Raw genomic sequence first — 1,153,433 nt, forward strand, 5'->3', positions numbered from 1 at the left:
CTCCAAAGAATATTGAATGGCAACACTCAGAATAAATGACAGTCCTAGCTATACACAGCAATTAATAATAAAAGAAACTATTCACTCTGCAATTAACTGAAAGTAAATAACCGCAGGGTCATGAATATTCATTCAGTAATATAAACTTCTGCTCATTGAACTAGAAATCTAATTATATTCTGAAAATAATAATATTGGCACTGCAATCCATAGAATTTAACATTTTAATTGACTTTCAAACTATGAATCAGTTAAGTTCGATAGCTGGTGCAAATAAATAACGCGTCTGTCCTAAATGGATACGATGATTACACTGTTCAGATAGTCTTTTTTTTTCGTGATAATGTCGGACTGTGGATGCCACCTCTCTTAGATGATTGTTCCACACCTCCACCGCTTTCACCACAGTCGTCGATGTACTGCATTCCGCGAAACCTCTAAGTGGTATGGTGTCACGTGTCAGTCTATGCCCAAACTCTCGCGTATCTTAGCCAGGCCACGATAGTCAGTAAAGTCAAACCAGTCAGTAAAATGAAACCTTTGTGCTGCATGAAAACAGGAAACAATATACACTACTACCAGTGACTTCTTCATCTCTTTTGATATATTGAGGACGGCCTCTTACTTTTGCAGCCAAAGGAGCTTCTTAGCTGGTTCACGACAGGAAAGTTAACTTCGGAGAACAGAAGCGTCATAACGTTGTTTTGTGCTGAAAGCTATCTCCGCAGAGGTATAGGATAGGGAATGGCAGCTGCGTACCATAGAACTGCATTGTGCAAGAAGCAAAAACAAATCCTTTCCACCTATGTAAGATCTAAAGGCCAGGAGAAAACACGGAGTTTCAGAGCATGGGATCAGCCGTTGGGAACTGCCGTGCCTTGCAGGAATGTTCGTACAAATCATAGTAAAGGGTTCTGCGACTGGTTCACAGTAATGATTTTGGAAGAAGGAGAGAGTTCCAACGTGTGCATACATGCAAAGATTTTGGTTGTCCATGGCTGGAAACCTATAATGTAGTGGCAGAGATATTTTGCCTTCTTCCCCACGCCATACCTTACTGATTAATCATGACAGAATCCGTGAACGCGGGAATGGTTTATAAAATTATTATTGGTCGGAACTTGCAATGTCTGCTACAGTTGGATGGCGAGATTCCATCGCCTTCAGAACCAGCTGAGTTTCGTAAAGTTGGAACACACTTGCCCCAAGAAGATCGAAGGGAACACTTACTTCAGAGATGCTGTCGATTACGCACTTCGCTGTACACAGCCGCCGAAGATATTCACAGAGGTAGATGGCTTCAACATAGAGTGAAGTCCAGAGGCTGAGGTGGACTCAGAATTTACAGCCGCTGCTGCAGCCATCTTCCACACACACACACCGCTTAAGAGTGGTATGCACGTGCTGTAGATATAGCTGCCAGAAAGATGACACAAAACTAGTTGGTTTTGCATCGCAGATCTAATACTCATAGCGAACTAGTTTCATGCACTTTGGCGGAAGTATTGGCGTTCGTTCTTGCTTTTTCCGGAGATCTTTCCTTAAATAACTAACCTCTTGACCCAATTATTGGCAGCACTCACGACAATCTTTCATATTGGGCTTCTGCGAGACTTTCCACTTGTCTTATGGCAACAATTCATATCCGAAATCACTTGTCCACTTATTAACTGTTTGTTTATTTGATTCAGTGGTAAATATTATTGTTTGATGTGTTATAGCAATAAACCATATTGTTACAGTGACCGCTTTTGAGATACGGTACATGTACTATCATACTTAAATAGGTCACACCTAGTAATTTTCACTTAATAAGACGTTACCCATTGTACGACATCGTTTCTCTGAAATTTTTATGGTCCTATGGGGAGCGTCTCTTCCCTGTAGGTCACCAGGGATCGAATCTGTAGCGCCTGGAGGTATGTTAAACAACTCAACTGAACCTCACAATGGTGGTTCTGAACTCCTTTGACGACTACATATAATAAACGTTTCCAAAATCATTAATAATAAGCATTTTTATCCACTTGCCACAGTTCTCCCGTCACTCAACAAAAATTTGAAATCATTATTCTTGTTCGTATTTGGAATTAATGTTTTAGTCTGGAACAAAAAAATCACGCGCACACACACACAAACACACGTGTGTGTGTGTGTGTGTGTGTGTGTATCTGGACCGTTAGGAGAGATACAGTAGCAAGCGTTGCACAAGACGGAAAGGTTTTCATTTAAAAGAAAAACTGGGGTCATCAAGAAATATAAGCCTTGAGCCCAAAAAATTTTCGTGTAGTGGTATGTTCAGACCACAGATCGCTATGGATATGAGATATTGACAGAGGACAAGGCTGGAGGGAAATGAATGGAATTCATGAAGTTCATGAGACGACTTGACCTACATGTATATGTACGCCACCAATCTGCAATTCGCACGTAAGAGCTTCACAAAGGGTTCACGGAAATACTTTGAGACTATTTCTCGACCCTTACACTCTCGAACAGCGAGTGGGGAAAATAAACACCTAAATACCTCCTGCGAACTCTGATTTCTCTTATTTTATTGAGACTGCTATTTCTCTTTACGTTGGTGAGAAGCAACATAATATTTTCGCAAACTGAGGAGACAGTTCGTAATTGAAATTTCGTGTAAACATATTGCCACAAAGGAAAACGTTCCGTAGCTAAGAGGTAATCGTCTCTTAATGCCATGCGGAGGATCAGTGTTCGATTCCCGATAATGCCATCGATTTTTCCTTGTTTGGACGGCTAGAATCGGATGAATTCACCATGGTGATACCATCTGAGGAACTATTTTAATGAAAAGTATCGGATCCAAGGCATGGGAAACGCAACGGTGGTGGGCTGACCCCCTATCGTATTCGAACTGGCAGAGGAAGACACGAGGGACAGGCGGTACCGAATGGTCCGTCAGAGTCAACCTAAGAAGCTTTCCTTTGTTTCGTAAAACGCTTTTAACAAATGCCCACAAAACTCGCGTATCGTATCTGTTACACTCTCTCACATTTTCGTCATAATACTTCTTTGAATTTTTTCCATGCCCACCGTCAAGCGTATCTGGTAAGGATCCAATACTGCTCAGCAATCCTCTAGAGGTAGACGGACAACTGTCTTTGGTTCGATTTCCCCACAACATTTTCTGTATGATGGTTTCAATTTAAGTTGGATGTAATTGTAATCCCAAGGTATTTAGTTTATTGATAACCTTCAAATTTGTGTGATTTATCGTGTAGCCGAAATTTAACAGTTTCTTTTTAGCACTCATGTGCAGCATCTCCTTTTTTTTATTGTTTGCGGTGCATCGCCATTTTTCGAACCATACAGACATCTTGTCTAAATCATGTTGCAGTTCGTTTTGACGTTCTGAAGACTTTACTAGATGGTACTATCATCAGCAAACCATGTAAGACACTTGCTGAGATTGTCTCCTAAATTGTTTGTATACAAATGGAACAGCAAACGGCTCGTATCACTAACTTCGCAACCTTAGATATCACCTTTGTTTAGTAGATGACTTCCTTGCTTACACGATTGGAACACATGGGGTACTTAATTCAAACTAGGTAAACAGAAACAGTTAAGATAGTTTAGTGTGAACTATTGCGAGTAGTAAGTCTCAGCCCGACAGTGATAACTTACAGAATTAGTAGAGATTTTAAAGCAGGCCGCACATCATGGCTGATACTGCGTGAACAGCACTTGGGTTTGTATCCGCCGGTGAGGAGGTACTGTCGCGTGCAGATCCTGACTGTACGTGTCACTCGTGCAGTGTTTATTTTGCCTGTGACGTCATCGAACCATTGTAGGTGCAAAGGCGTAATTCTTAGGAACTAGCTTTGTGTGAAGTTTTAAGCAGGAGTAGCATAGAAACACATTAGGACATTCTTTTGGCTTTCGTTGTGATGAGTTCGTGGAGCACTACCAGGACACGAAGTGAGACAATAAAAATAATCGCCGGAATGTACGCGAAAAATACAAAATATAGGAAGGTGTCATCTTCTATCACTCGCAAATATGTTCGGAGTTATAAAAAACGCAAGCCAGAAAAATCTAGCGTCGAAAGGAATCCAAAAAGCCTAAAAAGTCCAGTGTTGACCGTACGCGAGAGCTACGTCAAGGTCGAAAACGAAATGAAGAAAAGGTGCGAATTGATCACATAGCTGGCTCAGCGGACGTATCTCCGCACAGTACTATATTGAGCCCACCGAAGCCCATGTCATGCACGCTTGTGATCTACTTCAGGTGTTTGTCTATTTCGTGGAAGATGTCACTGTTGACCTTGCTGACCTCGTCGATAATGATATGACATACATTGCTGCTCCGTAGACTTATTCGACATCTTGAACACCAGGCCCAGGCTACATACGACAAACTACTGATTTATCTATTCTGTAACCACGATAGCACTCCGCGTAACCACTGTATTAAAGAGGTTGACAATTGAATTAGATATTAATACGGAACACTTGTTACGATTTTGCCCCAAGATTTTCGCGAAAAAGTTACGGCGCGAACCTAAAATGCACACACAGGAATTTTTTTCATCTGGCCTGTTCACCTACGCACAAAATTAATTTGAATCTACCAACACTAAGTGCCGTGAGGAACTAATTGTTTGAACACCCACACTATTCGCCAGTTTTCCACCATCTGACAGCTACCAATCCCCCACATAACAAGAGATTTGCGGACGGACAACATTTTGAGACCAGTGAGAAATCAGTTTACAGACGTTCTAGTACAGCTTTGAAATCTGCTGACTGTAAAGGCGCTCAGTGAAGTGGATTGATCATAATGGCACTAAGTCGAAAAAGAAATGCTCCCTTGGTCAAAAACCCCAACCTTTCACTGTCAAGCCGCGACAGTTTCACTTTTCCCTCGTATTTTGGCGTGTTGGGAAGTAAAAATTCGAACAATTCGATGCAATACACAGTGATGGGTCCTGATCTCTTGGCATGAACTGGTGCGCAACAATATAGCCAACAAACTTCTGTTGTCCAGCAAATCACCTCGAAAACTTGTGCCCGCTCTGGGACTTATCACGAGTGCTTGAAGAGAGAGAAGAAAATGTACTGTATGTCGCATATTTCATGACATGAGAGGAGCGATCACACTGTGAGAGCGAGTCTACATGCGCTTCTTTGAGTTCTGATACTACTACTTATTCTAATAATTTGGTCACTTGAAGAAGTTCACGTGTTATTAGGTGATATACGCCTTCAACTTTCGGAGACACACTGGGTTGCCACTCTGTTATGAAGTCCGCAGTGGTAGTAAACATGATTCACGTTCCTCGTTTTAGACGGAGTTCTTTGACAGTACTGACAATATTTATTCTCTCAGCCTCTTTTAGGAGTTGCTTGAGCCTACAATTCCACTTTACGCAAGTGTCGCTACCCAAATGTGCAACCACGACCGAAATTCTAAATTAAAATTAGGGATCACGTTCGTATCGTTAACAAATGAGACAAGCCCTGTGTCGCAGAATTGTTAAGGTAATCCTGTGTAAGATGAAAGTAAAAAAAAAGCACAGTGTGTTTGATGTGTGACTCTCTGGAGTTTTTTATTTATTTATTTTTCCATTTAACGTCAGGGCAGCTTCGTATCATATTCCTATGACGAAAAATTACGGTGGTATTACTTCATATACCTAAAGCAACGACAAGTATTCGAAAAGGGAGTTTTTCGCGTAATAGATACCAACCACCACCAGCTGTTTGAAGCAGGACGTGATTTTCGCATTTGACATGACAGCGTCACCCGTCGCAGCTGTTTCTGCCGCCAAAACACAGATAGTGTTGCGTAGCAAAACAAATGAGACGTGAAATGATTCCCTTTGACAAGTTCCTACCCATAGGATCCATAGCGCACTGGTTTCGCGTTTCAAAGTACTCCTAAATAACATTTCCAAACATGGACTGTCGGTGTCTGAAATACTAGACGTGGTGTGAAATCAACTGTAGCTTATACCGCAGAAACGAGTAGATGACAGCATGAGGAGTGGAACAAACCACCTACGTCCACGGAATGATTCTCGATTGGCATACTGGTACATACGGAAGCTATCAGTGGTCCACCAACGTTGTTGAGTTCAGACCGTAGGGAAATTGTTTCATTTGACATCAATTATATATTAATGACAGTTTCGAATGCCCCAACACATATTCCCCTAGTAGGAATTAAGCTAATTTTTTAAAGGTTATGCGGAACAACATGCCACCATTCTCCTAAATTACTGTTCAAAAGTAGATAATAATTTCTCTTGAGATTTTCACGGTTCCAGAGCTCTGGTAGTTATTCCGATATATTTTATCCCCTTATTTCTCTTGACGTCAATTTTATTCTTACCTAAAATCCTGCCGAATAGTTTTCATCTACTCTTACCTAGAGAATTCAAATATAGAAATATGTTAACGGGCAGAATAGGGCGCTGCGGTCCGAAACGCCTGCATAAGACAAATGTCTGATGTAGTTCTTAGATCGCTTACTGCTGCTTCAATGGCCGATTATCAAGATTTTAGTGGATTTGAACGTGGTGTTATAGTCGGCGCACGTGCTATGGGACACACTATCTCCGAGGTAGCGATGAAGTGGGAATTTTTCCTAAGACCAGTGTACGCTGAATATCAGGAACCCGGTAAAACATCAAATCTCCGACATCGCTGCGTACGGGAAAAGATCCTCCAAGAAAGGGACCAACGACGACTGAAGAGAATCGTTCAACGTGTCAGAAGTGCCACCCTTCCGCAAATTGATGCAGATATCAATGCTGGGCCATCGACAGGTGTCAGCGTATGAACCACTCAACGAAACACCATCGATATGGTCTTTCGGGACAGAAGACCCACTCGCGTACCTTTCATGACTGCACGACACAAAACTTTACGTCTCGCCTGGAATCGTCAACACCGACATCTGACTGTTAATGACAGGAAACATGTTGCCTGGTCGGACGAGTCTCGTATCAAATTGTATCGAGCGGGTGGACGCGTACGGGTATGGAGACACCTCATGAATCCATGACCCCTGCATGTCAGCAACGGGGCTTTTCAAGCTGGCGGAAGCTCTGTAATCCTGTGGGGCGTGCGTTGGAGTGATATGGGACGTCTAGATACGACTCTGACAGGTGACACATACGTAAGCATCCTGCCTGATTACCTGCATCCATTCATGTCCATTGTGCATCCCGACGCGCTTGAGGAATTCCAGTAGGACAATACGACACCCCACACGTCCAGAATTGCTATATAGCGGCTCGAGGAACACTCTTCTGAGTTTAAGCACTTCCGCTATCCACCAAACTCCCCGGAAATTACTGAGCATATCTGGAGTGCCTTGCAACGTAATGGTCACAAGAGATTCCCCCCTCGTACTCTTACGGATTTATGGACAGCCCTGCAGGATTCGTGGTTTCAGAGGGCTCCAGCACTACTTCTGACATAAGTCGAGTGCGTTTCGCCACTTCTGCATGCTGGCGGGGGCCCTACTCGCTATTCAGCAGGTGTAACAGTTTCTTTGGCTCTTCAGTGTACATTGGTCTCGTTTTCGAAAGGACGTCAGCTGAAATTCCCGCACAATCACCCAGATTTACGGTATCCGTGATTCCCGTATATCACTCTAAACAAATTCCAGGATGGTTTCTTTGAAAATGGCACGTGACGATCTCGTCGACAGGACGATAAGAGCTAATTTCGTTCCTTTAATCTCTGGGGTGGCAATTTTTGGTAATTGGGCATGTTGTTTATGGTGGGGTCGAATTGCTGCTCTTAAAGAACTCTCAGTACTATATTCATCGATGTGTAAGTTTTGTGCGAAAATTGACGGGATCTTATTCATCTTCTCTTACACTATCGAACACCATCTGCTTAAATTTTATTGTGCCGATAGATCTTTGTCGAGGACAGAGAGAGCATTCCGTGAACTGAACGACCATTATTCTCGCAAGCTTCTATCCACAGCGATAAATTCCTTCCAGTTGACATGTGTTGCGAAATTTTTCTCAGTACTTGTGTTCGTTTTCTGTGCACTATGTTGTACTACTTCATGCATTAGATGTATGTCTGCAAGGCGTATAATATTCCGTCTTCGGCAACCAATCGTTAGTTGGTTCAAATGGCTCTGAGCGCTATGGGACTTAACATCTGCGGTCATCAGTCCCCTAGAACTTATAAATACTTAAACCTAACTAACCCAAGGACATCACACACATCCGTGTCCGAGGCAGGATTCGAACCTGCGACCGTAGCGGTCGCGCGGTTCCAGACTGAAGCGCCTAGAACCGCTCGGCCACACCGGCCGGCCAATCGTTATTTGCAAATGGCGGTAAACTGCACCGTGGTCACGCCACAAAAGAATGAGTATTGCTATACACAGGTGGCACCACTAACGTCTATGCGATAGGGAGTTATCTGTTACGAAAAATACGCAGTTGGGTGACACGTGACTCGCAGACGGTGCTCGTTCAAGATTCTGAAAAACCAGAATCTTTCATTTGTGACCACTGACCATTTGTATTAAAATAGTCAGTTTCGGATCTTGTATAGGCTGTGTGAGGTTTGTGATTTCGTTTATACAGGGTGTAACAGAATCACGCTTTAGAAACATATGAGATTGTAAAGGCTGAAACTTTGAATGTTTCGATTTCCGAAATGTGAAATCAAGTATACATGCTGACTGAAGCGACGAATGAAAATACGTAACGAGGCAGCGATTCTTTCTGCGCATATACATCGTAGATGTCCGAGACTTGAAAAATCTTTGGAACCGTATAGTTTAATGTGGTAAAATAAAGTGTCTACAGCTTTACGCACTTTCTACGCGTTCTGTAAGCTAAATGAAACACCAGAATACTGTAGTTGAGAAAGTGTTTATTGATAGTAGAGTACTCTCAAATACCGTTAACCGAATCCGTGGTTCCCTACCTACAGTAAATGTTCAATGTGACGATCATCATTGTCATATAATGTGCAACGACGGTCTGATTCTCTGTGAGATTTCGAGCTCCCTTCCGATGGTATCAGCAGATGTAAAGATGAGCTAAATAAGCTCACGTACAGTATCACTGGTGATGAGTCCACAAGGGCTTTAAATAACTCCAGAGTAAAAAGTCAAGAGGTGGGAGTTCAAGATACACATCGATGAATACTGTACTGCGAGTACTTTAAGAGCAGCAGTTCCACCCCACAATAGACAACATGTCCAATTACCACAAGTTTCCACCCCAGAGATTAAAGGAAGGAAATTAGCTCGTATTGTCCTCTCGAAGAGATGGTCACATGCCCTTTTCAAAGAAACCATCCTGGAATTTGTCTAAAGTGATATAGGGGAATCACGGATACCGTAAATCTGGGTGATTGTGCAGGAATTTCAGCTGACGTCCTTTCGAAAACGAGTCCAATGTACATTGAAGAGCCAAAGAAACTGTTACACTTGCAGAATATCATGTAGGGCCCCCACCAGCACGCAGAAACTGGCCATCCGCTTCAGAATATTCTCTGCCTGAATCTGTCTGTGAGATAGGCCCTGGCTCAACGATAAAAGTGTGTTGGAGCACTATCGTTCTGACACTACAAACTTGTGCGCTGTTGTAAGGGAACATCCACCAGAAGCTCTGGCGAGGCATTGTCCAGGAATTTCAAATACCAATCATTATTCAAACGATATGGTAAGAAATGTGGTCCAGTAAGGTGATTTACAAAAATTCCAGTCTAAATGTTCACTGCAAATCTGATCTCGTACCTTCTCGCACAAATAGTGCGTCGATATTCAGCTGTCCAGTGGTAGCTGCAGAAACTTTGTGTCACATTTCCATTACGTTCCTGACATAAAACGTTCAAAATTTCATCTTCTACTATCTCCAACATTCCGAAAACATCATTCTAATACACCCTGCGGAAAGAGGCCGTTACATGTGCTATTGTCTTGTTACTGGATTCTGCAATCAGAGATGTTGCGAAATAAAGACCGCTCCGTTCGTTCACGACTTCCAGACTGCAATGGATATTGTCACCCGCATTCGTGCCATTTTTATTGACTTCCGGACACTTCTGACACAGTCCTGCATTTCTTTTGGTGAACAGCCTACCAGCTTACCAATAATCGGACCAGACTTGGGACTGAATTGAGGAATTCCGAGCAGGTATAATCAGTTCATTTCTGGTGAACCATTTAGTCTCGACTAAATATGTGGTTTCAATTTTAGATCGTGGCCGCAGGCTTCTTGTCAGCAAAAAGCTGACGTTTGATACGGGACTGGCAGTTCACCGTAGCAGTAGATAAATGTAACGAATTGCGAATATATGGGTGGAGAAATCCGCTACAGTTGCTACGCTATTGGTAACAGATAACTGGAAACAGGAACTACTGGAAAATATCTGGCACTCACAATTCGAAGCGTCCCAAACTGTAAAGATTACTTAAAATCAACTGTAGAAAAGGCAGATGCAAGGCTGAAATCCGTTGGAAGTACATTCTCTTCGAAGAAGAAAATACAAGACGAAGGAGTTATACGAATGTGACGGAAATCGGAAGATGTGATGTTCAGGTACAGACAAACAAATGATTACAATTTCATAAAAATTGCATGATTTATTCAAGCGAAAGAGTTTCACAATTTGAGAAAGTCAGTAACGCTTTAGCCAACCTCTGACCTTTTTTTTTTTTTTCTTTGTCATTTGTCTTTTGACTGGTTTGATGCTTCCCGCCACGAATTCCTGTTCATCTCAGAATACCACTTGCAACCCGCATCCTTGACTATTTGCTGGATGTATTCCAATCTCTTTCTAAGGGTTTTGCTCCTTTAGTACCATGGAAGTCATTCCCTTATGTCTCAACAGATGTCCTATCCTCCTGTCCCTTCTCCTTGTCACTGTTTTCCACATATTCCTTTCCTTTTCGACTCTTCACAGAACCTTCTCATTCCTTACACTATCAATCCACTTAATTCTTAACATTTGTCTGTAGCACCACATCTCAAATGCTTCGATTCTCTACCGCTCCGGTTCACCCACAACCTATGTTTCACTACCAAACGTACATTGTCAGAAATTTCTTCCTCATATTAAGGCCTATGTTTGATACTAGTAGACTTGTCTTGGCCAGTCTGCTACTCTGCTTTTGATGTCCTCCTTGCTCCGTCCGTCATTAGTTATTTTACTGCCTAGGTAGCAGAATTCCTTAATTTCATCTGCTTCATGACCATCCTGATGTTAACTTTCTCGCTGTTCTCATTTCTACTACTTTTCGTCTTTCTTCGATTTACTCTCAGTCCATATTCGAATCTCATTAGACTGTTCGTTCCATTCAGCAGATCATGTAATTCTTCTTCACTTTTACCCAGGTTAGCAATGTCATCAGCGAATCGTATCATTGATATCCTTTCACCTTGAATTGTTTCACTCCTGAACCTTCTTTGTATTTGTATCATTACTTCTTCTATATACAGATTGAACAGTAGGGGCGAAAGACTACCTCCTCGTCTTACACTCTTTTTTTATTCCGAGCACTTCGCTCTTCGTCGTCCACTCTTATTATTCCCTCTTGGCTCTTGTACATATTGTATATTTCCCATCTCCCCTTATAGCTTACCGCTTTTTTCCTCATAATTTTGAGCAGCTTGCACCATTTTACATTGTCGAACACTTTTTCCAGGTCAACAAATCCTATGAACGTGTTTTGATTTTTCTTTGGTCTTGCTTCGATTGTAAACCGGAACATCAGAAATGTCTCTCTGGCCCTTATACAAGCAGTTATTCGGCTGACTGACAGTGTTACTGTATGTCATCCTGAGAGCTATCATGCCAAATTCTGTCCAATTTGTGTATTAGATCTTCAAATTATAGAGGTTGCTTTAGAGCCCTGCCGATAACGCTCCGACACATTTGTTAGCCAATGTAGGGATTGGAAGTACGAAGACGGGCAGTAGAAACTCTCGCGATGCACGGACTGGCATTATCTTGCTGAAATGCGAGCCCAGGATGAGTTGCCAGGAAGGGCAACAAAACGAGACGTAGAATATCGACGACGTACCGCTATGCTATAAGGATACCGCGGATGACAACCAAAGGGGTCCTGCTATGAAAAGACATAACACCCAAGACCATCACTCTTGGATGTTGGGCTGTTTGGCCGGCGAGAGGCAAGAGTCAGACTGGTATCCCACAGCTCTCCAGGGCGACTTCAGACTCGTCTGCGCTGGTCATCGAGGCTTAACTCGAAGCGGGACTCGTCACTGAAGACATTTCTACTCCAGTCAATGAGATTCCAGGCCGAAGACCTGTCTGGAGACAGATACAAACCTAACTCGCCTGCGGTAAGACCCGGCAGCCATCAATGATGGTCTGTGTTCCGTTTTCATTTGATAGTAAGACCGCTTTGATTGTCGTACGCGGCACACTTACAGCACAGAGGTACATCCATGATATTCTACGCCCTACTTTGTTGCCCTTCGTGGTAAGCGATGCTAGACTTACATTTCAGCAAGATAATGCCCGCCCGCACACGGTGAGAGTTTATGCTTCTTGTCTTCGTGCTTGGCAACCCCTACCTCGGCCAGTAAGATCGCCGGATCTGTCCCAAATTGAGAAAGTTTGGAACATTACAGGCAGGACCCTTCACGCTGCTCCAGATTTTGACGATCTATATCGCCAGTTCGACAGAATTTGCCACGATATCCCACCGAAGGACATCCACAACTCAGTGAATCAGTGCGAAGTCGAATAAATGCTTGCATACGGGCCAGAGGTGGACTAATCCGTTACTGACTTGCTGAATTTGCGAAGCTTTTTCTCTTGAATAAATCATGCAACTTACCTGAAACTGTAATCATTAGATTGTATGTACATGTAGATGACATCTACCAATTTTCTCCCCATGCGGATAGATGTAGAATAAATTTTAAGGAATTGTAATTCATCCATGAAAGAATTGGCTTTATAAAATACTGAGTCGCCCGATTTTTGAGAAATTTTACTCATTCTGGAACTCTTCTCAAGTAGGATTAACGGAAGAGATTGCACAAATTCGACGAAGAGCAGCATGTTTCGTCTCTGCAGAGATGCCCAAATAACTTCAGTGGCAGCTGCCACAAGAAAGCCTTTGCGCATCTGAGAGAATTTTGCTTTTGGAATTCCGAGAGAGCACATTCCGGTAAGACACGTGCAATATATTCCTTCCTCCCACATACACCACTGGCCATTAAAATTGCTACACCAAGAAGAAATGCAGATGATAAACGGGTATTCATTGGACAAATATATTATACTAGAACTGACATGTGATTACATTTCCATGGAATTTTGGTGCATAGATACTGAGAAATCAGTACCCAGAACAACCACCTCTGGCAGTAATAACGGCCTTGATACGCCTGGGCATTAAGTCAAACAGAGCTCGGATGGCGTGTACAGGTACAGCTACCCATGCAGCTTTAACACGATTCCACAGTTCATCAAGAGTAGTGACTGGCGTATTGTGAGGAGCCAGTTGCTCGGCCACCATTGAACAGACGTTTCCAATTGATGAGAGATCTGGAGAATGTGCTGGCCAGGGCAGATGTCGAACATTTTCTGTATCCAGAAAGGCCCGTACAGGACCTGCAACGTGCGGCCGTGCATTGTCCTGCTGAAATGTAGGGTTTCGCACGGATCGAATGAAGAGTAGAGGCACGGGCCGTAACACGTCTGGAATGTAACGTCCACTGTTTAAAGTGCCGTCAATGCGAACAAGAGGTGGCCGAGACGTGAAACCAGTGGCACCCCATACCATCACGCACATTGGAAGCGTGCATTTGTCATCGCCATACTGTCAACAAACAGGGATGCGACCATCATGATGCTGTAAACAGAACCTGGATTTATCGGAAAAAATGACGTTTTGCCATTCGTGCACCCAGGTTCGTCGTTGAGTACACCATCGCAGGCGCTCCTGTCTCTGATGCAGCGTCCAGGGTAACCGCAACCATGGTCTCCGAGCTGATAGTCCATGCTGCTGCAAACGTCGTCGAGCTGTTCGTGCAGATGGTTGTTGTCTTGCAAACGTCCCCATCTGCTGACTCAGGGATCGAGACGTGGCTGCACGACCCGTTAAAGCCATGCGGATAAGATGCCTGTCATCTCGACTGCTAGTGATACGAGGCCGTTGGGATCCAGCACAGGGTTCTCTATTACCCTCCTGAACCCACCGATTCCATATTCTGCTAACAGTCATTGGATCTCAACCAACGCGAGCAGCAATGTCGCGATACGACAAACCGCAATCGCGATAGGCTACAATCCGACCTTTATCAAAATCGGAAACGTGATGGTACGCATTTCTCCTCCTTACACGAGGCATGACAACAACGTTTCACCAGGCAACGCCGGTCAACTGTTGTTTGTGTATGAGAAATCGGTTGGAAACTTTCCTCATGTCAGCACGCCGTATGTGTCTCCACCGGCGCCAACCTTGCGTGAATTCTCTGAAAAGCTAATCATTTGCATATCACAGAATCTTCTTCCTGTCGGTTAAGTTTCGCGTCTGTAGCACGTCATCTTCGTGGTGTAGTAATTTTAATGGCCAGCAGTGTACGTTTCGCAACCACAACGATAAAAAACAGAAAAACTAAAGCTAGTACTTAGAAAGGGAAGGGGGAGACACACAGTGCTAGTACCGGAAGTATCATCAACCACTCAACTGAGCTGGCTTGCGCCGCAAGGATGTAGACGTAGTAACCAAACGGAAGTTACTTCCCAAAACACACTCTTAAAATTATAGTAATAAACAGAGCGTTAATGCATGACAGCGTCGATTATGATACCGTGAAAGTAACGGTGCTGGGGAGTGAAGCACTTCGAAAATGTTTTCACCGAACTTTTGATGACGTGCCGGCAACGGGATTTTGATGAGGCCGGTGCGACGTCCGCAAAGTGTCCGCGGAGACGCCGGGTGGCGCCGGCCAGGCGGTCAGTGACCTGCGTGGGCAGCCGGCAGCCGCCCGCGTGCCGCGTTTACGATGCGCGCGTGGCACGGGGCGCGCCCAGCCGCTGCCGTGTCCGAGGCCTGGCCTCACCTGCGAGCGCGCTTCTGCCGCGAGGGTCGCAGCGAACTGGCCAGGCCCGCCGGGGTGATAAGGTCTCCACTCGCATCAATGGCGCCACCGTTTCACGTAAATCACGGACTGCACCGTAATCAAGTGGCTCAAATAGCTCTGAGCACTATGGGACTCAACTTCTGAGGTCATTAGTCCCCTGGAACTTAGAACTAGTTAAACCTAACTAACCTAAGGACATCAGGCACATCCATGCCCGAGGCAGGATTCGAACCTGCGACCGTAGCGGTCTCGCGATTCCAGACTGCAGCGCCTAGAACCGCACGGTCGCTTCGGCCGGCTGCACCATAATCCATTCGTGCTTAAAATTCATTTTACACATATAAGAATGTAGGCTTTCAAGGCCCGTGTCATAGTGATTAAAATTCTTCCGGGCATTATGCCGCGTCGTTGCTAAAACTAACAACAATAATAAACTAAGACCGACGTTTCGGCCGAATTGCAACGGCCTTCCTCAGGGCGCTACTGGTTTTGCATGGGGACAGGTGCTTCTATTTATTACAGACTATCTATGTCTGACGTCACTGTTATAAAACTTTTAATTGGCCCTCTGATATTATTGGCTAGTCATGACGTAAGGGAAGATGGAAGGAAAGAGGCTGTTCCTGGGTGTCCATGTCGTCAACGATTGGTAGCTGTCCGCCAATCAGCGTTCTGCTTCTGGTAGGCAAGTTTTCCTCCTGGTGTGCGTGGAAGTGGACTGACAGTTCCTCTACAGCTGTTTGTGGAGATACGTCAGTGTCCCGTGTAGCTTCTGCCCCGTGACCGCTCGCGGCCCCTTTGGGCTGAGATGGCCGGCAGCCAGGACGCCGGGAATTTGTAGCCAAAGTGAAAGGCTAGGCAACGTCCTCCACCGACGAGGTCTCAAACCGATTTTTCGAAGCAGTCACAGGAGCCACGAAATGATAGGTTCCACCAAGGATGTAATCAACAATCTTAACACTGCAGGTGTTTGCGGCCGCGGTGGCAGTGCGGTTCTAGGCGCTGCAGTCCGGAACCGCGGGACTGCTACGGTCGCAGGTTCGAATCCTGCCTCGGCCATGGACGTGTGATGTCCTTAGATTAGTTAGGTTTAACTATTTCTATGTTCTAGGAGACTGATGACCTAAGATGTTAAGTCCAATAGTGCTCAGAGCTATTTTTTTTCCACTGCAGGTGTTTACGAACTACGGTGTGAGTGCGGAGCTGCCTACGTAGGAGAAACAGGGATACCTGTCAGCTTACGAGTAGCAGAACACGAACGTTATGTGCGATTACAACAAAATAATAAATCGGCGATAGCGGTACACCACCGTGACTGTGGACAACCTATCAGGTTCCAGGAAGTCCGAGTACTGGCGAAAGAACCGTGGATGCGAGAACGCATAATACGGGAGGCGATCGAAATTTTTAAGCAGCCTGACAACATCAACAGAGAAGATGGCTACAAACTCCCGGCGTCTTGGCTGCCGGCCATCCCAGTCCAACGGGCCGCGAGCGTTCGCGGGGCAGAAGCTACACGGGACACTGACGTATCTCCACAAACAGCTGTAGAGGAACTGTCAGTCCACTTCCACGCACACCAGGAGGAGAACTTACCGTCCAGAAGCCGAACGCTGATTGGCGGACAGCTACCAATCGTTGACGTCATGGACATCCACGAATAGTCTCTTTCCTTCCATCTTCCCTTACGTCATGACTAGCCAATCATATCAGAGGGCCAGTTAAAAGTTTTACAACAGTGACGTGAGACATCGATAGTCTGTAATAAATAGAAGCACCTATCCCCATGCAAAATCAGTCGTGCCCTGAGGAAGGTCGTTGCAATTCGGCCGAAACGTCGGTTTTAGTTTATTATTGTTGTTAGTTTTAGCAATGACGCGGCATAATACCCGGAAGAATTTTAATCACCATTTTACACATACTCTCAAAAACAAAAACAAAAAAAGACCCAGAATGGAAAGAGGATATGAAATGAAACTTCGCTGCTTGGGAGGGTATGTGATGTTATTTGAGTGATCCAAAAATCGAGTCAAATTTACAAAAAACTTCGCAGCGTGAGCCCACATATCAGTAAGATGATGCACACTCTATGCCCTGGAATCACGCACTGATTCAGTTGGGAAGGGTATCAAAAATCCGTTATTACTGTGGTGTCACCGCAAGGCACCACACTTGCCAGATTGTAGGCTTCAAATCGGCCGCGGTCCGTCAGTACACATCGGACCCGCGAGCCCCCACTGTTGACGCTAGAAGACCGAGCGCCGTCACTCGGCCGGGCTTAAGACACAAGCTAGCGCACTGGCCAGTTCTACAGCCGACTTCAATAGCAATGGTTCACTTGTTATAGCTTCAGAGATCTCATTTGCAGAGACGATAGTTAGCATAGCCTTCAGCTAAGTGAGTAGCTACGACCTAGCCAGGCGCCACGTACAGTTTATGCATTTCCAATTAATCTATATGTGAGAAGCAATCAGAATTGTAAAGCAGTATTCGCAGTTCAGTCTATAACTGCACTTGTAAATATTATTGTACAAAGTCAAGACCGACGTTCATCGATGATGCTGAATTAAAGCTAAGTATTTAATTGTATTCCTGTTACTGACTTCTAATCACCTAAAATGTTCCAGATACATCCCGTCAAGCATAGCTCATTGATCCTCACGTCAGCCCACGTGATCAACGCGTGCAGTAAAGGCCACCCCTTGTGATCAGACTAAGAGTCAAATCGCGTGACTCTGCCGGGTCACCCTTTTTCCATGAGGCCCATAGTTCCGTCTCATGCAAACAGTTACCTCTTGAGATGAAAGCTGGCCCACATCTGTTGCGACTGGTCCTCCATAGCCAGCATACTGGCTCTGGGATGTAGTCGACGTCCAGACGGTGCCACACATGTTCCGTTGTTGGATAGCTGTGGGGACCTCGCTGGCCACGGAAGTGCTTCACCATCAAGCAGACAGTCATAGATACACGCACCATTTGGACGAGTATTGTCCTGTTTAAAGATGGCACCAAGGTTTTGCATAAGCAGTAATACAGCAGGAGGGATGAAGTCCGTGGCGTATCGTTGCGCCATCAGAATTCTTTCAGTCAAGGTCATCCGCGATCTGAAGCCATACCTAATGGCTCCTCGCACCATGCCACCAGGGACAGTACTACGGTTCCCTCCAAAACATTGGAAAAATGGGATCTCATCCATGTCGCCTCCACACCCACCAAAGATGATCATCCAGTGCAGCGCAGAACCGCAATTCATCACTAACTACAGTACTATAATCCGACGCCATTCGTTAGCAGCCCGTGCTTGCTGGTTTGGTGCCGCTCGAAATGCAGCCGTTGGTGTTGTGTTGCTACCGACAGCGTGGACATGGAACGGTAATTCCGTGGTCCATCTGCCGCTAGTCCCAGACCAATGGTGTGGGAACACAGAAGGTTGCATGCAGACTATTACTTGTTATTGGATGTGAAGGGGATATGATGTGCTTAATGCGCAACACGACGTTAGGTTCCTCCCTTGTCTACATCTACATGTATACTCCGCAAGCCACCTGACGGTGTTTGGCGAAGGGTACTTTGCGCATCTCTATCGGTTCTCCCTTCCATTCCAGTCTCGTATTGTTCGTGGAAAGAAAGATTGTCGATATGCCTCTGTGTGGGCTCTAATCTCTCTGATTTTATCCTCATGGTCTCTTCGCGAGATATACGTAGTAGGGAGCAATATACTGCTTGACTCATCGGTGAATGTATGTTCTCGAAACTTTAACAAAAGCCCGCACCGAGCTACTGAGCGTCTCCCTTGCAGAGTCTTCCACTGGAGTTTATCATCTCCGTAACGCTTTCGCGATTACTAAATGATCCTGTAACGAAGCGCGCTGCTCTCCGTTGGATCTTCTCTCTCTCTTCTATCAACCCTATCTGGTACGGATCACATTCCGGTGAGCAGTGTTCAAGCAGCGGGCGAACAAGTGTACTGTAACCTACTTCCTTTGTTTTCGGGCATTTGCTTAGGAGTCTTCCAATGAATCTTAGTCTGGCATCTGCTTTACCAACGATCAACTTTATATGATCATTCCATTTTAAATCACTCCTAATGCCTACTCCCAGTTAATTTATGGAATTAACTGCTTCTAGTTGCAGACCTGCTATATTGTAGCTAAATGATAAAGGATCTTTCTTTCTGTGTATTAGCAGCACATTACAGTTGTCTACATTGAGATTCAAATGCCATTCCCTGCACCATGCGTCAATTCGTTGCAGATCCTCCTGCATTCCAGTACAATTTTCCATTGTTACAACCCCTCGATATACTGTAGCATCATCCGCAAAAGCCTCAGTGAACTTCTGATGTTATCCACAAGGTCATTTATATATATTGTGAATAGCAAGGGTCCTACGACACTCCCCTGCGGCATACCTGAAATCACTCTTACTTCGGAAGACATCTCTACATTTAGAATGACATGCTGCGTTCTGTTATCTAGGAACTCTTCAAACCAATCACACAGTTGGTTTGATAGTCCATATGCACTTACTTTGTTCATTAGACGACTGTGGAAAACTGTATCAAACGCCTTGCGGAAGCCAAGAAACACGGCATCTACCTGGGAACCCGTGTCTATGGCCCTCTGAGTCTCCTGGACGACTAGCGCAAGCTGGGTTTCAAACGATCGCCTTTTTCGAAACCCATGCTGATTCCTACAATTTCTAGTGTCCAGAAAAGTCATTATACTCGAACATAATACGTGTTACAAAATTCTACAACTGATCGACGTTAGAGATATAGGTCTATAGTTCTGCACATCTGTTATCGTCCCTTCTTGAAAACGGGGATGACCTGCGCCCTTTTCCAATCTTTTGGAACGCTACGCTCTTGTAGAGACCTACGGTACACCGCTGCAAGAACGGGGGCAAATTCCTTCGCGTACTCTGTGTAAAATCGAACTGGTATCCGATCAGGTCAAGCGGCCTCTCCTCTTTTGAGCGATTATAATCGTTTTTCTATCCCTCTGTCATCTATCTCGATATCTACCATTTTGTCCTCTGTGCGTGATCCCCCGGAACCTTGCCGACGAGTATGCCGACGCTCAAGTTACCGAATGGCCCTCAAATCTCGATACTGTACGATTCGACGAGCTCGCCAAGTAGAGACCCGTAACGAGCCCCTTTCATACTGTCTGGTGCTGATACTGCTGCCTCACACGAGTATGCACCGCCTTTGTTCAGGCGTAACGATAAGCGACGGCACGAAGATGAAGAAAACAAGAGCAAAGGAGGCTGTGGAACTGCATTAGCCAATAGCCCGCTGACAAGGACCGCACCACGACAGGAGCGCCCTATAGCCGAAGAGAATATACGCGCCGCTCCTGCCAGCCGCAGCCGCACAGTACTAGACGGAGACTAGCAGCCCAACATAGTGTTGGGACAGTACTAGCAGAGAGCACTACGATAGCAGTGACGTGTGATCTGTATCAATTGCCTACATGGACCTTGTATACAGCAAAGGACTTTGATTCTTTGCATGCTGCCCATCGCTTGCGTCACCATTGTTAATTCAAAGTTAAGTATTGTCAATCTTCTTTATTTGTTAAAAACTATTAATGTGATCTGCTTGAATTGTTGTATAATTATTCGAGAAAGCAGCATCCTTTAGGCACCCTGTAACAAATGAGTGGGCAGGACCCCACGATCTTCGTGTCTTTGACAGTGATATATCAAAGTCTCATACTGCTCACGTCCCATATATACGCTCCAGAGATGGTTACAATGCAAAACAGGAACAACAGTAATGCACTATTGTGGCCAATGTATCTTTTCCAGAGAACTGCAACTCTGATCATTCAAAAACCTGCCTATGGTGTTCACGCGTATAAAGTTGCATTGGCCGGCCGCGGTGGCCGAGCGGTTCTAGGCGCTTCAGTCCGGAACCGTGCGACTGCTACGGCCGCAGGTTCGAATCCTGCCTCTGGAATGGATGTGTGTGATGTCCTTAGGTTACTTAGGTTTAAGTAGCTCTAAGTTCTAGGGGACTGATGACATCAGATGTTAAGTCCCATAGTGCTTAGAGCCATTTGAACCAAAGTTGTATTGACATCTAACCATCTCTTCTGGGTGCTTCAGGCAGTGTATTTGAAGGTATAAGGTCAGAAATAATATTCTATGATGATCAACAGTACACTTTCACCAACACAGGAACTCGACATATTTTTCAACACCGGTGAGCTGGCACACATGTGTCCCATGAAGCTAACTATGTACATATTTCAGTTTGAATCTAGAATTTTCAAAGCTAAAGTTTTGTTTGTGGCAGGATTTGATGAGGATACTAAATCTAGCAAGGTACAACAGAACACATTTATTCAGAACACATTTATTCATACGACAATGAAAACAGAAAACTACCGCATACTAATTTTAAACATAAAATTTGAAGATAGTTTTGACGCTTCACTACCAATGCCTTTTTTTTAGCTTCTTTTTCTTCTCTTATGAACCTTACTGCTGCATATATGTCGCAGCAACTGCAAATTACTTGCACCAGCAGAATTGCTGAGAAGCGTAATTTCAGAACAATGTGTCTGATGTAAACGGTAACACAATTAGTCATGTCAAACTTAGTGTTTTCAGTTGACTTTCGGACCGTGCCCATTCATCCATCTTCGTTGATAGAGTGTCAGTTATTGCGATACGATCGTAAGGACAACACAACACCCCGTCCCAGAGCGGTGAAAATCACCGATTCAGCTAGGAATCGAACCCGGGTCCCTTACATTAGCAATCCGCCGCACTTACCGTGCAGCTACCGAGGCGGACATCAAACGTCTCCGATCTGGGAAGATTTTGTTGATGCGATTTGATTTCCGTGAAACGGGCACACATTGTGTGAAATGTAAACATATGCTGCACCACGTGATCGCTCACAGTGCTATACCGCGCCAGTCCAATTAACAAGTCGCACTCAAGGGAACAAAATCGACAGACGTACATGTAATTTCCAGAGTACCCCTCTGTAGCGCGAGAGGACCATTACTGTTTACAACTATATATATTATCTAGTTGGAAGCGTCGAACGCTCTTTAAAACTGTTCGCAGGTGTTGCGATGTCCGTAACAAAGTACCAATGCCAGAAGACAGTATCGATGTGGAGAATGACCTGCAAACGATCGAGGAATGGTGCAGGCCCTGCCAGTTGACGCTGAACACAAATAATTGCAGCCTACTGCGCTTAGATAGGAAAAGGAAGCCACTGCCGTAGAACTACACTATTGATGAGAAACTGCTGTAAACAATATATACCGTAAAATATCCAGGAGTAACTTTCGAGAACGACCTTGACTGGAATGACCGTATAAGACAAATAGTACGAAAAGCAGATGTCAGTCTGAGGTTCATGGGGAGGATCTCGTGCGCGAAGGAGGTCGCTTACAAGGCGCTTGTTCGACCGATTCTTGAGTATGGTTCGTCAATATGGAATCCTTGTCAGGTAGGACTAGCCGGCCGAAGTGGCCGAGCGGTTCCAGGTACTTCAGTCTGGAACCGCGCGACCGCTACGGTCGCAGGTTCGAATCCTGCCTCGGGCATGGATGTGTGTGATGTCCTTAGGTTGGTTAGGTTTAAGTAGTTCTAAGTTGTAGGGGACTGATGATCTCAGATGTTAAGTCCCATAGTGCTCAGAGCCATTTGAATCAAGTAGGGCTCATAGAGGAGATCCAACGAAGAACTATGCCTTTCATCACGGGATCGTTTGATCGGGGCGAGAGAGTCACCAGGGTTCTGAACGAAACTCCGCTGGCTGACGTTACAAGAGAGGTGTTGTCCATCATGGAGGGTTTACGATTGAAATTTCGAGCGAGCACTTTCCGGATGCCGGCCGGAGTGGCCGTGCGGTTCTAGGCGCTACAGTCTGGAGCCGCGTGACCGCTACGGTCGCAGGTTCGAATCCTGCCTCGGGCATGGATGTGTGTGATGTCCTTAGGTTGGCTAAGTTTAAGTAGTTCTAAGTTCTAGGGGACTGATGACCAGAGCGGTTAAGTTCCATAGTGCTCAGAACCATTTGGTTTGCTCAGAGCCATTTGAACCATTTGAACTTTGAGGGAAGAGTGCACAGCGTATTACTTCTTCCCACATACGTCTCGCGGAATGACCACAACGAGAAAATTGGAAAAATTAGAGCGAATACAGAGGCTTACCAACAATCATTCTTCGCTCGCGCTCTTCGCGAGTGCAACAGGTTAGGGAGTCTCATTTAGTGGTTCGATGAGTACCCTCCGCCACACACCATTAGGTGACTTGCGGAGAATAATTAAATGTTGATGTCCTAAAAGTTCGAGACTGCGTTAGCAAGAAGTTTGACAGGGTATCTCCCCACCTGAGTACAACGCTCAGCACGTTCATTCAGTCATGTGAAACCGGTAGAAATGGGATGTTGTTCGATTCGCACATCGCATTCCCAACTTCTTCAGCCTTGGCAAACCATCAGAGGCTCAATCTACACCCTGTCGTTTTGCGGTAGGTTCATATTCGTAACACCATATCTCGTCATCCGTAATGATTTTTTCCAGAAAAGAACTGTCCTCGTTCTTCATTTCAATAAAGTGGCGGCAGACACCCAAGCGTCGGTGCTTTTGCCGGGAGTGCGGGACAGACTTTGCACGAACTTTTTCTCATCTTCAAAACATTCTGTGGACTATCATGAACAATTGATTTAGAGACGTTCAGCTCTTTAGTGCATTGGGATTTGTGACACAACAACAATGATGCGCTACCGAAACACGTCCGCTTCTTAACACTGCCTGGTCACAAAATACTTGTCGGATTCGCATCTGTTGTTTACAGCTGTTAGTTCAAGTATTGTGTAGTGCAGTATTTACTGCACTGACGATGCTTAAACATAAGGAGTAAAATCAATCTCGAAACTTTTTGGATGTACAGAGTATATCAGTCCCTGGTCCATAGTATTTTTCTCCTAGGTCCGAAAGCTCTTGTCTAAATGGCAGCGCTAGAGAGATATGAGACACTGACGTCGCAGCACTCAAAACTGCCTATTTCTTTAATTGGACATAATATATTCTATCGGCCATGAAAGAGTTAATATAAAAGTAGAACTATCTAAGAATTCCCTTACCCGCAAATGTCACGTACCATCCCCGACAGCCAATAACGAATGTCAGTATCGCAAGATATTTTAAAGACACGGATATCGATCTCTAAATTATAATACGTGAAAACACCGTACCACAGCAAACACATTACATGACTCCACAGGTACACCCTATTCAACTGACGCCAGAAGAAAAAACCGTCAGCAGTCATTTTCATAACTGGTTATTTGTTCACAGTAGCAATCACTATACTAGAAGCGGCGAAGGACGTTCCCTGACAGTTACAGAGGACTTGGCGCAACTGCTTCGCGCGTCTGCCTCAAAAAATCACGTAACGCTTTTTTGTGTACATTTCTATGGCAACGTCACCGTATTGTTGCTGCTACGTAGACGATTGTTACATTGTTTTCCCCTGCAGCTGTTTGCGTTTCGCAGCTGAAAGCTGAAACAGCGCTATCATCTTAGAGGGATAATCTTTCACCGACTCTTGTAGGGCATACAGCCCTATTAGTTATTTATCTCCAATACTGAAACTCAAAACTTCCTGTGACAGAAAAGCAAGTGTCAGTTATTGAAATCCTTAGCATAATGCAGTTGTCTCACATGATAAAGACAGAAATGGGAATATGGATCCAGAATGAGATGTTTGTTTGTTTGGATGTTTGTATATTTGTTCTGCTTGTAGTGAGAATATGTAATAAAGAAAGAGAGTGAGATGTATTGAACCTTCAATATAAACATTTCTAATTAAAATATAATTTTTAAATATTTTAAATAACAAAGTATGGCTAAAAACCTGGGTAGCTAGAGGCCAGATTAATACGAGGGACATTCAGTAAGTAATGCAACACTTTTTTTTTTCTGAAAGCGGGTTGGTTAGATTCAGAATTTCAATACACCATATTATTCCCCATTCTTTTCGCTCAGAATCCTATTTTGCGATATTCTCTCAGTTCATTGCGGCGGCCTTACTAGGGGGACCTGTATGCCTGCATGGTACCACTCTATTGGTCGCTGAGGCAGCCCATGACTGCTGCATCAGAAACCTCTCCGTCGTCGACATACTGCTCCCCACGGAGTGCATTCTTCATTCGACCAAGCAGAAGAAAGTCGGAAGATGCGAGGTCCTGGTTGTAGGATGGTTGGGGCAGAACAGTCCAAACACGTTTTGTGAGTTGCTCTCGGGTGCGTAGACTTGTGTAAGGCCTTGCGTGATCGTGGAGAAGGAAAAGTTCGTTTGCATTTTCGTGGCGACGAGCACACTGTAGTCGTTTCTTCATTTTTCTGAGGGTAGCACAGTACTTGTCAGAGTTGATCGTTGCACCATGAAGAACGACATCAAACAGATTAGCCGGCCGGTGTGGCCGAGCGATTCTAGGCGCTTCAGTCTGCAACCGTACGACCCCTAGCTCGCAGGTTCGAATCCTGCCTCGGGCATGGATGTGTGTGATGTCCTTAGGTTACGTTAGGTTTAAGTAGTTCTAAGTTCTAGGGGACTGATGACCTTAGATGTTAAGTTCCATAGTGCTCAGAGCCATTTGAACCAAACAGAATAACTCCTTCAGAATCCCAGAAGTCCGTCACCATGACTTTCCCGGTTGAGGGTGTGACTTTGACCTTTTTACTCTGAGGAGAGATGATGTGGTGCCAATCCATGGATTGCCTTTTTGTTTCCGGTTCGAAGTTATTACCCCATGTTCCATCGCCTGTGACGATGTTCAGAAAAAAAAAATGTCACTATCAGCTTCGTAATGCGCAAGCAATTCCACACAGACGGTTATTTGTTGCTATTTACGATCTTGTGTTAGGCAGCAAGGAAACCGGCGGGCACACAACTCTGAATACCCCAACGGGTGGACGTGCGTGTTAGCGCTGCCATAAGAGACGCCCAGTGGTGCAGCGAGATGTTTCATTGTCATCCATGGACCAACCCGAATGGGAGTCTCCTCACGTTCCAACTTTGCAGGAGTCACAGCTGTGACTCTTTTTTAAGTAAGAGAACAGCTTCCAAAATTTTAGCTCGTGAACTGATGCTGGATACATACCATTCCCCGAATGCTGAAAAACAATTTTGAATATGTTATTTAAAAGCAATTCGTCGAATTATTTGTTAGACCATTACGAATATGAAAGCCTTTACACCAATTACAACCATACTGAGGACCACAGTTCAGTTTTGGCTGCTGCCAATACATACAGAAGTTTGATGTAGCTCTTTGAAATATTTCTTTCCATCGATATGCCTTTGGTAACAGGTGTTCACGATGTTTTGGTGGAAGAACTCAAGGCATTCATTAAATCATTGAAATAATCGATGTTTAATGTTAATATTCTATCGACGTCTACCAGTACAGTGATAGAACTCTGAATTTCATAAATGCGTTACATGTACCACCTTAGTTAAGAGAGGTGAAAAGTAAAGTGTACAGAAGGTCGATTAGCTTCTGTCTATAGACATGGAGACACATCTGGTGATGATTAAGAAACTTTTATGAGTCTTATGAATTCTTGTAGAATAAAATTATGGCACACTGCTGCAGATCTTCCATTTCGCAGGTATCTGCAAGAGCCTCCTTTTCAGATTCCAGCCTTTGTACCCATATTTGGCGGAGGTGGGTGAAGGTGTAACAGCCCAGTCAATGGAGACCAGAATAGGTCGAATATTGGTAGCAAATTTTTGTACAGTAGTAGGAGGGAGAGCCGTGAACAAGATACCAAATATCCTGATGAAGAGGGGCGGGGGGAAGGGGGATATAGAGCCGGTGGCAGTGCGTTTGAAGGTCACTTCTGTTTGTTCTTCTTGAATAAGTCAAAGTTACGGCCTCTGGCGTAAAAGTATTCCAGAACAAAATTAAATTACATTAAATTTGCTACTAAAATGGTTCTACTATTTTTTTTTTTTTTAATTTAGGACTAACAGTCTGCGGAAAGAAAGCCTGGGTGTACTGAAAAACCTGTGAGTCGCCCGTACTCAGTAACTTAGATGGTATTTATTGGCCAGTTTAAGGTAGTTTGCCACCTTGATAAACCACAAGTGACCTATATCAGAGCCGGCCGGAGCGGCCAGCGATTCTAGGCGCTACAGTCTGGAACCGCGCGACAGCTACGGCCGCAGGTTCGAATCCTGCCTTAGTTAGGTTTAAGTAGTTCTACGTTCTAGGGGACTGATGACCTGAGAAGTTGAGTCCCATAGTGCTCAGAGCCATTTGAACACTCGTCAGTACAGCTGTGCGGTCAATGGTTTGCTGTGGGAGGAGATCGAGTGGATACTGTAACACATAAAAAGTTAATTAGCTTTATTACAACATGGATAAATAGAATTATTTAACATTGTACAGTCCATTACCACAGAAACTTCATGAGTATTAACAACTGTCTCTGAAAATCGACTTATCACTTCATAAAGAGGAATTACATATCGCCGGCCTGAGTGACTGTGCGGTTCTAGGCGCTACAGTCTGGAACCGAGTGACCGCTACGGTCGCAGGTTCGAATCCTGCCTCGGGCATGGATGTGTATGATGTCCTTAGGTTAGTTAGATTTAATTAGTTCTAAGTTCTAGGTGACTGATGACCTCAGAAGTTAAGTCGAATAGTGCTCAGAGCCGTTTGAACTATTTGAATTCCATGTCTCTTCAACTGAAGTACAGTTAGCAATGATTTCTAACTAATACACTATGTGATTAAAAGTATCCGGACACTCCCAAAAACATACGCTTTTCATATTAGGTGCACTGTGCTGCCATCTACTGCCAGGTACTCCATACCAGCGACCTCAGTCATCATTCGACATCGTAAGAGAGCAGAATGGGGCGCTCCCAGGAACTCACGGACTTCGAACGTCAGGTGATTGGGTGTTACTTGTGTCATACGTCTGTACGCGAGATTTTCACACCCCTAAACATCCCTAGGTCCTCTGTTTCCGATGTGATAGTAAAGTGGAAACATGAAGGGACACGCACAGCACAAAAGCGTACAGGCCGACCTCGTATGTGGACTGACAGAGATCGCCGATAGTTGAAGAGGATCGTAATGTGTAATAGGCAGACATCTGTACAGACCATCACACAGGAATTCCAAACTGCATCAGGATCCACTGCAAGTACTAAGGCAGTTAGATAGGGGTTGAGCAAGACGAGGATTTCGTGGTCGAGCGGCTGCTCAAAAGACACACATCACGCCAGTAAATGCCAAACGACGCCTTGCTTGATCTAAGGAGCGTAAACATTGAACGATTGAACAGTGGAAAAATGTTGTGTGGAGTGACGAATCACTGTACACAATGTGGGGATCCGATGCTATGGTGTATGTATGGCGAATGCACGGTGAACATCTGCCAGCGTGTGTAGTGCCAGCAGTAAAATTCGGAGGTGGTGGTGTTTAGGTGTGGTCGCGCTTTTCGTGGAGCGGGCTTGCACCCCCTGTTGTTTTGCGTGGCACTACCGCAGCACAGGACTACATTGATGTTTTAAGGACCTTCTTACTTCGCACTGTTGAGGAGCAATTCGGGGATGGTGATTGCATCTTTCAACACGATCGGGCACCTGTTCGTAATGCGCGGCCTGTGGCGGAATGATTACACGGCAATAACATCCCTGTAATGAACTGGCCTAAACAGGGCCGTGACCTGAATCCTATAGAACACCTTTGGGATGTTTTGGAACGCCGACTTCGAGCAAGGCGTCACTGACTGACATTGATACCTCTCCGTAGTGCAACGCTCCGTAAAGAATGGGCTACCAATCCCCAAGAAACCTTCCAGCACCTGATTGAACGTGTGGGAGGGGAAACTTTCATCAAGGCTAAGCGTGGCCCAGCACCATGTTGAATTCCAGCGTGACCGATGGAGGGTGCGACGAACTTGTAAGTCATTTTCAGTCAGGTGTCCGGATACTTTTGATCACACATCTGACCTACTAGAAGGCAATGCTGTCGTCTTGCTCGATTATCGCGGACTGGGCAGTGCGGTTTTGAGCTCGGCCGAATATAGACGAGCGAGTGCGGTGGCGTAACGAAACATTTGTGGACGTAGGTATGCCGATGACTCTCATTCGTCGATGCGGCATGCAGCGACTGTGTTCTCTTGTGGGTGCGTTGCGAGGTACCAACCTTGCTGTGGCACCTCGTTCTTTGGACGACACCAAAAGCTGTTCTTCACGACTTCATAGAACAACTATGTTACACCATAAACAGTTGTCATTCACACCCTGGTAAAAAAATACTGTTGTGAAATCGGGTGGTTCTTATGAAAATAAAAAGAACTTTGTAGTCCCGTATTCTGTCACCATCGTTTATGTAACAGATATACACTACTGGCCATTAAAATTGCTACACCACGAAGATGAGGTGCTACAGCCGCGAAATTTAACCGACAGGAAGAAGATGCTGTGATATGGAAATGATTAGCTTTTCAGAGCATTCACGCAAGTTTGGCGCCGGTGGCGACACATACAATGTGCTGACATGAGGAAAGTTTCCAACCGATTTCTCATACACAAATAGCAGTTGACCGGCGTTGCCTGGTGAAACGTTGTTGTGATGCCTCGTGGAAGGAGGAGAAATGCGTACGTACCATCACGTTTCCGACTTTGATAAAGGTCGGATTGTAGTCTATCGCGATTGCGGTTTGTCGTATCGCGAGATTGCTGCTCGCGTTGGTCGAGATCCAATGACTGTTAGCAGAACATGGAATCGGTGGGTTCAGGAGGGTAATACGGAACGCCGTGCTGGATCCCAACGGCCTCGTATCACTAGCAGTCCAGATGACAGGCATCTTCCCCGCATGGCTGTAACGGATCGTGCAGCCACGTCTCGATCCCTGAGTCAACAGATGGGGACATTTGTAAGACAACAACCATCTGCACGAACAGTTCGAAGACGTTTGCAGCAGCATGGACTATTAGCTGGGAGATCATGGCTGCGGTTACTCTAGACACTGCATCACATACAGGAGTGCCTGCGGTGATGTATTCAACGACGAAGCTGGGTGCACGAATGGCAAAACGTCATTTTTCGGATTAATCCAGGTTCTGTTTACAGCATCATGATGGTCGCATCCGTGTTTGGGGACATCGCGGTGAACGAACATTGGAAGCGTGTATTCGTCATCGCCATACTGGCGTATCACCTGGCGTGATGGTATGGGGTGCCATTGGTTACATATCTCGGTCACCTCTTGTTCGCATTGACCGCACTTTGAACAGCGGACGTTACATTTCAGATGTGCTACAAACTGTGGCTCTACCCTTCATTCTATCGCTGCGAAACCCTACAATTCAGCAGGATAATGCACGACCACATGTTGTAGGTCCTGTACGGGCCTTTGTGGATACAGAAAATGTTCGACTGCTGCCTTGGCCAGCACAGTCTCCAGATCTCTGAAAACCACTGGTCAATGGTGGCCGAGCAACTGGCTCGTCACAATACGCCAGTCACTACTCTTGATGAACTGTGGTATCGTGTTGAAGCTGCATGGGCAACTGTACCTGTACACACCGTCCAAGCTCTGTTTGACTCGATGCCCAGGCGTATCAAGGCAGTTATTACGGCCAGAGGTGGTTGTTCTGGGTACTGATTTCTCAGGATCTATGCACCCAAATTGCATGAAAATATAATCACATGTCAGTTCTAGTATAATATATTTGTCCAATGAATACCCGTTTATCATCCACATTTCTTCTTGGTGTAGCAATTTTAATAGCCAGTAGTGTAGTCATATGAAATCAGAAAGGTACTTTTAAACACTGCATATTACGTACCGCAAGAAATTTTTGTTTCAGTCTTGTAAAAGAAAAGACTGACTATCGGTGTGCACCATTTCTTTTAAAAAGCGCCACATCACACCATTTGCTTTGAAAATGTTGATATATGAAGAAATAGATTTGTGGGAGGGGGACCTTGCAACACACTTTGTATCGCTTGTCGCTCTGCACGACGTCTCTACACAGCATCGAACTGCAATAGCACGTACACCAATGTGGCGCCCTTCTGCGACGCTGACCAAAATTAGTGGCCACCGCCACTTCAGTCAGCGGCATGAAAGACTTCGGACTGTCCAGTCACACCAGCTACCAAGAGACTGCGATGGATCGCGGAAGAGGCTGGATTCCTGTAGCTGCGCCAGCCGTGTGACGGTAACGGCGACTTTTTGTGTAGCGATGTTCGCGGGGAACTGCCTCACAAACAACGCGAGCGTGGCGCCGTGTCGTCACTAAGAACTGACCACCCACGGTGGTAGGAGAAAGCGACGCCCCCCAAATTACCCGGCCCCGCGCACCTGAAGCGCCCTAAACGTTATTTAATACGCGCACTGCAAGGACACACACACACACACACACACACACACACACACACACACAGAGAGCGAGCGAGAGAGAGTCCTGCACCGGCATGGCTGGCCTTTGTCACACAAGGCTGTCCTCAACCCTCGGCGATGTCCACACACCTGTCAGGGTCGTTCAACAAGCAGTGTCCCAAAGTTTCTCACAGCCTTTAATATACGGTATATGGGAGAACGTTCGTTTAATTGCTTCAAACCTGATATTTCTTCTGCGCGTATGCGAAGTTTCGAACGAATACGACAGATTTCAGAGCTTTAGTGAACCATCGAAATGCCCATACAAGCAACGTTCTCTAATTTTATTACTGGTTGCGGGAAAAGAAACCGTGGCGAACATCCACAAGTGGCGTATGGCAGTGATGCAGTTTAGAGTAATTGTCGGGTGAAAGATTAACAGAGTCAAAACGAAAAGGTTTGCAGAAACTGAGCTCCATGACCGGCCACGTTCCTGATGTCCTTATAGTGACACTTCTCTTGACGTAGGGAGGTAAAAACCAAACATTTAAAATCTGTATCGGTATTTTGGTTATGAATAACCGATATATTCCAGTATTTGTTTGGTCTCGGTTGCAATATGTGTTCTTTTACCGTTCCGTGCCTCAGTCTGTAGAAACTGGTCCCTTATAGGATCGCTTAGTTATCCGCCTGTCCGTCCGACTGTTAAGAATCCTTTTTCTCAGGAAAAAGGAGGCCAATAAAGTTCAAATTTCTGCCCCACACTAAATTCTATGGGCAATTGGTGGTGTAAGAATTTCAAGCTTCTTAATCAATACGATCAAAATATACGCCCATTTTTGTCACATATTTTGACACTCGAGAACTCACTCATCAAAACCTGTAGCGTACTTCCCGTTGACTTAGAATCACATAATTTGGCAAGAAGCAAGGTTTCACAGCACAAGTAAAGTAGAAAATCCCAAATCTGTAACTTGTATCACACGAAAAAATATTTCTTTTCTTGTCTGTTGTCCGACTTCAGGCTTGAAATTAAAACATTCTTGAAATAGGCCGAAATCGTCAGTGTCTTCGATTTCCGAAGTTGATGAACTGTCTCTGTACATAATTAAGTTTATACGGAATTTTATTTTTACTTTTACGAGTAAAAGAACCGAAATATGGTTTAGACATTGCCACAGCGCATAAATTTTTCGTTGATTTTCTTTCTTAAAAAAAAAAGCTCTTCAAGAAAGGAGTAATTTTTATTCATAAAATTTGCGTTGGTGTTAAATATTCCGTTATTATAAAAATGGAAAAAGCTGTCTGCGCTATGTTAATAACAGTACTGAACAACAAACACATGGCGTGCTGAGACATCGTTGCTGAGACGGTTTATGCCCTGTGTTGTGACTTCAGGTACACGCTGTGACCAAGACTTGCTCGAACCTGGTCTATACAGTAGTTTCTCGCTGTCGTCGCCGAAAATCCATTGTACTGCGGAATGGCACCAACCGTACTCTGCAAATACTATTACAAAGTGATGTAGCAATGAAGTAAAATGCTTTATTTGCTTTAAAAGATGAATGATTAGTCTGTCATTTCTTCTAAACAATAAAAGGTGAAGGAAATCATGGTAAAAGAAATAAATTGAAAACTTCACAACAGTTCATTCACAGCATACAATAAAAATAGAAAGTAGGTGATATGCTGCCTGTGCCCACATAATATGCCTTTCTGAAACACGAAAAACCACATTCTTCAGCCACTGTTTTCAGCCTTTAGTACTGACTATTCTTAATGCTCAAATAGTGGTGTGATCCTCGATTACAACATGATTCTTTAGCGGCGTTTCAAAACAGAAAACAGTTGTTTATTGAACAACTCTCGTACATCTTCAGTTACATTTATAGTCCATAAGTCACCTTACGGTGTAAGTCGCAAGGTACTTTTGGTATCAATTTCTGTTACCTTTTATACCTGTTGTTTTTAAATGCCGCGAGGGAAGACTGGTTGTCGATAAAACTCCATATTAGCTTTAATTCTACTAATTTTTGCATTGTAATCATTGCACGAATGTTGTGCGGAACGAAGTAATATGTTACCTGTGTTTTACCAGAGCGTACATTCTCGTCATTTCAGCAGTATATATGTCTGTGGCACCGTCCATGAACCATGGGCATTGCCATTGGTAAAATGAAATGTCGTGTGGCTAGGGCCTCCCGTCGTGTAGACCGTTCGCCTGGTGCAGGTCTTTCGAGTTGACGCCACTTTGGCGACCTGCGCGTCGATGGGGATGAAATGATGATGATTAGGACAACACAACACCCAGTCCCTGAGCGGAGAAAATCTCCGACCCAGCCGGGAATCGAACCCGGGCCCGTAGGATTGACATTCCGTCACGCTGACCACTCAGCTACCGGGTGCGGACATTGCCATTGGTGAGGTGGTTCGCGTACCTCATCGATAGAGATAGCCATATCCTAGGTGCAGCCACAACGGAGGGGTATTTGTTGGGAGGCCAGACAAACTTATGGTTCCTGAAGAGAGGCAGCAACCTTTTCAGTAATTTAAGGGGCAACAGTATGGATGACTGACTGATCCGGCCTTCAACATTAACCAATCCGGGCTAGCTGTGCTGGTACTGCTAACAGCTGAAAGCAAGGGTAAATTACAACCGTAATTATTTCCGAGGGCATTCACCTCCACTGTATGGTTAAATTATGAGAGCATCCTCTTGGGGTGCGGACTTCTCAGGAGGATATCGCTGTCAGGAGAAACAAAATTGCCATTTTACGAATCGGAGCGTGCAATGCTAGATCGCTTAATCGCGCAGGTATGTTAGACAATTTAAAAAGGGAGAAGAATAGGTTGAAGTTCGGTGGCAAGAGAAACAGTACTTACAGCCAGATGAAGTCAGAGTTGTAAGGTGTAATGCAAGAGGAAGTTTAATAATGAATAAGAGAACAGGAATGTGGATAAGCTAAACGCATTATCGTAGCCAAGACAGACACAAAGCCAACACCCACTGCAGCAGTATTAGTTTATATGCCAACCAGCTCCGTAGATGATGAAGAGACTGAAGTAATGTATGAGGAAATAAAAGAAATGAGTCAGATAGTTAAGGGACATGAAAATTTAATTGTAATGGAGGACTTGGAATTCGGTAGCAGGAAAAGGAAGAGAAGGAAAAAATGCACGTGAATATGGCCTGGAGGAAAGGAGTGAAAGAAGAAGTCGTCTGGTAGAATTTTGCACAGAGCAGAATTTAATCATCGTTAACATTTGCTTTAAGAATCATGAAATAAGGTTGTATACCTTCAAAAAACATGGATACACCGCATGGCTTCAAATTGACTATGTAATGTTAAGACAGAGATTTCGGAATCAGATTTGAAATTGTAGCGCTGCAGTCTGGAACCGCGAGACCGCTACGGTCGCAGCTTCGAATCCTGCCTCAGGCGTGGATGTGTGTGATGTCCTTAGGTTAGTTAGGTTTGAGTAGTTCTAAGTTCTAGGGGACTAATGACATCAGAAGTTGAGTCCCATAGTGCTCAGAGCCATTTGAACCATTTTTTTTAAAATTGTAGCACATTTGCAGAGCTGATTTGGACTGTGACCACAATTTTAAAAACCATTCAACAACCAAGATCGCATAAAATATTTCTCTATTTAAGACAACACATTCAACAGACTTTGTGTCATCTTCAGGTCTTAAAAATCGCCGGCCGGGGTAGCCGACTGTTCTAGGCGCTACAGTCTGGAACCGCGCGACCGCTACGGTCGCAGGTTCGAGTCCTGCCTCGGGCATGGATGTGTGTGATGTCCTTAGGTGAGTTAGGTTTAAGTAGTTCTAAGTTCTAGGGGACTGATGACCTCAGAAGTTAAGTCCCATAGTGCTCAGAGCCATCTGAGCCATCTTAAAAATCACTGTTGTAAAACGTGTTCAGTTTTTACCGAACTCCATTAACAAGATGTCAATGGGGATAAAGCCTAAATTTATTGGTTATGAACTGAAGGTTAGAACTGAAGAAATTGCAAAACGGTAGGAAATTAAGGAGATGAGGTCTGGATAGGTTGAAAGAACCAAAGGTTTGTTGACACTTTCAGATGGAACATTAGACAGCTATTGACTAGAAGAGGAAAAATTGTAAAATTGTAAATTTGTGGTAAGATTTCATGGGACGAAACTGCTTAGGTCATCGGTCCCTGACCTTACATACTACTTAATCTAACTTCAGCCAGCTTACGCTATGGACAACACACACATCCATGCCCGAGGGGGGACTCGAAACTCCAATGGGAGGGAGCCGCGTGGACCGTGACAAGACGCCTGAGACCACGCGGCTACCCCGCGCGGCGGACTACAAGAGGAGAAAAGAATACAACAGAAGACGAATAAGTAGCTTTGAGAAGTGAAACAGTGAATTCAGCAGAGAATCAAATAGGTAAAAAGGTCAGACCTAGTAGAAATGCTTGTAAACACAGGAGAAACAGAATTTAATTGACTAAAATAAAAATATAAAAATGCAGCAAATGAAGCACTCGGAAGCGGATACAACCATCTAAATGATAAGATTGACAGGAATTTCAAAACGGCTAAGCAGAAATGGTTAGAGGTTTACAGAGTTATGATTTCTCTAAATTTTAGCGGGGCTTTATGGACATTTTGTAGGTCTATAATTACATACATGGAGCATAAGTTCGTAGCGTTTTTCTGTAAGTTTAATAAACACAACAGATACATTCAATAAAGAGTAGTCATCAGTAATACGCTGAAGCGCCAAAGAAACTGGCATAGGCATGCGTATTTAGATACAGAGATATGTAAATAGTCAGAATATAGCACTGTCTATGTTGTGGATTGGCAAGACAGCCAACCCACTATGAGAGGAAGCCGAAAGGCACGCGTTTTAGCTCACGCAGGCTGGCGTGAGGTCTGGAACAGGTCAAGGAAATGAGACTAACAAAAAATGTACGTAGCTGCTGGAATACTTAACTTTAATCCATAATTGGTGAACATCGCTCTTGACGATACATGTTTTACAGCATCAATAGTAACTGGTAATGGCGCCTTGCTAGGTCGTAGCAAATGACCTAGCTGAAGGGTATGCTAACTAACGTCTCGGCAAATGAGAGCGTATTTTATCAGTGAACCATCGCTAGCAAAGTCGGCTGTACAACTGGGGCGAGTGCTAGGAAGTCTCTCTAGACCTGCCGTGTGGCGGCGCTCGGTCTGCAATCACTGATAGTGGCGACACGCGGTTCCGACGTATACTAACGGACCGCGGCCGATTTAAAGGCTACCACCTAGCAAGTGTGGTGTCTGGCGGTGACACCACCGTCTATATAAGAAAACAAGTGTCTGGCGTAGTTGTTAGATAGGTTTGTGCTCCTTCAATGGCAGGTTATCAAGATTTAAGCGAGTTTGAACATGGTGTTATGGCCAGCGCACAGGCGATGGGACACAGCATCTACAAGATAGTGTTGAAGTGGGGATCTTCCCGTACGACCATTCCACGACTGTACCGTAAATATCAGGAAGCCGATAATACAATAAATCTTCGACATCGCTACGGCCGGAAAATGATCCTGCAAGTACGGGACCTACGATGACTGAAGAAATCGTTCAAAGGGACAGAAGTGCAAATCTTCGCAATTTGCTGCAGATTTCAATGCTGGACCATCAACAACTGTCATCGTGCCGAACCATTCAACGAAACATCGTCGATATGGGCTTTCGGAGCCGAAAGCCCACTCGTGTACCCCTGATGACCGCATGACACAAAGCTTTACTCCTTGCCTGGGCCCGTCAACACCGATTTTGGACTTTTGATTACTGGAAACATGTTGGCTGGTCGACGAGTTGTTCGCCCACTGCTTGAATACTCCTCAGCAGTGTGGAATCCGTACCAGATAGGGTTGATAGTAGAGATAGAGAAGATCCAACGGAGAGCAGCGCGCTTCGTTACAGGATCATTCAGTAATCGCGAAAGCGTTACAGAGATGATAGATGAACTCCAGTGGAAGACTCTCCAGGAGAGACGCTCAGTAGCTCGGTACGGGCTTTTGTTGACGTTTCGAGAATATACCTTCACCGAAGAGTCAAGCAGTATATTGCTCCCTCCTACGTATATCTCGCGAAGAGGCCATGAGGATAAAATCAGAGAGATTAGAACTCACACAGAGGCATACCGACAATCCTTCTTTCCACGAACAATACGAGACTGGAATAGAAGGGAGAACCGATAAAGGTACTCAAGGTACCCTCCACCACACACCGTCAGGCGGCTTGCGGAGTATGGATGTAGATGTAGATGTAGATGTAGATATAGAGTCTCGTTTCAAATTGTATCGAGCGGATGAACGTGCACGGGTATGGAGACTACCTCGTGAACCAATGGAACCTGCATGTCATCAGGGGCTGATGGAGGCTCTGTAATGGTATGGGGTGTGTGCAGTTGGAGTGATATGGGACCCCCGATACGTCTAGATACGACTCTGACAGGTGACACATACTTAAGCATCCTGTCTGATTACTTGCATCCATTCGGGTGCATTGTGCATTCCGACGGACTTCGGCAATTCCAACAGGACAATGCGACAACCCAAACGTCCAGAACTGCTATAGAGTGGGTCCTGGAACACTCTTCTGAGTTTAAACACTTCCGCTGAGCACCAGACTACCCAGACATGAACATTAGTGAGCATATCCGGAATGCCTTGCAAGGTGCTGTTCAGAAGAGACCTCCAACCCTCGTACTCTTTCGGAATTATGGACAGCCCTGCAGGATTCATGGTGTCAGCTCCCTCCAGCACTACTTCAGTCATTAGTCAGGTCCACGCCACGTCGTGTTGCTGCACATCTGGGTGCTCGCTTGGGCCCTACGCGATATTAGATTGGTGTACCAGTTTATTTGGCTCTTCAGTATATTCTCATTCACTATTTACAAAAAACTGCCAATGCTGGGGTAACTTGTCGAACCATGTCCGGAGCGGATTTTCATCCGCAAAGAGAGTTTTTTGAAGATTGTTCGATAGAGAGGGGAAGAGGTGAAAATCTGAGGGCGCAAGATCAAGTGAATAAAGTGAGTGTGGAATGATTTCGCAACCCAACTTCTGTACAGTATTTCTTGTCAGTCTAGCAGAATGCGGGCAGCCGCTATCGTGGAGAAGCATGATTTCGCGCAGTTCTCTTGGTTGTTGTTCTTTGACTGCGTCCGCAAGACGTCTCATTTGCATAAATGTCAGCAGTGATGTTTACAACTCGGGGAAGCAATTTGTAGTACACCGCCCCGTCGCTGTTCGACCATATGCATAACATTATCTTTTGTGGATGCGCGCAGAGCTTTGTACGGGGAGCTGCTGCTTTGTTTGGGCTCAACTATTCCTTTCTTTTCCTTCTGTTACCGTTAAGACACCAGTTTTCGTCACCAGCAGCAGTACAGAATAAAAATGGTCGTTATTGTTGTTTAAAAAAAATGGTTCAAATGACTATGAGCACTATGGGACTTAACTTCTGAGGTCATCAGCCCCCTAGAACTACTTAAACCTAACTAACCTAAGGACATCACACACATCCATGCCCAAGGCAGGACTCGAACCTGCGACGGTAGCGGTTGCGCGGTTCCAGATTGTAGCGCCTAGAACCTCTCGGCCACCTCGGCAGGCTGTTGTTCACGAGCCAGTTGATGACGAACAAAGAGAGATGTACTTTAGCCAACCCGCTGATTTTTGTGGTTTTGGATTATAACATGCAGTACCCACACACCCAATTTTTGAGCCTTCCCCACTGCATGATAATGTCGCACGATAGTGGAATGATAATAATTCATCACATTTGTCAGTTCTCGAGTACACTGCTCCGAATCATTGTCGATTAATGCTTTTAAATGATCTTCATCAAATCCCGCATGTCTTCCTGAACGTGGAGAGCTACTAACGTAAAAATGATACTGCTTAAAAAGCGAAAACCATTTTCTTGCCGTGCTCCGTCCAATGGAATTATCCACCTCCGCTCCTGTCACCCCTCTACTGAAGTCAAACAGAAGACAATGTGAAATTTTCCAATTTTTCCACTTGGCAATCCAACTTCTTCTGTTGTCCAAGGCTCCACTTACTATCTCAAAATGACGAAACAACAACATGAAGATTCAAATGGCAATAGTTAACTACAAAAAAATGACACTTGATGAATAAATCGATAGCAACCAGGATACGGACACCAAAAACCAAGATGCTACGAACGTATGTATGAACCTAATAAATACAAGTAATTCACGACGTAATTGTAAGTAAGACAGGAACGAAAAAATCGAAAATAACTAAATAATACTGATATTATTTAGTTCCAGCACACTCGCGTAACCTAAAATATCCTTAAACTATTTTCGCACTTTGGCCGTATCCATTTCCTCATTAAATTCTGCAGTTTTTATAAAGCAGCGATGCGTAGTTGCCAGGTACTGCAGTCAGTTGATTTCTTACTTCTGATAAGGAATCACTTATAGAAACTTTACCGTGCCGCTATATACTACATACAAAGTTGTTGCCTGCACGCTATGAGGGAGAGGCTGAAATACAGTGCCACACACGTTGAGAATGTTTCCAGGGGGATTTGAGCAGCAGCCGGTATGTTATCGAGATCGGCTGCTAGAACATTACAGGTTCCACGACCCGCCTCTCTGTCCGCTGTAACGGAATTACAGATTCATCTCCCGACGACCTGATGATAGGTTCCAGCCAGCAGTTCTCCGACTTAACTCTGCTGGAGTCTCCGTATCTACCCGCTGGACGGGTATTTATTCCTGGGGCGTTGCGTGCCGTCTGACATGTCACGCAGTTAAAATACGAGAGAACCAGGAGCTATTCTAAAGAATAGAACTAATATTTGATATACGATCTGGATTACGTGTTTTCAGTGAAATACAGTCACCAGCATGCTTCAGACCATTCACGCCGCAATGTCTGTGAGAAATAATACATATCTTGATGTATACTGATGCTTGTAGGATGAACAGATATGAATTAATGAAGCAACACATCATATTTTTCCTGTATACTATAACCAGGATTTTGTTTTGATAAAATTTTGGGTGGTGCCTATTTTCAGCGCTAAATTGCTGCCTGACTGTGGTACTAATTCTGAAATGCGTTTTCCTCGTAACCTTATTGACAAGGCGCCACCGATGCCTGCAGAGGGCTCTAAAACACTGTCTTCTAAACAAAAACTTAAAAATAAATGTAATAGTCAGCCAAAAATGTAGTTGTTGGTAAAAGATAGAAATGGAGTATGCCGGAGTTCGGAGATTTACGTACTAAGTGTGTTTATTTAAGAAGCTACACCGTTACATCTACATCCATACTCCGCAAGCCACTTGACGGAGTGTGGCGGAGGGACGTGTTCGACCACGTGGTGCAACAGACACAAATATATTTAAACGGAATTAAATTACGCAACTAAATGGCATTACATAGTCACGTTGCGTCCATAGCCTATCTGTAAAAATCTATAGTACCTCAAGGATTAATCATGCCCCTGCAATGGAACAGAGGTGTCAAATGATGGCTGTCATTATGGCTGCCTTAAATTAATCTGGGATATCACCAAGGAGCGCCAGACCTACGTACGTTGTTGCATCTATATGTACATGTTTACTCTGAGATTCACAAATATTTGGCAAGAGGTTCACAGAACCACTTTCAGAGAATTTCTCTACAATTTAACTTTCCAGTAGCACGTGGGAAAAATGAACATCTACCATCTTTACCAAAAGCTCTGTGCTTCCGGTTCTTCTGTCACTTCTCAAAGAGCTTCCGCACTTGGTGCAAAGATACACCAATGAGTCTTCGGCGCCAGAGATCATATCAGGAACTCGACTTCATGTTGCTAAGTTAATTGATTCTTTGACCAGGTATTCAAAGGTGAGGCTGCCACTTTACACAAACAGAAACAGTGCCAAGCACGCCGACATCGACGCCTTTCAGTACCATCTGGTATTGAAGACGTGTCTTAGGGAGCTATGACCACTTGAAATCGTAATTTCACTCGGTATTTTTTATTTGAGTTACTGGTTTCGACGTTTGTAAAAGGCCTACCTCTAATCAATACAATTAATAGTATGTAATTTCGTAGTAATGTTACTAAAGGATGAGAGAACGACCTACATCGAAGGACTAAACTAGTTACACGAATGAAACATACAAAGTGACACTGACGGTGTCCTTCATTATTTTTGCTGTTAAACAATTTCTTGGCATACGACTCATGGTTCAAATGGCTCTGAGCACTATGGGACTTAACTACTGAGGTCATCAGTCCCCTAGAATTTAGAACTACTTAAACCTAACTAACCTAAGGACATCACACATATCCATGCCCGAGGCAGGATTCGAACCTGCGACCGTGGCTGTCGCGCGGCTCCAGACTGTAGCGCCTAGAACCGCTCGACCACCCCGTCCAGCTCATACGACTCATCTTCTGTTTTTGTTGATGTGTGTGTGTTTGTGTGTGTGTGTGTGTGTGTGTGTGTGTGTCTGTGTGTGTGTGTGTGTGTGGGAGAGAGAGAGAGAGAGAGAGAGAGAGGAGAGACACAGACAGACAGACAGACAGAGAGTGAGAGAGAGGGGGTGGAGGGAAGGAGGGAGTGTCGATGTCGAATCTCTTTTTTCAGGTCGCCTCGTGGGCCTGAAACAAGTAATTAAGTTCACTTAATTAGTCACCTACGGAATCATCGTAAAAAATGGCCCGCAAATTGTGTAGCACAGACTTCAAGTAACTGTACATAAGACACAATGAATATAAAAAAGTGTGCGACAGGAACAAATCTTCGTTTGTAAAGTAACCTACAGGATCAACAGCTGGCAAACACAACAACATTCATACGGAGCTCATAATGTTACACATTATGGTTCAAAGGGCTCTGAGCACTATGGGATTCAACATCTGCGGTCATCAGTCCCCTAGAACTTAAACTACTTAAACCTAACTAACCTAAGGGCATCACACGCATCCATACCCGATGCAGGATTCGAACCTGCAACCGTTGCAGCGGTCGCGCGGTTCCAGACTGAAGCGCCTAGAACCGCTCGGCCACACCAGTCGGCTACACATTATGGAAAAAGGTCACAAAAAGTGCACCTACAATGAAGTTGAAGCTTGCGTGTATTCCACAAACAGTGAATAGAAATCAATCAACGAGAAAATATTGAATATATACTGTCCTTTATGTCTTTCGAGGAATCTCTGAAATTTGCGAAAACAAAATTAAAACCTTTTTTGTAACTTTTCTACACAGTGTAATCATAATGTGTAAATAACATGAAGATCGGTAAGCATAAATATATGGAATAGTTTGAGAAATGAGAGGTGTAAACTGTAAAGTATTTGACACATCAGCGTAGATACTAACAACTCTGATGTGTTTACGTACAACCTATTATTTTATGTGCTTGTATGCATGTGTAAGCGGGTGTGTGTGCATAAAATTTAAGTGCTTTCGTGAATTTAACCCAACAAAAAAGTATCATAATATTAAAGAATACAAGGGGTCACGTAACTGTTAATTTCAGATTCATGTAAACGACCTGCAACACACACACACACACACACACACACACACACACACACACACACAGACAGACAGGCACGCATACTGAGGGAGAGAGTGAGCGACACGGAGAGAGAGATGGGGGGGGGGGGAGGGAGAGGGGCCCCGAATAACGACATAACCCGAAGATGAAGCAACTGTTGTCTGCCTGAAGATTGTATCTGTTCCAAACCACTGATGGATGAATTCTTAATCGGGAAAATGGCAAACTGCGGTACTTATTGATTTCGAGTGATCAATCTTTTACAACAGTTGCAGTCTTACGCCAACGTTCAGTATACAGCATGGATGATAAAGATTGGAGATATTTGTGGACCTAGATGGTCATATCGAACTGGCACATCACCCACTAAACAGACTGAAAGTATGGAAACAGCGCCGGAATTTCAATGTTAAATACGAGTAATAGTACAATATGTGTGATGATAATACTATCCAAAATGTCAGTCAGTGATCATTGCACATCTTTATTAAAATAGGATCAGTCTGTGTTACACAGTTTTACTTCGCTCACAACGTTTCGGTGAAAGTTACATTTTGCAATATGGCCTACACCTTTGTTACAATATGTCCATAGCGACATGATATTTAAAACATGGAGTAAATAAAAGAGCAGCACTCATTACCTACCGATACGCATTAATTGTACAAACTATTTCGCCAAAGTTATATTCACAAACATGGGATGGATTACTAATTGAAAAGAGCTGGAGCTGCGATGGTAGCGGGTCACTTGCACGTTTGTCTACAGGTATAGCTTGGTAGTGCTCATGCCCTGTGGTATCGTCAGTGCGCGTTGCATAACAATTATTACTGAGTTAATAAATCTATATTGCATTGATATTGTTCTGTACGAACTCGTACACAATGGTAGTGAGAGGTGGGCTACAGGGTAATACGGCAACTGTCTTCGTAGGAAAGCTGCACAGAAGCAAAAATTATTAGCGAGCAATTTAGCACAGTAAACAGCAGTATACTTTACTTGCATTCCTCCAGAGACTCGTTACAAACAATGCAGCAAGAAACAGAGCCCACCTCATACAGTAGTAAGGAGGATAAGGCTCTTAGGCGCTTCAGTCCGTAACCGTGCGACTGCTACGGTCGCAGGTTCGAAACTTGTCTCGGGCATGGATGTGTGTAATGTCCTTAGGTTAGTTAGGTTTAAGTAGTTCTAAGTTCTAGGGTACTTATGACCCCGGATGTTAAGTCCCATAGTGCTCAGACCCATTTGAACCAATTAAAGCACGAACGGTGGTGTCGCAGCTCGACTACGTGGCATCTGATTAGAGTCACGTAGCGAAGTACGAGGCCCTCGAGGAATACAGGCCGCGGCGCGTACGCCACGAAGGCAGGACGAGCATAATCGCTCAGCTCAGCAGAAAAATTAGCGTTTCTACATCTTTTAACTCGTAACTAGGTTTGTAAGTACAAACGAGAAATGCATCTTCTACTGGAAACCACTATTGTGGCATTTTACTGTTATTAGTCCTACAATGATAGAAAGTGCATGGGCCTCGAAATGATTTTTCGCAGCTGTACTACTGTACAACATAATTAAAATCAAGTTAAAATCATTATCAGTTGCATAAGGCACCACAACTTGTATGAATTGAGAGCTGTTACGCAGAAGAGATGAAATGCTACAAACAAGCCGTTATACCATGTACGTCGGGAATTGATTTTTGTTGTGCAAGTACACTACTGGCCATTAAAATTGCTACACAAAGAAGAGATGCAGATGATAAACGGGTATTCATTGGACAAATATATTATACTAGAACTGACACGTCATTACATATTCACGCAATCTGGGTGCATATATCCTGAGAAATCAGTACCCAGAAATACCACCTCTGCCCGTAATAATGGCCTTGCTACGCCTGGGCATTGAGTGAAACAGAACTTGCACGGCGTGTACAGGTACAGCTGCCCATGCAGCTTCAACAGGATACCACGGTTCATCGAGAGTAGTGACTGGCGTATTGTGACCAGACGTTTTGAGTTGGTGAGAGACCTGTCGAACATTTTCTGTATCCAGAAAGGCCCGTACGGGACCTGCAACATGCGGTCGTGCATTATCCTGCTGAAATATAGCGTTTAGCAGGGTTCGAATGAAGGGTAGAGCCACGGGCCGTAACACATCTGAAATGTAACGCCCACTGTTCAAAGTGCCGTCAATGCGAACAAGAGGCGACCGAGACGTGTAACCAATAGCACCCCATACCATCACGCCGGGTGATACGCCAGTATGGCGATGACGAATACTCGCTTTCAATGTGCGTTCACCGAGATGTCGCCGTACACGGATGCGACCATCATGATGCTGTAAACAGAACCTGGATTCATCCGAAAAATGACGTTTTGCCATTCGTGCATCCAGGTTCGTCGTTGAGTACACCATCGCAGGGGCTTCTGTCTGTGATGCAGCGTCATGAGTAACCGCAGCCACGGTCTCCGAGCTGATAGTCCATGCTGCTGCAAACGTCGTCGAACTGTTCGTGCAGATAGTTGCTGTCTTGCAAACGTCCCCATCTTTTGACTCAGGGATCGAGACGTGGCTACACGATGCGTTACAGCCGTGCGGATAAGATGCCTGTCATCTAGAGTGCTAGAGATACGAGGCCGTTGGGATCCAGCACGGCGTTCCGTATTACCCTCCTGAACCCACCGATTCCATATTCTGCCAACAGTCATTGGATCTCGACCAACGCGAGCAGAAATGTCGCGATACGATAAACCGCAATTGCGATAGGCTACAATCCGGCCTTTATCGCAGTCGGAAACGTGATGGTACTTATTTCTCCTCTTTACACGAGGCATCACAACAACGTTTCACCAGGCAACGCGCGGTCAAGTGCTGTTTGTGTATGAGAAATCGGTTGGAAACTTTCCTCATGTCGGCACATTGTAGGTGTCGCCACCGGCACCAATCTTGTGTGAATGCTCTAAAAAGCTGATCATTTGCATATCACAGCATCTTCTTTCAGTCGGATAAATTTCGCGTCTGTAGCACGTCCTCTTCGTCTTGTAGCGATTTTAATAGCCAGTGGTGTAGTAATCAGTAAGACTTTATAATAGCAGATTCCAGTAGAAGATGCGAGTCTCGTCAGTACGTACACACCCAGTTACCAGTTAACAGGTTTAGAAACGCATTTTTGCTGCTGAGTTGAGCGAGCGAGCGAGTGAGCGACCTCTGGCCTACCTTATGACGTAGGCACCGCAACCTGTGTTTCTCCTGGGCCTCGGCGAAATGGCTCCGAGCGCGAGTTGGCCGTGTGTCTGCCGCCGGCCCTCCTACACTGCGGCTGCAGAGTTCGCTCGTAGTCCAGAACTGCTGGAGGTGTGGCACCATTGGGTCCACCATACACCACGGAACCGCTATTCGCGTCTTCCTTCTGACACACCTATGTCATCTCCGGGCGAGGTCTCATTGAAAAGGAACAGACTTCAAATACACATCTGGTCGTCCAAGATTTTGTTTTTCTTTCGTTTCGCGCAAGAATCTGCTGCGAATTTCTGAATCCTTTGAAAAGAACATTGCCGATCTCCAACCTTGTCTGATCTGCGCTTGAGCTTCATCTGTGGTAACCTCATCAGCCATCAACTATGGGGGCAGAACTAGGGTGGAGGGGGATATGAATACCAATTTTTCTCCCTTCTTTTTGCCTATACCGTCGATTATTTCATACAACATGGATTTCTGAATCTTATTGAGCAGTCTCATTGTTTTCATGTGCGGCTATAGTTTCGAGACATTATTCACGCCCACTCCTTCTCATTTGAATTTACCTTCCTATTTCTTGTAGCTGGTGTCTTCCGTCATCTCGTCTCGTAATACTACACAACGAGTTTATGCTGTTGAGCTGTTTTTTTACGCTTTAACAGTTTAATCAATATCGATTAACTCATTGGCAAATGATCATTAGTTTATTATTACTTGAGCATAGGCAGAAAAAGTCACATGCATGCAGTGAAACAGAGGGGAAGAGAAATTTGAGATGTTTGAAAAGAAAAAGGTCACATAGTCCTACAAGAGGCAGTATTAGTGAAAAGTAGAAGAACATTTTGTGTAGTTATATGTTCGGAAGCCACTAACCGTTGAGGTTTGGGCCGTTTTCCATGTGAAGAGTTATCTGCAGTGTTTGGCGATGCAGGCTGTCTTACTTTGCAGTTCACTGAGTGTATCTGAATGGTTGTAATTTGGAGGACACTGACGATGTGGGTAAATGCAAATCCTCCAGCTGTTTGTGGAGCTGAGGCAATGAGTTCGCTGCATTATCAGTGTAGGGACAGGAATCGTCAGTGACAAATTCATAGCAAATCGATTAACAGATGCAGTGTATCACCAATTTACTAACGATGAATTATAAGTGCTTTTTGTAGAACGTTGCCATTGCAGGAAGACAACGACTGTGGTTTAAACACAACTGGATGGCACCGTTTTTTCTACGTATCTCACCACTGCGTTTCATGGGCGCCGGACTGAATCTATTGGGTTTCTGGCTAGCCATTGATGTGTAGGTCAATGCATGTAACGCAGTCCGAATAGAATGAGTTGTATTTGGAAGTGTGTGTGATTCACTGCGAAGAGGGTCTAAAGGATGTGTTAGGATCCGTGTTGACCGCATGCAGCGCTGACTATAGTGTGTACTTGTAAGTAACATACTGAAAAAAGAGGGCGGAATAGTTCTTCTGGAAATATCATTCCAGGAAATTTTCTTCTAGTTTTGATCAACAGTAAATCCTATAGGATTATGTAACACGATTTTCGAACATCCTGTATTTTGTCACTTGTTGTTAGTGTACTTATCAGATGTGTGTAATTAGCAGTGATGTCGTTAAGTAGAGTGCCCATTTGAGTCCAGACACGTAAGAATTTATTTATTACACTAGTCAAAAGATCTCTGTATGCCTTCTTCCGTCAGACTGCCACCTAGTAGATCGCAAGAACACGAGTGTAGAGCATAGCAAACTCGTCCTCAGTCGTCACGGAATTAATAGATTTCGATAATACCTATCTCAAAGATACGATTCAAGGTCGAGAAAGGCAGCCTAATAATACAGCATAATACAGCATGACTAATGAGTAGTCAGCAACGCGAGCATCATATTTGTATCAACGAAGTACACATTTAAATCAAATACATGAAAGAAGACTTATAAACCATATACGCGTACAAGAGCGTACTTAGGACCTAAGAAAACGACGGGAGGTGGCGCGGAACAACTCGTATTAGATGCGTGAAACATCGAGCAGTGGAGCGAACTAAGTACAGTTCACTACAAAATAAATTTCAGTATTGTTAAGGAATTTTGTTTGTTAATCACCAGAGGTATTGTCCGCCTTCTTAGGTCGCTAATACACTCCTGTGCGACGGCGCTCAACTCGGAGGTAAGCATGTTCGAATCGTGGTGGCGGCAGAAATTTTACGTCCAGTAATTGGCTGGTAAGGAGGGGGAGAGGAGGTAAAGTGAAGCTTTTGATTGCCAGATGTTGTGTCATCGCAGTGGATTAAATTCCAAACCTCTCCGCAGTGTCTCATGGAGTGAAGGCATGTCACACTGTCGATACATAGTTATCCGTCCATCGGACGAGAACGTTAAGCTCGGCGTTCCCCTGGGTGCTATTCGATAGGCGTAGGCTGTGTGCTGGCGTAGGGTTACACCCTCTCCCTTCTCTCATCATCATACAACACAAACGCAACACCGCACTGTACACGCGCACACACATACATCATAGTCACTTGCCACTCACCAGGTGCACTTCTGACGCAACTCTCACACACCGGTAGAAAATAGGCAGCTGTGGGCGGAAGACCCATCGTAGCTCCTAGACGAGAATGTCTTACGTCTCTTCCCTTTATAAAATATACAGGGTGTTCCATTGATAGTGACTGGGCAAATATCTCACGAAATAAGCGTCAAACGAAAAAACTACAAACTTGTCTAGCTTGAAGGGGGAAACCAGATAGCGTTATGGTTGGCCCTCTAGATGGCGCTGCCATAGGTCAAACGGATATCAGCTGCGTTTTTTTGAATACGGACCCCCATTTCTTCTTACATATTAGAGTAGTACGTAAAGAAATATGAATGTTTTAGTTGGGTCACTTTTTTCGCATTGTGATAGATGGCTTGTAATAGTCACAAACATATGGCTCACAGTTTTAGTCGAACAGTTGGTAACGGGTAGGTTTTTTAAATTAAAATACTGAACGTAGGTAAGTTCGAACATTTTATTTCGGTTGTTCCAATGTGGTACATGTACCTTTGTGAACTTATCATTTCTGAGAACGCATGCTGTTACAGTGTGATTACCTGTAAATACCACATTAATGCAATAAATGCTCAAAATGATGTCCGTCATCCTCAATGCATTTGGCAATACGTGTAACGACATTCCTCTCAACAGCTAGTAGTTCGCCTTCCGTAATGTTCGCACATGCATTGACAATGCGCTGACGCATGTTGTCAGGCGTTGTCGGTGGATCACGATAGCAAATATCCTTCAACTTTCCCCACAGAAAGAAATCCGGGGACGTCAGGTACGGTGAACGTTCTGGCCATGGTATGGTACTTCGACGACCAATCCACCTGTCATGAAATATGCTATTCAATACCGCTTCAACCGCACGCGAGCTATGTGCCGGACTTCGGTCCCGTTGGAAGTACATCGCCATTCTGTCATGCAGTGAAACATCTTGTAGTAACATCGGTAGAACATTACGTAGGAAATCAGTATACATTGCACCATTTAGATTGCCACCGATAAAATGGGGGCCAATTATCCTTCCTCCGATAATGCCGCACCATACAGTACCCCGCCAAGGTCGCTGATGTTCCATTTGTCGCAGCCATCGTGGATTTTCCGTTGCCCAATAGTGCATATTATGCCGGTATACGTTACTGCTGTTGGTGAATGACGTTTCGTCGCTAAATGGAACTCGTGCAAAAAATCTGTCATCGTCCCGTAATTTCTCTTGTGCCCAATGGCAGAACTGTAAACGACGTTCAAAGTCGTCGCCGTGCAATTTCTGGTGCATAGAAATATGGTACCGGTGCAATCGATGTTGATGTAGCATTCTCAACACCGACGTTTTGAGATTCTCGATTCTCTCTCAATTCGTCTGCTATGATGTGCGGAGTAGCCTCGACAGCAGCTAAAACACCTACTTGGGCATCATCATTTGTTTCAGGTCGTGGTTGACGTTTCACATGTGGCTTAACACCTTAAGTAACGTAACTACGCGGCGAACGGTCCGGACACTTGGATGATGTCGTCCAGGATACCGAGCAGCATACATAGCACACGCGCGTTGGGCATTTTGATCACAATAGCCATACATCAACTCGATATCGACCTTTTTCGCAATTGATAAATGGTCCATTTTAACACGGGTAATGTATCACGATGCAAATACCGTCCGCACTGGTGTACCGCGTACTTATTTGTGACTATTACAGCGCCATCTATCACAAAGCGAAAAAAGTGATCCAACTAAAACATTCATATTTATTTATGTACTACACGAATATGTAATAAAAATGGGGGTTCTTATTAAAAAAAAAAAAACGCAGTTTATATCCGTTTGACCTATGGCAGCGCCATCTAGCGTGCCAACCATAGCGCCATCTGGTTTCCCCCTTCAAGCTAGACGAGTTTCGTTCTTTGCAGTTTTTTCGTTTGATGCTTATTTCGTGAGATCTTTGGCCTGTACACAATCTATTACCTTATTATAGAAACCTGTTACCGACAATACACTTAACTGGGAGAGAATAGTTTCTACGAGCTACATAATACAGCGCCACTAGTTTGCATGTCAGCTGGTGTGTAATGTTAATCGTAATTTAGTAAGCGTCATTCCTTTGCTTCTGTATTGGCGTTGATGTTGAGCTCTTGGCACTACTATATTATCGTAGTAGATTTTTATGTGTGGTGTCGTTTGCATCTAAAAATTTTTTCTTCAATTTTGTATTTCGTGCGTATCATTTGAATATCCTATACTTCCATGTGTTACATATGTGTTACATATGTGTTAACTTGGTACTCATGAGTGTATAATAAATTTTTGTCAGATAAACTGATGATGGGCTACAACCGAAACGCTTAATACAATAAAGAAGTTCAGCTAACATCTTGTGACTGTTATTAGCGATCTATCAGCACCGTTATAATTTTTGTAAGTCTCAGTGTGGTCGCAAACCTTATTTACAACTTTTTGTCGATTTATAACAGAGAGTAAACAATGGCTGAGCCCACAACAGCTAGGTTATGTTTTATGAGTGTCTTGCGCGTTTATTTGGTTTGCTTGTTTCGCCATCAGAACTCTGTAGACCCATGCCTGTGACTGCTACGAACCAATTTTGTGTAAAGTTAGAAATTCGTGTAGCGAGGAAACACGTTTAGCTTGGACTTTGATAACCAAAGATGTCTCATATGAATCGCATATATGCTCGGAAATTTTGAAATCGTGATTCAGAGCAAATTTCGCGTCGAAAAGAATTCAAAAAACCTAAAAATCCCAGGCCCGAGCAAACCCGAGAGCTACGGCAACGATGGAAATGTAGTGAAAAAGCGGCGCAAATCGACTGCGTACCTGGCCATGAGGCATTTCACCGCACGCTGTTATATCGAACCCACTGAAGCTCATTTCATGAATACATGCGATGTTTAAGGCGGTTGTCTATTCTATGAAAGATGCCGCTGCTGATCATGCTGACGTCTTTGATGATAATACTGCGCACAGCATTAAACATCTCTCGGTAGACTTGTTGAGTTTTATGAGCCCGCAGTTCGTTGCTAATCGTAACCATTATACAACTCTGAGTAACCATTTTAATAAAGGGACTGATAATTTAGTTTACATATTGTGTGAAACACTTGTTACGACTTTATCACGACTTCTTCACGACAAATCTATGACATGGACATGATCTGCGCACACGGAAACTTTTTCCTAGGAGATGTAGTAGGATGGAAGAGATAAATGTTGCCATACCGTCCTCTGCCCTACGCAGGGTACAGTGTTGTAAACAAAACTATTTTGACCGATCAGGAAAATTCGTTATTTTCGTCACTGAGCATCGTACACCTTGTTCGTTCTCCACAAGAGAGAAAAGCACCGAGCAGCCAAAGACACAGACGTTAACATGGTTGGTTGGCCGGCCGGTGTGACCGAGCGGTTGTAGGCACCTCAGTCTGGAACCGCGCGACCGCTACGCTTCTCCGGTTCGAATCCTGCCTTGAGCATGGATGTGTGTGATGTCCTTAGGTTAGTTAGGTTTAAGTAGTTCTAAGATCTAGGGGACTGATGTTAAGTCCCATAGTGCTAAGAGCCATTCGAACCATTTTTTTGTTAACATGATTGAACTCCAGCACCCGACAAGAGACTATGGTACGCTACCGCCGTACGTCACACAAACAGTTCGGAAGCAGACAAAAGCATACGCACGGCTGCACTCAGCAGTTAGTTTAAACAGTACCTCAACACAATGTCCCAGGGCGTATCTACAGCTGCTGCCAAGGAAAGCTAAACTGAAGACTATACAAGTGATGTTAGTTACCGTTCACGTGATTTAGGACTGCACCAATGTATAAGGACTGATATGTGCAAATGAAAGTTTATTTATACTCCCATCCACAATCTTCACACTCAAGTTACGTGTTGTAGTATTTCAGTTAACAAACCTTTGTAAATTATTGCTGAACTGTGTTGCCATCTTTTTTTTTGCTATTGCTATTCCCTGACCCTCTGCGGCCGCGTGACGAAGCTGTATAGTTTATGCGCGCAGGCAAGACACTCCGTAACAGAAACACTTAGTAATAGTGTCTCTTCCTAACGCATTTATTCATTTGACGCCAAGTGCATTTGGTGAACACAACATCACAAACGAAATAAAAGAAGAATCATCGATATTTATGTCATCACCTGTCCGGAATAAGGATTTTACACCTTTCCCTCGTAAGTGCGTTTTTTCTAGATATCACATATCGATTGATATTCGTTAGTGATGCCACGTGAAGCTGACTCTGCACCGAGGACATTCTCCAACGTGTTTTGCAGGTTCGGTTAGTTGTGACGGACACTCGGCTATTCCGTGCTATACCCCTGCCAGCACTGTTTCCGAAATGTCAGACAGGCGCCAGAGAGCAAGCGGCAGCACGGCTAGACGTGGGATCAGCGCCTGCCGGCGATTGTTTCCGCGCCCGAGTCCGGCTGGCGCTGGCGTTCGCGCTCGGCCATCTCCGCCGATCTTCGTGCGCCGTCGGCTTGGCGCGAGGCGCGCGGCCACGCACTGTTTGTTGTCGTCTGGTGAGGCACCAGCAGTCTCACCGCGACCGCCGTGAGATCAGGCCGTGCTGCCAAGGCCACGCCTGCGACTGGCTCGAGAGGACGCTGACGCACGCTCAGTGATGCTAGCGGCAGAATGATGATGCGCGCCCTGCTGCGACTGTCCCTGGTGCTGGCCGTGGCAGCCCAGCTGGTGCCGCTGCGACTCGTCGCCGGCGACGACGACGCCGACGGCATGCTGCTGCACCGCCAGTGGACGGGAAATGGCGCACAGCCGCACCACCACCTCCGCCACCACAGAGGTCTGTCACCCGTCACCTCACACCGGCCACGGTTGCACGTAATATGCTAGTAACCCTCAACAAAGCTGTCACCTGCTTATGAAGTGTTTTACGATAGTTCGCCAATCAGTTGTCATACAGTTACTCTGAAATATCAACAATGAAAATTCGTCGCACCGTGGACAGTTCTAGTGTGTTTCGTCCGGCATTGTTATGATAAGTGAGCTTATATCCAATTTGATGAAAAAAAAGATTTTTCGCGAGTAAACAACATTTCCCACATCACATTTACGACAAAATAGTACTACTTTTATGATTATTCTATCGGTACATCATAAACGTCTATTTTACTTTTACAAACTGAAAAATCTTTCGTTTCATTCGTGTACATATAGTTCAGTTTTTAACAACGGTAAGAAAAAATAAATAAATGAAATTAAATGAAAAAATACTGGCGCTTCGCATGACAAACAAATGAGTGACGCATAATATCGATACCAGCAATGAACACGAGATTTAACGCGACGATAGCAAATAGTCTCCTAGTACATAAAGCAATGACAGAAATGTGTGGCACACAGTGGAAAGTTCAACACTTGTCCAAAGTTACCTTAGCAGCGGTTTCGGACCAACATTCCTTAAAAAAAAAAGAATCAGAATAAAACAGTAGTTACAGAGGTATTCATAGACCATATGTCACAGTCAACAGGCTCGGTTGTATTTTACCAAGGAAAGTTTTGAGCTGTGACAGCGTCACCAGCATTCACAGATCCATCTTCTATACTTTCTTTATTGAGTCGTACCCATTCGAGGTCCAGTATTTCTCTCGTTACGCGCTCTGTAATTGCAATAACTTGCGTACCGAAAAGGATTTTTCAGCGCGGGAACAACTTCCCCTTTATTCTACAGAATATTTCTTGACGGGAAAGAGTGTGTGACCTCAGCTTTTTTAAATGTTCCAGTGTTGTTCACGGTTTCACCAAGCTGATATGTCGCCTAGCTGTGTTTGTAAGTAACGTCAAGATGAAGCGAAATTTCGGCGGACAATCTTTGTTTTTGTTGCGCTGCTCCTGTCGAAAGTCCGCAGCTCGTGGTCGTGCGATAGCGTTCTCGCTTCCCGCGCCCGGGTTCCCGGGTTCGATTCCCGGCGGGGTCAGGGATTTTCTCTGCCTCGTGATGACTGGGTGTTGTGTGATGTCCTTAGGTTAGTTAGGTTTAAGTAGTTCTAAGTTCTAGGGGACTGATGACCATAGATGTTAAGGCCCATAGTGCTCAGAGCCATTATTTGAACCATCCTGTCGAAATTCCGTCGTTATTGACGTCTCTTACAAATCTTCTGTATTGGAAATTTCTAACAGCAAGTGTGATTATATTTCGAAATAGCACCAAGCAAGCACCTTCCTAAATAATTTTCTAAAAAATTAGTTGCTAGCAAGTACGTGAACGTATAACCAAAAACTGTGGTGACGGAAGATCTCTCTTAGAATATTTGTTAGTACAGTCAGGAATAGGGAGGCTACTGACGTGGAATGTTCGATGCGATTCTCAAGACACGATGTCCGAAATCGCGCTAGAAACACTTTTATTGGTTCAAATGGCTCTGAGCACTATGGGACTTAACTACTGTGGTCATCAGTCCACTAGAACTTAGAACTACTTTAACCTAACTAACCTAAGGACATCACACACATCCATGCCCGAGGCAGGATTCGAACCTGCGACCGTAGCAGTCGCGCGGTTCCGGACTACGCGCCTAGAACCGCTAGACCACCGCGGCCGGCAAACACTTTTATTCCATATGCCTTCAGTGAGTGCAATAACGCTTTTCATTTCATTAACGACATAATACATATATTACAATGTTGTTAAAAATATGCCTACTGTTCACTTTTCAAGAAAGTTGTTGACTCTCCTCAGGTCTCAGAGACGCGTAAAACCAGCGTTTTACTCACAACCTTTCTAGGGCAATTTCTTGTTTCTTTTAATTCACTAAAGGTATTATTCAAAGCGTTTCATTAACATATATTTCATGTCGCAAAGCCCGAAACAGCATATGACTAAAATCGTACAAGATTTTGCATTGTTTAAACGTGTGATAAAACGAGTATCTTTCGTTGAAGTATGCTTCGTGTTTTAGGGGAGATCACATTGTATCGATAAGACAGATGGAGAGAAAAATTAAAACCAGAGGGCTTCAGAAGTTCCTCAGTTCTCACTGGAAACTCGCTCGCAGAACGGACTACGTTTGTGCGTGGCGGAATGAGACACCGGATGTAGACAGCTGATACACACACGCTAGTTGTCCGCTATCCGGGATGGATGCTGCCCTTTATCTGCCGGACACAGTGCTCAGTTGCATAGCGGGCGTACACTACAGAAGGAAGAACAGACACAGTCATTTTGCAATCAGCTCTAAGGCTTCCGCTTATTTAGGCGCACAAAGAAATTTCTGCTCTGTCTGCCTTGGTTTACGTTATGGCAAAAGCCTGGTCACAAATGACGGACAGGCACCGTCGTAAGTAAACATTACCTCTAAGCGGAAAAGAAACAATAAATAATCTCGTACACCCCTGACGGCTCGAATCCAACTAAATTGACTTCTGAGCATTGATTTCATGTGCGAGGGATATGCACACCACAAATAATGTCTTCTGTACAGAAACCGGGACGTGCCTTATCTCTTTTACGCGTCTAACGTTTATTTCTCCCTTCCTTTCCATAACCGATAATGTCAATATTTTCCTAAGTTCGTTCATTGCATAAACTTTGACAGTACCTGGAGGTAAGGAACACGATAGTTAAACAAAATATGTATTAATGTCTGAGAAAATAGTGCAAATCTGATTTCTCAAAACGTTTTCCATTATGACTACACTTACTACTACATTCTGTCTGGAATGTTTTCTACAATCAAATATCTTTTTTTTTAATAGAACACCAATATGATTTTTGTGATGGCAGTAGTAAATAGTTGCCTGCACAAAGGGGTTTGTAAGCTGTAGGTCATTTCCAGAAATTACTCACAACCCATCACTTATAAGCTTTTATTCTGAAACGCCGGGTTGTGATGGTATAGAGTGATCAGAACTGCAATTGATATCAACCTTATCTTGCCCTTGACCTAGAGCAACGTTGGAAGAGCTGGATGTACGAAATGCTCAACAGCAATATTTAAAAATGAAAATTATTTTATACATTTGGATTTATTGAAACGGTTAGTCAATTTCGCTGAATGCATCTTCATGTGTCATAAAGAAGAGCATACTGAAAAGTGCAGTATTGCAGATGTAACAATCTATTATTCTAAAACTTTATACGGATAGATCAGTTTACCATCGAAAACAGTGTACACACTAAGATCTTTTCTGCGGATCGTAATATTTCCCTAATTCGAGTACAGTATATAATATTAGTCGTGTTTCATGTACTCTGACGCTCATGGTAAAAATCATTACCTACCATTTTCACATGGTTCTGCGAAGGACTGCTCAACATCGATGTTGGTGTTCATAACATCCACGAAAAAAATTCGCTTTCCATTGTATTTTCTTAACTGTTAATGATCTTGCGTGTATTAGTATATCTGGGCGCATCATGTCTCTTTTACTTACGAAGTACATCTGTCAACATTATTACAGTTTTAATAAACAGTAGCGTACCTCTTGTCAGTTTTCAAAACGCCAATTGGTTGTAACTATGCAACACTGTGTGAAAACACGTCACTGATGAATATTCTACGCCATTCATTATTTGTAAGCTGTGTCACATTCCGCTGAATTACGTGATAGCCGTCTAACAAACCGAATGGCGTCTCATTACTCAATAAATTGTGTACAGTATTCAGCACTTCCGTGTCCTCATTTATGTTCACGAAAAGTTTCAGTGAAACACAGGCCGGACATACAATTAGCGAGTGTAATAATCATTACCCTTAATAATTCACCTTTCTTCGGGGTGAATTTCTTAAGGTTTCCGATTGATTTTCTCTGGAGTCTCCTTTTCATATTTTAATTACGGTACAAAAATTTATTTTGATCAAAGCAAAAATAATCAACATGCTTACGGGCTAACGACGAACCGTAGTTAAGTATTTGCATTCGTAATGTGAAAGAAGCACATTTTGCGTCCTTCGTTCGTTCCTCTTCAAAGTTGGGACAACCTTGAAGTCACTAACAGTTTAAGTAAAACCTAAATATATTTGTATAGTCAATCGAGTTAAAAAAAAACTTTAGTTTTTGTAAATATTAATACGTAGCGAATTTTCCAATAAGTCGTTCACGAGTAACAAAGTTCGGATTTTAATTAACTCCATGACCATTGCGTTAGAGCACTGATACCAAGCCAACATTGTTTTTTCTGGTCCGATGTGGACGTATATTTAGTTATGTGTTCTGCTGATCTCTTCGCATTTATATGTTTCTATAAGCAGAAATTTCTTTTGTATTTGCTGCATTCTGCAGTGTATGTTTGCCCTGTAAATCTTAGTCTCTACTGCCCTCTGCTGTGCAAAACTAATCATTGATGAATTTCTTAAAATCCCATTCCTCAATAGTTCTCTATATACTTCTACATCTACACTCTGCAAACCACTGTGAAGTCCACGGCAAAGAGCACCTCTCACTGTACTAGTTATTAGAGTTTTTTCTCGTTCTAAATATGCATGGGGCGCCTCTACGGCCGCTGTAATTGGTCAAATCTTGTCTTCGCAATCTCTGTGGAAACGATACGTAGGCTGCTAGATTTACCACTTTAGCAGCTTTCTAAGTGGGCTTTAACGTGATAGTTCGCGTCATGTCAGTTCTTTCAGCATCTCCGGCACACCATTGCCCAGTCGTGCTGCTCTTCTGTGTACCAGTTCAGCATTCCCTCTTTATCCCGTCTGGTACGGATCCCGCGGACTTGAGCAATGTTCCAGACTGGGTCAAACGAGTTTTCATGCAATCAATCATCTCTATAGACTGACTGCATTTCCCTAATCTTCGACCAATAACCCCAAGTCAACGATCTGCAGTACCTGCGACTATGAGCCTATGTGATCGTTCCATTTTACATAGCTACAAATTGCTACAAGCACATGTGTGTATGAGTTAACTGATTCCAACTGTGACTCACTGATATTGTAGTCATTGAGTCGTAAGGTTTTTCTTTTTGTGAATTGCAAAATTTTCCATTTTTGAACATTTAAAACAAGTTGTCAGTCTTTCCACCAGTTTGAAATCTTATCAAGATATGACTGAAAATTTGTGCAGCCTTTTTTCCTGACAGTACTGCATTAAGCTGAATACGTCATCTACGAAAATTCTGCAAGATCATCAATAGACAACTTCCCTGTGGCACACCTGGAGTTAATTACATATATATGTATCGATTCCTCTCCATCCAAGACAACATGCCGTATCATCCGTAGCAAGACATCTTCAGTCCAGTCACATATATCGATTGATACCCTATACGATCATACTTTCGATAATCAGCGATGAACCGGTCCTAGGTGGAGCTGCGCAATGCATGTATCGTGACTGTTTCCTGCATCGCCTCAGTCCACTAAATATCGTTTTCGTCCGACTAAACCAACGGGTGCGAGAAACTGGGAGATTATCATGGTTCAAATGGTTCAAATGGCTCTGAGCACTATGCGACTTAACTTCTGAGGTCATCAGTCGCCTAGAACTTAGAACTAATTAAACCTAACTAACCTAAGGACATCACACACATCCATGCCCGAGGCAGGATTCGAACCTGCGACCGTAGCGGTCGCTCGGTTCCAGACTGCAGCGCCTAGAACCGCACGGCCACTCCGGCCGGCCGGCAGACCGGATGGTTACCCATCCAAGTGCTAGCCCAGCCCGACAGCGCTTAACATCGTTGATCAGACGGGAACCGGTGTGACAACTGCGGCAAGGCCGTTGGCTATCTGTCGCTAATAGTAAGCATTAATTTTTCGAAACCGAAACGAAACGCTTCGCTGTTCTGTTTGCACCAGCCCCGTTCCCTGCTCGCGTTAACAGAATTTGTGCAGTTTCCGGACTACATCTTCCGCCACAACTTCTACAGAATTGCTCCAAATACCTATTACCCCCAATGCGTAACGGAATCCAGTTTGTTTTTAACATCTACGTTTACGTCCGGATGTGGAGCTCAAATTTAGTTTCTCTTTGTTTTGACTCCAACCACAAATGCATAATCACAGTATGAACTGTTTGGTTCCTCAGCATGTTGGGTGATCGATTACTTGTAAGACTGTAACCGAATTGTGCTTGACGATTCCTCATCTTCCAGTTATCTGCTAACTTCATGGACTACTGTAAACGTTGAGCTATTTTATCTGCAGTCAGCAAAATGGCTATTTCTTTAAAATAATTACTATTTTGACCATTCCATGCTGTTCTGCATCGTTTGCTAATCTTTAATCCTTCTTGTAAGTGTTACATTCACCATTTACTATAACGTGGTTTGCATATTCTAGTCTTGAGTTGCCCCTAATAGTTTTCCCATGTACTGCCCCTTGCAGCGGTAGGCTGAACTATTCCTGAATTCCTTGGCGCAGGGCTCTCGAACGTGTCCTTTGTCCTGCAAAGGATCTCCGATAGTTCTTCATTACTCGCCTATTCTTTTTACTACTTCTTCATTTCCTATTTTGTCTGTCCACTTATACAAGTTTCAATAGCACAGCATGTCTAATGCTTCCAGTTTTTTCTTATCCAGATTTCTAATGATCCACGTTTCACTTCCACGAAATTTTCTGCTGAGGAACTTCTGCCTCAATGCCACATTAATATTAGACGATAATAAAATTCTTTTATTGAAGATAGCGTTTTTCACATGGACCAAGATACAGAGCCTGAAAAAATAAATGAAGCAGTCTGAAAATATGGTGGTATGTAAATTTCACTTTGCGCACATACACACCATCGGCGCGTACGTAAATGGTTAGAATATCTCTGTGACAAGCGGAAAGGCCACCATAATGCGTTAGTGTTGTCCGTGTATGTCGTTATTGGAAGGACTGATAGTGCACACACTGATCAGCCAGAACATTATGACTATCAATCTATCAGCTGGTATGTCCACCTTTGGCAAGGTTAATAGCGGCGACGCATCGTGGCATGGGAGCAGTGAGGCCTTGGTAGGTCGCTGGAGGGGTTGGTACCACATCAGCACACGCATCTCGCCTTATTCCTGGCAATTCCAGGCAGGGTGCAATGAGCTCTGACGCCATGTTCAATCACATCCCACTTTTTTTCGTTCCGATTCAGATCTGCCACTCCACCACATTTCTGGCCATGTGACATGGCGCAATATCACTGCATCAGTTTACTGGGGTAGGTAGTATGGAGCACACCTGGTTAGCTTTGCAAAATCGCATCGTCCTAGGGCCGGCGAATTCTATGAAAAGATGCCTGGGATCGCCAGGTTCAAATGGTTCAAAGGGCTCTGAGCACTATGGGACTCAACATCTTAGGTCATAAGTCCCCTAGAACTTAGAACTACTTAAACCTAACTAACCTAAGGACATCACACACACCCATGCCCGAGGCAGGATTCGAACCTGCGACCGTAGCAGTCCCGCGGTTCCGGACTGCAGCGCCAGAACCGCTAGACCACCGCGGCCGGCGGATCGCCAGGAAGTACAAGTGAACATTTTATCTCTAAAAGGAGTTGTTCTCCATGACGTGGTCTATCACTCATAGACTTTAATGCAAAGACTTTGAAACACCCTGTATTTGGAGCGGACGTTTGATTCAAAAACGCTGAAACACCCCATATTTAGAAGTCTCTCTCCCTATTGTTTTTGATTCCGTAACAGAGTATACAAATCGATTTTAAAACGCTTACGTATCAGCTTTGTCGAACATTCATTGCTCTAAAAGTTACCTCCAGGTGTTCCTTTTCATCCTAAAATTTTTTAGACAGAATTCGTAGCTAAACGTCCTCTTCGAAAAATTATGAGTTACTGCGCTGGTAAACTTCTACGTTATTTGATACAAAAACAGTTGAGTAAAACTGAACGTACTCAGACATTTCTCTGTTTACTTATTCTGATCATCAATAAACTGACACGCAATATTTTTAGCACGACGCAATCTGACTTTTAATAACCCCTATAACAGGATGGCCGTGACGAACCTATACCTATCAAGAATCACCTACCTCACAAAAATCTTCGTTACTCGAACTACTGCAAATGAGCACTATGGGACTTAACACCTGAGGTCACTGCAATACAGCGAGCGCCAATACTGCCAGCTAAATAAAAGATTCTAACTACTGAAGGCACTAACTACTGATAGGCATAGTTAGCAAATGAAAGATTTTGATACAGAACAAACAATGTATTTACCTTAATAGCGTTCAAAAGCCATTATATATAATTTTGTGACATCCAATTAAACAAATTTCCTTTTTCTGATGGACACACGTCCAGATCGTCCGCTCAAAACTCTGGCATCTCTCTCTCCACATCCACCACTGCTGGTGGCTCACCTCCAACTGCACAACGCTACGCGCTGTTCACATCCAACTGTCGAACACTACACAGCCGAATATTCCAATAATGAGTCCCACCAGCCATAGACTGCACACAGCACAGTCAGTGATTTTCATACAGAGCGCTACGTGGCGTTAACAACATAAAAACCCAAACAGCCTACTTACAGTAGTATGAAATTATTAGAAGTAGCTGGATGCAAATACAAGTGCACAAGCTTAGGATAAACTGCATGCCATAAGGTCCAGCTTCCTCTCGTTGTAGTATTAAAACAATTAAAATGATAAAACAGTTGTCGTTTTAAGATACCCTGGCTAACTGAATATTCAGCTGTTTTGCTTTGGCACAGATAAAAAAAAAATGGTTCAAATGGCTCCGAGCACTATGGGACTTAACATTTGAGGTCATCCGTCCCATAGAACGCAGAACTACTTAAACCTAACTAAACTAAGGACATCACACATATCCATGTTCGACGTAGGATTCGAACTTGCGACCGTAGCAGCCGCGGTTTCGGACTGAAGCGCCTAGAACCGCTTGGCTACCATGGCCGGCCTTTGCACAGATACCCATAGAGGAACGGTTACAAAATTCTGATCTATTGACGTCGACAGCAGCTCTGATTTGAAAAAATTACCCCCTGCTCTGTAGCACTGGAGTTCCAAGCTCTTTCATACCACTGTTAGTAATCGCCTAAAACGTGACCGCTTTTTCCCAGCGTCTTTTGTGTGCACTCCTCTTGTAAATCATCATCAGCTTCAGGAACAGAATATGTCTGTTTTTCCTCCTGCAGGTGAACGCAGCTGCATCGCTGATAACGTTCGGTCATCTGTTGTAAGTCTCAAGATAAGAATGGCCGTTATCTGTGAACGAGTTCCGTGGCGATATCGCTATCTCCGGCTGTGAGTCAACTGACGCGAGTGCACTACACCGGACACGCTCTCTGATACATGCAGCCAGCGATGTACAGTCCACTACAGAATGTCAAATTTCTTATTCACTGTGTGTCTGAAAAGAATATGAATAAATTGTTCATGAGTTTATCGAGCTCCCAAAGACGCGTAAAGTTCGAAACTTGATGAAAGTACACTACTGACTATTAAAATTGCTACACCACGAAGATGACGTGCTACGGACGCGAAATGTACCCGACAGGAAGAAGATGCTGTGATATGCAAATGATTAGCTTTTCAGAGCATTCACACAGGGTTGGCGCCGGTGGCGACATCTACAACGTGCTGACATGAGGAAAGTTTTCAACCTATTTCTCATACACAAACAGCAGTTGACCGGCGTTGCCTGGTGAAAAGTTGTTGTGATGCCTCGTGTAAGGAGGAGAAATGCGTACCATCACGTTTTCGACTTTGATAAAGGTCGGATTGTAGCCTATCACGATTGTGATTTATCATATCGCGAGATTGCTGCTCGCGTTGGTCGAGATCCAATGACTGTTAGCAGAATATGGAATCGGTGGTTTCAGGAGGGTAATACGGAACGCCGTGCTGGATCCCAACGGCCTCGTATCACTAGCAGTCGAGATCACAGGCATCTTATCCGCACGGCTGTAAAGGATCGTGCAACCACGTCTCTATTCCTGAGTCCACAGATGGGGACGTCTGCCAGACAACAAACATCTGCACGAACAGTTCGACGACGTTTGCAGCAGCATGGACTATCAGCTCGGAGACCACGGCTGGAGTTACCCTTGACGCTGCATCACAGACATCAGCGCCTGCGATGGTGTACTCAACGACGAACCTGGGTGCACGAATGGCAAAACGTCATTTTTTCGGATGAATCCAGGTTCTGTTTACAGCATCATGATGGTCGCATCCGTGTATTGCGACATCGCGGTGAACGCACATTGGAAGCGTGTATTCGTCATAGTCATACTGGCGTATCACCCGGCGTGATCGTTGGGGTTGCTATTGGTTACACGTCTCGGTCGCCTCTTGTTCGCACTGAACACTTTGAGCAGCTGACGTTACATTTCAGATTTGTTACTACCCGTGGCTCTACCCTTCATTCGATCCCTGTGAAACCCTACATTTCAGCAGGATAATGCACGACCGCATGTTGCAGGTCCTGTACGGACGTTTCTGGATACAGAAAATGTTCGACTACTGCCCTAGCCAGCACATTCTCCAGATCTCTCACCAACTGAAAATGTCTGGTCAATGGTGGCCGAGCAACTGGCTCATCACAATACGCTAGTCACTGCTCTTGATGAACTGTGGTATCGTGTTGAAGCTGCGTGGGCAGCTGTACCTGTACACGCCATCCAAGCTCTGTTTGACTGAATGCCCAGGCGTATCAAGGCCGTTATTACCGTCAGAGGTGGTTGTTCTGGGTACTGATTTTTCAGGGTCTATGCTCCCAAATTAAGTGAAAATGTAATCACATGTCAGTTGTAGTATAATATATTTGTCCAGTGGATACCCGTTTATCATCTTCATCTCTTCCTGGTGTAGGAATTTTAATGGCCAGTAGTGTAACTTTGACGTAATGTGCCACTGCAACTGACGTAATGTACCACTGAAACTGAAGTCACCGCGATTTGTGATGGTATCCTGGACATTACAAACGGTGGGACGAGGTTCTTGATAGAGGATGTGATCACCACTGAGGACAGGGCATGTTCTGCTACGTGCTTCACAGCACACACTGGCCGCAAGTTTAGTAACGACTTCTTGTGGTCGATCCTTCCATTTTTCCATCAGCGTGGTTGGCAACTGCGGCATGGTCGATGGTGCATGTGGACGCGCTGTCATACGTCTCCCCAATGCATTCCACAAGTGCCCAATAGGGTTTGAGTCTGGAGAATGGTCTGGCCAGTCCATTTGCCGAATGTCCTTTCGTTCCAGGAGCTCCTCCACCTTGGTTTTACCGTGCGGTCGCCCATTTTCATCCATAAAAATGAAGTCATGTGCGAATGGCGCTGAGAACACACGTATCGGAAGGGTACAGAATGTCACAATATCTCTGACAGCTGAGTATATCGTTGGTCAATATGCCCATGCAACGGTATGTCTCCCTACACTATAAGACCTGCATCACGAAAACAATCATGCTAGACGATGTTTCTGGCTGCATTACATGTTCCCACACCTCGCCGTATGAGGGCACGCCCAGGTTTACTGTTCAGTACAAGGCACCATGCTTCTTCACATTTTGGAACAAACAGGTTCCGTATTGAAATACGTGGCCTTTGTTCGTACATCCAGTTGTCTCGTCTTAATTGTGATCGTAATTAAATACCTCTACCAACCGATACAACCTTTGCATACTGAACATGATACTTAACGGTCGGAACTGCCTCTCCCTCTCTGCTGTTGATAAACTCAAATTCTGTCTTATTTGTTATCAGCACAGCGCCTCGCAACGAATGAAGGATAATATCTGTTCTCTTAACTGTGTGTGTGACAGGTTAATGCGTCTCCAGTTACAACACCCTCATTGTCATTGTAGCGCTCTGTCGCCATGTTCCATGTAGGTGGTAATCCTACTGAAGTGGAGTGTTTAGGGATGCCAGTTGTTAATTGTTAACAACGTTTGTACTATAATTGTTTTAATTCAGAGATTGCTTAGTCACATACGTAACAGATTCATATTTTGCAATATGGCGGCTCCGGACTACGCCGTTATATTCGACCCTCTACACACATTAACGCAGTTTTCTGACTTTACATAATGATAGACACTGCCCAAGACACGTGGCGTTCTCATAACTAATAACTTCACTTTCTAGGTTGTTTAACAGCTGAAATATGTACTCCCGACCGTTCTTTTAGAGGCTCCCCGGTTACTCGACCTTGCGTTTTGCGTGACTCCTCGCGACTCTCTCGCCCTGTCTTCCCGAACGACAAGAGAGAACCCCCCCCCCCCCCTTTCTCCCTCAGCCAGTAAGGACACTTCTCTCTTTTCCTATATATATATCCAAACTTTCAGCCAATGGGCGTTCAGATCGCTGTTGGTAGGTGAATCTGACGTCACATTTGCAGACATTGTGATTGTCTTTGAACACTGTCTCAGACTGTAAGATTCTACTCCCGAATAGTCGGATCTTGTCCCTACTAAGGTTGCACAACATTGCCTAGTATGATTTCATCATCAATGCTCCTTGCTATTGCTTAATTGTTAAATGTACCTGTAGCCTGTCTGCTACTGAGCATTCCTGATCGCATAAATGTGCGTAATACTTGGCTTAAGCACGTAAAGGGAATGCATGTACGCATTACACTGTCATCTTGTTCTTCCCTCCAGTAAACCAAAATACGCTGCCGCAGATTTTTAATCTATAGCCGTTCACGACTCTTAATAGAGCACAGTTTACAATACCTACATTGCGTTTGCTCCAGATCTGTGCAGTGTGGTCCCTGGCATCAGAATCCGATCGGCACCTTTTGTAGACGCCACATACCGCTCAACCACCTGTGTTGTTACGCTGGAGAGAATATTAATGTATATGCTGTCTTTCCATGGGTATAGACGGTGAAGCCTGTGGTATTGTGAAGGATTTAACAATTCAAGTCCGTCAATATTGCTTTCCTGTTTATACTGCTATGTTATTCGACTGCCACGTATAATAACATGGATACAAAGCCGATAATTATATAGCCGGCCGGAGTGGCAGAGCGGTTCTAGGCGCTACAGTCTGGAACCGCGCGACCGCTACGGTCGCAGGTTCGAATCCTGCCTCGGGCATGGATGTGTGTGATGTCCTTAGGATAGTTAGGTTTAAGTAGTTCTCAGTTCTAGGGGACTGATGACCTCAGAAGTTAAGTCCCATAGTGCTCAGAGCCATTTGAACCGATAATTATTTAAATAAAAATAAATTTTTAATATCACACGGTTTTAAAATGGACTAGAAAGTCTACAGTAATTTCTCCTAGCCCATACATAATTGATGAATAAACAGTTTACCTTCTAACTATCGTACGTGCCCTTCACAAATATTGACATAGCTTTTAAATATTCAAAAGCACATCTTTTCAGCACTGTCTGTAAAGAGTAAGGCATGTATGGGGTTAGGAGAAATCTTATATTTCTTTGTTTTAAAAACGTGTTATACTAAAAATTTATTTTTATTTAATTAATTATTTCTGCTTTTTAATCTTGTATGCGAAATTTCTCATTGGAGTTGTTGATATTATATATTCATTTCAATAATTATTTGTATTTGTATCTCTATTTGCTTTTTACGTATGGCTGTGCCCTTGTATGTGTATGTCACGTATACCGCATACATATTCTCCCCCTCCCCACCCCCCCTCTTTGCACATTTCCTCTTCCCCCTTTTCTCTGCTCCCCCATGCCTGTCCTCTTGCATACATTTGTATACTACCTGCATAACATGCCAGTCCTACAGGGCACCTGAGATGTCAGACACTACCAAACGTTTCAACCCCACTTCCATTCCTACCGAACAGAACAACAATAAAGCAAATTGACAGTGTATAGTCAACCTGTTGTGAACTAAGTTTAAAATTTCAAGTATCTAGCTCATCGAGACGTTGTTTTAAAACCAACTGTGTTACTTGTACTGAACAGACAGATAGACAAAGACAGCTAGGTAATAAAAATATGTTATAAACTTCTGTAGTATCCTTTAAGTAACGTACGTCAAATGCTGGAATGTTTCCATTGATAAGGCAACAGCTGACTTTGCATCTTATCATTGTCCAATCCGAACTTGTGTCCGTTTCTAATGACTTCATCGTCAACCATACGTTAAACACTGGGCCGGCCGCTGTGACCGAGCAGTTCTGGGCGCTTCAGTCCGGAACCGCGCGACCGCTACGGACGCAGGTTCGAATCCTGCCTGGGGCATGGATGTGTGTGATGTCCTTAGGTTTAAGTAGTTCTAAGTGTAGGGGACTGATGGCCTCAGATGCTAAGTCCCATTGTACTTAGAGCCATTTGAACCATTCGACGGCGTCAACAGGTTGGTCCCTTACGAATTCACACACATTTGAGGGCTACGATTTATCCTATTATGCTCTGACACATATGCTACAAGATGTGTGCACCTCCATCTTCCTTCAGCTTTCCTGTTGGTCCTTGTATTCAGTACATTAATCTTATTGTACGCTGTCTTAATGCCAGGTTTTGCTGCAGTTTGAGCAAGGTTTTTTTCAGTGTCATTTTTGTGCCACCTTTCTCCTAAGTTAACGTACTTTTGAGATATACGTATACATTCTTGACCATTGTTTCATTGTCTACCACGTTTTCGATTACTAATTACATTTTGCGGTTTCGTGGACACTCTACGATTCCACAGTTTCATAATTATTATACTGACTTCGTTGTCCGCCATTCGGCTTATTATTACTGAGGAAAGAAAAATTAAGTTTCCCGTACGTTTTTATCCTCCACTTTGGTACAACACATCAGTAATTGTCTATATCCTACTGACTTTGTACTCCATCATTCCATTTATTACTGCTGTTTTTACAGAAAACATTAAATTTCCCGTTCATTTTGGTTCTGCACTTTGGTACAACGATTTAGTAATTGTCTGGGCACGGGAAAGTTCCACTCCAGTAAGATTTTCTTCTCTAGAGAGAGTTCAGGTGCTGTTGAGTAACTTGACACACTAACGTCAGTAAGTTAAGAGATATCTGAAATCCAGGAAAGTATATTGCGTCACGGTGGTGACGCTGCGCGGTCGCGAAATGCAGGTTTGTGGCATTTCGGAATACAGTATGCCATATTAACAGTGCAGTAACGTTGGAAGAATCTCCAGATGTGAACATGTGTTTCCATTCTCCAAAAAAGAGATATGAATGAAAACAGAAATCTACGTAATTTGGCGACAGTGACAACAACTTAGTTCATAGAACTGTACTTAGATACTACGATAGAAGAGAGTATCCAACGGCTAGCAAAATGCAGAGTGACCTCGGCGGAAAAGTGAAATATTCTGGCATAGATAACTCCGTTCATTGTCTTCGCCACTCTCTTGGTTGTTTTTGATTCAGAAAATGAATTGATGGAAGAAAATTTTTGACTGAATGCAGAGACGTAGCAGCAGCAAGAACGAAGTTTTGTTTACACTGCACTTATTGCGTGCTGGAGACAATAGACTTATAGTATACTTCGATAAAAGTTAGGTTTCACGAAACCATACGCACAAATATATTTTGCTCGACTTCAGCGAATACAATGGCCTGAAAATATCTGCAGTTATACAGCGGATATCGGCGATTTGGGTGATGGGACAGTGACGAAGGCTGAGTAAGTGCTGCAAATAAAAAACATTCGGGTGGTAGGGAATATTCTCGCGTGTAGTAAGACGAGCCGTCGAAACTAAAAGCCTGGAAGCCGTATGCAAATATTCGCGCGCTGCCGCGCACGGAGTTTCTCGCAAATGAAAAGCTTTCATAGGTGACAGAGTACAACACTGATGTCCCAGATATTACCAGAATTAATTTTATAGTTTTCTTAACAACTTTCTCGCTGGAAGTTTCTACAAGCTCCAGCATAACGCAGATTCATCAGCGACGACATTTTTCGTTACATAGGTGGAATAGATTCACACTTCTTACGGTACTTTATTTTTTATCTCGGTATACTTCAATGTTTTCACGATAAAATATGAATCAAATGCACCTATTAACTTTCAGAATGTTCATATACATTTTTAAGCCCAAGTATGTCAGTGATTCTATTTTTTCAACGGGTTGAAGAGGAAATTATTTTTCTTCAAAATTTCGTGTAAAGTTAGCTTTTATTTTATTTTCTCACAGCAGCTGCCAAGAATTTTCTTTTGGAAAGTATTCCATCACATTCTAGACAAAAAATAGAGGTGTCCAGTATTTTATTTCGGAATATTTTCGAAGATTTGAAATGGTCATTAATTGGCTATTTTGCAAGACGTTGAGATGGCCTTTCTTTTCCTATTTTCGGGAGGCCGCTATAGCCAGTGTTCGACTGTTACGGCCGCTACACTGCATATGGTTATAGGTGTTTGGTTTGGAGTGGTTGCGCCGCTGTGGTTCAAATGGCTCTGAGCACTATGGGACTTAACATCTTAGGTCATCAGTCCCCTAGAACTTAGAACTACTTAAACCTAACTGACCTAAGGACATCACACAACACCCAGCCATCACGAGGCAGAGAAAATCCCTGACCCCGCCGGGAATCGAACCCGGGAACCCGGGCGTGGGAAGCGATGCGCCGCTGTGTGCATCTGATACACAGTGCTTCATTATTAGAGAAGAGAGATGGCACAGTGAAAACGTTTCGAAGAGATTTCGCGGGAGTGTATTATTTATACGGATTACAGACTAGCTGTTGACGGCACAAGGTGGGCTGTGAGCTGGACTTTAAACATCGCGTAACTTCACGTATTCTATAAGAGTGGAAACTTTTTAAAATACTACGGGCCAAATCGATAAGATTGCGAAACCCATCGGCAAGATCATTATCTGTCACTAATTGTCCACCGACGTCTTATTAAAAACAAAATGTTCGCTGACGCTCCTCGGAAACCTTAAGTGTTCTTTTGTTTTAGTTAGTCGTAGTGACGCAGGCGCTTTGCGATGTGCGCATGCCATGTTCGTTGCATATAATCCAATCTGCATGTATATGAATCTCGATTGTGCCTCTTGGATGATAATACTGAAACGCACATTTCAACGAACACCTGCAACTCGAAGACATAAAGTGTCTAGAATAACGACCCTGCTCCCCGAATTTAAATCCAATTATGGTACCATGAGATGATTTGAGGATTGTCTTCCTAACACGTAAACTATGTGCCTTATATAACGTCCATAGGCTCAACAAAATTACAGTCTCTGAAGACGTCGAAAGAGCACGGGGACTTGTGTCACTGGAGACCTCGAGGCAGCTCCTGCATCACGTATGTTCCTCATACTGCGTAACGTAGGCTTCAAGTCTTTGCTTTGTATTCTGACAGACGCGCCAGATGGACTAATGTCGCACAAAGACGCCGCCTGGTTCGGCGAATGTGCTGCCTTGCCCATCTTAAGTGTTCTTGTAGTGGTGAGGTCGTGTCCCGCTCACTAATGACTCACAGGTTAGCCTGGAGAGTGATTCTCGCTTTCTTTTCAGAAGATGCCCGATGCCCGACGGACAAGTTTGGGAAGCCAGTGTTCTCTTACAGTCATCATCATATTATGGGCACTAAAGCCACTGAGTGTGTTTTCAAGCGATTCTGCTGGGGCTGTTGTCTGTAGGGGAGACGTCCTATAATCGTACGTGCACCTTTTGCATGTATACGAATCTCGGTTCTGTCTGTTGGATATAATACCCAAACGCACATTTCAATTAACACCTGAAACGCGAAGACATAAAGTGTCTAGAATAACGACGCTGCTCCCAGAATTTAAAGCCGGCCGGTGTGGCCGAGCGGTTCTAGTCGCTTCAGTCTGGAACCGCGCGACCGCTACGGTCGCAGGTTCGAATCCTGCCTCGGGCATGGATGTGTGTGATGTCCGTAGGTTAGTTGGGTGTAAGTAGTTCTAAGTTCTAGGGGACTGATGACCACAGAAGTTGAGTCCCATAGTGCTCAGAGCCATTTGAACCAACCCGAATTTAAATCCAATCTTGGTACCATGAGATGCTCTGAGAATTCGTAACACGTAAACTATGCGCCTTATACACTCCTGGAAATTGAAATAAGAACACCGTGAATTCATTGTCCCAGGAAGGGGAAACTTTATTGACACATTCCTGGGGTCAGATACATCACATGATCACACTGACAGAACCACAGGCACATAGACACAGGCAACAGAGCATGCACAATGTCGGCACTAGTACAGTGTATATCCACCTTTCGCAGCAATGCAGGCTGCTATTCTCCCATGGAGACGATCGTAGAGATGCTGGATGTAGTCCTGTGGAACGGCTTGCCATGCCATTTCCACCTGGCGCCTCAGTTGGACCAGCGTTCGTGCTGGACGTGCAGACCGCGTGAGACGACGCTTCATCCAGTCCCAAACATGCTCAATGGGGGACAGATCCGGAGATCTTGCTGGCCAGGGTAGTTGACTTACACCTTCTAGAGCACTTTGGGTGGCACGGGATACACGCGGACGTGCATTGTCCTGTTGGAACAGCAAGTTCCCTTGCCGGTCTAGGAATGGTAGAACGATGGGTTCGATGACGGTTTGGATGTACCGTGCACTATTCAGTGTCCCCTCGACGATCACCAGTGGTGTACGGCCAGTGTAGGAGATCGCTCCCCACACCATGATGCCGGGTGTTGGCCCTGTGTGCCTCGGTCGTATGCAGTCCTGATTGTGGCGCTCACCTGCACGGCGCCAAACACGCATACGACCATCATTGGCACCAAGGCAGAAGCGACTCTCATCGCTGAAGACGACACGTCTCCATTCGTCCCTCCATTCACGCGTGTCGCGACACCACTGGAGGCGGGCTGCACGATGTTGGGGCGTGAGCGGAAGACGGCCTAACGGTGTTCGGGACCGTAGCCCAGCTTCATGGAGACGGTTGCGAATGGTCCTCGCCGATACCCCAGGAGCAACAGTGTCCCTAATTTGCTGGGAAGTGGCGGTGCGGTCCCCTACGGCACTGCGTAGGATCCTACGGTCTTGGCGTGCATCCGTGCGTCGCTGCGGTCCGGTCCCAGGTCGACGGGCACGTGCACCTTCCGCCGACCACTGGCGACAACATCGATGTACTGTGGAGACCTCACGCCCCACGTGTTGAGCAATTCGGCGGTACGTCCACCCGGCCTCCCGCATGCCCACTATACGCCCTCGCTCAAAGTCTGTCAACTGCACATACGGTTCACGTCCACGCTGTCGCGGCATGCTACCAGTGTTAAAGACTGCGATGGAGCTCCGTATGCCACGGCAAACTGGCTGACACTGACGGCGGCGGTGCACAAATGCTGCGCAGCTAGCGCCATTCGACGGCCAACACCGCGGTTCCTGGTGTGTCCGCTGTGCCGTGCGTGTGATCATTGCTTGTACAGCCCTCTCGCAGTGTCCGGAGCAAGTATGGTGGGTCTGACACACCGGTGTCAATGTGTTCTTTTTTCCATTTCCAGGAGTGTATAATGTCCATAAAATCGCTTTTCCGGTGAGGATGTCTCACCGTAATTCATGCAGGGCACTCTGACCCACAGTACGAAACGCCACTGCAGATGTTGTGTTTTCATGCGAAGGCATCAAACGCCTTAATGACATTCTGTCTGCTTCAGGCGCCGGGACAGTACACACGGTAAGTGACTTCTAAAACCCAAAGATGGTTCTCCGATATATGATCAAAAATATCCAGAAACCTGGCTGAAAATGACTTCCTAGTTCGTGGCGCCCTCCAACGGTAATGCTGGAATTCAGTATGGTGTTGGCCCACCCTTAACCTTGATGACACCTTCGATTCTCGCAGGCATACGTTAAATCAGATGGGAAATAGCAGCCCATTCTTCATGGAGTACTGCACTGAGGAGAGGTATCAATGTTGGTCGTTGATGCCTGACAAGAAGTCGGCGTTCCAAAATATCCCGAAGGTGTTCTATAGGATTCAAGCCAGGATTCTGTGCAGACCAGTCCATTACAGGGACGTCATTGTCGTGTAACCATTCCGCCACAGGCCGGGCATTATGAACAGGTGCTCGACCGTGTTGAAAGATGCAATCGCCATCCCCGAATTGCTCCTCAACAGTGGGAAGCAAGAAGGTAACTGAAACATCAATGTAGGCCTGTGCTGTGATACTGTCACGCAAAACTTCGGCTGCAAGACCCCTCCATAAAATACACGACCACACCATAACACCATCGCCTCCAAATTTTATTGTTGGCACTACACACGCTGGCAGATGACGTTTACCGGGCATTCACCGTACCCACACCTTGCCATCGGATCGCCACAGTGTGTACCGTGATTCGTCACTCCATACAACGTTTTTCCATTGTTCAGTCGTCCAATGTTTACGCTCCTTACACCAAGCGAGGCGTCGTTTGGCATTTACCGGCGTGATGTGTAGCTTATGAGCAGCCGCTCGACCATGAAATCCAAGTTTTCTCACCTCCCACCTAACTGTCATAGTACCTGCAGTGGATCCTGATGCAGTTTGGAATTCCTGTGCGATGGTCTGGATATATGTCTGCCTATTACACATTACTACCCTTTCCAGGTGTCGGCAGTCTCTGTCAGTCAACAGATGAGGTCGGCCTGTACGTTTTTGTGCTGTACGTGTCCCTTCACGTTTCCACTTCACTATCACATCAAAAACAGTGGACCTACGGATGTTTAGGAGTGTGGAAATCTCGCGTACAGGCGTATGACACAAATGACACCCAATCCCATGACCACGTTCGAAGTCCGCGAGCTCCGCGGAGCGCCCCATTCGGCTCTCTGACGATGTCGAATGAGTACTGAGGTCCCTGATATGGAGTACCTGGCAGGAGATGGCACCTCAATGCACCTAATATGAAAAACGTATGTTTTTGGGGGTGTCCGGATACTTTCGATCACATAGGTTACCTCGTACCCACGCGAGAGTTTCACATGTGAATCAGTTGGCCTTTGTAGTGCACACATGGTCGCTATGGCGCATATCGTTAGGTGGACGTCGACTTTACTAAAGTTTTGAGGATGACGGCCTTGGCCACATGTACAAAGTGTCTCACATGTATTACGTGTTTGTTTTTTAAATTGTTTTGCGATCTGTCCCCCTGTTTTCCTCTATCACACCACAGATAGTCAGTGGTCGACTGTTCGGTTAAAACCTTACTGTCGTGGTAAGCACTCCCGCCCCCTCCCCCACCCCGTCACCCCTTCAATAGCCACATTCCATTGAACTCGGAACATTTAGAGTGTCAGAGCCAGCAGGCTCCAAACAGTTTGCGGTGTTGTTGAGCGAGCGACTGTGTGTTTGTGTGTGTGTGTGTGTGTGTGTGTGTGTGAGAGAGAGAGAGAGAGAGAGAGAGAGAGAGAGTGAGAGAGAGAGAGAGTCCGGATGCCCCACCCGTCCGGTCTCTGTATAGCGCAGTCAATCTAGCAGCACATGCGAAATCTCTCTGTCTTTCTCTCTCTCTCCCGTCGGGTCTGTATTTGACCAGCTGCGTTGCCATACAAAGGCTTTGCCGCATCTAGATACATACGGCTGCCGTCTACATGTGTGTACGCTCTGCAGATGATGTCCATAGAATCTGCATCCTAACATCGACGTGCCCAGACGGGATCAGTAGACTCATCCGTGTGTGATTCAAAGGAATGGAGCGGTTCGCACTTTTCATTGCAGAAATTCTTTTTCGTATTGCCCTGACACCGTAAACAAAGGGACACGCTCTGAAGCTACTTTTCCGTGACAGTCAGTGCAGTTTGATCGTCATTTGCAAGAGAAATTAGCAATACTATCGGAAGACAAATACTGTCGCGTGAATATCACTTCAAGCACTGGAGTTTTCAAAGAATCAAATTCTAGTCACAAACCGAGCGACATGTCGCAATGGTGAGGTACGGGAGGACATTGCTTTAAATTTACAGCTATTGGCTTTCCCTGTTTCCTGTAAATCGCCAAAGCGAAATGTCCTTTGAAAGGCCCTAATGTCCTCTTTTCGACTATCATCAGAACAAACTTATTCGTCAGTGATCTCAAAAAATATATAATGATCAATAAAGATGGTTAGTATAGATGTTGTTTCCGATAGTGCACTGTGAATAGTATTCGAGATGACAAGGGGTTTCAGTCCTGTAGCACCCATATTGATTTCTGTTTGCCAGTGTTTGGTTAAGTCTCTTCATGCGAATACAGGGACGCTTCCTTCAAGAAGTATGGTTCTCCGCCAGTCACACCACATAAACTGTAAGCCGTGGTATTGCACTATGAGATTCTGCCAAGTCCGTAATTATTTTCACGTTCACTAACCCTGAATTCATAATTTAGGCACTGTAATTGACAAGCTATATCGGTAATATTTACAATATTATAATTTCTTGGCTGTATTTGAAATTGTTGTAGTTGCTAATATATGTAGTCTTATCATGCGGCTCTGTTACGGAAAAAAACAATGTCTCGTTGTAGCTGTAAGTAATGAAAAATATGACAGATATTTAATCCAATAATGCCCATGCGGTCTATGGGCGTAGTACTTGAATTACATGTCGTTGCAGTTACCGGAAAACAGTTTACGGTCCACAGCGGTGTAATACTGGGTGGTTATATTTAAAAGTGGAGCTATTCACAGAGATTCAGTGGTGTGGTTGTAGTTATCGTATGCCAGCGAGACTTGGTAGCTGTCCTAATGCGTTAATGCGGAGCTGGAAAAAAAATTGTCCCAATTTTGGCCACCAAGTGAAAGTCCTGCGCTGTGAATGCAAGCATCTGACACGGTGCCCCATTTCAGGCCGTGACGCCGGTGCGAGAATATGGAATAAGTTCACAGGTATGTGAACGGCTCGAAGACTTCTTAAATAAGAAAACCCATCATGTTGTCCTCGACGACGAGTGTTCGTCAGAGACAAGCGTATCGTCAGGAGGGCCCCAGGGAAGTGTGATGGGACAGCTGTTCTTCTCTGTTTACGTAAATGTTTTGTCGGGCAGAGTGGTGTACGGTAGGGTGTCGAACTGAGTGACTGTAGGAAGATACTAGACGACTTAGACAAAACTTCCATGTGGTGTGATGAATGGCAGCTAACCTTAAATTTGGAAAAATGAAAGTTAATGAGGATGAGTAGGAACTTCATATCTAAGATGTTCGGATACAGTACTAGTGTCCTGTTTGACACAGTCAAGTCATTTAAATATCTGTACGTAACGTTGCAAAGAAATATGAGATGGATCGGGCATGCGAGAATTGTAATAGGGAAAGCGAATGGGCGACGTCGGTTTATTGGGAGAATTTTAGGAAAGAGTGGTTCACTTGTGAGGAGACAGCATATAGGCCGCTGGTGCGAACTATTCCATAGTACTGCGCGAGTGTTTGGGACTGGTATCAGGTCGGATTAGAGGATTACATCGAAGGAATTCAGAGGACAGCTGCTAGATTTCTTACTGGTAGGTTCGAACAAGAAGTAAATGTTACGGAGATGCTTCAGGAACTCAAATTGGAATCCCTGGAGGGAATGCGACGTCCTTTTCGAGAAACACTATTGAGAAAATTTAGAGAACCACCATCTGAAGCTGACTGCTGAACAGTTCTACCACCGCCAACACACATTGCGTGTAAGGACCACTAAGAAACGATACGAGAAATTAGGGTTCATACGGAGGCACATGTACACACCAACAAAAGTTTTTCATCTCCCCGGTTCCCAGAACTCCTGAAGATAGACATTGACAGTGGATACTGTATCACAGACACAGTCCCTTTGACTGCTCAGAGATGTCCCTAAACCCGCGCAAAGATGTAAACAACCACGAATGAGCAGCGCCTATTAGACGGAGGGGGTCCGAAAGCCGAACAGTTCCAGTCATTCCACCGGTAAGGAGGTACACCTTTCGTGTTGCCTGTAGTTCAACCATGCCTAGACGGACAATACTGCGGTTTTATCGCGTCCACATTGTAACTTTGTGCTAGGAAGAGCTCTCAACAAGGGAAGTGAGCAGGCGATGTTGTTCGGACATGGAGGAGATACAGAGAAACAGGAACTGTCGATGACATGCCTCGCTCAGGCCTCCCAAGTGCTAATACTACAGTGGATGACAGCTACCTACGGATTATGGCTCGGAGGAACCCTGACAGCAACGCCAACATGTTGAATAATGCTTTTCGTGCAGCCACAGGACGTCGTGTTACGACTGAAAGTATGCGCAATAGGCTGCATGATGTGAATCTTCCCTCCCGACGTCCATGGCGAGGTCCATCTTTGCAACCACGACACCATGCAGCGCGGTACGGATGGGCTAAACAATATGCCGAATGGACCGCTCAGCGTTGGCATCACGTTCTCTTCACCGATGAGTGTCGCATAAGCCCTCAACCAGACAATCGTCGGAGACGTGTTTGGAGACAGCCCGGTCAGGCTGAAGGCCTTAGACTCACTGCCCAGCGGGTGTAGCAAGTTGGAGGTACGCTACTGGTTTGGGGTTGCATAATGTGGGGCCGACGTACGCCGCTGGTGGTCGTGGAAGGCGTCGTAATAGCTGTACGATACGTGAATGACATCATTCGACCGATAGTGCAACCATATCGGCAGTATATTGGCGAGGCATTCGTCTTCATGGACGACAATTCGTGCCCCGATCGTGCACATCTTGTGAATGACTTCCATCAGGATAAAGACATCGCTCGACTAGAGTGGCCGACATGTTTTCCAGAGACGAAACCTATCGAATATGCGTGGGATAGATTGAAAAGTGTTGTTTATGGACGACGTGATCGACCAACCACTCTGAGAGATCTACGCCGAATCGCCGTTGAGAAATAGGACAATCTGGACCAAGACTGCCTTGATGAACTATTGGATAGTATAACACGAGAATACAGGCATGTATCAATGCAAGAGGACGTGCTACTGGATATTAAAGGTACTGGTGTGTACAGCAATCTGGGCCACTACCTCTGGTCTCGCTGCATGGTGGTACAACATGCAATGTGTGGTTTTCATGAGCAATAAAAAGGGCGGAAATGATATTTATGTTGATCTCTATTCCAATTTTCTTTACAGATTCCAGAACTCTCGAAACTGAGATAATGCGAAACTACTTTTAATGTGTGTAGATAGTCGCTTTTCCCTCAGTCTGTTTGCGAGCGGAACGAGAAAGGAGGTGACTAGTAATGGTACTGGGTACCCTCTGGTACACACCGTGTGGTGGTTTTGCGGAGTATCTATGTAGATGCAGGTGCAGAAAGACGCATAAAAATGTTTGCCTATGTGATGGGTCGGGAACGGTACGTGAGCAAGAAAATATCGAACAAGTGAGAAAGGGGTAATTTTGATTTTATTATTAACCGCCGCTTTCACAATTTGTTCAATATGAGCACCGGAGACTTCGACGAGATGTTGTACAGCGCCAGATTTGCAACTGGTGGCCAAAATTGGAACTAATTATTTCCAGCGTAAATCGTTTTCGCATTAACGCATTAGCATATGTACAAAACTTCGCTGCCTTACAGTAAAACAATCCACATTGGACCTCCGTGAGTACACTATAACCGCCAGGTACTGATGTGAACACGCCGGAACTCCATTGGAGAAATCACTGGAGACGTAGAACTATGTTATTTATAGTTTTATGTAAGCTTACTGCTTGTATATCGTCAATCGCAGCACAACTATGTGCTGCAGTTAACTCCACAGGAACAATAACACATTTGTTCAGTCTCCGGTCTGCCGACGTTCTACATAATTCAACAAGAGTTACGGTGCTGATGAGTTGGCGTGCAGTATAAATGTAACCACACAGACGACCTCTGCCTTAAATAAATAATCGCCGAATGATGTAATTCGACTTCTAGATACGGCACGCATAGCGCACCTTTGTTCATTACTGACCAGCGCCGAACATCGTCAGTTACAGAACTCTCTAAACAACAGTTACGTAGCACCGTTCTGTCGCAAAGTATGAGCTTTGAATATGGAATGGAAAGAGATATTCTTCGAAGGAATGTCAGTAACTGTATGATGAGTGGTGCTGACTGAATTCCTGGTCACCAGACTGCCCGACAGTAAATTCCAAAATTCTCGTACACAGTGTGTCGATATAGATGCTCCTTAACCGAATATTTTGAGACGCGGAACCCGTGATTGCAAGTGAATATTTCAGTCGGTGGATAGAGCAGTGAGTGTGAGAGACGCACAGTAGACTGCTTCGGTTTCAAAACAAACAACTGCTTACCGCATCGACGTTAGTGGCGCTGTGCTGCTTTACACAGTCTTTTGCCGCGGTGGAGTTCACCGTTGCCTACAGTTCATGGCTGATTGTGAAGCAAGACAAGCATTTAATGTATACTGCAGCACGATATGGTGGCCGCGCGGTTCTAGGCGCTTCAGTCTGGAACCGCGCGACCGCTACGGCTGCAGGTTCGAATCTTGCCTCGGGCATGGATGTGTGTGATGTACTTAGGTTAGTTAGGTTTAAGTAGTTCTAAGTTCTAGGGGACTGATTACCTCAGAAGTTGAGTCCCATAGTGCTCAGAGTCATTTGAACCATTTTATGATTATGAGTATTTTATTCACTCATGCCAAAAAAAGAGAGTGGGAGAAACAAAGAAAGAAAGATAAGCTACGAATGAATTTCCTGGAGAACACAAAGTTCCGCCCCCTGTGCAGTGGGTATCTCCAGGGAGGGGTTGGGAGGGGGCGGGGCGTTATAGCTTCTGTGAATGTCTGATGCGCACCCTCCTCTCCACAGCAGAGGCACGACGTTACATATTTTCAAAACTCGAGCGTTGTCTGTCGCCGTCGTCCGTTATTGCTATCGCCGCACGATGGAAGACTGGAACACATCTTCTTCTGCACCGGAATCCACATACAATTCGGTTTCACACCTTCCTCGTTCCCACTAAAAGTACAAGCGTGTTTAGCAATCTCTCTGTCCATATCGAGTCTAAAGGTCACCAGAATGCAAAGCATGTTTCAGACCAGCGGATCGATCCTTTCCTCCTCTCCTACAGTTGCCCTAATGCTCTTCTAACTGTTTTTCTACCATTATTTTTGTAGTACCCACATACACGTCTCCACAACTACATTCTTCTTCTTCTTCTTCTTCTTCTGCTTTTACGGCCTCATTGGACCACTTCAGTCAATCATTTCTGGTCCTCTTCTATCGTATTTTCCCTTTCCGAGTGGCCCAGTATCTCTTCATTCGTTCCGATGCTTTTCGTCGTTCCTTATCTGTAAATACCCTTTTCATTGTATGTCGTTTGTCAATTTTTGGTTTAAATCTTATTTCTGTGTCCCTCAACTTCTTTAAATTTGGCGTTTTGTTCTGCAAATCATCCAGAGTTATTTCCAGTTCTTCCATATCCTCTCTTATTTCCTTAAGCCATCCTCCTTGTTGTTTCAAATTCCAGAGTTTCTCAATAATTTTCCTTGATAATCTGGTTTCTGGTGTCCTCAGAATGTGACCACAAAAAGAGATCCTTTCCTTTCGTATAGTATCAGTGATGGGCTCCAGTTCTCTGTATACCACTTCATTTGGAACTATCCGCCATTGCCCAGCTTTTTGATATTTCTTATTTATGCATGTTCTAGCAATTCTTCTCTCTACTTTTAAAATTTTGTCAATTCTGTTTTTCTGGGTGACTTTAAAAAGAGTTTCACTTCCGTATGTAACCTCTGGTTGAACCACCGTCTTGTAATGTTTTAATTTTGTTTTAATTGATAGACATTTTTTACTGTACGTAGACCATGTTAGTTTTTGAGCTTTTATCATTTTATTAGTTCTTGCTCGCCATGCAGGTTTCTCGTCCAATTTATGTGTTATAATTTCACCCAGGTATTTAAATTGTTTCACTATTTTAATTTCCCTATTGTTCACTGTGATGTGATCTATTACAAGTGGATCCGTTACCATTATTTCAGTCTTTTCAAATGATATCTGGAGTCCTAATTTTTGTGCTATATTTTGTAAGCTTGTTATTTGTTTCGTGGCTTCCTGAATATTATTAGCTAGTAATGCTAGGTCATAAGCAAATCCCAAGCAATTTAGGTTTATTTTATCTTTCTTAGTTCCAATTTTAATATTCATAGGATTTTCCTTGTACCATTCTCTCATTACATATTCAAGAGCACAATTGAATAGCAATGGTGATAAACAATCTCCCTGTCTCAACCCTGTTTTAATCGTAAATGGTTCAGATATTTCTCCTCTAAATTTTACTTTGGATTTGGTGTTTGTTAAGGTTAACTGTATCATTTTTATTAATTTAGGATGAAGTCCAAAATTCCTTAATATTTTCATCATTGAAGATCTATGGATGCAATCATACGCCTTTTTGAAATCTACAAAGGTTATGACTAGTTGTTTTTGCCTTCTTTTGTAGATATCCATAACTAACTACAAGGTGATTATCTGTTCTGGGCAGCTTCTCCAGGATCTAAATCCTCCTTGATATTCTCCCAGTTCCAGTTTTAATTGATCTTTACAGCGGTTGTATAGTATTCTTGACATGATCTTATACGTGCAGTCCAAAAGGGAAATTCCTCTATAGTTGTCTGGATTTACATTATTCTGTAAATTTCTAATTTTTTTCAAAAGATAACATCCTAAACAGACAAAGATTTTGCTCTACCTGTCGAGTGGGTTTGAACATTACGACTATATTTCATTTCATCACGATTTTCCCTGTGTGGTCAGTGACATTTCTATTGAACGATAGGAAAATTTTTGAGTTCGCAGACGTCAGCACGTCACTCTGATCTTTACGTAACTCTCTCTATATCAACAACTGTGAAAGTTTGCAGTTCACAGGAAAATTATTGTTTAACACCCCATCGATTTCGAAGTCGTTAGAGGCGGTGCACATGCTCGCAAAAGAGAACATTTGGGAAGTACATAGGCCGTGTCCTTTTCAAATTAACCATTTCGGCATTTGCCTTAAGCGATTTGGAGAAATTATAAAAAACCTAAATTTGGCCAGCTGGAGGGTTATTTGAACTTCTGTGCTCCCAAAAATGCGTCCATTGTTTTACCACCTTTCTCGGTCACACGCTTAAGGCAATACTTAAGGTCTGGGCAAATTGTTAATCGTTTCTGATCCTGTGGCGAGCCTCACCACCTAGAAGTCTACACGTATACATGATGTATATAGTTCTGCGTTTCATCTCTTTTTCCGTCCTAACGCACGCCAACCTGACAATAACATTATACTAAAGTGATACCGGATAACTTACAAGCATTGTAAAGAGTACTTGGAGGAACTAACAGATGGTTTCATGGAGTGGCCTCATATTTTTAGTTTATCCCATCAGGCTGCTTCTACAGTAACTTGAAAATTTCGATACCGTCAGGAAACACCCAGTATACACCTAAGCTAGACTACATCCGCGTACATACTCAGAGGCCATCGTGTGATGCTTGGCGGAGGATACCCTGCACCACTACAATTCACTTACTTCTTTGTTCCACTCGCAAACCAAGCGATGGGAACTCGACTGTCTATATGCCTCCGTACGAGACCTAATCCCTCTAATCTTGTCTTCGTGGTCCTTACGGGAACTGACTTTAGTGGCAGTAGAATCATTCTGCACTTAGCCCTACATTCCCGTCCTCTGAATTCTCTCAATAGTGCTCGTCGAAAATAAAATAAAATCTGCTTCCATCCAGCGATTCCCATTTGAGTTCAAGAAGCATCATCGTACTACTTACGTGTTGTTGGAACCTATCTGTAACAAAGCTAGCAGCTCGCCTCTGAATTGCTTCAATGTCTTCCTTCAATCCGATCTGGAGCAGATCCTCAACAGTCGAACAATATTCAATAATGTGTCGCATTCATGTCCTATATGCGGTCTCTTCTACAGATAAATCACTCTTTCCTAAAATTCTCCCACTAAACCGAAGTCGACTATTCGCTTTCCCTACTAGAATCCTTACGTGCTCATGGCATTTGATATTGGTTTGCAACGTTACGCTTTGATACTTAATCAACGTAACTGTGTTAAGCAGCACGTTACTAATGCTGTATTCGGGCTGTTTTTCCTACTCATCCACATTAAGTTACATTTTACTACATTTAGAGCTCGCTGCCGTTGATTACATGAACTAGAAATTTTGCCTAATTCGTCTCGTATTTTCCTACAGTAACTCGGCTGCAAATTTCCAGTTCTCTGGGCGTCGAGGAATGGATTCCTGAAGTGTTTGGTACGCACGGCGACGTTAGTCTGCCCAGTATGACGTTGATCTCTGGTCATATTTTCTGAATACTGCTCAGCTGAAGTTTGTTCTGCATGACTCGTTCACGTAAACCATATACTTCGTATGCTGGAGAGATCAGGTCAAAGTGCACTTCTTGTAGTTGTAATTATTACTAGTATGCATTCCTTCGATGTGATCATTGTACCATAACGATGACAACGAGACAAATGAGAAGGCAACACCCTGTATGTTCTCCTCAGTATAGAGGCGTGTGCTTCATGCACAATACGAAGCGGAGACTTTGCAATATCCGTAGTCCCATCTAATTACACGTCACCAGCTCCTCACCTAGTGTGGCGCTCGAAAGCAAAACAAGTTACTTGGTGGTGGTCGAGGTGGCCCCATTGGAAGAACATTTGGAATCTTCAGTTAACACCATAATATGTTACCAGTCGGAGGGTTGCCAAGGCATTTTGAGGAGGAATCATTCATTCCTCCGCTGTTGTTGACCGGTTGTTAAAAGAAAAAGTTGTCAAACCAGGCGCAAGTTTTATCTCTCATTAAGACATCTGGCAATAGTGCGGTTGGGCACGAGATATTTCATTACGACTTTCACTGCCCTCTGTATGATCAGAATTTGACTAGAAAGCTCTTTCAAAACCTGCCCGACAAGTTTGCCAACCTAAATTATCCAGAGTCGTTCTGTCATTCACCGCTGTCAACGTTGTGAGGTATAATCACACCTCTACGATCCACCGGTAGCACGACGTGGTCTCATGCCATAGTTCCCAGAATATGTTCAACAACTGTTGGTATCGTGTACTATCCTTGCTCGGTATTGTCTTATCGTAATAACATTCGGTTGTCATCTCGAATGAATAGACTTCCAACAAAGTAACTTTCTATTAACAAGACGGCACGGCAACGAATGCTAGCTCCCCTGCGGTCGTCGTTTTCTGGCGTTGAAACGCCGCACCCTGGTTCTCATGGTTTGTGACGAGCTCCATTTCAAATATCAGTCACGCGCAGACGGTCCGAACATGACGCGCTTCCAGACGGTCGTTTATTCGCGTGCAGAATTCGAGAGGACTCGCTCTAGATGCTCTACCTGACGTTTCTGTTGCAAATGTTCGTGTGCCTTACGATCTGCAAATTACCTCTGAATTTCGAAATAGTTGGTCAACCTGTTCGAAATAAAAATTGTTTTCGTATCTAAAGATGTACTGACACGTTTGGTACAGCTCAGAGTAGAGCTTATCGAAAGAAACATCGCGAAAGCAAAGACACAGTGGATGATATGAAGTATCTGCAGCTGACAATTTAATAACGCTGTAAGAGAACTTGTGAAGCCATAAGCGTCAGAAGTGCTATGAAGTTAAGTTACTTCGTATATGCCATACTAAATATCGGGTATGGTAAAGTGGCGTATTCATCATATCGATTCCTCATAGCCCTGCAGGTTAAAAATATTTTAGCTCTCTTCTGTAGAGCTTTTTTACGCTTCTAAATTTAAATACTTTCCTAAATGTGTCTTTACCTGTACAGTTCATTTTTCAACGGGCAGCTGTGGCCGTTGCTGCAAATGCACAAGAATTATCGTCAAAACATGTCATGGAGAAAAGATTGGAAAAGCTCTGGAAGAGGACGACTGGTAGTAATGAACATGGGCATGCAAAATAGGAGAAATTGCAAATCATTATACGAGGAACTGAATGGTGTGCCTGTTATGGTTATGTGCTAAACGTCGAGGACCTCAGCACGCTTACTGGAATATTATGAGACGAATGTCGCGAGACAGCAGTTACGTTCTTAGCTGTTCCGAGAAAACACACGCTGTCGAAAACTTGTATGTTCTGTCTGCAGACTTCACGTCGGGAACGTAAAATGAAAGATCTTACGCAAACTGTAGCCTACTCTCGCCTGAGAGAAGTTAAAATTAGGGATAGGTCTGCAGTGATACTCTTACATGGCTCTATCACCTTACGCGACTGTGCCATCACAGACGAGCTACTCGTGAATTTCTTTCTTTCCACGTCCTCCCATTCGTGCGCCTGCGGCATCAGCTGGAATAACATAGTTAGTTAAGGACAAATTGGAGGAAATACTGGCACTCTACGGTGATTTAACTGGAAAATGTTGCTTACTGAAGGCAAAAATCAAACTTCAAATCTCCTTCTGTATTGGGTGTTTAAAAAAAAAATTACATATATTCCTACAAGAGCTAGAGTTGATCGAAATTAGAAGAAAAGTTCTTATAATTATACGTCCTGCTACCAGTAACTATTGGGATATGGCGGTTTCTAGTCAGGATGACTAATATGTAGCCGGCCGGAGTGGCCAAGCGGTTCTAGGCGCTGCAGTCTGGAACCGCGCGACCGCTACGGTCGCAGGTTCGAATCCTGCCTCGGGCATGGATGTCTGTGTTGTCCTTAGGTTTTTTAGGTTTAAGTAGTTCTAAGGTCTAGGGGACTGATGATCTCAGAAGTTAAGTCCCATATTGCTCAGAGCCAGTTGAACTAATATGTAGTATTCAGTGATATAGTCCGTCGTACTGTTGCATGTCATTTCGGTTTTCACAATGGTTGTAATCTACAGGATATTGATGGCACTGTTAGAAGTCACAGCAGTGCAACGATCTGTTACATCTATCAGTTGAGGTCCTAACCCATTTTCTACGGATCATGCAACAGTACTTCACCGATACCTTTCGCAGACGGTGGATTGATCGAGGAGGTCCGGTAGCATGGTGTGTCATGAATCCATTGGATTTCTCGTCATGGGGACGTTTAAAGACACTGGTGTGTACCTAACCCACCGACAATGTGCAGACGTGACATCAGCGTGTGAAAAGCATATGAGCCAATCCGAATGGAGGCAGGTATCTTGGGAAGAGCGCATGATTCACTGCGAAGAGGGGGGGAAGGATCTGTTAGGCTGCATGGTAGCAACATGTAGCACTGGCTGTAGCGTATGCTTTTACGTAACAGGCATATGGAAATGAGAGGACACTTTGGTCAGATCTCAACAGATGTTGTTTTCCGGACACTTCAGTACTGCAACTTTTCTAGTAGTTTTTACCTTACTGTCTCAAGAAGGAATCTTTGACACTTTACTTTTTTAACGTCCTGTATTCTGTAAACCATCTTAAGGTAAGCGGCGGAGGGTGGTTTCCGTACATTCTAGTTTCCTCGCTTTGCTGATCCATTCACGAATGACGTGCGGGAAGAATGACCATCGGTAAGACCCTGAAAGACCTAAATTTTTCTAATTTATCGGTGCGGTCACTTGACGAGACGTTTGAGGGCGAAGTTAACGTGTTGCCTGGTTTTATACGCTCTCTCGGTTTTCGAGGTAGACCTACCAGTGTGAATCGTTATCGTTTATCTGCCTGCATTTAGCTCGTAATTCTCAGGAATTTCTTCTTGAAACGTCCTTCTGCGGTTATTGGATTTGACAATTTTTTGTTAACTAACGTACACAATACTGCAGATACTGTTTTTCAGTCTTTCCAGGTTTATTGTCACTAAGATCCATTTCGATGATCAACTTCGTAAGACATAGCACTTTCAATATTTAACACAGATCAATAAGCTATAACAATTAACAAAAGTTTCACACAGTTCGCCCGTGGCAGGAACTAACTAACATAGTAACGTACACTTTATATGTTCGAGCATGAGCGTCTAATAACATAGAGATTAGACTGTACAGACTGAAATCCCGAGTGCCACTTAGTAAAAAAGGTTCAGATGGCTCTGAGCACTATGGGACTTAACATCTGAGGTCATCAGTCCCCTAGACTTAGAACTACTTAAACCTAACTAACATAAGGACATCACACACATCCATGCCCGAGGCAGGATTCGAACCTGTGACCGTAGCGGTCGCTAGGTTCCGGACTGAAGCGCCTAGAACCGCTCGGCCACACCGGCCGGCGCCACTTAGTAACTTTACAGTTTCGATGCTCGTTGGAAACTCACAGTGGATTTATAACTTCTGCCAACCGGGCTGACTCTGGTAGTGTAATAGTCCCCTATTTGTGAACGCGCGTATTGTAGAAAGTACAAACAGCTAAAATACAGGATTATTACATTTTAGTTATTAACATAAAAGACATAAAAACATAAAATATGCAAAAATACAATGGACTACCACGTAAATATGTTTAACTAAAAGATGTATCATTAGAAAATGTCAAAATAATATATGCCATTTAATAGGAAGGACGTTTTTAGCTTTACGCGGATTCCCAAAAATTGACGGGAATTTCCAGATAGTGAAATTTTCTGGTTTAAATAATTAACAATTTAATTTGCTATTTTAGTGAAATTATACCTTTTCAAAACAGAAGAATCAGCGTTACTAAACTGTAGTACTGGATGTTTGGAAATAATTGTATTTTGAGATAAGAAGATTCTATAACTCGAAATTTTTAAATACAAACAACTTTTGAAATACTGCAGAAGTCGTTTGGAGAAAGAAAGCGTTTGTTGAAAAGTAGAGAATGATGGCTAGGTCGATCTTAAAACAATTTTAGCAGTGCACGTGGTTAACAGTAATTGTTAATTTCGAAGATTTCTTTAAATAAAATATTTTCGTATAAATTAAATGTAGTGTGTTATTGTCATAAGTGATCTGTAATTTAGACAGTGTATATTGAAGTTAAATGAAATATTGTCTGGATAAGACTTCAATCATTTAAGAATCGAAACTTGAAGACACGCTCTGACCATTGATATGAGTAATTTTTCTGTATGTCATGTAGTTCTACCGCCGTTGCCTTCTGAAACCACAGAGGTAGTTATGAATGATCCCGTAAAGCGGGACATGTAGAGTCATGAGACTGTTCGCACGGCTGAAACAGCGTATAGTCAGCGTCCACCATCTCTTTGTCTCTCTCTTTTGTATGTCAGCGGCGGCTTGTAGCTACGGTCTCTGAGGTATATTAAACAAGCTTCCCACTTAAGTATCACAAATTTTAAATTATCTGGGAACATTCCGAAAATTTTAAAAACAGTTTTAAATTACAAGAGTGACACAGTCTAGAACTGTTGACATCGAGTGAAGTTTTTCAAACGAGTGTTAGTTAATCTTAGGGCTGGACAGTGAAATGCTGGTTACATCCATGTAGCAGGGGTTTGGAGGAGTGGCTTCTATGGAATACAGCTCTTACGGGCTTCCAGAAATATCGTCTAGTAACACTAAGAGATTCGTACCAACCACTACAAGATTTCTGCGTCCCGCTTCTTACAGTGATGGAGAATCGACTGAGTTGTTGAAGTTTAGCGAGTGCTTCACAAAATATTAGTTAAGGGTGTAAAACTCTTTGCCACTCTAAAATTTCACCACATTTGCAACAGACTCACAACCTTCCCCAGTATGGAATCCATGAGCTACATCTGTCATGCGACATTTTTCTTTCTCTTTCATTTTCTTCTCCTCCGCGCGCAAATACACACACACACACACACACACACACACACACACACACACACTCACACACACTTTTTGAATAGGCTCATCTAATGTTAACGTCATTGTAATAAATTTGGAACTAAAATAAAAGCAACATAATAAAAAGAAGAAAATACTCAAAAAGTAAGGTAAGTTGGCTAAGTAGCCAAATAGCTACGTGCATATGCAGTATGTGTATAATGGAAAAAAGGAAAAAAAATATTCAAGGAGTGTAGCTGTGGCAGCTGCAGCAAACCCGTGTTTGTACGTGTCTCGTGGCGCATAGATTCTGCCGGTGGAGTTCGATGAGGTCCTCTGTGATGCTCAAAATCGATACCGTTCCTGATGTGGCCAGCATCAATACGTGCTTGGAAACAGCGTGCGTCTGCAACGACAGCAGCACGCTTTTGGAAATAAATGCAGAGCCGATCTCCCACGGATCTCGTCTAGCTCGTCTGCTAATGCTACCCGACGAAGGCCCAGATTGACGAACAACCCTCAACCATCGTCCGAATGACTTCCATGAATTTTCTTAGGTTATTCGCTGTGAATTAGAATCCTTGCTAGGGATGCCAGTCCGAAATCGGCTTCTCCTTCTACAGTTTGGCGTGGGCGTTCCATTTTAGGTCCATCCGCACACATTCGTGTGCGTTTTACGTTTGATGCTGTTCCCAGTGACTAAGCTCCAGTAGCGTAATCGAACAGTATGCATTTGTTGACTGTTCCCTCGATCCCTGGTAGAAAATTTTACACATTATGAACGAAAAGACACTCAACACAACGATATTTTCGAATGTTAAATGGGTGTCGTGTGTGTTTTCACTCATAACGAACAGTAGTGCGTATTCCCGCCTGTTTACGCGCAATATATATTTATATCTGTTTGCTGTTAACTGGTGGTCTCTGCACCATAGTGGAAAGAAGTTGATGATCACGAAGGGTTCAGGCACAGTATCGTATTGGATACGCGTTCAGTTTAATTCCGAGGAATATTACTGACATCCTTCGTGATTTTTTATCTTGGAGTTCTCTGAATTGAAAAAATGTATGATAAATTCACAAGGTTTTCCTTCATTTGTGTCGATCTATTGTTGGGAATATTTCCCTCCTAGATATTTAAAGATGAGTACTTACTACAATATTTTGTCGTTTATCCTAGTTTTGGATCGTATCATGCTTTTCGCCAGAAAATAATGAACAGAGTGGGAAACACAGAGATAACAAAAGAGATACAGATTTTCGATTTGGAGAGCAAAATTAAAAAAGTATGAAGTCAACTAGTCTAGCCACTTTACCCTTTATTTGGCAGTGTTGCTATCAAACAACTTCAATATTGCACACTGTTTTCTGCACCATGTTTCAAGTTTCGTCCCTGGATGGGTAATGGTGCCTGCAAGCGCTCACATACGGTGATATTCTATCTTGCAAGATTGTGTCAGCATCAGCGACCAGTGCAGCACTTTGATTCGCATTTGTGGCTGCTTATCTTTATTGTGCAACGAAAACTCCTTATAGACGGAAAGATAAAGTCTTGAAGGTCAGTTACTATGGAACCGCGTTAGCGAGTTTTTATCTAGAACATAGCAAATGGACGTTTATTTTCTGGAAAGACAGAGTCTGGTTTTGAGTATGCGACGGACATAAAGGCCAGAAGAAGAAATAAACGTGTAAGCCTGAGCCAGTGAATGATATATAAATGACAGTTTTGGTCACTGGCCAGAATATGGGCCAAAAGTGAAGATGTAGATATTGCCCTCAGGACAGGCTAATGTAAAATGCTGTGAATGTGGAACTGTTCTGTGTTTTGTAGGAAGGGAATTGTTTAAAGACATTTCACATGAAACAATACAAAGTCCAACCGTTTTTCAGCTGCAGGGACAACGATGTAGTACATTTGTTGTAGCACCCATGCGCCTTTTGTAGGCAATGATACTTACAGATGACACACTGTATTTCGAAATGATGTGAAAAGTTACTACATGGCCGCATGCTTCTAATTTAAATAACTTAAGGCTTTTTGTTCGAAATAATTCTGTGTGTGCCAAACAAAGGGTTAAAAAGAATGCCTAGAATCACCACGAACTACAAGCCCACTAGACAGCCAAATAGCGGACGTTCGAGGACAAGATGGTTTCCGGGACCGGCTGCGCCGACTACGCCATGAACTGAAAATGATGTTGATGATGATGATTAGTGAAAGCCTTAATTTCAGGTGATGCAAACTTATTTCCTTGAGCTGCATCAGAGTAGACTACATATATGCTACATCTTACAGTAAAGAGGTTAAACTTTGACAAAAAAGTAGAAATAAACTTAAAGCCTATCGAGGTACATCACTTATCGACCACATTTTTCCAATTACATAACTTACAACTAGAGAAGCGAAAGTAGATACTGTGGTCAAATACACGCAGAGTTTCTTTAAAATTCTTTCCCGCGACGCAGATAGAGAGATCAGCGTGGTTCCGGTTGACGTAGTGGTGCAAATGCGTTTCCTACGTAGTGGAGATAAAACTCTTTTTACGGTCATTTTTATACCTGGTTTTATGCGCACAGCAACAGCCAGGCGAACTGTTAGATGAAAGCAAGAATGTATCAGCTTTTTACATGTTTAAGAGAGCGAAGCATTTCATCCAAAGATAACACGACATGAAATATTTTCATGACAGCTCCTGCTGCGAACTAGTATAGAGACAATTTCTGTGCCTTAACTATTTGAGTAGCGACTGAACGTCTTTCCGTTTTAAGTGGCTACTTAGCCAACTTATCTTACTTATTGAGTCGTTCTTCTTTTTATTTTGATTGCTTTTATTTTGGTTTCAGATTTATTATCAAGACGTTAACATTATATGAGCCTATTCAAAGTGAGTGTGTGTGTGTGTGTGTGTGTGTGTGTGTGTGTGTGTGTGTGTGGAGGAGAAGAAAATGAAAGAGGAAGGGAAATGACGTATATCAGATGCAGCTCATGGAGTCCGTACTGGGGAAGGTTGTGAATGTGTTGCAAATGTGGTGAAATTTTAGAGCTCCAAAGGGTTTCACACCCTTATCTCAACTAATATTTCGTGAAACACTCGCTAAACTTCAACAACTCAGTCGATTCCACTTCACTGTAAGAAGCAGAACGTAGAAATCTTGTAGAGGTTGGTACGAATCTCCTAGTCTAACGAGAAATGGCTCTGATCACTATGGGACTTAACATCTATGGTCATCAGTCCCCTAGAACTTAGAACTACTTAAACCTACTAACCTAAGGACATCACACAACACCCAGTCATCACGAGGCAGTCTAACTAGACGATACTTCTGGAAGCCCGTAAGAGCTGTATTCCATAGAAGCCACTCCTCCAAACCCCTACTACATAGAAGTAACCAGCATTTCACTGTCCAGCTCTAAGATTAGCTAATACCCGTTTGAAAAACTTCACTCGAAATCAACAGTTCTAGACTGTGTCACTCTTGTAATTTAAATATGTGTTTAAAATGTGCAGAATGTTCCCAGATAATTTAAAATTTGTGATACTTAAGTGGAAAGCAAGTTTAATATATCTTTTTTAGGGAATCGCCTCGGAGACTGTAGCTACAAGCCGCCGCTGGCATACAAAAGAGAGAGACAAAGAGTTGGTGGACGCTGACTATACGTTGTTTCAGCTGTGTGGACAGTCTCATGACTCTACATGTCCTGCTTTACGGGATCATTCATAACTTATCTCTGTGGTTTCAGAAAGCAACGGCGGTAGAACTACATGACATACAGAAAAATTTACGCATACCTATGGTCAGAGCGTGTCTTCAAGTTTCGATTCGTAATACGCGCCGCGTAGTAATTGGAGTACGGGGCAGGTGTGTCAAAACATGTAGACAAATCGTACACTCCGTATTATCGCATCGAATTAGTTCGCTCCTCTAGATAACTTAATGCATTTTTTTCCAAATGCGGGCTGCTATCGTTGTAGACGCACGCTCTTGGCAAGCACGTATTGATGTGGCCGCGTCAAAAACGGTGTCGATATTGAGCATCTTGAGGCGTAGCGCCGTATACCGATCCTGCCTTGGAGGCGTTAAGTGGGAGATGTGTCTCAGAGCTGGATGATGACAGATGGTGACGCGAGACTGGACGCGCACGTAGTTTATGTATCAGCCGATAGAGGACAATATTAGATAGGGGACTGATTTAGTTTCGATTGTGCCCACTAGAGTGCAGTGAAGTAATAGAATGTTTTCCATTAACTGTTCTAGTATTTTCATGAAGTGTTATTATGTCTTTTTGTGTAGGTAAAATGTTACAAATGTGTTTTAGCAGTGTGAATGATGCGTGAGTGTGGTTTAAGATTAATATGAAGATAATTGTTTAACGAGTTATGTAGTGGGATTTAGTGTGGGAACACTTCGAAGAAGGGGATTTTTGTAGAATAGATTTGTGAAGTAAGTTTATGGTAAAGGGAAAGTTAATTCAGCTATAAATAACAATAGTAAATAACTTTATGCATAAACAAAACTTCAGTGTATTAAATAATTACGTCGGTAAAAAGTGCAGTCGTTAGGTTTACGATTTTGCGATTGGTTATTGATGAAAAGCGCGGACTGAGGCGGGAGAGTGTTGTTTTGCTATTGGTTGTTGAGTAAACTGACCAATGGTAAAGCAATATTCTTCGCGTGCCTTTCTCTGCTGGTAGAGAAGACTTAGAGTATTCTAGGGAAGAGTCGGAGCCTAGCCATGAAACAGTTCGGACGTGTGTAGTAGTGGTTCCGATGGAAATGATAAGTTGCCGGATCTAGCAGAGTTTCATACATCAAAAGTGTTGTAAAGTGACGGCATAATTATTCCGATGGGTGTGTAGAAATTTAGGAATTTTTAAGTGAATTTTGTGACGAGAAAAGACATAAATTCCGCGTGGCGTATAGAGCAGGTCGGTGTCTAAAAACTGTGACTGCATTAGGTACCGACAGACCTAGTATTTGACGAGCATTCTCAACCAAAAACAATCAGTATTTTTGTAGCTATTACGTTTTCGGGAAATGCAACACCATAAACATGCTAATGTGAGTGAAAGGGATTGTGAGTGTCTTTGTTAAGACTAGCACGGGCTTGGCAGTGATACTTGTTCACCTAAGTTTCAGAATATATTAATTGAGGACAAAATTTCCAACCTTTCATTTCGTGTGAAAACTTTCTCCCGAAGCGTAGTTAAGTGACTTTAATTGCAGCCTGGTTCACGTCGAAGTACAGTAGGTTTAAAAAGACATGGCTCTGAGCACTATGGAACTCAACTGCTGTGGTCATCAGTCCCCTAGAACTTAGAACTACTTAAACCTAACTAACCTAAGGACATCACACACACCCATGCCCGAAGCAGGATTCGAACCTGCGACCGTAGCAGCAGCGCGGCTCCGGACTGGAGCGCCTAGAACCGCACGGCCACCGCGGCCGGCCAGTAGGTTTCGCTCGGCTTTCCTACTGATGATATTCTGAGACAATGTTCACAGGTAGGTGCAGGTACGTCGTAAAGGGACGGAAAGAACTGCGCCGCCGCAATCTGTAATGTGAACTGAAAACTTGTAGTGATGCTCTATCCACTGATATGTGTCTGTTCTTTGTTTTCACACAATCGTCTTCCGAAGCCTGGGAGGACTTACGAATGACCGGTATAATTTGCAGCATACTATGCTGCAACACTAGCAAATCGTGGAGTATTGCTCAGGTTGATGTTACATGGCGCCCTACAAGTACTTGTAAACGAGACAAAGTATTAAACCTGTGGTATGCTATCTAGCCAACTACTAATCTAAGAGGCCCTGAAGAATCAAGAAACGTAATGAGTAATATGTATAGATTTTTCTTCGCGCAAATCAATGACTGGTAATAATTAGAATCCCGTAACCTACGAGGGTGTACGTGGCCTGGTGTGCTGCAGTGGCGTGTCTCTTGATAAGACTGCTGTCGGTACGGTCGTTAACACGAAGGCGGGAGCGGGGGTCGGGTAACAAGTTTCTAGTTAAATGAGGCGAGAGCCTGTCTAGGGGATGCGTAATCCCGCCGACGAGTTAAGCGCCGGAGATGGCTGACGCGATTAGGCGCAACGGGAGCCGTGCTTTTCCCTCCAATATGCGAACAGCGCGGGCAGTAATGGGAAACACAAAAGCGGGCGTCGAAGCGTTTGATGAAGTACCTTAATTTGTGAATACGTAAAGGAAAATGCTTCGTTTGGCTCGTTGCATCCTACTTCTCACGCTTTCGGTAGCTAGGCGGAAATTTCCATAGCGTGTCCTCATTCTCCTCTTCGTTAAGTCAGCTATTCCTTTTGATAATGTCGTACGGTTGCCACTGTATATGCTGTGAAAGAGTAATTCATGTAAATTTCTTACCAAGCGGAGCACATTGTGACTCATCAATGAAGAATATTGTAATAGCTGGCGTATCTTACGGAAGCATAATTGTACTGGCGTTAATCAGGTTGCGTGTAAATTATTTGATCAGCAATCTTAGTGTCATATACTCAGCTAAGTGGTTAAAGCAAAGGGTCTCCATCTGGGCAATGCGAGGTTTGAATCCACGCCGACAATAATGGTTTCGGTTTTGCGCAATTTCCCAAAATCCAATCAGGCGGTGGAATGGTACACACCTGACAGGAGTAGCATATAGGCTTACATCATTTTCCGATGTGTCTACACTGCAGTAATCTAATTTTAGCACGGGCTGTTCCATTCAAATAGCTCTGAACGCCATGGGACTTAACTGCTCAGGTCATCAGTCCCCGAGAACTTAGAACTGCTTAAACTTAACTAACCTAAGGACATCACACACATCCATGCCCGAGGCAGTATTCGAACCTGCGACCGTATCGGTCGCGCGGTTCCAGACTGTAGCGCGTAGAACCGCTCGGCCACTTCAGCCGGCTGTTCCATTCCGCTGTGTTTTAATCACTTCATTGAAAATCCACATTTACACGTCGAAGACAGATAATGGAAGAACGTACTAACACACAGTGACTTCTATTTTGGGTAATCTGTTTCTAGAAGTAGCGCACGTGTTACTGTAAATTGTTTTCCAACCAAATGTTTAGCCTTTTAGCCTTCCGGATAGCCCTGCGTGTTGAGCACCGCTTCCGGAACGGAGAGGCGCGCTGGCCCCAAATACACTGTAAGATCAAAACTATCCGGGCACCCCCAAAAACATACGTTTTTCATATTAGGTGCATTGTGCTGCCACCTACTGCTAGGTAGTCCATATCAGCGACCTCAACAGTCATTAGGCGTCGTGAGAGAGCAGAATCGGGCGCTCCGCGGAATTCACGGACTTCGAACGTGGTCAGGTGATTGGGTGTCACTTGTGTCATATGTCTGCACGCGAGATTTCCACTCTTTTAAACATCTCTACGTCCTCTGTTTCGGATGTGATAGTGAAAGCACAGAAGCGTACAGCCCGACTTCGCCTGTTGACTGACAGAGACAGCCGACTGTTGAAGAGGGTCGAAATGTGTAATAGGCAGACATCTATCCAGACCATCACACAGGAATTCCAAAGTGCATCAGGATCCACTGCAAGTACTGTGACAGTTAGGCGGGAGGTGAGAAAACTTGGATTTCACGGTCGAGCGGCTGCTCATAAGCCACGCATCACGCCGGTAAATGCCAAACGACGCCTCGCTTGGTGTAAGGAGAGTAAGCATTGGACGACTGAACAGTGGAAAAACGTTGTGTGGACTGACGAATCACAGTACCCAATGTGTCGATCCGATGACATCGTCTGGGTATGCTCGCTGAACGTCATCTGCAGGCGTATGTACTTCCAATTTGGAGGCGGTGGGCAGGCCGCTGTGGCCGAGCGGCTCTAGGCGCTTCAGTCCGGAAACACGCTGCTGCTACGGTAGCAGGTTCGAATCCTGCCTCGGGCATGGATGCGTGTAATGTTCTTAGGTTAGTTTGGTTTAAGTAGTTCTAAGTCTAGGGGACTGGTGACCTCAGATGTTCAGTCCCATAGTGCTTAAAGCCATTTGAGCCATTTTTTGGAGCGGTGGTATTATGGTGTGGTCTTGCTTTTCATAGGGGGGGCTTGCACCCCTTGTTGTTTGGGGCGGCACTATTACAGCACAGGCCTACATTGCTTCCCGCTGTTGAAAAGCAATTCTGGGATGGCGATTGCATCTTTCAACACGATCGAGCACCTGCTCATAATGCACAGCCTGTGGTGGAGTGGTTAGATAACAATAATATCCCTGTAAAAGACTGGCCTGCACAGCGTCCTGACCTAAATCCTATAGAACACCTTTGGGATGTTTTAGAACGCCGACTTCGTGCCAGGCCTCACCGACCGACATCGATACCTCTCCCCAGTGCAGCACTCCGTGAAGAATGTCCTACCATTCCCCAAGAAAGGTACCAGCAACTGATTGAACGTATGCCTGCGAGAGTGGAGGCTGTCATGAAGGCTAAGGGTGCGCCATCACCATACTGAAATCCAGCATTACCGATGGAGAGCGCCACGACTTCACAAACATTTAGATAACTTTCGCCAACTTTCACATGAATAGCACTACAACACACAGTTGTGATACACATTACTCCTTCCCGCGACCAGAGGAGCATGAGTCCACTCTTTTAACCAGTTACTCCAAATCCGTAAATAACCATGCAGACCCTGCGCTGATGTGGTGTAAAGGCACGAGGAAAAGAAGAAGAAACAAATGTTAAGCCTGTTGCCAAATAGTACTCCATTTATGACTCTCCTGTAATCATTAAATTTTTTGGTCTTCAAACATCTGTTGTACGTAAATATAGAGTTTTAACGCTTAAATGACTTTCATTGCTGATAGAACAAACAAATTTCCGTATTTTAAAAGAATTTTTTCTCGTTCTTATTTCCACGTCTTTCGTTCAATGCTGATGAGAACGCGATGGGGTGTTTTGGAACTTCATTCTTTTCAGCCAAACATCAAAACAGCCTGGAAGTGAGACTGAGGATCTCAGCTGACAATATTAGCGACAGGGTGTCCAGCTACGGCATTCGCTTGATAGCCAAGGGTAACTTCGCGGAAAACCTGGTCGCAACTGGGAGACTGGTATTATCTTAATTTTGTCTGGCACAACGTCCACGATTGTTTCTGGCCGCAGTCGTCGCTACCACAACTGTTGCATCGCTGTTGTTCTGTTATATTTTCGACAGTCAGTCGCTTTCCTGACGAAGACAATGTTGGTTATTGTCGAAAATTTGGATTTTCATTGAGAAGTAACTTTAGAGGTGTCCCGAGAATAGTTTACACGACAAATCCGTCGCGAAAGGCTCCATTGTTATACAGTGTGGGAAGAATAAAACTTGAGGGCTACTTATCCTTTGTTGATGAACGTCATATGAGACGCTGGTACTGCCACTGTTGACGTTGACGCTGCGCTGTGCTCGATTTATTAAACTGTAAGATACACGTGTCAATGCTGCCTGAGGGATAGTAGCAGTAGCGTTTTCATCGATATGTTGTAGGCTCTCCGGCCTGCGAGGATTATTTGTGTACACATGACTCTTCAGTTTGCCTCACAGGTGAAAAGCACAGGGAGAGGTATCAGGCGATCGAGGTGGCCAGGTGACTGCTACTGGCCTTTCCTCACCGAACATCTCACGCATTAGTGCTTCATCTTCTGTGAGTTAATCCACACGTGGATTAAACAGTTGCTGCACATACTGGTTAGAATTTGGTGAAAGAATCGTGTTAAGATTCCGGCGCCAGACATTGCGCGTGCCTAACGCCAATCGCGACATAATGCTTTGATGGGGATTTTCTGATGCATAATGGCGCGTGTTATTTGAGATCATATACCCTGACAGGCTGAACCAGGCCACATGTGAAGAAGTAGTGATTCCACTTCACACAGAAACCACCCGCGAAACTCAAAACTCCCAGGCCCTTACCTTTATTAAACAGTCCCAACACAACTGTGTTTTGTTAGGTACGGACTCAATGAGTGGTCTTCTGGCTATTGACCGGTGTTTTTCGCGCCATCCCTTGGACTGTGCCATCCTTGACCATCTCGCTGATATTCACCGTGCTGCTTGTTCCGTTGACTTCCTTTGGGTCCCTGGCCATGTGGGTATCCCAGGTACTGAGCTCGCTGATCGTTTGGCTGGGGGAGCAGTCACTTACCCCCCGTTTTCTGTAGCCCCTCCTGCAGCGACATACGGCTTCACGTCAAATCCTACTTCGCACAATCATGGGCCAACTCTTGGGAGGCTACTCCCCTGTCTAATAAACTTCCTGTGGTTAAGGTGACACCAGGCCCGTGGCGTTCTTCCTTTCGCCTCTCCCGAAAGAACTCGACCACACAGTGTCGTCTCCGCATTGGCCATACCAGGCTGACCCATGGTTTTCTTTTGCGTGATGAGCCACCCCCACTTTGTGGTTGTGGAGCCTTCCAGTCAGTAGCCCACATTTTGGTTGAATGCCCCCTTCTTTTGGCTCTGCGTGCTAAGTACAGACTCCCCCGCACTTTACCTTTGATGTTGGCTGACGGTTCCCGGATGTTCGAACTGGTTCTCGGTTTCCTCCGGGAAAGTGGTTTTTATTCTCAGTTTTAAGGTTTTTAATCTCTCTCTGGTGTTGGGTTGATGGTTCAAATGGCTCTGAGCACTATGGGACTTAACATCTGTGGTCATCAGTCCCCTAGAACTTAGAACTACTTAAACCTAACTAACCTAAGGACATCACACACATCCATGCCCGAGGCAAGATTCGAACCTGCGACCGTAGCGGTCACGCGGTTCCAGACTGAAGCGCCTAGAACCGCACGGCCATGCCGTCCGGCTTCTGGTGTTGGGGCAGGGCGGTGAGTGTTGGGGTATCTCCCACTGTAAGCCGAGTTTGGAGATTCCCGACTCCCCTTCCTGGCCGAGATCCTCTTTTCTTCCCCTTTTACTCTGTTTTTATCGCTTTTTAGGGTTGGTTAGTCTCCTTTTCCCATACGCACTTCTACATTCTAGCGGTTGCACGCTTTTAAGTCGTAGGTGGTCTTGCCTCTACTGCTTCAGAGGTGGGATATTTCCTGCCTCTAGCATAGCGTTGGGTTCGCTCTCATGCTGACTTACCTCATTTTGTTTTTACCATTGACAACATTACTGCACTTTTACGATTTTTATCCTTTTCCCTTTTATCGTTCTTACTTTTCTGAGATGTCACACTATCGGAATGGACCACATTTGGAACAAGGGACTGCTGACCCTGCTGTTTGGTTCCTTCAATCCCAATCAACCAACTAACCAAAACTCAAAACGCGAGAGTTTGCCTAGACGATTTAAATCTTGCGCAACAGCAAATTTTTAAGGATACGATAGTCTCATAATTTCCACTTCGAGAGATAAACTAACTTTGTTCCTGGCTTTTCTTCACTCGAGCAGTGTTTTCTGGTGTTGGAACTCTTATCGGTTAGTTACGGCTTTTGTTCGCCACAGGTTTCATTTCCGTGATGAGAAATATGCCTGTTCAGTAACAAGCAAGCACCGAAAGTATTCAGATTTGACAACTAGATGCCCTTCAAAGTCTGAAATGTAAAACTTAGTGGCAAAATGTCACGTGAGGCGGTCCCTCCAGTATTAAATGGGGTGGAGTCTGTTTCGTTGTCCGTACAGAAGCGAAAACAGCACGAAGTGTTGGCCAGGAGATCTCCGTTACTGGTAACATGGACTAGTCATTCGATGTCACCTGAGTAACATATCCATCAGGACAGTTCAACACCCGTAAAGCTGACCAAGTCAACTGTTGGTAATCTGATTATGAAGTGGAAAAGCGAAGGGCCAACCATCGCTGAACCAAGACCAGACAGACCTCATGTACGGATCGTTGAACATTACAGAAGGTGGTTGTAATAAACTGGATTAAACTAGTCGAATGTGTTGTTGTTGTTGTTGTCGTCTTCAGTCCTGAGACTGATTTGATGCAGCTCTCCATGCTACTCTGTACTGTGCAAGCTTCTTCAACTCCCAGTGCCTACTGCAACCTACATCCTTCTGAATCTGCATAGTGTATTTATCTCTTGGTCTCCCTCTACGACTTTTACCCTCCACGCTGCCCTCCAGTACTAAATTGGGGATCCCTTGATGCCTCAGAATTTGTCCTACCAACCAATCCCTTCTTCTAGTCAAGTTGTGCCACAAACTTCTATTTCCCCAATTCTATTCAATACCTCCTCACTAGTTATGTGATCTACCCATCTAATCTTCAGCATTCTTCTGTAGCACCACATTTTTAAAGCTTCTATTCTCTTCTTGTCCAATCTATTTATCGTCCGTGTTTCACTTCCATACATGGCTACACTCCATACGAATACTTTCAGAAATGACTTCCTGACACTTAAATCTATACTCGATGTTAACAAATTTCTCTTCTTCAGAAACGCTTTCCTTGCCATTGCCAGCCTACATTTTATATCCTCTCTACTTCGACCATCATCAGTTATTTTGCTCCCCAAATAGCAAAACTCCTTTACTACTTTAAGTGTCTCATTTCCTAATCTAATTTCCTCAGCATAACCCGATTTAACTCGACTTCATTCCATTATCCTCGTTTTGCTTTTGTTGATGTTCATCTTATATCCTCCTTTCAAGATACTGTCCATTCCGTTTAACTGCTCTTCCAAGTCCTTTGCTGTCTCTGAAAGAATTACAATATCATCGGCGAACTTCATAGTTTTTATTTCTTCTCCATGGATTTCAATTCCTACTCCGAATTTTTCTTTTGTTTCCTTTACTGCTTGCTCAATATACAGATTGAATAACATCGGGGATAGGGTACAACCCTGTCTCACTCCCTTCCCAACCACTGCTTCCCTTTCATGTCCCTCGACTCTTATAACTGCTATCCGGTTTCTCTACAAATTGTAAATAGCCTATCGCTCCCTGTATTTTACCCCTGCCACCTTCAGAATTTGAAAGAGGGTGAATATATCATTTATGAATTCCAAAGTGGTACCAGTAATCCAACTAGGACAATGACTGGCCCCGGGAGTTAAAACAAGCAGATAGAATGATTGGGCAGCTGCCGATAAGCCACGAGTTTTTGTAGTCAGTGCAAAGCGTCGCTCGAGTTGGCCACAGGGCAGTGGATAACTTGACGTGGAGCGATGAACCAGTCAGTCCGATGAAAGGATTTGTTTGTTTTCTTCATGACGGTGCACCTGTCACAAAGCATTATCTGTGAGCCAATCGCTTGTATACAGTAACTCTGGCGTAATGGACTTGCCTGCCCAGAGCCCCTGCTTTAAGCCAATGGAACACATTTGGTACGATTTACAACGTCGATTTCGCTTCAGACCTCCAGGTCCAACATCATTAATTCTCTGGTATCGGCTCTTGAGGAATAATGAGCTGGCATTCGTCTTCAGACATTCAGACACCTCGTTGAAAGTCTCCCCAGTTGAGGGAAAACGAAAAAATGGCTGACATCGAAGTAAGTGTCCAAGGAATAGAAAAGCAACTGAAATCACTCAACAGAGGAAAGTCCACTGGACCTCACGGGATACCAGTTCGATTCTACACAGAGTACGCGAAAGAACTTGCCCCCTTCTAACAGCCGTGTACCGCAAGTCTCTAGAGGAACGGAAGGCTCCAAATGATTGGAAAAGGGCACAGATAGTTCCAGTTTTCAAGAAGGGTCGTCGAGCAGATGCACAGAACTATAGGCCTGTATCTATCATGTCATTTCTGGAAACCCAGAATCTACTCTGTAGGAATCAACATGGATTCCGGAAACAGCGGTCGTATGAGACCCAACTCGCTTTATTTGTTCATGAGACCCAGAAAATATTAGATACAGGCTCCCAAGTAGATGCCATTTTCCTTGACTTCCGGAAGGCGTTCCATACAGTTCCGCACTGTCGCCTGATAAACAAAGTAAGAGGCTACGGAATGGCTGGTTCAAATGACTCTGAGCACTAAGCAGCTACACTTCTGAGGTCATCAGTCGCCTAGAACTCAGAACTACTTAAACCTAACTAACCTAAGGACATCACACACATCCATGCCCGAGGAAGGATTTGAACCTGCGACCGTAGCGGTCGCTCGGCTCCAGACTGTAGAGCCTAGAACCGCACGGTCACTCCGGCCGGCGGCTACGGAATATCAGACCAGCTGTGTGGCTGGATTGAAGAGTTTTTAGCAAACAGAACACAGCATGTTGTTCTCAATGGAGCGACGTCTACAAACGTTAAAGTAACCTCCGGCGTGCCACAGAGGAGTGTTATGGGACTATTGCTTTTCACAATATGTATAAATGACCTAGTAGATAGTGTCGGAAGTTCCATGCGGCTTTTCGCGGATGATGCTGTAGTATACAGAGAAGTTGCAGCATTAGAAAATTGTAGCGAAATGCAGGAAGATCTGCAGCGGATAGGCACTTGGTGCAGGGAGTGGCAACTGACCCTTAACATAGACAAATGTAATGTATTGCGAATACATATAAAGAAGGATCCTTTATTGTATGATGGTATGATAGCGGAACAAACATTGGTAGCAGTTACTTCTGTAAAATATCTGGGAGTATGCGTACGGAACGATTTGAAGTGGAATGATCATATAAAATTAATTGTTGGTAAGGCGGGTGCCAGGTTGAGATTCATTGGGAGAGTCCTTAGAAAATGTAGTCCATCAGCAAAGGCGGTGGCTTACAAAACACTTGTTCGACCTATACTTGAGTATTGCTCATCAGTGTGGGATCCGTACCCGGTCGGGTTGACAGAGGAGATAGAGAAGATCCAAAAAAGTGCGGCGCGTTTCGTCACAGCGTTATTTGGTAAGCGTGACAGCGTTACGGAGATGTTAAGCAAACTCAAGTGGCAGAATCTGCAAGAGAGGCGCTCTGCATCGCGGTGTAGCTTGCTGTCCAGGTTTCGAGAGGGTGTGTTTCTGGATGAGGTATCGAATATATTGCTTGCCCCTACTTATACCTCCCGAGGAGATCACGAATGTAAAATCAGAGAGATTCGAGCGTGCACGGAGGCTTTCCGGCAGTCGTTCTTCCCGCGAACCATACGCGACTGGAACAGGAAAGGGAGGTAATGCAGTGGCACGTAAAGTGCCCTCCGCCAAACACCGTTGGGTGGCTTGCAGAGTATAAATGTAGATGTAGATGTAGAGTTCAAGCCGTCAGAAAGGCGAATGGTGTACACACCACTAATAGGTGTCCGGGTACTTTGATCAGATATAGAGTATGTGCGGAGACGCATTCGCGAAGAAGCGGTTGACGCCGCCGTCGAGTAGTGGAGGCAAAAGCGGAGAATTCAGCTCTTCCGCCCGGCGACAGAGGCGGCTATTCGCGCGGATCTCATTACGCGGTTTATTCACTCCCCTGCCAGCCCCACGGCACCGTAGCTCGGTACTGCGGTGCGGGGGCGGGGCGCTGCGGCGGCACGCAACGGCGCTTCGCTGCCGTCAAGTTGCCGGCGCGAGATTTATCAGCGGCTCGTTAATCACGGCTAATCCAGCGTGAAATCAGAAATAGGCGCCCAGAGCCCGGGACTGCCGGCTTCCGCGGGACTGTCGGCGGGCGGCAGCAGGTCGGAGCCGACCACGTGACCCCGGGGCGGAGCCGGCGGCGGTGCGGGCTGCGGCCTCTGCGGAATGCGGCAGATAAGATACGGCCAGCTGCCTCACAGCCGATAGGGCCGCCAACAGACTGACCGGCACCTCTCAGCTGGTGGAGACCGTTTGTTTCACAGACGGTAGCTGCAAATTACTGACGCGAATTCCTTACAGACGAATGGAAAAACTGATAGAAGCCGACCTCGGGGAAGATCAGTTTGGATTCCGTAGAAATGCTGGAACACGTGAGGCAGTACTGACCCTACGACTTATCTTAGAAGAAAGATTAAGGAAAAGCAAACCTACGTTTCTAGCATTTGTAGACTTAGAGAAAGCTTTTGACAATGTTGATTGCAATACTCTCTTTCTAATTCTGAAGCCTGCAGGGGTAAAATACAGGGATCGAAAGGCTATTTATAATTTGTACAGAAATCAGATGGCAGTTATAAGAGTCGAGGGGTATGAAAGGGAAACAGTGGTTGGGAAAAGAGTGAGACAGGGTTGTAGATTATCCCCGATGCTATTCAATCTGTATATTGAGCAAGCAATAAAGGAAACAAAAGAAAAGTTTGGAGTAGGTATTAAAATCCATGGAGAAGAAATACAATCTTTGAGGTTCGCAGATGACATTGTAATTCTGTCAGAGACAGCAAAGGAGTTGGAAGAGCAGTTAAACGGAATGGACAGCGTCTTGAAACGAGGGTATAAAATGAACATCAATAAAAGCAAAACGAGGATAATGGAATGTAGTCGAATTAAGTTGGGTGATTCTGAGGGAATTAGATTACGAAATGAGACACTTAAAGTAGTAAAGGAGTTTTGCTATTTGGGGAGCAAAATAACTGATGATGGTCGAAGTACAGAGGATATAAAATGTAGACTGGCACTGGCAAGAAAAGCGTTTCTGAAAAAGAAAAATTTGTTTACATCGAGTATAGATTTAAATGTCAGGAATTCGTTTCCGAAAGTATTTGTATGGAGTGTAGCCATGTATGGAAGTGAAATGTGGACGATAAATAGTTTGGACAGCAAGTGACTATAAGCTTTCGAAATGTGGTGTTACAAAAGAATGCTGAAGATTAGTTGGGTAGATCACATAACTAATGACGATGTATTGAATAGAATTGGAGAGAAGAGGAGCGTGTGGCACAACTTGGCTAGATGAAGGGATCGGTTGGTAGGATATGTTCTGAGACATCGAGGGATCACCAATTTAGTATTGGAGGGCAGCGTGGAGGGTAAAAATCGTAGAGGGAGACCAAGAGATGAATACACTAGGCAGATTCAGAAGGATGTAGGTTGCAGTAGGTACTGGGAGATGAAGAAGCTTGCACAGGATAGAGTAGCATGGAGAGCTGCATCAAACCAGTCTCAGGACTGAAGACCACAATAACAACATGTAGCCACTGATGAAAGAGCAAGTGGCGACTGGGGCGGCACAGACGTACTAGGTTCATGCGTAAGTTCGTGGCGTTTTTGCTTCGCATGATCGATTTTCCGGTGACTATGGTTTTGCTACTTGAGTTTCCATACTGTCATTTTCTCCATTTTGTCATTTGGAGATAGTGTTATGCATCTGGTGGAACAGCGGTGGTATGGAGTACTACGAACTGCTTGTCCGAGGTGTAACCATAACTGTTGACATTTATTGCCAACAACTGAGACGTCTTACATACGTAGTCCTAGAGCAACGACCAGGACGAATGCGTCAAATGATGTTACTCCATGATAACGCCCACACCCATTGAGCTCGACCGGCAAGAAACACTGTGCAGAATCTGGGTTGGGAAGTCTTTCCGCAGCCACCTTATTCACCTGATCTTGCACCCTCAAACTTTCATCTTTACCGCTCTCTATCTAACAACCTTCAAGGAACTTCCTTTCCGGACAAAATGCGCTCCGAACATGAATCGACAAGTTCTTCAGCTCCACATCATTTCTACAGTCGCGAAATCGAATTTTACCCCAGCGTTGGCAGCCTGTTGTAAACAGTGAAGGAGAACATATTATTGATGATTAAAGTCTCTGTTATGTGTATCTGTTATGTTTAGTAAACATATGGAAAACGCTATGAATTTATGCAGCAGCCAGATACAATAGATGGTGACGTTGATGTTGGACTTGGGGCGTTCATCATCTTGCTTATCAGCTCCCTTATTGTACAAGGTGAACAAAACCAAACCAGCCTGGGTGTTCCAAAGTAACGTTCACAAATCTGGTCATGTATACGCCAGAGAAAGGGACATAATGGGGTATAATGTTCACATACACTTAGTTCTTTTGTTTTCGTTATGCAGGTTAGTTACTAACAAAAACACTCCCCCTGCCCCCCTCCCCCCACTCCCTCCGTCACCCTTAGCAGATGGCACACCCAGGTCCAGCGGAAATTGCGGATACTTACAGAAACACACTACCATCACGTCCGATCGCCCCGTCAGACAGTAGTAGCACACAAGGTTCAGGTATCGTGAAGAGGCCGATTTCGTTTCTGATATATAGATGGTCGAAGTTTTAAATGTAAATTGTGAAACATCCTGTATTTCATGCACATTAAAATATGCAGTGGTCATAGTTCTATAGTGGGCTGGAGGTCTCGGGCTACATCCCAGGCAGGGTCAGTTTTCTTCTGGTTTCAGTCCCTCCATGACGACTCGAGATCCACTCATCAGTCTGTCAGATGAGTACTGGGATCTTCGTCGGGGTAAAAGACGACCAGGCTGATGGGTTCGCCACACTCCCCCTTCTAGTGCAGCGGCAAAGACAAGCTCAGTCTGCCTATAGTTAGGACAGTAGCCCAGTCATGGGCTTGCGTAACAGACTTTTAAGGCAGGCAGATCAATTTACGTTAGCCTCGTCTGAATCTCACCTGTACATCAATATTCACTGGAGAAAATAATAGCAGTCTATTTGGAAATTCGTCGTTTTGTATTTGTAATAAAATGACGGATTTCACCATTTATTGCTGTTCGTTTTGCATTGTATACATTCAACGATCGCTGCTCATAGTGAGGTCATACGGATTATAATCTGATCAATATTCATTTCTCGTGGTTTGAATGACGTCTTTTGTCAGAAGCGAAATTGCTGCGACGATTCCTCAGGAACACATATCAGCAGATTTCTTTAGAATGTTGATGATTTCGATGAAAGTAAGTGATTTGTCACTGATGACATCAGTGCGTCATTTACTTTTTCAAGCATTAAAATATATCAATTATTTGGAAGAACGTCCTTTTGGCACACCAAATAGTACTTAATGAGCTCTCTGTTTACACGATGGCTGGTGAGTTAGTGTATCCATTCACAGACGTCCTCGTGGTTGAGGAAAGCTGTACTGATCCCGACATTCGATGTAATTTACTGGAAACTGAATCCGCTGAATAAAGATGCTAAAACTGCCTGTTACATGTGGGCAACTGAGCACTTAATTAAAGAGAGTTTACTGACAACGTCTGCCTAACATTTTATTTACATAAAAGGTCGGTCGTATAAAAAACTTCAAAACGTTTGTTACACTGTTGCTGATGTTAGCTAGGATGGTGGACAGCCCGCCAGCCAAGATAAGCGTTGCCCATACATCAGCATATGAAACACGCGTGATTAAAATACACTCCTGGAAATGGAAAAAAGAACACATTGACACCGGTGTGTCAGACCCACCATACTTGCTCCGGACACTGCGAGAGGGCTGTACAAGCAATGATCACACGCACGGCACAGCGGACACACCAGGAACCGCGGTGTTGGCCGTCGAATGGCGCTAGCTGCGCAGCATTTGTGCACCGCCGCCGTCAGTGTCAGCCAGTTTGCCGTGGCATACGGAGCTCCATCGCAGTCTTTAACACTGGTAGCATGCCGCGACAGCGTGGACGTGAACCGTATGTGCAATTGATGGACTTTGAGCGAGGGCGTATAGTGGGCATGCGGGAGGCCGGGTGGACGTACCGCCGAATTGCTCAACACGTTGGGCGTGAGGTCTCCACAGTACATCGATGTTGTCGCCAGTGGTCGGCGGAAGGTGCACGTGCCCGTCGACCTGGGACCGGACCGCAGCGGCGCACGGATGCACGCCAAGACCGTAGGATCCTACGCAGTGCCGTAGGGGACCGCACCGCCACTTCCCAGCAAATTAGGGACACTGTTGCTCCTGGGGTATCGGCGAGGACCATTCGCAACCGTCTCCATGAAGCTGGGCTACGGTCCCGCACACCGTTAGGCCGTCTTCCGCTCACGCCCCAGCATCGTGCAGCCCGCCTCCAGTGGTGTCGCGACAGGCGTGAATGGAGGGACGAATGGAGACGTGTCGTCTTCAGCTATGAGAGTCGCTTCTGCCTTGGTGCCAATGATGGTCGTATGCGTGTTTGGCGCCGTGCAGGTGAGCGCCACAATCAGGACTGCATACGACCGAGGCACACAGGGCCAACACCCGGCATCATGGTGTAGGGAGCGATCTCCTACACTGGCCGTACACCACTGGTGATCGTCGAGGGGACACTGAATAGTGCACGGTACATCCAAACCGTCATCGAACCCATCGTTCTACCATTCCTAGACCGGCAAGGGAACTTGCTGTTCCAACAGGACAATGCACGTCCGCATGTATCCCGTGCCACCCAACGTGCTCTAGAAGGTGTAAGTCAACTACCCTGGCCAGCAAGATCTGCGGATCTGTCCCCCATTGAGCATGTTTGGGACTGGATGAAGCGTCGTCTCACGCGGTCTGCACGTCCAGCACGAACGCTGGTCCAACTGAGGCGCCAGGTGGAAATGGCATGGCAAGCCGTTCCACAGGACTACATCCAGCATCTCTACGATCGTCTCCATGGGAGAATAGCAGCCTGCATTGCTGCGAAAGGTGGATATACACTGTACTAGTGCCGACATTGTGCATGCTCTGTTGCCTGTGTCTATGTGCCTGTGGTTCTGTCAGTGTGATCATGTGATGTATCTGACCCCAGGAATGTGTCAATAAAGTTTCCCCTTCCTGGGACAATGAATTCACGGTGTTCTTATTTCAATTTCCAGGAGTGTACATTATACCGAAAATGGTATTCCATAAGCCTCACATATTAGTCGATCCTCCTGTGGTTGAATCTAACTGCGTGTCACTGGGCAGTCTCTTATTTTACCGCAGTGAGTATCACTCCCCCCGATCGCTGTGGCTGGCATGAGGTTGGCCACGCCTGTGTAGTCGAGTCGATTGCCGCTTTTTGTTTACCACTTCCGACCACCCGCGTCTATACGACAGGAACATAAGATCTTCGGTTAGAAAACAAATTCTGTAACCTTCTTCTTTAGTACTCCCTGATAATGCAATAGGATCATTACAAGCTGCAGAGACCATTCAAATTACCCTTGCCAGATAAGAGTATGCAACCGATACGTGATATGGAAGGACAGAAAGAAGATAAGGGTTTAATATCCCGTTCACGACGAGGTTTTATTAGGTACTAGAGACGACGCACGAGCTTGGAAAACAAAGGCATAGTCAAGGAAATCGGCCGTACCCCTTCGTTAGAACCATCCCGGCACTCGTCTTGAGCGATGTTGGAAAACCACGGAGAAAGCAAATATGGATTTCGGATGGGAATATGAACAACCTTCCTCCCATTTACGAGTTCAATGTATTTCCATTCACCACTCTGCTCTATGTGGACCCTATTGATGAAAAGAAAGAGAAATATAGAACTGTTGAACAAGGGACGACGAGGGGTAAAATTATCCACGGAAAAGGAACGTATTCATCCTCCACGTTCGAATGCACCTTTCCTCCGGAAATTATGTGAGTACTGTATGAGGTAATTCCACTACCAAGATTCGAACCAGCTACCTCAGAGCCAAGCGCAACCACGCGACTTGGCCTTACCGACCTTCGCTAAGGAGCCGAGCCAAATCAGCGGGCACCAGCGCTGCATTCAAGCTGTTGCATATCGATATTAACTGTTGCGTTTTACGTGAAGAACGCGACAGTGAAATGTGTATTTATCTACAGCTCTTATTACCAAAACATTTCTGAGCCCATTGGTTCGTCTGAACACGAACGTACTTAAATGAATATGGTCCCGTTGGATGTGATATGTGTTTCTTAGTGTTCGTCTGATATTTTAACTCACCCAGCCAATTATATTGCTGCTACAGTTCTGAAATTGACTCCGACTCGCAAGGCAGATCGGCATTTGTCAGATTTGCAAGTCACTGCCAGAGGTAAAAGGAAATGCTAGTGGTAGGATCGACTGAGCCATCGAGCCCACTTATGTTTTTGTGTATTGTTTAAAAATATCGTGACGTCTTTCTTTATTTCTTAAGAAAGTGTTTGTAAGGATGTGGAATGAAGTGGACTGACAAGGCAGCCAGTCCACAGTGACGGGTAGCCGAAAGAAAGGCACGCGTACACACACACGCCGACGGGCGTCAAGTACTGGAACAGGCTACGTAATTAATGCTATGAAGAAAAGTACGTAGCTGGATTAATACTTATCTTTAATCAATCATTGTGGTACATCGCTCTTGACTATACACAGGAGACTTTAATTACAATCACTGTAAGGCTAATGGCGCCTTGCTAGTTCGTAGCCATTAACTTAGCTGAAGGCTATTCTGTCTCTCGGCTAATGAGAGTGAAAGGCTTCGTACATCTAGTCGCTAGCTAGGTCTTCGTACAACTGGGGCGAGTGCTTGTTCGTATCACGAGACCTGCCTTGTGGTGGCGCTAGGTCTGCGATCACTCAGTGGCGACACGCGGGTCCGACATGTACTAAATGGACCGCGGCCGATTTAATCTACCACCTAGCAAGTGTGGTGTCTGGCGGTGACACCACATGGAACTTAGGCATTAGGTACAAATGGACCGCGAGCGCCCTGTCTCTATAATACACACATCAAAAAAAAAGTTTTGCATCACCTCGATTCCGAGATTTCCGGAACCTGTGCAAACAATTGGTATATAGATCAACATAAACATCATTTTTGCCCTTTTTATTGCTCATGAAAACCCACATTGCACGTTGTACCACCATACAGCGAGACCTTCAGAGGTGGTGGCCCAGACTGCTGTACACACCGTTACGTCTAATACCCAGTAGCACTTCCTCTTGCATTGATTTATGTCTGTATCCGTCGTGGCATAATATCCACAAGTTCATCAAGGCACTGTAGGTCCAGATTGCTCCACTCCTCAACGGCGATTCGGCGTAGATCCCTCGGAGTGGTTGGTGGATCACGTCGTCCATAAACACCCCTTTTCAATCTATCCCAGGCATGTTCGATAGGGTTCATGTCAGGAGAACATGCTGGCCACTCTAGTCGAGAGATGTCGTTATCCTGAAGGAAGTCATTCACAAGATTTGCACGATGGGGGCACGAATTGTAGTCCATGAAGACGAATGCCTCACCAATATGCTGCTGACATGGTTGCATTATCAGTCGGAGGATGGCTTTTACGTATCGTACAGCCGTTACGGCGCCTTCTATGACCACCAGCGGCGTACGTCGGCCACACGTAATGCCACCCCAAAACAGCACGGAGCCGCCACGTTGCTGCACCCGCTGGACAGTGTGTCTATGGCGTTCAGTCTAACCAGGTTGCTTCCAAATACGTCCCCGACGATTGTCTGGTTGAAGGCATATGCGACACTCATCGGTGGAGAGAACGTGAAGCGTATCCTGAGCGCTCCACTCGCTTGTTGTTGGGCCCATATGTACCGCGCTGCATGGTGTGGTGGTTTCAAAGATGGGCCTCGCCATGGACGTCGGGATTGAAGATTCACATCATGCAGCATATTGCACATAGCTTGAGTCGTAACACGACGTTTTGTGGCTGCACGAAAAGCATTATTCAACATGGTGGCGTTGCTCCGAGCCATAATCCACTGCAGTAGTAACCCTTGGGCTGCCTGAGCGAGGCATGTCATCGACAGTTCCTGTCTCTCTGTATCTCCTCCATGTCCGAACAAACGTCGCCTGGACACTTACCTTGTTGAGAGCCCTTCCTGGCGCAAAGTAACAATGCGGACGCGATCGACTGTCAACACGAACGGTGTGTCTCCTTCCTGGTGGAATGACTGGAACTGATCGGCTATCGGACCCCTTCCGTCTAATAGGCGCTGCACTGGCATGGTTCTTTACATCTCTGGACGGGTTTAGTGACATCTCTGAACAGTCAAAGGGACTGTGTCTGTCATACAATATCCACAGTCAACATCTGTCTTCAGGATATCTGGGAACCGGGGTGATGCAAAACTTTTTTTATGTTGTATTAAGGTTTGAATTCAAGGTCTTTGACGCAAGACTGCGAGTGATAAGCTAGTTTCTGGCATGACGCACTGTGCGAAATTAAGCCAACATTTACGGTTTTTCTGATTTAAATCTGAAATCGAGCGTTAATTTTAACACTTGCATGACTTTTTGTATTAGTATTGAACATGCAATAGTACAATTAATATCCGAAATTCTGAATATTAATGCAACAGATATAGTATTTTCATTTTGCCAGGTTAAAGGGTAAGGAACAGTTTGACACATCGCACTGACAATATTTTTCTGTTTACAACGAACAGAATATTACAGTTCTTCATCGAATTTTTGCTTTTGCCGCTCTCTAAACAACTTATTCACCGTTCCAATAATGCATCTGTAATTATTTAATAAGATATGACTTCTCTTTCCATTAATAAATTCCGGTATTGACACAAAATAAGCGTTTCTCTTTTCTGAATTCTGATTAATCCGGTACAGATACTAAAACAGTATCTAATTAAGAGCAGACGTCGTATTAGGTAAAGATGATTATAGAGAAAATTCTTGCAGTGGGGTGTTAACATTCTGTAGGGTCAAAATCTTCAATATTAACCGAGATTTAAATCTGAAAACGAACTTATTTTTATGAGATAAATAACAAATGGTTCAAATGGCTCTGAGCACTATGGGACATAACATCTGAGGTCATCAGTCCCCTAGAACTTAGAACTACTTAAACCTAACTAATCCAAGGACATCACACACACCCATGCCCGAGGCAGGATTCGAACCTGCGACCGTAGCGGTCGCGCGGTTCCAGACTGAAGCGCCTAGAACCGCTCGGCCACTACGACCGGCAGATAAATATCCAATGACACTTATCGTTCATTTCGTTTTACAATGCCGGAAAATCGTACCACCAAAAAATGAGTAATGAAATTTCTGGAATACACTGCCCCACGTGACATGACTGTTGCACTTGACCGGTCAACACAGCGATGGTTAATGCTGTTTGCGGATAGCGCTGTAGTTTTCCATATGTGCTCGGTTGGAGATAGATCTGGTCGTCGTGCAGGTTCAAATGGCGCTAAGCACTATGGGGCTTAACATCTGAGGTCATCAGTCCCCTACTTAAACCTAACTAACCTAAGGACATCACACAAATTCATGCCCGAGGCAGGATTCGAACCTGCGACCGTAGCAGCTGCCCGGTTCTACAGTGAAGCGCCTAGAACCGCTCGGTTACAACGGCCGGCGGTCGTGCAGACCAAGGCAACATGTCGACAATTTTTAGAGCATGTTGTGTTACCACAGCGGTATATGGGAAATCGTTATTCTATTGCCAAAACTACCTGGAATGCTGTTCATGAATTTCAGCACTACAGGCCGAATCACTACACTGACGTACACGAGAGTACTCCTGCTGTTATGCGAAATTGCGCCCTATATCACGACCTCCTTCAGACTCAGTGAGTTGTTGATAGTGGCGTCATTGTCAACTTAAAGGTATCTTTGACTAAAATCAGCGTACTGTATCCACCCTCAAAGGTAACTAACGCTTACGACCGTTGCAGAATGTACTAGCGCCAATCTTATGCGAATGGCGTGAAATCTGAATAGACATCATCTTTCAGATGCAGTATCATTGCTACTAACTTTCGTTTATGTCGCCCGACGCCTTCATGGTGTTGCGATGTCTTTTCAAAACAAATGGTTCAAATGGCTCTGAGCACTATGAGATTCAACATCTGAGGTCATCAGTCCCCTAGAACTTAGAACTACTTAAACCTAACTAACCTAAGGACATCACCCACATCCAATCCCGAGGCAGGATTCGAACCTGCGGCCGTAGCTGTCGCGTGGTTCCAGACTGTAGCGCCTAGAACCGCTCGGCCACCTCGGTCGGCGATGTCTTTTCCGTCAATGTATTTGGTACTTATAAATACTCTCAGACAAAAGATCATTCACATCTGCTAAGTAACGGTATCACTGCTCAGCTTCAGCCTGTTAATTAACTGACTTAAGTATTGAAAATTGTGTTCATAATTCATATATTTTTGAAACATCTGTACTTGTGAAATGGCATATTACTTCCTGTCACATACCTTTCGGTGCAACCAAACGCTGCACAAGAGTTCACCATTGCAATAAATAGACGTTTTTTGAAATTACAGTACATATAAACAGAACAGTGTGTCAGAAGTCCTCAAAAAGTAGATACTGCCACCAGTCTCCTGACAGAGATATTGGTTTCAACGTAATGTCATTATGGACCATCTGCGATGTAAGGTCTAGAACGTAGCAGCGGTCTCATGTAGCAGCGGAACAACCAGCAGTGGGTTGGCAACTCGTGTGTCCTTACTTCACTGTAGTGTATGACCATTGCAATAAATAGACGGTTACTGAAAATACAGTGTAGATAAACAGAACAGTATATCAGAAGTACCCAACAAGTGGATACTGCCACCAGTATGCTGATGGAGATGTTGGTTTCAACGTAATGTCATTATGGACCATCTGCGATGTAAGGACTAGAACGTAGCAGCGGTCTCATGTAGCAGCGGAACAACCAGCATTAGGTTGGCAACTCGTGTGTCCTTACTTCACTGTAGTGTATGACGTCCTTTAGGTGAGCTGAATACGGCATGCGCCAGAGAACAAATCGGGATCTGCAATCTGCAGAGTCAGCTCGTTACGGTGCTGGGCATTGTCTAGAGGGATCGGAGTGTGGTTTGTTGTAGGAGCCACGTGCGCCAACTGTTCAGTGCTTGCTGTGCGTTCAATGGGCTGCGCTGTACAAGGCCAGCTACAGGGCGGCTTTGTGAGGTGAGCTGTGACGAACTGCTAGTCACGAGGCCAGAGCTTAGTCACTGCGCTACCCCAGCTTCTGTGTCACACGCTCGCTAAGACGAAAATTGGAGTTTAATATCAGGTCGGAAACGCGATCATTAAATACGCTGCACTAGAGCAGATATAAATACTCTGCACTAGAGCAGATACGCGAAAACTGGCAAGGGAACCGGCGTGGCATTTTGAACCATCCTGGCACTGGCATGAAACGCACGGTATTTCAAGTAAGACGACACTAGGGTTGTATTCGACATTGCGCTGGAACCAGCAGGTCTGACCTCGCATAGAGGCCACAGCTGCTATCCAATTCGTTGCTCGGGATGTATCACAGTTGTCGTATCGATTTTAGCCGAGAGTTAAACCAGTTAGGCCAGGAGCGGCATTGGAGAAGTCCAAGAAAATCGCTGCACTTCATCAGAAAAAAAAAGAATTACGGAAAGAACCTTTTAATCACTCATGCAAATCTAATCTACATCTACGTATACCTTAGTATGCTACAACTCACACTTAACCACATGACAGAGGGTTCACAAAACCGCCTTCAGGCTACTTCTCGGCCCTTTCACTCTCCAAGAGCACGTGGGGAAAATGAACACCTAAATCTTTCCGTGCAAGCTCTGATCTCTCTTATTTTATTACCATAGTCGCTTCTGTCTAGGTAGGTGGGATTCAACAAAATATTTTCACGTTTGGAGGAAGAAGATGCCCATTGAAATTCCGTGAAAAGATCTCAGAGCAAAGAAAAACGCTTTTGTTTTAATCGTAGCGCCATAATTCAGTTGTCATATCCATAACAGCCTCTGCCTTTCCCGACAAAAAATCACGAACCAGTAGCACATCTGAAGTGATACTCCATACGCATGGAAGGTTATTAGAAGAATCTTTTGAGAAATAGCGTGAGAATCCTTCTGGAAATCTATAAGTATTGAATCACTTGAGATTAGCCAGCAGTGCTTCACAAGAATGTTATTTTATGGTTCAAATGGTTCAAATGGCTCTGAGCACTATGGGACTTAACATCTGAGGTCATCAGTCCCCTAGAACTTAGAACTACTTAAACCTAACTAACCTAAGGACGTCACACACATCCATGCCCGAGGCAGGATTCGAACCTGCGACCGTAGCAGTCGCGCGGTTCCGGACTGAGCGCCTAGAACCGCTAGACCACCGCGGCCGGCTGTAATTTTATGCATCGTGCTGGTTATGCATTAATAGGTGTACATCTACATGTACTTTGCTATTCTGCAAATAACACTTAGGTGGCTGCCAGAGGGTTTATCGAACCATCTTCACTCTTGTTCTCTATTATTCCACTCTCGAAAAGCGCACGGAAGAAAACGAACACCAATATCTTTCTGCTGCTGTCACATGTGTGAAGAGCATACATGCTCACGTAGTTCGGACACCTACGGAACCAGGTACGAGTATTGGTGCCTTACCTTTTACATGCACGAGTAATACTTGGTGTCATTCATGCGACAGACCTACAGGTGACGTGACCGGAATGTCGAAACTGGTTGCCTAATAAAACAATATCAATATATCGGATGTTGGAATAGTATTATTACTCTTTAGTCGGTCTCATCAGAGTCGACTTACGCGATGCATTACGTTGACCAGACATTCCAGGGATTTGGAGAAAGTCACTGCACGACATTGACCACAATTGTAATAAGGTTTCACTATGACAACACACTGTTCAACAGTGAAGCGGTCCCTTTGCTAAACGCAAGGAAAACAGATGAAACACTACGGCATTCAGTGCTTCCAACTTCCTAGATCATAAATGGTGGGCTTTCCAAAAGTTGCCTTCTTTATGGGACATGCTTTAGAAGACTACCAAAAATGGAACTAAACTACTGGCCATTAAAATTGCTACACCAAGAAGAAATGCAGATGATAAATAGGTATTCATTGGACAAATATATTATACTAGAACTGATGTGTGATTACATTTTCACGCCATTTGGGTGCATAGATCCTGAGAAATCAGTAGGCAGAACAGCCACCTCTGGCCGTAATAACGGCGTTGATACTCCTGGCCATTGAGTCAAACAGAGCTTGGATAGCGTGTACAGGTACAGCTGCCCATGCAGCTTCAACACGATGCCACAATTCATCAAGAGTAGTGACTGGTATATTGTGACGAGCCAGTTGCTCGGCCACCATTGACCAGACTTTTTCAATTGATGAGAGATCTGGAGAAAGTGCTGGGCAGGGCAGCAGTCGAACATTTTCTGTATCCAGAAAGGCCCGTACAGGACCTGCAACATGCGGTCCTGCATTATCCTGCTGAAATGTACGTTTCCTCAGGAATCGAATGGAGGGTAGAGCCACGAGTCGTAACACATCTGAAATGTCTACTGTTCAAAGTGCCGTCAGTGCTAACAAGAGGTGACCGAGACGTGTAACCAATGTCACCCCATACCATCTCGCTGGGTGATACTCCAGTATGGCGATGACGAATACACGCTTCCAATGTGCGATCACCGTGATGTCGCCAAACACGGATGCGACCATCATGATGCTGTAAACAGAACCTGGATTCATTCGAAAATATGATATTTTGCCATTCGTGCAGCCAGGTTCGTCGTTGAGTACAAAATCGCAGGCGCTCCTGTCTGTGATGCAGCGTCAAGGGTAACCTCAGGCGTGGTCTCCGAGCTGATAGTCCATGCTGCTGCAAACGTCGTCGAACTGTTCGTGCAGATGGTTGTTGTCTTGCAAACGTCCCCATCTGTTGACTCAGGGATCGAGACGTGGCTGCACGATCCGTTACAGGCATGCGGATAAGATGCCTGTCATCTCGACTGCTAGTGATACGAGGCCGTTGGGATCCATCCCGGAGTTCTATTTTACCCTCCTGAACCCACCGATTCCATATTCTGCTAACAGTCATTGGATCTCGACCAACGCGAGCAGCAATGTGGCGGTAAGATAAACTGCAACGCGATAGGCTACAATCCGACTTTTATCAAAGTCGGAAACATGATGGTACGCATTTCTCCTCCTTACACGAGGCATCACAATAACGTTTCACCAGGCAACGCCGGTCAACTGCTGTTTGTGTATGAGAAATCGGCTGGAAACTTTCCTAGTGTCAGCACGTTTTAGATGTCGCCACCGGCGCCAATCTTGTGTGAATGCTCTGAAAAGCTAATCATTTGCATATCACAGCATCTTCTTTCTGGCGGTTAAATTTCGCGTCTGTAGCAAGTCATCTTCGTGGTGTACCAATTTTAATGGCGAGTGGTGTATTTTATCAGCTCGGCGTGTCATAGCCAATTGCAGTACCAACAGATATGATGCAGAGGTTTTGGTAGTGGGAGAAAGCAAGGGATACTGTAACGTAAAGTGGGTGGCATTCCTGAGAGCTTCGATTTCAGTTCAAACAAGAGAACGGTGAATAGTGAAAGTATTTTGAAGAAATTCTACATTCACCTACTCTGACGCCGTAATTCATGCTCCAGAGATTTAAGAAGGGGAACTGCAGGCAATTTACACAATCGGGAAACAATACAGCAGCTCTTCCCTGGGGTTCTCAGTCGGTGACTTTGCTCCTTTGCTTTTGGGCAGGAGGGCGTCCTCTCTGGCTGTTAATGGGTCGAGGAGGCTGCAGTTTGTCGTCCCGCGGGAGCTAACGCTGTTCCCTGCGGTGATAAAGAACACGGCGGCTGCGCCGAGCTATCTGGCTCGGGGAGCAAGCGCCGCGTCCTTTTTATTATATTGTTTCGTTTCGAGAGGCGTTCCGTTTCGAGTCTGGGCCGTGTTTTACGACCTGCGCGATGGGAGCGGCTAACGAACGGCTCCTGGGGCTGCCGTTGCTTCGCTGTTCGGGCTCCCCAATTATATGCCTCATTTATTTCTGTTAACCATTAAATAAAGATAGCGGCAGGTAATGCCCTTATCTCGCCCGGAGTCTGTTCGCGCGAGCCTAATATTAACGCGGGCGTGGTTCGCAGGTAGGTAATGCTCCCGTGCCCTCGCGGGCCTAACCCACCATCGCGCTCTTCGGTGATTAATTAGAAAGGTGGCTTGTAAGCAGGCGAGCCAGGGGGAGAGGGGAGGGTTCGCTTTCAGAATTACGTGTCTGCTCGATTGCTACCTGCATCGAGACCTGCGTCTCGAGAAGATTAATTGCTCTGCACCCTCCCCCTCCGTGAGATCTGCATCGCTCCGTGTGATTCCGCCTTGCATTCATTTCCAAAGTGATTGACGGTGGAGTGATAAGCAGAGAAGAATTCCAATAAACGGAAATTGGCTCTTAGATATGGTGATGTATCATGGGGCAATCGTTGGCCACATCAAATAATTAAGCAATAGTAACGGCGCTGTCTAGACTGAACCGATGTATACATGTCTCGACGTTGGCCTATTCCTGTGAAAGATATCAGACACATTCGTGGTGTAGCAGTTACGCAGAGTTGAAATAGTCTAAGGTAAGGTAACTGTCGAATTAGTCGACGACGTGGCTATGGTTGTTTTGGCTGACTTCAAAATGCGCTGGGGGATTTCATGAAGACGAGGAATTGGGGTTGTCTGCGTGTTTTCAGTGTGTAGGCTTGTGTTTGGGGTGTGTAAATGGTGATTTGACCTAAGAAGTCTCTTATGTCTGTGTTCTGGACGTATGTGCCAGCGCCTGAGATGACACGGAAAGCTTTGTTCTGGAGACATTGCAACCGTGTTTGTCTGACGCCACAGCCCATACCGCCGGGCCTTACAAGATGACCGGAAGTATGAGCTGGCGCCATAGGAGACGTTTGCACTGAATGGTTATTCCGTCGCCTTTCAGCAGCGGATATAAGGTACAGAAGAGGGCGCAGCCTTTGTTTGTTGCGGTGGTGAAATGCGTGTTCCATGTTAGGCGCCAATCTATTTCGAGGCCCAGGTAAATAACTGAATTTCTCCGCTTAACTCTCTGCCGTCAATGGTGAGTTGACGAGTAGGAAGCTTGATTTTAGGAGTGAAATAGATCGTCGGGCACTTGGTCGATTGATTTTTATTCTCCAGCGATTACACCACTGTGTTATCCTGTCGAGGTGTTGTTGGAGGTGACTGTGTACAAGGAAGAGGTTCAAATGGTTCAAATGGCTCTGAGCACTATGGGACTTAACTTCTGAGTTAGAACTATTTAAACCTAACTAACCTAAGGACATCACACACATCCATGCCCGAGGCAGGATTCGAACCTGTGACCGTAGCGGTCGCGCGACTCCAGACTGCAGCGCATAGAACCGCTCGGCCACTACGGCCGGCCAAGGAAAAGGCTGCGACTGCTTCTGTATATGGCGGTGTCATCCGCCAATCTGCCAAGGGATGTTATTCGAGAATTAGTCGAAAGAAGAATGATTTTGAAGATTTCCAGTCGTGTGAGCTGTTCATGGCAAATTTGTATTTATTAATCTGTGGCATTGCGCCACTACCAAAGAGTGTAGCCACGCCCTGAATTACTTGTGGTGGGGTGACACTTCGGCGAAGATCTATCTCCTCCGACCCTGGGGCTCTTGCTAAGATAAATGGATCTGAAGATAGAAGACAGGCATCCTAGGTATTTGTTACCAGTATAGCGTGCTATAGTCTACAACACGTGTTACTAGGAATTAATTTTAAAATATTTTGAAAGGTTGAAGCAACTGCGACTGGATGGTTTGCCCATCTTGAGGCGGGTCTAGATCAGGTTGCAACGTGACAGTTTGCTTGTGAATTGGTGAAGCCGACAAATGTAAAACCAAAAACGTGGGTTGCGGTGACAGACTGTAGCGTAGCCCGAGGTCTAGGTTTGGTTGGAATGTAACGAACTGTCTTGGATGCTACTGATGCCGAGTATTTGTTTAAGTAGACCAAACAGCGAAGGTCTTCAGTCTCCTATTCATCCCCAGACAGAAGCAATGCACATAATCTTCCAGCGTATAGAGTAAACACTATGTGCAAGTAAGAAAAAATGTTCTAAATGTTTGCATAGCGTGTAGGTGAGACGTAACATGGGAAACAGCCTGATATTCACCTAGTGAGATGTAATAAACCGCTTAAAAACCACATCCACGCTGGCCGGCACGCCGACACCTCGTCATTAACCCGCCGCATAGTGGTCCAAATGGTTCAAATGGCTCTGAGCACTATGGGACTTAACATCTAAGGTCATCAGTCCCCTAGAACTTAGAACTACTTAAACCTAACTAACCTAAGGACGTCACACACATCCATGCCCGAGGCAGGATTCGAACCTGCAACCGTAGCAGTCACGCGGTTCCAGACTGTAGCGCCTAGAACCGCATGGCCACCCAGGCCGGCCATAGTGACCCAACTCTCTTCGAAACTTCGACATAATAGAAAACTGGATATAAAACCGTAGAAAACTGTGTTCCTTTTAGATGCTTTTGGTCGCTGACTAGCATTCGGAAGTCGTAATGATAACATTCAAAATTGCGGATCCAGTTTCAATTTGACGGATCAAAAATCGTAACTTTAGCAGAATCGAGTAAAACTTCGGGAATAAAGTATTCTGAATTCTCTGATAACAACTATTGAATCGTTTTATTCAATATTTTCACATTTTTCAATGAAAATAATAGTCACATTCGTCATATTACTCGGGAGGACTTTAATCTCGTAAAAAGTTATTTGACAAGTTGCGAAAAAAGAAATATAATCACAATTCCGAATATCTCCCAAAGAATTCCGCAGAAAACTCTAATGATGTTGTTTGTGCAGATAATAATTCATGAGATAATTCCAATAATGAGGGTTCCATTTTTAACGGTGTGGCACTGCCGCAAGGTAGGAAAATTACCGTACATTAAAACATGCAAATGACTGCACGCAGATACATTTTAATTCGTTAACTATAGTGTTAAACCTGTACGGAAGTCATTTACAAAAGTGGAGTCACGCAGAGGATACTTTGTAGCCAACGATTTCGGATAATATCGGTAGTAGTTTAGTTTTAAGTCGATATACGTCTCTGCGCCGGTGAAGAATGCGATACACGTACCTTCTGGAGTGCGACCCACCTTAAACTGGGCAAAATCACGGTCATGTATTAAAGAGGATACACAGACAATATCTGAAAAATGTATCGCTGCCGATTCCCTGTTTACCGACAACTAACACGGCACGTATCATATCGACTTGAGACTGAAATGACACCGCAGCGCTGGGCCGTTCTCCACCAGTGCAATCTACACAAGATTTCGTAGTGCTAAAGAGGGAAGGCGCACCCTTTTCTTTCCTATTCTGTTCAGGAGTTGAAGCGATTGGCCCACTGTGCGCCGCTGGTATTCGATCCGGGCCGGCCGGTGTCGCCGAGCGGTTCTAGGCGCTACAGTCTGGAACCGCGGGGTCGCAGATTCGAATCCTGCCTCGGGCATGGATGTGTGTGATGTCCTTGGGTTAGTTAGGTTTAAGTAGTTCTACACTCCTGGAAATGGAAAAAAGAACACATTGACACCGGTGTGTCAGACCCACCATACTTGCTCCGGACACTGCGAGAGGGCTGTACAAGCAATGATCACACGCACGGCACAGCGGGCACACCAGGAACCGCGGTGTTGGCCGTCGAATGGCGCTAGCTGCGCAGCATTTGTGCACCGCCGCCGTCAGTGTCAGCCAGTTTGCCGTGGCATACGGAGCTCCATCGCAGTCTTTAACACTGGTAGCATGCCGCGACAGCGTGGACGTGAACCGTATGTGCAGTTGACGGACTTTGGGCGAGGGCGTATAGTGGGCATGCGGGAGGCCGGGTGGACGTACCGCAGAATTGCTCAACACGTGGGGCGTGAGGTCTCCACAGTACATCGATGTTGTCGCCAGTGGTCGGCGGAAGGTGCACGTGCCCGTCGACCTGGGACCGGACCGCAGCGACGCACGGATGCAAGCCAAGACCGTAGGATCCTACGCAGTGCCGTAGGGGACCGCACCGCCACTTCCCAGCAAATTAGGGACACTGTTGCTCCTGGGGTATCGGCGAGGACCATTCGCAACCGTCTCCATGAAGCTGGGCTACGGTCCCGCACACCGTTAGGCCGTCTTCCGCTCACGCCCCAACATCGTGCAGCCCGCCTCCAGTGGTGTCGCGACAGGCGTGAATGGAGGGACGAATGGAGACGTGTCGTCTTCAGCTATGAGAGTCGCTTCTGCCTTGGTGCCAATGATGGTCGTATGCGTGTTTGGCGCCGTGCAGGTGAGCGCCACAATCAGGACTGCATACGACCGAGGCACACAGGGCCAACACCCGGCATCATGGTGTGGGGAGCGATCTCCTACACTGGCCGTACACCACTGGTGATCGTCGAGGGGACACTGAATAGTGCACGGTACATCCAAACCGTCATCGAACCCATCGTTCTACCATTCCTAGACCGGCAAGGGAACTTGCTGTTCCAACAGGACAATGCACGTCCGCATGTATCCCGTGCCACCCAACGTGCTCTAGAAGGTGTAAGTCAACTACCCTGGCCAGCAATATCTCCGGATCTGTCCCCCATTGAGCATGTTTGGGACTGGATGAAGCGTCGTCTCACGCGGTCTGCACGTCCAGCACGAACGCTGGTCCAACTGAGGCGCCAGGTGGAAATGGCATGGCAAGCCGTTCCACAGGACTACATCCAGCATCTCTACGATCGTCTCCATGGGAGAATAGCAGCCTGCATTGCTGCGAAAGGTGGATATACACTGTACTAGTGCCGACATTGTGCATGCTCTGTTGCCTGTGTCTATGTGCCTGTGGTTCTGTCAGTGTGATCATGTGATGTATCTGACCCCAGGAATGTGTCAATAAAGTTTCCCCTTCCTGGGACAATGAATTCACGGTGTTCTTATTTCAATTTCCAGGAGTGTAATTTCCAAGGGACCGATGACCTCAGAAGTTAAGTCCCATAGTGCTCAGAGCCATTTGAACCAATTCATTCGATCCGGGCCTGGAATACCTGCCCGTCCTTTGAGCGGTCGTGTAAGCACGCGCTGCCACTCGGTCAGGTTAGTGTCTTGGACTCCGCTGAAATGTCAGTACATTCCACCCCAGCTGAGTATCACTACACATAACTCTTTCACATTAACTTCATGTAAGAAGAAGAGTAGATGAGAAGCAGCACACTTTCCTTCAAAGTTAAACTCAAAACTTGAAAACCTGTGTTCATTGATCTTCAAGAATACTAATACTAACGTTTCGTCTTCTAAGTCTTATGAACAAAGAGAGTGAGTGTGAGAATTGTACATATTATTTTTCTGTCAGGCGAATAACGTTCACTTACTTGCGATAACAATCTACATCTTCATTTTAATAGTTTTTGAGAATAGCTAATAACACTAGGAAATCGTTGACAAATATAAACGCAACGCTGCTAGAAACTTTTAGATCCCAGACCCATCCGACTGTTTATTTTGCAAGGAAATTAGCAGTGAACGGCGAAATTATTTTGAGAATTCCAAATTACTTTGCGTACACTTGCCACTCATCAGTATTCATCATACTGTACTTTACAGCTTCCTTCAAACTGGTACAGAACTGTGTGGAAAGTCAGTACAGTGGGGCAGGTTGCGGGTTCCGTTTGCGAACAACATAACTTTTTTGTGTGTGGGAGGAGGAGGAGGAGGGTGGAGGGGAGGAGGGGAGGAGAGAGGAGACGTGTTTGGTAGCTGCCATCACCCACCCAACGCTTGGTACATCCTTGTTACTACAGTTTAAAATCCACTTTCTTTGCTGCAAGGACAAGTTTCCAGGTAAACTGTTATTTACGTGTAGTTACTTGCAACCGAACATAAAAAAGAAAAACAAATGTAAGATTACACTCACTATTAATGAGAGCTCCACGTAATCACAATTGGATCAAAAAAATTAATATCTCCTCAGCTACTAAAGTTCAAACAATGTTAACTCTTTGGGGGATGCTGTATTTGATTTTCAAAGATATTACTGATCTTGCACTTATCATAGTGTCCGGCATTTAGAATTTACTTTTCAAATTATTTCTACATCTACATCTACATCCATATTCCGCAAGCCACCTGACGATGTGTGGCGGAGGGTACCCCGAGTACCTCTATCGGTTCTCCCTCATATTCCAGTCTCGTATTGTTCGTGGAAAGGAGGATTGTCGGTATGCTTCTGTGTGGGCTCTAATCTCTCTGATTTTATCCTCATGGTCTCTTCGCGAGATATACGTAGGAGGGAGCAATATACTGCTGGACTCTTCGGTGAAGGTATGTTCTCGAAGCTTTAACAAAAGCCCGTACCGAGCTACTGAGCGTCTCTCCTGCAGAGTCTTCCACTGGAGTTTATCTATCATCTCCGTAACGCTTTCGCGATTACTAAATGATCCTGCAACGAAGCGCGCTGCTCTCCGTTGGATCGTCTCTATCTCTTCTATCAACCCTATCTGGTACGGATCCCACACCGCTGAGCAGTATTCAAGCAGTGGGCGAACGGGTGTACTGTAACCTACTTCCTTTGTTTTCGGATTGCATTTCCTTAGGATTCTTCCAATGAATCTCAGCGTGCCATCTGCTTTACCGACGATCAACTTTATATGATCATTCCATTTTAAATCACTCCTAATGCGTACTGCAGATAATTTATGGAATTAACTGCTTCCAGTTGCTGACCTGCTATTTTGTAGCTAAATGATAAGGGATCTATCTTTCTATGTATTCGCAGCACATTACACTTGTTTACATTGAGATTTAACTCTCATTTCAATATTCGTGGTAGCTCATAGGTATTAACTACTCAGGATGCTATATACTTTCACGAAAACCGTCAATATCGTAAATACACAACGGATTCGGAACGGTTTATTAATCGCAGGTTACGAAATCTGTCAAGTATTGCACAATTCCTTCACCAAAGAAGACGAAATAAATATTCCTGAATTCCAATCAAGAACAACTGCCAAGATGAGAAACATAGAAGTAGATATCCTCGGTGTAACAAAGCAGCTTAAATCACTTAATAAAGGCAAGGCCTCCTGTCCAGATTGTATACAAGTGACGTTCCTCTCAGTATGCTGATAAAATAGCGTCATATTTAGCAATTATATGCAACCACTCGCTCACAGAAAGATACGTACCTCAAGACTGGAAAATTGCTCAAGTCACACCAATACCCAAAAAGGGAAGTAGATGTAATCCGCTGAATTACTGGCCTATATCACTAACGTCGATTTGCAGTGGGGTTTTAGAACATATACTGTATTCGAACATTATGAAGTGTCTCGAAGAAAACGATTTATTGACGTATAGTCAGCACGGATTCAGAAAATACCGTTGTTGTGAAATACAGCTAGCTCTTTATACTCATGAAGTAATAAGTGCTATGGACAGGGGATGTCAAATTGAATCCACATTTTTAGATTTCCAGAAGGCTTTCGGCACCGTTCCTCACAAGCGTCTTCTAATCAAACTGCGTGCCTACGGAGTATTGCCTCAGTTGTGCGACTGGATTCGTGATTTCCTGTCAGAAAGGTCACAGTTCGTAATAATAGACGGAAGGTCATCGGGTAAAACAGAAGTAATATCCGGCGTTCCCCAAGGAAGTGTTATAGGCCCTCTATTGTTCCTGATCTATATTAACGACATACGAGACAATCTGAGTAGCCGTCTTAGATTGTTTGCAGAGGATGCTGTCATTTACCGTCCTGTAAAGTCATCAGATGATCAAAACGACTTGCAAAATGATTTAGATATCTGTAAGGTGCGAAAAGTGGCAGTTGACCCCGAATAAAGAAAAGTGCGAACTTACTCACATGAGTACTAAAAGAAGTCAGCTAAATTTCGATTACGCAATGAGTCACACAAATCTGAGGGCTGTAAATTCAACTAAATACTTAGGGATTACAATTACAAATAACCTAAATTGGAACGATCACATAGATAATATTGTGGGTAGAGCAAACCAAAGACTGCGATTCATTGGCAGAACACTTGGAAGGTGCAACAGGTCTACTAAAGAGACTGCATACACCACGCTTGTCCGCCCTATTCTGGAGTACTGCTGTGCGGTGTGGGATCCGTGTCAGGTGGGACTGACGGATGACATCGAAAAAGTACAAAAAAGGACAGCTCGTTTAGTATTATAGCGAAATAGGGGAGATAGTGACACAGACATGATACGTGAATTGGAGTGGCAATAATTAAAAAAAGGCGATTTTCGTTGCGACGGGATCTTCTCATGAAATTTCAATCACCAGTTTTCTCCTCCGATTGCGAAAACATTCTGTTGGCACCCACGTATATAGGGAGAAATGGTCATCACGATAAAATAAGAGAAATTAGGGCCCGCACGGAAAAATTTAAGTGCTCGTTTTTCCCGCGTGCCGTTCGAGAGCGAAACGGTAGAGAGACAGCTTGAAGGTGGTTCATTGAACCTCTACGAGGCACTTCATTGTGAATAGCAGAGTAATCACGTAGATGTAGATGTAGAATGCGAAATTAGCTTTAGCGTGGCAACATATCAGTACAAGCTCTCCTACAGACTTAACATATCTCGCCACATGCAGCATTTTCTTTTATTCTTACGTTGTTATAGCAGCTATCACAGAAGTTAAATACAGCTTCAAACAAGTTCATCAGCTGCACGGCCGTCGACTCCGGAAGATTACATCCGGCGACAACAACACTTCGTGCACCGCGGAAAACTGCTGCCGGCTCCCACTTTTGTGTTGCGTCCTTCTCTTTCAAATTATCTAACAAAAGAAACAAAGATACACATTTAGTATGTCATTCTTAAGTGCAAATTTCTACTCATACGTGTTCATTGACCAACACCAAAATAAAATAACAATGTGATTCATCATATATCATTGAGGCGGATCGACTACGGAATGATATATCGAGGTGCAATGTATCGTTAAAAGAGGGATGTATAGTGGTGCACTTCACGAAACCTGAAGGCGTCCTATCAATTGCTTACGCGACTGATGAGTCTCAGGTAGACTCGGTCATGGCATACAAATATTTCAGCGTTCCGAAGTGTAAAAATATGATATGGAAAGACCTGAGAAGATACAAGTAGATGAGGGTATTCAGGAGGATACTGGTTTTAATCTACATCAGTGTTAGGTTCTCTATAATTTCCCTCAATCTCTTACGGGTTATTAATGGGTTCCTTAGAAGGAGGTACGGATGAATTCCTTCTCCAGAACGTCCAAAAGGATCTTATACTTCTAGTGGCATCTGTAAGCAAATCGTTATCGGCGTGGCTTTAAAACCTTATCGCGATGTAAGTGAAAACAACACAGAACAACTGTGAGCCGGAGCTGCCCGACGCAGAATTGCAGTATCTAACAAAGCTGTAGAATAAGTGTTCGTCTGCCGAAGAAAAACGGATGTAAAGACCGTCGCGTGAAGATTATAGCACTGTACACTGCTGGACATTAAAATTGCTACACCGCGAAGATGACGTACTACAGGCGCGAAATTTAACCGACAGGAAGAAGATGCTGTGATATGCAAATGATTAGCTTTTCAGAGCATTTACACAAGGTTGGCGCCGGTGGCAACACCTACAACGTGCTGACATGAGGAAAGTTTCCAACCGATTTCTCATACACAAACAGCAGTTGACCGGCGTTGTCTGGTGAAACGTTGTTGTGATGCCTCGTGTAACGAGAAGAAATGCGTACCATCATGTTTCCGACATGTCGGATTGTAGCCAATCGCGATTGCGGTTTATCGTGTCGTGACATTGGTGCTCGCGTTGGTCGAGATCCAATGACTGTTAGCAGAATATGGAATCGGTGGGTTCAGGAGGGCAATACGGAACGCCGTGCTGGATCCCAACGGCCTCGTATCACTAGCAGTCGAGATGACAGGCATCTTATCCGCATGGCTGTAACGGATCGTGCAGCCACGTCTCGAACCCTGAGTCAACAGATGGGGACGTTTGCAAGACAACAACCATCTGGACGAACAGTTCGACGACGTTTGCAGCAGCATGGACTATCAGTTCGGAGACCATGGCTGCGGTTACCCTTGACGCTGCATCACAGACAGGAGCGCCTGCAATTGTGTACTCAACGACGAACCTGGGTGCACGTTGGCCAAACGTCATTTTTTTTCGGATGAATTCAGGTTATGTTTACAGCATGATGATGGTCGCATCCGTGTTTGGTGACATCGCGGTGAACACACATTGGAAGCGTGTATTCGTCATCGTCATACTGGCGTATCACCCGGCTTGATGGTATGGGGTGCCATTGGTTACACGTCTCGGTCACCTCTTATTCACATTGACGGCACTTTGAACAGTGGATGTTACATTTCTGATGTGTTAGGACCCATGGCTCTACATTCAATCCCGGCGAAACCCTAAATTTCAGCAGGATAATGCCCGACCGCATGTTGCAGGTCCTGTACGGGCCTTTCTGGATACAGAAAATGTTCGACTGCTGCCCTGGCCAACACATTCTCCAGATCTCTCACCAATTGAAAACGTCTGGTCAATAGTGGCCGAGCAACTGGCTCGTCACAATACACAATACTGTTGATGAACTGTGGTATCGTGTTGAAGCTGCATGGGCAGCTGTACCTGTGCCCGCCATCCAAGCTCTGTTTCACTCAATGCCCCGGCGTATCAAGACCGTTATTACGGCCAGAGGTGGTTGTTCTGGGTACTGATTTCTCAGGATCTATGCACCCAAATTTCGTGAAAATGTAATCACATGTCAGTTCTAGTATAATATATTTGTCCAATGAATACCAGTTTATCATCTGCATTTCTTCTTGGTGTAGCAATTTTGATGCCAATAGTGTACAACCGTCATCAGAATCCAAAGTTTTCTCACAATTCCCTGAAGATTGAAGCATGGGCATGATGCTGAAGAAACGTTTTTGTCGGTATAGTTTACAGAGCTACCCGAAACACCTAAGGTCTGCCAATGTAAGTAAACGCCTAGAAATAGCGGGAATCTGTAAGATAGTCTTGGGGGGGGGGGGGGGGTGGAAGCGTGTACGTGGTTAATAAACTCTCTGAAAAAAATCGAAAAACTAAGGAGGAGTTGTGCGGCATAAACGAAAGTTGATAGGAGTATTTCTACATCTGAAAGATGATGACTGCTGAAATTCCGTACCAGTCGCATAAGAGTGCTGATAGTAGCGCCTCCATGAGGATGCAAATCAGGTTTGCTTTAGATACAGGCTGTAACGGTCGTGAGCGTCAGTTATCTTTGAGCCTAGACGTCGTGAATCGATATTAGTCAAGAATGCCTTTTAGGCGATTAAGGAGCCGTTATCAGCACCTCACAGGGTTTGAGCGAGGTCGTGCAATAGAGCTAAGAGGAGCTGGATGTTCCTTCTACGATACTGCAGAAAGACTTGGCAGGAATGTAGTTCCTATACATGATTGCTGGCAGCGGTGGTCACGAGGGTGTTCAGACGCAAGAAGACCTGGCTCCGGGCAGTCACGCGGCACTACCAATAGCGCAGAGCATCGTGTTCGGCGTATGGCTGTGGCGCATCGTAATGCATCTGCAGCAGCAGTTGGCACCACTGTGACGCAACGAACCGTTACAAATAGGTTACTTCAAGGACGGCTCCGAGCTAGACGCCCTGTAGCTTGCAGCCATCGGTCCCAAAACACCGTCATTTGCGACTTCAGTGGCGTCAAGCGAGAGCTGATTGGAGGACAGGGTGGAGATCTCTTATGTTTACCGATGAAAGCTGGCTCTCCCTCGGTGCCAGTGATGGCCGTGTGTCTATTGGGAGGAGGGCAGTTGAGGGCGTGCAACCAACCAGTCTGCGTGCTGTACACAGTGGACCTACGTCAGGAGTTACGGTCTGGGTAGCGATTTCGTATGGCCACAGGAGAGTCCCGTCGTTATTTCACACACCCTGAGTGCAAAATCGTCCGTCAGTCTGGTGATTCGACCTGTTGTGCTTCATCTGATGAACAGCACTCCAGGGGTGTTTACTAGCAGGATAACGATCGCCCACATACCGCTGTTATGATCCAACCCCTCTACAGAGTGTCTACATGTTGCTTTGGCCTGCTCATTCACCAAATCTGTCACCACTAGAGCGTAATTGGGCATCAACGTCTGACAACGACAGCGTCATTCGCAAACATCATTAACCGTCCCTGTATTGACTGACCAAGTACAACAGCCGTTGAAATTCATCCCACAAACTGAAATCTGTCACTTGTGCAACATAATGCATGCATGTTTGCATTCTCCCGTTCAGCATTGTGGCGGTTACACTAGTTATTAATTTACCAGCATTCGACATTTGCAACGGTTATATCGCGCTTACATTAACCTGTGATCTTGATGTGTTAATCACTTAAATATTATTCCAATGCAGATGTATTCCCTGAATTTCACTACTCTACATTCATTATTTTTTGCTGTTACAATTTTTTTTCCGTCAGTGCACAAAAGCCCAATGGTGGAAAAACGGCTAGAACAACGTAACGGTGGCAATAAAGGGGATAGATTTGCTGTTTGTCAATACTCCTTGCAGCCAGGAGAAGAACGTAAGGGCAACAGCAAAGGGGATCGATCAACTGTTGCTGAACACTCCTTGTGGCCAGGAGACCGTCAGATACCATCAAATGAGACTGGCAGTAGGGACCAATACTACGTATAATTGGTTGTACAGAGGGAAGGTAGAGAGCACTAACTGCGTCAATAATTTTAATCGGAAGGAGCAGGGTGTAAAACTGAATGGCATCTAGATTCTCGTACTAGGAAAAAGCTAACATCTTCCACTGTGGGCATGTAACAGCGGTAAAGGAGAACGGCCAATCGTGCTCAAGTTTTGTAAACTTATGACGTCACGCATCTGCGACTAAGCGAGCGCAAATGAAATTTCACCTCAGTCAGTAGCGATCCACGGTGTGCATCGAACTTCATAGAAGTTAATAACCCACGTTGGAAGTTTTCCTCCGTGGAAGGGAACGAAACGTTGGCTTTCTGCAAGAAATTCATTCGATCACTGCGTAATATTTTGATAATTTAATAATAAATTTTCTGTCGCGAAAACTTAAATTTTTCAGTTGTATTCCTCCTCCTCCTCCTCAGCGGTCACAGGCCCTGTAGACCACTCGTTGCATCAACTATCTGATTCCACCGCCTTCTATCTGTCGCAGTCTCTTTCCACCCTGCGGAAATTCCTAATGCTGCGATGTCCTCTATGTCATCTTTCCACCTTGCACGAGGTCGGCCCAATGGTCTTTGTAGCCTGGAGAGTTCCTTCAAATGCTTTTTTGGTGATTCTGTTGTTTCCTATTCTAGCCACATGTCCAGCCTCTGCCGGCCGGAGTGGTCGTACGGTTCTAGGCGCTGCAGTCTGGAGCCGAGCGACCACTACGGTCGCAGGTTCGAATCCTGCCTCGGGCATGGATGTGTGTGATGTCCTTAGGTTAGTTAGGTTTAATTAGTTCTAAGTTCTAGGCGACTGACGACCTAAGAAGTTAAGTCGCATAGTGCTCAGAGCCATTTGAACAATTTTTTTGTCCAGCCCATTGCTGTCTCCTGCTTTTTAATTTCTGGATGGTAGTGGGTTGCTTCATTAGCTGATAAATTTCATTGTTCTTTCTAATTCTCCATATGCCATTCTCCAACACAGGTCCCCAGATTTTTCTCATTACTTTTCTTTCAAAAACATTCAGTTTTTCTCTTTCATTCTTTGTAAGCGTCCAGCTTTCTGAACCGTACAGTGCTATGGGGCAGATGATAGTGTTGTATATCTTGGTGACTGACAGAGCTTTACTTTTGCGTGGGTTGCTTAGTGAGTACAGACATCTTGACCCTGAGGCTATTCTTTCGTTCATATCCATTGTTATGATATTTTTAATGTTGAAACGGGATCCAAGGTGTTTAAACTGAATAACTTTTCTGAATTTAGAATGTTGGTCAACTTCAAAGTAAGGATTTGGGTTTATGACTCGACCTATTTCTTAGTTAATCAAAAGCACCATTTTGCTGGCACTGTGCCTGAGAGATCTGTACTTCTGTACAGTTCTTTACTCATTAAAAAACCTTTACAGGTCGCCTAAACGTGCTTAGTAATGCACAGAGGGATTTTTGTGTGTCTATTGTAAAACCGATAAACATTTTATTTTAGGTGCTAGGTAGAAGACGCACACGACTAATATGAAGTCACATTTAACCTTCACAATTTGACATGATAATCAAGCAAGTAATAAAACTGATATTAAGTGGATGTTTAAATTCAAAATCCAGCACTACAACAAGAGTGAGAATAGCTGTGCTTCGGATGTTGGAAAGCAAACCCACTGTCCCGTTAACACTGAATCCTTGATGCTGATGTTAAAAACCGTTGCGTACAGTTGACTGTTGGTGTGATGCAGCCATTCGAAAAACATTTCGAAAATCAGTTAAAGATTAGTTTTGTCACTGTCCATACCTCCTAGGATCCAAGGAAGACAAGCGTTATATCTTCTGTGGGCGAGGAATTCATCAGAAGCAGAGCATAGAGATCGGTCTGGGGAAGGACGTAAAACGAAATCGACCATTTCCAGTTTTTCCCTTAAATGATTTTGGGAAATAAAGGAAAAAATAAATCGCGAAGATCTGACGGGGAGTTTCTAATCAAATGTCCTACCTCGTTCGGCTACAGACTTTCACCACTGCGTAATCAGTTAAATGTCGAAAGTCGACAAAGTTACAATATCTGAAATATAATGGTTTGTTTAGCATAACACTATGCCGCCCTCCCTTTTGCTTAGTCGCGATGTTCTAATCGCCCGTAAATTGTTGGTAAACGATACTCGTGGAAACTTTGCCCGTAAAGCTGCGTTGCCGGTTAATTATAGAGTATCTACTGAAATACGCTTTTTCGTGTGATTAGCGGTCTTTATCGAAACTTTTAGTAGCCCTGCTGACACGAGCACGCGCCACGAACGGTTTTGATCACGAGCTAGAACCAACCAATCAATTGCGTCAGCGGAAGTACGCCGTTCCCACGTCACCCAGCCGTACTATGTATCCATAATACAAGCCCTCGAAAAATTATCTTTCGGCAACTTTTTCATACCATAGATTAATCCCATTTTTTCTGGGCACTGAATCCATAAAGTATCTCAGTTCTTTCCTTTATCAGTTAAAGTTTTGTTATAAACTAGAAAACCAGCAAAGTGAGCAAGGATTCATTGACACGTAAACATGAAAATATCTCTTTATTACACAGAAATTGTGTGTTTAATGACGTACATCTCCTTTCGATATTCTTGTCAGTACCTTTCTCCGATGGCTCGCCTGTCACCCGTCAAATGACCAAAAGCAGTCCCCCGTGAAACTGGCATTACACCAGCAATAATACCGTGTTCCCATCATTCTGAAGTTTTGTTGAAAGTACTCACCTGTTTGACATTGAAGTCACCCAGACTTTCGTGAGAAAGTTCAAGGTAAGTGTTGAAAAATAAAATCTCGATGTTCGTCAAACGACCTTACTAACAGAAGTTTTCTAGCATGTTGCCTTTAAAAGAAATGTAATGTGGATCCTTTTTGATGCGTAAGTACACAAAGTAACAATTTCCTTTAATGTTACGCAAGCGTCCCTCTCACTCGTAGCCATATTTTGATTCTAAGTTTTAACAGGTCATATTGTTTGGAATTTTGGGTTCAGCAAACACCCCTTCTACATCTACATCTACATCTATACTCCACGAGCCACCTTACGGTGTGTGGCGGAGGGTACTTATTGTACCACTATCTGATCCCCCCTTCCCTGTTCCATTCACGAATTGTGCGTGGAAAGAACGACTGCTTGTAAGTCTCCGTATTTGCTCTAATTTCTCGGATCTTTTCGTTGTGATCATTACGCGAGATATATGTGGGCGGTAGTAATATGTTGCCCATCTCTTCCCGGAATGTGCTCTCTCGTAATTTCGATAATAAACCTCTCCGTATTGCGTAACGCCTTTCTTGAAGTGTCCGCCACTGGAGCTTGTTCAGCATCTCCGTAACGCTCTCGCGCTGACTAAATGTCCCCATGACGAATCGCGCTGCTTTTCGCTGGATCATGTCTATCTCTTCTATTAATCCAACCTGGTAAGGGTCCCATACTGATGAGCAATACTCAAGAATCGGACGAACAAGCGTTTTGTAAGCTACTTCTTTCGTCGATGAGTCACATTTTCTTAGAATTCTTCCTATGAATCTCAACCTGGCGCCTGCTTTTCCCACTATTTGTTTTATGTGATCATTCCACTTCAGATCGCTCCGGATAGTAACTCCTAAGTATTTTACGGTCGTTACCGCTTCCAATGATTTACCACCTATGGCATAATCGTACTGGAATGGATTTCTGCCCCTATGTATGCGCATTATATTACATTTATCTACGTTTAGGGAAAGCTGCCAGCTGTCGCACCATGCATTAATCCTCTGCAGGTCCTCCTGGAGTACGTACGAGTCTTCTGATGTTGCTACTTTCTTGTAGACAACCGTGTCATCTGCAAATAGCCTCACGGAGCTACCGATGTTGTCAACTAAGTCATTTATGTATATTGTAAACAATAAAGGTCCTATCACGCTTCCCTGCGGTACTCCCGAAATTACCTCTACATCTGCAGATTTTGAACCGTTAAGAATGACATGTTGTGTTCTTTCTTCTAGGAAATCCTGAATCCAATCACAAACCTGGTCCGATATTCCGTAAGCTCGTATTTTTTTCACTAAACGTAAGTGCGGGACCGTATCAAATGCCTTCCTGAAGTCCAGGAATACGGCATCAATCTGCTCGCCAGTGTCTACGGCACTGTGAATTTCTTGGGCAAATAGGGCGAGCTGAGTTTCACATGATCTCTGTTTGCGGAATCCATGTTGGTTATGATGAAGGAGATTTGTATTATCTAAGAACGTCATAATACGAGAACACAAAACATGTTCCATTATTCTACAACAGATTGACGTAAGCGAAATAGGCCTATAATTATTCGCATCTGATTTATGACCCTTCTTGAAAATGGGAACGACATGCGCTTTCTTCCAGTCGCTAGGTACTTTACGTTCTTCCAGCGATCTACGATAAATTGCTGATAGAAAGGGGGCAAGTTCTTTAGCATAATCACTGTAGAATCTTAAGGGTATCTCGTCTGGTCCGGATGCTTTTCCGCTACTAAGTGATAGCAGTTGTTTTTCAATTCCGATATCGTTTATTTCAATATTTTCCATTTTGGCGTCCGTGCGACGGCTGAAGTCAGGGACCGTGTTACGATTTTCCGCAGTGAAACAGTTTCGGAACACTGAATTCAGTATTTCTGCCTTTCTTCGGTCGTCCTCTGTTTCGGTTCCATCTTGGTCAACGAGTGACTGAATAGGGGATTTAGATCCGCTTACCGATTTTACATATGACCAAAACTTTTTAGGGTTCTTGTTTAGATTGTTTGCCAATGTTTTATGTTCGAATTCGTTGAATGCTTCTCTCATTGCTCTCTTTACGCTCTTTTTCGCTTCGTTCAGCTTTTCCTTATCAGCTATGATTCGACTACTCTTAAACCTATGATGAAGCTTTCTTTGTTTCCGTAGTACCTTTCGTACATGATTGTTATACCACGGTGGATCTTTCCCCTCGCTTTGGACCTTAGTCGGTACGAACTTATCTAAGGCGTACTGGACGATGTTTCTGAATTTTTTCCATTTTTGTTCCACATCCTCTTCCTCAGAAATGAACGTTTGATGGTGGTCACTCAGATATTCTGCGATTTGTGCCCTATCACTCTTGTTAAGCAAATATATTTTCCTTCCTTTCTTGGCATTTCTTATTACACTTGTAGTCATTGATGCAACCACTGACTTATGATCACTGATACCCTCTTCTACATTCACGGAGTCGAAAAGTTCCGGTCTATTTGTTGCTATGAGGTCTAAAACGTTAGCTTCACGAGTTGGTTCTCTAACTATCTGCTCGAAGTAATTCTCGGACAAGGCAGTCAGGATAATGTCACAAGAGTCTCTGTCCCTGGCTCCAGTTCTGATTGTGTGACTATCCCATTCTATACCTGGTAGATTGAAGTCTCCCCCTATTACAATAGTATGATCACGAAACTTCTTCACGACGTTCTGCAGGTTCTCTCTGAGGCGCTCAACTACTACGGTTGCTGATGCAGGTGGTCTATAGAAGCATCCGACTATCATATCTGACCCACCTTTGATACTTAACTTAACCCAGATTATTTCACATTCGCATTCGCTAATAACTTCACTGGATATTATTGAATTCTTTACTGCTATAAATACTCCTCCACCATTGGCGTTTATCCTATCCTTGCGGTATATATTCCATTCTGTGTCTAGGATTTCGTTACTGTTCACTTCCGGTTTTAACCAACTTTCCGTTCCTAATACTATATGCGCACTATTTCCTTCAATAAGAGATACTAATTCAGGAACCTTGCCCTGGATACTCCTGCAGTTTACCAATATTACGTTAACTTTTCCTGTTTTTGGTCTCTGAGGACGGACATTCTTTATCAACGATGATAATGTCCTCTCTGGTAAGCCGTCAGGTATTTTATCGTTTCGCCCAAGGGGGGGTCCCTCTAACCTAAAAAACCCCCGTGTGCACGCCACACGTACTCTGCTACCCTAGTAGCTGCTTCCGGTGTGTAGTGCACGCCTGACCTGTCTAGGGGGGCCCTACAGTTCTCCACCCAATAACGGAGGTCGATGAATTTGCAACCATTATAGTCGCAGAGTCGTCTGAGCCTCTGGTTTAGACCCTCCACACGGCTCCAAACCAGAGGACCGCGATCGACTCTGGGCACTATGCTGCAGATATTAAGCTCAGCTTGCACTCCGCGTGCGATGCTGGTTGTCTTCACCAAATCAGCCAGCCGCCGGAAGGAACCAAGGATGGCCTCAGAACCCAAGCGGCAGGCGTCATTCGTTCCGACATGTGCTACTATCTGCAGCCGGTCACACCCAGTGCGTTCAATAGCTGCCGGAAGGGCCTCCTCCACATTACGGACGAGACCCCCCGGCAAGCACACCGAGTGCACACTGGCATTCTTCCCCGACCTACCCGCTATTTTCCTGAGGGGCTCCATAACCCGCCTAACGTTGGAGCTCCCTATAACTAACAGGCCCGCCCTCTGTGACTGTCGGGACCTTGCCGGAGAATCGGCCACTGGCCCAACAGGCGAGGCACCCTGTGGTGGCTCGGAAACGATGTCATCACCACTAGGAAGCACCCCGTACCTGTTGGAAAGGGGTAAGGCAGCTGCCACGCGGCCAGATCCCACCTTCGCCTTTCGGCCAGGCACGCGCGAGCCCACCACTGTCCGCCATTCACCCTGGAGTGATGGCTGACCGGTAAGATGCTCACTGCCGGAAGACGCAGCGACATCAGGGGTTCCATGTGATTCCAAGGCCACCGAAGTAGGCATAGGTCTCACCACAGTTGCCCCAACGCCACTACGAGCCGACGCCTGCGCCTCGAGCTCGATGAGCCTAACAGACAAAGCCTCCACCTGCCCCCGAAGAGTGGCCAATTCTCCTTGCGTCCGCTCACAACAACCACAGCCCCTACACATGACTATGTTTACCCTACTCTATACGGTGACAAATTCCCAAGATAATCTTCTGATGAGCTACTCTGATAATCAAGAAACACTCACTGAAATACGAGACGCGAAAACTACGCTAGGTTTTCCCAGAAAAACTATTTAAAAGCTAAGCGCAGCAAATAAGTACAAAAACGCTTTATACAAACACTACTCGCTGCTGCTGGTGCTGTCGCTCTGGCTGTCACAAGACAACTGCTGATTCAAGTGACTAGTGGCTAACGGCCGCGAAACAAACAAAAGACGGTTTTAGGGCGCTTTCTGTTCTAAACGATCAAGAAAACACTAAGAAATCTAACACGAAAACTACGTAAAGTTTTATCAAGAACTGTTAGTTACTATGCAGAGCAGATAAACACAAATAGAACCCCTTCCTTAGTGGAAGGTCGTAAACAAAATGCAAAATAAACGCTTTATACAAACAGTACTCGCTGCTGCTGGTGCTGTCGCTCTGGCTGTCACAAGACAACTGCTGATTCAAGTGACTAGTGGCTAACGGCCGCGAAACAAACAAAAGACGGTTTTAGGGCGCTTTCTGTTCTAAACGATCAAGAAAACACTAAGAAATCTAACACGAAAACTACGTAAAGTTTTATCAAGAACTGTTAGTTACTATGCAGAGCAGATAAACACAAATAGAACCCCTTCCTTAGTGGAAGGTCGTAAACAAAATGCAAAATAAACGCTTTATACAAACAGTACTCGCTGCTGCTGGTGCTGTCGCTTCTGGTAGATGTGGGAATTCCTCCCAGAGATGCTTGAGATATTCAATACGCCCAACTCAATGTATAGAGTTCACATGAATTTTTAATTCGGAGCCACGTCGTTCTTGTACAGACAGACGAAATCGCAAAAATTAGAACAGAGGCGAAAGTGCGTACAGCCAGTGACGCCACAGCTACTATTCTCCAGAGTGAGATCCTCTGAGTGCTAGTACCTTACCTCATCATATGATGCACTCACTGTCACAATGTTTTTAATGTAGAAAATTTCTCATTTACGGCTATATCAGAAACTTTTGTTGATATTCGTATGTTTATATTCATGGGAAAATGTTGTAACCATACTGCACAATTGATCGTAAATATGGGACGATATATAACTAGCCACAATGTGTACCGTCTGGTTAACCTTATCTCTACTGTAATTTATTTTGCTGTTGAAATGCTTATATTTATGACCCTTTTAGCCAGCGAATGCATATCTCATTACGCACGAGTCTCCAAAATTGGTGACTGTAGTGCTAAAGAATGTTCTACTAGGCACTGTATTATATATTGCTCTCGCTCAAGACGCGATCACAGAAATGTGATTTCTAGTTACGAGAAACTTAAGTGGTGAATGAGCAAATCGGTTTTTGAGTAAGATTTCCAGATTACTGTAACATAAAACATTGCGACATCACGAATTTAGCCTGCAGTAGTGATTGTGCAGCCATTTGTTCATTGCCACGTGGACATAAAAATAATGAAGATATCCTTACCGCAAACGTCGATAGTTATCATCGGCCGAGCGGTTCTAGGCGCTTCAGTCCGGAAACGCGCTGCTGTACGGTCGCAGGTTCGAAAACTGCCTCGGGCATGGATGTGTGTGATGTCCTTAGGTTAGTCAGGTTTAAGTAATTCTAAGTTCTAGGGGGCTGATGACCTCAGCTGTAAAGTCCCCTAGTGCTCGGGGCCATTTGAGTTAGCATCGGTTGGTTGAATACCCTCCTGCTTGCAATTCTACAATGTTGCTACTAATGTATTATTTGCCAGATGGGAAAGAGTTTTACAGAAAGAAAAGGGTTTCAGGTGCCAGAGAAATCTCGTAATCAATCAATCCACTGTAATATTGCAATCAAAATATATGTATTTTCACACTTCTTCCTAATATTTACTCCCACTCAACAAACACTGAATTTAAGTGACTTTCAATTTAGTTGCTTCCAACTTTTCTAAGTACTGGTACATTAGATAAAAAATTGTTGCCCCTGGAAGCCGCTAGAAAGGCTACATGCGACTGAGGTCGCGTCACCGTTTTTGTTGTTTAGTAAATCAAATGTCAAATGTATGTGAAATCTTATGGGACTTAACTGCTAAGGTCATCAGTCCCTAAGCTTACACACTACTTAACCTAAATTATCCTAAGGACAAACACACACAATCATACCCGAGGGAGGACTCGAACTTTCGCCGGGACCAGCCGCACAGTCCATGACTGCAGCGCCTTTAGACTGCTCGGCTAATCCTTTAGTAAATCCATAGGTGGTAATTACTTACCGAAAACTGTAATCTTCGTGTGATCGAAACGAATAATAAGATCCCCGATAGTAAATAATAGATGTACGCTTCAATATGACTGCGTCATGGTTCTCCGTCGACAGATTACTTTACCAAGAGTGTATATGAAATGTAGGCAGCACGACAACAAACTGTACAACCAAGCTCAGAACTGGTCACATACGTGCTTGCAAAGAGACATCCAAAGCATAAAAACTTTTTATGCACTCGTCCATGGTGTATTGCCTTCTTCTGCCTGTCCCGATAACTGTGGTACGGAGCAGGTAGTACCAACCTCGCGCCAAAAGCGCGACTCCGCGACCACAGGCGCGCGCTGCGCCATCCCCACACGCGTCACGTAGGTAAAAGGTTGCCGCGTCAGGCCGCCAGCCAGCTTGGTGCCGCAAAGCCACGTGCCGATCTTCTGCCTCCTCTCCCACCTCTTTTTACTCCCTCTCTTTTTTTTTATCCCCGGCCGGTTAATGGCATTAGGGCTCCGGCAGCAAAGTGTATTAGCGCTTCGGCCGGATAAACCTTCCCTTATAGCCTTAGCGAGGAAGACCTTTCAGCTGGCCGAGTGTGTTCGGCACGGTGTAGGGCGAGATTAGCCGGCAGCGGGAGCGCCCAAGAAATGCCAAAAAGGAAAGTAAGCAAAAGAAAAGCAGGCCCCGGGAGAAAAACAGAAAAAAGGAGTCCATGTTTGTCGGTGCTCGACAGCGACAAAACAAACTCGGCGTTGGCTAACTTTCTTGTTCTTCGTCGGACGGGCGCAATTTACCTGTTGACGCTAACACAGAGACAATTACTGTTCTAGATACAAACTTCCTGCTCTGCCGTGCAGTGCTCGATGTAATTAAACTTCTTGACGGATTAAAATCGCGTGCTGTTCGGGACTCATCCCTGGACCCGTTCTTCCGCGGGAAATATTCATGTTAATTGCGGCGCACGAAAGAAGTCCAGGCATCTGGATAACAACCCTCCACATTCCCCTGCTAAGGCTACACCTACAACAGGTCCGTATTTGTCGCGATACGATGGGGAAGCATTAGCAGTTAAGTTGTGGGCTTACCATGAGCGAACCTGAGCATGGGGCTGCCTGTTATTTTCTGCTGGAGAAGAAAGCATTTCTTAATAAGAAACTGAAAATAAGTGTCAGTGCATCATTTAATGAAGATAGATCTGCGGGAGAGTTTTTTTACTCCTACCAAGTGGAGTTTACAAAGAAAACGTACAGAAAATAAAACTGACAGATCAGAGAGAATAGTCAACTGTGTCTGCTTACTGAATAACTTAATTACGACAGTTAAATTCTCACTCTTCAGCGGGGTGTGCGCTGATGTGAAACTACCTGGCAGATTAAAACTGTGTGCCGGACTGAGACTCCAACTTGGGACCTTTGCCTTTCCGGGAAAGTGCTCTACCAACTGAGCTACCCAAGCAGAACTCACGACCCGCCCTCACAGTTTTAATTCCACCAATACCTCCTACCTTCCAAACTTTACAGAAGCTCTCCTGCGAACCTTGCAGAATTAGCACTCCTGGAAGAAACGGTATTATGGAGACATGGCTTTGCCGCAGAGTAAAATTTTCACTCTTCAGCAGAGTGTGCGCCTATATGGAACTTCCTGGCATATTAAAACTGTGTGCCGGACCGAGACGAGCTACTGGTGGAATTAAGGCTGTGACGACGGGTCGTGAATCATGCTTTGGTAGCTCAGTTGGTAGAGCACTTGCCCGCGAGTGGCAAGAGTCCTGATTTCGAGTCTCGGTCCGGCACATAGTTGTAATCTGCCATGAAGTTTCAACTTAATTTAACGCCGCGAAATTACAAGAGGGTTTTATCGTATTATAACGAAATAGTTCACCAAGAACATTCAGCAGGACATCATAGCAAGGTCAAATCGTCAGGGACACTTTCAAAACCGAGCGAGATGGCGCAGTGATTAGCACACTGGACTCACATTCGGGAGGGTGACGGTTCAGTCCCGCATCCGGTCATCCTGATTTAGGTTTTCCGTGATTTCCCTAAATCGCTCCAGGCAAATTCCGTAATGGTTCCTTTGAAAGGGCACCGCCGACTTCCTTCCCCGCCCTTCCCTAATCCGATGAAACTGATGACCTCGCAGTATGCTCTCTTCCTCCTAAACAACCCAACACTTTCAAATCATACTTCGACGGACTGGAAGCGGTTCCGTGGCAAAATGAACGCGCCCAGTAACAGTAGCTGTTGTTGTACTTCAACTGTCAAATACTAACTTTTTCGATGACGCAGTTTAATCCAACAGCACTTTGTGTTTATCTGTAAAAAGATACAGTAATTTTTAATTCAGTACAAAAAATATTGTAATTGACATTTACGTTTTACAAGAGACTACTGAATAGTGTGGGAAGAGGTGGAGATGGGCAGAGAGAGGGCGGTGGAGATGGACAGAGAGGTTCAAATGGTTCAAATGGCTCTGAGCACTATGGGACTTAACATCTGAGGTCATCAGCCCCCTAGAGCTTAGAACTACTTAAACCTAACTAACCTAAGGACATCACACACATCCATACCCGAGGCAGGATTCGAACCTGCGACCGTAGCAGTCGCGCGGTTCGGGACTGAAGCGCCTAGAACCGCTCGGCCACCACGGCCGGCCGGACAGAGACGAAGAGATGTACTAACAGAAGACGGGAACAAACGCAAACCTGCGGAACTTCGGGTTCTCAGCTAGCGTACATATAAATACTCACATGTATGGTCACATTTATTTGTAAATCTGTCGAGAAGAAAATATATCATATTTCTTAATTAGTGGACGCATTGCACTCCATAGTGACGTACCAAGAACATTAAAATAAACGAACTGTGTAGATAGTTAACAGGCCTCGTTGTGCTGGCGAACGTTTATCCCGCGTCGGGAAAATTGTAAACACACTATAAAAATGGCACAATGGACATGTTTCCGCAGTTATTCTTACAAATAAGTGCGAAAGATTGGTGTTCAACGTTCCGTCGACGATGAGTTCATTAGAGACTTAGTACCCGTTTGTATATGTTGTAGGTAATGAAAGAGATCGGCAGAATGTTTATCAAAGGAACAGTCCAGACGTACGCTGTTATTAGTGTAAAGGTAGTTCGGAAAGGCAAAATATGGATGGCCGGAAGGTTTTTGAAAGAAGCTCGCATCTGCCAAATATGAGTGGTGTCTTAACCTCTGCGCCTCTTCACGCGGACTAGACCTTTGAGCACACTAATGCAGTATACTACAGTTGAAAACCGGGGAGATCACACTCTGTTTGCCATAGAATAAAAATATTTGTTGACCATCAAATGTGGCTTTAATCATTTGTACCAGCAACGAGCTTGACAAGCTCACTATATTTCTTTTGAACTTTATCCATAATAACTTAATAACATTTCACCAGATAATGACTTCTGATGCCCGTCTGCAGTGCAAAACCTCAGCCGAACAGTTCTAGGCGCTTCAGTCTGGAACCGCGCGACCGCTACGGTCGCAGGTTCGATTCCTACCTCGGGCATGGACGTATGTGGTGTCCTTAGGTTAGTTAGGTTTAAGTAGTTCTGAGTTCTAGGGTACTGGTGACCTCAGATGTTAAGTTCCATAGTGTTCAGAGCCATTTGAACCATTTTGCAAAACCTGAAATATACCTCTTGTATAATTTGGAAGAAAAGAAGTGGCGAAGTACCTCTACTATGACCATGTTAGAAGGAAAACTGTGAATATCCCACTCTGTTTCGAAGCACTGGTTGTTGATTATAACATTTTCCGCTTATTACTCTGACATTTTCTAGTCGCGAAGTGATTTATTTACGAAGATCTCTATTGTATTTATTCACACAGAAGATCAAACGAAAGTGAAAGTCTTCCTGAAATGAGCGACTGTTTCCGATTTCTCATTTGTTCATCTCCACCAGTACACCGAACAGGGATAAAGAGTATCTAGTAGTGTCCACCTGAAAGTGCAGTCTATAGAGCAATTTTGCAGCCACGATCAATTTCCGCGCCGTCGCACAGAGCTGATGGATAGAGATTTCGCGTGGTAGGTACCTGGTGGTGTAACAGTCGGTGTACAAAGACATTCGCAAACGAGAATGTACTGAAGTGAAGGTCGCATTCTCTGCACCAAGGACACGGACTCACTGGAGCGTTAATTTTACTCGGAATAGATTACTGTATGACTGATCGCAATAATTACTACGGGCGAGGTAGTGCAAAGTGAATTAGACCGTGTAATTAAAAAAGAAGCGTTACTTCGCCGTAGAACCACAAGGTCATCTGACCGCGACTGGCTTGTTGTAGAACAATCCGTGGGGTGTGCTGACAATTTCTGTAACATTCTCTCATCTGTACTGGAGGCTGCGACGAATGCAACCACTTTCTTGTAATATTGTTGATGTTATTATTCGCATAAAGCTGTCTGATCCCTATACCTTTCTCTGCGTAGTGCATGTGTGAGGTTACATGCTACAAGTATTACCAGCTTTTCTAATTACATTCATAGATGCTGCATCTGAAAAATGATTACTGTCTGCTCTCTTCCATGTCTACTATAATCTTCTCCAATTCATTGTATGATCTCTGCATTATAATCCTTTGGCAGAGAATTATGTTCTGAGTGACTTGTACAAAATCAGAGTATCCAAACTCCCTGTGCTACGTGACGGTTTTCTTGTGATCGTCAAACTGGAAAATACCTACATTCTAGAATGAAATTTTGACTCTACAGCGGAGTGTGCGCTGATATGAAACTTCCTGGCAGATTAAAACTGTGTGCCGGACCGAGACTCGAGCTCGGGACCTTTGCCTTTCGCGGGCAAGTGCTCTACCAACTAAGCTACCCAAGCACGACTCACGCCCCGTCCTAACAGCTTTACTTCTGCCAGTACCTCGTCTCCTACCTTCCAAACTTTACAGAAGCTCTCCTGCGAACCTAGCAGAACTAGCACTCCTGAACGAAAGGATATTGCGGAGACATGGCTTAGCCACAGCCTGGGGGAAGGTAGGAGGCGAGGTACTGGCAGAAGTAAAGCTGTTAGGACGGGGTGTGAGTCGTGCTTGGGTAGCTCAGTTGGTAGAGCACTTGCCCGCGAAAGGCAAAGGTCCCGAGTTCGAGTCTCGGTCCGGCACACAGTTTTAATCTGCCAGGAAGTTTAATACCTACATTGTTTACAATGCTCTATTGTTGCTAAACACTTGTTTAATCTCGCAGCTATTTTATGTTTTCCGTCCTTCTTTAGTTTCATTTATGTTGTTGGAAATGTGGTACGTCCATGTTACTTGATGAAAAGCTGCTTTATTTATGTCATATGTGTTTCGCTTCTGTACATTTACGAAGAAACTTCCGTGGTTTTCGTAATAATTGCATTTTAGTCTGTTGTTCTTTAATAAAAATCAACTATTTTGGAGTGCAGCTGTCGTGTGATCACACTATTATCTGGTTCTACTTTGCTACTTTATGATCTCCTTATTCCATGAGTGTCGTCCTTACTTGTATTTAGTTGACCTACGTACATGGAGATTTCCGATTTTGTACGTTTTTGAACAATTTTCGACCACACTTAAATAAAATATTTCACTTTTTTTAGGTTATATGTATTTACTGTATATGGTGTTACCAATTAACGCTATGTGTTTTTTGTTCGCCGTTTGTTTGTACTGTTGTGTCTATATGTCGTTTGATATTTTCGTATCTATGTAGTATATTCGTGCGTGACTCCCTTTCACTTGGAGGTATGAGTAGGTCTGCGATGTGAGATGTGCTCGTACAACATAGTCAGTAGGGCAGGGCACTGACCCCAAGCCGGCCGGAGTGGCCGTGCGGTTCTAGGCGCTAAAGTCTGGAGCCGAGCGGCCGCTAGGTTAGTTAGATTTAATTAGTTCTAAGTTCTAGGCGACTGATGACCTCAGATGTTAAGTCGCATAGTGCTCAGAGCCATTTTTGAACTGACCCCAAAAGACAGAAATTCGGTTTCGAATCCTGGTCCAGCATACATGCAACAAGAGGCAGCTCGTCTGCTTCTGACTTTAGTTTTCAGTGTTTACATGTTCTTTGTTTCCGCGTTTGGACCATAAGTTCTAACTTCTGCTAGTAATCTACATAACGCGGTTTCGTCAGATCTGCACAACATCCTCCATCTTTAAAGATCTATGTCGCATAAGTCACACAGCAGGTGAAGAATGGCTTTATTGACCACAAAGTATGCATGACGAGATTTAGAATTATTTCCACCTTTAGAAATCCATGTGCAAAGGTAGCACGAGGACAAGAACGTTACATGTTGACGTATATCATCTCATGTTACGTTCACAACTAGGAACGCTCTCGTCTTTGTGCTGGCTTTGCACTTGGATTTCTAAGGCGGAAATATTTCTGAAACGCGTAATGCATACTTTGTGGTCTTTTGCCGTTATATACTTTTCTATTCTCGCAATTATTTTATGTTTTCCATCGTTCCTTAATTGCATTTATGTTCGTGGAGATGTGGTAGTCTATGCTACTAATTGAAAGGCTTCTTTGTTTGTGCCAAACTCGTTTCGCTTATGTATATATATGTAGAATCTTCAGTGGTCTCTGGTACATGTTTATTTTAAGTGTATAATAATTGCGTTACAAAATCATTCCAGGTAAGTTATTACTGTTGTGGTTGGCAAGAGAGCCAACACCGTTTTACTAAAGGAGGCCGAAATGCACGCGTTTTAGCTCACGCAGGCTGGCGTGAGGTCTGGAACATGAAAAGGAAATTAGAATTTAGAAAAAACGGACGTAGCTGATGTAATACTTAACTTTAATCCATTAATGATGAACGTCGGTTTTGACGGTACATGATTCACAATATGAATAGTAACTGATAATGGCGCCTTGCTAGGTCGTAGCAAATGACGTAGCTGAAGGCTATGCTAAACTATCGTCTCGGCAAATGAGAGCGTATTTTGTCAGTGAACCATCGCTAGCAAAGTCGGTTATACAGCTGGGACGAGTGCTAGGAAGTCTCTCTAGACCTGCCGTGTGGCGGCGCTCGGTCTGCAATCACTGATAGTGGCGACACGCGGGTCCGACGTATACTAACGGACCGCGGCCGATTTAAAGGCTACCACCCAGCAAGTGTGGTGTCTGTCGATGACACCATAATTACATTGCAGTATTTTATTATTCTGTTGTTGTTAAGTAAGAAATAACTTTTTTTGGAGCATAGCTTTCGTATGATTACATTACTATCTGATTTTGCTTAACGGGTTTATGATCTTATTATTCTCCGCCAGCGCGACTCCGCACGAAATTCTTCTCATTAACTCTTCGCCTTTTATCAGATGCAGTAGGCTATATCGGAATGTGACTCTCGAAAATTTATATTTTTTCTTAGTTCCGATATCCCGCTTTCAGTGTTTAATATACGGAACAGCAATTATACTGAAAATATTTATACTCATATCCTTATATGTCGAATTTTTTATCTGTGTAATCTTTGAGCATGAACGTCACGAAGATGCCCATACAACTTCATAGGCACACGGAAGGGAGGACTTGTGCATATCAGAATGGCTTACAGTTACGTTCTTAAAAGCATACATTCCAACAACAGTGAACCAAAGTATTAATTACTTCCAGTTATATCTTGCAAGACGACAATGTCAGTAAAATGAGGCATGTCGTCAGCCATTAATTCTTCGCAACACTTGTGAAATAGATACAGAGAAACTTGTAGCAGTACGTTGAATACCCTCTCCCACATACGATAAGATCGTTTGGGGACTATTAATGATGATATAAGGGTGGTCATAAGGTCACTGTCTGATTAAAAAAAGTATTTCTAAGAAACTACGTTAGATACAGCTACGCAGTTTTTGAACTCATTAAGTTTTATGTGGATACGCTTCCACATGTCTGTGCAGTTTTTTCAGAATATTAGCTCCACTCGTTTAGTTTTTATTGATACACTTTTACATGTGACAGCATCTGATTTCTTTTTTTTTCTCTCTCTTGTTACAGGTAACGTCATTCACGAATGCTGCTGCCACAGTGGCGTCTATCGGAACCGCAACGTGTTTTGTGGTTTCATGAAACACGGTCGCTTATTACAGCTAAGCAGCGGTTCTGAAGTGCCTGGGTCAGGATCTGTCAGATGTGTAGAGCATCAAAGGTTAGTATGAAAAATTGAAAAGATGCTGGCAGAGTTGGAGACAAGGCGAGAAGAGGTAGCCTTGGAGTGAGTAACGAACACTGTCGATACCATGAGTACAGCATTTCGGCGCGTCGCGTTTCCGAGGGAAGGGGCATACCTGAGAGCACTGTGGGGAAGATTTCACGCAGAGGCTGCATTTCCTGGAACACAAAGTACGATTCCTGTGACCTTTGCAATCAAATAAAAGTCCCAGACGTGCTGAATTTGCTATGAACACTGGAACGAACTGATACAGTCAATGACTATCTTAATGATTTTTTCCAGTTAAGCAACCTTTCACATATACGGGAAAGTAAACAGGCATAATGTGCGGATCTGGTACGGAGTACCGACATACCGTGGTACAGCAGGTAACGGACTGCCAGAAAGTGAATGTGTGGTGTGGTTTTATGCTCAACACTATAACTGAACAGTTCTTTTTCACCGAGTCTACATTTACGGCAACAGTTCACCTGTACTTGTTGGAACTTTAAGTTGCACCTCAGTCACAGAAATTACAACCGTGGGTAGTGTTTCAACAAGATGGTGGGGTTTATTTATTCGCCAGTTAATGGAAGAAGCCTTCTCGCACAGACGGGGTGTAGAGGCGGTCCAACAAATAGCCATCACCACACACAATCCCTCTTGACTATCTTTCTGTACGGTTACGTTAAGGATAAAGTATTCAGTTCAGTTCACGGCACAAATATGAGGTGCTACAGAGACGGCGACGAAAGGGATGCTGGCAAAGACGTGGACAGAAACTGAGTATCACATGGACGTTGTATGTGCAACAAACAAAGCGCCTGAGACAGAGTAACGCATAAAAAATTTTGTGAGTTAAGCTACCGTTTTCAAAAAATCACACAGCTGTTTCTATCATAGTTCCTGAGAAATTAATTACTGTAATCATGGAAAGACTGTATATTCAACCTATACTTCCGCGTATTAGTGTTCTTTTTCTTTTCCAGCGTTTGCATTACATTTCCTTACATTGACTACCAGTAATGTTGCTTCTGAGATGTAGCGATGTGGATGAGTACTTTAGAACACATCAGCCCAAAAGAAGGATTAAAACATATGTTATTTATTTACAATATATTCTATACAAATGATATGACCACCTCCTTGATAGCTTGTTTGTCCGTCTTTGATACGATATGCATAACTAATTCTGCGTACAAAGAATTCGATAGTTTTTTGGTAGGTTTTTGGAGTTATGTGGCATTAGATGTCTACGAACAGGTCATGTAATTCACGTAAATAACGGGCCTGTGATTTGCTTACGCGGTGATGGCACCTGATAGCAACCCAGAGGGGTTCCATATGATTTACATTGTATTGTGTTGTACTGTACGGTATTGTATTGTATTGAACCGGGGACCTAGAAATGACGGAGAGACTTCGTCTCGCCATAGCCCCCAGTGGTTCACAACCCCACAACAGGCTACAGCAGTCCACCCACTCCACCGCCGCCCCACACCGAACACAGGGTTATTGTGCGGTTCGGTCTCATACCAGTCGAGTGTAACTCCAAATGTTTGCGTGATAAAGTATGGTTTACGCGTACCTGGAGACAGTGTTTGCGCAGCAATCGCCGACTTAGTGTAACTGAGGCGGATTCAGGGGAACCAGCCCGCATTCGCCGAGGTAGATGGAAAACCGCCTTTAAAACCATCCACAGGCTGGTCAGCACACCGGACCTCGACACTAATCCGCCGGGCGGATTCGTGCAGGGGACCGGCACGCCTTCCCGCTCGGGAAGCAGCACGTTAGGCCGTGCGGCTAGGCAGGCGGGCCATGAGTAACATTGGGCGGATTTGGTCGCCAAGACAGCAACGTGAGTTCACTATAATGCTCCTCAGACCACAGAATCACGGTTCTGGCTCCGAGATACGGACAATTATGCTGGTGAAAGATGACATTGCCGTCAGGGAAGACATAAAGCATGAAGGGATAAAGGTGGTTTACAGCTGTCAATTGTCACTACCACAGGTCCCAATCAAGCGCAGAAAAATATCTCCCATAGCGTAATACTGCTTCCACCAGTCTGCATCCTCGGCACGATGTACGTTTCGAGCTGCCGTTCACCTAAGTGATGGCGTTTGTGGGGAGGACCGTAGACTTAGTGCAGCAAAAATGTGATTCAACTGAAGAGCCGACTCGTTTGCATTGAGCGACGGTCGAATCCTGATGTTCCTGTGCCCAGTGCAATCGTAATTGACCATGTTGTTGGGTCAACGTGTGAACACGTAAGGGTGGTCTGCTGCGGAGTTTCATGTTCAACGATGTACAATGAACAGTGTGCCCCGAAACACTTGTGGGTGCACCAGCATTGTGCTCTTTCGGCAGAGATGGTAGAGATGACCATCTACACTACTTTACAGAGCAGACAAGCCTCCGAACCCCACGTTCTATGAAGAGTCATGGACGTCCAACCACTTAGCGCTTGGTGGTACTTTCACTGTTGTTCTACCTCTTTCCGTAGATGCTCACTGCTCACGACAATAGTACGTGAACGTCCGATCAGCTTCGCCGTTTTCGAGGGACTCGCTCACTGGCTCTGCTTGATAATAATCTACCCTTTATCAAAGTCGCTTATCTCACTGGATTTCCCCATTTGCAGCCCCTTTCTTCGTTAGAGTCATGCTCCGTCCGTGTCTGCTCCGCTTACATGCTTCTGTTAATACGTCAGGGCCCGCAACGCCACCGGGCATAATACAACGTCGCGGTGGGCAGTGGTCATAATGGTTTGGCTCATCAGCGTACGTAACTTTGTATTTCTCTGGAGCTCGCTCTTTGTTCCACTAGTCCTAGTTCTCAGTATTCACAAACAGTCGTAGTAGCACTCTTGTCGAGCTATGTTTCCGAAGTATCACTGGCTTCGTGCTACTTTCGTCAGAACCCACTACAGTGTCGTCCATAAGCGCGGTCCAATCACAGTTGCAGGCAGTGTGGTGGTGCGAATTCGGCGTCCTCTTGTGGCGTGGGTAGCGCCACCTGGCGATGCCTCTCTGTCAGCAGCTCGCGGCGGTAAGTTTTTAGGCTGGGGACACAACAGCGGAATATGTACGGAACGCAAGCTGCGCGGTAAGTGGACGCACCGCTGTGGCACGCAGGCTAGCTGTAGAAGTCAACACGGGGCGGAACGTCAGCGGGTGCTGCTTGGTCCGTAGCAAGACGGAAGTCGCGAGGCCGCAGCCGCAGTGCTACGTACCACGGGAATCAGTTGGGCAGTTCACACGGGAGGTGTGGCAGGTTTGCGAATAGCAGTCAGTGCAGGAACCGGATCAGAGTGGCCAGCTGACACCTGGCAGCGCTGTGTTCTCCGAGCTGCGTGTGCGGCTACAAAGTGTCTCCCACAGTGTGTTCGCTGGACCTTCGAAGATTGCATCTGGCAGTACACCCGAGAAACCTTGTGCAGTATCAGATGAGTTTGTTTTGTGTTTGAGACGAATTTACAGGTACATCAACCAAAAATGCCAGTTAGTACAGAACAATAAAATTATCAAAATTGTGCTTGTAAATGGAAAGAGCATATGACAGCTAATCTTCCGCCTTATATACGGCGTCAGAGTTATAGACAATATTTGCACTGAAGGTATAGTTATTCTCATATTCGTGTCTTGCTTGTGTAAAGTGTTTCTAAGCGAGCAAAGTAATCTGTCAAAGCTTTAGAAATACATTCTGAAGTAGCTGAAAAATTTCGGTTCATCTTCGTGTAGCTTGTCAAACAAAACCTTATAAGACTATTCACTACTGGATGCATACAATCGATGTATTTTACTTTTTCTTCAAAGCTTACTCCCCTATGGACGTCACTATTGCACAGTGTCTAAGATCCGTCTCGACTACCATCTAAAAGAAGAATGAAAAAAGAAAATTATGTCTACTTGGGTGGACTGCTCGCAGCAACGAAGCGAAGCGTGATTCTAAAATACTTCTAGAATTTATGTTTCTTGAATTTATGTTGTTATTTAGTCGCAAGGTAAATTATCAGCTCGGTTTCACTTTCTTCTAAACTTTGCTAAGAATAACCGGTATTGAATGTTTCGTGAGTAGAACTGTTAGTGTAGACAAAAAAAAAAAGAAAAAGTCTTCAGATATCTATCTCTCTTTTAAAATGAAAAACCTCTTAATCCAATGTTGCGATAAGGTAGGACTGTAACTGTAAACACCAGGCAACAGAGAAACACGGGGCACAACTCCACATAGCGAGAGACCATACCCTCGAGCGTGGCGTCGCGTAGTCCGTTGCGGATAAACGCCAATACAAGTCGCTCATTTATTCGTGGCAGGCGACGACATTTTGCACCGTAAACTTTTCGAAAGACGCGCGATGTTTTACTTACTTTCAGAATAGCATGAAAACTATGAGCAATTACAAAACGAAAGCCAGTCCATTATCAAATCGTTACGATATACAACTATAAGATATGAGAGAACCAATTTATTTATTTATTTATTGCGGAATGATTTCCTCAGAGTCGAATGAGAAAGATTGCATAGCGCACAGCGTACGTGAATCCCAAAACAGGGGTTGTTAATCTTTAGCCGAAAAGCACGAGTTCTAATGGAAAAGTAACTACATAGAGCGATGTACCTGTCCTTCGTTTACGTAAAACAATTCTTTTGGAGTCACAGCGGCTGCCTCGAGATTTGTCTCTCCGCTAGACCCTTGGCTGCAGAACTCTGCGTCTCGCCGCAGTAGTCTTCCGTTGCGGATACATTCCTTGTTTTTTCCTAAAGTCCGTCCATGCCCTCACGCACGTGGTGACCATCTCAATAGATCTGCTGTCACCTCTGTATTGTTAGCTGCAAATCCAAGTAGTTGGCGGAATGAGATGCCCCGATGTTGTCCGTGCGTCTGGGTAGGATTACCCACTATCACGGGGCCATCGAGGTGATAGAAGTGGTCGAAAATCGATGAAGAGTAGCGGGTTTTAGGGCAGAGCGAAAAAGGTGCCAAGGCAAGCACCAGGGGCAAAAAGCCTATGCGATAGTCTGGACGGGCCGTAAGAACAGTAGCGATTTTCTTACTGTCTGCGACAGATCATGCAAGGGTAAGATTGGTTAGTGAAAGGGTATGATGCAATGCTCGATACCAGGGTTATAGCTTAGGTTCGTCAGAAGTCTTTCTATCAGAATCGACGTGAGGTACTGCTAGGCTGGGCACCGACTAAGTCTCTTGGGCCAACTGCAGAGTCTGCGTATCTGAAAAAGCCATATTCGTCATATTAATGGCCGATTGGTCACAGAATCGATCGCACATTGGACGAGATTGTGTGGGTTCTGTTTCTGTTCAGTGGGCAAGATTTAGCTTCCCTGATGTGGTCTACTGAGCGGCTGTGTGATTCATCTGGCGACGCTAGTCAGTTTTGGTGTGATGCAGGAATTCGCTGTTATTTGCGTTGTTTGTGCAAAAAGTGGTACAAATGGCTCTGAGCACTATGGGACTTAATATCTGAGGTCATCTGTCTCCTAGAACTTAGAACTACGTAAACCTAAGTAACCTAAGGACATCACACACATCCATGGCCGAGGCAGGATTCGAACCTGCGACCGTAGCGGTCACGCGGTTCCAAACTGAAGCGCGTAGAACCGCGCGGCCACACCGGCCGGCTAAGGAGTGTCTTTGGACGATTATGCTCCCACTTATGGTTGTGGTCGTAGTTTCCCAGATTCAGGATGAAGGGGTTGTTCGAGTGACTCGAGTTCCTGTATAGTAGTGTGGCGAGATTTTTGAATACCTCCGAGAGAGTCTCGAGGCAGTACTGATTGTGAAGGTCCACGGTGCGTGAGTATCGTGGAGCATTGCGTATGCTTGGTTTGTGACGTTCTGTATTTGATCCCCCCCCAAGTTTCCGGTCCAGCCAGACACCTAGGTACCTGACTGTCTCACGGAAACATATTGTGTGTGTGTGGGGGGGGGGGGGGGGGTTATTTGTCTGCAATGTTGGTGATTGCGCTGTTGTTTCGTTCTACATGAGAACAGCACTGCCTCGCACTTGTCGACGTTTATTTTAACACGCCATCATTTCAACGAAGGCTCGGCATCTCTGAGTTCAGTCTGCAGTCGTGAGTTCATACTTGGTGGTTTCCAGTCTTGCGCTATGATGGCAGTGTCATCCGCGTAGATGGCAACTATCGTGTTTTGTGTAGTTGGTAGATCGTTTTGTAGAGGTTACAATATGGGGTACTCCATATTGCACACCGTGTCGTTTTGACTGTTTACCCTGAAAGCCAGAGTAGAAGCATCTATTGGTGAGACATGAGTGTGCAGATACACTCCGATCGTGTGGCTAGCCATGTCTCTTCTGCAAAGATGAGAGCGGCGCGCGGCGCTTCGAGTGCAGTCGACGATGACACCCTCGATGCTGCAAGCGGCGAGTGACGCGTTCAAAAAGCGTGCGTGTGAAGTGAAGTGCTGTGATGCTGTAGATACGACCTCGGCTTGTGTGTTGCGGCCTGTACGGGACAGTAACCGTACACCCCGTCGCACACCTCCAGGCGTGCGGCGAGCGCTTTGGCGTCACTTCCGCCGCCACGGCCGGTCTGTTCCGGCCGGCTGCGCAGACGGCGGCCGCCGGGAGAAATGAACCCGTACCCTTGGCAGCCGCGACGGCCAAGGACGCCCGGGCTGGGCTAGCTCCGCGCAGGCGGAGGCGGCGCTGCCGAGCGCCGTACCGCTCAGCAAAACGTACCGGGTCCATGTGCGGGGTCTGCTGCCCGATCCTCCACAAACTGCATAATTACGCCGCTCGAAGTACACCACTGATCTCCACCCACCGCCCTCGATTCTTGAGACAACCCATCTCGCATATGTAAAACAGCCTCAGACGAATGATAACTTTACTGTGTTAAATACACGTAAACAACCACAACATTTTTTTTCTGACTTAACTGATTTGCACGCAACTGCTTAATGTGCCCAGTATTGGGTATGACCACGTCTGACGGCAGTCCAGGCCTGATAACGACGGGAAATGCTGTGAATGGTGCCATCAATCTCATGTTTAGGCAGTATCGCCTATTCTTCTTGCAGAGCTGCTCGCGAGACTTGGAGAGTGGTTGATGAATGCTGATGTAATGCAAGCCATCTCCCTAGTGCATCCCAGACATGGTGTACGGCATTCAAATGAGGACAGCGAGCAGGCCACGTCATGTGTGCAGTATCTTCCGCTTCCAAGAAAACAGCAACCATTCGTGATCTGCGAGGTAGAGCATTAACGTCCCATCACTACGAAGTTGGGCTCGCAGCACCTCGCAACAACCATACATCAGGTCCAGAGATCTCATCACAACACCTGACAGCAGTTAAACTGTGGTGTCACCGCCAGACACCACACTTGCTAGGTGGTAGCCTTTAAATCGGCCGCGGTCCGTTAGTATATGTCGGACCTGCGTGTCGCCACTATCAGTGATTGCAGACCGAGCGCCGCCACACAGCAGGTCTAGTCTAGAGAGACTCCCTAGCACTCGCCCCAGTTGTACAGCCGACTTTGCTAGCGATGGTTCACTGTCTACATACGCTCTCATTTGCAGAGACGGCAGTTTAGCATAGCCTTCCGCTACGTCATTTGCTACGACCTAGCAAGGCGCCATATTCAGTTACTATAAGTACTATCTTCCAGAATGTATTCTGAACAGATAATATTGGGAATCATGTAACGTCAAGAGCGACGTTCTTCATTAATGGATTAAAGTTAAGTATCAAACTAATTACGCCCGCTTTCTGAATTTTAATTCCTTGTCATGTTCCAGACCTCACGTCAGTATAGTACTTCCCTCCTCATGACTGCCTGCGTGAGCTAAAACGCGTGTATTTCGGCCTCCACTCGTAACACGGTGTTGGCTATTCTGTTAACACAAAATAAACCTTGCTGATTCACTCGCACAGTTTCATGAAGAGGTGTTTGTGTGGTCAACTTAATCCCTGCCCACACAGTTAGGGATCCTACTCGATATCAGACCCTTTTCACAATGATTGAGTGCCGAAATCGTGTTCCAAATTCCCGCCAGATGCGAATCCCTCGAGAATCACTCTCCATATCAAATCAGGACTCATCAGTGAAATGAACAATGACCCATTATTCGGCCGTCCAGGTGACATGATGACGACTCCACCCTAGTCGTTCCCTTCTGTGAAGACGCATACAGCAGGCCTCGATCAATAAAGGGCACTGTGCCGAAGCCTTCTGTACATCGTTAGCTCGATACAACACATACAGTGGATGCTGCGAGGTCAGATGCCAGTTGCCGTGCAATACTATGGTGGTACCGTCGTGCCCTCACAGCCAAATAAAGGTCCTCTCTGATCTCACATGTTGTCGATCCTGCCCTTATCTTTGGGATAAAGTTTCCGTCTCTACAAACTGTCACCACACCCTAGACCAACAGAACAACTCACATTGAACTATCAGGTCACAACAGTTTGCGACTGTCTGCTTCCAACGACCCTCCACTGCAGAGTCTGGTAGGCGTCTTCTCTGTACCATACTGCACCGTCTGTAACTGTACATTGCTATTGTGATGTGGGACTACCGGCAAACACTACCCCGCTTCATATGAGCCCGATGTCATCGTTGGCGTGGATGTCCATTGACGGGAATGCCACCTTCCGTGAAGAACACGATCCTACGGACATGTTTTGACAGTTTGTATGATTATATCGTTAATTACACGAAGGGCGGGGAAATAGCTGTTTGTTGCTTTAATTTTGGACACCAGTGTATTTCACGTTAATCAGCTAAAATTATTATGGTCGAAGACGCAAAACCTTGCAGAAACAACGAAAAAAAAGAAAAGAAAACAGCAAAATCCTCAAGATTGTCGAAATATTATAGTACAGAAGCTAGAAATTTATTTCCATCTTCAATGCGAGATGCTTTCATAAGCCTCATAACGAAACTCTCTCTGGAAATCTGATAGAACATTCAAAGACGTTCCGGTCAAATATGAAGCACACCAGCGGCAAGACATAATCAACACCTTCAATGCGCGATGGTGATGATAATTTTGCCGATGACAGTGCCACAATAGCGGAGTCACTAATTACGGTTTTCCGAAATTCTTTCACCCAAGAAAACGAAGTAAATGTTCCAGAATTCGAATTAAGAACTGCTGCCAAAATGACAAACTTAGAAGTAGATATTTTCGATGTAGCAAAGCATCTAAAATCACATACTAAAGGCGTCCGCAGCTCGTGGTCTAGTGGCTAGCGTTGCTGCCTGTGGATCACTGGGTCCCGGATTCGATTCCCGGCCGGGTCTGGGATTTTCTCTGCCCAGGGACTGGGTGTTTGTATTGTCCTCATCATTTCATCATCATCATTCATGACAGTGGCTAGATTGGAGTGTGTAAAAATTGGACTGCGTAAAAATTGGGACTTTGTACGGGCGCTGCTGAGCGCGCAGTTGAGCGCCCCACAAACCAAACATCACCATCATCATCAACATAATAAAGGCAAGCCCTTCGGTCCAGATTGTATACCAGTTAGATACAACCGCTCGCTCGATGAAAGATACGTACCTAATGACTGGAACCGCTGCACACCAATACTCAGGAAAGCAACTAGGAGTAATCCGCTGAATTACAGACCTATAGCGCTGACCTTGATTTGCAGTAAGATTTCCCAACTTATATTGTGTTCGAACATTATGAATTCCCTCGAGGAAAACGACCTGTTTGCCACACAGCCAGCACGGATTCAGAAAATACCGTTCTTGTTAAACACAAGTAGTGATGAGTGCTAAGAACAGGGAATCTCCAATTGAGTCCACATTTCTAGATTTCCACAAGGCTTTAGATACTGTTCCGCACACGAAACTTCCAATGAAATTGTTTGCCTATCGTCTCAGTTGTGTGACTTGATCGTGACTTTCTGTCAGTTCGTAGTTATTGACTGAGAGTGATCGAGACAAACAGAGGTGGTATACGGCGTTCCCCAACGAGGTGCTACAGGCCCTCTGATCTATGTAAGTAATTCAGCAGACAGTCTGAGAAGCCATCTTAGACTGTTTGCATATAATGCTGCCATTTACCGTCTAGTAATGACATCAGGACCTCAAAGCCAATTGCAAAACGAAGTAGATAAGATACCTCTGTTGTGTGAAAAGTGGCAATTGACCCTAAGTAATTAAAACTGTAAGATCATCTATGTGAGTACTAAAAGGAATCCATTAAATTGCATTTACACGATAAATCACATAAATCTAAAGGTCGTCAATTCAACTAAATACGTGGAAATTACAATTACAAACAAGTTCAATTTGAACAATGACGTAGATAATGTGGGGAAAGTGAACCAAAGGCTGCATTTTATTGGCAGAACACTTAGAATATGTAACAGGTCTACTAAAGAGACTGCTTACACGAAGTTTGTCCGTTCTCTGATAGACTATCGCTGTGCGGTATGGGATTCTTACTAGACAGGATTGAAGAAAAATGTTCCAAGAAGGGTAGATCGTGTTCTACTATCGCTAAACGGAAGAGAAAGTTTCACGCACATGATATGCGAGTTGGTGTAGTAATGATTCAAACAGAGGCGTTTGTCGTCACGGTGATATCTCTTCACTATATTTCAATGTCCAGCATTCTGCTCCGAATGCAAAATATTGTGTTGGGACCCACTTATGTCGGGAGAAATGATCATCGTAATAAAATAAGAGAACTCAGAACTCGTACGGAAAGATTTAAGTGTTAATTTTTCACGCGCCCTGTTCGAGAATGGAACGGTAGAGAAATGAAATGAAACTGTTTCTATGAACTCTCTCCCAGGCACTTTAGTGTGAATTGTAGAGTAGTCATGTAGATGTTGGCGTCATGATAGCAAAAATAACTTCTGAAAGCAAAGTCGTTAAGTTGCATCTTAAAAATATGATTTCATAAAAATATTATTGTATCAGTTCTATAATCCATACGATGCGTAAGAAACTTAGTTTTTCACCCATCTCAGTGTTTATGACGTCATACATCCCGAACTATGTCCAAAAAAAAGATAACAGTTTGATGGTATGTTCAGTGGCATATGTTGACACTGTCTGAAAAATGTGTTGCGAATTTTCTTGGTAGTAAGGAAGTAACAAATTAAAACGTCATGCCTGATGACGTATTATAGATTGAACAGCAAAAATATGGCAATCGATAAACTTCTTGTTTTTAATTATTTTCTGTGGTATCAGCACGGAAAATTTTGGTAAACATTTGAAATTATGTGTCATGTTTGTTGGAAGTCGCTAAGTGTTCTCATTCACAAATACTGTGAATATAGCCTATTTTGTGCATCGTGATTTACATTACCTCAAGACATATACACAGATTGTAAATTTAATACTTTACTTGCTGTGTTAAACTTATAGCTTAAGTTGTTACATGAAACACTGAAAAATCAAAATTTGAAGCTTTTACATAGGCAACCAGCAACTGATTTTGGTGACTTATAGCTCTTTATCATATGCAAGGTGTTTTAGGACCTCAAAGATCTTGAGGGGAGGTAGTTCTCACAAAGGCATTCATTTTCTGTGAAGGATCGTACTCGTTTTGGTCTGCTATTTGAGCTATGCACGTGGTCCTCATGCACACTGCCATCTAGAGACCTGCTATGCAGTTGCTAGTCAGGTTGTTATTCTGTGGAGACGTACCAGACCTGTCACTTAGCTTGTGCTTTAATGTTGTACCTTCAGTCTCGTGCATCTTAACAGTCTTGAATTCAGGTTTTATTGCTGTTAGTATTCAATGAAACAAGGAGCATGGATTTGATGAGGTCACTGACGCGATTCTGTGTTGCAGTGACCCGAGGGGAAATGGAGGAACAGCTCTTCGCACCTGGGAACATCGGTTTCGTAACAGAAGACACACACATCATAATGTCTTTGCCACAATTCAACGAAGCTTACAAGAACCAGGGAGTTCGAATCCTCAGTATGACGGTGGTTGTAGGCGTTCCGTAGAAACTCTACATTTTGAGGACGAAGTGAACCATATATTTAGAAATAGGCTTTCAAGCAGCACGCATGCTGTAGAACGTTCTACGGGAACAGATTATGTAATTGTTTGGAGAATATTGCAGGAATACAACCCACATGTGTACCATCTTCAAAGGGTGCAGGTTTTTGGACCAACTGATAACCCATGTCTTATGCAGTTTGTGAAGTGATTCGTACACCAAACTGTGAACGATCCACACACATGTTTCACTTATAGCTGATGTCTTCTGTACACATTGTTGGTACTTTAACTGCAGGAACAGCTACATCCGAGATTACGAAAACCCGCATGCTGCTGCTGCTAGATAGCACCAAGGAAGGTTTTCCATTAACATGTGGGCGGGAATTGTGGGTAATTATTTTCTAGAACCTGTAATACTGCCAGGTACTTCACTGTGGCAACCTACTTAGAGTTAGTTCAGATCACACTTCGGAACTCTTGCACAGTCTACTGCTTGCTGTTTGCAGGGGCCTCTGGTTCCTGAATAATGGAGCCACAGCACACTTCAGTGCTGATGCCCGACAACAGCCAACTGTCGGTTTTGGGCATTGTCTGCGACGAAGAGAAGCTGTTGCGTGACAAGCGTGTTCTTTTGCCTTGAAGCCGCTTCATTGCTTTCTTTGGGGACATGTCAAGGGTATTGTTTACGTCGCTACAGCTACCACTAAAGCCGAACTGATAGCCTGAATCACTGATGCATTCCACCAAATCCGACAGAGTCTTAACGTGCTCCACATAGTTGGACGTGCGTTGATACGAACGTGCGCAGCATATATTGAGGCACAGGGTGGATTGTTTGAACCATTCAGGTAAATTACTGTCAGAACATGCCTAATATTAATTTAAAGTCATTTTTGTTCAATTGTATTTATCCATTATTATCACCATAAGAACGCCTTTAAGACTACTACGTTCCTTAAAAAATGGATCTGTTTGTGTGACCTATCATTCCTCGAAGTTTTATCGGTGAGATTCTGAAACACTCTCTAGATGTGATGACAGCTCACGCAGGTAATCTGCACAATGAAACAGTAGACCACCGATCAAGGAAGCTGCTACACCTGGTGCTTACCCCGGGATCCATTTACCGTTCACTGATTTCTCACGTCAAGTAATAACTGAACTCATGTCTCAGTAGGCTGATGAACAGCAGATATAGAGTAGCAGTAGAGAAAAGTATGGGGGATGCGTTCAGTTGCACGTACCGTGCTTATCTTGATTTCGTGACGTGTCAGTACACTGCAGAGCTATATTTATACTCATTCGAATGAGACTGAACCACCATAAAGTCCCTCCTCATTTGCATTGCTTAAAACTAAATAGTTCAGACATTCGCGATTGCATTAGTACAGACGTTGGAGATATTAATCATTTAATCTTCACTTGTTCGAAGTTCCAGCAACGCAGAAAGCAACTATTCTGAGAACGAAGAAAGCGTAGTCTACCATTCCGTACAAGCATAACTGGTTATCTAGTAAAGAATGATAGGGCAGTTCTCAGATAGCTGGTAAGATTTATTTTAGTCAATATTATTCAATAATTCTCGTTAAATTAATAATATTGGCCATAATTACAATTTTAATTACAGTTCTGTAAGACTGTTATTTGTCATAACGATAATATGTTGCTAAAGACGCGCATGTAATCCGATATAGGTGTAGTGTAATATACAATGGTGTCCAAAATTAAAGCAATGTTGCGTTTATTCTGCCACAAAATAGTATAAATAGGCGATAGTAAAGTAGAAACGATGTAAAGAATACAGAACATAAACAACTGCAACATGCATAAAGGTAGACAGAGATGTCCATCGTTTCTTCCAAGTTAACGGATTTTCAGACACATTCCCACAGCTGGTTAATGTGTTCAGTATGGGTTGTGACCACCTCTGACAACAATACAGGCCTGACAACGACTAGGCACGCTGTGAATGACGTCATAAATCTCACGTTGAGGCAGTAACGCTCATTTTTCTTGCAGAGCTGCTCACAGTCTTGGAGAGTGATTGGTAGATGCTGACGTGATCCAAGCCGGCTCCCTAGTGCATCCCACACATGCATTATGGCAGGGGCGGGCAAGCGTTGCACGCGGCTCATGAGCGCACAGCGCTGCACGTGTGCTGCTCGCGTGCAGGCGTCTACCGGGCCTGTGGCGACAGCCGGCAGGTTGCGGCAGTGTAGTGCCAGGCTAAGCTGCGGACGTTGATGCGAAGCGAGCACTATGTAGTGAACGTTGTATTTCAAGAAACGGAGAAGTGGAGATTTGCTATCTTTTAAAAGGTAATCATTTTTTCTTTGTGCAAAAACGTGAAAATTCGAAATGTTTAATATGTGGCAGTATTCTCGCTGGTCAACGGAAGTTTCGTATTGAAGGCCATTATAATAAATTTCACAAGGACGAGTACCATTTATTGTCGGATTCTGAGCGGATGGGGAATTGACTGAGCTTAAGAAGAGCGATCTGACGATGCCAGATGAATCTGTCGTAGTTGGCCGGCCGGAGTGGCCGAGCAGTTCTAGGCACTACATTCTGGAACCACGCGACCGCTATGGTCGCAGGTTCGAATCCGGCCTCGGGCATGGATGTGTGTGATGTCCTTAGGTTAGTTAGGTTTAAGTAGTTCTAAGTTCTAGGGGACTGATGACCACAGCAGTTAAGTTCAAAAATGGTTCAAATGGCTCTGAGCACTATGGGACTTAACTACTGTGGTCATCAGTCCCCTAGAACTTAGAACTACTTAAACCTAACTAACCTAAGGACATCACACACATCCATGTCCGAGGCAGGATTCGAACCTGCGACCGTAGCAGTCGCGCGGTTCCGGACTGCGCGCCTAGAACCGCTAGACCACCGCGGCCGGCAGCAGTTAAGTCCCATAGTGCTCAGAGCCATTTGAATTTGTCGTAGTTGCTGTTGTCACGAGAGATCTGCGATTTTCTCTCGTCATGTCTCTCATCTAACTCATTTAACATTTTATGGAGCACTGTTCTCAAGTTTTGAGGACGACAACAATAATAGCCCAGCGGTATGTGCAAGTTGTAAGACTGCGCTTAATATAGTGAGAGCTGGAAAACCATTTGCTGAATTAATAAGTCTCGGTTAAGAGCAAACATCAGTGATGAAAATTTACGTAACTGTTTGTGTTTGTCTGTATGTAGAAATTTTTTTCCAGATATTAAACGTATTGTAAACTCCACCTGTGATAATTAAATAAAGCGTATCGTAGGTAATAGGTACTCTTTCAAACCACGATATCTTTCAAGCACTCCTACTAACCTTATTCCTTCATTCGATAAAGCAAGCTAGGAAACAAAACGCATTGCAGAGGAAGGAGCGAACACAAGGTATGGTGGGGAGGGGAGATAAGCGGGTGGCCAGCTTGCCCCTGTGTGCACGCAGAACACCTGTTAACTGCACGCGTGCAAGTGCACCGCACATGTGCAGGATTCCTGCCCGCCCCTGCTTTATGGGGTACATATCGGGAAAGCGAGCAGGCCACGCCATGCGTGCAACATCTTCCGTTTCCAAGAAAACAGCAACCACCGGTGCTTTATGAGGTCGAGTATTATCGTCCATCAATCCGAAGTCTGGACCAACACCACCTCGCAGAAACTCCTTCATGAGGTCCCAAGATCACGTCACGATACCTAACAGCACTTAAACCTCGCAGCTTCACCTGTACAATTTCATCAAGAGATATTTGAGTGGTGAACATAATCCCTGCTCACACCATTAGGGATCCTCCTCGATATCGGTCTCTTTCCACAATGCTTGGGTCCCGAAATCGTGTTCCTCGTTCCTTCCAAATGCGAATCCGTCGTGAATCACTCTCCAGACTAACTCGGGACTCATTGTGAAAACAACATCGGCCCACTCTTCGACCACCCAGGTGGCATTTTGATCACTCTTGACGTTCCCTTCTGTGAAGACGCGTCAGAGGTAGACATAGGCAGGTCTCCGTTAATAAAGGCCACTCTGCCGAAACCATCTGCACGCCGTTTGCCTCGATTTAACACGTACGGCGGATACTGAGAGCTCACATGGCAGTTGCCGGCAGTACTAAGGCGGCGCTGTCGTGCCTTTACAGCCAAATAACGGTCCTCTCTTCTGAAGTCACACGTGGTCGGCGCTGTCCTGGTCATCGGGATACAGTTTCTGTCTAACCCTGGACGCAACAGAATAATTAATACTAAGCCAAGGAGTCAGATCAGTTTGCGACTGTCCTGCTTCCTTTCTTTGTATGGCCTTCCAGCGCAGGGAGTCTGGTAGGTATGTTCTCTGTGTCATACTGCACCGTCTGTGACTGTGCACACAGCGATTGTGGATGTGGGACTAGCCGGCAAACGCTACCTCCTTTCGGTGGCGCCCTGAAGTCATCTTTGGTGTGGTTTGCCCCTTGACCGAAATGCCATCTTCCGTGCAGAACACGATCGTACAGATATCTGGCTGACAGTTTGTATGATTATATGACGAATTAGACACTGGACGGGGAAACAGCTGTTCGTTGCTTTAAGTTCGGACACCAGTGTATTAAAAAAAGGAGAAAAGTACCCATGTGACGTCGACATCGAGTCACGAAAAATTAAGTTACTAAGCTTGTTTATTATAATGTAACAGGCATAATACCTTTCTAAACATCAGGAATTTCAACAGATTTCGAGAGCAGTCAGTAAATGATATCTAAAGGTTTTTCCTTAACTTATGCTTATGTACGTATAAATTACGTACTGAATCTCGAGTCACGTTAGTCTAGAATTGTTGCGCCCCGTATCGCTCTAGTACTCGAACCAATTGTTGGGGTACAACTAATCAGACCGCACGACAAGGTGCCGAAGGAAGCAGGAGAAAAGTTTTATATTTCTGTTGCGTTCTCAAATCGATAGGTCTACAAATCGAACTTCAGGATGTACATACCATTATGAAGTAGATAAACTCTGTGCTAGTAGCATACCTACCATCTGAACCTGCTATCTCAAAGCTGGCAGTTTAGTAATGCATCCGTGTCCCTTTTATTTATCGGTATCTGTGATCATTGTAGACGAGACAAAGCGTAAAGGACTTCACAAAACCAGATAACTTATAATGCTCAGGCGACTCACCAATAACAAGGTTTATGCCAAGAAAAAATACCGGTCAGTATACAGATTTGCAAGAACGTAAAGGGGTATTCCTTAGCGTAGCTGAAAAACCCTGACTGTATACTCAGTAACAGGTAATAGTTCTCAAATGTGAATCAAAACTCTTTATATAACGTAATGTTTTGGTGTATGCGAGACATACTCTCATATTAACCTCCAAGCCGATGATGACAGACTCAGTTCACTAATCATGTCAGCCTAATTTGGGCAGCAACAGAAGTCTTTTTGTGAAGTAAATTATAAATAGTGTGATGCCCCGTGCCCTTGATTGGTGATGTTTGGCAGCACGGATGTGACCAGTGCGCCTTATTTGGCGTTGCAGACGTACGACCTCCTTATCGCCGTCCGCAAGGTCTTGCCATAGTAACTGATCTCTTGCAGGCGCAGATCAAGGACGTACACAGACGACTTTCTCATATCTGAAGCTACACGGTACTCTTGTTACGGGAATTCATGATTAGTGAACTCAGAACTGGTGTTGATCCTTGGCGGGTGTAATGTAGTAAAGATTCTGCAACAAGTAATACGAACATCATTAGGACAGTGGAGTATCTTGATAGGTTAGTAGTCAAAGGTCATTCTTAAAACTGATCGTCGCATTATGCGTTATGAATTCGTAATGAGTTTCACTTTATACACTGTCGGCCCTGGTGGTCTAGGATAATGTGCGTGCCTGGAAACCGGAAGGTCGCGGGCTCGAATACCTGCTAGACAACGGAATATTTGCCTCGATTCTTAAACTAGCCTTCACCTTAAAATGATGTGAAGATTCGCCAGGAATGACATGTCGTTGGAATTTGATATTAAACTGTAGGTCCCCATAAGCGAGTAGGTTAAAGACCTGCAAGTTGCTAAAGTGGCGTCCAGTCGAAAGACTTGCGACAGACCGCTGAACCATACGGAATTATTATTGTTATATAAACTTTTAAGTCGCCAATATGTGACTCCGTTTAACGTATCCTTTCATTTTCTGCTGTATATGAGCCAAAGGCCCACTCGTGTACCCTTGATTACTGCACGACACAAAGCTTTACGCCTCGCCTGGGTCCGTCAATACCGACATTGGACTGTTGATGACTAGAAACATGTTACCTGGTCGGATGAGTCTCGTTTCAAATTGTATCGAGCGGATGGAGGTGTACCGGTATGGAGAAAACCCCATGAATCCATGTCAGCAGGTGACTGTTCAAGCTGGTGGAGCCTCTGTAATGGTGTTGGGTGTGTGCAATTGGAGTGGTGTGGGACCCCTGATACGTCTACATACGATTCTGTCAGGTGACAACTGCGTATGTATTCTGTCTGATAACCTGTATACCTTCATGTCTATTCTGCATTCTGACGGACTCGGGCGATTCCAACAGCACAGCGCGATGCCTCAAACGTCCATAATTCTACAGAGTGGCTCCAGGAACACTCTTCTGATTTTAAACACTTCCGCTGGCCACCAAACTCCCCAGACATGAGCATTATTGAGGTTACCTGGAATGTCTTGCAACGTGCTGTTCAGAAGACTCCTCCACCCACTCGTACTCTTATGGACACTCCTGCAGCATTCTTGATGTCAGTTCTCTCCAGCACTACTTCAGACATTATAGTCTGGTCCATGCCAGGTGGTGTTGCGGCTCTCCTTCGTGCTCCCGGTGGCCCTACACGATATTATGGAGGTATACTGGTTTTCTGTTGGTAGGACATATACTGAGGCATCAAGAGATCACCAATTTAGTATTGGAGGGCAGCGTGGAGGGTAAAAATCGTAGAGGGAGACCAAAAGATGAATGCACTAAACAGATTCAGACGGATGTAGGTTGCAGTAGGTACTGGGAGATGAAGAAGCTTGCACAGGATAGAGTAGCATGGAGAGCTGCATCAAACCAGTCTCTGGGCTGAAGACCACAACAACAACAACCGGTTTTTTTGGCTGGCTCTTCAGTGTACATACAACTGTTTTGATAGAGGTAATAGACTTTATTCAATGGGGGCAGCGCATTTCGTCGCACGTTCGTTTAGTAAAAGCGAAAGTATCAAGGAGAAATTCACGCAACTGCAGAGGCAGACGCTGCAAGGGAGGCGTTGTACCCTAAGGAGTGGTTTACCGCCTACGAGAGCGTACGTTCCTAGAAAAGTGGATTAATTTTTTTCTTAATATTATGTGTCTCTCGCGAAAGGACTATGAAGGTTAAATGAAAGAGATTCAGGATCACACGGGGTCTCACCAGCAATCCAAGAACGGGAAAGGGGGGAACTTCGTGGTACATAAAGTGCCCTCCTCCACACACCATCAGATAACTCGTTAATGTATGCACTCACGAGTCAAAATATTATGACCACCTCGTTGATAGCATGTTGGTGCACCTCTGTTCAGCCTCCGTAACGCAATACGGCAGCGATTCACATGGATTCGGCAATTTATCCCGCTGGAACATGCCATCGCCGTTGGGGAAGACATCACACAAGGAGGGATGTAGGTGGACCTCAGTAATGTTTTCGTAATCCGCATCTGTTTTGGTGTCTTTGGTTACCACCACAGGCCCTACAGAAGCTGACGTGAATTTCACCCGCAGCATAATATTGCGCCGCGTGGAGTGGTCGCACTATTTGAGGCGCCATGCACGGATTGCGCGGCCCCTGCCGGCGGAGATTCGAATCCTCCATCGGGCATGAATGTTCGTGTTGTTCTTAGCTTAAGTTAGTTTAAGTTGTGTGTAAGTCTAGGGACCGATGGCCTCAGCGGTTTGAGTCCTGAGGAATTCGCAGACGTTTGAACATTTTGAACATAATACTGCCGCCACCGCCCAGCGGCCGTGGCGTGGTGTGGGTTTCGAGCGTCCACTGGATGACGGCTTATCCGAACACAGTCATCGGTCTGGTGTAAGAAGAAACGCGATTCATCCGACAAGGCGTCTCGTTTGTGTTGATCCACGGACCAGCGTCGATAACTGGATCGTAACTGACGATGTCAGTGGGTCCACATGGGAACGCGTGTGCATCGTCTGCTGTGGAGCAACAATGTGCTGTGAACGATGTGGCTCAGAATCACTTGTGCCTGCACCAGCTTTGTACTGTGCCGACAAAACTGTCCACATCTTCACCTGTCCTGCTATATAAGTCTCAATGTGATGTGATGCGGCGTGGGCTTCCAAAACCTTGTCGCCTAATCGCCGTTGCACCGTCCTCCAACCACTGTCCTTCGATGCTCACGACAGCAGCACGCGAACAGCCGACCAGCTTCGACGTTTTCCAGATGCTCGTACGCACGCGCCAGGCCGTAACAATCCGCCCTATGTCAAAATCGGTGGTTCTCCCCATCTGCGGCCCCTGCGGCTAGGAGGATTACCAAATTGTCTGTTGCACTTGTACAGGGTGTTTCATAATTCATAGAGGCTTTGTAGGGGGTTACTACATCAAGTTTTACGTAGGAACCCTTGTTTGGAAACGTGTCCAACGACTCTACAGAGCGTCAAATTTTTAGACACCGGAGTCTGCAAACGTGCGTATATACAGGGTGATTCCATGATGATGTTACAATTTTTATAGGATGATGCAGAGGGATAAATGTACACTCCTGGAAATTGAAATAAGAACACCGTGAATTCATTGTCCCAGGAAGGGGAAACTTTATTGACACATTCCTGGGGTGAGATACATCACATGATCACACTGACAGAACCACAGGCACATAGACACAGGCAACAGAGCATGCACAATGTCGGCACTAGTACAGTGTATATCCACCTTTTGCAGCAATGCAGGCTGCTATTCTCCCATGGAGACGATCGTAGAGATGCTGGATGTAGTCCTGTGGAACGGCTTGCCATGCCATTTCCACCTGGCGCCTCAGTTGTACCAGCGTTCGTGCTGGACGTGCAGACCGCGTGAGACGACGCTTCATCCAGTCCCAAACATGCTCAATGGCGGACAGATACGGAGATCTTGCTGGCGAGGGTAGTTGACTTACACCTTCTAGAGCACGTTGGGTGGCACGGGATACATGCGGACGTGCATTGTCCTGTTGGAACAGCAAATTCCCTTGCCGGTCTAGGAATGGTAGAACGATGGGTTCGATGACGGTTTGGATGTACCGTGCACTATTCAGTGTCCCCTCGACGATCACCAGTGGTGTACGGCCAGTGTAGGAGATCGCTCCCCACACCATGATGCCGGGTGTTGGCCCTGTGTGCCTCGGTCGTATGCAGTCCTGATTGTGGCGCTCACCTGCACGGCGCCAAACACGCATACGACCATCATTGGCACCAAGGCAGAAGCGACTCTCATCGCTGAAGACGACACGTCTCCATTCGTCCCTCCATTCACGCCTGTCGCGACACCACTGGAGGCGGGCTGCACGATGTTGGGGCGTGAGCGGAAGACAGCCTAACGGTGTGGGGGACCGTAGCCCAGCTTCATGGAGACGGTTGCGAATGGTCCTCGCCGATACCCCAGGAGCAACAGTGTCCCTAATTTGCTGGGAAGTGGCGGTGCGGTCCCCTACGGCACTGCGTAGGATCCTACGGTCTTGGCGTGCATCCGTGCGTCGCTGCGGTCCGGTCCCAGGTCGACGGGCACGTGCACCTTCCGCCGACCACTGGCGACAACATCGATGTACTGTGGAGACCTCACGCCCCACGTGTTGAGCAATTCGGCGGTACGTCCACCCGTCCTCCCGCATGCCCACTATACACCCTCGCTCAAAGTCCGTCAACTGCACATACGGTTCACGTCCACGCTGTCGCGGCATGCTACCAGTGTTAAAGGCTGCGATGGAGCTCCTTATGCCACGGCAAACTGGCTGACACTGACGGCGGCGGTGCACAAATGCTGCGCAGCTAGCGCCATTCGACGGCCAACACCGCGGTTCCTGGTGTGTCCGCTGTGCCGTGCGTGTGATCATTGCTTGTACAGCCCTCTCGCAGTGTCCGGAGCAAGTATGGTGGGTCTGACACACCGGTGTCAATGTGTTCTTTTTTCCATTTCCAGGAGTGTATAATTTGAGGTAAGGGTCCCTGTACGGGAAACGAACGAGTCGAAAGTTGTAAGCGGAAACCATTTTTACACCTCTGACAGCGGAATACATGTACTGGTACTGTTGTTGCTAAAATTGGTGGGTAGAAAACCTTAAGAGGTGGTAATATGAACCAAAAAAAAACGAGGAAAAATGTCCAGGAAACTTGGCTGTAAAATGCACATCTCAGGTACTATGAGCACTTGTTCATCTTCGTTACTGTGAAATATATCTCCTCTATGGAACAAATGCTCGTACTGATATGTTGTTCCATGTCTGAGCAGGAATGGCGTCTTGTTGTATAGGCATCTATGCTGCATTCACCTGGTTCCGAAGTTCATCTGTGATGGTTGGCTTTGGGTCACAGCGCTGCGCCCATCGTTCTGCCATATACCGCAGATTTTCGATTGGTGATAAGTCTGTGGATCTGGTGGGCCAGAGCAAAAGGCAGACATGCTGTGATACCAAGAAGGCATCTGTTCGCGGAGGAACATGTTGTCGTGCATTATATTGCTGAAAAATGGCGTCTGCGGTGTTGTCACATAGGGTATAGCTATGCAGGATGTCATTCACGTAGATCAGAGTGGTTACACTGCCCTGGACAAACACGAACTATGATCTGAGTTTGTAGCGAATAGCACCGCACGTAAGGCCGCGAGTCGGCGAATGCAGCCACTGTGACGCTGCTACCTCTGCCTGCGGTGAACCAAAATACGGCCATCATTTTCAAACAAATATAAACTGGATTCGTCCGTAATCACTATCTGACTGCCATTCCTGTGGCCAGTGACGGCGATCCGTACCTCATTGCAATCTAGCTTGTTTCTCTACATTTGTCAATAGGCGAAGAAGTGGACGATGTGTGCGTAATCCATACCATAATAAATGGCGACCGACTACCACCCCTGATAGTGTACGATGTGGCACACTGTTGCGCCAGAGCCGAGGAGGACGCAGATTTGTCCATCAATGTCATTTGTTTAACGCGTCGATCGTCACGGGGAGTGGTCCGTGTGGTGCAACTTGACTCCACCTCGTCGTGTTCCAAAGCCTTCCGTGAACCATTCTGCACACACCCGTTGCACTGCCGAAAAACTTCGCCCCACACAAGCAGCAGTTTCCGGGATGGAACATTGTCTCGCGCCAGTAATGCGCCCTATTTCAAACTCACTGACTTGACTGCACAGTTCACGCGTACGTCTCCGAGGCATCCTGCACGTCTGCACAAGTCACAGTGATCCGTTGCCTTCGGTTTATAGCGACAACGAGAGCCGCAGGCACATTTTACCGGTAGGTGTGTTCCGCCGCGATATCGATGTTGACTTTGAACACGCGGGCCTACATGGTTCAATTGCAGACCATTTTTGCAGAGTATGCTAATGTACATGTCCTGTTTATATGAATATCAAGGTCCTATCTATAGTTGTTCAAGGTGTTCCTTTTTTTCTGAACATAAGTATACATACTCCTGCAGGTGCCGGCGCCTATAACTTTGACGCTCTTTAGCGTTGTTAGATGACGTTTCCGGACATGGGTTCCTATGTACACTACTGGCCATTAAAATTGCTACACCGTGAAGATGACGTGCTACAGACGCGAAATTTAACCGACAGGAAGAAGATGCTGTGATATGCAAATGATTAGATTTTCAGAACATTCACACAAGGTTGGCGTCGGTAATGACACTTACAACGTGCTGACAAGAGGAAAGTTTCCAGCCGATTTCTCATACACAAACAGTTGACCGGCTTTGCCTGGTGAAACGTTGTTGTTATGCCTCGTGTCAGGAGGAGAAATGCGTACCATCACGTTCCCGACCTTGATAAACGTTGGATTGTAGCCTATCGCGATTGCGGTTTTCGTATCGCGACATTGCTGCTCGCGTTGGTCGAGATCCAATGACTGTTAGCAGAATATGGAATCGATGGGTTCAGGAGGGTAATACGGAACGCCGTGCTGGATCCCAACGGCCTCGGATCACTAGCAGTCGAGATAACAGGCATCTCATCCGCATGGCTGTAACGGATCGTGTAGCCACATTTCGATCCCTGAGTGAACAGATGGGGACTTTTTCAAGACAACAACCATCTGCACGAACAGTTCGACGACGTTTGCTGCAGCACGGACAATCAGCTCGGTGACCTTGGCTGCGGTTACCCTTGACGCTGCATCACAGACAGGAGCGCCTGCGATGGTGTACTCAACGACGAACCTGGGTGCACGAATGGCAAAACGTCATTTTTTCGGATGAATCCAGGTTATGTTTACAGAATCATTATGGTCGATTCGTGTTTGGCGAGATCGCGGTGTACTCACATTGGAAGCGTGTATTCGTGATCGCCATACTGGCGTATCACCCGGCGTGATGGTATGGGTTACCATTGGTCACACTTCTTGGTCACCTCTTGTTCGCATTGACGGCACTTTGAACAGTGGACGTTACATTTCAGATCTGTTGCGACCCGTGGCTCTACCCTTCATTCGATCGCTGCGAAACCCTACATTTCAGCAGGATAATGCACGACCGCATGTTGCAGGTCCTGTACGAGCCTTTCTGGATACAGGAAATGTTCGACTGCTGTCCTGGCCAGCACATTCTCCAGATCTCTCACCAAGTGTAAACGTCTGGTCAATGGTGGCCGAGCTACTGGCTCGTCACAATACGCCAGTCACTACTCTTGATGAACTGTGGTATCGTGTTGAAGCTGCGTGGGCAGCTGTAGCTGTACACGCTATCCAAGCCCTATTTGACTCAATGCCCAGCCGTGTCACGGCCGTTATTACGGCCAGAGGTGGTTGTTCTGGGTACTGATTTCTCAGGATCTATGCACCCAAACTGCGTGCAAATGTACACTCCTGGAAATGGAAAAAAGAACACATTGACACCGGTGTGTCAGACCCACCATACTTGCTCCGGACACTGCGAGAGGGCTGTACAAGCAATGATCACACGCACGGCACAGCGGACACACCAGGAACCGCGGTGTTGGCCGTCGAATGGCGCTAGCTGCGCAGCATTTGTGCACCGCCGCCGTCAGTGTCAGCCAGTTTGCCGTGGCATACGGAGCTCCATCGCAGTCTTTAACACTGGTAGCATGCCGCGACAGCGTGGACGTGAACCGTATGTGCAGTTGACGGACTTTGAGCGAGGGCGTATAGTGGGCATGCGGGAGGCCGGGTGGACGTACCGCCGAATAGCTCAACACGTGGGGCGTGAGGTCTCCACAGTACATCGATGTTGTCGCCAGTGGTCGGCGGAAGGTGCACGTGCCCGTCGACCTGGGACTGGACCGCAGCGACGCACGGGTGCACGCCAAGACCGTAGGATCCTACGCAGTGCCGTAAGGGACCGCACCGCCACTTCCAAGCAAATTAGGGACACTGTTGCTCCTGGGGTATCGGCGAGGACCATTCGCAACCGTCTCCATGAAGCTGGGCTACGGTCCCGACACCGTTAGGCCGTCTTCCGCTCACGCCCCAACATCGTGCAGCCCGCCTCCAGTGGTGTCGCGACAGGCGTGAATGGAGGGACGAATGGAGACGTGTCGTCTTCAGCGATGAGAGTCGCTTCTGCCTTGGTGCCAATGATGGTCGTATGCGTGTTTGGCGCCGTGCAGGTGAGCGCCACAATCAGGACTGCATACGACCGAGGCACACAGGTCCAACACCCGGCATCATGGTGTGGGGAGCGATCTCCTACATTGGCCGTACACCACTGGTGATCGTCGAGGGGACACTGAATAGTGCACGGTACATCCAAACCGTCATCGAACCCATCGTTCTACCATTCCTAGACCGGCAAGGGAACTTGCTGTTCCAACAGGACAATGCACGTCCGCATGTATCCCGTGCCACCCAACGTGCTCTAGAAGGTGTAAGTCAACTACCCTGGCCAGCAAGATCTCCGGATCTGTCCCCCATTAAGCATGTTTGGGACTGGATGAAGCGTCGTCTCACGTGGTCTGCGCGTCCAGCACGAACGCTGGTCCAACTGAGGCGCCAGGTGGAAATGGCATGGCAAGCCGTTCCACAAGACTACATCCAGCATCTCTACGATCGTCTCCATGGGAGAATAGCAGCCTGCATTGCTGCGAAAGGTGGATATACACTGTACTAGTGCTGACATTGTGCATGCTCTGTTGCCTGTGTCTATGTGCCTGTGGTTCTGTCAGTGTGATCATGTGATGTATCTGACCCCAGGAATGTGTCAATAAAGTTTCCCCTTCCTGGGACAATGAATTCACGGTGTTCTTATTTCAATTTCCAGGAGTGTAATATCGGTTCTAGAATAATATATTTGTCCAATGAATACCCGTTTACCATCTGCATTTCTTCTTGGTGTAGCCATTTTAATGGCCAGTAGTGCAAAACTTGTTCTACCAAGTTCCCTGCAAAACTTCTGGGAGTGTGTGCCGTGAACTGTGAGACACCCTGTATCCTATCCTTCTCGTGGAACGTGCCAGCATCGCCCCACCAGCATCGCCACCAGGAGGCAATAAGCCTCGAGGTGTGCAGTGGTCATAATGCCTTGTTGGTTCATCAGTCTACATAGTGTTCGCGGCCTCGCTAGCCGCTTCTGGCGGCCGGGCCAGCAGATAGGGGCCGCGCCGGCTCTTCCGGATGACGCTACCCAGATGAGCGGGGGGCGGTCTCTGGCAGCGGGCCCGGCCCTGCCGACGCACAATGCTCGCCGTGAAGAATGGACGCCTGGCCCGGACCGCGCCGGCACGCCCACCTCTGGCCCTCCAGAGCCGGCCGCCGCGCACTAAGAATATCTGCCGGCTGCAGCGCGCCCGCTCACCACCATCGACCCCGACTCGCGAGCTCTTGGACGTCTGCCCGGCCCTGTCACCTTACTAACGAGAGATTGTAACTTCCGCTCTGAATGGCTACGAACACAATGTGCGACCGCCGTAATCCGACCTCTTCGGTGTCCCGGTACGAAAGAGTTTGTTAAATTTCTGACTCTCGCAGCCGTGATTACTTTCTTGTCATCCAAAGCATCTTGCGTGTAGCAGTACGCAGCTGTCGTCTCCATGATCGTTGTTTGCGACCAAGTACAGCTGCCACGGTGTCTGTTTACACACGTGACTGCAGTTCGACAAACTAGGGCATTTAGCTGGCGTAGAACCATTCATAGTATGCCACGCCCTGTTTGTCAACTAAAGTACAACTTACGAAAATTTGAAGTGGAAGAAGCTTATTACTGAACTTCTCAAACAACTACACTATTGGCCATTAAAATTGCTACACCACGAAGATGACGTGCTACAGACGCGAAATTTAACCGACAGGAAGAAGATGCTGTGATATGAAAATGATTAGCTTTTCAGAGCATTCACACAAGGTTGGCGCCGGTGGCGACACCTAGAACGTGCTGGCATGAGGAAAGTTTCCAACCGATTTCTCATACACAAACAGTAGTTGACCGGCGTTGCCTGGTCAAACGTTGTTGCCGGCCGGAGTGGCGGTGCGGTTCTAGGCGCTACAGTCTGGAGCCGAGCTACCGCTACGGTCGCAGGTTCGAATCCTGCCTCGGGCATGGATGTGTGTGATGTCCTTAGGTTAGTTAGGTTTAATTAGTTCTAAGTTCTAGGCGACTGATGACCTCAGAAGTTAAGTCGCATAGTGCCTAGAGCCATTTGAACCATATCTGAAACGTTGTTGTGATGCCTCGTGTAAGGAGGAGAAATGCGTACCATCACGTTTCAGACTTTGATAAAGGTCGGATTGTAGCCTATCGTGATTGCAGTTTATCGTATCGCGACATTGCTGCTCGCGTTGGTCGAGATCCAATGACTGTTAGCAGAATATGGAATCGGTGGGTTCAGGAGGGTAATACGCAACGCCGTGCTGGATCCCAACGGCCTCGTATCACTAGCAGTCGAGATTACAGGAATATTATCCGCACTTCAGCAGGATAATGCACGACCGCATGTTGCAGGTCCTGTACGGGCCTTTCTGGATACAGAAAATGTTCGACTGCTGCCTTGGCCAGCACATTCTCCAGATCTCTCACCAATTGAAAACGTCTGGTCAATGATGGGCGAGCAACTGACTCAATATGTCAGTCACTACTCTTGATGAACTGTGGTATCATGTTGAAGCTGCATGGGCAGCTGTATCTGTACACGCCATCCAAGCTCTGTTTGACTCAATGCCCAGGCGTATCAAGGCCGTTATTACGGCCATAGGTGATTTTTCTGGGTACTGATTTCTCAGGATCTATGCACCCAAATTGCGTGAAAATGTAATCACATGTCAGTTCTAGTATAATATATTTGTCTAATGAATACCCGTTTATTATCTGCATTTCTTCTTGGTGTAGCAATTTTCATGGCCAGTAGTGTAAGTTCAGCTACTTGACCTCTTCATATAATTTCTAATCTTGGAAATAAACGTATCAACTTCCTGACATATTTTGCATATTTCCACTCAGTAATGCCGTACAGAATAATTTCTGGGGTAAAAGAAAGTACTGATTGCACAAAAGCGAGTAGCCAGAGTAATATGTGCTGTTCACCAACGGACGTCACGTAGGCACCTCTTCAAGGAGCTAACCATTTTAATTACGCCGTCACAATACATATATTCGCTAGTGAAATTCGTCATAAATAATCCATCACAGTTCGAGGAGAAGAGTAATGTATATACCAGCGACACCAGAGGGAAAAAGGCATTTTAATTACGCCGTCACAATATATATATTCGCTAATGAAATTCGTCATAAATAAACCATCACAAATCGAGAAGAAGAGTAATGTATATACCCGCGACACTAGAGGGAAAAATAATCTACATCACCCGTTGTTAAAGCTGTTAGTGGCTGAGAGAGGAGTTCAGTAATTAGCAGCAATTTTTTTTTTCTTTTTCAGTTTTCCCAGTAACATAAAATGTCTGACAGATAGCGAAGCAAATTTTAAATCTAATGTAAAATCATTTCTCCTGGACATTTTCTTCTATTCCACTGATGAATTTTTACTTAAAAACTGGTACCCACTAAGAAAGTAAATAAAATTATATAAATAGGAATAATCTGTTCATTAATATCAATACTAATCATATATACATTTCCTGTAAAATGTCTAGTTCCACATCATTTCGATAAAAGAAGTGCTCAAATGATCTATGAAACATGTAATTAACTAACTAAATACGTGACACAACTTATTACTTAATACTATTCACACATTAAACAAGAAGTGAAATATCAAGTATCAATATGCGAAACTACACAAAGTATCTCATCAATTCACTGATTAGAAAGCGTTTATTACAATAATCTAACTATAACATTAGTAAAATACGAGAAGAAATGAACACTCCGAATCACTTACAGCATTGTCAGGTTGTCAAGTACCGTGATGGAGGAAGTTGATTGTCGGTTAAGCTGTCTTGTCAGAGGACGTGAAAACCTACATGGACGAGGACGTGGTGACGTCACAGCGTGGACTTATGCGTTCATTTGCATTGCGAAGCGTGAAATTAAGAACCTGACCTGTCAGATTTAGGTTTCGTGAAGAGGAATGCACCCAGTGAGATGCAGAGTCGGGTTTACGTCTTTAGCAGAACTTAAAAGTCTCCATATTGTATGGAGCTAAACTCCGTATTTGATGATTTTTTATTATAGTGTACTGGTATGAATATACGGTGTTTCAAAGCATTAGAAAATTGCCGATCTCTCGAAAACGCATAGTTTTAGATAGACTGATATAATAAAATGACATGAAATATCATACATGTAAATAAAGGCATATATGTAAATAAAGGTATTTGATGCTTTTAGTAAGAATGCTTTGAAAGTATACCGTTTCAATGCTATGGCACGACGATCGATCAAGAGCGCGTCCTTTTCGGTACAATTTGTCGTAGTTAAGTGTTAAGTAATGCAACTTGTAGATACAGCCTTTGACAATATGTACGAGTATATATCTGAGGAGCAGTTGCAATGTTGAAGCCGCTGCGTAGCTGATAGCGGTGTAAACAGAAGGGTAGCGGGTTTGTGTCTAGCTATTCCCAAATCTTTCTTCACCTTTTGTTTTCTAAAGGATTCTGGGTCTTTCTTATTAATTTAATAGATGTATTATTTGCAGCAATGGATGTTATTCATTATAAATAATATCTTTGCTGCAATTCTTCTTGCAAGGGCCGATGACGAGAATTATTATACGGTGGTCATAAATTTTAACGTGACTGTCCATCTATGTTGGGAAGTATACCCAAGCTACACACTGCTAGTTTTTGCTACTATGAAACTTTGTGTAAAATATATACAGCCTACCTCTAGTTTGTATCTTTCCAGTAGATATCTTTTTCAGTGGTGTTGAGCAGCTCCTAAAATTTCTCCTCTTCCATTTGTAGGTCTATGAAATTACGAAATGAATCCCGATCTGAAACCTGTGTAGTATAATATATTGCCTCAGCTTGACTGCTGTCAGTACAACATCGAGAATATGGATGTTATGCATGTGCATACTCACCTTAGACGCTATACTTGACTATATTCAGTTTAAAACAGAATATGATATCGAGATTCAGTTGAGTTGACGGATAACTTCTACTAGTATGTGTCTCGGATCGTTGTACAGCATTATGTAGTTTTCCTTTACGAACAATTCGCTGTTCAAGACATCGACACATCAAGAAACTTCATCTTCTTCGACGAGTTAATGCTGCTATTTTATTCGCGTTCATTTTCATAAAGAAACTCTGTGATTTGCGCGCCAGACGCTGCTGACGACTGCTGGTGCGGTCGCATATCACGATGAGTAGCACGTTCGTTTTTCAAAGCGTGCATCAAACGCGACGGACACTGCGTCTGGCGTGCTTTGCGATGAGAAACACATCGTGTTCGAGGACGGCCTTAGTCGTGGGGTGCTCGTCGTGCTATTAGCAGTGAGGTTCTGTGTTTGCGCACGTCTGCGGAAAAAGCAGCCCAATTACACATTGCGATAGTTATTTATTGCTCATTCTCCATATAAAGTATTTTTGCAGCATACGTCGGTAATCTTGCGTGTGAATTGTAGATCTTTGCTCGCTGAGGTTGTTGTTTCGTCATTTTGACCAACGGTAACATGCGGGGTTACCTGGAGACTTGCGTCTGCCTGATTGCATTCCCAACCTCCCCGTCCTGAACGCTTGAATAAATATATAGCTCAGCCTCATGTGAAACGTCCAGCAAATAGAGGCCTGATACTCAAAAACCCTAATACGCACAACGAATAACTGACTAAACTGTCTATGTGTGGATGAAGCTCTTCCCTACGTGACAGTTTAATGTCCAAACAATCTATATTTTCCGAGTAGTAGTTCCATTGCACTAATTACACGTTGTTGTCATTGTTGTGGTCTTCAGTCCAGAGACTGGTTTGATGGAGCTCTCCATGCACTCTATCCTGTGCAAGGTTCTTCATCTCCCAGTACCTGCTGCAACCTACATCCTTCTGAATCTGTTTAGTGTATTCATCTCTTGGTCTCCCTCTGCGACTTTTACCCTCCACGCTACCATCAAATACAAAATTGGTGATCCCTTGATGCCTCAGAATATGCCCTACCAACCGATCTCTTCTTCTAGTCAAGTGTTCCCACAAATTTCTCTTCTCTCCAATTCTTTTCTTTTCCGCCTCATTAGCTATGTGATCTACCCATCTAATCTTCAGCATTCGTCTGTAGCACCACATTTCGAAAGCTTCTATTCTCTTCTTGTCTAAACTATTTATCGTCCATGTTTCACTTCCACACTCCATACAAATACTTTCAGAAACGTCTTCCTGACACTTAAATCTATACTCGATGTTAAACTTCCTGCCAGATTAAAACTGTATGTCGGACCGAGGCTAGAACTTGGGACCTTTGCCTTTCGCGGGCAAGTGCTCTACTAACTGAGCTACCCGAGCACGACCCACGCCCCGTCCTCACAACATTACTTCTGGCAGTACCTTGTCTCCTACCTTCCAAACTTTACAGAAGCTCTCCTGCGAACCCTGCAGAACTAGCACTCCTGGAAGAAAGGATATTGCGGAGACATAGCTTAGCCACAGCCTGGGGTATACTCGATGTTAATAAATTTCTCTTCTTTAGAAACGCATTCCTTGCCATTGCCAGTATACATTTTATATCCTCTATACTTCGACAATCATCAGTTACTTTGCTCCCCAAATAGCAAAACTCATTTACTACTTTAAGCGTCTCATTTCCTAATCTAATTCCCGCAGCATCACCCGATTTGATTCGACTACATTCCATTATTCTCGTTTTGCTTTTGTTGATATTCATGTTATATCCTCCTTTCAAGACCATGTCCATTCCATTCAGCTGCTCTTCCAGGTCCTTTGCTGTCTCTTACAGAATTACAATGTCATCGGGGAATGTCAAAGTTTTTATTTCTCCTCCACAGATTTTAATTCCTACTCCAAATTTTTCTTTTGTTTCTATTACTGCTTGCTCAGTATACAGATTGAATAACATCGGGGAGAGGCTACAACCCTGTCTCACTCCCTTCCCAACCACTGCTTCCCTTTCATGTCCCACGACTCTTATAATTGCCATTTGGTTTTTGTACAAATTGTAAATAGCCTTTCGCTCCCAGTATTTTACCCCTGCCACCTTCAGAATTTGAAAGAGAGTATTCCAGTCAACATGTCAAAAGCTTTCTCTAAGTCTACAAATGCTAGAAACTTAGGTTTGCCCTTCCTTAATCTACTTTCTAAGATAAGTCGTGGGGTCAGTATTGCCTCACGTCTTCCTAAATTTCTACGGAATCCAAACTGATATTCCCCGATGTCGGCTTTTACCAGTTTTTCCATTCGTCTGTAAGGAATTCGTGTTAGTATTTTGGCAAAAATGGTTCAAATGGCTCTGAGCACTATGGGACTTAACATCTATGGTCATCAGTCCCCTAGAACTTAGAACTACTTAAACCTAACTAACCTAAGGACATCACACACATCCATGCCCGAGGCAGGATTCGAACCTGCGACCGTAGCAGTCGCGCGGTGCCGGACTGAGCGCCTAGAAAGGCTAGACCACCGCGGCCGGCTAGTATTTTGCAGCAGTGGCTTATTAAACTAGTAGCTCGGTAATTTTCACATCTGTCAACACCTGCTTTCTTTGGAATTGGAATTATTATATTTTTCTTGAAGTCTGAGGGTCTTTCGCCTGTCTCATACATCTTGCTCACCAGATGGTAGAGTTTTGTTAGGCCTGGCTCTCCCAAGGCTGCCAGTAGTTCTAATGGAATGTTGTCTACCCCCGGGGCTTTGTTTCGACTTAGGGCTTTCAGTGCTCCGTCAAACTCTTCACGCAGTATCATATCTCCCATTTCATCTTCATCTACATTCTCTTCCGTTTCTATAATATTGTCCTCAAGGACATCGCCCTTGTACAGACCCGCTATATACTCCTTCCAGCTTTCTGCTTTCCCTTCTTTGCTTAGAACTGGGTTTCCATCTGAGCTCTTGATATTCATGCAAGTGTTTCTCTTTTCTCCAAAGGTCTCTTTAATTTTCCTGTATGCAGTATCTAGCTTACCCCTAGTGAGATAAGCCTCTACATCCTTACATTTGTCTTCTAACCATCCCTGCTTAGGCATTTTGCACTTCCTGTCGATCTCATTTTTGAGACGTTTGTATTCCTTTCTGCCTGATTCATTTACTGCATTTTTATATTTTCTCCTTTCATGAATTAAATTCAATATTTCTTCTGTTACCCAAGTATTTCTATTAGCCCTCGTCTTTTTACCTACTTGATCGTCTGCTACCTTCATTACTTCGTCTCTCCAAGTTACCCATTCTTCTTCTACTGTATTTTTCCCCCCTTCTTGTCAATCGTTCCCTAATGCTCTCCCTGAAGCTCTCTACAACCTCAGGTTCTTTCAGTTTATCGAGGTCCCATCTCCTTAAATTCCCACCTTTGTGCAGTTTCTTCAGTTTTAGTCTACTGTTCATAACCAACAGATTGTGGTCAGAGTCCACATCTGGCCCCGGAAAAGTCTTACAATTTAAAACCTGGTTCCTAAATCTCTGTATTACAATTATACAATCTATCTTAAACCTGACAGTATCTCCAGGCTTCTTCCATGTATACAACCTTCTTTCATGATTCTTGAACGAAGTGTTGGCTATGATTAAGTTATACTCTGTGCAAAATTCTACCAGTCGGCTTCCTCTTTCATTTCTTCCCCCCAATCCATATTCACCTACTACGTTTCCTTCTCTCCCTTGTTCTACTATCGAATTCCAGTCACCCATGACTATTAAATTTTCGTCTCCCTTCACTATCTGAATAATTTCTTTTATATAAATTTAATCAATCTCTTCGTCATCTGCGGAGCTAGTTGGCAAATAAACTTGTGTGGTAGGTGTGGGCGTAATATCTATCTTGGCCACAATAATGCGTTCACTATGCTGTTTGTAGTAGCTTACCCGCATTCCTATTTCCCTACTCATTATTAAACCTACTCCTACATTACACCTATTTGATTTTGGACCCTGTATTCACCTGACCAGAACGCTTTTTCCTCCTGCTACCGAACTTCACTAAGTCCCACTATACTAACTTTAACCTAACCATTTCTCTTTTTAAATTTTCTAACCTACCTGCCCGATTAAGGGATCCGACATTCCACGCTCCGATCCGTAGAACGCCAGTTTTCTTTCTACTCTTGAATTCAATAAAAACCGTGCACTCTACCAAGAATTTGGAAGTTCGCACAGTCACTCATACTTTTTCAAAATAGCAAGAAAAATGGCGTAATGCTTCAATAACATAACGTTAAAGTATGTTCTGTAGATAACTGTTACACAATTACGCTTCGTATATTCCTAGCTGTCCTTTAAATATTTCAGTCAGTTTTAACAATAAGTCCATTCAAATGAACTGGCCTGGAACAAATAATGTTATTACGTGAGTTCGGTACATATACAATGAAAAGACCCTCATTCGTAGTTTCAAATCAAATATTGATTAACTGGTGTTCGCCTCCGGGCTCACCTTATCCTCAGATCCACTGTTACACCGCTGTCACAGCGTGTGCTGCAGAGGCCAGGTACTTCTGTCCCTAGCAAGTCGAATCACTGCGCAGCGGCACGTTACGTTACTGAATCCTTTATAAAAAAAAATTATATAAAATTTATACCGCGCTTGTAGCTTAATTCTGTCACTCTGCGACACTTTTATTCACATAGCCCTAACCTAGTTGCTTACAAGATACACATTTACCTCGGACGCTAGGAACCGCACGAAACCATGCTCAGAATAACACGCGATTGCAAAAAGAACAGTGGTCTGTGTCATGTCCATGCAAAACGCTGCATTCTCTCGTAAGTGACATTTTAATAGAAAGAAACTAAGTTAGAAGATATCAATACCATAGGAGGCAAATTATAGGTAATTTAGTGACGTCAGTGTATCATTACATTTTCAATCAACAGTGCCAAAAACCCTCTGCTTAAAGTTATTATCATAGCGCAAAACACACATATTCTGCACACCTGATAGTGCTTTTAGACCTAATAGTGTAGATGGAGGATTTCGATGAAGTGGTTAAAATAAAGTGGAAGAAAACAATGTGCACACCTCACTAAACACACGTTTTTACAATCAAAATCGCTTTCGCATACAAGCATTCCAATATCAAACGCTACGCCAATTATATTTTTAAATGATGATGTAGGTATGACATTGTCATTACCTGTCTTTCACCAAGGACTTTGCAACACAGGCGTATATTTTAGTGCAGAAAAGCGATTGTAAACCACAGAGTGAAGTTCGACGATATATCTTCATTTGTGGTTTGGAACGTTGCAGTCTTACAAAATCAGCTATTCTTCTGATACGGACCTTACATTGCAGAAAGAAGTAAACATCAACGGGTTGAAAATATTTTGTTGTTCTCGGTAGCAATATTTTCAGCATACATTTTTATTTGGGAAAAATGCACTTTGAAGGGCACGGTCCGTAAGGCCTGGTCAGGAATCTCGCAATAATAGGCTCTTTTCATTTTTTGTATGTTCCCCAAGGACCGAAATTTAAGAAAACGGTTCATGTATTCTTTAGTCATTTTTCCACTTTTGCTTGATTCCAAATGAATGTTCCGTGGGCTGGTTGTTTCAACTTTCTTTGAAATACGTGGGCCGAAATTGCCTTGTGTCTCTTGAAAACAGATGTACAACTTGTTTGCTAGTCTGCCTGTCATTGATAAAGCCACATCAATTGTATAGGTGTCAGTAGAGCAATGGACAGACTGAAACACTCTAGCTGTAGTTTTCTCTCCTCTGTGAGGCACGGTTGATGATGATGACATTTCATTCTGAAATTGACTCTCGTCACTGTTCCCAATATTTCCTTTTTCACACCCTGCTCTGTCATAAACATGTTCACATCCTCCACAAACCGTTGTGCCTTTTCACATATACTATTATCGTCTTATATGTTCTTAGGGGTGACAAATATAATACTATGCCAGGATAAAATGTCATTGTCCAAGCCAAGCATTTTAGACGCTACCAGTGCCCAGAGTTTCAGATGACAATAGTGAACTTTAAATCAGTACGACCTCGCTGTATCGAACTGCGATATTACATGCTCTTTTATAATTTGTGATTGCGACAGTGCGTTTACCTTAAAATGAGCTCCTGCTCACCTTTTGCTACACCCATAATTTAAAATTGCTTTGCAATAAGATTTACTTTTAATGCACTTACAGCACATCATTAATTTGTCATAGGAATTGAAGCCACGATTGCAGTAGTCTTCATATATGTTCTCTAGTGTACTGTCATCAGTATCTTCTAATACACTGGGCCTCGACTGTTTGGGTGGAGATAGTTCGTACTCGCTTCGAGTGGTCCGTTCCGGTTGCTCTGGAGATGAACGTCGTGTACTGCATGAACAACCGCCTTCAGGTTTTGGTTCTTCCTGCCCTTCAAAATTAATATAAACTGATTACCCAGAACGTTATGGCCGGCCACTGACCTACTATAGTTATATAGCAGTCCAGCCGACAGCAGGATCATGTGACAAGGAATGACTACTAGTCGGACACACGCCCGATGCTTTTAGTATCAGTGAGCGTGCTGTCCGTCTGTAGTAAGAGAAAGGCGTGCGATCTATCTGAGTTTGACCGAGGGCAGATTGTAATGGCATGGAAGCTCGGCACAAGCATTTGGGAAAACCCACGACTTTTCGGGTGTTCGAGGAGTGCTGTGGTGAGTGTGTTCAACACGTGGCGAAATCAAGGTGAAACAGCGTCCAGACGTAGTGGGATTGAGCGACCATCCCTTATTACAGATGTCGGACGTCGGAGGCTGGGCTAACTGGTATGGTGGAACTAACATCTACTGCGCAGTGCGCAGATTACAAGTGCACCGCACATTCCTAACGATGGGCTTTACAACACTTCCGTCCGCTACTGCTATACTATAACCTCAAAACTGGAGGCAGTTTGTATAATGAAATTATTTCCTCTGAGAGGAATTTTGTTATACTGACCGAGTTGTACCTACCGGAGGTGGCTTATCGGAAGTGAAAGTCGAAATTACGTAAATATTTAAAGAGTAACAACCAATGTTTTACCTATACACACTGTTCAAAGAATAAAGGAAACGGTCGCCAGCCTAATTAGGCAAGAGAATGAGTAACATTCTTATTCAAGAACTGAAAATAAGTAACTTCAACAGGCAAACACAGCCTATATACTTTTATCACTCGAGAGTGCAATGAACTCTGACTCCTGCATATGTTCACGCTAAGATTGGATCTGACAGAGCAGAACACACTATTTGCATAAATATAACAGATAACCAAACACACGATAACTTTCAGGGCTTATTCAAACTGAATGGTCTCTATAAGATTACTATTAATATTCACTGTGGAATCATAAATTGGACATAGGTTCAGTATTAATTCTCAAACGTTTTCCTATCTGACAAAAATTGTAAGTGTAGTTCACAGCATTATTATGAACTGGTCATAGGTTGAGTCTCTCTCAGCTAAATACTTTTCTATGGAGAATGAAAGTTACATGTATTTCACTAACAAACAATTTCTCACTGAATTTTGAATAAAAAAGTTACTGTTTTCATAGATAGTGGTCTTTCTATTAATTGTTATTTATCATGAACATAAAGGATAAACTGTGGATCCTATTACACTATTAATATGCACTTTCAATACACAAGAGGAACCCTATATTTACAGAATTTGACTTTAATAGCAAGAGTAATTAAAACTTTACGTAATTAAGTAACTTTGTGCATTTGAACTACTTTCAATGGAGGGGGGCCCTTAATCTTGACCACTGTAGCAGAGAAAACTAAACACACTTTCAATACACTAGAGAAAAAAGTACTTATCAGGTATGAACATAGAACTCTCAACAGTTGCAGTTCTGAACTCTTACTGCAGTGAAACACAAATTTGAGATATTTGTAAGATCTTTTCAACACACAATATTAATGTTAGCACACTCTAATGCCATATTAATTTTAATATGCCTTCAATAAAGGACACTCGGTAAACACTTTAGCGTGGGAGGAACCCTGAGTGGATATGTGACTGAGGATAAACCACGGAAGGTACAAGAGTTCAGTCAAATTTTACCTTATATTTGGGTACACTATAACATCCTCAGAGCTGATTCTTCACTGTACATTACTATAGTGTTCCATTACAGTGATTGCGCAATGTGGTGGCGATTGCTTGTTGGCAGGTGGATTTGCAGGTACAATTGTTGGATTCTGTCATTTCTTGGTGGCGATGATAGATACCAATTTCAGAATAGTTTCAGCTCTTTATCCATCCATCCGAAGCACTGGAAAACGTCAGGAAAAGCTTCTCTCGGAAGCAGCACAGAACACAACTTTTACATGAGTAGTTGATAGTTTGGTAACTCGTCCCCGACTGACTCTTGGTTCCACCTTTCTAACCATGCCAACCACAATTTGCGCGCGCTGCATGCTTCCGTTCCCAAGGGGAACCACAACACCTTTTACGTATGAAATAACTAAGAACCCTAAGTGAAGGTCAGCAGTTTACATAACAGCAAACAAACATTTTAAAGAAAACAGAACATTTGCATATATTGGTAGTTCTACACAAAATTATTTAATTTTAAAGATAACCAAAGAGATTATATGAGGTAGACAAAAGATCATTTGCTCATATTGTGCATATTACAGAGATTACACTTCATTACAGTATCAAATTAATCGTACACTATTTACAGAAGTTCAACAATGGGATGTTGAACAAAATAGAAAGCTAAAGGAATCAACGAAAGGTTGTTACAGCTTCCCCACCCGACGACCCATGCACTTGTCAGTGTTAAAACGACGACATCGTCAACTACGACTGAAATGTACGCGTGGCTATTGGCATTGGACGTTGGTGCACTGGCAGAGCGTTGCACCGTCCCAATACCTTCTTCATCATGCCGACGGGAGGGCGCAAATCCGTCGTCTTCCAAGGGAACATACCTGTACTGCGGGACGGAGACAAGATGGCGGCGGCTTCATTATGCCCTGGAAAGCATTGACATGGGCATCCTTGGGACCAGTAGAACTCGTGCAAGGCACCATGACGGCCAAGGAGTATCGTACAATGGCTGCAGACCGTGTACACCTTTTCATGACGTTCATGTTTTTCCGACAGCAGTGGCATTTTTCAACAAAATAATGCGCCACATTACAAGGCCAGGAGCGTGATGGAGTGGTTCGAGGAACACAGCTGCGGGTTCCAGGTGATTTGCTGATTACCCCCTTTCCCCCCCCCACCCAGTTACCCAGATCTGAGCCCGACCGAGCGTATATGGGAAGTGGTTGAATGCGGCGTCAGAGCTCATCGCCTCCCCTGTCCGGAATTAGGTGACTTTTGTGTGCAGGTGTGGTGCCAGCTCACTCCAGCGACCTATCACGGCTTCATTACTACCACGCCATGACGCGTCGCCATTGTTATCCGTGCCAAAGGTGGACGTAGCTGTTATTCGGTAGGTGGTTATAATGCTGTGGCTAATCAGTGTATCTATCCAGCATAAAGTCATGTATTTCTGTGTCATCCTCATTATTTGAATTATCCGCGAACCCTCTATCCTAGACCCCGATTTCATTTCCATATTCAGCAAGTCGCAACGTTGTCCCTAATATTTCGACCACATTCTTTGGATTAATTCTCTTAGTGATATCACTGTACATCTCGTCACTGCATGCGAACACTGCAAGAGACACTTTCGTATTCCAGCTATGCCATTATACGAGTATCTTTCACGCAACTCGAGCACATGTTAGTGCAGGTACATCACGCCGACGTCTGATGGCTTTGGTAAACAAGTGCGGAGTTTTGACTGGAAATAACCACAAACCACTGTTGTCTTTATAATGGAACTAAGCATAGATTCATGCGGTTCCGAGCGTCCGTGGTCAAAGCTGTCCCTTGGTAAGAGAAGCGAGTGCAAACGGCCCACTTACGGCCGATATAGACGGATCTTCAGAAATGTCGTGAATGAAATAATTGGCATCCTCTAACACTTTTGTGGTGTTGTTTGGAGATAGAAGTGCGTGATCGCTATCGACTCCGTCATCGTTATCTGAAAGAGCCTCTATTTTGGAGCAAGAATAAAGCTGTCAGTATTACACAGGAAGAATGGTGTTCCCTTGGAAACAATACAGGACCTGTATTTATCCATTCTGAAACGACTGGAAGTCGTTTTGGTTGAAATGGCTCTGAGCACTATGGGACTCAACATCTATGGTCATCAGTCCCCTAGAACTTAGAACTACTTAAACCTAACTAACCTAAGGACATCACACACATCCATGCCCGAGGCAGGATTCGAACCTGCGACGTAGCAGTCGCGCGGCTCCGGGCTGCGCGCCTAGAATCGCTAGACCACCGCGGCCGGCGAAGTCGTTTTAAATGGCATCAGTTATCCTCATTTTTGTTTATCCCCTGTACGTAATCATAGGCGAAACTGGTTCTCGTTTCTCGAGCACAAAACATAATATTTCGTAGCTCGTGGCGAATAACGGTAACAGAATGGATAAAGGAAGCTTCATTTTTCTAAAAAAAAGTTGTGTCTAATATTCCTCCAGCGGTGGCTATAATTCACGCCGGCAGATTATCTACAGAAGCTCTGACGGTTTTAATTTGGACTGTGTGCCGTTAGCACTGATTGGAAGAGCGGGGCCCCTATGGAAATATCTGTTTTGTATCGAAAATTTTAAGAGAATCAAATACCGATCGCAGACAATATCCTGAGTGCGCCCTAATTCTCATCGTTCCAATTATGCTTTAATTTTTAAAAAGCCAGTTTGAGAGGGGACACAGTGTTTACACGCGATATTGGATATGTTCCAATCGAAACATATCGCGGAATAGGCACGTAAAAATTAGATTTTCACATGCATAATTCGTAACTGCCCTTCGGTATGGAACGGACGGGCATACAGAGCCGTCCAGTCCATTTAGTAGACTGCGACCGGATTCGGTGCTGCATCGCACGCTGACTTACTGTTTCATGCGTCCGGAAATGAAATTCTTGCTCTCGACAGAGGACAACCTTCACCGTTTTATTTTCATTACACAGGCTCACACTGCCACCAACGGCAGGAAATACTTCGGGAGATGAAACAAAATACTTCAATTCCGCGTCATTTTTTGTGCGCAAATATAATAACGGAAATGTATTGTCCCCACTTTTAGTAACTGCGAAAATTCGTGATGTTTTTTTCCTCATGCACGTGAAGTTCCGAACGTAGTGAGCACTTACTCAGAAATGAGTGTATTTCAAATTTCCGCATCATCCTGCTTCAGCCTTCCTGCTGTTTACGTATTACGCTTTACTGTATGATTAAATGATGATGGCGTCCTCTTGGGTAAAATATTCCGGAGGTAAAATAGTCCCCCATTCGGATCTCCGGGCGGGGACTACTCAAGAGGACGTCGTTATCAGGAGAAAGAAAACTGGCGTTCTACGGATCGGAGCGTGGAATGTCAGATCCCTTAATCGGGCAGGCAGGTTAGAAAATTTAAAAAGGGAAATGGATAGGTTAAAGTTAGATATAGTGGGAACTAGTGAAGTTCGGTGGCAGGAGGAACAAGACTTTTGGTCAGGTGATTACAAGGTTATAAAATACAAAATCAAATAGGGGTAATGCAGGAGTAGGTTTAATAATGAATAAAAAATAGGAGTGCGGGTAAGCTACTACAAACAGCATAGTGAACGCATTATTGTGGCCAAGATAGACACAAAGCCAATGCCTACTACAGTAGTACAAGTTTATATGCCAACTAGCTCTGCAGATGATGAAGAAATAGATGAAATGTATGACGAGATAAAAGAAATTATTCAGGTAGTGAAGGGAGACGAAAATTTAATAGTCATGGGTGACAGGAATTCGTCAGTAGGAAAAGGGAGAGAAGGAAACATAGTAGGTGAATATGGATTGGGGGGAAGAAATGAAAGAGGAAGCCACCTTGTAGAATTTTGCACAGAGCATAACTTAATCATAGCTAACACTTGGTTCAAGAATCATAAAAGAAGGTTGTATACCTGGAAGAATCCTGGAGATACTAAAAGGTATCAGATTGATTATAGAATGGTAAGACAGAGATTCAGGAACCAGGTTTTAAATTGTAAGACATTTCCAGGGGCAGATGTGGATTCTGACCACAATCTATTGGTTATGAACTGCAGATTGAAATTGAAGAAACTGCAAAAAGGTGGGAATTTAAGGAGATGGGACCTGGATAAAATGAAAGAACCAGAGGTTGTACAGAGTTTGAGGGAGAGCATAAGGGAACAATTGACAGGAATGGGGGAAAGAAATACAGTAGAAGAAGAATGGGTAGCTCTGAGGGATGAAATAGTGAAGGCAGCAGACGATCAAGTAGGTAAAAAGACGAGGGCTAATAGAAATACTTGGGTAACAGAAGAAATATTGAATTTAATTGATGAAAGGAGAAAATATAAAAATGCAGTAAATGAAGCAGGCAAAAAGGAATACAAACGTCTCAAAAATGTGATCGACAGGAAGTGCAAAATGGCTAAGCAGGGATGGCTAGAGGACAAATGTAAGGATGTAGAGCTACTTAGGGAGTAAAATAACTGATGATGGTCGAAATAGAGAGGATATAAAATGCAGACTGGCAATGGCAAGGAAATCGTTTCTGAAGAAGAGAAATTTTTTAACATCGAGTATAGATTTAAGTGTCCGGAAGTCGTTTCTGAAAATATTTGTATGGAGTGTAGCCATGTATGGAAGTGAAACATGGACGATAACTAGTTTGGACAAGAAGAGAATAGAAGCTTTCGAAATGTGGTGCTACAGAAGAATGCTGAAGATAAGGTGGGTAGATCACGTAACTAATGAGGAGGTATTGAATAGGATTGGGGAGAAGAGAAGTTTGTGGCACAACTTGACTAGAAGAAGGGATCGGTTGGTAGGACAGTTTTGAGGCATCAAGGGATCACAAATTTAGCATTGGAGGGCAGCGTGGAGGGTAAAAATCGTAGAGGGAGACCAAGAGATGAATACACTAGGCAGATTCAGAAGGATGTAGGTTGCAGTAGGTACTGGGAGATGAAGAAGCTTGCACAGGATAGAGTAGCATGGAGAGCTGCATCAAACCAGTCTCAGGACTGAAGACCTCAACAACAACGTATTACGCATTAAATGAATACTGATACGTATTTCCAACACAGGCAATGACTACCGCTGTTCTTGTCCATGTCTCACAGAGACGCTTGCACCGTCTCTGAAGAACATGCTGTCGACAGGGCCTTAAAAACTAAATCTCGTTACTTTATGTGTGTTTTCTGGTGTGCGTAGCACACCACAGCCTAGTCGGTATTTTCTCTTGCGGTCCAGCACGGTGCCTAGTGTGAGGAAGAACCTCCACTGTTTCGCCTAACGACAGGACTGTACCAGATGCTGAAGTATGAAAGCGGAATTTGGTTGCAATAATTACACGTGTGTTGTTTGAAACGGATAAACAATATTTTATTCAAAATAAACTCCACTGCAATTTATACGTTACTCCCACCTGCATACCACGCCAGAAAAACTGTTCTTCTTTTGAAGCGAACCAGTCAGCAAGCCATTTTCGTACATTTTCATATGTATTGAAGGATTGTTCAGCGAGAGCGTGTCCCAGTGATGCAAATAGACGATAATCGGAAAGAGCCAAATCTGGAGAATAAGCCGCATGCTGTAGTATTTCCCGACTGAACGCCTCGATCGTTTCCCTGACCCGTTTTGCTGTGTGTGATGGTGCGTTATCATATGACTTTGTGTTGCCTTTTTCCATATTCCGGTCGTTTTTCACGTAATGTTCGATTTAAATCGATCAATTGCTGCTTGTAGTTGTCATGTTAGCGGTTTCACCAGGTTTTCCCAGCTCATAATAGACGACAGCCTTCTGATCCCAAAAAACACAGAGCACTGTCTTCTTTCCAAAGCGATTTGGTCTTGCAGTGGATGCCGATGGTTTGCCTGGATTCACCCATGATTTACGACGCTTAGGATGTTCAAAATACATCCATTTTTCATCACCTGTCACTATTCGAGAGAGAAATCACATTTTTTTGCAATTGGCGAGCGGCATTTCACAAGTGGTCTTCCGAATTGCTTGCTGTCCTTCATTGAGTTCATGCAGAACCCATTTATGCAGTTTCTGCCCCTTTCCCAAAACCTTCAACTGAAGAGAAATAGCTTTCTGCGCCATATTCAATTGTTCCGCGAGTTCCTGTTGGGTTTGAGTATTATCTTCATCCAATAAGGCCTGCAATTAGTTTTCTTCGAACTTTCTCGATGGTTTCCCGCGCTCGTCGTTTCTCACGTCAAAATCAACACTTCTGAATTTTTTGAACCACTTGAAACACTGTGTTTTCCCAAGACCATGTTCGCCGAGAGATTCCACACATATTACATGAACTGTCTGATCAAAATCAGCGGGACATCAATATGGTGTGTGTTCAACCTTCACCTTTGTAGCTTTTGAAATCTGCTGGGGAGTCTTCCAGTGAGATTCCTGAGTGTCTGCGGAGGAATGGCAGACCATAGTTGCTCAAGTGGTGGTTAGTGTTTAACGTCCCGTCGACAACGAGGTCATTAGAGACGGAGCGCAAGCTCGGGTTAGGGAAGGATTGGGAAGGAAATCCGCCTTGCCCTTTCAAAGGAACCATCCCGGCATTTGCCTGAAACGATTTAGGGAAATCACGGAAAACCTAAATCAGGATGGCCGGAGACGGGATTGAACCGTCGTCCTCCCGAATGCGAGTCCAGTGTGCTAACCACTGCGCCACTAGTTGCTCAAGAGCCGAAACCAGAGCAGGCAGCGATGTTGGACGATGGAGTCTGGAGAGAAGTTTACGCTGTTAACTCATCTCGAAGGTGTTCCTCTGAGTTCTGATCGGGACTCTGGGCAGGCCAGTTCATTTCCGGAGCGTCACTGTCCACAGACCATCGCCTCGCAGATACTGTTTTATGACTGGGTGCGTTGTCATGCTGCCACAAACCATCATCGTCTCCGAACTGTTCCTCTACTGAGCGCATTACACAATTCTGTAAAATGTGTTCATATCCTTCCGCACTTAGCGGTAACTGAAGTGCAGTGTAGGGGCGACACCCCAACTGTGAGAAACTCCCTCATGTCTCAACACGACCTTCTCCGTGCTATGCTGTTGGCACCTAACATGACTGCAGGTTACGTTCTCCACGAATTCTCGAAACACAAACCTTTCCATCTGTTTGACACAGTATAGCGCGCTCTATCTCTCCGAATGACTCGTTTCCATCCAACAACTGCCCAGTAGCGTCGCCCTTTGCATCAATTCGAGCGTCGCTTGTCACTGACTGAACAAATCTGTGGCTCCTGAGGACCTCATCGACCATCGTGCGCAGTTCCTCTTCACTCCCTAAGCAAAGTCGTTGTGCTCGTTGGAGTGCTGGTAGCGCCTTCGCAGTCTCCCTTCCACTGATTGTATGTGATTTTTCACAATCGTCCTCCGCAGTGCTCAACAGTCCTCGTCGGTCAACATGAGATGGCTGATCTTGGTTTAGCTGCGGTTGTTCCGTCGTGTTTCCACTTCACACTCACAACACCAACAGTCGACTTTGGCGTATTTGGAAGGCTGAAATGTCCCTGATTGATTTGTTGGTCCAATGGATATCCAGTTACCAATCCACGTTCGAAGTTAATGAGCTCTGCTGACCATCCTACTCTGGTGTAACTGCTTCTCTACAGACAACACAATACCCCTTGCCTCTTTCTGTACTGGCAGGTCCCCCTGTCGTGACAACTAGTTGTCAGTTGTGTATAACGTATAGGTGTTCCAATGTAGCATATTTCAGCTGAGAGCTCGTTCGTAATAATTGCTTGTCTACTCTAACTATTCTAACGATAGTGCGAGGGGAAAAGTGGACATGGTCATTTTATTTTCACGTCTTACACACAAGCCTGATTTCCTTGCTTTCGACAATTCTTGTTCGTTCGAATATTATTAATAGAAACACTGCTTTTATTGCAGATGCAGAGTCTTTGATTCAGTAAATTCGTGGTCATTTGATACCTTAAGTGCGTTCCAAGGAATGTGCGTTTTCGTAACAGAGTCACACAAAAAAGTGTTCTTGTCTATTCTATCGCTTGAGCCGTGTCCCGCAGTTACGCTGGGTCAGCCATCGTTAATCGCATTGTTAATGTTTAAGGGGTGCCCGATTCCCCATCCTGCTGCTACCCCATACGCCCCGGGACGGAATTAGTGTACCCCAACTGTCTGCGTCGAGTGTAATCCATGGAATAGTGCGAAATTGTTCAGATGTCCGGGAGCCGTGTAACTGAGGCGGAAAATGGGGACCAGCCCGGTATTCACCTATCGAGATGTGGAAAACCGCCTAAAAACCACATCCAGGCTGGCTGGCACATCGGCCCTCGTCGTTGATCCGCCGGGCGGATTCGATCCGGGGCCGTCGCGCCTACCTGAGTCCAGGTAGCAGCGCGTTAGCGCTCTCGACTACACTGGTAAAAAAAAAAAAAAATCTTGTTTGAGGGACCAAATTTTACGTTATAACTTGGCACGTACCTCGGAGATAACTGATAACAGGAAGTTAGCACAGCGTCCTTTTGTTGGACAGGATGTATCAGCAGCTTGCACCTTCACCCAGTGAGACACTGCGAAGATGTTAGGAAAATTACACGCTGCATTGACACATAGTACTCTACGATTTATCACCACATAACACTGACAGAACTTAACTATAATGACAGATTCGAACCACCAAACAACGGTTTATCCATCACTGTGGTTTCTTTGTGTAGCGAGAACGGCACCGGAAGCGGGTAATTTGGCTATAAATGCTGACGTGATCTGGCACAGGCACAGCCGAGAGACGTTTCGGCTCTCTTGAAGAACAGTTCCTAGTTGTTTTGATTGTGCTCTCACGAGCAAAGCAGACGCATAGATCTCACAGAGGAGTGGACTCGTATCTTTCTTTTTTTTTAGATTCGGTACAGTGTAACACTAGCTGCTGTGTGATATAAACCAGCTCAGGGGAACATTTCAGCTTTCTGTGCCGCCTTCTGTCTGAAGCACCTGTTACTGCGTCTATCCTCCTCTTCTGGTTAAAATTAGGTTTCGTAAAAGCGCCACGCATCTGCCGATTTGGTATTTTTAGACGTAGACGCCACAAAACGAGAAAAACTCTCGCCTTCCACCATCTGCTTTGGACTAGTGCTTCTCCCGTTTTAATCTTTCAGCATGAAGTATTTCAAATATAATAGGAGCTCTGTGATATTGCAGCAACATGTTACGTTAAGGTGTTTGGCAAATTTAACTGTGAAGCACGATTGTCCTGGAAAGTCAAAAGATACAATGAAAAGGGCGTCTTCTTACATCTTTTCCTTGCAATTGAACGAACATTATACAATACAATGCGTTCAAGATACCGTAGTAATAAAATGACTTTTTCTAAGAAATAATTTTTCGCCAGTAAAATCACTAAAAATTTAAATAAGAAATTATGCAATCGATCTCTGCTGGGGAACAACGTCAGCCTGAAGGACAATGCAACGTAACTATAATAATCTAAGAAAATGAAATACCTACAGCCGTCCTTATGATGTCATTTATTGAATGGCTACCAGAGCTGGTGCTTTAGTGCACCATCTTAAGAGAAGGGTGTATAGACGTATACACGATGCATCAGTGGCCATCACGTACAACTGGTTTATGCAGAACACCTGTAACAGCGATGTTGTCTCTACAAGCATCAACTGTCAACAGTTGTACATGTTGGCTACTGATGCATGTTATATTCAAATGGTGTTAATCCCTTCAACATTAGCTAAGGCCTGAAGATGGCGCACTGAAGTACCGAAACTGGTAGCTATACAATAAATGACATCATAAGGACGGCTGTAAGTTTTCATTTTCGCTCCAGCCACAAGGGTGGATATTCAAAACCTTAACTGTAAGACAGTCAAGTAGGGTATTTTGCAACAACATGGGAAGTATGTCTCCCGGTATCACAGTGTACATTGGTGCATTTACGCGAGGTATTAATCAGTCACTGACTATACCCGCCCACAATTTCGGTGCAGATCTATGATGATGAGCCTTCACAACCAGGGGCGGATCTGGAAAGAGGTGGAGGGGGGGGGGGGGGCAAGCATCATTTCTCCCCCTTCCCTGTGCCCCCCCCCCCCACCGACCCAACGAATATTTTACTAAGAGAGTTTACATATTTACATAAATCGATGTCGAAATGTTTCAACCAACGTTGGAATAATCAAGTAACACGAAACTTAATGAGTCGCGAAAACGGCGATGATTTTTAAAAGGTCACAATCTATATATAACAGAGAATACCTATCGGATGCTAGTCCACGTGGATGAGGTTGCGATCTGAACAGCTTCCGAAAACATGCCAGCCAGGTAAGGGCGCCCAATGACTTGCTGAATGTACCTACTGCTAGTAACAAATACGAGTTAAATCGAAAGATCATAGGTAGAACCGACGTGCCACTCGAAGCTGAGAGAAATGAGAGAAATAAAAAGACCATGCGCTAGGGAGAAAACAGACTGACATTCACGAACGTCATCTGGAAGAAATACCATTCGCCCCATTCACACGCTGCAGTAGACACGGTCTTCAGATGTGTGTTCACAATCGTGGTGCTAGTGCAATACCGATCATGATGAGTGCTTGCTTAATACCGATAATGGTGAGAGCTCGCGACAATTTCATATAGAGTGACTTACGGCGTTGGCAACGCTGTGACAATTCGCTGCTATTATCATTCTTAAATCAGCCTGTTGTGTTCACCAAATACCCTTCGCTTCAAACACATAAATGTTGCAAGAAGAGAACTTCCTAATTCGGAGTAGTTGCTGTTACGGGATTGGTTGCTCTCACGCAGAAAGTAAACAGGGTCGTCACAAGGCCAAATAGAATGACGTAGCAGATATGGTAAAAGTAGGTGGCAACACTAATAAGCAACAGTTTACAATAATCTATTAATAAAAGTTTTGCAGCACTTATCTGTAGATTGTGTGTGGCAGTAGACTGAAGTGACAAATGTCATGGGATAACGAGATGCATATATACAGAGGGCAGTGGAAAAGGGCAGTGCATTGGTGGAGGTGTCTTTGTACTCAGGCGGTTAATGTGAAAAGCCACCCGACGTGATTATGGCCGTACGACGGAAATCAACAGACTCTGAACGCGAAGTGGTAGTTGCAGCTACACACATGGGACATTCCATTTCAGAAATCGTTCGGGAATTCAGTATTCCGAAATCCACAGGAGTGTGCCAAGAATACCAAATTTGTAGCATTACCTCTCACCACGGAGGACCCAGTGACCGACGGCCTTCACTTAACGACCGGGAGCAGCGGCGCTTGCGTAGAGTTGTCGGTGCTAACAGACAAGCAACATTGCGTGAAATAACCTCAAAAATTAGATGTTCAGATGTGTGTGAATTCCTAAGGGACCAAACTGCTGAGGCCATCACTCCATAGACCTGCACACTCCTGGGCTCATGACCATTTGGATTGGACGCTAACCGACCCGTGTGGCCGAGCGGTTCTAGGCCGTTCAGTCTGGAACCGCACGACCGCTACGGTCGCAGGTTCGAATCCTGCCTCGGGCATGGATGTGTGTGATGTCCTTAGGTTAGTTAGGTTTAAGTAGTTTTAAGTTCTAGGGGACTGATGACCTCAGATGTTCAGTCCCATAGTGCTCAGAGCCATTTTTGATTGGATGCTAGACGACTGGAAAATCTTGGCCTCGTCAGGTGGAACGAGTCAATTTACAGAATATGTATAAATGATTGGATTTAACGTTTATGAACATTCTATTTTTCCGTCCTAAGCATAGTTTTTTTTTCCCAGGCTGCGGTTTTAAACAAACATTCGTCCATGGAATATGAGAAGATGTTGAGCAGATAAGATTTTAGATTACATTTAGAACTTACTTTACTGCCTCTGAGACATTTTACATTGTTGAGCAAATGATCAGAAATTTTTTTCCTGCATATTGGACTCCTTTCTTAGCCAGAGACAGCTTCAATAATGTGTAATACAGGGCACTTGCTCCTCTAGTGTTATAGATATGGGCATCACTATTCTTCTCAAACTGTGATTTATTATTTATGAAGAGTGTCGTCAGCGAATATATGTGTTGTGGTGGTGAAGTTTATATCCCTGACACCTTGAAGAGGTGCTTACTGCTTCCTTTTATACATTCGGTACTTCCATTCTAAGTGATGAGTTACTCCAGAATAGTATTCCGTAAGATATTATTGAGTGGAAATATATAGTATGTGTTTAGAGATTGATTCATTTCTTTCGAAGACCAGCAGTTAAACTAAGAGTAAAAATAACTGAACTTAATTGTTCGAGCAGTTCAGTAAAATGCATCTTCCACTTGAAGTTTTCATCAGTATGTAGGGTACACCAAAACCTTTGGAGCATTCTACCCTGTTTACCAACTACTTTTGATGTGCTGCATCAGTTGTTGGTATGGCTATTTGTTGTACAGAACTGAATACAGTGTGCCTTCTCAAAATTTAGTATGGATGATGTACGAGGGTGAGTCAAATGAAAACCTTAAATTTATAATAACAAATCGAAATTTCGCGCCGTTATCCTGTAAGTTGGTAAGCGTGCTACAAACAGCGTGCATGATGGCTTGTAGGTAGCAGTATAGTGCAGATGCAAACATACCGTCGCAGTATCAGTACGAAGATGTCCGCCCCACTTGCGACTTGCACCAGGGAAGAACAGCGTTCTGTTATTCGGTTTTTGCGTAGTGAAGGTGTGAAACCTATTGAAATTCATCGACTAACTAAGGTTTAGTACGGTGATGCATGTTTGTCACAGCAGCAAGTCTACGAATGGAGTAGGAAGTTCGCAAATGGTGTGACTTCAGTGGAAGATGCTCCTCGTCCAGGTCTGGCACAACGAGTTGTGACTCCACAGAACATTGCAGAAGTTGAAGCCATAGTGAAGGAAAACCGCCGAGTGACACTGAATGACATTGCAGCATGTTTACAGATTAGTCATGGGTCAGCACACCACATTGTGCATGATGTGCTCCAGTTTCACAAAGTGCCTGCAAGATGGGTGCCACGGCAGCTGACTCCTGAAATGAGAGACCGACGTGTTGATGCTTGTGAAGAACTTCTTCAGCGCTTTGAACGAGAAGGTGATTGCTTCCTTGCAAGAATCGTTGCTGGGGACAAAACCTGGGTTCACTTCCATCAACCGGAAATGAAGAGAGCGAGCAAGGAATGGCGCCATTCCTCATCACCAAAACCAAAGAAGTTTCGCACAGAATCATCAGCAGGGAAGGTTATGCTGACTCTCTTTTGGGACAGAAAAGGCGTCGGTTTGGAGCATTACATGCCTAGAGGAACCACTGTCACCAGTGCATCATACACAGATCTCCTAAAATATCATCTGTGGCTTGAAATCAAATCAAAGCGACGTGGATTGCTGTCAGCAGGTGTCCTTCTGCAACATGACAATGCAAGGCCCCACACTGCCCGTACAACAGTTGCAACATTCACAGACCTTCATTTTGAGTGTCTTCCTCTTCCATCATACTCACCAGACGTTGCCCCCAGTGATTTTCATATGTTTGGACCCTTCAAAGACGCAATGGGAGGAAAGAAGTTCCGTTCTGATGAAGAGGTACGGCATGTGATGCTGAGTGGTTGCGCAGACTACCAAAATATTTTTTTTCTAAAGGAATTTATGTAGTTTGTAAGCACTGTAGGACTTGCATTGAGCGTGGAGGAGATTATGAGGAAAAGTGATACAGCTTTGTACCACTTCTGCACTATATATAATATTTAAAAATTATTTATGGTTTTCCTCTGACTCACCCTCGTATATATGCAGACTGAAACGATGAGCGAAAATTTGTAACAAGGCCAGGTTTCGAACCTGGGTCTGCTGCTCACTAGTCAGATGTGCTAACCACTACACAACCCTGGCACAGTGGCTTTGAAAAACTGCACAGACTATCGTAGCCGCCTCCCTCCGCAATCCAAATTACTATTCAAGACTCATCCCATTTGGTATTCCCCCTAAACTCGAGCAGCACTGCACAGGTTCCCCAACTGTGTTGGAATTTCACCTCGGCATTGGATGGTGAATCCTGCCCGAAATCAAGATACTTTCATCGAATGAAACTACTGGATTATCTTCCTCGCAGAATGGAGGTCATTTTCGAAGCTATAGGTGGTGTGGTGTTTCCTGGGATGCCTAATTTTTATATCCTGTGTGCCTACTTTCACAGTGGACGCTACATGTGCATTCCTCAGCTGAGCGTACGCTGTACAGAATTTCGCGAGATAGATGAGTCCTGTACGTGAAATAGGATTTTCTGCACCGTCGAAGTCATCCCGCGGGCGCGAGCGCATACAGTGTCTAGCCGGCCGGAGGAGGGCGATGCATCTACGTCGATCGGACGCGGTGTAAATTACGATGTAAATGGGAACCGACAGGAAATTGAGATTGCGTTTTAACGAGAGCCAGATAACAGGCCGCATCGGCCGACAGCCGCGGTCGTGCAGCGCGCCCATCGGCTCCTCCGGAATTCCAATATCGATCAGCGCGCCGTCGATAGCGACCCGTCGACTGCAACCATGATTCCGGCAGCACCAGCAGCCGCCGCGGCCAGCTTTTTCCACCGCGGCCGTTTGCTCCTCTCGCTACTGGCACGCGGATCCCTCTGTTTCTTGGGTGCCGGACGGCGGCGACGCCACGACCGGCAGAAATCGACCGCTAGCCAACGTCGCGTGCTACACGCGCCGCCCGCGCCCTATCGATAGCCTGCCCGCTATCGATACCGCAGCTCGGCGCGCCAGCCTGAATAATAATTGACTCAGTCGCTTGTGACGTCACCGTGGCTGACATGGCCGACGGAGCTCTGCAAAGTGACATTGTGTTCTGTCTCGACCTTGGCGCCGACGGCTAATTTAGTTTTGCTCTTGTCTGTCATCCAGCTTCAAGGACACTGCGTAAATGCAGACAGCCAGAGGATGCTCCAAGTTGCAGTTCAGTTTATTTTCGCGGAGATATTAAAGAAAATTATCGTCCAGCAATCTTTAAAACACCACTTTCGTTATCAATGTCAGTGCTTGCTAAAATAGCTGTCTACCACATTCAAATATCTCTGTTACCGGATTAGGCATTCCTTTATGCCTCAGGGTGTTTCACAACAGCTCATTCTCTCTTTCAGTCAAGTTATGACATAGGTCTCATTTTTTCCCATAATCGACTCCACTCTAACACCCTAGCCGGCCGCTGTGGCCGAGCTGTTCTAGGCACCTCAGCCCAGAGCGCTGCTGCTACGGTCGCAGGTTCGAATCCTGCCTCGGGTATGGATGTGTGTGATGTCCTTAGGTTAGCTAGGTTTAAGTAGTTCTAAGTCTAGGGGACTGATGACCTCAGATGGTAGGTCCCATAGTGCTTAGAACAATTGTTTTTAAAAATAATACACCCCATGTCAGAAGCTTCTGTTCTCCTCTTACCTCTTGTTATCCTCGTTCCATTTCAGATAAATACTGTCAGAAAGGAATACGCAGGTATTAGAAGTTTCTGTTTTGCAGAAAACCTCTTGTTATTGGCTGTTTGTATTTGTATCCTCTCTACTTCGACCGTAATCGATTTATTGCTGTCGAAATAGGAAATCTCATCTACTACTTTTAGTGTCTCATTTCCTAATCCAGTTTGCTTAGGTTCGCTTGCTTTCGATTTGGCTACACACCGTTACCTTTGTTTACTTTTGTTGATGTTCATACCATAACTTTTATGTAATATCCTATCCATTCCGTTCAAATGATCTTCCACGTCCTCAGCAGTCACTGACCGAATTACGACGCCTCCAAAACTTACTATTCTTTCAGGAATTCCGCTTAGGTTTCCTTTACTGCTTGCTCTGTCTACAGATTTGCTATCATGGAAGACAGGCAACAACCACATCTTACTTCCTTCTCAATTACAGCATCCCTTTCCTGTCCCTCAAATCTGCTCACTGCACTTTGCTTTCTGTATAAGTTGTAGATAACATTCGGTTCCTGTATTTTATCCCTGATATCTTCAGAATATCGAATATCGCTTTCCAGTTGACATTCTCAGTTACTGTTAACGTTGGTATGTCTTTATTAACATATCTTCTAAGATATGTAATAGAATCCAGGTTACCTTGTGTGTTCCTACATTTTTTCGGAATTTTAACTGATCTTCCCCCAAGATCGGTTTCTATAACCGTTCTGCTGTAGGTAATTCGTGTTAATATTTTGCAATCATGTGTAATTGAACTGATGGTTCGGCATTATTTACACCTGTCAGTATGCGCCTTCTTTGATATCAATATTGATCGTGAAATCTGTGCTGGCTTAAGCTGTCGCCAGCACACCGGTCGGCAAAGATGTAGAGCGAAGATCGATACTAGGCACTGGATCAAGTGCGCCCTTCACGAGAGAGGCCAGAGATATTCCGACAAGCAACAAGCCGCCAACGCCCTCTCGACAGCATGCATTTAGGTCGCCGCCGCTGACCGGACTCACTCAATGAGTTTGGCGTCTGTCACTTCATTCGCAGAGTGGGTTCAGTTCACGTCACAGGCTGTGACAGTACATAGAGAGACCAGCTATATGACTATAGCATGATTACCAATATTGTCTGGAAGAGCACTATTACTGATGAGCTTGTGCCGCAAGAAACAGACTGTATATCAGTTAAGCAAACGTTCATGTAAATAAAGAACCGTATTAATCCACGTGTGCATTTGTGTTGTAGAAAGTGGATACCAGCCACCTATAACAACATCCTCTCCCTTGCTTCCTTGCGGTACAAGACTTTACAAAATCTTAGGGTCTTTTCCTTGTCTCATGCATCCAACGTACCACGTGGAACATTTATGTCATGGTTGGTTCTCCCAAGGATATTAAGAATAATCTACTACAGAGGCCTTGTTTCGACTTATTTATTACAGTGATCTGACAAATTCTTCTCGCAGAATCCCATCTCATCTTCATTTATTTTCTGTTTGTTTTTCGTAATATGGTCTTCAAGTATTTTTCCTTCATATTGCCCTTCTATTAGTATACAATCCTTCCACACTGAGCCCTTTACTCAAACCTGGATTGCCTCAGAGATGAATCTATGTGACTGACAATTTTCAGATAAAACAGGTACGTCTGAGATGAGTATAAAGATTTCACTTCTAATCTTGAATTTAATTTCGTTAATTATCTTGGCGCCCGTGTCTGAAAATGTGTGTGTGTGTGTGTGTGTGTGTGTGTGTGTGTGTGTGACCATTTCGTGAGAGTTAAGACATATAGGCTTTGCGCTCTGATAGCACACATTGCTGTCGAAACAATTTGAATTATTTTGGTAATAAACTGCACTAAACCGAGAATCGAACTTACAGTGTAATGCAGGGTGTCCCTCCTAAGAGTCGTCAGGCGCGTTTTCTCTGGTGTTTCCGCAGATATCTGCAAATTCGTTTCTGCAGTGTGCTGCTGGAGTCTTCAAAAACAATTTTTGCTGATCAAGCCTTTCATGCGACTCACAATGTCAACGGAAAGCGTCGGTTTGTTTCCCGGTATAATCTGATTTTTATAGTGGAATTTTGTTGCCTTTCCGATAGAACGGTCCAGAAATAGTCTATTGCGATGCACGCTTTATCAGTATGTTTTAACAGCGACAGTAAAATACGAGGAATAAAGTAGTGTTGCAGCAGAGGCAGCACCGCGCTAGTCGCGCTCCCTGCTACCGCCATGCAGTTTTGTACATATCTACCTGGAAGTGAAGCTGGTGATGTTTTCCCGTTTACTAGCTTACTTCAGAAAAAAAAAGACTGGACCATTATAATTATTTTTTGTATCATGACTGAACCCAACCCACTATCATTTGTGGGCAAGACCTTTATCAGCTGAGCTACCGAGGAACGGCGCCGAGGTGTCTTTTCAGCTTCACTTCTGCTAATTCTTCTCTCGCTCTTCTTATCCCACTCTAGGTCTCCTTTTTAGTTTCGTGAATAACAATCTTGAGAACAAACCTTGCCCTCTGCAGAGAGCTGAGTGATTTTATGGAACTTCCTGAGCTACAAAAGCAGTAGAAGAAAGTTAATCGACGGAGTCCAGAGCTTGCTCCGTTAACCAGTACTTTATCCTTCTTACATTTCGGCTGCAAAACATAGAGAGCCGCAAGTCATCCTAAATCTATGTTCATAGAATGAATGCAGCAAATCGATCTTAATGACATCTTACAACAAATAATCTCAAGATGTGTTCTTGGAAGTGGGACGGCAGTGCTAAAATTTCTAGAGCCTTGAGCAACAGATTACACGAACTCTGGGCGCTGACACTGTAAATACACACATTTTCGTTGTTAAGTGGCAATAGAACACAAGAATTGTTACTAGCGACGAGCGCCAGCACAAAATTCGATTTTCAGAAACCAGCAAGCGCGGAAGAAGTCGTGATACATTCACGATCCACCCCCGCCATTCCCACGACGAAATTAAAAAAATATTTCTATCTATTCATAGAACCATAACGTCAGTATATTACGCCAGTGGTATAAATTTCGTGTCCTTGGCCGCGCATCTGCTCATAAGCCGCATATCATGATGGTAGACACTTGGCGCTGCCTCAAGGGCTGTCTAGATCAACCTCAAAGACACATGGAATGGTGAAAATATTTTTTGTCCGGTAATGAATCGCGGTGTACCATATGGCGCTGGGGTCGCAGTTCTGCTTATTTATATAATATATAGCGACGACCATAAATGTGATCTGTGTGGAGAATGCCATAATATTTACAGATGAGAAAACGACAGCACGCTTCTGTTTGTCGTAGAGAAGACTTGGGGTGTAATGTTTCTCTGCGTGCAGCGCCAGTGGAGAAGGTTACATTGTTATGCCTGATCACTTGCTATCTAACACGTAACAATCAGCGAGACTAACTACTGTCCGCATCAGGAAAATAAACAGAACCTATTATGACGTCGTGTTTAACAGAAGAACAGGGATGGAAAACTGAGTAACATCTGTCGCATACTGCCGTGCTCACATCACAATCCTCACTTGTGCCAGATTACTTACAAGATTTTTCCAAAAATATACTTCTTTTCCAGTCACAAAGAACCGCACTGACCCATTCTTTCGTTGCAGTTTCCCATAAAAAGAAGTATCCACCTTATTAACATTTTTTTTTTTTCAGGATTCCGTAGTTGTTCTAGTGACTGTTAAAATTTTCATAATTTATTACGTCACTTTTTTACCCTGTACCTGTCTCTAAGGATCGTGTGTCTGTAATCAGCTTTTTAATCTGCGTGCTCCGGCTTCACCCTTTTCACAAATTTTATTTACACCGCAGCAGACATTAGCAACACTGATTGTGTGACTGTTCCGTAATCCGTATGACATACGTCAGAAATCCCGCTTCTTAAATATGAATTTGATTATCTTCTTTGTTTTTGGCATTAATTCGCTTTCCTGTGACCCCATCTGAGAAATCTGTCGTTATAAAAAATAGAATAACGCTCTTTTCTCTGCAACAACACAGTGTATTTTTCGAGGCGCTGTTCTGTCATCCATGGTATCTCCCCTTCGTCTTCTAACCTGTGAATTGACTTACCTACCAACCGTTTAAGGTGGAATTCCAATTACGGTCAACCTGAGATTGTTTTTTAAATACCAAACATCGTTACAGCATTTACAAGAGTGAAAGAAGCTGTAAGAGAGAGAGGTAAAATCCTAAGAATGCTTGGAGATCTAGCGACAAACGATTTTATTTCTAATCTGCCACTCAGCCACCGATTCGCTACATCTTTGTTATTTTCGGATGCACAAGTATTTTCGTATACGTAAGTGATATCAGAGCCAGAATAACGTAAGCAATTAAGTTATTTCGTTGTGCGAATCCAGGAAGATATGCAGAGGTTCGACGCTTGATGCAACGATTCCTAGTTGACCCTCTATGGATACAATTGTAACGTATTGTGCATAAATTACCTGAAAGACTAATTTGTGTATGTTTATGAGATTGCAGAACAATCACTGACAGTAACCACATTCATTTAATATCTGGGAGTATTCGAGCGGACCGATTTGAAGTGCAACTATTAAATGAAACTAATCGTAGAACAGCAAAATGTCATACTGGTATTTATTGAATAAATTCTCAGGAAGTGTAATCCACCGACGAAGAAGGAAGCTTACTTGAATATTGCTGGTCAATCTGGTGTATTTATGTAATATTGTTGTCAGATGAAACAGAGATAATCCAACGTCGAGCACCGCTCCTCACACACTCATTTAATAATCACAGAAGCGTCACATCGATGCTCAATCAACTCTTATGGCATACACTACCAGAGAGATATTGTACATCTCGATGATTTTTACTGTTAAAGTTCCGAGAGCGTATGTTGCTAGAAGAGGCAACCATTGTATTGCTTCCTCTTACGTATGTTCCGCAACAAGATTATGGAGGCAAGACTAAACATGTTCGATCTTGTACAGACGCTTACGGACGACGTTCTTAGCGCAAACCATTGCGACTAGAATGGCAGAGGGGAAGTTAAAATGTTTTATAAAGTACTTTCCGCACCTGTCATAGGGAAGCTTCAGGAATATAAAAGTAGATGCATATTTGATGATCTGAAATAACATCGAATATAATGACGAAATTCTTCGGAATCGTGGGTGTTGGTGGCAGTTCACGAAGTGAAACTGAATTGGGGAAGTGACGTCTATTACTGCAGTTTGATTGTCACTTTTTTGCCAGCCCGAGGCGGCACGTTCTACATCTGCATCTACATCTATACTCCGCAAACCACCTGACGGTGTGTGGCGGAGGGTACCTTGAGTACCTCTATCGGTTCTCCCTTCTATTCCAGTCTCGTATTGTTCGTGGGAAAAGAGATTGTCGGTATGCCTCTGTGTAGGCTCTAATCTCTCTGATTTTATCATCATGGTCTCTTCGCGAGATATACGTAGGAGGGAGCAATATACTGCTTGATTCCTCGGTAAAGGTGTGTTCTCGAAACTTCAACAAAAGCCCGTACCGAGCTACTGAGCGTCTCTCTTACAGAGTTTCCCACAGCAGTCTATCTAACATTTCTGGTATTATCCCCTAGGTGAGTACACAGTGTCAGCAAAAGATGTTCATTTACTCCCGCTAAAATTTTCTGTTTCACGCGATGACAGTAATGTCTTTTATTTCATGATTGTGCACCAGGTTCTCTATATCGCAGTGTAAAAAGATATTTCGGTGGTGTTTCCCACATTTGTTCGACAGGCTGTGTGAATCCAATGTCCTCATCGTTCTGCCACTTCATTCGATACTGTTCTCGATCACATGCTTGTACAGGCTCGTATTCTCGTTTCGGTCCAAGGTCCATCCTCCAGGAAAACTACAATGTAAAAGCGTTTCACGAACTTATAACAACACAAGCTAATTCCATAAGAACTAATGTATGCCCTGAACTTAACAGTGAATGCGGTTTGCAGTAACTACACTAATAGAAATTTACTGCATGCAGAATCCACGAAGAATAACAGAGGAACGTGTGCTCATTAGTTTACTGCATTCTGGGAGACTTCCGTAATAGCAAACAGATTACATTAGCACAGACGTGTTTCACCGTAGCAAAAATGAACATGCTCTCAGATCTCTTAAGGTATGCGTTTTAGAGTCCATGTTTACTGGTCATTTTTCTTGTTTTGATCCATACAGATACCGCTTAAAATATGGAGTACTTCTTTCCAACCCTTGTTTCCTTTAGGTTATCTTCTTACTCTTTCCTAATCCCGCGCAGTGCAACAGATAACTTCTAAGCTTCTTTAGACCATTTACCATCCATTCGTCTGGCTATTTGTTCCATGTATCTCCATTTAATTTTCGTTACAGCCCGGTATTTTTCATTTCTTGGCCGTAAGACGTAGATGTGGGTTTTCCGACATCTCTCAGTAGTCTCCTTTTGCGATATACATAGATACATGAATCTCTCCTATGGATCATTAGGCGCATTTTCTCTTGTGTTTCGGCAGATATTTGCAACTTCGTTTTTTCGTTGTGTAGCTCGAGTTAGTCCAAACAGTTGGTGCTCATCACGTCTTTCACGCGACTCCCGGCGTCGAAGAGAAGCACCGGTTTAAATTCCCTTTACTATACGTCTGTGGTCACAATTTTTCGTTTCTTTTTTTTTTTTGTCATCAGACTACCGGTTTCGGTCTATAATGACCATCTTACCACCTGTTTTATAAAAACATGACAAAAAATTGATGAACAAAAATGCAAACTAAAGGGAATTTATTCTATATTCGGGTCACAGTTGAATTCGTGACCATGTAGCAGATTGTGAAAGCATCGGTTTGTTTCCTGTTACGAACAAAATGCTTTTTAAACGGAATTCAACGTGCCTGTTCGATTGAGCGATTACAAATAAGTCTGGGGCGAAACAGAAAAACCCAGATAGCCACCACTACTGAAGCAGCGCCGGCCGCAGTGGCCGAGTGGTTCTAGGCGCTTCAGGAATTGCGCTGCTGCTACGGTCGCAGGTTCGAATCCTACCTCGGGCATGGATGTGTGTGATGTCCTTAGGTTAGTTAGGTTTAAGTAGTTCTAAGTTCTAGGGGACTGATGACCTCAGATGTTAAGTCCCATAGTGCTCAGAGCCATTTGAACAAGTAAAGCAGCGACCGCGCCGTCCAGGCCGCGCTGCCTGCTGCCGCATGCAGCCGCGCTATTCAGTTCTCTACTGGAGTACTGCTCATTCTTCGTGTTTCACTGTTCCTGCTAATGCTATCGATTAAAAAGAATATATCGCTCTGCCGGCCGATGTGGCCGAGCGGTTCTTATCTGCTCAACATCTCTTATTCCACGGACGAATGTTTGTTCAAAAACTACGGAAGAATGTTTGTTCAAAAACTGGCAGCCTATGAAAAAAAAAACTAGCCTTTTAGTATGGTTGTATGCGTAGGACGGAAAAATAGAATGTTCATAAACATTAAAACCAATCATTTATACATATCCTGTAAACTGACTCGTACCACCTGATCGGGCTAAGGTTTTCCAGTAACGTCCAATCCATATGGTCATGAGCCCAGGAGTGTGTAAGTCTAGAGACCGATGACTTCAGCAGTTTGGTCCCTTAGAAATTTACACACAATGGAACATTTGATTTCTGCTGTTATTTCACGCAACATTGCTTGTCTGTTAGCACTGACAACTCTACACAAGCACCGCTGCTCTCGGTCGTTATGTGAAAGCCGTCGGCCACTGGGTCGCTCATGGTGAGATGTTATGCTTGAAATTTAGCATTCCTTTCACACTCTTGTGGATTTCGGAATACTGAATTCCCTAACGATTTCTGAAATGGAACGTCCCATGCCTCTAGCTCCAACTACCACTGCGCGTTGAAAGTCTGTTAATTCCCGTCGCCGACCGTTGTGGCCGAGCGGTTCTAGGCGCTTCAGTCTGGAATGGCGCTGCTGCTAAGGTCGCAGGTTCGAATCCTGCCTCGGGCATGGATGTGTGTGGTGTCCTTAGGTTAGTTAAGTAGTTCTAAGTCCTAGGGGACTCATGACCTCAGATGTTAAGTTGGTTGGTTGGTTTGGGGAAGGAGACCAGACAGCGAGGTCATCGGTCTCATCGGATTAGAGAAGGAAGGGGAAGGAAGTCGGCCATGCCCTTTGAAAGGAACCATCCCGGCATTTCCCTGGAGCGATGTAGGGAAATCACGGAAAACCTAAATCAGGATGGCCGGACGCGGGATTGAACCGTCGTCCTCCCGTATGCGAGTCCAGTGTCTAACCACTGCGCCACCTCGCTCGGTAGATGTTAAGTCCCATAGTGCTTAGAGCCATTTGAATTTCAACATCGCACTACAGTAATTATTGATCGCTCTCTCTAATGGGCATGAAAAATTCTGGTTAGAAAATCATTTTATTTGTAACGTTCAACAAAGCCATTGTATCTACCGATACTTGACGTCACATGAAAGATGCGATAGGCAGGATTTGTTTTGGCTGCCTCAGTCACGGACTGTGCGGCTGTTCCCGGTGGAGGTTCGAGTCCTCCCTCGGGCATGGGTGTGTGTGTGTGTGTTTGTTTGTCCTTGGTTAAGTAGTGTGTGAGCTTAGGGACTGATGACTTTAGCAGTTAAGTCCCATAAGATTTCACACACATTTGAGCATTTCTTTGGGCTGACCCAAGCTACACGTTTCAAAAAGTGACTGGAAATAACTTCAGAAAACCAGAGAAAATGCGCCTGCCGACTCTTAAGAGAAACACATTGTACATATATACATGGTCCCATCACATTAATGTGAACAACTGTTAAAAGACAATTCACCAGCTTTTGCAACTCGGACGTGATGGTCGAGCGCCAGTGAGACTCTGGGAGGTATCGACAGGGATGTGGATCCATACCAACTGTAGTGCCTTCGCCAGCTGCCGTAGGCTCTCGGTCGAGAATCCACGGCGCGAACAATCCGATCGATGTTGCCGCACAGATTCTCGATTGGGATTTATCATGGTGCTCTTCGAAACACGCACATCTACTGCGAGCTGTGTCACACGTTGTATTGTGCTGCTGGTAGATGCTATGGTGCCGAGGAAGGAAACAATCCCCATGTAGAGGTTGAAATGTACCCCAAGGATAGACGCACACTTGTGGTGATCCATTGTGCTTTCCTGAACGACGATATCATCGAGGAAATGTCCGCCCCGGTAGCTGAGTGGTCAGCGTGACAGACTGTCAATCTTAAGGGCCCGGGTTCGATACCCGGCTGGGTCGGAAATTTTCTCCGCTCAGGGACTGGGTATTGTGTTGTCCTAATCATCATCATTTCATCCCCATCGACGCGCAGGTCGCCGAAGTGGCGTCAAATCGAAAGACCTGCACCAGGCGAACGGTCTACCCGACGGGAGGCCCTAGCCACATTACATTTCCATCGAGGAAATGCCACGAAAACGTTCCCCACACCATGATGCTACCTCCTCCGGCCTCGGCCTTAACGACGATTGTTGTTGGGCCGTACATGTCAACGATCTTCTGTCCGATGGAACGTAAAACGTGATTCGTCAGAAAATGCCACCTGTCGCCACTCAGTGAACATACACTAGCGATATCGGCGCGCAAATTCCAGCAAACAGCATAGGTGCATGAACCAAGTGCTTGCTGTGGAGGCCCATATGCAACAACGCTCGTGGAAGGATCCTTGAGGTGACGCTGTTGGTTGCCCCGTGGCTCATCCGGGCGGTCAGTTACTCAACAGCAGCACGTCTGTCCGCCACTACACATCTCTACAGCTGTCATTCACATCTGTCATCTATGGACCGTGGTGCACCACCGTTGCCTTGGTACCGGTTTTAGATAGTGCCACTCTCCAATCCACGGTAGGGCGGCCGCTGTGGTCGAGCGCTCCTAGGCGCTTCAGTCTGGAACCGCGCTGGTGTTACGGTGGCAGGCTCGAATCCTGCGTCGGGCATGTATGTTTGTGATGTCCTTATGTTAGTTACGTTTAAGTAGCCCTAAGTCTAGGGGACTGATGACCTCAGTTGTTAAGTCCCATGGTCCTTGGAGCCATTTTTCGCAATGCACGGTTTACCTTAGAAATGGCTGCAGGCGAACTGTTTGCAAACTTAGCCGTTTAGGAAACGCTTTCACTCTCGGCCCGAAAGCCAATGATCATGCCCTTTTGGATGTCAGAAATATACGCCACACATTTCCCTCCATTACCAAGTTACTTCTTGATGTAGCCTGTGTCCAACCAACATATCACATTTATTTGCCAAGTTCCATCATCAAGCTCTTCAGTTGTAATGAACCTTCGTCTTATATTTACAAATATATAAAAGCTCATATGTATGCTACAAAAGGCTGAGTACCAGGCAACAGCTTTATGGCACAATTCAACAAATAAAAGTCATAGGTCATTAGGGCGCAGGCAGAGACAGCAAGGAATTTGGCAAGGGAGATGCGATGAGAGGGGGTGGGGGTGGAAGAGAGAGTACAAATTAAAGAAGGAGACCAAGCCTTGAAAACAGTAAACTGTAGTGAATGGACGTAGAGTGCAGTAGTTTTATAGATAGGAGAAACTTGCATAAGACAGATTAGTGTGGACAGCTGTATAGCACCATTACTCCGATCGATCAGTATAGTAACAGATAGGTAATGCAGTAACAACTAGTTGATTAATGTGTGCTCTTATCTTAGGCGCTGCTGTGTATACTTTGATCCGAAGATGACCGGTAACGGCCGAAACTACACTCCTGGAAATTGAAATAAGAACACCGTGAATTCATTGTCCCAGGAAGGGGAAACTTTATTGACACATTCCTGGGGTCAGATACATCACATGATCACACTGACAGAACCACAGGCACATAGACACAGGCAACAGAGCATGCACAATGTCGGCACTAGTACAGTGTATATCCACCTTTCGCAGCAATGCAGGCTGCTATTCTCCCATGGAGACGATCGTAGAGATGCTGGATGTAGTCCTGTGGAACGGCTTGCCATGCCATTTCCACCTGGCGCCTCAGTTGGACCAGCGTTCGTGCTGGACGTGCAGACCGCGTGAGACGACGCTTCATCCAGTCCCAAACATGCTCAATGGGGGACAGATCCAGAGATCTTGCTGGCCAGGGTAGTTGACTTACACCTTCTAGAGCACGTTGGGTGGCACGGGATACATGCGGACGTGCATTGTCCTGTTGGAACAGCAAGTTCCCTTGCCGGTCTAGGAATGGTAGAACGATGGGTTCGATGACGGTTTGGATGTACCGTGCACTATTCAGTGTCCCCTCGACGATCACCAGTGGTGTACGGCCAGTGTACGAGATCGCTCCCCACACCATGATGCCGGGTGTTGGCCCTGTGTGCCTCAGTTGTATGCAGTCCTGATTGTGGCGCTCACCTGCACGGCGCCAAACACGCATACGACCATCATTGGCACCAAGGCAGAAGCGACTCTCATCGCTGAAGACGACACGTCTCCATTCGTCCCTCCATTCACGCCTGTCGCGACACCACTGGAGGCGGGCTGCACGATGTTGGGTCCTCGCCGATACCCCAGGAGCAACAGTGTCCCTAATTTGCTGGGAAGTGGCGGTGCGGTCCCCTACGGCACTGCATAGGATCCTACGGGCTTGGCGTGCATCCGTGCGTCGCTGCGGTCCGGTCCCAGGTCGACGGGCACGTGCACCTTCCGCCGACCACTGGCGACAACATCGATGTACTGTGGAGACCTCATGCCCCACGTGTTGAGCAATTCGGCGGTACGTCCACCCGGCCTCCCGCATGCCCACTATACGCCCTCGCTCAAAGTCCGTCAACTGCACACACGGTTCACGTCCACGCTGTCGCGGCATGCTACCAGTGTTAAAGACTTCGATGGAGCTCCGTATACCACGGCAAACTGGCTGACACTGACGGCGGCGGTGCACAAATGCTGCGCAGCTAGCGCCATTCGACGGCCAACACCGCGGTTCCTGGTGTGTCCGCTGTGCCGTGCGTGTGATCATTGCTTGTACAGCCCTCTCGCAGTGTCTGGAGCAAGTATGGTGGGTCTGACACACCGGTGTCAATGTGTTCTTTTTTCCATTTCCAGGAGTGTAGTATGGTGTTTTCTACTTGCACTTGGCTCTGAGCACTATGGGACTTAACAGCTGTGGTCATCAGTCCCCTAGAACTTAGAAGTACTTAAACCTAACTAACCTAAGGACATCACACACATCCATGCCCGAGGCAGGATTCGAACCTGCGACCGTAGCAGAAACACGGTTCCGGACTGCGCGCCTAGAACCGCGAGACCACCGCGGCCGGCCTTTCTACTTGCAGTTTTGTCTAGTAAATATTGTATAAAAATTTTTGAACATTCATTGCGTTAATTTCATTTCATTTAACGGATTGTTATGGGCAGACAGAGATAACATTGGTATTCTACAAAAGGCATGTAAACGAGTATTCTGTTTAAGCTCCTTCGGACGATAACTCCACTACTAAAGTGCTAAATTGCCCCTTGTTCTACTTCAATATCCGTATTTTGGTTACGAGATCATAACTCAGCTTCAATGTCCTCTCGTTTCAGTTCTATTGTTACCAGCAAGAACACGATTTTCGAGCTAATGCATCTCGCTGGCATGACGTCATTAGAGGGTAGACCCGCGACGGAAAAGACAAGGCAGAAATAAAGCTTGTAATTAAAATTTTATTGGCGCCAGCGTCCGCGCGCTATAAACAGGGTCTTTCATCTCTAACGAGGGCCTTATGAATGAGCGCAGGCGACCGAATGGCCGTTGCCCTGCGCGGTGCGTTCCGGTCACTGTCATTCCCGGCCCACCTATTTCGGACACGGGGGTGTTTACGGCACACAGACGCAGCCGAGTCCGCCGGAAGCCGTTAAGGCCGCTCCACTGTTTTGCTCAGATGTCGTCGCTGGCACCCTTATGTATCATTTTCTCCTTCCCCTGATCTTTGTTTAGTCGTCGGCGACTCTTGCAGTCACAGGCAATAAAAATTACTTTTTGCGTTTTCCTGGAGGAGTCGTAATCTCCACGACACTACTAATTAAAATCGTTTCTTTCTATGTTTATAAACAAGCGTGAAGCGACGTGTACATAAATAGATTTTTTCCTCGAGAACTGTGCGCTATAGCGGTTGGCGCACCGGAAATACTTTAAAAATACACCACTGGATTGTACGGTGCACTCTTTTTATCTTGGCAACATTCAAACAAGCGAATAAGAAACTCCAAGAATTTTCCAGTTTCCTGCTTAAATACGCTGGCGGAAATAGAAAACGTTACACCACGAAGCACCAGTCCCACATTTAACATTAAGGAGATGTTCACCACGAACGAGCATAAAATGATTACATTTTCATTCCATTCGGAAGCGACGACGATCGTCAACATCAGAATGATGTATGACCTCCTCGGTCACGAATACACTCTTGTACTCAGTGCGACATGAAAGCAAACAGCCTTCAAGTGTCGTTTTGACGATTTTCCTACCATGCCTGAACGATTACTATGTCTGCTCGTGAAAACTTCTGGCTGAAGGCTCGTATGAAAGTATACGCCTTCCCGTCGAATCCAGGCAGGTCAGTCAGGGGTCCATGCCGTTTAGTATCCTTGTCACGATAGGTATGAAAGTCTGCTATATCATTCAGGTTCTTTCAACAGTCACCAATCAGTCACACTGTCTTATCCAATAGCTCTCCATATCACAGTTACAGAAATTGAGGAGTATAGGTCTTACAGAAGTTGAAAAGATATGGGTCTCGATAGGGCTGCTCCCTATTATCTTTAACCAGGTTGTCTACAGAAACGTTGGCTTCAATTTGACAGCCAGAAACAGAAATGAGACGCGCTGAACACTACTGAATGCCACTAAAAGTCCAACTGGCCTTACACCATGCAAGTCTCTGCCGTCTGTGGTGTGTTATCAGCGGTCAGTGACACATGACAACTGGAGATGCCAACGCAGGGAAACCAAGGCTTACCTAATGTAAGTAGATTCATATGGATAGACTAGCCTGGAGAGCTGCGTCAAACCAATTTTAAAACTTAAGACCACAACAACAAAAAATCAGTGATAATGAAAGAAAAATGGTCACCCAACACATAAAACGGAAAAACTGCAGAAACATGTGCTAGTCTTCTTATGTAAAATTAATTCCATATTTCACGTGAAAATGTGCATTAATTAATAAGTGAAAACATAACAATCAACTGAAATATTTATTTTCCATTGCCTAGTGCTAGTCAGGAGTCCGGATCCAAAAGTAGGATGGAAGGAAGGAAGTTTGGGTTTAAAGTCCCGTCGACATCGAGGTCATTAGAGACGAAGCACAAGCACTGATTGTGTCAAGGAAGGGGAAGGAAAACAGTCTCGTCCTTTCTAAGGAACCATCCGAGCATTTTCTTGAGTAGATTTAGGGAAATCACGGAAAAATTAAATCTGGGTAGCCGGAGGCAAGTTTGGCGACATCGCGGTGAACGCACATTGGAAGCGTATATTCGTCATCGGCATACTGGCGTATCACCCGGCCTGGTGGTATGGGGTGCCATTGGCTACACGTCTCGGTCACCTCTTGTTCGCATTGACAGAACTTTCAACAGTGGACGTTAAATTTCTTATGTGTTACAACCCATTGCTCAACCCTTCGTTAGATCCCTGCGAAACCCTACATTTCAGCAGGACAATGAACGACCGCATGTAGCAGGCCCTGTACCGGTCTTTCTGGATACAGAAAATGTTCGACTGCTGTCCTGGTCAGCACATTCTCCAGGTCTCTTACCAATTGGAAACGTCTGGTCAATGGTGGCCGAGCAACTGGCTCGTCACAATACGCCAGTCACTACTCTTGATGAACTGTGGTATCGTGATGAAGCTGCATGGGCAGCTTTACCTGTACCCGCCATCCAAGCTCTGTTTGACTCAATACCCAGGCGTATCAAGGCTATTATTACGGCCAGAGTTCTGGGTACTGATTTCTCAGGATCTATGCACCCAAACTACATGAAAATGTAATCACACGTCAGTTCTAGTATAATACATTTGTCCAATGAATACCCGTTTATCATCTGCATTTCTTCTTGGTGTAGCAATTTTAATGGCCTGTAGTGTAGAATGATTCGGACAGTGTCTTCTGGTGCTTCACTTGTTTTGTTAGACAGTGTAGTAGTTAAAAGTAGTAGTCGAGGACAGCCATTACACCGTATTAGGACAGAGCGATAGAATGGAGAGATCGTCAGCAGCCGGTGATTTGGAAACGGATTTCAGCTACGGGTCTCCGATGGGTGGCGCCGAATGGCAACGGACAATGGCGTCTGTCCGGAGACTTACCGCCAGTAATGAGAGCGAGAGGAGAGGAGAGCAGAGCGGCGCCGTGCGGCTGAGCCAGCGATTCCGCTAATGGCGACCCGGCGGCCTGATTAAAAGAGCCGCGCTGACCCCGGCCCTCAAAGGGCCAGCCAGACGAGCCCGCCCACCTGTGGCCGGGCGCCCACCACTCTGCCGCGATTGTCACTCCAGGGGCCTCGTAAAAGTGCCGTCTGCCCCAAAGAGGCGATTCCTCATCTCGCTCTTTTGTCGACAGATGTTCTCGTCCAGTTTCTTCCGAGCTTTCAACATCTGCCTGCTTGACGTAGCCTTCCTTCCAGTTGAACAACGTCGGCTGCCATGCTACGCGGACAGTGCAGAAATTTGTTTTATAGTCGTCAGTCCTGTCATTATCAATATTTTCCTCGTAGGCAGTACAATCCTTACTATCGCCTACAGTTTCCTCTTTCGACATGATGTATTCACATGTGATTTTTTTCTACTCCACGATTTCCTTATATAATTTCCCTAAAAAATCTTCATTTAGGTCGTCTTTAGTAAGCCCTCACCGCCAGTTCTTTAAAGCATAGATTTCCCATGCAAGAGAGAAGTTCAGACAGTAAGGAACGATCGCTCGCGATTTGGAATCCATTGTGAAAATCTCATGAAGCTTTGCGCAGATGTGTTGGACAGTGTCTCTGGTGTGTTCATAGATAACTTCAGGACGCTCTTCTCATTTCAAAACGCACAGTGAGTGCGTAGCGCTCCACAATGGTGGTTTTCGACAGACAAGCTGCCTCATATTCTTCATTCCCCTATCAATGCCCACTGTCGGCAGCAAGGAAGGTCCTGTTTGGACGCATTTGGTAATAATATCGCCGTATTTCGCGTTCCCACGTTTACCAGACGTACGTCGGAAGACACGAATACCACGCTAATCCCTTGCCAGCATATCGGTACCGTACTGATAGACTCGCATCGGAGTCGCGCTACGTTGCCTACACGCTGCAGTAACGCGCTGAAACAAGAACTTTTTGATCGCCGCTTTAGAAGATCGAACTCCCATACATAAAAGTGCTTCAAACGTCTGTTTACTTCACAAATAACACGTTAAATATTTGTTGTTAGAAGCGCTAGTTTTGGTGTCGTATCTCCCGATGTACAATGATATAATTTTGCAAGTACATGTAATGGTATATGTGGAGGGCAAAGGTGTCACGACGATTTCCGTTTGTAACGTTCGGCTCGGTGGTTTCCGTATCAGGGACTTTTACTCTGTATTGATACTCGTACATTCAGCCTTAGCCACCAACCCTGTAAGTGTGTAACATCGTCACGGAATCACACTGCTTTCTGGGTGGGCAAAGTGAATGTGGTGCGGAATATATTTCATGCACCCTAAGATCGGCAACCGTACCTACAACATCAGCACCTGGGACGGCTAATCTAAGTTAGGTTGCCTATCTTAGGATATTAAATATTTTGTGCGCCTCTAGCATTTAATCCACCTTGTAGTTATCCGCCTGTGATTCTTTCCTTCTACCAATCCTCCAACTATAGATTTTAGTAACAAATAATGTGATCGTTCCATTAAACGTCGGGAGAGCACCCGCGTAAACTCTTTTCTTCCTCTTCTAATATTTTGGCCGTATACCTTTCGGTCTTTCTCAGTGTAAGCTGACACACTGAAACTACAGTACTTGTTCCGTCATTTTAAACTAAAGATACACAGGGGCCACACACGTTGTTCGGCAGCAAAGAGTATGCATAAAGTGAACCTGTACGATTCAATCTGTCGGTTCACGCTGAAGTTGGTCAAAAGGTATGCTGCCGAAATATTAGATGAAGAATGAATAGACTTTGTGTGGCTGCACTCCTGTAATCTGATAGATCAATTATTGTGCCGCGAAAACAAGACGATGCACGATTAATGTCAAAATAAGTGCCAAACATTCTACTTCTTCCATTCGTTATCATCTTAGTGAGGTACTTTTTTCTTGCTGACTCGTTGTAGTGCATCGTCAATCCTTATTCGATTGTCATTTAATTTATCAGTCTCCCGTATAACTTCATTTCAGAGTTATCTAATCATCTCCACTCTCTATATTTCGCATCTGTACTGAATTTTGCTCAAAACATAGTTTTTCATAATTTTTATCTCTTCTTATGGCTTATATTATTCTATGTAAAAAACTGTTTCTTTTTAAAGTAGGGCATTTTGCCATCATATATTACATTTCCGAGTAGACGAAATCCTTTCACCTTTTAAAGAGTCTCTTTTTACAATTTAACGAAGCCATCTAGTATGTCCACTTATCGGACACATCATTACATTATAAGAACGAAGTTTCTCGCCACGACATTCTTGTATAAAATATTCTCGGACTTATTGCAGAGTCAGTTTTAACTTTCGACAATTACCATCACCGACTTCGTCAGGAACAAGTGACTGTCGTGGCAGCCGCTGTGTGGCCTTATGTAGCCCATGGACATCTTATGATCAGTCGGCAGTTACGTAATGGCACCACACATGGTGTCAACGTCTGAAATGATGACGCCATCATTATCTTAGGAGCGTCAACAGTAAGGCGAATTTCTCTGTTTCTTCCTGGCGTCGTGATCTCGATTCCACGCACCACTAAGATTACATCCGCTGTCCCAGTTGATGTTGGCTTCACACATTCTTACTTCCACTGCCTCTTTAATAACAGAATGTGCGAGAACAACTTCAGTCGGTGCAGTGGATACAATCTTAGTGGTGCGCGGAATCGAGGCTTTGACCCTGAGAAGAAACAGAGAGATTCGCCTCATTGTTGAAGCTCGTACGGGAGTGGTGACGTCACCATCTACGGCAGAATGACCTAACTGCCGACCAATCAGAAGATGTCCGTGGGCAATATAAGACCATCACAGCAGCTACCACGACAGTCAGTGTCTCATTATGTAATCGATGGTGGAAATCGTCGAGGTTTTATGCACAACTGACGCAGCGAGAAGTCCCAGAATATTTTATATTGTTGTGTTACGTTGTGAATGACTCAATCCCATACCTTCATAACAAACAATTAAATAAGGAAAATCACAAGGCAGGTCGAAAGAGCAAGTTGTCGGGATGGAAGTAGGAGGTATTGACGAGAGCAGGCGTCCAGCCGATATCGGCGATCTTCATCGTGCTGGAGTGATCTCAATGTAACGAGCAAAAGCAGCACGTGACAGTGTAACGCACCAGCCAGCAGAGTCATCCTGCACTATTTGTGTACAGCGTGTGTTTTAGGGCGCACATTGACATTCACTCTCGAATTGGTACAGATAAAGGGTACTTAACGACCATAGTATTCATTGTTACTTAGATAAGCCAAAGCAGCAAGAATTATGTTAGCAAGAGTCATCAGCAGTATTGCGTGTCAATAAATTATTCGAGAGCCTGTCTGTTATAAGTGCTTCGTTAAGAGAACACATCAAAATATGGTAGCAATAGTGGCTCACGCGAACTACTGTTTTTCAAGAATCACCTGCAAGCAGGGATCTGCACGGAAAGCCGAGCGCATTATCGCGCCGCTTCCGGGATTCAGGGAGGCGAGTCTGCCCATGATCGCCTGTCCGATTAACGACGACATCTAGTCAGTTGGCTAGCCTGGATGTGGTTACTAGGCGGTTTCCCACATAGAACTAGATAAATACCGGATTGGTACCCACGTCTCGCCTCACATCTCACATCCAAGCTACACGAGCACCACACATGAAGTACGAGAGTTAAGCAGACATATCGGATACACGAATTACGTCCCGAGGGCGGGGGGGGGGGGGGGGGTGCCAATGGGAAGGACATCCAACCACGAACTCACGAACTGACACTAACATAGCCTCAGTAGAAAATTTGTAAACAGGGAGGAAATTTATTTTTTAGTGGTATTTTCAAGTTCAAACATTTGGAATAAGCTTCTGAGTGATCAAGTGATCAAGGCACTAAGGTACTACCCTCCTTGGCTCCAGTTGTGGCCACAGTACACCGCCGACATGTTGGCGTAGTTGTTTTCATACTGAATATGATGCGGCAAGCTTTAGCTCCACAGGCGGCCGAACCGGTGCTCGGTCAGTTACCTCATTAACTCTCGATCGTGCTAAATATCGGTTATAATCAGTATTTGATGACACATCCTCTAGATTCAACGGCTGATCAGGAACACTCTTTGCTGTGTTTCGGATGTCTTTGCCTCGCTCAGAACCAATAATTACAAATCGCGACAACGTCTGCTTAACAATGTGTTATTCACAAAGTTTTTCCTGCGAAAGTTAAAAATTTGTTAAACGACCTCTTGATACATCGTTTGCATGTTTACAATATAAAATAATAAACTGACACTATAAACTGACACTATAACACAGCGATCAAACCCGCCGTACTGTATGCCAGGGAAACACTAGCACTCAACAGGAAAATCAAAATTGAAGAAATCAAAAAAGAAGAACGCAAAATCATGAGGAAAATTTTAGGAGGAAGACCCACATCAGATGGCTACAGACTACAGAAGAACTCAACAGTAGAAGCATATTCGAACATCGAGAACGATATGAGAAAAAGGCGCCTTAAATTCTACGGACATTTAGATAGACTCCCTGAAACAAGACTCACCAAGAAAATTCTAGAACACATCAAGACACTTAAAATCTCGACACCCTGGATGGAAGGAGTCCGAAAAGACCTACAAGCAATTGGCACCACAAACACCACAGACAGAAGCACCTTCCGAAAACACATAGAAAATTGGGAAGTAAAGTCAGAAGCGCTAAAACAGCGGACCAAACAAGAATGGTCTGAGGAGAGAAAAGAGGCCCTCTCCAAGAGAATAAAGGAGTACTGGAAGGACAAGAAGAACAAGCCTTCAAAGTCATAAGCTTAACGATTTACTTTTAGGGAAAATCCGCCAACAATAATAACAAATAAACTGAAAATTTCAATTTAAATACTTACAATTTGCATATTTTTCATAGCTTGAAGAACAACAAAGGATCACTTACGCATAACAGCGCCGGTTTTACACTCCGTCAAGTCGAAAATATATGATTTGCAGAGCGACAGTATAACAACCTAACACGTGTTAATAAACGTCGCTCATTTTTAGTATTCGGCTGAGACGACTTTGTCCCAAATGGGTCCCTGATCATTGTCTCTGTTGTGGGTTGGTAGGAGAGCCAACACCGGGTTACTAGAGGAAGCCGAAAGGCACGCGTTTTAGCTCACGCAGACTGGCCTGAGGTCTGGAACAGGACAAGGAAATTACACTTTAGAAAATACGGACGTAGCTGGCGGAATACTTAACTTTAATCCATAAATGGTGAACGTTGCTCTTGACGGTATATTATTCATAATATCAATAGTAACTGAACATGGCGCCTTGCTGGGTCGTAGCAAATGACGTAGCTGAAGGCTAAGCTAACTATCGTCTCGGCAAATGAGAGCGTATTTTGTCAGTGAACCATCGCTAGCAAAGTCGGTTGTACAACTGGGGCGAGTGCTAGGAAGTCTCTCTAGACCTGCTGTGTGGCGGCGTTCGGTCTGTAATCACTGATAGTGGCGACACGCGGGTCCGACGTATACTAACGGACCGTGGCCGATTTAAAGGCTACCACCTAGCAAGTGTGGTGTCTGGCGGTGACACCACAGTCTCTAATCAAAATTATTTTTTCCCAAAATGCAAGGGTATTTGCGTAAATACTTTTATACGAATTATTGTGATGTCCCCAAGCTTAGGATCGTCGTAACAGCTGAGAGGCAGTCATGGACTGTGCGGCTGGTCCAGGCGGAGGTTCGAGTCCTCCCTCGGGCATGTGTGTGTGTGTTTGTCCTTAGGATAATTTAGGTTAAGTAGTGTGTAAGCTTAGGGACTGATGACTTTAGCAGCTAAGGCCCATAAGATTTCACACACATTCGAACAATTTTTTAACAGTTGAGAGATAGATTATACAAAGTTTCTCCAAGAATTGTTTACACTTATTTTCTGCTTTCGTAACCCAATTACTTTTTCTGTCTCTAACTATTTTGGTCCTTTTGTGCTGTCTACCGAGCGGGATGGCTCAGTGGTTAGCGTAGTGGACTCAAATTCGGGAGAACGGCTGTTGACTTTTCCGCACTTTTTCCATGGTTTCCCTAAATCGCTCAGCGCAAATGTCGGAATGTTTCCTTTGATAGGTCACTGCCGATTTCCTTCCACATCCTTCTGTTATCCGAATTTGTGCTCCGTCTCTGACGATCTCGTTGTCGACGGAACGTTAAACACCAGTCTTCCTTTCTTTTCTGTGCTGTCTGAAGTGTGTTTGTTAGCTGTGTGTACAGCATCTACGTTACGCTGTCTAAATTTTGTGTGGTCCATCAATGCTTTCTTCTTTAGCTTTTGTACATTTCCGGTTACTTTTGTTTCTGAGTATCGTATACTGTTGTAGCTTTTCAAATAAATGCACTTTCGTCATTTGTTATGAGATCTCATCTGGTATCCAAGGCTATTTATTTTATGCCTGTTGGTATCCTTTTCTTTAATGTTTAACTTAAAGGATTCTGTGCACGACGCCAGTTAGTCGTTGCAAATACATTTTCGGAGAATACCTTGAAGAGACTGTGTACGACGTCACATAAGGACATCGAAGATATCGTGCACTAATCAGGTTGAAGATTACAAGAGTCATCTGGGTGTTGATACTGGTAGCGATCTTAAACTAGAGCGAACCAAATGTCAATTAAAATAATAGAAGGTAGAATGAATGTAGGTGGAAAGATCGAACGTAGACAAATTTCGATAGCTAAAAACTCAAACGACTTAGGAGCAACAGGTACCACAATAAAAAATGACATGTGAGTGACTCACTGGTGTGGGAAATCACTGTAATTGCATTAAAAGAGATTTGGTAACTTCATCAGAAAAGGTACTAATGGTGAAACAGCCAGAGCTGTATTATCACTCTGAAAGATCCTGACAACGAGGTCGGAATAACTCTGGGACAAAACAATTCTGGAAGCCATTTGCAATTAAATTTATTCGTACAGCGTAAAGTCCCAAAAACAAATAATTGCTTACCGATAAAAGGATTACAGCTTTTACTGACTGCGGTCCGTAAAAACACAACTTTTAATATGTTGATGAAAAATCTGTGTTTATTATCTTTCGTGTCGTTTTGCTTTGCAGGGAAAGGCCATCATCAGAATTAAATTATCGACCGGAAGAGAAGAGATTGTCGGCACGACGGTCCATGGTGCTTCAGAGGTCTTTCGATGTAATACGACGATAACTTTAGACTGTTGTTTAAAAGATCGGTAATTACTGTGACTGCTGTTGTCGTTCCCTAGCAAGAATAGTCAAAATCATTACTATCCTCCATGCCTCGTTTACATATTCTGTTTTATACTATCTTTACCGTAACTGCATTGGGCATAATCGTAGATCAGAAAACGTAATAAATTATTCGTAATCCAAACGACTGACAAGCGGAGTCGCGAAGCATAGCTGATGGCGAAATTACAATATTGTTCGCTTTGCTCCGTACAGTTCTCGTAAAAGTGACCTAATTATCTGTCCGGTAGGGAAAATACCTAATTTCACTCTGTAAACTAGCCAAACTTATCTTCGTATTAATTTGACCGATCTGTGAACTTTATGGGGTACCCATATAGCTTGTTATGCTTGTAGTACCAAATTTCCCATATGACATGTCTGAGGTTACTGCAACATCTATCGATGGTTCACCATCCAAATCGAACTTACACCATTGTAAGCCACTTTGCCTAGAAGCAATTGGTTAACAACAGCTAAAAAGTTCTTCTTAACGCTTCTCGCGTATTACGAGAGCCCACTCAAAAGTAATGTCTACGAATTTTTTATGTGAAAACTCTTACAGCAGTTTAAATAAAACAAACGTTATTAACATTCTACATCTTTATTCATCATGTTTTCATAATTTCAGCCGTCTGTCTCTAGAGGGCTCCGAATTTTAGAGTGTAACATGGCGGTGTGTAACGTAGCTACGTCGCTACGTGAGAAAGATCGAAGCGTTCGTCGACACACGCAGCACTCCATCCTTCAGCAAGAGAATGCGAGACCACACGCGCGTGCTGGAACATCTGCAACAGTCCTATGCTTTGGGTTCACTTTCACCGATCATCCTCCATACAGTATCGAGTTGGCCTCATCAGATTTTCATCTGGTTTCCAAACCTAAAGAACACCTTGGACGACTTCACTCTGTTAGCGATGAAGAGGTTCAAGAAGAGGTGAAGTTATCGCTCCGTCTACGAGTCAAACATTGAAAAGTGGCGGTATCAACAAACTGGTCTCTCGTTGGGAGAAGTGTGTTCGTATCCAGGGGAGATTTAAGAGTTTTCACACAAACGAATCGGAGGCATTACTTTTCAGCACTCCCTGGTACATGCGTGACTGAAAAGCATAATACAATAAATACATTGTTTACATTCCATCTGGACACTTTGCTTCCACTTTCCATGGTCCTACTGACTTCAGACAAATTACGACAAATTTCTTCTAAAAATAGTTCACCCCTTCTTTTCTTTCAACTTATGCAACTTACCTTCTGGGCATCTTAGGCATTAAAGGACGATTTCGGAAAAGCCGATCGTAGGAAAACTACTGTGAAGTAGATAATAGACATTACATGATACTTTATTACATCATTAAGTTTTATTTCCTTCCATTCACGTAAGGAGCGCTCGAAGCGTTCAATATCTCTTGTGAGTCCCTTTTGGTATGTTATCATGAAGTTGAGAAATAAAATACACTCCTGGAAATGGAAAAAAGAACACATTGACACCGGTGTGTCAGACCCACCATACTTGCTCCGGACACTGCGAGAGGGCTGTACAAGCAATGATCACACGCACGGCACAGCGGACACACCAGAAACCGCGGTGTTGGCCGTCGAATGGCGCTAGCTGCGCAGCATTTGTGCACCGCCGCCGTCAGTGTCAGCCAATTTGCCGTGGCATACGGAGCTCCATCGCAGTCTTAAACACTGGTAGCATGCCGCGACAGCGTGGACGTGAACCGTATGTGCAGTTGACGGACTTTGAGCGAGGGCGTATAGTGGGCATGCGGGAGGCCGGGTGGACGTACCGCCGAATTGCTCAACACGTGGGGCGTGAGGTCTCCACAGTACATCGATGTTGTCGCCAGTGGTCGGCGGAAGGTGCACGTGCCCGTCGACATGGGACCGGACCGCAGCGACGCACGGATGCACGCCAAGACCGTAGGATCCTACGCAGTGCCGTAGGGGACCGCACCGCCACTTCCCAGCAAATTAGGGACACTGTTGCTCCTGGGGTATCGGCGAGGACCATTCGCAACCGTCTCCATGAAGCTGGGCTACGGTCCCGCACACCGTTAGGCCGTCTTCCGCTCACGCCCCAACATCGTGCAGCCCGCCTCCAGTGGTGTCGCGACAGGCGTGAATGGGGGGACGAATGGAGACGTGTCGTCTTCAGCGATGAGAGTCGCTTCTGCCTTGGTGCCAATGATGGTCGTATGCGTGTTTGGCGCCGTGCAGGTGAGCGCCACAATCAGGACTGCATACGACCGAGGCACACAGGGCCAACACCCGGCATCATGGTGTGGGGAGCGATCTCCTACACTGGCCGTACACCACTGGTGATCGTCGAGGGGACACTGAATAGTGCACGGTACATCCAAACCGTCATCGAACCCATCGTCTACCATTCCTAGACCGGCAAGGGAACTTGCTGTTCCAACAGGACAATGCACGTCCGCATGTATCCCGTGCCACCCAACGTGCTCTAGAAGGTGTAAGTCAACTACCCTGGCCAGCAAGATCTCCGGATCTGTCCCCCATTGAGCATGTTTGGGACTGGATGAAGCGTCGTCTCACGCGGTCTGCACGTCCAGCACGAACGCTGGTCCAACTGAGGCGCCAGGTGGAAATGGCATGGCAAGCCGTTCCACAGGACTACATCCAGCATCTCTACGATCGTCTCCATGGGAGAATAGCAGCCTGCATTGCTGCGAAAGGTGGATATACACTGTACTAGTGCCGACATTGTGCATGCTCTGTTGCCTGTGTCTATGTGCCTGTGGTTCTGTCAGTGTGATCATGTGATGTATCTGACCCCAGGAATGTGCCAATAAAGTTTCCCCTTCCTGGGACAATGAATTCACGGTGTTCTTATTTCAATTTCCAGGAGTGTAGTTCATTTCATGAGTTAGCAAGAAGTCATGTTTGTAGACTGATTGAATTTTGTCAGCACCTTATCAACAAACCCTGGTCTGCCACTTGCTTCACCAACGTGGTTATTCGGATTCAGATTCTCACAAATTGTTAGACCCAGGCATTTATATGAGTTGACAGACACCATTTGTGACTCATTAATGTTGTAGTCATTCTGCGTTCTATGAAGTGCACAGGTTTACATTTCTAAAAATTAAAAGCATTTTATCAATGTTTGCATCACTTTCAAATTTTATCGGTATGTGGCCGAATATTTCTGGCATTGTATTTCAGATGGTACTTCATTATGGATAACTGTATTAGTTGTAAAAAGTCTGAAATTACTCTTAATTCTATCACTCATCTCGTTAACATAAAACATGGATAGGAAGAGACCCAGTACACTTTCCTATGACATGTCTGAGGTTACTGCAACATCTATCGATGGTTCTCCATCCAAGATAATCTGTTGCGTCCTCTTCACAAGGAATCCTCAATCCAGTCAAAATATTCGCTTGACACCCAAAATGGCTGTAGTTTCATTATTAAAGGTTTCTGTGGCAGTTAGTCAAATTCTATTTGAATGTCGAGAAACACTACATCTACCTGATTGGAATTTTTTGTTTCCGTGCTGGTTAGCAAGGACGAGAGCATTCTTTTTAACTTGCGTAGTTAATTCTGAATTCATAATTTGTACTAAGACTCTACAACAGATAGATGGCAGTAATAGTAGGTGGCAGTCTTCTAGTTCACTTCTGTTACCCTCGCTTACATAGGTGTGACCTGTGTTTTCTTCGATCCGTGGGCACATTCAAGGGATCTGCGGTATTTTAAAATCATTCTTATTCTGACACAAAGGTATTACAGGCATTGGCTGCAAGCAGGCATTGATTGTGAGAATGGGGAAAGTTGAAAATTACTGTCGGACCGGAATTCGAACCCAGGCGTCCTGCTTACTACACAGATTCCGTAACCGTTGAGCCATCCGCACACAGTAGTCATTGGAGCGGCATGGACTACCGTAGCATATCTCCCGCCAAAATTAAATGCTCCCCTTACCCACACACTACGAATGCAGTACCCCTTCTCCATCCTCATTACTCACGGTATTTCGCCGATTCCCGTAGGAGTTGAAGACTGGTGTGCATCTGCACTGAAGAGATCATTGGCCGACCTCGCCTTAATTTTCAACTTTCACCACTGATTTCAATCAATACCCGCTTGCAGCCAATGTCTATAATAGCTTTGTGTCTTAATTCGTAATGGCTGCTGGATCAAAATGGCGTCTGTTCTTTCGGACTTCTCCAAAGGAACAGTCACCACATATATACATTACTATTCTGATTTAGGCTTTCGAGCTATAGTAGAGGCTGGAAGGTTTGACGAACAGGAAATCTACTGGAATAGATGGAATAAATGCCAAATTAACTAAGTATGCAGGTTTGTCATTTCATAAAAGACTTAGTCTCAGTAAATGAATATTAGAGGAATTGGAAGATTCCTGAGCCTTTATGTACAGCAGAAGTAATCTCTCTTCAAGAAAGGGAAAGGCAGTGACAATAAAAACTATCGTGGCGTCACTCTACTAAATACTGGCTACAAATCATAATAAAGGGCAGTCAAAAACGTTATGAAGAAGTATCATATAACTGTTATTGCCAAGAAAGAAAAGTGGATTTATGTGAGGTCGCTCGTGCACGTGCAATGTGTTTGTAACTAAGAACACAGATAATTTAATATAGACACCCCATTATGGCCTTTATTGGCCTTGAAAAAGCTTTCGATCGCGTGAGCCATGATAGCCTGCACAAGATGGTGAAAAGTCTTTATAAAAGATGATCATTGACCAAGGTGTAAGACGTGTGCGTTGACTAGCGCATACTCTTTTTTAGTGTTTGTATTGACTTCATTCTTCGTAAAGGGAAGCGTGAAGTAAGGAAATGAATTAAAATAACAAATGATGTGTAGCTGAATGCACTTCTGTTTACAGATTATGTCTTTATCATTCAAAAGAATAAATATGACTCCCAGAGATCAGTATACCAGCTGAACACAGAATGCAAGGAACACAGTTTAAAAATTTCTAATAATAAAACGAAAATAGTAGCATTCCGAGGGAAATACCAGTGAGATCAAAAATTGTTCTAGGTAATTTAGTTTTAGTCTCACTAAGCTCTTATTAAGGCTTTGATGTAAGTTTTGATTTTGACCCCGATATTGAAAATGAGGAAATTCGAAGCTGTTGCTTTACCATTAGGAGGACATTGCGCTATAAAGTACACGAAGAGACTACCATAACATTTTATAAAGTAATAGCGGTTTCTGTCTTATTGTACGGAAATGAAAACTGGGTATGTGGTGTCACCGCCAGACACCACACTTGCTAGGTGGTAGCCTTTAAATCGGCCGCGGTCCGTTAGTATACGTCGGACCCGCGTGTCACCACTGTCAGTGATTGCAGACCGAGCGCCACCACACGGCAGAACTAGAGAGACTTCCTAGCACTCGCCCCAGTTGTACTGCAGACTTTGCCAGAGATGGATCAATGACAAATACGCTCTCATTTGCCGAGACGATAATTAGCATAGCCTTCAGCTACGTCATTTGCTACGACCTAGCAAGGCGCCATTACCAGTTTATATTGAGATTGTAATTATGTATCATCAAGAGCGATGTTCTCCAATTATGGATTAAAGTTAAGTATTCAAGCAACTACGTTCTTTTCTTGATAGGATAATTACTTTACCTTGTTCCAGACCTCACGCTAGTCTGCGTGAGCTTAAACGCGTGCATTTCGGCCTCCTCTAGCAACACGGTGTTGGCTCATCTGCCAACACTTCAGGGTAAACACCAAAAAACAACAAGAATATGAAACACAAACAGCAGATATGAGGTTCCTGAGGAGGAGTAAAGGTTGCACGACAAGAGAAATGATTAGAAATGACGGCCGGCCGAAGTGGCCGTGCGGTTAAAGGCGCTGCAGTCTGGAACCGCAAGACCGCTACGGTCGCAGGTTCGCATCCTGCCTCGGGCATGGATGTTTGTGATGTCCTTAGGTTAGTTAGGTTTAACTAGTTCTAAGTTCTAGGGGACTAATGACCTCAGCAGTTGAGTCCCATAGTGCTCAGAGCCATTTGACCCATTTTTTTAGAAATGACGACAGCAAAACAAAGTATTTTTAATATGAATTTTAAAAAATCAAAAGTGCCATGAAAATTGGAGGCAGCACCTCATGAGAAAGCCAGGTCGTAGAATTCTGCAGAACACCCTGAACTACAAATCGATTGGGAAGAGAGTTCTGAATGGGCAACAGCTTAGATGATGACGACGATGGCGTTGATGAACCAGGATAGAGGAGGAAGAAGAGAAGAATGTCTGTGTAGGGTGTGGCGGGTACACGTTTCCTATCCATCTGGTTCTTGGTGGATCCCGTTCTCTTTGACCCACTCGATTTCCTCTGACATCCCTTTAGTTACTTTCGTATAACTCGTCCGCGCCACGGGTGGTGCCCATCTCAGCCTTGATGATTTCACTACCGTTCTAATAAGTGAACCTTATACACGATGTACAGCTCATGAATGAGCATAAATATTCAGGAAGTCCTATTAATTTTTGATTAGACGATTGCAGAACCAGCATTGAAGGGGGCTTTTACCACCTACTCCACGTTTCTCTTTTACAGTCAGGGCCAACGACTCTTCGAAGGAAGACACAACGGAATTAATGACATTGGCTGCCAGTGCTCATTGATTTATATTAATGGAACAAGTTGAAAATTTCTCCTAGACGGGATTCGAACCCGAATTTCCTGTTCACTATGGGGATGCGCTGACAATTACGCCATCCGGAGACAGTGGTCACCACAACCGTATGGACTTCCCTGGCACGCCTCCCGTCAGATACAAATTCTCAACTGAGTCTACGCGCTACCAATGTAGCGCCCCCGTCATTAGCCTCACTACTCGCAGTTTCTCGCCGCTTCCCGTAAGAAATGGAGCTTGGTAGGCATCTACGCTGAAGGGATCATTGGCCATCATCACCTAAATTATATATGTGGTGTCTGTTTTCTCGAACATCTCCGAAAGAAGAGACACTATTTTGATTCTGCAGCCACTATGAATCAAGATACAAAGGAATTATAGACGTTGGCTGCCATTGGGCATTTTTCAAAGTACCTTTGTCTCAATGATATCTAGCGTTCCAAATATATTTTGATGTTAATGACCAATTTTACGAGGCATATGAGGACATTAATAGTATGTTGTTGTTGTTGTCTTCAGTCCAGATGCAGCTATCCATGCTACTCTATCCTGTGCAAGCTTCTTCATCTCCCAGAACCTACTGCAACCTACATCCTTCTGAATCTGTTTAGTGTATTCATCTCTTGGTCTCCCTCTACGATTTTTACCCTCCTCGCTGCGGTCCGATACTGAACTGGTGATCCCTTGATGCCTCAGAATATGTCCTACCAACCGATCCCTTCTACTAGTCAAGTTGTGTCACAAATTTCTCTTCTCCCCAATTTTATTCAATACCTCCTAATTAGTTATGTGATCTACCCATGTAATATTCAGCATCCTTCTGTAGCACCACATTTCGAAAGCTTCTATTCTCTTTTTATGTAAACTATTTATGTTCCACGTTTCACTTTCATACATGGCTACACTTCATTCAAATACTTTCAGAAACGACTTCCTGACACTTAAATCAATACTCGATGGTAACAAATTTCTCTTCTTCAGAAACGCTTTCCTTGCCATTGCCAGTCTACATTTTATATCCTCTCTACTTCGACCATCACTAGTTATTTTACTCCCCAAATAGCAAAACTCCTTAACTACTTTAAGTGTCTCATTTCCTAATCTAATTCCTTCAGCATCACCCGACTTAATTCGACTACATTCCATTATCCTCGTTTTGCTTTTGTTGATGTTCACCTTATATCCTCCTTTCAAGACCTTGTCCGTCCCGTTGAGTTGTTCTTCTAGGTACTTTGCTGTCTCTGACAGAATTACGGTGTCATCGGCGAACCTCAAAATTTTTATTTCTGCTCCATGGATTTTAATACCTACTCCGAATTTTTCTTTTGTTTCCTTTACTGCTTGCTCAATATACAGATTGAATAACACCGGGGCGAGGCTACAACCCTGTCTCACTACCTTCCCAACCACTGCTTCCCTTTCGAACCCCTCGACTCTTGTAACTGCCATCTGGTTTCTGTACAAATTGTAAATAGTCTTTCGCTCCCTGTATTTTACCCCTTCCACCTTCAGAATTTGAAAGAGAGTATTCCAGTCATCATTGTCAAAAGCTTTCTCTAAATCTACAAATGCTAGAAATGTAGGTTTGCCTTTCCTTAATCAATTTTCTAAGATACGTCGTAGGGTCAGTATTGCCTCACGTGTTCCAATATTTCTACAGAATCCAAACTGATCTTCCCCGAGGTCTGCTTCTACCAGTTTTTCCATTCGTCTGTAAAGAATTCGCGTTAGTATTTTTCAGCTGTGACTTATCAAACTGATAGTTCGGTAATTTTACATCTGTCAACACTTGCTTTCTTTGGGATTGGAATTATTATATTCTTCTTGAAGTCTGAGGGTCTTTCGCCTGTCTCATACATATATAGAGTGTCTATACAAGGGCGATGTACTTGAGGGCAATATTACGGAAATGGAACAGGATGTAGATGAAAATGAAAGGGGCTCGAAGGGGAAGCAGTTGTTGGGAAGGGAGTGAGACAGGGTTGTAGCCTCGCCCCAATGTTATTCAATCTGTATATTGAGCAAGCAGTAAAGGAAGGAAAAGAAAAATTCGGAGTAGGTATTAAAATCCATGGAGAAGAAATAAAAACTTTGAGGTTCGCCGATGACATTGTAATTCTGTCAGTGACAGCAAGGGACTTGGAAGAGCAGTTGAACGGAATGGACAGTGTCTTGAAAGGAGGGTATAAGATGAACATCAACAAAAGCAAAACGAGGATAATGTAGTCGAATTAAATCGGGTGATGCTGAGGAATTAGATTAGGAAATGAGACACTTAAAGTAGTAAAGGAGTTTTGGTATTTGGGGAGCAAAATAACTGATGATGGTTGAAGTAGAGAAGATATAAAATGTAGACTGGCTATGGCAAAGAAAGCTTTTATGAAGAAGAGAAATTTGTTAACATCGAGTATAGACTTAAGTGTCAGGAAGTCGTTTCTGAAAGTATTTGTATGGAGTGTAGCCATGTATAGAAGTGAAACATGGACGATAAATAGTTTGGACAAGAAGAGAATAGAAGCATTCGAAATGTGGTGCTACAGTAGAATGCTGAATATTAAATGGGTAGATCACATAACTAATGAGGAGGCATTGAAGAGAATTGGGGAGAAGAGAAATTTGTGGCACAACTTGACTAGAAGAAGGGACCGGTTGGTAGGACATATTCTGAGGCATCAAGGGATCATTAGTTTAGTTTTGGAGGGCAGCGTGGAGGGTAAAAATCGTAGAGGGAGACCAAGAGGTGAATACACTAAGCAGATTCAAAAGGATATAGGTTGCAGTACGTACTGGGAGATGAAGCAGCTTGCACAGGATAAGAGTAGCATGGAGAGCTGCATCAAACCAGTCTCAGGACTGACTGAAGACCACAATAACAACACATTTATGGTCAGAACTTCCTAAAAAGCCTCATGCTAAAGAGGTCAGCCCCCTTTCAAGCACTGTTGTTAGTGGCGCAGAGTCGGTCGGTCGGTGAGTCGTCTTCTTCAGAAAGACAAAGCGGGTGGCTATCGCTGCGCGCGAGGGGGGGGGGGGGGGGGGGGGGGGAGGAGGGCAGACTGTGTCGACGCGAAAGCCACTGCGTAGCTGGCCTGCGTAAATGAGATGGAGTGCCTTCATTTGTACCTTTCATTTTCGACAGGGCCACAGCGGCACCCGCCACGGCCTCTGTGTTTCGAAGCATTCAAATTCGAAATAAACGACCGATGCGATAAATTATTCGAAGCTCGCCTGCGCCGTATTAGGTCACGTCTGGGCGCCGCACCCCCTTCGACATTAGCCGCCCCCTGAATGCCCCCCACCCCCCCCTCCCCCCCCCCCCACCCAGGCTCCCCCAGATGGAAATCTGTCCCCCGGATCGTCGCCCTGCGCCCGGACGACCCACTTTCGGCGCTGGCGGCAGTCCAAATGAGCGCGCTTCATGTAAGCGCCTTATTCATGTTCGGACGAACTTAATCCCATAAATACAGCGGCCGTCTGCCCGGCTGTTCCATGCCGCGTTTATCTCCGCGAAGGCCACAAAAGAATCAACCAGCAAGGAAGGAACGGATAGAAATTAATACTGCCGGAGGAATGCTACGTGACACAGATACCAATATGATGAGGGAGAAACCAGGTTCCACACAGGATTATTAATAAGTACATTGACCTTTCAGGAGACAACTACTCGAAAGCTAGAAGACACGCGTCAGGGCATAGGGCAGCCCTCCTAGATTTTAGCCCACGTTACATGAGCTCGAGATGTATATCGGTTGTGATGTGGCAAACGTCATTACGTGCATGCCTTTCATTCAAGTTTCACATAAATTACCCACCAAACAGCAGCAGCCAGCTTCAGGAAAATGTACATTGGGTTGCCTGTCTGCAGGCGCAAACCAATTCACTGCAACAATACGGAACAGATGGTTTGTCTACATGGTCTGACTCGACTGCTCCCTAGCGCAACTATGCAACAGCATGTATTACTAATCGAAATTTGCATAAATGATTTATGCATTTATGTGTGTCAGTTTTCTGTAAGCCTTGTGGTTGTAGGCAATCACATTAGTCTTTATGAGTAACCCTGTATGCTGGGTGTTCGTTTTAAATATCTCGAAAAGACGCATCGTCGAAAAAAAAAAAATGTTGGAGATGAAAAGTTAGTATCAGTAAACGGGACATCTATCTGTGCTACCACGGGTCACCTGCTAACCGTCCCTAATGCGTGGACGGGGGCAACTTTGTTTTTGCAAGTGGTAATTCCGCATTTTTATTGCATATTCGGATTCGAAGTAGAAAATAAAAACAGTTTCCTCAAACTATTATTTTCCATTCGTGGCAGATGGCGCTGTAATAGACAAATATGAAGTACGCCCGTTTTTGCAATTAAGAAACCACGCATATGATTCTACATTTCATTTACAATGTAAGGGTAGAACTTCGCGTTCTAACGATTGATATTCAAACATTACTGGAGTGTTCGAAATGTCATTGTACAGTACAACTAATATGGATAAACATTGACATTTCTGGCAAAGAAGCTAATTGAATGGTAACGTAGTTTTCTGTTTCTGATAAATGGTTCAAAATGGTTCAAACGGTTCTGAGCACTATGGGACTCAACTTCTGAGGTCATTAGTCCTCTAGAACTTAGAATGACTTAAACCTAACTAACCTAAGGACATCACACACATCCAGCCCGAGGCAGGATTCGAACCTGCGACCATAGCTGTCGCACGGTTCCGGACTGAAGCGCCTAGAACCGCTCGGCCTCTGTTTCTTATAGAAATATTTTATATGAAAACCATTTTGCTTACAAATTTTTCTTTTAAAAATTCAGTCTTGATCATGTCACGTATAGGTCATACCACATGACCATCATAAGACCTGTAATTTAATTTAGAAAGTAATAGAAAGCTTATTAGATTGACAATAAAAAATGCTTATAAGGATAAAATACAATAAGACTTGCTATACCCACGGCAACCTTCTAAGATGGTAGGTGGAGCACTCTTCTCAGCTGCTGTGATGTCAACTGATGCCAGCAAGTGACGGGCATACGCTTAAATACGAAGATGCTCCGCCTACCTCTTCTCCCTCTACCTCACGTCAACCAATCAGTGTAAAACGGGTTCACTTAATCGTCAAAACGTAAAATAAACTAAGTACAATAATAATATAAAAATAGTTATGTATAAAATATATCTTTACAACCATGGAAATACTTAAATATTGTATAAAATATCAATTAAAAGCTTTAATAATAACTGTACAGACGATGTATACTCAGTGTGCCCTCTATGGGCTAAGCTGGTACTACCACAATGGTTCCAAAGTCAACGATGTTGTGTAGGTCTTTGGAATTGTGGCATCATATCGATATGTGAGTTGTGACTTGACTGCAAGTATACACCTATGATAGATTCAGTCTGTCTGTCTTATATTAACATTATTTGGCACTGGAGATATATGTAATAATGGAGTAATCAGCTGCAGATTAGTATGATATTACATACATATTTTTTAATGTCATAAAACTGTTTTATGACAGCTGAGAAGAGTGCTCCACCTACCATCTTCGAAGGTTGCCATGGGTATAACAAGTCTTATTGTATTTTATCCTTATAAGCATTTTTTATTGTCAATCTAGTAAGGTTTCTATTACTTTCTAAATTAAATTACAGGTCTGATGATGGTCATGTGATATGACCGAAGCCGGTCACCTATGTTATGGAAGCATACGTGGTGTGATCAAGACTGTGTTTTTGAAAGAAAAATTTTTAAAACTTTTTGATCACTGCTCCAAAAATGTTTATTAAAATCATTTTTCTTACATTTATCGGATTAATTTTCCTTCATTTTGCCGCCGTCTTCTTTGCTTGTTTGCATTCGATAAAATAATTTTACAGGACGACACGGGCTTTGCTAGTCAATCAGAATACTTCCAGTGTGGTTTACGTTTTCTTGGGGCAAATACAAGTATTTCCATTGGCCACTTTCAGCTCGCAGTAATGAGTGACAGCACAACTCTGCGAAGAGCTGCTTGCTACCAGGACCTACAGAGAAGTCCTCTATACAATGAAAACCAGCTTTGGCATTCACAGTAGCGAACAAGATTAACCCACAGCGGCAGTCATGACCGATATTTTGTAGCTCAAGTAACATGCATGAAGAATAAATGCATCCGGGGCAGTTAAATGGAAACCGAACACCAGCCACAACGGGGCCATGGGACCAAGGAGCGGTTCCATTCAAAGTAATTACGACACGTGGTAAACATTTGTCCGACTGGGAAACGAGGCGGTCAGTTCTTACTTCGTAGATCGCGATCGGCTGGTGATGGGTCCACAGTCGCACCGATTCTTGCTCTTCCTCTTCCGACTGACACCGACGTCCGTGCGTCTGTTTCTTCAGATCGCCAAAGACGTGAAAATCACACGGTGAAAGTTCCTGGCTGTACCAAATAGCTGAAGTGTAGCCTTCTTCTGAGTGGCATAGTGGGGGCGGGCGTCACCGTGTGACAGGACGATTCCGTCAGACAGCACTACAGGGCGTTTTGGCTTTATGGCGCTTCGCATTTTTTTCAGAGTCTCTTCATACAGCTGCATACTGATTGAGGTTCCACGCTCGAGGAACACGAAGAGCATAGGGCCCTGCAGTTTAAGAAGGAGGTCTTCATGACCTTACCGACGCTTGTGTGAACAGCTTTGGATTTCTTTGGCGGGGGGAGATGTGGGATGTTTCCACTGTTGGCCTTGCCGTTTGCCCTCGGGCTGTCGGAATGCCGTCGGATGCAATCATCCTGTTGCACGATACCGTCCACCCCCACGCTGCCAATCGGACAAAGTCTACGATTCAGCAATTTGTCTGGGAAACACTGCAAGATCTCCTGTACAGCCCTTATCTTTCACCGTGTGATTTTCGCGTCTTTGGCGACCTGAAGGAAAAGAGGTGTGGACGTCGGTTTCAGTCAGATGAGGAAGTGCAAGACTGGGTGCGGTTGTGGATCCGTTAGCGCCTACCACAATCTAAGAAACGGGAATTGATCGTCTCTTCTTCCAGTGGGATAAATGCTTTAACATGTGTGGCAATTACTTTAGAACGAATCGATTCCTAGCTCCCGTTGTGGCGGATGTTCGGTTTTCATTTGTCTGCCTCTTACAAGTTTTATCAGGCTTTCCGTGTTGATAGTTTTTTTATTCATGAAGGAGTTCTGGAGCCATTCCATGTTCACAATGCAAGTAGGCTCGATTTATTGTCTCTTGATCGAGAGTAATAGACTAAGTAATTCATCGATTAATGCACTTCCCTTATGACCGCGCTGTCGATGTGACGTTAGCGCAGCCCTCAGTCTCGATTGAGACCTGCTCACCATCCTCGCCGAAACTGATTCCAGTGTTACAAGAGCGGTGAAATTTTGTGAACTGCCAGGTCTCATCCCTAAATTGGTGCGGAAGAGAGCCAGACTTTAATGCATTATCAACTGCTCCGCATGTGGGGACAGCCTTCGTCCCCACCCATGAGACTGACATGCTGAACGTCCGTCAGGACTCTGATGACCATGATGGTGACGGCCCCTCACCTTCAAGCGTCATCATCATCGTTACGCTCTTATTTTCCTCCCTTCTGTGGGAGTCACCCACTGCCAAGCTGGCAGCTCTTACTGTTTTGTCAAGAAGCAGTCCGAGGAAATGTCTCCTCGTATCACGAATTCGGTATCAGCGGCTGGTCGGTACGTAATCCGGAGAGGAATCCTCTGGTCCAGTAGTGGACTCAAGGCTGGCGTGGACGCTACATCAGCTTGGAGTGGAAGTCGATGACAGTCTGGTGCGGCGATGGCGGTGACCGCGACATGATTGCTTCATTCACATGCCTTTTTGAGGAGTACCCAATCCCACCCTGACCACTGACCGTCACCTGGACCGCGATGTCGGGCCTAGTGACGTTGTGCTGAGTGCTGAACCTGAACCCACCGGTGCGGTAGGCCGACAGAACTGTGCGACACTGCAGTTTAAGGGCAGCTTCTACCCTGGTCTGGAGCCATGATGGCTGCTTTACTGTCTTCAGTACTGAATTCTGGACATTATCCGTGGCTACGAATCGCTGATTATTCTCATAAGGCAGCAAGTGTAAGACTAACACTAGAGCAATCTCACACACAAAACCTTACGATGCCATAACCAGAGAATCGAGCGCGAACGACATGAACGCCATTGGCTTGTTGATCGAGTGCTCTCAGGCAGCGGAGGTGGAGTATTTATGTCGCAGTGGAGAGAGGCTCCACTGTGCATCATTCTTAATGACCTAATCGGTTCTGATCTTCTCGAGTCGCCAGCGGTCTTCAGTTCCGCTACATTTGACTAACGAGTTTGTTACAGTGTATTTACTGCTTAGTCAAACCCCTATCAGGCGATGTTACGTCGTAACTAGAGTCCCTTACATAACGTTATGAAAACAGTTTCGTCTACACTCATCTAACGATTTTCTGCTGAACTCACTCGCAGTCTCGCTCAAGACGGTCGAGGTTGCTGTCTTCCTGGCAGAGTAACGGTGTTGAAATGTTTACCGTGCTTATACTTCCACATGATTGAGTAACTGTTCGAACCTAGAAAATTTTACATTCCCATTTCCGTACATACTTCGCTTACTGCTTGCAGAAATTCCTGCTGAGGAATCGTCCAGTGACATTAAACTAGCGCCGTCTATTATTCATTTGAAAAGATGTTGGTAACGCTGTAGCTTTACAAGTAAAACTGATTATACGTGACCCACTACATCACTTGTTTTACAATTTCACTCATTAATACCCCGAGTATTCGTTGACGGGTTCTCTTCAACGTGATGCAGTACGACCTCTTCTGATTCTGGTGTTCTGCATGTCCTTGGAGCACCACAGTCACGCCTGCTGACGGTTAAAGTACGCTTTCTCGAAGCCGTTGCGTAACTGAAGCTGAAGAGTATGCGATGGAATCGGATGTTGTGGAGAACAATTTTGATAAAAGCGACGAGCAGCACCTCCATTATCGTGAGCTTCACTATTCATAATGATCATGTCGGCGTAGTATGCCAAATTGTAATCAACTGTGTTGCACTAATACTCACAGACCCTCGAATGAGGCTCGAATCAGGTCGGAGAGATGCGCTAGACGTCAACCTACGTTCACTTGACTACCCCTCGCGTACCTACCTAGAAAACATGTTTCCAAACGGCTGTAGCCCCTGCCACTAGGACAACAAGTAACAAACCTACAAGCACTCGAACTCAGGCTATCAAAACCGAAACCACCTAAAACGCCGCAATAAAATCATAAAATCACATGCAAACAGATTACCACAAGAATTTCAAACACTGTCAAAGAAAAAAGAAGACTATACAAACTCGTTAAAAATACAAACCACTGAGCGTACGAAACCGAAAGTATCCTCCTAAATAATCTGGTAAAACAACAACTCAGAGAGTTTCGGAACCAATAATCATAAGAAATCAACAAAAACTGAGACCACTGACAAGCAAACAAATACCGGCACACATTCAGAAAAGTTATAGACACACGCGAAAAAACTGATCCTCCACTCTTCCACCAAGACGAAATAGTAACAATGACTAGAAAATGCAAACATCTTAAGAGATGCACTTGAAAAATTACGCAGCTTCCCAACTGACATAATGTTCAACACTGAACAAGACCGGATAATAGAACAAGAACTGCACGCTCTTCAGGATATGACCATCACCCCATCAGAAATCGAAGCCGCTCTAACAGCAGAAATAACAAAAGGAGAACTCAAACAAGCAACCCTTAAGGGAAAAAAAGAGCTCTGCTGGAATAGAGAATTCAACTTAGACTTGCACCCAGACAACAGATAACCCAGAACTTCTAGTCAACGCAGCCCTAACCATAGTCAGTATACCAACCCAATGGAAACACGCCAAAATCATTATGCTACCAATATCGGGTAAACCCTTAATTACACACTATCCTACCACCCCGTCATTCTTATCCCAATAATTGGAAAACGTATTGAATCCATGATCAACAGTAAATTAACATTCTATGCGGATAAAATCAAAATCATACCAGAGTGCCAAGCTGGTTTTCGCAAAAACTACTCCACAATAGACCCCATAGCGCGGCCATGCAGAGAAATAAGAAGCAGCCTGAATATACTCGACTGTACTCCTGCCCTCTCCTTGGATATAGAAGGGCTTTCGATAAAGTATGACACGAGGATCTGTACTACAAGCTGCTTAAGATGGGCATTCCATCACATATAACAACTCTAATTTCTAACATGCTAGGAAATTGACCTTCGAGAGTCTTTGTAAACGATGCTGTATCAAACATCTTCAGCCTATTATCAGGGGCACCACAGGGGGCAGTCTTATCCCAACTGCTTTACACGCTATATACGTGTGACATACCAATACCAAATAAACGGAATGAAGGATTCGAACTTTACGCAGATGGCACTGCACGCTGGGGTCAGGCGCGAAAAACTGAAGCCACCAAACAACAAACCCAGGAATACACCGAAAAACTATAACCCTGGCTGGCCAACGGGAAAACTACTTATCTTTAACCACAATAACACAGTACAAGACAAAAAAATAAAAAAAATGGTTCTGATCACTATGGGACCTAACTGCTGTTGTCATCAGTCCCCTAGAACTTAGACCTACTTAAACCTAACTAACCTAAGGACATCACATACATCCATGCCCGAGGCAGGTTTTGAACCTGCGACCATAGCGGTCACGCGGCTCCAGACTGTAGCGCCTAAAACCGCACGGCCACCCCCGCCGGCCAAAAATAAATAAATAAATAAATAAACAAAAACCTGCAGCTGCAGCAGTTAAATTATGGTGACAAACAATAAAAGCCAAGGACACCGCCATATACTTCGGGCTCACCCTGTGCGGATACCTTAATTGGAACAGACATACCAAAAGAGCAAGTACGAGGCTGAAGACATAATGGCACCATAAACGATAAATAATAAACACATTCAATACAAAACTTTTCTGCGGCTAGTTATGGAATTCGTGGCGCCGGTCAAGACGGCAAGCCAAGGAAACACACTGAAACTGACGACAACAGAAAGGAAAACTCTCAGAATCGCCCCCAGGATGAACTCCAGTACAACAAACAGCATGGTATACCGAAACATAATATCAAACTAATAAGATGGCTTCAATTCACAGGAAGAATAGGAGCTAACTGTTTCCAAAACAAAACTGCCACCACAAAAATATTAGAAGAAAAATATACAGAAATCAGGTTGCCAAAGAGAAAATATCTCTAAAGTAATTAAAACCTGCATAAAGACTACCGAGACACTAACAGCAGCAACTAGAAATGCAGCAGACATAGAAGAAGACATAATAGTACACCTAACAAGAACGCTCATACAACAAGGAAACTGAATGGCAACAACACGAAAAGACGATGACTACAACAAATCAAATTAAAATAGAAAGAATCGCAAGTATACTGACCCTAGCTGAGATTTTAGGGAGGTTTTCCTCTAGCACTTGGGCAAATGCCGGGGACATACCACCAACCGTACGACTAACTTACAATTCGCGTGAGTCGGAAAGAAATTAAGGTAAACTACAATCAAGAGTCATTAGCAATACAGAAGCAGGAAATAGAAACTTAGACCAATCCCAGCTGAATAAATAAAGTGTGTTCTAACATTATAACTTACATTAATATAAGACACCAAAGAACCCTATCTTTTCTCTGTGCCCGTATCCCCCCCCCCCCACCCCACCCCCCCGCCGGAGATGGAATGAAAAAAAAAGCGTGGAAACGGTACGTTCCGAATATACCAGGTGATCAAAAAGTCAATATAAATTTGAAAACTTAATAAATCACGGAATAATGTAGATAGAGAGGTAAAAATTGACACACATGCTTGGAATGACATGGAGTTTTATTAGGACAAAAAAAAGGGAAGAAAGTTCACAAAATGCGAGAAAGTGCGTGATTCTGGTTTCGTAACTGCTACCGTGACGGGTGAGAGGTACGCCGATATGTTACAGAATCACATCATCCCCAGCTTGGCTGATAAACACCTGCTGGAACGTAGGATGTTGATGCAGGATGGCGCTCCACCCCATATTGCTAGACGCGTGAAAGATCTCTTGCGCGCGTCGTTTGGTGATGATCGTGTGGTCAGCCGCCACTTTCGTCATGCTTCGCCTCCCAGGTCCCCAGACCTCAGTCCGTGCGATTATTGGCTTTGGGGTTACCTGAAGTCGCAAGTGTATCGTGATCAATCGACATCTCTAGGGATGCTGAAAGACAGCATCCGGACATATTGAGCATTTCCTGTAAAGAACATCATCTTTGCCTTGTCTTACTTTGTTATGCTAACTACACGGTGTTGCAAAAAGGTAGGGCCAAACTTTCAGGAATGTTTCCTGAAAGTTTGGCCGTACCTTTTTGTAACAGTCTGTTTAGCTATTCTGATCAGATGAAGCGCCATCTGTCGGACATTTTTTGAACTATTGTATTTTTTTGGTTCTAATAAAACCCCATGTCATTCCAAGCATGTGTGTCAATTTGTACCTCTCTATCTACATTATTCCGCGATTTCTTCAGTTTTCAAATTTGTACTGACTTTTTGATCAGCCGGTACATTAATATAAGGCACCAAAGAACCCCATCTTTTCTTTGTGCCCGCCTTTTCCCCCTCCGGAGTTGGAACGAAAGATAAAAAAAAGGGTGGAAACGATACGTTTCCGAATATAGGTTCCTACCCAAAAATTATGTACTCACTTCCCTCTACAAGTCCTAGAAGTTTCTAACGCGAATTTCCGTACACTTTGTAATTCAATCAGATGATTGACAAGCTGGTACATGCGTTCAATTTTCCACCAATAAAATTTTGTAATCGTTTTCTCAATTATGTTATTATTACGGCAACAGGAACACAATAACGAGCCAATTAAGCGCACTTCACTTCTTTTACTTGTAGGTGCGGATATTAGCTGGCGGGCGACTGGTAAATAGTGATATCCGGCAATTCAGAGCCGGAGGGCGGCCGCTGGGCTGTCGCCGGTCAGCAGACGGGTGACCCAGGCAGGCACGAGCGCGGGAGTGGGGGTGAGTAGAGGGGGGAGGAGGGGGGGAGGGTACCGGGGTGGCGTGGCACGGCCGGACACGCCGCCCTGTGCCTCTAATTAGTCCGTCCAAACTTTCGCATGGTCGCGCCGCAGACCTCATTTCCGGAGTCGGAATTACCACGCCGCTAACGAGAGGGAGAAAAGCTGACTCATTATCGAGAAATTCACCGGCGGCCGCGGACAACCCTTCGCCGCGCGCACAGCCAGCCACTCCGGGCGGCCCGCGTGCTTGTTGCCTCTGGCGAGGATGCGGCCGCCAGAATAACCGGTTAGTGCTCCAGCGCCGCGCCGTCGACAGAAAGGCCGCGCCGAGCAGCGGGCGTTTGCGGAGATGAGGCCGGCCGTAAAGCTGCTCGTTTTCAAAATGTTTCGCGTGCTCTCGTTTTCCCCTGCAGTGTAGCGGTTCTGTAGATAACTCCCCCACATAGGCGTCGGAGCAAGCGTCTGATCGCCGCCATATCGTTTCACCTTCCCATTAGAACATAGGAGGGCTCGACTGGACATGTCTATGCAATTTTGAAAACATTTTTTATTAAAACCTGTAATGCATAACTTAAGAGTAAAATTTAATGCGGCACACTGATGTGACATTAACAGCAAACGAAACATTCATCTTCCACAGAGCTGACTGACTTACAACGTATAAAGTGTGATACAGCTGCCCCTAGTGATGGGTTTTATGCAACCCGCAACTCCTTCAAATCCCACTTGCAAATTTTTATACTCTCTAGCTCGCTACACTGTTGTTGTTGTTGTGGTCTTCAGTCCTGAGACTTGTTTCATCAGTGTGCGATTTGCAGGGGGGGGGGGATTTCCCCCCCCCCCCCCCTCTGCATCAGACTATCCCCTCCTATGGTTATAGTTTATGCATCCCAACCTGGGATGTTTATTTCCCACGCACTGGAGTAAAACTTTACATATAATTTAAGTTTTTAATAAGTCTTACTATTAATACTATTGATATGTTTCAGTTTTCTATCATGAGAATAAGTACAGCTTTTCACAAATGTGCCCCTACTTTTTGAATTCCCCTCGTATACCTGTATGTAGTTGATTTTGTGAATAAGCTTTACCTATAATGTACTTTTAAAGATATAACAAGAGATGGCTTTTCTGATAGTGCATACGCGTGAATAGTGAGTTTCAGCATTAACATCTATTTATAAATAGCTACACTCCTGGAAATTGAAATAAGAACACCGTGAATTCATTGTCCCAGGAAGGGGAAACTTTATTGACACATTCCTGGGGTCAGATACATCACATGATCACACTGACAGAACCACAGGCACATAGACACAGGCAACAGAGCATGCACAATGTCGGCACTAGTACAGTGTATATCCACCTTTCGCAGCAATGCAGGCTGCTATTCTCCCATGGAGACGATCGTAGAGATGCTGGATGTAGTCCTGTGTAACGGCTTGCCATGCCATTTCCACCTGGCGCCTCAGTTGGACCAGCGTTCGTGCTGGACGTGCAGACCGCGTGAGACGACGCTTCATCCAGTCCCAAACATGCTCAATGGGGGACAGATCCGGAGATCTTGCTGGCCAGGGTAGTTGACTTACACCTTCTAGAGCACGTTGGGTGGCACGGGATACATGCGGACGTGCATTGTCCTGTTGGAACAGCAAGTTCCCTTGCCGGTCTAGGAATGGTAGAACGATGGGTTCGATGACGGTTTGGATGTACCGTGCACTATTCAGTGTCCCCTCGACGATCACCAGTGGTGTACGGCCAGTGTAGGAGATCGCTCCCCACACCATGAAGCCGGGTGTGGGCCTTGTGTGCCTCGGTCGTATGCAGTCCTGATTGTGGCGCTCACCTGCACGGCGCCAAACACGCATACGACCATCATTGGCACCAAGGCAGAAGCGACTCTCATCGCTGAAGACGACACGTCTCCATTCGTCCCTCCATTCACGCCTGTCGCGACACCACTGGAGGCGGGCTGCACGATGTTGGGGCGTGAGCGGAAGACGGCCTAACGGTGTGCGGGACCGTAGCCCAGCTTCATGGAGACGGTTTCGAATGGTCCTCGCCGATACCCCAGGAGCAACAGTGTCCCTAATTTGCTGGGGAGTGGCGGTGCGGTCCCCTACGGCACTGCGTAGGATCCTACGGTCTTGGCGTGCATCCGTGCGTCGCTGCGGTCCGGTCCCTGGTCGACGGGCACGTGCACCTTCCGCCGACCACTGGCGACAACATCGATGCACTGTGGAGACCTCACGCCCCACGTGTTGAGCAATTCGGCGGTACGTCCACCCGGCCTCCCGCATGCCCACTATACGCCCTCGCTCAAAGTCCGTCAACTTCACATACGGTTCACGTCCACGCTGTCGCGGCATGCTACCAGTGTTAAAGACTGCGATGGAGCTCCGTATGCCACGGCAAACTGGCTGACACTGACGGCGGCGGTGCACAAATGCTGCGCAGCTAGCGCCATTCGACGGCCAACACCGCGGTTCCTGGTGTGTCCGCTGTGCCGTGCGTGTGATCATTACTTGTACAGTCCTCTCGCAGTGTCCGGAGCAAGTATGGTGGGTCTGACACACCGGTGTCAATGTGTTCTTTTTTCCTTTTCCAGGAGTGTATTTAACCATGCGTAAGGCCACGGTCCAAGCTAGTAACATACATAATTCTACTAACCCCCTAAGACATCCTCCCCCCCCCCCCCCCCCCACACTGGTAGAAGCACAAATCGCATCCTGGGTTTGATGCAGCTCTCCATGCTACTCTATCCTGTTCAAGCTGCTTCATCTCCCAGTACGTACTGCAGCCTACATCCTTCTGAATCTGCTTAGAGCATTCATCTCTTGGTCTCCCTCTATGATTTTTACCCTCCACGCTGCCCTCCAATACTAAATTGGTGATCCCTTGATGCCTCAGAATATGTCCTACCAACCGATCCCTTCTTCTAGTCAAGTTGTGCCACAAACTTCTCCCCAATTTTATTCAATACCTCCTCATTAGTTACGTGATCTACCCATCTAATCTTCAGCATTCTTCTGTAGCACCACATTTCGAAAGCTTCTATTCTCTTCGTGTAAAAACTATTTATCGTCCATGTTTCAAACGACTTCCTGACACTTAAATCTATACTCGATGTTAAATTTCTCTTCTTCAGAAACGCTTACCTTGCCATTGCCAGTCTACATTTTATATCCTCTCTACTTCGACCATCATCAGTTATTTTGCTCCCCAAATACCAAAATTCCTTTACTACTTTAAGTGTCTCATTTCCTAATCTAATTCCCTCAGCATCACCCGATTTAATTCGACTACATTCCATTATCCTCGTTTCGCTTTTGTTGATGTTCATCTTATATCCTCCTTTCAAGACACTGTCCATTCCGTTCAACTGCTCTTCCAAGTCCTGTCTCTGACAGAATTACAATGTCATCGGCGAACCTCAAAGTTTTTATTTCTTCTCCATGGATTTTAATACCTACTCCGAATTTTTCTTTTCTTTCTTTTACTGCTTGCTCAATATACAGATTGAATAACATTGGGGAGAGGCTTCCCAACCACTGCTTCCCTTTCATGCCCCTCGACTCTTATAACTGCCATCTGGTTTCTGTACAGCTACACAGTTAGTCATACAGAAAAAGCGAACAGCAGCTCATTGTAGGAAATTTAAGGCAGTTAAATTTTCGCTAGAGGCTGTAGTTCTCGAAGTATTCAAGAAAAATATACTAAAGTGACCTTCAGGTGCATTCTTCTTGAATAACTCGAAAATCGTTGCCTCTAGCGAAAATATATTTCAGTACAAAACTTTGCAAGATTGCAGGGCACTCTCACTTTTGATATGGCGTCATGCTGCTTAATGTTCGTAGGGAAGGTTATATTTATTACTTGGTTGCTACATTGGATACGATTTGACTTCATTCGTATGATTAAATGGTTGGCGCTTGTGCGCTGTAGTGAAGGCATAGCGGTAGGCTTTACATGTTCTCGCGTTAAATTTATTATTTACTACAGAAATTGACTGGTAATGGTGATTGTTGCTGACCTACGTGGTGGGCCTGAATCAAAATGATTTTTCATTCAATTTTGATTTACAATTAAATGCTTTTCTGAAGTTCTCTTTTTTAACAATATTAATCTTCAGTGGAAATTATTTATTACGTTAATGAACGTTAGAATCGCTGAATCTTAAAACATGAGCATATAAGTTGAACAATGGAATAAACTTTTCATATTAATTTTCTCGGCTGGTCAGTTCACTTTCAAGCAAAAAATCTTTAGTTGTTTATTACAATTGCGGCCCACACGCGCGCGATAGTATTTTTTCTTACCTCCGTAAACCATTGCATTGTTGTCAGATTCCTGTCTCTGGCTCTCGGCTGTTGTACTGAAAATAAGAATCTTAAAGCTACGTATTTTCTGCAGCGTCGGGCGACTGTGGAGAATAATATATATCATGTTAACAGCGGGCGAATTTTTGGCTTCCGCTAATTTTTATAAGTTAATATCGCCACGTAATGGCGTCGTTGGCTGCATCGGCTGCTGCGATTGTTGCACTGTAAATTACTCGAATGCAGGTAAATTCAAGGAAGGCGGACATGAAATCGGGATGACCTCTTACAAATTAAAATTGAACGATAATATTAAATCAATATATATCTGCTTAATTAGTACAAATATGCTTACATTTGCCAGCACTCGCAAGATGTCCGTCTACACGCAACCAAGACAAGAGAAGAAGTAGAAGTGAAGACGACTAAAAAATTAACAAAAGAGCGCATCTTGTCGCTTCTTTAGATCATTTTGTTTCGAGTGCATCTTTGCCCTCGAAACTTACACAGAGAAATTATTACAATTTTTAAAAATCTCTTCTTTGTAAATACTGTTTTCAAGTCTTTTCTTAGTATTTCACTGGGGATGGTATAATGTGTTCGAAAGACGACGGTGCCGAGTTAATTGAGAGCAGAAGAAGTGTATGGTGGCTGAGAGCTGAGGGGAGCTTTTTTCTGTGGAACCTGGGTGAAAACGTTTGCCAACAGCCAAGTCCCCCGGTCTCACTGTGCAGCCACATCTAGGTAGGCTGACTAGGGGCAAGGAGTCACTGCAGGTTTGACCGGCGCATTGTACAACCTGATAGCCGGCAATAAAGCAGAGTATGGGAACTTGTTAAGGGGCTCCGGAACGCCCTATACTTGCAATGTTAAAATAACGCTTATAAATTACATCTTTCCTCACAAAGTATTTGAGGTAGGAAGTTGAACTTTTTACAGATTATTTATTGGAATATGGGCTACAACTTAACACAGGGATTTTACAAAATTTTAGTTCAGTTATTAAAGATGATTTTTTTTCAATTGCAATGAAAATTCACAACATTTTTTTGGAATTTTTTATTTATATATTCAAAAATATACAGTTTTTTGGAAAAAGGCTGTGTTAAATTATGCAGAAGGTACTGTGTAACATTTACTGAAAGTTTGAAACAAATATGTTTGGAAGATCCTTAGAAAACATGTAATTAGTATGAGAAAATAAAAGTTTTGGGAATCGAGCGACAAAGATTGGATTAACTTTTTAGTGCATTCCAGGTCCATAGGATGGATTATCTTCATCCTCTGCAAACTCCTCCTCCAGCTTCCTCTTGTTCCTCCTCCTGTTTACTCTTTCTTGTATTTCTACACTCTTTACAGCCCTGTCTGCAGCCCGAAGGCGTTCCTTGTCTAAAGCAAGCATCGCTCGTTGTTGTGTTTCGTAGATTTTGCTACCATTTTCTTCAGTTGCAGTTACTGCAACACTGTTCCAAAAGGTGGTCATGTATGAACACTTATCACATTTCAGTTGTATTTCACTAGCAGGTCCTACGTGCTTTATTATGGAGAGTTCCAGACCAACTTCACTACAATGAGTACATCTTACACAGTTTGAAAAAATTCCTTTGAGAACCGACATATCAAATATTTCATTCACATCCGATTCGCCCATAAAACGTTCATAGTTTTCACTCATTGAACCAAGCTTCTTCTGTGAAGTATTTCCTTTCCCACTTTGACTGCTATGGGCAGGTGTACTTGAGAGGTTATCGTCTTTATTGTTTACAGTAATAACACATACCTTTGGCTTTCCAACATTTCTCCTTTTCTTAAAAGCCTTCAGAGGATTTATAATAACTTTACTTTTACTCATTATTATACTTCAACAAAACAGAGACTCAAGAAACAGAATTAATTACGAATATTTTCGAGATAACGACAGAGTAAATAAACATGAAACAATCGACAATCGCACCAGCGATATATATTGAACCATCACAGGTTAGCCACAACACATACTTTATCTCACATCACTAAAATTTACCTGATGAACACGGACGTTAATAATAACACCATTTGACAGCAGTTTAACAGCGCCACAGTGGGTCACGCCCTTGTAGAACACATTTCAAAAAAAATTTAAAAATAGTTGTAGTCTTCGGAATTGAATAAATTATATATCTATTAAAAGGTAATAGTCTGCAGAGTCAGAAAACGCAAAAAAGTAAATATTGAACTTTTCATGATTTTGAGCCTTTCCGGAGCCCATTGAGAAGAAAACGGAATTCTGTAGGACAGGGCAGTACCGCCCAGGCGTACAGACGCTGCAACAAAACATATTTGTGAGGGCACGAGGATTTTAGCGAGTTTATGGCCGTTTTTAGGAAGTTTGAAATGGACGGAGATAATGATCTTTTTATGGAGAGCTGTGGTTCCATCCAAATCATGCTTTTAGCAAAGACATGGGAAAGAGGGAGCGAAGTTGAATCTTTTTTTCTTTTCTCCCAATTAATTTATATAGTCGCTGGTTGGTCAAATCTGTGTATGCAGAGCTGGGGGGCGGACTCCCAGCTTCAAATGCCGAGCTTGAGCTCCACACACATCCATGCCCGAGGCAGGATGCGAACCTGCGACCGTAGCAGGACTGAAGCGCCTAGAACCGCTCAGCCACAACATGTCTGGGCTCACAATCCCTCTTATCTGTGCTATGGTAGCTGTACTGCTGGCCTTACAATTTGGCGATCCTGGCGTGCACCGACTTCCAGAACCTCGTCTAGGGGTGTGATCACTGATACCAGCGTTGTTGCACACCTAATGCAGCACGTCCAACTCGTGTGACAAGGACGATCCCGCCACTCGGAAGGCCACAATCCGCCCCCTTTCAAACTCACTCAGTTGGCTGTAGAGAGCGTGAGTGCATTCCGTGGCACGGTTGCCTGCTTGCTTCACACGTTTGCACCACAGTGAGCCTTCTGGCTGTGAGCATTCCCTATTAAAGATCACCGATGGCGCTTCTGGTAGCTATGGCACTACGCTATCTGCTGGCAGACGACATCGAAACCATCGGATCAGAATCGATGTGTTTTTTTAGGTTTAGTAGTTCTCTTTTTCCAGCAAAAATTGTTCGAATGTGTGTGAAATCTTATGGGACTTAGCTGCTGAAGTCATCAGTCCCTAAGCTTACACACTACTTAACCTAAATTGTCCTAAGGACAAACACACACACCCATGCCCGAGGGAGGACTCGAACCTCCACCCGGATGAGCAGCACATTTTTCCAGCAGCACACACAAATATGTTCATGCTTACGACATGTCGTATAATAAGCAGTTCTCTAAAACGGTAACTTTCACAAACATGATGATGTTACAAGTTGTCATTTAAGACACATGTAACTGCAGGCTTTCTGGGCACTTATCTGGAACATTTACACCGTTCCATATCACCATAAACTCGGCTACAATTTTATAAAAGAATGAGATTTTCACTCTGCAGCGGAGTGTGCGCTGATATGAAACATCCTGGCAGATTAAAACTGTGTGCCAGACCGAGACTCGAACTCGGGACCTTTGCCTTTTGCGTGCAAGTATTCTACCATTTTCTTTTTTTTAAAAAAAAATCTCATTTTGTTCACTTTTGTTCGTTACATCTGCTCGGAGCGGACGTCGTAAGACATCCGTTTATGTTCGTTGTTGATCGATTAACTCAGTTGTTTTGTTACAGAGTGCACGTAACCCTCTGACCGAACACGCTGAGCTACCGTGCCGGCATCATCTGAGCTACCCAAGCACGACCCACGTCCCGTCCTCACAGCTGTACTTCTGCCTGAGCACTTGCCCGTGAAAGGCAAAGGTCCCGAATTCGAGTCTCGGTCCGGCACACAGTTTTAATCTGCCAGGAAGTTCCAATTCTAATAAAGCCCTGTGCTAATTAATTCTGCGCGTTCCTTCAATATATTGTCCCGCCTTCTGTTAGCATGGAGTATATTTACATTCCCTCCGGTACATGTACAACGCTTCCTTTTTGCTGATGTCTAGTATCTGTAGGTCTTTGCTGGCCTCTGAAATAGAGCGAGCAGCCACACTGAAATCTGGTGACTGTGCAGTACAGATTAAGTTTCTGTGACTTCCTTTTCTTTTCCTAATGTATACCTACTTTGTGCAGTTGCGCTGAAATACTAACCAATTCACCATCCAGTGATGTAGTACACTTTATGCCCGTTTGACGTTTTTCACATGAAGCCTTCCTGGTGTTCTAATTTCATGGCCAGCAGAACAATTTCGAAGCAACTGCAGCGAAGAATGACTGTGCAGTCGAGGGGGTTGAAATGGCTCTGAGTACTATGGGACTTAACATCTGTGGTCATCAGTCCGCTAGAACTTAGAACTACTTAAACCTAACTAAGCTAAGGACCTCACACACATCATGCCCGAGGCAGGATACGAACCTGCGCCCGTAGCGGTCGCGCGGTTCTTGACTGTTGCGCCTAGAACCGCTCGGCCACCCCGGCCGGCTTTCCTGTTAGTCTTTAGGGCGTAAGGGACAAATAAAGAGTGCTTAGGCGATACGCCACTATCTCCAGTGACTCTAGTCGTGCCTTCTGGCTCCCTTCAGACATTTTCAAATTTCCTGGAAGTCATCAAATGTTACGAAGAAGTCGCAGAACGGCATGAAAACTGTTGCTATCGGTGGAACATAATGTAAAGCTATGTTACAGGGGAAGACGGAAATGGTAGAAGAGATGCATTCCATTTGAGAGGATACATAAAAGCTGAGAGGGTAGAGGACAGAAGAGAATAAGTGGTGGTAGGCTGTTAAACTGGCAACGGGCATGTCTAGTAAAGAAGTTTTACGGGCGAAAGCTTTTAGGCCACGTAGCGCCTGGCACCGTTCCAATAGAGGCGATGTTCCTATTCTTTCAGCACCAGAGGCAAACAGCTGCCTGGTCTGTAGCATTGTCGTCGCGGTAATATGTGTGATGTCCGAGCCAGCGACAGATGCGTATTCCAACGTTTGTGTCTTGTTTCTATTGCACCTCTCTGTCTGTACGCCCCCCCCCCCCCCCCCTCCGCTCTCATATTGACATTCACACTTGTCCGTGTTCCTCATTGTGTTGAGGGGTCCATTCAGTACTGCAAACAGTCCGCCAATCTGTTACCAGACAGAGTGAATGAAAATTCCGGCAAGGTTTCTAGAGACCGAGGAAATGAATCAAGCAATACCGCGCGCGACTGGATATTCCTACAGATACACTACCAGTATCCTTTATCGTTGGTCCTTACATTTTGGCATGAAATCGTCTTTAAACTATAAGAGGTAGTCAACTGAAAATGGGGCATATGGAAAGAAGTAAGCAAGCTGTGATCCCATAATGTTTAACACGTGTGTTCCACTGCGAGGCAAGACGGTCAGTACGCTCATGGGAAAATGTTCGCGGTGCCTATTTAACCATGGTTCTACCCAGGAGTGCACCACTTCGTCTGAAGCAAATCGATAGGCACAAACATCTTTCTTCAGCGCGACAAAAATATGGAAATCAATTAGGGAAAGACCGGAACTGTATGGAGGATGTTACGTTCTTCCCAGCGAAATACTGTGGTCGAAACAACCTTGGCAACGAATGGGACCGCCCTGTAGGAATACATTCGTGGCCGTAGATTTGCTTCTGACGAAGAAACACACCCTAGTGTACAATAATGGCTCTGTAGGCAACAACAAACATTTTTCATTGAAGGCATTGATCGTGTTAACTGACTGTGAGATAAAGGTGTTAACAGTTATTGCGGTTACTTTTGAAATAAGAAAAACTTTACTTAGCTTTTTCCCAACTGTCACGCTATTGTGAAAGACAGTGTCTCTCAGAGTGAGTTCTGACTTCATTAAATCGTCTAAAATGTGAATTATTGCTTCCATCTCATCCTGATGCGGCCGCATGTTACGAACTACGCACAGGAATATCGAACTAGTTTTCTGACTGTCAATTAGGTGAGTTTACATAGAGATCCTGTCTCAGAGAATAACTAACCTATAAGGGAGAACCAAGCTCTATAGAACTGGGTGTGCGCTACTAATCATTCTGCGACCCTACACTTTTATCTAAAAAAATGAATAAAATAAAATAAATTGTTCTGAATTAGCGAAAAACTTTGACGAGTTCACCATTTCTCAATGGTTGTGCCATATGGTGGTAAAAGACTGTTTGAACTATGAAGGGGGCACAAATTTACAGAGTTTTAAAGTCGAAAGATATTCATAGAAAAAGGCTGAGGCCCGACCTAAAGCGCATGCGCTGCACTGCCGCGAATATGGGGGACGCAAGCGCACACAGACTGCTAAGTCGACATGGTGTCTGATATTTCCTACCTTGTACGTTGTAATTTCTCTACGATTTTTCGGCAGACAGACTTGTCGCTACCGTGAAACATTTCCTGACGACTGTTGCTCCGCATGGGTAAAAAAGTAGAAGTTGGACGCAAAAGGCAAAAGCATTGAAAGAGAGAGTTTTTGTCTTGATCAGAATCCAGAAGCATGTGCTTGTGAGTTATTACTGCAGAAGACATCTCTGATAATTGAGACAAAAAGAAACAGTAATTCGTGGATGTTTCAGTGTACATTTCGTAAAACGTACGGACGGGAAAAATGACCTAGAATTATTTTTTGGTTTTTAAGGCTAATTTCAGTAGTCAGTTTTCCAACTCGTGCTCAGCAAGAGAATAGAACATTGGCACCATTTTTAAAGACAGTGCTCAGTCTGAAGCAATTAATGTGGACTGAGTTGCCGTGGAACTATCTCGTCTAGATGCACAGTTAATGGACATAAACAATATGTAACTTTACAACCAAAAGGATGGCTCATACAAATCAGCGAGATTTATTAATGGAAAGAGGAGGGAATATTTTAAGAGTGAGTTGAAAGTGGTGGTATGGGATGAGGCATATATAGAAAGGAATGATAATGTCACATGCCTTTCATTCCAAAGTTAATTTGCGTCAAGATTTGGAAGCCGCTTTCTAAAAAATATTGCCCAGAAGTTCCATTAAAAAGACACTTAAGATGTAGATAACTAAGGGAATTAAAATTTCATGTAAGAGGAAAAGGAAATGTCAGAGAAAGTCAACATCCGTCATTACTTGCACAGTGCAAAAAATATTATAGTATTCTAAGGAAGGTCATTAGAATGTCCAAAAGTAAGCACGTCCAGATAGATATTAATAATGCAAGTAATAATAATAAAATTATATTGAATATTGTCAAGTGGGAGATAAGCTAGCCAGTCAGTGTACAAGATACCATAAAAATTAAATTAAATGACTATGTTGTGACAGATAATTTGCAAGTTGCAAGTACTTCGAATATCACTTTTTAAATGTAGCAGCAAAAATGGAATTAAATGATTCAGTTGAAGAAGCAGTATATATTTAAATGTCATTCTACAAAACTTTAAACAACTAGTAATAGCACCGTTACGCTTCACTAAAATTGAAAGAATTCTAAAAATTCTAAAAAAGAAAACAAATGCTCGTGTCATGTTGTTGGAATTGTAAAAGTAGGTTTGTTGCTAAGTCTTCCTTTCTTACTTGTGGACAATTTGAGTGACTAAATTTTGCTCTGTCTCGAATCTGTCAAAGAGTTAGTTAGTTCCATTGATCAATAGCACGGAAAAACCGATATGATGTGGAAAGTGTCAAATTCTCAAGAAATTCGCACAGGAAAGAAGTTTCTTTTTTTTTTTACATTATAGTGTTATACCTAAATATTTCTGTTATCTATTCTATTCCCTCAAATGGCACAAAACCCATATATTACATCTCCAGATGTATTTACTCATATTCAAGAATTCATCTATGGTATAGAAGGAGTTTCAAGGAGGTATGATTTCAATTTATTTTTGAAATTATTACTGCTGTCTGTCACATTTTATTTCCTCTGATAATTTATCAAAAAGTTTTATAGCAGCATATTTTACCCCTTTCTGTGCCAAAGACAGGTTAAGTAAAGGATAGTGTAGGTCGTTCTTTTTTCTGGTATTGTAATCATGAATGACGCTGTTGATTTTAAACTGGTCCATGTTGCTGGGAAAAAAATTCGTTACTGAGTAAATGTACTGTGAAGCAGTTGTAAGAATTCCTAACCTTTTAAACAGATGCCTACAAGATGTGCGACTAGGAACCCCACACATTATCCTAACTACTTTCTTTTGAGCAGTGAATACCTTTTGCCTAAGTGTTGAGTTGCCCCAGAATATTATTCCGTATGACATCAGAGAGGGGAAGAATGCAAAGTATGTTAGCTTACTAATTTCTACATCCTCAAAATTGGCAATTATTCTGATTGCAAAAGTTGCTGAACTAGTCACTTTAGGAGACGTTTCCGTTTCAAGTAGGGTCCCTGGGGTAGGAGAAGCCAGCGTAAAGACACAATAGGAATAAAATCACTTTACTGTGTACCATTTTTTCCGTTAGTAACAGTTAATTGAAGTGCCATCATAGACACAGTGAACGTATCAGCCGGCCGAAGTGGCCGTGCGGTTAAAGGCGCTGCAGTCTGGAACCGCAAGACCTCTACGGTCGCAGGTACGAATCCTGCCTCGGGCATGGATGTTTGTGATGTCCTTAGGTTAGTTAGGTTTAACTAGTTCTAAGTTCTAGGGGACTAATGACCTCAGCAGTTGAGTCCCATAGTGCTCAGAGCCATTTGAACCATTTTTTTGAACGTATCATTTGTATTGAATCTTACAAAATGTGCTGAAACTGACGTCCATCAATCTCGATGCAAGCATGACATCGGCGAATTAAGATTCTGACACATCCTGACAAATATCCCTGCTGTGTTTCGAATCAAATCACAGGCAGCTACGAGTTCGGCAACTAATTCCATCTCTGTACCCAAGACTTTAGATTTCTCCATAGGAAATAATCAAGAAAATTCAGATTAAATGACCTCGCAGGCCATGGAATAGGACCTCCCGTTTCCAACCAACGACCAGGAAATATAGCACTGAAATGAAGCGAACACCGTCATGTTGTATCCACATCCTTTTGCGAACAGCCAAGGGTACTCTTCACAACAACTCAGGTAGAACTCTTTGCACGAACCTCAACTGCAGGTGGCCATTCAGACTATACTTGAGAAAATGAAGAGTGTACATGTAAATAAGCAGCACAGTACGTGTAAACTTCTACGCATGTTTGTTGTAAATAAGCTGGAAAACAATAGTGCTACACAAAGAGGTAGACAAGTTTGCTTCCATATATCCTTGAGCTGGCTTCTCCGACCCCAGGTTTCCTACGCCAAATTGTTCAGTGGAGCATTCTCTATGGTCCGTTACGTATTTGCCACGCTCTTACGAACATATCCTGTAGATGAAAATCATGTGCCGTAGTGGATTTTTGTGAGTCTCTCATTCGAATTACGCAGGTCTTTTCGGATGTGAAAAAAAAATGTCCTGCGGAATTGCCGGAGTGTGCAACTCGGGCTCGGTCCAGGTGCCGGCTCGGGACAGGTTGGCCGCTTTCCAGATGGGCGCGCGCTCAGGCGTACCCAAAGCGAGCAGCGGCCGTACCGGTGGCGATGACAGCAACAGCAGCAGCAGCAACAGCAGCGACAGCAACAACAACAGCCCGTGTAGGCGCGTGTCATCGCAGCCGGCGCGCGTGTTTTGTCCGGCAGTAACGAGCGCGCAGCCGACCTGCCCTCTGGCGGCCGACCGCGTGACCGTGTTTTGTTTTGTCGCGGCTTTTTACGCCGCGCCGCTGCGGCTTATGGCGGCGACGGCGGTCGGTCCGGCCGCACTGCATTACGGGAGCGTCGCTCGCCGCCGCCGCACCCACCGCATACTGTTTGACGGACGCAGGCCGCAGCGCGGGCTTTCGCAGAACACAGCGACTCCGACACCAGCGGCGCGTCAAAACCACTCCGGAGTCCCAGTGGCGCCGCGCCCTCTGGGATAACCTGTGTACATATTTAGTGTTAAGTGGACAGACGTTCCTTGTTGTTCTCGGAATCACAAACTACGCCTTTCCCCCGAAAGCGCACAAAGGGAGCAGCAACGAATAAAAATGCTGTGAATTGGTGCTTTTCGTATTATTACACCTGTTCATATTCTAATCAGCCAAAACATTACGACCACTGCCCACCGCGACACTGGACGCCGCCTGGTGACGTTGCAGGCACGTGAAACGGTAACAAAACTACCGGGTGATCAGAAAGTCAGTATAAATTTGAAAACTGAATTAATCAAGCCGGACGGTGTGGCCGTGCGGTTCTAAGCGCTTCAGTCTGGAACCGCCTGACCGCTACTGTCGCAGATTTGAATCCTGCCTCGGGCATGGATGTGTGTGATGTCCTTAGGTTAGTTGGTTTAAGTAGTTCTAAGTTCTAGGGGACTAATGACCACAGATGTTAAGTCCCATGGCGCTCAGAGCCAATTAATCAAGGAATAATGTAGACAGAGAGGTACAAGTTGACACACATGCGAATGAGATGGGGTTTTGTTAGAACCAAAAAAATACAAAAGTTCAAAAAATGTCCGACAGATGGCCCTTCATCTGATCAGAATAGCAATAATTAGCATAACAAAGTAAGACAAAGCAAAGATCATGTTCTTTACATGAAATGCTCAATATGTCCACCATCATTCCTCAACAATAACTGTAGTCGAGGAATAATGTTTCGAACAGCACTGTAAAGCATGTCCGGAGTTATGGTGAGGCATTGGCGTTGGATGTTGTCTTTCAGCATCCCTAGAGATGTCCGTCGATCACGATACACTTGCGACTTCAGGTAACCCCAAAGCCAATAATCGCACGGACTGAGGTCTGAGGACCTGGGAGGCCAAGCATGACGAAAGTGGCGGCTGAGCACACGATCATCTCCAAACGACGCGCGCAAGTGATCTTTCACGCGTCTAGCAATAAGGGGTGGAGCGCCATCCTGCATAAACATCGTACGTTCCAGCAGGTGTTTATCAGCCAGGGTGGGGATGATGCGATTCTGTAACATATCGGCGTACCTCTCACCTGTCACGGTAGCAGTTGCTAAACGAGAATCACGCATTTCCTCGAAGAAAAAAGGTCCTATAACGGTAGATGTGGACTTTCTCGTCGGGCAATGGACCCAAATTCTGCTGTTGTGGTCGTTGACAGACCCTCGGAGCGTGAAATGAACTTCGTCGGTCCACAACACTTTACTCAGCCAATCGTCATCTTCCGCCATCTTTTGACACGCCCACATCGCAAATGCCCTACGCTTCACTAAATCGCTAGGTAACCGTTAATGATGCCGATAGATTTTGTGCGGATAGCATCAGAGGGTACGCCTCAGTGTTAGGCAAACAGTAGTGTACGGAATGCCGGTGCGACGTGCGACTGCACGAGCGCTCACTTCCCCGTGCACAGACGAACCCGCTACAGTCTACATTTCTTCCTGAACTGTCTCAGCAGCATTACTCCTTGTGCTCGGTCGGCCACTACGGGGTCTATCGTCTAAACAACCCGTGGCTTCGAACTTCGAACTCATTCTCGCCTTAGCTGCATTTGTCAACAGACCTTTCCCGTTCGAATCCCCTTCCTATGGGGATAGGATCGTAACGCTGAACTAGCACATTCCCCAATCTGATAATACAGATTCACTAAAAGCGCCTTTTCAGGTAACGTCAACATGCTGCGACTGCTGGTACATCTGATTCTCTCTCTCATTACGGCGCCTTTTATACGCGATTGCCATGCGCAGTCACTGACGTTTTGCTGTCCAGCGCCATCTGTCGGACATTTTGTGAACTTTTTTTGGTTCTAATAAAACCCCATGTCATTCCAAGCATGTGTGTCAATTTTTACCTCTTTGTCTACATTATTCCGTGGTTTATTAAGATTTAAAATTTATACTGACATTTTGATCACCCGGTATGTAGGCGGAGCAGACATGAACGCGCGATCATCCTAGCAAACATATTGGTTGCGAATGGGGATATCCATTGAGATAAGTGACTTTGACAAAGAGCAGTTATTACTACACTGGGCCTGTGAACAAATACCTCGAGAACGGGGAATCTGGTAGAATGTTCACGCGCTAGTGTCTTGAGCATCTGCTGAAACAGGTGGAAAGACAGTGAAACTACTATAGGTGCTAAATAATACCAGAGAAGGAAAGTTACTACTCACCATTTAACGGAGATGCTCTGTCGCGATAGGCACAATAAAAGGATTCACACACTCATAGCTTTCGGCCATTAAGCCTTTGTCAGAAGTAGACACACATACACACATGCACACACACACTCATGCAAACGCAACTTGCACACACGTCTGCAGTCTCAGAGAACTGAAACTGCACTGCGAGCAGCAGCGCCAGTGCATGATGGGAGTGGCGACTGGGTGGGTGTAAGGAGGAGGCTGGGGAAGGGAGGGGGAGGGATAGTGCGGTGGGTGTGGCAGACAGTGAAGTGTTGCAGTTTAGACAGAGGGCAGGAGAGAAGGTGTGGAGGGGATAGGGGGTAAGTAGCGGAAAGAAGGTAAATAAAAATAAAAATAAATTAAAAGACTGGGTGTGGCGGTGAAATGACAGCTGTGTAGTACTGGAATGGGAACAGGGAGGAGGCTGGATGGGTGAGGGCAGTGACTAACAAAGGTTGAGCCCAGGAGGGTTACAGGAATGTAGGATGTATTGCAGGGAAAGTTCCCACCTGCACAATTCAGAAAAGCTGGTGTTGGCGGGAAGGATCCATATGGCACAGGTTGTGAAGCAGTCATTGAGACGAGGGGTATAATGTTTGGCGGCGTGTTCAGCAACAGGGTGGTCCACTTGTTTTTTGGCCATAGTTTGTCGGTGGCCATTCATGCGGACAGACAGCTTGTTGGTTGTCATGCCTACATAGAATGCAGCGCAGTGATTGCAGCTTAGCTTTTAAATCACATGACTGGTTTCACATGTAGCCCTGCCTTGGATGGGATAGGTGATGTTAGTGACCGTACTGGAGCAGGTGGTGGTAGGAGGATGTATGTGACAGGTCTTGCATCTAGGTCTATTACAGGGGTGTGAGCCATGAGGTAAGGGATTGGGAGCAGGGGCTGTGTAGGGATGGACGAGTATATTGTGTAGGTTCGGTGGATGGCGGAATACCATGGAAGGAGGGGTGGGAAGGATAGTGGGTAGGACAGTTCTCATTTCAGGGCACGACGAGAGGTAATCGGAACCCTGACAGAGAATGTAATTCAGTTGTTCCAGTCCCAGATGGTACTGAGTTACGAGGGGAATGCTCCTCTGTGGCCGGACTCTGGGACTTTGGGAGGTGGTGGGAGACTGGAAAGATAAGGCATGGGATATTTGTTTTTGTACAAGAATGGTAGGATAATTACGGTCAGGGAAGGCTTCAGTGAGACCCTCGGTGTATTTAGAGAAGGACTACTCATCACTACAGATGGCTAGGCTGTATGGAAGGGACTTCTTGGTATGGAACGGATGGCGGCTGTCGAAGTGGAGGTATTGCTGGTGGTTAGTAGGTATGATATGGATGGAGGTACTGATGTAGCAGGCATCTCTGAGGTGGACGTCAACATCTAGGAAGGTGGCTTGTTGTGTTGAGTAGGACCAGGTGAAGCAAATGGGGGAGAACTTGTTGAGGTTTTGGAGGAACGTGAACAAGGTCCCCTCACGTTCAATCCAGATGGCAAAGATGTCATCAATGAATCTGAACCAGGTGAGGGGTTTAGGATTCTGGGTTTTTTGGAAGGATTCCTCTAGATGGCCCATGAATAGGTTAGCATAGGATGGTGTCATGCGGGTGCCCATTATTTGATAGATGCTAAATAGTTAGACGTACAGGACACTTCACAGAATGTGAGGTTTGGAAGCTTGTCTGATCTGTAATACAGGATCGAAGGTGATTTCTGGCACGTCTGCCGAAAGAACGCAATGCTTGTGCACGTACAAGTGTTTCAGAGCACACCGTACGTGGTCTCTTGTTAACCCAACGACATCGTCAGTTATGATTGCAGAGGGCACGGGACCATACGGATCCGACCGCCGACCAAATGAAACGTGTCGGCTCTTCGGGTGAATCGCACTTTTCCTACTCTAGGTCAATGGTGGTCTCCACAAACGCCATCATCGAAATGAACGGCGGCTCGAAACGTGCAGCATTCCACGGACGAAAGCTGATGGGAGCAGTATTGCGTTATGGGAGACGTTCTCCTGCGCTTGCATGGGACCCGTGGCAGCAATAGAAGACACGCTGACAGTTGCGAAACACCTGCATCTCTTGGTACTTGATTGTCTTCCCAGACGGCGATATCATCTTTCAGCAGTATTATTGTCAGTGTTTCGAACCGTGCTACAGTGGTTTGAGGAGCGTTGTAGTGAACTCACATTGATGTCTCGGCGACCAAATTCGCCTATGGAACCCATCTGGGTCGTTATCGGGCGCCATCACCGCGTACGCAGATCAGCGGCCCTTTATTTACCCGAATTACATGACCTGTGCTTAGACATCTAATGCCACATACCTGCACAAACCTACCAACAAACTTTGGGATCTCTGATCATTGATGTAATTCGTCCCAAAGGCGGAAAAACAAGCTATTAAGCATATGGCCATAATTTTTTGGCTCGTCAGTGTAGGTCTGAGGGCCTGCTCCTATGCTTCATGTGAGGCCACTGTTTCATCTGGAAGAACTATACGAAGCGTGCGAGATGCAAGTGCTACAGTTTACTGGACAGCCTTGCAACAGTCTTGAAGAACCGAAGGTCACGTATGAAGCAGTGTGTTGGGTAATTGTAACTGTTCTGTCGTTGGTTGTAACTTAACATATAGCAGCACTCCTCCTGAAACGAAATTCGTCTCCTTTACAAATGAAAAGCAACACATAACCAGACGGAAATCTTGGATCACTATGTTCAAGAGGAATACGGGTATGTGTAAGCAGTGGACTCCTGTAAAACATTCACGCGTTTTTAATCGTCATTTAATCAGCAGTGTGCCCACAATAGAATCTGGCAGCTCAGGATATGTAGCAAGATGGCATATTACACCAAAATTATCTTGGCCCGAGGTTACTGCACATGATATCATTGCAAAAGAAGAAAAGGGGGGACAGCATAAATGTAGAATCTGCAGGGAACTACAACGATGTACTTCTTTCTGAATCTAAAACATTCTAAGCAAGTACCCAGATGGAGTAGTGTAATTTAAATCCTTCTAACGGCTTAAACACTTTTCCTTACTTTAAAAAGATAACTGTGAGGCATGAGTTCAAACAAGTTTGTAGTTGCATTGTGTGAATAAACAGTGTATGACACAGTGTAAACTCTGGTTGTGATGTTAAGCTGAGTTAATAAATCCTAATACATTTGGAAGTTACCTGTCTTTAAAGAATTAACGAAGGAAACCTCTCCGCCGCAGCTGGAGTAAAATTAAAAGTGTTCCCCATTTTACTTTTGGATACATGAGATACTGCACATGCCTCTTATTAACAGTATACATATGACATTCTCGTATTACATAGTTACAATAAACGTGTGCGACCCCTTGCTGGGTGGCTAGTGCGTCTGACTTCCATGCAGTGGGCCTGGGTTCGATTCCCGAACGAACTGGAGCTTTTCTCTGCTCGGGGACTGAGTGTTGTGTTGTCATCATCATCGACTCGCAACTTGCCCATTGTGGCGACAACTGAAATGACCTACAACTCGGTGGCCGAACTTCCGGAAGTGGGGGACTTCCATCCACGAATAAACATATTTACGCAACTAATGTTGAGTTTAACCGCATAAAGTTGGTGATTAACACTAGTTTCTCTTAAACACTTGTCGGACACTTTTGTATCAATAAATGATCTCCAAAAGACACACACGAGACGGGCATACGTTGGGATATACGTAGTTTGAAATATACGATCGTCTTGTGTACGTTCAAAATGGTTCAAATGGCTCTGAGCACTATGGGACTCAACTGCTGTGGTCATAAGTCCCCTAGAACTTAGAACTACTTAAACGTAACTAACCTAAGGACATCACACACATCCATGCCCGAGGCAGGATTCGAACTTGCGACCGTAGCGGTCGTGCGGTTCCAGACTGTAGCGCCTTTAACCGCTCGGCCACTTCGGTCGGCTCTTGTGTACGTCTCCTACATATGTCTATCTTTAGGAGATTATTTATTTATTTATTTTAACAGAAGCTATGGTTTTTACGTACACCGAAGTTGTTCGCTTTAAACTTTGTAGTAAGGTTACGCTATGCTTCGGGTTCATAATGGTCTTCTGATCGAAACCGGTACAACTAAGCATAAAAATAAACACCTGATGGCCATCTACACTGAAGTTTCACGATCTGTAACTGTTCGCTGCACTGCAGCATTAAAATACATGGTTTTCAGGAGCAGCTCACAAGCTGGGAATGAGCTACTCGTTCGGCAAAATTATAATGATTCGTACATTAGACTGGTGCAACTGGCTCTGAGCACTATGTGACTTAACTTCTGAGGTCATCAGTCGCCTAGAACTTAGAAGTAATTAAACCTAACTAACCTAATGACATCACACACATCCATGCCCGAGGCAGGATTCGAACCTGCGACCGTAGCAGTCGCGCGGTTCCGGACTGAGCGTCTAGAACCGCTAGACCACCGCGGCCGGCATCTATTGCACAGATCCTATTATCCCTAGATAACGAAACTGTTCAATAATCGTTATCGATGTAAATGTTCAAAGTGAATTCTCGCCAAAATTTGATGTTAATACTCATCAAATGCCACGCTAGTAATGGTAGAAGGTCTGTCCTGCGGTGACACGTGAAAAAACGACATACGCAAACTGAGAACAAATCATTTACCACAATGCGAACTCATTGTTACGTGCATACCGAGTCACAGAATAGGCATCCAACGCTGTTCCCTGCAACTGCACAGACGTGACGCGGCTTCCGACACGGAGTGCGCGCTGATACAAGTCTAGAAGAGAACTGGGGCTTGACTCTAGCTCGCAGCACTCTTATTTATACAGGGTGAGTCACCAAACATTACCGCTGGATATATTTCGTAAACCACATCAAATACTGACGACTCGATTCCACAGACCGAACGTGAAGAGAGGGGCTAGTGTAATTGGTTAATACAAACCATACAAAAATACACGGAAGTACGTTTTTTAAATGGAACCCCGTTATTTTTGTCAGCACATCTGAACATATAAACAAATACGTAATCAGTGCCGTTCGTTGCATTGTAAAATGTTAATTACATCCGGAGATATTGTAACCTGAAGTTGACGCTTGAGTACCACTCCTCCGCTGTTCGTGTGTATCGGAGAGCACCGAATTACGTAGGGATCCAAAGGGAACGGTGATGGACCTTAGGTACAGAAGAGACTGGAACAGCACATTACGTCCACATGCTAACACCTTTTTATTGGTCTTTTTCACTGACACACATGTACATTACCATGAGGGGTGTGGTACACGTTCGACGGGCGTTTCATAGGACGTGGAGGACGCATAAATTGGCCAGCCCGCTCTCCTGATCTCACACCTCTAGACTTCTTTCTGTGGAGTACGTTAACGGAGAATGTGTACCGTGATGTGCCTACAACCCCAGAGGATATGAAACAACGTATTGTGGCAGCCTGCGGTGACATTACACCAGATGTACTGCGGCGTGTACGACATTCATTACGCCAGAGATTGCAATTGTGTGCAGCAAATGATGGCCACCACATTGAACATCTATTGGCTTGACATGTAGGGACACACTCTATTCCACTGCGTAATTGAAAACGGAAACCACGTGTGTACGTGTACCTCACCCCTCATGGTAATGTACATGTGCGTCAGTGAAAATGACCAATAAAAAGGTGTTAGCATGTGGACGTAATGTGCTGTTCCAGTCTCTTCTGTACCTAAGGTCCATCACCGTTCCCTTTGGATCCCTACGTAATTCGGTGCTCTCCGATACAGACGATCGAACAGGGGAGGAGTGGTACTCAAGCGTCAACTTTAGGTTACAATATCTCCGGACGTAATTAACATTTTACAATGCAACGAACGGCACTGATTACGTATTTGTTTATATGTTCAGATGTGCTAACAAAACTAACGGGGTGCTATTTAAAAAAACGTATTTTTGTGTTAAAAAACATACTTCCGTGTATTTTTTTATGGTTTGTATTAACCAATTACACTAGCCCCTCTCCTCACGTTCGGTCTGTGGAATCGATACGTCAGTATTTGATGTGGTTTACGAAATATACCCAGCGGTAACGTTAGGTGACTCACCCTGTATAGCCGCGGTGCAGACCGCCGAAGGCACAGCCGACAAAATTTGCCTTCCTGAGTAGCCGCTCGGCTAGTAGAACACCAATTCAAGTTACTAAATAATTAATTACTTCATTCGCTCGACCGGCCGGAGTGACCAAGCGGTTCTAGGCGCTACAGTCTGGAACCGCGTGACCGCTACTGTCGCAGGCTCTAATCCTGCCTCGGGCATGGATGTGTGTGATGTCCTTAGGTTAGTTAGGTTTAAGTAGTTCTAAGTTCTAGGGGACTGATGACCTCAGAAGTTAAGTCCCATAGTGCTCAGAGCCATTTGAACCATTCGCTGAAGACCAATGAAGCTCTCAATTGAATTGTGCTATCAGCACACAGGTATGTATCTGTAATAAAATTCTGATGTGCCTAGGTTAAATACTTTTGGCGAGAGAATTATTTTAGTTGCACTGCAGGCAATAGATGAGCTCTGAACTTGCTCTTCGGAGAGATGCTACAGCTATAGTTTTATAGCTACCTTTTGGAAACTTCTCACACCTTTGTTTTTGTAGCGTATCTCCAGTCTACCTAAATCTAAACATCCTAGCTTTATTTAATCACTTACTTAATCTGTCTTGCTTTCATACTTTTAGGACGCAAAAACAGAAAATCATGAATACCAACCAAAATATTGCTTTGTGAGATCCAGCGTACTGTTTCCACTGAATTACAATGAAAAAGGAATCTGAATATAGATTTTGAAGTTTCTAGCTCCTTCCTGTTGTGCTGATGATTTTTAAGTAAAACGTGCAAATTTTGAAAACTGTTAGTTACTAAACTGAAACTTAACACATTATTATTTTAGCATCACTCCTGACATGCTATTAACCTTTCAGATCATTTACTTTACTTTTAAGGTATGATGCAACATTTGTGATACCATAGTTAGTTAGAGCAGACTAGGCTAGCACACAATGGAAAGCATATGAATTCTATACGGCGTGAGTAGGCTGCTTCCCTACAAGGCCAAGTGTTAATTCATTTTCGAGGGTTTCTTTACATCAAGGTCAAAATTCGAAGACTGTAGACGAAGTAGGACAAGTCATTTATCTGGGCAGATACTTGGAAATGCGTTTTTTGTGTACTCATTCACAATCCAGGAGGTAGACAGGCCTGGAGATTCCTTGTTCTTGTAAAAGAAGAGAGAGAATCTTGCAGCTACGTTGCGGATAGGAATTTTGTTTGTTAGTTTTCATTGTAAGTGTTCGCTGCCACATGCAACGATTAGTTCATTTGTTTTTATTTGTATGTCTTTGTATTTAAAATAAATGCTAATTTGAGGAATGTATTCTGAAGTACAATCACATACGTTTTTTTGGATTACTGTTTAATAAACCTTGAGTAGAACTAGTGCAAATTGTAAATTACTTGCTGGAAGTGGCTATGTGGTGACCCTAACGCAAGCAGTGGGCACGTTCTAGATCATCGTATAGCGGGAGCGAGTGTGTAGTGGATTCGCGACGGAAAATAGCTGAATTATTTCCAGTGCTGTTGACCAGTCGTGCCTAAACACGCGATATTCAAGTAGACTTTGTTCGACTTCCACAAAGTAATGAATTATTCACCATTAGGACCCAATGAAGCAAAATTCAAAAAGGAGCGATCGGTTGGTGCAGCGCTCAATGGCAGCCCGTACTAACCAATAAACATGAGAGGTACCGGTATCCTGACGTTTCTGACACGTTGCAACTGATGGATGGGGCTGTGTGGGCTAACAAAATATGAATTACGTTACCAGTCGCTCAGGTCGTCACCCTGATGAGGGCAATGAGCAACGGTGGCATACTTGTTCGGCTTCTCAATGGGCACAACCCTTACTAATGTGTGTGTCTGGATTCCTACTTAAACTAACTTATGCTAAGAACAGCACACACACACCCATGCTCGAGGGAGGACTCAAACCTCCGGCTGGAGAAGCCGCGCAATTCGTGACATGGCGCCTCGAACCGCACGGCCAGTCCGTGCGACTCATATTAAGTTCCATATCAGTTTAAGTTATGCTGATGGTCAGGTTGTCGATATTTCGGTTCATCTAAATGACATTGTGAGTACCTCAAAATTGCCAGTTCTGTTCGCATGCAAGTCGTGTTTACAATTTAGTGATTGAAAGAAGGAAGGACTAAAACATATGAAAACAAAAATCACTTTAAATTCCTAAATAAAAATCAAGTAGAATGTTATTGTGATGTATTTCGAACGATTCAGTTCGATCAGAGGATTGAAATTGAATTTTGTCTAGGGAAAGTATTGTGAGCTATAGATGTTTTAACTATTCTTTATTTAATTAATAGTAAGTAAAATTACTTATCAGAATCGAGGTATTTTGACCTCATGGTTCGACTGGAATACCTCAGTTGCCTCAAATTTCCCACAATATTTATCGTGTCATTATTAGTAAGTGATAATTTCCAATACATGTTAGTAAAGCTGGGTATAATTTCTAAAAGGAAAAACAAAGAGGAAAACTTTAATCACACGAAGAAAGTTGATACAGTAAATGCAAGGAGAAAGGCCGACAAGGAGAGGACAGATAATTTCAAGAAATTTTAGTAGCGGCCGAAATTGTCCGTATGTTACCTCAAAAGCTAATCGTACTACGTAAAATTTCAGGCGATACTTTAAAGAGAAGTTGTCTTCTGATTCTATCAATCTGCAATTTACCAGTTTGTCACAGTCGGTCTAGGATTTGTGAAAGAAACGCTGAGTTCAATAGAATTGTACCACACAGTGCGGTGGATTGAAGGAAAAAATCTATTTATGTTTAAAACAGCTATGATAATGCTTTGGACAAGACGTGTACCGCATTAGTTGATTGCTGGCCATGTAAAATGAGAGAATGAATATTACAGAAATTTTTGAAAGTCCTAAAAATAATGCTGTTGATTTCGTATCTCGATCTCTTTCCGTGGGTGAGTTCTTGGTTCACGAAATAGCAATCAAAAAATGGTTCAAATGGCTCTGAGCACTATGCGACTTAACTTCTGAGGTCGTCAGTCACCTAGAACTTAGAACTAATTAAACCTAACTAACCTAAGGACATCACACACATCCATGCCCTAGGCAGGATTCGAACCTGCGACCGTAGCGGTCACGCGGTTCCAGACTGAAGCGCCTTTAACCGCACGGCCACACCGGCCGGCGAAATAGCAATCAAAGCTGTGGATGGAGGGGTAATCCACTTACTGAAAAAATGAAGGACACAGCTGACTTACCCGAAAGTAACCTGCGTCCTAAAACAACTGCATTTTTCACGTACAAACATAGCCAGGCTGGAAACTTCCAACGTCGTCCTCTTACTAGACGCATGTTGGGAGCGGACGTCGTTATATATGAAGACATTACAGTGGGCAGGACTTCGCTGTTGTCACATTACGATTATACTGATTTTTACGGTACATACGTTCACGTTGGGTTTCCTTTTAAAGCTACAGTTCAGACTCCCATATTGTTTGCTCTCATTCTGTGTCATAACAGTTTATTAATTAAGAATTAAAAGTGCTGTGAGTTGCCTTTTGTTTCTGGGCGTGTTGTGAAGCGCGCACGTGCTTGTGTCTGTGTGTGTGTGTGTTTTCCAATCTGTTTCTGCATATTTTGCCAGTGGTGTGCGGGAGCACTTAGTCAATGTGAGTATGGATCAAATAGTTCTTTACAGTGCTAAAATCTGTCTCTTCCGGCCTTTTCTTTTGTCGTATGTTGTAGTTCAGATTCATTATTAAGCATTTGATCGAAATTTGTCAGGTAGCACTACAAAGAAGGTGAGTCTGTCACCCGGATGACACGTATTCGGTCCAGTGTTAAGCCAAACACTATTTTCCGTGACTGGAAAAAACTTTTCTCCACCTCGTCAAGACTCGTAAGTTGTCATCAGAAACAGTCTGGAGAGCAACCTGCTGAATTTATGCTTGCCATTTTTGACATCCTTTGGCAATTATTCGATATTTCCCGCGCTTCCTTAATCTGGAGCCAGTATTCTTATCGTTGATATACTTTCGCCCTGAATGTTAATCCCATTCCTGAACCTTTCATCTATTTTCCTCATTGCTTCTTCGGTGACAGATTTAACAGTTCGGGCGAAAGACTACATCCCTGTCTTATACCTTTTAGTCCTGGTCTTCTCTCTTGGTTCCTGTACATACTAGCTGGGTACCTGGCATTGTGCTTGTATGAATTTATTCAATTTTTATTAGTCCATCTCCTGCTTTTCGCTCTCTCTGTCCATCCCCTTCTCCCCTTCTTCTGTCCACCTCCACCACCACTACTGTCTATGCATCTCCTCCTCATCCTTCCCCTCTCCTTGCCCATGTGTTACTCCACCCTCTCTTTGTCTACCTGCTCCTCCCACGCTGTCCATCTGCTCTTTCCCCCTCTGTACATCACCCCTCTCCACTCTTTGAGACCGAGCGAGATGGCGCAGTGGTTAGCACACTGGACTCGCATTCGGGAGGACGACGATTCAATCCCGTCTCCAGCCATCCTGATTTAGGTTTTCCGTGATTTCCCTAAATCGTTTCAGGCAAATGCCGGGATGGTTACTTTGAAAGGGCACGGCCGATTTCCTTCCCAATCCTTCCCTAAGTCGAGCTTGCGCTCCGTCTCTAATGACCTCGTTGTCGACGGGACGTTAAACACTAACCACCACCACCACCCACTCTTTGAGTCCATCTCCTCTTTCCCGTGGGACTTATCACCTCGTTATTCAGTTCCCTATCCCAAATCAACCAACCAATCAATCCTCCTGCCCTCTCTGTATCCTCCCCTCTTTTTCTTTCCATCTCCTCCACCCCCTCTGTCCATGTCCTCTTCCCCTCTCTCTGTCCATGTCCTCTTCCCCCTCTCACAGTCCATCTCATCGTCCCATCTCTGTCTGTCCATCTCCTCTTTCCTTTCTCTGTCCATCTCCTCCTTCCTCTCTGTCCATCCCCTCCTCACCTGCGACGTCCTCCTTTTTCTTTGCTTTGTGCATATTCTCCTCCCCCTCTCCCTCTGTCCCCTCCTCCTCCCCCTTCACTGTCCACCTCCTCCTTCCCCTCCTCTCTCTCTCTTTCGACCATCTCCTGTCTCCTTTCTCTGTCCATTCCACCCCCGCCCCCTCTCTCTCTTTGCCCATCTCTTCTTCCTTGTGTTCTTTCCACCTCAATCCCAGCAATTTCCAGTTAGCGAGTAATACGTGCACCAAGTTTGACTGATATCGATCCAGGGGTGTTGGATGAGTTTTTTTCATCGCCGATTGGCTCGCATACGCATATATATATTTCATATATTTCAAACATATTTGTATGTATATTTCACCTATATCCGTAGCGAATTTCGCCCTGCGGTTTCATATTCACGCAGCTCAATGTTTATCATGTCACATCTCTTGAACTATGTGTCATACAATGATAGAATTCTGTAGGTACACTCAGCAGCAGATGTGGATACTGTATGGGAAACGTGTTACGAATAAATACAGTAACAAAGAAGGAAAAAAATTTAAACGCGATGCATGATGTGGCCTTTTTCCAGCTAGCACGGTCAGTGTTTATGACGTCACATCTCCTGAACTACGTGTCGTACGATGATACAGCTTCGCAGGTGATTCATTTGTATATCTGAATATTGTTTGCAAGGTATGTCGCGAATACAGTTAGTAGTAAAAAAGTAATAAGTTAGAACGTCGTGCCTGATGCGGCAGTTTTATTCCATGAACAGCGGTAATGTTATATGTCATGAACCTTTGTCCTTTGGTTATTTTGTCGCAGTTGTTGGGAGAAAATGTTTCTTAAAAGTGTGAAATTATGTTTGAAATTTATTGCAAGTCACTAAGTGCTCTCATTCTCAAATATTCGATGAATAAAGTCTGGGTATTCACGCATTGTGGGCTAGCTGTATCGATGCAGTGGTTCAAGAGGAGTTGTGGAACATATATACAGGGTGGTCCATTGATAGTGACCGGGCCAAGTATCTCAGGAAATAAGCATCAAACTAAAAAACTACAAAGAACGAAACTCGTCTAGCTTGAAGGGGGAAACCAGATGGCGCTACGGTTGGCCCGCTAGATGGCGCTGCCATTTTCAGACGGATATGAGCTGCGTTTTATTAAATAGGAAGCCCCATTTTTTATTACATATTCGTGTAGTACGTAAAGATATATGAAGGTTTTAGTTGGAACACTTTTTTCGCTTTCTGATAGATGGTGCTGGAATAGTCACAAACATATAAGTACGTGGTATCACGTAACATCCGCCAGTGCCGACGGTATTTGCTTCGCGATACATTACCTGTGTTAAAATGGACCATTTACCAATTGCGGAAAAGGTCGATATCGTGTTGTGATCAAAATGCCCAACGGGCGTATGCTATTTAAGCTGCTCGGTATCCTATACGACATCATCCAAGTGTCCGGACCGTTCAGCGGATAGTTACGTTATTTAAGGAAACAGAAAGTGTTCAGCCACATGTGAAACGTCAACCACGACCTGCGACAAATGATGATGCCCAAACAGATGTTTTAGCTGCTGTCGCTGCTAATACGCACATCAGTAACAGACAAATTGCGCGAGAGTAGGGAATCTCAAAAACGTCGGTGTTGTTACACAAACGTCGATTGCACCCGTACCATATTTCTATGCAACAGGAATTGCATGACGACGACTTTGAACGTCGTGTACAGTTCTGCTCCTGGGCACAAGAGAAATTACGGGACGATGACAGATGTTTTGCACGCGTTCTATTTAGCGACGAAGCGTCATTCACCAACCGCGGTAATGTAAACCGGCATAATATACACTATTGGGCAACGGAAAATCCACGATGGCTGCGACAAGTGGAACATCAGCGACCTTGGCGGGTTAATGTATGGTGCGGCATTATGGGAGGAAGATTGATTGTCTCCCATTTTACAGATGGCAATCTATGTGGTGCAATGTATGCTGATTTCCTACGTAATGTTCTACCGATGTTACTACAAGATGCTTCACTGCATGACAGAATGGCGATGTACTTCCAACATGGTAGACGTCCGGCACATAGCTCGCGTGCGGTTGAAGCGGTATTGAATAGCATATTTCGTGACAGGTGGATTGGTCGTCGAAGTACCATACCATTGCCCGCACGTTCACCGGATCTGACGTCCCCGGATTTCTTTCTGTGGGGAAAGTTGAAGGATATTTGCCATCGTGATCCACCGACAGCGCCTGACAACATGCGTCAGCGCATTGTCAATGCATGTGCGAACATTACGGAAGGCGAACTTCTCTCTGTTGAGAGGAATGCCGTTACATGCGCTACCAAATGCATTGAGGCTGACGGACATCATTTTCAGCATTTATTGCACTAATGTGCTATTTACAGGTAATCTCGCTGTAACAGCATGCGTTCTCAGAAATGATAAGTTCACAAAGATACATGTATCACATTGGAACAACCGAAAAAAACGTTCAAACGTACCTACGTTCTGTATTTTAATTTAAGAACCTACCTGTTAGCAACTGTTCGTCTAAAATTGTGAGCCATGTGTTTGTGACTATTACAGCGCCATCTATCACAACGCGAAAAAGTGGTCCAAGTAAAACATTAATATTTCTTTACGTACTACACGAATATGTAACAAAAAATGAGGGTTCCTATTTTAAAAAACGCAATTGATATCCGTTTGACCTATGGCAGCGGCATCTAGCGGGCCAACCATAGCGCCATCTGGTTTGCCCCTTCAAGCTAGACAACTTTCGTTCCTTGTAGTTTTTGCGTTTGACGCTTATTTTGTGAGATATTTGGCCCGGTCACGATCAGTGGACCACCCTATATATACATACATAGTTTTGTAATATGTATGAGTTATCTGTCTTTCCCTGTAACATGTACAACAGTTCGAAAGTCTAATTTTGTAGTTGCCCTATTGCGTTAGTCGCTGTCGCTGAGAGTGGGTCTAATGATGGTGGGCAGACAAAGTCTGATATCAACTAGCAATAAATAAAGTTGTGTTATAGGGCTTGTCATTCCCTCAAATTCTGGGACAGATCGCGCAAACGCTCCCCATGTGGATGCGGCAGTTAATTACTCTTGCTCGATATGGAGAAGTCTCTCTCCAGGTCAGCAGCTACGTAAGAGGCGGTGATCGGATTTGCGGTTCGCGCCAGACGGCGCAAACAGCGGCGTTGCAGCGGCGGTGGCGGCGGGGGCGGCGGCGGCGGCGGCGGCGGCGCGCAAATGTTGACGGAGTGTGTGCCCCCCGGAGCCCGCGCTCAATCGATGTTTAGTCCGCGCTGCGCCGCGCCGCGCATCATTATTCGGCGGCCCGGAATTTCAATTGGTTGCGCGAATAATGAGCGACATTCATCACGGCCGGGCCGACTAACAATTAGCGGCGCTGCGGTCTGCAGCGGTGCGCGGTCGCCTGCGCTGATCACCGGGCCGGCCCGGCGCGCCAGCCAGGTGCGTCCGCCGCTGCCGCTATTGTGGCGGCGCGGCGTGCCCGCTGCCCCTGCCGCTGCGCCGTTCTGCTGAGCACACACGCGGCCGACCCGGCGACAATGCGGCGCGCTGTTAATGAACTGCCCCGCCCGACACTATTTCCGCCTTCGGTAATTGCTGCCATTAGAAAACTGCAGGTGTCCGCAATGAGGGGAAAATTTCACCGCCCTCACTGGTAATGTGGCGTCCCTTACCCTTCTACGTGGCGCTTCTCACAACTGCTGTCCATCAGTGAGAGTTTTCTCTCACCTACCGTCTTCAGGTTCAACCTTTTACCTTCGGGGTGTGGGAGGGGTAAAGGTGTCTTCAGGCGTCTCAATCTCTACTCCATCAATATGATCAATGTTAGTTTAGAGCAGAAGCAGCTTCAATTAAAAAAAAAAAAAAAAAAATACTGTCGACACCAATTGAGAGAATTACACCAAATAAATTAACAGCCGACGGAACTGACCCCCAGTGGTACACAAAACATGTCAGAACACTGTTTGGTGAAAACAACGAAAAATGCATGCGAAATTTAAACGAACGCATAATCCCGAAGGTTGGCGATCTTTCAAAAATGGTTCAAATGGCTCTGAGCGCTATGGGACTTAACATATGAGGTCATCAGTCCCATAGAACATAGAACTACTTAAACCCAACTAACCTAAGGACATCACACACATCCATGCCCGAGGCAGGATTCGAACCTGCGACCGTAGCGGTCGCACGGTTCCGGACTGAAGCGCCTAGAACCGCTCGGCCACCGCGGCCGGCGGCGATCTTTCAAATCAGCTCTAAATTTAGCTCGGACTTCAATACGACATGCTTATAACATTTTCCACAACGAAACTTCATCTCGAGACCTGGCAGAAAATCCAAAGAGATTCTCAAAAAGGGCTCTGAGCACTATGGGACTTAACATCTTAGGTCATCAGTCCCGTAGAACTAAGAACTACTTAAACCTAACTAACCTAAGGACATCACACACATCCATGCCCGAGGCAGGATTCGAACCTGCGACCGTAGCAGTCGCGCGGTTCCGGACTGAGCGCCTAGAGCCGCGAGACCACCGCGGCCAAAGAGATTCTCGTCGTATGTAAAGTACGCTGGCGGAAAGACACAATTAATGCCTTCTCTGTACGATAGCAATGGAAATACCATCGCCGGCTGGAGTGGCCGAGAGGTTCTAGGCGCAGGTTCGACTCCTGCCTCAGGCATGGATGTGTGTGATGTCTTTATGTTAGTTAGGTGTAAGTAGTTCTAAATTCTATGGGACTTATGACCTCAGAATTTAAGTCCAATAGTGCTCAGAGCCATTTGAAGCAAAAGCAAGTCTTCCGGTCCAGACTGTATGCTAATTACGTTCCTTTCAGAGTATGCTGATGTTACAGCTCCCATACTTACGTCATACACAACCGCTCCCTCGACAAAAGATCCGTACCCGAAGATCAGAAAGGTGTACAGGCCACACCACTATCCAAGAAATCAATACGAGTTATTTGTGTTGTTGTGGTCTTCAGTACAGAGACTGCTTTCATGCAGCTCTCCAAGCTACTCTATCCTGTGCAAGTTTCTTCATCTCCCAGTACCTACTGCAACCTACATCCTTCTGAATCTGCTTAGTGTATTCATCTCTTGGTCTCCCTCTACGATTTTTACTCTCCACGCTGCCCTCCTGTACTAAATTGGTGATCCCTTGATGCCTCAGAGCATGTCCCACCAACCGATCCCTTCTTCTAGTCAAGTTGTGCCAGGAACGCCTCTTCTCCCCAATTCTATTCAATACCACCTCATTAGTTACGTGATCTACCCATCTAATCTACAGCATTCTTCTGTAGCACCACATTTCGAAAGCTTCTATTCTTTTCTTGTCTAAACTATTTATCGTCCATGTTTCACTTTCATACATGGCTACACTCCATACAAATACTTTCAGAAACGACTTCCTGACGCTTAAATCTATATTTGATGTTAACAGATTTCTCTTCTTCAGAAACGCTTTCCTTCCCATTGCCAGTCTACATTTTATATCCTCTCTACTTCGTCCATCGCCAGTTATTTTGCTCCCTAAATAGCAAAACTCATTTACTACTTTAAGTGTCTCATTTCCTACTGTAATAACCTCAGTACCACCCGACTTAATTCGACTACATTCCATTATCCTTGTTTTGCTTTTGTTAATGTTCATCTTATATCCTCCTTCCAAGACACTGTCCATTCCGTTCAACTGTTCTTCCAGGTCTTTTCCTGTCTCTAACGGAATTTCAAAACATCGACGGACCTCACAGTTTTTATTTCTTCTCCGTGGATTTTAATTCCTACTCCGAATTTTTCTTTTGTTTCCTTCACCGCTTGCTCAATATACAGATTGAATAACATCGGGGAGAGACTACAACCCTGTCTCACTCCCTTCCCAACCACTGCTTCCCTTTCATGTCCCTCGACTCTTATAACTGCAATCTGGTTTCTGTACAAATTGTAAATAGCCATTCGCTCCCTGTGTTTCACCCCTGCCACCTTCAGAATTTGAAAGAGAGTATTCCAGTCAACATTTTCAAAAGCTTTCTATAAGTCTGAAAATGCTAGAAGCGTAGGTTTGCTTTTCCTTAATCTGTCTTCTAAGGTAATTCGTAGGGTCAGTAGTGCCTCACGTGTTCTAACATTTCTACGGAATCCAAACTGATTTTCCCCGAGGTCGGCTTACCAATTATTCCATTCGTCTGTAAAGAATTCGTGTTAGTATTTTGCAGCCGTGGCTTATTAAACTGATAGTTCGGCAATTTTCGCATCTGTCAACACCTGCTTTCTTTGGGATTGGAATTATTATATTCTTCTTGAAGGCTGAGGGTATTTAACCTGTCTCATACATCTTGCTCACCAGATGATAGAGTTTTGTCAGGGCTGGCTCTCCCGAGGCTATCAGTAGTCCTAATGGAATGTTGTCTACTCCCGGGGCCTTGTTTCTTTCACTGCCGTGTCAAACTCTTCACGCAGTATCGTATCTCCCCTTTCATCTTCATTTACATCCTCTTCCATTCCCATAATATTGCCCTCAAGTAAATCGCCCTTGTATACACCCTCTATATACCCCTTCCACCTTCCTACTTTCCCTTCTTTGCTTAGAACTGGGTTTCCATCTGAGCTCTTGATATTCATACAAGTGGTTCTCTTCTCCAATACGAGAAATCGAATAAATTACGTGCCCATATCATTAACGTCGATATCCAGCAGCATTTTCGAATATATATCGTTTCTAAACATTATGAATTACCTCAAAGACAACAATCTACTAACACATAGTCAACACGGATTCAGAAAACATCGTTCGTGTGAAACACAACTAGCTCTTTACTGGCACGTAGTAATGAGTGGCTTACACAGAGAATTCAAACTGGTTACGTAATTATAGATTTCCAGAAGGCTTTCGACATCGTACATCGTAAGCGGCTTGACATCAAATTGCGTGCTTATCGAATATCGTCTGATTTGTGTGACGCGGTTCCTGATTTCCTGCCAAGTGGTCACAGTTCGTAGTAATTGACGGAAAGTTGCAGAGGCAAACGGAAGTGATTTCCGGCGGTCCCCAAAGCAGTGTTATAGGCCTCTGTTGTTCCGTATCTATATAAACGACTTAGGAGACAATCTGAGTATCCCTCTTTTAACGCCGTAAATTCAACTGAATACCTAGGAATTATAATCACTAACAACTTAAATTGTAAAGAACACACAGAAAATGTTGGAGAGAAGGTGAACCGAAGACTGCGTTTTATTGGCAGAACCGTTAGAAGATGCAACCGATCTACTAAAGAGACTGCCTGCACTGTGCTTGTCCGTCTTTGAAGTTCAAAAATGGTTCAAATGGCTCTGAGCACTATGGGACTTAACATCTGAGGTCATCAGTCCCATATAACTTAGAACTACTTAAACCTAACTAACCTAAGGACATCACACACATCCATGCCCGAGGCAGGATTCGAACCTGCGACCGTAGCGGTCGCACAGCCCCAGACTGAAGCACCTAGAACCGATCGGCCACTCCGGCCGGCCGTCTTTGAAGTAATGCGCGGTGTCGGATCCTTACCAGATGGGATTACATGAAAAAGTTCAAAGAAGGGCAGAAAGTTATGTATTATCGCGAAATAGGAGAGAGAGTGTCACGGACATGATGCAGTATTTGGGATGGAAATCATTAAAAAAAGAAAGGCGTTTCTCGTTGCGGCGGGATCTTCTCACCAAATTCAAATCACCAACTTTTTCCTCCGAATGCGAAAATATTTGTTGACGCCGGCCTACATGGGGAGTAACGATCATGAGGTAAAAATAATGGAAATCCGAGCTCACACGGAAAGATATAGGCGTTCGTTTTCTTCAGCGTGCTGTTCGAGAGTGGAATAACAGAGAATTATTGTGAATTTGGTTCGTTAAACCTTCTGCCAGACAGTTAAGTGTGATTTGCAGAGTAGCGATGTATATGTAGGTGCAGGTGTAGATGGTTGGATACTGCGTTTTGTAGCCTACAGGAATAAATAAACACCTTGACATTTACTGGCCTCCAAATATTAATACAACTTAAATTACTGAATAGTTTGTAAAGTTTTCGTATGTTTTCTGCCACTGCAAATGTTTCACCTGTACTGCACTGGGACAAAGATGCATGAGCGCGCTGCACGAGTAGTAAATAAGATAATAGACACTGTATTTGATGTAATCTGTGGTGCGCTTGGTCGCCAGTCAGCTGAGCAGCATTAGGCCATTCTTATTAGAGACATATAGCTAGTGGTTGAGGTGTGGAAAAGGGGAGCTGATATTTGTGAATCTAGGAGAAAGTATCTGGAATACGTTATCATGGAGATCAAAAGTTGTTTGTAAATATATTTTCTTAAGTGTCTGGGTGGTGAATATTTTTGGAGGAAAATTTCAAGGTAACCCATGCACGCGCAAGAATGAAATGTTTGTGTGTCGGAACTATTAATTGAAGATAATCTTTGTCCCTAAGATAAATAATGACATTCATGATTAGTGTTCATTTGATCTCTTCGTTTTCTTTGTGTTACAAATAACACAACTGGTTGATATGTCCGTAATTTGTGTCTGTAATCTTGTACTTGTTAGAGTCTTCTTATATCGTACAGTCTTTTTGGTAATAATCAGAGTTTCAGTTTTCAAGAACACTTTTCTTTAAATTCAAACGCTCCTGCATCATTCTTAGTTAAGGTTTAAATATTTTGTCGCGTGTGCATTCGACCTTACCCCGTATGCTACCACAACCTGTTTCTGAGAAACAAAGGCAAATTTAGTAGTGAGGAGATTATTTTTCTTTAGATGGTGATTTAAATTTGCTTTCGAGAACGTCAGTACACCGGACACAAAACAGTATGCTGAGCAAGAAGTAAGTTACTTTTCTTTCAGGGCAGATCTCACTTTGCGTTCTTGTGAGCAACCAGCACGTAGTCAGAAGTTTCAAGTTTTGTGCTAAACAGATTAATTTACAGTGAACGGTGAAAGTAATATTGAACAGTTATTTTCACCTGAGTTGCACTATTTTATTTTATGGATATTTTAGTAAGACATTGCACGCACGTTACGTAACTTTGATAACGTAGTTCAGTATTGAGTTTCAGTATCATAGTTTTCACTGAGTACACAAATAGTTTCTTTTCGGATTTAATTAGATTCATTTTCATTATTTAAAATCCAACAATTTACTAAGATTAAAATTTTGTTTCACAACACTGTCCAAAAACAGAATACATGGCCAACCAGCAGGCAGCATTCCTCAGCAGTTGAATATGATGTCTTAAGGACACGTTGCATGAGGAGAAAATTTTTGACATATGTAGCAAAATTACATAGAAAGTTTACGCATTGTACGTGGGAAAAGTTAAAGCCACAAGAAAATAAAGAAAACATAAGCAACTGAGACTTGAAGTTCCAGAATTTCAGCATCTATCATAGGATGCAGTTATTTTCACTTGATAATAACTTGGTCATCTTCAATGTGTTCCACACGACGTAGGACGAGGTCGCAAAAGGTCCAGAGGAAATGCTTTATAATCTTATCACCTGTGGTCAAACGCTGCTGACAGAATCAAAGCCCTGCAGCAGTATAGCGGCGCGGGAAGACCAATTCTACAGAGCGCAATAGAGCGGCGCCATGTCATACTCGTAGTGCAGCGGCATCGGTGGCGAGAAGACGATGCTTCAACTGGCTCTGAGCACTATGGGACTTAACAGCTGAGGTCATCAGTCCCCTAGAACTTAGAACTACCTAAACCTAACTAACCTAAGGACATAATACACATCCATGCCCGAGGCAGGATTCGAACCTGCGACCGTAGCAGCAGCGCGGTTCCGGACTGAAGCGCTTAGAACCGCTCGGCCACACGGGCCGGCGAGAAGACGATGGCTTAGAGTAGTTGGCGAGCATCAGAGGTGTCTGCCTGAAGAGGACTGGTTCCGAAAGCCGCAAGCCCTGTGACCGGTTATAATGACACACCGACACACTCACAATTCTGCAAGCGGCCGGTGATCATGTGCCATAGCTGCTTCCGCTTGTGGAGGAGCCGCTAAAGTTACGATGTCCATGGTCGCTGCCATCGATGCGTCTTGTTCCGTCGATGGCAATGATATGAGAGTGGCCATCTCGATTTTTTAGCCTGCATTACTCTCTTTACGACAGAGAAACACTTACACATAATGTTTTCAATCGTTTATTGGATACATTCCAATATTCGTCTTTCTTTAAAGTTTAGCCCTCTGTGGCTCTCCGCAGTAACACGAAAACTATTTCACTCCTTTCTTGACAGTACTATCAGTTTCGTTTTCTCCTGTTTCACTACATCTCAAAACGTTCGATTGTTCGTTTATGGTTTTCGCACTGTTCATGAGTAATTTCATTACAGTGCTTTGCTGCAGACATACATTCTCAGAAATTTCTCAAGATAAGACCTACATTGGATACCAGTCGATACTTTGGGCGAGGATTGCTCTTTTTTCGTGTGCGTGTCAGTTTTTTATGTCCACTTTATGTCGTCGGTCTCATGTAAAAAATTATCGTAGGTAACACTACATCGAGACCTTATAAGTTCTGTCACAAAGGTTTCCACAACATTCTCTCCATACTTTCATTGAACAGTGGTGACCATTCTCAACACTCCAAAGGTGACTGATATCTTCATTTCTTCATTTGTAAACACAAGTGAGGATCAGAATACCAAGAAAATTTTTCATTTCATGCAAATCTGTACCCCCCTAGACCTCGTAAATGTTTCGACCTTGCTTGTTGGTCCACATGCACAATCTCTCAATGAGAGGTACACGAAAGAACATAAAAGCAGACTTTTCATTATCACCGTTCCTGATCGGATATCTTGTAGGTCCCTGGCCTTCTCTCAATACATCCTTTTTACTCCGCCTTCCATAAATTCCAGACTGCAGCCTGTATTTCATTCCCATTACGAGAAAACAGTAAGTCACACTCAACTGAATTTGCGATAAAGTGTTCTTCATTATCTTCGTAAAGGAATTTTTTATGATCATCATCTTCTTTTTCGAGCTGCTCTGAGATTTCAGCTACGTGTACTTCATTATCATCATTACCGTAGCCGGCCGTTGTGGCCGAGCGGTTATAGGCGCTTCAGTCCGGAACCGTGCGACCGCTACGGTCGCAGGTTCGAATCCTGCCTCGGGCATGGATATGTGTGATGTCCTTAGGTTAGTTAGGTTTAAGTCGTTCTAAGTTCTAGGGGACTGATGACCTCAGATGTCAAGTCCCGCCGGTCGGAGTGGCCAAGCGGTTCTAGGCTCTACTGTCTGGAACCGCGAAACTGCTACGGTCGCTGATTCGAATCCTGCTTCGGGCATGGATGTGTGTGATGTCCTTAGGTTAGTTAAGTTTAAGTAGTTCTAAGTGCTAGGGGACTGATGACCTCAGAAGTTAAGTCCCATAGTGCTCAGAGCCATTTGAACCATTTGTAAGAAACAGGAAACTACGTTACCATGCAATTAGCTTATTTGCCAGAAATGTCAATGTTAGCCATATTAATTGTACTGTACAATGACATTTCAAACACTACAGTAATGTTTGAATATCAATATCAATCGTTTGAACGCGGCTCTCCCGCTTCAGGTTCGAGTCCTGGCTCGGGCATGGGTGTGCGGGTTGTTATTACCATAAGTTAGGTTAAGTTAGTGTAAGTAGTGTGTAAGTCTAGGGACCGATGACCTCAGCAGTTTGGTCCCTTAAGAATTCACACACATTTGAACATTTTGATAGGCCTCTTCTCCGTAACATTTTCAGTTAATAGAACAGACAACTGTTATGAAATAGTGCACCAAAATACAAAGCAAACATGTCCTTATCACTAGAAGGACTGTTGGGCACTTAAAGACCAATAACGCAAGTCAACAACAACAAATGAGGTTGTAGACGCTGCGTAAACAGACATCTGGTTGTTTTAAAAACTGCTTCTATCCGCAAGGGCTTACGAGGGACGTACGGGAGGAAACGTGAACCAGCACTTTTAACACAATGCCATAGACAATTTTTTATAATTATTTTCTAAACTTATGACTAACAATCCAAATTAGTAGTCCTAAAATTTCATTAAAATAAAATGTGTAGTTACTAATAGAGAAGATAATAAAAATCGCAGACAGGCGTCTAAGGCTCGACTGTAGTTAAAGGGTTAATGGAGCTGAAAACTATTTTGCAGATTCACAGCAGTCATGGACCCGTGTGCAACACCATAGCTGATTAGCGCTCACTGCTAGCATTAAGTAAGTTAACTGAAAGTTTCTTGCACGTAAAAATGCAACTCTGTAGCCCTGGTTGGTGGCAAGAAATGCTTTAAATCACTGCAGGTGTGATATCAACATGGGTGGCACTGCGTTATGTCGTAGAAAACAGAAAACAGACACAGCCGTTATAGGATACAATGGACACCCAGGCAGTTATTTGTTGTAGCTGGCGGGACGTCAGTTTATTGAAAGACTTTCACTCTCAAGTTTGTACTGTGCCCATAAAAACATAATCTAACTCAAATTACTATGCAAATTGATATGCAAATCTTGACTGTTCTAAATTCCTGTCACCGCTAAATCACAGTCCAAGCACTTTATCCACTGTTTGTATACACGTTTTCGTTCAGGCCGACAAATAACAGAGTTTACATCTTCTCTTGCTGTTAAATCCAGTCTTCACTCCTTCCGTCCACACGAAATAAATAAGAGTTTTTTTTTCTTTAAGATGACTTAATTGTTGTCTGCCGTTAAACTTTCGTGTAATGTCTTCTATTCTGCCCCTCTGTCTTGCATATTCTTCTCTGACAACTTCAGTTTATTCTTCTGTTTCTGGGTTTCTGCTCTTCTTTCACCTAATCAAACTATCTCCGTCGAACATTAACCCTATAATCTGACGAAACGTTTACTGACTCAGTTTAAAATGAGACCAATATATCGTCTCCGACAATTTCTTCCTTACGCTCATTGTTAAGCTTCTAAAATGCTCCAGTTTAACCACTTCTCGCCGTCATTCCTTTTTCTGTTTCTGTTTTACACGTCACAGTCCGCAACTTAACTGGAAGAACACTTCTTCTTTCAACAACAACAGGGCTCGTCCTTCCGCTAACGCGTCGGCATTAAAATAGTTTTTACTCTACTCCTTGTTGGCTTCAGCTGTTTCCTTCCTGATATAGATGTTAATATTTATCCTACTGGCCCGTAGTACTTCCTATATATCAATCACAAAATTTACATTGACACTACATAAAAATACAACTAAGTGTACATTTTCGTGTACGAGGGACTGATGAACTTTAATGCCTCCGAATTTTTTATTTTAAAATTCATAAAGCGTTTTAAATAAAACGGACTTAATTAACATTCTACTCTTTACTCTTAATGTCTAAATATTTGTTTCTCAACGAAGTCACCCTGACGATGAACACATTTCTCTCAACGAGAGACCGATTAGTTGATGTCATCACTGTAGAATATTTGACGTAGTCGACGGAGCCACAACCTCACCTCTGCTTGCAGCACTTCATCACTACCAAAGTGAAGTTTTTGAAGATTTCTTCAAGTTTTGGAAACAGAAGAAAATTGGAGCGCGAACAACCCGACAATACTACTGGTCATACAATGTAGGCTTTCACGGCCGGTATTGTCTTCACTTAAAACTTCCGGGCTGATAGGCCCTGGTCGATGTACAGAGGAGAGTTTTATGTATCGACCACGGCCTCTCAGACCGGAAGTTTTAAGTGAAGAGAATACTACTGGTGCCGATCATCACCGTACACATGTTACATTCGTGTATGGATCTCAATTGCAGGCACGTTACTGCGGCTAGAAACTCGATTACAGTAGACTATTTTCCACGCACTGACTTCGATTTGTTACACTCCGTCATGTTACACACTACAATTCGGAGCCATTTAGAGGTAGAAAATTACAACTCGAATCAGCGATGCAGGAAAGTAGACCGAGTAATGTTATGACATGTAATACCTCCACCTATAATGAGAACAGAAAAAGGAATTCGTAAGCCTTACCTTTTAGGACGCCGCCTTATATTTTCATAAATTTAAATACTACTTTCATTTTAGGATTTCTAAAAGGAAGTAACAAATATTACTTTCACATGATATCCATGAACAATAAATGGAAAAACACTGCTGGAATGAATTTTACATAGGAGAAAATTTCTATCATACTTCATACATTGCTTGACTTCCAAGACAGAAGATATCGTTCGCTTCGTCTACTATGTACTCACAAATTTTGTTGTTAAGTTTGTTATTGACATCATTTCTGCTGCTCCTCCGGTTATAGGCGCTTCAGTCTGGATCCGCGCGACCGCTACGGTCGCAGGTTCGAATCCTGCCTCGGGCATGGATATGTGTGATGTCCTTAGGTTAGTTAGGTTTAAGTAGTTCTAAGTTCTAGGTGACTCATGACCTCTGAAGTTAAGTCCCATAGTGCTCAGAGCCATTTGAATTTTGCTGCTCCTCAGTACTTTGGAATTTTTGTTCTCAGTAGACTGTGGATCCCATTCAAGGGGTCTCGTAATACTTTTACAGATGCTTCCATGGCATCAGCAATTCTTATCGTTCATTTTATATCACCATGAATTACAATCGCACTCTTTGATTTTTACTGCGTCCTTGTTGCTTCTTCTTCTTATTTCTTCTTATTATTCTTCTTCTTCCCTTCCTTACGCACTTTTAATCCGTTCACTTCCCTCTTGGTGTTCCACTCTCATTACTCCCTCTTGTATCTTGTGCATTTAGTATCCTAAAGCGGACCCCTTTTTTCTAACGATTTAAAACATCTTGCACCAATTTATGTTATTGAATAATTCCTCTAGGTTAACGAATTCTTTTAAAGTGTTTTCATTTTTTATATATTTTGCTACTATTATCGAGTGCGTTGAGCGCATTCACGGATACAATCCTAGCCAGGCTATGCTGACATTAGTTAAAAAAAAAAGTTTCAAATGGCTCTGAGCACTATGGGACTTAACATCTGAGGTCATCAGTCCCCTAGAACTTAGAACCACTTACACCTAACTAACCTACGGACATCACACACATCCATGCCCGGGGCAGGATTCGAACCTACGACCGTAGCGGTCGCGTGGTTCCAGACTTAAGCGTCTAGAGCCGCTCGGTCAATGCGGCCGGCTAAGCTGACTTTAGGATTTTCTGAAGTTACTTCATGCTGATGACCTGATGTCTTCGCCAATGCCGTGGCCGACATCGCTTATCCTTTACGAGAACTATTGCTTCATCTAAGCGATTTCTATGTCATCGCCATAATCATTATTCGCGGCACCTTGTTGATGCAACCAAATCTCTGTTAATTCCGGTATTTTTACTATGTCGACTCATTCTTGGCGAAAAACTTGAGACTGTTTAAACTAGTGCTCTTCCTTGCCGTACAGCATTTCTTCGATGAAATTCATCCATCTTCGGGGTCGATTTTTGAGCAATAGGACAAGAGATTGTCCTAACAACCTCTTGGTAGTCACAAGGAAGGACAACACTTATAGTTACAGTCAGTCGGCTCCAGGTTACGTTGGTTACCATTTATGCTCGCACCTTCATCACATGGATGTGTCTTTGAGGAGTGTCATGTCATTAAAAATTAAAGAAAATAGCATGTTCTCTCTTTATTGTAGGGGCCGACGATTTATGTCGCCGTTTATCAGTCTGAAGTTCACTCATGTCTCTTCGCGACGCTGTAACGACTGTCGAGATAGCCAATAAGAAACACTCGTCCGTTCTCTTAGTAAGTTATAATAATTAAAGTTATAGTTTCCACTTTACCTCGTGAGTTGAAGAAAATAGTAATTGTCACAAATGTGAAATGCAAAACACTTTTTGAATAGAGCTACACTGGATGGATTTGTCCTATTAAGAAAAATTGCTCTTGAGCGAACAATCCTCAATTATCTACTTGGGAATTCTTATCTACAACATACAATAGATAGATACACTATCACACTGTCGGTGCGGTAATGGAACTGCTTCTCTCAATAGAAAGCGTCTGATCAAATGACACTACTCCAGTGAGCTCCCTGTTGAAAGGCTTGTAGTCTTCCTTTAAATCTTCAGATGTCCGTGGGTAACAGCATCCTTTCTCTGAGAAATTCGTCCGTCCATTGGAGACCGTATCCCTTAGATGCCACAGGGTCCGAGAGAGTTGTTACCTCCACTCATGTTCAAAGGCTGTAAGCTATCATCCAAGATTTTATGCGTCGAGACCAGAGAAAGACGTGATTGCAGCACAGCACTGTGCGGGTAGAAATCGTGGACGATACGGAAGGTGTTCAGAAGGCAGTTGAAGATTACTTGGATTCATCGAACCAACGAGGAAATGTGCTTAAGGAAGATAATAAGGAATCGAAAAAAATTAAATGTTTGGGCGCAAATTAGGACATCAATCGTGTCTGAAAACTAGTTAACTGTTTGGGGAAAGGAAAGGATTGCAACGTCAGATGGTTGACTGCTGGGGTCGTGCCATGAGACGTAGATTGTCAGAGAGACGAACGGCGCCGAAGCTGGCCTGTGCGCATGCGCAACCCAAGTAGGCAAGTCCTAGAGGCAAACATGATCAGTGTCACTGTGGTGTGGCAAGTGGGCCAGTTTCGTCGGTTCAGGCTGTAGCATCAGCGGCTGACATATCACCAAGCCGCTGCGACTTTTCATGTCACGCATACGGCATGTAAGGCAGCTCCTTGATAATGTAGGATACAGCAATTATTGTGAAATCAAGAGAGCAAACAGAACTTGGAACCGAAACAATAACGTCGTCTAATCGTAGCTGGTGCTCCTCTTCCCCCCCCCCCCCCGTCCCCCCACCCAACCATTGACTTCGTCATCGACGGGGAGCCGGCCGGTATGACCGAGCAGTTCTAGGCGCTTCAGTCTGGAACCGCGCGACCGCTACGGCCGCAGGTTCGAATCCTGCCTCGGGCATGGATGTGTGTTCCTTAGGTTAGTTAGGTTTAAGTAGTTCTGAGCTCTAGGGGACTGATGACCTCTGATGTTAAGTCCCATAGTGCTCATAGCCAATTGAACTATTTTCGACGGGGAGCTCAGTCCTAATCCCATACCAACTAGGTTCAATTGAAAATGGTTCAAATGGCTCTGAGCACTATGGGACTTCTGAGGTCATCAGTCCCCTAGAACGTAGAACTACTTAAACCTAACTAACCTAAGGACATCACACACATCCATGCCCGAGGCAGGATTCGAACCTGCGACCGTAGCGGTCGCGCGGCTCCAGACTGTAGCGCCTAGAACCGCTCGGTCACACCGGGCGGCGTTCAATTGAAGAAACTGGAATTAATTTATCGTGTTTCCTATATCTAGGAAAGCGGTCTTTGGTTTACTGATAAAAATAGGGTAAGTGTTCAGAATACTTGTCTCCCTCTACCACGTATCAAATACGGTATCTCAAGTCGTGCGAACAGCCATCTGTCACCACACCTCATATATCATCTCCTTGGTGACTGGTGCTCTGTGGCCTCCCTCACCACGGACCGAGTTTCCCAACACAGTACAGGGCCAGCATAGGCTCTCCGCTGTCACGGAGCGGACCTTGGACGCATGGCGTCACGGCCAGATATCGGAGTTGACGTCGGCTCCGTTCCGCATAATAAATAACGCAGCTGACCGCTGCAGCTGCTCTAGCTTCCTGTGGCAGCCGTGCCAGCTAGTTACAAATGAACCAGCCGGGAAAACGTGGCCACCATTTCTTTCCTCTCGATATGCGTCTCCGGAGCACCTCATCTGTCCAAGGCGTCAGGTTCTTTTTCTTGTGTTTCGGTTTGTTATTCATCTATTTTTCAGTAGACTATAACAGTTTCAATTACCTTCCCATCTTTCTGTGACTCCGTATTTCGGTATGTCGCGCTTCAGTCTGGAATCGCGCGACCGCTACAGTCGCAGGTTCGAATCGTGCATCGGGCATGGATGTGTGATGTCCTTAGGTTAGTTAGGTTTAAGTAGTTCTGTTCTAGGGGACTGATGACCTCAGATGTTAAGTCCCATAGTGCTCAGAGCCATTTGAACCATTTTTCGGTATTTCGACAACCTCTCGTCGCTATATAATACGAAAGCTATCAGGTACAGTTTCTAGCGTAAATATCCGAAGTAATTCCCGATGTGTAGACTGTGAATTTCAGTTGAAGCGTGTGACCGTAATGTATGAGACATAAGTAAAAGAAGGCAGAGGAAATGTCGTTGTCTGAAGTTGTTGCCAGTCGCCAAATTTCTTCATCTAGATTCTGGTGGTGTAGAAGAAGTGATTATCTTTAGATGGGATAATTTCGATTCGTATGCTGCTGTGGCTACCATGAGTATCTGTTTCATGGTTTCCAAAACCACTCCGAGAGAATTTCGTAATGATTCCGTTGATAAGAACTTCGTTGATTCCATAACACTCGGCCTTCTCCAACTGAAGTGCTATTATTCATCAGGAACGAGGGGCAGATTCTCGACCAGTATTCTTTGACCAGGACACGGCAGCATTTCTTCCACCAGCCTTCGCAAACTGGGCTGGTAGACTGCCTCGAAGCGGGCTTAGAAGACATAAGACGCCGCCAACCACCTGCAAGAAGCGGTTTGTCGAAATGATGTGGCTGAGCTACAACAAGACCGGTAAGACGCGTAATTTTTGCTCCAACAGTAGCTATTTCATTTATTTGTACATTTTGAATTGCGTTTACACTAGAGCATGGTAGGCTGTTGTAGAATTTCGTTCTTGTCAGCGAAATATCTCACCTGGATGTGACGAGAGCAGAGGGGATTTACAGTTCTGCATTGTCATGATAACCAAGGCATCTTTGTCGGACCTGGAGAATTGGAATTTTAATTTGTCGTGGACGTCATTGTTCCAGACAATATATAAATATCTCGAAGCAAGAGCACTCACCGATGTCAAGAACGCCAATGGTAAGAGGCAAGTGGGCTTACTGAAATCAAACACTATAATGGTGAGAGACTAGCAGACTCACCGATATTAAACATCGAGATGAGAACAGAAGACTGTTAGAGCCACGTCGTAGTTCCTAGATCACGCTAAATGAGCCACGTCGTAGTTCCTAGATCACGCTAAATGTACACTCCTGGAAATTGAAATAAGAACACCGTGAATTCATTGTCCCAGGAAGGGGAAACTTTATTGACACATTCCTGGGGTCAGATACATCACATGATCACACTGACAGAAGCACAGGCACATAGACACAGGCAACAGAGCATGCACAATGTCGGCATTAGTACAGTGTATATCCACCTTTTGCAGCAATACAGGCTGCTATTCTCCCATGGAGACGATCGTAGAGATGCTGGATGTAGTCCTGTGGAACGGCTTGCCATGCCATTTCCACCTGGCGCCTCAGTTGGACCAGCGTTCGTGCTGGACGTGCAGACCGCGTGAGACGACGCTTCATCCAGTCCCAAAGATGCTCAATGGGGGACAAATCCGGAGATCTTGCTGGCCAGGGTAGTTGACTTACACCTTCTAGAGCACGTTGGGTGGCACGGGATACATGCGGACGTGCATTGTCCTGTTGGAACAGCAAATTCCCTTGCCGGTCTAGGAATGGTAGAACGATGGGTTCGATGACGGTTTGGATGTACCGTGCACTATTCAGTGTCCCCTCGACGATCACCAGTGGTGTACGGCCAGTGTAGGAGATCGCTCCCCACACCATGATGCCGGGTGTTGGCCCTGTGTGCCTCGGTCGTATGCAGTCCTGATTGTGGCGCTCACCTGCACGGCGCCAAACACGCATACGACCATCATTGGCACCAAGGCAGAAGCGACTCTCATCGCTGAAGACGACACGTCTCCATTCGTCCCTCCATTCACGCCTGTCGCGACACCACTGGAGGCGGGCTGCACGATGTTGGGGCGTGAGCGGAAGACGGCCTAACGGTGTGCGGGACCGTAGCCCAGCTTCATGGAGACGGTTGCGAATGGTCCTGGCCGATACCCCAGGAGCAACAGTGTCCCTAATTTGCTGGGAAGTGGCGGTGCGGTCCCCTACGGCACTGCGTAGGATCCTACGGTCTTGGCGTGCATCCGTGCGTCGCTGCGGTCCGGTCCCAGGTCGACGGGCACGTGCACCTTCCGCCGACCACTGGCGACAACATCGATGTACTGTGGAGACCTCACGCCCCACGTGTTGAGCAATTCGGCGGTACGTCCACCCGGCCTCCCGCATGCCCACTATACGCCCTCGCTCAAAGTCCGTCAACTGCACATACGGTTCACGTCCACGCTGTCGCGGCATGCTACCAGTGTTAAAGACTGCGATGGAGCTCCGTATGCCACGGCAAACTGGCTGACACTCACGGCGGCGGTGCACAAATGCTGCGCAGCTAGCGCCATTCGACGGCCAACACCGCGGTTCCTGGTGTGTCCGCTGTGCCGTGCGTGTGATCATTACTTGTACAGCCCTCTCGCAGTGTCCGGAGCAAGTATGGTGTGTCTGACACACCCGTGTCAATGTGGTCTTTTTTCCATTTCCAGGAGTGTAGTTTCTAACCAAAAATTGAAAGGCCTAACCACACTGTACTGTACAATCAGATTTGCAACACCTAACTGGATTTTGACCATAAATATCAACTGTTAGACCGCAAAGGTGTACATCGTAAATGAAATGCAGAATAAAATAAATCGGTTCTTAATTGCAATAACAGACACACTTGATAATTGTGGATTAGAGCGTCATCTACAACGAATGAGAAACAATGGTTAGAACAAACCTTACGTATTTTTTGGAGCAGAGTCTGAATATGCAGTTAAAATGGAGAGTTCCAGTTTGAAAATACAGAGTTGACTCCGCTCACGCGGGAGGGGTGGTTAGGAGGAGGCCAGCTGTAGCAGAGACGTACGTCCCCTCCGGCAGTATTAACTTTTCACCTAGAACATATTTTCCATACGATGCGTCATTTTCCAAAGATACAGGTGAAAATTATTTGAACCTACAAACTCTGAGAGGTTGCACGGGACACCGAAACAAACATTTTTCTGTAATGTCATAATTACCTCTGAGCATTTTTTAATGCAGTAGACGCTGTAATTGCTCTCAGAATGCGTGCAGTTGCATGTAACATGGGGACTAGTCATACGAATGTAAGGAACGTCCTTCATGAGCAATTTTTAATCCATTTCACTTAGTTTGTGCACAACGTGGAACCAGGTGATTGTCCACTCAGCTCGTAGTTTTTGCAGTGGTGCCTGGAACAGTGTTAAATTCGTCCTACTCTGTGCTATTTATAGATGAAGCAACGTTCTGACGGGATGTTCGCACGTTTTGAGTAAGGTTAATCCACATGCCGCATTTTCTCGCGCTCATCAGTTGCGTTTCTTCGTGTATGTTTGGTCAGGTGTTGTTGACAACTACTTAAGTGAGAAGTTAAAGGACAGGAATTATTACAATTTCGTCGCCAGAGCATTTCCAGAGTTGCTGGCTTACGTGGCACCTCCTACAAGACAGCATATGTGGTTCCATCACGACGGGCCGCCGGCACTCATCAGTCATCCTTTGCGTCGATGCTTGAACCGACAATTTCCAGAAAAGTAGATTGGCAGTGGTGGTATGGCCTATTTGATTCTTTGATTTGACCCCTCTGGAAACTTTTATCTGATGAGAAACATGCAATCTCAATTACAAAACTGCTGTTTGAATCGGAAGAGTATCTGCATACCCGGATAGTAGCATCAGCATTACAAGTCAGAAGAGACTCTTGTCGCCTCTGGCCGTGTTGCAACATGACCCAACGGTGTACACTCTGTCTGCAAGTAAATACAGGCACTTTAGAATCTCTACTGTAATTGAAGTAATTGTGTTGTGTTGATGATATTGTTCCGTGGTTGTTGTTGTTGTGGTCTTCAGTCCAGAGACTGGTTTGATGCTGCTCTCCATGCTACTCTATCCTGTGCAAGCGCCTTCATCTACCAGTACCTACTGCAACCTACATCCTTCTGAATCTGTTTAGTGTATTCATCTCTTGGTCTACCTCTACGGTTTTTACCCTCCACGCTGCCCTCCAATACTAAATTGGTGATCCCTTGATGCCTCAGAATACGCCCTGCCAACCGATCCCTTCTTCTAGTCAAGTTGTGTCACAAATTTCTCTTCTCTCCAATTATATTCAATACCTTATCTTTAGTTATGTGATCTACCCATCTAATGTTAGCATTCTTCTGTAGCACCACATTTCGAAAGCTTCTGTTCTCTTCTTGTCTAAACTAAGTATCGTCCACGTTTCACTTCCATACATGACTACACTCCATACAAATACTTTCAGAAACGACTTCCTGACACTTAAATCTATACTCGGTGTCAACAAATTTCTCTTCTTCAGAAACACTTTCCCGGCCATTGCCATTCTACATTTTATATCCTCTCTAATTCGACCATCATCAGTTATTTTGCTCCCCAAATAGCAAAACTCAATTACTACTTTACTAATTCCCGCAGCATCACCCGATTTAATTCGGCTACATTCCATTATCCTCGTGTTGCTTTTGTTGATGTTCATCTCATATCCTCCTTTCAAAACACTGTCCATTCCGTTCAGCTGCTCTTCCAGGTTCTTTGCTCTCTCTGATAGAATTAGAATGTCATCGACGAACATCAAAGTTTTTATTTCTTCTCCATGGATTTTAATTCCTACTCCGAATTTTTCTTTTGTTTCCTTTACTGCTTGCTCAATATACAGATTTGTTCCATGGTAATAGAGACTTAAAACTTGTTAGTGTTATTTTCAGGAAAATACAATAAGAAAACAGGCTTTTACTGTCCCATACAAACTCTCAGTGTTTGTTAGTATAGTCAATTTTCATCCCTGTACCGGTTTGAGAAACCCCCACAGGAAAATACATTAGAGAAAAATATTTATTTCGATATCCAGTGCAACGTCCCACAGTTCGTCGGTTTAAATAATTCCCCTCCTCCCCTTCTCTCTCTCTCTCTCTCTCTCTCTCTCTCTCTCTCTCTCTCTCTCTCTCTCCTCTCTCCACTTCATTTGTGAATGTGTAGCCGGAGGCTGCCCAAACAAATACAGCTCATCGTATCACATCTTTGCGACGCCCTCTGTCAATGGAAGTGTCGCTGTGTTTCCCGTTACAAACTGATTTTTAAAGCGGAATTTTACATGCGCATTCGATAGGGCGGCCCCAGATTGCTCTAGTGACGTGTTTGTTTTATCGATATTTATGAACAAGGACAGCAAATCTCGCAAGAGAAAGCAGTACTCGACCAGGGAAAGCAGCACTACCGTGGTCGGTGCTTACCGCTATCGCCAAGCGTGCAGCGCTTGTCAGTCACTGCTGGATTTCTGTTTGTTGTTCTCATTTTACTGTCCCTATTAATACACATAACACGAATATCGTGCTAGATTGGGTTCAGATCGCGCTATTTAATGAGAACGTAAAATTCTTAAAAATCATTTTGATTGTGACAGGAAGCAAACCTACGCTTTCCGTCGACATAGGGCGTCCCAAGGACGTGTTGGAATGAGCACTGTTTGTTTGGGCTGTCTCCAACTACACAGTGACAAATGAAACTGAGAGAGAGAGACTGAGAGAAAGAGTGAGGGTGAAAATTATTTAAACCGACAAACCCGCTACAACCAGTCCACCTGCCGCAAAAGAGCGTTGGCACTGTCAATCTAGTTGGGACCATGAAGGGGCATAGGCGTATGTCTGTGTGTATGTCAGTGTGTTTGTGTATTTTATTGTGCTCTAGCTCGTGAAAGAATGAAATCCGAAAGCTAGCAAGTTTTTCTCTTTCCGTTTTTTGTGTGTTCCTATCGGGAACTCAACTCTTCTGATTTTAGGTCCGTTAGTATATTTGTGTGCAAAACTTTAGGAAGAAAGAAACCGCCGGCCGGAGTGGCCGAGCGGTTCTAGGCGCTGCAGTCTGGAACCGTGCGACCGCTACGGTTGCAGGTTGTAATCCTACCTCGGGCATGTATGTGTGTGATGTCCTTAGGTTAGTTAGGTTTAAGTAGTTCTAAGTTGTAGGGGACTGATGACCTCAGAAGTTAAGTCCCATAGTGCTCAGAGCCATTTGAACCATTTTTTAAAAAATAAACCACATCATGCGAAAGTTACTTTTGTCTTTATCGCACCCCGACAACAACAGTGACACAACTGAAAAATGCAGTTTGAGAAAACCCGACTTAAAGTATCAATCCTATAACACAAGCTGCGACACCGTCGCGATAAAACACAGTGACCCGTATATGTAATGAGTTTCTTTTAATTTACGTCTATAGTCACAATCTTTTTTGTTTAACAGATTAAAGGGTTCTGTCTTTAATAACCATCGTCAGATGAAACAGATCTGATGATGGTCATTAAAGACCGAAACCGCTAATCTGTTAAACAAAAAAGAATGTGGCCATAGACGTAAATTAAAGGAAACTCAATCCTGTAAGAAATATTTTCAAGTAAAGCATTAATCCTGTAAGACATATTTTCAAGTAATATAATCTCCCTTTGAATGTCGAGTAATTGTGGATTGTACTAAGTTCCGTTTTATTTTTCATGCACGTTGCGTCACTTCAAACGAGGTGCCGTTTTTCGACTTGTGTCACTTTTTTGTCGGGGTTGCGATGTGCGTGCGCGGGCGCACTTGTGTGTGTGTGTGTGTGTGTGTGTGTGTGTGTGTGGCGGCAGGCGCCCATGCGTACTTGTTTTCGTTCGGGCGTCAGGGTGTGCGGGATAGACTTCGCATAAATTTTTCGCTTCCCCAGAACGTACTGGAGATTGTGTGGAATACTTGACTTAGAGGTATTGCTCCATTGAGATTTGTTCAAATGTGTATGAATTCCTAAGGGACCAAATTGCTCAGGTCTTCGGTCCCTAGACCTGAACACTACTTAACCTAACTTATGCTAAGAACAACACACACACTGATGCCCGAGGTGGTGGTAGTCAGCGGCTCTCATTGTTAGCCAATAATCAGATTGTAATAATACTTAGAGACCCTATTTTTTATGCAAACAACACTTTTTTAAATCGTACAATGTCTATTGATGTCAACAGACTAAAAGTAGTGTGAATTAGAATGTCAGTGACGTTTGTTGCAGGATTCGTGTGCGACTGGTTTACGAGACACTGTTAAGTTTCGTCACCGAAGCTTTTTTGTGCCTGCGTAACTGCTAGGTCCGATGTTATATGTTTGCAGCCAGTCTGTGTTGGTGCTCCTTGAATGCACTGCGACTTGATAGTCAGTTAGTGTGTGACAGTCGAACCAGTCGGACATGAGTGGACGATGGGATTTGCTAATGCGGAAAAAGCCGACGCTCATGTTATTTGGAGAGTACAGGAAGAAAGCGGTCCGTTCTTGTACGATGTATGCGGCGAGATATCCCAGTAGATGTCAACTATCTCTGCAGTTGTTTATAGACCTCTTCAACTAGTTACGTGAAAGTGGTAGTGTAACAACTAGAAACGTAATAGAAGGAAGCAAGTGACGACAGAAGAGGGGGGAAATTAAAGTTCTTGCTGCTGTTGCAGTTAATCCTCACGATAAATCCCGCACAGTCGCACGAGGAAGTGGCACGAGTCAGTCGAGTGTCCTATGCATTCTCTATCGAGAGAGGTTTAATCACGGTCACATCTCTCTCCATCAAGAGCTACAAAAAACGATTTTGAGAATAATGTTAACTTCTGTACGTCGGCATTAAGACGTGATACTCCAGATGTATCATGTATATTGTGTAGAGTGAAGCCACATTTACCAGTCATGACCAGATAAACCACCGAAACATGCATTGTTGGTCTGTTGACAATCCCTGTTGGCTTTATCAAGTGGAACATCAGCGTCCATGGAGTGTAAACGTATGGAGTGGGATAATGATACGTCATCTCATGGGCCCGTGTATCATAGACGGAACGCGCACAAATATCGCGGACGGAGAGGGCTTGAACCATGGCCGGCCCATTCCACCGATTTGACGCTAGTAGAATTTTTCCTGTGCGGAAAGCTGAAAGACGCTGTCTACAGGGACTTACCAACAACAATACTGGCCATTGAAATTGCTACACCAAGAAGAAATGCAGATGATAAACGGGTATTCATTGGACAAATATATTACACTACAACTGACATGTGAACACATTATCACGCAATTTGGGTGCATAGATCCTGAGAAATCAGTACCCACAACAGCCACCTCTGGCCGTAATAACGGCCTTGATACGCCTGGGCATTGAGCCAAACAGAGCTTGGATGGCATGTACAGGTACAGGTGCCCATGCAGCTTCAACACGATGCCACAGTTCATCTAGAGTAGTGACTGCTGTATTGTGACGAGCCAGTTGCTCGTGACACCATTGACCAGACGTTTTCTGTTGGTGAGAGATCTGGAGAATGTGCTGGCCAGGGCAGCAGTCGAACATTTTTTGTATCCAGAAAGAACCGTACAGGACCTGCAACGTAAGGTCGTGCATTATCCTGCTGAAATTTAGGGTTTCGCAGGGATCGAATGAAGGGTAGTGCCACAGGTCGTAACACATATGAAATGTAACGTCCAATGTTCAACGTGCCGTCAATGCGAACAAGAGGTGACCGAGACGTGTAACCAATGGCAACCCCATACCATCACGCTGGGTGATACGCCAGTATGGCGATGACGAATACACGCTTCCAATGTTCGTTCACCGCGCTGTCGCCAAACACGGATGCGACCATCATGATGCTGTAAAGAGAACCAGGATTCACCCGAAAAAATGACGTTTTGTCATTCGTGCACCTAGGTTCGTCGTTGAGTACACCACCGCCGGCGCTCCTGTCCCTGATGCAGCGTCGAGGGTAACCGCAGCCACGGTCTCCGAGCTGATAGTCCATGCTGCTGCAAATGTTGTCGAACAGTTCGTGCAGATAGTTGATGTCTTGCAAACGTCACAATCTGTTGACCCAGGGATCGAGAAGTGGCTGCACGATTCGTTACAGCCATGTGGATAAGATGCCTGTCATCTGGACTGCTAGTGATATGAGGCCGTTGGTATCCAGCATGGCGTTCCGTATTACCCTCCTGAACCCACCGATTCCATATTCTGCTAACAGTCATTGGATCTCGGCCAACGCGAGCAGCAATGTCGCGATGCGATAAACGGCAATCGCGATAGGCTACAATCCGACCTTTATCAAAGTCAGAAACGTGATGGTACGCCTTTCGCCTCCTTACACGCGGCATCACAACAACGTTTCACCAGGCAACGCCGGTCAACTGCTGTTTGTGTATGAGAAATCGGTTGGAAACTTTCATGTCAGCACGTTGTAGGTGTCGCCACCGGCGCCTACCTTGTGTGATTGCTTTAAAAGCTAATAATTTGCATATTACAGCATCTTCTTCCTGTCGGTTAAATTTTCGTGGTGTACCAATTTTGATGGCCAGTAGTGTATATTATGCAGAGTTAAGCCACATTTACCAGTCATGGCCAGATAAACCACCGAAACATGCATTGTTGGTCTGTTGACAATCCCTGTTGGTTTTATGAAGTGGAACATCAGCGTCCATGGAATGGGATAGTGATCCGTCATCTCATAGGCCCGTGTATCATAGACGGAACACTGAACGCGCACAAATATCTCGGCCGCAGAGGACTTGTACCACGGCCGGCCCATTCCTGGGATTTGGCGCTAGTAGAATTTTTCCTGTGCGGAAAGCTGAAAGACGCTGTCTACGAGGACATACCAGCTACACCGGATGACGTGCAACGTTGTATTACTGTAGCCTGCTCGGACATCTCCGCTGAAATGCTAGCAGTAGTGGTTCCATACCAGACCGGAAGCATTTGTTGCTGCTGACAGAGGTCAGTCGGAACACTACCTGCTATGGTCAGCTGCCTCGTTACTGGTCACAATCCACATAACTAGTGTATGCACTTGTTCTTAAGTGTTGCTACCACAGGTATTGTACAAGTTTTGGTGTAGGAACTTTTCAAAATACGATGTCTCCTACACGACTCGCACTAGAACCCTCAATAAACACCACTGACACTCTAATTTACCCTACTTTCAATCTGTTAATGTCAATTGACATAGTTCCATTCAGAAAAGTTAATGTTTGCACAAAAAATACACTTTCTATTATTACAATTCATTGGCTAATATTACGACTCCCTGACAATCGATCCTTTCTGTGAAAACCGAACATTATTAGCACTTTATCTTGTGCAATATTTGCGGTGCACGTGTTAGGTGATACATCTTGTAGATCCACGACTTAACAATTTTCGCAAAACAGGAAAATAAATCGTGCTAAGCTTAGAAACCAAGCGTCAATGAAATGTTTACTTCCTCAGTTTGTATCAAATATGGAACAATTATTTCCGATAAGAAATTTAGTATGCAGCTTTCTAGATTCTCGCAGAGATTGCTTAACCGTTGGGTCGTTTCATGGTTACGCACGTAACATTTCTGCAATTTACGTTGAAGTCTTAACACGAAGACAGTAAAACCGGATACACCTGAATATGACACCATATGATGCGAAGGCTTGATGATGTGAGCTGTGTGACGTAACAAGACCTACACTTTTCAAGGAACGATCCTGCTGTAGTAGAGATGCCATTTGCGTAGCGCTTCTTCAGACGGTGTCATATCGGCACATAAAGCGTGACATTGTGCCTTTCGTCCTACTATGGCGTACAGTACACCACACATTTTGCACGACTGGCTTCACATCTGTAATAGAGAGAGAGAGAGAGAGAGAGACAGAGAGGGAGTGAGAGAGAGAGAGTGAGAGAGACAGAGAGCGCTCCTATCCCACTTTTCCTCTCCTCTCCCCTCCCCTCGCCCCTCCATCCAACACACACACTCTGCACTACTGTCGTCACATATGGAGCACCAACGGAGAAAGACAGAGAGAGGGACGTCAGCTAGTTCTCCTATCCCTTTCCCTCTCTCCTCCTCCTACCCCAACCACCCCTCTCTCCTGATTCTGCCTGTCAATCTCCCTCTATTACTTCGATAGCACGTTTGCGAAATTGATTCATACCAGACGGTGGCAATGGTGCTAACCTTTGGCATGTTGCTTTACTGACATCGTCTGTGAACACTGTAGCAACAACGTGGCTGTCACTAAACGCGCCAGATTACCGCTAAATGTTCAAAGCGAGCGGCAGGTAGAACTGGCGAATGACGCTATTGGGTGTCGCGTCACGTAATATTTGTTATTTCTTGCCACCATGCGCCTTCGTATGTCCTCACGACGGTAGGAGGAAGTTACGATATCGTCAACAGACAGATTCAGTTTGCCGAAGAAGTCAGCCTCATTCTGCCAACGGTCTTGTCAAAGAGGGCGGAGGATCGGATAGAGGTTCAGCGCACTCTCTTGTCCTAGGGGTGGGAAATTGCCCCTAAAGGCGGAAGAATCAGCAATGATCAACGACATGAGGATGCAGAAGGCTATGGAAACCACTGCATTAAAGACACGTAACGTGTATCCACAGGACATGTGGCCTGTAATTGAAGAAGTGTCATGATGATCTCTCCATTGCCAAAAGATTCCGGAATAGTCCCCTACTCGGATCTCCGGGAGGGGACTGCCAAGAGGGAGGTTACCATGAGAGAAAGATTGAATAATCAACGAAAGGATAACGTTCTACTAGTCGGGGCGTGGAATGTCAGAAGCTTGAACGTGGTAGGGAAACTAGAAAATCTGAAAAGGGAAATGCAAAGGCTCAATCTAGATATAGTAGAGGTCAGTGAAGTGAAGTGGAAGGAAGACAAGGATTTCTGGTCAGATGAGTATCGGGTTATACCAACAGCAGCAGAAAATGGTATAACAGGTGTAGGATTCGTTATGAATAGGAAGGTAGGGCAGAGGGTGTGTTACTGTGAACAGTTCAGCGACCTGCCGGCCGGAGTGGCCAAGCGGTTAAAGGCGCTACAGTCTGGAACCGCACGACCGCTACGGTCGCAGGTTCGAATCCTGCCTCGGGCATGGATGTGTGTGATGTCCTTAGGTTAGTTAGGTTTAAGTAGTTCTAAGTTCTAGGGGACACAGCAGTTGAGTCCCATAGTGCTCAGAGCCATTTTTTTTAGTTCAGCGACCGGATTGTTCTAATCAGAATCGACAGCAGTCCAACACCGACAACGATTGTTCAGGTTTACATGCCGACGTCGCAAGCTGAAGATGAACAGATAGAGAAAGTGTATGAGGATATTGAAAGGGTTCAAAATGGCTCTGAGCACTATGGGACTTAACATCTGTGGTCATCAGTCCCCTAGAACTTAGAACTACTTAAACCTAACTAACCTAAGGACATCACACACATCCATGCCCGAGGCAGGATTCGAACCTGCGACCGTAGTAGTCGCGCGATTTCGGACTGAGCGCCTGAACAGCTAGACCACCGCGGCCGGCTATTGAAAGGGTAATGCAGTATGTAAAGTGGGACGAAAATCTAATAGTCATGGGCGACTGGAATGCAGTTGTAGGGGAAGGAGTAGAAGAAAAGGTTACAGGAGAATATGGGCTTGGGACAAGGTATGAAAGAGGAGAAAGACTAATTGAGTTCTGTAACAAGTTTCAGCTAGTAATAGCGAATACCCTGTTCAAGAATCACAAGAGGAGGAGGTATACTTGGAAAAGGCCGGGAGATACGGGAAGATTTAGATTAGATTACATCATGGTCAGACAGAGATTCCGGAATCAGATACTGGATTGTAAGGCGTACCCAGGAGCAGATATAGACTCAGATCACAATATAGTAGTGATGAAGAGTAGGCTGACGTTAAAGACATTAGTCAGGAAGAATCAATACGCAAGGAAGTGGGATACGGAAGTACTAAGGAATGACGAGATACGTTTGAAGTTCTCTAACGCTATAGATATAGCAATAAGGAATAGCGCAGTAGGCAGTACAGTTGAAGAGGAATGGACATCTCTAAAAAGGGCCATCACAGAAGTTGGGAAGGAAATCATAGGTACAAAGAAGGTAGCTGCGAAGAAACCATGGGTAACAGAAGAAATACTTCAGTTGATTGATGAAAGGAGGAAGTTCCGGGAAAATCAGGAATACAGAAATACAAGTCGCTGAGGAATGACATAAATAGGAAGTGCAGGGAAGCTAAGACGAAATGGCTGCAGGAAAAATGTGAAGACATCGAAAAAGATATGATTGTCGGAAGGACAGACTCAGCATACAGAAAAGTCAAAACAACCTTTGGTGACATTAAAAGCAACGGTGGCAACATTAAGAGTGCAACGGGAATTCCACTGTTAAATGCAGAGGAGAGAGCAGATAGGTAGAAAGAATACATTGAAAGCCTCTATGAGGGTGAAGATTTGTCTGATGTGATAGAAGAAGAAACAGGAGTCGATTTAGAAGAGATAGGGGATCCAGTATTAGAATCGGAATTTAAAAGAGCTTTAGAGGACTTACGGTCAAATAAGGCAGAAGGGATAGATAACATTCCATCAGAATTTCTAAAATCATTGGTGGAAGTGGCAACAAAACGACTATTCACGTTGGTGTGTAGAATATATGAGTCTGGCGATATACCATCTGACTTTCTGAAAAGCATCATCCACACAATTCCGAAGACGGCAAGAGCTGACAAGTGCGAGAATTATCGCACAATCAGCTTAACAGCTCATGCATCGAAGCTGCTTACAAGAATAATATACAGAAGAATGGAAAAGAAAATTGAGAATGCGCTAGGTGACGATCAGTTTGGTTTTAGGAAAAGTAAAGGGACGAGAGAGGCAATTCTGACGTTACGGCTAAAAATGGAAGCAAGGCTAAAGAAAAATCAAGACACTTTCATAGGATTTGTCGACCTGGAAATAGCGTTCGACAATGTAAAATGGTGCAAGCTGTTCGAGATTCTGAAAAAAGTAGGGGTAAGCTACAGGGAGAGACGGGTCATATACAATATGTACAACAACCAAGAGGGAATAATAAGAGTGAACAATCAAGAACGAAGTGCTCGTATTAAGAAGGGTGTAAGACAAGGCTGTAGGCTTTCGCCCCTACTCTTCAATCCATACATCGAGGAAGCAATGATGGAAATAAAAGAAAGGTTCAGGAGTGGAATTAAAATACAAGGTGAAAGGATATCAATTATACGATTCGCTGCTGACATTGCTATCCTGAGTGAAAGTGAAGAAGAATTAAATGATCTGCTGAACGGAATGAACAGTCTAATGAGTACACAGTATTGTTTGAGAGTAAATCGGAGAAAGACGAAGGTAATGAGAAGTAGTAGCAATGAGAACAGCGAGAAACTTAACATCAGGATTGATGGTCACGAAGTCAATGGAGTTAAGGAATTCTGCTACCTAGGCAGTAAGATAACCAATGACGAATGGAGCAAGGAGGACATCAAAAGCAGACTCGCTATGGCAAAAAAGGCATTTCTGGCCAAGAGAAGTCTACTAATATCAAATACCGGCCTTAATTTGAGGAAGAAATTTCTGAGGATGTACTTCTGGAGTACAGTATTGTATGGTAGTGAAACATGGACTGTGGGAAAACCGGAACAGAAGAGAATCGAAGCATTTGAGATGTGGTGCTATAGACGAATGTTGAAAATTAGGTGGACTGATACGGTAAGGAATGAGGAGGTTCTACGCAGAATCGGAGAGGAAAGGAATATGTGGAAAACACTGATAAGGAGAAGGGACAGGATGATAGGACATCTGCTAAGACATGAGGGAATGACTTCCATGGTACTAGAGGGAGCTGTAGAGGGCAAAAACTGTAGAGGAAGACAGAGATAGGAGTATATCCATCAAATGGTGCTACTCTGAGATGAAGAGTTTAGCACAGGAAAGGAATTCGTGGCGGGCCGCATCAAACCAGTCAGTAGACTGAAGACCAAAAAAAAACCATCCCCCGTACACTTTGTCCCTAACGTTGTTGCTTAGAAGTAAACACTTCGCCCGTGGGCAGTCACATTGCTGCCGTGTGTTCGTATTCGCGGATATGCCGAGAAAACCCATGTTACTGAGGAGTGGCAAGGTGCGCCCAGTCCATCTATGAATTAACCTGTCCCGTAAGCGTTTAGAGCTTCTGCTAGTTGCTCCATTGTGCAGTCGGTAGCGCTATTATGCCGTAATCTGACAAAGTGTGGCTTCTGATAGGATAATGGATTACGATTAAATAATGAAAAATAGAGGTACCATACGGTCAACTTTTTTTAAAAAAAAAAGATCGTGAATTTACACAAATCCGCTCTGGTAACAACTAATAAAATTAACTTGGAAATGGAAAGTATTAAGACCGTGAACCACAAGGAGATCTCGGCTGGATCGTGTTTAAGAGCCATATGAGTGACACGGAACGCTGCCAAATCTGCTATACAACATCGTAACGTTTTGTTATTCCACGCACACTCGGTGACTTTGTCCCTGTTGTTTATCAGACAAAACTCGAAGTTTGCTCATAGGAATAACGTCACATTTACTTACAGACTCTCTAAGGCATTTGTTTATGAAAAACGAGTATTATTAATATTTTGTTTAAAGTTTCTGATACTTGGCGCTTATCTTGTTGTCATCTCCAGTCTGTATGTGAGCTGTAAGATATCTTCTCATGTAGACAGTCGCTCCTCCTCACACCACCGACTTGCCATAATCACTGTATCTCCAATGACACACGTTATCGACTGCTCAGGCTGCGGTTAACCGTGGGAACAGCTTCTTACTCCGATCCTGTAGTCTATATGCTACTACTCGAGGCAACACTGTGGCGTAAATGCCTTCGCAATAGTTAAAAATTCTAATCAAAGGAAAATTATAAGTCTCCAGTTATGACAAGGAACTATACAAGGTGAAAGAATAGCTGACACGGAATCGTGGCAGAATTGCAGGGTTGGGCTGCCTAGGTTCGGAAAAGCGACTAAAGAGCTATGTTCTTGCCGTTCGAGGGTGAAATCACTTCTTTTGGCAAACGGTACGGAAGTAAATTAGCTGCAGTCTATGAGTGGACATTTTTTACATGTTAAGTGACATATGAGGGAGGCGCATAATGACTGACATAATCCTCGTACAACAAGCAGCTTGCTGTAACACCACCGCCGAATTTGCCGCTAGTTCCACTTCATAGGCTACGAACTCCATAGTGTGTTTATGATTGTTGATATCTAGTTGGTTGGTTGGTTGTTTGGGGAAGGAGACCAGACAGCGTGGCCATCGGTCTCATCGGATTAGGGAAGGATGGGGAAGGAAGTCGGCCGTGCCCTTTCAGAGGCCCATCCCGGCATTTGCATGGAATGATTTAGGGAAATCACGGAAAACCTAAATCAGGATGGCCGGACGCGGGATTGAACCGTCGTCCTCCCGTGTGCGAGTCCAGTGTCTAACCACTGCGTCACCTCGCTCGGTCTTGATATCTAGTAACCACGGCATAACAATAATAAGAATACGGTTTAAACACGCCTGTGTGATGTTACAGAGATAACCAGCCTAGCATCCGCTGAAAAAAAAAAAAAATCTCCTTGAGATACATGTATGTGCTGGAACGAAGCTAGAACCTGTTTACTTTTTCGTATCTCAGGGACGTAGCTGAGTCAGTCTTTCTGCTATATCTGTTGTCTCAGGCCTGATCGTCAGAAGACAGCCTCTGTGGTGTTTGGGGGAAATGGAGAGCAACCACTGACAGGTTTAATTTTCTACACCTACCCCCATAACGCACATTACTGTGTGTGGTGGAATGTAATTCGCGTCTCCATGGTGATTTCAAGAGGTATATGTTATAGGAACGAGGGGAAGTAATATGGGGCTCGACTATTCTGGGAAAGTATTTTCACGTATTCCCGAAATTTTAACAGTAGCCTGCTCCACGATACATAACTTCTCTCTTGTAAAGTCTGCCACTGGAGGTATATGAGCATCTGCGTGACACTCTCTCTCTTGATAATGTTACGAAAGCACTTGTTCTTCTTTGTATCTTCTCCGTGTTCTTTATATCCTAAGCCGATGACCAATTCTCATGTGAGAATCATATTTGTTATTTTTTATCATTTAATGAAACAATCAGAATTAAATCTTGCTTCAACACGACACTGGCCGCCCACAGATGAGTCGCTGTATCCGAAAACATTTCACCAAATTGGACTGGAGATTATTGCTTCATCTACGCGATAGCCCAGTTCTGGCGACCTCAGACTTCTATCTTTTGGACCATTTAAGTATTGTCTACGTTGGATACTCTTTGAAGATAATGAGATCTTAGTTCATGCTATGAAAACGTGGCTACAAACAGAGGACAAGAGCTTTTACCAACAGGGGCTACATGCTGTTATACAGAACGTGATTGAGACGATGTAAAAAAATAGTAAATGCAGAAGACGATTCAAACTCTCTCTGAGAAAAAAGTTATGGAAGATTATTTCTTCAGTGACCCTCACACTTACTGTGTTGTCAGTTTTGAGGATAAAACGTTGAGTTACAGTGTGAAGTCCTCAACGAGGCTGTCACCACTGTGCTGTACACTGATCTGAGGACGACAGTTTGATACAATTGAAACTGGTAATGTAAGGATTGTTAATCTGATCGTATCACGAAATAAAGCTGAATCATCTGAGAACTTCCTCAGAAAACTCCTCCCAATGGGCGTCGTCACGTTGATAACGGAACTGCAAGTTACGGGTCGACGCTGACAGCAGTCGCGCGGGTGGGGCGGGCCCGGTGGTGCGCGACCACAGAGCCACGCCTACGGCGCCTCTGTACTTCGAGCGCCTTCTCCCGCCGCGATGTGCGATGGCTGGCAGCCGCTGTTCGGCCCACCCTAGCTCGGAGACACTTAGCTTCAACACCTACTAGGCCGTGCTTTTGTTCAGAGAGCCTCATCCTGCTTGACAGTATGATGCTGCATTTTGGTACTTGTTGCATCATTTGTAATGAGTCTTAGTTCGTTGCTGTGTTATCTTGTTCGCAAATCGTTTCTGCTCCTGTCCAGCTTTCCTCCGAAGACAGTTGCCGCACCACCCAGTAGCTCACTTGTCCTTGGTGTTGTGCAGGAAGTCGTACACAACAGTGTGCTCTGCCGAAACGAGAACGGTCACTGGGGCGCCTTGCCACGGCTGGCGCCGCTCCCCAGTCGCAGGTTCGAGTCCTCCCTCGAGCATGAGTGTGTGTGTTGTCTTTAGCGTAAGTTAGTTTAAGTTAGGTTAAGTAGCGTGTAAGACTAGGGACTGATGACCTCTGGTCCCATAGGAACTTACAATTCTATCCAGTCTCCACTGCACCTCGTTATATCTGATCGCTAAATGGCATTTACACTACTGGCCATTAAAATTGCTACACCACGAAGATGACGTGCTACAGACGGGAAATTTAACCGACAGGAAGAAGATGCTGTGATATGCAAATGATTACCTTTTCAGAGCATCCACACAAGGCTGGCGCCAGTGGCGACACCTACAACGTGCTGACATGACGAAAATTTCCAACAGATTTCTCATACACAAACAGCAGTTCACCGGCGTTGCCTGGTGAAACGTTGTTGTGATGCCCCGTGTAAGGAGGAGCAGTGCGTACCATCACGTTTCCGACTTTGATAAAGGTCGTATTATAGCCTATCGCGATTGCGGTTTATCGTATCGCGACAATGCTGCTCGCGTTGGTCGAGATCCAATGACTGTTACCAGAATATGAAATCGGTGGCTTCAGGAGCGTAATACGGAACGCCGTGCTGGATCCCAACGGCCTCATATCACTAGCAGTCGAGATGACAGGTATCTTATCCGCATGGCTGTAACGGATCGTGCGGCCGCGTCTCGATCCCTGAGTCAACAGATGGGGACGTTTGCAAGACAACAACCGTCTGCACGAACAGTTCAAAGACGTTTGTAGCAGCATGGACTGTCAGCTCGGAGACCATGGCTGCGGTTACCCTTGACCCTGCACCACAGACAGGAGCGCATGCGATGGTGTACTCACGACTAACCAGGGTGCACGAATGGCAAAACGTCATTTTTTCGAATGAATCCAGTTTCTTTTTACAGCATCATGATGGTCGCATCCGCGTTTGGCGACATCGCAGTGAACGCAGATTGGAAGCGTGTATTTGTCATCGCCATACTAGCGTATCACCCCGAGTGATGGTATGGGGTGCCATTTGTTACACGTCTCGGTCACCTCTTGTTAGCGTTGATGGCACTTTGAACAGTTGCTGTTACATTTCAGATGTATTTCGAGCCGTGGCTCTACCCTTCATTCGATCCCTGCGAAACCCTACATTTCAGCAGGATAGTGCACGACCGCATGTTGCAGGTCCTGTACGGTTATTTGTGGATACAGAAAATGTTCGACTGCTGCCCTGGACAGCACATTCTCCAGATCTCTCACCAACTGAAAACGTCTGGTCAATGGTGGCCGAGCAACTGGCTTGTCACAATACGCCATTCACTACTCTTGACGAACTGTGGTATCGAGTTGTAGCTGCATGGCAGCTGTACCTGTACACGCCATCCAAGCGCTGTTTGACTGAATGCCCAGGCGTATCAAGGCCGTTATTACGGCCAGAGGTGGTTGTTGTGGGTACTGATTTCTCAGGATGTATGCACCCAAATTGCGTGAAAATGTAATGACATGTCAGTCCTAGTATAATATATACACTCCTGGAAATGGAAAAAAGAACACATTGACAGACCCACCATACTTGCTCCGGACACTGCGAGAGGGCTGTACAAGCAATGATCACACGCACGGCACAGCAGACACACCAGGAACCGCGGTGTTGGCCGTCGAATGGCGCTAGCTGCGCAGCATTTGTGCACCGCCGCCGTCAGTGTCAGCCAGTTTGCCGTGGCATACGGAGCTCCATCGCAGTCTTTAACACTGGTAGCATGCCGCGACAGCGTGGACGTGAACCGTATGTGCAGTTGACGGACTTTGAGCGAGGGCGTATAGTGGGCATGCGGGAGGCCGGGTGGACGTACCGCCGAATTGCTCAACACGTGGGGCGTGAGGTCTCGACAGTACATCGATGTTGTCGCCAGTGGTCGGCGGAAGGTGCACGTGCCCGTCGACCTGGGACCGGACCGCAGCGACGCACGGATGCACGCCAAGACCGTAGGATCCTACGCAGTGCCGTAGGGGACCGCACCGCCACTTCCCAGCAAATTAGGGACACTGTTGCTCCTGGGGTATCGGCCAGGACCGTTCGCAACCGTCTCCATGAAGCTGGGCTACGGTCTCGCACACCGTTAGGCCGTCTTCCGCTCACGCCCCAACATCGTGCAGCCCGCCTCCAGTGGTGTCGCGACAGGCGTGATTGGAGGGACGAATGGAGACGTGTCGTCTTCAGCGATGAGAGTCGCTTCTGCCTTGGTGCCAATGATGGTCGTATGCGTGTTTGGCGCCGCATTTCTTCTTGGTGTAGCAATTTTGATGGCCAGTAGTGTATATTAAGTCATTCAGTATTAACACCATCTGGCCAGGTGCAAACAAAAAATACGTCGGTAAGAAATGGATGCAGAACAAAGGCTGGTTCGTGACCTCTCTCTTCCTGCGTTTGCTATTCCTCCGTCACACTACTACTCCTTTCCCTGGAGCGTACATCGGGGTGCGACACAGACGATGTTAACATGTAACATGCGGTATGCAACAATGCAACAGCGAAGGTTCCCGTTCGTAAGTTGGCACTACGAGAGCGGAAGACCCTCGCCGACCACAGTGCCCTCTAGCCGCCTCTGTGCAGCTCTATGAGCACAGCTCCACTTTCTCAGTTCATCAAGAGCAGACGGACTTCGCTTCGTATAGAGACTTGGCACCTACGTGCTCATCTGTACAAAGTTGTGTATGCCTCTGTATGTATTCATGCACCAGTAAACCCCTTTTACTTACTTCCAGTACCGACGTGTTTTACCTCACCTGCTCCTACCCGCTTCCTTCATTCGGCCAACCTTTTAGGGGCAGACCCACGCACCGCCTTCCAAGCGGGATACAAAATAACAGATTTTCCAAAACCAGTTAATAAAAGTACTTTCCTTCGCCTGTAGCTCTTGTCCCCTCATTCAGCAAACACGTTCAGTACGTCACTCCATTTCTGCTGTTAGAATTAATACTTCACCGGCGAACAAGTATGCGAATTTGACCAGACCGTTAGAAGTTCTTGGGATTATCATGAAAGGGTACAGTACCGCCCAACATTGAAAATAGGTACGAAATTCTTGTCAGAACAACACATTTTTTGTGTAAAAGTAACTCAATTTCAATTAATACAGCGAAGCCGGATACCAGTGTGGGAAAGAATGACAATTTATTTATTTAATTGATCACATGTGCACTCCCTCAAAATAAATCCCTACATCCAGTTTGGTGAGATCTGTGAAAGGAATGAATGTATGGTCGTCTGCTAACCACAGATAGTGAATCGGAATATATGATCATCTTTGAGTCGATCCTTTGGCTACCTTTGGTGAGACCAAAGAGATGGAAGTTACCAGAGCTTTGAGCGTCTGAAATGTGGCTGACCAATAAGGTAGCAAGGTGCTTCTCCCACTTCGAGAGAGGTGCGAGAGAATCAGAATACGGCCATGTTTCAGCACTCTGCCGCTGAACCTTCTGCTGTAAAGACCTGTTTTTTTTGTTGTGCTCCGTGATGAAAGAGTGGAGGCATGGTATGGATGTGGAATATTTAAGAATAGTTAGAATTAATAATTTCTCTTTCACAGGACCTTTTGTGGGGAAAATTACAAAGTGAGGCAGGTAATTTTAAGGGGATTGTAGTAAACCAACGGTCACAAAGAGCCCACGTGTAGTTGTAAGTTGAGATACTTCCGTGAGCTTAAGCTGAAATATTTAAGAATTAATAGCGTGTGTACAATAAGCTGAAATATTTAAGAATTAATAGCGTGTGTACAATAAGCTGAAATATTTAAGAAATAGCGTGTGTATCATAAGTTGAAGTATTTAAGAAATATCATTCCGTGTGACGCTGAATTTAAACTCTGAGAGCCACTTGGCTTGCATTGCACAGGAAGACGTGCGTTTATCTCCAGAGTTCACAGTAGGAAAGTAGAATTACAAAGTGGGGCAGTGTCGTGTGAAACTGGGATAAATATTGATTGAAGTGGGAAAGCGGAAAGTGATGAAGTTGTAACCGTTCTTTGTGTAATATTTCATATTGCTGTGTTGTGTATGTCTTGTAATTTGGGTATGTGTGTTTTGCATGGGAGTAGCAAGGTAGTTTCGAAAGATTTGTGGGTATGTCTGTTCCTTCTGTATCGCTCGATCTGGAGGAAAGTTTCGTGAGGATAATTGTGAGAGGCGAAGTGTGAGGTATAATAAAAGATCCACCATCCGATCCAGGGAGTGCACTGTTGCGGTAAATAGATTACGAGACCATAGTATAGAGATTCACTAACGTAAAGCCATGCCCACTGGGCGGAATTTCTCATGTGATTTTGTTGTAGGTTGTAGAATTTGTGTGTTTAGGAATAAATCAAATAGTGAAAAGAAAGAGATTGGTGGCCTTTTTCATTAAATTGTATGTTATCGTAATGTCCCGAATTTATATAAAAGCCGTTAAATCAAAGACAAAAGGTAAATGTGGTATTGCCAGTGCGTAGTGTACAGTCAGAGTTCTATAAATCACTGATAGTCAGATGCGTGTTTCCGTTGCGTATTATTCATACAGGAGGATAATTTGTAACTAAATAGTAAGATACGAGAATTCATGTTGCTCGATAAATTAAGGAAGATTCCACTCGCTTGGCAAACCACACATCTTGCAGGCCTGACTGCTTGATGCCACAGTATGAGAAAGGCAAGTGGGTGCCTCTCATAATTTCGACCCTGCCAGGATTCCGTTTTTTGCCACGATAATTTTGTTACCTGGATATTTAATTTGATGCCAGGATCCCGTTTTTTGCCACGATAATTTTGTTACCAAGATATTTAATTTGTTGCCAGGATTCCTTTGCCAGGATCATTTTTGTTAGGATATTTTGTTATTAGGGTTTGCTGTTAAGATTTTTTTTATGGAATGTATTGTGATAGCGCTAAGAAGTAAAATTTTTTCTGTTTGCAAATTCTTTCTGGATTGGTGAGGATCTTTTATTTTATTTTATGTAATTAATTGCTATATCGCGCAAGGCTGGAAGATCGTTTCATAATTTTTTTTGCGTAATGTCCGTAGTAACTAGGTCGCAGTCGAAAAGTGTAGCCACCATGGAGAATAGCGATTCTGGGGTGGACGTAGCAGTGCAGCAGGAAGTAGCTGTTGACCATGGGTTAATGAGCGAGAAAGACAAACGCTCCGAACGGGCTGTATTGTTCAGTGGACCGCTGCAAGGGGAACCTTTATGCGGTGGGCTTTGTCCACAAACGCGGGCTTTTCCCGACGACGCGGGCGAGCCGAGACTAGGCCAGGTGTGCGGTGAAAGTGCAGCTACCCTTAGCGAAGCTACGGTTTCTCAGGCGAACGAGGTGAGCGCGTCGAAAGTAGGAAATAACGATGTGATACTGCAGTTTTTACAAGCGATGAGTAGGGAGACTAAGGAAAGATTTGAAGCAACTAACGAAAGATTAGAAGCAATCAATAGAGATAATAAGGAGAGAGATAGGGAGAATAAGGAGAGAGATAGGGAGGCTAAGGAGAGATTGGAAGCAATGGATAGGGAGACTAAGGAGAGATTGGAAGCAAATAAGGAAAGATTGGAGGCAATTGATAAGGGAAATAAAGAGGCAATGAGGAAGCTACACACAGTTATCGATGAGCGTCTGTCCGCAGTTAATAATCGGTTAGATGAGGGGGAGAAGAATCTGGATGCGGTGCAGCAAGAATGTGATGCTGTGAAAGAAAAAGCCAATAATTTGGAGGTACGAAGAAGTGCAATAGAAAGCGATATTACAGAACATAGGGGCGTGTGGCCGGATGAGCGAATCAAAGAGATAGTGGGGGACTTACTGGCAGATAAACAAGGGGCATTAGACAGCGTGGAAGCTCAAGTCACACGGCAGGAAATGGCGCTAAATAAACACAGGGATGAAGTTGCGGAGGTAGTGGTCAGAATGAATACGATTAGCGCAGATGTAGAAAAGATCAGTATAAGAGGCGAAACAGGCTCTGACAGTACGCAGCGAAAGGTTTATGCCGACCAGGAGGAGATACAATCACTATTACAGTTTAAAGAGGCACAATTGGAAACAAATAGGAAACATAGGGAAGAACTAGCACAGTTGCAATTAGCGTGCAGAAGCGAAGGTGAAACACCACCAGGTAGACTGCGTAGGGAGAGTGAGATAAATTCAAAAATCGAAAATAGGCAGAAAGAGGATGACGAACTCAGAGAGTTAGAAGAACGGTTGTGTCGGATAAAACAGGTGGCAAACCCAACTGGGTATAGCCCAAGGTCGGAAAACATAAATGCGGAAGAAGAATGTAGGAGACACTTCGTGTCGGTACAAACGTACACTTGTTTTCCGGATCCTGATAATTACCAACATCCATGCCTGTGGCTGTCTCAATTTCAAGATTCATTACCTTCATCGTGGGGACCGCTCCTAAAAATGAAGTTTGTGTGTAACCATTTGAGGGACGAGGCTAGAGCGAAAATGCAGGAAGTTATTAAAGACTGTAGTAGCTACAAGATGTTTTGTGACAAATTTTTAAATGAATTCTGGTCGAAAAGTAAGCAGGACCAGGTTAAGCAAAGCATATTGATGATGCCAAATTGTAACGAAGGTGGTATAAGAGATCCAGTGTCGTGTTATCAGGAAATGCTGAGACGAAACAGGTATTTGGATGTGCCATACGAAACTGGGGAGCTCATTAGGATCTGTATAACGAAGTTGCCAGTGAGATTGCGCGGAGATATAGTGATAGCAGGCAGAGGCTTGAACGATTCTGCGTCATTTCAGCACTTATTACAGGAACTGGGTAACGAGAGCAACATTGTGAACGGCGACATGACTCTTAGGTCAGACAGAGTTGAGGATAGGAACGGTAGAAACTATCAGAATGACAGGAGAGCATGGAATCAGAGGAATGACGGAAATGGAAGATGGCGAGGAAATAGGGGGCAGAATTCATGGGGATATCGACCAGCAAACCGGGAAGATAGAAGATGGGACAGAGATGGAAGAAGAAGGGAAAATGAAAATGATGGGCGAAGAGAGGATAGGCAATTATTGGGTTCACGACAGGACAATCATTGTCACAATGACGGAGGGACAAGAAGGTGACTACTTGATAGACGGGTACAAACCAGGACTATTAATGATGTAAATATTAGGTATATCGATTACGGAAAACTAAGGGAGAATCTGTTAGAGGAGGTAGGAGATGTGGGGAGTGAAGTCCACCCAATAATTAGCGTAGAAATAAATAATATAATCGTACCTTGTGTCATCGACACAGGCAGTGTAATGAGTGTTTTGAGGGAAGATGTGTTCAAGTGTTGTAACCTTACGAAACCATGGCCAACGTTGCCATTGCAAAGGACAACAGTGAGAGGGGCAATTACAGGAAAGGGAATTGAGGTGAAGTTACAAGCGCAGGTAGACTTCGTGTGCCAGGCGAAGAGGTTTAGTACAGTGTTCATGATTGTGTCATCTCTAACTGTTGAAGGGATATTAGGGGTTAATTTTTTGAACCAATATAAAGCAGTCGTTAACATGAGAAATGGTTCGATGGAGTTGAAACGAGATTCGGAGGAAATTACATTAAGATTCGACGATTGCTTACATGGTAAAGATAACGCACACTTAGCATTATGTCTGGCGGTAAAGTCCGGTAAACAGGCACAGAATACGGGGTTCGAACAAGAGAAGAAGGAAATTCATAAATGTTTGGAGGAGGAGATCAGGGAGAAAATCTGGCATTTACGAGGGACCACGGTCTACGGGGAATTGCAGAAAATTTTATACGAGAATAGAAAGGTATTTAAACATGCTGCGGGTACAATAAGAAATTTTGTGTATAGATTCAAGGTCAAGCCACATAAACAGTTTAGGGCCCAAGTGTACCCGATACCTGTTGTGTACAAAGAAAGAGTGGAAGCTGAGATCGAAAGCATGCTACAACAAGGGATTATCGAACCAGCATCCAGTCCGTACAACAGTCCTTTAGTTTGTGTTGAAAAAAAGGATGGGTCAATTAGATTAGTTTTGGACGCAAGAAGGATTAATAAGATAATAGAGCCAGAGACAGATCGGCCGCTGACACTTGACGAATTGCTACAAAAGTTCCACGGGATCAGAGTTCTCAGCTCAGTTGATTTGAGAATGAGTTTCTGGCAGGTGGAGTTAGACAGGGGGTGTAGAAAATACACTGCTTTCTTGTGCTACGGGAAATCGTATCAGTTCCGGAAACTACCATTTGGGTTAAATGTATCATCCGCGGCATTTATCAGAGCGCTAAATACTGTCATTCCTAATGAAATAAAAGATAAGGTAACACAGTACGTGGATGATGTCCTGATAGCCGAAAGAAACTGGGAAGACCACAATAGAACGTTAGGCATATTGCTCGGTGCACTGGAGAGACATGGGGTGACCGTGAATTTGGGAAAGTCAGAATTTGGACGAAAAGAAATCGAGTTTCTAGGTCACATTGTGACACCAGAGGGAATAAGACCAAATCCAGACAAACTCGAAGCAATCAGAGATTTTCCGGTGCCAAGAACAAAACGTCAGCTACGGGGTTATTTAGGATTAATCAATTTTTACAGGAGGTTCATTAAGATTGGGGGTGCAGCGACACCCAGACTATGTCAGCTGACTGGAAAGAAAACGGTATGGAATTGGGACCCTGTTGCGCAGGAAGAGTATGAGGCGTTAAAGAAGGCACTGCTATCGGCACCTCTTCTCGGGCATCCAGACCTAGGGAAAGAGTTTTGTATGGCCACGGACAGTTCCCGTAGTGGACTTGGGGTAACATTGTTCCAAGAGCAAGAGCAAGGAGGAGAAGTAATACAACAACCTATTGCATTTGCGAGCCGAGTGCTTAGCAAAGCTGAGAGAAATTACACGGTAACTGAGCTTGAAGCTTTGGCAATAGTATGGGGTTTTAGTAAGTTTAGATACTATTTGTATGGAAGGCATACTAAAATCTATACTGACCACAAGTCACTACAGTTTCTGATGTCGGCCAAACTTAACCATAGACGACTCGCTAGGTGGGCACTCTATTTACAGGAGTTTCAGTTTTCGGTCATGTATATTCCTGGGCCACAGAATATAGTGGCAGATGCGTTGTCAAGGAATCCAGTAGGTCACGGTCAATGCTTTGATGAGGAGGTAAACGAGAACAGATATGATATATTGTATATGCAGGGCGTGCCGTTCGAGAAATACATAGGGACGGTACTCACAAATATCGCGAAAGAGCAGGATAAAGACGCGTCATGGAGAATGGTGAAGGACAGAGTTACAGCGAACTTAGATGCCAATATAGCACGTTTTTATACAATTCAGAACGGGGTCCTTTTCTACCGTAGAAATCCGAACACACATTACTGGGTGTTGTGTATACCAAATGAAATAGTCAACAAGCTGATCTGGTACACTCACCTAAGTTACGGGCATTACGGGGCAAGGAAATGCTGTAAGAAGTTAAGGGAATCAGTTTATTTCATTAGTATGGAGAGGAGGATCAAGAACGTGCTTGGTAGTTGCAAATTGTGCCAGAAGGCAAAATCGTTAACTATCTCATGCAAAGCACCGCTTTTTCCGATAGTGCCAGGTAGATTGAGGGAATTCGGAGCAACAGATTTGTTTGGCCCGCTACCTAAGTCAGTGCAGGGATATAGATATGTTTTAGTAGCAGTGGAATTGGTGTCAAAGTACGTGACTTTTACCGCGTTGAAACGTGCGACGGGAAGGACAGTGGCAGCAGCGATCGTTAAAAACTTTTTGCGAGAAGTAGGAACTGTAGAAAAGTTCATAGCTGACAATGGACCGCAATATAGATCCAGACAATGGCTAACCACACTGAAGAGAAGAAGGATAAAACCGGTGTTCATATCCCGTTACCATGCTGCAAGTAACCCCAGTGAAAGAGTGGTAAAAGAACTGGGAAAATTGTGTAAGATCTATTGCCATAGGCAACACAGAAGTTGGAGTATTTTTCTCAAAGATTTTCAGGACATCCTCAATGAGCTACCACATGGAGCAACTGGATTATCACCAATTACGGTACTAAAGAATGAACCACCACCAGATCGAGTCAGGGAGCTGGTAGATTTTCCGCGATCAGGAAAGCAGAGGCACACAGAAATTGTCAAGGTTGCAATAGAGCGTATTAAGAAAGCAGCTAAGGATAGGCAGGAGAAGCAGAAAGGAAAGATCCGTAAGATCGAATTGGCAGTAGGAGACAAGGTTCTAATTAAAACTCATCGATTATCAAAGAAGCACAGATTCCTAACTAGCAAATTCTTTACTGTGTATAGTGGACCATTCAGAGTGAGGCGGATTGTCCATGAAAATGCTGTACTGATTGAGACGATCAAGGGAAAACAATCTCGTGGGCTTCATCACATTTCTAACATCAAATTATGGAAAAGTTAAGGATAGATCTAAAGTAGGCAATTTCTGGTAGATAGTCAGTGTATTTATTTGTGGTGTGTAACGTTGTGCAGGGTCAAAATCGAACATAAGAATTTTCAGGCGGGATGTCAGGAAGTATGACGGAATAGACTGGTCAAATGAGTCATGAACAGGAGTCGACAGAGTGGTGTATGTACGTATTTTTTGTCGTATGAATAAGGATCAAGCAGAAACGACGTGATGATTTATGAGGGAATAAAGATGGTAGATAGAGAAGCGACGTGATAAATAGTAGTGGATAAAGGTGATAGGTAAGGGAAGAAGCGACGTGAAGCAGTGTGATTAATAAATAGAGATTCGACGTGATGAAATAGTGGTAAATAAAGGTGAGTAGAACTGAATAATGTGGAGATGTCTTAGATGTATGTTACAGAGAGACCTGTGTATGCTGCAATAGAGATTGATGCGAATGGCGAAGGAAGACCAGGAAATGATGGAGTAATGGACGGACGGAGAGCCGAAATACGAATGAAGAGATGAGGACAACTGCACAATGTGAAAGGACATAAAGGGAGTATGAGATCCAGATGGTGAACGTTGTGGAACACTGACGTAAGATGTAATAAAAGTGTAAGATCTAATTCTTAGCATAACATTTGCGATTGGGCAAAAAATAATATTTTTTGTTGTTGTTGAAGCCTGGTACCAGTATAACCAATCAAAACGGTACCAAGAATGTGTACAGTTATTTTGCAGGTTGATTAATTTGTGTATTTTTTGTTCTTAGATGAAATGTCGCAATTCTAAGTTGGTGTTTAGCAGAATGATTAATGGGTAAAGCGAATGCGGAGGTAAGCCGATGGAGAGAGGTGCCAGAGTGAAAGGACGAATTCGGAGACTGGAATGCTATCTCTGAAACAGCTTCATGTGTTATGTGTTATGAGTATAAGGGAGCAAAGGTATGGTATATTGTCGTGAGTGTGGTGGTGTTATGAGTATAAGGGAGCAAAGGTATGGTATGTTGTCGTGAGTGTGGTGGTGTTAAGGTTAGCTGACTTCTAGACCTATTCTGTTAGTGTATTAATGGATTGAATGAGAAGGAAAATGTGATGTCTGGTGAGTGAGAGTCGTAGAGTAGTGTGATCAATGCGCACACTCCTGTAAAGGGGATGCTACCGATCTGTAACTAAAACATTATTGTGTATTGTTTGATTTGGATGAACCTCGATGGCAGGTCAGGATTTGACATCATGTGGATGGTTCATACATGTCCTAGAAATGTTGTTATATATAATAAAATGTAAAATGTATAAAGAGATACTAATTTCAGTCTGTCACAAACATAAAGGTGCATTGTATGTTGTAGATTTAGAGTCATCCGTTTCTAAAATGTTTATTGTGTTAGGATGTTAAAGTAGTTTAATATTTAATAACCTGTGGTAGGTAATTGTGAGCTGTATAGATAATTTCTTATTTTTTTGTTAGAACACTTTCAAGGGGTATTAATTTCAGTCTGTCACAAGCACAAAGGTGCATTGCATATTGTAGTTTTAGAATCAACAGTTTCTAATATTTTCACTGTGATAGGATGTTAGAGTAGTCTACTATTTTATATTGTAATAATGAGTTGTATAGACTGTTTATTATTCCTTTTGTTTTTTTTTTATACTTTCGTGTTTTGTATGAGGGACGACAGATACAATGAATAGAACGAGTGTGGGCTGTCTATAGAAAAGAGATAAATGTTGATGTTGTATGTGTAGAAAACTAGGGTGTATAATTTTAATGTAAGAATTTCCTTTTGTCTGTAATGTTGCGAGATGCACGGAAGGCTAACTGATTGGGTGTCGTAACGCCCATACCGCTAGCGGGCCGAGCTGACGATGCCATGGCGACAGGCGACAGAGCCGCGGCACTCCCCACTCCACTGTCGGACGGGGTACACTCCACGCGCCCGCTACAGCAGGTCAACGGCCTGGGGTGACACGCAGGTACCACTGGCCATTCATGAGTTCCGCCACCCTTACGACTGGGGAAGGTATCCCGCGGAGGCAACAGCGGGTGGTTTCTTCTGCTCAACGGCGCGCGCAGCGGCGCTACTGCAGAATGGACAAGGCGCGGCAGAGCCCGGCGAGCATTTTTTTTACCAGCAGCTAATAACTAGTACTGGACTGTGGAGCCGTGAAACAAGATGACTGCGACTTTCCATAATGTGGAAAGTGAAGGACTGGTGTTTCCACGTTGTGAGTGGTGGAAAAGATTTTGTCTTTAGCAGACAGGACGATCGTTTTGTTTTGTCTTGACCACTGAATGGTGGGATCCATAAACTTTTGGCAGTGACTTGTTAAGTGTGCTTTGTGAATTGCACGTGGGACACTTGGTATACTTAGAGGACAGTTGTCGTTTGATGAACAATTATTGTATGAAGGCAAGAAACTAGAGTGGGACATTGACATTTGCGTCTGTAGTACGAGACATTTCTTGAACTGGTGCGGGAATAAGTGCTGTTTGTTGAAACTTACGACTTTTAATTACACCATGAACTGAAAGGACAGAACCGTGGGTAATAGAAGTTGTAGGGCCATTTTTTTGGACGAACAGATTCGTGTGGATGGTACTCTGACAGTGACTATGACATTTGTGTTTAATGTGAGATACAGTTTACTGTCCAGTGCGTGTTCAAAATGCCGATTTGAGTGACTCAAAGACTTTCGTCCGGGTAACCATGGGAGAGCTTTGACACCGAGACAGTGGTTCTAGGAAAACTATCAGCAACTTTTTGACCACAAGAAAATCACAGAATGAAAGGTTTCCGTGTGACTCGCAAGATAGGGAATAATGTATTTGTAATTGTGTAAATGTTTTTTTTATGTGTTTCATTCCTGAAGGGACAGCAAGTGTAATTGTATTTCATCAACATTTGTGTTTAGAATAGTTAGTGTTTGTTTTTTGTCTGTTCTGGGTTATCAAGTTCACGTAGCATGTTTATTAGAATATTTCGTACAATGATGCTCTAATTATAAGCCAGTGGCGTAATACTAACGTAGCGGTTCATGTAGCATTGATCAGTAAGGTTGTCACAGGGGACAAGAGTTTGCATTGCACAACAAATATCGGAATTAACTGATGTATTTTGATGTCGTCCATAGTAATAATCTTGTTGGTGTTTTGACTGAAGCCACTTATTTTTATTATCACAGTGGTGACATTTCACATTAAAGTGTAACGAAGGCTAGTCGCAATGCAAGTTCTTGTCGTCTATATGTGTGACAACAGAGAAAGTATTTTTTATTTGTTTTAGAATTACTGAAATTTGGATTACTCATAAAAATAACGAAGATCCCAGTAACTAAAGCAAAATTTTATCTCAAGATTATTTTTTCATTTCTATGATGTGATGTTTTATTTGTCATGTATATTTTGTAAATTAGTATGTGTACGTTACTCCGGATTGTGGAGAGTACAATAATGCAACAACTGCCAATTTGGTAAAGTAACAACATTTGGTCGTCAATTTGAGGTCACCAGGGGCTAAGGTCTCCTCCTGGTTACTTTGATGACTTGCTACGTTTGTTCGAATACAGTTTTCTTAAAAAAATGTTCGGAACTACCCTCGCATTGCAAGGATAGTACCGTGCCATTTTTTTCTGCATGGGTAGCCGGTGGTGAAAGGGTACAGTACCGCCCAACATTGAAAATAGGTACGAAATTCTTGTCAGAACAACACATTTTTTGTGTAAAAGTAACTCAATTTCAATTAATACAGCGAAGCCGGATACCAGTGTGGGAAAGAATGACAATTTATTTATTTAATTGATCACATGTGCACTCCCTCAAAATAAATCCCTACATCCAGTTTGGTGAGATCTGTGAAAGGAATGAATGTATGGTCGTCTGCTAACCACAGATAGTGAATCGGAATATATGATCATCTTTGAGTCGATCCTTTGGCTACCTTTGGTGAGACCAAAGAGATGGAAGTTACCAGAGCTTTGAGCGTCTGAAATGTGGCTGACCAATAAGGTAGCAAGGTGCTTCTCCCACTTCGAGAGAGGTGCGAGAGAATCAGAATACGGCCATGTTTCAGCACTCTGCCGCTGAACCTTCTGCTGTAAAGACCTGTTTTTTTTGTTGTGCTCCGTGATGAAAGAGTGGAGGCATGGTATGGATGTGGAATATTTAAGAATAGTTAGAATTAATAATTTCTCTTTCACAGGACCTTTTGTGGGGAAAATTACAAAGTGAGGCAGGTAATTTTAAGGGGATTGTAGTAAACCAACGGTCACAAAGAGCCCACGTGTAGTTGTAAGTTGAGATACTTCCGTGAGCTTAAGCTGAAATATTTAAGAATTAATAGCGTGTGTACAATAAGCTGAAATATTTAAGAATTAATAGCGTGTGTACAATAAGCTGAAATATTTAAGAAATAGCGTGTGTATCATAAGTTGAAGTATTTAAGAAATATCATTCCGTGTGACGCTGAATTTAAACTCTGAGAGAATCAAGGTGAGTCGGCCGTTTTTCCAGCAACGCCACTTGGCTTGCATTGCACAGGAAGACGTGCGTTTATCTCCAGAGTTCACAGTAGGAAAGTAGAATTACAAAGTGGGGCAGTGTCGTGTGAAACTGGGATAAATATTGATTGAAGTGGGAAAGCGGAAAGTGATGAAGTTGTAACCGTTCTTTGTGTAATATTTCATATTGCTGTGTTGTGTATGTCTTGTAATTTGGGTATGTGTGTTTTGCATGGGAGTAGCAAGGTAGTTTCGAAAGATTTGTGGGTATGTCTGTTCCTTCTGTATCGCTCGATCTGGAGGAAAGTTTCGTGAGGATAATTGTGAGAGGCGAAGTGTGAGGTATAATAAAAGATCCACCATCCGATCCAGGGAGTGCACTGTTGCGGTAAATAGATTACGAGACCATAGTATAGAGATTCACTAACGTAAAGCCATGCCCACTGGGCGGAATTTCTCATGTGATTTTGTTGTAGGTTGTAGAATTTGTGTGTTTAGGAATAAATCAAATAGTGAAAAGAAAGAGATTGGTGGCCTTTTTCATTAAATTGTATGTTATCGTAATGTCCCGAATTTATATAAAAGCCGTTAAATCAAAGACAAAAGGTAAATGTGGTATTGCCAGTGCGTAGTGTACAGTCAGAGTTCTATAAATCACTGATAGTCAGATGCGTGTTTCCGTTGCGTATTATTCATACAGGAGGATAATTTGTAACTAAATAGTAAGATACGAGAATTCATGTTGCTCGATAAATTAAGGAAGATTCCACTCGCTTGGCAAACCACACATCTTGCAGGCCTGACTGCTTGATGCCACAGTATGAGAAAGGCAAGTGGGTGCCTCTCAATCAGTGAGATCTGTTGTCAAAATTTTACTTCGTAGTTCGTTGACCGCTTTTCGGATTGCTCTCCGTACGCTCTGTTCGGCTTCGCAGAGCACATGTTTGTCAGCTAGACGAAGTTCCTCTGACTGGCCGTCGGTGAGAGCTCGTCCGCCACCTACGCCCAGGAGCGTCGGGCGCTTGTAATTACATTTATTCATTACCGGGCGCTGTTTGCTCGGCGGACAGTGCGCGCCGCTGTAAATATTTCCCGCCCCCAGCCCAGCGCGCCTCCGGCTGTCGCGCCGCGCGCAGACGGAGCACCGACTGCGACGAGCAGCGAACCGCGCACGCCTAATGGAACGTCAGTCAGGAGCCCGCATCACGTCAAGGCCTCGCTCTCTCTCTCTCTCTCTCTCTCTCTCTCTCTCTCCAACGAGTCAACTGTGACGGTGTAACTTACAATTGACGTCAGTCAGAGGCCCGTCTCCCGTCAAGGCCACGCTCTCTCTTTCTTTCTTTCTCTCTCTCTCCAACGAGTCGACTGTGACGGTGTAACTTAAAATTGACTGCAAGCTCCAATGCAGCAAGCCAGCAGCACCACGCGTGAACGAGTGGTCTGGTTACTTGCGACTGTAACTCGCAGCCAGCAGGAGGCTGTGAGGTGCGTGGTACGGGGTTCTCTCTGACGGCACTGTTCCATCCCGCACTGTTCGCAATTTCTGAAAAGGTAGTGAGAAGTACGCTTGAGCTTTCGTAGTGATAATCCTAAACACGAGCAAAAGTAATGGGAGGCAAAAAGAGAAATGATCGAATCGAAAAGAGCGTAACGGTGGGATGCCGCACTTGTATCTGATTGTTCAATTCGTCCGTCGTAGAAGCATTAACGGAAATGAAAGAAAACGTCGTGAGCGGGTTTAAGGTTCACAGCGGAAGAATATCAATGATAAGGTGTCCTGCAACATTGCTGTCCACAGTGAAAATGAGGAAGAATTATAGCAGGACAGCAAGGAGGCCAGCTTGTCCGTAATGTCATCTTTTCGATTGTATTGCGTATCGACACTGATCAGCCAGAACGTTATGGCATGATATACAGCATGTCCACCTTTGGCGACGCGTCGTGGCATGGAAGCCGGCAGCCGGGGTAGGTCGCTAGAGAGAGTTGACATCACATCAGCACACAAAAACCCCATAAATTCTGGGGAGAGGGGGTTCAGATTTGGCGAGTAGGGGAGCCAGAACATCATTTAGACTCACCACTGTGTTCCTCGAACCACTCCATCATACGAGGGCCACTCCAAAAGAAATGCACACTATTTTTGTAAAAATACAGTTTTCATTCTGCATGTGTGAATATCTTACAGTGTGTAGAAGCATCCTTCCCGCTTGTTTTCAAACTTAGTTGAATCTGTTCCCGTGAGTGGCGCCGTCACAGCATGTCTTCAAGATGGCTGCTACACTTGACGTTCGTCAGAATCAACGTGCTGTCTGAGAATTCGTGTGCTGTGAAAACGAGACAGTGGGAAACATCCCCCAGGCTGTGGCTAAGCCATGTCTCCGCTGTATCCTTCCTTTCAGGAGTGCTAGTTCTGCAAGGTTCGCGGGAGAGCTTCTGTAAAGTTTGGAAGGTAGGAGACGAGATACTGGCAGAAGTAAAGCTGTGAGGACCGGGCGTGAGTCGTGCTTCGGTAGCTCAGATGGCAGAGCACTTGCCCGCGAAAGGCAAAGGTCCCGAGTTCGAGTCTCGGTCGGGCACACAGTTTTAATCTGCCAGGAAGTTTCATCCACAAGAGATTGAAAAAGGTGTATGGAGATGCTGCTGTCGATCGCAAGCAGATTACGTGATGAAATCGGGCACGGCAATATTGAGGATTGTCCTCGCAGCGCCAGGCCTCGTACTGCATACACTCCAGACAATGTGCAGAGAGTTAACGCACTGCTGACTGGTGACAGACGCATCACAGTGAACGAATTGTCACGCTACGTTGGGATAGCGGAAGGGAGTGTTTGCAGAATACTGAAAGTGTTGGCGTTAAAATAGGTTTGTGCCAGGTGGGTTCCCAGGATGTTGACAGTCACAAAACTCGGATGGACAACACTGAAACACCGGCCTTACAGTCCTGACCTGGCTCCATGTGACTACCATCTCTTTGGGAAACTGAAAGACTCTCTTCGTGGAACAAGGTTTGAAGATGATAATTCCCTTGTGCACGCTACCAAACAGTGGCTCCAACAGGTTGGTCCAGAATTTTACCGTGCTGGTGTACAGGCACTGGTTCGAAGATGGCGTAAGGCAGTTGAGGGGGATGGCAATTATGTGGAGAAATGAAAATATTGTTCCTAAAGGATGTGTCTACACACTGTAAAACTTTCAAACATGTAGAATAAAATATGGATTTAAAAAATAGTGTCCATTTTTTCTGGAGTGACCCTCGTATTTCTGGCCTTGTGACACGACGCATTATTTTGCTGGAAAATGCGACATCCGGCGGGATACGTTATCTTCTTGAAGGCGTGTATGTAGTCTGCAACCAGCGTACGATACTTCTTGGCCGTCATGGTGCCTTGCACGAGCTCCATTGGATCCGTGGATGACCACCTGAATATTCCCCAGAGCATAATGGAGCCGCCGCCATCTTGTCTCCGTGCCTCAGAACGAGTGTCAAGCAGCTGTTCCCCCAAAAGTTGACAGATTCGCACCCTCCCATCGGCATGATGATGAAGATATCGGGATTCATTAGACCATGCAACGCTCTGCCACTGCGCCAACGTCCAGTGCCCATTTCAGTCGTACTTGCCGATGCCGTGATGTCACGATTGCACATACATCTGTAGTCAGCTGCGGAGGCCCTTCGTTAAGAGTGTTCGGTGTACTGCGTGTTCAGACACACTTCAGCTCTGCCCGGAATTAAACTGTCATGTGAGTTCCGCTACAGTTCACAACCTTTCCTGTTGTACTAGTCTGCCCAACCTACGACGTCCGATATGGAAAGGGAGCCGCCAAAACCTACTACGTCTGGACGTGGTTTCACATTGGTTTCGCCACGTGTTCACGACACTCACCACAGCACTGCTGGAGCACCAGACAAGTTGTGCAATTTCCGAAATCTTCGTGCCGAGCACCTGGATTAGATTAGATTAGATTACTACTTGTTCCATAGATCGTGAATACGACACTTCGTAATGATGTGGAAAGTGTCAGATTGATAAAAGGTGTCTATACAAGATATTACATTACACAAAATATTATATGACAATATTTTTTTGTGGGGGGTGGGGAAGTTACCCACTTACTATACCCAAAAATTCATCTAATGAGTAGAAGGAGTTGCCATTCAGAGATTCTTTTAATTTCCTTTTAAATGCTATATGGCTATCTGTCAGACTTTTGATGCAATTAGGTAAGTGACCAAAGACTGATGGCAGCATAATTTACCCCCTTTTGAGCCAAAGTTAGATTTAACCTTGAGTGGTGAAGATCATCCTTTCTCCTAGTGTTGTAACCATGTACACTGCTATTACTTTTGAATTCGTTCGGATCGTTAATAACAAATTTCATAGGTGAATATATATATATATATATGTTGTGAGGCTAGAGTGAAGATCTCTAGCTCTTTAAATAAGTGTCTGCAGGATGATCTTGGATGAGCTCCAGCAATTATTCTGATTACACGCTTTTGTGCAATGAACACTCTTTTACTCAATGATGAGTTACCCCAGCATATGATGCCATACGAAAGCAGAGAATGAAAATAGGCGTGGTAAGCTAATTTACAGTGTTGTATATCGCCAAAATTTGCAATGACCCTAATAGCGTAAGTAGCTGAACTCAAACGTTTTAGATTTTCAGTATGTTTTTTTCCAGCTCAACGCCTCCTCAATGCATGCAACTAGATATTTTGAATATTCTACCTTAGCTATCGATTTCTGATCTATGTTTATTAATGGTGTCATTCCATTTACTGTGTGGAACTATATATACTGTGTCTTGTCAAAGTTTAATGAGAGCCCATTTGCAGAGAACCACTTAATGATTTTCTGAAAAACATCATTTACAATTTCGTCAGTTAATTCTTGTCTGTTGGGTGTGATAGCTATACTTGTATCATCGGCAAAAAGTACCAGCTTTGCATCTTCGTGAATACAGAATGGTAAGTCATTAATATATATCAAGAACAGCAGAGGACCCAAGACCGAACCTTGCGGCACCCCGTTCTTGATTGTTGCCCAGTTTGAGAATTCACCAGTTTTTTGCATATTATGTGAGCTGTTTCTTTCAACGTTCTGCATTTTTCCACTTAGGTATGATTTAAACCATTTGAGCGATGTCCCATTCATACCACAGTACTTGAGCTTATCTATAAGTATTCCATGGTTTACAACCTTCCATCGGTGAAACCCAGATAGATCGCGCTTCTTCCCCATTCTACATACGGACAGCACGCTTTCTGGTATTACAAGCACCGACCGTGTGTCCGAGTAGCAATCATAACATGCCACGTGACGCTGCTCTCGTCTGGACGGATTTATGTTGATAGGTCAGTGATGATAATGTTCCGGGTGACCAGCGTACGTTCAAACTGACAATGCAGCAGTCCAACGACTCATTCCAATCTTGGTTGGACTAATGCTTGTATATGCCTGAGTTAGACTGGAACGTGTCGTTATAAATACATTAGGTCAACATGACTAGTTATAATGCACTGATGGTAGCTTCACTGTCAGTTTAAGACTGTCATCAATTTGAGTGGTATGGTGTTGAGTGATGATGCGGTCTCGGTTTTGCAGAAAGGTCTCAACTTCGCTCCCACCCCCAAGTTCACTCTGGTCGCAGAAATTGTTAGTGCTGTTGAACAGGTTGCAGGTCGACTTCCGCCAGAATCAGCCGAGGAAATACGTCGTGAAACTTGTCGTGCGTTGACGAAATCCAAGCCGATGAAGTCAAATATCAGCAGTAAAGAGAGGGCGGCCATTCGTGATCTGAGGGAGCGCTCTGAAATTGTTGTCTTACCGGCTGACAAAGGCAATGCTACAGTTGTTGTCTCCCATAAGGACTACACTGATAAGATGCAGAGCCTGCTAAATGACGATTTCTACCGGAAGATCAGCGTTGACCCTACAAAGAAGGTGGAGAGCAAGACGAGGGCGCTTCTCAAGGACGCAGATTTACCGGAGGGTGACGCTAAGAAATTGTTACCCCAAGGTCCGGTACCGCCTAGACTATATGGACTCCCGAAGGTTCACAAAGCCCCATTGTCAGCAACATCAGGGCACCTACATATTTGTTGGCCGAATACCTGAGGGGAATATTAAGTCCTTATGTGGGTAAATGCCCTCATCACATCCGTAATTCCTTGGATTTTGTTAAATGCCTTGATAGCTTCAGGTTGGATAAGTCAGATATCATGGTGAGTTTTGACGTCGTTTCCTTGTTTACGAGGGTACCCCTGCGAGAGTCACTAGAATTGATTAGTCAGAAGTTTGACGAGAAGACCACTGACCCTTTTAGGCATGTCTTGACTTCCACTTATTTTCTTTTTAGTGGAGAATACTACGAACAAACGGAGGGAGTCGCCATGGGTAGCCCACTCTCACCGGTGGTAGCGAATTTGTACATGGAGAACTTCGAGGAGGAAGCCCTGTCGTCATCCGTATGGAAACCTACTTGCTTTTTCCGTTACGTGGACGACACGTTCGTCATCTGGCCACATGGTATGGATAAACTCCTTGACTTCCTTACACATCTAAACTCCATGCACCCCAACATCAAATTCACCATGGAGACTGAAACGGAGGGTAAATTACCTTTCCTTGACGTCTTGGTCAAGAGAAGAGCTGACGGCACCGTAGGTCATGGGGTGTATCGGAAGACTACGCACACTGATCTGTATTTGCACGCAGACAGCTGCCACCACCCTTCACAGAGGAATGGGGTACTTAAAACTCTAGTACATAGGGCGCGCACTATCTCTGACGCAGAGAGTCTACCCCAGGAATTGGAACATCTGAGAACTGTATTTCGAAAAAATGGGTACTCAAGAGTGGCAGATTCAACGTGCTCTCCGCCCAACCACTGCAGCACAACCTGTTGAGATGGATGAAGTCACGAGGGAGGAGGTAGGCACTGCATTTATTCCATACACAGGCGCACTCTCGGGGAAAATCGCCCGCTTTCTGAAGAAACACCGGGTCGGAACTGTGTTTTGTCCTCCAAATAAAACTCGTGCGCTGGTGGGGAGCGCCAAAGATGACCTCGGTTTGAGGAAGGCCGGCGTGTACCAGATTCCGTGTCAATGTGGCAAGTCGTATATTGGTCAGACGATGCGTACCGTCGAGGATCGATGCCGTGAACACCAGAGGCACACTCGACTGATGTATTCGAGCAAGTCGGCGGTTGCTGAACATTGTTTGCCGGAAAATCACGCCATGGAGTATGACCGCACGAGGATTCTGGTACAGACGTCGAGATACTGGGACAGCGTTGTTAGAGAGGCCATCGAAATTCGCACCAATGACGACCTCATAAACCGTGACTGTGGCTATAATCTTAGCAAGGCTTGGGAACCAGCGATCGGGTTAATTAAGAGTAAATCGAGCAAACGTATAGTTGTGACGACCACGGCGGACAGAGCCATCACACCGACGTCATCTCAGACGCCGTCGCAATCTGTTCCTCCGCGCGACCGTGGTGCGGGGCGCGAACGGCGGAGGGAGCGCGCCGCGGGCGGAGGGTATTTAAATCGGCCGCCGCCGCGACCGAACCCAGTTCCCTCTGAGCAGCCATAGCGTACGGATCTCAGTGCCGGCACGTTCACAGGAGGTCAGTCCGTCAGTTCACCTGATGATGGCGACATGTATGATCGCCGAAATATTGTGCCCGTTGGACACTATAGACCGGCAGCACACCCGTGGATATTTTGATTAGTTTAAATCTAGATCTGACATGCAATAGAAAAGGCAGATGGCATTATGATCGATGCTGACCTTCCTTTGTCGTGGATTGCACTACGGTCATGGGACACAGTCATTCCCATAGAATCCAACATGACATGCTCAATGCTATCGAAAGCCTGATGAGCACAGAACAGAGAATAAGAGTAAGTAAAAGAAGAACAAAAGTAATGAGCAATAGCAACGGTAAAATTAACATCAAAATTGGGGAAGTCGACGAAGTGATGGATTTCTGCTGCATTGGAAGAGAAATAATGCATGATGTGCGATGTATGGAAGATTTAAGAATCAGTCGAAGAAGGTATACCTCGCTAACATCGGCCTTGGACCAGAGCGTTGTATAGAAGTGAACATCGATTATACACAAACCGGACACTAAAATAGTTGAAGTATTTGAAATGTTGTGCTACAGAAGGATGTTGAAAGTTAAATGGACTGCTGACAGTGAATAAGATTTCTGCACGAGCGGAGATGAAAAGAATATGTGCAAAAACTTTGCCTTGAAAACGAGCGTAGTGGTCGGATATCTGAAAAAACGTCAAACAACAGCTTTCATGGTGCTAGGACGAGTTGTAGAGGGCAAAAACTTTAGCGAGATTTCAGTATTTCTATCAACTAATTGAGGACGAGGGGTGTAAGTGCTACTCTGAGGTGAAGAGGTTCGAACAGGGAAGGTGTCGTGACGGACCGTGTAAAACCTGTTAGACGCATGAGGCCTCTCTCCGAAGAAAAGCGTCCCACACGCTCACGTTTTTTTCTTGCTCGTGTTATCGCTATGCGACAGATAATGTGGGGGCAGTTTCACTGGTGACTCGGACACTTATTCTCTGAATTATGCTAATCTCGATGAAAACTAACATTGCTAAAAATTACTTTATTTCAGACCCCGCGTCATGTTGTAGTTACATCACTGGCCATTAAAACTGCTACACCACGAAGATGACGTGCTACAGACGTGAAATTTAACCGACAGGAAGAACATGCTGTGATTTGCAAATGATTAGCTTTTCAGAGCATTCACACAAGGTTGGCGCCGGTGGCGACATCTACAACGTGCTGACATGAGGAAAGTTTCCAACCGATTCCTCATACACAAACAGAAGTTTTCCGGCGTCACCTGGTGAAACGTTGTTGCGATGCCTCGTCTAAGGAAGAGAAATGCGTAGCATCACGTTTCCGGCTTTGATGAAGGTCGGATTGTAGCCTATCGCGATTGCGGTTTATCGTATCGCGACATTGCAGCTCGCGTTGGTCGAGATCCAATGACTGTTAGCAGAATATGGAATCGGTGGGTTCTGGAGGGTAACACGGGTGGCTGGATCCCAACGGCCTAGTATCACTGGCATTTGAGATGACAGCCATCTTATCCGCATGGCTGTAATGGATCGTGCAGCAACGTCTCGATCCCTGAGTCAATAGATGGGGACGTTTGCAAGACAGTTCGACGACGTCTGCAGCAGCATGGAATATCAGATCGGAGATCATGGCTGCGGTTACCCTTGACGCTGCATCACAGCAGGAGTGCCTGCGATGGTGTACTCAACGACGAACCTGGGTGTACGAATGGCAAAACGTCATTTTTTCGGATCAGTCCAGGTTCTGTTTCCATTATCATGATGGTCGCATCCGTGTTTGGCGACATCGCAGTGAACGCACATTGGAAACGTATATTCGTCATCGTCATACTGGCGTATCACCTGGCGTGATAGTATGGGGTGCCATTGGTTACACGCCTCGGTCACCTCTTATTCGCATTGACGGCATTTTGAACAGTGGACGTTATATTTCAGATGTGTTACGACCCGTGGCTCTACCCTTCATTCGGTCCCTGCGAAAACCTACATTTCACCAGGATAATGCACGACCGCATGTTGCAGGTCCTGTACGGGCCTTTCTGGATACAGAAAACGTTCGACTGCTGCCCTGGCCAGCACATTCTCCAGATCTCTCACCAATTGAATACGTTTGGTCAATGGTGGCCGAGCAACTGGCTCGTCACAATACGCCAGTCACTACTCTTGATGAACTGTGGTATCGTGTTGAAGCTGCATGGGCAGCTGTACCTGCACAAGCCAGCCAAGCTCTGTTTGACCCAATGCCCAGGCGTATCAAGGCCGTTATTACGGCCAGAGGTGGTTGTTCTGGGTACTTATTTCTCAGGATGTATGCACCCAAATTGCGTAAAAATGTAATCACATGTCAGTTCTAGTATAATATATTTGTCCAATGAATACCCGTTTATCATGTGCATTTCTTCTTGGTGTTGCAATATTAATGGCCAGTAGTGTACATTATTACTCCCTAGAACCCGCAGATGTTCCTGAATGCCAAAAGAAACCAAATAGGAAACCAATGTAAGCAAGGCTTCAGAAATTTCTACACTGACGGAAAGAAAATCGTTACACCAAGAAGGAATATTGCGACGTAAACGAAAGCTGGTAGGCATGACGTCTATTCGAATTTCACGCCACTATAAGGATGTAAATCAGGTTTGATTTGAATGCACGCTGTAACGGTCGTGAGCGTCAGTTATCTCTGAGAATGGACTTGACGAGTTGATGTTAGTCAAGAATGCCATGACAAAGACGCCATTACCATCGCATCACTGAGTTTCGACAAGGTCGTGTAATAGGGATGCAAGAAGTTGAATGTTCCTTCCGCGATAGTGCAGAAAGACTTGGCAGCAATGTAGCCACTGTACATAATTTGTTGCAGCGGTGGTAACGGGAAGTTACGATCGCAAGAAGACCGGGCTCCAAACTGCCACGTTGCACTGCCGGGAGGGAAGACCATCGTGTTCGGCTTATGGCTCTGGGGCATCGTACTGCGTCTGCAGCAGCAGTTTGAGGAGCAGTTGGTGACACAACGAGCTGTTACAAATCGGTTACTTGAAGGACAGCTCCGAGCCAGACGCCCTGCAGCGTGCGTTCCACTGGCTCCAAACCATCGTCGTTTCCGACTTCATATGTGCCAAGCGAGAGCTCATTGGAGGGCTGGTTGGAGGTTTGTTATGGTTTCTGATGAAGTCTGGATCTGCCTCGGTGCCAGTGATGGCCGTGCATTGGTTAGGAGGAGGGCAATTGGGGGCCTGCAAATAACCGGTGTGCGTGTGCTAGACACACTCTACCTACAAAAATGGTTCAAATGGCTGTGAGCACTATGGGACTTAACTGCTGAGGTCATCAGTCCCCTAGAACTCAGAAGTACTTAAACCTAACTAACCTAAGGACATCACACACATCCATGCCCGAGGCAGGATTCGAACCCGCGACCGTAGAGGTCGCGCGGTTCCAGATTGTAGCGCCTAGAACCGCTCGGCAACTCCGGCCGGCACTCCACCTACACCTGGAGGCATGGTCTGGGGAGCAAATTCGTATGACAGCAGTTCACCTGGAGGTATCATGTGGGGTGCAAATTCGTATGGCTGGCCGGTGTGGCCCAGTGGTTCTAGGCGTTTCACTCTGGAACCGCGTGACCGGTACGGTCGCAGGTTCGAATCCTGCCTCGGTCATGTATGTGTGAGATGTCCTTAGGTTAGTTAGGTTTAAGTAGTTCTAAGTTCTAGAGGCTTGATGACCTCAGATCTTAAGTCCCTTAGTGCTCAGAGCCATCTGAACCATTTGAAATTCGTATGACAGCAGGAGCACTCCCGTGTTTATCCCATGCACTCTGACTGCAAATTTGTGCGTCAGTCTGGTGATTCATGAACAGCATTCCAGGGGGTGTTTTCCAATAGGACAACGCTCGCCTACATAACACTGTTGTAATCCAACATGCTCTGCAGAGTGTCGACATGTTGTCTTGGCCTTGTCGATCACCAGATCTGTCTCCAATCGAGGAAATATAGGACATCATCGGACTAGAACTCTAGCGTCTCCACAAACAGCATTAACCTCCCTTTATTGAACGACCAAGTGCAACAGGCATGGAACTCCAAGCCACAAACTGACATGCGGAAACTGTACAACACAATGCATACACGTTTGGGTTCTCGCATTCGACATTCTGGCGGTTACACAGGTTATTAATGAACCAGCATTTCAGATTTACCATGGCTTATCTCGCGCTTACAGTAGCCTATGATCTTGAAATGTTAATCACTTAAATTGGCTACCTAGACAAATGTATTTCCGGAATTTCACTACCATATATTAATTATTTTTTGGTACTGCTATTTTTTTTTTCCGTCAGTGTATAAAGTGTATCTCACTGTAAACAGCAGCATATTGCAAAAGTAAGCAAAGTTTCTGCCACTACTGCAAGTTCTTCTCCAATCATCCTGCTGCATTACACAGCCTGAGGAAAACCATTTGAAAAAGTGGCCGATACGTGGGTCTCTTACAATATGAGGCGATCTACAACGGGAAACGATTCTATAAGTACTGTTACGCCCCTGGTGGCCTGCAGTACTTCTAAACGTGAACCTCTTTTGTTATGATTTACTGTAAATAAACGTAATGGTTAACCAAAAATGCATATTGAGGCTGTCACCGACCTAATTCTATTTCATGTCAATTGTATGGTTAGCAAAACATCTTAGCCGAATAAAGACTAGAATTAAATTCAGTATCAGTTTCAATTTACAACAGGTGTTAAGACAAGATACAAAGAAAAAGATACCTAAATTAAGTGCCTGATATATTTGAATCCTTATCACCAGTGTCATATACATGAAGCTCAAAAAAGCAAGGTGCACTAAATAATGAACATTTAAATTGCCATAGACTAAAGAGGGCTTAGAGTTCAGCATCAGCTACGTGTCTGAAGAAAAGTGAAATACCATACACATCAGTATAATACGCTTAAATATCTCTTAGTAAACCACGTTAAAACGACTCTAATAAAGAAAAAAATCAGTGAAATAAACGACAAAAGATAAAACATACAACGGACCAACTTTCGGTGCACAAAATTATCTAGCAAGTCCAAGCACCTTATTTCACACTATTCACATTAAAACGAACATGTATAGGCACACTAAGGACGTGCAACTTCATTGGACTCCCCCTCTCCTCCTCAGACCCCACCGCCCTCTGAAATCACACACACACACACACACACACACACACACACACACATACACACACACAAACACACACACAACAGTGCCTGGAAGTGTTCATGTCTTATTGTAATACCGAGTAACGTGCGCATATACAAAGAGCTATGTCCTTGTAAGAGACAGATAATATATCTGTATAATGTACAGTTTTGCGCAAATCTAGAACTATATTCTCATTAATTACATGGGAACAAAGTTTTAGTCGTGAAGAAAGTGTTCTATAGTTAAAAAGTAACTCATCCACCTTGACAGGCCTTGACTGGCAAGAGAGCTTGGGATTTGGCGTTGTTGGGAAACATCACGAACATGTGGAATTTGACATATCGCTACAGAGAAAAAAAAAGTGTATTTATATTCTGTATTGATCGTACAGTACCATGTCAGTTGTCTGACAGCGCCAAATGAGGATAAATTATGCATGGAAGTAGAACAGAAAGACACAACTTACACAAAGTAATAACTCGCAGTTCAAGAGCTCAATAGAGAAGAAATCAGGGCTCAGATTAACTGAAACATTGCAGCCACATCGTAAACGAGCACAGTGTTATCATTAAACATAATTTGTCATAGTTGGCGCAACTTGAACTGAGTATAGGAGGAACTGTGTACAAGAGGTAGCGTTGGAGGCGCCGAACACACTCATAATCAGTAACTATTTTTTATTACTAATAACATATTTCGTTGGTCATTGTCTGCTGTACTCGTTCGAAATTTGTTGGTGTGGGGCTAGATGGTGGGCCTAAAATACTCGACAAATAACTAGTTTTAGTAGGAAATTCAGAGCTGAAGTAAATAAAACTATATTTATATCATTCTGGGAAACTTTTTAGGGAGTGAATCTGTTAATTACTTTCAACGTTTTCTTGTAAATGCGCCGATAAACTGTACATCGCTGTCATACTGGCAAAGTTTTTTTAGCATACTGTCGATCGTATTGCGACTCTGCCTCTTACATTTCCAACTTCGTATTAAATCTGAATGTGATGATCCAGTATAGATCATTGAATTTACTAGGTAATACCCAGCATCCTCATTGTAATCGCGATTTAATTGCGGCTACATTCTTCAAAAATTGTTGTTTCCTTCAGCTGCTCGGGAAGCTTTTTTACACGTGATTTGAAACGGACAAACACAGGGACTAATGTAAATAAGCGATATTTCCATTGACGGTTACGATATTATGGTTGAGGCATTCTATTCAAGGAAGACAAACGCGATTTGTTGCAAGAGACAACGAAAACAGTGCAGATGAGGGAGATACAAAAATACTGTCGTCAGTTAGAGAATACAACTTCTGACAAAAGATGTGGATGGAAAATTAAGAGTCAGGGAGAAAATGGAGCAGAGGAAGGTTTTAGATTTTATCATTCGTAAAAATACGAAATATGCAAATTGAACATTTGAACAATCGCTCAGTAAATAAAATCTTTACCGGACGGTTTTGAGATCGTACGTCGTCTCAAAGGAACGTATTGTATTTCTTCAGAACTGGGGTAAATAATGTCTATTAGTTCTTAGCGCAGTAGAATTGGAGGGCACTCTCAGATCCGGTCGTTTTGTAGACTCGTTTGTTATATCGTGTCAGGCGAACGTTGTTTTTTTGACGTATTCTGCTTCGGCTTCGAGCATCAACAGGAACTAAAAAGCGAAAATGACGAGAAAAGAAAGGAACCTTGCGTGATAAAGAGACAAATTTAGTCTTGTTAAATATGTAGTAGATAGTTACACATCAATTTCAAATAAGGTCGAGTGTAACATTTTATTATGTAGTCAACTGTCTACAGATTCCACTGTATCTACACAGCACATAGGTACTAGGCGACTGTAACAACTATCGTAGAAGAATGAGTAGAGAAAAATAGTATAAATATGGAATTGTCAAGTTTCACTGTAGACTTTTAGACGGTTAAAGTGGTAGCCTCGCCATGGTAATTTCGAAGGACGCTTTACAAAATGTGCTTAACAGTCCCTAGCTCTTGGTGAAAAATGATCTGCTTTAAACTATTTTTTCGGCGAGCCATTTTTGAAAGGATCTACTATCTGTTAATTGTGCTTAGCTTTATATTCTGCTTTTGTATTGTATGTATATCCTTTACTACGATTTTACGTAGTAGTTTTAACTTCAGTCCTCTGCAAGTAATCCAATTTCGCTTATACAGACCGCTGATCTGTGTTTTACTTATTAGGATTTCTTGTGCAACTCTATGGCATATGCATATCGTGTCAAGCGTAGTGAGATTTCACGTGCATATTTCTTTTGTTTGTTTCAGGTAAGCCATTGCTGACCATGCAATATCACATTGAATTCTCTCCATCTGTCTCAGAGTTTTGATGTCAGTTATTCAGTAAGTACCTATCGTAATAACACTTTTATGGTATAGTCTTGTAATGTGCTGTAAATCCATCATGCGTTAGTAAAATGACTCAAGACACGTCAACTGCATGAATCCTCTTCTTTGCAGATGCTCATCCTACAACAAATATGGAAAAAAGTGACTAATGAGCTGACAAAAATTAATTTAATTAGTAGTCTCTAACGTCAAATGTTAGATCTTACCTCAAAACATTTCTTCACATATATTTCAATAAATTTTTATAATTATTCAAAAACGACTACTTTCCGGAAAATCTAAATCTATATGGTCAGACGCGGATATGAACCGTCATCCTCCCGGATGCGAGTCAGGTGTGCTGATCACAGCGCCAGTTCTCCATATTTAATCTTCGATACAAATTCCTTGTGCTGCAAGCTCTTTGCTTTCCATATTTTGGGAGAACATAGAATGGACCAAAACAGGGAAAAATTATCTTGTGAAAAATGGGGTCTAAAATACCTACTGGAATAGCTACACGCACTTGTTCAATAGAAGAGATGTCTTTCACTTTATCAAACATGAACAAGTGCTTATAGCTCTTCGGGAATGCACTTTAGAGTCCATTTACTGCAGTGTTTTCTTCTTTGGATCCATACTGTCTCCTATCGTATGGAAAGCAAAGGGCTTGCAGTAGAGCGGATGTGTTTCACGGTATCGAAGATGAAGAAGCATTCATAGTTCTTAAGATTTGTATTTTAGAGCCCTTGTTTACTACACATTTTTGCTTCGAATGACCGTTCCTGTCATATCCCTGAACATCGACCATACCTCCTGGGACACACTATATACACTCCTGGAAATGGAAAAAAGAACACATTGACACCGGTGTGTCAGACCCACCATACTTGCTCCGGACACTGCGAGAGGGCTGTACAAGCAATGATCACACGCACGGCACAGCGGACACACCAGGAACCGCGGTGTTGGCCGTCGAATGGCGCTAGCTGCGCAGCATTTGTGCACCGCCGCCGTCAGTGTCAGCCAGTTTGCCGTGGCATACGGAGCTCCATCGCAGCCTTTAACACTGGTAGCATGCCGCGACAGCGTGGACGTGAACCGTATGTGCAGTTGACGGACTTTGAGCGAGGGCGTATAGTGGGCATGCGGGAGGCCGGGTGGACGTACCGCCGAATTGCTCAACACGTGGGGCGTGAGGTCTCCACAGTACATCGATGTTGTCGCCAGTGGTCGGCGGAAGGTGCACGTGCCCGTCGACCTGGAACCGGACCGCAGCGACGCACGGATGCACGCCAAGACCGTAGGATCCTACGCAGTGCCGTAGGGGACCGCACCGCCACTTCCCAGCAAATTAGGGACACTGTTGCTCCTGGGGTATCGGCGAGGACCATTCGCAACCGTCTCCATGAAGCTGGGCTACGGTCGCGCACACCGTTAGGCCGTCTTCCGCTCACGCCCCAACATCGTGCAGCCCGCCTCCAGTGGTGTCGCGACAGGCGTGAATGGAGGGACGAATGGAGACGTGTCGTCTTCAGCGATGAGAGTCGCTTCTGCCTTGGTGCCAATGATGGTCGTATGCGTGTTTGGCGCCGTGCAGGTGAGCGCCACAATCAGGACTGCATACGACTGAGGCACACAGGGCCAACACCCGGCATCATGGTGTGGGGAGCGATCTCCTACACTGGCCGTACACCACTGGTGATCGTCGAGGGGACACTGAATAGTGCACGGCACATCCAAACCGTCATCGAACCCATCGTTCTACCATTCCTAGACCGGCAAGGGAACTTGCTGTTCCAACAGGACAATGCACGTCCGCATGTATCCCGTGCCACCCAACGTGCTCTAGAAGGTGTAAGTCAACTACCCTGGCCAGCAAGATCTCCGGATCTGTCCCCCATTGAGCATGTTTGGGACTGGATGAAGCGTCGTCTCACGCGGTCTGCACGTCCAGCACGAACGCTGGTCCAACTGAGGCGCCAGGTGGAAATGGCATGGCAAGCCGTTCCACAGGACTACATCCAGCATCTCTACGATCGTCTCCATGGGAGAATAGCATCCTGCATTGCTGCGAAAGGTGGATATACACTGTACTAGTGCCGACATTGTGCATGCTCTGTTGCCTGTGTCTATGTGCCTCTGGTTCTGTCAGTGTGATCATGTGATGTATCTGACCCCAGGAATGTGTCAATAAAGTTTCCCCTTCCTGGGACAATGAATTCACGGTGTTCTTATTTCAATTTCCAGGAGTGTATATGCGGACTCACACTGCCCAAAGCTGGTTTCTTAACCGTGATTTCAAGCAGATAAGTGAAAACGAAAATACATGTGTGTACAGAGTGCTAATACGCCAAAAAGCGGTTAATAATAAACAAAAAACGCAAATTAGTGTCATACTGAATGTGAAATTTTTTCGGAATCTGTTACCATAGAATTTCTTTTTACGAGGCGTATTGGAAAAGTGGGAGACGTTCGGGCGAGTAATATTCTGAACGTAGAAAAAGCTTCTTTTGGTGATTTTAGTTTAATACAAGCCTACATGACTTTTCCACGCAACTGCCGTTTACCTCTGAGCACGGGACGAAATTCAACCGATCGACGATACCGGTCGTGAATTTCTTGTCACCTTCAAACCGTTGTCCACCCGGCGATGGTTACAAATGCAATACCTAATAATCGCCGTTTGCGATTTCTTTATTGTACGGTGGCTGATAGAAGAATTCTCCTCGGAAATGTTGAATCTTACTTAACCTTCGTTCGGGCAGCGTTGTGGGAACACGCGTTAACGTGAAGGGGAACTACTCCCGAAGACCGTCACCGTCGGTTCTGGACAGCAGATCTTGGAATGGTGAGTGTTTCGGAGTACACGTCAGCTGTAGTTATAGACCCACGTTCTATGAAACCAGCCACGGAACTCCTTGTTGGTTTCATACACTACTGGCCATTAAAATTGCTACACCAAGAAGAAATGCAGATGATAAACGGGTATTCATTGGACAAATATATTATACTAGAACTGACATGTCATTACATTTTCACGCAATTTCGGTGCATAGATCCTGAGAAATCAGTACCCAGAACAACCACCTCTGGCCGTAATAACGGCCTTGATACGAATGGGATTCAGTCAAATAGAGCTTTCATGGCGTGTACAGGTACAGCTGCCCATGCAGCTTCAACACGACACCACAGTTCATCACGAGTAGTGACTGGCGTACTGTGACGAGCCACTTGATTGGCCATCATTGACCAGATTTCAGTTGGTGAGAGAACTGGAGAATTTGCTGGTCAGAGCAGCAGTCGAACATTTTCTGTATCCAGGACCTGCAACATGCGGTCGTGCGCTATCCTGCTGAAATGTAGGGTTTCGCAGGGATCGAAGAAACGTTGAGCCACAGGTCGTAACACATCTTTAATGTAACGTCCACTGTTCAAAGTGCCGTCAATGCGAACAAGAGGTGACCGAGACGTGTAATTAATGGTTCAAATGGTTCTGAGCACTATGCGACTTAACTTCTGAGGTCATCAGTCGCCTAGATGTTAGAACTAATTAAATCTAACTAACCTAAGGACATTACACACATCCATGCCCGAAGCAGGATTGGAACCTGCGACCGTAGCGGTCACGCGGTTCCAGACTGAAACGCCTAGAACCGCACGGCCACACCGGCCGGCTGTAATTAATGGTACCCCATACTATCACGCCGGGTGATACTGCAGTATGGTGATGACGAATACACGCTTCCAATGTGCGTTCACCGCGATGTCACCAAACACGGATGCGACCATCATGATGCTGTAAACAGAACCTGGATTCATCCGAAAAAATGACGTTTTGCCATTCGTGCACCCAGGTTCGTCGTTGAGTACACCATCGCAGGCGCTTCGTCTGTGATGCAGCGTCATGGGTAACCGCAGCCATGGTCTCCGAGCTGATAGTCTATGCTGCTGCAAACGTCGTGGAACTGTTCGTGCAGATGGTTGTTGTCTTGGAAACGTCCCATCTGTTGACTCAGGGATCGAGACGTGGCTGCACGATCCGTTACAGCCATGTGGATAAGACGCCTGTCATCTCGACTGCTAGTGATAAGAGGCCGTTGGGATCCAGCACGGCGTTCCGTATTACCGTTCTGAACCCACCGATTCCATATTCTGCTAAAAGTAATTGGATCTCAACCAACGCGAGCAGCAATGTCGTGATACGATAAACAGCAATCACGATAGACATCCGACCTTTATCAAAGTCGAAAACGTGATGGTACGCATTTCTCCTCCTTACATGAGGCATCACAACAACGTTTCACCAGGTAACGCCGGTCAACTGCTGTTTGTGTATGAGAAATCGGTTGGAAACTTTCCTCATGTAAGCACTTTTAGGTGTCGCCACCGGCTCCAACCTTGTGTGAATGTCTATCACAGAATCTTCTTCCTGTCGGTTAAATTTCGCGTCTGTAGCACGTCATCTTTGTGGTGTAGCAATTTTAATGGCCAATACTGTGAATGAGTAGCCGTAATTTTTCAGCTCAGGTAAGTAGATGACTTGCAGAGACTCTCTCTGTGATTTCAAGAATTGGCAGCTTGATCTGACTACAAGTTCACATAGACGAGTGGGAAAAACAATTCTGTGATTTTCGAATACAGAATTAATGGTATTTTATTTGACGCAGTCACGTCGTTTAAGTAAGGGGTGCTTAAAGAAAGTATCCGCCTTCCACGGGAGGTAGAAGAAAAATTCATGTCCGGTAACTCATACCTGTTGAGATATGGGCAAATATGTCCTCTCATTCCCATGTCTCTGTTACGTAGACGTAGACACCATAAAAGTGCTGCATATGATTACCATGCATCCCGACTCATTCTTCGAACCTTCATCGCAGTGTATCTCGCACTCTTTGAAACAAATTTGGCTCCGTTGAGATTGAATTACATGCGTTGGACAGATGTTTCTGTAACGTCTGCACGTTGTGGATGGGTTGGTCGTTCACCAATGCCTTTAAATGTCCCCAGAGCCAGAAATCCACCGCGTTCAGGTCCTGTGAACAAGGAACTCATGCTACCGGGCCCCTTCCACCAATCCATAGCCCATGAACTGTTGCGATTAAGTGTCGTACGATCGGTAGAAAACGGAAGGCGCCCAGTCGATTATAAACCACAGCTGTTGCCTTTCTACAAGGACAACGTTTTCCAGTAAAGCAGGTTATTCATTGCGCAGTAATCCATGATTCAAAGAACCTGTTAACCTGTTCGGTAAAGTGTATGACCCTACGAGTACGTCTCTGACAATTCCTCCCTATACATTGATACTGAAGGTATCCTGATGCTCCAACTCTTTGATTGCTCTTTAAGGGATTTCCATCTGCCCATATGTGCGTATTGTGATAATTTACTGTTCCATCGCTTTTGAATCCTGCCTCATCTGTAAATAAAATGCAGGCTGTGAACCATTAATTTTCGCAATTAAAACGGCCAATATCTCAACAAGTAATTACTTTTGGGAACATAACTGTAGTAACTTTTCTCGCGGTTTGTGGAGAAATCCCGCCGCGTTGTGATGTTATTAAATGTTTTGAAGTTATTAAATGTAACGAGCACGTAACGTCGGTCGCAGGGACGGTGTATGGTTAACTGTGGTTTACTGGGAGAAAAGTAGCTCATATATGAAGACGCCGTACAAAACCCTTGCACGATCCGTTATTCAGTAGTGACCGAGTATTAACTGTGATGCCACATCAAGTCAGATGAAAGGAGACATCGACGCAATTGAGAGGCGTGCTGAAAGATTTTATACCGGTAATTTCGATCCACACACAGGTAAAACGGAGTACTCCATAGAATCACATTGGAATCCCTGGAGGAAAGAAAACGTACCTTTCGTGAAAACTTGTGAGAAAATTTAGAAAACAAACATTAGCAGCTAACTGCAGAACGATTGTACCGCCACCAACGTATATCTCGCGTGAGGATCACGAAGACTAGAGAAATCAGAGGTCGTACGATAGCAAGGTCGCTTGAATTTCTTTAGGTTTTGCAGAAGATGAATGCCACCAGAACATTGACTGCTGTTTTTATACTGGGTTGATACAGCCTCTTCGCTGCTTGTCGCCCGGAACCATGTATGGAAATTAATCTCCATCTTTTCCGTATCACATTCTTTGCAAGCATTTTTGGTACCAATGTAACACACAATTTACAGCGTACGAGGTTTATGGTGACATTATTGAAAATGGTTACACGTGAAACACGAGGAAATTAGTTAAACGAAGCAGCAATCATTAATCGATGAATGCAGCACAGAATTTAGCCTGCTTGTTGGTCGGTTTAAAAGGTATGGATAATGGACCTACTTTTGTGCTCTTCATCGTGCCCGAAATGCCTGTAACAGAGACCGAGGGTCCGATACTACCCAGCTACATGATTAGTGACCAATGTCGCACGTTCGCCACTTTCCGTAACGCTACAACTGATAAGAAATTAGACGCTCAAACAGGTTAAAATCTGGACACCATTATTGAAACTTTCCTTCACTCAGTACTGTGTTGGTCAGTGTGGTTATGTGGAGTGAAGGAAAAGGAGAAGTATCCGTCTCAACAGGAAAATATTCATTTCTTTTATTTGATTCAGGAAATGCGGGTTTTATTTTTTATCAGCCGGAAAGAGATACAGAAATGATTATGTATCTGATGCATTAGAAAAATCGAACTGATTGATTTTTCCCACAAAGCTCATAAATTTGATGAAGTAATAAAAAAATTTCTAAAGCATTAATTATCTTGGATAAGATTTTGATACATTTCTTCTCGTATAATGTTTTCTTTATGAATTTGCTGACAACCTCAAAGAAATCATAGTCTCTCCATTTCCTAGCCCGTATCCCGTGCACGGGACCCGCCGTCTTTCATGTTTTGAAAACGTATTCATCTCCTGACGTACGGTGTTTGCCCCTAAATGTTTCGTCTTTACTATAAGAGCATATGTATGTTTGCCATAATATTGGTGTGGAGCGCTGTTCGTAATTCTGCTCCAGTGTCATTGTCATCACTGCCGTCGACTGCCTGGTGTTTGTCAAGTTGCGCTTTCATTTTATTTTAAGAGCTTGTTTACATGCTAACTTCGTAATTTTGTGCTATTACGCTTTTCCTCGATTTTGTTTCTTTGGCACATTATAATCGTTGTTGGCTGTGTGCTCCTTGTAATCCAAAGACAAGATAAAGATATAAAAGCCGGCCGGAGTGGCCGAGCGGTTCTAGGCGCTGCAGTCTGGAACCGCACGACCGCTACGGTCGCAGGTACGAATCCTGCCTCGGGCATGGATGTGTGTGATGTCCTTAGGTTAGTTAGATTTAAGTAGTTCTAAGTTCTAGGGGACTAATGACCACAGCAGTTTGCCGGCCGCGGTGGTCTCGCGGTTCTAGGCGCGCAGTCCGGAACCGTGCGACTGCTACGGTCGCAGGTCCTGCCTCGGGCATGGATGTGTGTGTTGTCCTTAGGTTAGTTAGGTTTAAGTAGTTCTAAGGTCTAGGGGACTGATGACCACAGCAGTTGAGTCCCATAGTGCTCAGAGCCATTTGACCACAGCAGTTAAGTCCCATAGTGCTCAGAGCCAAAGATATAAAAAAAAATATTAAACTCCTGTTGCCGTTGTCGCCAGTTAACCCAAAGGAAGGACACGGTGTGCACCACATGTTTGAGGATCGGGTAAACTTTATTCTGTGTGTCATCGTATTTTGACTGTCCCTGTGTAGTGCACTTTAACACAGAGATAGGAAACCATCCCAGCATTTGTCTAAACGAGCGTGGAAAGCCACCTAAGGCCACACGCATTCTGGCTGGACAGATTTATCCGGGACAATGTCACCTGCCCCACAAGCTAGCGTGCAGTGAGTTAAACTGTGCGAGCGGGTAGGAAGGAAATCGTACTCTTTCTTTATTAAAAATATTACGCAAGCACCAAACCCTTATCTCTTCGGGCATACGAAAACATACAGTTGATTTACAGACACCATTCGTGTACAACAACTATTGTTGAGAAAACCGATATTTGATCGTGCTGGAAAATTCTATTTTAACCTAACATGTGAACACGACAGAGGAAAATGGTTTTCGAAATCAGGTTTTCGTCTTCAGAAAGTTGTGTAAATGTGGCGACAGTAACGCGGTGTTTGTATCCTCTGGCGACGTAGTGTCTGTCTTTCTTTGACGTCGTAAAAACGTCCCGTTTTACGACCGCGCACAGACGATTGTAATGCCAAGAAAAGATTAGGTCGAGGCGATAATGCGAATAATGGGCATGTGGGGACATCGGTATTCATTCTACCAAACTGGATGCGCAAACTGCTGTACAATACAGGTTTGAGTCATCCATTCACCACGCAAACTGAGAGGACGTTTCAGATCGTAAAAGAAGTTATATCGGCAACGGAAGAGGCGGCTTGGGCAGCCGTGTGACCGGCGAGGCATCCACAGCTTTACGAGTGTGGCCCAGGATGGAGAGCTGTTTGGTTACACCGCAGCCCGTGTACAAACATCTCGAACATCGCGTCGCCGAGGCGATAACTTTGTCGCGGCTGTCTTTATCTGCCGCCTGCCGCGTCTAGCTGCATCCCGAACGCTTACGTTATCGTGTAGTCGCGTCCACGTAATCTTGTTCTCCGCCTTGTGCTGGAAGCGCATATATACACAGCCAGTCGAATTGAGTCGCCACAGCTTACTCTTCAGCTCTGAAACTGGTGGAAGATGATCTTCATAAAAAGGGAGAAACGGATAATGTAGACAATTTTAGACCTGTTTCTATGCCATCAGTGTTTGCTGAAGTTATTGGAAAGACTATTTATGTAAGAATAGTTGATCATTTTAATCCACTTAATTTGTTGTCAAATGTTCAGTTCGGTTTCAGAAGTGATTTAACAGCTGAAAATGATATACTCTCTCTTCTCTGTGAGGTACTGGATGGATTAAACAAAATGTTTCGAAAGCTAATCATACTTTTTCTTGACTTAACTAAGGAGTTTGATAGTGTTGATCACAAAATATTGCTCCAGAAGTTAGACTGTTGTGGAACATGGGGAATGTCTCACAATTGGTTCACTTCTTAATTTAATAACAGACAGCAAAAGGTCATTCCCCACAGTGTTGAGAATGGCTATGATGTAAGGTCTGAGTGGGGCATGGTCAAATGGGCGGTGCCCCAGGGATCAGTGCTGGGGCCATTCCTCTTCCTTATTGATATAAATGATGCGCTCTGTAGTATTATAGGTGGATTCTAAAGTATTGCTATTTGCTGATGGCAGTTGCTTGGTTGTAAAGGATGTTGTGTGCAATGTTGGCTCTGTTTCAAATAGTGCAGTTCAAGACGTAAGTTCATGGCTTGTAAAAAATAAACTAACGCTAAATCACAGTGAGACTCAGTTTTTACAATTTCTAACACACAAATCAACAAAATCCGATGTTTTAATTTCACAGGATGGACATGTGATTATTAACTCTGAACAGTTAAAATTTCTTGGTGTTCAGATAGATATTAAACTGACTGGAAAGCCGACGTTCAGGATCTTGTTCAAAGACTTAATGCTGCCATTTTTATTATTCGAACGATATCTGAAGTAAGTGATAGTTCGACACGAAAATAATGTACTTAGCTTAATTTAATTCCCTTCTGATATATGGTATTATATTTTGGAGTAACTTTTTCCATTATCAAAGTATATTTTTGGCTCAGAAATGGGCGGTTCCAGCAATAAGTGGTGTAGCTTTGCGAACCCCTAGTCCACCCCTGTTCATCAGTCTGGGTATCTGTCATTGGCCTCTCAATATATATGTTGTTTACTGTCGTTTCTTGTTAACAACATCAGCTCATTCCCAAGAATTAGCAGTTTTCACTGAGTTCATACTCGACAAAAATCCAGTACGCATTTGGTTTGCACTTCCTTGAGTCTTGTGCAAAAAGGCGTGCAGTATACAGCTGTATCCAATTTCATTAAGGTACCACAAGAATTCAAAAACCTTAGCAATAGTCGACGCACTTTCAAATCAAAACTGGAGAGTTTCTCATGGGTCACTCCTATTCTGCCGAGGAGTTCCTTGAAAAATTAAGCTGATTCCTGTGTTATATAATAACGAAAGTTTGTTTTTCATCCACTGTAATAGGACGAATACGTGGTTCACTGAGTTGGTCATTTGGATGTATACAGCGTGCGTAATTTAGTACACGGATCTGCCATGTACAGCAGCAAAAATTGCTCTAACCAGGCTGGACAAAGTGTGGAATTTAGCTTGGATGACAGACACAGTTACGTCATTACTAGACTGCGGGCCTTTAGGTTGAAACCTATTCATCTCCAGAGTTCCTAGCTGCAGATAAGTTTGTACTTATGCGATTCTTAATATTCAAACTCAAAACTGTTAATTTTGTATAATCTAAAACTGTTCTATTTCATCGTTAAGACTGAAACGTCCCCTTAGAAAAATCATTGAATTACTGTGCTAATAAACCTCTTACTTTATTTGATTTTCAAACAGCTGAGCAGAACTGATCGCACTCAGACATTTCGCTCTTTACCTATTCTGATCAACACCAAACTGACACACAATATTTTTAGCGCAACGCAATCTGACTTTCAAAAATCCCTACAAAAGAATGGCCCTGACTAACATTAACCTATACCTTTCACAAATCACTTACCTCACCAAAAATCTTCGTTACTCGAACTACTGCAATACAGCGAGCGCCACTACTGCCAGCTAAATAAAAGATTCAAACTAGTGAAGGCTCCTTGTGCTTGCCAAACACATGGTACACAAAGTAAGCGTGTACCCCCTGAGGATTAATGTAATTATACCCTCAAGTGTTACAGATTACAGCAATGGAATGAAATGTATCACGGAAAACTTTCTTTGTGAATCAAAAATCTTTAAAAATAAATGTTTTAAGTACAAAATTAATCACTCAAATACGTGTCCTTTAGCGCTAAATGTGCGTCTTGCTATAAGATAATTCTGTGGAAGTGTCGTAGTTATCGTCCTCCGAAAGCTAAGTTCTGCAGAAGTCAATGTACTTACCTCATGATAAACAAAAGTGACATGCTATGCGTATAGATATCGTAGTTATTACGTACATTACTGTGATCAAGAAAGTACTATACTGTAACGTATCGTTGCGCTACGAAAAAGGCTGTCACATTGTAGCTATACCACAAAAGTTACTACTGAAACATGTTTTACTTTCCAGAAGAATTCAGAAAGACTGTGCGGATATAAAGCAGATACACCGCGAAAGCAACAATGTAAATTGTGTCACACATTAGTAGCGTCTTGATATAGTCGTGTAGCTGTCAAATAAACTAACCACTGTGTCATCTGGTATCTCTCTGAAAGTACTTCAAATAAAGAATGACTTTTCAAGTAAACCAAATGTTGCATGAAAATCTCATTAGCAGTGCCGGTATATGTTCTAAGTATGTGAGCCTTATAGTCATTACGTGATTGTGCAACTAACAAGCAAGAATGTACAAATAACAACATTGTGTCGTCTGTTCACTATAACAATGCATTCGTAATTTCTGTTTAAATAAGTTCTCTTGGTTCTTGACTGGGTATTTAACTTCAAAAATTGCAGTTTATCTTTCAATAAACGGTTTTACATGTGAAATGTAGTGTAATGCTTTACTCTTCCTAGTGCGCAGAGTTTCAACTTCAAAGCAATTATCATGTTGTATACGTCGGTAAGGAATGCTAAAATTTTTCTCAAGGTTAGTGTCTATGTTATTTTTTGCTGAGCCAGCCGGCGCACGTGGCTGCCTGCGGTACGAGTCATTGTCTGTCTCTTTTTTGGCGCGCGTCGTTATTGGGATTAGGAGACCTGACTTCTACAAATTCACCTTGCCGAGAGGGCCCAGCCCTGTTTGAATCCCGCCAGTTCTGATGAAATTCAGGTCTGTCGTTATGATTATATCGTCTGTCGTCATGTCGGTAATTTCTGTAATTAATTTCTTGTCGGTAATGTGGTGGAGAATTTCTCCTTGAGTCGTAACTGTGCGGAGGACTGTTGTGTCTGAAGGTATTCTGTCTACCTTGATAATAATTGTTTTGGTTCCCATATTGTCTGTTTCTGTGGTTGTCTCTGTCACGTTCATTACTACAGAAATGCGATCTTTCTCTGTAACTATTATTACTCTGCCAGCGGTTGTCATATGGGTGGTGTCTGTTTTGGTCACGATTTATGTTGTAAGAATAGCCTTGTCGTGTCCAGTTATTACTTCTGTCGTCGCGGAATTGTGACGGATGTGACCTATAATTGTTGTGTTCCTGTTTTCGCGTCCCGCGATTGTCAGTGTCAATTTCCAATTCTTGTAAGAGTCCCTCAAAAGCTTCAATGTCGTCTTTGCAACGTCCTGCCAAAATAATATGCCGCAATTGTTCAGGCAATTTGATTAAGCAAATGCGGATGAGTTCTGAGGGGCTGTGTGGGTTTGACAGGTACTGATTCTTGTCCAACATGTCTTCAAAATATTTCACAAGACTGGAAAATTCAGATTGTTCGAAATGTTTCATCATTATGATGCTATGTTTTACTCGGTCTTGTGTAGCTTGAGACCAATATGCTGAGAGGAAGGCGTGATAAAATTCTCCTTCACCGTGACAATCTTGAATGACCGATCCCATTCTTTCAGCTGGTTCATTCTGTAAGTAGCCACACATAAATTCTAATCTGTGCTCTAATGACCAGTTGGGCGGAAAACAATGAGAGAATTGATGGAGCCACGCTTGTGGATGAATGTCGTTGCCAGAATTCTTAAATGTTTTGAATTTACGTGTAGTGATGAACAGCTTATAGTCAAAATCATCGTGTCGGCGAGTAGCATATCGGTCGTTGTTACGTCGTGTCGGCGGTTCCATCTCAAAATTCGGTGCACCTTGCCAATTTCTTTCATAATTTCCGAAATGCCCTGTGTTATTATTTTGTGGCTTTTCCGTATTTCTAAGTCCCTCTTCCCGTGTTGGAGTGCGAGTATCCTCTGAAATATGTAATTTTTATGTTACTTGTGCCAACTGATCTTGTACTTCCCGAATTTCTCTTTTGTGTCGCTTATTAATTTGATTCTGATTTTGTTTGAATTTCTTAATTTGTTCATACTCTTTTGTGTCAGTGATGACTACAGGTCTTGTGTCATTCAGATCATCATCTACCTTTGCAGATAAGTTAGTGAACTGATCCGAAAGTTCGGCTACTTTCTCCGATAGTGTACTTATTTCCTCAATGTGTTTTTCTGAATCAAGTTTCAGAGTGTCCTTTTGTGTTGAAATCGTATCTACTGTGTCCTTTAAGTTTTCCTGAGTTTTTGCAAGTAGCGTAACCGAATCGGTAGATGCAACTGAGTCAATTTTAGCCCACAAGGTCTCATGATTTTCATGAACAATGGTTTGCAGTTCTTTTATGGCTGCTTCGTGATTCCGTAATGCATTTTCATGCGAGCGCCACTACTGCCAGCTAAATAAAAGATTCAAACTACTGAAGGCACTAACTACTAATAGGCATAGTTAGCAAATGAAAGATTTTGATAGAGAACAAACAGTTTTTTTACCTTAATAGTGTTCAAAAGTCATAATATATATAGCAGTTCATGACATCCAGTCTTACAAATTTCAAAACTCCGCCATCTCTCTCCCCACATCCACCACTGCTGGCGGCTCACCTCCAACTGCGCAACCCTACGCGCTGTTAACAGCCAACTGCCCAACACTACAATGGCCAACAACAATGCAAACCAGCCACAGACTGCACACAGCACAGCCAGTGATTTTCATACAGAGCGCTATGTGGCGTTACCAATATAAAAACCTAAACAGCCTACTTACAAGACATATTTTAGCTTTAAAATTCTAAAAGGTACTTATTTCCTTAATGTAACAGAAAATTATTGTACTGTTTCCAAAATATTAGTATTGCGTACAAGAATTGAAGGCAAAATTTAGGAAAAAAAGAAAAAAACTAACCTGACCAACTGCCTGTTTTCACCAAGTTAAATATTCGGTGAGCCTGAACTGACCTTACATTAAAAAATACGTACACAAATGGAGAGATAAAGCTGCCTTGGCACTGTAGTAAAAATAGCCTCTGGTCCTAGAATAGGGTGACCAAACGTCCCGGAAAACCAGGATTGTCCCGGTTTTCATCCCTGTGTTCTGGTGTCCCGAAAATTTGTTCGGGAAGCTCAAAAGTCCCGGAATTCAGTTTTTAAATACATTTCGTGAAACTTTCTCAAATTTTTGGGATTTCGCTACATTAAAGGAAATACAACACAAGAAATTAACATATTTTAGCTTATTTGTCTAAAACCTCCGTTGTCCCATACTAGTAATCACAGTATGAGTATTGATACACTCAGGCAAGAATTTACTTTGAGCGGTACTTTGGCAAACAAGTAGTAAGTTGTATTATTGTAACAGAGCTATGTAACCGTCCGATTGTCACGCCACTTACTCACGCACTCATTGTCAGAACAGTGTAGTAGTTGATGTTTTGTCAGACAAACTGCAATAGTTTTTTCTCATACTAGTGATATTATTGGTGCAGTACTGTGAAACGCAATGCCGAAACGTGCCTGCAAGATCAGTGACTGTTATTCCAAGCAATGGAATTTCATTAAGAAAGGTCGTTTTGATTACGAAGCAGTGTTCCGTATGTAACTGTTTTATTAGTATAAGTCATGGTGGACGTTCCGACATAGTTGATCACATCAGGTCAAAGAAACACATTAACAGATACAGTGCACCGAGCTGCAGTAAAACCCTACAAAATTATTTTGTGAAACATCAGTCAAGTGAAGAGACGAAAGTTCGAGCAGCCGAGCTTACACTAGCCTACCACACGGTAAAACATCACCAAACTTATAGATCTAGTGATTGTACTGATAAGCTTAACAGCATTATGTTTGATGATTCTTCCATTGCAAAGAAGTTTAGTTCAGCAAGAACTAAAGTGTCAGCCTTAGCGAAAGGAGTTATTGCTCCCCAGAGTGTAAAGGTAAGCCTTGACTACATCAAAAAGTCTTCTTTCTATGGGATATCCACTGATGCCAGCAATCATAAGACCACTAAAATATTTCCATTTATTGTCCAGTTTTTCGATATTAATCAGGGAATTCAGACCAAACTTTTGAAGGTGAGTTCCCTACCTAATGAAACATCTGACGAAATTTCAAGATTTTGTATGAATACTATCGAAATGTTTGATGTTGAGAAAAATAAATGTGTGGCATTTTGTGGAGACAACACCAACACAAACTGTGGTGGTTTAAAAAGGCAAGGCAAATGCAACGTATTTACCAAATTAAAGGCAACATCGCATGAAAACATTGAAGGTGTAGGGTGTCCTGCACATGTTTTACACAATAGCGTGCAGACATCTGCTGACAGTTTAAGCTGTGATGTTGAAACTATCGTCATGAAGGTATACTCACACTTTTACATACATACTGTTAGAACAGAGAGGCTTAACGAGTTCTGTGATTATGTGGGAACTGAATATTTGAATGTAATGTGTCACTCAAAAACTCGCTGGTTATCACTGGTCCCAGCAGTTGAAAGAGTAATCCGCCTGTTTGAACCGTTAAAAGACTTTTTCTACATGAAGACAAAGCCCCCAAAATATTTGTTCAGTTTTTCAGTAACCCTTTAAGTGAAGCCAACTTATGGTTCATTCACAGTCAGCTTAGCACTTTGCAGCATGGGATAAAGAAAATGGAAGGAAGCACGAAAAGTGTAATAGAGGGAAATGATGTTTTGAAAAATACTCTGGAAACTGTTACTAAGAGGAGAGAACAGCAGTTCATTTCTTTTAATGTAGTAAGTAGGCGCCGGCCGGAGTGGCCGTGCGGTTGTGGGCGCTACAGTCTGGCACCGAGCGGCCGCTACAGTCGTAGGTTCGAATCCTGCCTAGGGCATGGATGTGTGTGATGTCCTTAGGTTAGTTAGGTTTCATTAGTTCTAAGTTCTAGGCGACCGATGACCTCAGAAGTTAAGTCCGTAGTGCTCAGAGCCATTTGAACCATTTTTTGTAAGTAGGCTGTTTAGGTTTTTATGTTGGTATCGTCACGTAGCGCTCTGTATGAAAATCACTGGCTGTGCTGTGTGCAGTCTGTGGCTGGTTTGCATTGTTGGAATTTGCTATTGTAGAGTTGGGCAGTTGGCTGTTAACAGCGCTTAGCGTTGCGCAGTTGGAGGTGAGCCGCCAGCAGTGGTGGATGTGGGGAGAGAGATGGCGGAGTTTTGAGAGCGGATGATCTGGACGTTTGTCCATCAGAAAGAGTAAATTTGTAAGACTGGACGTCATAAACTGATATATATATTATGACTTTTGAACACTATTAAGGTAAATACATTGTTTGTTCTCTATCAAAATCTTTCATTTGCTAACTATGCCTATCAGTAGTTAGTGCCTTCAGTACTTAGAATCTTTTATTCAGCTGGCAGTATTGGTGCACGCTGTATTACAGTAGTTTGAGTAACGAAGATTTTTGTGAGGTAAGTGATTCATGAAAGGTATAGGTTATTGTTAGTGAGGGCCATTCTTTTGTAGGGATTTTTGAAAGTCAGATTACGCTGCGCTAAAAATATATGTGTCAGTTTGGTGTTGATCAGAATAGGTAAAGAGCGAAATGTCTGAGTACGTTCAGTACTGCTCAGCTGTTTGAAAATCAAATAATGTAAGAGGTTTATCAGAACAGTGATTCATAAATATTTCTAAGTGGACGTTACAATGTTAAATCTGTCCTTAAAAGAGCAGAAGTATCAGAAGCAGCGGAAAGGAGTTTTAGAGAAGAAGTTAACAAGTTTTATGACACTTGTGTAGAATATCTCAGCAAGTGGAGCGCCTCATATTGACCCTCATCGCCGGTGTTCGATTGGATGTTACTGAAGAGAGTGCCAAAATGGGAAAGTGTTGAAGAGACAGTTTCTTATTTGAAGAGTAAAGAGATTGAAATCGATGATTCCATTCTCTTTGATCAGTTCGGCATACTGACAAATTTTGTTGAAGGAAGTCTTCACAAGTGAAATGATGAAAATAAAACACCATTGGAATGTCATGAGAAGTGGGTGAGTTTTTTTAAAAGCTGTGACTGTCTTCAGCATTACTCTGAGTTGGTAATAATTGCAAGGTATTTATTTGCAATTCCAGCCCATAATTCCAATGTGGAACGAATATTTTCGTTCATGAATATCCAGTGGACTGATGAAAGAAACAGAAGGGAGGTGGACTCTCTTGAAGCAACCCTACAGATCCTGTACAACTACAGAATGTATTGTGCCGAGTTTTATCACTGTATCACATGATCAAGAAGGCTGGAGGCAGTGAAAAATACCCTTCTCTCCAAGGACAGTCAATTCCATCTACAAGTGCTCAGTAATATTAAAGCTCATGTTAATATTAACTGATTAAAAGTTGAATGGCTGTAAAATTTTGTAAAATCGTAATACGTTTCTTTATTACTGTATACATTTATTAAATGTTCTTAATTATACAGATAATCTAGATTATATCAATCTTTTGTATCTTCTTATTAGTTATAATAATCGGGTTAACAAAATGTATCAACAAAACATTAATATTTAAAATTAAGAAACCTGGGTACATGTGGAATGAGGTGTCCATTGGCACCCGGGTGAATGTGTCCCGGTTTTCACCGAAAATAATTTGGTCACCCTATCCTAGAAGCATCTCCCAGCAGTCCAGAAGGTAACTGAAAATTTGCCGGAGGATGCCGCTTCTCTAACTTCAGTAAAGTACTTACTCAAAGATCCCTCACTCCAAGAGGACTTGGCTCATATTAGAGCCAACTATACATTTACAGCAAGAATTATTTCTAAATTGGAAGGCTCAGGGAGACCTGTCTACGAGAACATTTCTTTACTGGAGGAAGTTAAAAGGAAAATTGTTGTAGCCCCAGGTGAAGTGAGGGAAAAGTACGGGCAAAAATGCGAGAGGTTTTGCAAAAGAACACCGGCTTGAATGACATGCTCGCAGCGGCATATATACTTAGCGGAGAAGTTAGCTCCCCTGATATCAGCATTCCTGTTCAACATATGCTGAAAGTGAAGTACGCCCCTGTTACATCCGTTGTCGTAGACAGTTCTTTTTCAGCATATAAATTAAAACTGACTTAGAACCCTGGAAAACCTAGAAAATATTTTAGTTACTTTGTGTGAAGCCAACTAATGGTCTGAATATTTAAAACCACTGGTTTCCACGGTGTTTGTTAAATTACATATTACACGTATTTCAGCGTAAGGCTACATCGATTTTGTACTGTTCTTTTATACTGCAGAACTGAAAAGGTTTGGGGTCAGCTTGAACATTACAGTAGCATAATGTTTGCTGCGTTGTGCAACTGAGTTTACGACTATTTTCATTTTCCTTGTTTTTAATTATTGATTACATGCTCATATGTGAACAGCGTGTATTTTGCATTAAGTTTAGTTTTTCTGCATAATACATTGTAGGGCTTGTTTTAGTTTTTAGACAGCCTAAATGAGATATTGAAAGAGCCTATTTTAGGTACATAAAATGCACCACTTACGACCTAAAACTCCGCAGTCCAGTTATTACTCGTACATGCTTTTGCAACTGTGCGGTTGAGTGCATAAGTCATAGCGGCTGGCGAGTGGTGGCGCGCCATTTCGTCTGCTACCCATGACCAGGTGTTTGCAGAGTGTGAGATATCTGGGGATGTGGTGGCCGGGGCAACAGTCCTGTATCGGGGTAGATCAGGACATGCGATCTTGCGTTATCGTGTTGAAATATAAATATAGCGTCACAGAGACGTTGGACTTACACCACAACCTCCAGGCCTAACGCGTCAGAAGTGTAACAGGCGCCGTCCATATTATGAGAATCAGTGGTAATCGTGTTGTGTAAGCAGTGTTGCCCCATAGCACCACCCGAGGTGTTGAGTCCGTATTACGATGAGGAATGCATCTTTCAGCATTGATTCCCCGTTAAGCCTCCGCACACGGATACCCCCTTCGTGATTCTATACGCAGAACCGAATCTCGTCTGTGAAGTCTCTGTTGGCACGACAAGGGAACCCACAACAACGGATACCATGCTGACAGTGCTTGATGCTCCAGACATCGTCGTATTCGTCACGTGCATGCTTGTCTTTTTGCAGGCATGCCAGTTTCCTGACTTCAAGTACGTGAGATCTTTGTACGTTGCTACACAGTCAAGCGTCTTGTGTTATCTTGTTGAAAGATTACATCACGGAGTTCCCAAAGTAACGACATAACCACCGGTCTCAGCACGTCAGAAACGTTACGGGTGCAGTTCAAGTTATCTGCCATGCGAGCAGAGGTTATCGTGTCGTGTACCCAAAGTCACTCTAGATCATCACGCCAGGTGCTGGATCGCAATTACTATGACTAGACTCCTCACGAACGCTAGTCGCATGAGACCGTGGATATACTGCATAGCGCTGAGATGCCATGATGAAACTGATTGGAAGAATGTTAACGAAATATCATTCATCGACGGAAGAACTGGCGTGCAAAACAGTCGTTCGACCGATTCCTGAGTACTCATCGCCAGTCTGGGTCTTTTGCAAGTTTGGATTAATAGAGGAGGCAGACAAGATCCCTTCAATAAAGTAACAGGAGTGCTACCGTATTAATAATCGTAAACACTTTTTACTGTCAATTTCAGACGCAAGCTTCACGTGATCTGTTTGAATGTGCATATCATAACGCCGTTACAACTAAACTCGGAGAAAATGGCTTTCAAAGTACGATGAGTAAGTGATTCACTTCATATTCTACCGACAGGAGGCAAAGGATTCTTTTTAATAGCTCGTGCAGTTTTAATGACGAATCCTCTTGTGCATGAGAAGAAACTACTACTGGTGTCCCAATGCTTCAATATTGTGACCGCTCTTGTTCTTGATTTTTATATATGGCTTTTCTTGTTATAGTGATGAAGCAGAAGTTGCTAATGACGTAGGCATCGTAACCAAGCCCAGTGGACCTTCGAGACTAGCAGAAACAATTAATAAGACAGCCAAAAACATTGTTGATTGGTTAATGGTAAATCAGCTGACTGAATTCCGTACAAGACACTATATATCACCATCAACAATAACAGATCTTGAGGAAACAAGTAAAACCGATGTTAAAAATTCCTGAGTGTGTCTGTTGATCATAACTTGATATGGAAATTACGTGTTACACATCTTATGCACCATTAGCTCTATGTGTAATTGTCGTTTGATGATGAAAGTATCAAAAACTAGGCTTGTTTCTCACACTTACGTTAATTTTCTACGGAATACTTTCCTAGGATAGTTTCGCACACAGACAGAAAGTATGCTTTGCACATAAACGTGCTAAATAGATAATATCTGTAATCGATCTTCGAACCTCGCACAGACAATTGTTTAAAAAATTACGTATATTGTAACCCTAAAAGAATGCGTTTACTCCGTTTTGACTTGTGTTATAAAAAACGAGTCACAATTTGAAAATAGTTGACGTCATAGATATTACAACAGGAACAAAAATGGCACCCGCTACCCACAATCTGACCTTACTCTTGAACAGGAGAGAGGAACGTACGATCCATAAAAATATTAGTTAAGTCCTGTGTGCTGCCAAACAAGGAAACGCTTGCAAACAAAATTTGGATCAGTCCCTCTTTACAACGTCTGCTAGTCCACTGAACAGATCCTACCTTTCTATTACCGGGTTAAGCTATAACACTTGATCGTTGATTACTGCTGAAGTAAGCAAAATCGAGTTACGTAAATGGCCAGTATATAGCCATGCTCTCAAATCTACTGACATTCCGCATTCGCAAATGTGACAGGTGGAACCCCCAAACAACGAATTAATCGTGCTAAACTCTTCAGATTTCTTTCTAGTGGCAACAGCAATGCAACTGTATTTCAGTGAGCTGATGAAAGAGCATGTCCTACCTTAACAAAAATTGTAGAGTTGCTCCTTTTTAATTGTTACGACTACTTTTCTTTTTAGAAATAGCGTAGTTAAAGAAATCACTGGAACGCGAGTAACTCGTGCGCAAAGTGGAAGAACCATGAGGTTTTCCGTTTTCGGTAAAATGAAACAACGGCCACGGGACTCGAGGGAATCACCACAAGGAATGTATAAGCAGTGCTAATTTGTTATTCATTCTAAGAGCGCACTGTAGGCGGATTACAGTCTGTATTGATTCCCCTTAATGAGACATTTGGAGGCGTCTAGTGGGAAGCTATAATATTCACCAAGGATATCCAATAGGCTTCTTCCTGTATCTAAAATGGACGATTTTTAAAATTTCATACTACGGACTGACGTGTCGTTTGGCCTTGGTAGAGAAAGCTTATTTCAGTACTGCCCCCAAGACAACGCTTCACTACGCTTCTTTACAGAACGCATTCGGATCAAAGGAAAACAGTTACCAGTTTTCCTTTATGATACAAGTCTTAACGTATACAGAGGAGGAAATAGGACGAAAATTGATACGAAACGGTTGTTCTTGCTTTCGCAGGAAAAACACTAACGAAAAGCACTCAGAAAACGACTGCTTGTTTCACCTTGGGAATGGTGTTCTATAATATTAACGTTGTACTTCTGAATGTAATCTCAACGGTCAATCGCCATTCCATTTTATAAATCTTCTTGTACTTGAGCCAAACAGAGAAGGTAATTAACAACAGGGTAGAGTAGGTTATTCTTACAAATCAAAAAACTGCTAAGTTGGTGCCGGCCGGGGTGGTCGAGCGGTTTTAGGCGCCACAGTCTGGAAGCGCGCGCCCGCTAAGGTCGCAGGTTCGAATCCTGCTTCGGGCATGGGTGTGTGTGATGTCCTTAGGTTAGTTAGGTTTAAGTAGTTCTAAGTTCTAGGGGACTTATGACCTCAGAAGTTAATTCCCATAGTGCTCACAGCCATTTGAACCATTTTGCTTAGTTGGTGCGTAAGTTCTTAGCGTTTTTCCTTAAGTTTTAACACACGCAAGAGATACACATAACAGAGACTTTAGTCATCAATAATCTATTGTCCTTCACTAATTACAACCGTATGCAACACTGGGGTAACTTCCCGATTCCGCGATTGTAGAAACCATGTAGTTCTGAGGCGGAGGACTCTTCGAGCCATGTTCGAAGCGCATTTTCAGTCGGAAGGGAAGTTCTTTGAACAGTGGAAAAGGTGACAGTCTGAGGGCGGAACGTCAGGTGAATAAGGTGGGTGCGGATGACTTCCCAACCCAACTCCTGTATAATGTTTCTTGTCAGTCTAGCAGAATGCGGGCAGGCGTTGTCGTGGAGTAGCATCGCTTCAGACAGTCTTCCTGATTGGTGTTCTTGAATTGAGTCTGCAAGGCGTCTCAGTTGTTCACAATAAATGTCAGAAGTGATGGTTTCATTTCGGGGAATTTTTAAGGAGGCGTTGAAGCTTTGTTTAGATTCAATCCACATCTACATCTACATCTACATCCATACTCCGAAAGCCACCTGACGGTGTGTGGCGGAGGGCACCTTGAGTACCTCTATCGGTTCTCCCTTCTATTCCAGTCTCGTATAGCTCGTGGAAAGAAAGACTGTCGGTATGCCTCTGTGTGGGCTCTAATCCCTCTGATTTTATCCTCATGGTCTCTTCGCGAGATATTCGTAGGAGGGAGCAATATACTGCTTCACTCCTCGGTGAAGGTATGTTCTCGAAATTTCAACAAAAGCCCGTACCGAGTTACTGAGCGTTTCTCCTGCAGAGTCTTCCACTGGAGTTTATCTATCATCTCCGTAACGCTTTCGCAATTACTAAATGACCCTGTAACGAAGCGCGCAGCTCTACGTTGGATCTTCTCTATCTCTTCTATCAACCGTATCTGGTACGGATCCCACACTGGAGAGCAATATTCAAACAGTAGGCGAACAAGTGTACTGTAACCTACTTCCTTTGTTTTCCGATTGCATTTCCTTAGGGCTCTTCCAATGAATCTCATTCTGGCTTCTGCTTTACCGACGATCAACTTTATATGACCATTCCATTTTAAATCACTCCTAATGCCTACTCCCAGATAATTTATGGAATTAACTGCTTCCAGTTGCTGACCTGCTATATTGTAGCTAAATGATAATGGATCTTTCTTTCTATGTATTCGCAGCACATTACACTTGACTACATTGAGATTCAGTTGCCATTCCCTGCACCATGCGTCAATTCGCTGTAGATCCTCCTGCATTTCAGTACAGTTTTCCATTGTTACTTCTCGATATACCACACCATCATCCGCAAAAAGCTTCAGTGAACTTCCGTTGTTATCCACAAGGTCATTTATGTATATTTTGAATACCAACGGTCCTACGACACTCCCCTGCGCCACACCTGAAATCACTCTTACTTCGGACGACTTCTCTCCATTGAGAATGACATGCTGCGTTCTGTTATCCAGAAACTCTTCAATTCAAACACACAATTGGTCTAATAGTCCATATGCTCTTACTTTGTTCATTAAACGACTGTGGGGATCTGTATCGAACGCCTTGCGGAAGTCAAGAAGCACGACATCTACCTGGGAACCCGTGTCTTTGGTCCTCTGAGTCTCGTGGACGAATAGCGCGAGCTAGGTTTCACCATTCCTTTCGTTTCCTTATGATAGCGTAAGGATACCATTTCTCGTCGCCAGTAACGATACAGGATAGGAATGGCCGGTGTTGTTCACGAGCCAACTGATGACGAGAAAGCAGAGATGCACATTGGCCACCCACTGATTTTTGTGATTATAGGTTAGAGCATGCGGTACCGATACACGCGATTTTTGAATTTCCCCATTGTATGGTAATATCGCTCGATGGTAGAACTATCAGTACATTTGCCACATCTCGTATATGCTGATGTGGACAGGTGTGGATTAATGCATTCAAATGATCTTTATCAAAACCACGGAGGGCTTCTTGACCGTGGAGAGTCACTAATGTTAAAACGATTCTCCTTAAAACGAGGAAATCGTTTTATTCCCGTGCTCTCTCCAGTTGCATTATCCCCATACACGTCACAAATGTTTCTGGCTGCATCCACTGCTGTCACCCCTTTATTGAACTCAAGCAAAAGGTTATGTCGGAAATGTTCTCATTTCTCCACTTGGAACTCCAGTTTCTAGAGTCCACAGCTCCGTTCACTATCTCCAAATGACAATATGTAACCTCAAGTAAGACAGTCAACTACAAATGAAAAATGACAGTCGATAAATAAACCCATAGCAACCGCAATACCAACATTCAAAATTAAAACGTTACGAACGTTTTGACCAACCTGATATTTGTCTTCATTTTCTAGTTTTTCTTAATACATGAATCGTGGTAAAATGCAAAACTGATTGTTGTAACGGAATTCTTCAGTTTAAAACTGTATCACAATACGAACAGGCATCATGCAAGAGCGCACTCTTACCAGCGACTGGGAAGTACTATGACGTCAGTCTCCGGAGATGTCAAAGCGGACACCAAAGTTAGTATAACGGCCGGGAAACATGTCATTGCATCAAGACGCTCAGCATCGTACGAGAGTGCATCGTCCGGATAAACAGCAGCAATTAGAGACGCGTTCTCCGAGTTCATTAGCTCAATGAATGTCAATCACGTCGTGCTACAGAAACTACTAGAGGTCAATGAAGGACTGACTTTTGCAAAATAGATGTGAATTCTCGACAGCAATAATAAAGTAGTATTTAACTGAAATGCGCAAAGGAAGGCCGAAACCGACATTGCGTTTTGTCTTCCAATAAACATACACTGGGCAGTTATGCGTCCACCCGTCAACATCCGCGTAGCTATGGATGTGCAAAGTGAATTTCTTCCTGGGAAAAAGAACAAAATTATCTTTTCCCTTTCAGCAATTTAACCTCGGCTCTCTTCGTAGTGCAGAGGGTACCATTTATCTTGAGAACATCAAATAACTTTTATCTAGAAGGAAAATAAAAAAATGCATGAAGGGAATCTTTTTTAAATGCCAGAGGGGCATTAACCCACGTGATTTCCTTTCTTGTTACGTTCTGCATTACGAAGCTATGAGCAACAGTACGTCTTTTTCGGTCAAATGTTTGACTGGAGCGAAAACAAGACTCCTTAGAAATTACAAAGTCGATTTTACCCACAGTTTTCGTTGTGAAACGGAGAGTGGAAAATAGACAGATTGGGTATCAAACTGACCAGCGTGAGGTCTACGCTTTGCCAAAAAACATTTAATTGCTTGAAAGATGTAAGAGTAATAAAGAAAGCAATAAAACACCGGTCGATATATGAATGTACTATACTTCATGCTTTCTGTACAGAACCTCAAAATAAAAAAAAATTGGGAAAAAAGGTCAAATATTTTGTGAAATTATTTGTCCAAAAGTGAGAAATAAAATAGATTGGAGAAAAATTTGATGCGCATTTAAATTATGCTGGAGTAACGTACAGCAAATATGCGCTAACACACTAGAAAGGCCGGCCGAAGTGGCCGTGCGGTTAAAGGCGCTGCAGTCTGGAACCGCAAGACCGCTACGGTCGCAGGTTCGAATCCTGCCTCGGGCATGGATGTTTGTGATGTCCTTAGGTTAGTTAGGTTTAACTAGTTCTAAGTTCTAGGGGACTAATGACCTCAGCAGTTGAGTCCCATAGTGCTCAGAGCCATTTGAACCATTTTTGAACACTAGAAAGTACTAGTATTCTGTGCCATACATCGAACTTAAATTTCTCAATGAGCACCTCATTTGTTGTGCTTGACTTCCAAGATCGTTCGAGGCTTCGAATGTCTGTAATCTATTTTAATTTTTACTTGTAGACAAATCAACATCCATAATAATACGTGAATGTGAAATTAACTGAGCCTTTCACGACGAAACCGCTGAACCGATTTTGATGACATTTGGTATGGAGATAGCTTGAACACTGAGGAAGAACATAAGTAACTTTGTAACTTTAGAAAGCGTGTAATATTTATGGATTTGAAGTATATAACGCGAAATATGGAACAGTAATTACTTTTTCGAAAAGCTGTTTACTCTTTGACTTCTAATATGCATTATATTTGTGAATAGGCTTGTACTGTTTTTTTTTTTATACAATATGATCCAATGTAATGAGGACAGCTGACGTTACTGAGAAATGTTATAAAATTCACGCTACACCGAACTACGAATTATTTATTTTCATTCTTCGTTATTTTAACGCAAGTCAATGTTTTATGAAGTCCACATTTTATTTTAGTACTATCACCATAACTCATAGTAACAAACCTCCTGATAGGCCTCAACAGCTCATGATCTATTGTTTAGCGTTGCTGACGCTCGATCACGGGGTGGCGGGTTCGATCCCAGTCGGGTCGGATTTCCTCCTCTCGAGACTGTGTGTCTGCGTTGTCTTATAATCATTTTATCCTCGTTGACGAGCAAGTCGCCCAATTGGTGAGAAATAAAAAAACTTGCACCATGTGGCCGAACATCCCGAATAGGGCCTCTTGGACAATAGAGCCACACGCACATTTCATTTCAAAATTGTTCAAATGGCTCTGAGCACTATGGGACTTAACTTCTGAGGTTATCAGTCCCCTAGAACTTAGAACTACTTAAACCTAACTAACCTAAGGACATCACACACATCCATGCCCGAGGCAGGATACGAATCTGCGACCGTAGCGGTCAAGCGGTTCCAAACTGAAGCGCTTAGAACCGCACGGCCACACCGGTCGGCCATTTCATTTCATTTTAATGATATGCGATTGCAGCTGTGGGTAACAGCTAATAGTTTCGTAAATCACGTGACCTTTTAAAAAATTATTTATTTGTTTATTTATTTTTTTAATTCAGCAATCAACTTTCTCCCTTCAAGACCTGTTCAGAAACGTGTCACAGTGTAGGATTCATGTAAATGTGACCTTTATTAAAATTGAAACTAAAACTAACTCTGAATCTCCTGTTCTAAACGAGTGGAAACAATAGAAGAGTCCACTTCGCTCGTTCAATCAACCATCTACCGTTGCCGATTTGTGTGATAAGTTCCCGTTTACTGAAGCCTTACAATAACACGGGAAATCGTCCGTCTGGAACCTCTGTTCTGGTCAAGATATCGCTGTATGCCCATTTTCCCTGCCTGAGTAGCATTACGCGTATCTGCAAGCAAAATAAACAAAAATAATGATGAAGTAGTTCATAATCAACGCGTGCCATTACTACACACAACACATCGTTTAAAATACTACAGTACTGTACTACATGTATTCGTTTTGCAAGTAAGAAAATATTATCGCTGTTACGCTAAGTTAACTTCTCCACAAGTGAGTTGCATCTTTACCTCCCTACCTCCTCTTCGGTTACGTATATTCTATTCACACAAAATTTCAATTGAAAATGGCTGATTGAATGATAAGGATGCATTTTCCTTGTGTTTCCATTTGCTTACTTTCAACTCCAGCCAAGAGGAGGAGCTGCGCTATACGTGGTATTGCACTGTGTGCGCCGGCTGGGGTGGCCGAGCGGTTCTAGGCGCTACAGTCTGGAAACGCGTGACCGCTACGGTCGCAGGTTCGAAACCTGCCTCGGGCATGGACGTGTGTGCTATCCCTAGGTTAGTTAGGTTTAAGTAGTTCTCAATTCTAGGGGACTGATAACTTTAGAAGTGCTCAGAGCCATTTGAACCATTTACACTGTGTGCTAGTACAGATGAGTGAAAAGTAATTTTAGTTTCGTTTTTAATAACACCATATTTAGGGGAATCGAACACTGCGATTTCCTAATGCGTAATGGGAGATTTTCTCCTCAGGAAACGCAGCGTCAGTGGAGCAGATAGAACAGGCGACCGTAGCTTTATCCTGCTACAGCGAAATACACAGACTCAGTTTAATTCACTAGATAATTACCGTTTTGAACCTCAACATCATCCACCGCGCCATTTGCATTGCACTGATATCCAAAAACGCTGGCAGAAAATAATTAACGTACCTAAGTGAGCTGGCGCAGAAGTTAAAACACTAGACTAACGTCGGAAAATAGTGAAAATGCATCCACATTTTTGCAGTTCGGTTTTCGCTTTCCATGGCTTCTCTACATCTCTCAAAGTGGAAGACGATGTGGTTACTTTGGAAAAGATACAGTCATTGCCATTCTTATCACTGTCCAAACAGAGGTCTTGTTCGGATACAGTAATCTCTTTCCCGTTGTTACGCTTTCATTCAGTAAGGAGCGATATTTTCGTAACTTTTAGTTAGAAAGAAAGAGTGGGGCACAAAAGTCTCTACAATTTCTGAGCTCTGATCTTCCCAGTGTCGGTCACGAAAGACGGAACATCCCTGTTATTTCCTAAAAGGTTGTGCCTATCGAAACGATGATTTCGGCAAATGACAGTACGCAGAAAAGTACGTAATTTGTTGTCTGTCTTATATTCTTAACTCTTCTGTCTACGGAGATACTGAAGTTAGTGCAGGTGTTTTTTTAACAGCATTCGGTAGCTCTTCTGTAGACGCGTTCAGTGATGTAATGTTCATTAATTTTGGTGAGCATGTGGCTTTTATGCCACATTCCTGCTCACATTTATTACATTTTAATCCATTTTGTTACCGGAGGCTAGCGAGTAGATAGCATCACAAGGCAGACTCATCGAAGCAGAATATAGCGCGAGAACGGCCAGGCATTTGTACTGGAGTAGGGAGAGAGAGTGGGGATTTACCCAGCGCGCTGGGCGCCAAGAAACTATCTTTCATTATTTATATTTATTGCTTAAGTATTAATACACAGCTCCAGCCGTGCTGATGACGTTACTTGCATTGAGAACTTGTTAATAATAATTTCAGTATCACTCAGTTCAAATGGCTCTGAGCACTATTGGACTCAACTGCTGTGGTCATAAGTCCCCTAGAACTTAGAACTACTTAAACCTAACTAATCGAAGGACATCACACACATCCATGCCCGAGGCAGGATTCGAACCTGCGACCGTAATCACTCAGTTCATCAGGAAAATGATAATTAAACATTTTATTTACTGTCAGTGCTTATTGATGAAAAGAGTGGACTAGTCATAAATGTGCCCTGAGAGTGCAGGCGCCAAACTGCTAAGATAGCTTACTACTAGTCTACGATCGGTTTCCGTGGAGGTAATACATGAAACCGTGTATTAAATCTGATCTCATGTGAGGACGGAATAGTTTGTTGAAAAATTCCGCGATGCTGTGGTAATCCAAGGCAGTGTACGGTCGGTCTTCCAGGCGGCAACACGCGAACTGAAGTGCAACTCCGCGAAGTAAAGACGGAATTGTTAAAGTTCCCTCGAGAACATACTTGTGCGATTTCTGTTGATTCTAAGATCGTGTGAAGCATTTTTGTGACTTTTGCGGTGATCTGGAACTAATAATAAATGACCGGTAATCTTGTTTTTAATATGACGATAGAATGGTTTTCAGAATATTTTTCTCGATTTTTTGGCTGCTATAAATAGAAATAAAATTCAGTGGCATGCCATTATTCCGTAATTTCTATTTTAGTAGCACTTGTTTCTTTCCAATTGCGCAGTTCGATATGCGCTGTTTACTGCAAGCACGTCAGGGCCTGCGGACAGCGGAAAAGATGAAACTTCTTTATACTTCTTTATTTAATAATTTCTTTTTTTACTTTAACTGCTATAACTGAGAAGATGAAACTTCTTACTGTAATTCTGAAATTGCTGAGTGAAACTGAACATACTGAGCCTACTTTCTCTTTACTTATTCTCATCATTTTAACAATGACCCACAATATTCTAGCGCAACGCAATCTGACTGCTCAAAAACTCATAACCTGACTTCATATAACTAATACAAAGGAATGGTCTTGAATTAGAAGGAATCCTAACAATGACCAATACATATCGTAAGTCACTCATCTCACAGAAAATCTACATTACACGAACTACAGCGATACAAGCGCCAATACTGACAGATAAATAAGAGATTCTAACTACTGAAGGCTCTAACTACTAATAGGCATGTAGTAAACAAAGGAAAGATGTTGCTACAGAGCAGACAATGTATTTAGCAGCTTTTATCGTAATCAAGCGGCAACCAGTTCAAAAAATATATATAATCATCAGGAATAAATCTCCTGGCGGACACCGTCCGCTCGTTCTAAGTCTGCAAACCTCCAACACTGCTAATTACAAGACTGGCCATTAAAATTGCTACACCTCGAAGATGACGAGCTGCAGACACGAAATTTAACCGACAGGAAGAAGATGCTGTGATATGCAAATGATTAGCTTTTCAGAGCATTCACACAAGGTTGGCGCCGGTGGCGACACCTACAATGTGCTGACATGAGGAAAGTTTCCAACCGGTTCCTCATACACAAACAGCAGTTCACCGGCGTTGCCTGGTGAAACGTTGTTGTAATGCCTCGTGTAAGGAGGAGAAATGCGCACCATCACGTTTCCGACTTTGATAAGGGTCGCATTGTAGCCTATGGCGATTGCAGTTTATCGTACCGCGACATTGCTGCTCGCGTTGGTCGAGATCCAATGACTGTTAGCAGAAAATGGAATCGGTGGGTGCAGGAGGGTAATGCGGAACGCCGTGCTGGATCCCAACGGCCTCGTATCACTAGCAGTCGAGATGACAGGCATCTTATCCGGATGGCTGTAACGGATCGTACAGCCACGTCTCGATCCCTGAGTCAACACATGGGGATGTTTTCAAGACAACAACCATCTACACGAACAGTTCGACGACGTTTGCAGCAGCATGGACTATCAGCTCGGAGACCATGGCTGCGGTTACCCTTGACGCTGCATCACAGACAGGAGCGCCTGCGATGGTGTACTCAACGACGACCCTGGGTGCAGGAATGGCAAAACATCATTTTTTCGGATAAATCCAGGTTCTATTTACAGAGTCATGGTGGTTGCATCCGTGTTTGGCGACATCGCGGTGAATGCACATTGGAAGCGTGTATTCGTCATCGCCATACTGGCGTATCACCCGGAGTGATGGTATGGGGTGCCATTGGTTACACGTCTCGGTCACCTCTTGTTCGCGTTGATGGCACTTTGAACAGTTGCTGTTACATTTCAGATGTATTTCGACCCGTGGCTCTACCCTTCATTCGATCCCTGCGAAACCCTACATTTCAGCAGGATAGTGCACGACCGCATGTTGCAGGTCCTGTACGGGTATTTGTGGATACAGAAAATGTTCGACTGCTGCCCTGGACAGCACATTCTCCAGACCTCTCACCAACTGAAAACGTCTGGTCAATGGTGGCCGAGCAACTGGCTTGTCACAATACGCCATTCACTACTCTTGATGAACTGTGGTATCGAGTTGAAACTGCATGGGCAGCTGTACCTGTACACGCCATCCAAGCGCTGTTTGACTGAGTGCCCAGGCGTATCAAGGCCGTTATTACGGCCAGAGGTGGTTGTTCTGGGTACTGATTTCTCAGGATATATGCACGCAAATGGCGTGAAAATGTAATCACATGTCAGTTCTAGTATAATATATTTGTAGAATTAATACCCGTTTATCATCTCCATTTCTTCTTGGTGTAGCAATTTTAATGGCTAGTAGTGTATTAACCTCTAACCTCCACCACTACTGACTATTCACGCCCAAATTCCATCACTGTTGGCAGTTCACCTCCAACTGCTAGTCCGACCAGCCACAGAGTCTCTTGCAGAGAGCACACAGCCCTGTCAGAGTTAATAATGCAGAGCGTTACATAGCGCTGCCAACATACAAACACCTAAACAGCCTACTTACAAAGAAACCAATTCGGAAGACATCTTTACAGAACGAGAAGTAAGCAACGTACCTCCAGTTACTCGAGGGATGGTGAGCGCGGACATTATTTACTAAAATCCACCATGTTAGTTAATCCCGGCACATCTTTTTCATGGGAAGTGTTATACTGAGGAAACTATTGTGTATTATTTGAGGGTAACAATTTGCATCTTTTGGGAATCATACTTGACGTACCATTACGAATACTTTACACTTGGTATCTGTTGTATAGGGAAAAATACCTTTACACAGCGATTGGTTTTACTGTGATGCATTAAACACTCATTATACTTTACAAGCAGGTACTGAATCGAATTGTGAAAAAAGAAATTTGTGGCATAACATGACTAAGCCTAAAAGAAAGAATCGGTTGACAGGGTATATCCTGAGATGTCAAAGAAACATCAGTTTATTAACTGTGGTAAGTGTGGGAGGTAAAATTTAGGCATGGAGACCAGGTGGATGTGAGTGGACTTGGGTACACTAGAAGCAGCCCCAGGTATCTGTCAGGGGCGTACAGACTCCATGCGTTGAACCTGGGATCATCGGAGACAGATTGGCTCCCAATGTGTGGCCTCAACTCGGTGGTACAAGCTCGAAGCCCGTCGCTATCAGGTCTAGTTGACGGCTCGCATACCAGTGGCTTCACCTAGGGGATGACGCTACTCGATGGGGTCGAAGCTGCTTGACCAAACATTTGAGCTTTAACTGGCGCGGAGACTGTCACGACGTCGGTGGAAGTCCCAGACGAGGTGCTGCTAATGGCTGAGCGGCCTGCGTCTACTGCTATAACTGTTCAGGCCGGGCGTGTTATCACAGCAGTCCGCTTCCTGTCACGTAGCCGAAGTGGAGGTACTCCTTTGTGTTACGGTATGTGGCAGTCCAATTCAACCCAGGCAGTAGAACGTCGCATTGCAGAAAACTCTACATCAGTATTATTTTACTGGCTAACCGCAGAATTACATAGTTGGCCGGCCTGCATACCCCTCGGATGGTTGCGATATCTTGCATGAGACCGATTCCACAACAGACTGAGTAGAGATAAAGAGGCTTGCACAAGGTTGTCCAGAGTGGAGATCTACATCAAACAATTTTCGGACCGAAGACCACAAACAAAAATGGTGTAATTCACAATAGTATTGTAGAAGTTGTTCTGAGGTAATTTTCTTCTTGTTGAGGAAATAAATTCTACTGCTGCTGCAGCATCTATCCGGTCTTGGGCTGTTATAAGAGTCCTGAACACCATATCAACAACAATGTTGGCGTTGAAATTTTTCACTAAAGTTTCCTAGAAACGAGCTAAATTTTAAAGGCAAGGTGGCCGGAATCAGCTATTGCGGTGCAAACAATACCAAGTGTGGCTTTCATGCCAGGCTCATTCGTTACACACAGCAAAAAGAGTGTGTACGCTACTAAGAGAACACATACTCCCTCTATCGACGTAGATAAAGGACCAGCTACAATTGTTGCAAATGCAACTGTATACTAACTTCCACCGTATCAGAAGCGGTCTATTATTCAAGTGAAGAGCCATTGCGGAAATAAGTAAACGGTCAAAACGCTTGTTACAAGGACTGAGCGTGACAAGGCAGCAGCACGTAGTGGTATTTACGCCAATAGCCGGTGGCGGCTGCCTTTTTTTTCGGTTTTAGAACTTTATCTGATAATTCTGCGAATAGTTTCACTGTCAACATTTACAAGCAATATATTACGTTATCCGTCTTTTGGAGGTCTTTAGTTTGCCTTCAAAAAGTGTATACCGTTACACTTATAAAACAATATTCCTTTCAATACTTACGTTGGTATCAGAGTTAAGAGCAGTAAACACACAAGACAATTACCCGTTCTTCTATGAACACGCATTCATAAAAACCTCGTTTCCACAGCTTGAAAGAGTCACGAAATAAAAGGGATGTTATATTTTACGCTGCTCACCTTGCATATCACGCGAAATGCTATTTTAGTGGGCTCCATTGTTTCCATTGTTGTCGAAATCACGGATTTGCTACAGGCAGTATCATAGCGTCCATTAAACAAACAGTGTAGGATAAATGTTGCCAGACACTGCGTGGGATGTGAAACTAGGTCAGATGTTAACTGGAGTAACCAACTCAGTTGTCCCGTCGGCATAAGCAACACCATTTATCACTTCATATTTCCCCTTTTTTTATGCTCTGCGCCTTCCTCTGTCTTCCTTTTTTTTTATCCCCACCGCTGCTGCCTGCTAGCGCTACGCAGGGAATAATTAATGCAGGTTAATCCCCGCAGACGGCTCTGCGCTATCTGGCGACATCTGCCCCGCTCTAAGCGCCGGCAATTAAGCCATTAAAGGCGCTCCCGCGGCGCCAGCGCCGCCCCCGGCGGGGCCGGCAACCGCGTTATTAATAATATCTCTGGACATGGAGCTTCCCGGCGTGCCGCGCGCCGTGTCTGCGGGGCCCCGCCTAATGACCGCACCGTGTCACGACGGACGTGCCTCGAATACACTGCGGAGCGCTCCGCAGACAAAACACGAGCGCTGCGGCGCGGCCTGTCCTGGCAGTCGCGAGCCACGCAGATTAGGACGAGACAATCTGCGTCCAGCCACGTCCGCGAGAGGTTGTTAGCTGCCCCCAACACCAACTTTCACAAGCGCCGCTGATTATTATTACCACTTAAATGTCTAGAAGCTTTGTTTAGAAATCGTATCACAACAATTTTGAACCACAATTAATATAATTCAGAACGTTTATTAGTAAATATCCACCAACCAACAGTTGCTGGTAAAGTGAACTGAATATTTGTACAGCGTCGCAGCAATTTCGTCTTTATGCTTGAGAAACAATGAGGTGAGACGGTAACGGCTCACAAAACGAAGACGCTACAAGTCTGTACTATCTGATCAGAAGTGTCCGGACAGCTACACTACTAGTCATTAAAATTGCTACACCAAGAAGAAATGCAGATGATAAACGGGTATTCATTGGACAAATATATTATACTAGAACTGACGTGATTGCATTTTCAAGCAATTTCGTGCATAGATCCTGAGAAATCAGTACCCAGAACAACCACCTCTGGCCATAATAACGGCCTTGATACACCTGGGCATTGAGTCAAACAGAACTTGGATGGCGTGTACAGGTACAGTTGCCCCTGCAGCTTCAACACGATACCACAGTTCATCGTGAGTAGTGACTGGCGTATTGTGACGAGACAGTTGCTCGGCCACCATTGACAAGACGTTTTCAATAGGTGAGAGATCTGGAGAATGTGCTGGCCAGGGCAGCAGTCGAACATTTTCTGTATCCAGAAATGGCCGTACAGGATCTGCAACATGCGGTCGTGCATTATTCGGCTGAAATGAAGGGTTTCGCAGGGATCGATTGAAGGGTAGAGCCACGGATCGTAACACATCTGAACTGTAACGTCCACCGTTCAAAGTGCCGTCAATGCAACAAAGAGGTGACCGAGACGTGTAACCAATGGCACCCTATACCATCACGCCAGGTGATACGCCAGTATGGCGATGACGAATACACGCTTCCAATGTGCGTTTACCGCGATGTCGCCAAACACGGATGCGACCATCATGATGCTGTAAACAGAACCTGAATTCATCCGAAAAAATGACGTTTTGCCATTCGTGCACCCAGGTTCATCGTTGAGTACACCATCGCAGGCGCTCCTGTCTGTGATAGAGCGTCAGGGGTAACCGCAGCCACGGTCTCCTTGCTGACAGTCCATGCTGCTGCAAACGTCGTCGAACTGTTCGTGCAGATGGTTGTCTTTCAAACGTCCCCATCTGTTGACTCATTTCATATTCTGCTGATAGTCATTGGATCTCGACCAACGCGGCAGCAATGTCGCGATACGATAAACCGCAATCTCGATAGGCTACAATCCGACCATTATCAAAGTCGGAAACGTGATGGTACGCATTTCACCTCCTTACACGAGGCATCACAACAACGATTCACCAGGCAACGCCGGTGAACTGCTGTTTGTGTATGAGAAATCGGTTGGAAACTTTCCTCATGTCAGCACGTTTTAGGTGTCACCACTGGCACCAACCTGGTGTGAATGCTCTGAAAAGCTAATCATTTGCATATCACAGCATCTTCTTCCTGTCGATTACATTTCACGTCTGTAGCACGTCATCTCCGTGGTGTAGCAATTTTAATGGCCAGTAGTGTATTAGCGGGCTCTTATGATAGCTTGAACTCAGCTTGGGACACTTTCTGTGACGTGTCTGAATGCCTATGGTGAAATGGCACAAAATTCTTTTTCGAGAGCTGAAACCAGAGAAGATAGTGATGGCAAATGCTGGGGTCTGCAACGGAGCTCAAGTTATAACTCAACCCAAAGGTGTTCCATTGGGCTCGGGTCACCACTCTCGGCAGGCGAGTACATTCAGAAATGTTATTGTCCACGAATCATTGTCTGACAGAAGGAACTTTATGACAGGTTGCATGCAGTTTCCAAAGAGTGATCGCCTTTGGCGATTTTTTCCTCTGGAGTGGCAAGGTTTGAGAGATAGTTTCACTTTATTGTGTATTCAATTGCAAAGGGTCTTGGACTTTCTGTGGGTCCTTGAGTCCTTTAAAGGTGTTGGTTAGGTAGTTATACGAATGAGTGACAGTAACTATTTACATGTAAAATACCTCGTTGATGGTCCAGTGTGGCTGCAATAATGGCACGAGACACCTTGTATTTGTGCGATTGTCGTGGTAGGGCCTGGCCTACATTCGCAAGTTGGCGGACATTTCCCCGATACTCGTCTAATTTGTATAAAAGACTAGTTGTCTGGTCTTTTATCTTCTCAGAGACGTATTTCTCTCCAGTCAGCTCGTCCTGGCTCACCGTTGGCGTCTAGACCACTCCAAACACCTGTTTTGTAGTGGTTTCAAACTGCGTATATTAAAGTCACATGTTGATCCCCAAGGCGTCAAGCTGTACAGTAGGGAGGGTTGCTCCGTAACAACAGTATACTCTTCGCCTCCTTTTATACTGCCAGTTCCGCCCCTCCTGACACCTGGTGGTCAGTTCCGTAATACAAAGACGTGTCCGAATACTTTTGAACTGGTGCCGTATGCGCTAATAACCCACACAGCACAACAATTAAGTACTGACGGTAAAACTGTTCGTGAATTTTCCCAGCACACTGACTTCTTGTAATACGGATCCACAGCCTCTAAAACTTCTTCAAATGACGTCATTTTCGCTAAATTCTGCAACTTAATATTTTCTGTTGATGTGCCACTGTAAAGAATAAAATTCGATCTACGGTCAGGTACTCAAACAGGTTAAAAAATACCAGAGCTATTGTGGGACTGTGTCCTCGTTGACAGAAACAGACTAAGGCCAAAACTTGGTTTACAGACATGCATGTCAACATGCAATTGTGACAGTACAAAGTCAACCACAATTTCTTTGAGATAATTACAATATGTCAGATATAGCTTATACTATAATTTTCCCTTCCTACCCCTACCCCCCCCCCCCCGGAAACCACACTCTCATTCCATCGTATCTCTCTCTCTCTCACTTTCTCGAGCGCGCGCTTCCCTTTCAGTAATACATGTCGTATCCCTTTGTGGATGTCATAAAACTGAACTTCATGACACGATCACCAAGTCATCTTTTTACTTGTCGTGAAAGGTAGATCCTAAACAACAGACAATTGCCACAAGAAACCATTAAATTACGTGAGGTTAGGAATAAATTTGCCGCTAATCCGAAAATAGTCTTCTCTTTTTATCATTTCATGATCGATTTCGTGGTTACTATCCCCATACTCAGATGCACCTGTTCACATTAAAATAAAAATTTTAAAAAAATACATTGCGCCAGTGTATACACAGCGCAACAGCATTACTCGTTGGCTATGTGTTACACAGTCTACAGACAAGAGCGACGACCAATAACGAAGTGCCAGATTAAAAAGAATGTAAGACTGGTATGTAGTCTTTCGCTCTTACTGTTGAACCTGCACACCGAAGAAGCAATGATAGAAATAAAAGATTCAGGAGTGGGATTAAAAATCAAGGTGAAAGGATCAGTGATACGATTCGCTGACGACATTGCTGTTCTGAGTGAAAGTGAAGAAGAATTACCTGATGTGCTTAGTGGAATAAACAGTCTAATGACAATTGAACGTGGACCGAGAGTAATGAGAAGCAGCAGAAATGAGTACAGCGAGAAACTTAACATCAGGATAGATGGTCACGAAGTCAATGAAGTTAAGGAATTCTGCTACCTAGGCAGTAAAATCCCAATGACGGACGGAGCAAGGAGGACATCAAAAGTAGACTCGCTATGGCAAAAAAGACATTTCTGGCCAAGAGAAGTCTACTAATATGAAATACCGGCCTTAATCTGAGGAAGAAATTTCTGAGGATGTACGTCTGGAGTACAGCATTGTATGGTAGTGAAACATGGACTGTGGGAAAACCGGAACAGAAGAGAATCGAAGCATTTGAGATGTGGTGCTATAGACGAATGTTGAAAATTAGGTGGACTGATGAGGTAAGGAATGAGGAGGTTCTGCGCAGAATCGGAGAAAAATGGAACATGTAGAAAATACTGATAAGGAGAAGGGAGAGAGTCATAGGACATCTGTTAAGACACAAGGGAATGACTTCCATGGTACTAGAGGGAGCTGTATTTTGACAAATAATCAGCATTGGCGGCTGAAGACTTCCGGCATAAGAAGTCAGCCTCATTCTGCCAACGGCCTTGTCAAAGAGGGTGGAGGAGCGGAGGAGCGTACTCTCTTGTCCTAGGGGTGGGAAATTGCCCCTAGAGGCGGAAGAATCAGCAATGATCAACGACATGAGGATGCAGAAGGCAATGGAAACCACTGCATTAAAGACACGTAACGTGTATCCACAGGATATGTGGCCTGTAATTGAAGAAGTGTCATGATGATCTCTCCATTGGCAAAAGATTCCGGAATAGTCCCCCCTTCGGGTCTCCGGGAGGGGACTGCCAAGGGGGAGGTTACCATGAGAAAAAGATTGAATAATCAACGAAAGGATAACGTTCTATGAGTCGGGGCGTGGAATGTCAGAAGCTTGAACGTGGTAGGGAAACTAGAAAATCTGAAAAGGGAAATGCAAAGGCTCAATCTAGATATAGTAGGGGTCAGTGAAGTGAAGTGGAAGGAAGACAAGGATTTCTGGTCAGATGAGTATCGGGTAATATCAACAGCAGCAGAAATTAGTATAACAGGTGTAGGATTCGTTATGAATAGGAAGGTAGGGCAGAGGGTGTGTTACTGCGAACAGTTCAGTGACCGGGTTGTTCTAATCAGAATCGACAGCAGACCAACACCAACAACGATAGTTCAGGTACACATGCCGACGTCGCAAGCTGAAGATGAACAGATAGAGAAAGTGTATGAGGATATTGAAAGGGTAATGCAGTATGTAAAGGGGGACGAAAATCTAATAGTCATGGGCGACTGGAATGCAGTTGTAGGGGAAGAAGTAGAAGAAAAGGTTACAGGAGAATATAGGCTTGGGACAAGGAATGAAAGAGGAGAAAGACTAATTGAGTTCTGTAACAAGTTTCAGCTAGTAACAGCGAATACCCTGTTCAAGAATCACAAGAGGAGGAGGTATACTTGGAAAAGGCCGGGAGAAACGGAAAGATTTCAATTAGATTACATCATGGTCAGACAGAGATTTCGAAATCAGATACTGGATTGTAAGGCGTACCCAGGAGCAGATACAGACTCAGATCACAATATAGTAGTGATGAAGAGTAGGCTGAAGTTCAAGACATTAGTCAGGAAGAATCAATACGCAAGGAAGTGGGATACGGAAGTATTAAGGAATGACGAGATACGTTTGAAGTTCTCTAACGCTATGGATACAGCAATAAGGAATAGCGCAGTAGGCAGTACAGTTGAAGAGGAATGGACATCTCTAAAAAGGGCCATCACAGAAGTTGGGAAGGAAAACATAGGTACAAAGAAGGTAGCTGCGAAGAAACCATGGGTAACAGAAGAAATACTTCAGTTGATTGATGAAAGGAGGAAGTACAAACACGTTCCGGGAAAATCAGGAATACAGAAATACAAGTCGCTGAGGAATGAAATAAATAGGAAGTGAAGGGATGCTAAGACGAAATGGCTGCAGGAAAAATGTGAAGACATTGAAAAAGATATGATTGTCGGAAGGACAGACTCAGCATACAGGAAAGTCAAAACAACCTTTGGTGACATTAAAACCAACGGTGGTAACATTAAGAGTGCAACGGGAATTCCACTGTTAAATGCAGAGGAGAGAGCAGATAGGTGGAAAGAATACATTGAAAGCCTCTATGAGGATGAAGATTTGTCTGATGTGATAGAAGAAGAAACAGGAGTCGATTTAGAAGAGAAAGGGGATCCAGTATTAGAATCGGGATTTAAAAGAGGTTTGGAGGACTTACTGTCAAATAAGGCAGAAGGGATAGATAACATTCCATCAGAATTTCCAAAATCATTGGGGGAAGTGGCAACAAAACGACTATTCACGTTGGTGTGTAGAATATATGAGTCTGGCGATATACCATCTGACTTTCGGAAAAGCATCATCCACACAATTCCGAAGACGGCAAGAGCTGACAAGTGCGAGAATTATCGCACAATCAGCTTAACAGCTCATGCATCGAAGCTGCTTACAAGAATAATATACAGAAGACTGGAAAAGAAAATTGAGAATGCGCTAGGTGACGATCAGTTTGGCTTTAGGAAAAGTAAAGGGACGAGAGAGGCAATTCTGACGTTACGGCTAATAATGGAAGCAAGGCTAAAGAGAAATCAAGACACTTTCATGGGATTTATCGACCTGGAAAAAGCGTTCGACAATATAAAATGGTGCAAGCTGTTCGAGATTCTGAAAAAAATAGGGGTAAGCTATAGGGAGAGACGGGTCATATACAATATGTACAACAACCAAGAGGGAATAATAAGAGTGGACGATCAAGAACGAAGTGCTTGTATTAAGAAGGGTGTAAGACAAGGCTGTAGGCTTTCGCCCCTACACTTCAATCTGTACATCGAGGAAGCAATGATGGAAATAAAAGAAAGGTTCAGGAGTGGAATTAAAATACAAGGTGAAAGGATATCAATGATACGATTCGCTGATGACATTGCTATCCTGAGTGCAAGTGAAGAAGAATTAAATGATCTGGTGAACGGAATGAACAGTCTAATGAGTACACAGTATGGTTTGAGAGTAAATCGGAGAAAGACGAAGGTAATGAGAAGTAGTAGAAATGAGAACAGCGAGAAACTCAACATCAGGATTGATGGTCACGAAGTCAGTGAAGTTAAGGAATTCTGCTACCTAGGCAGTAAAATAACCAATGACGGACGGAGGAAGGAGGACATCAAAAGCAGACTCGCTATGGCAAAAAAGGCATTTCTGGCCAAGAGAAGTCTACTAATATGAAATACCGGCCTTAATCTGAGGAAGAAATTTCTGAGGATGTACGTCTGGTCTACAGCATTGTATGTTAGTGAAACATGGAATGTGGGAAAACCGGAACAGAAGAGAATCGAAGCATTTGAGATGTGGTGCTATAGACGAATGTTGAAAATTAGGTGGACTGATAAGGTAAGGAATGAGGAGGTTCTACGCAGAATCGGAGAGGAAAGGAATATGTGGAAAACACTGATAAGGAGAAGGGACAGGATGATAGGACATCTGCTAAGACATGAGGGAATGACTTCCATGGTACTAGAGGGAGCTGTAGAGGAAGACAGCGATTGGAATACGTCAAGCAAATAATTGAGGACGTAGGTTGCAAGTGCTACTCTGAGATGAAGAGGTTAGCACAGGAAAGGAATTTGTGGCGGGCCGCATCAAACCAGTCAGTAGACTGATGACCAAAAAAAAAAAAAAAATGACAGAGAGAGGGTACTGTGCTTACAACAATTGATCTACAGGGCTACTGCCCCTATACGACCTACAATGAAGTCCCTTCTGTCCCAGTGCGTTCTTCGATGAGGAACTCAACACCCCGCTCCCCAGCCCCGCACCAACTTGGTCCGAGCGAAGGCGCCAACAAATTGCTCCTCGCTTAGTCTTTCATCAGCTGCCCGCTCTACGTCCTCGGAAAGGCTGACGGGAAAAAAACAAGAGCTAATCGGATTTCACCTCAAAACGTAATAATGCATTTTTTTTCTCCCCTTCACGTCTGCGCCAAGTTTATTTTCTGGCTCGGCTCAACCCTTTTCATCGCCTGCCCCGATGAAGCGCAATGAATATGTTAACAAGGCCTTTTAAGGACCCCATTGTTCCCTGAAAAATCTTTTGTCGGAGCTTCACTGTGATAATGGGGATATTTCGGAGGCGTTTCTCCCTTTTATTGCGGGTCTTGCAATTTTCAATTGAGTTACTGAACTTTCGCGCCGGTTCATCGCCAAGTAATTCTTTCTAAAACTACATTTGCAAGGGCGCGAGAACTGTCTTCACGATATTATGCAGAAGAGTGTCTGCTCCACGCAGTGTACGGTTTCTAACTCTCACACATACTTTCATAATCGTTTCATCTTAAATATACACAAATTATTTTAACTATAAGGGGCAGTCAAATGAAAACGTGACATACGTAAAAAACTAGAAAATTGCTCATTATTTCGAACGTAATCGTCATAACCGTTGATACATTTATCCCATTGGGGGGAGGGGGGGGGGGGAAGACAGCCAATGCCCTTATGTAATAATGTTTGCGTTTTTCTACGAAACCATGATTGGACCTAACGATGCAGCTCTATGTTCGAAGCAAAAAAGTGGACAGGAATGGCTTTCTTCAGGGCACCAAAAACATGGAAATCGCATTGGGGGCGAGGTCGGTACTATGAGGTGAACCACATTTTAGCAAGGATGTTCATGCTGCACTGAAGACGTTTCGCTGAGAAGGCCTTTCACATCCTCTGTACATTTCCGATCCCCCTCGTCCGACTCTAACATTCTGCGTGGTGGTCCCTTCCACTTTCGCGCAATGACGCTCTGAGCGTGTTTTTTAGGGAATTGACTAGTTTGAACCTGGGGCCTGTTGCTGGTAAGGAGACGTCAGACCACACATGACATGTAGAATTCAGAAGAGTTCAGTGAGACTAGCGATGATATAACCAAATACTTAATGATTTCAGCGTCAGCTCCACTGCACTCTCTGTAAAAGAATCTTAATACTAACTAGATTTAGTGGAAGGGGTTCAAAGCTTTCCTATTTTTAGTTAGCTGGTAAAATAACGTCGAAAAAACAGTTAAGTTTACCATTGGAAATTTTATTCTACTCACAAAACATCGCTTATAAATTGCACTATTGATAAAAGGAAATGTTTTAATACAGGGTGGTAAAAACCAACTGCGTTCAACAAAAATGTGAACGGATATTCCCTGAATGGGTTTCCAAGTTCTACAATGGATCGAAGGATGACCTATGCCATATCACATCTATAATCTAGGTTTAAATTAAGTTTCACCAAAGAGAAAACTATCAAAATGGTCTACAGTGACCCTCAATTATCTTTAATTACTTATCTAATTTGTCGTAAATTACAGTGGCTGATGTGGCTTCTCAATAACTATAGAACAGAAAAATCATCGCGTTTCAGATTTTTACTTCAAGTGGCAAATGTGAACACCATGAGCTTTAATTGACGATCGACACTAGTATTACGCAAAAAGGGGGTGTAACAGATGAGACTTGTGCAGTTCTGAGTGAAGCTTTATGCGCTCAAAAATGCGGCATCGTGTGCGTTCATTAACTTGTCGGTGTTCGTCAGGGGGCGGCGAGCAGCGCAGCTCCGCTCACCTCGCCGTCTCGGAAGCAACTCTTTTTTAACTTCTCCTTACTACAATTTACCGAAGTTGGTTTAAAAAAAACCATCTGGCTGTGTTTTCATCTGACCAATCAGGGTCTCAATGTTAACCTTAAGCTCCACCTACAAAAATTCTGTCTATCCAATGAGAAACGTAATACTTTTCGTGGTGGGGCAATGTTTTTAAAGTTTGCAGCGTAACAGAGACGCGAAAAAGTCTCACGCTAAAACTTGCAGCTGGTGTGGTCCTTTTAGCGTTATCGTAAGATCTATAATGTTCTTCTGGAGGGCTCTAGCTTTTAACATGGGCTGGTTGGGGGTGGGGGGGGGGGGGGGTGGTCCTGACGTAACAGAGACGCGAAAAAGTCTCACGCTTACAACTTGCGGGTGGTGTGGTCCTAGCGGTTAGCTGGTCACGTGCGTGTCCGTCCGTCCCTTATCGTAGGGCCTTCCAGCTTAACACGGTTCTGCTCTCAGCTTCTCGTTTCTCCCCTCGGAACTGCGTCTGTCTCACGGTGGGAAGGTATGACATGCATTTGGGCATTCTTGTGTTAGTCTGTGGTATTCCATTTGCTCACTCGTTACTCGTATTACTTTGGTTAATTTAATGTCACGATTTATTCGGAGCTATGTGACATACTACTGGATTTGCTTACGATGCCAGGGTTTTCATGGAAGATGTTGGATTTGCCTGACACCTTACACGACTTCCATACTTTTGGAGCGCTGACGCAATACACAGGGATCCGTCTATTTGCTTCGCACGAAGGGATGACGCTTGGGTACAATCATGTTTCCGTAAGCAAACGCAGACATTATTTCATGAAGGCATTGGTCGTCTTATCACAGTAGGATAAATGTATGAACAGTTACGGCGGTTACTTTTGATGTACACTACTGGCCATTAAAATTGCTACACCAAGAAGAAATGCAGATGATAAACGGTTATTCATGGGACAAATACAGAGTGTCCAGAAAAGGGCTCCATGATTTCAGAATTACATATCTCGAAAACAAAGATCGATAGAGGACTGCAGTAAACGGTATGTTTATTGTGAAAGTTGTAAGAAGTTTATACAACAGTTTGAAATAATAGTTACAAAAGATGCTAACAGATGGCGCTGTACGCATAAGTGAAATAATCGTATGAAAACAATCTTTGCAAACAATCACATCACAATGTTTTCAAAATGTTCACCATTGGCACTACAGAGGTGGCGCAAACGAAGAATTAAATTCGCCATCACATTTCGTAGCGTCTCAACCGAAATGGATTCACATGCCACAGAGATCGCCGATTCAAGGTCGTCCAGCGTGGCGGGATGCTTCGGGTAGACCATGTCTTTCACTGTGCCCCACAAAAAAAAGTCACAGGGAGTCAAATCCGGCGAATATGGAGGCCAGTCCATGCCTGCACCAGTAAATTTGGGATATTCCAAAGCAACGACTCGATTCCCGAAGTATTCCTCAAGAAATCGAAACACTTGTTCGATCCGAAGTGGTCGGGCTCCATCTTGCATAAACCATTCAGTACCTGGTCGATCCTCTAACGCTTGCTGTGTGGCGACAAATTGTTCCAAAATTGCAACGTAACGTGCACCAGTGACCGTTTCTCGAATGAAAAAAGGGCCAATAATGCTTCTGCTGCATACTGCAGCCCACACAGTAACTTTAGGAGAATACAGGGGTTTCGCTTCACACCAATACGGCTTTTCGGAACCCCAGAATCGCCAGTTCTGCTTATTCACGTATCCATTCAGGTGGAAGTGTGCTTCATCTGTAAACCAGATGCAGCCAACATCAAATCCTTCACTATCAATCATTGTAAACATCTGATTAGCAAAGGCAACCCTTTGTTGCACAGCTCGTACGGGTATGGCCTGGTGCGTTTGAATTTTGAATGGAAACATGTGTAGGCTCTTTCTCAGTATTTTCTGCGTGCTGGAACGCTTCAAACTAGTCTCAGATGCAATTCTACGGAAGGATGACATTGGATTTCGCTGAATAATTCCAGAAACTGTGGCGATATTTTCAGGCATAACTGCTGTTTGCTTGCGGCCAACATGCCGCACTAGATCATCAGTTACGCTGCCTGTTAGTTGAAATTTTGCGAAGAGCGTACGAATGGTTTTCGCGTCGGGTCCTTTTGGAACATTAAATCGTGCTTGAAAACTTCGCCTTGTTGCCGTAGGACTCTCTCCTAACCTGTGGTACTCTAGCAACAGAAAAACGCGTTGTTCAATGGAGTACATAGTTTTAATCTCTTCCTTCGGTACGCTAACCTCCTTTCACATTTCAATAGTGGAACTGATCGCTCTGGGCTTCGGATCACTATTTATACTAGGCATTACGTATGGCGATTACAGCACCATCTGTTAGCAGCTTTTGTAACTATTATTTCAAACTGCTTTATAAACTTCTTACAGCTTTCACAATAAACATACCGTTTACTGCAATCATCTATCGATCTTTGTTTTCGAGATATTTAATTTTGAAATCAGGGCGTCCTTTTCTGGACACCCTGTATATTATACTAGAACTAACATGTGTTTACGTTTTCACGCAATTTGGGTGCATAGATCCGGAGAAATCAGTACCCAGAACAACCACCTCTGGTCGTAATAACGGCCTTGATACGCCTTGACATTGAGTCAAACAGAGCTTGGATGGCGTATGCAGGTACAGCTGCCCATGCAGCTTCAACACGATACCACAGTTCATAAACAGTAGTGACTGGCGTATTGTGACGAGCCAGTTGCTCGGCTACCATTGACGAGACGTTTTCAATTGGTGAGAGATCGGGAGAATGTGCTGGCCAGGGCACCAGTCGAACATTTTCTGTATCCAGAAAGGCCCGTCCAGTACCTACAACATGCGGTCGTGCATTATCCTGCTGAAATGTAGGGTTTCACAGGGATCGAATGAAGGGTAGAGCCACGGGTCGTAACACATCTGAAACGTAACGTCCACTGTTCAAAGTGCCGTCAATGCGAACAAGAGGTGACCGAGACTGTAACCAAAGGCACCCAATACCATCACCCCGCGTGATACGCCAGTATGGCGATGACGAATACACGCTCCAATGTGCGTTCACTGCGATGTCGCCAAACACGGATGCGACCATCATGATGCTGTAAGAAGAACCTGGATTCATCCAAAAAAATGACGTTTTACCATTCGTACACCCAGGTTCGACGTTGAGTACACCATCGCAGGCGCACCTGTCTGTGATGCAGCGTCAAGGGTAACCGCAGCCGTGGTCTCCGAGCTGATAGTTCATGCTCCTGCAAACGTCGTCGAACTGTTCGTGCAGATGGTTGTTGTCTTGCATACGTCCCCATCTGTTGACTAGGGATCGAGACGTGGCTGCTCGATCCGTTACAGCCATGAAGATAAGATGCCTGTCATCTTGACTGCTAGTGATACGAGGCGGTTTGGATCCAGCACGGTGTTCCGTATTACCTTCCCGAACCCACCGATTCCATATTTTGCTAATAGTCATTGGATCTCTACCAACGCGAGCAGCAATGTCGCGTCACGATAAACCGCAATCGCGATAGGCTACAATCCGACCTTTATCAAAGTCGGAAACGTGATGGTACACATTTCTCCTCCATACACGAGGCATCAAAACAACGTTTCACCAGGCAACGGCGGTCAACTGGTGTTTGTGTATATGAAATCGGTTGAAAACTTTCCTCATGTCAGCACGTTGTAGGTGTCGCCACCGGCGCCAACTTTGTGTGAATGGTCTGAAAAGCTAATCATTTGCATATCACAGCATCTTCTTCCTGTCGGTTTAATTTCGCGTCTGTTACGCGTCATCTTCGTCGTGTAGCAATTTTAATGGCTAGTAGTGTAATAAACACTGTACATACTTTTTCTTCCCATTTGTCCCGTTCTCATTTGACTGCCATTTATAAAATGTTCACTTTGAATTCTCGATCGCGCTGTGATTCTCTGATAGCATAACTTTAAACATGTCTTTTTTTTTTTTTTTTTTTTTTTTTTTTTTTTTTTTTTTTTTTTTTTTTTTTCCTCTATGAGAGCAGGGCAGGAAATGCTTCTTGTATTACAACGCTGAAACCGACTGAGACAGAGCGGGCGTTTGTGATGTTATCAATTATTCGACCATGTCTTATCAAGTACCTAATACTTTCTTTTTACGAAGCACATCAAGGCGAAAATGCGTACTTTTGTGAATGAGGATAGTGATCGATGTATATAAAAGATCAGTTTGCACATCATCGCTGCTGTTGGCCGCGATTCGGCGGTATCGCACCGGCGGAAGGTCGCTGGTGGTCGACAGCAGAATCGATAGGTACGCCGTGCTCTCTTCCCCCCCCCCCCCCTCCCTCCCTCATCCCCTTTTTACGGGCGCGTGACGTGGCCAGCGCTGCACCTGCCTGGGCGTCCTCCTCTTTTTGCTACTGTTAGAACAATACGGCTATTAAAGTGTCATTGCGGTCGCTGTAGATGGCATGATAGCGCCGCGGGGGTTCCCCTCGACCTCTCGTACCACCGTTCTCCCCTCCCCTCCCCTCCCCACCCGCAGCCCCGTACTCCTCGCAGAGCGATTGTAATTTATGCCGTCTGCGCCGCCGGCGTCACGCAATCCTCGCATCCATCTAGCCAATAAAACGCCGCCGGCCAGCTACAGCGGCGGGCCAGCGACTGGCGATGCCGAGTTGTGGCGGGGGGGGGGGGGGGGGGGGGGGGGGGGGGAGTATATAGGAACCGCAGCCGTCTTCTCGCTTGTCGACTGTCGCATTATCTCGGCAAAACTCCTGAACTCGCTCTTCATATATAATCCGATCCGCTCGCCTGATGTGTATCATACCTGTTTAGCAGCGGGTCTATATAATGAATTTCTTTGCGCTTATTTTCACATCTACCTGTAATTATGGGAGATGAAAGATATTCCACGCTGCACACCACAAACTACCGGGTAATTTCTGAATTGCCGTCTCATCAGTGAGTACTCATTTCACACCGCCTAATACGATTACCGGGTAACGAGATAAGTCGCAAGCAACCTAAACACCCTTAGGGAACATGGCGTTGATACTGCTTGTGACCGCATCTAGCCTCGAGAATAGCCTCAGTTAGGTGAGGAGAAGATTATGAAGTTTTTGTGGCTATGTCATATCGGCAGAAGACATTCATCGATGACTGCATTTTGTCAAGCTTCCAAATCGCAGGAATGTTGGTCTTTAGGTTTGACCTGCTGCTCCAGATTGTCACAGAAATTTTTAATCCGATTGAGATCGGTTGATTTAGTGGGTTAGACTTTGCGTTCGTGAGGCTGGTCTACGTTGGCCTTTCTATTGAACATGTTACTTTCAGCCGGCTGGGTTAGCCGAACGGTTCTAGGCGCTACGGTCTGCAACCGCGCGACCGCTTTGGTCGCAGGTTCGAATCCTGCCTCGGGCATGGATGTATGTGATGTCCTTAGGTTATTTAGGTTTAAGTAGTTCTAAGTTATAGGGGACTGATGACCTCATAAGTTAAGTCCCATAGTGCTCAGAGCCATTTGAACCTTGTTACATTCAGTTTATTTGTTTGACCTGTCGTTAGCTGTCATAGTGATCCGGCATCGGACTATTTGGAGACAGTATTATCGGACAACCTACTCCCGAAATAAATGTAGTACTGTAATAACTTCGATAAACGTGTGCCCATGTGGCACGTCTTCTCTCAACCTGATATTGACACACCTAAATATGAATAACTCGGCGAAAATATTGCTATGAAAAGGGACCTTGAAGTTAAGCAACTGGGTTCATTGTGTGTTGAGTTCATGAGAAAGATCTCTACGCCGATAGAAAGTCCAGAGTACATCAACACACATGTGATTGACATATTTATGTAAGATGGACATGGCTCTTTAAGATTCCGTTCTGCCCCCAGTAATAATGATTGAATTAATACGAGGGCACTTCAGAAAGTACGCATGACGTCCCATGCTAATATCATTGCACAACAAGAGTAACACATTGTCGCGTCCAGCCGCAGTGGAATGGTGCCAAAAGTTTGACCAAAGCAGCAAGACGTAGGTAGTGCTGATAGCGTAGCATGACCGTAGACTCGATAGTATGCCATGTCCAGGCCATCGAGGAACTGATTCGCAGCAGTCGGAGAGTCTCTAGTAGTTACGACATTCGCACAGTTGTTATCGAATGGCTCCGTGACTGAGGAGTGGAGTTATGTCTTCGAGGAACTCAGCGATCGGTGGAACGTTCCGCTCATTGTTTACATGCAGAGACTTGATGAACATGTTGAAAAACAGTGTCATGAATTTGCTTCGCATTGAAGTGTAGTGCAGCGTTCAGTTAAGTTTCCTTGGCCTACCATAATAATGTGTAACTTATTTTCTTAAATCCACTTGTACTTGACACCTATAGGGACTGCGCCGACTTGTTCGGAGTTGGACCCGTTCGCTCCACGAGGTAATCTCGCAGATTAACTGCGCGCCTTTGCCTCTAGTACCAAAAGCTCAGCTCTGTCCGTGGCTGACGGATCATCCCGTTGTCGCGTTGTTACTTGGAATTGGGCGACAGGGTTCTGGAAGAAGAGAAATAGTCATTTACCCTAAGTGAGAGGGAGTCCTGACCTGGCTATCTTGTTAAAATTTCTTTATTACGAAAGATAAGGCTTGGAATAAGTACTGAAACGACAGACATTGTGAGTCTTTTACAACTTCTAACTTTATTAAGAAAACATTATCATCTCCTGATATACTTACTGTTAAAGAATTGTACCACGTCTTCACAAAGAAATGATGATGAACTACCACCGTTTCGTCTGCTTAATGTAACTGTCGGTACTAACAGAGCTCACAGCCACGAGACGACACGCGGAAGTCCCTAACTAAACGACTAGGGTTCCATCAGCTGCGCTGCAACTACTGCAAATAACTCTGCTTAGCCCTGCCTGGCTACTTTCTTCGGCTGCCTCTGCTGATACAACTAAAACTTCCTAATCGGACTGCAACAGACCTCTCAGACCTGCTTCCGAGTTTTATTCAGCTTCAGTCCCTGTCATGGTGTGTTGCTGGAAGGCCATCACCATTTCATTGGCTCTAATTGTACAGTATTTTTCGGAGGCTGAGAGGAGGAAGGACGCCTCTGTCGTCAAATCATGTCTTAGGCCTACTATAGCCTCTTCGTGATGTGCAGGGATCCTTTCCAAAGGCTCGCTCTTAGCCCCGCTCCTTGTCTGCAGTTGTATCACTCTTAATTTTACAGCTTACTGTGTTATCACTATACGCAACTGTATCTACCCTGGCACCTCTGGTCAGTATTTTTCCCTTACGCGCGTAGGAGCCTCTGGCATTTTATGTGATCACCCTCCAAGATCTGGCTGTTGTCAAGCACAGACGACCAATATCTCTAGTCTCGTAACTTTCTCCTTGTTATGTTTCGAACTAACAAGACTTCGCCATTTCCCGTGCATACTACACCAAGTCACCTGTGATCTTAGGTCCAGCAGAGGTGGGTGAGGGTAAAGTTTGATGTATCAGCATCCCTATCCCTACACCAGGAACGTTTATGTGCAGCCCTATGAGCACGGATCACCTCATCTTGGGAAACTGGAATGTACCCATCAGTCCTTAAAGAGGATTTAGAAGTCAATGGTAGACACTGTCATCGAGAATATTGAAACAAGATCCTAGTTCATGAACACTGTAGCCGAGTTAGTGGAATCAATGATACGTAAAACACCCCCCAACCGTTATAAAACCATCTCTGATCTAAACTATATCATCCACTCACTATGGGTAAAGTCTCATTCGAAGCTTTGCACCTTGTGTAAAGACTCACTGAACGACGCTACACGCCCCCTATATGCCACAGTCCAGTTTCTGTGTTGCTTGGCCTGTTGAAGTCGTGCGGCTGTAGGTGCCACTGTGAGCAATGGACAGCTGCGAGGTTCTCCACTCCATATCTCCGTCTCATGCGGTGCTCTTCGTAATGTTCGCTTGGAACCTGCTTTCACTGATAACAGCAATTTCTGTTGGAAACTCCTGACAGATTAAAACTGTGCATCGGAGTGAGACTTGAACTTGGGACTTGCGCTTTTCCCAGGCAGGCGGTCTATTAACTGACCTATTCTAAGCAAACAAGGGAAAGCAGAAAGGTGGAAGGAGTATATAGAGGGCCTCTACAAGGGCGATGCACTTGATGGCAATATTATGGAAATGGAAGAGGACGTAGATCAAGATGAAATGGGAGATATGATACTGCGTGAAGAGTTTGACAAATCACTGAAAGACCTAAGTCGAAACAAGGCCCCGGGAGTATATAACTACTGACAGCCTTGGGAAAACCAGCTATGACAAAACTCTACCATCTGGAAAGCAAGATCTATGAGACAAGCGAAATACCCTCAGACTTCAAGAAGAGTATATTAATTCCAATCCCAAAGACAGTAAGTGTTGATAGGCGTGAAAATTACCCATCTACCAGTTTAATAAGCCACGGCTGCAAAATACTAACACGAATTCTTTACAGACGAATGTAAAAAGTGGTAGAAGCCAGCCTCGGGGAACATCAGTTTGGATTCCGTAGAAATGTTGGAACACGTGAGGCAATACTGACCCTACGACTTATCTTAGAAAATAGATTAAGGAGAGGCAAACCTACGTTTCTAGCATTTATAGACTTAGAGAAAGCTTTAGACAATGTTGACTGGAATACTCTCTTTCAAATTCTGAAGGTGGCAGGGCTCCAGAACGGGAAGCGAAAGGCTATTTACAATTTTTACAGGAACCAGATGGCAGTTATAAGAGCTGAGGGTCATGAAAGGGAAGCATTGGTTGGGAAGGGTATGAGACAGGGTTGTAGCCTATCTCAGATGCTATTCAATCTGTATATTGAGCAAGCAGTAAAGGAAAGAAAAGAAAAATTTGGAGTAGGAATAGGCTCTGAGCACTATGGGACTTAACTTCTGAGGTCATCAGTCCCCTAGAACTTAGAACTACTTAAACCTATCCAACCTAAGGACATCACACACATCCATCCCCAAGGCAGGATTCGAACCTGCGACCGTAGCGGTCGCGCGGCTCCAGACTGTAGCGCCTAGAACCGCTCGGCCATCCCGGCCGGCGAGTAGGAATTAAAATCCATGTAGAAGATATAAAAACTTCGAGGTTTGTCGACGACATTGTAATTCTGTCAGAGACAGCAAAGGACCTCGAAGAGCAGTTGAACGGAATGAACAGTGTCCCAAAAAGAGGATGTAAGATGAACATCAACAAAAGCAAAACAAGGATAATGGAATATACTCGAATGAAATGGGATGATGCTGGGGGAATTAGATTAGTAAATGAGCCACTTAAAGTAATAGTTGAGTTCTGCTAATTGGGGAGGAAAATAACTGATGATGGTCGAAGTAGAGAGGATATAAAATGTAGACTGGTAGTGGCAAGGAAAGCGTTTCGAAGAAGAGAAATTTGTTGACAAAGAGTAGAGATTTAAGTGTCAGGAAGCCCTTTCTGAAAATATTTATGGAGTGTAGCCATGTATGGAAGTGAAACGTGGACGATAAATAGTTTGGACAAGAATACAATAGAAGCTTTCGAAATGTGGTGCTACAGAAGAATGCTGAATATTAGATGATCACGTAAGTACAAACGAGGTACTGAATAGTTTTGGGGAGAAGAGGAATTTGTGGCACAACTTGATTAGAAGAAGAAATTGGTTGGTAGAACACGTTATGAGACATCAAGGCCAATTTAGTATTGGAGGGAAGCGTGCAGGGTATAAATAGTAGAGGCAGGCCAAGACATGAAAACACTAAACAGATTCAGAAGTACGTAGGTTGCAGTAGTTACTCGGAATGATGAAGCTTGCACAGGATAGAGTAGCATCGAGACCTGCATCAAACCAGTCTCTGGACTTAAGACGACAACAACAACAACAACAACAACCTGAATGAAATTTTCACTCTGCAGCGAAGTGTGCGCTGATTCTGAAACTTCCTAGCAGATTAAAACTGTGTGCCGGACCGAGACTCAAACTCGGGACCTTTGCCTTTCGCGGGCAAGTGCTCTACCGAGCTGCCCAAGCACGACTCTCGACCCGTCCTCACAATTGTACTTGCGCCAGTACCTCGTCTCGAACCTTCCAGACTTCACAGAAGTTCTCCAGCGAAACTTGCAGGACTAGCACTACTGGAAGAAAGGATATTGTGGAGACATGGCTGAGCCACAGCCTGGGCGATGTTTCCAGAATGAAATTTTCACTCTGCATCGGAGTGTGCGCTGATTTTGAAACTTCCTGGCAGATTAAAACTGTGTGCCGGACTGGTGGTAGAGCACTTGCCCGTGAAAGGCAAAGGTCCCGAGTTCGAGTCTCGGTCCGGCACACAGTTTGCCAGCACGGTAACTCAGTGTCTTCGGTCAGAGGGTTAGGTACGTCCTGTAACAAAAAAACTGAGTAAACGGATCAACGAACAACCTGCACGGGTGCCATGAGACGTCCGCCCCAAACATATACAACGACCAAAATAGAACAAAATTAGATAAAAAAAATGTTGGTAGAGCACTTGCCCGCGAAAGGCATAGGTCCCGATTTCGAATCTCTGTCCGGCACACAGTTTTAATCTGCCAGGAAGTTTCAACAACACCTGTTACACCTATTTATAGCATTTGTTGTTGAAATGATGGTACCTCACAACTTCACTTTCACTGTTCAGGTGCCGAACTGCGCACCACCCACAGATTTGTCTTTGACGTCTAAAAGAAAGCGACCAGCGGTAGTCGAAATTCAGTACGGGAAGGAAAAATTCCAGGGGCGCTGCTGTGGACTCTCTTGCAACGAGTAATCGAGAGAAGAAATTAGCCACAGCCTGGGGGATGTTTCCAGAGTGAAATTTTCACTCTGCAGCGGTGTGTGCGCTGATTTTGAAACTTCCTGGCAGATTAAAACTGTGTGCCGGACCGGTGGTAGAGCACTTGACCGCGAAAGGTAAAGGTCCCGAGTTAGAGTCTCGGTCCGGCACACAGTTTACCGGCACGGTAGCTCAGCGTGTTCGGTCAGAGGTTTAGGTACCCTCTGTAATAAAAAAACTGAGTAAACGGATCAACGAACAACCTGAACGGGTGTCATGAGACCTCCGCCCCAAAAATATACAACGACCAAAAAAGAACAAAATTAGATTAAAAAAATGTTGGTAGAGCACTTGCCTGCGAAAGGCAAAGGTCCCGAGTTCAAATCTCTGTCCAGCACACGGTTTTAATATGCCAGGAAGTTTCAACAACAGCCTGTTACACCCATGTATAGAATTTTTTTCTGAAAGGATGGCACCTTTCTTCACTTTCACTGTTCAGGTGACAAACTACACAACACCCGCAGATTTGTCATTGACGTGTAAAAGAAAGTTACCAGCGGTAGTCGAAATTCAGTTCAGGAAGGAAACCGCCAGGGGCGCTACTGCGGACTCGCTTGCAACGAGTAATCGAGACAAGAAATTGGCTCGTGTGAACAGGGCTGTGGGAAGGCTGCGGACGACGTGCGAGTGCGGCGGTGTCAGCGGCCCGCCTCTCGCTCTCGCCTCGCCTGCGCCGCTGCTGTTGCCTCTCTCTCTATAAATACCGGCGCCGCCGGCCTGCTATTCTCGGCTCAAGCCGCGCACAGCCGCGCCTGCAGTGCCTTCACTCGACGCGTCGCCCCAGCCGGCCACATGGCTCCGTATTCCGCACGCACTGTGCACTGTGCTGCTGGAGGTGCGATTCTGCCGCCTTGTTGTTGTTGTTGTTGTTGTTGTTGTTGTTGTGGTCTTCAGTCTAGAGATTGGTTTGATGCAGCTTTCTATGCTACTCTATACTGTGCAAGCTTCTTCATCTCCCAGTACCTAGTGCAACCTACATCCTTCTGAATCTGTTTAGTGTATTCATCTCCTGGTCACCCTCTACGATTTTTACCCTCCACACTGCCCTCCAATACTAAATTGGTTATCCTTTGATGCCTCAGAATATGCCCTACCAACCGATCCCTTCTTTTAGTCAAGTTGTGACACAAATTTCTCTTCTTCCCGATTCTATTCAATACCTCCTCATCAGTTATCTGATCTACCCATCCAGTCTTCAGCATTCTTCTGTACCACCACATTTCGAAAGCTTCTATTCTCTTCTTGTCTAAACTTTTTATCGTCCAAGTTTCACTTCCATACATGGCTACACTCCATACAGATACTTTCAGAAAGGGCTTCCTCACACTTAAATTTCTTCTCGTTGTTAACAAACTTTTCTTCTTTAGAAACGCTTTCCTTGCCATTGCCAGTATATATTTTATATCCTCTCTACTTCGACCACCATCACTTATTTTGCTCCCAAAATAGCAAAATTCAGCTATTACTTTAAGTGTCTTATTTCCTAATCTAATTCCCTCTGCAACACCCAATTGAAATCGACTACATTCCATTATCCTCGTCTTGTTTTTGTTGATGTCTGCGGCCTTATAAATTGGATATTGCATGCAGTGCAGCACGACAACGTCGCCTGACATCAGTGGTCACACAAACATGTTCGGCAACATGTGTAAGACGGCGAAAATCTGCCTTCATACCGGATGCTACCGCAAGAGCGTACAAAAAATTAAACAGGAAATAGAGGCTGCTCCATTGAACAATTTAAGGTAGGGAACCTGGGAACAGAGAAGCCAGCTTAAGGAGGTAATAGGAATAAAATCACATTATTGTGTCCTTTTCTATTTACGTTAGTTACAGTTAACTGCAAATACCATCATTGACACTTTGAACGTACCATTTGTAGTGAATCGTACAAAATGCGCTGAAACTGATGGCCGTCATCCTCAAACCGAGCGAGGTGGCGCAGCAGTTAGCACACTGGACTCGCATTCGGGAGGACGACGAATCAAACCTGCTTCCGCCCATCCTGATTTAGGTTTCTCGTGATTTCCTTAAATCGCTTCAGACAAATGCCAGAATGGTTCCTTTGAAAGGGCGCGGCCGACATCCTTCACTAATTCGCTGGGACAGAGGACCTTGCTGTTTGGCCGCTCCCGCAAATCAACCAATCATCACCCTCAATACAAACGTGACATCGGCGAAGAAGATTTTGACGCTTCCCGAGAAATATCCCTGGTGTGTTTTGAATCGCATCACAGGCATTTACGAACTAATTCCACTAGCGTCCCATACACAAGTGACTAGATATCCCCCTAGCAAATAATCGAGCGGATTCAGGTCAGATGACCTCGCAGGCTATGGAATAACACCTCCCAATCCAGCGACCAGGAAATAATGTACCGGTACTGCTCCATCATATTGCGCTGTACGACTCTGAATAGAACTGAGTAATGAATGGGCCTGTCGTTGATTCATAGTGCATTATGTCATGGGAAATGTAAATGCGATACAACAGAGCCACCATATGGGCAAGTAAAGTAAACAAAACCTGAGTTCCCGTGTTCGATTCCCGGCGGGGTCAGGGATTTTCTCTGCCTCGTGATGGCTGGGTGTTGTGTGCTGTCCTTAGGTTATTTAGGTTTAAGTAGTTCTAAGTTCTAGGGGACTGATGACCATCGATGTTAAGTCCCATAGTGCTCAGAGCCATTTGAACCATTTGAACCAAAACCTGAGTCATGACTTCCTGGAAACCGGGCTAGTCCTCCTTGTTTCCTTGCAGGAAGTAAAGAATGTACACGTAAATAAACAGCACAGTACGTGTAAACTTGTACGCATACTAGTTGTAAATAAGCTGGAGAACAGTACTGCTAGACAAAGTGGTAGATAAGTTTACTTCCATATCTCCTTAAGCTGGCTTCTCCCACCCCAGGTTCCCTACGTCTAATTATTCAGTGGTGCATTCTCTATGTCGTGTTACATTTTAGCACGCTCTTACGGAAACCTCCTGTATATTTAATTCTATACCAGTTTGTTTGACTATTTTATTCGCTACGAGATCGCGATTTATTACGTCTGATTCTGATAACAGATCATTTCTTTAGTTGATGGTAGCACCACATTCTAACGCTTTGCCTACTTGGGTATTAACTTGAGACGACAACGCCGACAACGGGAAGCAGTCACAATTATGCGTTCCTGTGAAAGGAGCAACCGGCACAAGGGGTGCTAAAAAGAAACCGTGTCGTGTTCGCCCAGGAGGGAAGTTTTACTGCTCTGAAGAGAAGAGAGTGGAAGCAGAGGGTTTACAGCCCTGCTGGTGGTCTCCGCGTGGAGAGGCTGCTGTACGGATGCGAGACACACTCATGTCGCTAAAAATATTAGTGGATATAGCCAGGTGCTGGACGCCGGGGCTGTAGAGCGATAGCTTGTTACACAGGAAGGAGACTTCTTTTTAGCCGGGTTCACCAACGACGTACGCGGGTTGAGCCTTCACAGTTCTTCTCATGGGAGACGAGGAGCCATGTTTCCCGCCAAAAAGCAGAGAAGTGAATATGATTGGAGGAGTCCTTGGTTGTAGGAGAGCTTGTGGAATGTTCATCTACATCTACATGGATACTCTGCAAATCACATTTAAGTGCCTGGCAGAGGGTTCATCGAACCACCTACACAATTCTGTCTTATTCGAATCTCGTATAGCGCCCGGAAAGAATGAACACCTATATGTTTCCGTACGAGCTCTGATTTCCCTTATTTTATCTTGGTGATCGTTCCTCCCTATGTAAGTCGGTGTCAACAAAATATTTTCGCATTCGGAGGAGAAAGTTGGTGATTGGAATTTCGTGTGAAGATTCCGTCGCAACGAAAAACGCCTTTCTTTTAATGCTATCCATCCCAAATCCTGTATCATTTCTGTATCACTCTCTCCCAAATTTCGCTATAATACAAAACGTGCTGCGTTTCTTTGAACTTTTTCGATGTAATCCACCAGTCCTATCTGGTAAGGATCCCACACCGCGCAGCGGTATTCTAAAAAGGACGGACAAGCGTAGTGTAGGCAGTCTCCTTATTAGGTCTGTTACATTTTCTAAATGTCCTGCCAATAAAACGCTGTGTTTGGTTAGCCTTCTTCACAAGATTTTCTACGTGTTCCTTCCAATTTAAGTTGTTCGTAATTGTAATACCTAGGTATTTAGTTGAATTTACGGCTTTTAGATTAGACTCATTTATCGTGTAACCGAAGTTTAACGACCTCCTTTCAGCACTCCTGTAGATGACCTCACACTGTGCATTATTTAGGGTCAACTGCCACTTTTCGTACCATTGCGATATATCTTCTAAATCGTTTTGCAGTTTGTTTTGATCTTCTGATGACTTCATTTGTCGATAAACAACAGCGTCATCTCCACAAACAACCGAAGACGGCTGCTCAGATTGTCTCCCAAATCGTTTATATAGATAAGGAACTGCAAAGGGCCTATAACACTGCCTTGGGGAACACCAGAAATCACTTCTGTTTTACTACGAACTGAGACGATATTCCATAAGCACGCAATTGTACTACGAGCCGCTTGGGTGGTACAGTGTCAAAAGCCATCCGGAAATCCAGAAATACGGAATCGATCTGAAATCCCTAGTCAACAGCACTCAACACTCCATGTGAATAAAGAGCTAGTTGTGTTTCACAAGAACGATGTTTTCTAAACCCATGTTGACTGTGTGTCAATAGACCATTTTCTTCGAGGTAATTCATTATGTTCGGACAAAGTATACGATCTAAAATCCTTCAGCATATTGACGTTAACGATATGGGCCTGTAATTTAGTGGATTACTCATACTACCTTTCTTGAATATTGGTGTGACCTGTGCAACTTTTCAGTCTTTGGGTGTGGATCTTTCGCCGAGCGAACGATTGTATATGATTGATAAGTATGGAGCTAACCCATCAGCATACTCCTAAAGGAGCCTATTTGGTACACAGTCTGAACCAGAAGACTTGCTTTTATTAAGTGATTTAAGTTGCTTCACTACTCCGAGGATATTTACTTCTACGTTACTCATGTTGGCAGCTGTTCTCGATTCGAATTCTGGAATATTTACTTATGTTCTGGAACAGTGTTCTGTACGATGTATGGACTGCAGGCGATTAGCTGGCAGCTTCATGACCCGAGTGCCAACGGCCTTGTCGCAGTGGTAACACCGGTTCCCGTCGGATAAAGGAAGTTAAGCGCTGTCGGATTCGGCTAGCACATTGATAGATCACCATAAGGGTCGACTGAGTTCTGTTGGCAAGCGGGGTGCACTCAGCCCTCGTGAGGTCAATTGAGGAGATACTTGGTGAGAAGTAGCGGCACCGGTCACGGAAATTGACAATGGCTAGGAGAATGGTGTGCTGATCACATGTCTCCCGTGACGTGTAATGGCTGGGGATGACACGGCGGCCGGTAGGTACCGTTGGGCCTTCAAGGTCTGTTCTGACGCTTTTTTTGTTGTCATGATCCAAGTAGTGGGAGGCACTGTATTTTTAACGCTAGCAGGGAGCGCACGCCCAGACGCTGCGAGCCTTGCTGGAAAAGCGGCGTATGTCACGAAAGGAGAAAGAAAAGACGACACATCGTTCAGACGGCAACGCTGACAACAGCGACAGTGAAGAGTCTCACCGTTAGAATTTGCAAAGTGTCGATTTCGCCACTAGGAGCGAATTAAGTCGTTTGTCTGTAGGCAGGGTGACGATTTCTTGCTTCTCTGTGGAGTCTGAGCCAAACTAAAGTGCTTCTTTATGACCGAATACTTGAGTTTCTGTTTCTTGCTTATGAGCAAACAGAAATCTTGACTAGTGTTCTGGGTTGTACTGAAGTAGTTTCAGGTCCAGAGGTTTTGCAGCTGGTATATTACGTCCACTTTGTAGACAGAATTTTGTAGGTATGCAGCGTGCATCCTTTGCACGACGACCAACGGCACAGAGCTGCTGGTTCAAAATGGTTCAAATGGCTCTGAGCACTATGGGACTCAACTGCTGAGGTCATTAGTCCCCTAGAACTTAGAACTAGTTAAACCTAACTAACCTAAGGAAATCACAAACATCCATGCCTGAGGCAGGATTCGAACCTGCGACCGTAGCGGTCTTGCGGTTCCAGGCTGCAGCGCCTTTAACCGCACGGCCACTTCGGCCGGCTCGAGCTGCTGGACGCTGCCGTACCACATCTCCCAGCATAGTAATCAGTGATATATGCACCACAGATCAGCCGATAGAGACAGAATCACACTAAATGTTTTGAGTTCCATTTGCTTCTCCTCTGAGCTGTTTACTACCAGTGCAAGTCGGAGAGGAGGTTTTCTGTTTTTCTTGGCTAATCAGTATCTGACAACTTAATGTGTCTGTTGTAAGTAGGCTATTTAGCTTTTTATGTTCGTAACGCCACGCAGTGCTCTGTATGAAATTCGGTGACTGCAGTGTGGGCAGTCTGTGGCTGGTTGGACTCATTGTTGGGATATTCGCTTGTGTAGTGTTGGGCAGTTGGATGTGAACAGCGCGTAGCGTTGTGCAGTTGGAGGTGAGCGGCCAGCAGTGGTGGATGTGGAGAGAGAGATGCCGGAGTATTGAGAACGGACGATCTGGACGTGTGTCCGCCAGAAAACGGAAATTGGTAAAGATGGATGTCGTGAATTGATATATGTGTATATGGCGACTTTTGAACACTATTAAGGTAAATACGTTGTTTGTTCTTTATCAAAATCTTTCTTTTGCTAACTATGCCTGTCAGTAGTTAGTGCCTTCAGTAGTCAGAATCTTTTATTTAGCTGGCAGTATTGGCGCTCGCTGTATTGCAATAGTTCGAGTAACGAAGATTTTTGTGAGGTAAGTGATTCATGAAAGGTATAGGTTATTGCTCGTCAGGGCCATTCTTTTGTGGAGATTATTGAAAGTCAGATTGCGTTGCGCTAAAAATATTGTGTGTCAGTTTAGTGATGATCAGACTAAGTAAAGATAGAAATGTCTGAGTACTTTCAGTTTTCCTCAGCTGTTTGATAAACAAATAACATAAGAGTTTACCAGCACAATAATACATAATTTTCCAAAGGGGACGTTTCACTGTCTAATAAACGGAGACACGATTTTGAGGAAAGTCACAGATGTTCTTCAGTCTGAGAGCTAGACTGAAAATAGCATTTAACATTCTCTATTGACTTCATAGATTTTTGCATTTTTCTGTTGTTTGGAAATAAGTAATTTTACGGTATCTAATTGTATTCATTCTCTTAGCATATCTGTTCAACATTATTGATTTACTATTTAAGCTACAGTAAAATTTCATCTAATGTATTCCTCCATGTGTAGGTTGTCAGTGTAGAGCCAGTCGCTGTGGCCGAGCGGTTCTAGGCGCTTCAGTCTGGAACCGCGCGACCGCTACGGTCGCCGGTTCGAATCCTGCCTCGGGCATGGATGTGTGTGATATCCTTAGGTTAGTTAGGTTTAAGTAGTTCTAAGTTTTAGGGAACTGATGACCTCAGCAGTTAAGTCCCATAGTGCTGAGAGCCATTTGAACCTAATCCCCGTCCGTTTAGGTAGTTCTACCGAGTCGCTTTAAGGGTCATATCGTCTCCTGGATATTTAATTCTCTCTCTCTCTCTCTCTCTCTCTCTCTCTCTCTCTCTCTCTCTCTCTCTCTCTTACTCTCTACTCTCTGTATCCTGTCTGTCTCTCTCTCTCTCTCTCTCACTATATGTGTCTCTCTAATAGACATACACATAAACACACACACACACACACACACACACACACACACACACACACATATATATATATATATATATATATATATACAGTGTGAGTCACCTAACGCTACCGCTGGATATATTTAGTAAACCACATCAAATACTGACGAAACGATTCCACAGACCGAACGTGAGGAGAGGGGCTAGTGTAATTGTTTAATACAAACCAAACAAAAATGCACGGAAGTATGTTTTTTAACACAACCCTACGTTTTTTAAAATGGAACCCCGTTAGTTTTGTTAGCGCATCTGAACATATAAACAAATACGTAATCAGTGCCATTTGTTGCATTGTAAAATGTTAATTACATCCGGAGATATTGTAACCTAAAGTTGATGGTTGAGTACCACTCCTCCGCTGTTCGATCGTGTGTATCGGAGAGCACCGAATTACGTAGGGATCCAAAGGGAACGGTGATGGACCTTAGGTACAGAAGAGACTGGAACAGCACATTACGTCCACATGCTAACACCTTTTTATTGGTCTTTTTCACTGACGCACATGTACATTACCATGAGGGGTGAGGTACACGTACACACGTGGTTTCCGTTTTCAATTACGGAGTGGAATAGAGTGTGTCCCGACATGTCAGGCCAATAGATGTTCAATGTGGTGGCCATCGTTTGCTGCACACAATTGCAAGCTCTGGCGTAATGAATGTCGTACACGCCGCGGTACATCTGTTGTAATGTCGCCGCAGGCTGCCACAATGCGTTGTTTCATATCCTCTGGGGTTGTAGGCACATCACCGTACACATTCTCCTTTAACGTACCCCACAGAAAAAAGTCCAGAGGTGTAAGATCAGGAGAACGGGCTGGCCAATTTATACGTCCTCCACGTCCTATGAAAACGCCCGTCGAACATCCTGTCAAGGGTCAGCCTAGTGTTAATTGCGGAATGCGCAGGTGCACCATCATGCTGATACCACATACGTCGACGCGTTTCCAGTGGGACATTTTCGAGCAATATTGGCAGATCATTCTGTAGAAACGCGATGTATGTTGCAGTGCTCTCCGATACACACGATCGAACAGCGGAGGAGTGGTACTCAAGCGTCAACTTTAGGTTACAATATCTCCGGATGTAATTAACATTTTACAATGCAACAAACGGCACTGATTACGTATTTGTTTATATGTTCAGTTGTGCTAACAAAACTATCGGGGTTCCATTTAAAAAAACGTAGGTTTGTGTTAAAAAACATACTTCCGTGCATTTTTGTATGGTTTGTATTAAACAATTACACTAGCCCCTCTCCTCACGTTCGGTCTGTGGAATCGGTCCGCCAGTATTTGATGTGGTTTACGATGTTGTTCACCTGTGGCACACGCCTGTAACGCCCTCAGAACTCTTATCTGTCACTGTTAATCGTTGGATGAAGAGAGAAGTTCTTAGTTGCGATATCTGAGTCTATCCTCGCGTGGCAGTAAAAGAGCGATTTTTCAGGCTTGCACGGTGGACTGGCGTGCGGCCATATTAAGGCCGGCAATGGCCTCCAATGAAAACGTGACCTGACGTCGCGTGGTGACCCAATAAGGTCATTCGCTGTCGCTTAGAATGTGCATCGACCCAGCTGTCAGCGAACTGACAGCGCTGAACCAGGGCGGACAGCTGCAAAAACAGACATCGTGGACTTCGTTTCACGCCTCGGGAAACCAAGAGACAGAAGTTACGAAAGTGTGGGTCTCAAGCGTGACGTTCCCTCAAAACCAATAACGTCTGTCATTCGCGAGATAAAACGAATCATCCTGTATGCACAAATGAGATTATGCGGGTGCGGTAATATTTTACTTATGCGACATGGAAGGGTGCTACCGAATGATAGGCGTCATTTATTTCCTTATCGCCGGCTGGAGGGGGCGTACGGTTCTAGGCGCTACAGTCTGGAGCCGAGCGACCGCTACGGTCACATGTTCGAATCCTGCCTCGGGCATGGATGAGTGTGTTGTCGTTAGGTTTAATTAGTTCTAAGTTCTAGGTGACTGATGACCTCAGAAGTTAAGTCGCATAGTGCTCAGAGCCATTTCAACAATTTCCTTATCATATGACATTTTGGCACATTAAAAGGGCATGTACACAAGTAGTAACACAATTTAGTGAATAACACATACATAATATAAAACGTTACAAATGAACACCTTGGATACACCTAGGGTATCTATCGACTCTGGGACCACCTATAGAGAGTCTTCTTGTCTGCCATTGTATGATCGTTTGAGGTGTTCTTCTGAGGTGTATCTGATGGTCTTGGGTTTCTGCAGTCATAAGGTAGGGGTAGTTGATCACGTTATTTCTGTAAAAAGCATGTAGGTCTCCAATGTTGTGTTCTAATTCTGATTACACTGAACATATTTTTCGCGGCAGGTCAAATCCCGTTAATTTCTGAAGGAAACACATCATAGTATTATTTTGTTGTCCGGTTCCATCATGAGACTTTACGTTGGCAAAGTTGAGCTTATCTTCCATACCATCCTTACCGTTCTTTTGGATGGCCGTCTAGAGCGGAATCAGTGATTGTTACTGTAATCAACAACTTGATGGTTTGGAAGCTACTTCTACTGTCCACCATCCATTGGTACTTGTTCGTAAAAGAATTAATGCGTAGTTGACGGGGTGCACTGAGGCTTTAGTACTGGTAGCCATTGCTTAGGGGCATCGTTTGATAGCACAGCAATCATTCTGATGCTGCTATTTAGTTGGACGTATATTTTTAGTGCATGTTGGGCCGCTATCAAACTGTGGCAAATATTCAGCGGTTGAGAAGATAAGAGCAGAAATGTGAGCACCAATATTTCCCATGTTGTACAACGTAGGTGGATGATGACATTTTTCTACGCTTTGGAGTTTGTATAAAGAAAGAAAGAAGCATTGAGAGATACACCGCACCTCCGGATGAATTCTGCTTTTTGAAAATTGTGGCATAGCAAGAGCACAGTATTTAGGGGGGAGGGTTGGGGTTGTTTGGAGGAAGAGACCAAACATCGAGGTCATCGGTCTCATCGGATTAGGGAAGGACGGGGAAGGAAGTCGGCCGTACCCTTTCAGAGGAACCATCCCGGCATTTGCCTGGAGCGATTTAGGGAAATCACGGAAAACCTAAATCAGTATGGCCGGACACGGGATTGAACCGTCGCCCTCCCGAATGCGAGTCCAGTGTGCTAACCACTGCGCCACCTCGCTCGGTCAGTATTTAGGACTTTTGTTGGTGAAAACAATGGTGATGCCAAGCGAAGTGTCGATGGTTGAGCGTCTGGGCTTATACACGTGCGGAGCGTGGTTCAGGCTCCCATACAGTTATCTTGATGTAAGTTTTCATGATTTTCTTCTTTTATTCGGGGTGAATTCCGGGATTGTTCGCTGGAAAATATCATGGCTGATTTTTTGTTCTATCTTTATCCAGGCAGATTTCGTATTCTGCCCTAAAAATGCCATTCATGTCAACGGCAAACAGATTTTATACTACCCTTCACTCGTATAAAATGGGCTCATAGACTCAACGACATTATGTCAAAGTAAACTTTTCTGTATCGATGGGAGTGCTGTTTTCTGCGGCGATCCCAGTTGTACGTTCCAGTAAAAACACATTTTGTCCTCCCCTAGCATACCTTGGCCACCTATTTATAGCTTGGCAGTTCACTAGGCATTTCACCGATCGAACATGTGCAAAGTTGATCATTTGCTACTTCACACTGTTTTTATACTATGATGAGCGGAAATATGTACATCTTCTGCTTAATAGCGCTTTAGTCCACATTTGGAGCGCAACGCACCAGTGGTTTTGTGTGAAGCTGATCTGACAAGACTATGAAAGGTTTCTGGAAGTATATGCTACAGACGAATGTTGAACATTAGGTGGACTGATAAGGTAAGGAATGAGGAGGTTCTACGCAGAATCGGAGAGGAAAGGAATATGTGGAAAACACTGATAAGGAGAAGGGACAGGATGATGGGACATCTGCTAAGACATGAAGGAATGACTTCCATGGTACTAGAGGGAGCTGTAGAGGGCAAAAACTGTAGAGGAAGACAGAGATTGGAATACGTCAAGCAAATAATTGAGGACGTAGGTTGCAAGTGCTACTCTGAGATGAAGAGGTTAGCACAGGAAAGGAATTCGTGGCGGGTCGCATCAAACCAGTCAGTAGACTGATGACAAAAAAAAAAAAAATTGCACCAGATGTATACGCACAGGTCATGTAATCCCCGTAAATCACGGGTCGGTGGTTAGTGAGTATATAGCTGGCACTCGATAGCGCCTAAGGCGGGGTCCATCGAGTTCACGACAGGTGAACTTGCTGGCCAAGACATCAGCATGCGTTCGCTATCATGCTTCTGAAACTACTGTACCAGGATTCTGGTCTTGTGACACGGACTGTTCTCCTGCCGGAAGATACAGTCCCCCGATGGTGCAACATCAAGAATGAAGCGATGCAGGTGATCCACAATAATATTTACGTAGTCCACAGCTGTCACAGCGTCTTCGATTACTACCACAACTCCCGTGGAAGCTCAGGTAGATGTCCAGTTGTAACGCGACATCCTCCTCTATCATTACTTTTCCTCAGCAGTACTTACCGATACCAGTATTATTATTCGAATTTTGGATAGGTCAATATTATCTCAGTTGCCTTCCTGAAATCTTTCATATAATTTTATACAGATTATGTTGTATTTCAAGATAAAATTTATGAAAAGTACTTTATAAAATATTTTAGGTTCGATGTTATAATCGATAAGTATTGGTTTTGAATGCAGAGTTAAAATTATTTTCTTTAGAAATATTTTAAATTACGAATTATTTACAAACTTAAATATTCTATTATTAATTACGCAATTCTGCTCTGTTTACTATTTATGTTCCTGGATTCATTTATGAAATAATAATCGAAATTAATAATGTAAGGAAAACTAGTAGGAATTCATTGCTTAATAAAAATTGTAAACCATTTGGAATATACTGGCAGAAGTAGAGCTGTGACGACCGGGCGTGAGTCGTGCTTCGGTAGCTCAGATGGTAGAGCACTTGCCCGCGAAAGGCAAAGGTCCCGAGTTCGAGTCTCGGTCGGGCACACAGTTTTAATCTGCCAGGAAGTTTCATTTGGAATATTGTTATTTCTGCAGAGTGTGAGAGTCGTAAGCTTACCTCTGATGTGATCAGACGTATTTTTGTATAACAGGTGCGAACAATGTAATTTCGGCATTGTTAATGTGAAAAATCTGAATGCTGTATGATATACTAAAATGTGAGAAAATAAGTGGAAACATATTTGCGTAAAAAATCTGCAACAATAATCATCCAATTTATTTAGTTCAAACAAACCGCGAGGGCCTGATGTTAGATTTTCAGCTTCAATAATCACACCCTTAGCCAAGAAGAACTGGAGCAATCTCGACATGACAAGCTAAGCAAACTTGAAAATTTATTGCAATCTTCGCTCCTCTGAAATCTTCATAAAATACAGGGCGATTCAAAAGTCTTGGATACTTCCACAAGTTGGAAAATTAAAGGGAACATTGAAATGTGATGATAGGAACATAGGCTTGATGTGGGGCCGCAAGTATTGGAGTGAATGTCATTCATGGCCGCCATCTTGAAATCTGCATTTTATATTCAAGTCGTTTTTTTAAAAATGGGGTGGGGGTGTATGGCACATCAAATAACACTCGCCTGAGCTCTGGAATTTAGTGGTGTAATTTGTTTTTGTCTATCTTTTACAGTTTAGAGGTTTCACTTGAGCTCTGGAATTTAGTGGTGTAATTTGTTTTTGTCTATCTTGTACACTTTAGAGGTTATTAATGTTCAAAGTTGGGAAATTACCTTCATACCGACTGCTACATGTTCTACACGTTGTCCATAACGTGCAATGCACAACTGTAGTCGCCACAACCACTCTGACTGCACACGGAGGAGAGTGTCTCCTGCAATTCGGTCACAGGCGTGTTGTATGCGTTCCTCCAGATGTCGCTAATCACGGATGCTCTCAGCATACAGTATCTGCTTAAGATGTCCCCATAGATAAAAATGAAGGGGCGTTAAGTCAGGGGATCTGGGCGGCCACTCCACGGGACCACGGCGACCAGTCCACTTCCCTGGCAGTTGTTCCTCCAACCATTCACGGACACCAATGCCATTGTGTGGAGGGGCTCCATCGTGCAGAAAATAAGATGGGAAAATGCCGTCAGCGTTCAGTGTGGAAGGGAGCACAAGGTCCTGCAGCAGCATCAGCTACTGTGGTGGAGTTAATGTGTTGTAAATGAAAAATGACCCAATGATGCGGGTGTCCCACATGCCACACCACACCATCACCTTCGCTGGACCATGTTCTCGAATTGGGGCAACCGAGTTCGGATTTGCGTCACTCCAGTATCGACAATTACGTCGATTAACCTCCACGTCCGAAGTGAAATACGCCTCGTCGCTGAACAGTATGCCCTTGGAAAACGTAGGATCCAGTTCGTGTTGTTCAATAGCCCACAGGCAGAACTCCAACCAGCGTTCAGGGTCATCCTCGTTAAGTTGATGCTGCTTATCCCACATGCTAGGGCCACACGACGGGTACTTCGTTTAGGAATTTTCGCAAACGATGCAACAGTTGCAGTTGCAGTTTCGTCATTGGTGGCAATCCTTGGTCGCCCACTACGTGCCCTATCGTGAACAGAGCCCGTCTCCCGGAATTTGGTGATCGCATGAGCCACTGTGCTGTGCGATACCGGTTCGATATCTGGGTGCCGTCTGTTGTAGTCATCTGCTATTGTTCGGTAGCTGGGTTCCCCTGATATAAGGATGATTTCGATCTTCTGTTCACCCATTTTAGATCACCTGGAACAAAGAGAGACATGAGTCGGTATCAAGGTAACTTCGAACATTAATAACTTGTAAACTGTATACGATAGACAAAAACAAATTACACCACTCAATTCCAGAGCTCAAGCGAGTGTTATTTGATGTGTCATACACCCCCCCCTTCCCATTAAAAAAAAGACTTGAATCCAAAATGGCGTATTTCAAGATGACGGCCATGAATGACATTCACTCCAAATATTGCGCCCCCACGTCAAACCTATGTTCCCATCATCACATTTCAATTTTCCCTTTGATATTATAACTTATGAATGTGTCCAAGGACTTTTGACTCACCCTGTACTTTGCTTGTTAACTACTGGGACTGGGCACTGTTTAATGTGGACAATAGATGGAAGAAGGAAGGAGGAGGTAGATTACACCCTAGAGCATGATGCTGCCACCACCATCTTCCGTCCGTGGCGTAGTGCATGTTTCTAGCAGTCCTCCTACTGGGTAACTGCGTATCCGGACACACGACCGGCGACCTGACTGAACGTGGTTAATCCGACGAGGCGTTTCCATTATCCAGGATCCAATCTCGATGAGACCATAGCTACTGCGGTCGTAGTTCGCGAAGTCGTGTATCAACAGAGGTCGTCTGCAGCGAAGCTCCATGTTCGAGCATGTGCGCTGTTTGGTGTGCTCCGAGACACTTGCGTTTGCACCGGCATTGTCTCTGTCATCAGTTCGGCCGTAGATCGCCACCTATCCTGCATTACAGAGTGGGCCGACTGTCGACCTCCGCATACCGTCATGGGGCGTGCATGTCCAACGTCTTGTCGCTTGCTCGTGGTTTCACCGTACTGTGATCGCTGTCCATAAATGCTCACGGAAAGCCAACCACCTTCACTGTTTACGACTTGCTCGCTGCCGGGCACAATTTTCCCCTTGGCAAAGTCGCTTATTTCAGCAGCGGATTTCCCCATTTGCGGCCTATTCTAGCTAGTATGAGTCACCTTTCGACTCTGGTTCGCTTATACACTTCGCTTACCGCGTCACGTGTCTCGCTAGTATGCTTCACCATTCGACTCTGGTTCGCTTATATGATTCGCTTACCACATTACAGAGCGAGGTGGCACAGTGGATAGCACACTGGGCTCGCATTCGGGAGGACGACGGTTTAAACCCGCGTCCGGCTATCCTGATTTAGGTTTTCCGTGGTTTCCATAAATCACGTCAGGAAAATGCTGGGATGGTTCCTTCAAAGGATACTGCCGACTTCCTTCCCCGGCCTTCCCTAATTTGATGTGACCGATGACCTCGCTGTTTGGTCCTCTCCCACAAACCAGCCAACCAGCCTTACCGCATCACGTGTCTGTGGCAGCTCCATGCAGCATTAAGTCTCGTGGTTCCAGAATGAGTTTTTCACTCTGTAGCGGAGTGTGCGCTGATATGAAACTTCCTGGCAGATTAAAACTGTGTGCCCGACCGAGACTCGAACTCGGGACCTTTGACTTTCGCGGGCAAGTGCTCTACCATCTGAGCTACCGAAGCACGACTCACGCCCGGTCCTCACAGCTTTACTTCTGCCAGTATCTCGTCTCCTACCTTCCAAACTTTACAGAAGCTCTCCTACGAGGAGGGCGTGAGTCGTGCTTCGGTAGCTGAGATGGTAGAGCACTTGACCGCGAAAGTCAAAGGTCCCGAGTTCGAGTCTCGGTCGGGCACACAGTTTTAATCTACCAGGAAGTTTCAAGTCTCATGGTGTTCAGTGGTCATAAATTTTTAATTTATCAGAATTAACTCATACAATCCGATTTTCTTAGCCCCAGGAATACACGCAGTGTCACTTTTAATGTTCTGGACATATACAGTTTTATTTGTTTTTAATTGTTCTTTGTGGTTAGAGGAATAATTGTACTTACCTGACAGCGTTGACTGCCCCATTGAGCCGCTTGTTTGTACAAGAATTTCACTGAGATGACACACATTTCACACTTCCCCGTCATTATTACTGCATCAAATTTTTGCAAATTGTAACGATGAGTATTTAGCGTTCCTGTTACGCTAGAAAATCTGTCATAAACGGTACGCGAAATTTTTGTAGAGTACCTGTCTTGCAGGCAGTAATGCGTGTGACGCGATACAAACGTGTGCCTTACGAGTTGTGTCACGACAGAATGTGACGACTCGCGTTAGTAAAAACGCTCTGTCGAAGTGTTTTAGCTCTCACCCCGTAAGAAGTTTCACTAAAATCCAAACACTCGGTGACAATAAACGAGCGGTGTACATCACACGTTTCCCTGTACTTCGTCAGTAGTCAGCAAGGGCGACGATGCAGCGCAGTCTCAGAACCAACAATACGCAGAAACGTTATCACCAGTGCAGACGTATGCGGAGGCGATTAGGTGGTATTTTAAAAGCAACCGCTATGCTGTGTCGTCCGAACAAGATATAGCTAGGGCAAAAGCACCACAGGCGCAAAGATGCGAGCTGTTGCTAGTGCCATAGAGACTCGCGCGAGTTCCATCAGCGCCACAGGCGGCGCTGATGATGAAGATTTCGACTTCGCCTCGGCCAACTGCCGGACGAGTACAATCAACGAATGACCGGACGACAATGGAGAGAAGCCTACTCCGAAGATGGAAGAGGAGCTCTCGCTCACTTGCTTATAGATCATTATCCATGGCTGACTTAGACAGGGAACGTCGTTTAGTGAACTCTTAGAAGTGAACAGACAGTTGATGTAAATTGTTTCAAATGCCTCTGAGCACTATGGTATTTAACTTCTGAGGTCATCAGTCCCCTAGACTTAGAACTACTTAAGCCTAACTAACCTAAGGACATCACACACATCCATGCCCAACGCAGGATTCGAACCTTCTTAAGTAATAGAACCCAGTATCCTGTCCTCGATGGTGAGTGTTCATCGGAGGTGAGGGTATCATCTGGAGTGCCCCAGAGAAGTGTGGTAGGTCCGCTGTTGTTTTCTATCTACATAAACGATGTTTTGGATGGGGTGGATAGCAATGTGCGGCTGTTTGCTGATGATGCTGTGGTGTACAGGAAGGTGTCGTCGTTGAGTGACTGTAGGAGGATACAAGATGACTTGGACAGATGATCGGTGTAAAGAATGGCAGCTAACTCTAAATATAGATAAATGTAAATTAAGGCAGATGAATAGGAAAAAGAATCCCGTAATGTTTGAATACTCCATTAGTAGTGTAGCGCTTGACACAGTCACGTCGATTAAATATTTGGGCGTAACATTGCAGAGCGATATGATGTGGGACAAGCATGTAATGGTAGTTCTGGGGAAGGCGGGTAGTCGTCTTCGGTTCATTGGTAGAATTTTGTGAAGATGTGGTTCATCTGTAAAGGAGACCGCTTATAAAACATTAATACGACCTATTCTTGAGTACTGCTCGAACGTTTGGGATCCCTATCAGATCGGATTGAGGGAGGACATAGAAGCAATTCAGAGGCGGGCTGCTAGATTTGTTACTGGTAGGTTTGATCATCACGCGAGTGTTACGGAAATGCTTAAGGAACTCGGGTGGGAGTCTCTGAAGGAAAGGAGGCGTTCTGTTCGTGAATCGCTACTGAGGAAATTTAGAGAACCAGCATTTGAGGCTGACTGCAGTACATTTCTACTGCCGCCAACTTATATTTCGCGGAGAGACCACAAAGATAAGAGAGATTATGGCTCGTACAGAGGCATATAGGCAGTCATTTTTCCCCCGTTCTGTTTGGGAGTGGAACATGGAGAGAAGATGGTAGTTGTGGCACGAGGTACCCTCCGCCATGTATGTAGATGTAGATGTAGAACCTGCGACCGTAACGGTTGCGCGGTTCCAGACTGTAGCGCCTAGAACCACTCGGCCACCCCGGCCGGCGATGTAAATTGCCTTTGCTGTGTACCGTGAAGTTTACCTGCGATTATTTGCACTTAGCCATTGAGGGCCTTCTTTGTGTTCTATTACAAGCAGTGTTGCAGACTTCATTATTCAACAAGTGACAAAGATAAGTAAATCTTTTAACTCATTTGTGTGACTTTGTTACTAATTTGTCGGAGTTTTGTAGAACCTTCGTTCTCCTATCCTGTTCCCTGACCCTGAACCGTAGCTGCGCAATAGTGGCAGTGAGAAATTGTTTTAGCGGCGTACTGCACCAGAAGCCGTTTCACGATCTCACAAACTTGCCCACCGTAAGAACAGAGGCAACTCGGATTCTACAATAGTAGCGACGAGGACTTAACAAAACAGTAATAATTGGTTGTATATGATTTATGCATATGTTTGCAACATCAGTCCCAGTTCTCTCGTAGCTGCTGCATAGCTGTGCTAATTAAGGCTGCGCTTGCAGGTCGGGGAGGTGCGCAGGCGAGATCAAATCCATCCCGTGGATAAACTACACTCCTGGAAATGGAAAAAAGAACACATTGACACCGGTGTGTCAGACCCACCATACTTGCTCCGGACACTGCGAGAGGGCTGTACAAGCAATGATCACACGCACGGCACAGCGGACACACCAGGAACCGCGGTGTTGGCCGTCGAATGGCGCTAGCTGCGCAGCATTTGTGCACCGCCGCCGTCAGTGTCAGCCAGTTTTCCGTGGCATACGGAGCTCCATCGCAGTCTTTAACACTGGTAGCATGCCGCGACAGCGTGGACGTGAACCGTATGTGCAGTTGACGGACTTTGAGCGAGGGCGTATAGTGGGCATGCGGGAGGCCGGGTGGACGTACCGCCGAATTGCTCAACACGTGGGGCGTGAGGTCTCCACAGTACATCGATGTTGTCGCCAGTGGTCGGCGGAAGGTGCACGTGCCCGTGGACCTGGGACCGGACCGCAGCGACGCACGGATGCACGCCAAGACCGTAGGATCCTACGCAGTGCCGTAGGGGACCGCACGGCCACTTCCCAGCAAATTAGGGACACTGTTGCTCCTGGGGTATCGGCGAGGACCATTCGCAACCGTCTCCATGAAGCTGGGCTACGGTCCCGCACACCGTTAGGCCGTCTTCCGCTCACGCCCCAACATCGTGCAGCCCGCCTCCAGTGGTGTCGCGACAGGCGTTAATGGAGGGACGAATGGAGACGTGTCGTCTTCAGCGATGAGAGTCGCTTCTGCCTTGGTGCCAATGATGGTCTTATGCGTGTTTGGCGCCGTGCAGGTGAGCGCCACAATCAGGACTGCATACGACCGAGGCACACAGGACCAACACCCGGCATCATGGTGTGGGGAGCGATCTCCTACACTGGCCGTACACCACTGGTGATCGTCGAGGGGATACTGAATAGTGCACGGTACATCCAAACCGTCATCGAACCCATCGTTCTACCATTCCTAGACCGGCAAGGGAACTTGCTGTTCCAACAGGACAATGCACGTTCGCATGTATCCCGTGCCACCCAACGTGCTCTAGAAGGTGTAAGTCAACTACCCTGGCCAGCAAGATCTCCGGATCTGTCCCCCATTGAGCATGTTTGGGACTGGATGAAGCGTCGTCTCACGCGGTCTGCACGTCCAGCACGAACGCTGGTCCAACTGAGGCGCCAGGTGGAAATGGCATGGCAAGCCGTTCCACAGGACTACATCCAGCATCTCTACGATCGTCTCCATGGGAGAATAGCAGCCTGCATTGCGGCGAAAGGTGGATATACACTGTACTAGTGCCGACATTGTGCATGCTCTGTTGCCTGTATCTATGTGCCTGTGGTTCTGTCAGTGTGATCATGTGATGTATCTGACCCCAGGAATGTGTCAATAAAGTTTCCCCTTCCTGGGACAATGAATTCACGGTGTTCTTATTTCAATTTCCAAGAGTGTATAAGGGTCGCCGTATTGGCCCGCTTAGAAGTGGTTTTTAGGCGGTTTCCCACATCCTACTAGAAGAATGCCGGACTACTATCCATTTCCCTTCCCCCCGCCCCCCCCCCCACCCCCCACTCCCTCTGTTACATAATTCGTAAGCAGAAACCTTTTGATCACTTTCAAGTTATTGACACTACTACACGCATACAGTGGGGTACATATTCTGTCCCGGTGGGCGACAGGAATGGCATCCGGCCATTCCTTAAGTGAAGCATGCGAGATACGGTAATAGTCATGCCTACCGCGCGCCATGCAGGACAGAGGGGCAAGAAAACAAGAAATCTCGATATTCTTGTGCCACACTTCATGTACAAGATCTGGTTGAGTAAAACGACATGTCTGTAAGAAATCTCTAGTCCACAGCCGCGAGTATTTCAAATTTTATGAAAGTTGTTACACCGAAATTTCGTAGTTTAAGGCCAAAAAACAGTTATGCTCTAATAATATAGCCGGCCGAGGTGGCCGTGCGGTTAAAGGCGCTGCAGTCTGGAACCGCAAGACCGCTACGGTCGCAGGTTCGAATCCTGCCTCGGGCATGGATGTTTGTGATGTCCTTAGGTTAGTTAGGTTTAACTAGTTCTAAGTTCTAGGGGACTAATGACCTCAGCAGTTGAGTCCCATAGTGCTCAGAGCCATTTGAACCATCTAATAATACGCTACAATAAATAAGCCACCGTAAATAAGCACTTGGGTCTCTGTGGGGCATTGCAGGGTGCAGAACTGAGAGCAAGCGGTCATGTCACCACTGATATAACATTCAAGTGCCATTCGGTTGTATGCAACTCGCAGCCAAGCAACACGGCGTAAGAGCAGCGCTTCTAAAAAGATCCTAACCTACAGGCACCGGAGACAAGTGTTACGCCTTTTCAAAGGCAATCGGTTCCAAGCCCCACAGCGTTTGCTGCCATTAGTTAATGCAGATCCATCTCAATCAGTTACCGAGTGAACATTCCAAAGGAGACTACATATAATGGAGACTTACGGTCGTGTACCTGGTAAAAGTCCATTTCTTACAGCAGCACATAAATCGGCGCGCCGGCTGCCGTGAACGAGGAATTCTAGGCGCTTCAGTCCGGAACCAAGCATCTGCTATGGTCGCAGGTTCGAATCCTGCCGCGGGCATGGGTGTGTGTGATGTCCTTAGGTTAGTTACGTTTAAGTAGTTCTAAGTTCTAGGGGACTGATGACCACAGATGTTAAGTCCCACAGTGCTCAGAGCCATTTGAACCATCTCTAACGGGCCAAACAACACATAAACTAGCCAGTAATTACCGGGACACCTGTAGCGTGGCTCGAAAAGTCACGAATTTGTCTCTTTCGAAATAATACAAGGTTTTGAACACTCCTGCAGCCCAGTGAGGCGTTTAACATTCCTTGTTTGGTGAGATAGTTCAGGCCAGAGATGCTTCACTAATATTTTGGGAAATTTTATCGTACCATAACTTCAAGTCACTCTTTTAGGTTACGCTGAACATGGATCATCATTCCCGGTGTAATCCTTTTATCCGTACTTTCGTGGTGAGACGACAACAGCTTTGTTTATAGGTCACCACGCATACGATTCTGGGTTGGCGTACACTCAGTCATCCTATTGCATCTCACGTCACGCTGTAAATCACGCGTCCTGCATGAGGTAGGAAGAATCAGACTGTTTGGAACAACAGATGAAATGTAGCACCTAACTCGGCCACAAAATGTTGTAGCTCTTTGGAATCTAATCAGCAAAGAGCGGCTTTAGCTGCATGGGGCGTACCTGAGAAAACTTCTGGGCTCTTTTCCTCGTAAAATAGAGACCATTATTATCAAGGTCATAGACGTGCTACTCGGAATTAGCCTCATGTTTCCCGTGTGAAAATTTTTTCCTCCCGTGTCGTTAGTGACTGTATAACGATAGGAGTCTTTGATCATCTGTACACCGTTTCGTATGAGTGCCTCTCCATCTTTTTAATACTGAGATTTCAGAAATGCTGACCCAGACAAATATTTTCGTTTCGTCGGTGCGGCTATGTATGTGTACGTTTCATCAAAGTCCTTGTTGAAATTATATATCATCTCCGTTATGAAGTAATGTCTATTGTGCGGGCCTCACTAACATAGAATATTCTCGACATGGATACCGTGTCGACTCATCAATGAATACGTTGCTTCCTGGTAGTTACAAAAATAACAACACCTGGTCTAACAATATTACTCAAGCCATTATTATAACACAGCCCAGTCCGAGGCACTTTCTCTGAGTGCTTGTATCGAGTACGAGACCAGAACTGGCTGCGAGCGATCGATCTCCAACTCCGCAGCCGGATGCGTTGCGTAAGCGACATTACTAGTTGATGGTGTTTCGTGACCAGACGAAACGACGGACAGTTGGACGCTGTACTTGCCTATTTAGAGGGCTCGATGCGAAATTATCTCGTTTGGACGTAATCCGGCTTTAAATTACGTCCTCCATTAATAGAATCTTCCGGAAATATTTTCGAATTCATGTCGATTTTAGCAACTGTCTGCCGAGCGGGGGGTCACTCTTGCCTCAGCAGAGGGTTTAAATTTCATTGAGTGGCTGTACCTCCCGATACGTCCGCCATGTTTGATGCAAAATGAACTGCCACGTTTTGTGGGGTAAAAGCAATCAGCTAGTATTCCACACCGACAGATTCTGACGTAAAGTGATATTCGACAATCTGTCGTTATTCCAATCGCAGAACTATTTTCAAATGTCAATTAAAAAAAAAAAAAAGATCATGGATGGTGTGGTACAATAGCTGATACCATTTATCTCAGTTTAACTTGCCTCAAACGTGGCGGAGATATACCCACTCTATGAAATTTAAACTCTTTGCCAAAGCATGATACGATGTTGCCGCGAGAGGCAGGAATTTAAGTTAAACGAAGATTCTATTATTTAAGAACAGTGGGGAAAACGAAGTAAGAAAGTAGGCAGAACGCTGTTCAATCAGAAATGCAATCTAGTCTCACAAGCCTTTTCGTCATTAACTCTACTTTGGTTATGATGTTCTGCGTCATGTGTGATATGAAATATTAAATTCGTAATTTGTTCAGTCTTAATTTTTTCAGCTGGTTTGATGCACCCTGCAATATCTTCCAATTTTGTGCTGAACTATACAATCCTACATACCTACTTCATGCAGACTCCTCATTTATCTCTTTTACGCATTTTGTTCATTGCGTAACCCTGTTATCTCTTCAGAATGTATTTTGGAGTGCTTATTAAACACGAATAAGGTGCTATCAGCCAGTCTGTGATTTGCGATATATTTTTTAGTGAAATTTGCTATGCAAAATGGGAAGATCAATGTTTAATTTTCTTTATGTCACGTTATTATTCGCTGAAGAGCCAAAGAAACTGGTACATCTGTCTAATATCGTGTAGGGCCCCTGCGAGCACGCAGAAGTACCACATCACGAAGTGGCAAGAATTCGACTAATGTCTGAAGTAGTGCTGGAGGGAACTGACACTATGAATCCTGCAGGGCTGTCCATAAATGCGCAAGAGTACGAGGGGGTGGAGATCTTTTCTGAATGGCACACGCCCCACACCATTACAGGACCTCCACCAGCTTCAACATTCCCCTGCTGGCATGCAGGGTCCATGGATTCATGAGGTTGTCTCTATACCCGTACACGTTCATCCACTCGATACAATTTGAAACGAGACTCATCCGATCAGGCAACAGGTTTCCAGTCATCAACAGTCCAATGTCGGTCTTGACGGCCTCAGGCGAGGCGCAAAGCTTTGTGTCGTGCAGTCGTCAAGGGCACACGGGTGGGCCTTCAGCTCCGTAAGCACATATCGATGATGTTTCGTTGAATGGTTCGCACGCTGACGCTTGTTAATGGCCCAGCATTGTAATCTGCAGCAGTTTGCGGAAGGGTTGCACCTCTGTGACGCTGAACGATTGTCTTCAGTCGTCGATGGCCCCTTTCTTGCAGGATCTTTTTCCGGCGGCAGTGATGTCGGAGATTTGATGTTTTTCTGGATTCCTGATATTCACGGCACACTCTTGAAATGTTCGTACGGGAAAATCCGCATTTCGTCGCTACCTACGAGGCTCTGTGTTCCATCGCTCGAGCGTCGTCTATAACAACACGTTCTAACTCACTTAAATCGTGATAACCTGCTGTTGTAGCAGCAGTAACCGATATAACAACTGCGCCAGACACTTGTAGTTTTATATAGGCGTTGCCGACCGCAGCGCCATAAGGTTCAAATGGCTCTGAGCACTATGGGACTTAACATCTGAGGTCATCAGTCCCCTAGAACTTAGAACTACGTAAACCTAACTAACCTAAAGACATCACACAAATCCATGCCCGAGGCAGGAATCGAACCTGCGACCGTAGCGGTCGCGCGGTTCAAGACTGAAGCGCCTAGAACCGCTCGGCCACACCCGCCGGCGCAGCGCCATATTCTGACTCTTTTTACATATCACTGTATTTGCATACGCATGCCTATTCCAGCTTCTTTGTCGCTTCGATGTATACAGAGAACGCGCTACGATCTGCGTGTTGTGCGGAAGGGAATCATCCGAATGGTTTTCGAAGGAACCGCCCCGGCTTACGTTGTTCACGAAAGCAACAGAACACGTAAGTCTGGAGGTCCAAGCAATGATTTGAAGCCTGATTCTCCTTGGGACATTGCCTCTCGGTAAATTACTTTAGGTTAACGAGATAATAGCAGCAATGACATCAAACGAAGACTTCGAAACAACGCAAGTGCAGCTGCGGCGCTAGCTTGAAAAAATCCAAACCTATCATAAAAATGGATATATTTACACATGTATGAATGTATGTCCCACATCTCCTCATAAACCACTGGACCGATTTCAACCACCTGTCGCGTACCGTCTGGAGGGAATCGCTGTGGAGATAAGAAGCAGCTACCTATCAAAGGGGAGCCCGCAAGGGTGAAGCAAAAGAATGGCTAACGACGAACGAATTCGCAGAATTTATTTATCCAGTATTTGAGAACGGGAGGACGTGGTGACTTGCAACGAACATTACACATAATTTCAAACCTTTACAAAACATTTTCTCGCTCCCAATCGCCACAAAATGATGAAAAGAAAAAACGTTCATCGCTTACTCATTTTCGCTGTTCATGGAATAAAACTGCCGCGTCAGGCATGACGTTTTCATTTATTGCTACTTTACTGCTGACGGTATTTATGACAAATTTGCAGAAAGTGTCCACATATACCTCTGAATGAACATTCGAAATTGTATCATTGTGCAATATCATGTGACATCATAAACAATAAGATGCGCGGAAAGCTGTGGCATCATGCATGACGTTTGAATTCATTATTTCTCTGGTACTAACTCTATTCACAACAAATTTCGCAAACAGTATCCGAATAGTTTCGAAATTATGAGACAGTCAGTCTTATTTGCATGCGTGTTCGAAGGGCAAACTGCTAATGTTTTTTTTTTTTTCTCCGAAGGACATTGCGTGGTCACTTCTATGACGCACCACTATCAGTTGGTCAAAATACGTAGTGCACGCACAGTGGAGCATCTCTACAAATCGCCGTCCGAAGTGGCCGTGCGGTTAAAGGCGCTGCAGTCTGGAACCGCAAGACCGCTACGGTCGCAGGTTCGAATCATGCCTCGGGCATGGATGTTTGTGATGTGCTTAGGTTAGTTAGGTTTAACTAGTTCTAAGTTCTATGGGACTAATGACCTCAGCAGTTGAGTCCCATAGTGCTCAGAGCCATTTGAACCATCTCTACAAATCAATGTACGTGCCAGTGAAAACGAAAGCTATCCTCAGACTGATAGACTATTTCGTTGTTTATGATTTTGATATTCACAATTACAGAACCATCTCCAATATATGACAAGTACTGTTGTTTACTCACACATCCACAGTATCAGATATTCATGTAATGTGCGTAAGTCTTTCACAAATCAGTATTGGGAGTTTCCCATGACGTCTCGAACAACTTAGGCTGGATTCATAATGTCTCGTACAATCATGGTAAGACATACAAAGTACACAAACATGCTTTTGTGGCGGCGTTCGTAGCGACAAACAATTCGCTGTAGAAACGGCTTACGAAGTCACCGCCACACTTTTAATAGCGGGCCGACCGGTCCGATGGAACAGTGAACAGAAAGATGAAAACCCAAACACTCTGATTAAATAAAAGTCGGTACTTATCTTTATTAACGAAGATACAGAAACACAGTAGTGAACTCCGTGTCTACAGAAATCTGTCTAGTTCGAGTCGGAGCGGCTAGGTCAGCGTCGGCTGACGACAAACAACAACTCTGCTGCGATGAACACACAACTGACTAGCAAGTACACAATTCGGTGGCGAGTATACAACTGAGCGGCGTAGGAGTCGTAGGACAGAACTGTCCTAGCGCTCGCGACTCCAGCGCTTAAGAAACCAGAAGCCAGCGGTGGCGCGCGCAGACTTGCGGCGATTTCCTGTCTCGCTGGCGCTGCTTATGCGGACGGCGTCCGGACTTTGATGCTGCCAACCTTTTGGCAGCGGGCTCGGGTGGCATTACTGGCTAGGATATAACACTCCTCCCCCCCCAAATCGCCGCACCGTCGTTGAATAATGACGTGGCGAGCGTCGACGGCGGGGGAGGGGTCTGGCCGCAGGCGTAGCAGAAGAGACCGGGGCGGAGACTGTTGTCGGTGGCAGTCCCCGGTCCGCACCCCAGCATTGGCTGCGCGGGGCCTCGGGAAACACCGACTGAAAACCGAGGTCAGGGTGCACGCCTGTGACCACGGGCGCAGCTTCTGGTACTGGATGCGACGAGGCGTCGGGACTCACGAAGAGAGGCAGCGTCTCCTGACGCTGCGTCGACGGCTGCTGAGTGGGCGCCGGACAAGACGTTGCGGGGTCAGACTCCTTGGGGGTGCCCAAGGAAAGCGGCTGCAGGACAGGCTGCACAGCCACCGCTTGGGAAGGCGGCCCGGCTGAGGGGTCGACGTCCATCAGCTCCGAAGGCGGTGGCGACTGAAGAGGGACCGCAGGCGCCGGAGCGACCACCTGGGGCGCTCCCGGATGAAGCTGCGCGGGAGGCATCAACGGGACGGGCTGTCGGCGTGGTAGCGGCGACGGCTGCTGCTACTGCCCTGGGGGCGGCAGCGAAGTCGGAAGGCGCGGCTGGAACCCGCCGCGGACCAAATCTGTGGACAAAGAACGAGCGGCAGAATCCGGGCGGCCAGCGCGGCGCAACTGGTTCTGATGCCTCCTGTGCACCCCAGTAGCACCTTGAACAGTATAAAAACCGCGACCCTGGACACTTATCACGGTACCACGTTCCCAACGACGGCGACCGTGATAAACTATGAAAAAAACGGCGTCGTTGCGCTGAAAACGCGTGCGATGCTCAGAAGCGGCGAGTCGATCCGGGGGGTGCAACAACCGTAGTAGGGTGCGATGACGACGGCCGTGGAGAAGCTCCGCAGGCGAAGGGCCGTCGCTTGGCGTGGTCCGGTACGACGACAGGAACGTGATGAGGGCCTGCTGACGAGAGTGCGTAGCACGAAGGCGGTCCATATGATCCTTGAATGTGCGTACAAAACGCTCCGCTGCACCATGCGATGGAGGGTGGAACGGCGGAGTAAGAACATGGCGAATGCCATTGGCAGAACAAAAACTTTCAAATTCAGCAGAGGTAAATTGTGGACCATTGTCAGACACTAAAACTTCTGGAAGACCCTCAATACAAAAAATTGAAGTCAACGCCTGTATAGTTTGTGCAGACGTTGTAGACTGCATGGGCACAACAAACAGATAATTACTAAATGCATCTATCATGATGAGCCAACGAGAATTCCAATATGGACCAGCGAAATCAATATGTACTCGCTGCCAGGGACCGGCAGGGCGTGCCCACTCAAAATAGCGTTGAGGCGGAGCAGCTTGGTGTTCGGCACACGTCGAACAATCTGTAGACATCTGCGTAATCTGCTTATCAATGCCGATCCATGTACAATGACGGCGGGCAAGCTGATTGGTGCGGACCACTCCCCAATGACCTTGATGCAACAAGTCGAGGACCTTGGATTGGAGCACTTGGGGAACCACTACACGAAGCTGGTCATTCTCGGTGCGTAACAGCAAAACTCCGTGCGAAACAGACAACAGATGACGTTGCGGATAATAGCGACGAACCACAGGATCCGATATGTCCTTTGCCTTGGACGGCCAACCACGTTGAACAAAACGTAATAGTAAACTCAGATGAGGATCCGAAGCTGTCTCACGTGCCACCTGACGATAATCAATCGGAAAATCCCGGAGGGATTGATGCTCATCGGCGTCAATCTGATGGCAAGAGTCGTCAGAGGAATCGAAGACATCATCCGCAGCAATCGGCAATCTAGAAAGCGCGTCAGCGTTTGCATGCTGAGCTGTAGGGCGATACAGTATCTCATACTGGTATTGTGATAACAAAAGAGCTCAACGTTGTAGTCTCTGAGCTGTCCGCTGAGGAACTGGTTTAGACGGATGAAACAGTGACGTCAGGGGCTTGTGATCTGTTACTAAATAGAATGGTCTACCATAGAGGTAGTGATGGACTTTTGTGACACCGAACACAATAGCCAACGCTTCCTTGTCCAATTGGCTATAATTACACTGAGCTTTGTTTAGCAATTTAGATGCGAACGCAATAGGACGTTCGGTGTTACCGACTCGGTGAGACAACACAGCACCGAGGCCGAAAGAAGAGGCATCACAAGCTAACACCAGAGGCTTGTTAGGGTCGTAATGGACCAGACAACGATCATTTAATAAAGCCTCTTTAAGCTGCTGAAAGGCTGATTGGCAATCAGCTGACCACACAAACGGAACATTCTTACGGCGGAGACGATGCAACGGTGCAGCAATCTGTGATGCATTAGGTATAAACCTAATATAATATGTCAATTTGCCAAGAACTGCTTGCAATTCATGCAGATTGCGAGGGGCGGTCAAATCACGAATAGCTGCTAAATGTGACTGGGAGGGATGAATGCCTTGAGCATTAATAACATGTCCCAGATACTCCATCTCCGTAAGGAAAAATGAACATTTATCGATGTTGCAACGTAGTCCTGCCTGAGACAACACTGTAAACAAACACTCCAAATTACGGAAATGTTCAGCAGGCGTCCGACCGGACACAACAATATCGTCTAAATAGTTGCAACACGATGGCACATTAGCCAGAAGTTGTGACAAAAAACGCTGAAAAACAGCTGGAGCTGACGCACAACCAAAAGGCAAACGCAGAAAACGGAACAACCCCAACGACGTGTTTATGACAAAATACTGTTGTGATTGCTCGTCGAGGGGCAATTGCAAATATGCTTCACGGAGATCAATTTTGGAAAAGAAACGAGCTTCCCCTAACTTATCCATCAGCTCGTCCGGTCTAGGCAAAGGAAAAGAATCAATGACAGTCTGAGGATTAACTGTCGACTTAAAATCAGCACACAAACGTAACTTGCCAGACGGTTTCTTTATAATAACTAAGGGAGAAGCCCACTGGCTCGCTGAAACGGGTTGAATAACACCGTTGTTTTGCCAACGACGAAGTTCATCTGCTACAGGTGCCCGGAGGGCGTGAGGCACTGGACGAGCACGAAAAAATCGAGGCTGAGCATTATCTTTTAACGTAATATGAGCGGCAAAGTTCGCAGCACAACCTAGTTCGTCTTCAAATATGTCACTGTATCGTTTACACAAATCGGTTATGCTGTCTTGAGGAACAACAACAGAATTAATTTGCAACACATTGTCTTGGATAGACAGGCCAAACAAGTCAAAACAGTCTAATCCGAAAATGTTTACACTGTCTGTAGCGCGGAGCACTGTGAATGAAACTGTTTTTGTATTGCCACGGAATGTGGCTGGCACGCTACATACACGTAACACAGGAATTTGTTCTCCACTATAAGTAGCCAAAGAATGTTTTGCCGCTGAAAGTTTAGGGCGGCCGATAGTCGCATACGTAGCACTATTTATGAGAGTCACAGACGCACCAGTGTCTAATTGAAAATTGAAGGTCTTATCCTGGATGCGTAGCTTCACAAATAGTTTATTACACTGTCTCTGGATCGGTGCAGTGGAGGCGGAAGACACAAAATTCGCTGCTTACGACAACTCGTGGGTTGGGCGGGTGGAACAACAACTCCCGCTTCACTTGCAGTCTGTACATTACGTTTTACAGCGTTTGAATTACGCTTGGGTCGCATAGCAGAAGGATGGGTGGGTGGCTTATTGCGAACAAGTTTATTACCCACACGAACCGTGGAAGAGTCTTTAAACGCGACCTTCTGGGCGGGCTGGCTTTGAAGAACATGAATATCCATGGGCTGGGCAGCACTAGAATTGTTCTTGCGTTTACGCAAACAAACAGTCTGGATGTGTCCTTTCCTTTGACAAAAGTGACAAACCGCGTTCCTCAACGGGCAACGTTCACGAGGATGAGCAAGAACACACTTAGGGCAAGACTTAACTCTATCATTTTGCACACGCGGCTGACGAATGTGTTTAACATGACGCGGCTGGCTAGTGTTTACAGTCTGACTCTGCCGGTGGGGCCGCGGGCGTGACATAACTTGCTTAGCACAGGCAATTTGAGAAATGCGAGTACATGGCTGATCTAAGTCACACTCAGCATAGTCAAAAGTATCTTGGGCTTCAATGATGTTCATCACAGTCTCTAATGACGGGTCAGGCAACTTTAAGATAGCAGCACGAATACGAGAATCTGCAATGTTTTGAGTAATAGCGTCTCGTAACATCACTGTAGGAAGCTCCACACACACAATTAAATCGGCACTGGCGGGTGAGGCCCCGTAAATCTGTTAACCACTGTTTATTAGATTGATGTGGCAGTTTCTTTAATCTGAAGAACTTGAATCTGGCTGCTGCCACATGAACTCGCGACTCGAAATACTCAGCAAGCTTGTTAACAACAACGTCATAGTCTAAAGCTTCTGGCTTGGATTCCGGGAACAACTTACAAAGTAGTCGATAGACTTCCACGCCTGCAGTGGAAATTAAATAAAGCTGCCGCTCAGTACCCGTGATTTTGTAGACTGTCATGTGCGCCAGCAACTGCGCGAAATATTCTCGCCATTCTTCTCTTGATGCATCAAAAGCACGGAAAGGTGGTGCTGCCAGTGCTTGTTCCTGTTGTGTTGGAGGATTAGCCGCTTGTTTGGCGATTGCTTCCACCAGACTTTGTATTTGCTGACTCTGTAACAAGATCAACTGTTGTAATTCGGCAGACATAGTGAACACATATTAAACCACCCCCCAAAATTTTATCGCTATAATTAGTATAACCAGAAACAAGTTGAACCAGCCCTGCACACGAGTTCGGAAGCCCTCGTCGCGAGTTTTGTGGCGGCGTTCGTAGCGACAAACAATTCGCTGTAGAAACGGCTTACGAAGTCACCGCCACACTTTTAATAGCGGGCCGACCGGTCCGCTGGAACAGTGAACAGAAAGATGAAAATCCAAACACTCTGATTAAATAAAAGTCGGTACTTATCTTTATTAACGAAGATACAGAAACACAGTAGTGAACTCCGTGTCTACAGAAATCTGTCTAGTTCGAGTCGGAGCGGCTAGGTCAGCGTCGGCTGACGACAAACAACAACTCTGCTGCGATGAACACACAACTGACTAGCAAGTACACAATTCGGTGGCGAGTATACAACTGAGCGGCGTAGGAGTCGTAGGACAGAACTGTCCTAGCGCTCGCGACTCCAGCGCTTAAGAAACCAGAAGCCAGCGGTGGCGCGCGCAGACTTGCGGCGATTTCCTGTCTCGCTGGCGCTGCTTATGCGGACGGCGTCCGGACTTTGATGCTGCCAACCTTTTGGCAGCGGGCTCGGGTGGCATTACTGGCTAGGATATAACACATGCAATATACTGTACATCAGTGCTAACTTCATAAGCTAAAGCTACGTAAGGTCTTGACCCTCTGCTGTGGAAGAGCTAGGCAAAGTGAGAATTCCACCGCCACTAGATTAATTATTCTACACAGGATCTTCAGAAAACAAGTTATACATGTCCCCCCCCGCTAAGACCTTGGCACAGTAACAGTGGTCATTGTCAGAAGAATGTGTGTTCCATGTTTCCTACAGACAAAGTTCTGCTGTGGTACCGACAACTGGTGTACCACAGTGTGAAAGTGAAATGGGACAAAAACTGGAAACTTTCTTCAAAGTTGCAGTGTACGGGACAGTACGATTTTTGTGGGAAAAACGTCTAAATTTCACAGAGATTCACCGTTAAACACTGGCTGTATAGGGACAAATGTAATTTCACGTCCAGTCGTTGTGAAAAGGTGCCAACAACTTGATCAAAGCCGCACATTAGTGGGTGATGCTGATCCACCTTACAGACCAGATCTTGCTGAAAGTGATTCCCGTCTATTCGGCAAGTTAAAATAACATCTGTGGAAGACAGACTGGCCGGGGATGAGGACGTCCACACAGCGCTTCTCAAATTACTCAAAGCGAGTGAGTTTGTGCAATGTTCAACGCAGTGGACACGCATGCGGGAGGACGACGGTTCAAATCCGCTTCCGGACGTCCTGACTTAGGTTTGCAGTGATTTTCCTAAATCGCTTCGGGCAAATACTTGGATGGTTCCTTTGAAAAGGCACCGTCGATATGCTTTCATATCCTCGAAACATTCCGAGCTTGTGCTCCGTCTCAAATGGTCTCTACAGGACGTTAAACTCTAATCTTCCTTCTTTTTCTTCCGAATGGCTTCGTAACCAAGAAACGGATTGCTATGGCCGGTAAACTGAACGATTGGTAGATCTTTGCTTACAGAGACTTGGTGACTACGTTGAAAATTAGTGTCATATATCTGTGCCACTTTGAAATATGTTGCAACACTGTATAATTGTCACTTGGCCTGTCATAATAAAGTGAACTCACTTTTTGAAGACCTCCCTCGTACAACACATTTAAAAAATGTACGCTGTTGCCAGCAGCCTTGTAATACTGAGTGGTCTGCTATGTCCTAGGCTCAACTACAGGAATAGGACATCTGTAAGTAGCTTTTTCCGTTGACACACGAATGTCATACATTTGAGGCCATATTCTTATACATATTCACAGTTGAAGCAACCCGTTCTTCCGAATCCGTAGATATGTTTTTTGTAGCGTCCGTGGTTAAATTTGAGTCGTGTCGCCGGCACAGATTAGCACCGTGGTATGGTTAATTTGGAATGTCATTGGGGCGCAGGAAAGCAGACATACCTCAGTATCTAACAGCCCCCTAGAAGCGCTAAACTTATCTGTCACTGTCACATTCGTTTATAATTGAATTTTCAGAGTCGGTATGTGTGTAAGAGAATCGTACGAACCCACACATGATTTTCAGGTTCTGCTGCTTATAGCCAAGGAATATCAATTGTCGAATAAATGTCTTTGTTTACTAGGCACTTACGGCTTATTACTCGATGGATTATAGGAATGGCTAGAAAGTACTGAAAATAAATATTATTCTTTGTTCCTGCCGAGTGTCGGGAGGACGACGGTCCAATCCCGCGTCCGGCCATCCTGATTGAGGTTTTCCGTGATTTCCCTAAATCACTCCAGGCAAATGCCGGGATGGTTCCTCTGAAAGGGCACGGCCGACTTTCTCCCCATCCTTCCCTAATCCGATGAGACCGATGACCACGCTGTCTGGTCTCCTTCCCCAAACAACCAACCAACCAACCTGCCGAGTGAAATATTGTCCATTGTGATAAGATAATGTAAGTTTCTTACTAAAGTGGATTACACTATGGTAACATGAGTGTAACCACCTAGCGAGATCAATTCAGGACACGAAATTTTCACTGGAGAATAGGACCTACTGAAATTTATTACATACCATGCTGAAAGGGAGAAACGAATGAGCAGCAGATAAGGGAACTGTACCCCTAGCCAATCCGTAGTCTGTTCAACATTATAGATAACGTTCCTTCGGTATTTCTAAAATCATTGTGAGAAATAGCAACCATACGACTGCTAAAGTTGGTGTGTAGAGTGAAGACATTGCATCAGTCTTGCAGGTAAATATCATTCACAAAATGCCGAAGACAGCAAGGACAAGTAAATGGGAGAATTATTTTTCAGTCAACTTAAGAGCTCACGCATTTAAGTTGCTACCAGCAATAATACACGTAAGAAAGGAAGATAAAATTGGTGATTTCTCAGTTAACCATCAGTACGGCTTTGAGAAAGGTAAGAAACGAGAGCGGCAGTGCTAATGTTGCGCTTGATACTGGAACCCCGATGTAAGAAAAATCAAAATGCCGTCATTGGATTTGACGACCTAAAAACAGCTTTCCATACTGCAAAATGGTGCAAAATGTTCGAAATTCTCAGAAAAAGAAGTGTAAGCTGTAGAAAAAGACAAGTAATACGCAATATGTACGAGAAAGAAGAGAGAAAAATAAGAACGGAAGACCAAGAACGAGGAGATTCTCGGATTGAAAAGGATATAAGACAGGTATACAGTCTTCCTCCTTTAACGTTCAGTACGTACATCGAAGAAGCTTTGACCGTTAGGGAAAAGATTAAAATTCGGAAGAATTACACCACATACTGTATAAAATGAGCAGTATATTGATCACAGAATACGGACTGAGAGTAAACCGAAGAAAGACGAACGTAATGAGGAGTACCAGTAACGATGATACATGTGAAACTTGCCAAGAAAATTGGGGACCACGAAGTAGACGCAGTGAAAGAATTTTAGTTGCTTGGGCGCAAAACAACGTATTACGTATGGAGGAAGGAGTACATAAAAAGCGAGTTGCACAGGCAAAAAGGGCTTCCCTGACCAAAACAGTTCTGCTAGTAACAAACACTTGTCTTAATCTGAAGAAGAAATTTCTGAAAATGCAAGTTTGGAGCATAGCGTTATATGGTAGTGAAATAAGGACTGTGAGATAATCGGAACAGAAGAGAATCGAGGCGTTTGAGATGCGGTGCTAAAGGAGAATGTTGGAAATTAAATGAATTGATAATATAAGTAATGGGTATGTCCTCTGTAGAGTCTCATACAAATACCTGGGTGTAAACTTTATAAGGATATGAAATAGAATAATCACACAGGCCAAACTGTGGGTAAAGCAGGTGACAGACTTCGGTTTATTGATAGAATACTAATGAAATGCAATCAGCCTACAAAGGAGATTGCTTACAAACCACTCGTGCGACCCATTCTAGAATATTGCTCAAGTGCGTGGGATCCGTTCCAAATAGGACTGATAGGGGATATTGAACGCATACAGAGAAGCACCGCACAAATGGTCACAGGTTTGTTTGACCAATGGGAAGGTGTTAATAGAGGTGCTGAAGAAACTGAACTGTCAGACTCTTGAAGACTGACGTGAATTCTCCTGAGGAAGTCTTAATAGCAAAGTTTCAGGCACCGGCATTAAATGATTCTACGAATATATTACAACGCCGTACGTATCGCTCACACAGGGATCGTGAGGATAAGATTAGAATAATTACAGCACGCACAGAGGCGTTCAAACAATTATTCTTTCCGCGCTCCATACGTGAATGGAACGGGAAGAAACCCTAATAACTGATACAGTGGGAAGTACCCTTTGCCATGCAATTCACGCTGGTTTTGCAGTGTGTAGATGTACTTGTAGATGAATCGGCGAAAAAAGGAGCTTCTGGAAAAGGCAAAAAGGAGGGATGGGATTATAGGCCACCTGTTAAGGCATCTGATAGTACATAGCTTCAACCTTTTATTAACTCAATTAATGGCAGTCATATTCATGTAAGTATCACGAGAGAGTAACGTCACCTTGCCGCAATCTACTGGATACGAAGTTTTGGTTCAGACTAGCCGGATCAGTTTGAATTGATCTTACTCAATGACGTTTAAACGTGTCCTTGAAGCGTCGCTCGCCAAATCACATCATAATTTAACCATTTCCCGACATCCTCCCATAATTTAGACTAGTTCTTTATGTACATATTGACCTATGTCGGTCAATTAATTTAAGTGTGTTGACTGGAGCGATGTTCGCCAAGTCACACTTTAGCTTTAACCATATTTCCGCTGTCATTCCCTAAGTTCAATGGCAGTGGTCACCTGGCCCGAATTATGATGGCAGTGGTCCACATACAGTTTTTAGAGTACGTATGTGGATTACCTCCATGAAGGCAAATTGAGTACCCCCTTGCCGCCACATTATCCCCTACTAAAGTGTTTTCTGCAACTCATAACCACTACTTAGTTTTTGACTTGATTTTAGACCATTTCACGTCAAATATACTAATCTTCAATAATGACCATCTATTTTTAAAAAAATGGCTCTGAGCACTATGGGACTTAACATCTGTGGTCATCAGTCCCCTAGAACTTAGAACTACTTAAACCTAACTAACCTAAGGACATCACACACATCCATGCACGAGGCAGGATTCGAACCTGCGACCGTAGCAGTTACCATCTATTTTATATGGCTCGTATTGCCGCATGTTACAGATTAAATATAGACTTGTTCATAAATTCAATCATGACCATTTGTGTGCTAAGTCAATAGGATGTTCATGCGTTGTAACCATAGCTAAGCAAGTGCTTAACAATTACGTCTTAAAAATTTCTAGACCTAGTCGTAATAATGACGATGTTGGCTTTATATTATCCTTCCCACTCCTAAATTATTTGTAGGCGATAAAACTTCATGCTTAAGCACAAAAACATTTTCCTAGATAGGCCATACCTTGCAAGCACATGATGTCTTCCTCATATCACGAAAATGAATACTTCAAATACGTTAAGACAGTCTTTCTAAGTATGTTCTGCACAGATTAACATATACGCCCTGTTCCTCAGCCATACCTTTTTTTCACTTTACAAGTAAATTCAACGTCAGGAGTTAAGTTCACGTCTTGTCCCAGCAAGTAACTATCATACAGTTTACGCGCAGGCACAAGGTATTGTGTCCGCCTATGCTGGCTTCATGACGCTACGGTCAGTTCCAGTACAGCACTCGTCGTTGCCGCATCGCGGTCGCGAAGTGGGGCCGAGGCAGTTCCAGATAAGTTTTATAGTCTGACGATGATTTATGGATTTGTAGTTTTAGCTTGACGACGTCCACTATGGACAAACGGCAGTTATGCTGAAGAAGGTTGGGTTATCGCGACTGAAACCTACGTAAATTCTAGGTAAACGGTGCAACTGAGGCTGTTAATTATTAATATTGAAATTAAAATCTCATAGTAACTTTCATCGTATTACCGGAAGCTGTAGATGGCAAAAAGGGTAGGGGAAGACATAGATTGGATTAAATCCTACAAGTAATTGAAGAAGAAGGGTGAAAGTGCTACTCTGTGACGAAGAGTTTGGCACAGGAGAGGAGGAGACCCGCACACGTCAAAGGACAAATGACACCAAAAAAAATAAAAGTTTAAAAATTACCCATTCGGCTACAGTGCCACATCGTAAGGACCGCGTTACACTTGACAAACTTTCAGGTTGAGGAGGACACACGTTCTGCTGCCTACCTTCTACACTACTAGCCATTAAAATTGCTACACCACGAAGATGACGTGCTACAGACGCGAAATTTGACCGATAGGAAGAATATGCTGTGATATGCAAATGGTTCGCTTTTCAGAGCATTCACACAAGGTTGGCGCCGATGGCGACACATACAACGTGCTGACATGAGGAAAGTATCCAACCGACTTCTCATACACAAACAGCAGTTGACCAGCGTTGCCTGGTGAAACGTTATTGTGATGCCTCGTGTAAGGAGGAGAAATGCGTACCATCACGTTTCCGACTTTGATAAAGGTCGGATTCTAGGCCATCGCGATTGCGGTTTGTCGTATTGCGACATTGCTGCTCGCGTTGGTTGAGATCCAATGACTGTTAGCGGAATATGGAATCGGGGGGTTCAGGAGGGTAATACGGAACGCCATGCTGGATCCCAACGGCCTCGTATCACTAACAGTCGAGATGACAAGCATCATATCCGCATGGCTGTAACAGATCGTGCAGCCACGTCTCGAGTCAACAGATGGAGACGTTTGCAAGACAACAACCATCTGCACGAACAGTTCGACGACGTTTGTAGCAGCATGGACTATCAGCTCGGAGACAATAGCTGCGGTTACTCTCGACACTGCATCACAGACAGGAGCGCCTGCGATTGTGTACTCAACGACGAACTTGGGTGCACGGATGGCAAAACGTCATTTTTTCGGATGAATCCAGGTTCTGTTTAGAGCATCATGATGGTAGCGTCCGTGTTTGGCGACATCGCGGTGAACGCACATTGGAAGCGTGTATTCGTCATCGCCATACTGGCGTATCACCCGGGGTGATGGTATGCGTTCCATCGGTTACACGTCTCGGTCACCTCTTGTTCGCATTGACGGCACTTTGAACAGTGGACGTTACATTTCAGATGTGTTACGACCCGCGGCTCTACCCTTCATTCTATCCCTGCGAAACCCTACATTTCAGCAGGATAATGCATGACTCATGTTGCAAGTCCTGTACAAAGCCTTTCTGGACACAGAAACTGTTCGACTGCTGCCCTGGCCAGCACATTGTCCAGATCTCTCACCAAATGAAAACGTGTGGTCAATGTTGGCCGAGCAATTGGCTCGCCACAATACGCCAGTCACTACTCTTGATGAACTGTGGTATCGTGTTGAAGTTGTAGGGGCAGCTGTACCTGTACACGCCATCCAAGCTCTGTTTGACTCAATATCCAGGCGTATCAAGGCCGTTATTACGGCCAGTGGTGGTTGCTCTGGATACTGATTTCTCAGTATCTATGCACCCAAATTGCGTGATAATGTGTTCACATGTAAGTTCTAGTATAATATATTTGTCCAGTGAATACCCGTTTATTATCTGCATTTCTTCTTGTGTAGCAATTTCAATGGCCAGTGGTGTATCTTGAGCGGCGGGGCGGCGGAACGGAGCGCTCCTTCGTGAGCAGCGGGCGCCTCCCGCGGGCATCGACTGCGTCACGTGGCGGCGCGCGGCCGCCGTGGCGGCGCCACCGGTCGCGTGCCGGCGGCCGCTCACGCGAGGCCCGACCCACTGGGCAGCTAACCGCCGCTCTGCGCCGCACGGAGTTCGTGACCGGGCCGGCGGCCGACGAGTGTGCGCTCTGCGGTACTCCCACCCGTCCCCATTGTTCCGTACTTAGCGACAAGCTGTGCTCAAGCAACACAAAGCGCCCTTCAACGAAACACTTATTCGAACCATACTAGAATATTGCTCGTGTGTGTGGCCCGATATCAAATAGGACTAACTGTGGATATTGAGCGTATACAAAACAGGACAGCACGCTCGGTCACCTGTTTCTTTGCCACGTGGTCACCTACGGGAAGATACTGAAAAAAACTGTACAGGTAAACAATTGAAGATAGACGCATGCTACCGGGTGTACCATTTATCTGATGACCGCCTGTGCGGCGGAGTAGATGCCCCTCAGCGAGCGCTCCGTTGCCCGGTAAACAGATGCCGTGTCGCCCGTCTAAGGCTGAGGTGCAGAATGTTTACATTTAAAATGTAAGCAAATAAAATTTGTGCTCACCCATACCAAATGAGTAGATGCTGGAACTGCCCGTTATTATTTTTTACGCATTACTGACATCTACTCAAGTAACTACACTACTGGACATATGATAAACGGGATTTAATTGGACAAATATATTATACTAGAACTCACATGTGATCACATTTTCACGCAATTTGGGTGCATAGATCCGAGAAATCAGTACCCAGAACAACCACTTCTGGCCGTAATAACGGCCTTGATACGCCTGGGCATTGAGTCTAACAGAGCTTGGATGTCGTGTACAGGTACAGCTGCCCCTGCAGCTTCAACACGATACCACAGTTCATCAAGAGTAGTGACTGGCGTATTGTGACGAGACAGTTGCTCGGCCACCATTGACCAGACGTTTTCAATTGGTGAGAGATCTGGAGAATGTGCTGGCCAGGGCAGCAGTCGAACATGTTCTGTATCCAGAAAGGCCCGTACAGGACCTGCAACATGCGGTCGTGCATTATCCTGCTGTAATGTAGGGTTTCGCAGGGATCGAATGAAGGGTAGAGCCACGGGTCGTAACACATCTGAAATGTAACGTCCATTGTTCAAAGTGCCGTCAACACAAACAAGAGTTCAACGAGTCGTGTAACCAATGGCACCCCATACCATCACGCCGGGTGATACGCCAGTATGGCGATGACGAATACACGCTTCCAATATGCGTTCACCACCATGTCGCCAAACACGGATGCGACCATCATGTTGCTGTAAACAGAACCTGGATTCATCCGAAAAAATGACGTTTTGCCATTCGTCGTTGAGTACACCATCGCAGGCGCTTCGTCTGTGATGCAGCGTCATGGGTAACCGCAGCTATGGTCTTCGAGCTGATAGTCCATGCTGCTGCAAACGTCGTCGAACTGTTGGTGCAGATGGTTGTTGTCTTGCAAACGTCCCCATTTGTAGACTCAAGGATCGAGACGCGGCTACACGATCCGTTACATCCATGCGGATAAGATGCCTGTCATCTCGACTGCTAGAGATACGAGGCCGTTGGGATCCAGCACGGCTTTCCGTATTACGCTCCTGAACCCACCGATTCCATATTATGCTGAGAATAATTGGATCTGGACCAACGCGAGCAGCAATGTCGCGATACGATAAACCACAATCGCGATAGGCTACAATCCGACCTTTATCAAATTCGGAAACGTGTTGGTACGCATTTCTCTTCCTTGCAGTATTCTTACCAGGTAGGACTGCCGTGACAAGACACACACCCATGCCCGAGGGAGGACTCGAACCTCCAACAGCGAGAACCGCACGGACCGTGGCAAGGCGTCCTAACCCGCGGCTACCCCGCGCGGTCAAATCGCTCCAGGCAAACGCCAGAATGGTTCCTTTGAAAACAGCACGACCGTTACGTTTCCCCATCCGTTCGCAATCCGAGATTGTGTTCTGATGTGTTGGCAAATGTGCCAACACCTTGTAGATAGAGGAGGCCGAAATGCACGCTATCTAACGCAGACGGGCGTGAATTCTGGAACAGGATAAGTAGTGAATTCTAATAAGAAAAGTATGCAGCTCCTCGAATACTTAACTTTTATTTATCCTTGTTGTGAATACAACGTTCTTGATGAGACATTTCATACGATCACTATCAAACTATGTAAGGCGAATGGCGCCTTGCTAGGTCGTAGCCATGGACTTAGCTGAAGGCTATTCTAACAGTCTCTCGGCAAATGAGAGAAAGGCTTCGTCAGTGTAGTCGCTAGCAAAGTCGTCGTACAACTGGGGCGAGTGCTAGTCCGTATCTCGAGACCTGCCTTGTGGTGGCGCTCGGTCTGCGATCACACAGTGGCGACACGCGGGTCCGACATGTACTAAATGGACCACGGCCGATTTAAGCTACCACCTAGCAAGTGTGGTGTCTGGCGGTGACACCACATGTTCCGTCTGTAATTACCGCACTGTCAAAGGGACACTAATCTCTCCTTTCCTTCCTTCTTTGGATGCTTTAACTCAAGTACAACAGTAAATTTCTAAAGGTGCAGATATAGGTCCTTTTTTTGATAATATTTCGACTTCTACTTTTATGAATAAATGGCGCTGAGATTCCGTTCGACGTTGTTCCTTGCTTCTTCGGATAGTTGATTGATTCACTACAAATTCGTTTACATGCCACTTTGTCAGTATATTTAACACTGCAGGCTTTGCTGAAAGTTTTTCCGAAACTCTTCGAGTTTAAAAGTGTTGCTCAAACAGTCTCTCACACGGTTTCCACTAATTGTGCTCCACGTAACACATGACAGTTAACATGTGTTGTTTAATGTGAGTATGAGTTTGCGTTACATGCAGCTGGCCACTCACTCGAACGTAATGACACAGCGAAGTATTCGAGGCGTTTAACGCAGGCTCATGACGGGAAACGAGTGGCGCGTTGAAGTCACGATATCTAGCATTTTCTGTAGTGGGCAAATCTCGTGTTCATTAAAAAGGGCCAATTCCGCGTCAGTTTGATAAATATTTTCCGGGCCAATTTTATTTTGTCTAGTCTGTAGTTTTGTGTGTCTGTTGCACTTTAAATCGCTCCTGAAGCGTATTCCTACGTACTGAGTTGGTGCATCAGTTCGTAGCGTTTTTCCATATGTTTTAAACACAGCAGATGCACGTAACAGCGTCTTTAGTCGCCAATAACGCAATCTTCTTCACTGTTTGCAACAGTCTGCCAACTCCGTGGCATCTTCTCGGTTCTGGGACTCCAGAAATCACTTGGTTTTGAGGTGAAGAACTCATCGAGCCATTTTCGGAGCATATTTTCATCCGGAAAGGAAATTCCTTGAATATTGTTCGTTAGAGAGCGGAAGAGGTGAAAATCTGAGAGCGCAACACCAGGTGAATTAGGTGCCCAGGAATGAACTGCCAATCCAACTCCTATGAAATGTTTTTTTGTCAGTCTAGCAGAATGCGGCGGGCATTATCGGGGAGTTGCGTCACTTCAAGCAACCTTCCTCGTCGTTGTTCTCAGATATCGTCTGCAAGACGTGTCAGTCGTTGACAATACATGTCAGCAGTGATGTTTACACATCGGGGAAGCAATTCGTAGTACGCCACACGGTCGCCGTTCCACCACGTCCATAACTTTATGTGTTGCGGATACGCGCAGGTCTTCGTATGGGGAATTGTTGCTTTGTTTGCGCTCAGCCATTCCTTTCTTTTCATTGTGTTAGCATAAAAGCACGCTTTCCGTCTCCAGTTACGGTACAGCATAGGAATGGTCAGCCCTGTTCACGAGTCAATTGATGACGAGTAGGCAGAGACGCACACATTTTGGCTTAGAGCATGCGGTACTATACATACCGTTTTTGAACCTTCCCCATTGCATGCAAATGCCACACTATGGCGGAATTATCACAGTTCATCACATTTGCCAGTTCTCGGGTACACGGGTGGGCATCATTATCGATTAATGCGTTTAAATGATCTTCAGCAGACCTCTCGGACGTCTTCCTGAACGTGAAGAGTCATTAATTTCAAAACGATCTTCCTTAAAACAGGGAAACAATTTTCCTGCCGTGCTCTGTCCGTTTCCACTGAACTCAAACAGAAGAACATGCTGTAAGTGTACCGATTCATCCACTTGCCACTCCATTTTCTAGTGTGCTCAGCTTCCCGCATTGTCTCCAGAAGTCAAAATTACAATATGTAAACTCAGAGACCAACAGTGAACAAAAGCTGAAAACTGATAATCCATAAATGAACCCACAGCAACCTGAATACCAAAATCCAAAACAAAAACACTACGAACTTGGTCACCAAACTAATATTTAACGGCTGTGACTGTTTCCGTTGTCGGATATGCAGTCGTGTAATGAGACATTACTGGGCCTTCCTGGTGTTTCTGCATAAAACATTAGATTTATCTATGTCGCTGAACCAACCGTCCACTACCGCGCGGGATTAGCCGAGCGGTCTCAGGCGCTGCAGTCATGCACTGTGCCGCTGATCCCGGCGGAGGTTCGAGTCCTCCCTCGGGCATGGGTGTGTGTGTGTTTGTCCCTAGGATAATTTAGGTTAAGTAGTGTGTAAGCTTAGGGACTGATGACCTTAGCAGTTAAGTCCCATAAGATTTCACACACATTTGAACATTTTTAACAACCGTCCTCTGAGAGATTTGCAACCGTGTAAACAAGCAATACTGTGTCTTTCTTGTAAACAAGCAATACTGTGTCTTTCTGCACATTTCTGTAGAAAACTTTACAATTGTATATGAATTTTCGGATGTTGCGACTTTTCTGTGTAAAGCAACAAATGGTTCAAATGGCTCTGAGCACTATGGGACTTAACATCTGTGGTCATCAGTCCCCTAGAACTTAGAACTACTTAAACCTAACTAACCTAAGGACATCACACACATCCATGCCCGAGGCAGGATTCGAACCTGCGACCGTAGCAGTCTCGCGGTGCCAGACTGTAGCGCCTAGAACCGCTCGGCCACTCCGGCCGGCTTATTAGCAAGTCATGATGCAGGATTTGTTTACTTTCTTGTCTGGAAGGTGACTGTTGCATCGTATTTACATTGTCCAATGACAGAACGTACTATGAATCAACGACAGACCCATTCATTACTCAGTGTTATTCAGGTACGTACAGTGCAATACGATGGAGAAGTACCGGCATAGTTTCGCTCAGAAGAAACGGTGGATATGGTAACATGAGGATTACTCGCACACCCGATTTTGAAGAGGAATGCTATAACGTGTTGCAGCGGACCGCACTACAAGTACTCGTCGTATTGCAAGTGAAATGGGCGCTACACGTACTAGCCTGTGACAAGTACTCCGCGAACAACAATTACACCCACATCACCCACAAAAAGTCCATGCAATGCTTGTGACTGACTTTGAACCAAGTGTCGCATTGTTTAGTGGCTGTTCCAACAAGGGATTGAACAACCGGATTTCCTCCTAATCGTTCTGTATACTGGTAAAGCCTCATTTGATCTTGATGATATTTCGAACATCAGGAATAGCCATGTGTTGGTTGAGGGAAACCCTCACGCTGGAGTAGAGTCACACCATCAAGTACGTTTTGCTGTAAATATTTGGGCCGGCATTGTAGGCGACAATCTCATTGGGCCATATCTTCTACCTGGCTGTCTGAATGGCCACGTGAACTTGAGATTCGTGTAAATAGTTCTACCTGAGTTGTTGGAGAACATATCCTTGGCTGTTCGTGAGAGGATGTTGATACAACATGACGACGCACCGCCTCACTTCAGTGAGGATGTCCGCAACCATCTCAATGGTTGCTGGTTTGGAAGGGACAATCCTATATCATGTCCTGCGGGGTCACCTGACCCGAAGCCCCTTGATTATTTCCCAAGGGGATATCTAAAGTAACTTGTGTATGAGATACTACTGGATACAGAGATGGAATTAATTGCCGGAATTGTAGCTGACTGTGATACTATTCGAAACACAGCAGGGATATTTGTCAGGGTGCGTCAGAAATTTGTTCGCCAATGTCATGCTTGAATTGAGGTTGATCGCCGTCAGTTTCAGCACATTTTTTTAAAAATACAGTACAAATGGTAAGTTCATTGTGTTAGTGAGGATACTTGCAGTTAACTGTGATTTTATTCCTAGTATCTCCTTAAAAAAATGGTTCAAATGGCTCTGACAAGGGAACCTCCCCATCGCAGCCCCCTCAGATTTAGTTACAAGTTGGCACAGTGGATAGGCCTTGAAAAACTGCACACAGATCACTCGAGAAAACAGGAAGAAGTTGTGTGGAACTATGAAAAAAATAAGCAAAATATACAAACTGAGTAGTCCATGCGCAGATAGGCAACATCAAGGAGACTCTGAGCTGAGGAGTGCCGTGGTCCTGTGGTTAGCGTGAGCAGCTGCGGAACGAGGGGTCCTTGGTTCAAGACTTCCCTCGAGTGAAAAGTTTAATTTTTTATTTTCAGACAATTATCAAAGTTCGGGCATTCACACATAATCAACTTCGCTCTCCAAAATTCCAGGACATGTTCAGATTTGCTTGGACATAAGCAGGATTTGACGGTCTACACGCGGAAAAATTCGAAAACGTTAAAAACATATATTTTGACAGAGCACAGGGAAAACCGTGCAACTGTGAAACTGTTGCATTCATTTGTTGCTGTTTATGTGACAAACTCTTACGTTTTCATCACTTTTTTGGGTGTGATTATCACATCCATAACAAGAAAACCTAAATCGGGCAAGGTAGAAGAATCTTTTTACCCAATCGCCAAGTGCACAAGTTAGGTGGGTCGACAACATATTCCTGTCATGTGACGCACATGCCGTCACCAGTGTCGTATAGGATATATCAGACGTGTTTTCCTGTGAAGGAATCGGTTGATCTATGACCTTCTGATCAAATGTTTTCGGTTCACATTGGAGAGGCACGTCCTTTCGCCTACTAGTCACACGGTTTTGCAGTGCGGTCGCAAAACACAGACACTAAACTTATTACAGTGAACAGAGACGTCAATGAACGAACGGACAGATCGTAACTTTGCGAAAATAAAGAAAGTAAAACTCGAGGGGAGACTTGAACCAAGGACCTCTCGCTCCGCAGCTGCACACGGTAACCACGGGACCACGGCGCTCCTCTGTTGAGCCTCTTCATGATGTTGCCTATCTTGCGCATGGACTACTCAGCTGGTATATTTTGCATTTTTTTTTCATAGTTCGACACAACTTCTTCCTGTTTTCTCGATTGATCAGTGTTCAGTTTTTCAAGGCCTAGCCACTGTGCCAACTTATAACTAAATCTGAGGGGGGTGCGATGGGGAGGTTCCCTTGTGAGCACTATGGGACTTAACATCTGTGGTCATCAGTTCCCTAGAACTAACAACTACTTAAACCTAACTAACCTATGGACATCACACACATCCATGCCTGAGGCAGGATTCGAACCTGCGACCGCAGCGGTCGCGCGGTTCCAGAATGAAGCGCTTAGAACCGCTCGGCCACATCGGCCGGCGTATCTCCTTAAGCTGGCTCTCTGGCCCCAGGTACCCTGCCTCAAATTGTTCAGTGGAGCATCCTCCATGTGATGTTAAATTTTTGCTCGCTGTTACGGAATAGCCCTGCAGGTGTGCTCAGTTCTGTCGGCGAGGATAACATCAGCCCATATGCAAAAGCTGGTTCGGTATACCGTAAGCTCGAAGAACATCCTGGACAATTTGAGCGAATTATATGACTACCCACATCACCCGACAGGAATCGCATCCAACATTTATGGAACATAACTAAAGTCACTTCGTGCACAAAATACTGCACCGGCGACACTTTCGTAATTGTGCACGGCTACTGAGGCAGCATGGCCCAATATTTCTACAGAGAACTTGTTGAGTCCATCCCACGTCGAGTTGCTGCATCAGGTAGGCAAAAGGAGATCCGGCACGATAGTAGGGGGTATACCACGACTTTTGTCACCTCAGTGTACTTCCATGTGAATCTGCTAACCGTAGTCGAACCTTGATTTCCGTCTACAATTTTATCCTCTCTCCACTCCATATTGATCTCCACTACCAAATAAACTTTCATTGCCGCCTTTAACACTGTCGTATCAACTTATCTCTCTTCTTCTAGACAATTTGTGTCACAAATTTCTGAAGTTTCAATTCAGAATACTTCATTAATTATTCGAGGTGCCCATCTATTCATCATCATTCCTCTATAGCACCACGTTCCTTAAGCTTCAGTTCTCTTCTTATCCACACAATCCAACATCTTGATTCACTTCCATATGAGACTACACTTCACACAAACATCTTCAGAAAACTTTTTCCGAACACTCAAATTTATGTTCCATATTAGCACAGTTCTCTCTTTACGTAAGCTTTTATTGCTGTTGTCAGTATTTTATATCCTACTTACTTCTGCCTTAATCATTTATTTCTCAGACCAAATTGCAAATCTCGCCTACTACTTCCAGCAGGTCATTGCCTGACGTGATTCCCTCACTAACACCTGACTTCATCCAATACGTTGAATTACCGTTGTTTTATATTTTTTGACGTTCATCTTTTACCGTCTATTCAAAATACTATCCATTTCGTTCACCTTAAAGTTTTCATTTTTTCGTCAAAACTCTTCGAAATTTCTTCTTGGTTTCTTGGTTTCTTTTGTCATAAGAGGAAACAAAGTTGCTGCAAACTGCAGTGCATCGAGGAAGTTGGGCACTACATTTATATAGTAGAATTAACTGTTCCTGATACAAATTCTCTTTTAAAAGAAGTAATATTTCGAATCAATCCGGTTTGACACATTTCCATAGCTGTACGTGTGATACGGCGATCAGCACTGATGAATATCACCATATCTTCCTCAGGATAATGTATCAAGTGAGCACCTCTGTCTCAAGGATGACAATGAGAACCTGTTTGAAGACCACAGTTTTACAGAAAGGAAGCAACATAAACTGCGCAAAAAAATAGTATAGCGTTCTTGTTACAGTAACTTGTTTCTTTCCATTCACGGTTTCGTACTCCTTGTTTAGGCGCTGTAGTCTGGAACCGCGTGACCGCTGCGGTCGCAGGTTCGAATCCTGCCTCGGGCATGGGTGTGTGTGATGTCCTTAGGTTAGTTAGGTTTAACTAGTTCTAAGTTCTAGGGGACTAATGATCTCAGAAGTTGAGTCCCATAGTGCTCAGAGCCATTTGAACCATTTGAACTCCTTGTTTGGTATCAACTTGTTGAAATACATTTAAGGGAATAACTATTACTAATGTGTTGAGTCTTCACATTGCCACTGTACGCCACAGAGAAAAATAATAATAAATACTTTTCTGTGTGGGACACCAGGGCACTGTAAACACTAGACAGGCGATTAACAGTTCCTACCGTAAATGTGGCCCGGTGACGTTGTCTGGAAATATGAAGTTCACGCAAATGGTCTCCAAGTAGCCGAAAATACGCATTTCCAGTCAATGATCGTTTCAGGTAGACCAGACGCCCCTGGCCATTGCAAACACATCCCACACCATTATGGAGCTACCACCAGCTTACCGGGTGCCTTTTTAACAACTTGGGACTATGGCTTCTCGGGATCAGCGCACAGTAGGACCCTCCCAATTGAAACCGGGACTCATCTGACCAGGTCACAGATTTCCCGTCGTCTAAGGTCCAACTGATATGGTCACGAGCCCAGGAGAGGCGCTGCAGGTGAAGTTGGTGCTGTTACCAAAGGCATTCGCGTCGGTCATCTGGTGCCAAAACGGATACGTTCGTCGTACGCCACACATTGATTTCTGTGGCTATTTGACGCAGTCTTGCTTGTCTGTTAGCACTGACAACTCTAAATAAAAGTCGATGCTACTGGTCGTAAAGTGGAGGCCGTCGGCCAATGCGTTGTCCGTGGTAAGAGGTAGTGTCAGAATTTTTATATACTCGCCACACTCTTGACACTGGAGCTCGGAATATTGAATTCCCTAACAATTTCCGAAACGGAATGTCCCTTGCGTATAGCTCCAACTACCATTCCGCGTTCAAAGTCTGTTAATTCCCATCGTGCGGCGATAATCAACTCGCAAACGTTTTCATTCGAATCAGCTGATTAAAAATGACAGCTCTGACACAACATTGCCCTTTTATACGTTGTGTACGTGATACTACAGCCATCTTTACACAGGGTGGTCCATTGTTAGTGACCGGGCCAAATATCTCACGAAATAAGCGTCGAACGAAAAAACTACAAAGAACGAACATGTCTAGCTTGAAGGGGGAGACCAGATGGCGATAGAGTTGGCCCTCTAGATGGCGCTGCCATAGGTTAAACGGATATCAACTGCTTTTTTTAAAGAGAAACCCCCATCTTTATTACATATTCGTGTAATACGTTAAGAAATATGAATGTTTTAATAGGACCACTTTTTGCGCTTTGTGATAGATGGCGCTGTAATAGTCACAAACATATGGCTCACAATTTTAGGCGAACAGTTGGTAACAGGTAGGTTTTTTAAATTAAAATACAGAACGTAGGTACGTTTGAACATTTTATTTCGGTTGTTCCAATGTAATACATGTACCTTTGTGAACTTATCATTTCCGAGAACGCATGCTGTTACAGCGTGATTACCTGTAAACACCACATTAATGCAATAAATGCTCAAAATGAGGTCCGTTAATCTCAATCCATTTGGCAATACGTGTAACGATATTCCTCTAGACAGCGAGTAGTTCGCCTTCCGTAATGTTCGCACATGCATTGACAATGCGCTGACGCATGTTGTCAGGCGTTGTCGGTGGATCACGATAGCAAATATCCTTCAACTTTCCACACATAAAGAAATCCGGGGACGTCAGATCTGATGAACGCGCGCCCATGGTATGGTGCTTCGACGACCAATCCACCTGTCATGAAATATGCTATTCAATATCGCTTCAACCGCACGCGAGATATCTGCCGGACATCCATCATGTCGGAAGTACATCGCCATTCTGTCATGCAGTGAAGCATTTTCTAGTGACATCGGTAGAACATTACGTAGGAAATCAGATTACAATGCACCATTTAGTACCATCGATAAAATGGGGGCCAATTATCCTTCCTCCTATAATGCCGCACCATACATTAACCCGCCAAGGTCGCTGATGTTCCACTTGTCGCAGCCATCGTCGATTTTCCGTTGCCAAATAGTCCATATTATGCCGGTTTACGTTACCGCTGTTGGTGGATGTCGCTTCGTCGCTAAATAGAACGCGTGAAAAAAATCTGTCATCGTCCCGTAATTTGTCTTGTGCCCAGTGGCAGAACTGTACACGACGTTCAAAGTCGTCGCCATGCAATTCCTGGTGCATAGAAATATGGTACGGTTGCAATCGATGTTGATGTAGCATTCTCAACACCAACGTTTTTGAGATTCCCGATTCTCGCGCAATTTGTCTGCTAGTGATGTGCGGATTAGCCGCAACAACAGCTAAAACACCTACTTGGGCATCATCATTTGTTGCAGGTCGTGGGTGACGTTTCACATGTGGCTGAACACTACCTGTTTCCGTAAATAACGTAACTATCTGGCGAACGGGCCGGCCCTGGTGGCCGAGCGGCTCTAGGCGCTTCAGTCCGGAACCATGCGACTGCTACGGTCGCAGGTTCGAATCTTGCCTCGGTCATGGATGTATGTAATGTCCTTAGTTTAGTTAGGTTTAAGTAGTTCTAAGTTCTAGGAGGCTGATGACCTGAGATGTTGAGTCCTATAGTGCTTAGAGCCATTTGAACCATTTTTGAACTGGTGAATGGTCCGGACACTTGGATGATGTCGGCTGGTATACCGAGCAACATACATAGGACATCCCCGTTGGGCATTTTGATCACAACAGCCATACATCAAGACGATATCGACCTTTTCCGCAATTCCTAAACGGTCCATTTTAACGCGGGTAATGTATCACGAAGCAAATACCGTCCGCTCTGGCGGAATGTTACGTGATACCACGCACATATACGTTTGTGACTATTACAGCGCCATCTATCACAAAGCGAAAACAGTGGTCCAACTGAAACATTCACATTTCTTTACGTACTACACGAATATGTAATAAAAAATAGGAGTTCCTATTTAAAAAAAAAACGCAGTTGATATCCGCTTGACCTATAGCAGCGCCATCTAGCGGGCCAACCATATCGCCATCTGGTCTCCCCCTTCAAGATAGACAAGCTTCGTTCTTTGTAGTTTTTTCGTTTGACGCTTATTTCTTGAGATATTTGGCCCGGTCACGATCAATGGACCACCCTGTATATCATCTCGCTATCCCATGACTTTTGTCACCTTAGTGTAAACTACAGCAGTTATGCAGACATGAATATGTTTTTGCAGGCCAGACTCACGTGGAGAGCTACACCAAAGTAGTCTTCGGAAAAGGAGACCATCTCAAGTTGTTGTGCGTTTTGTCAATCATTAACAAAAAATGGTTTGAATGGCTCTGAGCACTACGGGACTCAACTGCTGAGGTCATTAGTCCCCTAGAACATAGAACTAGTTAAACCTAACTAACCTAAGGACATCACAAACATCCATGCCCGAGGCAGGATTCGGTCGCAGGTTCGAATCCTGCCTCGGGCATGGATGTTTATGATGTCCTTAGGTTAGTTAGGTTTAACTAGTTCTAAGTTCTAGGGGACTAATGACCTCAGCAGTTGAGTCCCATAGTGCTCAGAGCCATTTGCACCATTTTGAACTTAATTTCTCAGATCATCAGTCTCCTAGAACTTAGAACTATTTAAACATAAGTAACCTAAGGACATCGCACACATCCATGCCCGAGGCAGGATTCGAACCTGCGACCGTAGCCGTCGAGCGGTTCCAAACTGTAGCGCCTAGAACCGCTCGGCAGGCCAAAAATTAACAGTTTTCTGTTGCATTAAGATAAGGTAGTCATATAGTAAGGAATATTTTGGATTAACCGTTTGACGTTTGAAGTGAGGAGCCTTCAAAGTGGTAGTAACTTGCTGTCACGTGCAGAAGTCATCCTGAGTGACGTCGGTGGCCCGAGCGCTGTGGCGCCTCCGCTAGACATATGGGCCGCGGCGGCGGGCTGTGCTGATTTATTGGCCGGCCGCGCGGAGGAAATTTAGGCCTCGTTGAGCCTGCGCGGACGGAATAAATTGGTCCGACCCGGCGCGTGTGTGCACCGCGGTGTTAATACGCCTCCCTGCCCAGCCTGCTATGGCCACGTCACTCGCCGCCGGGCTTAACAGCGGCTCCCAGGGCTGCCTGTCTTGTTTTCAGTCAACAGGCTGGGTACGAGTTCGTTCGAGGTATTCCTCCTGTAAAAAAGATTCAGCTATTTCAACACTGCATGAAAGAAATATTACACCTGGAAACATGACGTTAATTTTGATCCGATGACGGTATATGCCACCTGGGGGATACGAGATATAATGGGTATAAACGTCGTCCGCCAACAGACAGCATAGTGGCGTAGCCACTACAGCGCCATCTATGTCTACCCTTCAATAGGGAATGCTCACAACCAGATAGCTGAATGTGGTGCAAACGTGCGAAGCAAGCAGGTAACCATGTCACGGACGCGCATTCGTGCTTCCTGCGGACAACTGAGCGACGGCCGGTGTGGCCGAGTTGTTCTAGGCGCTTCAGTCTGGAACCGTGTGACCGCTACGGTCGCAGGTTCGAATCCTGCCTCGGGCATGGATGTGTGTGATGTCCTTAGGTTAGTTAGGTTTAAGTAGTTCTAAGTTCTAGGGGACTGATGACCACAGATGTAAAGTTCCATAGTGCTCAGAGCCATTTGAACCCTTTTTTTTACAACTGAGCGAGTTTGAAAGGGGCCAGATTGTGACCTTCCGAGTGGCGGGATCGTCCTTTCGATGAACTACCACAGAAGTTGGATGTGCTGCGTCAGTTGTCCAACGACGCTGATATGATTGGCTACGTGAACATTTTCACGTCCGTAGGCGAGTTCTGGACGTCCACGCAACACAGACGCAAGCCAGGATGACCCTATTATAAGGACAGCAGTGGCAGACGTTACAGCTAGCACAGCACAGATAAGAGGGCTTCTGAGCCCAGACGTGTCAACACGAACTGTTGTGAACCTGAAACTAGCTGTGCGAGTATGGGCACTCACAGTTGTAGCACTTCTTCCACTCACGCCACAACATCGACGTCCACTGCTCGGTTGGTGACGTCAGTCACTTGGAATGGCCCACCTTGGTCTTCAGCGATGTAAGCAGATTCTGCCTACTCGCAAGTGATGTTTCAAATGGCTCTGAGCACTATGGGACTTAACTTCTGAGGTCATCTGTCCCCTAGAACTGAGAACTACTAACTAACCTAAGGAAATCACACACATCCATGCCCGAGGAAGGATTCGAAGCTGCGACCGTAGTGGTCGCGCGGTGCCGGACTGTAGCGCCTAGAACCGCTCGGCCACCCCGGCCGGCACACGCAAATGATGGTCGTTTGCTACCTCCTTGGAGCTCTGCCTTTGTAGAGTGCGTTCGTCTAACAGGGTGACCCTCCATACTGTAAATCACGGATTTTGATGCGCTTCAAATATATTGTAGAGGCACGTACCCTGAGTACCTGGCTATCCGATTTTTTAGCGACGGGCCTTGGTTTTTGAGAAAATCGATTTTGAAGTTTATTGCGCGCTTTGTATACCCGAACATTACACCCATTTCGAGCAAGTCTGCGTAGCGCAGCGGTAACGGGTCGCGGATACCGCGCTGGAGGTACCATGTTCGAAACCTGCTCGTGTACTATTTTTTTTTTCAAAATATACAGAATTTTTCGGTTTTATTTCAAAGAATATCAACGAACAGTGTAAGGTATGCGAAAGTATAAAGGTGTATTCAGTTATTAATTTTTTCAAATATTCATTCTCTTTGTGGTTCGCAGTTGGAGTTTCAAATGTTCGTACAACGATCGCTTCTTGTATTACCTGAAATCGATCTTCGCCCATTATCCTTCCCTCTCCCGTGAATACCGTCAGCCGTAACGGGAACCCCAGCTCCTAGTTGCGGCCAATGAGGATGCGAGTTGCATTCATTTACGTTCGCATCTAATTACAGCGTCAGTTGCTCGCAAAGCGTCTCTAGTGTCGTGTGTTAGAAAAATTCTGTGAAATGGAAGAACCAAGTGTTTCTGCAGTAGTGCAGCCAGAAGAAGATCCACAAGTAGAGGATTTGAACGAAGAATCAGAAGGCGAAATCACAAACGCCATTAAATACGCCGAAAATCTACACTGCCATTCAGCGCACCTAATTTTGAAAGCATGATTAGATACGCATGGTTCGCGTCGAAATTAGCGGATGAATGCGAAATCTTTTTGAATGGAAAAGAATTGTGTTTCCCGGTATCGCTCATGAAGAAACCGTGCGCCTCCACGACGGTTGCTGTCATAAATGTTCAAATGTGTGTGAAATCGTATTGGACTTAACTGCTAAGGTCATCAGTCCCTAAGCTTACACACTACTTAACCTAAATTCTCCTAAGGACTGACACACACACCCATGTCCGAGGGAGGACTCGAACCTCCACCGGGACCAGCCGCACAGTCCATGACTGCAGCGCCTGAGACCACTCGGCTAATCCCGCGCGGCGGTTGCTGTCATAAAATGCGCGTGGTGCTGCGAAAATTTGTGCTTCGGTTGTTTCTATGATATCACCCACAACATTGTTCTGGCACATCAAGCGATGTGGACGCTGAAAAGTAAGATTTTGTAATATTGTATGACAGAAGAAATTAATAACTGAATATAACTTCATAATGTCACACACCTTACACTGTTTGTTGATATTCTTTGAAATAAAATAGAAAAATTTGGTCGATTTTGAAAAAAAGTAGTACACGACCAGGTTTCGAACAAGGTACCACCTGGGTGGTAGCAGCGAACCTTTACCGCTGCACTACGCCGTCTTTCTCGGGAAATATATAATGTTACAGGTTTAGAAACCACGCAATGAACTTCAAAATCTTTTTTCTTAAAAACCAAGGCCCGTCGCTAAAAAACCGGATAGCCAGGTACTCAAGGTAAGTGCCTCTACAACATACTTGAGGCGCATCAAAATCCGTGATTTAGAGTATGGAGGGTCCCTCATAAGACACACTGGCCCCAACCTAGGTTTTATGGCCTGGGGTGCCATAAACTACAACCTTTAGTCCCTTAGGTGTTTCTGGAAGGGACGCTAACCAGCGCTCGGTACGTGCAGAAAGTTGTTAGACCTATTATTTTACCAGTTTTGCAACATGAAGGAGATGTGTCGCTTCAACAGGATAATGCTCGCCCACACATTGCCCTTGAAACTCAACGTGCTCTACAAGATGTGCAACAACTTCACTGGCCAGCACTGTCTCCAGACTTGTTTCCAGACGAGCACGTGTGGAGTATGATGGGACGAGAAGTGACTCGTGTGTCTCGTCAACCAACAACACTTACGGAACTTGTTAGTGGGCTGCTTCTGTGCTGGCAGCGCTGCGTAGCACTTTTCATTGGATCTCTGACTGCGCTTGCTTTGCAAGAGACTCTAAGGCTGGTTCGACTCGTTGTTGGAAGTTAATCGCCAGTAGTGTTGGGCAATTGGAGGTGAACGGCCAGCTGAGATGGATGTTAAATGTGAGAAGTTGGCATTGATGGAGGGTAGAGGTCTAAGGTGTTAGCATAGGCTAACGATCTGGAAGTATCCGACTTGGAGACTTGAAAATTACGGGTTCAGACGGTTCGTACAGCTGTGTACATATAACACCTTTGTTCGTGGAAGCGCGTGGAATGGACGTAATTAAGATGCTTCCGTTGTGCTTTCGCAATGGGTTCGTTCAACCGACACCTATCGGGAATACGGTGAGACCGTAGCAACTTGTATTCGGGTAGTATCTTCGTGGTTGGAATCTGCGCCTGAAAGTTATGCAGAATTGTGTTCCTTTTCGCGTTGCAGTTTGCTTTGAACTTTCCGTGAAGAGCGGCATGCCTTTGTAATGTCTTTTGATCTCATCGGAACACTTGTTGATCAGTACTATTTTATTCCCTGAATTTAAGTGACACACTGTTTCTCTCACTCGTCAGACCATGTTTCAGAAGCTCGTAATATTATTCTGAATTTTCATTGTGCTGTGATGTCCGGTGGTGACACTGGACCACAGACGACCTGATCCTGCAAATATAGAAGATTTCTTTGAAGTGATAGCGCTTCAAATTATTGAAAATTTGGATATTTATTTGTAGATATGGTGCCCAGGTTCTGTTTATTTCACGAAATTGTGCAATTCATTATAAGCAGCCTGCTTGTATGTTGGCAGCGCTATAGACTTTGTTAATATCGCTGCCAGCGTTCTGCGCCCTCGGCAAGAGATTATGTGATCGGTTGGAGTAGCAGTTAACGAGTGGATAGAGAAGTGTACGGACATAATATTCTTAGTGGAGATTCTGTGTTAGTAGGACATGCATTGCAAAGTGAGATGAAATTATGTGTCGATAAGAAAATACGCAAGAAAATGTGTAGAAAATGTATGATGATGTATGTTTCATTGGTAATGTTTCGGCAGTGGAATGATTGAAAACTATATAATTTTTGGAACTGGATATCACATGAATAAAGTAAAATTTTGTAGATATATTGTTTGCTCTTTAACAAAATCTTCCTTTTTGGTAACCATATGCCTCCTAGTAGTTAAGAGTTTCGCAGGGATCGAATGAAGGGTAGAGCCACTGGTCCTAACACATCTGAAATGTAACGTCCACTGTTCAAAGTGCCGTCAGTGCAAACAAGAGGTGACCGAGAAGTGCAAAGAATGGCACCCCAAAGCATCACGCCGGGTGATAGGCAAGTATGGCGATGACGAACACACGCTTCCAATGTGCGTTCACCGTGATGTCGCCAAACACGGATACGACCATCATGTTGCAGTAAACAGAACCTGGATTCATCCGAAAAAATGACGTTTTGCCATTCGTTCACCCAGGTTCGTCGTTGAGTACACCATCGCAGGCGCTCCTGTCTGTGATGCAGCGTCAAGGGTAACCGCAGTCGTGGTCTCGAGCTGACAGTCGATGCTGCTGCAAGATGCCTGTCATCGCGACTGCTAGTGACACGAGGCCGTTGGGATCCAGCACGGCGTTCCGTACTACCCTCCTGAACCCACTAATTCCATATTCTGCTAACAGTCATTGGATCTCGACCAACGCGAGCAGCAATGTTGCTATACGATAAACCGCAATCGCGATAGGCTACAATCCAACCTTTATCAAAGTCCGAAACGTGATGGTACGCATTTGTCCTCCTTACACGAGGCATCACAACAACGTTTCACCAGGAAACGCCGGTCAACTGCTTTTTGTGTATGAGAAATCGGTTGGAAACTTTCCTCCTGTCAGCACGTTGTAGGTGTCACCACTGGCACCAACCATGTGTGAATGCTCTGAAAAGCTAATCATTTGCATATCACAGCATCTTCTTCCTGTCGGTTAAATTTCGCGTCTGTAGCACGTCATTTTCGTGGTTTAGCAATTTTAATGACGAGTAGTGTATATTGTAGGTCATAAATGGATAGGTTAATTTTAAGTTGTCCTTGTCAGTGGTAATTCTGTAGGTGAGGGCATAAAAAAATATGTAATTAAAGAGTTTTCTTCATCATGTATGTTAGTTGCACTTCAGTTTGTAACTGTCATAAAAGAAATAAATAAACCGGCATCCTGCTTCCTCGTGGGTTACCTCTTGTTAGACAGTGATCGTGTTGCCGTTTATCAACAGGACAATGCGAGCCCATACATGATAAGTGTTTGTATGTATGAACTGTCTGTGTGATGCTGAGGCACTCCCGCGGCCAGCGAAGTCCCAAGATCTGTTCTCAATAGAACGTGTGTGGAACCAGCTCGGCCGGCCGGAGTGGCCAAGTGGTTCTATGAGCTACAGTCTGGAACCGCGCGACCGCTACGGAGGCAGGATCGAATCCTGTGTGTGATGTCCTTAGGTTAGTTAGGTTCTAGGGGACTAATGACCTTAGAAGTTAAGTCCCATAGTGCTCAGAGCCATTTGAACCATTTTGAACCAGCTCGTATGTCAACTCCCCCCAGTTCCAGTATCCTGGCTATCGTGGACTAATTACAGCAGTTGTGAACCAGATTGCGTGAAGAGAGGGTACAAATTCTTCGTGACACCCTTCCGAACCGAGACCAGAGGAAGTGAAGCATACTGATAGTAATTGTGATGATATTGCAAAGTTATTTGTAAATTTGACTCGATTCTACAATCACTGGAACACCATCACATACACTGTCGTCCCGAAGAGTTTCATTTCGTTTAATTGTGCCCTTCGGTGAGCTTACCTTTTATTGTCAGGCAGTGCATTTGCGTGCGGCATCCACGAACAGATATGACTAGCAATTGGCAGTGTTGAAAACACGTTTCACTTATGCCCGTCCCTACTATTCGCACATTCCTGACGCCCACTTCGTTTACAATGTGGGGCACAGAAAGCGGCGATTGGAGCGCCCATCGCGTGTGCAGGTGCCATTCGCACCGCCTCGGCCGCCATCGCACTGCTCCGGCCCTGCTGCCGGAGCAGTTGAGACTTGTCCCGCAGTTGCTACCGTAGAATTGTAGGCTGCGGCAGACGGCAACAAAAAGAAACAGTGGGAATCGGGGAGGCAGGGAGGAAAGTTGGGGGCGCAGCGATAACGCCGACTGGCACAAATCCGAGGCTCACGCCTGCTGTGTAATTTGAAACTTTTTTAATGGTCTCAGCCGCTTCGGGGCGCCCGCGATAATGTCCCGTAATGGCAAACTCTGCCGGCCGGCTGGTAGCGGACGTATTAATGACCCGAGGCGGGCATGCAGTTGTAATTCTGCGCGGCTCGATGCTGCGCCGTCACAGTGGCAGTGGCGCACTCATGCCAGGTAATTGGCGGCCAATTACCACAGGGCGAGCCTGCAAGACCGGCACAGCACGGACCCGTCCAGCCGAGCCCACTCACCGCTACACCGCCAGCACCACACAAACGGAAGGGGCGAGCCATTTTGTACCGTCTGTTGCTTGGGTATCGGCGTGGACAGACATACTCGCAAAAGCAAAACACTATCGAAGAAAAAAGTACAGGATGGCAGGACAATATCCTAAACGTGGCCGCGAATCAGCAAGTGTATAAATTTGAAGAGGTTGAAAAAATCAGCTAAGCAGTTGCAAATCAAAGGTTTCTTTGGCCCTTGACCGACGTTTCGACATTTCCAAAGGAGTGCGCCTTGTTACATCAGATGGTGGTAAATTACATTATCTGAAGCTGAGCGGCTCTTGCCATATATAATACTGATACGTTGTTGTTGTGGTCTTCAGTCATGAGATTGGTTTGATGCAGCTCTCCATGTTACTCTGTCCCGTGCAAGCTTCTTCATCTCCCAGTACGTACTGCAGCCTATATCCTTCTGAAATAAAATTGATATAAAAATCAGAAATATCACGTACCATGGCTTAGGACAGCAGCCGATTGCATTCAGTGTACGTCATCATAAATGCACAAATGTATACGCCCACTGATAAAGGCTCTTATCAAATAAAATTATAGCTGGCCGGGGTGGCCGAGCGGTTCTAGGCGCTACAGTCTGGAACCGCGCGACCGCTACGGTCGCAGGTTCGAATCCTGCCTCGGGCATGGATGTGTGTGATGTCGTTAGGTTAGTTAGGTTCAAGTAGTTCTAAGTTGTAGGGGACTGATGACCTCAGAAGTTAAGTCCCATAGTGCTCAGAGCTATTCTGAAAATAAAATTATAACACGAGTCCAAACAATAAAATACTTGCTTAACCATCCGTCGCTAGCGCGGATGACAGTCGTCATCCACATGACTTTCACGCTCAATTTTGTCTGACATTGCAGAATTGATATCGCGCCTTTTTCAGTACCTTTCTGTTAACTCTCCAGCAGTTAGATCCAATCATTGTTGGCTTTCAGATACGAAAGACACATTTTTTATGAAACATTATTATAGTTTGGAGGACTCTTGTCATCCGTGAGAGCTCTGCTCCCACAGTGTGAACCAAAGTAAGTCTGTATTACTTTATTGCTTTCCTAGATTCAATCGACCTTTCATGTGCGTAAATTTGGACTTACTGAAACTGACTGCAGTTACCTTTCGTGTTACCTAGTATTCTCTTTGTTTTTAGATTGTGGAAGAAATGTCAAAAGCAAAAAAAACTCGGACAAGAGTTTGTAGAGATGAGCTGAATCATGAAGGTGCTCACAGTGATACGCTGACTCAGAGACTGAGAACTGTGTTCGTGAAAGCGGTCATGATTCAGGAACAGAACAAGAAGTGTCAGAGAATTATGAATATGAGTCACAGGAAGAATTAAATCAAGAGGATGCGTTTCTTTTAGGGAAAAATGGAATAACTAAACGGAGGAAAAATAAAGATCCTACCTTTGTTAGAAGCAGATATTGTAATATTATTACGCATTTGCCTGGACCAAAAAATCAAGTTCGTATAAAAAAGACAGAAATAGAAATTCTGAATTTGTTCTGGGATGAAAACATAATAATCATTATCACAGCATGCACTGTTATATCCATCAGTGAAGTTCATGGTAACTTCTCTAGGGAAAGGGATGCGATACAGATCAGAGCTTTCACTAGTTTGTTATATCTGTTTATCTTTGAGATGTTCTAGGAAGAGTGTATCGAAATTGTGGGATAACTCAAAGGGAAGCGGACTTGAATCATGTTATATATGCATAAGAGAAATCCGATTCCGGTTTCTGTTGAGATGTCTTAGGTTTTATAATATCTGTGATAGAGGTGTTCCCAGAGAGACTGAAAAGTTGGCTCATATAAAAGAGGCACTTGAACTATTCACGAACAATTGCCTAAAATATTTTTCACCGAGTGAACATCTTACTGTACACGAAGAGCTTTTGGCATTTAGAGAAAACTGCCCATTCCATTCAGACAGTATATCCCCAGCAAACCAGCAAAGTATGGGTTAAAAGCATTTGCTTTGGTTGATGTAAAAACAGCTTACACTTTGAATTTATAACCGTACGTCGGTAAGCAACCATGTAATGCCAGTAATTCAGCTGAAGATATTGTTCTTCGAATGGTCGAACTGCTTCAAACGTTAGAATATGTTATACTGTGTACGAATATTAAGTGTATTATATTTAGATTTAATAAAAAGATCATAAAATCAGTCATAAAGACCGTTCAAAGTATACAAATAGACCGCTTGCTTTGTGGATGACACCTATCATCAGCGCTAGTGACCGTACCACGAATCTTCGCGCGAGTGACGGAGGGTTAACCTAAGTATCCACCATTCCAGAGACAAGAAAAAAGATGGTAGGACATGTGTTAAGACATCAGGGAATAACTTCAGCCATCTAGAGGGAGGTGTGGAGTGTGAAAGCTGCAGAGAAAGGCAGAGATTGGAATACATCCAGCAAATAATTGAGAAAGTTGGCTGAAAGTGCTGCTGTGACACAAAAAGATTGACACAGAAAATGAAGTTGTAGCTGATCGCATAAAACCAATCGATGACCCGAAAAAAATCGTTATTTTTCCCAGTTATGGATATTGTGGTGTTACATTTATTTAATTAACGAATGCGAATCCGGATTTTCGATCGAGCCTGTTATGTAACGCACATAAAATTTCAACTCCGCCGGCAAAGAAATTCAATAACTCAACTGCATATACCCTCTGCTTCCGTCTAAGCTTACTTCTTGTCAATGGTTCAGCAGTTACCCAAAGGGTAATTGTAGCTAGGGAAGACTGACAGATCAGCTGTTGCGAAATATGCTTTGCATCCAGGAGACCACCAGGTTAATTTTGATAGAATTCAAGTACTGGGAGCCACAAGCACATCCCATGGAAGGCTATACTGAGAGGCCATAGATCTCGTAAGACATACCAGGGATTGCAATACGAAGGAGGAGGGTGTCAAATTAAACTACTTCTGGATGTGGGTGCTGAAGAAGATGTGTCCAGTCTTCCACCATTGACAGCAACAGCGGACGACGACAGTCGACGACGGGCAATTACGCTCGGATATTCAAAGCAAGTGACGTCAGGCCACTTTTTAATCGGACATTTGAAGAAGCTACGATCCCCCTTGAAAAAGCCCTCTGCAGGTGGGAACGAAACATTGGGTTTAGATGTGAAATCCATTCGACCACGGCATAATAGCCCGGAATATTTACTTAGGTTTGCGAGGTGCCGGGGCTAGCAGTGTATTTAACACTAAATTCTTCTAGAATCTACATATGTAAATGATGCTCTAAGCCCCCCCATTCTAACTCTGACTTTTGCTGTTGCACAAGGATTAAAAAAAATACGCGAACTGACTCTAATCAACCGTGCCAGGTGAGTAGAAGAGAGTTTGGCACCTGCAATAATTTAATTTGATAAATAAGTTAAATAAACGAAGGTTTCGTTAACATAGTGAGGAATGATAGGGTTGCTCTACCTATTAACAGAATGAAAGTTCTGTCCAAAATAGCAATATGATTTATTAAGACGAAACACAAAATAATAAACAAAAACACATGAAACATTTACAATACATCAAATTGGCTCAAATTGGATACTCAAACAAACGCTGTGAATGTGAAATTGTCCCTAAACTAGATTGTGAGGATTATGACGAAGTGGTATATGGAGCCAATTCCTTGCAACTCAAATCTTAAGAGAAAACACATAGCCAACCCAACATTAATTGCTGCTACCCAAGACAGAACAAAGTTAGAAAAAGACGAACAGGCGCGCTCTGCTGAGCTCTGATTATCACCTAGGAAAGTCCCTGTCTGCCGGTGCTGCGGACATACCTTACCAATCTGTCTTCCTAACTGCGTACCGGAGGCAATGGCTGGTTGCTTCGACGTCCTCGATCGAAAGGCGAGAGCCGACTACCTAGAGCACCCGTACAGGCCGAACACACAACATTCCCGCCCCACGACAGTGGCCGTGGTTAAACGTTCCAATCAGCAACTCGAAAACCGGCGGAAAATTCCACTCTATTGCCAGAGCACTACCATTCCACCAATGGAGATTCTAGGCACCAATATCTGTGCTGATTTTGCTACGTCACGGAGCTATGCCCTGAGCAAGCCAATCACAGTTACTATTTTGCAGAAAGCGCGGGAATTTTCCCGCCACAACTGCCTGGGTACACAAGTCATTCCCACGCCTCGCTGGTAGCCTGCCAGAAAGTGTTTTCGCTAAGTTTCTGCGAAGTAACGGAACCTCTAGCCCAGCCGCTACTTCAGACCCCTCCGGGCGTGTCTTTTGACAATGTCGGCGTCTGCAAAGCATTCACTCGACTTCCTCACACCCGTCGGCTTAACCCTTTCCAGATCAGCAGAGCCCGCCTGTCACCGGACCACCCGGGTGACGAGAGACGCTGCGTGGGAAGTCCGCTTTTTGTTTATAATGTTCCGTAACTACTTTCTCCGTCTCCGCAACTTGTAAAAATAAAATATATCATTTGATCCAGAACATCCATTTGATTAAGAATATCCATCAGTTAGAAGAAATTATACAATACCGTTATTACATACAAAAGTTCTCATGCTTCAACAACAATTGGAGATTCCCAGGGCAATACACGACCCGTTCTCTGGAGAGCGTTGGTCTTCTGAGTATTTGCAGCTGGTGATCGGCATTCGACACAGCTTGGTCTACAAAGACAACATGTATTCTTTCAGCCAGAAGCCGTAAAAACGCAACTTTATGTAGTTACAATAGATATGTACTTACAACAAAACTAAAATTCCACCCGAACAAGCCATGAAGTCCCAATGGTACCGACCTGCCGCCGTTCCATCCTCAGCCCACAGGCATCACTCGATGCGGATATGGAGGGGCATGTGGTCAGCACACCGCTCTCCCGGCCATATGCCAGTTTATGAGACTGCAGCCACTACCTCTCAATCAAGCAGCTCCTCAGTTAACCTGACAAGGGGTGAGTGCGCCACGCTTGACAACAGAACTCGGCAGATGGAATGGTCACCCACCCAAGTTCTAGCCCAGCCCAACGGCGCTGAACTTAGTTATCTGATGGGAACGGGTGTTACCACTGCTGCAAGGCTGTTGCACGATCTTACAGTGCCAAGGCATAATAAAAGTTGAGTAATATGTGTCGGACGTACATTGGGTCGGCTGTTACGAAAAATGAGTGTTGTAAATAACTGTGACACTACATGATGTGAGTGACGCGTAGCAAGAACTCATCGACGACCTGTGATAGGAGGAGGGGAAGGTGTCAGTCACGTTGGTTTCGCAACGAAAGGCAAATTATTGTGATATTTCTCGAGAAATGACTCCGGGCATACAACTAGTCAGTATCTACAGAGTGAGTCAGGAGGAGGGTACATGCTTCGAGAGGTGATAGTATCAGTGATTTGGAACAAAAAGGTTCATATTGGCATATGCCTTATTCCGGAAGGTTTCCGATATAGAACGCATTTAATGTGCATTGTCGCCGGCCGGGGTGGCCGAGCGGTTCTAGGCGCTACAGTCTGGAACCGCGCGACCGCTGCGGTCGCAGGTTCGAATCCTGCCTCGGGCATGGATGTGTGTGATGTCCTTAGGTTAGTTAGGTTTAAGTAGTTCTAAGTTCTATGGGACTGATGACCTCAGAAGTTAAGTCCCATAGTGCATCAATGTTTACAACGTACCGCAGTAGTATAGAGGAAGTTGAGATGAACAGTTTGATAACGGGCACTTGTGGTCTATCAAGTTGGGAAACTATCTCAAATCGACATACCAAAACCACCCAAGCTACAGCGCATGCTCTTCTAGTGATTTTTAGTATACTGGCACTCTCTTCGCGCAAAACCAGTAGCCCCAGAAAAAAATAGAAATTTTTTGTAGGAATTTTAATGTGGCTCCATTTTGCACTGTGACATGTTTTCGCTGCAGCGTACGGTTTTCGAATTATTGAAGAAAAACGTACAAAAGTGATCTTAAATGTGTTCGTGTGAATTTTTTGTCCAGAGTCAGTAATACTGTCACCTCTCAAAGCTTGTACCACCCATACTGTATACATATGTATATTGTAGCTTCTTTCAAACCGAAACTGAATTGATTTGTCTCTCTAGATGGCGGGCCAAGATGTGATTTCAGTTCGCAAAGTTTTTATTTATTTATTTATTTATTCATTTAATAGATGGTGAAGGTGCTCCTTGAGATCATTTTCTCGTTGTTGTTGCTCTTGTCGTGGTCTTCAGCCCGAGGACTGGTTCGATGCAGCTCTCCACTGTACCCTGTTGAAGCCTCTTTATACCTAGGTAACTACATCCATTGGAACCTGCCTACTGTGTTAATGCCTTCGCCTCCCACTGAAATTTTTATCATTCACGCATACCGCTGTCACCAGAATGACGATAACTTATTGCTTGAGGGTGTGCCCTGTTAAATAACTCATCCTTTTTGTGAAACTGTGCTACAAATTTCTTTTTTCCCCAGTGTGATTCAGTATCTCTTAACTAATTTTACGATCTACCCATCTAATCTATTGCATTCATCTGTAGCAACACATTTCAAAAGTTTATATTCCCTTCAGTCACTTCCACGCAAATGTCGTTAGAAAAGAACTCCTAACACTGTGATTTGTAATTGAATGTTAACAGATTTTTTTCGTAGTGGCCTGTCTGCATTTTATATTCTCTATTTCGGCCATTGTCAATTTTTCTTTTTTTCTTTTCTTTCTCGTCTGCTACTTTCAGTAACTCATGCTGTAGCCTAATTCCCTCAACACTAACTGATTGAATTCCAATACATTTCTTTATCCTTGTATTACTATTGTTGATATTCGTCTTGTAACCTCTTTCGAAAGCAGTACACCATGATTTTAACTATGTTAGGCTATTCTTAGTGCTGGAATCGTTTGACACCACGTGACGCAACATTAGGTCTTTCAGTATTTAGTACCGAAATGTTGCTGTTGTAAATTTCAGGACGAGAATTCAGGGAGAATCACCGCAGTTGAAAACAAAAAATGTCTCACACTCTCGTTTCTTTTTTTCTTGTTTCTTCACGAATTCATGAAGTTGAGCCTCAGTAAACAGTAGACTGAGAAACAACTGAGCAGATATTCGAAGGAGCAGCGAAGTGAAGAATCAACACACACACACACAAACACACACACACACACACACACACACACACACACACAGAGAGAGAGAGAGAGAGAGAGAGAGAGAGAGAGAGAGAGAGAGTGAGAGAGAGAGAGAGAGACTGCGCGTAGAGCTGCGAGTTCGTCGTGCGAATGTCTTTGTGCGCGCACCACAGCGGCTACGAACGCGGTCCGCGAAGTCCAGACGGCCGTATTAGTGGATTACGTGCGGCGGATTCGTCTGGACGTTATGTATGCGCATGTTCCATTATTCATGGAATCCGATATTTTTGGCAGCCACCTCCGCTAGTCCAGATAACCCCCTTCTTTCATTTCATATTCCAGTTGCGGATTTAATATGCTGAAGAATCTCTTGTTTCATTAGTCTGAGCATTTTTATTGAATCTGCCTACATTTTTTCGCCTCTCTCTCTCCTGCTTCAGTGCTTCGCAACCGGAGACTTGCGTCACACTCTGTGCAGGGAGCTCCCATTTTCGATGAGAATTGTGCCCCTTCCGTATGACCTCTCACTGTGCAAAGAGAGAAAGAGAGAGAGAGAGAGAGAGAGAGAGAGAGAGAGAGAGAAATGTTGGTCAGGAGGTAGACGAATGCCGTGACCCGTGGCTGGTGGGGGCTGTGGTTGGAGCACTGCGCGTGTGTGGCCAAAGTCTCCATCTTTCCCAGTTGTTTTACAATTCAATTGGCGGTTTCGGGAAGTTGGTTATTAGGTTAGGCAGTGTGATACTAGCCCCACGGCGCGGCTCGCAAAGGCCGAATAACGCCGCGGGGAAGATCTAAATGTATTCCGAAACAAGCGCCGAGAGGAATTGCTTTGAATTATGTATGCGCGTTAACGTATCTGGGCGCATTTATTCATTACTCGCGCGCCGTTTTCGGGAGCTCCGCTTGCCTGCTGCAACGTCGTTTTGTCCCGGAGATCCAACGCTGTGGTTACATGGGAAACCCGAGCAAAGAAGAGGCTGACTGATGTTTATGGCTTGGAATCTACACTTTTTTCCTTGCGTAGTATTCCATTGAAAATAGCTCTGAGCACTATGGGACTTAACTGCTGAGGTCATCAGTCCCCTAGAACTTAGAACTACTTAAACCTAACTAACCTAAGGACATCACACACATCCATGCCCGAGGCAGGATTCAAACCTGCGACCGTAGTGGTCGCGCGGTTCCAGACTGTAGCGCCTAGAACCTCTCGGCAGTATTCCATTGATGTTGAATGTAACCTCTGACCTTCCTGCTTCGAATCCTAGAAGATTTTCATTGTTCTCTACTCTCTGTTAAATTTTCATTGTGTAAGCATTTTATCTATGCCCAGCATTACACATATGTTCTCTGGAGGAGACTCGGAATATAATTTCCAATAGCTGGAAATTGCTGCTTTACGACTCATCTTCCTATGAGGGCACACTTTGTCATGTAAAGTGCTGTATGATCGTTGATCAGGGAATATTTCTGTGGCATCATGGAAAATTTTCTGAGACCTCTTGTTTTCCAGTATTCTCTTTGTGGTGATACTTAAAAGAAACGAAGTAACACATTTATTGTTCTTCCCACTTCGTGTTTCAGGAAGCTTTATCTTCCTCATCTGGCGGCTCTATATCGATTATGAAGTCATGAAAAATTTGTACGCACGACTTCTTGTGGGAAGCCTGTAGCACATTCTGTGAGTGCTCACAAGCTGATTTTCCAGTCGTATCACAAACTCTTTTTACAAACTGACCGTCTTAATTAATTAGCGAACAGCGGTTTGTACATTTATGCTGTGTAGGGTATGTGTCTCAGACGATCTCTGGGCACCAGGAAGTTGGAAGGGCAGATGACGTACGATCTGGCGTTGTTCAGTACGTCTACCTGACTACTTCGCAGTTCACACTGAAATGATTCGGATTGTTTTCTACGGTTAAACTCTGGAACACCACGTGGGGATATCGAACACTAACTCTCTCCGTTCGAGCCCTGATTTATCATATTTTACTACGATGTCATTTCTCCCCATGTAAGTACGATTGTAAAAAATTTTCTTGCAAGGCGCAAGATGGTGATCGAAATTTTGTGACTAGGACCTCGCTGTAGCAAGAAATTTTGCTTTAATGATTGACACCCCAACTCGCATATCATATCCGCGACGTTGTCATCGCTTTTCTGCGATACTATTACTAGTATCTAAAACGCCTCTGTTCGTAGCGTGAGTGCCGACTTTTGATATAGTATGAATGGGTCCACACTTTGGCACATTTTATGATTTACGATGTAATTTACATTACTACATGACAAAAGCGACGAATTCATGGCTTTTGTTATCTGCCGCCATTGATTATATATCGCCTGGCATGATATTCTAAAAGCTTTTACTTACTTTATGATAGTGTGTGGACCGAAACTGTTTGTCTAATAAAGAAATTTTACCAGTGGCTCTTGGTGGTAATCACGACTTTGTTCGTATGGAAAAAACGTCATACCGCGCAGCAATACTCCAGAATAGGACGGATAAGCGTATTATAGGCAGTCTCTAGCAGATTCGTTGCATTCTTTGGTACGCCTCCCATATTATCAAAGCGATCGTTCCAGTTTATGTTGTATGTTACTGAAATTAATAGGTATTTAGCTGAATTAACAGCCTTTAAATCTGTGTGATGTATCGTGCAGCCAAAAGAAAACAGATTCCTTTTAATACTCATATGGCTGACCTCACACTTAATATTGTTCAGGTTAAACTGCCACGTTTCACTACGTTCATGTTTCTTCTCTAAATCATTGTCCAATTACTATACCAGAAGGTGAACTACAGCATGAGCTCAAACAATCCAATATGGCTGCTAAGATTGTCTCAAAATGTTTCAAATTGGTTCTAAGCACTATGGGACTTAACATCTGAGGTTATCAGTCCCCTAGACCTACAACTACTTAAACATAACGACATCACACACATTCATGCCCGAGGCAGGATTCGAACCTGCGACCGTAGCGGTCGCGCAGCTCGAGACTATAGCGCCTAGAACCGCTCGGCCACTCCGGCCGGCGGAATTTGTGCATGTTAGCAATAGTGAGCCATCCCAAATTTCAACTTGCAATACATTTTCACTGAGTGAACTTCCGTAAGAGAGGTCCCGGTAGCTGCAACCGTGAAAGGTTCCTATCCGTGCCTATTTTCCAGTGTTCTCTAATGACATGACGTGCCTTACTTTATCTTGTACCTTTTATGTGGAATGAACGGAAACATTAGCGACAAAACCAGGGTAATTTGTAACTAATAAAAGATGCGCATCTTAGATAACAGTGTGCTTGCTTACAAGATTCAGCTACAGAGGAAAAGAGAGTGAGTCACAAACACCCAGGGAGGGAGAGAGAGAGAGAGAGAGAGAGAGAGAGAGAGAGAGAGAGAACGCTAGGTATGCATATATGAAACCAATATGTGTACTGAGGTGACAAAAATAGTGGGGTACCACCTATTATAGCGTCGCGTGTCGAACCGTCTTTTGCCCGACGTAGTGCAGCAACATGACGTGGCGTGCACTCTACAAGTCGTCGAAACTTCTTTGCAGAAATACTGAGCCATACTGCCACCACTGTCGTCCATGATTGCGAAGGTGTTGCCGGAGCAGGATTTTTTGTACGAACTGACCTCTTGATTATAATACTAAAATGTAAACTTTCACGGCCGGAAATATCATGTCCATTATAATTATCCGGGCTGTTATGCCGTGGTCGGTTGTTGAATTCTGTGGTGATTCCCAACGTTTCGTCTCCGACTGCGGGAGACATCTTCAAGGGGGTCCGTAGCTTGATGGAAGGTCCAACACACACACTGGCTCGCTACTGACTGCCGCTAAATTCCGTGTCCGCGCGCCCCCGCGCCGCGGCGTGGCGTCACGTGTTTTGAAAACGTCAGTGCAATTGGCCACTGTCCGTCGCCGTCGATCGCCGTTGCCATCACCCAGTAGTGGACGAGTGGTACACATCTTCTTTAACACCGGCATCCATATACCGTTTAATTTGACACCCTCCTCTTCGTTAGTGCATTGTGGAGATGTTCCATCTCAGCGTCGAGCAACTCAGGTTCACAAATATTTCTAGCTCTGTCCGCTAACGTCTTGATAACACCCCGCTTCTGTTAGCCAAGTTTTTGACTACGCTGTTAAAACCACATGTGGGCCGTTCGGACTCGTATATAAAGAATTCGACACATTTCATCAGCAGATTGAATGGCATAGTGGTCTAGCCGGAGGACATATTGGTCAGCTTCGATGTGGTATCGCTGTTTACCATGGTTCCACTTAATGATGTATTGGAACAGCTGGATCGAATTTTTCCTGTCGATATTTTAGAGCTGTTTAAGTCTTGTTTGACGACCACATACTTCAAGTGGAATCAACAGTTTTATGAGCAAACGGATGGCGTGGCTATGGGAAGTCCCCTAAGTCCCGTAATTGCAAACTTCTTTATGGAGAAATTCGAAGAACAGGCCTTAGGTACTGCCAGCAAGAAACCAAATGTATGGTTCCGATACGTCGATGACACGTTTGTGTTGTGGAGACATGGTAGGGAGGAACTAAGCCGGTTCCACGAACATCTGAACAGTATAAACTCAAGAATTCAGTTTACAATGGAGGAGGAGGTAGACGGCAAACTACATTTCCTCGATGTGCTTGTGTTTAGAAACTAAAATGGTAGTTTGGGCCACTCAGTGTACCGCAAACCCACGCACACGGACCGTTACTTGCACCGGGATTCGAACCACCACCCACAACAGAAGCGGGTGTTATCAAGACGTTAGCGGACAGAGCTAGAAATATTTGTGAACCTGAGTAGCTCGACGCTGAGATGGAACATCTCCACAATGCACTAACGAAGAACGGATATTCGTCCGCCGAAATAAAACGTGCGTTGAGGCAGCCACGCAGAAATCATACTGACGTACAGGCTACTGTAAAATCTAAGGTTTTCCTGCCGTTTGTTAAAAATGTAACGGAAAGAATAGGGAGGATCTTGACGAAGCGGAATATTACCGTAATTTACAAGCCCACCAGGAAGATACAGGAATACCTTAGGCCTGCCAAGGACGCTGGCAAACCATTGGAAAAATCTGGAGTGTATAGGATCCCATGCAGCTGTGGTGATGTTTATGTGGGTACGACCAAAAGAACTGTTTCTCAACGTTTGGAAGAGCACAAGGGAAATTGTAGAAGAGGAGAAACGGAACGATCAGCTGTTGCGGAGCATGCTTTCCAGCCAGGGAACCACAATATTTGTTTCGAGGAGACGCAAGTACTAGCGGCCACGAGCGGATACTACGAAAGGCTATACAGGGAGGCAATCGAAATCGCTAAACACCCAAATAATTTCAACCGAAAGGAGGAGGGCGTCAAATTAAACGGTATATGGATGCCGGTGTTAAAGAAGATGTGTACCACTCGTCCACTACTGGGTGATGGCAACGGCGATCGACGGCGACGGACAGCGGCCAATTGCACTGATGTTTTCAAAACACGTGACGTCACGCCGCGGCGCGGGGGCGCGCGGACACGGAATTTAGCGGCAGTCAGTAGCGAGCCAGTGTGTGTGTTGGACCTTCCATCAAGCTACGGACCCCCTTGAAGATGTCTCCCGCACTCGGAGACGAAACGTTGGGAATCACCACAGAATTCATCAACCGACCACGGCATAACAGCCCGGGTAAGTATAATGGACTTTTGATTATGACCTGTAATTGTTGGACGGGATTGGTGTCGGGTGATCTGCATGGCCAAATCATTCGCTTGAATTGTCCAGGTTCTTTTTCAAACCGAACAATTGTGGCCCGGTGACGTTGTCTCGGAACATCGTGAGTGGCTGGAAATTGTCTCCAAGTAGCCGAACGTAATCATTTCTAGTCAATGATCGGTTCAGATGGACCAGAGGACGCAGTCTATTGCATGCAAAAGCAGTCCACACCATTATGGAGCCGCCACCACCTTCCAGAGTGCCTTGTTGACAGCCTGGGTCCATAGCTTCGTGGGGTGTGCGTCACGACCGAACCCTACCATCAGCTATTACCAACTCAAATCGTCCAGTAGGTTCGGTGACGAGTTGCAGGCGCAGGAGCTATAGGCGATGTAGTGCTGTTAGCAACGCACTCGGTCGTCTGCTGCCATAGCTCATTAACGACAGATTTCGCCGCACTATCTTAACTGATATGTTTGACGTACGTGCACATTGATTTCCGCGGTTATTTCATGCTGTGTTGCTTGTGTGTATGCAATAAGAACTCTACGCAATCGCTGTTGCTCTCCGTCGTTAAGTGAAGGCCATCGGCTGCCGCATTGTCTGTGCTGAAAGGTATTGCATGAAATTTGGTATTCTCGGTACACTCTTAACTCTGTGGATCTAACAGTTTCCGAAATGGAATGTCCCATGCATCTAGTTCCAACTGCCATTTCATGCGTAAAGGTTATTAATTTCCGTCTTGCGACAACAATCATGGCAGAAACGTTTTCAATGAAACACTTGAGCACAAATGACAGCTCCGCCAGTGCACTGCCCTTTTACACATTGTGTACGCGATACTACTACAATCTATATATGTGTATATCGCTATCATGTTACATTCGTTAACTCATTGTATACACTACTAGCCAATAAAATTGCTACACCACGAAGATGACGTGCTACAGACGTGAAATTTAACCGACAGGAAGAAGATGCTGTGATATGCAAATGATTAGCTTTTCAGAGCATTCACACACGGTTGGCGCCGGTGGTGACACCTACAACGTGCTGATATGAGGAAAATTTCCAACCGATTTCTTATACACAGACAGCAGCTGACCGGCGTTGCCTGGTGAAACGTTGTTGTGATGCCTCGTGTAAGGAGGAGAAATGCGTACCATCACGTTTCCGACTTTGATAAAGGTCGGATTGTAGCCTATCGCGATTGCGCTTTATCGTATCGCGACAATGTTGCTCGCGTTGGTCGAGATACAAGGACCGTTAGCAGAGTATGGAATCGGTGGGTTCAGGAGAGTAATACGTAACACCGTGCTGGATCCCAACGGCCTCGTATCACTAGCAATCGAGATGACAGGCATCTTATCCGCATGGCTGTAATGGATCGTGCAGCCACGTCTCGATCCCTGAGTCAACAGATGGGGATGTTTGCAAGACAACGACCATCTGCACGAACAGTTCGACGACGTTTGCAGCAGCATGGACTGTCAGCTCGGAGACCATGGCTGCGGTTACCCTAGACGCTGCATCACAGACAGGAGCGCCTGCGATGGTGTACTCAACGACGAACATGGGTACACGAATGGCAAAACGTCATTTTTTCGGATGAATCCAGGTTCTGTTTACAGCATCATGATGGTCGCATCCGTGTTCGGCGACATCGCGGTGAACGCACATTGCAAACGTGTATTCGTCATCGCCATACTGGTGTATCACCCGGCGTGATGGCATGGGGTACCATTGGTTACACGTCTCTGTCACCTCTTGTTCGCATTGACGGCACTTTGAACATTGGACGTTACATTTCAGATGTGTTACAACCCGTGGCCCTACTCTTCATTCTATCCCTGCGAAACCCTACATTTCAGCAGGATAATGCACGACCGCATGTTGCAGGTCCTGTACCGGCCTTTCTTGATACAGAAAATGTTCGACTGCTGCTCTGGCCAGCACATTGTCCAGGTCTCTCACCAATTGAAAACGTCTGGTCAATGGTAGCCGAGCAACTGGCTCGTCACAATACGCCGGTCACTACTCTTGATGAACTGTGGTATTGTGTTGAAGCTGCAACGGCAGCTGTACCTCTACACGCTATCGAAGCTCTGTTTGACTCAATGCCCAGGCGTATCAAGGCCGTTTATATGGCCAGAGGTGGTTGTTCTGCGTACTAATTTCTCAGGATGTATGCACCCAAATTGCGTGAAAATGTAATCACATGTCAGTTCTAGTACAATATACTTGTCCAATGAATACCCGTTTATCATCTTCATGCAATTTGAATGGCCAGTAGTGTATGTTCGAGTTATTCTATGATGCAAGGGATCTGAAATTTTTTTATACGGGTACGTCATAGCCCAGTAGTTCCCAACCCGTGAGTAATTGGCCCCAGAAGGCCAAAATGAAATTTTCTGAGGAGCCAACACAAAACGGGTTTGAATGCGTTTTGCTCCTGGAATTACAATATTTGAAATGTCGTTACTATTGTCACAACCGTGCAAGACTATAACAGTTTTTCTCAATTACTTGTATTAATATGTGATAGAATGTGGGGGAGTTTCGAGGTTTGTCACATACTTCTCTTAATACACACAGTGCTTTGTACCGTACATCGATGACGGAAAAGTGAGACATATACATAACAAATGCAAAGTATATCATGAAAATGTCTTCTCCAACATGTCGATATAACAGACCATCAAAAAGTTTCCATTTTAGACCGTTATAGATGTAAAGGTAGACTTTTGATTATAGCGTCAATGAAAATTAAAACTATGAAATCTGAGTCCATGCCATGTCGAGTTGCAGCACTAAACAGAGGAAAAGGAAGCACAACACGGTATTTCAAGGATTCGCGTGTTTTTTGTCACTAATAACGTTTAAGATAGGCAACGTTTTCGAGTTTGCGTAATCTGAAAGTAAATTTTTCTTGTAAAGGAAAATAATTAGCATCATATTCCTTTCATTCATGAAGCCATTCTTAAATAATTAACTGGTATAAAAATTGAATACTGTGTAACGCATTTCTGCTTTAAGAGTTTTACAAATAACTGTTGTCATGTCTAATTGTACAGAGACTTCTCTCATACTTGTTCATTGCTTGGATAGATAATATAAGAGATGTTTTCAGAGCTGTACGGCTCAGTAAGAAATCGGTATTGTATGGGAGAAATTTCGTAGGTATACAGAGATACAGAGAAGTTGTTGATGGTGATTGCTTTTACGAATCCGTCCGTCCGTGAGACAAATGGCAGAAGGTTCCATTTTATCTGTTTAATTTCTGAAGTTTAAAATTATTAACACTTATTTCAAGACTGTATGTCTGATTTGGAATGGCGACTCCAATTTCACCTGGCTACAAATAATAGCTACTGGCAAACGAATCCCTGTTCCGATCTATATTCTCTTGAATACGGTAAAAGAGTGTTAAGCTTTTATCCTAAAAGAATGTTGGGGGATCATCCTGTAACTAAACCTATACTTATCCAAGCTCCCTAGAGCGAAGGAACGAGTACGGGAGAGATCTTAGAACATATTTTATAGTTTACAATACTTACATATTTCGGCTGCGGCTTTGATGTAAATCTCTCCTGACAAGAACAGAGACACGACTTGTTGTCAGCAATATGCGAGTTTTATTTTTGTTTAGAAAACAATACTTAGGCTGTGGCTAAGCCATTCTCTGCGATGGCCGGGAGTCGTGAATTGTGCCTGGATAGGATAGCTCACATGGTAAGAGCATCGCAATGTTCTGGGTTTGAATCCCGTTCCACCATTTAGTTTCAAAATTGAGATGTCATTCTCCATGATGTTCATTAACTCCAAGAGCGCAGCTTCCGAAAGGTATGAAGGAGTGTTTCCTTGGAATTTAGGAGGTAGAGAAGACGAGAAGGTAGATGGGTGGTGATGCTGGTCTTAACAGGGCGTGTAAGGGGCCAGACGGTAACAATATTGCTCATCAAAGGCATTTTAGATATTTTGTTTCTCGCGCTGAGAGGTGAAATAATAATAAGATCAAGCGAGAATAAAAACTTCAGACTCTTGGTTTATTAATGAGACAGTGAGTCGGTTCCCCAAGTCTATGTCAGTGGAATAGATAGTACCTACACCAAGAGCTAACGTTCTGAATAGTATATAAATCAAATATGTAGATGTACGTCGAACAATATTGTTACTTTAAGTGGATTACCTAAAAACACCCTGTATATTTTTATCAGGGCAAAATACGTTTATGAGACTATAAATAAGGTTGAGACTCCGTAATGTTAACATTCTACAGCTGCGATGGGGCTCCCATTCTCACTTCACACATCTACGAGGGGGTGCTTACAAATAATGCTTCCTAATTTTTTATGTGAAAACTGATAAACCTTTTTAAATAAGAGAAGCGTTATTAACATTCTACGTCTTTATACTTCAAGTCTACTTGTTTACAGCCATTAGAGGGTTCCAAATTGTAGCGACTAGCACGGTGGTGTGTAACGTACCAGTGTAGTTGCATAAGGAACAGCGTTCTGTAGTAGAGTTCGAAGAATTCTTTCGTTGGCTTCACTGTCCCTACTTGACCCATCCTGATTTCAAGTGTTTCCGAAACTTAGAGAGCACCTTCAATGACTACACTTTGATAGTAATGAAGCGGTGCAAGCTGAGGTGAAGCTGCGACTTCGTCAGCAAAGTCAAATGTTCTACAGTGACGATATCAACAACATGATCTCTCGGTGTAAGAAATGTATTCGTTACCAGCGTGACTTATGTTGAGAAATAAATACGCAAACGTGAAGAATAAATTTTGTTTTATTTAAAAAGCTTTAAGAGTTTTTATATACAAAATTCAGAGGCATTGCCGGCCGGAGTGGCCGTGCGGTTCTAGGCGCTACAGTCTGGAACCGCGGAACCGCTACGGTCGCAGGTTCGAATCCTGCCTCGGGAATGGATGTGTGTGATGTCATTAGGTTAGTTAGGTTTAATTAGTCCTAAGTTCTAGGCGACTGATGACCTCAGAAGTTAAGTCGCATAGTGCTCAGAGTCATTTGTTTTCGGAGGCATTGCTTTTCAGCAAGCCCTTGTATATTACTACACTACTGGCCATTAAAATTCCTACACTAAGAAGAAATGCAGATGATAAACGGGTATTCATTGGACAAATATATTATACTAGAATGACATGTGATTATATTTTTCACGCAATTTGGATTCATAGATCCTGAGAAATCAGTACCCATAACAACCACCTCTGGCCGTAATAACGGCCTTGATACGCCTGGGCATTGAGTCAAACAGAGCTTGGATGGCGTGTACAGGTATAGTTGCCCATGCAGCTTCAACACGATACCACAGTTCATCAAGAGTAGTGACCGCCGTATTGTGACGAGCCAGTTGCTCGCCCACCATTGACCAGACGTTTTCAGTTGGTGAGAGATCTGGAGAATGTGCTGGCCAGAGCAGCAGTCGAACATTTTCTGTATACAGAAAGGCCCGTACAGGACCTGCAACATGCTGTCGTCCATTAGCCTGCTGAAATGTAGGGTTTCGCAGGGATCGAATAAAGGGTAGAGCCACAGGTCGTAACACATCTGAAATGTAACGTCCACTGTTCAAAGTGCCGTCAATGCGCACAAGAGGTGACCGAGACGTGTAGCCAATGGCACCCCATACCATCACGCCGGGTGATACGTCAGTATGGCGATGACGAATACACGCTTGCAATGTGCGTTCACCGCGATGTCGCCAAACACGGATGCGACCATCATGATGCTGTAAACAGATACTGGATTCATCCGAAAAAATGACGTTTTGCCATTCGTGCACCCAGGTTCGTCGTTGAGTACACCATCGCAGGCGCTCCTGTCTGTGATGCAGTGTCAAGGGTAACCGCAGCCATGGTCTCCGAGCTGATAGTCCATGTTGCTGCAAACGTCGTCGAACTGTTCGCGCATATGGTTGTTGTCTTGCAAACGTCCGCATCTGTTGACTCTGGGATCGAGACGTGGCTGCATGCTCTGTTACAGCCATGCGGATAAGATGACGGTTATGTCGACTGCTAGTGATACGAGGGCATTGGGATCCAGCCCGGCGTTCCATATTACCCTCCTGAACCCACCGATTCCATATTCTGCTAACAGTCATTGGATCTCGACCAAAGCGAACTGCAAAGTCGCGATACGATAAACCGAAATCACGATAGGCTACAATCCGCATTTCTCCTCCTTACACGAGGCATCACAACAACGTTTCACCAGGCAACGCCGGTCAACTGCTGTTTGTGTATGGGAAAGCGATTGGAAACTTTCCTCATTTCAGCATGTTGTAGGTGTCGCCACCGGCGCCAACCTCGTGTGACTGCTCTGAAAAGCTAATCATTAGCATATCACAGCATCTTCTTCCTGTCGGTTAAATTTCGCGTCTGTAGCACGTCATCTTCGTGGTGTAGCAATTTTAATGGCCAGTAGTGCATATGGCTAAAACATTCACCCCATCCATTTGTCGGTTGCTGTCTTAACGGCTTCCAGGGACAACAGAATTTTGATTTTCAGTACTTCATGTAAATATTCACCGAATTTATAAGTTTAAAATGTTGTCATTATCTTTTTACTAAGAGGTACAGACTTACGCTAAAGATTTTAGCACAATAATTCAAGTACCGTATTAAAGTTAGGTACTGTATGTTTCGTGAGACAGTGTAACTCACAGCCCGCTAATCATTTGCACTATATCCAACCAGTGTTTGAGAATGATAGCACTTGCCCACTTCTAACAAACTTTACCCATAAATTCAAATCTTTTCGAAACTACCTCTCACTGACAGCTCCTAAAAATAATGGAGGAATCAAAGTTCATCGCTTACTATATTTTCGCTGGTCATGCGTTACAACTTCGGCATCTTGCAAGACGTTTCAATAAATTACGAGGGCCATTCGAAAAGTAAGGTCCGATTGGTCGCGGAATGAAACGACTGTAAAAATCAAAAATATTTTATTTGCAAGAGTTAGCTACACCTTCCTGCTACTTCTCTTCACCGTTTCCGCTCTGATTTAAACACTTGTCATCGCGTTGTACCAACTTTCCAATACCCTCGTCATAAAAGGCAGCCGCCTGTGCTTTCCACCCTTTCTCTACGCTGTTCAACAGCTCCCTGTCTGTGCCAAAATGTTGTCTTCATAGCAAGCGTTTCACGTGAGTGGAGGTAAAACTCAGGAGGAGCCAATTACGGGCTGTTTTGTGGGTGATCAAACACTTCTCATCGGCAACGTGCAGCTGAGAAGTGTCTTCATGAAGCAAACACATGACACTCACGTAATGTGGACCGCGTGACGTCAGGCGAAATGTCTCACGAGGCCCCCATACTTGGCGGGAGACGCTATTGTCCTAGGCATTTTTACGTGCTCACTGTGCGCTCAGTACTGAAAAGAGCAAGGTGACGCGATCGACGATCATACTAGACTCATCTGGACAGAGATTCATCGGTTTTCACTCTGGTTTGCATTTCGCCCCGATCGGACCTTACCTTTGCGAATAGTCCTCGTACATCTTTATTACCAACCTTACTCGCAACACATTTTGCGGATAGAATTCATATATACCACTGAATGTTTGTACAAAGTTGTGTCAACATATGACACCAGACTGAAGAGATATGAAATCATAAACATTGACATGCTTGAAAAACTATCTGTTCTTAAAACGGAGCGCAATATGCGCTGCTTACTCTTCCATTTTTTGATAATTAGAGAACTTAGCGACTTCCAACAAACTACAAACGTAATTTAAACCTTTTCCGAAACATTTATCGCTTTTAATGTTTTATATCCTTAGCGTGAAATATTTAACATATTAACTCATTTGTAAAGTAATCAGATGTTTGAGGCTTTTTCACACATGGGATTTCTGTTCTAGCAGAAAGTGGATGGGAGGTTATTGGCATTTCATAATATCCAAAAACGTAAGGGTTGTAAACAATTGCTTCATTCCTTAGTTAATTATCTACGCATTTCGCCGCTAAGTATATATATTTGATTACAATACATAATGAAATCTTTCTAGCCTAGCGCAACCAAAAACAGTCAGTCCAATTCACACATCAAGTACAGGGCTATTACAAATGATTGAAGCGATTTCATAAATTCACTGTAGCTCCATTCATTGACATATGGTCACAACACACTACAGATACGTAGAAAAACTCATAAAGTTTTGTTCGGCTGAAGCCGCACTTCAGGTTTCTGCCGCCAGAGCGCTCGAGAGCGCAGTGAGACAAAATGGCGACAGGAGCCGAGAAAGCGTATGTCGTGCTCGAAATGCACTCACATCAGTCAGTCATAACAGTGCAACGACACTTCAGGACGAAGTTTAACAAAGATCTACCAACTGCTAACTCCATTCGGCGATGGTATGCACAGTTTAAATCTTCTGGATGCCTCTGTAAGGGGAAATCAATGGGTCGGCCTGCAGTGAGCGAAGAAACGGTTGAACGCGTGAGGGCAAGTTTCACGCGTAGCCCGCGGAAGTCGACGAACAAAGCAAGCAGGGAGCTAAACGTACCACAGCCGACGGTTTGGAAAATCTTACGGAAAAGGCTAAGGCAGAAGCCTTACCGTTTACAATTGCTACAAGCCCTGACACCCGATGACAAAGTCAAACGCTTTGAATTTTTGGCGCGGTTGCAACAGCTCATGGAAGAGGATGCATTCAGTGCGAAACTTGTTTTCAGTGATGAAGCAACATTTTTTCTTAATGGTGAAGTGAACAGACACAATGTGCGAATCTGGGCGGTAGAGAATCCTCACGCATTCGTGCAGCAAATTCGCAATTCACCAAAAGTTAACGTGTTTTGCGCAATCTCACGGTTTAAAGTTTACGGACCCTTTTTCTTCTGCGAAAAAAAAAACGTTACAGGACAGGCGTATCTGGACATGCTGGAAAATTGGCTCATGCCACAACTGGAGACCGACAGCGCCGACTTCATCTTTCAACAGGATGGTGCTCCACCGCACTTCCATCATGATGTTCGGCATTTCTTAAACAGGAGACTGGAAAACCGATGGATCGGTCTTGGTGGAGATCATGATCAGCAATTCATGTCATGGCCTCCACGCTCTCCCGACTTAACCCCATGCGATTTATTTCTGTGGGGTTATGTGAAAGATTCAGTGTTTAAACCTCCTCTACCAAGAAACGTGCCAGAACTGCGAGCTCGCATCGACGATGCTTTCGAACTCATTGATGGGGACATGCTGCGCCGAGTGTGGGAGGAACTTGATTATTGGCTTGATGCCTGCCGAATCACTAAAGTGGCACATATCGAACATTCGTGAATGCCTAAAAAAACTTTTGGAGTTTTTGTATGTGTGTGCAAAGCATTGTGAAAATATCTCAAATAATAAAGTTATTGTAGAGCTGTGAAATCGCTTCACTCATTTGTAATAGCCCTGTAATGTTCTTAAAAGAAAGCTGCTGTCTGTGTGGGTTGCCCCATCACATTCCTCTGCCATTCTTTGTGGCCTCCATCACATGTCATCAGTTTTCGGAGTATCCAGTCCATCGGTATCTGGTGCTCGGCGCAGACGTTGTTTTCCAGTTAGTAATACAGGTTATTAACTGAATTTCCCCGCTTGTTTCCCTTTTTGCAACGCCTTTAGGCAGTACCCTTTCTCAAAAGTTAACGACGATTTTAATTAAAAGTCATTTGATAGTGCGCGCTGCAGTTCTGCCTAAATGTATGTTCGCTTTATAATTTCGCTCAGATGATCCACCGCAATAAGGGGCCTAAATAAAATTCTACTGAGATACCAGTGTAAAATTCGTAACTAGGACCCTATATTGAGCACCTGACCGCAATAAAATGTTCTGGCGCTTCGGGCGTCGCTAACAAAACAACGGAAAAAATTTAATTCACGAAATAAATAATTGCAACTCACCGCACTATTTAAAAACTGTGAACTAAGCAAAATTATTTGGAAACAAATCAAGTACCTTTTCACGTGAATACATTGTGCCAGATAATCTACCTATCACTGATTTAAAAACATAATGTATTCTCGAAATATAATAACAGACCCTGCGGTTTGTAGTATTAAATTAACTACCAGCCTTTAAAAATCTCTGCACTAGCTGGGGATGCCATGGCCAAGCGTAACGTAAACGCGTCAGTTCAGTATGAATATAATGATACGGCTGGATATTTTACAATCAAAACTTAGTTTCCTTTATTTAAAAAACCTTCGGCACGTGTTTTATGAGGTGTCTCTTGTTCTATGGCACTTTTCTGCTCCTCCAGCGCATCACCCTGAGTTTCCCATGAATTCTATCCCATGGAACGCAATTCATTGTTTCGGATCGTACGTTGTTTGCAATAGACATGCAACAGATTTTAACAAAATTATTCTACTTGCCGCCCTTGCCCCATTACTCATCTAACTTTTAAGATTTATTATTTTCATATATGAGTATTAACGTAATATTTGAGGAGTCCGAGTAGAAACCCAATTAACTCAGCATACATTGAATTTAACTGACGAAAACAGAATATATATAATACATCTAGTTAGGCAGCACAAAGAGGTTGACAGAAAGTGAAAAATGGCTAAGGAGAAGTGGCTACAGGATATTTACAAATGTGCAGAATTATGCGTCAGTATGGGAAAGGTAGACGCCGCCTATGAGAAAATTAAAGAGAGTTTTGGAGAAAAGGGGAATAACTGTATGAATACCAAGAGCTCCGATGGCAAGTCAATACTAAGCAAAGAAGGCAAATCTGAAAAGTGGAAGAAGTACGTCGTAGGTCTATATAAGACTGTTGAGGACTCGCAAGAACAGTTAAACGGAGTGGATAGTGACTTGAAAAGGGATTATAAGATGTACGTCAATAAAAATAAATAAATGGTAACGGAATGTAATCGAATTAAATCAGACAGTCCTCAGGAAATTAGATTTGGTAGAAAGAAAATAAAAGCAATAAACGCGTTCATGTATTTGAACAACAAAATAAGTAGTGATAGTCGAAATACGGATGATATAAAATGAAGACCGGAAAGTAGGAGAAATATTTCTGAAATAGATGAATTTGTTGATATCGAAAATGAATTTCCAAGAAAGTGAGACAAAAGGAGCGTAGAAGATTTTTAAATGTGATTCTGTAGAAGATTGCGGAAGATTGTGTGGAAAGGGCGAAAAATAAATGAAGAGGTTACGTATTCGTGACATACTGCCTGTTGAAACAGCCATCAACACAGAAAAAAGTATTTCTTTGTAGTCTATAGTCGCAATTTTTATTCTGGCTGAACGATACCAGTTTCAGCACACAGTATCATCCTCAGGCAACGTAATATCAGACCAGTACACAGGTGAAATAATAACGGGAGAAACATTTACAAAATATTTTCTCTCTCTCTTTTCATAGAAACGTACGGTATTAACTGAAGTCTTAACATATGCAGGTAGCCTATTACCCATGGCACGCAGTCGTCATGGCCGCTTTCCAAGTAGGGGAATCAAGTACTAAAATTAAAAGTCAGTGCTAAGCTTTAATTATTGTGGATTTCGGCCAGCAGTGATAGGAATCCCCTACGTACAGAGTTCATCTGTCTTTCTTCTTAAAGAAACAGTAGTGCTTTGAAAATATCTCAGGAGTCAAACTAGCGTAAGATATAAAATTTACGAAATCACATAATAAAACAAGGAACTAAACAGTTAACACTGAAACAAAAAATTAATATAAAAATAGCAAATCTTGGTAACCATGTTTTCATTCGCCGTTTGTATTTGGTTCACACACTCAAGCGACAGAAATTATGGGATACCTCCTATTGTCGTTTTCTTTTGCTCTGCATAGTGCAGAAACTCGTGGTGGCATGTCTCAACAAGTAGTTGGAAGATCCCCGCAGAAATATTGCATCATGCTTGCCTCTATAACTGTCCATAATTGCGAACGTATTGCCGGTGCAGGATTTTGTGCAAGAACTGATCTCTCGATTATGTTCCACAAATGTTCGATGGGATCCATGCCGGTGATCTGGGTGACCAAACGATTCGCTGTAATTGTCTGAAACGGTCTTCAAACCAATCACGAATAACTGTGACTCTGTGACATGGCGCATTATCAACCCTAAAAATTCCATCGTTGTTTGGCAACATGTGGTCCATGCTCTCCAAGAATCAGAAAAAAATCATTTCCAGTCAATGATCGGTTCACTTCGACGCGTCCAGTCCATCTAAACATAGCCCACCCCATTACGGAGCCACCACCAACATGCACAGTGCCTTTTTGACAACGTGGGTGCATCGCTTCGTGGGTTATCGAACCCTATCATCACCTTTCACCAACTTAAATCAGAACTCATCTGACAAGGCCACGGTTTTCCAGTCGTCGACGGTCAACCGGTATGGTCACGAACCCACGAGGTGCGCTGCAGGCGATGTCGTGGTGTTAGCAAAGGCACTTGCCTAGACCGTCTGACGCCATAGCCCATTATCGCCACATTTCACCGCACGTGATGAATACGTGCCTGGAGTAAAATACTACCCATATATTTTAATGTTGCGCTTAATACTATACGTTTGCTATGATAGAGAGAAAATACGTAGATTGGAACTTACATAGTAGCAACTATTTATTCACTATCGGTACAAAAGAGTTACATGTTTGCACCTGTTCCTGTCCTTCAAAGTAGTCACCAGCGTTGTGTACAACACGTTGCCAGCGATGTAGAAGGTGTAGTATATCGTTAGCAGAGCCTGTTCTGTTGATGGTGCGAATGGAGCGGTCTAGTGTCTGTCGAATCTCTGGAACAGTTGTGGAGCAAATGCCACGAAGTGATTCCTTCATCTTCGGAATCACATCAAAGTCACAAGGACTTAACTCCGGGGAGTGTGGTGTATGGTACAGTACTCCCAAGTCCCATCGACCGAACAGAGCAACGACAGCTTGCGCTGTATGCGCCCGCGCATTATCGTGCAAAATGATGGATGGGTTGCGCAGAAAGTGTTGCCGCTTCTCTCACAAAGCTGGTCGTTTTTGGAGTATGACCTGCGACCAGCTTTGTGAAAGGACAGTAACAGGTGCAAACATATAACTCGTTTGCATTGATTGTGAATGAATAGTTGTCACTATTTAAGTTCCAACCCTCTTATTTTGTAACTACATCTACTTCTACATTTATACTCCGCAAACCACCCAACGGTGTGTGGCGGAGGGCACTTTACGTGCCACTGTCATTACCTCCGTTTCCTGTTCCAGTCGCGTATGGTTCGCGGGAAGAACGACTGCCGGAAAAACTCCGTGCGCGCTCGAATCTCTCTAATTTTACATTCGTGATCTCCTTGGGAGGTATAAGTACGGGAAAGCAACATATTCGATACATCATCCAGAAAGGCACCCTCTCGAAACCTGTACAGCAAGTTACACCGCGATGCAGAGCGCCTCTCTTGCAGAGTCTGCCACTTGAGTTTGCTAAAACATCTCTGTAACGCTATCACGCTTACCAAATAACCCTGTGACGAAACGCTCCGCTCTTCTTTGGATCTTCTCTGTCTCGTCACCCCAACCTGGTACGGATCCTACACTGATGAGCAATACTCAAGTGTACGTCGAACGAGTGTCTTGTAAGCCATCTCCCTTGTTGATGGAATACATTTTCTAAGGACTCTCCCAATGAATAACTTGGCACCCGCCTTACCAGCAATTAATTTTATATGATCATTCAACTTCAAATCGTTCTGTACGCATACTTCCAGATATTTTACAGAAGTAGCTGCTACCAGTGTTTGTTCTGCTGTCATATAGTCATACAATAAAGGATCCTTCTTTCTATGTATTCGATACATTACATCTGTCTATGTTAAGGGTCAGTTGCCACTCCCTGCACCAAGTTCCTATTCGCTGCAGATCTTCCTGCATTTCGCTGCAATTCTCTAATGCTGCAACCTCTCTCTATACTATAGCATCATCCGCGAAAAGCCGCATGGAACTCCCGGCACTATCTACCAGGTCTCCCATTATTAGATTTTGATCAAAGGAGAGCATTGGTAATGTACAATGTACCGAAATCGGAAACCAGCAAATAGATAAAAAAATGCGACTATAGAATAAAACGAATGCTTGTCTCAGTGAGAAGCTACTGAATTGAATTGGGGAGAAACAAATTTATGGTAGTTGCTGGGACAAGTATTGAGGTATCAAGGAATTGTGAAATTGGTGATGAAAGGAACTTTTAGGCGTAAAAATTGTAATTCTAGACCAAAGTTTGAATGTAGTAAGCAAGATAAAGTGGACGTAGGTTGTAGTTGCAATGCGGAAATGAAAAGGCTTGCACGTATTATTCTAGCATGGAGAGCTGCATCAAACCATTCTTCGGACTGAAGGCCAGAACAGAAATACGTAAATGGGACGCTACACACTTAACAACGGCTCCTTCTTTTTATAGACCTTCTTCGTTTTAAATTAATGTTTAGGGGAAATAAACCAAGCCGATACAGCTGGCACATGACAACATTTCAGGAACTGAATGGTATGACGTGTTTGTCATACGGACGAGATGGCCAGATTCGCTATTCGTTTGCGGCTCTCTTCGACGAAACTGAAGATTCCTCGGCACGCTTCGCACTCGCGTGGTACGGGATTCGGTGAGTGACGATCTGTTGAAAGCGCGTGGCCGCGTGCGGAGCGCGTGGGTCGCAGAGGCGTGCGGCAGGGCCGGCTTGGTCGCTTCCGCGCACGCGCCGCTGGAAATGTGCGCGCAGCACGTGATGGCGGCGGGCTGCACGTAAGGAGCGGCCAGGCCCCGTCATTATCTTTAGTGCTCCGCAAGCGGCGTGCCATGTCGGCGCCGGCCGCCGCGCAGTTAGATAATGCTCGCTACCTGCCCCTGCCACGGTCGGCTACCCTCATAACCGCCTACAGCAGCCGCGAAATTTACTTTCCGGCTAGATGCAGTACCTTGTCGCTCTCCCCTCCCCCTCCCCCACTCGGAAACGTCAGATTTTTCAAATTGAACTTCCAGGACCACTTGCCCTATATTTCTTCTATTCCATACCCAGATTCGTTGCACTTTAGAGCAGTGGTTCCCAAACTCATCTGAGGCCATTGCTCGTGAACGATCGCAGATGTCAGATAGTACCCACAACACATTCATTTTTTTGGTAGAAGCTCACTTTTTGTCCGTGTTTATTTTCGTACAAATAGAGTTTGTAAGTGGTTCTGTGTTAAGCATAGATAATTATTTTTACTACCAATGCATTTTTCGACGAAATTCCATCGTCGTCAGTGGTTTCATTTTATTTCCTGTCAAATAACAGGTCAAAGCTGTATGGTAACATATACAGATTTAGTGTTATAGTCATAACATTTCATGAAAATACACTGAAGTGGCAAAAGTCAGGGGATAGCGATATGCACATATACAGATGGCGGTAGTATCGCGTAGACTACGTACGAGGCGTGTTTTTTTTAAGCAAGTACCGTTTTGAAATTAAAAAAAGACGTGCTAAGAAATCTCAATAATTTTATTTTTACATGAGAGCCTGTGCCTTAATCTACTTTTCTACCTAATTTCTGTCAATATTGAGGCACTTGTCATAACGTTGTACCAGTTTTTGAATACCCTCCTCATAGAAGTCTGCCGCCTGACTTGTTAACCCCTGCATCAGCACTGTTTTGACTTCGTCATCGCCTTGAAGACGCTGACCGGCCAGGTGTTTCTTCAAGTGCAGGAATATATGGTAGTCACTGGGCGCAAGATCAGGGCTGTACGGAGGATGATCTAGAGTTTCACATCCAAAAGATGTGATGAGATCTTTGGTCTGATTCGCCACATGCGGACGGGCATTGTCTTGCAGCAAAACAATGCCCTTGCTCAACTTACATGGACTGTTGCTTTGATTCTGGTGTGACGTGGGCCACCCATGATGCATCTCCCGTAACAGTTTGGCTTAAGAAATCATCACCGTCGTTGTGGTACCACTTAAGGAAAGTCAACGTACTGTCTAAACGTTTGGTTTTGTGCACATCCGTCAACATTTTCGATACCCAACGTGCGCACAATTTTCGGTAATTCAAGTGCTCGGTCACAATGCCATACAAAACACTACGAGAAACGTTAGTAAAGTTCTCGTACACGGAGGAAATCGTAAAGCGTCTGTTTACTCTCACCTTATTGTCCACCTCCTGCAACAAACTTTCATTAACGACCTATGGACGCCCACTCCGTTGTTCATCATGCACATTTGTGCGGCCATCTTTAAATGCTCTCACCCACTTTCTTACCATTCCATCACTCATAATGTTTTCTCCGTAAACTGCACAGATCTCACAATGAATATCGATCGCTTTTAGGCCTTTAGCAGTAAATAATCTTATAACAGCCCGTATTTCACAGTCGGCGGGACTCACGATTATCGGAAGCATCTTAAGCCCTCAGTACACAACGTAAGCAAGGAAGAATCATACTGTAATGGCTTCAATGCGTAGATTAAGGTACAGGCTTTCATGTAAAAATAAAATTATTGAGATATCTTTGCACGTCTCTTTTAAATTTCAAAACGGTAACTACTTAAAAAAACACGCCTCGTATAAAAGGGCAATGCGTTGGCGGATCTGTCATTTGCACTCACTGATTCACGTGGAAAGGTTTCCGGCGTGATTATCGTTGCACAACGGGGATTAACAGACTTTGTACGCGGAGTGGTACTTGGAGCTAGACGCATTGGTACTTGGAGCTAGACGCATTGGGCATTCCATTCCAGAAGTCGATAGGGAATTCATCATTCAGAGATCCACAGTTTGCCGAGAGTACCAAACGCCATGCATTACCTCTCACCACGACAAGGCCGACGGCCTTCACTTAGCTACCGAGAGCAGTGGCGTTTGCTAGCAGTCGTGAAGGCTAACAGTGGCGCAAGATTGCGTGAAGTAACCGCAGACATCAGTATAGGTGGTACGACGAACGTATCCGTTAGGTCAGTGCAGCGAAATTTGGCGCTAATGGGCTGCGACAGCAGGCGAGCCTTTGCTAACAGCGCGACCAGCACACCTCCTTGGGTCTTGACCGCATCGGTTGGACCCTAGACTCTTAAGTCGTGGCCTTGTCAGATGAGTCTCGATTTCAGCTGATAAGAGCTGATGGGAAGGTTCGAGTGTAGCACAGACCTCACGAAGCCGTGCACGCTAGTTGCCAGCAAGACACTGTGCAAGCAGCTGGTGGCTCTATAAGGGTGTGGGATGTATTTGAGTATACTCTGGTCCAGCTGAACTGATTATTGACTGGAGATGGTTATATTCGGCTACGTGGACATAGATACAGCAATAAGGAATAGCGCAGTAGGCAGTACAGTTGAAGAGGAATGGACATCTCTAAAAAGGGCCGTCACAGAAGTTGGGAAAGAAAACATAGGTACAAAGAAGGTAGCTGCGAAGAAACCATGGGTAACAGAAGAAATACTTCAGTTGATTGATGAAAGGAGGAAGTACAAACATGTTCCGGGAAAATCAGGAATACAGAAATACAAGTCGCTGAGGAATGAAATAAATAGGAAGTGCAGGAAAGCTAAGACGAAATGGCTGCAGGAAAAATGTGAAGACATCGAAAAAGATATGATTGTCGGATGGACAGACTCAGCATACAGGAAAGCCAAAACAACCTTTGGTGACATTAAAAGCAACGGTGGTAACATTAAGACTGCAACGGGAATTCCACTGTTAAATGCAGAGGAGAGAGCAGATAGGTGGAAAGAATACATTGAAAGCCTCTATGAGGGTGAAGATTTGTCTGATGTGATAAAAGAAGAAACAGGAGTCGATTTAGAAGAGATAGGGGATCCAGTGTTAGAATCGGAATTTAAAATAGCTTTGGAGGACTTACGGTCAAATAAGGCAGAAGGGATAGATAACATTCCATCAGAATTTCTAAAATCACTGGGGGATGTGGCAACAAAACGACTATTCACGTTGGTGTATAGAATATATGAGTCTGGCGATATACCATCTGACTTTCGGAAAAGCATCATCCACACAATTCCGAAGACGGCAAGAGCTGACAAGTGCGAGAATTAGCGCACAATCAGTTTAACAGCTCATGCATCGAAACTGCTTACAAGAATAATATACAGAAGAATGGAAAAGAATATTGAGAGTGCGCTAGGTGACGATCAGTTTGGCTTAGGAAAAGTAAAGGGACGAGAGAGGCAGTTCTGACGTTACGGCTAATAATGGAAGCAAGGCCAAAGAAAAATCAAGACACGTTCATAGGATTTGTCGACCTGGAAAAAGCGTTCGACAATATAAAATGGTGCAAGCTGTTCGAGATTCTGAAAAAAGTAGGGACAAGCTATAGGGAGAGACGGGTCATATAACATATGTACAACAACCAAGAGGGAATGATAAGAGTGGACGATCAAGAACGAAGCGCTCGTATTAAGAAGGGTGTAAGACAAGGCTGTAGCCTTTCGCCCCTACTCTTCAATCTGTACATCGAGGAAGCAATGATGGAAATAAAAGAAAGGTTCAGGAGTGGAATTAAAATACAAGGTGAAAGGATATCAATTATACGATTCGCTGCTGACATTGCTATCCTGAGTGAAAGTGAAGAAGAATTAAATGATCTGCTGAACGGAATGAACAGTCTATGAGTACACAGTATGGTTTGAGAGTAAATCGGAGAAAGACGAAGGTAATGAGAAGTAGTAGCAATGAGAACAGCGAGAAACTTAACATCAGGGTTGATGGTCACGAAGTCAATGAAGTTAAGGAATTCTGCTACCTAGGCAGTAAAATAACCAATGACGGACGGAGCAAGGAGGACATCAAAAGCAGACTCGCTATGGCACAAAAGGCATTTCTGGTCAAGAGAAGTCTACTAACATCAAATACCGGCCTTAATTTGAGGAAGAAATTTCTGAGAATGTACGTCTGGAGTACAGCATTGTATGGTAGTGAAACATGGGCTGTGGGAAAACCGGAACAGAAGAGAATCGAAGCATTTGAGATATGGTGCTATAGACGAATGTTGAAAATTAGGTGGACTGATAAGGTAAGGAATGAGGAGGTTCTACGCAGAATCGGAGAGGAAAGGAATATGTGGAAAACACTGATAAGGAGAAGGGACAGGATGATAGGACATCTGCTAAGACATGAGGGAATGACTTCCATGGTACTAGAAGGAGCTGTAGAGGGCAGAAACTGTAGAGGAAGACAGAGATTGGAATACGTCAAGCAAATAATTGAGGACGTAGGTTGCAAGTGCTATTCTGAGATGGAGAGGTTAGCACTGGAAAGGAATTCGTGGCTGGCCGCATCAAACCAGTCAGTAGACTGATGATAAAAAAAAAAGAAAACGTGGACATGATTTGCAGCCATTCGTTGACTTCACGTTCCCAACAGCTACATTACTTGGCCACAATTGTTTACTATTGGTTTGAAGAACACACTGGACTATTCGACCGAAAGATCTGGCCACCCACATCGTGCGACATGAATCCCCTCGAACGTTTATGGGACATAATCGAGAGGTCAGTTCGTGCACCGTAACGCTTTCGGAATTATGGACGACTATAGAGGCAGCATGGCTCAAATTTTCTGCGGGGGACGTCCATCGACTCGTTGACTTCACGTCACGTCGAGCTGCTGCACTATACTGGACAAAAGGCGGTCCGACACGATATTAGGAGGTCTCACATGGCCTGCGTCATCTCACTGTTCGTGCCTACCTTAACAGCACGTACTGGTGTTCATGAAACTGTCGATCGTCTACATTACAGTTGACATTTTAGCACAGCATGTAGTCCTCAAATAATGTCGATTTCTCCAGAGAATTAATTCTTATTAGTTGCGGATGACAAACAGTTTCAAAATACTAGCGGCACTGCACATAACGAAGAACGACATCATCATTAGTATATGCTATTAATACAAGGTAACGGGCAAGTGCAAATAGTATTATATTTAGTGCTTTAATATACACAGACATCAATGTGTTGGTTGTTTTTCTTTCTCTCCATCAAACACTCTTCTCCCAAACACCTCACAAAATTTGCTACCTGCTGCAACACGAGATAGAATACGCCTGCAGTAATGGCTAACCGTTCTGCATCTACGTGTCCACACTTCTTTTCCCATGGGTCCATGGGAAAATATTCATTAATGGCGTGCTCTAACCTCATGAAAATGGAGTTACTAACCAAGATATAATCATATTACTCCTAACAACTGTAATTATTAGTCTGCAAATGAAGTAAACACTGATGTAATGTTGTTCAGTACAATGTCCTCAGTCATGAATAAAAATATCTGCAGTTGGACCCGTTAGAGCCTGTATATACAGGGTTGTCAGAAAGAGTCTGAAAATATTGCGAGGGTCTTGCTGGGTAGCAAGGGCTGTAAGAAAAAACTTTGATATGTTGCGCCGTTTCCACGTTAGCTATCATTAAAGATAGCAAATCAGGACGTTGCGCGCACAAATTTTTGCTGCCCACAAGATATAACTAGTGTCAGCTCCTCTTATAGCGTAGATGATAGGGCACGGGACGCTCAGCCTTTGATTCGGGTTCCATCCTCACTAGCGTCCCGTATCCAGTTTTTGTATCCCTCTGTTGTTTGTTTTTAGGAAACCACACGAAGCACACGTTTGGCGACACCGTCTCTGGAGGGCCGCTTGAATTTGCTAGCCGACCACTGTGGCCGGGCAGTTCTAGGCGCTTCAGTCCGGAATCGCGCTGCTCCTACGGTCGCAGATTCGAATCCTGCTTCGGGTGTGGATGTGTATGATGTCCTTAGGTTGGTTATGTTTAAGTAGTACTATGTCTAGGGAACTGATGACCTCAGGTGTTAAGTCCCATAGTGCTCAGAGCCATTTGAACCATTTTGTGTTGACTGTAATTCACTCTTTTGCTCCGGGTAGCCTGAGAAAAAAAATTGATGATTTGCATCGCCAATATCTTTCTCCCCTTAGAGACACTCATTCTTAATGTTTTCTTGTTGAAGATCACTTTATCGAGCACTCTGTCAGTTAACTTGCTTAGCAGACTCTGCGAGCTCGGTGAAAACTTGTCATCCCACGGATGACAAATAAAATGATGCCCATTATCGACTGGCAGCGTCGGCGAAAAATTAGTTCAGGGATACCGTCTGAATATCCTGCTGCTCGTTACAGAGTTACACAATTTCGGTTCTTGTTTTTTTTTTTTTTTTTTCTTTTTCGTTTAGCTTTGTATCTCTATTGCACTAAGTACACCACAGTGCAAATGTCGACGGTGTGCGCTGTGTGTCTTGTTCTGTTGACTTGCTGTGCTTTCTACTGACAACAGCAATACCCACTCTGCTCTTCATCCTCATGTATCCATTCAGCACTTCTCGGTTCTGTCTCACGTTCGTTTTTCAGGCAGTACTGGTCGTATGTTGCCGGCGATACACATTAGCAACTGCACAACGACGCTATTCTGAGCTGTTCCTGCAAAGCCAGCAACTACATCACTGCCCTTCCGCGTCTGAGGGTTGTTACATTACTCTTTGTCTTCTTTTGTACGCTTTGGCTGTTGCATACAACAGGCTTCTTCATTATCGTAAAGTTTTTTTTTTTTTCACAGAACAGAAGGTAACTCAGGCAACCATATCGTGTGCAACCTTTACTCATTTACTGGGTGTGCGTTGTCACGTCACATATGGCAGCGCTAATGACGTATGGTAACCAGAATCATGCCCTCGGGAGAGGAGTCACTGTACCCCACATGTGCGAGTATGATAATATGTTCGGGTATAGTGTATGTACACTACTGGCCCTTAAAATTGCTACACCACTAAGATGACGTCCTACAGACGCGAAATTATCCGACAGGAAGAAGATGCTGTGATATGCAAATGATTAGGTTTTCAGATCATTCACACAAGGTTGGCGCCGGTGGCGACACCTACAACGTGCTGATATGAGGAAAGTTTCCAACCGATTTCTCATACACAAACAGCAGTTGACGGGCGTTGCCTGGTGAAACGTTGTTGTGATGCCTCGTGTAAGGAGGAGAAATGTGTACCATCACGTTTCCGACATTGATAAAGGTCGGATTGTAGCCTATCGCGATTGCGGTTTATCGTATAGTGACATTGCTGCTCGCGTTGGTCGAGATCCAATGACTGTTAGCTGAATACGGAATCGGTGGCTCAGGAGCGTAATACGGATCCCAACGGCCTCGTATCACTAGCAGTCGAAATGACAGGCATCTTATCCGCATGGCTGTAACGGATCATGCAGCCACGTCTCCATCCCTGAGTCACTAGATAGGGATGTTTGCAGGACAACAACCATCTGTACGAACAGTTCGATGACGTTTGCAGCAGCATGGACTATCAGCTTGGAGACCATGGCTGCGGTTACCCTTGACGCTACATCACAGACAGGAGCGCCTGCGATGGTGTATTCAACAACGAACCTGGGTGCAGGAATGGCAAAACGTCATTTTTTCGGATGAATCGAGGTTCTGTTTATAGCATCATGATGGTCGCATCCGTGTTTGGCGTCATCGCGGTGAACGCACATTGGAAGCGTGTATTCGTCATCGCCATACTGGCGTATCACCCGGCGTGATTGTACGGGGTGCCATTGGTTACACGTCTCGGTCACCTTTTGTTGGCATTGACGGCACTTTTAACAGTGAACGTTACATTTTAGATGTGTTACGATCCGTGGCTCTACCCTACATTCGATCCCTGCGAAACCCTACATTTCAGCAAGATAATGCACGACCGCATGTTGCAGGTCCTGTACTGGCCTTTCTGGATACAGAAAATGTTCGACTGCTGCCCTTGCCATCACATTCTCCAGATCTCTCACCAATTGAAAACGTCTGGTGAATGGTTGCCGAGCAACTGGCTCGTCACCATATGCCAGTCACTACTCTTGATGAACTGTGATATTGTGTTGAAGCTGCATAGGCAGATGTACCTGTACACGCTATCCAAGCTCTGTTTGACTCAATACCCAGGCGTATCAAGGCTGTTATTACTGCCAGAGGTTGTTCTGGGTACTGATTTCTCAGGATCTATGCACCAAAATTGCGAGAAAATGTAATCACATGTCAGTTCTAGTATAATATACTTGCCCAATTAATACCCGTTTATCATCTGCATTTCTTCTTGGTGTAGCAGTTTTAATGGCCAGTAGTGTGTTTTTGAACCAAGAAGTAATCAGTAATATTACGATCGGTCCTGTTTATTTCTTACATCTTCTTTACAGTCGGTACGGTGTCGGGAAGTGGACGTTACAACGCTCAATGTTCATTCACTTTTTCATTTTTGTTTTCATTGCCACAATCGCCGAAACTCGACCTTCGCACGTGGAAGTTGTGACGAATGAGTGTTCTGAAGCATTTATCAGTAATAGCGGATACTAAGCACCATCCTTTCACCAAACTTGTTACAAATACTATCAAATCCTCTTTTTCCAGCAACTTATTACAACAAGTTCGAGATATACTTGAGATAGAGTTTCGTTGTCTGAAAGTTTTACTGTTTTCGAAAGTTTCAGCGATCAACCAGAACGACTTGACTCCGCTGGAGGAGCTTCACGAGATGTGCAAATGCGAGCCGGCTTCTTCCAACTATCGGCCATGTTCCCATCTGTTCTTACATACACAGTAATCCTCTTCATTTTATTATCCTAATAAAAGAACTCGCGCTAACCATAGGAATGAAACACTAGTTGAGACGCGAAACTCCACACCCCTTTACAAAAGTATCTAGGGCTAGTAAAAGGCCACAGCTGTCGTCGCCAGGTCAGTATAATTACCCACACATATTAATACACAGTTTAGTCTGTGATGATGTCACATGAATCTTCGCCCTCACACAGATGTTACGAGTATAAATCTCTAAATATCCGGTAGAGACGTGTAATTATGTTCGCTTTTTGAATGCGCTGGCTCGCCCTAACCTGCGTGAAGCCCGTGCTTCTACACCCCTTCCCAAATCATCTTACAATAGGCTTTGCTTCCTGCTGGGACAGATCTCGTCAGCAGGTACCCCGCCTCCTCTAATAGTATCTCCCGGCACCCTGCTGGGTCGCTATAGCCATGGTCTACCTGGCGTGTACACTCATAAGCCCCCAGCTTTTCGCCCTCGTTTCCACTCTCTTCACTCTAAATCCACCCTTACTTACCTCCCAAACGGCAGTCGCTGCCAACGCCACGCCCTTTTAGGGCTGGGTTTCCCAACAACATTTTCTCGAGGAACCCCTCATCGAGCATGATTGGTACCTTGTCATATCACAGTATCAAGTACCTGAAAAAGTCAAAGTAAGAGTCTTTTTACACATTTTCTATTTTTGGTACTTAGAAAAAACATTTACATATTCATTATTGAAAAAATATTGATCTTATAAATTTGTCAATTTAGCCATCATTGTTATTATTAAAATTTTTTATTATTGCTTAGAATCTTTGTCTTAAAATCTGGGTCTTTAGTATAACAAACTCCTTAAAAAAATAAAAATTGAGTATGAACTGAAAATGAATCACAGGAAAAAATTAAAACTGAGTGTATTGGTTTTTCGGGTGTACTACACTTGAGATTGCATTGAGTAGATATGTGTGAAAAATAAGAAAACACTAATTTCATACAAGGTATTATTTATTTGAAAAAATACAGTTACAGCAGAGTACTCCATCAGTACACAGTTACTTTTAATTTTCAGTTCTTAATAAGATGAGTTCAGTCTGACCGTTTGAGTCCATTTTTTCTGAAATATTAGGTTCCAAACTTGAGACTTTCACTCTGAAATCCGACCGCTCACTCTGAAATCCGACCGCATGTCGGGCCGATTCCTATATTTGTTTTTCATGAAACACATGGAAGACAATGCTTGCCCACACCGATATGTGGTTGCAAATGGAAGGATATTTTTCATTGCCTTATCTCCAAGTTTCTTGTAGTCCTTGCGTGCTGATGCCCAGAAGTCTGCAATTTTATCACCGATGAAAATGTTTATCCTCGTACCACAGCTGGACAGATCCACAAGTTGATCTTGCTCTTCTTGAGTGAGGCCTTGGATTTTGTCTATTTCTTCACAGCTGAAGGGATTTCGAATCCATCTGTCGTCAGGGTCAGGTTCAGGGAAATACTCTCTAAAAGTGGTGGCTAGGCTGCGTATCTGCTCGGCTACATTGATCTTGATGTGGTCAGACATACTCTCCTCTGATGACTGCAAGTATTGTTTTAAAGTAGAAAAGTTAGTGACTCGTTTTCTATCCTTGACGCCCAGATCTGACACTTTTTGACCATAGAACTAATCTTATCCTCAAATTTCGACATGTCTACAGTTTTTCCTTGTAAACTCAAGTTTAACACATTCAAGTGTTCAAATACATCACCTAAGTACGCAGCTGAGCAAAGTCAAGAGAAAGTGAGAAAATCAGCATACTTTGTGTCAAGAAGGAAGGCAAGAACCTCGTCTCTAAGTTCAAGAAATCTTGGAAAGATTCTACCTCGAGAAAGCTATCTTACTTCCGTACGAATTAGAAGTTGCTCATGGTCACTGCCAATCTCTTTACACTCTAGGACGGCGCTAGACGCAAAAGTTAGCGCTCGCTTAAACTATGCTCATGCAGCAAGCGGCCAAAACAAAAAATCTGTTACTATACTATATTTAATATATTTTTTATTGCCCCTCTGGCATAGCTCGCGGACCCCTGGGGGTCCGCCGACCACCTGTTGGGAACCACTGTTTTATGCAGTATAAGGAGTCGCAACGCAGTTCTGCCGCTGCTCCCTGCCGTCCTTTCATACCCTCCAGAGCACCACAAAGTCAGTATTACTTTCATTATCGTGTTAATTCACGGTCCAGCCACTTCAATGTGACCACTGCCTATTTTCGACGTCAACGTGCAGTAACTGCCCACATACGGCGTGTGGCAGCAGTAGCAGTGGAGAGTGTATGAAGCGTGTCGGGGGGACGCTGTTAACAGTGCAGCAGTTGTAATGCGGAAACGCAGCGAACTATCCGACGTCCAAAACGGCGTTAACATTGGCTTTCATTCCAATGGTGCAAGCACTTGCCGAGCGGTCTAAGGCGCTGCAGTCATGGACTGTGCGGCTGGTCCCGGCGGAGTTTCGAGTCCCCCTCGGCATGGGTGTGTGTCATACAATGAAGGTTTTCACGACCGGATGGTACTGTTGATAATTCTTCCGGGTTATATGACCGTGGTCCATGGAATTCTTCTATTGCTAACGTTTCGTCCAATACTATGTTGGACATCTTCAGAGGTATGGCTGGTCCTGCTGAGTCCTGCCGGCAGGCCATATAACCCGGAAGAATTATCAACAATGGGTGTGTGTGTTTGTCCTTAGGATAATTTAAGTTAAGTAGCGTGAAAGCTTAGGGACTCATGACCTTAGCAGTTCAGTCCCATAGGATTTCACACACATTTGAACATTTTTTTGCAAGCACTTTTTAAACGGCTAGGTTTGTAAACTGTTCACGTGCCGCCGTAGTTAAAGTATGCCGTGCATGGCAAAATGACGGTATCCGAAACCGACGCAGAGGAAACTGTGTTGCACCACAGGCCATACACGGCAGAGGCAAACAACTGCTGCGAAGAAGTGTACGGAAGAATAGAACTGCAACTGTTGAGCACCTGGCCGACCAGATGAACCAAAGGGATACCAAGAATGTCTTTTTAACGGCAGTTCAGCAAACCTTGCTGCGCAAGGACCTCCGCAGTAGGCACCTGGTTCATGCACGCTTGCTAACAGCTGTTCATTGGCGACGAAGGCTTGCATTTGCACGCCAGTATCGCAGCTGGACGTCCATTGAGTGACGACAGGTGACCTTTTCAGATGAATCACTTTTATGCTCCATAGGACACCTGGCTCTGACGTGAAACCCCTTAGCCAGCCGAAGTGGCCGTGCGGTTAAAAGCGCTTCAGTCTGGAACCGCAAGACCGCTACGGTCGCAGGTTCGAATCCTGCCTCGGGCATGGATGTTTGTGATGTCCTTAGATTAGTTAGATTTAACTAGTTCTAAGTTCTAGGGGACTAATGACATCAGCAGTTGAGTCCCATAGTGCTCAGAGCCATTTGAACCATTTTTTTTGAAACCCCTTAAACACCATGCAACATAACGAGCATCAAAACCGATTCAGGGATTAGTGAACACAGGGTTGTCGTAGCGAGACTGAATATTGTAACCCCAAATCCTCGAAGAATAAGCGACAAACATACCTATTCAAAAAATTAAAAAAAAAAGTCACCTGACGCCATCCTGAGAGACAATCTCCAGTCGTTCCAAATTACTAATATAAGTGTAGATCAGATGTGGCTTAAATTCAAAGAAATAGTATCGGCAGCAATTGAGTGATTTATACCAAATAGATTAACAATCGACGGAGCTGATCCTCCTTGGTACACAAAACACGTTAGAACACCGTTGCAGAAGCAACGAAACAAACATGCCAAATTTAACAGTCGCAAAATCCCCAAGATTGGGGATCTTTTACAGAAGCTCGAAATTTAGCGCGGCCTCCAGTGCGAGATGCCTATAACAGATTCCACAACGTAACTTTGTCTCGAAACTTGGCAGAAAAACCAAAGAGATTCTTCTCGTATGTGAAGTATGTTAGCGGCAAGAAACAATCAATCCCTTCTCTGAGCGACAGCAATGGAGATACTATCGAAGACAGTGCTGCCAAAGCAGAGTTACTAAACATAGTCTTCCAAAATGCCTTCACAGAAGAAGACGAAGTAAATATTCCAGAATTCGAATCGAGAACAGTTGCCAACTTGAGTAACGTAGAAGTATATATCCTCGGACTAGTGAAGCAACTAAATCACTTAATAAAAGCAAGTCTTCTGGTCCAGACTGTATACCAATTAGGTTCCTTTCGGAGTATGCTGATGCATTAAATCCATAATTAACAATCGAGTACAACCGTTCGCTCGACGAAAGATCCGTACCCAAGGAGTGGAAAGTTGCACAGGTCATACCAATATTCAAGAAAGGTAGTAGAAGTAATCAACTAAAATACAGGCCCATATCGTTAAAGTCGATATGCAGCAGGATTTTAGAACATACCTCGAAGGAAACTGTCTATTGACACATAGTCAACATGGGTTTAGAAAACATCGTTCTTGTGAAATACAACTAGCTCTTTTTTCACATGAAGTGTTGAGTGCTATTGACAAGGGATTTCAGATCGATTCCTTATTTCTGGATTTCCGGAAGTCTTTTGACACTGTACCACACAGGCGGCTTGTAGTGAAATTGCGTACTTATGGAATATCGTCTCAGTTATGTGACTGGATTTGTGATTTACTGTCAGTGAGGTCACAGTTCGTAGTAATTGACGGAAATTCTTCGAGTAAAACAGAAGTGATTTGTGGTGTTCCGCAAGGTAGTGTTATGGGCCCTTTGCTGTTCATTATCTATATAAACGATTTGGGAGACAATCTGAGCAGCCGTCTTTTGTTGTTTGCAGATGACGCTGTCGTTTACCGATTAATAAAGTCATCAGATGATGAAAACAGACTGCAAAACGATTTAGAAGAAATATCGGAATGGTGCGAGAAGTGGCAGTTGACCCTAAATAACGAAAAGTGTGACGTCATCCACATGAATGCTGAAAGGAACTCGTTAAACTTCGGTTACACGATAAAGCAGTCTAATCTAAAAGCCGTAAATTCAACTACATACTTAGGTATTACAATTACGAAGACTTTATTGGAAGGAACAAATAGAAAATGTTGTGGGGAAGGCTAACCAAAGACTGCGTTTTACTGGCAGGACACGTAGAAAGTGTAACAGACCTACTAAGGAGGCTGCCTGCACAACGCTTGTCCGTCATCTTCTAGAATACTGTTGCGCAGTGTGGGATCCTTACTAGATAGGACTGACGGGGTACATCGAAAAAGTTCAAAGAAAGGCAGCACGTTTTGGATTATCGCGAAATATGGGGTAGAGTGTCACAGAAATGATACAGCATGGGTGGAGATCATTAAAAGAATGGCGTTTTTCGTTGCGACGGAATCTTCTCACGAAATTCCAATCAACAACTTTCTCCTCCGAATGCGAAAATATTTTGTTGACATTGACCTACATAGGGCGGAACGATCACCACGATGAAATAAGGGAAATCAGAACTCGTACGGAAAGATATAGGTGTTCATTCTTTTCGCGCGCTATACAAAATTGGAATAGTACAGAATTGTGAAGGTGGTTCTATGAACCCTCTGCCAGGCCCTTGGATGTGATTTGCAGAGTATTCATGTAGTTGTAGAACAATCGTCTGAAGGTTCCGGGCCGGAGGAGGGAGCGTTATGGTCTAGGAAATATTTTCGTGGCCTTCCCTTGGTGATCTCATAATTCTGGAGGGCATACTGGATCAACAAAGTATGCACCTGTCGTTGGGGCCATGTCCATCCCAACATGTAGTTGGTTTTCCCTCTGTGCGATGGTATCTACCAGCAGGACAATGCAACGTCTCTCACAGCTCGCAGAGTAAGTGCGCGGTTCGAAGGGCCCCAGGATGAGTTTATCATACTCTTCAGGCCTCCAAACTCCCTGGCTTTAAACCCAATCGGGAATCTGTGGGACGACGTCGAACGGCCTGTTCACGCAGTGGCTCCTCAACCGAGAAACCCAGAGCAAGTGGCCACGGCATTGGAGACACCATGGCCCCACATCCCTGCCGGTACCTTCCAGAATATCACTGACTCTTTCCGTACGTCTCGCAGCGGTCTGCGCTGCGAAAGGCAGTTGTTCGGCTTCTGAGAACTGGTCATGTTGATATGACTGGCCAGAGTAAAAGCAGATTCACCTACCGCGATGGAGCACTAGTGGCATCAGTAGCAACGAAAATTCTCATTTATTAGTAAACAAGGCTAAAATCATCATTTCACTAGGTTGACAGTTCTTTAAATCCAGAATGAGGTTTTCACTCTGTAGCGGAGTGTGCACTGATATGAAACTTCCTAGCATATTAAAGCTGTGTCCCAGACCGAGACTCGAACTCGGGACCTTTGCTTTTCGCGGGCAAGTGCTCTACCAGCTGAGCTACCCAAGCACGACTCACGCCCCGTCCTCAGAGCTTTACTTCCGCCAGTACCTCGTCTCCTACCTTCCAAAATTCACAGAAGCCGTCCTGTGAGCACTTGCCCGCGAAAGGCAAAGGTCCCGGCACACAGTTTTAATCTGCCAGGAAGTTTCAGTTCTTTAAGTGTCATTCACCTGATTAATTGTAAAGATTGTGTTAACGCCCATTCGTTTTCACTGCTCTGAAGTACAGGTCCTTTTTCCTCCTGCAATTAATCAATGTAGATGACCTTGATGTCAGCTTGTGGAGTAGTATTTGATGATATGTGTTTCGTAAAACATGAGTAGGAGCTGAAAAGCCGTGGAAGCACATAGCTACCCCTCTGCTCTGTAGCTCGGAGCGTGTGTTGAGTTTTTTCCTGTCTCCTCTGCAGCCAGTAGCTCTGTGTTTCTCTCTTTGTCACCCCTGGATGTCAATCGCTGCTAATTACGTCATTTTCTATATTTTATAGGAACCTCAAATGATGTATAAATAATGCTGAAAGGAATCGAAAAGTTATGTGCACTTTTTTAAGTATAATTCACATATACACTCCTGGAAATTGAAATAAGAACACCGTGAATTCATTGTCCCAGGAAGGGGAAACTTTATTGACACATTCCTGGGGTCAGATACATCACATGATCACACTGACAGAACCACAGGCACATAGACACAGGCAACAGAGCATGCACAATGTCGGCACTAGTGCAGTGTATATCCACCTTTCGCAGCAATGCAGGCTGCTATTCTCCCATGGAGACGATCGTACAGATGCTGGATGTAGTCCTGTGGAACGGCTTGCCATGCCATTTCCACCTGGCGCCTCAGTTGGACCAGCGTTCGTGCTGGATGTGCAGACCGCGTGAGACGACGCTTCATCCAGCCCCAAACATGCTCAATGGGGGACAGATCCGGAGATCTTGCTGGCCAGGGTAGTTGACTTACACCTTCTAGAGCACGTTGGGTGGCACGGGATACGGAACAGCAAGTTCCCTTGCCGGTCTAGGAATGGTAGAACGATGGGTTCGATGACAGTTTGGATGTACCGTGCACTATTCAGTGTCCCCTCGACGATCACCAGTGGTGTACGGCCAGTGTAGGAGATCGCTCCCCACACCATGATGCCGGGTGTTGGCCCTGTGTGCCTCGGTCGTATGCAGTCCTGATTGTGGCGCTCACCTGCACGGCGCCAAACACGCATACGACCATCATTTGCACCAACGCAGAAGCGACTCTCATCGCTGAAGACGACACGTCTCCATTCGTCCCTCCATTCACGCCTGTCGCGACACCACTGGAGGCGGGCTGCACGATGTTGGGGCGTGAGCGGAAGACGGCCTAACGGTGTGCGGGACCGTAGCCCAGCTTCATGGAGACGGTTGCGAATGGTCCTCGCCGATACCGCAGGAGCAACAGTGTCCCTAATTTGCTGGGAAGTGGCGTTGCGGTCCCCTACGGCTCTGCGTAGGATCCTACGTTCTTGGCGTGCATCCGTGCGTCGTTGCGGTCCGGTCCCAGGTCGACGGGCACCTGCACCTTCCGCCGACCACTGGCGACAACATCGATGTACTGTGGAGACCTCACGCCCCACGTGTTGAGCAATTCGGCGGTACGTCCACCCGGCCTCCCGCATGCCCACTATACGCCCTCGCTCAAAGTCCGTCAACTGCACATACGGTTCACGTCCACGCTGTCGCGGCATGCTACCAGTGTTAAAGACTGCGATGGAGCTCCGTATGCCACGGCAAACTGGCTGACACTGACGGCGGCGGTGCACAAATGCTGCGCAGCTAGCGCCATTCGACGGCCAACACCGCGGTTCATGGTGTGTCCGCTGTGCCGTGCGTGTGATCATTGCTTGTACAGCCCTCTCGCAGTGTCCGGAGCAAGTATGGTGGTTCTGACACACCGATGTCAATGTGTTCTTTTTTCCATTTCCAGGAGTGTATTTAAGATATTTCAGACGTACTTGTACACATATTTCACCCGAATTTCGCCCTGCAGTTTCGTTTTCACACAACCTGATTTTTGAGACGTCGTACCTCCTAAGCGATGCGTCTTAAAATGAAATATTTTTGTAGGAACATTCTGAAACATATATCTATACGTGTGCGTTTGTGTTACGAATAGACTTACTAGTAAAGAATTAAGAAATTTAAATGCCGTGCATGATGCGGTAGTGTTTCACGCATCTCAGTATTTGACGTCGTACCTGAACTATTTTCGTAAAATGATATATTTTTGTATGTGCATTCAGCGGCAGATGTAGACACTGCCCGCGAAAAGTGTTGCAATAGAGTTAAATGAATAAATTTAAGCGATTTGTATGATGCTGTAGTTTTGCACATATCTCAGTGGTTTTGATGTCATATCTCCTAAAATAGGTGTCGTACAATGAAGTAATTTTTGTGATAAATTCAGTGGTATATTTGAATACTATTACCAAATTGTGTCACGAATACAGATGGTAGCGAAGAAGGAACACATTAAAAAGTCATAATGTGGCTGTTTTACTGCGTGAACAGCGAAAATGTAGTAAACTTTTCTGCTTTTATTATTTTGTGGGGGTCCTAAGCTAGAAAAAGTGGCGTAAAGGTTTGAAATTATGTGTAGAGTTCGTTACAGTTCAAAGTATCTCGTTCTCAGATACTGGATGACTAAAGTGTGGCTATTCCTCCGTCACGGATTGTATTGTTTTTTCATCCTCAGCGTCAACTCTTTGATATACAGTATGGTTGGTCCTTACCCCAACAGCGCTTCTTTCTGGACACGTAAGTGATTTGAGTTCCGAACTTGGTTGAAATCGGTCCAGTGGTTTAGAAAATGACGCGAAACACACATACACTTTTATCATTTGTATGGATACATCACAGTATATTACATAGTAGAGTAGAAGAGCGCATGGAGCACTAGACTATGGTTCTGGAGATCCGCGATTCAGTGTGGGGTAGTGGCAGCGATATTTCCTCGAAGCACTCCTTCCAGAACGGCTCCGGGTCCAATCATACTGCTATTATATGTGTGCCGGCCTCTCTCCCGGGGGTAAGATGCGGAGTAGGCGATGGAATAGCCCGATGACGGATCTGCGCCGCATCAGAATGAGTCTCACAGACAGCTGCATTTTGTAACTGTCGCCCCCACCCCCAGTACTGTCTCTGAGTGTGACGGATCAAATCACCGGCAAGTTGATCTAAGTTTGAATTCAGGTGCGCCAGCTTTCCTCAAATTGAAGACTTCCGACGCTTCTTATTACGGTCTCGCGAAGCCCTCGTTTCGATAGATCTCTTAGGTGGAACTCGATCTCTTTCGCGCTGTATGATGATTATATTCCAGATGATATTACGTGACACATAATTTCTTAAGCTCTTTGAGATTAATTGGTTTCTTACATTTCTCACCTACAGAATTTGTGCTCTTGAAGTATACCGGTTGAATTGTCTGTAAAATACACAAAGCATTTTCATTTCGAACGAGTTGCGCCGTAAAAATATACGTGTGTAGAACGCGCAATACCTGTCTCATTAAGTCACAGAGCACCAGCTACGGACCGACATTGATCGACTTGCCAAAATGTGACAGTGTCCCTTATCCAAAATTACCTGTGTACGCTATAACTACACATCGTCAGCACTTTGCCGTCCTTACCTTACGAAATAGAAGCTTATACGCCTTACCCTCCCCCAGTTCTAACTACGGCGACGGTAAAACGTATACAAACTATCAGATTCTCTAATGTGTACGTAATACGACGGAAGATCAGAAAGCAACGAACAGTAATTTCATAACTAAAACGTTTAATTGGTAAAAAAAAACAGATATGAACTTACAACTTTTACCTACTTTTCTACATAATCACCAAACTTCTCAACACATTTATACCATCTTGGTACCAATGTCAGTATGCTTTGTTCGTAGGTGTCTTTTTGGTGGGTGCGTAGCCGTCTGCGGACTGTTTGTTTCACTTCTGCATATGTCACAAAGCTTCGGCCGGCCAGGAATTTCTCCATGGGGTAAACAGATGAATGTCCGACGGTGCAAGGTTCGGACTGTATGGTGGATGCTGGGGCGCCACCCACCGAAATTTGCCGATTTTCTCACGAATAGGAGCAGAACATGTGGGCGGCGTTGTCATAAAGAAGTTCGGCGCCGTCAGCACAGCTGTTGTGACGTTTGTCATGACTCAATTTAACCAAGGTTGGTAGGCTGGTTGTTGGACCAACTTAACCAAAGTTTTAATGTAGGCTTCAGCATTCACAGTGCAAGCGATTTTTCCGAGACGAAAAAGTTGCCACGGGAGAGGAATTCGTGGCGAGCCGCAACAAACTAGTCACAAGGCTGATGACTTGAAAACAAAGAGCAACGTATATTGTCAAATGAAGCAAATGGTATTCGCAACAGGAATGAAGTTCTTAATCGTGAATTATATATGGATCTCAGTAAGTGCCTTCAGTATCAAGGAAATCCAATTAAGTGACCGAGTACGGACGAATAGCGAAGCTTGAAGAGAATCTTTTATCTCTTGGAAGAAGTGACAGTCCTGAACATGTCCGGAGAAGGCAGCTACACATCTCGACTGGTTCTGTTGTTCATCCTGGTTCAAGTGAGAAGTTGTTCGTACATTTGTGGCTGCACTACCCATGACCTCCAACCGCTCTTCAACACTATGAGGAGACTGACCTTTGGGCATGATGACGCTCGTCCTCATACTGGATACGTCACTCAGCATGTTAAACATTTCTGCAGTCTTCCAGACTTTTGGACTTAAGTTCCTCGTTGCCAGACGTCACTATTGTCAAGGTACGTCAGAAAATAGTAAGATATTGGGATGCTTTACACCAGACATGTTTTTAACATTCGACACATTCCGCGACAAATCAATTCCCAGGTTACTCAGTTACTCATACGATTATGTGTCGATACGTTCATTTAGGTATCTATCGTATCATTTCGATACAAAGTTTTAGATGATTTCTTGGTATGGTAAGAGACATCAAGACTGTGAAAGGTAATGCCTTTCAGTACTGCTGCACTGAGAAATTAAATGTACGGCCTATGCCAGTAATGTGAAGAGAAAAAAAATGGCAGCCGTAAAAATTACATATCATTTGCAGGACTACAACAAATTTATCAAGTTTCAATAGCCTATCTCACTGAAATCACCCACTACCTTGGAAATGTGTTTCGAGAGTTGATGTTAATTTAGACTTCGTTCATGCAAACATAGCAAGTCCGATACCGCGCCTTGTATTCAAAATGAGCGATTTCATCTTAAAAGAACTTATTGTAAATGAAGGAAAGCTTGTATTGGTGCACTGTAGTAATGGCACATATTACCAGCGAAAAATTTATAAGACATTTAATTTGTTTGCAGTTGGAAAATTTGAACTTTTCTCCTTTCTTTGTGTTTGATTTTTCACATAAGCAATCAATAGTTTGCAACACTCTCGGTATTGATTCATTTCTTCTGATATTATGAAGGTATAAATGAATTTTTAAGTATTGATATCGATAACATACATTGTATAGAATCTGATATTGCAACGTTTCGATCCATGCATCATAGGACTCCTTCTTAAAGTGTGTAATGTACAGTGTGTATACTCGACACCCACCGATACATCGCAGCGGACTCTGTGGTGTAATCCCGCACATCATTATCTTTTTGTATAGCATGTTTGGAATAAATGAGTTAAATCCTACAGTGTGTTCTAAATGAATTTAAATTGATTCACTTTAAATGCGTGAAGCCTTGATTGAAGATCAGTTGAAATGCTAGCAGCTTTGCAGTCTTAGGGGAACGGAATTATGGTAGCTAAAGGGAGAAGCTATTGCGTAAGTATAAAAGTGCATTTTATAGCAGCTAGCTCCCGCTGCGGCCACAATGATCATGTCACTGGAAATAACTTAATCCCTAGGCCGACGGCAGCGCTTGCAGTATAGTATTAGTGTCCAATCGTTCAGAAAATACGCATGCATGGTTTCACTGCTCTGTTCAGTGTGTGCTCGCGGACAATGAAATTAATGTTGCGACTATTATCGGCTTGTAATTAAAACTCGCTTTGTTGTTTGTCGCGGACTATAGTAGGAAAATACAGGCGGGCCATGAGCAATGACGTATCACTTTTGTCCTCTATTCATGGCAGTCCTACCAGCCACCCACGATAACAATTTCATTTAATTAACGTGAATACCATCAGTGACGCGAAATTAATTAATGCGTCCTGAAAATGCGGAAACGGCCCACTGCATGGACAGTTTAGCGCGAAAGATAATTTATGTGCCCTAATGCTCGAGGCAAGTGAACATCAGCTGAAACTGACGTTCATGCAGGAGTAAAGGTAGAACAGAACAAGTCTTGTAACTCACCGTCATGTAATGAACTAAGTAAGTGAGGGTTCCAATTTAAGAAAACGGGGCTTGGCGTTCCAAGACGGATTTAAATAAATTATTTATTTGGCGAGATTACGGGCATGGTAAAAGCATTTCTGTATGGTTCTCCACCAGTGGTAGGGTCTCTATGGAGACAACTTTTGGGAATCACAGTACTTTAAATACATTTTCAACGGCAAATGTTGAAAGGCAAGGGGACGAGAGATCATGGCGCAGTCTCCGACGGCAAAATGTGTGATAGCACTTTTGGAACGCATTTCAGGTAGGACGACATACAAAATGTATTCTGATGTGATGAGATACGAGGAACACATCGTCGAAGTTAACTTTACGGTAGCTGGAGACATGGGTAAGAGAAAGAAAGAAAACGTGTGCTTTAATATCCCGCGAAGAACGAGGTCATAAGAAACGGAGCATAACCTCGTATTGTGGAAAGAGCGGGAACATGGAACCAACAAGGTATTTGTTTCAGCGATTTCAGGCACACCAGGATAGTCTGATGGAGATCTGAGCGACCGCCTTCCCAATTGCAAGTCTAGTGTGTCAACCACTACGCGACAGTATGAGAAGATTTGTGGTTATCGAAAATGAGGTGAAAGCAATAGTTTTCATGACGCTCTGCATTTCACTGCACTATACCGTCACCTAATACTATTGAATGTTGTTGTGCTCTTCAGTCCGAAGGGCTGTTTGACCTAGTTGTCCATGCTACTGCATCCTGTGCAAACCCCTACATTTCCAACTAACTACTGCAACCTATATAGACTCGAAACTGCTGAGGGCATTCGTCTCTTGGTCTTCCTCTACAATATTTATCCTCTCCTCCTTCCCCCCCCCCCCTTCCACACACACACTCATACTTGCTTCCATTACCAAATTGGCGATTCCTTAATACCTGGTATTATGCCTTAGCAACAAATCCTTCTGTTAGTCAAATTATAACATTAATATATTTTTTCGCCAATTCTATTCTGTACCTCCTCATCCACCTAATCTTCAACAACACATTTCAAAATCTTCTTTTCTCTTCTTGTGTAAAATGTGTACCGTGCACGTTTAACTTCCGTACAAGATTACACTCTAATGAAATTTCTTCAGGAAAAACTTCCCAACACTTAAAGTTATATAAGATGAAGAACATTCATATAGGATGAAGAAAATTCCTGTTTTCAGAAATACATTCTTCGCTATTACCAGTCTTCCTTACACATCATCTCCGATTCTGTGTCATCAAGTATTTTGCCACCCAAATACCAGAACTCATCTACTACCTTAAGCGTCTCGTTTCCTAACCTTATTCCTTCGAAACCATGTTATTCACTTCAACTACATTCCAATACTCATGTTTTACTTTTCTTTGACATACAACTTATAAGTTCCTTTCAAGACGCTATCCATTCCATTCAGCTGTTCTTCCAACTCTTGTACCCTCTCTGACGAAATTACGGTGTCATGTACAAACCTAAAGTTTTAATTTCGTCTCCCCAAAACTTTAATTATGTCTTTAAATTTCTCCTTCGCTTTCATTACCACTTACTCCATGAAGAAATTTCATAGTCTACAATCCCGTCCGCCTTCTCAGCCAGCTTCCCTGTATAGGCCTTCGATAGTTGTAACTACAGTATGGTTTCTGTATGAGTTGTGAACACCATTTCGATTCCCGAATTTCTCCCTGCGACCTTCAGTATTTCGAAGAGTGCAATCCAGTCAACATTGTCGGAAACTTTCTCTAAGTTTACAGGTGTTATAAACGTAGGTTTTCCTTGCATTAACCTATATTCTGGGCTAAGTCGGAAGGTCAGTATTGACTCATGTGACCTTACATCTCTCCGGATCCTAAACTGATCTTTCTAGAGGTTGGCTTCTACTATTCCTTCCATTCGTGTCTAAATAATTCGTGTCAGTATTAGCCAAGCCTTATTTATTACACTGATAGATCAGTAATATTCACATCTGTCAACATCTGCCTGCATAGTAAATTGTGTATGACATTCTTTTTGAAGTGGGAGAGGTCTTCAACTGCCCCATATATGTATACACTACACAAAATCGGAACTATCTACAGGACAGAAATATACGTCACGTCGTCAAGAGGTCGGAAGAAGATAGTGGCAGCTGTCTTCGATAAAGTTATCCTGAGGCAGCAGAGCAATATCCTACGAGTGTCAGGAGGCAGCATCTATTCTGCTGAACAAGTGCCCAGAGCTCTTGAGCCTATGCGTTTTGGAGGCCAAATTTAATGGATAAATTTTTATTGCTGCGGTCCAGACTACCACCTCAGGAAGTTGCCTGCCCTACAGCAGTAGCAACAATATTAACTACACATGAGTTACACTGCCAGTAGAATCAGAAAGATTTTCGCTTATAACTTTCAACTCGGCCGGTTGCGGACCAGGGTCTCTTCCTCAAAGGGACACATTTACACTTCTCCACCATCCCAAAAACTTTGCAACAGCATTACGTAAAGACTCTGGACAGCGAGCAAGGGCGGTCGTATCACACTTCCATGGAGTACTCCTGACGGTACGGTTGTCTGTGATGAACTTTAACATCTTCCAGGATAATGTACTGAGTTATATTATTTCAGAAGTTTTCGAACCACTCACCTATTTGACAATCTAATTCGTACTCTCGGATCTTCATTAACAGTCTGCTTATCTTAGAAAATAGGTTAAGGAAAGGCAAACTTACGGTTCTAGCATTTGTAGACTTAGAGAAAGCTTTTGACAATGTTGACTAGAATACTCTCTTTCACATTCTGAAGGTGGCAGGGGAAAATACAGGGAGCGAAAGGCTATTTACAATTATTACAGAAACCAGATGGCAGTAATAAGAGTCAAGGGGCATGAAAGGGAAGCAGTGGTTGAGAAGGGAGTGAGACAGGGTTGTAGCCTCTCCCCGATGTTATTCAATCTGTATATTGAGCAAGCAGTAAAGGAAACAAAAAAAATTTGGAGTAGGAATTAAAATCCATGGAGAAGAAATAAAAACTTTGGGGTTCGCCGATGACATTGTAATTCTATCAGAGACAGCAAAGGGCTTGGAAGAGCAGCTGAACGGAATGGACAGGGTCTTGAAAGGAGGATATAATATGAACATCAACAAAAGCAAAACGAGAATAATGGAATGTAGTCGAATTAAATCGGGTGATGCTGCAGGAATTACATTACGAAATGAGACGCTTGAAGTAGTAAATGAGTTTTGCAATTTGGGGAGCAAAATAACTGATGACAGTCGAAGTGGAGAGGATATAAAATGTAGACTGGCAATGGCAAGGAAATCATTTCTGAAAAAGAGAAATTTGTTAAATCGAGTATAGATTTAAGTGTCAGGAAGTCGTTCCTGAAAGTATTTGTGTGGAGTGTAGCCATGTATGGAAGTGAAACGTGGACGATAAATAGTTTAGACAAGAAGAGAATAGAAGCTTTCGAAATGTGCTGCTACAGAAGAATGCTGAAGATTAGATGGGTAGATCACATAACTAATGAGGAGGTATTGAATAGAATTGGAGAGAAGAGAAATTTATGGCACAACTTGACTAGAAGAAGGGCTCGGTTGGTAGTGCATATTCTGAGGCACCAGTGGCTCACCAATTTAGTATTGGAGGGCAGCGTGGAGGGTAAAAATCGGAGACCAAGAGATGAATGCACTAAGCAGATTTAGAAGGATGTAGGTTGCAGTAGGTAATGGGAGATGAAGAAGCTTGCACAGGATAGAGTGGCTTGGAGAGCTGCATCTCTGGGCTGAAGACCACAACAACTACATGAGGCAGAGTGTCAAGCGCTTTCCGGGATTCTATGAATATGGGACCTGCTTTTTTCGCTTCATCATTAGCGCCATGTCCCTTGGGATTGCCTAATTTCTTTGTTGATGTGCTCGTAACTGACTATCTAGTGCAATTTGAGACGATCCGCAAATCCCGACCATGTTTCGGTAGAGGAACCTCATGTCGTCACCACGCGGTAATGTTCGTCTGCAGCTTTTGTTCGTAGTCGGCAGACCGAAAAGCAGTTAAAAAGAAATTACCAGTCCGAAATAGCTTTTTCATCTATCGCAAATAGCCTATTGAGCAAAGCACAGTGCCTGCACCCAGCGCCGTCCGTTCGGCTGTTCCGTCCCCGCCGCCAATCGATGACTCGTGGCGCTCAGTCTGCGGTATCGTGTTACGCGAAAGCGATCCGCCATCCGTGGAATCGGTCGCCGCGCGCCCTGCGTTTGTTCGTGAGGGAGTGCGCGCCGGCGATAATGCTAATGGCATATCACCGGCCCGGCCGGCCCCAAGCACGGCCGCCGGCGCACTCTGTTTTTGCTGTTTTCCTTCTCTTTCCGGCCCCAGTGTTCCCCCACCCCATGCCTCCCACACTCAGCTCCCCCATCCTACGCTCATTTTTTTTTATTTTCCTACTGCTCCACAGCACCAGTCGGCAGCGTGGCTCAGAAAACGTGACGTGTTGCATGAAACGGCCATTATTGAAATGAGTCACGTTCTGATAACATTCTCATTATTTCAATCCACTCTTCCCCGACTCGCAGTCCCTACGTCACTGGTGTTGTGTTTTTGTGCGTGCGTGATTCTGTTGCAAGGGGATGGTAGTGGGTCGACTTAGGGTGCCCCTTCAGTATGTGTGTGTGTGTGTGTGTGTGTGTGTGTGTGTGTGTGTGTGCATAGGTGAGTAGAGAGGGGAGGATAGGACGGGCGTGGGTGCAGTGGAGTAGAAGGGGGGAGTGGTTGAAGAGGGGAAGGAGGCAGGGGGGCGCAGGTACGGGCGGTAATATGTCAAGATCCACAGAGCAGATAACGTTGGCGGCAGTCCGCTCTCTGTGCTGTAATTGGGGGTTGAAACTGACAAGGGCTCCACAGGGAGCCAGCAGTGCAAGCGATGCTTCGGCATTGGCTCTCCCTTAGCTTGGCGCAGACTGTGCGTTCTAGAGAGCGGCCCAAGATGTACCTGAGTGTGCCAGATTCAATGGAACTTAACAAGTGTCGTGGACCAATACATGTTTCGTTCAACTTTAACTCGTCTCACTAAGGTTCCTGCAGACAGTATTTCATTAAAGCACACAGGGACGTTACAAAGGTTTCGGCCCGACAATGATACCACGAAATTTAACAAGTAACACTATTCTTCATTTAAAATATGAATGCTGAGAGGGCATGGTCGATGACGTTTCGTCTCCAACTGCGGGAGACATCCTCGGAGGTGAAACGGGAATTGCCACTAAGGTTGAGGCCTGTCGCATTTACGAGCGCATAGAGGACACCAACATACGTCATGTGATGGCGTCATCATTCTCGATTAAAAGTAATCGATTATCATTTTTGTGGCGCAAAGTCGACCTACATAATTTCTGTAACTTCAAACTTTCTATTTACTATCAAAATTATGTTGTTGTTTATGAATCTCTATTGCTGCTCTATTCATGCTTGCGTGATTATGCGATGTCCTTGCTAAGACACTCGTCTCACTGAATTTTATTTCGTGGCTCCCATCTCGAAAACATGCTCTGCTACAATCGAAATGGCTGTGAGCACTATGAGACTTAACATCTGAGGTCATCAGTCCCCTAAACTTAGAACTACTTAAACCTAAATAACCTAATGACATCACACACATCCATGCCCGAGGCAGGATTCGAAGCTGCGACCGTAGCAATCGCGCGGTTCCAGACTGAAGCGCCTAGAACCGCTACAATCGATTTTTCGGTATGTACCAGACGAGTGTCTTAGCAAGGACATAGCATTATCATGTACGCATGTATTGAGAAGCAATAGAGATTCATAAACACCATAATAATTTTAATAGAAAAGGAGAAGGTTTGAAGTTAGATGAAACATGGATGTCGACTTTGCGTCAGCAAAAATAACAATCACATATTTTTAATCGAGGGATAGTCACACAGCCATCATCATGTGACATGGCGATGATCTCTACGCGCTCTATAAGTGCGAGAAATCCTCAAGCATTTACCTCGGAAGATATCTTATGTAGTTGGAGCCGAAACGTCAGGGAGTAGTTTATATATCGACCTTGGATTCTCAGACCAAAAGTTTTGACTGAAGGAGACAGCGGCCGTGAAAGCCTACTTCGTACAAGTAATACTATTAATTGGCTTTCTATACAATCTGCTTATAAACAATAAATTTAGTCTATCAACTATCTAGTTTAATATCATCCAGGTGTAGAATACAAAGTAGCAATTTTTAATCTCCTCAATACCGAATTTTGAATAATTCGTTGCATTGTTTGGGACAAAATAAGACTAAATTACTATGTTCAAACAAATGGTGTAATTCACCGAAATTTTAGGACGTGTTCAAAGTGAATAATGTTTCCTTACATTATTTACGCGATCAGACTCAGAGGACCACGCGCAACTTCAAGATCCCTCTTTCACTGTATTCTGTTTCGTCTTTCTATCGTCACTCACTCTCTATGTGAATCAGCAGTAAGCCGTCACGGATTCCATCTCTCCAACATTTTTTTTTCTTTCTAGTGGTCTACTTCCACCGGGAGTAAAAGCCACCGATTTCAAAGGTTATCGGTACTTATCCATCCGAGTGACGTATCCTGCACACATAAGCCGCTTGCGTCCCATAAAGCCTGTCTGATTTGTTTTAGATTTCATACAGCCCACCATTATGCTGGATCCGACATTATCCTGTGATCTCGTATTTTACCAGATCATAGATTTTCATTTTTTCGCTCGAAAACCAGAAGATTAAGTATTTTTTTCCGAACAGTCCAAGTTTCGCAGCCATATAGCCGTATGGGATGTATCATTGTTTGGTGCAGCTGCGTGATTTAAAAATATGAGTCGCTGTGTGACTGAAAAGGTGAGTCAGACTATTGTATGATTGGCTTGCGGCGTTGATCCTCGCTTTGACTTCTGCATCGCACGATGCGTCCTCTGTAAAAATTGCTCCCAGATATTTAAAATTACGGAGCGTTTTGAATGATGTGGTTCCTACTGCAACAGGCTGGACAGTATCTATCGAATATGCATGAGTCCTATCAAGAAATGTTCACTATTCGCTTCATGCGAAATAACATTTACGTTAAAAAAAAAAAAAATTAAATATACGCAGTACTCAGGAAACTCAGTATTAAAGGCGTAAAAATTATGAAAACAATGCCATTGAAATTTGAAAGTGTAGTACTTTGGGAATGGAAAAATATGGCCCTGTGTTGTTGTGATAAAATAACCACCTATTCGATAGTATAGAGCATATTGGTGTATTACAGCATATTCTCAACACGTTGTAGCTAAAATTACAAAAAAAAATGCTTTATTTCTCGAAGACTTGCTGACACTTTGATAAACAACTTTCTTCAAGGATATGTTGTTATCTACTGGTAACATACAGATATTAAAACAGATGAAGAATGTGAAGTACTAAAGCGTATGCTACAATGATTCACAGAGCCATGAGATAGAAAAAAATAAAAGTTGGATATAGCATGTATGCTACAGAAAGACTGGGGTGGTCGTACAGAAACTGAAATACAGAGCGTTACACCGTGAAGCACGAGTCCCAATATTTGTTAAACTGGTTGGACATGTTTTTCGGATGCCTCATATAAAATTATTAGTCTTTCATTCAATTGGGCACTGATGTCCCATGGGCATGAAAACACTCTTATATTATTTGTGACATAAAAACCTGCGAATACCATCTTGTGGTATTTCTTGCCATGCCTGAAACAAACGGTTCATGAAGATTGCAGTGTGTAGATGGTACAGAGGTACACTTCTTCTCACACATACCAGATATACTCCATGGGTGACAAATGAAGGGACATGGCAGGCCAGTCAATGATCGGTATATTTCTCAATGTGTTTGTCGTGTGAACTGCATTGTCGTGCTAGAATCTTCCATTTGCTATTCTGGCAATGAAGTATAAAACAACAGGGTACATATACTGAAGCGCATTCACTCTCCTTTCAACAATTACCAAAACAGTCCTGCTATCATATTCAATACTTCCACAGTCCATGATTCCAGGAAGTGGAACGGTATTAGTCTTGAGAGTCTCTGCTTACTGGTAAAGATCCTCTGCACACGTTAACGTCGATATGACCACCGTAGGAAGAAGCGAGACTCATCGCTGAAGGACACAGGGTACTTTTTAAAGATGGAATAATTGATTTTTTTATTAATTTACTAAATTTTATAGTCTTCCCTGATTACACTGAGCCGGCCGGAGTGGCCGAGCGGTTCTAGGCGCTATAATCTGGAACCACGCGACCGCTACGGTCGCAGGTTCGAATCCTGCCTCGGGCATGGATGTGTTTGATGTCCTTAGGTTAGTTAGGTTTAAGTAGTTCTAAGTTCTAGGGGACTGATGACCTCAGAAGTTAAGTACCATAGTGCTCAGAGCCATTTGAACCATTTGATTACACTGATTTATGCTTTATTGGTTTTAGATTGAAAAAAAAAATGGTTTAAATGGCTCTGAGCACTATGGGACTTAACTTCTGAGGTCATCAGTCCCCTAGAACTTAGAACTACTTAAACCTAACTAACCTAAGAACATCACACACATCCATGCCCGAGGCAGGATTCGAACCTGCGACCGTAGCGGTCGCGCGGTCCCAGACTGTAGCGCCTAGAACCGCTCGGCCACACGGGCCGGCAGATTGAAAAATGACCACTGCACACTAAATTTTTAAAGTCACGATCTTTTAAACTGCAGTGATCTTATTATTTAAATTATGGAAAATTAGTAGTATTTCGCCAAACTACTGGAAAATTATTGCTTCCAACGTTCCGTTTGTGATATATTGTATATGTTAATAACACTGGTGGTTTCCAGCATCTGCAAAAGATCAAATTCGCGCCTCTTTATTTAGATTTGTTGAAGTGTTTTGTTAACGCCCTACTGAAAGTTACTGTCTAAGAGCTACAGATATTTCTGATTATAGATGTCCACTAGCGTGCAATAAATACTAGCAATGCCGCATCTCAAGAAATTCGCTAAAAGAAAATCCAGGTGTTACTCGTTTACAAGCAAAGCAGTCTACACTGCTGAGAAAACCTATGTACAAGTTCTTCAGGGATAATTCAAATATTTAAGCTAACAGTGACACTGTTTCTTGTGGATCCTAAACCTTTCTTAATATTTTGTTGTTGAATTAGTGTTAGGCACTCTACATCATGACGTTGTCTGCATTTCGCCATACCCTTTATGAAAGAAGATGCTTCGATAATCAACAATTTATTGTAAAATTATGTCACAGTACAACCCCCCCCCCCCCCCCAAGCAGCCGATTTCCCAGAATTTTACCTATTATTATGAATTAAATGTAGAATACTGTTGCTAGGTATATATGACTTATTTTAAGCAATTAAATATTCGTCTATGTGAAATGTTTTTATCTCCCTAATAATCTTACGCAACCAAATGAAATTATTAGATACTTTTGCTGTCGTATGTGAACAGAATTATAATGAGTATACATTCTCCAGTGAATCAGTTTTCACTAAAAGGAATGCCAAAATGAAACTTTGAAGATGGAAAAATGCAGCAGGATGAAGACTATGCGTCAGTAATGTTTGGAGGCATATTTCAATATGACTCACGTCTTAATTCGCAAATTTTCCACTAGTTGTTCTTTATAGAATTTAGGTAAACATTACTCCTTATGTTTATTAAGTATTTCAGTAATTTTTTCCGTACCTTGCGATTGTCCATACCTTTCTAACAGACGTAAACTTGATTGCAGTTTCGATCCAGTTATAGAGAAATGAAATTTTTAATTAGGAAAAATATTCTAAAAATACAAAAGTAAGATATAATAATATTTATTGTTGTTAATATATTTAATGTGGGGAATGGAGTTACATAGATGTAGTATCTTAGCACACATGGCAAACATATCTCATAAAAATCTGCTCTCCTTCACATTACTAGGTTAAATGGTACCTAAATTTGAAGAAGCATTTTACTCTTAGATACTCACTTTTTAATTATTTTTTTAGACATATCATCTGACTCAAGCCGTAAGTTATTCAAAGGTTATTCAAAATACTTGCAAGTTGTTTAGAAAGTATTCTTGAGTAACTGTGATAAACTGGAAAACTGGAAAACACATACGAAATATGGCGTCGAAAAACTACCCTGTGTCCTGAACACCGATGAATGCCACTCAGTTTTGCAGTTGACTCTGGCTGTACGCCACGCAAGTCTCTCTTGTCTGTGATATAGTGTCACTGGTACACAACGAAATTTCAAACCAGCTACCAGTAAGGCGTTCTCGACGATTTGTGGTGACACTGCACTTAACCTCTGCTCGCATTTCAGTTGTTGACCGTCTATTCACCATAGCAATTCGAACAATCCTACGGTCTTGTGATGCTGCAGTACTTCTGGTAAGACTCCTGCCCATTGTTATTGCCACACTGTTGCCTTGATTCTCTCTCGCCAAAACTCGTTCTGCATTCGTTGCCTTACAGCCAGTTGCCTGCGCTGTCCGTCGGTGTGGTGCCCGACGTTGCTCCTGCCAATGATTCGACCTCACTGTAAGTCTGTAAGAAGATAGAGATTAGTTGCATTTGCATGTCCTCTAGGCGTATTCTGTAGTGACCTCCGCCTCAAAACTTCTAGAAACTTTAGACGCACCCAAGAGCCTTTATCTACTCACACTATTCTTGATCTGCAAGAATCGCTTTTTTTGTACTGAAAATACTAAACATGAGCTCGCACAAGTATCAAGTTTTAATCAACCCATCCGACAGTACTGGTGTATAAGTCTGACAGCGTTCTATCGGCTGATGGTGTAACTTCCCTTTTCCGCCAGCATTGAACCACTTTAACTGTGCCTCACTCACTACAACAAGGCGTTCCAAAAGAATGTGCTCACATTTTCACGTCTTCGATACTCATTTAATTTCAACTGTCGAAAACTTGATGATGAAAGCATTGTCTTCTCGAACGGCGTTGTTGTATTGTGTGAAACACAGTTGAACTGATACATTACTACCATTTGCTGCTGAAAACGAGTTTCCAACTTTTTAGCAACCTCTGAAAATGAGTGTGTGCAACAGCTCGTGTCTCAGTTTCAAAGTCCTTATTTGATGTGGCAATATTTGGGATCTTTTACATGTCATCCAGGTGACAACCATTCTGATTCTGCTATTATGCAGTATTCGCGTGTTGTATCGGACCAAAGATTTTTCTCCAAGAGTTTTTGCTCATGTTCTAGGAGATTATAAATGCACTGTTTCAGGGAACTTCTGGTTTCATATCTGTTCAGTATCCGTCGTTGGATCAGTGCTCTGTACAAGTGGAGGTTGAATTCTTTTCATAGGCGGTGAGACTTAGAGAGCTGACTGTAACTGTAATAAAAGTGGTTCCCGTTTCGCATATTCTGTACCGAGCAAGTGGTGCTGTGGTTGGCACACTGAATTAACCTGTGGGATGATGATGGTTCAATTCTGCGCCCAGGGATCTAGATTTAGGTTTTCTGTGATTTTATGGAAATCTTTAGACGAAATATCGAGGTTGCATTGGGGTACTAATTTTTGTGGTCTTCAGTCCGAAGGCTGCTCTGCATAACTGCTCCAACCTACATCGATTTGAACCTGCTTGCTGTATTCGAGTCTTTTCCTCCCTCTACAATTTCTACCCTCCAAACTAGCATCTATTATCAAACTGCCGATTTCTGGATGTCTTGGGATGTGCTCTGTGAACCGAACCCTTCTTTTAAACATTTTGTGTTGTATGTTTATTTTTTCACCAGTTTGGTTGAGTATCTCCTCATTCATTATTTGATTGAGCCATCTAATCTTCAGCATCGCTCTGTGCACCCCATTTAGAAAGATTCTATTCTTTTCTGCTCTGTTGTACGTATTGTTCATGTTCCACTTAGGCGCAAAGCTGCTTTCCAGACAAATACACTCCTGGAAATTGAAATAAGAACACCGTGAATTCATTGTCCCAGGAAGGGGAAACTTTATTGACACATTCCTGGGGTCAGATACATCACATGATCACACTGACAGAACCACAGGCACATAGACACAGGCAACAGAGCATGCTCAATGTCGGCACTAGTACAGTGTATATCCACCTTTCGCAGCAATGCAGGCTGCTATTCTCGCATGGAGACGATCGTAGAGATGCTGGATGTAGTCCTGTGGAACGGCTTGCCATGCCATTTCCACCTGGCGCCTCAGTTGGACCAGCGTTCGTGCTGGACGTGCAGACCGCGTGAGACGACGCTTCATCCAGTCCCAAACATGCTCAATGGGGGACAGATCCGGAGATCTTGCTGGCCAGGGTAGTTGACTTACACCTTCTAGAGCACGTTGGGTGGCACGGGATACATGCGTACGTGCATTGTCCTGTTGGAACAATAAGTTCCCTTGCCGGTCTAGGAATGGTAGAACGATGGGTTCGATGACGGTTTGGATGTACCGTGCACTATTCAGTGTCCCCTCGACGATCACCAGTGGTGTACGGCCAGTGTAGGAGATCGCTCCCCACACCATGATGCCGGGTGTTGGCCCTGTGTGCCTCGTTCGTATGCAGTCCTGATTGTGGCGCTCACCTGCACGGCGCCAAACACGCATACGACCATCATTGGCACCAAGGCAGAAGCGACTCTCATCGCTGAAGACGACACGTCTCCATTCGTCCCTCCATTCACGCCTGTCGCGACACCACTGGAGGCGGGCTGCACGATGTTGGGGCGTGAGCGGAAGACGGCCTAACGGTGTGCGGGACCATAGCCCAGCTTCATGGAGACGGTTGCGAATGGTCCTCGCCGATACCCCAGGAGCAACAGTGTCCCTAATTTGCTGGGAAGTGGCGGTGCGGTCCCCTACGGCACTGCATAGGATCCTGCGGTCTTGGCGTGCATCCGTGCGTCGCTGCGGTCCGGTCCCAGGTCGACGGGCACGTGCACCTTCCGCCGACCACTGGCGACAACATCGATGTACTGTGGAGACCTCACGCCCCACGTGTTGAGCAATTCGGCGGTACGTCCACCCGGCCTCCCGCATGCCCACTATACGCCCTCGCTCAAAGTCCGTCAACTGCACATACGGTTCACGTCCACGCTGTCGCGGCATGCTACCAGTGTTAAAGACTGCGATGGAGCTCCGTATGCCACGGCAAACTGGCTGACACTGACGGCGGCGGTGTACAAATGCTGCGCAGCTAGCGCCATTCGACGGCCAACACCGCGTTTCCTGGTGTGTCCGCTGTGCCGTGCGTGTGATCATTGCTTGTACAGCCCTCTCGCAGTGTCCGGAGCAAGTATGGTGGGTCTGACACACCGGTGTCAATGTGTTCTTTTTTCCATTTCCAGGAGTGTACATTTAGGAAAATGTAGCGAACTATGATACTTACATTCGATGATTAAAAATTTCTCCTTTTCAGAGATGGTTTTCTAGCTATTGCCAGTGTGTATTCTATTTACTCTCCACTTCGTCCATAATGAGTTATTTTGCTGCTCAAATAAAACAACTCATCTACTGCTTTTAGTATCTCATTTGCGAAACTAATTCTTCAGTATCGCTTGATTTATGTTCGAATGACCACATCTGTTTGTATATTACCCACTGACTACCAACCTCCCTCCCCCCCTTAGTTCCCATTTGCCATTACCATCTCCTTTTCGCTATAATCACTGCCCCCCCCCCCCCCTCACCCACAAAAAAATCTTCGAATCACCCCTCACACCTTTCCCTCCACACACATCTGTGCTGAACATGTAACTCATCTTCACTAATTTGTGCGTGCACTCGCACACACACACACACACACACACACACACACACACACACACACATATATATATATATATATATATATATATATATATATATACCACGCGATCAAAAAGTCAGTATAAATTTGAAAACTGAATAAATCAAGAATAATGTAGATAGAGAGGTACAAATTGACACACATGCTTGGAATAACATGGGGTTTCATTAGAACCAAAAAAATGCAAAAGTTCAAAAAATGTCCGACAGATGGCGCTTCATCTGATCAGAATAGCAATAATTAGCATAACAAAGTAAGACAAAGCAAAAATGGCTTTCTTTACAGGAAATGTTCAATATGACAACCATCATTTCTCAACAATAGCTGTAGTCGAGGAGTAATGCAAACAGCACTGTAAAGCATGTCCGGAGCTATGGTGAGGCACTGGCGTCGGATGTTGTCTTTCAGCATCCCTAGAGATGTCGGTCGTTCACGATACACTTGCGACTTCAGGTAACCCCAAAGCCAATAATCGCACGGACTGAGGTCTGGGGACCTGGGAGGCCAAGCATGACGAAAGTGACCGCTGAGCACACGATCATCACCAAACGACGCACATCTGTCGGGCATTTTGTGAACTTTGTTTTTTTTGTTCTAATAAAACCCCATGTCATTCCAGGCTTGTGTGCCAATTTTTACCTTTCTATCTACATTATTCCGTGGTTTATTAAGTTTTCAAATTTATACTGGCTTTTTGATCACCCGGTATATATATATTACGAAAGAAACTGCAGAGACTACAATACCATTTCTCTTGCAGTGTTTTACCAAAGTGAGGTGAAGCGGAAACAGAACCAATGAAACGAGAGAAAAACTGGGTCCAAAATAGCAGAAAAATTGCCAAAAGTGAACGTGCAATTTCTTTCAACCTCAACCTTTGCTAACAACGGAGGAAAAAGCAGTGGTTTGCAGAATACGTAAACAAGAAGCAAACAGACCTTGAGTAAAGTGTACGCCAACTTTTGAAGAAATATTTTAAATACCAAAATGTAGAGATACATTATGTACCCATATTTCCAAAATGAGTACTGAAGATGGTTCATAAAGATATCGAAACGTGTTTAGTGAAATATGCTCATAGCGGCAATAATTTTAAGACCGAAAAACCAATAATTCACAATATACATAAATGACCTTGTGGATGACATCGGAAGTTCACTGAGGCTTTTTGCAGATGATGCTGTGGTGTATCGAGAGGTTGTAACAATGGAAAATTGTACTGAAATGCAGGAGGATCTGCAGCGAATTGACGCATGGTGCAGGGAATGGCAATTGAATCTCAATGTAGACAAGTGTAATGTGCTGCGAATACATAGAAAGACAGATCCCTTATCATTTAGCTACAAAATAGCAGGTCAGCAACTGGAAGCAGTTAGTTACATAAATTATCTGGGAGTACGCATTATGAGTGATTTAAAATGGAATGATCATATAAAGTTGATCGTCGGTAAAGCAGATGCCAGACTGAGATTCATTGGAAGAATCCTAAGGAAATGCAATCCGAAAACAAAGGAAGTAGGTTATAGTACGCTTGTTCGCCCACTGCTTGAATACGGCTCAGCAGTGTGGGATCCGTACCAGATAGGGTTGATAGAAGAGATAGAGAAGATCAAACGGAGAACAGCGCGCTTCGTTACAGGATCATTTAGTAATCGCAAAAGCGTTACGGAGATGACAGATAAACGCCAGTGGAAGACTCTGCAGGAGAGACGCTCAGTAGCTCGGTACGGGCTTTTGTCGAAGTTTCGAGAACATACCTTCACCGAAGAGTCAAGCAGTATATTGCTCCCTCCTACGTATATCTTGCGAAGAGACCATGAGGACAAAATCAGAGAGATTAGAGCCCACACAGAAGCATACCGACAATCCTTCATTCCACGAACAATACGAGACTGGAATAGAAGGGAGAACCGATAGAGGTACTCAAGGTACCCTCCGCCACACACCGTCGGGTGGCTTGCGGAGTATGGACGTAGATGCAGATGTTGATGTATGAATTAATTCGACTACATTCCATTACATTTTTTTAACATGGTATTTTTCTGTAATTATTTGCTCATCTGTAAGCCATAAGTAGACGGCCGATTGGTAATGAGTACCCACGCGCACCTGTAAGGAGACGAGAAGTGAACAGTGTTTTCCGAGCGCAACGCTGTAGCCGAAGTGAAGATGGGGGAATCCGCAGTCCTGTTTGGCGGCTCGGGCAGCCGCGCTGCTGTCCCTGCCGGCTTTCAATGCGCCAGCAGACACAAGGCGGTGGCGGCGTCGTGTGCTCGCCAGACCGCATCTCCGCCGACGTCTCTTCTCACGGCTTCGCCTCCGTCTGCTGCTGGATGCGGCTCTCTATAACACTTACATGCAACGGACTCCCTTCTGCTAACTTCAGCGGGAACGGAAGTAGCAACAGGTTAGCGAAGGAAGCGATTACTATAGGCAGCCCATGTTTTGTAATTCAGTCCAAGGAAGTGTTAAGAAACGGATGGGTCTAGGAATAGAAATGTTCTAGTAACCATCAGAGTGTGTTCTAAGTAAATAGGCCCCGTACTTGAGTAGATGGTTCAGTAGTGGGGGGGGGGGGGGGGGGGGGGAGGGGTGGATGGTAGTAATGGGGGGCTCCACTGTGAACAGCCACTGTAAGGTAAGAGAGCTACAGTTGGAAAGCTGAAGCTTAGTTACAAAGGCATAGCTTGTGAACTTCTACAGCTATCAGTATTGAGTCAATATTAGTAAATATTTTCTCGCTAGTGTACAAAAATAGGAAATACCGGGTGATCAAGAAGTTAGTATAAATTTGAAAACTGAATAAATCACGGAATAATGTAAATAGAGAGGTACAATTTGAAACACATGCTTGGAATGACGTGGGGTTTTATTAGAACCAAAAAAATACAAACGTTCAAAAAATGTCTGACAGATGGCGCTTCATCTGATCAGAATAGCAATAATTAGAATAACAAAGTAAGACAAAGCAAAGATGACGTTCTTTACAGGAAATGCTCAATATGTCCACCATCATTCCTCAACAATAGCTATAGTCGAGAAATAATGTTGTGAACAGCACTGTAAAGCATGTCCGGAGTTATGGCGAGGCATTGGCGTCGGCTGTTGTCTTTCAGCATCCGTACGGATGTAGGTCTATCACGATACACTTGCGACTTCAGGTAACCCCAAAGTCAATAATCGCACGGACTATCTGGGGACCTGGGAGACCAAGCATGACAAAAGTGGCGGCTGAGCACACGATCATCACCAAACGACGCGCGCAAGAGATCTTTCACGCGTCTAGCAATATGGGGTGGTTCTAATAAAACCCCATGTCATTCCAAGCATGTGTGTCAATTTTTACCTCTCTATCTACATTATTCCGTGGTTTATTAAGTTTTCAAATTTATACTGACTTTTTGATCACCCGGTACATTATAAAGGATCAACCATAGTTAATCAAGTCCGACCACACGCTGCCGAAGGAAATCGTGTAAAATTAAAAACAGGTAAAAATTACAACGTAGGGGACAACACCACTTAATCGGATACTGACTATGTAAACTGAAGAGCGCACGCCATAGTTTGTGTTAGAAGTTTATTATTCATTAAATTCATCACATGACATGTAACTAAAGTTTTATGGCAGGAATGGCTGGCAGATTCCAATGTGCAGGTTCAGCCGCCTGATGGGAAAGGTTTATCCTGTCCTTCCCACTCTTAGGCACCTTTCCTTTGAAAAGTACGAGAGCTGTGTGCGTAAGTATCATTTACTGCAGCGGTGTATGCGTAGTTCGAGAGCCGGCCGGGGTGGCCGAGCGGTTCTAGGCGCTACAGTCTGGAACCGTGCGAACGCTACGGTCGCAGGTTCGAATCCTGCATCGGGCATGGATGTGTGTGATGTCCTTACGTTAGTTAGGTTTAAGTAGTTCTAAGTTCTAGGGGACTGATGACCTCAGCAGTTAAGTCCCATAGTGCTCAGAGCCATTTTGTGTTGGAGATGATGAGAGAAGGGAGAGGGCGAACACTGGTTGCCGCAAATGTCCTCCTCCTCTGAATACTAAGGGACACATCCGAAAGACGGATCAGCACCAGGAGTGTCGTGAGCTCTCACTGTACGAGAAACTGCGGGGAGGTTTGGAATTCAGGCCGGGACATTGGCGCCGAGACTGGTGATGAGGGATTTTATGCCGCCACTCTCCTCTCCCCTCTGTCGTAAAGACAAAGGGAAAATTGTCAACATCACAGGTTCATATCCGGACGGTATCCCATCCAAGTACTGGCCACGACGATGGTGTGTAGCTTTGGTGATCTGACGGGAATCGGCGTATCCACATCGGCACGGTCGTGGGCACATTGCTGGTCGATGACTCCTTACTTTGTCATAGCCACACTAGAGCTGAGTACTGGATAGCGAACGTCTCTTCTTCTTATAGTGAATATTATTCTTATTTCCATACTGCGATGTATTATTGACAACAAACTTCATAAGGAAATAAATATACCGTTAGTCTGTTGCAGAATGACCAGTGGTTAAAAGGGACATTTTAGAGTGAGCACCACATAAAATTTTCGTTACACGCTTCTTTGCTGGCCGTTGTGGTGGAGTGGTTCTAGGCGCTTCAGACCGGAACCACGCGCTTGCTACGGTCGCAGGTTCGAATCCTGCCTCGGTCATGGATGTGTGTGATGTTCTTAGGTTGGTTAGGTTTAAGTAGTTCTACGTATAGGGCACTGATGACCTCAGATGTTAAGTCCCATAGTGCTTAGAGCCATCTGAACCATTTAAACTCGCTTCTTTGAAATAAACATGTTCTTCCTGAATGAATAGTTGCTCCAGAATATGATACGTTAAGACATTGGTGAGTGAAATAGGAAAACTCTGTTCCTGCTTCAAAACCGAAACATGCAGTGTTTAAACGTTAAAGAAGATCTGAATTATTTGTCGAGGAAATATGTCCTAGACTAGTAACCGAGAATATACGTACAGCACATTTTACCTCCGCAAAATCGGTAATTCGAACCTGAATTTTATCGCACATTATTTATCCGTTTTCGAGCAGCACACTGAATGGTGAAGTCGAGTAACCCGTCATCAGCTTCTCCTCTTAGTGTAGTTTGTACGAACGTTCGCATGTTGGGTGTTGTATCCGATTTGGTAAGCAAATATAATGCAATTTGTGAAAGTCTCTGCAGGGACATGGCGGATAACACTTTGAAATTCGCCAAACTAACGTTTCTCTCCATAAGTCGAATCACCGTCGACACCTTCACACGGACTCACTTAGCAAGCTAATGCGTGGGGATGTGTGATTTAATCGACACGATCTGTTGGTCAGGAACTGCACACCTCCTCTCCCCTTCTCAAGTGCACATAACTGATTGAAGCTTAATATACTTCCAGGATTGTGACTGGTTACTCCTGGTCCTATCGCTACTAGCCGTAATAAAGTCGTAATTTATTTATGCTTTACGTGCAAGTGCTGTCAGTCATATAGCAATAGAAAAAAACTGCATGAAACTATATTCAGAGCCAAATTAGTGACAGTCGTTTCTCGTAACTAATGAAATTTCCGGTCCCCGTCTCTTGGCTAAATTCCTGTGCTACATGCAACAACTGTTTAGTTATGTACAAAAATGCAAAATCTGTCCGTTCCCTAATTTTCCAGCTACTTTAGGAGATAGTCTAAAACTGCTGTCCGTCGGGTCTGCATTTGGCGGTAGTACTTAGTATAAAATTACCTGAAGAGTCATTAAAAAAAAAGTAAGCATTGGAGTCCTCCATCGTTTCGCTTTATCACATGGTTAGGTTACAGCCTTGATTCCACTTCTTGTAGGTCCACTGTACTGTATTTTCAGAGGATTCAATATTCAATATATATGCGGTGATCAGGTGGTTGTTGAAAATGGCACCAGAAAGAAGTTTTAGTCAAGGTTATGTGCTATATGTGCGTGTCAGACATAGGAGATTACGTGCATGTTTTTAGCTCTGCTTGCCTGGCGGGACACAACAACCGGTAAGGTTTCTAAACAGTCTTGCTTCACACTTCAGGTCGGTTTAGAACCCTTCGCTTGATATTCTCTGCGAGGACGAGGTGGCTAATTTTCCCCTTGGCACTGACACATTACGTATTTTTAGTTAAAATGTGATTTTTTTCGTAGTTGCTCTGTACAACAACGCACTTCGTGATTACTGAAGTTTATTCGGTCAATTGAATGTTCCGCCAGTTCTCCGACGTCGTACCGGGGCGTCATTATTTCTTCTTTCGATTTTTGGACAGGGAGGTATTCAACCAGAATATCGTCAGAGAAGTGGAAATGCACGTGTTGTGTAACCGTTAATGGCATCAGGGCACTTTGTCCAATGTTGTTTCAGACATTTGATTCAATCTCTGAGTGAAATAATACTAATCTAGGAAGAATACAAAAATATCCCTCTACAACTGCCTTAACGTCCTCGTTGGACTTAAATCGTTTTACAGGAAGCAGTTTCTTTTGAAGGGAAAAAAGGATGATGTCGGAGGGACAAATCAGATGAATACATTGGATTCTCCGACATTTTCTACTTCGATTGTCGAAGACCTTCCCTAGGTGGGCGCCTTATCCAGTTGAAACATTGTCTTTTTCCTTTTCACATCTTTTTTTACAGTTAATCTAGAAGGCTTGCGCTGTTTTTCGTGGGCAATGAATAGGAATGATCTCCTCGTCGTAGAAACAATCGGCCATAACCTTGTAGACAGTTACGTTTTTAAACCTGTTGCTTTCATAACAATTTCGTGAAGTGATGGACCTACAGCTGACACACAGCAACAAATTGGCACATATCATATAACATATAATTATTTTAGACCGTCTCAGATGTTTCCAAGACTTTCATTTCCTTAAACTGCTATTGGCTGTTTTCAGCAATGCTTTGAGTATTGGGATGCGCTTCACACAGTCACTTCTAAATAGTGTATAGCCATTTATGCCATCAGCCACCCATTTAGTACCCGTTTAAAGTGAAGGAACGAGCTCCTTATAAAACGTCACGAGCTATGGATGAATTTCTTTCGGCGAGAAACCATCGTGAACAGAGAATTTAGTGACGGTACGATATTCTAGTTTACACGTTTGCTCGAAAGGCGCTCGTCGCAACTACTTTAGAGGGCATAGAATATGGGAGTCACTTTTGTAAAGATCTTAGCATTGTGAGACACACTGCATCCACTTTGGTTTCAATACGTGCACCGATTACGCTGGGTGCGGTGTCATAAAGCCACAGTATCCTCTCCTCAGACAAGCTAGCGCACAGCTGTTGTAACTAGTCCTTCATATGCTGGAACAGTGTTGATATCCGTGCTGGTACCACGAATTTGCTAATAGAGGACAGATCTGGGGATATTGCTGGCCACGGGCTTACCACAGCATCACAGAAACAGTTCATAGGGCACGTGCAATGTATGGAGAATATGGAGGAGCATTGTCTAATGGAAAAATGGGGCCGTTAGTCTGTCACATGATAACAGTCATAGCCGATGGCTTCCCACACTATGGGGCCAGGAGTAACACAGCTGTGCCTTATCAGCCTTGACGTCGGCATGGCTGCCCTCAGTTCCCATCAGACCACTGTCACACACGAATGCCCAACAAATCTGAAACGATAAGTGAGCTTCTTGAAGACAACAATAAGGGCCCTTCGTAAGTGTGCCAAGTGGTGATACCGCTGCCTGACAAGAGTACGCAACGTCTCCGTGCGTTCACGGTGATCGCTCAACATCTGACCCTTTTCACGGGCCTTATGTACCGTCCCAGGCCTGGTAACGACAGTAGGTACTGAAACGTCCCCTTAGAAAAATTATACATGACTGTGCTTAAACTGACACACAATATTTTTAGCGCAACGCAATCTGACTTTCAAAAATCCCTACAAAAGAATGGCCCTGACTAACATTAACCTATACTTTTCACAAATCACTTACTTCGCAAAATTCTTGGTTACTCGAACTACTGCAATACAGCGAGCGCCACTACTGCCAGCTAACTAAAAGATTCAAACTACGGAAGGCACTAACTACTGATAGGCATAGTTAGAAAATGAAAGATTTTAATAGAGAACAAACAATGTATTTACCTTAATACTCATCAAAAGTCATAATATATATAGCAGTTCATGACATCCAGTCTTACAAATTTCAAAATTCCGCCATTTGTCTCCCCACATCCACCACTGCTGGCGGCTCACCTCCAACTGCGCAACGCTACGTGCTGCCCAACACTACAACAGCCAACAACAATGCAAACCGGCCACAGACTGCACACAGCACAGCCAGTGATTTTCATACAGAGCGCTACGTGGCGTTACCAATAGAAAAACCTACACAGCCTACTTACACTACGAACAATATTGAAACTCTCTGGTAGCCGTTCATCCTGTCACAGAGAACTGCAACTCCTATCACATATCCACCGATGGTGGGTACTTTTACGAAGTTACACTGACATATGACCATGTCTTCGGGTGCTTTACCTTTCTTTCAGTGAGTGCATTGCGTTGCCTTTGTGACACGTGTAAAGCTCAGCCTTGCGAGGTTTCCTACATTGGAACGTGGCTGTAGACCACAGCTGAAGACGGTCATTGAAAAAAGAAGTGGTCTTCGTCTAGTATAATAAAATAATAAATAATATACAAAAATAATAAAATAAGCTTGGAGTTTTGTTGAAACTGGAACATAGAAAAGAAGCACTTCCAGCATCACTGTCTCACTGTTAAAATTTTGGCTGTTTTATTGGATATAGCCCAAAGAACAGACACCACATATATGTAATTAAGACGAGGACGGTCAATGATCTCCAGTGCGGATGCAAACGAGGTTAGAACTGTCGGCTAAATTCCGCGAGTAATGAAGATAACTGGTCATGGGCACCACATTTGTAGTGTGTGGATGAGTTGAGAATTTGGGTCTGACGGCAGCCCGTCAAATTGCTATGACCACAGTGTTCGAATGGCTCAGTGCTCAGAGCATCTGCCTAGTAAGCAGGAGACGTTTTCGAATCCCACTCCGGCCCAGACTTTCATCTTTCCCATTGACTTAAATCGATGTCCACTTGCAGTCAATGTCTGTAGTTCGTTTGTGTCTTAACGTAATATTTGATGCTATGACCTGAATGTGTGGTAAATGATAGGTGAAGAAATAAATAAAAGGAGTTCGGTCAGAGACTGAGGGTGGATCGTTGTTACTTTCCACAGCAAACAATGTTCTGATTCACAAGTAAAATTAACTCGATGCGTACGTACTTGGATGAATAAGAAATTCTATAAACCATGAAGTATCGCGTTTTGTTCACCGTAGTGTAATACTGCCAAAGCCGACCAGAATAACATTCGCGGACCCAATTTCTCGTTGCTACATCGAGTACTGCGCACCGTATAATGCTGCGGGGCTTTGGAAGCGTGTATTTCTGTAGTTTCCAGGTGTGTGTGTTTTTCCGATGTGTGATATTTCCGCCTAAAACGTGCAGGCCTCTTCATACTAACTTTTGAGAGGTCTCTGGTGACGCTGCACCGGTTTTTTTTTTTTTTTTTTTTTTGTGCCGAAAGCCACCCGGCCATAAAGCGGGAACAGAATCGCCGCCGGTTCGGCCGCCGACGGCTGCGTGCGCAGTCACGCGCCACGACGTCGAATTTCAATGAAACGCGCGCCGCGGGCCGCGTGTGACTAATTACCGAAAGCCGTGCGCGCGTGGCCGCCTGTGTCACAAAAGAGGCGATCCGCGGGTTTCCGTGCCGCGCCGGAAAACCCGCCGGACCGTGGCGTCTGCCCTCCGGCAGCCGCTCTTACCGAGGTTCCGTACGGCCAAATACCCGAGGCTATGGCCGTTCATGGAACGCGGCAGCGAGAAAGTCATCACCAGTCGAAGTGTCATCTGTGCATCAATAATTATAATAAGCACACTGGTCTGAAAATAAGTCACGCGCAGGAGAGAACATGTTAATAGTGTTCAGCACCACCTCCAGCCCTGATATCGGCCTCAGTTTGGCAAGGGTTGCCATGTTTTCGCCCGCTGTTATATGGCAGTAAAATCGGGTGATTTAACGAGCCACTCGAAGTGCGACAAGAGCCGAGGAGTACCAGTGACACTTGGAGGTAGCTGTAACACCCCAGCCGGCCGCGGTGGTCTAGCGGTTCTAGGCGCTCAGTCTGGAACCGCGGGACAGCTACGGTCGCAGGTTCGAATCCTGCCTCGGGCATGGATGTGTGTGATGTCCTTAGGTTAGTTAGGTTTAATTAGTTCTAAGTTCTAGGCGACTGATGACCTCAGAAGTTAAGTCGCATAGTGCTCAGAGCCATTTGAACCATTTTTGTAGCCGGCCGAAGTGGCCGTGCGGTTAAAGGCGCTGCAGTCTGGAACCGCAAGACCGCTACGGTCGCAGGTTCGAATCCTGCCTCGGGCATGGATGTTGGTGATGTCCTTAGGTTAGTTAGGTTTAACTAGTTCTAAGTTCTAGGGGACTGATGACCACAGCAGTTGAGTCCCATAGTGCTCAGAGCCATTTGAACCATTTTGAACCATTTTTGTAACACCCCAAGAAACCCGAAAACCCAAATAAGAGTGTCGTGATAATCTAGAGAAGAGTGTTATCCTGACAGGTACGACAACTTTGACAATAATATTGAAAGGTCTCTGTTGGATTCCTTTCATGTTAATTTCTCAAATCTGCTGTCATTTACGACATACATCCCACTTCTAAATTTACTGTGGTGTTTCTGACTCTATTTGGGAGGAGACTGAGCAGTGGAACGTGTTACTTTTACACGAAAACAAGAACGATCTGTTACACTACTACACTTTGAAACGCAGTTTATATGTAATGCGTGTCACACAGTCTCACGCGGAACCTACATCCGCTTTCTTTTATATACTGTATATGATAAGATGCTGTCATCCCCTTTCCCTTCTGTGTGAAAGGATGAATGAGCAAATGTATTTCTAGTTGCATGCTTGATGGTAGTTGACAAGCCTGTCTGCTAGATAACAGTAGGACCAACGTCGGAACAGGTAGCTACACTTTCTAAAAGCAAAGAGGTTTCTATTCTTGGTGTGGTCCTATCCGTCCCTTGTCATGTTGGTATAGGAAGCTGCCTCTCTGGTCACTACCGTTTGTACCTGTGAGGTACCCTCGGTAGAGGCCCATGCAGTCTGTCCGTGGCGAGCGTCTGAAGTGGTAAGATCTCCGGCTAAGCGCGTCAACTTGTCCGTAGGACAATGGATTTCTTAAGTTCAGCCTAACTGAAAATTTAATCATCTTTATTTCAGGTTTAGATCTAAAATATCTAATGTTATCTTAAATTGCAAAGCAGTGTAATTCGAGTGTGAAGTTCATAATATCTTCCAGTAGTTGTTTTGTCACTACTTTGTGAGTAAAGTGGAACCACGTGTTGATGATCATCAATCTTAAATGCGAATGTGCGTGAGATTATAACGTCTCGCCTTGACAATATTTTTCAATATAGCAACTTTTCATTATGTTCAACCTACGTGGGGTGTACCTGTACCACGTTCTAATACAATTGTTTGACCCATCAGGTTAATAGTAAGACAATGGTAACCATTCTAGGTTTTTCTTTTGTAAATTGCGTTTCGATGTAATTTATTTTAACTATCAAAATTATTGTGGAGTTACACTCGTTGTGTAAACCAAGTTGACCACGTGAAGCATGTGATGTATTCATCAAAGTAGCCCTCAGCTATTCTTTTCGGTAATATTTCACAGAGAGTTAGTATGAATTTAGTATACCAGTGTGTGGTAATTTCATGACGGACAGGATTGCGCTACGAACGTAACTTCTTTGGGTGAAAATTGAATCGGTTGGTTGTGGTTAATTTCCTCTGGCATATGTTTCAACGTTCTTCGTGTGTTATTTTATGAATGCAGTGTTGTATGCAGTCTCCCAATCTTGGCTCCATATATGATGTGTTCCATAATACTACAAACTCACATTTTCACAATCCTAAATAAGGCACCAGTTTAGTTATGAATCAAGTTTGTTGTTGTTGTTGTTGTGGTCTTCAGTCCTGAGACTGGTTTGATGCAGCTCTCCATGCTACTCTATCCTGTGCAAGCTTCTTCATCTCCCAGTACCTACTGCAACCAACATCCTTCTGAATCTGCTTAGTGTATTGATCTCTTGGTCTCCCTCTACGATTTTTACCCTCCACGCTGCCCTCCAATGCTAAATTTGTGATCCCTTGGTGCCTCAAAACATGTCCTACCAACCGATCCCTTCTTCTAGTCAAGTTGTGCCACAAACTTCTCTTCTCCCCAATCCTATTCAATACCTCCTCATTAGTTACGTGATCTACCCACCTTATCTTCAGCATTCTTCTGTAGCACCACATTTCGAAAGCTTCTATTCTCTTCTTGTCCAAACTGGTTATCGTCCATGTTTCACATCCATACATGGCTACACTCCATACAAATACTTTCAGAAACGACTTCCTGACACTTAAATCTATACTCGATGTTAACAAATTTCTCTTCTTCAGAAACGATTTCCTTGCCATTGCCAGTCTACATTGTATATCCTCTCTACTTCGACCATCATCAGTTATTTTACTCCCTAAATAGCAAAACTCCTTTACTACTTTAAGTGTCTCATTTCCTAATCTAATACCCTCAGCATCACCCGATTTAATTTGACTACATTCCATTATCCTCGTTTTGCTTTTGTTGATGTTCATCTTATATCCTTCTTTCAAGACACTGTCCATTCCGTTCAACTGCTCTTCCAAGTCTTTTGCTGTCTCTGACAGAATTACAATGTCATCGGCAAACCTCAAAGTTTTTACTTCTTCTCCATGAATTTTAATACCTACTCCGAATTTTTCTTTTGTTTCCTTTACTGCTTGCTCAATATACAGATTGAATAACATCGGGGAGAGGCTACAACCCTGTCTCACCCCTTTCCCAACCACTGCTTCCCTTTCATGCCCCTCGACTCTTATAACTGCCATCTGGTTTCTGTACAAATTGTAAATAGCCTTTCGCTCCCTGTATTTTACCCCTGCCACCTTCAGAATTTGAAAGAGAGTATTCCATTTAACGTTGTCAAATGCTTTCTCTAAGTCTACAAATGCTAGAAACGTAGGTTTGCCTTTTCTTAATCTTTCTTCTAAGATAAGTCGTAAGGTTAGTATTGCCTCACGTGTTCCAACATTTCTACAGAATCCAAACTGATCTTCCCCGAGGTCCGCTTCTACCAGTTTTTCCATTCGTCTGTAAAGAATTCGCGTTAGTATTTTGCAGCTGTGACTTATTAAACTGATAGTTCGGTAATTTTCACATCTGTCAACGCCTGCTTTCTTTGGGATTGGAATTATTATATTCTTCTTGAAGTCTGTGGGTATTTCGCCTGTCTCATACATCTTGCTCACCAGTTGGTAGAGTTTTGTCATGACTGGCTCTCCCAAGGCCATCAGTAGTTCTAATGGAATGTTGTCTACTCCCGGGGCCTTGTTTCGACTCAGGTCTTTCAGTGCTCTGTCAAACTCTTCACGCAGTATCTTATCTCCCATTTCATCTTGATCTACATCCTCTTCCATTTCCATAATATTGTCCTCAAGTACATCGCCCTTGTATAAACCCTCTATATACTCCTTCCACCTTTCTGCCTTCCCTTCTTTGCTGAGAACTGGGTTGCCATCTGAGCTCTTGATATTCATACAAGTGGTTCTCTTCTCTCCAAAGGCCTCTTTAATTTTCCTGTAGGCAGTATCTATCTTACCCCTAGTGAGACAAGCCTCTACATCCTTACATTTGTCCTCTAGCCATCCCTGCTTGGACATTTTGCACTTCCTCTCGATCTCATTTTTGAGACGTTTGTATTCCTTTTTGCCTGCTTCATTTACTGCATTTTTATATTTTCTCCTTTCATCAATTAAATTCAATATTTCTTCTGTTACCCAAGGATTTCTAATAGCCCTCGTCTTTTTACCTACTTGATCCTCTGCTGCCTTCACTACTTCATCCCTCAGAGCTACCCATTCGTCTTCTACTGTATTTCTTTCCCCCATTCCTGTCAATTGTTCCCTTATGCTCTCCCTGAAACTCTGTACAACCTCTGGTTCTTTCAGTTTATCCAGGTCCCATCTCCTTAAATTCCTGCCTTTTTGCAGTTTCTTCAGTTTCAATCTGCAGTTCATAACCAATAGATTGTGGTCAGAATCCACATCTGCCCCTGGAAATGTCTTACAATTTAAAACCTGGTTCCTAAATCTCTGTCTTACCATTATGTAATGTATCTGATACCTTTTAATATCTCCAGGATTCTTCCAGGTATACAACCTTCTTTCATGATTCTTGAACCAAGTGTTAGCTATGATTAAGTTATGCTCTGTGCAAAATTCTACAAGGCGGCTTCCTCTTTCATTTCTTCCCCCCAATCCATATTCACCTACTATTTTTCCTTCTCTCCCTTTTCCTACTGACGAATTCCAGTCACCCATGACTATTAAATTTTCGTCTCCCTTCACTACCTGAATAATTTCTTTTATCTCGTCATACATTTCATCAATTTCTTCATCATCTGCAGAGCTAGTTGGCATATAAACTTGTACTACTGTAGTAGGCATGGGCTTTGTGTCTATCTTGGCCACAATAATGCGTTCACTATGCTGTTTGTAGTAGCTAACCCGCACTCCTATTTTTTTATTCATTATTAAACCTACTCCTGCATTACCCCTATTTGATTTTGTATTTATAACCCTGTATTCACCTGACCAAAAGTCTTGTTCCTCCAGCCACCGAACTTCACTAATTCCCACTATATCTAACTTTAACCTATCCATTTCCCTTTTTAAATTTTCTAACCTACCTGCCCGATTAAGGGATCTGACATTCCACGCTCCGATCCGTAGAATGCCAGTTTTCTTTCTCCTGATAACGACGTCCTCTTGAGTAGTCCCCGCCCGGAGATCCGAATGGGGGACTATTTTACCTCCGGAATATTTTACCCAAGAGGACGCCATCATCATTTAATCATACAGTAAAGCTGCATGTCCTCGGGAGAAATTACGGCTGTAGTTTCCCCTTGCTTTCAGCCGTTCGCAGTACCAGCACAGCAAGGCCGTTTTGGTTAATGTTAGAAGGCCAGATCAGTCAATCATCCAGACTGTTGCCCCTGCAACTACTGAAAAGGCTGCTGCCCCTCTTCAGGAACCACATGTTTGTCTGGCCTCTCAACAGATCAAGTTTAATATGCTGAAATATTAACGGAACAATGATAAATGTCCAAATATAAACTGATTTATTTCTTTTTATTTAAGTTCTCCTTATGCTGAAATTTTAACGGAACAATGATCAATGTTAAAATAAATGTCCAAATATAAACAGATTTATTTCTTTTTATTTAAATTCTCCTTATATATACATATATATATCACCGGTTGTCGTAAGATGACTATTACAAGATTATAATTAATGTTAGTCTATTTGGAAATTTGGTAAGCTAGACTGGATACCTGGTGAAACAGTTGCTCAATAATGCAAGGTTAACTTCCCCAGATAGCTCACAGCTTTTAAGCCCGCTTTAATTGTATTGAATATGAGCACCGCTTTCAGAACAACTTAATGCATCAACATTACAATACAACACCTTAAAGTTTTGATGAACACCAGTTACAGTAATTACTGAATGTGTCATGATATAAAACTGGAAAGAAAGTAAGGTTATTTTTTATTAGCTATCAAACATCTTAGTAATAACTGCAAATCAGTACGATGAAACGTAAGTCCAAAGTAATATGTCGGTCAGAGATAACATTTATTATGAAAGAGAGATGTAAACGCGGCGAAAAAGAAATTCAGTGTGTCTACAATGCTCGATCATGGATAAGTTAGTCGCTTGCTAGCTTGCTTGCTATCAAGTCGAGAGAGAGCACCGTTTGTCACAGTACGGAACGCTACGAGATTGTTTCTTTTCAAAAAAACAAGTAATATTGTGTGATAAAGATGCGCGGACTTTGTTCTCAGTTACTCCGACTTGAGACTGGGCGGCTGGTCCCGGCGGAGGTTCGAGTCCTCCCTCGGGCATGGGTGTGTATCTGTCCTTAAGATAATTTAGGTTAAATAGTGTGTAAACTTAGGGACTGATGACCTTAGCAGTTAAGTCCCATAAGATTTCACACACATTTGAACAATTTTGAACTCTGACTTGAGAACTTGAGCTGAAGTGATATTCTGATAAACGACCAGTTAATGAACTTTAATTATTGGAGATATTATTGTTGGCCTCAACCTTCATCAAAGTGAAAAGTTACAACGAGGAATGGACATAGTATCGAAGACTGCAATACCTGATTAGCCTGGAGCAGGAAACATTAATACGACCACACGAAGATAATACAAATTGTCGTAATTGTCACGATCACCGAACTGAAAAGAATTGTAATTGATCTGATCCATCGGTTTGCGTTGGTGTGATGATTATATACTAATTGCAAAGAAGGAACAATAAAATTGCTTGCCAGTATTGGAAATCTCGCGTGTTGGCTCCATCATTAATTGAACTGTGTGATAGTTGATAATCAAAATTAATTAACTGTGAACATTTTAATTGAAAGGGTGACTTGATAAACATTGAGCATTGGAAGGAGTGTTTTGCCGAAATAATATCACGACGTACGGAAGCAAGATCGCATTGTAGATTATCTCTGGATTTGCGTCGTGCCGTAGTGAACAATTCTTTCAAATTCAAATGGCTCCGAGCACTATGGGACTAAACATCTGTGGTCATCAGTCCCCTAGAACTTAGAACTACTTAAACATAACTAACCTAAGGACCTAAGGACATCACACACATCCATGCCCGAGGCAGGATTCGAACCTGCGACCGTAGCAGTCGCGCGGTTCCGGACTGAGCGCCTAGAACCGCGAGACCACCGCGGCCGGCTGAACAATTCTGCCTAGCAACGTAACAACAACTACTGATACTGAACCGCATATGAATTTTTCCTCGCTTCAGTGGTGTGAAACGACGCCGGTGATGAATGATTCACTCAATACTGCAATAACTAACTAACCGGGCACAGCAAATCATAATAAAACCATAACAGACAATTAAAATCAGCAGTTCGCATCACTGAGAAGACCGTGCGGACTCCAAACGGACTTTCATACATTACGCGAGCAACAATTTTTTTTGAGATGTTCAGGTGCTGTTCCACGTTATCCGACGGGGACAACCATCACTGCGCGTCGCGTCTCCATTCCACCGACCGAGCTGTAGCAGTAGCGGCTCAACGTCAACAGCGACAACAAAAGGGGAGAGGGAACGTCACATCATTCTGGCGCCTACAACGAGTTCCTCGACGACGCCAGCTGCCATCTCATCTCGCAGACGACGCAGAGCCTGACTACGCTAGCCGACAAATTATCGAGCAGGCGACGTAGTATTCGACGACGACATTTAAATAGCGTTTGTCCACAGAACAGGATTCAACGACGCCGGGTGACACATTGTCCGACGCTTCACACAAATAACGAGAGCAGAGACAACGTGTGGAGCTGACGCCTCTACAGCTGCAGCGCGGGGGTTGACACTTCACGGCTTCGAGAGATCGACAGGGAGACGCAGTGCATCGGAGAACTGATCGAGACAACAAAAGGGGAGAGGGGACGTCACATAACGCAACCTACAAGTGCAGCCTGTAGTTATAAGAATTCTCCAAACAATTCTCCAAAGCCTTAGCTGGCTTTTCTTTGCCGGTGGTACGTTGAAACTGCAAGAAGTGTATTATTAACGAACATTTGGGAAGGAACTCTAATGAAATTGTAAGCTGTTGTTATTGATTCTACTAATGATTTAGTACAGAGGTCGCCAGATGCCAGAGCACCAGTGATTAATACGAAAGTAAAGGTTGATGTTAAGCTGTCTGTTTTAAAAGATTTGTTCCACGCAATTTTCATGAGAAGCAATGTCCCTCGCGTTGATGGCCTTGTGTAATAATCTATATTCAATTGATACGGGGTTAACTATTTACCGAAATGATACCCAGAGGTATTTGATTACGACTTTAAATTGATCAGAAGATTCCTGAGCTTCACACAATGCTAAAGTCAGTCAAGTCCTGCCGCTGCAACGTGCATACTCACCTATTTGACTGTTGCCTTGAAAGTCGAGCGAAGACCAAGTGCTCCCCTTCGATCTCAGGAACAGGAACCCGCTGTTCTCCGCCGCTCTCCGAGTCAGACTCTTCTCTCGATAACCCTCCGGAATAGAATGCTCTCTGGCCCGCTTTCTGAAACCGAATGTTCTCAGTACTCTTTCGTTCCGCTAACGTCGGCGTCTGAACAAAAATAATTCTGCTAAAAGCCCGCATCAGTCAACGAGAGCTTGTGCCTACTTGCTTCACCTGTCGAAAGAGCGAAAATTTTCCATATAGCTCCCTTCCTCTCGTCTTACGAGTCTCAGAAAGATCCACGCCACATATTAGCAACCAATGAGAGCTCTAGTCTTTGCGTTAGCCCATGACGCACGAGCAAATGCTCGTTTCTCCTTCTACCATTATGTGTATTTTTCGAAAGTGTCATAACTCTTCCTACACTTTTGCCGCCAGTTCTTCTGTTGGGTGGCCTAACTTCCTACCCCATCAGCGGGCTGTTAACCTTCGACTGGTGCCAGGATGTCACCCGCGCACGTAAGCGGGGATTAGTTTCTAACCTGTCATATCTGACTTCAAGGGGTGTGTCTGTACCGTTAATAAGTGTCCATCTCGGTGACTACTGGCGAGAACGTGCCATGACGAACCCCTTACGGACTGTGAAATGACCGGCCTTGACCGCGTCTCTTTTGAATGCTTTATGCGAAGGTGCTGCATTGTCTCAGCCATACAAAGAGGGCGTCCTGTGTAAGAGGCATACGACCCGCGAGTGAAACTCAATCGTACCAACATCACCGCATACGAACAAAAAATTATTATTTCTGTAAGATCTGTTAGGAGGAGTATCAACCTGTTCATCAAAATTCTATTAAAACGAGCTAATTCCGATGGTGAATGCAATTGTTTCTGCTCTGTTCACAACAAAATTACTGGTGGAAACCAAACATAAATGCACGATCTATCTCGGTAGTGACTAGTGGCGCACACGCCATCACGTTCCGATCTTTCCTTTATTTAATACCTCTTTGTCGTGTGTTGCCAGATTGGACTTTTACGTTAGTAGGATGAGGATGGAAGTGAGGAGTGCGGACCCAGATTATCAAAAATGTTCAAATGTGTGTGAAATCTTATGGGACTTAACTGCTAAGATCATCAGTCCCTAAACTTACACACTACTTAACTTAAATTGTCCTAAGGACAAACACACGCACCCATGCCCGGAGGAGGACTCGAACCTCCGCCGGGATCAGCCGCAGGGCCCATGACTGCAGCGCCCTAGACCGCTCGGCTAATCCCGCGCAGCCCAGATTATCATTTAACAAACATATAAATCCAAAAAAACCAATAGTTGGTTGTACTCACAAACATCTAGCAAGTGGCAAACGCCAATAAGCCTTACAACAGTTTAGAAAAGCAAGAAGATTTGTGAGGTTATTGACTTTATCTCTCTCAATACATAACAACAACATACAGCAAATTCCCACTGGTCCTCTGATAACCTGTCGTAAGGCAGATACGTCCCAGTGATAGTGCAAGAATTAAGCACGCTGATATATGTGCCCGCCAATGTTGCTTTTCGACTAATAATCCAACTAGCAGCTCTCTCTCTCTGTGTGTGTGTGTGTGTGTGTGTGTGTGTGTGTGTGTGTGTGTGTGTGTTTGTGTGTGTATGTGTGTGTGTGACACACACACACACACACACACACTGAGAGGGAGAGAGAGAGAGAGAGAGAGAGAGAGAGAGAAAGAGAGGGGGGGAGGGGGCGGGAGGGGAGGTGGCGGGAGGGGAGGGGGCGGGGGAGAGAGAGTGCACGCATGTGTTTCTAAAATGTATGAACTGTCATTGTTGACTTTGGTTAAATGGTTAAGTGCCAGACACTAAATGCATTGATCTCATGTTCGATTCCAGGTCTCTCCTAGGATTTTTGTCTGACACTTATCTCACTTATCACTTTTTTCACCCCTGTCAAGGGTGTGAAAAAATGTCGAGGCTCGTAGTCCACGTTAAACTGTAGGTCCTTCTCTATCTGGCTGGGTAAGTCAGTTGAGAGGTCGGAGAAAGAGAACTGCATATCACCTTCATCACGAGCACTGTGGTGTCCAAAACAGCATTGATTACTGCTTTACTGTTAAGCTAACTGACACTGATCGAACGTTTCTGCCGTAGTTTCAGTTGGTGGTGCGTGAGACATCTGGATGTGTACTGTGCAGGGTGACAGCAGTGTCGCCGTGTTGTGCACAGTTGTATGGCGACTTTTAGCAGCGCCGAGAGCGGCCCTAGTTGCTGCCGCAGTGTAGCTCCTGCTGTGTTTACGAGCGCGTGTGACCGGCCCCGGCACGGCGTCTTGTTTCAGGTCACGTGCGGGAGTTCACTTGCGGCCGGCTCTACTACCGCACGTTCTTCCTGGACGCCAAGAGGGACGCGCTCTACGTGGGGGCCATGTGAGTGTCGCCAGCGGCGCCGCGCCGCGCTGCTCCTGCCGCCGCTGCTAACGGCCGCATGCGTGCACACACACACATACACACACACACAACTTGTTTCACAAGCCAGCCAAATGAATACTGAGCAGCCGAAACTTGTATCTTCGCCACAGCGCTGGCTCATGCCAACGTACACAAAGTCTGTTACTAGGCTTCTGTCAAGCGTTGCATTTTCTATAATACATCTGTTTGAATGACAACTTTCCTACGCAGCTGTCATATAACTAGTATTTTTACCCCTTACCTTGGGCGTACACAGGACTAAGAAACTCTTTCGTACTTTTTCGCGTTATCTCACAATGTACTATTCGCCAAATACTCTTGGTGTCTACACGGAGGTGACAAAAGCAATAGGATAGTGATATCCATATATGTACAGCTGCCAGTAGTGTTGCGTACAGAAGGCAGTGCATTGGCGGAGCTGTCAGGGGGCACCCGTCAAAAGATTTCCGACGTGTTAATGGCCACACGACGCGAATTAACAGATATCGAACGCTGTAGATGGATGGCAGCGTGCACAAGGGAGTCATCATCTTCAAATCTTGTTCCACGAAGAGAGTCTTTCAGTCTCCCAAAGAGATGATTGTCACATGGAGCCAGGTCAGGACTGTAAGGCGGGTGTTTCAGTGTTGTCCCTCCGAGTTTTTCAATCGCTTCCGTGGTTGTTTGACTGACATATGGCCGTGTATTGTCGTGCAACAGCAAAACATCCTGCCTTTGCCGATGTGGTCGAACACGACTCAGTCGAGCTTGAAGTTTCTTCAGTGTCGTCACATATGCATCAGAATTTATGGTGGTTCCGCTTGGCATGATGTCCACAAGCAAGAGTCCTTCGGAATCGAAAAACACCGTAGCCATAACTTTTCCAGCAGAAGGCGTAGTTTTGAATTTTTCCTTCTTCTTGGGTGAATTTGCATGATGCCACTCAATTGACTGCCTCTTCGTCTCTGGTGAAAAATGACGGGGCCATGTTTCATCACCTGTCACAATTCTTCCAAGAAATTCATCTCCACCATTCTCGTACTGTTCCAAAAGTTCGCTGCATACCTTTTTTCTTGTTTCTTTGTGACCCACTGTCAACATCCTGGGAACCCACCTGGCACAAACCTTTTTTAACGCCAACGCTTTCACTATTCTGCAAACACTTCCTTCTCCTATCCCAACGTAGCGTGCCAACTCGTTCACTGTGATGATTCTGTCAGCAGTCACCAATTCGTTAACTCTCTGCACATTGTCTGGTGTGTGTGCAGTACGAGGCCTGCTGCTGCGAGGACTATACTCAATATTGCCGTGCCCGCTTTCATCACGTAACTTGCTTTCCCACCGATTAACTGTACTGCGATCGACAGCAGCATCTCCATAGAGCTTTTTCAAGCTCTTGTGGATGTTTCCCAATGTCTCATTTTCACAGCACAGAAATTCTATGACAGCACGTTCCTTCTGACGAACGTCAAATGTAGCAGCCATCTTGAAGACATGCTGTGACGGCGCCACTCGCGGAAACAGGTTGAACTAAGTTTGAAAGCAAGCGGGAAGGATGTATCTACACACTGTAAAACTTTCACACATGCTGAATGAAAACTGTATTTTTGCAAAAATAGTGTGCATTTATTTTGGAGTGACCCTCCTATTTGCCATGTTTTGGTTTTCCAAAGAAACAACTCAATGGCAGTTTTCTGTTTGGAAGGCATCTCTGCCGGCCGCGGTGGCCGTGCGGTTCTAGGCGCTCCAGTCCGGAGGCGCGCTGGTGCTACGGTCGCAGGTTCGAATCCTGCCTCGGGCATGGATGTGTGTGATGTCCTTAGGTTAGTTCGGTTTAAGTAGTTCTAAGTTCTAGGGGACTGATGGCCACAGCAGTTGAGTCCCATAGTGCTCAGAGCCATTTTGAAGGCATCTCTTTACAGACGCCATTTTGAAGGCTACGTATAGCGCCGCGACATATCGGATCTTTATGAAACTACGGAGGCTGAAGCGTATTCCACAATTCCCTACAACAAATTCCTCATTCTTTCAACCGAAATAGACAGACAAAAAAAACTGTTGCTTTGCCTATTGGAAGTCCCTCATATGTTCCGCTCCCAGGAGACTGGTATTGTTGTGTGGCGCCCTCTCCGTGTATGCATCTATATCGTATCATCTGGCGGACGAAACATTTTTCAAGCATGATCATTGGTGATACTGTAAACATTTCGAACACATAAAGAAATTTTACATTTTCATTCCTACAGAATTAAAAGTAGTTTATCTTACCAGACTTTTTCCTCTCTCTATGCCCTATTTTCCGTGTTTCGACAACAGTTGGCTTTTCCTCATGCTTCTGTCAGCAGTTCGTAGTCTTGTGGTTAGCGTTGCTGACTTTCAGTCACGGGGTTCCGGGTAGGATTCCGTCCGAGTATGGAATTTTCTTCGCCCGGAACTTGTGTGTGTGTGATTTGGTGTGTGTGTGTGTGTGTGTGTGTGTGTGTGTTGCACTCATCATGATTTCGCCACCATCGACGAGCAAGTCGCCGATAAGATACTCGCATCGGGTCACCAAACTCCTCTAAAGGGGACTTCCGGCCAGGAATATCACACGCACATTTCACATTCTTTTATTCTTTTCCTCTTGTTTCTAGCAGAAGCTTTTAATGGAAGGTAAAACTGTACAGTCAGCTTTTGTGAAGTTTTTCGCCCCTAAAGTAAAGTTGTTGAAAGTGACACGCTTTTGCGTGTGTTTGAAGTTAATGTGTGAAATTTTCTAGTCCTGTGTAAGGAGCATGGTGCACCCCATTTGCATGCCCTGTTAAGGTGCGCGCAATCAGTTGAAAATCATGATACCGCAAGAATAAACACTATAATCTAAATAAAACGGTCTTACTGAAAATAGACACACTATTTTTATCAAAGACTGAAGTCCTCGTTAAATCACAGTAAGTCTGAATCGAATCAAATAGCAACCACAAGCTGAACATGATTGTGTACCAATCGCAAAGGAATTCCCGCTGCAGTGCTACCACTGTGAAAGTCATACCTAACAAATCAAGCCCTAAATTGAAGTAACGTGATTTACCTGTATGCAATAATGATCAGCGAAACATAGCTCCTCCGTAAGCCTGCTCTGCGACTCGCAGACTCTTCTTGCATCATAAATTATCGTAGTAGGTGGAATGTGAAAAATGTATCTATTTATTTAAAATAAATACATAATATAATAAAAGGATCTTGAGAGATTGTGAAATTGCGAACTTACTAGAGGCAAACGAGAAGCGTAGAATATCACAAAGGTCTGTCACCAACCGTTTCGAATAATTCCAACATATGTTGCCAGAAACTAAGGACAATGGTGAAATGATAATTACATCAAGACCCTACGCTGCCGACAGGCGTTGATATACATCAACGGGGACAGTTGAAAATGTGTGCCCTGTCCGGGACTCGAACCCAGGATTTCATGTTTACATGGTAGACGCTCTATCCATTTATTTATTTATTTATTTTTTTAAGGATCCGCCGCAGGAGCAAGACGACGGGAGGGCAGTGGTCGACATCCGAAGCCTGGCCATTATCCCGCCGCCACGCCCAAGCAGCATGTTCGAGGAGCGAAGGACCAGGACGAGGATGTTGAGGGTTGATCTATGTTGTCTTATTTATTTATTTCTTTAATTTTTATAACTTTTTTTTCATTACAAAAAGGATCCTACAACTACCGTAATCGAGCGTCCGAGTCGTCTTCTCGTCTGTTGGGAGGGGTTCCCCCCTATTCCGTCCGTAGAGGATCAATATGCTCGAGGATTCTGAGGATTCTTCTTCATTTTCAGCGTCTCATACCCGGAACGCCCCAGAGAGTAGGAGGATCTGCAAATAATGAACCTAAATAATTTGCGAAACGGGTTCTGTACTTCGGTTGGCGGCTGAAAGCTGCATGTGTCGTCATCAATAGGGACCAAAAGTCGAGTGTGCCTTTGGGAGCGTCGCAAAATATGTTGTAAAGGACCATGCCTTTTAGCCAGTTAACGGCGTTCGTCCTGATTGATGGAAAGTATACGCCGTCGGGGCGCAATATATCATCAGGGGAGATAGACTCCGGCAATCGCCGCAAGAGTAATGCCAGCATGCGCTGCGTCAGTAGCCAGCACTCGCTGGTCGAGGTACACGTCAGACGGTGTGCATCCGAGTCAGCGACTGAGCATGTCGGACACAAGGGGTCGTCTGTCAGATGAATGGAATATAGCCTCTGACGAGTAGCGAACTTCCCATTCACAACCACGTACCACAGTGAACGCACCGTCGTAGGTAGAAAAGGCGTGTGTACCGCTCGCCACACCGTGTTCCAGGCAACTTCAGGATGTCTGTGGGCGACCGTATTTACAGGTTGCTGCTGTTGGTAGAGGCGAGAATAGTCTTTCGTGCCGGGCATCCGTGTTGTCGGAAGTTCTGACCGTAAGTAGCTGAAATCAATCAAGAACTCTCTGATGTGGGCGAGTGCCGGGGAAATGTGTCCTACGGAAACCGGGGGATGCAGAGAGTGTGGTGCCACTTCCGCTATCAGGGTGCCCGTCAGAGTGGCGTGGGCAGAGGTCCACGTGCGACGCATAGTGTTGAGATAAAGCGATCGCGCACGGTTATATACATGAATATGCCCGTTGCGGCAGTGTCAGGGTGGCGAATGGGACTTTAACAACAAGGCCGGTGCTAACGAAATGTCCATATGCTGCTTGAAATCTGTTGGCCATCGTAGCCGTCAAGGGAAGGACATGCGCAAAATAGTTCAGTTTGGAGACAAGATAGGTGTTGACATAACGTGTTCTGAGGAGCATATCCAAGCGCCGTAATTGTCCTGCAGCAGAGCACGTGTCTGGTGTAGAAGCCGACGGTACCCTGCCGCCGCCGTGAGGCGAACATTGCTATAGAATTGCACTCCTAAACATTTGAGTACGGGCACCTTGTCAAAGGGCACCGCCGTTGTGTGGCAAAGCCCCCCTCCGACATCCATGTATTTTGTCTTCTTCACGTTGATGACGCTCCCAGAGACCGCCCCGTACTGGCGTAGCCACTACAGCGCCATATGCATTTCATCCTTTGATCTGGCCCGGAACACCACGTAATCGGCGAATGCACCACAGCGAAAGGTCACGTCCCGCATGGAAATGCCTGTTAATCGCTGCCGTAGACCATGTAAAGCTGGTTTAAGCGCTGCCGCAAATAATATACCCGACAGGGGGCACCCTTGTCGCACTGACCGTCCAACAACAATGTGACCAGACTGATAACCGTTGACCATCATGCGGGAGCGCGCTGCGTGGACCAGTCGAAGGACTACCTGTGCAGACTCGGGAGAGAGGCCCATGTGTTGCAAAACTGCGCGTAAGAAGCCGTGGTCGACGCGGTTGAATGCGTGGTCAAAATCTACGGCGACAAGGGCGCCTCGTATTTTGCAGGCCGTCGTCAAAGCAATTACGTCGCGGTATGCTCCTAACGTCGTATGAATGTTGCTGACACCACCTAAACATGTCTGATCGGTGTGGATGGCTTTCCCGATTGCGGTGTGGAGACGTTCGCGGAGGTTGCGGGCGAAGATCTTGTAGTCGTTGTTGAGGAGTGTGAGTGGGCGAAAGTCCTGCCACCTACAACCACCATTCGGCTTCGGTACTGGGATCAAGATCCCGTCTGTGAGTTCTATGGGGACAGTGAAATCAGGGCGGATCAGATCTTGAAACATTTGGAACCACTTGTCGCCCATAAGGTCGTAAAAATTGCGGTAGAATTCCAGGGGTAAACCGTCCTGTCCAGGCAACTTGTTCGGTGCTCCACGTGCTAAGGCCGATGTCAGCTCGTCGGATGTAATGAGCAACAGCAGACTATCATCGGGTGCCACGTCCCTAGGGTCGGGAAAATCGTGCAGCATCTCGTCATAGTCACGTACGTTTCGCGGATCTTCCATGTACAAGGTCCCATATTGTTGGGCGAACGTGTGCGCTATATCCGTTTGCGTCACTGCGCGGCCGCCCTCCTCCGTGTTTACCGCCGTTATGAGCTGACGTTTACGGTGGCGTCTGTCGCGCACAATGTGATAGACGGATGCCGTTTCGTTGGGGATACAGTCTTGCACCCGCCCACGGATGCGGACACCTTCTAGCTGCTCTGCCGTGATGCGAAGTAGACGAGCTTTGATACGTTGTACGGACATCTGACGTTCGGGAGACGGCGGTTGCGTCGCCAACTCACGTAACGCTGTATAATAAAATTCCGATGTTGTCCTTTGCCAGTTCGATCTGTCACGCCCGTAGGCCATCAGGGTGTTTCGGAGTGCAGGTTTGACACTTCCTAGCCACCACAGCAACGTGGAAACATACATGGGCAGGCGCCGGATACATCGACGCCACGTGTCAGTAACTGCTCGCCGACACGCTTCCTCGCGAAGGAGGGAGACGTTCAGCGTCCACGGGCCTCTGCTGCGCGTTGTGAGTTGTCGTGGTAAGGTGATAGAGCAGATATACGCGAGATGATCAGTGAAGGCCGTCGACCAGAGTTCTGCATCACGGGTTGCTGTGCGGAGTGCTCGCGAGACGTATATCCGGTCCAGACGACTGGCAGAATGGCTGGTAAAGTCCGTATATCTACGCTGGTTCCCATGATGTAAGAGCCACGTGTCGTGGAGCGCGAGGTCACGTATGAATGCTTGTAGAGCGGGACATGGGACGTAATGCGGTATCTGGTCCTCGGACCGCAGAACACTGTTAAAATCGCCGCCCACTACGTAATGGTCCATATTTCCTTGCAAGAGTGGGGCTACCTCATCCGAATGGGAGACATGCCTGTCACCACGGTGCGAATTACCGGAGGGAGCGAAGACGTTAATGAGGCGGACTGCGCCAAGTGTGAGTGCGATGCCTCGCCCGTTCGGCAAGTACGTCACGTCCGTCGCGTCTATCCCATCTCGGAGAAGGATGGCCGTTCCTCCTGCGCCATCACCTACGGGTAGGCTGTACGTGGTGTAGCCATATAGGTCTAAACGCAGCTCGGGACGGACCTCCTGGAGAAGGGATATGTCCAAGTCTACCGCTCTGGTCGTGTAAGATGTGGGTCTTGACAGTGGAGTGGACACCATTGACATTGCCTGTTTCCACACGTTATGCCTGATATCAAGTGGCGGAGGTAGTGTGCTGGTGCAAGCCCACAGTGATCTCACACACCACACAGCCATCCAGCCGCATGCTGTGCATTACTGTGCCGTATGATCCTCTGACTGGCAGAGCCCTCCGGCCTCAATGGCAGCCATGGGCTCTGGTGGCGATATCGATGTTTGCTGTGCATCATCGGCCTCCATATCGTCTGCCCAATCACCAAGAGAGGATTGTGATGTCAGTGGTGGCTGGTCGCCTTCACAGGAGCCCACATGTTGGGAGTCGACGCAATGCGCCTCGTTTTCTGGGCCACCGGATGTAGAAGAGTGTTCATTGTCTTCAGGTGCCTTCTGGTGAATGAGGCCACTGGAGTCCGTTGTAACTGTGGACGAGTCAACGAAGTCTATGTCTTTCGCTGGCTTCACATACCTGTCCCGTTCTTCAACTGACAATCGCCTCTTCTTGTGTCGCTTGGGTGATTTTTGATTGTGGGTCCGAGATTCGACATCCGCTGGAGGGCGGGGCTCGACACGGTCTCGGTCACCAGGAATCCCTGAGTCTGATCCCGACACTGACGGTGGCTGGGTGCCCACGACGCTGCGGTGGGCAGAGGCTGTAGGAACGTCTGCACCGTTTGGCTGCGGTGTCGTCTTAACAATTGCTCGGCAGCCGCCAACGAAAACATACGATGGAACGTTCTTCTTAAGTTCTATGCGCACTTGTCGTACCCCGTTAAGGACAGGGTACGTTTCGAATGTGTTCCATTTCTCCTCTGTGTGTCTCAGAACTGTGCCGTATGGCCGCAGCGCATCAACGACTAGGTTGGCAGGAACTTGGAACGGTAGTTCAAAGATGCGCACGGTACGCACCCCCAGACCAGCATGGTCAACTCCTACCACGCTCACATTACCGTCTGCGTGACAGAAGCGAAAGCCGTTTGCAGATCGTTGGAGTTGTCTGTCGCAGGCCGCTTCGTCAATCAGTTTGAGGTATACTGTGCTGGATGCAATAGACAAATGAATGCCTATCAGTTCTTGTGGTTCTATGTGCATGATGTCTCGTAGAAACAGTTCAATTTCATGGGCCTTCGGTCTCGTGTACGACGCGTTGAACGTTAGTTTGATTGTAGCTTGTCGATATGAGAACGCCATGGCGGGTTGTTACCATCTTCATATAAGTACAATGGTTGTCCAACGAACATTATTATCACTTACCCTATCGAAAGCTGTTCTGATGTCATGCCAAGTGACCAAGCTCATAAAAAACATAACTGAAGACGGATATTAGACAACAGGAACACTTCCTTGACCCAAGCTCAAAAATATTCGTGCTTCGAAAATATCGATCATGGAAGAAGCAAAGATTTGCCTACTAAGTACACATTGGTTTGCTAAAGTCGGAGATATGTCCTATCTTTTATTGCTGGGCAGATATTACAGTGACGAGACGTTGTAAACATGTAGCCACCCATTAAAGCAGCGAAAAACCGAATGCAGCCGAGAAACCCGCAAGTAGAAGTAGAAATTATGAAGGCATGCTGAAATGCAATGCCTCCGAATTTTTCATTCTGTTCTCAGTATCGGCTGAGGCCGTGCATGTCATGTATATTTCTCGGTCGACTTTTCCACTTCGCTGTCGCAAGTTTCTACCCTCTGCGCTACAGGGCGCTGAATTGTAGCATGTAACATGGCGGTGTGTAACATCACTTTGTCAGTGCGTGGGGAGCGACGTGCTGTAATCAAGTTTCTTAAAGCAAGAATTCAGAGAATACGTCCACACATGGAGAATCCCCTCCTTCAGCATGACAATGCCGGTTCACAGTAACGCTGCGACATCTGCAACAGTCCCACACCTTGGATTCACTGTCATAATCTCCTTCCATGCAGTGCCGACTTGGCCCCACCCAATTTTAACTATTTCCAAAACTTAAAGAACGTATTCGAGGATTGAATTTTTGGTAATGATAAAGCGGTGCCAGCAGAGGTGAGATTCTGACTCCGTCAACGAAACCAATCATTCTAAAGTGATAGTATCAACGAATTGGTATCTCGTTAGGAGAAATATGTTCGTCGACAGGGTGACTGTGTTGAGAAATAAATATTCAGGCATGAAGAATAAAGGTATAGAATGCTAATAAAGTTTGTTTTATTTAAAAAGCTTTAAGGCTTTTCAACATTAAAAATTAGGAGGCATTAATTTTCAATACGATCTCATACAATTTTTCTAAATAAAACTGGGCAAGATTATTTACTGATTACAGCATAGATTCCACTCCACGGCGATGAATAGTTAAACTTAACCTTCCTTATTCCGTACCTTACTTTTCAATCTTCTGCCTTGTTACCTACGTCTCGTTGTCACACCTGCACTAGCAGTCATCAAGAGAAATTCTGCCCTGTGATTTCTTGAAATTGGCATGCCGCGATTGAAAGACGTTATGTCTGAGAATGGCGAGCTGAATTAATTATCTCACTTGTATGCACAATTTTCTGTGGAAATGAATTCTTTTGCTTAACCCTATGATACGATTGACTGTTAGGCAGTGTTAGAAATTGTGAAATTATCTGGGACATACAAACGGAACGAGAGGATATTACAGCCTGTACAGTAACTAGACTGTAGTTAAACAGGGGCTATTTGAGACAGAAGTGAGGCAGAGTTTTAGCCCATCCCAACTGTTACTCAATATTTACATGCAACAAGCTTTAGAGGAAGTCAGAAAATGAAAAGGAAATGAAATTCAAGGAGAAGAAATAAAAACAAATAAAAGTTTGTGGAGTTGTAATTCTGTCGCAGACAGCAGAACGGAAGGAACGGTTGAGCTCAATGAACAGTGCTTGGAGTAGAGGTTAGAAACTGTATATTACTAAAAGTAAGAACAAGGACAATAGAGGATAGTCAAATTAAGTCAGCTGATGCCGGGGCAATTCATTATCACATGGGATGCTAAAGGCAGTAGACAGTTTTTGCAATTTGGGCAAATAAAACACCTGACGACGACAGAAGTAAAGATGAAACGTAGACAGGCAATAGGAAGGTAATGTTTTCTGAACAAAAGATGTATATGTTGACACAAAACATAAATTTAATATTAGGAATTATTTTGTTTTAGTGTTTATGGCATTTAAATAACAGGAATACCAAATGTAGTTAAAACAAATCTTCAAAAATGTGAAAACTCCGTATTGAATATAGAAATTTACTAACTTCAGCTGAGCAACTCTTATCGAAAAACATGACTAACAGAAGAGCTAGGTTGGTAGGACGCTTCCAGAGTCACCAAAAAACATTCAGTTTGGTAGTAGAGGAAAGTGTGTCGTGGGGTAGAGGGAATTTGTGCCAGGAGACCGGTCAGCAAGTTCCAGCGTATGCAAGTTGTAGTAAATGAAAAGAATGAAGAGACTTGAAGGAGATACACTAGCGTTGAAACATGCATCATATCAGCCTTCGGACTGAAAGGAACAACAACAACAACAAAAAATGTGAGCGATCGCCGTTGGTTGAAGAAAATTTTCACATTTTTATATACAGATATCTGGTATTTGTTGAAACTGAATGTCGTATTATGAAACTCTGTCACTAATCGTGCGGTCCCTCCCGCAGGAGGTTAGAGTCCTGCCTCGGGCATGGGTGTGTGTTGTCCTTAGCGTTAAGTTAGTTTAAGTAGTGTGTAAGTCTAGGGACCGATGACCGATGACATTTTGAAACTCCTGAACGAAATATACATTACGTTACCAGTAACTGCGGCATTTGGCGTTCCGTCTGCAGAAGTCGAATTAAAAAGAAAAAAGAAAATAAAAGATTGCCTACTTTGACGAAGTTTGTAGAGGAAGTATCTGCACCCCCGTTGCTCTATGCTATTTTTTCAAAATAAATAGAGAAGAGAATATGTGCGTGGAAAACACGAGTTCCACCTGTCCGTCGAATTTGTGTCAAATGCTTTTCTAAGGTTCTCTGGTTGAAAAGTAACATTATTCAAAAGCCGAACGTTCTTCGTATAGGATTTGAATTCTTAGTATCAAAAATCTTTTATTTAACGCGTCCGAATACGTCCTAATCTACGATCGAGTTTGCTAGTGGCTAATCAGCAAGATCATACACGTTACGAGGTAAATATCACAGCATTTCTTAAATTTTGGACAAATTATACGATGTGAGCTCATCCTATATATGCAATTCCAGTTTGTGATTTATTTTGTGATAGTTTGCATCATTAGCTCTTGCCTTGCTACGACAACTACTGTAATCTTCTATAGTACACGTTTCGCTGTATTCAGAGGGCTGAAAATTTGCCGAATTCAAATTGAAGAAGTATTGTAATTAGTTGTTTCTCTGTTTGCTTTCGAGGAAGCTGTAGCGATTGAATGATCTGTCCACCGACAACAAAATTACGTACTAAGAGCGTCGTTCAGAGTTTGGTATTGTTTATACCACCCCGGTGGAGAATAGAGCCGCCAGCATTGCTCACGCGAACATAAAAGTGCTGAGGACATACGAATAGCGCCGTAAAATCCTGTGTCGCACCTGTCTTTTTTAGCGTTAGCCGTGTTTATCGCGTCGTTTCGCACGTGCTATCAGCAACCTTTCATCACCGTACTGGAAGAGAATACGAACGAGATGTTACACACAAAAGACACCTCTTTTCGTACATATACCTTCTGCTTTTTGTTACAAACGGGTAATTACGTTACTGGACGTAGCTGAATATTTATCGTTGTAAGTGGCCAGTCGCTTGCGAAATTGGCGGTACTGATACACTGGTGAAAATAATTACTGTGAGTAAGATTGTTGTTGCTGTTCTCTCTGAGGACTAGTTTAATTCAGCTCTCCACATACTCTATGCTGGGCAAGCCTCTTCTTATCTGCGTAACCCCTGCAAGCAACATCTACCCTGGTTGCCAAAATTAAAGCAACAAAACGCTGTTTCCCCGTCCTGTCTCTAATTCTTAATACAACCATACAAACTCTCAACCAGACGTCCGTAAGATCGTGTTCTGCATGGAAGATGGCATTCCGGATAACGGACAACAATTCTCGGTGACACAATGACACGAGTTAGTGTTTTCCGGGTAGCTCCACATCCACAATCGCTGTATGCACGTCACAGACGGTGCAGTGTGGCACACAGCAGATACCCACCCGACTCTCTGCGGTGGGGGGCCACAGAAAGAAAGGAAACAAGACAGTCGCAGATTAGTGAGGCCCGATTGCTTAATGTGAATCGTTCTGTTGTTTCTCTGACGTGGCGACAGTTTATAGAGACCGAAACTGTATCCAGGGCAGTGCCGACCACGTGTGACTTCAGAAGAGAGGACCGTTACTTGGCTGTAGGGTCACGATATTACCGCCTTAGCGCAGCACGGCAACCGGCACGTGAGCTCGCAGTATCCACTGGTAGTGTTATATCGAGGCAGAAGGGTTGAGCAGAGTGGCCTTTACTGTTGGAGACTTGCTGTATTTCTACCTCTGCCGCGTCTTCACAGAAGGGAACGTCTAGAGTTCAGTCATCAAGATGCCACCTGGACAGTTCAAAAATTGATCAATGTGGTTTTCACAGACGAGCCCCGATTTAGTCTGGAGAGTGATTCTCGATGGATTTGCTTTGAAGGGAATGTGGGACGCGATATCGGGACCGAAACATTGAGGAAAGAGACCGATATCGAGGAGCAACCCTAGTGGTGTGGGCAGGGATTATGTTTACCACTCGAACCCCTATTCATGAAGTTGTACGGGTGAATCGGCAAAGTTTTAACTGCTGCCAGGTATCATGACGAGATCTTGGGACCTCATTCGGTGTTGTTGCGAGGTGCTGTGGGCCCAGATTCGTACTGATGGGCAATAATGCTCGACCACATAGAACACGGGTGGTTGACGTTTTCTTGGGAACGGAAGATACTGCACACATGACGGGCCTGCTCGCTCTCCCGATTTGAATCCCGTAGAACATGCGTGGGACGCACTATGGAGATGGCTTGCATCACATCAGCATCCACTATCCACTGTCTAAGACTGTGAGCAGCTCTGCAGGAAGACGGCGTTATTGCCTCAACATGAGACTGATCGTTCACAGCATGACCCGTCGTTGTCAGGCCTGTATTTCTGCCAGAGGTGGTCACACCCCGTACTGAGCACATTAACCTGTTGTTGGAATGTGTTTGCAAATTCGTTAAGTTGGAAAAAACGAAGAACATTTTTATCCACCTTTATGCATGTTGCTGTCGTTTACGTTCGGCATTCTTTACATTGTTTCTGCTTTACTACTACCTGTTTATATTGTCTTGTGGCAAAATAAAGGCAAAATGTCCGTTTGTTGCTTTAATTTTGGACACCGGTATATTTGAATTTGAACATTCTCACTGTAGTCATGCCTTCGTCTCCCTCTACAATTTTCCCCCAAACATACCCATATTTCCCTTCCTTATCAAAGTGAAGACCCTTGATGCTTCACGATGCATCCTATCAAACGCATCCTTCTTTTAGTCAAGTTGTGTCATACATTTTTTTCTCTCCAATTTCATTCAGTGTTTCTTTATTAGTTATGCAATCTATCGGCCTACTCTTCAGCGTTTTTCTATATCATCTCATTTCAGAAGCATCTATTCTTTTGTTTTCTGAGCTGTTCATTTCCACGTTACACTACATTCCAGACAAACACCTGCAGAAGGCATTCAGAAGTAAATGATCTACAGAAAAGGCTTCCTAACACACTTACAACAGGTGTAAAAACAGGTCCCTACCTCAGATACGTTTCTCGCCAGTCTGCATTTTGTGTGCTCTCTACTTTCGCCATCATCAGTTAGTTAGCTGATCAGAACTCATCTACTACCCTTAGTGTCTGCTTTCCTTATCTGTTTCCCTGAACGTTGACCGACTTAATCAACTACGCTGCGTTATTCTTGGTTTTATTTTTATTGACATTCATTTTATAATCTGTTAGCGAGACACTATCCATTCTGTTCAACTGACTTTCAAAGTCATTTTCCAATATTGAGAGAATCACAAGTGGACAACCTTAAAGTTGTTCTTTCTTCCTCTGAACTTCGTTTTCCTTATTGATTGCTCAACGTACAGGTTGAGTATGTGCTTGCGTATGGTTTCCTTCGTGTGGTTGAGAAATTTTAGTGGTGCAAAAATTGTCCTCTTACGTCTTGACTAAAGAGAGGAGAATAAACTAATCGAAGGAAAGTTTCTATCAAGCACATCACTTCTGTCTTTTTCTTCGATATTAAATATCTTTCTGAAAACGGTTTGACCCCAGGAGATCAATACTCACAGCCACATGGGAGACTATCAGAAAATGCCTTCTTTGGATTGTTGTTTCACGTTGGCTTGATTATCGATTATGTCCTGTAAATTTCTGCACTTCATCGTTCAGTGGTAGGTTTGTATTGATAGCATCAAGTCTTGTCACACGCAGTGATTTTTTTTGCGGAGAAGAACTGTCCGCGCTTTGCGTTTCAGTCAAATCACTGCAGGCGTCTACGCGTGATTGTTTGTGTACTTGAGTCAAGGTGTGTGGCACGAACATCGCACATACTTTTCCGTTCTTTAAAACATCTTAAATAGGTCTTGAACGACGATTTATGGATGGTTGACCTGCTCCATAGTTTTATACTTGAAAGCTGTTTTATTTTTAGTTCTAAGGTTTTGCTTTAGTCCTGGAGCAAGGGCAAGGTGATTGTGAATGGCGCCTCTCTACGTGTTTTCTAGGTCTGGGACACCTAATCACTCCCCCTCGCAAAGACCGCTCTTTTATCCCTTTGTTTTTCCAGTTTTCAGATTTCGCCCACCCCTGTATGTCGTCTGCTGTGTTTGTTTTTAGCCTCCTCGTTTTATAGTTGACGCATCTCACCGGTTCCACCCGCTTTTAGGGGACCCTCTATTTTACGCAAGTAACTTTTGAACTGCGCAACCGATGACCTTGCCGTTTAGTCGCATAATCCCCCTCAATCAATCAATCAAAAGTCGCGAACAATTGGTTTATAGATGTTGCTCCATTGCGATTTGTGATGTAACAACGTTGACGCACAACGGCCGCACGTCCACTACGTAACGCTGCCTGCTCATAACTGACTGGTTGAGTACACAGTTGTTAGTTCAGGCTACTGCCACAGCTACTGCGCTCATGTCGCTTACACGCCAGGAATAAAGTCTGCCTCGGAGCTTTTCGGACGAACGGTGTAAGTACTGGAGGTAAAAGTAAATCTGCATCCTAACTGTCGTTGAGTAGAGCGCGCCATGGCTGAAATCGTAAAAGAACGGCGCACCACGACCGCTGTGTACTTTTCACTCTGTCAACATAGCTCAAAGGGTCGCTTCGAGCTTAGACCGTGCGCGCGTTTGCCTTTACGTGGAGATGGGTTCCCAGCGCTACATGTTGCTCTTCGTATCGTGTGACACAAAACATTGAAGATCTGACCCAGAGTGCTGCCCACTTGTTGACAACACCAGCGGATGACATTTCCCTACAAACTATGGCTCGGAGGCACCTCGTGGACAAGGATTTGTATCCCTTGTGCCGAGTCACACTACTACTGAGTTGTCAACAGGTAGAGCAGTAAAAAAAAGTTCAAATGTGTGTGAAATCTTATGGGACTTAACTGTTAAGGTCATCAGTCCCTAAACTTACACACTAATTAACCTAAATTATCCTAATGACAAACACACACACCCATGCCCGAGGGAGGACTCGAACCTCCGCCGGGACCAGCCGCACAGTCCATGACTGCAGCGCCCCAGACCGTTCGGCTAATCCCGCGCGGCGGAGAGCAGCAACAGCCGAATCGATCGATCAGGAGAGTCACCTGGGTCCATCACGGACATTTAAGCACTGTTACAGCTAAGTGGTGACGAGACTGCGAAGTGAAACGTGAAGAAACAGTCACAGCTAAATCAAATCCACGCTGGTCTCCTATACCGATGGTCGAGCATTGTGTTGGGTGGTTGTAAACAATCACATGAAATCAGCGGATGGAATCACTCTTGAGTTCAGAGTGCTGCCAGTAGCCAACTAGCACAAAAACTTTACGTATCGAGTTAAAAAAATGGGGTACCAAGGTCGATCAGCCCCTCATGAGCTACATATTTCTCTATTTAAGGAAAACTTGAGGTTGTGTAAACGTCTCCGCTGGACACTGGAAATCCGACGGAAGGCAGTAGGTTTAAAGAAAGCCGGGGGAAGTTGAATGTCATGTATACTGCCAACAGCAGAGTATGCAGCACGTGGTGTTACAGTACGCAGTCGTGGTTGGGGTGTGGTTACCTTATTGCGCATAGCAAAACCCTAAATGCAGAACGATACGAACACATTGTGCACCAATTGCAGCAGAGGAACAGTTTGTATCAGTGTGACAATATACCCTGTCATAAAGTAGTATTTGTAAGGCAAAGGACTGAGCAAAATAATGCATTTCATGCAAGTGTGGCGTGTCTTACTTTGGGCAGACTATCAGAACACTAGAAGAGAGATGCAAGGAACATCACTTACACACCCGACTACAATGGCCAAGTAAAGCAACTGCATCGAATGTAATCAAGGAACGAAGTACGATGAGACCAGCATGCCGAGTTCCTACCGCAGCGTAATTTAGCAGTCTATCGAAATAAAGATGTCAGAAAACCTAATAAATACGGATGAATGTTTCATTTTAAATAACGCTTGGGGTCTGGCAGTCAATTTATTAAAATCTCGCCGACCATTAGATCGATAAGAGATGGAAAAGTCTGAGGGAATCTGCGTTTCAGGGAGTATCAGTGCGTGCTCCGTGAAACAAAAGAGTATCAAAGGGCACAGTGGACTGAGACCAACAATGACTCACAGTATAGTAAGTTGGTGTCCAGGCAAAGAGTACACATAACAGCAAAACCTGCAACACCTGGAAAAGACGGCTGGGACGGTCGTCAAAATATTGTGCAGAACATGAAAAAACGAATCCCCTGGATACCCGGAAGCTCACTGTTGCATTACCGAACTGGACTGGCCTGCCAGAATGTCGACTTGAACCCAGTGGAACACCTTTGGAATGAGTTAGAACGTTCACTCCAGACGCCCTAACTTCCAATACCACTGCCATCTCTGGTTTCGGCTCTCGAGGAATAATGGGTTGCCATTCCTCCACAGAGATCCAGACAAGTCACTGCAAGTGTGACCAACACGGTTCAGTCCGCCTTGGACACACTCCATACTGATGTCCACAAGTCGGTGTTCGGATACTTTTGATCACATAGTGTACCTTCTTTCTGGAGGCAGGAATCAATCGAATGGTATTTCTCCTGGCATTAATCCGATGAGAAGAGTTGGGTTCAGTAGTGACGAGCTTTTGAGAGACAATTTTTTGAAATGTCAACCCTTTTTTTCACACTGTGTCAAAGCAAAATAAGAAAAAGCTCCGCCGTTCTCGCTTCAGATGGGCCAGTCGGGACACCACACTCCCGGCTGTTGGCAGCTAAGCAGACCTTGGAGCCGTCACTCCCGATTCAGGTAGCTCCTCAGTTGGTATCACGATGCTAAATGGAAACCATTACAGTCCTTCCACCAAATGAAAAATCCCTGGCAGTACCCAGAATGGAACTCAGCTGTGAAGGTGGATCTGCCATGAAGCCAAAATCGATGGACTGAGTCACAGTGGAGTGTGAGTCGTTAAAATGAGAACAGTACACGTGTTGTTTGGCTGAAATTGGTCACTTGGGTTGTGGTGACAGACTGATATGGATCACAGCCCAAGGTCGAGGTTAGGTTGAACGGTGATATTTGGTTGTAAGTTGGCAAAAGTAACGAATGTGAATGTCAAATAAAGACTGTGGTAACTTTAGTATTGGACCGTGATTCGAATTCCCCTTGTAGCCCGAATAGGGGGAACACGTGAGAGATACTCGGGCTACGGGCTATGGCTACGGCTTGCGCCGGAACGAGGCACAGTAGCCGCGACAACCATGTCAGGTGACGCCCCCCACAGACGATTTTTTGCTGCCAAATAACGCAGTCCGGCTAGTCACTGGAGTCTTTTAGCTACGCGCCATTGAATTGTAGAGTTTTGACCTCGCCGTATGTACGTTTTAGGTTTAGATTGGTATCCGCATTGTTCGACACTCTAAGACGACTTTGCTACACTCCGGACGTGTTTTGGTTATTCGTTCACTTCGTGATATCCTCCTCGTGATTTATCTTTAGAAGCACTCGTTTCGTTCCGCTACGTTATCACCAGTTCTAGTTACCATGAACCGTGTTCGTCGTACACAGAGTGGTATAGAAAAGTAACGACGAGAACTTCCTCACTGTGCAATTATTCCACCCACGCATGGAGCCCGAGTTTCTAAACTTGTAGCGGCAACAAAAGCTGCAGCAACAGCAATAAAAACAGTGGGAATTCTACCAACAACAGCAGACACAGCTGTTACAGCTTCTGCAAAGCCAATAACTATCGATGACTGCGGTTTATTCACCTCCCCTTCCGCCATTCACTTCTTTCGGCGAGGTAAACGAAAGATGAGAGGTCTGTTTAAGTCGTTTCGTTCTTCACCTCACGCCAAGTCAGATAACTGACCCTGATCGTATGAAGTGGTGCAAAAATTATGTCGACACTCGGACATTACTTGTTTGACTTTTCCTGGTGTTTGGTGTCTGTTGACTGACTATTGCGGTCACCAACGTCACATCGTCACAGGCTGGCCCAAGCTGCTCGCCGGACTGCGTCGGTCAGGCGAACCCCCACAGACGCCTTGGAATCTACCACGGGACCGTTTAGCGGGAATTCCTGCATCTCTCTCTCTCTCTCTCTCTCTCTCTCTCTGTCTGTCTCTCACCTTCCTCGGCGACGGCGAAATCGGCACAATCCGGGCCGTTTTCGGTCCTACGAGCCGATTGAAGGGGCTGAGGGTTTAGTATCCGACCCTGAATTTGATTCCCTACCTAGCCCGTATTATATCAATTGGCAGAACACGTCAGAGATACTCGGGTGACGTGGCGGGGCCTTGCTCTGACGAGTGTTTACCGCTAGGTACCACAGCCAGGCTGTTGCTAGCCACTCCCTTGCTAGTCGCTGAAGCCTGTACTTACTCGCAGTTGAATAGTAGTTTTGAGCTTTACTGACGTTTGTGATTCGGATCACTCCCTGGATTGTTGTATACGCTTAAGACGGTTTTGTAACATTCTGGTCTTGTTTGGTTATGTATTCCCTTCGTAATTTCCACTGTGATTTACTGCCGGAACCGCCTGTTTCGTACCGACGGTATCTACGTTACCTTCATTACTAGTTAACATAACCGTTTTTTACCTACATTGGGTAGTATAGAAGAATAACAGACTGACCTGTAGCATAGCGTAATTTTTGCGTTCGGGTCATATTAAAGCAGTCCAAGTCAGCCGAACGCTTACTATACGGCAGACATTGTAGTTGCCCGTCAGTGCAGGTACATTTTACTACATACGTTTTCTTGCGCTCCGCCTTAAACAAAAAGCTTGAGAGTTCCAACGCAAACTCATGGAAGAGGACATGCAGAAGTACTCCGAGGAGAGATCTATATCTATAGAGAAATTTACTGACCCAAATAGAACCTTCTTTGAACAACAGTGAACGTGCACAAATCTGGACCAGCGATTTCACGTCAGACTTCATATACGTCGGATCAAGCTTGAACTCCATTGAAACTTCCTGGCAGATTAAAACTGTGTGCCCGACCGAGACTCGAACTCGGGACCTTTGCCTTTCGCGGGCAAGTGCTCTACCATCTGAGCTACCGAAGCACGACTCACGCCCGGTACTCACAGCTTTACTTCTGCCAGTATCTCGTCTCCTACCTTCCAAACTTTACAGAAGCTCTCCTGCGAACCTTGCAGAACTAGCACTCCTGAAAGAAAGGATATAGCGGAGACATGGCTTAGCTACAGCCTGGGGGATGTTTCCAGAAAGAGATTTTCACTCTGCAGCGGAGTGTGCGCTGATATGAAACTTCCTGGCAGATTAAAACTGTGTGCCCGACCGAGACTCGAACTCGGGACCTTTGCCTTTCGCGGGCAAGTGCTCTACCATCTCGGTCGGGCACACAGTTTTAATCTGCCAGGAAGTTTCATATCAGCGCACACTCCGCTGCAGAGTGAAAATCTCATTCTTGAACTCCATTGTTTCCGCATATGTTCCGGGTGGTTATAATTAAACTTTCCCTATTTAATACGCTATAAACCAGAAACTAGTTATCGAACAAGTACCAAAATTGGTAGAATTAATGTGAAAGACATGGGGAAGAGAAATAGTGCAAAATCACTTCAGTTGAAGCGCTTTTAATGTGCTGCTACCATTACAGACCGTTACCATTATTCCTACATAACAGGCTCAGTACGGCGCCGGTCAGTGTTCAGAAGAGTCTGAAAGCGCAGAATTGAATTCTGCGCAGCAGAACGAAGCATGTTTGTAGGTACGCTGGCTACCTCTCTTAATATGCTGCGCTTCAGACCAGCGTATACGTGAATGCTCCCCTGGTAAATCATGTTCTTCAGGTAGCCCCAAAACCAGAAATCACAGGGAGTGAGGTCAGGTAATCGTGCCGGCCAAGCATTTGGAAACGATCGGGGAATACCATAATTTGATTGTTTCCAAATGCGTTTCGGAGAAGCAAGTGCACATCAAGAGTGATGTGCGGTGTGGTCCCATCTTGCATGAAAACTGTTGAGTTCAGTGCGTCTCTCTCCTGTAGGAAGAGTATGACATGCTGGCGAAGCATATCGCCGTAACGCTGGCCAGTCACACTGCACCTCTTTGGTCTCTGAGCGCCAACCTGTTCAAAAAAGAATGGGGCAAAGATGAAGGTAGCCGTGAAGCCACACGATTAGTCACACGTTCACAGTACAGATGAACTTCATTCACAGTGACTGGAGGTGAAGATCCCCACGATCGTCAATTTTGCGTGTTCACCTCGCCCGTCAGAGGAAAATGAGCTTCACCTTTCCATAGGATGGTCTAGGGCCAGCCCTCATCAATTTCAATCCATGCGAGAAAGTGAAGAGCGAAGCCAACATGTCGCGCAAGCTTCTGTACGATATGGATCTTGTACGGACACCATTTGATAATAGTTCGAAGCACCACGGTGGACCACGGGATGTTCAACTGTCGTGACACAGCAAGTGCACTGCCTGACGATCAAGAATTGCGCGCAGCTTTGTCTTCCATAGCAACAGCGATTTCATGAACCACATGTGTAGCAACCGGTAGTCGGATTCTTCCCGGAGCGACGCCCAGTTCTCCAGTGGATTCAGACTTCCTCATCATGCTCCTCACAGCAGTTGGAGAAAGAGGACCCTTTCATAATCCTTTCAGCCGGAGATATTCTCGAAGTGCAGCTGAAGTATTACTGTTGCCTTGGTAATAGAGCTTCGCCAATAATGCCCTGCTCTTTTGCGCAGGCTCATGATGACACGTCAACAAGTGCACCGCGACAGGTCAGGAGTGTGAGACTAAGAATCACGATGACTGATCACAGCACATGGTACCCATAGCTGGAATTGGACGGTGGTGCTGTGACGCCTGGAAATCCTGCACCCCATACTCTTCACATTAATGCTACCAAGTTCAGTACTCGTATGGTAATTAGTATCCGTGTGATAAAGTATTAAATAGGGGAAATTTAATAATAATCACCCGGTAGTTTCAGATACAGTCGTTTAAAGCAGCGTTTTCTGTGAAAGTTGGAAATGAATAAAGCGACTTACGTTTCCTGAATTCCATATTCGATAACTTATGCAACGGCTCCCTCCCTACTTTGCAATACTTGAACATGTTCACTGTTTTAGTTTTCCATTCTGATCAATGGTAATGAGAAGAAAAATCTTATAATAATCCTGTTATTGCAGTCCCATTTTTTGGCGTAAATGCTAAGTTTTTTTAAAGGGTGAAGTATTACCAAAACATGCACCACTTCATTATTAATGATCGGAACTTTTTTATGTAACATTCAGCACAACTGAATTTTCCTCTTTTCGCCGGTTCTTCGAGCTGAGAGATAACCAGGAGGTAGGATGAAACAACTTCCGTAAAAATATACTTACAGCACAGAAATACTTCGATTTTCGTCAAAGAATGCCGCACGTTGCGACCGCTACGATATAGCGCGAAGCTTCTCGACATAAAGATTTCAATTTCCTTCAGAGATTTCATCTTTAAGCGAACGCGTAATTACATTTTTACGGCACATCTGCCTTTTTTACCCTCGCTGCGCTGCATCCAGGCGATATAAATTATGATTGGTAATAAAGGAGGGGAGCGAAGTCGTTTCGTTAACGAAGCAGGCGGTAGAGAGCGTGAGGGGTTGCGACCTGATCAGAGGACAGGCTCCATCACCAGCAGGCCTTAAGGAGCGAGCTCTGTCTACTATCTGAGATGTGGCAGTACCTGGGATGGCAATTCTCTCTTAACGGCACTGCCTGGCGAGGTCTATTACACAGAAATTTTAAGTTTCTGGTGCCGCTGTCAGCGCCCATGTATACTGCTAAAAGGCTAACACGGTCCACCGTTTCTGTTGCAAGTTGCCTATTGGACGGCTTCCAGGCGCAACTAATATAGAAGGCTGTTGACAGAAGTTAAACATTCAAAATGCTACCATAATCTACTCATTAAGAGGTGTATTGCTACGCCAAAAGCATAACAGTGATGTATTAAAAGTTAGAAACTGCTCGTATGGCTTGAGGTAATGTAACTCACGGCGCGCATGTTGCCGAGACTACATTCATCCGGTATTTAAGAACGAGACCTGCTTGCTCGATATACAGATTGAATAAGACGGGGATAGACTACGACCCTGTCTCACTCCCTTCGCCGGCCGTGGTGGCCGAGCGGTTCTAGGCGCTCAGTCCGGAACCGCGCGACTGATACGATCGCAGGTTCGAATCCTGCCTCGGGCATGGATGTGTGTGGTGTCCTTAGGTTAGTTAGGTTTAAGTAGTTCTAAGTCCTAGGGGACTGAAGACCACAGCTGTTAAGTCCCATAGTGCTCAGAGCCATTTGAACCTTTTTTTTCACTCCCTTCCCAACCATTACTTCCCTTTCACGCCTCTCGACTCATAATTGCCATCTGGTTTGAAAGACAGTATTCCAGTCAACATTGTCAAAAGCTAGAAAATTAGGTTTGCCTTTCCTTAATCTATGTTCTGAGAAAAGTCGTAGGGTCAGTGTTATGTACGTGTTTCAACATTTCTGCAGAATCCAAACTGATCTTCCCGAGGTCCGCTTCTACCAGTTTTTCCATTCGTCTGTACAGAATTCGCGTCAGTATAATGCAGCCATGACTTATTAAACTAATAGTTCAGTAATTTTCACATCTGTCAACACCTGCTTCCTTTCGGATTGGAATTATTATATTCTTCTTGAAATCTGAGGGTATTTCGCCTGTCTCATACATCTTGCTCACTAGATGGAAGGGTTTTATCATGGTTGGCTCTCCCAAGGCTATCAGTAGTTCCAATGGAATGTTGTCTACTCCCGAGGCCTTGTTTTGACTTAGATCTTTCAGTGCTCTGTCAAATTCTTCACGCAGTATCGTATCTCCCATTTCATCTTCAACTACGACCTGTTCCATTTCCATAGTACTACCCTCAAGTACATCGCCCTTATATAGACCCTCTATATACGCCTTCCACCTTTCTGCTTTCTCTTCTTTACTTGGATCCGGTTTTCCACATGATCTCTTGATATTCATACAGGTGGTTCTCTTTTTTCCAAAGGTCTCCTTAATTTTCCTGTAGGCTGCATCTATTTTACCCCTAGTGATATATGCCTCTACATCCTTACATTTGTCCTCTAGCCATCCCTTCTTAGCCATTTTGCACTTTCTTTTGATCTCATTTTTGAGACGTTTGTATTCCTTTCTGCGTCCTTTATTTACTGCATATTTAAAATTTCTCCTTTCATCAATTAAATTCGATAACTCTTCTGTTACCCAAGAATTTCTGCTAGCCCTCGTCTTTTTACCTACTTGATCCGCTGCTGCCTTCACTACTTCATCTCTCAAAGCTACCCAATCTTCTTCTACTGTATTTCTTTCCTCCGTTCTTGTCAATCGTTCCCTAATGCTCTCTCTGAAATTCTCTAGAACCTCTGGTTCTTTCAGTTTATCCATGTCCCATCTCCTTAAAATGCCACCTTTTAGCAGTTTCTTCAGTTTTAATCTACAGTTCATAACCAATAAATTGTGGTCAGAGTCCACATCTGCCCCTGGATGTGTCTTATAATTTAAAACCTTGTTCCTGAAACTGTGTCTAACCATTATATAAGCTATCTGAAAACTTCCAGTGTCTCCAGGCCTCTTCCACGTATACAGCCTTCTTCCGTGATTCTTAAACCAAGTGTTAGCTATGATTAAGTTATGCTCTGTGCAAAATTCTACCAGGCGGCTTCCTCTTTCATTCCTTACCCTCATTCCATAGTCACCTACTTTTCCTTCACTTCCTTCTCCTACTATCAAATTCCAGTCCGCCAATTTTCATCTCCCTTCACTATTTAAATAACTTCTTTTATCACATCATAGTTTTCATCAATCTGATCATCATGTGCGGAGCTAATTGGTATATAAACTTGTACTACTGTGGTAGGCGTGGACTTTGTATCTATCTTGGTCACAATAATGCGTTCACTAGACTGTTTGTAGTAGCTTACCCGCATTCCTATTTTCCTATTCATTATTAAACCTACTCCTGCATTACCCTTATTTGGTTTTGTATTTATAAACCTGTATTCACCTGACCAGAAGTCTTGGTTCAAATGGTTCAAATGGCTCTGAGCACGGTGGAAATCAACTTCTGAGGTGATAAGTCCCCTAGAACTTAGAACTACTTAAACCTAACTAACCTAAGGACATCACACGCATCCATGCCCGAGGCAGGATTCGAACCTGCGACCGTAGCGGTCGCGTGGTTCCAGGCTGTAGCGCCTAGAACCGCTCGGCCACCCCGGCCGGCAAGAAGTCTTGTTCCTCCTGCCACCGAACTTCACTAATTCCCACTATATCTAACTTTAACCTATCCAATTCCCTTTTTAAATTTTCTAACCTACCTGCCCGATTAAGGGATCTGACGTTCCACGCTCCGATCCGTAGAACGCCAGTTTTCGTTCTCCTGGTAACGATGTCCTCCTGAGTAGTCCCCGCCGGGAGATCCGAATGGGGAACTATTTTATTTCCGGAATATTTTAAGCCAGACGACGCCATCATCGTTTAACCATACAGTAAAGCTGCATGGCCTCGAGAAAAATTACGGCTGTAGTTTCCCCTTGCTTTCAGCCGTTCGCAGTACCAGCACAGCAAGGCCGTTTTGTTTATTGTTACAAGGCCAGATCAGTCAATCATCCAGACTGTTGCCCTTGCAACTACTGAAAAGGCTGCTGCCCCTCTTCAGGAACCACACGTTTGTCTGGCCTCTCAACAGATACCCCTCCGTTGTGGTTGCACCTACTGTACGGCTATCTGTATCGCTGAGGCACGCAAGCCTCCCCACCGACAGCAAGGTCCATGGCTCATGGCTTCAGCTAGATAAGGCATAGCTGAAGAAATTTTTGGATTCTCTTCCTCACCTTATTCAGACCGTTATTATGGCTTGAGGCGGTGTTTTACGTTGTTAGCGTGATGTTCGTTGGTCCATTGTGCTGTTTTTTTTCTTTTTCCCTTTGATTTTCAGCTTATGAGCGCCCTTAGAATCTTGACAGAAAAGAATGCAGTTTGCTCTCTTTGGTGAAGATCTGTAGATCGTACGGTATTACTGAAGGACGGATTTCTTTCCTTGAACTGTTTTTTTTTTTTGCATTATGACCAGTTTCACTAAAGCAGATGGACTGGGTGACGCTGGACGAGCAGCTTACCGCAGGTAGGTTGGTTTTGAGCCAAGTCGAAAACGAAGTTGAGAAAAATTTTTAGTGATAGATGCAACGAAGGGTGAGCCGCCGCCTCCACAGCTGAGCGATCAAAGCATCTTATGGCTATGTGGCGGTCCAGGACGCAATTCCAGTTACTGAAACCGACTTTCCCTTGTTGATATAGCTGCAAGAGGTCCGCGGAAGCTAGTGAGGCCATCTGAGGATGCACATGATTCGTAAGCAGCTGTTTCGAGTTGAAAAGTAGCGGCTGCCGGAGTGGCCGAGCGGTTATAGGCGCTACAGTCTGGAACCGCGCGACCGCTACGGCCGCAGGTTCCAATCCTTCCTCGGGCATGGATGTGTGTGATGTCCTTCGGTTAGTTAGGTTTAAGTAGTTCTAAGTTCTAGGGGACTGATGATCTCAGATGTTAAGTCCCATAGTGCTCAGAGCCATTTGAACCATTTTTTGAAAAGCAGCGGGTTCATTGTCTAGAAGACTGGCGGAGGCAGAGAGAGAGCGACAGGTCGAGCCCACGGCTGTCCGTACCGCATCCAAGTGACGCCATATGGAGGACGACACGGCGCTCGGTTACTATCAGACGGCCAGTATTTGACAGCATAATTAGTTGGATGGGACGAAGGTGGAGGAGCACAGACTCTAAATGCGACTACCGCTAATCGAATACTCTACCTGACAATAAAAGTAAAGCACCCTAGGGCATGGTCGGATATCACTATAACTCTGTGCGTGTGCATACCACCGGCGGGTACCCAAATGATGCTCTCTGTGACAGGTGCACCAGAGCGCATTAGCGTTGTTCGTGTTTATTATTTTTTTCGGGCTTGGTAGGATATACAAGGGGCCTGAAGGTCGGCAAATGTTGAGTGATCACTGTGAAAGAAGTGGATATACAGCGTACTTGTATGAGACCGCGTTATCAGCACATGACACAGTTTGAAAGGGGCGACAATGTGGATCTCCAGTTAGCCTGTCCCTATTTAGCCGTCTGGTTGAATTGGGCAATATACACATTTGTGTGATCCGATGCTGGATTACATGGGAATGTGAACATATCTGATCATCACAAAAGAGGACTGCTGCATATTGCACCAAACGCATTGTAACCTCGTCACATCAATGCCTGCCATCCGAGAACAAGGAGCGGGAGTCCTGCAATTTTCTACGCCATCCTGCACCAGTTGTTGGCCAGTAGGAGCAGAAGGAATTGGGAATTAACAACCCATATGTAGGCTTCGTTTTGAGTGGTGCCGTGATGGGAAGCAGGGACTGGTTGTGATTGGCTTTGCATTGTGTTCAGCGGTGAATGACAGTTCTGCACTACTCTGGGTTACTATCGTCACCGAGTATGGCAGGAGAAGCCGCATTCTTCCAACGTTTTGGAGACGAACAGCCATGATACTATGATATGGGGAGACAACAAAGGGTCCCACCTCTCGACACATGAGACTACGTAGTGCACCCAGGAACACATAGGCTGCGTCTGGAGTGGTAGCGTGATGGGAACCATGGACTGCTGCTGATTGGCTTTGCATTCCATTCAGCGTGTATTACGCTGTTATCATGATATAGAACCGAGCGAGGTGGCGCAGTGGTTTGCACACTGGTCTCGCATTCGGGAGGACGACGGTTCAATCCCGCGTCCGGCCATCTTGATTTAGGTTTTCCGTGATTTCCCTAAATCGCTCCAGGCAAATGCCGGGATGGTTCCTTTTGAAAGGGCCGACTTCCTTCCCCGTTGTTGTTGTGGTCTTCAGTCCTGAGACTGGTTTGATGCAGCTCTCCATGCTACTCTATCCTGTGCAAGCTTTTTCATCTCCCAGTACCTACTGCAACCTACATCCTTCTGAATCTGCTTAGTGTATTCATCTCTTGGTCTCCCTCTACGATTTTTACCCTCCACGCTGCCCTCCAATACTAAATTGGTGATCCCTTGATGCCTCAGAACATGTCCTACCAACCGATCCCTTCTTCTGGTCAAGTTGTGCCACAAACTTCTCTTCTCCCCAATCCTATTCAATACTTCCTCATTAGTTATGTGATCTACCCATCTAATCTTCAGCATTCTTCTGTAGCACCACATTTCGAAAGCTTCTATTCTCTTCTTGTCCAAACTATTTATCGTCCATGTTTCACTTCCATACATGGCTACACTCCATACGAATACTTTCAGAAATGACTTCCTGACACTTAAATCTATACTGGATGTTAACAAATTTCTCTTCTTCAGAAACGCTTTCCTTGCCATTGCCAGCCTACATTTTATATCCTCTCTACTTCGACCATCATCAGTTATTTTGCTCCCCAAATAGCAAAACTCCTTTACTACTTTAAGTGCCTCATTTCCTAATCTAATTCCCTCAGCATCACCCGACTTAATTAGACTACATTCCATTATCCTTGTTTTGCTTTTGTTGATGTTCATCTTATATCCTCCTTTCAAGACACTGTCCATTCCATTCAACTGCTCTTCCAAGTCCTTTGCTGTCTCTGACAGAATTACAATGTCATCGGCGAACCTCAAAGTTTTTATTTCTTCTCCATGAATTTTAATACCTACTCCGAATTTTTCTTTTGTTTCCTTTACTGCTTGCTCAATATACAGATTGAACAACATCGGGGAGAGGTTACAACCCTGTCTTACTCCCTTCCCAACCACTGCTTCCCTTTCATGTCCCTCGACTCTTATAACTGCCATCTGGTTTCTGTACAAATTGTAAATAGCCTTTCGCTCCCTGTATTTTACCCCTCCCACCTTTAGAATTTGAAAGAGAGTATTCCAGTCAACATTGTCAAAAGCTTTCTCTAAGTCTACAAATGCTAGAAACGTAGGTTTGCCTTTCCTTAATCTTTCTTCTAAGATAAGTCGTAAGGTCAGTATTGCTTCACGTGTTCCAGTGTTTCTACGGAATCCAAACTGATCTTCCCCGAGGTTGGCTTCTACTACTTTTTCCATTCGTCTGTAAAGAATTCGTGTTAGTATTTTGCAGCTGTGACTTATTAAGCTGATAGTTCGGTAATTTTCACATCTGTCAACACCTGCTTTCTTTGGGATTGGAATTATTATATTCTTCTTGAAGTCTGAGGGTATTTCGCCTGTTTCATACATCTTGCTCACCAGATGGTAGAGTTTTGTCAGGACTGGCTCTCCCACGGCCGTCAGTAGTTCCAATGGAATATTGTCTACTCCGGGGGCCTTGTTTCGACTCAGGTCTTTCAGTGCTCTGTCAAACTCTTCACGCAGTATCATATCTCCCATTTCATCTTCATCCACATCCTCTTCCATTTCCATAATATTGTCCTCAAGTACATCGCCCTTGTATAGACCCTCTATATACTCCTTCCACCTTTCTGCTTTCCCTTCTTTGCTTAGAACTGGGTTTCCATCTGAGCTCTTGATATTCATACAAGTCGTTCTCTTATCTCCAAAGGTCTCTTTAATTTTCCTGTAGGCGGTATCTATCTTACCCCTAGTGAGATAGGCCTCTACATCCTTACATTTGTCCTCTAGCCATCCCTGCTTAGCCATTTTGCACTTCCTGTCGATCTCATTTTTGAGACGTTTGTATTCCTTTTTGCCTGTTTCACTTACTGCATTTTTATATTTTCTCTTTTCATCAATTAAATTCAATATTTCTTCTGTTACCCAAGGATTTCTACTAGCCCTCGTCTTTTTACCTACTTGATCCTCTGCTGCCTTCACTACTTCATCCCTCAAAGCTACCCATTCTTCTTCTACTGTATTTATTTCCCCCATTCCTGTCAATTGCTCGCTTATGCTCTCCCTGAATCTCTGTACAACCTCTGGTTCTTTTAGTTTATCCAGGTCCCATCTCCTTAAATTCCCACCTTTTTGCAGTTTCTTCAGTTTTAATCTACAGGTCATAACCAATAGATTGTGGTCAGAGTCCACATCTGCCCCTGGAAATGTCTTACGATTTAAAACCTGGTTCCTAAATCTCTGTCTTACCATTATATAATCTATCTGATACCTTTTAGTATCTCCAGGGTTCTTCCATGTATACAACCTTCTTTCATGATTCTTAAACCAAGTGTTAGTTATGATTATGTTGTGCTCTGTGCAAAATTCGACCAGGCGGCTTCCTCTTTCATTTCTGTCCCCCAATCCATATTCACCTACTATGTTTCCTTCTCTCCCTTTTCCTACACTCGAATTCCAGTCACCCATGACTATTAAATTTTCGTCTCCCTTCACAATCTGAATAATTTCTTTTATTTCATCATACATTTCTTCAATTTCTTCGTCATCTGCAGAGCTAGTTGGCATATAAACTTGTACTACTGTAGTAGGCGTGGGCTTCGTATCTATCTTGGCCACAATAATGCGTTCACTATGCTGTTTGTAGTAGCTTACCCGCATTCCTATTTTCCTATTCATTATTAAACCTACTCCTGCATTACCCCTATTTGATTTTGTGTTTATAACCCTGTAGTCACCTGACCAGAAGTCTTGTTCCTCCTGCCAGCGAACTTCACTAATTCCCACTATATCTAACTTCAACCTATCCATTTCCCTTTTTAAATTTTCTAACCTACCTGCCCGATTAAGGGATCTGACATTCCACGCTCCGATCCGTAGAACACCAGTTTTCTTTCTCCTGATAACGACATCCTCTTGAGTAGTCCCCGCCCGGAGATCCGAATGGGGGACTATTTTACCTCCGGAATATTTTACCCAAGAGGACGCCATCATCATGTAATCATACAGTAAAGCTGCATGCCCTCGGGAAAAATTACGGCTGTAGTTTCCCCTTGCTTTCAGCCGTTCGCAGTACCAGCACAGCAAGGCCGTTTTGGTTATTGTTACAAGGCCAGATCAGTCAATCATCCAGACTGTTGCCCTTGCAACTACTGAAAAGGCTGCTGCCCCTCTTCAGGAACCACACGTTTGTCTGGCCTCTCAACAGATACCCCTCCGTTGTGGTTACACCTACGGTACGGCTATCTGTATCGCTGAGGCACGCAAGCCTCCCCACCAACGGCAAGGTCCATGGTTCATGGGGGGGGGGCTTCCTTCCCCATCCTTCCCTAATCCGATGAGACCGATAACCTTGCTGTTTGGTCTCTGAAGGAAGAGACCAATCCATGATATAGGGTGACAGTAACATGTCCCACCTGTCGCCATATGAGTTTTCGTAGTGCACCCAGGACAATGTGAGCTGCGTTGGAGTGGTGCTGTGATAGGAAGCATGGACTGCTAGTGATCGGCTCCACATTGTGTTTAGTGATGAATTATGGTCCTCCACTGTCCCGGACTACCATCATCAGCGAGTATGGCGGGAGAAGTCCCATTCTTCCAACGTTTCGGAGACGCACAGCCGCGGTACTTTTGGCGTCATGGTAACAGGAACCATCGTCAGGTCCAACCTCTTGCATGTGTGTGTGCGTAATGCACCAGGGAACATTCTCGAAAACGAACTTTTTTGGTGGTCCACGTGTTACAGTATGGGGAAGCATGATGTTGCATGGGCGTACTGACATCCAAATCTTTCAGCACCGTACACTCACTGGTGAACGATATTGTGACGCTGTTCTCCTTCCACAAGTGCGTATTTTCAGGCTTGCATTCTTCCCTTCGTTGATGACAATTCGCGATCGCACGGAATTGTGTAGGTGGAGGAGAAGGAGGAGGAGACGGAGGAAGAAGAAGAAGGAGAAGAAGAAAAGGAGGAGCCCTTGGAACGAGAGGATATTCTGCGAAAGGACTGGCGTGCGTCTTCCTCCGACTTAAATTCCATACCAACCTTGTAGCCAGCGTGGATGTATTTGGCAGAACATGCGTTGCCGTTTGTGGTGATCACAGTCCCTGTTAAGAATCATTTCCTGCTTTTGCGATATCGTAAATCGTGTAGTGTAATTATTGTCTCTGAATAAAAAGTGTCAATTCTGTTCGGCTCAATGCACATTTCTTTCAGTTACCCTTCTGAATGGTCTTAGTTTCATCGAGTTGGCAGTGACGCATAAAGCGGAAGTTACTTTCGTCCTCAAGATTGGCACACCAGTGTAGTAATTCAAGGGAAATACGTGATGAGGTGCACAACTTCTTGTGCGCAATATACTGTTAGAATTTCAAGGCTTTGCCTCGCACAATTTTCATGTGACATGAAGTTTAAGCTGGAAGAAACAAATACGACAGTTCTGAAACGACTTTGTGAATGCCTCAGTGATATAAAAATGAAGACATTTAGCAATAAGACATTTAGCAATATGACGTCAACATAAAATTTTGCAAAAACTGATGTCAAGTTCATAGGTCAATAGATTCTAAAATACCCACAATTAACGGCTGTAATTGTGTACAATTGATAAAAATAGCTTCTCTCCGGAAATACTACAGATCAATCCGTAGACTTCGTTATTCAAAAATTACTTCAGACACAAAATGGTTGAAAAATTGTCACTATAGATTCTTCCCCAAGTGTAACGTCAGGCAACGTGAGAGAAAGCGTGGAGTGATAAAGGGTTGAAATAAAGTGCGTAGATGACAAAAAAGTGTGTATCTAATCAAATATTTCACTTTTTTACTAATAGATTCAATTTTAAGCTCTCTCAGACGGCCAAAATTGTGGTGAGCTCGCACGGCCTGTTGTGCACCGCCACTGAAATCTTCTTAAAACCTTCACTTTTTAGTATCTTTAGTTCAAATTTTTAACAGCTTAGTTCTGTTAAATAGATACAATCTACACAAAATTTTATTGAGTTTGCAGATGGTTAGAAGGTTATGATCCTTGAAATTGATCCATTTGGTATGCAACAACTCTCCTTGATAATTTTATTTCCCTCATTTCTGCGTTTTCTATGTAAGCCGCAGCCATTATTTTTACTGCGGACTTAAAGCACAATACGAAAATTTAACTTTTGTAGCTTCTGTGAACGTTTGGAGCACTCGCGTTGAATCAAATCAACAGCATTGACTTTTATAGCCACAAAAGTTTCTTGATTGATGTTTCCATACCTCTGGCATCACAGTATTGTTTCCATCTTCTCTTGTATTTTGTAGACTGAGATACTGACCTAACGTATTTTTCTTTCTTGTTTGGTGGAAGAACAGGTGTTTTCGCAACTGATACTCATTGTTGCTTTCTGTACGCGTTTCGATTGTCAAGAACATTATTCAGTTTGTTTTTACAGACATGTAATTCTAACGGACATACATTCTAATGTTTGTGAAGACGCTGACACTGAACTTCTCTGCTTATCAAAAATACAGGGAAAATGAAATAACTCTTTGTGTAATGCCGATCGCATATCTTGTCGCACTTCAGGTAAACAGTGAAAATGCAAGATACGGTTCTTATCATGAAGCTGGTAACACTGTTAATGGACGGTCACAGGAGCCTGGCTTGTTCGTAAGAGAGATACTTGCACAGTGCGTCCGAGAAGGCTCTTCCGCCCTTGTGACTTCTGCGTCACCCGACTGCCAGGTACCAATTAGAACGTGGTTTTGCAATTGCCACAACAGGAAGTTAGATGTAAAACAAAATAATTATTCCTCACGGGTGGGTGTAATGCTCTCTGCGTTACTACAGTTTGTGAACCACTATCGGCTATAGGCCCATTTCAGAAGAATAATGCTCAGTTTTATTGGCAGTTGTATTACTTCAACAGTTTATAGAAATTTAGTTGTAGTGAAATTCATTTCATCCGTAAAATTCAATCACGTGAAAAGGGGCAGCGAGCAATATGCACTACATAAAATCTAAAGAAAACGTTTGGGGAACTAAAATCCTTATCTCTGGAAAAGCAAACTGTGGACAGCAAGTGCAAATCTGGGAAAGCTCATCAGCTACTATGTTCATCTGTTTCTTGTTTTCTGTATTAAAATTGTGAGCGAAGCAAAGATAAATGTAAAGGGCATTCTGAAAGCTAAGAGTATGTGTTGAAAATGATCTGGCAGACGTTTCCCAAACGATGCAAAACATTCCTTTCTCGTTACAATCGTAAGTATAATTTTGAAACTGTCAATATGATCCTATAACGAACGTGAACAATAAAGTGAAAATTTGATAGCCACGTCTTACTAATACTGGGCTAACGGACAGAAATTTTGTGCTAAGAGAAACATCAAAAGTGAATAGGAGAATGCAAGTTTGGAACTCTGGAATAGCGATAGAAAACAAAGATTGTAAGCGCGGCATACGTCAGCATTTAATCTGTCGGTGAGACCATTGCTTGACATCAGCTTTTACTCTGATGTCAAGGAGTGAGGCGTAGACGGAAGAGTATAACTGACTCATTACATGCTACAGAGGTGAACGCAGCGCCAAGCATTGCTTATTAACCCGACAACATTTGGATGTTTGATTAAAACAGACACAAGTACTTTAAAAAGTCAGACTGGAAAACACGTTATTGCACAAATGAAGTCGAAAATTGATTTTCTTCGTTGCGTAGACTGTGTCAGTGTAATAAAAACCAATTTTCATTTATGTCTGTGGTATCTCGATGCCAGTTAGTATCTTTTCACCTTGAATTATTTGATAGAGCCTATACGAAACAAGCAAAGTAGAAACTCGATCGACCACTGCCCTACTGCTGACTGTTGCAAACGGATTAAGTGTAAAGCCGTTGGCTCCACTTGAAATGAAAGCAGCAGTAATTAGTTTGGTTATAGGCAACAAAGAGTACTTTGTTACAACTCTTTTCCCATCTGTTGTGTTTGTTGTTGAAATTTGTTTTCATTCGATTTCTAAACAACTAGTCCATCATTTTCTGGCATATTAGAACTATAATGAATGTGTTGTACGACCGCCAGTGTATCTCGGTGATTTACGCCAGAATGTTCTCGTGATATAACTATAAGACTGTTAGCTGTGAAACTACCACATAGTTACCACACTAAGTGATACTAGCGGACGAGGTGAGAGAGAAAAGTAATGATAATGACAACACTGCTAGCGATCTGACCAGTCTGTGTTGGTCTACTTGTGTAGACCGGTGTGTTCATTCCTTCCAGATGCTCAGTCTGAGTTTCATCTCTGCACAGCCATCATATGATTTTTGAGAGCGTCATCAGTGAAGCTGTGCTCTTTGAAGTATCTGCGCTAGCAGAATAGAAATGAGGAAAGCACAAGTCCGAAAACAATTTATTGGCCTCACCAAAACGAAACAATAATACTGTATTCAAAAGAACAACCGACTCGATCCAAACTGCGGATCGGCACAAATCCAAAATAACAAATAATAATAATAATACAGACCCGTCTCTTCACGGATAGCGAACACAAACAGTTCTACAACGTCAAGAGGTTCGCCGACTATACCAAGAGATCGGCCAGCTAGAAAAGGCGTCTGGCCGTATCCTCCCGAGCGGTACGTCGAACTACCTTTTGACGGCAGTGCGCCACCTTATAAGAAACCCGTTGGCGGATGTATCTGCCGGAACTATTTCCGATTACGTGCCTGGCGTAGTAAAGTAGTTCCTAGGCTAGATGCGACCTCTGGTGAAGCTGGTCTGCAGGCTCTGTGAACGGGTAAAGATTCTTGACTGCCGTTGGTGGAGACCTGATGGTGTGTTGTGTTGTGGCCGCCGGTAAGTCTTTGTTTTGATAACACAGACGACGTAGGTTTTCCTGGTGAATATACACCCTGTGATGCAGGCATCCCGTGATGGTTTGACGTAAAGTGGGATGCCGGTGCAGTAGGCGCTACGATGTCCGAAGTGTGAGGCCAGAGAAGTTGTGTTACGAAAATGGATCAACGGAATTTAGAGGACAAGTTTTGTGTTAAATTTGGGGAATCCACGGCTTAGACCTTCAAAAAGTTGAGACAGCCGTGTAGAGGAATATTCCTTATGAGGAGCACAAGGTTTTCCCTGGCACAAATCACTTTTGGAAGGCCGATAACACGTTGAAGACCTTCAGCTTCAAAACCTACGAGAGCGTCGAACGTGTGTGCGTTCGCGTGAGATCAGACCGACGTTTAACAGTAGGAATGATGGGTGACCTGTTAAAAACTTACACCGTACATCGTATTTCGACCGTCGTTTCGCGCTTGCAAAAAGTCAGTGACAAAATGGTGCAGAAAAAACTCAAAACTGAGTCCCCTGATTCCTTTCGACTTTTTTCTTTTACCGAAATTGAAATATATCATAAAAGGACGTCATTTTAGGACTCTGGGAAACATTCAAAAGAATCTGACCGACATGTCAAGCCTTTAAGTGCTGTTACCACAACTGGGAAAGTGGGCTCTGTCGGTATATAGCCGCCGAAGGAAACTGCTCCGAAGGAGAGATTATTGATGTATGAAAATAAAAAAATAAAAAAAATAAAACTTTGGTAGATAAAATGTCTCATTGCTTCTCTCACACACCTGTGGTACATCACATCGATAAGTGCTAAAATGAGTGAGAATGAACCGCAGCTGTGCGGCCCATGTTCCTTTGTGCATTACGTGTTCAAACCTGTGTGAAACCTCTAAGTAATAGGCTGATTATGCGGGAGATGCGCATGGAGAATTCCTGATCCTTCTTCCAGTGTCGTTACATACTAGCGAAAGTCCGCATTTAAGCCACTAAGCAAGCTTTACACTTTCTCCAGTTCTCTTTCATCTGTTCACTATCCGACGCGCTGAAGAAATGCAGATGATAAACGGGTATTCATTGGACAAATATATTATACTAGAACTGACATGTGATTACATTTCCACGCAATTTAGGTGCATAGACCCTGAGAAATCAGTACCCAGAACAACCACCTCTGGCCGTAATAACGGCCTTGATACGCCTGGGCATTGCGTCAAACAGAGCTTGGATGGCGTGTACAGGTACAGCTGCCCATGCAGCTTCAACACGATACCACAGTTCATCAAGAGTAGTGACTGGCGTATTGTGACGAGCCAGTTGCTCGGCCACCATTGACAAGACGTTTTCAGTTTGTGAGAGATCTGGAGAATGTGCTGGCCAGGGCAGCAGTCGAACATTTTCTGTATTCATAAAGGCCCATACAGGACCTGCAACATGCGGTCGTGCGTTATCCTGCTGAAATGTAGGGTTTCGCTTGGATCGAATGAAGGATAGAGCCACGGATCGTAACACATATGAAATGTAAGGTCCACTGTCCAAAGTGCCGTCAATGCGAACAAGAGGTGACCCAGACGTGTAACCAATGGCATCCCATACCATCACGCCGGGTATGGCGATGACGAATACACGCTTCCAATGTCCGTTCACCGCGATGTCGCCAAACACGGATGCGACAATCATGACGCTGTAAACAGAAACTGGATTCATCCGAAAAAATGACGTTTTGCTATTCGTGCACCCAGGTTCGGCGTTGAGTACACCATCGCACGCGCTCCTGTCTCTGATGCAGCGTCAAAGGTAACCGCGGCCATGGTCTCCCAACTGATAGTCCATGCTGCTGCAAACGACGTCGAATTGTTCGTGCAGATGGTTGTTGTCTTGCAAACATCCCCATCTGTTGACTCAGGGATCGAGAGGTAGCTGCACGAATCGTTACAGCCATGCGGACAAGATGCGTGTAATCTCGACTGCTGGTGATACAAGGCAGTTGGGATCCAGCATGGCGTTCCGTATTACCCTCCTGAACCCATCGATTCCATATTCTGCTAACAGTTATTGGATCTCGACCAACGCGAGCAGAAATGTCGCGATACGATAAACCGCAATCGCGATAGGCTACAATCCGACCTGTATCAAAGTCGGAAACGTGATGGTACGCATTTCTGCTCCTTACACGAGGCATCACAACAACGTTTCACCAGGGAACGCCGGTGAACTGCTGTTTGTGTATGAGAAATCGGTTGGAAACTTTCCTCGTGTCAGCACCTTGTAGGTGTCGCCACCGGCGCCAACCTTGTGTGGATGCTCTGAAAAGCCAATCATTTGTATATCACAGCATCTTCTTGTACTATCCAGCGATTGTCAACCGCGCTTTTGGAGAAATGGAACGCCCTACAAGAAGAACTTCTCACCATGCTTTTGGCCAGTATGGTATCACATTACAGGACATCCACTGCTGTCCATGGTGATCACACACCGTAATAAGAACTGTGTCCTACACATTGTAGTGTCCAGGGGACAGTTATGAATCGCGGTAACTTCAGTGTAATTATTGTCTTCAAATAAAAGTAACACTTCTGTTCGTCTCACTGCGTATTTCTTTTGGTTAAATTATGTTTTATACTGAGGCAATTATTTCAATGTATAGTTCAAGCTTCCTAGAGCAGTTACTTGTCAGCGACACCTCATGCAACGGAAGTTCGTTTCGACTTTAAGTTTTGCTCAAAATAAATTTCACAGGTCACGTTCCAAATTCACAACCTTACGAAATCTTCAAGGGTCTTGGTATTTAGTAGTTCCACCATTTACTAAAAATGGATACTGAAGTCTCGTAAGTTATGTTGCTTTGAGTAGTGACAGTTGTACACCGAATAGCAAAGAACAGTGGTTTGTTGGTGATCGGTTTGAAATGATAAGAGCCAACAAAGAGATCCCCTTGGGCGGAGCACAGTGGAAAAAAGCCGTATGCAGAGCTCGGTGGTTGAAGAGAACACAAAAATAAAAAGCTCGAGCGCAACCAAACGAATTACCGGAGGGCTCTGGATTTCGCTACCTGCAGCACCGTGTGTGTACGCTGGCTGAGCTCGCGGGCCGGGGACTTCCGACTGGCAGCACGCGCCTACATCTCGATTTCGGCGCACAGGCCGCGGCTGCGGACTGCTCCGCGTTTCACGGGGCCAGCGCGCTAATGGAAAGCGGAGATGGTGCTGCGAATCCCGTTAATGGCGGACCTGTGGGGGGCGCGGTGTGGTGTGCAGGCGGCCTGGCCACAGGTAGGCCGCTCTCTGCCTCCTCCCTATTGATACTGAAGAGCGCCGCTCTGCCCAGCTTCTGGAAGTACTTTGCTCCGCATCTCCGCAAGTTACGGCTTCAGCGTACCCCACAGCCAACTTCCCCGAGAGTCCCTGTGTGAAACCTCTAAGTAATAGGCTGATTATGCGGGAGATGCGCATGGAGAATTCCTGCTTCTTCTTCCACTGTCGTTACATACTAGCGAAGGCCCGCATTTAAGCCACTAAGTAAGCTTTACACTTTCTCCAGTTCTCTTTCATCTGTTCACTTCCCAACCCGCTCGCCGCCCTCGCTCCCTCCCCACACCCCTCGCCCCCCTCCACTCCCCCTCCCTCTCCTCTGCTGTCCTGTTTCCTCCCTGTCGATTTCGAACATTCAATTTAAATCTTACCTCCACTTTATTTTGTTTCTTTGTTCAGTTCTGTCTTCAATTTCATGTTTGTTTATACCAGTTCCATCTATGTCTTCATACAGTTTCCTAAGCCAGTAGTATTTTTCTTTTAATTTTTGAAAGTGATATACAGGGTAGTCCATTGATAGTGACCGGGCTAAATATCTCACTAAATAAGCGTTAAACGAAAAAACTACAAAGAACGAAACTTGTCTAGCTTGAAGGGGGAAACCAGATGGCGCTATGGTTGGCCAGCTAGATGGCGCTGCCATAGATCAAACGGATATCAACTGAGTTTTTTAAAATAGAAACCCCCATTTTATTACATATTCGTGTAGTACGTAAAGAAATATGAATGTTCTAGTTGGATCACTTTTTTCGCTTCGCGATGGATGGCGCTGTAATAGTCACAAACGTATAAGTACGTGGTATCACGTAACATTCCGCCAGTGCGGTATTTGCTTCGTGATACATTACCCGTGTTAAAATGGACCGTTTACGAATTGCGGAAAAGGTCGATATCGCGTTGATGTATGGCTGTTGTGATCAAAATGCCCAACGGGCGTGTGCTATGTATGCTGCTCGGTATCCTGGACGATATCATCCAAGTGTCCGGACCGTCCACCGGATAGTTACGTTATTTAAGGAAACAGGAAGTCTTCAGCCACATGTGAAACGTCAACCACGACCTGCAACAAATGATGATGCCCAAGTAGGTGTTTTAGCTGCCGTCGCGGCTAATCCGCACATCAGTAGCAGACAAATTGAATCGGGAATCTCAATAACATCGGTGTTGAGAATGCTACATCAACATCGATTGCACCCGTACCATATTTCTATACACCAGGAATTGCATGGCGACGACTTTGAACGTCGTGTGCAGTTCTGCCACTGGGCACAAGAGAAATTACGGGAAGATGACAGATTATTTGCACGCGTTCTATTTAGCGACGAAGCACCATTCACCAACAGCGGTAATGTAAACCGGCGTAATATGCATTAGTGGGCAACGGAAAATCCACGATGGCTGCGACAAGTGGAACATCAGCGACCTTGTCGGATTAATGTATGGTGCGGCATTAGGGGAGGAAGGATAATTGGCCCCATTTTATCGAAGGCAATCTAAATGGGGCAATGTATCCTGATTTCCTACGTTATGTTCTACCGATGTTACTACAAGATGTTTCATTCTATGACAGAATGGCGATGTGCTTCCAACATGATGGATGTCTGGCACATAGCTCGCGTGCGGTGGAAGCGGTACTGAATGGCATATTTCATGACAGGTGGATTGGTCGTCGAAGCACCATACCATGGCCCGCACTTTCACCGGATGTGACGTCCCCGGATTTCTTTCTGTGGGGAAAGTTGAAGGATATTTGCTATCGTGATCCACCGACAACGCCTGACAACATCTCAGCGCATTGTCAATGCATGTGCAAACATTACGGAAGGCGAACTACTTGCTGTTGAGAGGAATGTCGTTACACGTATTGCCAAATGCATTGAGGTTGACGGACATCATTTTGAGCATGTATTGCATTAATGTGGTATTTACAGGTAATCACGCTGTAACAGAATGCGTTCTCAGAAATGATAAGTTCACAAAGGTAAATCTATCACATCGGAACAACCGAAATAAAATGTTCAAACGTACCTACGTTCTGTATTTTAATTTAAAAAACGTATCTGATACCAACTGTTTGTCTAAAATTGTGAGCCATACGTTTGTGACTATTACAGCGCCATCTATTACAAAGCGAATGAAGTGATCCAATTAAAACATTCATATTTCTTTACGTACTACAAGAATGTGTAATAAAAAATGGGTGTTCCTATTAAAAAAAAACCGCATTTGTTATCACATTGACCTATGGCAGCGGCATCTAGCGTGCGAACCATAGTGCGATCTGTTTTCCCCCTTCAAGCTAGACAAGTTTCTTCTTTGTAGTTTTTTCCTTTTGACGCTTATTTCGTGAGATATTTAACCCGGTCACGATCAATGGACCACCCTTTATAGTGTTGCTTGTCGTCTGCTAGGGCTTGTTCTTTGTACGTCCCCGCAGAACATTAGTCATTTTTCTTCTAACTCCGCCTGAACTTTACTGTTGCTCTACTTGCTAATACCTTCTTGATATCTTGTTTCCTTTGATTGATCTTAATGTCTCTGATGAAAGTGTGAATTACCGTATCGTAATGATGAATTTGTCAGTTGCTGGAAAATGATTTTTTTGCATAAGAATCTTTGTTAAATGAAGTAATCGTTAATATTGCTCTGCTGGCTTCTTTAATCCCGTCATTTGGCTGCACGACTTCTCCTGGGTACTTAAAGTTCAGTATGTTGTGCTTAACTTTGATGGTGCAGTATCGTTGCCTGCATTATCAATGTCGTTTCGAAGGAGACATACAGTCCAACTCGTACGGCTGTCTGTTTAAGTATTCCTGTCTGCTTTTGTGCTACCTCTACACTGTCCTTCTTCAGCACAAGCGCGAATAACATGCTCTAGAAAGTGATAAGAATGTGAAGTTACATTCAGCATGTACAGTAACGAAACAAGTGTGACGGTGAAGGGTGGGGGGGGGGGGGGGGGGGAGCGGGGGGTCTGGCGCAGAGTTCAAATCTCCGTCTAGTCATCCTAATTTTGATTTTCCCTGTTCTCCCTGAAGCGACCCTGAAATGAATGGTTTTTAGCCCCCTGCTAGAGCGTGCTCCGTCTCTAAATACGTCTTCGCCAGTGGGACATTATACCCTAAATTTCCTTCTCTATCAGTGGAAAAAGAAATTGATAGAAAACCTTTGAAAAACTCGGATAATGCAGACGGAACAGTATACTAATCTTTGAGGTCACAGGTATTGAAATATTTCTTGTAGAACGCAAGAAAATGCTTCAGCAAAGAACTGAACGGAATTTACAGTATACTTATGGTTGAAGCTAAATGTATGTGTGACACGACAGTGCTTAAGGAAAGTATAAAGAGGAAAAGTTTGGTAGTGGAAAAATGGAGAAATAGACAGTGGCTTCACGGGCATCTAGTTCCAGAACATAAAAGACTATATTGATTCTTTAGAGATAAATACTACATCTCCTATGCCACTCACCTAACTTCAATTGAAACTGTAACCTTAGGGTGTTTCAATATACAGTATAAGCTCTGTGTCTGGATATTACGCCGGTACCAATATACCCATAGCCAGGCTGCGATCGGGCTTCATGCTACGGCCCGTTTCTCGGATAATATGGCAAATAACGTAACGATTTTAGCCGGACTACACGAGTTACAAGAAACCTTGGACAGAAGTCCGAGAAAACAGTTGCTTCATTTAGCTTCATCGACTCACGGAGCATCTTACTTTTAATCATAGTGCGTCAGGTGACCAATTCAGCACTACACTGACTGTCGTAGTCTGCATCCGTCAGTCCGTGGTGCGTGCACATGCGTACGCGTGTGCATGTGTTAATGTGGGCGTGCACTTGCACTTCTGGAATTTTTTTTTGTCTCTTATTCTTTTTTTCAGTCCAACAAATGATTTGTTATCGTGAAAACTGTGGATTTCAGCCATGTTGCAGAATCTCTGTTAAACAGTTGGTTGCCATAAAACTGGCTTGGAAAGTCAGCTCAGTAATCCGAATAAGGCAAATTCAAACCACGCGATTGCGAACATGCCTTAACTCTGCAGTGTTCGAACCAATCGTTGACTTTAGGACAGCGTTGCTTTTACCTGCTGCTAAGAAGGCGAGTACCCCATTCGTTTGTTGTGTATTTTTTAGAGCTTCCAACAGGAGCGACTTATTTATCTACAGATACCTGTGTAGTTGATGAATTCTCCTCGGGTTATCAGCCGAGTGGTGGCGTCGTCTTGTCGCAACGTTTCAATGAGTTTCGTACTCATCATCTTCTGTACCGTCGTGTGACATTTCCTTCTAGTTGATTGGGGAATTATGTGGTATGCAGGGCATGCCACTAACTTTCTGCTATGGCCTAACTTTTTATGCAGTGGTGTTTTGATGTCGTGTTTTTGTTTAGTCCGGGATTGCTTTGGGTCTCCTGAATTTGGTTGGGTGATTTGGGTAGTTTCCTAGCGTGTTTATGAGTGGGTTTTCAGAGTTGCTCGCGGTCCGGTAAAATGCGGCCGCGAGTTCTCGACATCTTTCTGTTAGCAGTTTCATTCCCGCGGATTCGTGTGTGTCTGCCGTGGGGAATCGGGCAGGGACGTGTAATGCCCGTCGCAGTGCCCTGTTTTGTGTTCTTTGCAGGCGCGCTATATGCGTCTTGGCTGCGTATACCCACACAGGACAGGCATACTCGAAGATTGGTCTTACTAGATTGCAGTATATCCTGACTCCAGCTGTCGCTGCGAGACTGCTGCTGCTGTTTAACAATGGATATAAATCACTTTATAAAAGCAAGGCTTCCGATCCAGATTGTATACGAGTCAGGTTCCACTAAGAGTATGCTGATACAATATCTCCATATTTAGCAATTATATGCAACCACTCGCTCACAGAAAGTTCCTTACCTAAAGACTGGAAAATTGCGTAAGTCACACCAATACTCAAAAAGGGAAGTAGGAGTAATCCGTTGAATTAGAGGCCCATATTACTAATGTCGATTTGCAGTAGGGTTTTGGAACATATACTGTATTCGAACATTATGAAGTACCTCGAAGAAAACGATTTATTGACAGGTAGTCAGCACGGATTCAGAAAATATCGTTCTTGAGAAACACAACTAGCTCTTTATACTCATGAAGTAATGAGTGCTATGGACAGGGGATGTCAAATTTATTCCATATTTTTAGATTTCCAGAAGGCTTTCAACACCGTTCCTCGCAAGCGTCTTCTAACCAAACTGCGTGCCTATGGAATGTCGCCTCAGTTGTGCGACTGGATTCGTGATTTCCTGTCAGAAAGGTCACAGTTCGTAGTAATAGACGGAAAGTCATCGAATAAAACAGAAATAATATCCGGCGTTCCCCAAGGAAGTGTTATAGGCCCTCTATTGTTCTTGATCTATATTAAAGATATAGGAGACAATCTGAGCAACCGTCTTAGATTGTTTGCAGATGATTCTGTCATTTAACGTCTAATAAAGTCATCAGATGACCAAAACGAATTGCAAAATGATTTAGATATCTGTATGGTGCAAAAAGTGGCAATTGACCCTGAATAAAGAAAAGTGTGAAGTTATCCACGTAAGTACTAAAAGAAATCCGCTAAATTTCGATTACGCGATAAGTCACACAAATCTGAAGGCTGTAAATTCAACTGCGGCGGGATCTTCTCGTGAAATTTCAATCACCAGTTTTCTCCTCCGATTGTGAAAACATTCTGTTGGGGCCCACCTACATAGGGAGAAATGATCATCACGATAAAATAAGAGAAATCAGGACTCGCACAGAAAAATTTGCATGCTCGTTTTTCCCGTGCGTCGTTCGAGAGTAGAACGGTAGAAAGACATCTTGAAGGTGGTTCATTGAACCCTATCCCAGGCACTTTATTGTGAATAACAATCACGTAGATGTAGATGTAGAAATATTTAAGGTGAACCGATTACATAGCTCAGCGTGTAAATTTGTGGAGAACCTATCAGCTGAATACTCCTGCTGTTGAATATCTGGGGAATAAAAACGTAATGTGTCATGTGTAATCTTGCGCTGCAGGGCACCTGAAGAATTATTCGCCGAGTTCGAAACTAGTATCGGGGGAGGTTGCGCATTGGTTAATACACTCGCTTCACGTAACGGAGCAGTGGGTTTGAAATCCCCGCATTGCTAATCTGGTTCTGGATTTCCCAAGTAGATTAACTTGACTTGATTCGGTATCCTTGCCTTATATAATAAAATATCACCAACTGGTTCTTTAATGATCTTTCCAAGGGGCTTGATTGCGTGGACCATATTACTCTGTTAGAAAATCTTGAGTTTTGTGGAAACGATTGCTTTTAAAACAACTCGGTTGAATATCAATGCAAAATGTTGTGCTGAATAAATCAAAAAATGTTGGAAGGAGAGAAAATTTTAGCGACGAAATGAATCACGAAGCAGTCCCACCGGGTTCAGTTTTGGATCCAGTCTTTTTTTTTATGCATATGAATGATCATCTGCTTAACAGTATTTCGGCAGAACTGATACTTTTTGAAGATGGTACTAGTGGTATAATAACTCGCAGTACAGATAAAGGAACAGAAGAAAGTGTTAGTGATGTTCTGAAAAAATTATTAATTGATTCTCTGAAAAAGGACTCTCCCTCAATTTTGAGAAAACACTGTGCATTCAGTTCTGTACAACGGGCAGGGTGATAGCTATAACTGACGTACAGAAGTAAGTAGACTTGATGTAACGCTCCAAAGTTTTGGGTGTATGTAATGATAAAAACTTGACCTTGGAAAAGAATATTACTGACCCGCTCGAAAAGTTGAGGGTGGCAACTGATGCTGCTCGCATAACTGCTAGACATGAAAACAAACGACTCAGTCTCCTAGAATATTTCAGATATGTCCATTCGATAATGTGTTATGGAATAATTCTCGGCGTAACTCATAACTTAGAAAGAAAGTATTGATTGTACAAAATCGAGTAATAAGTATACGTGGTTTTCTCCTTGTATCACCTTGTATCCTTTTCAAAGGATTCGGAATTTTATGTGCACCTTCACAATATATATGTTCGCTAATGAAAGTCGTCATAAATTGAGAAGAATAATGATGCTCGTACCTACAACACTTGAAGAAAATCCAATCTTAATTACCTTTTATTGAGGCTGTCAGTGGTTCAGAAAACAATTCAGTTTGTTCTTTGTTTATTTGCCCAATAAGATAAAATAACTGACTGAACCGTCAATTAGGGCGATTCACAAACAACAACTGAAGTACACATGTTATTCCAAAACGTTATCGTGGAAGTAGGGGCCAGGAGGTGCTGGTGAAATAACACACACTGCTAAAGATACCGTTTTATTTTAAAAGACTTTCTCAATAGTACATTTTTAAGTTTGGCATTTTTTTAAAAAACAATTTCAAAAACAATTTCCAATAGCTGAAAAGTTTTCTGTATGAAAAGGAGATTGCAAGGTATGACGTTAACAACTTCCCAATAATAAGATTTTAAACTTGACATATACAGGGTCAGTCACCTAACGTTACCGCTGGATATATTTCGTAAACCACATCAAATACTGACGAACAGATTCCACAGACCGAACGTGAGGAGAGGGGCTAGTGTAATTGTTTAATACAAACCATACAAAAATGCTGGAAGTATGTTTTTTAACACAAACCTACTTTTTTTTAAATGGAATCACGTTAGTTTTGTTAGCAAATCTGAACATATAAACAACTGCCGTTTGTTGCATTGTAAAATGTTAATGGTTCAAATGGCTCTGAGCACTATGGGACTTAACATCTATGGCCATCAGTCCCCTAGAACTTAAAACTACTTAAACCTAACTAACCTAAGGACATCACACACATCCATGCCCGAGGCAGTATTCGAACCTGCGGCCGTAGCAGTCGCGCGGCTCGGGACTGAGCGCCTAGAACCGCTAGACCACCGCGGCCAGCTTGTTAATTACATCCGCAGATATTGTAACTTAAAGTTGACGCTTGAAACCTCCGACGTTCAGTTGCGTGTTGTAACGGGCCACGGTCGGCGAGCAGCATCTGCAGGGACATGTTTACGATGACGACCGTGTTTACGAGTGTGGCTGTAGTGCACTGTTGTGGTTTGGTCTAGCTGTCGCAGTGTCCGCATGTAGCGCTTGCTGCTATTGTTATTCTGCATTCGTCTCCGCACGCAGACCAACTATAGTACACCGTGTTGCCAGACGTCTGTGATAGTGTAGTGTTGTAGGAACTGTGACCATGGTGTGTTCGAACTCTGAAAAGGCGGAGATGATACTCATCTATGGCGAGTGTCGACGAAATGCAGCAGAAGCCTGCAGGGTGAATGCATCCAACGTGCCGCACATTGCAAAACACCTACCGCCAACTGTATGCAAACGGGTCCGTAACAGGCCCGTCACAGGAGACGCGGGTGCAGTTGGTGTGTTAGCTGCTGTTGCCATGAACCCACACATGAGTACACGGGACATTGCGAGAGCCGGCGGACTGACTCAAAGTAGTGTCATGCGCATACTGCATCGTCACCGCTTTCACTCGTTTCATGTGTCGCTATATCAGCAATTACATGGTGATGACTTTAATCATTCTGTCAATGAGCATTAACAGAGAATGCGTTGCAGTTCTATCTGTTTACCGATGAAGTGGGTTTAACAAACCACGGGGCAGTGAATCTACGGAACATGCATTACTGGTCCGTGGACAATCCTCGCTGGCTCAGACAGGTAGAGAGACAGTGACCGTGGACTGTAAATGTATGGTGCGGAATCATTGGCGACCACCTCATTGGTCCTCACATCATTGCAGGGGCCCAAACAGCTGCAACATAAATCGCGTTTCTACAGAATGATCTGCCAACGTTGCTCGAAAATGTCCCACTGGAAACGCGTCGACGTATGTGGTATCAGCATGATGGTGCACCTGCACATTCCGCAATTAACACTAGGCTGACCCTTGACAGGATGTTCGACGGGCGTTTCATAGGACGTGGAGGACGCATAAATTGGCCAGCCCGTTCTCCAGATCTTACACCTCTGGACTTCTTTCTGTGGGGTACGTTAAAGGAGAATGTGTACCGTGATGTGCCTACAACCCCAGAGGATATGAAACAACGTATTGTGGCAGCCTGCGGCGACATTACACCAGATGTACTGCGGTGTGTACGACATTCGTTACGCCAGAGATTGCAATTGTGTGGAGCAAATGATGGCCACCACATTGAACATCTATTGGCCTGACATGTCGGGACACATCCTATTCCACTCCGTAATTGAAAACGGACACCACGTGTGTGCGTGTACCTCACCCCTCATGGTAATGTACATATGCGTCAGTGAAAAAGACCAATAAAAAGGTGTTAGCATGTGGACGTAATGTGCTGTTCCAGTCTCTTGTGTACCTAAGGTCCATCACTGTTCCCTTTGGATCCCTACGTAATTCAGTGCTCTCCGATACACACGATCGAACAGCGGAGGAGTGGTACTCAAGCGTCAACTTTAGGTTACAATATCTCCGGATGTAATTAACATTTTACAATGCAACAATGATTATGTATTTGTTTATGTGTTCAGATGTGCTAACAAAACTAATGGGGTTCCATTTAAAAAAAAGTGGGTTTGTGTTAAAAAACATACTTCCGTGCATTTTTTATGGTTTGTATTAACCAATTACACTAGCCCCTCTCCTCACGTTCGGTCTGTGAAATCGATTCGTCAGTATTTGGTGTGGTTTACGAAATATATCCAGCGGTAATGTTAGGTGACTCACCCTGTATATATATGAAAGGCAATTTAGAAAAACTCTTTTAAATAGCTGCCAGATTTTCTCTATGTAAAGGATATTGCAAGGTATGACGTTAACAACTTCCTAACAACAAGATTTTAAACTTATCATATATATATATTAAGGAATTGTGCTTAAAAAACTTTTAAGTAGGTACTTTGTACTAAAGTTAAAGTAGTTGTCTCTTGCCAATTAAATCAAAAATGGCTCAAATGGCTCTGAGCACTATGGGACAACTGCTGTGGTCATCAGTCCCCTAGAACTTAGAACTACTTAAACCTAACCAACCTAAGGACATCACACATCCATGCCCGAGGCAGGATTCGAACCTGCGACCGTAGCGGTCACGCGGTTCCAAATTGTAGCGCCTAGAACCGCTCGGCCACTCTGGCCGGCGCCAATTAAATAACTTATATTACACCTGTCAGTTGTTTCAAGATAAATGTGAATAAGCCAGCACACAAACCTTCACATTAAAGGCAGTTCCCAAAAAAAAATTTTCCTTAGCTCGGTGAGAGAGTGACACGTCTAAACGGGCCCAGATCACAATAGTCGAAATAGTTATTGGTGGTCTACAGGGCCACAGCAGATCATCCCCAAAACTTGCATTAGAAGCCACCACTACTCCGCGTTACCCTAAAAACCATAAGATGTAGCAAGGGCGGTGCCTGCACAGACTCCGAACCACAGAGACACGCGACACCGACCCTAAATCACCCAATCGAGGTGTGAATGAAAGGGCCCGACCAAGAAGCAATTACCACATTCCCGCGGCCAGGCGAACGAAAACTGTGGTGGGAAGATCCCAACAAAACCACTGGTGAAGAAATTCATACACCTCACTAGAACAGGGCCCCGCTCGCGCCACCACCTCTCTCGGTCACCGCCCAGTACGTACTCCTCGATCGTCACGCGACCGTACACTTGTTCCACCTCCCGCCAGATGGCGGTAGCGATCCAACCAGGGCGCCAAACCGAAAGCGCCACCGCAAACACTAGACGCGAAGCGAAAGCACTCCGCCTGGCGCTCTTTTTGAAGAGCCGGAGACAACTACGGCTCACTGACATCTAGCAAAGCACGTTTTGAAATTAACCTGAAATCATTTCTTGTGGACAACTTGTTCTATTTCACAGACGAAGTGTGACTTACAAAATTGTAGCTTGCAAGAAATGAAAATACACTAGTTTTTAAGTGTGCAGCACTTGCATGAAAACTAATCATATACAGGGTGTCCCAGCTATCTTGTCCACCAAAAATATCTCTGGACCAATAACAGCTATTGGAAAACGACTTTCACCGGTATCAATGTAGGGCTGGGGCCCATGAATGTACATATTTGGAAACATTCTAAAACGAAAGCATATGTGTTTTTTAACACAAACTTATGTTTTTCTAAATGGACCTCCTATATTTTTTTTTCGGCAATCTATAGCATGACAAAGCACATACACAATGGCGTTGATTGCATCGCAATATTCCCATTACATTCCGAGATATTGAGACGCGAAGTTGACGCTTGAAACACCCGACATGCGCTGCTAGCGCACGTCCTGAGGCTCAGGCGTGAACACCATGCTGCCCGTAATCGCGATGTGATTGACATCTGTAATCACACCTCGATGCTCTGCACATAACGCCTTACGAGCACGACAACTTCTGAACAGTAAGTTCCCTGGTAGGTGGATTGGACGAGGTGGCCCAGTTAGGTGGACTGCCCGATCTCCGGACCTTACACCGCTGGATTATTTTCTTTGGGGAGCAGTGAAGGATGCTGTTTACCAACATGAACCAACAACACCAGAGGACATGAAGCAACGCATTATTGATGCTTGTACAGCCATCAAAGAGGAAACAGTAGCACGAAGTAGGGCATCCTTCATCCGCAGAGTGACCCTATGTATGCGAGCCAATGGGCATCACTTTGAGCATGCGATGTGAACGCTATGTTTAGTATGTAGTGCTGGTATCACAGTGGAAGTTTCTACAAAGGGACATTTTACCCAGTGATGTTAAGAAACATTTGTTTGCAACAATTTGTCATTTAACGCATTAGATAAACATAACATTATTAATTATGTGATAATAAAACTAATTGGTTAAACATGTTTACATTCATCTTCTATATCCTACCTGAACTTCCCAAATCAAACCATTTTTACCTAAACAACGGTAAAACTTTTAGTCCACTTGCTCGTTTCACTAAAACTATCAACATGAATTTTACCATTACGAGTGAATGATTAACTGTCACTTGCGCTAGATCTACAGTAAAGTAAAGTTTTAACGTTGAACGGCATTACCGTTTTAGTAACGGATTAACGGTAAGCGAAGTTAACTTTGTGACTAACGTTGCGATACACAGATACGTTACAGAACCGCATCACCCCTAAATGGTTCTGAGCACTATGGGACTTAACATCTATGGTCATCAGTCCCCGAGAACTTAGAACTACTTAAACCTAACTAACCTAAGGACAGCACACAACACCCAGCCATCACGAGGCAGAGAAAATCACTGATCCCGCCGGGAATCGAACCCGGGAACCCGGTCGTGGGAAGCGAGAACGCTACCGCACGACCACGAGATGCGGGCCGCATCACCCCTAGCCTATGGGATAAATACCTGCTGGAATGTACGACGTTAATGCAGTATGGCAGCAGACCGTATTATTCGTTTCGGACCTCTTGATAAATATGGAAGTGTGATTACGCATGTCAATCACATCGCGATTACGGGCAGCATAGGGTTCACGCCTGAGCCTCAGGACGTGCGCTAGCAGCGCATGTCGGGTGTTTCAAGCGTCAACTTCGCGTCTTAATATCTCGGGATGTAATGGGAATATTGCGATGCAATCGAAGCCATTGTGTATGTGCTTTGTCATGCTATGGATTGCTGAAGAAAAAATATAGGAGGTCCATTTAAAAAAAAACATAAGTTTGTGTTAAAAAACACATATGCTATCGTTTTAGAATGTTTCCAAATATGTACATTCATGGGTCCCAGCCCTACATTGAAACCGGTGAAAGTCGTTTTCCAATAGCTGTTATTGTTCCAGAGATATTTTGGGCGGACAAGATAGCTGGGACACCTTGTATACATAGCCTGTAAACTGACCTACTGGCCTGCTCCGCATCATTTCGATAAAATAATCGTTCATCTAATCTGTGTAACATGTAATTAACTACTAATTATCGGAGTTTGTGCTCTGTCTCTAATTATTAATTATACTCAGCATGCGTTAAAGACTGTTCCCTTTTTCTTCAGACAGTAAATGACACATTGCGCATTCTAGCGAGCGTGGGCAAGGAGCAAAGAAAATGTTACGTGTATAAAGTTCCGTGACATGTGATTTATGTTTTTAGAACAATACGGATCTATCTGTCTCGGCACTGCTGTGTGTTCCTGACGCGTGCTGCAGCCGCCACGGCAACTGTGGCGTATGCGTGTGGACAATGGCTGCGTAGCACACTCAGGGCGGCTGATGCATAGCCGGTGCCCCCTATCCTGGGATTACGATAAATGCTCGTCGCGGCGCGGCGGGTAGCTTGTTGGCTGCGTAATCCACGGCTCGTGATGCGCGCAAAAATGGTATTAGCGGATATTGCCAGGCCGCGCTGCGTATGCAAAACGCGCTGCTCCAGTGCATGGCGGGAGGCCGAGAATTGGCGGCGAAAGCTATGACCGTCGCGGTTCTGCAGGGCGCTCGGCAGGTCTGACAGCGCCAGCCAGCTGTACGTGTTAGGACTCACTCCCAAGTCTTTCCCACTACCAATCGACCGTGCAGATTGTCCTTTACAGTCTCGCGAAACTGAAAACATTCGCAACTTCACGATGTTTTCTTTCCCTGCCTCTCTGAGTAGCACTTGTACCCGACTTTATTTGTTGGACTTATTCCAGTCTCTGTCCTCGCCTACAGTTTTTACCATCTACTGCGTCCTGTAGAGCCATGAAAGTCACTCCCCGTTGCCTTAACATGTATCCTGTCCCTTTTTCTTTCTGTGTTTTCCTCAAGTTTCTTTCCTCGCCACTTCTACATAGAACCTCCTCTAATCTCACCAACCCTCGTAATTTTCATCATCCTTCTGTAGCAACACATCTCAAACGCTTTGAGTCTCTTCTTTTTAGATTTCCCCATAGTCCACGACTGACTGCAATACAGAACTCTGCTCCAAACGTAGAGTCTCAGAAATTTCTTATTCAAATGTTTGACATTAGCAGACTTCTCTTGGCCAGGAATACCCTCTTCGACTATACTGCTGCTTTTTATGTCCCCTTGGCCTCGTTCGTCATGTGTTATTATTTTCCAAGGTAGCAGAAATGCTTAGCATCGTCTGCTCCATTGTTCCCAATTTTGATTTTAAATTTATCGATAATCCCATTTCCGCTACAGCTCATTACTTTCGTATTTCTTCCGTTTATGTTCAATCCGCTTTCTCTACTCATTAGTCTGTTCGTTCCACTCAACTCGTCCTGTAATTCTTCTTCACTTTCGCTGAGGGTAGCAATGTTATTAGCGAATCTTCTCAATGACATACTTTTACCCTACATTTTAGTCCCACTCGTGAAACGTTCTTTTATTTCCGTCATCGCTTCTTTAATGTACACAGTGAAAAGATTAAAACCTTGCCTTATACCAATTTTAGTCGGAACACTTCGTTCTTCGTCTTGTATTCTTATTGTTCCTTCTCTTTTCTTGTGTATATTGCATATTATTCATCTTTCCCTACATCTCACACCTATTTTTCTCAGAATTTCCATAGTCTTGCACCTTTTTACACTGTCGCACGTGTTTTACAGGTCGACAGATTCCACAAACATGACATGATTTTTCTTAACTCTCGGTTACATTATCAATCGCAACGTTTTAACTGCCTCTCTGATGCTCTAAACATTCTGGAAACTAATCGTCATCTAACAAATTCTCACATTTCTTCTACATTCTTCTGTATATTATTCTTGCCGCGAACTCGAATGAAAGAGCCGTTAAGCTGACTGTACGATAGCAATTATCTACCTTTACTATCATCAGGATTGTGTCGATGATATTTTTTCCAAAAGTCTGATGGTGTGGCTCTGCTTACCAACATTAGTAGTAGCTACGGCGCCTCTTTCCTCAATGATTTCTGAAATATCGAAAGTATATTATCCATTACATCGTCCTTATTTGATTGCAAGCCTGTCAAATCTCTATTAACCTCTAATACAGAATTCCCTATACCTTCCATACCGTCTCCCACTTCTTCCTCAATGACGTTAAGTCCTCCCCCTTGTAGACGTCTTCACTGTATTGTTTCCATTTACCTGTTCTCTCCTCTGCTCTAAACAGTTGGATACCAGTTGCACTCTTAATGTTGAGGCACTTACTTTTTGTAATGACTTAAACGAGTACAACTAGTGTGATGAACAAATCGAATCATTCCCTTAGCGCTTCATGGAACGTCATTCCTTAATAGAAATCAAACCTACATGAGGTTCAATTGAATACTTCAAATACAAATCACATATTACTTACTTAGTTTTAATAATTTATCATTCAAGAGATGTGTTATTACGTGGTATTTTAGCGTAACAGTATAGGCATTAAGGTGCAGTAATCACTAGAGCTGAACACACAGTTTGTCCGTATTTTAAACATTAATCCTCACCTTTTGTCTATCACGTTCGCGGCGTCTTTGGGTAGTAATTTGAATCTTAATATGCCTCGAAAAATTTGTGATTTTACGTTAGCAACATTTCGTTAGAGTTTTTGATTTGAAAGTTGTCCTGTTCCTTCATGAGAGTCTTCAAGACAATTTTTCTCGTTTTTCGGTGAAAATTTCTTCAGCAGGATTACTACGCAAGTGTGTCTCTCAATGCAACTGCATTGTTTTTCACTGTCAGACTCATATAAAATAAAACGAAAAAAACAGGTTATACATTAGTAGCCCCAGAAGATAGCAACAGAAAACGTGGCCAAAACGTCGATATTATTCATTCACCGACATTAATTTTACACGACACGGCTCAACGCCTAGAAACATTTTACGGTAACTCTGTGTCTGAAGTTACTTGTCTAAGAATGTTCCATTTTTTAAGCCATCTGGATATGCAGGTAATCACGTCTTCAAAATACGTCCCAGGAGTCATTGCCCAGTGGGTTAGTCTAATATTCAGTTAAATATGGCGGTGTTGTAGCACATTTCTGAAGACTAGTTAATTACTACTAAGTGAAAAGGTTTTACGTATTTACCATATTGCTAATTTGTCGTAATATTTTTAAGTTTCGAAGAAACTCAGAACAACACGCGACGTTTGTGTTCCACGTTCTCAGTGTTTCCCCACTGGTTTTCCTGCATTTATGGAGCTCCTAATCAAGTTCACTTGTAATCTTTCGTCCAATCGCGAACGTGCTGAACGACAGTACAGTGTTTTTTTCGTGCTTTAAGTTCATTCACTGAACTCTTGACAAAAATGGTACTACGTCGGCATAAATGTCCTGCGTTATTGCAAGAGACTGATGTGTAAAAAATCATAGTACAACATAACCGTTCTTAGGACATCGAGCCATCTTTATTAGCTGCTGCGCCGCAATGGAGGAAAGCTATTCAACTTAAACGTCTTGTTTATATCTGCAGAAACCAGCAATAATTTATTAATAAATATAGCTACTGTACTTTGCAATACACCTCAGTATTCCAATCATCAAAGGAAAGACAGCGTGAATGACAGATCAGAGAGTATGGATCACCATTTGTTTGAACTACGTAAACAGTAGCCAAAAAACGAAGTAGTAAATATCACTGAATTAAACTACTCATTAAATTTATCAAACTATGAGAAGTAATCACTATTGCCTTTACTCGACGAAGTGGTGATAATCTTGCAGTTAGGCATCATGAGGAAACGTATATTTCCTCTACTACAGCGTTGTTAATGTACATAATAGTTACTCTAATTTCTAAATATCATGATGTTTCACTCTCGGAGCTATTGTCCGGAAAGGATTACTGAGCGAAATCAGCGATGGAATGTATGTCCCCGTGCTCCACCTCTGTCGCAGTTGTAAAATAAAGCATTGCAGGGTTCCTGTGTACTGAACGTAACCTTCTCTTGTGCAAGTGGACTTTTTTTTCCTTGGTGTCGCTTAGCCTTCCGACCGCTAGCTGGAGAATTGGTCGGTACATTTTCAAACATCGTACCTGAGACCTCGATGACTTCATTACGCGACGAAAACTTAGTCTCGTGCAGGTGTTCTTTCAACAGGTGGAAGAGTCTGTAGTTACCTCGAGCCATGTCCGGTGAAAAGGGTCAACGTTACCGCAATTCTAGCTTCCAAGGTGAATAGCTTGCTGCAGCAACATAAGGTATGCGCCTGGCGCCTTCCCGGGAGGTAAAACGTCCTCATGTCTCGGCTTATTTGCTTGAATGCAACATGCAAAAATTTGTAATTAAGCGAGCGGAGTAATAGCCTCTTCCTGCGGATTCTGCCTTCTTGATGATATGAGGAGACACTTTTGGAGCCCCAAAAATCCTGGAAAAGTATTTTCACTAACAATCCCATTCCTCGTGCTTATACGTGGGGTAATTACGCAGCAAAATAATATTGAGAAATAAACAAAAGAACCGCAAAAAGTTCAGCTCAAAGAGGGAAAATAATACAGTCACATCAACACTTCACTAACAGAAAGATATTCGCACATTAAGCCATCATTTTTTCGTCATGGACCTATTACCCCAGAAACAAAATAAGTATAGGTGTAACGGTGTTCAAAGGGTTTCCACACTGTATATCCCGATACTGTATCCAAACGAGAGTCTAGGAGTTGTAGTGTAGGAAATAACAGTGGTTCTGCAACCTACAGCCAAAGATATGGAAACTGATTTTGGTAGATATTGGCGATTTGTCGAACATTCTTCATAAAACGAATACTTGATTTCAACTGCCGTTTTGCCAGTATACTTGTGTGCTAGGAAATTTGGAAAAAGTTCCTATGGGAGCAAACTGCTGAGGTCATGGGTCCCTAGCTTTACACACTACTTAAACTAACTTACGCTAAGGACAACACATACACCCATGCCCGAGGGAGGACTCCAACCTCCGACGGGGGGGAGCCGCGGGAACCGTGACAAGGCGCCGAAGACTACGCGGCTACCCCGCAGATCTGCAGAATTCATCCATCCTCATGTTTGAGAATGTGTTCCAAACTTAAGATCAGCTGTTACTTAATCAGGCGATCCGAACACGTTTCAAGGGCTGAATGTCACCGATATTGTTTCCTATTACTCGCAGTCAGAGGTCATTGGAAGATTCAGTCGATTCTCCAGATGTGATTGGTTAAAATGACTGCTCGTCCTTTACTCTAGATGCGTATTCGGGACCCCGACCTGCCTCAGATTTTCAATTTTCGTCACCGTCTAATACTGTCGCGATAACTGCGCTAATGTTTTGATTTCTTTGATGTCAGCGTTTCCAAGGGTATTAACATTTGGAAATCACTAAACGTACAGAGGCTGGACGAAAACTTTGAAATACCGCTAGTAATCCGTGCTTGCACATACATGCAGATGCTAACCAAGCCTGCAGATTGCGCACCTGTACAACATACTCAATACGTTGCAGTGTCAGCCGTGGTCAGAACTTTATTCTGTGTAATTGTGAGCGCAATATGGTGCTCGTATGGCGAATGCATCAGTAACCAAGGTAGCCCAAGTGTTCGGTGTTTCAAGAGACAAACACCGTATAGACGACGGACGGCCATTGAAGAGGGCTTTGACGGAAAATAAAGACAGCTGAAAAAGTCACTGCAGAGCTGAATTTCGCAGACGCGAATCCTGTGTGGCGTCCGAGAAATAAAATTATTAATAAATTACTGTTATTAAATACAAACGTAGTGCGACTTCGTTCTACTTCAGATTTAATCGAGCTTAAAAGATTATTAATTTGTTCTTTGCGAGTGAAAGATTATTACTCACAACCTGATATAATAAATATTCCGTCACCAAAGATCTATAGTGTTGAAACTTACTGGTAGGTTAAAACTCTGTGCCGGAGCAAGACTCGAACTCGGGACCCGTAGTGCTCTCTTACTACATCACAATGCATGTACCTGTGTGGAGCCCATTTGTAACCATTGTTATTAATTCCTTATGTTTCGCTCTCCTGATTCGAATCAGTTGATTATTCAAGGACGACTACATTTTTTTAAAAATGGGATACTAAATAAAAAGATGTTCATAACAATTGACTGCATTCGTGGTCACAATTACTACAAATGAATAGGGGAAAAGTATTTTTTACCTTATATTTGTGACATCGTTTAGTAAGGTGAGCTGAAAAAGATAACAGTAAATGGTGCCTGTGCTTCTGACCTATCTCGTACAAAAAGTACAGCGTTATAGCGTTCGCATGATATCCTCCGAAGCCAGAACCAGAAGTCACGAAACAGACGGAACAACATGAATACCGTTTAACAAAGAGGCGAGAGACGTATTTCCCAGGAATTATGCATAAAAACTGTCTATTTCCCGATGATATTAACAAAAATATGTCTTTGACGACGAACTTGATTAATGCCCAATTAAAATAGTATGTGTAGGTGTTCAGATATTACAACCGTCAGAACCAAAACAGCACGAAGACAGCTCCATAGGGCGAACAATAACTCCAAAACTGCCCAGCAGTGATGTAAATCGGCGTAATAGGAAAATGCGGTTCGATGTTATAAAACTTGGGCTTTAGAGTAATAGAAGAACGACATTTGGTCGGATAATCTTGTTTTATACTGTTTCCCACTCCTGTCCCAGTTTACATCCCAAGGGTAAGAAATGGCGGGAATTTGGTGACGATTTGAGCAGCCGTATCGTGGTATTCCATGGTCCAAATGGATATTCCGGAAGGTCACAGCATTTCTTGGATTGTTCGACCATTTTGGCTGACCATCCCATGGTACATCTGTTTGCTCACCAATGGGGAAGCTGTATTTCAAGACGACAGGGCACCTCTTCATACAACTCGCATTGTCCAGGATTGGTTTCGAGAGCACGAGAATGAATCATCGCATTCTGGCTGTCCACCACAGTCAGCAGATCTTAATATTAAAGAGCGTTTGTGGTCTACTTTGGAGAGAAGGGTGTGTGGTCGATATTCACATCCAGAATCGCTACCTGAATTTGCATCATTTTACAGGTTGAATGGTGCAAGAGTCTCTTGAAAACGATACGGGATCTGTATTTATCCGTACTGGAGCTATTTATCCATTCAGAGACGACCGGAAGCTGTTTTGAATATCGTGGTTTTCCTACCCCATATTATGAACAGCACTGGATTGTGTTTTTTGTCTATCCATTTTTTCGTCCGTCCCCTGCGCCTTGTATCGGAACAGCAGGTGAAAAGAGGAACCGGGAAATCATGCAAGTGTAAAACTTAATAACGTAATTATTGTTACAGACATTTCAAAATAAAAAAAGTATAATATAATAAACAAGTCACTGACAGTGCCACAACAGAGACAAAACTTGTGCGAGTGAACAGTATGACGTTGAAAGCATAACGTTGAAATTATTAATGATCGTCAATCGATGCATCCCGTTTTCCTGAAATTCCACCGTTTCTATTTGTTCATAAATGTGGATTTAATGAACGATTGTACAGAGTGTATCACAGTTAATAGTGAAAACTGACACGGGTGATTCTGCAGGGCGATGAACCACTTCATTTAGTTTCGAACTCCCCTGGATAATCTCCTAATATTGTGCAATGCCCTGCTCTCCCATTCTACACTCGTATGAAGGGGTTTCTGTACACCTCATTTTTGAGGTGATACCAGACAGAAAATTTCAGACGATTGAGGTCAGTTGGTCTTGGAGGCCTAGGTACAGATCTTGCCGAGACCTTGTTGGTCAGCTAAATGGGCCAGTAAACCATCATGCAGCTACCACAGTCGCCAACTAATGACCACAGGTGAAATCTCACTTGGCTGGGAGATTGATTGAATGATTTTAACAGGAGAGCTGAAACAGCTTAGGTCTAACCCGCCACTGCCCGCACCGAAACTAGGTTTATTGTACGGTATCGCTCCCTGTATATTTAGTAAAGCCAACCAGTGCCCTGAAATAGTGCAAGGAGTCCCTCTGCCAGTTTTCTGTGAGACACAATTTCTTCAGATCTAGTTGTTCCGAAGATTCTGTATCTTTTACTCTCCAATGCCATGCATTCAAAGATTAGGTGTGATGCAGTTTCTTCACCCTCATTACAGATCCTACATTTAGGATCCTCTTCCATTATACCCATTGTGTGTAGGTGTTGGCTGGGAGCTTAGTAGAAACGTTTACATTTCAAATTCATTTGTACTAAGTAAGGAAATACCGAAGGCAATGGCTGCTCATAAGCACACATTCGTAGTTACACAGACCACTTGCATTAGTGCGACCATAATCTATGTTTCACGTCAACGTGCAGCAATCACTCACAGACGATAGGTGGCAGCACTGACAGTGGAGGGTACATAAACAGTGTCCGGGGGACGCGAAAAACAGTGCAGCCATTGTCGTAATACGGAAACTTAGTGATTCATCTGGCGTCCAAAAGAGCATGATCATTGCTTTTGGACCAAGAGTGGAAGCAGTTTTGGAACGTCGACGTTTGTTAACCGTTCGTGTGCCACTTTTGTTAAAGTATACGGTGCATGGCAAAATGGCGGTATCCAAAACTAGCGACGAGGCAACCGGGGACGCCATGGGCCGTACATAACAGGGGTAACACTTGCTCCGGAAGTGTATACTGGCGACCGTTCAGAGAACGGTGCTTTGTTTGGGCATCTGCAGCAGGCGCCTAGCTCATGCACCCATGCCGACTGCTGTTCATTGGTGACGAACGCTGGAAGTTGCACGCCTGTACCGCTACTGGATATCCACTGAATCGCGACAGGTGGCCTTTTCAGATGAATCACGTTCTGTGCTACATCTACATCTACATCTATACTCCGCAAGCCACCTGATGGTGTGAGGTGGAGAGTGAGTACCTCTATCGGTTCTCCATTCTACTCCAGTCTCGTATTGTTCGTGGAAAGAAATATTGTCGGTATGCCTCTGTGTGGGCTCTAATCTCATTTTATCCTCGTGGTCTGTTCGCGAGATATACGTAGGAGGGAGGAATATACTGCTTGACTCCTTGGTGAAGGTATGTTCTCGAAACTCCAACAAAAGCCCGTACCGAACTACTGAGCGTCTCTTCTCCAGAATCTTCCACTGGAGTTTATCTATCATCTCCGTAACGCTTTCGCGATTACTAAATGATCCTGTAACGAAGCGCGCTGCTCTCCGTTGGATCTTCTCTATCTCTTCTATCAACCTTATCTGGTACGGATCCCACACCGGAGAGCAGTATTCAAGCAGTGGGCGAACAAGTGTACTGCAACCTACTTCCTTTGTTTTCGGACTGCATTTCCTTAGGATTCCTCCGATGAATCTCAGTCTGGCATCTGCTTTACCGACGATTAATTTTATATGGACATTCCATTTTAGATCACTCCTAATGCGTACTCCCAGATAATTTATGGAATTAACTGCTTCCAGTTACTAACCTGCTATTTTGTAGCTAAATGATAAAAGATCTTTCTTTCTATGTATTCGCAGCACATTACACTTGCCTACATTGAGATTCAATTGCCATTCCCTGCACCATGCGTCAATTCGTTGCAGATCCTCCTGTATTTCAGTACAATTTTCCATTGTTACAACCTCTCGATATACTACAGCATCATCCGCAAAAAGCCTCAGTGAACTTCCGCTGTTATCCACAAGATCATTTATGTATATTGTGAATAGCAACGGTCCTACGACACTCCCCTGCGGCACACCTGAAATCACTCTTGCTTCGGAAGACTTCTATCCATTGAGAATGAGATGCTGCGTTCTGTTATCTAGGAACTCTTCAATCCAATCACACAATTGGTCTGATAGTCCATATGCTTTTACTTTGTTCATTAAACGACTATGGAGAACTGTATCGAACGCTTTGCGAAAGTCAAGAAACACGGCATCTACCTGGGAACCCGTGTCTATGGCCCTCTGAGTCTCGTGGACGAATAGCGCGAGCTGGATTTCACGCGATGGACTTTTCCGAAACCATGCTGATTCCTAAAGAGTAGATTGCTAGTCTCCAGAAAAGCCATTGTACTCGAACATAATACATGTTCCAAAATTCTACAGTTGGTCGACGTTAGAGATATAGGTCTATGGTTCTGCACATCTGTCCAACGTCCCTTCTTGGAAACGGGGATGACCTGTGCCCTTTTCCAATCGTTTGGAACGCTACGCTCTTCTAGAGACCAACGGTACATCGCTGCAAGTAGGGGGGCAAGTTCCTTCGCGTACTCGGTGTAAAATCAAACTGGTATCCCAGTTCTATCGCACAGACGGCTGTTGGGTTGTGCGGCGTGAAACGTCTGAAAGCAAATACCCTACAGTTATTGTCGTATGGTTCCAGGCCGGAGGAGGGAACGTTATGGTCTGCAGAATGTTTTCGTGTCATTCCCTAGGACAACTCATCATTCTGGAAGGTACAGTGGTTCAACACTAGTGTTCGTCTATCTTTGGGGACCACGTCCACCTCTACATCCAGTTTGTTTTTCCTCGGAATGATGTCATCTACCAACAGGACAATGCACTGTGTTATGCAGCTAGCAGTGTACGTGCGAGGCTGAAGAGCAGCAGGATGAGTTTACCATATTCCCTTACGCACCGAAGTCTCCGGAGAGACACAATGGAGACGAGAATCTGTGGGACCTTCCCTATTGGGGTGTTCGCCCCATGGGGCCTCAACCGAGAAATCTAGCTCAGCTGGACACGGCGCTGGAGCTGGCATGGCTCCTCATCCCCGCTGATAATTTCCAGAACCTCACTGACCTTCTTCCTGCAAGTGTTGCAGCGGTCCGCACTGCAAAAGTGGGTTATTCAGGCTTTTGACTGTTTGTCACATCAGTGTGACTGGACAGGGTATAAGGCATGCCCAACTGAGAAAGAGAACTTCCCTGTAGCGGCGTTGTATGCAATTCCAGTGGGTGAATGTTTTCGCCGAGAGATGGAATGGTGGCATTCCCAGTGCAAGCGGAGTGTACGACTTCACAGCAGTTTTCTCATTTCTGGAGAGTCGTTTCCGTAGCTTGTTGCATGGTGGATTCCAACCGATCAGCTCAAAGAATGGTTATTCAGATTCTTCCCGCAGAATGGGAGCATGGTTCACAGATTTATCGCAGGAGGAAAGGGATATATAGAGAGCAGTGTCTCGCACGGTGCACAGTGTTCCAGTGGTGTCAATGTCATGAAGCGGGACGTGTAAACATCAAGAACGTGACACGGCTTGGGCGAGCGCACGTTGTCTCCATCAGTGCCAGGATTTCGGCTGTGAAGGAGCTCGTAGGGACGACTCGTTGGATCATCATACGTGACATAGTCATTGATCTGACCATAAGTAAATAAAATGTGCATCACGTTATCCACGAGAAGCTTTGTTACAGTAAAGTTTGTGCGTGGTGGCTTTCCTAGTTTCTTCCAGAGAATCAGAAACAGTGAGAATGGGTGTTTTGCCTGGCTATCTGTTAAGAAACGCCGAGCAAGAAACAGCCTTCACTGCTTGGATTGAGGTATGCCATGAAACGCGATGTCACCACTTCGACCTTGCTCCCTAATGGATGAGGACATTCTGGCTCCCCTTGTCCTAAAAAGGCCCATTCGTCCTCGAAGGCCCATTCTGCTTGCTCAGTTTCCTTTTCGACGAAACAGTACCTCTACTCATCGACCGGCAACCACAGTGTGCGACAGTTAACGCCGAGCAATGTTGCCACACTTTGTTGAGGCTCAAACAGGCCATCAAGACCGAGCCCATCACGAGCTCTCCAATGTCTGCCTCCACAGCTGAATGGTCAGCAAGGCAGAATGCCATGCGAGGGTCCCAGGTTCGGTTCTCTTCAGGACTGGATCTTGTGTTGCCTTCATCATTATTTCATCCTCATCGACACGTAAGTCTCCGAAGGGGGGTCAGCTAAAAAGGCGATCGGTAACCCGATGGGAGGCCCCAGCCACACGCCCATACACAACTCTCCAGTGGGATGGGATAGTTCTTCTCCAGGACAACGCAAGGCCACATGGGGCTAAGGGGCACTCGACCTCCTTCAGAAATTTCGATAGGAGGTCCTGCTACTTCCTCCTTACACCCGCTATGTGCCAATGTGAATCTCACATCTTCAGCCCCTTAAAACAGTCTGCGAAATGTCAGGAGTTCACACATTGAAAAGGAAGTGCATGACACCGAGGTAGATTGGATCCGTCAAGCACCACAGGAGTTCCCACACTGAAGCCATCTGCTCACTTACTACGCACTGCTATCTGTATATCAATATCGATGGCATTTAGACATACACTCCTGGAAATGGAAAAAAGAACACATTGACACCGGTGTGTCAGACCCACCATACTTGCTCCGGACACTGCGAGAGGGCTGTACAAGCAATGATCACACGCATGGCACAGCGGACACACCAGGAACCGCGGTGTTGGCCGTCGAATGGCGCTAGCTGCGCAGCATTTGTGCACCGCCGCCGTCAGTGTCAGCCAGTTTGCCGTGGCATACGGAGCTCCATCGCAGTCTTTAACACTGGTAGCATGCCGCGACAGCGTGGACGTGAACCGTATGTGCAGTTGACGGACTTTGAGCGAGGGCGTATAGTGGGCATGCGGGAGGCCGGGTGGACGTACCGCCAAATTGCTCAACACGTGGGGCGTGAGGTCTCCACAGTACATCGATGTTGTCGCCAGTGGTCGGCGGAAGGTGCACGTGCCCGTCGACCTGGGACCGGACCGCAGCGACGCACGGATGCACGCCAAGACCGTAGGATCCTACGCAGTGCCGTAGGGGACCGCACCGCCACTTCCCAGCAAATTAGGGACACTGTTGCTCCTGGGGTATCGGCGAGGACCATTCGCACCCGTCTCCATGAAGCTGGGCTACGGTCCCGCACACCGTTAGGCCGTCTTCCGCTCACGCCCCAACATCGTGCAGCCCGCCTCCAGTGGTGTCGCGACAGGCGTGAATGGAGGGACGAATGGAGACGTGTCGTCTTCAGCGATGAGAGTCGCTTCTGCCTTGGTGCCAATGATGGTCGTATGCGTGTTTGGCGCCGTGCAGGTGAGCGCCACAATCAGGACTGCATACGACCGAGGCACACAGGGCCAACACCCGGCATCATGGTGTGTGGAGCGATCTCCTACACTGGCCGTACACCACTGGTGATCGTCGAGGGGACACTGAATAGTGCACGGTACATCCAAACCGTCATCGAACCCATCGTTCTACCATTCCTAGACCGGCAAGGGAACTTGCTGTTTCAACAGGACAATGCACGTCCGCATGTATCCCGTGCCACCCAACGTGCTCTAGAAGGTGTAAGTCAATTATCCTGGCCAGCAAGATCTCCGGATCTGTCCCCCATTGAGCATGTTTAGGACTGGATGAAGCGTCGTCTCACGCGGTCTGCACGTCCAGCACGAACGCTGGTCCAACTGAGGCGCCAGGTGGAAATGGCATGGCAAGCCGTTCCACAGGACTACATCCAGCATCTCTACGATCGTCTCCATGGGAGAATAGCAGCCTGCATTGCTGCGAAAGGTGGATATACACTGTACTAGTGCCGACATTGTGCATGCTCTGTTGCCTGTGTCTATGTGCCTGTGGTTCTGTCAGTGTGATCATGTGATGTATCTGACCTCAGGAATGTGTCAATAAGGTTTCCCCTTCCTGGGACAATGAATTCACGGTGTTCTTATTTCAATTTCCAGGAGTGTATTTGCTCTGTTCCGCATGAACTATTATTAGTTGTGTGATGTCTTTAGGTTAGTTAGGTTTAGGTAGTTCTAAGTTCTATGGGACTGATGACCTCCGATGTTTAGTCCCATAGTGCTCAGAGCCATTTGAACCATTTTGAACTATTATTATATTATTGATATTGAAATATGTTTACATGCAACTGGCTAAATGGCTCTGAGCACTATGCGACTTAACTTCTGAGGTCATCAGTCGCCTAGAACTTAGAACTAATTAAACCTAACTAACCTAAGGACATCACACACATCCATGCCCGAGGCAGGATTCGAACCTGCGACCGTAGCGGTCGCTCGGTTCCAGACTGTAGCGCCTAGAACCGCACGGCCACTCCGGCCTTACATGCAACTGTAGTCTCCTTTTCATCTCGGCGCACCTTATATTTCTGTAACGGCTCGTTAGCGGAATCATTTTTATTGGAACGCTTTTACTTCTGTTGTCGTATATTTTCACCCGTGTGTAGTAATTATGATACATACTGTATAGTTCCGTTATTAACGTTCCGTTATCAACACGAATAAAACCCTTTTGGGTGTTATTCCAGGCTATCCTGTAAAATTACACATTAATTATTAAAAAGAGCCTACGTTTCTGTTGCTTGCAGATTCCTTTGTGGCGACGACCCTGCAACGTGCACAGCATTTCGTCTCATATTTTGATGACTTAAAAGTAATAATCGACGTCGTGTAAAACCTCGGTATATGACTGCCAGATAATGTCAATTAGCGTTCTTTACTGTAACGCGTAAAAGGATCGTATTGGATTTCAGGCGAATTCCACCCATCCACACTCTACCCTTCTGTGTTGTATGTCATTTTAACTTACCTTCCGTTTACTAAACATAAAAATGCAGATGGTTTGTTTGTATATAGAACCCGACCCGTGTTGCAGGGGAGATAATGCGGACAGAAAATGTTTACGCGCGAGTGAATATTATCTTCCGAATTTTCTGCTGGTCTACGTTAATTATGCATGCGCCTTTGAATCCTAGCGGCACTTTTTTTTTGCCAGAAAGGGACATATGACCCCGTTATAAATAATTCGGACCACGGGTCAATTTGCATATTTAAAGCTCATTTGAGCCGAAATAACGAATTTGTCCCGTCCCGATTTATGTGCATAAATATTTCATACGCGTGTGATAAATGTCGTGAATACTCAGGCCTCTATCATTGCTATTAGCTCAGGACAGCATATCATGAATTTAAAAAATAATAATAATAATAAAAACTACGGGTGTAAAATTTTTCGCTGTTCTGAGGCGGCAAAGTGTGCGCTGCTCCGTGGGTGTATGCCGACAAGCGAATCACTGCTTGGCTGCCTGCAGGTGTTCCACTTATGCATTTGAATTTCATTTTTACTCATTATAACACAATGCACATCGTGGTTCACTCGCTTATGGCGCAGTATTTTACGCAAATTCATTTTAGTTTTCTCTGCTCCCGCGAACTTCCGTCGCCTTGCTCCCTACGTTCGCGCGAAACATTTCATCAGGTTTACATGCTTGTTGCAATTTGCATTTCCTCTCAGAGAAGTGTAAAAACAGTTTCGAAATAATGAGCATCCAATTATTTTCCGTTGAATTAATTGCCTCTACTTCATGTCTATGATCACAAAGTTTTTTGTCATAAGACTGCCGGTTTCGGTCAATAACGACCATCTTCAGATCTGTTTCATAGAAACATGTCCTAATAAACTGGAGCAATAGTGGCGTCGTAGTTTACTGTACTGCTTAAAGTTACAAACAAGTAACACTTAATCCAAGGCACATGGAACTGTGATATCAACTGAGAACAAATTCGTTATTAAGAATCTCAGCTAGCCCAGTAATATCACCAGGGAAAGGGTACTTGCAGTAATGATGGAATGCGGAACGCTTGTTCTTTTTGCCGAATGCCCACATCACTGGGAAGTGAAGGACGGGTTAAAGGCAGCCTGAAAAATTGTATCCTGCCACCATTCAGTTGCCACGCACGCGCATCACCACTACATCAACAAGCCCGACACTTTCATCCCCGCATAACTTCTGCTACCTACATCCATTTAAATCCGATTACAGAATGAAGAAGAACGCAGTTTTGCGTACAAAAGCGACGATGGCACTTGTAACATCTCCATGGAATGGTATGAGTGTACAATAAATCGCAACAAATGAGGTGAGAAAGCAAAGCCCAATTAGATGCCAACTTAATTCAGAAGTTTATGTTTCAAATAAGTCTGTAGTAACTGGTACAATGTTTGACAGTGAAGTCAACGGCGGTTCATAACCAAAAATTCGCAGTTATTCCGCAAGTAGCTCCTTTGTGGACCTCTCACTGATATGTTCTTACATCTGTTATTGTGTAAGTTTCGTCTCCGGTGTATCGCTGTAAGTTAATTTTTCATAATTTGTTTTGAAATTATTGATACCTGTATCAACAATTTCGTTATTACGTTATACACTCACACGACTTCCCGGTTTCTCTTTTCGCCTGTTGTTCCAATGTAAAGTATAGGGGGCAGACAAAAATATAGAAACACACAATTCATTATCATGCCTAATACGGTGCAGGAAACCCGTTGGTGTTCAAAACAGCCTCCAGTCGTCACGTAATAGATAAATAAAGGCCCTGTGTGTTTTTTAAGAGAATTATATACCATTCTTCCTGCAGAAATTATACGGGGTGATAATCCTAAATGGGGACAAACTGCAACATCCGAACCCTGAGAGGATATAAAAATATGGGCGTTCTAGATAAAGATAAAAGATCTTTCAGCCGCAAGCACTCTTCCATCCCTGTTATATTCTTGCTCACAAATCATAAAAGTCAGCACCTCGCAGAACAGGACATATTGTACAGGGTGAAGGATGATTTCGCTGTTTGCGTCAAAACATAGTGGGTGAGATAGTATTTCCAGTTTAGGAAATTTATTTTCATGGCCTTAGCTATAGTAGCCACTTACATGGTTGCAGACCCTTGCGGACCCAGCGGTGCTCTAAATAATGAAGGAAATCCTGTGGATTACCCGGTCCACGTCTTTATCTTTCTTCCATTACTGAAGTGGAACACCTGCTCCCTCCATAGCAATGGCTTATTTGGTACAATTAGGGGAAACTTGTCCCGCTACCTCAGGTGGAGTATTGTGCAACCAAGCACAACTGTATACGTTTCCCCAGGCTTTACCTTACGGGGAGGGACTTATTACTGAGGGGAGGAGTGCATAGTTAGCTCGTGTAGTAAAGTCGTCCCTTCTCTTATTCATGATATCATTTTTCAAATCGGATCCGGAGGGCAAACTGAGTATGATCACCGATAATTGTGCAACAAATTTGAACTTTATGTCATGCCGCGAGATGAAAGTATGCGTTCTTTACTAAATTACTTATAATGATTGCGAAAATGAAATCAGAAGTGTTCCATCACCTAGTAAATTTTATAGAAAAGAGACACCATATATACCGAGAAACTTCGAAAGGACTTATTAACACTGCAGGGGGAATCTGTATTTGATTAATATGCAGATCACGTAACGAAAATCAAAGTTAGTATTACAAAACATAAAATGAAATGAAAATAGTACAAAGAAGCTGAATGAAGTATGAAACGTGCGTACAAGTTAGAAATTTACCTGGAAACTTTCCGCTTGTCGGTGGTTGGTGAAACTTCTTGTAGGGGTGTCCAGCAGTATTCCGCCAAAACGTTTGGTGTCCATATTCCTTTATATCGTCTTTCCATGGCAGCGATATCTTGGTGAAATCGCTCACCATTTACGTCACCCACATCTCGAAGATGAAATGGGAAGAAATCGAATTGGAAATTAAGTAAAAATTTCAGAGACGTGTTGCACCCCCTAGGCTTCGTAACAATCCAGGATGTGTTTCGTCAGTTTCCTGTAATACTCAGACCTTACCTTTCCCAAGAAATTGTACCATAAGTCTTTAAAAGCAAGTCAAGCCGACTTCTCAGTATCGGTTAGCAACTGTTCAAAGCTAATGACTTTCATCGAGTCTCGGTTGTGAGATTCATGAAAATTCCTTCTTTAATCACAGAAAATTTAGATAGTAAAAACTAAAAAGCCTGGCTTTGTTCACTGCATTCACAAAATACGAGGGTTGCCCTGAAAGTAATGCATCGCATTTTTTTCTCAGCCGAGAACAATGCTATGAAAGCGAAACTTTACGTATGTAGTATTTGAAGTCTCCCGAGTGAGCGCGTCAAGTTTCCGTCACTTGCGATAGATATCCTAGCTGTAGGAAAGTTTCGAAATGGCGTCTGTAGGCCATGTATGTTACAAGTAACGTGCCGTCATTGAATTTCTCACTGGAGTGAAAGAAACTGTGGGGAATATTCACAAACGCTTGTGCAAAGTCTATGGAGCATCTGCTGTCAACAGAAGTACAGTTAGTCGCTGGGCACGGAGGATGAGGTCATCAGAAGGCAGTTCGGCGGGGCTCCACTATTTGCAGTGGTCAGGGAGACCATCCACGGTTGTCGCATCTGACATACCTGACCTAGCCCCTACTTGCTTGGACCATTAAAGGATACCATTAGTGGGAGACATTTTGAGGACGATGAGGAGGTGATCCACACAGTGAAGCACTGGCTCCGCCACGAGGACAAGGATTGGTACTGACAGGACATACATGTCCTTGTTTCGCGCTGGAGGAAGGCCAAGGAACGGGATGGAGATTACGTAGAATAGTAGGGTTTGTATAATTCTCATTATGTTCAATAAAGAATTGTTGAAGAAAAAAACATGCGGTGCATTACTTTTTGAGCAACCTTCCTACTTCATGAAGCCTAACTTCAGATGGAGTGGTGGTAACAGCATACTGTCTTTGTCACCAAGGGGTTCATGCAACACGTGAAATATTAATAGATAGTTTTGTCACATAATTACATTCTCGACTCGGTTCTCAGCTGATGACGGGCTGCCATTTCGAAAGTAATCTACTAACACATGCCACAAAGTAGATTAGTTGTATGGTTCTAGTGGCTTTAAAATGGTACATTAAACGTAGATTGACAAATTAATAATTAAAACAGTAGCACAAAAATTGTAAAGACTATTGGAGCAAACGTTAAGGAAAAATAAAAGAGGTAGTCACAAGTGTATAAACAAAAGTACATCAGCCGGCCGCGGTGGCCGTGCGGCTCTAGGAGCTGGAGTCCGGAACCGAGGGACTGCTACAGTCGCAGGTTCGAATCCTGCCTCGGGCATGGATCTATGTGATGTCCTTAGGTTAGTTAGGTTTAACTAGTTCTAAGCTCTAGGGGACTGATGACCTAAGATGTTAAGTCCCATAGTGCTCAGAGCCATTTTTGGAAAAGTACATGAATGAATCACATGATTCATTTGAGGGCTGATAAAATGGTCAGAAGAAGGGAGAATATTGTGACAGTCACAAACCAGCCGTAATTGATACAGATGAAGGCGAAAAAGATTAAAGTTGTACACAAAAGAACCATATACGGTTCTTTAGGAGAAGCCCATAAGGGAGGAAACGAGGCATTAGGTACAGGGAGAAGTATTTATATGGATACATTGCCCCAAGAGATGCTACTTGTACTAAGTAAATTTACAAAACAATGAAATATTTAAAATTGTTAAGTAGTCGAGGGTTGTCCAGAAGGTAATGCACCGCATTTTTCTTCTTCAACAGTTCTTTATTCAACATAAATAGAAGTACATACACGAAAGAATGGTGTTTTATCTACAGATCCTATTCTTCCACGAAATCTCCATCCCGTTCTATGGCCTTCTTCCAGCGCGAAACAAGGGCGTGCATGTCCTGTCGGTACCAATCCTTGTACTGGTGGTGGAGCCAGTGCTTCCCTGTGTGAATCACCTCCTCATCGTCCTCAAAATGTCTTCCAGGAATGGTATTTTTCAATGGCTTAAACAAGTGGAAGTCCGAGGATGCTAGGCCAGGACTTTAGGGTGGGTGTGGTAACACTGTCCAGCCCTGTTGTGTGATGTGTTCAGCAGTCCTCAGAATTGTTTGGGGCCTTGCGTTATCGTGTCTCCTGGGCTGCTGTGACGCCGAAGTCACCAGAAGCGCTTTTTGAGTTTTGTTAATGTTTGGACATAATGCTTGTGCCTCTTGGTATCACATAAATGAGAATCACTCCTTCACAATCCCATAACACGGTGATCATGACCTTACCAGCGGAAGTAGTTCCGTTGATTTTTTCCTTCTGTGAGGAGTGGGAATGGAGCCATTCCATCGACTGTTTTTTTTTTTTCGGGCTGAAAATGGTGAACTCAGATTTCATCACCTGTCACAATCCGGAGCAAGAAGACCTCCCCCTCAGCTTCAAAACATTACGACAAATTAAGACCAGTTTTCTTGTGCGATTTGTGACCCACCGTTACATACGGCGGGACCCATCTTGCACACTTGCACTTGAATATCCAAGTGTGCGTGTAATTGCATCCACAGTTACTTTGCTGATTGACAGATGCAGCGCCAACTGCCGAGTCGTAATGCGACTGTTCTCGCGAAAGACAACACCAGCTCGCTGCAACATGTCAGGTGTGACAGCCGTGGATGGTCTCCCCGACCGCTGCAAATCGTGGAGCTCCGCCGAACCGCCTTCTGATGACCTCACCCTCCGTGCCTAGCGTCTGACTGTACTTCTGTCAACAGCAGATTCTGCATAGACTTTGCACAAGCGTTTGTGAATGTTCCCCACAGTTTCTTTCTCTGCAGTGAGTTCAATGACGGCACGTTGCTTGAACGTACATCACCTACAGACGACATTTTGAAACTGCCCTGCAGCTACGCTATCTGTCGGAAGTGACGGAAACTTGGCGTGCTCACTCATGAGACTTCATATAATACATATGTAACGTTTCGCATTCACAGCAATTGTTTTCGGCTGACAAGGGGAGGCCGCCAATTGTGAAATTCAGATTCGATTCATACTGCGCTTAAGAAAAGTTCATGGCCAGAGGTGTAATGTGGCAAAGCACCAAGATGCACTTCTCAGCCGTTGTAGAGAAAATCGACAGTTAAAAGAAACCGTTGCGGTGAAATACTCTCTACGATTAATAATTTTCTACAGCGTCGTGGCGCAGCGGTAAGCGCTCGGGTTCGTAATCCGAAGGTCGCCGGATCAAATCTCGCGCCATGCAATTTTTTTTATTTTATATATATATATATATATATATATATATATATATATATATACATACTATTAATGAATTGCTTATGCATGTTGGTGAAGGCGGATCGCTCTCCAATTGTACCGCCTCCATTTTTCCGTTTTTTTAAGAGGGTGTACCAAAGCTCTTCCGTCCGACACTGATTTTCGACGATGTTATAAGTTGCGCTAGGGACCCCATCTACCTTCTTTCGAAGTTAGCAGGCAACTACGCTGTTATGCGGCGGCTCGTTTCGGCCCATTCAACACCTGTCCTTCAAGTGTAACGAGCGAGTAACGGAGTTTATATTTCATACATGCCGCAGCAAATTTGTGTTCGTGGGGTCTCTATTCTAATTCGAACGTTTGACTTACGCTATACGTATTCGTTTCGGAATACCGTTTCTACGTCTTCCGTTAACTATACGTGGTTAACATTATGAAGATAATTAATAACATTTGTGAAATACAACTTTGTTTGCGGAAAACATAATGATGTTCAAAGTCGCCAGTTTTTCCACGACAAACGACTTTCAACAACTTATTATATGCATAATTGTTGCAACTGATTGCCGGGAATTATATATATATATATATATATATATATATATATATATATATATATATATATATATATATATATATATATATCACCGCAACGGTTTCTTTTAACTGTCGATTTTCTCGACAACGGCTGAGATGTGCATCTTGGTGCTTTGCCACATTACACCTCTGGCCATGGGCTTTTATTATGCGCAGTAGAAATCGAATCTGAATTTCACAATTGGCGGCCTCCCCTTGTGAGTCGCTGAGTGGTTCTAGGCGCTGCAGTTTGGAACCGCGCGACCGCTACGGCAGGAGGTTCGAATGCTGCCTCGGGCATGGATGTGTGTGATGTCCTTAGGTTAGTTAGGTTTAAGTTGTTCTAAGTTCTATGGGACTGATGAACTCAGATGTTAAGTCCCATAGTACTCAGAGCCATTTGAACCATTTTTTTTTCGGTAGAGAAAAAAGATGCGGTGCATTACATACGTTTATAAGTGTGACTGGAAAGTTCTGACACTGCAACGCCCATAGCGTAAGTGTTGAAGGGACAGGCACTATGGTTTTCCTAGATCATGAACCACATTTATACGGGTTAAATGTAAAAATATTTCTGTATCAGGACAGGACACGGAACGAATTAAGATGCACGAAATACAAGGTTCGGGTAGGGGGTCATAAGGCGTTGAGTGATACGTCTTTACTGACGTAAAGCTCCAAGAAGGTTACTGTATATTAATCTGAAACTATTTATTAAAACCTTTCGCAAGAAACAGAGGAATAATGAAAAAGACATAATGTTTTATAAGCCCTCTAGTGCAGAACAGGTAAGTTCAGAAAAATGACATGCATTTATGCAATCTTGAAAAGCATGCCAACATTAAAAACAGTCCCAGATTTGTCCGAGCTCGCAAAGGAACATCACATAATATCAACAATGCAAGAGGTTAAAACCCAGACGGTGCTTCCATTTTTTTGGATATTTCGGAAACCATATAGGATGGAAGGGACCTGTACGTTAAACGAAGATTCAGCTGATCGCTATATGATCAAGCGTAAAGTGACATAACAGATTTCAAGACCTGATTAAATTATGCCTAACGGAAAATGAGGGCACAAAAATACCGGGTGATCAAAAAGTCAGTATAAATTTGAAAACTGAATAAATTACGGAATAATGTAGATAGAGAGGTACAAATTGACACATATGCTTGGAATGACATGGGGTATTATTAGAATCAAAAGAATACAGAAATTCAAAAAGTCCGACAGATGTGTCTTCATCTGATCACAATAGCAATAATTAGCACAACAAAGTAAGACAAAGCAAAGATGATGTTCTTTACAGGAAATGCTCAATATGTCCACTATCATTCCTCAACAATAGCTGTAGTCGAGGAATAATGTTGTGTACAGCACTGTAAAGCATGTCCGGAGTTATGGTGAGGCATTGGCGTCGGATGTTATCTTTCAGCATTCCTAAAGATGTCGGTCGATCACGATACACTTGCGACATCAGGTAACCCCAAAGCCAATGATGGCACGGACTGAGGTCTGGGAACCTGGGAGGCCAAGCATGACGAAAGTGGCGTCTAAGTACACGATCATTACTAAACGACGCGCGCAAGAGTTCTTTCACGCGTCTAGCAATATGGGATGGTTGTAATAAAACCCCACGTCATTCCAAGCATGTGTGTCAATTTTTACCTCTCTACCTACATTATTCCGTGGTTTATTAAATTTTCAAATTTATACTGACTTTTTGATCACCCAGTACTTTAAGAACTAGTCATATGTGAAAAGTCCCCTGTGCAGCCGACCTCTACGGTCGCAGGTTCGAATCCGGCCTCGGGCATGGATGTGTGTGATGTCCTTAGTGTTGTGTCGGTAGCTGGGCCGACACCGTGAAGTTGAGATGGCTGAAAAGGCAAGCTAGACTAACGCAGACGGGCGTGAAGTACTGGAACAGGATACGTAATTAATGTTAGGAAGAAAAGTACGGAGCAGGTTTAATACTTAACTTTACTCAATCATGGTGGTACATCGATCTTGACGATACACAGGAGACTTTAAGTACAATCACTGTATGGCTAATGGCGCCTTGCTAGTTCGTAGCCATTAACTTAGCTGATGGCTATTCTGTCTCTCGGCTAATGAGAGAGAAAGGCTTCGTACATCTGGTCGGTAACTAGGTTCTCGTACAACTGGGGCGAGTGCTCTCTCGTATCACGAGACCTGCCTTGGTGGTGGCGCTAGGTCTGCGATTACACAGTGGCGACACGCGGGTCCGACATGTACTAAATGGACCGCGGCCGATTTAAGCTACCACCTAGCAAGTGTGGTGTCTGGCGGTGACACCACACTTAGGTTAGTTGGGTTTAAGTAGTTCTAAGTATAGGGGACTGATGACCTCAGATGTTAATTCTCATAGTGCTCAGAACCATTTGTGCAATGAAAATTAGCGAAAACAGCCTAGCGATACGTCTAGGAACATTATACACAGTTGGTGGATTCCATGAACTAGATGGTGGATCAGTTATGGACACTCGCGCCAAATATAAACGGGCCACCATCTCTCGGTTGGAATGGGCAACACAACATGTCGTGTACTAGTTGCGATAAATATTAGCACTGACACGACTTTTAGTAACATCTGATCTGTTAATTTTAGCGATCTAATAAGGCAGTGACATAAGAAGTGCTCAGTCTAACTTCCGGTACCCAGGAATTTTTAGTTCAGTTCTCCCAAGGACATCGTACTTAATAGTTTGAAATTGGCTGCCAAATAACTGCTGCACACAGGCCGGGGCCGTGTACTGGTTGTGCTCCCTGGGGCGCGACGCTGAGACAGTAGGGTGCTGCTCCTCCACGCAGAGCGGGAACCTGCTAATAACGTGGGGAGTGGGGCCGCTCTGGCCCGCCGGTAATTGCGCAGCGCCGACGGCCCAGCCGCTGCGAAACCCCAGCAGAGGCGCAGCCTGCACCCTCTCCTCCCACGGGGAGGTGAGGTGTTTTATTGCTCGATTTAATGCCCGTACCAGCGAAATGCGTCGCCACTTTGCAGCAATTAGGCTAATCATGTGTAAACACGCCCCCGTCCGTGACTAGGCCGTTCCACTTCCGAGAACTTAGATGTCGCTTTGTGCCTGCTTCCAGTTCAGTTCAAAGGCGCTTATGCCGGAGACTTGTCGGAAGTATGCTTTAGTAAGAGAAGCTCTGAAGCCGACCGGCTAATGGGCGGACAGTCTTGAGTTCCATATCACAAAGCTACGCAACACTCTCTCTGTCTGTACGGGTATGTGAAATTATTACAGATGCCATCAGACAGCAAAAGTAGGCCCATAAATATATTTCCGTGGAAAAAATTGCAACAGCAAACAAAATAATTAATGTAAAGAAAGGAAATACAATTTTATTTGAAACACTAAAGTAAATTTTAAACATAAATATCGAACATTAAAACAAGACTTACATTTACTTCGTAAATGAAATGTGGACTCAAATGGCTCGGTTCCTAATTGCAGAAACAGGCACACTTCATATTAGCCGATTATAGTGCCATCTGTTATGAATGGAAAACTATAATTGCAGTAAATCGCGGCTTTTTGTGATGTAGAATCCTGGTATATGATAGTAATGGAGGCTCCCGTTTGTAAATACAAAGTTGACACCGCCAACAGCATAAGAGAGATGCCCCCGTCACTAATATTAACTTATCACCTAGAACTTTTTTTTTCTTTTTTGAACGACGCGTCGTTATACAAATACACTACATGACATTAAAATTGCTACACCAAGAAGAAATGCGGATGATAAAAGGGTATTCATTGGACAAATATATTATACTAGAACTGACAGTGAGTGGACTTTTTTTCAGTCTGTCTAGCGTATATTGGAAAGCAGCTAGTTTGTGTGAAGTCAGATGACTAGAATGCTTGTGAATGGCTGTGCTGGTGATGGTTACTTTCCTGAATATGTAGAATTGGTGTTGTTTGTTGTGTCTATATATTGTGAGGTCAAGGAAATTTAACATTTTGTGATTCTTGAGTTTCTCCCGGCGTATTTGATACTCAAAATATCCACGGGTGTGCTGCCGGTCTATAGTGTCCAACGGGCACAATATTTCGGCGATCATACATGTCGCCATCATCTGATGATGGCGACATGTACGAGGTGTGGCTAGAAAAAAATCGGACTAGTACTGGTGAAACAATAAAACGAATGCAATAAGGCTGAAAGTCGCGTGGCCTGTCACGTGACTCTCGCTCCGCCTACTGCTCGAGTTTCATCTGCCTCCTGCACCCAGTCTGCCGGTGGCGTCTGTTTTAAGTAGTTGACGTTTTGTCTGTGCGTCGGAAAATGTTGATTGTACAGAAAGAACAGCGTGTTAACATCAAATTTTGTTTCAAACTAGGAAAATCTGCAAGTGAAACGTTTGTAATGTTACAACAAGTGTACGGCGATGATTGTTTATCGCGAACACAAGTGTTTGAGTGGTTTAAACGATTTAAAGATGGCCGCGAAGACACCAGTGATGACACTCGCACTGGCAGACCATTGTCAGCAAAAACTGATGCAAACATTGAAAAATCGGTAAACTTGTTCGACAAGATCGCCGTTTAACAATCAGAGCAGTGTCTGAGTTAACAGGAGTTGACAAGGAAAGTGTTAGGCAAATTCTTCATGAAAGTTTCAACATGAACAAAGTGTGTTCAAAAATGGTTCCAAAGTGTCTCACAATTGAACAGAAGGAACGCCGAAGAATGATTTGTTCTGACATCCTGGAAAACATTGAAAGTGATCCCATCTTCTTACAAAATGTTATTACTTGCGATGAATCGTGGTTTTTTACTTACGATCCCGAAACTAAACGCCAATCGATGCATTGGAAAACTCCTGGTTCTCCACGACAAAAAAAAAGCACGAATGTCAAAATCGAAATTCAAGGCAATGATGATTGTTTTTTTTTTTACATCAAAAGGATTGTGCACATTGATTGGGTACCAGAGGGACAAACAGTGAATCAGCATACTACATTAGCGTCCTGGCTACCCTACGTGAGCGAGTACGGAGAAAACGGAACGATTTGTGGAGAAAAAAGTCATGGATCCTTCACCAAGACAATGCCCCAGCTCACAGTGCGTTGTCAGTGAAGACGTTTTTGGCAAAACACAACATTCCCATCTTAGATCATCCACCCTCCTCACCTGATTTGGCCCCCTGTGACTTTTTTCTTTTCCCTAAAGTCAAGTCAGCTTTGAAAGCAACTAGATTTGAGACTGTTGAAGCAGTAAAAGAAAAAGCGACGGAAGTAATGTATGGACTTACCGAAAATGATCTGCAGCATTGCTATGAACAGTGGAAAATTCGTATGGAGCGGTGTAGAGACCGAGGAGGAGAGTACATTGAAGGAGATAACATGAAATTGTAAATAATTGTAAATAAATGTTTTTTCCAGCATCAGTCCGGTTTTTTTCTAGCCGCACCTCGTATGATCGCCGAAATATTGTGCCCGTTGGACACTATAGACCGGCAGCACACCGGTGGATATTTTGACAATTTAACATTTTGTTTTTTTTCTGTTTCTATGGTGAATTTTATGTCTGGGTGGACGTTGTTCATATCACTATGGAGTTGTTGGATATGACTGAGTGTTTCATCTGGGACTACAAACAAAATTGTGTTTTGCTAAAGACAGACGCCACCCGAAAACATATGTTATTGCCCTGATACATGCCTGGAACTCACACTCCTGAATGTGTACCTAGTGTCATGTGACCAAGACACATTTTCAGTGTGGTTGCTTTCATTTTGGTCCTGCTAAAATGTTTTTAGTTGTCGCAGACAGAAATGTGTTTGTGTGTGTGTGTGTGTGTGTTTGTATCTTACGGAAAGTTGGAGAGAGAAAGATTTATGTGTGTTTCATAAACCCCTTCCCTCGAAATTCTCCTCCATCATACTTCCTCTGTGTTACCACAGATGACGTGTCACTGATCTCATTTGTACTAAGACTGAAGTACACGCGAGGTACCTATTTGCTTCCACCACCCTGAGTTCAATGTAAATTCTAATTAATGTTCACAAACCTGCAGTCTCCTATAGCCGTTGTCCCCTGCGCAGAATACAGCACGTAAGTCGCGAATCCATTATCTTGACACTGCAATAAACTCTTAGCAGAGAACTGATATTATATAAATAATTAAATTTTCAGTTAATTTGTTTGTACAGCATGTCACTCGCTTTTTTATTAGCACAATACGACAAAATGCAAAATTATATTTCACTTTATGAATCACAAGTAATTTCCATTCCTCACATTTTAACAGAAAATAAACGAAACAGTGAACTGCGCATTTGCGTAATTACTGTCAAGTTGTTCTCAACTACATATCCAAATAACCAAAGTTTGCTAGTGAAGTCCGTAACCCATACCGACCAAGAAAGCTCACCCCAGGTTTCCTAGACAGCCGAACCAGCTCCTATTTTACAGCCGAACCACTTCGCTCCCCATCCAAGTCAGGCGCAATCCGATCTGCGAAATGCTTCGTCTGCCTTTCGGTTTAGCAACTTTTTTTTACTCTTCTTCTTGTAATTAACACTTTTTAAATAATTTAACGATAGCCTGATTTTGAGAGATGCTTGTATGTGAAACGCAAGTAAAAAAAATTGTTCAAATGCCTCTGAGCACTATGGGACTTAACATCTGAGGTCAGCAGTCCCGTAGAGCTAGAAATACTTCAACCTAACTAACCTAAGGACATCTCACACATCCATGCCCGAGGCAGGATTCGAACCTGCGACCGTAGCAGGCGCGCGCTTCCGGACTGAAGCACCTAGATCCGCTCGGCCACAGCGGCCGGCAAAACGCAAGTAAATTTAGTGTTTAGGTTTCCTAATATTAATAACAGAAGTTTGTCATTTTAGTGCACTACTTCCGAACGCGGCTGCTAGTAGCGGAGAAGGACCAATATATAGGCAGTCTTTCTCGCGATACGTATACCGAACTAACCATCTGTCATCAGTACCTTACACTACATTACGTCAACTCTCAACTGAAGCCCTCTCAGCTGTACGAAGAAAAGCTTCTTGCAGCTGAGTATGCTGGCTGTAAATCACGAGTCCGCAGCTCGTGGTCGTGCGGTAGCGTTCTCGCTTCCCACGCCCGGGTTCCCGGGTCCGATTCCCGGCGTGGTCAGGGATTTTCTCTGCCTTGTGATGACTGGGTGTTGTGTGATGTCCTTAGGTTTGTTAGGTTTAAGTAGTTCTAAGTTCTAGGGGACTGATGACCATAGATATTAAGTCCCATAGTGCTCAGAGCCATTTGTAAATCACGAAATGTGTGTGTGTGTGTGTGTGCGCTCGCGCGCGCGCGCGCATGTGTGTGTGTGTGTGTGTGTGTGTGTGTGTGTGTGTGTGTGTGTGTATTCAATGAAAAACTAACATTTAAGAAGTGAAATAACAGGTTGCGTTATTTCTCTGTGCAACGTACAAGATAATAGCTTCTATAGCTTTTTCTGACCACAGTTAACTTGTACATACTCGTATAATACAGATTCGTGAACGTCATAAGAAACAAGTTCGTGCTTTCTATTAATTGTTAAATTATGTTGTTCTTAGTAGCCCACACGCATCCCTATTTCCTTATTCGCTATTAGACCTACATTACCCATTGTGCGGTAACTATTTTGCTTGGCGTAGCTGAATAAAATAAAGACGCTGGCACACTTAAAACGAGAGCCTCAAGGAAGGAGATCAGATTGGATCTAGACAGGCGAAGTTACAGTAGAAGCGACCTGCTGATACAACAAGCTGTTTCAGAGTGACTTAGACCCAATACCTATATGGTGGCATAGTCTCTGTTTAGGGAAAGATGTGAGGTCATCCACATGAATACGCAAAGAAACCCGTTACATTTTGGTTAGACAGTAAACTGCACAGATTTAAAGGCTGTCAGTTCAACGAAATACTAAGGGATTAATAAATTAATAAGTAAATTAAATTGGAACGGTCACGTAGGTACTGTTGTGGGGAAGGCAAACTGAAGACTGCTGTTTGTTAGCAGAACACGCAGAAGATGTAAAAGATATTTTTAAGAGACAAGTTACACTGCGCCTATCCTTCACCTTTTGGAGTAGTGCAGAGCGGTGTGGGATATGTATCACATATGATTGACGGTGGACATCGCAAAAATCAAAAGAAAGACAGATCGTTTCGTATTATTGCGAAGTAGGGGAGTCGTTTCGAATTATCGCGAAATAGGGGTGACATTATTAGGGATATGATAAGCGAACTGTAGTGGCAATCAGTGAAAAGAAAGGTGATTTTCGTTGCGGCGAAATTTTTCATGAAGTTTCGATCACAAAGTTTCTTTTTTGAATGCGAAAATGTGTCATTGTCGCCAATCTACATAGAGAGAAATGATTATTGTAATAAAATAAGACGAATGATAGCTCGCATAAAAAGATTAGACGCTCATTTATCTCACGGGATGCTAGAGAGTGAAAAGTTAGAGAAATAGTCTGGAGCTGCTTCGAAGAAGTCCAAAAACTTCCTACCAGGCAGTTAAGAGTGCATTTCATAGCATTCATGTAGTTGTAGATGTACTATTACCATGGCGTCGGGCGCTTAACGCAGAGCCTGGCCCACATGGTGGGCTACGCGACCGAGCAATAGTTCTGTTGTTGCTTACGTGATACAAATCGATGCCGTGGCAGAGCAGGGACAAGCAAAGCCTGTAGAAATACTCCCCATTTCAAGACAAATGTATGTAGTCTGACACCGTCCAGTTTGACGCGAGGCCACGCCTGTCCTCGCGTCGCTACGAGTCAACAGACTTGGCCTGAGGTAGTCGCAGGGCTATCAGCTGCACTAATTCTGGTGCTTCTGACTTAGTGCTCTCCAGCTGTTGGTCCACCAGGGTGCCTACTTCTAGTAGCTGCCATCGTCGTCCCCTGGTCTGCTGTCCGCCTTCGCTTGCATGGACAGGCACTGTTTCTGGGGGCGTCTCCTCTATAAGGGGTCAACGGTCAAAGCAAGCACATGTTGGTTAATGTTACAAGGCTAGACGAGTCAGTCACCCAGACTGTTGCTTCTCTTGTTATCGAAAAGGTTGCTACCCTCTTCAGGAACCATATATTTGTGTGGCGTCTCGACAGATACCCCTATGGTAAGGATAGCTATATGACTAACACATTTGAGCAACACCACAGCGTCAGTATCCAGGTGTGACCGGTCAGTTAAAGCGAGACTGATATTGTGTCCTTTCACAAAGGGCCTTACTTCTTAATCAGGACATTAACTCATTTCATTTTTCTCCACAGGAATGAGAGAGGGCCACTGATTGGGGCACAGTTAAGTGGGGGTGCTTCAGGGGTCAGTACTGGAACCGGTACTGTTTCTTATTCGGAACAGTCTCAGAAACTTGTAAGAGTGTTGAAGGATCGGTTGTGCTGAGAAATGATTTATAAGAAAAAAATTGGACACCGTTGCGCGCGGTCCGCCAGAGATGGTGTAGCCAAATGTGTTCTCCGTTTGGTTTCCTAAAACCGAACAAGATAGCGATACAAAGATTGGACATGAGACGGTTGTAAGGACCGAACCCGAGCCAAAGGCTGAGCATTCTGGTACACTTGAAACGTCCCCATAGAAAAATCTATAAATGACAGTGCTGGAAAACCTCTTACGTTATTTGATTTTCGAACCGCTGAGCAAAACTGGACGTACTCAAACAATTTTCTCTTTACTTATTCTGATCATCACTAAACTGACACACAATATTTCTTTTTAGCGCAACGCAATCTGACTTTCAATAATCCCTACAAAAGAATGGCCCTGACTAACAATAACCTATACCTTTCATGAATCACTTACCTCATGAAAATCTTCGTTACTCAAACTACTGCAATACAGCGTGCGCCAATACCGCCAGCTAAATAAAAGATTCTAACCACTGAAGGCACTAACTACTGATAGGCATAGTTGGCAAATGAAAGATTTTAATGGAGAACAATATCAGACGGTGCAGTTCAAGACATAAGTTCATAGCTTGCATAAAATAAATTAATGCTAAAGCACGGTAAAATTTAATCTTTCCAGTTTATAAAACACAATTCAACTAAAATCGATATGTCGATTACGCAGAATAGCTAATTGCTTAATGGGTCTCAGCGATTCAAATTTTTAGGTGTTCAGACGGTAAACTGTCATAAGGAGCCCATTTTCAGGATACTGTTCAAAAATGTTCTGCTTTCTGCAATATTTAGCATTAGAAAATTATTTGCAACAACTGAGGGTCCAACACGAAAATAAGCCTTCTTTGTATGTTTTCATTCGCATATGGCATGCGGAACTATTCCCTGGAGTACCGCTTTCCAGTCAAAAACGGTATTTTGGCTCAGAAACAGGCAGTTCGAGCAATGTGTCGAGTAAGTTGGCGAACCTCTTGTCGACCTCTGTTCGGGAGTCTGGGAATTCTGACACTGCACTCTCCACATACGCTATTTGATCAAAAGCATCCAGATACCTGGCTGAAAATGACTTACAAGTTCCTGGCGCCCTCCATCAGTGATGCTGGAATTCAGTATGATGTTGGCCCATCCTTAGCCTTGATGACGGCTTCCACTCTCGCAGACATACGTACAATCAGGTGCTGGTACCATTCTTGGGGAATGGCAGCCCATTCTTCACGGAGTGCTGTACTGAGGAGAGGTGTCGATGACGGTCGGTGAGGCCTGGCACGATGTCGGCGTTCCAAAACACCCCAAAGGTGTTCTATAGGATTCAGGTCAGGACTCTGTGCAGGCCAGTCCATTACAGGGATGTTACTGTCATGTAACCACTCCACCACAGGGTCGATTGTGTTGAAAGACGCAATCGCCATCTTCGAATTGCTCTTCAACAGTGGGAAGCACAAAGGTGCTTGAAACATCAATGTAGGCCTGTGCTGTGATAGTGAGACGCAAAACAACAATGGGTGGAAGACTCCTCCATGAGAAACACGACCACGCCATAGCACGACCACCTCCGAATTGTACTGTTGGCACTACACACGCTGGCTGTTCAATCGTCCAATGTTTACGCTCCTTTCACCAAGCGAGGCGTCATTTGGCATTTACCGGCGTGACATGTGGCTTATTAGCAGCAGCTCGACCATGAAATCCAAGTTTTCTCTTCTTTCGCATAACTGTCATAGTACTTGCAGTGGATCCTGATGCAGTTTGGAATTCCTGTGTGATGGTCTGGATAGATGTCTGCCTATTACACATTACAATCCTCTTCAACTGCCGGCGGTCTCTGTCAGTTAACATACTAGGCCGGCCTGCACGCTTTTTGTGCTGTACGTGTCCCTTCACGTTTCCACTTCACTATTACGTCGGGGACAGTGGACGTGAGGATGTTCAGGAGTGTGGAAATCTCGCGTACAGACGTATGACACAAGTAACACCCAATCACCTGACCACGTTCGATGTCGGTGAGTTCCGCGGAGCGCCCTATTCTGCTCTCTCACGATGTCTATTGACTACTGATGTCACTGATATGGAGTACCTGTCAGTAGGTGGCAGCATAATGCACCTAATATGAAAAACGTATGTGTTTGGAGGTGACCGGATACTATTGATCGCATTATGTATATTTTCTTTAATGTCGCTTGTTGTTAATAGTACGAGGTTTTCCCCAAAAACTGGCAGCTTTGACTGAATCAATACTTGACAGAAATCCAGTCTCCGTTTCGATCGCGCCTCCTTGACTCTTGGGCAGAAAGGCGTGCAGTATTCTGCAGCATCCATTTTCGAAACCCACAACAAAAATTAAACAATCTTAGCAGTAATCCTTTTATATTCAATTTTAAACTGAACAATTTCCTAATGGGTAACTCATTCTATTCTCTTTGGGATTTCCTGATAAAACTTAAGCTGATTTCCATGTTGTGTTCTTGATTACAGTAAACCATTTTCGCAACTTGTCGTACACACAGGACATCGTGTATCTTAGAGTAGCACTCGCTCACTACTTCCTGAATTATTTGCTGCGTGTATTCAAATTCCTGTCTCCCTCTACAGTTTTTTATCTAAGTTAATTTCGTGACGTGACTCGTCCCATAAACTTGGAGACTTCGTAGTCAGTTTGATCCTACAGAGCTAGATGTGTAACATAAAATAAATAAAAGCGCCAGAAGCGATGAGGACCTTTGTCCTCGCTAGTGCGAGACCAGTGCATTCTTTCTCGAGACAACAGAACAAGTTATTAGCGACCAACAAATGAGCCAAGAAAACGGAATTACACCGCATAAAGCTAGCGTCTTTTCATAAACTCTAAAGCTTCCTAAACGATAATTTTCTGATTTTATTCGCGAGTTTTCATCGCGACGTTTAGCATATCTGGGCCGTTACGCGATGCAGAGGTGGAGTCTGCACATCTGCAATGCCGCAGGGACCCGTAATGAACGCCCCTGGAATCCAGCAATTAACGCCAAAATTTAAAATTTAGGGTCGTTAGCGGCTTCTCAGTGTGCATAAGTTGCACTGCAGACTCCTTCGCGCTGAATCCTTGATAACTGCTTGCAGGATCGGGTTAAATCGGCGCTGTTTCTTTGCGCAATGCCGCACTCGTTTAATGCTAATAGCAGATGAAATGGAAATTTTTGCTTTATCATTTGATAATGCTGTGTAAATGGGATGAAAAGTTACATGGCAACGACTTCTAGCTAAGGACACGCAAACATAAAAAACTGGTGTAACCATGAATACACGTACATAAATTATAAAGTTGATCGGACAGAATCGAAACAGTGTCAATATCCATTACACTCGACGAAATTAAGGTCGCACAATATTCAAGAAGAGAAACAAGACAGTTAAAGAGTACTGATAAAGTCTGGATACAGACACATGGCGATACTGGCATAGTAATGATGGAAAGCAAGAACAACCTCCTTATAATCCGAACGATAGTGAGCAGCATACAGAAGCATACAGCCGGCGTTTTTCTCACGCTCAGTACGTAGACAGAGTATGACAGAAAACTGTAAATGTACGAGTGGTACGAAGTATTCTCCAATGTGCACTGTACGCTGACTTCCGGAGGATGCAGGCTGAATCCGAACTCAAGCGACAGGAATGAAAAAGGTTGGTAGGCGCACTGGACACATATTCCGGAGGACAACGGTTCAAACCTGTATATTGCAATCCTGATTTAAGTTTTCCTTGATTTCCTTAAATCCTGGTGAGGTTCCATCGAAAGGGCACGGACGGTTTTCTTCTCTAGCCTCTCGTAAGCCGAGCTAATTCTCTGTCTCTAATGTCCTCGATGTCTACATCTCCATCTACATCCATACTCCGCAAGCCATCCAACGGTGCGTGGCGGAGTGTACTTTGAGTATCTCTATCTGTTCTCCCTTCTATTCAAGTCTCGTATTGTTCGTGGAAAGAAATATTGTCGGTATGCCTCCGTGTGGGCTCTAATCTCTCTGATTTTATTCTCATGGTCTCTTCGCGAGATATGCGTAGGAGGGAGCAATATACTGCTTGACTCTTCGGTGAAGGTATGTTCTCGAAACTTCAACAAAAGCCCGTACCGAGCTACTAAGCGTCTCTCCTGCAGAGTCTTCCACTGGAGTTTATCATATCCGTAACGCTTTCACGATTACTAAATGATCCTGTAACGAAGTGCGCTGCTCTCCGTTGGATCTTCTCTATCTCTTCTATCAACCCAATCTGGTACGGATCCCACACTGCTGAGCAATATTCAAGCAGTGGGCGAACAAGTATACTGTAACCTACTTCCTTTATTTTCAGATTGCATTTCCTTAGGATTCTTCCTGGCATCTGCTTTATCGACGATCAACTTTATATGATCAATGCAATTTAAATTACTCCTAATGCCTACTCCCAGATAGTTTATGGAATTTACTGCTTCCAGTTGCTGGCCTGCTATATTGTAGTTAAATGGTAAAGGATCTTTCTTTCTATGTATTCGCAGCACATTACACATGTCTACATTGAGATTCAATTGCCATTCCCTGCACCATGCGTCAATTCTCTGCAGATCCTCCTGCATTTCAGTACAATTTTCCAGTGTTACAACCTCTCGATATACTACAGCATCACCCGCAAAAAGCCTCAGTGAACTTCCGATGTCATCCACAAGGTCATTTATGTATATTGTGGATAGCAACGGTCCTACGACACTCCCCTTCGGCACACCTGAAATCACTCTTAGTTAGGAAGACTTCTCTCCATTGAGAATGACATGCTGCGTTCTGTTATCTAGGAACTCTTCAATCCAATCACACAACTGGTCTAATAGTCCATATGCTCTTACTTTGTTCATTAAGCGACTGTGGGCAACTGTATCGAATGCCTTGCGGAAGTAAAGAAACACGGCATCTACCTGGGAACCCGTGTTTATGGCCCTCTGAGTCTCGTGGACGAATAGCGTGAGGTGGGTTTCACACGAGCGTCTATTTCGAAACCCATGCTGATTCCCACAGAGTAAATTTCTAGTCTCCAGAAAAGCCATTATACACGAACATGATACGTGTTCCAAAATTCTACAACTGGTCGACGTAAGAGATTAGGTCTATAGTTCTGCACATCTGTTCGACTTCCCTTCTTGAAAACGTGGATGACCTGTGCCCTATTCCAATCCTTTGGAACGCTACGCTCTTCTAGAGACCTACGGTACACCGCTGCAATAAGGGGGCAAGTTCCTTCGCGTACTCTGTGTAAAATCGAACTGGTATCCCATCAGGTCCAGCGGCCTTTCCTCTTTTGAGCGATTTTAATTGTTTCTCTATCCCTCTGTCGTCTATTTCGACGGAGTTAAACACTAATTTCCTTCTCCGATGTATTATTAGAGCCATTTGATTCGTTATCACCTTTATCTTTGTGTTTTATTGAACGAGAGTGTAAGTATGATGGTTTGAGCTGCGTGTCTTGTTCGGAGAAAAACTAGTTCCATTGAAATGGTTGAAATGGCTCTGAGCACTATGGGACTTAACATCTATGGTAATCAGTCCCCTAGAAGTTAGAACTACTTAAACCTAACTAACCTAAGGACATCACACACATCCATGCCCGAGGCAGGATTCGAAACTGCGACCGTAGCAGTCAAGCGGTTCCAGACTGAAGTGCCTAGAACCGCACGGCCATACCGGCCGGCAACTAGTTCCATTCACTGGCGTTTCATACTGTTGACCACAATTATGACCACTTCACAGATAGCGCTCATTACTGCATCTAGTATTGCCCGTCTCTGTCTAGGGTCTGCCTTTTTATGAATGTTACTTGTACAGTAATAGTAATAAAATGTAGTATGGATAAGTTTACTGATGAACAGTTGGTCGATATGCACCACCTGTGTAGTTTTACTGAACGCAGTGGAAGAGCGACACAACGACGTCGTGTTGATCTTTTCTTGCAGTGCCGTCAAACACACCATACTACTCTCAGTCTCCATAAAAAAGCACACTGATCGCGACTGTAGATGGTAGAACTGATACCAGACGGCCATATGACAATCCAACAATGACTAAAGACGTGGCAGGGAATTGTATTTATAAGTCACGTGATTGAATGTAATCGCTGCTGGAATATGGGTAAAAGAAGTCGTGACGCGATGGTATAAATGAGCTATCTTTTTTGGAGCAACGACGACTGTGGAACGCATCTACAAGGATTAGTGTATGTCCCGTGGGTATATTAAATGGCATAAGAATAGTGCCCGAAAAGTCCAAACCGCAGTGTGTGAAGGGTGTAGTTGAGGCCGGAACTGTTCCTGTGTTGTTTTGGAGGTTGTCTTTCTTTCCATAGACTTTCGATTCTCATTCAGGCCACTGTGAAGATAGACTAGGAATCCAGAATGAATTTGCGCTCTGCAGCGGAGTGTGCGCTAATTTGAAACTTCATTGCAGATTAAAACTGTGAGCCTGGCGTTACTCGAAGCCTGCGACCTTAGTCTCCCGGGGACACGCTCTACTGACTGAGCTATCCGACTATAACTCGGTGTGTAGAGCACTTGCTCGCGAAACGCAGAGATTGCAGGTGCAAGTGCCGGTCCGGCACACATGTTTAATCTGCCAGGAAGTTTCAGGAACCAGGATGTTTATTTCAACATTCTCGGTAACTAAGTGTTGTCCTATCTACGGCATCTGTGGACACTTCCGTCTTGCACGATGACACCTGACCTGTTCACAGGGCTGCGTGCATACTTGTCTGGTATGACAAACACTCACCCACCGTACCGCACGTCTACTGGCCCTCTAAATGATTCCTCTTAATCTTGCAGAAAATATTACAGATCACTAGGAACAGAGGGTGAAACGTAACAAAAAGTCTCCACTATTTGGTAACAGTGCGCATTGTAAGCATCAATGAGTAACTTCAGCAGAATACACGGTATTTAAAAAAAAAAGTCACGTATTACTAGGGGAGGTAGTACTGGTCAAAAACTAGAACAGTGAGCCGTGATAAAAATTGCTGTTTTGAAGAGCGCGCCGTAGCGCGTAGTGTGAAGCAGTCGCCCTCCGTTTCTGGCGGTGGCGCCGCTGTGGCAATCGCAGCTTTGATGTCTCCCTCTGGTGAGAAAGGGCAAAGGTTGCCTGTTCACGTGCATTTAAAGGGCCAGGGGTCAGTCTGGGTCAGTCTCTCGTCCCCAGCTTGCTAGTCCGTCTCTCGTCCGCATTTGTTAGGCAGTTTGTCTGTCGTTCGGAGTGCTAGTATGTCTGTCGTTCTGATCAACCTTTAAAGATGGCAAAATGAAAGTCTTTCTACTCCGCCAGTAAGAGAACTCAGCGAGTGGTCGCCCGGTCGGGACTTAGTTCCTGCATCTGAGTCTGCACGTTAGGGCGCCAGTCTGCTTGAGTTTACTCAGGCAATGATTCATTGGCGGTTGGATTGATCGTATGGTCGGTGGCGCACTGAGACACAAGATGACTTGTCCGTCCTGAGCGTCGGCGCATGTAAGGTAATCTCCCTATCAATCTACCGTTCGTTAGTAGCTGCCTCTGTCATGATTGTCGGATTTGGTTTGTTAACCAATTTATTGCTTGGAGTGTAACGGCCTAATCCCTGAAATATGTTTTGAACTTAGGAAACTTTGATATTATTGCCTATGATCTTGAGAGGCGGTATCTGTGTACTGTAGAGCATCTTAATTATTGTTTGGCCAACCTTGTATAATTTTATATAAGATTGCGTTTCATGGGTTTTTATTTAAATGATCATTTTAGTATATGAAGTTGCCACCCTTTAACCGTAAGACTTTTCTTAGAAGTTAAAATCAAGTTGCACCTTCGGTGACAAGGTTAATATTTCAATTGTTAGTGTTTTGTACCATTTCAATCCCTCCAACGGAGGGGGGTTGGGGGGTGCATAGTTTGTGTGCTTATGTAAATTGACTCTTAGTTTAAGGTTATCTGGTGTGTTGCAGATTTGCACCAGTGTAGTCTTTCAGAGGCTGTTGTGAACGGTCGTAACTACGGCCGTGTCAAAAGGGAGCGGCAAGGTTCTCTGCCCGAAAGCTCATGCAGTAAAAACTTGTTTCTTTCTGCCTATGAATGAATTGTAACTTTGATATTTAGAGGGTGCTTTCTGATTTTAATTTTAAATCTGTTTCTTTTAAAAAGTGCTTTTATGCACTATTAAAGTGAATAAAATTCCCATTTGTTAAAAGGAATTTGGTTATGATTTCATCAGTTACTCCCTGGCAACTACGTCCATGCTTACATAGTGTGATTAAATGTGTTAATGTTCTTGATAAATCGCTAGTAAATAAAATAAATTCTTAAGAATTCTTTGAAAATAAATCACGGTTCAAAAATCTTCCACAATGATACGTCCGGAAACCAACACACGATGGGATTGGCCAGTCTCGCCACGCGGGATTAGCCGAGCGGTCTGAAGGCGCTGCAGTCATAGACTGTGCGGCTGGTCCCGGCGGAGGTTCGAGTCCTCCCTCGGGCATGGGTGTGTGTGTTTGTCCTTAGGATAATTTAGGTTAAGTAGTGTGTAAGCTTAGGGACTGATGACCTTAGCGGTTAAGTCCCATGAGATTTCACACACATTCACACATTGGCCAGTCTCACCTCTCATTTCTATCTGTTACGTAGATGTAAACTCTATAGGCTCTGCTCCATATGGTTACCATACAATCTGACACATCCTTCAGCTCCTCTTTGTAGTGAATCACGCACTCTTTTAAATGCACCTCACTCCACTCGGATTGCGTCACTGGCATTGGTCACACGCTCCTGTAATGTCTGCACATTGCCGATGGGTTGGACATATACCAATGAATTAAATGTTCCAGTAACCAGAAATCCAATGGATTTAGATTCGGTCGTCTGGAAGGCCAGGCTACCGTACTAGACCAACACACAGCTCATGAAACTGTCGCACGATCCGTAGAAGGTTAAAAAATGGTTCAAATGGCTCTGAGCACTTAGAACTACTTAAACCTAACTAACCTAAGGACATCACACAACACCCAGTCATCACGAGGCAGAGAAGATCCGTAGAAGGTGCCTGACCGTTTGGCTAGAGACAGATACTTACCCCCGATTCCCCTTCATGATTCCATGTGCAGATATGCGAATCCTCTTCAAATTTTTCTTTGCCCAAAACTGGAATGACATCTGGTGCGCTACTGCTCTCAGTAATAAACTCCTAACAGTCAAAGAGACTGCTACAGTTTGGCGCTCTTCCTTCCGCTACTCTAGGAAACAGTCGACTGTCTTATCTTCGCATCTGTCATACTAGCCTCACCCATTGTTTTCTTATGGGTAGCGAGCAACCTCCAAAATATGGCTCTGGAATCACGTTGACGGTATCCCACATACTGGTGGAATGTCCTCTTCTTTTGGCCCTTCGTACTTAGCATAGACATCTAGATTCTTTATCTTTAATATTAGCAGACGGATGACTGAACTGGCCTTCAGTTTCCTACGTGAAAGTGGTTTTTATTTTCAGATATATGGTTTTGCTTTACTATTGGAGCATGGGTAGTTGGAGCCTCTCATCATGTTTTCTCGGTCTGGGACCCTTGACCACTCCCCCGTGCCAAGACCGCTCTTTTATCCCTCTGTTTTTTTCAGATTTTAGATTTGATCTACCCTCTCGTGCCTTCTACTGTGTGTGTTTTAACTTCCTCGTTTTATAGTTTGACCGCTCTGACTGGATCCGTCCACTTTTAGAGGACCGTCTCTCGCAAGTAACTTTGGAATCGCCGGACTGATGACTTCGGCGTTTAGTACCACGCCACCTCAATCAATTAATCAATACGTAGAAAGTGTGGTGCTGCCCCGTCGTTCACAGTCATCTCGTTTTGTATGGGTAACGTCCTCTAAAACGCTGGCAATTTATCGTGCAGCAATCGATGATACCTGTTCATCTGTTTGGTTAATTGTATGGCCATATGAGTCTGTCACACACAACTCAGAGCCATGCATTGGTCAGCGATCCTGGGCGCTCACCTTCATGGCTGCTCGAGGGTTTGATCTGCACGCGCGTGCGTATTCTGGTAATTCACCATGCCATCTCTTATGAATCCTGATCAATCTGTAAACAAAACTGTGGGTCTTGATCGCATATCTTAACAGGTAATGGTTTCTGAACAAGCTGGAACTTTTCTCCCAGTTCTGAACAGTACTGTTTAAACATCCCCTTAGAAAAATTATAAATGACAGAGCTGGTAAACCTCTTACGTTATTTGATTTTCAAACAGCTGAGCAAAACTGAACGTACTCAAACATTTCTCTCTTTACTTATTCTGATCAACACTAAACTGACACACAATATTTCTTTTAGCGAAACTCAATATGACTTTCATTAATCCATACAAAAGAATGGCCCTGACTAACAATAACCTATACCTTTCATGAGTCACTTACCACACAAAAATCTTCGTTACTGAACTACTGCAATACAGCGAGAGCCAATACTGCCAGCTAAATAAAAGATTCTAACTACTGAAGGCACTAACTACTGATAGGCACAGTCAGCAAATGACTGATTTTGATGGAGAACCAACAATGTATTTACCTTAATAGTGTTCAAAAGTCATCATATATATATATCTGTATCAGTTCATGACATCCAGTGTTACAAATTTCCTTTTTCTGATAGACACATGTCCAGACGTCCGCTCTCAAAATTCTACATCTCTCTCCCCACATCCACCACTGCTGGCAGCTCACCTGCAACTGCGCAACGCTACGCGCTGTTCACATCCTACTGCCCAACACTACAATAGCAAATATTCCAACAATGCAAACCAACAACAGACTGCCCACCGCACAGTTAGTGATTTTCACACAGAGCGCTACGTGGTGTTACCAACATAAAAACCTAAACAGCCTACTTACACTGTCTCACTGTCTGCTTTAGGAATATGTGACACTCTTTTCTTAAACACACTGTGTGACGTACCTGAAGAAACCTTTTAGAATTGCTTCGTCGTCGAATCGAGGGCATTATTAACGTTACATGCAGCGTTATATGGTACTAGCGCGATGTTTCATGGCAAATCTTTTTTTCCAGTGTCCATAGCTGTACGATTACGCAGTGAACAATTTTTCTGGATACGTCAGGTAATAATGCCGTTTAATTCGACTTTGGTTAACGTTTGACAAGAGCAAGAGTATGCATGTTGTTGAGGCGTTCGCCCTTGAAGGCAGCCCCGTAAGGCGACGCCCGCGGTGGCTGCGCAGGTGGGGTTTTGCCCGTGTCTTCGCTGCTCACGGTAGCTTAGGTCGGCGCCTCTGATTCACTTTGCGCCGGTACGGTGCAGCGCCCTGGGCCGTGCGGCAGATCTTATTAAAAGCATTGCGCGCTAATCTCTCGTTAAGGCGCGACGCTAACACCCGGCTCGTGTGACTAATGGGGAGGAGCGGAGGTGCGCAGGGTTGGGCGCCATCCGCTTTAGTTAAAAGCCTGCCGCAGGCATCCAGTCTTGGCGACGGCAGCGCCCCGAACGGAACCCTTACACAACAGAGAAAGATCGCCTTACCGCCCATCGCAGAGAAAATACTACACTACTGGCCATTAAAATTGCTACACCACGAAAATGACCTGCTACAGACGCAAAATTTAACCGACAAGAAGAAGATGCTATGATATGCAAATGATTAGCTTTTCAGAGCATTCACACAAGGTTGACGCCGTTGGAGACACCTACAACGTGATGACATGAGGAAAGTTTGCAACCGATTTCTCGTACACAAACAGCAGTTGACCGTCGTTGCCTGGTGAAACGTTGTTGTGATGCCTCGTGAAAGGAGGAGAAATGCGTACCATCACACCGCGCGACTGCTACGGTCGCAGGTTCGAATCCTGCCTCGGGCATGGATGTGCGTGATGTCCTTAGGTTAGTTAGGTTTAATTAGTTCTAAGTTCTAGGGGACTGATGACCACAGATGTTAAGTCCCATAGTGCTCAGAGCCATTTGAACCGTACCATCACGTTTCCCACTTTGATAAACGCCGGATTGTAGCCTATCGCGATTGCGGTTTATCGTATCGCGACATTGCTGCTCGCTTTGGTCGTGATCCAATGACTGTTAGCAGAATATGGAATCGGTACGTTCAGGAGGGTAATACGGAACGCCGTCCTGGATCCCAACGGCCTCGTATCACTAGCAATCGAGATGACAGGCATCATATCCGCATGACTGTAACGGATCGTGCACCCACGTCTCGATCCCTGAATCAACAGATGGGGACGTTTGCAAGACAACAACAATCTGCACGAACAGTTCGACGACGTTTGCAGCAGCATGGACTATCAGCTCGGAGACCATTGCTGCGGTTACCCTTGACGCTCCTGTGGTGTCACCGCCAGATACCACACTTGCTAAGTGGTAGCCTTTAACTCGGCCACCGTCCGTTAGTATACGTCGGACCTGCGTGTCGCCAATATCTGTGATTGCAGACCGAGCGCCTACCACTCGTCCCAGTTGGACAGCCGACTTTGCTGTCGATGGTTCACTGTCTACATACGCTCTCATTTGCCGAGACGACAGTTTAGCATAGCCTTCAGCTACGTCATTTTCTACGACCTAGCAAGGCTCCATATTCAGTTACTATTGATATTGATATTGTGAATCATGTACCGCCAAGAGCGACGTTCATCATTAATGGATTAAAGTTAAGTATCAAACTACTTCCGTCCGCTTTCTGAATTCTAATTCCTTGTCATGTTCCAGATCTCACGTCAGAATAGTTCTTCCCTTCTCACATCAGCCTGCGTGAGCTAAAACGCGTGCATTTCGGCCTCCTCTAGTAACACGGTGTTGGCTCTTCTGCCAAAACAACAGCTCCATCACAGACAGGAGAGCCTGCGATGGTGTACTCAACGACGAACCTGGTGCACGAATGGCAAAACGTCATTTTTTCGGTTGAATCCAGGTTCTGTTTACAGCATCATGATGGTCGCATCCGTGTTTGGCGACACCGGGGTGAACGCACATTGGAAGCGTGTATTCGTCATCGCCATACTGGCGTATCACCCGGCGTGATGGTATGGGGTGCCATTGGTTACATGTCTCGGTCACCTCTTGTTCGCATTGACGGCACTTTGAACAGTGAAAGTTACATTTAAGATGTGAAACGACCCGTGACTCTACCCTTTATTCGATCCCTGCGTAACCATACATTTCAGCAGGATAATGCACGATCATTTTGCAGGTCCTGTACGGGCCTTTCTGGATACAGAAAATGTTCGACTGCTGCCTTGGCCACACATTCTCCAGATCTCTCACCAATTGAAAACGTCTGGTCAATTGTGGCCGAGCAACTGGCTCGTCGCAATACGCCAGTCACTACTCTTGATGAACTGTGGTATCATGTTGAAGCTGCATGGGCAGCTGTACCTGTACACGCGATCCAAGCTCTGTTTGACTCAATGCCCAGGCGTATCAAGGCCGTTATTACGGCCAGAGGTGGTTGTTCTGGGTACTGATTTCTCAGTATCTATGCACCCAAATAGCGTAAAATTGTAATCCCATGTCAGTTCTAGTATAATATATTTGTCCAATGAATACCCGTTTATTATCTGCATTTCATCTTGGTGTAGCAATTTTAATGGCCAGTAGTGTACTTTCGGGCTGGAACACTTTGTTTATTTATGTACACCGGACATTTTTCGGAAAAATTACACTATGAACAGTTGTTCTGTCCAGAACAAAAATGCAAATGACGAATTGTGTACACAATGTCTGGAAATCGTCAACTTGGGCGCCCGGTTTGAGGTGCCACGTCACGGATTGCGTGGCCCATCCCGCCGGCGGTTCGAGTCCTCCCTCGGGCATGGGTGTATGTGTTGTTCTTAGCATAAGTTAGTTTAACTAGTGTGTAAGTCTAGGGACCGATGACCTCAGCAGTTTGGTCCCTTAGTAATACACACACATTTGAACATTTTAATCAACTTTAGGTTCTTATTCTTCACATGAGCATGAGATTGAAAATCCTTATTCAGGAGATATGAAAGGCTTTATTATTGTTGACACGAAAATGATAAATTCGCCAACACATTTACATTTACAAAAACTAGTCGAAGTGACCACTTCTTGCTTCCGTTCATCCGCTGAGCATGCGTGCCATATATTGCTCTACGTTGCGGAAAACTCCTGGTGTGTTCTGTAACTGGTCACAGCCATTTTGAACACGCTTGCGCATAACATTGACGCAGGTACCCGAGTGGAATACACCAAGGATCCTTTCGATTCTAATCTGGCTGTCGAGCACGCCATGTAAAGTATCTCTCTCAACCAATACGTTTGGAAACTGGTTATCGAGATACTAGCGCACTATCCGCATACAGAGTGCTACATGTTCTCCAGACGTATGTCAGCAAGCACATGAAACAACTCACACCTGCAAAACTAGAGATATGTTAGTCCTGGAAGTTGTTGGTAACAGAAGTAGGAAAAGTGACATGATAACGAGTGAATCAACCATTGCAGCCGTTGAAGATGATGTGCGTACCAAAGATTTTCACGCAGATTTTACAGATTGTCTCTTCTCGCATTTCCAGTTGTACCGGTTGGTGGAGTTTCATTTGCAGCGCGAAGAATCTGTTCTTCAAGCTCGTGTGTCCTCCTGACGTCGCATGGTCCCTCATTATCTCCACCTTTCTTCTCAAATGGGCGTGTCTATCGCAAGCGCTGGTTTAACATACAAACGTTGCTCAAGGTAACGTTCAGCAAAACGCGTTGGCGCAGCATCCGTATTCCCTTCTGAAAGGCCGTACATTTAATTCATATCCGTCAATGCAGGCACTGAGTACATCGTTCTGATATGTTGTTATCGAAAGTATGCTAGAACGGAACAAACGACTATCATACAAAACAAAACAAATGCCATGATGAGACGTAAACATGAACGCGAGTAAAAATGCACTTTTGAGGCATATTACACAACCAGGAGTCGATACAGAGAATTCCTTTCATTCCACTTTTACGAAGGATTTTTTGACCCATGTTCATATGAACGTTGTAATGTTCTCATATCAAGAATCAATGTCGAAAGTTTCTGACACACCTCTTTGCACACTGTGTATTATTTATAAATGCAGACTGAGGCAAACTGGGAACATTATTTATCGTTTTAGATAAACACACTTTGGGAATTCCTTCTCACAGAATGTGTGTATATTTTGTGTATACATCATTACTAGAACGCAACACTAATGGTAAAAAGTTAACATACAGTGGGTCCAATACATTTATTACAAATACTCGAAAACATCTTAAATATACAATGAACACAGCAGAACTTAGTCAAGTTTGGAATAAAGACGAGGAGGTACTAGCGGAAGGAAGACAGTTAAGGCGGATCGTGAGTCTTACTTGCGTAATTCGGTAACCACTTGCCCGCGAAAGGCAGAATTCCCGAGTTCGAGTCTCAGTCCGGCACACAGGTCTAATCTGGAGGAAGTTCCATCTCAAGTACAGTTTCCAACTGGATTTAGTTACCTAAATCATACAAGATCTTTTGAGTGTCTCTGACTGTACGTTAAGCTGACCAGCATCTCATCGCAAGATAGGACAGATGCACTAATGACTGCAACTGTAGGCACGTCTAAGTATTTACAAAAAAAAAATGGCTCTGAGCACTATGGGACTTAACTGCTGTGGTCATCAGTCCCCTAGAACTTAGAACTACTAAAACCTACCTAACCTAAGTACATCACACACATCCATGCCCGAGGCAGGATTCGAACCATCGTTTGGGGAATGTTAGTTTTTGATCAGGGCTTGACAAGATTTGCGTCCCCGGAGCGCTCTCGGTCTCCGCGAATGCAGCCGTGTCTGTTCAGCGCTATTCCGAGCAGCTGTGTGAACAAGACGGCTATATGCCGAAGGCTGCATACGTGAAAACATTGGAAGACGTGGTTGAAACTCAGTGTGACTACTTCTAAGATGCGACTATTGCAGAATACATAATTAACTAGGAATTTATCAGTAGTGTTTGTTTTTAACTTTTTGTTTTTCGACCAAAGCGATAACTTTTATTACGTAATTAAATAATTGAGTTAAACAATGCTAAACGGTGAGTAGAACTAATCCAGGAACTTCACATTAAGTTTTGATGTTACAAATATACACACATTACGATTTCAGGATCTGTAATATGCCTTGAAGTATGGTTGATCATAGAGTCAAACTCATGGAGTTACTCAGAATAAATGTGTTAAACACAACCATTGGCTGGACAATTCCGTGACACAAAAAAGAAGAACTATCGCACACATCGTTTGAACCACCCACTGAAATAGCTTCAGTTGTCTGTGTAGTCGTGGATGTTGCTCTTGGGGTTACATTTTACAAATTTGATGTAAAGTCCTGGATTGGCAAATAGGTCATTGGGCCTGGCGCTACAATGTACGTATATCACCTAGAGTTGGGAGTAGTGCGGTACATCAGCAGCGAAAACCCAGAACGGTCTGATAAAGAAATCGAAACCTGCCTTCAGTCGTGCAATGTCTTGGAATCTCTAGGAGAGCTCATGACAAAATGTTTCAGTTACTGAATTGTAGTCAGTCAATCACGTGGTAATATAACAACTTATCTGAACAAATAATTTATGGCAGTCAAGTTGGTATACTTTAATTTGAAGTGCTTGAAAGTGACGCAAATTCGAAATTAGATAACCGCACGGATTAAGTAAAGAATGTTAACTTAGTCTACAAGGGACCATGATTTCATTTGTTAACATTTTTCCAAATCTTAGCAGCTTACTATTTAACTTTTAATATAAATATTCACTACTACTTCAACTTTGTATCCATAATAGTTAGGGGTAGCGTAGCTATTTCCATCTCAACATTTCTTTTAGTGGAAGCAAATCTCAGAATACGGTGTGTCATGGATGTGAACTAAACTTGCCTCCAGGGATGGTAGGAATCGTGATGTATGAGAAATATCTGCTGTGTTTTTACGAGAAATAAGCTTTTATGTGATTATGATTGGAAGCTACTGTCTCAAGAAATGCGATACTCCGCCTGCCCCCTGTTCCACTGTAATTGATATCTTTTGTTGTACGTTACTGAAACTTTTTCAGAAACCTTTCACCTCGTCATGCACCCATTGAAAGAGGACAAATGTGTCGTCGGTATAATGCTTGTATCCGAGCGGTCTAAGGCGCTGCAGTCATGGACAGTGCGGCTATTCCCGGCGGAGGTTCGAGTCCTCCCTCGGGTGTGTGTGTTTGTCCTTAGGATAATTTACGTTAAGTAGTGTGTAAGCTTGGGGACTGATGACCTTAGCAGTTTAGTCCCATAAGATTTCACACACATTTGAACATTGTTTATAATGCTTGTATTAAATCACTTTCTCTTCTCTTGTATTTTCATTCAAAGACTTTGTCTTAGTTTTTTCTAAAGATTGTTAAGGTGCCTGAGAGAAAGCACCCAGCCCGTAGGGCCTAGGCTTACAAGTTGCCTAAAGGTTTAATTATTATAACAGTTCTAGTTGGAAGACAAAAGAAGCAACGTTCAAGTTAATCTCAGTTGCCCATAGCACACCTGTCACACGTTTTGGAAAGCTGCAAGGATCTCTCGGCGAGACTTCTTTTGGAATCGATTGAAGCACTGACGCATCATGTTTGTAGATGTTTGTTGAAATGTCACGCAGAGGACCGTACGATGTGGCCATAATGCTTGTCAGGTTTACACCATACAGTTGTGGTGTATCACGTCTTACCTTCTGTGATGATGGTTATTAGAACAGAGGCTCTCAGTTACTCGTGCCAAATACATCTCAAGAAGTTTTCCAGTTTGCTCATTAGTTACTGTTTTGCAATAACTGGGAAGAGATCATCAATTGCCCAGATATTTTTAAATGGTTGCCATAATATTGTTGTTGCTAACCTTCCATCCTTTCAATATCACTTTTAAACAAACTCGCAGATTTTGTTCCAGCATTGCTCAATGTTACCTGCGTTTTAGATCGCTTATAGCAGAGCTGATATTGGTACAACACCATCAATACCATTTCCGTCCGGAAGGCGTTTTTACCAGTCGTGAATCAGTCTGTCCACTTCTTTGTTGTGTACGCACCCAAGAGATGGATAGAATGAAGCTTTCGTTATGCAACAGATTGTGGGTTTTTACTAAAACCTTCTGAAAAACTGAAACTGTGTGCCGGGCATCGACTCGACTCTTTGTCTTTCGCGTGCAGTGCTCTTACCGGCTGAGGCACTAAGGTAGGACTGACGACCTACACTTATAACTTCGACTTCGGCTGAGCCAGTTCCCCACCGATTCGTTAAGAGCATTGCCACGAGAGGCAAGGTTCAGAGTCCGACCTGTGGAATGTCAAATTTTAATCCCTCAACAAGTTTCGAAATAGTGGCGAAATGAAAGAATATCTCGTTTGCATTATTCTTCCAAATGCTCATTGGATTTGGAGTTAAGCACGGGTCCTTCCAATGACTTTGAAAACGAGACGTACTTACATTTGGTTTGAGGTACTTACATTTGGTTTGTGTTTATTTGCTCTTATTTGGTACTCTGCATCTTCTAAGATTTTTTTTCGCTTATTCTGCTTTTTGTATCCTATATCTCTATGAAATTACGTCAAACTTTTATACACGGTGCGTCAAAATTAGCGCTCTCGGACGCCACAGTTCTTGCGAAGTTATTATTTCTTTGTAATGTTCATAACGTCACAGAAATTAATACCAAAAAACACATTATCTTTCTCTTCAATGTCATACTTATTATGTTCACTTTGTTATCTTTTCTTTGTGCTAAGTGCCTAAATTCTACTACCTTCTGCTCAGCTTTAACACTTTGCTTGTACGGTCCGCCACATTTTCCATCTGCAATAGCACTGCTTTTTCCTTATCATCACCAATAAATTTTATTTCGTTAGGAGCAAGCTTCCAATGTCAGACCAGGAGCATGGCTGTATTCAGTCACGTGGCCAAATTAGCTACTTGCCGGTCTACGGTCCGCTTTGTCGAGTATTACATGTGGAAGACACGCAGTGTCATTCACGCATGATACCTGTATGCACAAGTAACTAAGCCTGTCAGAGAAATGAAAATGAGTGTAATAACAGTTCTCAGTAAGTTTTATAATTCCTTCCTTTATTAACAATCATACTTTAAAATGAGATATAATTTCTCATCTTTCTTGCATATTTGCTACTTTGCCGTTGCACCAACTTTTGCGCTCAGTATCACATCTTTGGTTCCAGTAATTCGCCAGAGAGCTTTTCACCTCTCCGTTTATATTTTGTAATTAAAAATTATGTAGCAAATATACAGGCTATTAAAATAGTGAGAGATGGTAGTATGACAAACAGAAGAAAAAATTTCCAGTTAGCATGGGCTCTAAAATACTTACCTTCAAGAACTATTAGCACTCATTCATCTTCGCCAGTGTTCATCTACATCTACATCTACATTTATACTCCGCAAGCCACCCAACGGCGTGGCGGAGGGCACTTTACGTGCCACTGTCATTACCTCCCTTTCCTGTTCCAGTCGCGCTCGAATCTCTCTAATTTTATATTCGTGACCTCCTTGGGAGGTATAAGTAGGGTGAAGCAATATATTCGATACCTCATCCAGAAACGCACCCTCTCGAAACCTGGACAGCAAGCTACACCGCGATGCAGAGCGCCTCTCTTGCAGAGTCTGCCACTTGAGTGCTAAACAGCTCCGTAACGCTATCACGCTTACTAAATAACCCTGTGACGAAACGCGCCGCTCTTCTTTGGATCTTCTCTGTCTCCTCTGTCAACTCGACCTGGTACGGAACCCACACTGATGAGCAATACTCAAGTATAGGTCGAACGAGTGTTTTGTAAGCCACCTCCTTTGTTGACGGACTACATTTCCTAAGGACTCTCCCAATGAATCTCAACCTGGCACCCGCCTTACCAACAATTAATTTTATATGATCATTCCACTTCAAATCGTTCCGTACGCATACACCCAGATATTTTACAGAAATAACTGCTACCATTGTTTGTTCCTCTATCATATAATCAGACAGTAAAGAATCCTGCTTTCTATGTATTCGCAATACATTACATTTGTCTATGTTAAGGGTCAGTTGCCACTTCCTGCACCAAGTGCCTATCCGCTGCAGATCTTCCTGCATTTCGCTGCAATTTTCTAATGCTGCAACTTCTCTGTATACTACAGCAGCATCCGCGAAAATCCGCATGGAACTTCCCACACTATCTACTAAACACCTCTCTTCCATTGCACGCTCTTTGCTCTTGCGAACGACTTCCTGAATGCTGTAAACAAATGAGTAGAAAAAAATGGTTCAAATGGCTCTGAGCACTATGGGACTTAACTTCTGAGGTAATCAGTCCCCTAGAACTTAGAACTAATTAAACCTAACTAACCTAAGGACATCACACACATCCATGCCCGAGGCATGATTCGAACCTGCGACCGTAGCAGCAGCGCGGCTCCGGACTGGAGCGCCTAGAACCGCACGACCACCGCGGCCGGCAAATGAGTAAACGATTGAGAACACATTCTGTTACTATGAAACAACAGGATTACTAATATGGCCTGCTTGTTACTACACACGACCTGCACTTGTGAGCCATCGCTAAAGGAAGTGCTCAGTACGGTGTCCATTCATAATAAGGCTCGCTTCTATCGTACGTTTCAGGGAATCACGCCTTGTCTCAAAAACTGGCGGTTGGTCACGGGTGTGGTAGCAGACTTGGTTGACTCGTTCCTGTAGTGCAGATACAACGTTAATGGGGGCTGCATACGTGAATGATGTCAAGTGTCCCCACAACCCAACTTCCAAAAGACTAAGATCGGGGTAGAGAACTGGCGAACATACTGGACCTTTCCGACCAGCCCATTGGCCACTGAAACAACACTAACTATTTCTGTCAGAACTAATGTATGCGCTGCATTTACGCAGAACTGTGAATACGATTCACAGTCACGACACTAACGCATGTTTATTGTATTTTGTATCAGAGGATGAAAACAGAGAAGTGCGTGCTCAGTTTTTCACTGCATTCTGTTAGTCGTTCATAAGAGCAAAACACTAGGTGTAGAAAAGATTGTTTCAGTGTTCATAGCTCTTAAGGTATGTATTTTAGAGGCTGTATTTACCAGACATTTTGTCTGGTTTTGGTTCATTCTACAACCTCTCAAAATATAGGATACTTTTTTAACGCCACGTATAGTTGTTGCTGCGAGCGTCTGTACCATTTAGCGACCCTTCCTCTTCTCCATGGTCTTAACGGAGAGGAAAATTAAAAGCCACTGGCAGCTCTGGAATTGTTTATGTGTGGGCTATTTCAATCTTCCCTTGACGATTCGTGGTGTGTTTGTATGCCTCCCATCTTGAAATGAATCCAGCCGCAGACTCTAAAATGTCTGTTTACACTTCCGTCACGTTTTTGTCAATCTCGTACAGCTTGGCAGGTCGGCAGTCTGATAGAGTGGTTAAAATAAAATCTTACTATTTCTTCTCGGCCATAGCATTTCCACTTCCGTTGTAATTCTGTAAATGTGGCTCAGATTTCAGCAATGAAAATAGAATGATACGACTGTGGATCCTCGATGTCACCGGCCGGAGTGGCCGAGCGGTTAAAGGCGCTACAGTCTGGAACCGCACGACCGCTACGGTCGCAGGTTCGAATCCTGCCTCGGGCATGGATGTGTGTGATGTCCATAGGTTAGTTAGGTTTAAGTAGTTCTAAGTTCTAGGGGACTTACGACCACAGCAGTTGAGTCCCATAGTGCTCAGAGCCATTTGAACCATCCTCGATGTCGGAGTCAACAAAAGTTTAATGAAGGCTTCTGCTATAAATTCTGAGGATTGACCTACTTAATCTCGCAATAAAGAAAAATAGTAACCTTCGACATACTGCTATGGAGTTAGTCACTCCGTTTGAAACGTATCGTGTATGACGCGTATGTCTGCCACAAAATCATACTTCATAACGTGTATCAGAATTGTCTTTATGTCCAATTTGTACGTTCCATTACCACCGATACAATAAGAAAGAACCACAAGTACACAACATTTGAGAACTTTGTTGAAACTAGCTGTAACAGCAGCATAATGTTTCATAGTTGTAACACTAGATCACATGATCTAACTTATGGAATATTACACACACTTTAAAATCCTTTGATAAATACTAAGCAAATAATGCAACGACTCTTGTATTCCATAACGAACCTCGAGGAGAGATCAGTCCTTCAGGTGTCAAAAAAGTTAGTATGAAAGTATTTTCTGCTCCGAATAGTTACTAGTGTTTTCGATATAGACTAAAGGAACGATTCGCATGCCATAGTGGCTAGGCACAATATATGGTTAGTCGTGTGTCTTAAGAGTCAGCTCCCTTGGCCATATGGAACAGGAAGTGCTACATGATACGTAATCACATTCTACCATCCATGTTCTGATACAACTAGAAGCTTCTGCTGACTTCCAAGAATAACAGAGGGATTGAATGTACCATGTCGTCGTCTGACCTACTCCTGTACACTGAAATGTCCTTGGTTAAGCTAACTTATCTTTGACAGCATTACAATTTGCTTGATTCCAAGTATGCTAAATATGCTTGTCAGTATCTGTGAGTGAATCCAGTACACACTTCCAGTTCCCTGTTTTTCTTATGTCCCAGATTATATCACTTTATTGAAACGTAGGACTGCACATTATTTAGGGTGACATATATTAATGTGCAGTATGCCAGGTAGTGTGTAGCGCAGGGCCGGCTATGGCGTACCAAACTCCACGCGTGCAGCGTGTGCGGGACGCGTGCTCGACAAGGCCTGGCTTGTCAGTCGGCTTTGCTCGGGCCTTCTTTGAAGTAGCATTGCGGTGCGGCTTTCTTCGGTCGCCAGAACTCTATGGGTTCCCCAGAATCGTACTGTCAGCGCTGTTTAACCTTCGCTGTTTGTTCATGGGACGCAGGTTCGAATCTTGCCTCGGGCATGTATGTGTGTGATGTCCTTAGGTTACTTAGGTTTGAGTAGTTCTACGTTCTAGGAGACTGATGAAAAATGGTTCAAATGCCTCTGAGCACTACTGGGCTTAACTTCTGAGGTCATCAGTCCCCTAGAACTTAGAACTACTTAAACCTAACTAACCTAAGGACATCATCCATGCCCGAGGCAGGATTCGAACCTGCGACCATAGCCGTCACGTGGTTCCAGACTGTAGCGCTCAGAACCGCTCCGCCACCCCGGCTGGCGGATACAGATGATCTCAGAAGTTAAGTCCCATAGTGCTCAGACCCATTTGAACCATTTTTTGTTCATGGTATGAAGGACGTTCACATACCCAGCGGCCGTTTGCGCAGAAAGTGGCAGTCCAGCGATCTGTCGTTGCAGTCCCTTAAAGTGAATCGGAATGACAAGAGAAAGATTGGAAGCCTCAATTCGCATAGGCGCGTACCACTGTTTATTTCCTATGAAACGACATTACGACATTACAATACTATATAGAAAGAATTTAACGATTTAGTTGACAATGAAAGAGCAAAAATTACAACGATCGACGGGGAACTCGTTGTTCTGTACATAAAAACCACTTTATACTAAATTTACTGGCCTGAGGCACATGAAGAAATTGGTAGTAGGAAAAGTAAAATTTCTGTAGTCGCACCCATTTTTCCATTGCCACTTGCACAGTTTTCAATGGAACTGAACGAAGAGTATGGAGACTTCATGTATTACTGCAAAGAACGATGGTTAAGGGGCATGCTTGGAACGATTTTTAAATTTAAAACTCTCTGTTGTTGAATTTATGACGGAAAATTGATACAAAATTGGCTTAGCATTTCAAATGGATTTGACTGCATACTGCCCACACTAAAACACAGCAAGGTGTTTGACCGGGATACATTTGAAAAGAAAACCGTATTGTAAAAGGGACACATTCTGACAAAGACACTCCAGTTCCCTGACGGTCGTTAGTGAAAACATGAGGTTTGAAGACTTCATGTGCTCTTGAAAGAATTACAAGGACAGTTTTATAAAGATTCGAGGACACTGTCAGTCTCACATCTGTTTCCGAACTGTTTTCGATACCGTTTGCTGTTTCAGTTGATAGCCCCCCTGTGCATGTGCAGATGTAACTGACTGACATTCTTGGTAACTCCAGCGTTAATGTGAAATCTCATTACATTAAAACTGCCCCGGACGTCCATATTGCTTTCCTCAGGTAGAGTTTCCATGTCTCCATAACGAGGCTGCAAAAGTGCTACAATATTACGATCGACATATTTGTGTGAAAGACCTTAATCAGATTGTGGAACCAAATAAGTCAATATTATGTGGCAAAACTCAGTGAAATAATCTGCATCAGTCCTTATGCCGACAGTTTGTATCAGATAAAAATTATGGCTTTCATTTGCCAAAAATGATTAAATAATACTGAAAATTTGTTTGTTTGTGACCTTTGTTGTTGAAAAATATGAATTATAAAACCAAGTAGTACGTAGTAAGACTCCGCTGCCGTTTTAAAGCGGCGCGTTTGCAGTTTTCTCGTCCTCGCGCTCAGACAGCATGGCGTGGCGGTGGGGGAAAACGCTTTGGCACTTGTGCTCATACACGGCCTGCGAGCAGAAGTCGTAGTCGCCCCCGGTGTAGCGGTGTACCAGGTATCACGGTGGCAATGCTATTACAGGAGACAGACTGTCAAACTACCTCGGTCTCGGTATTGTTTCTCCGGTCCTAGTAAAATTAACAATGAATTAACTGACATAATTTAAATTACATATTAACTACTTCATGATTCTTTACAATAGGAGAATTTCAGCACTAGATACAACATTTGAGCACATAAGACAAGCATATCATATCAACCAACCTATTATTTCAACAATTTAAAGTATCTGGTGTAAAGTGAAATAGTTATTTTTAAATTTTGCCCACAGTGTCAGTTCAGTCAAACGCTCTCGACCCACTTGTCACGTAATTCTATCAGTGGCACACGAAGTAGGAAAATCTGCTGCGGCGAAAACAGCCTAATGGTTAAGTACATAGTATTGTTTAAGCTGAAACGAATTCTAGTCCATTGCTGGGACTCAGGAATGAAGATATATGTCAACAAATTTTCTGGAGATTCGCGAATCGCGCCTGGTCGAACTGACTGCACTTTAGTACTATACATAGCTCGTATTATAATCGATGAAAGGAATGTAACTAATATGGCTACCACAGAGTTTACGGCTGAGCCTTGTGAGAATATTATCCACTAAAATGAGATTGTCATGGAAGAGTTTTATGTCTGACAGTGTATGTCTGCTACTGGTTTCTTACTTTTGAAAGTGCCTAATTGCGTAGAAAATTAAGGCACATGGTATTGGGGTAACGTAGTACCGAAACATGTCTTGTTAACTACATGACCATGTACGTATTATTATCAGTATTACACTACTGGCCATTAAAATTGCTACACCAAGAAGAACTGCAGATGATAAATGGGTATTCATTGGACAAATATATTATACTATAACTGACATGTGACTACATTTACGCGCAGTTTGGGTGCATAGATCCGGAGAAATCAGTACCCAAAACAACCACCTCTGGCCGTAATAACGGCCTTGATACGCCTGGGCACTGAGTCAAACAGAGCTTGGATGGCGTGTACAGGTATAGCTGCCCATGCAGTTTCGAGAAGATACCACAGTTCATCAAGAGTACCGACTGGCATATTGTGACGAGCCAGTTGCTCGGCCACCATTGATCAGACGTTTTCAATTAGTGAGAGATCTGGAGAATGTGGTGACCAGGGCAGCAGTCGAACATTTTCTGTATCCAGAAAGGCCCGTACAGGACCTGCAACATGCGGTCGTGCATTATCCTACTAAAATGTAGGGTTTCGCAGGGATCGAATGAAGGGTAGAGCCACGGGTCGTAACATATCTGGGATGTAACGCCTGTTCAAAGTACCGTCAATGCGAACAAGAGGTGACCGAGACGTGTAACCAACGGCACCTCATAAGATCAAGCTGGGGGATACGCCAGTATGGCGATGACGAATACACGCTTCCAATGTGGGTTCATCGTGATATCGCCAAACACGGATGCGACCATCATGATGCTGTAAACAGAACCTGGATTCATCCGAAAAAAGTTTTGCCATTCGTGCACCCAGGTTCGTCGTTGAGTACACCATCGCAGGCGCTCCTGTCTGTGATACAGCGTCAAGGGTAACCGCAGTCATGGTCTCCGAGCTGATAGTCCATGCTGCTGCAAACGTCGTCGAACTGTTCGTGCAGATGGTTCTTGTCTTGCAAACGTCCACATCTGTTGACTCAGGGATCGAGACGTGGCTGCACGATCCGTTAGAGCCATGCGGATAAGACGCCTGTCATCTCGACTGCTAGTGATACGAGGGCGTTGGGATCCATCACGGCGTTCCGTATCACCCTCCTGAACCCACCGATTCCATATTCTGCTAACAGGCATTGGATCTCGACCAACGCGAGCAGCAATGTCGCAATACGATAAACCGCAATCGCTATAGGCTACAATCCGACGTTTATCAAAGTCGGATAGGTGGTGGTACGCATTTCTGCTCCTTACACGAGGCATCACAACAACGTTTCACCAGGCAACGCAGGTCAACTGCTGTTTGTGTATGAGAAATCAGTTGGAAGCTTTCCTCATGTCAGCACGTTGTAGGTGTCGCCACCGGCGCCAACTTTGTGTGAATGCTCTGAAAAGCTAATCATTTGCATATTACAGCATCTTCCTCCTGTCGGTTAAATTTCGCATCTGTAGCACGTCATCTTCATGGTGTAGCAATTTTAATTGCCAGTAGTATAATATTATCAGCATCATCATTATTATTATCACCACCACCACCAGATCGTGATGGAAACAAAGGCTTTGGGAATGCGTTTCATCGTTGGCGCCACTGCAGTTTCTAGTCGCAGCGGACACTTCTACATGTTGCATGTTGTGCTGGACGAAAATACATTCGCCCGTACAACCGAGGTTTCTTTGGTTTTGCCCTGGAAGAAACTGAGCAAGACCATACGCCATAAAATATTAGTTCACTTTATGACAATATGGGCACGAAGATTTACTTAGCTTCGTTTAATCCATCCGCACAGAATGTTCTGTGTTCATACAACTGTCGATGAATATAAAAGTACCACGTGATAAAAACGCACAAGATTCTTCTCTTCAAGTGTAACTGACAGAACGTTCACATTGATTTGTGCCTAAAACATTTGATACACCGGCGGCCTCTCTTATGCGGAGATGTCGTCTTTGTCTGTGATTGCGAATTGGGCCGAGGGTTCCTATGCTCGTTGTCAGCCGTAACTAGACCATCGATTGCGTGGCGTAGCGAAGCGTTAGGTGGCGTGGCTAGGCCGGCGTTTCTCATTCATCGTTACGGCATGAAGCGACTATCGTATTCTGTGGTTTCAATGAGAGATGATTGCTTTGGCATCTCGTTCTTTGGAAGACACTAATTACGTTTGTGCGTTGCGGCATGAAACGACTATCGTTTTCTGTGGTTTCATTACGAAATGCCAACCTTGCTTTGAGACCTCGTTCTTTGCCCACACTAATTACATTTGTGTGATGCTGTCACTTCTTCAAAAGTCAGTTGCTTTTCTGACGAAATGCTCGAATTTCTCATAGAGAAATTCGCGACAAGTGCATCAAAAACATGTAATAGTTCAAATGATCTTGTCGTCAAATAGTTGGCGCTTTGAGAAGTATACTGATTAAAACTGTAACACACCTCTTATGCTGGAATCTGGTCTTCAAGTAAAAGGAAAGTATTTTGTGCTCACTTTTAAATTATGGTGTAGTCTGTAGTGTTTTCGCTATGCCCACTTCAGACAGAAAACTTATTGGTACTGAGATTTCATACTGAAGAGATTTGTGGCATTTCTCGTCGTTGATATTGAAACTTTCAGTGGGTTTAATTTGCTGCACCTTTGGAGCGTGAGATTTATCTCTACCTTCTTTGGCCAAGGAAGTCACACGGTGAAGCAAGTACTCAATAGCAATATCTCCGAATCAGTGCGCCCACGACAGACGCACCTTCCATATGGCCTCAAGAATTTCCAGATCTAACAACGTTGGACTTTTGTACGAGTGGTAGGAGGAAAGCTTAGTTTGCATCTTCCGTATGGCCTCAAGAATTTCCAGATCTAACAACGTTGGACTTTTGTACGAGTGGTAGGAGGAAAGCTTAGTTTGCATCTTCCGTATGGCCTCAAGAATTTCCAGATCCAACAACGTTGGACTTTTGTACGAGTGGTAGGAGGAAAGCTTAGTTTGCATCTTCCGTATGGCATCAAGAATTTCCAGATCTAACAACGTTGGACTTTTGCACGAGTGGTAGGAGGAAAGCTTAGTTTGCATCTTCCGTATGGCCTCAAGAATTTCCAGATCTAACAACGTTGGACTTTTGTACGAGTGGTAGGAGGAAAGCTTAGTTTGCATCTTCCGTATGGCCTCAAGAATTTCCAGATCCAACAACGTTGGACTTTTGCACGAGTGGTAGGAGGAAAGCTTAGTTTGCATCTTCCGTATGGCCTCAAGAATTTCCAGATCTAACAACGTTGGACTTTTGTACGAGTGGTAGGAGGAAAGCTTAGTTTGCATCTTCCGTATGGCCTCAAGAATTTCCAGATCTAACAACGTTGGACTTTTGCACGAGTGGTAGGAGGAAAGCTTAGTTTGCATCTTCCGTATGGCCTCAAGAATTTCCAGATCTAACAACGTTGGACTTTTGTACGAGTGGTAGGAGGAAAGCTTAGTTTGCATCTTCCGTATGGCCTCAAGAATTTCCAGATCCAACAACGTTGGACTTTTGCACGAGTGGTAGGAGGAAAGCTTAGTTTGCATCTTCCGTATGGCCTCAAGAATTTCCAGATCTAACAACGTTGGACTTTTGTGCGAGTGGTAGGAGGAAAGCTTAGTTTGCATCTTCCGTATGGCCTCAAGAATTTCCAGATCCAACAACGTTGGACTTTTGCACGAGTGGTAGGAGGAAAGCTTAGTTTGCATCTTCCGTATGGCCTCAAGAATTTCCAGATCTAACAACGTTGGACTTTTGTACGAGTGGTAGGAGGAAAGCTTAGTTTGCATCTTCCGTATGGCCTCAAGAATTTCCAGATCTAACAACGTTGGACTTTTGCACGAGTGGTAGGAGGAAAGCTTAGTTTGCATCTTCCGTATGGCCTCAAGAATTTCCAGATCTAACAACGTTGGACTTTTGTACGAGTGGTAGGAGGAAAGCTTAGTTTGCATCTTCCGTATGGCCTCAAGAATTTCCAGATCTAACAACGTTGGACTTTTGCACGAGTGGTAGGAGGAAAGCTTAGTTTGCATCTTCCGTATGGCCTCAAGAATTTCCAGATCTAACAACGTTGGACTTTTGCACGAGTGGTAGGAGGAAAGCTTAGTTTGCACCTTCCATATGGCCTCAAGAATTTCCAGATCTAACAACGTTGGACTTTTGTACGAGTGGTAGGAGGAAAGCTTAGTTTGCATCTTCCGTATGGCCTCAAGAATTTCCAGATCTAACAACGTTGGACTTTTGCACGAGTGGTAGAAGGAAAGCTTAGTTTGCATCTTCCGTATGGCCTCAAGAATTTCCAGATCTAACAACGTTGGACTTTTGTACGAGTGGTAGGAGGAAAGCTTAGTTTGCATCTTCCGTATGGCCTCAAGAATTTCCAGATCCAACAACGTTGGACTTTTGCACGAGTGGTAGGAGGAAAGCTTAGTTTGCATCTTCCGTATGGCCTCAAGAATTTCCAGATCTAACAACGTTAGACTTTTGCACGAGTGGTAGGAGGAAAGCTTAGTTTGCATCTTCCGTATGGCCTCAAGAATTTCCAGATCCAACAACGTTGGACTTTTGCACGAGTGGTAGGAGGAAAGCTTAGTTTGCATCTTCCGTATGGCCTCAAGAATTTCCAGATCTAACAACGTTGGACTTTTGCACGAGTGGTAGGAGGAAAGCTTAGTTTGCATCTTCCGTATGGCCTCAAGAATTTCCAGATCCAACAACGTTGGACTTTTGCACGAGTGGTAGGAGGAAAGCTTAGTTTGCATCTTCCGTATGGCCTCAAGAATTTCCAGATCTAACAACGTTGGAGTTTTGCACGAGTGGTAGGAGGAAAGCTTCGTTTGCATTTATGGTCCGTCTTTCTCCAATTGTAACAAATATCAGTGTGAATGGAGTGATTCTCTGTAATTGACGTCTCCTGGTTTGCGGTGCTCCGCTTAAGCAACCAGACAGCGTTAAAAAGTTCCGCATTTTTCGCATCATTTTATTAGTTCAAGAGGATTCAGATCCTCGTCCGATTACTCAGAACTGGAAGTAAATTTCCTTAATGAATCTGCGATCACTGAAGATTTTGGTGCATAAAGCAGTATAGATCTTTCAATATAGTGAAACTCCTTTATTTAAATGAGTGTGTCTGTACTTAAATTGCTGAATGACTGGGAAGATGAAACTTCTGCGTTATTGGATTCTGAAACAGCTGAGAGTAAAACTGAACATACTAAGACTACTTTCTCGTTACTTCTTCTTATCATGTCAACACTGACCCACAATATTTTAGCGCAACGCAATCTGACTGCTCAAAAAAAAAAAAAAAAACAAAAAAAAAAAAAATTACAACCTGGCTTCCAATAATTAATTCAAAAGAATGGCCCTGACTAAAAAGAAATCTTAATAATATACCATACAGTACATTAAGCACTTACCTGAAAAGCCGGCCGAGGTGGCCGTGCGGTTAAAGGCGCTGCAGTCTGGGACCGCAAGACCGCTACGGTCGCAGGTTCGAATCCTGCCTCGGGCATGGATGTTTGTGATGTCCTTAGGTTAGTTAGGTTTAACTAGTTCTAAGTTCTAGGGGCCTAATGGCCTCAGCAGTTGAGTCCCATAGTGCTCAGAACCATTTTTGAACTTACCTGAAAAAATTCTTCATTAGGCAAACTACAGCAATACAGCGAGCGTCAATACTGCCATCCAAATAAAAGATTCTAACTACTAAAGCCACTAACTACTAATAGGCATGTGGTTAGCAAAGGAAAGATTTTGCTGCAAACCAAATAATATATTTTTTACCTTAATAATGTGACATCCAGTCCAAACACGAATATATATCGTCATTGACATCCAGTATAAAGATATATAATCATGAATAATTTTCAATCTCCAAGTCGGATACTCCCACATCGTTAGCCTACGCTAACACTTCCGACCTCTATCCTCCATCAATGCCAACTTCTCACATTTAACATCCATCACTGCTGGCTGCTCACCTCCAACTGCCCAACAGTACTTCCATCACTGCCGCCGACTAACTTCCAACTGCCCAACACTACTGGCGGTTAACTTCCAACAACGAGTCCAACCACCCACAGAGTCTCTTACAAAGAAAACGCAGTCAGAGATCCAATGCAAAGCGCTGCACAGCTCTGACAACACAGAAGCAGCCCAGTTACAATATCTCTGTATTTATAACGACTCTTCATCTACTGTGTCTCTGATCTTTAACTAGGACTAAAGGAACATGCGAATGAGAGTTATTAATTATGCATTACCAGGCGACAATGGATAAAAATTTAAAGCTTAGTTTTAAGAAAACATTTCGCTAATCGGAACTAAGAATTTTCAAAACAATGTTCACTGTTTTGGACATATTTTGCTAGTTCTAAGTTTCTCTTGAGTCAGTTTCTATATGTTTTTTCATCTTCAATTTTTGAACTTTTGTGTCCTGGTAATTTATAATTAACATCTCTCATTCTTAATGGTTCAAATGGCTCTGAGCACTATGGGACTTAACTTCTGAGGTCATTAGTCCCCTAGAACTTAGAACTACTTAAACCTAACTAACCTAAGGACATCACACACATCCATGCCCGAGGCAGGATTCGAACCTGCGACCGTAGCAGTCCCGCGGTTCCGGACTGCGCGCCTAGAACCACTAGACCACCGCGGCCGGCTCTCTCTCATTCTTAAATTCCTTTAATTTTAATTACAGATTTGATGATAGGAGTAGACAAAGAACCTTTATAAATAAAGGTAATTACTGAGCGATCTAGATGGCTTTATTCACAAAAACATCCAGAATTAATTTTCCAATTTTAATACCCAATCTGAGATTGCGCTCCTTCTCTGAGGATCTTACCATCGACATTAAGGTTTATGAGCATCTTTCTTGCTTTCTCTTTTCTTTTGAAGAGCGACATTTAATGCCACTGGCCGTTTAAGTAGGTCAAATAACGGCAAAGAAAACAAAAGCGATACTTGACCGGGAGACGTACTGGGAACTGGTAATTCCGCTTGCGGACCGCGAAAGCGGACCGCGAACACTGTGCGTGCGGTGATGTGGGAACAGCTGCTGGCACTGCAGATTGCAGAGCGCGGCCACTGCGGAAGGCCACAAGAGCGCGCGTCTCCCTCCCTCCCTCCCTCCCTAATGACTGCCGCTGACGTCACAGCGTGGCTCACAGTTTGAGGCCCTTACGCCGCTTTCACACTATACGGTTTTGACCGTACGGCAAAAAGCCGTACGAGTTTTAGCCGTGCCTGTGTTGCTTTCACATTACACGGCTTTTTGACGTGACCAGTTGTTGGTGTCTATTCAGTTTGCTTAATGTGTGTATCAAGATGAACCGTAAACGAGTTGTTGCTTTGTGGTTGCTTCATCGTCGCCGCAAAAGAAAAGGTCGTCTTTTGTGGGTACACCCCATTAACCAGAGAAGAGACGAAGTGGGTTTATTTTATACACTCTTTGAAGATTTGAGGAACGACGGAAATAAATTCTTTAACTATTTCCGAATGTCTATTACCTCGTTTGACGAATTACATAGAAAACTAAAGGATGTGTTACAACGACAAAACACACAATTCCGCAATTGCATCCAACCTGTTCAAATGCTGGCTATCACGTTAAGGTAATTTAATACATAAAAACTAGTTCTGTTTATTTACTTATTTATTTGTGTTTTACATTTTTATTACGCTCAGATTATGAAGTAGAAAAGTCAATATCAATATCAGCAGTTGAAACCAAAGAGTTTGTAGCAGGACTGACTGTACTGTCACTTTGTGGCGACAGGCTCTCTGCAAAAACGTTGTAGAACTGCGTTGTTGATGGTGGGCCTTCATGGCTACTTGTGGAAGGCGAAGGGTATGGTGGTGGCACTTTATTAATTCGTTGATAAGAACTGCGACCTTGAGAAGTCTGTAATGGTTGTTCGAGAAAAGTAGTTGGGTTTGGTGCAGCTGGAGGAGGACGAATCTGATGCGTATGGTAAGAGGATATTGGAGCAGCATTTTCCATAGGTGAATAAGAATAAGCTTGAAATCTATTATTATAGGGCATGGGAGGTGTGTAATGGGTAAATGGAGGAGGTTGAGCTGTCAATATATTTCTCCTTTCATATATATTTTCTATAACTTTGAGGACTCCCATCTGAAACTGAAGATAATCCTGTTCATCAAATTTTTCCAGATGAGGCTTCAGACTAAGTAAAAATGACATTTTGCTGCAAGGTTTGTCTTCTTCCAGAGCTCGTAATATTTTCATTTCGATTGCATCAGGTTTTCTATGTTTTCTGTTTGTATGGCACTCGCTTTTGGATGTTTGTTGTGTGGGTGCTGTATCAAATGGCCCAGAAACATTCTCAGTATTTTCGACGGAGCCCTGCGTTTCTATATCTTCTTCCAGTCTGGCGGTGCGTTCCGATTGAAAACTGTCCTCCGTCTCTCGAGCATCATACAGCTTTTTTAGAAACTGCAGCTGATCAGAATATACATACTTTTTCATTTTCTTTGCTGCTGAGCCACTTTTTTTCGCAGCTTGAATTTTTATGTTTGACTTCACAAAGGAGTCTCGTAGATTGGTCCACCTCCGTATTACTTCTATACCTACATCAAAAGAAAACAAAACTGTATGAAAACATTTTAATTTTGTATAGAAAAAAGCAAAACTGTAACAAAAAATGTCCACTGCAAACTAAATGTCACTGATTTTTTTTCGTTTTGTTCAGGTATCTGGCAAGCGGTTGTTCCTTCACTGACTTACATTTCCAGTACAGAATTGGGATTTCTACAGCAAGTAAAGTGGTTAATGATGTATGCACAGCAATTTGGTCATCACTGCGGGAAGAATGTATACAAAGACCGACCAAAGAGGTATGGGAATCAATAGCGGCTGGATTTGAACGTACTGCTAATTTCCCCCACTGCTTAGGAGCGGTGGATGGAAAACATATCCGTCTTACTGCCCCATTTAATAGCGGATCAATGTACTTCAATTACAAAGAATACTTTTCTGTGGTTCTGATGGCTGTAGCGGATTCCAACTACAGGTTCATTTATGTCGACGTAGGAAGTTATGGCAAAGACTGTGACTCTTCAGTGTTCAGACGGTCCAGTTTATGGAAGTCAATAGAAAGTAATTCCCTGGAATTTCCAGACGTCCAATGTCTGCCTGGTACGGAAGGTCCAAAAGTACCCTACTTCTTCGTGGGAGACGCAGCATTTGGCCTACACACGCATTTGCTCCGGCCTTTTGGGGGAACAAACTTGACAGTTGAGAAACGTGTATTTAATTACCGTTTGTGCAGAGCAAGGAGGTATGTGGAATGTGCTTTTGGCATCCTCACCAATAAGTGGCGGTTGTTTCACCGACCTTTAAATGTTCATCCAGATTTTGCAGTAAAAATGGTTAAAGCTTGCATTGTTTTACACAATTTTGTACGTCAGAGAGATGGATTTATAATTGAAGACACCACATCCTTCACTGGTTTGGAAGACTTAGCCCAAGATGCCAACATAAGAGGAGGACTGACAGCCAACGCCATAAGGAACACTCTTTGTAAATATTTTATGACAAATGCTGGAAGCGTGTCATGGCAGATGTCAAAGATATAAATTAACAAGCCTTTTCCTTTTTGTAGATTGTTTGTGAAAGCCTGCGACTGTATAGTAAATAGTTTTCTTTATAAATAAATTACTGCTACCACTCACGTTTTTAATCGTTTTGTTTATATTTTGTACGACGCGTTTCGGGAAATAATTCCGATCTTCAAGTGCGTTTTTTTCTCTAAGTTTTCATTATGTGTAGTGTTTTTTTATTTGTGAGGTCTTGTGCGTGTTTCTCTTATAAATTACAGTAAAGAAAACAGAATGCAAGACCTGACACATAAAAAGACACCACACATGATGAAAACTTAGAGAAAAACGCACTTAAGGATGGGAATTATTTCCCGAAACGCGTCGTGCAAAATATAAACAAAACAAAAAAAACGTGACTGGTAGCAGTAATTTACTTATAAACAAACGATTTACTTTTAGAATAAAATTTATAACGTTAAATAAAAACTGTTTAAAACGTATTAAATGTAATATTAATATATTAAATAAATACTTACCAAACGCATTTTTATCTTTGTCTTCCATCTCATCAAAATCTTGCTTCAGTGCTACGCAAACTTCCCGCCAAGCATTCTTTGTAGCAATACGATCTCTATACGCATCTAGAGTTTTGTCCCACAGAACAGGTCTTACTTCCACCAAGGTTATCAAAAGTTCAGTATCAATTTCATCCATTCTTCTACACTTTTCAGTAAACAAGAATAAACACAAATGAATAAAACGACACTACAACGAACTAGTCGACGCCGTACGGCTCAAAACCGTCCAGTGTGAAAGCATGCACTTAGTCACGTAGGCCACTGTTGTCGAACTTGCCGTACGGCGACCGTCTGTTGTAGTGGCAAGACACGGCTGCAGCACGGCACGGCAGCGGCATTTTGCCGTCGCCGTATAATGTGAAAGGCGCCATACATTTCTTCACACCTACAGCCGTACGGCTTTTTGCCGTACGGTCAAAACCGTATAGTGTGAAAGCGGCGTTAGCGCTTCGCCGCTGCAGGTCACACGCAAGAGCGCGCCGTCTGCAGCGCAGCCTCTCCCTGATGACGTGGCGGGGACTGCGCAGGAAACTGCTCGTTCTGCGCACCAAGCACCACTGTTCACTTGCAGACAGGGGCCTCTCAGGCATCCAGTGTGCTGACGTTCAGCTAGCCCTAAACTCTTCGAATCGTGCCAATAGATCGATATGAACTGATCAAAACAGATGCGATGGACTCACATAATGTCGGGTGGGCCACAAGGATCAGCATTAAGAACATTGTTATATTTCATATTTATAAACCACTCATCTTCAATATCGATAATGGCTCTTACACTCCGGAAGCACATTGTACGCTGTTGTGACTCTTCGCGTAGTATTAAATCTGTGTTCTGCACGTAATTCCGTATGGCACGAAGTCCAGGTGCAAGTCATTCAGTTGAGGTCACGTCGGCTTCTTCCTGACGTAGCGCAGTAATTCCACAGATAAACCTGGAATTAGTACTACTTTCGTTTCTGCCGAACCTTCACGTAATTGAGAGATGAATGCTAGGCTAATGTCAGAAGCAAATATTGCGTGTCCGATGGGATTTGTTCCCGCGACCTTTCAGCTTCTAGGCACGTGCTTTGTCGCTTCTTGACCAACAGGTACGTTAATCTGTACCATTACTTTTTGTGATTAATGACATTAATGACTGCCGTAAGCAAATTTATTACCATTAGTAGTTATGTAAGGAAAACTGTATCCTTGATGTAGGATGTGAGGTGCCTATCACGATGTATTAGGAGCTGAATATCCTGATCTGCAGTAGATAAATAAAACAAATATTTTGTGCATTAGTTGCCCCACAGATTATAGGTATATGGAAAACGCCGGAGGTGCTAGTGAAATAAATATTAGTTCGCTATGGCGTTCAATGAGACGAGCATCAGTTATCATAAAATGAACGTGATGTTCATCATAAGATCAATAGTGGCAATTAATAAAAATTTAATTCCAGGCTGTTCGCTATTCTGACATATTACTCCTTAAAAGATAGAGTATATATGTATATATATATTTCTCAGTATCTCCATACGTGTAATTTGTCATCTTTCTGGGGAAGCTAGGCCACTTTTGCATTAATTGCCTCATACGAAAGAATCTGACGGAAAAATATACCAATGTCTTTTACACAATAACTCAATGGGATAAAGCTGATCTTCCACCCGCTACCCCTGTGGTCTTCTTCTGAAACACGTTATAACGTTGACTGCAGTATCATGCTGCGGTGGGGTAATATTTCGTGGATGGATACTGAAACTGTACGCTGTTAGTGTTGCTGTCTAGTTTATCTATGGATTCACTAGTCATTAATTACATTATATTAATATTCCGCAATGTGCAGGGTACAAGTACTTATTATTTCAATGTTTTAAAGACAATTTTTTCATTCTTCTCTGTCAGCTTTGTTTCTAATCACGGTGCATACAGTTTTAAACCGCGCATATCGTCAAGTAGAATCATTATTTACACTTGTATGTCTTCAGGCGAAAACATATTGCCGAGAAGAAATTGCAACAGCAAACAATAATGAATGTAAAGAAGTGAAATTTCGGGAATGCATTTGTCTAGCTAAGACATTTAACTGATTAACATTGCAAGATGACAGGTGAACATAAGCGCGAGATAAGCCGTTGCAAATTTGATATTCTAGTACATTAATACCCGGTGTAGCCGCCAGACAGTTGAAAGCAAGCACGCAGATGTGCATGCATTGAGCTGTGCAGGTGCCGGGTGTCAGTTTGTGGGATGGAGTTCCATGCCTGTGGCACCTTGTCGGCCAACATAGGGACGGTTAATGGATGACGCTGGAACTGTCGTCGCGATGTCCCATATGTGCTCGATTGGAGTAGATCTGGTGATTGAGCAGGCCAAGGCAACATGACAAAACTCGGCAGAACATGTTGGGTTAGAAGAGTGGCACGTGCGCGAGCATTTCCATGTTGGAAAACGCCCTCTCGAATGCCGTTTATGAATGCAACACAACAGGTCAAATCACCATACTGATGTACAAATTTGCAGTCAGGATAGGTCATAAAATCACGAGAATTCTACTACTGTCATAGGAAACCACATCCCAGACCGTAACTCTAGATGTAGGTTCACTGTGTCTTGCACGCAGACAGGTTCGTTGCAGGCCCTCAACTGGCCTTCTACTATGAAACTTCCTGGCAGATTAAAACTGTGTGCCGGACCGAGACTCGAACTCGGGACCTTTGCCTTTCGCTGGCAAGTGCTCTACCAACTGAGCGACCCAAGCACGACTCACTCCCCCTCCTCATAGCTTTACTTCTACCAGTACCTCGCCTCCTACCTTCCAAACTTTACAGAAGCTCTCCTGCGACGGGGCGTGAGTCGTACTTGGGTAGCTCAGTTGGTAGAGCACTTGCCCGCGAAAGGCAAAGGTCCCGAGTTCGAGTCTCGGTCCGGCACACAGTTTTAATCTGCCAGCAAGTTTCATATCAGCGCACACTCGGCTGCAGAGTGAAAATCTCATTCTGGCCTTCTACTATCCAAAGCCGGCCGGAGTGGCCGAGCGGTTCTAGGCGCTTCAGTCTGGAACCGCGAACCGCTAGGGTCGCAGGTTAGAATCCTGCCTCGGGCGTGGATGTGTGTGATGTCCTTAGATTAGTTAGGTTTAAGTAGTTCTAAGTTCTAGGGGACTGATGACCTCAGATGTTAAGTCCCATAGTGCTCAGAGCCATTTGAACCATCCTAAAAACACGGCCTTTACTGGCAAGGAGGCAGAACCAGCTTTCATCAGAAAACACAACAGACCTCCACCCTTCCCTCCCATGAGATCCCGCTTGATTGCACTGAAGTTGCAGACGGAGGTGGTTTGGGGTCAGTGGAATGCACGCTATGGGCCGTCTGGTTCGGAGTTGTCCTTGATGTATCCGATCTGTAACATTTGGTTGTGTCACTGTGGTGCCAACTGTCTCTAAAACTGCAGCTGCAGATGTAGTACAATGTGCCACAGGTATCTGCCAAACGCGATGGTCTTTTCACTCGGTAGTGCCACGTTTGGAGCCCGGTCTTCTTGCGACCGTACGTTTGCGTGGCCACCGCTGTCAGCAGCAATGTACAATGACTATATTCCTGTTCCGTCTATCTGCAACATCGCAGAAGGAAATCCAATTTCTCGTAGCGCTACTTCACGACCTCGTTCCAACTCTTTGAGGTGTTCGTAATGGCCGGCCGCGGTGGCCGTGCGGTTCTAGGCACTTCAGTCCGGAACCGTGAGACTGCTACGGTCGCAGGTTCGAATCCTGCCTGGGGCATTGATGTGTGTGATGTCCTTAAGTTAGTTAGGTTTAAGTAGTTCTAAGTTCTAGGGGACTGATGACCTCAGATGTTAAGTCCTAGTGCTCAGAGCCATTTGAACCATTTGTTCGCAATGGCGTCTTTGTCACCTCAAACGCATTCTCGACTAACATCAACTGACCACGTCCAGTCTCAAAAGTAAACAACGCTCACGACGGTTACAGCATGCATTTGAAAAAGGGTTCAAATGGCTCTGAGCACTATGGGACTTAACATCTGAGGTCATCAGTCCCCTAGAACTTAGAACTACTTAAACCTAACTAACCTAAGAACATCACACACATCCATGCGCGAGGCAGGATTCGAACCTGCGACCGTAGCAGTCTCACGGTTCCGGACTGTAGCGCCTGGAACCGCTCGGCCTATGCATTTGAAGCAAATCTGATTTGCATCCTCATACTGACACTACTAACGCTTCTCTTAGGTGACTATCACGAAAATTGAATAGACATCTTTCAGATGTCGAAAGACACCTACTAACTTTCGTTTATGTAGCACAACTCTTCCTCGGTGTTGCGAGTTTTTTGCATTAGTGTACATACTGTGTACTTGGTATCTCCATATGATACCCAAAACATTTTATGTGTATTTTATCATCCTTATGGGTAAGGTAGGCAACTTTTACATTGATAGCCGTAAACTAAAGCATCTGGCGACGAAAAATATATTCATCTATTGACACAATATCTCAGCGGGATACAGACGACTTCCCCCGTCCCCCGCCCACATCACCACCGTGCTCTTCCTCTGAAACAAGGTATAACGTTGACTGCAGTGATCATACTGCGGTGGAGGAAGATTTCTTGCATGTATGATGAAACTACACACAAGTAATATTGCTGGCTAATTTAGCTGTGAATTCGCAAGTTGTTAATTAGATTACGTTAACATTGTAGTCGAATTAAGTTGGGTGATGGTGAGGGAATTAGATTAGGAAATGGGACACTTAAAGTAGTAAATGAGTTTTGCTATTTGGAGAGCAAAATAACTGATGATGGTCGAAGTAGAGAGGATATAAAATGTAGACTGGCAATGGCAAGGAAAGCGTTTCTGAAGAAGAGAAATTTGTTAACATCGGGTATAGATTTAAGTGTCAGGAAGCCGTTTCTGAAAGTATTTGTATGGAGTGTAGCCACGTATGGAAGTGAAACACGGACGATAAATAGTTTGGACAAGAAGAGAATAGAAGCTTTCGAAATGTGGTTCTACAGAAGAATGCTGAAGATTAGATGGGTAGATCACATAACTAATGAGGAGGTATTGAATAGAATTGAGGAGAAGAGGGGTTTGTAGCACAACTTGACAAGAAGAAGGGACCGGTTGGTAGGACATGTTCTGAGGCATCAAGAGATCACAAATTTAGTACTGGAGGGCAGCGTGGAGGGTGAAAATCGTAGAGGGAGACCAAGAGATGAATACACTTAGCAGGTTAGAAGGATGTAGGTTGCAGTAAGTACTGGGAGATGAAGAAGCTTGCACAGGATAGGGTAGCATGGAGAGTTGCAGCAAACCAGTCTCAGCACTGAATACCACAACAACAACATAACATTCCGCATCATTCAAGATAGAAGTTCTTTTTATTTTAATTTTTTAAACGCAGTTTTTCGCTTTTCTCTGTCAGCTTTCTTTCTAATCACGATAACTACAATTTCAACATGCACATATCGTAAGGTAGAATCATAATTTACCCATATATGTCTTCCTGCGAAAATGTTTTAGATTGTGGTACATTTGCGAGATAAATGTTTTAGCTCGATATACAACACATCAGAGGGCGCCTTGAAGTCGAATGGCCAATTCTGAAACTGCTAGACGTGCTGTTTGCATATGACCTTAATACCAGGTCTCCATTGTATTCGATTTTTGGAGAGTCGGACAAACTCACAGTCAAAAATAATTATTATGGTTCGATTGTTCATTGGTGGAAAGTTCCACTGCTCTTCAGTTCTACGTACCACAATAGTCCCTTCGTTGCTATGCACTCACAGTTCTTTGAACGGGTCGTAAGAACCATTGTTGCAGCATTGGTACAATACTTACAATGAATGTTTAAATTTAAGGTCAGTGTCTGTGACAACATCTGTAGTTGTATGTGTTGAGTAAGCGTTATTACTGCTTCTTTTCTGGGATATCTTAGCTCTAGACCGAAGCTCTATAAGCGTGTTACTAAGAAGTATTGAATCTCTAAAGAAAGTTAATTTTGCAGCTCAGAACAGCATAGAAGGTGCTGAAACGTCTCTGACAGACTAAAAATATAAATTTGTGCCTTCTGGCAGACTGTCTTCTTCGTGGACCTCACGGTCTAGGAACAAAGTATGGTTATAGGATATCAGTAACATTTACAACTATTTTTACGTCGCACAAGATTTACCTTAACCAGTCCAACGTTGTCTGAGAAGCCATAATAAATTGAGATTGAGCATTTTGTGGTTTGAGTCAAGCATGAAAGTTCGGAGAAGGATATTTTAATTCTTCTTACGGTATGTTTTAAGGGAGAATATACGAATGCAACAACAAGAGAGACTAGAAATCATTTTGGCGCATAGAGTGGAAGCGTGTGTTGGCAACAGCGACGCAGCCGTTGTGCGGGGATCGACCGGCTTAGCGGTAATGGAGAGGTTTAGGCCGTGTGCCGACACCGGATTTGGCACTCAGATGACTTTCCTCTCAACACAGTAATAAAAATTACACCGCGGGAACACTTATCACTGTATGGTAATACATCCTTTTTCTAATTCTGCTTTAAGTGTGCGACCTCATTATGGAAATAACTATGCAAAAAGTATGGCTAGGACGGTAAGTGCTTTCCTGCTCTCATTCGGCGTAATCGTTTGATAATTATAGATTATGAACAGCATTAATTCGTTTTACATGTATTTGAGTTTGATTTATAATGGCTTGAAAATTCCCTTCACTCACCTCTATCCTCTTGCAACGACGTAACATTCAAAGTGTGAACTTCATTAAACCAAGCAGGAGAGGCTCAATTCTTCTTCAGACCTCATACTATCATTTATTTACATATCCCCGATGCAGTGAGAGATACACTATCTCAGTTTATCAGAATATGGAACGAATATCCATTAACAATTTTCATGACGATGGAGCTCGACGAAGGATTAGTCCCCTTTGCATTACCTGTAATAATTTGTCCTCCCTGCTTTACACGTTATGCATTATCCATACGTTCTAGTGAGGACAATATTGTGAAATACAACTTAACTTACTTCTAATCCCTACAATTACATTGCTTCCAATGTCTCTAGTATTTGAGGGCCTTCCAGTCTTCACAGTAGCGTTGTAATTACCATTGCTATAGATGATCTACTGATTGTTGTTGATCTGTTGGTTCAAATATAAAATGTAGGCTTGTTAATGTGCTTCAGAAGCCTTTGTGTAATAAATTATTGTATATCTGTATTTGTATACGAGTATACCTGACTTTCGTATGGCAAGGGCCATTTCAGATAGTTGCGACAATTTAGAGACAACAGTAAAGTGTAAAATACATGATACCAGAATTATTAAGTTAATTAATTACTCTGAGGTACTGACGCAAAGCCGTCTTTGATATAGAATATTGCTGGGCGCTTGCACGTCGTATTTTGTTGTTAATTTTACTTGTATCCTCCTTAAATGTTTCTGATATTAATGAAAAGATAATTTCTGACAGAGGTCTTCCATTGTTACAGGGACCGAGTGTTCCGGCTAAATCTCAGCAATATCAGCCACTCCAGCTGCGAGGTGAGTTCTGATTTAGGAGGCTAAGTGGTTTCTTACCGAACATTGTTACATCGGATCTGCCCACATTTATAGCCGTGTTAGTGCGTGGTATTGGATATTTTGTATCCCACTACGAATTAACACATAGGTTCAAGACTAATGTAACTTCCCATGTTCACAACGTCATCTAAACACGATGAAACTGAGATGTTAGCCGTGTTTCAAACGAAGTCTCCTAATTTAAAAGAACACTTTCGAAAATTATAGTTAGTATGAAACATTGTGCCAGACGTTTTGAAACATTGCTTTAGGTGTTAAGTTAAATGCTCGTTATCTTTCTACCTTCGTCATCAGATAGCCCTGAACAACGTAGAATCCTTAAAGCTTACTTCATGCCTTCATTCCTTCTACCTTTATTCCGACATCTGTTCTTCTGCACCGCTTCTTCCTATTGCCCTTTAAATGAAGAACTTAAAAATTTAAATAGGCCTAGACAGGTGACTGTAAGGCGGAAGACAGGACGCCGTTTTTGCATTCATGGCTCCGGAAAGCAAACCTAATTTGATACAGTTTCTTGGCGTTACGTTGTCGGATGTTCATATGAGTTCGTGTTACCGCGAATACTGTCAGACCGCAGTTATCCTTTCGCATTTGTTGTGGCTATACTTGGTCGTCAGTCTAACGCAAACGCCTGGATTACTTACTCGGATCGGTGTTAACGGCATAATATCGTTTAGAGGGGCTTCACACACTATTTCTTGAAACTTTCTCATAGATCAAACTGTGCGAAATCCAGAGATTTGAAACCAGCGTCATTCTTCTCTGAAGTAATGCTGTTACCAACTAAGCAGCCCACGAACATCTCACAACCTACCCTCATTTCTACGATTTCTATTTCGGGGGGGGGGGGGGGGGGGTGAGAGAGCTGTGTTTTGCGTCTGTGATTTTTGATACGTAGGTACTGACAAAAGCTGTGTGGGCGGCTTGTGAGTATCTAGATGGATAACTTAATCGACCAGCGCGGTTTCCGCGATAGGCAAACTTCATGGTTCAACTGTGTGGACTCGTAGGCAACACGCGGTTTTAATCTGCCAGGATATTCAAAGCGTAAACTCCGTTGCATAGCAAAGAAAAATTATTTGGCGGGTCACCTGCGTTACAGTACACAACAGATCAACAAGTAATAACTAAAGGAGATTCGAGTGTGACGGAATAGTTCGGCAATACCGAATACCTCGTCTCTTCTCTCTGTCACTGTTGCGACATGTGACGTCTCCCACGTTGCTCTATCAGTTGTGTCGACAGCTTGTCAGCATTGATTTCCTTGCTGTTCAAGAAACGTTGTGTTTCAGTCTTGTAAACTTTCGGCAAGTAAATTTTCAAATTTTTTTTTATCAAATGCCGGCCGCTGTGACGGAGCCGTTCTAGGCGCTTCAGTCCGGAACCGCGCTGCTGCTACGGTCGCAGATTCGAATCCTGCCCCGAGCATGGATGTGTGTGATTTCCTTAGGTTAGTTAGGTTTAAGTAGTTCTCAGTCTAGGGGACCGATGACCGCAGATGTTAAGTCCCATAGTGCTCAGAACCATTTGAACCATTTTTTTTGTATCATATATTAGATGAGTGTCAGTTATAACTGCTGTAAAACATATTCCACGAGTATTAGTTTATTATGCACTGGCCGTTTTTTAATTGGCTACTTTTTGTTTATCGACAGAATGGATATTCTTCTAAGTTAGTTTTCCGGATTATACGGAACATCTTCTGTTCTGATGCAACAGTTCCTTGTTTTTCTAAGTGTTGTTATGCACCTGCTCCTTGTCTATCCAGAACTGTTTGCCTACGCTTGGAGAGATCACTGAAGAAGAATGTGTTCCATAGTGGAAGTAAAGCCGGGACATCATGTGCATTAAACTGTTCTCCAAAGAAAAGTCACTCACACTTCGAACTAAAACAACATCCTAAAGGAAACAAAGATTCTAAGAAATCAGAAACCTCCCAATAAAAAAAGAAAAAGAACATCTTCAAGAAATTGCAGTTTACTTGTAAGGATGACTCAAATGGCCATCACGAGTCTTTCTATTTTGATGCACCGTCTTAAAGTGACTTGGCACGATCTGCTGTTCCGGAAGACAACGATGCTGATCGTCCTTCTACGCTGACAAATTTTTCGAAGATGGGAGGGGCACAGGATCAATGTTTGGTCATCTCTTTATTGGCCCTCACCGACTACACAGGAGTACAGAGAGGTACTTACAAGGTGCAGTCAAGAGCAAACGACAAAGACGGAAAAAAGTAAGTAAACTGTTAGTGTTTCAAACGTAATCGCCATCACCGTAAATACACAACTGACTGTTAAAGCTGCTACACCAAGAAGAAAAGCAGATGATAAACGGGTATTCATTTGACAAATATGTTATTCTAGAACTGACATGTAATCACATTTTCACGCAATTTGGGTGTATAGATCCTGAGAAATCAGTGCCCAGAACAACCACCTCTGGCCGTATTAACGGCCTTGATACGCCTGGGCATTGAGTCAAACAGAGCTTGGGTGGCGTGTACAGGTACAGCTGCCCATGCAGCTTCATCATTATATCACAGTTCCTCAAGACTAGTGACTGGCATATTGTGACGAGCCAGTTGCTCGGCCTCCATTGATCAGACGTTTTCAATTGGTGATAGATCTGGAGAATGTGTGGCCAAGGCAGCAGTCGAACATTTTCTGTATTCAGAAAGGCCCGTACAGGACCTGAAACATGCGCTCCTGCATTATCCTGCTGAAATGTAGGGTTTCGCAGGGATCGACTGAAGGGTAGAGCCACGGATCGTAACACATCTGAAATGTAACGTCCACTGTTCAAAATACCGTCAGTGCGAACAAGAGGTGACCGAGACGTGTAACCAATGGCACCCCATACCATCACGCCGGGTGATAGATCAATATGGCGATGACGTATACGCGCTTCGAATGTGCGTTCACCGCGATGTCGCCAAACACGGATGCGACCATCATGATGCTGTAAGCAGAACCTGGATTCATCCGAAAAAATGACGTTTTGCCATTCGTGCACCCATGTTCGTCGTTGAGTACACCATCGCAGGTGCTCGTGTCTGTGATGCAGCGTCAAGGGTAACCGCAGTCATGGTCTCCGAGCTGATAGTCCATGCTGCTGCAAACGTCGTCGAACTATTCGTGCAGATGGTTGTTGCCTTGCAAACGTCCCCATCTGTTGACTCAGGGATCGAGACGTGGCTGCACGATCCGTCACAGTCATGCGGATAAGATGCCTGTCATCTCGACTGTTAGTGATACGAGGTCGTTGTGATCTTGCACGGCGTTCCGTATTACCCTCCTGAACCTACCGATTCCATATTCTGCTAACAGTCATTGGATCTCGACGAACGCGAGCAGCAATGTCGCGATACGATAAACCGCAATCGCGATAGGCTACAATCCGACGTTTGTCAAAGTCGGATAGGTGATAGTACGCATTTCTCCTCCTTACACGAGGCATCACAACGTTTCACCAGGCAACGCCGGTCGCTGCTGTTTGTGTATAAGAAATCGGTTGGAAACCTTCCTCATGTCAGCACATTGTAGGTGTCGCCACCGGCGCCAACCTTGTGTGAATGCTCTGGAAAGCTAATCATTTGCATATCACAGCATCTTCTTCCTGTCGGTTAAATTTCGCGTCTGTAGCACGTCATCTTCGCGGTGTAGCAATTTTAAGGGGCAGTAGTGTACATTTCTCGCACTGTGTGACAAAACGGTCCTTGCCTCATGGAAAAATGTTTGCGGCTGCCTACGGAATCGTGAGCGTGCATAGGAATGCATTTCTTCGTCCGCAGCAAACCGACGGCCGCGAACGGGCGGGCCATCACGTTACCAAGGTTGCTTCGAGTACGCGGCACAAGTTTCTTTGGGAAGCCCTTACACATCCTCCATACACTTCCAATCGCTCCCCATTCCATTTCCATATTTCTGCAGACCTAAAAAAAAAAAGACATTTATGTCAGTCGATTTGCTCGTGACAATGTCGCTCACACTGGGTACAAACATGGTTCCGGAGGCAATAGCAGACATTTTTCGTTGAAGGTATCGGGACGCCTCGTCTAGCAGTGCGACAAATGCACTAACAATTATAGCGGTTACTTTTGAAACAATAAACAGTTTACTTACTATTTTTCACCTGTCTTGTTTTCATTTGCCTGCACATTATACATCGGTGATTTCTGCAAATGAAATAAGCCAATTCTCCTAATAAACTGCGAAAATGAGTTCTGGGGCCGGCCGCGGTGGTCTCGCGGTTCTAGGCGCGCAGTCCGGAACCGTGCGACTGCTACGGTCGCAGGTTCGAATCCTGCCTCGGGCATGGATGTGTGTGATGTTCTTAGGTTAGTTAGGTTTAAGTAGTTCTAAGTTCTAGGGGACTGATGACCACAGCAGTTGAGTCCCATAGTGCTCAGAGCCATTTGAACCATTTGAGGTCTGGGTTGTATTACACATAATATTTTGTTCGAGTCTATTTGTACTTTGTGTTTTGACAAATGTTGTTTGTTTCATACAGAGCGTCTCTCCTAAGAGTCGTCAGGGCCATTTTCTGTGGTGTTTCGGCAGAAATATGTAATTTCGTTTCTGCAATTGTAGCCAGAAGGAGCCCAAACAGATGCTGCTCATCACTGCTTTAATGCGACACCCAGTGTCAACAGAAAGCGTCGGTTTATGTGCCTTTACAAACAAAATTATTTTTAAAACAATTTTACATGCCCATTCAGTTGGGCGTCCCAGATTAATCTACTGCGTTATTCGTTTTATCGATACGTATTAAAAGCGACAGTAAAGCATGTGCATAACAAATACTCTAGCAGCGACTAAGTAACGCTATTGCCAGTCCGTATCTGTCAGCACGGGCCAGTCACTCCCGTAGTACTGGTTATTCTTCCTGTTTTTGCCCCTCTTAATACTTACCGATAGAACGAGTAATCCACTTGGCTGATTTGAGTCTACTCTAAGAAATAGACACATCGATTCTTGGCCGTAACAGGCAACAAACCGACATTTCCATCGACACTGGGGGTCGCATGAAAGATATGATGAGCAGTTTTTGTTTAACTCATTCCATTGCAAAACAGAAGTTGTAAATTGCTGAAACACCAAAGAATATGCACCTGACAGTATTTAGGGGAGACACCCAGTATTTTTACAGCCATCTATTCCATATTACCCGGGGATTTCATGATGCTACCCTCCGTTTTACACTTTTTTTATTTCCTTCCTTGTTAGCGATTTTTGTAAATTACTTTATAACTATATACAGGGTGGTCCATTCATAGTGACCGGCTCAAATATCTTACGAAATAAGCATCAAACGAAAAAACTACAAAGAACGAAACTCGTCTAGCTTGAAGAGGGAAACCAGGTGGCGCTATAGTTGGCCCGCTAGATGGCGCTCCCATAGGTCAAACGAATATCAATTGCGTTTTTTTTAAAAAATAGGAACCTACATTTTTTATATTCGTTTAGTACGTAAATAAATATGAATGTTAGTTGGACCACTTTTTTCGCTTTGTGATAGATGGCGCTGTAATAGTCACAAACGTGTAAGTACATGGTGTCACCTAACATTCCGCCAGTGCGGACGGTACTTGCTTCGTGATACATCACCCGTGTTAAAATGGAACGTTTACAAATTGCGGGAAAGGTCGATATCGTGTTGATGTATAGCTATTGTGATCAAAATGCCCAACGGGCGTGTGCTCTGTATGCTCCTCGGCATCCTGGATGACATTATCCAAGTGTCCGGATCATTTGCCGGCTAGTTACGTTATTTAAGGAAACAAGAGGTGTTCGGCCACATGTGAAACGTCAACCATGCCGGCAACAAATGATGATGCCCAAGTAGGTGTTTTAGCTGCTGTCGCGGCTAATCCGCACATCAGTAGCAGACAAATTGCACGGGAATCGGGAATCTCAAAAACGTCGGTGTTGAGAATGCTTCATCAACATCGACTGCACCCGTACCATATTTCTATGCACCAGGAATTGCACGGCGACGACTTTGAACGTCGTGTACAGTTCTGCCACTGGGCACAAGAGAAATTACGGGCCGATGACAGTATTTTTGCACGCGTTCTATTTAGCGACGAAGCGTGATTCATCAACGTAAACCGGCATAATATGCACTTTTGGGCAACAGAAAATCCACTATGGCTGCGACAAGTGGAACACCAGCGTCCTTGGCGGGTTAATGTATGGTGCGGCATTATGGGAGGAAGGATAATTGGCCCCCATTTTATCGATGACAATTTAAGCAATTTAAGACGTGCAATGTATACTGTTTTCCTACGTAATGTTCTACCGATGTTACTACAAGATGTTTACCTGCATGGCAGAATGGCGATGTACTTCCAACATGATGGATGTCGGGCACATAGCTCGCGTGTGGTTGAAGCGGTACTGAATAGCATATTTCATGACATGTGGATTGGTCGTCGAAACACCAAACCATGACCCGCACGTTCACCGGATCTGACGTTCCCGGATTTCTTTCCGTGGGAAAAGTTGAAGGATATTTGCTATCGTGATCCATCGACAACGCCTGACAACAAAAAAATGGTTCAAATGGCTCTGAGCACTATGGGACTCAACTGCTGAGGTCATTAGTCCCCTAGAACTTAGAACTAGTTTAACCTAACGAACCTAAGGACATCACAGACATCCATGCCCGAGGCAGGATTCGAATCTGCAACCGTAGCGGTCTTGCGGTTCCAGACTGCAGCGCCTTTAACCGCGCGGCCACTTCGGCCGGCTGCCTGACAACATGCGTCAGCGCATTGTCAATGCATGTGCGAAAATTACGGAAGGCGAACTACACGCTGTTGAGAGGAATGTCGTTAGACGTATTGCCAAATGCATTGAGGTTAGCGGACATCATTTTGAGCATTTATTGCATTTATGTGGTATTTATAGGTAATCACGCTGTAACAGCATGTGTTCTCAGAAATGGTAAGTTCACAAAGGTAAATGTATCACATTGGAACAACCGAAATAATATAGTCAAACGTACCTACTTACCGTATTTTAATTTAAAAAACCTACCTGTTAGCAACTGTTCGTCTAAAATGGTGAGCGATATGTTTGTGACTATTACAGCACCATCTATCACAAAGCAAAAAAAGTGGTCCAACTAAAACATTCGTATTTCTTTACGTACTACACGAATATGTAATAAAAGATGGGGGTTCCTATTTTAAAAAATGCAGTTGTTATCCGTTTGACCTACGGCAGGGCCATCTAGCGGGCCAACCATAGCTCCATCTGGTTTCCCCCTTCAAGCTAGACAAGTTTCGTTCTTTGTAGTTTTTTCGTTTGACGCTTATTTCGTGAGATATTTGGCCCGGCCACGATCAATGGACCACCCTGTATAATGTACCACAATACGTTGGAGGCCTGTATGTCTTAGGTTAGGCCATTTTAACCAATGTAGTAATAAATTATGCTCACAAATGTAAGTAATGTTCTGTAATACCCGAACCTCGTATGAAACGCTTGGTTAATTTTGAGAAGGCTACTGACCATCAGAGTCTCCACCAGCTTTAAATTAAGTTGACAGCATTCATTTAGTATGACGGCATGTTAACTATAACTGTAAAGAAACTTTAATACCACAGCCTCTTAACACGTTTCGTTGCTGTCAGATTTACCGTGACAAAGACTCTGCAAAGAGAAACGGGACACGAATTACGGTCAGGTCTAAAACAAATGCGTTCTCCGAACGCACTGGCCGTTCCCATTGTGTATGGGTTATTACCATTACTAACGGGCTGTGCACGAAGTCGTTAAACAGAGTGGCCTCGTTAGCAGGCGGCCACACCGAGTAGTTTCGCCTCAGACGGCGCCGGTGCGCACACCTCTCAGCGCTGAAGTGCTGACGCGCCGAGCGGCGACATAATGTACGGTAAACAGAGAGCCGCCGGGATGCGGTCTACCTGTTGGCGGGAAGAGGGCGCCGCGGCTTTCCGATCCTGTAGCGCTTTATTAGCCGAAGGAACTGTTAACTGCTGCCTGGTCCTCTTTCCTTGTAATTACCTACCCCCAAGGTGAGAGTAGTGTTCCTGCGCTCTTCTGGAAGACATTTAATTTTCCCCTCGATGACCTGCGTTAGCCCTTACAAGGGGAGGAGGTAGTGAGCTGCTTCGTTCATCGCTCGAAGCAATAATTGGAAACAACGATAATGGCCGACGTAAACATGTCGTTCGTGGGTACAAATTCAGAATGTACAATGGACATCAGGGCCACAACAAGGGGTTTTGAAGCAAATTTTAATAAAGTAACAGAAAATTACATACTGTTAAAACGTGAAGTACAGTTAATGGGAAGACTTTGGTAACTACCCATTATTCTATGATTTGTAAGGCCATATTTTCACCAATGCAGGACTTGGGCGTACATACTGATAAGAATTTAAATTGGAAGAAGGCTGTCACTGCTTAAACCATTCTATTTTGTACTTTGCGTCATAGTAAGGGTCTGAGAGAAACAAATTACTGATTTTACACACTTTTCTTATACTCATTCAATAATGCCATTATAATGTGAGCTGCCGGTATAAAGCGACATATTTTTCTATTACATTTTCGTAAAAATATGTCAGCGCACACTGTTCATTTTTGTTAATTCAAAAATGGTTCAAATGTCTCTTAGCGCTATGGGACTTAACTTCTGAGGTCATCAGTCCCCTAGAACTTAGAACTACTTAAACCTAACTAACCTAAGGACATCACACACACCCATGCCCGAGGCAGGATTCGAACCTGCGACCGTAGTGGTCGCGCGGTTCCAGACTCTAGCGCCTAGAACCGCTCGACCACCCAGGCCGGCTTGTCTTAATTACTTAGTTTGAGATTACTAATACTAAAAACAATGTAACGCTTATTTTCAAGCTCTTGTTTTCTGGAGATTATTGGTTTCAAATCAGGCTTTAAAACTGATGTATCGTCGAATGCAAAATGCGTACGCACATCTTAAACACAACAAGATAACACAGGAAACTGATTACCGTAAGTACGACAGTACAGTGTAGCGTGCGTTATCGCATAGCATTTTAAAGCTAAAGCTTAAGATGGAAAAACTAAACAACACTGTCTTTGCTGTTTCTGTAGAAAAATAGAAAATTAAATTCCAATATGAGTTACTGTTTCAAATAACAGGAGTGAAACAGAAGTGTATTCGATATTGATGTTCTGTGTTAGGTATTTTCAATGTGATAGGTACCGAACATCACTTTTACACAATATTTCAAAGAGAAACATAGGAGAAAGTGTACACCTTTGTTTCATTTTTGCGTAGAATGCTGTCTTTTCATTTGGTGCTGTTGATTAATTTTTCTAATACAGTAACTGGAACGAAGTTGTGTCAGTCATGAGCAGTATGCTATACAGCACGTAACAGTAAATTTTAAACTTGCGCAAAATTTTATCTCATTCATTATCCAAGACCGTGCTCGATTTTATCGACCAACTTAGTGTTGCTACTTCTTTCTTCGCTTATTACAGGTTTTTAAATTTTGCTGGCATTTTATTGCTGTACGTACTGCATAAACATAAGAAAAATTCCTCTTCAGTTGCACTCCACAAATACTGTATTGTATGTATTGTAGGTGTATTGTATTTCAGCTACTTTTTGAAGTGTTAACTCTGTGGCAGCTTGAAATTTACAGATAAGGCATTTTTATCAAAAAACAAAGCAAAAACTCGGTTTGTGTGGGTATCGCCTATAACGACCGTCAACCGTCGATTCCTTCTATATGTTTGTAACGGATTTCTACTGTATAAAGATGTTGATGATTACAACACTAGACTGTGCGGCTGGTCCCGGCGGAGGTTCGAGTCCTCCCTCGGGCATGGGTGTGTGTGTTTGCCCTTAGGATAATTTAGGTTAAGTAGTATGTAAGCTTAGGGACTAATGACCTTAGGAGTTAAGTCTCACAAGATTTCACACATTACAACACTAGAGCAATAAATAACCGCCATTACTCTTCGTTGCAAGCGTATTGAATAATGGTACTATAAAATACGTGATCACTTACCAAACGATTTAAAACCTCTGACACACATAGCAGAGCGTTGGCGATAGACTAGATTACTCTCTGTATTCCGTAGAAGAATATAAATTGGAGTATATGTATTGCTTCAGAAATGGATGCAACCGTCATTAAACTACATAATTGTCGCCATTACAAAAACCTGTCTATAAATTGTTACTCGTTTTTAATTCGGTCATCAACAATGGGATTGGTTTGATGCAATTCTCCGGCTTCGCAGCAATGCATTTCGTTACCACATATCATCAAGGGTCTGCCTTATATCTGGGCTTCTGTGCTAATACTTCCCTGAGTCGTAGCAGAGTGCCATCGTTATTTACTATGTCACACATACAGAGCTGTGATTTTCATAAACCTTGTTCTGATCCCAAGATTTATTCTTTATGTTACCCTGTGTATTTCTGCGTATAGCTCAAAAATGGCTCTGAGCACTATGGGACTCAACTGCTGAGGTCATTAGTCCCCTAGAACTTAGAACTAGTTAAACCTAACTAACCTAAGGACATCACAAACATCCATGCCCGAGGCAGGATTCGAACCTGCGACCGTAGCGGTCTTGCGGTTCCAGACTGCAGCGCCTTTAGCCGCACGACCACTTCGGCCGGCTCTGCGTTTAGCTTCTTCGTGTTTCCATACCTCTGCGATAGCTAAATCTACCAGTCTCATCAACCTCCGCCATGCGCCGTAAGGTGGATCACGAAGTATGCATGTAGATGTAGATGTAGATGTAGATGTAGATTCAGAAGGGTCTTTACTGCAAGTGTAATACTTGGCCATCCACAATTTTCACCTGTTGCGTACAACTCTACATTGCCGGCCGCGGTGGCCGAGCGGCTCTAGGCGCTTCAGTCCGGAACCGCGCGATTGCTACGGTCGCAGGTTCGAATCCTGCCTCGGGCATGGATGTGCGTGATGTCCTTAGGCTAGTTAGGTTTAAGTAGTTCTAAGTTCTAGGGGACTGATGACCTCAGATATTAAGTCCCATAGTGCTCAGAACCATTTGAACCATTTTTTGAACACCTCTATACTAATTTTCCTTCATATAAACACGAACGTACGTTGGTAAGTAATGAGATGAAAATTTCGTGTAACGATAATAAGTTGAATGAAGTGTAAAGGATTGTTGTCTTCTTCTTTTCTTTCTACATCTACATCGATATTCCGCAATCCACAGTACGGTGCGTGGCGAAGAGTACCTTGTACCACTACTTGTCATTTCCCCTCCAGTTCCACTCGCTAATAGAGCGAGGCAAAAACGAATGACCGTCCGCATCCGCATGAACCCTAATTTCTCGTATCCTTTCTCCGTGATCCTTACACGCGATGTTTGTTACGGCAGTAGAATCGTTCGACAGTCAACTGCAAATGCGCGTTTTCTAAATTTTCTCAATAGTGTTTTTCGAAAAGAACGTCGTGACGAGACTCTGCCAGCAACGCATGTCCGGACTCCAGCTACCTTTTCTTGTTGTAGTCCTTCAGGAAGGATCTGTGTCCAAACTTCTTGACACACATTGTCCTGAGTCCATCTCGCCACCACTCGTAATGCCGTTATTGCGCTTCAAGAAATTGTTTGGGCGATGGTGCTCCCATGTCCTTCCTGAGAATTATTCGACCTCTCTTGAAGTCCTGACCATCCTCGTGCACGTCCTCTGAGCATGTTGTGTTGCGACCTCCATGTAGAAAGACCCTCTTATGTTAGAACAACCTGATAGCCACTCTCACACGTTCAACTGTAGGAATGAGTTTTCTGTACTGAAAATTCTATAAACATGCTCCCATAAGGAAGACGTTTTAATCAACATATCCCACAGGCATTAAATACTTCAGTATCAGTTCGATAGTGTTCGGCGAATGCGATAATGCTTTAACACTTTCTGTCTGCGTCATGTATAAATAATCCGACAAGTTTTCGCCGATTTGGTTTAGGACTGTGCAGTGTTGCTACATTGTCACCAATCGTGCCATAATTTTTACTTATAGATATTACATCTTCTTCTTCCAGTTACAATATGTTAATTTCCATTCGCTTGGAGATGCAGATTTCTACAGCGTGAGAAGGAAAATATAAGACTAGCCTGCATATTAAAATTTTTTGTCAAGTGAATTGCTGAAAGTAGGTGTTCTTGAATCAATTTCTTATGCTTATTCTAGAAATAACTACCGTTTTTACCTATCAGGTCAGATTTTTACAGAAAATAAGAAGTTATATTTTGACAATTTTCTCTTCTGAGCGCACAAATATATTCAAACACCATTTCACACAAGCTGAGTTTTTAATCAAAACACATTTAAAAAATAAAATAATTTTTTGTAAAAACTCGTCAGAACTTTCATAATTTGTTTCTTGACTAGCTTGTATAAAATCAAGAAGTCAACAGTATTACATAAATTTTTAAACTTTCTCTTCTTTCACTTCCGTGCAGATCCTTGTATTTGACGACTACCCTCTTCAGCATCCAACAGTGGTTGGAAAACATAGCAGCTGCCCAGTGCCGCTGGTACCTCCTCTCAATACCTCGGTGAAAACGTTCACTCTGCTCTTCAATAACGTCTCAAATTCCTGGAATGTAGTCGACATGTGAGTGTCGAAAGTGGACTTTCACACTCATTTAACAACTTATCTTCTTGAAATTTTGCAACTCCATAGCACGCTCTCAGTAACTAACGGGAAGGCGGTCATGCACCTTCCTCTCTTTTCTTCATTGTCTTCTCAGAATCTTCATCCTTCGTCAGTTTCTTTACTAAGAAAAAAATAAAAAAAAACCTCTATGCAGGTTCCATCCCTTCTTTTGTCCACAATCTTAACCAGGTTTCATTTTAAAATAAGCATGGTAAGCTTTTTACTCAAAGTCTGTTTAGCCAAAATGTGATACAAAATATTTAGATTCTTCACACAGGTGTCTCTTGACATAGTAGTAACTATCAACAGTAGGAGAAGTGTTTTATTAATACTGTCTTAAGTATACATTAAAAGCAACGGTGGTAACATTAAGAGTGCAACGGGAATTCCACTGTTAAATGCAGAGGAGAGAGCAGATACGTGGAAAGAATACATTGAAAGCCTCTATGAGGATGAAGATTTGTCTGATGTGATAGAAGAAGAAACAGGAGTCGATTTAGAAGAGATAGGGGATCCAGTATTAGAATCGGAATTTAAAAGAGCTTTGGAAGGGATAGATAACATTCCATCTGAATTTGTAAAACCATTGGGGGAAGTGGCAACAAAACGACTATTCACGTTGGTGTGTAGAATATATGAGTCTGGCGAAATACCATCTGACTTTCGGAAAAGCATCATCCACACAATTCCGAAAACGGCAAGGGCTGACAAGTGCGAGAATTATCGCACAATCAGCTTAACAGCTAATGCATCGAAGCTGCTTACAAGAATAATATACAGAAGAATGGAAAAGAAAATTGAGAATGCGCTAGGTGACGATCAGTTTGGCTTTAGGAAAAGTAAACGGACGAGAGAGGCAATTCTGACGTTACGGCTAATAATGGAAGCAAGGCTAAAGAAAAATCAAGACACTTTCATAGGATTTGTCGACCTGGAAAAAGCGTTCGACAATATAAAATGGTGCAAGCTGTTCGAGATTCTGAAAAAAGTAGGGTTAAGCTATAGGGAGAGACGGGTCATATACAATATGTACAACAACCAAGAGGGAATAATAAGAATGGACGATCAAGAATGAAGTGCTCGTATTAAGAAGGGTGTAAGACTGTAGCCTTTCGCCCCTACTCTTCAATCTGTACATCGAGGAAGCAATGATGGAAATAAAAGAAAGGTTCAGGAGTGGAACTAAAATACACGGTGAAAAGATATCAATGATACGATTCGCTGATGACATTGCTATCCTGAGTGAAAGTGAAGAAGAATTAAATGATCTGCTGAACGTAATGAACAGTCTAATGAGTACACAGTATGGTTTTAAAATAAATCGGAGAAAGACAAAGGTAATGAGAAGTAGTAGAAATGAGAACAGCGACAAACTTAACATCAGGATTGATGGTCACGAAAATGAAGTTAAGGAATTCTGCTACCTAGGCAGTAAAATAACCAATGACGGACGGAGCAAAGAGGACATCAAAAGCAGACTCGCTATGGCAAAAAAGGCATTTCTGGCCAACAGAAGTCTACTAATATCAAATACCGGCCTTAATTTGAGGAAGAAATTTCTGAGGATGTACGTCTGGAGTACAGCATTGTATGGTAGTGAAACATGGAGTGTGGGAAAACAGGAACAGAAGAGAATCGAAGCATTTGAGATGTGGTGCTATAGACGAATGTTGAAAATTAGGTGGACTGATGAGGTAAGGAATGAGGAGGTTCTACGCAGAATCGGAGAGGAAAGGAATATGTGGAAAACACTGATAAGGATAAAGGACAGGATGATAGGACATCTGCTAAGACATGAGGGAATGACTTGACTTCCATGGTACTAGAGGGAGCTGTAGAGGGCAAAAACTATAGAGGAAGACAGGGATTGGAATACGTCAAGCAAATAATTGAGGACGTAGGTTGCAAGTGCTACTCTGAGATGAAGAGGTTAGCACAGGAAAGGAATTCGTGGCGAGCCGCATCAAACCAGTCAGTAGACTGATGACCAAAACAAAAAAAAAAACAACTTAAAGGTATGAAGGGCCGTACTGAGAAATTTTCCTACAACAATACGCATAACCTTCTGGCACGGCAATATTCTTTGAAGTCAGATTGCGGCGAAACTGTACGTGATAGGAAAAAACTGAAAACGGATTTGGAATCAGCGTAATGAGTTTTCATGCATCTGGCACAATGCAGACTAGTGACAATAGAATACGTAGAGCAGGGATGATAACTCCAACAAACTTCGAGTCTACTTGTCGCCAATAGACTTCATTACATCTCCCGCTCAGAGCACAGAATTTCTATATCCAGTTCTAGAAAATATTAGGAAATAAAATTCTTTCCTCGCGTAAAATGAACTGTAGCTTTTCCAAAAACCATTACTTTCTGTTTAAAATTGGTTTGTAGACTTTCTCTGACTTTGCAGCATGTAACAAACAATACATAACTTGATAAAAATAATGGTCCTTATCTCAATAAACCATTACACGAATTTCCATTAAAACATAACTCGATGTGAATAATCGACACCAAATCTCCGTAAACTTAAACTTTTGTTCTTTCGGAGGTCTGAGGGACCACAGCCTTCGGCAGCCTTTTGTCCAGATATTCGACAGTGCCATCCGTTTTTAGAGGCGTTCAGTTAGTCGTTATATTAAATGAGAATAATATAATTTCTGGTATCACGAAAGTCGCATATATATAGTGAGAAACATAATAAACAGTTGATGACGTACGTGAAACGAACACTAGGTAGGCGGTTGCGAAATCAGAACAATCGCTTTTAAGGCAGTTCTGACATTCAATATAACTCAACGTGTTTGCTGCAGCATGCTGATGATATAACTGAGTTCATCAATAACTCGAAAATAAATGTAACTTTTTCGTGCCTAAGAACGAATATGAACTTTTCTTTTTCAGTATGTAACATTACTACTCGTCAGAAAATACTTTTATAATTTCGAAGCCATAAATACCACTGGTCTGTCGTTCATAATTCATGAGGTGCATAATTTCGTTTCATCCATTGCACGAAGCATCAATATACATCAGTCTCAAAAAGGGCGAAAATAATTCGCCATTTAACTTGTTGACACGATAGGAGGAAAACAGCCAGGTGCAAGTGAGATTCACGCTCCGCAGGTTCCGTAGAAAAGTATACGGATAGTTCATCTATCCCGGGAATAGAAAATGACAGCGATTCTCGTCTGTTATTGATTTTGATACTGACAACATATTGATCCCGGGAATTCGAAAACTTTCGAGACTGCTCTGATTTTAATTTGGATTTTTTCTGTAATTTCGCATTTGCTATTGTGATTTTGCATTTATTTCATTATTTTGAAGTTATATTAATATGCTATGCTAACAGGCAATTGCAGATGCAGATTTGGTGGATGTCTGCAGAGAGGAAATAGGTACAGCTTGCCATAGAGCTACTGTTGTTACCCGGATGTCGATTTCCTATGTGGAATAATTGAATGGATATTTTATGGGGCGTCAGAACCTCATCACAAATGATAGAAGTGCAGTCCTGCAGCATTACCAGTGTTACATTGCTCTGAATCATTACAGATGCTGTAGGTGTCGTAGCCGTAGACAGCCAGAGAATGTTTGCGTGTAGACTGAGCAATCTGTGGGGAATCTGCGACGCTACCTCCGGTATGGCGTGGTTGTCGGGCGGCCTTACGTGTATCGCCGCTATATGGCGAAGGCACGTTTTCACAGCGGCAAGAATCTACATTTACATCTACATCCGTACTCCGCAAGCCACCTGACGGTGTGTGGTGGAGGGTGCCATGAGTACCTCTATTGGTTCTCCCTTCTATTCCAGTCTCGTATTGTTCGTGGAAAGAAAGATTGTCGGTATGCCTATGTCTGGGCTCTAATCTCTCTGATTTTATTCTCATGGTCTCTTCGCGAGATATACATAGGAGGGAGCAATATACTGCTTGACTCCTCAGTGAAGGTATGTTCTCGAAACTTCAACAAGAGCCCGTACCGAGCTACTAAGCGTCTCTCCTGCAGAGTCTTCCACTGGAGTTTATCTATCATCTCCGTAACGCTTTCGCGATTACTAAATTATCCTGTAACGAAGCGCGCTGCTCTCCGTTGGATCTTCTCTATCTCTTTTATCAACACTATCTGTACAGATCCCACACCTGTGAACAGTATTCAAGCAGTGGGCGAACAAGTGTACTGTAACTTACTTCCGTCGTTTTCGGTCTGCGTTTCTTAAGATTCTTCCAATGAATCTCAGTCTGGCATCTGCTTTACCGACGATTAATTTTACATGGTCATTCCATTTTAAATCACTCCTAATGCCTACTCCCAGATAATTTATGGAATTAAGTGCTTACAGTTGCTGAACTGCTATATTGTAGCTAAATGATAAAAGATCATTCTTTCTATGTATTCGCAGCACATTACACTTGTCTAAATTGAGATTCAGTTGCCATTCCCTGCACCATGCGTCAATTCGTTGCAGATCCTCCAGCATTTCAGTACAATTTTCCATTGTTACAACCTCTCGATATACCACAGCATCATCCGCAAAAAGCCTCAGTGAACTTCCGATGTTATCCACAGGGTCATTTATATATATTTTGAATAGCAACGGTCCTACTACACTCCCCTGCGGCACACCTGAAATCACTCTTACTTCGGATACTTCTCTCTATTGAGAATGGCATGCTGCGTTCTGTTATCTAGGAACTCTTCAGTCCAATCACACATTGGTCTGATAGTCCATATGCTCTTACTTTGTTCATTAAACGACTGTGGGGAACTGTATCAAACGCCTTGCGGAAGTCAAGAAACACGGCATCTACCTGGGAACCCGTGTCTGTGGCCCTCTCACTAGTTCAGCCCGTTAGCAGAAAATTTTTGTGAATTATGTACCGAAACCTTCCTTGTGATTCACTCTAATTGGTACTGAAAACCAGATCAAAATCCATACAGTAAATTTTGACATTTTCGACGGATTATGAATGCAATATAAATTTTGAAATCGGAGAAACATTTTTATGTCATAGAATTATGAAGTAACAGATTTCGGATATTTTTGCGTACCGGTACTTGTACTGCGAAACATCGCCGAATTCCATGATTGCAGGTTAAAGGGAAGTATCCCATAGGTGAAATGAAATGTTGTGTGACTAAGGCCTCCCGTCGGGTAGACCGTTCGCCTGGTGCAGGTCTCTTGAGTTGACGCCACTTCGGCGACCTGCGCGTCGGTGGGGATGAAATGATGATGATTACGACAACACAACACCCAGTCCCTGAGCGGAGAAAATCTCCGACCCAGCCGGGAATCGAACCCGGGCCCTTAGGATTGACAGTCTGTCACGCTGACCACTCAGCTACCGGGGGCGGACGTCCCATAAATTTCGTTGAATGTATTTGTGAGTATAAAACATCAGACATGATTGTATTGACTTAGAAGCTTAAATTGTTTGCACTGCCGGGGGGACCGTAGTACTTAGTACACTGATGAGCCAGAACATTAAGACCACGTGCCGGTATGTCCACCTTTGTCACGGATAACAGTTGCGACGCGTCGTGGCATTGAAGTAATGAGTCCTTGGTAGTTCGCTGGAGGGAGTTGGTACATCTGCACACACAAGTCACCTAATTCCCGTAAAATCCGGGGAGGGGGGCGATTAGCTCTGACGCCACGTTCAAACACATCCCAGATGTGTCCGACCGGGTTCAGATCTGGCGAGTTGGAGGGCCAGCAGATCAACTGGAACTCGCCACTGCGATCCTCGAGCCACTGCATGACACTGCTGCCCTTGTGAGATGGCGCGTTATCTTGTTGTAAAATTCTTCTGCCTTCGAGAAACAAGATCGTCATGAAGGCGTGTTAGTGGTCTGCAACCAGTGTACGATACTCCTTGGCCGTCATGGGGGGTTGCACGAGCTCCACTGGACACATGGAGACCCACCTGAATGTTCCCCAGAATATAATGGAGCTACCACGGGCTTGTGTGCGTCCCGCAATACAGGTGTCGTCAAGGAGCTGTTTCCCTGGAAGACGACAGATTCGGGCCCTTCCATCGGCATGACGAAGAGGGTTCGGGATTCATCAGACACGTAACTCTCTGCCACTGCGCCAACATTCGATACCGATGGTCACGTGCCCATTTCAGTAGTAGCTGACGATGTCGTGGTGTTAACATTGGCACAAGCGCGGGTCGTCGGCTGCGGAGGCCCATCGTTGGGAGTGTTTGGTGCACTTTGTGTTCAATCACGCTTGTTCTCTACCCAGCATTCAAGTCTGATGTTAGTTCCGCCACAGTTCGCTGCCTGTCCTGTTTTACAAGTCGGCCCAATCTATGACATCCGACATCTGTAATGATGGATGGGCGCCCAATCCCACCGTAATTGGTCCTGGTTTCATCCTGGTTTTTCCCCGTGTTGAAGACAACACTCCTTCAACAACCTACAATTCGTGCAGTTTCCGAAATGCTCATGCCTAGCCTTCGGGCCATCACAATCCGCCCTCTGTGAAACTCAGATTGATCGCGTTCCTCTGTACACACGGACAGCACGCTGACTCTTACTACATGCACAGTGAGTGTGTCTGGCTGGCAGGTATTCCTAGTCACGTGACAGCGCTATCACCCGGAGGGGTTTATATCGGTAATAGATCGGTGGTCATAGTGTTACGGGTGGTCAGTCACGAGACAGAAATTTCCACTTGATAACCTTACCCTTTTCTGAGAAAAGGAGTCTTCATATTACGGTATATTGATTATTTTTACTTATGGACCGTCTGACAGCAACTGAATAAAACACAATTTTAGTGCCATACGCGTTTCGCATTTATTTTCTGCAAGGCATCGTCAGTGGCCTGGGATATGTACATATGTTTGCTATTTAATTTACATTTTTGTCACTGTACCTATAGGTTATAAACAGTTCTGATGGTTGGTATTTCCTATTAAGTAGTAATGTTTTGAACTGTACTTACAGGTTGCGTGGACAATTTCTTACATATTACGCTCTTGTTGCATTTTTGGTGTTGTTCTTCCTCTTATGAATGCCAATTTGCGGTTTTTTTCCCCACATTCCACAGCACTATGAACTGAACGCTTGTGTCAATCCAATGTTTTGGTTTCTGTTGCCGACTGTCAAATGTTTTTGCCAAAGATCGAATGTTATTGCCAAACTTTCGTGTGTAATTATTGAAGTATCTGAGTACCTATGATCTGTTCGTGTATGCATTTGTGTGTGTATGTGTGTGTGTGTGTGTGTGTGTGTGTGTGTGTTTAGGTGTAATATAATCCTTTTTTGTGCTCTGTATATGAGTATGTGTGTGTGTGTGTGTATTTGGGTGTGATAAAATTTTTTTTGCGCTGTGTGTGTGTGTGTGTGTGTGTGTGTGTATTTGGGTGTGATACAATTTTTTTTGTTTTTTGTTTGTTTTTGTTGCGTGTGTGTGTGTCCAGAAGGTGAAGTGGGAAGAGTTTTTTGTTTTATCTTATCATTTCCTTTATTAATTGTAGTAGGGAGCCTGTGCCGATGCGTGTTTGTTCATTTATCACATGTTTGTTTTCTGCTATGGCTTTCTGGATGTGGCAGTTTTCTTGTGTTTGTATAAGATGTTTGTCATGGTTGCTTATTCTCATTATTTTCATTTCTTGTTCCATGTTGTAGGATGATGGTTATGGTGTTTTAAATGTTCTGCAAACGTGGAATAGTTTGTTTCATACTTCCAACATCTGATATGAGACTGACGAAAACAAAGTGACCCTGAAAATTGTTGAAGCTTGTAGAAACCAGGTAAGATGCAGACAGAATACTTTCGACATGTTCTCGGTGTCGAGCAGCTGGCGACAGATCGTCAGTACTGCGCGTCTGCTGTAGGAGCAACAAGGCGCTTCGGTCGCAGTGGAGCTGCGCCACGGGAAGCGAGCGAGCGCAGACAGTGTGGCGAGGCGGAAGCTGCCGGCCGCCCGAGGCGCCCCGCTCATTACGGCCGGCGCGGCTAACGCGTTAATGAGTAAAGCTTCGCGGAGGCCCGTGGCCCTGTACCGCGCCGCCGCCGCCGCCGCCGCCGGCCCGGAATAAATTCTGCTGCGGCGCCGGACGTGAATATTACTTAGCGCGCGCATCCCGCCGCGCCGCTGTACAAACATAAAGCCCGCGGCCCGAAAATTAAATTTAAATCTCCCAATTTATGGCGACGCTGTAAGTACAGCTGTTATGAATCAGCGGCTCCGTTTTAATACTGCGCGGTCTCCGCACTGTAGGGCTACTTAAATTTTATTGCTCGGATGTCGCATAATGCCGGATGAACGTCACTCGAAGAAGCAGATGTTACGCGGAACGGTCTCGGCGTCCCTTTGCTGCCTTACCAGATCCTGAACGGATTCCTTCAGTTACTAGTGTTCAGCAGCCAACGCGTTTCACATTCAAATTATTTCTTACTTTCTCATTCTTTTGCTTTTTTTAGCTTCTTAAAGCGAATGCCAGTCTGTAGGGCCAGTGTCAGAGCGAACAACTAAATGTGGCTTAAAAGTGACACTATATGACACGAGAATCGCTTTTAAGGCAGTTCCCATCTTCCGTACGAATTAACGTTTCTGCTGTAGCATACTATGGATGTGATTGTGGTCACCAATTACCCGAAAATAAATGTAACCTCTCCGTGCCCAACAGCGACAACGAACTGCTGTAAGGTGGTCCAGAGTTCAGATACAGCTGAGTCAAATTGCGGTTATATGAAACACACTAGCGAGCGGAAATCGACCAGTTAAACCCAGGCGGGGATTGGGGGGGGGGGGGGGGGGGGGTCTATAGAACTAAAAACGATCACATGATCCCGGATATAGTTTGTTGCCTAATGGCTTCTAGGATCAACATAAACTTTATTTTCAGGTTTCATGTAATTATTGGTTCAAATGGCTCTAAGCACTATGGGACTTAACATCTGACGTCATCAGTGCTCTAGACTTTGAACTACTTAAACCTAAATACCTAAGGACATCAGACATCCATGCTCGAGGCAGGATTCGAACCTGCCACCGTAGCAGCAGCGCGGTTCCGGACTGAAGCACCTAGAACCGCTTGGCCACAACGGCCGGCTTCATGTAATTATTGGCCGAATCTAAAAGTTTAAAACGCTCTCGTAATCTGCTTAGTACGGGGTATAATCTTACGATGTTGGGTTACCACAATGTTTCAAGCATTAAAGTTAGAAACCGTGTATACGTTTTGGGGCATCATAACTCACGGCGAGCAAAGTACTCAGAACATATTCATCCAGTATTTGAGAATGAGAGCACTTAACCGACGTCCCACAAACTTTACACATAATTTCAAAATCTTTTTGAAAGGAAAAAGTTCATCGTGCAATAGAGTTACGGTTTTCATGCATTAAACTTTCCGCATTAGGCATGACATTTTAATTTATTACTCCTATGCTACTAACCCTATTAGCAACATATTATGCAGTGTCCAGATATAACACTGAATGTATCTGCAAAATTCTACGTCACGTATCCAGGAAATATGGCGTTATAAACATTGATATGCGTGAAACGAAATTTTATAGTGGGAGTTCGAGTCCTTAAAGAATGAGGGTGGCTCGCTGGCTGTCGCTAATAGTTGCCAACTAACGCCGTGTGTCCAAGTGTCATCAACTGAACTCAAAATGCAGCATCTAATGATTTTTCCGGCATATGACACTGTTGCAAAGTTACGTCATCTTGATAGCCGCCGCAGTCTTGGTAAAAATTGAATTCTTATAGGGTTGGGCAGGCTCTGAGGGGCAGGTTCAGCCGCTTAGTTTGGTCCAGTAGCAAGAACTTGGGCTCGCATTTGAGAAGATGGCAATTTAAATCCCAAATCTAGCCATCCCCATATGAGTTTCCTACGATTTCACAGAATCGGTTAATGTCGTGCTAGTTCCTTTGAAAAGGATAGGCCAATTTTCCTTCCACTACCTCCGCACATCTATTATACGCTCTGTCACTAATCAACTCATCGTAGACGAGGCATTAAATCTTAAGCCACTGGATTGTCATCCTCCTTGTCTCCTCCCCTTAACGGCCAAACACTGGCTATTGGAAACTTAGTAGTGTGTAGGCCTAGGGACCGATCACCTCAACAGTTTGGTCCCATAGAACTTACCACAAATTTCCAAAATTTCCTCCCCACCGTCTCCGTCCTTCCCCCCCGCCCCCCTCTCTCTCACCCTCTCTCCCCTTTTCTCAGTGACCCTGAGCCTTGTTTATGGTCACTGAAAACGAAAAATTGATTGGGAAAAGAAGTCGCTTAAAATGAGTGGGTAAATCGATTGGGATCATTGGTTACGGGGTATGAGAGAGAGCTCTCCAACTGCTGGATCTGTGAGAATGGTGGCTTCATGACAGTATGTCGCATAGTTTTAATCTGCGAACGGGTAGGATTACAAATTTTCGGGCTGTTCTGGTTTCACAGTAGCATTCTAATCACAGACCGATAAGACATAAATAAAACTTCCTATTTTCTATTAATACCGACTGCGAGGAAGAAAACAAAAGAGCATGTTATGTATTCAGTATGTGTTTAATATTATATGCAAGAAGAAAGAATATATACCGTAAAATCTGTACACTGTTGTTTAAAAATGCATTGCTTTTGTCCATCTCAATGTTTATGATAGCTTCGTGTAGAAATTTGAAGAACATTGCTGACGAACCTCTCGACCTTGTTCGTAACAACGTTAAGCAACGTTTTGTCTCTATAGACCTATAGTGGGATGGAAATAAGTAACGCAACAAAGGAACTTACCAGGATGAAAACTACTAAGAATGATGTCAAATACTTACTAATCTATGTGAAATGTGTTTCACATGTCGTCATTAAATATTATGAGGTTGCTAAATCGAAGCTTATCGTTTATATTACAACTATAATTCTCCTTGTGGTCAGTCTCGCCCGTAAGGCTGCGTTAGCGACGGCAAATAGCCCATTCAGGATTTGGAAATTAATTTACACTCCTGGAAATTGAAATAAGAACACCGTGAATTCATTGTCCCAGGAAGGGGAAACTTTATTGACACATTCCTGGGGTCAGATACATCACATGATCACACTGACAGAACCACAGGCACATAGACACAGGCAACAGAGCATGCACAATGTCGGCACTAGTACAGTGTATATCCACCTTTCGCAGCAATGCAGGCTGCTATTCTCCCATGGAGACGATCGTAGAGATGCTGGATGTAGTCCTGTGGAACGGTTTGCCATGCCATTTCCACCTGGCGCCTCAGTTGGACCAGCGTTCGTGCTGGACGTGCAGACCGCGTGAGACGACGCTTCATCCAGTCCCAAACATGCTCAATGGGGGACAGATCCGGAGATCTTGCTGGCCAGGGTAGTTGACTTACACCGTCTAGAGCACGTTGGGTGGCACGGGACACATGCGGACGTGCATTGTCCTGTTGGAACAGCAAGTTCCCTTGCCGGTCTAGGAATGGTAGAACGATGGGTTCGATGACGGTTTGGATGTACCGTGCACTATTCAGTGTCCCCTCGACGATCATCAGTGGTGTACGGCCAGTGTAGGTGATCGCTCCCCACACCATGATGCCGGGTGTTGGCCCTGTGTGCCTCGGTCGTATGCAGTCCTGATTGTGGCGCTCACCTGCACGGCGCCAAACACGCATACGACCATCATTGGCACCAAGGCAGAAGCGACTCTCATCGCTGAAGACGACACGTCTCCATTCGTCCCTCCATTCACGCCTGTCGCGACACCACTGGAGGCGGGCTGCACGATGTTGGGGCGTGAGCGGAAGACGGCCTAACGGTGTGCGGGACCGTAGCCCAGCTTCATGGAGACGGTTGCGAATGGTCCTCGCCGATACCCCAGGAGCAACAGTGTCCGTAATTTGCTGGGAAGTGGCGGTGCGGTCCCCTACGGCACTGCGTAGGATCCTACGGTCTTGGCGTGCATCCGTGCGTCGCTGCGGTCCGGTCCCAGGTCGACGGGCACGTGCACCTTCCGCCGACCACTGGCGACAACATCGATGTACTGTGGAGACCTCACGCCCCACGTGTTGAGCAATTCGGCGGTACGTCCACCCGGCCTCCCGCATGCCCACTATACGCCCTCGCTCAAAGTCCGTCAACTGCACATACGGTTCACGTCCACGCTGTCGCGGCATGCTACCAGTGTTAAAGACTGCGATGGAGCTCCGTATGCCACGGAAAACTGGCTGACACTGACGGCGGCGGTGCACAAATGCTGCGCAGCTAGCGCCATTCGACGGCCAACACCGCGGTTCCTGGTGTGTCCGCTGTGCCGTGCGTGTGATCATTGCTTGTACAGCCCTCTCGCAGTATCCGGAGCAAGTATGGTGGGTCTGACACACCCGTGTCAATGTGTTCGTTTTTCCATTTCCAGGAGTGTATTAACAATTTTTTTTTGCCAGATACTCTTTTTGGCGCTACAAGCATCCATTATCCAACTGAATGATTACTCTGAGGAGGCTGAAGTGAAGTCATCTGTTTCTGAATCGCCCTCTGTTTGTAAATCGTCAGTTTCATTTGTGAGTGGACGGGAAGGTGTCGTTGTTGAGTGACTGTAGAAGGATACAAGATGACTTGGACAGGATTTGTGATTGGTGTAAGGAATGGCAGCTAACTCTAAATATAAATGTGAATTAATGCAGATGAATAGGAAAAAGAATCCCGTAATGATTGAATACTCCATTAGTAGTGTAGCGCTTGACACAGTCACGTTGATTAAATATTTGGGCGTAACATTGCAGAGCGATATGAAGTGGGACAAGCATGTAATGACAGTTGTGGGGAAGCCGGATAGTCGTCTTCGGTTCATTGGTATAATTTTGGGAAGATGTGGTCCATCTGTAAAGGAGACAGCTTATAAAACACTAATACGACATATTCTTGAGTACTGCTCGAGCGTTTGGGATCCCTATCAGGTCCGATTGAGGGAGGACATATAAGCAATTCAGAGGCGGGCTGATAGATTTGTTACTAGTAGGTTTGATCATCACGCGAGTGTTACGGAAATGTTTCAGGAACTCGGCTGGGAGTCTCTAGAGGAAAGGAGGCGTTCTTTTCGTGAATCGCTACTGAGGAAATTTAGAGAACCAGAATTTGAGGCTGACTGCAGTACAATTTTACTGCCGCCAACTTATATTTCGCGGAAAGATCACAAAGATAAGATAAGAGGGATTAGGGCTCGTACAGAGGCATATAGGCAGTCATTGTTCCCTCTATCTGTTTGGGAGTGGAACAGGGAGAGAAAATGCTAGTTGTGGTACGAGGTACCCTCCGCAACGCACCGTATGGCGGATTGCGCAGTATGTATGTAGATGTAGATGTAGAGTATTCATAATTCTGATGTGGGGATCCCCGCCTAAATTAGGCAGGTTGGTCATTGTACCGGACAGCGCACGAATACGGGAAGTGAACAGAAATCGTGGATAATGAACCATCTGTGAAGTACACTACCACTGCAGTGATTTTGTAATGGAGAACGTCATCGAGAGACAGAGCAAACGTTATTAGTCATATGAGAAAATTCAAGCAACACATTACACGAGCTTTGTCTGTCAGTGTCAACTTCGTAGTAATTGCGTGCTGATAGTTGCCCAGCCACAATAATTATACATTTTAATACTTCATATTTTCTTACCTTGTTTACATTTTATCTAGAACCTCGAAGTTGTTTTATAGCAAAACGTAACAGCTTTATCCCCTCCTACCACACACAGCCTCTTAAAACGGAGCCAATTAGGTAAATATAATGGCGGCGCTCACGCAAAGTTTTTCGAAATCTGCTCGAGTTTGCGTGTAAAGCTGCCGGCCTTGTTTTTGTATCGCGGGTAGTTACTATGCAAATGTCCCTGTTCCGTGCCAGGCCCGTATCTACACTGTGAGATTATTTTTGTTTCTGTTCCCACTAGCCTAAGACGCATTTCTACTGTTTTAAAGAAAACTATACAAAAATTTTAGAAAGTATTTCTTACACCCTCTTACACGTATCGTTTAGTAACAACAAACATAACCTAATTCTTGGCGTCGTGACAGTGCCAATTGAGTATTGTTGTATATACCAGCTGTTGAAGGAAACGTTGATTTGATCTCAACATCCATTAGAAGTTGAGTTCGCTAGAAACGGTGGACTAGGTCTGATTAAGAAATGTATGTAACTGAATGAAACTCGTGTAAAGAACCAACTAGGTTTGAACTGATTAAAGGAAACTACTGGTAATCTAAATCAAGGTTATGTTTCAATCCCTTTCCCCGCGAATACGAATTTCAGTGTCTCATGCCTTAGGGCGCCATACATGAACGTCTGTACCTGTACTCTGTGAACAGCCGTTAAGTTGCAGAACAGTTCTTCCCGACCGATTGCTGCATCGAGTGGTGGTGTTAGTATGGCAGGTTGTACACTTCTGTGGGAACTGATTTATGTCTGACCGTTGAAACACGTATGTAACGCAGCAGCGATGGCGAGGCATTGTAGCATCTGTGACCAGAGAGTATGCGCTTGACCGCGCGAGTGTTGCGAGCGGTTCTCAGTCAGTAGTGGTCTTTGCGAGTTAGTTGTCGCTAAGTAGCAGCCCAGTGCGGTTGTGTGATGTAGGCGGTCGGCAACAATGGTCCAGATGAGGAATAAGGTATACTGTTAATTAATATAATCATTAGATAATGAAAAATTTTATTTATTGTAATTATTCTCCAACAAGTCTCCCAATAATAATTTTTTATTTCAAAAGCATTTTTTTAAAAGTTTAATTTTTATTGAACTCAAGATTTCGTTGCACTTCCCATTTCATTCCACTTCTTTTGAAGAAAAATTCCATTAAAATCACAAAAAAGGAGAATATTATTATTTGCAATGCAGTTCCTCCAAGCGGTGCGCAACAACAAGAGCAGATATGTGACATCCATTTATTCTGAGGTAAGACTTTAATTCTGATTGTTTTTCACAGGGCCAAAAACCGATATTTCGGTTTAATTGAATTTTCTTGTCACTGAATGGACTTTACTTTTGAAGGATTTATATTTGAGTCAGATTGCGAATTTCACTTTTTTGTTGCCATTGTCAGTACATTTGTTTGTGGGCAGGTTACGCATAGAGCCATGTCCATCAGCATTTCTAATTAGTATCATTATTTTCTTTTAAACTTTTTGTGGGGAGGTTACACTTGGCTCCCATTTCTATTGAGTATTGTCTTTTCTTATAAACTTTGCGGTGGGGAGGTTACACTTGGCGACACCCAGTCCAGGATCGAATTTCGTTGAGAGTCTTTTGAGCGACAGTCAGATATCTGCTCTTGTTTGCTTAGATATAATTAGGATTTAGCGCAACGCTTTTAATAATATTGTGACTTTCTCTCTACAGGTCAACGGCAATTTGTTGCTTTGTTGTATTTGTGTGTTGCTTTTGCATTGTGCTTGTTTATTTTTCTGAAAAATTGTGACTATTGTAAAAATGCCGCGAAAGACTGTGAATAGTGTATCGCGAGGTATTTTGAATGAAATTACCGACTCAAACAGCGTGACCGATAGTAATTATGACACGCAGTGTGATGATGACAATCCTGCGTTCACTAACAATCAGTGCAATACAACCATTAATGATGACTTTCACCTTAATGATGAACAAACGAACTCAATTGTCTCGTCTGTTAACTTGACGACAATTGATGACGCAGAACGCTCTATTGTAATGAGCGCTGCCGAGCTTAACACACCCGATTCAGAAAATCCAAGTAATGTACAGACAAATTTGTCTAATGAAAATGAACAGGATACACAAAGTACGACGGATTTATTTAATTCCGAAATAATGTGTGACCGTGTACATCCGACTGACAAACCTTTTTCTAAATTACAGAATGACCAAATGGTCACGGAAAGCGAGAGAGTTCTAGATCCACCACTAAACAGCACAGAGAATATAAACGCTAATTTTGACTTGGTACGAATTATGACAAGTTTGATACAACAGCAAAGTAAAGAGTTCAAACAACAATTTAGTGAACAGAACGATAATTTCAAACAGTTTAATGAAAGATTTGATAAAAATGACGAAAAATTAGACAAACAGAGTGAAGATTTCAGACAACTTAGGGAAGATAACAAACAACAGAATGAAAACCTCAAGCAGCTTAGTGAACAAATTAGTGCGGTTGCCGCGCAGTGCCATGACACTAAGGAACAGTTGCGCGTGGAAATTGAGGCTTGTTCACAAAAAAATAGCGAAGAAATAAAGTCTGTTGCGCAAGAATTAAGGGAAATGCAAACAGCCGCGACAAATACACTCAGAGACGAAATTAGCGGAGTCGCCAAACAGTGCTCTGAAAAAGCGACACAATTACGGGACGAGTTTAGAGCAATGACGGTAGAACTTTCGCGCACTATGGACGCAAAGATAGACGCGAAATTCGAACAGCAGAACACTCAGATTAACGAGCGCTTTAACCAGCACATACAGAACAGTGATACGCGTTTCCGCAGATTTATTCAGGATCAAAACAAAGTAAAACGACAAGTTATGGAAACAATCACTGCACAAAGACAAGAGGACAAACGTAAAATATTCGCGAAAGCGAAGACGTATGTAGACAATAATATTACTACAGTGTCCGACAGAATTAATACCATAGAACAATTGAACGCGGAATTAAGGGATGAAATTTCTGACCTTAAATCAAAAACAGATACACACACAGTAAATATTCAAACAGTGACAGATAGATTTGAACAGTTAGATCTAACACAGGATTGTGATGTTATCAAAGCTGATGTTAAAAAACTGAGCGAAACTACGCGCAAGTTGCAAAAACAGATTAATGCGTCTGATTCTAAAACCGATGATCAGGTTAAGATATTGACTGAAAAATGTGATGAATTGGCCAGTCGTATTGATGTTATCGAAAATGCTAATGACAATAAATCAGACGATACTGCACCGGTTTCATTTATCCAAACACCTGAATTTCAAAATTTACAGCAGACAATTAATGAAATCGATTCATCTAACAACACGTTACGTCGGAAGTTATCAAATTTACAACAAGAAGTAACAGAGATGAAAAACATTTCAGTTAATAACCTACCACAGAATCCGCTACTTTGCGAACATTTGTCAGAGTCACGCAGTGCGTATCATGTGAGCAATTTACAGCAACTACGCGACTTAAAATCCGAAAAGCCACGCGACTTAAAATCTGAAAAGCTACGCAACTTGAAATCCGAAATGACACAGACAAACAGATTCACACACAAACCCGAACGTGTTTTCAAATTCAATGACGAGAACGTAGATTACGAGCAAATTTTATCCGCCAGGAAATGTAAAAAAAGTAATAATGACAGCGTACAGGCACACGCTTTGCACTGTATACGACAATTTATCTTTGTACATTCACCGCTATTGCCTGTAATGCAGAAGCTAGCTTTGAACCAGATGAGACAATTTATTTTTGTATTTACAACAGCATTGCCTATAATGATGAAACTAGAATTAGCAAGAATACAGCGATTTTCTTTTGGAATTTTACCGCTATTGCTTGCAACGCAAAAGCTAAAATTTATTTGCAGTGCGTAAATGACCTCAGGGGATTCATTACGCTTTAATGAATATGTGCCGTAGCGAGCATAGGGCCCCGAGCTGTAGTAGTGCTGTTTCATCTTTAGTTTTCTGCACTGCTGCCTTCTCTTCTACTATCCTTTATATCTATCAAAACTGCTCTTTAACTATTGCTCTACCTAGTATTAAGAATATGTACTGAAAACCCGATATGACAAACTTTTACCGAATGTGACAATTTTCAGTAGGCACTCCAAAACCAGCGTAATTTTTAATAACAGATAAAATCATAATCATCAGTATGTGTAAAATTAACAGCAAACCGCATTTTTTGGTAACAATAGACGTTTTCCACCACAACAGCATGAAAGCCAACCGCTTAGCATATCTAACCAACAATGAAGTCTACAAGGTCAACCAGGCTTTAATGTTTCGCCGCGTGCATGTATAGTCTCAGCTCCAACAAATAGTAACGCATGGCAGCAAAGAAATAACTACGTACAGACAACACTCTATTTCAATTCCTATCGCAATACACCGTATAGGAATGATTATTAGGACAGACGTAAAAAGAATGATGAGCACAATTTTCAGCGTACATTTAATAACAGTCGATCTTATGAGCAGCAACAACATCAGCAACAACAAATAATCATGAATGGAACAGACAATAGGTGTCATCCATAGCGTAACACGTCAGTAAGAAATAACAGAACAGTTCATATAGTGGATATGCCACAGCATCCTCCCGTAAATAACAGGACGAACGATAGAATTTAACCAGATACAGCACAGATTGCATTACTTTTGACACGCAGAATTTTGCTCACGAGAATATTATTTGAAACATGCTCTGTTGAATGCTCCACTTTTATCGCACCCAGATCTTACCAGAAATTTTTCCATTGCTACCGACAGTTCCAACACCGCTTTAGGCGTACATATTTTCCAGGAAATTGAAGAAGATGGTTCAATAGTAATTAAAAACATCGCATTTGCAAGTCGCATTTTGTCACCCGCTGAACGAAATTACTCCGTTACAGAACTTGAAACATTATGTGTTGTATGGGCTTTCACGAGATTTAGGCATTTTCTTTATGGCAGACACACCACCGTTTACACGGATCACAGAGCGATACAATTTTTACTTTCAGCTAAATTCACTCACGACAGGTTAAGCAGATGGAAACTATATTTACAGGAATTTAATTTTACAATTGTTCATATTCCCGGCACACAAAATGTTATAGCAGACGCACTATCGCGTTCTCTCGGCAACAATCAGCAAGACATCGCAACCAACTTCTGCAAAGCAAATTTCAGTGTCATGTACATTCAGCAAGTTGCATTTGAAAATTTTATTTCATCGTCATTACAGGACATAGCACAAGAACAAAATAAGGACAATGTATGGAAAGAAATTAAACACCTTTGGCAAGATAGGAAAAATGTTACGATTAGGAACCACTACACTGTACGCAATGACATTCTGTTTCGCCGCTCTCATCCTGACAGCAACATTTGGTTATTATGCATTCCTGACGAACTGGTTAACAAATTAATTTGGTACACTCATTTAAGTTACGCACATTACGGAGCAAGAAAATGTTTTCTTATACTGAGACAGAACTGTTATTTTGCCAACATGGAGAAACGTATACGACGAGTTTTAGCGTCTTGTAAAATTTGCCAGAAAGCTAAATCAGACACCACTTCACATATTCCTCCTTTATATCCCATTATACCTGTTAAATTAAGACACATGGCTGCAGTAGATATTTTTGGTCCGATTCCCAGAACTAACAGAGGTTTTTGCTACATATTTGTCGCTGTTGAGCTCACTTCAAAATTTGTTACTTTCACTCCGTTACGCAAAGCTACTGCTAAAACTGTTTCGAAAGCATTTGTAAAACATTTTCTATCTCATGTAGGGCATGTAATGAAAGTAATTTCCGACAATGGATCACAATTTCGTAGTAGTATATGGACACGCATGTTACGAGCTAGAAACATTTCTCCGATTTATATATCCAAATACCACGCTTCTTCGAACCCCTGTGAAAGATTAATGAAAGAAATTGGTAAGCTGTGCCGAATATACTGCCACAAAAGACATATTGATTGGGATACACACATACTCTCATTCCAAGATGTAATTAATTCCATTCCAAATGAATCCACTATGCTATCTCCGACTGTTATACTGAAAAACGTTGAACCACCGAACAAAATTAAAGAATTAATAGACTTCCCCAAAAATCGTCGCCTACGACACCACGAAATAATTGACATTGCGCTGAACAACATCAAACGTGCCGCAGAGCGCCGGAGAAGACAGCAAAAACAGGTTTGTACACGCCGCGACTTTCACGTTGGACAGAAGATATTAGTACGTACACACTATTTATCCAGCAAATTAAAAGGTAAGTGCAGTAAGTTTGAACTTCTATACGCAGGTCCATATCGGATTCGCAGCATCCCTCACCCCAATGTTGTACACGTCGAAACTTTGAGAACCAGAAAATCGAAAGGCAATCACCATATCTCAAACATTAAACCGTTTATTGAGTGAAACCACTGTATGATTCAACACACTATGATGCCATTTACTAATGCAATTAATTCACCTGACTAATTATTGATGATTATCGTATTTTTTCTTGGCAAGTGCCCGGCAAGGTAAGGTTAGCAGGTCGCTTTTCTTGTCGTTACACATCAGACCGTGCACATTTTCCATTTTTTTGTGTATATGACTGTACTCCAGTTTTGTTTGTATGCACTATGAAATAGTTAAGATATAACACACACCAGTCGACTTTGACATTTTTTTTTTTTTTTTGCCTTATGACATCTCAACATCGTGACTGTTTCACATTTTTTTTGCTACTGCATTGTATTATTCTGTGTACATTTTTTGCATCTGAACACTGTCAATGTTTTTGACATATTACGTTTTCTGTCATGTTATGCTGTATGGTTAATTGTGTCTCCATAAACCAGTCATTATTTAGTGGGTATAGGATTTAAATGCAAGACATTAATCTTTGTTCATCAATTTCAGAAAGGAATGATGATTCTAAGAAATAAATTTAACATAAATGGGAATTTCACCTACGGAATAAACGAAAGGAGATGCAATAACTTTATGAGGAAGAGTAAAGGGATCAGGATTAACAAACATTAACAAGACTATACTATACTCATCACAGAATAGCAGTCTTAACTAATTTTTTCTTTCAGAATACAAGGTGATTGATGCAGGCTGTCAGAGAGAACTACACGTCTTAGTTTTAGTGATGAAATATGCTAGAGATAAGGAATAGTTGTATAATGAGTAATGAAGTGATTTTTTGCAGATGATAGTGAATACTGATGAATAATGATGAAGGAAATGGTATTATGAATAATGAAGTTTTTCTTTACAGGTGGTGATAATAATGAAGTTATGATAATATGGATAATGAAGTGATGGATAATGAAGTTTTTTTCTTTACAGATGAGGATAATGTTGAAGTAATGTATTTATGCTACGTAGTTATTTAAGTATTTGTTGCAGTTTGCTTTGACAGCAGGTGTTACATTGCATAGTAGGATGACGGAAAGTTTTGGAAAGGACAGCTATGGAACACATTTTATACACATTTCACTACTTGTTAATTCGAAGTTCACTACTTTTCAGCATAGTGTGCGTTTCTTCTTTCAGGTCAATAATCCGTTTTTGTATTTTTTCCAGGAGAAGTTTTTCATGACACTTACTAAACCTGTTACTTATTGTACCTGTTCTAGTACTTGCATTTTTATATTTTTTACCCATTTGTGTTTATCATTTATAAATGTGATCACATGTACTGCCTTGTTACATAATCTTGCTACAGCTGACTCATGACGAATGACGTTACCTATCCTCATTTGCAGCAATAGGTCAAAAGCAAAAAGTATTATGCCTCAGCAATTAATTATCGATCCCAACGCAATGCATTGCTACCAAAAAAATGTATTACCAGTCCCACATAATGTCACTAGTTTATGATAATTCTGAATAATACTGATCAACTCTGAATAGCATGTCACTCGAGTAATGACCTCTTAATGAGACTATATTCAAAATAATGCTTTGTCACTAGCTAATAACTGCCGCTGTATATTGTAATGCCTGTGATTACTAATGATTTGACTGTAATTAACTGATTTTTAATAATGACTTTGTAATGATCTGAATAATACTGACTGATGAACTATGTTTTATTCTATTCAATACTTGATGGCCACTGAGTGCCAATAATTAATGTCAATCAACGAAATTGTTATTAATTATGCCATTAATTAACTCTTGTTTTCAATGTTCATACTTTGTAATTGGAAATAAATGTGACTGTTTCATAATGCTTTGTAATTAGGAAAAGACTAATGATTCTTAATAGATTGGCATGACACATAATTAATTAACTATGGTACTGTTTAATAATGCTTTGTAATTAATTAAGGCTAATAATTCTTAGTATATTGAAATGACAAATGATTAATTAATTAACTGTAATTAGACAAATGATTAATTAACGACAAATGATTAATTAACTGTAATTATACAAATGATTAATTAACTGTAATTAGACAAATGATTAATTAAAGACAAATGATTAATTAACTGTAATTAGGAGAAGGTTAATGATTCTTAATTATACTCTGTAACTGAAAAGAATGCGATTATTTCATAATGCTTTGTAACCAGGAAAAGAAGGCTACTGATTCTATGTACAACAATTAATGAACATTTTTCTGTAATACTACATACTTGGTACAGAAATGTTCAATAACTGGGCTATGAATGCCACGAATTATCAATGAAGACTGTAATTGTCAATATTATGTGACTTGATGTCCTTCACCTCATAAGCTGACTACCCTGAATTACTGCAATGTCCATTTGTCCTGTTTATCCCAGTGATCATGGAGCACTATATTTGGTTTTGCACTCATTCTACGTTGGTGTGCCTTGTAAGAGTGTGGTGTTGACACGACATGCTGTCCACCATCATGAGCGATGAAGACATTATTATGGTCCCACTGTTTGGTGTACCTAATGTAATGCCAAAATGAAAACATGGAACATTACTACGACAGTTCAGTGTCTTGGCTACACTGATAAATTCTGATGGGAAAAGAACTTCAAGTTGTGTCACTTGGTGTTGTACTACTGTGGAAAGATATGGACTTTCAGAGCAGCTGTGTGCAATCTAAAGTGCTACAACCATGATGCAATCCTTCCCTTTCCTATCCTGATTCTTGTCACATAAAGAAAAAATTTTTTTTTGGTAACATCATTTATGTTCATAGGTTATACATTTTTCGATTCGCTAAACTCCAGTGTGAGTACACTTATGTCACTGGTCGACATGATGTTTGCCATTATGTTTATTTGTTGTGAAAATACTAAAGACATTTTTCAGTGCATGTGCACTTTGGACATGAATTTTTTGCCATTATGTTTATTTGTTGTGAAAATGCTAAAGACATTTTTTCAGTGCATGTACATTTGTCAACATAATATTTTTTGCCAGTCTGTTTATTTGTTCTGAATATGCTAAAGAATTTTTTCAGTGCCTGTGCACTTTGTTATCTGTCAAATAATTTGTATATACTTTTCTGATTTGCTACTATGTTTTGTACTCACATTTTGTCTTTGTCTGATATATTTTGTACTTAGTGCGTGTGCACAACATTTACTTTATGTACTACATCTAATTATTCTTGCCAGTCTGTTTATTTGTTCTGCATATGCTAAAGAATTTTTTCAGTGCCTGTGCACTTTATCTGTCAAAAAGTTTGTATATACTTTTTTCTGATTTGCTACTATGTTTAGTATTCACATTTTGTCCTTGTCTGATATATTTTGTACTTAGTGCGTGTGCACAACATTTAAATATTCTGTAAGTTGTAGGATTTTGTTACTTAGAGAAAAATTTTGCCGCGCTTGGCAAGTCCAAATGACTCACCATCGCTGCCAAATTTTTGCCCCCCGAGTGGAGGGTTATGAAACACGTATGTAACGCAGCAGCGATGGCGAGGCATTGTAGCATCTGTGACCAGAGAGTATGCGCTTGACCGCGCGAGTGTTGCGAGCGGTTCTCAGTCAGTAGTGGTCTTTGCGAGTTAGTTGTCGCTAAGTAGCAGCCCAGTGCGGTTGTGTGATGTAGGCGGTCGGCAACAATGGTCCAGATGAGGAATAAGGTATACTGTTAATTAATATAATCATTAGATAATGAAAAATTTTATTTATTGTAATTATTCTCCAACAAGTCTCCCAATAATAATTTTTTATTTCAAAAGCATTTTTTTAAAAGTTTAATTTTTATTGAACTCAAGATTTCGTTGCACTTCCCATTTCATTCCACTTCTTTTGAAGAAAAATTCCATTAAAATCACAAAAAAGGAGAATATTATTATTTGCAATGCAGTTCCTCCAAGCGGTGCGCAACAACAAGAGCAGATATGTGACATCCATTTATTCTGAGGTAAGACTTTAATTCTGATTGTTTTTCACAGGGCCAAAAACCGATATTTCGGTTTAATTGAATTTTCTTGTCACTGAATGGACTTTACTTTTGAAGGATTTATATTTGAGTCAGATTGCGAATTTCACTTTTTTGTTGCCATTGTCAGTACATTTGTTTGTGGGCAGGTTACGCATAGAGCCATGTCCATCAGCATTTCTAATTAGTATCATTATTTTCTTTTAAACTTTTTGTGGGGAGGTTACACTTGGCTCCCATTTCTATTGAGTATTGTCTTTTCTTATAAACTTTGCGGTGGGGAGGTTACACCGTTAACTAGTGGTAGCTGTTATGTCTTGCTTGTGCTAATTTCATAATGGTATAATGAAACTAAGACTCATGATAAAGACACATTAATATCGGTGTTCATGAAACCAGGAACCTAAATACGTAAGTGTACAAATATTGAGAAGATTCGTCATAAAGGGAAGCAATGGAATAGAATAGGAAAGGAGTGGGGAAAGGTAACGGGGACGGAGTAGGGGGAAGGGAGGGGACAAAGGTACAAAGTTTTCGTATTGGCAATAGGTAATGCATTTGTACAAAATAAATAAATGAACAAAATTTAAAAAAAAAGCTTTTTCGGTGTACTGCGTGCTGTATGTTCATGCCTGTTGTGTTGGCAGAAGAGCCGACACCGTGTTACTAGTGGAGGCCGAAGTGCACGCGTTTTAGCTCACGCAGGCTGGCGTGAGGAGGGAAGGACTATACTGACGTGAGGTCTGGAACATGACAAGGAATTAGAATTCAGAAAGCGAACGTAATTAGTTTGATACTTAACTTTAATCCATTAATGATGAACGTCGCTCTTGACGGTACATGAGTCACAATATTATCTGTGCAGAAGACATAGTAAATGAATATGGCGCCTTGCTAGGTCGTAGCAAATGACGTAGCTGAAGGCTATACTAACTATCGTCTCTGCAAATGAGAGCGTATGTAGCCAGTGAACCATCGCTAGCAAAGTCGGCTGTACAACTGGGGCGAGTGCTAGGGAGTCTCTCTAGAATAGACCTGCCGTGTGGCGGCGCTCGGTCTGCAATCACTGATAGTGGCGACACGCGGGTCCGACGTATACTAACGGACCGCGGACGATTTAAAGGCTACAACTTAGCAAGTGTGGTGTCTGGCGGTGACACCACAATGCCCTTCGTTCATAGCTCTTTCCATAGCGGTTTTCTTCCAAAAAAGAGCAATTCAGGAATGTGGCCAAAACACCCGTCGCTGGTTATTATGTTCTGTCCAATCGAATGGATGGTTTGGCAGCTTCTTGCAGCATGAGAAGGTCAGTGGAAAGGAGTAACAGATGTGCACCTGTAAAACATCTTCTGACGTGCCAGACCCCCAAGTGGATCACGCTTACCTTGGAAGACCTGAACTGCATTGAGCAGAAACGGAACGGGCCATCTGAAGTGCAAAGACGCACGCAACAAATGCAGCATGCTGCCCAGTCCCGATTGTGCCAGCGGGGCTCGGCGTCTGACTATGCATCACTCTGTCAGTGACTGTCTGATTCGAGCAGACCATGGTAGTGAAGATGATTTCCTGCTAGCAACACCACCACCATAGCCGAGTGGTGACCGTGTCTCACTGCAGAGCTGAGAATCCAGTTTCAATACCCGGTACTGCAAGAGATTTTTGCTTGGTGAGAAGACGGGAACGGGGTCCACTAAGCCTCTTGATGCGGAGTGGGGAGCTACTGGAACTAGAAGTATTGGCTCCAAGGTCTCCAGAGCCGACGATGATGATGATGATGATGATGATGATGGTGCTGTTTGGTTGTAAGGCGCTGAACTGCGTACATGTCCCCAATCTGTACACAGTCGAATCTAGTCACTTCCATGAACGATGATGGAATTATAAGGACAACACAAACACCCAGTCCCTGGACAGAGAAACATCCCCAACCCGGCCGGGAATAGAATCCGGCACCCCGTGATCCAGAGGTAGCAACGCTACAGAGCCGACAAGAGCGCTTCCCCACAACCCATGCAAATGATGCGAATGGCTGAGGATGACACGATGTTCTGTCGGTCCCCGTAGATCCGTCTGAAGCCAGAGTGGCAGGGCTAACACTGGAGGCTGTGACAGGATTAAGGGACTGGCCATTCAGTAGAATCACAGGTAACCTTGAGATGTTCATTTTCGCTAATTTGCACTCTGCAAGACAAAAAACATATGATTGTCGGAAGGTGACATTAAAAGCAACGGTGGTAACATTAAGAGTGCAACGGGAATTCCACTGTTAAATGCAGAGGAGAGAGCAGATAGGTGGAAAGAATACATTGAAAGCCTCTATGAGGGTGAAGATTTGTCTGATGTGATAGAAGAAGAAACAGGAGTCGATTTAGAAGAGATAGGGGATCCAGTATTAGAATCGGAATTTAAAAGAGCTTTGGAGGACTTACGGTCAAATAAGGCAGAAGGGATAGGTAACATTCCATCAGAATTCCTAAAATCATTGGGGGAAGTGGCAACAAAACGACTATTCACGTTGGTGTGTAGAATGTATGAGTTTGGCGAAATACCATCTGACTTTCGGAAAAGCATCATCCACACAATTCCGAAGACGACAAGAGGTGACAAGTGCGAGAATTATCGCACAATCAGCTTAACAGCTCGTGCATCGAAGCTGCTTACAAGAATAATATACAGAAGAATGGAAAAGAAAATTGAGAATGCGCTAGGTGACGATCAGTTTGGCTTTAGGAAAAGTAAAGGGACGAGAGAGGCAATTCTGACGTTACGGCTAATGATGGAAGCAAGGCTAAAGAAAACATAGGATTTGTCGACCTGGAAAAAGCTTTTCGACAATATAAAATGGTGCAAGCTGTTCGAGATTCTGAAAAAAGTAAGGGTAAGCTATAGGGAGAGACGGGTCATATACAATGTGTACAACAACCAAGAGGGAATAATAAGAGTGAACGATCAAGACCGAAGTGCTCGTATTAAGAAGGGTGTAAGACAAGGCTGTAGCCTTTCGCCCCTACTCTTCAATCTGTATATCGAGGAAGCAATGATGGAAATAAAAGAAAGGTTCAGGAGTGGAATTAAAATACAAGGCGAAAGGATATCAATGATACGATTCGCTGATGACATTGCTATCTTGAGTGAAAGTGAAGAAGAATTAAATGATCTGCTGAACGTAATGAACAGTCTAATGAGTACACAGTATGGTTTGAGAGTAAATCGGAGAAAGACGAGGGTAATGAGAAGTAGTAGAAATGAGAACAGCGAGAAACTTAACATCAAGATTGATGGTCACGAAGTCAAATAATTGAGGACGTAGGTTGCAAGTGCTACTTTGAGATGAAGAGGTTAGCACAGGAAAGGAATTCGTGGCGGGCCGCATCAAACCAGTCAGTAGACTGGTGACCAAAAAAAAAAAAAAAGACATAAAAAAAATACCCACCACAAAGTAATCACCCGAATGGGATTTAAATCGGCAGATATGACGTAAATTAGCAAAAAATGGTTACAGTACCGGAAAAGTTGGATGATAGAAAGAGCTTCAGAATTTCAGCAAGTCTGTACCGCGTGGTTCACCTCTGGCCTTACGCAAGTATCTTCGGCTTGGCACTAACTGATGGAATTGCTGGACGCCGTCCTGAGATATTCCTTCCAATTGGTACGTTAGATCGTCAAAATTTCCAGGCGGTTGGACGGTCCTACCTGTAATGCTCCAAATGTTTCCATTTGGGGCAGATCTGGAAACTTCGCTGGCCAACGTAGGGCTTAGCGAGCAGTAGAAACTCACACTGTATGCAGGCAGACATTATCTTGTTAGTTGTAAGCCCTGGATGGCTTGCCATGGAGGGCAACAAAATGGACCGTTTAAAAAATTGCTCAAATGGCTCTAAGCATTGTAGGACTTAACATCTGAGGTTACCAGTCCTCTAGAACTACTTAAAACTAACTAACCTAAGGACATCACACACAACCATGCCCGAGGCAGGATTCGAACCTGCGACCGTAGCAGCAGCGCGGTTCCGGACTGAAACGTCTAGAACTGCTCGGACACAACGGCCGGTGGGAGCGTAGAATGTCGTCGATGTACCGCTGTGATGTAAGGAGTGTCACAGATGACAACCAAAGGGGTCCTGATGTGAATAGATATGACACCCCAGACCATCACTCCTGGTTGTTGGGCCGTATGATGGACGATAGTCACATTGATATCGACCGCTGTCGAATTAAGCTCCGATGACCAACGAAGGCGTGTCTCGAGACACCCCGCCAGTAATGGAATACCTACATGACTTTCAGCTGTTCTTCTTAACAACACATGGACTGGAACATCGTATCTATCCGCTGATACCAGGCAGCGACTCACAATTAAAAATGTCCTCACCTGTACGATGTGTGTACGAGTACAGGTTGTGACGCAGGAACGACGACATATGGAATTTCGGCCTGGCCGTGAGTCGTGCACGGATAACCAAAGTGGTGTAGGCGAATGGTCGTAGAAAGAGAAATCCGGGTTGTAGTCCCGATCCGGCACAAATTTTCACTGTCGTCATTCCCTTTTACAGCTGATGGTTGTTCGTATCCGCAACTGTGAATTGCCTATACTCCTTGTGTTTCATAACAGGTGTAGTCGGCTCAGTGCCTGTTCCTTCGACAAAGCATGCATGTCCGAATGAAAATTACATCTTTCTTCTTAACAAAACGGGCACTGCAAAATAGTATTAGATTTAAGAAATCTTACTTCTAATGGACACCCTAATTTTCTCACCCAGCCCTTCTCCGTGAATGGCCCACCTGTACATCGAGAACAATGTCTTTACGTGTGTAGGGTCATCCGAAGCTCAAAAGGACGTGCCAGGGCAGGTTGTGGTGAAAGATAAAGCTTAAGAAAAAAAATTCAGTACGTTACGCCTTTTGCTAATTATTTAGCATTGAAGTTACCCAGTGAGGACTTCGCGCGCTCAAATTGAAGCTGCCCGCCAGAAGCGGCATTGGCAAACATGACCTTCGTTTGATGTCATCAAACCCAACAAATGTAGCTTTTACCCACCTAGATAAATTTCTAACTTCCGACAAAGGCATATTTCAACTTTTCATCATCATTTCGACCAGTGCTTACTTATGGAACCACAGATGTCTGTGCATCACCGCATTTAAGCGCGTGCATATGCTTGAATTTGCTCGTGCAACAACCTGATTGACTAATTTAGCGCCAAATAACTTGGAAACTGCACCTTGTATTGATTTTTTTTCCGTAACAGTTATTCAGCACAACCTCTCCTGCAACGCCCTTACAGGCTTTTCAGATCTTTCTGACCACGCTGTATACTGAATGTAAATCGCCTTACTGTTACCTCCATTTTACTGTTGCCCTGAAATGCTACTCATTTGTGTTATGACAAGAGCAAACTATGATCATCCGGCCGTAACTTTGGATTCTTCGACTGCTCTGAGAAATGGCTTATCGGAACTACAGTAGATGAAATATTATTTCACTTAATTACATGAATGATGCAGAGATTTACTTCATATAATTCTTCTCCTCAGGAGTTCTTTATGATTTACGACTCATGGTTGGTTCATTGGTTCGGGGGAGGGAACCAAACAGCGAGATCACTGGTCCTATTGGCTTAGGGAAGAATGGGGATGGAAGTCGGCTATGCACTTTCAAAGGAACCATTTCGGCTTTTGCCTGAAGCGATTTAGGAAAATCACGAAAAATTTAAATCAGGATGGCTGGACTCGAGTATGAACCGTCGTCCTCCTGAATGCCGTCCTCCTGAATGCGAGTTCATTGTGCTAACCATTGCGCAACCTTCCACGATTTACAGCTATAATTGACTATTAAAGCATAACTTGATGCACTAATTGTGAAACTATTATCTTGAAGTAATATTTTCAACATTTACGAGAGTATATTTCCATCAGGGCCTTGAAAAAGTCTTTAGTCCTTCTCGATGACATGACTGCCTCAGCTGTCACGAACTGGCGCAGAGCACATCAATGTTCGTCTGTATATTGACCAACATGCGAGGTCGCTCAGTGCTGAGAGATGTTGTGACCGTAGAAAATTTTAATTTTCATTATTGCTTTTGTGACCATAATAAGAGTACAGGCTCCATAGGCAAACAGCCAGCCGACATTAAGAAATAGTCTACCAGGACGTAGGGACAAGATAAGCGGCGGAGACTGCCAAGTATGGCTTGTTGATCAAATAACTTAGTGTTTGACTTCCTACCAGACGAATCAGCATGACTCAAACTTGAGCAATAGAAGACGCAAACACCAGGGCGACAATACAGCAAGATAGTGCGTCAGTCACGTGCGGAAAAGACTTGTGTGGAAACAAATTAACTCGTGTGCACCCAAGTACATGAGAAGCGAAAAAAAGGCGAGGCATCGGAATAGCTATAAGCAGAGATTCAGATGCAGATTCAGAGCCAGAGCCGGCAGTTTGGAGAGCCTGCAGCGAGACACCAGCAGGGCCGAGTAGGTCCATAGCAGCTGATACAGCTGATAAAGACTTCAACTATGAGAAGACGGTGATAGACTCTGGTGGACACTCATGAACTGCAGGTAAAGTAGGATTGTTAGAGTTTCATTGGAATAGCACTGAACAGAGGCTGTCAGTCTGTGTCTCAGTTACTTACAGAGATTTCAGTGCTAACCAAGAACAAGTGATTTTTTTGTATTTGTTTCTTATATGTACCAGCAATTAGCTTTGAAGTAGCAAGTCCGATAAATAGACTGAATCTTGCTAAGGGGTTTACGGTCCAACAGCTCACATAAGTAATGAGAGAATAAACTTAATAGAAACTAACCAATCTTTTCTGCCTATTGCAATTCTGTAACCTATTTTCAGGAAATTTGTTTGCTTCAAACCAAGGAGATTCTCTCCCTCTCATCTGCAATATAAAGGTTAACAGCAATTTATAACCAACCCATTGTCGTTAACGTCCCGACTGCACTATGCAGTTCGCACTTACTTCATTCTGGTATAGTGATGCTGTGCCGGGATGCGACAGAGAGAGAACGACGTGTCGTCTTCAACTTCTCCCATTTGCAAATGCGGATTGCAGCGAGACATCACTAATGTCTCTGGTGTCGACGTACGTTGTCGACGTTGCCTGTTGCACGGCGATCTCTGGACGATACCACAATTTGCATATCTAATGATGTAGTTATTTCATACCAATATGACCTGTGTCCCCCCAATGAACCATGGGCCTTGCCGTTGGTGGGAAGGCTTGCGTGCCTCAGCGATACAGATAGCCGTACCGCAGGTGCAACCACAACGGAGGGGTATCTGTTGAGAGGCCAGACAAACGTGTGGTTCCTGAAGAGGCGCAGCAGCCTTTTCAGTAGTTGCAAGGGCAACAGCCTGGATGATTGACCGGTCTGGCCTTGTAACACTAACCAAAACGGCCTTGCTGTGCTGGTACTGCGAACGGGTGAAAGCAAGCGGAAACTACGGCCGTAATTTTTCCCGAGGGCATGCAGCTTTACTGTATGGTTAAATATGATGGCGTCCTCTTGGGTAAAATATTCCGGAGGTAAAATAGTCCCCCAGTCGGATCTCCGGGCGGGGACTACTCAAGAGGATGTCGTTATCAGGAGAAAGAAAAATTGCGTTCTACGGATCGGAGCGTGGAATGTCAGATCCCTTAATCGGGCAAGTAGGTTAGAAAATTTAAAAAGGGAAATGGATAGGTTAAAGTTAGACACAGTGGGACTTAGTGAAGTTCGGTGTCAGGAGGAACAAGACTTCTGGTCAGGTGACTACAGGGTTATAAACAAAAAATCAAATAGGGGTAATGCAAGAGTAGGTTTAATAATGAATAGGAAATTAGGAATGCGGATAACCTACTACAAACAGCATAGTGAACGAATTATTGTGGCCGAGATAGATACGAAGCCCACGCCTACTACAGTAATACAAGTTTATATGCTAACTAGCTCTGCAGATGAAGAAATTGAAGAAATGTATGATGAAATAAAAGAAATTATTCAGATAGTGAAGGGTGACGATAATTTAATAGTCATGGGTGACTGGAATTCGGTTGTAGGAAAAGGGAGAGAAGGAAACGTAGTAGGTGAATATGGATTAGGGCTAAGAAATGAAAGAGGAAGCCGCCTGGTAGAATTTTGCACACAGCACAACTTAATAATAGCTAACACTTGGTTCAAGAATCATAAAAGAAGGCTGTATACATGGAAGAAGCGTGGAGATACTGACAGGTTTCAGATAGATTATATAATGTTAAGACACAGATTTAGGAAACAGGTTTTAAATTGTAAGATATTTCCAAGGGCAGATGCGGACTCCGACCACAATCTATTGGTTATGACCTGTAGATTAAAACTGAAGAAACTGCAAAAAGGTGGGAATTTAAGGAGATGAGACCTGGGTAAACTGACTAAACCAGAGGTTGTTCAGAGTTTCAGAGAGAGCATAAGGGAACAATTGACAGGAATGAGGGAAAGAAATACAGTAGAAGAAGAATGGGTAGCTTTGAGGGGTAAAGTAGTGAAGGCAGCAGAGGATCAAGTAGGTAAAATGACGAGGGCTAGTACAAATCCTTGTGTAACAGAAGATATATTGACTTTAATTGATGAAAGAAGAAAATATAAAAATGCAGTAAATGAAGCAAGCAAAAATGAATACAAACGTCTCAAAAATGAGATCGACAGGAAATGCAAAATGGCTAAGCAGGGATGGCTAGAGGACAAATGTAAGAATGTAGAGGCTTATCTCACTAGGAGTAGGATAGATACTGCCTACAGGAAAATTAAAGAGACCTTTGGAGATAAGAGAACTACTTGCATGAACATCAAGAGCTCAGATGGATACCCAGTTCTAAGCAAAGAAGGGAAAGCAGAAACGTGGAAGGAGTATATAGAGGGTCTATACAAGGGCGATGTACTTGAGGACAATATTATGGAAATGGAAGAGAATGTAGATGAAGATGAAATGGGAGATACGATACTGCGTGAAGAGTTTTACAGAGCACTGAAAGACCTGAGTCGAAACAAGGCCCCCGGAGTAGACAACATTCCATTAGAACTACTGACAGCCTTGGGAGAGCCAGTCCTGACAAAACTCTACCATCTGGTGAGCAAGATGTATGAAACAGGCGAAATACCCTCAGACTTCAAGAAGAATATAATAATTCCAATCCCAAAGAAAGAAGGTGTTGACAGATGTGAAAATTACCGAACTATCAGTTTAATAATTCACAGCTGCAAAATACTAACGCGAATTCTTTCCAGACGAATGGAAAAACTGGTAGAAGCCGACCTCGGGGAAGATCAGTTAGGATTCTGTAGAAATGTTGGAACACGTGAGGCAATACTGATCCTACGACTTATCTTAGAATCTAGATTAAGGAAGGGCAAACCTACCTTTCTAGCATTTGTAGACTTAGAGAAATCTTTTGACAACGTTGACTGGAATACTCTCTTTCAAATTCTGAAGGTGGCAGAGGTAAAATATAGGGAGCGAAGGGCTATTTACAATTTGTACAGAAACCAGATGGCAGTTATAAGAGTCGAGGGACATGAAAGGGAAGCAGTGGTTGGGAAGGGAGTGAGACAGGGTTGTAGCCTCTCCCCGATATTGTTCAATCTGTATATTGAGCAAGCAGTAAAGGAAACAAAAGAAAAATTCGGAGTAGGTATTAAAATCCATGGCGAAGAAATAAAAACTTTGAGGTTCGCCAATGACATTGTAATTCTGTCGGAGACAGCTAAGGACTTGGAAGAGCAGTTCAGCGGAATGGATAGTGTCCTGAACGGAGGATATAAGATGAACATCAACAAAAGCAAAACGAGGATAATGGAAGGTAGCCGAATTAAGTTGGGTGATGCTGAGGGAATTAGATTAGGAAATGACACACTTAAAATAGTAAAGGACTTTTGCTATTTGGGGAGAAAAATAACTGATGATGGTCGAAGTAGAGAGGATATAAAATGTAGACTGGCAATGGCAAGAAAAGCGTTTCTGAAGAAGAGAAATTTGTTAACATCGAGTATAGATTTAAGTGTCAGGAAGTCATTTCTGAAAGTATTTGTATGTGGTGTAGCCATGTATGGAAGTGAAACATGGACGATAAATAGTTTGGACAAGAAGAGAATAGAAGCTCTTGAAATGTGGTTTTACAGAAGAATGCTGAAGATTAGATGGGTAGATCACATAACTAATGAGGAGGTATTGAATAGAATTGGGGAGAAGAGGAGCTTGTGGCACAACTTGACTAGAAGAATGGATCGGTTGGTAGGACATGTTCTGAGGCATCAAGGGATCACCAATTTAGTGTTGGAGGGCAGCGTGGAGGGTAAAAATCGTAGAGGGAGACCGAGAGATGAATACACTAAGCAGATTCAGAAGAACGTAGGTTGCAGTAGGTACTGGGAGATGAAGAAGCTTGTACAGGATAGAGTAGGATGGAGAGCTGCATCAAACCAGTCTCAGGACTGAAGACCACAACAAGAATATGACCTGCGTTGCATGTCACCTCCATGACGTTGCTTTTTAGTAACAGGTAGTGTAGTTACTAATGTAGGGAACGGTCCTGAACACGAAGTGTAGTCACCGTCACTTTGTCGTGGTCGGTAGAGTCTAGAAATAGAAATTAGCCACCGGCAACCCGATGGCGCCGGAGACTAGAGTAGCGGCGCCGCGGGCTCGCACGTGTCGTATCGATTGCGGCTGGCGGCAGTCCGCAATATTTCCGCCCCCGTGTTTCCAGCGGCGGCGCGGCGCTGTAATTAGCAGCGGGCAGCCAAATTAAGCCAGCCGGGGTCGCGCAGTGATTGCAGCGGAGCGCCGGAGACGGCCTGCCGGCGCCGCCGTGTGTGTCGCGGCCGGCGGCCGGCGGCCAGCCCGAGGGAAATCACAGGCCGTGTCCGCAGCAGGACCCGCCGGCAGCCACTGTGCGACGCCGCTGTGTCGCCGCCGCGGCGGCCCATTGCACGACCGGAGGCGGCGGCGGCCGAGGCGGCGCGGCAGCTCCCAAACGCCGCTACCGGAATTGCCTCAAATAACAGGGTCGCCTCTCTCGACCGCGCGCGCGCCCGTCACGAGCACTCGCTCTCGAGAGCTGGCGTTCCGATTTGGCCAAGTACTGCATACAATGCGATCGCGTGTCTCCTGCGAAATAACGGGTCTGTCGTTTTTCGACGGAATGCTCTAGGCAGACGATTTCAGTCGTTGACCGTCAGCATCCATAAGAAGTAAACATTGCACAGCATACAGACAAGTTCACGCCTTTATACAAGGAGGTGAGAAAAGTCGTGATATACACATGCACATACACAGATGGCGGTAGTATTGCGTTCACAAGGTATAAAAGGGCAGTGCACTGGAAATTTGTTTACGGGCACTGCACAACATTAGATAACTGACTATCCTCACGTTCACATAAATTAAACGATTTAAACAGGACACGCCAATTTCCAACGTACTGCATCGCCTAATGGCATGAGGGGGCCGCCGGATCTCTACCGGCTAGCAGTCTTTTTCTTTTGCTTGTATCTTTTTCCCGCAATGACGCAGGGTCGGCATGGGTAATCGGATTTGGCAAGTAATTATTTCAGTAATCATGAATCAGAGGAACGGGCAACAGCGTGCGTCAGCCATAAAATGTTTCATTAAAACAATGATAGTTTAATAGCGACGCAGAGGGAGTTTCGGCGCTTTTACAATTTAGGACGTCATGATACCGTCCGGCGAAACACGCGATGAAATGGTCGGATTAATAACTTTGACAAGACTGGGTCTGCCCTCAAGAAGAAATCAACAGGACGACCAAGAAGTGTGCGTTCTCCAGCAAACATTGATGTTATACTCAGGTCTGTCTTACGGAGCCAACGACGTTCAAAAATGGTTCAAATGGCTCTGAGCACTAAGGGACTTGACATCTGAGGTCATCAGTCCCCTAGAACTTAGAACTAATTAAACCTAACCAACCTAAGGACATCACACACATCCATGCCCGAGGCGGGATTCGAACCTGCGACCGTAGCGGTCGCGCGGTTCCAGACTTGGTCCCGGCGGAGGTTCGAGTCCTCCCTCGGGCACGTGCGTGTGTGTTTGTCCTTACGATAATTTAGGTTAAGTAGTTTGTAAGCTTAGGGACTGATGACCTTAGCATTTAAGTCCGATAAGATTTCACACACATTTGAACATTTTTTGCTTCCAGACTGAAGCGCCTAGAACCGTTCGGCCACTCCGGCCGGCCAATTCGTAAACAAGCAGCAGATGAATTTTTCATCTTGATTTAAAATTTCCTCCGTACAAACTACAGATGGTCCAACAATCGAAGGACAGCGATTCCCGGTTACGATTAGCATTCTGTCGACAAATGATAACAAAAATAAACAATGACGATGACTTTCTAAACAGTTGCGGATGTCAAATGAGGTACATTCTCATCTCACAGGTTATGTGAATAAGCAGAACTACCGTTACTGGGCAAACACAAATCCTAATGACGTTCATGAGCGCCCTTTACACGCTAGTGAAGCGACAGTATGGTGTGGTGTTTCATCACATGAATTATCGGACCGTATTTTTTCGCAAATGAACAGGGAATCACAATAGCTGTCAGTGCCGATCGCTACGTGGAGATGTTACGAACTTTCGTTACACCTGCATTGAACAGCTTTCCAAACGTTCAAGAAGCCTGTTTTCAACAGACGGAACGACATTACACGCTACACGGCTATCAGTTGCGAGAATTGTTTGGCAACCGTGTGGTCTCACGATTCGGTAACATTCCCTGGCCCCCTAGATCGCCAGATTTATCTATTTGTGATTTTTTCTTGTGGGGCTACCTCAAGAGCAAAGTCTACACGACTTAACCAAGAACTCTGGATGACTTAAAGCAGAGAATTCGGGGTGCAGTTCACAGTATTCCAGCTGAGATGTTGCAGCAGTCAATGAGGAATCTCAACACCAGATTTCACGAATGTATTCGTACATGAGGACGCTATCTAAAGGACGTAATTTTTTAAAAAAAGATAAAGGCCATCAATGTTTCGTAAGTGGCAAAGTTGTAAGGTTTCAATTACTATTAATGCAATTTCTTTCCTTCATCACTTCTAGTTTTATTGGATTATGGAAATGTTCCAGTTTTTCTGTGTCACTCTGTATTTTTTGTGGTAATAGTAATTTTGTATGGCTCAATACCCTGATACAAGTCTTTCGATTCAACTTCACTTCGCCGACTTGCGTCTCCCTACCCAGCTACGTAGCCGGGCAAAGTGACCTGAAAATCAACGTGAAATCCGAAAGACGTCTCGCTCCTGGCGAATCTCCGCATCATTGAGAGGCGATTACTAAGTTAACAGACAGTGAAAAAACCCGTGTCCGACCGGGATTCGATCCCGATACTTTCGTACTAGGTCCTACGCGGATGCTGCTGAAGTTTCGCTGCTTTCTTGAATTGCGGCACTTGTACCGAAAGATGGGAATGTCATAGTTTTCGCAGTGTCGGTGGGCTTTAACTCATCACAGTTCAGCCAGTCTCCCCGAAATATTTATAAATTACACACTCGAGCGTCACTCGTGCATCAGTCTATCTATTAGTCACACAGTCACAGGATCACAATCGTGCAGTAGTCGTGAGTTTGTCCCTTTGTCCCGTACATATAGCCAGACGCGAGAAGGGAGGTCCAGAGAGAGAGAGAGAGACAGAGATGAAAAAAGAATAAAACTGACCCATTAAATTTTTTGGACCATCGCCACACTTCGTCTACAAGGACGTTGTAATAAGTATACATATTATAAATTAAAGTCCCGCACTGCAGTTTCTGCCTGTATGTCACGCTAATCTCAAGATCTACTACAAGGGATCTGACATGGTATCCACTACCTACTAGACTGAGTTATGAAGGAGGTTTATATATATAAGTAATGATGAGTGTGTATTATATGTATCAAGGTATGTTTCACGTTTAATTTGCATTTGGAATGACATCTCGGGGTAATAATGGGAGGCATGAGCTGCTCTTCTACACTGTAGACGTTATCTGGCAGGAAAAACAGTAAACACGTTTCGCAACCTGAGAGACCGGGAGAGCAGATACGCTTGACCTAAATATCTTGTTTTGGGCCGGGTGGTCTTGCGGTGAAGTGTGTATATCGGAAGCAGAAGGTCACGTGACTGAATTCCGGTTGGACGACGTATTTTTAAGTCTGCATTTTAACCCAGCATTCACTTCTGAGTCATATGGAGATTCGCCAGAAAAGATGCACGTTCGGATTCCACGTTAAAGTACAGATCCTCTTTCCCCTGTTGGATAAATGGAGTAGGTTAGCGACAGACAAGGCGCCGATATGGCATCCTGTTGGAAGACTTGCCCCAAGCCATTGAGCCATACGAAATTACATTGAAGAGCCAAAGAAACTGGTACACCTGCCTAATATCGTGTAAGGACGCAACAAAATGTGACATGGACTCGACTAATGTCTGAAGTAGTGCTGGAGGCAACTGACACCGTGAATTCTGCAGGGCTGTCCATAAATCCGATAGAGTATGAGGGGATGGAGATCTCTTCTAAACAGCACATTGCAAGGTATTGCAGATATGCACAATAAAGTTCATGTCTGGGGAGTTTGGTGCCCAGCGGAAGTGTTTAGACTCAGAAGAGTGAACCTGGAGCCACTCTGTAGCAATTCTGAATGTACAGGGTGTGGGTGTTGTGTGATGTCGTTGGGCTAGTTAGGTTTAAGTAGTTCTAAGTTCTAGGGGACTGATGGCCATAGCTGTAAAGTCGCATAGTGCTCAGAGCCATTTGAACCATTTGTTCGGGGTGTCGCATTGTCCTGCTGGAATTTGCCAAGTCCGTCACAAAGCACAATGGACATGAATGGATGAAGGTTATCAGACAGGATGTTTACGTACGTGTCACCTGCAGAGTCGTTTCTAGAGTAATCAAGGGTTCCATATCACTCCACACCATTACAGAGCCTCCAACAGCTTGAACAGTCCCCTGATGACATGCGGAATCCATGGATTCATGAGGTTGTCTCCATACCCATACATGTCCATCCACTCGATACAATTTAAAACGAGGCTCGTCCGACCAGGCTACATGTTTCCAGTCATCAACAGTCCATTGTCATTGTTGACGGGCCCAGGTGAGGCGTGAAGCTTTGTGTCGTGCAGTCACCAAGGGTACACAGTGGTTCGCACGCTACTGGCCATTAAAATTGCTACACCAAGAAGAAATGCAGATGATAAAAGGGTATTCATTGGACAAATATATTACACTAGAACTGACATGTGATTACATTTTCACGCAGTTTGGGTGCATAGATCCTGAGAAATCCGTACCCAGAACAACTACCTCTGGCCGTAATAACGGCCCTGATACGCCTGGGCATTGAGTCAAACAGATGGCGTGTACAGGTACAGCTGCCCATGCAGCTTCATCACGATACCACAGTTCATCAAGAGTAGTGACTGGCGTATTGTGACCAGCCAGTTGCTCGACCACCACTGACCACACGTTTTCAATTGGTGAGAGATCTGGAGCATGTGCTGCCCAGGGTGGCAGTCGAACATTTTTTGTATCCAGAAAGGCCCGTACATGACCTGCAACATGCGGTCGTGCATTATTCTGCTGAAATGTTGGGTTTCTCAGGTATCGAATGAAGGGTACAGCCACGGGTCGTAACACATCTGAAATGTAACGCCCTGTTCAAAGTGCCATCAATGCGAACAAGAGGTGACCGAGACGTGTAACCAATGGCACCCCATACCATCACGCCTGGTGATACGAGAGTATGGCGATGACGAATACACGCTTCCAATGTGCGTTCACCACGATGTCGTCAAACACGAATGTGACCGCCATGATGCTGTAAACAGAACCTGGATTCATCCGAAAAAATGACTTTTTGCCATTCGTGCCCCCAGGTTCGTCGTTGAGTACACCATCGCAGGCGCACCTCTCTGTGATGCAGCGTCAAAGGTAACCGCAGCCGTGGTCTCCGAGCTGATAGTCTATGTTGCTGCAAACGTCGTCGAAATGTTCGTGCAGATGGTTGTTGTGTTGCAAATGTCCCCATCCGGTGACTCCGGTAGCGAGAGGTGGCTGCACGATCCTTTACAGCCATGCGGATAAGATGCCTGTCATCTCGACTGCTAGTGATACGAGGCCGTTTGGATCCAGCATGGCGTTCCATATTACCCTCCTGAACCCACCGATTCCATATTCTGCTAACAGTCATTGGATCTCGACCAACGCGAACAGCAATGTCGCGATACGATAAACCGCAATCGCGATAGGCTACAATCCGACAGGCTACAATCCGACCTTTATCAAAGTCGGAAACGTGATGGTACTCATTTCTCCTCCTTACACGAGGCATCACAACAACGTTTCACCAGGCAACGCCGGTCAACTGCTGTTTATGTATGAGAAATCGGTTGGAAACTTTCCTCATGTCAGCACGTTGTAGGTGTCGCCACGGGCGCCAACCTTGTGTGAATGCTCTGAAAAGCTTGTCATTTGCGTATCACAGTATCTTCTTCTTGTCGGTTAAATTTCGCGTCTGTAGCACGTCATCTTCGTGGTGTAGCAGTTTTAATGGCTAGTAGTGTATTAATGACGGGGGCATCTCTCTTAGCAGTCACTGGCCACCTTCCAACCAACACTCGTGCGTGGGCGGGGTCAACTTTGTATTTACAAACGGGAGCCTCTATTATTATTCCATATCAGGATTCTACGGCACAAAAAGCTGCGATTTGCTGCAATTGTAGTTTTCCATTCGCAACAGATGGCGCTATAATCGGCTAATATAAAGTGTGCCTGTTTCTGCAGTTAGGAACCGAGTCATTTGAGTCCACATTTCACCCCCTCCCCCCACCACCTCCCACCCTACACCCCGCCCCAGGAGGGACCATGTGTACCCCAACTGTCTGCGTGTAATGTTATCAATGTGAAAGAGCACGAACATTTTTCAAATTTGTGTGAATCGTGTAACTGAAGTGGGAGTTGAGTACCAGCCTTGCATTCACCTAGTGGGATGTGGGAAACCACCTAAAAACCACATCGAGTCTGGCCAGCACATCGGCATTCGCCGTTAATCTGCCGGTTGGATTCCGTTCGGGACCGGTGCATCTGACCGAATTGTGTAAGTGGTGTGCTAACACGAGCGGCTGTAGAGCCCATCTAGAAGAGAATGCACGTGACACACTGCAGAAAAAGCACACAATGATGCACAAGAAACCGACTGCTGATACCAGGCCACAAAACAACATATACTCTATTGAAGAGTCAACTAAAACGGCATCCTTCAATAACAGTCGGAACTCAAACATAAAGAGGATGACTGTAACACTCTATCTAGGAGAAAACACAGACGTAAAGTTAAATTTCCACGAACATGTTAGAGTAACTGCAGGCGAGGCAGAAAAAATGCTACACGAACTGGCGAGGCTAAACTCAGGACAGTACAGAACAAAAAAATTTTCAAATGTGTGTGAAATCTTATGGGACTTTACTGCTAAGGTCATCAGTCCCTAAGCTTACACATTACTTAACCTAAGGACAAACACACACACCCATGCCCGAGGGAGGACTCGAACTTCCGCCGGGATCAGCCGCTCAGTCCATGACTGCAGCGCCTGAAACCACTCGGCTAATTCCGGGCGGTCTCATCACAACATTGTAGTATAAATGAGCCTAACAAGTGAAGCATTTTGTCGCGAACTGCATGCGCAGCGGGCACTGTAAATACGTATATAGATACAAAAGATACGATAAAGGAATATAGTATAAGGACCAGCGTACTTGCTAACATGCAAGATGTCTGGGAGTCAGTGGCTCGCCGTGCGGTTCTAGGCGCTGCAGTCTGGAGTCGAGCGACCGCTACGGTCGCAGGTTCGAATCCTGCCTCGGGCATGGATGTGTGTGATGTCCTTAGGTTAGTTAGGTTTACTTATTTCTAAGTTCTAGGCGACTGATGACCTTAGATGTTAAGTCCCATAGTGCTCAGAACCATATGAACTATTTTGAAATAAACTATGTCCTAGCTACAAAAAAAGGCCTTTTCAGGGCCGACACAGTCCGTAAAAGACTTTCTGTACGCGAAGTAACAGCTGTCGACGGGTTTGTTCCCAACACGTCTTATCATGGAACTACAGCGGATGTGTCGGGATCCCGTCGGATTCGCCCCAGGCAGGCTGGCGCGCCGCCACCGAGCTTGAGGGCCGCCTTGGATACATCGCGATCTCCGGCAGGCAGAGCATCCGCTGTCATACGTTGTCCAGAGCATCCGGCAACAGGGCTATCCCACGGCCAATCGTAGTGCGTGGTGCCAAGTTTCCGTAGTTTAAAAATTGTGCGTTGTCGACCTACACAACGTTAGTAATTTGGTTTCTACTACCATCAGCTATCCATGTTTAAAATTTAGTGACAAAATTTTTTCCCACCCTGTATATACGTAACATCGAATATTACGGAACATACATCTGTCAAATTAATAATAAAGTCTTACAAATCTTTTGGAAAACGCTGTGGTGAGTAAAAATGATTTGAATATAACAGGATGTGATTTGAACATAACAGGATGGAAACCTTCTAGAATTGACTTTCCAATTCCCTGCCTTCGATATTAGGAATATCTATGTCTTTGATGTTACAATTTCCTGAGTACGGTTACCAATGATATGTGATTAACTGACTTTTATTATAGTTGATCGTACCAAATGTCCAGTGCTTCGTTGCCTTGAAACGGCTACGAAAGCAACAAAGAAAGAAACTTTTTTTAATCACCAGTATTCTTATAAAAGTTATATATAAATTTTCTCATCCATACTTTAAGATTGCAGTATTATAATTTTAAACAGCGAAGTTTCCATTTAAATGATAAATGTTGTGTCTGTGCAAACGTGCCTAACGCTATTATAATACGTATATATTTATCAGCTGGCCATACAGGGTAGCTACGGCCGTACCACCATATCGATGTTGTTAATATTATCGCTCTTCGCGACTAGAACCTATTTTGATTAGGAATGTGATGTTCTCTTGGTATATAAAGGTACTTCGCACCAATACAAAATATGTATTACAGTCAATACTTAGGTCTGTATCTTCCTTGTAAGCAGTGACCCATCATTTAAACAAAGACTAATTATATATGGGTAAACGTAGCGACATAACAAGCAGCTAATTTACTTAAAATACGCATTACAAAAGTGTATCAGACTAGCTGCAGATGGTTACGTACATTTGTTTGCAAATGACGGTACTTATGGAGTACTATTTGCACTTGGTGGCACGTCAGTATTCCCATGCGCTTTGCCTTGTTACCTACTGTGTGCTTTATGTACTCCTGCACCTTATTTGGATTTAAAGTGTTGGCTTGTGACATGATATTTGTTAATAGTTATTATTTTTCTTGCAAATGATTAACGATGTCACATTATACCCTAGGTTGGTCCGTTTATGACAGAAATTGGTTGTTTCATTAAGTGACAATACAACTGTGTGCAAACGACGACCTTCTAGAAATAAGACAAGTTTGCCAAATCACGAAAACAACAAACCCAGAACGACGGCATAAATGCTAGGAAAGAGAGAGGATTTAATGGTTGTTGATGTCTTTGTTTAAAACAAAAAACATATTGTCAGTAAGTGCTTTTGTCTTAAAGAAGAGCTCGTAATCACGGATTGTAATAATAGCGCATATGCGTAGCACAAAACTTACGTAACATCCGTATTTTATTTGTGGTTGAAGTATTTGTGCTTCGTATTTCATTTTATGTTCAAATTGGCTCTTAGAAACATAGAATAATTTCCCTGTTTTACAAACAAGTACTTTTGTGAGATACAAACACTTAATAATGCAGTTAGTACTATTCGTATTGTCCGCATAGATTTTCTCCGATACTACGTGGCAACGGTACGTTTGTTTTGTTGATATCGATACCAAATATCGAATCTAATGTGGTGGCTGAACTTTCCTATCCGTATGCCGCCAAGCCGGTAATCGTGATAGCCACGCCAATGTTTGCGTAAACTTACATAACTAAAGACACACGCACCTTCTTTACATTCATATGGTTTATTTCCAGTAGCAAAGATGGGTGGCGAATGAATTGCAAAGGAACTGAGATTCCGCCTATAAACACCGAAGAGTCTATTCTCGGCTCCCGAACGCTTCCCATCGGTCCCAGACATGAGAGAAGAAACAGCCACATGATTCCATTTAAGGGCATGGATACGAACTCGCTACTGAGGACAACATACTAGACGTCGTGGTCCGTAAGTGTTCATTATTTTAAACGAAGCAGTATTTGCAGCATCACTTCGAGGGGAAGATAGGAGGACAAATTAACGTGAACATTTACATTTCCCACGCTGTTTAAATTACGTTTTGGTGAAATGCAGACAAGAATTTTTACCCTTTTTATTTTAAATACGGTACCCTCGATTTAGTGCCATTTCTGCAGTTTTTGAGCCATTATCGCTGCTTATGTAATGAAGCAGCTTCTCTTTTCGTTTCACACCTCAGTAAGTGATCCCTGTCCTGATTTCCTCATAGGAAACAAAGAAATAAATATTATATTGTTTGACGGGAAACGAACATGCGGCCCCTAGTCAGCAGCTACTGACGCAACCCTGTACATCACAGAGGCGCTCATAATAGATGAACATCAGGTTTAAGCAAAATATAAGTCCCATAGTTCTCAGAGCCATTTTAAGAAAAACATCTCTAGTACTACTTCAGGTGAGTTACATTCATAGTACTTGTAGCTCCACTAGAAATATCCTCTTTAAACAGTGTGTTTCTGTGTCTTACAAAATTTTCGTCAGCCAAAAATTCGTATTGGAGCCCCATCCCTTTGAGACCTACCGTTTCAGCTAGCCAGTTATCAACAGTGGCAATTTTCGGGTAATCTTGGTCGTAGAAACTGAATTGTGGAGTGCGTTTTCTTACCGTCGTTTCCACAGTTGCGTATAAAGTATTTACAATCTATTGAGAAGACATCCGGCCTGTGCCCACAGTAAGCGCTGTCGCCGCAGTGCAAACTGTCTCACAGGCTTTCTGAAGGCTCGTAACATTTCAGGCGAACATTTGTGTGCAAAGATAGGAACATGTGTCATTTGGCCAGCAGCATTGCGGCAGTGTCTGTGCAGACAGCAGTATGCTGTTTAACAACAACAATGACTGATGTGCACTTGGTTCTGATGTTCGTCTTTTGTCTATACAGTGGGTTACATGGCCCTAACAAAGTGACACTACGGTGAAGACACTGTGCAAAAAGCTGAAACCGCGTTTCTGGGTGTATGGTTTGGAAATGTGCACCTGCTAACGGAATTTCTGACCTGAACGTGCGATAAATATCCAACTCTTCTCGTTCTACTGCCGTGATTCGAAATTTTCTGCACAATAGCAGAGGATTAGATCATGTGCGACTTAATAAAAGTTGAGTACAGATTCAATTAAATGTGTAGACCTATTTTGTTAAGACACACAAATACATTCACAATGTCGCTCACGTGATTAAAAATTAAAAATAACACTGAAATAGTTCCTGGATCAAGAAAATTAGCTTGGGAGATAATGACTAATGATGGCACACGGAAGTAAAATGTGGTAAATTTCCTTAGCGTCAGCAAAAAAATGGTTCAAATGGCTCTGAGCACTATGGGACTTCACTTCTGATGTCATCAGTCCCCTAGAACTTAGAACTACTTAAACCTAACTAACCTAAGGACAGCACACATATCCATGCCCGAGGCAGGATTCGAACCTGCGACCGTAGCGGTCGCGCGGTTCCAAACTGTAGCGCCTAGAACCGCTCGGCCACTCCGGCTGGCTAGCGTCGGCATCGAGGATCAATGGTCCAGGTGCCATCGTAATTACGAGTTGTTGTCGTCTTTAGCTACTAGCAAGCAACGAGACCATTAACAGTTTCTCCCCCATACGGGCAATCTTTGGTAGACGCATCTGGTGCCTGAGCACTTAGCTAAACTGCCTCACTATGGCACCTAGATGCTGGGACCAAGTGGTCTGAAGACTGAATAGATACAGAAACATCTTTACGGCAGGACCACTCTGAATTCATTGAAGCAGACCTCTTGCTGTGGAGGTTATTAAAAATGTCAGGTTTCGAAGAATATGACTGATCTTTCAAGAGCTCTACTTTTCACAGTGAACGTCACTGTACAATTATGGACAGGTTGCTTAGTTCCGTTAGATTGACAGACAATGACTCCCTCCAACGGCCAGGACCGCTTCTTTGGCCCCCTCTGGTAGATTTATGCGCGACGAACGTCCAAACTTAGTACAAAGGGCCATCTTATGACGCAAAACACGTGTTCGCCAAAATTACTAACCTTTCAATTAAATTCAGTTGTGACGTTCAGAAATTATGAACAGTACCTCCTCACAAAGGCACCATCACTGTCTGTTTTTTATCATTCGCGTTCGCAACGCCAAAGAAGATTTACTAAGAGTACACACACACACACACACACACACACACACACACACACACTGTTATTTAAAGTTATTCTTAACATGGCTGTAGAAGACTTCGATAAAGATTTCACTACTTACAATTAGACGAAAACAGCCCTCGGTAACTATTTTTAACGAAATAACCGGGTTTCAACACTGCTAGGAGTGTCTTCCTCAAAATTTAAATCAAAGAATGGTCTATAATATGGTCACAGAATTATGACTAAAAACGTATGATACAGTATAAGTACAGAATCATCGTGAAAGACTAGCAGTACTTATACGTCATTTTATAAAATAATAAATGTGTCAAAAGGGTAAAAGTCACAAAGATATTTAAGATGAAAAATTGTGATGGCGAGCCGCTAAGGGCTGCTCGTTACTTACGCGGCTACAGTTTGCAAACTGCAAACGTACTCAACAGTAACCGCGTAAGTAACGAGCAGCCCTCAGTGGCTCGCCATCACAATTTTTTATCTTAAATATCTTTGTGACTTTTACCCTTTTGACACATTTATTATTTTATAATATTATATCGCCGAATCAGGTAGCCTGTAAAATAAATTGGAGATTGAGTTACAGCTTTTGTGCTATTTATTACATACATATCGTCTGCTGTTCCACTACCCAACACAGTAAGAATAGATGAACCTAAGTTAAAGTACAATGTGTGGTGTGCCAAATTTTCATCAAGTTGAAAAATGAATACAGAGTTTCTTTGGTGCAGGAACAAGAAGTTCCTCCTCATTGCCCTGTTTCGAGCCTGCGGCTTCTTTGTTCAATTTGTGTAACTGTGGTGCATTCTTCGTCTTTGACTTTTCTCTGCTCGCAGATTCGGTCAGCTGCTGTTTTCTTTTCCGAGAACTAGTGCATGCCACCGCAAGTGAGGAATGAACAGAAGAATTTCAGGCTGCGTCATCATCGGCACAGACATTATTGAGTGTGACCTCCATTAAACGAAAAGAATGCCAAAAGATAATGAGAAACAACGTTACACTTGCGAGAGTAAAACAGCATATGATTTCAATGACCTTTCAAAATAAGAAGTTTAGTTACAGAGGTATTTAATATCAATTAACGAAAACTATACGTATTTTTCGTAAGAACGGTACTGTCGACATATTAGTAGAAAGCGATTACTCAGGCAAATTTGTTCTCAACAGCGGCCTCATATATTTGTAAATACCACTTCCGTGTTTTGTCACTGTAGCAACTGAAACCAAGAATCACATTCATTTGAAGCTGTAAGTAGCATTCAAAACACTGTTTTTTATTTTATATATTTTTTTAAAATTTTTGCAGAATGTAGCTTACTGCCATCTCCCGAAGATTTAAAACATTTTTACTCTTTAAAAAAGATTTGGATGATTTCCATAAATCACTAGAATAAATTGTTATTGTGAACATTGAAAATGTACATCATTCGTGCGTAGTTTCCGCTGTTTGAGGATGGAATAATTAACTGCCTCTCTGTTCGCCATTCCCTTTTTTGGCTGCTCGAAGAATAGTTCATTTCTGTCCAGGTGAAAATTCCATCGAATGTGCGCAACTGATATCCGTTAAAACACACACACACTCTCTCTCTCTTTTACCATAAATAGATGCCAGATTACATGATGAATAAAGTTCTTCCATATGTAAAATGCTGAAATTCTGGGTCAGAAGAAATACTATAAATTCTGTAGGATAACTATAGTACTCAGATCCCAGTTGAAATGTGGCATCCCGGCTAAGACACAAGTTGAAAATATGGTCACTATTTTTTATTTACTTAAATTTGCCATATTTCGTGACAGTACCTTTTCCGTTAGACGTTTGCAAGGCGATATTAGTCTTGGCTTCAGTTGTCTAAGTATCATTCCACAATGCATCTTTGTCGGCTGCAGGAAAGATGTGGTTCAACGTGTTTGCCTCATTTTGGTTTTTCAAATACCATTTCTTCAAATGTAATTTCTTTTTTATAGTTAATACAAAAAATAGTAACATAATTCAAAATTATTTATGACGGCGACCTTCACATTGTTCTTCCATCAACACACACCAAGAGTTTACTGCCGACTGACTATAGTCAAAGACGACTCCAGCGTCAAAGGTATTTTACACAACACACAAGCTTCCACTTGTAATCAGTCTCTTTGCTATTCTTCGATACATTTACTAATAGTAATCAATATGCTTTCACTCTCAAAAACAGAAGTAAATTAACATATAATAAGGCAAATTATAATAAATTCTGACAAAAAAATTAAATGAAAGTGGCGCTGTATATTAATCATGAAATCCGTCATTACACTTCGGAATTATCATTTAGGTATCTTCAAACTAGCAATGAGAATAACGAAATACTGAGAAAAAACATCACTATATTGTTGAACATCTCGTGTTCACGTAAATCACTGTCTGCCCTTTAAGCATTTCAGTTTGTGTTTACGATAAAATCATTCACATAATACAGCCTCCGGCAACCTAAATCAATACTTTCTTTCCTAGTGGACCACAACGTGCATGAGGTCGAAGACAGACAAACATTTAATTTTAGGTAAAATTTTTTTGGTGCACTATTTGTTTTTTTAAACGTAGTGACACTATTTACACGACTTGCTCGTTTCGGCGTTTTTCTGCTATCAAGCACACATGTTAAGTTAGTATAATAGGGATAATATTGTTCCTCACATCTTTCCTAGTCCGTGTCTACGTATGGCACCTTAGCTTGAAGCGTAAATACCAGTTGGCTTTTTATTATGTTGTGATTACGTAATTTATACGTACTTTTTATTTGCGTAGTCTTGTACAATTTTTTTGGCAGCTTTGAAAATACCTTAAAAATTCTACGCAAAATACCTAAAGCACGTAAAAGAACATTTAGGAGGAAATGGAAATTTACACTCCTACCGAAAATTACACAGAAGATATTCCAACTAACAAACAGTCTTTAATCAAAACAACAAACAAAACAAAAAACCTCGAACATGTTATGGTTACTATAAAAGAAAAGGAGTAAACTATCACAATAGACAGAAAACAAAAGAGCAGTTATTAAGTAGAAATTCCACTGTAAACATATAGTACATCTGGAACTGAAGCAGTAAAAAAAAGGTGTCAAAAATAATGTCATAAGATCAGGTAAATAAAAAGTGCATTTAATAATATGATTATAACATAACGATACACAACAGAGATTTACGCTCCAAGATGCAATATCAATCACATCATGCCAGTTAGGACGTGAGCATTATGTACCATACGGAGACAGACTAACACAGACGTAAGGAACAATATTATACATCTGGTCACGAAAACTGACGACAGCCGTGAGAGACGTGTGCTGACCACATGCCCCTCCATCTCTGCATACAGTGATGCCCATCGGCTTAGGATGACACGGTAGTCGGCCGATACCGTAGGGCCTCCCGAGACCCGTTCGGACGGAGGTTTTAACAATATTATACGTATTATATCGTCTCCACAGGGACTCTTGATGTAGCAAAACGCTGAAAAGAGATAATCTTGTAACTTCTATCATTAAAGGTAAAAAAAGGGCAGCAAAATAATTGTACGTGAAATTAAAATATTCCGTTCTACGGTCTCATGGATTCTACAGGCCCACTAGATAAGAAATTGTTTAATACAACAACAACTAAACTAAATTGAATATCTCACACTATGTATATCTGGAAATAAAAATGATAACTCATCGAGAACATAAAACAAAAAAATGTGTCTCAAGTGGAAATTTATACAATCTTGTTCGTGCATTAAAGGAAAAGCAAAATCCAAAATAGTGCAATGCGTATAAGCTTAGAAGCAAAAATATGGACAAAGCAGGAAACCAGTAAGATGATCTTACTGAGGACCTTTATACATCTCATTTACTTTAAACAAGTGCTTAATACTTTTAATATTTTACTATACTAACAAATACATCTGGCATACCACTTCCAACGTTCTCTCATCTCATAAAAAGGATTTAGGCAAGCTAATGGAAGTCCAAAATAAACGTAACAAAGAAAAACCACAAACCAAAATCACACACCATTCCAGTTTTATTCACACATAAAAAAATCTCACAGATATACAGTTTACAGATAATGAAATAGAATTACTTGGCAAGGGTCTTAAATACAGCACAGAACCACAACTATGAAACACCTCATTACCACAGCAAAAGTCACAACACATATGGCGAAAATGTCAGTACGATACAAAACGAGCTTGCAATAAATGTAGAAAAACTTTTAAAAACAGAAAAACACGGAAAAACCCACAACAACAATATGTATATTGAACAAAAGACTCTCAAAAGTATGAATAATTAACTAATAACACACAACGCAATAACAGTAAAAGCAAACAAGGAAAGTAGTATAGTTGTTATAAATCATAACGATTATGTAGAAAAAGTACTAAATTTCTTCCAGGGTAAAAGTATCACCCACCAACAAATTCAATATCCAAGTCAAGAAAACTATTAACAATTGCAATGCAATTTCCACAGAAAGAGAAATCATAAACTGTCCAGAATTCCCGAAACCCATCTTTACATACACAACCAAAAATAGATGAATAAGCTATTCCATTTCATGCATTAATTAACTGTATAGATACCCCAACATCTCTCTTTAACGAAAAAATAAAATAAATCGATAACTACAACTCTACACATATAACAAAAAATACACAATAAAGAACTACAGAGAATTAGCCCAGAACATGTAAGACTTACAAATCATCCAAGCAGGGAGATTCATTTCATTTAACATAACTAATTTATGTACTCTAGCTCTCGTTAATCCAGCTGTTCTTTGCACATATAGGTACCAGATTAGAGGAAGTGCCGGATAACTGAGAATGTATGAAATTTATTTTGAATTTGTTAAATCCAAAAACCTTCTTGATGTCTCATCATAGGATATGACACTGTACTTCAGGATAATTCATTGTTGTGCGGCCATTTCGGATGTGGACCGAGTTACTGAGAGTCCTGTCTTCTGAGGGCCAAATTAGTGAGAGTTTAGTGTAAAAATATACCACTACCAGAAACAGTAGAGATCATAAACCTCCTACACAACAGGAAACGTTTGTCGTCGAAACTTATGAAATAATAAATCTTTTACAGCTTATTTCATCTCAAATCTATATTGAATTTGTAAGCGAAATTTACACACAGATGGAGTAGTTATTGGAAAGTGCACCGCAATTACCATAGCAGACATATTTATTAACACGACTAAACAACTTGCACCCTAACATAATTTATGGTGGTAATAGAACAAAACAAATTCATAATTTTTTTCGAATTAAAAATAAGCAACAACAACAGCCACAACCAGTTTGAAATACATAGAAAAAAATTCTTGTCTTCCTAAGTCGCTGAAATACGCATATTTCAAATCAATGATTAATACTATAGAATAATTTAAAGTTACCTCTCGGTAATAATGCGATGCAAAATGAAATAAAAACGCTACAATAAACAGCACAACGAAGTAACTTCAACCATAAAATAGTGCTAAAATTACATCAACAGCATATAAAGTAAAAAAAGAAGGCATATACAAATAAATAACATTAAAAAGGGAAGAAAAAATCGGAAATAAACCAACATATATCGTAGCTCCATACGTGTAACAAATACTGGAAAAGATGAACAATTTGTTCAAGAAAACGAAATTAAAATTACGATTTCGTACGAATAACAACTTGAACGTCAAAATACAATCAACAAAAAATAATATCTCCACTTTTTCAGTTTCAAGCTTCGACAAACCTTCTTGTGACGACTCTAATAAATTTTTATCGAACAAACAGGTAGGAATTTCGCAACTAGATGTAAACCAATGTAGATGAAATGGTGAAAGCAAGCAATCCACATTTTACTTGTATTTAAAAGGCCAAGAACATAGAACAGAAAATATTGAAAATGCCCTGAAAATTCTATACAAAATACCTAAAGGACGAACAATGAACATTTTGGAGAAACTGAAATTTACTATCATACAGAAAAATATCCAGATGCCATCCTCAACAAACAAAAAATTTTAGCCTAAAAAAATACCCAAAAATTTTATAGATATTATGAAAGAAAAACGGTAAACTATCGCGATAAACCGAAAACAATAGACCATTCATGATGCGGGTAAATACCACAAAATGCTGTCTCTGAATTACTGAAATATTACACATAACCTCTGACTTTCCATGAAACAAAATTCGAATGTAAACATATACCATCACTGGAGCCAAAGTTATCAAAAATGCTGCCACATGTAAATTTACAAGATCACACATATAAAAAGTACATATAAATAGGGCGATCATAACATAACAACAAGAAAACAGATACACTCCTGGAAATTGAAATAAGAACACCGTGAATTCATTGTCCCAGGAAGGGGAAACTTTATTGACACATTCCTGGGGTCAGATACATCACATGATCACACTGACAGAACCACAGGCACATAGACACAAGCAACAGAGCATGCACAATGTCGGCACTAGTACACTGTATATCCACCTTTCGCAGCAATGCAGGCTGCTATTCTCCCATGGAGACGATCGTAGAGATGCCATGCCATTTCCACCTGGCGCCTCAGTTGGACCAGCGTTCGTGCTGGACGTGCAGACCGCGTGAGACGACGCTTCATCCAGTCCCAAACATGCTCAATGGGGGACAGATCCGGAGATCTTGCTGGCCAGGGTAGTTGACTTACACCTTCTAGAGCACGTTGGGTGGCACGGGATACATGCGAACGTGCATTGTCCTGTTGGAACAGCAAGTTCCCTTGCCGGTCTAGGAATGGTAGAACGATGGGTTCGATGACGGTTTGGATGTACCGTGCACTATTCAGTGTCCCCTCGACGATCACCAGTGGTGTACGGCCAGTGTAGGAGATCGCTCCCCACACCATGATGCCGGGTGTTGGCCCTGTGTGCCTCTGTCGTATGCAGTCCTGATTGTGGCGCTCACCTGCACGGCGCCAAACACGCATACGACGATCATTGGCACCAAGGCAGAAGCGGCTCTCATCGCTGAAGACGACACGTCTCCATTCGTCCCTCCATTCACGCCTGTCGCGACACCACTGGAGGCGGGCTGCACGATGTTGGGGCGTGAGCGGAAGACGGCCTAACGGTGTGCGGGACCGTAGCCCAGCTTCATGGAGACGGTTGCGAATGGTCCTCGCCGATACCCCAGGAGCAACAGTGTCCCTAATTTGCTGGGAAGTGGCGGTGCGGTCCCCTACGGCACTGCGTAGGATCCTACGGTCTTGGCGTGCATCCGTGCGTCGCTGCGGTCCGGTTCCAGGTCGACGGGCACGTGCACCTTCCGCCGACCACTGGCGACAACATCGATGTACTGTGGAGACCTCACGCCCCACGTGTTGAGCAATTCGGCGGTACGTCCACCCGGCCTCCCGCATGCCCACTATACGCCCTCGCTCAAAGTCCGTCAACTGCACATACGGTTCACGTCCACGCTGTCGCGACATGCTACCAGTGTTAAAGACTGCGATGGAGCTCCGTATGCCACGGAAAACTGGCTGACACTGACGGCGGCGGTGCACAAATGCTGCGCAGCTAGCGCCATTCGACGGCCAACACCGCGGCTCCTGGTGTGTCCGCTGTGCCGTGCGTGTGATCATTGCTTGTACAGCCCTCTCGCAGTGTCCGGAGCAAGTATGGTGGGTCTGATACACCGGTGTCAATGTGTTCTTTTTTCCATTTCCAGGAGTGTATTTTTGTTCCAAGATGCAATATGAACGTTATACCATCCAAGACGTAAGCTTAATGTATCACAGACTAAATTAGATGTTAGGATCAACATTATACCAATTTTACCAGCTTCACAGTTATCCTTGATTGTGGCAAAGTGGCTAAATGTGCTCGTCGCGCAACTTGTATCGCCACGAGTGAATCAATAAATAGTGCAGCAAAAAAGTTGTACCTAAACTAAATCATTGCGTCAGTCCGTTTGTTATACCGATCAGTGACTAACTGGTACAGAGTTTTAATGCAATTCTTCAGTAGCTGAAATAGTGTCTGGGCAGTCCTTGGCTGCAGGTCCACAGTCACTGTCGCACTGATGTCGCCGTTTGCTGCTGAAGCCATGTACTCCTTTCCCCAGTGCTGCAGACTACAGCATGGCGGCATATTATTCTTACCACAGTAGTTTTAAAAACAATTAGTGCAAAATTGATCCCCCCGTTTCTAATTCTGCCACTCAACAACATCTTTCTTTACATGTCCCTATCTTGGTTAAATAGTGGAGAAAATTGAACAAACGTATGAGCGTCCTATGTACACGGATCGTTAGTTCCGTTGACATTTTACTTACGATAATATAAAGCCTCATGAGGTTTCTTGGAAAAAAAAAGGCAAGCCAACAATGTATGCAGTAACTAATGTGTTCCTGGCTATTATTTCCAATTTTATCGCAAATTTCTAAGAAGACAAGCATTCTAGGGAAGTAGTGGCAAAGTAGGAAAGTGTTTCTGGCGTGTTCGGATGTATCGGCTGATAGAACATTACTCGAAACAAAAGAGTTACGAAACGAAGGACACAGGCACACCTCACTTTTCAAGGTAGTTAAATAAAAGAGTTTTATAATATAGCTTCATTAATACCATTTTCTTAATCTGTAGCGCGTCTCCTCCAAATTCTGATCGACTTAAAAGATCGAGATATTTAACTACCATAGTTGTCCCACAGACTTTAAACAGGAACATCTTAGCTTCGTTGCACCATCATTGTTCTGGAGATACGTTTAGTTAACTGTACCAATTATGTTAATATGTTTCGTTGCGCCACTCGCACTGACTAACATTCCCTCACCTGATTGTGGTCTCGTAAGTGGTGCAACTAACAATTTGTTCTTCGTTCTACAGCAATGACATATAATGATTCTCTTACACGAGTTTCAGTACCCTGATAATATTCGGTAGTGAGAGGGGAGGCAACCATTTAACATAAGTTAATGGAACGATATAAATCACTTGAACGTGAGACAGATCTGACAGAATTGTCGTCGAAGCAGTTGAGACAGTTCTTTCAAGTAGTCATTCACCTTTAGCAAAAAAGCTGCCTGTCACACTAGTTTCTTAAAACTGACGACGTATTATTTCTTGCTCCTCCAAGTTGTTTTGATTATCAGCTATCGGCTGCGATTAAACTAGTAGAAGGTGTCTGACCTGTTGACAACAGTTACATATGGACAGGTCTAGAAGGTGCACAATAGCCGGCTGTAACAGGTCGTCCTGAATCTAGCCGGTTATAACATGCCCTCATTCATGCGTCTTTGCTGCACATACTGTGGTTCTGCTGCACTGATAGTATAGTTCGTTCAACGGTTTGCAGAGACTTCAATTTTTTTCATTTTTCACACTATGGGTAATATGTGTAAATTGGGTTGTGGCAGACATAACTTAAACCAGAGGGTGACACAAGGTACATTTCAGCTTGTGCCATCCGACTACTGAGTCAAAAGTTGGGAGTTATGGCACATTGAAGCATGCAGCAGTTACATTGTAGCTGACCATTTTTTTTTCACGAATTATTTCCATACTTGCGTTATATATGGCTTATATGCCTACAAAAATGCAACACTTGACACTCTGAAGCGCTAACTGTTAATGGTTACGTGTGGCTCCAGTTGAGGAAATTGCTGTGTTTGTCTCATTCTCGTGTAACGTCGCAGAACTTATTAGTGCAACAGCAGAAAGGTATCTCACGACATTTTTATTTGATTCATATTAAAGTCGTCTCTAGGAAGGTTGTTATGCAGGGAAAAATGGTAGGAATCAAACTCAAAATGGGGTCATAATGAACGAAAACTGTCAAGAAGGAAGAAACCTGAATGTAAAAACCGTAACACAAATCATAGCATTGAATGACTGTATCGACTAGCATGGGATGGAAATGAAATTTCGAAGAAATTGACGGTTGTGAGGATCAAATAGTACGTGGTCCATGCTATTCCTAATAACCAAAAGTTAATTTCTTCGTTTCACTTTACACAAAATCATTCCAGGTCACCTGACCGTCAAAGGAGTGAGACTTAACGTACCGGAGTAACTGATGTTCAGTCTTGCTGATAATTTCTATGAACAATACTCATGTTTATTGGATGGTCGTACAAGAATGTTCTTCTTAAATTAAGTCTTTCGTGACGTTCTTAGTTTACGACAGGCTGTAGGTGTTTCTGAAACGAGTTATCCGTAATTTGTGACCGCTGCTTTATAAAGATATAAAACTACGACAAACACATTTCAGAAACATTCGTTTGAGTTATAAAACTTGCAGCATTTTTACTTTGAATTTTGTTACGTGGCATCAGGTTTTATACTTGCAAAGAAAGGAAGAACAGCGTGTACAGTCCCGTCAACAGTTAAGTCATTACAGAGGGATTTGCTGTTGGTTGTGCTGGTTTTATGAACGTTGTTTTTAACGGTTTCACTGTAAATTAAAATTTCAATGATCTGTTTCATCTGATGAGAACACTTTCTTATACATGAATGTTCTTCAGTATCCGATGCGAAACTGTGAGAATGTAAAATTACACAGGAATATAAAACATTTCTAGTATAATAGTGGTTACATGATCAGAAATATTTCATGTAACAGAAAAGTTAAAGAAATTAAGCTGGGTAAAGACAAAATGTTTGTTTATTCCAAAACTGATTCCAAAATAAACTTATTCTTGAATTTACTACAAATCTGAAGTAACTTTCACATTGTAAACTTTCCGACAAAGTTTTTCTGAAGTCTGGCGCGCTTTTGGTCTTACATCTCCTGTTTCCATCCTTTCAGCTCCTATGAAATGTGTAAACAGATGTTTATGGAACATTACTCAAACGTTACTTGAAGTTTTGACAGAAACACCCTTCTAGCTTTATCTTCACGAGAAGTAATAGTCTTAGCTTCAACTATTAAGTCCTGATAGAGGTCATTCATCTTAAAACCGTTGAGCTGTTGAACCCATCTGATGCTGTATCCAGTGACTGTTACTGCTGCATCCAGATGACAGCATTTTCTTCAGGTGTTCCTAACATATAAAGATTTAATGACAGATTCAGCTCGCAGCAAGTCACACGAGCATTACAATTTGACGTGTTATGAAGTAACATTAGATATTTGCCCCTGGAATCTCGATAACTGGGGTGATGTGCTACTCATTTGCGAGTGAATGTACTGAAGGTTGCGATAGAAATCTTCTGTTCGTTGGGATACACTGCAGCTCTGTAAGAATGAAACAAAAACGCCATTGTGTACGTTTGTGTATATCTCATTGCTTTTGTAGTTAGTATGATACTGACGCAAAATAAGAAGTGGTCCATACTATTCACTGTACGCTCACATCTGATATTTGTCTTTTTCAGAGAGACTACCTGAGTCTCGAGCCGAGCCATGTAGCCAGCTGCGTTTCCAAAGGAAAATCGGAAGTGAGTACTGAAAAACTTAATTTTTTATGTAGAACACATTTTTATGTAATTTTTTGTTGTAAAATGGAACTAAATAAGTGTATGCAAAAGATATGTGCGTGCAAAAGATAGCAGTGATGTTAGTGTAAAATAAAAATAATTTATCAACTGATATAACACAGATGTTAATCGGATTGCGGTCACATGTTTGTCTGTAAACTGTCGCAAAAAGAGAAGTGGCGTAGTGTTTACCGTACTGTGAAACTGATTAAATGTAATAACAGTTTGAGCTCCGAAATGAAGGCCTGCGAACGCTACCCACATGTAACCACAATAAACAGCTTTGCCTGTTACGCAACATCTTAGTAATAAATTGGCCACTGCGCACAATAGTAACTCCATCACACTGAAACAACGCCTTAGTGTATTCCTGATTATATCTGTTTAATAAAGGTCGCCTAATCATGGAAAAAAATACCGTTTATTAATGGAAGTCGATATTACAATATTAATCGCATATTCAAATTCAAAACCAACATGGAGTCGTATTGCAATGTGACTCTTGAAAAACAAAACACTGAAAGCTAAAATAAAATACCGAAGTTAATTACGAGCGACTTTGCCACCGTTTGGATGATTGAAAGATGAATAAAATCAGAGATCCTTATCTGTAAAACTCTCATTTTCGCATATAAGAGAAATAACCGAGTGAACTTTTCATTCAAGATGCACGAAGTGTCAGTTAAACTGCGAGATGTTTAGAATGTGACTCTGAAATATGAAACTAATATTTCTTACAGTAGCAGAAAGTGACACATATTCGAAGTGCACTTTAGCATGGGTCGTCAGACAAGGGGCAAATGCAAGTTGGCACGCGACTCCCAGGAAACGAATGATAAAAATATCAAGTTCTCTGATTTGAGCCCAAACTCTCTATGGATGGTGGCAGCAAGCTTGTATGCAATGTGACGAACGTAATAGCGCCTTGAAGGCTGAAAATAGAAGAGAACTCTGTGAAAGTTTCCCTGACATGACGTAGAAATACGCATGAACTATTTACTAGGTTGATAGCAATTCTGAACCGTCTTCCACTATTGGAGGCCATAGCACAAACATTGGAAAGTAAAAAAGAAGTACTGTTTAGATGCAGCTCAGGTTTTCCAGTGTCATGGGGAAGGAAAGGCAGGATTCTTTTCGACATCCATGCTGAAGGGCAGACGTAGGAAAAAATGCATCATGACATATAAACATTGATATCACCTACAATACAGCAGTTAAATCGTTCAAACTTGAAAGTATTGGGTAGGACATAATATACGATATGTTCTACAGTTTATGTTTGATAATATTCATGGAAATTCATCTTATAAGAATTTGAATTTTTAATTATCAGTGTATATGTAACGTATCTTTTCTCATCAAGTAAGCCGACATTAAAGTTAAAACTTTACAGTTTACATCTGCATAAAAGGCTGATAAAACTTGTGCAAAAGATTTTTGTTTAAGCTCATACTCATTTTGAAATTAATTTCTCAGTTTTATGTTAACCTAGATTGCTCTATTTTCCTTATACAGTGAAGGAGAACGTTTCTCAGACACAAGATAAGAAAAAGGAGCTGCACAGGATTATTTAGTGAGTGATTTTTAAGAATTCTTCCAAGTTACGGGATGTTAGCTTTTATAGTTACTGAGAAAAGAACATTATCTCCCAAAAATATCACCATATGTCAGTTCTCATTTAAAGCTTTTATTTCAGTTTTTAACAACTTTGTCATACCTCTAGTCATTGGTGATGTCCATATCCATAATGTTCATCATCTTCCTTGTTTCCTGGATTCCGATGCACTACTGCATGTTTACTGTAGCCCTAGGCTCTCCACGTTGACGATGAACCATAGAAATGGCATTGGAATTGAATACAAAAGGCACAATGCCGTCTTCAGGCCAGAGGGAGTAACGCTTCAAACTGTCTGTTTTGGAAAGGTCGCACTTCATCGAATCTTGTGAGTATCTTCAGTGTGAATGCACCTGGATGGAATCCTGGTCACTGTGGACACTTAATCCTACCTACATTTCCTCTATTAAACATGTATCATGCATCACATGTAGCTTTTTGGACATGTTTCTAGACAATGCATCCACATAAGGGCATTGAAGCTCTCATTCACATTTTACGTTTTCCCATGTACACATTTTTCAGCAGTTCAGGGTCGGCTAGCTATCTAAAACTTGGCTTTGTAACATTTAAAACAGTAAGGGGCAAACCATGCTTATGAGTCTGGCTTTCCACTGGCTTTTGCCTGAAGATTTTTTCACCAGGTTATGTTACAGAGGTAGTGACGGCATTTTCATCTGTGGAAAGTTTGTGGAAGAATATTGCTTATGCTTCTTGTTGTTGTATTGTCTTAACACTATGTTCATTGTTCCTGATGGAATTTTCATATTATATTTGTAATGTGTGAATTTCCTTGTCTGACAATCTGTTATCACCTTCCAGTGGCTACCCATTTTCTAATTCCTTGACCATCATTTCTTACACAGCCATCTAGATACACCTGCAGCTCGTTTAGATTGTGTGACTGAAAAATTAACACAAAAACATGTCTATGCAGAACAGTTGTGGATGATAGCACTGAAAAAGGCGGTGTGACAGACACATATGGGAGAGGAAAGTTTTTAAAACACATTTCTAGGCAATTTTCAATTTTGACGCTTTGAGATATAATTCTTAAAGTATCAATCAAATAAATTAAGCAGTATAAAAATTTCGCCTTTTTTCACATTTTTGCCCTGATTTGCCCTTAATGAATACTTCTCACATCTCAAGTGAACATATGAGGGCTAAGACACTCCTGCAGTTTTATAGTATTATTATGGGACTTATGCCACACTTTGCACTTAAGTGAGGTACTGCAATATGCGATTCAAGTGACATCACAATCCAAGGTGACGTTCACTTGCACTTGAAAACTACATGCGTTACAGTGGGTTGTCTACACAGAGGGGAAAGGGCAATGACCTTGAGTGCACGATGTCATCCAGCCATGCTCCTTCCTCCCCCTCTCATCACCCCACCCTAAACCCTCCCTAGCCAGTCACATTGTAGCAATGAACTGAAACCACCAGTCACAGTATAAGATGTTGGAATTACACTAATATGAAAATTTAAAAACAAAATCACACCCCCTTTCCATATTCCATCCTCTTGTCCAGCCAATCAGTGTAGTATTAAAATGATGCATAAAAATGACATTTCATGTAAAATGGCAAAGGTACTACTAAATCACACACTCAACAACCAAAGCACACACACACACACACACACACACACACACACACACACACACACTACATATACAGTGCATAATGTAACACTTCCCTCTTCTCACATCCCATCAGATTCTAGTATTTTAGCCACTATTCAAATGAGAAAGCCAATTACACTGTGGTGTCATGTGGGCTGTGCTGAGACACATCTGAACGACCAAAATTATTTGTCAAATAATACATCACACTCCTCTCTCTTCTTTCTTCCAGTCATAACTTAGTATTTTAGCCGTCGTTAAAATGAAAGAGTCATTTGGGCTATGCTAAAAGTATCCGAATAACCTGAATTATTTATCGAGAAATACTTCACACACTTAAAAAAGCATCAAAATTGTGAAAATCAGAAAATGTTGTAAATTATATTTTCGTAACTGACTTCAAAAGGCCGTTTATGGACTGGCTCACCAGTCACATCAGTAAATTTCATTGAAAGCCATATATCATTCGCTATGGAATATTAGAATGAGTATAAAACATACTCTCAATAAACAGTAAAAACCAAAGTTTGCTTATACGGTGTAATTAACGAATTATTGAATGTACTTGTCAAATGTTACTTTAAATACTATTCTGGAAACCTAAAAAATGCGATATAGAATCATGTACTAGTTTCAGCTCCTGTTCCTTCCATTTGTCAAAAGATGGTAGCACCGGTAAAGCAGTCAATCTTCAGTCTGAGCACCATGTTTCGTTTATGACGCAACAGAGCTCCGAATTAATTATTTTCCATACCTGTGATGCCTGTCAACTGTAACAACGTTCTTTCCAAGTGTAGACAGCATGCATAAATACGTTGCATCATAAAACAGTGCAATGTTTGCGTCATGTATTGCAGTGTTATTTTCCACATTTACTCATATTCGTCAAATTAATGCCTAAAATATGATTGTCAATCCTAAAGGAAATAGTCTGAGGCTATTTCTATGCCTAAATAGCTACAAATAACGAGATAAACTAATAGTTGCTATGAGAAGTTAAACTTACCATTTCAGTAGCTAATAACTAAACTGACCAGGCTTTTAACTGCAAAAAATGCATGGTAGCTGAAGTGCTACACTAAGCAAGCAAGAACACAAATAGATGGGCTCAATTTACTGAAAGAATGTAATTAAGTAAGTCCACACTTGGTGTAAATCACAATTCACCTTCAAATTAAATATTTCCACATTTAAATTGTTCTCAAGCACCATTTTAGGAGGGCAAAGATCATATCATATTATGCACTACAAAACTATAATCTGTGGCATTGTGTGGCAATTACTGCTCTCATTATAAATTACTCAGACTCACTAAAGTTCATGTTCAATAATAACTTTCGACAAAAGTAGCAACATTTACCAACTGGAACTATGGTGCTAAGGCTCACTAAAGATTTATGGACTGTATTTCCTGTAGTCAGCTATTAAATAACACCAGCTTCTAGCTGAAGTACATAGTGTGGAAACACACACTCACACACACACCACATAGCGAAAAGAGTAACAAACACAGCAAATATCATATTAATAAGGAAGGGAGGAACGAAGAGAGTGTTTTGTGATTTTATTGTGATGTAGCATTGAAACTGCTTGTTATGTTTAGACTTACAGTACAACCAAAGACAACCGAGCGAGGTGGCGCAGTGGTTAGACACTGGACTCGCATTCGGGAGGACGACGGTTCAATCCCGCGTCCAGCCATCCTGATTTAGGTTTTCCGTGATTTCCCTAAATCGCCCCAGGCAAATGCCGGGATGGTTCCTTTCAAAGGGTACGGCCGACTTCCTTCCCCGTGCTTCCCTAATCCGATGAGACCGATGACCTCGCTGTCTGGTCTCCTTCCCCAAAACAACCAACCAACCAACCGACAACCAAAGACGAAAACAGAGTTGACACTTCTCCAAAGAAAATCGTTCAAAGAGACAGAGTCGATATCTCAAAAGTAAACTGTTTGGTGAAATTATTTATCATTTATTGTGTACAAATATCATGTAATTATCGCCAATAAGTGAGCTGTGTGTATTTGAGTAAGTTTGGGTTTGGGTTGTTTGGGGGAAGAGATCAAACAGCGAGGTCATCGGTCTCATCGGATTAGGGAAGGACGGTGAAGGAAGTCGGCCGTGCCCTTTCAAAGGAACCATCCCGGCATTTGGCTGGACCGATTTAGGGAAATCTCGGAAAACCTAAATCAAGATGGCCGGACGCGGGATTGAACCGTCGTCCTCCCGAATACAAGTCCAGTGTGCTAACCAGAGCGCCACCTCGCTCGGTTTTGAGTTAGTAATACTGACAGATGTGGTGATATTTAATTTATAGTCATATTGTACTTGCAAACTGTGCAAAATCTTGCACATTTGAAGAAGTAATAAGAAATAATACTGTCTGGTTTCTCTCGAACTTTTGTAGAAAGAGATAAGCAAATACCAAGTGGTGTGTGTGTGTGTGTGTGTGTGTGTGTGTGTGTGTACCGCTCCCCCCCCCCCCCCCCCAATATCTGACATACCCAACACGTGACACCCACTGCATATACACACTGATTTTAATGAAGTATAAAGTGCTCCCTCTCTCTGGAATGTTTGATTTAATGAAGCAACAACCATTATAATATGTATTACAAAGGGATTAAATTTTTCCACTGTGTAACAACATAAAGATGGTATTTCGTACTATGATAATGGTAAGCATTCTGATCATATTGCTGTGCTAAATGCATTCCAAATGTGTTGTGACCTGCTCTTTGTGATGTTGACATTATTGATGTTGCTATTTCTTGGTGTATTTAGCCTGTAACGTAGATCCGCAAGACTTCTTTATATGAATTTAATGATTTGGCAATCTGACTGTGTGTATTTTAAAAGTTATACGGACAATATAGGCGGAGAAAAAATTATTTAGTAACTGCTTTTATGCTTGCAAAATGTGGTAGGAACATAGAACTTTTTTTTTTATTGACGAGTTTTAGCTGTGAGAGGAACAGTGGTAATTCTGGATACATTTAAAATGCAGGTTACATCTTCCGTGTGCTCACGGGCGTGCTGCAACGAATTTTTATGTGTTGAGATGAGTTTAATGTGTCGTCAAATGATCAAACTACAGTCATCTACTGAACTGTAATTTATTTAACTAGTTCCAGTAAGTGAGCTATGCGTACTTTCATAAGTAATAAAGCCAAATTATTTGCAGAAAAATATAATTTGAGAATCCATACAGGCTTAAAATGTGCAAAATCCTGCATCTCTAGAAATAACACAATTCTGTTTTTCTCGACTTTTTGTAGAGGTCTGTAATCATACTTGTGTATTACAACAAATATGCAAGCTGTATGTGTGTGTGTGTGTGTGTGTGTGTGTGTGTGTATTTGTGTGTGCACTCGAGAAATGGTAAATAATTTCACCAAACAGTACTTTTGAAATGCCAGTGCCCTGTCTTATCGTCATCTTCTTTGGAGACAATTCAACTCTTTCATCGTCTTTGACTATGTTATGTGTGTGAAGATAAGAGAAGTTCTCGTTGTGTATTACAAATAAATATGCAGTTCAAGTTCTACATTACATTAAAACATTCAAAACGCCCTCTTCGCTCCTTCCTCCCTTCTTAATATGATGTTTGCTCAATTTCCTTGTCTTTTGGCTATGTTTTCTGTGTGTGAGTGCGTGTTTCCACATAAAATACTTTTCCTAGATGCTGCTGTTATTTAATATTTGGCTATAGGAAATACAGTCCACAAATTTTTAGTGTGGTTTACCACCATAGCTACGATCGCTAATATTTAACAATTTTGCGGCTTTCGTCGAAGTTGTTATTGTACATAACCTTTAGTAAGTCTGAGTCATTTGTAACGAGAGCAATATTTTAAACAATATCATCGACTACATTTTTCTAGGGTGTAGTGAAATACATACCGTTTACATCATTGTCCTCCTAAAATGGTGTTTGATAACGATTTAAATGTGGAGCCATTTAATTTGAGGCAGTATTGTGAGCTACACCAAAAGTAGGCCCAATTCATTACAGGCTTAAGGTATATCGGTCTGCCTACTTGTTTGTGTGCCTGCTTACCTTAGTATTTTAGCTAACACGTATTTCGTGCAGTTATGAATTGGCCAGGTTGGTTATAAGACAGTGATCTCTTAAGCCTAACTTCTAATATACACTATTAGTTTATCATGTTACCTATAACTATTCAGGCATGGAAAGAAGTCTGGAGTACATACTTTATAGTTGACAATCACGTATTAGGCATAACTTTGACGAATATGAGTGTATGTGGAAAACAACATTGCGATACTTAAAGTAAATTTTGCACTTTTTTGTGTTGCAGATATGTTTTTGCACGCAATTTAGTCTTGGAAAGAACATTGTTACAGTTGACAGGCATCATAGGTATGGAAAGTACTTAATTCGAGGCTCTGTTGTGTCATAAACGAAACATGATACTCAGATTGAAGATTGACTGTTTTATCAGTGCAGTCATCTGTTGACAAATACAGTCAACAGGAGCTGAAATGAGTATATAATTATATTTCGCGTTTTTGAAGTTTTGCAGAATAGTACTTAAAATAAAACTCACATTGGATTCGATAGTAGCAGATTTATTTGTTTCTTTATTTATTTTGGTGAGGAAAATGTGCTTTGCCTGAGCTCGTCTGTTTCTTATGTTCACAGTAGTTCGTCCGCTACTAGCCCACCACCCCTCCAGAAGTAACAGAAAAGTTTTACTTCGTGTGCTACATCCTTCTCAGTTTTGATATTACGTTTCTTGTCCTGATTTGTTTAATGTTGCGTTTTGATAACTTCGTCTTTCTTTGTTTTACTCTCAGTCCATACTGTGTGCTAAGAAGTTTGATCAATGGATGCGACAGGTTCCACTGTCATTCTTAGGCACGATGAGGCTGTATAATATGTGACACGACATGTTGCAATAAGGGGGGTGAGAAGCGACACTTACGCCTGCTATCACGGTATAACTGTATATGTATGTGTGTGGGTCCCTTATAACAGGATAATTATTTTTTTTAATTTTTTTACAATTATATATTTTATGATTTTGGTTGGGGTGGTTTTAAATATCGTGGGATAGCATGGGACTTTTAATTAACTTATACCGCGATAACACTCGTACGGACATCGGCTGCCACGTGCGTAAGATATCATATTTTTTAAACACAACGCGCGACTCATCGCCTTCTAATAAACAGTTTGCGTGAGCGCTGCTATTTAGAAAAGAAAATATGCGTATGCTTACGTAAACTGTAATTATTAACATGGGTCTCAGGGGTTAGTGGATATTTATGGACCAAATGTCACAAAGATTAACTGAGATACTGCGGAGCTTTTTGAATATACTGATTTTCAATATTTCTTGTTCATTATTTGCAAGGCAAAACTGGAGAGAATCTCATCTGCCGTTAGGCGGCCAAAATGAAACATACTGAACACATTCAGTGCTATGGATTTTAGTAAATGAAATTTATCACTACTGTCTTTAACTTTGAAATTAATGAAAGATCCAAATTGAGAAGTCTCTCGCATTTGCATTTAACATTATGATATGAAATCCTAATTAAATAATACAGTCAGTGTAATGGCCGACTAAATCCTGCTAGGGAAGATGAGTCCCCTGCACTATGAAGTTCTGTAAAAAATTTGTTAGGTATAATTAATGGTTGCGATAACGAGAGATGACAACTAAGTCAATAATAAACACTTTCAGATAACAATGATAAGTATATTTTACTCAATTACAACCAAACTTACATTAAATATTATCCAGCGCTACAATGGCGGCCTACCTCTAGACGAAACAAAACATGAGAGCTGTCCATAAAGCAACAGTCTCTGGTCATGTTCATTTTCATTACACAGATAAAAGATGTTTCTTTTTTTATATCACATGGCTGCTTGTGATTTTTGGCGGTATTATTTAACTTTTTTAATCTTTCTTATACATCGTGCACACGTACACAGTCTTGAAATAATTTATAATTCACAAGTCGCACAACAAAAACTTCCATTCCCTTTCTCCAAACGTCCGTTTATGTCACACTGCGACGCTCGTGTTCTCTTAGGACTGATACGTCAAGCAACAAGACACATCAGAGGCAGCAGCCTTGTGCGTAGTGCGTCTCTGCAAGCATTTTCGTGGACGACCTCCAAATATGAAATGTACTTATTCGAGACTGGTAAGAAATACGGCTCTCCGTACTGCGTAAAAAACAATTTCGTTATGTTAGCAACTTTATGATCTAAACTGCACCAAATTTAATCTGGCCGTCGACTTCGTTTTTTACTGTAAACTTCTCCAAACATGCTCTGCGTTTTACTTAATTTCGAAGTATCGTAATCACTGTGGCAAATAGCAAAAAGAGAATCAGTTCATCTTCAGGCTGTATTATCAGACTATCGGATGCAAGAAAGTCAATTTTTTCATCTAATAGTTTCCACTGAAGTGAATAAGAGTGATCTGATCACGTAAGCGTAGAAAAGATGTGGGATGATTTTAAAGAGATAGTATCGACGCCAGTTGAGAGATATATTCCACATAAATTTAATAAGTGATGGTATTGATCCCCATGGTACACAAAACGGGTCAGATCGCTGTTGCAGAGGCAGCGAAAAAAGCATGCCAAATTTAAAAGAATGCAAAATCCCCAACATTGGCAAAGTTTTGCAGAAGTTCGAAATACAGAGCGTTGTGCAATGCGAGATGCTTCTAATAATTTCCACAACGAAAGTCTGTCTCGGAATCTGGCAGAAACCCCAAATCTTCACTGCGCGATAACGACGGTGAAGTCACTGATGACACTGCCACTAAAGCAGAATTATTAAACACGGTTCTCCGAAACTCCTTGACCCAAGAAGACGAAGTAAATATGCCGAATTCCAATCAAGAACAACTGCCAAGATGAGAAACATAGAAGTAGATATCCTCGGTGTAGCAACTCAGCTTAAATCACTTAAGGTAAGGCCTCCGGTCCAGATTGTATACCAGTCAGGTTCCTTTCAGACTATGCTGATACAATAGCTCCATATTTAGCAACTATATACAACCGCTTGCTCATAGAAAGTTCCGTACCTAAAGATTGGAAAATAGCCCAAGTGGCACCAATACCCAAAAAGGGAAATTAGTGTAATCCGCTGAATTACAGGCCCATATCACTAACGACAATTTACAGTAGGGTTTTGAAGCATATAATGTGTTCGAACATTACGAGTTATCTCGAAGAAAACGATTTATTGTCACATAGTCAGCACGGATTCAGAAAACATCGTTCTTGCAAAACACTACTAGCTCTTTATACTCATGCAGTAATGAGTGATATCTACAGAGGATGTCAATTTCATTCCATATATTTAGATTTCCAGAAGGCTTTCGATACTGTTCCTCACAAGCGCCTTCTAACGAAACTGCGTGCCTATGGAATATCACCTCAGTTGTGCGACTGCATTCCTGATTTACTGTCAGAAAGGTCACAGTTCGTAGTAATAGACGGAAAGTCATCGAGTAAAACAGGAGTAATATCCGGCGTTCCTCAAGGAAGTGCTATAGGCCCACTATTGTTCCTGATCTATACTAACGACATAGGAGACAATCTGAGTAGCTGTCTTAGATTGTTGGCAGATGATGCTGTCAATTACCGTCATGTAGTCATCAGATGACCAACCCAAATTGCAAAATGATTTAGATAAGATATCTGTATGGTGCGAAGTGGCAATTGATCCTGAATAAAGAAAAGTGTGAAGTTATCCACGTGAATAATAAAAGAAATCAGCTATATTTCGATTATGTGATAAGTCACACAAATCTTAAGGCTGTAAATTCAACTAAATACTTAGGGTTTGCAATTACAAATAAATTAGAACGATCAATAGATAATGTTGAAGGTAGAGCAAACCAAAGAGTGCGATTCATCGGCAGAACTCTTAGAAGGTTCAACAGATCTACCAAAGAAACTGCTTACACCACGCTTGTCCGCCCTATTCTGGAGTATTGCTGTGCGGTGTGGGATCCGCATCAGGTGGGACTGACGGATGACAACGAAAAAGTACAAAGAAGGGCGACTCGTTTCTATTATCCCGAAATAGGGGAGTAGTGCCACAGACATGATGCGTGAATTTGAGTGGCAATCATTAAAACAAAGTCGTTTTTTCGTTTCGAAGGTATCTTCTCATGATATTTCAATTTCCAGTTTTCTCCTCCGATTTTGAAAACAGTCTGTTGGCACCCACCTACATAGTGAGAAATGATCATCATGATAAAATAAGAGAAATCAGGGCTCGCACAGAGAAAATTAAGTGCTCGTTTTTCCCGAGCGCCGTTTGAGAGTGGAATGCTAGAGAGACAGCTTGAAGGTGGTTTATTGAACCCGCTGCCAGGCATTTTATTGTGAATAGCAGAGTAATCATGTAGATGTAGATGTAGGTGTCTGAGGGTTCGCACGGATCGCAGAACAGTGATTTTTATTTTATTTGTTTATTTATTTATTTTGTTAGCAAAGTAAAATTTTTCTGAAAAGCTAAATGTAGAGGCGGTTGTAGCATTCCGTCACATAGACAAAACATTTTATTTTAGGCACATCACATGACTTGTAATTTTCCTCCCAGTGTATCGTTGTATACAAGTGTGTACAGCAGCCAGCGTTCCGTGTTGCACCGGTTGATGAGAGAGAGAATCATTGTCGTTCCAGTGTGAACCAGTTAAGTCCCTACAGGTACATTTCCACGCTCTCCACCAATGCCTGTTGCCTCCGCATTGCACTGCGAGTCACATCGCGTGTCATATCACGTACCAGAACCGCGACTTACATTTACACACGGTGGTAATGCCGTTGAATCTTCATTGCTAGCACTTCTTTTATTTCATTCTTTGTTTTTTTCGACGTACGGGTTGGATAGCAGTAGAGAAATTTTTCTTTTGCCCTTAAATTCTTATAGTTCCCTCTGCGTTTTTGGTCCAACATTTTATTTTCCTTCTTTTCCTATGGCATATAAATACTAGTATTAAGATTCCAAACATCTTTCACAACTTAATGTTACTGAACATTTTGCCTCGTTTATCAAATTTGCAGAATTTTCGTGATTTTTTTTCACATATCTTTATACAAATATCAAGCGCAACGTCAGAACTCCCCAATCAGATCGACCAATCTTTCCTAAATCCGAACGTATCAGCATCCAACAGGTCCTAAATTTTCTTTTCCATTCTTCTGTATATTATTTTTGTAAGCTCCTTGGTCGTATGGGCTGTCGAAATGATTGTAAGAAAGTTCCCTCATTTATTTGCCAATGCTAACTTTTGGATTGTATGATGTAGGCCCATGGTACGTCTTCAGTTTCATAGATTCCATGTTCTGACTTCAATAATCGTTTGTTTGCCATTTCTTACAATGATTTCAGGAATTGTTCATGAATGTTACCAATCATTTCTGCCTTGTGTTATCGAAAATCTTCCAATGCTCCGCGAACCTCCTATTTTAATGTTTCCTCTACTCGGAAGGGCCACCAATGTTGTCCTTCCGTCCATCCGTTTTCTAATCTGCGTTTAATGGGACGTTAAATATATATGTAACAGGTGCTTTGGGTATAGGACGTTCCATAGCAGAGAACGGGGTTATCTAGTGACTCGGATTGCGTTGAAAGGTTCATTGTGACGGCTTTACGACTAATGGAAGTTTGAGGATTGTGTTTACTAAAATTTACATAGTGACCGGATAGCGTTAAGACTACGAAAGTCTGTGCACTGTCCCAAGAAGTGTGCACAGGAGGAAAAATGTACCTGTAGCACAACTGACAGCGAAGTGCGATGGGAACTAGTTTTTCACGACGGCAGTCTTGGATACGTTCCGTCGGTTTTCATGCCGACTTTGTTGGAAATTTCACAAACTCATAAATATTTTCTCTGCCATTATTGTCACGGCTCGGTAGACGTTGCTGATACTATGCTATACTATATTGTAGATAGTAATCATAATGAAATGAATCAGGACTAATGAATTAACGTAGACAACCAGATATTACGTCGATGTCTTTTATTGGGCTGAGAGAAATTTTTTCTGTGATATAAGCAGAAGATGAATTTAAAGTAGGACGTTTTTGATTTTCTTATTATTTATTACAGAGAGACTATGAAACAGTATACATGAGTTATATGTTACTCATGTAATATGCTTCTTCCCGTTCCAAAGATCGTATCAGGATGTACTCTGTTACAGAGATTGCCTTTCAGGGTCATGATAAAGGTACGATGGGGGACAATCTTCCGTGTCTTAGTGGGGCTTGTGATGATGACATGGCACCGTGATAGCAGTGGATTAAATCTACAGGGAGACTCAAAACTCCGTTAACATCTGAAAGTGCACTAATTCACGGGAGAATGTACTTAGAAAGGTAAAAATGGACACACATGCCTGAAGTAATACGCGGTTTTATATAAACCAAAAACAATTGCAAAAACTGGCCAGCAGGTGGCACTGGACAGCAACATGTGAGTGAAGCCGCATGAGAATCGTGTATAAAATGAGCTGCAGTAACAGGAGTAAGTTGCACCAGCAATCGCAGCATGTTGACTTTACCAGAAAAGGCACTTTTAGTGATGCTTTACCATCAGAACATAAAGTCCACTACTACAGTTTTACGGTCCCATCGCCATAAGAAGTGTATACGTTCGGGTAAATGTCCTGTGACAAGTGTCACTGTGAAGAAAATGTTCGAATAGAACATGTTTGAAGCCAGAGATTGTTTAGAAGATCGGCTCCGTGGTCGGTGTTCGGACACATGTGCCACTGCAGCTCGGTCAGTTCAGTAAGAAATGGAGACGTTAGCGGTATAGTCTCGGAATGGTGAATCCAGTGCTCATGAAGTTGCCCGTCGCACTAGCATTCCACGCACTACTGTTTGGAGAGCATAACATCCGATGCTGTTCGAGATTTTGTGGCGCAGAGAGCATTCGCTCTTCAAGCAACGGGGAGAGATGAAGTCTGGTTGTCTAACGTGTTGCGGACCGACGAGGCCCTTGTCACACTCGGAGGGGTTGTCAACACCCACTTCTGAAAAAATTGCGGATTCCGAAAATCCTAGAACTGTTTTGCAAACCCCATTGCTTGATGAGAAAGTCACGGTGTGATGTGGTTTTACCACGTCAATGATAAGACCATTGTTTTTCGAGGAAATGCAAAGTACTGTTTTTCAAACAGCGTTACGAGTGCGAGGTTCGCCGATATGATACAGAATCGTATCACCCACAGCCTGGCTGATAAACACCTGCTGGAAAGTATACTTTGGTGCACGATGACACTCCACCCCATATACCTGCAGGTGTGATAGATCTCTTGCGTACATCATTGGTTGGCTGGATGTCGCTCGGTGCGCACATCGTTTGGTGAGGATCACGTGCTGGGCTGCCACGTCCGACATACTTGGCCTTCCAGATCCCCAGACCTCAGTCTGTGATTGTTGATTGTGTGGCTACCCAGGGCCGTTGCTAGGTGTTTTGCCGCCCTAGGGGAGAACTGAAAATTGATACTCCGTTTCTTTACTACCATCGGTCTCCCTGATATCCTCCCACCCTCCACCACTATTACCACCAACACCAATATTCAATGGCACAACAATGCAAATCTCCTATTACAGTTTTAACCATTGAACTAAAGTAACCAGACGTCCTTATTTTCTGGGGATAGTCCTCAATTTTCATGCTTTCTCTTTAACTCCTCTCTTATGTTTTCTCCTCAATTTTTGAAATATCCCAAATGTTACCGAAACATTGAGAATGTGCTGAACATTTTAAACTAGACGTCAACTGAATTTAATAGTACAACCAAATAAAGGCGTTGAACTATTTTGTGGTGCAAATGAATTTTTCCTTGAATTTAGAAATTATGCTATAAAGATAGGAAAAACATACCGAAGCATCAAACGATGTCATCTGGATAATCCTGATGTTATTTCGTTTCTGTTTTAATTTAAATATTTTTAGAATGAGGGGTAAGTCACATCTTTTTCAGCATCCATTTTATTGCAATTAAATAAATATCTGATGCTTTGTTTGCGTTTGTTCTACAACTTTAATTAGCCGCTCCGTCTTAGCGACTTCCGTTTTTTACTGAGTAGCGGCTGCTTTAGTTTTGAGGTAGGCAGTGTTATTGTGTTTAGTTTTCTCAAAGTAAGTAAAAGGCTTATTAAGTATGTTCCGTATGGTTTTAGAAAGAAAACATTTTTTAACTTTTCCATTTTTTCTCCTCATTTGCTCAATTTTTTCGCTTTTTTATTTGAAATTAGTGTTTGCTGCCGTTTGCCAACTCAAAATATTTGCCTCCCTAGGCGGCTACCTAATCTTCCCTAATGGTAGAAACGGCCCTTGGGTGACATGAATTCGCGAGTCTGCCGCGATCGACCGACCTCGGTAGGGGAGCCACAAGACAACATCCGACGGTAGTTTCTCACTGTACCTTCTGTTATGCTGTACAGCTCTGTTCATAACATTGCCCCTCAAGTACTGGTATTGTTGATGAATGACGGCTGAAACTTTGAGCGTTTGTTATAAAGAACATCATCTTCACTAAAACTGAATTTTGTATCAAATGAAGCGCCGTCTGTTGGTCATTTTGTGCAATTTTTTTCGGTTTAAATAATGAAGTGTGTCATTTCAAGTACGTGTGCCAATTTTTACCTCTCTACCTACATTATTCCGCTAAGAATCGAATTTTTCCAATAATAATGGACTTTATCGTTATGTATGTAAATTGATGCTAAACACTTGCAGCCACATCGGACTTGTTGCTTTCCATCCTTACAGATGGCTACAATACACAGCCAGAATCGTGATACCGTGTTTGTGGAGCGTGCTGAGTAATTTATTATAGTATCCTTATCCCCAACTCGTCTGGAAATCAACCTTAACAGACAAGTACACAGAAAATTGGCGAAGAGGTTAAGGCATTAGGATCGCATTCGGGAAGACGACGGTTCAAATTTCCATCCGGCCATAGAGATGTTTGATTTTCATTTATTTTCTCAAATCGCGAGGTGTTGCCTTTGAATGGACGCAGCCGATTTCCTTCCCAATCCTTACCCGATCTGAGCTTTTGCTTCACGTCGAATGTCTTCGTCATCGACGGTACGTCGAATTCCAAACTTCCATTTTTTATCTCTCATACAACGCAATGGAAGCGAGACAAGAAAAATCATTACACGTTCTTAGGATTTGTCGCCATAGAAAAAGCGTTCGACAGTGTAAAATGAAGCAAGTTTTTCGAAATTATCAGAAAAGTTGGTGTAAGATATAGTAAGGACGGGTAATATGAAATATCGATTTTGTTTGCATGGTCATCATGCACTTAAGATGTTTAATATATTGTAGCGAGAAAAAGGAAGTTTCCATTTACAAAACGAATGTACAGTATGTTTAAGAATCAGGTAAGATCACGAACAAAGAGTTCAGATTAAATATGATGTAAGACAAGAATGCAGACCTTCTCCCCTACTTTTCAGTCTGTACTGTGAATAAACAATTATGAGAATAAGAGATACGTTCAGAAGTGGGACTAAAGTGCAGAGCGAAAGAATATCAACGACAAGATTCGCTGTTAACTTTGCTATCTTCAGTGGAAGCGAGGAAGAAATGCAGGATATACTGAACAGAATGAACAGAGTACAGAATATTACAGTAAACCGAAGAAAGGCGAAAGTAACGAGGAGTACCATCGGAACTGATTTCGACGACGCTGAAGAAATGAAGGAAATTTTCTACGTTTTAAGCAAAATAACACATGACAGAAGATGCGAGGCAGACTTAAAAAGCAGAATAGTAAAGACGAAGATAGTATTCCTGGACAAGAGAGGTCTGCTGCTATCAGCCATCGGCCTCAATTTTGGGAAGCAGTTTCTGGGAATGTAAGTCTGGACCACAACATTGTACAGTAGTGAACCGTGGTTTGTGGGAAAACTAGAAGGGAAGGGAATCGAAGCTTTTGGAATGTGGTGCTACAGAATAATGCTTTTAATTACGTGGGCTGCTAACACACGAAATGAAGAGGTTCTTCGCAAAATCAGCAAAGGGAGGGACATAAGGAGATCACTGACAAGGCTAAAGTAAAGGATGATAGGAAATCTGTAAAATTATCAGGCTATAACTCCCACGGTATCAGAGGGAACTATAGAGGACAGTATCTGTAGGGGAAGACACATATTGGAATACATTCAACTGAGGACGTTGTTTGCAAGGGATATTCTGAAATGAAGAGGCCACACAAGAGAAGAATTCATGGCGAGCAGCATTGAACCCGTCAGGACACTGATGACTCAAAAAACAAAGTCAGTCACTAACTATGTCTTTGTAGTCTATAAGAGTTTTTCGGGTACATTAATCTACCAAGGGTTTGCTATGCGTCACAGCGAACTTCAGCAACTTAATATTGAACCAGAGAACTATACAGCTTCTTAGGAAGATGTATATAATGAATGTTATTAGATTTAAAAAACTAGTTAAATTAGAGATCGCCGAGGGTAGGGATCGGTCACTATGCAAGGAACTGTCCCTACATTAGGGCGAAGGGAAAGTGCAGAGTTTCTAATTCTGGATGCCTGGGCAGGTCTTTGGATCACAGTCCTCCCGCTTGCGATCCAGTGCCTCGATCACATTGACCACATCGCTCTGTGCGGATGATCATAGCGGTCAAGTTGATATGCCCCCCCCCCCCCCTCTCTCTCTCTCTCACTCTCTGTGTGTGTGTGTGTGTGTGTGTGTGTTTGTGTGTGTGTGTGCACGCGCGCACGCACGTGTGTGTGTATATACGCTGCACTGCAGAAAAACTCTTGTTCACACTCCAAATCGGCTGTATTACATTCATAAAAACAATACACCTTAAAGTTTTGTTTCTTTTGTTGCAGCACTTCGACTGCCGGAACCACATCCGCGTCATCCAGCCCATCACCGACGGCAACCGGCTGTACATATGCGGCACAAACGCCCACAACCCTAAGGACTGGGTCATTTACGTAAGTACAGCCTCTCTCCTCAGATGCGCCTTCTGCCTTTCCGTAACGGGAGGTTACAGCTTGGCTGTCGGCATTGTCGGTGACTCTTTTATTGCGCCCTTGAAGACGACGGCGAACTGTTGCAGAGGAACAATCCTTTTACAGCACCGTTACGTATTCTCTAGAGCCTGGAATACCCGCGACAGTAAAAGCCTTGCTTGTCTCTTCGGTGACAGTAAATAGGAAATCGAATAACGTTTTTATCGAACGACTTCCAGTTTCATCAAATGAAGTACGTTTCCAAATTTATCTCTCTCGCTGACGCAATCACTTACCAAGTTTGCACACCGAGCGATTGATAAAATATCAGATGTGTCTGCCCAATAACAACATCTTACACGTTTTCCTTTTAAAGAACCTTTCAGTGGGGTTTGTTTGTTTCTGTACTTACTTTGCGGAGAGCGCGGGACTGTTTCCTATTGACTGAATGTTAGATTAGTTTTTATTTTCTTTGTCTGAACTTGTCACAGACGTTTTAGGTCTATTATCGTTCTGGCTTGTTTCAGCCAGTGCCCTGGTGTAGGATGTGTGGCACTGTGAAAACAACGACATAGTAATGATGTTGTAGGAATAATCAGCTATTATGACAAACACGGATAGTTTCTTCGTAGTTAACCAAGCTAATTTTTTCTCTTGACAGGAATTACAAATGGGAGTACTCGTAAAGCCAGTGTGTAAGTTGTATGACATGACTGGATTCTCACTAGAAATGTTGGGCTCGAAAAGCTATTGATTCACTTATTTTCCTTGATACTTATCTTCATCTGCTCCTCTGACCGTAACATGTGAATTGGAAAAACGGGTGTTTGACCGGGGTTCAGCGTGGTATTATACGTTCCTCTCAGTACCTTCTTATCAAAGTCTATGTTTCGTTTAGATCGTAAGAATTTTTATCTTTTGAGTTTCACCAAATTTTTGTACTTTAAAAAGCAACAATGTACACGGTTTAGTTTAAACCTTGTGATTCAAAGCGGCAGTCTATAATATTGTACTGAAACGGTTATAAATGTAATTGTGAATTTATGAACCTTACTTTTTACTGCACTCCCTGACATTTAGGTATTCTTAACAAATATTTGTTCATACAACGTCTGTCATCACATCTTCTACCAACGCCACTAGCGGCAGGATTTGATACTTTTACCCATCATTTACGAATCAAATATCGCATTAATGAATTTAGTTCACTATTACTTGTCGTCTGCCTCGCTCCTTTTGTTAAAATTAATTTGTTTCTTGTTTACAGTGTCTATTTAATTCGTGCATGTTCAGATTTCACAATTTCAGAAGCAGTTACGTTTTATATTCCCCTTATTGATTCGATGTTGGGTGTAAGGGTGAAAACAGTTGTCTGTTCCAATTAATTCAAAAGCGACCAAAACTACGAATTCTGCGGTTTATTCAGATACCAAGTTAACTTGGTAATGCAAAGTTCAATGTTGTCTCATTTAATTTCCTGATTATTAATAATTTATACGGTCGTGATGCGACACATCGGTAGCACTCTGTTGGAAAAATATGTCAGTACGTAAGTCTCTGTTTTATGGTAGCGGATGATACCTGTTAATACCGCGCAGGTCATTCTTTTGATCTCTGTATTCTTTTTTTCTACCACTTGACTGGGAACGGTCTCACTTAATCTCATTATGACGGATGGTGAATTGCCCTCTTTAGTAAGGACTGTTTTTGGTAATAAAATCACCAGTTACATCAAGATGGACAACTATCACAGGGTTACCGCACTTACAAGTTTCACGTATAGTATCCAGGTGTGCCTCACGAAAACTAACCCATCGTTTTTTAAGCGATTTTGTGAAATTGTAGAAATGTGGGTATATGTAAAACGTGATTCCTACAAACTTGTGTAATAACGTATAAGACTGGAAGAGGAAGCTGAAGATACAACATAGGTTGAAAGATAATGATTAACCGGGATTCGAAAGCGTATCCCTATATGCAAATACACATCTTAATGTATTTATTGTGTCAGAATAAATCATTTCACCTTTGTAGAGTTCTCATTGCATCAATTTTCGGTAGACTTTTTAACAGTATAGCATGACAACAGGTAAAACATTACGTAGTAATGTAAGCATGCGCGATCACTTCAGTAGTTAATAAGCGACATACACAATTGTTAGTTTTGCAAATAAATAACATAAAATCATGCAATTCCATATACAGCCTTATTAGGACAATCGCATGTAATAAGATTCACAAGAAGTGTGTGCTACGATGCTAATATATACTTTTCGTCTTAAATGCATACAGATGACAAAGAAGGTAAGAAATTACTTATTATTGCTGTAGATTATTCAGATTATCGACATCCATGTTCATAATTAAGGGAACTTGGATATAAAAGATCCATGAGACACAACAATAATGCACTCTCTAAAAGATGCTCTGGCAACTTAGTGACATCTAACACAAAGATACCGAAACGATACTTAGTGCCAAATAGACTAAGAGCTGTGAGTGACCTTTTTCTGCATGCACTTTTCTCCACTAGTGGAAACAGAACGTCGGCATGAGTTATGATACAAGGGGTCTTCAAAAAATAAGTTACACATTATGATAGCAGCCCAAGTAACTTTTACTGAATGTTACACTTGACTTTAAAGTGACTCAGATTCGTGACACTATTTTTGAACATAGTCACCAAATGTCTGTATACACCGACCAGAAGGTTCTACCGATCGTTCAGTTCCTCGACGATAGAAATCCACTCACTGATCACGGAGCCATTCGGTAACCGCTTTCTGAACGCCTTTGTTGCCGGGAAATTGTGATTGCTGTGGATCAGTCCCTACAACGCCTGGCCATAAACGTCTGAGATCGTTCAAATGGTTCAAATGGCTCTGAGCACGATGAGACTTAACATCTGAGGTCATCAGTCCCCTAGAACTTAGACCTACTTAAACGTAACTAACCTAAGGACATCACACACATCCATGCCCGAGGCAGGATTCGAACCTGCGACCGTAGCGATCGCGCGGTTTCAGACTGAAGCGCCTAGAACCGCTCGGCCACACCGGCCGGCTCTGAGATCGTCCTTCCCGGTCACCATCACTCATATCTATGCGTCCTTTGTAAAATTGTTGACACCGTTTCACTACGTCTGGATGCGACAATGCTATTGGTCTACATACCGCTAGATTTTCACGGTAAATCTGCGTATAGTTAATCGTTTTGCCCACTAGAATCGTACCGTCCCTCCAGCTTTGGCGTACGTCTCCAGGTTCTGTGCCCTTTCACTTCCATTCCCTAGTGAAGCAGAACTGTATCTGCATGAAACCCGCAACATGCACTCTCCACTGACAGTGCGCCAGTGTTGTTGCACAATGCTCTTAGCGTTCGACGTCATGTGTAACTTACTGTATATCGTAGTCTCCTCGTACATTCATGTAGAAACATTGGATGCACATAGACTCTCCACACTTACTTAATAACCCTTTCGTGGCTGTGTATGTATATATACCTCCTGCTGCGCCGTTCCCAAGGTGCTGTTCGATTTGTATATGTGCGCCACTTGGGTTTTCCTACAGTGCTACGGACGTCTGAATGCGCCATGACCTGTCGACATCTCATTGCTATGGATGAGTTACTTCCATATTTCAATCACTAGAAAAGTTTTGAGTAGTTATAAACCAACGTATGTGTCCAATTGCGTGCTATAATTTGCAAAAAAAACTTACTTTCGATATCTTTAATTGTTTGAGATATGACGATTGTTATGATCACAGGATATGCGATACGCAAGGACGTGAATGGGCGCTTCGCCAGCTACCAATAACTCGAAAACTAAATAAGATAGCCTTCTGCTCTCAATTTTGAATAAAATATTTATATCTTACCTATATTTCATGAGCTAAGAATCAACTATACGGAAAGTTTACGTTGTGCATTATTGCCTCTGCGAACTCTATAGAATTTCGTGCTATTTTGCTTAATCGGATGCAGCCCAGTAAGTATGATAGATAAGGAAAGGAATTCAGTTCTTCATCGAGTGAAGATATTAGACTGTAAAATCTGCAAAAATCTAATGCACCTATTAGTTTTCCAAAAATCGGATGATAAGTAGTTCATACCAGGCGGAACGTTGTCGCTCAACACAGCCACCATCATTTGGAGAGCAGTATAGCCATAATAAAAGGCCGCCTCAGCACGGAATGCAAAGACCACATCGGTAGCAACGATACCGTTAATATGTTGTTGTTGTTGTTGTGGTGGTCTTCACTCCGAGGACTAGTTTCATACAGCTCTCCCTGGTACTCCATCCTGTGCTAGCCTCTTCATCTCCCAATAGCTACTGCAACCTACATCTTTCTGAATCAGCTTACTGTATTCATCTCTTGGTCCCTATATAAAAATTTTTAGACCCCACACTTCCCTCCAACACTAAATTGATGATCCCTTAATTCTTCAGAACGTGTCCTATCAATCGATCCCTTCTTTTGGACAAGCTGTGCAACAAATTTCTTGCCGGCCGCAGTGGCCGTGCGGTTCTAGGCGCTACAGTCTGGAGCCGAGCGGCCGCTACGGTCGCAGGTTCGAATCCTGCCTCGGGCATGAATGTGTGTGATGTCCTTAGGTTAGTTAGGTTTAATTAGTTGTAAGTTCTAGGCGACTAATGACCTCAGACGTTAAGTCGCATAGTGCTCAGAGCCATTTGAAGCATTTGAACAAATTTCTTGTGTCCCCAACTCTGTTCTCATTAATTACGTGATCAGTCCACCTAATCTTCAGCATTCTTCAGTAGCACCAAATTTCAGAAGCTTCTGTTCTCTTCTTGTCTAAGCTGTTTATCGTCCATGTCTCATTTCCATAAATGGCTACACTCCATACAAATACTTCCAGAAAAAACTTCTTGACACTTAAATCTATATTTGTTGTTAACAAATTTCTCTTCTTCATAAAAGCTTTTCTCGACTGTTCCCGTCTACATTTTGTACCCTCTCTACTTCGGTTGTCGTCAATTATTTTGCTGCCCAAATAGCAAAATTCATCTACTACTTTAAGTGTTTCGTTTTCTAGTCTAATTCATTCGGCATCGCGTGATTTAATTCGACTACATTCCATTATTCTGGTTTTACTGTTGTTAATGTTCTTATATCGTCCTTACAAGACACTGTCCATTCCGTTCAATTGCTCTTTCAAGTCCTTTGCCGTCTCTGGCAAAATAAAATGTCATTGAGAAATCTCAAATCTTTTATTTCTTCTCCCAGGGCTTTAATTGGTTCCCATATGTTTCTTTGGTTCCCTTTACTACTTTCGCAACGTACAGATGACATAACATCGGGGATAGGCTACAACCCTGTCTCAATCCCTTCTCAACCACTTGTTCCTTACCCCTATACTCTCATAATTGCCATGGGATTTCTGTAGGAGTTGCAAATAGCCTCTCGCACTGTGTATTTTATACCTGCCACCCTCACAATTTCAAAGAGAGAATTCCACTCAACATAGTCAACAGCTTTATTTAAGTCTACAAATGCTATAAACGTAGGTTTTCCTTTCCTCAACCTGTCTTTTAAGAGAAGTCGCAGTGTTAGTATTATCTCACGAGTACTAAAAATCTCCTGAATCCAAACTAATCTTCTTCAAGGTCGGCTTCTACAAGTTGTTCCAGTATTCCTTAAAGAATTCGTGTTAGTATTTTGTAAGAATGACTTTTTAAACTGATAGTTTTGTAATATTCACATCTGTAAGCACCTGCTTTCCTTAGAATTGGAATTATTATATTCTTCTTGTAGTCTAAGGGTATTTCGCCTGTCTCCTACGTCTTGCTCACCAAAGGGAAGATTTTTTTGTCTCTCCCAATGTCTTCCGGGGCTTTGTTTCGTCTTAGGTCTTTCAGCGATCTGTCAAATTCTTCACTCCGTATCATATCTCCCATCTCATCTTCATCTACGTTTTTTACCATTTCTATAATATTGTCCTCAAGTACATCCCCCTCGTATATACCCTCCGTATACTCCTTCCAACTTCCAGCCTTCTCTTTTTTGCTTAAGACTGGTTTTCCATCTAAGCTCTTGATATTCGTACAGGTGCGGCTCTTCTCTCTAAAGGTGTCTTTAATTTTCCTGTAGGCAGTATCTATCTTTCCATACGCTTCTAAATCCTTATATTTGTTCTGTAGCCACCCCTGCTTAGCCACTTTGTACTTCGTGTCAATATCATTTTTACACCTTTGCATTCCCTTTCACCTGCTTCATTTACCGCATTTTTGTATTTTCTCCTTTCATCAGTTAAATACAGAATCTCTTGCGTTACCCAAAGATCTCTGCTAGACTTCGTCTTTTTACCTACTTAGTACTCTGCTGCCTTCGCTATTTCATCTCTCAAAACTACCTGTTCGTCTCCTACTGTATTCCTTCCCTTGTGCTAGGTAGCCGCTGCCAAATGCTCCCTGTGGAAGTCTCTACAACCTCTGGTTCCTTCAGTTTATCCAGGTCCTATCTCCTTGATTTCATATCTTTTTGCAATGTCTTCAATTTTAATCTACCGTTCATTACCAATAAATAGTGGTCCGAGTCCACATCTACCACTGAAAATGTCTTACAATTTGAAATCTGTTTCAGAAGTTTCTTTGATACCATAATATAATCTTAAACATGCCGGTGCCTCCATGTCTCTTCCACCTATACAACCTTCTTTCATCATTCATAAACAAAGTGTTTGATAATTCATTTACGCTCTGAGCAAAATTCTATCAGGCCACTTCCTCCTTCGTTCCTTTCTCCCAGTCCACATACACCTCCTATTATTCATTCTCTTGCTACCATCGAATTCCAGTCTCCCATAACTTTTAAATTTTCGTCTTCCTTGAATGTCTGAATACTTTCTTTTATCTCATCATATATTCCTTCAACCTCTTCATCATCTGCAGAGCTAGTTGGCATGTAAACTTTTACTACCGTGGTAGGTGTGGGCTTCGTGTTTATCTTGACTACAATAATGCTGTTCATAGAAACTTGTCCTTTTATTCATTATTAAACCTACTCCTGCATTAGCCTTATTAGATTTTGTATTTGTATCCCTGTATTCATCTGACCAGAAGTCCTGTTACTCCTGCCACGGAACTTCACTAACTCACAGTACATCTAACACTGACCTATCCATTTCCCTTTTTAAATTTTCTAACCTACGTGCCCGATTAAGGATATCACATTCCACGCTACGATCCGTAGGACGCCAGTTTCATTCTCTTGATAACGCCTCCTCCCGAGTAGTCCCAACCCGGAGATTATTTTAACTCCATAATATTTTACTGAAGAGATTGCCATCATCATTTAACCATACAGTAGAGCTGTATGCCCTCGGGAAAATTTACGGCTGTAGTTTCCCCTTGCTTTCAACCGTTCGCAGTACCAGCATAGCAAGACCGTTTTGGCTGATGGCTCAAATGGCTCTGAGCACTATGGGACTCAACTTCTGAGGTCATTAGTCCCCTAGAACTTAGAACTACTTAAACCTAACTAACCTAAGGACATCACACACATCCATGCCCGAGGCAGGATTCGAACCTGCGACCGTAGCGGTCTCGCGGTTTCAGACTGCAGCGCCTTGAACCGCACGGCCACTTCGGCCGGCCCGTTTTGGCTGATCTTACAAGGTTGTATCAGTCAGTCAACTAGACTGTTGCCCCTGCAAGTACTGAAAAGACTTCTGTTCCTGCTCAGGAACCACACTGTTGTTTGGCCTCTCAACTGATCATCATCATCAGTTATCTGCTGTATTAGCAGGTCCTTTGCCTCTCCATTTTCTGCGATCCATTGCTTCCTTCTTAAGGCTGCTGTATGTTGTACCGTCCATCATGTCATCCAGTATCTGGAATCTCTTCCTTCCTCGCTTTCTTTTCCCTTCTACATAACCTTCTAAAACTGTTTTTATCAGTCCGTCATTCTTTCTTAATATATGCCCAATCCAATTTCTTTTTCTTCTCTTTATTACATCTAGTAACTGCCTTTTCTCTCCCACTCTTCTCAGTACCTCTTCATTTTTTACTCTGTCCATCCAACTTATTCCTTCCATCTTCCGCCATGTCCAGATCTCAAAAGCCTCCAGCCTTTCTCTGTCTTTTTTCCTCATAGTCCATGTTTCAGCGCCATATAGAAGAACACTCCATACAAGACATTTTATGAGTCTCTTTCTGAGTTCTCTGTCCATACCGTTGCAGAAGATTCTCCTTTTCTTATAAAACGCCTCTTTTGCCATTGCTATCCTTGTTTTAATTTCTGTGGTGCACTTCCAGTCGGTGTCTATCCTGCTCCCAAGATACTTAAAATTTTGCACCTGTTCTAGTTTTTCTCCATTCAGCACAATTTTTAGTTCCTTATTTCCTCCTATTGCCAATACTTTTGTTTTATTTGTGTTAATTTTCATTCCATATTTTTTTCCGTTAGTTGCAATGGTGTCCACCAAATCCTGTAATTCTGTTTCCCCTGTGGCTAGAAGGACCATGTCATCAGCAAATCTCAAGCACCCTACTCTTCTTCCTCCAATTTCTACTCCTTTGTCATCTAATGAGCATTGGTCAATCATATTTTCCAAGTACAGGTTGAAAAGAGTAGGTGATAAACAGCATCCTTGTCTTACTCCTTTCCCTAGTCTGATCCAGTTCGTACTTTCTCCTCTCACTTTAACTGAAACTTTTTGATTAAGGTACAATGAGTTTATAAGTCTTCTGGTTTTCCAGTCCACTCTCTTTTCCCTCATAATAGTCGCCAGCTTGTCCCAAACCACATTGTCAAATGCCTTTTCTAAATCGATGAAGCACATATATAGGTCTCTTCCTTTTTCAATAAACCTTTCTCCTATTGCATCTCTGGTGCCCGTATTCCGTCTAAAGCCAAACTGCTCCTCGCCGAGATTCTCCTCTATTACTTTTTTAAGACTTTTATTAATTATTCTTAACATCACTTTGGCTGCATGTGAAATGAGGCTGATTGTCCTGTGCTCGCTGCATTTCTTGCTTCCTTGTTTTTTCGGCAATGGAATAATTACTGTTGTCAAAAAGTCCTCAGGCCATTCACCACTGTCATATATTTTATTACATAACCTCAATATTTCTCTTATTCCATTGTGGTTCAAGCATTTTAGTATTTCTCCCGGTATTGTATCTGTACCTACTGCTTTGCCATTTTTCATTGCAGCAATAGCAGACTTTACTTCTTCCATTATGATGGTCGGTCCTTTCTCTTCATCACTTACACTGTTGTCTGATTCAAGTTCCAGAGTTTCTGGTTTGCTATTTGTGTCATATAGCTCTTTTATATATTCTTCCCATCTCTGGAGGACATCGTCACGATCTTTATACACTACCTCTTCGTCTTTACTCAAAATTTCCATAGTAGCACTTCCTGCTCTGTATTGTTCCCATGCCATAGTCTTTACTCTGTTGTATAGTAAGTCGTATCTTCCTTTCCTGTCCAGTTCTTCAATTTCATCACATTCCTCTTTTAGCCATTTTTTCCTAGCCTGCTCTGTTTCTCTTCGCAGTTCGTTATTTAACCTTCGGTATATCTTTCTTGCATCTTCAGTGTTCTTGTTTTTCAATTTTCTTCTCTCCTCCATCTTGGAAATCATTTCTTGTGTGACCCAGTTTTTCAATTTTCTTCTCTCCTCCATCTTGGAAATCATTTCTTGTGTGACCCATGGTTTTTTTGACCTTTTCCCTTTTACATATCCTATATTTTGCTGTCCTGCTTTAATGATTCCTTCTTTCAGCATATTCCAGTACTCGTTGGCATTATCAGGTGCTTCTTTGTCTCGTAATGTGTTTAGAAAGTCCCGAGACAGCATTTCTGTAATTTGTTCTTTGTTGGAACTTATCTTCTCTAGATCCCATTTCTTCACCATTGTCGCCTTTTTCAGTTTTTTCATTCTTATTTCTATTTCTGCCATAAGTAAGTTGTGGTCACTATTAATATCTGCACCTGGTAATGTGTGCACCTTCTTGATTCCATTCCTGTATCTTTCTTCTACCAGTATAAAATCGATTTGGTTTCTATATTTATCCCCTGGTGATTTCCAAGTGTAGAGCCTCCTCTTATGGTTCTTGAACCATGCGTTTGCCACTATCAGCTGCCTTTCCCTGCAGAAGTCAATTAACCATTCACCTCTGTCATTTCTCTTTCCAAGACCGTGACTGCCTCCTATGTTTCCCTCTTTCCCTTCTCCCACAATGGCATTCCAGTCTCCCATTACTATTTTGCAGCATTTTTTATTTTCGTCCAACTGATACCCCTCCATTATGGTTGAACCTAGGGTACGGCTCTCTGTATTGCTGAGGCACGCAGGCCTCCTCACTAACAGCAATGTCCATGTTTCGGGGAAGGGGGGGCATTAATATACTGTAAAAACTAAACCTGCCGATTTGTTATCCCATGTATGCTGTATGATCAAAAAAATGAAAATCTTAACAATAACTGAAAACACTACATAAATTTGGAGTCTGTTTTCCACTTTGTAGTGGGGTGTGCGTTGTTTTGAAATTTCCTGACAAATTGGAACTGCATGCCGGCTCAGGACTCTAACCCATGAAAGTAGTTTTCGCTTTTGGTCTGTTCATTCATTACTCACCACGAGTTCTTACAGTTTCGCTCCTGTGCTCTTAACTTCTCAGTCATGCTACCATCTTCAGCTAGCATCCATTCCTTCTCGCTGTTCTTTCGCAGTTGTGTTTCAGCCAGTTAAGCCTTGCAGTTTTGCTAGATTGCTTCTCCACAGCCAACGAAAAATTCCTATACCTGAGCAGCGTAAGAGGATCTCTTGACAGCTCGCAGCGCTGTTGCCAGCTTTTTCAACTGCGAAGCGGTAACAACAAAAATGGTTCAAATGGCTCTGAGCACTATGGAATTTAACATCTCAGGTCATCAGTCCCCTAGAACTTAGAACTACTTAAACCTAACTAACCTAAGAACATCACACACATCCATGCCCGAGGCAGGATTCGAACCTGCGACCGTAGCGGTCGCGCGGTTCCAGACTGAAGCGCCTAGAACCGCTGGACCACCAGCGGCCGGCGGTAACAGTATCCGTCAACGTAGTTGTGAGGCGTTGCCATAGAGACGTTTTCAAAACTGCGTCACGTTATTGGTTGAGTCAGGGATCAACTTGCACCGACTCGACTAGACCCAATGGCTCATTTCACTGCTACGAGCCGTGCCGCTCGTCGGAGTCGCTCTTTGCTGTCTGCAGAAATATACTGGATCCCGTCTATTCCGACGGTATAGTAGTTAGAATCAGAATTTCGTCATTTAAGCAAAAGTTTTCGCTGCGCCGCCGTACGGACGAATAAATCAGTGTATTCTGAATAAAGGTGAAAGTGAATCTTCAGAATATTATAGTTCCAGTTCTAATTCTACTTCTCAAGGTGGATTTAGTAACAAGAGCTATAAGCGGAATCGGCGGAATCTGACAGTGTATTTCTCTGCCTCTTGATGACTGAGTGTTGTGTGATGTCCTTAGGTTAGTTAGGTTTAAGTAGTTCTAAGTTCTACGGGACTGATGACCATAGATGTTAAGTCCCATAGTGCTCAGAGCCATTTGAATCTGACAGTGTAGATGACGACGTGAATGGCGCAGCACTCGGTGCAGGTACACAGCAGACAAAGAAAAATGAAGAAGAGAGATGGAAATGGGGCAAACATTTGGACAAACCATAAAAATTTCAATTTTCTGGAAACATACGTATTATTCCAGGGGTACTTAGGCTTCCGCCCCACCCTTATCCTCTTCATATTGTTTTGTGGAACCACATCGCAATACAAACAAATAAATATTCAAATCAATTTCACAACAGCAGTCCACATTCTGAATCTAAAAATAAATATTTGAATGAAATGAACGGATTTTTCGCTTTGTGTATCCTACAGGGCCACATTCAAAAGCCTACTTTCAGTCGTATTGGTCCATAAGAAAATCAATCCATACTGCATTCTTTTCATACATTATTCCTTATAAAAGATTCATTACCCTATCTACATTCCTTCATTTCACTGATAATGAGAATAATGCTCCTAATGAGTCAGACTCTTCAAAATAAAACCTTTGTTCAGAATCTCCAGACAAATATCAGAGAAACCTATTACCCACGAGAAAATATAGCAGTAGATGAGAGTCTTATAAATTTCAGGGGTAGGCTCCACTACATACAATATAACCCATGAAAGGGGCCAAAGTTTGATATAAAGATCTACAAAGTTTGTGAATCCACCAATGACTGCTACTCTTGTAAAAGCCAGATGATGCAACCGGAGGAATACTCTGTAGCGAAGCTGTGAAGATCTATTTAGTGAACCTTTGTGTTGACAAGGATCATGCAGTTTTCGTAGGTTACTGGTATCTCATTCACACAAACTTCCGGCGTTACAGTGCATGGCCAGGAAGCCTGTTAATATTTTGTCTACGTACCATTATCATTCTAACGTGAAAGATACTGGTACAGTTGATAAAAAAAACCAATTGGACGGTAGTGAAACCACAGGCTCTTATTGATTTTGAGCCGGCCGAAGTGGCTGAGCGGTTCGAGGCGCTACAGTCTGGAACCGCACGACCGCTACGGTCGCAGGGTCGAATCCTCCTTCGGACATGGATGTGTGTGATGTCCTTAGGTTAGTTAGGTTTAAGTAGTTCTAAGTTCTAGGGGACTGATGACCTCAGAAGCTAAGTCCCATAGTACTCAGAGCCATTTGAACCATTTTTTTTTTATTTTGACACTGGAATGAATAGCTTTGATAAACAAGATCAGCAACTGTCTTCTTTCCCTATCATGAGGAAGTATGCCAAGGTATACAAATTGTTTTATACAAATAAGGTATAAAAATTGTTTTTTATTTGATGCTGCAGTTTTCAGAGGCTACGCATTGCTAGAGAAAGAGACAGGCAAAAAGTTTAATTTCACTGCTTTCAGAATACAATTAGATGAAGAAGAGCTCACATTACCTGATTACGCTAAGAACTGTAGGCGTTCTCAAGGAGTGTCACCCGTCAGACTTAAAGCTGCGCAAAGGGGACATTTCATAAGATTTATTCCTCATCCCTCATTTTAAAAAAATAATAAAAATAAAATTTAAAAAATCTAGAGCAGAGGTGCACAGCCTTTAGGTTTGAGACCTACTACATGTAATTTAGACCATTTATAGATCTACTGACGTAAAAATTTATAAGGATTTAAGCACAAAACAAAACTGTAGGCATAATTAATAATTTCAGTGGCAGAAAACACATAAAAGGTAATTTTCTCTTCATTAAAGGTTATAGGCCTACTACTCAAGTTTCAAGATATTACACACGTGGAAAAGCTATACACTATCACAAATGTTGGAAAAAGTTATGCATATCATTGACAAGTTTATTGTAACATTGTAAATAATTTGTAATCTGATGTATAATTTGTCAGAGCTAACCTTACACAGTCTGAAAGACGAGGATGAGTCAGTTTATTTCCACATTAGGCTTCACTGTGTTCTGCGTTGAAAACGCTGACTCACGTATGTATTTTGATCCGAAAAATTATAAAACATGCGATGCCACTTTTGCAGTGTTTGGGTAGTAGGTTTTTGCATTCAGTCATTTCCAAAAGTTATCTTCAATGTATTCTCACTATAGAAAATATTAATTTCAAATTTAATTATTTCCTCTTCAACTTCAGTGTCACTAGAAGGGAAAGGAGTACTCATTCTACTTGAAATATCTTCTACATCTACGTTTTGGAAACGTTGAGCTGTTGAAAGCTAGAAAGGTAGAACATTATCTATTGCCTTGAAAGATGAAAAATCGGTTTCCAAACTCTGTCTTCAGTACCGCGAGGTTGGCCGTATACTTCTTTGTAGTTTCTTGGTAAAATGATGTCATACTTTCTTTCAGCGTTTGTTGCAGCAGAAAACAGCAACAGATGCCGAAAGATCACTACACGTTGTTCTGTGCGTATTCCTTGTCTGACACACCGCTTCTCGATTCGTGTGCCAACCTTGGATGTGCAGTCTGCCTACTATCGCCATGCAACAACACTTCTCAGTCACTACCGGAGTAGGGGTCATTCTTTGGGTATTTCTATCCCTGTCAGTGCTTATCGTTAAAATGAATCTCTACTAGAGTAATTGCGAGCGTTCAGTGGAACTATCGTATGAAAGTCCATTTTACAGATATTTTTATTTGTAATGAGGAACATGAACGTTTGAACTGACATTCGGTCACCCCACGGAATTTGTGATGTGCCGCAATTTTTTGGCCTAACTCCATACTGCAAGAACTAATTTGCAAATATCTGCGGCAGCCCCAGAGAAAATACGCGTGACGTGTGTGGAACTGTGAAAAAACAAGCAAAATATACAAACTGAGTAGTTCATGGGAAGATATACAACATCAAGGACACTGGAAGCGCAGAAGCGCCGTGGTCTCGTGGTAACGTGAGCAGCTGCGGAACGAAAGGACCTTGGTTCAAATCTTCCATCGAGTGAAAAGTTTAATTTTTTATTTTCAGTTTATGTGACAAACTCTTATGTTTTCATCACTTTTTTTGGGAGTGATGATCACATTCACAAGAAAACGTAAATCGGGCAAGGTAGAAGAATCTTTTTACCCATTCGCCAAGTGTACAAGTTAGGTTGGTCGACAACATATTCCTGTCATGTGACGCACGTGCCGTCACCAGTGTCGTATAGAATATATCAGATGTGTTTTCCTGTGGAGGAATCGGTTGACCTATGACCTTGCGATCAAATGTTTTCGGTTCCCATTGGAGAGCCACGTCCTTTCGTCTACTAATCGCACAGTTTTGCGATGCGGTAGCAAAACACAGACACTAAACTTATTACAGTGAACAGAGACGTCAATGAACGAACGGACACATAATAACTATGCAAAAATAAAGAAAGTAAAATTTTCACTAGAGGGAAGACTTGAACCAAGGACCTTTCCTTCTGCAGCTTCTCACGCTACCACGGGACCACGGCGCTCCTGAGCTGCCGGTCTCCTATATGTTGCTTATCTGGCCCATGGACTACTCTGTTTGCGTATTTTGCTTATTTTTTCACAGTTCCACACAACTTCTTCCTGTTTTCTCAATTGATCTGTGTTCAGTTTATCAAGGCCTATCCTCTGTGCCAACTTATAACTAAATCTGAGGGGGTTGCGATGGGGAGATTCCCTTGTCAGTAGCAACTCTTGACGTGTCGGATGTCGCTGTGTCCTTTTGGAATTGCCAAAGGCCGTCCGAATTAACAACGGACATCAGGTGATCAGACAGGGTAATTACGTACGTATCACCTGTCAGAGTCGTATGTAGAAGTATCAGGAGTCCCATATCACTCCTACTGCTCACGCCCCAAACTATTACAGAGTCTCCACCAGCTCGAACCGTCCCCTGCTGACATGCATGATTCATGGATTCATGAGGTTGTCTCCATACCCGTACAGTCTGTCTGCTGTAAACAACAGTCCAGTGTCGATGTTGCTCAAGCGAGGCGTAAAGCTTTGTGTTCTGCAGTCGTCAAGTGTACAGGAATGGGGCCTTTTGCTACGAAAGCCTATATCGATGATGTTTCGTTGAATGGTTCGCATGCTGACACTTGTTGATGGCCCACCATTGAAATCTGCAGGAAATTGCGGAAGGGTTGCACTTCAGTCACGATGAACGATTCTCTTCAGTCGTCGTTGGTCCCGTATTTGCAGGATCTTTTTCCGACCGGGCGATGGTGGAGATTTGATGTTTTACCGGATTCCTGATATTCACGGTACACTCGAGAAATGATCGCACAGGAAAATCTTCACTTCATCGCTACCTCGGAGATGCTGTGTCCCATCGCTCATGCGCCGACTATAACACCACGTTCAGAGTCAACGTAAATCTTGATAACCTGCCATTGTAACATCAGTACCCGATCCAACCACTGCGCCAGACAGTTGTTGTCTTATATGGGAGTTGCCGACCGCAGCGCCTTATTCTGCCTGTTTACATATCTCTGTATTTGAATACGCTTATCTATACCAGTTTATCTGGCTCTTCAGCGTAGTACATAACGATATTACTTTGATAGAAATGGCTGACAGGAAGTCTGTGGGCCCAAAACTATAAAGTGGACGTGTCTCATGAATTTTGCATCGTACCCAGAGAGGAATACTGCTCAGATTGATGCGTACTTTTGAAACAATGCATTTCGAGGCACGTTATCTAGCCCACTATCTTAACAATTTCTAAACCCTTCGTTTTACCAAAAGTACAATTTTTAATCAAAAACTGCATTATTTTCGAAGTTAGTCAACATAGTTTTTAAAAGTGTAACAATGAAAATCTCACCATATATTAATTCCGTACGATGCTTGAGGGTGTGGAAATGGTAGAACTGTCGTACTTTCAAAATTTTTGGATGTATATAATTCTTTGAAGCAGTCTGGAGGTTTGGGGCAACTAGACACGCTACACACTCTCTAGATCTGGGGTTCTCAAACCATCGATTGCGATCAACTCATCGAACGCCAAAGGTCGCACAATACTGATTCAGCACAGTACCAATATTTTTCGTAACATTGCCAAAGAATTGCATAGTGTTACAGTTTTCATATCTCCAACACAATAACAATCTCAACTGACGAAATATTAGTCACTCCTTTAACAGAGCTCAATGGTCGCATTGGAGCGCTGTAGATGGTGTAATAAGTAATAGCAGAGATGTCTGGTAAACTTAATGTCGAAGTTGGCGAACAAAAAGTAGACGAAGTACGGAGTTCTGATACCTGGGAAACAAAATAGCACATAACGAACAAGGCGAGGAGAACTTATAAACAGACTAGCGTAGACGGTGAGGGTATACCCGGCCAAAACAAGTCTATTAGTATTAAACAGCGCTCTTGTTTTCAGAAAGAAATTTCGCAGAGTCTATTAAGAGATGATGGGGCTTGCACAGAAGTAGGAAGGAGAGCTCCAACAAACCAGTCGTTGGACTGAAGACCACAATAACAGCAAGTTGGAAGCACAGAATTGTGTTGAAGTGCATCGTGAACGGTGGGAAAACCATAAAAGAAGACAATCGTAACGTTTGAGATGTGATTCTTTAGTAGGACGTTGAAAATTAGGAGGACTGATTAGAGAAGAAATGAAGAGGTTCTCCGCAGAATACGCGAGGAGAGAAACATGTGGAAAACACCTAGAAGAAAGAACAGGATGACTGGAGATGTTAAGACGTCAAAGAATAACTTCCATGGTACTAGAGGGAATTGTAAAGGGTAAAAAATATGGGGGAAGACCGAGGGCAGAATACATCTGAAACGTCCCCTTAAAAAAATTAATGAATGACTGTGCTGATAAACCTCTTACATTATGTGATTTTCAAACAGCTGAGCAGAACTGAACGTACTCAGACATTTCGCTCTTTACCTATTCTGATCGACACTAAACTGATACACAATATTTTTAGCGCAACACAATCTGACTTTCAAAAATTCCTACCAAAGAATGGCCCTGACTAACAATAACCTATACCTTTCATGAATCACTTACCTCACAAAAATCTTCGTTACTCGAACTACTGCAATACAGCGAGCGCCACTACTGCCAGCTAAATAAAAGATTCTAACTACTGAAGGCACGAACTACTGATAGGCATAGACAGCAAATGAAAGATTTTGATAGAGAACAGACAACGTATTTGCCTTAATAATATTCCAAAGTCATCATATATATATCAGTTCATGATATCCAATATTACAAATTTACTCTTTCTAATGGACACACGTCCAGATCGTCCGCTCTCAAAATTCTGCCATTTCTCTCCCCACATCCACCACTGCTGACGGCTCACCTCCAACTGCGCAACGCTACGCGCTGTTCACATCCAACTGCCCAACACTACAATAGCGACTATTCCAACAATGCCAACCAGTCACAGACTTCACACAGCACAGTCAGTGATTTTCATACAGAGCGCTAGGTGACGTTACCAACATAAAAACCTAAACAGCCTACTTACACATCCAACACATAATTAAGGACGTTGCGTGAAGATGATACTCTGAGATGGAGACAGTGGAACAGCAGAGTAATTTCTGGCGGCAGGCATAATATCAGTGAAAAAACTATTGACCACCCCCTCACCCCGCCGAAAAGAAAGTCGCGTAAACGGGTTAGCAGGTTGTCGAATGGACCTCCACAGATGAAGGACGTCAGAGCAGTAGCGTTGCGTTTGTGCCAGAGGAGTACACGCCATCAAACGCAGTGCGATGGGTCGATTAGTGGCAGACGTGCACATGATCACACAATGTACGAAGTTACCCGGTTTCCTGGCTTATTAATGAGGATGGGACCCACGTGTCTACAAAGAATTATGTACCAATCGCAGTCACGTAACACAGCTAGGAACAGTGCTCCTAAACAGAACATATCCACCAAGAAATGGAGACAACAGTCACGGCAGGTTAGCGTCAACCGGTTTCAAAGCCGACAGAAATTGCTGCTGTCAGTGAATGTAGGTCCATCTCAGGCAGTCTGCGAGCAAACATTGCGAAGGGAACTGCGTGTAGGGACAATTTGGAATCGGGTGCTCGGCAGAAGATCGTTACACGTATTGCCACAGACACCCGAGGTGACAAAAGTTAGCCGGCCCTAGTGGCCGAGCGTTTCTAGGCGCTTCAATCCGGAACCGCGCTGCTGCTACGGTTTCAGGTTAGAATCCTGCCTCGGGCATGGATGTGTGTGATGTCCTTAGGTTTAAGCAGTTCTAGGTGTAGGGGACTGATGACCTCAGATGTTAAGTCCCATAGTGCTCAGAGCCATTTGAACCGGTTTTTTGACAAAAGTTACGGGATAGCAATATGCACATATACAGATGGCGGTACTCTATCGTACACAAGGTATAAAAGGGCAGCACAGTAGTGGAGCTGTCATTTGTATTCCAGTGAGTCATGTGAAAATGGTTTCCAACATGATTGTGGCCGCATGACGGGAATTAACACACTTTGAACGCGGAATGGTAGTTGGAGGTAGACACTTGGGACATTCAATTTCGGAAATCGTTAGGGAATTCAATATTCCGAGATCCGCAGTGTCAAGAGTGTACCATGAATACCAGATTTCAGGCATTACCTCTCACCGCCAACCAAGCACTGGCCTACGGCCTTCACTTAACGACCTAGAGCAATGGCGCTTGCGTAATCAGCACTAACGAACCAGCAACGCGGCCTGAAGTAATACGGAAATGAATGTGGGACGTACGACGAACGTATCTGTTAATACAGTGCGGCGAAATTTGGAGTTGACGGGCTATGGCAGCAGACGACCGACGTGAATGGCTTTGCTGACACCACGACATCACCTGCAGCACCTCTCCTTGACTCATAACCATATCCGTAGGACCCTAGACGACTGGACACCGTAATATAGTCGGGTGAGTCCCGATTGCGGTTTGTAAGTGCTGACGGTAGTGTTCGAGTGTGGCGCACATCCCACGAAGCCATGGACCAAAGCTGTCAGCAAGGCACTGTGCAAGCGGGTGGTGGCTCCACAACGGTGTGGGCTGTGTTTACATGGAAAGGACTGGGTCCTCTGGTCCAACTGAACTGATCATTGACTGGAAATGGTCATGTTCGGTAACTTGGAGACTATTTGCAGTCATTCATGGATTTCATGTGCCCAAACGACTATGGAATTTTTATAGATCACAATGCTCCGTAGCACAGGGCCACAGTTGTTCGCGGTTGGTTCAAATTGGCTCAAATGGCTCAGAGCACTATGGGACTTAACATCTGTGGTCATCAGTCCCCTAGAACGTAGAACTACTTGAACCCAACTAACCTAAGGAAATTCACACACATCCATGCCCGAGGCAGGATTCGAACCTGCGACCGTAGTGGTCACGCGGTTCCAGACTGAAGCGCCTAGAACCGCACGGCCACAACGGCCGGCGTTCGCGGTTGGTTTGAAGAACATTCTGGACACTTCGAGCGAACGAGTTGATCATCTAGATGGCCTGAGATGATTCCTGTCGAAAATTTATGGGACATAATCGAGCAAAAGGTGGTCCGAAACGATATTAAGAAGTATGACGTTTGTCACCTCGGAGAGTAGCTGCACTGCTTGGGAAAAAAAAGCGAAGATTTTAGATCACCGATAGCCCAATGAGGCGTTTAATCCGCAATGTGTGAGAGATAATGGTTCGAGCCGGAAGTGGTTCAGATGGTTCTGTTTTTTTTTTTTTTTTACATCGCTTGGTCTCGCCCTTTCAGCTTACTTTGACTTTGAATCAAGACGTTATTTCAACATCACCTGTGCTGTACCCGTTTGTATATCAATATGATGAGTAGGCTGTTGTCACTTCTGTCTTAGCACAACAACAGCCGTGCTGACAAGGCTGCGCTCATACGTTCCTGGTTTGTCGAACGCTCAGGTTTATTATTAGACATGGGCTGGCGGGCTTAATCCTCCCCATCTTAATCACACTGTTTAGAACAGCAGGTGAAACGCAGCAGTCAATAAAACCGCAAACTGGTGGCTCCGCGACTTCTACTGATCAGTGAGCGGCTTCAACTGTTTGTGGCTGCCTCGGTAAACTTTTGGAGTTCCTACCTTGCCGAATTGAGGGAATTGCAGAATATGCCTATATTGCGTGAGATCTGGGACTGACTAATTTTTCATTACGTGTGCTTCATTTTACATTTCTTCAATAACTTTCAATAGTCTTATCATTTTTGTCGTGAGGTCCCAAAATAAATATCCTTACTGCCATCAGCAACGTAGCCCATACTGAATGCGAGTGACAAGATTTCGTTACAGAAGGTAAATATGTCGCCTTTCAGGATGGAAGCATTTAATGGGTAGTCTGGATGAACTTCCAGCCATCGCAGAACTGTAAAAAAACTGTCAACAGCACCATGATTCACGAGACAAGATTAAACAGTTTCAATTAATACGCAATTTAAATGTCCACTTTTATTGTTTGAGTGACGTGAGAGAAACACCATGATCGGATTACTTGATCGGAAACCACACAAGGTGAACGGTTTCCTCCTGAGCTCACTAACTGACCCATGCAAGTTCCTTGGAATCTCCGATAAAGTAAGATATCCCAAACAAATATTTTGGTCTCCATAGAAACGAAAAGGCTCATGTCCACTTTAGCCTACTTCCTCAATTCCTATTTTTCAATGAGAGTGTCCCGTAACTGGCTGTTGACTCTGGAAATTAACGTACGGGAATTGCGAAATAAAAACACCCTTCACACTTCAGCATTCTCGACTTCAGAAATCGCTACTGCTGGCAAAACTCTTTCGTGTGAAGAGAAATATAGCTACGATCTCAGACTAATTCTTCACATTCGAATAATTATATCAATCTGCTTGGAATACAATTCTTGCTTTAGGTAAATGAAAAACTGTTGAAAATTATCAGAAAGGTTTGTGAGACACACCCTACTTCATGACCTCAGAGCAACCCTTCGAAACTGTTAAATCTTTGAGCTAACCGTAGTCAGACATTCATTGGCTTGGACTTAAAACCTTTCCATTAACACCATTTCCGCCCATTACTGTAGAAACTACTACCTATACTTCGCTGTGCCTCTCGGCATGAACAGGCTGATCTCATTGGAAATGCACCAACAAGATAGGCCAGCCCAGAACGAGACAGAGCCTCACTGCTGGCGCCCTAGAGAGCCAACTGTATGAAATCAGCCTATTCACTAATTTTGGCTCACAAAGGATACAACGCAGTATCAGGAACGAGACAAAAATTTTTTTCGTGACCATGGTCATCCTCAGTCTCAAGGCCATCAGATATGACGATAACAATTTAATATTTATGGAATATTTCGTTGGTTCCTGGAGGAACATCTATATTAAAAACTTGAATGCATAGTAGCAATTTTCCACAATAATTATGGAACATTGATAATGCGTGTTTAAGTTTCTAATACAACAATTTAAACTCGAATTGGCTGAATGACCGTTACAGTTTCAAAAATAGGAAACGGTTTTCCCGAAATCGTTACCAGTAAGAAATTTTCCTTGATTACTTAAATTACTCAATAAGGCGACGTGTTTCGAAGCACAAACATGATCTTCAGGCAACAATGCAATACAAATTACTCAATAAGGCGACGTGTTTCGAGGCACAAACATGATCTTCAGGCAACAAATCAATACAAATGTACTCATAGGTATTAAACTTGTTCTTTAGAGTCTTGGCAAGTGCTGTGGCTTCCCCGCGGAGAAACAGGAGGATAACATACCGTGAGACAATATTTATATCGTCTGCTACTATGATATTCACACAGTGTTTTTTAAATAATGGCTGTCATCTTGAGGTGTGTTCAGTTAGATCCATTGCCGTCGTTCTTTGAGTCTTGGTAACCACATAAAACACCACATTATCAACTCTGCTCTGCAGTAGAAACAAGATGGCGGTCAAAACAACCCTTGTTTGAATTTAAATATCAGTTTGTCGATCCTGGTGTCATCTGTCACTTGCGATATCTGTGCATTCGTTGTTGGTGCATCTCTGAAGTCGGCCGACGAAATACACAGTCCAGTCACATTAATGTGACCTCCGCCTATGTTCGACGTCAGCGTGCTGTAACCAATCACAGAGGGCAGGTTGCAGCACTGACAGTGGAGGGTGGGGAGAGGGGGGAGGGGGGTGGACAGTGTGGTCATTTTAAAGACCACGATAGTTGGGCTTCTGATCAGCGTGGAAGCATTTACGAAACGGGTGTCTAAACCGTTCGCTTCGTTAAAATATACCGCGCATGGAAAAAGGTCTCTGTCCAAAACAGGCGCCGAGACAACTTTGCTGTACCACGGGCCAGAGGTGAACAACGGTTGCGTACAAGTGTTGAGCAACTGACCACCTAGATGAACCAAGGGACGACCAGTAGTGTTTCCTCAACAACCGCATAGCGAACGTTGCTGCGTATGGGCCCCCGGCGCCTGGTTCATGCACCCGTGCTGACTGCTTTTCATCAGCGTCGAAGATTGGAATTTGCAAGCCAATACTGCAATCGCACGTCTGCTGAGTGGATACAGGTGGCCTTTTTAGATGAATCGCGTTTTATGCTCCATCGGACGTACGGCTGTTGGCGTGTACGGCGTGAAACGTCGGAAATAAAACATCCTGCAACAAGACATGGAGCTTTGTGGTCTGGGCAATATTTTCATGGCACTCACTGGGTGATTTTGTTATTCTGGAAGGTGTTGTGTGACTGGACAGTGTATATTAACACTGAGAGTGGCTGTGATGATTTGGAATTGATACTATAAAAATTATGGCAACACAGTCCAAATGATGAAGCACATTATTGCCTGTAACAGGTACCTTCAACCAGTCCTTAACCACAAGTTAAAGGGGCTCGTTAAGCCGCTACCTAAAAGGGATGTTGCCACCACACCCTCTGATTAACGACTTTTTTGCATTCTCCCTGCACTGTCCACAGCCTTAAAATACCTGGTGACCAAAACGTCAGTATAAATTTGAAAACTGAATAAATCATGGAATAATGGAGATAGAGAGGTACAAATTGACACATATGCTTGGAATGACATGGGGTTTTATTAGAACCAAAAAAATTCAAACGTTCAAAAATGTCCGACAGATGGCGCTTCATATGATCAGAATAGCAATAATTAGCATAACAAAGTAAGATAAAGCAAAGATGATGTTCTTTAAAAGAAATGCTCAATATGTCCACCATCATTCGTCAACAATAGCTGCAGTCGAGGAATGTTGCGAACAGCACTGTAAAGCATGTCCGGAGTTATGGTGAGGCATTGGCGTCGGATGTTGTCTTTCAACATCCCTAGAGATGTCGGTCGATCACGATACACTTGCGACTTCAGGTCACCACAAAGCCAATAATCGCACGGACTGAGGTCTGGGGACCTGGGAGGCCAAGCATAACGAAAGTGGCGGCTGAGCCCACGAGCATCACCAAAAGACGCGCGCAAGAGATCTTTCACGCGTCTAGCAATACTTTGTTGTGAGACCTTAACTTTTCCCGGCGGATTGAATGTTGAAATAACTTACGGGCTTGCCGCCGGGTGACGTCGTCGAACACCGCCGATATTTCGACAGGAGCACACCCTGCCATTCTCAAGGCTCAAATTAAAGGAAGAAGAAATGTGCAAGCAAATTTAATACCTCGGTTCACAGAGGAGAAACAAGGAAGACACCATACACAGAACAAGTGTCAACACAAACAAAGATAACCAACATCAGAAATATCGGTAGTTACTATTAATCAACAGGCGAGGTAGCACTAATTCTGTCCCTCTGTTTTTTTATGAGAGACAGAGCCGGATTCCTAGCAGCATTTAAACAAAATCCACCATCTCTGTTAATAAGGTTGCTTGATAGTCTGATTTCAACAGCTTCGTTAATAACACTATCCCAATAGCTGAACGTGCAAGCCAGAATCTCCGTGTTATTGTATTCCATAGGACGACCGGTGTCAAGGCAATGTTCTGTAATAGCGGATTTGCTCGGCTGTTGTAAGCGTGTGTGACGCTTATGTTCAATACACCGGTCTTCCACAGTCCTGATTCTGTGACCAATATATGACATGCCACAACTGTAAGGAATACGATAGACCCTAGCCTTACGCAAACCAAGATAATCTTTTACGGACGCCAACAGGGCCTTAATCTTAGAAGGTGGTCGAAAAACACATTTCACATCATATTTCCGCAAAATACGGCCAATCCTGTTGGAAATGCTTCCTGCGTAAGGCAAAGAGGCCGTAGACTTAGGTGCCACTTCGTTGCTATCGTCACTCACCCGTTGCACAGAAGGCTGATGGCGCAACGCATGTTTGATTTGTCTCTCACTATAACCATTCTGACGAAAGGTGACTTCGAGATGTGATAGCTCAGCTGCCAAACTTTCAGGGTCTGAGATAACGTGGGCCCTGTGAACCAAGGTGCGAAGTACTCCTTCACGCTGAGCTGGATGGTTACAACTATCACCTCGCAGATACAAGTCAGTGTCGGTAGCCTTCCTATAAACAGAATGTCCCAACGCACCATCAGTCTTCCTTTCGACCAACACATCAACGAGGGGAAGGCATCCATTCTCTTCCACCTCCATAGTGAACCGAATATTCGGGTGGATTGAATTCAGATGTTCCAAAAACAGGTTTAAATTCTCACTACCATGAGGCCAGACAACAAAAGAATCGTCTACATATCTGGAAAAAACACACAGGTTTCAAGGTCACTGACTCCAATGCACTTTTCTCAAAGTACTCCACGGAGAATGCGTCCTGTCCGGCACCGTAAAGTCACAACCGAGGCACGTAATATCAGTTCTTCGCCAGGGCTCCGTACTAGATCCTAAACTATTTTCATCGCGTGTCTGTGATGTGACATCATGTACATCATTGCATGTACCACATGTTTGCTGATGCCCCGTCTGCATTTCCAAAGTGGGCACGGAGTATCGAGTTAAAGCTCAACCCATCCAAAGTTTAAGCGGTATTGGTTGGTCATTCTAGGTTTATTCACCAGAAAGATCGGCAACTCATACCATCTGTAATCCTAAATGGGACAAATATCAATTTCTATCCTTCAGCGAAGAGTCTAGGATTAGTAATAGATGAAAATCTAAATTGAAGTGAGCACGTAAATGCAATGTGCAAGAAGGAATCAGCATTTCTCCATACCCTACAAAAATATAAAAGCACCTCCTTCTTAACCTGAAAAAGGAACTTGTGCAACCACTAGTACTGTGAGGACATTGTCATGAAAGCTCATGACACCTGGAACTGGTTACGAACGCCTGTGTTCGACTCTTTGATCGTATTTCAGCATCATATGCATAGCAAACCTTGCTGCGTGCAGATAAGTACAGAGATTTCCACACAATCTATCTCCTCTGTTGTCTTCTCAAACTAAACTATCACTCATATCTCTCCTCTATCGTAATGCTCTGGTCTGAACAACAGGCAGAAACACCCGTTCCCATCTGAGCAAAATCCCTTCTGTTCCACTTCATCGCTCAACCACTTTCTCATGTCCTTTGCAATAGGGGGAATCCTACTCTAGAATTACCTCCCTCATTGCATTAGTGAACTGAATAACATCTCCAATTTTAGAAGACAGTTATTGTCATATCTACTGAAGCAGCAATAGTGACTACCATTGTCCCTAACATATCTACTGAAGCAATAATAATGGCTACCATTTTCCCTGTAGGCTCTCGTTACCCTGTAACTTTCTTTCCAACCACATCTTCCTCATTTCCAGTGTTCTTAACTGGTGCCGTCTCCTTAAATTTCCCTTACTCAGAACTCTCTGTATCAGAAAATATCTATTATGTATATCTATAAATTCTTTTTATATCTGCCACTATCGTCATCATTATTACCATTATAGTTATTGAAAGCAGTGGTAGTAGAAGTACTACAAGTATGAATTGTACTAGTTCCTAGTCAGTGCTATTTGTTCACTTTGTCTCTACAGACAGTCAAGTCATTCATTATTATTTATCATATTAAAATTATTGCTATTTCTTACGTAACTATGAGGAGAAAAATGTACTGTGTGTGAAACCTGGTTCGATGTAACAGAGGGCCTGAAGGACCTTATCTGATCAGATTAAAACATAAACAAACAGATTTTTAAAAATTACAAAATTATTGCTATTGGTGTTAACCAGCCATTGTGCAATAGTTTAACAATAGTTAAAACAGAAAATTCGTAATATGCATGACTCTATGTTCCTGTAGTATCATCTTCCTAATTATTTTATATAATTTTTATGTAGGTGTTATTAACAGCAAATTTGCACAGTGTCTCTCACTGTGATATATTTCGTCGACCGACATGAATGATGCATCAACAACATGAGCGGAAGACATCACAAGTAACACCAGGATCGCCACATCGATGCTTAAGTAGAAACTGGCTGTGTCCTGACCGCCATCTTGTTTCTACTGCACAGCAGAATAGACTGTGATGTGTTTTAATCGTCTTTTTCAAATTTATCAACAGAGTCTTACAAGACCGACAGAGTAATAGTAATGAATGTAACTGAACGCACCACAAGAAGACAGCCATCTTGTGTATGCAAAGTCAGTAATTATTTAACAAAAAAAAACTATGTGAAAAAATGACAAACAAACGAGGTCAATAACATTAGGTTATCCTTCTGTTTCTCAGCACGATGCGAAGATTGTAAAAATAACTTTAAATATCTACGCGTACTTTTGTTAAATGTTTTCGTATTGAAGATGCAGCGTGCAGATATCGTGTGCTTCGAAGCATGCTGCTTCACTAAATAATTTAAGTAAATCAAGAAAAATGTTTGACTGGTTGCTATCTCTGAATACACTGAGATGTCAAAAGACACGGGCTAGCGATATGCATATAGCGGTAGTATCGCATACATCGCATACACAAGGTATAAAACGGCAGTGCATTGGCGGAACTATCATTTGTATTCTAGCTATTAATGTGAAAATGTTCACGACGAGAATTTACATACTCTGAACGCGGAATGGTAGATGCGGCTAAAAATATGGGACATTCAATTTCGGAAATCCTTAGGGAATTCATATTCAAAGATCCACAATGTCAAGAGTGTGCCAAGTGTTTCAAACTTCAGACATTACCTCTTACCGCGGACAACACAGTGGGCGACGACCTTCAATTAACGATCGAGAGCACCGGCGTTTGCGTAGAGTTGTGCAGTGCTAACAGACAAGCAACAGTATTTGAAGTAAGCGCGGAAATCCACGTGGGGGCGCACGACGAACGTATCAGTTAGGGCAGTGCTGCGGAATTTGGCGTTAATGGGCTTTGACAGCATCCGATTGACACGAGTGCCTTTGCTAACAGCACGACATCGTCTGCAGCGCCTCTACTGGGGGCGTGGTCATATCGTTTTGGCCCAAGGTGACTGGAAAACTGTGGCCTGGTGAACTGAGTCTGGATTACAGTTGGCAAGAGCTGGTGGTAGGGTTCAAATATGGCGCAGACGCCACGAAGCCATGGATCCAAGTTGTCCACAAACTAAACTCCGTCCGAACACGCCATGATGGCCTAACGGTACTGACCGGCCGCCGTGTCATCCTCAGTTCACAGGCATCGGTGGATGGGGATATGGAGAGGCGAGTGGTCAGCACACCGCTCTCCCGGCCGCATGTCAGTTTACGAGATCGAAGTTATCAACAAGGCACTGTGGAAGCTGGTGATGGCTTCACAATGGTGTCGGTTGTGTTTACCTGTGGTGGACTGGGTCCTCTGGTCCAACTGTACAGATCATTGACTGGAAATGTTTATGTCGCCTACCTGGAGACCTTTTGTTGCCATTCATCGACTTCGTGTTATGGATGACAATGCGCCTGGCCACCGGTCTTCAGTTGCTTGCGATTGGTTTGAAGAATAGTCCGGACAATTCGAGCAAACGATTTGGCCACACATATCGCCCGAAACGCATACCATCGAGCATTTATGGGATATAATCGAGAGTTCAGTACGTGCACAGAATCCTGCACCGGCAACATTTTCGCGATTATGGACGGCTGTAGTGGCAGCATGGCTCAGCGGACTTTCAGCGACTTAATGAGTTCATACCACGCCGAGGTGCTGGACTATGCCAGGAAAAAGGATGACCGACACCATATTAGGCGGTATTCCATGATGTCGTTCATCTAAGTTTAATCTATACACACATAGTGATGCTGTGATATTTTTTCCTGCTACACTTAATGTATGTAAAATTACGAATCGAATTAATATCCAGATTTATTTCTATTATAACCCCGCTCTGTTTGCTTGGAAATTGTGAATGATTAATTGTGAGGTTTCTGTTCAGACGGATAAGCGTTATAACTTCGATGTGTATTTGTCGACATTGCCCGACACAACAGAAGCAAAGATGGTCCCGTGTGTTGCAGGCGAACCTGACGCACCTGTCGCGGCGCGACCACGTGCCCGGCGTGGGCACGGGCGTGGCCAAGTGCCCGTACGACCCGGCGGACAACTCGACGGCGGTGTGGGTGGAGCGCGGCAACCCGGGCGGCCTGCCGGGCCTCTACAGCGGCACCAACGCCGAGTTCACCAAGGCCGACACCGTCATCTTCCGCACAGACCTGCACAACCTCACCACCGGCCGCCGCGAGTTCTCCTTCAAGAGGACCCTCAAGTACGACTCCAAGTGGCTCGACAGTGAGTACTACCTTCTACCTCTCTCTACACATTCAGCTTTCCTATTCATTTCCTCAAGTACGACTCCAAGTGGCTCGACAGTGAGTATCCCCTCCTGCTCAAGTTGTATTCACATAAACACCTTCACAAAGAGAAAAAAATACTTGTCCCGTAACGCATTTAGTATTCAATAGAATTATAAGCTCACTAGACATAATATCACTTATCCTCTTAAAAGTGCGCACTAGTTGCTTTCGATCCTTGTAGATAGTGTAGTACCCGCCAGGGTAGCCGAGAGCTCTAAATGCGCTGCTTCCTGAACTCTGGTAGGCGCGCGCTGGCCCCGGATCGCTGGTATAAGAAAGACTGTGTTGCTGTCAATAAAGATACTCGGAAAAGAAAAAATCAGGAACACACTGAGAAACAACACTTCCTCTCCCGGTCTCTATAATACCGACCACCTGCCCTCGGCATAAGAACTATACTATGAAGTGCTAAATCTGAAGAAAAAGTACATTGCTGGTGCAGGCCAAGTGTTCAGGGCACATTGTACGACATGGGTCTCCACAGCTGACGACCTCTACACGATCCCATCTTGATTCAACTACGTTGTCAGTTATGATTGTAGTGGCATGGCACCATCGAAATTGCGTCGTGGAACAATAGCAGCATGTTAGAAGGTCGGATGAATTACGTTTCTCGTTTCACCACGTCTATGGCCGTGTCTGGATATACCGACTTTTGGCGGCTAAAAAAATTGAACTGCGTCTCGGACGCAGGCTGTCGGCGGCAGTATTTTTGTATAGCTGATATTCGCCTGGGCTTCCATAGGACGTGTGGTAGTAATCGAGAGGACCATCTCAACCGTGGACAACGTGAACTTCGTTGCGGACCACCTGCACACTTTCATGCTTTTTGTCTTCCAAGCCGGCCGATGTGACCGAAAGGATCTAGGCGCTTCAGTCTGGAACCGCGCGACCGCTACGGTCGCAGGTTCGAATCCTGCCTCGGGCGTGGATGTGAGTGGTGTCCTTAGGTTAGTTAGGTTTAAGTAGTTCTAGGGGACATGACTTCAGTTCAGTCCCATAGTGCTCAGAGCAATTTGAACCACTTTTTTCTTGTCTTCCCCGACGGCGACAGCGTGTTCCCGAAAGGGTAACTGTCCGTATCACGAAGTCAGAATCGTGCTACAGTGGTTTGATGTGCAGGATAGAGAAATCACGTTGCGGCCTGGCGATCAAGTTTGCTTGATTTGAACCCGATGAAATACATCTGGACCGCTATCAGGAACCAGCTACGTGTCCAAAAGCCACTGGCCACAAATGTACGGGAATTGCGTCACCTGTTTTAGACGTCGGATGCCACACACAAAGCTATGAAATTATAACAAGGACTTGTCAAATCAATGACACGCAGATGGATGGAAATTGCTTTGCCATCGGCGGTTAATTCAAAATTCATATGCAGCAAATTGCGCCGTGTAACAACTAGCACCGGTTTCCCATATAATGTCGGGAGACGTCCCGTTTTCCTGGAAGGGAGACATTCTCGTTTTTTCCTTCTCGACGAATTTTTTTTTTGCAGTGCAGTGTTTTAGTACCGCAAACAGTGCCGTAGACGGAATGGAGACCAGCAGTGAGTCACAACGGCAGTTTTAGCGACACAGCGTCGTACATCTATAGCGGCGATGGCCAGCTGTTAGCGTCAGCTGCCGGCTGGAGGCGCGTCTGATGTGCGCCGCGTCGCACATCAAAGGCCGCCGGCGCCGCCTGTGCTCGCGACGTCGCGTCAGCCGCGACGCCCGCAGCACAAAGGGCGCGCATTCCGTCGCGGGACTCCCCGCGGGGAAGCACGGCGCAGTGCTGCCACCCTGCCGCCGCGCGCTCTGACGTGTGTACGCCGCGAGATCAAGGCGGCGCGCCCTACGCACGAGCGTAGAGCAGCCGCCTCAAGCCTTACTTCTGTTCAGACGATTTCTGCGCGGAAGTCCGTATACTGCTTTCCGTGATGAAAATGACGAAAGAAAGTGTTGAATCTCGTTAAAAACCATAAGCTGAAGAAATATGTGTTTCTATCCGCCGCTTACAGAACATATACTACGTAAGCAGCGGGAACTCTTCTGGGGGGTTGGGTTGTGTTGCTGTGGGGGAAGAGACCAAACAGCGAGGTCATCGGTCTCATCGGATTAGGGAAGGATGGGTAAGGAAGTCGGCTGTGCCCTTTGAAAGGAACCATCCCAGCATTTGCCTGGATCGATTTAGGGAAATAACGGAAAACTTAAATCAGGAAGGCCATATACAGAAGGCCATATACAGAAGGACCAAATAAATGTGACCAAATAAATGTGAGAACTTACTTGATAGCTTGTTGATCCACCTCTGAAAAGCAGTGCAGTAAGAATTCTGCTTGTCGTGGAGTCCGCAGCTCGTAGTCTAGTGGCTAGGTTGCTGTCTCTGGATCAGCGGGTCCCAGGATCGATTCCATGCAGGGCTGGGGATTTTCTCTGCCTGAGGACTGGCTGTTTGTGTTGCCCTCATCATCTCATCATTATCTTTGATGACAGTCGCTAGATTGGACTGTGTAAAAATTGGGACTTTGTACGGGTGCTGATGACCGCAGAGTTGAGCGCCTCACAAACCAAACATCAACATCTGCGTGTCATTGATTTGACAAGTCCTTGTTATAATTTCATAGCTTTGTGTGTGGCATCCGACGTCTAAAACAGGTGACGCAATTCCCGTACATTAGTGGCCAGTGGCTTTTGGACACGTAGCTGGTTCCTGATAGCGGCCCAGATGTATTTCATCGGGTTCAAATCAAGCAAAGTTGATCGCCAGGCCGCAACGTGATTTCTCTATCCTGCACATCAAACCACTGTAGCACGATTCTGACTTCGTGATACGGACAGTTACCCTTTCGGGAACACGCTGTCGCCGTCGGGGAAGACAAGAAAAAAGTGGTTCAAATTGCTCTGAGCACTATGGGACTGAACTGAAGTCATAAGTCCCCTAGAACTACTTAAACCTAACTAACCTAAGGACACCACTCACATCCATGCCCGAGGCAGGATTCGAACCTGCGACCGTAGCGGTCGCGCGGTTCCAGACTGAAGCGCCTAGATCCGCTCGGCCACATCGGCCGGCTTGGAAGACAAAAAGCATGAAAGTGTGCAGGCTGTCCGCAACGAAGTTCACGTTGTCCACGGTTGAGATGGTCCTCTCGATTACTACCACACGTCCTATGGAAGCCCAGGCGAATGCCCGCTGCCCGCATCTCGTGGTCGTGCGGTAGCGTTCTCGCTTCCCACGCCCGGGTTCCCGGGTTCGATTCCCGGCGGGGTCAGGGATTTTATCTGCCTCGTGATGGCTGGGTGTTGTGTGCTGTCCTTAGGTTAGTTAGGTTTAAGTAGTTCTAAGTTCTAGGGGACTTATGACCACAGCAGTTGAGTCCCATATTGCTCAGAGCCATTTGAACCATTTTTTGAATATCCGCTATACAAAAATACTGCCGCCGACAGGCTGCGTCCGAGACGCAGTTCAATTTATTTAGCCGCCAAAAGTCGGTATATCCAGACACGGCCATAGACGTGGTGAAACGAGAAACGTAATTCATCCGACCTTCTAACATGCTGCTATTGTTCCACGACGCAATTTCGATGGTGCCATGCCACTACAATCATAACTGACAACGTAGTTGAAGCAAGATGGGATCATGTAGAGGTCGTCAGCTGTGGAGACCCATGTTGTACAATGTGCACTGAACACTTGGCCTGCACCAGCAGTGTACTTTTTCTTCAGATGTAGCATTGTTTGCCACCTATCCTGCCTTTTCAAAGTGGGCAATCTCTGCGGCGTGTGATGAGGATTGGACGCCCAAAACATTGAGGCGTTCAGCCAGTCAGCACTTCACACAGGTACTCACGACAGTAGCACGCGAACAGCCGACCAGTTCCGCCGTTTCCGAGATACTCGTTCCCGAAGCGCTGGGCCATAACAATCTGCTCTTTCTCGAAGTCGCTTATGTGAGTGGATTTTTCTATCTGCGGCCAGTAGCGTCGTTAGAATGATAGCCCATTCGTCTTTGCTTCCATTGTATAGATTGCTTACAGAGTAACGTGTCCGTAACGAGACTGGGTGGCATAGGCTTGATACACCCGAGCGAGTAACAGTTAACGCGTGCTGCCAAGGAGATCGCGTCGTGAGAAATCGTCTCAGTGCACTCACAGTGACGTCGCAGCTATACTCACGCAGCAGTACTGGGTCTCAAGCCAATCAGTATGGACGTAGGCAGAAGGAAGCAGGCAGTGTTTGCTTAGTTCTGTTACGAATACGTTAGGAAACCCAACAGAAAGTTTTGGTAGTTCACGGCTGCTGAAAGAAGCGTTCGGGACACCATAGAGTTAAGAGAAAATGAAAGTAAATTCTTCATTTTCAGATGCATGTTCAGCCGTTTGACCAATGAAGAGTAAAGCAACATTGTAACGTGAACTGTTCGTCTTTTCCAGATGTGTGGGTAGTGGCTGCGCTCTAATTGATCTGCATTATCGACATAGAATCGGCCACGGAACACTGTATAAAATTGTAAGGAAAGTTTGTATAGCTGTGGAGGAAGACTTGCACAAAGAGTGTACAGCGAAATTCACGGAAGAAAGATGGCTAAAATATGCCAAGGGATTTGAAAAGCATGCCATGTGATCTGGACAACGGAATGCCATCAGCAGAAAGAGGAAGGCCACTTAAATGCAGAACAAATGTTTTCGCTGATTACTTCATAGAAATTGCTAACGAAGTACCATGACAAGACAAATGTACCGAAATCTGAAGCGTAACACTCTTAGTCAGCACTGAATCAATTTATTGCCGAACGTGAAAGACTATTCAACTTGTATTGCTATTAAAATTTGTACAATGATGTATTTTGTGGCTGCAATACAATAAAACATCGATTACAATGAACCGGCTGAGGTAAAAGAATTTAAGCTAAACTGTTATTCCTAACTGAAGATTTGTTCCTTCAGACGAAAGGGCTCTCTCGAGGTAGCAAAACATTTGCTGCTTCGCGCTACTGCAAATTTTGAAAGGCCACATTCGCTAAAAAAAACGCGTCCTTTAGAACGCAAACAGAGAATAGTTTAACTGTGATGTTTACATATATCCTTTCTCACCCTGTTCGGTTTCGCAGCAAGACTCTCACAAAATTTTACGAATACTCGAAAGTATTGCTGTCGATAAAACATCGATATTACGATACTTCTTCCAGTGGGTATCGATAAATAACGGCGTTGCAGCCTCCACGATATATCGGCATATCGGTGTCGAAATGGCAATATCGAGGCCGATTTTTTTATGTTATATGTTTTTTCACAATTTTCGGTAAATATTTGAAATTGTTCGTTTGAAATTGTAGCAGAACGTTGTTTTACTTTCACTGTGTGAAGGAGTCTTACCACCTTTTGAGATTTCAGCACGTCCAGTCTTTCTCTTTGAGTGTGTAGAGTAAGTATAGATGGTATCAAGAGGAAGTCTCACTGCACTGAGGGGTGACGGTAAGAATGGAATAACAAGATTTCCGATGTGAAGAAATATTACATCAGTTATGTTAAAAACAATTTTAATGCAACTAGTGTGCTACTTCTTCACATCCGCATTCTTCAAAAAGAGTTACTGAAAATGATGAACATAAATCGAAGTGATAAGGGTATTTGCGGTGGGCGGAGGCGTGTGTGGGGAAATGCTGATGTAATCGAAGCTTGACGCTACGAATATAACGTTTAACACGCAATTTTGATACTACAACTGCTACATCGCTGGCAGAAATAAATATACCTGTTAAAGAGACAATTGAAATTATTAGAAAAAACCTCGTCACACACAAAATACTAACCATACCAGAGATTACAGAGTTGATAGACCTACTTGAACTAGTATTGTCCCACAACTACTTTTCATTTAATAATAAAATCTATCAACAGAAAGAAGGCCTAGCTATGGGTAACTGCATGTCAAGTTTCCTAGCTGACATTTTCATCACCCACTTAGAGAATAAGTTCTTCAAAGGAGAAAATAAACTTGTTCAAAAGATTGTGTATTACAAGAGATATGTAGATGACACACTACTCTTATTTGATGGCACTAAAGATGAACTTGAAGGACTCCTCACATCATTCAAGTCACTGCACAATAAAGTAAAGTTCGCAATAGAATATGAAACAAATCAATCCATTAATTTCTTAGACCTCACAATTGTGAATGAACAACAAGAACATAACTTGTACATTTACCGAAAACCAACCTACACTGACATCACAATACATGAATCTTCATACCACCCAAACACACATAAGTATGCTGCATTTAGATCAATGTTGAACAGGGCACATACATTACCTTTAAAACCCCAAGCACTAACACAAGAAATAGATACTATCAAAACAATCGCAGTAAATAATGGTTACTCTGTAAAATCAATTGATAAACTATCTAGAAAAATTCAGACCAACATCACTCACAAAAACACAGAAAAGGAAACTATCGACACAAAACAAATCTTCACAAGCTTTCCATACTTAGGCACAGTATCACAAAAAATAGCTAACTTATTCAAGGAAACCAATATCAAAATATCTTTCTCCACAAACAGCAAACTCGGATACCACTTACCTCACACATTGAACACCAACAAGCCAATAACACAACACAGTGGAATATACAAATTACAATGTAACAGTTGCTCTGCATTTTTCATAGGAAAAACTGGAAGAACCTTCCACACACGGTATAAAGAACTCACTGACGTCTTTCGACTAAACCATTTTGAAAAATCTACAATAGCTAACCACATGTATATTAATAAACACAGACTTGACGACATCCACAACAGCCTAACTGTACTTCACACAGAACCCAACAGTAAAAAACTTAATCTACTAGAACAGTTAGAAATAATGCTACACAAAGAAAAATATTCCAAAAACTTGTTGAATGAACAGAGTTTAACAGCCACAATTTTTTCTACACCTTTAAAAGTTTATTTTTTCCTGAGGAATCAAATCCATAATAGTACAAACAGCTGACAACTTCCAACATGGTGCCAAATAATTATGTTAATAATACCTGTGTACTAATAATACTGTATCATATTATCTTCTGTGAAACAAGAAAATCGATTATATTTGGAAGTAGTACATCTGTATGAACGAGAATCTTTGGCATGTTTACTTTCTGCTACTACAACGTGCGAAAAAGTGTGTGACTGTATGTATATCCCAGTATGTAAAGATGTATATTATGTTGGTATACACAACAGAAGCAGACAACCTACAATGTTAAACTATAAGTTATTTTCATATTATTAACGCTGTTAAACTTATATCTACAATATACCATGTTGTAACACAAAAATGTAATATCAACAGGATTACAACTAAAAAACATGATGTAAATCACTAAAAAGCACCTGAAGATGAGCCTCCGGGGCCCGAAATTCATAGTGCAGTGACGAAGAATTTTGTGAAGTTTGAAGAATCGGAGTATTCACGGTGTGATCAAAAAGTAACGACACTTTTTGTTTTTGTTGAATAATCTTTATTTATCTACATCAACTTTGACCCCTTTCGAAGTAACCCCCCCCCCTCCCCAAGATATAATACACTTCGTGCAGTACTTTTTCTAGTCTTGAAAGCACTTCGGGAACTCATTTTCGTTATGGTTTTCAGCTTCTTCAGCGATTCTATTTATATCACATCAGTGGTGGCAATATAACTTGCTTTCATGGCTTTCTGCAGCCACGGGAATAGAAAGAAGTCGCAGGGATCCGAGTCCGGCGAATACGGTGGCTGATGCAACATACCGGTATTTTTTTGCCAAAAAATCATGAACAGTCATTGAGGTGTATGCGTTAGCATTATCGCGATGAAGTTTCCTCAAGTGGTTCTGCCACAGTTCTGGTTATTTTCTTTGAATCGTTTCACGCGAACGGCTTATAACTTCCAGGCAGTATTTTTCCTTGACCGTAACATCAAAAGGCAGGAACTCATGACACAAAATCCCACTGTAATCGAAGAAAACAGTAAGAAAAACCTCACATGTCATCGTACTTAAATTTTTTACGGCCCGGACTCTCCAAGCACTTTCCATTTAACCGATTGGACCTTGGTTTCAACATTATACTCGTATACTCATGTTTCGTTACCTCCCATAAACTCCTTTAGAAGCTCTGGATCGCTGTCGACTTCATTCATCAGTTCCTGAGCTATGTTGTCGTTGGTCGAAATTCAAAATTCAACAGTTCGGAACAAATTTTGTTGCTACTCGATTTATGCCCAAGAGATCAGAAAAAATTGCTTGGAATGAGCCAAAGGAAAAGCCAACATCATCAGCAACCTCTCTGACGGCGATTAGGCGATTTTACAGAACTAATTTATTCAGTTGTTCCACACTGTTCTCAGTAATTGATGTGCTAGGTCGTCCAGGACGACTGACTTCTTCAGCGTCTTCTCGACCCTCCTTGAAAATTCATCGAGCTCGAGAAAATGCGTATAACTTTTCCACTGTCTACAATAAAGTAAATATTCAAAACAGATGAAAATGCAAACATAGAATAGGAACATATGTACCAACAAGATAAAAATATTTGAAAATCAGATGTATTAAGTCTGTGAAATTAAAACATTTCCGTTGCTTTTTGATTACACTTCGTATATCGGAATAGAGTCAGAGCTGGTAGACAAAGATATTGGTTCCGTCCGTGTATGTTCTAACGGTTTGCTTAGCCGTCTCACAATGGGCGAAAAATTATGTAGTGGCTACTTTTGTACGCCCTTCTTACGTCTTGTTGTCGTGCCAATCTGGCGAACAAGTTATCTTGTGACGCTCCTGTCCTACCAGCAATTTTAATGATCGCTGGATCCTAGACTTACGGAGGTAAATCAACAACGATCAAATTTATACAGTTGGGAACGATTACGTGAACGGAAGGTGATAACAGGAAGCCACATACTTCGAAACAAACAAATGAACTCTTAATTTATAGTTTCAGTGAAGCATTATGAACCTCGGAGCGCATCGCTGCCCTGTACTCTTCTTATCCACTACTACAACTTTTTTCCTGCTATCAGCCCCCCACCCCCCCTCCTCCGTCCCCCCGAGCCCTTGTGCATTAGTCTGTCGTGGGCTGCGGCATGGTTTTTAGAATGGAATGAAGTCTAGAACTTCTAGAAAACCGGGGGAAGTGTAATATCATATTCCGGTATCATGATGTAACTGACCTAACCTGATGATGTCACTAACGTTACGAAACCAGTAATGCTTTTTAAATAACGTAACGGTACAACTGCAGCGGTGTTTTTTACTCGATATGAAGTTTTTTAGAAGTGGACGTCCGGCGAATAAATTGCTTTGTGGAGTCAGTTATTTTTTGGTTCGTTTTGAAGTAGTGAAGTTACATGGAGCAGTAATGCATGATGAAATGTGAGCATGACGTAATGAGTAAAGCAGGGAAAATTGTGAGGAGGGAAGGTAATTAATTAATGTGTGAAGACATAAGGATAAGTAGTTGTTATAGAAGTATCATTTTAATAAAAAGTGATTTAAACAGTCAAAGTTAATAATTGGATAATGAGAAACGGTAATTAACAAAATATGATGTTCAGCTAAATTTCATGGGATTGATGGTGCATGGTTAAAGCGTTAATTTTCAAATCCATCTCGCATCGGCATTATATCCGTCCTTCCGTAATTTGCGTACTCAGTTCCACAATTTCAAGAGTTCGTAAGCTCATTCTGTTGGCGCTGGCACCGCCACCCCTAATTTTCATCATCATTATATGCTGCTTGTCACAATCACGTCGATTAAATATTCTGTTGCAACGTTGCAAAGCGGTACGAAACGGACCGAACACGTAGAAAATATGATGGTCGACTGGGGATTATTGGGAGAATCCTAGCGAAGTGTAGCTCGTCTTTGAAGTAGATCGCGTATAGAACACTTCTGCGATCCATTCTTGAGTGCCGCGCGGGTGTTTGGCATACTCAGCTTGTCGGTTTGTAGGAAGATATCGAAGAAATTCAGAAGCGTGCTGGTAGATTTGTTACCATGGTTTAGTTCAGCATGTGAGTGTCACAGAAGTGCTTCGTGAACTCAAACGGGAATCCGTGGATGGAAGACGACGTTCTTTTCTCGAAGCACTACTGAGAAAATTTACGGAACAGGCATTTGCAGTTGACTGTAGAATGATTTTACTGGTACTAGTGTACATTTTGCATAGGGACCGCGAGGATAATATAAGAGGAAGTAGGGATATTACGAAGGCATACGTACAGCCGTTTTCCCTCTTTCCATTTGCGAGTGGAACGGGAAAGGAAATGGCTAATAGTACAAGATACCCACCGCCTTCCAGCATATGGTACCCTGCAAAGTATATATGTAGATGTAGATAGTTGTCCTTATTTTGTTTTTGGTCAAGTGAGATTTTTAACTTTTTAATCCTATCATGTACATTTACTAATATTTATTATTATTAACCGTTTTGATTGTTGTTACTCGTTTCCACGACAAGTCCTTGCCAGTTGGTGTCTAAGAATCTTGATTACGTTGCATCTATTTCTGTATAAGTGTGCCTTTTAAGGTCGTCAAAGGCGTTCTGGAGGCGACAGCGATTGGAGGAAGGGACGAAACGATGTCTGCAGCATTCGTCGTTGCTACGAAAAGCAAGAGACATGACTGAAAATGCACTTATCAAACGTCAGAGGGGGTTGACTGGCACGGCTGAAGAGAGTAAGACAGCTCTGTTGGTATGATAATTGATATGGAACTGAGGAAGAAGTTCTTGAAAATTATCGCAGGAATATAGCATTGTATGGAAGTGAAACGTCTAGGCTTAGAAATCCTTTGAAAAGGAAAGTGAATGAATTTGAAATGTAGGGTCATCGAAGAAAGTCAAAAAAAATGGCTCAAATGGCTCTGAGCACTATGGGACTTAACATCTGTGGTCATCAATCCCCTAGAACTTAGAACTACTTAAACCTAACTAACCTAAGGACATCACACACATCCATGCCCGAGGCAGGATTCGAACCTGCGACCGTAGTAGTCGCGCGGTTCCGGACTGAGCGCCTGAACCGCTAGACCACCGCGGCCGGCGAAAGTTAAAAAAAAAAAAAAAAAAAAAAAAGTTGACAGATGAAGAACGATATGAAGGAGCAGTACAGATTGGACAAAGTAATACTGAACCACAAAATATTCCACGCTCCTTAAGATAGGCAACCGATTTGATATCGTATGCAATCGGTGCCATTGATGAGAATCGGTTTGCTTATGCTAACGTGTATGAAATACATGATTTAAAGAAAAATCGTAACTATTGTGTTGAGATATGTGCGTGAACAACGTCCTGTTGGAAAGAGCAAACTCTGGAGTTTCACATGGTTCCCGATACGTAGCAGCAGTGTGCGCCCACTTCAGTTCTAGAGAAAATGGTGTCGGGACAACAGAAAGAGTTTTGTGTTCTACGTTTTGCGCAGTGCGGATCTGTAATAAGTGTTCAGCGTGACTTTCGTACTAGGTAAGGTGTGGATCCTCCTACAGCACATGAACAATTCCGATAAAGAGGTTGTTTGTGTGAAGGGAAATCGCCGGGCTATCCCCGAGTGTCTGGCACAGACGTCGAACGCATCCGCCATAGTTTCACAAGGAGTGTCAGAAATCCGTTCGCCGTGCAACTCGACAGCTCAACATGCTTCCGACGTCCGTCTGGCGTGTGTTGCGTCGACGTTTACACATGAAACCATACAAAATTCAGCTAATGCATGCTCTTCGGGAAGCTGACAGACAACGACGTGTGGAGTTCTGTAATTTTGTTCTTGGCAAGGTGGAGGGTGACATTCTTCCACACTTAGTGTTTAGTGACGAGGCAACATTCCATTTAAATGGAAAAGTGAACTGTGATAATGTGAGAATATAGGGTACGGAAGAATCATATGAAGTTGTACAATATTGAGAGGGACTCTCTAAAATTTAATGTGTTTTATGCAGTTCACAGGAAAAGGTGTATGGTCCATTTTCCTTTGCCGAGAACACTGTTACAGGATTCACATATCTCGATGTGCTTGAGAACTTTATTTCCCCACAATCGGAGACTGATTCGAACGACTACATTTCTTAACAGGGCAGGGCACCGCCACACTGGCATCTGGAAGTGCGGGAATCTTTAAAGCAAAGGATTACTGAACGATGGATCGGTCGCACTGGACCAAATGGTTCAGCCTAACATTACTGACCTCCAAGGTCACCGGATCTGAATGTATGTGATTATTTCTTGTGGGACGGTTTCTGAAAGGCTGCTTATGTGCGTGCCACCATTACCAGAAACAATGAATGGACTGAGAGATGGCATAACAGCAGCTGTGGAAGATTTACAAGACATGTTCGCTGCAGTGTGGGAACAATTTGATTGCCACATTGACATATGCCGTGCATCTCAAGGGGGACGTATTGAATACCTATGAAAAGGTATGAAAAAAAGAGTTTTTGACTTTCCTGTTCATCAAAAAACAAAATTAATTTCACGTATCTATTAGTTTCAGAAAAACAGACGTGCCAAATCGTATGATTCTTTTTGATTCACCCTGTATTTTCTGGGCCAGTGTTATTTTACCGTTCCTGTTGATGAATCTGTAAGCCTTAGGTAACTTTTACGTTTTTTAATAATATTCCTGCTCTCCAATGCATTTGCATCTGGCTGTAATGATATTCCCTTCCAGTGTTCGCGAAAAAAAAGTCGGATTTTTGTAGAGGTGAATGGTTTTGTTCATCATTTGTGCAACTGCATTTGCCCACAGAGCCGAACTTCGTGGGTTCCTTCGACGTGGGCGAGCACGTGCTGTTCTTCTTCCGGGAGCCGGCCGTGGAGTACATCAACTGCGGCAAGAGCGTCTACTCGCGCGTGGCGCGCGTCTGCAAGCGCGACACCGGCGGCAAGAACATCCTCTCGCAGAACTGGGCCACCTTCCTCAAGGCGCGCCTCAACTGCTCCCTGCCCGGCGAGTTCCCCTTCTACTTCGATGAGATACGTGAGTACTAATCGTCTGTCCTTCCTCAAGGACAGTAATCTACCACTAGCAATTTAATATTCCTATGGAAAATGCGGAGTCCCCTCCAATGTCCCTTGCTAAGAATAAAGTCTCAGGCCACCTTTACCACAACAGTACAGCCCTGTGTTTCAACCTGGCTTTCCTTGCAGTGACAATGAGATTCAAAAAATGATCAAATATTTGTGAATTCCTATGGGCCCCAAATGCTGAGGTCATCGGTCCCTAGAGTTACACACTACTCAAACTAACTTGTGCTAAGAACAACGCACACACCCAAGCCCGAGGGAGGACTCGGACCTCCGATGGAAGGGGCCGCGCAATCCATGACATGGCGCCTCAAACGGGGCGGCCACTCCGCGGGGCGACAATGAGATTCCCTTAGTCATTAGCTACCTGAATTACTTTTCGCAGAGCCAGACACCGTGAATTTCGGTAGGCAGCTTTACCATCTCTTACACGCATCTCCGATGGGAACAAGAGTTCTTCACCTCGTCATATCCTCTTGAGATGTCATCTGTGTAGTTAGGCTTCTGTATTTCAAAGAGACCCCTCTGACAATGGCAATTCTTCAAAGACTTCGTTGACTCACCGGTGCGTACTTTACTGCATCCGGCGACGGAACACAGCGCTGTTGACAGATTTCTTAAAAATGGTTCAAATGGCTCTGAGCACTATGGGACTTAACTGCTGTGGTCATCAGTCCCCTAGAACTTAGAACTACTTAAACCTAACTAACCTAAGGACATCACACACATCCATGCCCGAGGCAGGATTCGAACCTGCGACCGTAGCGGTCGCGCAGTTCCAGACTGAAGCGCCTAGAACCGCTCTGCCACCTCGGCCGGCGACAGATTTCAATTGCAAAGTGTCAACCAGCATTACTGAATAAAAGCAGACGGGACAGACACCACTCTAATACAGTCTCACACCACCTTTGTCCTTGAAAATGGTCACAATTCTCTGAGAAAGTGAACCCGCAAGTTTCTTTACGTATGCCTCGTCCAGACGAAGCAGCTCTCTAATGATTAGGTCTGGCACTGATACCACATTGTGCAGGTGTTGATTACTACGGTTCATTCAATAAACAGACCCAAAAACTTTCTACCTGATTGTCATAGAATGGTTCAGCAAGCCTCTCGAAGAGTGATATTGTCTCCGAGCATTCATAGAACGAGGAAAGTATGGATGCAGTAGCACTGTATACGGCAGTTGTATAAAACAACTGGTGTATCCATAGCATAATGCACACGTAGAAGAAACGGCAATGCTTGGTCACTGAAAATATTGAAATAAGCATCATGTTTAATGTTCACAGCAACCTGAATCAGTGAGCCCAAGTCACAGTACGAGAAACATCACAGGATAACCTTCGGCCTGAATCACACCGTCCTCACACTGCCAGTTAAACGTCTTTTTCGGCCGTGGGTGCACGCGACATGTTATATCTTCTGCAAGGAAGTTAAATCGCAACCTGTTGGACAACACTACGCGCCACCAGTCAGCTAATGTGCAGAGTCTTTGTTGTTTGACCCAGTGAAGACAGGCAGTTTCATGTGCTCCTTTGAGAAATTGTGTATTTGCGAAGTACCTCACTCCAAATGTCCATTGCATGCTGTATCCTAGGCAGTATTCGATCGAAAACTTTTGCTACTGACTTCTGTTCTCTGACAGCGGCAAATTCTGTGTCAGCAGAAATTGCTGTCGGGTTTGAATCAGATTGATTCGTGTTACATAGCGACAAGTGGTACATCATTCGTTGTAGACACGATGGACGTCCGCGTTGATTACAAAAAATCGGGCAACTTCATTCACGGTGCCGTCATAGTTAATTCCAGACTCAACAGATCCTTTCTGCCTTCCTGTCACTCTTACGTGCGCCCATTTGATACAGATGAGTGGCGCATACACACCACTTCGCTGCCCTCATCGTCTCTTATGTGTTTTGTATCTCGTATCTCTTCGTCGCTCGGTTATTTATGCCATTCCACAGTTGGGTCACGATGGTCTTCCATTTCTCTGGAGTTCTTCGAGTAACAGCCTTGTTACCCAGTTTCTTCATGTCTCAGAACAACAACGTTTTATTTCACTCGGCGGACTAGACAAATTTAAAGCCAGTGGGTAGTAGTGATGCGAGAGGTATTTAGTGCCCATGTCTCTGTGCGAATGAATCAGGTACCTACTGGGTTTTCTGTGGTTTATATCTTTTCACTAAGGCTAAAACTTCCGCTTTTCGCATAACCCGTTCGAAGCCTGTATTTCTTCCCTTCAACCTGAACAAAATGTCATTCCTTGCAGTTGGTGCGTTTAACTGTCCGGAATGGCACAACACATTGTCCGTTGATAAAAAAAAATCGAGTACCTCGAACTGAAATTTTCTAGGAACCGACTGATGAACCCCTTTGTAAATCAGTTCACCATCATTCCAGCTTTTTTTTTTTTTTTTGTATAGTAAGTGGTTAAGTTCCTTTCTGGCCCCTCCGATCAGCGTGTCATCCTCTGCCAACACCGACATCGTATTCGGTATGGAGGGGCATGTGGTCAACACACCACTCTCCCAGTCGTTGTTGGCTTTCTTGACCTTGGAACTACTTCTAAACGGCTGACCGGCTCCTCAACAGCCCTCACGAAACTGAGAGTACCCCTTAGCAATCCTCCCACCAAGAAAAAGTCCCTGGCAGTACCGGCAATCGAACCCGGTCCCTCCACATTGCAGTCAGAGCGCTGACCCCTCAGCTACGGAGGCAGGATTTTTTAGTATATCACTGCCGTAAAATCTTTCGTAGATCCAATATGAATAATAGAAGATGGCCCTTCCTTCGCTGTTGGCAGACTCACCATTCAGTCACATGTATCGTTTATAGCCATGTTTCATCAGTCCACAATATGCCCTCCAGATTCACAGCTAGCACCTCTCGTAACAAACAAACCACGAAGCAGTGTACGCAAGTTCCAGTAATACATTTCTTACGTAGACCTTCGAGTTGAATCTGCAGTTTCTTTCTCGTTTGTCATTCCCTTCTCTGTTGTTGAAAAGATATTCTGCACTTCCGCCAGCCTGTAGATGATCTGCTGGGACGCCCGTGTACATTTCACTGTCAAAGTAAACACGTAAACAGTACATAAAGTCTCTCTCTTGACCTTTCAGAGAAGTTTCTTTTCCAAACACCGTCTTCGCTGGGTTGCAAGGAGCCATATTTCCGATATTCGTCAAGAAACTCACCTGTGGAATACATGTACGCAAATCTTTCGAACCAACCTCTGCGCAACACGGAATGAAAACCATAATTATCTAGAACTACGGCAACACTGAGATGTTGCCATGGAAATGTAAACAAAATAGCATGATGTCATCGGTCGTTTCAGGGACAAGAAGTAGTAATTGAATTGGCACGGATTCTCTGCGGCGCTACAGTCTAGAACCGCGCGACCGCTATGGTCGCAGGTTCGAATCCTGCCTCGGGCATAGATCTGTGTGATGTCCTTAGGTTAGTTAGCTTAAAGTAGTTCTAAGTTCTAGGGGACTGATGACCTCAGCAGTTAAGTCCCATAGTGCTCAGGGCCATTTTGATTCTCTGTGGCGCAACGGACTTATTTATTGGAGTGCATGACTTCTTGTGGAACGTTGAAGTTTGTGTCCTAACGTCTCTACAAGATTTGTGGAAGCCTCCTGAGACCTCGGAGACAAAAACCCAATATTCTATGTCGATGGAACTTTCTCTCACGAAATACTGCGACATCGCCTACATAATAGGTTACATTGGAGCCTGTTCCAATTTTCTTAGTGAATTAACCATTGTAATGGTCAGAAATTGTTTTCACTCATTATATTTCTTCTTCTGTGTTACTAGTCTGTACGTACAAAATGACATATGTTCAAATGCCTGTGACCAAACTGTTGTGGTTAACAGCCCCTAGACATACGCACTACTTAAAATTACTTAAACTAACTTATGCTAAGAATAACCACACACACAGACACACACTCACAAACACACACACACACACACATACCCGGGGGAGGTGTAGAACCTTCGGCGGGAGGGGCCGCGCGGCCATACCGCGCGGCCGAAATGACATAATTTATTCTTAGTCGACGGTAACGATTTATCAGTTTGTTCCATTTTTATATATTTTCATATTCACCCTTTAAATTATGTGTTGGTTTTAATATTGTTTTTAGTTCTGGCACTTCGTTTCATTAACTTAAATGGCAGACAAAAAGTAATTACCAAAATTAATGCTGTATTTTGTTCTACGTCAAAAAACGCAAATACTGATCAGCTGAAAATTTTTTAGCGACAGCTTAGTAGCGTGTTGGTCCACCTTTAACGCAGTACAGCAGCGATTCTGTTTGTCATGGATTCGACAAGTCATTGGTAGGTGTTGACCAGCACACAACGCACGTGTCAGGCAGTGCCCATAGATTAACGGCCGGTAGTTTATGTTCGCAGCCGGCGCCCGATGCGTCCATCGGGTTCAGTGCCCAAGATCAATTGAATAAGATGACAGCCGCGCAGTCTTGGGCGTCTTGTCGCGACCAGCGCGGCTGTCCCCGTCGGAGGTTCGAGTCCTCCCTGCCTCGGGCGTGGGTGTGTGTGTTATCCATAGCTTAAGTTAGTTTATGTTAGATTAAGTAGTGTGTAAGCTTAGGGAGCGATGACCTAAGCAGTTTGATCCTATACGATCTTACCACAAATTAAATTAATTAATAAGATAACAAAAATAAGGTCGCGTACGGAGGAGACATTCACTTTACCCTTAATCAGTATGCTAATAGGGTGCTTCAGTAAATCTGTAATATGGGCACGAAGTACCCTCCAACGTGCTCTGTACAGTAGCTTGCGAAATACACTGGCATTGGAAAAAAAATATGGAAACGCCGACAGCACAAAACATTACTGTGCCTAATTAGGTACAGGAAATCCCGTCGGCATCGATTCTCGTCTCGGGATGGATTAAAACAAGACCTGTACGGCTTTCAAGGGGATCTTGTACCAACGTTCAGATAAAAGCGATGGGAGCGAACAGCGTTGACGCACACGTCGCTCCAAAGAGGGCCACAAAGGCTTGAGATCTAGTAACCGTCGTAGCCAGGAGAGATGCGACATTTCATCCTTTTGCTCGCAAAACCAGCCCTGGCCGGTTGTAAATTTGTGAACAAATGGTTTTGAACAGCAACATCTTCATTGGGAATCAAACGCTGTCCTGTGGAATACACCTGATCATTCAAACTTCTGACATAAACCTCATTAGTAATGTGATCTTACGGAACAGCCATGGGACCCATGGAATACCACGATATGGGTTCCCAAATCATCACCGAACCCCCGCATTTTTCCCTCTTGGGAGGTAAATTCGGCCTGGAACAAGACACATGTGACCAAATAACGTTCTTACAGTGCTCTACTATAATTTTGGTGGGTTCGGCGGGACGTTTTCCTGTTACGAGAATTTGTATCGCTAATGAGTGGGTCTATATTTCAGCTCGCCATGCAATGCTCTACTTCCGGATCTTCCTTCGTGTTATTTTGGTACTGACAGGGTTCACGAGCGCGACATTCAGTTCTGCAGTGACTTACGCAGCTGTCGTCCTCTTATTTGTCGACACAGTCACTCAGCACACACTTTTGTCCGCGTTGTGAGTTAGCGGATGATGATGCTCTGCTTTCCCTGTAAGCGGTATAAATCCTCGCTGTGATGCCTCTTGGAACACCGAACACCTCGGCTTCCTTGGTCGCGGAAGCACCGACCATAGGAGCACCAACAATTTACCCACATTAGAGGTCACTTAACTCCGATATAATGCACTCACTGCATCATACGTATAACACTCTTCTGACGAAACCGCAAGACCGCTGCGGTCGCAGGTTCGAATCCTGCCTCGGGCATGGATGTTTGTGATGTCCTTAGGTTAGTTAGGTTTAACTAGTTCTAAGTTCTAGGGGACTAATGACCTCAGCAGTTGAGTCCCATAGTGCTCACAGCCGTTTTTGAACTCTTCTGACCGTGGCTGACGCTTGCAACGTACTGAGGACATTGCACAGTTGCCGTTCGTGATAAAATACAACAGCCAAACCTTCACTTGGCTAGCATCTGCATTTATATTCAAGTAACCATTGCTGTCCGTGTTTCCGTATTTTTCTCCAGCCCCTGTGCGTGTAATGGGAGATGTAGACACTGACCATTTACGAAATTTCGTGACCATGGCGTATAGAATGTGTATTTCGGATACAGTTTCGTCGCCTCACGTTATATCGATCGCTATGAACGGCTTCCTGATTCTTGAACATGCTGTTCGTTTATAAATATTCACTGCTTAGAAATGTTGGTTTCCGTTTCCGATGTACTGAGGGTCTCGAAATCTGCCTTACAGCGACAAAGCGCACGCAAAGATGATAGTATTTTAGGTATATTCCGTAAATTGGTTGGACCGCAATGTTCCAGTACATTTTAGTGCATTGCTGCATGAACTTGACTCCTCGCGTCTCCAGAGCGATACGGCGCCTTGTGCCCGACAGTCGTGTCTACGAGCAGCTAGTGGACTTCGGTGTGCGCGTCTGTCTGTCCACAGAGGACGTGTACCGCAGTCCGGACGACCCGGACCGCTTCTACGCCGTCTTCACGACTTCCGGCACCGGCCTGGTGGGCTCGGCCATCTGCTCGTACACGCTGCAGGACGTGCAGCAGGCGTTCCGCGGCCGCTTCAAGGAGCAGGCCACCAGCAGCTCCGCCTGGCTGCCCGTCCTCTCCAGCAAGGTGCCGGAGCCACGGCCGGGCGAGTGCGTCAACGACACGGAAACGCTGCCCGGTAAGGAAGGACGCCACTCCGACTCGAAACTTCCTGTCACAATTTTGTATGTATTGTTCTTGTTTGACATGCAACGAAATCAGAAATGGAGTACGCAACGATATCGCGAAATGACTGTCAGTGTTTCGATCCACGGTATCACTTAAATACACCCAGGAATTTTTTCCGGTTGTCAGCCTTCTAACTGGTTTGACGAGGCCTGCCATAAACGTCCTGCCCTGAGCCAGCCTCTTCATCCTAGAGTAGCAGTTACAACTATCTCCACTCTTATCTACATTACTGGCCGTTAAAATTGCTACATCAAGTAGAAATGCAGATGATAAACGGGTATTCATTGGACAAATATAGTATACTAGAAGTGACATGTGATTACACTTTCACGCAATTTGTGTGTATAGATCCTGAAAAATCAGTACCCAGAACAACCACATCTGGCCGTAATAACGGCCTTAATATGCCTGGGCATTGAGTCAAACAGAGCTTGGATGGCATGCACAGGTACAGCTACCAATGCAGCTTCAACACGATACCACAGTTCACCAAGAGTAGTGACTGGCGTATTGCGACGAGCCAGTTGCTCGGCCACCATTGACCCTACCTTTTCAATTGGTGACAGATCTGGAGAATGTGCTGGCCAGGGCAGCAGTCCAACATTTTCTGTATCCAGGAAGGCCCACACAAGACCTGCAACATGCGGTCGTGCATTATCCTGCTGAAATGTAGGGTTTCGCAGGGATCGAATGAAGGGTAGAGCCACGGGTCGTAGCACATCTAAAAGTAACGTCCACTGTTCAAAGTCCCGTCAATGCGAACAAGAGGTGACCGAAACGTGTAACCAATGGCACCCCATACCATCACGCCAGATGATACGCCAGTATGGCGATGACGAATACACGCTTCCTATGTGCGTTCACAGCGATGTCGCCAAACACGGATGCGACCATCATGATGCTGTAAACAGAACCTGGATTCATCCGAAAAAAGGGCGTTTAGCCATTCGTGCACCCAGGTTCGTCGTCGCATGCGCTCCTGTCTGTGATGCAACGTCAAGGGTAACCGCAGCCATGGTCTCCGAGCTGATAGTTCATGCTGCTTCAAACGTCGTAGCCGGCCGCAGTGGCCGTGCGGTTCTAGGCGCTGCAGTCCGGAACCGCAGGACTGCTACGGTCGCAGGTTCGAATCCTGCCTCGGGCATGGATGTGTGTGATGTCCTTAGGTTAGTTAGGTTTAAGTAGTTCTAAGTTCTAGGGGACTGATGACCTAAGATGTTAAGTCCCATAGTGCTCAGAGCCATTTGAAACATTTTTTTGCAAACGTCGTCGACTGTTCGTGAAGATGGTTGTTGTCTTGCAAACGTCCCCATCTGTTGACTCAGGGATCGAGACATGGCTGCACGATCCGTTATAGCCATGCGGATAAGATGCCTGTCATCTCGACTGCTAGTGATACGAGGCCGTATCATCCAGCACGATGTTCCGTATTACCCTCCTGAACCCACCGATTCCATGTTCTGCTAACAGTCATTGGATCTCGAGCAACGCGAGCAGCAACGTCGCGATACGATAAACTGCGATCGCGATTGGCTACAATCCGACCTTTATCAAAGTCGGAAACGTGATGGTACGCATTTCTCCTCCTTACACGAGGCATCACAACAACGTTTCACCAGGCAACGCCGGTCAACTGCTGTTTGTGTATGAGAAATCGGTTGAAAACTTTCCTCATGTCAGCACATTGTAAGTGTCGCAACCGGCACCAACGTTGTGTGAATGCTCTGAAAAGCTAATCATTTGCATATCACAGCATCTTCTTCCTGTCGGGTAAATTTCGCGTCTGTAGCGTGTCATCTTCGTGGTTTAGCAATTTTAATGGCCAGTAGTGTATATTCCATTCAGAGTCATTCCCTACAGTTTCCTCTACAGGTGCGTATAATGCCGTGCAGTTATTCCACGATGCTTCGATACAAGTCCTATCATCAACTAACGCACTGACAAAGGGTGAACAAGTCTGTCTATTAGTGTTTGACGTGATTGTGCTTTTGCGTATGCGTTTATTTCAAACCCCCTGCTGGGGATTCCAGACAGTTTTAATTACATTTATTAATTATAGATTAATGAACTTTAGTCCGTTATTTACAGTTAGCAGTGAATAGCGAGATTGTGTTTACAGACCGTAGAATTGTAAACATCTTATATGACAATCGTTTTAATACTGTAAAGTGTTATGTTTTACTCGATCAGTAATTTATTTCAATTATACTCTACGAAACAAAATTCAGAAGAAATATTTTTACATTACTACAATTAAAAAAAGATAAAAATTATTTTCCCCTTGCATAAATGAAGTTTTCGTGATAGTTTACACTGGATTTTAAGTACCACTCTGTGACAAACACACAGTATCAGACGTACTATGACTTCCGCCTTTTATTTACCAGACATCGCACAGTAGTGAGCTGATACGAGAGTCTTCGCAGCGTGTGGCTGTCAGCACAATTCCTGGGTGGTGCCCACTGCGTATTTGTGCTCCGCGCTGTATTGCAACCCTGGAGCTACAGTCGAATCGAAGTAATAAGGAAGTCCCTAACCGTTAGCAGAGACGGTGCCAGGTGTCAGCTGCATACGGCTAACGGCTAGAAGCGAAAACAGTAGTCGTGTATGTAACAGCGACAACAAGGAAGCGTTGCCATAGAGACATTTGCAAAATCGCGTTCCGTGCTTGGCGTGTGAAACTGCCGTGCCCAGCCCACGACAATTGTCGGGGATCTTTGTACGCCGACCCAACTCTAGTTGCAGTGACAGCATAAAAAAGTCTCACACAATCTCTCAGCAGATACTAGTGTGTCAAGCAGTTGTATCTTATGAAGCCTTGAAGTGGAGTCTCTCACACTAGATGCACCTGTGTATCTCACATGCCGATCAACATACGGCTACGTCCGTCCGACTGCCCAGCTTGGGTTCTTCACATCACAAAGCGAATTACTTCGTAAGAAACAATTTTGGTAATTCCGTGGCACATTCTTTTTCCCTCTGAACAAACACTCTCGCCAAGTACGTTTCTTTCAGAAAGCACTCCTGTGCGGAATGACCTACGTTTGGCTCCTTCAATATCTTCTATTTCCCTGCACATCTGATCCATCCAGATTGGTTTTGTACATATTTCAGCTCTGCAGCAGTCCAACGACATATTCCAGCTCCAGGTGTTCACTCGTCCCCCAGACCACTATAGCGGCTATGGGCATTTCAGTAACGACTTTCATGGAATCACTGTCCGTGGCTTGGTTTGGAACATAAATTCAGCTATTGGATATCGCAGAACCAAGATTGGTATTGGGACCAAGATCTCCTGCATATGTCGTGCAGTGGCTTTAACCGTTACACTTTCTGAGTACGTATCCAGGCCATATTCAAATTTTCATGGTCACTGATGTTTCTTGCTGTTACTAACGAAGTATATGGGAATAGTTCCACTGGATGATCAGATTTGGCAGAGGGCCGCTGTCACAGAATATGTACTAACTGAATAAAACTGAGTGAAATGTAATCATTCCCATGGCACGTTTATTACATTCCTGGTCAGCATTTCTGAGCGAATCTGTTGATATACTTTCGCGTAGCTGCATTTCAGTGATTCGTTTCCTCTCGATACGTTTAGCTTCATTTGATTCCCATAGATTTATTTACCTTTCGGTGGGTAAACTAACAATTAATTGTACTTATTTTAGTCACAAACCGGAAGTTACACTCAACTAGCCAAATTGTATGTATATATACTACGTGAAATAGAAACCTACCACACATATATTGCGCGCACACACACACATACACACACACACACACACACACACACACACACACACAAAGGGGTGCGGCGCGCACACGCACGCACATACAGTGTAAAAGGGGCTTTATATTTTAACGATGTTTAAAACCATTTATTCATATTATGGACCATATATCAAACATGCTCTTATGTATGATGGTTGTAATCCTTGAGACGTTTATAACTGTTTATTTTTAGAACGAACCATGTATCAAATATTTAATGGTTTCACAAAGTTTAACTTCTGTATCTCTTAAATTACGATAGGGTATGACGCGATCTTTACGTGCACACTATGCAGTTGGTTCTCCATGCCATATAATGTAAATTCTGACACCTTGTATCTGTTGCAGAGATAAGTTAAACAGCGTGTTAAATGAACAGTTCTAGTAGTTAGTTCTTTTACATACCATACATCATATGGTTCAGACTGTGATGCCTCTGTGACGATTATTTCACTTATATTTATGTTGGCTGCTGCTTCGACACAGTAAAACGAAGAGTAAAGCTGTGATCTGGTCATCCGTTTTATTTAATATTCTTATGTTGCCAATAAAGCGTGAAAATCGCCAGCCAGTTAGATACCACAAAAATGATCTCACCTTTACATACGAAACACCAGGCAGAAGTAACCGAAGATGTATATTTTAGGTGATTTCTGACATGTAAGTAAGAAAAAAAATCATGAAATGTATACATGAATCATATTTTTGCCCTACTTTTCTGCTGTTTGTACTTTTGTCGTATATTCATTTGTTCCACAGAAGGCCGAAATTTAGATCGTGTAATAAAGCGTATCATACTGTCAAATGGCAGTTATACCTTTCCGTAAGTTTTATATAATTGTGGGTCTGGATGAAGGAATAATCGTCTCACATATCTCGTCCACTGGCTTTAATAATTGCATATTTTGAGTACGTTTTTCATGGTCACTGATGTTTCCTGCTGTTACTTACAAAGTGCATGGGAATAGATCCATTGGGGGAACGGATGTGGCAGAGTATCCCTGGCACGGGAATTTGTACCAACTGAATAAAATTGAGTAAAATGAATGAAATCAAATGTCACAGTACTTTTATATACACTTCCGGTTCAGTGTTTATGAACAGATCTTACTGATATACTTTCGCGTAACTGCATTTCATTGATTCGGTTGCTCTCGATAATGCCAGTTTCATTTCGTTCAGTGTAATTCAGCTGACAGAAGTTGTTTCCCATACATTCATTCACCTTTCGATGGGTAAACTAACAATTAATTGCGTTTATTTTAATTACAAACCGGTAGTTACATTTGACTAGCTAAATAAGGAGAAATTGCGATTTGCGCTTCATACGTTTCGTTTCAGCGCTTTCCTGTATACAGATCAAAGTTCCAATCTCTATGAACTCGAATGAAATTTTCTCCCTGCAGCTAACTGTGCGCTGATATGAAATTTTCTGGCAGATTAAAGCTGTTTGCCGGTCCGAGACACGAACTCAGGACCTTTGCCTTTCGCGGCCAAGTTTGGAAGGGAGGAGACGAGGAATTAAAGCTGTGGGGACGGGTCGTGGGTCGTGCTTGGGTAGCTCAGTCGGTAGAGCACTTGCCTGCAAAAGGCAAACGTCCCGAGTTCGAGCCTCGATCTGACACACAGTTTTAATCTGCCAGAAACTCTCACTGAACTCTGTAACTAATCCTGGTTTATGATTACCCATCCATACGTGTCATGTCGTTCAAAGCGTTTCTATCAGAGCTTGCACCCTTAAATTTCTCCAACATTACTTCGTGCTTTACGCTCGCGATACTGTGTCCGATCACCCCATGAATTAACACTTTCTGTTATGAAACACTTTCATGTGAGCGACAAGAAATAAATAATTTGAAAAAAAGGCAATTTGAATAAAATCAAGCATGAAAGTTTGTGTGTCTTACCTATCTCAGGTTGTTTAGCCCTTTCAGACTCTCTAGCTAAACTGTATACAATAAATTTTATTGTGTCTTTGCTGCAACGAAGTATTTTTTACCAAAATAAGCCTGAGGTACACATTTGTGAGTGTTCAGCCTTTTCATCAGGCGCGAGTGCTGCCAGCTGAGCCTCATCGTGATAATGTTAGCAAGTCAGTATAGCAGTGTGCAGTAGCTCTTGCCAATGTGGAGCAATTCGTGACCTCAAGAATACACGATTGTGGTTGGTTCGATATATTCCGCTATATAACTGAGCATTGTTATTTTTATTTTGCGTGGTGATTTTTGAATCATCATTTTTACCCCTTATTACAATAGAGAATATTTTGTAATTGGTTATTTTAGATCATAAATTTAAGCCAAGTGTACGAAGTATGTTTTGAAATCATGTTTTTTTTGTATAAATCTTGCATCTAAAATCGTAAGAAAATCACCTTAGAGGATTACAATATACACTCCTGGAAATGGAAAAAAGAACACATTGACACCGGTGTGTCAGACCCACCATACTTGCTCCGGACACTGCGAGAGGGCTGTACAATCAATGATCACACGCACGGCACAGCCGACACACCAGGAACCGCGGTGTTGGCCGTCGAATGGCGCTAGCTGCGCAGCATTTGTGCACCGCCGCCGTCAGTGTCAGCCAGTTTGCCGTGGCATACGGAGCTCCATCGCAGTCTTTAACACTGGTAGCATGCCGCGACAGCGTGGACGTGAACCGTATGTGCAGTTGACGGACTTTGAGCGAGGGCGTATAGTGGGCATGCGGGAGGCCGGGTGGACGTACCGCCGAATTGCTCAACACGTGGGGCGTGAGGTCTCCACAGTACATCGATGTTGTCGCCAGTGGTCGGCGGAAGGTGCACGTGCCCGTCGACCTGGGACCGGACCGCAGCGACGCACGGATGCACGCCAAGACCGTAGGATCCTACGCAGTGCCGTAGGGGACCGCACCGCCACTTCCCAGCAAATTAGGGACACTGTTGCTCCTGGGGTATCGGCGAGGACCATTCGCAACCGTCTCCATGAAGCTGGGCTACGGTCCCGCACACCGTTAGGCCGTCTTCCGCTCACGCCCCAACATCGTGCAGCCCGCCTCCAGTGGTGTCGCGACAGGCGTGAATGGAGGGACGTATGGAGACGTGTCGTCTTCAGCGATGAGAGTCGCTTCTGCCTTGGTGCCAATGATGTCGTATGCGTGTTTGGCGCCGTGCAGGTGAGCGCCACAATCAGGACTGCATACGACCGAGGCACACCGGGCCAACACCTGGCATCATCCTGTGGGGAGCGATCTCCTACACTGGCCGTACACCACTGGTGATCGTCGAGGGGACACTGAATAGTGCACGGTACATCCAAACCGTCATCGAACCCATCGTTCTACCATTCCTAGACCGTCAAGGGAACTTGCTGTTCCAACAGGACAATGCACGTCCGCATGTATCCCGTGCCACCCAACGTGCTCTAGAAGGTGTAAGTCAACTACCCTGGCCAGTAAGATCTCCGGATCTGTCCCCCATTGAGCATGTTTGGGACTGGATGAAGCGTCGTCTCACGCGGTCTGCACGTCCAGCACGAACGCTGGTCCAACTGAGGCGCCAGGTGGAAATGGCATGGCAAGCCGTTCCACAGGACTACATCCAGCATCTCTACGATCGTCTCCATGGGAGAATAGCAGTCTGCATTGCTGCGAAAGGTGGATATACACTGTACTAGTGCCGACATTGTGCATGCTCTGTTGCCTGTGTCTATGTGCCTGTGGTTCTGTCAGTGTGATCATGTGATGTATCTGACCCAAGGAATGTGTCAATAAAGTTTCCCCTTCCTGGGACAATGAATTCACGGTGTTCTTATTTCAATTTCCAGGAGTGTAAGTAAAAATTTTACTTTCTCGAGAAGAAAATCCGTGTCTCAAAGGGGTAAACTGACGCCACCAATAAATCATAGCCCTGGACCACTCCCTCTGAGTAGCAAACGCTAGCGCCAGCCAACATTACTCTAATGTAATTATGACGACCTTATATGTAGCTGTATGAAATTCATAAAGACTACGCTTGCCTCCTTTCGACGAAAACGGCCAGAAACATTTTGCCGGTGACCGTGTTTGTATATTGTGCAGTGTTCCCCATCGAGCGTGTCTCTCACCGCCGCGTCCCCAAATAAAGTCCCCTGACGCAGGAGCCTGTGTGCGCACTGTATCATCAAACAGTGCGGGCGCTGCCCACCACACACACAGCAGGTGTTCTGATGAAAGCTGAAAGAGGTGCAGGTGCTAAGAGCGGACCCAGGATCGCTGTGCAACAGGACCTACACAGGTTACAGCCCCACCTGGTTTTCTTACATCAAACGTAGCCGCTGAGGTTGTTTTGAGTCTTTAGAAATGCGCGTTCACCCGGTATATGACTCAGGTTATAATAACGAACACCTTCTTCTACCAAGTAAATGGCGTAAACGAAGTATTTCTAGCACGTAACACAAATTCAGAGGAATTTATCTTGTTGCTTTAATCTTTCACACGTACTGTTTCTTAGCGGAATGTTACGACCTTTGTAGATTTAGACACTGGTAGAAATACGAAACTTCTGCTGACGTCAGCAGGCGCTCCATCGGCACATCTTTGAGAGTTGGCGGACGGCAGCTCACATCGTGATCCTCTGCGGCAAATCATATCGACAAATTTGGAAGATTAGAGTGAGTTCAGACGAAGAACAAGTTGAATACTACTAGAACTATTGTTAATGTGTTGGACCACAAATTCTATCTCCTCAAATGGACTTCGCACAACACTCGAAAAACTATAATGACTGCGAAGTAGCATCTACGTAAATAAAAACAGCAAAGGACCTAAAGCAAGAAATGAACAAACAAGAGGAGTTTATCGTACGCTTTGTACATTTCAACAAAGCTTTGCAGACTGTTAACTTCGACATTTAACGAGTGTATGCCAAATTTAGCAGCCTACGTTTTACTCGGATATAATATCTTATCAAACAAATGTCAAGTCTGAGACTACAAAGTAGCAAGGGAAGCGGTAGTCTCGGCTGGCCCCAAGAGTTCGGTTTTAGGTGCGATACTTTTCGTGATATACACATGTTTTTATGTTGAGGGTTAATCTGTGTCCGAAACGATTACGATTGTTGTCATAACTACGTGATTGGATCTAAAATAAAAATATGTGAATATTATACTAATCAATCTTCTCCAAAGCTAGAATGTATTTTTTCTTCCAAACGCTCCTCGTATCGTATGGCACTGACGTGTCATCAGTACGAAAATGATGCTTATGGTCTCCAGTTAAACTTGAGTAAAAAGCCAACTATCTTGACGACAGTTTTGGAGAATGTCAGAGTTGCTCTGTGTGCGTCATAACAGTGGACACAAAACACACTGTTAAAGTTCATCCTTAACCTAAATGGGGAAAAATAAACTCCAGTTTCTCACCAGATACGTTAGGAGTAATACTTAAACGGAGTTTAACACAAAGTTACAGCTTGTATCGAAGCTTCAACATCTCTCCACGCCCTGCAAAAAAATGGTTCAAATGGCTCTGAGCACTATGGGACTCAACTGCTGAGGTCATTAGTCCCCTAGAACTTAGAACTAGTTAAACCTAACTAACCTAATGACATCACAAACATCCATGCCCGAGGCAGGATTCGAACCTGCGACCGTAGCGGTCTCGCGGTTCCAGGCTGCAGCGCCTTTAACCGCACGGCCACTTCGGCCGGCTCCACGCCCTGCAGAAATGTAAGAAGCGCTTCCCTTTGCACCTGAAAAAGTAAATCATACAACTTTTACATCATCGTTTCTTGACCACAGCATTTTTATCGGTAACGTTTTTCTCAGGAATGCTCTCTCTCTCTCCCTCCCTCTCTCTCTCTCTCTCTCTCTCTCTCTCTCTCTCTCTCTCTCTCTCTGTCTCGGAATTAACACTTATGCAACTAGCACAGAGGAAGCACTTACAGAAAGCTCCTACGAATTGCGTTCTGTGACAAGCTACCTTCACTAAATCTTTTTTTGCGCCAAAAACTCGACTGCTGATGATCTCCGTCGCATTCACAGAGAACTGATTTACGTCTGTAGCTCCGAAAGAATGCTAATTACCGATCCCGTAAACCAATATTAACATCGGCTCTTACTGTTGAACGTACACCTGTAATTGATAAGGATGCCTCTGATGCACTTTACTTTACTTCGGACAATCCTTGTAATCCTAAAATAAGGCAGGCGGCCGGGGTGGCCGAGCGGTTCTAGGCGCTACAGTCTGGAACCGCGCGACCGCTACGGTCGCAGGTTCGAATCCTGCCTCGGGCATGGATGTGTGTGATGTCCTTAGGTTAGTTAGGTTTAAGTAGTTCTAAGTTCAAGGCGACTGATGAACTCAGAAGTTAAGTCCCATAGTGCTCAGAGCCATAAAATATGGCACTGGTGTTTAGATTATCTTGTACGTAGTTAGTGTTATTCACTTCACTGACAATATCTATTAATTTATGCAGCTTTCCACTTGTAGTATTAGCATTACTGTACTGTAATATAACTGGTGTTAACCTAGGAGACTTTAAGTAACCAATCATGATAATGATTCCAAAGGAGAATAAAGCAGTTACATGTGAGGGTCACAGCACTTTGAGCATTCTAACTCACACCTCGAAAATATTAACAAGAATAACACACAGACACATTAAGAGCAAAGTTGAAACCAACGTAGCTGGAGACCAATTTGGGTACTGAGAAGGAAGAGGCACAAGAGAATCTGTCTTATGCCTTCACGGTGTAATTCAAGAAAGCCTTCGTGTCAACAGAAAAAATTATATAGCATTTGTAGATCTCAAGGAATTATTCGGCAGTGTCCACTGGAGCAAACTAATGGAAATTCTTACAATGACTGAACTGGACTCTAGAGGCAAAAGACTAACGAAATAATCGTACAAACAACGAGAAGCGATAGTAAAGATAAGAAATACACATAAAGACGATAGAATTCTGGAAAGCTTTAGACATTAATTCAATGTGTCTTCGTCCGTATTCAACGTCTGTATAGCACATGAGATAAAAGAGTGTAAACAATGCTGTAAAGACATCCAAATAAATGGAGAAAGAATACAGATGCATAGGTTTGCGAGGTTAAAGAAACCTGCAAAGACCCTTGTAAATTACAATGGATACAATACTAAGGGCTGAGGAAAACTTTAATATTAACTCAAGAAATACAGAAATACTCGTATACTCCAAGGAATTAGAAGAAGTGAATATAAAAATTAGAGAAAATAAAACAATAAAAAATCAGCATCATAGCCGTATTTAGGAAGCAAGATAACTGATGACGGAAAAAAGGAAAGAATACATAGAACAAAGGTTTATAGTAACAAAAAGCAATATCCACAAATGAAATAAAAAGGCTTTTATCGAACAACATCGCAAATAAAGGGAGGAAAAGGGTAGTTAGGAGCACTTGAAGAGTAGCTCTGTACGGCTACAAAACATGGACAATAGGCAAAACTAAAATGAAGGCATCTGAAATATCGTGCTGGAGAGGCGTGTTCAACATAAAGTGGACACATAAGAGCACCAACAACAAAGTCCTGTAAAGAACTGGAGAAGAAAGTGAATTTAGGAGAACAATGGAGCGACGAAGACACGTGTGGATTGGTCATGAAATACGACACGACCAGCTCCTGAACGTCCTGGAAGGAACATTACAACGAAAGGTAGCCCGCGGAAGACCACGACTGCCATTTTTAAAACAAGATGTACATAATACAGAAGACACTAATTACGCAGAAATGAAGAAATTGGCTACTAATAGATCCATGTGTATAGCTGCCAAGAAATAAGAAGATTGATACAAAGAAGATGCATTTGAACCGTAATGCATGAATAACACTGTGGTACAAAGTATGAGAAAATCTCTGATCTGATGAAATAAAATACACTGAAGCGCCAAAGAAACTGTAATAGGAATGCGTACTCAAATACAGGATATGTAAACAGGCAGAAGACGGCGATGCGGTGGGCAACGCCAATATATGACAACAAGTGTCTGGCGCAGTTGTTAGATCGGTTACTGCTGCTACAATGGCAAGTTATCAAGAATTAAGTGAGTTTGAACGTGGTTTATAGTTGGCGCACGGGCGATAGGACGCAGTATTTCCGAGGTAGCGATGAAGTGGGGATTTTCCCGAACGACATTTCCCGAGTGTACCGTGAATAACAGGAATGCGGTAAAGTATCAAATCTCCGACATCGCTGTTGTCGGAATAATATCCTGCAAGAACGTGACCAACGAAGAATGAAGAGAATCGTTCGAAGTGACAGAAGTGCAACATTTCCGCAAACTGCTGCAGATTTCAGTGCTGAGGCATCAGCAAGAGTCAGCGAGCAAACCATTCAACGAAAAATCATCGATACGGCCTTTCAGAGCCGAAGGCCCACTCGTGTACCCTTGACGACTGCACGACACAAAGTTTTACGCTTCGCCTGGGCCGGTCAGCACCGATATTGGACTGTTGATTACTGGAAACATGTTGTCTGGTCGGACAAATCTCGTTTCAAATTGTATCGAGCGAATGGACGGGTACGGGTATGGTGACAATCTCATGAATCGATGGACCCTGCATGTAATCAGAGGACTGTTCAAGCTGGAGAAGGCTCTGTAATGGTGTGGGGCGTATGGAGTTGGAGTGATATGAGACCCATGATACATGTAGATACGGTTTTGACATGCGACACGTGCATAAGCATCCTGTCTGATCGCCTACATCCATTCATGCCCATTGTGCATTCTGATGGGCTTGGGCAATTCCAACAGGACAACGTGACACCCCACACATCCAGAATTGCTACAGAGTGTCTCTAGGAACACTCTTCTGAGCTTAAACACTTGTGCTGGCCACCAAACTCCCCAGACATGAACATTGCTTAGCATATCTGCGATGTCTTGAAACGTGCTGTTCAGAAGAGATCTCCACCCTGTCGTACTCTTATGGATTTAAGGACAGCCCTGCAAGATTCATGGCGTTAATTCCATCCATCACTACTTCAGACGTTAGTCGAGTCCATACCACGTCGTGTTGCGGCACCTCTGCCTGCTCGGGGCGGCTCTACACGTTATTAGGCAACCGTACCAATTTCCTTGGTTCTTCAGTGTAAATGAATGGTGTTACGTAATAACGAGACATTGGTGATAATATTTGTCGAGTAGCATGTGGAAACAGTTGTCGGTGTGTTTCAGACACCGTTCTCAACTTCATCCGGTCGCACCCGCTGATGGACTCGGCGGTGGCCCACGAGAATGGGAAGCCGGTGTTCTACAGGCGCGACGTGCTCTTCACGCACGTCGTCGTGGACCGCGTCCAGGTCGACCTCGCCGAGTACATCGTCTACTACGCCGGCACCAGTAAGTGGTCCGCTCTCGTCTCGTGCACTTAACAGTTATTTCTTTTTGTCACCAGTAGGCCTCAAGCTACGATGATGTTTCAGATACCGGCCACGTGTACAAGGTAGTGCAGTGGTACGACAGGAATGATGAGTCCTCTTCCATCCTGATAGACATCTTTGACTTGATGAAGGGAGAACCAATACGTGCCATGGAAATATCCAAAGAGGTAAGGCAGAACCAAAGAGGAATCCAATGCAATGAGATAACGAATAAAGACTATCTTTCTTTTCCAGCTCCGTGAAAAAAGCATTTTATAAACTTCTCAAAAAGAGTTTCGCACGAACGTCAGGACTTGCATTTATTTTTTTTCCCTTTTTCACTGTAGGAAGTTTCTACGTACAGCCTTGTGGATTCTTTATACAGTCCTATAAAGCACGTTGTGTCTGGAATCGTGAACTGGACATCACGGCCTGTGCATCCTGTTCATTGTATGAACCTACCACATTTCAAGCTTATACTGTCACTGTATTTTCATCTCGGCAATAACAGTTGTCAGAACACAAAGTTCAGCTCCAAATTGGCATACACCACAGCGACGTCATTTGAACATTCAGGGCCGGCCGGTGTGACCTAGCGGTTCTAGGCGCTTCAGTCTGGAACCGCGCGACCGCTACGGTTGCAGGTTCGAATCCTGCCACGGGCATGGATGTGTGTGATGTCTTTAAATTAGTTAGGTTTAAGTAGTTCTAAGTTCTAGGGTACTGATGACCTCCGATGTTAAGTCCCGTCGGGCTTAGAGCCATTTGAACCGTTTTTTTTAACGTTCTGGCGCTATTATGAGACAAAAAGACATGGAAGATCTGTTCCGTGCAAATACGATTCTAATAGAATATGCTCCTGTTACAGCAGTAGTGTGCCACGGGCCTCTGGAGGAGCGAAGCATTACAAAAAATCGTAAAAGCGTAAGTCATTCAAGTTTTCAGGAATGGTTGTCGAATAGATGCTCGAAACTATAGGCATAAACCTCTGATGTCGACCTGTTGTAGAGTTCTGGAACATGTTTTATGCTCAAATGTTATGAAATTTCTGGAGACTGAAAATCTCTTTTGTAAGACTCTCCAAGACTCCCGAAAACAATGACCGTGTGAACCCAAGTTGTCTCTTTTCGTCATCGAGACGCAGAGGATTGACGTCGTGTTCCTTCACTTCAGGAGCTCGTTCGATATAAAACTTCCTGGCAGATTAAAACTGTGTGCCGGACCGAGACTCGAACTCGGGAACTTTGCCTTTCGAGGGAAACTGCTCTACCATCTGAGCTACCCAAGCACGACTCACGCCCTGTCCTCACGTAGGAGACGAGGTCCTGGCAGAAGTAAAGCTATGAGGACGGGGCATGAGTCGTGCTTAGGTAGCTCAGATGGTAGAGCACTTGCCTGCGAAAGGCAAAGGTCCCGAGTCTCGGTCCGGCACACAGTTTTAATCTGCCAGGAAGTTTCGTATCAGCGCGCACTCGGTTGCAAAGTGAAATTCTCATTCGTTCGATATAGTTTCGCGTCACCGCCTACTGTATGAAACAGGAACGTACGGAATATCAAACCAGCTTTGAGACTGGACTGCAGATTTACTAGCAAACAGAACACAGCATGTAATCCTCAACGGAGTGAAATTCTTAGACGTAAAAGTAGCTTCGGGCATACCCCAAGGAAGTGAAAATCTAGCGAAATGCAGGAAGGCCTGCAGAAGATCGACACTTCGTGCATTGACTGTAAATCGACCGTGTATCATTAATGTTACGTGTTACACATTAATAGGAACAAAGCCCCAGTGCTGTATGATTTGATGATTGCAGAACAATCACTGGAAGCATTCGCATATACACGTGCATACGGAGCGATTTGAAATGAAACTATCACATAAAATTAATCAAAGATGACGCAGATACCAGAATGAGATCCATTGGCAGAATCATTAGGGAATGTAGTCATCCCACAAACGAGGTAGCTTAAAAATCATCGTCCGAACAGTACTTGAACGTTGCTCGTCAGTCTGGGACCTGACCAGACAAGACTGACAATGGAAATAGAGATCCAAAGGAGAGCAGTGCGTTTCGTTACGTGCTGATTCAGTAAGCGCAGAAGCGTCACAGAGATACTGAGAAAATTCCAGTGGCAGACGCTGCAGGAGGGGCTTGCTGCATCACGGTGTGGTTTACTGTTAAATTTCCGACAGCGGCGTTCCAAAAGAGTCATCGAAAAAATTGCTTTCTCTTACGTATATTTTGGCGAAACGCCATCGGGACAGAGTTGGAGAGATTAGGGTTCACTCTTACGAGGAATCGTTCTCCCCGCGAACCATTAACGACTTGGAACAGGAAAAGGGAGAAGAGGCATTGGTGTACAAAGCTCTTTTCGCCAAACACCGTAAGATGAAACTTCCTGGTAGTTTAAAACTGTGTGCCGGACCGAGAGTCGAACTCGGGACTTTTGCCTTTCGAGTACAAGTGCTCTGCCAACTGAGCTACCCAAGCACGACTCACGCCCCGTCCTCACAGCTTCAATTCTGTCAGTATCTTGTCTCCTACCTTCCAAACTTCACAGAAGCTCTTCTGCGAACCTTGCAGAACTAGCACTCCTGGAAGAAAGGTTTGCGGTGTGCTCGCGGCGAGAAACAGTAGCTAATCCCCGCTTCTTACAAATTGCGCCTCGTACGACGTTCACACATCTAGGACAATGAAACAGAACTGCGCACTGGCTTTCTAAACCAAATGGGAAGATGGGTCCAAACAAATAGTACCCAACCGTTTCCACAGTTTTGCTCATAGGTGTCCCCTCACAATAGTCCGCGAAGAAGCTGGGCAAGGGGAAACCTGGAATGGAACCCCATCACTGATGTGTGACGACTGTTGATTCTTGCAGAACAGTGCGCAAGGGTGCAGGCGCCATTGGAGTTCTACACGAGTTGAGCAGAGAGGGAGAGCTTTATTATGGGCCAGCATCTTGTGCGGATGTCAGACACCTCTCATCACTGTCGAGCACAATTTGAGGGCTGAACGATATCGGGATGTGATCCTCAAACCTACTGTGGAAACCTCTAGTAAGCATTTTGTCGATAATGCAGGATGATCGTGCACGAGCACATCGCACCCTTCTTGTGAACATCTTCCTTCAGGTAACGGGAATGAACCAAATGGAATCGCCTGCGACCTATGTTACCTGAGCCCATTTGAGTGTGTGTGGGACCAGTTTAAAGTTGCAGCGCGTCGTCCCTGGAACCCTCCTCAATCACGGGATGACGTTTGTCTGGTTGTCTAGTATATGAAAACGAGACAGAGCAGCAACATACAGACCACCTTGAGGATAGCACATTATCATACTTTTTCGTTAGTTCCTTAATCCCTGTACTTTCCCTCACTAGCCACCTTGAATATAAACAAATACACATTCAGCACACGTTGCTGGTATAAAACTTCAGTTAGCGGCTGTTCAACTAACAAAGAAAGCCTTAAGATCCAGATGAGCCATGGCTCCCGACAACTTATCGACAACAACGCGTCATCGCTTTCAGTGTCCAGGCGACATCAATGTGAATCCAACTGATAGATACCCATTCACGTAGAGTTACTTTCTACATTTCCTGTATGCATATTGGGTGACATAAGTGCTGGGTCTATTTGTGCGACTTACTTCATTCGTTATCTTGTTAGTCTAGATTTGCTTCTTCATTTCTTCAATACTGACATGCTGCTAGCCTATCTCACCCTGTACAGCGTCATTATAATGAATAAGCAGTCTGTTTGTTTTATAGTTTGCAGCAGGAGCTTAATATCAAACTTTTATATTAGGGTGCGCCTGCAAACACGGTAAACGTGCCATAAACTGCGACGGGATAGCCTACTCTGTCACAACAAGCAACCTATACAAGAGCTGTGTCATCTCAAACTATACTCTTTCTCAGTCATGAGATCTTCAGGGATTGTTTGAACTCTTCTTACTACGCTACTGGCCATTAAAATTGCTACACCAAGAAGAAATGCAGATGATAAACGGGTATTCATTAGACAAATTTATTATACTAGAACTGATTACATTTTCATGCAATTTGGGTGCATAGATCCTGAGAAATCAGTTCCCAGAACAACCACCTCTGGCCGTAATAACGGCCATAATACACCTGGGCATTGAGCCAAACAGAGCTTGGATGGCGTGTACAGGTACAGCTGCCCATGCAGCTTCAACACGTTACCACTGTTCATCAAGAGTAGTGACTGGCGTATTGTGACGAGCTAGTTGCTCGGCCACCATTGACCAGACGTTTTCAATTGGTGAGAGATCTGGAGAATGTGCTGGCCAGGGCAGCAGTCGAACATTTTCTGTATCCAGAAAGGCCTGTACAGGACCTACAACATGCGGTCGTGCATTATACTGCTGAAATGTAGGGTTTCACAGGGATCGAACGAAGGTTAGAGTCACGGGTCGCAATACATGTGAAATGTAACGTCCACTGTTCAAAGTGCCATCAATGCGAACAAGAGGTGACCGAGACGTGTAACCAATGGCACCCCATACCATCAAGTCGGGTGAGACGCCAGTATGGCGATGACGAATACACACTTCCAATGTGCGTTCACCGCGATGTCGCCAAACACGGATGCCACCATCATGATGCTGTAAAAAGAGCCTGGATTCATCCGAAAAAATGACGTTTTGCCCTTCGTGCACCCAGGTTCGTCGTTGAGTACACCATCGCAGACGCTCCTGTCTGTGATGCAGCGTCAAGGGCAACCGCAGCCATGGTCTCCGAGATGATAGTCCATGCTGCTGCAAACGTCGTCCAACTGTTCGTGCAGATGATTGTTGTCTTGCAAACGTCCCCATCTGTTGACTAAGGGATCGAGACGTGGCTGCACGATCCGTTAGAGCCATGCGGATAAGATGCCTGTCATCTCGACTGCTAGTGATACGAGGCCGTTGGGATCCAGAACGGCGTTCCGTATTACCCTCATGAACCCACCGATTCCATATTCTGCTAATTATCATTGGATCTCGACCAACGCGAGCAGCAATATCGCGATACAATAAACCGCAATCGCGATAGGCTACAATCCGACCTTTATCAAAGTCGCAAACGTGTTGGTATGCATTTCTCCTCTTTACACATGGCATCACAACAACGTTTCACCAGGCAACGCCGGTCAACGGCTTTTTGTGTATGAGAAATCGGTTGGAAACTTTCCTCATTTCAGCACGTTGTAGGTGTCGCCACCGGTGCCAGTCTTGTTTGAATGCTCTGAAAAGCTAATCATTTGCATATCACAGCATTTTCTTCCTGTCGGTTAAATTTCGCGTCTGTAGCACGTCATCTTCGTGGAGTAGCAATTTTAATGGCTAGTAGTGCAGCTTTTCACAATATAGTTTCTGTGGCACATTGAGCAGGCTTTTGCACCTCTGTAGTTTTACAGTGAAGGCGTGTTCTTTTGAATATCTGTTACATTAAGGCTCCTTTCTGTAACTGTGGTATGAGGCGAGGACATGTAGCACTTTTTTTTTTTTTTTTTGACGTCAGGCGTATCGCGTCGCGTTGCTGAGTGTCTTGTTTACAGAGCGTGAACCTTGAACCTCGTGTTGCAGCGGAAGTCTCTGTACGTGTCGTCGGACCAGCGGGTGCGCCAGGTGGACCTGGTGACGTGCAACCGGCGCTACGACAGCTGCCTGCGCTGCGTGCACGACCCCTACTGCGGCTGGGACCGCGACACCAGCTCGTGCAAGCCCTACACGCAGGGGTGAGTCACACGGCGCTGTTACAGGCTGCTAGCGGCACACGCAGAACCGTCGACCACTTGTTAAACTCGTGTAAACGAGCTGCCATTTTCTGGAGTGTTCACACTGTAATTAACCCTCATGACATTACACGCTACTTAACAATAAAAGCAAATCACGCAGAAGACGTGGTAAGATAACAATACAACTTCGCACACGCACACACGGTCGACGGATACGTGTATGATTGGAGATGCAGTTCCTTGGGACATGCAGGATGGCCTCCAGATTGTATGAGTGTGCCGACAGCATAGCTGTATTACGAGGGACACTCCAAAAGAAATACACACTATTTTTGTAAAAATACAGTTTTCATTTTCTTCATGTGTGAAAGTTTTTCGCAGGTTCGAATCCTGCCTCGGGCATGGATGTGTGTGATGTCCTTACGTTAGTTAGGTTTACGCAGTTCTAAGTTCTAGGGGACTGATGACCTCAGATGTTAAGTCCCATATAGTGCTCAGAGCTATTTTGTGAAAGTTTTACAGTGTATAGATACATCCTTCCCGCTTGTTTTCAAACTTAGTTCAACCTGTTCCCGTGAGCGGCGCCGTCACAGTATGTCTTCAAGATGGTGCTGTCATAGAATTCCTGTGCTGTGAAAATGAGACGGTGGGAAACATCCACAAGATGTCGAAAAAGGTGTATCGAGATGCTGCTGTCGATCGCAGTACAGTTAGTCGGTGGGCAAGCAGGTTACGTGATGAAAGCTGGCACGACAATACTGAGGATTGTCCTCGCAGCGGCAGACCTCGTACTGCACACACTCCAGACAATGTGCAGAGAGTTAACGAATTGGTGACTGCTGACAGACTCATCACAGTGACGAATTGTCACGCTAAGTTGCGATAGGGGAAGGAAGTGTTTGCAGAATACTGAAAGTGTTGGCGTTAAAAAAGATTTGTGCCAGGTGGGTTCCCCGGATGTTGACAGTGGCTCTTAAAGAAACAAGAAAAACACCCGTCTTACAATCCCGACCTGGCTCCATGTGACTATCAACTCTTTGGGAAACTGAAAGACTCTCTTCGTGGAACAAGGTTTGAAGATGATGACTCCCTTGTGCACCCTGCCAAACAGTAGCTCCAACAGGTTGGTCCAGAATTGTACCGTGCGGGTATACAGGCGGTGGTTCCAAGATGGCGTGAAGCAGTTGAAGGGGTCGAAATTATGAGGAGAAATGAAAATATTGTTCCTAAAGGATGTATCTACACACTGTAAAACTTTCAAAAATGTAGAATAAAAGATGGATTTTTTAAAAAAAATAGTGTGCATTTCTTGTGGAGTGACCCTCATATTACACATCTTAGTAGGAATTAGTTTTAATGTGTGGTGAAACGTTGAGAATACGCTGAACAGTCGCCGCGCGGAGTAGACGCGTGGACTCTGGCATCTAGCCACGGTCCGCGTGGCTCCCCCTGTCGGAGGTTCGAGTCCTCCCTCGGGCATGGGTGTGTGTCTTGTCCTTAGCGTAAGTTAGATTAAGTAGAGTGTAAGCTCAGGGACCAATGACCTAAGCAGTTTGGTCCTATAAGATCTTACCACAAATTTACAATTTTTCACTGACCCGTCACCTTCTACGCTAATTTTTCATTTACCAGTTTCAAATAGGAACTGAAAGGAAGCTAAGACGAAATGTCTGCATGAAAAATGTAAAGAATTCGAAAACGAACTGATTGCCGGAAAGACTGACTCTGCATATAAGAAAGTCCAAACAACCTTCGGCGAAACTAAAAGCAAGGCCGGTAACAATAAGAGTGCAAAGGGAATTCTGTTGTTAAATGCGGAGGAGAGAGCAGATGGGTAGAAAGATCACATTGAAGGTCTCTGTGAGAAGGACGACGTATCTGATAACGTGGCAGAAGATGAAACAGCAGCCAATAGAGAAGAGATAGGGGATCCAGTATTAGAATCGGAATTTAAAAGAGCTTTGAAAGACTTAATGTCAAATAAAGCCGAAGGGACAGATAACATTCCACCGGCATTTGAAAAATTTGGGCTAATTGGCAACAAATAGAATATTCAAGTTGCTGCGTAGAATGTATGAGACCAGCGATACGCAATCAGACTTTCGGAAAAACATCATCCACACAATCCCCAATATTTCAAGAGCCAACATGTGCGAGAATTATCGTAAGATCAGCTGAACAGCTCATGCGTCCATGTTGCTGACAAGGAAAATATATACAAGTATGAAATAGCGATTTGAGGCTCTGTTAGATGACGATTAGCTTGGAAGAAAGGTAAAGGCACCAGAGATGCAAATCTGAAGTTGCCCTTGATGGTGGAAGCAGGAATGAAGAAAAGTCATGACACGGTCATAGGATTTGTCGATCTGGAAAAAGCGTTCGACAGTGACAAATGGTACAAAGTGAGCGGAATTCTGAGAGAAGTAGGGGTAAGCTGTAGGGAAAGACGGGTAATATACGATCTGTACAAGAACCAAAAGAGAACAATGAGTGGGGGACTAAGAACGAAATGCTCGGATTAAGAGGGGTGTAAGATAGGGATGTAATATTTCTCCCCTACAGTTTGGTTTAGCCGGCCAGTGTGGCCGAGCGGTTCTAGGCGCTTCAGTTTGGAACCACGAGACCGCTACGGTTGCAGGTTCGAATCCTGCCTCGGGCATGGATGTGTGTGATGTCCTTAGGCTAGTTAGGTTTAAGTAGTTCTAAGTTCTAGGGGACTGATGACCTAAGATGTTAAGTCCCATAGTGCTCAGAACCAACCAACCAGTTCGGTTTGTGCATCGAAGAAGCAATGAGGGAAATAAAAGAAATATTCAAGAGTGGGATTAAAATTCAAGATGAATGGATATTAGTGATAAGATTCACGAGATGTCATTGCTGTCCTCAGCAGAATAATTACAGGATCTGCTGAATGGAATGAACAGTTTAATGCTTACAAAATATGGATTGAGATTAAAAAAGAAAGACCAAAGTAACACAAATCAACACAGCGAATAACTAAACGTCAGAACTGGGGATTACGAAGTATGAAGCTGAGGAATACTGCTACGTAGGCATCAAAGAAACCCATAATGGATGCAGAAAGGAGAACATAAAAGGCGGATTAAAATTGGCAGAAAGGACAGTCTTGGCCAAGAGAAGACTACCAATATCAAACGTAGGCCTTATTCTAACGAAGGAATTTCTGAGAATGTACGTTTGGAGCTCAACATTGTATGATAGTGAAACATGGACTGTGGGCAAAACGGATCAGAAGGAAATCGAAACATTTGAGATGTGACACAGACGAATGCTGAAAATTAGGCGGACTGATAAGGTGAGGATTGATGATGTTCTATGCAGAATCGGCGAGGAAAGGAAGATATGGAAAGCACTGACAACAAGAAAGGACAGTACATCTGTTAAGACATCAGGGAATAACTTGAGCAAGAAACTACAAGAAGTGCCTTGGGCTCCTCAGAAAAGTCATCACATTCCACATACGCTCAAGTGTCACTCTGTCATTCCGTACAAGTACCACGAGCAGTGGTCAACAAACTGGACTCGCATTTGGGAGGACGACGGCTCCAACCCGCGTCCGCCATCCTGATTTAGGTTTTCCGTGATTTCTCTAGATCACATCAGGCAAATGCCGGAATGAAAGGGCACAGCCGACTTCCTTCCCCATCCTTCACTAATCTGATGAGACCGACGACCTCACTGTTTGATCTCCTCCCCTAAATCAACCAACCGACCAACCAACAAGTACCACAAACTCGTAGGTAGCTAATCGTCGCTGTGGTGGTGAACGTGTTGTTTACACGCCGTCGCGTTCCTCGTTGCAGGCTGCTGCAGGACGTGACCAACTCGAGCGCCAGTGTATGCGACAGCAGCGCGTCCAAGAAGCGGCTGACGGTCACGTGGGGCCAGAGCGTGCACCTGGCGTGCTACCCGCGCGTGCCCGACGCGCTCTTCAGCCAACCCGTCGCCTGGGCGCACTACAGCAAGGAGCGCGGCCGCTACCACATCGCCTACAGGTGAGCAGGCTACGCAGCTTTGTGCCTGCCACAATAACGGTGCCTCCAGCAGCTCCACTGCTCAGGCCGTCTTTCTTCGATACTCTCTAGTACTTTATCTCCGTTGTGGAGAATAATACGGAAACATTCACACCTGCTACAGTGCAGCACACTGTTATGCACACATGAAAAGTGGATACACTGTAATCACTTGATAGTTCACAATTCCTATCCGTGCAGGGTCGCCAAAAGATGTAGAACGCACCAAGGGAATAATCTTGATAGTACAGGGCTAACAACATCCGACAATAATCCATAGAACAGCAATCCAAAACATAATCCGCTTGGAATCCAGTAAACAGCGAGATCACGAGAGTACGGTGTAATGTGGTAGAGACTTCAGCACAGCACGTTTCAAACTATACTGCACTCGACTGGCGGCCGCATTTTATCTCCAGCTTTACGTCAGCGACCAAGCTGGCGGGCCCCTTAACTTCCATCTGAGCAGTCGTTGATGGTGAACTTCCCAGGATATCAACCTCGCTGTTGGATGACAGAGATACATCAGAAATGTAGCACAGTCTACATCCCATTCCATTTCTCGGTTATACTATATCTACATCTACATCTACATACATACTCCGCAATCCACTATACGGTGCGTGGCGGAGGGTACCTCGTACCACAACTAGCATCTTCTCTCCCTGTTCCATTCCCAAAAGGTACGAGGGAAAAACGACTGCCTATATGCCTCTGTAAGAGCCCTAATCTCTATCTTATCTTTGTGGTCTTTCCGCGAAATATAAATTGGCGGTAGTAAAATTGTACTGCAGTCAGCCTCAAATAGTGGTTCTCTAAATTTCCTCAGTAGCGATTAACGAAAAGACCGCCTCCTTTCCTCTAGAGACTCCCATCCGAGTTCCTGAAGCATTTCCGTAACACTCCCGTGACGATCAAACCTACCAGTAACAAATCTAGCAGCCCGCCTCTGTATTGCTTCTATGTCCTCCCTCAATCCGACCTGATAGGGATCCCAAACCCTCGAGCAGTACTCAAGAATATGTCGTATTAGTGTTTTATAAGCGGTCTCCTTTACAGATGAACCACATCTTCCCAAAATGCTACCAATGAACCGAAGACGCCCATCCGCCTTCCATCGACGAAACACTGAGCAGTTCCGTCACCAGAGATTCTTTTCGTTTGATCAGACTCTACAGGGAAACGCTACTTCGACTACAGGACTTCTTGCGGAAGAATGCGGAAAGGAACTGGCCACGTCCGTTTTAGAAACAACTGTCGCGGCATTCAGCTTTATCTATTTTAGGAAACCACGGAGACTGTGGGGAAGATAGACGTACTGAACATGTAGTTATGTACTGTCACCAGATAACATAAAAACATATCAGGATTTACAACAGATTTACTATAACAAACATTCAGGGATGCAGACAGGTTGGAACTGCGAGAACGTGCCGAAAAGTAATGCTTCCGAATTTTGTGTTCTGTTCTCAGTTCCGGTTAAGGTATTACATTTCATGCTTATTACTAGTTGCATGCGTTTTACTCAGTCGGTTTTTCCCCTACGCTGACGCAAGAAACAGCCTTCTGCTGGTACAGCGCTCCGAACTGTAGCGTGTAACGTGGCGGCGTGTAATGTATCTACGTCGGTGCGTCACAAACAGCTTGCTGTAACCGAGTGTCCAAGCGCAGAAATGTTCGTTCACACATGGAGCAATCTCAATTTCAGCATGACAATGCAGAGCACACAACGAGCACTGCGAAATCTACAGCATCCGACGTCTTGGGTTCACTGGTGTTGATCATCCTTCATTCAGCCCCGACTTGGCCCCATCCGATTTTCATCTCTTTTCAGAACTTAAAGAACATTTCAGAGGACTCAGATAGTGATGAACTGCAAACAGAAGTGAGGTTGTGGCTGTGCCAATAATGTCAGACTTCCGAAAATGACAGTATGAACAAACTGGCTTCTCGTTGGGAGAATGGGAGGAATGTGTCCGTTGCTAGGATGACTATGTTAAGAAAAAATATACTGACATGTAGAATAAAGATGTAGAATGGTAATAAACTTCCTTTTTTTAAAAAAAAAAAACAAAGAAAAAACACTCTCTTCGTCTTCAGGCCACAAGTGACCTACCGGGACCACCCGACCGCCGTGTCATCCTCATCGGAGGATGCAGATAGGAGGGGCGTGGGGTCAGCACACCACTCTCCCGTTCGTTGTGATGGTATTCTTGACCGAAGCCGCTACTATTCGGTCGAGTAGCTCCTCAGCTGGCGTCACGAGGCTCAGTGCACTCCGGAAAAATGGCAACAGCGCATGGCGGCCTGAAAAACAAAACAAAAAAAACAAAAAATTTACGAGTTTTCAGCTCAAGAACTCGGAGGCATTACTTTTTAGCACGTGTTAAACACCCAGATCAGATCTCCAAAATTGAACACGCTGTCGGTAAACAAATGAGACATTTTCGGCAGCGAGTTAGATGAGAGTGAAACGAATGGGTTAGTTCAGCTAAAGACTCCAGCACATGAGACCCGTCTTACACTAACATCAACAGTGAGACCAACGAAGAATAAAATGCACGTAACACACACACACACGACAGTAAAAGATAAAATAGTAGTACACATACAAATTATATTAGAAAGCTGTTAATAGCTTAAAGACGTTAGTTCGTGGCCGGATATTTTACCAGGTACCACGTACAACGTATATTTAGACCTGTAGATTAAAGTAGCATAGAAAAAATACAACACGAGTGCTCTAGCTAATTAACACACACATAACGACAAGGAAAATATAAAACTCAACACACAAAATAAACGACACTAAATGCAGAATTAGTAACACACTCTTAAAGTGGAATAGAAACTTGTCAGTAGATTAAGTAGGCCAGATTTTGATCGATTTTTGTACCAGGTGCCACGTTAAAAATGTAATGAGACTGTAAACTGTAACACAAGTAATCTAGGTAACTAACGCACATATAGTATAAAAGTCCCTAAAAGGTCTTAGATATTCGAACAGTTACGCGAAAGAAGAATCGACTCGTGACATCCGAGACGCGAATTATCTCGCTTCTTAAACTAACAACGGGATGGACTGCCCGCGGACGTCGGTTTCGACGACACTCGTACATTCGGAGACAGCTTCCCTGAGCAGCGCCGAGAAGGCACAACTATCTCCAACACTAATCTTTCCTATCTTCTTTTTATTCTCTTCTTAAAACTTAATATTTTATAATTATCAATTTCAAAACACGATGTAATATAATGTCAAGAAGTTATGAAAGCCGTATCTGATACGAAAAAAGCCAACAGCTCTCCGAGGATTCCCACATCGACGTGGTGGTGCATGGGAAACGGAACCCGCGGCCTCAGCTGCGTAGTCTACTTTCGCTGCTCGATGGGAGCCTTGAATGCCGGGCTAAGTAGACTAAATGGAGCACAACATTCCGCACTAAATTTATCAGAATCCGGGCGCTAGTTGCCTGAACATAGCCGTCACCTATCTCGACGTTTCCTTATCTAGTAAGGCATAAGGAAACAAGTAGGCTGGCGTTAGAAGATGCGAAATATGTATTAAGTATGGGGTAAATAAGGATTGAAAGATGTAACAAATAATAATGAGGTCTTAAGCTAGGAGGATACTTGCACTTGGTGATGGGTAAGAAATTCAGGAAATATTTAGACCATTGTAATGGTCCTGAATTGTGTTCACAAACATTCCGTTGGCCTCCGGCACTCTTTGAAATGCGGAATAGAAATTATTTGAGTGAATGGCTAAGAACTGTTTTAGTGGAATGCGGTAGCTTTGATACATATGTTCCTAAGGATCACTGTTCATTGTTTTGTACAGGATGGCCAAAACAAATGAGGCACATGACATATACCGCCTGAAAAAAAAAAAGCATCCTTAAAGGGACGAGGAACCGAAACGGATCTTTATAGATTGAGAGTGTATGTGAAGTTCTTGTTGCTCTAATTACAACATCGAGTGAAACTTACAAAAACAAAGTAGTATTTGTCCACTTATCAAGATGACGTAACTCATCTCGCCTGCATGCATACACTGATTTAAGTGGGAAGGGTAACAAAACACTATCTTAGCTTCTTGTCAGTCAAGCTGGTCCACGACTGTTGTAACTGGTTCCTGGTATCGTGGATACTGACACTGTGAAAGAGCTGCCGGCCGAGCTGATCTCACACGTGTTCTATCGGGGCAGATCTGGGGAACTTGGTGTCTTGTGTGTACCTCAGCATCACAGAAAGATCTTAGACACTTGTGCCGTGTGTGAGCGAGCTTTGTCGTATTGACAAATGTCAACGCGATACCACAACTCCAGTAGCAGCGCTGGGCCTCTCCAAAGCACTGGAAGAATGGGACCTCTCTCCAGGCCGCCGCCATACCCGCCAGCGATGGTAATCCAAGGTAGAGCAGAACTGCCAACACAGTGAGACGCTGTCAGTTCTAGCATGGTCTTCCTTCTTGGTTGCTGCCCAGACTGTAGTGCATTACCCGTCTTTCCCTGTAGCTTGTGCATATGTTCATGAGGAATTCAAACATTTTGTACCACTTCCCTTTGTCAAACGCTTTTCGTAGTTCAGCCAGTCCTGTGAGATGTCTTGAGTTTTCCGAAATGTTATTTCTGTTATTTGTAACTGCATCTGCCATTCCTCATCTTTCGTAAAGCAAAACTGAAATTCATCTAACAGATCTAAAAGTTTTTGTTCTGTTTATGGTTGAGAAGCAAAGAAACAGTGCTTTTTTTCCACCGGTCTTTATTATTAAGTGGGTTTGGCCGGTTAGACCCAACATCATGTAGCAACCGGGTAGTTTATGTAACCTCGAAAACTCCTCTATTCCTCTGTACGCAAGATTATCGTAATTTCCTCCCAGGATTCAGAAGACGAATGCGCGAAAACTACAAGACAAATAGAAAACATGTCGCTCATCAAATGTATAGGTCACTTTTCCAAGTTTCGGTATGTAATAAGCCCCGTGGTGAAGTTGCAGAGCGCGCGACAAGGGACCGGTGTGCCAGAACATATGATAAATCAGCTGCTCCAAATGGTCGCAACGAGTTGGATTGCGCCTGCAGGCATGCAACCCAACGAACAGATTTCCAAAGCGGGCCGCTGTCTTTGCGCTTTACTGGGCGGAATTTCACCCACGTGCTCTTCCGCCTTGACTTACTTTGTCTGTGTTGTAACTTGGCAAGACAGCCAAGCCACTATGAGAGGAAGCCGAAAGGCACGCGTTTAAGCTCACGCAGGCTGGCGTGAGGTCTGGAACAGGTAAAGTAATTGAGACTAGCAAGTAAAGTACGTTGCTTCTTGAATACTTAACTTTAATCCATAATTAGTGAACATCGGTCTGACGGTACATGCATCACAAGATAAATAGCAATTGATAATGGCGCCTTGCTAGGTCGTAGCAAATGACGTAGCTGAAGGCTATGCTAACCATCGTCTCGGCAAATGAGAGCGTAATTTGTCAGGGGACCATCGCTAGCAAAGTCGGCTGTACAACTGGGGCGAGTGCTAGGAAGTCTCTCAAGACCTGCCGTGTGGCGGCGCTCGGTCTGCAATCACTGATAGTGGCGACACGCGGGTCCGACGTATACTAACGGACCGCGGCCGATTTAAAGGCTACCAACTAGCAAGTGTGGTGTCTGGCGGTGACACCACAGTCTGCGTCACAGACGGTGCTCATACTGATTTAAAAACTTGGGGAGGTATTCTGTCCACTGATACATCTGATTGGTCTGTGTCTCTTGTAATTTCCACGCAGTTCTGAAATCCCTGGGTACTTATCAACAACTCTGTATTATTCAAGTAAGGAAATTGAATGCCAGAGCTGGCAAGCTGATTGTTTGAAAGTTCCGTCTTTGTCTGCCACTGCATCACATATTTGAATAATCCCCACTTTTTCTTGACACCCATCCTCTGTAGACCGCATACTACCTCCAGTGAGGCGGGTTTATATCCAAGTTTGGGTTTATCGTAATTTTTGAGTATCGATTTATGAAAACACCAGCACACGTGCTTCTTCGACGTGAACTGTATCTCTCTCCCCCTTCTCCCCCCTCATCTCTCTCTCTCTCTCTATCTCTCTATCTCTCTCTCTCTCTCTCTCTCTCTCTCTCTCTCCCTTTCCTTCTCTCTTTCCTCTAGCCGTATTTCAGATATTACGCTGTCTTTAAAGGCGTCCTTGTCGCCAGGGCGATGGATATTTACCTCCCTATATTTCACTTGAAAAAAAAAAGTAAGTTACACGGGGGGAAGACATGCGTGGAAATATGATACATACAGGGTGGCCCATCTGAAGTTTCGGATGAGATTATCTTGAAAATGATTGAAAATGAATGAAAGAATTGGTGCGCATTTTATATCGATTTGATGCAACTTTCTCGGATGATTCTAAATAAATCGGAGTTCTTCCCCAACTTGAGTTTTTCTCAATTTCAGCGCCATCTGCCAATGGTTTAAAAAAATGTTTCAGACAAAAATTGATTACTATCTTATGGAGAATCCGAATCTGCAATAACAAATGGGTGTCTCCATTTAAGATTTAAAAGTTGTCCCCCTACCCACCCAAGGGGGTGGTGGCTGGGGTCACGTGTGGCGTCATTTCATGTCCTTCTTTGAGCTTACGAACTTGTCTTACGCACTATTTTTACCCGATTTGTAGTTTTCGAAATAATCTCATCCGAAACTTCAGATGGAACACCCGGTAAAAGAAAACAGATTTGTTTCAGCTGTTCGTATACGTTCTGCTAAGGAACCACAAGAAAAACTAAAGCGCAAAAGCTTTATATTTTGTATTTTAAACAACGTCATCCGTCCTTTAATATAGGGTGAATCTGAACTTCACCGGAAAAGATTGGGAAGTTCTCAGGGAAAATTTTCTGACTTTCCTTATTGTATAAGGGACACATCTTCACCGGTGGATCATTACAAACTAATTGTATTTCCTTTGATTTCTTACCTCCATTTGTCTTTTTCCCGTATTTGATTGAAAAATGTTTGTGGTACTCAGCAAATGGTACTGCAGATGCCGACCGCGTATGCTGTCTCTCTTATTTGTTTCATTCACACACGGTACCTGGTGCCGAGGACAGTAACGCCACCTTCCTCTCAGTGCTCTGGTTTGCTTTCGGTACTGCTCGGTTCTGTCCTGGGTTTTTGTTTCCAGCAGTATTAGTTACACGTTTACATTGATACACAACGGGCTGGATTCGTTTACTGATGAAGAATTGGACAATATGCATATCATGTATCGGTTCAGTGAATGCAGTGGAAGAACATGACTACGACACTATGACGAGCTATTCCTGCAGCGACATCACAGAGTATGTATTTCATCTGAGGGCTTTTGCTGAGTCCGTGTTTTGTGGTGTACGTTTTAATGACTGCATTCCACAGGATCTTTCGCTGTTATGAAGGTATTTCCACCTAAGCGAACGTAAGTGGGGTTACTGCGTAGATCATAATTACATTACTGCTCAGTAACGATGCACCGGAGACCACGTGAACTTTATACCAAAATACTCAGAAAGAATCTCTGAAAAAGTTCCGAAAATTTTCCGCTGGATTTGGGCTTCACCCTGTACAACAAACGCAGTGGATAGTTTCTGAGCCCGTATCAGGCATCGAAGCTGACTGCGTGAGATTTCTTTCATTTGTCTGCATTTGCATTTCACATTTCAAATACCATCACCTATTCTTGAACCCATGCCTCTAACAATGCAGGTACTGATGTATCCATTCCCCTGTTGTGGCATAAATGAAGCCTATAGTTTGTATGATACATCGAGCGAAGTTGCTCAGTTGTAAAGGCACTGGAGCTATATTTAGATTTAAGATTTCCTCAGTTATTCTAAATTAGTGAAAGGAAATATCACCACTTGCCGTTCGCAATGGGCATAGTTTTAGCTTTTCTTTTTCTCTATATCTGAAACTGTTCTCCATTACTTCATTTTCAATGGTCCCACTGTCATCGGCAAGTCAGATTATAATCTCCCTATATCACACATGAACTCACTGAAGAGGACTGTGATAAACTAAGTGGAAATGCGACTTATAGAAATCGAGTGCATTTTAGACATTGTAGTATCTGCAGGTACATCTACATAAATATTCCGCAAGCCACCATTCGGTGCATGGCGGAGGGTACGTTGTATCACTGCCAGTCTTCCCTTCCTATTCTACTCACAAGTGGAGCGAGGAAAAAACGATTGTCTGTATGCATCCATACGCGACCTAATTTCTCTTCTCTTGTCTTCACGGTCCTTCGTGAAATATACGTTGGCGACAGTATAATCTTTCTAATGTCACTCGGAACTGCAGATTCATTTTCTCAGTAATGATTCAAGGAAAGAACGTTGTCTTCCCACCAGGGATTCCTATTTAAGTTCACGGAGCATTTCCATAATACTTATGGGCAGTTTGAACCTATCGATAAATTATGTAGAAGACGCCTCTGAATTGGTCCGATATCTTCCTATATTAGACCAGATGGGGATCCGAAATACCCGAACGGTACTCACGAATGGGTGACACTAATGTTCATATGTGGTCTCCTTTCTAGACAAGGTACACTAGAATTCTCCAAATTAATCCGAAATCGAACATTAGTCTTCGCTATAACCAACATCACGTGCTCATTCCACTTGATATCGTTTGCAGCATTACGCCTAGATCGTATGACGTGACCGTGCCAAGCGGCACACCACTAATAGTACTGCATTCGAATATTACAGGGTTGTTTTTCCAACTCATCTGAATTAACTTACATTCTTCTACGAAACTTCCTGGCAGGAAAAACTGTGTGCCGGACCGAGAATCGAACTCGGGACCTTCGCCTTTCGCGGGCAAGTGCCCTATATTCTTTCTTCCGGGAGTGCTAGTTCTTCAAGGTTTGCAGGAGAACTTCTTGAAGTTTGTAAAGCAGGAGACCAGTTACTGGCGGAAGCAAAGCTGTGAGGACGGGGCGTGAGTCGTGCTTGGGTAGCTCAGTTGGTAGAGCACTTGCTCGCGAACTCTACAGTCCCGAGCTCGAGTCTCGGTCCGGCACACAGTTTTAACCTGCCAGGAAGTTTTATCCTACAACTTGTTGTAGTGTCTAAGAAACCTGACACCCACAGGGAGTTATAAGGCCACAGGCTCCTGCGAGCTGAAGTGACGCGAAGGTACTGTGTGTGCCGCAGGCCCGAGAAGTACATCGAGACGTCGGAGCACGGCCTGGTGATCATCGCGGTGACGGAGGCGGACGCGGGCCGCTACGACTGCTGGCTGGGCGGAGCGCTGCTCTGCTCCTACAACGTCACCGTCGACACCCATCGCTGCTCGCCGCCCGGAAAGTCGCACGACTACCAGAAGATCTACTCCGACTGGTGCCACGAGTTCGAGAAGTACAAGACCGCCATGAAGTCCTGGGAGCGCAAGCAAGCGGTACGTTGCAACGCTCAGCTCCACCAGAGTCGTTGTTCTTGTGGCCTTCAGCACCAAGACTTCTTTCTTTACGTTCTCTGTGCTAGTCCACCCTGTACACGACTCGTCATATCTGATGAGTCACCCTCTTTATTTTTGTGCAGCCTAGACCTGACTTTACAGTACTTACTTACGACTCACCTCCAGTAACAGATAAACTGTAACTTTATACCTCATGAAGTTCCTGTGCGACGGGGCGGTAAATAAGTGCGGTTGCAGAGTTCACACGAATGTGCATATACAAAATGTTAGTTAAAAAATGTTATTGCAAATTTTGGCTCTCACGTAAGTCTGAGGGGATGGTTTCCACACTTGGTGCACTAGTATAACACTGTTTCAAACCCGTGCATTAGTTATAGTTTTTGAATTAATATTTATGAGTACAGTTTATGCTAGGGAACAAAAATTAGACCATTATTATAGCAAAATCAGTTTTTCACGACACTGTTCAGTCACTATTTATTTGCATTCGCGCAATGAAATTACACTGGTGAGACGGTTTACAGTTTTATTTTAATAATAATTTCACTTCGAGCCTTCAGTAGCAGTAATGCAGGCTGCTATAAACGAAAATTACTCTATCAGTTCGAACAGAACCACAAGTCCCACTGTCCTATTTGTTCTAACAGTTTTGGTGCGAAATCACAGATCGCCACATGCTCACTTACGACGATTCGTAATTCGCACTCACACAAATAATCGTAGCCGTTCCAGTTCACCAAATATATGCTTGCAAACTTGCACTATTAAACAATACTCTTTGTCGAAATAAATCGGCGCGAAGAAGAATTCTCAAAAGACTACATCGGCCACCCTCAAGTGGGGTTTCGCTCGCCATCCACCCTCCGGAACGACTGACCAACGAATGACCCCTGGCCAAGATGGGCGCTCGCTTACATAAGCTCGGATGTCTAAGGCCTGGTTATGCAAGTATCAATCTCACCAGTTAAGGTTAAATATTTTGATACATACATCCCTCGGCAGAAATAAGTACACCATCGGTAAAAAGTACATCTTATTTACTATGTTACATTAATTTCTGTGATTATTCTATCGCCCCATATTCAAGTTTTAGTTTCTGTAAAATTTCACCACTTAGCGCACATTTGTTTGCTGACATCTGTGCTACAAAATTTTAACACGGAAGTGCATATAGCACCGTTTTTAGACGTAGTCTATAGCGATCTACACATTGCGCTGCTCAAAATCGTCATATCTATAATAATTAATTAATTATTGTCGATAATGTTAATAATAATTTGCAAACAATGAAAACTATTGCTAGTTAAGGGTATAGTATAACTTAACTAGTTTAAAATACGTGTGATGCCACCCAAAATATTATATAGTGCCGTTCTTTAACGTCATGAATTTTCTATTGATTTTTATAAACAATTTTCCCTCAAACTTTGTTTATGGCTCTTGATGGGCTTAATTATTTATGGATCTTAACATATGACTACGGCACACGATCCGCTATGACGAAACGTTTTTAATGAGTGCTCGCTCATCCCTGAAAGTTGTTATTTACTGAAACTTCCTGGCAGATTAAAACTGTGTGCCCGAACGAGACTCGAACTCGGGACCTTTGCCTTTCGCGGGCAAGTGCTCTACCATCTGAGCTACCGAAGCACGACTCACGCCCGGTACTCACAGCTTTACTTCTGCCAGTATCTCGTCTCCTACCTTCCAAACTTTACAGAAGCTCTCCTGCGAACCTTGCAGAACTAGCACTCCTGAAAGAAAGGATATAGCGGAGACATGGCTTAGCCACAGCCTGGGGGATGTTATTTACTACTTTCATTAATCTTTCAGTATTCCTGATGTTAACCGATTTTGAGGTTACTATAACTGTTGCATCTCCTGACTTGGAAATAAAGATCGATCTTTCACAGGGTGCATATTGCTGACCACAATCCACTGCCACATTGCTCTTCACCGTAAGTTACATAGTTTTGGCGTAATGCGCGAAAAACCAAACGATGCCCCAAGATGCGGGCCACGTGGCCGCCCGGCCGTTGCAAATCTCGCACAGGCGCGCCACGCGCTTCCGCGAATCACGCACCATGTCACGCGCTCGCTCTCCACAAAGCAATCCTTGCATACTAGACCTACCCATCTAGTAACGGGGTTTGTACCGTCACACCTGTCAACCTACTCATCCTTAATTAACTCTCTCCTCATTTCGATTCAGAACAGTTTCATTATTTATTTCACCAACTCATATGTAATAAGTAATTTGTATTCAGTTACTATCATTTGGATTTGATAAAGAAGAAATTGTTAATGTTACGTAATGGTTTCTAGATTGGTACCTTCAGCATCAACATGCTCCAAGGAGACGCTGCACACTCGAATTTCAAGAGGGCGTTTTGCATCACATTCAAGAGAAATCGTCAACGAGTACACAAGCTATGTCTTTGGCTGTTAATGAGTGGATCTGTAACACAAGCGATGTACTTGGTCAAGCCTGATCAGTTATTTGTAAAAGAAGAAGCGTAAGCAACATGTTTTCAAATGGTTGTAGCACGGAAACGCTACGTTTTCCGACATGGGTTCCAATTCAAAATATTATCTACTCACTCTTTTCTACACGTCCTAGATGTTTGCAACGGGAATTTCCGTACACATTGTATAGCGATGGGAGCAGTTAGTGGAAGACTGGCGTGTTAGGGAATTAATTTATGATCGTCATCTTGCTGTTAATTCGTGGGATGGGTCTTCCTGAGAGGCATGTTTAGAAGCCACACTAACATCCTGAACGAGAAGAGGGTAAAAAGACTGACCCATGAATATATTCAACCCATATATCGTCCGACAGGATGGCAAAGTCGATATGTCACAGCATGTTGCCGATTAAATCAGATAAGATTACTCTACTGTACTTACAGCATAAACGTTCTGGTAGACAGTAACTCAAGTTATCGACCGCAGACATGTATAGTAATATGCGACTTGGGAACGCAATGTTTCAACGTCGTCACTGAGGCGATAAGTGAAACAAAGCAGACAGATAAATTACAGCTCGAGGAGTATGGAGATGAATACAGTTTATGTTGGAAATGGAGAGATAGCTGCGAACCTTCAAATACATGAAGCAGAGTTGGTCATCAAAAAATTAACTTCTTAAGCAATTCAAAGTATTTACTTGTTGTTGAAGTGAGCGGCGCTGACTCACTGCCCTTTGAATCGTCGCGACGAATAACTAACGGTGATCAGCGCATTTGCTTTTATCGTGAAATCTAACTTGAATTCTACGATTGGCTTGCGTCTCACAAACTCTCAAAAATCTAAAAATTTATTTCTCCTTGGATATTCGACAAGACAAAATGTGGTAGCGTCATTGCCAAATTCCATATGGGTAGGTGAAGGTCAAATGGAATTATTCTACTTCCCAAGTGTCCTAAACTCAACTTTTCATCCTACAAAAATAATAATTCAGAATTTGTGACACCGTACTAGATCAAAACACTGGCTCCAATAATATATCACAACCGTGAGTGCCTGTAATTGCATCAAAGTGAAGTGCTTAACACACGATTGATGTGCTATGCATCGAATAATGAGATCTGTGATTATTATACATTTTCATAAGGAAATCTCGTGGCGACTGAACTGAACGCATAACACCTTAATGATGATGACCTTAAAGAAAAGTTTCACCTTTTCCTAAGAGCGAAACGTCGAAATCCCTTGAAAAAGGAAACGGTCGTCGTCGTCTCTCAGACTGCCAGTGCCGCCAGCCAAAAATGTCTCACATGTTTATTGCCAGAAGACACCACATGACTAGATGAGACGAAGCATAATTTGATAAACACAAAGACAATGGTGCACAAAGCTTTGGTGAGTAGGTGAGGTTAGGGGAAAAGTCGAACAGTAGCCCTGAAAACTGTGTGGTGAACGATAAAACATCAATAAGTACTGCTCTTAATGAGTATTAAAGTCACCAGGACTCCCTTCGGCACTACCCAAATATCATATTGATCGATTACTGAATGCCTAACGCATATAAAATCAAAGCACGGTGTAATGCAGTCTTGGAGCAGGTTCTGAGCAATACACTTCTTTACGTTTTGAGTTACCGTTCCAGGTGTGATTTATTTCACTACAAACAGAGACAAACTTCGACTTTTATAGTATCATGGTTACATAATTTCCACATCACCATAAATGTCATGCACTGACAGTTCAGATCTATGCAGCTGCTCAAAAAATTCACCTCCATGGGGCTTGGGTTACGTTCCACAATAAACAGCGAACCCCTTGACTCAAAGCAGGATTTTCTTTTATTTTCAAAACTCAACGACGACATTCGATGACTTCGCTTTCATAGTTATGAAACGGTGCAAACGGAGGCGAAGTTGTGGCTCCCTTAAGAAAGCCAAACATTCTAAAGTCACGGTACCAATGAATTGGTATCTGGTTGTGAGAAGTATGTTCGCGCTATGGTAGCTACGGTCAGAAATAATTACGTAGACAGGAAGAATAAGGATGTAGAATGTCAATAAACATTGTTTTATTTAAAAAGCCTGAAGAGTTTACACATAAAAATTATGGGACATTACTTTTCAGCTCACTCTCGTGTTTTCTCCGTGATTCATCAAATTTTGTTATTTCTGATTCTTTCAGGTCTTCTTTCACTGCACAGATCAATTATATATTTTCTGTTTTACCTTTACTGGTTGTTTTGAAGAATTTTTGTTTATTTATTTTGCTTGTGTAACATGATGTTGGTGTATAACACGACCATTATGATCAGTGATAACTGATGACATTTGTGTGATTTGAATTACATGTATTTTTAATCACAAATTTCATCTTTTATCCACAGCAATGTATCACGGGGCAGAATGACAGTAATCAGAACCTGCACACAAATGAGATATATCCGAGGAGTCCGCTGGTGAGGTAACTCCCAGTGATAGAGGGCGGCGCAGTCTCCAGCGAGAGCTGATCTGATCTGATCGGCAAGTTTACTCATCACCGCAATAATATAAAAAGTGAAAAAGTGACAATTGTGGACCGTTTGCTGGAGGATGTGGGAATGTTTCATAAGTGAACTGTATGTTTGTGTAGCTCTACATGTTCCACGAACGTGACGAGGGAAAGGACGACTTAAAATTGTTATTTTCATTACAACTCTGTGCTTAGGTATGAATCAAGGACAGCCTGCTCTGATGCTTCGGAGTAAATCTGTGATATTCAGTGTCAAGCTCTGACACTGTGATATAACGAACTTTTGTGAGACATTAAAGTGTGCCTGAAGAAAGAATGGACACAATTTTGTACTGCTTGTGTAGAAGGAACAAGCAAATGTCTTATTTTATTTCGAAAGGAAGGACCACTTCACATTAGAAATGTTCGACCCAGCAATAAGTGCTAAATAACGTAAAATCTCTATCATCCTCTTCTCCTCCTTAAAATTTCATCATCCATAAGCAAATTCCATATATATTTCTATTCCACTTTTTCTATTTCCAGCTTTCGTCGCATTCTGCTGAATATCAGAATCATAGATAACCTATTTCATAGCAATAACATTTACTTTCTTATACTGAAAAGTTACTTCTTACAAATAATAAAAGTTGTTTCAAACTACCTTTCATTTCCCAGTGACAAGAAAATGAAAGAATCTGTACATATCTATGTATAAAAACTTTGTACATATGATAATAAAGTTAGTAACAGCGTTCTGTAGTTTGACATTCGTCGATTGTGAAAAAAAAAAAATTAATTGTGATACCGAAAACGTTAGCTCTGGTGTTGTTAACTACTTTTATATTTATTTACTTCTTTTTTTCACATTAGGCTCCACGATCTCTGAAAGTTTGTTAGGGATTAAACCAATGGTTTCAATAAGACAGCAAATTTATTGTCAGAGTTTCAAGTTTACTGATGCTTCATAGAAAAGTACACTGATGATGCAGATTTGGGATTTTTTTTTTTACAACAAACTAAGCAGGTTTGTTTAAATTCTGTATGTACTTTTTGTTCACACCTGTTAATGTTACATTGATATGGTAATGAAACTATTTTGAAGAAACGAACGTTGTGGACAGACTAACAGAAAATTTTTTAAGATTCTTGGATTTATGTTTTGAAAAGAGTTCACAGTGTCTTGTGGGCCACACTTTTATCACATTGTCCAGTATTTATCGAGAACTGCTTTTCCTCTGCTGTTGCCTGTGTGTTTATCGAGTTTCATTTTCCACTGCTGCAGAATGCCTTTGAATTACACCACTGTGTAGAAGTGTATTTCTGAAATTTTAATATAATCCTTGATAGTACATTATCCTATGAGAATATCCCGTTCACGAGAGTTACCATAACATTGCAGTTTCTAAGAAAACTTTCGTAATTATACCTCAGCTCCTGCACTTGTACTTTAATGTACATTTTCTTTCGTGCAACCAATGACCACTGCTATTACAGCATTGATACACTGGCGCTTTTTTAATTTGATTTACAATGAAAGACAAACTGATTTTCACATATTTTGTAGGAATATTTCATATTAAAATATGACGTTTGATGCGTTTCTAGACTGCTGTTATCAGGACTAAGAGTCTCGGGGTAAGAGTTGTAAGAGTACTAACGATGTTACAGGTACTAAAGGAACTTCCTCAGTCTACTGTTTGACAAAAACCCACCACCAAAACTATTTCAGCCGTTTCCTTTGCATGTTGTAATTTTTTCCAGAATAATGATATTAATTCTGAAATTCCATTCTAAATTTATATTTTACCCCATTTATCACAAGTCTCTTACTTTTCGGTCCATGGATATTTTAATCTTGCAATATTAACTACATTTGGATTTCTTGCTTTGAACTTCAGTAATATGTACACTCCAAATTTGATTACTTATATCACAGATTCAATAATATGAACATCTGTTAATTCCTAACAGTGGAGGTTTGTTTTTCATTTGTTCTAGCGAAGTAGAACACAAATATGGGATTGCAATGAAGAGGTCATTAGTGGAGCAATATTCTGAGATCTAACTGAAAAGAGATTCTAATTGTTGTGTCTGTGTCTCTGGCACAAATACAGATCTAATATATGTCCAAAATTTCGCTTCAGAAAATAAGGATTGCTGCACAAGAAATTACCCATAATCCTCTGACTTTATCGCTGAGTTTTTGAACAATTTTGTTTGTAGTCACAATATTGAAAGGCAATACATAAAGTACCAGTTTCGAATGAATCTGATTTTTTAATGTGTACATACATATATATTTTAATTACAACAGTATCATGGCTCATTCTTACTGTTTCATGTCAGCTAAACATGGTACACTATTCTGAATGCACTTGCTTGAGACACACATTCCAGTCAATTAATTTTAATTTTCTTTTATTTGCTATGTTGTTTTTCACCTAATTGATATGAAAAACAATGGTAAATGACATCATTAAGGAATTTTTACTACAATCGTATCTGTTATTTCTGTATGTAAAATGGATCACTCTTAAAGTGACTACACACACACACACACACACACACACACACACACACACACACACACACACACACATACATATATATATATATATATATATATATATATATATACATATATGGACCTTATATATATATATGAAAGAGTGCATCCAGTGATAAAATATAAAGTGTTCTTGGAAAGGAAAGTATCTGATGGAGAAGAGTGCCTTTAGTGATAGATAATGTGAATAGTTGTATCCACAGCCATTTGGTAATAAACATTACTGATTACAGGTGAGTACAGTCATCTTAAAATCTATATTTATCACATTATCTGTCATCAAAAGCACTGTTATATCCGTCAGATATTTCTGCTTTGACATTTACTCATCTATAAATTTTATGGATAATTGTTGTTCATCTTTCTGGACACACTTTATATTTTGACAGCACATTCTCTGCAGTGCAATAAGTCTCATAAACAGTACTGAATTTAACATGCAGCAAGAGTAATAAAGAGTGGCAAGACTTAAATCTTAATTAGAAATTATTTCATTTGTGTGTGAAATAGTAGGGAACAAATGTAATCATATGGGTAGATTTACAATGTGGGATATGAGAGCAAAAGATGAGAGAAAAAGCTGAAATGACTGGGGAAAACAGAGAATGAGTGGAGTAAAAATAATGGGGGAGAAGCTTCAAATGATGTCAGTGACCACAAAAATTATAGAAAATGGTGTGGATGAAGAAATGAGGATTTGTTTTTTTACTGGACAAGAGAAATGCGCAATATTAGTCCTAGTTCTCTTATACATATAACCCAGTGAGAACTAATGAACAGTTACAAGGAAAGAAAATGGTGTACAAGTGAGATGATAAATAAACAATAGCACGGTTCATTCTAACTATTTAGTGTCCTGCAGCCCTTGTGAGTCTTAGGTCCGCAAAACCCACCCTTTTTGTGTACCATGTTACAAACAACACCACTTGAAAGATGTTAATTGTGCCAGCGTTTCACTCAAAGGAGCTACACTACTGTATTCTTCCTGCAGATGCGTATTGGAGATGTTGATGTAATAAACACAATTTACAATTCATAAAATATTGTCAGTCAAGTGTATGTGTAGGTAAAAAGTTTGAATCAAGGCAGCATCTCTTTTGTTACATTGAACATCAATGTCTTTTCTTACTCAGGCGCAACTCATTACAGCACACATCGCTTTTTAGTCTACACTATTCTAATATCTCCAACCAAATAGCAATGCACACCATTCTCAGCACGTGTTATACTCCAGAACCCCTCACAACAATGGGGCACATTACTGAATATGGAATGGTAGCACTTATGTGTTTTTGGTTACTTAGCCACCTCCCTCAATGTTTTTACTGAATCTGAGAAAAGGGATGATGCAATACACTATCTTCAGAACCATAAATCTTATTTTTATATCTTATGGTGTTTGAGTTTATATTACAGTTTCAGTCATCAGCCGACTTAAATGCAAAATAGATCTGGTGCATGCATAGTGATTGTAACTGATTGTAACGTGACATCTGCAATGTATTATGCTCTTAGCCCAAAATTTACACAAACCTGGGGTTGTGACTTCTGGTTCATTTGGTGCCAGGTACACCATGTACATTTTAACGTGTGAACTTCTGTGAGTGAATCCTGTAAACATGTAAAGTTGTGTATTTTGCTGCTTGATACAACTGGCCAGGATAGCTGCCTGCTGTAGGCTATATTGTAAAATTTCTTGAATTTTAAGCAGTTTGTTTGAAGCAAATGTCTTCAGATTAGCTTGCCGTGCTGAATACCTGTTCGATTTTCAGTGATCCATTCGAGCCGAAGTGAACATGTGGGTAGCAGTATCCATTTATAATATTTCATCTGTGATTGTAAATGACCTAATATATTTGTCCTCCCCTACCTCCCCCCTTCCCTCTCTCTCTCTCTCTGTCTTTGTGTGTGTGTGTGTGTGTGTGTGTTAAAAAGCAAGACAACCGTTTTGTAGATTTCATTATGAGTGTCGTAACTAATCATGAATTTGTGAACATGTGCACCACTTGTATTGGTGATACACGCTGTCCATGTGAGACTACTATTTCTTTACGATTATTTCTAAGCTTCATAGCATTTATTTATCACATATTGCATATGCATACTTTATTAAAGGATTTACTGTCAACTTTTATACGACCATGTAGCCCTGTCTATTTCTATTGATAGTGGGTGACCTAGAGAAACCTACTCCCATTTTATTATATGGCGTATTCTTAAGGAAAAGCATTTGTTCACTCTGCAATGCCTGCGCCAGCTATCTTTCTTAGTACTTTTCAGCAATCAGGTAAGGTCGCCATGACACACTTCCTGGGATGCAGCTTCGAGCAGTTGTTTGATAATTTTCAGATACACCACAGCATATTGCTTATTAGTTTGTAAGTTGACAAAAATAACAAATGGCAAGCACACTTGCGCAGCTCGAACCGAGCCAATAAGACGAAGTTCATCACATGTTTAGTTTTGCTTCGGCAGTGTATGCACATAACGTTTTAATTTGTGCTGGTTCGAACTGCTTCACAAGAAATTCTTGTGCAGTTGAGAAGGTTCTACCACGTGACTAAATAATTTTTCTTGTCACAGGACGTTTCCATGGTTTCATATTTGAAAATTTGCTATAGAAATTAGGTTGAATCTTTTTCAGATTTTCTTTTGAATTTCAGTTAAAATTTACCAGACGTGTGGTAGGGTTCCAGAGTGAGGGTGAGTTCGAGACTGTCATTCGTCGCATATAATCTACGAGTACTTCGACCCGGTTTATCGATTATAAAGTTACAAACAACTATCACCTGCACTGTTTTGTTCAAGTAATAGGTAATGCAGTTACTTTAAACCATTTAACAAATAAAAAGTCTACGAGCTTCTCTGACGGTCTAAAAAACTGAACTAAAATTAGAATATGGGCATATTCTCTGTTACTGTTGTGCTTAAATGTACTATTTACATTGTCTGTGTAGTTAGTTATAGTTGCACGTGACGCCACAACAGACTATGACTTCCCTTTCTGATCAGTCAACTACGTATTTTATTCACGAGATTCTGTTGTCGGTGCTGATACTATTGTTTTCTGTTGTCATTTCTACGATCGTATTATGTTTGAGATGTAGGCATTTTCAAGAAATAGTTTTGAGACTTATCGTATCATACAGAATTAGTGAAAACATTAGGATTTAAAAGCCTTGGGTATTACTTTTCAAGGAGAGACCAAGTACAATCTTATTCAGACACAAAGAAAAGACTTGTTTGGTACGGAATAGTGTGGACACTGTGAAAGACTGAGTTTCTCGAGACGCGTCTGGACGCTTCCCAGATTGACCCTCTACAGATTCGATGTCTTAAAAAAATCAAATGTTTCCCTCGAAACATCAATTAAAACTTGCAGTGGTCACCAAACAGGGATGTGGCAGCCGGGACTCGTGCCTCAGGCACCCGTTCCGTGAGGGTATAGTTTCTGTGACGAGAGAAAAGAATGAAGAAGGCCAAAGAAAACAGAAAGAAGGAAGCAGAAGTAAGAGGCTGAAGAAGAATAAAGAAGAAGAAGAAGAAGAAGAAGAAGAAGGGAATTGGCTGAGCGCACTAAAATGAGAAGGAGGCGGAGATGTAGAAAAGGAATAGTAAAGAGTTTCAGACTCGACTCTGTTTATCAACAATTTCATAAGACCTAACTTCCCTACTACTGCGAGTCATGTCTTTTTTTGTCGGCTACTTGACCAAGCCAGTCAAGTTCTATCAAATGAGCAAACGCACCAATGAGTGGAGAGTGAGCTTTGGGTTTGTTGCTTTGCTCGTGACGGCACTGCATTGATCGGCAATGAAACAACGAGAAAATCGCGTTATTGTTGAGTCTGTGTTTCAAACTTGATCACACACAAAAAGATTGGTTGGTTGGTTGACCTGGGGGTGGGGATCAAACAACGAGGTCATTGGTCCAATCGGTTTAGGGAAGGATGGGGAAGGAATTCGGCCGTGCCCTTTCAAAGGAACCATGCCGGAATTCGCCTGGAGCGATTTAAGGAAATCACAGAAATCCTAAATCAGGATGGCTGGACACGGGTTTGAACCGTCGTCATTGTATGATAGAAAGGGATTATTGAAATGTGTACCATTTACTTCATTGTGAAGTCATCTTGATCTAAATAAATAGATTAAGCAACGATGAGGTTGAAGTAAAATAGGGGGCGGTGTCGGTAAGGATTGTGGCAGGGGTGTCGCAAAACAGGTTTACTGTGAGTGGCAGTTGCACTAATTATTGCACTGTGGAACAAGAAGCGGTTTATCAGTGTGGGACATGCAGCGCATGACACGAACGTTGCGCTGTTTGGGGCCCTCGTATAACGGTGACTGTTTTTTTTCTGCGAGGTGTTAACCATTAGCAGTCATGAACGGACAGTAATAACACTGTTCAGAATTGTGAGAATAATTGTGGAATATTTTTAAAGTACTGAGAATAACAGATCACTGACATAAAACTGTGTGTATTTGCTAACGTTTGAAGAACATATTCGGCGAAATCATGCTTCATTACAAATTTTATCGTGTGCAGAATTCTAAACTCTACACTTGCGACGAATTTTATTTTTTAACGGGGGCTGCAATAAAAAAACGGTAGGAAAATGACAGTTGTGCTTGGTGGTTATTCGGGCGGTGGTAAAACTCTTGAACAGTTGCTACCCTAGTCCCACCAAGAATAATAGTACCCTGCTCACTTAGCCGGTTTCACTGTACACACCGAGTAAATGCTATCCGAATCTTTTATTTCAGTTTCATAATGGACTGACTGACCATACATAAACAGTAAATTTTCTTTGCATTATTAATGGAGCTGACAAGAGAAATATGGGTAGCTTTAATGTCTTGAGTAATGCCAATTATATTTCTCAGATAAAGAAACCTAGCTGCATAGCATCTGCTGGGTTTACATTAGTGAAATACATTTTATGAGATGTTATCTGCACATTGTAGATGCCGACAATTGTGAATATAACTGAACTATCAGTTTAGTAAGTTACAGTTGCAAAATACTGACACAAATTATTTACAGAAGAGTATAAAAACTCGTAGAAGCCATTCTCACAGAATGTCAGTTAGGTTCCAGAGAAAGAAGATAGACTGAAGGAAAAAAAACTTCTAGAGTTTGACAACGCATGAACCTGTGTTCAGTATATGCCGCCTTAAGCATCTGAAGATGGTCATTGTATGGCCGAAACCGGTTATGACTGTGTCATAAACATGTGATTGTGTCTATAAATAAACAAAAAAGTTATTTACGTTAGCCAGACGCGTCCCGCTTAGATCGTGTTAAACATTCAGTTTTTGCAATGCCCGAGTTCAGTTGCATCTCACGCCCTCGAAGGCGGTTTGACTACGCGTTACAATCTCCACATTTTCTCCTTGTCTCCTGCGGGTGGAACCTAACCTAACCTAACCTAACCTAACCTAAATTTTGAAGAAAGCCCTCTTTTCTACTTTCTGTTCATGAAAGTGTCCTTTTAGATGTCACCAAAGACGACATTCGTCCTATCGTATTACATAGATATGGAAGTAATTAATTTCAAGTTATCCACATGGTTGTCTGCTTTCTAGATGCACACCAAGCTCAACATCCTAAAGAATTTATGATTGACACAAATACCATTCCCATAGGATACAATTGTAAGTAGAATTATATTCCAGCTATTATGCAGTTGTCATGTTGTAGAAATTATGTACATCCGTTTGTTCCTCTGCATGAGATGCGATTCATGATGGGTTGTAGGTACCCACAAATACCGGATGTGCGAATAAAATTTCAAATGTAGCTCGTGATGTTTAGAATATGCCCTTTCATAAAGCAGTTATAAGATGTATATCGGCAGCAAAACAACTGGTGATGGTAGAAACTGAGGGGATATTAAATGAAAACTGGTAATGTCAAGGAAAAGAAAAATAAGTGGACGTATAGTATTTGCCTACAGTGTGAACTTGATGATAAGAGAATAGACGTATTTGAAATGAGATGCTATATAGTTAGGCTGAAAATTGAATGTGTAAATGGGATTACTAACTAGGAAGTACAGGACTGAATTGTAAAGAAAAGAAATGTGTGGCATAACTTGAAGGGATACGCACCATGAGGCATCAGGAAACTGTTAATTTCGTGTTGGAGGATGGAGTGGGAGGTTAAAGTTGTAGAGCTAGATTAAGACTTGAGTAAGCAGACGAAAATGGATATAGGTTGTAGACGTTACACAGAGATGACGAGGTTTCTTCAGAATAGACTAGACTAGCATGGAGAGCTACATTAAAGAAGTCTTCAGAATAATGACCGCATCAGCATCAACACTTTTACATGTTACGTGGAAGTAAATAATGTGCGTACATTTCTTTATAACCTGCCTCAGTAGCCTAGGTTGCTAACACGCGCTTGCGCAATGGAGCCCATCTAGGCGGTATACCAGTATTTGACGTGCAGTGGGTGGTGGCGTGCAGTTCCTGACCACCAGACTTTGCGAAAATTTCCTGGATTAAATTCCAAACCTCTCTGCGGTGCCTCATGAAGTGAGGCATGTGACACTAGATTCTGATCCATCCCCTGGGAGGGGACGTAAGCTCGGCGGCCCCTTTGTGCTATTCGGGAGGAGCGGTGGCTGCACCAGATTTCACCCTCTCCATTCCTTTCGTTTTTAACAACATTACCCAACATTACACTGTACTAGCATCTGTTGCGGTCATCCACACCATATGTGTAGGAGGGAATTTTTTTCTATACACCATAAAAATAATGTGATATTCCTTTCACTTTCTCACAGTGTCTTTGCTGGTCCTCCATTATTCTCAATAACAGCGGCACAGCCCTTCGGCATGTCCAGGATTCCCTTTATGACGCCATCTTCGTTGATATGATAACTGGATCTACTGTTTCAGAAGAATTTGAAAACGTTGCCATTGTGAGTTCTGGAAACAAATCATAGCCTGGTGAGCTCATGTAACGATGTACCGTGGATGCTGAAATATTCCAATCCATAATTCTGCGAAGCTCTTCATACTTGCTTACTGGTCCGGCGGTATGGGGTCGCACGTTTTCACGCACAATAACCTTTCCAGATGTAGAACTACCCTTGGCGAATCTATGGCGGTAATCCTTTCCTCAGAAATCGATGTAGTATCGCCTTACTACAGTGTTGTCAAGGAGCACTGGAGCACTGTCTGTTGCTATCATTCCATTCTTTTGAGTTTAGACTGATGGAGAGGACATGTTTTGGCTGAGAAGAATCATGATGCTTACAGTACGGGAACTGAAATTTCAATTCTGGATCAAAATCCCGAATCTACATTTCATTTGTATCAAGCGTTATGATCAAAATCTGACATTCCTCTATCTCGCAGCGTTGAAGCGCTTTTTGTGTGAATTCTCTTGCGATCTGCTTCTTTGATCTTCACACAGATGATGATGAATCTACACTGAAGCGCAAAGGAACTGGTATAGGGATGCGTACTCAAAGACAGAGATATGTAAACAGGCAGAATACGGCGCTGCGGTCGGCAACGCCTATATAACAAGTGTCTGGCGCAGTTGTTAGATCGGTTACTGCTGCGACAATGGCAGGTTATCAACGTTTAAGTGAGTTTGAACGTGCTGTTATTGGTCGGCGCACGAGCAATGGGACACAGAATCTCCGAGTAGCGATGAAGTGGGGATTTTCCGTTGCGACCATTTCACGAGTTTGCCGTGAATATCAGGAATCCGGCAAAACATCAGATCTCCGACATCGCTGCGACCAGAAAAAGATCCTGCTAGAAAGGTACTTACGATGACTGAACAGAATCGTTCAGCGTGACAGAGGTGCAACATTTCAGCACAGATTTCAATGTTGGGCATCAACAGATGTAAGCGTAGGAACCATTCAACGAAACATCATCTAAATGGGCTCTCGGAGCCAAAGGCCCATTCGTGTATTATTGACGACGGGACGATACTAAGTTTTACGCCTCGGCAGGGCCCGTGAACCCTGGCATTGGACTGTTGATGAATGGAAACATGTTGCCTGGTCGGACGAGTCTCGTTTCAAATTGTATCGAGCGGATGAACGTGTACGGGCATGGAGACAACCTCATGAACCCATGGATCCTGCATGTCAGCAGGGGACTGTTGAAGCTGGTGGAGGCTCTGTAATGGTGTGGGGCGTGTGCAGTTGGAGTGATGTGGGACTCCTGATACGTCTAGATACGACTCTGACAGGTGACACGTACGTAAGCATCCTGTCTCATACCGACATCCATTCGTGTCCATTGTGGATTCCGACAGACTAGGGGAACTCCAGCCGGACAAAGCGACATCCCACACATGCAGAATTGCTGTACAATTGCTCCATGAACACTCCTCGGAGTTTGAACACTTCTGCTGGTTACGAAACTCCCCAGATATGAACATTATTAAGTGTATCTGGGATGTCTCGCAACGTACTGTCCAGAAGAGATATCCACCCCCTCGTATTCTCAGGGCTTTATGGACAGCCCTGCAGGATTCATGGTGTCAGTCCCCTCCAGCACTGCTTCAGACATTAGTCGAGTCCATGTCACGTCGTGTTGCGACTCTTCTTCGTGCTCGCGGGGGCCCTACGGGATATTAGTTATGCCAGTTTCTTTGGCTCTTCAGTGTATCTTGCAGTGAGTTTTCCGTTCTCTTGCTTCTTGATTATCATTTGGGAGACCGAAGAGACAGACAAGTACAGTTTCAATACAAAGAAAACAGCCCTCGGCCACTATTTTTAACGAATTAACCAGGTTTCAACACTGCTGCCTCAGAATTTAAATCAAAGAATGGTCCATAAAATGGTCACAGAACTATGACTGAAAACGTGTGATACAGAGTATAAGTACAGAATTATCGTGAAAGACTGGAAGTACTTATATGTGATTTATAAAATAATAAATATGCCAAAAGGGCTTTAGTCTCAAAGTTATTTAAGATAAAAATTTGTGATGGCGAGCCACTAAGGGCTGCTCGTTACTTACGCGGTTACAGGCTGCAACGAGCGCGCCATGTTCACCTGGCCGCATTTGTTAACGCGGGAACCTCAGTCCGTTTGCAACCTGCAACCTGCCAGTCTTTCAGGATGACTCTGTACTTACACTCTGTATCATACGTTTTCAGTCATAATTCTTTGACCATGCTATAGACCATTCTTAGATTTAAATTCTGACGAAGACACTCCTAACAGTCTTGAAACCCGTTTAATTCGTTAAAAATAGTGACCGAGGGCTGTTTTCCTTCAATTGCAACTATTCACGGTCTCCGAACGTGCAGCCATGGACAAAAAAAAAAAAAAAAAAAGGGGGGGGGTCCTGTTTCCCTTGAGTTACCGGCCGCCCACTCGTAGGAGAGCGTTGTAAATTTCGGTTCGTATTTTTCCTTGAAAACTTTTGGTTTCGATATTAGACCGCTGGTCAGCACTTAAATTTTACCTGCGTCATTTTCTCCCTCGGTTTCCAATCGGAATATATCCCTCAAGAGAGAAATGACCATACCACTGAAGACGTGTGGTGAATGCTAGAAGTCTGGCTCGCAACTAATGCTTCGCGCGCGGAAATCGTTTCACTGTTAACGGACGCGCGTGCGCTCTATGCAGAAGTTTTGAAATGGTATTCGTGAGCTACACACTTGACACAGGCCAGCGGTCGGCAATGCCAAAGCACCCCCACCAAGTCCTTGTCATGAATGACGATGCAAGATTTCTGTATATGCTCTCCTGCGCTCATTCCGTGAGTATGGGAACTCCTTGGCTTTCAGTATTCCTTAACAGTGGTCACGCATTCTTCGATGCTACGGTCACCCTGCGAACTTAAACCGTTCCTGGTGGATCACCGCATACCTTGGGCACAGAGTTAACGTAGCGTTAAGGAAAATCGGCAGGTCGTTGATCAGCACGATCGGCACCATTTGGGCGTCATGCATCGTTATTTTCTGTCTCTACAGAGTATTTTCATTCAGAACTCGGGACGTTTTGCTTTTAATAAATAACGACGCCGCGAGGTGGGACTCCGCGGGCTGAACTTTGGGCCCATTGTGCGCGCCAGGACGAAAGTTGGTGACAGCGCCCTCCCGCCCCCCTTCCCCCCCTTCCACTCCCACCGTCACCCCGTGACGCACGAGACCTTTTGTCTGTGCGGCGCTGCGGACGCTGAAACAAAAGAAGGTGTCGCGCCGCCTCATCTCGCGACGCCGCGCCGCGCCGGCGCTGCGTTCTTACTCTCCACCCAGCCACCCCGCTCACCCCCTAGCGCCGCCTCGTCAAGGACGGCCAGGAGCGGCGGGGAGCGCTCGGCGCGGCCTCGACGCCATTTGGGGTCGCGGGGTCACGGCCTGCCCAGCTCTCCGTGTTCCAGTGGATTCCTACACCTTGAGCCTCTCGACAACAATCTTCTCCAGACTGGAAAAGGTCGCGTGCAGCTTGCTATCAGAAGTCTGCGCTTCCATTCAGAACCGTAACCTCGTATCACTGAAACACACGAGAATCGAACCTGGGCAACAACTGGATGTTTTGTTGATTGGCGACTCCATGGAGTGCTGTGTGCACAGCGACCATATACACTCCTGGAAATTGAAATAAGAACACCGTGAATTCATTGTCCCAGGAAGGGGAAACTTTATTGACACATTCCTGGGGTCAGATACATCACATGATCACACTGACAGAACCACAGGCACATAGACACAGGCAACAGAGCATGCACAATGTCGGCACTAGTACAGTGTATATCCACCTTTCGCAGCAATGCAGGATGTTATTCTCCCATGGAGACGATCGTAGAGATGCTGGATGTAGTCCTGTGGAACGGCTTGCCATGCCATTTCCACCTGGCGCCTCAGTTGGACCAGCGTTCGTGCTGGACGTGCAGACCGCGTGAGACGACGCTTCATCCAGTCCCAAACATGCTCAATGGGGGACAGATCCGGACATCTTGCTGGCCAGGGTAGTTGACTTACACCTTCTAGAGCACGTTGGGTGGCACGGGATACATGCGGACGTGCATTGTCCTGTTGGAACAGCAAGTTCCCTTGCCGGTCTAGGAATGGTAGAACGATGGGTTCGATGACGGTTTGGATGTACCGTGCACTATTCAGTGTCCCCTCGACGATCACCAGTGGTGTACGGCCAGTGTAGGAGATCGCTCCCCACACCATGATGCCGGGTGTTGGCCCTGTGTGCCTCGGTCGTATGCAGTCCTGATTGTGGCGCTCACCTGCACGGCGCCAAACACGCATACGACCATCATTGGCACCAAGGCAGAAGCGACTCTCATCGCTGAAGACGACACGTCTCCATTCGTCCCTCCATTCACGCCTGTCGCGACACCACTGGAGGCGGGCTGCACGATGTTGGGGCGTGAGCGGAAGACGGCCTAACGGTGTGCGGGACCGTAGCCCAGCTTCATGGAGACGGTTGCGAATGGTCCTCGCCGATACCCCAGGAGCAACAGTGTCCCTAATTTGCTGGGAAGTGGCGGTGCGGTCCACTACGGCACTGCGTAGGATCCTACGGTCTTGGCGTGCATCCGTGCGTCGCTGCGGTCCGGTTCCAGGTCGACGGGCACGTGCACCTTCCGCCGACCACTGGCGACAACATCGATGTACTGTGGAGACCTCACGCCCCACATGTTGAGCAATTCGGCGGTACGTCCACCCGGCCTCCCGCATGCCCACTATACGCCCTCGCTCAAAGTCCGTCAACTGCACATACGGTTCACGTCCACGCTGTCGCGGCATGCTACCAGTGTTAAAGACTGCGATGGAGCTCCGTATGCCACGGCAAACTGGCTGACACTGACGGCGGCGGTGCACAAATGCTGCGCAGCTAGCGCCATTCGACGGCCAACACCGCGGTTCCTGGTGTGTCCGCTGTGCCGTGCGTGTGATCATTGCTTGTACTGCCCTCTCGCAGAGTCCGGAGCAAGTATGGTGGGTCTGACACACCGGTGTCAATGTGTTCTTTTTTCCATTTCCAGGAGTGTATGTTAAATTAAAAGGAAGTTCAGCGTTGGCCGTAATATTGATGGTTTATTGATAGCAAAATCGATTTTCAATCACATAGCGATCATCTTCAGTGCTGGAAGTCAAAAATTTCAAATAGCGATCAGTGAATAAAAACAAAAAACCACAAATACATGTGAGTGTATACCATTTGTTGGAAAGAACATACGTGTGGTGTACAAATTAAACTCATAAACACTGGTATCGAGTTATCAGTAATCAAAACTGAGAAGCGATCACAATAACTGAAGCCGCTGTTTACATTCACCTATACAGCAGAAGAAGAAAAAAATGGTTCAAATGGCTCTGAGCACTATGGGACTTAAGATCTGCGGTCATCAGTCCCCTAGAACTTAGAACTACTTGAACCTAACTAACCTAAGGGCATCACACACATCCATGCCCGTAGCGGTCGCGCGGTTCCAGACTGAAGCGCCTTGAACCGCGCGGCCAACATTTTTTCTTTCTAGTCCTATAATCTGACACCATATAACTTCACCTGTTGATTTTGATCCTGACATGTTTTTTTAATTTGTTTGAAAATAATACGACAGCGCATGTTGGCAAGATGTGCATTTCCCCCTGTCTTTTTTGCTATGCGTTTTATAATGTACAATTTTAAAATTGAAATATTCAATTAGTGATTTGCAAGTGCACTTTGGTATTTTGTGCTAACCCCTTGGCAAATAAAGAATTGTTAAGTCTTCACGTGACACACGCCCGATAGAGTGCGTTCCAAGACCCTGTCACACCGAGGTCTGCTGTATAGGTGTATGTAAACAGCGGCTTCAGTTACTGTGATCGCTTCTCAGTTTTGGTTACTGATAACTTGATACCAGTGTCTATGAGTTTAATTTGTACACCACAGGTATATTCTTTACAACAGTTGGTTTACACTCACGTTTATTTGTGGTTTTTTGTTTTTGTTCACTGATCGTTATGTGAAATTTTTAACTTCCAGCACTGAAGATGATCGCTATGTGATAGAAAATCGATTTTGCAATCAATATTACGGCCAACGCTGATCTTCCTTTTAATTTAACTGGATGTCTCCTAAAAACAAATCATGATACAGGCTGGGCAAAATAACATTACGCCAGAAAATGTGTACGTTACTACTGACGCCGGGTTTACTCTTGTTAGTGAGCAGTACAGAAGTTTCAGGCAAAATGGGGCTACTCCTGACATCGATGCAGCGGTGTGCGCAATTTATTAACCTGTGGGACACGTGTTGCTGCTATGCCTGAGGAGTAGCAGCAATAGCGTTCTCAGTGCTCTGTTGTAGCTCTTCCTTTTCTTGGTGGTTATTTCAGTACACCAGATCTTTCAGTTTGACCCACAGATAAAAATCACAGAGCAGACGTTCGTGGTGGCCAGGAGACTGCACTACCTCTGCTGTTTGACCTCTCCCCACCCGTGATAACGGTGTTTAGCCCGTGAGTGCTGTTTCTCCGTCTTGCTGAAAATATTCATATAGTCGTTAATCTTCTGTGAGCTGATCCACATGCGAATTAAACAGTTTCTTGACATATGGGCTACCATTAGTAGCTTGCCGAAAGACTCATGTTACGATGCAGACACCAGACATTGCGCCAAAAAAAACCACTCTTGAGATTATGTAACGCCTCTTCTAAGTACCGATGAGGGAACCGTCGATGATGCTCCTGAAGTTGGAGCATCATCAATGCTCTCTCCACCATCAAGAAACTTTTCATACTATTTAAAAACGTTTCTACGATTCAGTACTTCATTGTTATAAACAGTATGTATCATTTTGAAAGTGTCTTTTTCACTTTCACCCAATTTAAAGCAAAATTTAAATTTCGCCCCTTTCACGACCCAGCTCAAAACATACTGTTAAAGTTTCTCTAATAAAGATCGGTTTGTGTTGCAGACTGTTAAATTTGAAACTGAAGTTGGTGGAAATACCATGACAATTAATTCATGCTTCCTTCCGAAGGTGATGTTAGTAGTTAGGCGAATACAAAATCAGTCACCTTTCACGTAGGATGATCTGTCTTTTCTTTGAGATTACATACTCTGGCAGACTGAATTAGCCCGCATTTGAAAAAAAAAAAAAAAAAAAAAAAAGAACCGAAAAACTGAGCTTTCAAAAATACTGGTTCCAGTTTCCTCAGACACCATCGGCAGAACTCAATATGTGAAAGTTCGTCTGAACGCTTTAACTCTTACACAACAGTAAATTTGTACAGACACAGATCCAGGTAATTTTTAATAATGTATCGACACAACAATCTCCTAGTTACACCTTCCACAGAAACGGCGTTGACACTTTATCAAACTATCTCCCAAATTTTCCATCACTCGAGAAGTGTATTCTGATGTTTGAATACTTGCCCCATACTTATGGTTCTATTTCACCGCAGTGTCTGTTTCGCACTATTCTGTCCCTACGTTTTACTGTTCAGACTTTATTTGATATATTCCCAAAACACCTTAGGTCTTGCCGGCCGCTGTGGTCGTGCGGTTCTAGGCGCTTCAGTCTGGAACCGCGTGACCGCTACGGTCGCAGGTTCGAATCCTGCCTCGGGCATGGATGCGTGTGATGTCCTTAGGTTAGTTAGGTTTAAGTAGTTCTACGTTCTGGGTGACTGATGACCACAGATGTTAAGTCCCATAGTGCTCAGAGCCATTTGAACCATTTTTGAACCTTAGGTCTTAAACTCTTGCGCAAAGAGTTCTCCCCCCCCCCCCCCCCCCGTCCCCAGTTTTCCACGAATTAAGCTTCTCATAATGCTCCAAAACGAAGGCATGCGGGTTTTTTTAAAAATCATGAGCACCATTATGTTTGCATTCAGTTGGTCACTGAAGACATCTGATCTTCCCGTTAACTAAGACGTAAGGACAAAGTAAAGTACTCGGGAAGTAGTGTGTGGGGGACGCTCATGCACAGACACGTGACAGCAACCGATTGCTGGATCGAGACCACGGTTTCCAGCATTTTCTGTGATGAGCAGTTCGTCAGTTCATTGACATGGTTCGAGACAGTTTTATAAATATTTCCCGGGTCAGTTTTATTTTCCCTGCCGTTTGTTAAGTTCAGCATGATCATCGGTATAGTTATCAGTATCCTTGCAGAATATGGCAACCTTTCACATGGCTAAAAATGGAAGTGGAAAGATAAATAACGTGTCATAGTTAATGGTAGGACTCACAGGAACACATATAAATAGTTTTCTAATTGCCGATGACCGAATAATTATTGAGGAGATTGAAAATTACTGGATTTTGTAGTACATCACCTCGTCATCGAAAAATTTAACTAAAAACCAATGCAATGGCTTTCAAAGGAAAATATTAAACACGCTTCAAGATCGCAGTAGATAGACAATCAATAGAGGAAGCGTTATATTTTCACTTGTTAGGCTGTGATATTACCTATGATAATGCAAACGATATCACTAACACATTAAAACGTTTCAAATGATATATGGCACAAAACACTGAATATGGTACCCTTTCACATGGCTAGAAATGGAAGTGGAAAGATAAATGAGGTGTCATAGTTAATGGTAGGACACACGGGAACACATATAAATAGATTTCTAATTGCTGATGACCGAGTAATTATTGAGGAGATCGAAAACTACTGGATTTTGTAGTACTTCACCTAAATCCCATTTGTAATAGGTGTCATCGAAAAATTTAATTAAAAACCAATGCAATTGCTTCCAAAGGGAATTATTACACAAGCTTCAAGACAGCAGTAGATAGGCAATCAATAGAGGAAGTATTATCTTTTCACTTGTTAGGCTGTGATATTAACTATGATTATGCAAACGATATCACTAACAAATTAAAAAGTTTCAAATGATATATGGCACAAAACACAATGTGAAAATACGCGGAAGGGTACAAATCTTAAAATTTACGAAGTAATGGCTACCTGTATTTTAATATATGGAAGGGAAACTTGGACATTAACTAAGAAAGCCAAAGGATGAATACAGTATGTGAAAATGAAACTTTTAAGGAAAGTTGATGGATGAACAGCCAGATTACATAGAGAACAGTATTATAAGAGAATAAATTGACTTATACCGTACAAATAAAAAAATTAAGTAAGCAATAAAATGGTAAGAGCATATCAACTGAATGAGGGGAGGCAGAGTAATTGAATTGTAAGCTGGTAGAACTGGGATCAATGGCGACAGAGGGACAGATGGCTTTAATGAAGGCGGAACAGGCAATAAGCTTGCTTGATAAAGTAAAGAAGAAGAAGGAGGAGACGGAGAAGGAGAAAACGCTAAGTGAGAATAAATTATTTCCTCGTAAGGAATCATCTTGGAACAATGGTCCACGGACACATATTGGAGACTTGAAAAACTGTCTTCGAAAGATAATATGGTGCTCGCTTATCAATACATGAAAACGAATTATAAGAATTTCACCAGGTATTGTCTATCCGTACTTCCACGCCCTATTTTCGCGCATAAATGAACTTAAGCATGGTCACAACATAAAGCAACAAAACGAGAATAGTCTGAAAAAGTACTGAGAGTTCTTGCTATTACATGAAGGCGGCTTATCACGAGTAAATCAGGGAAAGAGAACAAGTAAATGTTTGCTGAGAGTTCCATACATAGTTGTTTCACGTACTCAAATAGAAACCTGAGCTCACTTTAAAAATGAATATTTAAAAAAAATATGGACACGCAATAAAAGTTTAGAAGTAATTCACATTATCGCGGCCTATTTGATCGCTTCTCAAAAAACGACGAAGCATTCACTTCGAGACACAATAAAATAACCCACCCAATATCAGGAAAAAACTAGTGTGCTCTTGTCAGAATAATAAATTAAATCTAAAAAAAATGCTGCACACCCCCTTGCCCGAGGGAGGAATCGAACCTCCGCCGGGATCATCCGCACAGTCCATGACTGCAGCGCCCTATCCTCAAACGCAGGGGAACCGTATCGCCCCACCTTCCTCAAAAACATGTACGACATGCCAAGACTGTACGTTTCACCATGCTTCGTTATTTACTACATCCAGCCTTCTGATACCCAGGTATACCCATCAACAACGAGGTAATAGCAGTAATAGCGCTCAACACGGGGCTGTACATTATTTTCCTTGTAAGTGTACCTTGTTGCTGTGTCAAATTGCTTATTTCCCTGAAATTTCCACAGAACATTGTACGCAGCGGAATGATACCTGCGCTGTTTGACGTTGCAGTAATGCTGTCTTGTACGTTTAGGACCTCTTTGTCTGTTGCGTACATTTCCTTAATAGTTGTAGACCATTCAGCAAAACAGATCAGACGAGAAAGCTTGTCCGTCGATTGCACCTCATCAATTACCTCGCATTTAAGCCGTCCTCACACTGGATGTGATTCTCATCGCGAAGCTCTCCAGACGTGATTTCCATTCTAGAACACACACGCTATGAAACGAACTGCTACATCTCTCCGGACGTGCTTCTCAACAAGATTTGCGACAGCAGCGCTCTCCAGCTGTAGTTGCCTGTTGCATCTGTCGCGCTATTCACACAGTTTGTTTACGAAAATAGATGGGAGTAAAATAGTTGCGTTAACTCTAGTAGTAGCGGTCGAAGAAGGGAGTAGGAAATTGCGAAGGAGATCGTGGACCCGTTAATGGCACCAACAGCGAATTGCTGATAGAGGACAGATTCATATTCTGCACTGAGATCTGAGATACACACTAGTAGAAGTTATTCGTTAGCGCAGTTGAATATGTATCCCTTTTTCGGTTTTAAGTATATTGCCTAATGTTAGTTTACGCATGCATAATTTCCATATTCTCGATGTTTTGTTGACTCCCATCACTCGGAAGTAATTTACTTTATTATACAGGTTACAAGATTTAGATTCGTTTCGTAGTTTCATTCGAATGGAAGAGTAATTTCTTTCGAACCTACTCACTATTACTGAGAAAGATATTTACTGGCAAGATATATACATAAGACGGTTCATAAAACAAAGTGGTAGGTATATATCTTTTATACAAAGTTTCATAACAGCAAAAACTTCCAGTGTGTCTGTCTGACTGGCAGTCAGTTTAAGATTAATGACAACAAGCTAAATACATCAGTCGTTGGTGTATGCAACAGGAATTTCGGTAAACACATTATTTATAAAAATAATATGGATTAGTGCAGATAACTTTTGTTACATTAAACACTAGGTCCCAGTATGTTTTAGAAAGCAGAAGGTTAAAAATATTGGAAACAGCTAGATGCAAACCTGCTACCTTCATATTATAGTTTACAAGGATGTCGCCTACGCGACGCCTTCAAGATGATATCAGAACCTAAGTTAAATTGAATACAAATTTAAAAGTCTGTAATTACAAATGCCATTACCTGATATTTAACTATAAATAATTGTACTGAAAACGACGAACTTCTAATAAACCATCATGGTTCAGTAGCACTGACACGTATTGTTTTCATAGGATGTAGGTCACAACACGAAAGAATCAAATAAGAAAAGTCTTTACGAGTCCATTTGTAGTTTTTGTCATTTTGTTGTAACAAATGCTAATGGAAACGACTCGATTTCGAAAGTACCTCAATGTGCCGGTACTCTGAAATAGCTTATACCACATAATCTACAATGCAAAAACCACCAAACACAAAGTTCAGCTCTGTATGGTTTATTACAGTATGGCGTCTCCTAAGGTCATCGTGAGACGTAAAAGCGATGCTGCGTCATACTTTCCACTTTCCTCTCCATGAGGTAAAAAACTAGCATGGCCTTTTCACCCTTCGCAGAGTAGCGGAACGTGGTGTTCCTACCACTGACGTCACGACCGTTTTCACGTTCCATCAGAGAACGCCTTTAAGACTGAACAGAACTCTGTGACAAAGATCGTATAATCTTCTGTAAGCTTAAGACCCCAATTGTCGGAAGCTACAACGCAGCCGACAGTACGGCAGTGCTTAGATTCTTTACAGTAAATAACTGTTAAAGCTGTTATCACAGTAGATAACATTAACAGGAATCTGTAGTTGTAATGTAAGGCATAAGCGATCACTAACTTGATGACATTTTTCGCTTTAACATATCGTAATTTCACCAGTTATTGTGTCTATCCGTACTTCCACGCCCTATTTTCGCGCATAAATGAACTTAAGTATGGACAGCCCACAAATCTATTGGTTATGAACTGTAGATTAAAACTGCAAAAAGGTGAGAATTTAAAGAGATGGGACCTGAATAAACTGACTAAACCAGAGGCTGTACAGAGTTTCAGGGAGAACATAAAGGAACAATTGACAGGAATGGGGGAAGAAATACAGTAGAAGAAGAATGGGTAGCTCTGAGGGATGAAGTAGTGAAGGCAGCAGGGGATCAAGTAGGTTAAAAGACGAGGGCTAGTAGAAATCCTTGGGTAATAGAAGAAATATTGAATTTAACTGATGAAAAGAGAAAATATAAAAACGCAGTAAATGAAGCAGGCAAAAAGGAATTAAAACGTCTCAAAAATGACATCGACAGGAAGTGCAAAATGACTAAGCAGGGATGGCTAGAGGACAAATGTAAGAATGTAGAGGTTTATCTCGCGAGGGGTAAGAAAGATACTGCCTACAGGAAAATTAATGAGCCCTTTGGAGAAAAGAGACCCACTTGTGTGAATATCAAGAACTCAAATGGAAACCCAGTTCTAAGCAAAAAAGGGAAAGCAGAAAGGTGGAAGGAGTATATAGAGGGTCTATACAAGGGCGATGTACTTGAGGACAATATTATGGAAATGGAAGAGGATGTAGATGAAGATGAAATGGGAGGTACGATACTGCGTGAAGAGTTTGACAGAGCACTCAAAGACCTGAGTCGAAAGAAGGCCCCGGGAGTAGACAACATTCCATTAGAACTACTGACGGCCTTGGGAGAGCCAGTCCTGACAAAACTCTACCATCTGGTGAGCAAGATGTATGAGACAGGTGAAAATCCCTCAGACTTGAAGAAGAATATAATAATTCCAATCCCAAAGAAAGCAGGTGTTGACAGATGCGAAAATTACCGAACTATCAGTTTAATAAGTCGCAGCTGCAAAATACTAACACGTATTCTTTACAGACGAATGGAAGGAAAAAGTGATAGAAGCCGACCTCGGGGAAGATCAGTTTGGATTCCGTAGAAATGTTGGAACACGTGAGGCAATACAGACCCTACGACTTATCTTAGAAGCTATATTAAGAAAAGGCAAACTTACGTTTCTAGCATTTGTAGACTTAGAGAAAGCTTTGACAATGTTGACTGGAATACTCTCTTTCAAATTCTGAATGCGGCAGGGGTAAAATACAGGGAGCGAAAGGCTGTAGCTTATACCACAAATTTTGACGAAATCGTTGACGACGAGTAGGCGAGGTCCCACAGCAACCAGACAGGCGCGCATGGCGCTTGTTAGTGCTACAGAGGGCGCCCTGTTACGTCAGCACCACCTCCCCCCTCCCCGCCCACGCAGCAGAGAGCGTGGCTGTCAGCTGGTTACCTGTGTTGACACAGCCACATGCGCTACGGACGCAAGACAGCCGACCCGAGGCGATATCTAATTACCAAGTTGCGCCGCGTGCTGCTGCTGGTGTTCGCCCATTGTGATTCAGTCGGCACCCTATTGAATTAACCCCGTCGAAAGGCCGAACTCAGGATGACAGCATCCATGGAAGACGGAAGCGTGCTGCCTGCTATCCTTGGTATACCTTCAAGAAGCATAAGGCGATTCATATGAAATTCCTTGCTAGCTGTTGCCTCACATTTTCTTCACCTCAAGCGATTACACTTGTTTCAAGTACAAGGTATATTTCTTGGTATCCATGCTATTTGCCAAATACACTATTTTACATCAATTTGTGACAGCAGAATCTGTCGTGTGCATTAAGTAAGTTAAGAAATTTAAATGTGCTTGTTTCCTCAGCCACACTGAGCACTGCCGTTAGGAAAACGTAACTGTTTATAAGATCTATTCGTGCAGGTTGTGGGACCTATGATACACGAGGAGGTAACTGACATCATTCCTACAAACACACACACTCCCGCACGCTCACACACACGCACACACACACACACACACACACACACACACACACACACACACACAGACACACACACATACAAACACACACACACACACACACACACACACACACACACACACACAGAGGGAGTCGAGGAGAAACAGATAGCTAGATTGATATAGCTCTCCACGGTAATCTATTGCGTGCAAACAACTCAACAAAACATAGTAGCCCACATCCACTTAAACCTGGTTGCTGTAATCAATACTTTGTCTACTTCTAAGAATCATATTTACCGAATATCCAACCATTACCAGACTGATGCCTCTGGATGAGCCTTATCAACCGGTCACTTCTTCTAACCAAGCTCTGTTATAAGTTTCTTTTCTTATTGATTCGATTCACTACCTCTATATTAGTCGCCCGATTGCCAGTATTCTTCAAGAGCACCACATCAAATCTTCCATTGTCTTCTGAACTGTACAGTTAATGGTACATGTTTCATTTCCACAGACGACAAATACTGCTTTCAATACTTGTTCAACTTCAGTCTGCATTCCACGTTCGCAAATTTATCTTCTTCATGAAAGGTTAACTTGCTATTACCATGCAACATTTTATAACATCTCTACTTCTGTCAGTTATTTTACAACCCACGTACAAACCCATGTCCTGTTTCTTAAACATATTTCCTGAAAATCATCTGAATTAATTCGATTTAATCAAGTTACCCTTGTGTTACCATTGTTGTTGGCCATCTTATTTATTCTTTTCAAGGCCCTGCTCATTTCCTTTAACAGATATTCCCATTATTTTACTATTTCTGACAGGATTACCAAGTGTCAGAAAATCTTGAAGTTTTTACTTCTTTTCGCTGTAACTTGAGTATTACCTTAAGTGTTCCTACATTACTGTGAAACCCAAACTGAATTTGCCTGTCGTCAACTTATACCAATCCCTCCATCCTGCCTAAATAATTCGTATTAGTAGTTTGCTACTATGACTTGGAATTTGAATTACTTTTTTTTTTTTGTTCTTAGTGGATGGGATCAATTCAACGTCTCATTTATCATGCATAAAAACTTATCGCAAATTATCATAATTCCGAGGGAATATCGTCAACTCCAGATAGGCCCCATCTTGTTTTGACTCAGATGTTTTTCAGTAGAATGTCAATTTCATGTCGCAGTCACGACTTCCAAACGGTAGTTAGGATCATTTCAGGATGAGTCATATAAATATTTACATTATAATCATTGCCCAGTAGATATCCTACTTTAACCTGAATTTTATTTAAAACAAGATTACCTGTCTTTTTGTGTAGCAGTAGAACTGCATATAATCTGGACTTCATATTCGCTAACTTTGTGGTAATTACAAGCAGCGCTGGCAAAATATAACTGTCAGGGCGTAAAACTCCGCAGTATTATTTAATGTGAGCCGTTACTTAAGACTATCAGCTCAGTACATCACCTTTTATTTCCTTGAGAAGAACACTGAAAAACTGCTTAATTTTTTGACTGCAGAATCTAGAGGTGCAGCGAGACTGCCGCTGTTTGAATTGATAATTCGACGTTGCGCTAGCTGTCGTATGAAGTAACGCATCAGGGTTCAGAGTAATTCGATGTTCAATGACAATTGGAGAAATTATTTATTGTTACATAAATTCCATGTTGTGAAAATCTGTTCGTGGCATAAACAATTCCGAAAAAGTCTGGTAAACTCTTCAGTGGTCTACACGTATTTTTCATGAACAGTCAAACAGAAACGATTAAATACTTTCAGTTAATTGTGGTTACGTTTAAAGAAAGAAAAGAACACTCCCTCACTCTTCAGCTTAGAACTGTTGCTTCGAAACCTCCTTCTTGCTTATCATATAACATGAGAATTCTTTAAAGACGTTAATGGCGAATCATCGATGTAATACTGATTTAGCTACAATGGTTACTCATTGAAAACAAATAGAAGTAAATAGAGAATTAGTTTTTGTCATGTTCAAATAGCACTACTGACTCCAACCATGAGAACGATAATTAGCTACATTTCATTGTACAGCAAACAAACAACACTTACGTAACCAGCACCAAACGCTAACCAGCATAAATGTATCCATGAGAATTACGTATATAAGATATGAATAATAACTTTTACAACTGATGCAAATAATGAAGGCCTATGAGCTCAACCGTATATAAACCATTACATTTTACAAGCTAGAAATAACCTTTTAGGATCATTTATAAGAAAAAATAATGGTTACAGAATAACATCTTATTACAGGCAGTGGAGGCTGTTGTCTCTAAGACAAAAATTAACTGGTGTCAAATTTGTATTTTTTAATTCTTACGTGATGTATTATTTTCGGTGATGTGTAAGACCGTAGTAGTTATTTAGCAACTGCCGCGCGGTTTAGCCGCTTGGTTTGAACAGTCCTGTCACGGTTCACGCGGCTCCCCCCGTCGGAGGTTCGAGTCCTCTCTCGGGCTACCTTAAATTAGATGAAGTACCTTGTAAACTTAGGAACCAATGACCTCAACAGTTTGGTCCCATAAGATCTTACCACAAATTTCCAATTTCCAATTTAGCAACTCCATCTGGCGGCAGAAATTGTGCAAGAAGATCGACTGGTCTCTGCGAGATGTCACTCAGGGCAACGCATCTCCTTCCGCAAAAGGTAACATCGAAAAGTGAAAAAAAAGGAAAACTTAGTCGTTTATCGTCACGTATCGATAGAGAATCGCCCTTTATTGTATCTCTTTCCGTTGTTACCTAGCAACGAGTGTTGTAGCAGCGTCCCGCCAGAGTACGCTACTTGCCCACCCGCCAATTTAAGAGCGCTCTGTGCGCAGTCTCACCAACAAGGGGAGGACCCGGCGTTGGGATCACAGGTTTACTTCAAACTTTGAACACCTTTAGTGCGCCATTAGAACAATATAATGAGCAAGTAGTAAGATGAACTACTGTGGAAATTCCGAGAAAACCACAAGAGAAGTTTTACAGGTGTATTATGCAACTGATTTATCTTTGCGAAGGTACAGGTAGCAAGAAGTCACTGTGGTTAACCGTCACCTCTGCGGTCGCCCAGCGTGTTCGGTCAGAGGGTTAGCTGCCCTCTGTAATAAAAAACAGGATCAATGGATCAACGATGAACTTTAACAGGTGTCCTGGGACATCCGCCCCGAACAAATAAAACAAACAACAAAAAAAAAAAAAACGGTTAGCGTTCGCCGTTAGGGAGAGGGTAGTGAATGAGGTGACAGTTGGCAGTCAGCAAACACTTATTTATCTATTTTATTATTTTTCATCACTTGTCACATTATTTAATTTATATGACATAATAAAACCCAAATACTTTCTCATGAGGTTGTAGTGAATTTCGTGTGTTATTTGCCTATTTAATGAATGAAATTAAATCTTTAAGGATGAGGGACAGGAATGGAAAGCCCACGTCAAACTTCAATAAATAATGAGGCGAATGACGTCATTCACAGTCAGTTATACAGTACATCACAATGCGCCAGACCACAAGAGTAATATACAACTACTCGTTGGATGTTCTCTCGACATCACACGTTGCAGGATGGTATTTGTCATACACACATGAAAACATAAATTGAAACTTCTTGCAAATACTTCATGGACATACACGTGATTTCTTCTTTTTTTCGTTATATTACCTCTCGAATGTCATATAAATAAGTAATATGACGAGTGATGAAAAGAATACATTACTAATTAAGTTTGCCGGGCGGGAATAGCCGAGCGGTCTGGGCGCTGCAGTCATGGACTGTGTGGCTGGTCCCGGCGGAGGTTCGAGTCCTCCCTCGGGCATGGGTGTGTGTTTGTCCTTAGGATAATTTAGGTTAAGTAGTGTGTAAGCTTAGGAACTGATGATTTTAGCAGTTAAGTCCCATAAGATTTCACACAAATTTGAAAATTTTTCTTAAGTTTGAACGGGACTCGAACCCCTGCCTCATACACGTTCGTCTTACGAAGCTCGAACGCTAATCACTTTACCACCATGAACTCTGTACGCCACATAATACGCATGTAAAACTTCTCTTGTGGTTTTCTCGTAATAACTAGAAGTTGTTCTGAAGTTGGTTTTGCAGTACGAAAGAAAGGCAAAATGTATGTATATAAGTGATGTGTATCGTTATAATAAAATTTTGTAATTAAGGACGCTTACAGTGGCCTAAAGTTTCTCAAGCTGGACGCTAACCGAGAAGAACGTGTTGCCAAAAGTGGATACCATAAAAAGCATTAGGTCGCACCACAATTCGTCGCAAAGCAAGGTCAAACCAAATACTTTAGTTGTGTACAACACTTGCCAGAATAGTACTTTTTTTGAAATTCTTGTTTAATCAAATCATAAAATTAGTGAGTGAAGCTAAATTATATAAGACATTAACCACCAGTAGCGTCCCTTCCATTCACTACAACTTCTGAGACACACACAAGTGAAGGACGTACTTAAACGAAGATAAATCCAACGTATTTTACAGTTAACTTCCCTTAAAATAAAGGTCAGACGCGCAGGCAGTAGTAATTTATTGTTGTTCCTCATACAATGTTGCACTACTACTGCAAACAATCACTCAAATCAAAAGTTATTTAAAAGCAATTTATATTTCAGTGAGAAAAGTATGTTGATGCTGTTGCAGCCGAAGTAATTTTATGATTTCATGTTGTGTTTTACACATAATTTCATGTGATTATATCCTCATGAAATTGGCATTGCCAAATAGTTGTTATATCAATGAAACCGTTTTCGTCCTTAATTTAATGAGTAACCATTAAGGATCAGTGTAAGGTGGACATGTCATTTTGATTTTTGTAAGTTATCGATTTGCATGTCAGAGAGAGAGCAAGTTATGTTACTGCTAAACAGTCTTTGCTGTTGTTATGGCACAATCTTTCCTCTGCGCAATCTGATACTTTCTTAGCTGAAGTGTGGTATGTGATGGACGTGTTTAGTAGTACTCTGTTGACTTGTGATTGTCTCTGTTAGACGAAGAAAGTATGTTACAGGACAAAAAAGAAGAATTTGATATATATATTGAGTGGTGAAACCTACATAAGTTTTGAATACTGTTATTTTCTTGAAGAGAAGACGTTTGAGGTAAGTCGGTACCACTGTACACCTAATTTGTAGAAATGATTATTGGCAGCTAGTTAAATTTTTTCACTTGCTCAGAGATGACAGAAAGACCACCTCACTTCCCTGAATCATCCACTAAGATATCAACTGATTAAGCTGATGAATATTTGCAGAAATTCTCTTTTAACATTGTGTCCTTTTCAAATCATTGGTCACTTTGTTAAGCATGGTATTGTTGAGACCAATGTTGTGTGTGACGATCATACGAAGTTTTATTCGGTATTTTTAAATACATACTCCATTCTAAAATCATTGTCTTGGAATATCATTTAATAGGAATGGTTACTCTCCCAATTGTATTGTTTACCGTAACGAATTACCACGTTGCACGATACTGTATGAAAAAGTTTGAATATTTATTTAGAAATAGAAACTTAACTTAGCTGCTGACTGCCTGCTGTCTGCTGTTGTGCTCTCGAGAAATCTGCGAAAATGTTCTCAAGACGCGAGGTAAGTGGGAATTTTAATTAGGGCCATATAACTGTTTTACTTCAGTTTGGCATTTAATATAAAGACAAGTTGTATTCAAACAAGTTCATTTCAGATTAGGTTTGTTTGGGGTTTAAGGGACCAAACAGCAAGGTCATCAGCCTCAGATCAGATTCTGTGTAGTCAAAGGCTAGTATACGAGTTTAACTTGGATAACAGTTTGTGGAGAGACAGTTCTGGTAATACATAGATTTTTATAAAGTGGGGGGGGGGGGGAGGGGGAAACAGTTTGGCTGAAATTCATACAGAAACAAATACAATACGGAGGTTATAACAGAAATTAGTTTTTGCAAATTTTCATTACTTAGTAATTCAGTACAGTTTCCATAAGGTGTTGCTGGTAATTAGCTATTATTGATATTTGTAAATACAAATAATACCAGTAGACCCCAAGTTAACATAATTTTGTTCATGTTACATATTTTTAACATCTAAGCACACACGAGTGCATTTTGTTTAGTCGGTGGATTATTATTCACTCCCAGTTATTACTTGATTTCAAAGGCACGTCAGTCATTAACAAAATTTAACTATTCCTCCCTTTTAAGGTAGTGAGCGCAATTATTCTGAAGTCTGGATTTATTCAGCGAGGTAATTATTCAAAATTATTGGTATCTGCAGTGATTTATTAACTTAGTATTGTTTTATATTTCGATCTTTGATGTACTTAACAAAACCCCATGCGGTACCAATCAGGATCGGAAGTGATGCCTTGTTCCCATTAAATGCGATAAATTAGGTGCACATCCACAAAACCTTTTATACAATGGAAAGTATGGGTACGTAATCAGCACCACTTTCAACTGCAAAGGAGGAAGTATAACCAGAATGAAAATTATTTATTGTTCCTTTTTATGAGTGCGCAACAAATAAACTCTTGTTTCATGATGTTCTCTGATACTTTATAAGGAAAATTCTACTGAAGTTTCATGGCTGATAAAGTATTTGTTTTCGGAACAGATGTTCTACAGCCACCATGGTTTCATTTTATTTTATTTTTTGTCCATGTTTCGTTCTTGGTACAAGTTTTGGGGCTATGACAGTCCCCACCTGACAGTTTCATTGACGGTAACATTAGTTGGAATGGAATGGTGCTACGACCTCAAAATTGTACCAAGAACTATACGTAAATAAACAACACAAAACCATCTGTGAAAGTCTATTTCCAAAACAAAGGAATTACAAGATGTAGAAAGTAAGTATCTAATAAAATTTGTAATTTTTGGTTTTTGCATCAAGCGATGGATGGAATGTAGCTCTATGCACTGTTCTGAAAGGTCATACATATACCCACTGCAACGTGGTTTCGCTAGACATCGATTACCTTGCAGGCAGCACATATCTATGACACTTGTTTGCTTTGTGCGGTTGGGGGACTGTCGGTCGTGCGACACTGTATGAAGAAATTGCCAAGAAACCACCTGGCGAAATATGTAGCTTTTTGTTGGACTGCATTCAACAAAATGTTAAACAGTAAGTTGTGCAGCTTCTAACATTTGCCACTGACGCAAGTCCTGAACAAAATAGAAAGCATACACTGATTAGTTGTCTGCTTAATATGGTTGATAACGATATGCTGAAAACTGTAACCCGTTAAAACAGCGGAAGAATACTGCGAGCTTAAGAGAAAGAGCAGTGTATCTGAATGTTTCTCCGTCACTGTAGATGGTATTCTAACTTTCAAAAACTAGTGGCTCAGGCACTATAAAAAGGTGTGCCTATCAGATGAGACAGCAGGAAGGTGTATTCCTAAGGAAAATATAAATTTTCAACTGTCCAAGTCGAAACACATGGAATGTAAGTTAGATATGAAAGGGGATAAAGTTACCTGTGAGTATGTCGATGGGCACAGAACTCGATAGGAAGCTGTGGATCAAATTTAAAGAAGCTCCCACTGAGCACGGACGATACGCAGGCTCTCTTTACAAATGGGGTGCTACAGAGTCTCCGATTTGTCACTGTGGGGTGCCGGGGAGCTGGAGCGACCTATGAAAACTAATGATACGGTTATTATATGGATTAGGAACCTAGAAATTGACATTTAGTTAGTTTTATACGTAGTTTTGAATTTTCATGTTTCTGTTATATATAGTATTACTAATGTTATATACCTGTAATTTTAAACTACATGTGAGCCATACGAATAAATAATAATAATAATGTCAGTGGACTAGAGAAGAATTTTACAATATCTTTCAGAGTGTACCTCACTAGAAAGCATACATCACTTGCAGTGTTCCTATAATGATATAATAATTTGAGGCAATTTTCAAATGGCCCACAACATACACTAAAGAAGAGCACAATGAGAGAGGAGAGAAGCATTCCGCAATTACTCTGTTCTCATGTTTTTCTGAAGGTTCTTTTCTGTTCTGCTCATTTCCTGACGTTCATTCTGGTACTTGTTGTTCAACTATACTCTTGTCTGTGACGTATACCACTTTCGAGGCAATTTACTTCTGAAATTCAAGTCGCAGCGATACATTTTAAATTTAGCTTATCATATTCCAGTCTAGAGATTAAAGAAAAATTGTCCTTACACTATCAATCTCTGTTGATGGTGACCATTTTCAGTTCTACAGATGGAAGAAAAAGCCAAATACAACTAATGGTCAGTCTACATCTATTAAATAAAAGATTATCGCATAATGAGAAGTTCTACTTTTGAGCATATAGAATACATGCGCTTAAAAATGTGGTGAAGCATGTCTTACTATAATAGAGACAGTATGGTAATGCAAGAGATAAAAGGAAAATCAATTAGGGATTGTCGAACGCAACTAAAAATATGGTGTGAACGAGGGAACAGTGCTGGCAGAGTCTTCAGGTGAAAGGAATTACTTTGATAACATGTTTGTGCCTAAGCCCGCTGGGCGTCGCTACTGTTCACGTATCTGACCAATATGCAACTATAAAAAGTGCAAAACGTAATACAGTAAAAACATGCAATCAAATAAAAGCTATTCTGGGATTTATTTATTCATCCACAAAAATTTACTTATTGAAACAACTATATAAGCAGTGGTATATTTCGAATTTTACCGCCGTCGAAAGGAAATTAGAGTGGGTGTTTACATCTGTAGAGACGTGTTAAGAGTGAACAAGTGCAGGGAAAGCGCCGCAGTGCTGCCTACCTGCAGGGGCGCGCCGCACCTGCTGGCTGGGACGCGCTACGCACGGGCGACAGCTTGCAGGATTTATGCCGCTCTCGACGCGGTCTGCAACTGCGTGGCAGCCTACTAAATCAGGACAAGTTGTCAGCCCGCCCGGCTCGGTCGCAAATGCTCAGCTCGTGCGTGCAGCCTAGCATGGTAGAGCACAGCATCCCTGCCTCTCCAGGAACGCTGAAGATGTTTACTGGCAACGAGGTGGACCTATCGCATACGTGTTGGGGGAGACTCTAGTTTATTGCTTCTGTATATAGAGCACATAAAAAGTGGGGTAGGGTACGATTTTTCTTTTTTTTTTTTTTTGCTATTTTTTTTTTTCTCCTCATAGCGAGACTGTGATGGCAGCAGTTCTCAGCAGAACGGTTTTGAAATAACGAAGGATAGTACGATATTTACCAACGTATTAAAAACTATCAAAAAGGGCTTTACGTTGCTGATCTGTGGAGTAATGGAAGATTTCAAAAGGAACACTGATCTTAGCTCTCCATGGCAGATGTGGACAAATAAGGAAAGATTTTTTCTGAGGTACAAGGTGTGGGTTCCATACGATCATGGAGGTATCGACTGGGGATGCATGGAGAGTTGAAGCTGATAGAAAGGCGTATTTTGTGGTCTAGAACTGGGAGTTACAGTAAAAGGGGATCTGGACTGTGCGTAGGTGTAACATCTGGAGGATGTGTAGCAATTTTGTGACAGGAATAATGATGGGGGTGGGGAAAGGCTTGAGGTGAGGGGAGAATGGTTCTTGGTGCGGTAGAAGCTTAGTTCTAAGGTGCGTAGGATTTATGTAGGTTCATTTTTGACGAGAGGAATGCAGGAGACTGGACGAGCTAGAAAAGTATTCATCAGCAGGTCGGAAAGTGGATAAAGGAAGAAGGCTTTCGTTCATGGTGTTCGAGGAGTTGGAGTAAATGATAGAAATTATGTGGAACATAAATTCAGGGAAAGTTGACGTAGAACACGGGAAGTTGGACCAAGGTCATGGAGAGATAGAAGTTCATTAAATTGATATGTTCCACCGATCAGTAGTTTTAAACGGTTTTGGGGGTTTGCGCTGACGCATGAATCCTAGGTATTTTAAAATGTTAGCTAGTGACACAGAGAAGTTGTACATAGCAATTTAGAAGTCATTGGAGTTGAAGCTTTGCGTTTCTAGCCACATAATTATTTCATGCATTTTGAAACAGTTTTCTGAAGGGTGGAACATAGCTGTAGGCCTATTAGAGGAGGTGGACTGAAAAAGTGGTCTACGTATATCTGCAGATCTTAAGAAATTGCATTTGCGAATATAATTTTGAATTTTTCTCATAGGAATTAGTCAGTCGCAGTATCATGTGAATGTTGAACTGTGCTGTGCATTTAGACACGCTGGATGGTTGATAATAGTCGCCTTGTTCCCCCTTATCTTCATTGTTGTCGTTCTGAAGCGCATGTAATAATTTATAATTGGTATCCTAGTACGGATGGTGTTTAGCTCTCCAGCATATGTGACAGTCTAGTGGAGTCATGAATCTGTCCATAGGTGTCCAGGTTGCAGGTGTGTTGGCTCCTGTGACGTCCCAGATCTCTTATACGAATCTTATCGATCAGCTGAGCCATTGCATGAGTCTAGTCATTTCTGTATCAATATTAAAACACTAATGTGGTTGCCAGTTGCAAGTTTTCTATTTATAATAGCTTCTATGGGCAACAAAAATTTGATTTTTAACGTTTCATATAATTCTAACCGAATTAAAAAAAATTAAAGTGCTGTCCTTAACTACTCATTAAGAAGTATAATCTCGATTTACTGGTTTAACACAATGAAACAAGTATTACTATTAGAACAGTATATATGCCCTGATGCATCATAAATCACCACGCGCAAATTACCCGGTATATATTCGTCTACTGACTCAGAATGAGGGCACTTAGCGACTTCCAACAGACTTTACACATAATCTAGAAATAATGAAAGGAAAAACGTTCATTGTTTCCTATATATTTGTGCTATCCGTGCAGTAAGCCTGCAGCGTGATGTGTGACATTTTAATTTATTACTTTCTTACTACTAACTCCATTCGCAACTCATTTTGAAGACACGTGGTTCAGGAGATCTGCCGTCATAAACATATCAGAATGTATAAGTTTTCTTTTGACTTTTCATTACACTATGCTCTAGAGCAGGGCATCCCAACGTGTGGTCCGCTGACCCCTTAGGGGCCCGCCGACTCTTCCTAGGAGGTCCGCGGCGACCTTTCACCAAATCGTGTAAAATAATGAGTAAGATTATTGAATAAAAATGAGAAAATCAAATTCATCACTTTTTGTGTGAAAAACATGTGTACTTTTACTTCAGGTCGTATTCCCAAGCAGCCTTTGCGGTTCCTAAATGAGAATGCATAACAGTTTAGTGCCGGAGAATGCAGCTTCTCTGATCGACTGTTTCGCAACAATACGGGGGTCGTTTGTGCGCCGGCTCACGGCGCTAGATGCGCTGAAACCTTTTACGCATGCGCGGAGCGAACTTCGTCGACCAGTCACAGCGCTCGCTGGGACGTATGCTGCCCCAGGCATCATTAAATGTTAAACTTGCTTTGTCACTGCACTACCTATTTCATAAGTCGATTTTTGACTTTCAAGTTATTTTCATTCATCTCTAAACCAAAGACTATTGATTCTTCTGGGGAGAGGGGGCGGGGGGGGGGAGGGGGGTCATTGGGAACATGGCACTTGCATTAAGAAGCTTTCAATTCCCATGGCTTTCGCTCTGAAATTTAAAGTTACTGTGCTCTTGATTGACTAGGGGTCCACCATGGATTTTCGATTGAAGAAGGGGTCCGCCAGCTGAAAAGGTTGGGAAGCCCTGCTCTAGAGAGTACATGATTAAGGTGTTGCGTCTTCAGTCATAAACGTTTACATTCTTAACGTCGAATATGTAACATATAAACTCATATTTGAACTTATGAGAGGTTTGAAGCTATTTTATACGTGGAAGATCGCATCTTTAAGGAATCGAGGGTGCGGTTACAGGATCCGGCTATTTATTGAGTTCACGTCATCGGGAAACTACGACGCAAGTGCAAAGCGATTTTGACTGCTAAATTTTGCATCCGCCGCTGGCAACGCATATGAATTTCGTTGCATTTGCCGAGATTGCTACTGCATATTCGAGATCAAGGTTATACAAAGTAACTGAGAGAGTTCAGAAACTTGGTAGAGATGACTGTAACAGCCAAAATCTTTCGCCCTCACGATTCGACATGTTAATGTCAAGTCAGGAAACTAACGAGGATGAGTTGGGCTTACGCACTTCCACCCTACAGCGCCATCCAAGATGTCCGGGAAAGGCAAAGGTCACTAGTTCGAGTCTCGGTCCGGCACACAGTTTTAATCTGCCAGGAAGTTTCATATCAGCGCACACTCCGCTGAAGAGTGGGAATCTCATTCTGGAAACATACCCCAGTCTGTGGCTAAGCCATGTCTCCGCAACATCCTTTCTTCTAGGAGTGCTACTTCAGCAAGGTTCGGAGGAGAGCTTCTATGAAGTTTGGAAGGTAGGAGACGAGGTACTGGCAAAAGTACAGCTGTGAGGACGGGGCGTGAGTAGTGCTTGGGTAGCTCAGCTGGTAGCGCATTTGCCCGCGAAAGGCGAAGGTCCCGAGTTCGAGTCTCGGACCGGCACACAGTTTTAATCTGCCAGAAAGTTTCATTGTGATAGGTAGTTAGGTTTCACCATGCGTATAAGCACTTTATTTGGGTTATGATGTCTAAAGATTTAATTTTAATAGTTTCAGATAGTTGTCATTGTTTCGCGGCGGTGTTTTACAATGTATTGTTTGGTGGTTCGATATTCCTTTTGGTAATATTTTGATGTGTTGTGCTTTTGGGGTTTGTCGTAAATTTGTATGTTTACTGTGATGTTTTTTGTGGCGACAACTGTAGGATTTTTAATTTCGCAGGCATAAAAGTTAAGTGAACGAAGAAGAAAAAGTAAGAGTATGGGTTGAACAATAAGGATAGGTCGAACACGAAATTGCTAATAGGGCGCAGAAGAAAATGTGTGACTCGTTAAAGTGTGTGGTTGAACCGTGAATTTACTTTATTTACTAGCGGTTCATCAAGAACATTAACACATTTAATCACACTATGTGAGCGTGGGAGTAGTTGCCAGGGATTAACTGATGAAATCAAAATGAAATTGCTTTTAACAAATATGAATTTTATTCCTAAAAGCCCTTTTTTTAAGAAACAGGTTTAAAAATATAAGCAGAAAGCACCCTCTAAATATCAAGTTACAATTTATTCAGAGGTAGAAAGAAACAAATTTTTGAGTGTATGTTCTTTCAGGGTGAGAACCTTGCTGCTCCCTTTTGACACGGCCGTAGTCACGACCGCTCACAAGCACCTCTGAAAGACTACACAGGGGCAATCTGCAACACACCAGATTACCTTAAAGTAAATGTTTTAACAATTCACACAAGCACACAAACTATGCACCCAGTAGGAGGAATTGAAGTGGTACAAACACTAAAATTATAAGATTAACTTGCCACCGAAGGTGCAACTTGATTTTAACTTCTAAGAAAAATTTACGGTGGAAGGATGTCAACTTTATATACTAAAATGACGATTTAAATAAAAGTCCATGAAATGCAATCTCACATAAAATTATACAAGGTTGGCCAAACATGCTCTACGGTACACATATACCGCCTCTCAAGATGATAAGTACGATGAAAACGTGTTTCAGGAATTAGGCCGTTACACTTCAAGCAATAAATTCGTTAACACACCGAATCGGACAAACATGACAGAGGCAGCTATTAACGTACGGCAGGAACAACCCGAACCGCAGGTTGCTCTAACCCGCCCCTACTCCAAAAGGGAAAAACGGACCACCCAATTCATAAATAACCACCTTCCCGCGGATGGGCAAACGGAGAAGAATGGTGGGACGACCCAACAACTAAGCGGCTGGTGACATCACCAAGAAAACAAGTAGAATTTAACAAGTAAATGAAACAACATATCACCAATCACTTAACTTCTTATAAACTTCAATTTCTGGCGAAGACCTGGTGCAACACCCCCAAACCATCCGCTGCCAGCTGCTTCAACGGACGCAGGAAGGCACGCCGATCTCCCGTCTCACGGCATCGCAGCTCGCACCGGCCAGACCGATGTTGCGGGTTGACTCCTGTTGCTCTCGTGTCGGCCGCGAAGCCACTACCTCTCGCTATACGGCGCGGCCCACTGGACTGACGTGGCGACCTCACATGCGCCGACGCTCAAGGCAAAGTCATCTTATGTCTCAGTGCGCGACCGACCAATCGATCGATCCAACCGCCAATCACCGTTGCCTGAGCAGACTGGCGGCCAACGCGCAGACTCAGATGCAGGAACTCAGCCCCGACCGGGCGACCACTCGCTGAGTTCTCTTACTGGCGGAATGGAAAGACTCTAATTTTGCCGGCTTTAAAGGTTGATCCGGACGACAGACATACCTGCACTCCGGACGACAAACAGACACTAACTGCCTAACAAATGCGGACGAGAGACAGACTAGCAAGCTGGGGACGAGAGACTGACCCAGACCGACTGACCCAGACTGACCCACTGGCGAGCTCATAGCGCCCCTTAAATGCACGTGAATAGGCAACCTTCCCCCTTTCCCACCAGAGGGAGGCACCAAAGCTGCGATTACCACAGCGGCGCCACCGCCAGAAACGGAGGGCGACTGCTTCACACAACGCGCTGCGGCGCTCTCTTCAAAACAGCAATTTTTACCACGGCTTAGTGGTGAGACTGAAGTTAGAGAATTTAGTGACCTCACTAGTGAGAACGTTGGAGGATTATTACCCCTCAGACTCTTGCAGTCTAGTTTGATGGAACATATGTCCCTGTGCACACAATCAGTGCCAGTGGTTTGCTCTGAGTGTATAGGGTAAGAGCATTTAGCGATAGATTTAGGTGAAAGTGACTGGTTGGTCATGCGCCGGAGTAAGCAGCGAAAACTGTGGAGTGTCATGGGGAAGAATTAACTGAGTGTAGAAGATCTTCCGGAGCTACAGCTCGCAGCCAATTGAAACAAAATGTCGAGGTACGCTGTTACATTGAAGGTGTCGGAAGTAATGAATCTTTCCTTTCATACCTAGCATATTTTGTCCTACTAAACAATGGTGCACGATTATGTGATTCTGATTACGGGGTATTTACTTTATGAATTTTTAAGCGCAATGAAGGGTACTTTCTGACAGAAGTCAATTACAGATGAGGCACATCAACAGGATTTTAATGTAAGTCATAATAGTTGATCTCTTGAACTCTTCAGTTGGCTGGTTGATTTGGGGAAGGGTCCAGACAGCGAAGTCATTGGTCCCATCGGATTAGGAACCATCCTTCCGAAGGAACCATCCCGGAATTAACCACCCCGGAATTTGCCTGAAGCCATTTAGGGAAATCACGAATAACCTAAATCAGGATGGCCGGACGCGGATTTGAGCCGTCGTCCTCCTGAATGCGAGTCCAGTGTGCTAACCACTGCGCCACCTCGCTCGGTGAACTCTTTGTTTCTTGTCTTACATTTGTTTCTGTTTCACTGTAGAAAGTACTGTTTTAAATTTTCCGGAATGACAATCATACTGCGTCGGAACTGCGAACAAGCTGCAAAATTGCATTAAGAACAGGGAAGGTCAGGGAAACTATTTTCCGAATGGGAGTTTGTAAAAGACTGTGTCAATAATTCTGCAGGATTTAAGAAATCGGTCCTTCCAAACAAGCAGTGACAGGACGTATGAGTGTTATAACTGGCGATGTGCAGCTAATAAATAAGGCTAAAGATTTTGTTGCTTTCTCTATTCCTTTGAACGAAGCAACAGATCTTACAGATACAGCTCAGGTAGCGATATACTTACGAGGTGTTGATAACGCTCTGCGTGTAACACAGAACGTTTTGGACTTAGCGCTTTTGAAATGAACTGCAACAGGAGTAGACTTACTCCGAGTTGTCTAGCAAGTGATTGATGGTGTCGGTATCGATTGGAATCGGTTAATCTCAGCGACAAAAGATGGAGCACCAGCAATGTGAGGCCGTGAGAGAGGACCCGTAGCACTGATGAGCATAAAGCTAGGACGCACATAAGAGACGTTGTATTCAATTCACTGTATTCTACATCGAGAGGCGCTGTGTGCAAAATCAGTAACGTTAGAAAACGCCACGCACATTGTTGTGCGTATTGTAAATTATCTGTATACGTATGGGCTGACGCATGGACAATCTCGGCAGTTTTTCGATGAATTAGGAGAAGAAAACAGCTACATGCCTTACTATACCGAAGTATGCTGACTCAGTCGAAGTCAAATGCTGAAAAGATTTCTTATATGAGAAAGGAAAGTGCACCGAATTTAGAATGCCCTTGCTGAATATCAGACGTTGAATTTCTCGTGGACATTATGTCTCATATGAACAGCTTCAACGTTAGTTTTCAAGGAGAAAATATTTTAATTTCTGACGTTTTGGGAAAAGCAAATTGCTCTTGAAAGGAAGCTTGCCCTTTGGATGAGTCTACTATTGTCTGAAAACATTGTACATTTCCCCACCCTTGGTTTGGTCCACGAAAGTGCTGTGCTTCAAGAACCCGTGTGAATAAGAAGGTGATTTCGAGGACGATTTTTAGATGTTGCGATTGTGTCTCCTGTCATTCGTTGCTTAGCACGGCGTTTTCAGCATCAGTTTAAGATGGTCCGAATCATCTACAGATGGAACTGATCGACCTGCAGTGCAAGCCACTGCTAATGGAGAAGTTCTTTGCAGTTCAAAGTACAGAAGAATTCTACGAAAATTTTCCACAGCAAGAATTTCTACGCCTACATCACGAAGCTGCGAGAATTATGTCCATGTTCGGATCTAGTTATCTGTGTGAAAGTTTTTCTCCATAACGAAAACGAATAAATCAAGGTTTCGATCGAGTATTAGCGACGAAAATCTTCGCAACTGCTTGCCTTAATCAATGTGACGTTCTTTTCTGACCGACATTAACTTTATCGTTTCTCATCCTCAATGACACGTTTCGGATTTCTTTCATTCCTTAATTCAAAATTTTTATTTACTTACTGTGTCTCATCCTGCTCCCTGTTACACAGGCGAACATTTTTACCTGAAAAAATTCTTACTAAACAGGTTTTTTTTTCTTTTTTGTTACTTCATCGCCCCGCTCCATACGAGCAGGGGGTGGGCTTTCATCGGATACTATTTGCCACTCTTCAGCCATATGAGAGGAAAATTAAAAAAAAATGAAATAAAAATAGGATATGGCATTTGATAAAAATTTGTGTTTTGTGCAATAGTAAGACTGATCTTCAGTTGCACAAGTTAAAATATAAAAGGTTGAATTAGAACAAATAAGCCCTCGGTCACAAATATTAAGTCAAAATTGACCAGTTTTCGACGGTACTATGAGCGTCGTCTTCAGAATTAAACTAACTGTTCTAAAACATATTAGGTATACAATACATTAATAAAATTGAAGTCTGTACTGACTGGCTATAGATGCAGTACTTACAAGTCACATTTTAAAAAAATCTAAGCCGGAAAGGCGACGTCATGAATAGTTGTAAATAAGATGGCGAGCCGCTAAGGGCTGCTCGTACTTGAGTGAACAAGGGTTGCAACAAGGGAGTCATGCCCTTGACATGAAGAGTATTTAGATACCTAATGTGGGCGTAAAACCAATCCGGAATACTTATGCACCATTTGTTTTTGTGTTTTGTTTCAGAACCTTGACATTTGATGATAGGCCGATGGAATAACGCGATACCTTCCCTGACTGCATTGTACGCTGTGAAAAGAGCACGAGAGAGTCCCAGGTACAATGTATCCTAGCTAGTGGGTAAAGCCGAGCGGCGGCATCTGTGCCCTAAATGAGTAGTGACGATTCCGTTTTCCGGAACCGCGCTGCTGCTACGGTCGCAGGTTCGAATCCTGCCTCGGCCATGGGTGTGTGTGATGTCCTTAAGTTAGTTAGGTTTAAGTAGTTGTAAGTCTAGGGGACTGATGACCTCAGATGTTAAGTCCCGTAGTGCTTAGAGCCATTTGAACCATTTTCGAACGATTCCGTTTCTCTGTTTATACATCTGGTAAGTCTACACACCGTGACGGCGAAGTTACACATGTACAGCAGCTCCGCAAGTGTGCAGAATTTATGGCCGGCCCTGATCTAAATGAAAAGGAGAACCTAAAACCTAAGGATAGTCATGACCATTCAAGCATACAGCCAAAGGAGCGATGGTGTAGTGCATGGGACGGATTAGGGAATTAAGATTAATGCTTTAGCAAATGAATCATAATGGAAAGGGTGTTACTGAATTTTTGGAAAACCAATGTCGGGATTTCAATGTGATGAATGAGAATATTGAGAGGCGAGAAGCACATAGGGATAACATCGTGATGCAGCCTGAGCAAGTGCTGATCGTAGAGTTTCACATCAAGACTGCAGAATTTCTACTAGAAAGTCATGAATGGTGCAGTAATGGGATGGAGAAATACATCGAGAAAATAGAGAAGGAGATAAAAAACCGATTGGAGTCTATCGCGAAACAGCTAACTAGAGAATCTCACGAGATTATTCGACGAACTGTTGCGAAGTTTGGTGAAAAATTCAATGGCGATTGTTCCATGTCGATTACTAAACCCGTGGAAATGCAGTCATTTGCCACCATTAAAGACCAACCAAGGCGCTGCAACAGAAATGAAAGCGATACGAACTAGCACATGTGTGGGGCGTGCTGAAATTTAAGGCAGAAGTAGAGCGTTACCTTTTTTATTTTTTTGGTCATCAGTCTACTGACTGGTTTGATGCGGCCCGCCACGAATTCCTTTCCTGTGCTAACTTCTTCATACCAGAGTAGCACTTGCAACCTACGTCCTCAACTATTTGCTTGACGTATTCCAATCTCTGTCTTCCGCTACAGTTTTTGCCCTCTACAGCACCCTCTAGTACCATACAAGTCATTCCCTCATGTCTTAGCAGATGTCCTATTATCCTGTCCCTTCTCCTTATCAGTGTTTTCCACATATTCCTTTCCTCTCCGATTCTGCGTAGAACATCCTCATTCCTTACCTTATCAGTCCACTTAATTTTCAACATTCGTCTATAGCACCACATCTCAAATGCTTCGATTCTGTTCTGTTCCGGTTTTCCCACAGTCCATGTTTCACCACCATACAGACGTACATCCTCAGAAATTTCTTCCTCAAATTAAGGCCGGTATTTGATATTAGTAGACTTCTCTTGGCCAGAAATGCCTTTTTTGCCATAGCGGGTCTGCTTTTGATGTCCTCCTTGCTCCGTCCGTCATTGGTTATTTTACTGCCTAGGTAGCAGAATTCCTTAACTTCATTGACTTCGTGACCATCAATCCTGATGTTAAGTTTCTCGCTGTTGTCATTTCTACTACTTCTCATTACCTTCGTCTTTCTCCGATTTACTCTCAAACCATAGTGTCTACTCATTAGACTGTTCATTACGTCCAGCAGATCATTTAATTCTTCTTCACTCTCACTCAGGATAGCAATGTCATCAGCGAATCGTATCATTGATATCCTTTCACCTTGTATTTTAATTCCACTCCTGAACCTTTCTTTTATTTCCATCATTGCTTCCTCGATGTACAGATTGAAGAGTAGGGGCGAAAGGCTACAGCCTTGTCTTACACCCTTCTTAATACGAGCACTTCGTTCTTGATCGTCCACTCTTATTATTCCTTCTTGGTTGTTGTACATATTGTATATGACCCGTCTCTCCCTATAGCTTACTCCTACTTTTTTTCAGAATCTCGAACAGCTTGCACCATTTTATATTGTCGAACGCTTTTTCCAGGTCTACAAGTCCTATGAAAGTGTCTTGATTTTTCTTTAACCTTGCTTCCATTATTAGCCGTAAGGTCAGAATTGCCTATCTCATCCCTTTACTTTTCCTAGAGCCAAACTGATCGTCACCTAGCTCATTCTCAATTTTCTTTTCCATTCTTCTGTATATTATTCTTGTAAGCAGCTTCGATGCATGAGCTGTTAAGCTGATTGTGCGATAATTGCGATAATTCTCGCACTTGTCAGCTCTTGCCGTCTTCGGAATTGTGTGGATGATGCTTTTCCGAAAGTCAGATGGTATTTCGCCAGACTCATATATTCTACACACCAACGTGAATAGTCGTTTTGTTGCACTTCCCCCAACGATTTTAGTAATTCTGATGGAATGTTATTTATCCCTTCTGCCTTATTTGACCGTAAGTCCTCCAAAGCACTTTTAAATTCCGATTCTAATACTGGATCCCCTAACTCTTCTAAATCGACTCCTGTTTCTTCTTCTATCACATCAGACAAATCTTCACCCTCATAGAGTCTTTCAATGTATTCTTTCCACCTCTCTGCTCTCTCCTCTGCATTTAACAGTGGAATTCCCGTTGCACTCTTAATGTTACCTCCGTTGCTTTTAATGTCACCAAAGGTTGTTTTGACTTTCCTGTATGCTGAGTCTGTCCTTCCGACAGTCATATCTTTTTCGATGCCTTCACATTTTTTGTGCAGCCTTTTCGTCTTAGCTTCCCTGCGCTTCCTATTTATTTCATTCCTCAGCGACTTGTATTTCTGTATTCCTGATTTTCCCGTAACATGTTTGTACTTCCTCCTTTTATCAATCAACTGAAGTATTTCTTCTGTTACCCATGGTTTCTTCGCAGCTACCTTCTTTGTACCTATGTTTTCCTTCCCAACTTCTGTGATGGCCCTTTTTAGAGATGTCCATTCCTCTTCCACTGTACTGCCTACTGCGCTATTCCTTATTGCTGTACCTATAGCGTTAGAGAACTTCAAACGTATCTCGTCATTCCTTAGTACTTCCGTATCCCACTTCTTTGCGTATTGATTCTTCCTGACTAATGTCTTCAGCCTACTCTTCAATACTATTATATTGTGATCTGAGTCTATATCTGCTCCTGGGTACGCCTTACAATCCAGTATTTGATTTCGGAATCTCTGTCTGACCATGATGTAATCTAATTGAAATCTTCCCATATCTCCCGGCCTTTTCCAAGTATACCTCCTCCTCTTGTGATTCTTGAACAGGGTATTCGCTATTACTAGCTGAAACTTGTTACAGAACTCAATTAGTCTTTCTCCTCTTTCATTCCTTGTCCCAAGCCCATATTCTCCTGTAACCTTTTCTTCTACTCCTTCCCCTGCAACTGCATTCCAGTCGCCCATGACTATTAGATTTTCGTCCCCCTTTACATGCTGCATTACCCTTTCAATATCCTCATACACTTTCTCTATCTGTTCATCTTCAGTTTGCGACGTCGGCATGTATACCTGAACTATCGTTGTCGGTGTTGGTCTGCTGTCGATTCTGATTAGAACAACCCGGTCACTCAACTGTTCACAGTAACACACCCTCTGCCCTACCTTCCTATTCATAACGAATCCTACACCTGTTATACCATATTCTGCTGCTGTTGATATTACCCGATACTCATCTGACCAGAAATCCTTGTCTTCCTTCCACTTCACTTCACTGACCCCTACTATATCTAGATTGAGCCTTTGCGTTTCCCTTTTCAGATTTTCTAGTTTCCCTACCACGCTCAAGCTTCTTACATTCCACGCCCCGACTCGCAGAACGTTATCCTTTCGTTGATTATTCAGTCTTTTTCTCATGGTAACCTCCCCCTTGACAGTCCCCTCCCGGAGATCCGAGTGGGAGACTATTCCGGAATCTTTTGCCAATGGAGAGATCATCATGACACTTCTTCAATTACGGGCCACATGTCCTGTGGATACACGTTACGTGTCTTTAATGCAGTGGTTTCCACTGCCTTCTGCATCCTCATGTCGTTGATCATTGCTGATTCTTCCGCCTTTAGGGTCAATTTCCTACCCCTAGGACAAGAGAGTGCCCTGAACCTCTATCCGCTCCTCCGCCCTCTTTGACAAGGCCGTTGGCAGAATGAGGCTGACTTCTTATGCCGGAAGTCTTCGACCGCCAATGCTGATTATTTATCAAAATTTAGGCGTGGCGGGGATCGAGCCCGGGACCGAAGACGTTTTGATTATGAATCAAAGACGATACCCCTAGATCACGGGTACTTACCTACAGAGCAAATTAGGCACCGATGGTGTACAGAATAGCTTACAGCATCAGGTTCGCAGCGTAAAATCCGCAGTTTATGCCACAAGAGATTGCTCTCACGCCTTCGGTGAGTTAGTACTGTGTTACAGTTGTTCTACATATACTAAACATATTCGTGAAGATGCAAAGGAGCTCGATTGTGTGTTTTTCTTGTCTGTGCAGAGATTCCAAGAATTCAAGGAGCAGCAAATCGTTTCATCCTAAGACTTGGGTTCAGTAGTTTCACCTACTTTGGCAGTTCCTCACTACCTAGATTTTGTGAGTGGTTATCACGACAACGAAGCCTTGGAACGACTGCTACCTGTAATTTGCCATAGTCTGATAGTCTGTCCTATGCAGAATTTAGGGAGGATTTTCTGGCAGGCTACTGGCCACGTCCAAAGCAAGATGAGAACACTATCAGGAAGCCTGCAGCCTCGACAGTCTTGAGTAGCTGTTTGACTAAGCAGTAAGGACACAAAATACACACTTAACAGATTCACTAAGCAAATGCAATGGAACAGAAGACTGCTGACGACTAAAGAGTAGGACTCATTCAGTCATCATGGATGGCATCGTAGAGTGTAGTCTGGTGTTGAAATGTTTGAACTTCCTGGCTGGCAGCTGTTTACACTTCCATATCATTGAGTAATGCTGGTTAGTAATTTGACATGTAACAGTATAATTACTTGCCAAATTTATTAGTTTAACATGCTGTCATAATGTAATCGATAAAATGTACACTCGTATGTTAAAGGCTTAACACAAAAGGTAAATATTCAAGTGTGTATATGTCATGAGGAAGAATAACAGGAGGTGTGCAATTACGTAGTCATCCAGTATTTGTGAATGAGAGCACTTAGAGACTTCTAACAGACTTCACACGTAGTGTCAGAGGGTGCTATCCACATATCTAATGGAATTTTCATGCAAAATTATATATTAATGTGTGACACATAGTTCGGGAAATGTGACTTCATAAATACTGAGATGCATGTCTTCAGTCGTGTCTTCACCCATAAAGGTTTCTCATGCTTAACATCAAATATATAACACCTTCTGTTATTTATAAAACAATCACACATTTGAAACTATTTTGTATATACGTTATAAATTCTAATCGGTTGTGGAAGGGGGATGCATCGTTGGTACTTTTAACATACATTAGACAAGGATGAAAACGACAGAGCCAACTTAAAGAAACCATGTCCTTTGTCGATTGAAGTGGCTTATGGAAACAAAAGGAAACTGAAACTACTATGTTGAAACGCATCAGTTCATTGCCAGACTAGAACATCTCATATTTCATTAATTTAATTCGAGACATCTCAATATGAATCATTCTCCTGTCAATTAAGAAGTATATTATGATGATTACAAGTAATAGCAGTGATCGCAAGGATTAAGCCGGTTACTCCTATCCAAATATCTATTCTGGTGGTAGTTTTTATGCTGCATATTTCTGTAGTGACACATTTTAGCTGGACCACGATGAGCAGGGAGAAGAACAAAGACCTAGGGTAGTGACTTGGATCACCTGTAGAACTCCTTCGGAACCACGGCCTGGCATTCAATAGAGAAAGCGTGAGGAGCCGGGTTGGAGCTCCTGGTTTAGTCACCCAAGACAGCCATTCATCACACATTGTCAGACCGGGCGCCTGCCCGTTGGCGCCAGCACGTTTCCCCACTAGCTGTGCCATGTGCGGTGTGGGATCAGAGTTTTAACTGCAGAAACTGTATAACGTACTGTGACGAGAATGTAGTCATGTGCAGAATACCGCTGATTTACAAACCAAGATATCCGGTCAAAGGGCAGCTGTCTGACTGATCAGTTCCTGGAAGACAGTGGAGCCTAGTCATAGATTACTATCTATGCTGTCTTTTGGGAATGTACACGGCCGTGTTTCGTTGAGAAATTCGGTCTCCCTGTAAGAGCAGTTTACCGACTTATCGGTGTCTCACCACGCAGGGTGAACAGCCTCGAGTCTAGACAATAACGAGAATCGATGTCACTGGCTAATCTTAAAAATGTATCAGAGTGTGGGAGGCAGGACGGCATTTCTAAGAATTTCAGGTGTGGCGCAGCAGCATATTGGCTGTAGTAAATATTTTACTGAAGAGTGGGGTATCTCCACTAAGAACAGTGTACGCGGTAAGGCACCCAACTGCCTAATGTTATAAAACTTCTCTAAGGCGGGGAGTTGGTTGCTTTATTAAAATAATGTAATTGGCTAGTGTTTAGGGCAGCGTTTCGACTGTCGAAGGAGAATTATATGGAATCTGCAGGGAGCAGAGAGCTGGGAATCCTGTTTGGAAAAAATCGAGTGTAGAACACGGCCTGATACAGCTTCTTCTTCGAAACGCTCTAGCGTTGAATTCCAGTTTAGTAGGAAGAAGATTCATGTACCATCCCGATAGTTATGTTGTTTGCATGTGGTAGTCATACAATCTTTTGGTGGAATTGGAACAAGCAGTCTGCACTCATTGATGTCTTGCCTCTTCGTAGATGACTTGTGAGACGATGGTCGCACCATTCACGTATCCCATGCGGACTTTGATAACTTATTAAACTGTTTGTTTGATCGTCAGTTTTTCTGTTTCCCGTCGTTCCTCAGTCGCTTAAAAGTTCATGGAGTTATCTCCATCTCTGCAACTAAATGAAAGGCAGTTTTTTTTGCCGTACGTGATTCTCTTCTTTTATTTATGAAGCATCCTCATTACTGTAGTTACAAATATGTTACTACGTTCCGTTTTCTCAATTTTCTCTAGATTTTCAAATGAGAAACAACTTTTGTAGCACAAGTTTCGTGAGGCTGAATTACAGTTTTGTGTTACTTTTCCAACGTTGCTAGTTAATGTGTGTGGCCCAGGAGATGCGTTCACTGGGTCGCCATACTCCAGATGGACGAATTCCATCGATTTTCTCACCCACATGTATTACAACGCTTCACTTACACCGTTCACTGCATGTTCAACATGTTTGTGTTTACAGTATGTAGTCTTCCCAACTGTCGCTGTGTGTTTATCTTTTTTTGTGTCGTGTGTTTGCTTTGATTGTTTCATTTGTTGTGTGTGTGCGTGCGTGCGTGTGTGTGTGTGTGTGTGTGTGTGTGTGTGTGTGTGAGAGACAGAGAAAGAGAGAGAGAGAGAGTGAAGAAGGAGAAGAGAGAGAGTGAAGGAGAAGAGAGAGAGTGAAGGAGAAGAGAGAGAGTGAAGGAGGAGAGAGAGAGAGAGAGAGAGAGAGAGAGAGAGAGAGAGAGAGTGAAGAAGGAGAAGAGAGAGAGTGAAGGAGAAAAGAGAGAGTGAAGGTGGAGAGGGGGAGAGAGAGAGAGAGAGAGAGAGAGAGAGAGAGAGAGAGAGAGAAAGAGAGTGAGTGAAGAAGGAAAAGAGAGAGAGTGAAGGTGGAGAGGGAGAGAGAGAGAAAGAGAGAGAGAGAGAGAGAGAGAGAGAGAGAGAGAGAGAAATGAAAATGCACAAATTATTTGTAATGGTTATGTTTCACATTCCTGTTTTTTCTTGTTTTAGTGGGTAACATAATCAGTGAATTACTGCTTATAATCCTTTAATGATTAATTACTTTCTTTTTCATTGCAAGGGCTCTTTGCATACGAAAGATTTCCTGCAATGTTACGAGTCATTTTAAATTTGTTAAATGCTTCTAAATGTTAACTTGCGTATTCTCTGCGCTTCCTCAATCTCAGTCTTACCCTGTCGTTAATTCAATGGTTCAAATGGCTCTGAGCACTATGGGGCTTAGCTTCTGAAGTCATCAGTCCAGTAGAACTTAGAACTACTTAAACCTAACTAACCTAAGGACATCACACATCCATGCCCGAGGCAGGATTCGAACCTGCGACCGTAGACTGAAGCGCGTAGAACCGCTCGGCCACCCCGGCCGGCCTTAATTCAATGTTCATGTGTAAGGGAAGAGTGAATAATGTAATCAACTAAGTTTAATTTGGACCGACTATTCATTTAATTACGTAGGTGACCCCCTTTAATATACTGCGTGAGAACCAAAATCCAGGGCCGGCCGCGGTGGTCTAGCGGTTCTAGGCGCGCACTCCGGAACCGCGCGACTGCTACGGTCGCAGGTTCGAATCCTGCCTCGGGCATGGATGTGTGTGATGTCCTTAGGTTAGTTAGGTTTAAGTAGTTCTAAGTTCTAGGGGACTGATGACCTCAGAAGTTAAGTGCCATAGTGCTCAGAGCCATTTGAACCAACACCCAGGACCCACTTGTCAGGCTCACCCTTTCCCGCATCGTCATTCCGTTGCGTGAGTGTCCATTACAATATCTGAGTCTATGGGGAACTATCTGACTTTTGGGGGGTCCGAGCAAAGCGGATCGCTATGACAGCCGAAAGGACGTGTCGAGGCCTCGGGTGGTATCACGCTACCGCTATGTCCTGACGCTGATGTGGGGCTCGCCATTGGAGATTGCCCGTCAGTGCTGCCCTACTGTGCGGCACCCCGCCGCGAGCTTTTAATGAGACGGAGGCGCCTGATGCAGCATCCTCCACAGCGTGGCGCACCGACACGCCCGCCCTAGGCCAGCGGCCGTCGCGCCGTGGGATGAGCTACAGCCTCGCGGACAATTAACCACAGCGCCCGGCGCCGCACCGCCGGCTTCCCGCGATTTATGTGCCGCAGGGCTGCCAACCGCGGCGCCGCGGGGGCCGGAGATATCGCGAATATTGCCAGCCGGCCGTCTTACGCCGAGATGAACGGCCGCGATAAATCCGTGCACGCTGCCTTCTGGTGACGCCTAACGAGTGCTAAATTCTCGCGACCTTCCCCTTCGCTCCGGTGCCTACATTCTGCCCGTCCCAACACATGTTTCACAAATGACGTACCTCTGCAAAAGGTGTCCGCTCAGATTTGCGACCTCTGTCTTGTAGAACACCTTTCCTGACGTCCGCCGACACGGATTACCATTCTATGGTAACCATACTTTACCTATTGGTTTCGTGCGGCGATTATTTACTGACTGCAGCTTCAGCGTAAGTACCCCCACATTTTATAATGTGGTGACGGTATGCACAACTCAAGAGGGTACCCCACGACAAGCGGTAACCCGCGCTCGGAACACTCGAAGCGCAGCAGTTGGCAGTACGAACTGTAACCAGTTCCGCCAGGGGCCGCAGATGCCAATCCCATAACGTCTGTGGACAGCGACTGATAGATGCCTCGTTTAATACCGGAGCATTGAGCTACGATGGACAGTTCTCCGTGCGCCGATTCGTGTACAGTTACCAGTTAAGGCCGAGTCTACAAGCTGCAGTGTTCGTCTGTTGCCACCGTATGCATCACTCGGATGCACAGGAATTTTATATTTTAGAGTACTTGTAACAAGGCCGGCTGGAGTGGCCGAGCGGTTCTAGGCGCTGCAGTCTGGAACCGCGCGACCGCTACGGTTGCAGGTTCGAATCCTGCCTTGGGCATGGATGTGTATGATGTCCTTAGGTTTGTTAGGTTTAAGTAGTTCAACGTTCTAGGGGACTGATGACCTCAGAAGTTAAGTCCCACACTGCTCAGAGCCAATTGAACCATTTGAACTTGTAACAATTTCAAACATCTAATTGTGCTGGAAATTTCATAAGAAGAAGCACTACTTAAGTTGCCTATTTCTTTGTATTTAATAAATATCATTTTATTACTAATGTTCGCAGTCTTTCTGATTGAACATAACTTACGCCATCCACCAGCATTCCCAGTGTGTAAGGTGAATATTTTACGTGCTGGAACGCTACCTGGCCGAAAAACTTAGTCTGCAGTGCAGTTACCTTGCGTCTGGAAGGACAACACTGATGCCAGTCCATTCCTGTAAAAATATTTGCGTGACGGAGTGTTTTACATAAAACATGAATGTAAACTAAACGATCGAGAACGAATGTAGAGTAATCAAAAGAATGCATCACTGAACTCGAACATTTATGTCTAGTACGAAGTAGACCGAGGTGACAAAAGCCATGGAATACCTCCTAATATCGCGTCGGACTTCCTATTGCCCGGCGTGATGCAGGAACTCGACGTGACGTGTACTCAACAAATAGTTGGAAGTCACTTGCAGAAATAATGACACATGCTTCCTCTCTATAGACATCCGTAATTGTGTGTTGTCGGTGCAGAATTTTTTGCACGAACTGACCTCTAGGTTATGTTGCATAAATATTCGATGGGATCATGTTGGGCAATCTGAGAATCCAGATCATTCGCTCGAACTGTCCAGAATGTTCTTAAAACCACTCATGAACAATGGCGGCACAGTGACATAGCATATTGTCACTCATAAAAGTACCATCGTTGTTTGAGTACATGAAGTTTATGAATGGTTACAAACGCTGTCCAAGTAGCTGAATATTCCCATTCTCCAGTCAATAATCGTTTCAGTTGGACAGGAAGACACAGTCCACTCCATGCAAACACAGCCTATACCATTATGAAGCCACAACCAGCTTGTACAGTGCCTTGTAGACACTTTGGCTCCATGGCTTCGTGAGGTCTGGGCCACACTGGAAACCTATTGTCAGCTCTTACCAACTGCAATCGGAATTCATCTGACCAGGACACTATTTTCACGTCGTCTGTTAGCAAAGGAACTCGCGTCGGCCGTCTGCTGCCACAGCCCATTAACGCCGAATTTCGCCGAGATGACTGACATACGCCCTGCATTGATTTCTGCCTTCATTTGATGTTGCGTTGTTTGTCTGCTGCAATAGACAACTCTACACGCGCGCTGCTTCTTTCGGTCTTTAAACGCAGGCCGTCGGCTCTGCCAAGTCCTTGGTGGGATGTAAAGCCTGAAATTTGGTGTTCTTAGCACAATGTGCATGTCGGAATATTGAATGCCCTAACGGTTTCAGAAACGGAGTCTAGCCCCAAATACGGCACCACGTTGAAAGTCTGTTAATTCCCCTGCGGTCCGGCCATAATGTCGTTGGAAACCTTTTCACATGAATCATCTGAGTGTAAATGACAGCTCCATCAATGCATTGTCCTTTTATGCCTGTTGTACACGATACTACCATTTGTATATGTGCATATCGCTCTCCCATGAATTTTGTCACCTCAGTGTATGCTTATTTAAGAATTTATACAACAAGTTACGAGTGCAAGCACACGCTGCAATATACACAAATATACTAAAACAATATACTTGATCAAAAGTGTAATCACGCAACTGAGTTCAATGCCGATGATTTACATTTCACCATTAGGAAATAAAGCAAACTTTTATTTATTGTACGTCTGCAGCACAGTAACAAGAACATTGAGCCGTGTGTTGGCTCTCAACTTATATCGCGCTGTTAAGATTGTTATGAGTCCTTCCATTCCATCGTTAATTCAGTCTTTCGTATTTATCGTTATGCTGCGTACGATTCTGTTGAGATTCCCCTCTGGCGGCGTGTCTGGTCTTATCGATCTTCGAGTCGTTGCTTCCTGATAGCCTTGTGTAAGGGAATAAGATCTTTGGGGGGATGGCCGGTTGGTTGCATGGCGGTGACGAGTCGGTCGGTCGGTTTTAAAACCGGGAATTAGAGAATGTCGTACGATGAGACCGCTGCGCGGCGTGGCAGCGGGGAGTTGGCTGTTGTTCCGAGAAGCCGCTTGGTCTATCCTGGCGGTGCGAGACGTGTGGGAAGAGTGGACGGGACAAGGCTGTAAGCTCTTGCCGTGAGCACCCGGGGGCTACGGTTGTGGTTCCGAGTCACTAATTGGTGGGAGCGGCAACGGATGTCTAAATTGTCCGTCTGGAGTTGGGAATGATGGACTGGTAACTCGCTTAACCTGAGGAGTGGTATTTCTCCGCCGTGGGTGCAGAGAAGACGAGGGCTCCGGTGACAGAGCGCGTGGCTGCGTGACTGTGCCCAGTTGGGTAGGCTGGCGACGTGTACACGGTCGAGTGTGAGGAACCTATGCATCGCAGTTCACCTGCTGTTCCTCTGATAAACTACAAGTTAAGCTGGTTAAAGGTTTAGATGTTATTTGAAGAATTTTGGTTTGTGCAACCAGCGTGTTTTCTGCCTTGTGGCCTCCTGCGTTCGGATTTCCTGTAAATTATGGACAGTGATCTTTGACTTCTTATTAGTACTGCCTGGGAGGAAGTGTATTTTGGGCAGGGAGTATGGTTCCTGATTTGATTCGTCCTCCTCCCCTGACCTCGTGTGAGGTCGATGTGATTGCTGAATGTGAGGCGTTGTGGGTCTGTTATTCCGCTTATAGCCTGAGCTTCCTTCGGGAGACAATTGTGGCCGCCCTTACACCCGGTCGGTAATTATTTCTATCCCAGGACATTTTGGTGGCGGAATATGGTATTAAAATGGTTAGTTATTGTAAAATGTTAAATGGTTGTATTTTACTCTGTTTTTGGCCACTGTTTAATAAGATTAAGTTTGCCTTTCATTGGTGGTTCTTTTAAAATTACGTGGCTTTAAGATTGTTAGTTATTGTAAAAGGTGAATGACTGTATATTTACTTTGATTGTTTAATCTACTTGGCATCCTTTGAAAATGCTAGTTCTGCCTCCCTGTTAGCGAGCCCTTTTAATTTAATATCTTGTTGTGCCAAGATTTAAAAGAAGTGGCTCCCTACATATTCGGTAGCGAAATGGTACGCAAATTGGTGTTTTGTTTCATTACTTGGAAGGTTTTAATTTGTTATTAAATGCTTCATCAAAGTCTGTTTTAAGTAAAATGGCTTGGCTATTAACGGTAAAGTTTTTAATTTCATTACTTGGAAAATTTTGGTTTGTTATCAAGTGTTTTATCAAAGCCGGTTTTAAGTAAAATGGCTTGGCCGTTAACTGTAAAGTACATTGTTTTGAAAAAGCACTCATGCCTGCTAGTTTTTTTTGGCTCTGTTCCTGGTCAAGTGGTAAAGAAACAACTTTTAATGGTTGAAGTAATCAATAGAGAAATTGTAAATTGCAACTCGACAGTAACCAACTAATTTTCGCCCCGTTTCCCAACTGTGGGTTTTTCTTGATTAATCGTAATACCCGTCTCAAACATATGATTAAATTTGTAGGTAATTTATGGCTGTATAGGGCGGGACATATACAATGGCGAGGAAAACTTAAGGACTAAAGAAGTTTCCGCATGGTGTGTCATTGCCGAGCAATGTAGCTTGACGAAACTTTGACCATACATAGAAAGAAATCCTACAGTAACTGGAAAAACCTCGCAATGAGACAAATAGAAATTACACTTCTATTCAAAGACAATAATTACACTGAAATCGCTGCAATTTATAGTAGTCCCCTGGATAAGTGGGACATGGTTCTCAGTAGATTGTCTGATCACCACGGACAGTAATGCAAGCTTGCAAAGTGTTCCCCTGCTGGTTGGTACAGAGTTGTTTTAGTAGGGCGTTGCTTTCCTCTAACAGTGCGGCTGGTAGCTGCTGCATGGTCTTTGGTGCATGTGAATGAGATGTAATGCGCCTCCGCAACGCGTCGTGGATGTGCCTGATGGGATTGCAGTCGGGACGATGGGCAGGCCAGTCCAACTGCCGAATATCCTCTGGTTGCAAGAGATTTTCAACCAGTACTGTTCGACACAGTCGCGCATTTTCGTCCATAAAAATTAAGTCACGGCCGAATACACCACCCCAAGAGACGCACATAGCGAAAGAGTAGGGTGCCATAATAACGTTAAGCGGTGAGTGTACCATGTACAAAGATCTGGAAGTCGGTACGCCCATGCAACGTGGCACCTCTCCAAACCATTACACCTGGACCACCAAAACAATAGTGTTCGGCAGTCATGTTACTGAATGTATTTCATACCCTCATAGGGAGAGATGTGGTAACACAAAATATACACAGGAGCAGTGGAAACAGGATCGTTTTCGGCTCCAGGTGTCATGGTGTGGGGAGGCATAATGTTCCAATGACATGACAACGTCCAAATCTTTTTACACGGGGCAATCAGTGGTCAACGCTATTGTTACACTATACTCCTTTCCCTTGTGATTCTGTTGAGGTGTGCACTCGGTCCTGACTTCATTTTTATGGACGACAATATGTGATCGCCTCCAACGGCTTTGTTGGAAGATGTCTTGGAGCAATATTTGGCGAATGAACTGCACCGCCCGTTCCCTCGACTTAAATCCAATCGTGCACGTGTGGGAGGAGGAGATTAGTGTTTAACGTCCTATCGACAACGAGGTCACTAGACGGAGCGCAAGCTCGGGTGCGAGAAGGATGGGGAAGGAAATCGGCCGTGCCCTTTCAAAGGAACCATCCCGGCATTTGCCTGAAGCGATTTAGGGAAATCACGGAAAACCTAAATCAGGATGGCCGGAGACGGGATTGAACCGTCGTCCTCCCGAATGCGAGTCCAGTGTGCTAACCACTGCGCCACCTCGCTCGGTGCACGTGTGGGATGCGTTGGGAAGACGTACAGTAGCACATCCACAAAGACGTACAGTAGCACATCCACAAAGACGTAGAGTAGCACATCCACATGCACCAACGACCATCGAGATGTTGTCGACCATGATGGAAGATGAATGGAACGTCCTGCCACAAGACCTCCCTACCAACATTGTGGCCAGAATACGACAACGTTGCAGAGCATGTACTGCAGTCGGTGATGGTCACACGCACTGTTAAGAATAAAGTCGCGTCTTTCGTAACGTCAAGAGCATCATCACGCACCACGGTGACTTCAGTGTAATTACTGTATTTGAATAAAAGTTTTTAAATGAGGTGAGGAAAGTAGAACGAGGTAGCCGGCATCTTACTTTTCAGTCAGTCTTTTAATAAATAGGAGTATACAGGGTGGTCCATTGATCGTGACCGGGCCAAGTATCTCAAAAAATAAGGGTCAAACGAAAAAACTAGAAAGAACGAAACTCATCTAGCTTGAAGGGGAAACCAGATAGCGCTATGATTGGCCCACTAGATGGCGCTGCCACATCTCAAAAGGATATCAAGTGCGTTTTTTTTTTTAAATAAGAATCCCCATTTTTATTACATATTCGTGTAGTACGTAAAGAAATATGAATGTTTTAGTTGGACCACTTTTTCCGCTTTGTGATAGATCGCGCTTTAATAGTCACAAACATATGGCTCACAATTTTAGACGAACAGTTGGTAACAGGTAGGTTTTTTAAATTAAAATACAGAACTTAGGTACGTTTGAACATTTTATTTCGCTTGTTCCAATATGATACACGTACCTTTGTGAACTTATCATTTCTGAGAACGCATGCTGTTACAGCGTGATTACCTGTAAATACCACATTAATGCAATAAATGGTCAAAATGATGTCCGTCAACCTCAATGCATTCGACAATACGTGTAATGACATTCCTCTCAACAGCGAGAACTTCGCCTTCCGTAATATTCGCACATGCATTGACAATGCGCTGACGCATGTTGTAAGGCGTTGTCGGTGGCTCACGATAGCAAATATCCTTCAACTTTCCCCACAGAAATAAATGCGGGGACGTCAGATCCGGTGAACGTGCTTCGACGCCCAATCCATCTGTCACAAAATATGCAATTCAATACCGCTTCAACCGCACGCGCGCTATGTGGCGGACATCCATCATGTTGGAAGTACATCGCCATTCTGTCATGCAGTGAAACATCTTGTTGTAACATCGGTAGAACATTACGTAGGAAATCAGCATACATTGCACCATTTAGATTGCCATCGATAAAATGGGGACGTTATCCTTCCTCCCACAATGCCGCACCATACATTTACCCGCCAAGGTCCCTGATGTTCCACTTGTCCCAGCCATCGTGGATTTTCCGTTGCCCAATAGTGCATATTATGCCGGTTTACGTTACCGCTGTTGTTGAATGGCGCTTCGTCACTAAAAAGAACACGTGCAAAAAACTGTCTTCGTCCCGTAATTTCTCTTGTGCCCAGTGGCAGATCTGTACACGACGTTCAAAGTCGTCGCCATGCAATTCCTGGTGCATAGAAATATGGTACGTGTGCAATCGATGCTGATGTAGCATTCTCAACACCGACGTTTTTGAGATTCCCGATACTCGCGCAATTTGTCTGCTACTGATGTGTGGATTAGCCGCGACAGCAGCTAAAACACCTCCTTGGCCATCATAATTTGTAGAAGGTAGTGGTTGACGTTTCACATGTGGCTGAACATTTCCTGTTTCCTTAAATAACGTAACTATCCGGCGGAAGGGTCCGGACACTTGGATGATGTCTTCTAGGATACCGAGCAGCATTCTTGGCACACGCCTGTTGGGCTCTTTGGATCACAATAGCCACACATCAACACGATATCGACGTTTTCCGTAGTTGGTAAACGGTCCATTTTAACACGGGTAATTTATCACGACGCAAATACCGTCCTCACTGGCGGAATGTTACGTGATACCACGTATTTATATGTTTGTGACTATTGCAGCGTAATCTGTCAAAAAGCGAAAAAAGTGGTCCAACTAAAATATTCATATTTCTTCACGTACCACACGAATGTGCAATAAATAATGGGGGTTCCTATATTTAAAAAAAAAAAACGCAATTGATATCAGTTTGACCTATGGCAGCACCATCTAGCGGGCCAACCGTAGTGCCATCTGGTTTCCCCCTTCAAGCTAGACGAGTTTCGTTCTTTGTAGTTTTTCCGTTTGATGCTTATTTCGTGAGATATTTGGTCCTGTCACTATCAATGGACCACCCTGTATATTCGTATTTTCTATGCTGCGACGGAACCATTTTCCGCTGGATAAAACAATGAAACAAAACATGATAGTCGATGTAAAGTGTGTCCGCAGCTCGTCGTCGTGCGGTAGCGTTCTCGCTTCCCGCGCCCTGGTTCCCGGGTTCGATTCCCGGCGGGGTCAGGGATTTTCTCTGCCTCGTGATGACTCGGCATTGTGTGATGTCCTTAGGTTAGTTAGGTTTAAGTAGTTCTAAGTTCTAGGGGACTGATGACCACAGATGTTAAGTCCCGTAGTGCTCAGAGCCATTTTTTTTATGTAAGGTGTTTCTCGCGCAGCATGGTAAGTGCAGAAGCTGCACCGCCGCAGTGAGTTTAGCTGGACGCGCCCCTCAAGTGGTACTCGTGGTGCGCCGCCTACGGCGCCAATTTTCGTGGCGAGCGAACTCGTTAAGGTCTGGCGTGGCGCGCTCCTTTGAGTGCGAAAGTCGCCGACACGGGGGCAAATATTTGCCTCGGCACGCAGACGTCCCGTCCCGTCTCGTCCCGCCTGGCCGGCAGCCGCCTGCAATCTGACCGCAGCCACTTTATTGGCCCCTTTGAGCGGACAAAGAGATGCCTCGGGCGCAGCTCTCTCGTAAACACTCTTTGTGCCCACCGGCCGTCCGGCCAGCGCGCACTCGCGCGGCAGCCAACAGCCAGCAGGCACTAGGACCGGCATCCTCCTCCCCAGGTCGGCCACGGCGACCGTCTCTGCTCAAAGCTCTTAACGGTTCGCAGACGTCCCGAGAGGGACGAAATCGAGCCAGCCCCGGTCCCCGCTTCCAATCCTGGTAGCTACTTAGGCGGAAGGTCGCCTTCCGTCCGTTATCCACCTCCAGCTGCGACGCTCTAGAAGCCACTCGTGTGCCTGTCGCGTCTGTATTGGTTGCTGGAGGCGAGCCAAAAACCAGTTGGCTGCCAGGCAGAGCTGCCTCCTCCCGCAGTGTGTAGAGCACAGTATAGTACAACGCTTATACAGGGTGAAAAGTATTTAAACCGACAAACTGTGGGAGGTTGTAGGGGACATCAAAACAAATATTTTTCCTTAATGTCATTTTTTCCTATGAGGAGTATTTAAACCGGTTCAAAATGGTTCAAATGGCTCTGAGCACTATGGGACTTAACGTCTATGGTCATCAGTCCCCTAGAACTTAGAACTACTTAAACCTAACCTAAGGACATTACACAACACCCAGTCATCACGAGGCAGAGAAAATCCCTGACCCTGCCGGGAATCGAACCCGGGAACCCGGGCGCGGGAAGCGAGAACGCTACCGCACGACCACGAGCTGCGGACTTTAAACCGGTAGAGGAAGATTTCTCTCGCGGCAAATTAATTAAATCAACAAACACTTTTCCATTCTTTTATGACCAAGAGACAACACATTAACACAACCCAATTTCAATTACAGTAGATTTTCAAAAATGCCTCCATTGACACGTAAACAAAGCTTACACCGTCGGATCATGTTCTGTCTGACACCCCAGGAGTATCCTGAATTGTTCATGTTGCTGCTACTATCCGGGCAACCAGATCCTCTTCTGATGCAACAGGAGTTGCGTGAACAAGGTTCCGCATCTCGCCCTACACAAAAAAGTCCAGAGGGGACATATCTGGGGATGGAGCAGGCCATGATACAGGACCGCCTCTGCCAATCTACGTTTCTGGGAACCGTCGGTCCAGGAATCGACGCACACGACGACTGAAATGTGCCGGCTCCCCGTCATGTTGCCACCACATGCGTCGTCTTGGACGTTTTCCAGCAATTCTGACCTCTGGGTGGATAATCAACAGGTTCCAGGTTGTGGACAAGCTGTAAGTGAAATGGACGTAACAACTGCTCTCGAAGGACTGTTCTTACATTCGTCTGATTCGTCCCCATGTTATGCACAATTGCACGTGTGCTGATTGAAGGATCCCGTTCAAATTGCAGCGTTCTTACCGTGCGACGGCGTCCCTGTCCAGGTGCTCTGCTAAATGACCCGGTCTCACGCAGAAAAAGGTCGTATGATGCGGAATACGGCGATTAGGATATTGTTGTCGATAAACTCGCCGTGCAGCTCGTCCGTTGTGGTGCGCTACGTAGTACTCATCAACCGTATCAGTGTACTCACTCCAAGTGTATAGCTCCATTAGTAAACAGAGACAATGCACTACTACACTGGTGGACAGCAGTGGCCTACAACCGAAGAACGTAATACGGCTTCCATCGGTTTTAATAATCCTCATGAGAAAAAATTACACACGGGAACAGTATTTGTTTTGATGTCCCCTACAACCTCCCAGGGTTTGTCGGTTTAAACAGTTTTCACCCTGTATGTGTACAGTGAGTAACGCTAATATTCGATCACTACGAGGTCTTTACTTTGTGGCATTGTAAGTTTATTTTTAACGAAACCAAAATAAAAAATTATCAGTTATTATGTCACGGCAGATGTCCAGTAAATAATGGTACAAAATTTTTTACGCGACTTATAGCATGATGTGTCTGCACAGCGTGGAATTAAAGCTTTTACACAACGACACGACCTCAGCACAGTAGGCTGTGGGGTGGTAGGAATGGACCAAGTGACACATCAGGCGATCACCATCGACAGTGGCACGGAACATTTATTTGGCTCATTTAAATAAGACAAATAACAAATAAAACCATCAAAACATTTTTAAAATTACCATTTAGGTGACAGAAAGTTACTTCAAAATTTAAACATTCATAAACAACGGAGTTTATGGTGTATTACATATTTAGTGAAATGAGATAAAAATTACTTACTCAAAAACTATGATCAACCTGAAGAACAATTTAATAAAATTTAACGAAGTCTTTCGTTACTCCAGTGATTGGTATTACCAAAATAATTCAGAGTACAGGTAACAACAAATCAGATACCATGCCACACAACCATGTTACTTAAATGGCAAGCACACCGCCGGAAAGATGACCCACACCGGCGGCGGGAATGTCGCTGATCGTGCAACACGGCTCAATACAATTTCAATATATTTGCTTCACGTTAATGTTATTTCCAGACAGTTGGTGATGCGTTACTTATATAGTGACGGGACATTGCATCTCCGAAGTAGCGATGAAGTGGGGATTTTCCCGTACGACCATTTCATGAGTGTACCATGAATATCAGGAAACCGGTAAAACATCCAATCTCCGACAACGCTGCGGCCGAAAAAAGATCCTGCAAGAACGGGACCAACGACGACTCAAGAGAATCAGCCAACGGGATAGAAGTGCAACCGTTTCGTAAATTGCTGCAGATTTCAAAAAAATGTTCATCGAATAAAACAGAAATAATATCCGGCATTCCCCAAGGAAGTGTTATAGGCCCTCCCTTGTTCCTGGTCTACATTAACGACATATATGACAATCTGAGTAGCCCTCTCAGATTAGCTGCAGACGATGCTTGTCGTTTACCGTCTTGTAAAGTCATCAGACGACAAAAATGAATTGTGAAATGATTTAGATAAGATATTTGTGTGGTGCGAAAAGTGTCAATTGACCCAGAATAAAGAAAAGTGTGAAGTTTTTCAAGTGAGTACTAAAAGAAATCCGCTAAATTTCGATTAAATGATAAGTCGCACAAATCTGAAGTCTGTAAATTCAACTAAATACTCACGGATTATAGTTACAAATAACCTAAGTTGGAACGATCACATAGATAATGTTGTGGGTAGAGCAAACCAAAGACTACTATTCACTGGCAGAACTCTTAGAAGGTGCAACAGATCTACTAAAGAGACTGCTTACACTACACTTGTTCACCCTATCCTTCAGTATCGCTTTGCGGTGTGGGATCCGTATGAGGTGGGACTGACGGGTGATACTGAAAAAGAAGGGCAGCTCGTTTTGTATTATCGCGAAATAGGTGAGATAGTGCCACAAACATGATACGTGAATTGGAGTGGCAATCATTAAAACAAAGGTGTTTGTCCTTTCGACGGGATCTTCTCAGGAAATTTCAATCGCCAGTTTTCTCCTCCGATTGCGAAAACATTCTGTTGGCACCAACCTACATATGGAGAAATGATCATCACGATAAAATAAGAGAAAACAGGGCTCGCACAGAAAAATTGAAGTGCTCGTTTCCCGGCGCGCCCTTCGAGAGTGGAACGGTAGGGAGACAGCTTGAAGGTGGTTCATTGAACTCTCTGCCAAGCACTTAATTGTGAATAGCAGAGTAATCACGTAGATGTAGATGTAGAAATGAGTGTGAATTTCTAACAAGGGAACCTCCCCATCGCACCCCCCTCAGATTTAGTTATAAATTGACACAGTGGATAGGCCTTGAAAAACTGAACACAGATCAATCGAGAAAACAGGAAGAAGTTGTGTGGAACTATGAAAAAATAAGCAAAATATACTACAAACTGAGTAGTCCACAAGCAAGATAGGCAACATTATGGACACTGTGAGCTGCGGAGCGCCGTGGTCCCGTGGTTAGAATGAGCAGCTGGGGAATTAGAGGTCCTTGGTTCGAGTCTTCCCTTGAGTGAAAATTCTAATTTCTTTATTTTCGCAAAGTTACGATCTGTCCGTTCATTCATTGACGTCTCTGTTCACTGTAATAAGTTAAATGTCGGTGTTTTGCGACCGCACCGCAATACCGTGCGATTAGTAGACGAAAGGACGTGCCTCTCCAATAGGAACCGAAAACATTTGATCGCAAGGTCATACGTCAACCGATTCCTCCACGGGAAAACACGTCTGATATATTCTATACGACACTGGTGACGGCATGTGCGTCACATGACAGGAATATGTTGTCGACCCACCTAACTTGCACACTTGGCGAATGGGTAAAAAGATTCTTCTACCTTGCCCGATTTAGGTTTTCTTGTGGATGTGATAATCACTCCCAAAAAAGTGATGAAAACATAAGAGTTTGTGACATAAACTGCAACAAATGAATGCAACAGTTTCACAGTCGCACAGTTTTCCCTGTGCCCTGTCAAAACATATGTTTTTTACGTTTTTCAAATGTTTCCATGTGTAGACCGACAAATCCTGCATATGTCCAAGCAAATCTGAACATGTGCTGGAATTTTGGATAGCGAAGTTGATTATGTGTGAGTACCTGAACTTTGGTAACTGTCTGAAAATAAAAAATTAAACTTTTCACTTGAGAGAGGATTTGAACCAAGGACCTCTCCCTCCGCAGCTGCTCACGCTAACCACGGGACCACGGCGCTCGTAAGTTCACAGATTTATTGATGTTGCCTAAGTTGCGCATGGACTACTCAGTTTGTATATTTTGCTTATTTTTTTCATAGTTCCACACAACTTCTTCCTGTTTTCTCGATGGATCTGTGTTCAGTTTTTCAAGGCTTATTCCTGTGCCAACTTATAACTAAATCTGAGGGGGGTGCGGTGGAGAGGTTCCCTTGTAAGGGACCAAACTGTTTAGGTCATCGGTCCCTAGACTTACACACTACTTAAACTAACATAAACTAGCTTATGCTAAGAATAACACACCTATGCCCGAGGGACGACTCGAACCTCTGTCGGGAGGGGCCGCCCGTTCCGAGACATGCGCCACAGACCACGCGGCCACTCCGCGCGTCACTGCACATTTCAGTGCTGGGCCATCAACAAGTGCAAGCGTGGGAACCATTCAACGAAACATCGTCGATATGGGCTTTCGGAGCCGAATGCCAACTCGCGTACCCTTGATGGCTGCACTGCAGAATGCTTTACTCCTCGCCTGGGCCCGTCAACACCGACATTGGACTGGTTCAAAAATGGTTCAAATGGCTCTGAGCACTATGGGACTCAACATCTTAGGTCATAAGTCCCCTAGAACTTAGAACTACTTAAACCTAACTAACCTAAGGACATCACACACACCCATGCCCGAGGCAGGATTCGAACCTGCGACCGTAGCAGTCCCGCGGTTCCGGACTGCAGCGCCAGAACCGCTAGACCACCGCGGCCGGCGCACACATTGGACTGGTGATGACTGGACTAATGACCACAGATGTTAAGTCCCATAGTGCTCAGAGCCATTTGAACGATCAATGTTGGCTGGTCGGACGAGTCTCATTTCAAATTGTATCGAGCGGATGGACGTGTACGGATATGGAGACAACTTCATGACTCCATGAATCCTACATTACAGCATGGGACTGTTCAAGCTGGTAGAGGCCTTGTTAGGGTGTGGGGTGCGTGCAGTTTGAGTGATATGGGACCCTTATACGTCTAGATACGACTCTGACATGTGACAAGTACGTAAGTATCCTGCCTGAGCACTGGCATCCATTCATGTCCATTGTACATTCCGATGGACTTTGGTAATTCTAGCAGTACAATGCCACAGCTAACAAGACCAGAATTGCAACAGAGTGGCGCCAGGAACAATCTTCTGAGTTTAAACACTTCAGCTGGCCACCAGACATGAACAATATTGAGCATATCTGGAACGCATTGCAACGTGCTGCTCAGAAGAGATCTCCATCCCCTCGCACTCTTTCAGATATATTGACAGCCCTGCAGGATTCATGATGTCCCCTTCAGCACTACTTCAGACATTAGTCAAACACATACCACGTCGTGTTGCGGCAATTCTGCGTGCTCACGGGGGACCTACACGCTATTAGGCGGGTGTACCAGTTTCTTTGACTATTGAGTGTGTATCCAATGACTATCGTGTCTGTTCTTTCGGAAATGTCCGAAAGAATGGACATCACATATGTGTGATTAAGGCAAAGACGATCAATTATTGCCGGCCGCGGTGGTCTAACGGTTCTAGGCGCTCAGTCCGGGGCCGCGCGACCGCTACGGTCGCAGGTTCGAATCCTCTCTTGGGCATGGATGTGTGTGATGTCCTTAGGTTAGTTAGGTTTAAGTAGTTCTAAGTTCTAGGGGACGAATGACCACAGATTTTAAGTCCCATAGTGCTCAGAGCCATTTGAACGATCAATGATCTCTTCATTGTGAACGCACACCAGACTCGAACTCTTAAGGGAATGGCGAAATGCCGCGAGTAATAAGGATGACGCGCCAGTGTCACTACATTAGTAGTGATTGGATAGGTTGAGAATTTGAGTCTGACAGGAGGCATGTTAGGGAAGTCCGTGCAACTGCGATCAGCACTGTGTCCCGGTTTCTTAGTGGTCAGAGCAGTTGCCTGGTAAGCAGAAGACCCAGGTTCGAATCCTGGTCTTTCCCCATCGATTGAAATGAATGGCCACTTGCAACCAATGTCTATAATTCCTTTGCGTGTTAATATGGCACTTGTTCTGATATATACTCTGAACCAGAAGACGGTATTTGTTTACAAGCACGGTCGATATCCAGACGGTACAATGTCACGCAAAACAAATGCGAATTTAGATATAAGGTAACTTGTGATTTTTTCATAATGCGAACGATAGCTCATAGAGAAAAACTACTGACACGCTGAGCATGAGTGAGATTAATGTGGCAGATATCGTCAGACAATTCAAAAACGAGGACTATATAGCCCAAATACCTTGAACGGAATAACCAAATGCACGGGACAAGAGGTTCTGATACTAAAAAAGGATCCTACACTCAGTGCACCCAAATTAGCAAGTGAGCTACTGAAAGAGAATGGCAAGAAGGTACATCCACAAACGATGCCCAGAGCATTGACAGGTAATGGCTGCAATGGAAGCGTGGCTAGGAAGACGTCGTATGTGGATGAACAGAATGTTAGACTTTGCTAAAGAGTTTATTAAGAAAGAAGAAACATGGAGAAACGTCGTCATATTTACAGACGATATTTAATTAATATTTTTGGTCGGATGGACGATGCGTTGTGTGGCGGAAGAAGAGTGAAGAATTTAACGACACAAATGGTCCGACTATACAGCATGGAGGTGGCAGTGTTCTTCTCTGGGGCTGTATAACTACATTTCGACCGGGCAGAATAGAATTCATCGATATTACTATGGAAAAATATGTCTATCTGAACGTATTAAAACACAATTTACGCAGAAGTGCTGAAAAATGGGAATATCAAACAATTTCAGGTTTTACCAGGCAAACGACCCGAAACGTAAGGTTCGCATTCTGCAGGGATATTTGTCGCACAACTGCCCGAAAGTCTTATATCCACCACCTCAACAACAGAGAAACTGTGGGGAGAACTACAGCGACGTATTAGAAAAACACCAATATTCTTCAAAGAAACAATGAAGCGTGGATTAAAAGAATACTGACCGTTTGAAAAATATAATTAGCAAGATGCCGCAGCGTTTGGGAGAAGTGATACAACAGTGCGGCAACCCGACAACACATAGAAACATATTTTCCACAACAATTTATTTTCAAATAATTATAATATTAAAATAACGTGCAAATAGAACCGAGTTTTATTTAAATCGTATTATTAAAGAATTTCCGTAAGTTATATTAATAAAGCCAGTGCTATTATTTACAACACATTTTACATTTTTTTCTTGTTGCATTAAGAATAAAGTTATGATGCCACAAAGTAAAAATCTCAAAGTCTCCGAATCTTAACGTTACCCACTGTCGTGGTCAGTCCACCCTAATCAGGCAACTGCTGTTGAGCGGGAGGGCCGGGCCACACAAGCAACATTCACAGTTTATAACAACACTTTTATTAAATTTTTCTTTACGAAATAAAATTTTATCTTTAAAATTTTTGTGATAAGTTAAGTTAGCAAAGAATCCTTACAAGCACTGGCAAGCGCCCTATTCAAACAACAACATTAATCTTTAAACAGGCATTAAGTGAGTCGCAAGTTAATTAAATTCTGTACTCAGTAAAGCTAGCACATGGAGACTACAATAATGAGATAAAGTTTAACCAATCATGGATATTACAATTTTTTTTAATAAAATACAAACAGATACACCCCTTCGTGACAGATTTTCAAAACAGGTGACGTCACACAGGCACAGGCTAATTCAAGTAGCAGAAGGGGGACCCCACTGGATCCAGACCAGAGGCGGCTGGACCCAGAACCCGCAGCAAGCGGGCGAGCTGGACAGCGTGCCGCACACAGTACACCATAACACACAAATGTTTTATGAAATCCTTTACAGATCCAAATCAGGGCCTCACGACTCGATTCGGGTAATATGGCCGGGTCCAGTTCCCACACTACAAGCCAGGTTCGGTCTTGCAAACGTGTCAGACACACAACAACCTCTGCGTCGTGGCCCGGCCTGCTCAACCACGCTCCCCCTGATTCCCCAGCGTCGCGCGGCTCTCCGGCTGTCCCTCTCTAGCCCCACTCGCCCGTCGAGGCCAAAAGCCAAGTGAAACGACCGAGTCCAAAGATCACCCCACGCCGACCCGATCGATCAATCGATACGAGCCGGCACGGCTCACTCACTGTATTTCAATACTAAATTAAACATGAAAATATCATGTAGTAAACAATCGCGAAGTGTGTCAACTAAAACTGGAAGACATCGTTACTCAACATTATTCAACGTATTTAAATACGAAAGATATTAAGGCTACAATTGAAATTCCGTGTATAATTTACAACATGACTGCTCAGTTTTAAATATGTATGACTAGTGCATAGTAAATCCCAGCATGCTCTTAATTCAACAAGTTATGCCCTAAATTAGACAAAGTAATGACCCATGTAATTAATTAACGAACGTAATCCGACTTCAGCATAACGTTCAAAAGTACTTGAGCAGCTCACACTTAAAGATGCAACGGAAGTTAGCGGAATGGCAATACGAGTATTACAGAGGGGCCGAGCGGAGACACCTCTGCATGAAGCGAGGATAGTAACTGGACACCTGTGAGGCGTCTCTGACGCTTGTAAGACATTGTGAAAGTTGAATTATTTGTTAACCATGTTTACGGTCGTCTTCTTCCACAATGACCTTGCAGCCGATGCCTCATTCACGTACGTATTGGATTCCCGCTGACGGCTGCCGAGTCAACTTCTCATCCGCAGCCGCAGGCGAGTAGTGAGAGAACTAGCGCCGCCGGCGCGACTGTTATCCAGCAAGAATGATCTCGTAGTAGCTGCTTGAGTGTGCTTGATCGCACTCCCAATTCTATGTTGATCCTTGATGACCCATCCGATTTGTTGCTGTCGAAAGTCGTGTCATCGGTCGATCTTCTTTCTAACGGCCAGGTTTAAGCACCCGGAAGTGTCTATGTGTTGAACAGGAACGTGGACCCCTGCTGCCCGTTTCCACGCTGATGTTCGGTAATGTTAGCACTCTGCGATGTGGTGTTGTCGGAAGACAGACAGCTTCTCCATCAGCAATCGTAGGTGGCGACAGGAATGAATTTCATCAGGAGAAGACCGTCATCTCAGGTACATTTTTGGCTGGTTCGTAGACTGTTCCGGAGTATCTAGAGCAGGGGTTCGCTTCAGTGTCGTAACCATGAAATCTAGTTCCATTACTGTGAATGCCATCGATCCCAAAGATGAACTCCTTAAGAGCTCTCGTATTTAAAGGGAGCTAACGTGAGGCTATGACGCGATGGTCGATTCAATAGCCGCATGTGTCCTTATTCTGCTATATTCGCTTAACATGCTGTTAACTGCTGTGTAGGATCCCTGATAGTGGTTCTTACGAAATAGGCACACTTGCTTTCAACATCTCTTACGAGCTAACGAATATACATGTCACGTTTCTGTTGGTTTTCTATTTTGTGCTATTTTCTGTGAGCTGGTGTTATGCACGTATTGTTCTAATTCTGATGTTAAGTTCCATACTGTCTAGTAACACTGAGTATTCCTTGCTTCATGACCCCTATACGTGTTGTGTGACAGTCTACTTTTGCTTTTGTATCTCCTGCTAACTCTTGTACATTTTCAATTGTGCTCTTTAAATTAAAGTTTATCGTCGTTATCCGTTGTTCCAAACACAGTTTTTAACAGTTTCCCTCCGGCATCTAGCCTACCATGTCTTTTACGTATTATCGTCTGTGGTACAATTTCTGTTGTCTGCTGCAACGCAGTCCTCAATGTCTAATGCAAGAGTTTTAATTCCTGATACTCGTTGTGCATATCTTGGCGTAATTCTCCCTCTCTCTACCTCCCTTTGAGCAGTATTAAACCTATATAGCAGTGTTCGTACATCATTTTTTACTTCCCAAATATTAAATATAAACGCGACTGTCCATCTGTGACTTGTCGGTAGAACATCTGCTTGCCAAGCAAATAAAATTCTATCGTATAGCGGCTGATTCCGTCTCACATCTCCTCTATAATAATATAGTAGCGCTACGCTCAGAAAAAGGTTTCTGGTCAGCACGGTGGCACGCCAGCTGAGGTAAAGGGAAGGACCATCAACTCCATCACCCCATTATACAAGTAAATAAACACAGAATATGAAAACTAAAGGAAATTACGAATAATCTAAGTAAGAAACAAATACCGAAAGAGCATTTCTCTGATGTACCTGCTCCCTTTATATTTCCGCTTTTCCCGTAACGGATGAAGAAATTTGTGGCAATGCATCAATCTCACTTTTAAACAACTTAATTCTAGTTACAGGTACTACAGAAGTTGTAATTGGCAGCTGCAGTTCGACGTTGACTGGCAAAGACATTTCGATAACCCGATATGGCCCATGGTATTTCTTTAAAAATGTTTTCGTTTAGTTGGTTTAGGTTCGGCTGCTTGAAGGAGGAGGCCACTCGTCGGATTAGGGAAGGATGAGAAGGGAAGTCGGCCGTGCCCTTTCAAAGGAACCATCCTGGCATTTACCTGGAACGATTTAGGAAAATCACGGATACCTAAATCAGGATGGTCGACAAGGGATTGAACCGTCGTCCTCCCGAATGCGAGTCCAGTGTGCTAACCATACGGCACTTCACTCGGTTTTTCGTTTTTTCCTTTGGGGTATACAGCTTAGCTAGTAATACCCACTGTTTTATCCGATACTTTGGCAGTTTGATCACTCGTTGCCCAGTATATTCTTGCTTCTCTAAAGCTTCTATGTTGTCACGCTGTATCCTTTGCAAAATTTCTTTCAACGCCTTTGTCAAATTCTTCACTGGTTCACCCTGTGGGTCCAATTTTGGATTAACTACATCAAAAGGTGCCGGCATTTTCCGCCAATGTACTACCTCGGATGGTGAGAGGCCAGTTCTGGTACGAAATTTTGAACTATATGCACAGACGACAAAACTTAAACGAACATCCCCATCTGAACGCTGTAAAGCCATGTAATGGCTTAACATTTTGAATCACGTACGGCGGATTCGTTCTGTGCGCTCATTTGTCTCAGGATGGTATATAACTTCTCTATATTTAATAAGCGATATATCTGTTCCTTGGTCCGTAAAATTACTGCCTTGGTCCCTAATAATGGTTTCTGACACACCAAATTTTAATAAGCTGTTTTTTACCATTGCATGTACTACCATCCTCGCCTTGTGGTCTGGAACAGCTGCAATAACTAAATATCGTCAAAAATGATCTAACATTTACTACCTACCTGTGTTCTATTAGAAGGTCCCAGGACATCTGACCATCACAAAGAGAATGCTTTGTCAGCTTCTGGTAGTCGTTGTAACTGAGTTTTCTGATGACTCATATCTGCTCGCTGTGCATATGGGATACAGTTCCCTACATATTATTCTGCCACTACGACACGTTTTCCACCAAAATCTTTCAGCTAGAAGTCTGTGAATTGTCCGTTGTCCTCAGTGACCCAATGATACGAGGTTTTGCACTTGACGTAATACATCCAGTCTCAGCTCCGCAGGAATTACAATTCCCATCGTGGTAATCCACTTTGTGATGCTTTTAACCCTAATAACCATTTTAGAGATGGATGAACTACTTCGTATTTATGATATAAGTAGCAACTAAAATAAGAGCATCACTATATTACTGCTAACATTCCTTTTTCAGTTCTTGAATAATTAGTTTCAGGCTTATTCAATTGTTTGGTTAGTTGGTTTGTTACTTAGTTAATTAGTTGGTTGTTTTACTGTCATTTCGAAATTAATGGATCGTGTTACAGCTTCCATTTTGCTGTCTATTTTTAGTTCTCCATTTCCATTTGCTTCCATTTAATTGATCTTCATTCCAAGTTTACGTAATTTATCTTAGTTTCGAGTTTACATTTTCCGATAGCTGCAGTGCGTGTTGCACATAACCACCCCACTATTTTTTATTAGAAAACTGAATTTTTGTGAAGGGACCAAATAGGAGATGTTCTTATTTTCTATTAAGTGAAGTCATCATGGAATTCCAGAAATTACAGTTTTAATCATTACAGATCTTAAACAAACAAAATAACAAACAAAAATTAAATCCGTCTTCTGTAAATTCGATCACCATTGTGCTCTTTTATAACTTCTTCATGTGGAAATGGTTCTTTATAATACTTATCGTTATTGTCATGGTTTTCTACCCTAGAATCCAAATCGTTTTCTTCCAAGTAACATTTAAGAATCTTTTTTGTATGTTTGTTTCTTCAATATTTATTTATATCTCTTAATTCTACAAAGGCATCACTTCCTTGCTGTAAACTATAACTTTTGCACAACCATTTTTAAGTAAAGCTAAATCCAAACATTCTGTTAGGTATTCTTTGACTAACAAACAATTTAATTTTTCTCACATATCTTGGTAATCCATTTTATTCTTAAAAAATATATAATTTTAGCGGTTCTGTCTTCTTCTATTTATTACTACAGATTTTTAATCAATTAGAAATAAATTTAAGTAGATAAAATGGAGAAACTAATTATACTAGAAGATATTGTACCTTGGGAAGCAGATGTACTTGTTTGCATAACTGAGGAAACAATAGATAGAGAATGGTATCTGTTATTGTTAAGTTATTTAGGATATAATGTTTAACATATCTATTCTGCAGAGGATGGTAATTTAACTCGTCCTTGTTACATGTTTGGAGATTGTTATCTTCGAAAATATATAGGAAGTTTAGTTGGATTTCATTATGAATATCCACCGTTAATGTTACATATCTTAAACACAATAATATGGCTACTACAGAGAAATTAGAAATAGTTAAAATAGATTCAAAAAATGTATAACGAATTAGGTCAGTCACTACCAATGCACATAAAAATTAAACAACAAGCACTAATCTTTCTTTATTCTTATTTGGTGTTGTTTCAATTTTAATCTTGTAATGTATATCTGTATTGTTATTTCTAATTACCCCTTTCAACCAATACTTGGAACATTAACAATCTGATGCATTTTAGAATTTAAAAATGTATCTATCTTTTCCTTGATAATATTCGATGGCAATTTTGAAAGTAATTAGTTGTAATCCTTCATCTGGATTTTCTATTAGTCTACAGTTTTCAGTTTTTTTCCTAATATTTGGCCCAGTTTTATGTTTTTGATTATTTCTCCACATTCTTCTTTATACAATAAACTGTTTTTGTTTTTGAAAATTGGGTGTATTTTTAAACAAGCAATTCTGGGGAAAGATTTTCCATCAAAAGTAGAAAAACCACCTATTTTTACTTCGAAAAATGGTTCTTCCTTGGGATATAGTAAAATATTTCTAATTTTTATCGAAGACTACTACATGTGATACAAATAAATCCTTCTTTTTTAAGAATATTGGTATTTTCTTCATTTCTATAAACTTATTTTTATTGGGATCCTGAACAATATATACAGATTTATTACCATTTTGTTTACATATAGCATAAATTTTAAAAATCCCACTTGTAGCGAAATCCATCCATGGACATTTAAAGTAATTTCTTAGTTCATCTTCTATCTTTCTTATTTTTTGTTCCTTCCCCAAAGTATTCCTCTATTCATCTTTTAAAGATGAAGTAATATCCAAATATTCTCGTTTCCTTTCTTGTACACTAAAGTTTTCCAATTTGTGTTGGTTTAATTTATTTAATGGAATGTAGATAAACTTTATGCGAAATATTTCTTTCTGGTTACAAATGGAATAATATTATTTGTTTTTATTTGATCGAGTCTTCAATATTTATTTCTCTCTGTATTTTAGAAAATAAGCTATTGGATTAGAGAAACATGTGCCTCAAGATTTTACAGAAAGTACATTCTCTCTCTCTCTTAGGAAATTCTATACAGTTAATAGGTAACAAGTTAAACCTAAATCCAGATAAAACAAATTCTTTTTTACCTGTTTTAATGACAACAGCTGTTTTGTAGAGTATCTGCTAATTTTTCCCACATTTTGGCTCATGAAGAAGAATAAAATGGAGTTTTCTCAAAATATTTTCAGTTATTTGCTATTAGTTCTAAACTATCTGTTAACAAATAATTTCTTGTTGTTTGTGGAAATCTGGAATAATGTAATTAAAAATTGTTGTTTCCAGTCTTCAATTCCATTTTCTTTAGCTAATGTAGAAGTAAAAGTTGCTGTTAATCATTTATTGTGACAATTTAAAAAAATATATAATATGGTTAACAAGTTGTTTAATTTCACTAGGGCTCAGTAGTTGGCAAATAAATTTATTGTATATTATTATTCTAGAATTAGTATTAATCTAAGCTAAACAACCTTTACCCACCAAATGATTATTGTTTAGTAGTATATTACATTCTTTTTTATGACCTCCTTGTTTGAGTGAACTGAGATTAACATCTGCTAATTCTATTTTGTAAGAAATAGCAACAGGATTTTTATATTTTTGTTCTATAATTTTTTGTAATTTTGTTAATAATTAGTTTAGTACATTTAATTGTGTATGTATTGGAATCTAATAAATATTAAATTGTTGCCTTAACTCCATGTCTTACCAAATTAAATTTTAATAAATCTAGATCTTAAAATATTATCATAACCACCACATGCTCCCTTTTTTTCAAGAAATTTCCTATTTTTCATTTCTCATTTGCGATCTATAAAATCTGATCTTTTAACTAACATAATATTATTGGAGAGTGATTCTGTAATTGGTTTAAATTCTTCAAACTTTTCTTCTCCTTTTGTGTAAATAATATCTCCAACATTTGTAACAAGATTTTCTGTAAGTAACCACAATCCAAATCTTTCGTTGGTTGGTTTTACTTTATTTCCAAAAAGTGAAGTGATTTTCATACCTATATGAAAAACAATCAAGACATACTAACTCTGAAGTTTGTACACTGTATGGATGTCATTATACAAGAAATAATAAAAAGGTACATCATCATGATAATCTGACTGAAAACATATCACTCTATTGTGTAACAATTGTAATTTACAGTTAAAAAATCCTAGTTTTGGACCTATTTCATTTACATATTACCTGGATATGATTCCCATTTGTTTGTGAAGGACCTTGGTTACGATAATATACATATATTTAATACCAAACAATGATTATAAATATATTAGTTTTGGAAAGGGGACAGAATTTATGGCTTCTTCACTCAACAAATTATGGATTCTTCAATCGACAAACTTTTGTCAAATCTGAAAACCTTTATCCATATGATTACATGGATTCTTGGGAAAAATTTGACAAAACACAACTACCAGCAAAAGAAGAATTTTATAATTAACAGAATGACTGCAAAATAAGTGATGAAAATTATAAACATGCAAAATGAGTTTGGGAAAGATTTATTATGAAACATTTTGGTGGATAACATGATCTTAAAACTTATGTACTGTTCAATCATCATCATCATCATCATCATCATCATACTGTTGTCATCTGATATGAAAAACTTGTGTAAAGCCATATGAATTAGATCCATGTCGGTATTTTACTGCACCTGGTTTATCTTTTGATGCAATGTTGAAAATGACTAAACAACCACATGATTTATTACATGAGTGTGATATGATTCTTATGGTTGAAAAGAAATAAGAGGAGGATTATCCCAATGTTATAAAAGATATGTAAAAGAATAAATACTTGAAAGATTTTGATGGTAAAGAAGCATCGAATTATGCAGCATATTTAGATGCAAACAATATGTATGGTTAGGTTATAAGTCAATATTTACTATTTAGTGGACATGAATGGGATGAACCAAATAATTTTGATTGGTCTGAAGAACTGAGCACAAAGTGTGATTGTACAAAAATAAATGAAATTTCAGTCACTGCTAAAATTGGATACATTCTTGATGTAGATGTAGAATATCTGAAAGAGTTATGTGATTTATATAAAGGTTTATCATTATGTCCTGAAAATGAAATTGTGCCAGGAACTAAAGGAAACAAGTTGTTGACTACTCTGAATAACAAACATAAATGTGTAGTTCATTATAGAAACCTTAAAGAGTATTTATCTCTAGGAATGAAATTAACAAAAATACACAGACTTTTAAAATATAATTAATCAGATTGGTTGAAGAAATATGTGGACTTGAATACTGACATGAGGACTAAGGTTACAAACGACTTTGAGAAAGATTTCTGAAAGTTGAGGAATAATTTTGTGTGTGGCAGGGTAATGGAAAATGTTAGAAATAGTGTGGATATAAAAAAAGATCAGATGGAGAAAAATGTGATTAATTAATAGCAACACCAAACTTTAAAGAAAGAAATATATTTTATGAAAATGTTGATGCTATCCATATGAATAAGACAAAAATCACATTTAATTACCCTTTCTATGTTGGAATGAGCATACATGATTTATCTAAAGAACTGTTGTATGATTCTTCACTATAGAATAATGAAACCGAAATATGGAGAAAATATTGAATTTTTTTGAAGATTCAGTAGTGGGTGATACACCAGTAATACTGAAAAATATAATTAATTGTAATGTGGAAACAAAACCTATTGAACATTTAGCTATTGACTGGAAAGAAAGAGACCACTGAAAAGAAGTAGCATTTACTAATGAATACTTGGTTTGGACTCATAGCTGTTGGTCAGATATAAACAAGATTAAACTAAAACAGAAATTTATAGAGTTGTTACAAATAACTCTGTTGTTGGTGTAAGAGAAGATTATTCTCTCAGTTATAAGAATCTAATGAAAGGTAAACCTAAAGATGTGAAAATAGGAGATGAACTCTACCATTCATCTTGTGTAAATGCAAAACCAAGTACTGAACAAAACTTTGCCAAAGAACTCATTAATAGTATGTTCAACATAGGAAATGAGAATAGAAAGCTAAAGAAATTATTATTATATTGCTTTTTATTAGGAGATGGAAGTTTCAGAATATATCCAAATGTAAGGGGAATGAAATATTCTTGGTCACTCAATAATGAATCAATGAAGGTAAACACAATTTTGCTAAATCTAATAAGTGATGTGTATGAAGATAATTCGAAGATGGTCCACTTAGATCTAGTCGCATTTATAAAATTGTTCCTGTTGGGAAGCACAAAAAGTATGTAAAAAAATATGGTAAATTTTATGACTGCATTTGGAGTAAAATTTTTCTTGTAGAAATTTGAAATGCAGCTAAAGAATGTAAGTAGGCAGTTTAGGTTTTTTTATTGGTAACGCCACCTCTGTATGAAAATCACTGGCTGTGCTGTGGGCAGTCTGTGTCTGCTTTGCATTGTTGTAATACTCGCCATTGTAGTGTTGGGCAGCGGCAGCTGGATGTGAACAGCGCGTAGCGTTGCGCAGTTGGAGGTGAGCCGCCAGCAGTGGTGGATGTGGGGAGAGAGATGGCGGAGTTTTGAAATTTGTCATGAACTGCTATATTTATATATGATGATATCAAGGTAAATACATTGTTTGTTCTCTATTAATATCTTTCATTTGCTAACTATCCCTATCAGTAGTTAGTGCCTTCAGTAGTTTGAATCTTTTATTTAGCTGGCAGTAGTGGCGCTCGCTGTATTGCAGTAGCTTGAGCAGCGAAGATTTTTGTGAGGTAAGTGATTTGTGAAAGGTATAGTTTAATGTTAGTCAGGGCCATTCTTTTGTAGGGAATTTTAAAAGTCAGATTGCGTTGCGCTAACAAAATATTGTGTGTCAGTTTAAGCACAGTCGTGTATAATTGTTCAAAGGGGAAGTTTCATATGTCGACCCTTAGCCTAGGATACCTCACTGGAATCTTCTGATTTTTTTCTTGTAGTTTGTGTAATTAGTGTAGATTTTGTTTACTGCTAGCGCGTAATTATAGAGAGAATTTCCTTTGTAGTTGTAGCCTTTCATTGTTGTACAGTAAAACAGTTGTGGCATGCATGTAGATTTGCACCAAGTATTTCGCAGCTACGCTTGCAATTAACTACATATTATTTTCAGTGCTATGTTAATGTGTTCTCTTATTTTTGCTCTTCAAATTGTGCTTTTCTATGTTGTCGTGTGAAATATTGTGACAATAATGGCGTGTGAAAAACGTAATACTAGGCTCCAAAGTAAACTGAGAAATGACAGTGAAGACGAAAGCAGTGTGTTAGCGCCGCAGAGTAATGAATTAACAGACATTCAAAGTAGTAATTTGGTAACTGTGCATAGGGAAATGGAGCGGGCGGCAAACAATGGCGTGGACAGTGAAACAATTAGTGAAGAGGGACGCATTATCGATCGATTGGTCGGCAACAGCTCGCCTCAGGAATCGGGAATGACAGGACACAATTTTGCAAATACTGTAGACTCAGGTTTTGGGTTCTCACCGTTTTCTCAAATGAGTCAAGACACATTTTCCGCTTGTCAAAATGTGAATGTTGCTGGTGCAAATTCACTGCCGAAAAGCACTGAGGAACACGTTTCAGACACCAGTGCATTGTTATTACAATTAATGCAACAAATGGGACAAAAGCTTCAAAAGTTAGACACAATGGAACAACACCAGAGACAAACACAGCAACAGTTAGACACAATGGAACAAAAGCTTCAAAAGTTAGACGCAATGGAAGGAAAGCTTCAAAAGTTAGACTCAGTGGAACATACGCTTGAACAAACACGTGAAGATTTAACTACTGAGTTACATAACATTGAATCGAAATGTCAAAAAGTCTGTAATGACGTAAAAACACAAATTTGTGAGCATTTTCAACCTATTTTTTTGCGGCATGAAAATGCATTACAGAATCACGAAGCAGCCATAAAAGAACTGCAAATTATTGTTCATGAAAATCATGAGACCTTGCAAGCTAAATTTGACTCAGTTGCATCTACCGATTCGGTTACGCAACTTGCAAAAACTCAGGAAAACTTAAAGGACACAGTAGGTACTCTGAAACTTGGTTCAGAAAAACACACTGAGGAAATAAGTACACTATCGGATAAAGTAGCCGAACTTTCAGATCAGTTCACTAACTTATCTACAAAGGTAGATGATGATCTGAATGACACAACACCTGTAGCCTTCACTGACACAGAAGAGTATGAACAAATTAGGAAATTCAAACAGAATCAAAATCAAATCAATACACAGTACAAAAGAGAAATCCGGGAAGTACAAGATCAGCTGACACAGGTAATACAAGAATTACGTATTTCAGAGGACACTCGCGCTCCAATACGGGAAGAGGGACATAGAAATACGGGACAGCCACAAAATAATAACACAGCGCATTTCGGAAGTTATGAAAGGAATTGGCAAAGTGCACCAAATTTTGAAATGGAGCCGCCGACACGACGTAACAATGACCGATATGCTACTCGCCGACACGATGATTTTGACTATAAGCTGTTCATTACTACACGTAAATTCAAAACATTTAAGAATTCTGGCAACGACATTCATCCACAAGCGTGGCTCCATCAATTCTCTCATTGTTTTCCTCCCAACTGGTCATTAGAGCACAGATTAGAATTTATGTGTGGCTACTTAGAGAATGAACCAGCTGTAAGAATGCGATCGGTCATTCACGATTGCCACAGTGAAGGAGAGTTTTACCATGCCTTCCTCTCAGCATATTGGTCTCAAGCCACACAAGATCGAATAAAACATAGCATCATGATGATGAAACACTTTGAACAATCTGAATTTTCCAGTCTTGTCAAATATTTTGAAGACATGTTGCATAAGAATCAATATCTTTCAAACCCATACAGCCCCTCAGAACTCATCCGCATTTGCTTAATCAAACTGCCTGAACATTTACGACATATTATTTTAGCAGGACGTTGCAAAGACGACATTGAAGCTTTTCAGGGACTCTTACAAGAATTAGAAATTGACACAGACAGTCGCGGGATGCGAAAACGGGAAAACAATCACTACAGGGCACATCCGTCACAATTCCGTGACGACAGAAATAATAACTGGACACGACAAGACTATTCTCACAACACAAATCGTGACCAAAACAGACATCACCTGTATGACAACCGTTGGCAGAGTAGTAATAATTACAGGGAAAGATCACCTCTCCGCGGTAATGACTATCACAGAGATAACCATAGAAACAGACAATATGGTAATCAGAACTATAATTATCAAGGGAGACAGAATAATTTTAGACGCAACGGTCCAGCGCGCAGTTACGACTCAGGGAGAAATTCTCCACCACGTGACCGACAAGAAAGAAACTATGGAAACTACCGACAAAACGACAGACCTGATTTCCATCAGAACTGGCGAGCTTTAAACAGAGCTGGGCCCACTCGGAGAGGCGAATTTGTGGAAGTTAGGCCTCCTAATCCCAGTAACGACGCGCGCCAACAAAGAGACAATGACTCGCACCGCAGGCAGCCGCGTGCGCCGGCTGGCTCAGGGAAAAATAACATTGACGCTAACCTTGAGCAAAATTCCCGTATTCTTTACGGACGAATACCGCATGATAATTGCATTCAAGTTGAAACTCTGCGTATTGAGAAGAGGTAAAGGTTTACACCACATTTCACATGTAAAACCATTTATTGAAAGGTAATCTGCTTTTTAACTTTGTCTTTGCCATAAAACTTTTCACTTCACATTTCTAGTATGCTTTGTCACACTTAAGAAACTGTTAACATGCAACAATGTTTGAAGTTAAATATCCAGTCTAGAACCTAGGGAACATTTTTAAACAGAAATTACGAATGCATTGTTATAGTGAACAGACGACACAGTGTTGTGTGTGTACATTCTTGCTTGTTAGTTGCACGATTATGGAACGAATATAAGGCTTACATACTTAGAACATTTACCAGTACTGCTAATGAGATTTTAATGCAACATTTTGGTTTACTTGAAAATACATTCTGGGTTTAATGTACTTTCTGTGAGATACCAGACGACACAGTGGTTAGTTTAAGTGACAACTACATGGTTTTATCACGACGCTACTAATGAGTGACAATTTACAATGTTGCTTTTGCGGTGTATCTGTTTTATATCTGCACAGTTTTCTGTTTTATTCTGGAAAGTAAAACAGGTTTTAGTAGTAACTTTTGTGGTATAGCTACAATGAGACTGCCTTTTCCGTAGCACAACAATACGTTACAGCACAGTACTTTCTTCATCACGCCAATAAGCATAATAACTACGATATCTTTACGCAAAGCATTTCACTTTTGTTTATCATGAGGTAAGTACATTGGCTTCTGCAGAACTTAGCTTTCGGAGGAAAATAACTACGACACTTCCACAGAGATTATCTTACAACAAGATGCACATTTAGCGCTACAGGACACGCATTTCACTGATCAATTTTATACTTAAAACATTTATTTTTAAAGATTTTTGAATTACAAAGAAAGTTTTCCGTGATATATTTCATTCCATTGGTGTAATCTGTAACACCTGAGGGTATAATTACATTAATCCTCAGGGGGGTACACGTCTACTTTGTGTACCATGTGTTTGGCAAGCACAAGGAACCCTAGCTAATATGGTATTTGCTTATATAACTTTACACATCGGTACCATATTTCTCTAACACACAATTTACACAGCTATCTGATCATTTAACTGAGAGAGACAAACATTTATTTTTACTATATCAGTGACAGATGTTTACGTAATTACACAGTTGGATAACTTCACACTTATGAAACTGTTTTTTGTCTGTACTTTGTAAACTGTTCATATTTTTTCGGAACCATTGTGATACTATGAGAGCTTTGAATGATGTATTTGGTAAAGGGATTATGATTTTTAAAGTACGTTTGAGGCAGATGACACTTTTGACATGAGCAGAGAATTTTTTTAATTATTGGAGGAAGCTACGACGATTTTGAGATTTGACTGAGGTGTTATGATGTTATTTTTACGACGACGATGTGTATTATGCTGCTGAGGTATGTTTACGATTAATAGGCTGAGGCTATATGAGTTATTTGATTATGCTTCATATTTATAATGACGAAATATTGACGAGTGTCGATGGATACGAATATGTGTAATAAGGTAAGGAGTAATGAATAGTGGGTAGGGACTCTTGACTTGTGAAAAAGGATGTTGGAAACCAAGAATCGTACTTTAAGAGTTATGACATGTGTGAATCATGTGTGAATGTATCACAATGCCACTGAACATTTTTTGGACACTGTTATATTCATAGGATTTTGTTTCTACAGATTTGCAACGCTAATTCTTGACCTGTGAAATATTTTTATGTGAGACTGTCACTGTAGCGGTAAATATTTCCGTAAGAAAGTTAAGTGACCACCTGCACGTAATGCGTCGTGGGCACCCAGCTGTGTCAGACGCCTGGAGAAAAAGCCATTATTGCGAGCCCTTTTCAGCGGCACAGGTAGAAAAAAAAAAGGGGAGGCCATTATAATGACAAGTGTCTTTCTACGAGAGTTGAGAGCTACTAACTTATGAAATGTCACATGACTACTGAATGATATTATTATGCTTTGCTTTTCATAGTTGCTTATTTCATTTGATATCTGTTTTCCAGCTGTGTTACAGCATTAGTTTTATAAAATAAACTTAGATGCATTTGCTAATGTGAACACTTTCTGTCAACAGATCTATTAAATAATTATTTTATGATCCACATTCTTTAAAAAAGGAGCACTTGGAAAGGAAAGAACAATAAGAAGGAACTAGTAACAGTAACACATAATTTTCTTTTCAAGTACATGGTAATATTTCTTTTTACAATCAGTTGTTGTGGTGCACCACTTTAATTACATAGATATTAAGATGTGAATATACATTTCCCTTACCTGTGTTGTTGTCTTTAGTGTACTATTTTTTCTGCTTGTGCGTTTGTCATGTTTAGATATAAGTTATTACATTTACTGCTGCTGGCTTTGCCATTTTGCATTCTTTTCATTGCTGTTTGTATTAATTGTTTTGTGCTGCTGCATTGCCTCGTCCCTTAGTTTAGCATCTGAGCTCAGTAGATTTAAGTTAGCTTAAGAGGGGGTAGTCTAGAGAATGAGTTGCGATGAATTGGAAGAAATGCATTGAAAAGTTATACAAAAAAAAGGTACAGAAAACAGGTTTAGGTAGGATTTTCTTGGAAATAAATGTTGAGGTAAGAAATGTGTGAACATATAAACACAGAAAGCATGCTTAGTTAGAATTTTTTTGGTGGAAACAAAGGATGAAATAAGAGGAAAGATATATGAAGTTTTGGGTTGGACTGCAGTACCAAATGTTACACTGAAAACGAACCCTGTCCTTTCCTATTGGTGTTATCCCACTATGTGTTTGTGTACCCTTGAGTATTTGTTTTCTTCCTGTCTCTGTGTAGTTTCATAGAATTTTTTCTTCTTTTAATATTAAGCTACATTCACTATGATGAGGAATACTGTTATCCTCGAATATAATTGGCATTAATAATATGTTATTTACTTTGTAAAGATGTTAGACATTATTAATTCTGTTCTGTTTAATGCTCATGTGTGAAATTGATGTTTCAAAAGTTATTCTGATCTTTTATGTATTTACTAATGTCATAATTCCTGTAACACTGATGTATAAGTCTATTTCTATTCTTTTGTAAAGCCTGTACTACAAATGTTATCTGTATTATTATGTTCTTTAATGATGTATTTTGTACCTTTGTAATTGTATTTTCATATTGTAAATTTATAAAATTGTAATTGACACCAGTTCATCTTATTATTAACTTGTAAGTTACATTTCACTGCACACGTTTCTGTTGGTCATAGTATATGGACAATATATGAGAAGTAGGGACTGTCAGTGTTTGCACGTGTGTTAATAATTCAGCAAGGGACTGGATAACAGCATTGCTGGTTCTAAGGACAATTAAAAGAAAAACTTTCTGAGTGCACAAGTGGTGGTTTATGGACTTGCTATATTCTCCGCAAGAATCTTCGATGGTGATTGTGCACCTGCACAGTCGCAACGGATGGCTGCTGGCCGTCTCTACAAGGACTACAGTGGGTCTACATCTTTGATGGCCCACCAATACCATTATTTCTACAAGGACTGCAGTGGGTCTGCACCTCTGGTGGCCCACCAATACCATACTCTCTACCAGGACTACAGTGGGTCTGCTCTGTGTTGACCTACCTACCAATATTCATCAAAACTTCGACTGACTCTGCAGTGGGTTTGCTCTGTTGTGGCCCATTACCTGTCAGCATGTCGAGAGTCAGCAATGTCTTTCCGTTGGAAGGACAACACAACTTCTTCAAGACAGCATGGAAATCCACTACTTCTGTGTGCATTTTCTTTTACTGCTTAGACTTTGAGAAAAACACTGCTATTTTACTGTGATGAATCAGGACTGTCTTTATGGACTGTGAGAAAATTTTAGCTTTTGACCAACATTGTATCAATAAGTGTGTGCCTTTGATTTCTTTGTTATTATAATTGTGAAAAAATTTTAACAAATATGTATTGCCCAGTGCCCAAAAAAATTTGTAAAATTTTTTGTGGGGAGCATGGGGGCTATGTAAGTAGGCTGTTTAGGTTTTTTTATTGGTAACGCCACCTCTGTATGAAAATCACTGGCTGTGCTGTGGGCAGTCTGTGTCTGCTTTGCATTGTTGTAATACTCGCCATTGTAGTGTTGGGCAGCGGCAGCTGGATGTGAACAGCGCGTAGCGTTGCGCAGTTGGAGGTGAGCCGCCAGCAGTGGTGGATGTGGGAGGGAGAGATGGCGGAGTTTTGAAATTTGTCATGAACTGCTATATTTATATATGATGATATCAAGGTAAATACATTGTTTGTTCTCTATTAATATCTTTCATTTGCTAACTATCCCTATCAGTAGTTAGTGCCTTCAGTAGTTTGAATCTTTTATTTAGCTGGCAGTAGTGGCGCTCGCTGTATTGCAGTAGCTTGAGCAGCGAAGATTTTTGTGAGGTAAGTGATTTGTGAAAGGTATAGTTTAATGTTAGTCAGGGCCATTCTTTTGTAGGGAATTTTAAAAGTCAGATTGCGTTGCGCTAACAAAATATTGTGTGTCAGTTTAAGCACAGTCGTGTATAATTGTTCAAAGGGGAAGTTTCAAGAAGAGATATATTTATTCGTTTCTGGCTATTATCTAGCAGGTCGAAGTAAGTGTTACAATGGAATATATAAAACTATAACATTTGACACAATGGGAAGAATTACTTGTTTAGAACTGTGTTATTTATTTCAGAAATTGTGGCATGAATTTTCTAAACATATCATGTCAGATAAACCAAATATTTTTGGAGCAACAATCAGCAAGAGTGAAAAGAGTTTTGAAGTGAATAAAATAAAGATAATATATCTCATCGAGACAATTATGTACATGATATAGAAAGTAATGGAACATTTAATGCAGGGTTTCCATTAATACACTCCTGGAAATTGAAATAAGAACACCGTGAATTCATTGTCCCAGGAAGGGGAAACTTTATTGACACATTCCTGGGGTCAGATACATCACATGATCACACTGACAGAACCACAGGCACATAGACACAGGCAACAGAGCATGCACAATGTCGGCACTAGTACAGTGTATATCCACCTTTCGCAGCAATGCAGGCTGCTATTGTCCCATGGAGACGATTGTAGAGATGCTGGATGTAGTCCTGTGGAATGGCTTGCCATGCCATTTCCACCTGGCGCCTCAGTTGGACCAGCGTTCGTGCTGGACGTGCAGACCGCGTGAGACGACGCTTCATCCAGTTCCAAACATGCTCAATGGGGGACAGATCCGGAGATCTTGCTGGCCAGGGTAGTTGACTTACACCTTCTAGAGCACGTTGGGTGGCACGGGATACATGCGGACGTGCATTGTCCTGTTGGAACAGCAAGTTCCCTTGCCGGTCTAGGAATGGTAGAACGATGGGTTCGATGACGGTTTGGATGTACCGTGCACTATTCAGTGTCCCCTCGACGATCACCAGTGGTGTACGGCCAGTGTAGGAGATCGCTCCCCACACCATGATGCCGGGTGTTGGCCCTGTGTGCCTCGGTCGTATGCAGTCCTGATTGTGGCGCTCACCTGCACGGCGCCAAACATGCAAACGACCATCATTGGCACCAAGGCAGAAGCGACTCTCATCGCTGAAGACGACACGTCTCCATTCGTCCCTCCATTCACGCCTGTCGCGACACCACTGGAGACGGGCTGCACGATGTTGGGGCGTGAGCAGAAGACGGCCTAACGGTGTGCGGGACCGTAGCCCAACTTCATGGAGACGGTTGCGAATGGTCCTCGCCGATACCCCAGGAGCAACAGTGTCCCTAATTTGCTGGGAAGTGGCGGTGCGGTCCCCTACGGCACTGCGTAGGATCCTACGGTCTTAGCGTGCATCCGTGCGTCGCTGCGGTCCGGTCCCAGGTCGACGGGCACGTGCACCTTCCGCCGACCACTGGCGACAACATCGATGTACTGTGGAGACCACACGCCCCACGTGTTGAGCAATTCGGCGGTATGTCCACCCGGCCTCCCGCATGCCCACTATACGCCCTCGCTCAAAGTCCGTCAACTGCACATACGGTTCACGTCCACGCTGTCGCGGCATGCTACCAGTGTTAAAGACTGCGATGGAGCTCCGTATGCCACGGCAAACTGGCTGACACTGACGGCAGCGGTGCACAAATGCTGCGCAGCTAGCGCCATTCGACGGCCAACACCGCGGTTCCTGGTGTGTCCGCTGTGCCGTGCGTGTGATCATTGCTTGTACAGCCCTCTTGCAGTGTCCGGAGCAAGTATGGTGTGTCTGACACACCGGTGTCAATGTGTTCTTTTTTCCATTTCCAGGAGTGTAGTTCATAACACAGATAGCTTCATCTACAACAAAATAACTGAAGGTTTTTATGACATGAAATCGATGATTAATTACTTTGATACAACTGATTATCCAGCATACAATATTTAAGAAATTCCACAAGTAAACAAGAGAGTCTTAGTATAAATGCAGTGGAAATGTAACGCAAGGATAGAATAAGTTTAGAAGATTATAAAGATTGTTTGTTTAACACTAGATAACAGTACAGGAAAATTAACATGATTCAAAGTGAAAAAAACGAAATGTACACAGTTGAAATAAACAACAATGCATTGAGCCCAGATGATAATATATGATAGGTTTTGAAAATTAAAACTGGTACATTACCATATGGACATTACTCATTATTGTCAGCTTCATAATAATGAGGTTAATCTTCTGTAAAAAGATAAGGATATTAATTGAGGTGTAATAGATATAATTTCTGCTATCTCTTCAACACTATAAACCGTTTTAGGGTTATTTATATTGTCTTCTGAGTTCATTTATAATGTATAAAATTAAATAGTAAAAAATAACAATAATTATTTCGCTATTAATTTTTTTTCTAAATAAATGGACACTAATCAAGAAGCTCAACAATGCAAATGTAACGAAAGAGGTTAAAAAATAAGTGATATAGAGATAAATATGTTATGTAATGTTACTGGATGTGAATATTTAAATACTAGATATGGAGAAAAATTTTGTATGGTGCCAAATAATGAGTTTAAGATTATTTTACCAGATAGATTTTCTAGATTAATTACTAGTTGGGATTTTCAACTGACTGAAAATAAACAGATGAAATTGAAATGTAGAGGGATGAAGAATTTTAAAAATAAAAATAATGATTTTCATGATATAGAGTGCTTGATGCTATGAATCAATTTATAATATTTAAAACGACAATACCATACAGCTAAATCAATGTCCTCAATGTATGGATGAAAAAAATATTACTAAATTTCAGAAAGATGGACATCAAAATATATGTAGTGAATGTGTATAGTATTACCAAACAATAATAGTTACATGTTATTGTGGTAAAACTGTGAACAGATCTTATTTAAAAAGACATTTATAAACTGTAACCCACAAAAATCTCATGACTGCTATAGTATACTTTTCATTCACCAATTCAGTTTTTTATTTTTCTTACATTCACATTTTGTACAAAAATTATATTAAATTTATTTTCTTACATTTATCTTTTGTTATAAGATTTATTGTCTTTGTTTTCCTATGTTCACCTTTTGAAAAATTGAGCTGAAAATATGTGTTACAGTAGGTAAAAATGCAGGCTCTCGGTAAATAGTCCAATTTTTGGTGAAATCGAAGGTTGAGACAGAAACTGAGCTATTGAGCCATAACCCACCTATTTTAGCTACTGCTATGCTCAGTAACACCTACAGTGAAAGTTGTCTGATACTGGTTCTTATGAAATAGGTACAGTTTCTTTCGACAACCTCTTTCAAGCTAACAAATATGCATGTCACATTTCCATTGATTTTCTGTCCCATATTGTTTTATGCTGAGCTCGTCCTCCCTCTCTCTCAGCACCTTGTTGTATTGTGCCAAGGCCTTACCCACATTCGACACACCTGGTCCTGTTTCTGCCTCTGGCGTGAATGCACTTTGCTTATAGCAGCGGCCTAAGAAGTCATTAGACATAGTGAGAGAGCAGAACGGGGCACTCCGTGGAACTCACTGACTTCAAATGTGGTCGGGTGATTAGGCGTCACTTGTGTCATACTTCTGTATGCGAGATTTCCGCACTCCTAAACATCCCTAGGTCTACTATTTCCGATGGGATAGTGAGGTGGAAAGGTGAAGGGGCACGTACAGCACAAAAGCGTAAGGCTGACCCCATCTGTTGACTGACAGAGATAGGCGAGAGTTGAAGAGGGTCGTAATGTGTAATAGGCAGACGACTATCCTGACCATAATACAGGAATTCCAAACTGTATCACGATCCGCTGCAAGTACTACGACAGTTAGGCAGGAGGTGAGAAAACTTAGATTTCGTGGCCGAGCGGCTGCTCATAAGCATTACATAACGTCGGTAAATGCCAAAAGACGCCTCGCTTGGTGTAAGGAGCGTAAACATTAGGCGATTGAACAGCGGAAAAACGTTGTTAGGAGTGACGAATCGTGGTACACAATGTGTCAATCCGATTGCTAGGTGTGCGTATGGCGAATATCCGGTAAACGTCACCTGCCAGGGAGTGTAGTGCCAACAGTAAACTTCGGATGCGGTTGTGTTATGGTGTGGTCGTGTTTTTCATGCAGGTGGCTTGCGCCCCTTGTTCTGCGTGGCACTATGAGAGCACATGCCTACATTGTTGTTTTAACCACCTTCTTGCTTCCCACTGTTGAAGAGTAATTCAGGGATGGCGATTACATCTTTCAACACGATCGAGCACTTGTTCATAATGCACGGCCTGTGGTGGAGTGGTTACAAGACAATGACGTCCCTGTAATGGACTGGCCTGCACAGAGTCCTGACCTGAATCCTATAGAACAGCTGTGGGATGTTTTGAAACACCGACAGGCCTCACCGACCGACATCGATACCTCTCCTCAGTGCAGCACTCCGTGAAGTATGAGCTGCCTTTCTGCAAGACCTTCAAGCAGCTGACTGAACGTATGTCTGAGAGAGTGGAAGCTGTGATGAAGGCCGAGGGTTGGCCAACACCATATTGAATTCCAACACTACAGATGCACGGCGCCACGAACTTTTAAGTCATTTTCAACCAGTTGTCTGGATACTTTTGATCACATAGTGTATAAATTTCACCTGTGTGTAAAATATACTTAGTTTTTTCATGTTTGATATGCAGTTTGTACAACAATTTTTAACATTCTTAGCACTTTTATAAAAATTTTTACTAAGCAGGGTTATATTTGGGGAGAAATATTAGAAAGGTAGGTTTATTTATTTATTTATTTAGCTTATGGCATATAACACATCATATAGAAAAGACATAAAAATCATAAGACACAGAAATAAAAAAGTAGTCACAGTGTGTAACATATAGTTGTAGATATAAAAGTGTTTAAAAATAGTGTATATAACAAACAAAAGTTCACAAACAAACATCCAGATTTATGACATAGTCTATTGCACTTTCAGTCGCGGTCAGAAACTCATTGGGGTCTCCTGCAAAACGTCTCAGAGGGCAATCTTCCACGATGTGACGAATCATCTGCCGGTCCGCACCGCAGTCACATCTCGGGGTGGTGATTTTACCCCACCTGTGGAGGCTGTCTGCACATCTGCCGTTATTTGTCCGAATTCGATTCAGGGTCGTCCAAGTTTTCCTTGGCAAATTGAATCCTGGTGGTTGGACATTGATGCATGGCATATTCTGCAGGTTTTGGGGCACAGATTCTCTCCACCGCATTTTCCAGAGGTTGCCATAATCCGGGTTGAGAGGATGCGTAGTTTTTGCCTTTTTTAAAGAGGGGTGTCTTGAGCGCAATCTGTTCATCTCCAGGGCAGGAACATCCTTATGGATTGGCAGTTTCTCGTTGTTCAGCACTTTTCCATACTGGCGTAAGAGAGCGTTCTCTCTGCGCAGGTCCGGTGGGGGAATGTTGCTCAATATAGGTAGCCAGTGTAAAGGCGTTGGCTTTATTGTTCCTGATATCATCCTCATTGTGTAGTTTAGTTGAGCATCGATCAAGCCTGTGTGTTTACTGTTTAGCCATACCGGTGCGGCATATTCTGCTGTTGTGTAGACAAGTCCCAGAGCCGAAGATCTCAGTACAGCCGTGGAAGAGCCCCATGTGGTCCCACATAGCTTCTGTATGATATTATTTCGAGTTTTAAGTTTTGCGGCTGTGTTACGTAGGTGTTCCTTGAAAGGGTTCTGTCAAAGGTGATGCCTAGATATCTGGGGTAATTATTATGGTTTAGCTGCCTGTTTTCGAAATGAACGTTGAGCTTTCTTTTTGCTTGGGCATTGTCGAGGTGAAAGCATGTCACCTCCGTTTTTGTCGCGTTTGGCCGTAATCTCCACCTTCGGAAGATGTCTCTCAGCTTTGTTAGATCCGCAGTTAATGTGTTTTCCGTTGCCTCCATTGATCTGCCTCTTGCAGCTATTGCCCAGTCGTCGGCATATCCTTATTTTTGAGAAGTGGTTTCAGGTAAGTCATATATGTAGAGGTTAATCATCAATGGTGCCAGAACGGAGCCTTGTGGTAAACCATTGTTGAGCTTCATTTGGTCACTTTTTAAGTCGCCCATTATGACTCTGAAACTTCTATCTGTGAGCATGTTATCAATGAGGTTGGCCAGCTTATTACATGGTATGACCCGCAGCAACTTAAATATCAGGCCTTGTCGCCAAACGGTATCATAAGCGGCTGATAGGTCAATAAAGGCTACCGATGTTTTGAGTTTTTTCTGAAAGATCGCCTCTATATGAGTTGCTAGGGAGAGGATCTGGTCGGTGCAACTCAACTGCGGTTGGGTCGAAAACCTGCCTGTTCAATCGGTACCACTTCAAGAATTTTTCCACTTATTCTGTTGTAGATGATACGTTCCAACAGCTTATAGACACAGTTCAGCAGAGCGATAGGGCGGTAGTTTTGGGGCATGTCATTAGGTTTGCCAGGCTTTAGTATCGCTATAATCTTTGCTCGTTTCAGCTGGTGTGGGATATTACCCAATTCTAAAATATCTGTTAAGAAGTTTGAGAGCCATGTTCTAGTATATTTTCCACAGTGAAGTAGGAATTCCGGGTGGATGCCATCGAAGCCGGGAGCCTTGCCACTTTTGATTTTTGACGAGATTGCTGCAACTTCATCCACTGTGATAGGCTGGGAAAATTCGGAGGTAGGCGATGCCCTTTGTTTTAAGGATCTTAATTCACGTTTGATGGTCGTGGTGTGTGTTCTGTCCTTTGGTGCTCTTGAGGTTCTAACTATGTGTGCAGCCACATTGTTAGGGGTTATCGGGTGGGTGTCTTTTATTTTACGTTTACTGCCTCCCAGGTTACGGAGTAGGGTCCATGCTTGCCTACTGGATTTAGTGAAATCTAGATTCTCCATGGTGTCCATCCATTTTTCCTGTCGAGCTGCGTCTAAGCTGTGCAACAATTCGTCCGCGATTTCTTGGTTGTTGGTGTGTTTACATTTGTCAAACAGTGAACTATGTTGCTAACAAAAAGACTGCTTTTCTTCTGGTTCCCGCATTCCAGTAATGGAGACGATGTACAGTGGATGTGCATATCTCATGCAAGAGAAGAAGTTGGTCAGTGTGAGGTCAGACATATTTTACGAGTCAGAGCGCGAGTGACTGTGTGGGCATATGAAACAAGCTCCAAATTCCATCTTGATACTGTCCCAAAATCGTCGCTGTTAGCAAGAATGTTCCCATAATGGCTAGGGCTAATGGAACACAGTCGCTGAGGCCAAAAGCATCCCCTCAACTGCATGGACTACCTCTAACAATGTTCACATCAGAGTAACGTATGTCTCTGTAAAGCACATCTAGCGAATTTCGTTGAGAACAATAATATCACTAATCATGTATAATGGTAACTGCCTCATCTTGTCATTACCCTCAGCCATTGTTCCCAGAGTAGGATGTTGCACCTTTGATATTGTATTAGAACCCAGAGTCGTGATAAATATTTAATCTGCCACTTAGAGAAAGAAAAATTGTTCAAAATAAAGCTAGCACTGGCTTTTGGAGAACAATCTGAATAGTTCAGTAATGCCGTCTCAATTGGTCAGTCAGTTTGTTTCATGCAGCAGTCATACAGTGGGTTTCATTATCATTTGAATGAAAGTGGTATTAAAGTAATGGTAAGGTGATTAAAATGCAATAACTCTGGTAAATTAAAACTATATTGTTTCAATATTTTCTTTTCATGATCAATTTTGTTGAAGTATTTTCTTGATGTTTAGTATCTAGGCGGTGTAATTGCCTTCAATTATCGTTATTATTGTGTAATTCAAGAATTACTAATATAATTTAATACAATTAAATCCTATAATCATTATTTGTGAAGCTGATGAGTTTTATCTGTGCAGGTAACGCAGTTTTACCAGTAAGGTAATGCAATTTTGACAGAGGGAGTTAACCATTTAGTCATTTCCGTAACGATTATTTACATCGTTTTTTTAATTAATGCATATGAATTTCTTTCGTAAATTAAAACCGTAGATAACATATCTCTTTGTTTACTTCACGGCTTTTTTCTTACTTCATAAAGAGTTTCTGTTAGTTTCGTGCATTGGGTGTGAATTTTTTCTCAGCTCATTTTGGTTCAGATATGTTATGTAATAATATTCCTTTCTGATAATTAAATGGTTAGTGAATAGAGATTTTCTCCCTTTGCGCTGGCGAAGAAATATACATATAAATTTTGTGATTTTTCAAGGGTTACTAAAAATTTCATTGATTTTATCGTCATCTCTGTTTGTGTGATTTTCAATGCTTCACAACGATCATTCAGAATTCATGCTAGAAGAAGGCTAAGTAAAGAAATTTTATAAGTAACTTGTCCACTTTCCTCAAAGGTCGTACATAATTTGGAAAATGATAGCCTTAATTTTTTGATCTCACTAGGGTAATGCAATCACAGTCATTTATATAGCCAATTAGAGGGGAGAAAGACAAAGAATTTTTCAGTGAATTGCGTTAGCGCTAGATGAAGCCACACGCTTTTAATTACCAACATGACAAATGGAATTTATGATGTGTCGACAGAAGTGCCGACACAGTGTGGTTTGAGGGGACCGCAATGCACGCTATAAGCTCACGAAGGATGGAGTGAGGTCTGAAACAGGATACGTAATGAATGCTATAAAGAAAAGTACGTAGCTTCTGGAATACTTAACTTTATTCCATCCTTGTTATACATCTGGAGATTGTGGCGATACAAGTGAGGCTCTTTAGATACAAGCTATCTAAGGCTAATGGCGCCTTGCTAGGTCGTAGCGATGGACTTAGCTGAAGGTTGTTCTAACTATCTGCTCGGCCAAGGAGCGAGGTTTCGTCAGTGTAGTCGCTAGCAAAGTCATCCGTACAACTGGGGCGAGTGCTAGTAAGTCTCTCGAGACCTGCTGTGTGGTGGCGCTCGGTCTGCGATCACTGACAGTGGCGACACGCGGGTCCGACATGTACTAATGGACCGCGGCCGATTTAAAGCTACCATCTAGCAAGTGTGGTGTCTGGCGGTGACACCACAGTTTACATAGTTAATTTTTAGTCTGCTTACCATTGTATCTTCAGTCATTACACACACTGAAGTCCAAGCACCATAGTACCATAGCAAGGAGTTCAGTTGCATGTTTTAAGATACTGAATGTACACTCTACAAAAATGTAAATGTAAGACATTAACGTGAGAAAATGAATGTTTTCGTATAGCTAAATGGTGAAGCGAAAATAATAATAAAAATACTACATTTCTGAATAAAAAATATTTCAGTAAATAACAAAATAATAACTGGAACTCATGTAGAAATAAGCCATAACATTTTCTCAGACAAATTCATATGAATTAGTCACGTAATTCTGGAGATTCTCAAATTGTATTGAATTATCTGAAATCCCAAGTATCAAGAATAGAAAAATGAAATTTCATGTTCAGCTACAAGGCTAAGGGAAACGAAGACTGAGTGTAGAATTAAACATTAAAAGTTATTTTAATAACCAACAAAATTATGTTAGTCATCTCACAGAAAATGCTAATAAATTTCGGAGTTCTGTAATTTGGAATGTATCAATAATAACTAAAGTAGTTAGAAACATAAGCTGTTTGTGGGAGTAAGAGAAAGTAATTACAGAGTGTGCCATTTTCAGTATACTCTTAAAATATACTGATCCAAATTTTGAAGAGATTAATTATGTGATTTGGAATATATTCAACATCCATCGAAGTATTTAGAAGCGCTATGTAATACAGTTGACAAAAACTTCAATTAAAATTACATTCTATGTAATGTTTCATAAAAACATTTATTTATTATTATCGTTGGTTTGATGTTTTGTTAGGCTACGTGATACAGACAAACGCCAACCAAATAGTAGAAGAAAACTAAACACCTACATATCTGAAATGACTTATGGAATACATTAAAATATTTATGTACCATTTTTCAGATTTTTGAGTGGCAAACTAGAACATCAGGATTTTTTATTTTTATTTGATATATCTATTTAGTTATTTTTGTAACAGCTCGAAACAACCATCAAAATACAAAATTTAGAGCCAAGAAAATCATTCAGTTCCTGTATGTTTGTAGATTGGATACATTTTGCACACACTGTGAGAAGGTGCTTTATTTCCACCGAAAAATTACCTTGATTGTGTGTTTTGTTCTGAAAGTTGGTAGAAATACGTTAATCATAAGAATTATTGGTGTCTATTGTATGCGACCGAGTGCGTCAAATGTCATAATGGTTGCTGACCGAGCCCTCGTTCGATCCGTTGCAGGAAACGCGAACAGATCCCGATATGAATTGACTGCCGCTTTTGTAAGTGCATGTAAGGCTGGCGCGCTGCTACAGGACAATTTTCGTATTAGGGTTATGTAGACGCGGTTTCGGTAGCAATGAAAGCCAGGCAGAGGATTATGTTTTCTTTCGGGTTCCATGTCCACCACAGAATATATACGAGCATCCATAGACTTCAAAAACATTTCAGTAGGTGTAATGCTGAGAGTTCGTTTCTGGCACTGGCGCTAGCAATGTGTAACTTAAATCAATTTGTCTCAGAATGATCATTGTATACCGTCCGCTCCTGGTAGCGGAATGGTCAGCGCGATGGAATGTCGTACTTAACGGCCTGGGCTCGATTCCCGGCTGGGTCGGAGATTTTTCACGGCGGAGGGACTGGGTGTTGTGTTGTCCTTATCATCACCATTTCATCCCCATCGAACGTCAACTCGAAAGACTTGCACCAGGCCAACGGTCTACCCGATGGGAGGTCCTAGCCACACGGCATTTCCATTGTATACCTACTACTGTGTGTACAACAGAAGAATACTTATTGTTTAGTTTGTGGAAAATTATCAATTTAGAGATCGACCTCTAGGACTGCTAAGTTTTGTCTTTCCTACGAAATATTTTTTAGATCGTTTTATACAGTTTCTGTCCATTTTGTAAGGTTACAAGAGCGGGACGAATGGGAAATGCTAGGTTACGGTTTGTAAAATGTATGTAGGAAATAAATTTCCATAGTAAGTGAAACTGAATACGTGCAGAATATTCAAAGAGGGAACAAGTGATTCATGACGTGCTCTTGTGATTGACATAGGCAGTAACTATTGAGCTCTACTAACAGCTAAATGATAATTCACTACAAAACAAAAAAAAAAAAAAAAAAAAAAACGGCTTAGCTTAAAAAATGAATGAAGACGTTTTTGTTGAAGAGTCTAACGATAATCTAGTTCAAAATATCACTAGAGATTGCTCATAAATAGTTCTCAGTATTTTCTAAAAGCTGGATGATTTGACTGAAGAACGAACAATGGAAAAAGTAAAAAGGAGATACTCTTCCTGTTCACGTTAGGAGACTCGGAAATTTGGCAGAATTTGAGACCATTCGTTTCGTTTTCACTACATTCGCACCAGTATCAAGTGCCACACATTTATAAGACTCTGACACATTGTGCACATGACAGTAACATTGGTTGGCATGGAAGAGGCAGAGATTTTGTGTTGAGGAATGAGGTGAGCGCAGTCAACGTTATGTATGAGGAGTTGGTCGATTTTTAGGCGATTCTGTCACTAACAGGCAGAGAACGCCATAAAGTGACAGAAATCAGGGTTTACATGTGTGTAAGCTCTTCAGTTTTCAGTTAAGTTTCTTCTGGGCTAACACTGCTGATCCTCTCTCTTAATATTGTTGATACTGACCAAAATATTTTGAATATAAAATTTTGTTTCAAAACCCGGAAAGAAACAAGAAAACGGGAAGGGGATTTAAATCCAGAAGATTCATGTGACATATCAGGGTACAAAATTCCAAAGACGTGAGACAACGCTAAGCAAACAGATTAGTTGAAGTATTTGCTATACCGCCTTTACTTGCAGACTGATTGCTTACTGGCCAATATATATCCATATGCATAGTCACATATATTTGCGATTGTGGTACTGATTCACATTGTGTGTGTAGGTTGTCGATAACAAACAATGTGCATGAGATACTTGTAGTAACCATACGATTTTAATTGACTTAGTAATAATTCTTCCCAAGTTAAAATGTGAACGGACCGCGCTACAACCACACAAGACAAGATTTGTAAATCAGACTGAAAGTGACTGTGGGAAATTTAAGAAGGACTTTACATATTAAATGATTCTGTCCAGTCATGAAATACAGAGAAAGCGCCAAACTGTTTGTCGTTCACAAATAACGAAAAGTAGTAGAACAACTGTAAAGGCTTCAGGTACATTGTCTGTCGTTTGTGGCACAACCTGCATTTCTGAAGTAAGTATATCCCACGTGTAGCCCTCGTCTATTGAGTGGACGGAGTATGTTAATTAGATATTTTAATTACATTAATTAATTATACCTGCAGTATTTCATTCAAGTAAATCATCACTCATCAGAGTAAAGATTAAGTAAAGCAGCTGACAGCGAAATCAGACGATGATCTCAGTGAACTCAATTTATTACTTTTGAGTAATCGTATTCGCAAGAAAGGAGTTTAACAGCTGAAATCAATAAACTAGTGGTAGGCAACTGGACAAAGATGAACGGTAATTCCAAGTAATGCATACCTGAACTGAATATTTAAATTCGTGGAAGATGTTCTGCGGATGCCTTAGGTTAGTATATAGAAACAGAAAGTACTTCAAATGGATATGTGTGTGCATCTTTTGCCAGCGCTGAACTTCTGACTGTGAATAAGTCCTTGAAATGAAGATTGGAGTTACTGAAGGTCATCACACTAAAACTTCGCATATTCCTACAATTGACTTCTTTGTAGTGGCGCAGTCTCCCTACAGGGTGTCCCCAAAAGAACGGCCCGATTTTAAATAGGGTTATTTATTAGGAAGAATGGATTAACACCAACAAATTGCATACTAAATACTCAGAAAAGGCATAATTTTATAAAAATCCATCGTAATTGTTCAATATGTCCTCCACTGTCTGCGCGGACGGCATCTAGCCAACAGCCGAATTCATCCCAAATTAAGCGTAAGGTTTCTTCTGTCACTGAAGCTACAGCAGCTGATATTCTGGTTTTTAGTTCATCAATGTCACAAGGTAAGTGAGGAACGTAAACACATTGTTTAACATATCCTCACAGGAGGAAATCACACGGTGTTGAGTCAGGGGACCTAGGAGGCCAAGACTAAAGTCTGATCCCGGGGTTCTGCACGCCCTATCCAACGGTGAGGCACGCTGGCATTGAGGAGACTGCGCACGTTGTTGTGCCAGTGCGGTGGTGCTCCATCTTGCTGATAGATGAAATTGTCAGAGTCAAGTTGTGGGAATAACCAGTTCTGTAGAATTGCAAGGTATGATTGTCGTGTTACGGTTTCTTCCTCAAAAAAAAAGTTGGGTCCATAAACCATGCTCTGCGAAACAGCACAAAAAACATTCACTTTTGGTGAATCACGTCCGTGTTCAATTGTTTCAAGAGGATTTTCGAGCAACCATATATGCACATATGAACCTTACCGCTAATATGTAGAGCTGCCTCTTCGCTGAATATCAACCATGACATAAAAGTGCCATCCTCCACGTCCTCTAGAATAGTATTGCTAAAATCCACTCGCTTCACTTTGTCAGTACGTTTAAGAGCTTGTACGAGTTGTAATCGGTATGGTTTGAGGCCTAAAAGACGCCGTAACACACGGCAAACTATCATGCGCGGTAACCAAGTTCTCGACTAGAATGATGCGTAGACTTGCTGGGGCTCCGCTCAAATGCTCGTCGGATTTGTTCCACTGTTTGTTCAGGAACGCGTTGCTGGCCAGGACTTTTGCCTTTACAGAGGCACCCTGCTTCTTCGAACTGTTTACACCACCGTCGAATGTTCTTAGGTGATGGTGGTTTAGCGCGAAATCGAATACGAAACGCCCGCTGATCTACGATCACTGATTAATTACGACTAAATTCAACAACTCAATACGCCTTCTGTTGCGGGGACGTCATATTGCGCGAGACTGGCAGCACGCTCCATGTCAGAGCTCGTAGCGACATCTAGCTGATTTTTGCTGAAACTCTACACCATGCCGATTACATCTACCGCAGTTTCAGTTACCCAGTGACATTTGTCTCAATATTACTACAAGTTAAAATCGGGTCATTCTTTCTGGGACACCCTGTATAATTAAATTCTAGAAGTGACAACTGAGGTGCTGCAAACAGTCATTGGCTCGATACCAACAACTCGACCCTTGCTGTGTCTAACAAGGATCTCCTTGAGTGGGAAATCGCAAAAGACCAAAAATGTTTACAGCATTCGACGCCACACTTACTGTCTAGCATGCAACCACAATAAAGGCTCTGAGCATTATGCGACTTAACTTCTGAGGTCATCAGTCGCCTAGAACTTAGAACTAATTAAACCTAACTAACTTAAGGACATCACACACATCCATGCCCGAGGCAGGATTCGAACCTGCGACCGTAGCGGTCGCTCGGTTCCAGACTGTAGCTCCTAGAACCGCACGGTCACGCCGGTCGGCATGCAACCACAATATTGGCTGCTAATGGTACCAGAGAGCGGGACTGGAAATATCCAAGTGTGAACAGGGCATGAGGCTATGGAGCGTAGTTGAACTGCCTTGATGACAAACAATTCACAACATTGCTACAATGCTAGTGGTATTGACACAAATCAGACCAACGGCACCAATATACAAATGAAGCATTTCGTTATATCTGCAGCATGAGTGTCGAAGTCGACATGTCTTCGGGAACGAATCCAAGAAACTTTTCAAAGAAGTGGCAGAGGAAATATTAGCGCTTCTACAAGATGTGTCATTGGAATGTGTGGTGGCGTATATGCTCGACTGAGCCTACAATAGACGTCAGAAGTAAATGATGACGGTATGTGCGTAACAAGTGTAGGTGATAAGAAAACAGGTGTTGAGCCATGGTTCATCACCCTCGTCAAACAGGAAGTCACAAATATCGACCCTATTGAAAGGTAGTAAAGGATAGTCGTTGTCCAAGGAGCGGGTACTACACATGATCTGTTTTCATGTAGAGCTAGAAGAAGCTGTGAGGCTGTCAAAAAGTGGGAAATCATCAGGGATAGACAGGAATCCCAATGATTTACTGAAATGTGGAGGACATTCACTAAGTGAGCAACTAACCAAGTTGGTTAACAATGTTATAACTGGTAATGAAATTGCAAACGTGTGGAGAACTAGTACTTGCAATTCTCATTTACACAAAAAGATAAGAATGACCCATCCAACTATAAAGGAATAAATATACTGAGTTCAGTTCTTCAACAAATAACAAAAATAATAGGAAATAAAATAAAGAGCATTACAACCCTTGCAGAGGAGCCGAGCTAATAGTCCATGTTGCTGCAAACGTCGTCGAACTGTTCGTGCAGATGGTGTTGTCTTGCAAACGTCCCCATCTGTCGACTCAGGGATCGAGATGTGGCTGCACGATCCGTTGCAGCCATGTGGATAAGATGCCTGTCATCTCGAATGCTAGTGATACGAGGTAGGCCACGCGCAGATGCAATATTCATTCTTAGACAGATGACATTGGCGACATTTATTCCAACAATTACATCCAGGCGAAAAATGGTTCCAGGTTAAATGGCTGCATAGCAGTTAAATCTGGTAATAGACGAGGAGCCTGAGCCTGCTACTTTTTAATATCGTCATGGACGAGATGAAAAAGAAGATATTGGCTGGCAGTGGTTATGAAATGGGGGACGAAGAAATAAAAACAATTTATTACGCTGGCGATGCAGTTCTATTTGGAAACAGTGAAGAGAGCCTGCAGAAACTTTAACATATATTTAACGTGGCAGCCAAAACCCTCAGTATTGTCATATCCACTCAAGAAACCAAATGTACCATCACGGTTATAGAACCAATAAGATGCAAACTGGAAGAGCATGAAAAAATTATTCAGCAGGTAGAAGCAGCAGTAGCACTCCGTCTTCAGGCCACAAGTGGCCCATCAGGACCATCCGACCGCCGGATCATCCTCAGCCAAGAACACGGATATGAGGAGCGTGTGGTCAGCATACCACTCTCCCGGTCGTTATGATGGTTTTCTTTGACCGGAGCCGCTACTATTCGGTCGAGTAGCTCCTCAATTGCCATCACGAGGCTGAGTGAACCCCGAGAAATGGCAACAGCTCATGACGTCCCGGACGGTCACCCATCCAAGTGCCGGCCACGCCCGACAACGCGTAACTTCGGTGATCTGACGGGAACCGGTGTATCCACTACGGCAAGGCCATTACCATTCAACAGGTAGTGACATTTAAATATCTTGGTAATGAACTGTCCAGCAGTGAAAATGTCGAAAAGGAAGTTAGAGAAAACGTAGCAAAAGCTAATAAAGTGGCAGGGTGTTTAAATGATAGTTATCAGAAAAACAAACACATAGGAAAAGATCCAAAAGCAAGAATATACGAAACACAAACTGAGACAAGACCGCAAACATCAGAAACAAAAAGACTTTTGGAAACCACGGAAAATAGAACTGCGAGATGTGAAAGAATTAGACAAGGACGTAAAGTGGACACCATTAACGAGCAGAGAGATAAAGCATGACTGGAACGAAAGCATAGAGAGGATGTATGAACGGAAGGTTGTGAAAATCGTAATAAATTAATTACTAACTGGTAAAAGAAATATTGGCCGTCCAAGGAAAAGATGGAGCGACAACCTCTTTGTAGACTGAGAGACACTGAAGGAAAAAGGCCATTGCTTAGGAAAAAAGAATAAATGGATTTCTGCTGGCAAAGCTGAACTATAAGTAAGTTTGAGTTGTGAAGAAAATATTACTAATTGTTTAAACAAATGTATATTAGGTGTACATCTATGAAAATCACACAAAATTCGAAATAATTAGTTTTGTGCAGTGCATCTTTCAGACTATTGTGAGCAGAAAAAAATTGGCACAAACATCTTGGTACACAGATTCAAACCTCACCTCGATGAATTTTCTGATGCTGGTGAACCGAATAACTTTATTGTCATGTTGTAACGACTCTACGTTATCACCTAAAGCGCCCCCACTTCAACCACCATGAACCAGTGATCACACCCTATAGAATAGTGTCCCATATGACTCAGAGACTTATCCATGGCTTACGGTCTTCATTATATGTATCCTTACACAATACATTATAGCTTTTTATCTTTTGGAATGTAACGAAGATGTTATCTAAGACTTCTGTCATTCATCCGCTAGGCCCCTTGTTTTGAATAACCACGTTTCAATTTACATTCCTATTACTATTTCCATTTGTGACTATTTACTCAATAATTTTTTTCCTTTCGACCTGTCTCAACTACCTGTTTACATGTATCTCCATTACCCATTGAGTAGTTCTCAGTTTGCATTAAACAAGTATATCTTACTGCTGTAAAAAAAAAAAATGAGTATATACACTAACTGCTTGCTTCACGTCTCAGATATGTTATTAGTTTCTTGTGTCCACCAAAAGCATTCCTGGTCATTTTTATTATTATGTATCTTGAACTACGTACGTCGTCGTTTCATGCATGAAGTCATCAACTGGTTTTGCGATTTAGCTGTTAGTTCTGGAAATTTCTTTTCCGAGTGATGACCGTTCTTTACTTTAGTCTTATTTTAACTGAGTTCCGAACCAAATCGGAAGCCAGCCCTGTTACGTTCTTTAATGATTGTTCAACATTAGTTACACTAGTAACAAATGATACTGCATTTTATATCCATTATTTCTTTTTATTTTTCCATGTAGAGTGTAGTTGTCGACTAATACAAGTACTTAAAATACTTAAAGTCATATGATGCTGGTGTAAGGTAGTGCTGTGAATGAGTGCGAATTTAGTAACTCACTTATAATGACAAATCATGGTATATTCAGCGTTAGATAAATAACAAATTTCGGCAAACAACAAAAGTATGCAAATGATGTGATGGGAATTACCCATCAGCGATAGTTAAAGTTGTTAGCACGTACCTACGATGTGACTAACAAGGGGAACGCGGTGTAGGTCGCTTCATGGTGCAGTCGAAACTTGGCATGGTGAAAGAAGAGTGAAAATACAGGGACATTATTTTAGCTTAGGAGCCAACACTCAATGGTTTATGAGAAATTGATGGCCAAACTTTCGACGTTACTTTATCAGTCCTACAGCGCATCGTAAAACCAAGTGAGCTGGTATCACAGTGACTAAGAGCACAATTTCGAAATTTCGCGTTGTGTGTTAAGATCCAGCTTTATGTTTAGTTTTCTACTGTTGTAGTTGAAGTACGTGTCATATCATTATTACAATGGAATTACTGACAAAAGAAATAAGCTTTCAAATCTCATTAAAAATTATTAGCATCGCAACAAATCTCATATAATTCCTAGTAATTGAAAAATAAAAATACAAAAATGTAGTGTTTAAGTTTTTGCTTTGATTTTTACTTTTATGTTTCCAAAGGCCCAGCTCATTGATAAAAACGTACTAAACACAAAATTTCGGAGCACTACGAGCAAAGTGCGAAGGCACATATGCGACTGTCACATTTTTGTGTAAGAATGTCATGGGGAAAACAACCTCTCGATGTGGCGATAATTTCGCCGTAAACCGCGCATATTGAAACATTTTCTCTAAAGCTGGGGCCTGCAGTTGTTTATGGATTGACACGCTTATTTTAATTGAATTAATTCTACTTGTAATTTCCTTTCCTGAGCGATGAGAGTATGAAACATCTGTAACTGGCAAATGTAGTTCTTCTCCTGTCAGCAAAAGCACACGTCGCGTGGTTTACATAACGGGCATCACTTACAATTGACGAACATGTGGGTAGTCCGATTTCCTCGACAAACAGCCCTTCGTATAAGGAGGGATAGTTTTGCCCACAGGCGTGCACCTTCACAATGTGATGACTGCCGTTAATTGACTTTTTGAAGGAACGGCTCCATTCAAAGGTAAGGTAGCTAAACTTTTCGCAGAAACTGATGATAGGTTTCTTTTGTGTTTTTCCCAGACTTTGTAATTGTTGCGTGCACATTCTGATGTCGTTCCATTAAGTGGTTTAAATCTTGACTCATTCGAGGACTAAATTGTTGGACACAAACGAAAACTGTTGATAGTACTTTTCTTGGTGGTGTTAAACCGTGTCAGTTGCGATTATAAAATCGATTTTTAATAAGATTAAAAATCTTCATTACTTTTGCCACTAACTCCAATGTATTTCACGATCTCATAAAAAATATTGATATGACATACTTTCGCGAAAGAAGCAACCATACGATTGGATTTGAACACAAAGCACAAAATTCCGATATTTTGCTCTTAAGCGCTACTTACCAATGCAACAGCGTTCCCGCCGCAAGTGTAGCCTGATGAAGTCACGTAGAAACTTCGACCGTCATTTTCTCGGAAGCTATTGCATGTTGGCACCTTAGACAAATTAGGTGTCCGTTTATTTTCATTCCTTTATCGCCCTGAAAGCTTTAGACTGAGTCAGGAGCTTTCTATGGCCGTTTCCCTTGTGAGTAAATTAGCGTTGTCAAAATAAGCGCACAGGTTGTGTATAATAAAGGCCGTTAGATATCAGTATCAGAAGCCGCGATGTAGAGACAAATGTGAGTGATTGCCTGGCACAGCGATGCCGATGTAAGCTCAGCAAGTCTCTTAAATGGCATCCACAGTACGGATAAGCCAGTGTAAATCATGTTTACGTCGTGCGAACAACCGACTGGGTACTCATTCAAAAGGTCTCAAGGTGTGAGTACGAACGTCGCTGCCAGTATGGAGTCGATAAAACAGCTCTTTCTTTCCAGAATGACATTTTCACTCTGCAGTGGAGTGTGCTCTGATATGAAACTTCCTGGCAGATTAAAACTGTGTGCCGGACCGAGACTCGAACTCGGGACGAGGTACTGGCAGAAGTACAGCTGTGGGTAACGGAGCGTGAGTTGTGCTTGGGTAGCTCAGTGGTAGATCACGAGCCACAAAAAGTAAAGGTCCTGAGTTCGAGACTCGGTCCGGCAGAGTCCTCCCCAGCCTGTGACCCTCAGCACCGCCACCGGCCACCTCACCACACTCACCACAAGAATAACGTGTGCAGTGATAGTGAATAAGTGCAACACAAAAGATAAAGTGCTTTCTCCTCTCGCATCAAATAGTGAAGTATAGTAGTATAAAGTGTTTCTTCTTAGTGAAATCAGTTATACAAAGTGCTCCTCACCAAACATCTGCCACGCTCGCAGCCAAAACAGTGTCAAAAGTTTGCCTAGTAGTACTACCAGTTTTTTTTAATTAATTTTTTCATTATTTGTACTATATTGTCTAGGAGACAAGCATTACTTAGTGGAAAGTGCCAACTACTCATTATTATTATTATTTTTATTTTTTAAAATGATTTCCTTTACTTTGTGCCTACAAAATTCTATTGTTTACTCACACTCTCCTTTCTGCTTCTCTTATACAGGGTGGTCCCGAATTCATGGTACAGACTTTAATGGTAGGTACAGGACATTGTAACAAGGATTTATTGTATAGGAATGTATAGTCGCAGGTGACGCGGTGAGGCGTAAACAGGGGAAAGAGAAATGGAGTGATCGGTTGGTGTCACTGCCGGTAGAGGGCAGTAGATGAACATGATGTATCGCAGTAGGGACAAGCGCCATTCACTATTGTGCTGCCGTAGACGATGGGTGACTTTACGTATGCAGAAAAAGCAGACATGCATTACATGTACGGCCGTGCAAATGGTAACGCCAGAGCTGCGTTACGAATGTATCGCGCGGAGTATCCTAATCGACGAATGCCGGATCATAGAATTTTTCAACGGTTACATCGTCAACTTTGTGAAACAGGTACGTTCGACGTCAACAGACATGACGCTGGTCGATTAAGAGCTGTACGCACTCCAAGACTGGAAGAACGCATCTTGAACATAGTGGCTGATAGACCCGAGTCAAGCACAAGAACTGTTGCGCGTGACGTACATGTGAGTCATCAGACTGTATGCAGAGTGTTAAATGAAAATCGCTTACACCCCTTCCATTTTCAAAAAGTACAAGCATTGAATCCGGCAGATTATCCTCTTCGCGTGAACTTCTGCCAGTGGTTGTTGCAGCAATGTGCGTTGCAGCCGGATTTCGTAGGTCATGTGCTATTTACAGATGAAGCGACATTTTCACGCGAGGGTGTCTTTAATGCGCACAATTCCCATGTGTGGGCAACAGATAATCCACATGCAACGCGTCCACATGCGTATCAACAACGTTTCGGTATTAATGTGTGGGCTGGTATTGTGAACGACTTTTTGATTGGGCCATACTTACTACCCACGCGACTCTGTGGCGAAAGCTATCTTATTTTTCTGCAAGAAGTGTTACCAGAACTGCTGCAAGATGTTCCGCTCGCCATTCGTAACCGCATGTGGTTTCAGCACGATGGAGCGCCAGCACACTTCAGCACTGCTGTACGGAATTACCTGAATGCCACGTTTGGTGCTAGATGGATTGGGCGTGGTGGACCAGTCCCTTGGCCACCCCGATCTCCTGATTTCTCTTGCCTCGATTACTTTTTATGGGGACATCTTAAGAGTCTTGTTTATGAGACTCCAGTTGACTCAGATGAGGATCTCGTTGCTCGCATATCTGTAGCTGCTGCAGGTGTGCGTGAAATACCAGGCATCTTTGAACGTGTACGCCAATCGCTGCACCGACGCTGTCAAGCATGTATCGCTCATGGTGGACGCAATTTTGAACACTTACTGTAAACATGACACTTGTCAACAACGATTTCAATAAAATCTTTCGTTTTCCTTTCGGCCGTTATTTCCCCTGTTTACGCCTCACCGCGTCACCTGGGACTATACATTCCTATACAATATATCCTTGTTACAATGTCCTGCACCTACCATTAAAGTTTGTACCATGAATTCGGGACCACCCTGTATAATATGACAAAATTTTCTCTCAAAACTGAATGCGCCAGTAATTGCTCTGTTTCATATCCTTTTCCAAGTCATTTACCTGCGTTATGGATACGACATTATTTTTTTAGTCAGTCTCGATAAAAACTATTGTGCTATTTGTTTTCATAGCGCCTCACGTAGTACATAGAGTTTCTAAAGTGTTTCCTAAATGTCTTTCTGCGAAAATGGTAAGCTAACCGACAGATAGATGAATGGTTTTACGCGTACACATTCACAATGTGACGATTGTTGTTAACCTTTCTTGTTGATATTGCACACGACAGCATCAAGTCAGTGCATGCTCACGTCTCCCAAAAACCGTTGTGGCATGAGTGATTACTGATTTCCACTACACGACACACGTATTCGGCAGTCAACAGTGTTTGTGTAACTGTCTACGAACTTATTTCAGGCGGAAAACATATCCGAAACCGGAATATGTCCTTTACTAAGCTCAAGACTTTGTTGTTCATGACAGGAAGGCTCAAAATACGGCCGATCGCGAACACGTCTGAATACTCACTACTATTTAACTGCATCTGCTGCCTTCAGCAGTATTAGTCAGGGCACTAGAGGCGGCGAGCATCAATATTACTCAACGGTTCCATAATATTGTTAAGGAGGTGTGTTATCTTTGCTGTCTTAAAGTAAGTACTGCCCTTTCGTAATAAATAGATTTCTATGGCCCCATTCAGTACGATTGCAGCTGTACACTGAGGCAACAAAAGTGATTCTATAGCGGTATGCACTTCTACAGATGGCGGTAGTATCAGGTACACAAAGTATAAAAGCGCAGGGCATTGGCGGAGTTGTCATTTGTTATCAGGTGATTCACATGAAAAGTCTACCGACGTGATTATTGCCGCACGACAGGCATTTACATACTTTGAACGTGGAATAGTTAGAGCTAGACGCTTGGGACTTTCCATGTCGCAAATTGTTAGTCAATTCAGTATTCCGCGATCCACAGTGTCAAGAGCGTGCCGACAATACCAAATTTCGGGCAGTACCTCTCATCACGGACAATGCAGTGACTGACGACCTTCACATAACGACCAAGAGCAGAGGCGACTGGGTAGTCAACGCTGACCGACAAGTAACACTGCGCAAAATAGCCGCAGGAATCTATATGGGACGTAGACTGAACGTACCCGTCAGCACATTGCATCAAAACGTGGCGTTAACGGGTTCAAATGGCTCTGAGCACTATGGGACTTAACATCTGTGGTCATCAGTCCCCTAGAACTTAGAACTACTTAAACCTAACTAACCTAAGGACATCACACACATCCATGCCCGAGGCAGGATTCGAACCTGCGACCGTAGCAGTCGCGCGTTTCCGGACTGCGCGCCTAGAACCGCTAGACCACCGCGGCCGGCGGCGTTAACGGGCTATGGCAGCCGACGACCGATGCGAGTTTCTTTGCCAGCAGCACGGTGTCGCCTGCTGCGCCTCGCCTGAGCTAGTTACCATATCGATTGGATCCTAGACGACTAGAGAACCGTGGCTTTTTCAGATAAGTCCCGATTGAGTTGGTAAGAGCTGACGGTAGGGTTCTATCGTGGCGCAGACCCCACGAAGCCATGGATTCGAGTTGCCAACAAGACACTGTCGAAGCTGGATGTGGCACCGTAATGGTGTGAGCTGCGTTGGACCATTTGCAGCCATTCTAACAACAACAGCCATTCGAACAAGTTCGAATTTTCATGAAAAGACAATGCGTCATGCCACTGGCCCATAGTTGTTCACAGTTGGTTTGAAGAACATTCTGGACAATTCGAGCGAATTATTGGGCCATCTAGATGGCCCGACGTGAATTCCATCGACTACTTATGGGACATAATGGACAGATCAGTTCGTGCACAAAATCGTGCATCAACATCACATCCACAATCATGGACGCATGACCTGTATTTCTGCAGATGACTTCCAACGACCTGTTGAGTCTACGCCACGTCGAGTTGCTACACTACGCGCGCAAAAGTAGTTCCGACACGACGTTACGAGATACCCCATGAATTATGTAACCTCAGTGTGTAATTGTAGGTCAGCTTAGCTGATGGATCCCTCCAGAGCGTCTCTGTTTGCAACGTTTAATGAAAGGAATGCGCAAGTAGCGAAGACGTTTCACTTTTTACATGGGCGCCTGGTGAAAATAAAATCTCGTTTTCGGTTATAGCTCAAGTTAAGGACATGCTTCCCATTACTTTCCGATCGGTAAGTTTGTTGATACGCAAAATAAAATTGACATCGTTAAAATTCAGACGTCATATTTCCTACTTTCTTCGAATATTTTAGGTACAACCGCGGTGTTCTTACCCGATCGACTTGTCATTGACTATCCACTGCGTTCGTGGTCAATGGAACAAAGAAAATATTCTATTGAACATTTCTTCCTTTCAGAATTCCCTGTTTGAGCCACTAAAGAGACACCTGAGTTTCCTTACTCACTGTAAGTTTGATGCCATACTCTGACATCAGTAACACATTGTTGGAAACTTGTCTTATGCAGAACCACACCTGCTCAAGCATAAGTCTGCACTTGCATTGGGTAGAAATGAGGCAACATAGTTTCTTCACCTACCTGTGGATGACAAAGAAAAGAACCTGGAGGCTTTTGGTTCATGTCGTGCACAGATGATGCAGACTTAATTTTCTCAATCTGCCGTTCACTTAAGTAGTATGCCTTCACAATAGGCGTAGTGCTCAATTATTGTTATCTTTCGATTTAGCTGTTGATCTCATTCATTCACTGCTCGTTTTGTGTTTTATAAGATTAAGTATACTAAAAGTTCAACGAAACGACTGTGTACCGTGTTTTCTGCGAAACTAGCTGAAACAGGGTCCCACGATATTTGTTAGTTATCACCTTCATTACGAATTTGTTTTGAAGTAATTCCATGAGCTTCTGAGACTGTAGGCCCCTTCATTTATTGGTACAGTTGTACAACTTAGGCAGTTCCAATAGCAATAAATATAAAGTGTTATGCGGAATCATCAGACCTGCAGTGAGAAATACATCTGTAATGAAATTTAAGTCTTATGTACTGGTAAATAACTGCAGGCCGAAATTCTGCAATTTTACCAACAAATCAAGATGCTTACTATTGTACGGAGTCATGGTGTCATTTAGAAATTTTTGGCAACTGCAAACATTATGATAATGAATAAACTAATTATAGTTTGTAAAATTCTAAGAAATCTTAGTCCAAAATCTTTGCTTATGTCCATATGCCTTCGTTTCCCGTTTCGTACTTTGGCTTAGTGTTTATACTTTGAGCTACTATGAGCTTTCTTACAATGAACTCATTTAATTTCCATGGCTGACAGTCATGATTTATTACTGGTGTTATACGACAGACTGTTTCCCTCGATCAGCCAACATCTTAGACTTAAAATCTGAAGGGTAACTTCCGTAAGCTTGCTAGTCGAATTTAACAAGCGGAAATATATCTGGTTGCAAGGCTCTTTTCATATTTACAAGTTCAACCAGAGAGACGTATTCTGCGATGCTTTACAGCTGTGTACTCCCAACACATGTATTTCCATCGCGTGTCCATTCATTCATCATGGTTTTGTCATAATTCATTTTTAGACCAACATCAGAGCAGACTAACGTAAGGTCGACAGGTAATATTTGAAGTTTTTCACTTGCATCTACAAACAGAACCGTATTATCAGCAAATCTCAGGTTACTTAGTCTCTCCCAAAACAAGGATCACCTTCTTTTCCCAACTCAGTAATTATTTCCGGCTTCTAGAGATTGGGGAGGAGATATCGTAGATGAAGTTCAAATGGCTCTGAGCACTATGGGACTTAACATCTGTGGTCATCAGTCCCCTAGAACGTAGAACTACTCAAACGTAACTAACCTAAGGGCATCACACACATCCATGCCCGAGGCAGGATTCGAACCTGCGACCGTAGCAGTCGCGCGGTACCAGACTGAAGCGCCCAGAACCGCTCGGCCACAGCGGCCGGCGTAGATAAAGTTTTGATAAAGAACGGGTCACCGGAAATGTGCCCTTTGGTTGTAAAATTAGTTTGAACCTTGGAACACTTTCAAATCTCCCAAAAAAATGGTTCAAATGGCTCTGAGCACTATGGGACTTAACATCTGAGGTCATCAGTCTCCTAGGACTTAGAACTACTTAAACCTAAGTAACCTAAGGACATCACACACATCCATGCTCGAGGCAGGATTCGAACCTGCGACCGTAGAGATCGCGCGGTTCCAGACTGAAGCGCCTAGAACCGCTCGGCTACAGCGGCCGGCTTCAAATCTCCCACTTCACGGTATGTATAAAGCGGAGACAATGAGCTCTGACCTTCGTGTTGTAAAGGAGTCCATGGCACATTCAGTGTTTGGAGGATTACGTGACGATGGCCGTCCTCTTCAAAGTCTAGGGTGCGGCTCGTCCTCGGAACACCACAGTCGACCTTCCCAGTTACGGACGTACAGGTATCTTGGAACTGTTGTAACTGACTAAAATGGTATGTGACGTCATAATTACAACAGAGACTGACGACGGTACCCTCTTCTTGGTGTTTGTGTGCGTACCGCGATTCGATTTTAGATTTTCAAACTTATTTTATATCCAAACGGTACATTTCCGAGTAACACGAGATGAAGCTAAAGACAGCTAGTATCCAGGGCTGAAGTACTGTCGTCTGTAACAAATCTATACAACGTATCATTTTGTTCCCGCGTTAGTCGTTGTGACCGTGAAACATGACAGTTCCATTGTCAGTTTGCACCAAAGAGGAAGTGAGAGCAGTGATTCGCTTTTTGTTTGCGGAAGGTATTAAACTTGCAGAAATTATTCGTTCAATGCAAGTGCAGTATGATGACGGCTGTTTGTCGTGAAGCAAGATCTACGAATGGATAGAGCGCTTCAAACAGAGAACTACTCTATATGGTGAGAGATCGGGCAGACAATTGATGTTGGCAACCGAGAACAAATTGAAAGTCGTTGAGGGTATGGTGATGGAAAACAGACGAATCAAAGTAGACAAAATAGCCAATACCTTATGTATCAGTCATGGTTCAGCGTATGGCATCTTACACGACAGATTAAATTTTTGGAAAGTGTGCAAGTTGAGACTGAAAGAATTTTCAGCGCAACATAAGGTGCAAGGGATGGACATCTCTCGTAAAGATTTGGGCCGGTACCATCACGAGGGACACGGATTTTTTCACAGCAAATCATTACTGTACCCAAAACGTAAGTGCATTGTGACTAACCGGAAATTAAGGTTGCGCGAATTGTTTGGATACACCCATCGTCACCATAAGTTCAGAAATTTAAACATCAACCACCAATTGGTAAGATCATGCCAACACTATTCTGGGACACGGAAGGTATGGTAGCCGTTCATTTCACTTTAAGAGGCGAAACTGTGAACAGTGAGAACTATTGTGCTGTGTGGAACGGTGGTCTGATCATTTAATATTAAAAGACTACGACCAAGATGTGGACGGGGCCAAGGAATTGACATATCAGACGTGATTTAACACATAAATAATTTATTCATAACATACAATACATAACACCAACTACGTAAATCCTGCTTCGATGCTTACAATTGCCCAAAATGGGAGGGCCACCACTTTCGAATTGGAAAGGCTTTAATTTAAGAAACTAAAACGCCTATTATAATTTTTAAAAATAATAATAACACAACACATAAGTAAGTGCTAAGTGAACGCACTCTGAAATCTTTAATTATTAATAACAAAGCGTGGGTTCACCACATTTAAATTCTCATTGCAATATAAAACATAAATACACGAATTCACAACACAGCATGGCTTCAAAATTTCTACCTGGACAACCTGTAGTCCTAAAACTTTCGTATTACATTCCAGCCAATCACATTAATAACTTATAAACACGGTCGGTAAAATACAAACGTTTGCACTATAATCAATTTTAGTAATCCACAATCACTCAAAAACAACATCAGAAGTTCGATACGGAGCATGTAAGCCTGTTTATACAACTTTTCGGACCAAAATAGCCACGAGGTCCACCATGACAAAAGTGCGCTAGTTGCCTTTAGGATAGGTGCTCCTATTAGCTTAATCACTGAGCAGATATTTACTTAAGCGACAGCTAATATAGTTAATGCAAACAGAAGGTATTTCTAAAGTTTTTTTCGTTTTAACAAGGGGGTTTTAGTAAGGTGGAAATTACACTTTGAGGAGACGCAATAGCAATCTAGCGGGCACGCCGTCACGGTGACGCCATGCCACTACACGCGTACTAAACTAGCCGCGTATCCGCTGATGAAGCCAAACATTAACAACACAGTTCCATATTCCTGACACCCAAATAGTCGGGATCACAACAAAACCAAAAATCTCAAGAGCGCAAGATCCAGAATAGCTTCAGAACAGATCTTACTTCATGCAGTTGCCTTCACAAATACAGGTATCGAAATGAAAACAAGAACGTTTAAGAACAGTCCCTAATCAGCACAATGTTCTTCTTTAGGTCCCAATAGCGCTAGACAGTGCTGACATGCCAATGTCAACAAACCTCTAAGGCAACACCCTCCAACTGACAAGCCGAAACCAATGAGACCCCTTATCAGCTCCGTGACAAGACTCGAACCCCCAACTACTGTCAGTGCAACTCACTTAGAATAAATACAGCGCAAATAGTATGGCGGACGCATATACCCAGGGATTAACAGAACACTAGACTGAACTAGAATTAACCTTAATAATACAGCACTAGATCTTGGGAGACAAGGAACTAACTCCCCACACGAAATTCTGCAACCACAGGGCTGGAGGGTGAACTACCAAAACACAGAAGTGCAAACGTACGCAAATAACTACCAAAATACACCACTACACCGGTTAGCAACGATGCGTGGAGGAATCTGCACTGTCAGAATTGCACCAGTGAACAGAACAGAGGATTGCCACAGCGGTGGTCACAAGGCGGGAAAGACGACTGGATGAACTCAATCCCAAAGGACGATCAACTTGAAACATTCACACTTAACTTTTTTTCTCCTTTCCCTCGGCGCACTTTGTCCGGGACTGTTGTGCACAATTCTGAGACGTCCCCACTCGTCCCGGCAGACACCGACCCAGCCGAACTGCTCCCAGACTCAAATCCTCGCCGAACGGCGGCTCCACCGACCCATGATGGTTACTGTTTGTTTGCCTTCGTCGACGCACGCGATGTTTAGACCGCCATCCGCCTCCCGCGGATAACCAGTGAAGAGCGGACAAAGCGGCCCAACCAGGCCGGCGTCCCTCCACGGGTAGAAGTGCGGGTTCGATAACGACACCCGTACGCGGAAGACAGGATGTCGACATCACCAGAGCAGAGACGAAGGCCACTGCACGACAACCTCCTCCAGCGTGACCGCTCTCGCCTATAAATAGTACAGGCCAAAGAGTCTGCTGCTAGTACAGGCCAAAGAGTCTGCTGCAGTAAACACGTGAGTCGGTCGCGTTACCAACCTACGGTTTTTAAGTACACCAAAGGCAGAACTCGCAGTCGATAGTGGGTACACTACGGGCGGGAGTTCAAACGAAAGAGCTTCATAAGGGACCAACCCTGAACAACTGCGGAAAAACGAAATAGAAGCGAAGCAATAAAAGACAACAACGAGATGCTAGAGCCCGATCGCGCCCAAACACTGGCAATTACCAAACATATTGGCTCCACACGACGCTCAGAAAACGAGCCCTGGAAAGATTGAAGTACACACGGCTCGCTGTGTTGCGACCTAATGTGAGGCCTGCAGTCAGATCCAAATATCGGGAAAAACTGCGAAAAGGTGTCACCCTGCAACAAGATAACGCATGGCCGCATTCTGCGCAACGGACGGCCGAAACAACAAAGAAGTTTGGATTTGATCTGTTGGAGCACCCATCGTACAGCCCAGACCTAGCTCCAAGCGATTGCGATATGTTTGGGCCACTGTAGGAAGCACAGAAATCTTTGATGCTGTGTGACATTGGTTACAGGTGCCACTAAAAAACCTATTTTCTCCCAAGGAGTCAAAAAATTTCTGAATCAATGGACAAATTGTGTTGAGGTGTAGGGAGGTTACGTAGAAAAATAATGTATGATTAAGTTTTCTATCGTTTGAATAAATATTACTTTCTCACAAGCCCCTTTACTTTTTGACTTCCCCTCATATATACCGGTATATATAACCATCAAAAAAGTTTTGCATCACCAATTTGGTTCGAAACATATGACACAAAAACAGAGAAACTAGCTCCGAAGCATGCGTATATATACATTAAGAAAAGTGTAACGAGAAAGTCGTCTGTTTCCTACGGAGGGTTTATCACAAGATTGTTGTGCAACGTCAGTACCTGATGTAACGTCTCCAATATCGAATGAAATCTTAAATCTGTCGTGGTATACTATCGATCAAGCCAGCCCTGGTCTAAATTTTCCAACACTTCAGTGGAGATTCTGCGTAAGTCAGGCAAAGTACGTGGTCGATGTCAACGTCCGGAACAACTCGTTTCAATCGACCCCACACGCAGGAGATTTGGTTCATGTACAGGGAACGGGCAGGCCATTCCATTCTGTTGACCCTGGCATGCTCAAGTAACGTGTGCACGAGAACAGTACGATGAGCATGCGAGTTATCATCGCTTCAGATGAAATTGTCACTAAGACGCTGGCGATACGGTCCCACTATTGGTTCCAGAATCTCGTTTCCGTATCTTAGAGCAGTAAGATCGTCCTCAACACCCACGAGAGATGTAGGGCGGCCCCATATAATGGCACTCCAGAACATCACTCCGCTACCACGTGTTCCACTTGTAGTACACAGTGTCGAAGGCGTTCGACATAACAGGGTTGTCTCCAAGTACGTTGTCTGGGATTATCAGGGTACAAACAGATCCGAGTTTCGTCCCTGAACAACAGGCGGCGCAAATACAGGACGGTTCTGTATTATTTGCTGCTCATCTGTGACGTAGTGTTCGAGGTGGTCTTCGGGAATCCAGATTCGCAGTATGCATTTGTCTTCTAACAGTTTGGTGCCACACATGACGTCCTGTAGTCCCTTCGAAAGCCTACTTCAGTTCTGGAGCACATAGCCCACCGTCCCTTTGACTCAAAAGTGCTAGAAATCGATAATCTTCTGCTCCAGTCAAACGTGGGCGGCCTGTGCTATGTTGGTCTTCACCACTACTTATTAACTGCAAGCTGGTTGTGTTCCAGCTTCTGTTGGGCGCCTGTCTCTCTTCTTTGGAACTGGACAGGCTCGTACAAGTTTGATTGCACTTTTGTCAGACACGCTTGAGAGCTCACTGCATTCTAACAGCATTTGTTACGTGTAAGTCGTACTAAAATCGTGCGTGAAGCCGCGAGGAGTGGCCGTGCGGTCTGAGGCACCATGTCACAGGTTGCTCGGCCACTTCCGCCGGAGGTTTGAGTCCTCCCTCGGGTATGGGTGTGTGTGTTCTTGTTAGCATAAGTTAGTTTAATTAGTGTTTATGCCTAGGGACCGATGACCTCAGTAGTTTGGTCCCTTCAGAATTCACAAACAAACACATACACACACACACACACACACACACACACACACACACACTCGTGCGTGAAATGAAGAAATACGGTGATACTCTGGGTGTGTGCTTCCTTAGTGGGGCTCGACAAGCAGTGGAGTGGAAACAGTGAAATCAGATATGGACCGGCGTGCCCCTTCGATATGCAATCGACGCGTATGGAACGCATATTCCGGCCAGCAGACCCTTGGTGGCCGCAGACGGAGAAGGGCGCCCTACGCCCTTGGCCCTCCGCAACTGCCCCTCAGATGAAAGGGCTCGCGGCTCTGCGCAATGCGCGGAATGCAGGCGCGGTGCTGGCCAGGTATTGCGGCCGCACGGCTCAATCAGTCGCTGGCGTTCCTCACAGGCCGCCAGCTGCCGAGGGAGGAGGCGAGGGGCGAGGGGAGAGGGGTGAGGTCACTGACCGGCCGCGGGAGGGGGGGCAGAGGGTGTTCTCAACCACACGCCTTCCCGTATCACGAAAAATGCGGAGTAGGCGTAAAGCCCTGCCTGAACGCACAAAAATTAATTCTAAGGAACAATCGTAGATGCAGCTACACTACTGGCCATTAAAACTGCTACACTAAGAAGAAATGCAGATGATAACCGGGTATTCATTGGACAAATATATTGTACTAGAACTGACATGTGATTACATTTTCACGCAATTTGGGTGCATAGATCCTGAGAAATCAGTACCTCGAACAACCACCTCTGGCCGTAATAACGGCCTTGATACGCCTGGGCATCGAGTAAAAAAGAGACTGGATGTGGCGTGTAAAGGTACAGCTGCCCATGCAGCTTCAACACGATACCACAGTTCATCAAGAGTAGTGACTGGCGTATTGTGACGAGGCAAGTTGCTCGTCCACCATTGACCAAACGTTTTCAATTGGTGAGAGATTCGGAGAATGTGCTGGCCAGGGCAGCAGTCCAACATTTTCTGTATCCAGAAAGGCCTGTACAGGACCTGCAACATGCGGTCGTGCATTATCCTCCTGAAATGTAGGGTTTCGCAGAGATCGAATGAAGGGTAGAGCCACGGCTCGTAACACATCTGAAATGTAACGTCCACTGTTAAAACTGCCGTCAATGGTGACCGAGACGTGTAACCAATGGCACCCCATACCATCACGCCGCGTGATACGCCAGTATGGCGATGACGAATACACGCTTCCAATGTGCGTTCACCGCGATGTCGCCAAACACGGATGCGACCATCATGATGATGTAAACAGAACCTGGATTCATCCGACAAAATGACGTTTTGCCATTGGTTCACCCAGGTTGCTCGTTGAGTACATCATCGCAGGCGCTCCTGTCTGTGATGCAGCGTCAAGGGTAACCGCACACATGGCCTCTGAACTGATAGTCTATGCTGCTACAAACGTCGTCGAACTGTTCGTGCAGATGGTTGTTGTCTTGGAAACGTCCCCACCTGTTGACTCAGGGATCTAGACGTGGCTGCACGATCCGTTACAGCCATGCGGATAAGATGCTTGTCATCTCGACCTAGTGATACGAAGTCGTTGGGATCCAGCACGGCGTTCCGTATTACCCTCCTGAACCCACCGATTCTTTATTCTGCTAACAGTCATTGGATCTCGACCAACGCCAGCAGCAATGTCGCGATACGATAAACCACATTCCCGCATGGCTACAATCTGACCTTTATCAAAGTCGGAAACGTGATGGTACGCATTTCTCCTCGTTACACGAGGGATCACAGCAACGTTTCATCAGCACCGCCGGCCAACTGCTGTTTGTGTATGAGAAATCGGTTGGAAACTTTCGTCATGTCAGCACGTTGTAGGTGTCGCCACCGGCGCCAACCTTGTGTGAATGCTCTGAGAAGCTAATCATTTGCATATCACAGCATCTTCTTCCTGTCGGTTAAATTTCGCGTCTGTAGCATGTCATCTTCGTGATGTAGCAATTTTAATTGTTAGTAGTGTATATGGTTTGTCGAAACTTGTAGTTTAATTCATAAGCTTTTTTGTCGTTTCTATTCCCAGTGCCTCCGCCTGTTGCCCTTCGCCCAAGAGATACTCGATTTCTCTCCATCACTTTGTCAACACCTCTACTGTCATCACACATCTCATTCTTAATTTCACTGTTTGCAGGATATATGTTGTTATTTCTTCCAGTTAATTCCGATCTTCTTCTGGACATCTCATGTATAATTACTGAACTCTGCCACAGGCATTTTCCACTTATTCTAGGTACTTTTTCTCAGCTATTCGTAACAGTCCTATTATATCTCTTATACCTTTGCTCCATCTGAAACCGAAGTGCTTGTCAACTAATTCTCGCTCAATTTCAGACGGCGATCTTCCATTCATTATTCTTATTAGATTTTTTGTCGAATGAGATGTCATACTTATTGTCCTACATTCTGCACATTTCATGACGTGTGTTTTCCACCGCGTATGCACCATCACTGTTTCCATTATGTTATGTAGCCACTCACCTTTTTCATAAATGTTACTGCACAAAATCAGTGTCCCCGACTTTGTTGGTTTAAATCACTCAAGAATTCGGTTGGAGTCCCATCTCCTTAAGTCTATTTCCAACGACAAAGTCGTTCCACTAAATATGAGTCCACAAGTGAACTGTTTTAGAGATAATTTCAAATATACGTCAGCAATTTCAATATGGAAAGTTGTCTTCGTTAGTTGAAATGTATTTGGAATGTAAACTTTTTTATTAATTCCTCATCTAATGGGGCTCAAATGTCGCCCACGGTCCATGGTTAGGGCAACAGAATATTTTGCTGCTGATGGAAAACGACGTCTTATGCGGAAGCCAGGTAAGAGAAGGATAGGTGGAGCGGGGTCTCTGCCTTGACCGCTAAGACCAATTGATCTCAAACGAGTGTATTTTCCTATCTTGAGTTATCTTTAAAGTGAAGTGTTCAGCACTCCTTCAGTACAGTTGAAGAAACGGAGCGGGAAATTCTTCACTCACTGCGGAGACGAAGGCAGTATTGCATTCCAAAAGCGAGGACGACACATGTAACAGGATCATCAAACGGTACAAGTGCACAGTAAATTTCACACATAACGTGTTCAAACAGGATTGTATTCGCTGTTAGAGTAGGCCACGGGAGAAACGATGGTGTTCGACAATGTTCCTGAGTGCACTGTGTGTTCCCAACTCAAAGCATACGAGAGTACGTCCAGCGTTGTCGAAGACGATCGTCTCGGTGGTTCAGGTGTTACGGTGTGAGGATGCATAACGTACTATGGGCGTACTGACTCATGATCTTTGAATACGGTACACTCACCGGTCAAAGTTATTGTGACACGGTATTCCTTCCCCACGTGCGTCTTTTCAGGGCTGCGTTCGGCCTTGTCATAATTTTAATGGCTGACAATGCGCGACCCATCGGTCAGCGATGGTGGGGGAGCTCTTGGAACGAGAGGGTAGTCGGCGAATCGACTGGACTGCCCTTTGGCCCGACTTAAATTCTCTCGCGGGGGAGTGGAATGCGTTGGAGAGACGTATTGCAGAACGTCCACATACGTCAAAGACCACACAGCAGTTGACATCCATGCTGGGGGAAGAGTGGAACAGCCTAACACAAGAACTCCTTACCAAACTTCAGCCACCATGGGAGTACGTTGTACAGTGTGCATTACCGTGCGTAGAGATAACATACCCTATTAAGACTCGTGTCCCGCGTTTTATAATCTCCAGGTGGTCAATATAACTCACGGTGTCTTCAATGTAATTATTGACTTTGAGTAAGAGTGTCATTATTATTTTCATCCATAATGGCTATGTTTGTGAACCGTGACTGTATGGTGTAACTATTTATTTCAAGTTTCTGCTACCAGTAACTTTTTATTTTATGCTTAATCTAACATAATACAACGCGTTTCGAACATGTTCTGTTCATCTTCAGGCGTTATTACACACATACATAGGGAAATGTTACTTAAAAATAGGGTTCCCGGGTTCGATTCCCGGCGGGGTCAGGGATTTTCTCTGCCTCGTGATGACTGGGTGTTGTGTGCTGTCCTTAGGTTAGTTAGGTTTAAGTAGTAGGGGACTGATGACCATAGATGTTAAGTCCCATAGTGCTCAGAGCCATTTGAACCACTTTTTTACTTAAAAACAAACACTCTTAAACTAGATTAATCTAGAACACTATGCCCATTGTTTTTTAGTGTAGCTGCTGGTGTGGCTTTTGGGGGGAAGGAGGGGGGCAGTGTATGGCTAGAAATCGAAATCAGTGATGTCATCTACTGGTTTTCTTCTTTGTGGTTGGCTATGTATATCACAGCCTGTATAGGATGCAAATAGATTTGCATGACTTATGTGTTACGAAAATAGTGTGAAAGGCTTTTATATGACAGTTGATCACTTACAATTTCATCATCTTGCTGCTTCACTTGCATCACTGATGTAATGGCGGAGCTGTTGATTGACATTACAATATTGTACATTATATTTTGTCACTGAATGCCAACGTAATTCACTGCACAAATTGCTTAGATGTTGTATACACAACACAAGATGGCAGACTGTAGCATGAGAGTTTGTATCAATTTTTTTCTATTGATATACTTGGTGCTGACAGATTTGTAGTGAATTATTTACATTGACATACCTTGAATCTATTGAGTTAGAACTGGCTTAAGACTGTTAAAGAATTTTGAGTTTTTAAATTTGTTTATTTCATTAAGAATGTTATCTCCGTGCTTTGTGTTATGTATGAAAATTTCCATATCTTCCATGATATCCATTCTTTTACTTTTTCCTATTTTGTGTAGAATTTCGAGGTTGGCTTTGATTTTCAAAGGGTGGCCTGTGTCTTTAATGTGAGTTGCTACTGCTGATTTATTACATTCATCAAGCCTGTAGCAGTCTAAATGTTCTTTGAATCGGGTGCTGAAATTTCTGCCTGTTTGGCAGATATAATATTTATTATGTTGGCTGCAGGTAATTTTGGAAGTGCCAGATGCATAAAATAAAAGATGGCTGGTAGCAGAAACTTGAAATTAATAATTAAATAAAGTCTGTCATTTTTGTTCGTCACAACTTTGTTATATAGAAAGATATAGACTGCACAATTCTTTATGAACATTACGCGTTTCAAAATTTCGTCATCATACGGTTGTTGTTGTTGTGGTCTTCAGTCCTGAGACTGGTTTGATACAGCTCTCCATGCTACTCTATCCTGTGCAAGCTTTTTCATCTCCCAGTACCTACTGCAACGTACATCCTTCTGAATCTGCTTAGTGTATTCATCTCTTGGTCTCCCTCTACGATTTTTACCCTCCACGCTGCCCTCCAATACTAAATTGGTGATCCCTTGATGCCTCAGAACATGTTCTACCAGCCGATCCCTTCTTCTGGTCAAGTTGTGCCACAAACTTCTCTTCTCCCCAATCCTATTCAATACTTCCTCATTAGTTATGTGATCTACCCATCTAATCTTCAGCATTCTTCTGTAGCACCACATTTCGAAAGCTTCTATTCTCTTGTTGTCCAAACTATTTATCGTCCATGTTTCACTTCCATACATGGCTACACTCCATACGAATACTTTCAGAAATGACTTCCTGACACTTAAATCAATACTGGATGTTAACAAATTTCTCTTCTTCAGAAACGCTTTCCTTGCCATTGCCAGCCTACATTTTATATCCTCTCTACTTCGACCATCATCAGTTATTTTGCTCCCCAAATAGCAAAACTCCTTTACTACTATAAGTGCCTCATTTCCTAATCTAATTCCCTCAGCATCACCCGACTTAATTAGACTACATTCCATTATCCTTGTTTTGCTTTTGTTGATGTTCATCTTATATCCTCCTTTCAAGACACTGTCCATTCCATTCAACTGCTCTTCCAAGTCCTTTGCTGTCTCTGACAGAATTACAATGTCATCGGCGAACCTCAAAGTTTTTATTTCTTCTCCATGAATTTTAATACCTACTCCTAATTTTTCTTTTGTTTCCTTTACTGCTTGCTCAATATACAGATTGAACAACATCGGGGAGAGGCTACAACCCTGTCTTACTCCCTTCCCAGCCACTGCTTCCCTTTCATGTCCCTCGACTCTTATAACTGCCATCTGGTTTCTGTACAAATTGTAAATAGTCTTTCGCTCCCTGTATTTTACCCCTGCCACCTTTAGAATTTGAAAGAGAGTATTCCAGTCAACATTGTCAAAAGCTTTCTCTAAGTCTACAAATGCTAGAAACGTAGGTTTGCCTTTCCTTAATCTTTCTTCTAAGATAAGTCGTAAGGTCAGTATTGCCTCACGTGTTCCAGTGTTTCTACGGAATCCAAACTGATCTTCCCCGAGGTTGACTTCTACTAGTTTTTCCATTCGTCTGTAAAGAATTCGTGTTAGTATTTTGCAGCTGTGACTTATTAAGCTGATAGTTCGGTAATTTTCACATCTGTCAACAGCTGCTTTCTTTGAGATTGGAATTATTATATTCTTCTTGAAGTCTGAGGGTATTTCGCCTGTTTCATACATCTTGCTCACCAGATGGTAGAGTTTTGTCAGGACTGGCTCTCCCACGGCCGTCAGTAGTTCCAATGGAATATTGTCTACTCCGGGGGCCTTGTTTCGACTCAGGTCTTTCAGTGCTCTGTCAAATTCTTCACGCAGTATCGTATCTCCCATTTCATCTTCATCTACATCCTCTTCCATTTCCATAATATTGTCCTCAAGTACATCGCCCTTGTATAGACCCTCTATATACTCCTTCCACCTTTCTGCTATCCCTTCTTTGCTTAGAACTGGGTTTCCATCTGAGCTCTTGATATTCATACAAGTCGTTCTCTTATCTCCAAAGGTCTCTTTAATTTTCCTGTAGGCGGTATCTATCTTACCCCTAGTGAGACAGGCCTCTACATCCTTACATTTGTCCTCTAGCCATTTTGCACTTCCTGTCGATCTCATTTTTGAGACTTTTGTATTCCTTTTTGCCTGTTTCACTTACTGCATTTTTATATTTTCTCCTTTCATCAATTAAATTCAATATTTCTTCTGTTACCCAAGGATTTCTACTAGCCCTCGTCTTTTTACCTACTTGATCCTCTGTTGCCTTCACTACTTCATCCCTCAAAGCTACCCATTCTTCTTCTACTGTATTTATTTCCCCCATTCCGGTCAATTGCTCCCTTATGCTCTCCCTGAATCTCTGTACAACCTCTGGTTCTTTTAGTTGATCCAGGTCCCATCTCCTTAAATTCCCACCTTTTTGCAGTTTCTTCAGTTTTAATCTACAGGTCATAACCAATAGATTGTGGTCAGAGTCCACATCTGCCCCTGGAAAAGTCTTACAATTTAAAACCTGGTTCCTAAATCTCTGTCTTACCATTATATAATCTATCTGATACCTTTTAGTATCTCCAGGGTTCTTCCATGTATACAACCTTCTTTCATGATTCTTAAACCAAGTGTTAGTTATGATTATGTTGTGCTCTGTGCAAAATTCTACCAGGCGGCTTCCTCTTTCATTTCTGTCCCCCAATCCATATTCACCTACTATGTTTCCTTCTCTCCCTTTTCCTACACTCGAATTCCAGTCACCCATGACTATTAAATTTTCGTCTCCCTTCACAATTTGAATAATTTCTTTTATTTCATCATACATTTCTTCAATTTCTTCGTCATCTGCAGAGCTAGTTCGCATATAACTTTGTACTACTGTAGTAGGTGTGGGCTTCATATCTATCTTGGCCACAATAATGCGTTCACTATGCTGTTTGTAGTAGCTTACCCGCATTCCTATTTTCCTATTCATTATTAAACCTACTCCTGCATTACCCCTATTTGATTTTGTGTTTATAACCCTGTAGTCACCTGACCAGAAGTCTTGTTCCTCCTGCCACCGAACTTCACTAATTCCCACTATATCTAACTTCAACCTATCCATTTCCCTTTTTAAATTTTCTAACCTACCTGCCCGATTAAGGGATCTGACATTCCACGCTCCAATCCGTAGAACGCCAGTTTTCTTTTTCCTGATAACGACATCCTCTTGAGTAGTCCCCGCCCGGAGATCCGAATGGGGGACTATTTTACCTCCGGAATATTTTACCCAAGAGGACGCCATCATCATGTAATCATACAGGAAAGCTGCATGCCCTCGGGAAAAATTACGGCTGTAGTTTCCCCTTGCTTTCAGCCGTTCGCAGTACCAGCACAGCAAGGCCGTTTTGGTTATTGTTACAAGGCCAGATCAGTCAATCATCCAGACTGTTGCCCTTGCAACTACTGAAAAGGTTGCTGCCCCTCTTCAGGAACCACACGTTTGTCTGGCCTCTCAACAGATACCCCTCCGTTGTGGTTGCACCTACGGTACGGCTATCTGTATCGCTGAGGCACGCAAGCCTCCCCACCAACGGCAAGGTCCATGGTTCATGGGGGGGCATCATACAGAAGCTATAAAATAAAGTGTACGAAGAAACTGACGATAGCAAATATGTACATACTAACAGAAGTATGCATCCATTCTCTCATCGCTAATATTTTATTTGCGATCTACATAGGTTTTATGTGTATACACTGTGCTACAGTAGTTAATAACTGCAAACATATTCCCTGTGTTGATTATTGTCTAACGACTATCTCTGCCATGTCGTTCCCGATGAATGTTACCTAATGAAGCACGTTTCATGACATGTAAATTTTATCTGCTGTCAGTATATGAGTTTCTCTTCTAAAGAAGTGGTTTGAATGTTTCTTTGTTAAGTCGTTCGCAATGTTATGGCATGTAGTTCATCAAAAGCCATAGTTCTTTGTAAAGTTCCTCTTAGACTTCATTTCCATGGTCAATGCTAGCGCCACCCACCGGCCTTCGTTTACTTCTTACACAGCTTAATCCCCACAGTCAGCTTGGCACCGCCTCTCTTCGAGAAGACAACAGCACATCACATGAGTCTGTATGAGATGAAATATGTATTATGCACAGATTATGTGCTGATTTTCGTAAGCATTTTATAAAATTTGAATTATATAAAACTACAATATTAGCTGAAAATTCTGAATATGGGTCACTAAGATGCAAACTCTGTACACTTTATTCCACAGCTTCAGTTTGGTGATCAATTTTGAAACGCGTAATGCTTAATAAAGAAAGTGAATCTCCAGCCTCAACGAGGTTAGTTTCTGTGCTGCCGTGCCATCTGTTAATTTCTCATATTTCTTCGATATTGCAAATAAATTAAAATCAAAATTTCATCTTTAAAGCTTCAGTAACCTTAGAAAACTTATCTTCTTAAATCATGAAAGGGGAAAACTTAAATAAAAATTCTTGAGCACTAAGACATCTCTCGAATTTATCTTGGAATGTTCACTATATATACACACATCGAAAAAAGTTTTGCATCACCTCGGTTCCGAGAGTTCCAGAACCTGTACAGAAAATTGGAATAGAGATCAACATAAACATCATTTCCTCCCTTTTTATTGCTCATGAAAACGACACATTGCATGTTGTAGCACCATACAGTGACACCTTCAGAGGTGGTGTTGGTCCAGATTGCTGTGCACATCGATACCTCTAATACCCAGTAGCACGTCCTCTTGCATTGATTCATGCTTGTAATCTTTGTGGCATACCATCCACAAGTTCATAAAGGCACTGATGGTCCAGATTGTCCCACTCCTCAACGGCGATTCGGCTCAGATCCCTCAGAGTGGTTGGTGGGTCACGTCGTCCATAAACAGACCTTTTCAGTCTACCCTAGGCATGTCCGATAGGGTTCATATCTGGAGAACATGCTGGCCACTCTAGACGAGCGATGTCGTGATCCTGTAGGAAGTCATTCACAAGATGTGCACGATGGAGGCGCGAATTGTTGTCCATGAAGAGGAATGCCTCGCCAATATACTGCCGATTTGGTTGCACTATCGGTCGGAGTATGGAATCCACGTATCGTAAAGCCGTTAAGGCGCCTTCCATGACCACCAGCGGCGTACGTCGGCCCCACGTAAAGCCACCCCAAAACAGCAGGGAACCTCTACTTTGTTGGACAGTGTGTCTAGGGCGTGCAGTCTGACCACGTTGCCTCCAAATACGTCTTCGACGATTGTCTGATTGAAGCATATGCGACACTCATTGGTGAAGAGAACGTGATGCCAATCCTGAGCGGTCCATTCGGCATGTTGTTGGGCCCATCTCTACCGCGCTGTATGGTGTCGTAGTTGCAAAGACGGACCTTGCCATGGATGTTGTGAGTGAAATTGCGCATCATGCAGCCTATTGATCACAGTTTTAGTCGTAACAAGACCTCCTGTGGCTGCACGAAAGGCATTATTCAACATGGTGTTGTTGTTGGCAGGGTTCGTCCGAGCCATAATCCGTAGGTCGCGATCATCCACTGCAGTAGTAAACCTTAGGCGGCCTGAGCGAGGCATGTCATCGGCAGTTCCTGTCTCTCTGTATCTCCTCCAAGTCCGAACAACATCGCTTTGATTCACTCCGAGGCGCCTGGACACTTGTCTTATTGAGAGACCTTCCTGGCACAAAATAACAATGCGGACGCGATCGAACCGCGGCACTGACCGTCTAGGCATGGTTGAACTACGGACAACACGTGCCGTGTACTTCCTATCTGGTGGAATGACTGGAACTGATCGGCTGACGGACCCCTTTCCGTCTAATAGGCGATGCTCATGCATGGTTGTTTAATCTTTGGATGGGTTTTAGTGACATCCCTGAACAGTCAAAGGGACTGTGTCTCTGATACAATATCCACAGTCAACGTCTATCTTCAGAAGTTCTGGGAACCGGGATGATGCAAAACTTTTTCTGATGTGTGGAAAATGAAACAACAACATTGCTTCTTCTGAAACTGAAATTTGGTGTAAACTGATTCTTAAAACTAATTAAAGAAAATAAAAAATCTTAAACTCTTGATGTAATGTAAGTATTGTGTTGGACATGATGAATGCTTCTCCAAACATGAAACTTTCTTCTCCATTGCTAATCCTTCTTTAGATCAATATACGTTGTACAATCAAAGTTTTTAACCTCTGTCCGTTTTGTTGATAAATTAATATAAAAGCTGAAATATTTCTTGCAAGGATACATGAGCAACTGTACCTAATATTTTAAGCAGAAAAACCACGCTTGCAAAATATTAGCCTCAGAAATCGATCTCTCGCTTAAATTTTGCTTATAATTGTGACATCAGTTACGAGCTTCCGAATGTACAGCCTTTATACTTCGAGCATTTCGTTTGTTTGTCGTTCGCTCCGTCCCACTACAGCAGTTGAATCTCCAAACGCGGAGTACTGCACAGTGGAGTGACAACCATAATCCTCCCATTCGCGAGATGTTGGCAAAAAGGGAATAGGAGGAAGGGGGTGGGGGTGGGGAGAGCTTCACTTCTGCTTACCCTGTTTTGAAATTTTGTTTGAGAACCTAATACGCCAACCTCGTGCACATATGTCTGGAAATCGGAATGAATAAAACTGAGCAACAGAAGTATTATTATGAAATGGAATTAATAATTTTCCATTTACAATTTAATCAAAACAGTCACTTGAAGAAAAGCGCAACTCTTGCAAACACAGCAGTGTCAGCTTTTCATTGCAAAGAAACTAACGTACATTAATGCTGTTAATAATTATATAGCACAACGTTACTTCTTCAGTGACATATTCATTCGTTTCATAAATTTACAATGCATTTGTGAACCGCGAAGTAGGTGCTCAGAGCGAAGAGATCTCTGACATCAATTACAGGTCAGGGATCTCACTCTTCGGCACAATGAACAAAGCACTATCGCTTGTTTGTTCATCGACATTGTGAACACGAACCTTTTATTCACTCTCTTCCACGGTACTTCGCGCTCGGCCGTGCCTCTTGAGTGGGGCAGAGAGAATGAGAAACAGGAGAGCGCAAAGTGTACATACTGTACATTCAAAGGATCAGAACTGCGTACTTTCAGAAGTTTGGCCCAAAGTTTCGGGCAGAATCGATTGCCGAAGCCGATATCTTGCAAGTGTGTTTTCTCTTCAATGAAATATGAGGTTGATTTTGTGCAGTTGATGATGTTTACTTGTTAGTAAAAATATTAATGAAAGTCATAATTCATTTTCTTTCTTCTAATAATGGAATTTATAGAACATTATTGAAGTACCGTATACACTTCATGCATTTTTTTCAATATTATGGTATTGTTACATTGTAAAATCTTATATCCTTTTTTCTTTTTCATCGTTAGAGTGTGGTAGTGACTTTGCGTAGCCATTGTTTTTTGCGTCGATGAATAGCTTTGACACTGGATGGACTCCGTGCTTCATACTTATTGGGGTATCTGATGTTCTGTTGATCAAGGCCTTTTTCTACCATCATCCAATTCCAGATTCGAATTTAGTCTTCCTAAGTTATGATGTATGTTAAGGTTGCTTCACATCGTTCGTATAGCGGCGTAGGCCTTAGACTGAATTCGTGGACTATGCCGCTCTAGGAAAACTTCGTTGGTGATGTCGTTCAACATCGATCTGACTTTGGATTGAAGTATGGCCCGATTAATGCTCCTCTACACGTTCTTCAACTTTTTGTCCTGGTACTGAAAGGTATGTGCTAAGGTCTGATCAGGGTAGCTCCAGAAAATAGTTGGTAGTTGCCAACCGCAAGTTGAACGAGTATAATATCTTCGAGTAGGAGGTTCTATGACGGTTACGAGAGCCGGGCGCGGGCAGTAAAAAAACTGAGGAGTCGCAGCTAGGTGCCCGGAGGTAGCAGATGTGTGGTGTCAGCTGTAAGGTAGGTTGCGCTCGCTGCCCCAGACCAACCCTAGCACGTAAATGATAGAAGATATATAATGATTTTAAATTGGTTTTGTTAGATAATATTCAGAGTTAGGATTTGTATGTCCGAGGTTTGACACAGTAAGCGTTTGGTAAAATTTTTGTAAGAGTATTTCGTGTTACGGTAGATTTTGTGTATGACTTAAAACTTTAACAATATGTATATTGAGATCAACATTGTGTTTCTAACAGCCTGAATCATAATCCAAATGCTTGCTTAAATTGAATATGAAAATGAGTAGTACAGTAAAGTTACCTACCAATGAAAGAACCAAGTAAACATCAGGGCCAAAAGTTAGTTTTCCAGTACCATCTGAATGCCATTGCACAAACGGCATTATTCTCTTAAATTTTATTGCTGAGTCAAATACATGCTGCATTTCTGGCAAAATGGAGGAGCGCAAGAAGCAAGTTCACAGAAGCAGTCAGATGCAGGTTTGCTGAATAATTAATTTAGAACAATCTTATCAATGATACTTTCACTGAATAAAAGGATACAATTTTGGTTAGATACTTTCAGTACTACCTTTTGATAGGTTTATTAATTGTCGTTTGGTCATTTCACAATATGCTGTTTTCGTATCGGTGTGACGCTAGCACTGAGCCACGCTGCTGTAAAATAGGCTGGATCTTTATGTTGGCCCACGTAGTCCTCCGGCAGCAATGAGCCAACGCCCTGCTCGCCCCTGACACCTCGGCTTCCCTGCGGAACGCCGCGTCGGCCAGCGGCTATGCGGCGGGCATTGCCTCGCCTGCGCCAGCGCCACCGCCTGCGAGCGAACGCCGGCGGTAGGTATGAAGGGGAAGGGCCGGCCGATTTGCGTCGCAATGCGAACCGCCTGATTGGCTGCCATTGTTCAGCTGCCGGGGTAACGCATGCCTGCGGTCGGGCGGCAACTTGCGCGTGTCTGGCGGCGCTCAGATACCTGCTGGCGGCGTCGGTCGCCTGTCGCCGCCTCATCTGGAATGCGCGTCCTGTGGCGCTCTGCAGAGGTGACTGACTTAATAAGTAGCCCACTGGCGACCAGCTGCGACATATTTTACAGGCGCACTAACGATCCATCTTTTATAAGGAAAGAAGAACAACAAATCTCGAAGATACTTGAAACATGTATTTGGTTCTTGTAAGAAAAGAATACGTTGCTTTCAAGAAAGGAATCCCAAAATCAAACACTTCAAAGAATGTTTGTGTCATACTTCCACAGTTGCTTTTGTTTTGCATTTTTAATTGGAAGTCGCTTTCTCAATAGCCTTTCGAACATAGTGTGTAAAGGAGGCTAAAGTTTTTATTTAATCGTGTCAGAAGCATCGTACATAAAATCAGAATGATTAACACATACATATCAAGTATATAACAAATACAAAAAGGGTATGAAAGTATACAGATATATAAGCAGGGTCAAGTAGTTTTTTATTTTATGAAGTCTTGGACCAGAACCTGGCCACGTCCAGTGCTTGCGGGTTGGCATTCATCAAATCCATCACGATGCAGGTGCTTGGGCACAGCACACAGCGTGAGGTGGATGGTGGTTTGAGTGTGTCAACAGTGACATAGCGCCGTTTCATTTGAGAGGCCCCACTTGCGCATATTCTCTTTGGATCGTGTGACACCAGAGCGCAGCCTATTAAGAGATTTCCATGTCGTCCATCCTTCCATATGGCCGGGAGAGAGTTCTTCGTTTGGGACTAACCATTCCCCAAGGTGCACATTTTCTTCTCGCCACATTGCCAGCCTCACTTGCTGCGGTGTCCCGACGATGTTTTCTGCTTTGTGCAGGAAGCTTTTTCTAGGTTTTAGTCGACGCCGGGCTGGCTGGTGTTTGTACAGTGGGTGGGCAGGTGAGGTCAACGCCTTTGTCTTTTCCTTCCTGGCCGCTACTTTCCTTCTAATATCTGGTGGGGCCACGCCTGCCAGGCAGTACAATTTATCAGTCGGGGTGGTCTCAGACAGCCTGTGATGATGCGGCAGAACTCATTAAGCGGTATGTCCACTTGCTTGGCGTGGCTAGAATTGTACCACACTGGGCACGCGTACTCCGCTGTTGAATAGCACAAAGCAAGAGCTGTGGTTCTCACTATTCCAGGCTGTTCCCTCCCATGTAGTGCCCGTTAGTTTGCGCTCAATGTTGTTTCTCGCGGCTACTTTGTGTTTAGTGTTCATGCAGTGCTTTTTATAGGTGAGTGCTCTATCCAAGGTGACGCCTAAATATTTTGGAGTTTCGCAATGTTCCAGGGGCACTCCTTCCCAGTTAAGTTGTAGTCTTCTTACAGATTGTCCGTTCTTTAGGTGGCAGGCGCAGGTTTGGGTTCTCCCTAGGTTGGGTTTGTGATGGTTTCCCTTATAGTACTGGACTCGCATTCGGGAGGACGACGGTTCAATCCCGCGTCCGGCCATCCTGATTTAAGCTTTCCGTGATTTCCCTAAGTCACTCCAGGCAAATGCCGGGATGGTTCCTCTGAAAGGGCACAGCCGACCGCCTTCCCTAATCCGATGAGACCGATGACCACGCTGTCTGGTCTCCTTCCCCAAACCAACCCACCAACCAACCAACCTTATAGTAGGTGGCAAGCTGTTCGAGGGCTTCTGACAGATTCTGTTCCAACAGTTTCAAAGCTGTCTGCTTGAGCGGTAACGGCGCAATCATTTGCATACATGAAGCTTTCGGTGCCCTGGGTGAGGGTCTGGTCATTAGTATATATACTAAAAAGTATTGGAGCCAGTACGCTTCCTTGGGGGAGGCTATTTTTCTGTATCCTCCACCGGCTCCTCTGTCCCTGAAAATCCACGAAGAATTTTCGATTCTGCAGTAGGTTTCCAAACAGTAAGGTTAGTCTTTAGTCCCTACTCATTCCGTATATTTTCCCCAGGAGCAGTCGGTGGTTGACTGTGTCGTAGGCTGCTGATAGGTCCAGGAAGACAGGGAGGTAAAGTAAATCTACAGTCTCAGTCCATTTCAGGAGAGCTCTCTGTCCCTCAGATCATGAACGGAACAACGTGGCTTGTATGTAACGTTCGTTCTGTCAACATGCATTAACAGTCCAGTTACAATGGCCTTTTTATTCCTCAACAACATATTTATTTAAAACATTGTAATATCCACGACACTATGTTCTAGCCACAAGATGTTTAAATGAACCAACAAATATTATCGATACCACGTATAAGAGGACCGAATCGTGTAAAAATTACGATAATTATTTCCTTATTTCTGTGATAATTTAATTTCTGTGTGAATTAAAATTATTATCAGAGAACTATACTCATGGACAACTACAATTAAAAATTTTTTTGTTATCTCTGATAATCGTGGTTAAATTGTTCTTCCTGTGCTAACCGATGAACTGTTCGGACGTGAGACGTGTGAGGTCTGCAAAGAGAAAACCTGTAATTATATATTGTTAATTATTATTATTTGAAGAATAGAGTCGCTATTGTCTAGACGTGGATTTGTATTTATTTCAATTGTAATCCAATCCAATTAATGCTTTTAAGTGTTAATTTTCAGCTCCGCAATTAGGAGCGCAGCCATTAGCGCTAGTAACTAACAGCGAAGTTTACTAATAGCTGGTATAAAAAAATATGACGATATTTAACATTGAAAATGATTTTAAATGCTAAAGAATAGATATAAAAGGCTTAAAGAGTTTTATCTAAATATATTTCCTTCATAGAAATGGAATGGAAAATAACAATAGACAAATTGACTATCGTCTGTCTGCCACCATCTTAACAAAAGTATCTCGGCGGCAGTTTTTAATCGAGAATTTTAACAAACAAAAATGTTGTCAGATATAAACGAATGGAAATAATTGTGCACTGGTGGTCCCGATTCTACTTCAAAAGACAGAATTCAACCCAGATTGATTCTTTAAAAATAGTGCTCGCAGCACATTACCTAATATCAATTTCTTAATTGCTGATGTATGAAGCCTAATTATTTCTGACGATTTACATGAAATATTTTAATAGGAGACAAACGTCAGTGTTGTGCGCGGGTAGTATTTTGTGACTAAATGTTCTCTTTGCTAGAGAAAAGTGCTTCCATCTTAAGTAACAGTTGTGTAAAATCTGATAAATGATATGCAATTTAGTGTCACTCACACGACTTTACAGACAACATTTCTACACAACGTCAAGTGGAGATTTCTTTAGCAGAGTGACAAATATTAGCCGGGATAATCAAATGAATTGTTACGCTGGCAATAGGTAACTGGTTTTATATTTTTTTGATCTACCTGAAATATCATTTATAAGTAATGAAAGTCACGAAATACTATAAACCGGTTCCGCCATAACATGGATTTAGAGTAATGTACTGATAATGTTTGCTGAGTGATCGGATAAGCGCTACAAAAGAGGGAAAATCATTTTACTAATTTTAACTGAGAAATCTCGGGTAGTGGTGGAGAATGTGTAATCGGAGGAGACGAGAGACAATGAAACATACAGCACGGAGTCTACAGAGGTTGTTGCAGCGCCAGAAGAAGATTTTATTCACGTTACATACACTCCAGACTCTCTTCTGTATTCATTCAAGACTGACCGATTTTTATTGCGCCACGTCGGGATAACAGAACTTCATATTGAATGATTTGCTTCGAAAGATAATTAGCTGTCACAAGGCGCAGTGACTGTAAATTTAGAATGTCCGTCCGCAGCTCGTGGTCGTGCGGTGGCGTTCTCACTTCCCACGCCCGGGTTCCCGGGTTCGATTCCCGGCGGGGTCAGGGATTTTCTCTGCCTCGTGATGACTGGGTGTTGTGTAATGTTCATAGGTTAGTTAGGTTTAAGTAGTTCTAAGTTCTAGGGGACTGATGATCATAGATGTTAAGTCCCATAGTGCTCAGAGCCATTTTTTTTTTTAGAATGTCCCGTCAGTCCAAAAAGCTTCGATACTGGATTAATACAAAACAGAGAAAGTTAATATGATGACTTTAATGCTTCAAGTGTTCTGCACAGTATCCATTCACTTTTGTACAACGCACAGGACGTTTATAACAAAAAGTTGAACTGTCAGAAAAGCCTTTGTTTGGAATGTTGTTCTACTCACGCGTGATATTGACATGAATGTCGGTTATGTCGTTAAAGCATCAACCATTCATCTGAATACATGAAATGTACTCGCAACTGCAAATATCAGGTGTGTAATGGAATTTTGTGCAGGACATATACTCGACTACCCGCTTGTAGCGAGCGGTCGCCTTATCATTCGGCTATGCTAGCACGACTCACGGAGATAACCAAACTTCTATACACCGTCAACCATGTGTCTACGTTATGTATATTTCCGTATAGACGAGACATTTTGCATGAAAGTCGGTTGCCCGCTGTTGGCGGATAAATACGATACCGCAGAGCCTGCGTCATTCCAAAGTACGATGCAGTGTTGCTTTTGGCATGCATGCATACAGACATCGGCACAGAACGAATGGGAAAGGGGAAAGTGAGAGAGAAGGAAAGCTAGTGACAAGGACGGGTGATGAAGGAAACTGAAGTGAAGACGAATGGGCTGTAGTGTGTGCGGTTTTGTGTGTGTGTGTGTATGTTTAAATGTAAGGTGATAGTCTGTATGTTTATTGGCGTTTTGAAGGGCTAGAGAAACAGAAATTGTATTGCATTTCATAAGGTATCACACCTAGGGAGAATTAATTCTTCTCACCAATATATTTTGTAATATTGTAATTGGTCATTTACTTGAAAAATGACCTTGGCTTGACCTTCTTAATTAGAAACCATTACGAAATCGTTTGGTACGAATACCGATGTTTCTTATAGATGTTTAAAAGTGCTCGAACCATCATTTTCTGATGATAACTATGGTTGTAGGATGCTTCAAGCTATAATCTAGCGAAATAGCCTGTAGTTTGTTGCAGTGTATCTGTCTGTGACACTATAATACAAATGCGCTGTCTATAATTTTGACCAAATCTATATATTGTGAATATTATTTAATTATCATTTCTGTAAACCTTAAAATGCTATTTTTAAACCGAGCGTGGTGGCACAGTGGTTAGCACAGTGGGGTCGCATTCGGGAAGACGACGGTCCAATGTTGCGTCCGGCCATCCTGATTTAATTTTTCCGTGATTTCCCTAATCCGCTCCAGGCAAATGCCTGGCTGGTTCTCTTGAAAGGTCACGGCTGACTTTCTTCCCCGTCCTTCCCTAATCCGATGAGACCGATGACATCGATGTTTGGTCTCTTCCCCCAAACAACCCAACCCAACTATTTTTAAAATGAAAAATGAATATCATTTTGTGATATATGTAAATTATTTCGCTAATATGATGTAATTTTACTGGGTTAATGCCATTAGGGAATTTTAGTGATGGAGTATCAGTTGTCAGAGACTGAAGTCTCTGCTGGACGCGAGTAATGTGACGTCAGAGCGAGCGTGCGGCACAAGGACTGCGTTTTGAGACACGAGAGTGAACAGACGCACTACATGCGTGTAGAGTGGAAAATTGGGCTTGTGCAAGGCGAAATTGTTAACTGCATGATACAAAGGAATGACATGTGTGGACAGATCCATGAGGCTCCCGAAACACCGAGATCCTGCCCCATAACTGATCATTGCTAAGCAAAGTGTGCCTACTATGCAGGGTCCACCTCCATAGATCCTCATTTGGTATCAGCCCTGCGACGCAGGAAATGAGGATACCTTCACTAGTCGGCTCACTTCAGAAACCTTGTCATACCCGAGCGTTTTCCGACCATCTGTCACGCCGTTCGTGGAATCACCTGCGGGAACACCTTGCGATGTTCATGACTATGACATCACTTCCGTAGAATTCGTGTCTCTAGGAAGAGGGAAGAAAAGAGGAGAATGATAAAATAAAATTAATGCTTTACTGATTGACTGTGACAAACTGGCGATACGAGTTAACTTTTTTGAGAAAATATCTCTCATGAGAACATCGCATGTTCTTAATAAGTAGTTCACGCCACGATATGTAAATATGTGTAGTCGCCAACTGTTCCCATTTAAATTAATATCTGTACTGATTTGTGTTTCCTGAAAAAGTAAGGACCATCACGTCCTATCTTAAATGTAACGAAGAATTCTGAGTTATTTCCGTTACATTCATTACGGCAAGCATGTTACAAATTACATCCAATACGGAATGTAACATGTAGAAATTACTATGACATAAATAGCGCAGAAAAAAAAACACAGTTAACATTCTCTCATGAGAAGCAGAACAAAGTCTAAATACAAGGAAGTGGATTTAAACTGCGAACGCTAGAAGCAGTGGACATGAGGGGAAGAGGGAAGGAAAGAGGAGAATGATAAAATAAAATTAATGCTTTACTGCTTGACTGTGACAAACTGGCGATACGAGTTAATTTTTTTGAGAAAATATTATGAGAATGCCATAAGAAGTGTGATCAATTTTTTCGTAAATGCAAAATGGTACAGAATTGTTTCCAGGGTGTAGAAGTGGACAAGAGGAAAAGGGAAGTAGCTTGCAATGATTTCGTTTAATGGATGCGTGCGGCTGAAGTATTGTGTTGCGATTATGATGAGATGACAGATGCGTAGCCGCTGGTGAGAAGTCCTGTTGTCGTGAACACTGTGGAGCCGATGAGATAGACACAGCATACTTCAGTCACGTAACTATCCTAATTGCGCCTGGGAAGGGTGCCTGTTGTCGATGCATCGCACGCATTTAAAGTTAGTTTTATCAGTGCAGAGCCTACATTCCTCGGCACATGTTGGATTACATCAAAATAGAATGATTGTACAAATTTACTATTTGCATTCTCGCAAAGATGTTTTGAAATTTCTGAAGACATAAAGGATGTGAAAACCTTCTACCCAGCTGGAGTGCTCCCATCCAAGTTTTAGATTTACAGACAGCTTCACTGAGTACATGAACCGCACAGTCTTCACCAATGCTGTTTGGAACAGCTCTTTCTCTGCTTCGCAAAAGCTGCGGGGGTCGTTCAGTAAGTAATACAATATATTTCTTCATCGACCAGTTTCGGTTCAAAAATGTGGAATTTGTTGTGGGACATCGTGGAATATTCAAGATTGAGCCCCTACAGTTTCATGAAGTTCCGATAGGTGGTGGTGATATACATGGCCTTCCGAATGACGTCTGTAACGAAAGTGCATCCCAAGCAGAGTCCTGTCATTGTGTTTCTTTTGGCGCAGAACCACAGCTTCGCAGATATTCGTAGGTGCTTGCTGAAAATCTATTGTGACCTAGCAATGAACAAAAGCACGGTGAGTCGTAGGTCGAGCCATCTGTCATCATCGCAACAAGGTCGCGCAAACCTGTCCGTACACATCGGATCTCGCACCTCCCAGCATCCATCTATTGCGCTGATGAAGGATGCACTCCACGGGAAGCAGTACGTGGATGATGAGGATGTTACTGATGCAGCAAGGCGTTGGCTCCGACGTCGACCACTGGAATGATGATACTGTGCGGGCTTACAGGTCCTCGCAGTAAGATGGCGTAAGGCCGTCCCACTGAAAGGAGATTACTTTAAAAAATTGATTTTGTAGAACCTGTATCCAGATAAAAATTTGTGTTGCATTACTTATTGAATGCCCTCGAACTCCTTCTCATTAATGCATACAAAGTGTAAATGGTAAACGTCTTGCTGAAATATTTATTAAAATGCGAGAATCTGTCGTAAGAGTTTTTCCAAGAAACCGGAAACGAATTCCTTAGTTTGTTAACTGAGGCGCTGGACATACACCTAGTTTTGGAAAGAACAGTAACCCCTTTTTGGACTTCTTGAAACATTTGGTTCGACCACAGAGGTTTTCCTCTTTCCTCCTCGTTCGTGAGACTGCTGGTGGTAATGAAGTTTAATACAAGCGTTGTTAGCAATCTGTGCAACATCAGACTATCTGATTTTAATGGTACTTGAAATAATGTCCATTCTACATGTTGTAAATAATAGATTCCAGCTGTCAGTCGTCCTTTTGAACTGTTATTGGCAGATCTAAATTTCAGCTACAGACTAGGCATTCTCAATGCACTTTTTGGTCAATGCATGTAATGTCTGTTGGTCGGGCTTTGTCCACAGTTCAATGAACTACTCCTATATGGGATTAGTCTAATTTCTACTTGTTGGACGGCCAGTTCTAGCTCTATTTAGTATTCTGTTTATAATTACAGCTCAGTTGTTCTGCAATTTCAGTCCTTCCTGTTTCTTATTGACTCATGTTTTATGTTATTATTGGAGCAATGATGGTAAACTACTGATTGTGGAGCTGAGCGATATGTCATCGAATGAAAAAATTCACTTTCGGCTCTTAACGCTTATTACAGTCCATACACATTCAGTCTCTCTTTTAATGAAATCATATGTAGGTGATTTGGGTTTTCTGGCGGGGGTAACAGTAAGAGTCACCACAATGACAACAGATCGCTATGAAACGTTGTAACGCGTATCATAAAATGCTATAGGAACATGTATAATGATCAGGTTACCCGCCATTCAGAGGCTGTTGCACGCAGCGACTGTTAGTGCGCGTAACTATTAAAGATTGCACCCGAATAGCTGTTTGAAACAAACGATTCGTATGAAAGGGGAAAAGACAGTTTTTAGTAGCTTAAAGGAAGCCTCTCTGTACCAGCGACGCCACTGAAGGAAGATGACGAGAACTGCGCTAATACTAACTTCGTGACAGAACAAGGGAATACAGGATACACACAAAATATAAGTTTATAAGTCTCCAGGACAATATTTAAACTTAAATGCTTTTGAATATTAGCATTCTGTAGGAGATCGAAGTTAATGACTTTAACTTCCAATCGTCGAGAACTCCTGTTTTGTATTCATAACGACATGGCAACCAGATACCCTGAAAATATATCTCTGTTAAAAGTTTTACTTGAGATGGAGTACAAGCAGTTGTCCTAACTGTAGCTTCAGAATACATTTCAGGGATAAAGACTGATTACTCTGAGAAATCGAGGACTACTATGGAACAGAGATAACATGACCTCTGAAGAAGTGTTAGGTACATACAGTGTTTCATAATTCCTATTGCAGTCAGCTGTTGTAGAGGAGACTTAGTCAATAAAATTTTGCTAAGGAAACAATGTGTGCAAATGTAGCCGATTTTATATAAAATTAGCTTGATGATCAGATCACTTTCAAATCTCTCGCTTCACGGTACTCACAAAAACAGTGAAGAGAGCGTCGTCGGCAATCCCTGCTATAATTATGGCGTCATATTTCCTTTTTGTCCGACTAAAACAGCGTCTGTGAGAATGTGGTAGGTACGGAACTAGGAGGGCTAACTGTGGTGCAGCTCCCGGGTTCGATTCCCGGCGGGGTCAGGGATTTTCTGTGCCTCGTGATGACGGGGTGTTGTGTCATGTCCTTAGGTTAGTTAGGTTTAAGTAGTTCTAAGTTCTAGGAGACTGATGGACATAGATGTTAAGTCCATAGTGCTCAGAGCCATTTTTTTTTTTTTTTTTTTTTTTTTTGTGGTGCACCGCGTACGCTATGTACACTGGACTTCGAAGAGGACATCCTTCGTGACGTAGAAGAGAACGCGACGATAGGCACTACAAACACTACCCATGTCAATGGTCCTTTAGTACTCACAGGTACTCCGTGAAGCCGGAGATTTGAACGTGATCAGATCTTTAAACTTATTTCACATCCAAAAGGTACACTTCCGGTCACGGGTTCCTTATCAAAGCCTTGTCCATTAAATCCCTTCAGTACACCCTTGAAGCCTGTAACAGGAACTGTGAAACACCTTGTGTATAAGAGTTAGTCTGAAGCTGAAAGAACTACGTTTCTGTTTAAAGTACTTACTTGAATAACAGTGTAATAACCGAGGTGGGTAGAAGCCATTTAGTCCCCGGATTTCATATTATTAATACTTGTAATAAGCAACGCACTCCAGTGAAAGAGTAGTCTCTCTCATCTCCGAAGCCCCTTAGAACACTGCTGCTGAACCTGAACTCTATGTTAAGGCGCAGCATAACGAAGTGATCTGCAACAACGAAAACAGCGGCTCATTACAGAACTAAACATTTTCCACTCTACCGATCTGCAGAAGTCGAATTTTGACATATCAGAAAGACTCACAAATTTAACAGCAAGCTCGAAAATAATAGAAGTTACATAATTAATTCTATGTTACTTGCACATACATGTCTGCAATTATAGTACACGGTGCAATACCGTAACACAGCACTAGAGGGGCCAAAACACCATGGCACAGCCCACTGACAGAATGGAGACACGTGTGGTAATTGGTTTTGTGGACTTCAAGGTGAACAACGCTGCAACAGTGCATACTAGATTCCTGAAAGTGTATCACTACAGCGTAAATAACCAGAATTTGATGGAGGCGGCTATACAACAGGCTTTCTTACGAGAGCTTGCGGCACTACTTGGTTTTAGTTTTGCAAACCTCTACTCATAGAGCTTTTGGGGACATTCCTTTTTTGTCGCCTTTCCTCTCTCCTCGTTAATTTGGGTCTGAAGGCCGAGGTATCCTAACGGATTGTTCTGCGAGTGTCGTTTTTGACTGCTCCCTTGTATTCGTAATACCTATTCTAGAACTGAAATTGAGGAATGCCACTTTAATGAGTCGACAAGATATCTGGATATCGCTTCCGAATAGAATATGCTACACCTGAGACACTCTACAACTCAATCATTTAATGCTGAGAATATTTTAATATACTTTGCTCATAGGAAATAGGGAGCAGTTCAAATGGTTCAAATGGCTCTGAGCGCTATGGGACTCAACTGCTGTGGTCATAAGTTCCCTAGAACTTAGAACTACTTAAACCTAACTAACCTAAGGACAGCACACAACACCCAGCCATCACGAGGCAGAGAAAATCCCTGACCCCGCCGGGAATCGAACCCGGGAACCCGGGCGTGGGAAGCGAGAACGCTACCGCACGACCACGAGATGCGGGCAGAAATAGGGAGCAGATGAAGCTTGTCTGCTCCAACTTGTCTGCTCCAGTCTACAGTGATGGAATTAGGTCATCCAAGGGCGCGAGCAAGACGAATCCCGTGTCTTAACTCCGAAGCCGGCGAAGAGCTATTTCCTAACAGAGTTGGTACGATAAGCGTATAAAATATATTCCGTACACTATGCACCTGAATACCGGTCACATATAGAAATGGATATATCGAACATTAACGTTTTAGACAAAGGATGGAGTAAATTAACACTCTGGAGACAAGAACTAGGGAAGATTTTCTTCATCTACAACGATTCCATTAGTACTCTACAGTTGCTTCAGAAAATTTACTCAGAAGAAAAGAATTTCAGGAAGTTCCTCTTCGCTGCAACAGCATGCAGAACGGTGGCAGTATTTTCTTTGTACCTGGGCACATGGGAGTAAAAGGACACGACAAAGCCATAACAGGAAGTTTACAGGCATGACAGAGCTACGATTCACCATGTAAAGTGGGTGCTTATTCTAGAATTGAGAACAACTGTGTAAGTTGAAATGACAAGTTTAATGTCGCAAATTTCAGCATAAAAATTACAGCTTTTACATAGTTTTGAACTCGACGACATAAAAACACCACAATGGATAACGCATATCGCCAATACCATAAAGTGAAATAATCCTATACACAACACTATTAAATATTAACTCTGAAAGAACATTAATCCTAAGCACAATGATATGAAAGTTTCATTGGAACTTTCTTTACAAAATTGCTCCTACACATACGTTATGATGTTGGTCAGTACTACGAAAATCTTCCGATTGCGGTTCAAAGTTCGGTACTGTTTAGGGTAACAATCAAATCTATGTTGGATGGTTAGTTATGTGACAAATTTAATCGCGAGATTACCATAGGCCACTCGAATTTACGAGGTGCATTCAAGTTCTAAGGCCACCGATTTTTTTTCTCCGGACTGGAAGGAGATAGAAACATGTGCATTGTTTTAGAATGAGGCCGCGTTCATTGTAAATACGTCCAAGAGATGGCAGCACCGTACGGCAGATGGAATTTTACCGCCAGCGGCGAGAATGAGAACTGTTTTAAATACTTAAAATGGCGACGTTTTCCTTACTTGAACAGCGTACAATCATTCGTTTTCTGAATTTGCGAGGTGTGAAACCAATTGAAATTCATCGTCAGTTGAAGGAGACATGTGGTGATGGAGTTATGGATGTGTCGAAAGTGCGTTCGTGGGTGCGACAGTTTAATGAAGGCAGAACATCGTGTGACAACAAACCGAAACAACCTCGGGCTCGCACAAGCCAGTCTGAGGTCTGACGACATGATCGAGAAAGTGTAGATAATTGTTTTGGGGGATCGCCGAATGACTGTTGAACAGATCGCCTCCAGAGTTGGCATTTCTGTGGGTTCTGTGCACACAATCCTGCATGACGACCTGAAAATGCGAAAAGTGTCATACAGTTGGGTGCCACGAATGCTGACGGACGACCACATGGCTGCCCGTGTGGCATGTTGCCAAGCAATGTTGACGCGCAACGACAGCACGAATGGGACTTTCTTTTCGTCGGTTGTGACAATGGATGAGACGTGGATGCCATTTTTCAATCCAGAAACAAAGCACCAGTCAGCTCAATGGAAGCACACAGATTCACCGCCACCAAAAAATTTCGGGTAACCGCCAGTGCTAAAAAAATGTTGGTGCCCATGTTCTGGGACAGCGAGGGCGTCATCCTTACCCATTGCGTTCCAAAGGGCACTACGGTAACAGGTGCATCCTACGAAAATATTTTGAAGAACAAATTCCTTCCTGCACTGCAACAAAAACGTCCGGGAAGGGCTGCGCGTGTGCTGTTTCACCAAGACAATGCACCCGCACATAGAGCTAACGTTACGCAACAGTTTCTTCGTGATAACAACTTTGAAGTGATTCCTCATGCTCCCTACTCACCTGACCTGGCTCCTAGTGACTTTTGGCTTCTTCCAACAATGAAAGACACTCTCCGTGGCCGCACATACACCAGCCGTGCTGCTATTGCCTCAGCGATTTTCCAGTGGTCAAAACAGACTCCTACAGAAGCCTTCGCCGCTGCCATGGAATCATGGCGTCAGCGTTGTGAAAAATGTGTACGTCTGCAGGGCGATTACGTCGAGAAGTAACGCCAGTTTCATCGATTTCGGGTGAGTAGTTAGTTAGAAAAAAAATCGGAGGCCTTAGAACTTGAATGCACCTCGTAGAGTGGACGCAAGCTGGTGAACCAACAAAGTTTACACCTCTGCACGCGGCATTTACCTTAAGCTGCGACGAGCTGCCGTCTGCAAGACCGCTCCCTCCCTCTGAAATTCCTACAAAACTAACCAGGCCTTTGCTGAACATTCCAGCAGAAACTTTGCCTATGTTTCTCGTTATGCGAAAAAACATGTATTCAGCCATTGTCTTAGTATGTGGCGATATACAAGGGCATGGTTGGAGCAGCATGCATATCATACTGTCTTCTCAGTTCTCGCAAGAATAATTAACTAATTTGGCTCGTTCGTTTCTCCACAGTTGAAGGTTGCATCCGCTGTGAACGCAGTGTCCACACAAATTTCTTCTCTGCATCGTACAGAGAGTTAAACGCTCCGTTTTGCACTTGACGTTAGTTCCGAGAAGCGTCCCCGAAAATTTCTCTCTTGTCCTACTCATGGCAAAACTTCCTCCCCCACTTGGGTTCATTCGTTCTTCACGTCACGGCCTTTTTGGACCAATAGGAGCATTCCTCTTATTTTGTGGAAACTCTCTCTGCCGATCGCAATGTCCGTTCTATCAAACTGCGTCGAAACTTGAGTATTTTTCTCCTTCCTAGTGAGTTTCCCCCAATCAGACGTTTTGTGCCCGTTCTAGACGTCTAAATTACATTGACCTTTTTCGTGTGTCGCACTCGCTGGACACGTGATCGAAATGGGTTACTAGTTTTTGTTCGTATCCCGTTGGAATTCCGAAACGCAGCTTTCTAAAGCTTTTTCTCTGTCCCTCGTGCAGATGTGCCGCTACACGCGGTCCTCCCTACTGAATCACCTGGTAGGGGTCGCTGACCTTCCTCCTGCCACCCCTCCAAGTGGTTTTCATCGTAACTCCTGCAGAGCGCCTTCGCTATGCTGTTGTCTGCCTGGCTTTTCAAACTAAAAACGACTCGCGTTGCCTGTACCATCTTCCACTCAAAGACATTGCATAGGAATGGTGTGTTAATTACTGTCAATTGACTGTCATCCCTATTTGCATTACATACTGATAGGCAAATGTTCTCATAACCGCCATACTGCGTTAGGTGTCATATTCACCTTCTTGTTGCGATGTATAAAGCTCTCATGTAAGGTGCGAATCTGACCATTTATTCTGCCACCTTACAGCCGTTTCCTAAGTACGAGGGTTATTCCAAAAGTAAGGTCCGATTGATTGCCAAATTGAAACCACAGTGAACATCAGAAATGTTTTACTTGTAACAATTAGCTACACCTTTCAGCTACTTCTCTACGTAGTCGCCGTTCTGACTTAGACTTTTGTCATAGCGTTGTACCAACTTTTCAATAGCCTCATCATAGAAGGCAGTCGCCAGTGCTTTCCGCCAATTCTCCACGCTGGCCTACACCTCGTTGTCTGTGTCAAAATGTTGTCTTCAAAGACAGCGGTTCATGTGACCAGAGATGAAACTCAGGGGGAGACAATTGCGGACTGTATTGTGGATAATCTCACATTTCCATTTGAAAACGATGCAGGAGCATCTTCATTGCCCCTGCAGAATGCGGCTGAGAATTGTCTTGAAGAAGAAACACCACGACAGTTATGTATTGTTAGCTGCATAGCTTCAGGCGAAATTTCTCACCAGGCCCTCGTACTTGGCGGCAGACACTATTTTCTAGACATCTTTACGCACTCACTGCGAGCTCAGAAATGAGAAGAGCGACGTGATGCTAACTGGGGTTATACTAGAGACACTACCCAACACATCTGTGCAAAGCTTTATCGGATTTTCATAGTCGTTTCCATTTCGCGACCGATCGGACCTTACTTTTGGAATAACCCTCGTAAATTTTTCTGTTCAAATGTGTGTGAAATCTTATGGGAGTTAACTGCTAAGGTCATCAGTCCCTAAGTTTACACACTACTTAACCCAAATTATCCTAAGGACAAACACACCCATGCCTGAAGGAGGATTCGAACCTCCACCGGGACCAGCCGCACAGTCCATGGCTGCAGCACCTTAGACCGCTCAGCTAATCCCGCACGGCGAAATTTTTCTCCCACGAGCCATTGACACTGCTGTGGTACCCTAGTTTGTGTCCCTCAGCGAAACACACACCATAGGCGAAACCAAAACGGAGGGGTATCTTTCGACAGACCAGAGAAACATGTCGTTCTTGAAGACGAGCAGCTGACTTTTCAATAGTTGCAGCGGCAGCAGTCTGGATGAGTGACTGATGTGGCCTTGTAAGACCAACCAACATGGCTTTGCTGTGCTGACACTGCTAAAGGCTTCTTTGCGAGAGCATGCAGCTCTACTGCATCGTTCAATAATGATGGCATATACTTGGATAAAATATTCCACAGGTAAAACAGTCTCCCATTCGGATCTCCGGGCGGGGACTACTCTAGGGAATGTCGTCATCAGGGAAAACAAAAAAGGGCAATTTACGGACCGCAGCGTGGATGTTACATCACTTAATCGAGCAGGTAGGTTAGGAAATTTAGAAAGGTAAATGAATACATTGAAGTTAGACATAGGATGAGTGAAATTGGGTAGGAGGATGAATCGGTTTTCTGATCACGAGACTGGAGGTTATAATTACAAAATCAGATTGTGATAATGCAGGAGCAGGTCTAATAGTGAATCAGAAAACAAGAATGTGGGCAAACTACTAGGAGAAGCATAGTGAACGCATTATCTTAGCCAAGATAAACACAAAGTGAAAGCTCACCACACTGTTACAAGTTTATATGCCAACTAGCTCCGCAGATGATGGAGAGATTGGAAAAAAACATGTGATGAGATAAAAGAAATTTTTCGGGTGTTAAGGAAGAGGAAAATTTAATTGTGATGGGGGATTGGAATTCGTAATAAAGCCAAAGGAAGTGAAGGAAAAATAGAAGGAGGAGATGTATTGGGGGAAGGGAATGAAAGATGAAGCCGTCTGGCAGAATTTTGCACGGAGCATAAGTTAATCATCGCCAACAGGTTTGATAAACAAGAATCTAAATGTATAGCTGGAAGAGACATTGAGATGATGGAACGTTCCAGATTTATTGTATTGTAATAAAACAGTGATTTCAGAAACATATTTTAAGCCGTAAGACATTCTGACCATAATTTATTGATTATGAACTGCAGATTAAAACTGAAGACATTGCGGGACGTAGGAAATGGAGAAGGTTGGCCCAGCTGAAAGTACTAGACGTTATTGGGAGTTCAAGAGCAAGTATTAGGCAAGGACTTGGTGAAACAGGGGAAAGGGATACTGCAGAAGAGCGGTGAGCTGTCGTGGCGTGGAAGCAATGAGGCCTTCGTAACCGCCATCGACACACACAAATCACCTAATTCCCGTAAATTCCCGGGAGGTGGTCAATGATTTCTGACGCCACGTTAGTCACTTCATAGCTTTGTTCGATCGGATTCAGAACTGGCGGTTTGGTGAGGGGGGCGGGGGGCAGCACCTCAACTGGAACTAACTCGCCACTGTGTTTCGCGAACCACTCCTTCACACTCCCGGCTTTGTGACATGGTGCATTACCTTGTTGAAAACTGCCACAACCGAAGGGAAACATGATATTCATGAAGGGTGGTACGTATTCTGCAACCAGTGAACGAGACTCCCTGGCCGTCATGGTGCACTGCACGGGTTCCACTTGACTCATGGATGACCACGTGAATGTTCACAAGGGCATAATGGAGCCGCCGCCAGCCTTTTCCATCCCGAAGTACAGGTGTCAAGGAACTATTCCCCTCGAAAATGACGAATTCGCGCCCTCCCGTCGGCAGGATGAAGAAGGTTTCGGGATTCATCAGACCATGCAACGCTCTGCCACTGCTCCAACGTCCAGTGCCGATGATCGCATCCTCATTTCAGTTGTAGCTGCCGATGTCGTGTTGTTAACATTGGCACACGCGTGGGTCATAGTCTGTGGAGACCCTTCGTTAGCAGTGTTCGGTGCGGTATTATGTTCAGACACGTACTCCGCCCAGCATTAAAATCTGGTGTTAGTTCCACTACAGTTCGCCACCTGTCCTATTCTACCAGTCTGCGCGGCCTCCGACGTCAGACATCTGTAATGAGGGGTGGCCGCCCAACTCCACGACATCTGGACGTGGTTTCACCTTGATTTCGCCACGTCTTGAAGACACTCGCCTCAGCACTCGTCAAACACCCGAAAAGTCGTGCGGTTTCCGAAATGCTCGTTCCGAGTCTCCGGGCCATCACAATCTGCCCTCGGTCAAACTCAGATAGATAGCACGCCTTCCCCATTGAACACACAGACATTACGCTGACTGAAACTAGATGCACCGTACGTACGTATGACTAGCAGTCACTCCTCACCAAGTGAGGCTGCTATCGCCGGGGCGGGTATATATCGTGAAAGATCCTTGGTCATAACGTCCTGGCTGATCATTGCAGATGCATAATTATATAATCATATGAAAGATAAACACCGAATATAAAAAAATTAAGGTGACATTTGGAGAAAAGAACAGCGGCTTTATGAATGTCAAGAGCTTATGTGGAAAACCAGTACTAAGCAATGAAGGAAAGGAGCATATAAAGCACAAGGAAAATGTTCTTGAAGGCAACGTAATAGAACGAGAAGATGACGTAGATGAACGTGAGGTAGGAGATACGATACTGTGAGAAGAATTTGACACAGCACTGAAAGACGTACGTCGAGACAAGGCCTCCGGAGCAGACCACATTCCTTCAGACTACTCATATCGTTGAGAGAGCCAGTCACAGCAAATCTATTCCACCTGATATGCAAGATATAGGAGACAGATAGAACACCCACGGATTTCAAGACTAATAATTTCAATTCCAAAGAAAGCAAGTGTTGATGGGTGTTAATGTGGTTGGAAAGTACTGACACGAATTATTTATAGAATAATAGGAAAACTGGCAGCTGACCTCAGAGGAGATCAGTTTAGATTTCGGCTAAATCTAGGAACACATTAGGAAATGCTGACACTGTGATTTCTCTTAGAATATATGTTAAGGAATGGCAAACCTACTTTTATAGCATTTGTAGCCTTAGAAAAAGCTTTCATCGATGTTTAGGGGAACAACTTTTTGACTTTATGAAGGAAGCAGGGGTAAAATAAGGGAACGAAGGCTATTTAAAACGTGCACAGAAATAAGACGACGGTCATAAGAGTCGACGGGCATGGAAACGAAGCAGTGGCAGTAAAGGAAACCAAAGAAAAATTGGGAGAAGAAATAAAAACTCTGAGGTTTGCCGATGACCTTGCAACTCTGAGACAGTAAAGGACTTGGAAGAGCAGTTGCACGGATTAGACAGTCTCTTGAAAGGAGGATACAAGATGAACATCAACAAAAGCAAATCAATAGTAATACAGTGTAGTCGTTTTCAATCAGGCAATGCTGAGGAACCGAGACACTAAAAGTAGTACATGAGTTTTGCCATTTGGGCAATAAAGAAACTGATGATGGCCCAAGTAAAGAGGTACAGAATACGTACTGGTTATGGCAAGAAAACTGATTCTGAAGAAGAGAAGTTTGTTGACATTGAATATAGATTTAAGTTTCAGCATGTCTTGTGTGCAACTTTAACGCGGTCGAAAAACATTTCGGGCAGGGAGACAACTGAAGCTTTTGAAATGTGGTGCTACGAAGAACGCTGCAGGTCAGATTTGTAGGTCATGTAACCAATGAGGAGGAGCGGAGTAGAAACGGGGAGAAAGAAGATGATGGCCACACTTGACTGAAATAAGGGATCAGTGGGTAGAATACATTCATAGACATAGTGGGATCACCAGTTTAGTATTTTAGGGAAGTGTGGGGAGGGGGGGATGGAAGTGGTAAAAATTGTAGAGGGTGACCAGTTACAGAAAGGTGTAGGTTGCAGCTGTTATTAGGAGAGAGAGAGAGAGAGGTTTGCACTGGATATACCAGCGTGTAGAGAAGCACCGAACCAGGCTTCCGGATGAAGACAGCTACAACAACAACAACGACAACACTAAGAAGCTTTTGTCGTAATTGTGAAGTTGTCACTGTCATAGGAGTCTAATGGCGAATGTTTTTTAAAGTTTGTCTATTTTTTCACCTCCAGACCCTGGACGCTCAAAGAATATCAAATTCGTGTTCATGTGAGACTACCCACAACAAGGAGCTAGTGTTAAATCCCCAGTTCAAGCGCATCGGTTTATCATGAGACGTTAAGACTAGTGCCCTGTGTGTTAATATGACTGTGTTGCAGTTACAGTTCTTTCCGGTAGGGAATGTAAAATTCCACTTCTCTTAGAGTATTTAAAAATTCCAGAGACTAAATATTCTGCTCCATTCTAGTTATCAACCTTCGCATAAAATGAAAGTCCCAAGGTAAATTATTCTTCCATGCAATGGCCACATTTCCTTACTATCATGCAACTAATTTCAACTACAAAACAGAACAGAGAACTATTGCCATAACGGACTTCATATTTACTCTTCAAACAATATTACATACGTTGCGCCGTATGTTCCCTGTCTAACCTCAAGTATTTCAAAGATTGGCTGCAAAGAAAAAAGTCTGACGTGGAGCATCAGAAACGTATCACGTTAGTCAGTTACATGCTGCAACGAATGAAAATACAGATTTTTATTTTATATTGTCTTCATAGTGGCAATGGCATTCCGACGTTCATGGCTGCCAGACCGTTGTCCCTAGCCGACACTACGATCGCAGTCCAGGCCGGGTACTTTTATCTCCCCCCAACGCTCCCGGAAACTGCGTGGGGTCGTTACAGGATGTCTTTCTAGAACATTTTCTTTACGCATTAGCACACGATAAATCTCCATACTTATGGCTCTGAGCACTATGGGACTTAACATCTGAGGTCATCAATCTACATACTTATGATTTCATACATTCTCTTATCGTTACCATTAATAAGAGGAGTAAAATTAACGTACTAACGAAGGTCATATCTCCGTCCGAACAGGCCTTCGAAGACCCAATGGTACCGACCGTCCACCGTGTTATCCTCAGTCCATAGGCGTCACTAGATGCAAATATGGAAGGTCATGTGATCAGCACACTAGAATGTGATCATCACACTAGAATGCGACAGAAAACTGAATAGTTACAACAACAAAAATGAGCTGATTGCTAAATCGGAAGTGGACATTGGCAGATAGTATACTTCTGTTCTGGATTAGCACTTCCAATAATTAAGTCACTAGATTTTTCAGGTACGCTTGGAACCGGACGATGAGACCATAACGCTATGAAATGGATTGCATATGCATTGACCATGGAAATAAACTGTGATACAGCAGTATGGAGACACTGACTTTGCTACTGAGATGAAATACAGGGAGAATGTATTTGCCTGTCATTAGAAATAAATTACGCTTGTATAGTAGCTTCAAATTACAAAAGAATGTTTTCGGCACAGAACATCTATAGTTCCATCTGCAATGGACAGGCTACCTTATTGTGTGCGATGGAGGATAGTTTCTGCACCAACATCAATTTCCCACTTTCACGTTTGCAAGATCCTCTCTGCCCCCCGCCCCCCCTCCTCCTACTTGTACTAAACCTCCAGAAACGTCTCAGTTTAGCCTTTGAAACCATAGCTGGTAGTATAAGGGGCGTACAGTATAACTGACCACGCTTTCCCACTCGAGTTTTGTGATAATTCAATCAGTCCGTCTTTGAACAGACCGAGGGACCCACCGGGTAGGGATTCTTCCCACCTGTTATTTGGAGATGCTTTCGTAGATTTATGTCCACTTGCAGAGCCGTAGCTGCGCCGTCGGAACCTGAAAATGCGATACTACTATTCATGTTTCACGTAATGAAGCGGGAAGAAACTTTTTGTGCTAATAATTTTTACACACGATGTCAATATGGTGCATTTATTTAAGAAACACCGTAAAATAACCTTACTCACACCGATTATAAACCAACTATTACAGGTACGATATTATGGTTTAACTCATGAATCGACCGAAAGGCATCCTGACTTTTCTATAAGGCCATTCACCTTCGGTTATGCCAAAGTTAATCATTTATTTATTTATACCAACGTTTCCTGGGATTTTAAATGGCTCAAATGGCTCTGAGCACTATGGGACTCAACTGCTGAGGTCATTAGTCCCCTAGAACTTAGAACTAGTTAAACCTAACTAACCTAAGGACATCACAAACATCCATGCCCGAGGCAGGATTCGAACCTGCGACCGTAGCGGTCTTGCGGTTCCAGACTGCAGCGCCTTTTAACCGCACGGCCACTTCGGCCGGCTGGGATTTTAAAGCTACTGAAAGATAGTATTTCTGATCCATAGGCTACTCCTAAGGTCTGAATGGCAAAAAGAGACTTTTATTATCAAATATTTATTAATAACAATTACTTGATTCGTGACGGAATCAATGTACTTTCCCTACGTATTTCTTTGCTGACGTCACGAGCGATTTCTGCATTGGTGCCTCATCCCACTGTGTCTGAGAGCGCCGGTTGGCCAGCCGCCTCTGCTAGACAGAGAAGGAATTTACCGCTTGCTCCATACTCCTTAAAGTAAAACACGCTCTTATCTGCAATTAATAGATACTTTACATATTACAGTCGCGAATGATTCTAAGGATGGACGATTGTTCGATTAGTGTTCTTATGTCTGTTCGAATCTCACTAATTTTACCTTCATGGCCATTCCATGAGATATACATAGGAGGAGGTAACATATTGATTGTCTCTCCCAGGTACATTCGCTCTGTGAATTTCGAGAGTAACCTACTCCGTCCTGCTCAACGCCTCTCCTGTTTGGATTTGTGTGAGCGTTTCTCTGACGCTGTCGAACTTACAAAAAGAACCTGCGACGAAACGCGCTGCTCTTCGACGTTAACCAGTACTACCAGATGTCGTTATCAGACGGACGAGCAACATTAAAGTATCGGTCGAATGAGGGCTTTGCAAGGTGCTTTCCTCGTTGATGGCCTTCTTTTCTTCCTGGAGATCCTGTTACGGAGTCACAATCTGGCTTCTGCCTTGCCTGCAATTACTTTTATGGCTAGTTTCTCTTTAAACTACTCCATACGCAAATTTTTAGAGAATATAATTTCTTCCATTGTTTGTTCAGCAATCGTGTAATCATACAGAAACGGATCTTTCCATCTATTTATGTATAATACGTGATATTAGTTTACGTTGAGGGTGATCTGCTAATATATGCTCCAAACTTCGATCTTTTGCAGTTCTTCTTCCATTTTAGAACAATTTCCTAGCGTTGCCACCTCACTGCAAACAACATCAGCTATGAACAGCTTCACGTAATTTCTACTCTTATCCATTAGAAATTTTCAACTTCTTAGTTTGTTACATAACATACCGGCTTGAAAATAACGCACAGTATAAATTTAATAAATAACAGACCATCTGTGGTACTAAGAAAAGACCACTAGACAACCAAATGTGGAACTAAACGAAAGGATCAAGGAACGGCTACACCTATTTTGACATGAAGTTTAAAATCGTGGACACGTCGAGAGATTTAACGATTATACAGGTCACTGAAAATAACTTTATGAGAGGCACAAAAGGCTCCGGTATGAGGAATCAGATAATAAATGAAGACATCAGAGCTGAGTTGATAATTTATATAGTTGCAGATTTAATAACGTAAAAGAGACTAAAAGGGGTAGAACATATCGGATGCAGAGGTAAGAAACAAATGGTTAAGTGCAAACCACACGGAAAGCGAGATCACAAAGTACAGTGGAATCCACTGCTAGGCTATAATCGAAAAAGATGGGAGACTGAGATATTATCTACATACAGTCCACTATGAACAGTAATTGTCCTATAGAACTTCCTTGGGGTTTCTCAGGTGTTATTTTTACGTGTGACGAATTGTCTACGTTAAGATTGCTGTGCTATTCTCTTTTCTTCTACGACTAGGGCTTGAGTGGCTAAATGGGGAAATAAACTAACTTAAGACCTGTTTGTGTCTGGTTGCTGCTGTACGCCATGAAAAGTAAGTATCAAGTAACAGGTAGTCTCCAGTCCTTCCTTGAAAGCATATAGATTTCTCTTAAGCTCGTGAAGTAAGCGTGATGTACTTCCATCATTTGCAAACCTAGAGAAAACAATAGCATAAACTAAAAACTACACTAGATGCGGATATGGAGGGGCATGTGGTCAGCACTTCTCAGTCAAGTAGCTCCTAATTTTTCCTCACAAGTGCTGAGTGTGCACCCCGCTTGCCAACAGCGCTCGGCAGACCGAATGGTCACCCATCCAAGTGCTAGCCCAGCCCGACGGCGCATAACTTCGGTCGTCGTCGTCGTGTGGCTAGGGCCTCCCGTCGGGTAGACCGTTCGCCTGGTGCAGGTCTTTCGATTTTGACGCCACTTCGGCGACCTGCGCGTCGATGAGGATGAAATGATGATGATTAGGACAACACAACACCCAGTCCCTGAGCGGAGAAAATTTCCGACCCAGCCGGGAATCGAACCCGGGCCCTTAGGATTGACAGTCTGTCACGCTGACCACTCAGCTACCGGGGCGGACTTCGGTGATCCCACGGGAGCCTGTGTTACCACTATGGCAAGGCCGTTGGCAATGATAAACCACTCAGCAACAAAAGTGTGTGCACAGTCAAAGATTCATAAAGAAAATTGCCCCGTTAAGCCAATAGTTAACTCAAGAAACAGTGCTGCACCCTTTATAAGGGGGAAACTTATAGACCTCACAGCAACGTACTATACTTTTGAAAATAGTTACACCGTACATAACACACATGAACTCGGACTTGACTGAAGACATGACCCTCCCACCTAAAGTCATCACTGGACATTTTCAATCTATACATGAACATCTCTGATGAGGGACTATTAACATTATGAGAGAAAACAGCTTGGATTTAAGAAAATCAGAATCTCAGAGACTCACAAACTCATAGAAATACTTACATACTGGAATTCAGTTACTTCAGGTTCAACAACAAGCCCTACCAACATCCTAGGAAGGTCTGATACTGAAACAAAAACTAACGTATTTTGGGCACATCATGAAAAATCATGATACATTGGAAAAGAGTAACGCTGCAGAAGATCGATAGCACAAGGAGAAGATTGCGGAAAAGGGTGATTGATTCGTGGCATCACAGAACTAATAGCTTCCAAGGTGGAAAGCCTTCGGGAGAAATTTAATTCACGGAGTCACAGACAGTTGGAATCGCCTAAAATACTAGAAAAAAAGTTAGAAAGAACTCAACAAGGGAGAGAGAACTCAACAGTAAACCAACATATCATTTACAGGGAGTTTCAAAATGAATATGCTGATGTTAAGGCAGTGTAGTATATGTCAGATTCAATTTACAATTATAAATACTACATCAATTTTTTAAATCTCAAACAGTTCTATCTGTATACCTGCGTGCAAAGGGAACAATACTGAAGGACTAACAGTGGCTGAAGAACTTGTTGAAATAGTGAGGGTCTTTCACACTTAGCCATAAGAAATAAATTCGGAAGGCTAGTCGCGAATTATCAGTTCAAGTGACGTCTGTGTGGAGAGCTTTAAGGAGCCGCTTGCAACTACGTCCTTATCGTTTGCAGTTGTTATAATCTCTAAAGACTACAGACAACCGTTTACATGCTAACGTTGGAAATAAAATGTTTCTGCATGAGAATGAAGATTTTCTGTATCGTTGCGTCTTCAGTGATGAATCGACATTTCACATAAGGCGAAACGTGAACACTCATAATTTGCGCATCTGGGGATCAGCAAATACCCACGAGATTATGCAGCTGCAACGAGACTCTCCTAATTGAGTGTTACGTGCTATAACGTGACTTTACGCGCCTACCTTTCTCTGAGAAGCAACTGTAGTTGTGGACTGGGCATCCAGTTTGATGAAAATCGTGCTGTCGCTGAAAAATACTAATTAATACAGGTGTACTGGTAGGACTGATGTGTTGGTTATAGGGCAGCACACGCACAATGAAAGTAACACACAATAGTGAATAGTAAAATATATTACTCACCTTGGTAACACTGGTTGCAGCAGTTGTAGAGTTCTGCGTTGACTACAGTTCCATGAACACAAACCAAATAATGTTCTCTGCACATTGATTCTTACCTTTAAAAGTGTAAACCGATGTAAAGTATAAACCAGGTTCGTAAATAAAAAAAGTAAGAAATTACTTTTAACAAAATTTTAACAGCCACATCACTCATGATCTATCAAAAGCTGTCCTTTATACGAAGCACTGTTTTGCAGAAATTCTGAGAAACAGCAAGTGGCCCATGAAAACGTATTGGAAAACCTCTGTAGCCAACAATAAGGCATTATAACACTGCGAGTGAGGAAAAGGACACGCTACAGTATTAGCGTGTTAGCTCTGTATATGAGTGAGCGTGTGATGAATCCTGAACATCAGTAGACTGGCAATATCAAGAGGATTATCTGTGTCTAGAAGATGTATATAATATTACTATGTATATGGGTAAACATGAGATGATTGCTGAATATCTATAAATTGACAATATAAAGAGGATTATATGTATGTAGAGGAGGTCTGTCACGTGACACGACGGGATGCAGTGCAGTTAAGAAGTGTAGCTGTGCTCATTGGGAAACTGGAGGTGCTGGCACGTCAATAGTTACGGTAACATGTCAACAGCTACGGTAACATGTTAAAAAACTGCTATACTTCAGCTACGCCAAATTCAGTTTTACAGGCTGATCACTCAGTAGCTAAACATACATTACAATTGAGATTATAGTGATTTAAATGAAGCTAAGCTATGTATTTATGCCTATACAGCATTATATTCCAGACTAAAATCTGTTCCTCTGTGCCGATTTATAATAAGAACCATGACTCATTGTCGTTTTATTATGTAAACACTTGGATTATTCAAAATACATTTACCTAATTATGGTTCAAAATTATGTAAAAAGTGTTGAGTTGCAACTTGTGCAATTTAATTATGATATATTTTACTCTCACTACAGTGCATTTATGTAGACGTCATTGTTCAAATTACTTGTGACCAATGAGTATGATTGCGAGCGTGTGAGCACAGTTCATTATGCTATCATCAATGTAAAAGCGAACGATTTTTTTAATTTTTTTTAATTTTTTCCCTTACTGCTATGTTTCATTTGCTGCGATACTGCTGTACTGTGAGAAGATCGGCGCTGCCGAGACCTGCTCTAAATTAGTTAACGTTTTTACGAGAAGTAGGTATTGCTTTGTGGCTTTCAATCATTTTAAGAGATCGTTTTATATGATTTTTGTGTCTTGTTGAGCGATTACATAGCGATGAAAGTCAGAACTACAAACCCTTCAGATAATAACTTATTTGCTTTCAGTTATTAACTTTCTTGGTTTTAAATAGAATCATATAAATGTCCCTTCACCGTAGTAAGCTCTAAGACAAAACAATCAAGGAATGAGCATAAAAATGCGTCACTCTATGAAGGAATTGTCCCAATGGGACGAAATTGAGTACATGTGATCCGCATGTACCGACAACCAAATAATTACCATTTCAGAAAAACTGAATCATTATTTAAGAGAAAGAGCTTCACAAATGGAGCAAGTAAATAACGCGTTGGTCGACCTCTGGCCCGTATACAAGTAGTTGTTCGGCAGGGCACTGAAGCTACAAACGTTCTCAGTTGGGGAGATATCCAGCGAAATTGCTGGACAAGGTACGGCTTGACAAGCAGGAAGTCAGGCAGTAAAACCACTCACCGTGTGCGGATAGGCATTATCTTGATGAAATGTAAGCCCAAGATGGTTTGCCACGAACGGCAACAAAAGGGGCGTAGAGCATCGTCGACGTACGGTCGTGCTGTAAGACTGCCGCCGACGGCGACCAGTGGGGTCCTGCTATGACATAAAATGGCACCTCAGATCATCACTCCTGGTTGTCCGGCCGTATGGCTGGCCACAGTCGGGTTAGGATCACACCGCTGTGCGCGGTGTCTCCAGACATGTCCCTGGCCTGGATGTCACTGACTGGAGTAGAATTATTATCACTGCTGAGTAGAACTGTGTCCCGATGACGACAGAACGCGTGTCTGTAGTCGCCCCGGACAGCGGTGGGAGACCACCCTAGCTGTCGCCCGGCATACGGCTCGACAAACAAATGTGATGGTCTGGGGATCAATTTCATTGCATGGCAGGACCCCTTTGGTTGTCATCCACGGCACTCTCACAGCACAGCGCTACGTGAACGACATTCTACGCCCTGTTATGTTGCCGCTCGTGGCAACCCATCCTGGCCCTAAATTTCAGCAAGATAAAATCCCGCCCGCAAAAAGGGGAGACTTTCTACTGCTTTCATTGTGCTTGGCACCCCTACTTTGTCCGGCAACGTCGCCTGATTTCTCCCCAAGTAAGGGCGATGCTGCATTATGGGCAGCGCTCTCCAACTAGATCGAGATTTTGATGATCTGACGCTTCAGTTGGGCTGAATTTGGTGCCATATCTCTCAGGAGGTCATCGAACCACTGTATCAGTCAATGCTAAGTCGAACAACAACTTGCTTCGGAATCATGAGTCGACTAACGTGTTACTGACTTGCTCAATTTGGCCGGTCGCTGTGACCGAACGGTTCTAAGCTCTTCATTCCGCAACCGCGCGACTGCAAAGGTCGCAGGTTCGAATCCTGCCTCGGGCGTGGATGTGTGTGATGTCCTTAGGTTAGTTAGGTTTAAGTATTTCTATGTCCTAGGGACTGATGACCTAAGATATTAAGTCCCGCAGTGCTCAGAACCATTTGAAGCATTTTGCTCAATTTGTGAATACCTTCTCTTGAATAAATCATCTAATTTTTCTGACAGTGTAATTATTTGTTTGTCTGTACATGTACATCACATCCACCGATAATTCCTTCGTAATGCGCCTTTCTTTTTTCAAATTGAAATTTCTCTCTTAATTCGCATGCCACTTCACACACAGAGATTGGTTCCGTTAGAGCGTATTATGACGGATGCTCCGAAAACCTAAATTTAATATCATTGTCAAACTAAATTGAGGCTCGTAGACACTACTGCTCAAATAAGTTTCTGAAACTCGACTTACGTCTTCCGCACAAGCTGTGGTGCGTATAAACACGGTGACAATGGCAGCGGCGTTAAGTCAAGTGCGCAGCTTTTTCCTCCCTCGCCGCGGCAGTATTTTGTACGGGCACGTAATATCTAGCTTCCAGCGCAGTGCACCCACGACCTCTCGCTTGAGACGGACGATTACCGGCTGACATACGACGCCGCGGCTGGGGGGACGGACGACCGCCGGCGCAGGAAGCGATCCATCAAGGTCGCCGGCCAGAAGCGAGGCCGAGCTGGGCAGACGCGGGTGGGTGCCCGCCAGCACGAGACGGGCCCCTGGGTGGGGGGTACCGCGAGCACACAGCGCCGCCCCGGCCGGAAGTCGCCGTCCACTTCCGGGCCGCCCCTTTCACATGGAGATCCGCGCCCCGTGCCAAACCAGGCGGACCGCGGCGCTGACCGCGGCTGCCGAGGCGGGCGGCAACGGCGCTGCGCAAAAACATTAACGACGGGTCGCCTCCGCCGCTGGCCAACTTTCCGCCTGACTCACCTAAGGGGGAGGGGGAGGGCGCGGCCAGCGTCTCCCGAAATGGCCACGTTTCCGCCGTCGCCATAACTTCTTTCCCAGAAAGATACTGCTTCTACGGATTTTGCGGTAGCCTCGTCTTATTTGAAGCCATTTTGACTATTTTTCGACCGTGACTGTCTCAAGAAATACGTAGAGGTTTTTTTTAAATTACCGCTATCAGTCACAAACTTTGTCAACTATTGTATAACTTGTTCAAATAACTTACGGGTTTGCTGCCGGGTGACGTGGTCGAACACCGCCGATATTTCGACAGGAGCACACCCTGCCATTCTCAAGGCACAAATGCAAGGAAGGAAAAATGTGCAAGCAAATTTAATACCTCGGTTCATAGAGGAGAAACAAGGAAGACACCACACACAGAACAAGTGTCAACACAACCAATAACCTATTAAAATGAAGTTCTCTCTCGTTCTTCCTTAACTGACCAATGAAACTAACTTCATTTTTAAAATTATGACGTAATGGCATGCGCAATGAACAATAACAACAAAATATGAAGGACACTGCATAGCTAGAATGCACCAATAAACCCAAAAGAAGGCCGCTGCAACCGTGGCCGAAACGTTGGTTTTTCTCCAGCAGCAGTAGTTTTATACATTATGACGCGGTACCATACCCAGAAAGCTCTTTCTCTTAAATAACGATTCAATTTTTCTGAAATTGTAATTATTTGGTTTTTCAGTACAGGCACATCACATGTGCCGAATTCCGTCCGATTCGTACAATTCCTTCGTGGAGCGAAGCATTGTTTTATTTTCTTTCCTTGTTTGTTTTGCCTTAGAGCGTACTACGGTGAAGGGACATTTACATGATTCTATTTAAAACCAAGGAAGTTAATTATTGAAAGCAAATAAGCTATTATCTGAACAGTTCGTAGTTAATGACTTTCATCATTACGTATTCCTCAACAAGAGACAAAAATCGTATAAAACGTTCTCTTAAAAACATTTAAAGCCTCAAAGCAAAACCTACTTCTCGTAGAAACGTTATCTAATTTAGAGCAGGTCTCGGCAGCGCCGATTTTCTCACAGTACAGCAGTATCGCAGCAAATGAAACATAGCAGTAAGGGAAAAAATTAAAAAATCGTTCGCTTTTACATTTATGATAGCGTAATGAACTGTGCTCACACGCTCGCAGTCAGACTCATTGGTCACAAGTAATTAGAACAATGCCGTGAACATAAATGCACTGTAGTGAGAAGGATTAAATTGCACAAGTTGGCGGGTGCAGTGCAACTTAACACTTTTTATATAATTTTGAGTAGTGATTAGGTGAATGTATTTTGAATAATCCGAGTGTTTACATAATAAAACGACAATGACTCATGGTTCTTATTATAAATCGCCGCAGAGGAACAGATTTTAGTCTGAAATATAATGCTGTATAGGCATAAACACATAGCTTAACTTCATTTAAAGCACTATACTCTCAATTGTAATGTATGTGAAGCTACTGAGTGATCAGCCTGTAAAACTGAATGGGGCGTAACTGAGGTACAGCAGTTTCTTAACATATTACCGTAGCTGTTGACATGTTACCTCAGCTGTTGACGTGTCAGGGCCTCCAGCTTCTCAATGACCACAACCACATTTCTTTAATTGCGCTGCATCCTATCGAGTAACGCGACAGATGTCTTCGACATACAGACAGTCCTTATTATATTGTCTATTTATAGATATTCAGCATTCATCACATGTTTACTCATGTAAATAGTAATATTATATACATCTTCCACTCACAGATAATCTTCTTGATATTGCCAATTTACTGATACTCAGCATTCATCACACGTTCACTCATATACAGAGCAAGAAAGCTCCTATTGTAAGGTGTCCTTCTATTCCTCTCTCGCTGTCTTACAGTGCCTTGTTGTTTTTTAATAAGTTTTACTGGGCCACTTGCCGTTTCTCAGGATTTCTGCAAAACAATGCTTCGAATAAAACCTTAAAGATAGATCTTAAGTGATGTGGCTGTTACGTTTGTGTTAAAAGTAATTTTCTTTTTTTGAGTTACAAATCTGGCTTATACTTTACATCGGTTCACACTTTTAAAGGTAAGAATCAATGTTATCATACTGGTATCATCATTTAAGTACTTTCGTGAAAATGAAATTCCGCTTATGCATGATACTTTCTGTTTCCGCCGTACTTTTTGTGCAGAGTCAGTTGTGTAGTATGGGCCATTCCAAAGTCGGGTGGTGTAGGCCGTATTAGTAACATTTCTTTGTTTTGGAAGAAAAAGCGCCGGCCGCGGTGGTCGAGCCGTTCTAGGCAATTCAGTCCGGAACAGCGCCAATGCTACGGTCGCAGGTTCGAATCCTGTCTCGGGCATGGATGTGTGTGATGTCCTTAGGTTAGTTAGGTTTAAGTAGTTCTAAGTTCTAGGGGACTGAAGACCTACGATGTAAGTCCCATAGTGCTCAGAGCCATTTGAACCATTTGAAGAAGAAGCGTGCCAGTGCGGGCGGAGAGGAGTGGTCAGAGCCTACAAAGGATCAAGCAGTTTCAAGTGTTTTGGAAGGTGAAATGACCAAACGCGCTGCTGCCGATAGTTTTAATGTTTCTTGAACTACACTGCAAAGGAAGTTAAAATCATTGTAGGGTGTTAGCAGACATCTGTGACACCCGATGTGAACTTTTTCATACCGACATTTGAAGAAAATTTCATAAAAGTGCTTATAGCACATATGAGAGATACAAATTTCAGGTTAATGCCTCTCGAAAGGTTGTTTACGATTTGGCAGAAATTTAATAGAGAAAAGAACTGAGTTATGGATTTTTCTCTCAAAACTTTATGAAGAAGCACTCAGAACTATCTTAAAGAAAACGTCAGCCCACAAGTTTAATGTGTTGTGTCAGCTTTCGTCGATCACAAGATGAAACATTTTTTAACCAACTGTTTCTTTATTATCTGGTACTTTTGGTATAAAAACAAAATAATTTGTTTGTCAACCACGGAAACATGTTTTTGTCTAAAAACCTATGTTTCGTTGTATGGCCCCATATTACCAGACACTTTTCTCAACATCTCGAATTACAAGCCTTAGAAAATCTTTTCTTGCTGTGTGGTATTTTGGTTACAATTTTTTTCACCACTTGTACCAAAACAAATGTCAAAATAAGAATCTACATCTACATCCATACTCCATAAGCCACCTGCAGGTGCGTGGTGGAGGGTACCTTGAGAACCTCTATCGGTTCTCCCTTCTATTCAGTCTCGTATTGTTCCTGGAAAGAAAGATTGTCGTTATACCTCTGTGTGGCCTCTAATCTCTTTAATTTTATCCTCATGGTCTCTTCGCGAGATATACGTAGGAGGGAGCAATATACTCCTTGACTGCTCGGTAAAGGTATGTTCTCGAAACTTCAACAAAAACCCGTACCGAGCAGCTGAGCCTCTCTCTTGCAGATTCTTCCACTGGAGTTTATCTATCATCTCCGTAACGCTTCCACGATTACTAAATGATCCTGTAACGAAACGCCCTGCTCTCCTTTGAAACTTCTCTATCTCTTCTATAAACCCTATCTGGTACGGATCCCACACCGGTGAGCAGTGGGCGAACAAGTGTACTGTAACCTACTTCCTTTGTTTTCGTACTGAATATCCTTAGGATTCTTCCAATGAATCTCAATCTGGCATCTGCTTTACCGACAATTAATTTTATATACGGTCATTCCATTTTAAATCACTCCTAAAGCCTACTCCCAGATAATTTATGGAATTAACTGCTTCCAGTTGCTGACCTGCTATATTGTAGCTAAATGATAAAGATTCTTTCATTCTACGTATTCGCAGCACATTACACTTGTCTACATTGAGATTCAATTGCGTTCCCTGCACCATGCGTCAATTCGTTGCAGATCCTCCTGCACTTCAGTACAACTTTCCATTGTTAACACCTCTCGTTATACTACAGCATCATCCGCAAAAGCCTCAGTGAACTTCCGATGTTATCCACAAGGTCATTTATATATATTGTGAATAGCAACGGTCCTACGCCCCTCCCCTGCTATACAAATGAAATCTTACTTCGGCAGACTTCTCTCCATTGAGAATGACATGGTGCGTTCTGTTATCTAGGAACTCTTCGATCCAATCACACAATTGGTCTGATAGTCCATATGCTCTTACTTTGTTCATGAAACGACTGTGGGGAACTGTACCAAACGCCTTGCGGAAGTCAAGAAACACGGCATCTACCTGGGAACCCGTGTCTATGGCCCTCTGAGTCTTGTGGACGAATAGCGCGAGCTGGGCTTCATACGATCGTCTTTTTCGAAACCCATGCTGAATCCTACTGAGTAGATTTCTAGTCTCCAGAAAGGTCATTATACTCGAACATAATACGTGTTCCAAAATTCTACAATTGATCGACGTTAGAGATATAGGTCTATAGTTCTGCACATCTGTTCGACGTCCCTTCTTGAAAACGGGGATGATCTGTGCCCTTTTCCAATCCTTTGGAACGCTACGCTCGTCTAGAGACCTACGGTACACCGCTGCAAGAAGGGGGGCAAGTTCCATCGCGTACTCTGGGTAAAATCGAACTGGTATCCCATCAGGTCCAGCGGTCTTTTCTCTTTTGAGCGATTTTAATTGTTTTCCTATCCGGTCTGTCATGTATTTCGATATCTAACATTTTGTCATCTGTGCGAAAATCTAGAGAAGGAACTACAGTGCAGTCTTCCTCTGTGAAACAGCTTTGGAAAAAGACATTTACTATTTCGGCCTTTAGTCTGTCATCCTCTGTTTCTGTACCATTTTGGTCACAAAGTGTCTGGACATTTTGTTTTGATCCACCTACCGCTTTGACATAAGACCAAAATTTCTTAGGATTTTCTGCCAAGTCAGTACATAGAACTTTACTTTAGAAATCGTTGAACGCCTCTCGCATAGCCCTCCTCACACTACATTTCGCTTCGTATCCAGTTACATCTATTTTCAAAACAACAGCAAAAGCTTTTACCACTTTTTGCTTAAGTGGCCAATACGATTCGCCGTTCCCCTATACCCATAGTATTACACAAACGATACACCAACTATGCTTGTAAACAAGCTGTTCGACTTTCGTCAGCACTTTGACATGAGGTCATAATTACGCATGTGTTTACTTCATAAAGACTACGATTTCCTTACGGATGCCTGTGGTTAAAAATCTTATCAGCAACATTTATTAGGTGCCAAACCGTTTAATTACCCCTACCTAGATTACATGTATTGTGGATAACAACAAGTGTGATCACTGATGTTAACATTATTGTACCTCAACGCTTTCGAAATTGGAAACATTAAAAACGTTTCGAATGATTTAATATTCATTCCCAGTGTCCCCCTGAGAATTATCCAATGTTTTGCCACCAACAACTGATTGTGTAGTACATCTTCTGCCACTAAAACAGAGAGTAAGAATATCAGTTTACGAGCAAAAATAATACAAAAATCATAGCACGATAAGATTTGTTGGTATTTCTCAAAACAGATCAAAGCGGGTTCGCATTGTCTGCCCAGTTCAGTCAATCACAAGTCAGTAAATTAAATCAGTAACAATGTCCTAACAAATCCGGAGCATATAAAATAATGTCTTTGTGTAATTGTGTAACAAATGTTTATGTGGCAAATGAAAGATTTCCGTATGTGCAATGTAGTTCCGTTGATAATCCCTATATGTGAGTGTATATATAATCGTTTCCTATGTCGCCTACCGAGTGAGGCCGTGTGTTGTTTAAAGCACGTTACTCATAATGTGTAGGAGAGGAGCACAAATTCGCGTTCAGCATTAAACATGTGAGCTTTCATTGCTTCCTCGACATCGATAAAAGCGAATATGGCAACAGATGCTGTGACGTACCTGTTTAGATAGACACGGAAAGTTATTTTGTTACGTAACCTGGTACATTATTAGGTCAATTTAAATTGGGTTTTTACTACAGAAAATATCTCGAGTCGCTACCCGAATTAACCTACGACGTAATTACCCTGAACACTTGCTTGGAAAGAAAAATTTTGAATACTTCGACAATTCTTGATTAATTACACCGGAGGATCAACTTGGGAAATGCTCTTAAACATATTAAAAATCGTACACGAGTGAGCTAAGCCGGCCTGGAAGAGCCTGGGTAGGGAATTAGATAAATAACGGCCTTTTACTTTACTTTACTTTACTTTAGATAAATAACGGCCTTTTACTTTACTTTTATTTCAGGATTAAATATCATGAACGGAAGCACAAGAACAAACGTGTATTTTATAGCAATGTATTGTGGAGTGTTGGTAGTGAATATTACCAGTAAAATAGACTGTAAAACATACGAGATTAGCATGAGTACTTGAAATTGGTAGTGCGGTGGAAAAGATGGGTTACACATGCACACATTCAGACTAGCTATTCATCACACAGAAGGAAGTCGTTCAATAATTTAATAAAGGAAAGAAGATCTAAACTAAGTCAGAAAGAGAGGCTAGCCTCGGTGGTCGAATACTTTAACAGAACATTACATCCAAATTTACAAAAAGCAATGTGAAACTGCAATTCAGAACAATAAATAGAACTACGCCCTGTGAAGAACTCTTGCTCCAACAGCTGTAACCACTGGTATTCTGCCATGAATGGTAAAATACCAGTGGTTACAGGTGTTGGAGCAGCATCTCTATTAGGATAGGTAAGACAGAAAGATGTCAAGTTCTACGAGAGGTCGGGATTGAAACAAATCTTCAGTTTAGGAAAGAAATTAAACAGCACAATTCTAGCACATTGGATCACCAATCACAGCTGTCAATTATAAATTTTCACCAATCACCAGAAATTTTATTTACACCAAGTTGTATCTCAGTCCTAGGTAATTGCGTTGATGAATTAAAGTTACACAAAACAGTTGACGTAATTTGCCTCTCTGAACACCATGTGACCACTGCTATAGGAACTAGGCCTAAGCACAATGAGAAACTCAGACAGGAGATTGCTGGAAATGTTAGAATAAGGAAAGGTTCTCATAAAAGTATAATTAAAAATAATGTAAGTATATTTCATCAAAATATTGGGAGTTTAAAGAATAAAATAGATGAGCTTCTGGTTTGTTTAGAAGATTTAGAAGCTGAGAATGAAATAGATATACTATGCCCATCTGAGCATCACATTGTTACTGATATGGATAAGGTAAGTGGATATAAGCTCTCTGCACATGTAATTAGAGAAAATATGGAGAAAGGAGGAGTTGCCATACATGTCAAAAGTTATCATTGTGCAAAAAGTATAGAAACAAAACAGTTTTGTGTAGAGAAACATATAGCAGCATGTGCCTGTGAGCTTAAATTAAATAAAGGCACATTCATAATTGTAACTGTGTATAGGTCCCCATCGGGAAATTTTCATCTATTTCCAAAAAATTTGGACTCCTTGTTGTGCTATCTGTCAGACAGGGGAAAGCAAATTATTATTTGTGGGGACTTCAATGTAGATTCTCTGAAAGTGGGTAATAGGAAAAATGACCTTGAAGTATTAATCGGTTCTTTCAGTTTGACACCCGTTAATGATTTTTCTACTCGGGTGGTATAGGATAGCAGCTCACTGATAGGTAATTTCTTTATAGACAAAGATAAGTTGAACCAGATAAATGCTCAGCTTGTTGAAAATGTTCTTTCTGATCTTGGTGCACAGCTAGTTACAATATATGAAATAGCTCCATTCAGCAGTACTAAACAGTCCTCCAAAGTAGTACATTCAGTCAATGATTTAACAATTGCAAATTTTAGGGAAAGCCTACAGCAGTTAGACTTGGATGAGGTGTACCATGAACCTGATGCCAATTTAAAATATAATTTATTTCATGACACAAATACATTTGAAAACTGCTTCCCCAAGAAAATAGTTAAATATACTCGTAAGAAACCATGTAACAAATCATGGCTTACTAATGGTATAAAAATATCTTGTAACTGGAAAAGGGAAATCTATCTGACAGCAAGAGTAGTGACCCAGAAACTATCAAACATTATAAATCTACTGTGCTATATTAAGAAAAGTTATTAAAAATCCAGAAGTATGTGTATCATGTCTGAAATCAGTAACTCTGATAATAAAATTAAAACAATTTGGAATATTATTAAAAGAGAAAGAGGTCAACCAAGAGCACAGGGAGACAGTATTACCATTAAATTGAATGAAAACTTTATGAACAAAAAGTCAGAAGTTGAAAATATTTTTAATAATCATTTTCCAAATGTTGTGGATATAGTAGGAGCCAGGTGTTCATTAGAAGGCGCTAGGCTGTTAATGGAAGAGGCCATGCCTATGCAATTTGATACAACTGAAATCTCAGCCACTTCTCCCTCTGAAATTAGGCAAATAATAAACTTGCTTAAAAGCAAAAACTCACATGGAATTAATGGCATTTCCAGCAAAATACTAAAAGCTTGTTCTCAGCAGATAAGTAACATTCTAAACCACCTGTGTAATAGCTCTCTGGAACAGGGCATTTTCCCTGATACTGAAATATGCTATTGTTATACCTTTGCATAAAAAAGGGGATAGATATGAAGTCAACAATTACCATCCATCTCCCTTCTAACAGATTTATCCAAATTTTTTGAGAAAGTAATGTATTCAAGAGTAGCTTCAAATATCTGTAAAAATAAAGTACTAACAAAATGTCAGTTTGGTTTCCAGAAAGGTTTTTCAACAGAAAATGCCATATATGCTTTCACCAATCAAATTTTGAATGATCTGAATAACTGAACACCACCCATTGGGATTTTTTGCGATCTCTCAGAAGCTTTTGATTGTGTAAATCATGAAATTCTGCTAGACAAACTCAAGTATTGTGGCATGAGTGGGACAGTGCACAAATGGTTTACTTCGTACCTAACTGGAAGAGTGCAGAAAGTTGAAATAAGTAGTTCTCATAACATGCAAAGATCAGCACATTCCTCAAACTGGGGAACTATCAAGAATGGGGTTCCACAAGGGTCAGTCTTGGGTCCTTTGTTGTTCTTAATATGTATTAATGACTTACCATTCTATATTCATCAAGAGGCAAAGTTAGTTCTCTTTGCTGTTGATACAAGTACAGTAATCACACCTGACAAACAAGAATTAACTGATGAAATTTGTAGTGGTGTGGCAAGACAGCCAAGTCACTCGGAGGTAGCCGAAAGGCACGCGTTAAGCTCACGCAGATTGGCGTGAGGTCTGGAACAAGGTAAAGTAATTATCCTATAAAGAAAAGAACGTAGTTCTTGGAATACTTAACTTTAATCCACAATTGGAGAACATCGCTCTTGTTTAGACATTATTACACAGAATATAAACTGGTAATGGCGCCTTGCTAGGTCGTAGCAAATGACGTAGCTAAAGGCTAAGCTAACTATCATCTCGGCAAATGAGAGCGTATTGGTCAGTGTAGCTTCGCTAGCAAAGTCGGCTGTACAACTGGGGCGAGTGCTATGACGTCTCTCTAGACCTGCCGTGTGGCGGCGCTCGGTCTGCAATCACTGACAGTGGCGACACGCAGGTCCAAAGTATACTAACGGACCGCGGCCGATTTAAAGGCTACCACCTAGCAAGTGTGGTGTCTGGCGGTGACACCACAAAATTGTCAATAATGTCTTTCAGAAAATTAATAAGAGGTTCCTTGTAAATGGACTCTCACGGAATTTTGATAAGACACAGTACATACAGTTCTGTACAGTAAATGGTATGACGCCATTAATAAATATAGACCTTAATCAGAAGCATATAGCTACGGTAGAATATTTTAAATTTTTTGGTGTGTCCATTGATGAGAGATTAAATTAGAAGAAACACATTGATGATCTGCTGAAACATTTGAGTTCAGCTACTTATGCAATAAGGGTCATTGCAAATTTTGGTGATAAACATCTTAGTAAATTAGCTTACTACGCCTATTTTCACTCATTGCTTGCATATGGCATCATATTCTGGGGTAATTCATCACTGAGGAATAAAGTATTTATTGCACAAAAGCATGTAATTAGAATAATAGCTGGAGTCCACCCAAGATCATCCTGCAGACATTTATTTAAGAATCTAGGGATATTCACAGTAGCTTCTCAGTATATATACTCTCTTATTAAATTTTTTGTTAACAACCGAACCCAATTCAAAAGTAATAGCAGTGGGCATAACTACAATACTAGGAGAAAGGATGATCTTCACTATTCAAGATTAAATCTAACTTTGACACAGAAAGGGGTGAATTATACTGACTCTAAAGTCTTTGGTCACTTACCAAATAGTATCAAAAGTCTGACAGACAACCAACAAGTATTTAAGAAGAAATTAAAAGAATTTCTGAATGACAACTCCTTCTACTCCATAGAGGAATTTTTAGATATAAATTAAGAAAAAAAAATTTAAAAAAAAAAACAAAAAAATAAAAAATTTGTTATCTTAATTTAATTATGTTGTTAAATTAACTTAATTATGTCATGTATTGGAAAATTTGACTCGTTGCACATCATTACGAAATATCGTATTCATGATCCATAGGACTAGTATTAATCTAACCTAATCTAATCTAATCTTCCTAAAGGTGTAAGTAGACTGTTTAAGTTTTCTTATTGGCAACGCCACGTAGCGCTCTGTATGAAAATCACTGGCTGTGCTGTGTGCAGTCTGTGGCTAGTTTGCATTGTTGTCTTTCATTTGCTAACCATACCTATCAGTAGTTAGTGCCTTCAGTAGTTTGAATCTTTTATTTAGCTGGCAGTAGTGGCGCTCGCTGTATTGCAGTAGCCTGAGTAACGAAGATTTTTGTGAGGTAAGTGATTCATGAAAGGTATAGTTTAATGTTAGTCAGCGCCATTCTTTTGTAGGTATTATTGAAAGTCAGATTGCCTTGCGCTAAAAATATTGTGGGTCAGTTTAGTGTTGATCAGAATAGGAAAAGAGCGAAAATCGAAATGTCTGAGTACGTTCAGTTCTGCTCAGCTGTTTGAAAATCAAATAACATAGGGGCTTACCAGCACAGTAATTCATTATTTTTTGTAAGAGGACGTTACATATGTCGACCCTTAGCTGAGGATACCTCACTGGAATCTTCTGATTTTCTCTTGTAGTTTGTGTAATTAGTGTAGCTATTGTTTATTGCTAGCGCGTAATTGTAGAGAGAATCTTCTTTGTAGTTGCAGTTTTTCATTGTTGTTCACTAAAACACTTGTGGCATGCATGTAGATTTGCACCTTGTATTTTGCAGCTGCGCTTGCAATTAACTAGATATTATTTTCAGTGCTATGTTAATGTGTTTTCTTATTTTACTCTTCCAATTCGGCTTTTATGTGTTATCGTGTGAAACACTGTGACAATTATGGCGTTTGAAAAACGAAATACTAGGCTCCAAAGTAAACTGAGAAATGACAGTGAAGACGAAAGCAGTGTGTTAGCGCCACCGAGTAATGAATTAACTAATGTTCCAAGTAGTAATTTGGTGATTGTGCATAGGGAAATGGAGCGGGCGGCAAATAATGGTGTAGACAGTGAAACAATTAGTGAACAGTGAAGCATTATCGACCGATCGGTCGGCAACAGTTCGCCTCAGGAATCCGAAATGACGAGACACAATCTTGCAAATATTGTAGATTCAGGTTTTGCGTCCTCACCGTTTTCTGAAATAAGTCAACACACATTTTCTGCTCGTCAAAATGTGAATGTTGCTGGTGCAAATGCACTGCCGGAAAGCATAGAGGAACAGATTCCACACACTAAGACATTATTATTGTAATTAATGCAACAGTTGAAACAAACTCAGAGACAAACACAGCAACAGCTTCAAAAGTTAGACACCACGCTTCAATAAACACGTGAAGGTTTAACTGCTGAGTTACATAACATCGAATCGAAGTGTCAAAAAGTCTGTAATGACGTAAAAACACAAATTTGTAAGCATTTCCAACCAATTTTTTCGCATCATGAAAATGCGTTACAGAATAACGAAGCAGCCATAAAAGAACTGCAAACTATTGTTCATGAAAATCACGACACCTTCCAAGCTAAAAATGACTGAGTTGCATCTACCGATTGGGTTTCGCAACTTGCAAAAACTCAGGAAAACGTAAAGGACACAGTAGATACGATATCAACACAAATGGACACTCTAAAACTTGGTTCAGAAAAACACACTGAGGAAATCAGTTCACTATCGGAGAAAGTAGCCGAACTTTCGGATCAGTTCACTAACTTATCTACAAAGGTAGATGATGATCTGAATAACACAAGACCTATGCTATGCTCTGACCCAGAAGAGTATGAACAAATTAGAAAATTCAAACAACATCAAAATCAAATCAATACACAGTACAAAAGAGAAATCCGGGAAGTACAAGATCAGTTGACACAGGTAATACAAGAATTACATATTTCAGAGGAGACTCGCGCTCCAACACGGGAAGAGGGACTTACAAATACGGAAAAGTCACAAAATAATAACACAGGGCATTTCGAAAATTATGAAAGAAGTTGGCAATTTTGAGACTGAACCGCCGAAACGGAGTAAAAATGACCGATATGCGACTCGCCGACATGACGATTTTGACTATAAGTTGTTCATTACTACAGGTAAATTCAAAACATTTAAGAATTCTGGCAACGACATTCATCCACAAGCATGGTTTCATCAATTCTCTCATTGTTTTCCTCCCAACTGGTCATTGGAGCACAGATTAGAATTTATGTGTGGCCACTTAGAGAATGAACCAGCTGTAAGAATGCGATCGGTCATTCACGATTGTCACAGTGAAGGAGAATTTTATCATGCCTTCCTCTCAGCATATTGGTTTCAAGCTACACAAGACCTAGTAAAACATAGCATCATAATGATGAAACATTTCGAACAATCGGAATGTTCTAGTCTTGTCAAATATTTCGAAGACATGTTACATAAGAATCAGTATCTTTCAAACCCATAAAGCCCCTTCGAACTCATCCGCATTTTCTTAATCAAATTGCCTGAACATTTACAACACATTAATTTGGCAGGTCATTGCAAAAACGACACTGAAGCTTTTCAGGGACTCTTACAAGAATTGGAAACTGACACTGACAATCGCAGGACGCGAAAACAGGAACACAACAATTACAGGCCACATCTGTCACAATTCCGTGACGACAGAAATAATAAATGGACACGACAAGGCTATTCTTACAACGTAAATCGTGACCAAAACAGACGCCACCCATATGACAACCGTTGGCAGAGTAGTAATAATTACAGGGAAAGATCACCTCTCCGCAGCATTGACTATCACAGAGACAATCAGAGAAACAGACAATATGGAAACCAAAATAATTATTATCAAGGGAGACAGAATAACTCTAGACACAACGGTCCACCGTGCAGTTATGATTCCGAGAGAAATTCTCCACCACATGACCGACAAACAAGAAAGTATGTAAACTACCGACAAAACGACAGACCTGAATTCCATCAGAACTGGCGGGATTCAAACAGGGTAGGGCCCTCTCGACAAGGTGAATTTGTAGAAGTTAGATCTCCAAATCCCAATAACGACGCGCGCCAACAAAAAGACAATAGGCAATGACGACACCGCTGGCAGCCACAAAACGTACTTATGAAGCTGACGACGTAGCCGCCATGGCTAGTAATTACGTAAAAATGGAAGACGTTAGGGACATCTTACTCCACGACGTAAAACATAACAACATTGCATATCCTGTAATTCACATTACAGTAAATGACGTAAAATTTACGGCAGTACTTGACTCTGGCAGTCCCATTTCAGTAATAGTGAAACAGCCTTTAGCAAATGCAACAAATCGAACGATTGCCCTACACTTCCGTTATGTAAGATTAAATTACATGGTGCAATCATTGGAAAAAGTGTAGATGTACGCCAACAAACCAACTTAGAATTCTTTTGTCAAAGCCACAGTTTCTCTATGAACTTCCTTATCGTTCCATTATTGTCAACAAAAATTATATTGGGAGTAGACGTTTTGAATGAATACAAAGCAATCTTAAACGTTCACGATGCTGAAATAAGTTTAGAGAAAGAGGGTAAGAAAATAGCTTTGAAATTTGAAGATTGGCTCTCAAACCATGACGAGGAAATTAATCGGCTTTACCTCCTGTTAGACAACAGTTCGGAATTTTCGACGAAACTTGACACTAACAATCACTCTACAAGTACTGACAGGGATGATATCGACGGCGTATTTGATACTAATGAGTTAATTCAGAATAAAATTCAAACAACTGAGAATTGTAATGAAACTGATAGGCAGGACCTTTCTGAGATTTTACAAGCACATTCCACAGTTTTTACTCACAAAACAGGAACAATCAAGGGATTTCAATACCAATTTCGTGTTCGTGAGCATACTAAATTTTGTGTTAGACCATACGTAATTCCGGCACATTACAGGGACCGTGTTAGAACAGAAATACAATCTATGCTTGACGAGGGCATTATTGAGCCTACAGTAAGCTCATACAACAATTCATTACATGTTGTTGAGTAGAAAAATGAATCACTCAGGCTTGTCTTAGATTCGAGACAAATCAATACCGTCGTCATTCCTGAAACAGACAGGCCGCAAAGGTTCGAAGAACTTCTTCAAAATTTTAATGGCGTAAAAGTGTCTTCCATTAATCTCAGATCCAGCTTTTATCACAGCGAACTTCATCCAGAATGTAGAAAATACACAGCTTTTCTTTGTTTCGGCGTTTGTTATCAGTTTCGGAAACTTCCTTTTGATTTGAACATTTCTTCGGCAGCATTCATTCGCGGGCTAAATTCCATATTACCTGAGTTCTTAAAACGTCACATCACCTTATATGTGGACGATATTCTAATAGCAGAAGCTTTATGGGAACAACATAATCGCATCCTCAACAGTTTGTTACGTATTTTTGCAGAATCTGGAATTACAGTTAACTTGGAAACGTCTGAATTCGGTAGGTCAGAGGTGAGGTTTTTGGGACATATTATTTCTTCTGAAGGCATTCAGCCGGATCCTGAAAAGTTAGAAGCAATCTGAGCCATTCCAGTTTCATCCACAAAAAAACAAGCCCGCAGTTTTCTAGGTCTCGTAAATTTTTACCGTCGTTTTCTGAATATGCAATTTCTAGTTACACCAAAACTTTGTTCTCTCACTGGGAAGAATACTATTTGGAACTGGGACGAACAGGCACAGTTGGAATTCAACTCTTTGAAAGAAGCGCTACTTGACGCGGCAATACTAGCTCATCCAGATCCGTCACAAGAATTCTGCCTTAGGACGGATTCTTCTAAAATTGGTCTTGGTTCCGATTTATTTCAAGAAGCCATAGAAAATGTCACTACTGTTCAGAAAACGATTGCTTTTGCTAGCCGAGTGCTAACAAAATCTGAAAAAAATTATTCCGTTACTGAATTAGAAGCTGTAGCTATCGTTTGGGCATTTAACAAATTCCGTTTCTTTCTTTCTGGTAAGCACGTAAAAGTATACAGTGATCATCGTGCATTACAATTTCTTATGTCTTCAAAATTAAATCATGACAGATTAAAACGTTGGGCATTGTTTCTGCAAGAATTCCAATTCACAATAGTCTACATTCCCGGCAAGGAGAACATTGTTGCGGACGCACTGTCACGCGCACCGGCTGGGATTGAGAAAAGTAACACGGAAGGCAACCTCGAGAAATATTTCAATATTCTTTACATTCAGAAAGCTTGAAAACTTCATTACCACATCGTTAAAGGACATTGCTCATGAACAAGGGACAGATCCGATTTGGAAAGACATCAAAAGCAAATGGCAAGAAAAGACACACACACAGATTCGGCATTATTATGTGATTAGAAACAACATACTGTTCAAACGCTGCACTGTTGATGACAAGCTATGGGTACTTTGCATTCCTGACGATTTTTTGGTCTACGAAAATGTTATCATATTCTTCGGACGACCTGTTATTTTAACAATATGGAAAAGAGAATTCCAAGAGTCGTGTCTATTTGTAAACTTTGTCAAAAAGCTAAACGATCTACTATCTCACATCGTGCTCCGTTGTTTCCTATCATTCCTTCTAAATTAAAAGATCTCTTTGGACCCCTAGTTAGAGCATCTAATGGATTTTCGTACATTCTAGTCGCTGTTGAGCTTACTTCAAAATTTGTTTCTTTCACACCGTTACGTAAAGCCACTGGACGGTCTGTATCCAACACCTTTGTTAAAAATGTCTTACGTGAAGTTGGACACGTTGCTAAAGTCATTTCAGGTAACGGACCGCATTTCAGTTCTACTGTTTGGTCACGCATGCTTCGGAATCATAAAATCAAACCTGTTTTTATTTCATTGTACTCACCACACTGTAACCCGTCTGAACTCATTATGAAAGAAATCAATAAGCTCTGCAGACTTTATTGTCACAGAAAGCATCAGTATTGGGACAGATATTTACACTTATTTCAAAACGTGCTGAATGAAATGCCTCATGACTCCACTGCTTTACCACCTATTCTTGTACTGAAGAATAAAGAACCACCGAATAGAATCAGAGAGCTTGTACCTTTTCCGAATACACGTAAACTTCGACACAAAGACATAATTGATTTGGCTATTAAAAAATACAAATTCTGCTGCAGACAAAAGGAAAAAACTACACGGTAAAGCAAATGCAAAGAAACTGTGTATTCGTCAGAAAGTTCTCGTTAAAGCTCATTCATTGTCACATACGAAGAAACACTTGAGTCACAAATTCTTTCTGGTTTACAATGGACCTTACAGAATCCGACGTATACCACATGGTAACTGCGTTGAAGTTGAAACTGCGTACTAGGAAGAGTAAAGGTTTGCACTATATTTCATGTGTAAATCCGTTTATTGAAAGATAATCTGCTTTTTAACTTAGTCTTTGCTATAAAATTTTTCACTTCACGTTGCTAGTACGCTTCGTCAGACTTAGAATCTGTTAACATGCAACTATGTTTTAAAGTTAACTATCCAGTCCAGAACCTAGGGAACATATTTAGACAGTAATTACGAATGCATTGTAATAGTGAACAGGTGACACAGTGTTATTCTGTGTGTAAATTCTTGCTTGTTAGTTGTATGATTACGTAACGACTATAAGACTCATATACTTAGAGCATATACCAGTACTGCTGACGAGATTTTAGTGCAACATTTTGGTTTACTTGAGAATACATTCTGGATTTAAAGTACTTTCTGTGAGATTAAAGATGACTTAGCACTTGGTTTCTTCGACAGCTACACGATTATATCACGACGCTACTAATGTGTGACACAATTTACATTGTTGCTTTTGCGGTGTATCTGTTTTATATCTTCACAGATTTTCTGTATTATTCTGGAAAGTAAAACATGTTTCAGTAGTAACTTTTGTGGATTAGCTACAATGAGACAGCCTTTTTCGTAGAACAACAATACATTACAGTATAGTACTTTCTTGATACGGTACTGTACGTAATAACTACGATATCTATACGCATAGCATTTCGCTTTTGCTTTTTACGAGGTAAGTCATTGACTTCCACAGAACTTTGCTTACAGACGACGATAATTACGACACTTGGCACATTTTTTACCCTTAAGTAATGACAGAGATTATCTTACAACAAGACGCACAGTTTAGTGCTACAGTACACGTATTTGAGTGATTAATTTTTTACTTAAAAAATTTATTTTTAAAGATTTTTGAATTACAAAGATGCAAAGGTTTTCTGTGATACATTTCATTCCATTGCTGTAATTTGTAACACTTGATGGTATAATTGCATTAATCCTCAGAGGGGTACCCGCTTACTTTGTGTACCATGTGTTTGGCAAACACAAGGAGCCCTAGCTAATATGGTATTTGCTTATACAACTTTACACATCGGTACCATACTTCTCTAACACATAAATTACACAGCTATCTGATCATTTAACTGAGAGAGACAAACATTTTTATTTTACTATGTCAGTGACACATGTTTACCCAATACACAGTTGGGTAACTTCACACTTATGAAATTGTATTTTGTCTGTACTTTGTGAACTGTTCACATTTTTTTCGGGACCATTGTGATGCTATGAGAGCTTTGAATGATGTATTTGGTATGGGATCATGATTTTTAAAGTACGTTTGAGGTAGATGACACTATTGAAGTGGCAGAGATTTTTTTTAGGTTTTGAAATTATTGGAGGAAGCTACAACGATTTTGAAATTTAACTGAGGTGTTATGATGATATTATTACAATGACGATGTGTATTATGCTGCTGAGGTATGTTCATGATCAATAAGCTGATGCTATATGAGGAATTTGATTATGCTACGTATCTGTTAAGATGAAATATTGAAGAAGTGATGACGAATATGTATGTGTGTAATAAGGTAAGGAATAATGACTAGTGGTTATGGACTCGGGTTTATGAAAAGGGTTGTTGGAAACAAAGAATCGTACTTTAAGAGTTATGAAATTTATGTACATGCGTGAATGTATCACAATGCTGGCGAAAATTTTTTGGACACTGTTATATTTATAGGATTTTGTTTCTACACATTTGTAACGCAAATTCTCGACCTGCGAAATTTTTTATATGAGACTGCCACTGTACCGCAAACTGCTGTCATAAATATTTCGGTAAGGAAGCTAAGTGATACACGTGGATCCCGGGTGTGCCAGTCGCCTGGAGAAAAAGCCATTAGGTAAAAAAAAGGCCATTATCCTCGCTATTGACATTTCTTTGTAGAAAGCATCGCAAATACGACACGCTCAAACTTGAGAACATACGATTACTCTTAATTTATGATATTTACTGAAATGCCTAATGAAATGACGAGAAATATTTTATGACTATACACCTGATTATGACTACTGTTTTTCTAGTTGAGAGATGTTTTTACTACCTTACAAAATGCCATATGGCTAATGAATGATGTTTCATGCCTTCCTTTGTACATATTTGCTCATTTTGTTTAATATCTAGTTTATAGCTGCACTGCAGCATTAGTTAAAATAAAATTTAATAGATGTACTAATATCACTATTTTCTGTCTACAGACCCAGGAAAGAATAATTTTATGATGTACTTTCGTAGAAAAGAGAGCACAAATAGACATTGCCCTTCACAGAAATTACAAAATTAATTTTTTAACGGTTCGGTAACTTGTCTGCTGTAGTAAGTCAAGGTGATGCATCACTGTAGTGTTAAGATGTGACATAGGTATTAGACATGGCCATCTTTACTGTAATATTTTTTCTGCTTGAGCTTTGTCATGATTAGATATAAGTTATTGCATTTGCTGCTGCTGCTTGCCAGGCATAGTGCTATTAAATTTTACTTTGTATTACTCTGTTAAGCCAGTTTTACTACTGATTTATTTTTCTTTTTGCTGCATATTGGCTCATATTAGTGATAATGTAGCATTTGCTTTGCTAACTTATGTATATTGCTGCTTGCTTTGCCAATTTGAATTTTTTGTCATTGCTATTTGTGTTAATTGTTTTGTGCTGCTGCATTCCCTCGTCCCTTAGTTTAACATCTGAGCTCAGTAGATTTAAGTTAGCTTAAGATGGGGTAGAATATATAAGAGGACGAGTTGTGATGAATTGTAAGAAATGCATTGAGAAGCTATAAGTAATGGTTTGGCCAAAAAAGTATTTTGAAAGAGGATATGAGCAAAAAAGTAGGGTTTAGGGACAACAGGTTTAGGTAGGATTTTCTTGGGAATAAATGATGAGGTAAGATAATGGAAAATAAATAATGAGGTAAGAAATATGTGAACATATAAATACAGAAAGCATGCTCGGATTGGATTTTTTTGGTGGAAACAAATGTTGAAATAAGTCGAAAGATCTATGGAATGAATTTTTGGGTTGGACTGCAGTACCAAATGTTACACTGAAAACAAACCCTGCCCCTTCCTCTTGTGTTATTCTGCTATAGGTTTGTGTACCATTGTGTATTTGTGTTTTTCCTGTATTTATGTGTTTAGCAGATGAGAGTTATGTTGTAGAATTTTTCTAATACAATGTTATTTACTTTGTAAAGATGTTTAGACATTATTTATCTGTTCTGTTTTGTTGCTCATTTGTAAAGTTGATATTTCAAAAGTTATTCTTATCTTTTATGTATGTACTTATGTCATAATTCCTGTAACACTGATGTATATGTTATTTCGATTCTTTTGTAAAGCCCATATTACTACAAATATTATCTGTATTGTTATGTTCTTTAATGATGTATTTTGTACCTTTGTTATTGTATTCTCATGTTACAAAATTGTAATTGACACCAGTTCATCAAATTAAGTAACTTGTAAGCATTCATTTTACTGCACATATTTCTGTTGGTCATAGTATATGCACAGTATGTGAAAAAAGAGGACTGTTAGTGTTTGGATGTGTGTTAACAATTCAGCAAGGGACTGATTAACAGAATTGCTGGTTCTAAGGACAATTCCAAAAACTTTGTGAGTGCACAAGTGGTGGTTTATGGACTTGCTATATTGTCCGCAAGACTTCTAAGGACAATTCCAAAAACTTTGTGTGTGCATAAGTGGTGGTTTATGGACTTGCTATATTCTCCACAAGACTTTTAGATGGTGATTGTGCACCTGCACAGTCGCAAAAGATGGCTGCTGGCCGTCTCTACAAGGACTACAGTGGGTCTGCATCTTTGATGGCCGACCAATACCATTATTTCTACAAGGACTGCACAGGGTCTGCACCTCTGGTGGCCCACCAATACCGTAATCTCTACCAGGACTACAGTGGGTCTACTCTGTGATGACCTACCTACCAATACCCTTCAAAACTTCGACTGACTCTGCGGTGGGTTTGTTCTGTTGTGGCCCATTACCTGTCTGCATGTCAAGAGTCTGCACTGTCTTTCCGTTGGAATGACAACACTACTTCTTCAAGACTGCATGGAAATCCACTACTTTCTTGTGCATTTTCTTTGACTGCTCAGACTTTGAGAAAAACACTGCTATTTTACTGTGATAAACGATCAGGACTGTCTTTATGGACTGTGAGAAAATTTTAGCTTTTGACCAACATTGTATCAATAAGTTGGGCATTTGATTTCTTTGTTATTGTAATTGTGAAAATTTTTTAACAAATATGTATTGGCCAGTGCCCACAACAATTTGTAAAATTTTTTGTGGGGAGCATGGGGGCTATGTAAGTAGGCTGTTTAGGTTTTCTTATTGGTAACGCCACGTAGCGCTCTGTATGAAAATCACTGGCTGTGCTGTGTGCAGTCTGTGGCTAGTTTGCATTGTTGTCTGCCATTGTAGTGTTGGGCAGCTGGATGCGAGCAGCGTGTAGCGTCGCGCAGTTGGAGGTGAGCCGCCAGCAGTGGTGGATGTGGGGAGGGAGATGCGGAGTTTTGAGAGTGGATGATCTGGACAGAGACAGTAAATTAGTAAGACTATATGTTATGAACTGATATATATAATATGACTTTTGAACAATATTAAGGTAAATGCATTGTTTTTTCTCTATCAAAACCTTTCATTTGCTAACTATATCTATGAGTAGTTAGTGCCTTCAGTAGTTTGACTCTTTTATTTAGCTGGCAGTAGTGGCGCTCGCTGTATTGCAGTAGCTTGAGTAACGAAGATTTTTGTGAGGTAAGTGATTTGTGAAAGGTATAGTTTAATGTTAGTCAGGACCATTCTTTTGTAGAGATTATTGAAAGTCAGATTGCGTTGCGCTAAAAATATTGTGTGTCATTTTAGTGTTGATCAGAATAGGTAAAGAGCGAAATGCGAAATGTCTGAGTACGTTCAGTTCTGCTCAGCTGTTTGAAAATCAAATAACGTAGAGGCTTACCAGCACAGTAATTCATTAATTTTTCTAAGGGGACGTTACAAAGGTAAGACGCACCGGTAATCAGTAGAAAGCACGTGGCCACGAAGTACAACGAAAAATCGATTTAAAAAGTTCGCGACAGGAATATCAAGAAATTAAACAATAAAGAATAAGAGAGTTTACTTAAGCAAGGAAACTGGTTCATTTGCTAGCATAGAAAACTGAAAAAATTCCCACGAAGAAGCACGTGGTGGTGGCAACCAACCACACACAAACAACAATTGACTCAAATCTGCACAAAATACGGTGGTATGACTGCCAAATGTTAAAACCATACACACTACTTATTCAGGAATCTAGTACTCACAGACATAGATCCACGTGGCCACATGCCCCACACTCCCAACGCTATAGACCACAAAGGAAACACTGCAATAAATTCCAAAAATCGTGAAATTATTCCCAATTCTTGCCTACGCAAGATGTTATTGTTTTGGTCTTCAGTCCTGAGACTGGTATGATACAGCTCTCCATGCTACTCTATTCTGTGCAAGCTGCTTCATCTCCCAGTATCCACTGCAATCTACATCCTTCTGAATCTGCTTAGTGTGTTCATCTCTTGCTCTCCCTCTACGAGTTTTACCCTCCACTCTGCCCTCCAATACTAAATTGGTGATTCCTTGATGCCTCATAATATGTCCTACCAACCGATCCCTTCTTCTAGTCAAGTTGTGCCACAAACTCCTCTTCTCCCCAATCCTATTCAATACTTCCTCATTAGTTATGTGATCTACCCATTTAATCTTCAGCATTCTTCTGTAGCACCACATTTCAAAAGCTTCTATTCTCTTCTTGTCCAAACTATTTATTGTCCATGTTTCACTTCCATACATGGCTACACTCCATACAAATACTTTCAGAAACGACTTCCTGACACTTAAATCTATACTCGATGTCAACAAATTTCTCTTCTTCAGAAACGCTTTCCTTGCCATTGCCAATCTACACTTTATAGCCTCTCTACTTCGACCATCATCAGTTATTTTACTCCCCAAATAGCAGAACTCCTTTACTACTTTGAGTGTCTCATTTCCTAATCTAATTCCCTCAGCATCACCCGAGTTAACTTGAGTACATTCCATTATCCTCGTTTTGCTTTTGTTGATGTTCATCTTCTACGCAAGATATCCCGAGTTATTCTGTAATAACTTAAATCTGCTAATAAATGAATTAAGAGCTCAGTGTAGCTGAAATTTACACATTTACAAAGTTAAAGCACTAAGGACTAGAACTATATGTTACCTCCGTGACGTTTCCCAGAGCAGTGAGGCTGCTCGCTATTCACCTCAGTTCCTACCACGGACTAGAAGCCGGTGTACAGACAATGTGCATATTCTACCTATGCCAACTTTACAAAAGCGACGGATCATCGCTTTCGGGTGTCTCCATTTCCTCTCTGCTAACCGCAAATGTTGCCTAAACTGTCAATACGTTCAGAGAAACTTGTCCTAAGTCTAAACACACATTGACACTCCAGCAGACGGCAAACATGATTCCAGACAGATAAACAGTGGGATAGAACCCGGATAACATTGGGTGACAACGCAAATACATGTTGATCACTTTTCTGTATCAAGTTAAGCTCTTAGTATGTATCTAGATAATGTGGAAATTGATTTTGATATGAATTAAAATTCAGATATGGTAATTTGGTATTGAATTATCACTATAGCTGCCGGGTACAGGGTGTTTATAATGAAAGTTAAACTTTCAAAACACTGTAGAAATAACACCATTGGTCAGAATGATGTCAAATTGCAACGGAATATTATCGAAGAAGAGGGAAAATGAATTGGTTCGACGTCTGTGGAAGCAGTGGCCACAGGAGGAGACGAGTGGTGGTGTACAAACTTGTAGTGCACGGAGAATTGCCCGAGCATTGGACATACCCATGTGCACGGTGCGTAAAGTCCTACGAAACATCCTTCTTTGCTATCAGTTCAAAATTACCCATGAATGAGTTGCTTCCCGTTGACTGCCAACGAGAGAGACCATTGCTTTAGAATTTCTTGCTTGCATGGAAGTGGACAATGTTTGGCTGTGGAAGATTTTGTGGACAGACGAAGCCCACTTCCGTCTAACAGGGGATGTCAATACACAGAATTGTCGAATAAAAATGGCTCTGAGCACTATCGGACTCAACATCTTAGGTCACAAGTCCCCTAGAACTTATAACTACTTAAACCTAACTAACCTAAGGACATCACACACACCCATGCCAGAGGCAGGATTCGAACCTGCGACCGTAGCAGTCCCGCGGTTGCGGACTGCAGCGCCAGAACCGCACGACCACCGTGGCCGGCAATTGTCGAATATGGGCAACGGAAATTCCACGCGCAAATGAAACAGAACCACTTCATCCTGAAAAGGTCACTGCGCGGTGCGGGTTTACGGCATCATTTATCATAGGGCCATATTTTTTCGAAGAGACAGTTGCTTCCGGTCCTGTTACCTGTACCGTAATGGTAAGCGCTTTGCGTGTCTTTTGCGCAACCACGTCACTCCAGCTCTCCAACAGCGTGGATGTGTGGATGGGATCATTTTCATGCGAGATGGCACACTTTCGCACATTGCAAATCCAGTTAAGCACCTGATGAAGCACCATTTCGGAAATGCTAGAATTATCAGCCGCCATTTCCCTACAGCCTGGCAGTCCCGATCACCTGATCTTAATCCGTGTGACTTCTGGCTGTGGGGCTACCTGAAAGACGCTCTGTTCAGTGTTCCGATTGCAAACTTAGCTGCATCGAAGGCACGCATTGCGCAACACATTCTGAATGTAGTGGACTGGCCCGACAGCCAATCCACTAAGACTGGTAGCAGAAAGGCACGCGTTTAAGCTCACGCAGGCTGGCGTGAGGTCTGGAACACTTATAGGAGTTGAGTCTAATAAAAAAGGTACGTAGCTGGTAGAATACTTAACTTTAATCCATAATTGGTGTACATCGCTCTTGACTGTACATCCTTCACAAGATAAATATCAAATGCTATGGCGCCTTGCTAGGTCGTAGCAAATGACGTAGCTGAAGGCTATGTTAACTATCGTCTCGGCAAATGAGAGCGTAGTTGTCAGTGATCCATCTCTGGCTAAGTCGGCTGTACAACTGGGGGGAGTGCTAGGACGTCTCACTAGACCTGCCGTGTGGTGGCGCTCGGTCTGCAATCACTGACAGTGGCGACACGCGGGTCCGACGTATACTAACGGACCGCGGCCGATTTAAAGGCTACCACCTAGCAAGTGTGGTGTCTGGCGGTGACACCACACTGAACACGACCCCAGAAACACTTTGATCAGTTGTGGAACATGCTGCTTCTCGATTTCAACTTGTTACAGAAAACGGTGGACAGCATATTGAACATGTTTTGCATCAGTCACACAGAAATTAATAATCAGTTTTGATTCTGATCGAGGCTTTTTATGCAGTTTTTGGCCTCAGGACAGTTAAAAACCGATTTTTCCCGTGCGATGTGATATGACTTTGCCGTGGTGTATGGGCTTACATAACTAACAGTGTCACCCCTGTACACCCACACACACACTGAGTAGTACAGTTTGTTTAACGTCAGACATACGCATTAGGCGCTTTTGTACGATTCATTTGCCATTTGTAGTCGAGCACTATTAAATTACGATGCTTAAAGCGCCATCCATTGCTACAGTTTGTAACTATTTATTTTTCTTCTGCCACATTTTTTCCCCCTCTCCGATAATATTCCAATTGCATTTCGACGTCATGCTGACGAATGGTGTTATTTCTACAACGGTTTGAAAGTTTAACTTTAATTATAATCACCCTATATATCACCCAGATTGAATCTGTAGTAGCACCGACACGTGAGCGATGCTTTTCAGAAGTGTGGGTATCAACCCTGAAAGTCAATGAAGCGACTTATATAGAGACGCTTCAATGCTTTGCAGAGGATATTCCTCATCATTATCCGACCGACTCAACGTCTCCATATCCAATGACGTTAGCAAAACGACGCTACAAGCTTGACCTTCGGGGACCACCATGACGGTGAAACCAAATTTCTGTACGATGTAGTTGCAAGCCTTTGACTACTTCTTACTGAGTTCACATGAGACAACGACCTAGATTTTTGTGTTCTGAAACGTTACCCCCAAATATGTATTCCGCTCCTATGCGAATAAACGCAGTCTAACTTGATTTTAACTTTCATAGTGGCAAGAACTTTTACAAATTGCAACAGGATAATCAAAAGCTGTTTAACAGGGGTTAACAAAGACAAAACTGTCAAGGGCGGTTGTCTTAAGTTAAGGTTACTGAAGATGTGGTAGAGCGTGCGTGCTGAAGCTGCATCTGCTGTAGCTAGTGAAACACTAATGTCCTCTCGTTTAACACGGCCACTGTGCACAAAGTACAACACCAACACAGCAAAGCACGTCTACATAATATTTAAGGTTATGTTTATATTACTTCACTTAGAAAGCAATAGAAAAAATTAAGGATCTTTTAATTGAAGTTAAGCCTGCTTTCAGAAAGTATTTATGTTCTCCAAGGTTGAAGAAGGTGAATCAAAGTTAGTTGGCTTTAAAAGAATTTCTTTACTTTTAATGGAAAAATATTGTTAGATGAAGTTGTGATCAAGAAATGGAAAGAATACATTATACGGGGGATCACCTCGATCGGCAGATGCAACAGGAAATGAAGAGGAAGTAGTCGAAGATGACAAAGGAGACGAAATCCTAAAAAACGAATTCTAGAGTTCTCTTAAACATCCACGGAAGAACAAAGCAACTGGTACTGATGATATTCCTGCAGATACAATCAAGAATGTTGGTGACGATAAGAAAATGTTGCTGATGAAACTGATTAGGTTCATCTATAACTCGAGAGAGATACCAACAGACTTTCAGAAATGCATTGTACCAGAAAAGGCGGCAGCTACAAAATGTGAAAAAAGTACCAGAAATTAAGGCTAATAATGCATGCATAAAAAATTTTCGTAAAGATAATTTTGAGGAGAGTTGAAGAGAATTTGGAGGACACGCTGAGTGAAAATCAGGTTGGATTCAGGAGGGCGCTAGGAACAGTAGAAGCGATTATGGCACTGAGAGTTCTTCCCTAAAGGCAATACGCAAAATACCAATATGCATTGCCTCTGTAGACCTGGGAAAACCATGTGATGATGTTATTTAGCAAGAGATGTTCAAAGAGCTGAAGAAAGCTGCTCTAAAACACAAAGACGTGCGGGTGATACACAGCTTCTATGAGAACGAAGTGGCTACGATTAGATATTCGCATAAGGAACAAAAAGCAAAGATTAATATGCTTTTTCTGCTCTTATATTGAATGCTTACGTCCAGGTAGATACAGACCAAGTTCGAGAAACTGATGAGATGGGGATCAGAATTAATGGTCAGAAGGTAGATATGCTGCTTTACGCTGATGATATTGCTGTGATTAGGGAGACGAATGATCTAGAGAAGATCTTGACCACAATCGAAAGTGTTTTCTGTAATCAATTTGGTTTGAGAATAAACAAGTGAAAGACTAAGATAATGATTTTCATTGCAGAAGAAGCGTATGAACGCTTAAGAATAAGATCTGGAAGAGAGGAGCTAGAAATGGTACAGGGATTTACCTATTTGGCAATGCATATTGGTTTTGGGATCTACTGCTTACCCGGCAGACACTCTAGCCATTTCTTTCCCCATTTATTATCAGAATGACTTCTTACTATCATAACTCTTTAGTAGACCATAGTCAAATCATCATGTAATATAAGCTGCAAATGGGAGAAAAAAGTAATTATGATAACAGAATAATAATAATAATAAGAATAATAATAATAATAATAATAATAATAAAACCGAGAACATAGTCGACAAAACACCACCAAGCTCACATGACATGTATCAAAAATTATTTTATATGGTTTTAAAGTAATTTTTTAATTTTTTTTGTTTTTTGTGATTTTTATTTATTTCTATGGTTTGTAAGAGAATCTAAAAGTAGAAGGAAAACGAAACCAGAATACATTCGAAATAACAAACTAAGAAAAATCCAAATTTGATTACAAGGATTGTGTACTTCCTCTATATACTTTTTACAAATAGAACTGGAGCGATGCTAAGTCAATACACAAAACACAACGAACAGGGCAACCAGGAGAGGACAAACCGAAACAAATCAGATGGGAACGTACATAACAAAGAAAAAAACTTGTCAGAAAAATAAAATTAAACAACACCTTGCTGACGGAAAACAAGATTCAACATGTTGGCGAAGAGGTCTCGGTAGCGAGGCATTCGTAAATATGTCCAGTACGCAGTTATCATGTACTGCATGAAGTTCATGTGATCTACCCCTCGCCTTTTACAGCATAATGAACGAAGTGTCTCAGAAACCACATAACTGTATGGATTTTGACCGTGGAAAGAAAGAAAAATCTGGGCGCAATATGATGTCCGTAGTGTATGCAGCCTCAGAAGATCGAGTCAGGAAGGCCAACTGTGTCCTGATACAGTTTACCATATGACCTCCACAAGTAAAGCGATAGCGTACCGTATCTGAAGACTTACAACGACTACATAAATCACTGCCATTGCCACTAGCCCAATACGGAAAAGTTGCTCGTTCGTGGGAATCAAGTTATTTACTACCTTATACAACGACGACGCTAAGCGCATCGGCAAAATCGGAAGACTGATATTGAACCAATCTGTTGTCCAGGTGCCAGCCTGTGTGGCCGTGCGGTTCTAGGCGCTACAGTCTGGAACCGCGTGACCGCTACGGTCGCAGGTTAGAATCCTGCCTCGGGCATAGATGTGTGTGATGTCCTTAGGTTAGTTAGGTTTAAGTAGTTCTAAGTTCTAGGGGACTGATGACCACAGATGTTGAGTCCCATAGTGCTCAGAGCCATTTGAACCATTTGTTGTCCAGGTTGTTTGCGGCGATTCTCTTTCAACTAGGTTAGGGCAAGGGACTGCTTCCCAACGAGTCTTTAGGAATTTCAGGGTTAGGACAGGTCTCCATTAGATATCAGCCCCTAAATAGCTCACCGCAAGATAGAAGTCACGAATGTGTTTTAACTCATAATTTATGTGACCAACATCTATAGGGGGTTCAAGAATAGCAGGACGGACACAGAAAAATAAATGAGATGTGAATGTGTGAGTTTCTTGAGATATCGTCAAAACAGTACGACGCACATATAGCATCTGCGTCTTCCTTCGTATATCAGTCAGGTCCAGTACCCCAAAGGAACGAGGATTTGTGATCACCTCATACAGTAAGCGAAATATATGTCTTTCCCATAAGAAACGACCAGACAACTGTTGTAGTTTCTTCGCAATCATCGAGGGAAGCGGATAAACTTGGGCCACGTAGGAAGCTTTACGTAAGACGGAGTAAGAGAACGCCTTTCATGCTCTAGCACCGCTCCCTAAACTTTTTCCATAGCAGACTTCCAGTTGAGCGCCGCCATTTTGAGTGGACGACGATTGATGATGATACCGAGAGACGTATGCCGATCTACCGCAGTGGCCCATGGAACAACCCCGTTATCAAAACCTGGTAAGGTAAGAAGCTTGCATTTACCTTCATTAAGTTTTGCACCTGAACTCCGACAAAAATCATCGATTACAGCCTTCAGCCAAGGTATCTCAGCAGGACTGCGAAGCAGAACCATCACGTCATCCGCATATGCACGAACGGCTATGGTTCCGCCGGAAAGTGTCCAACCCGTCAGCTGGGTTGCTAGCAACCGAAGTAGGGGATCTAGAGACAACACAAAAAACAAAGTCATTGACAGCGGGCTTCCTTGAGGATATTTATTGGGGGCGTCAGTTGGCCATTACAACCAACGAAGCCGAAATACCCGTAAACAGATTTGAGAGCACTCGCCGTGTGTCAACAATGAAACCAACTGTCTCCAGAATTCGAAGCAGAAAGTCGTGATCGAAGTCTAGAAATGTAAGGGCACAAGGGACGGACGTTACAGCAGCAACCGAAACCACGTCACGACACTTGTCTATAGGGGTAAGAATGGTATGACCAGGTACGCAGCTTTGATGTTTTGCAACAATCGTCTCCATCAAAGCCGACATCCTATTATTAATTGCCCTCGCCACAGTCTTATAATCAAAGTTTAACAAAGTGGGTGAAAGCTATCAGGGGCAGCCGGTCCAGTCCGTTTCGGGATTAAAACAATTATTCCCACCTTGAACGAGCTCGGCACTGCTCTACCCTCTAACACTTCATTCAAATGGAGGTAAAGGTAGCACCCAACAACGGACAAAAGCGTAGGTAAAATTCCTTGGGAAGTCCATCTAGACCCGAGGACTGTTGAGAAGGCGATCCCACAATAAGTTTGTAAACATCCTCAGGCAGAAAGGCAGCTAAGAGCGTTGCATTAAGTTCAGGTGTATTTGTCGTATCCAAGATGCTGGCAAGTGGGTCGTAAAAGTTTTCATTGGACTCATCGATGTCATAGACGTCTACGTAGTACTGGTGTAAGATAAGCACTGTATCAGCTTGCGCCGTTACGAGACGTCCATCATATGTAGTGAGAGAATGAATATAAGCGCATCGGTGGCGGGTCAAAAAAATGGCTCAAATGGCTCTGAGCACTATGGGACTTAACATCTGTGGTTATCAGTCCCCTAAAACTTAGAACTACTTAAACCTAACTAACCTAAGGACATCACACACATAAATGTCCGAGGCAGGATTCGAACCTGCGACCGTAGCGGTCACGCGGTTCCAAACTGAAGCGCCTAGAACCGCACGGCCACGCCGGCCGGCGGTGGCGAGTCAGGTGCCGTAGCCAATGACATAAGGAAGTCAGTTCTTCCGTCACCAATGAACGCGGCTTGGATCGGATTTTTAAACATTCCATTTGTATTCTCTTCAAGCTCAACAATTCTGCTTTTACACGCCTAACATCCGCAATTCGCAGAGGTGTGTGATCCGAAGCAGCATAAAGTTCACGCAGGATGGACCAGTAATATTCATAAGTCCTCCGAAAGTTTTGCACTTTGGCACCACAGAAAAGTATCAAAGTTTGCCTGAGCCTCGGGTTTGCTAGCTGTGTCCACCAGTCAAGGGTGGAAGAGAGAGAGTAAGCTCTCACACGACTTGCATCACGTCATCGAGAGAGGGGTCAGCTAGGTGAGCGACGTTTAACATCCACGGAGGGAGAAACAATTTGACTGGTTGTCGTTCAAGATTGAGATTTGTGGCCACAGCACAGAGATCCGTAAAAGAAGCTGGGATGACTTAAATATTAAGAATGCTATCGCTCAGGCAGTCTGATAAATAAAACCTATCTAACCCGCTACTAGAAGTCGCAATGAAGTGGGTAAATTTAAGTACCGTCGGGTATTTACATATCCAGCCGTCTTTTTGGAGTAAGGACCGGACCAATTAACGTAATTCCCCAGAAAAATTAAAATTAGGAGACTGAGCTGCAGGACGCAATACACAGTTAAAATCATCACCCAATAGAATACCCGGAGGTCTCTTAGCAACAGATAAACAGTACCCTCTTCATAAAAACGCGAACGATCCACTGCACGACCAGTGCCCGAAGGGATATGTAAAAGAATGAAGGTAAGATTAAAAAGTCGACAACTTACGCCCCTGCCAGAATCCAACATTTCCACCTCAGCAATAGGAATGCCTTCGGGAAAGAATAAGACGGTCCCCGTGGAATATTCGGATGCTACATCAAAGTTCATACGAAAGCCAGGTAAGGAGAAATTACTAAATAAAACCTCCTGTAAGAAAACTATGTCCGCACATGAATCATAAATGAACTGACGCAGCGAAGCCAATCGCGATTCTACACGATTAACGTTTACGGAAAGGAACGTGCAGACTTGGGTGATTGATCACAGCTGGACAGGATATACGGAACCTCCTAGTAGAATTAAGTAGAAGCTGAGAGTCAAGGTCCATTGCGGAATCCACAGGGGAATCAGACATCGGGAGACAAGAGCCCCCGTCATCGCAACCTTTTTTCTTAGATTTCTTACGTGCCAACGCTGTTTCTGTCGGCTACGTGGGATGGCGGCGTCTGCAGACGCAGTTGTGGGAGGATTCATAGGCACAGCTTCCTCCCCTACCCCTTCCCCCCCCCCCCCCCCCATAACTAGGGTCATGTATTGCAGGTCCACTCACTAAGGTGGAAGCATTCTGTTGAACTACCAATACAACAGAGTTGCCGTAGTCAGCAAATGCAAGAAACCGTCGGCAGCTGAAGACGAAGGAACAGGAGGATATATCGTGGTCTCAGACTGTAACGGAGGACACAAAGCCGGCCGGAGTGGCCGAGCGGTTCTAGGCGCTTCAGTCTGGAGCCGCGCGACCGCTACGGTCGCAGGTTCGAATCCTGTCTCGGGAATGGATGTGTGTGATGTCCTTAGGTTAGTTAGGTTTAAGTAGTTCTAAGTTCTAGGGGACTGATGACCTCAGAAGTTGTCCCATAGTGCTCAGAGCCATTTGAACCATTTTTTTTTTTTGGAGGACACAAAGACGAAGAGGGGGGAGGCGGACTCCCCTCCCTCTCCATACACAGGCAGCTCAGAAGGAGCCGCTTCGCGACCAGGAGGGATGCTGGAGATAACTTCTTCGCCACACACCGTACTACGGGCGGGAGGTATCGTAGCATCGAGAGGGGCAGGGGACACAATCCATGCGGAGGAGTTCGGCGCCGAAAGCAAGCCAAATCCTCACCATCACCATCCTGAGTGCGAAGTCGCTTGATTGTCGACGTTAAAGGTTCTATCTTGGGGCCAGGAGAAGGAGAAGTATGGCCGACGGTGGGAATGGAAGGAACAAGATCAGCAAAAAATGGTTCAAATGGCTCTGAGCACTATGGCACTTAACATCTGAAGTCATCAGTCACCTAGAACTACTTAAACCTAACTAACCCAAGGACGTCACACACATCCATGCCCGAGGCAGGATTCGAACCTGCGACCGTAGCGGTCGCGAGGTTCCAGACTGAAGCGCCTAGAACCGCTCGGCCACCCCGGCCGGCACAGGATCAGCAACTGTCAATTTGCGACGGTTCACTAATGATGGCTTAACAGAAAAACCTCTGCGGACAATTAGACGAACGTGTTTACTTTCATTACATAGAAAGCAAGTTCCCTCTTGACCAGTATACATAACACGGACGCGGTAACCACATACTTGTAAATTTGATGGAATATTACGTTCAACATGCACTGAACGAATTCCACTATAACACAGTAATCTGTGTTGAGTAGACCAGCGTACACGACGGACGGTTTTCACTTTGCAATAAAGAGTCAATATGTCCTTTAGAAAGTTGTCATCAACTTCTGACGGCAGGTTAAACACTCAGACATGGGTATATTCGATTTTACCATCTGCGAGTGGCAGCACACTGACGGAATTATCGCGATGCTTGAACGGGACTCGAGAAACATGTCGCGACAGTAATCTTTCTTCGTGAAGGGGATCCATAAATTTCGTGTAAAACACGTACTCGTCTGCATCAAAATAAGCGACGTGGACATGATCAGGGTTCACATGAATTGTATCCACAAGCCAATCGTTGATTTATAGAGACCCGGGCTGCACGTGTCGCGTTGTTTTAACGAAAGTAAAACTCACAGTACCTTTTCGTGGAATACTCGTGGAAACGATGGTAGCCATAAAGGAGCGGCCGACATCGCTGCGAGTACACGAACACAGACAGACGGTAAAGACGGAGCGGAGGCTCTACGACGCACTTGGCAGAGAGAACAGAGACTAACGACGCTGCGGCAAGTGAAATAAACAAGAACCTTCCCGCTCGACGCTCGAAGCGGAACAGCCATCGAGGACACAGAGAAGTACGAAAAATGGCTCTGAGCACTATGGGACTTAACATCTATGGTCATCAGTCCCCTAGAACTTAGAACTACTTAAACCTAACTAACCTAAGGACAGCACACAACACCCAGCCATCACGAGGCAGAGAAAATCCCTGACCCCGCCGGGAACCCGGGCGTGGGAAGCGAGAACGCTACCGCACGACCACGAGATGCGGGCACAGAGAAGTACGACTGCAGGAACTTATCTCTGGTACGCTCCCTGTGAGACCCACATTTCTAACTTACTGTCCACACACTACATTTGTAGTGACCCTGCTCACTATACTCGTTATTCGCGGCAGACAATCTACCGATTCCCGTAAGAGTTTGAGCAATGTGAGTGCATCTGCACTGAAGAAGATCATTGGTCGGTAAGCCTTTATCTATACGAAGATGGTATTTGTTCTTTCGGACATGTCCGAAAGAACAGATAACATCTTCATATCATAAGCTAGATTATGACACCCCATTTTATCTCCATGGGGTGGCAAGCCCGAGGCTGCCCAACCTGGCACCCTTCATCAACACACAAATGCGTTTGTGTGATGGGTTCAGACTGACGCTCCAAGTCTTGGCCACTCACAACAGGGGCGCGGTTGACCCAACGACATTTGCCCATGTTCTCTGTCACTGCAATAGGCCACAATAGCCCAGTGCGAAGCTTTCTTCCCCCCTCCCCCCCCCCCCCATAACGAATGTTTTGTTTACGCATGTGGTCAGTATTTTACTAGTTCCCCTACAAACCGGAAGTAGTGAACCGTCTAGGAACCGAGTGATGGTATATAAAGGGCCAGTTAACCTAAAGAAAATTTTTGTTCTACATAGTTATTCTCCTGTCTGCTAACTAAAAGTGAACAGTATTTGTGGTGTCACCACCAGACACCACACTTGCTAGGTGGTAGCCTTTAAATCGGCCGCGGTCCGTTAGTATACGTTGGACCTGCGTGTCGCCACTATCAGTGATTGCAGACCGAGCACCGCCACACGGCAGGTCTAGTCTAGAGAGACTCCCTAGCACTCGCCCCAGTTGTACAGCCGACTTTGCTAGCGATGGTTCACTGTCTACATACACCCTCATTTGCAGAGGCGACAGATTAGCATAGGCTTCAGCTACGTCATTTGCTACGACCTAGAAAGGGGCCATATTCTTCAAGGATGTATTCTGAACAAATAATATTGTGAATCATGTACCGTCAAGAGCGACGTTCATCATTAATGGATTAAAGTTCAGTATCAAACTAATTACGTCTGCTTTCTGAATTCTCATGCCTTCTCATGTTCCAGACCGAACGTCAGTTTAGTTCTTCCCTCGTCACGCCAGCCTGCGTGTGCTAAAACGCGTGCCTTTCGGCCTCCTCTAGTAACACGGTGTTGGCTCTTCAGCCAACACAACGTTGGCGACGAGTGTAAAAACGGTGTTCTTCTCTATACTGCCCTGATTTAATTGTGTAATGGCTTCGCCACAATCTCCAGATGTACTGTCCGAACTTTATCACTTACAGAATCAGCAGAGGCAGGCATTACTGGATGCACTTGGACAGCTCGTCCAGGGTCAACGTGCAATGCAAAACGATGCGGCAGCCGCCGCTCCACCATTAACGCAGCTACAACAAGCAGTTACACCGACATTCAGACCTTTTGATGCTGCACTGGAAAGCTGGACAGAATGGTCACGCCAATTTGGGTTCCATCTCGCTGCCTACAGAATTCAAGGTAACGAGCGGCAGCATTTACTTTTGTCGCCCGTCGGTGTGCAAACCTACCGTGTGATAGGCAAATTATTTCCCCGACGCGACGTAGCAACTCTGTCCTACGAAGAAATTTTGCCTGCATTAGATGCATATTTCAAATAATCAGTCAATGTAGTTGCGAAATGGTATACCTTCTTTCGTACAAAATGTATGGCAGGTCAGACTTATCAAGAGTGGGTTGCAACCTTGCAAGGTCTTACTAGGGATTGTGGTTTTGAGTGTCAATGTGGACTCCCATATTCAGATACTATGGTATGTGCTGTAATTGCGCAGAACGTTTCTGATGTTCGTATAAGGGAACAGATTTTGAAACTAGTCAATCCCTCCCTTCAACAAGTGATGGACATATTGGATCGGCAGGACACACTTGACTTTGCTCAGGAATCATTTGTGTCAGGGTAACTGGCCCACCGGGCGAGCTGTTCGGAGCAGTAAACAGCCCTCGTGCCCGGCCGCGCCGCTGCCGCCAGGCTCTCAGCCACGTGTGCCGTGCCAGCAAGCAGATGCAGTGCTCAAATCATGCCTGCGGTGCGCTACTAAACATTCACGTGAGAGCCCCCCATCATGCCAAGCAGTTTGCTTTTACTGTAATAAAAAGGATATGTTCAAAGTGTTTGCCAGAAAAACCTCAGATTGGAAGCTCCAAACCATTCCAGGCCCTTTGCTTTGCGCCGGAATCGGAATCGAACCAAGGATACTCAGGCTCGCGAAACTTCGCCCATGGAAATTCATGTCGTTCAATCCACTCCGCCCAGTGCCCCTCTCTATAACAGTGACTGTGTTCGTCCCACAAATAGTGTGCATCGACATCGCCGGAACTCCCGTCAAGTCGCAAGTGATTTTGTACCAGTGTCAGTTCACGTTGCATGCAACAGTCGCTCTTGTCGTCAGCAGGACAATAAACTTTTAATTTAACGGCAAAGTGATAACATTCCTGCTCGATACTGGAGCTGCAGTTTCACTGATCAATCAAGACACTTACAATCTGCTGGGCACACCTCCGTTGCGTGCCGCAAATGTTAAGTTAATTAGCTATTCAGGTCAAGAGATCCCTGTTTTAGGACAGTGCAGACTTCTTGCAACATACAAAGGACAAACAAAACTTGTGTCAGTTTATGTCCTTCGTTCTTCTTCCGCAGTGAACTTGTTTGGTTTCGATTCATTTCAGTTGTTTAACTTGTCTATAGTCAATCAGATCCTATCAGTGAACCAGACTGTGCCTTCAGACAGTGTTTCTCGTCTATGTGAAGAATTTGCAGACATTTTTGCACTGGGACTCGTTGCGCTAAGAACTATAAAGCACATTTGGAACTGAAAGTAAACGCGCAACCAAAATTTTTCAGAGTGCGCAATGTTCCCCACACATTGTGTGATGAGGTTGCAAAAACATAACACGATTTGGGATCACAAGGTGTAATTGAACGTGTGCAAGCTTCTCTCTGGGCATCACCCTTAGTAATTTTGCCAAAACCTTAGGAAAAATTGAGACTTTGTGTGGACTTCAAGGCAACAGTGAATCCACAGCTAGTGATTACAACCTTTCCTTTACCCCGCCCAAAAGATCTTTTTGACAAACTGTGCCCTGGCAAAAATTTTTCGAAGTTGGACCTAGCAGATACGTACTTGCTAATACCGGTGGACGAAGAATCCCAGCGCGTTTTGGTAGTTAACACGCATCTTGGTTTGTATCAATTTAAACGACTGCCATTCGGGTGTGCCTCCGCCCCTGCATTGTTTCAGCAATATCTATAAACTCTTTGTGCATCAGTCCCTACTGCAGCAAACTATCTGGACGATATTGTGATCTCCGGAAAGACGGAAGAAGAACATTTAGCCAATCTCAGAACATTATTTCAGGTCTTGCGACATAATGGTCTTCGCTTACAGAAGGACAAATGTGTGTTATTTGCTAGTGGCTTGCCATACCTGGGACATGTACTCAATGCCCAAGGCATACATCCCAGTCCCACGCACCTCCGTGCCATACAAGACTTGCCTTCGCCGCAGAATTTGAAGCAGGTACAGAGAGTGCTGGGAAAAATCAACTATTATCACAGATATGTGCCGCATGCCTCTTCCATTTCTGCTCCGCTTCATCGTTTACACCATAAAGGTGTTCCATTCGTCAGGACGACGGAATGCGAACGCGCCTTTTGCCGGCTGAAATCGACATTGCTTTCCAATATTTGCCTTACGCCATTCGATCCCCGGAAGCCCCTTTTGTTGATGGTAGATGCATCGGATTTCGGGATCGGTGGTGTGCTTGCGCACAAAGATGGCTCGCACGATCGCCCTTTTGCCTTTGCGACCAAATTGCTCACGTCTGCGCAAAGAAATTATTCACAGATCGAGAAGGAAACATTGGCTCTCGTATTTGGTGTTACAAAGTTTCATGACTTCTTGTATGGTCGTCACTTTACAATAATCACACCACAAACTTTTGACATCGCTTTTTCATCCGAACAAGCCTGTACCTCCACGTACAGCGCAGAAATTCATTCGCTGGTTTCTTTTCCTCTCTCAGTACCACTACGATATCTTGAATCGGTCCACTGCTAAGCACGGAAACGCCGATGCGTTGTCCCGTTTGCCTGTTGCTGAGGATAGGGCATTCGATTCCTCCGAACTTGCTTGCATGTTCATTGATTCGGAAACCGATGACGTGGTCGAATCGTTTCCGATTGATTTTCGTCGTATAGCTACAGCCACAACTGCTGACCCTGTCCTTGCTACTGCTCAAGTATTGCGGCATGAGTGGGACAGTGCACAATTGGTTTAATTCGTACCTAACTGGAAGAGTGCAGAAAGTTGAAATAAGTAGTTCTCATAATATGCAAAGATCAGCACATTCCTCAAACTGGGGAACTATCAAGAATGGGGTTCCACAAGGGTCAGTCTTGGGTCCTTTGTTGTTTTTAATATATATTAATGACTTGCCATTCTATATTCATGAAGAGGCAAAGTTAGTTCTCTTTGCTGATGATACAAGTATAGTAATCACACTTGATAAACAAGAATTAACTGATGAAATTGTCAATACTGTCTTTCAGAAAATTACTAAGTGGTTCCTTGTAAACGAACTCTCACTGAATTTTGATAAGGCACAGTACATACAGTTCCGTACAGTGAATGGTATGACGCCATTAATAAATATAGACCTTAATCAGAAGCGTATAGCTAAGGTAGAATCTTCGAAATTTTTAGGTGTGTCCATTGATGAGAGATTTAATTGGAAGAAACACATTGATGATCTGCTGAAACATTTGAGTTCAGCTACTTATGCAATAAGGGTCATTGCAAATTTTGGTAATAAACATCTTAGTAAATTAGCTTACTACGCCTATTTTCACTCGTTGCTTTCATACGGCATCATATTTTGGGGTAATTCATCACTGAGGAATAAAGTATTTATTGCACAAAAGCGTGTAATCAGAATAATAGCTGGAGTCCAACCAAGATCATCCTGCAAACATTTATTTAAGGAACTAGGGATATTCACAGTAGCTTCTCAGTATATATACTCTCTTATGAAATTTGTTATTAACAACCAAACCCAATTCAAAAGCAATAGCAGTGTGCATAACTACAATACTAGGAGAAAGGATGATCTTCACTATTCAAGATTAAATCTAACTTTTGCACAGAAAGGGGTGAATTATACTGGCACTAAAGTCTTTGGTCACTTACCAAATAGTATCAAAAGTCTGACAGATAACCAATAAGTATTTACGAAGAAATTAAAAGAATTTCTGAATGACAACTCCTTCTACTCCATCGAGGAATTTTTAGATATAAATTTTTTTTAAAAAAAAACAAAAAATCATAAAAAAAATAAATAAAAAAATAAAAAATAAAAATAAAAACATAAAAAAATAAAAAAATAAAAATAAAAAACACAAAAAATGAAAAAGTTGTTATATTAACTTAAGTATGTTGTTAAATTAACTTAATTATGTCATGTATTGGAAAATTTGACTCGTTCCACATCATTATAAAATATCGTATTCATGATCCATGGAACTTGTGTTAATCTAATCTACCATTCTGCCCTTTGTTACTACGGAATGGCCCTTGTCAAAGTCACGGATCGGGGCCGAGTTGGTTCGCCGATTTTTTGCTAGCGAGGACTTTTTGTTCGACGTGGTGTTTTGCTCTTGCGTTCTGATGATGATCAGTCGAGGGTCGTCGTCCCACGTTCGTTACAGTCCTCTGACTTAAAGCTTCTCCACCAGGGACATTGGGGTATAGTGAGAACGAAACAACTTGCTCGTCAGCACTGTACTCGGTTCGGAATCGATGCCGCGATTACGAATATGTGCTCTTCTTGCATGGTGTGTGCCGAACAACAATCAGCACCACCGCGGAAATTCTTTGCATGGCCAAAAGCCACTTTCCCTTGGCAACGCTTATACGTTCTGGAATGCTCGATGGTTGGTTGTGATGGATTCATTCAGTAATTTTCCTTTTGTTGTCCGGATGTCTTCCACGATATCATCTGCCACCATCCAAGCGTTATCTGCTATCTTTTGCATTGAAAGTCTTCCACAGACAATTGTTTCCGACAATGGCCCACAATTCATGTCCGCAGAATTTCAGTCATTCTGCAAGGCCAATGGTATTCAACATCTGACGTCCGCGCCATTTTCGCCACAGTCAAACGGTGCCGCTGAACAATTGGTCAGGACTTTCAAGTCACAGATGTTGAAGTTGAAAGAGTCGCATTCTTGGGAGGACGCGTTGTTGCTCTGTCATCGTATCGCTCTCAGCCCCGAGATGGTCGCTCGCCGGCTGAGTTGCTCCACGGTCGTCCTCATCGCACCTTGCTGTCTTTGCTACATCCACCGCATCAGGAAGCAGCGCAGACACCTGCTTTTGCCCCAGGCGACGTTGTCTACTACCGCCACTATCGAGGTCCACGACGTTGGCTCGAAGGGTGCATTCTTCGCTGCCTCGGACGCGCTATGTATCTGGTTTTGGAGGCCTTTGGTGAGGTGCACCGGCATCTCAATCAGTTGTGCCTCTGTCGTCGCACGGAATCTGCCGCTCCCCGTCTGCTTTCAGCGACGGTGCCGTCCGGTCAGCGCCCTGGGGCCATCTACTGGCTCGCCTCATCCGCAGGTGTTACCGACGCTGCCTTCCATTTTGCCCCATGGCGACGCGCCGCCGCCGCCGCCTGTTCTCCCGCCAGCGACGCCCGCAGTGGACGCGTCGCTGCAGCCGCCGGGCGCCCCCCTGGGTAACGCGCCGTCGATCGCTCCCCGTGACCAGTTGTCCTCCGACATGGAACTCTTGCCCGCGCCGGGTGACCGTCAGGTGTCCCGGCCCGATGGAGGGCGACCCTTCGGCCCCTCCTGTCTCTCTATGGGCGCATACACCGCATGTTGGCGTGCACCCTGGAGTAGGTTTTCAGGAGTTCCCTAGCTCCCCGCGGACCGAATGGCAGGGAGCGGGTGGCACAGCCTCGCCTGTTGTTAAGCTCCCCACCTCGTCGCATACGTCAACTGGGGGTCCTCCCCACGGCGGGCGGAGGCCTTATACCACAACCGTCCGCCGATTTGCGGGGGAGGAATGTGGTGTCACCGACAGAGACCAGACTTGCTAGGTGATAGCCTTTAAAACGGACACGGTCCGTTAGTATACGTCGGACCCGCGTGTCGCCACTATCCGTGATTGCAGACAGAGCGCCGCCATACGGCAGGTCTAGTCTAGAGAGTTTCCCAGCACTCTCCCCAGTTGTACAGCCGGCTTTGCTGGCTATGGTTCACTGACTACATACGCTCTCATTTGCAGAGACGACAGTTTAGCATAGCCTTCAGCTAAGTCATTTGCTACGACCTAGCAAGGCGCCATATTCTTCAAGAATGTATTCTGAAGAAATAATACTGTGAATCACGTACCATCAAGAGCGACGTTCATCATTAATGGATTAAAGTTAAGTATCAAACTAATTACATCCACTTTCTGAATTCTCATGCCTTGTCATGTTCCAGACCTCACGTCAGTATAGTCCTTCCCTTCTCACCCCAGCCTGCGTGAGCTAAGACGCGTGCATTTCAGCCTCCACTAGTAACACGGTGTTGGCTCTTCACATTAAAACTGTGATCGTCTAATTCAGGTTTTATACGAAAATTGTTGATTTCTAACGTGAAACAGAGGGGTGTCGTAGTAAAATTAAAAGAGACAATATACACTCCTGGAAATGGAAAAAAGAACACATTGACACTGGTGTGTCAGACCCACCATACTTGCTCCGGACACTGCGAGAGGGCTGTACAAGCAATGATCACACGCACGGCACAGCGGGCACACCAGGAACCGCGGTGTTGGCCGTCGAATGGCGCTAGCTGCGCAGCATTTGTGCACCGCCGCCGTCAGTGTCAGCCAGTTTGCCGTGGCATACGGAGCTCCATCGCAGTCTTTAACACTGGTAGCATACCACGACAGCGTGGACGTGAACCGTATGTGCAGTTGACGGACTTTGAGCGAGGGCGTATAGTGGGCATGTGGGAGGCCGGGTGGACGTACCGCCGAATTGCTCAACACGTGGGGCGTGAGGTCTCCACAGTACATCGATGTTGTCGCCAGTGGTCGGCGGAAGGTGCACGTGCCCGTCGACCTGGGACCGGACCGCAGCGACGCACGGATGCACGCCAAGACCGTAGGATCCTACGCAGTGCCGTAGGGGACCGCACCGCCACTTCCCAGCAAATTAGGGACACTGTTGCTCCTGGGGTATCGGCGAGGACCATTCGCAACCGTCTCCATGAAGCTGGGCTACGGTCCCGCACACCGTTAGGCCGTCTTCCGCTCACGCCCCAACATCGTGCAGCCCGCTTCCAGTGGTGTCGCGACAGGCGTGAATGGAGGGACGAATGGAGACGTGTCGTCTTCAGCGATGAGAGTCGCTTCTGCCTTGGTGCCAATGATGGTCGTATGCGTGTTTGGCCCCGTGCAGGTGAGCGCCACAATCAGGACTGCTTACGACCGAGGCACACAGGGCCAACACCCGGCATCATGGTGTGGGGAGCGATCTCCTACACTGGCCGTACACCACTGGTGATCGTCGAGGGGACACTGAATAGTGCACGGTACATCCAAACCGTCATCGAACCCATCGTTCTACCATTCCTAGACCGGCAACGGAACTTGCTCTTCCAACAGAACAATGCACGTCCGGATGTATCCCGTGCCACCCAACGTGCTCTACAAGGTGTAAGTCAACTACTCTGGCCAGCAAGATCTCCGGATCTGTCCCCCATTGAGCATGTTTGGGACTGGATGAAGCGTCGTCTCACGCGGTCTGCACGTCCAGCACGAACGCTGGTCCAACTGAGGCGCCAGGTGGAAATGGCATGGCAAGCCGTTCCACAGGACTACATCCAGCATCTCTACGATCGTCTCCATGGGAGAATAGCAGCCTGCATTGCTGCGAAAGGTGGATATACACTGTACTAGTGCCGACATTGTGCATGCTCTGTTGCCTGTGTCTATGTGCCTGTGGTTCTGTCAGTGTGATCATGTGATGTATCTGACCCCAGGAATGTGTCAATAAAGTTTCCCCTTCCTGGGACAATGAATTCACGGTGTTCTTATTTCAATTTCCAGGAGTGTATATCAAATAGCGCTAGAAAACGCAATTTCCTCCATAAAAAGATTAAGAAATAATGGTTCAAATGGCTCTTAGCACTATGGGACTTAACATGTGGGCTCATCAGTCCCCTAGAACTTAGAACTACTTAAACCTAACTAACCTTGGGACATCACAAACATCCATGCCCGAGGCAGGATTCGAACCTGCGTCCGTAACGGTGACGCGGTTCCAGGCTGTAGCGCCTAGTTCCGCTCGGACACACCGGCCGGCGGTTAAGAAAAACACACACACAAAGCAAGAATATACGAGGGACGTTCCAAACTTAATGCCTCCTATTCTGATTCATTGAAACTGCAGGAAATACATAAATCACAAGAGCACAGCAATACAGCAATATTTCAGCTACAGACTATCGTTTTCCCACATAGTCACCACCATTCGTTATGCACTTTTGCCAACGATGAACGAGAGCCTGCATGCCACGCTTGTAAAAATCGGAACTAGCTGATACTAACCACTTCCTTACAGCTTTGACAAAAGCGCCTGTTTCAAAGGCCCAAAGAGACGGAAGTCTGACGGCGCTAAATCGGGACTCCACTAGATGGATGTGGTAAGACAATCCAGCCGAATTTTACGTGTACCGTGGTCGCAGAACTGGCATTAACATGTTGCAAGTGAAAGATGGTCTTCTTCTCTGGCCTTATCCTGGAAGTTCGGGCTTTCAGCTCAGTCAGTGTCGTGTTGTAGCTTGCTGAATTGACAGTTTCTCCAGGCTCCAGGACACCCAAGAGAACCGCACCCTGGCTATCCCAGAAGACTGTGCACACCACTTTGTCTGCAGATGGGTGCGTCTTGAGTTTCTTCTTTGACGGGTAATTCGCATGTCGCTCGTCTATGGACTGTCTTTTGGATTCCGGCTCGTGATGGTGACACCACGTCTCATCTCCGGTGAGCGTGCTATTCAGAAAAGTGTCACCTTCAGCTTCATATTGGTCCCGCAGGCTCCGACAAATTTCCACTCGATGAGAGTTTCTTTCTACTGTAAGAATCCGCAAGACCCATCTCGCTCAGACTTTGCCATAATCTAGATGTTCCAACATTGTTGCGAAGGCATTACAGCCAAAATTCAGCTTTGGACATAATTCTCTGGTCGTTATCCGCCGATCAGGACGGATGAGTTGATCAAGACGCTCTTGATTGCGAGGGATGACAGCTGTGAATGCCGATCGGGCCGTGGTTTATCATGTACGTTCTTTTCACCACTTTCAAAATGCCGTACCAATCGCCTTACATTGCCCGCCTCTATTGTATCGTCCGCATAAGCTTTTAGCAAGAGAGTCGATGGATTTCAATCGGTGCAATTTCTTCAGCAGCAAGGAATTCGATCACACATTGCTGTTTTATACCGCATCCATATCTGACTCCATTTTTTAACACTCCTATGCTGGTGCCAGATACCGCAGAACAACGGAACCACCTGCAAAAGAAAGAAGAAGGTTCAAAGCATTAGCACTACACCAACGACATCTGTCGCAGGCATTACTTTCGGAACAACCCTCGTATCAAATATAAGTTGAATACTTCGTCGAACTTATGTAAGACAGGTTTCTGTTATTAAAACAAGTTTCGCTTTTATCAATAACGACAGGAGACCCATGACGAAGAACGGTCTACTGTGTACAAAATTACAACAATATGGACTGAAACTGAATGATGTGATGCTCTACTTGAGTGTAAAACAAAAAACCAACTAAACAAAAAAACAAAGAGAAGTGGTCGGGTCCCAGTTCCTCTCTTAGACATTCATTTATGTTTTGTTCTCTACCAATGCTAACAATACTACCGGCAATCCTACCATATACTACGTCATTTATGTAGTGGACCAAAGCTGTACTTTTGGTAGACCGCAACTCTACTGCTTATAGACGCAATTCGTGTGATGCAAAGTTCTCTGCTATCTGTATCCTACAAAACACACGTGAAAGTTAGAAGACCTGAGCCATTGTGGTGAAAGTAATCATCTCGATGTTTCCGTCACTACGGGCTCGTGTCTCGCAAGTTCAAGACTGTCATAAATTTACGTGTGTAGCTGAAAACTTTATTTACTGCAGCTTTCAAAAAACGGTTCAAATGGCTCTGAGCACTATGGGACTCAACTGCTGAGGTCATTAGTCCCCTAGAACTTAGAACTAGTTAAACCTAACTAAGCTAAGGACATCACAAACATCCATGCCCGAGGCAGGATTCGAACCTGCGACCGTAGCGGTCTTGCGGTTCCAGACTGCAGCGCCTTTAACCGCACGGCCACTTCGGCCGGCACTGCAGCTTTCATCTCCACTTAAGACACATTATTCACTCACTACTTTAAACGCCATAATTGGTTATAATACGTTAGAGAACGTGGCTCTTACGTGAGCACATTTAGAGATATGGTGCATGGGGAGATTAACTTGAACACAACCAGGAGAAACGAAAATGTACTCATAAGAATCACAAATTGTGTTCACACTTAACACATTGATCAATAACTGAGTAAAAGATCTCATTTTATACATACAAATCCAGTTAAACGTACTATGCGCCTTTACATTGCCAATCATGTACAATAGATAAAGGAAAGTCCTCATATATTAGCATTACCGAGTGGAAAATCGATAAGCTAAGCAACTTGAAACCTTTGATGATTGAATTAAAATTAGTATTGATCTCATGTGTTCTGAAAAGTTGGGGGAGGAACTGAGACCTTGCATTAGCCATGTCAATCTCGACTGCACATACGTATCACGGAGAGAAATCTGAAAACTACGCAACGTGCAACCACGTAATTGCAGCGCAAGCGTGCGAGCGAGCAGCCGTCTCACTAGAATCTAGAATGAAATTGTTTTAATATGCCTAATTTAGTATCAGGAGACGAAGGTCTGTATTACGAGGTAGAATCGGCCCGTCGTCATCACAGCAGCAAGCGGAAGTCAGGGGCGCAGAAAAAAGGGTGACCCACACAGCCTGGTGAAGCGAGTCTTCCGCTAAGCTTCCCTGCTGGCTCAGGTCCGTCATAGCTTGGATTGTTTACTGAGATGTTCTACTCAGCAGATGAATAAGTGGCTACAGATCTATGAGGCAGAAGAACGCGAATACACGGGATGAAAGGTGCCCCAAAACAAATGCTTTCCAAAGTCATTCACTTCGATAATTTGTGTAATGTTAATTACGAGGTGCATTCAAGTTCTAAGGCCTCCGATTTTTTTTCTGTGGACTGAAAAGAGATAGAAACATGCGCATTGTTTTAAAATGAGACCGCGTTCATTGTCAATACGTCCCAGAGATGGCAGCACCGTACGGCAGATGGAATTTTACCGCCAGCGGCGTGCAGTCATTCGTTTTCTGAATTTGCGTGGTGTGAAACCAATTGAAATTCATCGACAGTTGAAGGAAACATGTGGTGATGCAGTTATGGATGTGTCGAAAGTGCGTTCGTGGGTGCGACAGTTTAATGAAGGCAGAACATCGTGTGACAACAAACCGAAACAACCTCGGGCTCGCACAAGTCGGTCTGACGACACGATCGAAAAAGTGGAGAGAATTGTTTTGGGGGATCGCCGAATGACTGTTGAACAGATCGCCTCCAGAGTTGGCATTTCTGTGGGTTCTGTGCACACAATCCTGCATGACGACCTGAAAATGCGAAAAGTGTCATCCAGGTAGGTGCCACGAATGCTGACGGACGACCACATGGCTGCCCGCGTGGCATGTTGCCAAGCAATGTTGATGCGCAACGACAGCATGAATGGGACTTTCTTTTCGTCGATTGTGACAATGGATGAGACGTGGATGCCATTTTTCAATCCAGAAACAAAGCGCCAGTCACCTCAATGGAAGCACACAGATTCACCGCCACCAAAAAAATTTCGGGTTACCGCCACTGCTGAAAAAATGATGGTGTCCATGTTCTGGGACAGCGAGGGAGTAATCCTTACCCATTGCGTTCCAAAGGGCACTACGGTAACAGGTGCATTCTACGAAAATGATTTGAAGAACAAATTCCTTCCTGCGCTGCAACAAAAACGTCCGGGAAGGGCTGCGCGTGTGCTGTTTCACCAAGACAACGCACCCGCACATCGGGCTTACGTTACGCAACAGTTTCTTCGTGATAACAACTTTGAAGTGATTCCTCATGCTCCCTACTCACCTGACCTGGCTCCTAGTGACTTTTGGCTTTTTCCAACAATGAAAGATATCCTACGTGGCCGCACATTCTCCAGCCGTGCTGCTATTTCCTCAGCGATTTTCCAGTGGTCAAAACAGACTCCTAAAGAAGCCTTCGCCGCTGCCATTGAATCATGGCGTCAGCGTTGTGAAAAATGTGTACGTCTGCAGGGCGATTACGTCGAGAAGTAACGCCAGTTTCATCGATTTCGGGTCAGTAGTTAATTAGAAAAATAATCGGAGGCCTTAGAACTTGAATGCACCTCGTATTACGAGCTACAGGGTCTACAAACTACACATACATTCTGTGTTAGAAATAACTTTTCATCAACAATAGACAGAGAATCTCCCACAGTCAGAGATTGCGCTCCATCTCCAACGATCACGCCGTCGACAAGGAAACACTAATATTTTTGTACCCCTTTATATCGCTGCTTTCTTAAAACGCGAAAGCTGTCCGAAACTGTTGCTAAACCGAAGTCTCCTTCGAAGCATCATTCGCCTTAAGCGATAAAGGAAAGTCATGGGAAACCTACATTTGGATTGTCGGACAAGGATTCGACCAGCCATCCTTGCGGATTGTCTTAGCGCTGTGCCACCTCGTTCTGTGACAACTGTATAAATCTCAACAGACTTACCCGAACCTAGAGCTGACGTCGGACAACAGTAGGAGGACCAACTGAAAAGTTCTATAAATTCCATTCCATTCCATTATGGCTTGAAGCAACAGTTGGTAAATTACTCAAATGAGTTAACAGTCTGTGTTGCAATTATGTAATTGTTTATTGATTCCACTTACGCGTTTAATGCGGTTAGCAGGTCATGAGACTGAAACATTAAGAAAATAAAATACAACTCAAACACGTAACTTAGCAAGATAACGTAAGGGAACCAGTAAAGGATATATAGCAAAACATTGAGTTTATCGAGTTGGGGGGGGGGGGGGGGGAGAAGAAAGGGTGCCAATAAAATATAAACGTAATAAGAAAGAAGGTGTTATATACTTAAAGTTCATGATGGTAGAATTAACATCAGGTGCAACTGCGGATACACTCTTACAACCATCAAACTCTATAAGATGGGACTGTAGTGGTCTCGCGGACTGTACACACAGAAGTGTTACAGCGAGATTACGGACAGGGAACCCCATGAGCTGAGAACCAGTCAGGTGACGGCACTGGAACAGCGCGAATATGAAAGACACGCAATGACTAGGGAGGCCGGGGGAGGAGCAGGCAACAGAAGAGGAGCTTAAATATGTAAGGAACCTTATATGTTAATATGAAGGACTAGGAGAAAAGTGATGGAGGGTTAAAAGAGAGGGGTAGAAAGAGGAAGTGGTAAGACGTGAAGTTCATGTAAAATAGAGGGAAATGTTCTGAGGAAGGAAACGGAAACCTTTCGTGCTCTTAGAGGTACATTTTTTGGCCTGAGAAGAATGTAAAGAAAAGTGCAGTAAGTGTTGAAAAAAGTGAGAGGGAGTCGGGGGTAGGAATCGGTTTTAATGAGGAAATAGGATAAGAGGAAGGAGAGTAGGTTGGTAGTAGTGGAAAGATTTCATTTTGGAAAGATAATGGATAGTAACATAAAAACTTTGATCGTTTTGATCAACTATTTGTTAAGACTGTTTTCTGCAGACAGTTTCAAGAAACTGAAACTTTATAAATTGAAACCTGTTTTCCCTTAGGTGGCGTGATAAAGTATTTGAAACTTATCCAGAAAGAGGCTGATTATGCCGACCATATCAAGAGAAGCACGCACAGTCAGCCTCCTCTAGACAAGCTGCAAACCCTCCACACTGCCCCAAAATTAAAAAGGCTTTCAATTTAGGAAGAATTGTAAGGTTGCAATTGCGCGAAACGGTTTGTAGGACACAGTCTTAACGAGTAGTTGATTACAAAAAAGTCAACCTTTTTATGTTACTATCTAACTTCTCTCCAAAATGATATCATTTCACTACCGCCCACCCCCTCCCATTCTTCTTACCCTATTTCCTCATTAAAAATAATTCCTCCCCCTCCTCCCTCCCGTTTTTTCAGCATTTATGGCACCTTCCTTTCGATTCGTTCAAGACCAAAAAATTTACCTCTAACAGCAGGATAGGTATCGCTTCCCTTTATTAGAACATTGTCCTGTATTTCACATGAACCTAACATCTCACAACTTCCTCTTTTGATGCCTATCTTTCAACCCTCCACCTCTTTTCCCCTATTCCTTCACATTAACACTCAAGGTTCCCCGTATATTTAAGCTCCTCTCCTTTTCCCTGCTGCTACCCCTGTGCTTCCCCTTTCCCTTCACATCATTCATATTCCCTCTCCTTCAGCGTCGCCACCAGACTTTTCCTCAGCTGACGCAGGTCTCTGTCCGTAGCCTAGTTGTACCATTTCTGTGTTTACGGTCGGCAAGGCTGCTGCTGCTACACTTTATTCAATTTGATGGTTGTAGACGTGTATCCACCTTTGCACCGGATCTTCTTCCTTCTACCAGGATGAGTTTTAGTTACATGGCACTTTCTTTCTTATTACATTTATATTTTATTTTCTCCTCTTCTTCCCCTCCTTCCCTCCCCCTCCCAACTCGTTATACTTAATGCTTTTGCTATTTGTTATGTCACCTTTTTTAGAGTTCGCCTACGTTAACTTCTAGTTTATGACAAAGATGTTTTCCAGTGTCGTTTTACAAGACAATGGGGCCCTATATCACACACTTTCAGCGCCTAACCAAGTTAAGTTTTCAAGTTGTTTTACATTCACTCACCTTTAACGATGTTAGATCCGCTGCTCTCCAGGTTCACGTGATTGAGCTTTAATTCATTTTCTTGTTGTTTCAGTCTGATGATGCGCTAACCGTGGGAAACGCGTAATTGGAATAAATAAAAAAAATTACATAATTACAACAGAGACTGTTTACCAATTTGAATTAACTGAAAAGTTCCTGCTATAAGAAAGTGACGGTCTTGTATTCAAAATGTTTTTATTATGTTGGTGCACACTGCATAACAAAGTAAGTCAATTATCTACTAATTTGGGGATAATCTTCTTGTGACTACTTGTTAACATACTTGTTTAGTAAGCATTCAGTTGAGTTGGATGAAATTTAATGCTGCAAGGTCATAGAGGAGTTTTGGATCGATTGTCCCCAATGGACACTCTTACGAAGTTAGTAAATGCGGATAGAAAGCTGCTCCTTTATTTTGAACCATTAAAAACGGTCGACTGAATTCACACTTTGCCACTCCTCTTTGTAGATGATCGAAGCAATAAGCAACCGAAAATGGTAACCCTGGAACGAAAGAATCGAAAGTGCGCCGTTAGATATTCAGGACAAAGCAAGTAGTTTACGCCATATTACAATAAAAAAGAAATTATATTTTGCGGACCAATATTTTCGCACGAAATGGGTTCCGCGTTTGGTCTGGGCAAAAAACGCTCAAAAGCCTTCCTCAGCTAAGATTAAAACTTTTCAAAGAGAAGATGGCTGACTTCGAGTCTGTTAATGTAGATAAGAAATGGATCAATCGCTTTGCAACAGAAGCGGAACAGCAATCAAACTAGTCAGTTTAAGCCGGTTACCCTGAACAAAATATGGAGAACTCGTTTCCATATGACTTATAGGTAATGGCCTGTGCTTTCTGTTATCCAAAAGAATTTCTCCTTCTTTATAAACGGCGGAAATGCGGGTTGGGTTGGGTTGTTTTGGGGGAAGAGACCAAACAGCGAGGTCATCGGTCTTATCGGACTATTGAAGGATGGGGAAGGAAGTCGGTCGTGCCCTTTCAGAGGAACCATCCCGTCATTTGCCTGGAGCGATTTAGGGAAATCATGAAAACCTAAATCAGGACAGCCGGACGCGGAATAGAACCGTCGTCCTCCCGAATCCGAATCCAGTGTTCTAACCACTGAGCCTCATCGCTCGGTGCGACATTGTGAAACAGGAAATAGCGAATATCTTTTGAAGTGACTGGAATGGAAAAAAAGTGACAAGGGACCTTTAATTTGAAAGAAACCCCTGATTACCAGTTGTTGGTACGGATTACACTGGCTTAAATACTGTTCTTTCCAGTGGAAGTCCGTAATATTTCTCCCTGATCTCACCCGTCAAGCAAGACTCAGCTTAAATATCTGTAGTTTCTTTGATTTTTATTGTTTTGAGCATGATCACTAAGTAAACAGGCTTATTATATCAAGATTATACGCGACAGGCTCCATGATTTGTTTGAAGCTGAAGTTATGAAGGAACCAAATGTTAAATGTGTTATTCCAGTTTTGCTAACTTTTTATTATGCAACAAGTGAAACATACACTACTGGCCATTAAACTTACTAGACCACGAAGATGGCGTGCTACAGACGCGAAAGTTAACCGACAGGAAGAAGATGCTGTGATATGCAAATGATAAGATTTTCAGAGCATTCACACAAGGCTGGCGCCGGTGGCGACACCTACAACGTGCTGACACGAGGAAAGTTTCCATCCGATTTCTCATACACAAACAGCAGTTGACCGGCGTTGCCTGGTGAAACGTTGTTGTGATGCCTCGTGTAAGGAGGAGAAATGCGCACCATCACGTTTCCGACTTTGATAAAGGCCTGATTGTAGCCTATCGCGATTTCGGCTTATCGTATCGCGACATTTCTGGTCGCGCTGGTCGAGATCCAATGACTGTTAGCAGAATATGGAATCGGTGGGTTCAGGAGGTTAATACGGAACGCTGTGCTGGATCCCAACGGCCTCGTATCACTAGCAGTCGAGATGACAGGAATCTTATCCGCATGGCTGTAACGGATCGGGCAGCCACGTCTCGATCCCTGAGTCAACAGATGGGGACGTTTGCAAGACAACAACCATCTGCACGAACAGTTCGCCGACGTTTGCAGCAGCATGGACTATCAGCTCGGAGACCATGGCTGCGGTTACCCTGGACGCTGCATCACAGACAGGAGCGCCTGCGATGGTGTACTCAACGACGAACCTGGGTGCACGAATGGCAAAACGTCATTTTTTCGGATGAATTCAGGTTCTGTTTACAGCATCATGATGGTCGCATCCGTGTTTGGCGATATCGTGGTGAACGCACATTGGAAGCATGCATTCTCCATCGGCATACTGGCGTATCTCCCGGCGTGAAGGTATGGGGTGCCTTTGGTTACACGTCTCGGTCACCTCTTGTACGCATTGACGGCACTTTGAACAGTGGACGTTACATTTCAGATGTGTTACGACCTTGGCCCCTACCCTTCATTCGATCCCTGCAAAACCCTACTTTTCAGCAGGATACTGCAAAGACCGCATGTTGCAGGTTCTGTACGGGCCTTTCTGGATACAGAAAATGTTCGACTGCTGCCCTGGCCAGAACATTCCCCAGATCTCTCGCCAATTGAAAAAGTCTGATCAATGGTGGCCGTGCAACTGGCTCGTCACAATACGCCAGTCACTACTCTTGATGAACTGTGGTATCGTGTTGAAGCTGCATGGGCAGCTGTACCTGTACACGCCATCCAAGCTCTGTTTGACTCAATGCCCAGGCGTATCAAGTCCGTTATTACGGCCAGATGTGGTTGTTCTGGGTACTGATTTCTCAGGATCCATGCACCCAAATGACGTGAAAATGTAATCACATGTCAGTTCTAGTATAATATATTTGTCCAATGAATACCCGTTTATCATCTACATTTTTTCTTGGTGTAGCAATTTTAATGGCCAGTTGTGAATATGTTCACATGTAAATTCTGGTTCTGCGTTCCCACCAAATGCGAAAAAAAGTGATGTTCCAAGGACATCAGCCAATATGGCTCGCAAAGTTGCCTGTGTTAATCACGGTGGAGTGGAGATTGAGTAATTTGGCCTCAGTGAAGGAGTTCTTGCGTCCGTGGCACAAGTGACTGCACCATTAGGAATGACGGTAGGTACACGTGTGTGATGAATGGGGGGAAGGGCGAGTTATGTTTGGTAGAATGAAGATGCCAACTTTGTTACATGTCGCTGAGTAATTGGGTGTAATAGTAGAAACAGTGATTTACATCATGAGCTACAGATGACTGATGAGAATGAAGTTGCAATGGTGAATTTTTGAAAAAGAAGTGTAGCAGTTTTCATATAATTATGATAAATCTTGACACTGAATAACAGCAGAAGCAAACAAAGGCAACCATCGATGGTAAGGAAAGAAAGGGATGAAAAACCAAATAATATTTTGCGTGTGGTCTGGTGCTGAATTCAAGATGCAGTACGACATGGAGTCAGTAGGAATTATTGTAGAAAGTGCTATTCCTTTTGACGCCTGTCTGACTATGCACATAAATTATATAAATGTGGCTGAAACGAGGGCAATCTTCAAAGGAACGATAACCGTTGATGCACTTCATAGTGGCTGCCAGCGACAGCATGGTACAAGAGTTGAAATCGCGATTCTGAATAAATACGTTTAATTACAGTCCAGACGGTAGGTGTTGTCATATCTAAAATGATGTTGGACTGTGGACGCAAGGAAACAGAAAGTAATAGAACGTAAAAGAGCAGAGAACGAACGAAACTGAAATTGGACTACTTTGATAACAATGATGAATATGAAAACGGTAGTACATGCTACGTGACGCTATGGTAAGTCAGTAGGCGGCGGCTCAAATCGTTGTCAGCCATGGCCATCCGTGATCTCCATAAAACACATAGGAGAATGCTGGAATATTTGCTGTCAAATGACACGGGAAATTTAATTTCACATTCCGAGCTTGTGCCTCATCTCTCGATGCGAAGTTAAACCACTGAGAACTGTGGTGTTGACAGTGTTCCATTACTCACATAACGTTGACTGCCGTCCGGTGTGGCCGTGCGGTTCCAGGCGATTCAGTCTGGCCCCGCGTGACCGCTACGGTCGCAGGTTCTAATCCTGCCTCGGGCATGGATGTATGTGATGTCCTTAGTTTAGTTAGGTTTAAGTAGTTCGAAGTTCTAGGGGACTGATGGCCACAGCTGTTAAGTCCCACAGTGCTCAGAGCCATTTGAACCATAACGTTGACTATTTGTAACGTAAGGAAATACTGGGTTGTCGATGTTAGTATGCAGAAAGACTTTGAACTTTCTGACTTCCACATAATGAAGGCCATTTCTGCATGTTACTATCAACGATGCCGTGAGCTGTTCTTTGCAGAAGATACATCAGTGAACACGTGCATAACTCCTTCAATTAATTTATTTTTCCGTAGCCGCATTGATGACATTCTTAGTCGTAAGGTAGCCGGGCTACAGCGATTTGCTCCTACAAATGGATTTATGCCTTGTAACTCTTCAGGCTTTCCCGGCGATCTAATGACATCTTGGGTTGTCTGGTGTTCTGCCGGATATCAGCGTCGTACTTGCACGATATTTCGGTCACGTAGCTCGTGGCCTTCATCAGGTGCGACCTGAGACTACTCCTCGAGTGGACCTCAGGTGATTTTTGGTCTCTGGGACATCAGCGTGTGTTCACTACAATGCTCCTCAAACCAATGTAGCACTGTTCAGGATCCGAGACACGACGATCATACTGCTGAAAGATGACATCGTCTTCAGGGAAGACATCAAACATGAAGTGATGCAGGAGCTTCGCAGCTGTCAGCGCGTCTTCGATTGCTACCACAGGTCTCACGCTAGCGCAGGAGAATGTCTCCCGTAGCATAATACTGCTTCCACCGGCCCGCGTCCGTGGCACGCTGCACGTTTCGAGCCGCCGTTCACCTCGATGACGGCGTTTGTGGAGACGACCATCGACTCAGTGTAGCAAAAATGTGATTCAGTCGAATAGCCGACATGTTTCCATTGTTGACGATCGAATCACCATGGTACTGTGCCCACTGCAGTCGTAACTGACGATGCCGTTGGGTCAACACGTGAACACGTAGTCGTGGTGTGCTGAGGAGCTCCGTATTCAACAGTGTGCGATGAACGGTGAGCTCCGAAACACTTGTGCGGGCATTAGCATTCTGCTCTTTCGGCAGAGATGCCACAGATCAACATCTATCCTGCTTTACAGAGCAAAGAAGCCTCCGAACCCCACGTTCTGTAAAGAGTCGTTGACGTCCAACCATTTAGCGTCTGGTGGTAACTTCACTGTCCTTCTCTTTCCGTACATGCTGACGACGGTAGCACGTGAACATTCGATCAGCTTCGCTGTTCTCGAGATACTCATTTACAGGCTCTGCGTAACAGTAATCTGCCCTTTGTCAAAGTCGTTTATCTCAACTGATTTCCCCATTAACTGTTCATATCTTCTCTAGGGTGATCCCCATCCGTCTCTGCTGCGCTTACATTCTTTTCATAGCGTGTCACGTGTCCGCAACGTCACCAGGCGGCATCCATCGTCGCCGTGGGCAGTGCTTATAATGTTTTGGCTTATTAGTGTCTACCCTACCGTCAATGGAATTTTTCTGAAAACTACGCGGCAAATAAAATTATAATGCACTTACTACAAACGTAATGTACACAACTGCAAGTATTCTGTAACTTGCTATCCTAATTTTTTGTAGATGTTCGGTGAACACTGTCGATATCAGGCTTAGAAACGTGCGACAGTCAACAGTAGTTTGTCGGAATTAGCGTCATTAGGACGACGCGAACTGTTTTCCTTCCTGGTAACGATCGTGTAAAAGACGCTGTTTCAAATGCTCTTTGATGAATTATTTCGACTTGCGTGGCAGGTTAGCGGGGAAACGACAGTTGGAAAGACTTGATGAGGACCTGCTTCGGAAACACGTTCTGTTCGATAACTGTTTCGGAAATCTATTAATCTCTCTGCGCAAACAGCAAACAGCAGAAATGAGAGTTCAGCTGACAATATAATTATTATGCAGGAGCAAAAATGGATTACGGATATGTGTAGTACTCTGCTTTGGTACAGGAACACTTTATCGTTACAATGATTATTTCGGGATTGAAGTATTACAAGTAAAAGGCAGTAAGCAGCGTTTTTGAGTCATTTAACATACAACTGCCACATTTTGCAAGGGTTATCCAAAGATTATGTATGTTTTGTCTTATCTAAAGAGCATCATAACCGTCGCATTCATAAAGACTGACAAATTATGTAAATGTACCTCAAGTTCTAAAACCAACTTTTGATATTACCTTCATTCCAGCCACCATGTCATTTACTATCGTTGCTATATCTTTGTACGGCAAAGAAAGTTTAAAATGATTTACATCTTTTAGTTTCCATTACCCGCCCCATTACGTGTTTTGATGTTCAAAAATGTTCTTAGTTATAAGTGATCAAGGCTTAGAAGTACTGTTAATTGGAAAACAGTCTGTAGATTGTACAATATTCGGAATAAACACTACAGTAATGAGAAGTATCGGCAATTAATGGGACAATCAGATAAATTTTAAGCATAATTCGGCTGTATTAGGCTGGCGTACCAAGACTGGAATAGAAGAAAACAAATTTGTTGAATCTAAGAAATCTACTAGTGGTAACGTTCGTCTATATCTTCGACAAGATTATCAGGAATTTTACGTCTGGAGGACAAGACAGTGAAATACGTACATGTAAAATTTATCTGAGTTATTCATAGTTTGGTAGAATTTGTACTGTGATATACAAAACTAGTCAATCTAGCAATAAACTAAGCAGCAAAGAGGAAAAATTGTAGGGGAAAGCAAAGACTAAAATACAAAGACATATAACTAAGTGAACTATGTTAATAGAACATGCAAGTAAGAGAGCCTAAAAGAAAAGAGCTTTGGAACTTGTACAGTCAGAGAGAGTCCCTTTAGTTAACCATAGTGCCAGTAGTGCTAGTATTTGTTTTCAATACAGTCCAGAGATAGGTAGTGCTATTTTCAATGTTTTCTACAAGAAGTGTCTAGCAACCACAGTTCAGTCAACAATCAGCCGCCTTTAGTGAATTAGCAGTCTAGTTAAAAGTTGATTAACTCTCTACAGTAAATTGATTTCTTAGGATGGATAGGATGTGTGACTGCCGTGTACGGACGCAGGAGGAGTTGGCCGATGTTCGCGAACAGCTGAACGTGTTGATGGCCGCGGTCAGCCGTCTTCAGGCTGCTGCCTCGGAGTGTAGCGGCAGTGGGGAGCCAGGTGCGTCGCAAGCTACACCCCAGGTGTTACATGCTTCACCCACTGTCCCTGCTGTCGAGATATCTTCGCGGGTACCGGGCACGGTTGGGCCACCCTCTCCCAAGGGGAGTGGCGGGTTCAACGGCGTTCGCGGTGCACGAGGCGGAGTGTCAATGTGGAGGCTGGCCGTGTGGCATCGCCGCTCTGCCTGTGAGTGGACATGTGGCCGCTCCTTCAGCAAGGTCCGAGATAGCACACGGGGGGAGGGGTTTGTTAGTTATTGGGAGCTCCAACGTTAGGCGGGTGATGGAGCCCCTTAGGGAAATAGCGGAAAGGTTGCGGAAGAAGACCAGTGTTCACTCTGTCTACTTGCCGGGGGGTCTCATCCGAGATGTGGAGGAGGCCCTGCCGGCGGCGATAGAGAGCACTGGGTGCACCCGACTGCACATTGTTGCTCATGTCGGCACCAATGACTCCTGCCGTCTGCGTTCAGAGGTCATCCTCAGTTCGTACAGGCGGTTGGCGGAATTGGTGAAGGCGGAAAGCCTCGCTCGTGGGGTGGAATCTGAGCTAACTATTTGTAGTATCGTTCCCAGAACCGATCGCGGTCCTCTGGTTTGGAGCCGAGTGGAAGGCTTAAACCAGAGGCTCAGACGAGTCTGCGGAGATCTGGGGCGCAAATTTCTCGACCTCCCCTATCGGGTGGAGAAATGTAGGGTCCCCCTGAATAGGTCAGGTGTGCACTACACGCCGGAAGCGGCTACAAGTGTAGCGGAGTACGTGTGGAGTGCACATGTGGGTTTTTTAGGTTAGAGAATTCCCTCCCTCTTGCCCGACAAGACGCCTCCTGAGACGCGGCAAGGTAGGAGTAGGCAAAATGCAAAAGGGAATATTAATTTGCTAATAGTAAACTGCAGGAGCGTCTATAGAAAGGTCCCAGAACTGCTCTCATTAATAAACGGTCACAATGCCCATATACACTCCTGGAAATTGAAATAAGAACACCGTGAATTCATTGTCCCAGGAAGGGGAAACTTTATTGACACATTCCTGGGGTCAGATACATCACATGATCACACTGACAGAACCACAGGCACATAGACACAGGCAACAGAGCATGCACAATGTCGGCACTAGTACAGTGTATATCCACCTTTCGCAGCAATGCAGGCTGCTATTCTCCCATGGAGACGATCGTAGAGATGCTGGATGTAGTCCTGTGGAACGGCTTGCCATGCCATTTCCACCTGGCGCCTCAGTTGGACCAGCGTTCGTGCTGGACGTGCAGACCGCGTGAGACGACGCTTCATCCAGTCCCAAACATGCTCAATGGGGGACAGATCCAGAGATCTTGCTGGCCAGGGTAGTTGACTTACACCTTCTAGAGCACGTTGGGTGGCACGGGATACATGCGGACGTGCATTATCCTGTTGGAACAGTAAGTTCCCTTGCCGGTCTAGGAATGGTAGAACGATGGGTTCGATGACGGTTGGGATGTACCGTGCACTATTCAGTGTCCCCTCGACGATCACCAGTGGTGTACGGCCAGTGTAGGAGATCGCTCCCCACACCATGATGCCGGGTGTTGGCCCTGTGTGCCTCGGTCGTATGCAGTCCTGATTGTGGCGCTCACCTGCACGGCGCCAAACACGCATACGACCATCATTGGCACCAAGGCAGAAGCGACTCTCATCGCTGAAGACGACACGTCTCCATTCGTCCCTCCATTCACGCCTGTCGCGACACCACTGGAGGCGGGCTGCACGATGTTGGGGCGTGAGCGGAAGACGGCCTAACGGTGTGCGGGACCGTAGCCCAGCTTCATGGAGACGGTTGCGAATGGTCCTCGCCGATACCCCAGGAGCAACAGTGTCCCTAATTTGCTGGGAAGTGGCGGTGCAGTCCCCTACGGCACTGCGTAGGATCCTACGGTCTTGGCGTGCATCCGTGCGTCGCTGCGGTCCGGTCCCAGGTCGACGGGCACGTGCACCTTCCGCCGACCACTGGCGACAACATCGATGTACTGTGGAGACCTCACGCCCCACGTGTTGAGCAATTCGGCGGTACGTCCACCCGGCCTCCCGCATGCCCACTATATGCCCTCGCTCAAAGTCCGTCAACTGCACATACGGTTCACGTCCACGCTGTCGCGGCATGCTACCAGTGTTAAAGACTGCGATGGAGCTCCGTATGCCACGGCAAACTGGCTGACACTGACGGCGGCGGTGCACAAATGCTGCGCAGCTAGCGCCATTCGACGGCCAACACCGCGGTTCCTGGTGTGTCCGCTGTGCCGTGCGTGTGATCATTGCTTGTACAGCCCTCTCGCAGTGTCCGGAGCAAGTATGGTGGGTCTGACACACCGGTGTCAATGTGTTCTTTTTTCCATTTCCAGGAGTGTAGATTGGGAGACTCAAACGTTCATAACGGGTGGCAGGGACAAAGAATCCAGTGAAATTTTTTTGAGTTCTTTATCTAGGGACAGAAAGTTGGCTGAAACCAGACGTAAACAGTAACGAAATACTAAACTCAGATTGGAATGTATACCGCAGAGACAGGCTGGACAGTGAAGGGGGAGGCGTGTTAATTGCGATAAGAAGTGCAATAGTATCGAAGGAAATTGACGGAGATCCGAAATGTGAAATAATTTGAGTGAAGGTCACGGTTAAAGCAGGCTCAGACATGGTAATTGGATATTTCTATAGCCCCCCTGTCTCAGCAGCTGTTGTGGCTCAGCACCTGAAGGATAATCTGGAAAGTATTTCGAGTAGATTTCCACACCATGTTATAGTTCTGGGTGGAGATTTTAATTTGCCTGATATAGACTGGGAGATTCAAACGTTCATAACGGGTGGCAGGGACAAAGAATCCAGTGAATTTTTTTTAAGTGCTTTATCTGAAAACTACCTTGAGCAGTTAAACAGAGAACCGACTCGTGGCGACAACATATTAGACCTTCTGGCGACAAACAGAGCCGAATTATATGAAACAGTTAACGCAGAACAGTGAATCAACGATCATAAAGCGGTTACTACATCGAAGATTTCAGCCGTAAATAGAAATATTAAAAACGGTAGGAAGATTTTTATGTGTAGGAAAAGTGACAAAAAGCAGATTACAGAGTACCTGACGGCTCAACACGAAAGTTTTGTCTCAACTACAGATAGTGTTGAGGATCTGTGGACAAAGTCCAAAACCATCGTACAATATGCATTAGATGAGCATGTGCCAAGTAAGATCGTAAGAGATGGAAAAGAGCCACCGTGGTACAACAACCGAGTTAGAAAGCTGCTGCGGAAGCAAAGGGAACTTCACAGCAAACATGACCAAAATGGTACTGAAACAGAGGATGACGAAATACTAAATGTCTTTTTCCAAAGCTGTTTCACAGAGTAAGACTGCATTGTAGTTCCTTCTCTAGATTGTCGCACAGATTACAAAATGGTAGATATCGAAACAGACGACGGAGGGATAGAGAAACAATTAAAATTGCTCAAAAGAGGAAAGGCCGCTGGACCTGATGGGATACCAGTTCGATTTTACACAGAGTACGCGAGGGAACTTGCCCCCCTTCTTGCAGCGGTGTACCGTAGGTCTCTAGAAGAGTGTAGCATTCCAAAGGATTGGAAAAGGGCACAGGTCATTCCCGTTTTCAAGAAGGGACGTCGAACAGATGTGCATAACTATAGACCTATATCTCTAACGTCGATCAGTTGTAGAATTTTGGAACACGTATTATGTTCGAGTATAATGACTTTTCTGGAGACTAGAAATCTGTTGGAATCAGCATGGGTTTCGAAAGAGACGGCCGTGTGAAACCTAGATCGCGCTATTCGTCCACGAGACTCAGAGGGCCATAGACACGGGTTCCCAGGTAGCCGTGTTTCTTTACTTCCGCAAGGCGTTCGATACAGTTCCCCACAGTCGTTTAATGAACAAAGTAAGAGCATATGGACCATCAGACCAATTGTGTGATTGGATTGAAGAGTTCCTAGATAACAGAACGCAGCATGTCATTCTCAATGGAGAGAAGTCTTCCGAAGTAAGCGTGATTTCAGGTGTGCCGCAGAGGAGTGTCATAGGACCGTTGCTATTCACCATATACATAAATGACCTTGTGGATGACATCGGAAGTTCTCAGAGGCTTTTTGCAGATGATGCTGTGGTGTATCGAGAGGTTGTAACAATGGAAAATTGTACTGAAATGCAGGAGGATCTGCAGCGAATTGACGCATGGTGCATTGAATGGCAATTGAATCTCAATGTAGACAAATGTAATGTGCTGAGAATACATAGAAAGACAGATCCCTTATCATTTAGCTACAAAATAGCAGGTCAGCAACTGGAAGCAGTTAATTACATAAATTATCTGGGAGTACGCATTAGGAGTGATTTAAAATGGAATGATCAAATAAAGTTGATCGTCGGTAAAGCAGATGCCAGATTGAGATTCATTGGAAGAATCCTAAGGAAATGCAATCCGAAAACAAAGGAAATAGGTTACAGTACACTTGTTCGCCCACTGCTTGAATACTGCTCAGCAGTGTGGGATCCGTACCAGATAGGCTTGATAGAAGAGATAGAGAAGATCCAACGGAGAGCAGCGCGCTTCGTTACAGGATCATTTAGTAATCGGGAAAGCGTTACGGAGATGATAAACTCCAGTGGCAGACTCTGCAGGAGAGAGAAGCTCAGTAGCTCGGTATGGGCTTTTGTTAAAGTTTCGAGAACATACTTTCACCGAAGAGTCAAGCAGTATATTGCTCCCTCCTACGTATATCTCGCGAAGAGACCATGAGGATAAAATGAGAGAGATTAGAGCCCACACAGAAGCATACCTACAATCCTTCTTTCCACGAACAATACGAGACTGGAATAGAAGGGAGAACCGATAGAGGTACTCAAGGTACCCTCCGCCACACACTGTCAGATGGCTTGCGGAGTATGGATGTAGACGTAGATGTAGATGTCATCGGTTCTCCTACAACACTGTTTTGAATCTAATAAGTTCAAACTTAAATGGCCAGCATGCTGGACGATCCTGACCAAGTTCAGACTCATAACCTTGATCTGAAAATTAGGGGCTCTGCGGCTTTCATGGTTTGGACGTAATGAGGCCCCTCCCTCCGGAGTCTCAAATCCTCCATCGGGCGTGGGTGTGTGTGTTGTTCTTCGCTTAAGTTAGTTTAAGTAGTGTGTAAGTCTAGGGACCGATGACCTCAGCAGTTTGGTCCCTTAGGAATTCACACAAATTTGAACATTTTTGATGTCACAAGAGGAGGAGGTATACTTGGAAAAGGCCGGGAGATACGGGAAGATTTCAGTCAGATGACATCATGGTCAGACGGAGATTCTGAAATCAGATACTGGATTGTAAGGCGTACCCAGGAGCAGATATAGACTCAGATCACAATATAGTAGTGATGAAGAGTAGGCTGAAGTTCAAGACATTAGTCAGGAAGAATCAATACGCAAAGAAGTGGGATACGGAAGTACTAAGGAATGACGAGATACGTTTGAAGTTCTCTAACGCTATATATACAGCAATAAGGAATAGCGCAGTAGGCAGTACAGTTGAAGAGGAATGGACATCTCTAAAAAGGGCCATCACTGAAGTTGGGAAGGAAAACATAGGTACAAAGATGGTAGCTGCGAAGAAACCATGGATAACAGAAGAAATACTTCAGTTGATTGATGAAAGAAGGAAGTTCAAACATGTTCTGGGAAAATCAGGAGTACAGAAACCCAAGTCGCTGAGGAATGAAATAAATAGGAAGTGCAGGGAAGCTAAGACGAAATGGCTGCAGGAAAAATGTGAAGACATCGAAAAAGGTATGATTGTTGGAAGGACAGACTCAGCATACAGGAAAGTCAAAACAACCTTTGGTGACATTAAAAGCAACGGTGGTAACATTAAGAGTGCAACGGGAATTCCACTGTTAAATGTAGAGGAGAGAGCAGATAGGTGGAAAGAATACATTGAAAGCCTCTATGAGGGTGAAGATTTGTCCGATGTGATAGAAGAAGAAACAGGAGTCGATTTAGAAGAGATAGGGGATCCAGTATTAGAATCGGAATTTGAAAGAGCTTTGGAGAACTTACGGTCAAATAAGGCAGAAGGGATAGATAACATTCCATCAGAATTTCTAAAATCATTGGGGGAAGTGGCAACAAAACAACTATTCACGTTGGTGTGCAGAATATATGAGTCTGGCGATATACATCTACATCTACATCTACATCTATACTCCGCGAGCCACCTTACGGTGTGTGGCGGAGGGTACTTATTGTACCACTATCTGATCCCCCCTTCCCTGTTCCATTCACGAATTGTGCGTAGAAAGAACGACTGCTTGTAAGTCTCCGTATTTGCTCTAATTTCTCGGATCTTTTCGTTGTGATCATTACGCGAGATATATGTGGGCGGTAGTAATATGTTGCCCATCTCTTCCCGGAATGTGCTCTCTCGTAATTTCGATAATAAACCTCTCCGTATTGCGTAACGCCTTTCTTGAAGTGTCCGCCACTGGAGCTTGTTCAGCATCTCCGTAACGCTCTCGCGCTGACTAAATGTCCCCATGACGAATCGCGCCGCTTTTCGCTGGATCATGTCTATCTCTTCTATTAATCCAACCTGGTAAGGGTCCCATACTGATGAGCAATACTCAAGAATCGGACGAACAAGCGTTTTGTAAGCTACTTCTTTCGTCGATGAGTCACATTTTCTTAGAATTCTTCCTATGAATCTCAACCTGGCGCCTGCTTTTCCCACTATTTGTTTTATGTGATCATTCCACTTCAGATCGCTCCGGATAGTAACTCCTAAGTATTTTACGGTCGTTACCGCTTCCAATGATTTACCACCTATGGCATAATCGTACTGGAATGGATTTCTGCCCCTATGTATGCGCATTATATTACATTTATCTACGTTTAGGGAAAGCTGCCAGCTGTCGCACCATGCATTAATCCTCTGCAGGTCCTCCTGGAGTACGTACGAGTCTTCTGATGTTGCTACTTTCTTGTAGACAACCGTGTCATCTGCAAATAGCCTCACGGAGCTACCGATGTTGTCAACTAAGTCATTTATGTATATTGTAAACAATAAAGGTCCTATCACGCTTCCCTGCGGTACTCCCGAAATTACCTCTACATCTGCAGATTTTGAACCGTTAAGAATGACATGTTGTGTTCTTTCTTCTAGGAAATCCTGAATCCAATCACAAACCTGGTCCGATATTCCGTAAGCTCGTATTTTTTTCACTAAACGTAAGTGCGGAACCGTATCAAATGCCTTCCTGAAGTCCAGGAATACGGCATCAATCTGCTCGCCAGTGTCTACGGCACTGTGAATTTCTTGGGCAAATAGGGCGAGCTGAGTTTCACATGATCTCTGTTTGCGGAATCCATGTTGGTTATGATGAAGGAGATTTGTATTATCTAAGAACGTCATAATACGAGAACACAAAACATGTTCCATTATTCTACAACAGATTGACGTAAGCGAAATAGGCCTATAATTATTCGCATCTGATTTATGACCCTTCTTGAAAATGGGAACGACCTGCGCTTTCTTCCAGTCGCTAGGTACTTTACGTTCTTCCAGAGATCTACGATAAATTGCTGATAGAAAGGGGGCAAGTTCTTTAGCATAATCACTGTAGAATCTTAAGGGTATCTCGTCTGGTCCGGATGCTTTTCCGCTACTAAGTGATAGCAGTTGTTTTTCAATTCCGATATCGTTTATTTCAATATTTTCCATTTTGGCGTCCGTGCGACGGCTGAAGTCAGGGACCGTGTTACGATTTTCCGCAGTGAAACAGTTTCGGAACACTGAATTCAGTATTTCTGCCTTTCTTCGGTCGTCCTCTGTTTCGGTTCCATCGTGGTCAACGAGTGACTGAATAGGGGATTTAGATCCGCTTACCGATTTTACGTATGACCAAAACTTTTTAGGGTTCTTGTTTAGATTGTTTGCCAATGTTTTATGTTCGAATTCGTTGAATGCTTCTCTCATTGCTTCTCTCATTGCATCTGACTTTCGGAAATGCATCATCCACATAATTCCGAAGACGGCAAGAGCTGACGAGTCCGAGAATTATCGCACAATCAGCTTAACAGCTCATGCATCGAAGCTGCTTACAAGAATAATATACAGAAGAATGGAAAAGAAAATTGAGAATGCGCTAGGTGACGATCAGTTTGGCTTTAGGAAAAGTAAAGGGACGAGAGAGGCAATTCTGACGTTACGGCTAGTAATGGAAGCAAGGCTAAAGAAAAATCAAGACACTTTCACAGGATTTGTCGACCTGGAAAAAGCGTTCGACAATATAAAATGGTGCAAGCTGTTCGAGATTCTGAAAAAAGTAGGGATAAGCTATAGGGAGAGACGGGTCATATACAATATGAGGGAATAATAAGAGTGGACGATCAAGAACGAAGTGCTCGTATTAAGAAGGGCGTAAGACAAGGCTGTAGCCTTTCGCCCCTATTCTTCAATCTGTACATCGAGGAAGCAATGATGGAAATAAAAGTAAGGTTCAGGAGTGGAATTAAAATATAAGGTGAAAGGATATCAATGATAAGATTCGCTGATGACATTGCTATCCTGAGTGAAAGTGAAGAAGAATTAAATGATCTGCTGAACGGAATGAACAGTCTAATGAGTACACAGTATGGTTTGAGAGTAAATCGGAGAAAGACGAAGGTAATGAGAAGTAGTAGAAATGAGAACAGCGAGAACAGGATTGATGGTCACGAAGTCAATGAAGTTGAGGAATTCTGCTACCTAGGCAGTAAAATAACCAATGGCGGACGGAGCAAGGAGGACATCAAAAGCAGACTCGCTATGGCAAAAAAAGGCATTTCTGGCCAAGAGAAGTCTACTAATATCAAATACCGGCCTTAATTTGAGGAAGAAATTTCTGAGGATGTATGTCTGGAGTACAGCATTGTATGGTAGTGAAACATGGACTGTGGGAAAATCGGAAGAGAATCGAAGCATTTGAGATGTGGTGCTATAGACGAATGTTGAAAATTAGGTGGACTGATAAGGTAAGGAATGAGGAGGTTCTACGCAGAATCGGAGAGGAAAGGAATATGTGGAAAACACTGATAAGGAGAAGGGACAGAATGATAGGACATCTGCTAAGACATGAGGGAATGACTTCCATGGTACTAGAGGGAGCTGTAGAGGGCAAAAACTGTAGGGGAAGACAGAGATTGGAATACGTGAAGCAAATAATTGAGGACGTAGGTTGCAAGTGCTACTCTGAGATGAAGAGGTTAGCACAGGAAAGGAATTCGTGGCGGGCCGCATCAAACCAGTCAGTAGACTGATGACAAAAAAAAAAAAAAAATCATGAGCTGGTGTACGGTGCGCCCCTTCTAAGTGGCGGACTGCGAAGAACGGTGTAAGGTATTAAATGGGCCCCTACCTTCCCAATCTGACAAAGTCTTTCACTTTCTCCCCCAGTTAATCTAGCCCAGACACTGCAAAAAATTGGCAGATAATGTATTTTGCACTTATGAGCAAACATGGTCAGGAACTACAATTTACTACTCAGACCTCAGCCGTATTTAAATTTCACTTAACTTTCTGGTGCACTCAACTGTCTTTTCAACATTGGTGTGATCATTTCGCCATTAGGTGAACGATTTGTAGATTTACGATCTAGTTGCTGAACTGTCACATTTGCTGTCGCTCTTATATTTTACGAAGGATAAAACGCTGTTTCTGTAACGAACATCCCAATATTTTGAGATCACACAACCACATCTCTTAGATCACAACACAGTACTTACACAACCATCCCATTCATATGAAAATACAGAGAACATGAGACGCAACTGTCATTTCACCTTATAGTACACAGGCCTTGTGGCAAGTAATATTACTATCAATGCTCGCTTCTTTATCCAGAGAGTATTTACAACCATACGCAATGAAATGTTCAATAGCAATAATGTGCCTAAGATCATTGCATTTTATGATGCTGTTTAGATCTGTAAATTGTCTCGGCGGTTCAGTGGTAAAACACCAGCCTACGATTTCAAAGATTTTGGATTCGATCATCGAACAGCATTAGAATTTATACGTGTCACTTATCGCTCCTTGGCTATATTTGTTGAAGGGAAAAATGGTGAGTTGGAGCGTAGTTCGGAATCCACGTTAAACTGTATGTGCCCCTATATGTGTCTAGCTAAGTCAGTTCAGAGATCGGAGGAAGAAAATTGCATACCACCTCCAACAGAACCATGCCTACTAATATACTATGGTGTTCTGATTGATGACTTCTTTACTTATCAAACTGAAGTACTATTTATCTGGATTTCTGGTCAACGCTATTAAGTTTCCTGTTCTGATAAATGTGGCACTGTCTGTCTTTCTCATATTCGACAGCATGTTGTCAACAGTTGAAATAACCTTCTGCTTTAGCAATTTCGTAAATTCTTTAATTAAATAAATTTGGTATTTGCAAATGAGCTTAATACAATCCAGAATACATGTATATGAAAATTACAACAAAGTATTTGCCATATCCTTACGAATTATACACTTCAAATTTTAACACTGAGATAGTCACGTGCCTGTTTTCACGATTTTGATGATTCCATTGTCACTATGTAGTTATAAAACACCAAACTAAACTTTTCCCCAGGTGTTACAGTCTATACTACTACACAAAAAACCGACCATGGTGGCGCATTGGTTAGCACACTGGACACTCATTCGGGAGGACAACAGTTCAGATCCGCGTCCGCCATACAGATATAGGTTTCCCGTGATTCCGTAAATCACTCCAGGCAAATGGTTCCTTTGAAAGGGCACGGCCGACTTCTCATCTGATTAGGGACCGATGACCTCGCTGTGGAAAATTTTTGACCGATTTATTCGAATTCTATCATATATACACTCCTGGAAATTGAAATAAGAACACCGTGAATTCATTGTCCCAGGAAGGGGAAACTTTATTGACACATTCCTGGGGTCAGATACATCACATGATCACACTGACAGAACCACAGGCACATAGACACAGGCAACAGAGAATGCACAATGTCGGCACTAGTACAGTGTATATCCACCTTTCGCAGCAATGCAGGCTGCTATTCTCCCATGGAGACGATCGTAGAGATGCTGGATGTAGTCCTGTGGAACGGCTTGCCATGCCATTTCCACCTGGCGCCTCAGTTGGACCAGCGTTCGTGCTGGACGTGCAGACCGCGTGAGACGACGCTTCATCCAGTTCCAAACATGCTCAATGGGGGACAGATCCGGAGATCTTGCTGGCCAGGGTAGTTGACTTACACCTTCTAGAGCACGTTGGGTGGCACGGGATACATGCGGACGTGCACTGTCCTGTTGGAACAGCAAGTTCCCTTGCCGGTCTAGGAATGGTAGAACGATGGGTTCGATGACGGTTTGGATGTACCGTGCACTATTCAGTGTCCCCTCGACGATCACCAGTGGTGTACGGCCAGTGTAGGAGATCGCTCCCCACACCATGATGCCGGGTGTTGGCCCTGTGTGCCTCGGTCGTATGCAGTCCTGATTGTGGCGCTCACCTGCACGGCGCCAAACACGCATACGACCATCATTGGCACCAAGGCAGAAGCGACTCTCATCGCTGAAGACGACACGTCTCCTTTCGTCCCTCCATTCACGCCTGTCGCGACACCACTGGAGGCGGGCTGCACGATGTTGGGGCGTGAGCGGAAGACGGCCTAACGGTGTGCGGGACCGTAGCCCAGCTTCATGGAAACGGTTGCGAATGGTCCTCGCCGATACCCCAGGAGCAACAGTGTCCCTAATTTGCTGGGAAGTGGCGGTGCGGTCCCCTACGGCACTGCGTAGGATCCTACGGTCTTGGCGTGCATCCGTGCGTCGCTGCGGTCCGGTCCCAGGTCGACGGGCACGTGCACCTTCCGCCGACCACTGGCGACAACATCGATGTACTGTGGAGACCTCACGCCCCACGTGTTGAGCAATTCGGCGGTACGTCCACCCGGCCTCCCGCATGCCCACTATACGCCCTCGCTCAAAGTCCGTCAACTGCACATACGGTTCACGTCCACGCTGTCGTGGCATGCTACCAGTGTTAAAGACTGCGATGGAGCTCCGTATGCCACGGCAAACTGGCTGACACTGACGGCGGCGGTGCACAAATGCTGCGCAGCTAGCGCCATTCGACGGCCAACACCGCGGTTCCTGGTGTGTCCGCTGTGCCGTGCGTGTGATCATTGCTTGTACAGCCCTCTCGCAGTGTCCGGAGCAAGTATGGTGGGTCTGACACACCGGTGTCAATGTGTTCTTTTTTCCATTTCCAGGAGTATATATATATATATATATATATATATATATATATATATATATATATATAGGGTGTTACAAAAAGGTACGGCCAAACTTTCAGGAAACATTCCTCACACACAAATAAAGGAAAGATGTTATGTGGATATGTCTCCGGAAACGCTTAATTTCCATGTTGGAGCTCATTTTAGTATCGTCAGTATGTACTGTACTTCCTCGATTCATCGCCATGATTTCATGCGGGATACTCTACCTGTGCTGCTAGAACATGTGCCTTTACAAGTACGACATAACATGTGGTTTATGCACGATGGAGCTCCTGCACATTTCAGTCGAAGTGTTCGTACGCTTCTCAACAACAGATCCGCTGACCGATGGATTGGTAGAGGCAGACCAATTCAATGGCCCCCACGCTATCTTGACCTCAACCCTCTTCACTTTAATTTATGGGGGCATTTGAAAGCTCTTGTATACGCAACCCCGGTACCAAATCTAGTGACTCTTCGTGCTCGTATTGTGGACGGCTGTGATACAATACGCCATTCTCCAGGGCTGCATCAGCGCTTCAGGGATTCCATGCGACGGAGGGTGGATGCATGTATCCTCGCTAACGGAGGACATTTTGAACATTTCCTGTGTTTGAAGTCACGTTGGTACGTTCTGTTGCTATGTGTTTCAATTCCATGATTAATGTGATTTGAAGAGAAGTAATAAAATGAGCTCTAACATGGAAAGTAAGCGTTTCCGGACACATGTCCAAATAACATATTTTCTTCCTTTGTGTGTGAGGAATGTTTCCTGAAAGTTTGGCCGTACCTTTTCGAAACACCCTACACACACACACACACACACACACACACACACATATATATATATATATATATATATATATATATATATATATATATATATCACCAAGAAGAACTTGTGCGACACAAAGGACGGTTGGTATGCGTGTTCAAATTTCGCGTCAGTCGCCTTAGAGTGGGGCCAGTAGCGTCAATATGAGTATGCAAATCTCGTTGGCTTTAAATACACACTGAAAATTTCATGGGATTGGTTACCTATGAGATTAGTCAAGAATGCCGTTAAGGTGACAAACATGCCATTATCAACATCTCACTTCGCTTGAACGAAATCGTGTAACAGGGTTACGAGGAGTTCGATGTTTCTTCTGCGATACTGCAGAAAGACTTGGCAGGAATGCGGCCACTGTACATGACTGCTGGCAGCGATAGTTACGAGAATGTACAGTCGCATGAAGACCGCAGTCCTGATGGCCACTTGGCACTCCCGAGAGGAAAGACCATTGTGTTCGGTGTGTAGCTCTCTCGCATCATACTGCATTTGCAGCAGCAGTTTGAGCACCAGTCGGCACGAGAGTGACACAATGAACTATTATATATTGGTTAGTTTAAGGACAGCTCCTAGTTAGACGCCCCGTAGCGTGCATTCCGCAGACCCCACACCACAGCCACTTGCGACTAATTTAGTGCTGTCAAACGAGGGCTCATTGGAGGACAGGGTGGAGGTCTGTTGTGTTTTCTGATGACAACCGATTCTGCCTCGGTGCCAGTGACGGCTAGAAGCAGACCAATTGAGGGCCTGCAACCGACCTGTCGGCGAGCTAGACCCGTTGGACCTACGCTTGCAATTATGGTCTGGGGTGCGTTTTCGTAAGGGATCAGGAGTACTGTCGTGGCTACCACTGCCTGCAGACTTGTATGTTAGTCTGGTGATTCGACCTGCTGCGCTGCCATTTATGAACAGCGTTCCAGGAAGTGCTTTCCAAAGCGTAACGCTCGTTCATATACCGGTGTTGTAACCTAGCAGGGTCTACAGAGTGTCGACATGTTGCCTTGGCCGGACGACAACTCCAGTGTCATCCATGAACAAAATTAACTGTCCATGTATTGACCGACCAAGTCCTACAGACATGAAACTCGATCCCACAAACTGACATCCGGCACCTGTAAGAAACAGTACATGCACGTTAGCATGCTTGCATTCAACCTTCTAGCGGTTACACAGATTGTTAATGTACCAACATTTCACATTTGCAGTGGCATATGTCACGTTTACATTAACCTGTGATCTTGCAATGTTAATCGCTCTTTTGTGTTACCTATAAAATGTATTCCCGCAAAATCGTACTCTATATTAATCATTTTTCAGTGTTGTGATTTCTTACGTCGGCTTATATATAAAGCCAATACTTTATTTATCGCTGTCACCAAAATTCTCGAAGGTTCTCGACCATTTACTTCAAACTCTTACGCGATACTCTAATAAACGTTCATACGGACAGAGGCTATATGTTTTTGAAACTAAAGTCTACAGGTTGTCTGTTAAAACAGACAGCGAGAAAGAAAATGGCAGCCCTGGATCGAACCCGCCTCATCGGTTAACGACAGTAACTCCTGTGCCCTCTTCCTTGGACGTAGTTTTTAGGTGGTTCTCCTCATCTAAGTAAGTAGATGCTGGGCTTGTAACCAAATTGTGCCTCAGACACGCAATACGGAAACACGTTGTCGCACTTCAACGTGAGATCTACAGTAGACGCAGGCAGGTGAGGTACATTCTTTCCCAGGGAGAGTAGGAGCATCGACAAGCGCATCCGGTCACCAAATCCTACTAACACGAAATAAAAAAAAATAAAGACAACAAGCTATTCAAATGCAGATGCAGGAAGCGCTATAGTAAACTGTACTACTTCTAACTCAAATGCAGGAGTGCCAGTAAAAGTGGGATTATAGTACGAGTTGCGACCATTTCTACTATAAGGAGCAAGTACTACAGCCGTTGTGGCACCGTCATCGATCTCATAGCGTCAATAACGATCTGAAATTGGGTTTCCGACTCGTGGGGGGGGGGGGGGGGAGGTGGGGGGGGAGGGAGGGAGGGAGAGGAAGAAGAGAAGGGAAGACAGAGAGAGAGGAGAGGAGTATGGGTGGTGTGGGTGGAGAGCCCGAACATTGTGGCGATAGAGCCGCTTGTATGGCACCTCGTGGCGCTGGTGACACGTGCCAGGTACGTGTCAGGAATAGAGAGTCTCCATTGTGGCACCCTTGCGCACCTGTATTGCCCTGTGCAAACCGCAACTCTGGTAAGTCCCTACATGCCAAATCAGAATGATTCTACCACAGCAATAATAGCAGGCGTTCTGTTAAACCTCTTTCCCCTTTGCGTGGAATAATCTGCAGCAGCACACACTGTATAAACTAGTTGTAATCCAATAAATTATTTTAGTATTGAAGTAACTGCCGCAAACGTGAGAAACAGATAAATATGATAGAAGAGTTAAATGGAAGAATCCTTGGTTAGCTGATTAATTACCACAGTGAAGCTTTCCATGCCTATTATTATGAGGGAGTCTATCTTACATTTTTTCGTAACTGGTTTGCTACTGAAGGGCAGTTTTAGGTAAACGTTTCCTTCTCATAACTGTAATAGTCTAGTTTGTGCATATTATTATTTTTTGGGATTTTTTATCACCGAATATTCCATTATTTTATTTTACGTTGCACAATACATACAGTACGTAAAAGTAATTTGAGTTGTAGCGTCTTTCCGGAAACCATCTGAAACAAGTAAATACGAACTGATCGCACACCTAGTTGCGGTTGACAACATATATCGGCAACTTTCTATAAACTCTGAATACCATAGAAGCTGCCTAAAAAGGTACCAGACAAATAGATTTAAATAAAAGTAATGCCGTCTGGCACTGGGGCCTAGGTGGCCCCGAAGGACAGGTTCAGCGGCCTAGTTCCAAAGGTTTTTCTGACCTTGGCGATGTGTGAAGGTTGTATATTTAACACATTGAATGCCACGTGAGTTAAATATAACTAACAGGAAGTATTGTCTTCGGGCCACGTAAAGTAAATACAGCTCACGGACATCTTTCCATTTAAAGCTCCGTGGTGCAATTGCAAATCCCAGGAGCGTTCTGTAACTCGGTGTTACAGTAGGTTATGGCTCCAGTAACAAATCATGTTCTTGGCCTACGGTTTTCTAGAGCTCAAGAGTAGTTATTGACATCTCAATTCGTGAGTTATATATAACTTACATGGCTTAGTCGTATTGGACTTTTCTTCTTTTTATTATTTATTTATTATCTAGTTTGACATATTACTTACACAGTAGATTGCAAATCACACACAGCTTTATTTACATTCTGCAACTCTAATTGCAACAACAATGAAACTTAAAAATTTGGGTCATTCAACTTTGTTTCTCTAACGCCTGTATGCACTGTGCTTTATGAAAAAACACTCTACGCAAAAGTATGAGGCCTCAAGTCTGACATTTCTATGCAGTTTGTTTGCATTTCTTGACAGCTTGCTCTCGTCCAAATTCATTCTTCATTTTTTCGTAGCACACTGTACACCTCCGTCTGGCTGCTCCCATGTACAAATTACATACACAAATTAATTTGTTGAGCCACATTTTCTAAAATGTCATCAGTTACAAAATATTTGAAGAAATCGTATGATGTCTTGCCTTTGAGAGTTAATGGAACAGAAGCATTTACACCAGAACTGGAATGAATAAATGTAAAGTTTTTCATATTTTTATACGAAACTGGTCCAAAGACAATCTCATTAGAATTTGATCTAAGTGCGTCATCTTCATCTTCAGAACTTTCTGATATTCACTTACTTCAATTGAACTTGAATCAACTGTAGTAGCTATGGCACTAACACGGTTAGAGGTGCTTTGTTGCCTGGTTTTTACATTTGTGAAGTTTGGTTTTTTATTACATGTTCGTGTAGTACGTAAAGAAAAATGAATGTTTTAGTTGCACCACTTTTTACGCTTTGTGATAGATGGTGCTGTAATAATCACAAACGTATAAGTACGTGGTATCACGTAACATTCCGCCAGTGCGGGCGGTATTTGCTTCGTGATACATTACCCATGTTAAAATGAACCGTTTACCAATTGCGGAAAAGGACGATATCGTGTTGGTATACGGCTATTGAGATCAAAATGACCAACGGGCGTGTGCTATGTATGCTGCTCGGCATCCTGGACATCATCCATGTATCCGGACCGTTCGCCGGATAATTACGTTATTTAAGGAATCAGGAAGTGTTCAGCCACATGTGAAACGTCAACCACGACCTGCAACAAATGATGATGCCCCAGTAGGTGTTTACATCAGCAGCAGACTAATTGCGTGAGAATCTCAAAAACGTCGGTGTTGAGAATGCTACATAAACATGGATTGCACCCGTACCATATTTCAATGCACCAGGAATTGCATGGTGACGAGTTTGAACGTCGTGTACAGTTCTGCCACTGGGCACAAGAGAAATTACGGGACGATGATAGATTCTTTGCACACTTTCTATTTAGCGACGAAGTGTCGTTCACCAACGTAAACCCGTATAATATGCACTATTGGGCAACGGAAAATCCACGATGGCTGCGACAAGTGGAACGTCAGCGACCTTGGCGGGTTATGGTGCGGCATTATGGGAGGAAGGATAATTGGCCCCATTTTATCGATGTCAATCTAAATGTTGCAAGGTATGCTGATTTCCTACGTAATGTTCTACCTATGTTACTATAAGATGTTTCACTGCATGACAGAATGGTGATGTAGTTCCAACATGATGGATGTCCGGTACATAGCTTGCGTGCGGTTGAAGCGGAATTGAGTGGCATATTTCATGACAGGTGGATTGGTCGTTGAAACACCATGCCATGGCCCGCTCGTTCACCGGATATGATGTCCCCGGATTTCTTTCTGTGGGGAAAATTGAAGGATGTTTGCAATCGCGATCCACCGACAACGGCTGACAACATGAGTAAGCGCATTGTCAATGCATGTGCGAACATGACGGAAGGCGAACTACTTACTGTTGAGAGGAGTGTCGTTACATGTATTGCGCAATGCACTGATGTTGACGGACATCATTTTGAGCATTAATTTCATTAATGTGGTATTTACAGGTAATCGCGCTGTAACAGGATGCGTTCTCAGAAATGATAAGTTCACAAAGGTACATGTATCACATTGGAACAACCGAAATAAAATGTTCAAACGTACCTACGTTCTGTTTTTTAATTTAAAAAACCTACCTGTTACCAACTATTCGTCTCAAATTTTGAGCCATATGTTTGTGACTATTACAGCGCCATCTATCACAAAGCGAAAAAAATGGTCCACCTAAAACACTCATATTTCGTTACGTACTATACGAATATGTAATAAAAATGGAGGTTCCTATTTTAAAAAACGCAGTTGATATCCGTTTGACCTATGGCAGGGCCATCTAGCGGGACATCCATAGCGACATCTGGTTTCCCCATTCAAGCTAGACAAGTTTCGTTCCTCGTAGTTTTTTCGTTTGAAGCTTATTTCGTGAGATATTTGGCCCAGTCACGAACAATGGACCGCCCTGAATACACTTTTCTGGTAGTAGTCAATAACACTTCTCAATTTATTACGTATTTCTAACTTCACCATGAGTTATGTGGTAATAAATATTCTTACCAATAAATAAGTTGGTCGAAGTATGTGCTGAAAAAGTTTGAAAAAAAATACTGCAGGAACTATATTAGTAATCATATGCCCTCAAAGGGAAAACATTTACCAAAGAACGAGGATTCACAAGCAACTTCAGACTATGAACATAAATCCGCTTTTGAAGCCACTTCTGTATCAGTCAGTTTCACTACTTGAATGAAATGCTTCATCAAGCACTGTTAAATTCTACCCTACCCGCTGCATATGTACTAGACGTTTCGCACACATTGGTGTCCTTGACACTGTCTTACTCAGACTACCATAAGTTACTGTGGTAGTATTTGAGACTGTAGAGGCTGTAGGTAGAATATCTTCATCAGAGTCTTCTTCAAATTCTGAATCTCCTCCGTGCTCTTCTGTAACTTCTTCCCAGCAGCTTTACACGAGCAGCCACTTTTGCAGATTTAAAAGAAATATTCACAAATGTCAGTATGATCCCTCTGACGATAAAATCAGACAAAAATGAATAAATAATATGCCATTTACATTCAAGTTTGAGCATAAAACGTTTTCATAATATTGCATATTTTCAGTAGTCATACTGCATATGCACTAACAGAGAAAATAATTTATAATATCTCAGCGGCTAACATTTTCTATAAAATTTTCAGTTTTATGCACAATGTTCATTATTCATCTGAAGAAGCATTTGGCAGCAAATGATTTTGAAAACTGTTTGTAACTGGAACTTAATTTACGACAATCTACTTGCTTACAGGTATGGCGCGGAAGAAAACTAACTGTAGATATGCTTACAGATGACTACCACACTGATTATATTCTTTACGGGGTAGTAAATGTTACTGTCGACTGAAATTACCATCGTTTGTATCACAAGATGTTAGAAGAGTGTGACAAATGGTAACTGAACATGGTTCAAATGGTTCAAATGGCTCTGAGCACTATGGGACTCAACATCTTAGGTCATAAGTCCCCTAGAACTTAGAACTACTTAAACCTAACTAACCTAAGGACATCACACACACCCATGCCCCAGGCAGGATTCGAACCTGCGACCGTAGCAGTCCCGCGGTTCCAGACTGCAGCGCCAGAACCGCTAGACCACCGCGGCCGGCTAACTGAACATAAACCCAGCTGTGAAGACGAGTGCCTCAAAGACCATCCGTAAATATTTGTACCGTTGTTCATTTGTTCGCTGATATCTCAAGCCTACTGAGTTAGACTTACAAATGATATTCGTACTGTCAGAGAAACGATTGTAACTATATTAACACTCATCACTCATAAATCGATTGTTCGTAGTAAATAATCTAGTAAACTTTGCAAAAACAGACATAATGTCTTATGGGATAACAGCAATCAGTGATTTTATGTTATTTTAAATCCGTCTTGATTGCAAATTTTTTTATTTTTTATTATTCATATGACCGGTTTCGGTTCATTCAGAACCATCTTCAGATCTGATATTTAAGTTACAGGAGTAACCCGTCCAATTCAGCAACTTTCACATGCTACGTCACATAAAATTGGTTGGCAGAGTGCACGTCATTTATATTAATTATGACACTATTACCGACAGGTGGCGTCTGGTACATTTGTTACATTCCATTTGCACATACTGTATTCAGTAGACCTTTTTTATATTAAAAATATTTAATTAAAATATGTAGATGTCAAAGCTAAAATCTGTTCTTGTCAGGATTAAAAAACAGTAAAATTATCATTTTTATACGATCTAACAGGCATAGGGCGATTTATATATCTATGGTGCTGGTGTGAACTTGTTTGTAAACAACATTTTTGTGACACTTTATATATAGCGTCACGTGAAGGGTAGAAGCGTTAATGCATCCGCTTCCGGGATGGGGAGGCACGTTGGCCTCGGTTCAAATCAGCCCGGCACAGTATCGTCGAGGTTCGGTGTGCCGACCAGCCTTGATGCGGTTTTTCATTGGTTTTCCAAACCCCACTAGATAAATACGGAGCGGGTACCCACATCTCGCCTTAGGTACACACTATGCAAACATTTACAAAACATTCTCACACTTGTTCATGGACTTTACTATAGACGCAGACATATGAGGTAAATTGATTACGTCCTGGGGGTGACTTATGACCTCAGATGTTAAGTCTCCTTAAGCCCACAATCATAATCATAATTATCATCATCATCAGCAGCAGCTAATGTACACTCCTGGAAATTGAAATAAGAACACCGTGAATTCATTGTCCCAGGAAGGGGAAACTTTATTGACACATTCCTGGGATCAGATACATCACATGATCACACTGACAGAACCACAGGCACATAGACACAGGCAACAGAGCATGCACAATGTCGGCACTAGTACAGTGTATATCCACCTTTCGCAGCAATGCAGGCTGCTATTCTCCCTTGGAGACGATCGTAGAGATGCTGGATGTAATCCTGTGGAACGGCTTGCCATGCCATTTCCACCTGGCGCCTCAGTTGGACCAGCGTTCGTGCTGGACGTGCAGACCGCGTGAGACGACGCTTCATCCAGTCCCAAACATGCTCAATGGGGGACAGATCCGGAGATCTCGCTGGCCAGGGTAGTTGACTTACACCTTCTAGAGCACGTTGGGCGGCACGAGATACATGCGGACCTGCATTGTCCTGTTGGAACAGCAAGTTCCCTTGCCGGTCTAGGAATGGTAGAACGATGGGTTCCATGACGGTTTGGATGTACCGTGCACTATTCAGTGTCCCCTCGACGATCACCAGTGGTGTACGGCCAGTGTAGGAGATCGCTCCCCACACCATGATGCCGGGTGTTGGCCCTGTGTGCCTCGGTCGTATGCAGTCCTGATTGTGGCGCTCACCTGCACGGCGCCAAACACGCATACGACCATCATTGGCACCAAGGCAGAAGCGACTCTCATCGCTGAACACGACACGTCTCCATTCGTCCCTCCATTCACGCCTGTCGCGACACCACTGGAGGCGGGCTGCACGATGTTGGGGCGTGAGCGGAAGACGGCCTAACGGTGTGCGGGACCGTAGCCCAGCTTCATGGAGACGGTTGCGAATGGTCCTCGCCGATACCCCAGGAGCAACAGTGTCCCAAATTTGCTGGGAAGTGGCGGTGCGGTCCCCTACGGCACTGCGTAGGATCCTACGGTCTTGGCGTGCATCCGTGCGTCGCTGCGGTCCGGTCCCAGGTCGACGGGCACGTGCACCTTCCGCCGACCACTGGCGACAACATCGATGTACTGTGGAGACCTCACGCCCCACGTGTTGAGCAATTCGGCGGTACGTCCACCCGGCCTCCCGCATGCCCACTATACGCCCTCGCTCAAAGTCCGTCAACTGCACATACGGTTCACGTCCACGCTGTCGCGGCATGCTACCAGTGTTAAAGACTGCGATGGAGCTCCGTATGCCACGGCAAACTGGCTGACACTGACGGCGGCGGTGCACAAATGCTGCGCAGCTAGCGCCATTCGACGGCCAACACCGCGGTTCCTGGTGTGTCCGCTGTGCCGTGCGTGTGATCATTGCTTGTACAGCCCTCTCGCAGTGTCCGGAGCAAGTATGGTGGGTCTGACACACCGGTGTCAATGTGTTCTTTTTTCCATTTCCAGGAGTGTATTATGATGTTGAAAGTATGCCAGCACGATGTGAAGACTGCGTGAGTCGTGAGAGCGAATCTAATTTGGCGATTCTAAACGATAGTGACTCACCAATGGTTAGGTGCAATGTTGCTGCCTTTCTTAGGTTAAATACTAATAGATACAAAACAGTTTTGGCGTAATAGCTACTAAAGGCAGTCTTAAAGTCATTAAAATTTTGCCACCATAATTCCACTACGATGTAAACCTCTTATATTGCGAGAAAGAAGAAAGTTAATATATTGCTGGCAATGTACGAATCATTCAAAGGCCTTCAAAGTGTGCTGGAGCTTTCAGTCGGCATCAGGATGTACTCACAGTGTGATCTATGCGTTGCCAGGTAAAAAAAAAATATATTTAATATAAAATAAAAAATGTTAACACACAGAAAAAACACACGCACACACACAAACACACACACTCACAAACTCATAATACAAAAAATATATATACATTTGCACACAGAAAATTATACACACACCAATTCAAACAAAAGAAGTATAATCAACTAACACACACACACACACACAGCAAATGAAAAACGTCAAACACGACACAAATAAAAGACAAACACACAACCACAGTTGGCAACACTACAAATCAGAAACACACACATGTTAATCACTAAATGGAAAGTGAAACATGTGATGTGACAAATGTGGATGGAACAACACCAGAAATCGGCCAGTTGGAGTATGAAAACTAACAAATACATTTCCAGGACCCCACAAATGTGTTAACAGCGCTGGAAATCGCAAATAACACCGAACGATACATTCGCAATAAGGAACTTGTGCTACAAAAGTTCCTTCTAGCCTAAAAATATAGCATATCATATCTACACACAATACGTTTAAAATGGAAATTTGTGGTAAGGTTTTATGGGATCAAACTGCTGACGTCATGGGTCCCTAAGCGTACACACTATTTAATCTAACTTAAATAGGATTAGGCTATGGACAACACACACTCCCATGCCCGATGGAAGACTCGAACCTTCGACGGGGGAGAGTGAAAATCTCATTCCGGAAACATCCCCCAGGCTGTGGCTAAGCCATGTCTCCGCAATATCCTTTCTTTCAGGAGTGCTAGTTCTGCAAGGTTCGCAGGAGAGCTTCTGTAAAGTTTGGAAGGTAGGAGACGAGGTACTGGCAGAAGTAAAGCTGTTAGGACGGGGCGTGAGTCGTGCTTGGGTAGCTCAGTTGGTAAAGCACTTGCCCGCGAAAGGCAAAGGTCCCGAGTTCGAGTCTCGGTCTAGCACACAGTTTTAATCCGACAGGAAGTTTTAATACGTTTATTGTATTTCAAGCCCGTGATGATGGTTCTCAAATAAGCGAAATGTGTATGGCAATAAACAAACTGCCTTCATTTAGTTGCATAGACGGTACATTCCAAGAACTATATTTTTTGTTTTTGCGTTATTAGCTGATTTCACCCCTTCGTGCATTTTCAAGCTATCACAGTCGCCGTGAAACTGTAATCACATTTCTTCGAATGAGTGTTCTGGTTGCCTGACGCCTCACACGTGATGCATGATCCCCAACGCATGATGTCCAGTACATGCCACATGATACCTAATTCCTGGCAGATGATGTCTGTTGCCTGACGCCTAATGCATGATGCCCAAAACCAGTCTCTTGACAGAGCTGCAGAAATTGAGAAACGAGTAGACATGAAAGTGCAGCTGAGTTAACAATTCACAGTTCAACTGCAAGTTGATGAGGAACGAGCAGGAGGTCACATGATCAGAAGTGCCGGCACTTTTGATCTATAGAGTGTAAAAGAAGGCTTGACAGATGCAATCCATCAGTCTTCTGTGGCAGTAGAAAGTACTAACATGTCTTTCTCCAACATGCTAAGCGTCCCTCCGTTATTAAATTGGAAGAAGAGACCAACCGACGAACTCTTTAGTCTGTTGTTATTACTGGAGAACATGGACAATCTTGTTACTGATATTGGTAGTATATATCACGACAAACATGGCACACTTATTAGCAGGAAGAATATAAATGTGCTTACACCTATTACAGGACTGTTCTACGGCAACACTGTGGTTGCTAAAACCCGTCATCAAGTGGATTGTTAGGAGCTATTAGAGAAGGGACAGTTAGTAACCTTACAAAAGAAGATGTGTGGATCATTTCATTGTTACCTACGAACTAAATTCTCCTGGTTCGTGACTGTGAGACATGCTGTCAATGCGAAGCTATCTTTTCTTCTACTTGAGAACAACAGTATGACAGTAAGAGGAATACTGAAAAAAAATCGGCAAGTAAGCGTTGGAAACCATTTATAGGAAATATGGACATCCTGTGGCTATACCATATAAAGTGAAATTGGTTCAGAGTAAAATGCCTGGAATACTGCGGCAGTTTAATGTACACGATTATTACCTTTTGATTTGGACATAACACAAAATTTTGCCTTGATTTTTAACGTAGTGAAGACTGACAGTATGCGACTACCTAACATCTAGCTTCAGCTTCTGCATGGACGGAAACCTCCAGGGAAACAGTAATCTGATTTTTGACAACGGTAGGGCAATTTAAATAGACTGAATGATCTCCAATTGTAGAATAAATCTATAAAATAATATGCAGTTTCTGTGATGTATGTAGAAAAATGAAAACTGGAAATGGAAGAGATCAAAGTTATAAACCGAAAACTGGAGTATACGACGAAGATAAGTGCCGTAAAGGAAGAATATAAACTGCAGTTGGTAAAAGAAAAAGCTATTGCAAATGTGCAGACAACGCTTACATATTACTTTACACAGCCTGTATGGCAGAATGTGACTACGATTTGTGAGTATAAAATATCTGCACTTACTGTTAGCACTGTTAAATGGTCACATATTGGATTTCTAGCAGAAAATGATGGATTGGAGCAAGTTCACTACTTTAAGATAATTTTATAAAGCTCCTGTCCCACTTGGACGTGCTTAAAAAGAACTGTTACAGAGTATTTAAATGCTCTGATCTGGTTGTAAAGCATCTAGCAAAACAGATCATCGGTTTGCAAAGCTTAAACCAACGGAATAACAGCATTTATTGGCCATTCTTTTTCTAAAGTTGTAAACATACAGATCGGAAGGGAAATTCTACAATAATATCCAGCAGAAGAGCTGGTAGCGTACACCCAGGAAGATGTGGAGAGTTATAACACCAGTGCTACGCAGGAAATAAGAGGTAACATTAAAATCACCAAATACTGTCGCCTACAAAATCTGCTGGCAGGAACAGAGGAAAGAGGTAGTTTCCAGGAAAAGACTTAGTTTTGTATTGGTATTGGATAGCATACATACTTTGTACCAGTCAAATCACTGGCTGGAGAAAGGATTAAAGAAGTCCGATGTAGATTTAAATTATCAGTGAAAGATTAAACTGGGTGTTATTAAAACTACACTAAATAAAAATAAAGAGAGAGTTGTTTACTGTGTGAGATATACATGCAATAATTATTAAAATTTGAGAATACTTTATGCTTTCTTATTAGCTGCCGTGGTAAAAACTTAAAAAGTCTCCCATTTAGAATCATTTCTTCACGTGGGATGAGGACGGTTGTATGATCTCGATAAGGAGCTGAAACTAGGTAGCTGAAAGTTTGGCGATCCCTATATGACTTTGACATCCTACATTTCCAGATCTCCTTTCATTCGTATGCATAACACACTAACTGTGCTTAGGTGACTTATTACTAAAGCACACAAACTGCAGAACATCGCACATAGACTGAACTTTTTATGTACACAGAGAGGTTCACAATATGGAGCACTCCTAAATTATCATTGCAAGCAGCTATTCCATGAGTGTAAAACTCTGCAAAGTGTTGTTATGTTGTTATCAGCACAACATTACTTGCAGCTCATATAAATCAGGTCAGAATGCCACTGCGTTGAGAATCCAAATAAAGGGTACAATAGAATCTTACAGCTAAGAAAAGGATGGATCGTGTACTTTGTCCCTGTGGAAAATCCATTTGGTGTATTAAATGCCATCTACCAGTATTTATGATGTGATCCATTCTGGTCCGTGCCAATTGCTTTTTCGCAGTATCCACACATGTGACCAAGTGAAACTTTTATGTTTTTCTTGGCTAAGTTGCATAGTGTTCTCAGGCTGGAGAACACTAGAGAATGGATCGTGTTTCTGATCTCTGAGTAAGGCTGTTTAGGCATCTACTTGATGTATCTTTATTTTCGATTAGTCTGTTGTAGAATATAACTACGTCATTTCGACATTTACTGGTAAATCCGAATCGCTATTGCCGCTGTAATCATATAATTTCGTCTCTGCTTTCCATGTATTTCAAAGTCGAGATCTTTGTCTCTGCCAGCCGGCAATGTCATATTGTGACACTGAAATGCTGAGGTACCATGATTCGTAATATTTGCATCCATTTTCTTTTAGCTGTACAATGTGGTTGATGGCTTGATATTAAGGGAATATTCCATCTGAGGCAGTATCATGGGATGGTAGAATCTCTAACGTCATCTCTGACTGTGAATCACGAATTTTTCAGAAGAGTATGATTTACGCGTCTGTGTCTGCATGTCTGTACGTTATGGAGAATAGTATCACTTTAATACATGTTGAGACATTTGTTTAGCATTTACAACAATGTATTTAATACAAAATATTGCATTAAGCGTTAGGCCTATTATCATGGATCTTTGTGTCTGCAAAGTATTCGAAATCTAATTTTCATCTAGATTTTCTTTATAGTACAATTTATATTTAATGAATTAAACAGACAACTTAGATGTGACAGTATTTAGTTTGCGCTTGCAAAGTGTGAGGCGTCTCACAAAATACGGTAAGTGGTTTTTCCGAGGTACAGACTCTGACATTGTCTTTGGGAATGTCACATCTCTCACAGCTACTTTGTAAATGTCACATCTCTCACCGTTACTTTGGAAATGTCACATCTATCACTTTTAACTTCTTTGCTCGTGTACTTACAAGCAGCAGGCCTACATGTTCTTCTGTTGTCTTAGCAATATTTTGCAATTAAAAACACCTTATTCTAACCTTATTTCTCTAGTAAGATGCTTGTGCGGGAGCGCGCGTGCGTGCTTGCGTGGGTATATGTGTGTTTGTGGTGGTACCATTGGTTACACGATTTCATTTTCATGGATCATTGTTTCCAGAAATACAGCGGCAAAGATTGAATGTACACTTTAAGTATTTATGTATGTGGACATCGCTCTTTCTGTGCTGCTGATGTATCTTTTAAAATACTGTGACCAATAATATCGGACACATACATCCTATAAAGCGTTTACGAAGCCTTCTGACTGTAGCCTTCAGTATGCCTGAATCATTTATAATAATAGCAATAACTGACAGTGAATAATTTTGCCTATATTTTTCTAGTGAATAACGCTGTTCATTATCTATGTTTCTCCTGAAATGGTGCTTGAGAACTTTCCTAAACTCGAGAATACATACTTTGGTGGTGTGTTGTGAGTGAGACTAATTAATTACCGTCAATATGTTTGCCTGCTTAACTAACACATATTTTTCTATAGTTACAAACCGGTTTAGCGTAGTTTTATGATGTCAGATTATTAAGCACAACTTCTAAAGTGCCAGCCGTCATTTGACATTACAGTCTACCATTGGCGCACATACTTTAGAATATTGGGGGCAATAATTTGATGAATACCTGCAAATGTGGAAATTAGCTTACACTTCCTTTTACATCACAGTCTTACGTGATACCACTTTAATTGTTTTGAGTTTTGGAGCGTTTTCTTTATGTATTAACCTCAACAAGTAATGTAAACACCGTGCTATTTCACTGACTCAGAAATATTTTATTTTGGGGTGTGTTATATGGGGTCTCATTAGTTACATTCAGTCTGTCTACTTGGCTGCTTAGCTAACACTTATTTTTCCGCTGTTACATCCTCCTTCAGGATATTTTTATGACATAGAATTTTCATGCTTAACTTCTAAAATGTCAACTGTTATTAGACGTTGAAGTGTACCATTGGGGTGTATACTTTGAAGTTTTTGGCACTAATTTGGCGAAATTACGTATATATAGTAATCTGCTCATGCTTTCTCTTACATTGCAGACCTTTTTTTGCAATATTGCGACACCAAACATCGGTTTTCATGTATTCATCTGAATTAGAATGTAAACAACGCATTTTTTTTCACGCTACTGACGTGTTTTGTAGATATTTTACAATTTTCTCAACATTTTATACGCGGAAAAGTAATTAATATACCCTCTGTTGCATTTTTTAATTGTGCAGCTATATATGGGGGCAGTACAAAACTGCGGTTTGAAAATCTAACTTACCCTCATCTATCTATGTAAATAGCATAATTTTTTCACCCTAATGACTTACTTTACAAATATTTCAGAATTTTTTCAACATCTTAGATCTGGAGAACAGTTTTTAATTGAAATATTGTGACATCTCATCCTATGATTTTAGTCTTACAGCATTTTTCCATGTATTAACCTCAACTAAGTTGTGGACACTCGGTGTAACATAGCTGTGTTTGGGCTGCTGATGTATTTTTCAGATATTTTAAAACATTGGAACATCTTAGCTGACAAAAATAATTAATTTAGGACTGTTGTTTTGTTTTACTATAGAGCCATCAGTTGGTAACAGTGAGTACTACTTATTCATGGTACAACGAATGACCTAAGGATGATTCTAGTGGTGAAGCCATGTACTGAGTGGTACAGAAATCGAACCAAGGTCGATATTTCCGTGCAGCTATCTGCTGGTGGCGCTACCACTCATTACCTACAGTTCAGCAATCTGCTGGCGACAGGAGCAAGCAGGATGTGAAAGAGAACTTGATTTTATTTACGTTTTGATAGCTTGTTAGGTAGCACTTTAGGTAAAAAGAACCTCATTTTCTACAAACAAAAATTCTTATTTTGTTATTTATTTCATAAACAAATGTTAGTTTTTAATAATTTGTAGAGAAATATGCTACCTACTATTTCCAACATTCTATGTCGAATGATATACAGCCTTAAGGGGGGTAGGACGTCAAACGGGGCAACTTGGAGCAGGAGAGGCACCACAGGACATTTTATTTCCTACTGTCTATACTTTTACAAGTAAATTCATAAAACTTTGTCAGTATGACCAGGAAGGATTCAGGATTGACACTCATAGCAGCGGAAGTTAAAAAACATAAAAAAATAATTTTTTACATGTGAAATTTCATTATTTTTTTAACTTACTATTGGCTGCATTTGTTGCTATAGGTACACTTTTCTTCATAAGTAAGAGAGATTGTTCAATGAATTTTGCACAGCATACAAACCATACTTACAGGTGTCTGAAATTCTAGAATCTATTTAATTTATGAAAAAATGAATGAGATGTTACGTTTTAAACTTTATGTTTAGAAAAAATCAAATTTTGTAGTTAATTATCTCAGTTTTTACCACAAATTTTAATAGATTTGGAAAATTCTGGAGTTTCATACACCTGTAAGTATGGTTTGTATGCTGTGCAAAATTCATCAAAGAATCTCTCTTACTTGTGAAGAAAAATGTACCTATAGCAACAAATGCAGCCAACAGTAAGTGAAAAAATGATGAAATTTAATATCTAAAAAAAAATATTTTGTTATGTTTTTGCAGTGCCACTGCTATGAGTGTGAATCCTGAATCCTTCCTGGTCATGCTGACAAAGTTTTATGAATTTATTTGTAAAAGTATAGACAGTAGGAAATAAAATGTCCTGTGGTGCCTCTCCTGCTCCAAGTCGACCCGTTTGACGTCCTACCCCCCTTAAATCAAAGTTCCGAATCTGAGGACTGGTGGGCAAGTTCTTAAGCGGATTTTAGGAAATGCACACATAGTTGCCGAGTGGAGGTGTTAGGTGCAGGGAGCATGGAATCTGGGGGGGGGGGGTTGGGGGGGGGGAGGCGTTTGGTGCTTCATTAAAATTGCACGAATGAAGGGTGCAGGGGCTGGTGGGCTAGTGGCTGGATGCTGATGTGAGCAAAATGTGACATGCATGCGAACTGCAGTCGCGTCAAATGCAAAGGGGGATGGACGCTCAAGGTGGGGGAATGCTTCATGCAAAATTTGTAGATGGGCAGCCCATCGCAGGATGTCATGGTTCTTGGAATGACCTCAGAGATAGGGAAGACCTGATGTGCTGAAAGTGAAATATGACATGCATAATTGTTTCAGCAGTAATATGACCCTACTAAAAAGAAAAGAAAAAAGTGCTGACAGATAATGAGTCAGGGTTTTATGCTGCTGGAGTGACGAAGACCCGCATAATGGTTGCATTTGTCACTTTATACAGTGTATGGTACTCACATCTTTGAAAGTTGTGATTATTACCACCACGTTCATGAGTAATCTTCATTATGGATGCAGTTAGGAGGTTCCTCTGCATTAATGTTCTCACTGTCACCGAGATAGTTCGAAAATGCTAACAGCACAAAACATAAAATAAAGAGTTCGTTTCAAAAATAAAAACGTCCTACGTATACTAACGAATTCCCACAATAAATTTATAGCGGTTATGGACCCATACACACAAAAGAAATATGTGACACATGGTAAATAGAAAAATGTGATGTAAAACAAACTCAATGAAATATTGAAAAAGTAGCATAAAGTCATATTTATTGACTATAAGACGCCATTAATCTGATAATTGCATCATATCCATTTACCTGTGGAGCTTAGTCAAGAAATACCCTTTGAAGAGGCCATTATGAATTTGTTTGCGTCTCCTTGAGTTGTTGTTATTGACAATTCGCATATAATGTAGTCTAATGAACGGTCTATTAAGCCATAGTCTTTCATTTATAGAGGAATACTGCGAGTCTTCAGTGCCTGTTTCTGATGAGACTTGGGCGGCGACGTATCGTACTCAGCAGCGTCACGCCTCTCGGTGGTACGGTTTGGTCAGTCTGAACCACCAGACCTTTTGCAGCAAACAGTGTAGCTATTGCACGATTTGTTTCCGGTCTCTTTATGCCACGCTAGCCTAGTGGTCGGTTCCACCTCAGCGCTCGTAGCAGTCGACCATGTGCCTGTTAGTTGCGTGCGTTGCACTGTGTTCGCAAGTTAGTGTTATTGGTACCATCTAGCGTAGCGTCTACTGCACAGTTGTGCTACGTGTAAATGATAGCTTTTACAATTTATTAAGTGTGTGAGAACCACAAATAACAGCGGAAACGTATCGGCGAAACAATACAGTGAAAATTGAATTCGCCAAGGCCAACAGCTCTCAAAATTCAGAGCTCGGTAACTGAAAATATGAGACTAACAAGAGATCAAGTAGGCTTTCAAACTTAATAGTGACAAGTCGCTCAACTATTTCAACCTTTGGTCAGCCTCGGATCTACGATATTTCCGAACTGGGGTAAAAGCTTGATAATGGCACCCCTACCCTTCGAACGTATGAGATTGGAGTAAAAAATTAAAAAAAAGCATAGATCTTTCAAAAATACGTTTATTTTATAGCGCACATCGTTCTGAAGAGTTTGGTATATAAAAGATGAGGTTCGAGGAAACGTAAGAATGTTATTCGATCTTAGGTGTGCCAAGGTTCAGTGCCACGCCTCTTCACACAGCATTCGTCTACTTCACATCACTGTATTTCGCTCTGCGGAATCCAAACGTGTATATATGTAATGGAAGCCATCAAACCTATATTCAAGACAGTGGAAATTAAAATGCCCTGCGGTGATTCTCCTGCTCCGAGTCGACCTGTTTGACGTCCTACACCCCTTAGAAGAATTTATGGTTAACACACAGTGGGATTATTTGTGACCCGAGAGTCTTTATTTTATTGCCTATTAGCTAATAACATTATCTTTTGTGTGACCTAAAATTAATTATAGGAAACATAAAATCAGTAAAGACAAAGACAACCAAGACAGTACACATTTCTTCAATCCTTACATCCAAGAGTTTTTCTCTCTAATCTTCCTATAGCTTTACACGATGCTCTTTGCTTTCTGCGAGAAAATCTGTTACCTCATCAAAGTTCGTCAAACGTTTTGCTGCATGAAAAATGAACATGTCGTTGTCTAATACTGAGAAGGTGTTAATACGAATAGTGCCCAGAGACTGGTGTGGTTTCTCTACTTGATTTCATCTGTTTTTGTCACACTCTGCTAGATAAAACGTAATAGACCGTCCTAATATTGCAGCAATTACAACGCTTGGCCAATAAGCGTGAATGTTTTGGCAGAAATGGTCATTTTTATGTACTTCATTTACATAAATAATACGACAGAACATCACGAAGTACCAGTATCACATTCGTACTAGGCCTAGTAAAAGCAAAAAGTTTTATGTTAGGAAATAGTTTCTCATTTCAATCATATGCTCCAATTCTTCCAGCATAAGATCGAAAACTAGTAGTACGAATTTTTTATATAAATTTGGAATCGTCATATTCTTTCATATAACTTATGTGATGTCCCGGTTTCTTCTCCTTCCTCGTTCCAGCAAACAATCTTGTCATTACTAATTCTGTAATTATTCCTACCATTGTCAAAACTTGCTCTCCAATTAACTTCACTAGCCCTAGCAGGATCACATGTTCAGTTATCCAGCGTTTATTCTTTACGCTCCAGTTAGGCGTTGTTACACATTCGTACAACCAGTTTTCCGAGAGTTGAACTGAAAGCGGCTGCTAACTGGGGACTGTACAACTGCCAGTGTAGCGATCTGGCAATAAATTTCTGTCAACATTTCATTTTCTTTTATACACAGATAAGATAAAATGTAATCTTTCTTACCTGTTAGTCGTTTATTTCCACTCTGGTTGTCTGACTATGGATTCTGCAAATAATTATGAGAACGGTGCTCATTCACACACCCAGTCAACCACATAAACATACAGCGATTGTCATTCACCCGTTCGGGTTTATTCTGTTGAGCTCCTATAGCCCCATACCCTATTGTCTGCGGGAAAGCTTTTAACTTGTAGATGCGACTGCAGTTCCTCTGGCAGAGACATCACATACACTTCGCACGATTTAAAAATCAGCTTCTGATTCGTTCCGAAATCAACTTAGAACTTATCAAAAATGTTCAAAAACCAACCGGGATGCGTTTCAAAATCATATGAATAACAGATGGAACAACATGCGTCGGATACTATGCGCTTTGTGCAACAAGCCGTTTTTCTTCAAGAATATGAATTCGGCGCTCCCTGTAACTGTCGTACGGTATATGAGTGAGTAATCGGTGACTGTGCTGCTGGCTTTGAGACATCATTAGCAACAAGCTATGACTCGAAATTAACTCAATCGAAGGCAACTGGACAAAAGTGTGTGTTTTTAACACTCAAATGGAACTTCCTGGCAGATTAAAACTGTGTGCCCGACCGAGACTCGAACTCGGGACCTTTGCCTTTCGCGGGCAAGTGCTCTACCAACTGAGCTACCGAAGCACGACTCACGCCCGGTCTCACAGCTTTACTTCTGCCAGTATCTCCTACCTTCCAAACTTTACAGAAGCTCTCCTGCGAACCTTGCAGAACTAGCACTCCTGAAAGAAAGGATACTGCGGAGACATGGCCTAGCCACAGCCTGGGGGATGTTTCCAGAATGAGATTTTCACTCTGCAGCGGAGAGAGCACTTGCCCGCGAAAGGCAAAGGTCCCGAGTTCGAGTCTCGGTCGGGCACACAGTTTTAATCTGCCAGGAAGTTTCATATCAGCGCACACTCCGCTGCAGAGTGACAATCTCAGTCTGGAAACTCCAATGGAAGTTCCAAACGTAGCAGTACAGCTCTTACTGAGACTTATGGAAATATTCACGCAATCTGGAACGATGTCTGAGCAGATTTTTATCCGTCCCTCGTCCCAAATGGAATAAGATCTCTAAAAATGGAAATTAAAGAACCAGACAGTAATGAGTATTGGAAACTATCAGGCATCCGTGGGGAGACAAATAGCATACTTCATTGTTCTTCTTCTTCTTCTTCCTTGTGTTTTCCCGTTCCTTTAGGGGGATTACGTCACTGTTAATGACAATTCGTGGCATGATGTCTTCCTCATGATATCCCACTCCCCAGGACGGAATTATTGTAGCCCGTCTGTCTGTGTCTAGAGTAAATCCCACGTTCAGGTGTGAGAACTTTTTTTAAATATTTACATAGCCTGTCTCTGAGGCGGGACGTAGGTTCCAGCTCCATAGTCACCTAGTTCGATGCGGGAAATTGCTTGTAAACTAATCCAGGCTGACCGGATCACAAGCGCTCGCCGTTTATCAGCGATATGAACGCTGCTCGGGTCAGCCAACATCTCCCTGAATCTCAGAAGCGGCGTGTTTACGCACTCGACTATCCGGGCGGAAATACTTCATATTTGATGAAATTCATCGCATGAAACAGGCCTGTCCCAGAACCTGTCTTCTTAGCAGGAGCAAGTAGAGAACCGGTAGTAGACTGTGCCATATCAGTTGAAAGAGATGCAATTGCTATTATTTATCTGGAAAATGCGAACAATAAGTTTGAATACAAGAGCGATGTTGGAAATATTGCATTTCAGCCATGAGTGTTATGGAAAGAGTAATTATGATGCCTTACCTTCAAGTCATACAGATGTAAGTACGATAGCGTGGTAATAAGTAATGCCATCAAATTTTTTATGTGAAAGCTCTTGAGGGTCTTTAAATACTGTAAAACAAATGGTATTAACATTCTGTATCTTTATTCTTTATGTCTACATATTTACATTACTGTGCCCGTAGAGGACTACGAATTGGCGAGTAAAATGGCGATGTGTAACGTAACCACTTCGAAGTTTGAAAAACAGCTTGCTGTAATCGAGGTTGGAATTCGAAAAATTGGTCCACACATGGAGCACACACTACTTCGGCATGACAGTCCCGGACCACGCACGGGTGCTCCGACGTCTGCAGCAACACGACGCCTTGCATTCACTGTCACCGATCATCTTGCACACATTACCGTCTCGGTACCATCTGATTTTCACCTGTTTCGAGAATTTAAAGAACATCTTCCAGGACTTCAATCTGATAGTGATGAAGCTCTGCATGCAGAGAAGAGGTTGTAACTCCAACAACGTCAAACCTTGTATAGTAGCGATATCAACAAACTGGTCTCCCACTGCGAGAAATTTGTTCATTGCCAGTGTGACCATGTTGAGAAATAGATATGTAAACATGAAGAATAAAGGTGTATAATGTTAGTAACGTTTGAATTATTTAAGAAGCTGTAAGAGTTTCCGCCTGAAAAAGACTTTTCAGCACGTCCTCGTACGTTAGCTGAAGATGATAGACAACTGATACGAGCAATGTACAGGTAATAAGTTGTAAACGACACGTTACAGCAAATAACAGAAATTTCCGCAATAAAAGTCATTCAGCGTGGAGGAATGGGTGGTGCTCCGGAGAAAGGGCTTCAAACGCAATCGATGACACACCTAGAGAAAGCATCTGGAGCTCCAACATGTGAAACAACAAAGCAATTAAAAATGAGTATGCTACTACACAAAATCCGAGTCGAGTTTTAACCGACAGTGAGAAAGGTCTCAGCTAATAGTAGCGGAGAGGGGCATAAAGATGTAAACAAAAAGTCGTCAACAAGTTCCAGTAGTGACTAAGAAGAGAGCGAGTTTGTAGATACAGCCTGTAAGTCTGAATAGAAGCGATCAACCGTGACGAACACCATTTTTCTATTCACGATTGTAAAGCAGAAAGAAGTGAAGAATGTGGAGTTGTTTGCGCAAGTAGAACGAGGTGGAAGTTAGGAAAGGAGACACGAAGCCTAATACCACTGCAAAATGAAGGCCCATTACGTAATCAAAGGCAAAAAGTGTGGAAAGTTTTCTTGTATTACTTTATTTTTGCTAAACTAAAGCAATAATTTCGGGTTTTATTGCTGAACAAGTGATTTAATTTTCACACAGTATTAGAATACTTTGCGTTGATATAGAATCAGAGACTCCTTTTTTTATAACAAAGACAGCAGAAATGTAAGGAGTTACAAAAAAGAGGTAGAAACTACTTTACATTGTATGACTGTAGGAAAATGAAAAATTTTTCCTTATCATTTAACTTCCTATTAAGTTGCGTGTTAGACAGCACTGTCAGTTCCTTAGTAGGTTTGCTTTCAGTGACTTTGGAACTGGTCTTAGCTAACATTTTGCAAGGACGCTCTGTATCCAGTATCGAGATGCAGATTAGTTTCTTTGATTCATGTCCGAGACATAGCAGCAGAAGTGGATTACGCGTTCTCCCTGCCAGTCAGATAGCTATGAGTGAGTTGCGTTATGCTCGCGAATAAGTTCGAAACCCAGTTGGTTCCGGGTGATGTGTGATGGCCGGTCGGAGTGGCCGTGTGGTTCTAGGCGCTACAGTCTGGAGCCGAGCGACCGCTACGGTCGCAGGTTCGAATCCTGCCTCGGGCATGGATGTGTGTGATGTCCTTAGGTTAGTTATGTTTAATTAGTTCTGAGTTCTAGGTGACTGATGACCTCAGAAGTTAAGTCGCATAGTGCTCAGAGCCATTTGAACGATTTGATGTGTGATGAGTGGACGCCGGTCAGATGCGTTGCCAGCTGTCGACAGATTTATTGAGAATGTTCCATTTATTGCCAATGATTGCCTACGGGCAAGGTGTTGCAATCGATCATTCGTGTGGAACTCATACCGCATCGTTTATTTTTCATTAATTTCATGTGGTAAACTTGTGATGATTTGTGAAGGCGAGCTGTTAGGCGCAGGGAGTTACGAAAGATCAAGGTCCCTGTGTTTCACCTTGGCTTGAAATTGGTTACAGGATCGTACTCTGTTCATTTGTTCCAAAGCATTATGCCTTCAATTTCGTTATCTCCTGCGATTTAGGTCATTGTATAATTTGCTGGAAATCGGCACATCGCTTTGAATCTGTGTGAGTACTGAAATTCTCAACTTATGTCCCACGTATGTCATGAAGGGCAAGCAGTTCATGTCACTTGCATACTTAATTTGAGGTCAATACAGATTATTTAAATACATTTCTTGATACTAATGTTTAATTCTTATGTCAGTTATTGAATATTTGCTTATATTTTTGGTGCAGCTTTTGTCTGAGGCAATTTGTGCGCTCATGCTGTAAGGCACCACTTGATTAGTAGTACGCAAGTCGCCGAAGTGGCGTCCAATCGAAAGACTCACACCAGGCCTTTCACACACACAGAATTATTGTTACTTGTTATGTGAGTGAAATTATCGTCGTGTATGTATAATTTACTTCCTAGGTATCTAGATCGCAATAGAACGAAACAAAAAAATCACAAGGAGTTGTAGATGATACGGCAAATCTACATCTACGTCTACATCTACAGCTATACTCTGCAACGCACTGTGAAGTACATGGAAGTGGGATCTTCCCATTGTACCACTTCTTATGCATGGAAGTGGGATCTTCCCATCGTATCACTTCTTATGGATTTTTCCGCTCCATTTACGTATGGAGAGCAGGAAGAATGATTGTTTAAAAGCCTTTGTACGCAGTGTAACCTGTTTCATCTTTCCTTCGCGAGCGATGCGATGCGGTTTGTCGTATAGATTAAAAGGAAAAAAATAGAAACAGAGACACAACACGAAAGAGTTATCTAAAGGGAACGGAAATCGATAGATGTGATGTACATGTACAGACGGACAAATGACTACAAATTCAGTATGGCCAGAGGTTGTTGACTTACTCAGTTTGTGAAGTTCTTTCTTTTGAAAGAATTATGTAATTTTCTTAAATTGTAACCATTTATCTATTTCAGGATTCATTCCTTAATGTTGGTTCTAGAAATTTCCTAAGTACTCTTACATGGGATAGTTTACGTCTTTCTTCGAGAAGCTGCTAGTTCAGTTCTTTCATCATCACCATGACACTTTCCCGTGGATCAAACAAACCGGTGCCCACTCGCGCTGCTGTTATCTGTGTGTGTTCGGCATCCTTCTTCAGACCCACTCAGTATGCGTGCCACAGTTCTGCAAAATTTTCTAGGATGTGTGTTTTACGTGCAATCTCCTTTGTAATCTAAGTGCATTTCATCCTTGCTGCCACTGAATCGCAGTCTGTCACTTGTTTTACGTGGGAATTAGACTATGTGAGCGTTCCATTTTATATCTCTACAAACTGTTACATTCAAGTATTTGTATGACTTGCCTGATTCCAAGTATGAATCATTAATATTGTAGTCACAGAACAGTAGCTCTTATTTTGTTCTGTTAAGTGCACAGTGCTACATTTCTGAAAAAATTCTGCATCACTTTCAAGTCTTATCAAGATCTGGTCGTATATTTCTTTAGATTTTTTCAGGCAGTAATTTGCTGTAGATGAAAGAGTAGTAAGCAAAAATTCTGATGTTTAAGGTTATTAATAAACGTTGTGAACAAGAGCAGTCCCACTACACTCCCATGGGGCACATCTGAAGTCACTTGTACATTTTTCGACGACTCTCCGTCCAAGGCAACACTCTGTGTCCCTTACACAAAGATATCCTCGACCCAGTCACAGATAATATGTGTGTTTGGTTTCAAATGATAGACGTTCTCGGGATTCTCTTTTGCAGTTCATACTGTCAGACATATCTCACAGCATTTGAGCTCAGAAAGTGTTGTAAGATGCTACAACAAATAGATGTCAACCATATAGGACGGCAGTGTCATGGATTACTTCTGTTGCCCCTCTTGTTAATGTGTGTCACCTGTACCTTGTTCCAACCACTGGAGAGAGTTTTGTGTTCGGGAAATGTGCAGTATATTATGGTTAAAAGAAGAGCTAGCACAACAAAAAATTCCGCGTAGCGCAGTGGAATGTGGTAGGTATTCCATGAGGCCCAGCAGCTTTGTACAGTTTTAACGATTTCGTCTGTTTCTCATTGCCATTGACTCTAACGCCTATTTCAAAAATGCATTAGTAATGACAACAAAAGCGCCGGTGGGAGTTTTTGATGAAAGTAGATGTTTAATAAATTTTACCTTCACGTACTGTGACTAAACTGAATAATTTCCTCTTTCTCTTATAAGCAATGTTCTACGCTCGTCACGTTTTTCAACTAAGGCAACATATATCAGGGAGTAAAAATCGGAGGAACAAGCGTATGGTATCTGAGGTTTCCAGACGACATGGTTCTCCTAGCAACAGTTGCAAAAGAAGTGCAAGATATGGTGGATTCCACTGAAGCTAAAAGGAAAATTTACGGAATGAAAATCTGTACAAACAAAGCAAACGTAATGGTACTAAGACGAAATCAAAAGGTAAAGATAATGCTAAATGGAGAAGTATTAGATCATGTGCAAAGCTTTTAGTTCCTCGGAAGCAAGATAGAAATCAGTAGGAAGAGCAGCACAGAAATTAAAACCTGAATAGCAGGGCCGAGAGAGGTATTTTATAGGAAAAGCAGAATTTTCAGAAATATTGACAAAGATCTGATGTAAAAGCCAATAAAATGTTTTTTATGCAGTGCCCACCATGGTACTGAAACGTGATCACTGAGAGCGAAAGACAGAGCAAGCTGCAGGCTTGGACGTGGCTGAGTATGGAAAGAGTGAGTTGAACGGATAGAGTGAAAAACTGGCCAGGTGTGAGTAAGACTCACGCAGTGTGGGCTTCGTCAGCAAACATAATTAAGTATACAGACAATACATCCATTCTGGGAATCGGGAACTTCGACAGTTTTTGACTGTTCACAACATTTACATTGGCAAGATATTGGTCTCAGGGATTCGACGACTTCCGGGAATGTTTCAATTTCACGTTTGACGTCTGATAGCAAACGTCAAAATAAATATTTTTCCGTGTGATATAATTGCCAATTAAAAATTTTCGTTTTTTTTCTCATGTACTTGCACAATAAAACCTTAATTCTTGCCACAATACGTGATTCTAGACCTACGAGAACTATCCCTTAGGTTTTGATGAGTTTGTTTTTGAGACTCAAAATATGTAGCACAAATGGCCGTATGTTTTGGTATCATTCGCATGTAAGTTTAAACTTATTACGCCGCCAAGGGTCTATAGACAGTGTGAGACATAAATTTCAACCTGATAGCTCTACTCGTTCCTGAGAAAAACTGGTTTTAAAAGGCGGACAGATAAATAGACAGTCAGATAAAAAATGACGAAAAATTTTTCCTCGTGTGGTATACTTACAAATTAAAAATTTTCTGATTTTTCCTTCTTGATACTGTGATATCTCGTTTCTTGCCCAATTTTATGATTCAAAGTCAATGAAAAGTACCGTATAGGGTTTAATGAGTGAGTCTCTATATATCTAAACATGTGGTATAAATTGCCGTATCTTTTGACTGTAGTGACTCAGAAACTAACGTTTATTATATTTCCAGTATTGACCTTAGCATGTGTCATCAGTTTCGGCTCGACACGTGTTCTCTTTCCTGAGGAAAAACGTTTTTAGCGATAGGACAGACAGTCAAATGGTCAACGAAATGATGCTATATCGGTTCCGTATTTACAGATTGAGATCCGGAAACCTAAAACGGAGCAGGTACTGAGAAGAGTGGAAGAACAAAGACACTTACTGTATGTAATAAAAAGAAGGAAACCAAACACCATTGGAGATATATTAAGTACGAAGGAGGGGCGCATGTAAACAGCAAATCCATCGGCATTAGGAAGGTAGCAACGGACCGCATGAGATGGAGGTTCAAAGGACCTGCTAACATGGCAGAAAACTGATCATGATGTTACCAGTAATGTGAGTTCAAGAACTTCCATTGTCAGACTCAATTTTCAAAAAGTTTTCTAGCCTGTAAACAGCATTGTATCGTAAAGTTAAGTATCATTGTTTGGGCCACTATTAGATGTGGTGGTGTTTATCAGGATGTATCATTCCACTGAGACAAAACAACCTTAACATTGTATTCACCCTGCTAGAGAACTCTTTAAAAAGAAAGTACAGAACCTTTACCATACGATTAGTTGTCCGAAGTGGGCAGCAAGGAAGCTGATGACCACGTAGTGTTAAAAAAATAAAAATAAAAAATTTGTTCCCTCACATTCATGAGTCAAATTTAAATATTCCACTTATATTAAGTATGTATCGCTTACCTAGAGAAGATGGTTGAAGTACTGATTTTATATGTGTTGGTTCATGAAAACGTAGCATCATTCTTATATTTTGTGCTTTTGCTTTAAAGGAAAGCTTGTAATAAGTGATTATAATAAAAGCGCTTATGATCTACACAAAATTTTGTCAAGGCCTACATTTTGTTTCGGGCAGAATATCTTTCCTATAATGCTTCCGTTTGTACTGAGTTATAGACGCAAATTTTTTAATAAATACAAAGCAGAATACTTCACCTTCTATTCCAGATAAGAGATTTGTGTTAAAAAATAGCTTAAACATACATAACCTGTCAGTAATCTGTTGTACTGCAAGTGGTGATAGATTCGTCCCGATATTTTCATATCTTTGTCGAATCAGGTGCTGGAAGCCCCTCTATTTTTACTTAACTCGCAACGCGCGTATCGCGTGTTAGTGATTGTGGACGCCAGGATGCCAGAGAATTCTGCGCAATCTTGTCACTGCAGGATGTAATCCACTCAAGCTGTATTTCTGCCGCGAACAACGTCTGCTTCGGGGCAACTGTGTAAGAGACAGGCTTGCCGCCGTACAAATAGGGAACGCCTGTCCGAGAGAACAGAAACAAAACGAAACGAATTTTTACGCTGCGCGCGAAGCACGCGCGCTTGCATAGCAGTTTGAGGGCAACAAATGTACCTAGCGGCCCAGAACTTCACATTCGCATTCCGAACGCGCATACCAGAGCGCAATATATTTCTCGTGCCTGCCGCGCGCCTGTTGCAGCTTTTTTTGCCCGCCTTCCCGCTGGGCACCAGTGAGCCGGGAACGCCCAATGCGAGCGCGCCCCGCTAGCTGCAGAGCGTTACTCTCCACATTTCGGATGCCCGTTATATGTGGTTCGCCTGGCCCGTGCCGCTGTGCGAAATGATGTACAACCGCGAGGTACGGCACGACGTTATTCAGCTCCGCTGCATAAATTCGCCTGCTTGAGTACGCGCCTGCAGTCACGTGGGGCTTACTTTCTTTGTTACTCAAGCATCCAATTGGGCATTTTCACAGAGTCCTGGTCGAGGGACGTATAATAATAGTTGTAGCATACAAAACAGTGTCAAAAATGCTCTTGGACGAACTTGAGGAAACTTTAGATGAAAACAGGGAGAATATCAGGGTGGTTTCCGAAAAGGAAAGACCACGCGAAGAACAAATTTTTAACCTAAAATGAATAATTCATCACAGAATGTTAATCAGCAAACCTATAACATTACCATTTATTGACTTCAACGAAGCATTAAATTCGGCAGACAGAGAAATATTAGATACAATCATCAGAGAATTTGGTGTTAACCAAACATAATTCATAGAACTCTAACAGATACGCTATCTAAAGCTAAATTTATAGGAGAAATGTGTCAGCATTTAAAATAAAAACTGGTGTTATACAAACGGGTGGCTTATCACCTTTATTTTTTAACTCGTTTTGCAAAGAACAATAAGGGCATGGAATTTGAAGCTAAAACTTACAAAACTGAACAAATAAGTCTGGGAAGGAAAACGATTTGAATTAAGGTAAACCCCCGTTTTGCAAAAGATTTTGGAACATTTTCAGAAATTATGATAGAAGCGGTTATCCAGGTAAATCTTCAGCGAAAAAATAGCCAATTGAAATGGCCGTAAAATTTCAGACGAAGAAACAAAATTTATGACAAATAAAAAATAGAACAAGTAAATGAAATTAAATATGTTGGAAAAGCTATACAGAAGAATGCAATAGAAAAATCTACAGTAGATGTTAGAGTTAATTAAATCTACAGTAGAGTTAATTAAATCTACAGTAGGTGTTAGAGTTAATTAAATGGAAAGAGCACATGGTTTGACAAAAAATATGTAAAACAAGAAACAAATGACTGCAAAAACAGAACTAGAATAATATACCACAGTGACAGAACGAGGATGTTTATATGCATATGAATGCCCAACCATGAACTATAACCTGAATGGAACATTGTTACTTGGAGGACGGATAGTCGCAGAAATAATGGGTGAAATACCAACTGCAGGTGGTTAGAAAATGAGAAGTAACGAGGAAATCTGGTAAAATTTAGAGGAAATAACATACGTAATGACCAGTCGAAGATTAATCTTTCGAATGAATGGAAACAGCCTAAAGAAACAAATATCCCTGTATTTCTGTAAAAACAAACCGACAGTAGCATGGATTACAGAAATTAGAAAGGAACTGCAAGAAAGAACATCAAAGAATCAGATATAACAGAAATACACGTGTTTAAGAATACAGTATTAAATATTGACAACTTTGAAGGAAGGGGAAACAGAAAACCGAGAACGACATGAGCACAATAAAAGGAAAGAAGAGGTGAGGAGAATATGAAAGGGCACCGGAAAAACTGGATACGACAACAAAGAAGAGGAACTGAATAATTCAATATAATGGTAATAATAATAGTAAGAATGACAACAAGGACGCGTAAAAGACGACATTAAAATCTCTTACTTATCTTTGCAGATTATTTACCAATGATAATATTTGAAGACATACTGGAACGACAATGATCTTCTTCAGCAGTACAACTAAAAGGTAGTAATGTTTGACTGAAACTGGTTACGAAAAGTAAAGAATATATTAGTTGCGACCTAGACAAATTGTTTTCGTTGTATACGATTTAGTGATACCAGCAGACAGTGAAATCATAGCAATCAGACGGATAGAAGTCCTCAATGAATCCTCTGAAAAAGCTGTCCGACATGTTTTGAAACAACTGAAAAAGGAATTGTTGTGGACTGGCAAGACAGCCAATCCACAGTGACGGGTAGCCGAAAGGCACGCGTTTAAACTCACGCAAGCTGGGGTGAGGTCTGGAACAGTTAAAGGAGTTATACTAGCAAGAAAAGTACGTAGCTGCTGGAATACTTAACTTTAATCCATAATTGGTGAACATCGGTCTGACGGTACATGCATCACAAGATAAATAGCAAATGATAATGGCGCATTGCTAGGTCGTAGCAAATGACGTAGCTGAAGGCTATGCTAACTATCGTCTCGGCAAATGAGAGCGTAATTTTGCCAGTGAACCATCGCTAGCAAAGTCGGCTGTACAACTGGGGCGAGTGCTAGGAAGTCTCTCTAGACCTGCCGTGTGGCGGCGCTCGGTCTGCAATCACTGACAGTGGCGACACGCGGGTCCGACATATACTAACGGACCGCGGCCGATTTAAAGGCTACCACCTAGCAAGTGTGGTGTCTGGCGGTGACACCACAGGAATGGTGCAGTCTGATATGTCGAAAACCTGTTCTGAAATTTTTTATGCAGGAAGAATACTATGTCAAAAGTTTAGCTGCTAAGTTCCACTGTAAGTTTTCTTTTTCCTTTTTCGAAATTCTTAGTTCACTGTGTGGCTGGAGAAATAAAAGCCCTACTGCAACTGCAGCAGACAGCGCATGTGTAACATGGCAAGTTCATAGCCTTGATTGACAGAGCATCAATGAGCAGATCATAGGGCACTATGCTATCGTAATTTGTAAAGCGAACAGTAGTTTCCGTTGATAGTTTATCTGATGCAGTTGTTGACAGTGGTGAACTCATTTATGGTAATATACATAATAATCTGCAATATCATCTAAGCACAGTAATGAGGAATCCAGTTTATGTTTTCAACCTTGCAAAGATGAAAAATGATGAACGTAGTATTCAATTTAAATCACCTACGTCTCCTGAAAACCTTCATATGTGTTATTTAATAGACAATTTCTTGGAGATTCATTAGAATGATGTCGACGTTTCGTTATAAATTGTGGAAACATTAGAAGAAACAAGACATACCTCTGACGATACTGAGGATTGTGGTTTCAACGATAATTTTGTGCTGATCAAAGTGCAGAAAAAATATAGTACCTCCCCATCAGAAAGAAAAAATTAGAGTAATAGTTTTCAGTGACGAAAGAAAAGGCTCTAAATTTTGTGGCTGAACGAAGGAGTGAGAAAACCCCTTAGTACAGCAGTGAGAAAAGCTTGTTTAGTTTCGTAAAATCTGAACGTGAATTGTATAAATGAAAAAGAAATTTACATCGGCTACGAAATATGCACCAAAATGAAACTAACAAAAGTGTGACAGAAGAACTATTCTGCAAATTTACAACTATTAGTGAGAATCAGTGCACCGTTACCAAGGGAGAGCTACAAGTGTTCGCACTCTGAATTGCAAGTGAGATCAAAATTACTGATTTCCAGGCTTCTTCAATGAAGATAAGCCGATTCAAGAAACTATAAGAAAAAGGAAGTCGAAAAATTTCGACGGTTACTTTCGGTAAATGTGTAGATATATCATTAATACGCAGTACTGCAGAGAAAGTCGTAGGTGAAGGGAGATGGAGCTTCTCATTATCTCCTAAAATGTTGTGTATAATGTCAATGAGTTGGGTTTCGTGCAAGAACTGCTTGCATTTCGAACGAAAAAAAGACAAAGTCTCTCTGCAGTCGATGTATGATACGGCACACTCGTATACAACAATGCCAGGGATAAAAATTAGTGGGTTACTGTTTCCACACCTTTATATCTTTCATCAGGAACTTCAAAGCAAATTATGGTAAATGATATAAAAAGCAATGACTGTTTGGTTGCAAAAATCTTCTAATTAACATAACAAAATGTGGAAAAATCGTAGAGAATATGTTTCAATATTACATCGGAAACGTCTTACGAAAGGCAGAAATTCATTCATTTTAATTCATTGCTTTTCGTGCACTTTTGATCGGTACGTAACAACACCTCTGTCCTACGGCAGATGACGAAAAGACTGTTAATATAGTTCTCATTCCACCCAGAAATAATAGGGTGATTCAGTCTCTCGAAAAGAAAGTGGTGTAAAGGATGTTTTAGAAAATTGTTGTACAGTATATTTCCGATAATTCTATGATATTTCAAGTTTATCAGACGAGCAATATTGAAAACTTCAGACATTTATGCATTGTCGGTATGCATCACCACGTTTTATGAATTTGATCAAGTATGTTTTGTACGCAGCACAATATATAGAACAATAGCCATGAGCATTTTTTCCTCCGTCCCAGTTTTGCCTAAATAAAACTAGTAATTATTTTGAAGCACCGAATGCAGTAATCAGGTATGCCTGGTATAAGGAAAATATTCGTTTTCGCTATCCAATAGACAGTTCGCAAAACTGTTTCATTGCTGGAACAGTTGAAATTATTGAAAAACTGTCATAAGAACTGTGGTAAGAGAATTGTTATGAAATATGTCAGCAAACTTAAGTCCTGAATGGCGGAAGTCGTCTGTAATATAACACAGCAAGATGGCCACTTCATAAATTTGTGAAAGGCCATCAAACCAGCCAATCTTGCATTTACAAAATGTATATTTGAATACATGTAAATTAATGTCATTTTGCGACCATATTACACTGTCATGCAAAGTAGGTATTTGGATACTGTGTACCGGCATATATATGATCGGTGTAGAATGCATGCATAACGTAATTCTTTTCTTTGCAAGTAGAATATAAGCGGAAACTAGAGCTGTGAGGAGGCAAAACGCTGACAACAGCCGATGGTACGGAGGGTGGGGGGTGGGGGGTGGGCATCCGATCACAGGGAGTTGTGGATAGAGTCCTCCGATCCATGACTTGCAGCTTTTTCTTTTGATGTCGGGTCTCAGGGGCCATAGTGAAGGACGCTCACTATTTTTACGTAGAATGACCGGGGAAATTTTCTTGCGAAAGCCTCAGTTTTGGGCAGAGACTGCTCGGTGGCACAGCTCTGCTATTGTTTATGATGTTTCGGAGAAATGGTCTACGATCTAAACGGGATAGCCGACAGAACGGCGTCACACGTCACATCCCAATTATCATATGCTGTTGGCGCCAGTCGCCAGAAAACTTCCCGTGCAAATTCCTGGCGCATGCTATGAAAGGCTGTTCAACTGTTACGTCAGAACATGTTGGCAGTCACCATTGGGAATTGGCGGGTGGCGCCTAGGTTGTTGGGGTACGGTAGTGGGAGTCTACACGAAATTTTTGTAAGACTATAATTGTCGAAAGCTTCGTTTATCGGCGACGATTGGCCGAGTTCTGGCACAGCGGAACGGTCGCTCTCTGGATGCGAGGAGGAAAAGAATCCGAGGAGTTGGTTCCTGGCCACCGCAGGAGTCGGTAGCGTACTTTGCTACGCTTTCTGGAGAGTAATTTCATTCACTTGTCCAGCCACCTGGAAAAACATTTACATTTTTTTGCGCTCGCGCTTGCTTCAATATCCAAGGCGGAATACCATCTCCATGCAACGCAATGGACGACGAGAAGCAGCCGTCATCAGGACGCCGTCTGGCGCTGTACTGTCCATAATACGAATATATGCAGCTCCAGCCGTTATCATTTCAGCTGACTTTTCAAAGCTCAGATTTGGGCTTCCTTAGCAGTGGCCCCCTTAGAAGCACTTTGTCTCCTTAGCTGATATCGCGGTACTAGATTCACTTACCCACTTGTTCATCTCTCGCTACAGGTCTGGGGTTAGAATAGGCCTGAGGTATTCCTGCCGTCGTATGAGAGGACTCAAAGGAGTCTCAAACGTTTCGGCCTTCTGTGATGGTCCCCTGTAGGGTCTGACCATCTTTCTTCAAAATTTTTACCAAGAGCGAGCCAACTTGGGATCGTTTTCCTACCTGGCCACACCATGGGAGGAACGCCAGGCTAAAGGTGGAAGCGAACCTAATTCGCCCCAGTACCTCGCATGTATGAGAGCTGATGGGGAATCTTTCATGTCGTTGAAGGCTCTGCTTTTTGTGGAGCATTTAGAGGACAAGTTTGGCAAGATGGATGGATTGTCCAAAATGCTATCTTGGTCAGTCTTGATAAAAACAGGATACTCTACCTGGTCATGGGCATTACTCGCCTGTGATAAGCTGGGGGATGCTTCTGTTTCCATCACGCCCCATAAGAGCTTCAATATGGTCCAGGGTATTGCGTTTAACAGGGACCTTCTTTTGCAGTCAGATGACGAGCGCGCTTAGAGCGAAGAGGTGATCATTTCGTCCAGCTCATCCATAGAGGTTTAAAGAATAATGAGACGGCCACTGGTGCCTTCATTTTGGCCTTTGAGGGTGATAAATTGCCAAAGAAAAGTAATGTGATTGTATGCCGCTGCGATGTAAAGCCATATACCCCTCCTCCGATGCTGTGTTTTTAAGTGCTGGAAGCTCGGGCATATGTCTTCCTACTGTACTTCCAGCGTTATATAATGCGACTGTGGACGTTCATCACATCTCACTGCTCCATATAACCGGCCTCCCATCTGTGTGAACGGCAGTGAGCAACATTCCCCTTGCTTGCCAGACTGCAGGATTCTACATAAAGGAATAAAAATCATTGAATACAAGAACTGAACCACAGAGGGTGAGGCTAAGAGGAAATTTGAAATGCTACATCCTGTGTGCATGATATCCTCTTATGCCGCCACTACAACAATAGTTCCAGCCCCATCAGTTCCACCATTTACAGTTGACTCATCAGTTCCACCATTTACAGTTGGCCCACAGGGCCACAAGACTACATCGGCCCCCTTGATGGTGGGAGACACTCTTATCCCTGTTGCTCCTGCACCACCTACTTTGGGATCAGTGTCCCACAACCATTGGGGACATCAATTCCCACTTCTAAGCCAGAGCAGCCTCAGTCTTCTTCAGCTCCTCTCGCTAGGAAGGGATCCCTGGGGTCACTCCCCTCCCAGGTTCCTACCTGCAGGAAAGAGGACACCTGCCAGTGGTTGAAGCGCCCACAGGCAACTGATCATAGGGCTCCAAGACCCTCTTCAGTTCCTGAGACTGAATCAGTGAAGCCCTCCCAGCCAGAGAAACCCAAGGAATAGCAAGAGAAATCAAAAAAGAAGAAGAAAGACATTGTGGTGGCACTCACACCACCGCTACCTACGATGTGTATGAGCATGAGGTGGAGATTCTGGCCTCCACTGAGGATCTAGACCCCGCCAGACCCTCAGACACAATGGATATAGAATGCAGAGGTACTCAGTCGGTAGTAGCAGGTGGCCCTGAGGCTTAAACTGCCTCATTGGTAGCTTCATGTCTTCCCATCCTCTCAAAGCTGTGGCTGTCAGGATTAGAACAACATAGGAAATAACAGTCTGCAATGTATATCTTCCTCCTGATGGTGCAGTACACCTGTTCATATTGTCTGCACTAAGTCGCCAACTCCCAAAACTTTTCCTACTTTTGGGAGATTTTAACGCCCATAACCCCTTGTCGGGTGGCACCATGCCTACTGGTCGAGGTAGAGAATTGACTGTCTCAACTCGACCTCTGCCTCTTAAATACTGGGGCCCCCACACATTTCATTGTGGCTCATGGTACTTACTCAGACACTTTGTAGCCCAGAACTCCTCCCCTCTGTCCACTCGAGAGTCCACAGCATCATTCCCCTGGGCACCTGCCCTGATGACTTTTAAACAAGGTAGACTGGGAGGCTTTCACCTCTGCCTTCACCACTCCATTGACACTCCCACACACAGTGACATCGATGTAGTGGTTGAGCATCACCAGAACGATCTTTTCTGCGGCGGAAAAGGCGATTCCTTGTTTGTTAGGGTACCCCCAGCGAAAGACAATACCTTGATGGTCGCCATAAATTTCTGAGGCCATTAAAGAGCGTAAGCAGGCTCTACAATACCCTTTCCTGGAGCTTTCAAACGGCCCCATAGCCGTGTTTGCCAGATCATAAAAAGAGGGAAATGGGAGTGTTGGGATAGGTACGTCTCGACCGTTGGGTACCATACGTCGCCTTCACAAATATGGACAAAGATCAGACTAGTTTTGGGTACCAGACCCTAACAGGTGACCCTGGCATTAACATCAATGACGTGTTATCTAGCGACGCCAGCGCAACTACCGAGCACTTTGCTGAGCACTATGCTCGAGCCTGTGCATCAGAGAATTACCAACCAGCCTTTCGCACTCTCAAACGGCGGATGGAAGGGAAACTCCTCTCATTCGCTGCACGTCACTGTGAACCATATAATGCTCCGTTTACTGAGTGGCGGCTCCTGGGTCATATCGGATCGGCACTCATATTATTAAAGATCTCTCGTCGGACTACCAGCGACATATCCTCATCATCTTTAACTGTGTCTTGTGCGATGGCATATTCCCATCGCAATGGCGGGAGATCACGATTGTTCCCGTGCTTAGACCTGGTAAAAACCCACTTGATGTGGATAGCTGCCGGTCTATCAGCTGCACCAACGTTGTTTGTAAGCTGCTAGAACGTATGGGGTGTTGGCGGTTGTGTTGGCTCCTGGAGTCATGGGCGTACTGGCTCCATGCCAGGGCTGTACATCAGTAAGGAATGCTGGAATTTTGCTCAAGGTAAGCTTATGTTATGTTCCTCAAACCGAGCTGGCGCACATGGCTGCCTGCGGTGCGAGTCATTGTCTGTCTCTTTGTTGGCGCGCGTCGTTATTAGGATTAGGAGACTTACAAATTCACCTTGTCGAGAGGGCCCTACCCTGTTTGAATCCCGCCAGTTCTGATGAAATTCAGGTCTGTCGTTTTGTCGGTAGTTTAGATAGTTTCTTTTTTGTCGGTCATGTGGTGGAGAATTTCTCCCGGAATCGTAACTGCACGGTGGACCATTGAATCTGAAGTTATTCTGTCTCCCTTGATAATAATTATTTTGGTTCCCATATTGTCTGTTTCTCTGATTGTCTCTGCGATAGTCATTACCATGGAGAGGTGATCTTTCCCTGTAATTCTTACTACTGTGCCAACGGTTGTCATAAGGGTGGTGTCTGTTTCGGTCACGATTTACGTTGTAAGAATAGCCTTGTCAGGCCCAGTTATTATTTCTGTCATCGCGGAATTGTGACGGATGTAACATGTAATTGTTGTGCTCCTGTTTCCGCGTTCCGCGATTGTCAGTGTCAATTTCCAATTCTTGTAACAGTCCCTGAAAAGCTTCAATGTCGTCTTTGCAACGTCCTGCCAAAATAATATGTCGTAAATGTTCATGCAATTTGATTAAACAAATTCAGATGAGTTTTGAGGGGCTGTATGGGTTTGACAGGTACTGATTCTTATGCAACATATCTTCAAAATATTTCACAAGACTGGAAAATTCAGATTGTTCGAAATGTTTCATCATTATGATGTTATGTTTTACTCGGTCGTGTGTAGCTTGAGACCAATATGCTGAGAGGAAGGCATGATAAAATTCTCCTTCACTGTGACAATCGAGAATGACCGATCGCATCCTTACAGCTGATTCATTCTCTAAGTAGCCACACCTAAATTCTAATCTGTGCTCCAATGACCAGTTGGGAGGAAAACAATGAGAGAATTGATGGAGCCATGCTTGTGGATGAATGTCGTTGCCAGAATTCTGAAATGTTTTGAATTTACGTGTAGTAATGAACAGCTTATAATCGAAATCATCATGTCGGTGATTCGCATATCGGTCATTGTTACTTCTTTTCGGCGGTTCCATCTCAAAATTCGGTGTACCTTGCCAATTTCTTTCATAATTTCCGAAGTGCTGTGTGTTATTATTTTGTGGCTGTTCCGTATTTCTATGTCCCTTTTCCCGTATTGGAGCACGAGTCTCCTCTGAAATATGTAATTCTTGTATTACCTGTGTCAACTGATCTTGTACTTCCCGGATTTCTCTTTTGTTCTGTGTATTTATTTGATTCTGATTTTGTTTGAATTTTATAATTTGTTCATACGCTTCTGTGTCATTAAAGACTACCAGTCTTGTGTCATTCAGAGTATCACCTACCTTCGTAGATAAGTTAGTGAACTGATCCGAAAGTTCGGCTACTTTCTCCGATAGTGAACTGATTTCCTCTGTGTGTTTTTCTGAACCAAGTTTCAGAGTGTCCATTTGTGTTGGAATCGTATCTACGGTGTCCTTTAATTTTTCATGAGTTTTTGCAAGATGCGTAACCGAATCGGTAGATGCAACTGAGTCAGTTTTAGCTTGCAAGGTGTCGTGATTTTCGTGAACAATAGTTTGCAGTTCTTTTATGGCTGCCTCGTGATTCTGTAATGCATTTTCATGACGCGAAAAAATACGTCGAAAATGATCACAAATTTGTGTTTTTACGTCATTACAGACTTTTCGACATTTATATTCGATTTTAAGTAACTCTGCAGTTAAATCTTCACGTGTTTGTTCAAGCGTTTGTTCCACTGAGTCTAACTTTTGAAGCTGTTGCTGTGTTTGTCTCTGATTTTGTTCCATTGTGTCTAACTATTGCTGTGTTTGTCTCTGATTTTGTTCTATTGTTGCATTAATTGCAATAATATGTATTAGTGTCTGGAATCTGCTTCTCTATGCTTTTTGGCAGTGCATTTTCACCCGCAACATTCACATTTTGACAAGCAGAAAATGTGTCTTGACTTATTTGAGAAAACGGTGAGGACCCAAAACCTGAATCTGCAGTATTTGCAAGATTGTGTCCTGTCATTCCGGGTTCCTGAGGCGAGCTGTTGCCGACCGATCGATCGATAATGCTTCCCTGTTCACTAATTGTTTCACTGTCTACAGCATTATTTGCCGCCCGCTCCATTTCCCTATGCACAATTACCAAATTACTACTTTGAATGTCTGTTAATTCATTACACGGTGATGCTGATAAGCTACGCTCGTCGTCACTATTATTTCTCAGTTTACTTTGGAGCCTAGTGTTACGTTTTTCACACGCCATAATTATCACGTATTTCACACGATAACAATAAAAGCACAATTTGAGAGCAAAAATAAGAAAACACATTAACATAGCACTGAAAATAATATCTAGTTAATCGCAAGCGCAGCTGCGTAATACTTGGTGCAAATCTACATGCATGCCACAACTGTTTTGCTGTACAACAATGAAAGACTGCAACTACAAAGGAGATTCTCTCTACAATTACGCGTTAGCAATAAACAAAAACTACACTAATTACACAAACTACAAGAAAAAATCAGAAGATTCCAGTGAGGTATCCCCGGCTAAGGGTCGACATATGAAACGTCCCCTTATAAAAAAAGTATTGAATTACTGTGCTGGTAAACCTCTTACGTTATTTGATATTCAAACAGCTGAGGAAAATTGAACGTACTCAGACATTTCTCTCATTGCTTATTCTGATCATCACTAAACTGACACACAATATTTTTAGCGCAACGCAATCTGACTTTTAATAATCCCTACAAAAGAATGGCCCTGACTAACAATAACCTATACCTTTCATGAATCACTTACTTCACAAAAATCTTCGTTACTCGAACTACTGCCAGCTGCATAAAAGATTCTAATTACTGAAGGCACTAACTACTGATAGGCGTAGTTAGCAAATGAAAGATTTTGTTAGAGAACAAATAATGTATTTATCTTAATAGTGTTCAAAAGTCATAATATACATATATATATATATATATATATATATATATATATATATATATATATATATATATATATATCAGTTCATGACATCGAGTCTTAGAAATTTACTGTCTCTGATAGACACACGTCCAGATCATTCGCTCTCAAAACTCCGCCTTCTCACTCCCCACATCCACCACTGTTGGCGGCTCAACTCCAACTGCGCAACGCTACGCGCTGTTAACATCCAACTGCTTAGCACTACAATAGCGAAAATTACAACAATGCTAACCAGCCACAGACTGCACACAGCACAGCCAGTGATTTTCATACAGAGCGCTACGTGGCGTTACCAATATAAAAACCTAAACAGCCAACTTACAGATGGTCTGAAACAGGCCGAAACCGTCAACCTAAATAAAAATGAGGGTTTCTTCGGTTGAGACTGTTTATGTACATTTCAAACTAATAAATAACCGCTGTTCTCGGAAAGAAATTTTCTAAAAAATTACTTATCTCTTTCTGTTTATATATAATTAATATGTTTATAAGGCATACGAGTCCGCCACTCGTGATCTCGCGGTAGCGTTCTCACTTCCCAAGCACGGGGTCCCGGGTTCGATTCCCAGTGGGGTCAGGGATTTTTACCTGCCCCGAGATGACGGGGTGTTGTTGTGTCGTCTTCATCATCATCATTCATTCCCATTACCGTCGGAGGAAGGCAACAGCAAACCACCTCCTTTAGGGCCTTGCCTAGTATGGCGGTCGGGTCTCCCGCATCGTTCCCCTACGCTCTGTCAAGAAGCATGGGACTTCCTTTCCATTTCCATAAGGCGTACTTGGAAGTTGTACATTCAGTTCATTACTTTTGCTGGTAAACACGTCGATTATTTTGATAGATAAACACAGTTCTGGACATCTTTAGCTCATTCATTTTAGTAATTTGTTCTCAGTTACAGCCTGTTTCGCATCAGTTAATGAACACTGGATTCTGGACTGTTTCACCGTGCAAGTTCTACTTTGTTTTCAAATGTTCAAATTTTTGTGAATTCCTAAGAGACAGCTGAGGTCATCGGTCCCTAGTCTTACACACTACTTAAACGTACTTATGCTAAGAACGACACATACACCCATGCCCGAGGGAGGGCTCGGACCTCCGGCGGGAGGGGCTGCGTAGTCCGTGACATGACGCCTCAAACCGCACGGCAGTTCCTTTGTTTTATTGTCTCATAATTTTCGCTTATGTGCCAAATTAACACGAAGAACTGTTGATGACACCTTCAGTATTTTAATTTGTTTATATTTTCGTCTTTTTATTTGCACTTTTAACTCATTTAAGTATCCCTTTTTCCACTAATTATTTGTTACCTGTTTCCTGAAATGAGGTATACGAAGAATTCATTCTATCATACCAAACAGCTGTATTGAGTGGTATGTAACTACACGCGTCCTAAGAACATGTAGTCATAACGAATTATCGTCTCAAAAAATAAAATTAAGTACAATTTTAAACATGGCTGACAGCGGCAACCACAAATAAATTTTCGGTAGATGTAGTATACAGTCAAACGTTTGCCCAAGTTTACTGTAAAAACGTTGGCCAAGTTTCAGTACCACTAAAGGCATTTTCTTCAGAAGGAAAGTCACCTATAATGTCTTAAAATATTATAAAACGAATGTCTAAAATAGTACTTTATTATGTATTTTAGACTTTTATTTTATAATATGTTTAAAACATTATAGTTGATTTTCCTTCTGGAGGAGGTATTGAGACCCTTCAAGGTGTTTACAGTAAACTCGTTCAAATGGTTCAAATGGCTCTGAGCACTATGGAACTTAACTATTGAGGTCATCGGTCCCATAGAACTTAAAACTACTTAAACCTAACTAACCTACGGACATTTCACGCATCCATGTCCGAGGCAGGATTCGAACCTGCGACCGTAGCATTCACGCGATTCCAGACTGTAGCCCCTAGAACCGCTCGGCCACGTCCGGCCGGTTAGTAACCTCGTGTAATCGGTTGACTGTATACTTTATGTATTGAAAATAATTATGTTTTATTTGTTTGCAGGTATATGTCCGCAGTTCTGGTGCATATTAATATCCCCTCAGCACAAGGCTAGAAGGGCCAAACCAAAACGACGCAACCTACCCATGAAGTGTAGTATCGTGTGGCAATTAGCTGACTCCAGAATGAGATTTTCACTCCGTAGCGGAGTGTGCGCTGATATGAAACTTCCTGGCAGATTAAAATTGTGTGCCGCACCGAAACTCGAACTCGGGACCTTTGCCTTTCGAGGGCAAGTGCTCTACCATCTGAGCTACACAAACACGTCTCACGGCCCGTCATCAAAGCTTTATTTCTGCCAGTATCTCGTCAGATGGTAGAGCACTTGCCCGCGAAAGGCAAAGGTCCCGAGTTCGAGTCTCGGTGCGGCACACAGTTTTAATCTGCCAGGAAGTTTCATATCAGCGCACACTCCACTACAGAGTGAAAATCTCATTCTGGAAATATCCCCCAGGCTGTGGCTAAGCCATGTCTTCGCAATATCCTTTCTTTCAGGAGTGCTAGTTCTGCAAGCTTCGCAAGAGAGCTTCTGTAAAGTTTGGAAGGTAGGACGCGAGATACTGGCAGAAGTAAAGCTGTGAGGACGGGACGTGAGACGTGCTTGGGTAGCGCATATGTTAGAGCACTTGCCCGTGAAAGGCAAAGATCCCGAGTTCAAGTCTCGGTCCGGCACACAGTTTTAATCTACCAGGAAGTTTCAATTAGCTGACTGTAATTCAAGGGAACAGCGCTGTAGCAATCCATGCCGAGCTGGTGCAAGTACACGGCAACAATGTGCCACTATAGCACACATTGTATAGGTGGTGCAGACGCTTCCAGTGTGGTCAAACAAATTTGAATGACGAAATCGAAGTAGCACTTCATCCACCTCTTAGAGAATTGGGAATCGAAGAGTGGGTCCTGGTGCTCTAAGACTGGCGTATCACAATCAAGGCGAAAACTGTATGAATGCGCAGTCTGTGCTGTTTTGGACATGTCTGAAAGAACAGGTACCACGCTTTCGTATAACTAATTCGCCCCGATGGGCAATGAATCCACCACAAATAGTGTGGATGCACAAGTATATTCGAGCTCCTGCAGGAATGTCAAAATAGCGAGTATGGAGGACATGGAAGGGGACGGGATAGATGGAGCTAGATGGGAATCTGAGTCAGCTCAGAGGTGTGGGTTGATGATGATGTTGGGGTTGTGGGGCGCTCAACGGCGTGGTTATCAGCGCCCGTACAATTATCCAATCTTTGCTCAGTCCAATTGCGCCACTTTCCTGGATGATGATGAAATGATGAGGACAACACAAACACCCAGTCATCTCGAGGCAGGTGAAAATCCCTGACCCCGCCGGGAATCGAACCCGGGACCCCGTGCTCGGAAAGCGAGAACGCTACCGCGAGACCACGAGCGGCGGACAGCTCAGAGGTGTGCCATGATAGTCTGCGCATTTATGATAAACCCTGTGTCCGGGTGTCGCAATGGTTAATGCACCCGCCTAGTAAGCAGGAGATCCTGGGTTCGAATCCCGGTGCGGCTCATATTTTCACCCGTGGCCTCTGATTCAGCATAAAGTCCCTGATGCAGCTGACATCCATAATACCTATCCTTTCCTTTCTTCTCCTTTCTTCTCCCTTGTAAAGTTACACGTACATAGGCGAGATAGTCGGCCGCCTACAACTGGTATAAGGTGAGGTCATTTTCTTCCCGAAGCTCTGCGACCGCAGGGCCGATAGCGTGACGCGGCCGGGCGAGTCGCCACAGCCGCTTCAGGAGAGCCACGTGCGTCAGCAAAGGTCCGAATGTGGGGAAAATCCATAAGCTGGAATTTGGGCGGCTGTTACTCGCGTGGCCTTTGTGCAGGAGATGGCGGAGTGTCAGACAATGTTAAAGATGGCAAAGTTACAGATCTTGGAGATTCAACAATAACTCACATTAAATATTAATGCCAATCTGAATACATCTGCGATATCAGAAAAGTGAGGCACATCCAGTGACTTATCAGTATTACGATATCCTTAAAACCATGGCAGTTAATATCTCACAGAGAATGTACACTTTCAGAATGAACAGCTGAATTAACAACAACTTGTAATCACATCAAACGATTTCAACATAAAGATATCTTAGATGATAGCATCGCACTATAGCTATCATCCCGGAAAGCTGCGTATTTATGTCTATTTTATTTACTGATTTACGACGTTTTTTTACATCTCTTTTATTATGCAAAGATTTGTCACAACATCGTATTTTCGGCTTCTACAAATCAATACAGCGTGAATGCCTAATATTATTTTTATATTTGCGTTTTTATTTAATGATTAATTTACTAGTTCGGTAGTAACTTTATTTAAATGTTGACTGCAAGCCTATTAAAGAACTGTACTAACTGAAAAGCGGTCAGTCGCATGTGTTGGCGGACACCACCTTTGTAATAGAGCGCCAAAAGACACTTATGACAAGCAGACATAAATAACTGTTTAAACTATATTTAAAGACAATTCGTTATTTTTCTTGAGCGCACTTGCGCAAGAATGCTGGATTATTTATTTATGAACCAACCATTACTTTTATTTACTGTAAATGGCCTGTATGTAACCTATCGGTTATAACATTTCTTTTATTTAAATATGGTTATAATATATTAGTTTAGTGCGAGAAAGTGGTCAGGTTAAATCAAAGATGTCTGTAGAGCTTGAGAGCGATGTATTTCTGATGGGAATGGCGTAGGACCCTGCTAGAGTCAAGTGGAGAGTGGGGCTTCTCGAATTAAGTCTGAAGGGAGTGATTTTGGACACTTTGTGAGGGGCTACGGAAGAAGGAAGGCCTGTATAGAGTAACGTGCGCCATTCAGTCGTATAGGTGACTGTCTCTGGTCGGTGAACGGTCGCTATCATATGCTGAAGTGACACTATATTTCGACGAGTCTGAATGTTCAAAAATGTTTCAAATGGTCTGAGCAGTATGGGACTTAACTTCTGAGGTCATCAGTCCCCTAGAACTTAAAACTACTTAAACCTAACTAACCTAAGGACATCACACACATCCATGCCCGAGGCAGGATTCGAATCTCCGACCGTAGCGGTCGCGCGGTTCCAGACTGTAGCGCCTAGAACAGCTCGGCCACCAGTCTGAATGTACTCCAGCGTAGGACTCCAGTTTTATGCGCTTGTAATACGGAACTGTACATAGACAGAGTATGAGTTACTGTTATTCGTATCGCATGTGTCGATTTGAGATCACCATGTTGAATTCTGAACTATTTTGAGCTGGTAATTCTTCTGTGCCGGCCGCGGTGGTCTCGCGGTTCTAGGCGCTCAGTTCGGAGCCGCGCGACTGCTACGGTCGCAGGTTCGAATCCTGCCTCGGGCATGGATGTGTGTAATGTCCTTAGGTTAGTTAGGTTTAAGTAGTTCTAAGTTCTAGGGGACTGTTGACCACAGATGTTAAGTCCCATAGTGCTCAGAGCCATTTGAACCATTTTTTTAATTCTTCTGTGTCTTGTGATCACGAAATAGACCTAGTTCTCGCGTATCTTTGATTATTTAGTTTGTGGATTTTGCTACCATTCCCGTAACGCTCCTAACGTAACGGTACTGCATTTGATAAGGATATTTTCTGTCTGTATTTTAACTGGATATCGTGGGCCAACTTCCCCTTTAATTGAGATGACCTTTCTTGAATAAACGTTATTCAACATAACTCTCTGTCGTCTTCATCAGTTACAGACGTTGTAAAACTCTTTTCATTAAATTATTCATTTATCTATTATATTTCTGCGTATTTTATTAACTCGCAGTTATAGCCAATGGATAGGCTATTTGACTGCATTGGAACGAATTAGCTGCGGGGCATGAAAGCAGATGTTTGCGGCTCGACCCTATGACTAATCCAGCTATTATTTTTAGACCAAGTGCCTAATGTACGAGCAATATCATGCAAAGTCGCTGTTGGTTTGCTCATATGGGATGCTGTTTAGAAAGAGAAACTGCTCAGCAGTAGTCGCTAGGTACCGTCCCACTCCCCTCCTTCAGTTTACATGATAGCGGATGAAGTGAAAATTAGATATGGATCAGATTTCAGAATATTGCATGACATTTTGAACAGGACGAGCGTCGCCGTCAAATCTGTTCAGTGACTGGTCGCACCAATGAAAAAAGCTCGCGCTATCGGGACGATAGTGGAAGTGCTACAGCTTCGTGTGGTCAATGCAGATGACATTTTTAGTCGCCTACTCACAGTGAAGGAACGCTACATGTCTGAGAACGACGTCAAATCGAATGAGATGGTTGAAATGGCTCTAAGCACTACGGGACTACATCTGAGGTCATCAGTCCCTTAGACTGAGAACTACGTAAACCTAACTAACCTAAGGACGTCACACACATCCATGCCCGAGGCAGGATTCGAACCTGCGACCGTAGCAGCCACGTGGTTCCGGACCGAAGCGCCAAGAACCACTCGACCACAGTGGCCGGCCAAGTCGAAGGAGAAAAGCAGCCAGTGGAAACATGTGGATTCTCCACCGCCGATAAAAGCCACGACCCAACTGTTATCAGGGAATGTCATGCCGTGGAAATAAGTTATGCTCGGAAGAAAAAATGGTCCCAGGAGTATACTGCTGAGTCTCCTAACGAGGTTACCAGAGACTGTCAAGGAAAAGCGTCGGGGGAACTGTCCAAGGCATTGGTTTTGCTCCACGACGCGCACAAAAGAAGGATATACGAAACTATAGTTGACAGAACTGTTCTCTACTGTGGTGAACTGTGGAAAGTCTTCGGGGACAATGAGAAGAAATTAAATGCTCTGGAAATGGAGTTTTAGAGATGAAGTTGTGAAATAACAGGGAGAGACAAAATAAGAAATAATGCGCTACGAGAACCGATGAGTGTTCCAAAAGGAAGGAAGGAAGGAAGATTGGGTTTAACGTCCTGTCGCCATCTAGGTAATTGGAGACGGAGAACGAACCCGGACTGTGTCAAGAATGGGGAAGGAAATCGGCCGTGGTCTACCATAGGAACCATCCCGGTATGAGGGAGTTACAAAATATATAGCAGGCACAACTGAAAATGAACGGCTAACATGGTATGGACATCTTAGAAGAATGGTATAGAAAAGGTGGCGCTCTAAAATGTGACACTGGAGACCTCCACGAAACAGAAGAAGTGGAAGAGTGGAAGACGCCGGGTAAATTGGAATTGAGAGGTGCGATGCCGGACAGGGTCATGCAAGAAGAAGACTGTCAGCACAGACTGAGATGGAAACTTGGATGCGAGAGATGCCACATGGTGTAGAAAACTAGAAGAAATAATAATAATAATAAGATGACAGCGCTCCAGGTCATTCTGCAGAGGATGCTGTCACAGATGCTGCTTCTTTTGGCTACGAAATTTTGTCCCCTCGTCCACATTTTTTTGACATGACACCCAGTGACCTCTTCCTCTTTTCTCGGAACAAAGAAAGTATTGCGTTAGAGGCATTCACAGGACGAAGACAAAGTAGTATTTCGGTGGGAAGTTTTCTGAACAGCCAAATTGCAGATTTATACGCTCCTTGACACGAAAAATGAAGCACCCAGGAGGAACTGGCATAGAAAGGTGAGGAGGAAACAAAATGGAACTTCAAGGTTTGAGAGTGCATGTACCGTCTTGTTCCGTGATTCCAGTAACGAGTCACATTTACACAGAACATGGCAGTATCAGCGCTGTATCAGTATGAGCCCACTTAGCAGTATGATGGCGCGCCACCTCCTGGCCTGGATGTCTACAGTGATTCATTTGGGAACGCCGTGATGAAGCCATTGTATGCACTCCTGAGGCAAGGTTGGCCATAAATGGATGTCTACACTGATTCATTTGGGAAAGCCGTCATGCAGCCGTTGTATGCACTCCTGAGGCAAAGTGAGCCATAAAGATTGTAACTGGCCCTTGTTCCTGGATACTGGCAATGGTATAGATATGTGGACCTTGCTGGCTACGGGAGTACCTCTACATCACGCAGACGGCTAGTAGAGACACTTGCCACATGCAGATGAGCATTGTCCTGTTGAAAAGTGGCACCACGATACTTTGCACAAGAGGTAATACACAAGGATGGCCGTAACGAATTGTTGTGCCTTGAGAGATCCCTCAATCACTACCACCCATGACCGATGGCACTCCACGCCATGACGGCAGGACAAACAGCTGTCCCTCTCCGAAATATTAAAAGAATGGGACCTCTCTCCAAGTTGCTTCCATAGTCGCACACGGTGGACATCCGACATAGTGCAGAATCGCGATTCATCCCTGAACACAATGTGACTCCATTTATTAGCAATCCGTGCTTGCCAGTTACACCACCATTCCAAATGCAGTCGTTTGTGTAGTGGAGTTTCACATGGGAGGGTAGTTCGCTAGCCCGGCTGCTGTTTGTGCACGATGACACAGAATGTTACAGGGAGTCCGTTACTTATTCTCAGACCGCAGGCGCAGATGTTGAAGGGGTTACGGAGTGCTATGTCTGCTCTCATGTTCCCACAGTCCGACACCGGGCCACTGTCACATCCGGCTGCCCCACATACGCGGATATCGTACGATTCAACGGCTAGTCGGATGGAGACACACAGAGGAGTCCTTTCGAACTTCGTCCGGTGATGTTAAAGATGTCCCACGCAAGTAAGTAGCATCTTAGTCTCCTTCGCAGCGATCACTCAAAACAGGACTCTGTTCAAGCTCCTCATATAGCAGGAGCTGCTACAACGAGGCGCCTGAGTCGCATGTGGCTCTTGCTTGTCTGTAATGCGGCTCATGAAGTAAAGTATATAAATAAATGAATAAAGTATAGCAATAATAAAAATTTAAAATTTTAAAAAGTAAAAATGATTCACAAATGAAACTCCTTGCTCAAACTGCCTACTGTGCAATCCTCTTGCACGACTGAGCAACCTTCGTGTCAATTTGGCAATTCTGCTCAGCGCCGTAATAGGTCTTGCAACAGGGTAGGACGAGCTGCGGCTATCAGCAGCCCATCTTATTTGTAGCTAACAACGAGATAACTTTTCCCTGGGCAGAAACATAGTTTAAGTAAACTTGTAATTAATGATGGTGTCTCAACAGTTAACTATGTTATCTAAGAAGCGTAAATAAGAAAATGAGACCAGAGTGTAAATGAAGCCCGACGCATCTAGACAGAGCGTAGGGGGACGAAGTGGAAGACCCCCACCGCCGTACTAGGCAAGGTCCTAGTGGAGGTGGTTTGCCGTTGCCTTCTTCCGACCGTAATGGGGATGAATGATGACGATGAAGACGACACAACAACACCCAGTCATCTCGGTGCAAGTGAAAATCCCTGACCCCGCCGGGAATGGAACCCGGGACCGCGTGGTCGGGAAGCGAGAACGCTACTGCGAGACCACGAGCGGCGGACAATGAAGAGTGAGAGGAGCAATCCCTTATGTATAGTAGAACTGAAATCCAATGTGTCCTTTGTATGAAATGACATTGTCACTGTACAAGGCCAGTAACGTCAAACGCTATCATGACATAACCACATTCGTTTCGGTAAAGATTTTCCTGTTGGTACTCTGTTAAGGAAAGCCAAATTGTCGTCATCATAGCATGACTATGGATATGACCAAGCAGATTTCACAACGAAAGCTGGCTTCATCTTGGTTTTAATAACGCAAAATTGAAGAAACTTTACAAAGAGGAAGAGTTTGGCTCAAAATGTCTCAAATGGCCCTGAGCACTATGGGACTTAAGATCTGTGGTCATCAGTCCCCTAGAACTTAGAACTACTTAAACCTAACTAACCTAAGGACATCACACACATCCATGCCCGATGCAGGATTCGAACCTGCGACCGTAGCAGTCGCGCGGTTCCGGACTGAGCGCCTAGAACCGCAAGACCACCGCGGCCGGCGCAAGAGTTTGTAAAGCGCAGTATTGCACATGCTGTTTCTCTATCAGACCTCAAAATAGGGTCTAAATCTGACTGACCAACACTCCCCTCCGAGAAATAAAGAGGCAATGACTACTCAACAACGAGTCTGGCTTTGGACAAATCTATTTGGAGGCGGTGTAACAGCTCTTAGCTGATTTGTAGGTTGGTTTAGGGACTGGACCAAACAGCGACGTCAATGGTCCCATCGGATTAGGGAAGGATGTGTAACGCTACCGCCCTGGTCGGACGTACGTTAGCTCTATAAAGCCTGTACTGCAATAGGTTCACGGGCTTCACCTTATAAACAAGGATTTTAGTACATTAGTTGACCGCGTGTACCTAATAGAAGCAAGATCGGACTTATATTCAGTCAATAACTACAGTGATGCATCAAGCAAATGTAAAGTATAATTACCCTTTCGCATGGACAAGAAGTACACACAGTAGATGCTACCTATAATTAACAATTCGGTCGCCAGCCTACTTAGGCAATGAGTGAGTTTTTTCTTGTACAAGTGGGTGCATGTACAAGCATAGTAACACGTAGTAAAGTTGCTTTATATGGCAAAGTTTGGAACCAGAAAAATCCACTGAACTAAAGTTTTCTCTTTTTGGTACTAATTTGGACGAGCTAAATTTACACAACACCACACAGCAATGATAACTACGAACTGCATTTTGTATATTGATCACACTGAAATCGGGCATAGATTGCCCTAGCATCGACAATCTTGAAAGTACACACACACACAATGTCACTATTAAGGATGGAAAAACACTAATACACTTAGGATTAATATAGAATTTGGCTTTACTGGTCAGATCTGATCAACACATTTCAAGGTTTTAAAGAATGGGCAAGAAAAGGGGGGCGGGACCCTGAAACTGTTATGGTCGTTAAACTGAAACTATTAAGTACTGAAGGCAAATTAACACTCAAAATTATCAATCTCTGGATAACTACTCTTTTGTCTTACTTCTGAATAATTTAACTGTCATTATTTCTGTCTCAAATTAATTAAATAACATCGCTAACTCAATTAAAAAAAAACTCTCTTTCAATTTAGTCTTACTTTTGTTCTTTACCAACATTTGCAATAACACACAAAACTTTAGAATCCTTTATGGCATAGATTAATCTTCTGATAATTTTCATTAACACTAATATTAAACTTTCAGTTCAGGATACTCGGATTGCACAATACGAGGTAAGGATCCTGTCTAGGTCAGTGATCAGGATCAGTAATGGCTAAGGCAATTCTGGTAAAAGTCACGTTATTATTGAACAGTTAGAAACAGTTTCGACACTGGTCCACACAGATACACTTCTAAAGATGAAATAAATGTTTGACCTGTGCAAGTCGGTGCGGCGGTTGGCGGGCAGCGAGATAGCGGGCAGCACGGCACACATACAAGCACGGCTAAGGCCCACACAACATCGGCACTTTCCATCTTCTTAGCGTCGTAATCTTTCCAATTTTGTGCCTCAGAATATAGCCATGCCAAGTAGTCGTCGGAATCGGTTCATCCGAGGCTCAATGGAATCCACTTTTCCTGGGTGGCCTCCTCGGTACAGTACGTGTACTTCCGACTGTTGCTCGCCTCCCACTGTAATACTGTGCCCGTTGTGCCGAACCGCGGCAGTGTGCGTTTTCCCGCCTCGCCTGCCTCCACCTTTTCCCGCTCCCCTACAGGTAGGGTATTCACCACAGGTTTTCTACTACACATATCCTAATGCATTACCTACGTATGGACCAAGTGTATAAATTACAATTTTCACATCTTACAATAGTTTTAACATTAAATACACTTTCCTTTGATTACCACATTATTTGAACTCTAACATAAATAATAATATTCGTTTCAAAAGTTGCTCACAGTTTCTTTAACATGACACGAAAAGAATCGAAAAAGAAATTCAAAACATTGCTTATATTAATTTATCTAAATTCATAAAGAAAAAAAATTATTATATGTGCAGTTGTCGTTACACATGCCCCTGTTTCCAGAAAATTTTCTTAAGTCCAAATTTTATGGGAACACTAAATCTTACAATTATACAGTGATTCCGAATCTTTACTTAATTGTCCAAAAAGATTTACACTACGTATTTCCTTTTACTCACTGTATATAGGTTTACACTCTTTTAACACATCAAGAATTATTACTTGTGATTTACTCAAGTGCCTTTTGCACAGTCCAACTTCCCATCATAATATCACTAAAATAGCAATTTAATCATTTTTTCTAATTTTCTCAAAGAAATAATTTAAAATTCTGGAATACAAACATTTAACTACAAAAACAATTGCATATTTTGTATACACTATAAGATAATTTATCGCTGCTTGCTTTGAATAGCAGTCCATTTCCTTACTTACTAAACAAAACACACACACATATATTCAGAAAATTAACTACACATATTTGCTGCCTATTATGCGGATTTAGGCAGTCCTTTTCACTTCATATTGTCACATCTCCTGGATCACATTTACAATTTTCCATCGATTATTTATCTGCCCTCATTGGTATTTGGCAGTCCTTCATATTATGGTACATACACTGCCCATTTTCATTTTTGACAGTCCCATCTTTTATCTGGCGGATAGCATTTATCCTTTCTTTTCAGTCCTTTTCTCCATACATTTTTACAGTTACAGTACAATTGGTAATCTGAAACTCACATAACTACATTAGCCCACTTTCAAGGGTATACAGACATTTACAAAGATTAGATACATTTAGAATAACTTGGGTTCAGCATAAGATACAGCACATTTACTCGTTCCTAGGAACATACAGTTTCAGGTCCACAATATTTCTTACACCTAAAGGTCTTTTGGATTTTGGGTAGATCAGGTAGTAAGCATTGGCGTGTGGAATATTCTGTATTATATATGGTCCATTATAAATATATTTAAATTTTGAAATTTCATGGTTTAGTTCACTAGACTTTTCGTGGGTTTTTAAAAGAACATAATCTCCAATTTTAAATTTTGAAACTTTTAAATTTTTATCGTGTCTTTTAGATCTAGATTCAGCTTTTTGCTTTGCCCTTTTTATCACCAATTCTTTCTTTTGATCCAATCCCAAACTTGTACAAGGTGGAAACTCTAGTTTTTCTTCAATTAAACTTTTACTACTTCTGCCTAACAAAATTTCTTCCGGTGGAAATCCTGTAGTTTCGTGATGTAATGTGTTCATGACATTCTCAAAATCCGTTATAAACCTGCCCCAGGCTCTAATTCATGCCCCTTCCTGTCTTTTCCGCAACGCACCTTGGTCGACAGTGACATCGTCCCAAGACACGTTCCTGTGAACCTTTTATATCTGGCGGCTTTTTCGGTTTCTGGAGTCCAAAGTCTTTGCTTACTTGAACTCTTTGCAAAATGAACACTGAGTCGTCCGGTGGCTCTTTCTTTCTTTGTTCTGTTTCAACGTCTGGATTTTGTTTTGATACGTCGTCATCGTTAGGTACAATATCGCAATTAACTGCATCCCCTTTATTTTCACTGATTTTCTCATACCCTCTTTCAGTAAAAGTATATTCATTTTCCTTTACACCTGAAAATTCATCTTCACTAGAATCACCACTACTCTCTTCCTCAACATCAGATTCATTTAAGTACGCTACTTTTGCACAATAGGGAGAGTTAGTACATTCATTTTCGTCTGTATTTGCGTACCTTTCATCATCTGAACTATCGTCGGAATCCGACCATTCCGGATCGCTTTCAGGTTCTAACATAAAAGCTTTTCTGAGACAGGCACTAAGTTCTTCCTCTGTATTGTCGTCGGGCTTGGATTTTAATTCAATCTCCTCTTTTGGCAAAACGGCCTCATCATCAGCTTTATTTACATCTACTGTGACTTCATATTCGGTGTAATTCTCGTGGACTTTAATTACTTTCAGGTAATCATCTGCCCCTTTTCCACGGTGCCTCTCGGTAGCAGCCTGTACTATTGGCGGACTGTTAGCAGAAGTTATTTCTTCGTCAATGCTGAGGATTTCATCCTCCAAATCCTTCCTATCATTAACCTTCCTCCTATCGGCAGCACGCGTACTTTGCGCGGCGCTATTTATTCTCCCCTCCTCAAATTTCGGCCACGTCACTTTATGGACGTCCCTACTATCTCTCTCTCCACCAACTAATTTCTTCGCCTCATACTCCCTTTTAAAATCCTCCCACTCACATTGCTTTAGGCCCTTGTACAGATCATCGATCTGCACACGCCAATCAGTTACTTCTGCTAATTCATCCTCGCCTTTTATCTCATCGCAAACACTGCTAACCGCACCTCCCTGTGTATTCACAGTTTCATTTATTGTTTCCTTTGCCACGGAATTATCACTCGTAAAATTTTCATTAGCTCTGACGGCTATGTTCGTATCTACTGCTGCCGTATTGCTAGCTGCTTCTTTCCGAACAGATGTTCTGCTAGGCTGGGCCGTTGCCCTCTGATGCTCCACTCGCCTGTTAACATGTAGCGCTCTGTGCGGCAGAGATGACTCATTCTGGCTCGCACCTGACGCTTGTTTCGCCACACCACTTTGCGGCGTTCCATGTCTGTCCTTAGCCTGTCTCATTGCATTACTGTCGGTCCGATATTTTTTCTTAAATCGGGGCCGGTATGTATTGTCCGCTTCCGTTTGGCCTGCAACGTTCGCGGAAATTAGTTTCCCGCGTCGTTATTATTTTGCGCGGTATACCCTCTACCGCGACCTGGATTATTTCCTCTGCCTCTTCCTCTGCCTCTTCCTCTCTGTATTATATTGACTCGCAATCCATCGTCGTCATTTCTTTCGTCATTGTTTCGGTTATTACGGTTACCAAAATTTTGATAATTGGCACGACTTTCGCGCCAATGGTCTTCGTCTTCGACTCTTTCTAGAAATGCTTGGAAGCTACGATGATTGCTTCCTACATACCTCTTTGAATCCTCCGGAAGCTTTTTATATAGCTCCCAGATAATTTCCGAATCTGATCTTCTACCTCTTAAGTGTGTCAATTTTCGGTACCAATACTCACAGAAATCTTTCAAAGAATTTCTGCCCCGGTTATCATGCTGTTTGGCCATGATAAACTCGCGCCATAAATGGTCCTGCTTTTGTTCAGACCAATATTCTTCCGTAAATCTCTGCCTAAATTCTTCGAACGTCATTCGTTCGGTATTTAAATTTATCCCCCAGCGATTAGCATCACCCGCTAAGGCGCTAATTCCAACGTTTATCTTTTCCTGATCAGATAGGTGCTCAGGAAATACTCTCTCGCAATTTTTAATAAAATCTAACGGATGCCACCCGTTATGTTTCTTGGCTGGATCGAAGCGTTCCTCGCCTTCTAACAGCTTCGTAATTGGTGTCCCATTACAGACAACACCAGGCCTATCTTTAATTTTGCTCTCCAGATCGAAAATTCTGCCTTGAATTTTCGTAGTATTTTGTTCACAATTTTGAACACATCCGGATACTTTTTTACTTAAATCCCTTTCAGTGTCTAAAACTACCTTTTTCAATTGTGATATCCCGTGTTGACATTCGTTTACGATCTCAGTTTTGAGACCGAAAACTTTTTCGTCTACCTTAGTTTCAACCAAAGGTTCTACTTTCTCTTGGATGTTGAGAATTTCAACATCGAATCTACTATTAATGTTTCCAATTTCCTCCTGCATAGTATCCATATTTTCGTTAATGGTATCAATTTCAAATTTCAGAGTATTTACCACAGAACTTAAATTACCCACTTTTTGTTCTACCTGTTCTATTTGTTTACTAATTTTAATTCCCTGTCCTTTGACCTGCGCTTTAATTTGATCCACGTGTGTTTTGAGCTGACGTCCCTGTGTTTTGAGTTGCTCGTCAACGTGCGTTTTAAGCTGCTCATTTTGTGTTTTGAGCTGCTGATCAACATGTATTTTAAGCTGATCAACATGTGTTTGAAGCTGATCATTCTGTGTTTTGATCTGCTCACTCTGTCCTGAAATTTGTTTGGTTAATTGTTCAAATAAATCGTTTATGCTTAAAATTTTCACACTGTTTTGTTCTACGGAATCGGTGTATTCCGATCCTACTTCAAAAGTTTCTTTCGGTTCTTTCTTTATCTGTGGAGAATCAAACATGTCAGTGGATTCATTCACATAACCACTATCATCTACAAAGTCACCTTCTACTTCCTGTTTTATTCCTTGCTGTGTCCGAGGCGATCTCAACCTTTCAATCTGTTCATTAACGTGTTCGTGGTATTGTATGTACGCCAATTGTCTTCCGCTAACGCCATCTGTTATCTGGCCGCGTAAACTCCGGCTATTGCCAGCCGCATTCTCCATTTCACTTGGCGCATCTACCCTGCCTACGTTCCCGTCCATATTGAATGCCAACTATACCACACTATTATACTTAACTCACACTGCAGTTTATTTTACTGACTCTTATTGCAATTCGTGCCACTGAACATCCACTGTTCGGTATTTACATTAATTTGTAACCGACAACAGATGGATGTCCTGTCACCGGGAAGCCACTTGTACCGCTACCGCCCTGGTCGGACGTACGTTAGCTCTATAAAGCCTGTACTGCAATAAGTTCACGGGCTTCACCTTATAAACAAGGATTTTAGTACATTAGTTGACCGCGTGTACCTAATAGAAGCAAGATCGGACTTATATTCAGTCAATAACTACAGTGATGCATCAAGCAAATGTAAAGTATAATTACCCTTTCGCATGGACAAGAAGTACACACAGTAGATGCTACCTATAATTAACAATTCGGTCGCCAGCCTACTTAGGCAATGAGTGAGTTTTTCTTGTACAAGTGGGTGCATGTACAAGCATAGTAACACGTAGTAAAGTTGCTTTATATGGCAAAGTTTGGAACCAGAAAAATCCACTGAACTAAAGTTTTCTCTTTTTGGTACTAATTTGGACGAGCTAAATTTACACAACACCACACAGCAATGGTAACTATGAACTGCATTTTGCATATTGATCAGACTGAAATCGGGCATAGATTGCCCTAGCATCGACAATCTTGAAAGTACACACACACAATGTCACTATTAAGGATGGAAAAACACTAATACACTTAGGATTAATATAGAATTTGGCTTTACTGGTCAGATCTGATCAACACATTTCAAGGTTTTAAAGAATGGGCAAGAAAAGGGGGGCGGGACCCTGAAACTGTTATGGTCGTTAAACTGAAACTATTAAGTACTGAAGGCAAATTAACACTCAAAATTATCAATCTATGGATAACTACTCTTTTGTCTTACTTCTGAATAATTTAACTGTCATTATTTCTGTCTCAAATTAATTAAATAACATCGCTAACTCAATTCAAAAAAAACTCTCTTTCAATTTAGTCATACTTTTGTTCTTTACCAACATTTGCAATAACACACAAAACTTTAGAATCCTTTATGGCATAGATTAATCTGCTGATAATTTTCATTAACACTAATATTAAACTTTCAGTTCAGGATACTCGGATTGCACAATACGAGGTAAGGATCCTGTCTAGGTCAGTGATCAGGATCAGTAATGGCTAAGGCAATTCTGGTAAAAGTCACGTTATTATTGAACAGTTAGAAACAGTTTCGACACTGGTCCACACAGATACACTTCTAAAGATGAAATAAATGTTTGACCTGTGCAAGTCGGTGCGGCGGTTGGCGGGCAGCGAGATAGCGGGCAGCACGGCACACATACAAGCACGGCTAAGGCCCACACAACATCGGCACTTTCCATCTTCTTAGCGTCGTAATCTTTCCAATTTTGTGCCTCAGAATATAGCCATGCCAAGTAGTCGTCGGAATCGGTTCATCCGAGGCTCAATGGAATCCACTTTTCCTGGGTGGCCTCCTCGGTACAGTACGTGTACTTCCGACTGTTGCTCGCCTCCCACTGTAATACTGTGCCCGTTGTGCCGAACCGCGGCAGTGTGCGTTTTCCCGCCTCGCCTGCCTCCACCTTTTCCCGCTCCCCTACAGGTAGGGTATTCACCACAGGTTTTCTACTACACATATCCTAATGCATTACCTACGTATGGACCAAGTGTATAAATTACAATTTTCACATCTTACAATAGTTTTAACATTAAATACACTTTCCTTTGATTACCACATTATTTGAACTCTAACATAAATAATAATATTCGTTTCAAAAGTTGCTCACAGTTTCTTTAACATGACACGAAAAGAATCGAAAAAGAAATTCAAAACATTGCTTATATTAATTTATCTAAATTCATAAAGAAAAAAAATTATTATATGTACAGTTGTCGTTACAGATGGTGATGAAAGTCAACCGTGCTCTTTCGAAGGTACTATCCCGGCATTTTGCTAAAGCGATTTAGGAAAATCATGGAAAACCTTAATCAGAATGGCCGGACGCGGGTTTGAACCGTCATCCCGAATGCGAGTCCAGTGTGCCACCTTGCTCGGTCAGCTCTTAGTCCTTGTTACACTGAAAGATTCTACCCGATATTGTGACACTGAAGAAGCCCTGGATGATGTTTTAGTGAAATATTCAGTGCCTACTGTGAAGATATTGTCAGTATTGGTACCGGCGGTTCACGTCCTCTGACAGGTAAAAGCAAAGCCTTGTAAGGCTTATAAAGGTCGACACTTCGTACCTTGATTTCCTGCCTTTCGATTGTATTAGTAACACAGAACATTTAATATATTAGTAGCTTCAGTATCCATATGTTATGCGGGTAGTGCAGAAAACTGTTAGCTACATTCTCTCAAGTGGCAAAACACACCGACAGCTCAAATTCTCCGTACAAGACATCAGCTGTGATGATGTGTGTTGGTATTGTATAATGAAGTGGTGGTCAGAAGGTCAAGTTCAAGACAGATCTTTCCAGTTACTGGATCCCATCAAAGCCATTTCTGCAAGAAAAAGAAAAATCTTACTGTCAACTTGATAAGCCACACTAGCTGATAGATATGGTGCTTTTATTGTTCAGCAATTACAAACACTAAACACATCATTATATGGGAGACAGAAACTTATTACTGATTTATCGCAGTCCGTGCTTAAGACTCTTTCTGAGAGATTTCGTGACTGAAAAGTTAGCTCATTTCATATCTCTTAAGAAAATTTCTGAATGTTTCCCTGTATTTCAGGTGCAAATACAAGATAAGTAAAATGTCTATCGTTGTTGAAGAAATAAATGCCAGATATCCTTTCCTAGACAATGAGGAGTATGGCTGTCACATTCCACCGCCGATTTTTAAGGCCCGGTTCTCATTCAAAATCGTCGAAATTCGATTTTTATTGCATTTTTTGCAAAGTATATATGTCTAGAATGTTGAGACAAACATAGTTTTTAGTCCATGCGTACAAACGTTGTTACTGTCCATTGGTCGAAGCCGTGTCACGGCTGCCGCGAGACGCTCTCAGCTGGAGACACCTGGCTCAGGGAGGAAACTTGTCGTGCTGTGACGCACGTTCAAAAAATGATTTATACTGCAGTATGCATGCAAACATATTCTCCGAAAAAGCTGGCGAACAACTTGGAAGCTGTCGAATGCAGCAAATTCAGCTCAGCCCCATCGGCTTTTCTCGCCAAGAAGAACAATGGAACTGTTCTCCAGAGTTAGAGGAGGGGATGGTATGGAGTCCTGGAATTGCAGATTAAACATAAGTAACGGAAAACTTTTTTTGGTAAATTTTGCTCAATGTTAGTCCAAACATAACTTCTGGTCCGCCATATTCGATTAGCCATTTTAATTTTTGAAAACCTAACTTCACATTTGTGTTCAGCGAAATCAAAAATATATAACGGCATATAGCTTTTATGCAGACTGTACTAATATTGCACATAATAGTTTTCGCTAAACTTCTCGACAGATGATTTTCCAAAACTGCGTGCAGCAAAACGTAAAGACGGTACAGCCTGTTAACTTTTACCTATGACCCCCGAAAAGTAAACACTTTTCAATGGAGCTTATACCTATGATACATGAAGTTTGCTAATATTAACTATTTTTGTAATACCATAAAGAATGAAAACAACCCCAAAAATCGGACTCCGTTCGAGTTAGCACCATATCGTTAAATTTAAGATTATTTCACTGTAGTCAGGTATAAGCTCGCATAACTTTAATGTTGTATCGACTGATATTTTTGATTTCAGATGACTCCTGAGTGGCTACGCTGCACGCAGTCTGCTTACTTCAAACTCGCAGGCCCCTGATCAAACCATAATCCCAGACGGCATTCTATTTTTTTTTTTTTGTATGGGAAACCTAAAATAAAATTCAAAGTATGATCAGTCATTATCCCAAACCAGAGCATTTGTATGTCTTTTCATTATCTCAAAAAACTTCCAAACTTTGCCTATTTTTTTTTTATTTGAATGAGAACCTGGCCTTAAGGATTCGGCGGCTGTAGAGTTGGAGTCACTGGAACTTCTAGAGGATGAATTGGTAGAGGGTTTGAAAGTCAGCGGTTGTTCAACCACTGAATTTGGAAGAAGGTTCCAGAACCTAATTTCCACGGAGTGGCCGTGCGGTTCTAGGCGCTTCAGTCCGGAACCGCGGGACCGCTACGGTCGCAGGTTCGAATCCTGCCTCGGGCATGGATGTGTGTGATGTCCTTCGGTTAGTTAGGTTTAAGTAGTTCTAAGTTCTAGGGGACTTATGACCTCAGCAGTTGAGTCCCATAGTGCTCAGAGCCATTTGAACCTAATTTCCACTGATAAGAAAGGATACCAAAGATTGATCTTCATTTTTGTAACCATGTATTTGTGTGAATCACTTTTCTCAACACTCAAATTTATCAAATTTAAATATCGGTCTCTAATAGCTGATGAGCACTGTAGTGAACTTGCGCGAACTGTGTTCAGCAATTGTCAGCCAGATTAAAAACAGGTCACAGCAAAAGAACATCACAAATGTAACCTCCTGATTATTATTGTGCTAAAAATAGTTCGGTAATGTTATTTTTCAAATAGTGTTCCTTCATTCATGTCAACTATTTGTCTCTAAAAAATGTTGCTCGTTACTAAACAGCTCCATAAGTTTGCGGCTCCCAAAGGACAGTTAAGTGGCCACCCCTGTTATATGTCGCAGCAAGCCAGGTACGAACTCTACAAATGAACAATGCTAACGCTCTCTGGTGGACGCTCTATCAATCACAGAGAATTCTAAATGTAATCATTTAGGTGTCCGCCGATGCTTTGTACACTGAAGAGCCAAAGAACGTGGTACACTTGCCTAATATCGTGTAGGACCCCCGCGAGGGCGCAGAAGTGAAGCAACACGACGTGGCATGGACTCGACTAATGTCTGAAGTAGTGCTGGAGGGAACTGACACCATGAATAGATGCGTAATACTACAACCAGGAGGAGATTACTTAGCAACAGCACGTTGCAAGGCATCCCGGATATGCTCAACAATGTTCATGTCTAAGGAATTTGGTGGCCAGCGGAAGTGTTTAAAGTCAGAATAGCGTTCCTGGAGCCGCTCGAAGCAATTCTGGACGTGTGGGCTGTCGAATTGTCCTGCTGCAATTGCCGAAGTTACTCAGAATGCACAACGGACATGAATTGATGCAGGATGTTTACGTATGTGTCACCTGCCAGAGTCGTTTCTAGACGTATCAGGGGTCCCATATCTCTCCAACTGTAAACGTCCCACACCATTACAGAGCCTCCACCAACTTTAACAGTTACCTGCTGACATGCAGGATCCATGGATTCATGAGACTGTCTCCATACCTGTTAACGTCCATCCGCTAGACACAATTTGAAACGAGACTCGTCCAACCAGGCAACATGTTTCGAGACATCAACAGTCGGTGTTGACGGGCCCAGATGATGCGTAAAACATAATGTCGTGAAGTCACCAAGGGTACACGAGCGGGCCCTCGGCTCCGAAAGCCCATATCGGTGGTGTTTCGTTGAATGGTTCGCACGCTGACACTTGTTGATGGCCCAGCATTGAAATCTGAAGCAATCTGAGGAAGGGTTGCACATCTGTCACAATGAACGATTCTCTTCAGTCGTCCATGGTCCTTTCTTGCCGGACCTTCCTCCGGCCATACCAATGTCGTTACCAGCTTCCTGATATTCACCGGACACTCGTGAATTGGTCATACGGCAAAACCGCTACTTCATCGCTACCTCGGAGATGCTCTGTCCCATCGCTCGTGCGCCGACTATAACACCATGTTCAAACTCACTCAAATCTTGATAACCTGGCATTGTAGCAGCAGTCACCGATTTAACAACTGCGCCAGACCTTGTTGTCTTATACAGGGTGGTCCATTGATCGGGAACGGACCAAATATCTCACGAAATACGGTTCAAACGAAAAGACTACAAAGTACGAAACTTGTCTAGCTTGAAGGGGAAAACCCGATGGCGTTTTGGTTGGACCGCAAGATGGCGCTGCCATGGTTCAAACGGATATCAACTGCATTTTTTTAAATAGGAATCCCCACTTTTATTATATATTCGTGTAGTACGTAAAGAAATATAAATGCCTTAGTTGGACCACTTTTTTCGCTTTGTGGTATAAGGCGCTGTAATAGTCGCAAACATATGGCTCACAATTTTAGACGAACACTTGGTAACAGGTAGGATTTTTAAATTAAAATACAGAACGTAGGTACGTTTGAACATTTTATTTCGGTTGTTCCAATGTGATACTTGTATCTTTGTGAACTTATCATTTCTGAGAACGCATGCTGTTACTGCGTGATTACCTGTAAATACCACATTAACGCAATAAATGCTCAAAATGATGTCCGTCAACCTCAATGCATTTGGCAATACGTGTACCGACATTCCTCTCAAGAGCGAGTAGTTCGCCTTCTGTAATGTTCGCACATGCATCGACAATGCGCTGAGGCACGTTGTCGGTGGATCACGATAGGAAATATCCTTCAACTTTCCCCACAGAAAGAAATCCGGGGACGTCAGATCCGGTGACGTGCGGGCCATGGTATGATGCTTCGGCGTCCAATCCACCTGTCATGAAATATGCTATTCAATACCGCTTCAACCGCACGCGAGCTATGTGCTGGACATCATTCATGTTGGAAATACATCGCCATTATGTCATGCAGTGAAACATCTTGTAGTAACATCGGTAGAACATTACGTAGGAAATCAGCATACATTGAACCATTTAGATTGCCATCGATGAAATGGGGGTCAATTATCCATCCTCCCATAATGCCGCACCATACATTAACACGCCAAGGTCGCTGATGTTCCACTTGTCGCAGCCATCGTGGATTTTCCGTTGCCGAATAGTGCACATTATGCCGGTTTACGTTACCGCTGTTGGTGAATGACGCTTAGTCGCTGAATAGGTCACAAAACGCAAAAAGTGGTACGACTACAGCATTCATATTTCTTCACGTAGTTCACGAATATGTAACAAAAAATGGGGGTTCCTATTTAAAAAAGCGTAGTTGACATCCGTTTGACTTATGGCAGCGCCATCTAGCGGGCCAACCATAGCACCATCTGGTTTCCCTCTTCAAGTTAGACGAGTTTCGTACTTTGTAGTTCTTTCGTTTGATGCTTATTTCGTGAGATACACTCCTGGAAATTGAAATAAGAACACCGTGAATTCATTGTCCCAGGAAGGGGAAACTTTATTGACACATTCCTGGGGTCAGATACATCACATGATCACACTGACAGAACCACAGGCATATAGACACAGGCAACAGAGCATGCACAATGTCGGCACTAGTACAGTGTATATCCACCTTTCGCAGCAATGCAGGCTGCTATTCTCCCATGGAGACGATCGTAGAGATGCTGGATGTAGTCCTGTGGAACGGCTTGCCATGCCATTTCCACCTGGCGCCTCAGTTGGACCAGCGTTCGTGCTGGACGTGCAGACCGCGTGAGACGACGCTTCATCCAGTCCCAAACATGCTCAATGGGGGACAGATCCGGAGATCTTGCTGGCCAGGGTAGTTGACTTACACCTTCTAGAGCACGTTGGGTGGCACGGGATACATGCGGACGTGCACTGTCCTGTTGGAACAGCAAGTTCCCTTGTCGGTCTAGGAATGGTAGAACGATGGGTTCGATGACGGTTTGGATGTACCGTGCACTATTCAGTGTCCCCTCGACGATCACCAGTGGTGTACGGCCAGTGTAGGAGATCGCTCCCCACACCATGATGCCGGGTGTTGGCCCTGTGTGCCTCGGTTGTATGCAGTCCTGATTGTGGCGCTCACCTGCACGGCGCCAAACACGCTTACGACCATCATTGGCACCAAGGCAGAAGCGACTCTCATCGCTGAAGACGACACGTCTCCATTCGTCCCTCCATTCACGCCTGTCGCGACACCACTGGAGGCGGGCTGCACGATGTTGGGGCGTGAGCGGAAGACGGCCTAACGGTGTGCGGGACCGTAGCCCAGCTTCATGGAGACGGTTGCGAATGGTCCTCGCCGATACCCCAGGAGCAACAGTGTCCCTAATTTGCTGGGAAGTGGCGGTGCGGTCCCCTACGGCACTGCGTAGGATCCTACGGTCTTGGCGTGCATCCGTGCGTCGCTGCGGTCCGGTCCCAGGTCGACGGGCACGTGCACCTTCCGCCGACCACTGGCGACAACATCGATGTACTGTGGAGACCTCACGCCCCACGTGTTGAGCAATTCGGCGGTACGTCCACCCGGCCTCCCGCATGCCCACTATACGCCCTCGCTCAAAGTCCGTCAACTGCACATACGGTTCACGTCCGCGCTGTCGCTGCATGCTACCAGTGTTAAAGACTGCGATGGAGCTCCGTATGCCACGGCAAACTGGCTGACACTGACGGCGGCGGTGCACAAATGCTGCGCAGCTAGCGCCATTCGACGGCCAACACCGCGGTTCCTGGTGTGTCCGCTGTGCCGTGCGTGTGATCATTGCTTGTACAGCCCTCTCGCAGTGTCCGGAGCAAGTATGGTGGGTCGGACACACCGGTGTCAATGTGTTCTTTTTTCCATTTCCAGGAGTGTATTTGGCCCGGTCACTATCAATGGAGCATCCTGTATAGACGTTGCCGATCGCGGCGTCGTATTGTACCTGTTTACATATGTCTGCATTTGGATACGCATGCCTATACCAGTCTCTTTGGCGCTGTAGTGTATTTTCACAAAGTTAAGGCTGACACCCATCCATGTCTTCTGGGTGCTTCACTTTGGTCAGACAATGTGCAAACAAGGCGTTCGCCAAGTCATCCATCGCTGGGAAAAGTGTGTCGCATTGAAAGGTGAATATGACGAGATGGAATAACATCGTAATCAATCTCTATTGTCGCAACTTGATTTTTCTGAGGTGATAGAACCTTTTGACCAGGCCTTGCACTTGTGGGAGCTTCGCCTGGACCGTACTGTTGACCGCACGCGTTCCGGCAGCAACAGCTGGGGTGGGGGAGAGCACGCGTGTGTAGCGTCTGCGGCGGCGCTGAATTTTTCAGCTGGCTGCAGGTGAGTCAGCGGCCGGCTGAATTATTCGGCAGCGGGGCAGGCCCAGGCGCGGGCCGGCGCTAACGCGGTTAGGGGAACGCGATTACCGCTGCCACGCCACGGCCGCAGCCCGAGGGCCCCTGACGGCTGACTGACGGCTCTGCAGGGAGCGGCTGGCGGGCGAGCCGGCCCAGCACGCGACGTCAACCCGCCGCTACTGCTGCGCTGCGGTGAGCACACCCTAAACCAGGCCTTGATATGCGACAGGCCAGTTTCTAACATGCTCACCGCCATTGTGGAAATACACTACTGGCCATTAAAATTGCTACTCCAAGAAGAAATGCAGATGATAAACGGGTATTCATTGGACAAATATATTATACTAGAACTGACGTGTGATTACATTTTCACGCAATTTGAGTGCACAGATCCTGAGAAATCAGTACCCAGAACAACCACCTCCGGCCCTAATAACGGCGTTGATACGCCTGGGCATTGAGTCGAACAGAACTTGGATGGCGTGTACAGGTACAGCTGCCCATGCAGCTTCAACACGATACCACAGTTAATCAAGAGTAGTGACTGGCGTATTGTGACGAGCCAGTTGCTCGGGCACCATTGACCAGACTTTTCAATTGATGAAAGATCTGGAGAATGTGCTGGCCAGGGCAGCAGTCGAACATTTTCTGTATCCAGAAAGGCCCGTACAGGACCTGCAACATGCAGTCGTGCATTATTCTGCTGAAATGTAGGGTTTCGAAGGGATCGCATGAAGGGTAGAGCCATGGGTCGTAACACATCTGAAATGTAACGTCCACTGTTCAAAATGCCGTCAATGCGAACAAGAGGTGACCGAGACGTGTAACCAATGGCACCCCATACCATCACGCCGAGTGATACGCCAGTGTGGCGATGACGTATACACGCTTCCAATGTGCGTTCACCGTAGTGTCGCCAAACACGGATGCAACCATCATGATGCTGTAAACGGAACCTGGGTTCATCCGAAAAAAATGACGTTTTGCCATTCGTGCACCCAGATTCGTCGTTGAGTACACCATCGCAGGCGCTCCTGTCTGTGATGCAGCGTCAAGTTTAACCGCAGCCATGATCTCCGAGCTGATAGTCCATGCTGCTGCAAACGTTGTCGAACTGTTCGTGCAGATGGTTGTTGTCTTGCAAACGTCCCGATCTGTTGACTCAGGGATCGAAACGTGGCTGCACGATCTGTTACATCCATGCGGATAAGATGCCTGTTATCTCGACTGCTAGTGATACGAGGCCGTTGAGATCCAGCACGGCGTTTCGTATTACCTCTTGAACCCACCATTCTGCTAACAGTCATTGGATGTCGACCAACGCGAGCAGCAATATCGCGATACGATAAACCGCAATCGCGATAGGCTACAATCCGACTTTTATCAAAGCCTCCTTACACGAGGCATCACAACAACGTTTCACCAGGCAACGGCGGTCAACTGCTCTTTGTGTACGAGTAATCGGTTGGAAACTTTCCTCATATCATCACGTTGTAGGTGTCGCCAACAGCGCCAGCCGTGTGATAATGCTCTGAAAAGCTAATCATTTGCGTATCACAGCATCTCCTTCCTGTCGGTTAACTTTCGCGCCTGTAGCGAGTCATCTAGGTGGTGTAGTGAAACGTCCCCTTTGAACAATTATACATAAGACTGTGCTTAAACTGACACACAATATTTTTAGCGCAAAAATCCCTACAAAAGAATGGCCCTGATTAACATTAACCTATACGTTTCACAAATCACTTACCTCACAAAAATCTTGGTTACTCGAACTACTGCAATACAGCGAGCACCACTACTGCCAGCTAAATAAAAGATTCCAACTACGGAAGGCACTAACTACTGATAGGGATAGTTAGCAAATGAAAGATATTAATAGAGAACAAACAATGTATTTACCTTAATATCATCATATATATATATATATATATATATATATATATATATATATATCAGTTCATGACAAATTTCAAAACTCCGCCATCTCTCTCCCCACATCCACCACTGCTGGCGGCTCACCTCCAACTGCGCAACGCTACGTGCTGTTCACATCCAGCTGCCGCTGCCCAACACTACAATGGCAGACAACAATGCAAACTAGCCACAGACTGCACACAGCACAGCCAGTGATTTTCATACAGTAAGAAAACCTAAACAGCCTACTTACAGTAGCAATTTTAATGGCCAGTAGTGGACATCTTTGTACAAGATATACTAGACCTTTGTGACGCTGCGACTCTTTGAGCACACTCGCGGGTCTGAGAGAATGGAGCGTGGTCACCCCAGCTTGGCGGGCCCAGACTTCGGAAGCGAGTGGATAGCTCTCCACTCGGCCTGTAGGCGACAATATTCGCCACGTGGCCATCCATAAGGATTTTCCGATACACGCGTTTGTCGAGGTACAAGTGCAGGAAGTGGCCGATTTTGACAAGAAAACAATAGTGCATTGTGTCTCCTGCGAAAATCCCAGTTATAGTAAGAAATGCAAGAAGCACCACACGTGTTTAAGAGGTTATTGTATCAAATTAAAGGCCTCGTCGAGAAGGAAGGTTGTAGTACGATTTATTTAGGAGGTACAGAGCCACAAAGATGTATATATTACTGTAAGTTATAAAAATTAATAAATTTTGTCGTAATAACTGCGTCGAGCCGAGCGATGGCTCAAAAGAAGTGTGGTTTAAAGCAGAGTGCTGTTGCAGTATCGAAAGTTGTGAATGAATATTAGTATTAGAACTTTTCCATATTTCGCATGTGTTTTCAGTAAAAATATTTATCAAAAACTAGCATGACGGAGTAGAGTTAAATGGGAGTTGAAATACTCCCATGATGCACTCAGTGTGATTAAAGAAAATAAGAACTAAGCCGAATCACAAAACGCTATAGCAATTGCTATCCCTCTTTACATACTGTATTACCCTTTCAATATCTTGTTACACTCTCTCTATCTCTTCATCTTCAGCTTGCGACGTCGTTGTGTACACCTGAACTTCGCTGTCGGTGTTGGTTTGCTGTCGATTTTGATAAGAGCAACCCTGTCACTGAACTGTTCACAGTAAGACACTCTCTGCCTTACCTGACTATTCATAACGAATCATACTCCCTTTATAACATTCTCTCCTGCTGTTGATATTGCACTTCACTTCACTGACCCCTACTGTATCTAGATTGAGCCTATGCATTTCCCTTTTCAAATTTTCTAGTTTCCCTACGACGTTCAAGCATCTGACAATCCACGCCCCGTCCCGTAGAACGTTATCCTTTCGTTGATTATTCAATCTGGTAACCTCCCCCTTTGCAGTCCCCTCCCGGAGATCCGAATGTGGGACTATGCCGGAATCTTTTGCCAATGGAGAGATCATCATGACACTTCTTCAATTACAGGCCACATGTCCTGTGGGTACACGTTACGTGTCTAATGCAGTGGTTTGCACTGCCTTCTGCATCCTCACGCCGTTGATCATTGCTGGTTCTTCCACCTTTTGGGGCAGTTTCCCACGACTAGGACCAGACAGTCCCCTTAACCTCTGTCCGCTCCTCCACCCTCCTTGACAAAGCCGTTGGCAGAATGAGGGTGACTTCTTATGCCGGAAGTCTTCGCCCGGGATAGTTGAATATTATTCAAAATTTAAGCTGCGACGGGATTTGAGCCCGGGACCGAAGACGTTTTCGATTATGAGTCAAAGACACTACCCCTAGACCTTACATGGAATAAAACAAAAACCGTCTACTATTCTAAAGGACCTGTTGAAAGGCGATCACTTTGTAGTGAGCTTCTTTCGTACTTCGCACATCTGCGCACTGAGAAGACACTTGTCGACTCTTATACAGTCAGTCATTATAGTCCGATCCACGAACGATGCCAGATCGCGCTTGTCGAGGAACGGAATTGTTGGCGATTCCAAGAGACAGTTGCGGTACGCCCATGAGCGTCTTTTCCGCCAGAAGGAGGCGTATATCCTGCAAACCATGTCTCCCGCTTGCTTATGCAGAATTTATCACTTATCACCACCATCAGCAATGAGAACTCGCAACAAGTGAAATGTATATTCGGTAAATAGCTCGCTACAATCACGTTTAATGCTCGCATTAGCTACGGCATTCAGGGTAGAGAACTTAGAACAATAATGAACGCTCATTGGCTGTCAGAGTATGAGTGACGCAGGTGCGCAGAACAAGCCTGAACTCTACCGCCATCGTTCGCGAGTCCAACTATAGTAGCCGCTGTCCGTGGGAGTGGCACAGCTTCTCAAAACACTTCAGTCCACGGATCCACTGCTGCAAGGCAAAAGCTCGTGTAGAGCTGGCCGATCAGAGTGATAGCTGCAAATTGTTTGATAGGTTCCCTCGTGCTGTTCGAAACACAAAGGCACTCCTCTTTTACAGCCTCTTCCAACCCTGCCACGCCAAATCAGAGGTATTCAGACATCTGGACGCATTCGACCAGTAACCTTCCACATATTGGTGAGATTGCAGTCAGCAGCGAGCATTCGTGTTCTATTCACATCGTTCAGAAACTGCATCTGTCTACATCTACGAACATACACCACAATCCACAATACGGTGCGTGGCGGAGGGTACATCGTACCGCAATTAGCATCTTCTCTCTCTGTTCCATTCCCAAACAGAACGAGGGAAAAATGACTGCCTATATGCCTCAGTACGAGCCCTAATCTCTCTTATCTTATCTTTGTGGTCTTTCTTCGAAATGTAAGTTGGCGGCAGTAAAAATTGTACTGCAGTCAGCCGCAAATGCTGGTTCTCTAAATTTCCTCAGTAGCGATTCACGAAAAGAACGCCTCCTTTCCTCTAGTGACTCCCACCCGAGTTCCTGAAGCATTTCCGTAACACTCGCATGATGATCAAACCTACCAGTAACAAATCTAGCAGCCCGCCTCTGAATTGCTTCTATGTCCTCCCTCAATCCGACATAGGGATCCCAAACGCTCGCACAGTGCTCAAGAACAGGTCGCACCAGCGTTCTATAAGCGGTCTCCTTTACATATAAACCACATCTTCCCAAAATTCTACCAATGAACCGAAGACGGCCATCCGCCTTCCCCACAACTGCCATTACATGCTTGTCCCACTTCATATCGCTCTGCAATGTTACGCCCAAATATTTAATCGACGTGACTGTGTCAAGCGCTACACTACTAATGAAGTATTCAAACATTACAGGATTCTTTTTCCTATTCATCTGCATTAACTTACATTTATCTATATTTAGAGTTAGCTGCCATTCTGTACACCAATCACAAATCCTGTCCAAGTCATCTTGTATCCTCCTACAGTCACTCAACGACGACACCTTCCCGTACACCACAGCATCATCAGCAAACAGCCGCACATTGCTATCCATCCTATCCAAAAGATCATTTATGTAGATAGAAAACAACAGAGGACCTACCACACTTCCCTGGGGCACTCCAGATGTTACCCTCACATCCGATGAACACTCACCGTCGAGGACAATGTACTGGGTTCTATTACTTAAGAAGTCTTCTTCGAGCTACTCACATACTTGGGAAGCAATCCCATATGATCGTACCTTAGTTAGGAGTCAGCAGTGGGGCACCGAGTCAAACACTTAATCGTATATGATTGTGTAGAATTGTATCCGTGTTGGATCATTGTTTTTATTTCTCTTTGCTGCAGAATATTTGATGATTGGTGTCTGTTCCTGAGCTGACCATCGAAAAATTTAAGGAATTTTCAAACAGATCCTCTCATTCTCCTATCATGAAGTACGGAAGAGATGTTCAATGTTCTGTCTTGATCTCTCTGTATAGTCATAACGGCTAATTTCTGTATCACGTCTGTTGATGAATTCTATGTGATTTTTCATACAGTTGGGTTTGGCGGCTATCTCTCAACCTTCCCTTGTTCACAAGTTATACCACGTGTATCTTCATTTTTGGGTATTTTATCATGTTTCATATCAAACGGATTCCATTTACTTCAACACAGACTCCAGAGCCTGTGCTTTGGGAGCTAAGAACCATTCAGCTCTTGCTGATGCTGCATGACGTTTCTATATTGTTACAGCTGCTTATAGTTAACCATACCTTAAGTAATGTGTTCACTGTTTTGATGTACTACATTACTAATTGTTGTTTTTTTTATTTTTGTCTTATTTACTTTGCCAATTATTGTAGCAACTTAGCCTGACTTCAATTTTTATTTAGCAATTTGTTATCACACTATTAATCAGCATTACTGTCATTAACAGTACACTCTAGTTTTATTCAGTTTGTCTTGCTTTCAGTACTGTTGCATACAGATTGTTCTAGCTCTGTTTACTGAGTGTCTTTTTCTGCTATCACTTGGCTGTTTAACGACTGCTGCAAACCCTGCTAACCTCGCCACAAAACCTCCCTCCATCCTGAAGATGCCTGTCGCTTTGGCTTCTGGGAATCCACACTCATCCCACCTTATTGGGTTTCCCTACGATTTGTTCCCTCATCATCACTGACCCAGAGGTGCAAACATCTAGCAGCGGCATCCTTAAACGCTCTGCACCTGAACGCATCAAGCTCCATGTTGTACATGCCGACGTCCGATGTCTGCCAGCTAATCTCTATGAGTTCTGTCATATAATTCTAGATACAGACATCAGTGTAATATCATTTCTGTCAGAGACTGGCCTGATGAATCGAGAGGGCCAGGCGGGTCAGAGGCAGGGTGGGGGGAGGGAAAAATCTTCAAGACCCAGGCCTCATGGAGGACCCTCCCTCAAGGGTTCTGATTCTCCGAGGTGCTCACATGATAAATATCAGATTGCTATTGTAAAATAAATTTTGTGTCATATAATAAACATAATAACATTACCCCAGCACAAGCATAGCCAACTTAGGTCTTGCATTCCACTTCAGTTTTTCTTTATTTATAATTATTACCGTCCAGTTGGGTACAATTCTATTTCGTGCTTAATCTTGAATGCACAATTTCTTCTTTGGACATCGTGCGCTAAAACCGTTTTGCAATGGCGTCTAAACTGTGATTTATTTAAATGTTGTTGGGAAACCTACAAAAACCAACAAATGTACATGCCAATAGTTGCGAAATGTCATTATAATTTGGTAAGATTGCCAACAAGGTAAGGAAATTCTGACTCCATCGCAAGGTGATTTTGTTCAAAATATACAGAGATTATTTTGTAACCAAGAATAAACACAAAAAAAGTATATACACATGTTCATAGATGTTCTGAAAAATTCGTAAAATGTAAGAAACGGAATGACATGAAAGAGTACATGGGCCACGCTAAAGCAGGAGAATAGCTAGTTTACACAGGAACCCTTACGTTTCAGATATGTCAATACTCGCAGGTCAAAAGTGCTTGGCTTTCAGAGGTTCATATCAGAAAATAAGATGTCCAAATAACGGATATTTCCACACAATAATGGCGCTCTCGAGTCACTACAATCCAGTTCTCGAAGAAAACATTAGCAAGGTCAGAGGCTGACAAAAAACTGGAAAGCGTTTACAAATGCATTATCTGTCAAATGACACTCAGAATGAATTTATTTCTAGTTGTGCCCATTACGTCAGAGGTGTTCTCTTGGAAGAGAGAGAAAATTGAAAGCACTGCTCATTTCTTGTTGAGGCAACCTTTGAGTCAAATCATGTTGAAAAATCCAACATTCATCCAGCGTTACATTTACATCAGTAAGGAAATCGGTAAACAAGAAATAAATGAACAGCTTTGGAATTCGTGGGCTAATCAGAAAACGGGAGTTGCTATTGTACATTAAATTCGATCAATATTTGTGAAACAGTCAGCTCCTATAAGTGAATTCCATGGACAAGGTTAAAATGTTAACAGTATGAGACGGTAATACACACATCAAAAAAAGTTTTGCATCAACTCCATTTCGAGAGCTCCGGAACCTGTACAGAAAATTGGAATAGAGATCAACATAAATATCATTTCCGCCCTTTTCATTGTTCGTGAAAACCACACATTGCATGTTGTACCACCATACAGCGAGACCTTCAGAGGTGGTGTTCCAGACTGCTTTCACACCGGTACCTCTAATACCCAGTAGCCCGTACTCTTGCATTGATACATGCCTGTATTCGTTGCGGCATACTATCCACAAGTTCATCAAGACACTGTTGGTCCAGATCGTCCCACTGCGCAACCGCGATTCGCCCTAGGTCCCTCAGAGTGGTTGGTGGGTCATGTCCATAAACAGCCCTTTTCAATCTATCACAGACATATTCGACAGGGTTCATGTCTGGAGAAGATGCTGGCCACTCTAGTCTAGCGATGTCGTTATCCTGAAGGAAGTCATTCACAAGATGTGCACGATGGGGGCACGAATTGTCGTCCATAAAGACGAATTCCTCGCCAATATGCTGCCGATATGGTTGCACTATCGGTCGGAGGACGGCATTCACGTATCGTACAGCCGTTACGACGCGTACCATGACCACCAGCGGCGTACGACCTTCCCACATAATTCCACCCCAAACCAGCAAGGAACCTCCACCTTGCTGCACTCGCTAGACGATGTGTCTAAGGCGTTCAGCCTGACGCGGTTGCATACAAACACGTCTCCAACGATTGTTTGGTTGAAGGCATATGAAGAGAACGTGATGTCAGTACTGAGTGAGCCATTCGGCATGTTTTTGGGCCCATTTGTACCGCGCTGCATGGTGTCGTGTTTGCAAAGATGGAACTCGCCATGGACGTCGGGAGTGAAGTTGCGCATCATGCAGCCTATTGCACACAACGTCCTGTGGCTGCACGAAAAGCATTATTCAACATGGTAGCGTAGCTGTCAGAGTCCCTCCGAGCCATAATCCGTAGGTAGCGGTCATCCACTGCAGTAGTAGCCCTTGGGCGGCCTGAGCGAGACATGTCTTCGACGGGTTCTGTCTCTCTGTTTATCCTCCATATCCGAACAACATCGTTTTGGTTCATTTCGAGACGCCTGGACACTTCCCTTGTTGAGAGCCCTTCCTGGCATAAAGTAACATTGCGGGCGTGATCCCACCGCGGTACTGACCGTCTAGGCATGGTTGAACTACAGACAGTACTAGCCGTGTACCTCTGTCCTGGTGGAATTACTGGACCTGATAGGCTGTCGGACCCCCTAATTGGCGATTCACATGCAAGGTTGTTTACATCTTTGGGCGGGTTTAGTGACGTCTCTGAACAGTCAAAGGGACTGTGTCTGTGATACAATATCCACAGTCAACGTCTGTCTTCAGAAATTCTGGGAACCGGGCTCATGCAAATTTTTTTTTGATGTGTGTGTAAAGAAGCTCAGACACGTTTTCTTCAGTGGAATCTCTCTCTACGTGCTTCTCATTGCTTTATGTGGTTTATATGAAGCTGAGAGTTGTCATGAAGCAGATACTTTGTTCAGAGTGACTTCAACTTCTGCAGAACCTGTTCAGTTGCAGCCTACAAGGACGGGAAATTCTGGAACAATGTGTTGGAACTTCTTTATGTTCCACGTCTGATATCTGTTGGAGTGCTCTGACGCTGTAAGACCAACTGCAGCTCACTTCGGTAAGACTGCCATTGCTGTTGAAAGTCTCAGTAATTTAAATTTCTCATATGAAATGGATTTTCTCGTACGGGCTTTTTAGGACTATGAGAGAGCTTTCAAGTGTCTAATCGCGGCATCAGTTTGGCTAAAGTTAGCGCCAACTGACTACACAGCGAAATTACTACATGCTCGAAATACTACCATTGGTGTTGAGGTAAGGCACCTTGAGAGATTATGAAATAATTTAAAATATCTTCACAAAAATTGGGACATTATTCCCCTTAAACTAAAGTTTTTTCAGTGCACTTAATACCGAATCTGAAAATCCGGGGGTTCGCACTAAATTCAGACAAGTCATGCTATTACTTAAAATCATTAAAAAAAATTCATGATCATTGTGAAATAAAGATGTGCGAATCATTTCCCGTTTTCTTCAGGTCAAAGGGCAGTCTGCAGTAAGTCTCAAACATCAGGTAATTGTATCTACAAAGTGAAGGAGACTAGCTGCGAGGAAGTATTTCGGCCATGGATACAAAGGAGTATCCGTCTTTAGCGATGCATACAATGATGTGGGGAAACGAATCGAGCTATCCATTGGATCTGGTTCAAGGACTGTAGTGGCTAAAAGTCCAATAAACAAACAGTCCTGAATTTCAAAACAGTTGAGAATATTGAGTTATCTGTTCTGACTCGATCGTTCGTTCGTTGAAGGGCATAGAAATACTTGCCTGCCTTGTACTCACAAGGGAACATCCCCATCGCACCCCCCTCAGATTTAGTTATAAGGTGACACAGTGGATAGGCCTCGAAAAACTGAACACAGATCAATCGAGAAAACAGGAAGAAGTTGTGTGGAACTATGAAAAAATAAGCAAAATATACCAACTGGGTCGTCCATGCGTAAGATACGCAATATTCAGGGCAATGTAAGGCGGAACGAGAGGTCCTTGGTTCAAATCTGCCCTCCACTGAAAATTTTGCTTTCTTTATTTTCACAAAGTTATGATCTGTCCGTTCGTTCATTGACGTCTCTGTTCACTGTAATAAGTTTAGTGCCTGTGTTTTGCGACCGCACCGCAAAACCGTGTGATTAGTTGACGAAAGGACGTGCCTCTCCAATGGGAACCGAAAACATTTGATCGCAAGGTCATAGGTCAACCGATTCCTCCACAGGAAAACACGTCTGATATTTTGTATGCGACACTGGTGACAGCATGTGCGTCACATGACAGGAATATGTTGTCGACCCACCTAACTAGTACACTTGGCGAATGGGTGAAAAGATTCTTCTACCTTGCCCGATTTAGGTTTTCTTGTGGATGTAATAATCACTCCAAAAAAAGTGATGAAAATATAAGAGTTTTTCACATAAACTGAAAATAAAAAGTTAAAATTTTCGGTCGAGGGAAGATTTGAACCAAGGACGTCTCGTTCCATAGCAGTTCACGCTTACCACGAGACCACGGAGCTCGTCGCCTTACGTTCCCCTTAATATTGCCTATCTTCCCTCGAACTACTCAGTTTGTATATTTTCCTTATTTTTCCACCGTTCCACACAACTTCTTCCTGTTTTCTCGATCGATCTGTGTTCAGTTTTTCAAGGCCTATCCAGTGTGCCAACTTATAACTAAATCTGAGGGGGGTGCGATGGGGATGTTCCCTTGTCAGAAGTGAATCTACTGTCCTATGTTATAAAAGGTAGAACTGAAATTACTTTTGCGAATAGCGTGACTCTGGGCAAACTTTTACATCAAGACAAAACTGGCGTTTACTGGGTGGGAAACTGAATTGCAACTATTACTCAAAGACCACTACCAAAAGCAAAGTGTGCACGGCCCAAAAAAATTGAAACACTGAAATTATTTAGCAACTCTATGGAACACACACTGTATACTGGCCCATTAAAAATCCGAATTACAAAGAAAATGCTTAGAATTTGGGCAGTGGAAACGTAAGATGAGAAACGAAATAACCAACAAAATATGAAAAGAATCTCACCTGAGAAATTATAGCACAATGAACAGCAACAGCACAGCAAGAAGAAATGGCGCCAGATAAAACATGCTAAAGTAAAACTAAACGACTAGTAGAAAGATTGGGATAATTTTCTCAGACTGAAAAGCTTCTTTCTTGAAATGAAAATACTAATACGTTAATTATAATGACCAGGCTGTATTTTAAACTCTTATTTCACCAGAAGATAAGGCTATCAGAAAATTGAAAACTTTATTTTCTGTACCAAAGCTTTACAAGGCAATGCTTTTATGATTATGTTATTTGAAATGAATTAAATTGAAATGACCTAGGCTGAGGTGGACTGTTCTGTTCCAAGAATCGCTAACATCATCAATATGTGCTAGCAAATATTATTGCCTTAAAAACATATCGATGATATAAATCCATTCTCTCTGTCCCATAAATACTGCGCCTTATACCAGACTAATAACTCCTAACAATTTTCTTCAGCAGAAATCTCCTCCAAAATGCGATACACTGAAAGTTCTGCCATCTTACTCCGTGTCCAGCACTCAGCTACTGTACGCTCTGCAACTTAGCCAAAGATATACAAGTTCAGAGATGCTGCTGTCACTGCCGTAAGTCGACTATTCCACAGATGTCACACGCGACTGCTTTGCTCTCGTAACATGAAATTTCCACTCATTCTGAAACTATCCGCAAATAATTGTCCAGTCTATGTATATATCTCTATGTCCGCCTTTCATAATCTCCCACCCTTTTGATAAAATTTTCATACTGTAGGTTTTTATGTTGTCTTACAATGTGAAAAGTACAAAAATTTGATAAGATACAAGAGTGTACACAATTTTACAAAACAAATAATTTGAAAACATGTGCATAAAGAAACTGAACTTGAGGTTTTTCTCTAAAACATTGTGCGCAGGATATTATAAAGTTCTGATTAGGCACACAAATGAAACAATCGTTGCAGAATAGAGGTCATTGCAGTCCCTATAAATTCCTAACACAGCAAACATTTTAATAGTCCATGGTTTGCCTCAAGTCCACTTGTGAAGCAACATTCCCAATATTGTAGTAGAGCTAATGAGTCTGGAGCTCATCCAAACGACCAGAAAAAACTCAACTTGAAACGGAATGTCAGATTCTCTTTGGAATCTGGTAAGGCGACCAGCAGAAACTCATCTGGCATCGGAACATTAAGCAATACCTGAAGCCTGACATAGCGAACAGCATAGAAAATTGTCTTCTGCCAACCATGACCCATGTTGTTAGCAGTGGTGAAGCTTCAACATCGCCGGCAGCGGTGGCCGAGCGGTTCTAGGCGCTTCAGTCCGGAGCCTCGCGACTGCTATGGTCGCAGGTTCGAATCCTGCCTCAGGCATGGATGTGTGTGATGTCCTTAGGTTAGTTAGGTTTAAGCAGTTCTAAGTTCTAGGGGACTGATGACCTCCGATGTTAAGTCCCATAGTGCTCAGAGCCATTTTGAAGCTTCATCATCATGAATGTTACAAGAAGTGCTTCACTACCCAACGTAATATCTTCCATAAAAATTAACATCCGTACAATACAAATTTTGAGAAAAGAATGCACTAATTCTTTCAGCCATGGCACTTGCAAAAATACAACAGAGTATAAAAATGATGTACAATCTTTTTACATGCCACAGAATTGTATCAACAAAAAGATTTACATACACATATATAACAATTATACAGAACATGACATATACAGGCCATAGATAATCATGAAAATTCAATCATTCAGAGTAAACTGTTCATAATAAAGCAAAAGATAGGACACATTGGATATGCAAAGAAATCACATAAGATACATGTAAGAAAGATACAAAATAAGAAACATAGTAGTGTAATAAGAACAAATTCATGCATGTTTAAAAGAAATCGATAACACATTAGAAATTGGCATCTTTAACTTAAACTATCAAAAGCAAAGAAATATAAACCATCACTAGAAACATATATTCTTTGGCACCAAAATTGTCACTGCTTTAAAACTTTAGATATTTGTCTTGGATTCATGATCACTGTTTAGGGGAGGAAAATGGAAGTTGTTATAGAGTCATGTCTCAACAAGTTGTGTTCACTCAAAATGGTGAAACAGCCTATTCATTAATCAAATATGTATTTCATCACCTATACTTCAAAAATTCCTCAAATTATGTCTGTCCTTCAACTTCTTAAATCTCGCAGAACCTACTTCCAAAATGGAAGGTGTTCAAATAAAATTTTTCTTATAGTGTTCGTAAATTATTCGATCTCATTCAAGCATAGCATTTCATATGACATCAACACTTACTCACTTCTTAGCTTGCAACCTGCTAGATGTAGCATTCTTCCAACAACATGTGTCAACAGGAAACAGAGTCCCTAACCGATATCTGTTCATCATTACCTCAAATATCATCAACATATATCATCATACTATTCATCATAAACTTCATCATACATCATCATCAAAATATCACACCAACTGCTTCAATGCACAAGTAACTTAATAGCTCATAAAACTTCATTACTTTTCCAATACAACTCTTATTCTTTGCTTAATCTTCACAAATTGACAGATACGAAAAACTACATCATAAGCCATTTTCTAAGAAAATTACTTACATTGTTACTAACAGTCTTCACTCAAAACCAAATATCTTGAATAATGTTTACCGCTTTTAACTTACATATTTCATGAAATTGTGCACAACAATCTCAATATACTTGTTTATCACATACCATCTCAGCAAAAAACAAAATTTCATTGCGCGCCTAATTAGTTACACAAAGTTCCATACATATCACTATCTACAGTATCAGCTACCGCCAACATTTTATTTACTCAACAGATCGTTTTGTGTGTGTTACGTGGTGCATTCCTTTGGATTTTCGTGTACATAGTGTTTCAACTTCGACTGCAGTATTGTGCGCTATTCTTTTAATTCGGTAGGATCAGTTGTAGAAAAGAAAGAATTTATGACTCAGAGATTTACCTTTGCTTGATGTTGGCTGAAATTTGACCAAAACTTTTTTGTCCTACTTGGAATTTCCTGACTTGTGCCTCTATGTATGATATCCCCTGCGTTTTTCAGCTGTATTTGCAATATTTGTTAAGGCTATTTGAATGATATCTTTGTGCCGGAATTTTATGGTGTGAAGAAGTTGTACAAGTTCTTTGATTTTGTCTGGCGGCTGCTGTTTCTTTAACACTAAGACTGGTGGCAAAGAAGTTGAGACTTCAAGAAACTCATTTAAGATTTCTTTGAAATAAAGTGACATTTCTGTCCCAGTTTCTGTGTAGGCAGTGGCAATAGAGTCAGTACGTCTTGTTAATTCGGTTAATTATGCGTTCTGATTGGTTTGAATAGGAGAATAAAATGAATAAATATTGGCTGGATGTTGTATCACTTTAATGTATGTAGCCAAACATTGGTTCGAAACTGAGGCATCTCGTATGATATGATCTAATCAACGTGTCTTACATGGTACAAAACGTTCTCAATGAAAGCTTTTGTCACTGTTTTAGCTGTAGCCTCATGCAAAGAGGTGAGTGATCCTAAGAAGTAGTGTCAGACAAAGTACTGTTTTTGTGTATTTATTATATGCTGATTTTCTGATATATGACATTGCGCTACATGAGTCCAAAATTGCAATGAAATTATTATTAACAATACAAACAATTTGTTTTGTTCCAACTTCATTTTCCTGGAGCAGAATGTCCCTAATATCTTCCAATTGCTTTAAGTTAATAGTTACGGCAGCAGAATCATCGTTTGCTGTATTTTCCCTTCAGCTGCTGGGGCCTGAAGTCATTATTTATTCTGTTTACCTGTCGCTGACTGTCATTAGCTGTCGATAATCTAACTTCGACAATCTCTACTTACCGTTGTGGTGACGATCTATCTCAGTTCTGCCACACAGACTTGTTTTGCTGGCTGTTATTGTGGTCTTTGTTGCTGCCAGAATTTCCATGGATATACCTGGTGTAGTTTTGACTGGACTGATTACATTGCTGACGACATCAACGTCCGTGATTATGTGGTTGTTATTATATTTATGACTGTTTCCAAAACGATGTTTATTGCCTGAACAAGAATTCGAATCGTGGCTTCCCCAATTGTACCTGTGTATGTAGTTGTTTTGGTCCAAACTCGCGTATCGTAAGGATGGTGTCTATGATCGCTTCAGTGATTATTTAAACATGAAATTTATTGTATGATTTACCGTTGTTATTGTAATGTCGTATGTATGAGCAATCATAATTATCAAATTTGTGATCAGCTCATTTTCCTGTTGTGATCACCGTCTAATTCCAACCCTTGCGAAAGGGTCAAAAATTCTTCTGAAGCGTCTTTATACCTGATTGCTAAGATTATTTGACGTAAATGGGTAGGTAATTTCGTGAGGCAAATTCTAATTAACTCAGGTGGGCTCAGCGGATGGCACAGATACTGGTTCCGCCGTATAATGTCCTCGAAATACTGTACTTGAGAATTCCGATTGTTCAACATAATTACACTGAGTTTGCTTCTATCCTGCTTTGATGTAGGCCATAACGCAATTAAAAATGGCTGGCGAAAGTCCTGATTGACGGTCTCTTATAATCAATAGCATTCTGACTGGTAATTCATTTTCTAGTCTGTGTGTTCAAGGGGCCAATTTGGTGTTAACGCATAAATAAATCGATTAAACACGTCCTGGGAAGAACGTCGTTAGTGAAATTTTGGAAAACTTTCAACTTTCGTACAGTGAGGAAGTGTTAATAATCAAATGTGTCTTAGCGCCTTGACGCAGCATTTTCGCGGTTGCGCCAAGAGCTCTGTTCGCTGTCATTTCTTGACATGTGAAACGGTTCACATTATTAAACTTCCAAACGCCATAAGTTATTATTGACGTCTAGGTTTTCATAGTGTGGACATGTGTTACTGGGCGTAAATCCTTGTCTAGGGTTATTATTGCTCAGTTTTTCTTCAGTACGCGAAATATGTGACTGTACGTTTGAAATGACATTCTTTTGTTGTTTACTGATTTTTCTTGAAATGTTTCAAACATGATATTCGGTTGTGTCTGCCAAGTGCACAGGCACTGTGTCATCTGAATCACGGCCATTGTTGGCAGACAGATTTGTCATTAGTATGCATAGTTCATCTACTTATTTGGAGATCTTACTTATTTGTTCCTTATGTACTTCTGATTGTGAGTCTAAGGATTCGTTTTTTGGGCCATTTCTTTGATATTCTCTTGTAATAATGCTGTCTGGAGTTTTACTACTTCGTTGGAGACGACTTCGCTAATTTTTGCCAATATTTCTGCCGGGTCGGTTTTGTGTGTGTTTTTAATTTGCTCAGTATCGTTTTCTAACACTTCTAGTCAGATAGTAATACCGTCAATCACTGGTTGAAAATATTCCTTTATTTCTTTCTGAGTTCACCTGATAAGCTTCATATCTTTTCTTGTGTCTGTTTAAAGTGCTCATTAGTCTGTTATTGTGACTGTTTAATCTGTTCGCTGCTTGAGCTGTTCAAGTAGCGTTTGAAACAGTGATCTGAATTCGTATTGTTCGACATAGTGACACAATGCGATCTCCCGGAAACAAACGATGTAAAACCTGTATCTGTGTTATTGAGCTGCATATCCGTGTCTGTGTTACTGTTTGCGTCTTATCGCCTAGCGATTTTTGTTAGGTTGGACGACTACCGCTCGTTTCGGAATATTGTTCTATTTCAGGTATAGACACGTTTCCCTGTACTTGCGTATCTAGATCACGTTCCATGTCGGTTACAGTGCTGATGTGAAATGGTAACTGTTCATTTTTATATGAGTTAAATGATATACCTTAGCTGTGTTGCATCAGGTTCTGTTGCTGTACGTCAATGCGCTGACTGCATCTGGTATTCATTGTTGTAAGAAAGTGAGAGTGACAATCGTTACCAAGAAAGCAATGAAACTTCGTCTCACTTATTGAATGTTTGGCACACGTAATAGATATTCATCACACGCCAAGATAGCTGTGAGGAAAGAAACATGAAATTATGCACCGTGGTGTGTGCTGCAGCAAAAAAAATAAGGTCCGATGACAATCCGGAGCAGCGGTAGAACTGTCAAAGAGTTATTGCCCTGTTTAAAGTCGTATGCTGAGAACCTAATATTTCGATGTCTTTGTGGAAGTGAATTTGTTATACCTGTTGCTTTCGAACCCATGTGGGCATGTAAATCAATGTAAATCAGTTTCTTTCTATTGGTGACTGTAAGTGTGTTTAGTAACGAACCTATCTGTGAATTATTTAGTCCCAAAACCATTTCTTTGTCGCTCTGATGCTATACACGTTGCTTGGCCGTCATCGTGCTGTACCTCGAGTTTGTGATTCACGGCGCATAAGTATTCATAGGTATCAGAGGCTCCATATTGAACGGCAGTCACAAAGAATCAGTGACAAGTAGTTTGTCTTTTCATGCTATCAGGTTACAGACGCAGACAAGGTAGCCAAAGAATGCTGTTTCGAAAGTCGCTGCCTGCTGAACATGTTGTGCCGTGATCTCGCACGTTGATGTGACACTGGGTGGAAGTGAGGTCCATAAATTTTGTTGTGATCTTGATGGGTCAGTTAACCTTTTCTTGCTTGAAGCCGATGATTATCAAAGAAAGGAAACTCTTCTGTAGCATTGCTGCGACAGTAAGCAGGAGGCAATCGCTTATTCAAACTCCGTTACACTATTGATGAGTCATTATTCACTGGTCAATGTTTAAACGGTAGCTGTGTTAGGTCCATTTTCAGTTTCGCTAGGATATATAAGTGTGTGTGTGTGTGTGTGTGTCTACACTTGATTTGTTTGTGATTATTAATATTAAACACCACGGGTCTGTCTGTGGTTCCAACTTTTTTGTAGGATGAACGGTTTATTTTTATTTGACAGCCTAAATATTCAGGGATTAACTGTTACTATAGAATTCTTGCTCTTCTGTATAACGCAGTCTTATAGCTTTGCTGACGACGATTTATTGTTTTGTCCTTTTGCGCGCTGCTGTCTTCACTAATTCGTCGATTACTTAATTGCATTTAGTTGTTACAGTCACCTTTCATCCGCGTATATGTTACCGTTTACCAAAGATGTTTACCGTGTATGATGGCTTTCACAAGTTCGCAGTGGATTTTCTTGGGGAGAGTAAATGTCCTCATATCCTGTGTCAAACTTTAATAATTCTTTCTAATGAATTGTTTTGTTTGTAATATAAAGCAGGAAGTACAGCTATGGTTTCTGCAGAAAAACAATAAAGGTCTCACTGAGTTTCGAAATCACTTCACTGTAACCGGAACATGGATGCGAGAATACGTCACTATGTCATTACTTGCAATTTTACGATCGTCCGTTTAGATCTCGAGTTATACTGTAAAATTACCGGTGATGTAGTTTTTTGATAATTGCTGTGCCGTAGCGAATGCTTTTATTGGGAAGCAGAATGTAGCAGCTACCGCAGTTAGTTTTGTAGCGTAGGATTTACGTGAAACGGAATTCGGGCTGTTGGTTGTGCAGACATGGAGCTCAATTTAACAATTACACACTACTCAGAATCCATTAGAAGGACATGAATTTGGTAGAGTGTATCGTGTACGCGGCCGGCGATTAAGATACATACTGCTGGTTTTACTCTTCCGGTGTTTTAATCGTAACAACACTCCTCCGCAATAGTGAAAAGAAGTTGCTTAATGACAGCATTTAAATCTGTCGTGCTGTGTCTAAAAATGACGTGAACGAGCAATGTCTCACTCTGGCATCTATTGAGTGTAGGTAACCATTGCATCTGTATACTTATATCAATCGCAGGCCGTGGTGGCCGAGCGGTCCTAGGCGCTACAGTCTGGAACCGCGCGACCGCTACGGGCATGGATGTGTGTGGTGTCCTTAGGTTAGTTAGGTTTAAGTAGTTCTAAGTTCTGGGGGACTGATGACCTCAGAAGTTAAGTCCCATAGTGCTCAGAGCCATTTTTTATATCAATCGACATTAGGCATCTGACTGAGGCAGGACGAGTGCCGGGCTGTGACGTCACTACAGGTAGTTTGGACTATTCGTGTCGTTTATACAGAGCTTTATGCGGCTTCTTCTGTTGTTTGGAGGCTTTAGGAAACATTTCAGGAAACTAGTACATCCTCAAAAAAGCTAGGGTAAGGGAAAAAACGGAAAACATCGACCGCGGATGACGGGTCAGTGGTTAATTGCCCTCTCCGCTGGCGCACTGCGACTGTCCAGGACCTCAAAATGATCTGAGAGCAGCAACTGCTTGCAGTGTCATTCAAGA

General features: G+C 43.4%; 1 protein-coding gene and 1 pseudogene across 1 annotated transcript; one reads left to right on the forward strand and one right to left on the reverse strand.

The window, feature by feature from the left end:
• The first annotated feature begins 53,393 nt into the window (after positions 1-53,393).
• LOC126412318 (semaphorin-2A-like) lies at positions 53,394-839,432 on the forward strand. The gene is made up of 14 exons (XM_050081839.1): positions 53,394-53,649; positions 537,549-537,636; positions 663,202-663,253; positions 733,893-733,955; positions 752,126-752,233; positions 781,159-781,429; positions 794,245-794,475; positions 801,068-801,304; positions 814,306-814,470; positions 814,554-814,678; positions 820,080-820,231; positions 824,056-824,247; positions 833,457-833,700; positions 838,571-839,432. The coding sequence occupies exons 1-14, from the start codon at positions 53,484-53,486 to the stop codon at positions 838,649-838,651; spliced, it is 2,175 nt and encodes a 724-aa protein (XP_049937796.1). The 5' UTR covers positions 53,394-53,483; the 3' UTR covers positions 838,652-839,432.
• Positions 839,433-939,142: 99,710 nt separating this feature from the next.
• On the reverse strand, positions 939,143-939,260 carry LOC126413605 (5S ribosomal RNA; annotated as a pseudogene).
• Positions 939,261-1,153,433: the final 214,173 nt, after the last annotated feature.

This window comes from Schistocerca serialis, chromosome 7 (genome assembly GCF_023864345.2).
Source record: "Schistocerca serialis cubense isolate TAMUIC-IGC-003099 chromosome 7, iqSchSeri2.2, whole genome shotgun sequence".
Classification (NCBI taxonomy): domain Eukaryota; kingdom Metazoa; phylum Arthropoda; class Insecta; order Orthoptera; family Acrididae; genus Schistocerca; species Schistocerca serialis.

Excerpts from the sequence above, each read along its gene's own strand:
- LOC126412318 (XM_050081839.1), top strand. The coding sequence starts at position 53,484 with ATGATGATGCGCGCCCTGCTGCGACTGTCCCTGGTGCTGGCCGTGGCA. Across the intron at positions 537,637-663,201 it reads GCGCTCTACGTGGGGGCCAT|GGACCGAGTGTTCCGGCTAA; the intron begins GTGAGTGTCGCC and ends CCATTGTTACAG. Across the intron at positions 833,701-838,570 it reads CCTGGGAGCGCAAGCAAGCG|CAATGTATCACGGGGCAGAA; the intron begins GTACGTTGCAAC and ends TTTTATCCACAG.